The sequence below is a fragment of the Pelobates fuscus genome, chromosome 2 (assembly GCF_036172605.1).
Source record: "Pelobates fuscus isolate aPelFus1 chromosome 2, aPelFus1.pri, whole genome shotgun sequence".
In the NCBI taxonomy this organism is placed as follows: Eukaryota; Metazoa; Chordata; class Amphibia; order Anura; family Pelobatidae; genus Pelobates; species Pelobates fuscus.
In genome coordinates, this window is record NC_086318.1 from 417124901 (window position 1) to 418278333 (window position 1153433).

The 1153433-nt window shown below is 39.9% G+C and overlaps 4 protein-coding genes across 10 annotated transcripts in view; 2 read left to right on the forward strand and 2 right to left on the reverse strand.

Moving 5' to 3' along the window:
• Positions 1-25171: 25171 nt before the first annotated feature.
• Positions 25172-48094, reverse strand: HAO1 (hydroxyacid oxidase 1). The gene is made up of 8 exons (XM_063441500.1): positions 47893-48094; positions 42095-42246; positions 41201-41456; positions 40608-40783; positions 40107-40198; positions 38980-39138; positions 38475-38544; positions 25172-26154 (listed from the first exon to the last, which is right to left on the reverse strand). Exons 1-8 carry the CDS (start codon positions 48027-48029, stop codon positions 26087-26089), a joined length of 1110 nt encoding a protein of 369 aa, XP_063297570.1. The 5' UTR covers positions 48030-48094; the 3' UTR covers positions 25172-26086.
• Positions 48095-76191: 28097 nt separating this feature from the next.
• On the reverse strand, positions 76192-130902 carry TMX4 (thioredoxin related transmembrane protein 4). The gene is made up of 8 exons (XM_063444004.1): positions 130597-130902; positions 110925-111040; positions 102673-102718; positions 101835-101963; positions 99936-99981; positions 84599-84700; positions 78103-78166; positions 76192-76847 (listed from the first exon to the last, which is right to left on the reverse strand). Exons 1-8 carry the CDS (start codon positions 130848-130850, stop codon positions 76570-76572), a joined length of 1035 nt encoding a protein of 344 aa, XP_063300074.1. The 5' UTR covers positions 130851-130902; the 3' UTR covers positions 76192-76569.
• Positions 130903-230505: 99603 nt separating this feature from the next.
• Positions 230506-969678, forward strand: PLCB1 (phospholipase C beta 1). 2 transcript variants are annotated; one of them, XM_063444005.1, is made up of 33 exons: positions 230506-230868; positions 269788-269865; positions 458907-458975; positions 652759-652899; positions 675677-675756; positions 697590-697643; positions 702223-702298; positions 706865-706965; positions 708539-708705; positions 737155-737301; positions 747072-747229; positions 749174-749256; positions 759411-759495; positions 761242-761419; positions 778990-779063; positions 785460-785556; positions 812219-812303; positions 816085-816209; positions 816807-816961; positions 819104-819268; positions 835625-835724; positions 837494-837598; positions 838122-838231; positions 857542-857674; positions 860440-860493; positions 862405-862624; positions 870662-870697; positions 871313-871493; positions 882531-882607; positions 882700-882789; positions 884535-884592; positions 892323-892409; positions 969154-969678. In XM_063444005.1, exons 1-33 carry the CDS (start codon positions 230770-230772, stop codon positions 969388-969390), a joined length of 3705 nt encoding a protein of 1234 aa, XP_063300075.1. In that variant the 5' UTR covers positions 230506-230769; the 3' UTR covers positions 969391-969678. The 2 variants fall into 2 exon arrangements, with proteins under 2 accessions (XP_063300075.1, XP_063300076.1); XM_063444006.1 differs by lacking the exon at positions 870662-870697.
• A 93090-nt stretch (positions 969679-1062768) lies between these two features.
• PLCB4 (phospholipase C beta 4) overlaps positions 1062769-1153433 on the forward strand; it is a 319240-nt gene continuing 228575 nt past the window's right edge. For 4 of the 6 annotated variants that reach the window (XM_063444007.1, XM_063444012.1, XM_063444013.1 and 1 more), the window contains exon 1: positions 1119980-1120183. The gene's annotated coding sequence lies outside the window, so the exon portion shown is untranslated. Of the gene's footprint in view, positions 1062852-1119979; positions 1120184-1120461; positions 1120518-1153433 lie in introns of those variants that run through there. The other 2 variants (XM_063444010.1, XM_063444009.1) reach the window with 2 other exon arrangements.

Consider the following 1153433-nt stretch of genomic DNA (forward strand, 5'->3'; position numbering starts at 1 on the left):
TCAGCTCAGTACTGCAAGGCAACAGCGTTTCCATAACAAACTGGTAAGAAACTATCTCTGAAGAAAGAGAAACCAACCAAAATGGTAAAGGAAGATAAAATAAAAAAATAAAAAAACAAAACCACGATGAAAAGTAAACACGACAACACACGACAATATCCCAATACAGTAGGACACAATTTACAATAAAAACAAAGCAGGGTTGCTGATACATACATACAGAGGCTGGCAAATTCCTTGTGACCCCACTAGCCATGCCGCAATTGGGGGCTTACCTGCCAAACATACATGAAAGACTAGCAACTTACCATGAGATGTCTTCTTTATCCTACCATCTTCTTTTCTTAAGCCCCCTCCCCCCCAAAAAAAAAGACTAAATAAAAATCCATAAAGTCACAAATGAAAAAGAAAAACCACATTGCAAAAAATGAAAAATACAATGCAATAAAATAAGTTATGTGAATGATACAGGGCCCAGCTCAGATTGAGATTGCAAGGCGTGAAAACTGCATAGTGTTGGAAAAGCCTTACAAGCTGGTAGGGGCTAGTGGTGAAATTAGATACCTCAGTTTATCAATAGAGCCCACCACCACTGCCCATAGGAAGGAGCTGGGGGAATAGTATTTTTTTTTATATAATTCTTTATTTTTGCAGTGCATAGGTTAGTTAACAGGCTTACAGTGACATTTTTAAATGAAATAAGACCATGAGGTTAAAAGCAAGCTGGTTGGAAAATGTCAGAGATACAGCACGTTTTAAAAATATAACAGGAAAAATAATAATGAAAAATATATACCGTGCATAGGGGTGACAATGAAAGAGGTTACGTTAAAGCAATTACATTTCAAAGGTGCTAATATTGATTGCCATAATGACAAGCATAGTCAAAGTAAATAACTAGATTATGAGAATCAAGCTAAAATCAAGAGATAATAACAAATATGATTATCACCAGGTGTGAGCCGCAGAATTGTGTGTCAAAGAAGAGATAACTATAGACAGAACTGCTCTAAAATAATACAGCAGAGTGAGGCTAAACCGATGCATGGAAGGTGTTAACGAGTAGACAGGTTAATAAGTCTATGCTTGATGGATAGTGATCTGTCCTTTTATCATTCTTTAAATGGAAGCCTCCACCCAATGCTCATGTTTGGTACGTTACACAATAGCTGCCCAGTTGCTAGTATTTTATTACAGCAAGCAGCCTCTGTTAATGATAATTTGCGAACATGGATTCTGCTGAGTACATTCATATCTGATTTTATTTAAAATCAGTGCTTTATGAGTATTCCAAATCATATGCCTTGAATAGGGTTCAGTTAAAAAAAATCACTTAATTTAATCTAGAATCTGACTGCATCTAAGTGATTTTTGCAGATTTGCTCGGATTCAACAAATTCTGACTGTACAAAATCTGGTGTTTATTGAATACCACTCTTTCATTTCTTCTACAATTGTGCCCAGTGTGCTATGCCTTAAAACCATCACCAAATGATCAAAATAGTATGATAAACGGAAAATATAGTACAAGAACATAATATTAATATGATTAAAGTCAGAATCATTGGATTGGATAGAGATCATCATGACTGATGGTCCCACAGTAGGAGGAATGGCTGCTCTGAGTATATTGTCCTATCTCTAAATCTAAAAAATAAAAAGGAACTCATCTAACTTTAAAAATAGTATACGTATTTTCAAGTAAGAGTGTTGTTTTGAAGAGTATGAATTTAGAATTATTTTTAAAAGACTGGGGGAGGGTGCATGGCAGTCTGTCTCCCCCTACACCCTCAATCCATGTGATGTTTAAACAAAGAACCAGCCTTACACGTATCCACTCCACTTCCATGCGACCAGGGTGAGGGGGTTTTGGCATATGTAGTGCACCCCTATGAACCTTTGGCTTGTGTGTGTCCACAACTGACCCAAATTGTTTAATACAAAACAGGTAAATTAATAAAAGCAAAAAGAGCCTTAGAAAAATATACTAAAACTGTACCTCGTACACTGTCGTGTGCCGATCAGGTTAAGGTTCCACCCGTCTGGAGTCGCTCATTCTGCTAAAAAAAAAAAATTTCGAATTGAAAAGTTTTTATTGATTTTCCAATCAAGAAAGGGAGAAGGGAGGGAGAAAGGGGGGTTAGACCATGCATAAAATATCATAGAAGCATAGCAACAGTGGGTACATAATCCAGTCTTCCACTGGATTCCATGGTACATTCCATGCAAAGACAGCTCCTATGCAGTTGGCCCGTATGGCTGTGGGTAGGAAGGTTATCATTCTGATCATTTTTAAAGAGTTTTTTTCAGATTTTGCATTTCAGTGGAACATTTATATTGGTGATTCCCATGCTTTGCTGTTGTTATATTTTGTTTTTTGTTTTTAATAATGTTTGATCATTTCTTCTGCTCTCCAAAACTGTATGCTTAGTTTCTCTTCTCTGTCTTTGCATGTGTTATCATAATCTTGGAAATCGGTGATCGTTGTAATTAATATTCAGTCTATTACATTATACGATTAAAATAGCAGAAGGTGCATTGAGTCTGGGGAAACAGTCTGTGTCTCTTTCAGTAATCTCTGAGAATGCTCCGTCACAGATCATACTGATGGTATATTCAGGGATATTATAATGACACAGCTCGCAACTCCCCAACAGCCGCCATTTATCATAATAATCATACATTGCACACTCCATGTGAGTAGGAACATCCACACTGAGAACAGTCAGTTTCATGTGCGAAAATTAGGACATTCTTTTGTACTAGTCTCCCAGGTAAAAAGGGCCCTCCCCTGTACAGTGTATATTTATTGGTTAGTGATTTAATTAGACGGTGATCATTTTTCCCACAATCATTTAATGAATACATTACTCTTTCTAATATCAAATGTAACAACCATTACATTGTCATATATGATGGAACAAGTGACACAGGTTGTTTGAATGTATTTGCCATTTATTTTCTGCCATTGCATCAGTATCATTTTGTTTGTTGATTGATAACAGAATTGTGATTTTGTCTCATTACATGGCTACAGTACCATTCTAATAAATCCCTCTCTGCCAAACATAAACTATATAAAAAAAAAAAAAAAAAATCCTTAATAAAAATTAATGTAAGTTTCATCAATCTATATGCTATAGTGCCATCTACTGGTTGTAAAACAATATTAACCCAAAAACATGAGCACTTTCACTCGAGTGCCACAAAGTCCACCATCAGCGATTTGTGTTTCCGCTGAGGTGCGGAGGTAAATCCTAAGGGTGAAGGTGACCGGTTGCTTTGTGCTATAAAATAATGTTTTTTATTTTTGTATTTATGCAATCAATAGACAAGAGCTTTCGATCCTCACTACCCTTTTGAAAATAGTGTGGTAACTATGCACATGCCTCAGACATGCTTTGAAAGTTCTTAGCTATTTCTCCAAGCACTTGATTAATGTTTGTGATGAAGACACTTGTAGGTGATAATGATATATAAATATTATGTATATATTTTGCAGTACACTGATTGGTTTATTTTAACACCATCTGGTTCCCAGAAAAAAACAACTAGGAAAAAGGAGCAGCAGTAAAAAATCTATATTTATTTTATATATATTTATTAAATATACACTGAACAAAATTATAAACGCAACACTTTTGTTTTTGCCCCTATTTTTCATGAGCTGAACTCAAAGATTCACAAATCTAAATCTGTGTAAGTGAGCACTTCTCCTTTGCCGAGATAATCCATCCACCTCACAGGATGCTGATTAGACAGCATGATTATTGCACAGGTGTGCCTTAGGCTGGCTACAATAAAAGGCCACTCTAACATGTGTAGTTTTACTGCATTGGGGGAATCCGGGGGGAGGAGGGGGTCAGAAAATCAGTCAGTATCTGGTGTGACCACCATTTGCCTCACGCAGTGTAACACATCTCCTTCACATAGAGTTGATCAGGTTGTTGATTGTGGCCTGTGGAATGTTGGTCCACTCCTCTTCAATGGCTGTGCGAAGTTGGTGGATATTGGCAGGATAAAACTTACCAGGAAAGGTTAAAGGATCTTAACATGTATAGCTTGGAGGAAAGACGAGACATGGGGGATATAATAGCAACATTTAAATACATAAAGGGAATCAACACAGTAAAGAAGGAGACTATATTTAAAAGAAGAAAAACTATCACAACAAGAGGTCATAGTCTTAAATTAAAGGTTTAAAGGTTTAAAAATAATATCATAAAGTATTACTTTACAGAGAGGGTAGTGGATGCATGGAATAACCTTCCAGCTGAAGTGGTAGAGGTTAACACAGTAAGTTTAAGCATGCATGGGATATCCTAATACACAGAAGAAGGGTCAGCGCTAATATAACAGTGGGTAGGCAGCAACCACAACAAAGGGGATCCCTCTCACCCTTTGCACAAACAACAGAAATGTACAATGATAAATAGAGGCTGCGCCACAGGGGATAATGGGATATAGTCAATGTCAGAAAGTTCAAAGGTGTAGAAGGGGAGCTTCAAGTTCACATCAAGTGATGTCTTTATAATATGTTCAGTGGCAGGTGTGGATTCCTGAGGCTTGGGGCACTATTGTCGCCTCCCTATTTTTATTATCATTTGAGCTCCAGACCAGTTAACCGAAGACTGAGGATATCTACATTATATCCTGAAGTGGAGATTGTACCACTACAAGCGCTAGACACTAGAGCTGGCCATAGCTCTGCCAAATGTGAGTGCATTATCATTATTTCACGATAATCACTTTATATAAGACATATTGCATTACTTGGCATTTTCCCGTCTCCCTCTCTCCACTTTATAGAACTGATCACCGGAGAGACCAACCACTAGTACCATCCCCAAGCCTCAGGAATCCACATTGCCACTGAACATATTATAAAGACATCACTTGATGTGAACTTGAAGCTCCCCTTCTACACCTTTGAACTTTCTGACATTGACTATATCCCATTATCCCCTGTGGCGCAGCCTTTATTTATCATTGTAAAAGGCTATCCTAGACTAGAAGATAAGGCCATATTTGATCAGGTCCACATTGTTTTTTTTATTTTTAGATATTTATTATTATTATTATTATTATTTATAAAGCACCAACAAATTCGACAGCGCTGTACAATGGGTGGACTAACAGACACGTATTTGTAACCAGACAAGTTGGACACATAGGAACAGATGGATTGAAGGCCCTACTATATGAGCTTACATGCTAGAGGGAGTGGAGTAAAGTGACACAAAAGGTAATGGTAGAGTAGAAAAGTAGGTTGTTAGGATAGTATTCACTGAGGGCTTAGTGTTTTGTTTTGATGACAGTTGTAGGAAAGGAATCAGGGTGCGGGGAGGGAAAGCTGTTGACAGTTTAATTCATATGCTTTCCTAAAGAAGTACGTTTTAAAAGATTTTTTGAAGGACTTGAGACTGGGAGAAAGTCTAACAGAGAGGGGAAGGGCGTTTCATAGGAATGGTGCAGCCCTAGAGAAGTCTTTAAGGTGAGCATCAGAGGTAGGAGTATGACCAGGGGCGGACTGACCGGTCGGGCACTTCGGACATGGTCCGAGGGCCCGGCCGGGAGGGGGGCCCGCCATCCCCTTTAAATGCTGCAGCCGCCCGAGCGCTCTCTTAAGAGCCTCAGGCGGCTGCAGCTTCTCACCTCCCCTGTAGCGTGACCGAGCTGCACTCCAGTCCGCGGTGCCCGGCCGGAGTGATAGGAAGGTGCACAAACACTGTGCACCTTCCTGTCAGTCCGGTCGGGTACAGGAAACAGAAACTCCTGTTCCGCGCGGAACAGGAGTTTCTGTTTCCTGTACCCGGACGGACTGACAGGAAGGTGCACAGTGTTTGTGCACCTTCCTATCACTCCGGCCGGGCACCGCGGACCGGAGTGCAGCTCGGTCACGCTACAGGTGGGGGGGGGGGGCAAAAAGAGGAGGGGAGGGGTGGGCAAAAAGAGGAGGGGAGGGGTGGGCAAAAAGATAAAGGGAGGGGAGGGGGGCAAAAAGATAAAGGGAGGGAGGGGGCAAAAAGAGAAAGGGAGGGGAGGGGGGCCAAAAAGAGAAAGGGAGGGGGGGCCAAAAAGAGAAAGGGTGGGGGGGCAAAAAGAGAAAGGGTGGGGTGGGGGGGCAAAAAGAGAAAGGGTGGGGAGGGGGGGCAAAAAGAGAAAGGGTGGGGAGGGGGCAAAAAGAGAAAGGGAGGGGAGGGGGGCAAAAAGAGAAAGGGAGGGAAGGGGGGGCAAAAAGAGAAAGGGTGGGGAGGGGGGCAAAAAGAGAAAGGGAGGGGAGGGGGGCAAAAAGAGAAAGAGAGGGGAGGGGGGCAAAAAGAGAAGGGGGGGGGAAAGAGAAAGGGAGGAGAGGGGCAAAAAGAGAAAGGGAAGGGAGGGGAGGGGCAAAAAGAGGAGGGGAGGGGGTAAAAAGAAAGGGGGGGTAAAAAGAGAGAGGGGGTAAGGGGAGGGGGGTAAGAAGAGGGAGGGGGGTAAGAAGAGGGAGGGGGGTAAGAAGAGAGAGGGTGGTAAGAAGAGAGAGGGAGGGGGGTAAGGAGAGGGAGGGGGTAAGGAGAGGGAGGGGGGTAAGGAGAGAGAGGGGGGTAAGAAGAGAGGAGGGGGTAAGAAGAGAGGAGGGGAGAGTAAGAAGAGAGGGGGTAAGAAGAGGGGGAGGGAAGAGTAAGAAGAGGGGGGAGGGGGTAAGAAGAGGGGAGGGGGGTAAGAAGAGGGGAGGGCGGTAAGAAGAGGGGGGAGGGGGGTAAGAAGAGGGGAGGGGGGTAAGAAGAGGGGAGGGGGAGGGGTGTAAGAAGAGGGGGGGCGGGAGTAAGAAGGGGGTAAGAAGAGGGGGAGGGGGGAGTAAGAAGAGGGGGGAGTAAGAAGAGGGGGGAGTAAGAAGAGAGGGAGGGGGGATAAGAAGAGGGGTAGGGGGGAGTAAGAGGAGGGCAATTGCCCCCTCCCCTGTCCGCAGGCACCGTGCGGGCAGCCGGCAGGGGAGGGAGGAAGAGAGGACCCGGGAGCTCAGCCTGCAGCTCCTCTGGGTCCTTCTTGCGCGAGCACAGATCGTTGCCGCGGTTACCACGGCAACGTTACGGCTCTGGCGAAAGTAAACTCTAGCCCTGGAGCTACGGGCTAGAGTTCACTCTCAACACTGACCACCAGGGATTCCTGGTGGTTGCAGTGGTGAGAGTGAACTCTAGCCCCATAAACACACTACCCCCACACACCATACACATTCACACACTGCCCCCCATACACACACACTGCCCCCACACACACCATACACATTGCCTCACACACACACACATACACTGCCCACCCATACACACACAGCCCCCCATACTAACATTGCCACACACATACACAGCCCCCTCATACACACATTGCCCCACACACCCTACACATTCACACACTACACCCCCTCACACACTGAACCTTTCACACACTGCACCCCTTACACATTGCACCACTGCTCCTATACCCTACAACAGCCTCATATCCCAGCAGACCCCAGGTAAGTTGTCAAACTGTTCTTAAACGGTTTGACTACTTACTCCGGGAGGGGGGCCCGGCCCTCCTTGCACCATAACGACTACACAGAGCAGTAGTGGTGTTTGTGCATGGATTATTTCTTTAAATAAATAATCTCCAAGTGCCCCAGCAGCCAGCAAGCCAGCCAGCCCACAGGCCGGCCAGCCAGCCCACAGGCTGGCCGCTGGCCAGTAGCCAGCCATACAGCCCACAGGCCACCAGTTAGGCTTACAGCCAGCAAGCCCACAGCCTGCCAACCGCAGCCAGCAAGCCACAGCCTGCCAGCCAGCAAGCCACAGCCAGCAAGCCAACAGCCTGCTAGCCGCAGCCAGCAAGCCCACAGCCTGCCGGCAGTAGCCAGCAAGCCCACAGCCTGCCAGCAAGCCCACAGCCTGCCAGCCGCAGCCAGTAAGCCCACAGCCTTCCAGCAAGCCCACAGACTGCCAGCCAACAACAGTAATTAAGGTAAGAGGAGCCAACTTGGCCTAGGTATCAGCGAGCTATGTTGTGTTGCTATATTGTGAATAGGAACCAGAGTGTTGGAGAGACCCCCCTCCAGGCCCCATTAGACTCCATTGTAGTCTCTAATGGGACCTGGAGGAAATTCTTTCTAACACACTCTCTAAAGGACACTGAGATAGCCTCTGCTAGAATACCCCCCCCCCCCCCCTCCATGGCCCATTAGCCCTCAATTGTAGTCTCTACTGGGGCCTGGAGGCGACTGTTTCCAGCAGGGACACTGAGATGGCCTCTGTTAGAAAGACCCCCTTCCAAGCCTATTAGACTCCATTGTAGTCTCTAATAGGGCCTGGAGGGGATTCTTTCTAACACACTCTCTAAAGGACAATGAGATAGCCTCTGCTAGAAAGACCCCCCTCCATGGCCCATTAGCCCTCAATTGTAGTCTCTACTGGGGCCTTGAAGGGATTATTGCACTTTTGTTCCTTGTGTCTAAAGATTGTGTAGGGTGTGGCTGGAGGCGGTGCATGGAGGCGGTGCATGGAGGCGGGACATGGGTGGCGCTTGCTGCGGAGTATGGGTGGGGCCTGTAAGGGGGCCCTTGATTTATTTTGCCCGGGGGCCCTGAGGGTTCTCAGTCCGCCTCTGAGTATGAGCAGAGGATAGACGTAGGTCTTAGGCAGAGTGTAGGGACCTAGATGGGACACAGTTGTATATTAGTGAGGATAGGTAGTCCGGAGCAGCATTGTGTAGAAATGTATAAGCAAGTACCAGGATCTTAAATTGAGCCCTATCTCTTATGGGAAACCAGTGTAGGGACTGACAGCAGAGGGAGGCGTAAGAGTTGTGGGCGGACAGGAAGATGAGTCTTGCAGCTGCATTCATTATAGACTGAAACAGGGCAAGTTGGGAACACGTAAGACCACTGACAAGCAGATTACAGTAGTCAAGGCAAGAGAGGACAGCGGCATTGACAAGCATCGGGCGTTAAATAGGGGCAGATGTGCGCTGTGCTTTTAAGATAGAAGCGGCAGGGTTTGGTGATTGACTGGACATGAGAGGTGAAGGAGAGGTTGGAGTCAAAGAGAGGCAGCGAGCAGATGGTAGCGCCATTGGCTTGAAGGGAAACAGACAAGGGAGTAGCAACACTTGAGGGATGGAAGACCAGAAGTTCTGTTTTGGACAGCTTAAGTTTAAGAAAATGAGCAGCCATCCAGTTGGAAATAGCAGAGAGGCAGTCAGAGACGCTAGTCAAGATAGGCGGAGAGAGATCGGGGGATGACTGGTAGATTTGTGTGTCATCCACATAGAAGTGATATTGGAAGTCAAAGTAGTTGATGAGTTTACCAAGGGAGGCAGTATAGATTGAGAACAATAGGGGTCCAAGGACGGACCCTTGGGGACCACCAACAGAGAGGGATTGGGGAGAAGAAGCAGAGCCAGAGAAAGAAACACTGAAAGAGCACTGGGAGAGATAGGAAGAGCACATTTTAAACATGAATAAACATTTTAAAATGTTTATTAATGACATTAACTACAACAGGTCTAAAACAGATTTAGAGGGGCCTGATCCACATTTGTAATTTGAGAAGGTGTGTCATTTGTTAGCTTAGCAATCAGGGTGGTGGCACATCCTGTGAAATAATTATTAAAGGCATTTGCTGCATCTAGGGGGTGTTGCAGGGTTTGGTTATCCATGTTTGACAGTGGAGGGTTGAGAATGGATTGGGGGGTTTGCATGTTACTTATGATTTTCTAAAAGTTTCTTGGACTTGGTATGTTATTGTATGTTATTGTTTCATTAAATATTGGGCCTTTGTGATGTTTGTTTGTTTTTTGCATGCATTTCTCCATTGTCTATATGCACATTGATCATTTATGGAGCCAGTACGCTTGAACTTTAACTATAATGAATCTCTAAACTGGTACATTTGAATGAGGTCAGATGTAACCCAAGGCAGATGTGCTCCTTATACACGCACTTCACGCAGTGGGGCATGCAAATTCCAAACGTCCAAAGCACGGACTGAAATAATTTAATTGCACAGTCTAGATCTGGGATTAGACTTAATCTGGGCTATGGTAGGCTCTTGAGAAGATTCAAGATTCAATTTCTTGAAGGACCTGGTGATTATAACCTTGGGAGGGTAATTTAGTGGCCTTCATTTTGCACACGCAGTACACTAGGCTGTTGTCACTGAAACTGTTAGGGAGAACGCTTGCCTCCTGGATTCTATCAAGACAACTGGAGAGAATCCAAGTCAGCAAATTATGGTTAGGGAGTTTCATATTAATGCATGATTTTAGGAAATTAAATGAATTGGATTAGCTGCAAAGTCTTCAACAGTGAACATGATGTATTATTTTTAGGATTCATCCAATCTTTTTTTGAGCTACAGTTTCACTAAGGAGTTGGATTATGTCTGAAAGGGGATGCACTGGAGAGATAGGTGGACAGTAGATTCCAGCAACAATGACTGGTTTTCTGAACGGGGATTGTAAAGGGGTGAGCTTTATGGACTTGCCAACATAAATAACAATGCCTTCTCCTCTCTTTGCTCTTTCATTTCTAAAGCATGAATACCCATGTATTACAATGGCACGGTCAGGTATTTTTGATGTTAATCATGATTCTCAGAGCATGATTTTTAGTTTGTAATGGGAACACGAAGCTTGTAGTGCATCCAGTTTAGTGAACAAGCTGTGGATGTTACAGTGCACAAATGAGAGGCCTTTTGTAGTGGGGCAACTAAGAATTGAATTAGCTGTAGTACCAGGGTTAGACGTCACATAGTTTTTAAGGGGAAGCAGTATAAGAAATAGGAATTTGGACGTTGTTTTTCTTTGGTAGTATAGTGATTGGGAGGTGGTGGTAGGAGGGCTGGGCTTTAACACTCTCCACCAGCACAAGCAGCACAGAACCAACCGAACAGGCCATGGTATACAATAGCCAACTGGACTGATCCCCCTCATAAACCACCCCGGTATGGGCTTTTACCGACTTTTTAGAACCTTAGCGGACTCATTTGACAGTATTTACTGTGCTACAATGAGATTTTGGCCGGCCGGACAGTTCCCTGAGACAGGAGGGATAGGAGGGATATTGGGTTAAACATGTAGGATAGTTTGAAGTTATTTCTCTCCTACTTTTTTTTTTCCACTATATGTACTCCTCTCTGTCCTTTCGATTTCTGGTAAACTTTTTTTTTAGCACATATACTGCTTTTTGTTGGTTCAATGATTATCTGCATGGCTTAATATATATTGTAATTTGTGTCCTTTTTTACCAATAACTCTTTTATGAGTTATATTGTTACATTTATTTGGACACAAAGTACTACAATTATTTGCTTGCAGTAATCTAAACCCCATCTTTTCATGAGTCTTTTGCTTTTTAATTACTGTTTTTTCAATAAAGTTTATTCATTGTTTTTTTATATAATTTTTAGACGCCCATACCGGGGTGGTTTATGAGGGGGATGTAACGAGTATATACCCCTACATGCAGGATCCAGCCTAACAGAAGACAGTACAGAGGAGAGATACGTCTACCGGACCTTAGAGTGGCCGGACTCGACGTAATAGGATAAGACAGAGTCAGGAACGATCCGAGGTCAAGGGCACAAAGAGACAGCGTAAACGAAAACTAGCCGGGGACTGGTACACAGGAATCAGCAAGCCGGCAAACAGTGCAGAATAGGATAAAGCGAAAACGAAGTCAGAATACAAAGCCAAGGTCAAATACGGAGAAACACAACTGAACACAACAAGCACTAAAGGGAACTGTAGCAGAAACCACGATAGGGCAAGGAACTAAGGGAAAAGGGTAAGTATAAGTAGCCTTCAAACTAATGTGATTGGCTCCTGTCACTTCCACTCCCCCAACAGGTAAGTGTATGGGGTGATTGGCATGACAGGAGCCAATGGGAGCCTTTTTGCAATTTAGGCTCCCACTGTCTCTTTAAGAGCGCGCCCGAGATTCGCGGCGCGCTCTTAGCTGCAGGCGGGACACGTGACCGCTTCTCGCGGTCACTGCCCGCCTTCCTGTCTGAACAGTCGGACGAGCCGCGCGCGGCTCGTGCAGCCGCAGGACCGCGCGCGGCTTGAAGAGAGGACCGCGTCCGGCCCCCGGATAAGGTAAGTACCGCTACAGGGGATCAGTCCAGTTGGCTATGGAGTGATCCTGCCTCATTCTCTCTCTTCATTTGTAATGTATGTAGGGTTATGCCCTTTTTTGCCACCCCTATAACCCTTTTCTTTGTGCTCCCTACTAGGTTAGCCTTTTAGGAAGCATTTGTTTCATGGTATACAATAATTAGTTGTCCAGTTTGAGGTGTATGCTTATGGCAGTAGAGATGAGAAAATGATTGGAGTGAGAAAATGGTTACTGAGGATATGAGTATGGTCATATTTTGATTCATGTTAGTGGTATGTACAGGAGGTGTGGAGATAAAAACTAGCTGAAAATGTATTGGACATTTGGAGTTGGAATAGTTCTTACAGGACACTTATTGCTAGGCAAAGAACACAAACATAAATACAGCATGCAAAACAGTGTGATGATGATGATGATGATGATTGAAGCACTATCTGCTGTTTTCCTCCTTGTGTCCTCCTTGGTGAACTCTCTTGGTAAACTCCTATGATTCCTTCATCAGGACACTTCTTTCTGAAATTGGCACTGGATGGAAAGTGGCAAACAGATGGAATGTGGCCTGTGCTCCCCTCGGTCATACGATCCCAAGTACTTTAACTAAATATGGATCCCCCTCTGCCTGAAGAGAGTAATTTGGCTTAATTGCCTATAAAATATAATATATATATATATATATATATAATATAAAAGGTATATGTAAATTATAAAGCGAAGTATAAAATGTTCTATATATTTAAAAAAAAAATAATAAAGTCAGCTACTGTACATACTTTCATCTAAAAAAATAACAGCATATCCATAGAGTAAATAGAGTAGCTTACATTTCCTCACCTCTGTGTTTACACTGAACATTACACTGATAAAGATTCATTTGTACAACCCCTTTTATCTATAAAGCTTCACTCAGTTTGTCTTTATGTTCAAAGCGATGTGTATGAATCTAAATCTGTGTGGTTCTAATGAACATAATTGTGACACAGTGACACATTTCTCTTTGCTCCGGTTCTCTGGGTTCACTACATATAATGATTTCATTCAGTAGCTTCTACCCAAGCATGGAAAAAGCTGGCAAAAAAAATCCCACAGAGCATGCACGACCCTTTCCTCACTCCCCCCCCCCCCTCCCCCCCACATCAACCCCCTTCCACTGTTTTCCTTTTTGGTGTTTGCCAGGTATAACATAAATATTCATCAGCTGATATTTGCTGTTACTGTGAATCCACGAATGGGGCCAAAAGGCTTTCCTACCACTCTATTAGAAAAATGGTAGCTTTCGACTCTTAACTCACAGCAAAACACCAATTTTCAAAATCCCCAAAGTATACTCGAAGGCTTTCAAATTGAGTCGGGTTTTCATTTGCAAAGCAGAAATCCTGTCTCTGTTATATTTGCCCTGGGATTACAGAAAAAAAACACATTACTTTGCTACAATTTAAGCTTTCTGAGATGTTGACGTAATAGACAGAAGTGTTGGCAGCTGCGATTTTTGGGTATTTTCATTTAATGGGCATGGTTTTTAAAGGATGTATTTATAATTTAAATACCAAACTCATGAGCCTTTTCTAGTTCAGTACAAAAAAGAGAATCTAATCTTTTATGCTGCTTGACCACCTGTGTCCAGTCTTTCACTGCAAATTACCGTATATACTCGAGTATAAGTCGACCCGAATATAAGCCGAGGCCCCTAATTTTACCCCAAAAAACTGGGAAAACTTATTGACTCGAGTATAAGACTAGGGTGGGAAATGCAGCAGCTACTGGTACATTTCTAAATAAAATTAGATCCTAAAAAAATTATATTAACTGAATATTTATTTACAGTGTGTGTATATAATTAATGCAGTGTGTATATGAATGCAGTGTGTGTATGCAGTGTGTGTGTATGCAGTGTGTGTATGAGTGCATTGTGTATATAATGAATGGAGTGCAGTGTGTGTGTGTGTATGAGTGCAGTGTGTGTATAATGAATGCAGTGCAGTGTGTATGTATGAGTGCAGTGTGTGTGTATGAGTGCAGTGTGTGTGTATGAGTGCAGTGTGTGTGTGTGTATGAATGCAGTGTGTATGAATGCAGTGTGTATATAATGAATGCAGTGCAGTGTGTGTATGCAGTGTGTGTATGAGTGCAGTGTGTATGCAGTGTGTGTATAATGAATGCAGTGCAGTGTGTGTATATGAGTGCAGTGTGTATGAGTGCAGTGTGTATGAGTGCAGTGTGTATATGAGTGCAGTGTGTATGTATGAGTGCAGTGTGTATGCAGTGTGTGTATAATGAGTGCAGTGTGTATATGAGTGCAGTGTGTATGTATGAGTGCAGTGTGTATGTATGAGTGCAGTGTGTATGTATGAGTGCAGTGTGTATGCAGTGTGTGTGTATAATGAATGCAGTGCAGTGTGTGTATATGAGTGCAGTGTGTGTATATGAGTGCAGTGTGTGTATGAGTGCAGTGTGTATGCAGTGTGTGTATAATGAATGCAATGCAGTGCAGTGTGTGTATATGAGTGCAGTGTGTATATGAGTGCAGTGTGTATGCAGTGTGTGTATAATGAATGCAGTGCAGTGTGTGTATATGAGTGCAGTGTGTATATGAGTGCAGTGTATGTATGAGTGCAGTGTGTGTGTATGAATGCAGTGTGTATGAATGCAGTGTGTATATAATGAATGCAGTGCAGTGTGTGTATGCAGTGTGTGTATGAGTGCAGTGTGTATGCAGTGTGTGTATAATGAATGCAGTGCAGTGTGTGTATATGAGTGCAGTGTGTATGAGTGCAGTGTGTATATGAGTGCAGTGTGTGTGTATGAGTGCAGTGTGTATGCAGTGTGTGTATAATGAATGCAGTGCAGTGTGTGTATATGAGTGCAGTGTGTATGTATGAGTGCAGTGTGTATGTATGAGTGCAGTGTGTGTGAGTGCAGTGTGTATGAATGCAGTGTGTTTATAATGAATGCAGTGCAGTGTATGTATGAATGCAGTGTGTGTATGTGCAATGTGTGTGTGTGAGTGCAGAGCATTGGTGGGGTATTTAATTATTATTTTAATATTTTTTTTAATGTTATTTTTTTTTAGGTAACTATTTTTTTTTATTTTATTATTATTTGTATTATTATTTTTATGTTATTATTTTAATAATTTTTTCCTTATTATTATTTGTTTTATTATTAATATTTTAATTTTTTCGTCCCCCCTCCCTGCTTGTTAGCTGGCCAGGGAGGGGGGCTCTCACTCCCTGGTGGTCCAGTGGATGGGCTGTAGGAGGGGGCTGTCAGGAAGCTGTAACTTACCTTCACAGCAGCTCCTGTCAGCTCCCTTCTCTCTTCTCCGGTGCGTGCAGCTCCCAGGTCAGCTCCCTCTGCAACTCTCGCGGCCGCGCGGAGCGTTGCCACGGTAACCCGTGGCAACGCTCTGACCCCGCGGCTCTCGCGAGAGTTGCAGAGGAAGCTGACCTGGAAGCTGCACGCACCGGAGAAGAGAGAAGGGAGCTGACAGGAGCTGCTGTGAAGGTAAGTTACAGCTTCCTGACAGCCCCCGGTCCTTGTCTGTATTATGGCAATGAAAATTGCCATAATACAGACAACTGACTCGAGTATAAGACGAGTGGGGGTTTTTCAGCACAAAAAATGTGCTGAAAAACTCGTCTTATACTCGAGTATATACGGTAAATCTCTTTAGCAATATATGTTTGTTTGCAGTATTAAAACAATATTATTTTTTTCGATGATAAAACTGTCTTTCTCAAAACTATAAATAATTCTTTCACATACCATAAATGTTGTAGATTTGTGAAAAAATATTGATATGGAATTTATTTTGGAATTATTAGACTGGTGATCAGATGGTATGACACAACATGCTCGGAATTGGAATAGTGTAGGTTCATCTGTCAAAAGTCAAAGTTGAGTTTTGTTAGATAAGGAATAGTTACATAGTTGCACACTAATATAAGGTTAAAAACGATATTGAGGTGTCTCAAGTTTACCCTTTCCCACATCTCGTCTTTAACGGACTTAAAGCCAATTTGAGTGATGTCCAGTTCTGCTGCAGAAATTAACAAAATGGCAATCTGATTTCTCTTTCTCAACAAGTTACCCTGCAACCATTAAATACCCTGCTTTGCTAAAAAAAAAAATTCCCAGACCTTTTTTTAAAAGATATCTTCTGAATCTGATAAAAAAAAACCTCTATAGACAGTAATTTCTATATCATTATTGTTTTTTTACTTTCAATAGCCCTTTCCTCTCCTGAAGATTAACTCTCATCTCCTCAAGTCTGACTAGATGACCGCTTGACCTCTATACAGTCTTGATAATGAACAGGTCAGAACTATTTAAAATATCTCTGTATACATGTTGATAATGTTTTGTCTCCTTTAACCCCTTAAGGACCAAACTTCTGGAATAAAAGGGAATTATGACGTGTCAGACATGTCATGTGTCCTTAAGGGGTTAAGATACTGTTTTCAAAACTAAAAAAAGTACAGCAAGTATAATTTTGTAGTCCGCCTAAGCATTTTTTCCACTTCCTTACTATGCTTGTTGCATGTCTATTCCTCATTGCAAAATGCATAACATTGTATTTGTTTATGTGGAATGCCATCTGCCAATTGTCTGTCCATCCACCGAATATATCCTGCAACATTTTGCTCAGAGAACTCTACTTAGTTTTATGCCACCTATAAAGACTGGCATCTGACTTCAAATGTCAAACGCAAAATTATTAATAAACAGTTTACAGAGAAGGTGGTATTTTTATCTAAACCCATTGCTTTCAATTCGTACAGTAACCTTCTGTGTGAAAGTCTATCAAATATATTACCAAAATTAAAAGCGACTTAGTTCACTATGATACCACGATCTATACATCTACTGACTTGTACTCCTTCATAATTATTTTTCCATAACATGTCCATTATAAATCCATGATGATTCCTACTAATGATGTTGTTTTAAAGGAATTCGTGAATACTAATCTTTAATGACTCTTGGTATAATTTCCTAACCGCAGATGTTAAGATCACAAGTCTGTAATTTCCAGGCTGAGATGTTGATCCTCTTTTTAAATATGGTCTCCACAGCTGCTTTATGCCAATCCTTTTGATACAAATGCTGCAAGCAAAAATTATCCTAAATTATTAAAAAATATTCTGCAACTTTTTGAAAGGGTAGTAAGCCTCACTGCCTTATCTATATATCAAAATATGGTATCTGGTATATTCATGGTACCAACAGAACATCTTGATGATTTGATCCCACATTGTTAAACGTTTTGGGATTGTTCGACCAAGAAACATTTAAACTTACCGATTTAGACATTTTAACCTTTTCACCTCCCTCGCTCTCTTGAACTCACCTCTCCCTTATTCTCCCCCTCTTGGCCCTGTATTTCAACTCTCTTTTTCCCTCTTCCTTTTCTCCCTTCTAAATTATCTCTCTTACATTTCAGTAGGTTACTCTCCATGCAAAAACAAAAAAATAACAAAACTGCCCAAAAAATAACCAAACCAAATGTACAGTTTATTTTTTATTTTATGTACTCTGATTACGATAGTTCCTGAAGTAGCTTTCTCCATCTTGTTGACTTTATTATCTGTAATCTTTTTGGACTATCTCACTTTTATAAATGTAACTCTGATGCCTTTGTGAACATTTGTCAATATATATATATATATATATATATATATATATATATATATATATATATATATACATATATATATATATATATGTATATATGTATATATATATATATGTATATAATACAAAATCCAGCGCACTCGCTTATTCACTAAACAATTATTTCAAATCTTAGAGATTGTAATAATTTTATTTAAAAACACCTCACCTAGGCAAAAAATAATAGGGGTTTAGTTACATTATATGATCATATATTGCATAAGCCTGCCACAACGTCAATGTACCCCATTCTTGTGGCAGGCTTATGCAATATATGATCATTTAAGATTTAAAATCATTGTTTAGTGAATAAGTGAGTGCGCTGGATTTTTTATTTTGCATATTTTGGCCCCAGCAGCCCCCTGTAATGTATGCATGTTCAGGTGAGTGCAGCCCTCTTGGTTTCTTTTATATATATATATATATGCATATATATATATATATATATATATATATATATATATATATGTGTGTGTGTGTGGGGGTGAATACCATCTGGCCCTGGGGCTTTATATACTTTAGCTTTAATCAATTACTGTAGCACTTTTTCCTGTGTTAGACAATCAGTTGATTGCTACAAAACGTTTCTAACTGTGATTGGTTCCTCATTAGAATATACTGAAGAACATCTGCTTTTTCCTCATCCTTAGTAACTAAAACACACTTTTCGGATTTCTATAACTCGACATTTTAGATTTTTGGGGTTGGTCTGGTTCTTTTCTGCTTTTTATTTTCTAGTTCAACCCATTGATTTGCCCTTTTGCAAGTTCTTTTGGCATCTGTTTTGTTTTAAATACAATGACATGTGACTTAAATGTCTTAAATGTCAATTCCTTATTTTTTGTTACTTGATTGACCTTTCCATTGGCTTTAATTTGTTTCTGCTGAATTTGTTTCCTAATGGTTTATGCTGAGAAATTGATGTTTGCAATATTTGTTCAAGGATATTAAAGGATATTCCATTTATCCTTTGAGATTTTTTCAGAGGAAGTTCATGTCAATTAAAGAGTTGCTCTCATTCTGGTAAAACTGATCTTTTTTTAATATTCAAGGTTATTCTTTAAGTCTGATTTACCCTGGTCTGGACTCTAAAAATCTAGAAAACATATATCTGGATTGTTTCCAATATTATCTGGGATAATATTAACATTATTAACATTTCTATGCCACAGACACCTGGAATGAAGGCTAACCTCCTGCCTAAAGACTATGGGCCTTGCCCCAGAGACCCCATCCTTGCCTTAACTACACTGGTTTTCCCTATCCGGTCACATTTACTGACTGTACCGAGCTTCCAACACTACACCTTCTCTGGAAAGAGCTGTATCCACTGGACTACCCCCAGCCAGCCATGCCACCTCATCTGCACCCTTCCTAGTGGCCCCAGGATTATCGTTGACCAGCAGGGAGGCTCCAGAGGCACGGCTCACCTGACCGGGAGCAGCCTCCAAACACCCAGAAACTCTGGAGCGGATCGGGGCTCTGCTTTCGGTCCCAGAACCATCTAGATGGGTGCTTTATGGAGTGGAGATAGAGAAGGTGATGAGGATTCAAAGATACCCTTGATTTGGAAAAGTTGGAAGAATTCAAGGAAAGTGCCGCTGTTTTGAGTGATTTGGACTTACCCCACCCCCCCCCACCCCCTAGCGCCATAGCACTCTGCACCAGATTGAAGAATTGTGTCGGCCCGCCAAAACTTTGACTTCCATCCAAGGCAGGCCAGCCACCTCTGATACAGGCGCTATTGAACAGGTTGGGTGCTCTGGGACAAGCTATCTGGGGATACCACATGTGTTGGGGTGCATTATTGCTTTCTATGTGTTTTTAAGGTTTTTCTTGTGTTCAGGTAGATAATTATCTTACTGTTTGTGTGTCTGGGAGGTAATTAGTTTAGCGAGAGACAACTCAATAATCTCCCAGACCAAGAGGCACCAGGACAAGGTTAACTGTGTTTTTAATTGAGACCCCATGCTGGGGGTCTGAGTATATAAACCTGTGATTCTCTCAGTAAACTCAGTTCTTTTTTACCCTTCTCTATGTCTCGACTAGTGTTTGGGTGAGACAGCTATATAGCTATACACTCTGCAGAAGAGCATGATCACTTTAGAACTATGGCAGGACTGGGGCTGAAGCGCTACAGCTAGGAAGCGAGCTTTGGGGAGGTACACAACCGTGGTACCAGGCGGTCCACCATAGTTCTATTTAGCCCCTATGTGCCACAAATGTTTTGTTTTTTCCTTCTTAGCTGTTTATTCACTGACTGATTGCTCTGCCAGTGGAAATATTGTCCAGATTCCTATTATGTTCTCTTGCAATTCGGTCCCGACAGGCGGTCGTGATGTAAATCTGGCTCTATAGGGACTACGGGTAACTCGCACATGTTTCCCACATATCAATACTATAGCTCCCATCCAGTGCTTGTGGTCCTTTTAAGTGATTGCAAGCTCATTCGAACAGGGTTTTCATTAGCCGATTGTCGCTGTTACAATTTGTAATAGTTTATCTCTTTGCTAGACAGCCCCCTCCCTCTTTATAATACTGTAAACCACTGTGGAATATGTTTTGGCAACATATATATACAATAATAATTATTATAATACTTGGGCAACAATAACTATTTGGTAGGTATGCCATGGCGGCCGCATGGCAGGTGGGGATATATAGCAGGTATAATACCTCGCTATAGTTAGCTGTCCCTTTAATAGGCTACGTTTTCTTAAACGTTTTACTGTGGCTGACTAGGAAAGTGCTGACAAGTGGCCACATGTTTAACCATCACACCACCAGGTTTTTTTTTTAACTATTTGGCTGAAGGTTGCAGACCCTGCCCCCAATCAAATAGTCCAGATTTTTGTGATTCACAAAAATATGATTCAGTCCTAAATTTGTTTAAAACAGATACTTTGTAAATGTTCGGATTCAATGCTTGATGTAAGATTTGGATGTCAAGAACAAATACACAATGTGATCTGCAATTAGCTACATACCCTGAATACACCATTGTCCCACATGTCGGCAATTCTTACAACATTTTAAAAGCCGAAGGTCTATATTTGGGTCATGCATATGACAGGTTTCAAGCTATATTGAATCGTGCTATCCCAGTACTTACTGCAGGAAAAAACATTTGCTGGAAATGGGTTATGCTCAGAAATCAGCTTAGGAGCCGTACTAGCTGGCTTCCAACTTAACTCATTTAATGATTTATGTTGGCAAAAACGTTTAGCCAGAGACGCCCGAAATCTTGTTTTACATCTAGATTTATTTAAGAACTGAGCAACATGAGAGGTTTAACTGAACAACAGTTTTAGAGCTTCCTGTTGCTTCTCTGCGCAATCACGTCATTCTGTTAGTCGGACTACCATTCCCATGAATCTCTGCCAACCTCGATTTGTTTTTACAATGTGCTATGCAATTGACTAGACAGAAAAGAAAATGTTTTCATATATATACTTTTTCTATTCAAATGCTTACATAAATGTTGTTGTCTTTTTTATATGTAATATTGTGTATCACACCTTCAAACTAGTACAATATGTGTAATAAACACTTTAGACAAAATACATTTTAAGTCACCCAAGCACGAAAAAAACGAATTCTCCGTAAGGAAAATATTGACTAATGTTTTTAAAGGACCCCACCTAGCAGAATGTAAAGCTTTGACATAAGCCGTAACATAATCACTTTAAACTCTATCCCAACCCCGCTTCTCTACTTAACAGGGAGCCAGCTTCTGTGGTTCCTGCAATGAAGAGGGTATTTATAATAGCTTTCAATAAATTGAGAGCCAGAGTTCTACTTCAAACGCTGCCGTATAACAGATATCCTTACATTAAGGCTCAGTGTACATTTGTGACTTCATACTTTAGCATTCTGCGTGCACTGTTTGATTTGCGTCCTTGACAGATGCCAACGAAAGCAGAGCCATTCCAGGCTTCTTACACAGAAGTGTTTCCTTATTTAATCTGCTCCATTCTCCACACTGCCAGAGGCTTTGCTATGTTAAGGCTTTGAGATGGGTCGCTGGCATTTTTTCCTCCACTTCCAAGGGAATTACCATTCTAAGACCAAGAAAGGTTCATTCTGTGCATGTGGTTCAAAGTGTATAAAAAGCTTCTCTGTGGAGAGCTGGCATAAATACTAGGTTTACTAACATATTGATGGGAGATTTTCATTCCCCTGCTTTTACTATATGCGTCCTTTTACTCATGAGTCGATTATAGAAGCAAGATGTTTAATAGGCTTCCTGAAATAATTTCTTGAGCTCAACAGGCACCGGGTGGCTGGAAGATTTGCTTTCCTGCTTTGACCTAGACCTACACCTTTTGACTGAAGAATACACCTGAGTAGGCAACCGTCGGCAGATGTTGTGGACTGCATCTCCCATAAGGCTCTAACAGCCATAATGCTGGCAAAGCATCGGGGGAGATGTAGTCCACATCATCTGAAGTGTTAAAGATTGCCTACCCATGAACTAGACTGCAAGCATAGGCAACCTTCGGCACTCCAGATGTTTTGGACTACACCTACCATGATGCTTTGCCAGCATTATGGGTGTAAGAGCATTATGGGGGATGTAGTCCACAACATCTGGAGTGCCGAAGGTTGCCTATGCCTGAACTAGAGTCTGTTTAGCTTATTTTGTAGCGAGTGTATCTGTATATAAATCAACATGGAAAAGCCACTTACAGGCCATGTCTCCATACTGCCATTCTATCAGGTGGATAAAAACTATTGTGTACAAGTGCTGCACGTATATAGTGCACATTTTTTCGTGTGTTGCTGCCTGGATTAAATGACTGTATAAAAAGTTTCAGGTTTAATTCGCACGCTAGAAAATATAAAATGGCACTTTCAATAATGTTTTATTTTCACAAATCAGTTCAGAGCTGAATTCTTGATTGTGTAATTACCAAATTATTCGAATGACTAGGTGATCATCTTATTGCGACACAATATTTAATCCTTCGGTAGCGTTTACTGATTAAAGAAAATAAACCTTTGCAGAGAACTTGTCAATCAGAATCTGGGATCTGCAGAGCAGTTTCCATGTTTTCACTGTGTGTGAAACAGATCGCACTACTTTGAACTCTCTGACGATGCAGAGTGCCCTCTATGCCCTACAATAAACACAGGTTAACTAGAAATATATATATTTTTTTAAATAAGAAAAAACATGTTTTAAAATGATTGACACAAGCAGTGTTATTGAGTAAAGTGTAAATTGTCAGGAATTCGAAATTCATTTGAAATTCCCAACAACTGATACTTTATTGTACGTATAACTCAGCCAGTACAAAATGAAGTATGATTGAGAAATGCACATCTCAAATATGAAATAAGCATAGGACTTGTGGTGACAAACTACATCTGCTGTATATTACTTATATGGAACTGAATAAATATTTGTTTGCACTTCACCTTGCGTTTGCTACATCATTGTGCATTTTTTCCTCTTATGTGCTACCGTCTTTCCCAGAAAATGAGACAGAGTCTTATATTCATTTTTCCCCTGAACAACGCACTAGGGCTTATTTTCGGGGGATGTCTTATTTCGGGGGAAAATGGTAGCAAGCATGTGCTAGAAAGCAAGTCTACGTTCGGGGGAATTCCCCCGAACATAAACCAGTTCACGAGCGCATGGAATCCTGCAATTCAATTTTCAAGGAAACTTGACGAACTTAGATTAGCGAACTAGCGCAAAGAATCGCAAGAATCTATTTTCACTGAAAATTTCCCAAACACAGATTAGCGAACTTGCGACTAGCAACTAGGGCTTATTTTCGGGGTATGGCTTACAAGCATCCCCCGAAACAATGATTGAATACAAGGCTGAGAACATTAGTGGATATCCATATGATCATTCTGAAGGCTTAATTTTGGTACATCAAGTGTGAGTGGCCAGTTGGAAATATGTTAACAAGCATTTGTCTACACGTTGTACCCTCTCTATCTTCTTCAGCAGGATTACCCCTACGTTTTTCATAGTCAAAGAATTACTGGCAGAAAAAAAAAGATTTGTTGTTTTTATCATTTAGTAAATGCTATCAATTCGTGTTTAACACCAGATTGTAACTGAGGCAACAGTTTTCAAATGTTAAAAAATGCCACAATGTCCAGGTTACACATGTGTTTATTTTCTAATAAATAAACGTGTGAACATGTAATTTTGCAATCTATTCAAAGCAAATATTTAATGTTCTTAATTCTCTTTTAAGTAAGAACTCAGAACGTTATGGTTAAGTTGTATTAGTTTCACAGATAAACTCCAGAATTGGGTGAATTTAAACAACTTAACACCTGAAGGCCTTGATTAATGTTTGTGAACCCAGTGAAAAGTATCTTTATAGAGAGCATAAATGATTTCTTCAGAATTTCCAGACCGCTACACAAGGCAAGAAATACTATACACAGTGCATAACTTGTATGGCATAATGAATTACTGACTCATTTGCAGCAGAACGTATGGAAATATTTTATACACAAACATACTTTACCAATTTAGGTATAGTGCATAGGAAGACATGTTAATATTAACATCCTACAGATAAAAGTAAATAGTTATTCCATCTGCGAAAACACAAGCCCGGGAAATGGTTATAATTCTACTCTGATGGTTTAAAGAAACACTCTGGGCAAGAAGACAGTGGAAGTATCGAAGTAAATTTTATAGTTTATGGTCTCTCTTTTTTCTCCACTTTTAAAGGGATACTCCGCTGTCCAAATACAAAATAAATAAAAATCTCTGTTTAGTAGATATACCCCACATGAAAACAAGCATGCATTTAATTATGCATTTTTTTCATTGGGGTATATAGAAAAAAACTTGCAAAAGCTGCAGTTCTCTTGTCTGCTGTTTTTGCAAGCCCTCCCCTTCTAATCCCGCCCAGACTTTCTGTGGCTGTCCAATCACAGACTTCCCAATGCAGCTCAACGAGAAGCAAGAGAGGTGATCTGAGCAATTGCTGCCCCTGAGTTTAGCGCCACTGAGCTAAGAAACCAGGTAACAGGACTAGATGTCTGCTTGAAAGCCAGGGGGTGTAACTAGGTTAATTTAAAAAATTGTAAATTTGTTTTGTAAGCTGCACTTTTTGCAAAATAAAAGGAGGGCATATTCTTAACACATAAAGCGTTTTTTTAAGCAAGCTTAAGCAAGCTTAAGTGCTTTAGGAGTCTGGAGTGTCCCTTTAAATCTCTTTAGTTTAGCAAAAAAAAAATTAATAATAATAAAAAAGTTTTGTGATCATCTGCAGCATAGCCTCACCTCCCCATTCAACTAAACATCGTCCCAATTGAAAGTTGCCCTGTGTCGCTCAGCCAGTAAGAGTTCAGTGTGAGCTGAGGTGGTCACTTAAAACCATTCTTTGCCCATTCACTTACCTCCTATTATCTACTTAAAGATGTGCAAAGGGGGCAGATAATAAGCAGACAGTGTTTGACAGTGGGGCAGAGTCATGCCAGCAGTTTAGCTAAACATTGGCTACTAAAAGTGCACCTAATAAGGAAGTTGCTTTATGAACAGAAGGGATGGCTAAGAGGGCTGGATCATGTGACAGAAAGCTCTAAAACATTCAATTTGCTAAACTAACGAGATTTGAAAAGGAAAGAAAACAGCATGTATATAAGACTAAAACATATAAAATGCACTTAGGTTGGTTTCTTGCCTAAGGCCTTTTAAAGAAACATTCTAGGCATCATAACCATTACGGTGCACTGTAGTGGTTATGGTGCTGGGAGCCCATGGATGTCCTCTGTTGGTAACATGTGAAAGCATTGTGGACACTTAGTCTGTTTTTCTAGCATTGAAAGTGTAAAACAGTTAATTAATGGTTTGAGCATGCACGCAGGAGTGGTTTTGGTGCCTAGCATGTCCCTTTAAGATCACATCATTCCATGCGCTGCTGTGCTTGGTCTTGTGTATCAAAGAAATATCACATGAAGTAAAACGAAGATTGTCTTGATTGCGCTTACAATGTAAACAGTGAGAACCTTTAAGTCAAATACAGTACATGAAACAATGTCATTCTTAATGCGTTACTTACTAAAATTAGAATTCAAGGTTAATTCAAAGTGAATTTCAAATTTAAAGCCAGAGTAGTTGAATGGGAAGCATAGCTGATTTTTCCAATTTTGCTGCTTTGAATGTAAATTCGCAATTCACTCTGAATTCATTTTGAATTGAAATGTTAGTGAATAACTCTGTAAGTACAGATATGATAGAACCGTGTCGATGCAATGCACAAGTGACAATTTTTAACAATGAATAACTATTTGCATGTTAAATCGAATTTACTATATTTTAGAAGAAAATCGATTTTCCCGCACTAGGCATCTCTTTATTTCTTGAATGTTGCAACAACCTGTGTGGGAAAATAAACAGTGAGATAGTAAGGTTATCCGCTAAAGTTAAAATTCAAAGTGTATTTCAAATGTAACGTCAATATATCCAAACTCAGAAAATGCTCAAAGTCAGCTATCCTTCAAGTATGGCTCCTCTTTGGAATTATTATTGAAAACCTGAATGATTAAATAAACATATAACTATTATTCTTAAAAAAAAAAAAAGAAAATACACAAAAAAGAAAAGTCTTTGCCTATATCATACCTTCTAACATTGGGAGGAATGGATTTGGGACAAGTTGGTGGGCCTTCGGGAGGCAATGGGAAAAGACACTATGGAAGGGTGTAATCGTGAAGTTCGGGGTTTGAGAAGGGCATGTGAGAGGTGGAGCAAAGACAAAACATTAAAGGATGAGAGGAGAAGCAAGAGATTAAGTTGGGCAAAATTATATGCAAACACATCAAAGTTTAGCATACATACTATGCGTGCCTGTCTTTGTGCCTGGCTATGACTGTGAATGCATGTCTGTGATTGTGTGTGTCTGTGTTTCTCTGTCTGTCCCTGTGTATGCCTGTCTGTACCTGTGTATGATGTATCTGGCTGTGTATGTTTGTCTCTGTCTTGCTGTACCTGTGTATGCCTGTCTGTATCTGCATATGCTGGTCACTGCCTGTGTGTACCTGTGTGTGTCTGTGCATATCTATTCATATGTAAGCCTGTCTATGTGTCTGTGCCTATCTGTGTGTGTTTCAGTATTTGCCTTTATTTTCCTCTCTGTGCCTGTGTATGTCTTTGCATCAGTGTGACTGTGTATCTGTGTGTATCTGTATGTTACCATTAATATGTCAAGAAGATTTGCTTGCAGCTATTGGGAGGAGCTGCTAAATTTAGTTTTGGCCTTAAGCCCTGGTTATTTTTTTGCCCCTGGCTGAGATTTACAACCAATGAATAATTTTCTAATTTGGAATGAGATGGTATTATAATGAGGAACTATGAGCATCTGCTTTACCACACCAGTTCAGACCGTAAGGGTCTGTCAAACCATTATTAAAAGTTCACAATCAGGCTGTGCCCGGGGAATACTGGCACCATGATCACTAGAGGTTATGGTACTTAAACTTTACCTTTAACTACATCCCACATATTATTCAATATTGCTTAAACATATTAATATGTGTATTTAATTTTAAAAATATATATATTTAATCTACGCTGTTGAAGAAATGTTATTACAAGTAGACACTAGGCTCAATTTGTACTATTTTAAATGCATCACATTGACAGTGCATTGCAAAAATAATAAAAAAGATAATCACAGTTAAACATTGCTCCAAAACTCGAGACTGCGCAGGATTACCATTGAGCTCTAACCTTTCACCAAATACAGATGTGACTGATGTTTCTAAACTTTTGAAGCAATGATTTATGGGCAGCACAAGAGTTTCTGGAGATTGTAGTTCAATGGTGAAAGTTTGTTTTAATGGTGAAAGTTCTGCTGTAGAAAGTCAACAACTGAACTACAATTCCCAGAAACCTCAGCCATGTAATCATGCACGACTTGACACTTATAACAAAAAAGGTAACAGTGCAGGATGGAAGTGGAAGAGTTGAGTGTGGGTTAATAGAGTAAAAATGAATTAGTACAAAAAGTTCTAGTGTCAAAATAAAACCTATGTAACATTCATAAAAGTACAATATGTTCCCTTTAATAATTCGATTAACGCGATATGTTTGTTTTTAGGCATTATAAAATAACTTCATGACTTAAAAAAAATATATATAAAAAAAGAAATGAATTGCATGAATTAATTAATGCCACCTCTACAATCCAAACATGCCAAGCTGCTAATGTACCAAAGATGTATCGACTCTCAATAAGACAGTCAGTAACTTACTGCAGGATGCTTTATAATGTTTTAATAATATCAGCTAGGGAAGACAAGTCCATTAAAATTAAACTAAACAGGAAAAGTAATGGATAGAAGTACAACTAGACAAGATAAGCTGGGGATGTAACAAGGTAATGTTCATAAAAGCTGGTGATGTAACAATATTACTAGATAATACAGGCTGGTGATGTAATAATATAACTAGATAATACAGGCTGGTGATGTAACAATATAACTAGATAATACAGGTGGGTGATGTAACAATATAACTAGATAATATAGGCTGGTGATGTAACAATATAACTAGATAAAGCAAGCTGGTTATGTAATAATATAACTAGATAATACAGGCTGGTGATGTAACAATATAACTAGATAATACAGGCTGGTGATGTAACAATATAACTAGATAATACAAGCTGGTGATGTAACAATATAACTAGATAATATAGGCTGGTGATGTAACAATATAACTAGATAATACAGGCTGGTGATGTAACAATATAACTAGATAATACAGGCTGGTGATGTAACAATAAAACTAGATAATACAAGCTGGTGATGTAACAATATAACTAGATAATACAAGCTGGTGATGTAACAATATAACTAGATAATACAAGCTGGTGATGTAACAATATAACTAGATAATACAGGCTGGTGATGTAACAATATAACTAGATAATACAAGCTGGTGATGTAACAATATAACTAGATAATATAGGCTGGTGATGTAACAATATAACTAGATAATACAGGTGGGTGATGTAACAATATAACTAGATAATACAGGCTGGTGATGTAACAATATAACTAGATAATACAGGCTGGTGATGTAACAATATAACTAGATAATACAGGCTGGTGATGTAACAATATAACTAGATAATACAGGCTGGTGATATAACAATATAACTAGATAATACAGGTGGGTGATGTAACAATATAACTAGATAATACAGGCTGGTGATGTAACAATATAACTAGATAATACAGGCTGGTGATGTAACAATATAACTAGATAATACAGGCTGGTGATGTAACAATATAACTAGATAATATAGGCTGGTGATGTAACAATATAACTAGATAATACAGGCTGGTGATGTAACAATATAACTAGATAATACAGGCTGGTGATGCAACAATATAACTAGATAATACAGGTGGGTGATGTAACAATATAACTAGATAATACAGGCTGGTGATGTAACAATATAACTAGATAATACAGGTGGGTGATGTAACAATATAACTAGATAATACAGGCTGGTGATGCAACAATATGACTAGATAATACAGGCTGCTGATGTAACAATATAACTAGATAATACAGGTGGGTGATGTAACAATATAACTAGATAATACAGGCTGGTGATGTAACAATATAACTAGATAATGCAGGTGGGCAATGTAACAATATAACTAGATAATACAGGTGGGTGATGTAACAATATAACTAGATAATACAGGGGGTGATGTAACAATATAACTAGATAATACAGGCTGGTGATATAACAATATAACTAGATAATACAGGTGGGTGATGTAACAATATAACTAGATAATACAGGTGGGTGATGTAACAATATAACTAGATAATACAGGCTGGTGATGCAACAATATGACTAGATAATACAGGCTGCTGATGTAACAATATAACTAGATAATACAGGTGGGTGATGTAACAATATAACTAGATAATACAGGCTGGTGATGTAACAATATAACTAGATAATGCAGGTGGGCAATGTAACAATATAACTAGATAATACAGGTGGGTGATGTAACAATATAACTAGATAATACAGGCTGGTGATGTAACAATAAAACTAGATAATACAGGTGGGTGATGTAACAATATAACTAGATAATATAGGCTGGTGATGTAACAATATAACTAGATAAAGCAAGCTGGTGATGTAATAATATAACTAGATAATACAGGCTGGTGATGTAACAATATAACTAGATAATACAGGCTGGTGATGTAACAATATAACTAGATAATACAAGCTGGTGATGTAACAATATAACTAGATAATATAGGCTGGTGATGTAACAATATAACTAGATAATACAGGCTGGTGATGTAACAATATAACTAGATAATATAGGCTGGTGATGTAACAATATAACTAGATAATACAGGCTGGTGATGTAACAATATAACTAGATAATACAGGCTGGTGATGTAACAATATAACTAGATAATACAGGCTGGTGATGTAACAATATAACTAGATAATACAGGCTGGTGATGTAACAATATAACTAGATAATGCAGGTGGGCAATGTAACAATATAACTAGATAATATAGGCTGGTGATGTAACAATATAACTAGATAATACAGGCTGGTGATGTAACAATATAACTGGATAATACAGGCTGGTGATGTAACAATATAACTAGATAATACAGGCTGGTGATGTAACAATATAACTAGATAATACAGGCTGGTGATGTAACAATATAACTAGATAATACAGGGGGTGATGTAACAATATAACTAGATAATACAGGGGGTGATGTAACAATATTACTAGATAAAGCAGGCTGGTGATGTAACAATATAACTAGATAATACAAGCTGGTGATGTAACAATATAACTAGATAATACAGGCTGGTGATGTCACAATATAACTAGATAATACAGGCTGGTGATGTAACAATATAACTAGATAAAGCAAGCTGGTGATGTAACAATACAACTAGATAATACAGGCTTGTGATGTAACAATATAACTAGATAATACAGGCTGGTGATGTAATAATATTACTAGATAAAGCAAGCTGGTGATGTAACAATATAACTAGATAATACAAGCTGGTGATGTAACAATATAACTAGATAATACAGGCTGGTGATGTAACAATATAACTAGATAATACAGGCTGGTGATGTAACAATATAACTAGATAATACAGGCTGGTGATGTAACAGTACTAGATAATACAGGCTGGTGATGTAACAATATAACTAGATAATACAGGTGGGTGATGTAACAATATAACTAGATAATACAGGCTGGTGATGTAACAATATAACTAGATAATACAAGCTGGTGATGTAATAATATTACTAGATAAAGCAAGCTGGTGATGTAATAATATTACTAGATAAAACAAGCTGGTGATGTAATAATATTACTAGATAAAGCAAGCTGGTGATGTAACAATAATACTAGATAAAGCAAGCTGGTGATGTAATAATATTACTGGATAAAGCAAGCTGGTGATGTAATAATAATACTAGATAAAGCAAGCTGGTGATGTAATAATATTACTGGATAAAGCAAGCTGGTGATGTAATATTATTACTAGATAAAACAAGCTGGTGATGTAATAATAATACTAGATAAAACAGGCTGGTGATGTAATAATGTTACTAGATAAAGCAAGCTGGTGATGTAATAATATTACTAGATAAAACAAGCTGGTGATGTAATAATATTACTAGATAAAGCAAGCTGGTGATGTAAAAATATTACTAGATAAAACAAGCTGGTGATGTAATAATATTACTAGATAAAGCAAGCTGCTGATGTAACAATATAACTAGATAATACAGGTGGGTGATGTAACAATATAACTAGATAATACAGGCTGGTGATGTAACAATATAACTAGATAATGCAGGTGGGCAATGTAACAATATAACTAGATAATACAGGTGGGTGATGTAACAATATAACTAGATAATACAGGGGGTGATGTAACAATATTACTAGATAAAGCAGGCTGGTGATGTAACAATATAACTAGATAATACAGGCTGGTGATGTCACAATATAACTAGATAATACAGGCTGGTGATGTAACAATATAACTAGATAAAGCAAGCTGGTGATGTAACAATACAACTAGATAATACAGGCTTGTGATGTAACAATATAACTAGATAATACAGGCTGGTGATGTAATAATATTACTAGATAAAGCAAGCTGGTGATGTAACAATATAACTAGATAATACAAGCTGGTGATGTAACAATATAACTAGATAATACAGGCTGGTGATGTAACAATATAACTAGATAATACAGGCTGGTGATGTAACAGTACTGGATAATACAGGCTGGTGATGTAACAATATAACTAGAAAATACAGGCTGGTGATGTAACAATAAAACTAGATAATACAGGCTGGTGATGTAACAGTACTAGATAATACAGGCTGGTGATGTAACAATATAACTAGATAATACAGGTGGGTGATGTAACAATATAACTAGATAATACAGGCTGGTGATGTAACAATATAACTAGATAATACAAGCTGGTGATGTAATAATATTACTAGATAAAGCAAGCTGGTGATGTAATAATATTACTAGATAAAACAAGCTGGTGATGTAATAATATTACTAGATAAAGCAAGCTGGTGATGTAACAATAATACTAGATAAAGCAAGCTGGTGATGTAATAATATTACTGGATAAAGCAAGCTGGTGATGTAATAATAATACTAGATAAAGCAAGCTGGTGATGTAATAATATTACTGGATAAAGCAAGCTGGTGATGTAATATTATTACTAGATAAAACAAGCTGGTGATGTAATAATAATACTAGATAAAACAGGCTGGTGATGTAATAATGTTACTAGATAAAGCAAGCTGGTGATGTAATAATATTACTAGATAAAACAAGCTGGTGATGTAATAATATTACTAGATAAAGCAAGCTGGTGATGTAAAAATATTACTAGATAAAACAAGCTGGTGATGTAATAATATTACTAGATAAAGCAAGCTGGTGATATAATAATATTACTAGATAAAGCAAGCTGGTGATGTAATAATAATACTAGATTAAAAAAAGCTGGTGTTGTAATAATATTACAAGATAAAGCAAGCTGGTGTTGTAATAATATTACTAGATAAAGCAAGCTGGTGATAGAGCAAGCTGGTGTTGTAATAATATTACTAGATAAAGCAAGCTGGTGATGTAATAATATTACTAGATAAAACAAGCTGGTGTTGTAATAATATTACTAGCTAAAGCAAGCTGGTAATGTAATAATATTACTGGATAAAACAAGCTGGTGATGTAATAATATTACTAGATAAAACAAGCTGGTGATGTAAAAAATATTACTAGATAAAACAAGCTGGCAATGTAATAATATTATTAGATAAAACAAGCTGGTGATGTAATAATATTACTAGATAAAGCAAGCTGGTGATGTAATAATATTACTAGATAAAGCAAGCTGGTGATGTAATAATAATACTAGATTAAAAAAAACTGGTGTTGTAATAATATTACAAGATAAAGCAAGCTGGTGATGTAATAATATTACTAGATAACGCAAGCTGGCGTTGTAATAATATTACTAGATAAAGCAAGCTGGTGATGTAATAATATTACCAGATAGAGCAAGCTGGTGTTGTAATAATATTACTAGATAAAGCAAGCTGGTGATGTAATAATATTACTAGATAAAACTAGCTGGTGTTGTAATAATATTACTAGCTAAAGCAAGCTGGTAATGTAATAATATTACTGGATAAAACAAGCTGGTGATGTAATAATATTACTAGATAAAACAAGCTGGTGATGTAAAAATATTACTAGATAAAACAAGCTGGTAATGTAATAATATTATTAGATAAAACAAGCTGGTGATGTAATAATATTACTAGATAAAGCAAGCTGGTGATGTAATAATATTACTAGATAAAGCAAGCTGGTGATGTAATAATAATACTAGATTTAAAAAAGCTGGTGTTGTAATAATATTACAAGATAAAGCAAGCTGGTGATGTAATAATATTACTAGATAAAGCAAGCTGGTGTTGTAATAATATTACTAGATAAAGCAAGCTGGTGATGTAATAATATTACCAGATAGAGCAAGCTGGCGTTGTAATAATATTACTAGATAAAGCAAGCTGGTGATGTAATAATATTACTAGATAAAACAAGCTGGTGATGTAATAATATTACTAGATAAAACAAGCTGGTGTTGTAATAATATTACTAGCTAAAGCAAGCTTGTAATGTAATAATATTACTGGATAAAACAAGCTGGTGATGTAATAATATTACTAGATAAAACAAGCTGGTGATGTAAAAATATTACTAGATAAAACAAGCTGGTAATGTAATAATATTACTAGATAAAACAAGCTGGTGATGTAATAATATTACTAGATAAAGCAAGCTGGTGATGTAATAATATTACTAGATAAAACAAGCTGGTGATGTGATACAATTACTAGATAAAGCAAGCTGGTGATGTAAATATGTACTCAGGTAACACAGACTGGTGATGTTACTGTCAAGATTTTAGATAAAGCAAGCTAGTGATGTTAATACATATTAGTATTAGACAGGCTGGTGATGTGACAACACAATTAGACTAAAAACTGGTGACATACTACTTAACAATGTAACTAGACAAGTTGATGATGTTACATCATAGAGAGAAGGGGTGGTAACAAAACATGATGATGATACATGCCAGGGATGTAACAATCCTAGACAATGACTACTGATCATGTAACAATGTAGCTAGACAGGAAAAGTTGGTGACGTATAACTTTATAAATAGACAAGACAAAATTGTGATGTCACAGCGTTACTAGACACAACAAGTTAATGGTATATCAGCATAACAAGACTTGGCAAGTTAATGGTAAAAAACACAACTCGATACAACTAGTAATGTTATGATAACATAACTAGACACAACCAATAATGGTATGATAACATAACTAGACACAACCAGTGATGGAATGATAACATAACTAGACACAACTAGTAATGGAATGATAACATAACTACATACAACCAGTAATGGTATGATAATATAACTAGACACAACCAGTGATGGAATGATAACATAACTAGACACAACCAGTAATGGTATGATAACATAACTATACACAACCAGTAATGGAATGATAACATAACTAGATACAAGCAGTAATGGTATGATAACATAACTAGACACAACCAGTAATGTAATGATAACATAACTAGATACAACCAGTAATGTTATGATAACATAACTAGATACAACCAGTAATGGTATGATAACATAACTAGACACAACCAGTAATGGTATGATAATATAACTAGACACAACCAGTAATGGTATGATAACATAACTAGATACAACCAGTAATGGTATGATAACATAATTAGATACAACCAGTAATGGAATGGTAACATAACTAGATACAACCAGTAATGGAATGATAACATAACTAGATACAAACAGTAATGGTATGGTAATATAACTAGACACAACCAGTAATGGTATGATAACATAACTAGACACACCCAGTAATGGAATGATAACATAACTAGATACAACCAGTAATGGTATGGTAATATAACTAGACACAACCAGTAATGGAATGATAACATAACTAGATACAACCAGTAATGGTATGATTACATAACTAGACACAACCAGTAATGGTATGATAACATAACTAGACACAACCGTTAATGGTATGATAACATAACTAGATACAACCAGTTAAGGTATGATAACATAACTAGAGGCAACCAGTAATGGTATGATAACATAACTAGACACAACCAGTAATGGTATGATAACATAACTAGATACAACCAGTAATGGTATGATAACATAATTAGATACAACCAGTAATGGAATGGTAACATAACTAGATACAACCAGTAATGGAATGATAACATAACTAGATACAACCAGTAATGGTATGGTAATATAACTAGACACAACCAGTAATGGTATGATAACATAACTAGACACAACCAGTAATGGAATGATAACATAACTAGATACAACCAGTAATGGTATGGTAATATAACTAGACACAACCAGTAATGGAATGATAACATAACTAGATACAACCAGTAATGGTATGATTACATAACTAGACACAACCAGTAATGGTATGATAACATAACTAGACACAACCAGTAATGGTATGATAACATAACTAGATACAACCAGTTAAGGTATGATAACATAACTAGAGGCAACCAGTAATGGTATGATAACATAACTAGACACAACCAGTAATGGTATGATAACATAACTAGATACAACCAGTAATGGTATGATAACATAATTAGATACAACCAGTAATGGAATGGTAACATAACTAGATACAACCAGTAATGGAATGATAACATAACTAGATACAACCAGTAATGGTATGGTAATATAACTAGACACAACCAGTAATGGTATGATAACATAACTAGACACAACCAGTAATGGAATGATAACATAACTAGATACAAGCAGTAATGGTATGATAACATAACTAGACACAACCAGTAATGGAATGATAACATAACTAGATACAACCAGTAATGGTATGGTAATATAACTAGACACAACCAGTAATGGAATGATAACATAACTAGATACAACCAGTAATGGTATGATAACATAACTAGACACAACCAGTAATGGTATGATAACATAACTAGACACAACCAGTAATGGTATGATAACATAACTAGACACAACCAGTAATGGTATGATAACATAACTATACACAACCAGTAATGGAATGATAACATAACTAGATACAACCAGTAATGGTATGATAATATAACTAGACACAACCAGTAATGGTATGATAATATAACTAGATACAACCAGTAATGGTATGATAATATAACTAGATACAAACAGTAATGGTATGATAACATAACTAGATACAACCAGTAAGGGTATGATAATATAACTAGACACAACCAGTAATGGTATGATAACATAACTAGACACAACCAGTAATGGTATGATAACATAACTATACACAACCAGTAATGGAATGATAACATAACTAGATACAAGCAGTAATGGTATGATAACATAACTAGATACAACCAGTAATGGTATGATAACATAACTAGACACAACCAGTAATGGAATGATAACATAACTAGATACAACCAGTAATGGTATGATAACATAACTAGATACAACCAGTAATGGTATGATAACATAACTAGACACAACCAGTAATGGTATGATAATATAACTAGATACAACCAGTAATGGTATGATAATATAACTAGATACAAACAGTAATGGTATGATAACATAACTAGATACAACCAGTAAGGGTATGATAATATAACTAGACACAACCAGTAATGGTATGATAACATAACTAGACACAACCAGTAATGGTATGATAATATAACTAGACACAACCAGTAATGGAATGATAACATAACTAGATACAACCAGTAATGGTATGATAACATAACTAGATACAACCAGTAATGGAATGATAACATAACTAGATACAACCAGTAATGGTATGATAACATAACTAGACAAGTTGTTGATGTGGGTACGTGGCAGATTTTATATTCAACAGTAAACCACATTGGTTCTGATTTTGGCTTTGTGCATCATCTTGTTTTATTGAGGGTAAAAGGAAGCTTTTCAGAGATGATGTGAAGTACAGCAATTACAAGGCTTCAGAAACGGTATAAAAAGAATGACACACATCTTACTTTCATTTTTTTTTTGTATTTTTGTCTAACAAAAATAAACACCCATAAACATGGATTAATAAATTACAAGTATATTCAATACTTTATTAGCAGCTTTGTCTTTGAAGAGATTAACTTAAGAAAACCATAAGAACTTCAAAGAACGTGATTCCTATCTGCTTTGTTTCACACATCAATCACCAGTTCGCCACGTTGGTTCTAAGAACTCCTTAAAGGGTGTCAAAGAAATGTGATACTTCTGCCACAAATCCATTTTTAATTAACTGAATAAATGACATAGTCTTTTAAGGTATAACATGCCACCCCTGGCTCAAATTGCAAAACATTTCAAAAGATTACATAATTAGTATGTATATAGTTATTGGAGAAAGTATAAGTTTTGAAATGAATTTTGTGTATTTATTTTTTTAAAGCATTTTTAACGGAAATAGAACACAATATTGTTTAATTCCAAGTAAAGCATTTTATAATGAAATTGTGTTTCTCATTTTTTTGTTTTGTTTAGTTCATATAATATACTACATCTTAATGTTTATTTCCAAACTGAAAAATCTGTAATTGTGAAATTCAGTATACGTAGTGTAATATGTTTGGTAAATGTTTGGAATTATGCTAAAACTTTAAAGTCATTTTACATATGATAAAGCCTGTTCTATTTGCCTTCTCTAAGAGGCAAAAATAGCTTTTCTACCTTTTAATATTTGAATGCGAATTAGTAAGATTTAACTAAAGATGACAACAAGGCGTATGTATAAGGACTTAATAAGAATGTGCACATGTACAATTGCACAAAAGGGCTCTGGAATACAGTGCATGCATGACTTATGGCAAAGCATTTGGTGTAAAAAAGGCACATTTATTTCACACACACAAAAAAAAATATTTTCTGTCTTTTTTACTGCAAGGTGAATTTTCCTGCATGCTGCAGACTGTACATGAGAAGAGATCACTATTGATTTCTCACCTGTTAGTGACATGGACAATTTCAGTTCCTCCATTAATATATTTAGAACCTGTTTTACTCCTTCTTCTCCCTAGAGGTAAACGGTAATACGTTCAGAATTCCATTAGAACATTTTAGATTATATATTAATGACAAGTTTCTATCTTCGTATTTTACAGCTATCTCTCAGCTGCAAATAAATTATGGACCGACTATATTGACAGAAGGAAAAAAAACACCAACACGTTTATAATGAGGGTTTATTTAAGGGTTGTCTAACATTGACATTGCATAGGCAACCTTCGGCACTCCAGATGTTTTGGACTACACCTCCCATGATGCTTTACCAGTATTATGGGAGTAAGAGCATTATGGGAGAGGTAGTCCAAAACATCTGGAGTGCCAAAGGTTGCCTATCCCTGACCTATTGAGTTGAACCAAGAGAGAGAGAGATGTGTCTATGAAACTTCATATGATCTGGACCATAACCTCATTACAACTAGAACACAGAGAGAGAGACACTTACTTGATATGCCAAGCCCCAAATAGCAGGTCTTCCAACAAATACTGCTCGGGCCCCGAGGGCCAAGGCTTTCAGGACATCCGTTCCTTTCCTTATACCGCCATCTAGGTAGACTTCTACTTTCCCATCTACTGCTTCTACGATTTCTGGCAGTATGTCAATCTATGCAAAAAAAATCCCAGTGTCTGAGTAACTAAAAACTTTGTGTGTTATAGAATGCAAAAACAAAAAATCATGCAATGAACATAGAAAATATGTGTATCATGAATTAGAAAGAATCCTCTGGGTTGCTGAGTCTCTCCTAAAATCAGTAAGATGAGCTAATGTGTTCTCCATAATGACGTCATCCAAATAAAACTTGTAAACTTCTCATAGGGGAAACAATGAGGTCTTTTCTGAGAAAGTGACTTATACATTGTGTTTGTAGCAAATTAGAAATCAATGGAAAACGTAGTCGTTTGGGGAGCAGTTTTCATAAAGCCTGACCTATCATTCGCCTCATTTATATTCGCACCTGGCATTAGTTTTACACTTGGGCTATTTATGTATCGTCTAATATTTGTGCTGATAAATAAAGTTCTTTGGTCTCGATACATTATTGTTGGATAAGCTTTCCAAATGGTTTAATATTTTGTATAAAACATATTAAAATATCAAAACTGTATCATATATATATATATATATATATATATATATATATATATATATATATATATATATATATATATATATATATATATCAAAATATTACAAAACAAATATTTTTCATAATGTTAAATAATTAGAAAAGTTTGTCCAAAAATAGTAAATCCTTTAGAAAGGTTATCAAACTACCTTTTGTTCTGGTGAGCTAATGAAATAGCGGACCCCTTCTGCTAGCACTAGTATCAGACTCGGAGCAAACTTTCTCTATCACAGAAATTCAACTAGACTGTGCAGGATGAGAGATCTTGATCACAGATCCGTACTAACTTTCATGGATAGTCATATATTAAGACCTTGAATATTTCCACACAAGTAAACAAATATTCGATGATAAGTAGTCTGCCATCTGTAGCTAAAGATAGTCCTAAACATATATGCATTTTATGCACACTTTTTTTTAAAGATAATTTTGTAGTAATACTTACTGTAGCTGGAACGCCATCCAATTGACGGGCTCCATGATTAGACACTAAAATACCACTAACGCCACATTTAACTGCTTTCTTGGCATCATCAGCTGAAAGCCGTAAAACATTATATTACTATTTGAACGGAATTATAAAAATTTAAAAAAATAAATACAACTTTGGTTTAGCCTTTTAACTGTAACAATGTAATAAATGTGTACATGCTATAGGTTACCAGTAAGTGCCTCCACATCTTCATTAGCAGAAATACCATCAAATAAACTATAAAGACAATAAATTGCTAAAACACTAAAAAAAATTCCAGCTCGGTGCCTAGAAAGATCTCTAGTACTAGAATTTAGTTTAGAATGTCTTATACTGCAAAAGCAGAAACACTTTCAGACATTCTTTCAGTATAACTTATACACAGTACTTAATTATCTACAAAATGCTTTATAAAAGGGGGAAGGATACAGCAGATCAACATTAACGAGTGGAGTGGCCACATTCTTTACGAACCTCGTAGAATTCCTTTGAGAACAATTGGTAGAGAGGTTATTCCTTTAAGCCATTCAATGTCATCCCATTTAATTGAAGCATCAATAGCTTGTGCTACATACACCGCTAGACCACTATCTTCTCCATAACCCTCCTTTGATGAAAAGGCCAGCTCTTCAGTATCAAAGTTTTTCATCCTAGAATTATCACATTATCACTACAGAGGACCAATTATGTTGAAGAAAAGAGTCATTGCCTGAATTAAGTAGTTTTCAACAATTTTATATTTACCCTCTTATGGTTCGCACATGTAAAGGGACACTCCACACTGTAAATTAATTAATTCTCATTGCCAAATGTAAAGTTTATAGTAGTATTCATGACTCACGCATGGCACACACAGAAGTTAATTGATATTTAGACTCTTGGGCCGCTTTCAAAAATATGACCAAAAAAAAGTTAAATGTAATTTTTAATTCAATAAAATTCATTATTGTTTAACTAGTAACACTAATTGATATTCACAATCATTATACTCCAAAATATTTATTATTTATATTATCACATTTTAATTATTTAGAGCCAAACATTCGGCAAATACATTTGTACATTACCGTAGATGAGGGGGTAGTTGAAATTTGTTCCGTACATCAGCAAGACGTCTGCCCAGGTAAGGTGTATCAACGGTTAAAAATATTCCTTTATAGCCTGATCTCTCAGCTCGTTGTACGAGTGACCGTGTAAGATTGCGGTCTTTGTAAATGTAAAGTTGCATCCAACGTAGACTTTCAGGTGCAGCTTCTGCAACCTCCTCGATTGATGATGTGGCCCAAGAACTCAACATCATACCAACATCAAGAGATTTGCAGGCTTGGAGATCAATAAAGAATTATGAATAAATAACATTCTTTTTTTGGAACTTTTTCTGTAAAAAAACCTCAAGCTAGGTTTCAACAGTTTTAATATACTACTTAGCCAGCTACAATCTAAAACATATATAACAAAAACTGATTATGATTGTATACATAATCGTCACTTGTGCCTCCTCCCACCCTTAATCCCCATGTGTACCCGCTAATCTCCCTATTTTCCATATTGCCACTTACTTCCCTGATTGCACAGAGCTCATTGGTCACTGTGGGACTAGTAAAAATGGCCCCAACTGACCTATAGGAGCCCCAGGTATCCATTAATACAAGGCTGCTCACAACACAGTCTTTTAATAGGCAATTAAATGCCTATTTAAAGAGATGTTTGCAGCGCTAGAAGCCAGCTCAGCAAACAGCTCATCTAAAAGTCTGGGACAACTAAATTCAGCCGAGCAGACAGAGGGGAGCAGGGCATTCCATGCTATAATAAAGGCACTAAGGCCCACTTTATGTTAACGTTGTTAAGGGGTTTATGTCATGGCTGATCAGTGTAGCTTCCCTTTAAACATTTGAATAGCTGATACAAAAATATTAAATCAAAGCCATTGTAAGGTACTTTTTATAGAAGCCTTTACTTACCCCTCACAGTTGCTGTTTCCCCGTCAGGATGAGCCATACGTTGCATTGCAGTTGCCCCAACACATATTGGCATGCTGACTCTTTGCCCTAAGATTGTTGTTGATAGATCAGTTATGGAAACATCTCTTAGAACACGAGGATAAAACCTCCACCTGGAAATAAGAAAATGTACATATTGTACATATATATTGTACAGAACACTGGTGAGACCTCACTTGGAGTACTGTACACAGTACTGGAGACCCTATCTTCAGAAGGATATTGATACTTTAGAGAGAGTTCAGAGAAGGGCTACTAAACTGGTTCATGGATTGCAGGATAAAACTTACCAGGAAAGGTTAAAGGATCTTAACATGTATAGCTTGGAGGAAAGACGAGACAGGGGGGATATGATAGAAACATTTAAATACATAAAGGGAATCAACACAGTAAAGGAGGAGACTATATTTAAAAGAAGAAAAACTACCACAACAAGAGGACATAGTCTTAAATTAGAGGGACAAAGGTTTAAAAATAATATCAGGAAGTATTACTTTACTGAGAGGGTAGTGGATGCATGGAATAGCCTTCCAGCTGAAGTGGTAGAGGTTAACACAGTAAAGGAGTTTAAGCATGCGTGGGATAGGCATAAGGCTATCCTAACTATAAGATAATGCCAGGGACTAATGAAAGTATTTAGAAAACTGGGCAGACTAGAAGGGCCGAATGGTTCTTATCTGCCGTCACATTCTATGTTTCTATGTTTCTATGTTTCTATATAATGATATATAAATCAGCTATATGATTATACATAAATCAGCAACATTATATGATTCTAGCAAACAACTCAGAGAGGGCAGAGTGGGCTTTGGCAGAATTAAGTATGTGATCTTTTATTTTAGGTATATATAATTAGGGGTTTAATTAATGTTTTCTATGAATGTGTGTTTGCTGGTTTTTATATATATACAGTTGTGCTCAAAAGTTTGCATACCCTGGCAGAATTTGTGAAATTTGGGCATTGATTTTGAAAAAATGACGAATCATGCAAAAAAGAAATATTTTATTGAAGGATAGTAATCATACGAAGCCATTATTATCACATAGTTGTTTGTTTAAATCTAACAAAATGACTGACACATTGCTAAATTCTGAAGATAAAACAATACCTCTATCATTCTCATTTTAAATGATATAAAAACAACTTAAGAGAAGTTTGTGAACCTTGCCAAATAAAAAACAGGTCATCAATATAACGAAAATCAATATTTCCGTTATATTGATGACCTGTTTTTATTCGGCAAGGTTCAGAAACTTCTCTTTAGTTGTTTTTAGATCATTTAAATGATCTTTAAATCATTTAAATTTAAATGAGAATGATAGAGGTATTGTTTTATTTTCAGAATTTAGCAATGTGTCAGTCAATTTTTTAGATTTAAATATCTTTATTCAAGATGTTGTGCATTCAAACTAAAACCTTCTTTAAAGAAGTTTGTACCAATACGATAATTGACCAAACCAGCTGTCATCATAAACCTTGGTTGGATGGCATTCCAAAAAGTCTATTTCTTCGCCTCCATCGAAATTGCTCTTCAACAGCTGATTTCAATGCACAATCTACCTCATTGAAAAATATATTTCTAGATAAAAATTACAAATTAGACAAATTAGATACAGCCCTAGAGGTGGTTAAAGATAAGGAGAGAAAGGAGCTTTTAAAATATAAAGATAAAAAAGCAGTCCCCCCCACCCCAATTACCTATTATTTTAGATTTTAACAATAAAAATAAAACCTTAACATTTTTTATAAATAAACACTGGCACATTCTCAAACAAGATGACCATTTGAAAGACCACATTCCAGATACACCTAATGTAATATTTAGAGGGGCCCCTAATTTTAAAACAATCCTTACTAAAAATTATACTAAAAACAATGTACAACAAAGAGACAACTTTTTGTCTAGGCCGAAAGGCTTCTTTAAGTGTAATAAATGTATTGTGTGTAGAACCACAAATGTAACTACCAACTCCAAAACTACCCACTTCTCCTCTACAATTACAAAAACCTCTTACCCAATTAAAGATGTCATTGGTTGTAATACCAAAAATGTTATATACTCATTGGAATGCCCATGTGGACTTCAATACATTGGCATGACTAAAAGATGCCTAAAAATTAGATTGGCAGAACAATGTTGAAATATTAGAAGAGGCTATGACAATCATTCAGTCTCAAAACACTTTCTAATACATAATAAAGATCCGAGACTTTTAAAAGTCACTGGGATAGAACAAGTTACCCTTCCATGGAGAGGTGGAGATATGACAAAAATCTTAGGTAAAAGGAAAATGTATTGAAAATGTGTTCTACTTAAAACCCTCTCTCCAGAAGGACTGAATGCTGAATTTGCTAATAATTAATTTGAATGCTAATAATTAATATTACTAACCAAACACCCCCCCCCCTTTTTTTATATATATATTTTCCTGTTTTTGGTTTTTTATCAAGCTACAAAATAAGGTCCCATTATTAAATGGGGAATATTTTATTCGACTCTAAAAGTTCCATAACATGGTTTAATAACCCAAGAGAGAATCTCATATCTGGCTCCAAAAGGTAGGATATTAGAAAATCTTTTTTCCTTTGAATGTTTTATGTATCCCACTTGGGTCTTAGCCTTATCATTATTTTTATATTTATATTTATTTATTTAAATTTTCTTTTCTTTTTTTTATATTTGTATTTTTGTTCTATTTTTTACATCTATTTTTAATCTTAATTTTACTTTTTTCTTATCTCTATATTTATATATTTTCTTATTTTATTTTTATTTCCATTTATTTTCATATCTATCTTTATTTTTATTAACAATATCCATATATTAACCTTTTTATTCCCATTTATTTACATAATTTTTCTACATATTTTTTCCTCACTGTACGTTTACTCCTTGCTGGAGGAGGAGGCTTTTTTGAATAAGACACATGTTACTTTTAGGGGAGTCCCACCCGCGGCATTTATTTCTATATCATATTGCCGCTTGTAATACAAGCCACACTTATTGATTTTCGGCACTATGCCACTGACGAAATTGACAAGGGCGGCGTATAAACTTGGACGATTACGCCGCCCTATTTACTGACGTCAGAGGGAGGCGTACCTATTTACACCGACCTCCTAGCTCTAACTACATTACCCATTGGCCATTGTTGCATACCACGTGATCGCGGCAGATTGCGATCATGTGACCAAGAACTTCTCCTCTAGTTCTATATTGCCAATCTCCTAGCTTTGACTACACTTCCCAATGGCCACTGCGACATACCACGTGATCGCGGGAGATCGCGATCATGTGATTAACAACTTCTCCTCTATTTCTATATTATTTTCATGAATAAACACTCGTTTTTAAGACTAAAATATAGGACTATGATGTACTTTGTCCCATTAACACTATGCTCTTATTATATTTACGTTTTGAAATGTTTTTATAATTCATACTCTGTACCGATGACATAATTGTGGCGCCAAAATTTGAATACGCATGTATTCATTTAGTTTATATAAGCATCTATGTACCAGGTTGTTCTTTTCTATTGCCAGTTGATAAAGCCCTGTGTGGTGAAACGCGTTTTGGCTGTTTTTATACTTTTATTTTACAACTATTAATAAAGTAATATTGGCTTTTTTAACCATATATTTGCCATATACCTTTTATTTTATTTTATATATTTCTTTATTTATACCTGGTCATTCATTATCTTGGAATGTACACCTGCCCAAGAATCCTAGGTGGGGATAGTACCACCCACGTGATTATATTGAGCAGTACATCCTGCTCATACAAATGTGAGTATTTTCATTTCTTCACTTTTGACTTATCTTACATATATACAGTGAGCACTATATTTGGCTCTTATTTTTCCACATACCGAGGAGCTCGTCAAACTACCAACACCTACATCCTACCAGTGGGGGATAGACGCCACTAAATGCCTGCTATACTTGAACTAGTTTATGCTCTTAAATAGGTGAGTGAATTACCTCCCTGCTAAAATATTTAAATCCTATCTGTCAGCATACAGTCTGCACTATTGGAGTATCTTTGTTTCCTTACCTATATATCTACAACCGAGTCAAGACTTCCCCAACACTAGATGATCAAGTTTCCTATTGGACATACTGCATACCAAAGTCTCTACAAGCCTATTGGAATCCAAAAGAAGTCTATTAAATACTAGGACTATTATTTGTATATTCTTTTATTCTCTCAGTGTATGTGAGTATATTACTTTTTATTCATTATTTCCCTTGTAGCGCAACCTATTCCCTTCTGTTTTGTTAGGTTTAAATAACTCTGTAAACCTTACTATTTGCTAAATTGTGTCCCATGACCCCAGAACATGCATGCACGGTGAAAACGTGACACCGCACGCATGTTCCCGTCATTAGTGACGTCATTGTTGGCGGCACTGGTCTGGCTAATATCAATTCTCTGCATATTTAAATGCACAGGATTGCATTTATTGGCTGAGAGTAGTCAGCTGGCGGTATTGGAAAATGAAGGTCCTGCAGGTCAAACATTTTACCTTGAATTTCTGTGTATATCTCCTAAACACAGTGCTTCATATCTCCAAAACAGGTTGGAGCTTCATATAAAATAGTGATTTTATAAATCTTCCTTTTTATATACTGCATGTTACTAATACTTTTATTTCAGAGAATGCATGGAAATAAACATTTTCAAGAATTGGAGGTTGCAATCTTTTCACTTGTTACACATAAAGTGGTCCTGTCTGAATCTTTACGAAAAACGAATGCTGACTGCATTGGAACTTCATTGAAATTCCAATGCAATCCATAGATACCATAAGACAAAGTAGGGACTACTGTCTTATGGACAAGACTGAGGTTGACAAAAGTTTGCAAAAGGCATTTACAAAAGTTACACTAAAGAACAGTACTGACATGACTCCTAGGAGAAGAAGCACCAGAAGAGGGTCCACAGAAGAAGATGTATTTGGCCATCATGGAAAGCTTCAATATAAGTAAAACCTACTTTTGACTGTATTACTTGGCCACTGGACCCTAACCAAACAAGTTATTATTTGGGGCCTTTGTAAAATATACAAACACCATCGAAAGTGACAGAAACTCTTCAATAACTTGTAAAGTTTGAATTTGTCAGATACAATATATCATCATCAGTTTAGCATTGGGCTGAATGTGAGCAAAAAGCTTATGAAATGTTACTACTCATACACGCCATCAATTAAATGTTTTATGATATATTTTGCAAATGTATTAAAATTAATCTCCAGCATTGTCACAGAACGTTAACCTCTAAAACAATTGTTAATACCTATTAACAAATGCAATTTAATGGTAAATTGTGAAATGATTTCCCGGTTACATTGCGACATATGCAGGTACATCTTTGCATCTCTGATATCTGGATCTAATTTCAGCAACTTAGCTGTCGAACCAAACAATGGATCTTCTTGTGTAGACAAGTTTACAAAATGAATACTCTTAAAGCCACATTAAAAATTCCACTGTTGATTTGGAGAATATGTGATAACTTTCCCACGTTGTGAGTAAAGACAAGTTTCACCAATACAGTGAAAAGAAGCAATGTACCTTCCACAATACCAGGAAGCAACGATACCTCAATTCCCGTAAAATAAAACATTTTAATATTATAAATAATATAAATCCATATTTTTTTTTATCTCCAGACAAAGGCCTTGTAGCTCTTCCAGAACATCAAATAAAGTATTTTAGAAACAAATAGTATAGCGGTGATTAAGCCTACCTTGAAAACGCAGCAACATTGTCTGCCAGGGTCTGCTGATCTCCCGCACCCGATCGATAATAATCATATACTGATTTTTGGAGAAATTGTTTTGCATACTGTTCAAAATCATCCACTGTTATTAGCTTCATCGACATTTCGGTAGATAAACTGAGCTTTTCTAATAGTTATAGTGGGCTTCAAATGATTCTTTTAAAGTACACAGTTTGTCATCTCTGTAAATGAATAAATATAAAGTTATCTGTTATCTAGTGTTTAAGTGGACTTTCTCCTTGTGTCAACTTTGAGTGCCGTTTGTCATCAATCTGCGTGTTAACCATTAGTAAATTATAATGTGATCCTTTAACATCCCCTCACCCCTCCAATGGACAGCAGGGTTTTTTTTTTTGCAGATTTGGAATTCATTCCAAATTGTGTATATTATTCTAGATTTGGAAATCTAGTTATTATTTTTTGACAATTAACTGTTAAATTGATAAATCCCTGTTAAACAGTGTAACATCAATTAATGATTCCTAAAATAATTCTGCCTATGCTAATAATCAATCCAAAAATCCAGCCGTGTTTCCTTCAGTAATATTTAAAGAAATCGAGCTAATATTGGAAACAAGAAAATAATCCTCCCAAGTTAAAATAAAGTAAGTGTTTAAATAAGCATTGCTTTAACTAGCAAATACATAATAAACACAAGTACAGCTAATATGTGTACACAGTATTTAGATCACTATAGTCAATTGTGTAGAATAGCATTGATACTTAAGATTGTAAGCTCACGAGCAGGGCCCTCTACCTGTTGTATCGGTCTGTTCTTATTGTGTTTGTCTTTTCCCCAATTGTACAGCGCTGCGGAATTTGTTGGCGCTTTATAAATGCCAATAATAATAATAATAATAATAAAAATTATAAAATTTAAAAAAAAGCAGAATCACTGGGCAATTGCTGCTCTCTTCCCTGTGGATGCATTATGTCACAACATGATTTAAAATTAGTGCTTTGTGAATGTCCAAATAGTATACTAAGTACTGGTTTTAAACCAGACAGCAAAGGGATCCGTCCGGAATGAGATAAAAAATAACCAGATTCCGACTGGCTTGTCAATTCTCATATTTACTAGATGCCTGTTTATATCACTAATAAGTGCTGATTAATTCCATTTTTCGTGATTAGACAGATAGCACGGGTAACTTCTTAAAGGAACACTATAGCATATACAAACATGTAATGTATCTCCTAATGCTATAGATTTTATTTTACTGTAATAATGTCTTTCAGACCTTGTCGCACCAGTCTCAGTGAGGAAGCTCTGCCTCCTTGGCTGAGATCATCTTGGCATGGGTGGCAATTTAAAGAGTTTTACTCGGCTATTTCATTGGAAGCGCCTCTAGTGGCTGCCAGATTAACAGCGTTATTTAAACCCGACAATGTTTACAGTTGCAGGGTTCAAACTGTGAGATGAAGTGGTCTGGGTGCCTCTATTGTCCCTTTAATGTAGGAAATCTAATTGAAGCTAAAAGCTCGCATACTATTGGAGGGCTATTCACCAAAGTGAAAAAGTAAATTCTAAGTGAATTTCAAATTTAACCCAGAGTAGCCAAACTGAAAGCATGGTTGACTTAGAGGATTTTTTTTTTCCAGTTTGGTTATGGAATACTTTTATTTCTCCAAAATCCATAGTTTACTTAATAACCCTTTAAGTTTTGAAAACAACCGCTTAGGTTACACATAAATATCTAAAAATGTTCTCAATGGCAAAACAATTTTTGAAATAGTATTATTTTACAAACCGACTCTAATCTATCATACATAGATTTAATATATTTTATTGTAAACACAGGATTTCCATCTGGAGAAATTCTAGCTGACAAAGAAGTCACTGTTTCATTTTAAATAATGATTTACGTGTATAGGGGACTAACGCACTGCCATCAGCATAAATGGTTAACGTTTTACAAGACTAAGGTGTTTCCATTTTCCAAATGATGAGATTTGTCTGGTATAGATGCATATATAGTTTTCATTCACTGGTTATTAGTAAATTAGAACGTTAATGAAGAATTAAGTACATTCCAAGCATTTATCATTAATAATACAATTTGGAATAATGATAATACTCTGGAACTCAGGATGTGTCTGGTGACACAGGAATGATATATTATAACGCTTGCATGTCCATTAAATACCTATAACGTATTTAGCTCATACACTCACACTGCTCTGTCAATTTAACACAGAGACACACATAGCAGAATACTGTGTCAATAAACTCCTTCAAAGAGAAAGTTCATTGCTTCTGAAGCTAATTAAACAATTGATCTGATAAAACACACAAAGTGTGTGTGTGTGTGTGTGTCTGTGTGACAGACAGAGATAGATGACAGACAGAGATAATTTCTTGTAGTGAATTGTGTCTTTTTTGGTAGGGGGGGGGGTGGAGATTGTTGGTTCAGTTTATTAAATCTATCAGGTTTTTCATCCGTTGCTCTTCATGTTTGATCTAGTCGTCACTTTTGATTAAATGCTATTTTATCGGGGAAGCTACAGGTTTCTCAAATTTTCTGCCAATTAAAAGTATTTTGTTTCCCTGCTTTTTTTCTCTCTTTAGTCTACCGGTAAACATATTGTAAGTGGGCGAGGGGCTTATTTAGTGCCCTACACAGGGGTGCAAAACATCAGTCTGGAAAGAGGGGGGGCTATAATGTCAATGTGAGGTTTAGAACCATTTTCACAGATAGGAAAACCAAATTATGTTTGGAGACCCTATCCCTAAAGACAGCATATTGCTCACACAGAAGTACACACAGCACCAAAACGAGGGGTTTCATGCCAAAACAGGCAGTATGTGATTGTCATGGGAATTGATAAACACTAAAATTACATAAAAGCACTAAATGGTGTGCACCCGCTTTTGAAAGAGAAATGCCCTTTTTCAAGTAAGGGGTCTCATGCCCAGGTAGGTATTAGGGAATGGCAGCTTTGTTATGTTTGAACAGGATAATGTTTGGTTACATTTTTTTTATTAGTATTATTATTATAATAAAAGAGAGAGAGAGAGAGAGAGAGAGAGAGAGAGAGAGAGAGAGAGAGAGAAAATGCCCTGCACTCCTACTCACTCAGTAGAATTCAGACCCGGTGCTCGATTGCACTATTAGACATAGAACCGAAATAATCAGCACTCTCAGGATTTGTAAAAAAAAGTATTTTTCTTTACTCCTTAAGTCGACGTTTCAGCTCCACTTGGGAGCTTTCATCAGGACAGCAAACATTGTCCTGGGAGTGCTGATTATTTCTGTTATATATATATACAATTTTTTATAGTTGAATATTTTATTCCTATTCATTTTCTGCATAACTTTGAACAAAGTAACAAAAATAAATTCAAAACCATTTGGGAAGCTGAACTGATGTCAAATGTAAAAGAATATTGTATGTATTTAATATTGCATATTCTATATTTTAAATATTTATAAAATAATGGCTATTATATCATGTTGCTCACTATGTACAATTACAAAAGTGTTTTTTTTTTTTGTACAGTGACTTTTTTAGCAATCTGATTTGCTAGTAGTATATGTACCCCAAGATGGTCAGAGCCTTGAATGCAACCAACGACAGACATTGATATGAATCCTCGCCTGTTCTCTGTGGATGGCTCGCTTTTGGTATATTTATCATTCCTAGATTATCCCTATTTTTATGCTCACATCAAAGATTATTACTGCGATGCCCTTAGACTGAAAGGTTTGGTGACAGTTACAATTAAGAAAACAGCAAACAACACAATTTTTGGTTTGTGTTTTCCTAGCAGAGATTAATACGTTATAGATTGCAGTGAATGTGTGCTATAAATATGTTGCGTTGATAGGGTATTTTGGCACGTATATGCTTTGAGTCAGGATGCCTGTGTGATGTTATTTTGGCACATTTCACTTACATTTGGCTACCTGAATAAGTTTTCCATCGACTATAATGTGTTTTTAGTTTTTTTTTTTTTAAATTAATGAAGCTGTTTGTGACGTTGGAGAGGAAAGTATCATTTTCATAAATATGAAACGTGATTAAGTGGAGAGTTGTCCTATCAGACTCTCCCCAGCATCCGATCCTAGGAGAAGTCATTTAAAAATCATTAATTTAGGAGAGCTTACCAACTTCTTGGCTAATCTGCCTCTTTACAAACTTCCTCCTGTCCTCCCACACTTAAATTCTTCTTCCTTCACATCCTCTCCTTCCACTTTACATTTCACCCCACACAACACTTTTCCAAAACAGGACACACCACCAACTTCTCTCCACCCTCGTACGAAAATATATATTAGAACGCATTGTCAGTGTTGACACATATTTTTGTGACCAGCATTTCCTTTTACGGTACATCCAGATAATATATTTGCAACCGTGTCCACTTTGCATATTTACAAGAAAATCTAATTTGCCTTTAAAAAGGGATACACAGAATATATTTATTGCAAACTAAACATTAGATAAAAAATGTGTTTCCACCTGCTAAAGAATAGCTGTGTCCCGATAGAATGTGTTATCATCAGTTAATTACATCACTTGTAAATCTTTGAGTCCTAATCCATTTTAAATGATACAACAGTGAAACAAGATCGCCATCTTGTGGTGGCGTTTCATACAACATTAAAATATTTGTATGGTTTAAAATCCTAGTTGTGAACACATCTGTGTGCTTTATGAAGAACAATCCCTATGTTAAATAAGATTTGTTTTTCCTCAGTCTACATAACCATGAAATTGTTTTAAACCATCTGACTTAGATACATATAATTTGGAGTCAGTTACAATATATAATCATACGTTGCTTGCACAAGCCTGTCTCTATTTACCAAGTGCTCAATTATAGGCAGGTCCTACACTACCCTACACAAACCTGACTTGAGGGTTTAAATAGGGTTTGTAGGGCTCATGGGAAATTGTATATGTCAGGAGAAGTAAACAATGTAAAAGTCTAAAATACATCTCTTGGTCGGGATCAATGTTTCTGAGAGTTTGGGTGAGTATAAAATGTTGTGCTCCTGAAAGTTTATGTTAAATTTGGGTGAATGCCTGTTTATGGGTAAATGAAGTTGATTCCCTCTGTTTACCTATCCATGTTTACCTATCATGGAAGTGTGAAATGTGGGTGAATGGTGCAAAGATAGAGTTAGTTGAAGTGGATTTTAGGCCACTTCAGACTGATTTACATGGTTGGATATTTGAATGTAGGAGAAGCTCGGAAATATTAATTCTGGAAACACGGCACTAAGTGGTGTAGGGTGACACCATTAGAAGAGATAGCACCAACAGGGCCGGTGCTACTTTAAGGCAACACAGGCGGCTGCCTTAGGGAACCATGGGCTGCTGACCAATAAGGAGAGTGCTATGTTCCTTCACGGACAGTAAAAGAGATCAAAGATCTCCTACACTGGCCGATTACACCAACTTCACATGGGCCAAAGGCCTTCTGATCTGCACCTTCAGTAGGTACAGACCTTCATTATAAAAACATTGCACTGGTAATGATTTGACACTTACAGAGAGTCATTACTCAACAAGAACATACAAGGTATGCACCCGTCGAAGTTGCAGACCAGAAAAACTGGCTAACCACTGGACCACCAGGGATCTCGTATGTTCTGATAAGGAAGGAGGTCCATAGAGGGATGACATTGTGAGTCACTGCACTGGGTGACACCAACTCAGATGACGTAACTGGCCGGGAAGAATTTTGGTGTGCTGTGTTGGTAAAGGCAGAGTCCAAAACAGATCAGATGCAATCGCTTGGTGTAAACTTGGAAATATATATTACATTCTCTAGGAAAGAAAAGCTATACAGGGTTATTTACTAAGGTGAGAAATGTCAGGAATTCATAATTAATTCAAAGTGATTTTCAGATTTTTTACAAAAATAGTTGAACTAGACCTTATGTTTTCAGCTGACAAATAGCTGCAAAGAAGCCGCAAAACAAAATAGAAAAAATAGAGGCTGCACAAATAGCGCTGTGTGCACAAAACAAAGTGCTACTATCATTTATTAGCAGGACACATAACAAACGTTTCGAGGTAATCCCTTTGTCAAGGCATCATACAGCACACTCACCCATTTAAATACACAATAGACAGTGGGCAAAAGTCCATAGCCACCCCCCTCTCCATCCAAATTGAAGAGTAGGAGTTCTCCTGGAGTCCTGCTACCATCTTGCCACGTTTCCCAGCATGCCGCGGTCATCACATCAAGCGTGATGACCTTGACACCTTCATACAGTACCAAAACAGACCTTGACACCTTCATACAGTACCAAATCCGGAACTGATGTGACCTGAATGAATGAGAAATAACTGCAATAAAGAAACCTAAGTGACTTTACCAAACAGAATGTTCCAGATCTCTAGAAAGAAAGGACTACTGACAGCATTTTATCTGACAACCTGAGCAAGTTGTCTTTTAGGATTTATTTACAGGTTGACTTTTCTAGCCTAAATGTTGTAATTTGTTTTCCAAAATACTCCAGTTTCCTGTTGTTAGTGAATAAAGCCATTTGTGTTAGCATACGGCAACATTTCATAGGAACTTATTAAAAAACATATACACACTCCATAATTCAGTGTTTAAATGCACTGAAAGATGGACTTAACTAAGGTTATTTACAAAAGAGTAATGCTTTCAGTTCAGCTACCCTGGCCTTAAATTTGACATTCACTTTGCAGTCTCACTTTAGTGATTAACCCTGAATGAACCCTGAAGGTGAATTTAAAATTTAAAGCCAAGATCGATGAATTCAAAAAAGTCTTCAAGTCAGCTATGCTTCCTGTCCAGCTATTTTAGTCTAAAATTTGAAAATCACTCAACTAAAGAGGTTTAAATGTGTTAACCTTTCTTCATAGCTGATACGTTCCATTCCTTTTATACATTTTGTAGCCCGCCTCTGCACTTTTTCTATTGCCATAATATCCTTCTTTAGAACAGGTGCCCAAAATTGCACAGCATATTCAATATGTGGTCTTACCATTGATTTATAAAGAGGCAAAATGATATTCTCATCCAGAGAATGAATGCCCTTTTAATGCATGACAATACCTTACTGGCCTTAGCCACTGCTGATTGACATTGCACATTATTGCATAGTTTGTTGTCTATAACAATTCCCAAGTACTTTTCGTGTGTTGTTCTCTCTAATTCGCTTCCATTAAGGGTATACGTTGCTTGTGAATTCTTTACGCCGAAGTTCATAACTTTGCATTTTTCAACATTAAATTTCATCTGCCATCTAAAAATGCCCAGTCCCCCAGTCTATCTAAATCCCTCTGCAGCAAAGTCATATCTTGCTCACATTGTATTACTTTACAGAGTTTTGTGTCATGCGTTGATCTCGTAAGGCAGTGTTGATTATGAGTTTATATTAAGGGTCAATTACACCTCGCTCCGAACACCGAGCGGTCCCCCAAGGATGAGCGAATGGCAGGTGGCACTTGGTGGCTTGTGCATCATCTACGAAGAGTGCCAACTGTGGTGATGCACTTTGTGTATACTTAGATTTATTTTTCAGGTTGTTTCTGTTTTCATTCCCCTTGAGTTTTCACATTGCCTCTTACAATGCTCTCCAGACCATGGAAGTGATAGGGTGGGCAGGCACACTACTGATGTGGATTCATGACTAATTCCCTCACCATACTGTCCTTGAATGTCAAGGGCCTTAATAGCCCCCACAAAAGAAGGCTAGCCTCCGAAGAAATACATGCATCCAAGAGGGCTATAGTATGCTTACAGGAGACCCACCCCTCTAAATTTTTGTTAAGCAATATACCCAAGCCTTTCATGCTATATCCCGTACCTAGCCAAATTGCTACACACCCATGATTTCTATGCTGTTTGGCGCCACTTATATCCCAGCACAAGGGATTACACATTTTACTCGCCGGTTCAAAGGACCTACACGAGAATTGACCTCTATCTCTTTGATAAGCGCACGTTGCTGCACGCAACTAGCATGCAAATTTGACCCATAACATGGTCAGATCATGCGCTACTATTGGTAACTATGACAATCCCGTACCCAGCCAGGGGCCGCGGCACTTGGTGATGAAATTAAGTGACTAGACGACACGGATAGCCTAGTCATAATTAAATATCATCTTACCACCTACTTTGAAGTCCACAAGCACTGCACAACCCCGACTGTCACTCAATGGACAGCGCATAAGGCTGGAGATTGTAAGATTAGTTGTTGTGTTCTGCCAAAGATGGATACAATATCAGTAGTTAGGTACATCACTATAGGAACAATGAAGTTAAAAAAGTGAGATTAATAATTATTTTGTATTTGTTGCATTTAAGCCTCGTGTCTAATATAACATTACAGATTTTCCTAACCTACTACCAGAAAGTCAAGATTTTATTAAGGATAAGTTGCACATATTAAGCATCTTATTTGCTACTCAAAGAGCTATATTTTAAACATAAAATAGTGTTGAACAGCCTCTTGCATGTGAGGACCATTGGACTTTATTGCATTTGGTCACATACACGATTAATGTCATGTTCTTCAATGACCTATTAATTATTATTGGCAGTGGGACATATTTTGAAAATCCATAATCCTGAACTATTAGGGCTATGACTGATTTGGGAAACATACTTCTAGAACAGGGGTATGCAACCTTTTGATGACATCTCCCCTGATGATTTGCCAGCATTGTGGATGTAAAACCTTTTTTGGGACATCTGCAGTGCCCTAATCTAGAAGAAGGATGTAAACCATTAATTATCAATTTATTGATATTGCCCCACATTAGAAAGGTTGTCCATCAAGATCCACTCAATTTAGTTCATCTAGTAAAATGAAAATGTGCAACAATCTTCGATCAACATAATCTACAAACCTTCGAGGGTAGAGAAAACACACACAATACATCATCAAAATAGTATTGCTACATAGAAAATGTGTCCCATAACATGGTCAGATCAACATTTGTCCCATGTTTCAAGACAGAATTTGCCAAATGAAAATGGCCATATACCAGCAGCCTACAGACAAATGATTCGGACACACTCATGTATTATTTCAGCTACAACATTCCCTATGATCCAATAACATTAACAGAATAAAAGAGTGTCAAAACAATGCTTAGTCTGCTTTCTACGAATCCAGTTCAGAACTAATGCATAACACTCCGTAGTGTGCGTCCTGTATGCAGAGTGTGACTGTTTTATACATGCTTCACACGTTTACAAAGTGTTTTTCTTTGTTTTCTGCAAAAAAATTCATGCTGCGAACATAATCTAAAAAGCCCTGTAAGAAAATGTTACTTAATGAAGGTAGTGTCTGCTTTGTAAGAGCTTATTGTCTGTGCCCCTGCTAAATGTCAGCGTGCATCGAGGCTGGTCAACAGAGGGCACATTTAGTTCCTAAAACTTTTTTTCTCTCTCTCTAACTATTAACTTCCTATTCCAACAGCTGTGGTTAAATGCATCTGTTTTCCCATGCCAGTTTCTGGTTTTCTGTAATGTATGCCAGATGAGTCCTATATTAAACAGTGATAATAACCCCTGAAACCGCTCACTTATGCTGCTTGCTTTAATTTTATAAGAAAAATAGTTTGATTTGAATATATTTTCTGTCTGCAATGCGCAAGCATGATCTAAAGAACTTTAATCCCTCACTTCACATTTCCTTGCCGAATTTTAAACAAACCCAGCAGAGGTCATATACAAGAGTTTTATTGTGCTAGCATCCACCGTATTTGAAAGAAACACAGAGGATTTTAACCGTTTAGACATGCGTAGGCAAACTCTGCAATCGTTTCTAACTCCCACCAAGTTAAGGCGGTATTTTGAGTGTTTCTGGTTTGTTTTATTTCAAAATAATATATAGGGCAAAAAAGAACATGTAGAGATATACACTAAAGTGAGAATTCAAAGTGAATTTCAGATTTAAAGGGTTACTGCAACACTTTTTTTTAAAGCTTTTTTAAAAAATAATAATAATAATAATGCCATAATGAGCATTACTCTTTAGGTTCCCCTACCCATTTGCATAAACATTATAATAAGGCTTTAAAATAAGCTATAACTTACCAAAAATCCACCTCCAGGCAGAGGTTCTTGCGCGACTTTCCACTCTGACCTTATGGCAGTAGCTGTGAGGTCCAATCGAAGGTTTCTCATGGAGAAGCTTTTGATTGGACAGTTTAACCAACTCAAAACACGCGCATGCGAGTGTAGGAAGCGATCACTAGGTGGTTGTACCTAGGTGGGTGTTGGACTTCCAACGACTCAGTTTCTTTTGGCACAGGTTGCAAATGGCATCGCTGTTGTCAGAGGCAGACACACAAAAAAAATGCCACACTGCTGAGCTCTGCAATGACGGCATTCTGGTGGTGGCAACAGCATGCGTTGATTGGCGTGCTGTCTGGCTGACCCCGGGTGCCGATGCATGCTGTCTGACTGTGCCACTAGCTCCTTGCGACGACCTCCCCCTGCTTCCAACTCGTCTCCTCCTCTCTGTCTCCCCATCTGAACTTCCCCCTGTTCTTCTTCTCTTCTAGCGGGCACCCACGTGACATCCAGGGATGCATCGTCATAATCAACCGCTTCACTTGTATCTGACAATTCAGCAAAGGAAGCAGCAGTGGGTACAACATCATCATCATCACACCGTACGTGTTTAATGCTGCCTGACTGAGACATATCCCTGTTATCTACATCCTCTGGCAATAATGGTTGCGCATCACTCATTTCTCCTAACTGATGTGTAAATAACTCCTCTGACATACCAAGTGAAGCGGCTGTGGTGCTAGTGTTGGTGGTGGCGGCAGGCGGGCGAGTGGTAACTTGAGAGGTGCCCGAAGCTAAGCTGGAGGAGGATGGTGCGTCGAGGTTCCGAGCGGAAGCTGTAGAAGATTGGGTCCTGTGTTAGCCAGTCAACTATGTCCTCAGAACTTTTCAAGTTCAGGGTATGTGGCCTCTGAACACTGGGCATTATTCTAGGGCCAAAGGGAATCACAGCACCACGACCACAACGGCCCCTGCAGGGTGGCCTGCTTCTTCCTGTCATTTTTTTTTCGATTAGTGGTACTATGCGTGCAAGCTACTGTGACAACAGATATGAGTGGCACTGGTGTGACACTGTGCCCTGGCAGGCCCTGAAACGCACACTCGTGAAGGAAACTGATTGCTATTATATTACAGTCCAAAAAGTTTAGTTTTTTTGTTAAATGCAAGCTATTGGGACACCAGTGAGTGAGTGGTGGCACTGGGCAGGCCCTGAAACGCACACTAGTGAAGGAAACTGACTGCTATTATATTACAGTCAAAAAAGTTTAGTTTTTTTTAAATGCAAGCTATTGGGACACCAGTGAGTGAGTGGTGGCACTGGGCAAGTGGGCACAGTATACGCTGTGAGCCTGACACACACGCTAACTGCTATTCAATCTATTACAGTCAAAATTGTATTCTTTTTTTAAATGTACACTACTGTTACACCAGATATGAGTTGCACTGGTGTGACACTGCTCTGGCAGGCCCTGAAACGCACACTCGTGAAGGAAACTGACTGCTATTATATTACAGTCCAAAAAGTTTTGTTGTTTTTAAATGCAAGCTATTGTGACACCAGATATGAGTGAGTGGTGGCACTGGGCAGGCCGTGAAACGCACACTAGTGAAGGAAACTGACTGCTATTATATTACAGTTCAAAAAGTTTTGTTGTTTTTAAATGCAAGCTATTGGGACACCAGATATGAGTGGTGGCACTGGACAAGTGGGCGCAGTATACGCTGTGAGCCTGACACACACGCTAGCAGACAACTAACTGCTATTCAATGTATTACAGTCAAAATGGTATATTTTTTTTTTTAAATGTACACTACTGTTACACCAGATATGAGTTGCACTGTTGTGACACTGTGCCCTGGCAGGCCCTGAAACGCACACTCGTGAAGGAAACTGACTGCTATTATATTACAGTCAAAAAAGTTTGGGTTTTTTTTTAAATGCAAGCTATTGTGACACCAGATATGAGTGGTGGCACTGGGCAAGTGGGCACAGTATACGCTGTGAGCCTGACACACACGCTGGCAGACAACTAACTGCTATTCAATCTATTACAGTCAAAATTGTATTTTTTTTTTAAATGTACACTACTGTTACACCAGATATGTACACTACTGTTACAGCAGTCCACTGTACTTATCACTACAATGATACTAGAATTGCATCTGTGGCATCACAACCCTGCTACTTCCACTGTACTTATCACTAGAATGATACTAGAATTCCATCTGTGACATCACAACCCTGCTACTTCCACTGTACTTATCACTAGAATGAAACTAGAATTCCATCTGTGACATCACAACCCTGTTACTTCCACTGTAAGTATCACTACAATGATACTAGAATTCCATCTGTGACATCACAACCCTGTTACTTCCACTGTAAGTATCACTACAATGATACTAGAATTGCATCTGTGACATCACAACCCTGCTACTTCCACTGTACTTATCACTACAATGATACTAGAATTGTACACCTTCATTATCGTGACACTTTCAATACTATTACTACCTTCGCTATTGTTGGTATTATGGGTTGTAAAGGAGAAACAATCCAAAACAAAACTGCAAAGTGAATACTCAAGAGTAAGCACTAGTTAAACCATAAAACATGTTGAGTTTGTGATGGCATGCTTCCTGCAGGATTTAAGTGGCTCTGTCATTCCCATATCCAAAATGAGTATTTACTTTACTTTGACTTTGTTGGGATTTCATAGATCTTAATACTATACTCTTTTGCATGCTGATATCGCCTACTGAAGCACCAGGAGATGAGCGGATGAAAAATCACGGTGGTGCCCATGAAGTACATGTTACGGTAAGTAAAATCAACCTTCCCTTGCCCCTTTGGCCACCGTAGCTTCAGCAACAATATTACTGTCTGTGAATTAACCCCCACAGCACGGAGGAGAAACAAAACCCGCTGGTTCTCCCTGCAGCCTGGCACTTAACCTGTGCAGGGCTGTAAGGAGACTCTTACAAGCACGGGTTATGTGACTTAACCGGTGCTTGACAAAAATACCACTGTGCATGCGCCCCCCCAAAAAGGCGGGAGCCAGCAGCGCTACCAGCTCTCTCCTTGTAATAAATAATATTAATTCCTAGCCCCCCTGCATTAAAACCATGTTGTTGTTTTTTGTTTGTTTGATGTAGTACATTGCAGTTGAGATTCGGGGTTGTTTTATTGAGGTCAACAGTTTAAGTAGCTCAATTTACACATTAATCACACGGAGGCATTAAATGTACAGCCACATTTTGTTACAATTATTTTGTCCCCCTTGTCAGCCTAACTTCTCCTTTGCTGTGGGCAGCTTTGTTTCTATGGAGTTGTTTGAATATGTGAATTACATCAAGCATCCTCCTGAGCAAAGAGCGTTGCATATTTAATTGTTCTTTTTGTTTAAAAAAAAAAAAAAAGATTTGTATACACAGTTTGTAAATATAAGTTATTGCATTTAGTTAGATGCAAAAAAAAAAAAACACACCTCACATCGTGATGCAGACGGTAAATTACTGTGTGCATCATCTGCAAATGTCTAGTTGGACTTTGGGAAATCTGCCTAGGGCACAGAAATTCTAAGAAATCATGTTTCCTCAACTATCCCAGAGGTCCCAGCTTGACATGCAAATGAGCACAGACAGGTGTTCTGAATATACCATTAGCAATAGACACTGTTTTAAATGCAGGTTTTTTTTTTGGTTTTTTTTAAGCCAAAGCATTGGTTATGTTCCCAAAAAAAACCTGAAATCATCCATGGACTATAAAGTTTCAATTATCCTGCTGGAAGAGGCCACTGCCATTGAGACATGTGCATTCGTTTCGGACGAATACGATTTTGTCCAAAATTTCTGACTTTTTCGTATTTGTTCACTAAAACGGAAACGAAAGTCCTACATGCGAAATATAAAGGAAACGAAAGGGCAAATGCCGAATGCCTTACCTATTCGTTTCAGTTCTTTCGTTTAATCGACTTTGGGGAATTAACCCCCACAGCACGGAGGAGAAACAAAAAACGCTGGTTCTCCCTGCAGCCTGAGACGTAACCCGTGCAGGGCAGCAAGGAGACTCTTACAAGCATGGGATAAGTGACTTAACATGTGCTTGATGAAAATACGACTGCGCAAGCACCAAAAAAAAAAAAGCAAGGAGGGAGCTGGCAGCACTACCAGCTCCCTCATTGTAATAAATAATTAATTAATTCCTACCCCCCTGCATTAAAACCTATGGGGGTCACTATGACCCCCATAGTAATAATAGGGAGGTTAAATCCTCCAGCATGCTGGCATGTCACCTAAACAGCTAGTCGCTAGTGCCATTTCCCCATGGTGGGGAACCCAAATAACAAAAATGGGAGAGACATAGTGCCCCCCGGCACCCCGGGTGGGGGCTACTAATATAAACAGGGGGCCTAATGTCCCCCCCAGGTTCCCACCTATGAGCGGCAGGTGGGGACCATAATTAAATAAAGTGGGGGGACCTAATGTCTCCCCCAGGTCCCCAGCCACAACCGGCCATCCACCTGACCTAAAAGAAAACGTGATTCCTCAGACCAGGTAACCTACCATTGCTCAAAATAGTACATAGTAGGAGGTTTTTAAATGGGGTGCTGCTGGGGGCCAATGTATACAATACACAAGATCCAACGCACTCACTTATCCACTAAACAGTAATTTCAATGTTGACAGATTTTATTAGTTTTTATATACATTAATCAATAATATGTAAGTTTATGTTTTGCCACCCCAGATAATTGAATAACATATAAACACATCATTTTATATATATAATTGGATATATAATGATTATGTGTTTATATATTATTAATAGTTATTTATATTACTCATTCATCTGGGGTGGCAAGACATAGCCTTACATATTACATGTGACAATACATGGCACAGAAAAAACTAGTTACGGCGCACTCAGACTTGTAAAATTTATAACTAAGAAGGCTACTATAAAACGCCTATCTAAGAATAAATATGGGGATTTAGTTCCACCACATGGCCATATGATGTTAAGCCCACCACTGCTTCAAAGTACCCCAATGTCAGTGGGTCCTACTCTAATTACAAAATGTGGGAGACAAATTAAATAGTACTGGTGCTAAACACAAGCTACAGTGTATTGAATTAATTTCTTTTTATAAGAGTAAAGTGAGTATACAATAAAGAGTGATAAAAGCAATTAAAACAGTGTAACAACTAAACAATTAAAGTGTTGGTGCTTGAATGAGTATACTCACATTTGCAGATAATATCTGTGCTGTATGAAGAAAATAATAAAAGTGACATGACTATAAAACTCCTCCTATTTATACACACACCTGTGGCCACCTCTAAAGAGGTCTCAGAAGCCTCTTGGCACAATGACTTATAGGGCTGGCATAGATTATTTTTTTTTCCAGGGCTGCTTTGTATCCCCAGTCTGGCCCTGCCCCCAGCCTGTCACCTTTGCCCCTTCCCAACCCCCCCTGACTCTTTGTGTACCCCCCCAAACCCATCTGTCTCTTCTACCCTTCCCCAGCCCCTCGGTGTCTCCCAAAGCCACTGCCTATCTTTTTTGCCCCTTCCCCAACCCCTCGGTGTCTATTTGTGTGATATCCAAGCCTTTGTCTGTCTCTTTTCCCTTTTCCCCATACCCCTCTGTCAATTTGTGTCCCTCCAAGCTTTTGTCTTACTCTTTTGTCCCTTTGCAAACCCTTCCATGTCTGTGCCACCCCCCCGCTGTTTCTCTTTTGCCCCCCCTTGTGGTTTCTCTCCCCCTCTGTGCCAGCTGAGCTCCCTCCTGTTAGAGGAGCTCCTGTAAGCGCTACCCGGTCTGACAGGAAGCAGTTTGGAGCGCTCAGTAAGCACTTCCTGTCAGACCAAATAGGGTATTCAAAAGCGTCTCTACAATGGTCCGCGGCTCAGCCACACTACAATTACTGACCGGCTGGAGGAGATCCGCTGTGCTACCTTATGGTAGTGCCTGTCCTGTCCTCATGGCCGCCCAAAATCCTTTGGAGGGCCATATGTTGTGCATGTCTTGTCTACAGCCAACCTGTCCCATACGCAACAATGTTCTGCCACCTTTTGATCATGGCCAGCGCTAACCTTTTCAGCAATTTTTGCGTCAAAAACACACTATTCAGGAATATAATTTTTAATGTATGGGGTAATAGCTTTGTTGATTCAAGAAGAAATCTGGGGTTCTGGGGTCAAGAAGGAATTTGATGGACGCCATGTCCCTTTTTTTTTTTTTTAGCTATGTAACTAATTTGAGTAGCACTTGATCTTGATCTATAGTGGTTATGGTGCATACAGTTGCACATTGCCTCTATAAGTTATGAAATACGCAGCTAGCTGTGCTTTTCCCTAAAATATGCCTATGTACTGACCGCTTGCCATTAATATTTATAACAATGTTTCTTGCTCATTATTGAAACTACCAGCACATTTACAGCTCACTAATGATCTATCTATACGGATCTGTACAGAAAATGTATTTATCATAGCTGCTGTATATTGCAAACATATATGAACTGGGCCGGTGTATCCTATAGGCGACTTAGGCAGTCACCTAGGGTGCACCGGCCCGGGTGGCGCCAGATTTGAGTGGCCGACTGGAGGGAAGCGCACAGCGCGCCCTCCTGCCAGTCACTCAATTTAGCTTTTTTCAATGTAACTTTTTACTTTGGTTTTTACTGTATGTATTGGGGCTGATGTGTACTATGGTCGTTGCTGCCGCCCAAGAGTAATGGGAGTTTAAGCGCAGGACTTATTTTTTTTGTATTTGTATTCACTTTTGTATCAGACAGCTATGTTACAATGCTGCCGCCCATCCCATGTGTTCCCTATTAAGGGTTGATAAGTGTATAGGGGTGTATCAGTGGCGTACATACCGGGGTCGCAGGGGTCGCGGCTGCGACCGGGCCCGGCCCACCAGGGGGCCCGGCCGCCCTGCGACCCAGGTATGTACTCACTGGGCCAGCCTCTTCTCCTGGGGGGCCCAGGAGCCGGCCACCTCCGGGCCCCCCGAGGCTGGCCCTGCTTACACCCGGCGGGCAGTCAGGCTGGCGGGCGCGCGAGGGAGCACTCTACCCTGAGTGCTTCCTCTTCAGCTCCCTCGCGCACCGCACTGAAACCGGAGCCGGAAGATGACGACGTGTATGTTAGTGAGTGTGTGTTAGTGTGTGTTAGTGTGAGTGTGTGTTAGTGTGTGTGTGTGTGAGTGTGTGTTAGTGTGAGTGTGTGTTAGTGTGAGTGTGTGTTAGTGTGAGTGTGTGTTAGTGTGAGTGTATGTTAGTGTGAGTGTATGTTAGTGTGAGTGTATGTTAGTGTGAGTGTATGTTAGTGAGTGTATGTTAGTGAGTGTATGTTTGTGTGAGTGTATGTTAGTTAGTGTGTGTGTGTGTATGTTAGTGAGTGTATATTAGTGAGTGTGTGAGTGTGTGAGTGTATGTTCGTTAGTGTGTGTGTGTGTTAGTGTGAGTGTATGTTAGTGTGAGTGTATGTTAGTGTGAGTGTGTGTGTGAGTGTGTTAGTGTATGTTAGTGTGTGAGTGTATGTTAGTGTGTGTGTGTGAGAGTGTATGTTAGTGAGTGTGTGTTAGTGTGTGTGTGAGTGTATGTTAGTGAGTGTGTGTTAGTGTGTGAGTGTATGTTAGTGAGTGTGTGTGTGTGAGTGTGTTAGAGTGTGTTTGTCTTAGTGTTAGAGTGTGTGTGTGTTAGTATTAGAGTGTGTGTGTGTTAGTATTAGAGTGTGTGTGTGTTAGTATTAGAGTGTGTGTTGGAGTGTGCGTGTTAGTGTTAGAGTGTGTGTCTGTTAGTGAGTGTGTATGTATGTTTGTCACTGAGTGTGTGTCTGTCAGTTAATGTGTGCGTGTGTGTCTTAAGCACTTACCTTTCTCCAGCGCCGGACTCCCTTGGCGCTGGGGATCTGTCCGCCCCGATCCGCCTCTCAGCTCCGAATGCGCATGCGTGGCAAGAGCCACGCGCGCATTCAAACCGCCCATAGGACAGCATTACTCAATGCTTTCCTATGGACGTTCAGCGTCTTCTCACTGTGATTTTCACAGTGAGAAACGCAGAAAATCCTCTAGCGGCTGTCAATGAGACAGCCTCTAGAGGCTGGATTAACCCTCAGTGAAACATAGCAGTTTCTCTGAAACTGCTATGTTTTCAGCTGCAGGGTTAAAACTAGAGAGACCTGGCACCCAGACCACTTCATTGAGCTGATGTGATCTGGGTGTCTGTAGTGGTCCTTTAAGTGTATGTGTTTATGCATGCACTGGCGTACATAACGTGGTCGCAGGGGTCGCAGCCCTGCGACCAGGTGCCCGCCGCCATGTGTTGCGGCCCCAGCCCGCGCAGAGTAAGCGCGCGCGCGCGGGGGGGGGCCCACGGATCAGTTTTCGCACCGGGGCCCCATGGGTTGTGTGTACGCCACTGGGGTGTATATTAAAAAAAAAACCCTCTCTCGCATTAAAGATATCTTTTCCAGAAGCTCAAGGAAGCAAGGTGAAAGGTTAGTGTAGGATCCACCTGAGAGGTTTGCCTTGACTTGGCAGGTGGGCTAATCTCTCATGGCCATTGGAGCAACTAAATAACCTCCACTTGTTTAAATTTGCAAAGGGATTTGGGAAGAGCGCAGGTAACATTATTCTTTGTTTTTTACGGTAGGGGGCTAATGTGTACTATGGTCGTTGCTGCCGCCCAAGAGTAATACGAATTGAGCACAGGACTTGTTTTTTTGTACTCAATGAAGCGTGGTCCGCGCCGCTCGGCCACGCTACAAAGAAGGTATAACAGGGAGGGAGGACCACTAAGGGAGGAGAGGGGGGACTGGAGAGGACTACTAAGTGGTTGGGGGAGAGGAAGGACCACTAAGGGATTGGGGAAGAGGGAGGAACACTAAGGGTTTGGGGGAGGAGGACCACTAAGAGGGGGGAGAGGAAGAACCACTGAGTGGGTGGGGGGGAGTGAGAGGACCACTGAGAGCGGGGAGACACCTAAGGGACAAGGAGGGGAGAGGAACACTGAGGGACAGGGAAGAGACCACAAAGGGACAGGGTAGAGCTCTAAGGATGGAGGGGACAGCTCTAACGGAGGGGAGGAGAGAGCACTAAGGGACAGGAGGGGGAAGCTCTGAGGGACGGGTGGGAAAATAACTAATGGACTGGAGGGGAGGGAATATCACTAAGGGACAGGGGTCAAGGGAGAGCACTAAAGGACAGGGGGGAGGAGAGAGCACTAAGGGACAGGAGAAGAGAACACTGAGGGACACGAGGGGAGGGGAGATAACTAATTGACAGGAGGGGAGAGCACTATAAAAAATAAAGAGCTGCTCCCTTCTCAGCCCCTATCCTACCCCACAAACCCTTTCTTTCACAATACCCACATACACAATGCATCCTTACACATACACAGAAACATACAATGCATTCATATTCACACACAGACACACAATACTTTTCTTACACACACACACACACAGAGAAACAAAATGCATCTCTCACACACACTCAATACACCCCTCACAGACACACACTGAATTAAATTACATACAAAGAAACACACATTGCATCCCTTACACACACACCCAGAAACACACAATGCATTCCTTACACACAAACACACACTGCATCCCCAATACACACACTATATCCCTTACACAAATTGGTATTCCTATACACTACATTCCATAAGAACACACACACATTACATCCTATACAATAACGCATAACACATTCCCATTACAAATACAATCCACTCACTGTGAGCGAACTCATGGGTGGGACATGTAGGTGGAATTATGGGCGAGCCTTGTAGGCGTACTAACGGTCAGGCCCTGGGGGCCCAGACCTTGAGCTGTGTAAGGGGCCCCAAAAAATGGAGCTGCTTCCTGTTTGTTAATTTTTGTGAGCACTGTTACAAACAGTATCCAGAGAGCCTCTTCTACACCAGACCAGTGGAGCCAGACTGCAGCCTGAGCCCATCATCATTCTCTTGTCCTCTATCTGGTGGCAATTAGGCAATCCAATATATTATTAGTGGCGCTAATCTCTAATTTACCTCACATTAAAGGACCACTATAGGCACCAGAACCACTACAGCTTAATGTAGTGGTTCTGGTGTCTATAGCCTGTGCCTGCAGGCTTTCTAATGTAAACACACTGCCTTTTCAGATAAAAGACCCTTTGTGCAGAATTGGTGTTGGCCCATATGGCAGATCATATGGATGGGGCATTGTGATGTCACATGGTAAGCAGAACATATGGGGGTGGCAAATTTTTGTTTGCCTAGGGCGGTAAAAATCCTTGCACCGGCTCTTTATATAAAAGAGTACAGTTCTCCCACTCAAAGCAATGGGAGGGTCAGGGATAGAGATCAATTTACTGAACTATACAGCAGTCACAAATCTCAAAACAGTGTTGAAATATTGCACTCTTTGGGGAGAAAGAATCATGAGACACAAACATATTTCAGTAAGTCAGCTTTATTTCAGTATATGCATAGGTTTTATTATATGCCACATCATAGCACAAAGTTTTCAAACACAAAGTCCCATCAGTAAGCTATGTGAAGAGGAAGACATACACCAGTAAAAATCATGTTGGAATAATAGTTGTTGCTGACTCAGCCTTCCATAATGTATCAGGGGAAACACAGTCCGCAACTTCTGGACTAACACTATCACTGCGTAGATTAGCGATTACTGACATATAAAACATGGAAGAGAAAACTTGCACTGGGAAGGCAGCAAATCTGTTACAGTCTAATTCCAAACTTACAAGCGTATTTATGTAATTGAAAAGAATTGAATGACTTTGATGATATCAATTGGACATACAACATATTATTTAAAAATATGGTCTTCCCCACTTTTGTTAATGTCAATTCTTCCCAAAAAAATAATAATAATTAATTTTCATCTAAAAACGCTTTTCTATTTCCAGTGAAACTCATCAAGGGTGTCCTCAATCCCCTTATTTATTGAATTTACTCTTGGCAAACATATGGCCCCTCAGTTTTGTATAAGCTTTTCAAATGATCACAATTTGTTAGAAAAACTTTTCAAAATATTTAACTACAAAAAAATCCCCAATGGTGACTTATGCACATAAATTATTTGAAAAAAAATCCTAACAGAAAAGGTTATTAAAAAAAATAAATATATTACAATTGGGGCCATAGTCTTCAAACTTTACATATCCAGATACTAAACAAGTAATTTCTGGAGGTAGAACCCCATAAATCAGTCAATTTTTTTCTTTCCACTGTTTGTCAATCTGATATATTTAAATCACCCCAGTTACTCAAAAATGACTCCCACAGAGAGAGTCAAGAAAACTATAATTCTACCTTTTGGAGGCAGAATGGAGCCAGGTAAAGCACTACAATATGATCATAAATACACTACCCATGTGGTATTACCTAATAAAATGTTTTGGGTTTTCTTCCACTGATATCTAACATGCGAACGTTAATCTAAAAATTACCCCACATCGTCCCTCATTTGCAGAAGATGCCTGAGGGGTGAAGGAGGTATACTTGGGATCTGTTGGTTTTCCATTAAATTTGCACATTCTATTTAGTAACAGGGTCCTCCTTCTAATGATCTTTTCTACAAAATTGTTATTTTCCCAGAGGGTTTCACATAATTACAGCTTTAACTCTTACCAGTGCAAATCTGTTAACAATATGCTCTATTTGCAGTTTTGAATTATATCACGATGGTCTTTTCTAAACGGTAAGATGGAATCTGCTCCTATCTGGGAAACAATGCGCACAGTCCCAGATATCAGGTGTCATGGAACAGGCAAAGTATACTTCAAAATAACAGATAACCACAGCATGTTCTAAATGTATAGTTTATCTCGGTATAAACATGAAGGAGTTTTATGGATGAATGGCATTACTCCATAATGTCTCGACCAAGCCTTATTCATCTATTGAGAAGTTTCACCAATTAAAAAAAGACTTATATTTACTTACTTTATACATAACATCACCCTTAATTTCATATATACTGATAACTATAAACCATGGTATCTTCACAGATTAAAACTATTAGGCTTCTGATATGCATGGCATTAAATAGTGCAAAAACAGGCAGATTAATATAAAACAAAAAATGTAGAAAAGCAAAAATGCAGCATTGTTTGAAAAAAAAAAAAGCAAATATTATTTCTTCAATTCCCAAGTATGACCTTCACTTATACTTTTTACATTATTTTATATAGACATGAAACTAACAAGACTGATGCACATTTCTCATCGATAAATCGACTTCTACTTTTTTGTCGAGAGTTCCCTAAGATGATATGGTTTCCCAATGTACGGTTTTGGCATTTGATTCCAGAAAATATAAAATCATAGTGAGGAGAAAGGATTTAATCTCATTAAAAAAATCTTATTGAATAGCTAGTGTGGTATTAGCCCTGCTGGTCACACCAAATTTTTTTTTTAATTTTTTTTGTGGATAGATAAAAAAAATCAAGAATAGTTTTGGGGCATTTCCATTTTTCTCCCTCCTTGACACATTATTTGAAGATGGATCTCTTTTGTTATTTTGATCATACTTCTAACTCAAATAAGCAATGAACTATATTATTTGATGTTTACATTTGAATGTGATTGGGTTGATCATCCATAATTATATCCAAAGCACCTTTCAGTATTCTGGGCTACGTCTCATACATCTTTGATTCAACCACCAAAGAACCATATGAGAAGACAAGCATCTCCAAGAAAGCAACTGTAAACTAATATATAACAGAAGAATTCATCTCCAACACCAATACTTATTCTTCAAGACTGATTACTACACCATCTAAAAGTGAACCTCAATGATTTTTGTCAATCCTACCTTGGCAAGGTTCTTGTTGAAGAGTTGGCAAGTTTTATGTGATTAAACAGTCAAAATGATACAAATTAAAAAGATGTGCGTGTTTCATGTCAAACACAATCTTTTTATAAATTGTAAACATGTTACGTCATCTTTTTTTCCCTCTGTGTGGTTACACAGACATCAAGTGTTGGACTGTAACTTAATGCCTAAAGACAATTTGTATCTATTTGCACATTGTTTATGTGATTTGACATTTAACTAGCTATGGACTGTAAAATTAAATATAAAATCCTGTAATCCCATTGTCTTTGCAGACACAAACATCACATAAAACAAGAGGTACCCTAAGTATCATAGCCAATACATCTTATTGTAATGCTTATGGAGCTAATCATTTTTAGGTGCATCCCCTTTTGTCAAACTGCATTTGAGTGCGGAGTGCGTTAATAAAAAAGGTGCTCTTCCATCCCCTATCTAGACATTTCACTTATTCATTACAAATCCATACAGGTTTGCACAGAAATAATAGACTGCAAGGGCTGGGCTACCTTCTGGTCAGATAAGTAGACGTGAAATGTGCACATTATCGCTGTGGTTGGCAAAGGTGCAGGGAGACGAGAACACTTTTTTTCATACTACTATAAAACAATTTGACAAAAGGAGGGACTGCTCCCAAAACACATTAAGCTCTGGTCGGAGTGAAGCTTAGGAAGTCACTTTAATAGTGCAAATATTTTAGGTTCTAATGTGGCTAAATAAAAATACCGCTACCTTTACTTATTATCCACATATTATCAAGCAACATACCAATCCAACCACACAATTTAGAAATGGAAATATAAAAGGTTAAGCTCTCTGATTTTCAGATATTACGTATATTAATGTTATGAAATCAGTACCAACTTACAATAAATCAAAACAAGCTGATGAACCAGGATAAAATAAGGGATGATGTAAATTAAACATTCCTTTATATCCTAACATAACCACGGACCCAGGGTTTCACTGTATACCACAATCAGGCCAAAATAAGAACAAGAGTTGGCAATCATCGATGACATCAAAATGTCACAAACATATATTATATATTTAAATTTGAAATGGATTCACTTGTCTAAAAAGGTGTGCTCTTCTTTCACAGTTTTGCTAAAAAATTGAAAAAAAACAAAACATGTGGATAACGGATCTTGACTCCATCCCAGTGTCAGGAGTAAAAATTGAATATTGGCTGCATATTTTGCTTGATTTATGCAGATTGTGTAACAAACTGGTGAAGATAAAATGCACAGAATGTAGATACTGGACAACAATTACTAAAAAGATCCCCATTTTCATTCATAACAAAATATGAATGGAGTCAGGAGTGTAGCCTCAAAAAGTGAAATGTTTTAAATGAAATTATTGCAAAGTAAAAGTGAATTTGCAAACCATGAAAAATTGTAAAAGGAGAATGGATAGATCATGTCCTGGTCACCTTTTTTATGCAAACCGTGCACAGAGGAGAATGGAGTCTTCTTTTACTACAAGGACAGGCGACAGGTGGAGTTACCTGTGTACTAGAATTAAACAAGTGAAATAAAGGTGAATCCCAGCATGACAATCATGCACAGAAGATTGATCAGAGTATTCACACGCATACACTGGACCTTGTGTGATCACCCAAACAGAAGACGGAATCTTACTGTAAAAGTCTGGATCCACAGACGAGCACACAATTCTAATTTATCAGGTGTCTATTGCTTCAAGTAGGGCTGACAGCATTTCTTGTACTGCAATGTATTTGTTTTAATTTTCTCAGCAGTGTTGAGTGAAATTTATTTTTCAAGATAACAGAAAAATAAAGGCAACATCTAAAGCAAAGAGAAGATGGCTGTAGCAATAGAGAAAATTCAACAAGAACGGGCTAACAAGTAAAGAAAAAAAAACAAAAAACAAAACCTTATTTCCTACTATATTAAAGGAAACTATAGTGCCAGGAAAACAGACTTGTTTTCCTGGCACTATTGCTTCCCCCTCCCCATGGTGCAGAAAGGGTTAAAAAACCCTTTAGTCTATAACCTGGATCCAGCGCTGAAGTCCCTCAGCGCTGGCTCGGGTTTGCCTCTCTTCACCCCAGCCAACGGAGGAGACCTAATGCACATGCATGACAATGGTCAGGCTCGCATTAGAGTTTCCCCATGGCAAAGCATTATTCAGTGCTTTCCTATAAGGTTTTGTGTAACGCTGGATGCATTGCGTGAGGGCGTCCAGTGTCAGTAAGGCGACCAAAAGTCACCTAACAGCCTGGAAGTTCCTCTAGTGGCCGTCTGCTGGACAGCCACTAGATGTAGAGTTAACCCTAGCAGGTAATTCTAACCCTAGCAGGTAATTATTAATCACCTGCTCAGGGTTAAAGGACATGGGAACTGGGAGACTGCACCCAGACCACTTCAATGAGCTGAAGTGATCTGGGTGCCTATTGTGTCCCTTTAAAAAATAAATTTACGTTCCATTTCCCATTAAAAAGTATAATTAAGTATCACTCACCCAATCAATCCTGCTACACACTCAAATCTTGCACACCTGCAAACAGCACTCATTTAGTCTAACCACTCACATTCTTCCTTTTCCACATACTCATGCAGTCCAGTCACACATTAAATCCACGGAAATGTACAGATTAGAAAATCTATGTAACTAAAGATCACTTTCTCATGGCATGCTGGAATTGACCGATAATACAGATATTGAATATAATTTATAGAGCGTTGTACTAGGAAGATGGCACAAACAAAGTTCATGTCCATACATGTAGGTTTACATTCAATGCCGAAAGTACAGATTAAAAACAGAATTCTCAAAAACAAGAAAAAGAAACGTGTTGTGCTTTATTAGTTCACTTAACATTGAGTGGGTCCTAACTTGTAAACAACAAACTGCAGCACCTTTTAGGTTGGGATGGGTAGAGACCTCGGTAATCAACTGGATAATTTGTCAGTTTGCTACAGACGGTTCCCCTAACACACACATACAAATCCCACACCCAAGCAATATTTAAAGAACCACTATAGTGCCAGGAAAACAAACTTGGTTTCCTGGCACTATAGGGTCTTTAGTTCCCCTCCCACCCTCAGGGTCCCACTCCCGCTGGGCTGAAGGGGGCGGTAGGGGTTAAACATTCACCTTTCTCCAGCACCGGGCTCCCTCGGCGCTGGGGAAATCTCCTCCCTCTTCCGACGTCAGCCCTGAATGCGCATGCACGGCAAGCGCCGCGCGCGCATTCAATCAATCCATGGGAAAGCATTTCTCAATGCTTTCCTCCTATGGACGTAAGCGTCTTCTCACTGTGATTTTCACAATGAGAAGCACCTCTAGCGGCTGTCAATGAGTCAGCCAAAAGAGGCTGGATTAACCATAATGTAAACATAGCAGTTTCTCTGAAACTGCTATGTTTACAGCTGCAGGGTTAACCCTAGATGAACCTCGCACCCAGACCACTTCATTGGGCTGAAGTGGTCTGGGTGCCTATAGTGGTCCTTTAACGCTTAAAACTCCCCAGACACCTCTCTCTACAACAGTCAATTCCTCGCTCAACTCACCCAACTGTCCCTTCATCAACTCTAAACTCCTTTTTCACCTTATAATCTAACATCTACCATTTATCATAGCAATTCGAATGCTGTATATACATAAAAATGGCTTGCACATCTGCCAATATTTAGTTCCATTGTGATACTTTAAGTTTTAAATCTCCATAGATTGTAACCTTTGCTTGGGCAGAGATTTGTATGTGCCATCTTCCTAGTGCAAACCGCTATAAAATATATTCAATATCCATAAACAAAAAGACATTAAAAAGAAAAAAAAAGATCAAAGTTGCACCCCCAAATTCTGTACAACACATTTTCTATTTGCCAGTATACTTATTAAGCCATTTTTGGTGCAAATGATTATTTATGAATAGTAGAAGTAAGTTTTTTTTTTCTTTCCTTGTCAAAACTCTAAAATCTGTAAACACTGAACACAAAGCAAAGTACATCGATAACAATAACCCTGTATAAATCTTGCATTCACTACTGCCACCACAATAATGAAACAACATACGTGGAAGAAACTACAAAATACAACACACACACAATGACACTGAGGACAAGTTCACAGAAAGTAGACTCAGTACATCCGAGAGTAACAAACAGTTAAACCTTAAATATCAAAGTTTGAAGGGGGAGAGGGGAAGGTTCTTTTATTTTTTTCTAAATAGATATAAACATTTACTTGAGGCTATTTCAGAATGCTAAATCGTAACCACATACTTTAAAACAAAGACAAGCCAGTTAAATAGTATAAAGAAAAATGGTATTCTCCCTGGGAAAAAAAAAAACCTGATTTTTTTTTTGGGTCAGTAAATGCACGTAACTTTTTACAGCAAGGCAGCCTGCACTTATACCTAGACAAACGTTGGCAAGGACGCAATTTATTTCAAGACTCATACAAGTGGTTAGACGGTCATGGCTGAATGTGCATCTAAACCACTTAGTAAGTTTAAAGAATAGGCGGATTTATTGCGGACCGGCACTCGAAACCTCTTGTGTAGATCGGATGAAACGGATACTGGTAATGGGAAAGTATAAATGCTTCATTACCAATACAGCTGGTGAGGTGGTGGGTGGCTATGGTACTGCAGATATCCAGTTTTTTGTCAAACTGCTAAATGCTATGAAAAAAAAAAGTCTGTGTTTAAAGCCTCTTGGTAACATAACTACTACTTTAAGGAGCTATAATAGTTATGTCGCTTAGAGGGATACTTTAAGGCCAAATCTTTGTGACCTTATGGAATGGTATTACCCTGCAAGGGGTTGAATAAAGCACATATATACAACTATGTCACCTAAGTATACATTAAAGTAATGACAAATTGTTAATTTAAGTTTTTCTTTTTCATACAAGGAAAATTTAAAATGTGTTCGCAACCAAACTTTGCAGAACTTAAATATTTGTATTTTTTTTTTTTTTTTAAATAAAGGCATTTTACACTCCATGATCATCGCACAGATGGCCAGTGTGGAGGTTTCTAAGAAGTTGTTAGGGGGCTTACTCAAAATTGCTGCAATGAGATTTGTTTTCAGCATTGTGGTTAATGTAGGATATCCGTGATCTCTCACTGTGTGTGCCAGATCAGACTCCAAGCTTCAAAACAAAGCAAGAGGATCCAGGGTGATAAGGGGAAAAACAAAAAACAAACTTGCATTTTTAAAAATGACTATATTAACAAGAAGCAAAGTGCACCGTACTTATTACATAAGTAAATCTTAAAACAAGAGCTTTGTGGCACATTAAGCATGAAAATGGATGCGACCGATCTCATTTTTTAGGAGTACATTGGACATTCCAATGTATAGGTCTATTTAAATTAAAAGCAAAATATATATATATTCTGGTTTCCAGTAAATCCTTAAATGTGATTAGTTTGTTAATGGCAACTTAAAAAATATTTTTTACTCAAATAAGCAAAATAACTCACAAGCCTTACTATGTTCACTTCTCAAATGTTTAAAAAGAAAAAAATAATAATACAGTTTTTGTACTTTCAGAAACAGTCACACATAAAACAGCCAAAACTTGGTTCTGATTGTCTGGAGTAAGAATACTGCAATCCATTCACGCACTTTTTAAAACTTCATCTTTTGAACATCTTGTCATGCAGAACATGAATATGACACACCATCAAATCAATGTTGGCCACAAAATGTGGGGACATATATCTTTGGTCCATAAAGATATATCACATGTTCACACACATATATATGCGGTTACTGTTCATTATCTGCAACGGTTTCGGTTTTGCGCTGTCTCAAGGCACTTTCAGGTTCTGATGTGCTTATATTCTCCACTGGAGGGATAGTGTCTTCTTCAGTATCAGATTCCTCCACTGCAGAGTCTTCATCAGAGTCTTTGGCATCATCACTTCCTTCCTCAGCATCTTCATCGTCACTTTCACTCTCTCCTTCATTGTCAGAGAACTCTTTATTTTCTTCTAAAGGTTCTTTGGAGCCTTCAATTGGAACTTCCAAATTCTCTTCATTCTCTTCTACAAAAGAAGAAAAAAATGTAAGAATAACCTTTAGAATTTTTGTGTGCAACGCCTCTAAGTAACGAATGGGGATAACATCTACTTGCAGTCATCAAGTCATTCATTATGATTAGAATTATTCTTACAAAGTTTGAAGTCATTCACTAAAATGGGAATGGCATATTTCAGATCAAAGTATCCATGCTATTTATATGATAACAATAATACAGGTTTTTAGGATGGATGATCAAGAAATTATGGACATTTCTGCATTATATGAGTGGTAGACGATGGGCAATGCTTTGGATGTGTGGAGAGCCTGAGCTTTGACCCAAAAAAGAAGGGTTGATAACACCAATAGATTCCTTGCACCATAACTGTAGTTGTTATGGTGCTTTGAGTGTCCACTCAACTGCTCTATGTTTATTGGATAACACAGTATTGAATAGGTTAATATATTAGTTGACATGAGGAAGACTTTACACAAAAGACAATGTCCCATAAAGACGTCCATATGAACAGGAATATTTGCTTTCATGTGAACTGCACTGGATGCTGTAGACATCACCTGGTAAGCATATGGGTTGTTCAACCCTAGACCCAAATCACCTCTTCGGTGATATTCACATGAAAACTATGGCTGTATGAAGCTGCTCTTTGATGTTTATATTAACATATGGTAGGCTAGATAAAAGAAACACCTCATTCTGCTGCAAATAGGACGCTTTATAAAGAGCGTGCAGTCTCACTTAGATCGTTATTCATTATCTACAAACAAAAATGATAGGGATCAATGTTTTCCACACGTTGTCTGCGGATGATGAACAGAAATCACATGCCTGTTCATGCTGCAGTTGCTCTGCAAAAGTGATATCAACATCTATATAAATATACACATACATATACATTTTAGCAGTTCCTTTCTCTACGTTTCTCCAGCTGTGCCTAACTTGCTCATTACTTACTGTATAGGCCACTGTACAGCACTGCAGAATCTGTTGGCACTGTATAAAACACCTTCTCAATAGCCATAGTATTTGCTAAATTGCATGCAGACAATAACAGATTTTTCCTGAACATTTACAGTGTTAAATAGGAAAATATTATGTATTTTGTGAATAAATTCAGGCGTGTTTGATAGGGGAACATACTGACTTTTTTCCTAAAATGCAAACTTAACACTTACTGATTTATAAAATGGGATAAAACAGTCTTTTAAATAATTTTACTAAAAAAAATCCTTCTTTAATTTCTTTAAAAAAAAATAACTTACCAGCTCTCACCACTTCGTACTTTGCTTTAGATGAACAACAGCAGTCTGCTAGAAGAACCAGTATCTGTGTGGAAAACACATTGTATATTGTATGACAGTGATAATAAGAGAATAATCCAAAACACAGTAAGTCAATAACAGAAGTCTTAGAGGGACATGCATCACTTAAAAAAAAATATCTCATTCAAAAGCTTAAGCTTGAATGAGACAGTTGCCTCACTCTGTAGGTTGAAAAAATGCATGTAAATAAGATATATTTTTTAGATTTACCTGCTTCTTCTTTCTTATGCTTTCCACACCCACTCCAGGGAGAACACTGATCTAACCAATCCGCGTCCTATCCCTAGGAATGCTGAAATGTGCATTGGACATGCCTGACAGATTTACACATGAACAGTTGGAAGATCTCTTCACCTTGCAACATCATGATAGGAGGAGAAGAAAGGGAGTATGATCAATGTGATCATGCAGAGCAGGCTCCAGAGTCTGGTTTCTCTCTCCTCGTGAATGTGGAATTTAAAAAAAAAAAAAAAAACAACTATTTGTCCACGGAATTAAAGTGGTAGCCCAATCTACTTGTTAGTCATGACAATCTACTTGTCCTGAAAGAAAATAATTTTAAATTAAGAAGATTGGAGCTCCTACCAATAGCGGTGGACGTTGACAGGGTAATATGCAGAAATTTCACAAAATAAATCCATAATAACAAATATGGAAATTATCTCACAATGTGGCTATTTTGGCCTCAGTTTTTCCGTTTGGATTTATTTACCCTCCAACCTCCTATAGTCTCCTCCTTTTGTATAGTGTGTGCTTGCTGTATGCCGTCTACGTGCAGTGTGTGCTTGATGTGTGTCATGTATGTTTGGAGAGTGCTGGCAGTGTGTGATGTGCTTGCGGAGAGTACCGACTGTGCTTGGTGGATGTGTGGTGTGTGCTGGCTGTATGTGAAGTGTGCGCGCTGGCTGTACGTGGTTGCAATTTTGTGTGTACACATTTAAGCAGCTTAGTTGTCTTCTAGTAAAGCAGATGAAGATCAGTATCATCTACTCAGTTGTCCGAAGACAGTGAGAAATGAAGACATCTGTGAAGATCGATTTCCCTCTGATTTGATCAATAGCAAGTTTCTGAAGAGCTTGGTTAGCCATCTATGCCACTGATGCTTGACCTTTTGGTCCGTGTATAAGATCCACTAGAGCACCTGCATCCTCATCTACATACATCATTATTATTATGTTATTATTTATATAGCGCCAGCAAATTCCGTAGAGCTGTACAATCATCTTTGTTTACTGGGTTCTGAATCTGTTCGAATAGCCAGCTGGGACCTATTTCCTAACTCACAGCTATAGATCCTCCTTATAAATGTAGTCTGTAGTTTCACACTGGGCTTTCACATTAGGTTCTGTTTGGAAACTAAGTATTTCTGAGAATCCCTGGCAGATCGATCGGACAATCGATCTGACTGTCAGTCATTGACCCTAGATTTGGTAATTGGACTAGGTTTGCTGAATATTAGTTGAAATAAATATTGAATTCCTCCTATGCTGCAAGTTGTATTACAGCTACCAAGGGCTGATCTTGCAACATTTCCACTCTAAAATTAGTCTTTGTCAAGCCTAGTCACAAGGTGCTATACACCCACAATATACAGTGATATCACATGTGTTACAATTGAAAAAGTGTTACAAAAGTGAAACAAAAAACATGGCATTAAATTCCAATATTTTGTAAAATACCTTTCCTTAAAGGTACACTATAGTCACCTAAATTACTTTAGCTAAATAAAGCAGTTTTAGTGTATAGATCATTCCCCTGCAATTTCACTGCTCAATTCACTGTCATTTAGGAGTTAAATCACTGTTTCTGTTTATGCAGCCCTAGCCACACCTCCCCTGGCTATGATTGACAGAGCCTGCATGAAAAAAAAAAAAACTGGTTTCACTTTCAAACAGATGTAATTTACCTTAAATAATTGTATCTCAATCTCAAAATTGAACTTTAATCACATACAGGATTCTCTTGCAGGGTCTAGCAAGCTATTAATATAGCAGGGGATAAGAAAATCTTAATTAAACAGAACTTGCAATAAAGAAAGCCTAAATAGGGCTCTCTTTACAGGAAGTGTTTATGGAAGGCTGTGCAAGTCACATGCAGGGAGGTGTGACTAGGGTTCATAAACAAAGGGATTTAACCCCTTAAGGACGCAGGACGGTTCAGGACCGTCATCAGCATTTTTCCATTGCCGACCGACGATGGTCCTGAACCGTCCTAAATTTAAGATGTACTTACCCGATCGCCGTCGTTCCCCCGGCGGCGATCGGCGGTGCTCCCGTTGTGGGGAGACTGCCTGCAGCCCAGACAGTCTCCCCATGGCGGATTAGGACCCCTGTGGCCATGTGATCGCCCAACAGGGCGACCACATGGTCACAATAGGTGTCCTAGTGTCTGCCTGCAGGGGGACTGTCTGTGCTGACAAGCAGTCTCCCTGCTGCTGTAAAATCATAAAAAAAAATTAAAGTTAAAGTGAATAAAAAAAATTATTATTATATATGTGTATATATATATATGATATATAGACATATATTATACTTACATAATATATGTCTATATATCATATATATATAATGTCATGCTAAGTGTATTTTTATATTAATATGTACATATATTAATATAAAAATACACTTATAATTAAATTACACACGTATATATATAATATATATAATAACTATATATATTGTATATATATATTATTATAAAATACAAATAAGTAATTTAAATTAAATTAAACATGTAAAAATAATAATAAAAATTGTAAAAAAAAATTATATATCTATACGAAATTTTATTCTAACTGTATTTTGATATTAATATATATATATTTATATCAAAATACACTTAGAATGAAATTGTATATATATCTATGTATATATAAATAAATAAAAAGAATACGAACTATTCATATGTCCATATACAAAATTACATAAATAATTATATAAATATACACGTAGACTTCAAATATATAAATATGCATATATATTTAAATTCTACGTGCGTATTTTTACATAATTAAGTTATTTTATTGATTGCAATTTAATGGACCTGCCTGCCAACCCAGGCCGAAAGTCCAGAGAATTGAATTTGCTATCACTGTATTTTACCCTGTAACGTTCTACGACACCCTAAAACCTGTACATGGGGGGTACTGTTTTACTCGGGAGACTTTGCTGAACACAAATATTAGTGATTCAAAACAGTAAAACATATCACAGCGATGATATTGTCAGTGAAAGTGACTTTTTTGCATTTTTCACACACAAACAGCACTTTTACTGATGATATAATTGTTGTGATACATTTTCCAGTTTTGAAACACTAATATTTGTGTTCAGCAAAGTCTCCTGAGTATAACAGTACCCCCCATGTACAAGTTTTATAGCGTTTTTGAAAGTTACAGGGTCAAATATATGGGTCAAATATTTTTACATTGAAAATGGCCAGGTTGGTTACGTTGCCTTTGAGAGCGTATGGTAGCCCAGGAATGAGAATTACCCCCATGATGGCATACCATTTGCAAAAGAAGACAACCCAACGTATTGCAAATGGGGTATGTCCAGTCTTTTTTAGTAGCCACTTAGTCACAAACACTGGCCAAAATTAGCGTTCAATTTAGTTTTTTACTTTTTTCACACACAAACAAATATGAACGCTAACTTTGGCCAGTGTTTGCGACTAAGTGGCTACTAAAAAAGTCTTGACATACCCCATATTGAATACCCTGGGTTGTCTACTTTAAAAAAAATATGTACATGTGGGGTGTTATTCAGCGATTTATGACAGATAATAGTGTTACAATGTCACTATTGATACATTTTAAAAATGTATGTTTTGAAACCGCAATATCCTACTTGTACTTATAGCCCTATAACATGCAAAAAAATAGCAAAAAGCATGTAAACACTGGGTATTTTTAAACTCAGGACAACATTTTGAATCTATTTAGCATTTTTTTAAATTCGCTTTTGTAGATGAGTAAAAGATTTTTCACATAAAAGTCAAAAAACATGTATTTTTTTAAATTTTTCATCATATTTTTTCATTTTTTAAAAATTTAATTACATGAGATTATATAAATAATGGTATGTAAAGAAAGCCCCTTTTGTCCTGAAAAAAACAATATATAATTTGTATGGGAACAGTAAATGAGAGAGCGGAAAATTACAGCTAAACACAAACACCACAAAAGTGTAAAAAGATGCCTGGTCGCAAATGTACAACATCGCAAAAACAGTCCGGTCCTTAAGGGGTTAAAGGGACTCTCCAGGCAGAGGACTTTACTCACCTGGTTCCAGCGCCGGGAGCCTCGTGAAACCGCGCCCCCTATTTCGTCAAAATGACTAAATAGGCGGGCGCGAGCAGGGAGCAATCAGACGCTTCCATTTGGAAGCGTCATTGCTCCCTTGTGAGCATGCGCGGGTTCGCCGTACATGCGCACATACTTCAGAGGGCGGCATTCATGCCGCCCTCTGAAGTCCTGAGCGCACTACCGCGCATGTGCGCGGCCGTGAGCTGAGCTGACTGACAGCTCAGCTCGCGGTCTTTGCCCACCCCCCTCCTCTGCTGACAGGCTGGAGAGAGAAGGCGCACACAGTGCCTTCTCTCTCCTGCACACGTCAGACGTATTTTGATACGTCTGACGTGTACAGGGCCTTTTTAGGGCCCTGCATGATAGGAAGTCCCTCTGGTGGCCGTCTGAGTGACGGCCACTGGAGGTATTCCTATCAATCAATGCAAACACTGTATTTTCGCTGAAAATACAGTGTTTACATTAGATTGCCTGCAGGGAGCTATAGCTCATACCTGAACAACCACATTAACACCTTAATGACACATGACGTGTGAAATGTCATTATTCCCTTTTATTCCAGAAGTTTGGTCCTTAAGGGGTTAAGCTGTAGTTGTTCAGGTGACTATAGTGTCCCTTTATCTCCTAAATGGCAGAGGATTAAGCAGTGAGGCTGCATGGGCATGTTCTATACACCAAAACTGCTTCATTAAGCTAAAGTTGTTCAGGTGACTATAGTGTCCCTTTAAAGTAATAGCCTTTAAAATAGAAATCATGTCTGCGAAGAAGATATAAGATATATAAGAAGATATTCTTGGGTTAGTCCATTATTTTAATCTACTCGATCTACCTATCCATGCACCTTCTGTATGGAATGCATCTGAGATGACTTCACAAAAGGTGGACTGGGCTGCACAAAGGAGACTCTCTTGGGATTCAAATAATAGGGAGTTTTAACTCGGTCAATGCCACAGTGAGGCGAGTCAATTACATAAATCGTTTAAGGAACACTCCAATACACCTATTTTCTTAAGTATTATTTTTTAACTGGAATGTTCCTTCAAGGGACAGTATACATTCATTCTATACAATATATCTCTTTAGTATATTGTATATTTAATCCCTTTAACTACAAGTAAATGACAGCAAACGAATGAATGTTTGTGGTTATCTACTTTGATTTCTATACACTAAATAAAGCATCGTATCAGTACACCTTCCACAGACAATATAGGTTTCACATATGCTGTTAGACTGGATTTTATAAAATTTATAATATTGCAAATGTAACTAAAATAATAATTGTTCCAAATATCCAGAAGTAAAATGCAACAATACAAGTTGGCGCCATACAAATTGGTGCATAAAAACCCCACTGTAAAATCAATCACCTAATTTGGAAAATAAATCAGTTCATCTAAGATAGAGAAAGAAAGAAAAAGTGATCATTAAAAAGGTTTTGAAAAGAGATACTATTCTTCGGAAACGAGAGGATAAAAGAATTAGGATACAGCTACAAGATTCCATCCTGAATCAACTTTAATTCTTCCATGCTGACTTACCTGAGCCAGTGACTCACAGGCTCAGTACAATGTGAGTGAGATGTATGAGAAAATACTTGCATTTGCACTTTGTATTTCATTTAAACTGCACTACCCTATATTAGTTATTATCTCTTACAGCTACATCTGAGAGGAATATATATACCGTATATGAGATTTCTACATCATTATACTTGTTTAACTCACTCAATCACTGTACACATTTTGTGTCTTTTCACTGTGTGCGCTACCCACTATTATATATTATTTGTCTATAATAATTGTTCCAGTTCCAGTTTTGTTCACATGAACAAAGTGTTTTGGTTTTTCTTGCTCAGCATTCCAATGTCACCTGCGGAAGCATAACTATTTCAAAACTCAAATTGAGAATTGTGAATGTTAGAATGGATACCAGAGGGATTAATAAAAAGCTGAAACCGGTATGGATGGACATGGTTATATTATAGAGACATAAGGGTGACTTGGAACATCTTTAAAGCATTAAAAAAAAAAATGTAAAAAAAATTCTACTGGGATATGAATGCAAACAAGAACAATGAGTTTATAATAAAAAAAGCCATTATACTAATAATATTTGATAATGTCTTACCAAACCAAGGATAAGCCCAATCAGCAAAGTGGCCACAATAAAGATGACGTAAGACCCCCAAACAGGAATTTCAAGAGGACCGGTAAAGTAGTTGTGAGTTTGCTAGAAGTAGGAAAAGAATGTATTCAATTCAGTAAATAAAATGATTGAAAAAACAAAAACTACAATAAAACACATATCACGAAACAATAGCACCAATGTAATATTAGCAGATACACTTTTCAAATGGTATAATAATTTTGGATAAACTTTGTAAAAAAAAAACCAAAAACGACTTTTCCCAACATAATAAAATATGAAAACATTATCGTAAATAAAAAAATATCACCAAATCAGAAAATATAAAAATATTTAAAAATAAAAAATCCAAAAATATTAAATTGTTTGAAAAGCTTATCCAACAAAATGAAAGCGAGGTCAATATGATTTTACAAATGAATTTATCATTCTCCTGTGTTTTTCATTATTTAACAATGTACGAATGGGCTTGCTTTTGAGTGACTCCATATCACCATATAAGCACTCTTTGACTTTAGCCTTCCTAACCAATTAACGTTAATGTCTTTCTTGTGGGTATTGTTGAGATAAGCTCTCATTAGCATCATGGTTTAATGTCCGTTGCAGGAAGAGCTTGGTTGGAACCAGCTGTTCTTTTGAAAATATAGATATATAAAATAAAAACAAAACAAAACAAAACAAAAACACGTGTGGCTCTATTCGGTTGCAGGAATGCTAAAGTATATTCCCGAGAACCTGGATAATGTTGCAGATTGTAAGGTTACATTAGCATTTTTTCATCATTACAAATTCCCTAAAATTAGAAATCGGGAAAAGTAAATACATTTAAGAAAAATTGTATAAAGAACTTTCAACTCTGCGGTTATACAGTTTGAGAAAGGTTTAAACCTTCCAGCTAAGAAAGCACCTTTTGACATCCTTGCACCATAACAACTGCATTTGAATGATGTTGTTATGGTGCCTAGAGTGTTCTTTTAATATAGAATATTCAGCTTTAGCAGGTTTATTCTGTAATCCATAGATTAAAGGAACACTATAGTCACTTGAACAACTTTAGCTTAATGAAGCAGTTTCGGTGTATAGAACATGCCCCTGCAGCCTCACTGCTCAATCCTCTGCCATTTAGGAGTTAAATCCCTTTGTTTATGAACCCTAGTCACAGCTCCATGAATGTGACTTGCACAGCCTTCCATAAAGACTTCCTGTAAAGAGAGCCCTATTAAGGCTTTCTTTATTGCAAGTTCTGTTTAATTAAGATTTTCTTATCCCCTGCTATGTTAATAGCTTGCTAGACCCTGCAAGAGCCTCCTGTATGTGATTAAAGTTCAATTTAGAGATTGAGATACAATTATTTAAGGTAAATTACATCTGTTTGAAAGTGAAACCAGTTTTTTTTTCATGCAGGTTCTGTCAATCATAGCCAGGGGAGGTGTGGCTAGGGCTGCATAAACAGAAACAAAGTGATTTAACTCCTAAATTACAGTGAATTGAGCAGTGAAATTGCAGGGGGATGATCTATACACTAAAACTGCTTTATTTAGCGAAAGTAATTTAGGTGACTATAGTGTTCCTTTAATATTAGCAGGTGAGATGTCATTGAGCTGAACATGCCATGTCCTTATTTGCAAAGTCCATATTAAATATTTAGCTCAACTAAGCTGAAGGGAACTCAGAAGTTGCTCTATTCATGAGTAGTTATGGTAGGGTGTGGAACTGCACTCTATCCCTTTAAGCAGTATGTAGCTGGGTGCAACTCAGACAGTCTCAGTACCAGAGGCCAAATGCTGAATAACAAATAGAAGAAAGGTCCAGGCACTCCAAGGTACCAGCAAGGCAATTTTATTGAACCCACTCCATCCATCTATTCATGAATGAGAGTCTAAACTGAGCACAGATCCGGACAAGATCCGGAACGGCAAAGCGACTACAGAGTTCAGTTCCTCAGACTAGGTATGCTAGACTATTGAGTAAATTCCCCAAAAGATAACAAGTTTATAACCGGCAAGGGACATATATACTAGAGGAATGGATTCTTAGATATGATTACAGCTACAGAATAAGACCCCATCATTAATAAGTAACGTCATTTGTAATCGTGGCTTCATTATTTTAATCAATTGAACATATACCAGATAAAATTAATTAATAAAAAAAAAAAAAGCACCAGATAATGCGATTAGAACATCACTGAGGTGTACACTGAAGGAGAACAGAAAAAAATAAATCTATCTGCGTAGGTAATGGCCGCGCATTTTCACAATGTGTTTTTTGATCTTAAACTTGTCTTACATAGAAATAATATTTTATATATAAATATTTAAAATCAAGGCAGCAGATCTGTTCAGAAGTCTAATCTGCACCTCTTTTTTATTATTATTATTATTATTATTATTATTATTATTATTATTATTATTATTATCATCTGTTTTCTTTGGTATGGAAAATAGACAATAACAGCATCATGTCCAGGTAAGTAAAGTGAATTTGACGAAAGTAGAAATGTCACCAAGTGTGTGAATCACATACATCCTCGTATTTCTGCAATTGTGCTAATATAAACATGTTAAAGTGAAAAAAAAGTAAAATCTTAACATATTACATAATAAAATGCTTCATTAATTTCCTTTTCTTACTTTGCAAACACCAAAATAATCAATTTTGCCTTCCAGGAATCCCACCTGGCCATGTAATGAAATGCCCTATCATAAAATGTATAACGGTAACATAAAAGTCAATATTGCAATACAAGTCATCCTATCCGTCTAAAAGAAAAGACATTTTGTCCTCCAGCTAACCCGTATAATGACTACAGGGAGGTCAGCTCTGTTCACAATCATTAGTGTGACGAGCGGACATGTAGCTGTTTTACAGTTCCAAGAAGGCAAAATGTTATATATTGCAAAGTCAACAATCTGACAAGGTCACTACCGAACAAAAAACATACATGTTACGTGGCATTTACAATGTTAAATACATAATAAGCATTATGTTCAAGCATTGTAACGGAACGAGAATGTGCAGATGAACATTCCATCACCTGCCACATTCGGTACCGATCAGAGGTGTGGCACAATGCCAGCGTTTTACTTAGTTTAAAGGACAACTGTCAGATTTTCACCTTTCAAAAGTTTATACACTTAAAGGGAAACTCCAGTGCCAGAAAAACGATCCGTTTTTCTGGCACTGGAGGGTCCCTCTCTCTCCCACCCCCCAATCCCCGGTTACTGAAGGGGTGAAAACCCCTTCAGTGACTTACCTGGGACAGCGGCGATGTCCCTCGCCGCTGTCTCCGCCTCCGCGACGCTCCTCCTTGTGATTACGTCGGCCGGTGGGCGAGACTAATCTCGCCCACCGGCCGAGGAGACCTAATGCGCATGCGCGGAAATGCCGCGCATGCGCATTACGTCTCCCCATAGGAAAGCATTGAAAAATCATTTCAATGCTTTCCTATGGGGTTTTGAGCGACGCTGGAGGTCCTCACACACCACAGGAAACCTGTGCTAGAAACTAGGAAGTGACCTCTAGTGGCTGTCTAATAAACAGCCACTAGAGGTGGAGTTAACCCTGCAATGTAATTATTGCAGTTTATGAAAAACTGCAATAATTACAGTTGCAGGGTTAAGGGTAGTGGGAGTTGGCACCCAGACCACTCCAATGAGCAGAAGTGGTCTGGGTGCCTGGAGTGTCCCTTTAAATTTAATGATGTATTTTTTAATTTAAGTTGAGAATATTTCACTTTTTTTATCTGGCTGAGGAGCCATGTTGGGTCAGACACTTATCTGGCCAACTGCTGCTCTACCTATCTTGCCTGCAGACAAGTTAGGTTGAGCGGCAAATCGTCCGATGGCAGTAGAGTCAAACCCAACATGGCTGTTCAAGTCACATTTTCTAATAAAAAAAAAAAAATGAATATAGCGGTACATCATTTAATAATATATAATTACGTTTCATTAAATGCAATTCATTTTTATTTTATTTTTTACAAACATGAAGTTAAAATTTGAAAACAGTTGTCCCATAAAGCAGCACTATCGTGCTATTTCCCTAATCACTTCCTCTTCTCTCCCTCTCTCAGGATCTTTTCTTCGTTTCTTCCTGTCTAATCTAGTTTTCTTTGAAAAATAAGACAAAGTAGGGACTACTTTGTCTTATGTATTTTTCCTACGCTTGACCCCCTCTGACCCACTTCCTGTGGGTCAGAGAAATAGTCCCACAATACTCACCCTTTCCTCCGTGATCTCGTGATGCCTCCTTTACTATTCCCGAACATCCTGTCATTTAGACAGGACACCTGCAAAACTACCTTTTTTCACCCTAACAGAATGAGTACAGTTTGTTCATTCATGTTAGGGCAACATTCGGTACTTTTAGTTTGGCTCGAAATTCAAATGAAATGCGGCTGCATTTCCACGGTATCAGGGAGCTATCTACCAATGGGCTGAAAGACCAAGATTGGTCTTTCAGCCAACTTTACTAATACAAAGTAAAAATTACTTAGTATTAGTAATTAATCTGCTCCTACTCGCTATATCGCGAGTAGGGGCATGTCTAGTAAACAATCATCTATTAACTAGCAGGTAACCAATCAGGTAAGGCTCACTATTTACCTATCAGAGCACACTTATTGGTTTGCTTAAACTAACCTAATCAGAGCGCTCTGAGTGAAATTGCAGGGCGTAGGAAGGCTTTATAAGTCTTTCCCCGCCCTGCAGAGCTTAGTCTGCATGGTGCCCTCTCAGGGTGAAGATGGATTATTTTTTATTAAGCGTCTGGATTTTTTTTTGGGGGGGGCGGGTTTTTTTTGTGCTCAGGTCTTTTTTTTTTTTTCTAAGTTCTTCGGGCTTAATGGATTTTAATTTGACCTTTTTTGGAGCTAAAAAAGAAGGTTTTAGAAAAAATACGACATCAACTAGTAAGTTTATTTTATTTATAGGTATTTGGTTTTATTGTTCCCCCTCACTATTTTTAGGGTGAGGGGGGTAGGTAGGGCTTTATTTTTGAGTGTGGGGTGACTAGGGGCTTAGGGACCCCATGTCACCTGGGGGGGGGTATTTTGTCATTTAGCCCCCACCCGTCGCCAATAGGTAGGGGTCGGGGAGGGAAACAATAGGTTCCCACATGGTCTTTTAGGGCACCCACCCGCCGCTCATGGGTGGGGGCCAGGGGGTCCCTATGTCCCCAGTTTAGCCACTGGCTGCTCACTGTTTAGTAGACATGCTGAGTAGGGGCATTCAGGAGATTTCAATCTCCCTTATGCTAATATGCAGGTCATATTGACCCCCATAGAGGGAAGGAGACCACAGGAGGCTTAAGAAGTGGCGGGGATCAATATGAATTTACAAATGAATTACTCCTTCTCCTGTGTTGGTTTTTCCTTATTTAACAATATTGACACCCCCGCTTCTATTTTTACATATTACAAGGAGGGAGCTGCGAGCCGGTAGCTCCCTTCTTGTAATAAACTGAACAAACGAACATCAACATTCGGTGTTTGTTAGTTTGTCTGAAATGTCTATTCATTCATTTGTCTTTCTGACGAATGAATAGACGAAATTCATGTCCGAATTTCAGACAATAGCGTATGCCCAAGTGTTTAACTGGGCATGCGTGGAAATTTCACAGCGCTATCTAGTGTGGGCATATGACGTGTCCCACAGGGCCTTCATCTGCCCACACAAAGATGGCAGTGCCCAGGACTAGGTCCGGGCACAAAATAAAGATTACAAAAAAAAGGTAATATGGGGGGTTTAGGGGCAATTAGAGGTAGGGGAGTCGGGAGGAGGGTTAAAATCAAACAGATGCAGCCATGACAATGCCGGTTTAACCTATCTCTCCCCAAGTGTCCCACAGAAGTAAAACACTAGAACGCATACCTCAAGAATAGCAGGACTGACCCAAAGGAACAACAATCTGTCACCACACCGGCTACCTGACAGGTAAAATAACCGAGCCATATCTACTGCAGCCCAACGGAGAGCCATTACCTAAAAGGATTATTTACAGAATACACCATGAATGGCAACATTGAAATCCAAAAATATAATTCAAAATCGCAAATTGGATATTCACTAGAGGAAACTGGGCAGTAAATTTGCCATAAAATAGAATTGCAATTCACAGCTTAAAAAATAAATAAAATAAAGTTAAAAAAGGGACTAGGGTACAGATATTTATCAATCTGCCGACTCTCCTTGACATTGGACATTCTGAGAGTTTTTTGTTGTCAGCCTTTCGCAAGTGACATAACAGGAACTAGAAAAACCTGCATCAAATAGGCAGTAACAAATCGTTTCTTTAACTACTAGAGATATACTTCTCTCCGCTAACAGAATATAGCCCTTTGTTAGAATATGGGAGAGATGACTCCCATTTGTAATACATTATAAAGAATAAAATCACTTGAAACAAACAATTAGCACACACACCTCTGAACTTCCTTTATTTATTGCAAATCCTCACAGCTTCCTAAGTGAGACATCTCATTGCTAGGAAGTGTCCAAAACGGCGTAACTAATCCTAGCATTCTCATTATTTATAAAGCGCCCTGCCTCTCTGACATATGTCCGTATCGCAAACGGCGTATAGCTGCAGAGAGGTTTGTTAATGACGGCAACCCTCAATAACAGCGATCTATGAAAGGGCAAACATTCTCATAAAGTAAAAGCAAATCTGAGAAAGCTCGGTGACAATGCCACAGCATTTCTAAAGAAAACCTGCATACATCCTGTAACAGGGAAAAATAGTCTCTGCAGAATAAATAAATAAAATTCACCAACAAAAATGATGTGAGCAGCAATGGGCTTTATTAAAATGCTCTCAATAGAACCACCTATTAAATAAAATACAATATTATTGACTACTGAGCCAACCTTTACAAAGCCACGAGGGACAAGAATGTATACAAGAGCCATTCATTGTGTGGGCCGGGAGAATCAAAGGTTTCCATTTAATAGCATTTCTTATAAGTCAACAGCATTCAACTGTGACGAGAAAGAGCACATAATCTAGTCGATAACAAAATGCTCAAGGTGCTTTATTCAACTGATCCATGGGTGCGTGTTTAACCCCTTCAGGACCTCCGTTATGCAAATCAGTTACTGTGACAGCTCTGACATGCCAATGGGTTATGAAACATGACTTACTCTAAATCTCAGTGTGGCCATTAAATAAAAGAAAGACCGTGATGGAGAAAGTCTGGGAGGGAGGAGGGATAAGTACGAACAAGGAATGGAGAGAAACGAGGAAAAAGGCAACAGGAATTAAGATTGGAGTCCCGTGATACGATTATCACGTTATTTTATTCTGTGGCAACCAAAGAAATCTCAAAATACCATATGGTGGCTGCCTTACGAAATTACTAGACAAAGGTTACTCAATAAATTGTGAATTGTTGGCAATACAAATTTCAGGTTTTAGACCAAAATAGCTGAATTGCCAGCTTTGGGTTCAGCTTGTGCAATGCTGCCTAAAATGAATACACCTAAAAAATTCTGATAAATAAAATTGTATTCATTAACCCGGTCAGTTCATCGAAAAACTGAAAAATGCATATTCCTTACGTCTAAGGTGGCAGTTCCTGGTTCTGAGTGTACATATAATTGCATTTTAGCTTTTTGTTTTCCAGTCAAGTAAATCAGACCAGAAGCTACGCAAGAAGACACTTTATCTCTCATAGTTAAGAATAGAGTTTCATCTTGCCGTGTGCGTGATTTTTACATGTGCGTGTGCATATTCATGCTTTGCATTGTTTGTTTGCCATATATAGATTATAAGGAACACTGTGAGAATAAAGCGCTTTCCTATCGCAGCCCACGGTTCAATGACTACACTTCTATCACGGCACTTTACGCCTGTCAGACTGGCAGAGAAGATGTGCTTTGTACTGGTGATGGCTAACCTTTGGCATTACAGCTGTTACAGTTGGCTCTGCCAGCCAAGGTCATCATGCGGAGGACATGTAAACAATCAGCATAGCTAAAAGTGACGCACATGATAGTAGGTCTCAATGTGTCTTGAAAACAACGTATGCGCAAATAATTTGCAACGCATACCAACTGCTCGCTTTCAACTAACTGTACAAATGTAAAAATTGCAACATGGGTCAAAAGACATAAATAGGGTTAGCACTTAGCAATAAAGAGGGGAAATAGGAAAGGGGTTTCAACCAGTCACCAAATTCTTTGTATTTATTCCTACTGCTAAGCTGTACAGAAGAACTCATTTTAAAGAAGAATTCTCCTTTCTCTGAAACTGGTAGTTCTTTTTCCTTATCCCAGTAAACATGATTGAAGCACTTACTGTGAATAGTGCACCAGGGGTAAGTAAAGCCTACATACCTCCACTGCACTTCTGTAATCAGGGTGACATCATATTGAAGGAGTGCTCATGTGAACGCTAGCATCTTTAGAGAAATACCATGAGCACATGTGCATGCTCACGCTTTCCATGGCTCTATCAATGTGCACAGGCCTGTATGGTACTGAAGGAGTTAAATTGCTATGCTATGGTTGTGCCAGGACAGCCAACAATGCAAAGCTAATTATAAAAAAGGAAAACTATTGTATCTCAGTCTACTACATGCAACAATTCTCTTTAAAATGTACAAGTCAGTCACTAGCAACATGAAACTCAAATGAACAGTCTTTTATTCAAACCTCCCAACTGTCCCGAATTTAGCAGGGCAGTCAAGATTTTGGTGTCCTGTCACTTTATCCCGTTTTTAGTCCACCTCATGGGGCACCAGACACCATGTTCCCAGAAACCCAGCAAGGGCACATCACAAGATCACCTTACATAGCGCATTTTACTGCTTCAGAAACAGTCTGAGAATGGGCTGTCTACCGCAGGGCCAGTCAGTGTGTCTGCCTATCAGCATGCTTTGCATGTAACCAGGCTAACACGGACCATTGGTATGACCCACCTGTTTCCAGGAGCAGACATCAATGATACCCACAACACCACTGGTTGGCCATTTCCACCCCAGTCATACGTCGCAATGGGAGGCTTGAATTTACTGAAAGACTGAATGCTGATAGAGAATGTTGTAAAAAAATAAGAGCAGCATCTATTTAATCACAACCCACAATGTGTGGTCGAGCTAAATCCAAGTATTTATAGTTTGAATGCCCAGCCACGGTTTAACATGTCCATTTAGGAAAAACACCTTAATTGGTGCAAAGAACTAGATACAGTACGTATTTAAAAGAACAATTAGCAAAAAAGGGTATATATATATATATATATATATATATATATATATATATATATATATATATATATATATATATATATATATATATATATATATATAAAACACACACTGACTATTGTTTAATCGAGAACGTTTTCTATTAGAGTTCTAGACTAGAAATATGCAGATATGCAAAAGACTATCGTGAGTCCACAAACCATGATGTGAGTGGTCCCATATCATAATCTTTACATTCACCAATTATTGAATTTGATGATATAAGCAAATAGCAGATAAAGAAACACAATTGGAAAACTGTTGCATTACCCATACATCTGGGGACTTGATTTAAAGGTGCTTTAAAAAGGAGTACTGCTTATCTGATATCAAATTAGGAAGTACTTAGCAAAAACCATTGGGAAGGAGATGCTTAGAGCATTAAAATAATCAAATTTACTATTCTGTGTCTGTAGTTGATGCAATTTTCTATTGTTTTTAGCCGTCAAATCTTAATCTTTTCAGTTGAACAGACCACTGTACCTCCCACTCCACTCAATTACAATAACCCATTTCTTATCTTTCGACAAAAACGAGAAGCTTGATGCATATTACCTCTACAAAAGGAAAGAAAATAGCTTTTTCGAATCCTTACGTAATTGCAATGAATGTGGTTGAGAAGACTTTTAATAATGTCCCTAAAGACACAGCCTTGCAACTGATCGGCTAAAAATGTGCGCATAGAGATAGTCTCGGAGGTCGGAGCTCCAGTTTTGGATAGCAAAGAAAAGTATTTCATGCATATCTATAAACCCTCACAGGGAATTCATTGTTTGCTAAAAAAATAAAAAAAATAAAAAAATAAAAAATACATTGTTTAAATAAAACAAAAAAAACAAAAAACATCTCTCACACAAATAATGTACTGAACAAAACTAAAATAACAATATAACTGCGGTATTGTAATGGAAACATTGAAGGTCACTGACAAAGATAAACTATTGATTAATGGACACCCTTGGGACAATAAACTTTGATGACAATTGTATCTCTTTTTTGTTAGCTTTCTCTGGTTTCTGACACACAGATAGACTGAGCCACTGAGCCAAGTATATAGAGGTGCTTTAGGGCTTAGTTCATTCAATTAGAAAATCAATGTGTTTGATTTCAAAAAATCGATCCCATCAAAAGCTCCCTTCAGATTGATTGCTGTTGTATTAGAGATAAAACCCCCTGCTGGTCCGAACCAATTTTAATTTCTTTTTTTTTTTAATTCTTTATTTTTGGTATGCAGGTAGTTACAACAGTGCCTGTGTCGCCACAACAGCGTTGACAGGCTCGTTTCTTAGTCATATGATAGCAGTATTGTGGCAGGTTGGGTATGCATAAATTTTTTAAATGAAAGAGGTTGAGCAGTAGTTTTACATTAAGTCATGGCAGAGTAGTCATCACGTTTAAATTTTTAGACTTAACAGGTTTGGTACATGTTATGCATTTTTAATTGAGTAGGTATAAAACGATTATTAAGTTACAGGCTTATGTGAATTTGTCAGTTGCAAACTTCTCCACACTACTGAAAATTGACCACCAGGGGGCAGCGAGTCACTGAGCTGGCCAGATTTAGCTTTAGATGATATCTATGCAGGTAAGCAATAATACCACTGGTTGTATTGTAATAAAGGATAATAATAATAACAAGAGGGGTATGTTAGATTAGATAATATACAGTGCTCTGCAATAATGTTAGGTACACACATATGTAAAAACATTTACAGCCACTTAGTTACTGGTTCGGCTGGCATCCTGGCCACCATCAAGTCCCCCTTTGTTTTGTTTTTCCGTTTGGTTGTTGGAATGCTTCGGCACTTGCTAGCCGGGTGTGTGTTCATTTTTGTGCTTCTAACTAGGGTTCTGTAGCTTGAGGTCAGAGACAAATAGATGGGATTACCCTTGTGATCACACTGTTGATTGGCAATTAGTGGTTGCCCGCCAAGGGGACCCCTCTATATATATATATTAAAGCTTTTTTTAAAAAGGGGATATAAGGACTGCTGTAGTAGTTATAGTCCCGATGTGTGACATGGTAGTATGGTGTTTGTCCCTGTATGGGCGATCCAGGCGAGTGCCGGTCTTAGGCGGGAGAAGAGTCCCTGTTGCCGTGCCGGTCATCGTGCACAGTATGGTGGCTGTAGTTGGGCAATCCTCGTTTGCCAGCCCGCATGCGGTATGGTAGGTAAGGCTAGGGTGTTGTGGTGGTGTCCCACTCTGTAGTTAGGCTGGTGGGGTATGAGGACGTACTCGCCTGTTCCCGCTCGGCTCACTTCGGCAGTCCGCCCGTGAGAAGTCAGGAGGGAGGGTGCACCAGTCAATCCTCGAGCATGGCTGGCTGGGCATGCAGTCTCCGCCATTTTAGAGGTAGACTCTGCGCTCTGGGTTCGACCTGCAGATGTTCCAAGTGCCGGTGTTAGGGCACTCAGCTGGGCCACGAGGTGGGGACCAGGATTACCCCCGCCGGTCCAGAGGGGGGGGGAAACAGGGCCAGACTCGCCTAGCCTCCTGCTTCTGCCTTGCCGCTGGTGGGCAGGATAGCTGGGCAGCGGCCGTCCACCCCACTCACCGCCCGAGCGGTCTCCATCATAGTTGACGGGGATCCCCCCACCGAGGGACTAAAACTCTTCAGCAAGCCTCTCCTCGGTACCAGGGTGGCTTCTTGCGTCGGGTCACAGCTACCAGTCGTTTGGCAGGTATGGAGTCGGTTTTTAAAAGGTAAAAACTGTGGAGTATTGTAGGAGCTACTCCATTTTGCGACCATCCGGCATGGCGGTCCGGCCCCGCCCCCCCCAATTTTAATTTCTAACGTGCTACCATAATCCATGGCGATTCCTTGGAAGCAAAATAAAAATGTAGTGTAGTATCTTGCAATATGTAAACAAGGCTAACAGTCAGAGGATATTGATAAAGAGCAAATGTAGGGCGAAGTTCTAAAAGAGGTTCCAATGGTATGGATCACAAGATATCACCACTTATCCCACAACAGCTCTTTCAAATAACCCCTATATTCACATCGTCCTTCACAAATGATCATCATCAGGTAAGCTTTCCTAAAATACTTTGCAATCCTGAAAATTATTGTGAAGAACTAATGGCTGCAGGTTCGGATAGTACTACAAACATTACACCACATGCGACTGGGTGACACTAAAGAGTAAATACAATTAAACGTAGACAAAGCCAAAGCACCAGACATGTTACACAATCACAGGTACTTAGGGAGCTTGATATAGTAATAAACATACCATTACTTTTTATTTTCTAGGATCGGTGTAAGAAAGATGCGTAGCTAAATTTAATGTTGGCAGAAAATCACACCTGGAAATTGAGGGAAGCGCATTTTGAACATGGTGATTATTGGAGTCAACGTGGTTTTACTTAGGGCATGCTACCCTACCATTCTACAATGAAGTGAGTAAAATTATGGATTAGGGTGTTTCATTAGTTGTAAACTAAAGTTTGCCAATTTATTTAACGCTGTTCCACACAAAATAACGCAATACAAAAAGAAAGAGAACTAATCAGATGGAATGCTTGTACCATGAAGGGTTTTTAAAATCAGAAAGAACGCAATTTCAACCTGAAAGGATTCCCTACATCCGAAGCTCACTCCCTTAGCTTGTAACGTCATAATGAACAAATTTCCGCATTATCTGCATAAGTTGTTGTATAGAGGTAGCCCATACTGCACTTGAGGAGCATGGGCAGGCAACTGGCAGATGAGACAAACGCAATCTTATCCACTTTGGAACAATTTTTTTGCAGTTTATTTGCAATGGGTTTACGTTGGAATAAAATAAATAAATAAATTAATTTCTGAATCTATGTAGACAATAGACTATGTATGCAATGTCAATCAGCAGCTGCAAAGTTCAGTGAGCTGTTTTTGTGGCCAGAAGTGTACTTCGGTTACTTGGAACCTGGGGCGGAAATGCATATGCCCCCCCCCCCCCCCTACACACCAGACTGTATCTCCCCCCTTCCCTTCTCCCCCTTGATTTTTCTCTACAATGCCCCAACACCCCTTTGTTAGGGAAATCACTCATAAAATTTACATTCATATACACACACATGCAAACTCCCACACACTCACATCCATATGCACACACACACACTCACACATCCATTGTATTTTAATTTAGAAAATGTTTGCTGATGTCTAGAGGTTTGCTGTTCGGATCAACCTGCAGCTCTGCACTGATGTCAAGGTTGGGGTGATGTTACATCCGATGATGCTCTGGGCATACAGTCACTCTCAGGCATTCATTCTATAGGATCATACATACATGTGTCAGTATGCACAGCACTGTGCGGGTTGAACTTCTATAGTATGCTCTGACTATGCTAGGACAGTCAGACACACAATGCAAAATTAAACACAAAAAAAGTCAAAGTAAAAAAAAAAAAAAAGGTGTTGCAATCCACAGCTACCATTCATTAAGCTATTGGATTGTGCAAATATTCCCATCTTGACAGTTCTGCTTTAAATGACATCTGCTGAGATACAGAGAAATGAGGATTTGACCTATCGAAGAAGGTCTTCTTTAAAGTAAGAACAATAAGCATATGGAAATTGCCTAGAGACGTCGTGCTGCTAAATGTAAAAGATACGGATTGAATTTTTATTTAATTTTTTTCACCCCCCCCCCCCCTCCCCCCCCCAAAAATGGCAAAACATAAGCAACAATCTTGTGGTTATTTTATATAATCACCTGTAATAGAAAACAGAAATTAAAAAAATAAATAATAAGATATTGTAAATAAAAAGATATTTAAGTTAAAAAATAAATAAATGCTGAAAATAAAGAATTAATGAACAGCAGATGGCGCAGTTGGCATCAGTCTGATTTGAGCCAATTTAAAAAAAAAAAAAATCAAAGAAAAATAAATGTCATAAAATAATAAATCAAATTAAAAAAGAGTTTAGTTCTTGTTCTTTGTTCTTTAATAATTAAATGTTTGATCTACACTGGGTAAAATGCTTTCTGATGTCCTACACTCAGCGCTTTCCATTTCTTTATTCATTTTTTTTTTTTTTATATTTCTACTTTTGAAAAAAGAACATATTTGTCTAAAGCAGTATTCCTAGAATGATAAAGCCGATTAAAATAGATTCTATAAACAAACACGAGACGGAGAGCTACAAAACGACATTACAAATTACAAATGTCTTGAGATTTAGAACAGTAAACTATGGAGATATATAGAAAGTGTGGTAGGAGTCCGTATGTGCAGTGCAGGTGTTTCTGCTTGAAACGAAATATTTTGTAATTGTGTGCAAGGGACTAATTGCAACCACAAAACACGTGACAATGGCATCCCAGAACTTTGTTTCAGGCTGCCTAACGTCAATTCTGTGCGTAATTTACATCTTTTGCACTGCACGCTGACAGACGTGAAAATATTTTCCTTGCAGGGGAACATTTTTTTTTAATCCCCTCCATCCTCTGTACTCCCTCCTTCCCTTCTCCAGCATGTAGCTCGCGCACGCGCTCTGAGCTGGTGAAATGATCCCTTTACAGGTTTCTTTCTGAAAAACATCCCCAGTGATGTCAGGAGGGGTCGCGGAAGATGGAGTAAAAACCACTATGGCATATTCAGCCAGAAAGGCCCTCCCTCTCAAAAGGGTTATAGTAACCCTGTAAGACTAGATGTGAAAACTACCCCCATCACAAACATAAAAAAAAAAACATTTTTAAATTAAGGACCATTTAGAGGCAAGGATACTTTCCAGATTCGATACAATAAAATAAAAGCGTTTTAGAGCAGTTAATTTTAATTTAGTGTTACAATCAACTGAGTAAAAGCAATGGACAACGTACTGGGGAAGTAATATAAAGTATGTATTAACAATGTTTCCTAATAGCATTTTTTTTATCATGACATGGTAATTTATAGTTATTACAGTAAAGAATAAGCAGTTAAACTTATTCCACAAAGAACCTTACAATTAAAGACACATATTAATAGATATATTGAACACATGGCTGACCGACAGCAATGCATATTTAAATATAGCTTCTGATCAATGCAAAAAAATCAATATTCCCCTCCAGAATAGATTAACATAGCGTCACTTACCCGGATCCATCCGGAGAGCTGAAAAAGACCAGCCATCCCAGACATCCTAGAATAGTAGAGGCTGGTATTAAAAATATGTACACAACATATGCAATCAATAAACATAAATATCAAATGAATAAACTGCTAGAGCTGCATGGAAAGAATTTAAAGGGAGACTTGATGGACCAACACAACTTTAATGTATATTTTGGACTTTTGCTCATTAACATGCTAGGCAAAATAATTTAGCATGTTAAAATCTTTGTCGTTTTTCAAGAAGGAAAAAGAAAAAAAACATTGCAGAATGAGGTACCATAGGTCTGCCTCCATCATGACAACTTAAACTGGGGAAGCTCCCCAACCACTTTTTTTGTTTGTTTGTTTGTTTTTGATGATGTTTGCAAAACAGATTTTGAAATCTCTCACTGCCATCTTGCATTGTAACAATTTTCGTGGAAGAGTAAATTGACTCTTCCCAATGTAAAAGATCTCCATTGTACTGGGGAAGGGAGTGTTGAGACAGATCATTTATTGTTGGCAGCTTCCTAAAACCTGATCAACACTACGAGCCTGTTACAACCACAAGGGGTACAATAAAATAGTTGGAACCACAATTTGGAGTCAGTGCTAAGGAGTTAAAACCAGTGCTCAGACTTAGAACAGGCTTAGTTTACTCAGTCAATCATTGTCCTATTTTCTTTTGTTTTTAAATATCATAGCTGCATATATCCAATTTATTCTGCCCAGAAGGTATTTTATGTGATGCAGTTTACAAGTTGTGAGAGGTTTCATTCATGAAAAATACATGAATTAAACTACTTCACAAGCAAACACAAGCCACGTGTAGATGACAAATACCATGGAGAAAGCTTTGGGAGAGTGTATTTAACCCCTTACAGCTTTAAATATTATTTAAGATAGCCATGTTAACTGATAGAGCATTGGCCACTTCACGACCAGAATCAAGTATAACATGTTTAATGTTCATGTGTTTTGCAAAATGAAATTTAGCCCATATTGCCTCACTCACTGACTTCTATTTATATGGTTATGAGTCATAACGTTCCTTCAGTCAGGGAAGAGGGGGCAGTGAATGGACTCTACCATTTACCTGTTATCATTACTTTGGCATTCCAGAGATTTAAAAAGATTGCTTTATTTCACTAAGTTGCCCTGCTAGTAATGCCTTCAGGATCCTTACAAATACTTTCAAGCAAGGCATTTCACATCATTGCAAGATCAAGGACACTGTTTACTATCTAAAGCTGTCCATATTCCAAATATCTTCATAAAGGCTGAACGAATAAGTGAAAAATAAAATTGGTGTAAACGGACATAATTTTAATTGTTACGTTTGTTTGCAAAGCAACCTATGCTTTTTAGGATATGTTTATATGCTAGCTATGCATCCCTTGCTTCAAATACATGTTATACTAATATTTTGAAATCAAAACGTTCTCAGTGGTGAAGGGGTTAATGTGTACCTGTCTCGGTAAACGGAACTCCCCCCCCCCCCCCCCCCCAATTCTTTATTTATGAAGCTAGTAATGCAAACAAACATGTATCATCGTGTAAGAGCATTATATTTTATACATACTTTGTGCTAGCAAAATGGCTAGAAAAAAAGATTCCAATTAAAAGCTCTCTAAAAATGTGGCCCCTCTCTCATCTAATCGAGTGACAGTGGAATACACGAGGGCCCCCCCACAGGTGGTCGTCCTATTCTGTTACAATTATATCCCCCCAGCATGCGTTACTGGGTTGCAAAAGGAATATAAAGACAATCTAATGCCAATGCACTGGCATTGAAGCCAGCATGTTGGTGTGATTAGGTAGGTTTGCCCTGCCTAGGTAAATGTCTCCACGCAAGGCCAATCTCAACAAATTCCATTCCCATGTCAACAAAGAAAAACTTACAAAATGGAGGATGGGGACTTCCAACAACCAATGGGTTCCACCAGCTTCCATTTCTCCTCTTTGATGAAGGACTGAAGTTCCTCAAAGATACGAGAGCCGTGATACCTCCGAAACACTCCATCCTTGGCACTGGGAGTTACAGAGATGAGAAGTTACATAAATCTTAATCAATCATAATCATATTCATAAATCATATTTTTTCTAGAGTAATCTGTATTTAGCTCCTGGTGTTTCATCTGCCTGGAGCCCACATCAGTGTTCCATTGGCATGCATGAGTCTGCAACACGAAGGTCTACAAAAAAAGTTGTTATGAAGACGCAGGATTTGCAACAGAATGCCACTTCCCATAGCTATCACTAGTGATGGCTGCTTGGAATTAAAGGAACACTATAGAATTAAGAATAATAAAGACATATTACTAAAGCTATAGTATTCTAGCAACTCGACTGCAACCTCCCAAATGAAATAACTTGCATTTTACTTAGTCTCTGCAATCTTTGCAGGACCAAACCCAGAAGTGGCCTTAGGCAGCATCATAAACACTGCTTTTTCTAAGACAAGGCAGCGTTTACACTGACAAGTCTGCAGTGACAGGCTCTAGACACCAAAACCACTATACAAAGCTGACTATAGTATTAATGGAACTTGGAAGCTTTTTTTGTTACGTTTGCTTTACGATATATTCGTTGCGTTGGAATTTCAATGAATTTCTAAATAATTCAGTATACATATTTTAACGAATATTTGAACTTTATGAAATACTCAAAATGTGACAGAACACATTAAACAAATAAATAGATAGAGATGTATTAAAAAAAATAAAAAATCATAACTTACTGAAAAATAGTTGGAAGCGTTGTGACGAAAAAACGCCCACTCAGCCCTGTAAAAAAAAAAAATAAACATAGGTTTGCAGGGGTAAAAAGATAAAAAGCACACACAATTACATAAATAATAACAACAAAATTACACACTATGCCAACTAAATACCTATAACAAGTAAGGCTAGGATTAGCCTAAAATTACTGGGTGGAAAGCATACAACCACACCAGTATATCTACAATAGGTGTTTTCAAGCCATGCACTCAATAATAAAAAAATAATAAACTGAAATAATTAAAAGTAAAACGTGTAGCAAATAAAAATAAATGTTTTGCAGAATTCTACAACTTAATTATCCTGAGTCCCTCCCAATTATCTCCTGCACTCTAAAACATTTTCTTCTTGCCCATTATAGCAGCTGGTACTCAATGTCACATCTCCATTTCTGCCCTTCCCAGGACACACATGTCATAGCCTGTCCAGAATTAGTGGAAGTTACATTCCTAGGAGCCAGCAGCAGTCATTAATTCGGTAAATAATTTCCCCCCTTCTTAAAAATGGATATATTGGTTGAAAGGTTGAGTAGATGTTTCCCCAGGTCCCCTTCTGATACATCAAAAAATGATACAGGCTTAATTAAGGACAATTGCTGTTGTCCATCTATATCCCGTTGCATCCTCAAGATTAAAGGTACCCCAACCCTTCTACTAACCCCATTTTTTGCCCTAAATATAATGTAATATAAGAGATATGAAATACTGAAGTATGTGTTATGGGAATGATCATACTCAATCATATTTGTGCTTCCAATACAAATCTAAATCTTTCTCTTTCTAAAACACAGACAAAGAGAAATTCACAAAGTTAGACAGCCCTGCAGCCTTTTGTGTTTTCCCAACAAATATATTTAATTTTTTGTTATGCTTTGTGAAAAAATATAATCTACGAACTGAACAGAAAATAAACAAGAGAACACTAAAACACTTTTAGTGGTTTAAGCCTTATACTTTTGAGGATTAAAATAAAACATATGCTCAGGAGAACACCTTGCCAAGGTGACTTTACCGAGACAAAATAACTGCTTTGTTGATACAAACAATTTCACTTTCCCTAGATCAGCATGCTCTGTGTGTTTAATTTAGTGGGTATAAGAATGCATGCCAACATTCTCTAAAAAAAAAAATAACTTTATTTTATACAGCCTTGTTCGCTTCCGTCAGCACCCTCCCACAGTATGTAGCCAAGCGAAGAGAAACACAATGTCTCTGTGTTTCATCCTCCAATGCAATGAGGTCCTTTGGGCTGTGCCAGAAACTAGCTAGGTTGTGATGTCAATTGCTAAATCACGGGAACTGTAGTGGTTATGGTGCCATGAGTGTGCTGGCACCCTCCCAGACTAAACTGTCAAACCATTTTAGAACGGTTTGACAACCCATCTCGGTCCTTCACACTGGACCCCTTTCTCAAGAGATGCTGTATTTTTTCACTGATCTAATCAGGTTCGATTGAGGACCACTGATTGGATAGAACAGCTCAGTTGATTCTTTCAGCAAATGAACCCTGCTATGCAGGGCCCTGCTTTTCTGTATAGAGCTACCTTGTTTCCCCAGTAAGGTGAATCCGGATGCAGGGCTGCGGCTCAGGAAACCGGAGGCACCCAGGCAAGTTGTCATACCATTCTAAGACAGCTTGGCTACATACTGTGGGAGGGTGCCAGGACATTCCGAATACCATGTCCACTGCACCTTCATATTATTATTATCGCCATCTATATAGCGCCAACAGATTCCGTAGCGCTTTACAATATTATGAGAGTGGGGGATGTAACTATAAATAGGAAAATTACAAAAAAAACTTACAGGAACAATAGGTTGAAGAGGACCCTGCTCAAACAAGCTTATAGGTGGTAGGGTATAAGACACGTTAGGACAGGAAATATCAATAAAATAGGGTGGGAGTGAATCAGAGCTGGAGGAGAGAGTAAAGAACTGCCCTATAGGAGAGAGCAAGAGACAGGTATGTGAGGTAGAGCTTACTCTGGGAGGCAATAAGCTTTCCTAAAGAGATGGGTTTTAAGGCCCTTCTTAAATGATTGAAGACTAGGGGAGAGTCTAATGGCAGTGGGCAGGCTTGTCCATAGGAAAGGAGCCGTCTGCGAGAGGTCCTGCAAGCGCGAGTTGGCCGTACGGGTGCGAGCAGCGGTCAGTAGGTGGTCACGGACAGAGCAGAGGGAATGAGGAGGGGCATACCTATGGATCAGTGAAGAGAAATAAGAGGGGCTAAAATTGTTCAGTGCTTTAAATGTATGGGTTAGCACTTTGAATTGACTCCTATAGGATACAGGAAGCCAATGTAAGGACTGACAGAGGGGTGAGGTGTGAGAGGGCCGACTAGAGAGGAAAATTAGTCTAGCTGCAGCATTCATTACAGACTGTAGCAGGGCAATACGGCTTTTGGGGAGACCAAATCAGGAGAGGGTTACAGTAATCCATGCAGCAAATTACTAGAGCATGGACAAGCTCCTCGGTAGCATCTTGTGTAAGAAAGGGGCGGATGTGGGCTATGTTTTTGAGTTGGAACCTACGGGATTTGGCAACAAACTGGATGTGAGGCTCAAAGGTGAGACCAGAGTCAAGTATGACGCCAAGACAGCGTGCTTGCAAGGATGGACTTATGTGGATATCACGGACTTGAAGGGAGAGCGAAAGAGGAGGATCAGTATTAGGAGGAGGAAAGACAAGGAGTTCAGTTTTAGAGAGATTGAGTTTCAGAAACTCGAGGACATCCTGTCAGAGATGGAAGAAAGGCAAGCAGTGACACGTTGCAGGGCGGCAGGGGAGAGGTCCGGAGAGGAGAGGTATATCTGTGTGTCAACAGCGTACAGGTGGTAGCAGAATCCAAAAGAGGCAATAAGTTTGCCAAGGGAGGCAGTATAAAGAGAAAATAGAAAGGGACCAAGGACAGAGCCTTGGGGAACTCCAACCGAGACAGGACGAGGGGAGGAGGTATCCTTGGAAAAGGAGACACTGAATGAGCGTTGGGAGAGACAGGAGGAAAACCAAGAGAGGACAGAGTCACAGAGACCGAGCGATTGAAGAGTTTGAAGGAGGAGAGCATGAGCAACGGTGTCAAAGGCAGCAGAGAGGTCAATGAGAATTAATATGGAGTAGTGACCTTTGGATTTAGCTGCGATTAGGTCATTAGTAACTTTGATAAGAGCAGTCTCAGTAGAGTGAAGAGGATGGAAGCCAGACTGAAGAGGGTCAAGGAGAGAGTTGGAATTGAGGAAGCGAGACACACGGGTAAAGACAAGTCTTTCCAAAAGCTTTGATGAGAAAGGGAGCAGAGATATTGGATGATAGTTAGAGGGGAGCATGGGTCAAGAGATTTTTTTTCAGGATAGGTACTACAGTGGCATGTTTAAGGTCAGCAAGAACAGTGCCAGAAGAGAGAGAGCAGTTAAAGATGTGTGTAACAAATGGAAAACTACATACAAAGACGTTTTTTTAAAAAAAGTTTGTGTAAACACTGCTATAGACAAAAGTAGTTGCCACTACCAACCCTGGTTAGATAGCGCTCCGAAAAGCCAAATACTTAGACTCAGGAGAAATTGTTCAGAAATAAGAGATTTTAATACACAAGCCGATTTCTTAAAAGAAAAATTTGTTGAGAAGAACTACTCTAAAATAGAACTTGAAAATACCATTAGGGATATCCAAAAAAAAAGATAGAAATTAACTTCTAAAATATAAACCTAAAACCACAGATATAGCGATGCCTTTACCGATCATCTTCAATTTTAATAATAAAAGCAATAATGTAAAAAAGATTATAAGAAAGCACTGGCATCTTCTTAAACAAGACGAAACATTAAACAAAATTGTACCCGAGCGCCCAAATATTATATTTAGGGGAGCCCAAAATTTCAAGTCAATACTAACCAGAATTTTACCAGAGAAACTAAAAAGACCCCCTCTGTATCCTTTTTTCCACAAATTAAAGGTTTTTGTAAGTGCAAAATGTGCATAGTTTGTAGAACCACTGACCCTGATGTCCCTCACAAAGTAACTGAATTTGTATCAAAAAGGACAAACAAGGTCTACAAAATAAATGACTTTATTAATTGTTCCACGAAAAAAAGTTATATCTCTGCTTGAATGCCCCTGTGGCCTCCAATATGTTGGAATGACCACAAGGTGCTTGAAAACGCGTCTAAGCGAACACTGCAGAAACATTAAAAATGGATACCAGAATCACTCAGTATCCAAACACTTTATTATACACAATAAAGACCCTAAAATGTTAAAATGTATTGGAATACAAAAATGTGTGGCTCCGTGGAGGGGCAGAAATATTAAAAATATTATAGGTAAAAAACAAATGGAGTGGGTTTACAAACTTAAAACCCTTGTACCACATGGTCTTAATGTAGATTTTGATTTGTTTAATTTCTTATAACTCTGTTATTTGTTATCTTCCATGGTTATGTTCTTTTACCCATTCTTTTCTCATTTATTTATATTCAAGTTTTATTCTATGTTTTTCCTGTTGTTTTTACTTATTTGTTATTGATTTTTATGCCACCATGCCTGATCACACTGTTTTCTAGATCAGGCATGATGTTCATAATTATATTTTCCAGCCGGCCGCAGCTTTGTGTGAGCCGACTTGATTTTATTATTTCTATGACGACGGCTATATAGCCGCCTCATACATTCCACGCCCCTTTAGTGACGACGGCCGCAGCTTTGTGCTAGCCGTCGTCACTACCGTTCACGTCCCTCCCCTTGACGCCAGCCACATGTTTTATGCGTGCTGACGTCAACAAACCGCGCCCCTCTTTCAGGCGTCAGCTGTATCTCCCAAACGTGCTGACGCCTTCCACACGTTGTTACTGAGACGGCGGCGGCTGCGCAGTGCTCGCCGGCGTCCGACTACATCCCCCAGCAATCCCTGTCTCTATGCCGGTCACGTGACCGCGCTCCATTTTCTTATTTTCTTATTTTTTTATGCACATATCTTGTTCGTTTTAAATATGCATTTATATATTTAAGCTGCTATTATGTACCTTTATTCTTATATATTGTATTTTTTCAGTTTTTATTATGTTTTTATTATATCAATCCCAACCCTTTTTGTGATTGGTTACCTACATTTTGGCGCCAATTTCAAAGGATTGTGTTTGCTATTTATTGATTCTTTTGCCAGGTATCAGGTTCTTTCCCCATATTGATAACGCCGTATTGGCGAAACGCGTTTATGGTTATTATATTGTGAATTTTTAAATATTAAAGTATATTTGGTTACTTTTAATTGTACTATTTATCTTTTAATACACATTAATCTACTTTTTACCTGGCATCCTTTTACCACACCGGACTCCAAGTAATCCTAGGTGGTGATCATACCACCAACGCTATCACCAAGGAGCAGTAGATCTGCTCCTATCTTGTGAGTACCCATTTTACCTTATTATTTTATTCAAAAGTGTTTTACACAGTGAACACTAGTGGCTGTTTCTTTCTACCCGAGTGTTTATCATATCACGGACGGAGGAAACAGATCACAGACGAAGGAAATCCACCTCATATCCTATAAGCGGGGATTAAACCGCTGCACGCCTTTCACACCAGAGCGGGTTTTAGCTCTTGTAAATGTGAGTTTGCATTCAAGATTTTTATATTTTCACCACCTCTGCTATCAAACATACTACACTATTTGGTTTCCTATATATCTTTTGTCTCTTGCATATGAGCTGATCCATAAGGAAGAACATAACAAGGACAGATTGTTCTGGATCGAATACTGCCATACAACACGACACCAATAGACGTCTCTAGATAAGACTTTCTCTTTTTATCCACTTATTTCATCTGGACTATTCACCTAGTTTTATCAGGCACAGCCCTTACTTTTATTTGCGCTCTTTGTGTTAGGGTAGGCACAAGACAAGGGGAGAGAGATCTGATGAGGTGAGATGGGACAGGATCGAGCGGGCAAGTGGTGGGGCGAGAGGAATGGAGAAGCGCAGCCACCTCTTGACAGGATAGCACTCTCAGCTAATTATGTCCGTTGCTCATTTTTCCAATAGACATTGAAAATTTGGAAGTGTAAAGTCCATATTATCTATGCAGCTGAGAACAGAGGTGGAATCCAGGTGCTGGAAAGTCACACATTTCGACAAACCACTCCTAAAGGATTTGCCAAAAATCAGGAGACAGAGCCCATAGAGTATTAGCAACATAACCCCCACAATGAGAGACAGCGGTTTGGTTTCCCACACTGTCCTTATAATTGAAGGCAAATACTTTTGTAAGTGTTACAGTGAGAACAAGTATGTTGTCTTCAAAACTGCTTGGAATACATTTCCAGGACTAAATGTATCAAAACCCTGTTACTTTGCAATCAAAGAACAATGTTATACTCTAGAGGCCTCCCCCACTCTTGCAAATCATGGTGTGGTAAAATAAATGGAAAGTCAGCATCAAAGATTATTAACCTTTTTTGAAATTTCTCACACACTGTTTACGATGTTCCCCACATCTTATCTTCTGTCTGAATTTCCTTTTCAAATCACACTACAGTTTTTCTCAACACATCAGTTACAATTCACTTTTAAAAGTCTTCCCGGGAGCACTCAATTCCCAGTCCACATGTTTTTCATAACTTATTCAAAGATTTTTCAGAAACAAAAAAAGGGGAAAATATTCTAAAGCATTGCTGTAGCATAAATACACAATGTATAGAAACTTTAAAAAAGCAAAAATATAGGATTGTTATAGACGTCTGCTGCTCTTAAAGGTTCTCAGAACTCATAGCGTGGGCAACAAGTAGAATCAGTCCAAATTCCCCAAGGTATAATCCAAGCTGGATTATATGTTGTATCACACTTATGCTCCTTGGTTTAATATTACCCAAAGTTAAAAGGTAAAGATAGGTAAAACATAAAACAAAAAAACACCAAAAAAAGTGATTGATATTCACAATATAAATAATATATACAAGAAACTGCAAACTATACAGGTCTGCCTGTTAGAGGACTACACCCAGCTTTAAATGTTCTGATTCAAATGGAATAGCTTGTCTGTTGTAATAGATGTCTTTAAGTGCTTTTAATGGAAAGGTAACAGCTAGTGGAACTTCCATGCATTCTAGGGAAAGACTATAGGGAAGGCGGTTTTTCCCGACCAGGCCACTGGTGGAACTAATTGCTGCCTACATCTAAGGCTACTACTAAAGCAGATTGCATTGTTGATGGTTATTCTACTATAAAAAAAAACGGGAACGGGCGTGTATGTCTTGGTTATTACAGAATTGCTATGTAAATCTTCATCAAGGAAAATAAGCAGAGTAAGTGAAACAAAACCACAAATACTTATAGAAAACCTACAGACTATGAACACAAGGAAAGAATAGTCAAGGAGGGGACTAAAGAAAAAGAAAAGGAAATTAAAAAAGAAAAAAGAGGAAGGGCGAAATTAAGGTATTGGGTTGGGATGGAGTAACTGTGCGAGGAAAGGACTAGAAATGTCACAAAAAACGGATTTAAAAACTAACCACGTACATGTTCTTCTGACAGAGTCAATACTATGAGCAGAATATGAGTTTGGGAATAAAAGCATATGGCATAAGTGATAGAGACAAAAAAATGTAATCACTGAATGGCAAAGTTGAGTCCTCATTTACTGCAGCCTTCATTAAACTAATCATGTTTACCATTTATTGATGAGATAATGGAGTTACTAAGAACGCTGTGTTTAAAGGGACACTAGGCACCACAATCACTTCATCTAAAATAAGTGATTTGGGGGCAGAGATGCTGCCCCTGTAGCCTTACTGTTGTAAAAATGGCAGTTTCTAAGAAATGTCTCTCTTAACATTTTGGTATTCCCACATCTACTGATGTCTGTCAGGGAGTCTGCTACTTGCAGTTCCGGACAGACATAAATTCAATTATTGAGTCTCTTTGCACGCTGATTCCAGGTGTCAAATAGATTCCATGATGGAATCATAGTGAAGCACTGGATTGATGGAGAGTGGCAATTGCTGTGCATCCACTGTGTCATACTGACAAGCTTGAAGAATACCTTGGATGTGGAATATATTTTAAACCACATCCAATGCATAATTCAACCTTGTCAGGGAGTTTCGTTCATGTTTCTTTATGAATATAGGTACATGGGAGAGCAAGAAAGATTCCTTTAAAAAAAAAAAATTATTATATATATATATATTATATACAAATATACCCATCACTGTAGTATACCTGGTTCTTGTGTGACATCAACTTTCCCAACATTAATATCAAGCGTGCTGCTTTTTTCTCCCAAATTCTCCCAGTCTGCATGGATTTGTTGGCACGCAGGACACCATGGAGCATAGCTGGACAAAACAGAAGTGGATTTTGGGTTAAAGTACTTATAAACATTCAATACATCGATGAAAGAACACAATACAAAGCAAACTGACAAAATGCAAAAACATTAAACCACAACAAAATGTTTTGACAGACAAGCTGAGGTCTCTTATCACTAAACTGCCAGTGAATTAATTCATTACCGACAGAGTTATTTATTTACCAAAGTGAGATTTGTTGGGAATTCACAGTGAATTCCAAATTAGTTAAACTTGAAAAATTCTCCAAGTCATCTATAACTCCAGTTCAGCTACATTGGCCTTAAATTTTAAATTCCCTTTGAATTCCTAACAATTCTTAATTTAGTGAAAACCGTTTAAACAAACATCAGACATTAATCACACCTCTCCTTTTCAGGATAACTCTTCAGTATCAAATTCACTCAGATTCAATTGTAAACCCTCCAAACACTAACCAGTCAAAACCCAGAATATTTTTTGTCTTTTTGGAAGTTATTACCACCCGTTCAGCAGCGGAAAGCAAGGAAAAATGCAAAAGTCTTTACTTTACCCTCAAATATACTTATTCTTGTAGAGTCATAGCAGGAGCACTTATCTGAGGTGTCCACATGTCACAAGTTTAATGGCTCGGCCTGGTGACACTAAACCGTGACTATTGAATGGTTATTTGAGTACACATTTACTCACTGCTGCAGGACTAAGTGTCTGTCTCAGGAGTTGCCCCGTCAACATAGTTTAGTTGTCTACTGTCAATTACATAAACCAGAATCACTTGCTGCAGGTTGCACTGAATAAAGACTGTACCCATTACAAAATTATCATTTCTCTGGGATCTACTAAAGGAACCTTGATTCAGTATCTCTTTAATGCATTAAATAGTGTATTGTGTGAATACATTTATAAAAAAAAAAAAAAAAAAATGAAAAAAATTGAAACTAATGAAAAGATACTCAGATGTAAAATAACAGCATCTGCAGTAATATCGCTTATCTTTCTATAGCACTCACGCAGATGTGAACTTCTGTAACGAGAAAATTAAATGATGTGTTAAAGCAAAAATAAAGAATGAGAGCTCTGAGGACGGACAACGGCTTACAGAGACTAAATAGCTTGCCCCTCGGTAAATCCCTGCTCAGGTCTCAACATAGTTTTTGCTCACTTGTGCCATTACAGAGAACATATCTGAATCATATCCGACTGGTCCCACCTGTAAGGGCAGTCCAGATCCGAAATCCAGATCCAGCAAGATCTTGCATACTTGTTTTTTACTCTCCTTAAGTTTAAAGGGTAATCCAGACGTGGCCCCCCTGTTCACGGTGCCTAGAGAGATATTGGCTATACCTCACTAACAAGATTGAAACAATCGTATGGGGTTGCTGAATCTCTCGCGCAGAAAGAGCCAGTCTGCATTTTGGATCTGTCCGGCCCTTTTGGGTGGGATCAGTCTGATATGAAAATGGCACAAGATGAACTAAAACCAGCTTGATAACTGAGTGGGGTTCCACCGAGGGGCCGGATAATTGAGCTGTTATCCGTTCTCAGTTCTCTATCGTAACTTGTTTTTTGCTCTCCTTAAATGACATGTGGCACAACTAGGAATATTTTGGCCGAAATAAGGGAATAATAATTTGGAAAGCGGAAAAGCTCCAACAAATAACAAAACAGCCTAAAAAGTAAACACCGCACTTTTTATACATAATCGCCAATATTATAATCGCATCAAGACTTTGAAAGAACACAAACAAACAAATAAGGTAAAAACAAATACACAATAATATTTCTGAAGGCTTTGGTATATTTTTAAGATGCCCTCTGGATTATGAATGAGCATCTCCGAGATAAAAACTATTTGTGCTACTTAGAAGAAAATGCACTTCAATTTCTCCTGCTCAACTGAAACTTAATCATAATCACAAGTTGCTTCAAGCAAGTCATTTATTACGAGAACAAAGCATTAAAGGTTATTGTTCTCTAAAGTTGACTCTCGCATTTGTATGTGTTTAACTCTTTCACTGAACACATGTGAACTTGTTTATATGATCACATGTTTGGCTATTTATACTGCACGCTCTAATGGATTTTAGCTTGACAAAGGCTCTTAGGATGTTGAAGCATTGCACTTTATGTCACAATAAATCTGCCTGGAATTACAGACAATCTGTGCCCCGTCTGTATGTAACTCATTCACTTTAACTTTTTTTTTTTTTGCTAAAGAGGCAGTAAGTAAAAAGATGTGCCATGTTTTTTTTTTTTTCTTCTATAAACACAATATGTCAGAGGCAATGATGTTGTAGCAAATTAATTTCTCTAGAACGCCAACTCTTATATCCACTCCAGCCATCGATGCAAGATGGCAAAAACTGGCAGATGTACCGTATATACTCGAGTATAAGCCGATCCGAATATAAGCAGAGGCCCCTAATTTTATCCCAAAAAACTGGGAAAACTTATTGACTCGAGTATAAGACTAGGGTGGGAAATGCAGCAGCTACTGGTAAATTTCTAAATAAAATTAGATCCTAAAAAAAATATATTAATTGAATATTTATTTACAGTGTGTGTATAATGAATGCAGTGTGTGCGTATGTGTGTGTGTATGAGTGCAGCGTGTGTGTATGAGTGCAGTGTGTGTATGAGTGCAGTGTGTGTGTGCATGAATGCAGTGTGTGTGTGCATGAATGCAGTGTGTGAATGGCCGGTGCAAGGATATTTGCCGCCGTAGGCAAAACATTTTTTGCCGCCCCCTCCCCCCCCCCCATATGTCCTGACTTCCCCTCCTCCTCCCTCAGTGGTCCTTACCTCCCCACCCCCGTGTTCCTTCACTCCCCCCCCCCCAGTGGTCCTGACTCACCCCTCCCCTAGTGGTCCTTACCCTCCCCTCCCCTAGTGGTCCTTACTTCCCCCTCCCCTCCCATAGTGGTCCTTATCCCACCCCCTCCCTCTCATAGTGGTCCTTATCCCCCTTCTCCCTCCCATAGTGTTCCTTATCCCCCCCCATCACTCTAGCGAGACTTACACTGGGAGCTGACCGAGGTGCTGAACGGACGGCGCGGAGGAGGAGAGAGCTGACAGGAGCTGCAGGAAAGGTAAGTACAGCTCTGCCAGCCCCCCTCTCCCCCCAGTCTGTATTATGGCAATGCAAATTGCCATAATACAGACTCTGACTCGAGTATAAGCCGAGTTGGGGTTTTTCAGCCCAAAAAATGGGCTGAAAAACTCGGCTTATACTCGAGTATATACGGTAGTTTTTGGATACTTGCTTAGATTCACACTACTTCTGTAATATACCGGTTAATTCGTTAAATTAAAGGAACACTATAGTCACCTAAATTACTTTAGCTAAATAAAGCAGTTTTAGTGTATAGATCATTCCCCTGCAATTTCACTGATCAATTCACTGTCATTTATGAGTTAAATAACTTTGTTTCTGTTTATGCAGCCCTAGCCACACCTCCCCTGGCTATGATTGACAGAGCCTGCATGAAAAAAAACCTGGTTTTACTTTCAAACAGATATAATTTACCTTAAATAATTGTATCTCAATCTCTAAATTGAACTTTAATCACATACAGGAGGCTCTTGCAGGGTCTAGCGAGCTATTAACATAGCAGGGGAAAAGAAAATCTTAATTAAACAGAACTTGCAATAAAGAAAGCCTAATGCAATGTAAAGCACTGCCAAATCTGTTTACATTTATCCTAGAACACACCTAAATGGGGAGCCAGAAAGAGAAGCAGCACAAGACAACGAACACGGCTAATGTTCGTTAGAGAGAAGTACTGGATTGGCAGAGCACAGCATTTTCTGAGCATGCGCCATAGGTTTGCAATGATTTTTTTATGAGATGGATTGAACCAGAGATCGCTACACATGATAGACTCATAGTGGGAGGAGTGGCTGCAGAGCAGCGTGTGTCCATGTGCCGTATTAGAGGTACACTTAATTTTTTTTTTCAAATAATCTAAACAAGGTAAAGGGACACATACAGGGAAGTAATGGATATTTATTTTTAAAGTTAGATAGTTTCTTGAAACTGAAAAAGCTTCAGTCTAGTAATTTATTTGCTTAAAAGGACACTATAGTCACCCAGACCACTTCAGCTCAATGAAGTGGTCTGGGTGCCAGGTCCCTCAGGTTTTAACCCTTCAGATGGAAACATAGCAGTTTCAGAGAAACTGCTATGTTTACATTTGGGGTCAATCCAGCCTCTAGTGGCTGTCTTCCAACGCTATAGGCGCATTTCGCCTCCACCACACAGAGCGTCCATAGGAAAGCATTGCGAAATGCTTTCCCATGGACACTTTGAATGCGCGTGCGACACTTGCCGTACATGCGCATTCGGCTCCGCTGATGCCGGAGGGGGAGGAGAGGTCACCAGCGCCGAGGGAGCCCGGCGCTGGATTAAGGCAAGTGTCTGAAGGGGTTTTAACCCCTTCAGCGCCACGGGAGGGGGACCCTGAGGGTGGGGGCACCCTCAGGGCACTATAGTGTCAGGAAAACCGCTTTTTCCTGACACTATAGTGATTCTTTAATGCTTATGCATTCTTTGGTAATAGTTTGAAAGTGCAGTCTAGCTTTAGGAGAATACCCTCAGTGATCTAATTCTAATGAAATCCCAACGGAACCCATCACAACTGGCTCAGCGAATCACAGTAAAAGCATATGAACCCTATATACTGCTGGACAGTACTATAAAACCCTGCCACACAAAATGCAGAATCCATAATTAGCACACCAAATCTGTTCATCTGTAACCCAACTGCAATGTGTGCACTGAGTTTTGAGTTAAAATAAATGGTTTACATCAGCAGTACTTGACATGCAGGGACAAGAACGCCAAGATCCTCTTATCTATCTACATGAATGCTTTTCTGACTGTGTATTTTAAATAAATGCTTAGTCACGAACTGTCATTTTGTACCAATTTCTACTAAAACCAGTTTTACGAAATAAATAAAAAAATAAATCAGACTAGCATTTCACTTTTAAGGCAATTAGGCACAGCAGGGGTGATGCTGTGACGTCTAGGGCAAAAGGCAATTGCTTTTCCAACTCATTTAGCTGCATAAATGAACTCAGTGCTTATTCATTGCAAGCAACTAGCTTATTGTGTACAAATGTTGACAGCTGATTGCTGGACATAGTCGGAGAATTTGGAGAACGACCAAAACAGATTGCGGAGGGTCCATCCTGCAAGTGGTGCTTAATAAACAAGGAAACAGACAAATAATTAGCAAAACCCAAAATATTACTGCTGGCACTTTTATTTTCCTTTTTCAATATTTTACATAAAAAAAATTTGGATGGTTGGAGAGAGACCCTAAGGGCATTCAACCACCCAACCATGTATGTGCAGCTCAGTGTCGGATAAGAAAAACAAGCTGTACAAGCTCAGCACAGAGAAAGTTTGCAAATAAATTTAGCTTCCTCTGATATACTAGGAATAAAAATGCACAATATGTGTAAATTGATGCTTACTAATTCCAATAATACAGCAGCTACAATACTCCAGGGATATGGAATTTTATTTATTTATTTTTAAATTTACTTTTCCAGGGGGCGGGGGAGTTTTAACCCAATCTACTTGCCCTCACACAAAATAAACAAAATAATATGTTACAACAATTGGGGCCTTTACTTAGAGCCCTGGACATTGACAGGGATTTTTGCTAAACTCATTTTCACAAATTAAATTTGTGCATTCTGCATTCATTATATACACACACTACACAAACACACACTCTGCATTCATTATATACACACACTACAAGCACTGCGTTCACTATACACACACTGCACATACACTACATTCACTATACACACACTACACATACACTACACAAACACACACTCTGCATTCATATACACACACTACACAAATTACACAAACACACACATTATGCATTATATGCACACACACTACAAAAACACACGCACACGCACTACACAAACACACTCTGCATTCATTATATACACACACTGCATTCATTATTTACACACACTACATTCACTATAAACACACTACACAAACACACACTCTGCATTCATTATATACACGTACTACAAGCACTGCCTTCACTATACACACACTGCACATACACTACATTCACTTTACGCACACTACACAAAAAACACACATTGCATTCATATACACACACTACACAAATTACACACACACACACTACAAAAACACACGCACTACACAAACACACTCTGCATTCATTATATACACACACTGCATTCATTATTTACACACTACACACACACATTGCATTCACTATACACACACACTACTAGCACTGCATTCACTATACACACTGCATTCACTTTACGCACACTACACACACACAGCATTCACTATACACACACTGCATTCACTTTACGCATACTACATATACACTAAATTCACTATATAGACACACACTACACAAACACACACACACTCTGCATTCATTATATACACACACTACACAAATACACACTGCATCCACTACACACACACACACACACTACACAAACACACACAACTCCCCTGTCTAAACACATTGAATCCAGTACATATGGCATGTATATTTTGTGCATTTACCTTTAGAAATTGTTTGTTTTTCCAAATGGTAAATGTACAAAATATCGGTAAATTATCGGCTATCGGCCTGAAAGTACACAGATTGTCGGTATCAGTATCGGCTCTAAAAAATCAATATAATTCGATCCCTACCTGTATGTATTGTGCATGTGTGTGGACTGTCTTTTTAAAATAATTTGATTCAGACTTTTATTCTCTACAAACCAAAACCTCACTAACTACATACACACTCATTCTGACACAATCACCACACGGACCCACACAGTGATACACATACCCACACACTCAATACTCACATACAGAACAACTAACACACACTGACCCACATACTGTAGGCCCCATTACATATTTCATATTACCAGCAACATTCTGCTATTTCAATCAAATGTTTTTAAAGATTGGCACAGTATGGTGTTTTGCTGTGCATGCGCATTAACCTCCAAATGCCTTCCTACTGTAAAGCACAGGACTGGATGAGATCACCTACACTGAGGAGCTCAGCCAAAGAGGTGGAGTTTCTCCACAGAGACTGGTGCAGTGAGGGCTGAATGGGAAGTAAAATTCACCCTTCCAACCCTCACACCATAACGGGGTAGGGTGGGGGACAGTATTATATATAGATTAAAACTATGTTAGGCATACATGTTTGTATTCCTAACGCTATAGTATTCTCTTGACTAACATAATACTTATTAATGTATAGAAGCCATGGCTTTGGTGTATTGAATACTTTGGTTTTCATTATTTCGTTTTTTAAATTTCAGTTTCACCGTTATAACTTTCCTCTTTATTAGTCGCACTATTTGCTTCATTTACACTGATCAGTTACAACATTAAAGGAACACTAAATGGTCAGGAACACAAACATGTATTCCTGGCCCATGTGTTAAAACCACCATCAAGCCCCCCCGGCCCCTCCTTGCCTCACTAAAAAAAAAATCTTACTTGTATTAAAGTCTGCAGCTGCTGTCTCTGCCCCTGACCTGCCTGCGGACATCACCAGAAGTGATTCTGTGAGCCAATCACAATGCTTCCTCATAGGATTGGCTGAGACTGTCAAGGAGGCAGATCATGGGGCAGAACCAGCACAAGTCAAACACAGCTCTGGCCAGTCAGCATCTTCTCATAGAGATGCATTGAATCAATGCATCTCTATGACGAAAGTTCAGTGTCTGCATGCAAAGGGTGGGGACACTGAATGGCAGTACTGCCCAGTGTGCAGCACAGCCCCATGAAGCACCGCTAGAAGACATCTAAAGAGTGGCCAGTGGAGTTATCACTAGGTTGTAATGTAAACACTACATTTTCCCTGAAAAGACAGTGTTTACAGCAAAAAGCATGAAGGGAATGATTTTACTCACCAGAATAAATGCAATAAGCTGTAGTTGTTCTGGTTACTATAGTGTCCCTTTAACCACTTAAGGACCAAACTTCTGGAATGAAAGGGAATCATAACATGTCACACGTGTCATGTGTCCTTAAGGGGTTAAAGCCACTGACAGGTGAAATGAATAACATTGATTATACCATTATAATGGCACCTGTCAAGGCATGGGATATATTAGGCAACAAGTGAACAGACAGTTTTTGAATTTCATGTGTTGGAAGCAGGAAAAAAATGGACAAGTGAAAAGATTTGAGTGACTTGACAAGGGCCAAATACTGTAAGCTAGACGACTGGGTCAGAACATCTCCAAAACATGTGGTGTTCCCAGTATGCAGTGGTTAGTACCTATCAAAAGTGGTGCAAGGAAGGATAACAGGTGAACTGGTGTCAGAGTCATGGGTGCCTAAGGCTCATCGATGCACATAGCAAGTGAAGTCTCGCATCTAGTTCGATCATACAAAAGAGTTACTGTAGTGTAAATTGCAGAAAAAACGAATGCTGGCCGTGATAGATAGGTGTCAGAACACACAGTGCCTCGCAGTTTGTCGCGTATGGGACTGTGTAGTCGCAGACCAGTCAGAGTGCCCATATTTACTCCAGTCCACCGTCGAGAGCGCCTTCAATGGGCATGTGAGCGTCAGAACTGGACCATGGACCAATGAAAGAAGGTTGCCTGGTCTGATGAATCATGTTTTCTTTTAGCTCAGGTGCATGGCTGGGTGCGTGTGCGTCGTTTACCGGAGGAAGAGAGGGCAGAAGCATGCACTATGGGTAGAAGGCAGGCCGGCGGAGGCACTGTTATTATGGTCTAATAATGTTCTGCTGGAAAATTGTCGGTCCTGGCATTCACGTGCATGTTACTTTCATAAGCATCACCAATCTAGAGATTGTTGCAGATCATGTACATCCCTTCATGGCAATGGTGTTCCCTGAAGCAGTGGCCTCTTTCAACAGGATAATGCACCCTGCCACACAGCAAACATTTTTCAGGAATGCTTTGAGAAACATGACAAAGTGTTGCCTTGGCCTCTAAATTCCCCAGATTTCAATCCAAGTGAGCATCTGTGCAATGTGCTGGAACAACACATCTGATCCATGGAGACATCAACATGCAACTTGCTGGAGGTCTTGTGGAGTCCATCATCATCGGCACACACACATATATATATATATATATATATATATATATATATATATATATATATATATATATATATATATATATATATATATATATATATATATATATATATATATATATATATGTCGCTTTAACCCCTATATCACAACTCAACTTTGAATTCTATGTGTCGTCTTGCTCAGAAATGCTTCAGACTTGAGAAAGGGAGGTTATCCCGAAAGCTTGTCACTAAAAAATTCTGTTAGTCCAATAAAAAAGGTATTACAAGATACGAATTGTATCTATTTTTTACATCTATATATATATATATATACACACACACACACACGCGTAAAGGCACAGTGAAGATTACAGTTTTGACCTTTTTTGGCACAAGACTAGACTTTTACTGTATTACTAAGGTTTAAAAAACAGAAAATAAGGAAGTAGAGCTAAAAATAAAATACCAAGAAACTGACAAAGATGGAAGATATATAATCCTTGAGGGTGAAATAAATGGAAAAGTTATGACATTAGTAAACACCAATGCTCCTAAATCAATGCTAATAAACACCCTTTGAAATTATTTCTGATAATATTAAATAAACTGGAAAAAGTCAAACCGGGACAACTGCTGTGGATGGGGGACTTTAACTGCACACTGGAGAGATAGAAATGTAATAGAACAAGGCACGGAACTTTCAGGAATTCATAAGTAAGAACTCCATATATTATATATGGCGAGTATTTCACGTAGAAGAGAAAGATTATACATGCTTTTCAAAAACATACTGTGCCTACTCAAGAATTGATTTAATATTAGGTGAGGCAGGAGAGTTAAACCACACTCAAAAGGCTAGGATTCAAGACATGGTCAGATCACAATGCTGTGATTTTAGATCTCAAAGAGAATTTGATTGGTTTTAATAGAGATTGGAGATTGAAAAAATACCTGTTAGAGAACCAAGAAAACAGAGATTGTATAAACAAGATGTCAGAGCTATACTTCCTGGAGAATGAGATAGAAAATACTTCTTTATTTACAGTATGGTGTGCTTACAAGAGTGTAGCACGAGGCCTCTTTATGAAACTAGGAGCTCAACTAAAGAAAAAATCTGGAAAAAAAAACTATTCAAGCTATATATATATATATAGTTATTTAACTTGGTAAAAGAATACACACAGAGTCCCTCTATAGATATCTCCGTTAAGAAAAACGATATATTGAAAAAAAACTAAATCTATCTCCAATTGATAGAAAAAGCTAATACAATTTGGAGATAATGAATACGATAAGATATTATAAAGGTAATAAGGCTGATAAAATGCTTTTGAACAGGATTAAAAATAAAAGAAACAAAACAAGGATTAAAAAATGTATTTATAACAGAGAGACGCGTTTGTCTCCAGACAAAATAGGAAAAGCATTCATTCAGCATATCTATCAAATTCTATATTCACAACCTAAAGGGCTACTCAAATAGAATTTTCAGAATACTTTAAGAACAAGATATTTCCAAAGCTATCTAAGGAGGCATTGGAAGAGATTAATAAACCATTCTCTATGAATGAAATTATTCATAGAATAGATAGCCGGAAATTTTACAAATCCCCTGGATTAGATGGCTATAATTACTTTTTTATTTTTTACATTTAAAAACATGTTAGCACTAGACATGTGCAATTCGTTTCGGTCCGAATGTGAATTCGGATGAATTTCGGGTAATTCGGACATTCGGGTACTTCCGAATGTACGAATAGCTGAATTGCCGAAGTTCCGAAATTGCAGAATTGCCGAAGTTGTCAAAGTGCCGAAGTGTCAAAGTGTCGAAGTGCCGAAGTTCCGAAGCACAGTATTGCCTAAGTACTAATATACTTACCCAGTGGAAGAATGAAGAATGTTACATTGTTTACAAGTTTAAATAAAAAGTAACAAACATAGCCAGGATTCAACTATAAGCATTTGCAACACTTACAACAATCAAGTAACAACAATCATTCATATAAAATGTAAGTTACTTAGCCAGTCAATGGAATGACAGGAATGAATAAGTAGATAACTCCCTAATTCCCACGGTATTAGGGAGCCATCTACTAAAAGGCTGAAAGACCTAAATTGTTTTGCTATACCGCGAGTAGGGGCATGTCTGGTAAACAGTGAGCAGCCTGTGGCTGCTTACTGTAAAAAACAACCCCCCCCCAAACAAAAACCACGTCCCCCCCTCCCGAGCCGCGCGAGTGGGGGCTTCTAACCTGAAGGGGGGACCTATTGCCCCCCCCCCAGCCCCCATTAAGTAATTTTTACTTAGTATTAATTTGCCTGAAAGACCAATTAGGGTCTTTCAGCCATTTAATAGATAGCTTCCTAATACCGTGGGAATTAGGGAGTTATCTACTAAGCGGCTGCAAGAGAAGTCCCGAAATGGCGAAGTTGCCAAAGTCCCGAATTACGGAATGCTGAACCGAAAATTTTCCCCATGCACATGCCTAGTTAGCACCCCACTTGATGAAAACATTCAATGAAATTGTAGATAAAGGTGAATTACCAGAAGAGATGTTAAAAGGGAACATAACCCCTATTTTAAAATCAGGAAAAGACCGTACTGACATAGTAAACTACAGACCTATTTCACTATTGAATATAGAGTCTAAGCTATATGCAGGTATAATTGCCGATAGGATCAAAAATAATATAAAAGATCTGGTTCATACTGATCAGGTAGGTTTTATTAATGGGAGAGCCTCTTCAAACCATATAAAGGAGTCTAATGAGCTTATACGAAGATGCAGAGAAAAGACAGATATCCCAGCTGACACTGTTATTAGATGCCGAAAAGGCGTTTGACAGAGTTAGCTGGGATCTCCTACGAGAGACCTTGCAGGCTTTTGGGATTAATGGCAGATATTTCCAGGCTATAATGGCATTATATTCCATGCCATCAGGAATAGTGGTAGGGTCAGGTGTTAAATCTGACTGGTTCCAAATTACAAACGGAACAAGGCAGGAGTGTCCTCTATCTCCTCTCCTGTATATTCTGTCATTGTTTGATTGTATCTTGCCTCCATGTTAGCTACATTATCTGCTTAACTGAAGACCTAGACCTGTCTTTATGGGAATTAAAAGGAGTAAAATATATAAGTGATCTCCTGGGAAAACAAGGAAATAAAACCCTTGAACACTATACAGAGAGAAGTTAGCCTAACACATTTAAATATTTAAGAGTGAAGGGTATAATATCAAAATATGTAATTAGAGAGGTTACTTCTAAAAAGCTCCAACTTTTAAACAAACTAATCCAACAGTAGGACTTTAAAAATGTAGTAACTAAGTGCTTAGAATTGAGAAGACTGAAGCCCTACCAATCCACATCCCAACCAACACGCTAGCAACACTCAAATCAGAATACCCGTTCAGATATGAACCGCAATGCATACATTACCTAGGAACAAGCTTACCGGCGGAACTGCACTTAACATATCAACTTAACTACCTCCCACTGCTAAATAAAGCGATCCAAGACCTAGACACTTGGCAACACCTCTCCATCTCCTGGTTGGGCTGCCTCTTTCAGGCCCTACCCATACCCATATCCAAAACAGACTTCAAATCACTACAGACTCGTATTGACAAATTGATATGGGCAGGGAAAAAAGCAAGGATAAAGAGAGCAACGCTTTACGTCCCGCATAAGATGGGGGTACTAGGCCTCCCCAACTTTTGGGACTACCACCAGGCGGCCCAGCTAGCACAAATCCAGAACCTACACGCCTCCGCAGGACACAAGCTCTGGGTGGACCTGGAGAGCGATCTACTCGGATGGGACTTCCCCTCCCTACTCATATGGTTACCCAAACAAGACAGACCACAGACCCCCCCCTCCCCACAACCTCAGCACTAACACACTCCATTCAACTATGGGACCGGATCACCTGTAAACACGACATAATCAACTCCCCATCCCCACTGACACCAATACTGCGCAATACTCAATTCAAACCGGGAACAACCCCCAAAAACTTTGCAAGGTTTGAAGACAATGACCTGGTCAGATTTTACCACTTCTTCAAAGGGCCACAACTTTCCCCTTTCCAGAACTCCCGAACACCACGCCACTCACCACTTTCGACCATTTTTGATTCCTGCAAATTTAGGAGCTTCTTGTCCCTGACGTCCAATCACCAAGCAGCCACCACACCAACCACGACCTTTGAAAGGATGTGCATGCACACCCCAATACAAAAGAGACAGATATCCATCATCTATAGCATTCTCCACAACTCCACCTCCCATGAGGCCCTTTCATACACCGCGGCTTGGGAAAGAGATACAGGACACCCGGAGGACACCCTCAGACTGGAAGGACATATGAGAAGCCACAGCTTCACTCACTATCTGCGTCACACACAAGGAACAGGCCTACAAGACCATGTTCCGATGTTACATTACCCCCCTGAGACTGAAACAGGAAAGGATGTGGGGAACAGGGCACATACCTCCACCTCTGGTGGGAATGCCCTCAAATCGCCCAACTATGGAGGGAAATAACCCAAACAATAAACGGGACTCCACACAGCGACCTCCTGCTAGACCCCTGGATCTGGCTCCTCTCAAAACCACATGAATCCCTAACTAGGGCCCAAAATAAACTCACAGCCCGGGTGGCTCTAGCTACACGAAGAACCATAGCCAGACACTGGGGAAGCAACCACACCCGAAGTACACCGAAAAATAGAAGAGGCCGTAGAAATGGACAGGCTATCTGCCCTGATCCACGACACGACTAACTCTTTCCACAAGATATGGGACAAGATATGGGACAAGAGCGCAATAATGCTATAACCTCTATAGATCATAACCCTCCCTACCCAAAAAGACCCCCCCGCATCCCAACCTGCCCCCCAACCACTTTTTTTTTCTTCTCTCTCTTTTCTCCCTCTCTTCTTCCCCCCTCGACCCCACTCTCACCCCCCTCCTTACCCAGCACCTTCCCCCGCACCTTCCCCCACAAGACAATGAATAGACGAGACACGCGCCACCGACAAGAAAATGGCATAAACCCCCCCCCCCCCGGAAACACACAACAGACAACGTAAGGACAGAACCCCGACACCCCCTTCCTGCCCAGACAAGCTACAAGCAGCCCCAAAACAGAGTGGCCCAATTTCAATGGACACCGGCAAGGAAGGAGCTCACACCACGCCCCCACACTTAGTCCCCACTGTTAGGACCAGAACCCTACATGAAACATCCACCGCGATTAGTTCCACACCCCCGATCCTCAGTACAACCCTAAAAACACACACAACTGACCCACTGTACCAAAGCCAAATCACCCCCCCAAGACAAAGGACACCAGCGATGGAAAGACAAAGTGAATTGAAACCGTACGCCAACGCAAAACACACAATAACCCCACCTAACACCCTGATCTCCATACCCAACAAGAACATTTAAGACGTAACACAACACCGTTAAGATGGCTATTGTATGTACTGAAGATGACCAGACTCAAACTTTCTGGCATCAAAACCAGACAGGGTACCCCACCCCCCTCCCACTCCTATTCTGTACCCCTCCCCAACCCTTAGACCTAGACCAGCAACAAATGATACGGACAGAGTAATATTATGTAAGCAAACGATAGCTACTGTAATTAGAGAAGAAATGTTATTAAAATGTTCTATATGTTACAAACAGCATAACTAAGGTCTACGAACTCTGTAACACTTACCCCACTCCCAAGTTTTCTTCTGTACCCTAACCCCGGCATAAACGAAAAATTTAAAAAATAAAGAATTTCAAAAAAAAGAATTGAGAAGACTATTTAAAAAAGAATCGACTCCTCTGACACTTAAAAAATGGGAGCAAGAACTACGATTGGTATAACGCTACCAGACCGGAATAGATTACCCCCCACCCCCAAAAAAAAGAGAAAATAAGCAAATCTTAAATATTAATCCCAGCAAAAGCCTTGACAAAAAAAATAAAAAATCATAAAGACAGAAACAATTCAAATAAGACTTTAAGCCCTTCATCTTCTTTTCATAAATCTGTAACCATATTTGTTAAGCTTTGGCATTCTTACGAATAGACGGTGAATCAGAGTTCACACTGCCTGGTATTTAGTGTTATTGTTTGCACTGATATTTATTTTTTTATGTGAGGCACTCACCAATATTTTCACAGTGGGAAATCTCCCCCATATACTCAAAAACTAAACATTGCACGAAAAACTGCAAAGTCTGCTATCAAACATTCCCTGTACCTACTCATCAGTCTTCGCAACAGCTAGCAGGAACATTTTATATATTTGTAAGTTTCCAAAAGATTACATTTATTTTTCTCAACCACAATGACTTGATAATTTGTATTGAAACTGTGTTTTAGCTCATGGGACATGGCCTTGCGTCTCCCATATCATTTTTTATGTACAATCCATGGTTTTCAATTGAATTAAAGCTTGAAGTCAAGCCCCTAAAAAAAAACAAAATCATATTTTATCCCAAAATCAGGACACAGCTATTACCAAGCTTGACCAGACTAGAATAAAGTCTTTAATAGTAAATGAATGTCATTTCTAATGTATGAATTATGCACTGAAAGATGAATGTTGCCAGATTAATGTCCTAACCACAAACCACTGAGTCTGCGTGGCACATGCCACGTCCGATGACTAGAAGAAGCACAGCTTTGAGCAGCTGCGTCGTACAAGACAAAATATAGATTTGGGAATGAGAACGAGGCAGTAACAAACACATGAACGGTAGCAAATACATGTGGATGAAATTGGGCAATTAAACGGAGGGAGGACAGTAGAAAATGGTAAGTCCCTGAACCTATAGCTCCAACTTTGATAGTCTATGTCACCTGATAAGTGGAAACAAGCAACCAGTGGAATGGAAGAAGAGGGGGCAATTGACATAGGGAAGGGAAAGGTGCACACCTGCATGAACATGAAGTTCCCTACCAAACACATACACTCTTGCACACACTCATGTCTTTCACATAGAGAGTGTCCCTTAACACACGCCAGAAGAGTAGGTGTGGACTTTTGAGCCCTGATACACGTGACTATAACTACATCAACGTTAAAGGACCACTCTAGTGCCAGGAAAACATACTCGTTTTCCTGGCACTAGAGTGCCCTGAGGGTGCCCCCACCCTCAGGGACCCCCTCCCGCCCGGCTCTGGAAAGGAGAAAGTGTTTAAAACTTACCTTTTTCCAGCGGTGGGCGGAGAGCTCTCCTCCTCTGATCCTCCTCTTCTCCTCCCCGTCGGCTGAATGCGCACGCGCGGCACGAGCTGCGCGCGCATTCAGCCGGTCACATAGGAAAGCATTCATAATGCTTTCCTATGGACGCTTGCGTGCTCTCACTGTGAAAATCACAGTGAGAATCACGCAAGCGCCTCTAGCGGCTGTCAATGAGACAGCCACTAGAGGAAATAGGGGAAGGCTTAACCCATTCACAAACATAGCAGTTTCTCTGAAACTGCTATGTTTATGAAAAAATTGGTTAATCCTAGAAGGACCTGGCACCCAGACCACTTCATTAAGCTGAAGTGGTCTGGGTGCCTAGAGTGGTCCTTTAAACTCTGTAAAACTTTTAAAGTATAATAGGGCGGCAGCACAAATTAATCCCACCAGAAAATGTGAGTACTTTCATTTCAATGCAATGTTTGTATGACTTGAATAAAATGTTGGTCACATTATTCTAAGGCAATATGCCAGGAGAGCAGACAACCCTCTGAATCATAATTCATCCACCCAAAATGTAAACAGCAATGGAGGTTGTTTGCAGTTTGGTAAAGAAGCAGCATTTTCAATGATAACATTTCATAAAATTTTTATTTTTTTTTAAATCTGAATATATCATACACTACACTCCCCAGACAAAACCTGCCATCTGTTAGAGAAAACAGAAATAGGCATCGTATGACATGATGCTGCAATTATAGAGCTTTAATAGGATGTTGACAATGACACATTTCCCACATCCTGTTACTGACTGCACATTGATCACGTGTGTGGTATATTATTACGCACCTTTGCGGGCAAAAAAAATATTTTTAATCCTTTTGCAAGTACGTTAGATCTGAAATGGTTTTAGGCCTTGCAAGTTCCCTATCCGGCCACATTTCTTATTGCTGTACACGTCTCCTGCTCATCATTGTGAAGTGGGTTCCTTGGCACTCTGTGTGGGCCGCAGAGATCGTTGAAGGTTCTAAATAGTGTGGTTGGTTGTGTTTGTGCATAGTAATTTGAAATGGAGGCCAAGGAAGGGTTCTGATGAAACCGAAGCTATACCTGCTCAACACACCAGTTAGGTGATAGCACCGTCTGAAGACTGGCTTTAGCTGCTATTGGCTCCTAAGAATAAGATTGCCAGATAATAGAGAAGAATGGAGACTTTCACTTTTACTCAGGTTAAAGTATCTTAGTGGGTAAGCGTTTGTAATTTGCATACATAACACGTTTACTCATACCTGAATTGTTTAACAAATGCTCCCAAACGCTCCCTAAGGTACACAATAATGTAATGCAGTATGCAACTAACACATTTGGCACTATTGCCCACCCAATCTAATGATTCAGAGAGCCCCATGGTGTACAACTGATCTAAATGAGATTAAGAGAGAACTGCATACGTGGGGATGTGGTTAGAAGTGTTCAGATTTCGATTTTAAAACACCATTACACAAAAATGTGTACCATAAGCACTCGGTAATGCCAAGTGTTCTTTGCAGACAGAATGAAATATAAGTGACATTTTACCCTATCCTGCCTTCATGCCATGGTAAATTGCGTCCTGACTCGTTGCGTTTTTCTGCTCATTCACTGTGGCAAATTCTAGCTAGTATGCACCCAACAACCTGTGGGTTGGACTGTTTACTCACAATGGGTTTTAGGGAATTTGCTGACCCTTTAGTTTAAGTTCTGGCCCACCAAGAGAGAGTTGGTATGACCCACAAAAGATCTCCATCACGCCACGAGCATGTGTATCTGATCTCATGATGATTAGATTTTGAGTTGCCCTCGATATCAGCGCTGTGAGCCGGACAGGGTACAATGTTGTCTGCGCACACATGCTCATGCAATTTCAGAATGCTGACTAATTTACTATACATGGCATGGCCTGTCGGTCATGCTTCCCTGCAAGGCATGTCATGTAAATTAAAAATACAAACTACTGACAAACTGAGAATAAAACGCAACTCAAAAGCTAAATTTAGTTAATAACTGGGTCGTTGGGTAATCTCAGTAGCGACAGTTCCCTTGAAATACTTTTGAAGGTATTTTAGTGATGTTGGGGGAGGAACACCAAAAGTGACTTTTGCCTGGGGTGGCATTTGGTCATGGACCAGTCTTGTACGTGTGACATGTCAAAAATAATAAATAGAAAATGCTAAAAGGTTATATAAAATATATACACACACACAAATGTATTGCATACGATCACACAATAATTGTATACTGTATTCATTTCCGGTAGATTATCAGTAATTATAGTATCATTCTCACATAGTAGATTGATGCCATTATGATTTATTGTGCCAACTTAGCCCATTGTAGGAAAGGCTGAGTGCACACTCACAAGGACACCATTCACTCCCCCAGTCCCTCCTGATCCTTGCAGTGTTGGCAGCCAGGCTGAGTGAGTGCACTATTTACTCACAATGTCCCTCCTGATCCTTGCAGTGATGGCTGAGTGCACACTCACGATGTCACCATTCACTCCCCTTCCTTTCTGAGCCTTGCAGTGACAGCAGCTAGACTGAGTGTACACTTACAATATCACCATTCACTCCACATGTCCCTTCTGATCCTTGCAGTGACAGCAGCCAGACTGGCTGAGTGCACACTCACTGCCCCCTGGTCCTTGCAGTGAAAGCAGCCAGACTGGCTGAGTGCACACTCACTGCCCCCTGATCCTTGCTATCCAGGCTGGCTGAGTGCACACTCACTGTCCCCTGATCCTTGCTATCCAGGCTGGCTGAGTGCACACTCACTGTCCCCTGATCCTTGCTATCCAGGCTGTCTGAGTGCACACTCACCACCCCCCTGATCCTTGCTATCCAGGCTGGCTGAGTGCACACTCCCCCCCCCCATCCTTGCTATCCTGGCTGGCTGAGTGCACACTCACTGTCCCCCCTGATCCTTGCTATCCTGGCTGGCTGAGTGCACACTCACTGTCCCCTGAACCTTGCTATCCAGGCTGGCTGAGTGCACACTCACTGTCCCCTGATCCTTGCTATCCTGGCTGGCTGAGTGCACACTCACTGTCCCCCCTGATCCTTGCTATCCTGGCTGGCTGAGTGTACACTCACTGTCCCCCCTGATCCTTGCTATCCAAGCTGGCTGAGTGCACACTCACTGTCCCCTGATCATTGCTATCCGGGCTTTGAGTGCACACTCACTCCCCTGATCCTTTCATTGGTGGCTATCCAGGCTGGCTGAGTGTATACTTACAATGTCACCATCCACTCCCCCTCCAGGAGCGCAGACCAGTTTCCTGCAGTGACAGCTCTCACTGTGCCGGCAGCCGGGGCCCCTTCCACCGCCTCGCAGCCGCCGGGCACCCAGAGCAGCCCAGCCAGGGCCAGCACGGCCAGCCCGGGGTGGGCAGACAGGGGGCCAGGCCGCAGCCCGGGGTGGGCAGACAGGGGGCCAGGCCGCGGCCCGGGGCGGGCAGCTCGCACCGCGATCCTCCAAGACCCCACCATGGCAGCAGAGCAGACAGCCTCAGCCTCGCCACACCAGGAAGTGGAGCAGCTCTCCTCAACTAACCCCTGCACTGCCGGCCGGTCGAGGGGCAGGAAGGGAGGGGACACTGAGCAGGGTGACACCACAACAATAATAACAACAGGAGGGCACCCTCCAAAATAGTAATACCCCCAGGAGGGCACACAGCACAATATTAATACCCCCAGGAGGGCACACAGCACAATATTAATACCCCCAGGAGGCACACTCCACAATAACACCCACAGGAGGGCACACAGCACAATATTAATACCCCCAGGAGGGCACACAGCACAATATTAATACCCCCAGGAGGGCACACAGCACAATATTAATACCCCCAGGAGGGCACACAGCACAATAATAATACCCCCAGGAGGGCACACAGCACAATAATAATACCCCCAGGAGGGCACACTCCAAAATAATAATAATACCCCCAGGAGGGCACCCTCCACAATAATACCCCCAGGAGGGCACACAGCACAATATTAATACCCCCAGGAGGGCACACAGCACAATATTAATACCCCCAGGAGGGCACACAGCACAATATTAATACCCCCAGGAGGGCACACAGCACAATAATAATACCCCCAGGAGGGCACACAGCACAATATTAATACCCCCAAGAGGGCACACAGCACAATAATAATACCCCCAGGAGGGCACACTCCAAAATAATAATAATAATACCCCCAGGAGGGCACCCTCCACAATAATACCCCCAGGAGGGCACACAGCACAATATTAATACCCCCATGAGGCACACTCCCAAATAATAATAATACCCCCAGGAGGGCACCCTCCACAATAATACCCCCAGGAGGCACACTCCAAAATAATAATCATAATAACTCCAGGAGGGCAAACTCAACAATAATAATACCTCCAGGAGGGCACCCTCCAAAATAAAAATAATAGTAATAATACTCCCAGCAGGGCACGCTCCAAAATAATAATGATACCTCCAGGAGGGCACACTGCACAATAATAATAATACCTCCAGGAGGGCACACTGCACAATAATAATAATACCTCAAGGAGGGCACACTGCACAATAATAATTATAATAGTACCCCAGTAGGGCAGAGAGAGGGCTGATGTCATATATCTATATGAGGGGAGGCTTATTATCCCTGGGTCTTTAGTTATTATGGACTGCCATTCCCACAACAACCGGTCAGCAAAACCCACAACACTTGGGGTGCAAGACTCTAGTTCTGGCTGGCATGCAATGTCCAGTAACCCCAGCTCTGAAACAATATGAAGTCATAGAAAGGGGGATTACTAAGTAATATCCCTTTACATGGGGATGGGGGTTTACATTGTTTTTAGTTTATGTTGGTGGCAAACCACTTAGAGTGTCTTTCCAAGTGTTTTTCAAAATAAATCCACTTGGATTTGGAAATGTAAACAAACAGCTCCTGCTGTCATAGCTATAAACGAGAAGGATGCAACAGACTCCTATATGGCTGCCTTGGGGCATTGAGGGAGTAGATGGAGAGAAATAAGGCATAAACAGCAATTTGTTGATCAGATATGCACAATATGGAGCAGAGGTAAACATAACACAGACCCCCAGTTGTAGATCTACAACCCACTGGATACATCCTGGGTTTTGTAGTTTGAGCTCATGCTGAAGAGCTAAATGTATTTTGGAGAGGACTCCAGAGACTAGTTATGGACCAATAACTCAGATTTCAACATGCCGCCTTTAAATATTACTAACTTGATCTAGTTTTCCAGGGGTTCATCTAAATGGGTAGCAATATGATATATCAACACTGATTACTGATGGCAGAGTGAAATATGTTATACATTTTACTAAAAAAATAAACAAGTAGCATATGGCCAGGTCTGTGCAAAACCAAAGAGGGACGCCCCTCATTGCTTATTTATCATCATTTAATTTTAAACAGGAAATTTTTTTTATTCATAGAAGATAAAACACAGATAGAACTCAGGGAAATTTGGTATCACCGTATCCATTAAAATTTGAATGACTAATTTAACATCGTTCCAAAACTGTACAAGACGAGAGCATCCCCCCAAAAAATGTAATAATGTTCCCTTCTCCCTTTGACACCTCCAGCACCTGTCAGAGGCAGCTTCATACATTCGAGACACTTTTGCGGGAACTAAGTACCAACGCATTAATATTTTGCTATAAGCTTCCCAATATGTAAGGCTGTGAGATATTTGTTTAGTAATTTTTATAGTTTGATACCAATGGGATAGATCAAAGGTTTTTGATAGGTCTCGTTCCCATAATATCATATAAGGCAACTTTTCTTCTCCATTTACATATAAAAGGCTTTTATAGCATATTGAAAGAGGTTTACTCTCCATATTAGGGTTCAAACAGAATTTACCCAACCAAGTCACTAAGGCCATATCTAATTTTAACAGCTTATTTTCTAACAAAAAATTCTTGATCCTTAAATACGAAATACAATAATTACGACCTATATGACACCTGGCGATGTCTGTATCCATCGGGTAAAGATTATACGTTTTATTCTTCTGCACATATGACATACTCAAGGTTAGATATGTGCATAGTAGATAAACCTACTTTGAATAATATATTAGAAGTGCACATCGGCCTTAGAACTTGGTCAGACCATTCACCGGTTATAGTTACATTTCAAGCTAAATACCCGGGACGGGGAATGGGGTCGCGGAGAATGAACGAGGCAGTGTTGGACGATGAAAACATTTTTTTAGAAGCTAAGGAGGCTCTCATTAAATATTTTCAGGAAAATGACAAGGATGATATAGCAGCCTCCTCGTTATGGTTGGCACAAAAGGCTGTAATGAGGGGCTTTTTTTATAAAATCAGGGGCTAGTAGTAAAAAGAAAATGGATGCTGAACGTTTAAGATTACTTCAGGTACTATCCAAATTGTAAGAGGAAAATAAAATTAAACCAAATAGATTATATGGTAGTCAAATAGCTAAAGTAAGAAAGGAACTCGATGTATTGGCATTAGCCGAAACAGAAAAATATATGAGAGCATTAAAATTGAAATTTTATATTCATGGCAATAAAGCAGGAAAAATGTTAGCTAATATGCTAAAAACAAAGTATCTTCAAACAAAAATCCCCTATATGATCTCGACGAATAATTGTAAATTATTTAACCCAAAAGATATTGTAGCTGAACTAGCAGGTTATTATAGGAAACTGTATAATTTAACGGAAGACTCAAATATATTACAGCCTTCTGGCTCTGAAATAGAGACATTTTTGGAGGAAATAGATCTTCCTAAAATTTCAGTGAGTCAACAACAGATGTTGGTGGAGCCATTTATAGAAGATGAAATAAGCAAAGCTATATTGGCTCTTCCCAAACATAAAGCACCAGGGCCAGATGGTTTTTCTAACTATTATTATATCAAAATGGAACCGATCTTGACACCATTTCTTACAAAGCTTTTTAATAGCTTTAAAACACCAAATGCGATACCGCCGGAAATGTTAGAGGCATTTATAGTAACCCTTCCTAAGCCTGGTAAACCACCAACAGAATGCGCTAACCTCAGGCCCATTTCACTCTTAAATGTAGATATAAAAATATATGCTAAAGTATTGGCATCTCGAATAAAACCGATCCTATTGGGGCTTATTTCAGAGGAGCAAGCTGGTTTTGTTTCAGGTAGACAAGTAGAGGACAATACAAGACATTATATTAATCTTATAGAATGGGCAAGTATTAATAATTATCAGGGGATTTTGCTTGCTTTGGACGCTGAAAAAGCGTTTGATCGTTTGAATTGGGGTTATATGGAGCATGTCCTCCAGAAATACAATTTTCCACAATCCTTTGTGAACAATATTATGGCATTATACTCAAAACCATCAGCGAAGGTTATGAATACTGGCTTTATATCCTCTAAATTTGAGATCTCAAATGGAACACGCCAGGGGTGCCCACTTTCCCCATTAATTTTTATAATAACCTTAGAGCCCTTGATTAGACACATAAAACAACATGCTGGTATATGTGGGTTAAATACCCCGATTGGGGAACAAAAATTAGCTCTTTTTGCTGATGATGCACTTTTATTTGTATCAAAACCTAAAGAATCATTACCGTATTTAGTTAAACTGTTGGAAAGATTTAGTATGATCTCCTATTATAAAAATAATGTTAAAAAAACCCAGGCGTTACCGTTGGGTGTAACTAAAGCGGAGATAAATCAATTAGCAGGTACTTACTCGTTCGATTGGCGCAAAGATTTTCTAACATACCTGGGGATAAAACTTACTAAAACGAGCTCTCTTTTAATTAAGCATAATCATATTCCTGTATTACATAAATTAAAAGATCAGTTAGAAAATTGGGGGACTTTGGGGACATCTTGGTTAGGGCGTGTACATACAATTAAAATGATGGCCTTACCCCATATATTGTATCTTTTTCGAACTATTCCTATGGCTGTGCCAAAAAATGTATTAAAAAAAATTCAACTTATGTTTAACTCATACATATGGAAAAAAAAAACGCCAAGGGTGGCAGCTAGGCTTACAGAGCTTCCATATCTACAAGGCGGATTGGGTATTCCTAACATTATTAAATATTATCAGGCATCTATGTTGTCCTATGCTTTGGCAGTACTTTTCCGTTTAAATTCACCAGTATGGTTAAAACTGGAACAAGCTTGCGCTAAACCCTATTTAATAGAAAAGCTTTTATGGGAGACCTTAATGAATGGGTCAATAGGCAAAAACATGCTTTCTACGACAAAATTAATGCTCTATCATTGGTCAAAATGGACTCCTAAATTGCTAAAAGGTGTAAAGCTATTAGTCTTAGCACCATTATATGTATTAAAGTACTTTATACAAGATTTAAATTTGAATACTTGGGAAACTAATGGCATTAGTAAAGTGCATATGTTATATAATGAGGCAGGGCTCAAATCATATCCTAGTTTGCAGGCAGAGTTTGCCCTTCCGAATAAAGAGGTATTTTCGTATTTAAGGATCACATTTACACTTTCAGATAGACTTAAACACTCTTACAGACAAAGTAAAAGAAATCGATTCACCCAAGGAGTGTGCCTCGTGGTGTTAGTGAGTGTGTGTGTCTGCTAGTGTGTGTCTGTTAGTGTGTGTCTGTTAGTCAGTGTGTTTGTCTGTTACTGAGTGTGAGTGTGTCTGTTAGTGTGTGTGTGTTTCTGTTAGCGAGTGTGTGTTTCTGTTAGCTAGTGTATGCGTATCTGTCAGTGAATGTGTGTGTGTGTATTTATAATGCGGGGCGGGGGGGAAAGGTCGGGTGGGGGTGGCGCGGGGGGGGGTGGGCGCCTGACTTTTGTCCTGCCTAGGGCAGCACAAAACCAGGATACACCACTGCTCGTGGACCCTGACACACCCAAGCCCAATGCATGGCCAAACTGCCCTTCTTATTAAGTCTAAATGTACTCTTTACAGTTTGATGCATCTCAGTATTTGGCTATACATAAACAAAACAGAACTGATTTCATTTGTAGTTATCAGGTTATCACTTGAATACGATGCAATTTATTTTCAGTTTCCCGCTTTGATTTACTTACCTTTCTCGTTTTGGTGGTCTGTTTAAATTAATTTAATTTATTTTTCCTTTTGTGTTCGTGCAACTACTTGCCAAGGGGATGGGGAATACCCCCATTTAGGATTTTGGGGTTGATATTTGTATGGGGAGATAGGGAAAGGTTGAGGCTGCCTTGAAGTAGCAGTTTAATTTCTGTTTCACTGCTGTGAGCTTTGACAGTTAGTCCAGGGCAATTCGAGGACTGTGGTGCGGCACTTATGTGAACAAAGGGTTACGGCTCTGCAACATTAGCCGGTCCCTGATACCAGAGCAATATACCTGCACAAGTTACATGCAGGAATACCAGGGAATACCAAGTGTATTTCCCTATATACATACGCTCCATACTCTTTCAGTTTATGTGCACCACTGGGCCCCTTATATAGTGACTCCCTGAGCTACCCCTACCGCTACCAGGCACCTCTCTATATTTTGGTATATTGATACCCTCCCCCTTGTCCTCTCTCTCCCCTTCCTGCATTGTTTCCCCCCCCCCCCCCCCCCTCTCATTACCTACCCAGGTATTTGTATCCTGGATATACCTGTTGCTATACGAACCAAATACGGTAATTATACTTAATTTACCCACCTTTTAGGCTTCACTATCTATTGGGAAACTAGTTGCTAACTTTTTAATATACTCTAATAAAGGCTTAAACAGAAACCCCCCCCCCTCCCCCTTTTCCCTCTCCCTCTTTCTATATGTGACACTTACAATTTGGAGGTATACTATTGAGAACAAGATTGGACTACACCCACTAAGTGGGATTGTTTTCTTTATTTTAGTTCTCATTTTTTCTTCTTGCTTTTGATTGTACCTGGGGTTAAGCCCCTGATATACCTCCGGTAACCTACTCGGAGCGTGTGAGGCTAGCTAGTCTACTCTCACTCCCTCCTTCTCCTGTTCCACTTGAATACATATTTAATATTTCACGTTGGTATAATAAAGTAGCCTATTGTAGTAGTTGTGATGCCAGAAGTCCATTAGCGCAGTCCTCCAATATGAGGTTAAACCGTCTTTGAATGGTTTGCCACTTACCTTCCAGTCTTCACAATACAACAAGACAAACACTTTGATTTAGCTTTGTCTACTTTGTGTAACGTTTAACAACCATTATTGTTGGCACTTGTGCACAACATTATGTTTGTGAATGTGTCCTATGGTCAGAAACATGGTGATTCACGGAACAGAAGCCTTAAAGGGCCACTACAAGAACCATAACAACCTATAGAGTACCCTGATTCCAGTGTCCATGCTCAGTGTAGCTTTTAACAAAAGCAAAGAATATGAGAGCTCTGAGAACGAACAACAGCTTAGAAAATCTTAGTAGCTTGCCCTTTGGTAAATTCACGCTCAGGTCTCAAAATAGTATTTGCTTAATTGTGTCATTACAGAGAAAACATATCAGACTAATCCCATCTGTAAAGGCAGTCCAGAACCAAAATGACAGCAAGTCCACTCTGCACAGGAGATACAGCAACCCGCGACGATCAATTCGGCCTTCATTGGGCCTCGTCAGTAAGCTGTAGCTGTCTACCTGATAACCCTCTAGGTATATTGAGCACGGAGTCCACGTCTGGATTATCCTTTTAACTTGGGGAGAGCCATGTTAGTGCATTGTAACAAAACCAAAGAATATGAGAACTCAGAGGACAGCTTCTAATAATTTGCAAATATCAGTGCAGCTATGAGACTGCCCCACCACTCCCCCGGTCAGTGACATCAAAGGAGGACTTTCATTTCTTCCTGTGGGGTCATGACCTACCCATATTGTGTGTGCGGTGTGCATGCGCTGTTCATGCAGCTAAGAGCTCATCTCTCTCTCCTTTCTCCAGGTCTGGAGAGAGACAGAGTCACGTCAATGCAGGTACATGATAGGCCGCTGTGTAGTTTGCTGCGCACATCCCAGTTTACATAACATGTTTTTGTAAAATGTGAATGGAACTGATAGTAGTTTCTGTAGACAAACTGATAGCTTACTCAGCACTTGCACTCATCCTACTGCAACTTGTGGCTAAACGTCATATCATATAAACCTAGTGTTGTATTAAGATGTCACAGGATGGTGTTCTGCCTTTCACAGAAATGTATTTATAATTCAAAATTTGGAAAACTTAAAACTGCTTGGGTATTTTATCTGCTTGTTGCAGTTTAGTTGCCTGCTGTCTTCAATTCACTTTTTAGTGAATAAAACTCCAGAGAATGTATTCACTAAAAACATAATGAACTAAAAACAAATTTAAAAAAATCTCTCTCTACAATAATCAAACCATTATTTTTTTTTAACTCTCACTAAGCTTGCAATATATAACTAGCATATATCAATGTTTATTCTGTATACGATCTGTCCGTATAGTTACAATAAGCATTGATATACTTAATTGATGTCTCCATGAGCAACTGTATTAATGTCGTCATCAAATTATGACATCAGTGGATTGTGATAACACAATACAAGCAGCATCCAGTAATTCAGACAAAATATATATCTTTCGAAGCACTTGATCGAGGCTTTGTCACACAGTAGCAACGGTACAGCATAAAATATACATCACTCTTAATTATACAGTTATTGCAGTTATATAGGTAGAGCAGCAAATATCCAAGAAGGAATTAAGACAGCACTGTAAAGTATATAATGCATTAATTCAGAAAAAGAATTTGGCATGTGGGATATTATCCTGCGATATATTATTCTGCGATATATCCCACCTGCTTCATCCTGAAATGGAGTGAGGGTTATTCACCAAAATTGTCAGCTGAAAACCGATTTACAATATTCAGATCAATAACTGTGTTGGAGAAATTTTTTTAACTGAGCTTTAGTTACAACTGTTTTGTCTAAAATGTACAATTGAGACCAGTTTTCAAGTAACTAGACTTAAGTGTTTAATGAACAAACTCCAAACAAACTTAAAAAAAAAATGCTAGACCCATTTTCTGAATGATTCATTTCTGGTATATATTACGGTGATACAAGGAATTGAAAATATAAAAAATATGAAATGGTCTGTGCATTCCTTTTAAAATTTGTGCTCTTTTTCATATATAGACGCTGAGCATAGATGTAGCACACAGTGCAGCACTAAACTAGGAAGCAACTCTAGTGGCCATCTGAGTGACTGCCGCTAGAGGTGTTAATAGGCAGCAGTGTAAACACTGCCTTTTTCTAAAATGTCAGCATTTACATTGAAAAGCCTGCAAGGACATGTTATAGACACCTACATTAAAGGGACACTCAGCTAATAGAAGTGGTCTGGGTGCTCTTAGTGCTGCAATGTTAAATGTTGCCGTTCCAGAGAAACGGCAATGTTTACTTTGCAGCACTAAGTCTGCCTCTTCTGGTGACAATAATGTACCTTTTAATATCAATATAAAAAAGTCACTCTTATCAATGTTGTTGCATTAAAAAGGCTACTGTGGGTTTAGCATATTTTATAATGACAAGTATCATTCCAGCACCAAGTACACTGCTTTGTGTGAATGACTATCATGGTACCATCCATCTAATCATGATCTTATCCTTGCAATCACTTTGTAACTGTGCTGTGTAATGCCACTGGTTTTTTTTTTATGAATTCAATAACAGTACTTTATTGCTATAGTGATGTTGATATTTAAGTGCCGTTGTTAACATTGTGATGATTTAATGTATACAGATTGCAGGACTCTACAATAAACCATGCATGGAAATGTAAAAATATCTCAGAGGGAGGGGGATATAAACTAAACAGCCACCCCTCTCTAGACCAAAAAACACCAAAAAAACCCTTCTCCTCACAGAGATATGGGTCCCAGGTACAATGTAAAATACAAAAAATATATATTAATCAGTTATAAAACATTTTCTTGCAGCAATGGAATATAATTCCTTAATTTCTAAACTAATTTTAAATAAAAAGTTCATACCAAGTTCATTTCCAGGGGTATTTTGTTGCTCTTCCTAATCATGCATTCTTCACACTTGAATATACCAAAAAAAAAAAAAAAACTCAACAGAAGTTTTGGAATAAAAGCACAAAAAATCACCTTAAAGGGACACTATAATCACCAAAACAACTTAAGCTTAATGAAGCAGTTTTGGTATATAGATCATTTCTCTGCAGTGTCACAGCTCAATTCTCTGCCATTTAGGAGTTAAATCACTTTATTTATGCTCCCTAGTCATACCTCCCTGCATGTGACTTGCACACTTCCATAAAAACTTCCTGTAAAGAGTCAGCTAATGTTTATACTTCCTTCATTGCAAATTTTATTTAATTTAAAATATATTATCCCCTGCACTGTTGATAGCTTGCTAGACCCTACAGAAGCATTCTGTATATGATTAAAGTTCACTTTAGAGAGCAGGCAATAAGAACTTTTAAAGTAAGTTACATCTAATTGAAAGTGAAACCATTTTTTTTTACATGCATGGTGTGTGAGTCACAGCCAGGGGAGGTGTGACTAGGGCTGCATGGACAGAAACAAAAGGCATTTAACTCCTAAATTGCAGAGATTTGAGCAGTGGGATTGCAGGATCATGATCTATACATTAAAACTGCTTCCTTAAGCTAAAGTTGTTTTAGTGACTATAGTGTCCCTTTAATGTTTAGTTGTTTTATGTATGTTTTATAAGGAAACCAGACTGCATTTTGACTCTCGGTGGGATCTCTGTCAAGCCTGGAGATCTATTTATACAAAATATTTATTAAAGTGCTTTAAAGGGACACTATAGTCACCTGAACAACTACAGCTTAATGTAGTTGTTCAGGTGAGATCTATAGCTCCCTGCAGGTAATCTACCGTATATACTCGAGTATAAGCCGAGTTTTTCAGCACATTTTTTGTGCTGAAAAACCCCAACTCGGCTTATACTCGAGTCAGAGTCTGTATTATGGCAATTTGCATTGCCATAATACAGACTGGGGGGAGAGGGGGGCTGTCAGAGCTGTTATTATTATTATTTTTAAAATATATTTAAAATATTATTTTTAAAATATTATTTTTTATTTTATTATTATTATATTTTTTTTCGTCCCCCCTCCCTACTTGATACATGGCAGGGAGGGGGGCTCTCCTTCCCTGGTGGTCCAGGGAACTACCAATGACACTGGACCACCAGGGAAGGAGAGCCCCCCTCCCTGCCATGTATCAAGCAGGGAGGGGGGACGAAAAAAAATATAATAATAATCAAATAAAAAATTATATTTTAAAAATAATATTTTAAATATATTTTAAAAATAATAATAATAAATTATAATAAATAATAATAAAATAAATAAAAATAATAAAAAAAAATAATCTAACAAAAAAAAATATTACCATTATAATAATTAAAAAAAATAATAAAAATGCCCACCCCCCACCAAGGCTCTGCAACACACTGCACACACACACACACACACTGCACACACTGCACTCACACACACACACTGCATTCATACACACACTGCACTCATAAACACTGCACTCACACACACACTGCACTCACACACACACACACACACTGCACGCACTCACACACTGACTGCACTCATACACACACACTGCACTCACACACACACACTGCACGCATACACTGCACTCATACACACTGCACTCATACACACACACTGCACTCATACACACACACTGCACTCATACACACACACTGCACTCATACACACTGCACTCATACACACTGCACTCACACACACACACTGCACTCATACACACTGCACTCATACACACTGCACTCACACACACACACTGCATTCATTATATACACACACTGTAAATAAATATTCAATTAATATAATTTTTTTAGGATCTAATTTTATTTAGAAATTTACCAGTAGCTGCTGCATATCCCACCCTAGTCTTATACTCGAGTCAATAAGTTTTCCCATTTTTTGGGGGTAAAATTAGGGGCCTCGGCTTATATTCGGGTCGGCTTATACTCGAGTATATACGGTAATGTAAGCACTGTATTTTCAGAGAAAATACAGTGTTTATATTGATTGATAGGAATACCTCCAGTGGCCGTCACTCAGACGGCCACCAGAGGGACTTCCTATCATGTATGGCCCTAAAAAGGCCCTGTACACATCAGACGTATTAAAATACGTCTGACGTGTGCAGGAGAGAGAAGGCACTGTGTGCGCGCCTTCTCTCTCCAGCCTGTCAGCAGAGGAGAGGGGGCGGGCAAAGACCGCGAGCTGAGCTGTCAGTCAGCTCAGCTCGCGGCCGTGCACACCGTGCTCATGCGCGGTAGTGCGCTGAAGATTTCATAGAGCGGCATGAATGGAACGGAAGCGTCTGATTGCTCCCTACTCGCGCCCGCCTATTTCGTAACTTTGATGAAATAGGGGGCGAGGCTTCACAAGGCTCCCGGTGCTGGAACCAGGTGAGTAAAAAGGGCTGCCTGGAGTGTTCCTTTAATTACACATGTGATTAAACTGGTACTGTCACTTTGTACGTTTTAATTTTATCCTATGTTGTCCCTTTAATCTCTCTAGTTTTACATTGAACTAATCAAATTCCTGTCAATTTATGAAGGAACTTGTTTGTTTGTCCATAAATTCACTGGCATTTGATTTGTTCAACAAAGCTGAAAAGGATTTGTGCATAAGTCTAGTAAAGCCTACTTTTCCTTATAGGGAGCATGAACTTTGGAAATGGGTAGAGCTTAAAGGAACACTATCTGGTCAGGAACACAAACATGTATTCCTGACTTTATAGTATGAAAAACAACATCTAGCCCTCTTGGCCCCCTTTTACCTCCCTAAATATAGTATAATCTTAACCTTTACTCCAATCTGCTTCTGCTTTTTCTGCTCCTGATCTGCCTGCTTGGCTGACATCATCAGAAGTGATTCTCTCAGACAATCACAGTGCTTTCCCATAGGAAAGTATTGGATTGGCTAGGGCTGTCAAGGTAGCAGATCAGGGACAGAGCCAGTACAAGCCCAACACAGCCCTGGCCAATTAGCATAGTCTCATAGAGATGAATTGAATAAATGCATCTCTATGAGGAACGTTCAGTGTCTCCATGCAGAGGATGTATACACAGAATGGCAGTCACACTGTGCAGCACTGCCCCAGGAACCACCTCTTGTAGCCATCTGAGGAGTGGTCAGTGGAGTTATCACTAGGGTGTAATGTAAACACTGCATTGTCTCTGAAAAAAAATTGTGTTTAAATAAAGGGAATAATTAAACTCACCAGTACAACTGCAATAAGCTGTAGTTGTTCTGGTGACTATAAACAAAAAAGGAAAGTGTAGGTACACTAAAAACAGAGATTGATCTGTTAGTTAATAAAGACCAGGAAAAGGCAGAAATTTTAAATAACTATTTTTCTTCAGTAATGAGGATCCTATGGCAAGAGATATGCAAATGATTGCTGCAATAAATTTGCAGAGAACTTGTGGTTAGATGACTCGAGACAAGGTGCTACAGCAGTTAAAGAAAATTAATGTAAATAAAGCTCCAGGGCCTGACGGTATTCACCCACGAGTGCATAAGGAGCTAAGAAGGGAAATAAATGAACCTCTTTATTTAATCTTTCAAGATTCTTTTGTTTTAGGTACTGTACCGGAGGAAGGCAGAGGGTTCAAAATACTTGCCTGGAAATTATAGACCTGTGAACTTAACTTCTGTGACTGGGAATCTATTTGAAGGGCTATTAAGGAATAATATTCAGGAATTCATTGGGAAGAACTTTATTAGCAAAACTCATGGTTTTATAGGTCATGTCTGTGACGAACCGCCTGGCACCCCAACCGGGTGCCTCCGTCAGTCGGTGCTCCCCGAGGGCTCCAAGCACTCCACCAGATCAGCACTGTAGACCCCACATCCAGCGTTACAGCTTGGCTGGGAACACGCCGTCCTCTACCCACCCTGGACCCAAGACCAGGATCCAGCTTCCAGTGGGTGAACCTCTCCTACTCAAGAGAGCATAGCAGGAACAGCTCTTAAAAGAGCTAGTGATTATAATCCCAGGGGAGTATAGTGATATAGCAATCCTCAGGGTAGATACAGCTGTTTCCCCCACACATGAGATGAGAATCTATGTTGAGGGTAAGCATGAACTCAATTTTAATGGAGACACACTAGCCTTTTATGCAAGTTTCCCAACAAGGGTGACACCCACGTGGACCTTGTTGGGCACAGGGACACAAAGTTAACAAACTAATAAAGACAGAGTTTTACAGTGAGACACTCCCATACAGTATACACAATCCCTCCCCTCCCCTGGGAGGTAATTAAGGCAGATAATGCATTGAATTAATTATCTCCAGGCAGAAAAAACATATTTTTTATAAAGTCCCATATGTGCCCCAAAACACAACATATCCCCATAAATGTTACATCCCCTGATAGCCCTGATCTGGGTGAACAACATATCCATAACAACAGATCAGAGGTTCAGACATTTTATGGAAGTCATAGTTTTGCCCAGGTGCAGGCATGGTCCCATGCCCAAAACAGTTCCATAGAATCGTGGCTAAGTCTATTCGCGGTTAGTCTTCAAACTAAAAGAAATTGGTCTAGAAGAATATTCTTGTTCTTGGGTAGAACATTGGCTTAAGGATAGAGTAGAACTAGTTGTCATTAATGGTAAGTTTTCAAGTTAGACAAAAGTGGTAGGTGGTGTCCCTCAGGGTTCTGTTTTGGGACTGCTTCTATTTAACATGTTTGCAGATGACACAAAACTTTGTAAAGTAATAAAATGTGAGCAGGATATTGCTTTGCTGCAGAGGGATTTAGATAGAGTGGAGACTGGGCACTAAAATGGCAGATGAAATTGAATGAAGAGAAATGCAAAGTTATGCACTTCGGCGTCAAGAATGCACAAGCAACTTACATCCTACCTAAATGGTAGTGAATTAGGGATAACGACACACGAGAAGGATTTGGGAATTGTTATAAACAACAAATTAGGCAGCAATATGCAATGTCAATAAGCAGTTGCTAAGGCCAGTAAGGTTTTGTCATGTATAAATAGGGGCATAAATTCTTGTGACGAAGATAACATTTTGCCTCTTTATAAATTGCTGGTAAGATCACACCTTGAATATGCTGTGCAATTTTGGGCACCTGTTCTAAAGAATGATATCATGGCACTAGAAAAAGTGCAAAAACGAGCTACAAAATTGATAAAAGGAATGGAGCATTTTAGTTACGAAGAAAGGTTAAAAATGTTAAATCTCTTTAATTTGGAAAAACGGCGCCTCAGAGGGGATATGATAACATTATACAAATATATTCAGGGCCAGTACAAACCATTATCTGGAAATCTATTCATAAACAGGGCTATACATAGGACACAAGGTCACACATTTAAGCAGGAAGAAAAGGAGATTTAATCTAAGGCAAAGAAAAGGTTTTTTACAGTAAGAACAATAAGGATATGGAATTCTCTGCCTGAAGAGATGGTTTTGTCAGAGTCCATACAGATAGTTAAACTGCAATTGGATAAATACTTGCAAAAACATGACATACAGGAATATAATTTCTAATTAGTGGGGTAATAGCTGCTTGATCCAAGGAGATATCCTACTGCCATTTTGGGGTCAAGAAGGAATTTTTCCTAGTTTGTTGCAAAGTTGGAAGCGCTTCAGACTGGGTTTTTTGCCTTCTTTTGGATCAACAGCAATAACATATGTGAGGAAGGCTGGACTTGATGGAGTCTCTTTTTAGCTATGTAACTATAGTGTCCCTTTAAAAGATAACTATAATTAATAGTTTATTATAGATATATAATCTACAATATGTGTATTTATAAACCGTAATCTGTTTGGTTTTTTTTTTTAACAATGTATATTGAAAATTTGAAGAAAATTAATTTTCTACCTGTAATCCACCCCTTTTTAAAGCTTCATTTTGCAGTTCTACGGTTTGGATTCAAGAGCTATCTGTCCATTTTCTAATTGGGTTCTGTCCGTCTGCAGCTAATGCACAGGGCAGTGACATCATCCACCATCATCACCCTGTGTTTTCACCAGAGCAGGGCGGACTGCTGGAAGCAATATAACTCTCTGCACTCATCCTTGTAGTTTTCCATGTATACTTGCCATGAAGTAAGAAATCTGTCGACAATTCATGGCAATTTCACATTTGAATTGCAACTTCTGTGTTCACAACTGAGTTCTGCTCAATATTTTGCCAATTACCTGTTTGGCTCTTGCTCTCTGATTTGGGCAGTGCTATTGTAGTTACTTATAGTGCAGTTAGACTGTAGGCATTGTCCCCTGATTCTGGGTCAAGCCTTTTTGAGATTGGACAACGTTGATATTGCTAAAATAGAACTGGACCTTTAGTAGGGAGCCATACCATGCACTAATTAATTATTATTGTCAATTATTACACCGCTACACAAAATGTGTGCATAGGGCATATCACTGCTTCAAGTCTACAAGTAAAGATCCACATATTGGATGTTCCTGAATTATATTTGATACAGCTCGCAATATATTATAATATACAATCTGCATTAAAATTGAAATGGACATGCAGATAATTAAATGCATGATGGGGAACCCTGCTTGGCCATCCGTTTGTGGGACCAGGTATATTCCAGAAGTGAATTATGAAGATGGATCACATGAGAAAATGTAGCATAAAGCCCATGTTTATTTTGCTAGTGCCCAATATGTAACTGTAACATTACCACGTTATTTTTTTTTTTCATCTTTCGTTTCATATATTTTTTTGTTTGTTTGTTTTACCATTAGATATGTTTCCATGTTTGCGTTTAGTTTATTTATTTTAAAGCTTGAACTATCTACAACTGTTTGGTGGTGTTAGTTGTCATGTGATTATGTTTATGTGGGATATACATATTGTGTCTCAACAAAAAGCAACCCCATATCAAATATTTATATTGTGATGGATTGTGAGTTAACACAAGGATTACATAGACAATGCGGCATGGTTTATAAGAATATTGTGGGTGTATTGGATTTAAGGGAGACAACTGAACAAAAGAGATGGATTTCATGTGTGTATATTTTATTTTCTGTTGGAACTCCCATTCAAATATTTTCACTGATTATAATGATTAAACTAAGATATGGGATCCCAAACCTTTCAGTGAAATCAATAAAATGGAATCTGTTAGATATACAGTACTTACAATACTACAGTAGAAGAAGATGAGGCTGAACAGGAGGCTGAACAGTTATAAAGCATATGACTGTTATCATGCCAAAGAACAAAAAGCAATGCTTGGTCTGTAGGCTTACCTAATTAATCATATGGTGTTTTACTCTGGTCTTTGAGGTGCATGAATCCCAGAACATAGTTGGATGGTTTCCAGTCCTAATAAAGTAATAGAGGTCGTGCCTGGACCTCTATTACTTTATTAATTTTTGGAAATCTGGTGTTTGATTCCGATTCAGCAAGCACCCTGGCTCAGATTTATGGGAATGAGTGCAGTTCCACACACACTACTAAAGGTTTCCAGTCTTAGTCTAGATCAAGGATAGGCAACCTTCGGCTCTCCAGATGTTCTAGACATCTCCCCTGATGCTTTGCTAGCATTATGGCTGTAAAAACATTGTGGGAGATCTAGTCCACAATATCTGGAGTACCTAAGGTTGCCTAGGCCTGGTCTAGATGACTGAATTACCCTCTCCAGTTTGATGGTAGGAAGGGCAGAGATGGTCTGGTCCTCTTTGAATTGATCTAATATACAGTCATGTGTCAACCAACTGGAAGCTCTCAGAAGAGGGGGATGCTTCAGAATGTCCGAAGTGGCGAATTTTGGAAGTCCAATCCGAAGTGCTGAATTTCCAAAGTGCTGAAGTGCTTCGGACTTCTGAAAAGTGGCAAAACAGGTAGGGGTAGGATTGGGGTAGGGTTAGGGATACCGAAGTGCCGAACCGCCGAACTGAAGTGCCGAACCAAATTTTTTGCCCATGCACATCCCTAGGTTTTAGGAAATTTCTGTTCTAAACATGTTGATAACTAAGTATGTAAACATAAAGTAAAATAATGACTGCATGTACATTGCTATTATGTAATTTTCAGACACATCTTTTTATGGCGTTGGGCAACCTCTGGTCCTCCTATATATAATAGGGCGTTTTACTATGCACAGAGACCCATTATGGTTTTAATACATTATCCATTCACCAGCCCACTGCTTAGTATGTCAAACCTTGGGATGTGGAAGGACGATAATTAACTGTGGTTCCCATCCTGATAATAGGCTGATTTCTCAACCTAAAAGCAAATTTACAATGCTAAAAGGGAATTCAGTATGTGCAAATTATACATAAACTAACATCATTATTACATGTATAATCCATAGGGAAAAAACAAACAACAGTGTGGATTTTCAGTATTAGAAAGATTAAAAACATTAAAAATAGCAGACATAGCTTAGTACAGCATATAAACTATGCATGTGTGTATAGCATGTATAGAGAAATAATATATAACTTATAGTTGTTTTATCATTCTTGTATTCTTTTTATTTTAACACAATTTTTTACTGTTTTATATTATGAAATTTTTTTTGTTGAAGATAATTATTGCATATGTTATGTTTCTTACATTTTATTTTTCTAGCATGGATTTAGACTTACAGGAGATGTGTTAATTTCCTAGTTTTATATACTGGGTTTATGGTCTAGATACATTAAGCTTTATACATCTAGACATTTGTCCAATAATTTTAATTCTTTCTTGACAGAGAATATGCTGTTTCAGAGAGGACGTTGTAATGATATCAGTTTAGGTCTTCCAAATTGTCTCTGCTGCCATTTAATGAGATTCTAGGAGACTGACATTGCCGCTGTTTTATGTGATTTTATGATAACGTATGACGTATGTCCAGCGTCTGTGAGCGTTTATGGGAATGGGTTAGATTCTATGAAAATCATTCCATCCTGCAATATCAACATGTTAAAGAATTGTCATATTTCCTTGTCACAGAACGGGCACAAACATTTTATGGACACAGTTGTGCTGGTGGATGTCATTATATTATTGCACTTTAATGTATGACCTTTGGGGAATGGTTGGAATTTTAGCAGGTTACCGGTCTTCACTGAATTATCAGTAAAATTCGCCCTGGATTTCTACTCTCCCCATACAGAAATGAGTTTTGCATTCTTCACTTAAAAACGCACTGATATTGGCTATTGGGGGAAGATTTCTTTAGTGTTTTAAATGCTACTGACCGAATGAACCCCAATAGCAGGCCAATATTGAATGTTTGTTCTTCAGGATAACCCTATGCCCATTCTTATTGCATTTGTTTATCCCATTTAATGTACGTTTAGTTGAGATGTTTCCATTTGTTTTGATAGAATCCACCAGTGGAACAGCCCACTGGATCCCCATATACTGCACATTCACCCAGACGTTAAAGATTCTATCTAAGAACTCCAAGATTAAAACACTTGCCCTCTTTATAAATATTAGTGCTACATCTAACTCTAACACTAGCCCTTAATATAACACTAGCCCTAGCAATAACTCTAACCCTAACACTAGCCCTTAATGTAACAATAGCTCTAACCCTAACACTAGCCCTTAATGTAACAATAACTCTAACCCTAACACTAGCCCTTAATCTAACAATAACTCTAACTCTAACACTAGCCCTAGCAATAGCTCTAACTCTAACACTAGCCCTTAATATAACACTAGCCCTAGCAATAGCTCTAACCCTAACACTAGCCCTTAATGTAACAATAACTCTAACCCTAACACTAGCCCTTAATCTAACAATAACTCTAACCCTAACACTAGCCCTAGCAATAGCTCTAACCCTAACACTAGCCCTTAATGTAACAATAGCTCTAACCCTAACACTAGCCCTTAATGTAACAATAACTCTAACCCTAACACTAGCCCTTAATGTAACAATAACTCTAGTTCTAACAATAACTCTAACATTAGCCCTTAATCTAACAATAACTCTAACACTATCCCTTAATGTAACAATAACTGTAGCTCTAACAATAACCCTAACTCTAACACTAGCCCTTAATGTAACAATAACTCTAACACTATCCCTTAATGTAACAATAACTGTAGCTCTAACAATAACCCTAACTCTAACACTAGCCCTTAATGTAACAATAACTCTAGTTCTAACTCTAATCCTAACACTAGCCCTTAATATAACACTAGCCCTAGCAATAGATCTAACCCTAACACTAGCCCTTAATGTAACAATAACTCAAACACAAGCAGTTAATGTAACAATAACTCTAACCCTAACACTAGTCCTTAATGTAACAATAACAATAACGAGACAAGGCTACGTTTTGAGGGATCAAGAAGAACTCTGTTTACTTGGCATCAAAGGGCCTTCTTTTATGCAGGTTTAACACATACAGGATCGCCCACAGGGGTTTACAGAACAAACAATAAACACGTAGTATACAGTACAAGCACTCCTATACATCTCCTCCCCTCTGCTTGGGAGATAATTGAGTTTCTTACTGTATCTACTCAATTATCTCCAAGCTGAAAAATCATACTTTTTATACATTTTTATAACTCCCTGTTTTTACATCACATACGAATAAAACTATATATATTTCTGTGATCAGCATAACTTGGAGAGCAACATATGTAAAAATCACATGAATCCGTACAGGGGTTAAAACGTTAGGTTGAGGTCCCTTTATTATCACTTGCAAGCATGGCTTTTCCTGCCCAAACCAGTTCCCACTGGCCTGGCAGTGTCCCTGGGACAACACCCTGCTGGAGAACCATGGAGCTGGGGGAGGGGAAGATCCTCACCTTCCCAGGTATTCAATGGGGAAGAAAAAGTGTCCAAAAAGTTTTCATGTGTCTATACACTGTTTTTAAAAGGGCCAGCACTGTACAATAAAAGTCCATAAGCCCAAATCAGTTCTTAAAGGGCAATACATCCCAGGGCCATAGTCGCAGGGCAGGAGGCTAGCAATCAGTCCTCTCCAATGCCCAGTGGCAAATGGCAGTTTGTCACACTAACAATAACTCTAGTTCTCTTATCTAACCCTAACACTAGCCCTTAATGCAACAATAACTCTAGTTCTAACAATAACTCTAACTCTATCCCTTAATGTAACAATAACTGTAGCTCTAACAATAACCCTAACTCTAACACTAGCCCTTAATGTAACAATAACTCTAACACTAGCCCTTAATGTAACAATAACTCTAGTTCTAATTCTAACCCTAACACTAGCCCTTAATGTAACAATAACTCTAGTTCTAACAATAACTCTAACACTATCCCTTAATGTAACAATAACTCTAGTTCTAACAATAACTCTCACTCTAGCCCTTAATGTAACAATAACTCTATCCCTAACACTAGCCCTTAATGTAACAATAACTCTAACCCTAACACTAGCCCTTAATGTAACAATAACTAACACTAGCCCTTAATGTAACAATAACTCTAACACTACCAGTTAATGTAACAATAACTCTATCCCTAACACTAGCCCTTAATGTAACAATAACCCTAACACTAGCCCTTAATGTAACAATAACTCTAACACTAGCCCTTAATGTAACAATAACTGTAGTTCTAACAATAACTTTAACATTAGCCCTTAATTTAACAAGAACTGCAGCTCTAACAGTAACACTAACCCCAACACTAGCCCTTAATGCAACAATAACTCTAGTTCTAACAATAACTCTAACACTAGCCCTTAACCCCTTCAGGACGGAGTCAATAGTGCACGTTCTGATCAAAACAAAACGTAAACAATAACTAGAATTTGCGCTATATGTCTGTTCACCCGTAGTTCCCCTCTTTCAAATTATATGCACCCACACTTATTATATATAATTTTGTTCAGGAGAAATAGGGCTTTAATTTATCATTAACTATTCATATATGGAACATAATTTATTATGAATAAAATTTAAAAAAATTGTGAGAAAATAAGATTTTTTTAAAAATTTGCATTTCCGTCTGACATTTTAACTGTGATTGTCATAATACTGTTAGGTTTTACTGCAAAAAAATGCACATATTTGTAATCAGCGATGTGTCACGAGTACAACCCCCCCATTAACAGGTTTTATGTTGTTTTGGAAAGTTACAGGGTCAAATATAGAACATTCCATTTTCAAATTTAAATTTTCCAGATTAGTAATGTTACCTTTGAGACGGTGTGGTAGCCAGGAATGAGAATTACCCCCATAATGGCATAGCATTTGAAAAAGTAGACAAGCCAAGGTATTGAAAGTGGGGTATGTTTAGTCTTTTTTAGTAGCCACTTAGTCACAAACACTGGCCAAAGTTAACGTTCATATTTGTTTTTGTGTGAAAAAAGCAAAAAACGAATATTTGGCCAGTGTTTGTGACTAAGTGGCTACTAAGAAAGACTGGACATACCCCACTTGCAATACCTCGGGTTGTCTACTTTTGCAAATGGTATGCCATCATGGGGGTAATTCTCATTCCTGGGCTACCATACGCTCTCAAAGGCAACATAACCAATCTGGCAAATTTCAATGTGAAAAAAATGAAATGCAAGCCTTATATGTGACTCTCTAACTTTCCAAAACACCATAAAACCTGTACATGGGGGGTACTGTTATTCTCGGGAGACTTCACTAAACACAAATATTAGTGTTTTAAAACAGTAAAACATATTACAACAATAATATAGACCATAAAAGTGCCGTTCGCTTGTAAAAAATGCAAAAAACGTCACTTTTACTTAAAATATCATTGTTGTAATACAATTTACCAGTTTGAAACACTAATATTTGAGTTCAGCGAAGTCTCCCAAGTAAAACAGTACCCCTTATGTACAGGTTTTATGGTGTCTTGGAGAGTTACAGGGTCAAATATAGTGCTTGCGAATTAAATTCTCTGCACTTTCTCCCTGTGTTGTCAGGCATGTCAATCAAATTTTAATTAATCAAATCACATAATTACGTTAAAAGATTGTTTAAATATACACGTAGAATTTTAATATATATGCATTTATAGGTATTTAAATTCTACGTGTATACTAATGTAATCTTTTATGTAATTATATGTATTTATCTATATATATATATTTGCGGTTATTTGTATTTTAGATATAGATAGATAGATATATATATAGAATGTCATTCTAAGTGTATTTTGTTACCGATATATATATATTAATAACAAAATACAGTTATAATGAAATTACATATGCATATATAATTTATATTAAATTTTGTTTCAATAATTTATTTATTTATTTTATTATTTTATTTATTTATTATTTTAATTATACGTATTTATATATAATATATATATGTACATCTATTATATATATATATATAATATATATACATATTATATATGTAACGTCATTCTAAGTGTATTTTAATATTAATATATATACTTATATTAATATTAAAATACACTTTGTATGACGTTACATATATATAATATGTATATATATTATATATATATATTATATATACATATTATATATATATAAAAATATTTGAAATTTATTTTTACACATGTTAATTTAGTTTTTTTTATACTTTCCCATCAGCAGGGGGACTGTCTGATATTTTAGACAGTCCCCCTGCTGGCAGATCCATAGCCAGCTATAGGGGGCCATGTGATCGCTCTTTGAGAGCGATCACATGGCCCCCGGGGGCCTCATTTGCCGGAGGGGGGCTGCCTGGGCTGTCAGGCAGCCCCCCAGAAGAGGATCGCGGCGGAGGTGAGTACACCTCTCCAACAGGGGCTTAAAGCCGTTACGACGTACCATGCCGCCGCAACGGCTTTAAAGCCCATTTAATGCGGGACGGCATGGTACGTCATAACGGCGTTAAGGGGTTAATGTAACAATAACTGTAGCTCTAACAATAACTCTAACATTAGCCCTTAATGTAACAATAATTCTAACCCTAACACTAGCCCTGAATATAACACTAACCCTTGTTCGAACAATAACCTTAACACGAGCCCTTAATCTAACAATAACTCAAACACTAGCACTTAACCCCTTAAGACCGGAGGGCGTACAATTACGTCCTTTTTTAAGCGGCTCTTAAAGCCGCCGGGCGTAATTGTACGCCCTCCGTTTTTTTTTTACTTACCCGGTCGCCGGCGATCCCACGCCGGCGATCGCGGTTGGGGGGACTCCCAGGGAGCCCCCCGCGGCACGTCCGCCCTCCAGCAGCCTCCCGGCCATGTGAGAGTGAAGTCCTTGCGAGGACCTCACAATCACATGGCCAGGATAGCTGCCTGCTGCATTGCCAGCAGGGGGACTGCCTGTAATGACAGGTAGTCCCCCTGCTGGCTGAAATCAATTACAAAAATGTTAAAATAAGTGTAAAAAAAAATATTATATACTTAGATCATATATATATATTATATATATATATGATCTAAGTATATATATATATACACATATATATACACACATACACTGTCTAGGTGTATTTTAATATTAATATATATATATAATTATATATATATATATATATATATATATATATATATTAATATCAAATTACACATAGACTGATACTGATTAAATATATATAATTATTGTTATATATATATATATATATATTTATATATAATATAAAAAAAATATGTAAATACGTAAAAAAATAAAATTAAAAAAATAATTTAAAAATAAATTATTAAAAACTATATAGATGTGTTTTATTTCGTTCTAACTGTATTGTGCTATTAATATATATATATATATATAAAAAATAGAAAAAAAATCCCATGCACTCACGCTTTAATGTTCCTGATATGCCGGGTGCCAAAGCCTGGACTCCAAAGATACATAGAACGCCAAATGATAGCTGCTCACCGGTCTTGTTTAAAATTCAAAAGTTTTATTTAATCATATTAAAAATCTGTGACCGGGTCACAGATTTTTAATATGATTAAATAAAACTTTTGAATTTTAAACAAGACCGGTGAGCAGCTATCATTTGGCGTTCTATATATATATATATATATATATATATATATATATATATATATATATATTTATATCAAAATACATGTAGAACGAAATAATATATATATCTATATACATAAATATATACGTATATATCAGTATATATATACCTATTAAAAAAATTATATATATACGTATATATACACATATGTATATATATATATATATATATATATACATATATTAATTCTACACATATATTTATGTTATATTTTTACATAATTAGGTATCCTAATTAATTACAATTAGCGGGACCTGCCTGACAACCCATGCCGGAAGTATAGGGAATTTAATTAGCTAGCACTATATTTAACCCTATAACTTTCCAAGACACCATAAAACCTGTACATGGGGGGTACTGTTTTACTCGGGAGACTTCGCTGAACACAAATATTAGTGTTTCAAAACAGTAAAATGTATTACAACGATGATATCGCCAGTAAAAGTGACGTTTTTTGCATTTTTCACGCACAAACAGCACTTACACGGACAATATTATTGCTGCAATACTTTTTACTGTTTTGAAACACAAATATTTATGTTCAGCGAAGTCTCCCGAGTACAACAGTACCCCTCATGTACAGGTTTTATAGTGTTTTCAAAAGTTACAGCGTCAAATATAAGGCTTGTGTTTTATTTTTTTCACATTAAAATTAGCCAGATTGCTTATGTTGCCTTTGTGACCCTATGGTAGCCCAAGAATGAAAATTACCCCTATGATGGCATACCATTTGCAATAGTAGACAACCCAAGGTATTGCAAATGGGGTATGTCCAGTCTTTTTTAGTAGCCACTTAGTCACAAACACTGGCCAAAATTTGCGTTTTTTGCCTTTTTCACACACTAACAAATACTAACGCTAACTTTGGCCAGTGTTTGTGACCAAATGGCTACTAACAAAAGACTGGACATACCCCATTTGCAATACCTTGGGTTGTCTACTATTGCAAATGGTATGCCATTATGGGTGTAAATGTATTTCCTGGGCTACTATACAGTCTCAAAGGCAACGTAACCAATCTGGCGAATTTCATTTTTAATTGTAACACGCTATATTTGACCCTGTAACTTCTCAAAACACCATAACATCTGTACATAGGGGGGTACTGTTTTACACGTGAGACTTTGCTGAATACAGATATGTGTATTTTATTGCAGTAAAAGCAAACAGTATTATGACATTGACAGTTAAAATGTCATGCAGAACTAAAAAAAATAACAAAATGTCTTATTTTCTCCCATTTTTTTCAAATTAAATTATGTTTCATAGCTAAATATTTGATATTAAATGAAAGCCCCGTTTCCCCTGAATAAAATGATATATAATAAGGGGGGGTGCATTTAATATGAAAGAGGTGAATTACGGTTGGACAGACATATAGCGCAAATGCCAGGTTTTGTTTACGTTTTGTTCTGTTCACAACTTGTACATTTGGCTCAGTCCTTAAGGGGTTAATGTAACAATAACTCTAACCCTAACACTAGCCCTTAATCTAACAATAACTCAAACACTAGCACTTAATGTAACAATAATTTTAACCCTAACACTAGCCCTTACTCTAACACTAACTCTAACACTTACGCTAACACTAATCCCAGTTCTAAAATAACATACACCTACCCCTAACTCTAACACTAGACCTTGCTATATCCGTAACATTAACCCTAGTCCTAACAATGACTTTAACCTAACTCTAGCCCTAACTCTAATACTAACCCTCGCTCTATCTATAACTCTAACACTAGCCATTAATCTAATATTAACCCTAGCAATAATTCTATCCCTAACACTTGCCCTTACTCTTACGCTAATTCTAGCTCTAATAATAACTCTAGACCTAACCGAAGCCCTTAATTTAACACTAACCCTAACCTCAAACTACAACTTTAACCCTATCTTTCACTCAAATACTAACCCTAGCTGTAACAATAACCTTAGCTCTAACAATAACTCTAACACTAATCCTAGTCAACATTCTAACACTAATCCTAGTCATAACTCTAACACTAATCCTAGCCATCATTCTAACACTAATCCTAGTCATAACTCTAACACTAGCCCTAGTCATAACTCTAACACTAATCCTAGCTATCATTCTAACCCTAATCCTAGTCATAACTCTAACACTAATCCTAGTTATAACTCTAACACTAATCCTAGCCATCATTCTAACACTTATCCTAGCGATAACTCTAACACTAATCCTAGTCACCATTCTAACACTAATCCTAGTCATAACTTTAACACTAATCCTAGCCATCATTCTAACACTAATCCTAGTCACCATTCTAACACTAATCTTTGTCATAACTCTAACACTAATCCTAGTCATATCTCTAACAGTAATCTCAGTCACAACTCTAACACTAATCCTAGTCATATCTCTAACACTAATCCCAGTCACCATTCTAACACTAATCCTAGTTATAACTCTAACACTAATCCTAGTCACCATTCTAACACTAATCCTAGTCATATCTCTAACACTAATCCCAGTCACCATTCTAACACTAATCCTAGTCATATCTCTAACACTAATCCCAGTCACCATTCTAACACTAATCCTAGTTATAACTCTAACACTAATCCTAGTCATAACTCTAACACTAATCCTAGTCACCATTCTAACACTAATCCTAGTCATATCTCTAACACTAATCCCAGTCACCATTCTAACACTAATCCTAGTCATATCTCTAACACTAATCCCAGTCACCATTCTAACACTAATCCTAGTCATATCTCTAACACTAATCCCAGTCACCATTCTAACACTAATCCTAGTTATAACTCTAACACTAATTCTAGTCATAACTCTAACACTAATCCCAGTCACCATTCTAACACTAATCCTAGTTATAACTCTAACACTAATCCTAGTCATAACTCTAACACTAATCCTAACATGAGCACACACCCTAGCCATAAAAGTAACACTCACCCTAGCCTCCCTTTGTCCTACCTTTGCCATTGTAGACGTGGAGTAGAACCTTATCCTAGGGGTGCAGTGAGGAGCTGGGGTCTCTGGGTGCACTTGTTGCACAGTTTAACAGCTCCCTCCCTTGTGTGCCCTTTACTCATTATGTCATATCCCAGCCAGCTAGTCGAAATATATGTGCACTGAGTGCTCAGAACAATCCCTTTGCTTACTCCCCTTTAGTGCTATGGCATTGTATGGGTTTCTGAGAGCGGAGTGATCTCATAGACATTTAGACTTTGATATCCTCCTAACCGGACAATATCTGTTTTCACATGGCCTCCAGAGCAAACCAAATGTTTCCCACCAGCAAATATCCTTTTTCCCCAGTGGCCGAATCCAGTCCTTTAGTTCTATGAGATAGATTAGATAGATTTGATGTAGGAATAAATGGATGGATGTGATATTCCAATATAAACTAAGTGAAACCATATGCGATTTGTGAAATTGCCAACAATAATGACTCTCCATCCTTAATTAGTATCTTATTCTAAATTGCTGAATTCTTTATTAGAGGTTTTGCATTAGGTACTAATGAAAAACGAGATAATGCGCTCCTGGGTGTGGCGTTAGATAGTTACTGCTGGTGATATGCATTAGGAGCTATTATTTAACTAAAGTAAATAATGGCAGGCTCATTAAGCAAGAGTTGATGGTAGCTTGACTCTTAAGAGATCGATCAGAAAGTGTTTGCGGATAAATGAGAATAATTCGAGTTATGTATGAAGGATGCAAATTGTCTGATTAGGTGGTAATGCATAGGTGTGATAGAATGCTTACAGATACATTTGCAGATACATTAGCTCATTGTTCGCTGTAAAACATTTATGAATACAGAGTCCTAATAATGTTGACACACCCCACTGATACACAGTAGTAACTGTAATCGTGTGAACATTCCGTGATCTTTTTACGATCCTAATAAATATTTCTGACTTCCTTTTCAAATTGCAGCTTCCCTATTATCCAATATAGTGTTATTTAACCCATACACAAATGTGCTTTCTTCTTCTTCAAAGACAATGGCATCTGTGACATTCTGCTTTGAATGCCCTGAATAGTACTGAAATGTCAGAAGAATCTGTATGGAATCACAAAATGCATTTAAAGGGATGCATCAACCACCTTAAACACAACATTTTTTGTTCCAAATGAGGTCAGATGTATGATTGGGGAAAACTAAGAAACAGCCTAAAAACACAATACAAGACGACTATACCCTCTGCTTTCATGGGAATGTTTAAGGCCTTGAACTCAACTTAGTTATTATTATTATTATTATTATTATTATTAATTGTATCATTATTATTTTTACAATAAAATAACAATTACCAGTACAAAAAAGACCCTATGTCTATGTACATAGACCCTATGTACATAGACCAGTACATAGACCCTATGTCTATGAGATAAACATTTGCATTTACGCGTTCTGGAGTGGCCTTAATATCATGTAGCCACTCTGGGGAGATCTCAAACATGCAGTTCATGCAAGACGACCAAAGACTTTACATGACCTGGAGACATTTTGCCAAGACAAAAGAGCTGCTATACCACCTGCAAGAATATAAAAGACTGCACACTGTCATTGATTCTAGAGGGGGCAATACACAGTATTAAGAACTAAGGGTATGCAGACTTTTAAACAGGGATCATTGATTTTATTTTCTTTGTTGCTATGTTTTGTTTTATGATTGTTTTATGAATATGCATACCATAAGAAATAAAAGAAATGTGTTTTGTCGGCTCACTCATGTTTTCTTTAAAAATGGTACATATATTACCAATTCTCCAAGGGTATGCAAACTTTTGAGCACAACTATATATATATATATATATATATATATATATATATATATATATATATATTCCAGCCTTGTGTTTAAGCGCTTTTCTGGGAAGCTCCCGCCCTACCTGAGCAGAATGCTCTGGCCGGCTGTTCCCACCTCCTATAACCTCCGATCCAGTACCAGCATTTTATTTAGTCTACCTCAATACAAAAAGAAAGCAGCCCGATCCTCCTTTTCCTACAGAGCGCCTCAATTATAGAACGACCTCCCGCACACTTTAAATCTTCCCCAGGCCTAAACTAATTTAAGAGATCCCTCTATACATACCTCATGCACCTGTCATGGTTGATGATATATTTCCTACCTATTCTATGTTAAATTTTGTATATATTGTGTAATAATATTGTTTTTGTATTTTATTGTACCCTAATGTAACAATGCAATGATTTGTGGACCCAGGACATACTTGAAAACAAGAGAAATCTCAATGTATCTTTCCTGGTAAAATATTTTATAAAGAAATAAATAATAATATAATAATATGTTTTGCAGACTTGACTTTTTTTTTCTTTTTTTTTACTTCAACATAGCAGTATGCCAGAATTTTTTTTCTCATGTTAGATAGAGACTAAATGATGCTAATAATAAATGCAAAATTGGTAACTTGATTAAAAATGCAGTCCCACCAAGTTTATTTTGAGTATACTATTCCTTGCTCATCCCAAGTTATATGAGTACAATAAAGAGAATGAATAATATTAAAGCCTCATTTGGGCACAGTCATACAAATGTTTCTTGGGGGTATCGTCAGACCATGGAATGGATTTTTGCTAAAAATAGATACGTTTTAGCTTTTGGCTACCTCACTGATGGGACATAGCTGAGAGGGGGCACGGGTGTTTAGCTGTAAGTGACAATGTTTCGGCACTATCACTGGAAGTGATTGATGCTGTTGTGACATACATTAAAAAATTGAAATAATATTTTTTGACATCTGACAAAATGTGACAATGGCAAATTATAGTCTCTTTCGTCTTTAAAAATGACAATGACAACAATCATTTATTTGGCGCTCGTGACAGAAGAGTCTGTTTCAATAAACTCCATTTATTTTATTTTTTTGCAGTGCAAATTAGGTATACAGACTTGCATTTACATTGTAAAAGATTGACTGTAGTATGAGGTACAAAGCTTTAACATACAATATCAAGAAATGCTGCACTGTCAACAAGAGTCGACAAGCACATAGAATTCAGTAATGTGCAAAAGACATACGCTGGAACTAATGTTGACAGACATGCAAAACTGCTATGATTGTTTAATAACCATAAGAAGGACATGTCAATTCTGTGAAAATTGTACCGTAAACTTTCTCCCCATGTTTTCATTTCTGTACCCCCACCCCAAACAACAAAATCTTTCAAAATAAAGAATAAAAAAAAAAAAAGAAATGCTGCACTGTTTGTTTATTTTGTTTATAAATGACATGGTAAATCAGTGTGTGTCTAATGATAGACTAAACAATCTAAGAAAAACAAAGTTGTGTCTTGTGACAACACAAATAACATGCGATATAATGCCCACCAGGGAATGTAATCTTAGAGATCTAGTTAAGCTGGGTGACTGGCAGGTATTAAAAATATAAAACAAATATAGGCTTGCTTCATTATGGATGCTTGTCAGTGTAGACTAGAGACAACACAAATTAATCAAGATTTAAGCGGCAATGAACTCCATAGGGTAACATGCCCAGCACGTACTTGAAAACCAGAGTAATCTGAATGTGCCTTTCCTGGTTAAATACTTTGTTATTATTAATTATTATTATTTTAAATATAGATGTAGGTAGGTAGTTACTTAGATAAAAAGATTCTTAGTCTTTATCTCTCTCGTGCCCTATTTGCACCTTATGTTCCCCTCTGTGTCCGCAGCTCTCTATCTGGGTTTATTTTTCTTATCCAGCTATTCTTCCCCCTTTGTAAGTACCTTTAATATTCTCACAGTTACTGTGTGTTTCTGTTGAAAATTATACAACCTTGCTGTTGGGCCTGGAATATATTTATACCAGTACAAATGGCTGTAGGACTATTTAATATACTAATACATGGTGCGCATGACTGCAGTGCTCAGCTTAACATTCTGTCACACAACTTCAGTGTTGTCACCTGTCGGTGTCGTCTGTATAGAATATTAGAGAGATGGTTACTCAGTGCTCGCATTGTTTATTGACGTAAAAGCCAGGATGCTGTACTTCACTCGATTTCTTCCGTCATAGTGGTAGTTTTATAAAGCAACCACAATTTACAAAGATTTGTTGAAGGCATCAATGTAGCAAACCTGGGGAATGGCTTTCATAAGTCAACCTTCCTTCTCCTTGGTGATTCTCATCAGTATATTTTTGTGCATTTTGCACTTTGAAAAAGACGGAAGTCGAAACGCGTTGTGCCTTATTTCTACTGTTTTATTATACTATTATTGTATCATTATTTTTGTACAAGTAAAAGCTTTTTACCTTATCCATTTGACCGTGGTATCCGTGATGTGGGGAGTAACGATCTAAAATACTAGACATCAGTGGAGACAGCGAGAAGCCTTCATAGTTAGCGCCTGCTTTCTAAGGCTCTACATATTGTGAGTGACCCATTACCTCTGATTTATATTGTATTAAGCCTTTACAGTATTATGCTATGTATATCTTTTTATCTTTCTTAGGTTGATCCAGAGACTCACCTATTATAAGTATACTACTGTTTTATTCTTTGCACCCCCCCTCCTTTCTGTTCTTTCCAATTCGATGTACTTCCTTCTCCTTAATACCTCTCCGAAGTGTTTCCTGTTGTATTCAGAATATTTGGCTTGTTTAAAACACGCACCCCTTTTTCTGGACTCCTGGCTTGTGTCCTGACCATACTTTGTCTTCCTTCAGCACTGTCCACTTGCTTGTTTACTAGCTACTCTGACAGTGCCATGCACTTTTTGTTGCCACTATTTTACAGGAACACTTAGTATCATAGCCATTATAGTACACATATGATTGCATGTTAAGTAGTCAAACCACTTTGAAAGGTTTAAGTCTAACCTAGGTTCCCCAGATGTCCGCAGTCCTTCTGATTTTTCTCGATATCTCTATGCTCAATGTCACTTTTATCGGTTCTCAAGCCGTACTCACTTTTTGCAATATATTTGCTGTTTTTTAATGACACACAAGAGGGCTTGATGATCATGTATCATATACTCAAGAGTACTTTTACAATGAGATAACTTAATCCATTATCTTGCTTTTTCACATATCCGTATAAGCCCCTGGGGTTATATTTTATAAAAGAGGTTTATGTAGACGTCAATTTACTTAATGTATTTACTTAATGTTTCATGAATAATTAACAATTCCTTTTTACTAACACACCCTTCCTTAGTTAGATAACAGACCATAAAATTCTGAGTTTGTATGTACAATTATCCACACAAAGTTGGGTTTGACAGATTCTACCATTTGAGTAATCCCTGTGTACTTCTCTATAGCCCTGAACTCCATAATGTACTTTGCTATGGAAGGAGCCAGGGTATAAATACAAAATAAAAGCTTTGGGTACAGGCAGTGGAAAAACACATCCAGAGTTTAGATGTGGACATTCTGGAGACTAGAATCATAGAGCTCATCAATAGGATAGGGATACCATCTGAAATTAAATTGCTAGTTATACAAAATGAGTTATAAAAAGAGATATATATATATATATATATATATATATATATATATATATATATCCAAGGACACATTGATTTTACTTTGCAACATGCAGGATCTAGGGTTATCCTATGAATTTGGTCTTTACACTATGTCATTGGAACCCTCATATCACCCATTCACTAGAGATATTTTGTTGCCATCAGTATGAATGAGGTACAAATGTATTTGAGCTCAATGGCTTATAAGGACAACACTACCCTGCTAGGGTAGTGTAGGAGTTGGGATTTACTGAAAGGGTTATGGTAGTATAACTGTTAAGTGTTAGCAGTAGTGTAGGTGCTGTGAGTTAGTGTGACTATTAGTGTAGGGTATGTAGTGTAGGGCTAAGGGTTAGTGTAAGTGTTATCGTAGTGTAAGTGGAGCTGTTTATAGAGACTGGAAAATGCATGTAGTGTAGCGATCAGGTAGAGAGGTGTTTACTAGAACGGGGACATACATAAATGCAACTTTTTTTTTTTTTCAATTCTTTATTTTTGTATTGACAGTTACATAATAATATGTATGCTTTGTTTGGCTTACGCAGAAGCCCATTGTTTCCGTCATGGTAACCGTCAATTTTTTAAATTTTTTTTTTGTAATTAGTTAAAACATAAATTTAACAAATAATATAAACTTAGTTAACATATGTCACATAGTTGTGTATTACAGGGTTATTTGACTCAGCGTTATTATCCTAACCATTGGTTTTACCAGTTGTGAGTTAAGTCCCCTGAATCATGTGTCAAACTGTTCCCATGGTTCCCAAACTTTTCGGTAGGTGGATGAGGTGTTTCGCACTTGGGCTGTCAACCTGTCCATCAGACAGTTATCTCTAATTTTCGTCCGTACAAGCGTTATGGGTGGGGTGTCCGTTTTATTCCAATGTTGCGCTAACGCCCTGCGGGCTGCCAGATTTAGTGAGTTTAGTAATTTTTGATTGTGTTTGTCTAACCCCTCGGTCGGTCTGGACAGGAGGCAAGCCCATGGGTTTGCGGTCAGTGGTTTCTGTAATATGCGTGAGTTTTGGTCCGTCACCTCCTTCCAGTATATTTTAACCTTGGGGCATTCCCACCACATGTGGATGTAAGTGCCTTTTTCCCCACATAGTCTCCAGCATGTGTCTGATGGGCTCAGGCCCATATGGCATTGTTTTGTCGGGGTGGTGTACCACCTGAATAAGATTTTGTACATTTGTTCCTGTAAGGTGGTGCATATGGAAATTTTGGAGCTTGCGTCCCATATGTCTCGCCACTCCTCCCCCTCTAGCTTCTCTCCCAGATCCATTTCCCACCTGTCCGTGTAGGTTAACGTACCCCATTCTCCTGATTCCTCCCCTATATGGTTATACAGTGTTGTTATCATTTTCGTGGGCATGTGTTCCCTAAGGCACATGCGCTCGAAAAAGGTTTTGCGTTTATGTATTGCTGTTCTGACCTCTGTTGTTTGTGCGAAGTCTCTGATTTGAAGGTATCTGAAGAAATCATGGTTTGTCAGGGGTGCTAGAGTTTTTAGTTGGTCAAAGGTGATTACCTGGTTATCTTGGTACAGATGGGTATATCTTTGTGTCCCTGTGGCTTTAATTCCAAGGAAAGCTTCTGTACACAGTCCTGGTGGGAACGTTCTGTTGCGTAATATCGGTGTCATGGGGGAGGGGTTGTTCATGAGTTGGTATTTTATTGCTGTTTTGTCCCATATGTCTATAGAGTTTAGAATTGCTGGGCAGGTGGTTCTGAGAATTACCCTGTGTTTTTTAGGGGTCCATATGAGTTGTTGTGGTGGGTCCTTGCCCATGAGGGTGGTTTCTATGTCTACCCATTGATGTCGGCCCTCAGGGCTGTGAAAATGTGCTATTTGCGCTATCTGTGCTGCTAGATAGTAGTGGTATAAGTGTGGTAGTCCTAGGCCCCCCCTCCACTTTGGATTGTATAGCACCGCTCTGGCTATCCGGGGTCGTTTTCCCTGCCATATAAACTCGTCTATTGCCTTTTGGATGTCGGCTATATCCTTTTGTGTGACTTTAACGGGTAATGCTTGGAATAGGAAAAGGAGTCTGGGCAGGACATTCATCTTTATGGAGTGCAATCTTCCTATCCAAGTAATTGGTTTGTCCGACCAGTTCTCCAAGTCTTTTTTCAGTTTGTGCATTAGTGTTGTGTAGTTTTGCCTGTATAGCATGGAATGGTTTTTTGTTAACTGTATCCCTAGGTACGTGAATTGTTCTTTAGCCAGTTTGATTTTGTACGTGTTGGTTAGATGAGTGTTGTCCTCTTCTGTGTTATGGAACGAGAGAGCCACCGATTTGGTGAGGTTTACCCTGTATCCCGACACCTCACCATACTCCAGTAGGAGTGTATGCAGGTGTGTAAGTGACTGCTTCGGATCGGACAGCGTAAGCAGAACATCATCTGCGTACGCCGCCACTTTGTACTGTTTTGTGCCTACTTGTATCCCTTTGATGTTAGGGTCTTTTCTGATGGCTTGCAGCATGGGTTCTAACACCATCGCGAAGAGGAGCGGGGACAAGGGGCAGCCCTGTCTCGTTCCATTACTTACACTGAAAGGTGTTTTTTGGGCACCGGTAATAAGTGTTTGGGCTTGTATGTCCGTGTAGAGTGCTTTGGTGGCTGTTATGTATTTTTCAGGGAATCCCTGCTTTTCCATGAGTCGGAACATAAAGGGCCATTGTACCCTGTCAAAGGCCTTCTCTGCGTCCAGTGACAGGGCCAATGATGGGGATTTGCTCTGTCTCATGTGCCATAGTAAGTCTACCCCTCTGCGGGTATTTTCGTATAACTGTCTGCCTGGGATAAAACCCACTTGGTCTGAGTGTATTAATTTAGGCAGCAATGAAGCAAGTCTTGTCGCCAGAATTTTTGCGAATATCTTTAAATCCGTGTTGATAAGGGAGATTGGTCTATGGTTGGCGGTCTGAGTGGCGTCTTTGTTGGGTTTTGGCAGCAGCACTATGTTTGCTGTGGCCATGTCTCGGTCGGGGGTTCCTCCTGTCATAAAATGATTATATAGTTTGGTCAGCTGTGGGATCAGTTCTGTTTTAAATGCTTTGTAATATTGGATATCGTAGCCATCAGGGCCTGGGGCTTTATTGCCTTTGAGTATCGAGATCGCTGCTGCGATTTCCTCTGGCGCAATCGGTTCATTTAAGAGGTCGGCTTCTCCCTCTGATACTGTGGGCAGATCCGAGTGGTTAAGGAAGGTCTCTATGTTTGTCAAGTGTTGGTGGAGTTCGTTGCCACTGCGGGGGGAGTGGTTATATAAGTGACTGAAGTAGCTAGTGAACTCTTTGTTGATGTCTTCAGGTGTGTTAGCTATATTGTTTGTATGTGTCTTTATGGTCGTGATTGGTCGAAATCCGGGCCTGGGTTTCAGGGTCCTAGCCAGTAATGTGTCCATTTTACCCGCTTTTTCGTAGAAAAAGCGTTTGGACCACGTAAGGGCCTTGGTGATCTCGCCTATGGACATTTCCTTCAGGGCATGTCTAAGATCTTGGAGTGTGTGAAAGTTATCTGCGGTGGGGTCCTGTTTGTGTCTAGTGTCTGATTTCCGTAATTTAGTCTGTAGTTCTAAGAGCTGCTTCGTTTTAGTTTTCTTTTTATGGGTTGCAATTTTAATGAAATGTCCTCGCAGTACTGCTTTGTGCGCTGCCCATAATGGTGTTGGGCCTATATCCTCCCCCTCATTAGTGGTGAAGTAGTCTGTTATAGCTTTTTTGGTGTCGTTGATTATGGTGTCGTCTTGCAAGAGTGACGTGTTTAATTTCCATGTCCAGCTACTGTGGTGCTGTATTTTAGTCAGGGTCGCTGTTACTGCTCCGTGGTCTGACCATGTGATGTTATGTATTTCTGTTTGGCTCAATTTGGACATTCCAGCCCCGTTTAAGTATATGTTGTCTATCCTTGAGTATGTGTTGTGTGGTGCTGAGTAGTATGTGTAATCTTTTGTGTGTGGGTGTTGTATGCGCCAGGCGTCTAATAGCCCTGTGTGTGTAAGAAAAGTGTTGAGTAGTTTGTCTTGTCTCCCCCCCCCCTGCGCGCGAGTCATTCCTGGTTTGCTACTCCTGTCTATTGCCGGGCAGGGGACCGCGTTAAAGTCTCCCCCCATCACTAAGATGCCACCTGTGAGGTGCGTTAAGAGCGTTTTTAAAGAATCCCAGTATCCTGTTTCAGCAGTGTTGGGGGCGTAGATATTTACTATATGCATCTTCGTGGAGTGTATGGTGCCGGTAAGAGCTAAATATCTGCCTTCTGGATCTATGTGTGCTCTAGTCAGGTTAAATGGGCATCGTTTGTGTATCAGGATGGCCACTCCTGCTTTTTTCCTCAGGGCCCTCGCTTCGTGGACTGTGTTGTAGATATGATTTTTCAAGTGTACGCGTGCTGACCTGGGTAAGTGGGTTTCTTGTATTAGAGCGATATCCGCTTGTTTAGCCTTAATGTCTCTGTGTAGGATTCTGCGTTTGTTGGGTGTGTTTAAGCCCTTGGCGTTAATTGTCAGTATGTTCAGAGTCATGGAATCAGTCGTCTGATATGCGGACCGTGTGGGTGTAGCCCCCAGTGCTCTAGTGATGGGTGGGGTGGGAGTTGTAAGAGGTCAGTCTCTTCCGTTTGTTTCCTAACTTTCTGTGACTTTGTGACATCATTCAAAACAGTTAAAACGTTAACATCAAAATCAATTACATAACAATAAACAGATTTGCATATATACATTTGCGCATTTTCTCTGGTCTTACAAGTCGCCAGAGCATATGTTGAGCGTGCACCTAGCACACGGGTTATAAATGCAACTTTTTAACTTTTTATTGCTTTTGTTCTGTGTATTATACTAGGAGTTTGAGCGCAGGGCTTAGTTTTGTATGTTTGTATTTGCTTTTGTATTGCACAGCCAAGTTAAAGTGCTGTCACACACCCCATGTGCACCTTTATAAGAGTTAATAAGTGTGTAAGAGTTTATGAAAATACCCCACTCTGTCTCATTAGAGATTTGTTACCTTATAGTTGAAGCAACAAGGTGAATCGTTAGTGGAGGACTCACCTAAGAAGTTTGTCGTGACAGGGCAGGTGAGATTACACTTTAATGTCCATTGGAGTGACACTGAAAATCTCCAGTTATTACACTGTGCAAAGGGATTTGGGATTTGGGCTATTGTATACTGTAACCATTGCTGACACCCAGGAGTAGTGGGAGTTTGAGCACAGGGCTTAATTTTGTGCATTTCTACATGCATGTGCCATTTCTGCCAGATATTGGTGGGAGTTAAAGTCCTAGCGGCAGCTCTTTCAGCTGCCATTTGGGAGTATAATATCCAGTAATCTCTGAGAAACTGGAGCATGCCTATGAGAAGTTTTTTGTTTAGAGCACGAATAACTTATAATTAATATTTTTTCTACTTTTTTAAAAAACTTTTTTCTAAGTGTGAAAAATGTATACCAAGGAAACTGAATGTGAATCAGTTTCATGAACAGTAACACATCATTATTCAGTCTAAGAAAAACATTGTAAAACTAAAGCAATAGGACATTTTTTATTTTAGATACAGTGAGATTAATTTCAAAGCTTCTAATAGTTCTTCAGAATAAAATCACATGTTGTTCTGCTATTCGGTTCTATACCTGAGTCTCAGACACAGTTTCCATAGCAGCCAAGTTTCATGGCTGCACCCTACAGTGCTGCTCTGATCGGGGGCAGAATTTCAGCGTCTGCTGGATGAATTCTCATTTTTTGGCCACATCTCACATAGATACACATCCCATTAGGAAAGGGAATATTTTATTCAAGGTAGACCAATTTATTAAACAGACACACAAGGCTGGACCTAACCACCTGCTGCTGTTTTATTGCAACGCATCATGAAGATAATACCTTACAAAGAAAAGGCATTCAAAAAAAGATATAAAAACTATATAGCTTAAAACATTAAAAGCACAATGTCACCATCTGAAGACTTTGCAGAATTTGCAATGACCCCAGACAGCGACTTTGGCACTGGAGGTCCGGTGGCCAGTGGGGCAGGTAAAGGTGAGTTCTACTTACGTGAACCTGTCTCTCGCAGGCACGGCCATCTTCTTTGTCGGGTCCTCTTGCCAGGAGCCAACATCAATGCTGTACTTTTGCACTCGCATGAGAGTACAGTATTGAGGTCTATGGAGGATCCCGCAGGGCGGTGGAATATATACAGCTAATATAAAGACAGGGCTCCATTAAAGAGTAACAAAAGACAATCAGTTCTGAAGATCTCTCCTGTGCTGAACATTGACAGAGAATTTTTTTTTCTCTGTAGGATATAGTATATGAAAAAGTATTTATAGTTTTCAGATCTTGGTAAAGTACATATGAATACATACAAAGTGCTCCTATGTGAGTTGATGTGTCATAGCTTGTCTGCTCGTGTAAGATGTTTTTAATTTTATAGCATGACAGGAGGCTTCATATTTGCTTAAGTCTCTCTTTACTTGAACTCCACAGCAGCACATTAACATAGAGAGATAAACACCAAAGACAAAAACATAAGGTATCTATATAAGGTTCCTCCTAAGCCACCATTTCCTCTTTCTTTGCTGCTCCGCAGAACAGTACAGGTCAGAGTACCACTGCCTCGGATTGTCTGTTTTGGTGTTGGTGCTGTATTGTCTCTTGCCCTCCTTATTTGCCTGGTGCCCTTTCTTTTCCCTTTGTTTTGGGGCTTGTTTTGTTTTTTACCTCTGCGGTCGCCGAGAAGGACCATGGGGCTGGCCCCAGTTAGCGCTGGGAGGACAAAGACGTGCCAGGGACAGAGGCTCCCTCGGCGGTGCCGGGAGACAACACCTTTCTGGATGCTACGGGAGAACCCCTGTTTGACCCTCGGTCTATCCGACATCCTCAGAATGGTCGTTGCCCGACCACTTGGCACAGTTCGTGCACTACTGGGTCCGCAGACCCCTTGAAGGGGAGGCCTGCAAGAAACTGAGGGCAGAATGCCCCAGGCCCGTCCTGCTGGACAAGGTGGCAGCGACCCCGGAGTATGACCCTTTGGTGGCCATGTATTTGACCCGTACAGGTCGGGACCCCAAGAAAGGGGTGGAGCGTAGCCTCCGGTCAGCGCAAGATAAGCAGCTGGACGTGCTGGGATCCCTATGCAGGATGTTGGCCTTAGCAGACGAGGCCTACACAGAAGGTACGAACATGGATCTGGCCACCATGCGGGACTGGGCACTATGCTCCATTTGCCTGCTAGGCAATGCCAATTCGGCCCTCTGCACTGAACGCAGGAAGACAGCTCTGTTCCGTATGGACAACAAACTATCGGAACTGGGCTCCAAAGAATTGGGCCCCATGGCTAAGGGCCTGCTGTTCGGGGAACCCTTCATTAAGGAGCTACAGAAGCACGTCAACCTGTTTACCTCCCTGGATAAAGCGCAATCTTCCATTAAGAAGGTTTTTCGGCCACAAACATCCCGGGTTTTTGGACGAGCTGGACGACAGCGTGGTCGTGTCTCCAGCCACAGCTGGTCCTCGGGCCGCAACAGATCCCGTGGTCCGTCCTTCTTTCCGTCATACCATTCCAGAACCCCCTACGCTCAGAGGATGGATAGAGGTCGCGGATACCGCGCCAGAGGACGGGCGAGATTTCCTGCAGGTGAGTGCACCTCCTACCACTTTGTTCACCCTACTTTGCATGCGGGCAGACTGTTTCACTGCAGAGACAGGTGGCGGGAGGTGTCTTCAGATGTATGGGTCCTTCAGATGGTACGGGGTTATGTCATAGATTTCCATTCCTCTCCAACACAGGTTGGACCCCCAAGGGTCCCCATCATCGCAAGGGAACAACAGTCCTTGATAGATACGGAAGTTCGGGCACTGTTCGCCAAAGGCGCGGTTTAAAGAGCCCCGGATTTGGGGGGTTTCTTCAGCTCGATTTTCCTAGTGAAGAAAAAGTCAGGGGAGTTCCGCCCAGTGATCAATTTACGAAAATTGAACGCCTTCGTGGTCTACAACCACAAGCTGGAGAGCATTCATCTTCTGCAGGACCTTCTCTGGCCGGGAGACTGGTTCATGAGACTGGACCTGAAGGATGCCTACCTCTCCGTCCCGGTGGACGAGGACTGTCGCAGATTCCTTCGCTTCCGATGGAAGGGCATTCCATGCCAATTTACATGCCTCCCCTTCGGCCTCAGCTCGGCTCCTTGGTGCTTCACCAAGCTCCTAAAGCCGGTGGTCGCCCGATTCAGGTCGGAGGGTGTCCGCTGCATAATATATCTGGATGACTTGCTGATCTTTTGCGAGGACCCCTTCAGGCTCAGATATCAAACTCGCTCTGCGATCTCCTTGTTGGAACACCTGGGGTTCGTGGTCAATCTGAAGAAATCGGCGTTGGAGCCTTCCCAGACGGTGGAATTCCTGGGTTTCGAGGTCGATGCGAAAGAACGCATTCTTCGTCTGCCCTTGGCAAAGATAGCGACCATTTGGAAGGAGATACGATGGATCTTACGACAAGACCGGATTCCCCTTCGGATGTTGGCTCGCGTGGTGAGTCTCCTCGCAGCCTCGATACAGGCGATTTACCCGGGCCCACTACATTACAGGGCCATGCAACGGCAAAAGGCTCATTTTCTGCGCAGGAGACCCTCTTACGATCAGATGATCTCCCCTGTCTCCGGACGTGAAGACCGAACTGCGCTGGTGGCTCCTACATATGTCCGCCTGGAATGGCAAGGCGATATTCGGACCAACCCCGGATTTTGTGCTGGAATCAGATGCGAGCCTGTGGGGCTGGGGTGCCACGTGCGCGACCGGGTCCACGGGGGGCCCGTGGTCGGACAAGGAATCGGAATTTCACATCAATTGCCTGGAATTGATTGCGGGTTCTTTTGCGATTCAGAGCCTGGCAAACCACCTGTCAGACTGCTGCGTCCTCCTTCGGATGGACAATGTCTCAGCGGTGCAGTACATCAACCGCTTGGGGGGCGCTCTGCAGGGCCGGCGCGTCCATAAGGCGGCACAGGCGGCCGCCTTAGGGTGCACCGGCTCCGGGGGCGCAAGATTTCCGTGACCGGCAGGAGGGAAGCTCTCCCTCCTGCCAGGCCACCATCTCGACCCCCGGCGCAGCTGTTCTGTAATCAGACGGCGAGGGAGCTCTAATGCTCCCTCGCGCGCTGCCTGTCTGCTGATACCGCGGGAGCCGGAATATGACGTCATCATCCGGCTCCCGCGGTATCAGCAGACAGCGCGCGAGGGAGCAGAGTGGTGAGATTAGAGCTCCCTCGCCATCTGATCACAGCGCACGCCGCACGCCGCCCAGCAGCCACACTGGACCCCAGGGAATGACTCCTCATCCACACCAGCTCTCCAGGTAGGGAGGCTGGGTGGAAAACGTTCAGACGTGTTTCGGATGTCCGGGCCTTCGATGTCTACGCTTTCTCGTTTTCTCCAGAGGGGGTCTCCTTCAAGGTGGTTAGACATACCAAGTCGGATTCGACGGTTGTATCATACCCTTACTTTAAGGATTCGCCTAAGCTTTGTGTAGCAAAGGCACTGGCTCGTTATGTTGCGGTTACCGGTCCTTTGCACTCTTCTCATTCTGGACAGTTGTTGATTTTGTATGTCAGACCCCACAAGCCGGTCTCGTCCCCTACCCTGGCTCGATGGATAAGATGGCTTTTGGCACTGGCGGGCGTGAATGCGACCTTCGGAGCGCATTCGGTTAGGGGCGCCGCAGCTTCCGGAGCGTTTATGGCGGGCGCTTCCCTTCAGGACATTTTGCGTTCGGCGGACTGGTCCCGTGAAGAGACTTTTCGACAATTCTACTTTAGACCATCGGACCATGCTTCTTTTGCTTTGCTGTCGGAGCGTTAAAACAGCAAATATGAAGCCTCCTGTCATGCTATAAAATTTAGAGATTATACTAGCTTTAGTGTAACTATAATCTTAATTTTATTAATGACAGGAGGCAAATATTTCCCACCCAGTTTGGTTTCTTCCCCTCCTTGTTTGGATGGATTGCATTGATTGTTTTTCTGTTGAATTGTCTGGTTACCTGGGCTAGGTCTGGTAGTCTGGGGTGATGTTTGGGGGGATGTTGGGGAAAGTGTCTGTTTTATTGTATTGACTGTAATTAGTATGGATTTCATGTCTTTTATTCTATCAGTACTGGATTGTGGGATTTATGCTTTATCAGTACATTTCATTCACTAATCAGTGTTTTTCGACTCTATTTTGTTTCAGTTTAATGGTTCGGCTTCAGTTCATAGAATCGGCTGTGTGGCAGGATGAAGATCAAGATCATCGATTATCCGAAGTTTTTTCCAGATGACATTCATTGTTACGTTATATTTTTCCTTTATTTAGTTATTGTCATTGTTGTGTACGTTACATTGTCGCAGCGTGAAAGAGGAAATGGTGGCTTAGGAGGAACCTTATATAGATACCTTATGTTTTTGTCTTCGGTGTTTATCTCTCTATGTTAATGTGCTGCTGTGGAGTTCAAGTAAAGAGAGACTTAAGCAAATATTCGCCTCCTGTCATTAATAAAATTAAGATTATAGTTACACTAAAGCTAGTATAATCTACAATTTATTGGGAAATGAAGGAATCATTTTAATTATATTATATAGGACAGATTACTCTTACCAGTTCTATGAAAACGTATTTGCCCCTTTCCTGTTTCCCTCTATGTATGAAATTTGTTACGCTGAAATATTTCATATCTTCAAACAAAGGAATTCACGACAAAGCAAATATAAATACAAAACTCACTACAGCTTTATTAATACAAATTTATAGGCTTAGCCTATAGGCATAGCAGCGCTGAGGGAGTGTAGGCACTTTTTAAACCCGCCAAGACTTTTTGTTAATGTCCTTTTGGCAGTCTATTGAGTTTAGTTCCACTGAGATAAACAAACCAGGAAGTAACAGGACTGGTTATCTGACTGACAGCCAGGGAGTGTAACAGGGTTAATTTATAAAATTTAAAATTTTTATTGAAATTTGTACTTTTTGTGAAATTAAAAATAGGACACTTCACACGTAAAGCATTTCGGCAAGCTGAAGTGCTTAATGGGTCTGGAGTGTCCTGTTAAGGAAAAAAATACGAAAAGTCAACATGCCCCGTGTGAAAAAATAATTACATCCTTAAACTTCCTGTAACTGAAAATTAGTCTTCCACATTACAAACTTTTTGGCAGAATTGCTGTATTTCAGAACAATTTGAGCACAAACTACTTGTTTAAAAGTACACTCCAAGCACCATAATCACTGAATCAAGCTTTGTTTCTATTAACTTGCTAATTGCTGTAAGGTGTTTGTAATAGGGATTTGCAAATTAACAACGAATGTCAATATGTTTTGCTTTATATCCCCAACGTATTATTTCAAAGCACTGCAGAATATACTGCCACTATATAAATGCTTATAATAATAAAAAAAATATTCTTTGCTCTATACTGAAAAAAAATATATATTTTTAATTTCTGCCTTGTCTTGATTCTTCTTGAGTAGAGTTGAGCAAACCTGGACTGTAAAATTCAGGTTTGTACCGGACATTACGTTTTTTGGACCCCGGACCCGAACACGGACATATCAGTGTATGTTCGGGTAGGAATTCGGTGTTCGGCGATTTAATGGCGCGTCTTGAAAAGGCTGCAGGGCAGCCAATCAACAAGCGTTTTACTCGAGTGCCCTTAGAAACAATCACAGCCATGCCTACTAATGGCATGCCTGTGATTGGCCAGTGCAGCATGTGACCCAGCCTCTATATATAAGCTGGAGTCACGTAGCGCTGCATGTCACATGTCTTGATTCTTCTTGAGTAATGCACCCATGTCATATCAATGGACCAGCACTTTCACTCAACCTTTTTGGCATTAATGTACTTAAAACATTTTTTTGTTGCTCTTACTCTCTTTAGCTATGAGCTTTTCATTTTCTAGTGTAGCCCACCTAATCGCTATTTTGTAACACATATAAGGCTTCCACATCCTCATCTGCATCATCACATATCATTACCTTAAACGACCACTCCAAGCACATATAGGACTTCAAGTGCTTTATGTATCTGTCATTTTTTTTGAACAGTTTATAAAACTGCAGATTTCACTAGAATATAAGTGGTAATAGGTGACTTCTGTAATGAAACTTTGATACAATTATTTTCTGATATATTAGCATACAAAATGACCGAATTTAGTATCCCTTTGTTTAAAATAAATAAATAACTAAAAAGGATAAAAAACGAGTCAACCACTGGGTAGATGTCGAATTTTATGTAGTCAGTTGTAATTAATCATTTTTAAAGTTTGAAAATGAAAAATGATAGTTGATGACATTTCTAAAGAAACTACAATAGTTTTGTATCTTTATTCCCAATATAAAAGACATTTGATAACTCAAAAAGCTTTCTCTAAAGAGTCCCCATGCTCAATAGATTTCTCTTCATCTCATACAAGATTAGCTGTACAAGAACATAATTATATAATGATTCCATCTAATGTATTTTCCTTCTGCCTATAAGAAATTTATAGGTTTCGTTAAAAGCCGTTAATAAATTTAAGCTCATTGTATCAATTCTGAGACATAAAAAAAATGGCATTAGTATTCAGCTTGTAGCATGTTAAATAATTAGTACGAATCTAGGTAGAGTTGTGTCTTACATATTACAGTGGGTGTAAATGAATGCTGCTCTGAAGAATTTTGTACATGATGTTTCTTTGACTATTGTTTATAAACCAAATCAACACATCCACAAGAATATAGCTTCAATTGTCTCCAGGGTACATTTATTCCAACTAAATTTCACAGCATAAAGATTGTGCATACAGCTATGTTTTGTTAAATGTAAAATGTCAGAGATTTCACACTGTTCCTGTTCTTGACATTTGGATTTTTCTTTTTTTCAGTTCTGAAGTGATCATTAATATTTGAAAAAACGATATAAAGGTTCTATGAGAGAATTCTATTTAATCTTTGTTCTTGTCAGCTTTTGTTGTCATTGTGTTTGAAGTCAACTAACACGGATATTACAGGTAAATGTGTTTATTGGATTGAACTGTGCTGTTCACAGGTTTGATGCATCTCAATCATTGATCAAAATTATTTAACCATGTTTTTTTCTAAACTTTGGGTCAAGACCTGAAATATACACTTCAGGCACCCAGACCACTTCAGATCATTGAAGTGGTCTGGTAGCAATATCCCTGTCCCAATTAGTCCTGCAATGAAAATCATTGCATTTCCAGAGCAACTACAATAATTACATTTCAGGGTTAAAACTGCCTCTAGTGGCTGACGTGTAACGATGCCAGGGAATGCCAGTATATTTTATATTGAGACTCTTATACTTTTATTGTGTAAAGAAACATACTATTGAAGAATTGGTCATCAAACGTATACCATTACACAAATTGTGTACCCAAGAAAACATGTTAAGAATGTCTGCTTTTTGCTGTTGTTATATAAATGTGATTAAGGATACAATGAATTACTCCCACTGTCCTCTGGTTCAAACAACCTCAATCTCCTGTGTGTTCCCTCTTACCCATGACTTGGATGGTGAGACGTTATGACTTATTCCTCCCATTGAAGTAACTTTTAACATAGAATGTCAACGTTCTCACTTTGTAATCAGTCACACGGAGGTCATTTTTGTAACTCAGAATGTTCTTTTTCCTCCTACCTGTCCATACACCATATACTAAGCTTTATTCCTTCCTAGTAGTTTCATACCCTGATATTGTCTTGGTGCTTTTTTTTATTCTTCTTATCTCTATTCTTCTTTATTTATGTCTACACCACAAAGTCACTGACCATCTATCTGATCTACAGTCATATGTTCACATGAGCCTCATGACAGGTAAATATTACATTAAATGTTAGCTACAGTTTGCATGCAAGATAACATTTTGCCCATTTGCTTGTTATATAACTCACTCTTGGATACAGCTTCACTTTGGCACAGATTACAAAATGTGAACGTGCTTGTCATGGAGTATCCGTCTGCATACCCTTACTTACAAGGCTGCCGTCATAACACCCCTAACCCACCCAGACACACACAAACATTCCAGAGTAACTGACAGATATACACACAAACCCAGGTACAAACTGCCAGACAAACATACACACACAATGATACTTAATACAAGACACACACACAGCAAATACCAATACACACTGCCAGACAAACACACACTGACAAAAATACACATCCATGTGCAGACTAGCATACTTATACACTGACAGCCAGGTAACACACACTGAAAGACTTTGGCTTCCTTTTGGCGGTGGAAGAAAATGATCTGGCATAAATTCCTCTGAGTGTGACTATCCTGAAGATAAATGGGGCAGTTTATACCATCTTGTAAAGAGTCCCATTTAGTCACTTATCTTCAACGTGATTCAGTCACCAACGGAACCACATTGCGTGACAAAGTCAGGACTATAGGCTAATATTAGTAGACAAACAGAATGAATGATGACAGAAGCAAATTGTAGCTGCTGCCCATGAAAACACCCATATATTCTGGGCCTCAAAGCAACACATTGTTACAAACTTTGGCATTGCATTAAGTTAAAAGTACACTATAGTCACCAAATCAACTTTAGCTTAGTAAAGCAGTTATATTGTATAGATCATTCCCCTGAAGCTTCACTGCTTCTGTTTATACAGCCCTAGCCACACCTCTCCTGGGTGTGACTGACACAGCCTGAATGAAGAAAATGGTTTTATTTTCAATCAGATGTAATTTACTTTAAAAGTTTTTATCTTCTACTCTGTACACTGAACTTCAATTACATAGAAGACAGTCCTGTAGGATCTAGAGAGCTATTAACAGAGCAGGAGTTTAGACATTTAAATTAAACAGAATTTGCAAAAAGGAAGTGTAAACATTAGATGACTCTTTACAGGAAGTGTTTAGGAAGGCTGTGTAAGTCACATGCAGGGATGTGTGCCTAAGGCTGCATATACAAAGTGATTTAACTCCAAACTGGCAGAAAATTGAGCAGTGAGACTGCAGGGACATGATCTATAGACTAAAACTAATTCATAAGCTAAAGTTGATTTGGTGACTATAGTGTCCACTTAATGCAATGCCGAAGCTTGTAACAATGTGTTGCTTTCAGGCCCAGAATATGTAGAAGTTTTTATGGGCAGCAGCTACGATTTGCTTCTGTCATCATTAATTCAATTTGTCTACTAATATTAATTTGTTGGGAGAGGAGCTGGTGAGACTAAATTGCACTCTCTGTTTCATGAGCTTAAAATTGCTGCTCCTGTCCTGCAGAGTAACTCCCATTAGTCTTGGACAGACTATAACCTATTTATCTAGCCAGTGCCCTGAATTACTGGTCTCTCCAACGCGTGGCATCAGTCAAACAGGGCATTGCAGAAAATAATCATCAACCCATGAAGATCATGCAACTTGTACTATCCATCCCAATTCACATATATTGTATTAATATGCTATGGATATTTAGCATTCTCTCATATTTCCCCACAGAGAGAATCTGACAATAGTGTTTAGAGATTTGCATATTGATGACAATTATTGTTTCTTGCATAGCAGTATTGACCAGTGTACTGTCCCATTCATATGATGTCAAGGCACAAATACAGTATCACATAAATTTACTGTGATGTCACAAAGACTGCCTTGACCACACTGCCTAGCTCGTAACATTCTATGGACCCGCAGAGAAGGTCACTCTATTCCACACACACTGTGTATCTCTGACTGGCTGGTGATGTGGAATGTCGATCAATTGACTCTAGCTCTTGGACAGATGGAGTTTAACAGGTCAGAGTTTTAGCACTCTTTGACTGAGTACATACATAAAACCATAAATGAAATTGTGAAATGAAGCATCCCCATTTATCTACAAAGATGTGTTACTATTAAATGTATCAGTGTCTAGGAAAACTTTGAATTTGTCAAAAAGATATTATATTTTATTCATATTTTATGGTTCACCCTACCAATCAGCCAAGCACAGCAAACGTTTAACGTTGGTCTTAATTCAGCCGCCCAGTCTCTCCTAACTAGACACCCATATAATTCATCCATCATTCCTTGCTAAGATAGCATATCTCTCACTGCTTCAACACTAATTGAGACCGGCTGAGAACTGCGTGTTCCAGGTGTGCCCCCAAATCCCACCTTTTCCTTAAAGGGACACTGTGGGCACCCAGACCAATTCAGCTGATTGAAGTGGGCTGGGTGCAATGTCCCATGTCCTATAACCCTACAGTGGTAATTATTGCAGGTTCTGAGAAACTGAAAAATAATTTTCAGTTTCTCAGTTTAAGCCAGGAGTAAAAGATGAATCCCAATGCATCCCATAATATTAATTAGGCATCTGTCCACAATAAACCGGTTACTGTATCAGTACGGCCTACCATTGTCCATTGAATATCTCTTTGATATGCGATTACATATCTCGGTATAACAGACTATGCAGTAGTGATTAAAAGCAACTGAAAAGCTTGCCACATGCCAGCTCTGATGACCCTTGGCATTGACCTGACTCTCCGCCTACTCCAACGTCATATGACAAGAGGGCTAATACACATGCGCGGTGAATGCTGCGCGCACATTAGGTCCACCCCATGGGAGAACATTGCTTTCCTGTAGGGATTTTGCTGGCGCTGGTTGTCCTCATGCAGAGCGTGAGGATATCCAGTGTCAGTTAGGCGACCAGGAAGTGCCTCTAGTGGCTGCCTGATTGACATTGCAGATTTACATTGCAGGACTAAGTAGGACTGGGACACTGCACCCAGACCACTACAATGAGCTGAAGTGGTGTAGGTGACTATAATGTTCCTTTAATTCACCCTGCTATACCTTTTTTAGCTGCTTTAGAACATCAAACAGGCCTGTTTATTGTAGAAATTCTTTGTGAGGTTTTGGACCTGAACATGTTATAATAATTTATTGGTTTGTGTAGCCATTGATGATTATATAGCGCATGTACTCATTATTACTCACTAATAACCTAAGTAAAGCGCTGTGGATGAGATCCTACATAACAAACGTGGCTTTTTGTTTTATACATGAATAAATCACATACATTATTACAATGCTACAAAGGAGTTTCTGCTGGGGGCATATAGGTTACAGATCCATGTGGTTTTATTAATTTCTATAAAGTATCAAAAAAAAGGGACTACGGAAAATCAATCAGGAAGTCGAGAATATTCAGTAGATAAATAACGCAAGCATTGTTTTGTTTTAAATGGCGGTTCACTTTAAACATGTATGTATTGTTGCAAAATGTGTGTTTATATTAATAATAAAAAAAATTACAATAGTGTAGCTCATTTTAGGACTAAATAGCCTAGAAGGGCATATTGCTGGGATATAGAAGGATTTTTTTAATAATTTTTTTTTTTTATTTGCCATTCACATATTAGTGAATAAATCTCCCATAAAGCCCCTCCCATCCATCCTTAAAATATTACAATTATTATTTTGAACTTGACAGCAAAGTCATGGCTTAACCCGAGCCTTTAAATAACGTGTCCTTCTTTGTCACTCTGTAATAATTACAATGTTAGAAGGTTCTATTTTAGCAGAGGATGTATGGACACTTCCACTTTAATGCATGTATGCTACTTATGAAAAATTAATGTTACAATAGTGCATTATTTTAAACACAGCCTGGCCGAATTAATATTTCATATACATATTGCAATACAGAGGAAATCTCACATCAGGCATGCTAACAGTCCACTGCGACAAAGGAGTAGTCACGCCAGGTTAGATTGTTAAATTACTTATAAGGAGGAAGTGGAGGGGTGAATCAGACACATAGCTAGAGGCGTATTTACCAAACACTAGGGTGACCAAATCACTGATTTAACCAGGAGAGCTTACCGTATTTATTCGAGTATAACGCGCATTTTTTTTAACCGATTTTTAATTTAAAATTAGGGGTGCGCGTTATACTCGAATAAATATACCTCCCAGGACCGCCGGGCTCATTACAAGCCCGGCGGTCCTGGGGGGCGGGCAGCAAGCGTTTACTCACCTCCGTGCAGCTCCTCCAGCTTCCCAGTGTAAATCTCGCAAGACCCGCGGCCAGCTCTGACGCTCTGACGTCGTCAGAGCTGGCCGCGGGTCTCGCGAGATTTACACTGGGAAGCTGGAGGAGCTGCACGGAGGTGAGTAAACGCTTGCTGCCCGCCCCCCCAGGACCGCCGGGCTTGTAATGAGCCCGGCGGTCGGTATTATCGAGCACCCACTCGAATATTTATTCGAGTATAACAAGCACCCTAATTTTAGATTAAAAATCGGTATAAAATTTTATACCGATTTTTAATCGAAAATTAGGGGTGCGCGTTATACACGTGTGCGCGTTATACTCGAATAAATACGGTATATGAAATTCATAATAATGTACATATTCCACTCATTGCAACCCTGCACTGTATATTTTTTTTAGAAGCATGTCTGTCAAAATCAGAGAGGTCACATTTCAAAAAGTTACTGACAAAAAAACCCACAAAATTCCAGGCAAACCCATTCCCTGACTCTGCTATTCAGATTTAAATATTGCAAATGTATTCTCAAAAAGCGGCAAATCCATCCATAGTCCTTTGGAACAAAATAATTTTGTCACACATCAGTGAGTAAACCTGTAAGGGATACTCTACTGCCCAAATCGCCCGAAAAATTTAAATCACTGTTTTTTTTATATATACCCCCCAATGAATACATGTATACATTTCTCTTGCATGCATTTATTGGGGTTATATCTTAAAAGAGCTTACAGAAGCTGCCGTTGATATGATCTTAAGCCTTAGCAAGCCTCCCATTTTTCCCTGGAAGAGACTTTCAGTTTTCTTATTTATACTTCTTATTGAGCAGCCTCTGAATTGGTGCACACATGCTATGTAATACAAATAACAACGTATTTAATCAGGAAAGGTACATTGAGATTACTCCAGTTTCCAAGTACGTCCTGGGGATGTTACTTTTGCCCAATATCCAGTCTGGAGGAGCTGGATGTGCCGATGAGGTCTGCGTGGGAGGAGGCAGGTGCGCTCAAGTAGAGCGTGACTGCAACTTCTGTTAGTTCAGAGGAGTTAACGGAAGGTGGCTGCAAACCTCCATGGGTGTTTGACTGGCAACTCTTAAAAGAATAAGGAAAATACAAATATAAGAAAACAGAGCATATCAGAGATAAAAACATTCAACAAGATGACGTCCACTAATGTCATGTGAATGTTAAACTCAGGCAGTGGCGTACTAAGGGGGGGCAGAGGGGGTGGTCCACCCCGGGTACCACCAGGGTGGGGGGGTGTCATGACCCTGGTCTGGTTGCTGGAGGGGGCTGTGTGAGCTATGGCCGCACAGTACCCCCCCATGTTAGTTAGGGTGCCGGGCAGCCAGAACAGCTCTCACACGCTAAGAGCAGCTGAACTGGCAGCACGGAGGTAAAGTGGGGGCAGAACTAACACAAATTGGGGGCGGAGCCAAACCGGCATCTTACCGGTTACTGCTGCACATGGAGGTGCAGTAAGATGGAATTTGTGTGTGTGTGTGTGTGTGTCTGCCTGTAACTGTGTGTGTGAGTGTAAGTGTGTGTGACTCTCTGCCTGTGACTGTGTGTGTGAGTGACTGTATATATGACTGTGTGCCTGTAACTGTGTGCGTGACTGTCTGGCTATGACTGTGTGTGACTACCTGTAACTGACTGTGTGTGTGTGTGTGTAACTGCACAGAATAAGAACGTTGCCAACTCTCCCTCCTTATGGCTGCACTAGACCTCACCTGGAGCCTTGGAGATTCTGCTCAGGGCACCTCGTTAGTTTCAGAAGGCAGGTAAGTCACAACGGGCTTGGAGTGAGAGTGTCAAAAGACAATACATTTCCAGGATGCAGCAGGTAGGTAAGGAGCACTCTCAACCAGTGTCTGGTCACCCTGAAGCCCATGCTTCACCTCCCCAGTAAATATATATTTTAAAATATACTAATTCTCCACTATTTTTCATAATCAGCACATTAATTCTATTCTGTCTGTTGTGGAGACTAAAATAGTCTTTGTCTTAACTAATAAACTAGCCTATTTCTCTTTCCAATAATCTGAAATTGTCTGTCCTTTTGACCTTTATAACATGTTCAACTAAGAATGGTTTGAATTTATTCTACCTTCTAATAAATTTTTTTTTTTACTATTTTCACATTTTTTTCTAATTTTCAGTTAAGCTCTTTGAACGATGATCAACTATTATGATTTAACAACTTGTATATTGGTTTTAATTTATATAGTTAAATATTTTTAATATATAATGATGTGGAAGATTTGATAAAAACCTGTGAGAGGCCATGGTTTGTGACATATAGGACAAGGTTCCTTCCAACCAGAATAGGAAGCAGCACCCATAATGCTACAACACCCAAGTCTGATGGATCTGACATGGAGTGGGTCCTAGTTCCCATAGAACTGCAGACTTCATAGGGGTGGCAACATTCTTTGTCTACTTTGCTTTACATGAAAAGAAAGAACCCTGCCTCCATGAGGTCTTGGCTGTGCCAGAGAACCAGGAAACAGTGGCATAGAAAGAGGACCGAGACCCCCAGAAGGGCCAGAAGGAACATAAGCTTTCCAGAGTGCACACCTGTTGACAATGTGTTCCTTTATTTTGGAAGAAGACACTGTGGATATAGTCCAGTGTGTATAACAGAATAATAATATTTTCCTCATAATATATCTGACACCAGTGCCATCCAGTAAGAGGAAGTGGATGTGCTTGACCTAAAATGTATAAGACACATGTCTCTATGTGGACTCTGAATGGTGTGAGGGAACACAGACAATAAAACTAAGCCACATGCATTTGGATCAGGGGCATAGTACAAACAAGGTCAGTAATTACAGCTTTAACAACTGGAATGCAGGGGAAGTGTCCATGGCCATTAGCAGCTCCAAACCCCTAAAGAGGGAGCAACAAAATCACCTGACCTAGAGGCACTAGAACCCTGAAGTGAAGTTAATCAGTCAGTACACCCTGCAAAAAAAGTAGAGTGGGCAGTAATTCTCACAGAGTAATAACAGGGGCAAAGGTGACTTTAGCCAAACAGTTTAATCTGAGACTCTGTAGCTAGAGACCCCATCTCATTTTCTGCTGTAGAGTAGGTGGAAACTAGTAAAAAAAAACTCTTCTTAGCCAGTTGGCTGTAAAGCCTTGGAGTAGGAGTCTGGCCAAGTTAGACCAGGAGTACAAGTACTGAGTATCCTAACCTTTACCACCTCAGGCAACAGCTATCTCAGTTTGATGGAACTTGGCTTATGGCTTCTGTTAAAGGATGTTTCAAAGCCCTAAAATAAATGTTGACCTCTCTGCGTCTCTCCTATGCACCCCTTAGAGTGGCACCACTGAAAAGCAAACAAAAACCAGACAATAGCAGGCATCATGGAAACACCCAGGAAAGTAACGGACTTTGCAAGTTGCAGGGTACAGGCAAGCCCACGAGAGGAACACTGCCAACCCTCTGCACTTTTTGGTCAGCCCCTGAGCCATGAAGGACTTAATGGGGGACCCTCAGTAGGGATCAAATTCTCAAAAGCAGACTTGTAAAATAAATACAAATCTTTCGTTAGTCAGAGTGATAATTAATTCACTTTCCTCTATAACTTGGGATTTAAGAGAAGAAGCTATAAAGGGCTGAGCATGTTGACCTGTTGTATTATGTGTGTTTATACTGCTTCTGTTTGTCAGGGACTTTTTTCCCATATTCTTACCTGCACTCACAATCTAAGGTAGGAAATTCATTTCATATTACACCTAACCATAGCCTCTTTAATTGAAAGTTGCTTACAGTGTGGGAAAAGGAAGGGAGGATGTGATTCTCAGTCTCCCTGCAGAGATGCAGAAGGACAGAATGGAACCCTGGCAGAGATGTTTTCTTTTTATAGGCTGAAATACAATTATGTAACAAAGGGGTTGATAAGTAGAGTGTTGTGGATATAATCCATTCAAATGGACCTATTAACTCAAAGAACAAACATTCTCACATTCCATACCATGTTCAGAGGAATAAGGACTAACATGCAGTACAGGATAAGAAGATTACCGTATTTATCGGCGTATAACACGCACTTTTTCTCCCTGAAAATAGGGGGAAAATTATGGGTGCGTGTTATACGCCGATATACCATATTTACTGACCTGTCTTGAAGCGTGGGCTGGTGTTCAGCGCGCACCGCGGTACTAGAACTTCAATTTCAGGTTCCGGTTTCCGGCGGGACTGAAAGGAAGTGTGCACACTTCCTTTCAGTCCCGCCGGAAACCGGAACCTGAAATTGAAGTTCCAGTACCGCGGTGCGCGCTGTGAAGCCGGCCCACGCTTCAATACAGGTAAGTAATTATGGGACAAGGGGAGGGAAAGTACACTATGGGAGGGGGGGGGGGACACTATGGGAGGGGGGGGAGAATACTATGGGAGGGGGGGAGAATACTATGGGAGGGGGGGAGAATACTATGGAAAGGGGGGAACACTATGGGATGAGGGGGGAATACTATGGGATGAGGGGGGGACACTATGGGAGGGGGGAGAATACTATGGAATGGGAACACTATGGGAGGGGTGGAGAATACTATAGGAGGGGGGGAGAATACTATGGAAAGGGGGGGAATACTATGGGAGGGGGGAGAATACTATGGAAAGGGGGGGAACACTATGGGATGAGGGGGGAATACTATGGGATGAGGGGGGGACACTATGGGAGGGGGGGAGAATACTATGGAATGGGAACACTATGGGAGGGGTGGAGAATACTATAGGAGGGGGGGAGAATACTATGGAAAGGGGGGGAATACTATGGGAGGGGGGGGAGAATACTATGGAAAGGGGGGGAACACTATGGGATGAGGGGGGAATACTATGGGATGAGGGGGTGGAGAATACTATGGAAAGGGGGGACACTTTGGGATGGGCGGGGAATACTATGGGGGGAGAATACTATGGAAGGGGGGAACACTATGCGATGAGGGGGGAACACTATGGGATGGGGGGGATACTATGGAAAGGGGGGGAACACTATGGGATGAGGGGGGAATACTATGGGAGGGGTTGGAGAATACTATGGGAGGGGGTGGAGAATACTATGGAAAGGGGGGGAACACTATGGGATGAGGGGGGAATACTATGGGATGAGGGGGTGGAGAATACTATGGAAAGGGGGGACACTTTGGGATGAGGGGGGGAATACTATGGGGGGGAGAATACTATGGAAGGGGGGGAACACTATGCGATGAGGGGGGAACACTATGGGATGAGGGGGGGAGAATACTATGGAAAGGGGGGGAACACTATGGGATGAGGGGGGAATACTATGGGAGGGGTTGGAGAATACTATGGGAGGGGGTGGAGAATACTATGGAAAGGGGGGGGAACACTATGGAATGAGGGGGGGAATACTATGGGAGGGGGGGAAATTTCCTGGAATTTCCTTCTTAAAATGAGGTGCGTGTTATACGCCGGTGCGTGTAATACGCCGATAAATACGGTAATTACAGGCACTTATGGTTGTTTATTCCATGATATTAACCCTTATTAGCATTTAATGATACATAGCTAGAATTTATAAACAGAAATAGATTGTGGATAATTGAAAAGGGATTTGCAGATGTTAGTGAACTACAGCATAACTGGAAATTAGAAGAATATTTAAATTGATTTTTTTTTTTACCTACAGTAGGTAATTGCTTGCCAATTATCGATAATTCTTGGTTTGTTGAATAAAACCAAGCTATGAGTTTTTGATGGCTCGTAATAAGTACTACCCTTTCCTCCCCATTTTTTGCTCAATGCAGTTTTTATGCTAAAACAAAATATTTGGGGAATTTGAGATTCCGGAAATTAAATCTGAATGTCAAAATTTTGTCAAACATAGCGTAGATTTGACAAAAACTGAGTTGGAGATTTTTTTCAACTCTGCTAGTTTGACATACTATCTTGCCATTATGAGTTAATTCACAAAAATTAGCAGTTTGACGGCTCATCCTGCAATAATTGCAAATGGGGAGACTGCGATTGGAAAAATTTTCTGAGGTTTGCACTTGTGAAGAAGCTGAACAGGAGGATGTATTAATTGCAACAGAACAGATTCTGGGAATGATGATTGTGCTTAATGAAATGAATGAAAGCGCCATCATCACTCTTGTTAGTAGCGAACAGATGTTGCTTACAATATATTATACATCTGGCCATAACATATTCTTCTAGGTAAAATACAGCACACCAAAAGTATGTTACTGTGGACATCTAGACAACATAATTCCTTATGAATCTGATACACTATTACACACCTCATATGAGTATATTAACTAAACACTGCTTGCTATGGATTGACAATAAAATAAAAATTTAAGACAAAACAGGTAAACAAAATGAAAATTAAAACATTTTGTTTATCTAATCGTGCTAGAATTGCCTAAGCTTTACTATATGTTTTTAAGTCTGATTGAAGTAAACCTGTCATGATAGATATAGGTTTAAAGTTTCTAATCTTATGGCTTGACTTATGGTATACAATTAAGCATTTCTTCCCTTAAAGGAGCACTATAGGGTCAGGAACACAAACATGTATTCCTGACCCTATGGTGTTAAAATCACCATCTAGCCCCCCTGGGCCCCTCATGCCTCCCTAAAAATATTAAAATCTTACTTGTATTCAAGTCTGGAACTGCAGGCTTTGTCCCTCTCTCCTGCAGACCTGCCTGCTGACATCATCAGAAGTGGTAGCCTGATCCAATCACAGTGCTTCCCCATAGGATTGGCTGAGACTGACAAAGAGGCAGATCAGGGGTAGAGCCAGCATGATTCAAACACAGCCCTGGCCAATCAGCATCTCCTCATAGAGATTAATTGAATTAATGAATCTCTATGAGGAAAGTTCAGTGTCTGCATGCAGAGAGAGGAGATACTGTATGTTTGGATGCATTTTAGGCAGCCATGACCCAGGAAGGATCTCTAACAGCCATCTGAAGAGTGGCCAGTGAAGTTATCACTAGGCTGTAATGTAAACACTGTATTTTCTCTGAAAAGACAGTGTTTACAGCAAAAAAGCATGAAGGTAATGATTCTACTCACCAGAACAAATCCAATAAGCTGTAGTTGTTCTGGTGACTATAGTGTCCCTTTAATATTATTAAAAGTTCATATTTTAATTTATTTCCATTTTTCCTGTCTCCTGCTGCGAGCATCAATCATGTTTTAGTGGGTGTTTTGGGAAACACAGACTAACTTCTCATAACAAGTTAAAAGGCCCCAACACTTTGTGTAAATAAAACGTATCTGTTCTCTCGAATAAATAATATGTGGATGAGTCCCAAGAGTTTATTAGGGTTGCCCACACAACCAAGGAGTTTAAGATGTATTAAGTGAAATGAAAAAAACAAATGTGGAGAAGAGATGTAGATATGGTCTAAGGCTAATTATGAAACAGACAGCTGGTGTTTTTAAGTAATGGGATACAATTTATTTATTTTTTAGTATAGTTGTTTATGTCTTTTCTCCACATTTTTTTTTTATCTGTTCTCTCTCTCTATTCCAAGACTGCCTGTCCAAAGCTGCTGCAATAAATCATTCTGGCTGTTTCTCTCCTCTCTCATTGCTGCTGCTGGTGTTCCTCTCACACAGCGCCTGTCCCTTCTCCCTAAATTCCCTTGAAGGCAATGCTTTTCCTTAGGCTAAATTTAAGCAAGAGAGACAGACAGAGGAGGGTTTCCCTGATAACAGACATGTAGAGCACAGCCTGCTTATCTCTGTGCTGACTGGCACAGGTCTGGCACAGACTCAACTAAGTGGAGAGGGAAAGGGCAGTTCCTTAACTTCTGATTTTAGAGATATCTAAACATTTGCTAAAAAATTAGCTAGCACAATGTATATATGAAATTTGATTCTCTTTCATTTAAGATTAAGTTACATTTGTAATGACAGGTGCCCTTTAAAGGAACACTCCAATAACTATAACCAACACAGCTGATTGTCGTGGGTATAGTGTCAGGAATGTCCTTGATCAAACCATTGAAGTACGCCTCGAAATCCAACCTAGATCACATCAGGTGCCAGCACTGCATCTGGTCTTCTCCTGCAGTAAGATCCAGATGTCTCTATAGAATTAGGCTAATTCAGGACCACACTTAGTTGTAGAAATTCAGCTGCTGATGATGATCTCAGCCAATGAGTGTGTTTCTGCATGACCCTACTTTGCTTTATAGAGTGAACATACCCAGGTAAGTTGTCAATCCATCCTTAAATGGTTCAACTACTTGCCACGTGCCAGTGTCAGGGCTCTCTTGGACCCATAACCACTACAGTAAGCTGTAGCAGATATAATAGTTTAAGTGTTTTTTTAAATGAATAACAATAATTAATATATATATATATCAAAATACACTTAGAATGAAATTATATATATATATAAAATAAAAATACATATATTCATATAATTACATATATATATTTAAATTCTACATTTATATTTTTGTAATCTTTTTACATAATTTTGTGATATTATTAATTATCATTTTAAGGGACGTGCCTTACAACCCAGGCAAAAAGCTCTATATTCAACCCTGTTACTTTGCAAAACACCATAAAACCTGTACATGGGGGTACTGCTATACTCGGGAGACTTTGCTGAACACAAATATTAGTGTTTCAAAACAGTAAAACTTGCAGTCTTTGTGTGAAAAATGCAAAAAAACAAAATTGAACGCTAACTTTGGTCAGTGTTTGTGACTAAGTGGCTAGTAAAAAAGACATACCTTATTTGAATATCCTGGGTTGTCTACTTTTTCAAATGGTATGCCATGATGGGGGTAATTTTCATTCTTGGGCTGCTATACGGTTTCAAAGGCAACATCACTAATCTGTCAAAATTCAATGTGCAAAAACAGAAATAGGCAAGTCTTATTTTAAATTATATTATATTATATATTAAACACCATGGAACCTGTACATGAGGGGTACCGTTATCCTCGTTAGACATAATGGAACACAGATATGAGTGTTGTAGAGCATTAAAACATATAATGCCGATGATATAATCGGTAAAAAGGCAGTTTATTTGTAATACAATACAAAATACGAAAAATAAACGCTAACTTTGGTCAGCGTTTGTGTCTAAGTCGCTATTAAAAAAAAACTGGATATATTACATTTTGAATACCCTGGGATGTCTACTTTTCCAAATGGTATGCCATGATAGCGATACATTTCATTACAGGGCTTTCATATGGTCTGAAAGGCAACATAGGCCGAGCAAAGCAATCTGGCAAATTCTAATGTGTAAAAACTGAAAATGAGGAAAAAACTATATTTAACCACGTGAAGTTTCAAAACACCATAGAACTTGTACACGAGGGTACTGCCGTGCTCGTGAGACATCACTGCACACAAATATGTGTACAGTTAAAATCTCACGCAGAACTTGAGAAATAACAAAATGTCTTAATTCCTCACACTTTCTTAGATTTTATTCCTATTAAATTATTTTTCATTTATCAATATTTCATGTGAAATGAAAGCCCTGTTTCTCCTGAACAAAATTATATATAATAAGTGTGAGTGCACTTAATATGAAAGAGGTGAATTGGTTTAACAGACTTTTAGCGCAAATTCTAGATTCTGTTTTAATTAGAACTTGTACAATTGCCTCCATCCTTCAAGGGTTAAGGAGTAGTTGTTCATGTCTTTGTTTTTCTAAGGACGTTTTATGTAATTTCCCTTTGACTTAATGTCAAAAAGTAAAAAATTGTTGTTTCCTTAATATCATAATTATCAACCTCGAGGAAGTATTAATAAAACAGAAGAAATATGGCAAAAATACAGTTGTTACAATTACGGTAGCTAAATAATAATTTGTCACCAAGAAATGTTTTGTAATTTATTTTGTAATTTTGTTTTAATCTAAAATAATACTGCCTTGTTCTTAAAAATTATAATAAAATATAACATATTAAAACATTCCATGCAGAGAAATTAAATTTTGTTCCAGACACAGAATAATGAAGTCTGTATGAATTATTTTGTGTAAAGCAATGGAGTCATTGCACAGTGCATCTTAAATAAAGATATCTACCCCCGCCTCCCTTCGCCCAATTCATTATGTCTTATGATAATTTTATTATATTTTATTAAAGGTCTTTACCTGAACTTTCTCTCTTTTCCATTTCTTTTTTTTTTTGTTTTTGTTTAATTATATTATTTATAAATGGTACAGTAAAGTATACTTATGGTAAATACAATATTTACATATAATTGTATCTCTAACATTTCCTTTTAGAGCCCCATATATTCAAAAAACATGCATATTGATATCTCACAAATGTTATTCACATTATACTGTACCATTTAAAAAAAAAAAACATAAACAAAATATATAAGCCAAATAATAACAAACAAATAATAACAATAAATAATAATAAACCAATAAGAATCAGAGTTAAGATCTCCTAAATCAAGTTTAGGCTAGATGGGAATTTCATGACACATTTTGATAATTACAGTTAATGCCTCATTATTTACATAATTATACAAGAATACTCAGTTAATCTCTGTTAATGCTAGGGTCTTTATATACTTGTTTCTCATCTTCCTTTGTCTTAGATCTATAACTAACCAGGGCCTCCATATTATAGTAAATAGAGCTCCTATTAGAAGCGTATGCTGATAACTCTTCCATATGTTTTATAGTCTCAACACTATTTATCCATTCAGTTATAGTCAGGATATTAGTTGTTTTCCAATACAGTGGTATCAGTATTTTAGCTATTAAAGGATATGGTAAGCATGTCTTCCTTAGTTTATTAATTGATATAGGAGTGTGAAATAATAATATTTCCTCTGGGTTCAAGGAGATAGGTTACTCGGAAACTGTGCGACTTAATGATACTACTCTTTTCCAGAATGTTTGTATTTGTGGACAATACCACCAAATGTGGAGAAGTGTACCGACAGCTACTCCGCACCTCCAACACAATGCAGAGGTTTCAGAATTCCAGGCATGCAATTTTGCCGGGGTTTGATACCAACGAGTAATACGTTTATATCCTGTCTCTTGATATTTAGAGCATGATATTAAGGAGTGAATTAATTTAAATATTTTCCCCAATTGTTGATCATCTAAGTTTGGCCTCCCATTTTTCTATGAATTTTAATTTACCATAATATCTAGTTTTGCTTCATTCTTTATACATATAAGAAAGCTCATTTTTCATTGGTTTATATTTATATGGCACAAAATCTGTTAGGGTCAATACTTACCCTCTTTACCCACTAAAGAACGTAAATAATGTATCAATCTATAACGAATTATCAAGAAAGGTAGGGGTTCAAATAATTGCTAATGTCAGGTAATTTATAACTTTGAAGAATATCACCAAGTACTACCTGTTCTCTATATAGACATCTAGTAGCCAGACATTATCTTTATGTAATTTGGGATTATATGTCAATGAATGTAATGGTGAATCTGTTGTAGAGAGTTTACTACTTATCCTTATCTTGTGCCATATCAATAAGGTGGGATATATTGTTGGATGCCATTGTGGGCATAAACTAGAGATACTGGCAATCTGCCAAGGTAATGTTCCCAAAGGGACTGTCACAAAACTATCCTTAATTTCCTTCCAAGGTTTATTTAACTTAAATAATGACCAATCTCTAATTCTAATCAAGACATTAGCTATATGATATTGTTGAATGTCTGGCATTCCCAATCCTCCCTTCTTTTTAGATCTACATAAAATCGATTTAATAAGGCGTGGATGTTTATTTATCCACACATATTTTGAACACATAGAGTCAAATTCTCGAAAAAAAACTCGAGGGGATATGTATAGGTAAGGTTGCTATCAAATATAAAAGTCTAGGTAAAATATTCATTTTTAATACCTTAATGCCTCCCAACCACGAAATAGAAGATTTATCCCATTTTTGCAGGTCTGTTGGTATCTTCATCAATAAGGGCCGAAAGTTCATCCTATATAAATCTGTGATATCTGAGGTCATTTTAATTCCTAAATATGTGAGGGAGGTTTTATGCATCCTAAAAGAAAATTCCCGATTCAATTTACGAGATATTTTCTTAGACAGATTCGTCGGTAGATATTCAGATTTATCAAAATTGATAGAGAAATTGGAAAATATGCTGTTGCATTTTTATTTCCTAAACAAGTTCTTTAAGAGATCTACAGGGGACGGGAGGTGAAAAAACGAAATCATCTGCATAAGCTGTAAATTTAAAATCATTTCCCTTTATATGACAGCCAGTAATTTCAAGGTTTGCCCGTACAGTGTTCTATAGTGGTTCCAGTATTAGGGCAAAAAGCAATGGCGACAAGGGACACCCTTGTCAAGTGCTATTTTTGATCTGCACTGGTTCCAATAAAAGACCGTTAAACCTAATGCATGCAGTCGGGCCGAATACAGTGCCTTCACCCAATGTCCATATCTCCAAAACCCATTTGTTGTAAAACTGCTCCCATATATATCCAGTCCACAACGTCTTCTTGGCATCTGTTGATAAAAAGACCAAAGATGTCTTTGAGACATAAGATTTATGCATCAAGTTTACAACACTAACACTCAAAACCCACTTGATCTGGGTGAACTGGTTTCATCATTAAGGGGCTTAACCTCTGTGCCATTATCTTTGTAAACAGTTTGAGATCATTATTTAGAAGCAAAATGGGACGCTAACTTCCACAAGCCTCTGGGTCTTTCCCTGTTTTTTGCTATTAAGGAAATATATGCCTCTAATGGTTGTTGCAGCATCTCAATACCCTCTGCTAATTTGTGAAAAGCGACTAAACAATGAGATGAGAGTTGTGTTTGAAAATGTTTATAATATCTAGCAGTTAACCCCTCTGGGCCAGGACTCTTATTTAAGGGCATGGCTTTAATAGCTGACGTTAATTCAACTAATTCTATAGGCCACTCTAGATCTACTTTTTAAATTTCCGTTAATGTATGAGTCACAGTTTATTCTAGATATTCTACCAACATACCCCCAGGGTCACATGTGGATCTATTATTCGAGGGACTATTATATAGTGTGGTGTAAAATGTATAGAATTCCATTGCCATATCCTCAGATTTATACACTGTTTGTCCTGTTGAGGCTTTAATCTTAGAAATACTAGCCTGTTGTCGACGTTGCTTTAAAGCTTTCACTAAGAATTTACCACATTTATTGCCGTGTCTATAGAAAGCCTGTTTTGTTAAGGAAATAGAACGCTTCACTTGGGAGTCTAAAAGATTATTAAGTTTCCTTCTAACTTCAGCTAGTTCTGTAAGTGTCTCTATCCTTAAAGGGACACTATAGTCACCTCACCCTGGCCACTTAAGCTCAATTAAGTGGTCTGGGTGCCAGGTCCCTCAGGTTTTAACCCTTCACATGTAAACATAACAGATTCAGAGAAACTGCTATGTTTACATTTGAGGTTAATCCAGCTTCTAGTGGCTGTCTTTTTCCGGACAGCCACTAGAGGGGCATCTGCGACGCTGGAGGCGAATTCCGCCTCCATCACGCAGAGTGTCCATAGGAAAGCATGGAGAAATGCTTTCCTATGGACACTTTGAATGGGACTTGCCACGCATGCGCATTTGGCTCCAGTGACGTCGGACGGGGAGAAGAGGTCACCAGTGCCGAGGAAGCCCGGCGCTGGATTAAGGTAAGTAACTGAATGGGTTTTAACCCCTTCAGTGGCACGGGAGGGGGACCCTGAGGGTGGGGGCACCCTCAGGGCACTATAGTGTCAGGAAAACCGCTTTGTTTTCCTGACACTATAGTGATCCTTTAAGTCATTTTTATGCAGTTGCCCAAGTACACTTAATTGATCGCTAGAGATTATTTCTGCCTGTCTGCATTTCTTAAATATAGAGCCTAACTTTATAAATTCTCCCCTAACCACACATGTATGTGCGTCCCGTGCTACTATGGGTGATACATCTTCTGTGATATTTTCTTTAAAGTAATTATTAATGGTTGCCTGTATCTTAAATTGTACCTCTGAGCATTCTAAAAGTTACTAATTCAACTTCCAAAGATTTTGATGAGGCTTATAATCTAAAGGTCCTAATGTAAGCATTACCATAGCATTATCTGACCATGTAGTGGGTAAAATAGTAGTATATTCTAATGGGACATTAATAAAAGATCTATCCTCGAGTAAGATTGTCTGGCATATGAATAGAAAGTATAATCTCTCGTAGTTGGGTGTTGTGTAACAGTCTGTCAGTTGATGGTTGTGTAATAAGGTTCTTATTTTTTCAGTTTTTTTCAGTTATTTTTTCAGTTTCATATTATAACAGAAACGTTCATCTGTATTATCCAGCCGCGGGTCTAATGTAAGATTAAAATCTCCCCCCCCACATTATAATTCCTTCTAGAAATTCCTCACGTTTGTTTAAAAATTGAACTTGTTATCTTGTTTATGATTAGAGAGATACAAGTTGATGAAAGTATATACCTGGTTATTAATGTGTCCTTTGCCCAATGTATATCTACCTTGATTATCTGTTAAGTTTGCGACTTGTATAAAGCCCAATGATCCTGAAAATAAAATTGCTGTGCCTCTGGCTTTAGCATCGTTAAAGTTACTATAAAAGGCTGATAGATATCTAGAATCTTTCAGTTTAGGTGCCCTATTCCCCCTGAAATGCGTTTCTTGCACAAATACCAGCTAAGTAGAATTCTCTAAGGGCACGTTTTCTTCTCTCTGGAATATTAAGTTCTTTTCCATTTTTTTAGGCTGTGTTTACATTTGAGTAAAGTCTGTGGCATTCTTTTCTATTAAATAAAATAAAAAAACTCAAAAGTTCAACATTTTCAATTCGTTTTCTCATTTCTATCCAATATCTTTGCTCGAAAAAAAAAAGACGGCCCTATGTCAGAAGCTTGACATGACACAGAATGAGTGTCATAGGATTTTACTCATCATGTTTCCCAAAAATACACAGAAATTGTAACATATACATTGTCATCTTTTGTGACTATGTTTGGATTATGTTCTTGGCTTTTTTTTTGTGTCATAAATAATTCCAATGTTTAAGTATTTGTTCAGTTATTCATTTAACCCTTCAAATCCCAAATGATGCATGCAATTAAATTACAAATGGGTTAAGAAGATTAACACATAACGCTGAATTTATGTCAATTATGTTCTGGAATTTTGTGACCAATATTTCTGTTCGTCATGAAATACCCTTTTGTATAATTAAAGGACTTGTGTGATAGCCAAGATAGATACTTAAACTTTATGACAACTGACGAGTTTCAGAAATAAAATGCTTACGTTACCAAAAAGAAACAGCAGTACGAAAGAAGAAAAAAAAAACTTTTAAAAAGCAATGTGGGATAACTCAGGGAGAAATTGTGCTGTACTAAGATATATGGATACTATTCTAAAGGATTAATTCCAGATAGAAATGGAATGACTCATAAACATCTGTTATTTTTAAGGCTTGAAAACCATGCACTATATTTCAAACATGAATAAACGGGTGTGCAGATAAGGGAGCGCTAAAATATTACCATGTATTACTTACTCACTTTGGTTTACCTACAAATTTCCATTCTCTGTGCCAGAAGAGGCCAGTACCCATCTCTTCGGCTATTGTTGGGATATAAATCCCAGGCTCTTCTTCAGTTGAGCTCCTCTGACCAGCTATTACTATAAACCATTGCTCTGGTTTTAATCCATACATTAGATACTAGATTGGTATACATCCACATCACACAGAGATTGGATTTTAACCTGTTAACGAAATATTGCTGACTATGCTGTCATAACAATCTGGTCTTCACAGATCCTATTCCAAAGTGCAATGTCCTAACAATTCACTTATAGGTAGGCTGCCTAGAGCTGCTGGTGGTTAAGCAAACCTGTCACTTTCAGGGACCCTCCAAGGTGATATCTCCAGATGTGTCTGTTGGTTGTGGGGTGCAGTCAGGCCTGTATTGGCCATTGGACAAACTGCGCAAATGCCCAGAGGCCAGAGATGGTCATGGGTCACAGAGATGGCCATTGAGGTCACAGAATCTCCTAAGCCATTCCCCCCAGGGCTGAGTGCAAAGTTAATGGCTAGCAGTGAGATCAAATATGTCCCTCACTGTCCAGCCCTCTGTACTGCCCTCCCCCCCTACATAACTGGCTACAAACAGGTTGAGGCTGTTAACCTAACATGACTGCTCAGCCAGATAAAAAAAGTGAAATTTAAAAAATGTCAGTGCAGCCCTTATCCCACACAGAGCAGCCCTTATCAACCACAGACATAGTATAGCCCCAAATGCGCCCCCTACACACACAAACACACACACACACAGTACATATCCTCCTCCCACATTACAATGTCTATACACCACAGGCATAGAACAGCCCCAGCCCTCACAATACTATCCTTATCCTTTTTCACAAATTGGTAGAGGTGGAATTACTGTTATTTTTGTGGTTTTAACAGCCTTATCCTCCTAGAGTCCCTAATCTCACAAACAAACACACACCAGGTCCCTATCCCATCTACATACTGTATAAACCCTATCCACAATGATACTACAGGCACATTCCCAACACCACCCACTCACACTACTGCCCTATCCAGACACATACTGGACTGCGAACAGCCCCATGTACACAGCACCACAGATACCCTTCCCGACACACATTAACACCAAAAGCACATGCAGTCTCTACCACACAGATACAAACACACACTCTACCCTGTTTAACTCTGTCTCTGTAGTGTTCTCTGGTTTGTGTCACACTTATGGGGAAACCGGAGACAACTCTTAAGAAACGTATCATTAGAATAGTTTGTTCAGCATTAAACAGAATGCATTTTTGTCCATGTGAGAGCTCTTCAGCAAGGCTATGCAAACACACTGGCCTGGAAGGGCATCAACCTGACATGCCCATTTTGGGGTGAGTGCTTTCCAACGTGCCCCTATTTGGCTCTTCTGCCTTAAAATGAGTGGGACAAATTTCTGTCCCAGTCCGGTCCTGGGTGCACTCAAAGGCATGTTTTACTTACCTGAAGCTGTCCCTCGTTGCCACCATCTTAATCCAGAACTCCCTCTTCAGCTCTTAGTGTTTCATTTGACAGGACTCGTGTCAGTGCTGTATTCTCACACATGCACAAGAGTTCAACAGTGAGATCTATCGAGAATCCCACGAGACTGTGGGATATTCCATAAATCAATGCCTCAATACCACAATTGTCACTTGTGACAGCTGCTGGAATTGGACGAATGTTGAAGACACAGCTCTGCCATTTGTCATCCTAATGCATGCTACGAAACAAAGTTGACCCTCCTTAGTTTCATGAAATCGTGGAATTGTGTTGGACTGTCAATGAAATTCCAACACAGTCAGCACTAGTATTACATAATGATTATATCTAGTTGCTAGATGCACCCCCTGCACACATGATTGGAATTCTATTCTGGGATACCTACTGTCAATTCTGTGCGTATTTTAGGTCTGTCGAATATATCTTTATGAAATATTAAGAAGTGGCAGAGCCAGTTTAAATAAGATGTTGTAGGGTCTCTAAGGCCTAGAAGGTGATTATTTGCGCAAAAACACATATTTAAGACAGATGATTGACAGCTTGGTCATATCACACTTGCCTTGTCTGGCATCCAAGTATCTCAGTTTAGATGAATGCTAATTGTGTTTGATAGAGCCAAGCCAGTCCTACTGTCCTACAGTCCTAAAAGGTATAAACTGATAAAGCCTACTGGCTTTAAGTCTTATTTAGGCTGTTCTGAATTTAAAATTAATAATTAATGTCTATAGTTTTCTGGACATGTAGCTCGTGAACTCTTAGCTTCAACTTCAACTCAAGGTTGATACACTGCATACCAATAACTTGGGTAATAATAGCAGTTAGACTGCAGGATGACAAAGCAAACTGTACTTTTCCTGGTTACATATTTTGATATTTTTTCTTCTTTAACTACCCATACAGATCAAATGTCATTGATTTACATAGACTACAGAGTTTCTCAAAATATCAATACCAAATTATAGGAAACACCCTGATGAGTAAAAACATTTTACACTCAAACGATTCAACAAGTGAATTTAAAATTTAAATTTAAGGTGAAAATAGACAAATTGGAAAAAATCTCTAAAATAGCAATGCTTTCAGTTTGTCTACTTTGGCCTTAAGTTGACATTCACTTGGAATTCTAAGTTTACTGAATACCCATGTTAGAAACACATTCAAGCAAGCTCTCTTGCAAGTCACAAAAAAATAATGTTAATGATATTAAAAGATGCATCATCCAAATCAAAGGAGCAATGTTTACCATCACTGCCATAGAGTATGATGCATGGACTTTATTGACTCTCACAATTTAAATAGAGTTCTTACCTGCCCTTAGACTAGTGCAAGACAGCATATCAGTGGTTCTTTTTAAGCTTAACACATTGTATACATTTATGTGGAACTTTCAACCCCAATGCTACAAACTCAAAAAAAAAAAAGGATAGTTAGTTTTAGGAAGATTGGAACCATACCTTCTAATCTACAATCACAATAAGGCAACACTTTCAAAGTTAAATATTGCATGGATATGTCTCTCAGTATGACTGCAATATATTTAAAAAAAAAACACCTTATGCTTTCATAACTGAAGCATACCGAAGCATACTTCACAGAGGGCAGCGAACAAACTGCATTAAAAGTTCTTCAGTTTGTTATGATAGCACTCAAGCGTTTAGGAGCATCAAACACTTCGACAGTCTTCCCAGTCTGTTCTGTGCTAAAGTCACTGAACCACGAACGATGTTCCTTTTCTTCTCTCTGCATGCCAAAGGCCATTCAATTAAAATGTATTTTTAAAAAGCACTTTTGAAGATTGTGGATATATTTTATGATGGTATATTATACTTACGGTGTATTGGAAAATATAAGAAAGTATAATATGACATGTAATAAATATTCACATAAAGAAAATTGAGGCATTATCTCTCCCAAACTCAAATATATACATTTTCCTCTATAGTCTGTTAAAGTTCAGCTGATTAAAATTATATGATTAGACTAGGCTTAGTATATATTAAAACAAATATGATATAAAAAAATAGGATACATATAATATAAAACACAGATATCATCCCCTTGCATACTAATTTATCTTTTTCAATGCATTGAAAATGACTTACAGGATCCGGTTTGTCATTGCCAGATAGCACTGTAAGATTGAACCTATATTGATTTGGTTCTCAAATGATTCAATCAAATCAAGAATGACTTAGTTCATCGATCATTTAGTCAAAAGACAAATTTGTGTTTTGGCGAGCCAACTCTTGATGTTCCCAGAGGTAGTCACTCTAAGACTTGAATGATAAACTAAACAGAAATATATCTAATGAACTGGGAGAAAATACAATATCAGAGACAAATAAAGAAGGTAAAATATAGAGATTTATTCACAAAGCGTTGCATTTGCAGAAATGTATATATCAATATGCAGATCATATACATGTCATATATATTACAAATACAGCATGCCTTATGGGAACACATTTACCGTTTTTAAATATCAAAGCACTGAACTAGGAAAGGTACAGTTAACCTTTTGCTACTTAGTTTCCAATACCAAGTACATCCTGGGGTCCTCATTTTAGGCTGCGTTAACTTGAAAATTGGAAGTGTAACCTTTGAATTTGCAACATTACAGTTGGAGCCTTAAACACGGCATGGTCCCATATGATATATAATAGATTGTGCATTCAGTTTCAGATAAATTGTGTTTGTCTTGAATTTTGGATGATTGGAAGGTCGTCCAAATTCTATAACTCTGAATCACCATATGGCCGAATCATGAAACAATCAAAATGGACAATGGATGAGTCGATTTGTTTGTTTTGTGATTAAATGTATATATATAATATATAAATATTGATTTATTATTTTTTTTATCCATCTGCGGGTTGTTGTTTTTTCTCACTTGATATGCGCACTGAATCACAGGAACAGGGCCGGTGCAAGGATTTTTGCCGCCCTGGGCAAAAGAAAAATGTGCCGCCCCTCCCCCCTCCATGTGACATCACAATGCCCCACCCATATGATCTGCCATATGAACTAACGCCAGTGCTGTACACAGTGTGTGTTTACATTAAAACGCCTGCAGAGACAGTCTATAGACACCAGAACCACTTCATTAAGCTGCAGTGGTTCTGGGGACTATAGTGTCCCTTTAATGTGAGGTAAATTAGAGATTAGTTTCACTAATAATATACTAGATTGCCTACTTACAACCAGATGAGGATGGTGATGGGCTCTGGCTGCAGTTTGGCTCCACTGTTCTGGTGTAGAACAGGATCTCTGGAGGCTGTTTGTAACTGTGGTCACAAAATTCAATGTTCTGGGAGAACGGGAAGCAGCTTCATTTTTTGGGCCCCTTACACAGCTCAAGGTCTGGGTCCCAGGGCCTGACGGTGAGTATACCCATAAGGCCCACCCATAAGTCCACCTATATGTTTCACCCATGAGTTCGCTCACAGGTAGTGGAGTTTGTAGGGGATGTGTTATGTGTTATTGTAGAGGATCTAATGTGTGTGCTTATGGAATGTAGTGTATAGGGATACCAGTTTGTGTAGGTGATGCAGTTTGTTTGTGTGTAGTGGAAGCAGTGTGTGTTTGTGTATAAGAGATGTATTGTGTGTTTCTGGTTGTGTGTAAGGGATGCATTGTGTGAATCTGTGTTTGTATGCATAAGGGATGCAAGGTGTGTGTCTGTAAGTGTGTGCATTGAGTGTGTGTAAGAAATGCATTGTGTTTCTGTGTGTATGTAAGAGAAGCAGTGTGTGTGTTTGCATGTGTGTGTAAGGGATGCATTGTGTGTTTCTGTGTATGTATGCAAAGAATGCATTGTCTTTGTGTGTAAGGGTTGCATTGTGTGTGAGTGAAATGGATGCATTGTGTGTTTCTCTGTGTGTAAGGGAAGCATGTTGTTTTTCTGTGTGTGTAGGGATGCATAGTGTGTGTGTGTGTGTGTGCACGTAATGTGAAAGAGCTCCCTGTCCTGCCCCCTGTCCTATAGAGCTCTCCCTTCTGTCCTTAGAGCTCTCCCCTGCCCCTTAGTGGTCTCTCCTCTCCCCTTACCCTCCCCTAGCGGTCTCTTCTCACACCCACCCACCCTCCCTGTGTCCTCCTCACCTACCCCCTCCCTGTGTTCTCCTCATCTACCCTTCTCCTCCCTCTCCCCCTGTTTTCTTCTTAATGCCCCCTCTTCTTCTTACTCCCCCTCCCTTCTTCTTCTTACTCCCCCTCTTCTTCTAACTTCCCCTCCCCTCTTCTTACCCCCCTCCCTTCCCTCTTCTTCTTACTCCCCCCTCTTCTTCTTACCCCCCCTCCCTTCCCTCTTCTTCTTACTTCCCACTCCCCTCTTCTTCTTACCCCCCTTCCCTCTTCTTCTTACTCCCCTCTTCTTCTTACTCCCCTCTTCTTCTTACTCCCCCTTCCCTCCCCTCCCCTCTTGTTCTTACTCCCCCTCCCCTCTTCTTACTCCCCCTCCCTTCCCTCTTCTTCTTACTCCCCCCCTTCTTCTTACTCCCCCTCCCTTCCCTCTTCTTGTTACTTCCCACTCCCCTCTTCTTCTTACTCCCCTCTTCTTCTTACTCCCCCACCCCTCCCCTCTTCTTATTACTCCCCCTTCCTCCCCTCTTCTTCCTTTCCCCTCCCCTCCCTCTTCTTCTTACTCCCCCTTCCCTCTTCTTCTTACTCCCCCTTCCCTCTTCTTCGTCTTACTCCCCCCTTCCCTCTTCTTCTTACTCCCCTCCCTCCCCTCTTCGTCTTACTCCCCCCTTCCCTCTTCTTCTTACTCCCCCTCCCTCCCCTCTTCTTCTTACTCCCCCTCCCTCCCCTCTTCTTCTAACTCCCCCCTCCCCTCTTCTTCTTACCCCCCTCCCCCCCTCTTCTTCTTACTCCCCCCTCTTCTTCTTACTCCTTGTAGCGGATTGTATTGATGCTGTCCATAGAAATTCATATAGAAAATGTATTCGTATAATTGTTTCCCTGTATATCGGTAAAGTGTATGTAGTATTCGTATGATGGTTCTGTAGTTTCATACGAATGAAGCTTCCGAACCATCAGACCACCCCAGTGAGAAGTGAGCGCCTCGTTAAGCATTCACACGTGCGGCGGCCATCTTACGCATGAAAATCTCAGCGGTGTCGTCGAGTGTCTGAAACTCAAATCAGACACTCAAACAACCGAACATCGCTGAGACCTCCAGAGCTCCATAACTCACGAACGGAGAGACTAGGCAGCCCCTCGTTCGGTAAAATCAATGTACCGAACAAGGGAATTAATACGAATGGAAGATTAGCTGTGGATGGCAGGTATTTCTATGTGTTTTAACTCCTGAACAGAGACCGACTGCAAGGCCAAAAATCATGGAGCCTTTCTCGGATACCACCGAGTGTGCGTCGATCAAATTACACCCTCCACCTAACTCCCTAACCCCTGGTCTGATCTGGGTGAATTTTGGATATGTTAGTCACCCAGATCAGGGCTGCCAGGGGATATCCAAATTATTATTCTCACTGCTTGTTTTAGGGTACATCTAGAATTCAGGGAAAAGTACAGTATTAGTGATGTCCCGAACGGTTCGCTGGCGAATAGTTCCTGGCGAACATAGCTTGTTCGCGTTCACAACGGATGGCGAACATATGCGATGTTCGGTCCGCCCCCTATTCGTCATCATTGAGTAAACTTTGACCCTGTACCTCACAGTCAGCAGACACATTCCAGCCAATCAGCAGCAGACCCTCCCTCCCAGACCATCCCACCTCCTAGACAGCATACAATTTAGATTAATTCTGAAGCTGCATTCTTTTTTTTTTTTTATAAATTTTTTTTTTTTACAGAAGTGTGTTATATTTAAGCATGCTAGGCTGAACATGCGTATATCATGGCTAGTTGCACTGAGGGTATGAGTATGTAGCAGTACATTGTTGTGAAAGATGGCTGTCATGTTTAGGGTGTAGCTTGCACGTTATCAACTGTGTATTTATATCAGCAGCTCCACCACTAGTTATAAATCAAAGGTGAGTCGCCCCATGAGATGAGACTAGTGAATAACATAATACATGAACGGTTAAGGTAAAGGCATGTAAGGAACTACGACAATAAACTCTTTAGGAGGTGAAATAATGACATGTTTAAACGCTTGCTACTTTACGATTAGTTAATGTGCAGAGAGCAGTTCATGTGATCATAGGCATGGTGTGGAGGATCGGCTATAGTGGGACACGCTTGGCAGGCTGCTGTTTACTGCTCATCCGATCCCTTCTGGGCGCCAGGTGCAGACCCTGGGAGTCCCTGATACCTGGAACAACAAAGACAAGTCTCTGGCTGAGTGCCGGATTCGTGGCTTGAGGTGATGGAAGCTTGTTTTGTCGGGTGGTCGGATCTGTCCCGGTGGTGCTTCACGTCCGGTGCGGGATTGTGGTGGCTTAAGGTGGAGGCGAGTGCTTGACGTGGGGCAGGCTCTGCATTTCTGTTTGTGCCTCCGGTCCCGTCTTCGACGCCTTTTGCGTTGGTGGATTTTAATGGGGACTGCTTCGCTTAGCTGTGGTGGAGTTTGTGGTGGCTGTGGTGGAGCTTGTTGGGGCTTCCTGCTTGTTATTTGCTTCCAAAATTGATTAAAGAGTCTTTCCAGCTTAGACTCAATATCCTGCCATGCTTTGCTGGTACCAGGTGGACACGCGGCTGCCGTCATATTGGGAGAGTCGCAGATGAGTATGTCAGCCTGGGTGGCTGTGCTCTGTGCGTCCATTAGCTCCAGACAGCCTCTCAGGGGTGGACCGGGATAACCCCCACCGGCCCGGGGGGGAGGGGGGTAACGGAGCTCCTGCCGGGAAGTAGCTGCTCCTGGGCATCCCAGGATCGGGAGATGGGCCGCCTCTCCCGCCCCGTGAGAACCAGGCCACACTTGCTACGTGGAGGTAAGTAAGACTCTGTCGAGTTGCTGACCGCTATTAAGCATGTCGGGTCGGTCAGGTAGGAGCAACATTGCTGGGTCATCCCCTTCTGGGGTGAAATTCGCTTGTTGATAGCTGCTTAAAATGAGATATTGAGGGAGCTCGCACGAAGAGCGTCTTTCCTCCATGACAACTAGGCCCCGCCCCCCAGAAGCTGCATTCTTAGTGAGAGGAGGGACAGTGTAGCTGCTGCTAATTTAAAAGGTAAATCGATAGCTAGGCTAGTGTATTCAGTGTCCACTACAGTCCTGAAGGACTCATCTGATCTCTGCTGTAAGGACAGCACCCCAAAAAGCCATTTTTAGGGCTAGAACATCAGCCTGCTTTTTTTTTTCTGTGTAATCTAATTGCAGTTGCCTGCCTGCCAGCGTGTGTGTCAGGTTCACAGCGTATACTGTGCCTACTTGCCCAGTGCCACCACTCATATATGGTGTCACAATAGCTTGCATTTAAAAAAAAAAAAAAAACTTTTTTGACTGTAATATAATAGCAGTCAGTTTCCTTCACACGTGTGCGTTTCAGAGCCTGCCAGGGCACAGTGTCACACCAGTGCAACTCATATCTGGTGTAACAGTAGTGTACATAAAAAAAAAAAAAAACTAGAAATTTGACTGTGAAATAATAGCAGTCAGTTTCCTTCACACGTGTGCGTTTCAGGGCCTGCCAGGGCAGTGTCACACCAGTGCAACTCATATCTGGTGTAACAGTAGTGTACATCTAAAAAAAAAAAAAATACAGGGGGCTTGTTGTCACCTTTCGGGGACCCTTGGTGTTGTACGTGGCTGGGTGGAGGAAGAGACCTTAAATGACATTAGTGAGCACAAGGAACGGGACATGGCTAGCTTGGTATCCAACATTGTGCAAATGGGGAGTTTGAGGTTGTGCAAATGGACTGTTTGCGGTTGTTTGCGGTGCGTTAAACGGGGAGTTTGGTCTGTCACTGTGAAGCGGGCGTAACCCTTACACTACCTGATCTATACAACATCATACCTGAAGTTTTAAAGCACGTTATTCCAAACAATTTAGGAATGTTAGGTGATTTATGCCCTTTATGGATTAAAACCAGACTCTGCATCAACTATGTAATTTTCCATGGGAGTTTTGCCATGGATCCCCCTCCGGCATGCCACTGTCCAGGTGTTAGTCCCCTTGAAACAACTTTTCCATCACTATTGTGGCCAGAAAGAGTCCCTGTGGGTTTTAAAATTCACCTGCCCATTGAAGTCTATGGCGGTTCGCCCGGTTCGCCCGTTCGTGAACATTTGCGGAAGTTCGCGTTCACCGTTCGCGAACTGAAAATTTTATGTTCGCGACATCACTATACAGTATGTTTAATAGGATTATGTGTCAGACTGAGGGGAGGAGATGTGTGGGAGGTAACTGTTACATTATTGGCTACTGGACTAATTATTGTAAATCCCTCCCTTGCATGGGAGAATGCTTTAAACGGAGGTTGTGTGGATTAAAAGTGAGTTCTGCTCCTGATGCTGTGTGTCGTCCAGCCATTGGGATTTGTATGGGAATATTCGTGGATTACCTTACTTGCTGGGATTATTACTCTATGGTAGTTTATTGCTTGTTCCTGAGCCTTACTGGGATCTTTAGTGGAGTTAACCTGTGAAAGACCAGCTCTCCGCTACACTCCTCTCCTCCCCTCTTCTTCTTACTCCCCCCTACCCTCTTCTTCTTACCCCCCTCTTCTTACTCCCCACCTCCACTCCCCTTCTTACTCCCCCGCTCCCCTCTTTTTCTTACTCCCCCTCACCTCCCCTTCCCTGTAGCGTGGCCGAGCTCCACTCCGGTCCGCGGTACAGGAGTTTGTTTCCTGTTCCCGGCCAGACTGATAGGAAGTGCACACTGAGTGTGCACTTCCTATCAGTCAGGCTGGGTACAGGAAACGGATGTTCGGCCACGCAACAGGGAAGGGGAGGTGAGGAGAGAAGCAGTGCGGCAGCCGCCTGCAGCATTTAAAGGGCCAGCGATGGGGGCTGCCTAGTTCGCCTTATAGGAAGCGCCGGCCCTGCACAGGAACATGCGCCAATCAGTGTTTTACAAAATACATACATCATATTTACATTTTGCAGTACACTGATTGGCCCACTTTCGTGTCATTTTGGTACGTCTATATTATTTTTCCTGAAATGACCACATGTACAAAATTTGTCCAAACTGAACAAATTTCGGACCACTCGAACAAACATTTTTTTCAGACAAGCCAATTCAGTAAAACATCATTTTATGTTTTTTGCTGTGCACAAGCCTGATATATATCGTTTAACGTGATTACAGTCAATGTTTCTTCAGATGAATTTCAAATAAAAACCTTGCAGTTATAACGTTTGTGGCATGGATATTTAAACAGTAAGCATTGCAGAGAACCTTTATGAATTGTTGTAATTAAACTTGATGCCAATGCATTAATTGCATGCCCTGTTCATGCTGTAAACCACATTTATTATTGGTAGACGCTCACTTAATGAGAATAGGTTACTGTAATCCCAGCTAGCATGGTGGCAGTATGTCTGGAGGCTCTGATTTCAGAATTGAGATCTCGCTTGGATGTGCTGTAAAACATTTCCATGTAAGTGATACTATCTTATAAATAAATTACCACTCTTTTTATTGATCAGTGGGCTTTTTCTCTCTATAAAAATGTGACAAATAATAGCAAGAACCTAAACCACTCAGATTTGCTTATAACTTTTATAGGAATTCATATAGTCACACGTGTGTGCATGTTTTTATGCATTATATGTATCATCATGACCTCTACAACACTGATGTCTTTTGGCAACTTCCTTTATGTAGGGAGTGTAGAAGGGTTATTTACTAAAGTGCGAACTGTCAGGAACTGAAAGTTAATTCAAATGGAATTTCAAATGGAATTTTCACATTGTAGAACAAGAATAAGTACGGTACCTGGTTTGGGGATTTTTTCCCCCCAAATGGCAATTTTTGAAAAAAAATAAATTGACATTTTAAAATTCATAAAATGTACACTTTAGTGAATATGAATATGTATTCCAAAGTGCAAGAATAAAACAAGGTAATTTATAAAAATTCCTCCTTATAGCTGATAAGACATGTATCTGCAGTAAGGACTATATATACTCTGATCAGCCACAACATTAAACCCAATATCATGTAGGTCACCCTTGTGCTTCCAAAAGGAGCTCTGATGTGTCAAGACATGGACTCCACAAAACATCTGAATGTGTCCTGTGGTATCTGGCACCAAGACATTAGCAGCAGATCCTTTAAATCCTGCAGGATGTGAGGTGGGCTCCATGGATTGGATTTCTTGTTCCAGCTCATCCCACAGATGCTCAATTGGATTTAGATATGTGGGATTTGAAGGCCAAGGCAACACCTTGAACTCTTTGTCATCTTCCTTAAACCATTCCTGAACAATGTGTGGCTGGGTGCATTAGGTAACACCATTGCCATAAAGCGGTGTACGCGGTCTAGAACTATGTGTAGGTAGGTGGAACATATCAAAGTACCATGCACATGAATGCCAGAACCCAAGGTTTCCCAGCAGAACATTGTCCAGAGTGTAACACTGCCTCCACTATCCTGTCTTCTTTCCATAGTGAATCCTACCGCCATCTCTTCCCCTGGTAAAAGACTCACACACACCCGGCCATCCACCTGATCTAAAATAAAATATATTTTATCAGACCAGGCAACGTTCTTATACTGGAACTTTGAAGATACTTTTGTTATGGTACTTTTTCAGTAAACCAAAATGTTTAAGTGTCTATCTGTTCCTGTCCAAATTAAAGAGAATTGAATTGCGTATATACGCTGAAGTAATTCAGTCTGACACACGGAGTTCAGGTTAAAATAACTTCGAGGAAATTTATTGGCAAGTGCAGGATCAAAGGGCGCGCAGGCCCTTTTAAGAGACATTTTCGTCATCATTGGTTATCAAGATATCAGTGAATAAACATCATTAATTGGATTAATTGTTAAGTGTCTGGGTTAGTGTCCACCTATCAATATAATTAATTGGATCAAAAGCTAAGTGGTTAGTTCCGTGTCCACCCACCAAGAGGTGGTACTTTTTCGGACACGGGTGGGGGACAAGGGGTCTTGAGCGTCATTTTACTCGGTCGGTGATGTCAAATCTCGTGGTTAGGTGCAAGGTCTCTTATGAATAGAACATTTCATTACTACTGTGTTCTCATGGCCTTTAAATTATACTATGTTGCGAGTTAGGGGAAATTCAACAGTTCCTGGGTTAGTCATATCCTTATGGAGAATACAGTCCTTGTCTATTGTATTAGATGTGCTGAGAAATACTGTCATGTAATGTAGTTTTCATATGAAGAAGTCAGGTTATGAGGACAAAATGGAGGATTTGTCACAGTATCAGGTTAATACAGAGTTAGAGCAGCAATTCAATATAAATACAATAAGATTTTTTTAATAATTCTACATCAGTCCCCCCTATGAAATGTTAGATTCTAAGAGATAAAAACTTTATTTGTTAATACCAGAAGACGTGTTAGCCCAAAGGCACAGAAACCCCGTGGCCGCTAGCTAGGTGTTAATGCAAAGTGCAAGTCTGTCCCTATTTTCTGACCCTACTAGGCTAGCTCATCTGTCAGTATGGCTCTCGAACACTTCACACCCATGGGTATCCCACGGCAGCTAACCCACCGCTTCTCCACACGGGGCCTTTACCATTCACTGACAGATGCTGTCCCTAAGGTGGTCCCTTCCTAGAACTCTCGCACTTTATCATCAAAAGGGATGGATTGCAGCGGCAAACAGGGTGAGTTGAGATCCTGGAAATCTTGGTCATCAACATCAAGTAGTGTGAAAGTGGGTGCCGCTTGGTCAATAGTCTTCGTGAGAGCTTTCCTCAGGCAGGGGAAGACACAACAAAAGAGAAGAGCAAAGATAAAAAAAAGAAATTAGTATTGCCATACCAATATGCATTAAAGCCTTTTTCCAACCCGTCATCCAACCAAACCATCTGTCCCAGGGATCTTTTATCCCGGAATTCCTTTTTAATTCTTCTGAGAGGTCATTTAATTTTGCTATGGCTAATGTAACTTTACCATTAGGACCTGTGTTTTCTGGGATGTAGGTACAACATGTCATGGTGTCGGGCAAAATTTTACATACCCCTCCTTTTTCGGCTAGGATCATATCCAGGGCTATTCTATTTTGGAAGGCCATTTGGGATGTTGCCTGCAATTGTTCGGCTAATCCCTGGAGGGCATCTCTGGTGTAATTAACGAAACGCTGTTGATTGTAATAAATGTAGTTTATCCAATTTAAGTTCTTGTTTGCAGTAACTATGGTAAAAATTGATTCAAATCCTGCAGCGACTTCATCTCTTGCTTTAAATTCATTGGGTACCCCCCTAGGCACCCCAATGGCATCAATGTAAATGTGAGGGTCAAAACTTCCTTTTACTGGGGCTTCACGCTTGGCCTTAGTGTGGCTGGACTCATGGGTGTTGGTGTGTGTGTCAGAAATAATGTGTATAGGCATAATGGCCTTGGCCAATGTACACTCCCCCCACCACTCTGTGTCCATTCTGGATCTTAACTGTAAATCCCCACACAACCAGTAAATATCTCCCAGTGACCTAGTGTGCTGCTGCAGCAAACGTACAGGAACAGTTCTATATGTAGTACAATAACCTGCGGGAAAGTTACCCACAAATTTACCAATCCCATCATGTTTGACATAGCAAGTGTAATTACCTTTATATACGGTAACACCATGAGGAGGTCTTACATTTTTGGCTATAAGAGGATACTCCGCTGTCCATGCTTGACATTGAGACCTGTTGAAATTATATTGGTAGGCAAAAAGACTTAAAATGCAATTTTCTTCATCTACTGGCAGGGTTAAAGGTACAGTGCCCAGATGAGGCCGGGCACCACCACACACATAGCATGCGGTTCGGTTATGTTTGTTGGCATTATATTTCATCCATTCTAACCATAGGTTAACATCATTAAAACCTGTTTCAGCGGCCATAGTATCTTCAAAGGTGGGGTTAGCAATGGCCATCATGTCCTTAAAGGACTGGATGTGTGGTTTTAACGGGTTTGTGACCATATGAGTAGCTCCTCGCCACTCAGGGGAATTACACATATCTTTAAGGTAGAAATGCCCTAACTTAGTATAGGAACCCTTTTTCCAGTACATTCCCAATACATACTGGTCTGCATCTGTTGGGCTTGGATGCTCAACATTAAGAATTAATTTCATTGGTGTGCCTCCTCCAGGCTTTCTCAGAGTCATTCTTTGAAGGAGGGACCTACCATGATCATCTACTTTAGATAAGGCACTTTTTGGCTTGTAGCCCCAGGAAGGTCCGGCATTCCATCCCGCCGCCCCCCAATGGCCACAATTATGCCCCCATTGTTTGTCAACTACACAAACATATGGATCTTTTACATGAGGGATATCTCTATAGATATTCTGGATTTGTGTTGTAGTGAATGGGCATTCTACGATGTCACAATAATCAAAGGTATAGGTAGCCACACGGGTACATGATGAATTATACCAGAAGGTGTACCCACTAGCATCTTTAGTGATGGCTACTTGCTGGGCCTTAATTAAACTAATTAAGGAGACAATGTACCAGAGGTACATGGTTGTGCGGTATCTGCTTCCTCTGGGGCAGGAGACTTCTTGCAGTGGGAAGCGTGGATCCAATGTGGCCTGCCGGCCAATTTGACGGAAGTTGCGGTGATCAGGAGAACTTGGAATGGCCCGTCAAATCTTGGTTCCAGGGTGCTTTTCCGCACGAACTTCTTAACCAGAACCCAATCTCCGGGAAGCAGGTTATGGGTACCTGTGTTCAGATCAGGATCTGGAATTGAAGAGAAAACTTGGGCATGTATTTTGTTCAAGGCACTTGCAAGTTCAGTTACATAGTCTACTAAAACATCTGATTGAAGCTGTAACTGCTGTGGATAATAACAACCTAGCCTGGGTGCTGTCCCAAATAGAATTTCATATGGGGATAACGAGTGTTTCCCTCTAGGTGTGTGCCTAACGCTGAACAAAGCTATTGACAGACTTTCTGGCCAGGGCATTTTTGTTTCTTGTGACATTTTTAACATTCTGGCTTTTAGAGTGCCATTCATGCGCTCTACTTTACCACTACTTTGTGGGTGGTAAGGGGTGTGGAAGGCTAGGGTCACTCCCAGAGCAGTCCAAATTTCTTTAGTCACTGTTGCTGTAAAGGCTGGGCCTTGATCACTTTCAATGACTTCTGGAAGTCCAAATCTACATACAATGTCTGTAAGTAGGCGTCTTGCGGTTGTTTTTGCAGTGATATTGGCTACAGGGTAGGCTTCTGGCCAGCCTGAGAACATATCCACCATTACTAGTGCATATTCATGAGACCCACTCTTGGGCATTTGGATATGATCAATTTGAATTCTCTGGAATGGGTACATGGGTTTTGCTAGGTGCTTTGCAGGCACCTTGATTGGTCTTCCTGGATTACATTTTGCACAAATGACACAGGCCCTGCAGAAGCTGTTGATCAGGGTTGTGATTCCAGGTGCTTCATAATATTTTTGAATGAGGGCGGCCATTAGGTCTTTTGACAGATGTGCAGGCCCATGGGCCCATTGGACAACTGCTGGGTATAAGTTTCTTGGAAGGCAAAATTTAGAATTGTTGTAGTAAATTCCGTCCTTTAGGACAGCTCCTTTCTTCTTCCATTTCTGGATTTCTTCAGGGGTAATTATAGCTTGTTGTTCTCGTAGAATTCTTAGGTCAGTAGGAAGAGTTTGTAAGGTAAAGATAGGAACTTCTTCTTCTTGACCGGACACTTCTTCATCCACTTCCTGCAAATCTCTGGCTGCTTGCTTAGCAGCCTGATCGGCCAAATGGTTGCCCTTTGCTTCATCTGAATCCAATTTCCCATGTGCCTTTACTTTCAAAACGGCCACTTCTTCAGGGAGTAGGAGGGCATCCATTAGTTCCTTGATTGCAGAGCTGTGTTTGACTGGTGTACCGGCAGTGGTAAGAAATCCTCTTGTCTTCCAAATGAGACCGAAGTCATGTGCCACACCCAGAGCATATCTTGAATCTGTATAGATGTTGGCACGCTTTCCCTTGGAAATCTTGCATGCTGAAGTCAGGGCTTGCAATTCAGCTTCTTGCGCAGACATTGCTGGCGGTAGAGGTGATGACTTGAGAACTTCCCCTGTTGTGGTTACGGCATATCCTGTATGGTATTTTCCTTCTTCATCAGCATACCTTGAACCGTCCACAAACAGAGTAAAATCCGGATCCGGTAATGGATTCTCATGCACAGTTGGTAAGTGTACTGTTTCCATTTTCATCTGTTCGAAACAGTCATGAGGAGTTTCTGGGTCATAGTCATTTGTTATAACTAGGTCTTTAAATTCTTTTTCCAGGAAATGTCGTGGCCATGCTTCAAGAAGGTCAGTTGCTGAGTATTTGGCAATGCCATTTTCCTGTAGTTGTGATTCATCCATGGTGGCCCATAATTTTGCCATGGGCCCAAGGTCATTCCATGATCTTGTCTTTAACTTGGTAACAGGAATATGTGGAATAGCAGTATCCCAATGATGGTATAGGTAATTGAGTTCTGGGGGCAGTTGGATCAGGACCATGCTGTTGCCTTCCGAGTCACAATAGAAATCTTGGGCAGTGAGCTTTACTTCAAACCAGTGGTAGAGCTCATCTTCATAGCAAGGTTCAGGAGTAATGTCTGGCTTGTACCACATGGTACAGAAGGCGTAATCTGGACCTTCACAGAGAGGTGTCTTGTCCTCGTGAAAAGTTAAATGTGGATGCATCTTCTTGATACATCCACAGAGAAGGTAAATGTAGGTTTCATCTGTGACAAACCCATAGTAGATACCCCCCTCAGGGAGTGGAAGAAGAGTGGATGGGTTAAGAACTTGACACCTTTGTATAGAAATGTTGTCAGGCAGAAGAAGATGACATTGCAGACGTAGGTGTCTAGCGGGAGACACGTGCTTGAGCTGGACTTGGTTGATAATGGCAGAGATGTCATGAGGGGCCAAAACAACCAAGGGGTGGCCAAGGACCAGGTCTGAAGTTCTTTCAATAAGTTCTCTTGCAGCAAAAACAGCCCTAAGGCAGGAAGGGGTCCCTCTAGCCACAATGTCCAGTTGGCATGAAAAGTATCCAATAGGCCTCTGGCGGCCTTTTAAGTCATTAGTTTGGGTAAGAACTCCTGTAGCATGACCTAGTCTTTCAGAGACAAATAATTTGAAAGGCTTGGTATAGTCTGGTAGGCCCAAGGCAGGAGCAGAGACAATGGCACGTTTAAGAGATTTGAAATTGTCCAGAGCTTCGTTGGTCAGGCCGAATGGATCTGACTTGAGTGCATCGTAGAGAGGTTGCATAAGCAGAGAGGCCTCTGGGATCCATGCTCTGCAGTAGGAAATGAGGCCTAAGAAGGCATGAAGAGATTTCGAAGTCCTTGGGGGTTGAATGTCCAGAATTGTTCTGACTCGGTCCCGAGTGAGATGTCTGGTACCTTGAGATAGGCAATGTCCAAGGAAAATCACAGAGGGTTGACAGAATTGCAGCTTGAGAAGCGAAGCTTTACATCCTTGTTCTGCCAAATAGCAAAGCAGACTAATTGAACATTTTTCAGTAGTGGGTATATCATCTCCACAGAGCAACAAATCATCCACATACTGGAGTAAAACAACTTCTGGGTGTTCAGCTTGCCATGGGTCAAGAATAGTACACATGGCTTTGGCAAATTGACTTGGAGAATTTTGTGCCCCTTGGGGCATGACAGTCCATGTATATTGTTGCATTTCATGGGTGAAAGCGAACAGGTATTGACAGGATGGATCTAGTGGAACACTGAAAAAGGCATTAGCTAGATCAATGACTGTGAAATACTTTGCAGAAGGTGGGACGCCAGAGAGCAGGGTATGGGGGTTTGGTACAAGAGGGGTGTCCAGGACAGTGGCTTCATTGACCGCACGGAGATCCTGAACCATCCTGTACTTTACTGGCTCACCTTTTAGAGTCTTCTTCTTCACAGGAAATAATGGAGTATTACATTCTGATTTACACTCCACTAAAGCACCCTTTTCCAGGAGCGCTTTGATGTGAATAGAAATGGCTGCAGCCTGTGCTGGTTTTAGAGGATATTGTGGTTTCACTTTCAGCGGTGGACAGGGGTCATCATGAGCCCTCTGAGAGGTCTGTGGCTATGCAGCCCTATACACATCAAACTACAATGCATTTTGTGTTCTGACACCTTTCTATCATGGCCAGCATTAAGTTTTTCAGTGATTTGAGCTACAGTGGCTCTTCTGTGTGAACGGACCAAATGGGCTAGACTGTGCATCAACTAGCCTCAGTCGCCTATGATCCTGATCCCGGGTTTATCGGTTGTCTATCCTTGCACCACTTTTGGTAGGTACCTACCACTGCCACAAGACTTACTATTTTGGCGATTCTTTTACCCAGTTGGCAAAGTCATTTAAATCTTTTCGTTTTGCAATTTTTCCCGCTTCTAACACATAAAATTCAAAAACTGACTGTACACTTGCTGCTTAATATATAAATATTATATTATCTGTGAGAGTGGGAATGTGCCTCAGTGTATGTGTGTGTGTGTGAGTATGTATCAGTGAAAGACTGCATTTTCCATCCTGCAGTGAAACACCTACCACTCTCAGGCCTCACTCGACTCAGTGAAAGACTGCATTTTCCATCCTGCAGTGAAACACCTACCACTCTCAGGCCTCACTCGACTCAGTGAAAGACTGCATTTTCCATCCTGCAGTGAAACACCTACCACTCTCAGGCCTCACTCAACTCAGTGAAAGACTGCATTTTCCATCCTGCAGTGAAACACCTACCACTCTCAGGCCTCACTCAACTCAGTGAAAGACTGCATTTTCCATCCTGCAGTGAAACACCTACCACTCTCAGGCCTCACTCAACTCAATGAAAGACTGCATTTTTTTCTCCCCACTGTCTCTGTGTGTGTCTACGTATGCTTGTATGTGTGTCTGTATGTATGTGTTTCTGTATGTATGTGTGTCTCTATGTATGTGTGTGACTCTGTATGTATGTGTATCTGTGTCTGCTTGTGTATCTGCATGTGTGTCTGTATCTGTATTTCTGCATATCTGTATGTCTGTGTGTGCTCTATGTATCTGTATGTGTGTCACTGTTTCTATCTGTATGACTGTCATTCTGTGTATCTGAATGTTTGTCCTTAAATTTATGTGTGTCTATATGTGTATCTGTCTGTATGTGTGTCTGTGTATCTGCATGTTTGTTTGAATCTGTAGAAGTGTCATTCTGTGTATCTCAATGTGTGTCATTCTGTGTCTCTGTGTATCTGCATGTGTGTCTGTGTGTATATATGTGTCTGTGTATATGTGTGTTAGTTTGTGTGTCTGTGTATCAGCATGTGTGTCCGTGTATGTATCTGTATGTTATACGGTGTTTGTCTGCATGTATGTAAGTGTGTGTTTGTCTGTTTATCTGCATGTTCGTTAGTGTATACATCTATGTGTCTGTGTAACTGTCACCCACCACACACATTGTCACCCCCCTTCCCCCTGCCACACTCACAATTACTCCCCCAATCCTGTCACTCACCCATGCCATACTCACCTCCCATCGCTCTGCCATATTCATCCTTTTACACTTACCTTCTCTAGCACTGTCACACTCATCCCCCATCCTGTCACACTCATTCTCCATCACTCTGTCACACTCACCCTATCACATTAAACCCTCCAATTCTGTCAAACTCATCCCCCCCAACCATGCCCCATTCACCCTGTGGGGCTTGAATGAGACACATGGAGGAGCTTGGGTGTGAATGTGACAAATGGAGGGACTGGGAGAAGGGGCTGAGAAATATGAGGGGCCCATGGGCAATTTTCACACCGGGACCCTGTGGTTTCTATTTACGCCTCTTGCTTCAAGGATAGAAAGACAATCATATCAAAGTGTTTATTTAGGAAAGATACATTTAGCTTGTCACTAGTTTCCATGAACTTCCGGGTGCTACAATTACCCAAGTTAATGGTGGTAATTTTTTTGACCTTGGTAGGATAAAATGCTAAGTTGTCCTTTCTAGGAACCAAACCTGTGACTCTGAGATGCTTCAATGGAATTCTATTCTTGATTTATCACCCAAGCATTCCATCATGAATAAGTAGAAAATACATTCCATAGAGCCTCATTTTGTCAAAAATTACCACATTTCATGATATACGGAATACTTCCATTCACCTATCTCAGCTGCAATGACAACCTCTAAGAAGCTAAGTAAGGACACTGGGAAATAATTACTCACATTACCTGCGATTTTTCCTGTGTGTAATGAGGAATAGCTTAACCTCATTGATTGTTCTCTCTTCAACTGAAAAGGGATCCTCTTGCTGTGCTTGAGATGCAAAAGTCACAAAAGAATTGGAAGATATGCAATTCATTTCAGAGGGTTGTAACTACGCAGAAACTTTAAAGGGGCACTATTGTCACCAGAGCAACTACAGCTTGATGTAGTTGTTATAGTGTTTATAGCCTGTCTCTGCTAGCTTTTTAACCCCTTAACCCCTTAAGGACACATGACATGTGTGACATGTCATGATTCCCTTTTATTCCAGATGTTTGGTCCTTAAGGGGTTAAGGACTGGACTGTTTTTGCTATGTTGTACATTTGCAACCAGGCCTCTTTTTACACTTTTGTGGTGTTTGTGTTTAGCTGTAATTTTCCGCTCTCTCATTTACTGTTCCTATACAAATTATATATTGTTTTTTTCAGGACAAAATAGGCTTTCTTTACATACCATTATTTATATCATCTCATGTAATTTAATTTAAAAAAATAAAAAAATATGATGAAACAAATGAAAAAAATACATGTTTTTTGAATTTACTTGAAAAATATTTTACTCATCTACAAAAGCCAATAAAAAAAACTGCTAAATAGATTCGAAATTTTGTCCTGAGTTTTAAAATATCCAGTGTTTACATGCGTTTTTGCTTTTTGTTGCAGTTATAGGGCTATAGGTACAAGTAGGATATTGTGGTTTCAAAACATACATTTTTTCAAATTTATCAATAGTGACATTGTAACACTATTATCTGTCAAAATTCTCTGAATACCACCCCACATGTACATATTTTTTTTTAAAGTAGACAACCCAGGGTATTCAATATGGGGTATGTCCAGTCTTTTTTAGTAGCCACCTAGTCGCAAACACTGGCCAAAGTTAGCGTTCATATTTGTTTGTGTGTGAAAAAGTAAAAAACTAAATTGAACGCTAATTTTGGCCAGTGTTTGTGACTAAGTGGCTACTAAAAAAGACTGGACATACCCCATTTGCAATACCTTGGGTTGTCTTCTTTTGCAAATGGTATGCCATCATGGGGGTAATTCTCATTCCTGGGCTACCATACGCTCTCAAAGGCAACGTAACCAACCAGGCCATTTTCAATGTAAAAATATTTGACCCATATATTTGACCCTGTAACTTTCAAAAACGCTATACAATCTGTACATGGGGGTACTGTTAAACTCGGGAGACTTTGCTGAACACAAATATTAGTGTTTCAAAACAGGAAAACGTATCACAACAATTATATCATCAGTAAAAGTGCTGTTTGTGTGTGAAAAATTTGAAAAAGTCACTTTCACTGACAATATCATCGCTGTGATAGGTTTTACTGTTTGTAATCACTAATATTTGTGTTCAGCAAAGTCTCCTGAGTAAAACGGTATCCCCCATGTACAGGTTTTAGGGTGTCATAGAAAGTTACAGGGTAAAATACAGTGCTAGCAAATTAAATTCTCTGCAATTTCGGCCTGGGTTGGCAGGCAGGTCCTTCAAATTGCAATTAATACAATTATTTAATTATGTAAAAATATTACATAAATACGCACGTAGAATTTAAATATATATGCACATTTATATATTTGAAGTCTATGTGTATATTTATATAATTATTTATGTAATTTTGTATATAAACAAATGTATATTTCATATTATTTATATATATATATATATATATATATATATATATATGTACAATTTTATTCTAAGTGTATTTTGATATAAATGTATATATTTTAATATCAAAATACAGTTAGAATAAAATTTCATATAGATATATAATGTTTTTAAATTTTTTATTATTATTAATAAAAAAATTATTTTATTTAATTTACTTATTATTTGTTTTTTATAATAATATATATACAATATATATAGTTATTATATATATTATATATATACGTGTGTAATTTAATTATAAGTGTATTTTTATATTAATATATGTACATATTAATATATAAATACACATAGTATGATATTATATATATGATATATAGACATATATTATATAGATATAATATATTGTTATATGTCATATATATACACACATATATCATTTTTTTTTTATTATTAACATTAACTTATTTTTTTCTTTGATTTTACACTAGCAGGGGTCCTAATTCACCATGGGGAGACTGTCTGGGCTGCAGGCAGTCTCCCCACAACGGGAGCACCACCGATCGCCGCCGGGGGAACGACGGCGATCGGGTAAGTACATCTTAAAGTTAGGATGGTTCAGGACCATCATCGGACGACAACGCAAAAATGCCGATGACGGTCCTGAACCGTCCTCAGTCCTTAAGGGGTTAATGTAAAAAGGTAGTGTTTACATTACGGTCTAGTAACATTTCTAGTCGCAGTCACTCAGACGGCAACTAGAGGTGCTTCCTGGGTCAGTGTCCCCACATTCTGCATGCGCAATAGACTCCTTATGCTTTCCTATGAGAAATATTGGATTGGCTGAGAGAGTCAGATTTTATGATCTCAGCCATAGAGGCGGAATGGGGGCGGAGCAAGTCACAGTGAGCCCATCGTGGCACTGGGAAAATGGTGAGTTGTAACGCCTTTTTAAAGTAAAGAGAGGAGGCCAGACACTGCTGTGCGATCACAGAAATTATGTATTTTCTGAATTTTTAAGCACACCTACTCATCCCTAGCTTCCTAGTGCTTCATCTTGACATCATATATGACTTGGACCTCTCACATTAGTCTAAGCCAAATGTGTCGCTTTTTGACAATGTATACACACGTGTGACATCATGGTCAGGGTTTCTTTGCCCTGTCATTGTTCTTGTTACCTGAGAGTGTGTTTATACTCTTTATTGGATTTTTTCCTGTTTTCTGACCTCTGCTTGTTTGACTATTCTTGCTCTGTTATCCTGATCCTGGACTGGCTATCAATTCCGTGTATTTCTGTTTTCCTGACATCGGTCTGTCTCCAATTTATTATCTGTCTGCTTGCATACATTTCATATATCTGACCAACATTCAAGTAGGGGAGAGTTTGGGAAATAGTGATCAAAATGGTAGTTTTTAAAATAAACTCAAAAAAGCAAAAGTAGGTGGGCTATACTAAAATGTATAATTTTAAAAAAGCCAATTTCAATAACATTAGGGTAGCTCTACAATATATTGACTGGCATAAACTCCTTAGTGAAAAAAACACTGATGATAAATGGAAACTATTCAAACAAATATTAGAAAGGTACATTTCTCAGTATGTACCATTGGGTAATAGATATAAAAGAAACAAATTGAAACCAATGTGACTTAGTAGAGAAGTAAAACAAGAGATTACAAATAAGAAAAGGGCATTTAAAGCATTTAAATCGGACAAATCAGAGGCATCCTAAATATATATACCAACTCCAAACATTTTTTCAAGTACATCAATTCTAAAAGAACAAAAAATGAAAGTGTAAGTACACTGAAAACAGAGATGGGTCTGTTAGCCAATGAAGACCAGGAAAAGGCAGAAAGTTTAATAAGTATATTTCTTCAGTATATATTAATGAGGATCCTATGGCAAGAGATATGCAAATGATGGCTGCCAAAAACTTGAAGATAACTTGTGATTGCAGGTTTTGGTGGGTTGTGGTACAGACATTTTGTCTTCCTCACCCTCCAGGTAGAAGTAATCTGATACATCCGAGACGTTCTCGGGGTAGGCGGCCATCTTGGGCCTAGCCATGCTGTTAGCCCGGCGCAGGAGGTCGCCGATATTCTGGCTCGAATGTGGTTTGTCAGGCTTTAATTTTTTCGTTTTTCGGCCCATCCCTGTTCCCTATTATCAGGGGACTCCACTGGGGTAGGTATTGGGGGTTTTTGCATCCCAGATGGGGTGTAATATTCTTTGATTGCCGGGGGCTCTCATGAAGTGTGTCTGCACGGTTCAGTTGCTTGGCTCCGCCCCTCATTTGAAGGGCTATTAAGGGATAATATTCAGGAATTCATTGGGAAGAACTTTGTTATTAGCAATAATCAGCATGGTTTTATGAAACATAGGTCATGTCAAACTAACTTATTGCATTCTACGAAGAAGTAAGTAGAAATATAGATCAGGGTATTGCAGTGGATGTGATCTACTTGGATTTTGCCAAGGCATTTGATATGGTTCCTCACAATAGGTTAGTTTTCAAACTAAAAGAAATTGGTCTAGATGAATATTCTTGTTCTTGGGAATAACATTGGCTTAAGGATAGAGTACAACGAGTTGTCATTAATGGTAAATTTTCAGGCTGGACAAAAGTGGTAAGTGGTGTCCCTCAGGGTTCTGTTTTGGGACCGCTTCTATTTAACATATTTATAAATGATCTTTAAATAGTAACTGAAAGCCATGTTTCAGTGTTTGCAGATGACACAAAACTTTGTAAAGTTATAAAATGTGAGCAGGATATTGCCTTGCTGCAGAGTGATTTGGATAGATTGGGGGACTGGGCACTAAAATGGCAGATTAAATTTAACGTAGAGAAATGCACTTCAGGGTCAAGAATGCACAAGCAATTTACACCCTAAATGGTAGTGATTTAGGGATAACCACACACGAGAAGGATTTTGGAATTGTTATAGACAACAAATTAGTCAGCAATATGCAATGTCAATCTGCAGTTGCTAAGGCCAGTAAGGTTTTGTCATGTATACATAGGATAGTAAATGTTGTGAATGCATTGTCTGGCTGCACAGACAATTTCTGATGACAGTGCTGTATGTAAATATCTTGCATCTCTATTTATATCATATTCTCCCTAAAAGAAGAGTCCCTAAAGACTGACCACAGGCACCAAATAGAGTGATATAATTGTATAATGAGTCTCAGGGGACCAGCCCACACAATGCAGGTGTCTAAGAGTGTCTAAAACAAAATGTATTTCTAAAGGTGGAAACTATGAATGACAGGGTCAGACAATACACACCTCTGAGTAAAATTTCCTATAGCCCAAATATGAATACCCGATGATGCAACATTTGAGTAAAAAAAATTTAAAAACGGTCAATTGCAATGGAGACACGTTGGTGGTGAGCATATTGCATTCTGAAACTCTAATTGTACGAGGTGACAACGGACAGAATTTTTATCAGACTATAAGTGGGACTGAGAAATCGGTAAGAAAAAGGCTGTACAATGTGTGTGGTCACTGTGATTAATCTAAAGTAGGATATAAACAAATAGTAATTGTAAGTTGTTCACATGTACTCTGGAAAGATTATTGCTTGCCAACAAGTACCTATATAGATAAAAAGCAGTAAGTACTCTCAGGGGTGAACAACCTTTTCTCACCACTAGAGGGTCTAATGTACCTTTTCTTCTAACCAGGTTCTCATTTCTAATTCTTCCTCAAGATCTGGAGCAGCAGTAGGCAACCTTCTGCGCTCCAGTTGTTTTGGACTACATCTCCCATTATGCTTTGCCAGCATTAAAGCTGTAATAGCATTATGGGAGATGTAGTCTGTTAAAAAAGTACACATATTTCAGTTGTATTTATTTATTCAAAGGGACACTGTTGCCATTTTGTCTCTTTGAATAGGTTATAGTGCTGCTGTCCCATGACCATTTCTGAGCTGTTTAACATTATATAAGGTTCTCTGGTCCCCAGTCCAACCTCCACTGGAGGTGTGGCTAAGGCAGAGATTACACACTTCCGTCAAGCCATGCCTATTCATAACAGCAATGGGCACTGTGATAGGTTGAAAGCAGTCAGCTGACACTCCCAGCAAATCACAACTGTCCATTACTGTTCATTAGTCCAAGTTGACAGACTGCTAGGGACTCTTATTTAGCATTAAAACATTAACACATTTTGAACACAGAATGGAAGAAGGTTGCCAGGGGACTTCCGACACTGTAGCCACTTCAATGAGATGAAGCAGTTACAGTGCCTATAGGTTATCTTTAATAATTAAATTCCTACATAGCATCCTCACCCATAGCTGTTTAAATAGATGTGTTCCTAATAAAATATTACTTACTTTGTATTTATATATTGATTTAGATTTTTTTTTTATTGTTACCAAATGACTGCTTCTATATTGTGTTATTTTGTATCTTTGTCCAGTCATCCACATGTCCAGCACTCAAAGCCACCCTGTCACCCTGCAACGTCTTTTCCCTTCCATGTTGGTGATACAATACTTGCCCATTTTGCATTGAGAGACTCTAGGCATTGGGGTGAAGGACTATCCAGCTACATGCCATCGCTGTGGTCCTTACAGTGCACCCTGAAATACTATTGTCCACCGTTTGCGCTGCCAATTTGACTCAGGCTCCCTGTTTTACAAACTGAGAAGGTTGGCCATGGAATTTTTTAGGGAATCCCTTACCTGCCTCAATTCAGATGTTGGTGTAGATTGAACAAATAAAAAATGTTGTCTACAAATTTAAATTGCTATTCGCCTTCACATTGACACCCATGGTTTGCAGAGATGGGAAGACCGTGGTTTAAGGCTCGATGCTTCTTTGTTAATAAGCGATCAGAATCTGTTTTTTTTTTTTTTTTAATTATCATTTACTCATTCTAAGACCCTTACACTTTAATCGCTTATTTTAGCCAACTTATTTATTAAATTCAGGAGTAACACACAAACGGCTTGTGCTATTAGGCTAGGCATCAGGGCTATTTCAGAGAGGAGGAAGGGGGAAGGGTTATTTGGTGCCTTTTTGGATGAAAGGGGGTCATACATCCTATATATAATAAATATGTCTTTGTGAGGTGTAAAAAAATAATAATGCCCACACCTATTTATCCTTAAACTGGGCACCTCCAACTAAGTTCCCTGTTATAAACTCCCATTGTTATCACCTATCTCCTGTGCACCTGGCAGTCACCAGTTTCCTTCTCTTTTGCAATATATGCTTTGGCTGTGCCTGCACTAAACTGTATCCTGATGACATTTTCCAAACCTTTAATATTAATGTAATAGGAAACAGCACGCCGCACGAAGACAATGGTTAACACAAGTTACAGACGAGTGGCAATGTTTTGTTTAATGGTGTAATTTATAGGGAAGAGATGGTTTCTTCTTTAATTCTGAAGGCCTCCATCCCAGAGCTCATTCAGATAAATTCAGAGGGGACTGTGTAAAAGTTAAAGGATAGTAAATTTTGTGAATGCATTGTCTGGCTGCACAGACAATTTCTGATGACAGTGCTGTATGTAAATATCTCGCATCTCTATTTATATCATATTTTCTACTCTCAGACCCAACTCATTGGGTATACATTGATATAAGTAACAATGAAGCTAAAATTAGCAAAGCTTTCTCAGTGACATTCCTTCGAAGTGTGACTTATTTTTTACTCGTCCATTCAAACATTTATTTTCTATATCGAAGATCCGATGCAGATATATAGACTATGTATCCATAGTGAATTATTGTAGTATAAAGATACACTAACCGTTCTAAGCCATAGCGAGCCGAGTACAGAACAAAGTAATTGAACTGAAGCACAATTCACACACGAGGGTAGGGTATAGTTTAGTTTTCTTTTTAACAAGCGCAGCTTGACAATGTCATTATGATCCACACTGTGCCCTGTCTTCCCTCTGTAATAGATTGAACAATAGGTAAACATTGTATTCCATTTCCCTAATATAGTCTCTAGGTTTTATGGACATTAGAAATTGTGCTGAACACACAAAGCCTTTATTGTGGGCATGTCAGTGTAAGGAAGAGAGTGTTGGATATCATCAAAATACTATCAGGGTTATTTACTACAGTGAGAATTCAAAGTGAATTTCAAATTTAAGGCCAGAGTAGCCGAGCTGAAAATATAGTTGACTTAGACAATTTTTCTAGTTCGACTATTTTGACCTTAAATTTTAAATTCACTCTGAATTCTCACTTTCGTAAATAACCCTGCATATGGCAGTGATGGTCCTTGTCATTTCCACAGCTAGATAAACAATTTGCCTTTTTTGGCCTATATTTTTCAAATGTGTGTTTCACATCATTGTAATTCATTGTATTTGAAAAAACACAGAAATGTTGCTATTTTGTGCCTAACATAAAAAGTCAATTTTTAATCTCTAATTTTATAAACACATTGTGCTAGACTAGCTGGGCTTGATTTTGTTAGGAAATATAAACAACAAAAATCCTGTAAACCTGATATTTAGCTGCAAAATGGCATTTCCACTGTCCATCTCCAGTTAGTCACTATGCCTTGTACAGAGATTCTTTAGAAAACATTACTCATCTTGTTTTTTTCTGACATGTACACAAGCATTAAAGGATCACTATAGGGTCAGGAACACAAACATGTATTCCAGACCCTATAGTGTTAAAACCACCATCTAGCCCCCCTGGGCCCCTCGTGCCTCCATAAATATAGCAAAATCTTACTGTATTCAAGCCTGAAGCAGTAACTCTGCATGCTGTTTGTCTCAGAAAAAAACAAGCAGTCTGCTGACATCATTAGAAGCGGTGGCCTGATCCAATCACAGTGCTTCCCCATAGGATTGGCTGAGACTGACAGAACGGCAGATCATGGGAAAAGCCAGCACAATTCAAACACAGCCCTGGCCAATCAGCATCTCCTCATAGAGATGAATTGAATCAATGAATCTCTATGAGGAAAGTTCAATGTCTGCATGCAGAGGGAGGAGAAACTGAATGTTTGGATGCATTTTAGGCAGCCATGACCCAGGAAGGATCTCTAACAGCTATCTGAGGAGTGGCCAGTGAAGTTATCACTAGGCTGTAATGTAAACACTGCATTTTCTCTGAAAAGACAGTGTTTACAGCAAAAAGCCTGAAGGTAATGATTCTACTAACCGAGAACAAATCCAATAAGCTGTAGTTATTCTGGTGACTATAGTGTCCCTTTAAAGGCTCACTTTTCAAGTGCTGTACAATATCAACAGTAATGTAGTTCTGGAGGGCATTGGGCACAGAGAAGATCTCCTGGCTGTAATAGTACTTTGACACACAGATACCCAGACAACTATTTTTAGTGTACGCAGCATTTTGTACCATATATGCATTGATCTGCCAGTGTGAGAATTGACATTCCCAAAAATAGATGCAAATGTGTTACAAATTACTGTAAGCAAGGTAGCTGAACATTTTCAGAGCTTTCACTCCACCATTGCTACTGGATACACTAAAAGTTACATTCCTGTTTCACAGCAAATTACTTTCTGTTGGATTGTAAAACAATGAATATTGTAATATCACCCTCCAATATTTGTAGAACAGACAATTTCATATTTTTTTTTTAAATTGTGCCTGATTTACATTTTTTGCTTAACAACAATTTGCATGAAAATGCTTTTGACTCATTCCTAAAGTAACTACACACCACATGTTTTGCGCAAATTGTACTTTTCCTGTGTTTTGTGAATCAATCCCATTGCCACCCTGGTTGTACAATAAAAGCAGGTGCCAACAACCTGTTATAGAAGTATTCTAGTCGCCAGTACTAATGCCATATATTTAGGGTAATATAATTTGCTTTGGATACTTTCTGCCTCAGAAAATATATTTTATTTACAAATGTATCTATTAGTTTACAATATGTAATGCATTATTTGCATAATACACTAAAAAAATTAGACCATCTCCAGTCTGAACTGTCACTTAGACAAAAATTTAAAGGGACATGCATCACTTTGAGACAACGGACAGCTTTGAATGAGACAGTTGCTTTTCACTCTTCGGGCTGAAAAAGCAGGCAAATATGATTTGTTTCATATTTCCCTGCTTCTTATTTCTTACGCTTTTCATACTTACTCTTGGGGGAACACTGATCTAACCAATCAGTGTCCTATCCCTAGGAATGCTGGAAGAAAGCATTGGGCATGCTCAACAGATTTACACATGTGCAATTGGAAGATCTCTTCACCTTGCAACATCCTGACAAGGGGAGAAGAGAGAGAGTCTGATCATTGTGAGTTATGCAGAACAGGCCTCTTCTCTGACTGCTGCTCAATAATGCACTATTTCTGTCATTAGTGGACTGGCCTGAAAGTAAGATGGGTGGGAAAGAGGCTGAAGAAACTCCCATAGTTGAGCGTCATGCCCAGCAATGCAATCTCACCAAGTTTATAGTAAGTAAGTTAACATACGCTTCAGCGTTTTTATTGCATTATTTTGGTTTGTATATTTGTTTAAAAGTGTTTGCTTGCAGGTGTAAGAAAAAAAAATTGTCAGTTGATGCGTGTCCCTTTATTGTGTCGCCCACATCTCTCTAATCAGACAATGCATTCATAAAAGTGTAAAGAGCCTTCTCTTGTTGTATGGGATTGTCTGTGTCAAACTAAGAACTGCAGACGCTCTATAAGTAATAGAACGTGGGATGTGATAAATTCGATGGGCTATTCTCAAATGATTTGCACAGTTATTTACTTTTGCTTAGATGGAAAATAACAGCTTAATGGCCAAGGATTCAAATCTCTGGTCATGTAAGACACGTAAGATCTTAAATTGTTTACTCTTTGCCTCCACGTACAAACAGGGGGGCGTTTATTAAAGTTTAGTACCTTTACTGGATTTCTGAGACCCCTTAGGTTTTTTTCACACCTCCACACAGTACCTGTTAACTATTTCCTCTCACAGGCAGGACTACAGCATGTGCGACACCTGCTACTGCATGCCTCTTTTCTCTTGTTACAGAGTTAGTGACTCCCTTTGCTCGATTTTTCTGTTCTTACTATGGTGTTTTTCCTTGTCTTTGTTTTGTAGTTTGCTGAGAAGCCTCCAGAGGGAGCTTCTGTTGGAAACCTTTACCAGTCCACAGGATTCTAGCTTCAGTGTATTTTCTCCATGGACTGGGAGAGGCCACAATTGCTAATAATTAGCTTTTAATAGAAAGTACTATTCTTTCCCAAATATACCTGTTTAAAGAGACACAGAATCCTAGCATTCACTTTGGCTTTACTGCATTATATAGATAATGCGTTGTCAATTCTAAAAAGAAGTTAAACATAACAAAACATAACAATATGGAAATTCCCAAAATATGTATCATCTGTAGTAATTTCTTACCACCCCAGGATCTAAGTCAGCCAAATAGATTGTACATATCGGAATCACTGGCTGTGTCAGGTACACAATGTTCTTCAGAACTTTTTATACCTATCCCATAAACTCATGAACAATGGAAGTTTATGGAAATCTCAGTTTAGCTAACATTACATTGAACACAGTACAATCCGTATTTAGTTTAATTCAGAAAAAAATGTGACTTATGCTGTATGTGCAATAAAACAAAATCTGGAATTTAGAAATTAACCCCTTAATGACACAACTTCTGGAATAAAAGGGAATCATGACGGAATATATCCGTCGTCTGTCCTTAAGGGGTTAAGATAACTGCAGGCAGCATTCATTGTTTAATAATAGTGAACACAATTTGATGTATTTGAAATTGTAGTTGCTGTTTTGTTAGCAGGCTGTTAGAACACATTTATAAACATGATAAAACATGTATCGCAGTGCTGAATGTTATGGTAAATGGGATTTACACGTTTTTTTCTTCATTTTTTACAATTTGTTTAAAAGCGCTAATGCTCCAGCTGTGTACTGCCAGCAGTATGCTCACTCTGTGCAGAGCATGTCCTAGAACAGGGATAGACGACCTTATGCACTCCAGATGTTGTGGACTACATCCCACATAATGCTCTTACACCTACAATGCTGGTAAAGCATCATGGGAGGTGTAGTCCAAAACATCTGAAGTGCCGAAGGTTGCCTATGCCTGACCTAGAAATGTGCATTAGAGCAAAGTTCAACAAAAAATACCCCCCCCCCCCCTTCTACAGCAATTCTGCACTTTATTGCCATATAAAACTATTAAGCCAAAAAATGAAATTGTGCTTATAAAAGCTCCAAAATGCTCTTTGATGTGAGGATATTTATTGACATCTACTGTTCTATATTTTCTTACACACACACACACATTTTATATATATATAATTATTATTATTATTTTATTTTATTTTTTTACTTCCAAACTCAGTAGACTTTCAGAAAAATGTAACAAGCAATAAAGATGATTACAGTTGAGAAATCAGATGCAATCCCCATTTGTATTCACTTTAGGTGTGCACATTTTAATGTCATTTCTCAGGGATTGTTGTACTGAATGCATCCACTGATTGCCACTGTCTGGGTTAGCTGGTAAGGTCACAGATGGGATAGGGTGCAGTGCCGCCGAGCGGCCTGCTGGTGGCGCTGTTCCTTAAGTCATGTTAGGCTAATTATAAAGTTGGCTTGCTGTGATTGCAGGAAAGGACACAAGGCGTTTGCATATGCATGTTGCTTCTCTCTGTCATCTGTGCATGGCAAAGGGGGGCGAACTGCTGAATGGTTCTAGCTGAAGGAGGAGGAGGAGGCAGCTGCTGGAGGAGTAGGCAGAGCTGCGAACAGCTCAGGCTGTCTTACTGTCAGCCTTGCTTCCCATTCTCCCCATCAAGCTGTGGGTCTCCTCCATAGGACAACCATCCCTATCAGCATCTGAGCCCCAGCTGCACCCCCCTGGATTTAGCTGTTCCCTGGTGTCTGCTTCCCTTGCTCTCTCCTGTTGGAGGTATCAATGTGTGGACATGGCTGGAGCACAGCCTGGGGTCCATGCTCTGCAGCTCAAACGTGTCTGCGTCTCTGAGAACACGAAGAAAGGCTCCAAGTGCATGAAATGGGATGATGTGAGTAGCAGTCCTTTCACTTACTAGCCGTGCATGCCCCCCCTCCCCCTCCTCCTGCCCGAGCCATGCTGCGTGGGAGACTGTGTGTGTGTGACAGCTCAGGGGGGCATTAACCCATTGTCACCCCTCACCCACTACCCTACAGCCGGGCAAGCCAGGGGGCTAGTGACATCACCAGTTGGGCTTCAATGGATGCCATACAGGTCTCTTTATGGGATCCAGAGAATCAATGAAACAGCTGGTGTGTGACATAAAGTGCTCAAAGTGAATTGAACCTGCTACCTGGCTGGGGTCAGAGTAACAGGCATTATTATATTGTATGTCTTTTACACAATTAGAGCAGAATATCTGAGACTGTTAGTGATATCCATTTATTGCAGTCTGTGTTTGGCTGATAAAAGACAAGACAATGCAAGTTTAACCCTATAAGTGTTTCTAGTTCTGGCCTCTATAGGGTTAAACTGTAGTGTTAGCTTTTTTTTTTTTTTCAATCTAGATTCTTTTTGTTTTTCCAACATGATGAGTCAAAGCAGGATATAAATACTACCCCAGCCAGTGTAAGATTTCTTCATTCCACACTGAATAAGGAATCATCATGTCACAAGGAACTAATGACATCTGGAAGTGTGTCTGTGTGATTCTGCTTTAGAGAACACGAGGTGTGAAATATCCCGATTTAAATACCTGCTTCTCATTTTGGGGGGATTCAGTGACAGCTGTCATTAGATCTGTCCAAAAAGATCTGAACTGCAACTCCTATCATGGCTGGCTCAGCATCCTGACAGTTGTAGTTCTACAACAGCTGTGGGTCTCTCCTTTGCTCAGCCCCGGCGAAGCTTGTAGGTTTATGAGGAAGTGTACTTATTGTGTGGATACAATGTATCACTCTGCACACACTGTATAACAGGTGGTTATGGAATAGCTGTCAGATCTGCTGTTTAAATGCCCAGTTTGACAGGTTAAAGCAACTCTGTGTAATTCAATAAAGCCATCAGCACTTTCACCCATTAATGGATTGTATTATGGAATCAGCAATCTATACAATGACGTCAGAGGAATAAATTAAATCCCCATATCTCTCTTTGATATATAACAGGTATAGACAGAGAGAGGCTATCACAGGATTACTTTACCCAGTGCATGTGGCTTTACTGTAACAAATTGCTTTCATTGTAGTGTAATGGTTATATAAACACTGAACTTTTAACAGTTAAATGTTTCCATTCCTTATCTACCAGTGTGATAGTGTGTACAAAACTGAAACAAAGCACATTATGAAATAGAAAAAAAAACTGCAGTACTGCTTGCTAATTCTTTAATTTACTTTTTTTTTCACTCCTCTGCTTAGAACTACAGGGCAATAAATGGTAATGTTTAAATTGTATTTTTTCAATAAAAGCAGAATGATCTGACACAATCATATCAATAACAATACAGTAGAAAGCTAGACTCAGTATTTAAAGATACAGCATGTCTATTTGGGGTGTTGTGTGTTTAAAAAAGGAAGTATTAACGTGAACGTGTTAATGTCAGCGCTGTGGGGAATATTCACTAAACAGCAAATTGTAGTGAATTGAACGTCAAATGGCCAAGATGTGACAATAGAAGACGTATTAGAGATTTATTTATTTATTTAGCTAATTGTTTTTAACGGATTGGTTGCTGTTGTCTAAATTTAGCAAATCAATTTACTGCAGTTTGCTGTTTAGTGAATACATCCCAGTGTGTGTGTGTGTGTGTGTGTGTGTGCGCGCGCGCGCGTGTGTGTGCGTGTATGTGTGTGTATTGTTGGATATTACTGGGATATAGATGGAAGGATACATTATGTTGACAGGTTATCATGGGATCTATGTACATTCAAAACAGGAGATTGTGAGTCAATTATTCTGTGAGTGTCCCTTTGACTGTCATAACAATCTATCACCAAGTATTTCACTTTTATATTACATGAATATAAAAAAATGTAAAAAAATGTATAACTTTTTTTTTTTTGTAACTACTGGAGTTCTGAAGGCATGTTTAGCAAACCAGATAAGGAAAATAATAAAAGACCATAACTACTACAGCCGGATACCTTGCTGCTTCCCATCTTCTCGATCTGTAGAATCGGATGTCAATTTTGTGGAATTTCATTGAATGAGTTTATATCGTGCACAATACTGACTTCTGATTTTAAGATCCTGAGAAGACCCCGAAGCAGAGCACTGTCAATGCATGCCATAATATTTTGACAGGTTATGGTGGGGTGTAGTGGTTATGGTGCTTGGAGAGAGTTTCTTTATGCTATTTTAATTCAACCATTTCCAAATAAAACTGATATGTCCAGAGAAGAGCTGAGAACACTGAAACAGTGCAGTCCCATCTCCCCAGCTCCTCCGTCAGTATACACTGGCAAGGACGGAATTTAAGGCAACCAGCAGGAAAAGCAGTTTAACAGTCTACTCGATATCACCTATCTCAGCAAACAAATATAGGGATTCAGTTACACCATTTGGTTATATTGTGTTAAGCACTATGTCACAGTACCACAATATCGGTGGGTCCTACACTAATTCTAACGTGCAAGATTGACATGCTATCTTCCAATGCTTCCAACTTGGTCTGCTTCCAGAGACTCTGTTTAAATTATGCTTTGATGTGGTCACCTCCAGGGTGGGACCTATGGATAAGTAAGGTGCTCAGCCCAATAGAAATCTGGTCTGGATTGCCAATCTACATATAAAAAATTTGAATTGGGGTACCTACCAATATTGGGGTACTGTGGCATAGTAGTGGATTTAACACAAAATGGCCTTATGGTGTAACAGCACCCCTATATGTATTTGCTGAGATAGGGGATTTTAAGGAGCCTTGTAAATTGTAAAACTGTATTTTTGTGTGTGTGCGCTGTTTCATAATCTATATGTTGGTACTTACGGCAGCACCACTATTGAGAAATGCATGTTTGAGCGCTCCCCCAATTTCCCCCTTTCTTGTATACATTTATTCATTATATGTGTATAAAAATTATTGTGTTTTGTCAGACAGAGTTTGAAAATGAAAGTTTGTCTGTATTGTCTTCCCTGTTTCTGTTCAAGGAGTGAAGGGGGAAAATCATAGAGACTAACTGTTGGTTTTCAAACACGGACAGACCCATGATGCATGGATATGGCTGAAGGATTTATTATAAAAACTGTTGTATGATCTCTAAATTTATAGATACCATTTTTTTTAATTGGAGTTATTGTGCATTAAGTTTCGAGCAAGATCCGCTCCATGTATCAAGTCTGAAGAATGACTATGTTTATTAGGTGGGGGAAGTAACCTCCTAAAGTTTGATTTCTTTAAAAAAGAAATCACAAACAATTTGTTGAAAAATATTTTTCTATATAATGCAAGTTTTTTTATTTTTTTTATTTTGCGTCTATGCTATTCAACAACAAATCTTTTAGTAGTGCTATTCATTATTTATTTTGAAACTCAGCTTTCATTCTGTGTCAGCTGTTTAATTCCCCAGTCAGTTTCTGACAATTCAATGTTTAGTAAATAACTCTGCGTACGCTTGTTTGATAACATGAAACGGATTTATTGTCTAGAATTTTGTAAAAGTGTGCATTTTTTTTAGAACAAATTAAACGCAGAAAGACACAAATATTAAAATCTCATTGATAGTGACATGATAAATTAGTGGTTTTTAGAAGTTCATACATGACGGTAATAAGCCAAGAGAACACAGCTGACCATCTCAACCTAATGTGAAAAAAAAAAACATTAGCCTATGCAGCAAGAAGACTGAGGATCCTCATTCTTCATTAAACTGTTCAAAATTGTTTTCAATGAACAATGGGACAGTGCCCAGGTACTTCATGCACCATAACCACTTTAATCAGTAGGCGTGGTTATGGTTCCTAGAGTGTCCCTTTAACTTAGCTTTTTGTATTTTACTTTACACTTTATCACCGGTCTGGTGATAGCCCTATTTATACTGTTAAATATTAGTATACATGGCTGATATTAAAACTCAGTCAAAAATGGCTTGATAGTCGACTAATAAATCAAGCTAAATATTGTAGAAATTGCACTACAGGTCTACGTACATTTGAACATGGCCTTTAGCACCTTCTGTTCCTGTTCATCCAACTTGTCTTGTTGCCACTACTTGTTTGTTAGTCCTGTAATTAATAATAATATTAATAATACGTTCTAATACCACATGCATCTGATGAGTATAATGCTGGGTATCAGGGCCACTGTCGTCATGGGCCCCATGGTCCTGGGGGGCCCGGGCAACCAGGCCCCCCTATTCCCAATGTGCACATACATATATATGGGAGTATCACTATATATTTATGTTGTGGCAGAGCTACCTGAGGGGGTCCATCGGTTGGCCCGTGTACTTAGGGCCACCTGATGGGCATATCTCTAAAGGGGCCCGATTAGCACTGGGGATTTCTAACAGGTAGACCTGACCCCATTAAGGATCCTTGCAGGCTTCCTCCCAGCTAACACCCGCATGGGAGGGAGCACTGAGGAGTGAGAGGAGGAGAGAGAGCCAGACCCACATCAGCCCCAACCAGCAGAGTCCACCCTCCTGCATCCAAAAGCTAAGAAATAGGCGGGTGGTTTAAAAAAGTGTGTCAGTGTGTATGTATTTATGTGTACCTGAGTGTTTGTGTGTATCTGTCAGTGTGCACCTGAGTGTATGTGTGTATCTGTGTCTGTGTATCCATCAGTGAGTGTATATGTGTGTCAGTGTGCACCTGAGTGTATGTGTGTATCTGTATATCTATCAGTGTGTGTATCTGTGTGTCAGTGTGCACCTGAGTGTATTTGTGTATGTGTGTGTGTGTGTGTGTGTGTATCTATCAGTGTGTATCTGTGTGCTTGTTTGTATCTGTGTGCCAGTGTGCACCTGAGTGTATGTGTGTATCTGTGTCTGTGTATCTATCAGTGTGTGTATCTGTGTGCCAGTGTGCACGTGAGTGTATTTGTGTATCTGTGTGTGTGTCTGTATCTATCAGTGTGTATCTGTGTGTTTGTTTGTATCTGGGTGTCAGTGTGCACCTGAGTGTATGTTTTTGTTATTGCTTTTTTACACAGGCCTGTAGTCTTTTGTTTTATTATATTTCATTATTTTATAGCAGTGCTGCAGCTTTTATGTTCATGGTTTTCTAGTGACTGTGTATTTAATTTTTATGTACACTTTTTGTCCACAATCCTTTTCACTACTTAGTTGATATGCCCCATTTTTTTTAGTTTTAGTTGGGCTCTATTTAACTGTTTTGATCAGATTGTTGCTGTTTGTTTTGGTAACTTTGTTGCAGTCTTTTCTATTTGGTGCTGACTGCTTTTTGATCTTTACATACAGACTGCAACAATTATCAGTGTCCACGTTGTGTACCTTTTTATCTTGCACGGCCTGTCTGATATTTTATTATGTGCATGGCTCATTTTCTGTCCATTGCATTCATTTTTTAAAGTGTTTTTTTTTTAAATTAATTATTTTATTTATTGCTGGAGCGCTCACACCATCTTTGTTTTAAGAGATTCTCAACTAAAGTTAATTTTATTTGGTGCGAGGTTGCCCGTAGACTTGATTATTTTATTGTTTCTTTACTTTTAAAACCATACATTTTATTTATATTTTGGTGTTGTGTTTCTGTGTCTGTGTGTGTATGTGTGTGTGTGTGTGTATCTGCATGTATCTTTGTCAGTGTGCAGCTGAGTGTATGGGTTTTTGTGTGTATCTGTCAATTTGTGTATCTGCGTGTCTGTTTGTATCTGGGTGTCAGTGTGCATGTGAGTGTATGTGTGTGTAACTGTGTGCCTGTGTATTTGCATGTATGTCAGTGTGTGTCTGTATATCTCCTATGTGTGTATGTGTATCAGTGTCAGTGTGTGCACCTGAGTGTATGTGTGTATCAATGTGTGTGTGTGTGTTTGTATGTATATTTGCATGTATGTCGGTGTTTGTATCTCATATGTATGTACATGTATGTGTATCAGTGTGTCTGTGTATCAATGTGTGTGTTTGTATCTGTGTCAGTTTGCACCTGTGTGTGTGTGTAAGTATGTGTATGTGTGTTTATGTGTATGTGTAACTGTGTGTCTATGTATTTGCATGTATGTCAGTGTGTGTATCTGTATGTGCGTGTATACACTACACACAAATGCAGTTCTGCATTCAAACACCAACATTCATATACACACATACTCCATACAAAAATGTGCTTACATTCAAACACACATACGCAGCAAAGTACTAAAAAAAAGCCCTGCAAGAATGGGCAAATTGTAGATCCCCAGTTAGCAAAGCATTCTTGGACTTGTACAGATGCGGATCTACATTTTGGCCACTTTACACACACTGCATCCCCTAAACACACACTGTGCATTGCCTACACACACAGACTCTGCATCACTCTACATACTGCATTCTCGCGGGCGGATTCAGGGGCGGTTTCTGTGGGTGGGCTCTGTGGCCTAGACCTTGAGCTTTGTCAGGCGCCCCAAACATTTTGATAGCAATCCTGATGGTTATTAAGACTCTGTACTCACTATAGGTTACATACATGAATAAGTAAATAAAAAACAAACAGATATTTCATGTATTTTAACCCCTTCAGGACCGGCCTGTTTTTGCGATGTTTGTACGTTAAGGACCAGAGCAGTTTTAACACTTTTGTGGTGTTTGTGTTTAGCTGTAATTTTCCGCTCTCTCATTTACGGTTCCCATACAAGTTATATACTGTTTTTTTCACGACAAGAAGGGCTTTCTTTACATACCAGTATATATATTATGTCATATATTGTATTTAAAAAAAATAATAAAATATGGTGAAAAATAAAAAAAAAACATGTTTTTGGACTTTTACTTGAAAAATCTTTTACTTATCTACAAAAGCTAATGAAAAAAACTGCTAAATAGATTCAAAATTTTGTCCCGAGTTTAAAAACACCCAGTGTTTACATGCTTTATTGCTTTTTTTTTGCAAGTTATAGGCCTATAAATACAAGTAGGAAATTGCTGTTTCAATATATATATATTTTAAATGTATCAATAGTGACATTGTTACACCGTTATCTGTCATAAATCCCCGAAACACACCTAACATGTACATATTTTTTAAAGTAGACAACCCAGGGTATTCAAAATGGGGTATGTCCAGTTTTTTTTAGTAGCCACCTAGTCACAAACACTGGCCAAAGTTAGCATTTATATTTGTTTGTGTGTTAAAAATGCAAAAAACGCTAACTTTGGCCGGTGTTTGTGACTAAGTGGCTACTAAAAAAAGCTGAACATACCCCATTTGCAATACCTTGGGTTGTCTTCTTTCGCAAATGGTATGCCATCATGGGGCTAATTCTCATTCCTTGGCTACCATACGCTCTCAAAGGCAACCTAACCAATCTGACAAATTTCAATAAAAAAAAAAAAGTAAAATCAAGCCTTATATTTGACCCTGTAACTTTCACAAACACTATAAAACCTCTACATGTGGGGTACTGTTATACTCAGGAGACTTCGCTGAACACAAATATTAGTGTATCAGAACAGTAAAATATATCACAGCAATAATATCCTCAGTGAAAGAGCTGTTTGTGTGTGAAAAATGCAAAAAACTTCACTTTCACTGACAATATCATCGCTGTGATATGTTTTACTGTTTTGAAACACTAATATTTGTGTTCAGCGAAGTCTCCCGAGTAAAACAGTACCCCCATGTACAGGATTTAGGGTGTCATAGAAAGTTACAGGGTTAAACACAGTGCTAGCAAATTAAATGATCTGGACTTTTGGCCTGGGTTGGCAGGCAGGTCCCTCAAATTGCAATCATTAAAATTACTTAATTAGGTAAAAATATTACATAAATATGCACATAGAATTTTAATATATATACATATTTATATATTTGACGTCTACGTGTATATTTATGAAATTATTTATGTAATTATGTATGTGGACATATGTATATTTCGTATTATTTTTATTTATTTATTTATACATAGATATATATATATCATTACATTCTAAGTGTATTTTGATATAAATATATATATATCAATATCAAAATACTGTTAGAATAAAACTGAATATATATATATAATTTTTTTTTAATTATTAAAAATTATTTTTATTTTTTGTTATTTATTTTTATTAACATATTATTTGTATTTTATAATAATATATATATACCATATATATAGTTATTATATATATTGTATATATTCGTGTGTAATTTAAATATAAGTGTATTTTTATAATTATATACGTATATATAAATATAAAAATACACTTAGTGTGACATTATATATATGATATATATACATATATTATATATAGGTATATATAGATATAATACATGTATATATAGCATATATATACACATATAATTTTTTTTTTTTTACACAGATTTTTTTTTTACACTTTATTTTGGATTTTTCACTTGCAGGGAGACTGCCTGTCAGCACAGACAGTCCCCCTGCAGGCAGACACATGGACACCTATTGCGGTCATGTGATCGAGTGATCACATGGCCGTGGGGTCCTGATCTGCCGAAGGGGGACTGCCTGGGCAGACAGGCAACCCCCCTGGACCGGGTGGAGCACTGATCGCCGCCGTGGGACCGACGGCGATCAGGTAAGTAGCCCAAAACCGTTATGACGGTTCAGGACCGTCAGCGGTCCAAACGCACGTTTTACCGCTGACGGTCCTGAACCGTCAGCGGTCGTTAAGGGGTTAATCCTTTAAAAAAAAAAATTTTTAAATACAATATTTTATATTTTTTATTAAAGAAACACTCCACTGCATTTTTTTTCTAAAATTGAGAGTATATCTAAAAAAAACTGCATGTAAAAGCTGCAGTTATCTTGTCTGCAGCTTTTGCAAGCCCTCCTTTTCTAAACCCACCCAGACTTTCTGTGGCTGTCCAATCACACACTTCCCAATGCAGCTCAATGAGAAGTCTTTGCAAGGCAGGAGCTCTGGGCAATCGCTGCAGTTTAAGTTTAGCTCCACTAAGCTAACCAAACAAGGAAGTAACAGGACCTGTTGTCTGAAAGCCAAGTGGGTGTAACAAGCTTAAATAATATGAAGTGCCAGGAAGACAAACTCGCTTTCCTGGCACTATATAGTCCTTAGGTCTCCCCCCACCGTCAGGGCTCCCCTCCAGCTGGGCTGAAGAGGTTAAAACCCCTTTAGCGAATTAACTTAATCCAGCATTGGGCTCCCTCGGCACTGGTGACCTCTCCTCCCCCTCCTAAGTCAGCTCCCGAATGGAGCCGAATGTGCATGCGCGGCCAGAGCGACGTGCACATTCAAACTGCCCATAGGAAAGCATTACTCAATGGTTTCCTATGGACGTTCTGCATGCTTAATGCGATAAATGAGCAGCAATAGTGAATGTAGAGCACATTTGCCCACCTGCACTTCCTGCCATTTGGCACCACCACCTTTTCAGATGCTCTCCATGCAGATGTGAGCTGGTAGCCATTTTCCTATGATGCACTGCACTCAGTCACTGGCCTTGAGCAGAGACTTGAAGTAAATTTGAACTCTGCATTTAATGCCACGTTGTGCAAATCGGCCTAGCCTTCAATAATTTAAATGAAAAAAAATAACAGTAATATATATAAAATAACAGTAATATATATAAAATAACAGTAATATATATATATATATATAAATACTCAAAGAACAACTAGGATTTAGTTTACTGTTGGAATTTGAAATCTCTCTCAAGTGACAGTTCTTTAACGGAATTAGTAAATTTGTGCAACAATCATCACAAAATGGAACCAAGCTCACCCCGACCCTCCACCCCCCCCCCCCAAATAATGTAGCAAGTAACAAATACTATAGCAACTGATCGACAGCGCTAACGTTAGTGTAAATAATCACAAATGTTTCTCTGTTAGTTTTCTGCACGTGCATCAGTCGCCATAGAAACACAAATTAGTTATATAAATGACATGCTAAAGAGCAGGATTGTGCTCAATGGGCTTATTTAAAGCAACGCACAGTCATATCTATTGAGCATGACAGCGATGCCGAAGGATCAATCTAACACACCTTGAGGGGCATTTCATTAGTGACACCATTGCAGCATTTCCATTCTATATCCATCAAGACTTTAATCATCTACCTCCAAAAAACTGCAGACATCTAATTCTACTGCATAAAGGAGAAACGTGAGTCTGGTGATTGCAGGCGAGCTACTTCTCAGGCATTTGGAGAAAAGATTGAATTTACAAAACGTAAAGTGGAAAAAAGGCGTTAAGAGTCATGATGCTGAATAATGCATTGGAAACATTTTTTGGTCCCAATAGCAGAATCTCTGCCTGGATTCTTATCTATATACTGACCTGGATAGGCCAATGACCTTAGCCTCAGTCTCGCCTCGTGGCAATACGTAGCTATGGTATAGAGTTCAGAACAGAGAAAGTCCAGTGGTTGACAAGGTCAGAGGACACTGAAGGACAGGCAACTTGCATGTCAGGATCACATGCAAAACTGTAGAAGAAAACCAAATATGCCAAGTATTTATGTGTAAATGTGGTGTATGGAAAACCAAAACTCATATACTGGCACATTGATACAATGTTTTAGTAAAATTTGTACCAAAAAAAAAAGGGTAAACCGAGTTAAAGGTTCACTCCAAGCATCATAACACGACAACATCATAGAGGTTATGATACCAGGAGTACCTTGGCCCACTTCCCCGGTAATAGGCAAACTGTTTAGTATTAGTTTGCACTTTTACCAAGGTCCCCTTCCCCGGCTCCGAGGCTCCCTGCTGCTGTGGTGATGTGCTTTGGCACAGGTGCAGAAGCCAGAAGCCGATGCAGTCATTTATTGGATGAGAGCGGCTGAATGGCACACTGTGCAAGACACATTTGCAAAGAATTGACATTAGCCAAGCCAGAACTGTAATTCTGGGCTGGCTGGTGATATCCCACAATGCTGCCGGAGGTGAAGTTACACTTTTGGCAGCCAAAGGGTTAAACTTGGTATGTGCAGCTTTTCACAGCAAAAATGCACCATGACCACTTCAAACCACTGAAGTAAGGTGTTAATAAAATACTCTTTACTCCGTAATTAGTGCCTTGACATTAGTTTGTTTCCTTATCCAATCAATCTATAAAATGAGTGTATAGATATAGCATTTATGGCAATGGTGTTCCCTTATGTCGGTGTCCTCCATCAGCAGGATAATGCACCCTGCCGCACTGCAAAACGTGTTCAGCAATGGTTTAAGGAACATGACAAAGAGTTCAAGGTGTTACCTTGACTGCCAAATTCCCCAGATATCAATCTGATTGAGCATCTGTGGGATGTGCTAGAACAACAAATCCGATCCATGGAGCCCCAACTTTGTAACTTGCAGGACTTATAGGATCTGATGCTAATGTCTTGGTGCCAGATACCAGAGGACATGTTCAGAGGTCTTGTGGTGTCCATGCCTTGACAGATCAGAGCTATTTTGGCAGCCTGAGGCGGGCCTACACGTTATTCAGCAGGCGGTTTTAATGTTGTGGCTGACCAGTCTATATTATCTGTAAATTGACATTGCATTGTACACATATTGCAAAATACTCACTTGACCTATATCAGGCGTAACAACTTTTGAGAACAACCCATTGTTCATGCAGTTCCATTCAAATAAACTGAGAAAGCAGTGCTGATCTTTCAAAACATCCCCTAGCCAAGTACATCTTAAGTAGCAGGGGGTAGGTACATTTTGGTATAGTAGGAGATTGAGAATCAGTCTCCTTATTGTTACTTTTTTTTTTGCACTTCCATTGCCAGTTCACTGTTTAGTAAATAAACCCCTGGATATTTTAAAAAGGAAAATAATTCCATTGCTCCCCGCCTCCAGTATCTGTCAGATCTGTCTTGGTTTGGTGGCTTAGATGATAAAAATATATGTCAGACTCACAGGACTCCTTTCTACCCAGCTACGTCTGTCATCTTAGCAAGGGAGTCTATTAACATGGCAAACATCCAGCCCATAATGTCAAGACAGACTTGGCAGATCAGTCGCTGAGAAATATGCAGTTAAGAAAAGTATTTATTTTCTTTAACCTATTTTCATGTATACTTTTATTTTCATCCCAAAACGATTTGGCAATATGTCAAGGATGGCACTGCAGAAAGTGATATTCTTGATCCTGGCCATGAAAGGGTTAATGGTAATGTACAGGGTTATATGCCAACAGTGCCCCCCAGATCATATTAAATAACACAAAGCAAGAGTCAAATGTGCAGAGGTCAAAGGTTTTTAACATTTAGCCGAGCGAAGGATATGTAAAATGTGAAGACCAGATACAGCCATACTTTGCAAAGATTAGAGGAAACATGTAGCCAACACAATGTATAACGAGCAAGACAGCAATAACATGCACTAAAAACAAATATATTTTAAAATGTATACAATGATCTCCTTTGGCTTCTAACGTTTAACTAAATCAATTTGAAGGATCAGTCTAGGCCAGGGATAGGCAACCTCCGGCACTCCAGATGTTGTGGACTACATCCCCCATAATGCTGGCAAAGCATCATGGGAGGTGTAGTCCAAAACATCTGGAGTTCCAAAGGTTGCCTATGCCTGGTCTAGGCACTATAACAACTACAGAGGATTGTAGTTGTTGCAATGCTAGGAATTAGAGATGTCGCGAACATAAAATTTTCTGTTCGCGAACGGCGAACGCGAACTTCTGCAAATGTTCGCGAACAGGTGAACCGGGTGAACCGGCGTAGACTTTAATAGGCAGGCGAATTTTAAAAACCCACAGGGACACTTTCTGGCCACAATAGTGATGGAAAAGTTGTTTCAAGGGGACTAACACCTGGACTGTGGCATGCCGGAGGGGGATCCATGGCAAAACTCCCATGGAAAATTACATAGTTGATGCAGTCTGGTTTTAATCCATAAAGGGCATAAATCACCTAACATTCCTAAATTGTTTGGAATAACATGCTTTAAAACATCAGGTATGATGTTGTATCGATCAGGTAGTGTAAGGGTTACGCCCGCTTCACAGTGACAGACCGAACTCCCCGTTTAATGCACCGCAAACAACCGCAAACAGTCCATTTGCACAACCGCAAACTCCCCATTTGTTGGAAACCAAGCTAGCCATGTCCCGTTCCTTGTCCTCACTGATGTCATTGAAGTTCTCTTCCTCCACCCAGCCACGTACAACACCAAGGGTCCCCGAAAGGTGACAACAAGCCCCCTGGGATGCCTGCTGTGTTTGGTCTTCCACCTCCTCAAAGCCACCTTCCTCCTCTGACTCCTCTTCTTCAGACTCCTCTCTCTGCGTTGCCTCTCTCTGCGTTATTATAAGGTGTGTTAAGTAGTACTATTCCTATCAGTTTAATCCCTGTTACGTCCCCTATCAAGGGAAGGGTATATGGCATTGATTTTAGGAACCAGGAGATGGAAAAAGATGCTTGGTTGGTCCTCCTACTTCAAATTTGGGGCAGTGCGCGTGTAATCTAATGTGCCACCAGATAGGAGTGGTGTGTTAAGTAGTCTCCCTCATCAGGCCTTTTTTAGTCAAATGTATCGCCCACTGTCAGTCCCTTTGGGATCCATCCCTCATTCATCTTAATAAAGGTGAGGTAATCTAGACTTTTTTGACCTAGGCGACTTCTCTTCTCAGTGACAATACCTCCTGCTGCATTGAAGGTCCTTTCTGACAGGACACTTGAAGCGGGGCAGGCCAGAAGTTCTATCGCAAATTGGGATAGCTCAGGCCACAGGTCAAGCCTGCACACCCAGTAGTCAAGGGGTTCATCGCCCCTCAGAGTGTCGATATCTGCAGTTAAGGCGAGGTAGTCTGCTACCTGTCGGTCGAGTCGTTCTCTGAGGGTGGACCCCAAAGTGCTGTGGCGATGCGTAGGACTTAAAAAGCTCTGCATGTCCTGCATCAACAACACGTCTGTAAAGCGTCCTGTCCTTGCCGGCGTGGTCGTGGGTGGAGGAGGATTACTTTCACCTTTTCCCCTGTTAGATTCCCGTTGTGCTGTGACATCAGCTCATACGCTGTGTAAAGCATACTTTTTAATTTATTTTGGAACTGCTGCATCCTTTTCGACTTGCGGTAATTCGGTAACATTTCAGGCACTTTCTGCTTATACCGCCGGTCTAGTAGCATGGACACCCAGTACAGGTCGTTCTCCTTCAGCATTTTAATACGAGGGTCCCTCAACAGGCACGACAGCATGAAAGACCCCATTTGCACAAGGTTGGATGCCGAGCTACTCATGTCCCGTTCCTCGTCCTCAGTGATCTCACTGAAGGTATGTTCTTCCCCCCAGCCACGTACAACACCACGGGTACCAGATAGGTGACAACGAGCACCCTGGGATGCCTATTGTGGTTGGTCTTCCTCAAAGCCACATTCCTCCTCTGACTCCTCTTCCTCACAATCCTCTTCCAGCGTTGCAGCAGGTCCAGCAAGCGATGCTGATAAGCGATGCTGATAAGGCTGTGGTGATGGTGACCACAACTCTTCCTCTTCCTCTTCATGCTCATCTACGGCCTGATCCAGCACTCTTCGCAGGGCACGCTCCAGGAAGAAAACAAATGGTATGATGTCACTGATGGTGCCTTCGGTGCGACTGACTAGGTTTGTCACCTCCTCAAAAGGACACATGAGCCTACAGGCATTGCGCATGAGCGTCCAGTAACGTGGCAAAAAATTCCCAGCTCCGCAGAGGCTGTCCTAGCACTCCGGTCATACAAATAGTCATTAACGGCTTTTTCTTGTTGGAGCAGGCGGTCAAACATTAGGAGTGTTGATTTCCAAGGTGTCGGCTGTCGCAAATCAAGCACCTCACTGGCATGTTGTTTCGCTGCTGGATATCTGAAAAGTGCGCCATGGCCGTGTAGGAATGCCTGAAATGGCCACACACCTTCCTGGCCTGCTTAGGGATGTCCTGTAAGCCTGGGTACTTATGCACAAAGCGTTGTACAATCAGATTACACACATGTGCCATGCACGGCACATGTGTCAACTTGCCCAAATTCAATGCCGCCAACAAATTTCTTCCGTTGTCACAAGCCACTTTGCCGATCTCCAGTTGGTGCGGAGTCAGCCACTGATCCACCTGTGCATTCAGGGCGGACAGGAGTGCTGGTGTGACCAGTGTGTGGCCGGTGTGACTCTCTGCTTTCAGGCAAGTCAACTCCAAGACGGCGTGACACTGCCATATCCGGGATGTGGAATAGTACCTGGGGAGCTGGGGGAGTGCAGTTGATGTGGAGCAAGATGCAGCAGCAGAAGAGGACTCAGCCGAGGAGGTTATGGAAGAGATTTGAGTAGGAGGAGTAGAGGAGGTGGCAGCAGGCCTGCCTGCAATTCGTGGTGGTGTCACCAACTCCTCTGCAGACCCACGCATTCCATGCTTGGCAGCCGTCAGCAGGTTTACCCAATGCGCAGTGTAGGTGATATACCTGCCCTGACCATGCTTTGCAGACCAGGTATCAGTGGTCAGATGGACCCTTGCCCCAACATTGTGTGCCAGACATGCCATTACTTCCTTTTGCACAATCGAGTACAGGTTGGGGATTGCCTTTTGTGCAAAGAAATTTCAGCCGAGTACCTTCCACTGCGGTGTCCCAATAGCTACAAATTTTTGGAACACCTCAGACTCTACCAGCTTGTATGGTAAAAGCTGGCAGGCTAAGAGTTCAGACAAGCCAGCTGTCAGACGCCGGGAAAGGGGGTGACTTTGTGACATTGGCTTCTTACGCTCAAACATGTCCTTGACAGACACCTGACTGTGGGCAGATGAGCAGGAACTGCTCAAGGCGAGAGACAGAGTGGCGGATGGTTGAGAGGGGGCAAGCAGGACAGCAGTGGTTGACATGGCTGAAGATGCTGGACCAGGAGGAGGATGGCGGCTTTGAGTTTGTGTACTGCTTGTACTCATGTGTTGATCCCATAGGCGTTTGTGATGTGCGATCATGTGCCTTCACAAAGCAGTTGTACCTAGGTGGGTGTTGGACTTCCCACGACTCAGTTTCTTTTGGCACAGGTTGCAAATGGCATCGCTGTTGTCAAAGGCAGACACACAAAAAAATGCCACACTGCTGTGCTCTGCAATGACGGCATTCTGGTGGTGGCAACAGCATGTGTTGATTGGCGTGCTGTCTGGCTGACCCCGGGTGCCGATGCATGCTGTCTGACTGTGCCACTAGCTCCTTGCAACGACCTCCCCCGGCTTCCAACTCGTCTCCTCCTCCTCTCTGTCTCCCCATCTGAACTTTCCCCCTGTTCTTCTTCTCTTCTAGCGGGCACCCACGTGACATCCACGGACGCATCGTCATCATCAACCGCTTCACTTGTATCTGACAACTCAGCAAAGGAAGCAGCCGCGGGTACAACATCATCATCATCACACCGTACGTCCATGTGTGTAATGCTGCCTGACTGAGATATCCCTGTTATCTACATCCTCTGGCAATAATGGTTGCGCATCACTCATTTCTTCCAACTGATGTGTAAATAACTCCTCTGACAGATCAAGTGAAGCGGCTGTGGTGCTAGTGTTGGTGGTGGCGGCAGGCGGGCGAGTTGAGAGGTGCCCGAAGCTAAGCTGGAGGAGGATGGTGCGTCAAGGTTCCGAGCGGAAGCTGTAGAAGATTGGGTGTCCTGTGTTAGCCAGTCAACTATGTCCTCAGAACATTTCGAGTTCAGGGTACGTGGCCTCTGAACACTGAGCATTATTCTAGGGCCAAAGGGAATCACAGCACCATGACCACAACGGCCCCTGCGGGGTGGCCTGCCTCTTCCTGTCATTTTTTTTTCCGATTAGTGGTACTATGCATGCAAGCTACTGTGACAACAGATATGAGTGGCACTGTGCACTGGCAGAAGTTGGCAGAGTAGACGCTGTAGGCCTGACACTCACGCTTGCAGACAACTAACTGCTATTCAATCTATTACAGTCCAATTTTTTTTATTTTTTTTTAAATGTACACTACTGTTACACCAGATATGATTTGCACTGGTGTGACACTGTGCCCTGGCAGGCCCTGAAACGCACACGTGTGAAGGAAACTGACTGCTATTATTTCACAGTCAAATTTCTAGGTTTTTTTAATGTACACTACTGTTACACCAGATATGAGTTGCACTGGTGTGACACTGTGCCCTGGCAGGCCCTGAAACGCACACGCGTGAAGGAAAATGACTGCTATTATTTCACAGTCAAAAAAGTGTTGTTTTTTAAAATGCAAGCTATTGTGACACCAGATGTGAGTGGTGGCACTGGCAAGTGGGCACAGTATATGCTGTGAGCCTGACACACATGCTGGCAGGCAGGCAACTGCAATTAGATTACACAGGAAAAAAAAAAAGCAGACTGATGTTCTAGCCCTAAAAGGGCTTTTTGGGGTGCTGTCCTTACAGCAGAGATCAGATGAGTCCTTCAGGACTGTAGTGGACACTGAATACACTAGCCTAGCTATCGATTTCCCTATTAAATCAGCAGCAGCACACTGTCCCTCCTCTCACTAAGAATGCAGCTTCACAATGAATCTAAAATGGATGCTGTCCAGGAGGTGGGACGGTCTGGGAGGGAGGGTCTGCTGCTGATTGGCTGGAATGTGTCGGCTGACTGTGAGGTACAGGGTCAAAGTTTACTCGATGATGAGTAGGGGGCAGACCGAACATCGTATATGTTCGCCATCCGTGGCGAACGCAAACAAGCTATGTTCACCAGGAACTATTCGCCAGCGAAGCGTTCGGGACATCTCTACTAGGAATCTATTGTCATTCCAATGGTAACAGACAGTCAAGCTGTTTTTAAATGGTTTAACATCTCCAAACACCTTCAGTCCAGCCCTGTCTTTAGAAGTTTCTACTTTTACATTAGGAACATGAATTTCTCCTGTGTTTGGATGAATTTTATTGGCTAAAAGTGTCAGCTGACAATCCTTAGCCAATCAATTCCATGCAAATAGGAAGAAAAATGTATATATCTAATACACATTAGATATATCAAAGAAAACGAGGCTGCCCGGGGGACCTTGGCAAGGAAATACTGATCAAAGATTATTTGACTAAGTGACACTTATCCCTAGGAGCAGACTCCTGTCACCAAAAACATCATAGTGCTTATAATGCCTAGACTAAAAGACACAAACTAAGCAATATTCAGATTATCATATAGTGTAATAATGTGCCTTTAAAATCACTACATTCATGAACATATAGTGTAAGAATGTGACCTTATAATCACTACATTCATGAACATATAGTGTAAGAATGTAACTTTATTATCACTACATAATGAACATATAGTGTAACAATGTAACTTTATAAGCAATACTTTGTTTACTATATAGTATAAGAATGTCATTTTACTATAGGTCACTATTTCCAATCCTCAGATTTCCCACAATTTTTACCCTTTGCTTCTTACTTCCTTCTGTAGCTTCACACCTGGGAATTTATAGAAACGTAGGTATTGACAGCAGATTAAAGCCAATTGACCCTTCTTGTCTACCCATTTCCTATCAAGAGCATAGACTTCCTATCATAGACTTTATTCCTGTTTTCTGCTCAGGCCGGCAGTGTGTGTCTGTCCCAAGCTTTGTTGAACTCTTCTACTATATTAACCTACCACCAGATGTCATTTCCAAGGATTTAGAGTCTTATGGGGAGATTTATCAAAGCGTCGTGAAAGTTATCTTTTTGTGGGAGATTAGCATTTTTGTTGATTGGCATTTTATCACTATATTGACGAATCACAAAACAAACTGAAATGGACAATTGATGAGCCCCCCCTTTTATTTTGTTTTGTGAGTCAGAGTTGTGTCTGTGCTACAAGTAAAAAAGATGATTTATGGGAAAAAGATGGTTGATAATTAGCTGACAGACTCTTTCTTTTATTCTATTCACAGATCACACATGGCTTCTCCATTTGATTTGATTTTGTTAAGTAAATCATGACACGGTGTAAAATGTCACGTGTTGTTCATTTAAGGTTGTATTTACCTTATTTTAATCTCTGCTAAGGAAGAGATGTTTGTTATTATGTCCTGATATGTAAAACCATAGCATTCAAAGAGGGGGAACTTTCTCTTTACCACGACTGTATATTTTGTGTATATTTTCGTGCTTTCTACACCCAGACAAGTGAAGTGGGACAAAAATAGTAAATTCTATTCTGTGGCAAAAAGGAGTAAATATTAATGAAAGAAATGTTCTATACAAAAAATAATGCAAACAAAAATATGATGGAAAAGTTGCAAAAGTAATAAATGGCGGAAAAGACCATCAGAACCGAGAATTCATACTGGAAATAAAAGTAGGCGCAGATTATTCAACAATGCGACTTGCGTTTTAGTTTTTGGAAGAATCGCAATTCAGACAAAAATCATCGAATTTGTCTCTTCATCCAAATCCCGAATGGCTCAATGGAAGAATAAACTGATTAATGAATCACTTGAAATTAAATTTTTCATTCCATTCATTCATTAGTTCTTTCATGTAAAAATGGTACCTGTACGTGGGATTACCAATCCATATTTAAGGGCACCACTACCAAATTAGGGAACTGTTGTATTTAGTCGATTGCTCCTTAATTTGGTATTCTTCAATATGGCAATCCCACATAAGGGTACCAAATTAGGGGACAGTCTACTAAACAGCTGCATTACCAAAATAAAGATACAGGTTTTCTTAATTTTGATCTTTCAGCTGCTGTTATACCCAATTAATGCCAGGAGGGGCAGAGCAATTGCCTTTCCTCTTCTGCAACCCCTTGTGTGGAAGGGTGTACCGACTAGGGGCCTGAGAAATTGCCTCATTAGGCAATTTTTAGCCTACATGATCAAGATTAACTTTTGCTCATAGGAATTTTTTTGTGTGCAAATTTCCTGTTTGTATGTTCAGCAATTATTTCCTTGTTAAACATTTGGTGCATCTAATCATATTATGTAATTGGTATAATGTTTTCATAAATATTAAAAATATGCTACAATATATTAAAGGAATTAAAATGATAATATACTTTTACTTTTGCTATTTTGAACAAATTAACAATTTGAAAAAAATAAATCTACCTATATATTCAGTTGTAGTATTCTTTTTTTTTTTTTTTCAATTCTCTTTTTATTATTAAATTTAGATTTTTTTTTTTTACAGAAGAAAAGTATATAAAAACATTTTATACACAATATATACAAATATTCAAACATGTAGACAAAACAACAAGAACATTCACCCCCCCCCCCCCCCTCTCGAGAGCTCAACATATTTCCAATTTCTTTTACTTTTTTTCAAATGGTAATCATATTGCCTTTACATTTGTAGTAATTTTTTTTCCCAAGTTGCCCATAGTCTCAAATTATCATCCAGGGCCCTGCAGTGGTCCTTCTCCATTTTGATTTGATAAATCAACTGAATTATTATCAATTTGATATTGAAGACAGTATTTCCCTTCCAGTTTCTTGCTATTATTATTTTACATGCTATTAAACATTGAATAATTAAAAATTGATTTATTTTATTTAATTTTTGCCATTGATAGTGTAATAGCATTGTTTCTGGTTTTAGAGATATTTCAACACCGCAAAGTGTATGGATGATAAGTTGAGCCCACTGCCATACCACAATCACTAGTTTACAAGACCACCACATATGAATGTAGTCACCTTTTTCCTCTCTACACCTCCAACAGTTTGCGTCTTTAGATGTGTCAAATTTAGCTATTTTAGTTGGCGTCATATACCATTGATGAGTTAACTTAAAGTGTGTTTCTGTCAGTATAAAGGAGTGTACATTTTTATTAATTTTCTGTATAATAGATAACCATTCATTTACTTCTATATTTATTTTTAGTTCCATATTCAGTTTTTTAATAGCATTAGGAAGGACTAAGTCCTCCATTGAATCCAACATTCTCACACATCTAGAGAACAGCTGCTTTATTTTGTTCTGATGTAGAATTGGTTTTAGAATATCATACAGCTTACCATCTTTTACTATCTCTACTTTCTCCAAAAAATGTTTAACTCTAAGATAGGTGTATACTTCTTTGGCGGAAAACTTAAACTCTTCTATCAGTATTTTATAGGGTTTGATTTTACCATCCTTAATCAATTCTTTTATTGTATTTATTCCCTTTTCCTTCCATGCTTTTAAGGAGATATTCTCTATATTTGCTTCTATTATATCTATTCTTTGGAAATCAAATATTTTGTTGGTTATGTCCATTTTCTTCCTTATTTTTTGCCAAACTGGAATAATCTGGCCTAGAATATATGATCTAAAAAAATTGCATTTTTTATTTTTCCAGACTAAATTTTGGGAGTCACTTAAATGGCTGGATTCTAGTTCTGACCACCACCATATTTCCTCTTTATTTTGAGCTATCTGAGTAGTCATAGCATGCATTATGATCCCTGCTTCATAATATTTTCTTATGTTTGGATATCCCAGACCTCCCTTCTTTAGTCCTTTTGATAGTACTCCATTTTTAATTCTGGGTTTTTTCCCTTGCCATACAAAATTGGAAAAGGAGGTATTAATCATTGTCAGCCATTCATTCGGGATGCTCAAGGGGAGCATTCTAAAGATATAAATCCATTTTGGCAAGACATATGATTTCAGAATATTTATTCTTCCACCCCAAGATACCTCTATTTTTCTCCATTCTTTCAGATTTTTATTTGTTTCTTTTAGAAGGTCCATAAAGTTTATTTGCATAATATTTTTGGGATTTTTGCATATTTTAATTCCTAAGTATGGAAACGTTTTAGCTCTGGCAAAATTATAAGTTTCTTGATAAAAATCTATTTCTTGGCTTGGCATATTGTTATATATAGCTATTGATTTTGTTTTATTTAATTTGTAGTTTGATACTGAACTGTACATTTTGATTTCAGTCATTACATTTACTATTGATGTTGCAGGGTTGTTTAAAAAAAGAATAGTATCGTCTGCGTAAAGAGAAATTTTCAATTCTTTCTGTCTTGCTGTAAATCCCTTAATGTTTTCATTATTTCTGATTCTATTGGCTAGAACCTCTATAGTTATTATAAACAATAAGGGAGACAATGGGCAACCTTGCCTGGTTCCATTGTTTAGTTTGAACCAATCTGCACATATGCCGGGGCCTATTGTTCTAGCCATTGGATCTTTATATAGCGCCAGAATTGCGTTAAACAGCCATCCCTGAATGCCTATTTCTTCTAAAGAAAACTTCATAAAGTCCCAGCTGACCCTGTCAAAGGCTTTCTCAGCATCTAAAGACAGGATCAGCATGGGACTTTTTTTACACTTTGATATGTCTAATGCATCTATCAGACGTCTAATGTTGTTATTTGACATTCTATCAGGGACAAACCCTGTTTGGTCAGGATGGATTATTTGGTTAATTACTTCTTTTAATCTTTTAGCTAAAATAGAAGAAAATATCTTAACGTCCACATTAATCAATGATATTGGTCGATAACTCTGAACTTTTGTTGGATCCTTGCCTGGTTTCAAAATAGGTAAAATATTTGCTTTAAGCATTTCTTCTGGGAAACTGCCCTTTTTAGCTGCAGTATTGAAAATATTTTTTAAATGGCCTGTTAATTGAGCTTTCATTACTTTATAGAATTTGTTTCCAAATCCATCTGGGCCTGGCGTTTTATAGGATTCTAGTCTATCTATTGTTATGTTAATTTCTTCTTCCGTAATTTCTTTATTTAAATTTTTTACTTGTATTTCTGTTATTTTATTCAGTTTTGCTGATTTAATATATTTTTTTATTTTTTCTGAAGAGGTGAATGTTGATTGACTATATAGATTTGCATAGTACTGATTAAATGCTTTCCCTATCTGATCTGGTAGGAGGGAGATAGTGTCGTTTGTTATTATTTTATCAACCTTATTAGATATATTTTTTTTTAGCATATTCGACATAATTTTATCGGCTCTATTAGCTTTATGGTAATATTTAATTTTAAGTTTATGCATATTTATTCTTATTTTTTCGTAAGTTTTTTCCTGAATCTCAGATTTGATCTTATTTATTTTTAGCTGATTCTCCTTACTTGGCTTTACATTATTTATTTTATTTAAATTATATAGATCAATATATAGATTTTGTACACTTACTCCTTTTTCTTTTTGCTTTAGTTTGTTAAGCATTATGCAATGTCCCCTTATTACTGCTTTAAATGTACACCATAGAGTGTCATTCTCCACTTGTCCATTGTTGTTTTCTTCAAGATAGCAAATGGTCATTTTGTCTATATGATCTTTATATTCCTTATCATCTAGTATTGATTCGTCTAACCTCCAAGTTATATTCTTACTGCCTTTAAGTCTATTACTATTTAATTCTAGACATACACTATTGTGGTCTGACCATATTACTGTTTTGTTTTCTATTTTATATGTTCTTTCTATCAGTTTTAAATCAGTTGTAGTATTCTAATTTTAAAATGGATCCATATTTATAGTATTCATATTCCTTCTTTGGCATACACCCAGCAAATAATAGAATGCTTCACTGTTTCTAAATTTACATTTAAATGGTTAGCTTGGTCTGTAACATTAATAATAATATTTAAAAAAAAAACTTTATTTCAGAATATCTGACAAAACAATGCATTTCTCGGCTATTTTGCCACCACTAATTTCCAAAAATTAATGGTGGAATTTTTTTTATCCTTTTTTTCCCACAAATGCCAGTTGTTAGCAATTGTTTAAATTGGTCGTATTTTAGAAATACTGTTAAAAAAAAATCATCTACTGATGTAACTACCTTATGGTAAACTGTAAGCTCTAACCTATATCATCTAAACTACAACTTGAAAACAAAGTCTTAATATCAAAAACAGCTGTATTTTATGAGAAAACACAATACAGGTAGGGAGATAGAAATTACTATAGCAAAGAAGATAAAAACAACAACATCGCTATAACCTAATGAACACATTCCACTAAACATGTGGATGTCTAGATTACTCAATAAAAACAAATTTTTTGTGTAGTATTATGTTTTTGTTTTTTTTTACCTTGTACAGAAAATGTATATCCCAATATGATTTATGATTTATTTTCAATTTATTTATTGGATATGTTAAAATAACTACGAAAACCATTCAAATCAATCAAAAAGATCGAGATTAGAAACTTGCGTGCAGATATATAGTTATATATAGTAGATATATAGTTATAAATAATGGTAACTTGGTTAAGATCTTATGGTTTCCACAAAATACAAATCTGTGCAGGACTGATAACGTATTTTACAACTGTCAATGCTGATAATACTATAACAGTGTGGGACTGCACTGATCAACACTCACACAAATGGGGTGAAGATGACACATTGTCTGTTCAAAAGATAGAATCGTTTAGCCTTTACATATGGTAAGGAGTTGAGAATATTGAGTTTTCTAGTTTCCTTGAACAATACAGATAAATAAAATAAACAATTTTAAGCGGCAAGGAATGTTGTACATCATAAAGGATCAATTTACCAGAAGACAAAGGAGCAAGAAGCAGTGACATATCACCAGGCTTGAACATAGGGCACATAAAGAACTATTGTTCATAAAGCATAGAGCTTATTTTCCAGCTCTGAGAACACACTGACATCACAAGCGATATCAGACGTAGAGAAAACTCCAATAATTAATGCACGGTTCTGCTTCTTTATATACGTAATAGAAAAGGGTACTTGGCTGATCCAAAATTAAACAAACAAACAAACAAACTAAAAGATATAAAGAGTATTGATGTACCATCCAGGGATTTATCTGCTAAACCTAAAATTTTGGCGAACTGTCTTAAAATCGCAAGTGAATAGATATTAGAAAAAATGTTGAATGGGAGAATTATCCAATGTGGTCATTATGGCCACAATGTCCAATTCAGTGAATTAATCACACATTTACGTTGGGGACAAATATTTGGATATTTTTACAATACAACTTTAAAAAGTAAATGGGAACATGCTGAATAATTCTTTATTACCAATATTTAATTTTACCTAGATTTATAGGGAAATAGAACTGACCTCCCTGTCTGAAAGTATAAGATTTGTAAATTTTATATGATTTTTGGCAATTTCGTGTCTTGACGTGAAATGTTATATTTAGACAATAGCAAGTGCATCTTTGACAATAGGGTTCTACATTCTCATCATGATAAAAAGTAAGGAATTCTGTGTTATTATTTTCCGACTGCCTGCTGGCAATGATTAATGATCAGACATTTGACAGAGACTGACCTTGTGTCTGTACAACTTCAGTTTACTCCGAGGGAATGTTACTGGTCAATAAGATGCTTTATCAAAACTCACAGTGCGCACTTCCTCACTCCGAAAGCAATGTATGTCTCTGCGAGTCTGAGTATTGTACATGACAGGACTGCATTAAAAATCGTTACTTATTTGGTTTGAAGAAAACGTTGCACGAATAAATGGTGTTTCACGAACCACATATCTAATTTCTTCTACCTGTAACGAAGTCAGAGATTTTTTTTATAAATTCACACACGCAATATTTAGGTTTATGCGGTGGAAACACAGTGCTTATAAAAATCGGCATTCTTATCTATTTAGATTATTGTCTGACACCCCTGATCTAGATAGTTTGTCAGCTGTTATTGCTATCTGCTATTATCTAACCAACATGTAGTTCTCAGGTTCTGGAACTGTTTCTATTTAAAGGGATACTAGAGGCACTAAAACAACTTTAGCTTAATGTAGTAGTTTTATTGTATAGATCAGGGGTACGCAACCTTTGGCACTCCAGATGTTGTGGACTGCATCCCCCATAATGCTCTTACACCCATAATGCTGGCAAAGCATCATGGGAGGTGTAGTCCAAAACATCTGCAATGTCGAAGGTTGCCTATGCCTGGTATAGATCATGCCCCTGCTGTTTCACTGCTCAAATATTTTTTTTTAGCTATTTAGGAGTTAAATAACTTATTTTTATGCAGCCCTAGCCAATTCTCCCTTTATTATGTCTCATACAGACTGCATTAAAGCAATTATTTCATTTTCAATCATATATTAACTTACTTTAGAAGTTTTTATCTCCTGCTCTGAAAATTTAACTTTAAAGAGATACTATAGTGCTACGAGTACAAATTAGTATTTCTAGCACTGTACTTTTGTCAGGAATATATAGGGATCCAACACGCAGTGTGCAGTAGAATAATAACGTGTACCGGACCTTAGAGTGGCTGGGCTTACATCACAAGGACAGAGAGTAAACCGGGCCAAGCCGAGGTCAGAGGAGCCAGAAGTCAGGAACAGCGAGAATACGAAAGCCGAGTCAAAGAATTATAGAAGGTAGAATAGTCAAACGTAGCCAAAGTCAGAACCAAGAAATATAAACCGTAATAACGCGCTATTGGGACTATAAAGAACCACAACAGGGCAATGACATATGCCTTGGCATCCTTTTTATAGTGTGCTCTTTAAATTTGTAGCCATGGATCCAGAACATTCAAATTCAAATGTTTTGGCGGGCCGTGGCGTCCCCAACATCATGACGTCGGCGTGCATGTGCTGCGTTATAAAAATGGGCTGGGCTATTGCGGCCGGCATAAGAATCTCTGGAGAGAGAAGAGGGACATCAGAAGAGGTCCCTCTCCATGTGCAGGTCGTCTCCAGGATGTGGCACAATCTGTGCCAGCACACGAGGTACCCTGACACCTCTTCCCCTCCCCCCCTCCCTTGTGCCTCCTATCAGTGTAATGGTTATTAAACCTTTACTGTACTGACCTGATTCCATCCCCAACCTACCACTGTGCTGGGTTGGTGCTCCATCCCCTCCAATGTCACGTGACGATGCACATGAGCACCAAGCATTGCGAATGCTTTAGGCCCTCTCCATAGAAAAAAATTGCTGCAATGCTTTCCTATACGGATTTAACCGATGCTTGATGTCTTCATGCAGAACGTGAGGACGTCCAGCGTCAGTTAGGTGACCTGAAGTCACCTGGCAAGCAGGAAGTGCCTCTAGTGGCTGTCTGATTGATTGCAGTTTCTCAGAAGTCACTGCAACCAGCCTACTTCAATGAGCTGAAGTGGTCTGGGTGCCTATAGTGTCCCTTTAATCAGATATTGGAGGCTTCTGCGGGGTCTAGAAGGCTATTCAAAGCACTCTACATACACTCTAAATAAAACAAAATTTGCAATGAAGGAGGTTTACTTTACAGTTAGTGTGTAGGAAGGCTATGCAATTCTCGTGCAGGGAAGTGTGACTAGGGCTATATAAACAAAGGGATTTAACTCCTAAATGGCAGAGGATTAAGCAGTGAGGCTGCAGGGGCATGTTCTATACACCAACACTGCTTCATTAAGCTAAAGTTGTTCTGGTGCCTATAGTATCCCTTTAATGCTTTGCCAGATTATTGACTGTGGGATCCAAAGATTCACTGGAGGTGCAGTGCAACATAACTCATAAGCTATGACTGGTCAATACTGATCTAGACAGGCAGATCACAAAATATATGTTGCACCTAGTTTATATAACATCAAATGCATAGATATAACATAGTATCTATTTCATTATGAAAAATGCAGTTTTGTAACAGTAATACAATTACATACATTAATATAATGTAAATCAAATAATTGGAAAACAAAATATTGCCAGTAAAGTCCCTGTTTCAGCACCAGTTTCTCCCTGCAGAATACGTTCTCCCAGATTTTACAGCAAGCTTAGTCAGTTAATATTTATGGGTGTATTCTAGCATCCAGGAAGGGGGAGAAGAGAATGATTCTGATCACACTGAGTGCACTACAGGGATTCCTTGCAGGCTGCAATAGCACTGTGCAATATCCTCTATTATACAAATGCTTGATGGTAATGAGGCATCATGCATACATTTGGATATTATTTCTTCATTCTGAAGGTGTTTTATGATATTGCTATCCCAGAAATGCCATTGTATGACTTTCAAATACCTATAAACTTAATATTTAGCAATTTGGATATATGTGTACTGTTGGTGACAAGCTTGATAATTTTGCTCCTGTTTTTTTATTATTCGAGACCCTGTATGCAAGATAAAGTATACCATATCATCTCTAAAACATTTAACTGCCCAGAATTTTTGTAAACAATAAACTATTAAACGCAAAATTCAAATTGTGTGTGATTGCAACCTGATCCCATATTTAAAACACGGCATATTATTTCATTTTTTTCTTTTAATGAAAATAACTTGGTAGTGATGTGGTAAAGGAATAATAAATGGTAATTATAAAGCCGGTATACATTTTAAGGGCCCCGATCGCCCAAAATACTAAAGTTAGTGTGTTTATCCTTAATTCTTTGCGAATACTACGTCTTTGAGTTCCAGACACAGCTGCAAACCAGGAAATAACAAAGTAAAGGGAAGAATAGATTTGCCAACTGAGCTTATCCTCCAGTGAGTATCCGTGGAGAAAAGTTACGAGGCTCGTCACTCAGTACAGTTTATTTCTGTAAAGCTGAAACAATTTTTTTTTTACATACAATATGCTGGCATGAATATTCAGGTACATGTGTTATGCCTCCAGACATTTTATCATTTTCTTATCTTCAGGGAGATACATTGAGGGATATTCTTTATTTGAAAATATGTTTGTCTTATGTTGTTACTTCTTAACCATTAAAACAAATCGAGTTCTGAAACCGGCTTCTATGTAATAGGAGGACTGACATTTTATTTTTTTTCGAACTCATTGTCATGTCATTGTAATGCTACTACCCCAGACTCTCTAATTTAGTTATTTTGTACCCCGTGGAATTTTAGGGTAAAGGTTAAGGGATGGGACTATAATCCAATTACAAGGATCCTACGATTAGAACTAGCATAGACACAGAATTCTACCACTTCATCAGTGACAGGTCATGATGTTAAAGTGTTTTTATGTTTTATCATAAATTCTGTGTGATATTTCCACAAGAATGCAGCTATCGGATCTGGAACCCAAAGGACGAAAGTGTAGAACATTTAGGAGCCTACTGGTTTACTGCATGTACTCTGTATGGTTAAAAAGATGGAGGGTGGAAACGAAGGAGAGACATCATTACATACTTTGGAATTTATTCGGGGAAAAAAACAGCTGTAGTTCAGCTTTAAAAGTGGAGCAATCGGCATTAGTTTCCATGGTAACTACTTTACATTTAGATCTTTGCAGTAGAACTTTTTTTTATTTATTTATTTTATACGTAAAACCCATTGCTTTCTATTTTTAATTTAATTTGTTTATTTTAATTCCTTGGTTTTATTTTGGGAACTGTGTTGCTCTCCTTAACCCCTTAAGGACACATGACATGTCTGACACGTCATTATTCCCTTTTATTCCAGAAGTTTGGTCCTTAAGGGGTTAAGCAGCATTGCGATTATCTAACTAACGGAGATATATTTCTGCTAGTTTATACCATTAACACTAGTAGATTAACTAATGTAATACTACAGGCATTCTTTCTACAAAGTAAAAATATATCCTGGGCAGGCAGAGTTCAAACTCTTATAGGGACACTATAGTCACCAGAACAACTACATTAAGGTATAATCATTCCCTTCAGGCATTTTCATGCAAACCCTGCCTTTTCAGTGCAAAGGCAGTGTTTACATTGCCCCTAAGGACACTTCTAAGTGGCCACTCCTTAGATGGCCACTGGAGGTGCTTCCTGGGTCAGTGCTGCCAAAAAAGCTGCCCTGCCGTTCAGCATCCCCACGCTCTGCATGGGGACGTTGAATTTTCCTCATAGAGATGCATTGATTTAATGCATCTCTATGAGGAGGTGCTGATTGGCCAAAACGACGTTTGGCCCGGCACCCTTGCCGATTTTAGCCAATTGGCTAAAAATTGGCAATGTTGATGATATCATCAAGGGGGCGGAGCCAGCGCCAGCGGACCCGTGGAGAGCTGAAAATAAGGTGAGTTTTAACCCATTCTGAGGGAGTTAATGGGAAGGGGAAGCCCCCTAAATGGTGGGTTTTCACAATAGGGTCAGTATTACATGTTTGTGTTCCTGACCCTATAGTAATTCTTTAAACTACTTAAAGGTACCAGATTTGGGCTATTGATTACTGATTCATATTTCCTAGTTTAATATTTAGGAATTAGGTAGAACGCTTTTTTCTTTATCTCAAATATTTTCCTTTTTAGACTTTCACAACTTGCTTCTACAATTTCTCTTGTTTTTTGTGAATAAGCCAATTAAATGTATCTGGTATCCTTTCATAGTATAGACCCCTCCAGATGGTGGACTCTTTAGGCCCTTTTTCAGTATTGCGAACAAGTACCGTACTTGATCATTTTCTAGTTAACACTTTTATTCACTAGATATAATGTCTTCTAATTGTCTGCCTCTCTTAGGTTTAGTTCCACTGAGCTAAACAACCAGGAAGTAACAGGGCCGGTTCTCTGATTGACAGGCTGGGAGGTGCCAATTTCTTTTGAAATCTGCACTTTTTATAAAATTAAAAAGAGGAGGACACATCATGCAATTCAGCGAACAAAGTTGTGTGATGTTTAGACTGTTCCTTTAACATTCTAAGCCACTTGCTGTCATTTTTTTTACAAAGTTTCTTTAGCCATTTGTCTTACTCTACCCTACAATTTGAAAGCATATTCTGGGCGGTGGGTGGATAAAGAGACTTTGTAAAGCCTCAGTAGCCAATGTTCAATGAGAAGTATGTCAATGGGGTTTATTCACTGAACACGAAATTACTGTGAATTAAAAAAAGTAATACAAATCTGTATTCCTAACTCTATAGTGCCCTCTTGTCACTCAGCCTCCCCATTTGTCCTCCGGCATGTATAGGGTTAAAAACCCTTTATTTACTTACCTGATTCCAGCGCCGATGTCGCACAGCACTGGGTCTGCGACATCATCTGATGGGGGGGGGGACCTAAAGCGCATGTGTGGGGAGCGACGTGAGCATTGCTTTAATGCTTTCCTATGGGGATTTCACTGACACTGAATGTCCTCATGCAGAGTGTGAGGACAGCCAGCGTCAGGTGACCCATCGACCCAAACTCCTAAAAACTTGAGACTGATCTCAGTGCTGCAATATAAACATTACAGTTTCTAAAAAAAACTGCATTGTTTTACATTACAGGACTAAGGGGGGCAGGCTCATTGCACCCAGACCACTTCAATGAGCTGAAGTGGTCTGGGTGCTTATAGTGTCCTTTTAAGTTCACTTCCATACCCTACCTTACATCACTGGTATCTAAATATAAACCCCCACTCTCAACAGCTAGGACCTCTTTGTATGTTATATATGTTTATATAGTGCAAAGGTTGAGGATGTGGAGAAAAAGCAGGGGTGATTTATTAGCCTCATTTCAGACAACAAACACCCTAACCTCTTGCAGATGAGTTGAGGAGAGATAGGAATGTTCAGTTAGTACCCTTGAGTGGCCTTCTCATTTTATATCCGGCTCAGTGGTGATATGGGGTGCTGGGCAGCACACATAGCTTGTCATGAATTGATTTAATCTGTAGCCATGAATCTTGTAATAGTGAGATGGACTTTGCTGCTCTCTGCTGGAGCTTTGAAAGGGTGACTAGCCCATCTCCCTATGTCCACAGGACATGTGTTAGGGTTTTGCTAGTTTTCTGCTTTTTCCATGGTATTTTTTACCACAAGCTGGAAGATCAGTCATTGAGAGAAATGGAAAAAATATTTAGTCAGATATTGCATTTCTACGAAGCTTGTTTTTTTAATGCACTCAGTGTGTACATTAACCCCTACAAGACCACTAACATATAAGGCCTACCGGGAAAACAAGCTATTTGTGTAACCCTGGCCATCGAAGAGGTAAGACCGCACTGGTGGGAAAGGTTGAATAATAGGATTAACAATATTTGTCGTGAAATGAATTTCTTTCCATTCTAAAGAAACATTGCATATAATCTAGGTCCAAATCCATGGTTGGAGCCAAAACCTCTAAGACTACATTCAAATCTGCAGACACCATTCTCAGTTTTATTTACATTATTTAATAATATGTATTACAAAGATGTATTACATTTTTGTTCATAACTGTGTATACAGTGTATAATGTATTATTCTGAACTATTTATATAGTATGAGTAGTTTATTGAATAACACTGACAGCAGTGTGCGGTGTGTGCAAATGTCTCACAGCTCCACATCAACAAAACCTATAGTAATATTTAATGTGTATGAGTGTGTTATATAACTTTGCAGCTGTAAAAGTCACATTAATATGTGGTGGGCAAAGTCCATAAGATTATATTACAGGGCAATGTACTAATACAGCCGACAGTAATGTGTAGTGTGCATTAGCATATCACAGAGCTCCACAGCAAGAAAACTCACAGCAATATCTGAAGGGTATGAGTGTATTACAGTCCTCCACAGCAATGAAACTCATAGTAACATGTAATCTGTATCAGTGTATCAACGGATTCCACAGCAACAATACTCATAGTACTATCTAGAGGGTATGAGTGTATTACAGTCCTCCACAGCAATGAAACTCATAGTAACATGTAATCTGTATCAGTGTATCAACGGATTCCACAGCAACAATACTCATAGTACTATCTAGAGGGTATGCGTGTATTACAGTCCTCCACAGCAATGGAACTCATAGTAACATGTAATCTGTATGGGTGTATTAACGGATTCCACAGCAACAAAACTCACAGTAACATGTAGTGTGTATAAGTGTTTTACAGTCCACAGCAACAATACAGTATTATCTAGTGCGTATATCACAGAGCTCAATCCACCACAATGAGATGTTTAGTGATTAACCCTGGATTAACCCTACATTATATGATTTGTTAGGAATTCAAAATTAATTTAACAGTTAAGGCCACACTCAAACTGAAAAATGTCAGAAATGCTTTTAATTTTGTTATTTTGGTCTAAAAGTTTAAATTCAGTGTGAATTAACAGTAAGTACTAACACTTTAACAATTTAATGAATAACCACATATCCAGCCAAAAGGTAAAAAGTTGGCGAGCTAGTGAGATGAATTGCCAGGAGTCAGTCGGGAGTGACATGCCAAGCAAGCGAGCAAGTTGGCCACCATAGCAGACCAGCAATGGTCGCTGTTTCAGCACTCACTACAGTGTCCAAGTGAGAGCACGTCTAATGACTGGAGACAGTTATCTGGTGCCTTCAAAAGCAGGATACCACGTAACAAAACCCAGACCCTAAAATAGGGACTGTCCCGTCGAAATAGGATGGTTTGGAGGCCTATGACCATTTGTATTTACAATATTTGTGCATCCCGTCTGCAATCTACTGACAGATGTTAACTCTTCATTTCCTTCAAAGAAACCTCCAAACCTTTTCTGGAGATCGTTTATAAAGCATCATGGTGTGATAACAGTATGTCAGGGATTTTTTCAAAGTCTCAGAAAACCGATAAATAACCCATCAGAGTAGGATGTGAGAGCTTTAAATCAGGACTGTCCACCAGAATTGGGCCACTTGGGAGGTATGATCTGCTGCTGACAATAGATATGGAATGCATTGCTTAGTGTTCATACTGGATATTTTTATACTTTGACTTCGAAATGTTCTCTGCAGCTAGTAATATACCACTGTTGTCTGAGAATGGGCCATAATTTATGCCTTTTACTGCCTTGTGTTCCTACTGCATGTTATTTAGTCTTTTGTTTTCATTTGAGAAATATCACAATGCAAAAAAAGTGCAGTCCCAATAAATATTCAGATTTCTGCGTAAGTTTTTTTTTTATAACCAGATTTAATTTGAGTTCTATTAAGCTTTTCCTTATCTAAAGAGTAAAGACATTTTGAGAATGACCTTATTTACAGTTTTCATGGAAACCGCAGAGCTTCAAAGCTTCTGTAAAATCTGCATCTGTTTAAAAGGGATTTTTTTTTTTTTTTTTTTTTTTTTGTTGCTTGGTTTTTTGGTGTGTTTTTTTTTTTTGCTGTTTTTTTTTTTTTTTTGCTGTAGTTATTTTGCACGGGATAATCTAGCTGCATAGATACTGCAGAGGTTCCTGCAACACACTGCATCAGTTAAAGTTAACATTATTCCTTTACCCCAGTATTAGGGCCCCAGTTGCAGGTCTAGTTTCTTAAAGGAGCATTAATTTTATACTATTGCAAATACAACCTGCTATCAGAAAAAGACACCTGCGAAAAGCCAAAGTCACACATAGAAACATACAAGTAAAAAAAATAATTAGATGAATTGTACAGAAGCCAAAACTCAGAAAAAGTACTTAAACACCTCTTTTGGGGCATGTTATGCTAAATATAAGTCTATACTATAGATTAAACCCCAAACTGTTATCAGAAACATACTTGTTAAGTTGTAAACCATTAATAAGCGATCTCATGAAAGGATCCCAAACCCAACTGGCTTTAAAATGATGACACCTCCCTTCTCGCCCATAATATCCACATGCATTCATATACCGATCAGGGATCCCAGATACCACAGCGATAACCTACAAATACCATATTTACTCTGTCCGGGGTGTAAATGGATTCCCTCATACCCTTATCTTCTTACCACTGAATCCTATAAGCATCCATTAGATGGTACCATTATTATTATTAGCATTGTATTTTTGGCTGAGGATCCCACTGTCATATTTAATGGATTTAATGGCCAATGATAGTAAAGGCAAACTGATTTATATGAAACCCGACCTTTTACAGGGTAATTTGAAAAAAAAAACAAAAAAAACAAGTGGTTAAATCCCACTTTTGTAACTTAAAATGAGAAGCAAAAAAAAAAAAAACCTCCTTGATAATCTTCAAAAAAACAGATGTGATGTGATTGGCTGTGTTATCCCATTTATATCAAATAAGCCAATGTATAAATTCAGAGACATTACCAAACAGGTATATGAATTACTAATAAAAAAATCTCAAACGGGATTGCTTTGATCTAATTTATCTTTTTTTTTTTTTACTCATATTAGATAATTCAAGTTAGCTAAAATAACTTAGTATTCAGAGTCTCTAAAAATAAAGTGAATGTAATGTGTGAAATGGTAACGCTCTCAAAAATTGTGTATAAATCCCTCAATAAACACCATAAACACAAATATATGTGGAAAAAAGAGTAAAAAAATTAAATGAATGTTTCTAGACTGACTACGCTTTATATGATAATCTTTTCATTCTGCGGGGTGACACAGGAAAAGTGCACCATGGTAATATGTAAAACTCATACTGGAGGGAAATAAACTAATTATGCATGTGCTTTGTGATTAATTAATTTGCTTCCAGCACTATATGATTAAAAATCATTACGGGGAAGTACTTTTAATGTACCGCTAGATAGGAATAGGAAATGATCAATGTTGGATATTATGTGACCGATTTTGGACTGTTGTTTACGAAATAAAATGTCAAAGTGCTTGTGGTCTTTTTTGTTTTAGCTACGTAAGTGTATCCTGAAAAAGCAAAGGGAGTTAGGTCCAGCTGTTGAAGCCATTGAGTCTTACTGATTAATTAGGAAGCAGAACTAATAGATACTGGAGGTATAGTGCGTGCTGTGAACTCCCAGCAGGCAATAACACGTATTTGTAGTTATCGGCATCTTAATACAGTCCAATTGTACATCTGGAACAGGGCCGGATTAACATAGGGGCTAATGGAGCTGCAGCTCCAGGCCCAGGCCCATGGAATAGGCCCATTGAAAAAAAAAAATTAAAAACAAAATTTTTTTTTTACATTTCTTTTTTTTTTTTACACACACACTACTCTTAGGTTTGCCACCTGACTGGTATTTTACTGGCACAGCCAGTATTTGAGACTGTCTGGTCATGCCGGTATTGCAGTAATACTGGCAATACAAATGCAGGTATTTTTCTGAGAATAAGTGGAGATTACTCTGCAATACCAGCACCGGCCAGTAGGGGTCACTGTGTGTGGAGAGAGGCTGGGATAGGAAGTTACAGCATATCCCCATAGACATATAATACCTAGATGCCGTATTGACCTCGGGGGGGCCATGAAATGCGGGCGCCATTTTGGGCCGGTCACCCGGTGTGGTATTATATGTCTATATATTAGGACTTCGGTCCCTAATTTTTTTTTATTTACTTCGACTTAGTGACAAATCTCACTTTAGTAAATAGTGATGTGATTGTTTGATTTCTCCTATTCTCTTTATGCTATCTCCATGCGGACTTCAAAGTGCAAAAGACAGAGCTGACAATAATAAAGAGTTGTAAATATCTACATTTTATTTTGCACAGTTCCAAAATCCATATTAGTTAAAAATAGTTGAAAAGTAAATACATTACAAATCAGGCAAAGATCCAGTCCCAGTTTAAAACATGTATATTAAGATGATAGATTGTGGGGTTAGTTCAATAAACTTATAATTTTAGCAAACCTAAATCCAAATGCAACACATAGTTTCAATCTGGAAATTCAAATAATTTCAATGTATTGAGTAAACTTAGTCGATAACGTAAATAACCACAGAGGTCTTAAAGCAGCAAATGTCAGTTAATTTTATTTAATATCCCAGGATTAAACATCATGCTACTGGATCTATACACCCTCCGGGTGGATTTTAAGACTAACCATGTTTACTTTGAGGACCTTGCTCTGCAGATCATAGACATATATTTTCTATATATGTCTATGCTGCAGATCACACTGTGACCGATCCAAGATGGTGACCCCGCGGCTCATCAGCGCCAATAGGAAGTAGCGGTCAATGCAGCGTCTAGGTATTATATGTCTATGCATATCCCTGCCTCTCTCTACTACTCACTGATCCGTGGGGAGCAGCAACACAGCACAGAGTCCAGACAGCAGCTCTACAGCTCAGATAAGTGAGGGATGGGGGAGAAAGGCAACAGGGACACATGGGGACACTGAGACACTAGGAGACACATGGGGACACAGACACTGGGAGACCTGGGAACACTGAGACACTTGGGGACACTGAGACACATGGGGATGCTGAGACACATGGGGACGCTGTTTCTCCCAGTGTCCCCCATCCAGTGTCGCTAGTGTCTCAGTGTCCCCATGTCTCTGTGTGTCTAGTGTCACCATGTCTATGTCCACAACTGTCCCCATGTCTCCCAGTGTCCCCAAGTGTCTGTCTCCCAGCCAGTGTCCCCTAGTCTCCCAGTGTCCCATAGTCTCCCAGTGTCTGTGTTCCCATGTCTCTGTGTCCCTAGTGTCTTAGTGTCCCCAAATGTTACAATGTCCCCATGTCTCCCAGTGTCTGTGTCCCTAGTGTCTGTGTCCCCATTTCTCCCAGTTTCCCTAAATGTCTGTGTCCCCATGTCTCTCAGTGTCCCCGGGTCTCTCAGTGTCCCCAGGTCTCAGTGTCCCCATGTCTCTCAGTGTCCTAGTGACATGGGGACACACTGAGACACCGGGAGACATGGGGACACTAAGACACTGGGAGACTAGGGGACTGGGCGACATGGGGACACTGACACTGTGATACATAGGGACACTGAGACACTGGGTGACTTGGGAGACTGAGACACTGGGAGCAATCCATCTATACAGCAGAATCAAACTGTGAGTAGTTTGTTGGTGATTTTACAGAATTTTCTCCAATGTCACTCCTTGTGATTATACAAAGGATTAAGGCTGGTATTTTGTTCCAAGACAGGTGGCAACCTTAACTACTCTTCACATACTCTTGCTTAAAGTTGCACTATAGGGTCAGGAACACAATCATGTATTTCTGACCCTATTATGTTAAAACCACCACCCTGCCCCCTTCTTGCCTCCCTAAGTATAGTAAAATATAACTTGTATTCAAGTCTGCAGCTGCTGGCTCTGCCTCTAAACTGACTGTCTGATGACATCATCAGAAGTGGTGGTCTGAGCAAATTACAATACTTCCCCATAGGATTGTCTGAGACTGTCAACTAGGCAGATCAGGGGCAGAGCCAGCACAAGTCATAGCCCTGGCCAATCAGCATCTCCACATAAAGATAAATTGAATCAATGCATCTCTATGAGGAAAGTTCAGTGTCTGCATGCCGAGGGTGGAGACACTGAATGGCAGTGCTGCACACTAGGCAGTACTGCCCCAGGAAGCACCTCTAGCAGCCATCTAAGGAGTGGCCAGTGGAGTTATTTTCTCTGAAAAGACAGTGTTAGTATATAGTGTCCCTTTAAGTTTGGAAGCTTAAGAGGGATGTATGGGAACAAAACTTTTGTGGACTGACTGACAATAAAATTAGTTTAGGTAATGCAGACGTTGGTCTCTCTAACACTGTGGCATGTCCCCATTCATCTACACTCACTACATACACCTTTTATCTGTCTCAGACTATATACCAGGAACTTCTGCCTGCTAGTAAGAAGGTAAGGAGACAAGTGGACCAGCGAGTGCTAGGGCACAGTCCTTAGAAAGCATTGAGTGAGCGCATCATTAGACGCATTTATGTCAAGCTCAGGGTGCTGCCTGCATAGTATGCCCTTAGTTGGACAGCCTGCATGATTGGCGGGCAGCCTGACATGCATTCATGCCAGGCTGTCCTTCAAATTCTTTGGACAGACATGCCCCCTTTTTGGGCATGTTCTCCCCTTTTGGCAGGTCTGGTCACGTGATTCGCACCAGTGGCCACCCTTTTACCCCGCCCATTGACTGCCTGCTTCACTGGACACTGCTGTTAAGGGTTATGGGTTTAATTAAAAGATGAAAGATATAAATTAGAGAGAGATTAGCATAGAGTATGTGTTTTCTTATAGCTGCATCCTATGAGTTACCCTCCAGCACCATCTCCATCAGATACATGACGCTTGGGAGGTATGATTGTTTTAATATTTTTGGTCGATAAGATTCCGTAATTAGGCCCATCATAATTGTCAGCACCAGGCCCAGTGTGCTCTTAATCCGGCCCTGATCTGGAATATGCATATATGTTGTCAAAGTATCTACTATATCTGATTTCAAATCACAATATAGAATGTAATAGCTATTATCTGTTTAATTTTAGGATTCCACACTTGTCTATCCAATCGTCCTTAAAATGGATCCTAGTGGATTTTTCCTTTACTGGACAGACCAGAACAAGGTAAGACACTCTTCTCCTCATTTTGATAAAATATGCATATTGTATTTTATTTTTTAAATATAGAGCCATCAGATTCCGTAGCGCTGTACAATGGGTATTTTCATGTTGTTCTGACACAGAGATTGTCCACTCTTCCTTACATACGAAGGTACGGAGAGATGACTTTGATTGCGAAGGGACAACAAATAACTGAGGGTTCCGCAGCACTTTGCAATTATAAAATGGGGATATATGACAACAAGTAATTTAGTACGGAATATAAGAGAGACAAGGGAAAGAAGGCTCTGGTTAAACAAGCTAACAATCTATAATAAAAAGGTGTGAGGGGTGTAGCACACTCAATTGCAAGAAAACTGCACTTTTTGTTCCATTTTTAGCCTACAATTTGGCTTAAGATAGATATAATGTAAATAGACTATATTTAAGTCTTCTTGGCCTGTGTGGGGGATTGAGGCATATAACAGCATATATCTCTAGCAGGAAGACAAGCCTGAGTTTGTTAAATGCAGAACTTACCAAAAGTGCAACCCATGGTAACAGTTAGTTAGTGGGGCTTTTCTATACAACTCCACTGGGCATGCGCCTAACATGTCCAATAGCCATTCTGCGCCAACTTGGCACCCAAAGTACATCTTCTCTTTGGTTTTGATAATATAACGAGGAATTGTCACTTATTCATTATTCAAACAGAATATCTGTATGGGTAATCTGGCCAGGTTAAATGACTGAGTAATCTTGTGTTTGGGAGCATGTGTCAACTGGGTGTCAGTGAAAGTGTTAAAGGATTAAATCCCAGCCACATTTAGATTTAGATGGTTACAAATTGGTTGAGGAGCATAAGAGCTGTAATCCAAAAAGAGTTGGAGAGCTTATAGATACTTGCATAACAGAATTATGGCAGTATGTGCATGCTTAACGTTCTGATTTATCGTGACACGTTATAATTGGGGGAGGGGGGTTTACTACATTATTTTATATATTTTATGGTTAGGGGCATCCCCTTGTTTGTGATAGCCAGTAATCCCTATAGCTGACAGTTAAATAAAAACTCCACAGCAGCCTTTGGTGGGAGCCAAGTTATGCATTTAAAATAAAAAATTATTAATTGATTAGTCATTTATCATAGCTGTGGTCAATAAAGGTCTGCTTCACTGTAACTTAAAACATATTGTTACTTTATGATTGTGGCTTGAATTCACTTTTTATGTTGGTTATTCCATTTTTTTCCTTATCCCTTAAAAAAATTGCATATTATTTACTAAACTAATATATCTTAGTCTGGACCCCAAATAAGGCCCCCTGTGGCACCAGTCAACATCCAGAATAAAATGGTTACTGTCATTTATGGTGGGTTTACGAGATTGTCCAATGTGCCTATATAGACTATTTCATAAGTAACCACTTTTTGGCGAATAATCTATAATCTATAATAATTTATGTTGATCATGCACTAGTTCAGGGGTAGTCAACCTTCGGCACTCCAGATGTTGTGGACTATATCCCCCATAATGCTCTTACACCCACAATGCTGACAAAGCATCATGGGAGGTGTAGTCCAAAACATCTGAAATGCCGTAGGTTGCCTATGCCTGCACTAGTATTTAAGGGTGAAGTGTTTTGTAAAAGGAAAGTATAGATGCCCAGCGCACCCCAGGGAAGGATTTAAACCACTCACAGCTGGGTTGACTCCTTACAATGGCGGCATCAGGCATCACTACAGCTCTCTGTAGTGGTTATGGTGCTTCTAATGTTCTTTAAAAGAACATACATTTAATCAGTACACACAATATTTATACAAATAGTTATTTTCTTTATAACTTCAGGTGAGTTTCTTTTTTTTAACCAATGATCTTTTTTTTTTAATTTACTTTTTTTTTTTATTATTATTATCTGGACACCAAACTGAACGATACCCTGTCATTAGCACAATTTGTAAATGAAAGGTTCACTTTAATGTAAAACATTTGGATTTGATGACTGAGTGGTTCGTGGCTTGGCAGATGATGCTTTCTTTTCAGAAATCCCAGCGCTTGTTAGTACAGAAAAAATTGTGTAATATGGGCTTTTTTCCCTAGTTCATATTTGACTTCCAATTCATTTTCCTCACTTCCTGAATACACACTTCATCTCATATTAATTCTGTGCACTCTTCCATCTGCCTTTTCATTCATTTCATTTATTCATTAGCAATTGCTAGCCAGTCCTTATTCCAATCTGGCGGCTTTGATTGTGTACAGTATGTTCATGATGTGAGCGGCTCGGGATTACTGCGTGCAGGGATGTGTGCTGTATGTAAAGGTGACCAGATTCTCATTTAATAAGGATGGATTCTTAATAACCATTTTAATGTCCAGTGCCATAGAAAAATCTGTCTTTAAAGGTTTATAGCAGGTGTAATTAGAACAGGCAATTCTACATATGCAGGGTGTTGGTTGTAGGATTAAGGTCTGGAAGAGAAGAATATAGTTGGTCCTTACTGGGTTAGAGAGTGGAGAGGAGAGTGGAGAGTGTTGGACCACGAGTAGGGAGCCAGGACCTAGAGACATCATATACTGGGACAGTGTAACCCAAGTAGGGAGTCAGGATCTAGAGATTTAATATACTTGAACAGTGTAACCGAAGTAGGGAGTCAGGACCTAGAGATTTAATATAGTGGGACAGTGTAACTCAAGTAGGTAGTCAGGACCTAGAGATTTAATATACTGGGACAGTGTAACCCAAGTAGGGAGTCAGGACCTAGAGACATCATATACTGGGACAGTGTAACCTAAGTAGGGAGTCAGGATCTAGAGATTTAATATAATGGGACAGTGTAACCCAAGTAGGGAGTCAGGACCTAGATATTTAATATAGTGGGACAGTGTAACTCAAGTAGGAAGTCCAGACCTTGAGATTTTTTTATACTGGGACAGTGTAACCCAAGTAGGGAGTCAGGACCTAGAGACATCATATACTGGGACAGTGTAACCCAAGTAGGGAGTCAGGACCTAGAGATTTAATATAGTGGGACAGTGTAACTCAAGTAGGGAGTCAGGACCTAGAGATTTAATATACTGGGACAGTGTAACCCAAGTAGGGAGTCAGGACCTAGAGACATCATATACTGGGACAGTGTAACCTAAGTAGGGAGTCAGGACCTAGAGATTTAATATAATGGGACAGTGTAACCCAAGTAGGGAGTCAGGACCTAGATATTTAATATAGTGGGACAGTGTAACTCAAGTAGGGAGTCAGGACCTGGAGATTTAATATACTGGGACAGTGTAACCCAAGTAGGGAGTCAGGACCTAGAGATTTAATATACTGGGACAGTGTAATCCAAGTAGGGAATCAGGACCTAGATATTTCATATACTTATACAGTGTAATCCAAGTAGGCAGTCAGGACCTAGAGACTCCATACACTCAGACAGTGTAACCCAAGTAGGGAGTCAGGACCTAGAGACTTCATATACTCGGACAGTGTAACCCAAGTAGGGAGTCAGGACCTAGAGACTTCATATACTCGGACAGTGTAACCCAAGTAGGAAGTCAGGACCTAGAGACTTTATATACTTATACAGTTTAACCCAAGTAGGAAGTCAGGACCTAGAGACTTCATATTCTCGGACAGTGTAACCCAAGTAGGAAGTCAGGACCTAGTGAATTCATATACTAGGCAGTGTAACCCAAGTAGGGAGTCAGGACCTAGAGACATCATATACTGGGACAGTGTAACCCAAGTAGGGAGTCAGGACCTAGATATTTAATATAGTGGGGCAGTGTAACTCAAGTAGGGAGTCAGGACCTAGAGATTTAATATACTGGGACAGTGTAACCCAAGTAGGGAGTCAGGATCTAGAGATTTAATATACTGGGACAGTGTAACCCAAGTAGGGAGTCAGGACCTAGAGATTTAATATACTTATACAGTGTAATCCCAGTAGGCAGTCAGGACCTAGAGACTCCATACACTCAGACAGTGTAACCCAAGTAAGGAGTCAGGACCTAGAGATTTCATATACTCGGACAGTGTAACCCAAGTAGGGAGTCAGGACCTAGAGATTTCATATACTCAGACAGTGTAATCCAAGTAGGAAGTCAGGACCTAGAGAATTCATATACTCTGACAATGTAAACCAATCAAGGAGTCCGGACCTAGATAATTCATATACTTGGACAATGTAAACCAATCAGGGAGTCAGGACCTAGAGACTTCATATACTCGGACAGTGTAACCCAAGTATTGATATCTAATTGAATCTATCTGTGGAATGTAAACTGATTTACCAGTGCTACCACTCTCACTCACCTCAGTCAATCACGCACAGGTGGCCCTGCAGACTTCATCCAGAAGTTAAAGTTATTGTAGAGGTTTCAACCCAACTATATATTTTTTTAATGCAGTATTGAGGAAGGGGATAGATCACTTATGCAGAGAAGCCGCATTTGGATTAACACATGAGCCACTGTCCAGGCAGTGTACTTGCATTTAAAGGGACACTATAGTCACCTGAACAACTTTAGCTTAATGAAGCAGTTTTGGTGTATAGAACATTCCCCTGCAGCCTCACTGCCCAATCATCTGCCATTTAGGAGTTAAATCCCTTTGTTTATGAACCCTAGTCACACCTCCCTGCATGTGACTGGCACAGCCTTCCATAAACACTTCCTGTAAAGAGAACCCTATTTAGGCTTTCTTTATCGCAAGTTCTGTTTTAAAAGTGAAACCAGTTTTTTTTTCATGCAGGCTCTGTCAATCATAGCCAGGGGTGGTGTGGCTAGGGCTGCATAAACAGAAACAAAGTGATTTAACTCCTACACAGGCCCGGACTGGCCATCGGGCACACCGGGCAAATGCCTGGTGGGCCGCGGTGGCCACGGGCCGAGGCCGGCAGGGGAAGGTCCCAGGATCTCCCCTGCCGGTCTATGCAGGGCCGGCACTATCCGAGCGCCGGCCCCGCTGTATTCCATGATGGGCCGGTAGGGAGATCAAAGATCTCCCACACCGGCCCACCTGCAGTCCAACGCGGCCGCCGGCGGGGAGAGAGGGAGGGAGCCAGCCTACCAGCAGAGGAACCCGGCGGAGCTCTATCTTGCAGCTCCACCGGGTTCCTCTCGCGAGATCCGGATCGTTGCCATGGCAACAACCGGATCTCGCGAGAGTGAACTCTAGCCCGCAGGCTAGAGTTCACTCACCACTGGACCACCAGGGATGAAAGAGTGCCGGTCCCCCCCTCCCAGATACCACCATGCTGGTCCCCCCCTCCCAGGCTAAAAAGTAAGAAGGGAGGGGGGGACATAATGCCTGTTATTTTATTTGTTTATTTACCCCCCCCCCCACACACACACAATCCATTCTAACATTTATACACAGCAGCACTCTCACACACATCACACTCAGCACTCTCACACACATCACACTCAGCACTCTCACACACAGCACACTCAGCACTCTCACACACATCACACTCAGCACTCTCACACACATCACACTCAGCACTCTCACACACATCACACTCAGCACTCAGCACTTTCACACACATCATACACAGCACTCTCACACACATCATACACAGCACTCTCACACACATCACACACAGCACTCTCACACCCATCACACTCAGCACTGTCACACGCAGCACACACAGCACTCTCACACACATCATACACAGCACTCTCACACACATCACACACCGCACCCTCACACACCGCACACATCACACACAGCACCCCTCACACACCGCATCCATCACACACACACTCTCACACCCATCACACACACACTCTCACACCCATCACACACACACTCTCACACCCATCACACACAGCACTCTCACACCCATCAAACTCAGCACTCTCACACACAGCACTCTCACACACAGCACTCTCACACACATCACACTCAGCACTCTCACACACATCACACTCAGCACTCTCACACACATCACACTCAGCACTCAGCACTTTCACACACATCATACACAGCACACACAGCACTCTCACACACATCATACACATCACTCTCACACACATCACACACAGCACTCTCACACCCATCACACTCAGCACTGTCACACGCAGCACTCTCACACACATCATACACAACACTCTCACACACATCACACACCGCACCCTCACACACCGCACACATCACACACAGCACCCCTCACACACCGCATCCATCACACACACACTCTCACACCCATCACACACACACTCTCACACCCATCACACACACACTCTCACACCCATCACACACACCACTCTCACACCCATCACACTCAGCACTCTCACACACAGCACTCTCACACACAGCACTCTCACACACATCATACACAGCACTCCCACACTCAGCACTCTCACACACATCATACACAGTACTCACACACATCATACAAAGCACTCTCACACACCGCACTGTCACACACAGCACCCCTCACACACAGCATCCATCACACACACTCTCACACCCTTCACACTCAGCACTGTCACGCACATCACACACAGCACTCTCACACACATCATACACAGCACTCCCACACTCAGCACTCTCACACACATCATACACAGCACTCTCACACACATCATACACAGCACCCTCACACACATCACACACAGAACTCTCACACACATCACTCTCACACACATCACACACCGCACCCTCACACACAGCATCCATCACACACACATACTGCACCCCTACATACACACTACTTCCAAATATATCTATCTATATCTATATCTATATATATATATATATATATATATATATACATACACATATACATACATACATACGCACACAGATTCCTTGTAAGCAAACACATACTACACCCCTAAACACATACTTTCTACAAACACTACATCACCTATACACACACACGCACACACTTGCTATATCCCCTATACACACACATTCTCTACAGCCCCTAGCCACATATGCATCACATTACACCACAAACACAACATGACTAAAACCAACCTTATTACACAATACCACACCACAATCAGCTCACTCTACACACACGCAATACCACAAGCAGGCTCCAAACACATACACAGTACTCTTTAATGGCATTTTTGTCTCCTGGTATCCATTTATAGAGACACCAGAGACAAATTGCAAGGAAACACAGTGCAAGCATGTTATTAAATTTGCTTGCGCTGTGCAGAACAAATACAGGGCTTTTTTCTCATGCTAGAGCTCTTCAGCAGAGCTTTGTGCATGGTCTGCCCTGGAAGAGCATTGAACCAACATGCTCACTTTGAGAGGGGGCGTGTTTGTCATTGGTGATGACAAAACAAACTTCCTCTGCCCCGTCCCCTTCTTAGTGGGCCGCTGTGATAAAAAATGCCCGGGCCGAATTTTTCTCCCAGTCCGGCCCTGCTCCTACATGACAGTGAATTGAGCAGTGAAATTGCAGGGGAATGATCTATACACTAAAACTGCTTTATTTAGCGAAAGTAATTTAGGTGACTATAGTGTTCCTTTAATATTTTAGTTTTGAAAGAAATGAAATGGCTAGTTTGTACACTTTTTCCTGCACTGAACTGAAAGCAGACAATGTAAATAATAACGTTTCCTGGAATGTTTCACAAAAACCCAAGAGTATTAAGAGGCAGCTATGACACCAAATTCCAAAGAATCCTGGATAATGATCTGCACGGCTCCATCTATCTTTCACCGTCAGCGGGTATCTCTCCATCCTGAAATAGGGAGAAGAAATCCTTTCTTAAACCCAGCTTTCTCATAATCACTATTGAGGCTTGTTATCCAATTGCTTACATTTGGAAACTCAAAAACTCATTGCCTGAAACCAAAGCTGGTACTAGTTCAGTTTAAAATACCAGGTGATGCTTTATTAAAGGGATACTCAACACTCCTAAAGAACATCAGCTTTCTGAAGTGGTTTATATGTGGAGACAGTGTTCCCTTTTTTCAATTTTTCAATAGAAATTGACACTTTACAATTTTTTTACCTTGTTATACTCTGGCTGTCAGACAACCAGCCCAGTTACTTCCTGGTTAGGTTAGCTCAATGGACCTAAACTTAAGAGGCAGTAATTACCCAGAGCACCTGTCTTGCAAGGAGTTCTCATTGAGCTGCGTTGGGAAGTCTGTGATTGGACAGTCAAATAAAGTCTGGGCGGGGTTAGAAGGGGAGGACTGGTAAAGGCTGCAGACAAGAGATCTGCAGCTTTTGCAAGCTGGTTATTAGATATACCCCCCCAAAAATGCAAATACATGAATGTATTAATTTGGGGTATATCTAGTAAACAGTGATTATTTTTGTATTTGGGCAGTGGAATGTCTCTTTAAGATTTTATTGGTGGCCTTCCACCAAAAGGTTTTCACATGTCTGCGAGTGAACTCATTATGTTTCTTCAAATACACTCTATGTAAACATTAACTAAATAGTGGAAGGTGAGGCTATAACGGTATGCTGCTTAGCCATTTATTTGATTATTAACAGGTTTGTAATGGGGTATCTAACTCCCGTGAGTCCAAGTAACAGGATGCATGTTTATCAGGATTGTTTTAATTGATGGAACACACAGTTAATGGATATAAGACAATAGTAATAAATATACAATGTCTTATGGATTGTAAGCTCATTTGATCAATGTTCTTATTTATTAACCTATTCTTCCTTCCAAATCTGTAATAGTTTGTCTCATTTGATGTTAAAGTCCCCTTAATAACATTGTAAAGGGACACAGAATAACTTACATAGTTACATATCTGAAAAGAGACTTGCGTCCATCAAGTTCAGCTTTCCTCACATATGTTTTTTGCTGTTGATCCAAAAGAAGGCAAAAAAAAAAAAACAGTCTGAAGTACTTCCAATTTTGCAACAAACTAGGAAAAGAATTCCTTTCCCCAGACCCCAGAATGGCAGCCAGATTAATCCTTGGATCAAGAAGCTATTACCCTACATTGAAAAATTATATCCTTGAATATTCTGTTTTTGCAAGTATACATCTAGTTGTCATCTGTACAGGCTCTGATAAAACCACTTTGGCAAATAATTTCACATCCTTATAGTTCAGTAAAAAAAAACACTTTTCTTTGCCTTAGACAAAATCTTCTTTCTTCCAGTCTAAACGCATGACCTTGTTTCCTATGTAAAGGCCGGTTTGTTAATAGATTTCCATACAATTGTTTGAACTGACCCTCGATATATTTATATAATATTATCATATCCCCCATGAGGCAATGTTTTTCTAAACTAAAGAGGTTTACATTTGTTAACCTTTCTTCATAGCTGAAATGTTCCATTCCTTTTATAAATTTTGTAGCCCACCTCTGCACTTTTTCTAAAAGCCATGATATCCTTCTTCAGAACAGGTGCCCAAAATTGCACAGCATATTTAAGATGTGGTCTTACGAGTGATTTATAAAGAGGCAAAATTATATTCTCATCCTGAGAGTGAATGCCTTTTTTCATGCATGACAATACCTTACTGGCCTTAGCCACTGCTGATTGACATTGCACATTGTTGCATAGTTTGTTGTCTATAACAATTCCCAAGTCCTTTTCGTGTGTTGTTCTCTCTAATTCGCTTCCATTAAGGGTATAAGTTGCTTGTGCATTCTTTACGCCGAAGTGCATAGCTTTGCATTTTTCAACATTAAATTTCATCTGCCATTTGAGTGCCCAGTTCCCCAGTCTATCTAAATCCATCTGCAGCAAATTAATTTCTTGCTCACAATGTACTATTTTACAGAGTTTTGTGTCATCTGCAAACACTGAAACATGACTTTCAATGCTTTTTTCAAGATCATTTATAAACATGTTAAATAGAAGAGGTCCCAGAACAGAACCCTGAGGGACACCACTTGCCACCTCTGTCCCGTTTGAAAATGTACCATTAATGACAACTCTTTGTACTCTATCCTTAAGCTAATATTCTACCCAAGAACAAGAATTGTCATCTAGACCAATTTTTTGAGTTTGAACCCTAATCTATTGTGTGGAACTGTATCAAATGCCTTGGCAAAATCCAAATAGATCACATCCACCGCAACACCCTGATCTATACTTCTACTTACTTCTTTGTGGAATGCAATCAAGTTAGTTTGACATGACCTGTGCTTCATAAAACCATGCTGATTTTTACTGATAACCACGTTCTTCTCAAGGAATTCTCAAATATTATCCCTTAATAACCTTTCAAATACTTTTTTCAGCCTTTTTTCAGTTAAGCTCACAGGTCTATAATTTCCAGGCTATGATTTTGAACCCTTTTTGAATATAGGAACCACATCTGCCTTCCTCCTATCCTACGGAACACTTCCTGAAAGAAAAGAATCTTGAAAGATTAAAAACAGGTTCACTCATTTCTACATTTAGTTCCTTACATACTCGTGGATGAATACTGTCAGGCCCTGGAGCTTTGTTTATATTAACTTTATTTAGTTGCTGCAACACCTTGTCTTAGCGTTAGCATTTCTCCTTTCTGTCTTATCTCCATTTTGTAGATTGCTATGACCCTCCCCACCTACTACTAGTTTAAATTCTCCTCCAACTTTCTAGACATCCTATCCCCCAGCATTGCAGACCCTCTCCCATTTAGGTGCAACCCATCACTACTATAAAGGTTGTACCCAAGCGCAAAGTCAGCCCAGTGCTCTAAAAACCCCAAACCCTCTTTCCTGCACCAAGACTGCCACCGTGCATTGACCTCTGTAATTTCCCACAGGCTGGCGCTATATAAATGCCAATAATTATGTTAACAATGTAATCCATCCAGCAGTATATATATTACCTTAACTAGGAATTAACTTTTTTAGAAAAAAAAAAATGAGCACGGCAAAAAGTACAGGGATAAAAAAAAAGTGCCGATAACATAGTTAAGGACTAATTCATCGGTAGAATCGTATGGTGTAAACAGAACAAAAAGCAAGTTAATACGCTGCTCTCAGGCTTACGTTTCTGATACTTTTCTCATCGGGGTCTTTTATAACCCGTCCTAAATGCTTCATGCCCTATAAAAACACTATTTTGGATGAAGCAAAAGAGTGAGTTGAAATTTGGCAATTCGGAAAATGATTTGGAATCATTTTAAATTCACAAATAAGAATTAATAGAAAGTCTGACATATGGGAAATTAAACATACTTTTTGAAATAAATGTTAGTTAATAGTTAGTTAGTTAATGTTAATATGGAGGTAGGCAACCTTCCGCACTCCAGATGTTGTGGACTACTTCTCCCTTGATGCTTTGCCACCTTTATGGGAGATGTAGTCAAAGCATCTAGAGCAGGGGTTCTCAACCCAGTCCTCAGGACCCTCAGGACCCCCTACCTGTCCAGGATTTGGGGATTACCTAGGTGTGTCTAAGGTGTTTAGAAAAAGGGGAAAAAAAACACCTTAGACCCTAAGGTGTTTTTTTTCTTTTTCTAAACACCTTAGACACACCCAGGTAATCACTAAACCCTGGACTGGTAGGGGGTCCTTGAGTACAAGGTTGAGAACCCCTGATCTAGAGTGATGAAAGTTGCCTACCCCGACTAATCAAAGTAATTTCAAGGAAATGATCACTAAACATAAAAAAGAGGATATCTGGTGTCCATTCCACTTGATATAATTTAGCTAGATTTGTTTAATTAAGAACTGCAATTCATCCAAATGTGGGCAGATCAGGTCAATGGTCGGAATCCCGAACTCTGAGAAGTAAAAATAAATACATCTAGAAACAGGCCAGACGTGTTTGCTTGGAGCTCCTGCAAAAAAAAAGCGTGAAATAGCTAATTCAACGGGAATAAAACCCTGCAAAAAGCTCTACACCAAGAACAGACCACAAGTAACCAAGAGGAGACATTAAGTAGCCCAAAAATCTCCGCAGGAACCAGCATTGTCTACAGTCTGACCGAGTTACCTACCGGGGTAGCAGGCCTCCGGCCTAGGAGAGGCGGCCGATCTCCAGCCGGGTGCCGAACACCCTGAATAGACCTCCTTGGCGCCCTGTCACCCCCCCCCTTTGGACCGGTGGGGGATATCCCGGTCCCCACTGGGATCACTACCGAAGCACCAGTGGTCCCTCGACATTGTCTTGATACCGGTGCTCAGTTACCCGATACGCAACTTACACGGACGCACCAAGCCACTGTAAAGCAGCCTAAGATGGCCGCCCAGCAAAGGCCCAAGAAGCGGGGCACACACGCCCAACCACCCACGGACCCCCTGGGGATCTTCGATAGGCTCTGTGCGGGCCTATGGACTATGCTGCACAAACGCGGGATAGCCTTCCACCTTGCGGTGAAAACAGTGGCCACGTGGATTCGCCCAGCAAGCAGACGCCGCCATTACAGGCATCCACCACGGGCGTCCAGAAAGGCCACTGGGCCACACACAAACCAGCGATCCCACGAGCGGGTAAGGAAGTCCTGTAGCCCAGGCACCAGTGCTTGCCCCCACACCCCTGAGAGCGGGACCGCTAAACCAGCCACCCATGTAAAAGACTCACTTGGAATGGCAGCTGGCGCTCGATACGGAGCATCTCAACCCCTACACGTTCCAGCTACAATCCAGGGAACCGCGCAGCAGAGCACCGGGGCACCTCTCCAAGCGGCACACACCAGCTCCAGAACTCCCACTCGGGGCGACAAGGCAGACCAAAGCGGTGACGACCACACACGAGTCCCCGCGGGGGCCCAGCGGCACAAGCAACTGAAGATTTTAACCTCTGCAGCGCCAGCAATGGAGGACAAGTGGCACCTGCACCCCTGCAGCCTCCCTACGCAGGGCATCGGCTGAGCAACCCACAGGACTGCTAACACCATGCAAGGGACAATTGCGTGCCTTACAGCATGGGAACCCATTATACCACTGCTTCAAGACAAACGCGAATCTAAGTGAGCATTTTTTTTTTTTTTTTTTTTCAGTGGGCCAACACTTTTCGCCATGGATGGAGATAACCCGAGCTCACACTGCATAACTCACCATTCTAGGTGGCTGGCATGTTGATGGACCTCCTCTGACATTTACATCCGACGGTGTCAACTCCTCCACCCTACCCAGCAGAGGTATAGGCTGCACTAACTGACAGTCCCACCACCATCACTCTCAGCCATTGGCTGTAGTGACCTAACTTGAACGACCCACATGGACTCTCCTTGCTGGACTCCCACTTGTAACCATGCTTACCATGTTGCCTACTCGTATAACTTTATGTTATTATTATATATTATTTTATTTTAAATTATTTTTACATTTTGTATGGAAAACTACGCTACAACCCTTTAGCTTACTCTTACCACAGTGAGACTCAGAGAATACACTCATCATACACAGCCTAGCAAACATTGGCACCTTATACATATGTATACGCCTGTCGTGTGCCCAGTGAAGTGTAAATGTAAGCTCTTAGTTAACTCACACAGTTATGTTTAGCCTTGAGCACAGCCACCACTGTATGCACGCTTAGCGTAGTTACCTCCTTACAAATAGTTTTTCCTACTGATGAGTATTCAGATAGTTACCTAGCTTGCAATATTCTTGAATGTTTAACCTGACGATTAATCATCTAAAGCGTGTCTACGATGTTATATAGCCTACTGACTCTCTATTTTCATAGTGTACCTAGATAGGCACTGTTTATGGTTATATTATGTTTATGCAACACAACAAGCCAACAGAAAACTGTTTTAACAAAAAAAAAATGAGGCATCGCTACTCAGGAAATGTGGTTTCTTCAAATTAATGATGTACGAACCCTCCACTGTCAACCGTTATTGCATTTCCCTCTCTTTATTTTGTACCCCACTATATATGCCTCAATAAAAGAAAGATTGACAAAAAATAAATACATCTATATTTATGTTATTTATTATATATTTAATACATATACAATATATAAATATAGATTTCTCCCCTCTCTCACTTCTCACTTGTTTTTTGAAAAAAATCAACATTTAGTTACTGTTCCCTAGCCATCAATCATCTTTTGACGATCAAGCATCTCTTTTTTTGGATTCACGAGTTCGGGAATTGGACTGATCACCCAATAGTACTGACTTCATTTGAATAGCAGTTGTTAGGACCGAAACGAATATTCAAGTCTAGAGAACATATTTTTGGCTCACAGACCCGGAAATGAAGCTATTAGAAACATAGAAACATAGAAACATAGAATGTGACGGCAGATAAGAACCATTCGGCCCATCTAGTCTGCCCAGTTTTCTAAATACTTTCATTAGTCCCTGGCCTTATCTTATAGTTAGGATAGCCTTATGCCTATCCCACGCATGCTTAAACTCCTTTACTGTGTTAACCTCTACCACTTCAGCTGGAAGGCTATTCCATGCATCCACTACCCTCTCAGTAAAGTAATACTTCCTGATATTATTTTTAAACCTTTGTCCCTCTAATTTAAGACTATGTCCTCTTGTTGTGGTAGTTTTTCTTCTTTTAAATATAGTCTCCCCCTTTACTGTGTTGATTCCCTTTATGTATTTAAATGTTTCTATCATATCCCCCCTGTCTCGTCTTTCCTCCATGCTATACATGTTAAGATCCTTTAACCTTTCCTGGTAAGTTTTATCCTGCAATCCATGAACCAGTTTAGTAGCCCTTCTTTGAACTCTCTCTAAGGTATCAATATCCTTCTGAAGATAGGGTCTCCAGTACTGTGTACAGTACTCCAAGTGAGGTCTCACCAGTGTTCTGTACAATGGCATGAGCACTTCCCTCTTTCTACTGCTAATACCTCTCCCTATACAACCAAGCATTCTGCTAGCATTTCCTGCTGCTCTATTACATTGTCTGCCTACCTTTAAGTCATCAGAAATAATCACCCCTAAATCCCTTTCCTCAGATGTTGAGGTTAGGACTCTATCAAATATTCTGTACTCTGCCCTTGGGTTTTTACGTCCAAGATGCATTATCTTGCACTTATCCACATTAAATGTCAGTTGCCACAACTCTGACCATTTTTCTAGTTTACCTAAATCATTTTCCATTTGGCTTATCCCTCCTGGAACATCAACCCTGTTACATATCTTAGTATCATCCGCAAAAAGACACACCTTACCATCAAGACCTTCTGCAATATCACTAATAAAAATATTAAAGAGAATGGGTCCAAGTACAGATCCCTGAGGTACCCCACTGGTGACAAGCCCAAGCTTCGAATATACTCCATTGACTACAACCCTCTGTTGCCTGTCACTCAGCCACTGCCTTACCCATTCAACAATATTGGAATCCAAACTCAAAGATTGTAGTTTGTTGATAAGCCTTCTATGTGCAACAGTGTCAAAAGCCTTACTGAAATCGAGGTAAGCAATGTCTACTGCACCACCCTGATCTATAATTTTAGTTACCCAATCAAAAAAATCAATAAGATTAGTTTGGCATGATCTCCCTGAAGTAAACCCATGTTGTCTCTGATCTTGAAATCCATGTGTTTTTAGATGTTCAACAATCCTATCCTTTAACATGGTTTCCATCACTTTCCCCACTACTGAAGTTAGGCTTACTGGCCTATAGTTGCCCGACTCCTCCCTATTACCTTTCTTGTGAATGGGCACAACATTCGCTAACTTCCAATCTTCTGGGACTACTCCTGTTATCAATGATTGGTTAAATAAATCTGTTAATGGTTTTGCTAGTACACCACTAAGCTCTTTTAATAGCTTTGGGTGTATTCCATCAGGTCCCATTGACTTATTTGTCTTTACTTTTGACAGTTGAAATAGAACCTCTTCCTCTGTAAACTCACGTGTAATAAATGACTCATTTATCCTTTTTCTTAACTGAGGTCCCTTTCCTTCATTTTCATCTGTAAATACCGAACAAAAATATTCATTGAGGCAGTCAGCTAGACCTTTATCCTCATCTACATACCTTCCTTCTTTTGTTTTTAATCTAACTAATCCTTGTTTTACTTTTCTTTTCTCATTTATGTATCTAAAAAAGGTTTTATCCCCCTTTTTTACTGACTGTGCTATTTTCTCTTCTGTGTGTGATTTGGAAGCTCTTATAACTTGCTTAGCCTCTTTCTGCCTAATCTTATAGGTCATTCTGTCTTCCTCACTCTGGGTTTTTTTATAATTACTAAATGCTAACTTTTTGTTTTTTACTATTTTGGCTACATCTGTGGAGTACCACAGTGGTTTCTTGAATTTTTTGCTTTTACTGACAAGCCTAATGCAATTTTCTGTTGCCTTCAGTAGTGCAACTTTTAAATAATCCCATTTCTTTTGGACTCCATTTAAATTGCTCCAGTCTGATAATGACTCCTTTACACATATTCTAATTTTGGAAAAGTCTGTTTTTCTAAAGTCTAAAACTTTTGTTTTTGTGTGGTGTGACTCAGTCACTGTTCTTATATTAAACCACACTGACTGATGATCACTGGATCCTAAACTTTCACCTACAGTAATATCTGATACCAAATCTCCATTTGTTAACACTAAATCTAGTATGGCCTCTTTACGAGTTGGCTCCTCAACGACTTGTTTTAGAGACAATCCCAGTAGGGAGTTTAGAATATGTGTGCTCCTGGCACAAGTAGCTATTTTTGTTTTCCAATTTACATCAGGAAGATTAAAGTCACCCATGATGATAACTTCCCCCTTCATTGTCATTTTGGCTATTTCTTCAACTAGTAGATTATCTAACTCTTCAATTTGTCCTGGGGGCCTATAAATCACACCTACACGAGTTACTGTGTGATTACCAAATTCTAACGTAACCCAAACTGACTCTATGTTCGCCTCACTAACCTTTATTAGGCTAGATTTTATGCTATTCTTTACATACAGGGCCACCCCTCCCCCTTTCTTGCCTTCCCTGTCTTTTCTATATAAAGAGTACCCTGGTATTGCTATGTCCCAGTCATTTTTCTCATTATACCATGTCTCAGTAACAGCGACTAAATCTACACTATCAGTTGCCATTATTGCCACAAGTTCATGGATCTTATTCCCTAAACTGCGAGCATTTGTAGACATGACTCTAAGCTTATCATTTTTTAACACACTTGCTACAGGCACCTTCTGTCCTTGTTTTGGGGGACAATTGGATTGATGTTTTATCACCCTTTTGCCCCCCCCCTCCTAGTTTAAATACATCCTAGCAAAACCTCTGAACTGCTCACTGAGAACATTTGTTCCCTTTTGAGAAAGATGCAAACCATCTTTTTTGTACAGTTTATTTCCATTCCAAACAGAGCTACCATGAGCAATAAAGCCAAATCCTTGCTCCCGACACCATTCACCAAGCCACAAGTTAAAGTCCCTAATACGCATCCGCCTGTCATTCTGAGTGTTATGCACAGGCAGAACTTCAGAGAATGACAATGTGGAAGCAACCTGCCGTATATCATTGGCAAAAACACTAAAAACTTCCTTAACCTCTGAAACCTCATTGCAAGCCAAGTCATTTGTCCCTAAATGGACAAGTACATCCAATTCCCCTTCCTGCTTTGCTTGCTTAACAATATTACAGATACGTCTCCTGTCTCTGTGAGCAGTAGCTCCGGGAAGACACCTCACAAGACCACCATTGTCCATCTCCACACCTCTTATGATGGAATCCCCCACCAACAACTGCTTTCTATTAGGCCTCACCATAGTCTTCAAGCCTCTCTGCACAACACCACTAGCCTCAGTGCCTCTCTGCACAACACCACTAGCCTCAATGCCTCTCTGCACAACACCACTAGCCTCAGTGCCTCTCTTCACAACACCACTAGCCTCAGTGCCTCTCTTCACAACACCACTAGCCTCAGTGCCTCTCTTCACAACACCACTAGCCTCAGTGCCTCTCTGCACAACACCACTAGCCTCAGTGCCTCTCTGCACAACACCACTAGCCTCAGTGCCTCTCTGCACAACACCACTAGCCTCAGTGCCTCTCTGCACAACACCACTAGCCTCAGTGCCTCTCTGCACAACACCACTAGCCTCAGTGCCTCTCTGCACAACACCACTAGCCTCAGTGCCTCTCTGCACAACACCACTAGCCTCAGTGCCTCTCTGCACAACACCACTAGCCTCAGTGCCTCTCTGCACAACACCACTAGCCTCAGTGCCTCTCTGCACAACACCACTAGCCTCAGTGCCTCTCTGCACAACACCACTAGCCTCAGTGCCTCTCTGCACAACACCACTAGCCTCAGTGCCTCTCTGCACAACACCACTAGCCTCAGTGCCTCTCTGCACAACACCACTAGCCTCAGTGCCTCTCTGCACAACACCACTAGCCTCAGTGCCTCTCTCCACGACACCACTACACTCTGAAAGTGCAGAAAATGAATTATGTAGAGCAACAGACTGTGCAATATGCCTTTTATCCACAACTCCAAGTCTACCAGATCCTACAGTAATCCATCTGCCATTCCTAGTATGTCTCTGCGGCAGTGGCTTTGCAGCAGTTCCAGCCTGAGTTTGTTTACCAGATAATTTACAAATCTCAGACTTCAAAAATACAATCTCCTGCCGCAAGATAGAGAACTGTCTACAGATTAGACAACAACCAAACCTCCAAAAAGTGGAACGTGACCCAGAGTCTCACCCAACGCCGTTCCCAGACATATTTATTCGATACCATAGAGTATGATTCCATCTATGAAATGGATTTTATATTTTATATTTTAATTGTGCTGGATGAGGGGCGTGATAACCTTCAGAATAAATATGTGTCTTCCCAAGCATTTACCTAAAAATACAACACTTATATTGGTAGGATTCTGGGATTTTTCCTTCCAAACCCGAATCACGTCTAAAGGTAAACACCCTATTGCAATGTAAAACGCAGAGCTGATTTATATGGGATTTGTATTGACATTGCACTAAGCAGTTTAATGTTGCAAACCATGCTGTCAGAGGCAGAAGCATGGCTAATTATTTCCAAGAACCAAGGTGTATCGCACAATTAATCCTTCTCACCTCACATCGCATAGCACAACAAAGGCAGCCACTTGAACGAGGTACAATAGAACAAACAAACTCCCCTTTCTTCAGACACATTAGCAATATCTTGAAATAATTGTTGACATTGACTTATCCGCACCCTTAGCAATATACCGAACCTACAATCTTGGGAAGGAAAAAACGTAAATGGACATTATGTAATACCTCTCACTTTATGTTCTCTTACCAATTTTCTTCCTACTTTTGTTACCATAGAAACTGTTCAGCATGTACAACATAAGCTACAGAAATAACTATTACAACAACTACCTATACCGTGCTGTCAAGTGTGTAAGCCTTTCTAAAATCAAGCTGAAAGGCATCATAATTGCTGTGCGCGCTATTGCATTTTTTGTTAAATGTTGATGTATTTCGCAGTCTCATCATTGTTGAATTTGAAAATGTTAATCATTCTCAGTCATTGTCTCATGAATGGGGTCTGTCTAAAAATTCCGGCCTTAAAGTGCGTACGCAGTGTGCAACATTCTGATGTCTCGGAGACATTTCCTATGACATCACATCTGTATGGATGGTACTTAAATGGAAGGTTACAAAGTCTGTTGTTATGCCACTGTACAGATCATGTCCTGGTAACAGGACGGAGTACCTTCTCTGTTATTGTTTACAGAAGATCCTGTGAATACGTCTACACCCTCCCACCCTTTGCCATATTTTGCAAACTGTGAGGTGGACATTCTACTTTCCCTTTCTCCTTTTGGTTTACAAAGGATCCGTTTACACAACTGTCTCGCCCACCAGTTCCTTTACCATCCATTATCTCAAAGGCCAGTCACATGGCAATGCTGACGGACTGTCTAGGAGAATTGAGGGGTAGACCTGTCTTCCTGCAGCCTGTGACCTTGCAGCAGGACTTTCTTTGGGGGGGGCGAAATGTGACAAAATGACACTTTCATGTGTCACATGGCACAAGATGCAGAGTCTCCCTCAATGCTGAGATATCTGCCTGGCCGATCTAGGTATGCTTTTGTTGTCAAGGTGGGCTTGCAGATGGGGGAAGGTGTAGTGTGAAGTAAAAATAAAGGTTTTTGCGGTTTGTACTAAGAAAGAAGCTGGTTGTCTCTTTCCTTGCTGTGACTATCCAAGATCTGCTTTAATGTGAATGCTGGTGGATAATGAGCAGGGCCAGTGCAAGGATTTTTGTCGCCCTAGGCAAAAAAAATTAAAATATTTACTGCTCCATCCACTCATACAGACTGACATACGCTGACCCAAGCAGACTGACACACAATGACCCATACAGACACACATTCTCTGAAACACATACATTAACCCTCTTACCTTAATTTTACAAATCAGTGCTGTTAATGTGTACCAGGCATCTTCAGTGTGCCTAGTTGCCCGGCAGCTGATCATTCTCCCAGTCAACCCCACTGCTATGCTCCAACCCATTTCAGGGCAAGGGGGAGAGCAAACTAATAATGCAACCTTGCGCTGCCGTCGCAATGCATGTCTGGGAGGGGGCCAGGCATTGCAAGCTGAGGTCAATCATGGATCCCGTCGGCCAGACCAGTTTTCTACTGTTCTATTCAGCAGCCATGTAAGTGCTCCCTAGCGCCTCGTAACATGGCTGCTATAAATAATTAATACAGATCAATTGGGGGCGGCCACACAAGCACTAAAGCCACTACCGGTGCCCCCCCTTAAGCGGCGCCCTAGGTGGCCGCCTAATTAGCCTATAGGAAGCGCTGGCCCTGATAAAGAGACTCCAAGCCCAGATCATAGCACTTAGTATAGCGATCAGCTGTGCAAGTTATGGAAGTACCCACGGACGATATTAGTCCGTATCGTCACAAACGGACTAACCACCATATATTTAAACTGTGATAAGGAGAACGTTTGTTATATATGACGTCTGTATGCCCATAGCCTATATCCACAGGTGGCTGTATCTTGCCCAGTGCTTGGGTTCATCAAGCGGAATATCGAGTCAGACATTACATATGTGATGGCAGAACTAGCTTCTCAGACATCTGCTGCTTACTATTGTCATGTGTTGTAATGTCCACACAGGGCTATAAGAAAAAACACATCATTTTATACAAAAAAAAAACACAACTATTATATTTAAGGCTTCAAGATGCATGTTTATAAGACACAAAGACAAGTATCATCCAGGCATTCTGGTAAATATGGTCTTTGTGATAGGGAAAAAGAGAAGGGAGAGAAGTCAGTGGAGTAAATGGGATAGGCTTTCAAGTCAGGCCTCAAAAGTGACATAAAGCACTTTCTTTTTGAAGGGGAGAGGTAAACATGAGATGAACCAGCATCCAATCTACCATAAGTCTTATAAGGTAATGTATTTATAAGTGTAGAAATGTATCTACTGGAAACAGAAAGTACGTAAGCACATAAAGAGCATCAGTCTACAAGGCTCTACCTGAAATTAAAATGAACTGAATGTCTCATCTCCAAGACCAGTCAGATCACCACTAAATGCATTGATTAATATCCATCTCCCTGGGCCAAAATCTCTGAGGATCCATCAGTGTGTAAAACCTACCCTACTCATGTGTCATAATGAGTATAGCAACCACTGGGTCCAGATCTGCTATCCGTGATCATTTTACGAAAAGGAAACTCTCGTAGAATGCATTTATATGCATCTATAATGCATTAAAAATATAGGTGCGTTACAAACCTTACCCAAAGTTCCCGAGTCTAAGAATAAAGTTACAGAGGGGCTTTATAGATTCTCTAATATGTCCTACTTGGTAGGCATCTCTCAGCAGAACATTTTATGGAAGAGGTTTAGCTATAGGCAGGACCGGTGCAAGGATTTTTGACTACTCAGACGAAGATACCTATAACTGCAAAAATCAAGCAAGCAGTATATTTAAAGAGTTATTTAATAAAGTTTGGATTGTCGGGCCTTCTAAGTCATTTCAAAGGGAATTTAAGGCCAACACACTAGAAAAATTCTCCAACCCAGCTGTTCAAGTTCTGCTACTTTGGGCTTACATTAGAAAATCACTTTGGATTCACATTGAATGGCTGACAATTCTGACTGCAGTGAGTAAATCTGTGAGTATCATAAAATGATCCACTCTAGGTCATCGTGGCCCCCAACTTTGTAGAGAGACCATCATTGGTGAGATATAACCTTCATCAGGGCTTTACCTGGAGTTACCTACATATACATTTAGTAAGAGCTCCTGGAGAAAACCTATCTCAGTGTTCCTGATTAGAAATAGGATGGTTCTGTAAAGATACAGAAGCCAATTCTAAATATAACATATGTAACCCCGTCACACGGCTTAGACAGAACATTTTGGTTAAATCGTTCTAATGTGCCGCAGTAGTTATAAATTTGTAGATAGACCTTTTATTTGTATTATTTGTATACTCAGAACAGTAATATATGAAGTTACCGTATATACTCGAGTATAAGCCGACCCGAATATAAGCCGAGGCCCCTAATTTTACCCAAAAAAACTGGGAAAACTTATTGACTCGAGTATAAGACTAGGGTGGGAAATGCAGCAGCTACTGGTAAATTTCTAAATAAAATTAGATCCTAAAAAAAATATATTAATTGAATATTTATTTACAGTGTGTGTATAATGAATGCAGTGTGTGTGTATGAATGCAGTGTGAGTGTATGAATGCAGTGTGTGTATGAGTGCAGCGTGTGTGTATGAGTGCAGTGTGTGTATGAATGCAGTGTGTGTATGAATGCAGTGTGTGTGTACGAGTGCAGTGTGTGTGTACGAGTGCAGTGTGTGTGCATGAATGCAGTGTGTGTGTATGAATGCAGTGTGAGTGTATGAATGCAGTGTGTGTGTATGAATGCAGTGTGTGTATGAATGCAGTGTGTGTGTACGAGTGCAGTGTGTGTGTACGAGTGCAGTGTGTGTATGAATGCAGTGTGTGTATGAATGCAGTGTGTGTGTGTATGAATGCAGTGTGTGTGTATGAATGTAGTGTGTGTGTATGAATGCAGTGTGTGTGTATGAATGCAGTTTGTGTATGAATGCAGTGTGTGTGTGTACGAGTGCAGTGTGTGTGTGTATGAATGCAGTGTGTGTGTATGAGTGCAGTGTGTGTGTACGAGTGCAGTGTGTGTGTATGAGTGCAGTGTGTGTGTATGAGTGCAGTGTGTGTGTGTGTATGAATGCAGTGTGTGTGTATGAATGCAGTGTGTGTGTGTATGAGTGCAGTGTGTGTGTATGAGTGCAGTGTGTGTGTATATGAGTGCAGTGTGTGTATATGAATGCAGTGTGTGTGTGTATGAGTGCAGTGTGTGTGTATGAGTGCAGTGTGTGTGTATGAGTGCAGTGTGTGTGTATGAGTGCAGTGTGTGTGTATGAATGCAGTGTGTGTATGAATGCAGTGTGTGTATGAATGCAGTGTGTGTGTATGAGTGCAGTGTGTGTGTATGAGTGCAGTGTGTGTATGAGTGCAGTGTGTGTGTTGCAGAGCCTTGGTGGGGGGTGGGCAATTTTTTTTATTTTTTTTATTATTATTTTTTTTTTAATTATTATTTATTATTATTTTTTATTTAATTTAATTATTATTATTTAATTTAATTATTATTATTAATATATATTTTTTTCGTCCCCCCTCCCTGCTCGATACATGGCAGGGAGGGGGGCTCTCCTTCCAAGGTGGTACAGCATTGGTAGTTCAGTGGGGGCTGTGGGGGCTGGCAGAGCTGTAACTTACCTCTCCTGCAGCTCATGTCAGCTCCCTGCTCCTCCGCGCCGTCAGTACAGCTCTTCTGTCAGCTCACACTCTAAGTCTCGCGAGTGCCGCGGCTCTCGCGAGACTTACACTGGGAGCTGACCGAGGTGCTGAACGGACGGCGCGGAGGAGGAGAGAGCTGACAGGAGCTGCAGGAGAGGTAAGTAACGCTCTCTGCAGCCCCCACAGCCCCTGTCTGTATTATGGCAATGCAAATTGCCATAATACAGACTATTGACTCGAGTATAAGCCGAGTTGGTGTTTTTCAGCACAAAAAATGTGCTGAAAAACTCTGCTTATACTCGAGTATATACGGTATATGTTAAGTGATGTTTTTCTTTCCACATTTGGGGGGGGATTTAATGCCTGCCAGTTATATATATGACAAGCATTTTTTATTTATTTTTTTAAAGTGGATTTAATTGAGTCATATCTGTGAGCCAGCTGTAGTTTTGTTGCTGCATAAGGTGTATACCATTGTATAGGGAACTGGCGATGCTAACAATGTATTATTTCAATGTCTGCTGCAAAGCAACACAATTTATTGCATTTACATTTGCAATGGCTAATATTTAAATACACATATGGTGTAAATCGCTAATATCGAAATACACATATGGTGTGAATTAGTTGCAGCACTGCACATACCTGTAAGTGCCCAAATGCTATTAAACCTTTAACTGTGTTTTAAAATGCTATAAAAACATTTTGTTACATGCTCTAGAGTCTAGAGAGAGATTCTCATTTAAAGTAAAAAAAAAGAAAGAAAGGCTTTACTGTGTGCACACCATTAGCATCTGTCATTAATAAAAGGATATATGGGAAATGTAATCCAACACACAGCCATTGGACATTTACGGTCTAAAGCTGCAGGATAATACATTGCATTTAAGGGGAGTGCAAAATGCAAGTTGAATAATAATAAATTATTTAAAAATGACACCTGAGATATGAAGCACTGAAGTCGAAATATGAAGCACTATGTCTAAGTATTTATTAAAGGACCCTGCAGTACCACAATTGGAAGGGTTAATACATCTCTCATATAAAATGCTGAGCTGGTAAACCCTTCTTTCGACGTCTTAAATAAATCTGTAAAAAGACTAAGCACCGTTTTATAGACACAGAAATATGTACATGTCTTGTGAATGCGCACACACAAATGAACTCATGTTATAGTAAATTTAGCTGTAAATACCGCTTCAAGATGTTACCATGGAGTCTGTTACTTAAGATTATGTTACAGGTTTTAAAAAGTCTGCGGTTATTATTAGAAAAGGCTGCGAAGAATGTGTGAAGCAAGCAGCCAATCAGATCCTGTGATTTCCACAGTTGATCTGATTAGATTCATAGTATTCTACTGATATAAAAGGGACCTATAGTAGCCTATAGTTTTGGCCGGATGATTTTATTTATTTATGCAATATATATTTTCACTATTTGTTTCAGAGTGAACAAGTAATATATCTGTCAGAAAAAAAACAATAAATCCCACCAGAAAATACATAAAATATACCAAAAACATAAAAAATAGTAAAAAACAAAAAAAGACCAATTGCAAGGGCTAAAGTAATACCCTAGTGTTCTGTATTTATTTATTTATATGTCATATACATATTTAAAAGAGTGCAATATTCTCCCATTATGTATTTTTTTATTTTTTGAGAGTTGACCCTAATACTTTGCACCGGGATATCACCTGAGCTATCAATAACACACACACTAACTCACACACAATTCATATGTGATTATATCGCCACCCACTTTAGAAGATTGTTTTAGAAGGTGGCCCTAGAGTTTGTTATCCAATGAATTCAGTTTTTTTCAATACCTTGCAATGGGAAAGTTTGAGATAATTAGCTAAAAGAATGAGACTTGGTGCCTTCGGGACACATTTGTCTAAATAATAGCAAAATTATTGAATTAAAGCATAAAAAAAACAAAGCAAAACTAGCATATCATCCTTGGACCCAGGCAGCACAATGTCTTGGGCTGGCCCTGGATGGGGTATCTACATTTTTACCACCCTTGTGCTAGAGAGAAGACCGCCAAAAATGATTGCACCAGGGCCCTTTCTACATTAATCACAGCATTGCCCCTGCGGGCCCTCGGCAGCATGTATAGGGAAGGCGGGGCCCAGCTTCCGTGATCTATAGCATCCAGAAGCTCTCTCCAACTCTTGTGAGCCCCCTGTATTTTTACATGTTGGGTAAAATAGGGGCTGCATAAAAAAGTGTTTTTTGACTACATTGATTTCAATAAATTTAAAGTGTTATTTTCCCCTACCTACCTGCTTCTTACCTGGCCAGGGAGGGGGGATATTGCCTCCCTTGGTGGTATGGTGGCATTGTGCAGACCCCCGGCAACCTGTATACTGCAGAAGGGGTTCAGAACAATATGTATCACTTTAAAGCTGCTCCTCACTCCAATTGTCGAAAGCATGCTAACCCATTGCAACTCTCTGAGGACAGAGGGGCTCGCATTTTTTAGAGAGAGAGGAGCTGTAAAGTGAAGACAGTGTGCTTGGTCCCTCTGCGGTATGCAGGTAGCCGGGGGCGATAATCACTATATATGCGCACTCAGGGCCGGTGCAAGAATTTTTAGGTACACAGGCGGAGATGCATTTTGCCGCCCCATCACTCCCTTGATGTATACAGAGGCGCCACTTACAAACACAAAGATTATTGCTTTGGACTGGGTATTCCTCATTTACCTTGATCCTGGGCATTAACATTCACAGTATTGTGTGTTGTGTATGAGTTAATCCCAGAGATCCACAGCAAAAAAAAACTAAAATGTATTTTTTGAGTGTATCACAAATCGGAGCTCCACACCTATAAAAATGAATGTGCATTTTGTATAACACTATCACAGAGCTCCACTATAATAAACCTCATAATAATGTAATGTAATGTGTGATGGCTGTGTTTGGTTTGTGTGTAATATGTTTTATGTGTTGGCTGTGTGTAGTGGGTGTTTAATTCATATAATAAAAATATGTTTTACCTCTACTCCTGTTTACTTTTTTTTGTATTGAGGGAACTAAATTCCCTGGTGGCCTGGTGGTAAAACGCATGTCCTGTACTTATGACTGGTGCACTGCAGACCCCTCCTTCTAGTCTGGTGCTTGTTATGAGTCAAAGTTCAGGCTAGGAATCCCAGTGTGAGTGCATTGACTCTATAACTGGGCACCAAAACCATGAGACAGTAATTATAATAGTCTGCACCAGACACAGGTGCATACCATGCACTCCACCTACGGCTCACAAGGAATTAAATTTTTATTTATTAAATTGTTGATCTTGTAATATATTGAAAAAAAAAATTTAAACAAAGGGAACAAAATGCTAGAGAGACGGGGCATTACAATGACACAAGGGAGAGTAACAAAGTTACTGGGACAGAGTAACTCAAAGTTGGGGGACAGAGAGTAACAGGGAATTATGGGGCAAAGTGATAGCAGGGTTGGGGATTAGGGGGACAGAGTGACAGGGCTAAGCGGACAAGGGATTAGGGAGACAGAGTGACACAAGACTAGGGGGCAGGGTATTAGGGGGACAGATTAGCACAGGGCTATGCGGACAGGGGATCAGGGGGACAGAGTGACACAGGGCTAGGGGGACAAAGTGATACATGTCTAGGGAAGCAGTGTATTAGGAGGATAGAGTGACACAGGGTTTATTGGGCAGGAGATTAGGAGAAAGAGTGACACAGGGCTAGGGGGCAGGGAGACAGTGACCCATGGCTAGGGCAGGGAATTATGGCTACAATGACACAGGGCTAGGGTGACAGAGTGACACAGGGCTACGGGGGCAGGGGATTATGGGGGTAGGGATTGGGGGACAGTGAAATAGTAATATGGGGCAGGGATTAGGGGGACAGAGTGACACAGGGCTAGGGGGCAGGGGGACAGAGTGACACAGGGTTAGGGGATTAGTGGGCCAGTGACACAGGTCTAGGGGGCTGGGGGATATAGTGACAAAGGGCTAGAGTGCAGGGGTTTAGTGGGGCAGTTACACAGACCTAGAGGGCAAGGGGACATAGTGACATAGGGCTAGGAGGCAGGGGTTTGGTGGGGAGGTCACAGGCCTAGGGTGCAGGGGGATATAGTGACACAGGGCTAGGGGGACAGTGTGACACAGTGACACAGGCCTAGGGGGCAGGGAGGACACAGGGCTAGGGGTGACACAGGGCTAAAGGGCAGGGGTACAGAGTGACACAGAGCTAGGGGGCATGGGATTAGTGGGGCAGTGACACATGCCTAGGGGGCAGGGGGACAGTGACACAGGGCCAGGGAGAAGGGGGGCATAGTGATACAGGGCTAGGGGGACAGTGACACAGGGCTAGGTGGCAGGGGATTAGTGGGACAGTGACACAGGCCTAGGGGCAGGGGATTAGTCGGCAGTGACACAGGCCTAGGGGCAGGGGGACATAGTGACACAGGGCTAGGGGGACAGAGTGATACAGGGCTAGGGGGACAGAGTGATACAGGCCTAGGGGCAGGGGATTAGTGGGCAGTGACACAGGCCTAGGGGGCAGGGGGACATAGTGACACAGGGCTAGGGGGACAGAGTGATACAGGGCTAGGGGGACAGAGACACAGGCCTAGGGGGCAGGGGATTAGTGGGGCAGTGCCTAGGGGGCAGGGGGGCATAGTTACACAGGACTGGGGGGGCAGAGTGACACATGGCAGGGGATTAGTGGGGCTGTGACACAGTGCTAAGGGGATTAGGGGTACAGTGACACAGGGCTAGTGGTCAGGGAATTATTGGGACAGACTGAAACAGGGCTTAGGCAAACAATGACAGGGAATTAAAGACTCTAACCTCACTCTGTCTCACATTTCCCCCTAATCCCCTGTCAGAGCTATAGGGGATCAAAGTGACACACAGCTAGAGGAATGGGGTAATGAGGGGGTTAATTTAAAAAATTTACATGCTGCTCTCCTTACCTGCTCACTGGTGATGCTGCCAGGCCCATCAACAGCTCTGTGTGTGTCCTGTCCAGGTGCAGCAGTGACTCACTGCAGGGAAGCTGCACACTGGGCCTGAGTTCCGTTCAGCTGAGACCGCCGGGGAGTTGGAATGCAGGGAGGAGGAAGCCCCGCCCATCATACTACTCTGACATATCAGAGCAGCACTGGGAACCGGGCAGCAAATCAGGAGCAGGAAATATTTTTAAAATGTGAGTCACAGGCAAAGGGCCCAGGATTCGGATTTTGCGCCCCCCCTCTTGTTGCGCCCTAAGGCGGCCGCCTGTGCCGCCTTATGGATGCGCCGGCCCTGTGCGCACTGCATCCACTGCGCCATCACACTACATTCACTCTACGCACACACTGCATCTTTGAGGGCAGATTTCATCTAAATTATAGGTAAGGATAACAGCGGTTTTATAATTTTCAAAAAACACAGGGCCAGTAGTCTAAGCTAACAAAAAATAAATATATATATAGTGTTCTTTAAAAAGCAAGAAAGATTTCCAGGCATAAGGTTAAAATCAAAACTAGTCTTTGACCCGGGTCAAGTGACAAAGTCCCAAAGGTGATAAGATATAAAAAAAAATACATGGCTGTTAACAGGGCAATGTGAGTGAGATGCTCCTGGAGCCGATCAATACAGTCTTCATACTGCTTTACTGCTGATAACAATCAGTACTATACTGTTTGCATGTCATCTAAAGAAGGGTACTTCTATGTTACGTAAATAGAGGTAATTGCACAGAAGCAGTGGAAGACAATGGAGGATCTCAGTAATACACTGAGATATATACACGTTATCCAAAAACAGATAATTAGCATTTACCCCCATAGCTGGCAGGCATTTCTAATGTTCTATAAGAATGTGTGTAATATATATAATATAGACTAACAGTAGGAATTCCATTCCCGGCCTGCATCACTCTAAGCCCCTTACCAACGTCCAGGTTGGACACAAATTATATTTGCAATGTTAAAGTGTATTAAGTATAATCAACATGGTTGGTTAGGGCACATTTACGGGTGTCAAGGAAAGCCCTATTATTCTCAAACAGCTCCAAAACAGCTTGACAAAAAAACTTGGACAATTTGAAGGGTCTCTTTGCACCATCACAACTACACTAAGCGTTTGTAGTTATGGGTCAGAGGATGTTCTTTTAGCCTACTTTAACAGGCTGCGTTTATCTTTATTGACACAAATAGTGTGATGTCACAGCTGAATGGCTCCTTCAAGATGTCTTCTGATTATCTATTAGTTGCTCTATAACATACAGTATATACCACATTCTCCCAGTTCATTTAGAGACAGTATGAACATTGATACTTTGAATGATATTGCATTATGTTTTTTGTTTGCGTGCGTAAGTTGGAAAAGTTGTTAGTCGCTGGCCACCCTAAACAAATGAAAACTTAATAAGTAACATATTATAGTACATTACATCATATTGAAAGGTCGTGTGTGAGGTCCCCGTTTGTGTATGTCAGTCCATGGACTGGTAGATTTGGTGTGTAAGACGTTTGTTTGACATTCGTATTGTGTTTGGCGTCCCCACTCTAGTGAATTATTGTAAATAGTTACAGATGTAGCTGATGTCACCAATCACCATAACTGCATAATAACAGCGCAAGTTTGGTCTAAATATATCAATCAGTAAGAAAATTGCAGTAAAGGAACAGAATGTAATTATAAAATCCCTTCCTGTGTTTTTGTGCCTTGTTTTTAGTCTCAGATGGTATTGAGGAGACTCAGTAATAATATAAATGCTATATTTGGGAGATACACCTTGACATATTATATATGGCATGCCATGTAAGTTAAATGAATCCCAGCAGTGCCATACGCAATGGTACACTGGTGAAAGAATGTCCGAGTGCACATGTGATTGTATATCATTCTATTCGGATGCCTGAACACATGTGTTGAAGAACCTTAGAGGCAAATATTAGACTTGTGCATGGTTTAAAAATTTGGTTTGCCCGAATTGGTTTGTCTGAATTTTGTTGATTGAGCATTTCAGTTTGTCCAAATTACTTCCAATAAATGTGCTTCACTTTTTTTTCTATCCAGATGAATCAAATTACATGTTCTCAAGCCTGATTTTCTTGCTTTTCCAACAGGTTAAGCAGACAAAGCAGCACCATAACTACTACAGCTCGCTGTAGTACTTTTGGTTCCTGGAAGCATTAACCCTTCTGCCTCTTCATTGTAAGGTAGAAGTGAAACCACCAATGATTTTGAATATTTTGACCCCTTTCCTGCTATCCACCATGCCTCGCTCTTTGCCTTTGTTACTGTTAGCTCTCCTGAGCTAATCCCTGCAATACAGGCCGAGCTCATTAACTGAGAGTTTCAGCTGATGATCATCACTCTTATCCAATGAGCTAGACAACGTTGCACTCACACTAGCTTTAAGAGCTTTCAGTTCTTAATAGTGAAGGTGGGGAGCTGTACTTTGTGGACCCCAGGTGAGAGCAAGAAGTCAAACCATTGTAAAATGGTGTGAATGCTGTTGAGGGGCCACCAGGGAGGGTACTATGGGAACCAAAATCAATTGTACAGCATGCTGCAATGAATATGGTGCGTGAAGAGTTTCTCTAATGTACCTGAGTTCTACTGGGCAATGATCTCCTCCTCTTCTGAAGTTTGGAGGCTACAGCAATGAGCTAAACCTTGCAGTATAGGTCATAGAAAGCTCATTGGCTGAGACAGAGCACTCATTACTTGATAGTGACATTCTCAGCCAGTGATCTGGCCCTGGCCTGCACTATAAGCCTAGCTCAGAAGAGCTAACTCTCCTTGCATGACTGCCCAGGACCCAGCAGAGAGCAGACTCCAAATATGTTGGCAAACTATTTTTATTGCACTGTCTTGGACTGTTATTTCACAACCCATTGATTTAAGAAATGTGAGATAGTTTTGCCGCCTGTCAAATATTTGTGCATTTTGTGGTGTTTCATACAAGATCCAGCTCACACTCATTTACTAAACAGCAACTGCAAAGCTCACAAAATCCAATATAGGTAAAAATAATGGGGGTTTAGTTACAGGATATGATCATATATCGCCTAAGTCTTTCACAATGCCACGTACCCTATTTTTGGCAGGCCCTATCCTAGCAACCTAATGCCTGCTCTTTTGAGATTAATCCACTTACTTGGGTAATCCTTCCACCTGGGGCTCTCTGCAGTGCAAGGGCCCAAAGAGGAAGAATTTCCCATGTAAGTGGGTTAATATTAAATGAGGAATTTATATGAGGACATCCTACTTCATTAAAAGGACTCATGAAGTGACCTTCCAATATATGGATCAACAGCTAACTGTGTTGGAATTCAAGATGTTTTATGAATATCTAGGAAGTACAGATGTCCCATGATTCCTGCAGGTGTCAATATTAATTTGTAGTGTCTCGATCATTTTACTGTTGGTGAAACTGATACAGTTTTGTTTCATTCAGTTTTACCTTTGTTACTAGTTAACCTCTGCCCAAAGCTTCTCTGTTGCCATGGTAATATTCTCATTCATAAGGGAATGTTAGTTATATCTACTTCTGCTGATGTGAATAAGATACTCCTTGAATCTAACTTTGGTACCTACAAACATCATGGTTACCTGAAACAAAATGTGTTCTATTTAAGGTTTGGCAATGTTCCATACATTTTAAAATTGGTATTTATCAAAGTGAGCATGCATGTTTTTTTAAAAAATGGCTACTGATATATTTTTTTTGTGGCCATGAACGTGCTCTATGGTACAAAGAATGAAGGAAATATTTTTAAAAAATAATTTTAATATAAACTTATCTGATTTTCCAAATCAGGACAGACCTGCCAGAACCAGTATTTTTTTAGGCAAATAAAAACTTTTCACATGACCAAATCACATGGGTCTGCTAACTGAGATCTGATTGCTTCCAGGTTAAATTTAAAGAAAATAAGTTATCAACAAAATGGAGGGTCTCCCTAGGAACACTGCCAGAAAATGGGACTTGATGTATACAGTCCTATATTCATACACTCAGTGTGCAGTGTGGTTGGAGTGGTTGGAACTTCCTGTTACATCACTGATCTAGTGGATTGTGTGATTAAGAGTCACTATGTGTGGGATTATTTATTAAAGTGAACCCAACCCAAGAGTCTAAATGTCCTTGGTACTGCATCAGGAAAAATATGTGAAAAGTCTTTACTTGGATATGGAGGTAGATGCAACTGAATAACTCTGGATATAGAAGCAAAGACTTAAGTCCACAAAGGTTGGATTTTTGGACAACTGCATAAAACAAGACTATAGGAACCTGGGAGCACAATGCCGACCAACTGGCTTGAGTGTGGGCCAATCGAGCAGTCTCCAAATAACATCTTAAGATGATTTTGTAAAGCAATTCCAGATGTTACATGCTGTGGGTGAGGAGTCTGAGGGTCTCATGGGAGCAAGTCCAGTCCTCATCCATGAATGAAAGTTGTAATTCTCTTTCCCATTAGATCCTATGAGAGACCTTACCATGTTGAGAATCCCCTAGAGTTTGGTACCAAAGTATGATTCCCTGTCTGGCAACAATATATGTGTGAGTCAAAAGAACCAGCGAGGATAAATTAGAAAAAAATAGGTTGTCTGTGTTGGTAAATAGAAAGAGCCTAATTTGAGGATATTTAAAAAAAAAAAAAAATAGATGGAAGATTATATCCTTGCATAACTAAAGGGAGTGGAGAGTGTATGCTTTGTAAAGGACTCAAATGCCCCTGGACTCCAAGGAGTGTAGAGAGAGGTTTGCAATGCAATTCTTCAGGTAGGCAATAGTTGTGTTGGAGGTAAGCTAGAATAAATATAAATGGTACGTGCCATAGCACCCCAAATCTCAAAGTAGTATTGGGTAGAGGGCAGCAACAAATCCTGAGTTGGAAATAGGCCTGGTTGAGTTTAAAAGAAAAACGTCTGGTCCGCCAGGGACATTTAATGAATCCTCATGTGACTAGACCAACGGGGACAAACATGACTTCACATTGTGCCAATATTGAGGCCTTATGGTAAGTGTGTATGTAGGGCATCCCTAGGCCACCCGAGCTTCAGGTCATGTACATAGAGCCCCTGGAGACCCGTTTGGGTTTGTCTACATATCCGCTAAGGCCCCTTTGTATTGACACCAAAAGGGCTTTGCCCCTTTTAACTTCATGCCAAACAAGACTCCAAATAAGCTGAAAGGTGTAGGAAATAGGAGAGTTTGATATGTGTCCTACATCTCTATAGCAAATAAATAGTTAAAATAATACTGCATTTCTGTTGCAAGTCACTTCACTATCTGATATGCATTATAAATGAAGTAACAGAATTATGCCATCAATTTCTATCTGTATAATTACAGGATGTAGAGGTGAAATAGGAGCACGCATAATAGCTTAAAAGAGATCTGGGCCACCGAAGGTGCTTGGTCCTCATGTAATTGTAAATGAGTTATTTTAAAGCAGCAAATTCTATTCCTCTGTGTACATGATAAGAATACACTTTTCATGTCATTTTATTTTATTTCAAGATTACTTGTAAATATAATTATATATTTCTAGGCCAGTACTATTATGGCCTACATAGATAGACAGATGGATAGATGGATAGATGGATAGATAGATAGATAGATGTTTTTATACATTATCATGATCAACCTATAAAATGTGCAGATTTAACCTAATGTAGAGCAACTATGTTATTTTCTAGATTAAGGATTAACCCCTTAAGGACACATGCCATGTGTGACATGTCACGATTCCCTTTTATTCCAGAAGTTTGGTCCTTAAGGGGTTAAAACAATCCATTTTTCTGTCAACACCTTCACCCAGTTATCCATTCATCCATCTAACCATCCAGTCAACCATCCATCCATCCAACCATCCATCCATCCATCCATCCATCCATCAATCTAACCATGCTTTCAACAATCCACCCATCCATCCATCTAACCATCCATCCATCCATCCATCGAAACATGCTTTAAACCATCCAACCATCTATCCATCCATCCATCCATCCATCATCCATTCATCCAACCAACCACCCACCATCCATCTATCTATCCACCATCCATAAACCATCCATATATCCATCCATCCATCCATCCATCCATCCTTCCAACCATCCTTCCATCCATCCATCCATTCATTCATCCAACCATCCATCTGTCCATATATCCATCCATCCATCCAGCCATCCAGCCATCTATCCATCCATCCAGAGTCATTACTTAATGTTAATAAATTATTTTTATTTTGAGTAAGACAGTAAATTACACAGTAAGCAGTTTGACACTTCAGTCGTCAAACTAGAACTTTCTTCAGGACACAGGAAGTTTGACAAGTGTTTATATATATATATAAAACGTACTAAGGAAACTGCGCTGTCATTCGTTATAGGGTAATTCCATTTTTATTGTTGTATACAGAAAAAAATATGAACATGTAATTAAATCCTACCTGTAACATATTCGTGATGATGGGTAATCTATAGCTTGTCACACAGAGCACTATTTATGCGTTGGCCGGTAAAAGCCATCAGACACAGCCCTGCTGATTAAGAGATGACAGGCTTAGCTAAATGCATTAAAGCAGATATTCTCACTTGTCAAGTAAAAACCAAGAGCTGTTTCACTAAGTGACAAATACATCTCTTATTCTTTGCCTGATCTGCTCGACGCTAGGTCCTGTATTTCTCATTCATCCATCATTCTGAGGATGTACAGAAAATGTGGAAAATCTTGGTGTATCAGTTTAATTTCTGTTTAATTTATTGTTTTTCATTGATAGACAACTTCCATTTCTTATCTTTTCAATGATACGGGTCCTTCAGTTTATCAACATTTTAAAATTACATTAGTCGAACAATAAATATTTGAGATGAATAAAAAGGTGTTAAATAAGACATTAGTTTAGCCAGCTCAAAAAACATGGGTGTGCTTTTAGCTGACAAGGGAATGGGGGAGAAGGAGTCTGGAGGGAGATGGAGAGGAAAGGAACTTAAAAAAAAATGGAGGGTATATGAAGGTGGGAGGGCTTCAGTGAGGGAGGAAGAGAGGGAGGGAAGGGAGACACAGGATTCCCATTGCAGGCAGAATCAGCAAATGTTTGTTGCCAGCGTGAACTATGCTCTAATGATAGATATAAAATATGCACAGAATTGACATTAGGCTTACTGCAACAGAGTTCCGGGCTGCCAAAGTCACAGGTGCCAGTGATGTATCTAGAACATGGCTAAATGTGCAAATAAAACTGCCTGACGCAGAGATGCTGTACATCTACATTACTTCCTCCATGACCACTTCAAAAATAAGTGGTCATGCATGTTGGAGTAACTATTTAATAGTGCAATTCAGTTATTTTTAAGCAGTGGGTTTCCTTCTGGGTCTCAATGAGAACATCATTTCAACCCTTCCCTTTAAACTGTTTTTATTTCAAATCTTCCCAATTAAACTAAAACAAATAATTAATGGTGGGTGATCTATGGGTATTTGGTGTCTCATTCGCTAAACTGTAGGATGGGGAGTTCACAATAAAAAAAAAAAAAAATAGATTAAGGCTCTCTTGATATCCAAGCCTGTAACACACTTACATGGCAGGAGGGACTCATATTGGCCCATCTAAACATTTTCTCTCTTCTATTTCTAATGTGTAGTGTCAGAGGACAGTCAATCACACTAGTATTATTGGTGCACAGTTTAAAACTGCCCACAAAGTGCACTATCGGGAAGACATCTATTCATCCTATCCTACCAAAATCCTTTCTATATAATCCTAATGCCCTCAATTATGCCCGCACACATTTTATAATCATAAGTATTCTCTCCCTGCACATATCTGTAAATAAAACATTTTGAAACACTATTTTATGGGAACTGTTCAAGTAAATTATTAGAACATAGGACCACAGCTATCTTTTTTTTTTTTTTTTTCTTGACACAGACAGACAACATTGCATGGTTTTCATCCAAGATAAGGAAACTTGACCACATATTTCATCCATCTAAAATATAATTTAATTAACCCATGGGGATACACATGACTTCGACATTTCCTTTTTCACCTTTTATCTGAGCTGACCCTCACTCTTCAAGAAATGTTTGACCTTTGCCACTAATCTTGACCCGTATTGAAGATCTAAACATGCAATGCTTTAAATGCCTCTACTTTAATATTAATCCATTTCAAGATATCCCTTATGTTCACTTCCATTTATTGCAGAAGACAATTTCCGAGGCAAATTCAAATTAGCCAGTGAAATAAACCCAGCCAGAATAACTCATATTAGTAGGTCATTGGCCTGCTGACATTTATAACCCTTTCTGAACTCAATGACACATCATCATATTATAGAGCAGAAGAAACGACTACAAGGATTTTTCCAAAGAGTAAAATAATTCTCAAGGGTTAAATTACTACTCTCAAAATATTGAACTACTCCACCGGGGGAAAAAACATTGAGCTTATGTGTCAGACCTTTCTATATTATCCTTTTCAACAATGTGCTTTAGGAAGACAACTGGGGACTAATAATAATGATGCTATGGGACAGCGTGAATCTATGCTTCAATAAAATATCTCAAAAGGATAGAAAAATCGGGTTCATCCGACTTGTTCATCCAATCTTATTTTCTATTAACGCTTGCATTTTCAGTGCCATTTTTTTATTTGATTGTTTTATTATGACAACATGTAGAATTATAATTTACCATTAATTAGTCTTAGGGTTAAAATAGATGGCTAGGTTGATATAGCTGCCAAACCACAGCTTACCTCGAGCCCTGGAATAATTTGGGCCAAACCCAAGTGGTCATTTTTCAGTTTCTTTCCCGGCAGTGATTGAGATAGGAATTTCCCTGTATTTTACATTTTGCTCAGCATAATGTCTTACATGTTGTTTGGAATCCTTTCCAGCTAGATTATAATTGAATTTCTGCTCTGCACATCGGATGCTTTTAAACCTGTAACAGATAATTCTGAGCAGTGAATTAGTACTATATTATAATAATAACTTATTGCCACACTGCAAAAGGGACATAAGCAGTAATTAGAAATTGTCATATTTTACTACAGAAGATGTTCTAAATGTTAATTACCTCGTCCAAGCTAGGTATCACTGTTCTTGCTGAGATAATTTGAAAGGACCTATGCACTTTTCAAAACTGCTCAATGCATTTATTGGAATGACCTAGGTTGGTTCTATTAACTGAACAGCTAGCATGCATGTCTCCACCACCCATACAACCTAGATCAAGCACAGTTTTGTAAAATCTTGTCCAATAAGATTCTAGAGCAGATGGAACAGACTCTCTCTGCAACAACAATCTCTACGGCTCAGTGTAGTAGTTATGCTGACAAGCAGAATCTTATTTTTTTGCGAAATTAGTTGAGAACAGTTTGACAAAAGCTAAGACTTACCCTGGTACCCAGGGTCCATCCCCTGATAATGAAGAATTGTCACTCCTGGATAATCAGTATCAATTGCAGCCAACCTGGAAGGCAATGATGTGCTAAAAGTGATGGGCTTATCCACCAACGTTCTCAGCTGATCACACCCATCTAGGTTGGACAAAATCGATATAGGTCCATTAGCACAGCTGGTTTTATAGAAGATGGTAGTTCCATCTATAACATAATATTGCACTGTTTTTAGGATAATATTGTCATGTAATAATAATTTTTATTGAAGAGATGAAAAGTCTGTAAGTGTAACTTATGTCAAGGTACGATGTCAATTTAGCACTCTTACCTCATTTTACCCATTTATGTCAGGGTTCTCTGATGATTATATTTTCCAGAATTAACTTGGATGTGCCTGCCAACCATGACTTCGATTTTCTCCCTGAACATTGTGTAAAAATTGGTATCTGCTTAGCAGATTGTGGATTTAATGCGTATGCATGAGGCTGTATAACAGAAAAAAAAATGCTTTATGTGTCCCCTGCAGCTAAATCATTATGGTGTATCATGTTCAGAATTGTGGGGGTCCTGAGTTCATGTCTCTTTCCTTCAAGATGCATTAATTGCTGAAGTGAAGGTCTTTTGTGCAATCGATAGTAATTATGTCATTATCCAAAATGTCTATAGCCCCATCTGAGACAGCCGATGTCTACGTCAGTCAGATTTTGTATGAGGATGAACAGAGGTTTAATCAGTGGTGAGATTCATGCATTGGATTGATTACTGCCCTGGCATTTGAAGGGTTAGATGACATTCTTTGCATACAAATTTTATATGTTTGTTGTGTACTTACTAAATACACTCACATTCGATTAACTGTTCAAGTGCCAACAATGTTTACATATAGCTTAATTTTCCTTCAATATTTTGTTTATCGGAAATATAGACAGGGATAAACAAGAACAACAAAGTTCACATACGGTAGTATATTTACAATTTTTGTCATATATAATAAGATAAGAACGGTCTAATATAAAATCTGCAAAACAGTGCAAAATAAGCAAACGTGGTAGGCATTCAAACATATCGACTACAATAGTAGTAGGAGATCATGATTGTGACGGACCATCTGACACCCTGACCGAGCACCTCCGTCAATCGCGGTTTCCTTGTACTTGCGAGCACCATAAGCACCACACTGGAACACCATAACCACCGTAAACCCCACAAACCGCCACAGGATCCAGCTTCCAGTGGGTAGACATCTCCTAGTCCAGAGAGCGATATACTCTCTAGGATCACAACAATTGCTCTTGTAAGAGGCTGCTCTTACAAGAGCAATCGTTGTGATCCAAGAGAGTATAGTGATTATAGCAATCCCCAGAGTGACTAAAGCTCTCCAATCCCACAACCATGAGCCTAGATTTCATGAAGGGTAAAACAAATCCATTTAATGGCAGCCACAACCAGGGGAGGGCTGGCAGCCTTAGGCCTGGGGGGCAAAACCAGTCAAGTGGCCCATTGCACCACCAAATCAGTTCACTATCCATGCCCACCTTTTCCTGGTTTTATAATGGATATTGATGTTATGCTAATCAGTAGCTCTTTGCCATACCCGCTCCTTCACGGCTCTGACTTTCAATGTTGTCAGAGCGCAGGCTGAGAATCTCTGAGCCTGTGCTCCGACTCACTAACTGAGCGCCAGAACCACGAGGGAGAGGATATGATCTGACTGCACCTACTGCTGGTGCACACCAGTGGACCACCAGCGAATCGTTTAAATTAAATATGCTGGTATACCCAACTTGTGAGCTGTGTTGGCCGCCGGGCGCCTATGTTGTCAGGGCACCCTGCGTGACCGCACAGCTTGCACACCCCAACGGCTGGCCCTGCTGACACACACTGACGTTACTACTTAGACATCCCTCAATATTAATACAGACATCAGAGTAAACACCAATAAACTGTGAAAACAGAGCTGAACCCCCCAAATTTATAACGGTTTGCTTAGAGGATTTATTGTAAGATTAAATCATGCCTCCTCCTCTCTCTCTCCCATGTGCTGCTCTGTAGGCTGGGAGGAAGTGAAGAGTAATCACATTCTCCCAGCACAGCGCCACCTGTAGCTGCATGGAGAACAGCTGTTTAATGTAATGCTTGCAGGACGGCCAGCTGCCGCAGAATCTCTGTTCCCGTCTCTGCAAAGGGCTCCAGGCACTGCTTGTTGTGAGTGTGAGCCAATGTAAATTAGGGGCAGAGGGCACTTGCACTGCAGTAAAGACGGGTCTGGGCAGGAGGAGAGTGCAGTGCAATCAGTGCACTCCCCTCCTGTGGGTCACCAGTAGACTGGTGCACCTGCCCAGGATCAGAGCCGGTGCAAGGATTTTTGCCGCCCTAGACAAATAAAAATGTGCCGCCCCCCATGTGACATCACAATGCCCCACCCATATGATCTGCCATATGAATTAACGCCAGTGCTGCACACAGTGTGTGTTTACATTAAAAAGCCTGCAGGGACAAGCTATAGACACCATAACCACTTCTTTAAGCTGTAGTGTCCCTTTAATGTGAGGTAAATTATAGATTAGTGTCACTAATAATATACTAGATTGCCTACTTACAACCAGATGAGGATGATGATGGGCTGCAGTTTGGCTCCACTGGTCTGGTGTAGAACAGGATCTCTGGAGGCTGTTTGCAACTGTGGCCACACAATTCAATGTTCTAGGAGAATTTGAAGCAGATCCATTTTTTTGGGGCCCCTTACACAGCTCAAGGTCTGGGCCCCAGGGCCTGACGGTGAGTATGCCCATAAGGCCCACTCATAAGTCCACTTATATGTTCCACCCACTCATGAGTTCGCTCACAGGGAGTGGAGTGTGTAGGGGATGTGTTATGTGTTATTGTAGAGGATCTAATATGTGTGCTTATGGTATGTAGTGTATAGGGATACCAGTTTGTGTAGGTGATGCAGTGTGTTTGTGTGTAGTGGAAGCAGTGTGTATTTGTGTATAAGGGATGTATTGTGTGTTTCTGGTTGTGTGTAAGGGATGCATTGTGTGAATCTGTGTTTGTATGCATAAGGGATGCAAGGTGTGTGTCTGTATGTGTGTGCATTGAGTGTAAGAGATGCATTGTGTTTCTGTGTGTATGTAAGAAAAGCAGTGTGTGTTTGCATGTGTGTGTAAGGGTTTGCATTGTCTGTTTCTGTGTATGTGTGCAAAGGATGCATTGTCTTTGTGTGTAAGGGCTGCATTGTGTGTGTGTGTAATGGATGCATTGTGTGTTTCTCTGTGTGTAAGGGAAGCATGTTGTGTTTCTGTGTATGTATAGGGATGCATTGTGTGTTTCTGTGTATGTATAGGTAATGCATTGTGTGTGTGTGTGCGCGTAGTGTGAAAGAGCTCCCTGTCTTGCCCCCTGTCCTATAGAGCTGTCCCTTCTGTCCCTTAGAGCTCTCCCCTGTCCTTTAGTGGTCTCTCCTCTCCCCCACCCACCCCTAGTGTCTCTTCTCACACCCACCCACCCTCCCTGTGCTCTTCTCACCCCCCCTCCACCCTCCCTGTGTTCTTCTCACCCCCTGTGTTCTTCTTACCCCCCTCCTCCCTGTGTTCTTCTTACTCCCCCTTCTTCTTCTTACTCCCCCCTTGTTCTTCTTACTCCCCCACCTGTTCTTCTTACCCCCTTCTTCTTCTTACTCCCCCTTCTTCTTACCCCTATCTTCTTATTACTCCCCCTTCTTCTTATTGCTTCCCCTTCTTCTTACTCCCCCTTCTTCTTATTACTCCCCTCTTCTTCTTATTGCTCCCCCTTCTTCTTACCCCCTTCTTCTTCTTAACCCTCCTACTTCTTCTTACTCCCCCTTCTTCTTCTTACCCCCACTTCTTCTTCTTACCCCCCTTCTTCTTCTTACTCCCCCTCTTCTTCTTACTCCCCCCTCATCTCCCCTCCTTCTTACTCCCCCCTCCTCTTCTTACCCCCCTCTTTTTCTTACCCCTTCTTTTCTTACCCCCCTCTTTTTCTTACTCACCCCTTCTTCTTCTTACCCCCTCTTTTTCTTATCTCCCCTCCTTCTTACTCCCCTCCTTCTTACTCCCCCCTCTTCTTACTCCCCCTCCCCTCTTCTTACTCCCCCTCCCCTCTTCTTACTCCCCCCTCTTCTTACTCCCCCTCCCCTTCTTACTCCCCCTCCCCTTCTTACTCCTCCTCCCCCTTCTTACTCCCCCCTCCCCTTACTCCCCCTCCCCTCTTCTTACTCTCCCCCTCCCCTCTTACTCCCCTCTCTTCTTATTCCCCCCTCCCCTCTTCTTACTCCCCCCTCCCCTCTTCTTACTCCCTCCCCTCTTACTCCCCCCTTCCCCTCTTACTCTCCCCCTCTTCTTATTCCCCCCTCCCCTCATCTTACTCCCTCTTCCCTCCCTTACTCCCCTTCCCCTCCCCTTACTCCTCCCACTCCCCTCTTCTTACTCCCCCTCCCCTCCCCTTACTCCCCCCTCCCCTCTTCTTACTCCCCCCTCCCCTCTTCTTATTCCCCCCCTCTTCTTACTCCCCCCTCCTTCTTCTTACCCCCTCCCCTGTAGCGTGGCACTGAGTGTGCACTTCCAGTCAGTCCGGTTGGTTACAGGAAACAGAAACTCCTGTTCCGCGCAGAACAGGAGTTTCTGTTTCCTGTAACTGGCCGGACTGACAGGAAGTGCACACTGAGCGTGCACCTTCATATCACTCCGGCAGGGCACCGCGGACCGGAGAGGAGCTCGGCCACGCTACAGGGGAGAGGAGAAGCAACTGCAGCTGCCTGAGGCTCTCTATAGAGCACTCAGGCGGCTGCAGCATTAGGACCGGCCCGCTGCGGCCGGTCTTAAAAGAATTTAGGGCGGCCTGGGGATCAATTGCCTCCCTGCCCCCCGGCCCAGCCCGCCCCTGGCCACAACTGCCCTCATATGCAGGTCCCCGTGCAAGGGGCACTCCTCCTGGACATGAGAGTAGACTACAGTAAAAACATACACATGATTACATTGGCTCTCAGGTCCAGGACACTCCTATACAAAGCAAGGTAATTCCTCCCCTGTGCCTGGGAGATAATTGAGTCAGCACTATATTAAACTCAATTATCTCCATGCACAGAAAACATACATTTTTACAAAACCCCAAAAATACCTTAAAACACACAAAATTCCCACAAAAGTTACATCCCCTGGTAGCCCTGACCTGGGTGACCAACATATCCAAAAATCACCCAGATCGGTTCAGGGGTTCAGGAATTTCCTGGAAGTCATAATTTGACCAACCACACTCATGGTCTCATGCCCAAAACTGTTCCAGAGAATCAGGGCTTGTGGTCGGTCTAGTTCGGTAGTTTAAAAACAAATAAACTACCGACCATAGTCAACAGTCTTACCCTGGAGCTTGTTCCCTTTGTTCGGGGGGGAATGTTTCCACCGAACAGTGTCTTCCTAAGTGTTATAAAAGACCAATAAAACCAAACACAGGCGATCATGGAAGTCCAGCGGTGTTCAGGAGTTTCAGTGTCCGAAAATAGTTCCATGAACTCGATGACCAAACACCGCTGCCTGTTTTCATGTGAACAAGATGGCCGCCACCTTGTGGTCGTCCATAGGAAATGCGGCCACCCAGACGAACACTTAGAACACTGCGGTGGAAATTGCTATAAAGTAACAATTAGACTTAACAAGCTCCAGGGTGGTCTTCGGTTCGTGCAGCTGTTCGGTTCCCGAACCAAATATAAAATCTCACAAACCAAGTCTGTTCACATAGTTTTTTTAAAGGGCCCATAGTCTTTTGGTTAGAGGCTAGGCCAGCAGGCCCCTCCAAGAACACATGACGAGGCTCAGTTTGTCACAATGATGTACATCAAGTCGAGTGAGATTGTCACTTTGATTCCCTAAAAATTGTTCTTATTAGAATGGAATCATAGCACATCCACTTCAGGTAAGGATTAGTCAATAATTGGAGGGGTACCTCTAAGGGTATGCAGAGAATAACCAATATATGCAAAAACTTCCTTGACTAATACTTTAAAAGTAAGTTCTAATTTTTGTATATATGGACCATATATTAGGTACCTGGTGGTCCTTTTAATTGGACTTTAGCCATCTTGATCATAACAGATATTTTAACATTAAATATACATATTCTTATATTTAAGATGCTCCAGTGACAATTGGTACCCATATGGGGAGGGGTTGGGTTATCCTCAAAGGGTGCACTCAAAAATTTCCAATTCTGTTTAGATGTAGTGATTCCTTGGTGTAGGTTTTTGTTTCGCTCCAAAAGACACATCATTGTGGACAGCTCCAAAGTAGTACAATGAATTGGCTTTCCCTTCTCAACATTTCAAGCAAGCCAGGGAATCATGCAAGTTATGGTGATATTGTTTGTCTGGGGTTAAGTAGGATGTCCACCTGTACAATGGTACAGACAACAATCTAAGCAATTTATTGGTAACAGAAAGGATAGCAGTTGGGGATGGCAACTACCATTTCCTTACAGTCGATGTGGGTTTAGAGTGACCTGTCAGTTGAGTAACTAAAATAATACTGTCATGTCAATTTTATTTTTGCCTAATTTACACTCCGCATTGGTACTGATTCTCAACTGGCAGAATAGTAAATATATCCACTGAGATCTGCATGAGTCTCCCTGCCTCACCGAAAGGAACTGTAAATGACTGCGGGGGCCTGCATGGCTCACTCTGTACTCTGCTATTGTAGTTGTAATAGTAGTTGGAGGGACGAGGAGTATGGATGTCTCAGGGCCTCTATCACGATAGTAGTCTTCAACGTTCTTTGAAATGCACATGCCTTATTTTAATCATACTATTAGATTTATTATATATGTGCATTTTACCCTCCTAGAGCATAATGTTTATAATCCGATTCTATATTGGGTATGTATCACTAGGTTATCCTTATGTTGCTGTTTCTGTAATTTTTATTTTAGTTCTTTAAAAAAAAAAAAAAATCAAAATGTCCCAAAAACATCACAATACAAAAAAAATATATTTCTCATAATATTTCATAATTTTATACATTTATCCAAAAATATGATATCAATTGGACTGGAAAAGAAGTGTGACTTTTGGTTCGAAATGGGTTTGTAAACTTACTGAACAACTTTCTGATTATTTTTGGATAAACTTTTCAAATGATTTAATATTTTTTGGGATTTTTTTTTAGATCCTTTTTTTATAATCAATACACAATAGGGGTGCACTTAAAATGTTAATATTCTCAACAGTTTATTAAATCATAAAATATATCATATATATATAAATAAAGAAATCTATAGAAACATATCAAAATGTTAAAATATTGTTTAAAATATTAAACAATTTTAAAAATGTATCCAGAAATATTCAAGGCCTGGATCCTTAACAGTTAAAAAGATGGTCTGCAGATTTCATAGGAAGCAAGTATGATTTTAGTAGGTCGATACAAAATGTAATTTTCAATAATAATCAAATTAAATTCAAATAAAAACTTCATCAGCATCTAATTCCATTTTAATAATCTACCCAAATGTGGTTGCAGATTTAATTTACAGCCCATAGCTTTAAGTCAAGCAGAGTGCTTATCTCATCAGATAAATATTGTTTAAGAGGCTCTTTTCAAAGGCATAGAAACTAGCATGATTCATTCATTCAGGAGTGTCTGTCACCAATACATCCATCCAATCCATTGTAGATCACAGCACAATATATACTCTAGGGAGCTAGTGATAAGAGCATAATGCTAGCACAAGCAGATGTATGTAGCAAAAAAACAGGATCTGTCACTGTATGTGTCAAATAAAAGTCAATTCTAATTCAGTTCTTTCAATATATATCATCTCCTTGTCTTTTCTTATTTTTTTTTATTTTTATGCCCAAAAGAAAAAGTTAAACCCCAATTAATTTTTATTGACCTACAGTATTTGCCATTCTTGCAATATAAAACATGCTGTTGAAAAATGTCTCCTTAGCACTTTTTACACCTCTTGTATAGCTATGTGCTCTATTGAATTTCATTCCTCAAACTCCTGGCTTTCAGATGTTCGTAAGTATTCTACAAACAAATGTTCCGTACCATTATTAAGCGTGTGTTTATTATTGTAAAGAATGTTTTAAATTGTAAAATGCTTGTTTTGGCCCTGTTGAAGTTTTAGTATACTTTTTAAAGAATTCAGAATAATTTGTTTTACAAGATACTTCTGGTTTTAATTTTGTTTTGTTACTTTACTTTTTTTTTCTTGTTCTTTTCGTTTTTGTTATCTATAGCTTGTAACAAAAGTGCTCAGTGCGGGTCCGAATTTTTATTTTACATTAAATTAAATGAAGTTAAGAGGCTGGAAAAGGTTTTAATTGTTTCGCACAGAGGTTCCCAAACTTTGTGTCACGGCACCCCAGGGCACACAGGGGTGCCGCAGAATATTTCTATGATTTATGATTATAACACCGGGGAAACATTGCTGCTCATCAGTGACCTGATCTAGTGCTACGGCCTCTTAAGACCGCAACCGGGGCCCCTGTAATGTCGGTCGGCTGGGAGGAAGTGACAGCCTGTCATTTCCTCCCAGCATCCTGCAGGGAAACAGCGCGGGAGGAGGCAGCCACAGCGTGAGGGGAAGAAGAGTTCCAAGCTCTCACTCCCACAGCAGCAGGACTCCAAGCCACCCTCCTGGCACATAAGGTGAGCTAACAGGAGGGTGGCTGGAGATATAAAAAAAAATCACTTGTGTGTGAGTGTGTGTATGTTTGTGAGTGTGTGTATGAGTTTGACTGTATGAGTAGTGTACGTATCAGTATGAGTGTGAGTGTTTGTGTATGAGTGTTTGTATGTGTATGAGTGTTTGTATGTGTGTGAGTATGAGTATGTGTGGAAGTGAGTGTATGTGTATGGGTTTGAGTGTGTGTGTGTGTATGAGTGCTTTTTTTATTCTTTATTTTTGCAGTGCAGATTCAAAGACAAGTTGTCAATATGACATACAGCACATAATGACATAGTTATGAGTAGTCATGAGGTGCTGCACTTTCTTTTCTTTTTTTTAAACATGAAAACAAAACACAAAATGAATAAAAAGAGTTACAGGCTAAACACTAAACGGAGTAGGTATGTTGATTAATGAGTATACCATGAGTGAATACACAGGTTGTACGTGTGGACATGCTAAGAGAAAACAAGTTGGGTAAGTAATAGGTAGCCATGTCTTAAGCAGACATATCTATATGTGAACAATCCCACTATTTAAAGCAGTGAACATTTATGGTAATACTGTAAGCCCAGCATATGCATTAAGAGCACAGTTAGCACAGTCTCATACATCGCTTCACCCTATACCCTCAATGGGCCTGGCACTGTCCATCCCCATGGAGGGGTCCTTCGGGACCTTCAGCTCACGTGGAGGCCATCTATGCAAACATGCGATTGCTTAGCATGGCGGTCAAGCCTGCACCATATTCAACTCCAAAGGGGATCCAATTGTGGTCAGTGTTGGCACCTGCCTCTGTGTCAGTTTGCCTGTCGCTAGACCTCACCGCTTGCCTAGTCACCATAGTGGGGGCTTCATCCCAGTCAGTGCTGATGGCTCTAGATGGTGGTGTGTGGCATGATGGTGGTAGTGCAAGCAGATCCTCTTACCCGGGCCTCTCCTCATTTCTGCCCACTGTGTAAGCCCAGGGCTCTTCGGCTTTAGAGTGAGCTTGTTAGCTGCTCTCCTTGAGTGGAGCCGTCGCGGTCTCTGACGCTGTAGAAGAACTGTCGGGGGGCCCGAGACCACCTGTTGGGCCCGATGGCAGAGGTTTGGCTGCGCGGGTGAACATGCTTGAAGGGTTTTTGGGGCACACACGGGAAGCCTATGTTGTAGCTTTTCCAGGAAGTGTCGGAAAAGCCTAGACAGAGCGTCGACGGCAACCTCATCTGAGATGTACGCCCGTGGAAGTGCCATGGCCACCGCCATCTTGAGGTTGGATGCTAAGCACACTGCTGCTTGGGGTAGAGTGTGTCTGGGCGAGCATAATTGTCGGCTGTTGTGGAGTTGGGGACCAGTATAACCCCCGCCGGTCCAGGGGGGGACGCAGAACCATGTAGGTCCGCTGTGGAGTGCGGCCGCCACTCCCAGACAAGACCGTGCTAGTCCTCGATGTTGCAGTATTGGAGGTCCACTGTAGGCAAGTCGCAGAATCGCACCCGCCTGTGCCCGGGTGTCCCAGACACAGTCAGGTAGCTTTGGGAGTTGACGGCACAGCAGGAATGATACTTTAGCATTAATTAGGGCTATTTGGTTGAGGAGCCCGTATAACATGCGATTGCTTAGCATGGCGGTCAAGCCCCGCCCCAGCCTAAAAATTTTGACTTGGGATGCCTTGGAAAAATACTGAAATATAAAGGGCGCCTTGAACCTAAAAAGTTTGGGAACCCCTGGTTTAGCAAATAATATTGTTCCTGACAGACATTCACAATGAAGGGATCCTCGATTTTCATTAAAATGTGTTTTTTTCTGTGTTCTGTTTTGCAGATAAAAACAATGCTATACTATACTGTACAATACTATATTTATTTTTAAATTTGAAATGCAAACACTGGAGTCTTCCATGATTGCACAGCTTTTGCTGCCTTTTAATGCGTACTTTAAGCACAAAAAAACACTAAGGTATAGTAACGTGGTTATGATGCCAGGAGTCCCCTTTGTTCCTTCCAACAATAAGCTGTCAAACCAGTTATAAATAGTTTGATGCTGCCTCTTTTGTTGTCCCTCCGATCTTCACTGAGTTCTTCTGTGTTATTAGACTTGGACATTTGATTTTGCCTGAAATTTGGCTATCCGTCCATTCATCAGAAAAATGAATGAACCAACACAAATTAAAACAAATTAAACAAAGACTCGTTGGACGGAATTTCATACTGCAATCTGTTCATTTAATATTACAAAAAGGGAACTACCAGATTGCATTTAATCTTTCCATAAATTCATCTCATGGTACTTAGCTGAATGGATACCTGGGAAAGTGAAAAATGGTCAAGAATTGGGACAGTTGGTAGCCATGGTTTGATTTAGCCAGATCATATAGCACACCAGATAAGGTTCAGTTATTCACAGACGACTAAGTAAATACATATCCCCCATTGCTACTGATTTTCATGATAGTCTCTTTCACTGCTCCTTACCATTAATATCTTTAATTTTATATTGTTTTTAATTGCAAGGGAAATATTTAATAAACCCTGCCTTTGATTCAAAAGTACCAATCCATCTGGAGTTGTATTTTTTAGAGGGTCATAAGAAAGCCAAAGTTAATTTTAGTGTTGTACTTTATTCCTAATATTATTCCAAAGAGCTGGACTAGTCCTGTGATTTATGGCTACTACAAGATCCTGTTACAGAAGAAACACTGGCAGCGACCTGAGAAACCTCTATGAAATACTTTTTATTGTATAATATATAAATAATGGGTTATCATACTTTGCCAGGGTAATGCCTAGCCCCCGACATTTCTTGGAGTAATGTGTAAAATAGGTGCCCAGCCATCCTGTGAGACCAATAGTAACAGTATCCAATCCTTCTAGCATAAGTTCACCTCTAGCACAATTCAATCTCTCTTCCATATAGCAACATAAATTTTCCCTGTAACATTTTTCTCCGGCTTCCTCATCACTTCATTTGATGATAGGCAACCATGCTAGTTGTTTTTTTTGTTTTTTATTACTTTATCCTAACTGTTTTTCTGATGGCAGATAAGTGGACACTTAGGACAAAATACCCAAATCGAGAAATGTCTCCAAGTCAGTTCTGTTTTTAGTTTGACTATACTGGTCTTAATTTGGAAATTCACTGTAGATTTCTGGCAATTATCACTTTAGTAAATATCTCTGTAGATCTAAATGTCATTCCAGTGTCGGGAGAATCATCTCTGTGACTGGGTGTCATTATAAGATTCTGGATATAATTGTGGTGTTAGAGTCCACTCAAAGTATATATGTCATATAGAGCTTGGGAAGGTCATTCAAGGTCAGGATGTTATTTAGAAGTAGGTAGAGTCTATTAAGGGATGGGAGTGTCAAAACAGAGTCTGGGTCTAAATTTATGGTGGAGGACGTTCACTCTAGGTGATTCTAAGGAGTAGTAGAGTCCACTAAAGTCCGTACAAGATTGTCAGGTGGAGGAGTCCAATCTTTGTCTAGGTGTCACTTAGGTGCTGGTGAAATCCAGTCTAATTTTGCTTGTCATTAAGGAGTATGGATTCCACTGTTAATGCCATTCCAGTGTCGGGAGAGTCATCTCTGGGTCTGGATGTCATTATAAGATTCTGGATATAATTGTGTTGTTAGAGAAGTACATTGGGTAACATTACTTGATTATAAACTCCACTCTGCCTGGGTGTTATTATGGGGTGGAACGGCCTTCTCTATGTCTGGCTTTCATTCAGGCTAAATTTAAAAGGTATGGGAGTCCACTCTTTTTTGGGGGGTGGGGGAATTAATGGCATGTAGAAGTCCACTCGAAGTATATATGTCATTAAAAGTTTGAGAATGTTATTTTGTCTATTAAGAGATGGGAATGTCAGTTCAGAGCCTGGGTTTCATTTTATGGTGCAAGATGTTCACTCTGGGTGATACTAAGGAGTTGTAAAGTCCACTAGAGTGTGCATGAGATTGTGAGGTGAAGGGGTCCAGTCTTTGTCAAGGTGTCATTTAGGTGCTGATGGAGTCCAGTCTAATTTTGGTTGTCATTAAAAAGTATGAATTCCACTCTTAATGTAAAAATGAGAGTAAGTAAGTCCCCTGTAGATCTAAATGTCATTATGTGGTGGTAGACTAGAATAAGGGTATGGGTGTTGTCATTCATATACTGACAAGTCCCTGTAATAGAACAGCTGTGCTGAAGTAGGTGTCTTCTGTTGTCGTTTGTTGGAGATTATTGGGACAGAAAACAACTGATCACTCAATATTTTGTAGCAATTCTCATTGTTGATAAAGGCTCCTACATGAGCCAAAATGTTGATGCTGATTACCCTGTGGTAATAAACATGTCGAGCTTATTTTATTCTCTATGCTGGATCATTTCTTTTTCATAGGCTGGAAATTTGAAGCATCGGGTATATTTTGTATCCAAGTGCTATTCTGTCTTTGTCTTGTAAAACATAGGATCAGTCTACAATTCCATAAGTTGGTGTCTACATGTCATGTGTCATGGAAGAAGCAACATTTGTGCCAAAGGGTTTGGGTTGGCAGTTTTTTATTGTAATGACTGTAACTGACAGTAAAAATAGTATATTGATGCCTACACTAGAAAAAAAAAATATTTAGAAGGCATACGATAATATTATACAAATGAAACAGATCATTTTCAGGGTGTAGGAAGATGTTATCCACAAAGTTTTTGGGGAAAAAGTGCCTTCACGGTATTCAGCACAAACTGAGTGCTCCACAGTAAGAACAATAAAGATACAGAATTACCTGCGTACATTTGCAATTCTAACATATTAAACAGACACCTATAAATAGTCTAGATGCATTTTTTGCAGATCAGCATTTGTGAAACTGTAAATAGTTGTTGAACCTGAGACAAGTATAACTGCAATTTGGGAGTCATCACATTTCTCTTAACTGTTTGAGGCAGATTTGGAGAGAATCTTGGAGGGTCAATTCAAATATCAACATGTTATGTACAATGTGTAAGTTATATGTTTTATCTTTATTTGTGCTTTTCTCCAAATTATATATTTTTTGTTATTATGACCATAAGTCCATTCTCTCTGTCCCTCACTCCCAACCTGCTATGTTTCCCCTTCCATTCAGAGATGTATATGTATATGGTGTGTTTTTGGTTGTTGTAGTTCATACATTAGCATTCTACAGAAGAAAACTGACAATTAAGCTGCAAATTCCAGAAACTCTCTTTGTGACCACAACCTCTTTAGAATTGTAAACAAAAAGATGTAAAAACTTTGAACAAAATACTAAAGGAGGTGATGACATGTACTGTTTATTGAAGGGATGCTGATCTGTGCCCTGTGAATTTTAATATGTTATTATCTTAATTAAAGGCTAATAGAGCAAATAAATATTTCAGCAGATTCTAATATTTGTTACAATATATGAAAATGACTTTACTTGTGACAGTTTTACCTTAAGTCGAATACACAAACACATTATCAGACTGCTGGTCATTTGCATTTCAGGTGCAGTGAATGCGGATAGTATATCAAATATACAGGGAATGAGTAGCACAATTAAATAATAAATGCATCCAATTCAAGAAATGATCAGAACTGGTACAAATATCCATCTGTGAGTGGAGATCAACTACATTCAGTATTACCACATCGTCTCTATTCCCATACAGATCTCCTAGTAGTTCATTGATCAGGAATACAAGATAAATGTATGAAAAACGTTGCATCCTGATGTATTCACATGTTAAGCGTGACCTACTATAACCTGACACTTTTTTTCCATTCTCACGACTTTCTTAAAGGTTCTCATCTTGGCAACAATCAAGGGAGTTAAGTGATATGGGGTTTCCATGGAAACCACAGTCTCCCAGGATATACAGTATGGCAACAATTGTCTCCAGCGAAATCTTGTAAGATATTAAATATCCATCATGTAGTACTCATCTGTCCTTTAACCCTCCTGTTAGAAAAGATAAACAATTCTGTTTGATCTTTACGTGTTCATAATATATGATAACGTTGGACAAAAGTTATCACAGTTACAATCACAGTGGTATTATGGCAATCTGACATACACACGTATACCTTAACCTGGGTGTTTATTAAAATAAGTATAGTTACGTACTGTAATGGTAATTAATTTTAATGGTAATCACTATATATTTGTGTGCATCATTGAACAGATACCAAAAAACATAAATAAAAGATACAGAGGCGGCTCTAGACTTTTTGAGGCCTTAGGCGAAAATCAAATATGAGGCCCCCCGCCACACGCGCTAAAAATAAAAAATAAGCAGCTGATATTAAAATTAACTGTATAAATTGCATATTTTAAGGCAAACATTAATAAACCTCATAATCTCACTATTAACAAACTTATTTTTGTTAATAAATTATTCTACAAAATACCTATATACAAACATTGGGTATAGATAAAAGGTTTGTGGCTGACTACTTAGTTATTCTTGTTGATGTCTCCTAAAACTGAAATAAAGTTGTCAACAGTGTATTAAAAGAACACTACAGTATCAGGAGCACAAATGTGCATTCCTGACCCTATTGTGTTTAACTATTTAGCCCCCACCCCCCCAATTAAGTAAAAACGTACCTAATTTCTATAGCTGCACAAGTCCGTCAGCGCCGGATCCGCCCAATTGGCTAACATAATCTAAACTGATGATCTCAGTCAATCACAATGCTTTCCCATAGGAAAGCATCGGATTGGCTGAGATCTTCAATTTTGATGTCAGCCAAGGAGTTAATATATTATTAAAGGGACACTCCAGGCACCCAGACCACTGCTCATTGGAGTGGTCTGGGTGCCAACTCCCACTACTCTTAACCCTGCAGGTGTAATTATTGCAGTTTTTTATAAACTGCAATAATTACCTTGCAGGGTTAACTCCACCTCTAGTGGCTGTCTCCAAGACAGCCACTAGAGGTCACTTCCTCCTTCATAGCACAGATTATCTGTGCTAGAGCGTCGCTGGACGTCCTCATGCTGTGTGAGGACCTCCAGCGTCAACTCATTTCCTCATAGGAAAGCATTGAAAATATTTTTCAATGCTTTCCTATGGGGAGCGCTAATGCGCATGCGTGGCATTGCCGCGCATGCGCATTAGGTCTCCTCGGCCGGTGGGCGGGATCAGTCTCGCCCACCATCCGACGAAGACAGTAGGAGGAGCGGCGCGGAGGAGGAGACAGCGACGAGGGACATCGTCGCTGCCTCAGGTAAGTGACTGAAGGAGTTTTCACCCCTTCAGTAACCGGGTATTGGGGGGTGGGAGGGAGAGGGTACCTCCAGTGCCAGGAAAACTGATTGTTTTCCTGGCACTGGAGTTTTCCTTTAATGATAATAATTTATATAATTATGATAATATATTATAATGAATTATTATATTAATAATATTTAAAATTGTTAAGTAATATTGTCATGATATACCACCATTATTCTGTGTAAAGATGGGGGGGGGAGGGGTACAGCTCTCCTGCTTTTTTTCTCTCTTCTGCTCTGCTCTCCTTCCTTTTTCTTTATTTTCCTTTGCTCTCTTTCCCTTCCCCTTTAATTTATTTTCAATGTGCTCTCTTTGCCTTTAATTTATTTTCTTTTGCTCTCCTTCCCTTTCCCTTTAATTTAATTTTCTTTTGCTCTCCTTCCCTTTCCCTTGAATTTAATTTTCTTTTGCTCTCCTTTCCTTTCCCTTTAATTTAATTTTCTTTTGCTCTCCTTTCCTTTCCCTTTAATTTAATTTTCTTTTGTTCTCCTTTCCTTTCCCTTTAATTTAATTTTCTTTTGCTCTCCTTCCCTTTCCCTTGAATTTAATTTTCTTTTGCTCTCCTTTCCTTTCCCTTGAATTTAATTTTCTTTTGCTCTCCTTTCCTTTCCCTTTAATTTAATTTTCTTTTGCTCTCCTTTCCTTTCCCTTTAATTTAATTTTCTTTTGCTCTCCTTTCCTTTCCCTTTAATTTAATTTTCTTTTGCTCGCCTTCCTTTCCCTTTAATTTAATTTTCTTTTGCTCTCCTTTCCTTTCCCTTTAATTTAATTTTCTTTTGCTCTCCTTTCCTTTCCCTTTAATTTAATTTTCTTTTGCTCTCCTTTCCTTTCCCTTTAATTTAATTTTCTTTTGCTCGCCTTCCTTTCCCTTTAATTTAATTTTCTTTTGCTCTCCTTTCCTTTCCCTTTAATTTAATTTTCTTTTGCTCTCCTTCCCTTTCCCTTGAATTTAATTTTCTTTTGCTCTCCTTTCCTTTCCCTTGAATTTAATTTTCTTTTGCTCTCCTTTCCTTTCCCTTTAATTTAATTTTCTTTTGCTCTCCTTTCCTTTCCCTTTAATTTAATTTTCTTTTGCTCTCCTTTCCTTTCCCTTTAATTTAATTTTCTTTTGCTCGCCTTCCTTTCCCTTTAATTTAATTTTCTTTTGCTCTCCTTTCCTTTCCCTTTAATTTAATTTTCTTTTGCTCTCCTTTCCTTTCCCTTTAATTTAATTTTCTTTTGCTCTCCTTTCCTTTCCCTTTAATTTAATTTTCTTTTGCTCTCCTTTCCTTTCCCTTTAATTTAATTTTCTTTTGCTCTCCTACCCTTTCCCTTTAATTTATTTTAATTTGCTTTCCTTCCCTTCCCCTTTAATTTATTTTCTTTGGTCTCCTTTCCTTTCCCTTTAATTTAATTTTCCTTTGCACTCCTTCCCTTCCCCTTTAATTTATTTTACTTTGCTCTCCTTACCTTTTTCTCTCTTCTCCTCTGCTCTCCTGAGTCCGTCCGTTTTCTCCGTTTTCTCTCTTCTCCTCTGCTCTGTTTTCTTCAGCAGCAGCTACTCTTCTCTCTTCTTCTTGGTACGGCAGGCGGGGGAATGCAGGGAGGGGTTACGTTATGACGTTGTCGCGTCGTGACGTCATCGGCATCGCGGATTGGCCGATTACCAGGAAGTGTGCAGGAGGAGGGGAGGGGACTCACTCCTGCACGGATGAAACCAATGTGAGAGGGTTTCATCTTTTAATAGCGCCGGCGCCGCGGCAATCTTAATGCGGCCGCCGGCCGGCTTTAAAGTGTTTATTAATTTTTTTTTTTTTTACTGGGAAAGAGAGCCCTGCAGCGGCTCTCTAATTATACGGTTTAGGCGGCCGCGAGGCTCCTTCTAGCGCGAGGCCTTAGGCGGCCGCCTAAACCGCCTAATTAGAGAGCCGCCTCTGAAAAGATACATTGCAAAACGAGTGGAAAAGTTTAAAATGTATATTAATTATTTGTGTATGGGGTAATTAGAGGACGTACAATTAAAAGTATGTAGTTCGATAAGGACCAAAGTCGGTTGAGGTGTGCCGAAACTGACGAGAGGTCAGGCCAGCAAAAGAGGGCCCACCTGGTATATTGATGTAAATAATAAAGGGTGAGGTGGGAGGGGAACTTCAAGACGGCGACGATAGGTAAGCTGGGGTTACTGGGGATTTAAATAGGAAAATAACCTCTCCCACAAATTCAGGCATATGCCTTCCACATATCTGAAATAGAAATATTTCACTGCATTTCAACATTTAATACAAACTATTGCATACATTGTTATTTTTTGTAGAAATAATGAGAGTGCGGGGAGGGTCCTGGTTTGGCTTTTTACAACCCATTGTAAAAATTTTATGATTGCAAATAATATTGTTGATCGTGACCCAAAAAACCAACTCATTTATAGCATGATACACACCTGCAATATAAAAAAGATGCATTGAAAATACAACTAGCGTTCAAATACAGCTTCATAGAACTGGACTTTCCATTTATATATTATGCTATATAATTGGTTACAAAATATGTCCTCATAGAATGTTTGTGAGTTCCTGATAGCTGTAACAGACACTGCATCTGTCAATCCCAAGGCAACTGCCCACAATAAATTGGTTATTGTAACAGCCCTGCCTTTCACGCTGCAATGGAGACTCGTGTGACACTGGGAAAGGTATATTATGGGAACATTCCACCTATATAAATCATTTCAGCTTGCGATATGTTAGGATTAGCCCATTTTCTTTACACTTTATAAAATTGTTTATTTATTTGATAAATCCGTACTTTTATAAATAGATTAAGAAACACCTCCCTGTCTGTCCATCAGACAGCCGGGGAGAAACACTTATTGTCCCTTGGTGCCCCCATTTTTCCCCCTGCTTTTAAGCATCTTCCCCAGGATCCTGCTGGCTTGTAACTCAAATGGAAAAGTTTCTCAATAAGAAGCCTTTGATTGGTCACTAAGCTAATTTTTAAGGTTATGGAATGGTTATAGTTCTGCCTTCCATGAAGTCATCAGTGATGGTGAATTTTGTCCAAACTATGATTTTTCGTAGACAATCACTGGGGTCGCATGATGTGTGGTATCCTGTGTGTGATGATGCCCAACATGAAGTCCTTTTGACGGTCGTAAAGACTAAGCGCCTCTATTAATTGTAAGTGTGAAAGCCAGTAGAGGTGTATTTTTGGACAAATGTAAGCATTGCTGTTTCTCAGAAACTGCTGTGTTTTTTTTTATTGTCTGAAAAAAGGGGACAGCATGTATGCACCAAAAACACTTTAACCCCTTAAGGACCAAACTTCTGGAATAAAAGGGAATCATGACATGTCACACATGTCATGTGTCCTTAAGGGGTTAAATAAGATTGTCCCTTTAAAATAAGCATACAAACAAAGGCAGGAGACGTTCCAGAGTCTCAGATACACTTTATCTTTAATACACTTCAAGTTTGTTTGCAAAAAAAAAAGCAGCGCACAATAATCTATAGAAATGTGGAGAGCGAGAGCATAATGTAACTTGAATGGAAAGCAAGTATCTTGAAGAGGCCGCTAGAATGGGAAGGTGAGAGGTCTGCCAGGTGTTTGAGAGCTTCGCTTGTTCGGCATCTTCATGCAAGGCAGTGGATCAGTGTTCCGTGCGGACTCTTATCGTGTTGATTTAATGTGTTCCGATCAGTGGAAGGGTTTAACAGTGAGCGGATACTGGGATTTCTGGAGCACACACTGAATAACAGGTTTAACAGTCTGTTATCTGGATGGAAAGCTAGATAGATACACATTAACTGTTGGGAAACGAGGAAATGAATGCAGAAATCCCCGTCCCGATACGAATAATAACCAGTGTGTTTCTGGCCTAGAAGGATCTATCAATGCATGCTTCACAGGAAAATAGCGCATCTCTGTACGTGGGTTTGCAGGAAGTGAAGTAACTGTCAGGATCCCGCGGGCGGCTGTAAGGGGAGGCTGCAATCCGCTTGCAGCACTCACCCTCAGTTCTTCGCCGCCCGCGGTCTCCCCTTCCCCTACCTGTTGGCGAGCGGCGTCCTCACAGCCCCAGACGGAGCTCGCATCCTCCTTTTCGTCTCCCAGCGGCAGCATGTATAACGCATACATACCACGTGACCCGGCGTTAAAGTCACAGCACTACAATCACAGGGGGAGGTATAGATATCTCCCACGTGTGATTGTTAATTCTGATTGGAAATTATCCAATCAGAATTAAACACAGGGTTTATATACTTACCTTTCCTGTCTCTCAGTGCCCTGTTGTGGTCTTTGCTTGCTAGTATTGCGACTGAAACTTGTGCTTCTGGTTACGTACTCTCTGGCTTGTTTATCTGACTTTGTCACTTTCTCCTACCCTTTGACCTCGGCTTGTTTCTCGTTATTCTGTCTTCTGGTTCCCCTTACTCGGCTTGTCTCCTGACTATTCTTTGTGTGCTTAGCCCGGCCACTCTAAGGTCCGGTACAGCGCCATTTCTGTGTGTGTGTTAGCATGTTTGGTTCCCCGAATCGTGACAGTAACATCACAAAACTACCGTGGCTGTTTACTAAAGAGTGAATTGTTGGGAATTCTAAGTGAATTTTAAGTTTTAAGCCAAATTGGAAAAACTGAGAAATGTTTTCAATTTGACTATTTTGGCCTGAAATGTAAACCTCAATTTGAATATATCCAATTTTGAAAAGCTGTGAGTTGGGTTTAGTCACTGAATTGGAAATTTTGGAGAACTGAGGCCAAAATAGCGAAATTGGCTAAATATTTCCAAGTTGGCTTTTTTCCAGCTCTCTTATTATCCTGGCCTAGAATTTGCAGTTCCCGGATTCGTTCCTCACATTTCTTCCTATAGGTCAGAGATAATATTCCTCAGCCTATTGAATAGCACCATACCATTTTTACAATAGACTTCAATAGGGGGATTGTTATTCTGTAAATAGAGTAAGTGGCAGAAACGGGGCATTAGTAAATCCGTATACCTGTGCCAGGGGCGTATTACCCGCGAGGCAAACAAGGCATTTGCAAGGCAAAAAACGCCGCCCCCAAATGCCCAAGGCAAATGTCTTGTTAGCCTTGCGGCTAACTGACATGCCGTCTGGGCGGGCGGTCGGGCGGTCTGCTGGGCGGCGCTGGCGGGCAGGCGGCTGGCGGGCAGGCGGCTGGCGAGGGAGCACTTCCTCTGAGCTGTCTGCTCAGCTCCCTCTACGTCATATTCCGGCTCCCAGCCTCACTCTGCGGCGCACGAGGGAGCTGAGCAGACAGCTCAGAGGAAGTGCTCCCTCGCCAGCGCCGCCCAGCAGCCACTGGACCACCAGGGAGAAATTGGAACCCCCCAGCATTCCCAAAGGTTAGGAGGCTGGGGGGGGTTAAATTTTTTTAAAAAAAGGGTTAAATATGTGTGTGTGTGAATGTCTGTGTGTGTGTGTGTGAATGTCTGTGTGTGTGTGTGAATGTCTGTGTGTGTGTCTGTTAGTGTGTCTGTGTATGTCTGTTAGTGTGTGTGAATGTCTGTGTATGTCAGTGTGTGTGTCTGTTAGTGTGTGTGTATGTCTGTTAGTGTGTGTGTGTATGTCTGTTAGTGTGTGTGTGTATGTCTGTTAGTGTGTGTGAATGTCTGTGTATGTCAGTGTGTGTGTCTGTTAGTGTGTGTGTGTGTGTGTATGTCTGTTAGTGTGTGTGAATGTCTGTTAGTGTGTCTGTTAGTGTGTGTGTGTATGTCTGTTAGTGTGTGTGTGTGTGTGTGTTAGTGTGTGTGTGTATGTCTGTATGTCTGTTAGTGTGTGTGTGTGTATGTATGTCTGTTAGTGTGTGTCTGTTAGTGTGTGTGTGTGTGTCTGTTAGTGTGAGTGTGTGTGTATCTGCTAGTGAGTGTGTGTCTGTTAGTGTGTGTCTGTAAGTGTGTGTGTGTTTCTGTTAGCGAGTGTGTGTTTCTGTTAGCTAGTGTATGTGTATCTGTAAGTGAATGTGTGTGTGTATTTAGAAGGCGGGGGAAGGGTGGGGGTGGTGCGGGAGGGGGGCGCCTGAGTTTTGTCCTGCCTAGGGCAGCACAAAACCAGGATACACCACTGCCCTATGCTAATATTGCGTTTTAGTGAAATTATAGTTTAAATGTATTGGTCAGCGGTTCGTTGTCCTCTAATGTGTCGGTCATGACAATGATTATATGTTATTCAACGAGATAATCCATTTGACAGACTTGTGCTTCTCTTTTGTTTTCTAATCCATTTAGATCAGCATGCCTTAACGGGACACTTTAAAAACCACAACCACTGCAGCCATTGGTAGTGTTTATAATGCTAGGAGGCTTTGGACTCCATCTCCTGGTTCTATGATAAAGCGTTTCTGAGTGGTGTGAAACAAACGAAGAGTCCACGAAGTAGCTCCTTGGCCCCTCGCTTATTACATTGCTGAAGTGGAAAGAAAATTACACTTATGTTTTACAATTGTTAATTCCATCCAAACTTGGTTAGAATTGATTGGCTAAGAACATTAGCTGACTCACTCCAAAGTTACTTGTACTGGATTTTATAGATAGACCTATTGCACCGCCCCAGTAGCAAGTAGTTTCACAAAGTTACTCGGCAAGTTAAAGGGACACTCCAGGCACCATAACATTTTCATTTTATGGTGCCCAGAGTGGTCCTTTAATATAAGCCTGCCTAAGGCCTTTTCACAGCAGCTGAATTACATATCCTGTAAGCCCCATGTACTTTTTTGGGATATGCTCGTGGGCTAACTTCAGGGAGTCTAGGGAGCATATAACGTGTTGGTTGGTGCAGAAATCAGCCAATACAGATAACCATTACCTATTAGCAAGTGGCAGGGGGAACAATAAAACAATGCTATATAAGATACCCTGAGAATAATGCATTTCATTAAGTATCTGCTGCTTTCTTTAAATTGCTGCCCAAGAATAAACTATATCTTTGCTATCAATATATCAGCTAACTGAATTTTACCCTCATAATCAATAAGATGCCTTTTATAAAACGCTAACTTTGAATTATTTGAACTAAATACTTTGTATATATGGATAGATATATTTGTGAAATACTGCAAAATGAAGCCATTATAACGATATGAAAACCATTGGACTATCAGTGAAGAGTACAGATATTCATTAATTTAATCAGCGCTACGGAATCTGTTGGCGCTATATAAATGGCAATAATAATAATAATAATCAGGTTCATTATCACAATAGTTATTACCTAGTCTGCAAGCTCAAATGAAATAATTGATTAAATTCTAATAATAATGAATTATCCTTCCAAAGCAGTTCTTCCCGGGATATTCCACCTGTCTTCTGACTTTTCCTTGGAGTCCAGAGGGTTAATATATGACCTGGTAAACTTGTCACTTGGAAATTAAAATGTTTAATCAAATTTAGATGTGACATGTTTGTGACCCACTACACACAAAAGACTGAAAGAACCATTGACGGCCACTTATAAATATAAAACCATCTGTTTCTTTTCTAAATAGGAAAAATGAGGACACCAGCACTCACTGAAAGCGATATGTTCTGGCTTGGATTCAGAGGAATTAAAACTTAATTTGACATTTGTAATTAAATTGGCATGCTAAGTGATTTAAAGGTTAATATGTAACACTGTGTTCCTGACATTCTCCACTTGGGTTCATCCAGAAAATCCCCAGAGTTCACAATGGACTTAACTAGCTAAACGCCCCTTAACTAACTACCGCTCTGGAAAGTCTCCAGAGTTCACAATGAACTTAACTAGCTAAATGCCTCTTAACTAACTACCACTCTGGAAAGTCTCCAATGTTCACAAGAGACTTAACTAGCTAAACACCCCTTAACTAACTACCACCTGCTGTAGTGGTTATGGTTTCAGGAGTGTCCTGGCCCCTCCCAGAGAAAGCAGTCAAACTGTTTGAGAAATCGCCCGTGTCCAGTCTGATGCCTGCCGCCACCTCCCTCCCTGCCGGAGGCTGCAGCAAGGATCTTCTAGTTAGCTCCACCTAAGATCAGTCGTTCAGAACCACGTTCGTTGGCTAAGAGCATCTAGTGAGCAGTCTCAGCCAATCAGTGCACACCTGCACAGCTGGCCTTAGCTTTGTTACAGGAGCTGTGAAGGTGGGAGCAGAGTAGGGGGCAGGGTGCACAGCAGAACTTAGCTGTGTTGTCAAACCATTCCTAAACCGTTTGGATATTAAGTTTGGGAGGGTGCAAGGACACTTCTGGCACCATAACCACTACCGTGAGTTGTAGAGATTATAGTGTTTGGAGTGTTCCATTAAAATCAATAAAGTTACTATGCAAACAATCAACTTTGAATGTGCAATTCCCTTGTCAATACTTCTCAATTCCCAGTTTAGTGAATAAATCCCCTAGTGGTATGTTTATGGAAAATGACACATGTTCAGCCTGATGGTGGTCCCACGAGCATTGCTTTCCTTGTGTTTAATACATTGAAGGGTAAATGTTCATCTCTCAGAGCTTTGTCTAAAGAAGTCATGTCTGGATATTTGGGCACCTGAAATCTCCAGAAGGAACATTCCTAATAATACAAGCATAAATGGGACATAACTCGTCACAACAAAACCTGAAATTAAGATAATGGTAACCTGAAAATATTGTCCGTCTGTGATTTGTAGGATACAAGATAGCTATTTTGTTCTAATATACTCAACATTTTATCTTTGAATTAAGGCCAAATACTCTAGCAGTAGGGATTGTGATAGTAAGCTCTGTAGGTTCTGATTAAATATCTGACCCCTAATGGCTGTGTTTGGCTCTGGACATAAATTGGAGCAGGTAGAGTAAAGCCACATTGTCCAGCTTTTATTAGACCGTCCTTACTAGAAGACATTGGATCTTTGGTTTCCATGGCGTTGTTTTACTTGACTTGTTAGTGCATCTTTCGAAAGGGGACAGTGATGTGAACGATAGATTTACAACTAAATCCTTAAATTAACATTTTTTAAAAAGCTCCCATACACTTTTCCAAACCCAAAATGTAACTTTTAATTAGCAAATATATTAATTTTAGGAGAAGGCTTGTGAAGTGGAATAGATAATACAATAAGTGTTCACTTTGCTCTAATACGTGATATTTCTCAAGGCAAAATAAGGACATTTTGGGCCTCTGAGGTGTACGTTTTCCTTGTCTACGGCTTATTAAAAAACAGTGATTGTTATAGTAAGTGACTGCTATATAGAGTCTGACTTTGTATAGCAGCATCAAAAGAGGAAAGTGAAGGTGTTCTGACTCTAATAAATAGATTTATATTTTATATTTGGGTACACAGCATAAATGCTGTGAGTTTGAGATTTGTCTGTTACTTCTCTGTAATAATAACCTTCAGATTGTCGAACGACACCTCTTTCTGTTGTTGAGCTAAATTACTTATAATGTAGAATGTTAAGAATCATGGGAATTGTAGTCCAGCAAATTTATGGAGGAACTGCGATTGGACAACCTCGACAATATAAGCCTCCGTGAGATGCTCCACACAGCGTGGTAATGATAATTCTGGATAAATGCACGTTTATCTCAAATTATTGGTCATGGGTAAATGCACGTTTAACAAAAAATATTGTACAGTAACAGGTTGTGTTTTCTCTCATTGATTAAATTTTTTTCATGCCTGTTAATATATTTGAATGGTCTGATGGGAATGTAACCGCCTGTTCCTCTGTATCTTTAACATGCGCAATGGAAATCAATATGAAGCTATGCATTGCCTTCCTTGTCCCATTTTTCTCCTGACTGCCCCGGGTATCATTGTGCGCGATCCTTCTCCTGTCTGGTAGGTAATTGTAGCAATAGATCTTGAGAAGGGGGAGTCCGCTTCGCTTGTCACTGTCAACCTTTAGTAGTTTGCGCAATGTACGGTTTGATTGAACCCTTTAATGGCCTGAGCTTCACTCCTATTTTACACTCAGTTTGCACAAGTCATCTGTCATGAAAGAGTTAAAAGATCAGATTCGGGATAAAAACGATAAATGGTAACATAATATTATATATATTGTGCAGGTTTGTGTTTTTCCCTGCTTTTCATGTATGAATGTAATAGGGGGTTCGTTTAAGGATGGGGTCCAGTAATCTGAAATGAAAAGAACACATCCATTTTTGTCTGTTTGTTCATTTAGCTCTCTGTTATTTGTACAAAAACAGACCATGTGAACGTGTGTTCCGTGTATACGAGAAGATAAACATACACTTATGTTCGGTATTTACACTCTATTTAAGGAATTTATTTAGGATTTTTTTTTTTTATCGAGGTTTTGATTACATGACTTGCTAGTCTTTATTAAGGCATTATGGATTATCATATTATACCAATAATCTTCAAATTATAATATTTAACCTATAGATCAGGGTGCCCAAGAGGTATTTCTACATTTGTTGCAGAGCTACAATCTCCCCAATGCTCTGCAAGGTTTAACACTTCCAGAGTATCACAGGGCTTCTACAACAGCTGGAGACCTACCTTTCTGGCACCTACGTAAGAGTGTACTTGAAATCACTGCACGTGTATAGATTAAAGGTACTGGGGTTTAAGAACTAAATGATGAGAGTGAAAAAAAAAACTTCAACCAACTTTAATACAATACAACAATACAATAGAACTTGATTTGTCATGACGTGATCTCTCCCAAATAATAGTGAGTCTGAAAGTAATTCAATTAACTCAGACTTGCTGGAATCCCTGGTTTCACACTACAATCAACAGCACATCACGCTGAGGGATTTAATTTCTTACATTTTATCATAACAATTCTTCTATCTTAATATTGTCCAAAGGCGTTATCACTCTGTATAATTAACCACCTAACTCTTTTCAACTGGTATCAGTTAAAATATTTGAACAAAAATTGATACAAATAATAAGTATGAACTACTCGGTGTATATACACTGGCGTCAGGTAGCGTAATGACATTAAAATAGTTTTCTTTGTAATATTATTTCTGTTAGATATTGCTGACTTGCTCCCCCACATTTTTTCACTCAAAAATCGATAAAGATAAGCATAAAAGAAGCATAAGTTCCTCACTCTCGCTTCCACGCTCTGATCCAACGTCACAGCCTCCTTCACGTGGTCCAATCAAATCATAAAGAGGCAGAAGCGCTGCACATTTGGATTCATACCATCAGGGTCACTTCTAAAAGTGGTGTTAGTTATAGTTATTGGAGTAACCCATTAACTGTAACCCGTGTATGATGTAAACTCTACAGTACTAACATATGCAAAGGGATCTAATGGATTTGTAGTAACAGTCTCTGTATTAGAGTAGTAGAGACCCTGTATTAGCTTCTTGCCAGTCTGGCACTATTACACGGCAATCCCTCACTTTTAAATACTACCAAGGGGGTATCCATTCCCCAGGGCACTTATAGCACCCGAAGTATGGTGCCGTGAAGTACACAGTAATAGTAGTTATGGTGCTTGGAGTGGTCATTTAATTGTTAATTCTTCTAGTTAAGCTAACTATAGTTTGTTTAGATGACAATTATATGAGTTAATATTTGCCTTCCTAAAATGACTTTAACTGACATTGCTACTTTAAGAATATATGTGAGCATTGAGGGTTGTAAATATACATGTCAAATAGTAATCATCTATCTTCTAGATACGGGGTAGTCAACCTTCTAGATAATAAATCAAAAAAGTAAATAACTACTCTCTCTCTCTTTATATGTATATATTCTTTTACGATACATTATTGTGTGTACTTGTAATTGATCATTCCATACACAAGGTAATTGTGCAATGTTTCTATTATCTTGTCATTTTTCATTTTGTATTGTATCATTTTTTAACTTGACATTTTTTATTTGTTCATGATACGATATTAAATGTGCACTAACCGAACCCTTGGAAATGTCTGCGTTGGTTTCGTATTCCTCTTGATAGGCTGCTTTTTAATTCAAAACATTGCACCAGGGGACATCTCACTGACAAATGTGTTATTTCTTGTCATTAACACTCGACCTTGTTAAAAAGGAATCTTATAACTGCACAAACGCTCAGTTTGTCCTCCCAAAGAAAACAAGGCAAAGAAGCAGCTATATTTATCTAATAACGCTACTTTTAATATATTCAAACAACAAAATGTAAAACCTCTATCAGAATTTGATTGACTATGATAACAAAAAAGGTCTTGGAGGGAGATGGATCGAATATAGTTTGTGTATAGTGAATCTAATGCAATAATAAAAAAATCAAATATATTTATATCACCAATAATTTAATATTGCAGAACAGTGCCTTCCTAAAATCATGATGTTTTCAGCATTTTCTCAGGAAATATCGGATATTACAAAGCCATTTGTCTTTGAAGGTTTATTGTGTACATAGCCGTTACCATGGTAACCAGTTTCTTTAATTGTGAAATTGTGAAATTGCTGAAATTGTAAGGTTCTACTGATTGGTAGTTATCACTGAGCTCCCATCGGTTACCCTGCAGCCAGTTTGAATATCTTACATAAAAGAGCTGAAGTAGAAGCCAAACTCTGAAAATTCAGATACAAATGTAAATAGTTTTCTATATACTAAAACGATTTTAAAATATGTTGGTTTTTAATTTCGATAGCCCGTTATACATGCCTCCCAACATTACAATTGTAAAAAGAGGGACACTTTAATTTTAAGGGTGTGAGTGGGGGTGTGATCAGAGGCAGGGCTGTACTGAGACATTTTAGATGACTTACTAATAACAATATATGAAACTAAAATTTAACTTTAAACAAGAACAATGTGTCTTATTTACACAGACTGATTTATAAACACATTTATTATAGTTTAAAGACACATTACCGTGAGCATTATTGCTGTGGAGCTCTGTTATTCACCAACAATATTGAGCTCCTAAAAAAGAGGGCCATTAGGACAGAAAAGAGGGACAGAGGGATTTGAGCCCCAAATATGGACAGACTTTTTTAAATAGGGACATTGGGAAGTATGCATATCTCCCAAGTGTCCCTATTTAGTATCATCAGTCCCGATGTTAAAATACGAAAGCAGACTGACATACTTGTTAATAGTCACCAATTATTTATTACTGTGGTTCATTGGCTACTTAAACCAATAAATATGTGAGATCAACAAAACATGTACAGAGTCCTTCACTAAACTGCAGATTGTCAGGAAATAACACATTTTAGGCCAATATTGCTGAATAGGAAAAAATCAATCCAATATGTTTCCAGATCAGCTAATTGAGCCTTAAATGTATTACTATTATTATTATTTACTAAAGTAGGAATTTCATAATATAAAAAAAAAACATTTACAAAGTTGTAATATTTCTAATATTTAAGTAATTAAGCAACTTTGCTTAAATGTATTTAGACCATATTTCCATATTTGTGTGCATTTCTTGACTCTACAACCAAATCCTTTTAGATAATTTTATATCAACTGTTCTTATTGTAAACTGTATGTGAAATCTCAGTTCTTCCATTCTCAAAGGATTACTTTCAGATGTATTCACTCAACTGTGAATTGTTGCTAACTCACTATAGAAATAATAAATGTGGATCAAAGATGACAAATTGGAAAAATTGGCCAAGTCAGCTACGTTTTCAGCTCAGCTATTTTACTTGGTCCTATTAGCAGACATAATGTTTCCTCTGCATATTAAATAGCAGTCTTCACTTTAGACTTCAATGGGGATATTGCTATTCAACAACTGCAGTTAGACGTCAATAAACGTCCAGTAGTAGAATACAGCCTTATATTTGCCTGGTGAATTCACAATAATTCAATACATTGAATAACTCAGCATCAGTGAAGTTTCATTTGTACAGTTCTGCTAATGAACATCAGGTTGCATTATCTGTGTAATATTGGAAGTATTCACAACAGGAGAAAATACACAACAAAAACATTATGATTTGAATGTATTCCTGTAGTTCACTGTTTAAAGGGACACTATAGTCACCAAAACAACTTTAGCTTAATGAAGCAGTTTTGGTGTATAGAACATGCCCCTGCAGCCTCACTGCTCAATCCTCTGCCATTTAGGAGTTAAATCCCTTTGTTTATGAACCCTAGTCACACCTCCCTGCATGTGACTTGCACAGCCTTCCATAAACACTTCCTGTAAAGAGAACCCTATTTAGGCTTTCTTTATTGCAAGTTCTGTTTAATTAAGATTTTCTTATCCCCTGCTATCTTAATAGCTTGCTAGACCCTGCAAGAGCCTCCTGTATGTGATTAAAGTTAAATTTAGAGATTGAGATACAACTATTTAAGGTAAATTACATCTTTTTGAAAGTGAAACCAGTTTTATTTTTCATGCAGGCTCTGTCAATCATAGCCAGGGGAGGTGTGGCTAGGGCTGCATAAACAGAAACAAAGTGATTTAACTCCTAAATGACAGTGAATTGAGCAGTGAAATTGCAGGGGAATGATCTATACACTAAAACTGCTTTATTTAGCGAAAGTAATTTAGGTGACTATATTGTTCCTTTAATATTTTAGTTTTGAAAGAAATGAAATGGCTAGTTTGTACACTTTTTCCTGCACTGAACTGAAAGCAGACAATGTAAATAATAACGTTTCCTGGAATGTTTCACAAAAACCCAAGAGTATTAAGAGGCAGCTATGACACCAAATTCCAAAGAATCCTGGATAATGATCTGCACGGCTCCATCTATCTTTCACCGTCAGCGGGTATCTCTCCATCCTGAAATAGGGAGAAGAAATCCTTTCTTAAACCCAGCTTTCTCATAATCACTATTGAGGCTTGTTATCCAATTGCTAACATTTGGAAACTCAAAAACTCATTGCCTGAAACCAAGGCTGGTAACAGTTCAGTTTAAAATACCAGGTGATGCTTTATTAAAGGGAGTAGAATACAGCCTTATATTTGCCTGGTGAATTCACAATAATTCACAATACATTGAATAACTCAGCATCAGTGAAGTTTCATTTGTACAGTTCTGCTAATGAACATCAGGTTGCATTATCTGTGTAATATTGGAAGTATTCACAACAGGAGAAAATACACAACATAAACATTATGATTTGAATGTATTCCTGTAGTTCACTGTTTAAAGGGACACTATAGTCACCAAAACAACTTTAGCTTAATGAAGCAGTGTTGGTATATAAATTATGCCCCTAAAGTCTCACTGCTCTACCATTTAGGAGGTTAATCACTTTGTTTATAGGGTCCTTGTCACACCTCCCTGCATGTGACTTACAAAGCCTTCCTAAACACTTCCTGTAACACGCGATCTAATGTTTAAACTTCCTTTATTGCTGCTAATTCCGTTTCATTTAGAATTACTTATTTCCTGCTAATAATGCAGGAGCCTTTGTTTGTAATTAAAGTTCAATTTACAGAGCAGGAGATAAAAACATTTAAAGTAAGATGCATCTGATTGAAAGTAATGCAGGCGGTGTCAGTCACAGCCAGGAGTAGTGTGGCAAGGGCTAAAACAAAAATGATATAACTCCTAAATTGCAGAGAATTGAGCAGTGAGACTGCAGGGACATGATCTATACACAAAAACTGAATTCAGCTGAAGTTGTTTTGGTGGCTACAGTCCCTTTAATTAAAAAGTGTAGTAGATTTTTTTTTTTTCTGGAAACATTTTTGCCATTAAAAAAAACACACAAGTAATACAATGTCGCCAATGTTTCTTGCTCATTTCGACTTTAAAAGATGGACGTGTATTTCGCTGGGCCCGGATATTTTTTTTATATGAAATAAAGGATTACTCCATCTAGTTTCTCTTTGTTGCTTTAGGCAAGACAGTCATTTAATCTTGTGAAACACCAGGATGCAGACCAACATCTTGGTTTTATCTACATAGTGGAGCACATTAGCAATGCCGTTTATGAATATATAGTATTGATGCAGTCTATGTTCCAGAACTGTATAAATTACAGAATCTTCTGCTTCCTGTAGAACCTGGGATTACTTGGCTCAGTGGAATTCTCTGTCAACATTTTCAGTATGAAACCTGTCAGTATGGTCCCCGCGCCTTAGGCAGTTACATCACAAAGCTGATTGTGAGTCATGAGGCATGTTGTTTGCAGGTAATGCAGCTGCTGATTTCGTTCTATAGAGCTTATGTTTGTATAGATAGCATTTCTACTGCTGCAAGAAATTTCACTAGAAAAATCATTGCACAAGCCCTCCGTTCCCCAGAAAGAGTTTCTTGTAAATGCTTTAGGGATACTTTGAGTTTTGGGAAGATGAAGAAGATCATTCAAGAGATGGGTTTTTGAACAAGCTTTGCGAATGATTGACACAAATTCTCCAAATAATTTTCATGTTCTTATAATGTTGTGGATGAGCGTAATGTATTGTAAACTTGCGACATGTCGAGTCAAGCACACTCATGTTTTTTCCTTTATTTTTAATTCTTTGTATCTATTTATTTATTTATTATTATTCTTGAGGTCAAATCCCTAAATCATGTATTACACGTTCTTGTGAAACAAAAAAAAGAAGCCTTAATTTTTTCTCCCATCATTTCTGTGGTGTATTAATTTGCCCAATTTAGTTCTTTATTCAATTTATCTTGTGATTCAATATTATTAGATATATACTGCATTAATCTTTCATTTTTTTTTTAAATATTGAATAGAATAGATGATTCATATTCCGAAGCTTTGGAAAAGTGAGATACTCTGCAGAGCTGTAAGGGTTATGGCAACAATCTGCAGCTAAACAGTCATGTTTATCGTCCTTGCTATACATCTGTGTGTTACTGCTAGAATGTGTGTGCATGATCTGTACAGCGACATAAGCCGGCAACCTGATGTGACCACAAAGTGGACTTTCACTGTATGCGTGTGATGATGGTTGAACAATTATGTGCTGCTTTTTTGAGTACGCCAAAATCTAGTGTGCCTACAGTAAACCCATTAACAGCGCACTTTTTTATTGAAGGGACACTCTGATACTATAATCACTACGGCATGCATGACTGTAAACTGTGAAACCATTGAAGAAAAGCTTGACACTTGGTTCTCTCTATTGGACGCACATGTTGGACTGTAAAAAACAAAACATTTCTGTGTGCTGTAGTGGTTATGGTGCTTAGCATATCCCTTTAAGGATTAATCTTTGAGAAGCAATCTGTTAAAAAATGCTCAGGACAGCGCATAGACCATTAAACATTGCCTACATGTCCTTTTTTCTTCCTGGTAGTTGTTTAAACGTGTTTATCTGATTGGCCAGTGATTCATTTGTACTGTTCCTCTGTATATACATCATCTGAGCCCATTTGTCTTTTTATAAGAAAATTACTCTTTCTTTGTATAATATACACAGTCTTGTGAAAACACAATAAATTATGAGTTTTAAAACAGGCACCTACATCTACCTTCCATGTACAAGTATCCCCTTAAATCAGATAAAATGCTTGTTTGATATCGGAGCCGTGGCGGTCAGCAATCTCAATAACATTGGATTTAGATATTGGATTGCCAGTGGATTTAGTGTGGATATAATAAATTACTAAGCATCACACATTTTAACTCATAATAACTGCAGTCTCTCTTTTTGAAAAAAAAGCACTTGTAAGTTGAGCATTGGCCAGTGGTCATGACTGCTGACCCACTATAACCCTTAAATCCCTGTTGCCCAATAAGCACACAAGACATGAGTAAGTTGGGTAAGGGCAATGGCCATAGCTTTATTTAATAATAACATAACCATGCCAGCAAAATTACTCTGTCAGCTGTTGGGGTGTTTCTCCAACAGACAACTCTAATTCATTATCCAAGAGTCCAGAGCAGCCTGCCTCCCGCCATCAGTTCTTGGCAGGCTGTGACTCCCCAAGCTGTCTTGGCATTTCCATCCCTTGTATCTGCGCTGGCCAGGAAGAACCGCAGGCTATGACAAAACAAGAACACAAGAGACACACCACCACCACCATCAATTGGCTAATGGGCGGGAGTGTGGGAAAGTCAGGATCCCTAAACCTGTCTTCGCTGTAAGTAAGTCCCCTCCTACCTTGTCCCTTTTTATCCAGTGCCCTCATATGGAAACGTAGTATCTTTCTAGGGCCGACCCCCATTCCTGGGCAGCAGTCATGGCCTCCCTTTCTTACATTCCAGAGAGAAACCTGATACAAGCCTTCCTACACTTCGGCAGACTGGGAAGTGATGTCATCTTGTTTTGGAGCTGCAAAACTGCAATTAGACAAAACAAGGACACTGATTGCAACAGACATAGACAACATTAGAAACATAGGCAAACAAATTAGGCAGAATTGTATTGGTTGGTTCATAAAAAAAATAATAATGATTGCTACTATAAGAAGATCTTTTGCCAAAAAAAGAAAGAATCCAAACCTCCAAACCATTTGTGATTATTTTTGCTCACCCATACACAAACACACACACACACACACATATATTATCACATTATGAATTGTTTTAGTATTGCAAACTCATCTTTAAAATATTTGACTGTTTTTAAGAAATTTGACAGCAAACACCGGAGTAATAAATAACAAAAGGTACGCATTATGTCTGACAGCTAATTTATTTGCACACAGGATGCAATTATCATAAGTACCAGTAATCTTTACACTTCAGCGAACAATCCACATACTAGAATGACAATATTGTGGTTTCATTATTCCAGAATGACTGTACGGGCTAGAATATTAGCAAGATAAGCTACTGTAATATAATCTCCAAAATGCAACAGTCCACTGACCTTGTCAAGGTTTAAGAACTTTCCCAGTGGGGAGGAGATGGTAGGGAGGGGGGCAGTATAGAACTGAGACAATTACTTTAAATGCCAGTAGGGTGTAAATGGAGAAACACAAAAATAAATTAATTTGCCTTTTGTTGTGCACAAAACTATCATGAATTTCCCTCCTGGGCAAACTCCTTCTCAGCTGGAGGAAATTCAGTAAGCATTGCAATTTCAATATATATTACACACGCAGAAACATATGTAGAAATATTCATAATATGTACGAATGGATGAAGAGTATTGTTTGTTCAGGAAAATCGGTTCATTTGCGGCTCTTTTTTCCATTTCCAATGGAAAGTTGGGTAAGCCCATTTTTTAGCTCTGTGATGAGATATTGAGGAATTCCAGTAACATTTATTGAGGGGGGCAATCAAGACACTATAATGACTAGAACACAGTACTGGCTTGGTCTCACCTCCTGGGTAAGAGTCAGACCACCTTGAAATAGTTACACACTTAGCTGGGTCCCCTGGCCACCTCTAGTCCAGCCTCCTTTTCTCAGATCTTGAATGCTGAAGTTCCTAATTCCACATTAGTGATACCAATTCCACCCCTGTCTGGAAGGAATTGTTTGGCTGAGAGAGTTAGCTGACGCTTTTAGCCAATGGATGTCCAAACAGAAACAAAACTGATATTTTGAGATATCTATTGTGGAAGAAGAGCTTCTACTTTAGATATATTGGAAATGGGACTGGAGGTGCACATGGGACCCAGGTGAGTTTCAACCATTTCAAAACAGTTTTGCTAATTATCTTGGAATGACATTTCTCTTGTGTTTTTCATTTGTCTATTATTACTAATATTTTATTATTTATATAGCGCCATCAGACTCCGTATCGCTGTACAATGGGTGGACTAACAGACGTGTAATTGTAACCAGACAACTGGACGTACAGGAACAGAGGGGATTGAGGGCCCTGCTCCATGAGCTTACATTCTAGAGGGAGTGGGGTATAGTGACACAAAGGGTTAAAGTAGGGGTACGAAGTAGGTTGTTAGAAAAGTATTCACTGAGGGCTTAGTAGGTCATTTTTGACAGTTGCAGGAGAGGAGTCATGGAGTGTGGGGGATAAAAACCTGCTAACAGTTTAAGTGATACGCTTTCTTGAAGAAGTGAGTTTTCAATGATTTTTTGAATGAGTGGAGACTGGGTGAAATTCTTACAGAGAAGGGAAGGGAGTACCACAGAAGAGGTGGGAGTACGGACAGAGGATATATGTAGGTCTTTGTTTATTTGAAAAATATTGTCAGTGACACTTTACCTCTAGATGTTGTAGTATTGCACTATCAAGAAGCCTTGTTAGAACTGTTTTATTCATAGCCGGATAGTGATTATTACAACAAATGGTTACTGAGACTCCTCTTTGGCAATATGCAGAAGATAATATATGTAATATCCTGCTTTTGCAGAAGCCAAACAAGTTGACTTAAATTTCCTCATCAGCAAGCATTGGCACAACTGAGCAGTTGTACACAAATAAACCTTTCTGCAGGGGAAAATACAGCTATCAGCACCGGGGCTATAGTCGGAAGGCAGGAGGCTAGCCAGTAGTCCCCTCCAGGCACAAGTGGCGAAGGGCACTTCGTCACACCATTACATGGCAGCACTAGTGGGATATGGGGCACTTCCACCAAGTAGACAATCAGACTTGGATGGACAGAATGAAGCTGACAATCTGCTCCTGTCTGCTCTCACAGCTCCCATCGCACACCATCACCCAAACGTTATACAAACTGGAAGCTACAGAAGCGATAAAGTTGTTCATTTATTTCTGTATGTATGTGGCAGTGTGTTTATATATATGTGTATGTGGCAGTGTGTGTATATCTGTGAGTATGTAGCAGTGTGTGTATATCTGTGTGTATGTGGCAGTTTGTATATATCTGTGAGTATGGCAGTGTATGTGTAGCTGTGTGTATGTGGCAGTGTGTGTATATCTGTGAGTATAGCAGTGTATGTGTAGCTGTGTGTATGTGGCAGTGTGTGTATATCTGTGAGTATAGCAGTGTATGTGTAGCTGTGTGTATGTGGCAGTGTGTGTATATCTGTGAGTATAGCAGTGTATGTGTAGCTGTGTGTATGTGGCAGTTTGTATATATCTGTGAGTATAGCAGTGTATGTGTAGCTGTGTGTATGTGGCAGTGTGTGTATATCTGTCTGTATGGCAGTGTATGTGTAACTGTGTGTAGCAGTATGTATTTGCATAGCTGTGGCAGTGTTTGCTTGGGAATGTGTGTGTATGTGTCTGTAAGTATGTATCGGGTGTATCGGTGTTTGTTAGGTGGTCCATAAAAAATTATTAAAAATTAGTAAATGATTAAAAATTAATCATTAAGGGGTCCCACAAATTTTTATTGCAGCTTTGGCAATATATATATATCTTTTTTAAAAACTTTTAAACATAAGGAAGTATAAAAAACAGCTGTTCGCTTGACACATTTTCTCCTTGATATACACGGGACAGGCTGAGTATAAACATTTCGCTGATTCACTAGATAAGCCAAATGTTTACATTTTCTAATTTTAGCTTCTATATCCTCAGGTCATGGACACTTAACATTACCTTGAGTATTTTTAGATCCTTAGGAGTGTTCTGTCTGTTGCTTCAAGTCTTTTGGCTGTTTTTTTTTTTTTTTTTTTAAACACTTTGAATGCAATGGAAATGTGACCTTTCTGTAATAATCAGGAGACAGACAGGCACACATTATGATATGTAGCAGATAACAGAATTAATTCAAACTGCAATGCTATTTCCAGGGCCGGTGCAAGGATTTTTGCCGCCCTAGGCAAAAGTAAAGTTTGCCACCCCCCCCATATGACATCACAATGCCCCATGTTAACTAAAGCAAGTGCTGCAGTGCCGCCGTGTTTACATTAAAAGGCCTGCAGGGACAGGCTATAGACACCAGAACCACTACATTAAGCTGCAGTGGTTCTGGGGACTAAAGTGTCCCTTTAATGTGAGGTAAATTAGAGATTAGTGCCACGAATAATATACTAGATTGCCTACTTACAATCAGATGAGGATGGTGATGGGCTCTAGCTGCAGTCTGGCTCCACTCGTCTGGTGTAGAACAGGCTCTCTGGAGGCTGTTTGTGTTCTGGGAGAACGGAAAGCAGCTCCATTTTTTTAAAGGCCCTTTACACAGCTCATGGTCTGGGCCCCAGGGTCCACCTTCATGTTCCACCAAATAGTTTGTTCACAGGAGTAGGGGATGTCCTGATATGTGTGTAAGGAATGCATTGTGTGAATCTGTGTTTGTATGTGTAAGGGCTGCAATGTGTGTTTCTGTGTATGTACAGGATGCAGTGTGTGCGTCTGTAAGGGGTGCATTGAGTGTGTGTAAGGGGTGCATTGAGTGTGTGTAAGGAATGCATTGTGTGTTTCTGTGTGTGTAAGGGATGCATTGTATGTAAGGGTTGAATTGCTTGTGTGTGTGTGTGTCTGTGTGTGTAATGCATTGTGTGTTTTTCTGTGTGCAAGGGGTGCATTGTGTGTGTGTGATGGATGTCAATCTCTCCCTCCTCCCTTGTCACTCTCTTCTCCCCCTCTCCCCCCCTCGTCACTCTCTTCTCTCCCCCCCCTCGTCACTCTCTTCTCCCCCCCCCTCGTCACTCTCTTCTCTCCCCCCCTCGTCACTCTCTTCTCTCCCCCCCTCGTCACTCCCCCCCTCCCTGTCCATTTATTCCCCCTGTCCATTTATTCCCCCCCCTCCCTGTCCATTTATTCTCCCTGTCCATTTATTCCCCCCCTGTCCATTTATTTCTCCCCCCTCTCTGTCCATTTATTTCTCCCCCCCCTCCATTTATTTCTCCTCCCCCCCTCTCTCCATTTATTTCTCCTCCCCCTCCCTCTCCATTTATTCCCCCCCTCTCCATTTATTTCTCCTGCCCTCCCCTCCCTTCCTCTCCATTTATTTATCCCCCCTCCCATCCTCTCCATTTATTTCTCCCCCCTCCCTCCCTCTCCATTTATTTCTCCCCCCTCTCCATTTATTTCTCCCCCCCCTCCCTTTATTCCCCCCACCCTCCCCTACCTATGTTGTAGCGTGGCCGAGCTCTGTACTGTCCGCGGGTACAGGGAGCTTTTGTTTCCTGTACCCGGCCGGACTAAAAGGAAGTGAACACGCAGTGTTCACTTCCTGTTAGTCCGTCCGGGTACAGGAGACAAATGCTCCCTGTACCGGCGGACAGTACAGAGCTCGGCCACGCTACAGTGAAGGAGTGACAGGAGGGAGCGCTGAGCGCTTCCCTCCTGTCAGCTCCTCTCTTCATGCTGCGCCCGGGCGGTGCGCCCTCATGGACGCACCAGCCCGGGAGAAGCTGCAGCCGCCTGAGGCGCTCTACAGAGCGCTCGGGCGGCTGCAGTATTAGGGGGGCCGGCGCTCCTGGCGGCGCCCCTTCCCAAGGTAGCGCCGGCCCTGGCTATTTAATGGTAGCGCCGGCCCTGGCTATTTCTCTTCTTTTTAGGGGAAGGGGGATGAATCCCTTCATTCGCACATTATACCCCATAAGAAAGCAGCCACGGCTGGTATACTGACATAAAAAGCCAGTCATTATTATTTGCCTTTAATGAATAAAGGCAAGCTCTTTATCATAAAAAAACACCACTGTTGAAGTAATTTCCACCCTAGGTGGTAAGCAGAATATCCCTTCAACCTTAATGTGGACTGGGAACAGAAGGATGAACATGTTGAAAGTCCTAAGGAACTATAAGGAGAGTCATTCAAACATCATTTCTGGTTCTCCTACTCAGTTGTGTATTTAGGATTTGTGCTGCCCTAGGCAGAACAGTGCTCAGACACCCCCCCCCCCTAATTTAAATTTTTCCCACCCCTTACTGTCAAGTCACTTTGTCACTTTGACTGACAGACGCACACTCACTGACAGACACACACTCTCATATACACTGACAAACAATAACATACACACACACTCACTGATTTGACACACTGATAGACAGACACACACTATTACTCGGACACACACTGACAGATTCACTCTCACTGACAGACTCACACTCACTGACAGACGCACGCACTGACAGACGCACGCACTCACTGACCGACACATACACACACACTTACAGACACACACATTAACTTAGACACACACACATACACACTTACAGACAAACACACACACTCACTTAGACACACACACACACACACCCATTTCCACCAACACTCACAAATTATTATTTTTTAAATTTTTATTTAAATCCACCCAGTCTCCCTGGGAGAGCTGAGCAAGAAGAACTGTGCTTAGTATGCTCCCTCGCTGTCCACTGCCCCCCCACCCACCTCGGGGGGGGGGGGCTCAAAAGTGGCCAGCCGGCCAGCTCTTCAGCCCCCAGGACATGAGGCAAACAAGGGATCTGCCTGGGCGTTTGGGGGTGGCTTTTTTTGCTGCTCCCTGCAAGGTGCCGCCCAGGCCTTGTTCGCCTTGTGTACGATCCGTTCCTGCTCCTACTCTGCTCTCTGTAATGATTGACAGGTACATTGGGCAGAGCTTATCACGATGACTGACAGGGCACCAAGATGAGGGCGCTCAGTTCTAGGATAACACAATATATAGCAGTGTAGCGTTTTTTTAAACATGTAAACAGAATATTAAAATTGACAGTTCCTATTTATTGACAAAAACTATTTCTCACCCATTTGGGTGGTATTTGTTTGTGTATTCTTCATTCACGGATCCCCTACCCTCTAGACAGAGATCTCAGATATAAAAAATCTGATATATATATATATATATATATATATATTTCACAATAAAACAAGATTTATTTGCAAAGTCATGTCAGTGCTCCTTCCTTGATACTTATTTTTTGGCATAAGTGATTTGCACCCAGGGAAGGGCAAGAACGAGTGAGAGAGTGAGTGCTGGATCCATGTGTATATGTATATATATATATATATATATATATATATATATATATATATATATATATATATATAAACACATTTAGCCCTGACTAAGGAGATCAGAAAACATTCCCATTCCATGTTGTCAGTCACTCCAGTTCAATGGTTAATCTGGAACACGCTAATATGGCATAAATATTGTTTACCGTGAATAGCGTTAAATGTCTGCGCTTGTTTTTTGTTTAGCATACACAGCACTCACTCTTCTGTGAATGGAAACTGACATAAGCTTGATTAGTATCTTCACAAAAATGTGTATTACTGTCGCTGATGATAGGAAAATGTTTAGGTCTGTTTGCTAAATATCCCTGTTGTGCGCTACTGGTGTAGTTGTTTCATTTTGCAGTACTTCAGATCATTTAATAGGGTATTACCTAATTTACTAAATTATTGATCCAAGTATAAAGCTGGCCTTCCAAAATGCTTTGAAGTCGGCATTGATTTCTCGAATCAATGCCGAATGTATTTTTAATTTGAGTACATGTTCAGGTTTGGGTCTCGATTCGTTTGTTCTGTCTATTTTTGTAGAACGTTCGGGTACTGGCAATAACAATTGATGTAACTTAAGGAACAAACGACTGAATCTGCCAAGTTTATTTGCTAAAAAGTAAATTGTGTAGAATTTAAAGTGAATTTCTAATTTCAGGCAGTAGTAGAATACAATTTCTTAGGCTGCTACTGCGTGAAGTTAGAAATTCACTTTGAATATCGCTGAATATAGCGAACTCAAAGGATTTGTCATCAATTTTTGGTTACATTTTTTTTTACTTTGAATTCCCTGCAATTCAAACTTTTGTGGATACGTTTCTGTCTCTTACTTGAGGCATTAGTAAATCTGCATATTTGCAAATTTAAATTACAAATCTTCCAGAATATTAAATATCTAACACTTGCCAAATAAACACAATTGTGAATAAACACACGTTTTTGTATATGTAACTGCAACATTTGAAATTGTTAACTAAGCTCGAAATTTTCAGCAAAAAGCTCAGCTTTCATAATTCAAGACAATTCAGTTTGTTCAATATGATAAAATGTAGTCAATTTGAAGAAAGAAAAGCTTAAAATAACAAAAATATATCCAAAAAGATATTTCTAACCTATCACCTAATTGAAATTAATAAATGGAAAGGATCACTTGTTGGATGAGCATTGAGTAGGCATTATGTGCTTTAAAGAATTATTTTAATTATGAGTGTCCTTAGGGCTACCTAATTATAAAGAGGCAGCTATGATTTGTGTGGGGGTGGGGGGTGAAAGGCGGGGGGAGGTGGTATCTCCTGGGTATTGGTCAACTGGTAAAAAAAAAGTCTAACTATCTGAAGCAGTAAATACGGAGGACGACAATCCCTATTGGGATTAAATCGGCTCTGTCATTTTATTTGTATTTTTTTGTTTTCGTTTCCCTTTTTTTATGTCCTTGTTATCTTAATGATTATATCCCCGACCCTCCCCGATTTCCATTTGCATTTATTTATATATGAGGACCTCTTCCATCAGACCTTCTCTCCTGTAAAGCAGAGACTAAAGCAGCCTGGTCCAATTTTTCCCCTAACATTAGACGAGTCTGAATGCAGGGGGTTGAAAAATGTTTTATTGCACAGCACACGACTATTTATACAAAACAATTGTGTACCCTCTCTGCAGGGGTTCCTCCATACAAAACAATATCCCTCCCCAGTGCATCTATGTCTGGGGACTTAATTTCATTATCCCCAGCTAACACAATAGGTTCCCTGTTGTGCCCTTACAGTCCTAGAGGCACAGCAGATAAAATGTCCACCAGAACCCCCTTTCCTTGGAACATACCCCCACATATATTTATCCCTGGTAAGCTAGTCATCAAGCACCATTTCTGTCCAAATAGCGCCCTAATGGAAGAATCCGCGCCAAGTTGCAGCGTGTTAAAGTTTTACTGGGTCACAGCTATTCTCTGAGGAGTTCCAGATGTGGGGTGGCTTAGTTCCAGTCTCACAAAAGGGGTTCCGAGACCTCTGGGGAAGAGAGCGATCTCAAGTCCCAGGTATCCTTTGTGTGTCTTTGTCCTCTTCTCCAAATAGCACTCTTGTTGGAGGTCGGAGGACTGAGCTATATCGCTTAAAGATTTACCAGACGTCTGCGCAGTCCCAATCCAAAAAACTGTTCCAGAGTGTTTTAGGGTATTTCCCGGTCATTCGCTCAATGTTTTTTTAAAACAAGTCTAATAGGACAGAATAGACAAATCGGAAAGTCTATCCATCTATCTGTCGATATGTCTATCTGTCTCTCTCTCAGTCTGTCAATCTTAATATATGTGAAGCTCCGCTCCTGCAGCTAGAAGCATCCTTAAATACCTGGGCCCAGCTTCTTTGGTTAATGCCAGCTAATATTTTTATGGCATTTTGTATATTTAGAAATTATGCATTCGGCTGAATTACTTGAAAAACCAGTTCATCATTGCACAACTATAAACAAGGAAAGAGAAATGAATTCATTTTCTTGAAATTAGGAGGGAGGAACAGCTGAAATGATTGTGTACAGCTTTATCTTTTTAGCGATCGCAGCGTTCAGAAAAAGCAGTCTCTTTTGATTGAAGAACTTTAATTTAAAGTGCAGTAATGTGCATTTACGACTTTGATATCTTTTATGAAGCTTGAATTTATATAACTATATTATACGCTAGGCTAGAGAGGGGACATTCCAGAATTGTTTGGGGGAATGCAAATATCTCTCTCATTGTTCTGACACTATTCTGGCATGCTTGAAGTTTAATTCAGCTTGTATGCATAAATATATATATATACACACAGACACACACACAGACACACAGAGACACACACACACACAGACACACACATAGACATATAACAGTGAGATATGCTGCATGACATAAGACATTGTGTTGCTTGTTTAAAAATAAGAACATTCTAAATTCCTTATAAACTAATAACCGGATAATCAAACGAGCATGGATTTCTTATCTGCATTATTACTTGTAAAATATATATTAATAGATCCCTTTTTAAAAAATGTATTCCATGCTATTCCATATTAAAAAAAACAGATTTCAAAAAATGATTTATTTATTATTACATTTCTAGCAAGGAATCTTGTATGATCAATAAATCCTTTCATTGTGTCTGGAACATAGCCTCCTGGCTCCCGAATTCTATCTTCTTAGTTCATATTACATAACTAGTATGTTACACCGCTACTGATGGTCCTTTGTTTATTGTATAATATTTATTTAATTATAAGAATAGATATTTGTGTTTTCTCTTTGTGCCAGTGTTTAACCATGCATACCTGGCCAAAGTCATCGTGGCGAGGGTTGATATGACCTCATTCCGTGGCGTCAGCCATTTATACGTGCATAACTGAGGCTCATTTATCTTCAGTGTTCCAAGTAAGAAGCACAATAGAATAACATAGGAGGGATTTGTCAAAGTGTCAATGCTCATAGAACTTTAGAAGATTTGGCAACAAAAAATGTGAATCTTTTTAATTTCTGGTAATTAAAACATTTTACTATTTTCTAAAGGAAAGTTATGAATTTGTTAATGACACAAAGTTGAGTATTATACAATTCTCTTTTATCACTTCGGCAGCAAAACGTATTGAATATATGAAGAATAAAAAATGATTCTTCATATAAACATTAACATGTATGTGTTTATGTCAGATTGTGTGTGTAGCTGTGTCACAGTTTGTGTGTGTCTGAGTGTATGTGTATCTGTGTCACAGCATGTGTCTGAGTGTGAGTGTATCTGTGTCACAGTGTGTATGTGTCTGAGTTAGTGTGTTTGTTTCTGTGTCACAGTGTGTGTGTCTAAGTGTGTGTCTGTTTGTCCTTGTGTACATGTCAGTGTGCGTGTCTGTGTGTCAGGGTGTGTATCTTTGTGTCGGTGTTTCTATACGCAAGTGTGTTTGTATGTGTATCTGTGTGTTAATGTGTGTGTATATCTGAGTATGCATGTAGGTCAGTGTGTGTGTGTCAGGGTGTGCATCTGTGTGTCATGGTGCATGTGTGTCAGTGTGCATGTGTGTGTCAGTTTGTATGTATCTGTGTGTCAGGGTGTGCATCTGTGTGTATACATGTCAGTGTATATGCATCTGTGTGTCAGAGTGTGTGTGCGTGTCAGTGTGCATGTATCTGTGTGTCTGGATGTGTGTATATGTCAGTGTGTATCTGTGTGTCAGGATCTGTGCATGGGTCAGTGTATATGAATTTGTGTATATGTGTAAATGTGTTTATATGTTTTTACCTGTGTGTTAATGTGTATGTATGCATGCATGTGGCAGTGTATGTGCATACATCCAAGCAATCAAACACTAACACACTCATGCAATCTATCACAAACCTTTCATACAAACAAACCCCTGCGGTTACACTCCAAAATCATATACAAACACACTCCTTCATTCAAACGCCAATAATACATACAAATGTACACCCTCATTTAAAAGCCTCATTTAAAATTATATTCAAGCACCCCATTCAATCAAACACTACACACAAAAGCACACCTATATTTTAAAGCCAACATTACATACAAACACATCTCTTCACTTAAATGCAAGTACACCACTCCATTCCAATGGATATAGTACAAATACCCCCTACATCCACACACATACTCTATACAAAAACATGCTTACATTCAAACGTACAAACACTGCTCACAAATACAACCCTACAAGGATAGAAAATGGTAGACCCCTAGTTGGCACAACATCATTGGAGTTGTACGACAGATGGGGAACTACCTTTTGGCCAGTCTTGCACTCATCTGCAAAGTAAGAGAACTATGGGATGTTCAGAATGCCCTTTCTTAGATAGCTAGTTAGAGATGGATACATGGAGTTTTATTGTTTATTTATTCCCTTCTCTTTGCTGCTGGGAGAAATAAAGGGAGGGAGGGTTGGGAGAGGGGGAGGTCAAATAGGAGCCTCTGTGTCTTGCGATAAAATTCCCACTTGAGTGATATTGCTGGAAAGGAATCCATGACCACAGTTGAGCGCCCCTCTTCTAAGCAGTGCATCTCAGGATGCTGTCAGTGACCCTCACAGGTAGACAGACCGACTGTGGCATGTAGAGAACATTAAGGCTGAACATGATGGACACATGTCTCTTTTCAGCTATGTAACTATGTAATACTCAACGAACACAGCAGCTAGCACTAAATGGAGGGAAATTAGACACAGCCCAAAATATTTTTTATATAAACGGTTGTGTCCTAAAAGGTATACAAAGTTCTCTATATTAATACTTGTTTTAACTGTTATTCTAAAATGATTTTCCTGGCTCGAGTGAAGGCCTCTCAGCTCAACAGTTATCCTGGCTGTATGCTTCTGTTTTCATAGTTATTCTGAAATTGGCAAATTCTCTCTCATCTTCTATTTCTTATCATACTACGCCAGAATTCTATAATTCTTGGATTCAAAAACCTGTTAGTGTGATTCTGGTCTTTAATCCAAGAGCAATTTAAATGTTATCTCTACTGCAGCTTTAAATGGGAGATAAAATGGCAGAAACGTAAACAAGTGCACGATACCGAATTCAAAAAAAGAAAGTTGTTTGATAAATGTTCTTTTTCTTTCAGCCTAAACGTTATTGTCTTTTGCCGTGTTCTTTCTTGTGATTAGAATGAATAATTGATATTGTAAAAAAATATCTAACATTGTAAATAGCTAAATAGTACTAAAAACATCTATTATTTTAAAAGATAATGGAATTTGGAATAGTGTGCAACTAATTCTTGTGTTTTGTTTTGTTTATATAGTCGCAATGACGAAAACAATAGCCATTACTGCTGTCCCAAATGAATAGGAATTTGAGCACAGAAATATTTTAGTATTTTTATATTTAAGTTAATATTAAAGATTTAATAAAAAAATATATTAGGATTGCAATCAATTCGAACTTTTGTTACACTAGAGGATATTGTTTTTTTTTTGTTGTTTTTTTTTTTAGAGATTAAAGAAATTAGCTGGGAAACCTGCTTCTGTTACAGTAACTATTTGCTAAAGAGAAATGACCATGAATTCCCATTTTTTTTCCAAAGTTTATTTTTATTCCGAAAATTGGTTACATGGCTGGTTAAAGAATAAATACACATATATATAATGTATATCCAAAATACAGACATATAGTCCTGGGAATAAGAAAGTCCACCATCTTTGAATTCTTTGGTTTTACATATCAAGACATAATAACAATAATCTGTGCCTCAGCAGGTCTTAAATTAGGGAAATACAACCTGAGATGAACAACAACACATGACGTATTACACTGTGTCATGATTTACACTGTGTAGGACCACTTTCAAAAGTAACAAATTGAAGTAATCGTTTTCTGTGTGACTTTATCAGTCTCATGGAGGAATTTTGGTTTGCTGGAATTTATTTATGCACAGCTCTCGTAAGGTCCTGCCATAGAATTTAAATTGGGTTTAGGTTTGGACTTTGACTGGGTCATTGTAACACCTTTCTTGTTCAGCCATTTTGTTGAAGTTTTGCTGGTGTGCTTGGGGTCATTGTCCCGTTGTATGACCCAATTTCAGCCAAGCTTTAGCTCCAGTGCAAACTGGAGCACTCAATCAAGATATTGCATTTTAGTAGGTAAACCCCACTTCCACTTTAATAAATTGTCACGTGTTTACTCCAATAGGGAGACAAACAAAGTATTTTAACCTTTTAAAATCTAGAAAAAAAATACCACTGATGATAAGTGCAGAAATCACTTTTTTGTTTCAAAAGAAAAGAAAACAAACAAACATACAAACGAAACAAAAAACGCATGACTTAATGTTTGCCATAAAAAAGTGTAGCATGATACAATTTAAATGTTTGCATGACATCACACTCTCGTATACTAAGTCCGTGCAATAAACATATATATATATATATAGGGCAATTAACATTAACAGACGCATGTTTAGGAACAATATTTTTAATGAGCCATTATGGTTTTGACGATGAACAGATCATGTCAAACTAATAATAACGCAGTGAGGTTCATTCATTAAATATCAAATTGCTGCAAATTAAAAACAAAATTAGGACAAAATAGCCGAAGTGAAAAAAAAACCTCTAGAAGCCCAATTATTGCTATTAATCTTTTTTATTTGCAAAAAATAATAACCAGCTACACTTTATAAGCCTGCCCTTCTCCTCCTTTTCTGCAACGTGCAGTATTTTCCAATTTATTAAACATTACTGAATTCTCGTCTACATGATGTCAAGGCTTTTCTTGGGTGTTGTCATTCAGCTGTAAGTTTGTTTACAACAGAATGCTGAAAATTGAAGTACGACTCATAGAAAACCATGCATTGCCCATAAAGCACAGCATTTAGGGTAAATTCTAGGGATAGATACAGTACTTCGAATACTCTCTGTATTTTTGCATTCTTGATTTCAAGATACAGTGGAAAGCGAAAATAAAATGGAGTAACTTAGAAATAAAGTATTGGCAAAAAAGGTGAAATGAATTACACTAGAGACCAAGGGGCCCAAGTAAATACTTGCACGAGTGTCCTCTCTTAGTTAGGATCGCCACTGGCCATGAACACAGGCTTCACATTTATTTATGTATCCACGTAAGCACAAATGTTTTTACTTATATATGGTGTATTTCCTTATAGTTTGTCACAGAGCTAATCTGACAGATTAGGTCATTTTCTTGTGGTACTTCAGGAGTTAATTTCAGAAATTCAACTTCACCCACAAACTACACATGAGTGCGATACCACCCCACAGCTTAATCTGGTTTATTATTACCCATATACCAAAACCAAATAAAAGTGTCCAGCAAGAGGACAGTTACTCCAGGGAAAGAAAAATCACAGAAAAACTGTATTTTTTATACATCAAAGTTAGCTATTTTCAACAGACTAGGATCAATATACATTTTTTTTTAAATGACAATAAAAGCCATGTTTGCAGTTCATCTTTAAAATCACATTTAGAGTTAAAAGAGCATTTGCATACGGAACTGATGAAATTTACATTTCTAAAAGGAAAAAAAACACAACTGTGATATTTAAAAATCGCGAGAGAGATGAAATAATTAGTGATGTCGCGAACATGAAATTTTCCGTTCGCGAACGGCGAACGCGAACTTCCGCAAATGTTCGCGAACGGGCGAACCCGGCGAACCGCCATAGACTTCAATAGGCAGACAAATTTTAAAACCCACAGGGACTCTTTCTGGCCACAATAGTGATGGAAAAGTTGTTTCAAGGGGACTAACACCCGGACTGTGGCATGCCGGAGGGGGATCCATGGCAAAACTCCCATGGAAAATTACATAGTTGATGCCGAGTCTGGTTTTAATCCATAAAGGGCATAAATCACCTAACATTCCTAAATTGTTTGGAATAACGTGCTTTAAAACATCAGGTATGATGTTGTATCGATCAGGTAGTGTAAGGGTTACACCCGCTTCACAGTGACAGACCAAACTCCCCGTTTAACGCACTGCAAACAACCGCAAACAGTCCATTTGCACAACCGCAAACTCCCCATTTGCACAAGGTTGGGTACACTACTGTTACACCAGATATGAGTTGCACTGGTGTGACACTGTGCCCTGGCAGGCCCTGAAACGCACACGCGTGAAGGAAACTGACTGCTATTATATTACAGTCAAAAAAGTGTTTTTTTTTTTTTTAAATGCAAGCTATTGTGACACCAGATATGAGTGGTGGCACTGGGATCACCTTAAAAATATTGGATCTCGCTAAAAATCATGATCACTGTAACGGACCGTTTCAGCAGACAAGGGGTTAAAATCCGTTTAGGCGATATTCCCCTTTCAGATATAAAGGCAGCTTCAGTAAAACACCAAACTCCCAAATTGAATACAAGTGAATGCACCAAACTCCTGAACTGCATACAAGGGAATAAGGTAGCACTCCAAACTCCCGAACCGGAACCTCACGAATAGCTGCTAGCAGACGAACAGGAAAAGCTCCCAAGTGGCTTACACTCCTGGCAATCAGTCTACAGCATACAGTGAATCCCCCCAAAGACGAGACAAGGCTCCGTGTTGAGGGTCAAGCAGTGGTCTGGTTTATTATGGGCTACCTGCCCAGTATTTATGCAGGTCTCCCACTTGGTGGACACTCCCCTAGGGGACCAAATGGGAGACTGTAACAAAAGACAGACAGGTATCAATTTAGGACATACAGTCACAATACTTTCCCACAATGCATTCTGACTTCCTCTCCTCTGCCCTGGAGATAATTGAGAAGTAATTCAATTATCTCCCAGGACAAAGGCAAATCGCCATTATGCACATGGTGAGCACAAAAACATAAAAACACTTTAAAATACACAAAGTCATATTTTATACATAAAACACAGACATGTCACACATCCCCAGATAGCTGGGCTCTGAGCACACAAAACTACCGAATAGTTTTGTGCGCTCCCCCCCACCCGACACCCCCAAGGTAAGGGGCACATCACTCAGCAGGGAAAGGGGCCATGAGACACAAAGCCACAAGACCGAAGAATAGATACGAGAAGCCAGACACACACTCATGACAGAGCACCCCTATCTCACTATGAACGCCTGACAGACCCTACACATGTATTACTGTGCGGAACTACCCCATATATCCTGTTACTTTACAGCCCACATACCAGCACTACAAGCCAGGTCCCTCGGATCACTACTCACCCATACGACCATACAACTCACGTAAGCTACACCCCAACTGACCTTGATAGACTACTCTTGGATAACACCACACATAAAATGGTGCGGACAAACTACCTAAAACCACAAGAACCGTAGTTACAAAAACAGTAATTTTACTTACCGTAAATTCCTTTTTTCTTAGTATAGTGGCAGTACTTACAAGTGGGATGTTCCTTAGGATTCTGGACAAGAAGCTCCCCCTTCTTTAGAATTTAAATGCTGTGCTCCGCCTGCTGCCTCCATATAAGCTGTAACTCAGAGACACTCACCAGTAATACAAAAGAACCAAAACGGAGACCGAATGATGCATAGAATTTAATCTATTTGAAAGCGGAGGGAAAGCCAGTACTGCCACTATACTAAGAAAAAAGGAATTTACGGTAAGTAAAATTACTGTTTTTCCCTTCGTATAGTGGCAGTACTTACAAGTGGGATATAGCAAGACCCCTGCAAACAACAAAGGGTGGGAACTCAGCAGGCCACAGCTTGTAGCACCTTACGCCCAAAGCAGCTTCAGATGATGAGAATACGTCCAGCCTACAATGCTTGATAAAAGTATGTAAGGAAGACCAAGCAGCAGCTTTGCAGATGTCTGCAGGTGAGGCGGCTGCTCTTTCAGCCCAGGAGGTCGTCATAGCTCTAGAGGCACGAGCTTTTAAAGGGAAACTAAGGGGAATCCCTTTGGATTGATAAGCCAACCTGATTGTATACGTTAGCCATCAGGCCAAAGAGGGCCCTGAGACAGCACAACCCCTGTTAGCGCCATGAAAGAATACACATAGATCTAAGGATCTAATCCCTGAGTCATCTGAAGACAGATTTTCAGGGATCTTCTAACATCTAGGAGATGTCACATTCTTTCCAGATCCGACGTAGGAAAATGATAAAACCCCGGTAGGACAATAGGTTGGTAATCGCAGCACCAGAAAAAACCTTAGGCAAAAAAGAAGGCTTGGTGTGCAGGACCACCCAATCGCGATGAAAAAGGTGAATTCCGGAGAGAAAGAGAGAGCTCGGATCACACCTACTCAACTAGCAGAGGCGATAGGCACCCGGAAAACCATCTTGAAAGTAAGAAACTTGATAGGAACCTCCAGTAAATGTTCAAATGGTGGTTCACAAAGGGCTCGAAGCACCAGACAGATCCCAAGTAGGGAAAGGTACTACTTAGGAGGCCTCTTAAGCCTTATGGACTTAAGAAATCTTAGAAAAAGCAGGTTTGAGGCAAAGCCCCGAACCAGGAAGTGATTTAGAGCTGAAATCTGGCCTCTGAGCGTAAAACTCCCAGGCCGGCTTCAAACCCATCTTGCAAAAAAGAAAGACTTTCCGGGATAGAGGCTTTGGCCGGATCCAACCTCGAAGTGAACACCAGGTTCTGAACTTCATCCAAACTCTGAAATAGATTTACGAAGTGGACCAGCGGACAGAAGACAGCAACACATCACATAAAGGTCAGAGAGACCATGGCCTTGAAGGATCACCCTTGCAGCAACCATGCAGTCAGGTGAAAAATATCCAGAGTTTCCACGGGGAGAGTCACATTCTCCAATATTTGAGAAGAGACTGGAGATGCCAACGTGAGATTGTCAAGTTTTCCACTTCCGAAAACCAACTCCTGTTCGGCCAGAAGGGCAGGACTGCCAATTACTTGCCTTCTTCATCTTACTTATGAACAATCCGTGGTATAAGAGCGACAGGAGGGAAAACATAAGCCATGTCGAAGGTCCAAGGTATCGATAGACCGTCTAGGACAACTGGGTACTCTCCTGAATGGAGAGAAGCAAAACATTGAACTTTCCTGTATCTCCTTGTGGCAAACAGGTCTATCTCCGGCCTGCCGAAGCGTGAACCCAGCGCCAAAAAATTTAGCTTGACAGTGCCCAGTCTGCCTGGGACCAAAGTCTACGGCTGAGGCCGTCTGAACTAATTTTAGAGACCCTCTGACCTGGGTAGCTGATATAGCGAGAAGATTCGCTTGAGCCCAAGACATATGAGGTAGCAGAGCTTTTGAAGAGCTTTTACCTTCGTGCCACCCTGGCGAAAAAAACCACTGTAGTGGCGTCGTCCGACTGAATCCTCATTGCCTGATTTGTGATGGCTGAACGGAAGGAAACCAGTGCCTTCCAAATCGCATTAATCCCTGAAACTTCAGGAAGCGCCTGACTCCACTCTGTTCCAAGACCCTGACGGAACTGAGAAGCTAGATGGGCGCCCCAACCCATCTGGGAGGCATATGTGGATATCATAAACCATTGTTTCTGAGCAAACGATAGGCCCTTTGGGATTTTGCTTCTGTTTTTCCACCAGTTCAGGAGTCCTTTCACCCTTTTGGATAGGTGGAAGGGAGAGTCTAGATCTCCCTGTTTTCGTGTCCATTGGGAAAGGATGTCCCATTGCAATGGTATTGCTTCTGCCTTTGCCCAAGCCACTGCTGGGATTGCAGAAGCGAGGAGGCCTAGAACCTCATAGCATCTCTGATTGAACTTAGGTTTTTATGCAGCTTTGATACGGCTTTTAAAATCCTCAATTGTTTCACTAATGGTAGAAAAAGAGAGAGGGACTGTGAATTTCCTCTAAGACCCAAGAACTCTAGACTTCGTGACGCCGTCAGCTTGGATTTTTCCAGGTTCAGGATCCAACCGTGATCTCTTAAAACCTTCATTGTAATCGTGAGATGAAGATTTAGCAGTTGTCTTTATTGGGCCTTCAGGAACCAAACGTCCAGGTATGGAACAATCGAGATACCTTTCAGACGTAAAACCACTGCTATGGATGCCAGGATTTCCGTAAAAGCTCGAAGAGCTGAGGACAGGCCAAAGGGAAGAGTTTAAATGTAAATGGAGAATCCTTCGCTTTCTTGAAACAAGAATGCTTGGGCACTTCCGGATTTGAACCCGGGACCTCTCGCACCTGAAGCGAGAATCATACCACTAGACCAACAAGCCAGTGTTGCTAGAACCGCAAACCTGAGAAACTTCCGGGAAGATTCTGAAACCGGTACATGGAGATAAGCATATTTAAACCAACTCTGCCATGTAATCTCCCTTTGTAAAATGTGTGTCAAAAGACAAAAAACGTTCCATACGGAACTTCTGTCATGGTAAGCAGGTGTTTACCAGTTTCCATCTGGTTTTTGAACCAGAAAAAAAGGCGTGAGTAAACTCCCTGAAATACCCAACGTTTGGGTACCTCTCTACCACATTTCTTAAAGAAAAAGAGAATTTGTTTACTCTTGATGGATAGCTTGACAGTAGGAAGGATGGACGTGGTTTCGATGAAACTTTATTCTGTAACCTTCTGAAATGGTTCTTGTAATCCACCTATGAAGCACTCTTTCCTAGTCTTGGGTGAAGAACCGAAGGCGTCCTCCCATTCTTATGGCGTCAAAACTTCCTCTTTTGTCATGCCTGTTGGATTCCTGTCAAGACCACTGGCTGTTTATTTGAGGTACATAGTTGGTCTCCCATACAAGTACTAACCAGGCCCGAGTCTGGATGGCTTCTGAGATCTGACGAGATCAGGGATTTTCAGGCTGGTATGGCCATAGGCCATCATGCTTTTGAAACCTGCAAAACCGCCCTGGTAACGAAAGGACCTCTGACCCTTGTACTGAAAACTTTAATATCCCTGGGTTCTTGAATCCAGAGGCAGGGCTTTCTTCGTATCAGACATCTGTCTAACAATGTCTTCCAAAGGAGTGCCAAAAAAAAATAAAAAAATTTTTGTTCCTTTCAAAGGGTAATTCACATAAGGATGCCTTAGACGCAGAGTCAGCTGTCCATGTTCGTAGCCAAAGAGCTCTTCTGGCTACTGACGACAAACCCATAATCCTCGCTGATAAACAAAGAAAACTCATCTTTCAGTAGGAACAAGAGATGGGAAGGATCTGTATCAGATTTCCCATAATGGAATCTTCCAGGGCTAGTAGCCAAACGCTCTGAGCTCTGAGGACCGCTGAACCTGCAAATTCAGCTCTGCACTGATATCCTGCGGCCTGGAATATTCTACTACACGAAGTTTCGGCCCGTTCGTCCATTGGGTCTTTAAGCCCTGAGACTTCGCCAATGGGTATAGTGGTTTTCTTTGATAGCTGGTCAATCTGAACATCCACTTAGGAAGATCTTCCCATTTTTCTCCAGACTGTAGCTTGACTTGAACGTACGTCTTTCAAGATTCTTTCATTCTCTATGATGGAGATCCAAGATTTAAGGAGACATTGGGAAACCTTTAACCTTACCCTTGGTAGGTTCAGTTTCTTGTACCGCCGTCGTCACTTCTTTAATACATTTCTTCAGCTCTTCTGGTGGAAACCCCTCCTCCACACTTGAAGCCAGGCTGGAAATATCCGAAGGCGAAGAGACGTCAGACACAGAAGGAGATCTATTCCTCCTACGCTGTGTGGGCAGTTTCTCCCGAATAGCTTCAAATGTCTGGGACAAATTTTCCTGAAACCAGCCCAGGAAGGATGCCATATCAGTCTGCTCGGCTTTTAGCCGATCCGTTGCGCACTGATTGCATGTATTTTTGCGACATCCGTCAGGTAGAGGTAACGCACATTCCAGACAACATAAGTGCTTAGATTTACTTGTGGTGTTTGGAACAGAAGTTGACATCTTGTCTATATCTGTCTTATCTGGAGACATAGGACTTATTCTAGAAGCATGCATAAAAACAAAAGGTGAAAAAAAAAAAGGAGAGTTCAACAGTTAAACCTCACCTTAAATCACCTAAGATCCGTGTAGGAGGGCAGGTGACACGGAGAACCAGAACTGTACACCCACCCTTGGGGTCAGGAAGGTCCTGCACAGCCATGTATCCAAATTTTAAATTTGGCGCCAAACACCGTTTCGCGCATGCTCAGTAGCGTGATTCTGTGTTTGGTGGAACGCAAAGCCTCCCGGGCGTGCGTTCCACCGCTGTGCGCATGCGTAATGAGCAATGAAGGAGAACCGCCTGGGAACTCCGTCAGAAAAAACCACAAAAGACAGTACCCGGTCACGTTCCGTAACGCGAACCCGGAAGTACTGTTGCCGCTCAGTTCCCGCCCGGGAAACTATCGGGCACTCACCTCCCGGTCAGCAACCTGTGCTGAACGCACCAAATCTCCACCTGCACTGTGGGGGAACCTGTCCGTCCCGTTGCCGGGACAAGAAGAACTGGTGAGTGTCTCTGAGTTACAGCTTATATGGAGGCAGCAGGCGGAGCACAGCATTTAAATTCTAAAGAAGGGGGAGCTTCTTGTCCAGAATCCTAAGGAACATCCCACTTGTAAGTACTGCCACTATACGAAGGGAAAATATTGTATGATACCGATATTTGATGCAGACAACTGTTTTTGTCAATTATACATGCACTGCAAAAATAAAGAATAAAAAAAAAAAAACTACCGAATAGCGCTCAGATCCTATTCACACAGTTCAATTGCCATGGAGCCAAAGTCTTTAATTACACGAAGAGGCTCCATGGCATAGCTATCTGGGTTAACACATTCACATAACAAAAGTACCGGATGAACATGTATTCGTTAGATCTGCACGAATAAGAACCAGGCGTCGGACGGCTCAGCGGTGTTCGTGCAAATAAGTGTCCGTTTTTAGATCCATGGTGTTTTAGATCCATGGAACACCGCTGGCCGCTCGGGACTTTTAAAATGGCCGCCGCCACGTGTTCGGTAAACAAACAAAGACCACCCTGTATTCGTCAATTAAGCTGCGGTTAACTGCAGCTTCAGGGAGGTAAATTGGCGGCACACTCCAGCTCCCAGGTGGTCACTCCTTCGGCAGTTTGTTCGGTAGATAAAATCTACCGAACACTCTGGCAGAAAGGCACGAATAAGCCTTTCTGCAGGGAAAATAAAGTCTTTTAAAGTCTGGTCCATAGTCCAAAGGCAGCAGGTGGGCAACCAGGCTTCTCCAATGCAATGTGGCGAGATTGCTCTCGTCACAATCACTATATACTTTCTCTTCAAACCTCTAAAACAAACCAAACTACTCATCCATCCGCTATACCACTTTATCCCACCTAGAACTAGTGCCCAGTTAAAATACTTGACTCTTACTTACCCACACTCAGTCATGCCACACACATTTCACCACTACTCTCACTGAATCCCTCTGACTACGGCTAAATTCATCTTCTACATCAGAACACTACTCCTAAGATTGGGTTGTATCCATGTCTCGGGTCTTTCATTTAGAATAGGGGCAGCTTCGGTCTCCTTCAACACTGACACTCCAGTGCATATTATTAAAAGATTGGGCAGATGGAAATCCTCAGTCTACAACCGATATATTCCTCATCCCGAGAAAGAAATGAGGAAATCTTTTAAAAGTTTGGCTTTGTAAATTTGATGCAATAAGTGTGTTTTTCTTTAATACCTTTTCACCCTCTTTGCATGAACCCGATTTACATATATTACTAATATGTTTCTGAACATATATATTATATTATTCACTCACTCACTCACTCTCTGGGCCGGCCTAAGACATCATGCTGCCTAGGTCCAACCAGGGCCGGTGCTTGGATTTTTAGGTACATAGGCGACGATGCATTTTACCGCCCCCCCCCCCCAAAAAAGGCATCTTCACCTATGTGCCCCTCTCCCCTCCCCGACCATTAGTGGTCCTTTCCCTGTCCCTTAGTGTTCTTCTTCCCTCCCCCCTCTTTTCCCTGTCTCTTGGTGTTTCGCTCCCATTCCCTCCCTGTCCCTTGGTACACCCCACACTCCTTTAGTGGTCAAACTCCCCTTCCTGGTGTGCCTCCTACCTCTATTGTTGCATCGCCGAGCGGAGCAGATCCCCTAAAGGAGCTTCAGTTTTCTGTACCCGGCCGGACTGACAGGGAGTGCTCTCTCTGTGAACACCTCCTGTCAGTCTGGCCAGGTACAGGAAACAGGAGTTCCTGTACCGCGCTCCACTCCGCTACACTCTGTACACACTGACAGTCTCACACTCAATGACAAACACACAGACATCACTGACAGACACAGACTCATTGATCTGACACACACTCATTCATTGACACTGACAGACCCACACTGATTGACACTCATTGACAGACACACTGATAGTCACACACATACTCAATGACAAACATACTCTCACTGATTTGACAGACACACACTCATCATACACTGACAGACACACTCATACACTCACATGCACACACACTCATACAATCACTCACAGACACACACACAGACGCACTCACACACACACACTCAGTCACTCACAGACAGACGCTGTCACTCACAGACAGACGCTGTCACTCACAGACACACACGCTGTCACTCACAGACAGACTCTTTCACTCACAGACAGACTCTGTCACTCACAGACACACACGCTGTCACTCACAGACACACACGCTGTCACTCACAGACACACGCTGTCACTCACAGACACACGCTGTCACTCACAGACACACACTCTGTCACTCACAGACACACACACTGTCACTCACAGGCACACACACTGTCACTCACAGACAGACACTCACACACAGACACACACTGTCACTCACAGACACACACGCTGTCACTCACAGACACACGCTGTCACTCACAGACACACACGCTGTCACTCACAGACAGACACTCACACACAGACACACGCTGTCACTCACAGACACACATGCTGTCACTCACAGACACACATGCTGTCACTCACAGACACACGCTGTCACTCACAGACACACACGCTGTCACTCACAGACAGACACTCACACACAGACACACGCTGTCACTCACAGACACACATGCTGTCACTCACAGACACACACGCTGTCACTCACAGACACACGCTGTCACTCACAGACACACACGCTGTCACTCACAGACAGACACTCACACACAGACACACGCTGTCACTCACAGACACACATGCTGTCACTCACAGACACACACGCTGTCACTCACAGACAAACGCTGTCACTCACAGACACAGACACTCACACACAGACACATGACATACATTCACTAATTATTTTAATAAATAAAAATTTTCCACCCAGCCTCCCTACCTGGAGAGCTGGTGTGGATGATGGATCATTCCCTGTGGTCCAGTGGGGCTGCTGGGCGGCGTGCGGCAGTGCTGTGATCAGGCGCGGCGAGGGAGCTCTAATCTCACCGCTCTGCTCCCTCGCGGGCTGTCTGCTGATACTGCGGGAGCCGGAATATGACGTCATATTCTGGCTCCTGCGGCATCAGCAGACAGCGCGTGAGGGAGCAGAGCGGTGAGATTAGAGCTCCCTCGCCGCACCTTATCACATCACAGCACTGCCGCACCGGGTCCAGATGGTGGCCGGCAGGAGGGAGAGCTTCCCTCCTGCCGGCCACTGAAATATTGCGCCCCCAGAGCCTGTGCACCCTAAGGCTTCAGGGAGGTAAATTGGCGGCACACTCCAGCTCCCAGGTGGTCACCTTATGGACGCGCCGGCCCTGGGTCCAACGATAAATGACTATGGGGGATAATGTATAATAAACACAGGTTACTGGCTATGGGGGGGATAATGTATACTAAACACAGGTTACTGGCTATGGGAGGGATAATGTATAATAAACACAGGTTACTGGCTATGGAGGATAATGTATAATAAACACAGGTTACTGGCTATGGGGGGATACTGTATAATAAACACAGGTTACTGGCTATGGGGGGATAATGTATAATAAACACAGGTTACTGGCTATGGGAGGGATAATGTATAATAAACACAGGATACTGGCTATTGGTGGATAATGTATACTAAACACAGGTTACTGGCTATGGGAGGGATAATGTATAATAAACACAGGCTACTGGCTATGGGGGGGATAATGTATAATAAATACACATTACTGGCTATGGGAGGATAATGTATAATAAACACAGGTTACTGGCTATGGGGAGGTTAATCTATAATAAACACAGGTTACTGGCTATGGGGGGATAATGTATAATAAACACAGGTTACTGGCTATGGGAGGATAATGTATAATAAACACAGGTTACTGGCTATGGGGGATAATGTATAATAAACACAGGTTAGTGGCTATGGGGGGGATAATGTATAATAAACACAGGTTACTGGCTATGGGGGGGATAATGTATAATAAACACAGGTTACTGGCTATGGAGGATAATGTATAATAAACACAAACAAACAAACAAAAAAATAATAAAAAAATAAAAAATAAAAAATGAATGCAGCTTCAGAATTAATCTAAATTGTATGCTGTCTAGAAGGTGGGAGGGTCTGGGAGGGAGGGTCTGCTGCTGATTGGCTGGAATGTGTCTGCTGACAGTTGACCTGTCACCTCCGTACAACTTTGCTCATTTTAATACCAGCTGCTACTTACTATACTGTAAATGGTTACTGATCAGATTAGTTTCTTCATAACCCAATGCTGGATAGAGGTTTATAGGATAAAAGCAGGTGCCTTAGACCAGAGTGATAATCTTAATATTGGAGCTTCAATTGCTCTTGGAGTCTGTCAGATGTCTCTTTGGATTTTCAGCCTCAGCAGCAACTTTAAGATATTGTTTTAATTATTTATCATTGCATATTTTAATGCATTTTCTGTTATGTATTTAAAGATGGCCAGCCTGTAGTGCAGACTCTCCCAAACTCTGGCCCTCCAGATGTTGCTGAACTACAACTCCCATGATTCTATGAATTAAATAGATAGGCTGAGAATCATGAGAGTTGTAATTCAGCAACATCTGGAGGGCCGAAGTTTGGGGAAGCCTGCTGTAGTGTCTCAATAATTATCCTGATTATTTCGCTGCCCAGTATGCTTGATGATGGCTGAGCATTGTCTATACACACCTAACATTCTGCAAAAACAAATGCATACAAAAATCAAGTTGTTTCAATTCATTTTTAGAGTACTCATGAATTAAATAGAGATATAAAAATGCTCACTTTGCTCGAGTGCTTTCTGGGCAAATGAGCTGGGTGTTAGAAGTGGGTGCTGAGGTAATTGAGAAAGCACTGTATCTTATAGATTTTATACAAATTCAACAGCTGAGATTTGTGTAAATTAATTTTATTATCGGTTACTTTTCTGAGCGCGGAGGGAATAAAAACACTACTTTTTTCAATTGTCTTTTGATATGCATTAAATGTACTGCATTATACTTGACCATTTTTACTAAATCAGTGGGGTTTTCATAATTTTTCATTTCAGTACGACTTTAATAATGCATAGCGTTTCAAAATAAATAGTAATAATAGCGTTTTGTATATCTAAGAAAGTAAATGCTGATTTTTTTTTTTGCCGTTGCAGTGAGAAATATAACAGAAGCAAACAAACAAACAAACAAGCAAAAAAAAAGCAATACACACAGCGACAGCAAGCTGCTTCGTAAACAATATAAACCACAAATATTCTCAGATGTGGCATTCGAGAATCTGAACTCAGAAACGTTGAATAAATAAATCAAGTGTGCACACCGAGCTTGTACGTACTATTGCTCAAAGAGTCAGTACAGGCATTGCAATCACAACTAGCATTATTTAAAAAAATGGAAGCAATTAATTAAAAAAGAAAACTATTATAAACAAAAAACATTTTGATACAGGTACTCACGAAAGTGTGAATTGGAGGAATTCAAAAAAGTGAATTAAATATGTTTAATTTAGACCAAAATATCAAATTCTAAAAAAATATTTAATGGTTCTGTTCACTGAATACCAAATTGGCAAAGGCATAATCGGCAACGATTTGGCTTGATGCTTTAGCACTTGGTTACTTAAATTCTTCTAAGATTCACTGTATTGCCTATAAACTGAATGCCATTGCTTAAAGAGTTGAGTCAAATGGATCCCTTTTTTGGATAATTTTTAAGTGGAACTCAAGATTTAAGTGGAATTCATTTGAAAATAGCTCATCTGAAATGTAAATGAATTACAAAAAAAAAAGATTGCTAATATAAGTGGTATAAGGGGATGATTTAAGGTTGAGGTGTTATTATGTTGTTAAGGAAAGTTGGGGGTGACCTTATGGTGTCTTAGAGTCTGAGGGACTTAAATTATGAGTGCAATTCCCCTGTTTAATATTGATATTAATATGTTATGCAGGGAATTCTGTTGCAATTCAAATACAGTTTGTCTGTTTTCAAATAGCTGAACCAACCAAGTTATATAGATATTTGACTGATTTCAGCAATAAATCACAGTGTATCAGAATGGAAGCACAAATGTATTTGAAATAACTGGATTTGCCTTTTATGCATGGCCAGAGTTGTTACATTTGTGTAAAACAGGCAAATTGGGACAACTGAACGTCACTCAGCTGCCATTCGGTAGAAGTGCCATGTATCGTAAATAGACAAGGCAGCAAGTATTTCATTTGGTCTATTCTGAACGAGAATTTTTACATTTTCTTTGAAATTACATTTCATTCCTGACAGTTCACAGGTTAGTGGATATGATGTATGAAAGTAATGCGTGACCAGTCATATTACTAAATCAGGATTCCATTCTACTCTCAAATAGCTCAGATTGTAATTTGTGTATCTAAAGGGTTTCTCTAAGCACCATCATCACTTAATTGATTTGCTATCAAACGCTGCACATACAGACATTAACCCCTTTACTGCCAGAGGTGTAACTCATCATTGGGAGTCATTAGCCAGCCCAGAATAAGAGTTAATATAAATTCTGGGCACAATTGGTGTCTGGCACCAGCATGGACAGGATGCTGGCACCAGACAGTCAGTGGCAGCATACCACCCCCCTCTGTGCCACCCCTGTCTGCCCTTCAGTTTTCAGTCCCTGACCTCCCTCCTCCCTTTGGCGAAGTAGAGCAACATCAGCCTGATCGAATTAGGATGAGGGGAAAACTTGATCTCAGCAACGAGGGGGTGGGGGGCAGGAGTGGACCACCACAGAGAGGCTGTGCTCTAACCAAAACAAGAGGTTTATGAAAACAGTGTTTTATTGGTTGGATTAATACTTTAATCAGAGATCACAGAGTAAATATCACTTCTCGTCCAGGGAATCTCAGGCTATAACACACCAGACAGAATGGAATCTGAATATTAGTCGATAGGTCCCAGAAAGATATTGTAGCTTTTTACATTCTTTCAATATCTGCTTCTATCCATGAAAATCATTTTAGCTCAATGCTTGTTACCCTTCCGTCTTCATGCCCACTGTGTGCGATGAGATGACTCATCTGAACATTGCAAGGGTGAATGCGAAAATAGCGTACGTGCTCATGTATGGAGGATGAGATGTAGAAGACCGGTTATGAATATGGAATGTATGCTCTAAAATTAGTCTTCTTCTTTTACTGGGAACAAACATAGTTATGTGTTTTAACTAGTGACACTACAATCTAGCTCTGTGCATGAAACCAGAAACGTGCAAACCAAACAATCAAACTCTCACTCAGGGCTATTCAATAAAGCAAGGAATTGATCTGTCAATTTAGGCCAAAATAGTTGAGCTACTCCCGCCTCCCCCCAAAAAGTGCTTACAGATAAGTGAAAAAGTGATATATACGACTATCTGTACTATTGTGGGAAATAGTGTTGTCGCGAACCCGAAATTTTCGGTTCGCGAACGGCGAACGTGAACTTCCGCAATTGTTCGCGAACGGGCGAACCGTGCGAACCGCCATAGACTTCAATGGACAGGCGAATTTTAAAACACACAGGGACTCTTTCTGGCCACAATAGTGATGGAAAAGTTGTTTCAAGGGGACTAACACCTGGACTGTGGCATGCCGGAGGGGGATCCATGGCAAAACTCCCATGGAAAATTACATATTTGATGCAGAGTCTGGTTTTCATCCATAAAGGGCATAAATCACCTAACATTCCTAACTTGTTTGGAATAACGTGCTTTAAAACATCAGGTATGATGTTGTATCGATCAGGTAGTGTAAGGGTTACGCCCGCTTCACAGTGACAGACCAAACTCCACGTTTAACGCACCGCAAACAGTCCTCTATATACAGAGTAAACATGGCTCCCTCTATATACAGAGTAACATGGCTCCCTCTATATACAGTGTAACATGGCTCCCCTCTATATACAGAGTAACATGGCTCCCCTCTATATACAGTGTAAACATGGCTCCTCTCTATATACAGAGTAACATGGCTCCCCTCTATATACAGAGTAACATGGCTCCCCTCTATATACAGTGTAAACATGGCTCCTCTCTATATACAGAGTAACATGGCTCCCCTCTATATACAGAGTAACATGGCTCCCCTCTATATACAGTGTAAACATGGTTCCCTCTATATACAGTGTAAACATGGCTCCTCTCTATATACAAAGTAACATGGCTTCCCTCTATATACCGTGTAAACATGGCTCCCTCTATATACAGAATAACATGGCTTCCCTCTATATACCGTGTAAACATGGCTCCCCTCTGTATATAGAGGGAGCCATGTTACTCTGTATATAGAGGGAGCCATGTTTCCACTGTATATAGTGTAACATGGCTCCCCTCTATATACAGAGTAACATGGCTCCCCTCTATATACAGAGTAACATGGCCCCCCTCTATATACAGTGTAAACATGGCTCCTCTCTATATACAGAGTAACATGGCTCCCCTCTATACAGGGGCGTACCTGGAGCATTTGGCACCCGGGGCGGATCCTTTATTTGGCACCCCCCTCCCCAACTTTGAAATGTAAAAAACAGCTGCAATTTTTTTTAAATGTATGTTTATGCAGTGTGTGTATAGTGTGTAAAGTGTGTGTATATTGTGTGTATAGTGAGTGTGTATAGTGTGTACAGTGTGTGTATATTGTGTGTATAGTGAGTGTGTATAGTGTGTGTGTATAGTGTGTATAGTGTGTGCAGTGTGTGTATAGAGTGTGTATAGTGTGTGTATGCAGTGTGTGTAGTGTGTGTGTGTATAGTGTGTGCATAGTGTATGCAGTGTGTGCAGTGTGTGCATAGTGTGTACAGTGTGTGTGTATATTGTGTGTATAGTGTGTGTAGTGTGTGTATAATGTGTGCAGTGTGTGCAGTGTGTATGTAGTGTGTGTGTATAGTGTGTGCATAGTGTATGCAGTGTGTGCATAGTGTGTACAGTGTGTGTGTGTGTAGTGTGTGTATAGTGTGTATAGTGTGTGCAGTGTGTGTATAGTGTGTATGCAGTGTGTGTATAGTGTGTATGCAGTGTGTGTATAGTGTATGCAGTGTGTGTATAGTGTGTGCAGTGTGTGTATAGTTAGTGCAGTGTGTGTATAGTGTATTCAGTGTGTGCAGTGTGTATGCAGTGTGTGCAGAGTGTGTATAGTGTATGCAGTGTGTGTATAGTGTGTGTATAGAGTGTGCAGTGTGTGTATAGTGTGTGCAGTGTGTATAGTATGTGCAGTGTGTATGCAGTGTGTGTAGTGTGTGTATGCAGTGTGTGTAGTGTGTGTGTGTGCATAGTGTGTACAGTGTGTGTATAGTGTGTACAGTGTGTGTATATTGTGTGTATTGTGTGTGTATATTGTGTGCAGTGTGTGTATAGTGTGTATGCAGTGTGTGTCCCCAAGCCCCTAGTCACACAACCAAATAAAAAAGCCCCTACCTACCCCCCTCACCCTAAAAAATAGTGAAGGGGGAATAAAATTACTACCCTGTAAAGTAAAATTCAACTTACTATTCAACGTCTTCTTCTTCTAAAATCTTCATTTTTTTAGCCCCAAAAAAGGCCAAATAAAAAGCCATCATACCCGTCGAACTTAAAAATAAAATAAAAAACCCGAGCACAAAAAAAAATTAATCCATCTTCACCCATGGAGGGCTCCGTGTCAGTGTTTATCAGGGATCCTTAGGATAGGTGTCAATCCATATCTGCCAAGTGACCCTATGTAGGGGGAACAGTCCCTATTCTGCTCTGTGTCAGTGTCTGGAGGGAGTATCTGCAGTAACACAGAGTGTCTGGGGGGAGTATCTGCAGTAACACAGGGTGTCTGGAGGGAGTATCTGCAGTAACACAGAGTGTCTGGGGGTAGTATCTACTTGTAACATTTATATGCACTAAAAAAAATAAAATAATAAATTGAAAAAAAAATTAAAAATGGTTGCAGCTTCCGAATTAATCTAAAATGGATGCTGTCCAGTAGGTGGGAGGGTCTGCTAGGGAGGGTGTGCTGCTGATTGGCTGTAATGTGTCTGCTGACTGTGAGGTACAGGGTCAAAGTTTACTCAATGATGACGAATAGGGGGCGGACCGAACACCGCATGTGTTCGCCCGCGGTGGCGGACGCGAACATGCTATGTTCGACGGGAACTATTCGCCGGCGAACAGTTCGGTACATCACTAGTGGGAAATAATCAATTAAAAAGCAGATCACAGAGCCCTGGTGCCAGACAAGTATTTAGATTAATAAATAAAGATAGTTGATGGCATTTACCTGCTCCAATATATCTGCTTTTATAAAAGAACACTGTAGCATTATAAATAGAAAAATAAATAAGTAAATAAATATATATATAATGCTGGAGTAATAAAAACATCACACAGATTATTAGATAACTGCCCCCCCCCCCTTCCCACAGTGCCCTACAAAATGTAACTTACCTCTAATCCTCTCTGCTGCTATGCTCCGCCTCCTGCAGATCATCACTAATTGGATTTACACAGACAGTCGCCACGCAAGAGAAGCCACACAGCCAATCCTTCTCTGTGAGAAGTCCTCACATCCACTTTGTGCTCCGTATGATTGACAGCTGGGAGCCTAAAAAAAACCAAAGATTTATACAAGTGCTGATTTCAAGAGAAATCTGCAGTTATGTAAAGTGAGAAAAAGGGACAGTCCGTTAACCCCTAAACACTTCAACTAAAGAACTTTAGGGGTTTGGCATGCACCTTTAACTTAAAAATCATTATGTTTCTTGGTACTAAGCAAGTTTCGTACTAAGTACGTTACTATGGAAACATGTTTTTCTTTACATTCAGTACTAGCATTTTGTCTGAATTTGGGCCAGTCGGGTGGCCAGTCGAATTCCCAAACTCTGAGCCAAGACGTATCAGAAACCAAATGGTATGCGCGATGGCCGAGCATGTTCGTTTTGAATTGTGATTCTGAATTCCTCAATGGTGCCCAAACGAAGATGGTTGATGGGCAAGAGATGATCGATGACTAGGGGACAGTGACTAAATCTTTATTTTATTCACAGATCACGACAATGTGCTACTCGGTGTACTATAAAACATATACATAACATGTATATTAGGTAAGCATTGTGCAGTACACTGATTGACCCATTTCCTGGCCCTTTTGGTTTGTCTGATTCATTTTCCCTTTATTAATTAGATAAAATCAACCAAGGCCAATCTCCATATGGCTGAAATTTGTCCGTGCAAAATTATTTTGGCAGAAGTCGTTTGGCAGTAATGAATGTCTTCTTACTACTTCCCCCCTCTGTGTTCTTCTTACTACTTCCCCCCTCTGTGTTCTTCTTACTTCTTCCCCCCTCTGTTTTCTTCTTACTACTTCCCCCCTCTGTGTTCTTCTTACTACTTCCCCCCTCTGTGTTCTTCTTACTACTTCCCCCCTCTGTGTTCGTCTTACTACTTCCCCCCTCTGTGTTCTTCTTACTACTTCCCCCCTCTGTGTTCTTCTTACTACTTCCCCCCTCTGTGTTCTTCTTACTACTTCCCCCCTCTGTGTTCTTCTTACTTCTTCCCCCCTCTGTGTTCTTCTTACTTCTTCCCCCCTCTGTGTTCTTCTTACTACTTCCCCCCTCTGTGTTCTTCTTACTACTTCCCCCCTCTGTGTTCTTCTTACTACTTCCCCCTCTGTGTTCTTCTTACTACTTCCCCCTCTGTGTTCTTCTTACTACTTCCCCCCTCTGTGTTCTTCTTACTACTTCCCCCCTCTGTGTTCTTCTTACTACTTCCCCCCTCTGTGTTCTTCTTACTACTTCCCCCCTCTGTGTTCTTCTTACTACTTCCCCCCTCTGTGTTCTTCTTACTACTTCCCCCCTATGTTCTTCTTACCCCCCTCCCTATGTCCTTCTTACTCCCCTCCCACCCTCCCTGTGTCCTTCTTATTCCCCATCCCCCTGTGTCCTTCTTATTCCCCTCCCCCTGTGTCCTTCTTATTCCCCTCCCCCTGTGTCCTTCTTATTCCCCTCCCCCTTTGTCCTTCTTATTCCCCTCCCCCGTGTCCTTCTTACTCCCCTCCCCCTGTGTCCTTCTTACTCCCCTCCCCCTGTGTCCTTCTTACTCCCCTCCCCCTGTGTCCTTCTTACTCCCCTCCCCCTGTGTCCTTCTTACTCCCCTCCCCCTGTGTCCTTCTTACTCCCCTCCCCCTGTGTCCTTCTTACTCCCCTCCCCCTGTGTCCTTCTTACTCCCCTCCCCGTGTCCTTCTTACTCCCCTCCCCCTGTGTCCTTCTTACTCCCCTCCCCCTGTGTCCTTCTTACTCCCCTTCCCCTGTGTCCTTCTTACTCCCCTTCCCCTGTGTCCTTCTTACTCCCCTTCCCCTGTGTCCTTCTTACTCCCCTTCCCCTGTGTCCATCTTACTCCCCCACCTATGTTCTTTTTATCCCCCCCCCCCCTTCCCTCCCCTTCCCTGTAGCGTGGCCGAGCTCAGGGTGCACTTCCTGTCAGTCCGGCCGGGAACAGGAAACTAAATCTTCTGTACCGCGTGGTAGCCAGCCGGACTGACAGGAGGAAGAGGAGCTCGGCCACGCTACAGGGAAGGGGAGATGACGAGAGAGGCAGTGCTGCAGCCGCCTGAGGCTCTCTATAGAGCGCTCAGGTGGCTGCAGCCTTATAGAAATGGCCGGCCCTGCTTGGGGGCCCAGGCCAGCTCGGGGCCACAAGCAATTGCTTGGTTAGCTTGCCTGGTAGTGACGGGCCTGAGGATCGGCACGCTACGGGACATCACAATCCTATATCGGCACAGTGCTGCTAAAAGGTTGCCTACCCCTGACCTAGATAACCCTCCTTCAGACACCCCACTTGTTTTGTATTCCATTTGTTTCCACAGACATTCTTGTGACTACTGTCTGGTTTAAGACTAGATACAATCTAACATTTTTATTTCTTGTTTATATTGTTGATTGTCATTATATCTATAAATTCAGATTTTTACAACATAAAGAAACGTATTTAGCCTTATGGTAACTTGCTATACTGACTCATACCGCACTTTGTGGTTTGCCATTATAGCAGTATTACAATGGTTTTTCAGTTTTTTCAGTATAAGGCTGTAGGTGCTGTTTTTGCCAAATATTGAATGCATTTTCTTTATGTTTTATTTAAATATTTCTAAATTTAAATTCATCAGCTGTTAGCTGCTAGCCATTAGCCCAAAATATTCATAATGTAACTATAGCATATTCATAGCATGAGCAATTCCTATCCCCTTTTCTGCAATTTTGGGTCCAACGCAAGTGTACATTTTTAATTTTCATTGTTCATTTTCAGGTCATGAAAAAATAAAATATCACTGCATACTTTTGAGGTCATAAATTATTTCCAATAATGAAAAAAAAAATTAGAAAGTATTTTATTTAAACTTCTCACTACCTGCCAAGATTTAATGCTGCCCTGTGGGACTCTGTAATACCTTTAGAAATTCACAATTGCCGTCTGTCTCATTCTGCTTGGTATAATAGCTCCCATTCAAAGTCAAGTCCATGACCAGCCTTTAAACACAGGCATCAATGCTTCGAATAAAAAGAAAATAGTCCCAAATGCTGACAAATGTTATTTTAGGAGCAAAGACTATTAAATATTAGAAACACTTAGCTTCTAAAAATGTACTTTGTTGGCAACATTTTTATATTTATTGTTCGAGAAACAGAATTACCAAGTAACATAATAGCAGATGCCTGCAATGTCTTTTATGTCTGTTATTTTGTTGATTTGTATAGTTTGGTTGCTAGTTTATTTTTTATGTTTTTTTCTGGATACCTAAATATACTTCCAGTCCAAAGAGATGTGACTGTGGGGTACCCCCTGCCTACTGTGTTTAGACTTTTTTGTCCCTAAGGAACTGCCAACTATTTTCCTTCACCTCATTCCTCTACTAAAATGGAGAACTATGTCAGAAAATACTAAACAGGAGCCTAAATCCCAAATTCAAATGACAAAGTCTTCCATTAAGTAATGTATAACACCGTTAACATCTGAAGTCCCATCCTCTCCAACTTCCATGGGTATGTTTGCCTCACCACTTTCACCTCTGCTATGCTCCCTGTCACCTTGAAAATCATGGTCTCCTTCTGGCCAGTGGTGGACAGAAAGCTAGACAATGTTAAAGATTTCATCAACTATGCTGTTAGTCAAATCTCTTTAAACTCTGGTCAAAATCTCAACCCTTCAACATAGACAAAGCAATGCAGAAGACACACTTGCACAGTTACAAAAGAAAATTGATGTTCAGTCAAAATTAAAACACTTATGGATAAACATGGAAACCTTGAAAACAGGTTGTTGTAATAACCTTCATTAAATTTGCTTACAGTAATACAAACATTTCAGTTGTGATTGACATCTGAACTGAATCTGGCCTTCAACATTGATCCTCTTCTTCATACATGAGAGGGCACACAGGCTGTAGACCCAGCCATATACAAAGAGTTTGCAACGATCTGCAAGATTCTGCTAAAGAATTACATCTGTTTCACCCAGCTGTTCTGTGCAGAACTGAAGGTTCTCCATGACAACAACAAATGTGTCTTGGTGTACGGCTCCCTTTGCTCTCCAACACATGAGATCACCTGAATACAAGATGTATTATATTTTATATCTATTCTATAAAATACTTTAATGATGTATTTGCTTTCTACCTTATATTTTGGACTTTTAAAATGTTTTCTCTGTGTTGTATGTTTATGCAACTTTGTAAAATGTTTATAACCAATGCAGAACTCAGAAGATGTTAATGGGGTGCTCGCTTTTAATTGGTAGGGAATAGTCGTCATAAACAGCTTTTTTATATTCAAAGGATTTTTCAAATGTCATATTTCTTTTGCTATTTCTCAAAGCTGTGCTTTTTCCCACCAATCTATTCCAACTGAAGGAGTTTGACTCTAAGCAATGTAGGCACGGCCATTTAAGCTAGAGATGGGGAAAGCATCAGAAAAGTAAACGGAAGGAACCAGCCATGAGTGGACAGAAGCCATGTTCATCGGTGGTCAATGAATAAGAGCTGAAGGTTCTGGAGTGCTGGAGGGAGAGTTTAGAATAGCAATAATAGTAATGGCATGCTCTACTGGTCCTTTTGCATATTCTGAATGTAGACTTTTCATTGTGGGACTCCATCTTTGTATATTCTATATTACGGTTGGAGGAAAATAAGCTGCTTGTTTTAATGTAAAATTCTTACATGGAGGTGTGCCGCCACATGGTTGCATAGAGCAGTGCCGGACGCACCACACTCGTCACATCTCAACCCATTTGTAATGCTTCTAGTAGTTTCTTGCTGCCCCATCATTGAACCGCATGCAAACTAAATTGTCACGTGACTCCCTTAGCAACACAGAGCCGGGTGTCACGTGACAACACGGCGCTCAGAGTTACTGCAGCAAGCCGGATATCGATAGCCCCAACCTCCCCTGCCATAAGAGGTAAAACAAATCTGTTTGTTTGTTTGAGTGTGTCTGTGTTTGTTTGGGAGTGTGTCTGTGAGTGAGTGTGTCTTTGTAAGTTCAAATACCTTGCATTACATCACCACATTAGGTATTATTATTATTTTATAACAAGCATATATTGATTATATAAATCAAATTTAGTCATCTTATATTAGGTAAGTAAAAAAAAAAAGCTACATATCTGTGAATGAACTTTATCACTTCTATTTTATAATACATTTTTGCTTGTGTCGTACAGCGAAATTCTGGTATGACTTGGGTGAGAATAGGTTGAGGAGCCCTGTTTTATATCACTATCTTAAGCGATCGAGAAAGAAAATATAATAGTCAAACTCAGCAATCAAAATGTCATGGAAACAGCAGTTGCTGACACAGCTCATTAAATCTGTTATTTTTTTTGAGACCTTCATCTGTTTTTATGGGAATTGTGGTAATCTGTAGAGCTGAAATATGACGAAGCATGGAGTGTGCCAAAAGGCCCACTATGTACCAGCAGGACCTGAAGATGTTGGAAATTTCTCAGATCACATTGCACTCCAACATTGCAACTAATATGTTCACAGACATCCAAGTCGGCATTTAAGGATTTGTATTTTTATTTCTTCTTTTATTTTTCATTAATTTTAATTTACGGTTTTCAGCTTAGGGTTAGCATTATGTCATCTTGCATGGGTAAATAATAATGGAAGAGTATATTTGAGAAACCTATGATTTCCAGTGTTGGTTTCAGAATATTACGTTTCAATGGAAAGAGCTGGCCTTGTGATATAACCATGAATACTCTAGTAACTAACAGAGTATAAGGAGGAACCAACAGCTATTCACGTTTGTCATGATGATGTTTGAGTATATAAAAAAAGACCAAAGTACACAATGGTGTGGAATAGGTGGCGCTTATATAATCGTGTCTATTTATATCAGAATAGCCGCTAAAACACTCTGTGGGCACTCCTATGAACCCACCACACATACAAGATCACCAAAAACAACAATGAAAACCTAAGTTTTCTATGAGTGTAGCGCTAGGTACAGTTGGAAATATAAAAGTGAAAAAGTGCTTTAAATGCACTTACCCTCTTTTTCTCACTTGTATATATGAAAAGAAAAAGAGAGAAAATATACAAATAATTGTGCAGTATATTACAATGGGTTAAATAAGATAGTGAATATGCCGGATATAGAGTTGAATCCACTCACATTTTTTAGAGCCTTTTACAGATCTAAGGCTCTAAACTTCCTAGTGTCTGTGTCTTTTTTGGGTAGACCACACGACCCTTCTCTCCCGATATACGTGTGTGTATTTTCCTCCGTGTTGGGTAGAAAGAAAAGGGCACAGGTAATCCAATCTGAGCGTAGTATTTCAGATACTTTAAATGTCAAGATGTGAAAAAGAATATATAATATTGCTCACCTTCTTTAGAGCCTTTGATAACCGGCTCTAAGTATATTAGCCTAGTGTCAATTTGTGGGGTGACACTTCCCCTTTCTGGAATCACTCCAACAGGATACAGCAAAGTAGGTTTTAAGTATAAAATATATATTTATTATAAACAAAGAATTTCTAAAATTTGTATACAGTATACTAGAAAATAAAAAAATAAAATATCATGTGGATAGTACAAATATAAATATAAATTATTGTCAAAACGCGTTTCACCGTTACACGGCTTCCTCAGTCAGCTCCTGATCTTCTGCTGGGTGATTCCGCTTTATGTACCTTTAAATTGGCCGCCAAAAGTCTCGTAATTCTCAGTCCGGTGTGTTTTCAGTGACGTGGGTCGATGCCGTCGCGTCACTTCCTGTCTTTCTGACTACATTTCCCATGATGCTGCGTGCGTCCCGACGTCACTTCCGGTTTTCGTCAGTGGTGTTGTGGGAGATCGAGTTCGTAGTAACATCGTTGGAAAGTTCATTTATAGTCCATAAACACATAGTTAGCATATTGTTTGTTGGGACAGGGATAAAAGGAGACATATATAATTTAATTATTAAGAGATTTTACAATATAAAAAATATATATAAAACTTAGTAATAAAATTTGAAATAGTGATAATAACAAAGTGAAAACACAGATTTGACTGTATTTAATGTGTAGGTTTCTTCGTCTAAAATCATGTTATTCTCTCTACGGGTTTTACTGTGGGGTATATCTATAAAGATAAAAAACTGTTGGGTTGTCCTACATTTTGAGCAGCCTATGTTGGAGAATTTTTTATATTAAAAGGATGGAAGAAAAGATGAAGAAATGATAAAAAATGATGATAAAAAATGATAGAAATGGTGATAAAAAGTTAAAGGAAATGGCATAATTCGAAATCCGCATTTAAACCCAAAGGGGCTAAAGTATTTAAATTAAAAATCCACTTTGTCTCTGTTTTTCCTAGCTTTTTTATTTCATCTTCCCCTCTCCAGTTTAGAGTGACCTTCTGAATGGCTAAAAAGTTTAAAAATTGAGGATCATTGTTATGTACTTCTTTAAAATGATTTGACACACTGTGTTTTTCATACCCTTTCTTTATATTTCGTATATGTTCGTTTATTCTTACGTATAAAGGACGCTTGGTTCTGCCCACATATAGAAGATTACAAGAACATTGTAGTAGGTATATAACTCTCTTGGAAAAACATGTAGTCATTTCCCGTATCTTATATTTATTTTCTTTTTTTGAATCTAAAAATTCTGTAACATATCTTTTCGTGCTCTTTGTATTTTTACAAGCTGAGCATAGTCCACAGCCAAAAAAACCTTTTTTTTTTAAAGAAAGGGGTGGATTTCTTGTCCTTTATATGGTTGTGTACCAATTTCTGTTTTAGGTTGGGTGCTCCCCTATATATAAATTTGGGGTTCTCCGGTAAAATAGAGTGCAGCATTGGATCATTTCATGGCATTGGCCAATGTCTGCTGATTATTCTTCTTACTCTATGGCTTTCCTGATTAAAATTGCTAATAAAAGGTAAAATGCTGTGTTGTTTTGTGGTTTTTTGTTTGTATGTCAATAAAGAGGATCTATCCATAGCTCCTATTTGTTTAATAGTGTTTGAAAGGGATTCTTCTTCATAGCCTTTCTCTATGAATTGATTTTTAATTTTAATGGCTTGGGTTTCGAATGTATTTGTGTCTGTACAGTTTCTGCGGACCCTCATTAGCTGAGCTTTCGGGATATTTCTTAACCAGGGTGAAAAATGGCAGCTGTTTAAAAAAATATAATTGTTCACATCCACTGGTTTAAAAAAAGTTTTTGTCTTAATTTGGGCTCCTTCTATAAAAATCGTTAAATCAAGGAAGTTCACGCTTGTTTTGCTATACTCAGTGGTTAATCTCACTCCCCAATCATCAGTGTTTAAAAAGTTTAAAAATGACTTTAAAAGATCCTCTGACCCACTCCAGATAAAAAATATGTCGTCTATGTACCGCTTATAAGATACCAGGTTCGCTCTCCAGTCCTCGTTATGATTTATGAACTTCTCCTCCCAGAATGCCATGAAGAGATTCGCATAACTCGGAGCGAACCTGGTCCCCATAGCGGTACCGACTTTCTGTAAAAAGAATTCGTTATCAAACCAGAAATAGTTGTTGTTTAAAATAAGTTCTATCCCTTCTGTTATAAAATCAATTTGTTCTTCAGGGTAGAAATTTTCTTCTTTGAGAAAAAATTGTGCGGCCTCTATTCCTTTAGTGTGTGATATAATCGTATAGAGTGAACTCACATCCGCAGTGACTAAAATATAATCTGGTTTCCATTGTGTCTCCTGTAAAACTTGGATGATATTTAGTGTATCTTTTTTTGTATATCCTACTCCTTGTAGGTGTGGAGGCAGCTAGAATGTCATTATTTGAAAGGAGAAAAAATTACTGCACAAATATAGACACTATGTTTGATACCCCCACCTCAACTCACAACTCACAACCTCAAGTTAATACCTATGACTTAAGAGAATGTCAATACAAATTAACAAAATGCATGAATTAAGAGGTTAAAATAATTTGGGAAGTAGCGACCCTAGAGAAGTATATCAAAGAAAAAATTACCCCTAGAGGTCTAAGATACAACAAATATCCCACATTTGATAAAGGGGAGGAGGAATTTATAGAAGAGTGGCAGGAAATGTTAGAAACTTTCTCCTTCACCAGTATGAAGATGATAATTAAAAGGAGAAAACTCACCCTACAAAAATTAGATAAAGATATTAACGAAATCCAAACCCAACTTCTAAACCACACCTCCCCCGAAGAATATGAAACCATAACAAAAATAATCCAAAAACAAATAGACAGAACAGAGACAGAAACTATTAACATTAAAAGAAAAAAATACAAAAGGGATAGATACGACTATGATAACAATCAAGTCACCACGTATGCAACAAAGAAGCACATAGACACACACACCAATCACTACAACAATCAGAAGAGAAGGAACTATTCCCCACAACCAGTTAGAAACCACACTCACACAAACAGAAGGGAGAATAACTATGATTTGAACACAACACATTCACAGTGGGAACGCAACCATTCACGGGATAGGAGACACCACTCTAGAGTCAGATCACCACATAGACCCCCTATGCCACAACCGAGGTTCAATAAATTTGCACCAGCCCCCACAAAGGAAAGACATGAACCAAATAGAAAAGTGAGGGAGAGATCACCCATCCTCACGAGAAATCGAAAGGAGACACAAAAAAGTCATGACTTCACTACAAATAGATTTGACATTTTAACAAACAGACACAACGAGGATGATGATTTTTTTCAGGAGGGACGCCAAAAAGGGAAATACAAAGCAGCACAATCCCCACACAATACAAACTCTCCTCAAAACACCCCCCCCAAAAGACAAAGAAATTTAAGAGGAGGGGTGCCCGAGGAGGAAAGACACACAATAAGATAAGGAAAATATTAGCACAACCTAAATCAATTATTTTTAATTTAACTGGCAACCCCCTACCACTGGCTCAACAAAAGATTCTGAACAAGGGATTAAAATTTGTTCCCACACAACCCCTAAACAAATTTGACATTTTTATTGATTTAAATAAATATAAGAGACAACTATGTCTAAAGAAATGTTTTATGAGGATAGATAAAACAGTGCAACAGATACCTACCTCAAAATATATACATACTGACCTTAAAGAAAAGTCCACTTTCTTTCCAAACAACTTTATATCAAAAGAAATGATTTCGTTCGAAAATGCAGTCATGCAAGAAATTAATAAGATAAAACCGAAAGATAAAAAACATATGAATTTAAATAAAGAAGAATGGGCAGCTTTAAAAATACTCCAGAAAGACAAGATGAAAGTGATCAAACCAGCTGACAAGGGAGGAGGCATTGTAGTCATGAAGACAGAGGATTATTTATTAGAAGGACGTAGACTAGTTGGAGATGTAGACACATATGAGAAACTGGCAGGAGACCCAACAGCCAACATTAAGAAAAAAATTGAGAATCTACTACAGAAGGGAAAGGAAATAGAGATACTTAATGACAGAGAGTATAAATACCTCAATGTCACGAAACCAAAAATCCCTGTTTTTTATCATTTACCAAAAATCCACAAAGATGCTATTAACCCTCCAGGTAGACCGATAGTCTCAGGTATAGATTCTGTATCGAGTAGACTATCGGAATACCTGGACAAGTGTCTACAACCAACTGTACAAAAAACTAAAAACTACCTCAAAGATACACTAAATATCATCCAAGTTTTACAGGAGACACAATGGAAACCAGATTATATTTTAGTCACTGTGGATGTGAGTTCACTCTATACGATTATATCACACACTAAAGGAATAGAGGCCGCACAATTTTTTCTCAAAGAAGAAAATTTCTACCCTGAAGAACAAATTGATTTTATAACAGAAGGGATAGAACTTATTTTAAACAACAACTATTTCTGGTTTGATAACGAATTCTTTTTACAGAAAGTCGGTACCACTATGGGGACCAGGTTCGCTCCGAGTTATGCGAATCTCTTCATGGCATTCTGGGAGGAGAAGTTCATAAATCATAACGAGGACTGGAGAGCGAACCTGGTCTCTTATAAGCGGTACATAGACGACATATTTTTTATCTGGAATGGGTCAGAGGATCTTTTAAAGTCATTTTTAAACTTTTTAAACACTAATGATTGGGGAGTGAGATTAACCACTGAGTATAGCAAAACAAGCGTGAACTTCCTTGATTTAACGATTTTTATAGAAGGAGCCCAAATTAAGACAAAAACTTTTTTTAAACCAGTGGATGTGAACAATTATATTTTTTTAAACAGCTGCCATTTTTCACCCTGGTTAAGAAATATCCCGAAAGCTCAGCTAATGAGGGTCCGCAGAAACTGTACAGACACAAATACATTCGAAACCCAAGCCATTAAAATTAAAAATCAATTCGTAGAGAAAGGCTATGAAGAAGAATCCCTTTCAAACACTATTAAACAAATAGGAGCTATGGATAGATCCTCTTTATTGACATACAAACAAAAAACCACAAAACAACACAGCATTTTACCTTTTATTAGCAATTTTAATCAGGAAAGCCATAGAGTAAGAAGAATAATCAGCAGACATTGGCCAATGCTAAGAAATGATCCAATGCTGCACTCTATTTTACCGGAGAACCCCAAATTTATATATAGGGGAGCACCCAACCTAAAACAGAAATTGGTACACAACCATATAAAGGACAAGAAATCCACCCCTTTCTTTAAAAAAAAAAGGTTTTTTTGGCTGTGGACTATGCTCAGCTTGTAAAAATACAAAGAGCACGAAAAGATATGTTACAGAATTTTTAGATTCAAAAAAAGAAAATAAATATAAGATACGGGAAATGACTACATGTTTTTCCAAGAGAGTTATATACCTACTACAATGTTCTTGTAATCTTCTATATGTGGGCAGAACCAAGCGTCCTTTATACGTAAGAATAAACGAACATATACGAAATATAAAGAAAGGGTATGAAAAACACAGTGTGTCAAATCATTTTAAAGAAGTACATAACAATGATCCTCAATTTTTAAACTTTTTAGCCATTCAGAAGGTCACTCTAAACTGGAGAGGGGAAGATGAAATAAAAAAGCTAGGAAAAACAGAGACAAAGTGGATTTTTAATTTAAATACTTTAGCCCCTTTGGGTTTAAATGCGGATTTCGAATTATGCCATTTCCTTTAACTTTTTATCACCATTTCTATCATTTTTTATCATCATTTTTTATCATTTCTTCATCTTTTCTTCCATCCTTTTAATATAAAAAATTCTCCAACATAGGCTGCTCAAAATGTAGGACAACCCAACAGTTTTTTATCTTTATAGATATACCCCACAGTAAAACCCGTAGAGAGAATAACATGATTTTAGACGAAGAAACCTACACATTAAATACAGTCAAATCTGTGTTTTCACTTTGTTATTATCACTATTTCAAATTTTATTACTAAGTTTTATATATATTTTTTATATTGTAAAATCTCTTAATAATTAAATTATATATGTCTCCTTTTATCCCTGTCCCAACAAACAATATGCTAACTATGTGTTTATGGACTATAAATGAACTTTCCAACGATGTTACTACGAACTCGATCTCCCACAACACCACTGACGAAAACCGGAAGTGACGTCGGGACGCACGCAGCATCATGGGAAATGTAGTCAGAAAGACAGGAAGTGACGCGACGGCATCGACCCACGTCACTGAAAACACACCGGACTGAGAATTACGAGACTTTTGGCGGCCAATTTAAAGGTACATAAAGCGGAATCACCCAGCAGAAGATCAGGAGCTGACTGAGGAAGCCGTGTAACGGTGAAACGCGTTTTGGCAATAATTTATATTTATATTTGTACTATCCACATGATATTTTATTTTTTTATTTTCTAGTATACTGTATACAAATTTTAGAAATTCTTTGTTTATAATAAATATATATTTTATACTTAAAACCTACTTTGCTGTATCCTGTTGGAGTGATTCCAGAAAGGGGAAGTGTCACCCCACAAATTGACACTAGGCTAATATACTTAGAGCCGGTTATCAAAGGCTCTAAAGAAGGTGAGCAATATTATATATTCTTTTTCACATCTTGACATTTAAAGTATCTGAAATACTACGCTCAGATTGGATTACCTGTGCCCTTTTCTTTCTACCCAACACGGAGGAAAATACACACACGTATATCGGGAGAGAAGGGTCGTGTGGTCTACCCAAAAAAGACACAGACACTAGGAAGTTTAGAGCCTTAGATCTGTAAAAGGCTCTAAAAAATGTGAGTGGATTCAACTCTATATCCGGCATATTCACTATCTTATTTAACCCATTGTAATATACTGCACAATTATTTGTATATTTTCTCTCTTTTTCTTTTCATATATACAAGTGAGAAAAAGAGGGTAAGTGCATTTAAAGCACTTTTTCACTTTTATATTTCCAACTGTACCTAGCGCTACACTCATAGAAAACTTAGGTTTTCATTGTTGTTTTTGGTGATCATGTTTGAGTATATGATGGCATACCTGGAGGGCACTTCCCTACTGCTCATCCTACCTCTCTAGTGCCCATTCCTGACTCATTATAAAAACAAAATGAGTTATCTTTCTGTTGACTTATAAAATGGATTTAATGAGATACAGCATTAAAAGCATCAAAAGTTATCTTGTTGTCTGTCAGATAATACTTAGGCCAACACTCTCTTTCTTTGGGTGTATAATGATTTACTAGAATTGGTTTTGCCTCCGTCGATTTACTAGAGTTGCTTTTGTTGGTTCTATGGTCAAAGGAGGCCATGAACTGTCTTCTTCACAGAGATGCCATTGGGACTGAGTTATATATCTACACTTGGGTTTGGGTCTAAGTTGGAACTAGGTAGATTAGACCGAGAAGGTACATAAAGCCTAACTGTGCTACAGTGACTCAGGCTATCAGCTGTCTGAAAACACAGGACTTAGAATTAGGAAAGGCCAGGGCCGGGTTTCCCATTTGGCAAAGTAGACACCAGTTTCAGTGAAATCCCAACACAGTCACTATGAGTATTTCATTTTTTTCTTTATGAATAACTCATTTTGCTGGGTGGGTGTGTTTGTCAGTGCCACTTTAACACTAAACACCCAATGTAATCTAACTGACTGTTTCTTCTCCTGCAACTGTGTCCTCCAAAAAGCCAACCCTTCACTGTAAACTATTCTAGTAACTTATTTTTTTCCCATACATGAAATACTTCCTACCCTTACTTCTTGTGCCACTTTACCCCACTCCCTCTAGAATTTAAACTAGTTTAAACAGGGCTCTCAACACCCTCTGTTCCTCTGCGTCCAACTTGTCTTGTTGCAAATACATGTCTGTTAGTCCACCTATTGTACAACGCCACGGAATTTGTTGGTGCTTTATGAATATTGTGCCTACAGAGACCTGACATGTAAATTTGCCCCTGGGTATGGCTGAGAATGGTGAGGACAATGAAAAGAGAACTGCTGCCGGTCAGGCATCTTGTTACAAGTTAGCTATAAACAGCTTCAAATAGTGTTACTATACTTAAAACGTATGCAGTTGTATGTGTAATTCAGCTGTGCTTCGACTCTGCATACCATATGTAAATGTGTTTGATCTGCAGTTGTTGACATTTGTTATAAATATGTAAAACTATAGTTATACATTAAATGAGGTTATTCATTAAATGCCATTCATCATACCAGTGGGATCGCTATGCCCTGGGCTATTAACTCAATACATGTTTATTCATCCCTCTAAATGATTCTGTTAAAGGACATTAAAGGACATTTGAAGAATGCAAACACATGTCACTAGGTGCGAGTGTACACGTAAAAATACACAGTGCAGTCTCGTACAAAAACAAATATTTGACAGGGCTCAGGGCAGTAGCACACGTATATAAATATGGGATCTTGTTGGAGCAAGCAGAAGCCTTGCAGGCCAAGTTAATAATGTACAAAACTTTATGACCATAACAACCTAAATTTCAAGCCTTAATCCAATCATGGCTAATTCTTGCATTCTAAATATTTCTTAAATACTATTTTAAAACATGCTGGGCATCATGGGAATTGTAGTCTGAAAACATTTGGGTAACTAAGGTTAATCACCCCAGACTTAGCCGTTTCAGTGGCATATCAGGACTTTCCCTATAACTACGGATTTGCCTAACTTCAGTTCGGAAATCATTTTAACAAATACACAAAGTGGTTCATTCACGAAACAAAGAACTGCAGTAAAGTGAATGCTAAATTGCTAAACGTTAGTAAAATAGCCAAATTGTTACTGTACTTTAGTCTGAGAATTTAGGACTTTAGGATTATGTAATGAAGGACTAGAATTAATATTATTGCAATCACAATATTTTAAAAAGTTAATATTTTTCATAATATTGCATATTAATTCATTTGGACGGTTTATCCCACAATATTAAATTGATGGGATGTATCTTTAAAAGACTACAAAAACATTTAACATGATTTTTCCAAATCAACAGCATTATTTATCTGTTTATTTTAAAATAGGGCTATAATTAGAATGTATTTATAAAGTGGCAACTAATTCCAGAGCTCTATGCATTGTCGGAGTAATATTTAACTAAAAGTATAAAACGTTGCTATTGGCTGCTGCAGATTGATGTGAGGTCCATGCTTTTAACAGAATACAATCTAAATTGAGTCACAGACTGAATGAAACACTGGGATTTATTCACTAAACTGTGTTATCAAGTAGATGCTCTCATTACTCCGCTAACTAGATAACAAAGATAAACTAAACTTCTATGGGAAACCATTATAGAAATATAGAAACATAGAATGTGACGGCAGGTAAGAACCATTCGGCCCATCTAGTCTGCCCAATTTTCTAAATACTCTCATTAGTCACTGGCCTTATCTTATAGTTAGGATAGTCTCATGCCTATCCCACACATGCTAAAAAGCACTCTGTGGAAATGGCACTGACCAAAGTATACAATGATCTACTTGCTGCAAAATCTCGTGGTCACTACTCTATCCTAATTCTCCTTGACCTTTCTGCGGCTTTTGACACTGTTGATAATCAACAGCTTCTTCTCATCCTCCGCAATATCAGTCTACAAGATATTGCTCTCTCCTGGTGCTCCACCTACCTCTCCCAGGTCTCTTTCAGTGTTTCTTTCTCTGGCTCTGCTTCTTCTCCCCAACTCCTCTCTGTTGGTGTCCCCCAAGGTTCAGTCCTTGGTCCCCTACTGTTCTCTATCTACTATCTACTGCCTCCCTTGGTAAACTCATTAGCTCCTTTGGCTTCCAATATCATTTCTCTGCAGATGACACGCAAATCTATCTGTCCTCTCCTGATCTATCCCCGTCCCTCTTGACTCGTGTCTCCGACTGCCACTCTGCTATTTCTAACTGGATGGCTGCCCACTTCCTTAAACTTAACTTGACCAAAACTGATATTCTGGCCTTTCCACCCTCAAGTGTTGCTACTCCTGTGTCTGTCTCCCTCCAAGTCAACGGTGCTGCCATCTGCTCCACCACGCAGGCTCGCTGCCTAGGTGTTCTCTTTGACTCCGACCTCTCCTTCACGCCTCATGTTCAGTCTTTCTCCAAATCCTGCCGCTTCCTTCTCAAAAACATTGCGTGCATCCGACCCTATTTTTACGCCAGATGAGACTAAGATGCTGGTCCATTCCACTGTCCTTTCTCGCCTTGACTACTGTAATCCTCTTCTCAGTGGTCTTACATGCTCCCAACTTGCGCTGTTACAGTCCATAATGAATGCGGCGGCGAGGATCATCTTCCTATATGCCCACACCTCCCACGCCTCACCCTTCTGTCAGTCCCTACATTGGCTTCCTGTAAGATATAGGGCTCACTTTAATATTCTGGTTCTTGCTTTCTAATTTCTACATAATGCTGCTCCAACCTATCTATCCTCTCTAATGCACAAGTATGTCCCATCTAAAAAATCATTAAAAACCCACTTCTTCATAAAAGCGTATCAATTAAACTGTTAATAGCTCCTGACTGATCCTCTCTTGGAACTGTCATTAGTCTAATACTATCTTTACCTGTTGTGTGACTTTACCCCACTCCCTCGAGCATGTAAGCTCATTGAGCAGAGCCCTCAACCCCTCTGTTCCTGTGTGTCCAACTTGTCTGGTTATAACTACATGTTTGTTCGTCTACCCACTGTAAAGCGCTGCAGAATTTGTTGGAGCTATATAAATAATAACATAATAATAATAACTGTTAACCTCTACCATTTCAGCTGGAAGGCTATTCCATGCATCCACTACCCTCTCAGTAAAGTAATACTTCCTGATATTATTTTTAAACCTTTGTCCCTCTAATTTAAGACTATGTCCTCTTGTTGTGGTAGTTTTTCTTCTTTTAAATATAGTCTCCTCCTTTACTGTGTTGATTCCCTTTATGTATTTAAATGTTTCTGTCATATCCCCCCTGTCTCGTCTTTCTTCCAAGCCATACATGTTAAGATCCTTTAACCTTTCCTGGTAAGTTTTATCCGGCAAATTATAATAGAATCTAGCCATTAAGGCTTGCACTTTTTGGGTTTTGAGAGTGCAGCACTGACAGACGGCAGCTGGCCCAATAAACACTAACAGGATTAGTTACCGAAACAAATACTAGCAAATTCTAAAATTTTTAACCATAAACTAGGTACTAGGTGGCTATTTTAGTTTATATTTTGCAATTCAGATCTAATAGACTAGAACTTGGCATTTCGTGCAAACTCTGTATCTCACCAGCTATAGATGTATGACTTTTTTACTGAAAAAAAAATTGGTGTAAAATGTGCACCCGATTGACTGAGATGTGATGTTTTGTTTGCAGGGAAATTATATTTGCTTGGCGGAAACTCCTAAATTTACGGAAAATTCTCATGGGAAACAAATAGGGAAAACCATACATTTTTTAGATTTTCTTTATGTCTACATGAAATTTAGCTTCTGGACGTTTTAGTTTCCTATGAATTGAAAATGAATATTTCTACCCACTTCTGCAGACTTAGTTTAAATCTTCTTTCTTCCCGTGAAGTTTTGATTTCTTCTTTCATTGCCTGTCTAACTCAATCTAATCTCCCACAGGAGGCTGCTTAGCACTTGAGGACAATTAACAGAAGACGAGATTAGAACTTCTGATTAGATAGGTGCAACTCTCTACAGATGTGTAAGGAATTGTGATTCACACCCAGTGGAAGTTTGGCTAAGCCTACATTAATAAAGTGGTTTAATGCCTAAATGGCAGATCAAGCAGTGAAACTGCAAGGGTCATAAATAATCTATGCACCAAAACCACTTCATTAAGCTAAAGTAGTTTGGGTTGTTGGACCGACCCTTTAAGAAATAAATTTCTGTACTGTGCAGAAAAAAATAGGAGGATTTTGTTTGATTATTTATGAAATGGAGTGGACAGACCAACTAGCTTCTGTCTCCTTTCAAAATCCGTTTCAGTATGAACCACAGGAAGCCATAAGTTGTCATGGTTTTGTGACTTTTTAATTAAGCTTTATCCAAGTTTTTAAGCAGTCAGTCAGTGCCGTTGATATCAGTCATTTATCAAGGCATGGAGTGAGGCTGTTGGTGGGGGATATATAGCATTCGTATCAGCTGTGTGGGATTATCCGTTGCTCGAGCTAGGAGTGTGTAGACGTGATAACAGTATCATTGGAAGGCTGTGTGCGTGTGTATATTGGGAGGAGGAAATGGAAAGGTATGGGGATTACACAGATTACGGAGGGCTACGGGTGGGTGATTTTAAGGGGAAAATGTTAAATAGTTTTATTTATAAAAGCTTTAACACTTGAATGCATCATTGCATTAAAGATTGCATTAGCAGAGCTCCAAACTGCCCCGCAGGTCCAATTTAGTTCCCTGGTGTCCTGCATCCAGGGACACCAGGAAACGGATCCCGCGCAGCACAGCATGAGTACCATGCAGAGAGAGGGTTGGTGGGAGTACCCCATAACCCAAGAAGGGAATTGTCTGTTATGTGATGCCTCAAGTGGGTGAATTTTATTTTTTAACTTTTTTGTCCCTAAGTCACTAATGACAAGTCACTAAACATATGCTAATAGTATGACTGATATTCAATAGACGTGCACTTTGTCATATAGTATATGTAATATATATTTAAATTGTACATTCTAGTGCATTAATCCTTATTAGAAATATGGATTCACGGTGTCCTGTGAATTGGGATGCCGGTGGGAGAGAGGGAAATGGGGTGGTACAGTGAATGCATGCTAATCTGCCTGTTAATCATGTTCCAGTGCTCTCTGCAGGGTCCTAATGCCCTGAGCATGGCACAAGGACGGCTAAGGATGCACTTGGCCTGTGATTGTTGAGGACAGTTCCCTGGTGTCCCAAAAAGTGGTACACCAGGGAACAAAGTCAGGGCCGAAAATCGTGATTGTCCCACTGAAATATCCAGGTGGTGGGGATCATGCTGTCTGTTGATGATCTTTATTAGGAGAGATGTCCAGCTGGTGGGGATCATGCATTATGTTCTCTGTTAGTAGAGATGTCCAGATGTTGTGGATCATGCTGCCTGTTAATGGTCTTTGTTAGGAGAGATGTCCAAGTGGTGGGGATGATGCTGTCTGTTGATGGTCTTTGTTAGCAGAGATGTCCAGGTGGTGGGGATCATGCTGTTGATGGTCTTTGTTACTGGAAAGATTTTACGATAGTCTTTCACATAATCATGTTCATCTTTCTTGGAGGAATTCAGGGTGGGGATAAAGTTGGTGTTTAATGTTGACTGTAACTAGGCATATTCAGATGGTAAAACTTGATAATGACGGGTACAGATGAGGTTCAAGTGAACAGATTTGCAATTGATCCTTGCTGTTACAAGACAGATTTAGAAGGATAAAGATTGTCCTTGATGCTCGCATTTACTGAAACATATTAAAATAGTATCGAGACATCGCTGCTTTAGAAATACAGAAATAAAATTGCCTGAAATGAACTATAATAAACTATAAACTATAATGAAAACTATACAGTAAGTAAAAATGTTAATGTATTTTTATTTCTTGGTAATCTCAAAATCTAAAAGATGTTTAACGCAACCAATCAAAGAAAATATGTTGGAGGCCCTTCTACAATTTGACCCTGTCGCGTTTAATTCCAAAAGCATTCAATAATTTCACAAGAGGTCCAGCAAGATTTCCCCAGGTTTATGCACTTTTCATATAAAGCTGTTAATAGTTGACAAACAAGTATACATTAAAATGCAAAACATACCCTCCAATGGGTTCTGTAATCTCCGCACCATACTGCAAGCTTTATTATATAGTAGGATTAAGCAGATGTGTGAAATAAGAATGGTTGAGAGGCTTGCTAGACGTTTATACTGGTTAGTAATGTTTCCAAGGTTCACACCATCCTGTAACATCTGCACGATTCTGCTAATATATACTACTTAACGTCAAAGAGGTCGAGGGACGACCAGTCTTTTGGAGATGACCATTCTCCATAATTAGCCCAAAGTGGCTCCAGGGTCCTCAAATCTTTAACTACCACCTCTAAAAACATGTCCCTAGCTACCACCGTCACTCTAACATTTAATAGTGAAGTGGGCCTAAATATTCTAAAAACAAAACTCCCTAAAACAAAATTATACTTTATTTTTTTTTTTTTTTTTACTAGTTTTTATTGAATATCTTTTTTTTTTCAATCTTCTTTGGCCCAAAAACAGGCATAAAGAAAAATAAAAAAAATACTGACACAACTAGCCAAAATAAAAGTTACCCGGAATAAAACAACAAAAGACAAAAAAATAGTCTAAAAAAAATAAAGAAATCTGTCTTCTTCACTTGTCCAGCTGACAAAGAAAAAAAGAAGCTCACAAGATGTCCATGTAGGTCCAATTCTCCTTCACTAATGTCACTCCCTCTCACTGCAGGGTGATGGTGTTCCTGGAGGATGGTCTGAGGGGAATACTTGGGTGGCATAGAGAAGGGGGACCATGCCGCCATTGCTGTGATTGCATGCTGGTGACAGATGCCCGATATTCCAAGAATTCGCTTGGCAGCCTGGAAATCTAATCTTTAACGCGGTATGCAGCGTTCCATAGTGAAATGCTGCACATACAAACTCCAAGCACCGTGTCCACTTCAAAACACTAAAGTTCTTATGGTGCTTGGAGCAACCCTTTAAGCTAGCACTTTATTGCATTGTTACAGTGGAAATTATTACATAAGTTTCTGTTACGTGACATTGGTTCTGATTACATGGATGTGCTACTTTATGAATGGCTTTTATTTGATTTGTGTGTTTGATTGTGTTAATAAACTGTAGTAATTTTTATGTATTTGCCCCCATTCTATATATGATTTATATGTTTTACTAACTAAAACTTATAATCTGTATTTACGCGTTTAAACACATATTTTATTGTGACTTTAATGAGTGAGAGAGAGAGACAAGACACGTGATACAGTGTAAAGTTTGATTGCCTGCCATATTGATAACATTCTTATTAAATAAATAGTTACTATGTGTGAGGATACACTGCATTATTGTTCCAAATGCACAAACAAACAATTCTTATATTGGGTAATACTAACAACCCCTGGATGTTGGGCAAACGTAACATCCCCAGGACGTACTTGGAAACCAGAATAATCTGAATGTACCTTTCCTGGTTAAATACTTTGTTATTATTATTATTATATTTGTCTTTTTTCCTCTATAAATGTTTTGGAACAAAAAAAATAGACCGTAAAATGATCTATGTAATATGGAAATTCTAACCAACGTTGATGTGAAATTCTTGATGTCTGAAAATGACAATTTAACGTTGAATATATGTAAAGATATTGCTATCAATGATTGCACTGTAGCTTTATTTCACCAACCAACTACTTCCGTCAACGATTTGATAAAATTGTGAAAAATGCATAAAATTCCTTAACTATTATTAGAACAATAGGCTGCAGAGAAGGACGCATTCAAAGTTCTTAGAACGTTGACTAATTGTCACCTGTTATCTGCTGATTGGGCTAAAATTGGAAATGCCACATCCGTTGCCATGGCGTTCACCCGTATGTACAACCAGCTCTGTTCTTTAAGGCATGTGTTGATATATTTATATGTTCATTGTTATTGCTTCTGGAGGATATATTGGTGACAGACATAATGGCAATGAAGCATACATTATTTCTGGTCTTTGTTTCTTTTTGTAGAAAGATCATTTGCATACTGTTGTCCATTAAAAAAAAGGAAGATTTGTATTAGATCTCTCTCTATCTATCTATCTATCTATCTATCTATCTATCCATCCAATAGGATAGCAGCAGTCAGTCTTCAAAGTGAATGATTTTTTATTCCATCAGATTAACATCATGTCAATGATTCAGTTCTGACTAGGAACCATCTATCTGTCTGTCTGCCTGTCTATCTACCTATCCTTTGAGAAAGCATTTGATTGGCTGAGATCATTAAGCTTGATGAACTTAGCCATGGAGGCAGAGCTAGACGTAGGAGAAAAGATGAGGAAAATCATATTCGAAGCAGGACTGGTCACCTAAACAGCCACACCTGCACTATACTGTCAGGAATACATGCTTGTATCTCTGACCCTATAGTATTTCTTTAATATTGCTGAATCATTTGTTTTCAATTTCCAGTTATTTAATAGAAGCTAGTAAGTGGACTATTGTGCTAACCTTATACAATATTCGGCTAATTGCCATTCCATGCATAATCATCATAATAAAATGTTTCAAGCCCACAGTAACTGGAACAAATTACAGGTGACAGCGCACTGTTGTGGTCATGGTGCCAGGAGATTCTAGGTGTAGTCCGACAGTAACTTGTCAAACCATTTATAAATGAATTGTCAGGCTCCCTCTTTCCTTACTGGTTGAGATAGTTCATACTTCCTTGTTAGCAAACTAACCCATTCCAGGTTCAGATAATAATCAGCAATCCGCTAACTCCCTCAACCAATGAAAAAGTCTACACTGCACAAAAATATGTGCCTGCAAACGTTTCCCAGCATGTGTCATCAGGAACTGGGAATGGTTTGGATGCACCTGGTTTCATGATGTTGGTACTCACTTTGTGGATTAAACACTGTTATTATTATTATTATTTTTGTGTTTTTAGTATACATTGGTTATAAAACTAGTATTTTGCAATAACTCTGTTAAATCTGGTAGTTGAAAAGATATTGACTGAATTATCATATTTTCACTTATTGCTCATCATGTTTTCCACTGACATATATCAGTCTTCTTGTTGATGGTCATCACATGAAGAGTGTTAGCCAAAAACCCCAAACCCTATCATTAAAATGGATCCACGATCTCACTCTATGTGTAATTACTCGAAGTAAAACAGCAAGAAGGCTCGTTTTATTTTTGCTTTTTATTGAAGCATAGAGTTAATCTTCTTTTCATTTATTTTTTTGCCAGATGGTCTTCTGAAGCCCGGCTGCTGAAATATACTGCCAACAAAGGAACTAAAGAATATTAATGTAACAATTAGACTTCTATTGCTCTGTTTTTGACTGTTGGTGACAGTATTTTTCCTGATTTGAAGCAGCTATTCATGGTCAAACTTTACATGTCAGTCCACGAGCATCGCACTGCCTGCCTTTCAGTACAGATGTGCCTTGTAATGTTTGTTTTTTATTTATTTTTACCAAAACTCTCTCCCTCACAAATGATTGTCAGTGAGACAAGATGGAGGCAACCCGTTCCAAGTTATCGTACCTTGTAAAAAATGCATACATATAGGAGATACGTAATGATAATTTTAAAAAAACACGATACCGAGTAATTATGTGACCTGGTAGTGTAATTTTCTAAAGGAACACTATAGTGTTAGGAATACAAAGCTGTATAGTGTCCCTATGGTGTCCCTTTGCCCCCACATGCCAAATCCCCTCCCCCCAACAGCAGTTAAATGATTAAAAACTCTTTAAAACACTTACCCAATTCCAGTAGTCCATCGGCACTGGCTCAATATCCACATCTTCCAACGTCATTACGAGGTAACGAGTGGTGTGCATACATTAGGCCTTCCCCTTCGTGCAGTATTGTATCAATGCTTTCCAATGGGGAATTTTGAAGATGCTGGACTTCCTCATGCAAAGCATTAGGGCTTCCAGAGTCATTTCACAGAGTTAAACTCAATGAAACAGCAGAAAACGTCTCTAGTGACAATCTGGTAGACTGCAGTGTTCCAGATTGTAGGGTTACGGGAACGGGGACACTGCACCCAGACCGCTTCAATAAGATGAAGTGGTCTGGGTGCCTATAGTCTCCTTTTAAACTACTTGTGTCTCAAGTAAACTGCACATTATATCATCCTGAGAGAAACCACTCTATGAGCAACCATGCAAAACACGTCACTAGTGTGGTTTTTGGGGCATGCAAAAGCCATTTTTGTGTAATTCCCATGCTTAGAGGACCTGGATAAACATGCACACTATACTTCTGAGCTGTTGTTTTTTGTTAGAGGGTGCTATCATACCAATCATTATTTTACTCTGTTTAAGTTAATTTTAATGGATATTCCAATTTGTGGGTTTATACAAACATTTTTCCAAAGCTGAATACTGCGTAAAGAAGGAATAGGCTCGCGTTTATTCTGTGCAAACAGAAGCTTGTAGATTGTAATTGTGTCATGTCTGCTCTGAAGTGCTGGGGCCTAAGTTATTAACTTTCGAGACGAAGGTTTTATTCTGGCAGCCAATTCTTGAGGAATAAACATTCAAATGTACTTAGGATGTTCATCTCCTTCCTCTGTCGACTACGCTGCTCATATGTGACTAATGTTCCTTGAAGGATTCGATATCTGTTTTACTTTCGAGTGGATTTCTCGTATTACAGAAACGCTCAGATCATTACAAAGCCAGCATGATTTAATTATACCATATTTCTCATACTTTTTGTCTTGCCACCTGTTATTGAAACATGTATCAAATGTCACTGAAATAAAATATCAGCAATGGCTGAGTTGTTCTGTGATTTTCTATATGTTTTTTAATTTAGGAAATGTAATTTGTGTTTTTCTATGGGGGTTTATAAAAAGGGGTGATTACAATGCTATCTATCTATCTATTATATCTATCTAGTAAACCTATCTAATATATCTATATCTACTGGAGTGGTTTACAGTGAGGATGGTGAGTAATACTCGCTGGTAATGGACAGAGTCAAAAGGACAGGGAATAGTGCTTGAAAGTGATTGTTATCGAATAGGTTTTTGGTAGAGAGTATGGTGCTTGATGCAGGTTGTTATTAAAAGGTTAAGGTTCTGGGAAAAGTACATGATCCTGTATTTTACTGGGGAGATTCACATGATGGCGATGGTTCTTGCTTGATGCTCACTGTTACAAGAGAGATTAACATGACGGAGATAGTGTTTGCTGCTTCCTGATATTTTGGTTTAGGTAGTGGAGATGGTTCTCAATGGTTATTGTTATTGACAGGGTCTAGAAGGGTCTATTTGTTTTATGCTGTCTGTCGATGTTCTCTTTTTGGGAAGATATCCAGGTGGTGGGGATCATGCTGTATGTTGATGTTCTATATTAGGAGAGATATCCAGGTGGTGGGGATCATGCTGCATGCTGATGTTCTCTGTTAGGAGAGATATCCAGGTGGTGGGGATCATGCTGTCTGTTGATGATCTTTATTAGGAGAGATGTCCAGCTGGTGGGGATCATGCATGATGTTCTCTGTTAGTAGAGATGTCCAGATGTTGTGGATCATGCTGCCTGTTAATGGTCTTTGTTAGGAGAGATGTCCAAGTGGTGGGGATGATGCTGTCTGTTGATGGTCTTTGTTAGCAGAGATGTCCAGGTGGTGGGGATCATGCTGTTGATGGTCTTTGTTACTGGAAAGATTTTACGATAGTCTTTCACATAATCATGTTCATCTTTCTTGGAGGAATTCAGGGTGGGGATAAAGTTGGTGTTTAATGTTGACTGTAACTAGGCATATTCAGATGGTAAAACTTGATAATGACGGGTACAGATGAGGTTCAAGTGAACAGATTTGCAATTGATCCTTGCTGTTACGAGACAGATTTAGAAGGATAAAGATTGTCCTTGATGCTCGCATTTACTGAAAGATATTAAAATATTATCGAGACATCGCTGCTTTGGAAATACAGAAATAAAATTGCCTAAAATGAACTATAATAAACTATAAACTATAATGAAAACTATACAGTAAGGTAAAAATGTTAATGCATTTTTATTTCTTGGTAATCTCAACATCTAAAACATGTTTAACGCAACCAATCAAAGAAAATATGTTGGAGGCCCTTCTACAATTTGACCCTGTCGAGTTTAATTCCAAAAGCATTCAATAATTTCACAAGAGGTCCAGCAAGATTTCCCCAGGTTTATGCACTTTTCATATAAAGCTGTTAATAGTTGACAAACAAGTATACATTAAAATGCAAAACATACCCTCCAACGGATTCTGTAATCCCCGCACCATACTGCAAGCTTTATTATATAGTAGGATTAAGCAGATGTGTCAGGAAGTTAACTCGCGAATTCCCCAATCTGATTTTCTGTTCATGTAGAATAAAATCAGAAACTGCACATAACATGTTTGTTACTGTCACTTTGGATTCTACTCTCCATTTACAGAGCCGCATGTACACATATTGTGCTGGCACCGTTCCTCGACCAGCATCTGATCTTGTGTTTTTTTTTTTATTCATCTAATTAAACAAAGGAAGATCAATAGATGGAAAAACAATTAATGAATTTTCACTTGTGCCTTCTGATCAATGCCTGTTTTTAGTACTGCCCGTTCAGCTAAACAAAGACTAATGACTTTTGCCCTTTGAGTGTAGTAGAGTAACCTGTCATCCTTTATTTAGGAATGGTTTCCTAACTGAGACTTCCGTCACCAAGTAGAACGACCAGTACTAACTTACAAGAAAAAGGAACAAAAAATGCATTACTGTATTTAAATATTTTGTTGTTCTTTAAAGGGACACGTATTGTAGTGGTTATGGTGCTAGAATGCTGTGGGTAAAGTTCCTCTGTTTTTAAGCAGTTTGACAAAATCCTGGAGAATCCATGAACCGTAAGCCCACTTCCTTTGCTGGAGGCATCGTTATTCGCACAATATATTCGTATACAGTGAACAATTATTGCATGCTCACCCCATTATGAAACCGGGATCCTCCATCTAAACTCCCTATCATTTATTGCGATGTGTGTTGTCCTTTGCACTTGCCAAAAAGCTTAGGGAAAGCATACAGAGAAAATGAGAAATGAAACATGATTGTACCTTGTCTAAACTATATTATCATTTCCTTTCTGAAATGTTCTTAAGACTACTCCTAATGAGAAATCTTGATTTAGATGTCATATACTCCGCTTTGCACTCTAGTTTCTGCTCTTTTTTATTATGTAGCCCCACCTAATCCAAAGAATGTCCGTAAAAATAGGGCAGGGTCTCTGACTTAAAGGGAACTGATAGTCCCAAAAATAACAGTCGTTCTTTCGGGACTGTAGGTTCCCTTCTGTCCACCACACTTTGTCCACTCTCTCTTGGTTTTAAAAAAAATAAGTTTAAATAGATTTTCAGAACCTCTTACTTCACCTTCAAAGATATCAACACCTACTGCAGTCTTTGTGATCTGCACCAATCCAATGCTTCCCAAAAGCTATAGGTTGGAACTAGGCGAGTGGGGCCAACCACTGTATTTGCATTATTTGATTCAAGGGCCGAGTTTCACTTGGTCCTGGAGGAGGAAGAGTCTCTAGTGGCTAGTCAGTCCCATGCTAACCCTAATTAAAAAGAATTTGAATAGATACAGTAACATTGCTAATAGAATAGCATAAATCTCATTGTAGCGAAATGTTACTCTAATAATAGATTCCAGCCCTACTTCTGAAGCCTGATGCACAAACTTCCTGCAGGTGTACATTCTGTTAAATGAATGTATTTATGACTGTAAGTTGTTTTACAACCACATACCATCAATCACGCTATAGACTGAGGAGGATGTGGCAGTCCAGATGTTAGTGAATGGGCACTCTCGTTAGATCCCCCTGGAATGATATAACTCATATATAAAGGATGAACAAAGGACCTAGGTATCAATTGGAGTTTTTCCATCAGCTGTTCAGATCTAGGGCTCCAGAGACACCAGACTCTCCGGAAAAAAAAAAAAGTAGATTCTGCAGCATTACATCATTAGTTAGTAGGATACATACATTCCCTGCTTTTAGCTAAAACTATCTCAAATATTTATTTTCTACAGGTTTGTATTAAGGAACGAGAGATAGTATGGTAGATTGGCATCAGTTTGGCATGTGCATACTCACAGATAATACCTTAGTAATCTTGTAAATCCTTTGTTTTACTTTCGCTTCGTTTTCTAAATATACTTTTAGCCCACACGTGGGATACGGTTTACTGATGCTGTTTGTTATAGATGGAGCGTGACTCCGTGTCTCTCTTTTGGTATCAAGCTAAGGAGCATAAAAGATTTCCGAGACTCTTTAAAATGTTGTCTTTTATTACAGCATACAACATTGTAAGTTTTAGCACTACATCGTATCCAAATCTGTATCCTCACACAGAATTTGGAAATAGCCACCTGTTCACTAAACCATGAATTGTTATCAATTCATTAGGGAATTACAAATGTTAGGCCGTAATTGCCCAACGGAAAATGTAAAAAAAATAAAATTAATTAGTCCGAAATAGCTCAAGAGGAAAAATTCCCGAATAATTTTTTTGCGGGTCGATTCACAGCACTTTAGTGAACAATGTTTTGTGGCGGCGTGTGGCAAAGCAACTCTTGGCAGAAATTGTGTCATATGTATATCTACGTATGTACTTGCTCTATAATGTCAAACAAATTGATTGAAGTTCTAATATGTGAGGCATTCACACAGTCAGGACTAATTATTGACTATATTCTGTGGCATTTCTGTTTAGCGTGATATCTGTAAAATGTTGAAATATATGTTGTGTATAATTGTGTGTTACAGAAACTGTAAACAACATAAACAACAGAGCCATTGAGGGGTCAAGTTAAATGTCTGTCCCTGGGCCAATGTTTTAAAATTCTTTGCTTGATAGTCAGCATATTAAGGGACACTGTATGGCTGCAAAAATGCATTAAAATATGCACACAATGAAAAAAAACAAAAAACAATAATAAAATTAGCTTTAAAACTCTAAAGCTGCTTCTTTTGCCTAAGTAAGTTCAGTGGAAGCTCGGAACTCGAACTTAATCCTTTCAAGAAGGCTGTTCGAGATCCGATTTGTTCGAGAACCGAACTAGTTTAAATTTGATTAATCTGTTCCAGACCCCCAAAATTGCAGCATTGTAAAAACTCATTTTACAGTTTAATAATGCCTTACATGCATACGTTATTACATATTGCATATGTAACTATTTATGCGGGATACAATTCTTATTTTAACCTGCCTTTGTCAGATTTCTCCATCAAGCAACATGAATCATTGCTGTTACTAGTCTACATTTGTTATGGTCAGCAATCTGTGCCTTTGCATCTATTTAATCATGTAGTCGACCATTCAGCATTCAGACATGCAGAAATCAACGTTCTTCTTGCCAGAGATCTTTGGGATGCTATGAAGTTTGAGGTGCCATTGATCCCCAAGAGAGGTCATTCTGCTGGGTGATTTTCGCATGAATATTCCAAAGTCAGTGAGCACTACCAACTGCATACCTTCTACATTCTGTACAAACGAGGTTACCAATGAGGTTACCAACGAGGTTAATGGCGTTTAATTTGTTCGAGTACCGAAACATTTTTTTCACTTATTTTTTATTTGACTACAGAATTGTTCGGTTAAGGGAGCATTCGTGTTTTGAGGTTCCACTGCAAATGCTGCAGACAGACCCCTCACAGACCTTCACAGGAAGAGGCTTAATGAATCACAGCCATATTTTGTGCATATAAATTGAATGTATATTGGACAGAAAAGGAGCATACAAATCTTAATATTTTAGAGAGCCAGGAACACTATTATTGCAGCAGAGATTTTTACAGATTGGAATAGTTATAATCCACTGTGTGTACTGGTGCTTTAAAATCTAAAAGCAATGAAGTGTGGTTTAAAACAGATGGACAAAGACATTTTCTGTTTGCTTTTTGCAAAAAATGTATGTGTTAGTGACCTTTCACTGTTGGCACACATGTTAATTTCTAAAATTACAGTCCACAATGGGGGGTCTGAACGACGACAACGTAATGGAAAAGGAACCACTAAAACATCATGCAAACGAAAAATTATGCAGTGTGAAGTCATTTAATATCTTTTTTTAGCATGCCTAAAATGTTTCTTTATATAGAATACAGTTCTCCAGTTGTGCTAATACTTTGTGTTTATTTATGAGCATGGTTAAGAATGTCGAGAAATGTTCGCGCATACAGTTCAGTTAGTCAGCCTTTTCTCGGAGCTATGCAGAATTCACAAAAAAAAGATCATCACACAATTAAAATATGAATGTACAAGTCTTTCAAGGGCACTTACAATGTCTCAAGTAAAAATATGGTCACATTATATGGCTAAACAGTGTTAGGCCCACTACTATGTGAGGCACATTTGGGACCAGTTTTGTAGAGGCTCCAATAAAATGGTATATCAAGGTAATTCAGAGATAGAGTTTTACTTCACATTTTTTTAGTTCAATTTACAGTAATTTGTTTAGTTATCAAATTAGCTCCAGAATTTCAGAGCTTAAAGGACAGCTGCAATTGCATTTTTATTTCTCATGGTTTGAAAGTTTATTATATTTAATGAAACTTTCCGTTTTTTTTTTTTAATGATATATATTGATTTTTTTAATGAGAAAAAAAACTTTTTTTTTTATCTGTCTGAGCAGCCATTTTGGGTCAGACTCTGTTATCTGACCAACTGCTGCTCAACCTAACTTGTCTGCGGCTGTGATTGCTTACACAACTCTGTTTAATGGTCTTAATAACCAGGAATTTTGATCAATAAATAAATATTAACACCACATGGAGAAAAGGGTGTGAAAAAATATAAGGTATTCCACATAAATTAACAACTCCTTATCAATGTATTAAGGAATAAATAAAAGTGATTTCCCCACGTGTAATGGTTTAAGAGCCTGTAAAGTCTGACAGAGTGTATAGTATTTAAGTTTTATGAATGTCTTGCTGTATCTGGAACGCAGCCATACTAAGCAGGGGCCCACTGTAGCTCTACAGACGTGAATTATTCCTTTAATTCACACTAATAATAATAAAACTGAGATTCATATGTAATCATGCAAGTTTGTTACTTTAGTATAAAAATGTATATACATTAAAGAGATCCTTGTAACTGTACTGCTGAAGGACCCAGTTTGTTCATAATCTGTCCCCGGGGGAAGCAGAAGGTTATAAGGAGAAAAACACTTAAAAATGCTGTTTTCTTAGAGGAAAGGAAAAGCATAAATGATGAAATGCTGGTTTTCGGTGTAACGTACATTGCAAAATTCCTGCTGTCGTCAATGCATTGAATTGTCCTCATAAAAAAATTAATATATTAGTATTACTTGAATATCACCACAGATCAGAATTTCCCCCCTCCCTGGCCAAATGTAAGCCTCAAGGACAGGGGGGATACACTTTATACCAAGGTTTCCCAGTCCGGCCCTGCATGACAGTGATTGCAAACAAAACCTTACCAGCAAAAACATTGTGTAAGACACTCTCACCAAAAACAACAAGTCAGAAGAGGATAATTACATAGCATTTAAATTTTCGTGTAATATTTAAAAATGAGTATTGGTTTGCATGGCCTATATTTTTTTAATAATGTCATTTGTTTCACCGTTTTATAATTTGCTCAATACGTTACTTTTAAAATAAACACAGAAATAAAAATGTCTGTTTTTGCAATCTGAGTAATGAAACTTTGAATAACCTTGAATAAACTAGATTCAACGGTCAGAATCTTTTTTGGTGTTAAGAATCATCCTGATCATAGTAATCAAAAACAGTCAACGTGTGTAAGTAGATAACTGCATGAAAGACAACATATTAAAATTGTCGGTTTCAGATAAAACCTTAATCTCTACTTACTGCACTCTTTGAACATTCCATTAATTTTAAGAACATCTGATACAGTCAAATGTCCTTTATTCTCATGGGTTTCACACACACAAAACAAAAATACAGTTGTAAAGCTGATATAATGGCATAGATAGCGGTCAGATGTTGGCCATGGAAGGTGGAGGTTGGAGTCCCAGAGTTGGAGAGATGTCTGTTCTCTCAGCACTGTATTTGCAGTAATGGTTGACATTCGATATTTTAAACTGATATGCCTGTATTAAAACAAAGTAATCAAATCAATTGCAAAGAGATTTCAGTTTCTTTCTATATAACTTTTTTCACTTTCTATTCATTGTTTTGATACTCTGTTTTGAAAGTTACCTCAGCTGCAACTCACCTCTCTTATTGTCAGGTGCATACGCAACGTTTCTATTTTAACTACTCAGTGTTATACTTAGTGTGGCATTTCAAGGCCAGTTTCCTAAATGCACTCTCCCCTCCTCCCCACCAGCTTGCAATACATATATGGAACTTCAGAACTCGAATGTTCCCTTACCTGGACAATTCTGTAGTCAAATAAAAAATCTTTTGGGTACTCGAACAAATTAAACGCCATTAACCTCACGGTAACCTCGTTGGTAACCTCTTATATATATATATATATATATATATATATATACACGGTAATGCGTCAGTTTGGGGTAGTTGGATGAAGGTGTGTGTGTGTGTATATAAGAGGCTGCTTGTGGTGTTGCATTTGTGGGGGAAAGCTATTTGTGAAGTTGCATGTTTGTGGAGTTGCTGCTGGTGGGGTGTGTGTGTGTGGGTGTGGTTGCTTGTTGAGTTGCATTTGTGAGGGCAGGCTACTTGTGGTGTTGTTTGCTTCTGGAGATGCTGCTGGTGGGGTTGTGTATGTTGGGGGTTGCTGCTTGTGTGGTGGTCGGTGTGGAAGGCTTGTAGGGTTGCATGTGAAGGAGTGAGGTTGTTGTTGGTGTGTGTGTGTTGGTAGGTTTGTTTGAGGTGTGTAGGCAACCTTCAGATGTTGTGGACTACTTCTACCATAATGCTCTTACAGGCATAATGGGCAACGCATCATGAGAGATGCCTACTCCTGCCTTAGGGTATAAATAAAATAATTGAATACAAATACAAAAGTCCTGTGCTCAAACTCCCACTACTCTTGGACGGCAGCAACGACCATAGTACATATCAGGCCCATTACATACAGTAGAAACCAAAGAAAACAATTTAAGTATACATAGGGATTGAAGAGTGCAGCTAACATTTTTTCATTGGTTTTTATAAATTAAATAAGTACGGTAGCTGTTTTTTTTTTTTTTTTTTTTAGAAACTTGCTAGTATCCAATATGACCCTTTGTGTGACCTTGGCCAGCACCAATGCCATTTATTTATATTGGTCTAGATTTTCGTTATAATAATAATTCAGATTGCACATCTAATTTTTAACTATTACTAATAAAAGTTATGTTTAATAGCTCGCTAATTTTATTTTTTGGGAATTGTTTCTCATCTTTAAGGATCTACCTCGCTTGCTGTGTACTCATATGTTGGCTTGTATTAATAAGTAGTAATAATAATAGACTGCATGTCCCATGATGCCCAGAAAGCCATATATGAAATATAGTCCACTAAGATGTTCCTGTAATGGTTATAATGCAGAATTTAAAGAAGTCCCCATGATACTTGTGACTTGGGCAACGTTACTCTGTTATTTTTTTAACAGTTTTCACATGATAAATAGGTTGGGCCTCCAGTTCCCTAAAATTGAATGGCCCAACTTCCATAGTAGTGACATAGTTTACACATCATGCTGCTCTCTTCATGGCTGCCTATTTGCAATCAGCAAAATATATTTACTTGTAACGTACCCAAAGGCTCAATGAACACATTTCTGTGTCAAATAATCCTGAACTTGGAAAGTGAATCTACATGATGTAAGTGAAATTATTTAAATTCTAACCTTTACTCATGGCAGCTGGCTTCCAAAAGGATTTAAAATAAAAAAAGTTGTTCAGAATTTATTATAGGATTTTAACATTTCCACGCCCAAAAATATTGTGTATAAAAGCTTTAGGGTTTAAGATGTGACAGGGTGGGTTACTGTAGCTATGAGCAAGAATGTCACTGAGTGAGTGAATGAGACTGGGTGAGTGTATATGACGGGGTGAGTGAATGTGGCTGGGTGAGTGAATGTGACTGGGTGAGTGAATGAGACTGGGTGAGTGTATATGACGGGGTGAGTGAATGTGGCTGGGTGAGTGAATGTGACTGGGTGAGTGAATGTGGCTGGGTGAGTGAATGTGACTGGGTGAGTGAATGAGACTGGGTGGGTGTATATGACGGGGTGAGTGAATGTGACTGGGCAGGGCTCGAGTCCTGCACTAACGCGTGGGAACAGCGTTCCTGCACTTTTTTTAGAGCAGGAACGCCGTTCCCGTTTGTGGTCCTGCAGGCACTCAGGGGGCGGCAAAAAATGCCGCCCCAAATGCCCCTGTGTTCCCCCTGTCATGGGGGGCCCAAGAGGTGGAGAAAAGCGTTAGGGTTTAAGATGTGACAGGGTGGGTTACTGTAGCTATGAGCAAGAGTGTCACTGAGTGAGTGAATGAGACTGGGTGAGTGTATATGACGGGGTGAGTGAATGTGACTGGGTGAGTGAATGTGACTGGGTGAGTGAATGAGACTGGGTGAGTGTATCTGACGGGGTGAGTGAATGTGACTGGGTGAGTGAATGTGACTGGGTGAGTGAATGTGACTGGGTGAGTGTATATGACGGGGTGAGTGAATGTGGCTGGGTGAGTGAATGTGACTGGGTGAGTGTATCTGACGGGGTGAGTGAATGTGACTGGGTGAGTGAATGTGACTGGGTGAGTGTATATGACGGGGTGAGTGAATGTGACTGGGTGAGTGTATATGACGGGGTGAGTGTATATGACGGGGTGAGTGAATGTGACTGGGTGAGTGAATGTGACTGGGTATGTAAATATAAGTAATTCAGTAGGTGGGTTAATGTGAGTCTTGGTTGTCTGTATGTGACTGTATTGGGGTTTGTAGCTGGGAGAATATGACTGGAATCGGATGAGGGCATGTAACATGTTGGAAGTATGTGGTAGGTTGCATGGTAGGGGGAATGTAACTAATTGGGGCTGTGAGAGAACTTGGAAGGTGTTAGGGTCAATTGTATTGCTTTGGCTTCATGTATCAAATGATATATAATGCTTAGAGACTTTTTAGCTGTATCAATAAAATGTTTTAAAATGCTTAGTAGGGGCTTCTTCTTTGCTTGAAAAACAAGTATTCCACCCCACCCTAAGTTATGCTGAGCAAGATTCCTTATCTATTTCTAACATACAGAATTGGACGTGATGTGTTAGAATTGCTTGGTTTGCAAAGAATACTATGCCAATCTGCGATGGGCTGAATAAAGTGTAACACCCTAGACTAATAATCTATATATCCCCTTTGCTGTTAATGAGAAAATAAAAGGCTTGTGTGAAAAAAAATTGCGTTGTCCTTGTGTTTGTTATTTCTAGCAGGCCTCTCCCCAGATCTGAGAAAGAGATAAGCCGGAAAGCAGACATTTGGTGACAAGTCCATGGCAGAGAGACCTGAGAAATATCCAGTCTTACAGAAGGAAACACTATAAACAAGCTAATTGGCTAGGTATTATGAATATGATCCACAGGGTGGTGTAAATCCACCTTCAAAGATGAGGCACATGGGAACACTGTCGCCTTTGCAAACGACTTAGCTCACATTTTGACACTATGTTTACACTGCAGGGTTAACATAGTGGCTTTCTTCCTGACAGTAAAAACTTGTGACACGGAAGCTCATAGGAAAGCACTGAATTCAATGGTTTCCTACAAGAAACACTTGGATGGTCGCATAGCGATCTCTGTGCATGCTAATCAGTTTCTATTGTTCTATGAGTAGCATTGGTTGGACATCTGCAAGAGAGACAGGTGACGTTGCGGGCAGCAGAGTGCCTGGCAGCAGTGAGGGAGCCATTAGCACTAGAATAAAGGTAAGTAAAAACCTTATTTTATGTTTTTACGCTAAGCGGGATGGGGGCAGGGGACACCTAGACAACCCGGCAAATAGGGCACTGTAGTGTTTCCACAAGTTTGTATTCCCAACGCTATAGTGTTCCTTTAATAGTGTTCTTAAGGGGTTTCTTCAACCATTTTTGTAGTAACTTTTATTTTATTTTATAATGTCCTACTGGCCACTAATAGCTTGTCCACAACCTTTTTTAGTTAAAGAAAAACCTTTAAAACAAGAATAAACTCATTGAATCCAGTACCAGGCGTTGTTCTTTCACAGCTGTGATGTGTCGAGGCTTGGTTTACCTCTGAACATGTCCTGTTGCATCTGGCACCAAGACATTAGCAGCAGATCCTTCAAGTCCTGCAAACTGCAAGGTGGAGACTTTATGGATCTGATTTCTTGTTCCAGCACGTCCCACAGATGCTCAATCAGTTTGAAATCTAGGGAATTTGGAAGACTGTGCAACACCGTCAACTCTTTGTCATGTTCTTCAAACCATTCCTGAACATTTTTTGCAGTGTGCCAGGGTACAATATTCTGCTAAAAGAGGCCACTGCCATTAGGGAATACCATTGCCATGAAGTGGTGTACGTGGTCTGCGACAGTCTCTAGTTAGGTGGCAAATGTCACATTAACATCCAAAAAAATTCCAGGACCCAAGGTTTCCCAGGACCTGTCTTCTTCCCATAGTGAATCCTGCAGCCATCTCTTCCCCAAGCAAACTATGCATACGCACCTGGGCACTCACCAGATCTAAAAACAAATGTGATTCATCAGACCAGGCAACCGTTTTCTATTGCTCCATGGTCAAATCCTGATGCTCACATCCCCACTAAAGGTGCTTTTGGTGGTGGGCAGGGATTATAATGGGTACTCTAACTGGTCTGCGGCTACGCAGCCCCATAAGTAGCAAACTGAGATACACTGTGTGTTCTGGTACTTTTCTATCATGGCCAGCCTTGATTTTTTCAGCAATTTGAGCTACAGTAGCTCTGTTGTGTGATCGGACCAGATGGGCTAGCCTTTGCTTCCTACATGCATCAATGAGCCTTGGGCAGCCATGATCCTGATGCTGGTTTACTGGTTGTCCTTACTTGCACTACTTTTGGTAGGTACTAACCAATGCATACTAGACACACCCCTGCTGTTTTGGAGATGATCTGACCCAACTGTCTAGTCATCACAATTTGGCTTTTGTCAAAATCACTCCGACCTTTTTTGCTTGCCCATTTTTCCTGCTTACAACGCATGATATTCAAGAACTGACTGTTCCCCTGCTGCCTAGTATTTCCCACCCCTTTACAGGTGCTATTGTGACGATATAATCAATGTTACTCACTTTACCCCTCGGCAGTTTTAGTGTTGTGGCTGATCAGTGTATAGGCTCCCAGCGCTGCCTATAAGTGTAGAAGCCGATTACATCAGTCACCAGACAACAGACATGAATTGTTCAAGATTTAACATTAGGCAGCCTGGAGAAGAGAGTTTTGGGTTTTCTAAGTTGTGTGCCGGGGCTGTAACGAGACCCTGGCACCAAAGTGCAGATATATTTGTAAGTGCAGCATTTTGAGCATAAATACTGCACATTATTATTAATAATATTTATAAAGTACAAACAAAACATACAGATTCCTAAAAGAAGAAGTGGTCATGGAGGTTGGACTAACTCTTTAAATAGTGTTAATTGTTCTTCCAATGACATCCTAAAGTAAAGGTTGAACAGTTAAGGTAGTTATTCATTATTATCCTTTAGCTCTGAGAATGTACTAGTTCTGTAGGAAGCTGTGGGTGGGGGCTGCATGTGAGCGGAAGGGGATAGTAGAGCTGGTTTGATCATGAGGAATAAAATAGCTTTAGTGTAATAAGTAACCTTGAACATTGTCTTTGTGTCTGTTTGTAGCCAGGCTGATTGTAAATAGAAGCTAAAAATACATCACAAACAGGAAATCGTGAGAATTGATTTAAAAAAAAAAAAAATCATCAACTGAACTTGTCTCATCCAGGTTTTATTTAAATCCTTGTTGCGTTGAAAGATTAGAAAAGAACAAAAGGTGCATTCACAGCAAATTGTATTCTCTGTCTGTGACAGACGCGATTTGAGTGGTTTTACTGGCATACATAGGAAGAGGAAAAGTCACATACACAAGAAAGCTTATTCGCTAAGCTGACAAACGACAGGAAACTAGGCCAAAAACAAACATACAAACAAACAGTCAGAACATATTCTAATTACAATCTTTCCAGTCCAACTATGTATATGGCTGAACAATATATTGCAATTGCCTGACACAGCCCACAGAGGAATAAGCGGTATGTAAAGGAAGCACTGGGCAGTAGTAGTGATGGTCAGTACTAGGCAGTTTTAGAGCTAAAGTAATGTCTAGCTGTATTACTGTGAATGAGCTGTATCGTGCAGTATTATTGACAATGTTTACTGTTCATTTTAGAGATAGCGTAGTACTTGGCAGTATTTGAGATATAGTAGTACTTGGCAGTGTTAGCGATAGTTTAGTATCTCTAAGTATTAGCAATAATGTAGTATCTGGCAGTATTAGTGAGATAAGCAGTAGATAGAGCCTTACCAGACAGTAGTATTGATAGTGTGTACTGGGCAGTTTTGGAGATAGAGCAGTACTTGGCAGTATTTGAGATATAGTAGTACTTGGCAGTGTTAGCGATAGTTTAGTATCTCTAAGTATTAGCAATAATGTAGTATTGATACCGGAGAAACTGACGGAAGCCAAGCACAGAGAGATGGACACAGGTTTCTTCAGGAAGGAAGAGATTCTTTATTGGATCACCGATCGGGACTCAGAGGGACTAGCGTCACCAAAATACAGCAAAGTCTGAGTACTGAATACATAGAGTACATTCCTTATATAGCACTGTAGCTCCTCCCACAATTAACTACACCCACACATACCCTTAACCTATTTAATAAATAGAGTCTAAACTCATCCATCCGGTCTAACCACGTGGCTCATCTGATACAAAGGAGAGGGACGCGTAATTCCAGTTCTTACATTCCTGCACCTGGTCAGTACAGTGATAACAGTATCTTAGCTACGTGTTATTAACTAACTGATACTACAAACACATATACATACATATGCCTTGTGGCAATCTTAGCCTGCTAAACTTGTATTTTACTGGAATTACATCACATTCCCCCCTTTGATGCCTCTGATATTTCACAATTACTTGAGGCATCACTTAACCTTGGTTTGCATATACCTCAGGTTACCATGAACCAGACCAGACTTATCTTATGATGTGAATCTTTTAACACTCATCTTCCTGCATTGGTTCTCCTTGATCTAGAGCCTTATACTTATATATCGCCATTATCTGTGCAGCAGCCTTCCTCTCTGCTATACTTCCTATCAGGCTTTGCACAGACCTAACTACTAAGGGTATAAGACACGGTAGGAGTAGACACAACAGTAAAATCAGTAGGACTCCACCTACCACTGCCTTAAGCCCTCCAAACCACTCATACCAGCTACCAAACCAACTACTTGGATTGTACCCTTTCCATACCTGAGTAGGCACATGCGCTAGTTTAACCATATGGCTAGTAAGCTCAGCTATTGCTTGCCCTTCGTCATCTATTTGAAGACAGCAATTGCTCAGGTTAAACTTCCCACATACACCTCCCTCTACTGCCAAAAGGTAATCCAAGGCTAATCTATTTTGGTACACTGCTGTCCTCATCCTGGTATTATGCTTCGCTAGAAGATTGAGCGCTTGTGAGGTCTCATTAGTAATAATCTCAACCACCGCCTGTAATCTTATAATACGGTTGAGCATATAAATAGGGGTTCTATAACCAAAGGTACCATCCTCAGCCCACGTGGCTGGCCCATAATAATCTATGATACGCTGGGGAGGCCATTCATTATCTTCCCAGGTGCCTATCTCTAAGGGTCCCCTTTTCTTCCTATGATTCACATCATACACTTTAACACCTAAAGTCTCACCTGTTTCAATCGGTAACAAGAAGAAGGATGGTTTGAGCATACCCAACACACATGCCCCTTCCCAGTCCTGTGGCAACTCCGAATAGGCTTTCTTACCACAGATCCAGTACAAATTTGCTGGGGCTCTCCAGGTAGATGTGATGGATAGATCAAACCACACATCCTTTAAACTGGCATATCTAGCAAACGGGTTAGATGGTTCTGAGACATTTGAAGCCGACCACCAAGTTGTATTTTTAGTATCATCATCATAAGCTTTTTGCCCTAGACAAGTTAATTCTCCTACAGAAGTATTATACATTATTCCTTTCCTTGCTATGCAAACATAACCTATGATGGAGGTCTTTAATCTCCACTCAGATTTACCTCTAACACTCATATGATAATCGGCTTGTGTAGATATTAGTTGGTCAACTGCCTCAGAACCGGACATTACCTCCTTTGCTTCCCAAGGCCATTGGTCTCCCATGTTAGTACCTCCACACACATAGCAGTTGGTAACATTAAGACTACCGGCAATACTCTCAGCTAGGTCAATGAACAGGTTTTTAGCGTTATGGGGGATCTTATTATCTATACTCATCTCTTCATAAAAGGAATGGTATACTTGATGAGTCTGGGAGGATACCGTATCAGTCTCTATTCCTATAAACAATAATGTCCCAGGATCTAAACCCGTCCCGTATATCTGAAACCCAAATAAATTTCCATACTTATCTAGGAACTTGTCGGGGTTATTAATAAGTATATGGACTGGGTTGCATTCCATAGACTTACAATAAGGGCTAGTCGGCAACTTAGTCACTATCATGTCTTTATCTACTGTCTGTCCCCAAGTCGCCCACCCCACACAAGACCAATATGGACAAAAGTTATAGTCTTTATTTGGGCATCTAGGACTCACATATTTATTTTTACTACTGGGACAAATATATTTATCATTAGACCCATACGTCCTCTCCCATCTAAGATCCCCACATACATTCCACGGTTTTCTACCACTTGATATCGCCTTACATGCATCAAATAGCAGAACACCCGAAGAATGTATGGATTCTAACACCGTCTTATTAATTAGGGTCCCCTGAGGATCTCCATTCCTGAGAGTCAACCAGATTGTACGAGGTTGATACTCCGGACTGAAGCACTTAGGTTCTCCTACTCCTAAATGGCACACACTATAATCTATATTTAAGTATCTACATCTCGATACATCTCCTTTACACTCGTATTGTGAATGCCAAATTAGGGTTTGGGAAATATGGTTACCTGTTCTCGTAGTCTTAATGCATACCTCACAGCTAGGAGTGTCGGTACCTCTACCTTCCTGAATATAAAAACACATATAAATAAACACAATCAAAAGCACATCTTTCGCCGTCATCCTCAGTCTTCGTCCGTGCGATGGAACCTCAGCTTCCAGGATGTGAGGGCTGCAGGGAATGGAGTTCTGCTCGTCTTCACAGGTGTCCCTTCGAGACTTTCCTGGCTTATACACTATGTGTTGGTAAGCGGACAGGCTTTATTATGGCCTTCTCACTCACACCTGTAACAATAAAATTTGTAATCCACAATAATTCCTCGTTACTCCGACTGAGTAGTGCGTTTTAACCGGATCTTGCAGGGATTCTCTGGATCTGCTGTAATTTGCCAAGAATCGACTGCTGCTGGTTTAACCCTGGAGTGATGTATCCACGGAGTCACTTCTGCTACTTTTATTGCTGTAGGGGTAGACAAAAGAACAACATAAGGACCTCTCCACTTGGGCCCTAACGGTACATTATTCCACTCTTTAATCCACACTTGATCTCCTGGATGATAACTATGAACAGGGGGATAAATATTCACAGGTAATCTATCTTGTACCCATTTCTGTACCTCCTCCATAGTCTTACCCAACTCTACAACCTGCTGCCGGGTAATTCCTTCTCCCAACTGACTCAAGTCCCCCCTTAAGTTACCAAGTACGGGAGGTGGTCGCCCATACATGATTTCAAAAGGAGAGAGGCCCATCCTTCTGGTAGGGGTACTGCGGATTCGCAATAAAGCTATGGGTAAGAGAACGTTCCACTTAAGTTGGGTTTCCTGACACATTTTAGCCAACTGGTTCTTTATAGTTCTATTCATTCTCTCTACCTTACCAGAACTCTGGGGTCTATATGCAGTATGAAGCCTCCACTTTATACCAAGCATATGAGTCAGTTGTTGTAGGCACTGATGAACAAAAGCTGGACCATTGTCCGATCCTATAGAACAGGGTAGTCCATATCGGGGTATTATTTCTCGTAGCAGGAATCTTACAACTTCTCCTGCTTTCTCTGTACGAGTAGGACATGCTTCTACCCAGCCTGAATAGGTGCACACAATTACCAACAGGTAACGATGTCCACCCGATTTAGGCATTACTGTAAAGTCTATTTGTAGATCGGACATGGGGAGTCCCCCCATAAACTGGACTCCTGGTGGCTTTACTGGTCCTTGTCTTGCATTATTCTTAGCACACGTTACACATCTGCGTACAATGGCCTGAGTCAAGTTGGACAATCTTGGTATGTAGAAATGTTTTCTAAGAGATTCTTCAGTACTGTCTCTCCCAGAATGTGTCCCGTTGTGATAATTTTGGACAATTTCTACCGCTAGCGATGCTGGTATAACTATTCTTCCATCTTCTAGCTGATACCACTTGTTCTCCAGATACTTTCCCGGTTCAGTCTTTAACCACTCCTCTTCTTGAGCTGTATAAACTGGAGTCCATTGGGACAGTGGAGTTGGTATAAGAGCAGCTATATGCCCCACATACTCCTGTCTTCCTGATTCAGCAGCACGCTTAGCTGCACTATCTGCCATCCGATTTCCCTTGGTTACATCACCATCTCCTCTCAGATGCGCTCGACAATGTATGATACCGACTTCTTTCGGCTCCCACACTGCTTCCAATAGTTGTAGGATTTCAGCTGCGTACTTGATTTCTTTGCCTTCTGAATTCAGTAGTCCTCTTTCTTTATACAAAGCTCCGTGGGCATGAGTGGTTAAAAACGCATACTTAGAGTCCGTATAGATATTTACTCTTAAACCTTCAGCCAATTGTAACGCTCGTGTTAGTGCTATTAATTCTGCCTTTTGTGCTGATGTTCCTTTCGCCAGTGGCCGAGCTTCTATCACCTTGTCTATTGTTGTCACTGCATATCCTGCATAGCGGATCCCTTCTTTCACATAACTACTGCCGTCGGTGTAATATTGAACATCGGGGTTCTGGATGGGAAAATCACGAAGATCTGGTCTACTTGAAAATACTTCATCCATTACTTCCAAACAATCATGTTGACTTTCAGTAGGTTGCGGCAAAAGGGTAGCTGGATTTAAGGTGTTTACAGTCTCTAAATGCACTCTTGGGTTTTCACACAACATTGCTTGATACTTGGTCATACGGCTGTTACTAAACCAATGATTTCCTTTGTAATCCAACAACGTCTGTACTGCATGTGGGACTCGTACATAAAGTTCTTGACCCAGAGTGAGTTTATCGGCTTCAGCTACTAGCAGGGCGGCTGCAGCTACGGCTCTTAGACAAGGTGGAAGTCCGCTGGCCACTGCATCCAGTTGCTTAGACATGTAGGCAACAGGTCTTTGCCATGATCCCAAGTACTGTGTCAATACTCCCACAGCCATTCTTCTTTGCTCGTGTACATATAAGTAGAATGGTCGTGTGTGATCAGGTAGACCTAATGCTGGGGCACTCATCAAAGCCTTCTTCACATCTTCAAATGCCGTTTGCTGTTCTTGGGTCCATAAGAAGGGGTCGTGCTCTGTACCTTTGATGGCTGCGTACAGAGGTTTTGCCAGTATCGCATAGCTGGGAATCCATATCCTACAGAAGCCTGCTGCCCCCAAGAATTCTCGCACTTGTCTTCTATTCTTGGGTATTGGTATTTGGCAGACAGCTTCTTTTCTCTCTGGCCCCATAATTCTTTGACCTTCAGAGATATGGAATCCTAGATACTTGACAGTTGGCAAACACAACTGAGCCTTCTTCCTGGACACCTTGTATCCTGCCTTCCAGAGAATATGTAGTAGATCGTGCGTTGCTTGCTGACATTTTTCTTTTGTAACTGCTGCTATCAACAAGTCATCTACATATTGTAACAATACACATTCTCCTGGGATAGACTCGAAATCCAGTAGATCTTGACTTAGAGCTGAACCAAATAGGGTAGGTGAATTTTTAAACCCTTGGGGCAGTCTTGTCCAAGTCATTTGGCGTTTTGAGCCCGTTACAGCGTTCTCCCATTGGAAAGCGAAAATACATTGGCTTTCTGCGGCAATTCGGAGGCAAAAGAAGGCATCTTTGAGATCTAAGACTGTGAAGTAAGTAGCCCCGCCCGGAATTAAAGCAAGCAGGTTATATGGATTGGGTACAACTGGATGTATGCTAACAACCGCATCATTGACTGCTCTTAAGTCCTGTACAGGTCGATACTCATCTGTACCGGGCTTTTGAACAGGCAGCAATGGGGTGTTCCAGGGGGAAGTACAGAATTTTAGGATACCATACCGTATGAACTTATCCAGATAGGATTGGATGTTCTTCTTAGCCTTCTGCGGAATGTGATATTGTCTTAGGCTCACTGGATAAACCCCATGTTTCAGTTCAATTTTTATTGGTGGAATATTGCGGGCCAGTCCTGGTGGGTTGTTCTCTGCCCAAACTCCTGGTATGTTAAACAATGTCTCATCACTCCTAGGGTTTTGGCTAGTCAACACTGTATAAAGTCGCCACTCTTCTTCCTTTGGTACAGATAAAGTCATAATACCTGAAGGTCCATTAAACTTTAAGGATGTTGTTCCATTTGGTAGGAACGTAATCTGCGCTTGTAATTTTGATAGCATATCACGTCCCAGCAATTGGACTGGACATTCAGGCATATAAAGGAATTGGTGTTTTACTACGTGGCCTCCCAATGTACAGAGTCGACTTTTAAGAACCGGTTTTTCAGCACTTCTTCCAGTTGCTCCTATCACAGTAATAGTCCTTCCAGATGGAGGAGCAACTAGATTAGTCACCACTGAATGTTCAGCACCAGTGTCGATCATGAACGCACTCCTTTTCCCCCCTATTGATACATCGACCATAGGCTCCGCTCGACCAAGGGGGATGGAGCCCGGTCGGTATCAATAGTCCTCCATGACAGTGTCAGCCAATCCTACAAAGTCCCTACCTTCTCTATCGCGGGACCTTTGCGCTGCTGGAATATACCTGTCTTCCCTAACACTTCCTCTGTTCCCATTACTATAACCATTACTCCCTCCGGGGCCTCCTCTACCTCTCGCTCTACCTCTAAAGTTTCCGTAGCCTGCCCTGGGTTGGTCTCTCTCGTACTGCTCTCTTTGCGGACATTCGTTCCTCCAATGCCCTTCTTCCTTGCAATACGCGCATTGATCCCTACTCAAAGGCTCCCTACTCCATCTATTATTGCCTCTATCTGGGCCCCGTTTATCTACGCCTGCGATCGCTACCGCTAGCATATCAGCCTTTTTACGCATCTTGCGCTCTTCCTCTTTCTTACTTTCTGTATCCCTGTTCATATAGACCTTATTTGCTACCTCCATTAGTTGGGTGATGGACATACCTGCAAACCCTTCTAACTTTTGTAGCTTGCGCTTAATATCTCCGTATGCTTGGCTGACAAAGGCGGAGTTAACCATTCGGGAATTGTCTGCGTCTTCCGGATTAAAGGGGGTATACAAGCGGTATGCCTCCAATAATCGGTCATAAAAGACACTGGGCGCTTCATCGCTTTTCTGGATCACCTCAACTGTCTTCGACATGTTAATGGCTTTCTTTCCTCCGGCTTTCATGCCAGCAATTATAGCGTCTCTATAGGCTCTGAGTTGAACCATATCAGCACCATTTACGTTCCAATCGGGATCGGTGTTGGGATAGTGTGTCGCGGCCCATGCTGCTGGATTGGCTTGGTTCAAAGCACGGGCTCTATCCTCTAATGCTTTAATGGCTGCTTGATTTATTCTTGTCCTTTCCTCATTGTTAAATAAAGTCATTAGTAACTGCTGGCAATCAGCCCATGTCGGATTATGCGTCTGTACTATTGAGGTGAACAGATCAGTCATAGCTTGTGGTTTCTCAGTATACGAGGAATTATGGGTCTTCCAGTTTAAAAGATCGGTTGTGGTAAATGGGACATATACGAAGACTGGGTCAGCGTGTGCCATTTGACCTGCGGCATCGATATAAGCTGACCCGGGATTCAGACGAAGAGGCATCTGATAGTGCTTTAATTGTTGGGCACCAGTCAACTGTCGGGTTTGGATGGGGCTACGTAGAGAGGCGTCAGTCATGGGTTCCGGTCGGGGAGAGATAGGGTATGGGGATGTGGGAGGTCGGTTTTGGGAAAAGGTCGTAAATAAAACACTTCGAGCCGAGCTAGATGAAGCTTGACCGGAAGTCTGAAGTGGCGCCAAATCAGGATATTCGTTTCTAATGGGGGTGGATTCTGGTTCCGGAAGGGGAGATTTAGTACGAGGGGGGGTGGATCCTGTACTGGAGGAGGAAGCGGAAGTGGATGAGGGTAATGAGGGGAGGGGTGCAGGACTTCCTGCGTTTGCGTCACTTCTTCTTAACGGAAAGTAAGGGGGCGGCAAAGGGATCTCGGACTCAGGGGGCGTGTCCAAAATGGGCCTAACACCAGTCCTAGTGGACGAGCAAGTCCTAGCTACCATGAGGCGACACTGCTCCTCGTGGCATGTCTGGAGCCATTTTGGCGAGTCATTTACGGCCTGTCTCCAACAGTCAATATAAGGAAACTGGCCGTAAAGTTCAGGCCTACCCGATACAGCCACGTGTAAGCGCTGTACCAGAGTTGGATCCAAACTGCCACGTGGCGGCCATGCCGCAACCAAAGTAGGCCACTCCCTAGTACACAAAGTGACCAAACGTACAGGAGACATCTTTACCCCAAAATCACAAACTTTGAATCCCTTTTTAAAATTCTTAACCATACATCCTAAGGGATCCGGAATCGTTGACTGCGACGCACCCATACTTAACAATGGAACGTCGTCGACAACGAATACTATACACGCGTACTATTCAACAGTCACACCCGTTTCCTCTGGCAACAGCACCACGTGGTACGGTTACCAAGTGAAACGTACACAATAACAATAAACACTCAGGGAATTCCCGTACACACACAGCTGTTACACCAGTCACTATATAATCAATATTATGCCCTTTGGCGTAACTATACAGTCACCCACGCTATAATTCTCTATATACGAATTACCCGTCTATAACACACCCCAGTAACATCGTCTTTTACAAATAGCGGTTACAGTACGGTTAGCATAGGTCAAAGCACAAGTTAAGGTCACAATACAATTATTAGTGGTTATGGTGTTAAACATGCAATGGACGACAATGATTAGTACTTATTATATAATGTCAGTAAATATACAGGGTTATGGTACCGTGCACTATAATACAGCAACACACTATTAACACTCTCGCTAGACGGCTGAGCTCGCGCTATCTAACAAGATATACACTTTACTAAAACAATCGTTAACACATTTACAATTCCCAACTAAACTATTGGCCAGTACCTTGAATGGACTACCTAAAACTATATACACCCGTTTTGGTTAGCCACACTGCCCAATCACCACATATATAGCGAGCTAGAGAACCGAATTTACACAGGCGCCTCTTAGTCGCACTATCAAAAGTCTAGTGGGTTCCAAATTTACACGCCTTCCCACTTAGCCCAGATAGGATGAGAACTAGCGAACCGAATTTACACAGGCGCCGCTTAGTCTCCCGGTCCCTCCGACCTAGCGAACGTAATATACACCCTAGAACGCTAGTCTAGACAAGACACCGGTGTCCGGCTAGGGCTATCTTACACCAGGACCCCGCCTGACTAACCAAATCAAACGGTCTGACTAAAGAGCGTTCGATCGAGCGGTGCGCCTTCGCTCCTTCCCTCCGACAGAGGGGGCAGATACACAGATTCAAAACCCCTTTGGGCCTACCGCACAATCGGTATACCCCTAGTGGGTCCTGCCGTCTAAAACAGCAGTTGTCTTACCTCCTCGTTCCTGAACCTGAGTTCACACTCATCGACGGGGACACCCCAGCACTTCTCACGTAGAGGCCGATGATCTCCTGGACAACAGACCAGTGGCGCCGAGACGAAGGGAGGTCCACGCAGAAGTTCAGGGGTGCAGCCGTAGAGAACGTGGGCAAAGATAGACCGTCTCACGCCTCTGCCTCTCAGCTACCGTTGAACGATGAGCTTCCCGGCCAATGCACCAAATGATACCGGAGAAACTGACGGAAGCCAAGCACAGAGAGATGGACACAGGTTTCTTCAGGAAGGAAGAGATTCTTTATTGGATCACCGATCGGGACTCAGAGGGACTAGCGTCACCAAAATACAGCAAAGTCTGAGTACTGAATACATAGAGTACATTCCTTATATAGCACTGTAGCTCCTCCCACAATTAACTACACCCACACATACCCTTAACCTATTTAATAAATAGAGTCTAAACTCATCCATCCGGTCTAACCACGTGGCTCATCTGATACAAAGGAGAGGGACGCGTAATTCCAGTTCTTACATTCCTGCACCTGGTCAGTACAGTGATAACAGTATCTTAGCTACGTGTTATTAACTAACTGATACTACAAACACATATACATACATATGCCTTGTGGCAATCTTAGCCTGCTAAACTTGTATTTTACTGGAATTACATCACAGTATCTGGCAGTATTAGTGAGATAAGCAGTAGATAGAGCCATGCCAGACAGTAGTATTGATAGTGTGTACTGGGCAGTTTGAGAGATAGAGCAGTACTTGGCAGTATTTAATGAGAAGAAGGTCAGGAGTGATATTCCAACGAGTACTCGGATACCATCTTTTCACTGAATGTAGTTTTCTCAGCCTGTGCAGGTCAAACATATAGCAAAACCGAAAGTTCTTTTTATTCACAGAACTGAACTTTGAGAAAGTCGCATTGACAATGGCCAGGTGAATATAAAGTCGCCCGTTCTATGGTAATATGATTTGTGTTTTAAGATGTGAGCATCTGTTTATGGACTGGATTAAGTATTAGCTGAGCTGTTCCCATGTACAATTGATTCAGTGGGGTCAAACTGGCTTTGTCAGAGACACTCTTAGATGTAAATCAAACAGCAATATTTAGTAGACATGTGCAATTCTCCCCATTCGGACGAATTTCGGGCAATTCGGACATTCGGACACTTCTGAATGTCCGAATTGCTGAATTGCCGAATTGCCGAAGTTCTGAAGTTGCTGAAATTCCCGAAGTTCCAAAGTGTCGAAGTGCCGAAGTTCCGAAGTGCTGAACCAAACCGAAGTGCCAAAGTCCCGAAGTTCCGAAATTCCGAATTGCCGAAGTCCCGAATTTCAGAATGCCGAACCGAACCGAATATTTTCCCCATGCACATCCCTAATCTTTAGGTCAGCTATATTCACAGTTTGGCTATTTTAGGCTAAATTCTACAGTTTGGTTTTTAATTTACTACCATTCAGTATTTAGTGAATAAACGTATCAGCCGGTGATGACTAAGATGCCTCGGATGTTTCTGCATTTTACATGATATTCAGCCAGCAGTTATGGTACGACAAGGTGAGCTATTAAAACACCAATCTAACTCATGCACCAGTAAAAATACCTAATATTTTTAAGAAATTAACTTGAGTTCTGTTCTTGCCCATTAATGTGGTTACTTTTACAGTCCTTTATACTTGTTGGTAGCAGTAGTATTAGGTGGTAGCATTGGCAGTATTAAAAGCATCATTAGCATTACATATAGATTGAGAATAAGTGATAAAACATAGAAGTATTATTTTGTTTGGAACTCTATCTTTTCCCACACTCAGTCCTGCAATAATTATCTAAGAACACGAGATCGCGAAGGGAGGTGTGCCAACAAAGGTTTAGATCTTCTATTTCATTCAACTAAACAACCCAAGTGTTCCAAGAAAGTTCTAAAAAAAAAAAACTACTTTCCATGGATATGTTTGCAGAAAAGGTGTTTTGTGATAACTACAATATTCATATTATATATTTATACACAGCAAGGGTTGATGGGATATGTAATATGGCATTCTACTTGTTTACAATGATTTTGGAGGAATAGCCTCAAATCCTGACTTCCACAATTCACTTCAGTGGTAAAGGCATGGAAATTCCCCCATGACCACTTAGGATGATTATATATTTGAATATTTCCAAATATTTACAGCCACTCAGTCAATTTCCTGGATAGTTTACCTTCTATTTTGTCAAACAAAATATTTTTCGACACAGTTATTGAAATTACTGAAACATTACAGAAGACAACCCTGACCTTGAACTCTGTGATGCTGAATCATGTGCCTTGAGAATTCCAGAACAATTTTGTTGGAGTAGCTCTTGAGTATAGCAATGACCCTACATCAGCTATTTTGGGATCCAGAACCTTTGGTAATTTTTTGCAACCAAGATGCCCTCCACTTGGGTGAACGATCTTCCTCTTGTGGCAGAAGTGAATGAAATTCTCATACTTGAATCTTATTAGACAGTCCTGGCAAACACAATACTAAAAAACTACAGCCAATCTTTTTAGGTTGGTTATTTTGAGTTATGCTATAATACTCATGTCAGATCCTAACAATACATTGTTTAGACAATAATGTGTTTTACACTTGATTATAATCACTAGACAGTAATGAACTTGAACGTAATGACCTAAGTAGTGGAGAATTACAATATGGTGCTATTGTTTGCTTTAATTTAACGTAAATTTTCCATGCAAGAGTTAATGAAAGAGTCACTAAAAATAATAAATGAGTGAAATGTGGTGAAAGAAATCACCAACAAAAGATTAGGAATGTGCACATGTCAGAAAATGTAAGTGTGAAGAATTCTGTACGGGAAAAGGACTGGCCTTGTTTATTTTCCTTTCTTAGAGAGAGGATATCCTGCTTTTATCTTGAGCTAGACACCCTGCGATGGCAGCTGCTGTTTACGGCTTTGGACATTTTCTTAAGGGCAATACTTTGGCTACAGTGATCTTGGACAAATTAGGAATGAACAATTTGCTTTGACGCATTAATATGATTTTTTTTTTTAGTACATTTTAAATTTGTATTCATTGTAATATTCTAATATTCTGATATCCTAAAATCCATCATTTTTCCCTCATCACTGTCCTCTGGCAAATTCCTTTTGCTCTAGACAATGTCTCTAGACCCGGGTAGATAAATGCAAAAGCATAAATTCTAAAAACATAATCCTCAGAAATATACATTTATATTTAGTGATGAGAAGAAACTCTGTCTGTAACCTGCATTTTTAAATGTGTATGACATTTTTTTGTTTGTGTGTGTGTGTGTGTGTGTGTGTGATACACAGCAGAAACAAACACGTTTCTATATTAAATGATGAATATAAAAATAAAGTTAACTATATGATATAGTCTACCTGTTTAAATTCAGATCATGCTTTCAATGATAACTTCTTGCATAGTGAGATTTAACACCATGCATTGCGGTGTCAACTAACCATATTTCATGAAATGATGCTCACCGTGCATAACAGGACCTCAATCTCACTGCAGGTCTCACTGGGACATAGATCTCTCGGGCTGTCTGAAGTTGATGAAAGTTTCACTCCCGGGAGGCGGACGCAGTTTGAGGCTTCTTTTATTGTTCTCACAGTCTCGCTTACTCTTAAGCTGGGCAGGCAGCAGGGGAATTGTAGAAACCTAGCGGAATTTATTCACTAAATTTCGAATTATTGCATACTGTATCAGTATGGCAAAATGTGGGCTAAAATCAACTATTCTAGCCTGTTTTTTCCAATATCCTACAGACAGGCAGTTAGATAAAAAGACAGACAGACAGACAGACAGACAGACAGACAGATAGACAGACAGATAGAAGTGTAGGCAGATAGATAGATTTAAAAAAAATCTGAATTTTTTTATTGGACAACAGTATGCAAATAGATAATAAATATAAATTGTGTGTTACAAAAAGGAAACATAGTAACAAGAATCGTATTATAAGAATATAATGCCATCTTGAGGTTCTGAAAACACCCATAAGCCTATTCAATATTTCATATATCATGGTTTATAAATGTCAGAATATCCTACAGTATGGCAAGATTTTCCATAATGCACACTTCACCATGATGTATTGCGTCGTCATCTTCAAACAAGGGACATTCGGAAGTGCATATATTTTAATATTGTATTTATTTTAATGAAAACATTTGGGGTCTAAAACATCCCGTAGTGTCCCATTAGAACATCTGCTCTAACTGGCAGATACAAAATCCAATACTTGTACAAATTAGTAATAATTTTAAACCATCTTTCCTCTCATTTATTAAATGTATCAAACTTCATACTGCGGAATTTGGGAAAGTGACAGTTTCTTTTCAATGCACTTTCATAAATATTTAATTAGCATCCTTTTTTGCATAGCCCCGTACCAAATGTCTACCAGTTGGTATAATAAGTTGAGAGGCATTGCACGATCAGTTTCCGTCTTTAATTCTTACAGCGCTCTGGAGTAAACAAGAGCTCGCGCACAACGGGAGATAGAAATGCTTGACAATGTTTATTGACCATATAAAATGAAATAGACATGTTTATTAATAAAACACAAATTTTATGAGGGCACATATGTTTATACCAAATACTCTAAGGGAAGAAAAAACCCACATGGATTTATTTTAATGAAAAACTATATTCTAAAGTACAAATGTTACCTTACATTGTATTTACTGTTCATTTATACGTATAGCAATTCAGAATGTTTTATATAATTTTTTTTTTTTTTGTGAATTTTATTTTATTTGGTTTCCATCAAGCAAAATAAAATACACACAAAAGGACTCGCAGATCCTCATATACGATATTATTTCTGGCCATGCAGGACCTTATGTTTAATTTTACAGAAATTAAGATTGGACACGTAGGTCCATCAGTAGTTTTCAAAAACATAATATGATACAACAATATTCCTTATGAACTGTGTGCTAGAGTCCCATCTACAGCGTTAGGGTCATCAAACAATGTCATAAAACTCTCTCTTCAAGCATCCTCCCACTAAATCTGTTCCATATTGTGGGACCGCCCTCCAATAGCAATAAGAGGCTTAATCAAGAGTTACCATATACAATAGATTAACAGCCTTCATTTGGAGGACTACAAAACAATAAGTGATAGGAAGGCCTCCGACCTTCATGAAGACCCCGTCCAAAGCCAATGCGGTCCCCTACATATCCCCCCGTCCCATCACTGAAGCTCTTGTCGGGTGTCTTTATGTCAGTAGCCATCAAATGTTTTCCTTATAAGCTACAGTCAATTAATGTGTCCATATATCTACATATATTTGAGTTCTGACTTGAGCCAAGAGCATCAGTTCTTCAAGTTATCTTAGTTTCTCCATTTTGTTGTACCAATGGGTGGGGGGTATCCTGTTTACAATATAGAGGAATAACTTTTTTGCCATACTTAGGATCTTTATGGTAATTGATTTCTTATATCGAGCTATTGTCGTTGTAGTGTGATGTAAAGTGGTGCACGAAATCAGGGATCTTACACAATTGATTTGATTTGAAAGGCTCCCCTATTGCCATATACCATATGCCCATATATGTTGGTTGTGGGAGATTCAGATTGTTTTATATCATTATGTTATTGATAAGGCAAAACTATAAGGGTTATCCACAAAAAATGATGGGAATTTCATGTGAATTTCACAGTTAAGGCTAAAGTAACTGAACCCGTAGCATTTGACTTAGAGCATTTTCCATGTTGGCTAATTTGGCTTTAAATGTCAAATTAACTGATAATACTCACTTTAGTGAATAACCATATAAAAATGGTCCTCCAAATTCACATTTCAGTTATTGTTTTATTCATCACTATGTGACGGTTAGAAGTCCAGTTGACAACTCCACCACTGTTCCCAAAAGTGTAAATGCAAGTTGTTACATTCTGCTTGAAAATAAGACAAATATTTATTTAGAAGTAAATCAATTTTACATGAATTGCTTCTAAATATGTTCAAAACTGAACTATCAAAGTAAACAAAAAGTATTACTAACAATAATCTTGCATCATCAAACATTGACCTCAGATCTTTATTTCCTGCCCGCTAATCATAGAAGAGTCTTGTAAGAACTGGATGTGTGTGTGTGAATGAGCAAGCATTGTTAGAACAGGAATCACTGCACGGTATATGTGCTGTTTGTTTTTTCTTTTTAGGGTGGGAGTGATAATGGTATGTTTGAGTGATGTAAGGAAGGGACCTGTAGAGAAAAATAAATGATTAAATGTTAATTTGGCTTGAAATAAGTGAGAAGCAGTGAAGGCTTGTCCATAGTGGCAATTGGGGCAGTGCCCCACCAGTTTTCATGTGGGGAAAATATTAATTTTCAGTAGTTTAGAAAAAATAATAATTATTTTTCTGCAGGGAAGTATGATAAGCCAAAAAATTACAGAACAAAAAAAATGTCTGATTAATTCTATAATAGATTTCAGTTCTACAGATCACCTCCCTCCTCATTGGTATTTTTGGGGAGAAGTTTACTTGAGAGCATCTAGGCATGCCAAAAAATGGGACAGGTTTGAAGTCTGCTTTACCCCTGTGTACACTGTGTGCTGAGAGCTAGCTAGAGGGTAGCTAACGTGTTTCATAACAGGAGCAGTATTCAACAGAAAGCTAAAGTTACCATAGCAGGAGAACTACTGAGATCATGAGTGGGAGACCTAAGAGAGGGCTAGGAAGATAGAGAGCTAAAGCATTTTACAGAGACATGTACTGTGTGGGGATATCTGTAATCCATAAAATTCTGGGGGAGGAGTTTTGTATCCCACCATCTTAAAACTTCACCAGCCACCATTTGGTGAGAAGGAAGTAGATTTGGTGAGATGAGATGGGATCATGGGGACAGATGGAAAGATGATTGGAACCATGAAGCATATAATCTGCCTCTTCAGTAATTGGAGGGAGGGGGTGACCATTTGGTTATTTCCTGTCTCACTATTCTAATCTTTCCTTTAAAAGAGATTGCAAAATCATAACGAGCTAGGTTTTTGTGAAAATATGTAAAGGGTAAAAGAGTGGGACGTATTACATTTCTAAAAATCTGATCATTATTATTAGTTTGCTGTATGTAGTGCCAACATATTCCTTATAACGTTTTACTATTATAGACTGAGAATATCTGACAACAAGTGATTGACCAACAAAATATTGACTGAGAAAACAGGAGAAGATGGTCCTGCTCAAACAAGCTTACAAACTATGAGACGTAATGTCCTCCACCTCTGCTCAGATTCTAGGACTGACCCATTTATTTCATGATACTGAAACAATATGAGTGAGAGTGATACCCTGAAAGTTAAAATTAAAAGATAATAATAATAATAATAAAGATAATATAATTATAGAAGAAGAATGATATTCCAATGATTATTATTTGCATCTGTTGCTTGTATTTAATTTCCTTTACACAAAAACTGTCATACTTATTTACTATAACTGAAAATAAAATATTACATATAATGTAGCCTGATTGTACATTATTTTGCAGTGTATATTCTTCTCTTGAGTGGATATCCTGGCACTTACACCTCTGTAGAGATAGACTTTTTTGACCCTCTTTAGTCAAAATCACTATGTATTTGCCTTACGTGGAAAGTCCATGCACAGTTTGTTGCCATTGTACATAATGTCTTGTAATGGACATGCCTTGGTAAACTCATTAGCTCCTTTGGCTTCCAATATAATTTCTATGCAGATGACACGCAAATCTACCTGTCCTCTCCTGATCTCTCCCTGTCCCTTATGACTAGTGTCTCTGACTGCCTCTCTGCTATTTCTAACTGGATGGCTGCCCACTTCCTTAAACTAAACTTGACCAAAACTGAAATTCTGGTCTTTCCTCCCTCAAGTGTTGTTACTCCTGTGTCTGTCTCCCTCCAAGTCAACGGTGCTACCATCAGCTCCACCACGCAGGCTCGCTGCCTAGGTGTTCTCTTTGACTCCAACCTCTCCTTTAAGCCTCATGTTCAGTCTATCGCCAAATCCTGTCATTTCCATCTCAAAAACATTGCGCACATCCGCCCCTACTTAACGCCAGATGCGACTAAGTTGCTGGTCCATTCCACTGTCCTTTCTTGCCTTGACTACTGTAATCCGCTTCTCAGTGGTCTTACGTGCTACCAACTTGCGCCGTTACAGTCCATAATGAATACGGCGGTGAGGCTCATCTTCCTGTCCACCCGCACCTCCCATGCCTCACCCTTCTGTCAGTCCCTACATTGGCTTCCTTTAAAATATAGAGCCCTTACGATCTGCTGAAGACTTACGTCTATCTTCTGTCCGTACTCCCACCTCTAATGCTCGCCTTCAAGATTTCTCGAGGGCTGCACAGTTCCTGTGGAACTCGCTTCCCTCCTCCGTTAGATGCTCACCCAGTCTTCACTCCTTCAAAAAATTGTTAAAAACCCACTTCTTCATAAAAGCGTATCAATTAAACTGTTAATAGCTCCCAACTGATTCCTCTTCTGCAACTGTCACTAGTCTAATACTATCCTTACCGTTTTGTGGCATTTTACCCCCTCCCTCTAGCATGTAAGCTCATTGAGCAGGGCCCTCAACCCCTCTGTTCCTGTGTGTCCAACTTGTCTAGTTACAACTACATGTCTGTTCGTCCACCCATTGTAAAGCGCTGCGGAATTTGATGGCGCCATATAAATAACATAATTATAATAATAATAATAATAATAATGCTGATAGAGACAAAAGGGAAAGGGGAATCAAACAAGCTAACAAGCAAACAACCTAACAGGCTATAGGAAGTTCTCTACCTCTGCTATTATTGACTTGCTTTCCAGGACCATTTGTTTTCCTGACCCTTTTATTTTGTGATACTTAAATAATAAGTGTAAAAGAAGATAGTTTTAAAAATAATCTGAAAAGGAAATTCTTAGAGAGGTGCCTAGTGATGATCATCTATTTTAGAAAAGGTGTATACGCTACTCAAAGACCGAACAATATGCTAGACATGTATACTTTGTATTTATATCAGTCAACTTTAGACTGTTGTGATTGGAATTGATTTTTTTTCTGTACACTTTTGCCAAAAATAAAACAGAAGCAGCATAATGCAGATTTTTTTCAATATTAATTCCATTTTGAAGTTCTCGTTTCACTTCAACTGTAGTAGAGCAGGATCATCTCTGAGGGGCTTTAAGAATACATTAATTTCTAGAATGGGGAATCATTGGGACTGTTTAAGTAGTCTCTGGCTTTTAATCTATCTTCCATTCTGCAGTAGCATTGGGTCTAAAGTTTTGTAGAATAAAATATATATTATGTTTAATTAATACTTTACTGCATTTGCCATAAATATTAAAAGATTATTTTCTAAGCCTCTAGAAGTAAGTACAAGACACACAAATTCCAGTTGAAGAGATTTAAAAGGAAAATGGCCTGAATATTTTATATCAGTGTCTGCTTTGAGGAGCAGAAAGTAGGTGAACTAGTGCGTTGTGTCTGCTTTCGCAGTCTAGGTGTCACGATACTGGGGAACCCAACACGCTAACACACACACAGACACACAAACAGAAAGTGTGCAGTACCGGTCCTTAGAGTGGCCGGGCTAAGCACACACAGAATAGTCAGGAGACAAGCCGAGTAAGGGGAACCAGAAAACAGAATAACGAGAAACAAGCCGAGGTCAAAGGGTAGGAGAAAGTCACAAAGTCAGTATAACAAGCCAGAGAGTACGTAACCAGAAAGCACACGTTCAGAATCAATACTATAAAGCAAAGACCACAACAGGGCACAGATAGACAGGAAAGGTAAGTATTTAAATCCTAGCCTGAATCCTGATTGGCTAACCACCAATCAGTATTAACAAACACACGTGGGGGATATCTATACCCCCCACTGTGTTTGTTGCACTGTAGCTTTAACGCCGGGTCACGTGAGTGACCCCGGCGCTTAGATAATAGTGCCGGCTCCCAGCTGTCAGGATCGGGACAGGGATCCAACACGCAGAGTACAGACAGTAGAAAGGTACGTATACCGGACCTTAGAATGGCCGGACTAACGTACGGAGAAAGATAGAATGGTCAAGGCAAGCCGAGGTCGAGGGAACGAGAAGACAGGTAAGCGAGGAACAAGCCGAGTCAAAGGGTAACAGAGAAAAGCAGAGTAATATAAACAAGCCGGGTCGGAACCAAAAGGAATAACTGGAATACAAGAGCGCTGGGTGACTAGACAGGCTAGAACCACGACAGGGCAATGAGCAAATGGAAGAAGCACTGTTAAATACCCTGGCTCAGGAGAGTAGACACGCCTCCGACGAGTCCTGATTAGTTTCCAGACAATTGAGTGACAGGTCGGTCCGGGTTGGCGTCATGACGTCGACTGCTGGGCGTCGTGTTACAAAAGGAAGTGGATCCCTCCACGCGGCCGGCGTGTAAATGACCGGAAGGACCGCGAGGGACGGAGGAAACAGCCCTTTTGGACGGATAAACTTCTAAGTCTCTACCTCTCTCAGAGGTAGAGACTTCAGGTACCCTGACAGTACCCCCCCTCTCAGATACGCCCACCGGGCGGAAGGAACCGGGACGAGATGGGAAGCGGGAGTGAAACGCCCTGCGGAGGCGAGGAGCATGAACATCCTCTTGAGGTACCCAACTCCTCTCCTCAGGACCATATCCTTTCCAGTCGACCAGATATTGTACTCTCCCCCGGGAGATTCGAGAATCGATGATAGAGTTGACCTCATACTCCTCCTGACCCTCCACCTGAACAGAGCGAGGAGAGGATACCGTGGAGGAAAATCTGTTGCAGACTAGCGGTTTCAGCAATGAAACATGAAAGGAGTTAGGGATGCGTAAGGCAGATGGAAGAGCTAGACGATACGCAACTGGGTTAATTCGAGTCAGAACCCTGTAAGGTCCAATATAACGAGGAGCGAACTTCATGGAAGGCACTTTTAAATGAATGTTTCTAGTACTCAACCATACTCTATCGCCTGGAACAAAACCGGAGCCGACCTTCTACGTTTATCAGCGTGTTTCTTAACCAGCATAGAATTGTGCAGAAGAATTTGTCGAGTCTGATCCCACAACTTCCTCAAATTGGCAACATGAACATCAACCGACGGTACCCCTTGGGAAGGAGAAACCGAGGGAAGAATGGATGGATGAAAGCCATAATTCATGAAGAAGGGGCTTGAATGAGTAGAATCACAAACGAGATTGTTGTGCGCGAACTCCGCCCAAGGAATCAAACCGACCCAATCGTCCTGGTGTTCGGAAACAAAACAACGTAAATATTGTTCAATCTTTTGGTTGGTGCGTTCAGCAGCTCCGTTAGACTGAGGATGATAGGCGGAAGAGAAATTCAATTTGATACCCAGTTGAGAGCAGAAGGATCTCCAAAAACGAGAAACAAATTGGGAACCTCTGTCAGATACAATTTGGGAGGGTATCCCATGTAAACGAAAAATCTCCCTTGCGAATATCTCTGCCAACTCGGGAGAAGACGGAAGTTTAGGCAGAGGAACGAAGTGAGCCATCTTGGTGAATCTGTCAACCACGGTGAGGATAACAGTCTGTTTTTTAGATATAGGTAAATCGACAATAAAGTCCATAGCCAAACAGGACCACGGCTTTTCTGGAACCTCTAAGGGATGCAGAAATCCACATGGAAGCATATGGGGTTGCTTGGTCTTGGTACAAACCTCACACGCACCGATGAAATCTTTGATATCCCTACGTAAAGCAGGCCACCAGAAGTCTTTAGAGATCAAAGCGCACGTCTTGCGAATGCCAGGATGTCCAGCCACCTTGCTGTTGTGGAAACATTGTAGCAGTTTCAGTTGAAGGGCAGGAGGAACGAAATGTCGACCCCCGGGAGTCTGTTTAGGGGCTAGATGTTGCAGCTTTAAGATCTCGGCAAGTAACGGAGAGTGAATCCTGAGATTCGTGTTAGCGATAATATTACATTTCGGCACTATAGAGGAAAGAACAGGTTCAGATATAGTAGAAGGTTCATATTGGCGAGACAAAGCATCAGCTTTAGAGTTCTTAGAACCAGGTCTATAAGTAAGCACATAATTGAAGTGGGTCAGGAATAAGGACCAACGAGCTTGTCTGGCGGACAGTCGCTTAGCCTCCCCAATATAGGACAAGTTCTTGTGATCCGTTAAAATGGTAACAGGATGTAAGGTCCCCTCCAATAAATGTCTCCACTCCTTTAAAGCCATAATGACCGCTAATAATTCCCTGTCACCGATGTCATATCTGCTCTCAGGGCCAGACAGTTTCTTGGAAAAAAAACCACAAGGGTGTAGTGGTTTGTCCACCCCTAACCTTTGTGACAGTATAGCACCTACGCCTGTCTCAGAGGCATCGACCTCGAGTAGGAACGGCAGAGTCGTATCAGGGTGGACTAAAATTGGAGCAGAGGCAAAAAGTTCCTTGAGAGTCTTGAAAGCAACGAGAGCTTCAGTAGACCAAGTCTTAGTGTCCGCCCCCTGTCTGGTCATATTGGTAATAGGCGCAATAATAGAAGAGTATCCCTTAATGAAGCGCCTATAATAATTGGAGAAACCAATAAACCTCTGAATAGCCTTGAGTCCCTTAGGCAAAGGCCAATCTAAAATAGACTGGAGTTTGTCGGGATCCATCTTAAAGCCTTCCCCAGAAATCACGTAACCAAGAAAGTCTATCCGAGACTGGTCAAAACTACATTTCTCCAATTTGCAGTATAACCCATGTTGAAGAAGTTTGTGTAATACCTTTCTGACTTGTCTGTGGTGGGTCTCAATCTCCCTAGAGTGTATAAGTATGTCGTCCAGGTACACAATAACACAATCATGTTGAAATTCCCTGAGAACGTCATTAATCAAATCCTGAAATACTGCCGGTGCGTTACAAAGACCAAAAGGCATGACCGTGTATTCATAATGTCCATAACGGGTATTGAACGCTGTCATCCACTCGTGTCCTTGCTGGATTCTCACCAAGTTATATGCCCCTCTGAGATCTAACTTGGTGAAAATTTTAGAGCCCTTTAGGCGATCAAACAGCTCGGTAATCAAGGGGATCGGATAGGCATTTCTGATGGTTATTTTAATCAACCCTCGGTAATCAATGCAAGGTCTTAGGGAACCATCCTTCTTTTTAACAAAAAAAAAAACAGCCCCGGCAGGAGAAGAAGATCTCCTAATGAATCCTTTGTCTAGATTCTCCCGAATATATTCCTCTAGAACTGAATTCTCTTTGGTGGATAGAGGATATACATTGCCCCTCGGAGGCATGGTACCAGGTAGTAGATTAATTTTACAATCAAAAGTCCTGTGTGGAGGTAGAGTATCAGCATTCCTTTTGTCGAATACTGCTTTTAAATCCAGGTACCGAGGCGGTATCTGTAAATCTGTAGACTGGGTAGAACTACCTGGTGTGTTGATTACACCCAATGGGGAAACCCTCCGTAAACACCTCTCCTGGCAACCCTGGCCCCATGAGAGTATCTCCCCTAACTCCCAATCAATAATAGGGTTATGTCTCTTTAGCCATGGGTAACCCAGGACTATGGGAACAGAAGGGGACGAAATAAGCATAAGCGATAAGTTTTCCTCGTGTAAGATACCAACAGTTAAGTTAACGGGTATGGTTTCACGAAAGATAACAGGCTCAAGTAAAGGTCTACCATCTATGGCCTCAACGGCCAAGGGTGTATCCCTTAACTGGGATGGGATAGTGTGTTTAGTAGCAAAGGCCTGGTCGATAAAATTCTCAGCAGCTCCGGAATCTATCAAAGCCATGGTCTTTAGTACTCCCTTCTCCCAAGTTAAAGAAACTGGTAGCAGAAGCCTGTGATCTTTATAGTTATGAGTAGAGGACAAAATAGAAACACCCAAGGCCTGTCCTCTAGAGAAACTTAGGTGCGGGCGTTTCCCGAGCGATTAGGACAATTCAGGCGTAAGTGACCTCTGACTCCACAATACATACACAATCCCTCCCTTCTCCTGTACTGTCTCTCCTCTTCTGAGAGGCGAGTATTGCCTATCTGCATAGGTTCAGGAAACAGTGAGGTAGTGGAATCAGGACTTTGAAATGCGGGAGCTAATTTAAAGGAAGGTCTAAAGTTCCTCTCTCGAGTGTTCTGTCTCTCTCTTAAACGCTCATCAATACGAGAAATGAACGAAATTAAATCCTCCAAATTTTCAGGAAGCTCTCTAGTAGCAACCTCGTCAAGGATTACATCTGATAGCCCGTTCAAAAATACATCAATATAAGCCTGCTCATTCCACTTAACTTCTGCCGCCAAAGACCTGAACTCTAGTGCATAATCCACAAGTGTTCGGTTATCTTGTCTCAGGCGCAAAAGTAATCTAGCTGCATTGACCTTTCTACCAGGAGGGTCAACAGTTCTTCTAAAGGCAGCTACAAAGGCATTATAATTATATACTAACGGGTTATCATTCTCCCATAATGGGTTGGCCCATCTCAGAGCTCTCTCAATGAGTAAGGTGATAATAAATCCAACCTTCGCCCTATCTGTAGGATAGGAGCGAGGTTGTAATTCAAAGTGGATACTGATCTGGTTTAAAAAACCACGACACTTCTCAGGTGAACCACCATAACGTACTGGTGGGGTAATACGGGAAGAGGCACCTACAGTGGCTACCTCTAGGCCTGAACTCACAGGGGAAATAGAAGTAGTACGCGTCTCCTCTGGTGGGTTATTAGCACGAGATAATAACGCCTGTAGTGCTAGGGCCATCTGATCCATTCTGTGTTCCATGGCTTCAGACCTAGGATCGGAAGGACCAAGCTGACTGTTTGTACCTGCAGGATCCATTGGCCCTGTCGTAATGTCAGGATCGGGACAGGGATCCAACACGCAGAGTACAGACAGTAGAAAGGTACGTATACCGGACCTTAGAATGGCCGGACTAACGTACGGAGAAAGATAGAATGGTCAAAGGCAAGCCGAGGTCGAGGGAACGAGAAGACAGGTAAGCGAGGAACAAGCCGAGTCAAAGGGTAACAGAGAAAAGCAGAGTAATATAAACAAGCCGGGTCGGAACCAAAAGGAATAACTGGAATACAAGAGCGCTGGGTGACTAGACAGGCTAGAACCACGACAGGGCAATGAGCAAATGGAAGAAGCACTGTTAAATACCCTGGCTCAGGAGAGTAGACACGCCTCCGACGAGTCCTGATTAGTTTCCAGACAATTGAGTGACAGGTCGGTCCGGGTTGGCGTCATGACGTCGACTGCTGGGCGTCGTGTTACAAAAGGAAGTGGATCCCTCGCGGCCGGCGTGTAAATGACCGGAAGGACCGCGAGGGACGGAGGAAACAGCCCTTTTGGACGGATAAACTTCTAAGTCTCTACCTCTCTCAGAGGTAGAGACTTCAGGTACCCTGACACCAGCGTGCAGCGTTAGACATGCTGCCGCTGGGAGGAGGACGCGAGCGGCGTGTCAGGAGGAGAGGACGCCGTTCGCTTATCGGTAAGGGGAGAGGGGACCGTGAGTGGCGACGGACCGAGGGTGAGTGCTGCGAGAGGATTGCAGCCTCCCCTCACCGCTGCCCGCGGAGCCCTGACACTAGGCTTCAAAAGTAGTGGATTATTTTCTTTGATTTGTTAAAAGAAAAACCAACAAAAAAAAACACAGATATTGCATTGTAACCCAATATTGACTCATACAAGAACTCAACTCACAGAACAGGACTGATTTCTCAATCTTTAACCTCTAGCCAGCATTATTCATAAAAATGAAAGAATGCTGAATAAAATTATTTACTACGACAAATTAAGTTCTAGCTATGTCAGTCCATCTTTACAGCTCTGCAAAGTCCACACCAGTATCGCTAGCAGTAGTGCAGGTTCTCCTGACTAATCTGGAACTAATAAGGAACAATTGTCAATATACATGGACCCACGTCGATCCCTGGTTGGCTCCTAGCAAGCAATCTTTGGATTTAAATAGTAAGAAGGTTTAGTTGTATCTCAGGTGGGGAGAAGACTTCCATAGACGCAACCCAGATCTTAAAGGAACAATATAACATGTATTCCTGTCACTATAGCTCTGAGAACCTAGTTTAGGTGGCCAGCCCCATGCAAGCTATGCTAAAGGTGAGTTTACTTACCTTATTTCCAGCGCCGAGCGAATCTACCGGGTGCTGACTCCGCACCCGATCTGCCTCCTTGGCCGACTTAACCAGAATTGATGATCTCAGCCAATCTCAATGCTATTCCCATATGGAAGAATTGTATTGGCTAAGATTGTCAATTCTGATGACCTTTGCCAGGGAGGCAGGGCAGGGCGGACCTTAACGCCGCCCTGGCCAGTAAGCATCTCTTCATAGAAATGCATTGAATCAATACATCTCTATGGGGAAAGTTCAGCATCTCCATGCAGAGCGTGACCCAGGAATGGCAAAATCTCCAATGGCCAAATGAGTCACATTTTTAAGATAACATATTTCTTAGACTTAATTTGGGCTGGAGAGAGAGGGGAGGACTTCCAAGTTTTCACTAGGTACATATAAAGTGCTGTACACACTTGAACTAAACGTTTGTGTAAGCATCTTCTCAACTCCATCCCTGATTATTCCTGTTTAATAATGCCACCAACTGATTGGGTTCTAAAAGTACCTAGGGACACCTCTGGAAGATATCCTCCGAAAGCAGCTTAATTAATGAACAGTCCCACCAGGTGTGTAAATAAGTGCCTTCCTCCCCACGTCCCCTATAACAGACGGAGATAATTTGTGGCAGAAAGTGAGCCAGATACTCGATTTGGATTTTAACGAATATTAATATGTCCAATTTTACTTGCTTTTTCATTGCCCATCTGAAACCCAATTACATATCAAAGCAAATAAACAAAAACCCTGGAACTCAAACTGTTCTTATTGAGCAAAATATCGAATCCTTAATTGCTTCTTTATTCAAAGTAAACATTATCTCTTTTATATTATTTGATTCCGAAATAAATCGCCTTTGCTGCTCAAGCAGTAATGCTTTATGGAAATTACAGTATTCCTAATTATGTTTGTAAATTTCCATTTACCTTTACGAGGGAGACCAACAGAAGAGTATAGTCAGTATTACTTTTTTTTTTATGTGGTCAAAATATTGTAAATTTGTATATATAATGAATTATTTCTGACAATCATGTATTTTATTTATAAACTAAAGAGATGGAAGAGATTTCAAGATATTCTGTTTAATCTGCCGACAGTACTGGCTACCTGGCAATGTCGTTTTAGATCATTGTGACCCGTTAAAGCCGTCTATTTATCTATTTGAATAAAAGATGCATTCACACTTTGGTGAAATTAGGACATTATAGTAATACCTAATAATTGCCCATCATTTTGCTACTAAATTCTAACAATATAATGTTGTTTGAACTATAAAATGGTCGTCGATGAACCTTTGATGTCCATTGTAAAAGAGAACGTAAAACTGTCATCACAGTTCTGTGTTTGCTTAAAAGGACCCTCCAGACCCCTAAAGCAATTTAGCTTGCTGAAAAGCTTTATGTGTGAAGAGGGTATGCTCTACCTTTCATTTTACACAAAGTGCAGATTTCAGAAGAAATTATCATTATTATTTTTTGTGAATCAAGTTTTTATTGAGGTACAAACATGATACATTTAGCATGCATTACCAATAAACACCATGAGCTATGTACAGTGAGATCATCAAGCATTACACATGTATAAGTGGGAGAGTAAGGTACCCCATTTTTAAAATATAGAGAAATATGACATATGTAGCAAATCAACTGAAGAACATAAGGGAAATATCAACTCTCAGACATGCCTAGAAACATAACATTCTGTAGAGTAAGAGGACTTGGGCTAATAAGGGCAAATAAAAGAAAACAAAACAAAGCCAACAAGACATTAATAGTAGGAAGACACTTTAAGTCCAGCCCCTAGCAAGACAAAACTCACCTAATTCCAGACATGGGAAAATCAAGCCCATGCAAAAACCAGGGCCCTGTAGACCTTGCAGAGAAGGAAGGTATGCCATAATACACTCTTCACTGAGCTTGACTTGAGTGCAGAGCCTTGATATTGTGTTTACAAAACTGGTTGTACTTCATATACGGAAAAAGAGTCCTCTGCAAGAGGACTTGAGGACCTCTACAAGCCGTGGCCCTGGAAAGTGGCAAATATTTGTTGAAACTATAAAAAGAAACCTGCGATATGACTTGAGTAGCTTGGGTACCTTGTAGCTGCGATGCTTGCTGGTGCAATTTATCCTAGAATCTCAAGCAAATATTGTCAATAGCTCACAGAAGAACTTGTTGGTTTGCCATGTTGGCAATTCTTCTGGCATTGAAGCCACGGCCCCATTTTAAATATCAATCCACTGTAGGCCACAGAAAGCAGTGCTGTAGGCAATTTATGTAGAAGCTGACCCAGGGAGGATCAGGAAATCCCCCACTAAAGGGAGTGCTCAGGGCAAGATCTGCACACTTATATAGATTGGGTGCCTCCCACCACGGTGCATCAGGCTGCAAAATCGAGGAGCCATGGGCATGGTCTAGATCTCAAAAAGAGAGTCCAGAGACACGTTTATAAATTAGCCTTGTTACACCCCTTTGGCTTTTAAGCAGATGATATTAACATGTTACCTCTTGGTTTGTTTAGCTCAGTGGAGCTAAACTCAAGAAGCAGCAATTGCTCAGAGCAACTGCCTTGCAAAGACTTCTCATTGGAAGTCTGTGATTGGACAGCCACAGAAAACTCTTGGCTGGAGAAGAAGAGGAGCCGTTTTTAGACTTACCAATTAAAAAATGCATAATTAAATACATGCATGTATGCATTTGAAATATATCTACTATTTTTTTTATTTTTTTATATTTATTTTGTGTTGAGGCAGAGGAGTGTTCCTTCAATACTTTCTAGTAAAAGACTGAAGTTTAATTTACTAGAGTCAGCTGTCAGTACTTTCACTTTCAAGAGTAGCACAGAAGGTTCTCACAAAGAATTATGGTAGAGTAAATATGTAAACACATAATATCGTACAGGTCTTGTTTTATGTTCTGTACTCACATAACCCTAATGTTTTTTATGAAAATCTCTTATATTTCATACATTGTAATTGGAAAGTGTTTAAAGCTATAAAGGGACATTTAATATAGTCCTCGTTTTAAAATATTTTTAGATAAGATATGATCATATGATCACAACCTGTTGGAAAAAAAGTTCTACAGAAGTCTCCATCAAAGTATATGGCAATTTTTGTTTATAAATTATTCAAAATGTTTTTCTAGCATATTGTGATCATCCAAAAATCTTCTAAAAAAATATTAAATCAAGCCCATTATGTCTAAACTAACAAAGAGATACATACCATTGAATGTATATTATAGGCTCTCCTGTGATATTCTGATGCCCTGCAATATTCTGGTGGTTAAGAAAAACAATACGCATATATTAATGTCATCGGCACCACTACAGTAGGCATCATGCTGTCATCTCCCCGCTTCCAGTCATGAAGTACAATTTTGTTACTGTGCATGTATCTGTCTATATATAATAATACCCATTATACAACTGCATGAGTCCAACAACGTATTATATGGTTTATAAGGCTCTTATTAAACTTCTTAACTTTTTTCACATTATTTAACTCATCTTTAATTTCTGTCTTACATGCTTAAACATAGATATGCAATGCCGTACAAAGATTTAAAATTGTTTTTGAGAACAAAAAGGCAAGAAACCCCTACAAAACTAAGGCTAAAATGCCTTAACTTTGTTAACTGGTCATAAAAGGAACATGTGGCGGTATATCCTCCTGAAGATGGGTTAATACAGCCTGAGGTCTCCCCTTACAGTTGTGATCAGCACCAGAGTGATTATAGCTGCTGAGTAGTGATTATAGTTACTGCCAAAGGGTAACCACGGTATCACCCAAACAGTAGTCGAGACTGAGTGAAGGGTGAAGTAGATCTGTTTATTCCCAGTCAAATGGCTCACTTTTATACAGAATCTGGTACAGTAGACACTCCCTAAAACACTCCCACAAACATACCCACAATGTAACCACAAAATGCATTGTCATCGTGACTCAGCAATAAATGTACAAATATGAAAAAAACATAAAAATGCATATTTCCCACATTTGAACCCCAATAGTCTATACATCCCCGGATAGCCTAGATCTGAGCGCCCAACATATTTAAAAAGCGCTCAGATCCCATGAACACAGTCGAAACACCACCGGGTAAAGTTCTGACCGACCTCAGACGAGGCTCCTGTCCAAAACAGGTCCAGTGATTCAGTGGTAGCAACTGGTCAGCTTCGGGAGTTCCATGTTAACGAAATACCAAATGCACACTCTGGATGACTGGTAGCGTTTGTTTGTATGGTTCATATGAACAAACGTACCAAACGGCGCTCTCCTGACATGTGTGGGGAGGGAAGCAGTCGCTCGTCAAAGTTCAGCAGTGTTCGGGAGTTTCAGCGTCCCATGACCCAACACCACTGCCAGCATTCTAGCGAACAAGATGGCCGCCAACAGTTCCCACGCGTTCGTGCATACGAACAGCGGCCACCCAGCTGTGCTACAGTTGCTGTTCTTTGTGATTGGACCAGACAGGATACGCTTTATTGCCAACGTGCATCAATGAGCCTTTTGTGCCCATGATCCTAATGCCAGTTCACCAGTTATTCTTCCTTGCACCACTTTTGATAGATACTACACTTGTTCTGTGGGCATTTGTGTCCCTCTTTGAACAGACTTTTTTTTTAGTTGCTCTGACCAAGTTGTCTAGGCATCACTATTTGGCCCTTGTCAAAGTCACTCAAATCTTTTTCACTTGCCCATTTTTCCTGCGTTCAACACATGAAATTCAGAAACTGGCTGTTCACTTGCTTCCTAATATACCCCACCCCTTGACAGGTGCCATTGCAACAATATAATCAATGTTATTCACTTCACCTGCCAGTGGGTTTAATGGTGAGGTCAATCAGTTTACAAGGTAATTACTACTAGATAGTGATGTCGCGAACATGAAATTTTTCGTTCGCGAATGGCGAACGCGAACTTCCGCAAATGTTCGTGAACGGGCGAACCCGGCGAACCGCCATAGACTTCAATAGGCAGGTGAATTTTAAAACCCACAGGGACTCTTTCTGGCCACAATAGTGATGGAAAAGTTGTTTTATTTTTTAATGTACACTACTGTTACACCAGATATGAGTTGCACTGGTGTGACACTGTGCCCTGGCAGGCCATGAAATACACGTGTGAAGGAAACTGACTGCTATTAAATTGTGATATTGTGACACCAGATATGAGTGGTGGCACTGGGACCACCTTAAAAATATTGGATATCGCTAAAAATCATGATCACTATATACTTTCTCTACAAACCTCTAAAATGAACCAAACTACTCATCCATCCGCTATACCACTTCATCCCACCTAGAACTAGTGCCCAGTTAAAATACTTGACTCTTACTTACCCACACTCAGTCATGCCACACACATTTCACCATTACTCTCACTGAATCCCTCTGACTACTGCTAAATTCATCTTCTACATCAGAACACTACTCCTAAGATTGGGTTGTATCCATGTCTCGGGTCTTTCATTTAGAATAGGGGCAGCTTCGGTCTCCTTCAACACTGACACTCCAGTGCATATTATTAAAAGATTGGGCAGATGGAAATCCTCAGTCTACAACCGATATATTCCTCATCCCGAGAAAGAAATGAGGAAAGCTTTTAAAAGTAGCACATGTATTCTAGCCTTTGGGTGTATTATTTTGCAATTGATTGATATAAGTATATGCCTCTTTACAGTTGTCTACTTGTCTACACTTAATCTATGGGGGCGACCATATTTGAGTCTTTAAGTCTTAAGGTTTCAGAAGTACAGCTCATCTGACCCAGAACTGTGCAGGTAATCACGATCTAGTGCATGTTCATAAATCCTGAGATCATCTACAAAGACATCAAACTGTGCGTGGTTTTAGCAGATGCGTGGTTTCAGCAGATTCATGGTGCTTCTGATTAAAGAGGGACAACAATGCCCACGGATTAAGTGTAGTCCAGAGGCTCCACTCAAAAGAGGAATGTACTTTTATGTCTTTACTGCAAAAAATAATCTACAATTAGGCTATATTATATGCAATATTTAAATTTCAGTAAAAATAAAAAAATGACGACAGTTTTCCTGTAAAGCAAAATAAAATACAAGCAACATGAAGAAAAAATAATGATCCTTGGAGCATCGTTACTCTTCCTCTATAATTATATTATTATTATTTACTTTTATTTTTTACTCCGAGGGTAGCACTCTCACCAATCAGGAAGGATAGGGTAATGTTACATGATGCCTCTGGGTTTTTACATTGTCATAATTACTGTGTCAAGTGGCTAATGATGCAACTGTCAACATTGCACAATTCCCGTTCAACAGACTGGATCGGTACTTGATGCTGGCTGGCTGTTGTTTGAGAAACTATATTAACAATTAAAACAAATGACAATAAAAAACCCTTTAATTGCATTTAACATAAGCCTTTAAGCTTGATTTGAATGGTATACATTGCAGAATTAAACTGTAAACAAACAATGATGCTAGTTAGGATAGGAGATGTTGCAGATTTTAGGATTAATTACATTGTCAACGGAAATGCTGTGAGCAGAGAGATTTAAACTGACATCTTCTTGTTAATGAAGACTTTGCTTGTCAATTTAAATAATGTCAGTCCACACAAAGCATGTTTCATTTCACCATCAGATAAAACTGACGTAAGCCACGGTCAGCCATAGGACTAGTGCTGGCAAGGTATGATGGGAGTTGCACCTCTCAGTAGCTGGAGAGTCAGAGGCTAACTCTATGTCCTACTGTATTTGTGTGCATGTGTTTTGTTTTTATCCCTTTTGGCATAACAGTTCTTTCATCCAAGCCTAGCTAAGTTGTTTAGGGTTGTTAAAGGAACATTTCAAACACCTAAACACCTAATTTCACTTACCGAAAAACTTTATCTGTGAACAGCATGTGAAATGGTTAGTTTTATAAATTAACCTTGGTACACCTCCTTGGCTGTCAATCAGACAAGCAGCCCTGTTACTTCCTGGTTTGTTTAGCTCCGTGGAGTTAAACTCAACAGGCGATTAATTGCTTAGTGACCCTCCCTTGCTGCATTAGGAAATCTTTGCTGGGTCAATAGGGGAGGAATTGCAGAAGCTTCAGACAAAAGATCTAAAGCTTTTGCAAGCTGTTTTTAGCTATACTCCCAATTAAAAAAAAAACCCACATAATTAAACATAGGCATGTTTCTATTGGGGGTGTATCTCCTTTTGTTTTTTTAATAAATTTTTTAGTATTTGAGCACAGGAGTGTCCCTTTAACCCCTTAAGGACCAAACTTCTGGAATAAAAGGGAATCATGACATGTCACACATGTCATGTGTCCTTAAGGGGTTAAGGACTGGAAGATTCAATAGGCATGTGTGCGGGTCTATGACCTCTGTTTAGCTTGTGGTGGAAGTTCAGGCTTTTAACAGTGAATCAATTCATGAAAAAAGGCAAACTGAGCACAGGGCATTCTTAGCGTTGTATATAAATCACATCTAGTGTGAATAGAATATCTTCAATCTCACACATCAGATAATCAAGGATGTAGTCAATTTTATCACTAGAGTTTGGATCAATATCAGCTCTTTTTATGAACCCTGTGTTATTAAATTAAGTCCATCTTCTCTCTCTAGAGGATTTGTATCGCTACACAAATGTTCTCTTTTATAGCGAGTCATACAGCTCTCTCTAATAATACTTCCATGCCTTCTGCCTGGATTCTTCATTACTTTAGGCCTATCACACCTGTTTTTTTTCTCTACTACCAGATCCAAGGATCTCCCACTCAATGAGTGTAATCTGTGGGCTTGAATACTTTATTGTAATTTAATGTATGTAATGTTTTATGGATGGACCTTTGGTTTACAGAGATTTCAGAAAACCAACATGATATTGTTAATGACCAAGTGAAGCCTGGAAGTGAGAATAGACTTTAAGAGAGTTAGTGGTAGCACAGAGGCTTTACTTAACAAAGAAACAGGAAAGTTCATCCAGGAATTTAAGGACCCGAGAGTTGGAGTCAGGAAGGAAGAAGAAGAGCAGAGTCCAACAGTAGAGGTCACATAGGCAGAAAAGATTTGTAGATCCGAGAAACAAGCCTAGCGTCAAAAATCCTGGAAGCAGGAGGAGATGCAAGAAACATGCTGCATGATTAAGGCTCTAAGGAGCCGAAACGTCACACTGTTCTACAGAGGTTACTTAAGCTCGAATGAAACATAATTTCCAATTGCATCCTGGAGTGCTGCCCATTTCTTGCTTACTTGGAAGCAGAAGGAAAGTCAGTAGATAGTACTTGAGTGATAAAAGGATGCAAGGAAGATAGGAAATTCAAGTTTAATTTCTGGTAACTGGATTGCAAAACAACCAGGGACTGAGCTAGAGGTGTTCTAGGGTCCTATAGGCAGAGACTGCCCCAAGGGCACAACTCAAGGAACTCTCCTATTGCCTAGGTGATGATGGTTAAGCATTTCCAGTGTCAATTAAAAAGCATTGGATTCATTTCTATGTGTAAAAGTACATCATTGTCGTGTGTCAAGATTGATACGGGAACAGTGACGCCTATGTTTCGAGTCAGTATGCCCAACGCTTGTCTTTTGATGAATACTTAACAGAACTTATGTTATCAGCCTCCAAACAATGTATGGGAAGGTTGACTACCATGTCTCAATTCCTAATAAAATTCTACATCTGATCCTGAACAGCTTCAGATGGAAAATAGTCAGCCCAACTCATTAAGTGGATAAATATGATTTATGTTCTGCCTGTGTCAACATGGAATCATTTTAATTTCTTATGTAGTTCCTTTATCTAGGGCACTTTGCTTGGTCAAATGCATGTCTATCACCTTAAAGAGCCTTATTCAAACACATACTGGAGTCAATGAAATGTTTACATTTCAAAATGATACGGTAGCTCATTTAGAAATTATTATATTAGTTTGACCTGCTATGGCTGGGTTGTCTTTTATGTATTTTGTATTACACTTTATGAACATTTTAGTCAACAATATCTCTAGTTCTAGCACGAGAAATAATTTGTTGTTATACTTAATAGACTTGTATTTTTAGATTTCAGTATATATTTGATCAGATTATAAACTACACTGTGTCCTTCTGTCTGTCACAATTAGTGGCTAATAACATACGTGATCTGATGCATTTGGAGATAATGAGCTATTTCATGCTGAGAATGGTCAGGAGATTGAAAAATAAGATCAATGATTAAAGGCAATGAAAAATGATAATTGCTTTCAATAAGACGTAGCTCTCGTGAATGAGAAAAAGAAACATGAGACATTGGATGCCAGCCTGGAATACCACAATAAGGACAAATGTATAAAGAATTTGTTCTATTTATTTCATTATATAAAATGTGCAGATTTCAATAGAAATTGGCACTTTTATAAATTACCCTTGTTACACCCCCTGTCCGTTCGTCATACAACCGGTCCTGTTACTTCCTGGTTTGGTTAGCTCAATGGAGCTAAAGTCAAGAGGCAGCAATTGCCCAGAGCACCTGCCGTGCAAAAGTCTGAGCTTGGGAAGAAGGGACAAGAGATCGCCAGAAATGAAAACAAGGAATCGAGATGAAAACAAGGAATCGAGATGAAAACAAGGAATCGAGATGAAAACAATGCATCTAAAAATGAATGCAATTTTTTTTATTAGGCCTTTATCTATTACAAAGTGCTATTTTTTTTTTATTTGGGACGTGGAATGTCCCTTTAATATCACTCCAAGGGAACAAAACTCCCTGAATAAACTGTTACACCAACATGCACCTATTATACTAAGATGCACTATTCCACCAGCATGTACGTATTCTACCAGCTTACTCCAATCCCACCAGCATGCCATAAGCCCCATGGTGTGCACAGTTACTGTATGTTCACATGAATTAATAAACAAAAAATGTTACTGGACTTAAATGAATGATGGAAACTAGTTGTAAACTCTGAGATTGATCCGAAAATCTATTTTTGCAAAAACTATGACCTTTTTTTTATATCTTTGGATATGCTTCTCAAATGATCACAATTTTTAAAGAAAAGAAAAAAAAACATTTTCAGATCTTCAAAAATTCTTTAAGGGTGACATCTATAGAAAACATCATTTGCAACGTTTTACTATCAGATTGTAATAATTTGAAAAGCTTATAAAAAAAATAAAAATAAGGCCTATATTATATACTCAGAAACATTGCTGCTAGATACAACTTAAATAATGCACATACCCAGACATCATTATATAAAGCAAACACACACGAGCAAGTGTTTTTTATTGTTGTTGTCAGAGTTAGAATGGCAAAGGCTTTCATTTTTATTTTAGAAGTTACAGTGGGTGCTGTTCTAAAAAACAAATTAGGTGACTTACTAATAACAATATATGCAAAATTATAATTTTAGAACAAGAACAATCTATTTAATTTACAGAGACTGATTTATAAACATGTTTATTGTAGTTTAAAGGCACATTACTGAGAATATTATTGCTGTGGAGCTCTGTACACTCATACCAACAACATTGGCAGAGGGATTTGGGCCCAAAATAGGGACTGCCACTGCTGAATAGGGACAGTTGGGAGGTATGTATAATTCATGGTGACCTTTCGCGGTTACAGACCATTGTACAAATTGCTTATCTCATGAAATATTCTTATACTAAGCTTTCTAATATTTACAAAGCTTCGTATGATAGACTAGAATATGTGGAAAATCTAACAGCAATTTTTTGAAAAGACATTAACCCCTTAAGGACACATGACATGTGTGACATGTCATGATTCCCTTTTATTCCAGAAGTGTGGTCCCTAAGAGGTTAAAGGACCACTATGGTCACCCAGACCATTTCAGCTCAATGAAGTGGTCTGGGTGCCAGGTCCCCCAGGTTTTAGCCCTTCAGATGTAAACATAGCAGTTTCAGAGATACTGCTATGTTTACATTGCAGGGTTAATCCAGCCTCTAGCGGCTGTCTTCCTGACAGCCGCTAGAGGCACTTCCCCAACGCTGAATGCGAAAATCGCATTGAGCACGCAGAATGTCTATAGGAAAGCATTGAGAAATGCTTTGCTTTCCTATGGGCGTTTTTAATGCGCACGCGGCTCTGGCCGCCCATGCGCATTCCGCTCCACTCGGTAGCTGACGTCGGAGAGGGAGGAGAAGTCACCAGCGCCGAGGGAGCCCGGCGCTGGATAAAAGTAAGTGGCTGAAAAGGTCTTTACCCCTTCAGCCCAGCAGGAGGGGGGCCCTGAGGGTGGGGGGGGGGGGACCTAAGGATTATATAGTGTCAGGAAAACGAGTTTGTTTTCCTGACACTATAGTCGTCTTTAATGAAAGGAATTGAAAAAGAGTTGTTAGATGCTAATACTTGAACAACTCAACTTTCCATCTGTGGTCATGCTGCTAATATTGCTCTAGTGAGGTTATACCAGCTAAGAATGGTGGGCAACTGCACAAATGAATCAACAAATATGATGATATTTTTTTTACAGGAATAAATCCACTCCAAGAAGTGTTTTCAATAATTATTTCCATTTGTGGTAACCTAAATGTATCAAATATGCCCCGTGATAGAATTTGCCTCCTTGACAAGCTGTTAATTCATTTTTTGGTGTGCTAAGTGGCACAGTATATATCTGGCTAAGTACTAATTTGAAAGTAAAATGTGCTATAATAGATGCTAATTGCTGGTAGTTGACCTCAATTTGTACATGTAACGCTATATTATAGAACTCTGTAGGGAAATTAAATTGCACTGTAATGTTTTGAAATTGTGTATAAACCAGAGCAAGTCATTTTTGAATAGTTTTGTTTTAACATATACTATGGCATACTTCACATGTAAGAGAGTGGATCGACACCAGGTATGTATTTACCACAAGGCAAACAAGTCATTTGCCTAGGGCGGCACTTTCAGGGGTGGGGGGGGGGCGCCAAAACATGCCACCCCAAGCTCCTAGACAAATGCCTTGTTTGCCTCATGTTCTGGGGCTGTCCACCTTACTGTGAATGAGTGAGTGAGTGAAGCTGTCAGTGTGTCTGTGAGTGAGTGAAAGTGTGTGTCTTTCAGTGAGAATGGGTGTTCCTGTGAGTGTGTGTCAGTATGTATATGTCATTTTATGTGTATCTGAGAGTGTGTGCCTGTCATTGTGTGTCTGTCAGTGAAAGTGTGTATTGGTTAAACAGTGTGTGCCAATGACTGTATGTGTGTGCCAATGACTGTGTATCTGTCAGTGAGTGTATATCAGTGCATGTATCAATGAAGGCATGTGTCTGTCAGTCAAAAAAGATGCCTTGACACGAAGTGGGGGGGGGGGCAAATTTAGATGTTGGGGCTGCCCGAATTTAGTCGTGCCTAGGGCAGCACAAATCCAAAATACACCACTGATCGACACACAGTTCTGTATTAATCACGCAACATCACACAGGCGTCTGTTAATAATTTTGTTTTGTGGAAGTAAATAGTGATAATACTATTTCTTTTATACTTTTTAAGTGCTTTGCACTTCACTTTCCAGATCAGGCCCTGTTATCATGAGATCAGTAATTGAACACAGTGTGGTAAACTGGTCTATGTGGATTCTTCTCCTCGGTCAATCAGTAAGGATTTTATTCTTGTACTTCGTCAGGCAGTAAGGATAACTGAAAAGACTCCTTCTCAGAGAGAGTGTGTGATAAAAATAGCAGCTCTACACACGTGTGTGGAATACCCTCTTTCCCACACAACACAATAATTATTCACCTTCTAATGGTACAAGATATACTTGTACTTATAGTGGAGCGCTAAAGTGCAAGAATAAGGGGGATAACTTACCCCATGTTTATATTGGCATGCACAGAAAATAGTTCAGTACATGAAAAAACAAAAAGAGAGAATACAAAGTATAGTGCAGATGGTAATAATATTGCAGGCCACTCACATGTGATGGAGCCTATGTATACTGGCTCCATATGTAAGGCTATGAAGGAGTGGTGTGATGCTGCCCAAAGAACATAACAGCCTTATATACTGAGCCAATATACATAGGCTCCATCACATGTGAGTGGCCTGATTTTCTAAAGTTGAAATATTGCAATATTATTACCATCTGCATTATACTTTGTATTCTCTCTTTTTGTTTTTTATGTACTGGACTATTTTCTGTGCATGCCAATATAAACGTGTGGTAAGTTATTACTCATATTTTTGCACTTTAGCACTCCACTATAGGTACAAGTATACCGTATACTATTAGAAGGAGTAAGGATACCTGGTTTACTTTTATCCTTGTACGTCATTCGGCAGTAAGGATAACTGATATATTTTTATTCTTGTACTCCATTAGTCAGTGATGTTAACTGGTTTATTTTTAGTTTTGAATTTAGATGGTTAGGATACATTTTATTCTGGAACACAGTCAGATAACTGGCTTAATTTTATTTTTGATCAAATGATAACAATGAAGACAAGAATAAAAAAACATAAAATATAAATAATTATTTCTGTTTAATGAACAAAATAATGAACAGATAATGTTAGCTAAACAACAAATACAATTAAATATCCAAACGTCACGAGTATCCACAAGGTGCAAGATAAAAATCTATTTCTATTTTATTATTTCACCTATGTTTGTGCCTCTGTGTTATAATTTAATTATGTCTATGGTTAAACAGTACACATTATTTGTTTCGTTGCTGCATTACATACCCAGTTGTTTGAATTTGTGAGTTTTCCTCCTGTTTTCTAACATGTTTTTTATTTTTATTCTTGAACTCAGTCAATCAGAATAACTGGTTTATTTTTATACTTGAACTCAGTCAGTTAGGATAACTAGTTTATTTTTGTTCTCCAACTCAGTCAGTTAGGATAACTAGTTTATTTTTGTCCTTGAACTCAGTCAGTTAGGGTGACTGGTTATTTCATTCTTAAACTCAGTCAGTTAGGATAACTAGTTTATCTTTGTCCTTGAACTCAGTCAGTTAGGGTGACTGCGTATTTCATTCTTGAACTCAGTCAGTAAGGATAACTAGTTTATTTTTGTTTTTGAACTCAGTCAGTAAGGATAACTAGTTTATTTTTGTTTTTGAACTCAAGTCAGTAAGGATAACTAGTTTATTTTTTGTTTTTGAACTCAGTCAGATAGGATGACTGGTTATTTCATTCTTAAACTCAGTCAGTTAGGATAACTAGTTTATTTTTGTTTTTAAACTCATCCAGTAAGGGGAACAATTTTAATTTTAGTCTTGCGCTCAGTCAGTTATGATAACTGGATTAGTTAGTAGTTTTTACTAGTGAACTCTGTCAGTCAGGTTAGTCTGTTTCTGTTTAAAAAGGGAATCATGACATGTCACACATGTCATGTGTCCTTAAGGTGTTAATCTCACACTCACTCATTCCGTGTTTTGGACGTTTATGTTTTATTCTGAACCAGGTCAGTCAGAATAATAGTTTTATATTTATTCTGTAACTCGGCCAGTCCAGGCAACTAGTTTATTAGGTTGGGGTTTTTCTTGAATTTTTTCAGTTAGTGAGGATAACCGGTTTATTTTTTTTATTTAACTTGATCACCAGAATCTCTGTTTAATTTTCATTCTCAAACTTTAGAATCATTCAAAATTTCTATTTAATTTTTATTGTCAAATATGGTCACTCAGGGTAACTGGTTTATTTTTACTTCACACAGACAGAATTATTGGTTGATTTTTAGTCTTGAAATAAATCAGTCAGGACACCTGGTCTATTTCTGATAACACCTGATATCATTTGTAGTTTGGACTCTGGAGGAAAGCTCTTAATGTGCACATTCAACTGTATTTGTATGTTTTATTACTACATTTGCTAATGGCCTAAGGCAGAAGGCTTGATCTAGATTGATAATGGTGGAAGTGAGGTTTTAGACAAAGTAATTTATTGCCAGGTGCAATGCTATACTCCAGCTAGCTTTATATAATTTCATCTATGGCAACCCAATGACACATATTAATTATAGCAATGAGGTTTTAGACAGGAGCTAACCAAGGATAACATAACACCTGGTAGGCTACAGCTGGATTCAGGTCTCTCTGGAATAACATTGATAAACCATACAATTAAAATTGTATCAACTGCTTGACCTTGTGATGTGACTGGAGAAAGTGGCTTGGCGTGGCGTGTTGTTAGGTAATATTACTAGTTAAACACTTGGCAAAAGGTTTCTTAGTTCATTAAAAGATCTAACCATATTTATAGGTGTGTTCTGTAGTTATGAACCACTGAACGATTTTGGAACGTTTGACAGCTGGTATCATCCTTTTGGCTTAGATGGTCACACAGATCTGGACATCTTAGTCCATGGTAAACTTAACCACTGTGACCATTAGAACAAAACTTCAGAGGTACACCATTCAATTGGAACAGCATAGTCACTAGGAAGATAATCCATATTTGTACAACCATATTGAATATTATCTTCACATCATGAAAGTTCTGTAGGATAAGTTCTGGAACCTTAGCTTGGCTAGATTGAACATTTCTGGGCTAGAACTTTAAACTGTGATGTTCAACTTTTTTTTGCCCAATAGCTTCTGAACATTGTTTTGGTACTCCTTATGTTTTCCACACTGCAACACATGTTTTCAGTTTACAATAAATTGATATATGATGAAAAAGATTTGAATTAAGATATAAACTTAGTTGTGTGCACACTTTTGGCTAGAGCTTTATATTAAACCTGACATGTTTGTGTGTATGCACATATAAATCTTATACAGGCACTTAGAAAAATATACAGAATGAATAATAGGACTAAAAGAAAATATTCTGCAGAACTGTACAATGGGTAAACAAAACACATATAGTAATGGCAAACAGGTTTTGGCATTTAGAAATAAGAGGTTATGATGGTCCTGTTCAAACAGGCTTATAATAAAAGAAGTTAGAATTGTGTGTTCGGATTCAGACAAACTGCAATTCTGACAAAAGTTGGCCAATTTCATCCTAATCCTAAATTCACTGAAATTCCAAAGGAAAGAATGTACTAATCAATAAATCACATTAATGAATTAAATTCTTCTATGCACGATTCGTGCATATGGGGTTCTCTTAATTTAGATTTTTCAGCTGCTTAGTATATTTATTAAACTGCCTAATTTGGTACCCTTAAATGTAGTAATTAAACATGAGGATATAAGTTTTATTTAGCAAATAATCTACTAAACAACCTAAAGAGCATGATTAAAAAATGCTTTTTTAAATCTAATCTTTCAGCTGTTTGCTAGATAGTTCCCTCATTTGGTATCCTTAAACAAAGCAACGCCTGTGTTAGGGAGCTATCTACTTAACAGCTGGCAGATCAACATAAAAAGGTAATCCTGCATAAGGCATCCAGTTCTATTTAGAGAGTGATCTACTAAATAGTTCAGTTGAGAAATCAGAATTAAGAACGGGGCTTTTCATAATTTTTATTACTGTAAGAAGGTGAATTGCCAAGTGAACTAAGAACACATTGCATGTATATAAATTATGATGAAAAGCAATTGCAGAGCTGTGGCTCTTAACCCCTAGGCAGGGCCGTCTTTAATATCACTAGGACCCTGGGCAAAACATTTTCTTGGGCCCCACGGGCAAGGCATTTTCTTGGGCCCCATGGGCACCCCCACTCCCTGGCATGCAATTGCACTTTTCACATACATACGTACACAGACATACACATGGACAGACATACTGACACACACACATATATACTGAGAGGCATGCTGACATCACAGACACAAACACACAACCTGACAGACATCCTAACACACAAACACAAAGACATACACTGACAGACATACTGAGATACAACCTACTGACACACATACACTGTCAGACATACTGAGACACACAGACAGACACACATACATACTGACAGACAGAAACACAGACATACTGACAGATTCACACTTTTAAATCTACTCCCTGTTTCCTACAAACGCCCACCGGGTGGCCCTTACTGCATGGGCAACCCAGTGGGCCTCCTTAATGTGCGTCCCCAAGATCCTGTGGATACTTAAAAGATCACTATAGTGTCAGGAAAACAAAGCGGTTTTCCTGACACTATAGTGCCCTGAGGGTGCCCCCACCCTCAGGATCTCCCTCCCGTGGCGATGAAGGGGTTAAACCCCCTTCAGCCACTTACCTTAATCCAGCGCTGGGCTCCCTCGGCACTGGTGACCTCTCCTTCCGTCCAACGTCAGCTTTCCGGTCCAACGTCACTGGAGCTGAATGCGCACGCATTCAAAGCGTCCATAGGAAAGCATTTCTCAATGCTTTCCTATGGACGCTCTGTGCGATGGAGGCAAAATTTGCCTCCAGCGTCGCAGATGCGCCTCTAGTGGTTGCCTCTAGTGGAGGCAGGCTTAACCCCAAATGTAAACATAGCAGATTCTCTGAAACTACTATGTTTGCTTCTGAAGGGTTAAAACCTGAGGGACCTGGCACCCAGAACACTTCATTGAGCTGAAGTGCTCTGGGTGACTATAGTGTCCCTTTAATATCAAGGAAGCTGCAATCCAAACTGGTTTTGGGATGCTTATGGTTGTGTGAGAGTCCCTTACAGCATGTGGCCCTTTAAGTGCAACATATAGCTCTGCATTTAATACTGGAAATGCTTAGAGAGACATTTTGTAAACCTGAGTTAACACCTTGAGTGCCAGAGGCATGCCCAACGTATTGCAAAACATGCATAGGGCTAATGTTTAGTTGCCACCAGATTTCCCCTTTGAATTGCAGACTCCCATGCCAAGCCTAGGGGTGGGCAATGTGTTGTTTTGCGGTTTAATCTGCACTTTTTATTATCTGAACTGAAATCACTGCTGCTGTTTTGCAAAATTTTTTTAACCTGTTCAGTGCTGGAAGCCACTGCAACTAAGTCTACCCATTACATACCCTAAAAGTTCCTGCCAGGCAATGTTTCACCAGGCGTTCTCTTAACCACTAAGTGACAAAGAAACATGTTAACTATTTGTGCACTGCTTGTTATTGTGCAGGGAGCACACTGACACTTGAAGGGTTAAAGCCACTATCAGTAAATACTTTGCTTGTATGGAGAAAAGGATATCTACTTTCAAAATCAAAAAATTAAATAAAAATGTATGTAGAACCTTAAAGGAAGAACAAACACATTGTGATCTATATCCTAAGCAGTGAATTAAAAACAGAGAATGATTTCAGACTGAACATTTGCAAATTAGCTTTTCAGTGAAATTCACTGTTTAGTGAAAATACCCCAAAGTGATTTGTGATGCTTATAGGTTGCAAACACTGCAATAAAATGGCAATATTATTAAAAATAAATAAAGGACTTGCTCTAAGCAATATATATATATATATATATGAATGATCATGAGATGCTTGCCAGAACTAGTAGAGAATTTTGCTTCAGTAATAAAATAGCATTTATATTTGTTTTAACTCTTAACTTGAGTGTCAGAGAGTGTGAAATGCTTTTCTCAGACACCTGGTACATACAGGGTTAATAGTGACTTGTTTATAAACTGAATATAGGAGGATTATATTAGGAATATTGGTCTTACTGCATGGTACAATAAATACATTTACATGGTCCAAATGTTCTTCCCCCAGCACTACACAATCCTTCTCTTTTCACCCTTTACATAAAATCTTTTTAAATGAAATCCTGATTAAATATGGTGTACATCACTGGGTTCAAAGAGCTGTTACAGTATCCAAACCAGAAGAAAAATTATCAGGGGTGAACAGCTCGTACATATAGCAGAGAGGGTGTATATAAAAAAGAAAGGGAACCAGCAGATGACAAACACCTGAATGACTACAGACAAGAAAAATGTGAACCTCTTCTCACACTTTTAAGTTTACTCCCCGTTTCCTACCTTGAAGGATTGCTTCCCTGGTGGCCAGAGTGGTGGCTGAGGCTGTTGGGGGTTGCAGACTGGCAGTCTGGACCAGCCCTCCTCCTCTCTGCTTCCCTGGTGTGGTCACTCCCGCGCGGCTCTCTCTGGGAGGAAGTGACTCACGCAGTCACTTCCTCTCATGCTGCCGAAAGGAAAAGGGGCCCGGTCGTGCTGTTAAAGGGCCACAGAGTGCGACCGGGCCCCTGCTTACAAACGCCCACCGGGTGGCCCTTACTGCATGGGCCACCCGGTGGGCCCCTGTGTGCGTTCCCAAGATCAGCATGCACTGGGGGCCCATGGGTGGAGGGCTGGAGGGAGAAAGTTGTTAAGGGCAGTGGGGCCCACGTGGCAGCTGCCTTGGGCCCCCACAGGTAAAAGGGCCCGGGGCAGCTGCCCCGTTTGCCCCGCGTTAAAGACGGCCCTGCCCCTAGGTCAGGACAGTATATTCATCAAGCTACAGGCAACTACCCAATCTGAATTGATTATTGTGGAATCACTGGATTTAGGATCAGGTGTGCAATAAATACCAACAATGAATAGGAGACATAGCGATTAATTTTTAAACACGATTTTCAGTGAATTATTAAAGTTTCAAGGACTATGAAATGTCTAGAACATTAAATAAAAATGGGTCACTACAGTGGAAGTCCTGAAAGACTGTAAAAATGGAAACAGAGGATTAATACAGTTTTTTTTGTGGAGCAGAGAGAAAAATGTATGCTGTAGAGACTGATTAGCCGCGACGGGCACTCAAGGGCGCCGCAAAATATTTTCCCGATGCTATGATCATATGATCATAGCACAGGGAACTGTGCTTCCCTCTCCCCTGCCGGGCTCTGCAGGACCAGAGGGGAGATCAGAGATCTCCCTCTCCGGCCCACTGGCAGTGTAATGCTGCAGCCAGCAGGGGATGGAGGGAGGGAGAGAGGAGCCGGGGTAGCTCTAAGCTGCAGCTCCGCCTGGTTCTCCTCTCGCGAGCTTGGAGTGTTGCAGCGGTTACCACGGCAATGCTCCAAATCTTGCGAGAGTGAGCTCTAGCCTGAGCTGCTGGAGTTCACTCTCACCACTTGGACCACCAGAGATTCTCCACCAGACCACCAGGGATTGCAGGAAATGTCCCCCCTCCTAGACAAAGGTAAGCAGGCAGGGAGGATATGAGAAAAAATATAATTTTATTTATTAAAAAAGATTTATATTTATTAATATACCCTTCAACCCAACAGACCCACAATAATTCTTCCCTTACACCCCTCCCCCCCCCCCCCCCCCCCCCCCCCACACACACACCACTGTCCCTATCCCCTACTACAGCCTCTATCCTGGCAGACCCCTTTCTGCATCCTTTGCAGAATGCTGTACCATAAACCTGCCTCATTATCCACACCCCCTTATGCCTGAAAAACTTCATTATTAAAGGTATACACACAGTCTCAGCCTCAACAGCACTAATTGATCTAATTAAAATTCACAACCTAGCTGCAGACAGAGAAAGCATAAACAGGTAGTAATATCCTTACTTTATGTCTGCCTTGGTTTCTTGTCCCAATGAAGCTTGCTTTGTAGTTCAGATCAGGCAGTGCTGTCAGTGGCTGAGCTGTGTACATACATTTGATAAGGAAGTATTTTTCTGGAGTGAGGGGGCGTGGCTAAAGAGGAAGTCTTATTCTGCAACATTCTGCAAAACATTTATTTTTTTAATGCAAAAACTAAAAAATACAGCATATTCATTATTGAGGCCAAAAACTATCACATTAATTATGTTGCATTGGTACCAAGAGTGTCCTTTTAAAGAGTTAGAGTGACAAACACATTTCAATAGTTCTGAGGCTAACAAAATGTGTATGTACTTTGCAGCAAATATCAGAGGTATTGGTAAGTGAGCTATTATGGATAAGGCTACTTGATGTTTTTATAAGATGTGTAACTTATGCCAAGAGTTTAATTGTGATATTTAATATTCGAGGTAAATGTCAGTATTTTATTTATATTTTTTGCAGCAATAAAACATCGTTTTTGATGTGAAGGTACACTAAAGCTTTTAAAAAAACATAATGAATAGCCTAGTACATTAATGTATTATTATTATTTTTTTTAGGAGACCGAGCTTTTGGATATCAGTCTTGTAAAGGATGCCAGGTGGGGAAAACATGCTCGAACGCCAAAGGTAGGAAGTGACATTCACGCTGCTAAATCGACAATGTGATGAAAAGGTGTAACTGTACCAAGCAGAATTCAGAAAACACTGAGGAGATGCATCGTGTTCTGATGAGAACTGTAATGTAATTAGTGCCTGCACATATGACTCTAGTGATACTTATTATTATTATCCAACGTTCTGGAGTGATTTCGATCTTTCTGATACGTATATCAATCCAACTTTGAATAGGATTGTGTTCACTTGACTCAGAAAATGAAGACAGTTAAGATCATATTTAAGATGGGCTTCACAAAGATGGCGGCAGCATTATATGTCTGATTTGGTGAAATAAACCGTCATTGTCAATAAAAATATTGTGTACGTGGGGTCGATAGGTTTCTCTTGCGCTTGCACTTGGCTTATATGAAAAGTTTTGTTTGCTAAATCAGGAATTGTGGGAAATAGGGAAAATGCATGTATAAGAAATTTGCTAGCTTATTTATACCGACCTGCTAAGATAATGTTATACATCTATGCAAATACAGAGGCACTATAGTATGGTATCATACAGGGGTAGGCAACGTTTGGCACTCCAGATGTTGTAGACAACATCTCCCCTGATGCTTTGCCAGCATTGTGTCTATAAGTGCATTCTGGGAGATTTAGCCTACAACATCTAAAGTGCCCAATGTTATCTACCCCTTATTTTGTACATATAGTACAAGTCTGGCATGCATCCGTACACTAGTTATATATACACTTTGTATAAGTAGGTGTCACAGTGCTACGTTATACAGGACCAATAAAAACACCATAAGTAAAGGATTTTGGAGTTGGTTATTCTGGACAGGTGTGTTTTTTTTTTTTTTTGTAGTCATGGGGAAGGCAAGAAAGTTGGCAGCTTCATAATGGCTGTCAATCCCTCATGGGAGCTGCACCACTACAGTAATCTGATAAAAACTGCCCAAAAAAAAAATTATCTTTAGAAGTCACCATTAACATCTATGGGATATTTTTGTAGATAAATAATTTTCAAAGTGTTTTTAAAATTATTGAGTCGTTTTTAAATCAAGGCCACAGTAAGCTATTTGGAAGTGTTTCAGAACAAACAAATAGATGGGCATTATTCGGAATGTTGTGATGTCACCAGATATTAGTGATGTCACAATGTAGCTACTGTTAACATTCTAATGCCTTTCTAAGCCATGGTCCATACGGAAGCTTGTTGTGGTGATATGCAGACATAATATAACTATCAATTACTTACAGAGATTCTGGTGAGTCCCAAATCTGTCAGACACAATATTTTATGATTTAATTTGCTTTTCCCCTCATCCTGCTCAATGTACTTTAATTATTCAAGATGCATTGGGGCAAAAATGTCCAAAATGAAACATCTAAAAATAAAATAATGTAAATATTCAAATTCTAGGTCCAATAATCAGACTCCGACTATTAATATCTTTTGAATCGTATGAAATTCATTACACATTTTGTGGACTCCAGTTGTGCCTTTTGGTGTATCTTTGATATCTGTCTTTTGGTTTAACGAATGAAAATGTCAACAGCTGTTTGTTTCTGTGTTTGTTTTTTTGCATGTTGTTTTTTTTTTTTTTGTAGAAAGTCATGAATACAGAATATTGTAGTGGCTATGGTACTTAGATTTCCAGTTTAAGAAGAGTTCTGTAATTATTTAAATGGCATACAAATGTATTGGTTACTTAGAGGTGCACAGCTATATCACATGCATGTATGTTTGCAATCAATGAAATGATCTTTCTCAGATGCAAAGTCAGCAGTCATTATAGATAATTGATAGGACTTATGGCACATATGATTTGAAGTGCAATTGTGAAGCCTTTTTTTTTTTTAAACTGGTCTTTATTGCATTGAGAGTGCTTATTGGATGAAGAGGATGAGATGTTTTGGTTGACATTAATTTACTGGCCAACTAATCCATGATCTTTCTATCCTACTCTGTCAAGATTATATGTCTACTTATATCATACATTGAGTTTCTCTACAGTTTAATCACATTGTTTTAAAACTAGGAGAGACACTGGCTTATCCAACTGGAATCAGTGGTAGGAAGCAATTAACACCACTGGCGTATGGCGTTTTTATTGGTCATTTTCAAGACTTAAAATAAAACACCCTGCATATAGTTCAGAACATTAAAGGGACACTGTAGGCATTGTAACTGCCTCATCTCATTGAAGTGCCCTGTTTGTACCTCTCGTTGATGTGCCTTGTTTGTAACTTTCATTGAAGTGCCATGTTTGTATCTTTCATTGAAGTGCCCTGTTTGTAACTCTCATTGAAGTGCCCTGTTTGTAACTCTCATTGAAGTGCCATGTTTGTATCTCTCATTGAAGTGCCATGTTTGTATCTCTCATTGAAGTGCCCTGTTTGTAACTCTCATTGAAGTGCCATTTTTGTATCTCTCATTGAAGTGCCCTGTTTTTACCTCTCGTTGAAGTACTGTGTTTGTATCACTTGTTGAAGTACCCTGTTTGTATCTCTCATCAAAGTACCGTGTTTGTACGTCTCATCAAAGTACCATGTTTGTACTTCTAATTGAAATGCTGTGTTTGTACTTCTCATTGAAGTACCCTGTTTATACCTCTCATTGAAGTACCCTGTTTATACCTCTCATTGAAGTATCCTGTTTGTACCTCTCATTAGTGCCCTGTTTGTACTTCTCATTAAAGTACTGTGTTTGTACCTCTCATTGAAGTACCCTATTTGTACCTCTTGCTGAAGTATCCTGTTTGTAGCTCTTGCTGAAGTATCCTGTTTGTACCTCTCATTAGTGCCCTGTTTGTACTTCTCATTAAAGTACTGTGTTTGTACCTCTCATTGGAGTACCCTATTTGTACCTCTTGCTGAAGTATCCTGTTTGTACCTCTCATTAGTGCCCTGTTTGTACTTCTCATTAAAGTACTGTGTTTGTACCTCTCATTGAAGTACCCTATTTGTACCTCTTCCTGAAGTATCCTGTTTGTACCTCTCATTAGTGCCCTGTTTGTACTTCTCATTAAAGTACTGTGTTTGTACCTCTCATTGAAGTACCCTATTTGTACCTCTTGCTGAAGTATCCTGTTTGTACCTCTCATTAGTGCCCTGTTTGTACTTCTCATTGAAGTACTGTGTTTGTATCGCTTGTTGAAGTACCCTGTTTGTATCTCTCATCAAAGTACCGTGTTTGTACGTCTCATCAAAGTACCATGTTTGTACTTCTAATTGAAATGCTGTGTTTGTACTTCTCATTGAAGCACCCTGTTTATACCTCTCATTGAAGTACCCTGTTTATACCTCTCATTGAAGTATCCTGTTTGTACCTCTCATTAGTGCCCTGTTTGTACTTCTCATTAAAGTACTGTGTTTATACCTCTCATTGAAGTACCATGTTTATACCTCTCATTGAAGTATCCTGTTTGTACCTCTCATTAGTGCCCTGTTTGTACTTCTCATTAAAGTACTGTGTTTGTACCTCTCATTGAAGTACCCTATTTGTACCTCTTGCTGAAGTATCCTGTTTGTACCTCTCATTAGTGCCCTGTTTGTACTTCTCATTAAAGTACTGTGTTTGTACCTCTCATTGAAGTACCCTATTTGTACCTCTTGCTGAAGTATCCTGTTTGTACCTCTCATTAGTGCCCTGTTTGTACTTCTCATTAAAGTACTGTGTTTGTACTTCTCATTGAAGTACCCTATTTGTACCTCTTGCTGAAGTATCCTGTTTGTACCTCTTGTTGAAGTACTGTGTTTGTACTTCTCATGGAAGTACCCTATTTGTACCTCTTGCTGAAGTATCCTGTTTGTACCTCTTGTTGAAGTACTGTGTTTGTACTTCTCATGGAAGTACCCTATTTGTACCTCTTGCTGAAGTATCCTGTTTGTACCTCTCATTGAAGCACCCTGTTTGTACCTCTCATTGAAGTACCCTGCTTGTACTTCTCATTGAAGTACCGTGTTTGTACTTCTCATTAAGGTACCCTGTTAGTACCTCTTGTTGAAGTGCCCTGTTTCTGTCCTTCCTTTCAGAATTAATGAGTTTTCACTGCCATCAGAAAACTATTTTTTAGTATGATAACTCTTTCATCAAGTTTTGTAAGAAAATAGATTTTTGAATGTAATGAATTGAAATAGAAAACCCCATCCTACCTTAAAGGAACACTGCAGGTACTTATCTTATTAAACTTGTTATAGTGCCTTCAGCCCTACCTACTCCCTCAAAACAAATGTTATTAGAAGGCTTGGAAGTGCGACTTCAATCTTCGCCTCCAAACCCTCTGGGTATGAGAGCTGCAACTCTTACTTCCCAGCATCCATACCGTAACATGCACAGTGCTATCACGGTCTGCCATAGAGAATAATTGTATTCAATAATTCTCTCTGGCAGAATCTTAAGCGCATCACGGCGAGCGTACCGCATGCACCTCAGTTCTCTAATGCTCCTTTATGAGCAGTGTTGAATTGGACCATCAAGACTAGCATCAGGAAGATATAATGTAGGTGGAGAAGATCAAGTGATGCAGTTTTAGAGAGCTGTCAGGGATGAAGAGTGAAGGAAGAATGTTAACTTAATTAATCGGCCTTCTTGAATAGGTAAGTTTTTAGTGTTTTTTGGAAGGAATGAGTAGAGGAAATTGTAATGGAGCAGAGAAGGATGTTCCGTAGATACTTTGGGGGTCTAAAGTGGTCTTAAAGGTAAGAACTGGAGGTGCGAGCAGACAGGAGTAATCAAACTGTAAAATAAATTAATTGGAGAGATTTTCCAGTTTAGCAAAATTCTCAATATAGTAAATAAATGCCAAAAGTCAAACTTTAATTTATTGGTGGTTCTATGTGTGACAAGCTATAGTCTTGTTATACCTGTTACTCAGTGTACTAAAGAATTCTGCCAATAATGTACACTGTTTCTTAGAACAGTCGGCAGGGGGAATTATGGGAAATACAGTCTGTTGCCCAAGGGAGATTTATACTTCTGCACCGCTGATAGATTAAATGCCAACAGAAGTAACTATTTTTCTGCTTTTAGAGTTGATGTTGTTTTCATGGGAAAACTTAAACAAATATCTTGGGTTTTTTCCTGCTTGTTCCTAAGCAGAAATATTACAAAATGTCATACTGTTTGATCATTGTTTTATATGTCTCACGTTTTATTGATTTGTACCAAATGCGGTTAAAAGCTTTTCCGTGAACTATTTCATTTAAATAGTTTTATTGATATTGACACAATGCGAGTCAGCAGTTGCAACTGTGTTTTTCTTCTTAATGACGGTACCTTGAAAATGTCTGTGGTGGTAATAAATTAAACAGTGCGCTAATGAGTTGGCAAGTAATGTATCTTTTTCCAAATTGTTTATGGAAATGGCAATCCATTTTATTGTAAATATTTTCATTTATTTATATTTTCAATATTTTATACTTTGTTGCGCGCATGACCGAACAATAGGTTTACAATTAAGTCGAAAGAATTCTAAAACACTTTTGGGAACATAAATGTTGCTCCATATGTTATAAGCCTCTGAATTAACTTGAATACCATTCTCTAGAGAGACAGGGGGGCATTGTTGCCAACACATAAATTGCATTTTGTATTGTATTGTCTTGTATTTAATGTTCTGTCAGAATTAAATGTTTCTCTTGTTTACCTACTGTACAGCAATGTTGAATTTGTCAATATGTTAGGGCTGTAAAATAATTGTAATTAAGTAAACGGTTTACCAGTGATGCAAAACTCGGTGCTTATAGACTCCAGGCACCATAACAACTTCAATATGTTACATGGGTTTGGTGCTTACATTATTTCTTTAAAGCCAATATTACAAAAATATGTTATTAAGTGTTCTTGCATAGCAAGACCACTTAATGTTATCTCACATATATTATTCTTCTTATATAGCCAAATTTACCACCCTAACTCCTCCCACAGTTTTTACACTACATAGACAGTAATATACCGAAACGTGTGGATTGTTCCCGATTGGTGTGCTATTACTTTGTGGAACGTTTTGCCAAATGGTTCACGGAATATCGTCGTTCTTGTGGCGAAATTGGTCCCATAGGAATGAATGGCAAAATGTTCAAAACTAGAGTGGGAGCTGGCAAAAGCTGAAAAATCAGGACATGATTTCTAAACTGCCACCAAGCCCTCATTTTCAAGCCCACCTACACAAATCTTATATCAAAACGTTCAGCTATCCCTGCTGTCACTACAAAATGTCCATGGCTAAGCCATAGTCCGAATAGTTTTCACAATATGACCATTTGTTTGCAACTCACGCCGTCCATTGACATTCATTAAAACTCCACTCTGCAAAGCTCACATTTGAAGGGCAATTTCTAAACTGCGACTGTGCCTTCATTTCTAATACTTCAGAGACATGTACATCACAATTTAGGTCTGGGTCTCGTGATTCTCACAATATAAAGCTCTTCACTGTAGGATGTATAGTTTTTAAAATACGACCGTTTGAAGGTGGCAACCGCCAAAATACTCTGACCTGTGCCAGGCTTCAGCAGCACGTGATGTCATAGACAGGGCCTTTTGTACACCTGCTAATGTTTTTATAAATGTATGTTTTCATGTAACTGTGAAGCACTTTGGGCAACAACGTTGCAATTAAATGTGCTATGTAAATAAATAATAACAGTTAATCCGCCCACTCCAGTTGTAGACTACTGGTGGAGGCAAGAACACTTTACACAACTTCCCCATAAATTTTAGCTTTTCTAGTTATTATTACATTACAACAATAATACAACAGATGTTTGTTAATAATAATAAAAATAAAAACCATTCTGTGATGCCACAAAGAGGCAGCGTGATTTTTTTTTAAAAAATGTAAAAACATATTCCTCCAATCACTTAAAAAAATGGATACCTAGTTAGCTAAAGCTTCTTAACAGAAGTGCTTTTTAATGTCCTGGAGGATGTTTCTCACTTGGAGAGGACTTTGGAACATTCATTTTTTTGCATCTAATATTTATAACATTGCAAAATATTCCAAACGCATTTCAGAATCAATTTAAGAGAAATGCAAGGAAAGAACATTTTAGGTTGCAGTCAATAGTTACAAGACAGGTTTGCTTTTTTATATCTAATTGCTGTTTAAACCTAAACTTTATGTTCATTGTATATATAGTTTTTTTTTTATTAATTATACTTTTTTGTTTTTTTTAATTAAAATCAGGCTGTCCAAATTCATTCCAAATATTTCCTTATGAGTATGGACATATATTTTCTGTATTCAGAAAAGTCCCTGCAGATCTATAGCTGTGTAGAATTAAAGTTAAGAAAATGCATGTCATGTGAAATACTTACAGAGTTAGTAATCACAGAACAAATTTATTTACTGAATGTGAGAACCCAACAATTAACAAAAACAATAAATAATTTGATCTGAAACAAGGGTTGCATAGCTAGCGTATAAACAAATCAACAACTTTGTGTATACATTGCTTTGCTGACAAACGGAAACATTTCAATTATGCAAATTTGCACACTTTTTAAAATTTGTTTTACTTATTTTTTAATTCTTTATAAATTTATCTGGAAAGTAAAAAGCTTAAGTTTAGACAGTAAACAGTGTTCTTTATCTTGCGATATTCCACACAGTGTCTGAAAAGTTAGTATAAAAGCAATTATGCTACTTGTTCTCATATACAGTAGGTGTGACAAAAAGAGAGAATTAAAAAACGGTAAAAAAAAAAATAGGTATTTGTGAGGACCCTAAAGGCATTACCAGCAGTGCAGCTTACTAAAAACTGAAATTGAAACAGAATGTAATAAATAAAAGCAAGAGGATATTCAGCACTTTTTCAGTACTGGTACAGTCCAAATGACAGCCAGGTTACCAAATCTGGGGTCTCTCTTGTCCCGTAGAGAAGTAGGTAAAAACAAAGAGGAAGGTGCAGCGCCTGTAATGTCCTTGGAGTTTGCATATATAACCATGAAGAGGAGGAGAAATCGGAAACTGATAGTGAAGTACGACAAAAATACAGTAAGGTGAGGGTAAATAAAATTATATGCACACACTTTCTAGGAGCATATGTGTAGCTCCAACTTAGACGCTTGGGCTGAAAAATCCGTGCCTGAGGATATGGTGGAGACAGACAGACTCTATAGGAGGTTCTTGTGGATGCAACTTCTGTGTTCTGGAGCTTAGAGAGTGGCTCCACAGGTATGGGTGAAGTGGTATGATCCCACTCTGGGATATAGGTGCTGGTGGTCTCTCTCCAATTATATAAGTAAAAGAGAAAATAAAACCACAATAGTATAGACTGTAAAAAGTGAAATAGATAAAAACTACTCACATTTGATAAAGCAAATAGGGATTGCTCTATCCAACAGGCTTAGGTGGTATTATCCCCACCAAGGATATGGAGTAGAGAAATCCAGCAGCAAACAGGCCCAATAAAAAAGTAATTTTATTGATAAAAAAAATCTGCATTATAATAATGTCTGCATTTAAGCATAATCTTAATCAATCACTATACTACATATGTAAAGCTGACAGTGAAATGCTAGATGCCATTCACTCCTCCCCTTCCGTAACTATAGGAATAAAATGCTCAATTGAAACTTTATTTACTGTTTGAAAACAGGGAGTGATCATACATTTGCAGCATTTTTACGGACATTATATAAGTGATTAGTTGCTACTGGCTGAGAAATTCAACCACCTGCAGGCTGGTAACCATTATACTAGAGTATAAATGAGGGTGAGCAATTATTTATTACATAGATTTCATATTTCAAAACACATGAAAATAAAAGCGTTTATGCTCTATTTGGATATGGAAGAGGTTAAAAGGGTGCTGTCGGGGATGAAATAAATCGTTTATCAATTAATTCATTTTTTTATGGATAAAACAAAATCCAGTTTGAATTTGCTTTAAATCTCATCAGTAAATACACTTAAACAATTTAAATATAGCCAAACTGAAAATCTACTTGAGTTGGAGAATTTGTCCAGTGTGGGATTATTTGTTAAACAGGTAAACTAGACAAAAGCCGAGGTATTTTTCTCAATTATTTTGAGAAATTTTTTAATTGTCTTTTTAGCACATCAAAACTTATTTGGTGTTTTTCACTAAACTGAGAATTTTTTTTTCTTTGCGAAAAACAGCCAGTTTGGGAACAAAAGCCTGTTCAATTATTACATCTCATCTGATATTACATATATTACAGAATAAAATCTGGAATGGGAACAGAAAACACACAAATCGCTTTTTGTACCAAAACTTGCTGTTTGGATTTCAGTCTCTAATATGGACTTGTAGCACCTGAACTAACACTCATTTTAGTTTTTTTTATATTATACATCTGGAGTATGTACATTCTTTATATTTTTATTAAACAAGGTTAATCTATAATATACTATTGAAAGAGCCTCTTATTCTAAATAAACTCACTAATACAGGTGTAAACACAGGCATTAAGCTGGGCAGCTGTTTGTAAATTGAAACTTCCCAGATGCTTAGCGGTGATAAAGGACGTCTGAGAAACATGAAACTGCAATTAAAAACCAGGTACCTGATCTAATTTCTGATATAGATCACTCAATCCTATCTCACACCAACTAATATTTCCAATGGACGAAGAGAGACACTTTCAGTTTAGGGGTGTAGAGGGAATATCCCAGTGGGCCACTCTTGTCCTGAATTATTGCTATTCTACTGTGCTTGGCTCCTCAGCCGCCCCCTAGCATGGCACTGTATCGCTTTCCCTTGATGCCAAGCAGTCACTTGAAATATGCTGCCCGGTGCCGAGTTTCAGATCCCTGCTGCTGTGCATTATTTGGGAGGGAGTACTGCCGAGGAGGGAGCTCCAATCCGTATGTGCATTGCCTGCACAGATCCCTCGTGTGCGCAGTAAAGGTGCTGATACCTGAAATGTGATGTCACTTCGGCCCATGCAGTACTCACATGCGCGCAAGTGAGCTGTGCAGGCAACGCACATGTGAATCAGAGCAGATCAGCCCACAATGGACCCTAGGGTCTCTGGGGGAGGATCCACTCTAGTTCTCATAAAGGTAAGGAGACTGGGATCGATCTAAAAAAAAAAAAAAAAAATACTAAAAATTATTTTTGAGCGTCTATTTGTGAGATAATGTTTGTCAGTATGTAGGGTTGTGTTTTTTTTTATGTTTTTGTCAATGTTTTTGAGTGTGTTTGACTGTGTGTGTATGTGCCCCTTCACTAACGCCTCAATCTCTCACAATACAGCTCTTATCCCCCACACACAGATGTCCTATTCCCCCACAATACTGCCCCTATCCTATCACACTACAGCCCCAATCTCCCTAAATACTGCCCCTATCCCACCACATTGCCCCTATCCCCACACTAAAGAATCAATCCCTCGATATACTGTCCTTATCCCCACACCATAGCCACAATGCCCACAATACTGCCTCCATACCCCCACACAAAAATCACAACCTCCTACAATACATCCCCCACACTAAAGCCCCTGTCCCCCACAATAGTGCTACTATATACCCACACTAAAGCTCTTATCCCGCACAATACTGCCTTTATCCCCACACTAACATAACCTGTTACAGCTCCTAACTCCCCTACAATACAGACCATATATCCCCTCCCATAACTGTTGTACTGTATTTTCTTAGAAAGGTATATCTATCTATCTATCTATCTATCTATTTATCCAGTATCTATCTATCCAGTATCTATCATTCTATCTATCTATCTATCTATCTATCTATCTATCTATCTATCTATCAATATCTATCTATATCTATCAATACTGCCTTTATCCCCACACTCACATACCCTATGTTACAGCTCCTATCTCCCCCACAATACAGACCATATATCCCCTCCCATAACTGTTGTACTGTATTTTCTTAGAAAGGTATATAATATCTATCTATCTATTTATCCAGTATCTATCTATCCATCCATCTATCTATCCATATCTATCTATATCTATATCTATCTCTCTCTATCTCTACATAATCCGAGTAGTCTTGCACTCCCAATAATCCAATAGTATATTACCCGGTGCCATAGCCACACTGAAGATACCAAATGATATAAAGCCAACACTCCAAAAATCGAACAGAATAAATCCACATTTTAGTTCTCCAAAAGAACCTTTCATTACAACATGGTTCTGAACCAAGTCCTGATGAAGCTTCTCGTGGGAAACTGAAACGTTGATTTTCTGTTTGTTTTTTGGATACAATAAAGAAAAATATATTGAATGCAGTCCTAGCAGTGCTGGCTTTTTATAATTTGTTATATAAATATTGTAACGGATCGCCTGGCACCCCGACTGAGTACCTCCGTTAATGGATGCTCCTAGTGCTTCCTGAGGGCTCCAAGCACTCTGGCAGACACCATAATCACCGAATCCAAGAAACCTTTAAATTCTCCCAAGCATATGAATGCTGTAGACCATTGAATAGGAACCATACGAATAGGCTTGTACCCCTAGCAGTCAACTGGAACAGCATACAATAAATCCTTCCCCCAATAATGAGACGACACATCACTTTGAGGTTAAAACAGGAACTCTGGACTGGCTCATCCAGCCTGGCTTTTATTACACTAATCCACATACAGGCCACACCCAGGGGGAGGCATAAAATAACCAATCACATACATGGTTCAGCCCACACATCCCCTCCCCTCAGATAACATTAAACTCAATTATCCGGTACACTTTTTCAGCCAAGTTCTGGATGTACCCCAAAACCCGGGGGTACACCTTCAAATCCAGCATCGCTGGATAGCCCTTATTCAGGGGGACAACATATCCAAAATTCAAGTAATTCGGATGAATGGTTCGGTAGATATGGGGTTCCAAAGATTTGACCGACCGCATGGGTAAAGTATCCGAAAACAGTTCCATGCATTTTGGCCCTGCGGTCGGTCACAAACAAGGGAATGAAAACAGGCGAATTGCCTGTGTTATAGAGACTGGAGAGGGTTTGAATGAATTCCCTTGTTTGTGGGGTTCTTTCTACCGAACGGCGGGTCATTCGGTAGTTTCTATACGAATTTCTGGAAGTATGGAGGTCTCAGCGGTGTTTGCCTAGTCAAGTGTCCGATTTTAGTTCCAGACACTCGACGGCAAAACACCGCTGTTCGGTAGTTTAAGATGGCCGCCGCCACGTGTTTGTTTCCCGAATGGCGGCCACCTAGAGGACAAAGAATACATTACACTGATTGCCAATTACCCGTTTGCACCATTGTTGCAAACTGTAATTGGAGGCACACTCATTCCTGGGTGGTCTGGTTGTTCGGTAGTTTCACTCACTATAATAAATGGAGTGATTCTACCGAACAATCAGATGAATGCTGCATACATATCCCAGGTTAAACTTAATACACATATAATATTACAGGCAGTACACTAGAATATGTATCACAGTCTTAAAGGGACAGTAGTCCCAAAAGTCCCAATATGTCCATAGATGCTGTTAAAAGGGCCAGTAGCAGCAATATACAGTACAATGTGCCCCAAATAACCCAGGGGCCATAGTCAGTAGGTAGGAGGCTAGCAAACAGGCTTCTCCAGGGCCCAGTGGCGAGGTTGGTTTCGCCACATTTCTCCCCTTTTCCAAACAGACTAACAGGGTACCTGACCTCTTGCCGGTCAGTGCCCTTGTTAGTCCAGCAGCCCACCCACAAAACAGAAACAGCAGTACAGTCCACCCACAATGAATGGTTACTACACCTGAGTAATGGAAAAACTTGTCCAGGTCCAGGTGCCTCACCCCGGCTGTGTGGGGGACTGGTAGGCTGTTTTGGTGGGTTGCTGAGTGGGCAGAGTGGGCAGACTGGTGCCAGCACTACTACGGGAGTAGTCTGGTTGGAGCCTTGCTGGAGACCGACTGCCTCCCCTTTAGCTGCGCAGCTCTGCTGCTGGAGACCGACTGTCTCCCCTTGAGTTACACAGCTCTGCTTGTGGAGACCGACTGTCTCCCCTTTAGTTACACAGCTCTGCTGCTGGAGACAGACTGTCTCCCCTTTGGCTAAACAGCCCTGTTGTGGGGGGGCAGGACCGACCGTCCCTACCCCCTGTGCTGGATGTGCAGAGACCACGGTCCCATCTGCACAGGTGTGGGGCTTACAGTCTCCCCCTGGTACATTAAGCTGCCGCTGGGGAGAGGTGGTAACCAGCTCCTCTCCCATTAGAACACTCTGCCCATTGATGATCCGCCGCTGGGGAGAGGTGGTAACAATCTCCTCTCCCATGCCTACTTTCAGTCTTTGTGGAGGGAGACCGACTGTCTCTCCTCCCAATTCAGTGTCCTGCTGCTGGGGAATAGAGACTGGGCTCTCTATTCCCAAAAAATCACGCTGCTGCTGGGGGGTAGGACCAACTACCTCTGCCCCCTGTAACTCGGCCTTCCGCTGGGGAGGGAGGACGCTGCTCTCCTCTCCCTGCACTTCACACTGCCTTCTCGGCATATCACTCTGCTGCTGGGGGGTAGGACCAACTGCCTCGGCCCCCTGTAACTCAGCCTGCCGCTGGGGAATGGGGACTGGGCTCCCAATTCCCTGCAATTCACACTGCCGCTGGGGAATGGAGACTGGGCTCCCAATTCCCAACAAATCACACTGCCGCTGAGGAGTGGAGACTGGGCTCCCAATTCCCAATAAATCACGCTGCTGCTGGGGGGTTGGACCCACTACCTCTGCCCCCTGTAACTCGGGCGCAGAGACCACGGTCCCATCTGCACTGGTGTGGGGCTTACTGTCTCCCCTTGGTGTGCTAAGCTGCCGCTGGGGAGAGGGGGTAACAAACTCCTCTCCCTTACACACTTTCAGCAGCTGGGGAGCAGGGCTGACCCTCTGTACTCCCTGTAGGCAGGGCGCAGAGACCCCGGTCCCATCTGCGCTGGTGAGGGGCTTACTGTCTCCCCTTGGTGAGCTGCGCTGCCGCTGGGGAGAGGGAATAACAAACTCCTCTCCCTTACACACCTTCAGCCACTGGGGAGAGGGGATAACAGGCTCCTCTCCCTGCACCGTAGACTGCCGCTGGGGAGCAAGAACGGCACCTTCAGCTCCCTGTAACGCACACTGCCGCTGGGGATCTGGGCCGACTGCCCAGCATCCCTGTAGGGCCGGTAGAGAGACCGCAGTCCCATCTCCACCTGCCATCTGTGGGTCTTCCCAGGACCAATCCGTGAGGCCCCTCAACATTTGTGAGTAAGGGCCACCTGCTTCCCCACCTGGCAACTCTGGCTGCTGCTGGGGATCTGGGCCGGCTGCCCAGCATCCCGGTGGAGAGACCTTGGTCCCATCTCTACCTGCCTGTTGTGGTTCCTCACAGGACCAGTCTATGAGGACCCCCACTTCGGGTTCCTCCCGCCGCCTCAGGGAAAGACGGCTAACCTCCTCGGATGCAGCCTCTACTCGGCTGCTGTAACGCTCCTGCTGCTGAGCATACTTCCTCTCTTTTGCCAACCGGAATTCTCGGTCCAGCCTTGTGTTTCGCTCGGCCATGACCTGGTTCCAGATCACCCGGCGTGTCTCCATGGGTATATCATCCCCATACTCAGCCACTCGCTGCCTCACCTCGGCCAGCCAATCATCTCCAGAGCCAGAACCTTCCATACTTGTCTGCTCCCAGGGGCGCTGCACGACTGCTAGCGTTGCCCTCAATTGTAAATCCAAACGCACTGTGTCTCCGAGCTGCTTTACCTCGCACTAGGACGCCATCCCACCGCTTGCCACCAATGTAACGGATCGCCTGGCACCCCGACTGAGTACCTCCGTTAATGGATGCTCCTAGTGCTTCCTGAGGGCTCCAAGCACTCTGGCAGACACCATAATCACCGAATCCAAGAAACCTTTAAATTCTCCCAAGCATATGAATGCTGTAGACCATTGAATAGGAACCATACGAATAGGCTTGTACCCCTAGCAGTCAACTGGAACAGCATACAATAAATCCTTCCCCCAATAATGAGACGACACATCACTTTGAGGTTAAAACAGGAACTCTGGACTGGCTCATCCAGCCTGGCTTTTATTACACTAATCCACATACAGGCCACACCCAGGGGGAGGCATAAAATAACCAATCACATACATGGTTCAGCCCACACATCCCCTCCCCTCAGATAACATTAAACTCAATTATCCGGTACACTTTTTCAGCCAAGTTCTGGATGTACCCCAAAACCCGGGGGTACACCTTCAAATCCAGCATCGCTGGATAGCCCTTATTCAGGGGGACAACATATCCAAAATTCAAGTAATTCGGATGAATGGTTCGGTAGATATGGGGTTCCAAAGATTTGACCGACCGCATGGGTAAAGTATCCGAAAACAGTTCCATGCATTTTGGCCCTGCGGTCGGTCACAAACAAGGGAATGAAAACAGGCGAATTGCCTGTGTTATAGAGACTGGAGAGGGTTTGAATGAATTCCCTTGTTTGTGGGGTTCTTTCTACCGAACGGCGGGTCATTCGGTAGTTTCTATACGAATTTCTGGAAGTATGGAGGTCTCAGCGGTGTTTGCCTAGTCAAGTGTCCGATTTTAGTTCCAGACACTCGACGGCAAAACACCGCTGTTCGGTAGTTTAAGATGGCCGCCGCCACGTGTTTGTTTCCCGAATGGCGGCCACCTAGAGGACAAAGAATACATTACACTGATTGCCAATTACCCGTTTGCACCATTGTTGCAAACTGTAATTGGAGGCACACTCATTCCTGGGTGGTCTGGTTGTTCGGTAGTTTCACTCACTATAATAAATGGAGTGATTCTACCGAACAATCAGATGAATGCTGCATACATATCCCAGGTTAAACTTAATACACATATAATATTACAGGCAGTACACTAGAATATGTATCACAGTCTTAAAGGGACAGTAGTCCCAAAAGTCCCAATATGTCCATAGATGCTGTTAAAAGGGCCAGTAGCAGCAATATACAGTACAATGTGCCCCAAATAACCCAGGGGCCATAGTCAGTAGGTAGGAGGCTAGCAAACAGGCTTCTCCAGGGCCCAGTGGCGAGGTTGGTTTCGCCACAAATATATATATATATATATATATATATATATAAGCAAGGGCTGCACTCACCTGAACATGCATACATGGGGTGCTGCTGGGGGCCAATTTATACAATACACAAGATCCAGCGCACTCACCTATCCACTAAACAGCAACTTCAGTGTTGACAGATTTTATTAGTTTTTTAAAAACACCCTAATCTAGGCAAAAAATAATAGTGATTTATTTACATTATATGATCATACATTGTATAAGCCTCCCACAACGTCAATGTGTGTATATATATATATATATATTTACAGACACATTTATTTTCTTTTGAGTGGGGAACTTGACCATTGGTTTTATGCTTCGGTAACACCCACCTCCCATTCACCCATGTCCCATCTACCCACAGTCTGCTTTCACTTTCCCTTGGGGACTTAACATGACAAACCTCTAACATGACACCAACATACTGGTTTTATTGTATGCATGCTGGCATCTGCACCTAATTAGAGATGTCCCGAATAGTTCGCTGGCGAATAGTTCCTGGCGAACATAGCTTATTCACGTTCGCTCCGCCCCCTATTCGTCATCATTGAGTAAACTTTGACCCTGTACCTCACAGTCAGCAGACACATTCCAGCCAATCAGCAGCAGACCCTCCCTCCCATACCCTCCCACCTCCTGGACAGCATCCATTTTAGATTCATTCGGAAGCTGCATTCTGTTTTTTTTTTTTGTATTTTTTTTTTTTTTAAACAGAAGTGTGTTATATTTGAGCATGCTAGGCTGAGCGTGCGTATATCATGGCTAGCTGCACTGAGGGTATGAGTATATAGCAGTACATTGTTGTGAAAGATGGCTGTCATGTTTAGGGTGTAGCTTGCACGTTATCAACTGTGTATTTATATCAGCAGCTCCACCACTAGTTATAAATCAAGTGTGAGTCGCCCTATGAGATGAGACTAGTGAATAACATAATACATGAACGGTTAAAGTAAAGGCATGTAAGGAACTACGACAATAAACTCTTTAGGAGGTGAAATAATTACATGTTTAAACACTTGCTACTTTACGATTAGTTAATGTGCAGAGAGCAGTTTGTGTGATCAAAGGCATGGTGTGGAGGATCGGCTGTAGTGGGACATGCTTGGCAGGCTGCTGTTTACTGCTTGTGCTCATCCGATCCCTTCTGGGTGCCAGGTGCAGACCCTTGGAGTCCCTGATACCTGGAACAACAATGGCAAGTCTCTGGCTGAGTGCAGGGTTCGTGGCTTGAGGTGGTGGAAGCTTGTTTTGTCGGGTGGTCGGATCTGTCCCGGTGGTGCTTCATGTCCGGTGGTGGCTTAAGGTGGAGGCGAGTGCTTGACGTGGGGCAGGCTCTGCATTTCTGTTTGTGCCTCCGGTCCCGTCTTCAACGCCTTTTGCATGGTGGATTTTAATGGGGACTGCTTCGCTTAGCTGTGGTGGAGCTTGTTGGGGCTGTGGTGGAGCTTGTTGGGGCTTCCTGCTTGTTATTTGCTTCCGAAACTGATTAAAGAGTCTGTCCAGCTTAGACTCAATATCCTGCCATGCTTTGCTGGTACCAGGAGGACACGCAGCTGCCGCCATATTGGGAGAGTCGCAGATGAGTATGTCAGCCTGGGCGGCTGTGCTCTCTCTGCACGTCCATTAGCTCCAGACAGCCTCTCAGGGGTGGACCGGGATAACCCCCACCGGTCCGAGGGGAGGGGGGGGGGTAACGGAGCTCCTGCCGGGAAGTAGCTGCTCCTGGGCATGCTAGGATCGCGAGATCGGCCGCCTCTCCTGCCTGGTGAGCACCAGGCCACACTTGCCACGCGGAGGTAAGTAAGACTCTGTCGAGTTGCTGACCACTATTAAGCATGTCGGGTCGGTCAGGTAGGAGCAACATTGCTGGGTCATCCCCTTCTGGGGTGAAATTTGCTTGTTGATAGCTGCTTAAAGTGAGATATTGAGGGAGCTCACACAAAGTGCGTCTTTCCTCCATGACAGCTAGGCCCCGCCCCCCGGAAGCTGCATTCTTAGTGAGAGGAGGGACAGTGTAGCTGCTGCTGATTTAATAGGGAAATCGATAGCTAGGCTAGTGTATACAGTGTCCACTACAGTCCTGAAGGACTCATCTGATCTCCGCTGTAAGGACAGCACCCCAAAAAGACCTTTTTAGGGCTAGAACATCAGTCTGCTTTTTTTTTTTCCTGTGTAATCTAATTGTAGTTGCCTGCCTGCCAGCGTGTGTGTCAGGCTCACAGCGTATACTGTGCCCACTTGCCCAGTGCCACCACTCATATCTGGTGTCACAATAGCTTGCATTTAAAAAAAAAAATAAAACTGTAATATAATAGCAGTCAGTTTCCTTCACACGTGTGCGTTTCAGGGCCTGCCAGGGCACAGTGTCACACCAGTGCAACTCATATCTGGTGTAACAGTAGTGTACATTTAAAAAAAATTAAATAAAATTTTGACTGTAATAGATTGAATAGCAGTTAGTTGTCTGCAAGCGTGTGTGTCAGGCCTACAGCATCTACTCTGCCAACTTCTGCCAGTGCACAGTGCCACTCATATCTGTTGTCACAGTAGCTTGCATGCATAGTACCACTAATCGAAAAAAAAATGACAGGCAGAGGCAGGCCACCCCGCAGGGGCCGTCGTGGTCATGGTGCTGTGATTCCCTTTGGCCCTATTATTATTATTATTATTATTGCAATTTATATAGCGCCAACAGATTCTGTAGCGCTTTACAATATTATGAGAGGGGATTTAACTATAAATAGGACAATTACAAATAAACTTACAGGAACAATAGGTTGAAGAGGACCCTGCTCGATCGAGCTTACATTCTATAGGAGGTGGGGAATAATGCCCAGTGTTCAGAGGCCACGTACCCTGAACTCGAAAAGTTCTGAGGACATAGTTGACTGGCTAACACAGGACACCCAATCTTCTACAGCTTCCGCTCGGAACCTTGACGCACCATTCTCCTCCAGCTTAGCGTCGGGCACCTCTCAAGTTACCACTCGCCCGCCTGCCGCCACCACCAACACTAGCACCACAGCCGCTTCACTTGATCTGTCAGAGTTATTTACACATCAGTTGGAAGAAATTAGTGATGCGCAACCATTATTGCCAGAGGATGTAGATAACAGGGATATGTCTCAGTCAGGCAGCATTACACACATGGACGTACGGTGTGATGATGATGATGTTGTACCCGCTGCTGCTTCCTTTGCTGAGTTGTCAGATACAAGTGAAGCAGTTGATGATGACGATGCGTCCGTGGATGTCACGTGGGTGCCCGCTAGAAGAGAAGAAGAACAGGGGGAAAGTTCAGATGGGGAGACAGAGAGGAGGAGGAGACGAGTTGGAAGCAGGGGGAGGTCGTCGCAAGGAGCTAGTGGCACAGTCAGACAGCATGCCTCGGCACCCGGGGTCAGTCAGACAGCACGCCAATCAACGCATGCTGTTGCCACCACCAGAATGCCGTCATTGCAGAGCTCAGCAGTGTAGCATTTTTTTGGTGTGTCTGCCTCTGACAACAGTTTGCGGTGTTTGCGGTGCGTTAAACGGGGAGTTTGGTCTGTCACTGTGAAGCGGGCATAACCCTTACACTACCTGATCGATACAACATCATACCTGATGTTTTAAAGCACGTTATTCCAAACAATTTAGGAATGTTAGGTGATTTATGCCCTTTATGGATTAAAACCAGACTCTGCATCAACTATGTAATTTTCCATGGGAGTTTTGCCATGGATCCCCCTCCGGCATGCCACAGTCCAGGTGTTAGTCCCCTTGAAACAACTTTTCCATCACTATTGTGGCCAGAAAGAGTCCCTGTGGGTTTTAAAATTCGCCTGCCAATTGAAGTCTATGGCGGTCCGCCCGGTTCGCGAACATTTGCGGAAATTCGCGTTCGCCGTTCGCGAATGGAAAATGTTATGTTCGTGACATCTCTACACCTAATACTTCCTAACCAGTGCTAGCAGCAATACCTACGGAAGATCCATAACAATGCGCTGTGTTTGGTGTGCTAGGAGAGCGGAACATCTGCTGTTCCTGGAACTCAGTTCTTCAGCACAGGAGTCTATGCCTAATAACATTGATTCACAATATGTTTTGAGCACAAAATTGGGACTGTCCTTACTAAATAGGGACACTTGGGAGGTATGCTGTTCTTTTGCGATCTGTCTTCTTCTTTAATATTCCATGACCTCAATAACTCCTACCATCTTCAATGGTCCTTCAAAGTGTCCATTCTCTAAGCACCACACAGATTTTTTTTTGTGTATCTGCTCATGTATTTATCGGATTTTCTTAAAGGAAATGTTGTGCCCTGAGGGTTAAATTCCTGTTTTCTCCAGATGTTTTGTTTCAGCAGTATATTTATGACCCATTTTATTTTCTATCTTTTAATCTGTGTTTAAATCTTCTTTGTATTTCTCTACCTTCATTGCCGAGGAAGCAGATTTTACGTTTTAAGCCTTCAATTTCGGAGGAGAAGCACATTCCTCTCTGTACATGGGACTTTCTTCAGCTTTTTTTTTTTTTCATGTCAATATCCAAACCATGATAACACTAATTTTCATGTCGCAAACTAAAAACTAATTTGTCATCACAAGCTCTCAAGAACAAAGACTGTTCCACTTACAAAAGCCAATTTTGTCAGATTTCTAGGGCCTTTTTGGCAAAATAATGATAGTGAGAAAATGCTACATTGTTTCCTATTGGGATTTTTTTTTAGATCCATGAAGCACAAGTCAAATGAGTAATTATATCCACATGGGATTTGTGAGATGTTTAGTCAACCTAGCCTGATAAATATAAAAATATACATAGTCTCGCTGATTTAGATTAACTCACTCCAATTAAAGAATTCAGAACATTCTATTAGTATAAGTGCAGCGCTACGGAATTTTCTGGCGCTATATAAATAAAATAATAATAATAGTAATAAGGTCCATACTGCTCTCCTACCCAGTAACTAATTCCTCCCCCTCTTCACCTGGATCCTAAAAACAAAATAAGCAATAAATGTGGTATTACCTACAACCCCTGATCTCTAATTATCATCATGAGGGTGTGACGTTTCAACGACATCAAATAAAAACATAAATAAATATGTTTACAGCACTAACGTGAGATTGCGAGGACTTCAAAGTGAATTGTAAAGTTAAAAACACACTTTAAGCTTCATAACTATTGTAGGATGCTTTAGTGGTTATGGTACCAGAGATGCACTGGGCCCGTTTACTGTAAGTAGTCAAACTATATGCTAGGCAACACTAGGCACCTGTTACTTGCTCCCTGGAGCTTTCTTTCCCTGTAGAGACAGTCTATTGGCTGAAAGAGTCAACTGATCACTCTCAGCCAGTACGTTTAGCCATGGAGTAGGCACCCCAGGTAAGTTGTCAAACCATTAGCAAACCATTTCACTGCTTACATTGAGGGGTGCCAGTGAACTTCGAGCAACAAATCCATTACAGTTCTGTCATACAGACTCTAGGTACATTGTCAATCCATTCCCAACATTTTTACTAATTACCTGGAATAACACCAGGAAACTGCTGGCAATGTACACCCTGTTCCAAATTATATTTTTCTCATTTACCTAAATAATTGATATAAATAACAGTCAGCATAATTCTCATGTTATCAACTAGAGTACAATTCAAATTTTATTGAACAATTGCTGACGTCGCAGCCTTGTTGTCCGTCCACCAATCATCCACTACTCCATCCATCTGGACCATCCAGGGTTACACGGCACTCATCAGTGAACAGGACTGTTTGAAAATTAGTCTTCATGTATTTTTCTGCCCAATGCAGCCGTTTCTGCGTGTGAGCATTGGTTAGTGGTGGCCGAATAGAAGGTTTATGCACAGTTGCAAGACTCTGAAGGACTCTACACCTTGATGTCCGTGGGACTCCAGAGGCACCAGCAGCTTCAAATATCTGCTTGCTGCTATGTAATGGTATTTTAGCAGCTGCTCTCTTGATCCGATGCATGGATCTGGCAAATATCTTCCTCAATGTGCCTTTATCTGCACGAACCCGTCTGTGCTCTGAATCAGCCACAAATCTCTTAATAGTGCGATGATCACGCTTAAGTTTTCGTGAAATATCTAATGTTTTCATACCTCGTCCAAGGCATTGAACTATTTCACTCTTTTTGGCAGCAGAGAGATCCTTTTTCTTCCCCATATTGCATGAAAATGGTGCTCTGCTTAATAATGTGGAACACCCTCCTTTAGTAGTTTTTCCTTAAATTGGGCTCACCTGGCAATCTAATTATCACAGGTGTCTGCGATTGTATTCAGTGATCAAAAGAGCCCTGAGACACAATGCCATCCATGAGTTAAACTGAAAAACCAAAAATTTAATCTTTGTGACACTTAAATAGAATTTGCATAATAATTTGGAACAGGGTGTAAGCACTACTGTCCTGTTCTAGTGTTCCTTTAAGACCAGAATTGTTCAAATGTTAAAACTCCTTAAGTCAGCTTCTAGCTTCTTATTTTAGCCTTAAATCTGAAATTCACTTTGAAGGCAATGACTCATATTTAACAGAATAAAATGAAAAATGACTGCCATATAAGAAAGAAGGGCTGCCCAGATGGCAGGAAAATGTTTAAATACCCCTGCCAATCATGGACGGTCAGTCAGTCAGTCACAATGCTCCACTAGTATCGAATGACTTTCTAAGCATCAAGGAAAGTATGGTTCACAAACATATGCAGTGAAATCTTTATTTTTTTTTACCTTGCAGTGCTTTGATCAACCAGTCATTTTAAGAGGTAGTTAATTGTCCATTTACACTTACACACGCATTGACGTCATTTATATGAGAAATATTGTTATATTCAGCATTTACAATTACATTGAAAGCTTGGAAGCTGAATGCATCACTTTTTTTAAAGCCATTGGCGCGATAAGAGATTTCACGGTCGCTACATAAGAAACCAGCAGGAGGAGATAATGTCTGCATGGATTTTGAGTTTAATGCAAAGTTTCTGAAGAAAAATGTATTCATCCTTATCAAACGTTACGAAAGAATTAAGAGCAAAGTTGCTTGGATAAAAATAAACTAGCAGTTCTCAGACCTTGGGTTGAGAGAGTACAGGATTCCTAAGTTCTTTAGACTTGTCACAGATCCACTATAAACTAAGTAGCTACATAAATAGTAAGGGCATCTCCATGGTTTGAAAATGCTGATCATCTCTTAACCCCTTGAGAGACAAGAAAGGATCACAAACTCCCAGAAATCAATTCTGGTCTTTAAATACCAAATCAGATCTCCACTTAGCCATTCAAGATAACTTCATTTTCAGAGAATTATTTTTTCTTTTTTTCATACAGGAGAATTGATTTTTATTTTATTTTTTTTTATAATGGAAAAAGCATTTGATTGAAGGTAACGGGGAGTTTGATGTTGATTTTGAGCTCCGCTTTCAGACAAAGAAGTAAGACATTAAATTGCTAGATAACATTAATGACCCTTTAGTGTATCAACAAACATTCAGGTGACAGCTGGTCCCATTGGTCCTTTATCAAGACTTCAGAATAAGTCCAATGGCTGGTGAGTGGTCTATTGGGACAGTGGCTCTTGGGTTATAATGGCTCAGTATTGATGCAGTGTATAGTCTAGCTTCAATTTTGTATGCATGATGCAGATCAAGAGTGTCAGAGAAACTGGATGGAAGCGATCTGTAATTTTGCTGCAGGTATAATATCGATCTCATTGTACAGCTCTGTGGAAAATATCGACTCTTTAAAAATATGAATAATTTTAGTAGCATCTGAATTCCTTAAAGATTCTGGCAAGCTCAACGTTTCAAGATGTACCCAGTTGTAGAAACGTAAAAATTCAAATCAGCAATTGTTGGAAAATCAGCCATGTTTTCTAAGACTTACCAAAACTGACTCAAATAATATCGCTGATAAATTTCTTAGAAATGGTTAACAGAAATCACACGGCTTATTCACAGAATTGGGGAGAATTGCAAATGGAATTGTAAAATTGCAACTAAAATATCACAAATGCAAAACTCCTTTCTACTTAGCTATAGATTATTTTTGCCATTAAAATTTCCGGTTCCCTCCGCAATTCTCCACAGTTCTCAGATCCATTAGTAAACGTCTAACAATTTTTACCATAGTATGAGTTTTAATGCAGTGTTAACTGAAGGTTTGCAATAATCTCCACTTTCTCACCAGTGTGCAATATGAAAATGTCTTAAAAATAGTATATATTAGTTAGTTCGCTTTTACTAATGCTTGAGATTTGCAGGAGAAGAGCGTATGAGGACACTGGGAATATTGTACCAATGTCTTCCCGGTCAATGGCAAAACTGTAACTGTGATATACTACAATGTCAAAAAAAAATAAAAAAAAAAATATGAGAAATGCTTGTTTATAACGCTTTATTGATTTATTTGTTTTATCAGGTCTGACATTCATAGTGGTGATTGTGAGCCAGTTGGTGCTAGGTACAGTCAGTTCTTTGTGAATGATGACTTTCACTGGATGATAATTTGCCATTTTCAGCTCAGCATGCTAAAAGCTACAATGTACATAGCCCCTGGCAGTTCATGCTCCTGTTATATGTGTGCAATTTCGCACTCTGGCTTTTTACAGAAAGGAGAGAGAGAAATATAAATTGTTAATCTCAAAAGAAGAGAATCTGGGGCATGTGTGATATATATATATATCCTTTTTTTTACTTTGAGTCCCAGTGGGCCTATGTGACGGACTATTCATATACATTTACACTATATAGACATTTCTTAGTCTTCGCTATAAGACTTATACATGCAATAGAAAAATCTATTCTACATATTTATGGCTTTGGTTGTATCCAGTTTGAAGGAGATGGTCTCCTGAGAGCCTGCTTGTGCAGTGGTATTAAATGTAACAATAAAAGATGGTCAGCAATAGCTGCGGCAATATATTTTCTCAGTAATTCACCCTTCCAAAGAGAAAGTCTTATCTCGAGCCGGGAGCTTCCTTGTTTATTCCCTTTGCTGCTCAGTTATATACTCAGAGTTGGGAACATATTATAGGAGGTAGTCCCCAATGTGAATGGTAAAATAAGTCAGATCTCCTCGACTTACTTTGATCTCATTCCTGGAAAGTCCACTCCATAACTGGTGCCTTGAAATCCATAGTTATCTTAGGGCCATGTCTGGTGAAATCCTTGGGACTGATCCCCTTAGTCTAGTGGCAGATAGCCAATATTAAATATTTGTGATGCAAATGAAAGGAGGAGGTCTCTTCACTTCCTTGGACTGAGGATAACTGGTCTCCTACTCGATTCCATTAGTGGTAGGCTAAATAGACTTAAGAATAACATTAGAAAGAAAAAAAGAGGATTGAATGTTGTAGAAAAAAGGAAGAAGGGGGGTAACCCCTAATACAGTTATTTATGATTTAGAAACAGTTTTTTTTGTTCAAATCCTGACTTGCTTATCACTGATTTGTGCGATCCATTGCTATTTCATTAGGATTATAAGTGTGACTTTGTAAGAATAAGAATTTGAATGCGATTGGGGCAGCTAGTTTTACTATTTACTTATTTCAGTACTGACCGTCTTGTTAGCTTAGGTGCCCTTGAAGGCACAGCCAGGGTTTGTGTTAGTTATTTCTAGTTATAGGAACAGTTATACAAATTGTAGTTATAGCATTAAACTACAAAATAATTAATATTAAATATTAATGATTTATCACATTATTTATCCCTGGGATGTAGTATTATCACTCTTCTGTAAAAGGTGTTCACCTGGTAGAATTTGGCCACTTTGTATTCAGCCTTGTGTTTCTGTTTTTGATATACATGAGTACTTTACATTTATAGTAGATTATTTGATTACTTCTAGCTGTCCTTTAATATATTTTCATTCTTATCATGTTTTTAATATATTTTGTTGATTCATATTTTAAATTAGGAAAAAAGTTCTGTTTTAACTATTGGCTAACATCCTCACAATAACAATGACTGGTTTCTATCTCCCGAGTGTCCCTATTTAGGAGGGCCAGTCACTATTTTGGGGCAAAATCACTCTGCCCCTCTTTTCTATCCTAATGTCCCTCTTATCTAGGAGCTCCATAGTATTGGTGTGTAATGTGTCTTTAAACCAATAAATATGTTTAGAAATCAGTCTGTGTAAATAAGATACATTGTTCTTGTTCTAAATTACATTTTAGTTGCATAAATTATTAGTAAGTCACTTAAAGGAAAACACCAGTGCCAGGAAAACAATCTGTTTTCCTGGCACTAGAGGTTCCCTCTCCCTCCCACCCCCCAATCCCCAGTTTCTGAAGGGGTGAAAACCCCTTCAGTCACTTACCTGAGGCAGCGACGATGTCCCTCGTCGCTGCCTCCTCCTCCGCGCTGCTCCTCCTACTGACTCCGTCGGCCGGTGGGTGAGACTGATCCCACCCACCGGCCAAGGAGACCCAATGCGCATGCGCGGCATGCGCATTAGGTCTCACCATAGGAAAGCATTGAAAAAGATTTTCAATGCTTTCCTATGAGGAAATGAGCGACGCTGGAGGTCCTCACACAGCGTGAGGATGTCAAGCGATGTTATAGCACAGATAATCTGTGTTATGAGTCAGGAAGTGACCTCTAGTGGCTGTCTAGTAGACAGCCACTGGAGGTGGAGTTAACCCTGCAAGGTAATTATTGCAGTTTCTAAAAAACTGCAATAATTACACTTGCAGGGTTAAGAGTAGTGGGAGTTGGCACCCTGACCACTCCAACTGGCAGAAGTGGTCTGGGTGCCTGGAGTGTCCCTTTAAAATTTCTCAGAATAACCCCGCCCTAGCCACGCCCCCATTCACACCCCTAAAATTGAAGCTTCCCTCTTTATCCACTTGAAATGTTGGGAGGTATAAAATGCCCCTCAATTTTGTCTGCTATTGCCAGGAACAGCTGCTTGGTCAAAGAGGTTTTTTGCTGATTAGCTGATTAGCTTAGAGTTTAGCCATATCGGATCACTCACATAAAAGGAAGTGTCAGCCCACTGCTCAATTAAACCCTAGAATTTTGAAATGGTGCAGTCAGCCTTCCTACATTTATAACAGAAGAAACATAGTAACAGTAATAACAACCCAATTTGAGTTTAAACTTTTTTTCTATTTATATATTTTATGCAGACGTTTATTAGTAAAAAAAAAAAAAAAAAAAAACATTTAGTTTTTCATATTCTAACATGTACTTTCTGTTTAATGTCTGAATTCAATTCACGGAAAAAAATAAATTAATAACACAAAGGTCAGAATTTATATGAAATGTGTAAATAACACAAAATACTATTTTGTAGAGGAAACCGGTTACTGTTTTCATGAAAAAGAAACAAAGTAAACAGCCATAAATGCAGTTATAGCTGGAGAGAAGAGTTAGAGAGATGCTGTAACTATAAACTGCTTCTGGCTAAACGATTAGACAGACAGGGAACATGGATTATGTTAAACACAGCCAGAGAGCACTGCGGGGCTAGAGACATGATTCGAGAAACACAATCTGCCCACTGTAACACGGAACTCAATGTATGACTATCTCCTGCATGTACGTGTGTGTGTGTGTTCTGCCCAGTGTATGCATCGCACTTCATTTCCTTAATTCATTTAATTCACACATTTCACACTTAACTGAGCTAATCTTTATGGCTTAAAGGTTCACTCCGGGCTGGCAATGGCCTAATTTTTAACGTTTCATACCTTTGAAATAACCTTATTTATAGATCACCAATATAGTCTGCTATACAAGGACTTGAATTTCTGCAGTGAGTTCTACCCCAACTTAGAAGTGGCTTAAATCATTCAGCAAATCTTGGCCACTACCATTGTTTCAGTTAGTAATAAATAGTAGTGGGCTTTGTAGGGCGTTTTGGGATATATCACTCGGGTGTATTGAGGCTCCTCACTGCAGTCTGATTATCCTCTAGTGAAGTCATCAAGATGATGACTCTTGTCCAATTAGATGCTTCTCGTTACGTGAACACCAATCACCGCATTCTGCCAATCCAATGCTTCTTAGCATTAGCATACTTTGCATACTGTATCCGGACGTCAAATAGCTTCAATAATTGAACCTATTTTTGTAGCTATCTGATTTATACAAAGTTCAGGAAGTAAGTGGTCAGCTTTTATCCCACATGTAGGGGTCAACAATCGTTTCCCATGGGGTCCCATCACTCTCAGGCAGCTAATGCGGACTCAGTGTTTCTTCATGCGGGTGAATGTTGGCTTAGCTGACGTGAAAAAAGGCTTTAAATTGGTGATTTATACCTCAGAATGGGAATGTTGTAAGTTGGCTAGTAAAGAAAAAGGCCTATTTAATAAGCAGTAGGAATCTTTACTAAAATGAGAAATTTAAGGTAAAAATATCTGAATTGGGAAAATATCTCCAAATCTAAGATTTACTTTCAGTATGTCTACACTGGGTCTAAATTTTGAAATTCACTTTGAATTTACTTTGAATTCTCACTTTAGTAGTTACAATTTAAAAAAAAAAAAAAAAAAACATATTTATTAGACCTAAATTCAATCAGAAATAGTTCTTTTTTTTTTATACTTTTTTATAAATAGTTTTTTTCTTTTCTTTTTTTACTTCCTGGCCTTTTAAGCAAGTCAATGACGTAATCTCTAAATAATCCATTAAGTGGGGGGAATTTGCTGTACTGCTATTAGTGGTAATTCAGTGGTGACTACATTCATTCCCATTTGGCGTTGTAATGCATTATATGCAGAATAGGTCTTGGACTGCTAATTACACCATTTATTTCTGAATTGAAATAACCGTCCTATAGGTGATATGGTTATATGCTCCTCTCACATCCATTACAGAGAGTGAAAGCTCTTATTAAGAACTGTGTTTTTGGCACTGTAGTTGAAAAAAAAAAAAAACACAAGTTGTTAAATATGCATTAGTTTAGATCATTTTAATAACCACAAGTGATAAATTATTAGTATCAAGTTTGTAACAGAAATTAATTGGAAGGCAAGCGTCATTGTGTCTTGCAATGTTTATTTAATGGAGAGGCAGGCGGGCCAACTTGCGACTTGCATACTACGCATACGCTCAGGGCAATCACCTTGGGAATTATTTACTCAACTCTGAATTGTAGCAAATTGCAATTTGAATTGCAAAAATAAGACTGCAACAGCCAAACTGGGATTTTTTCTAAGTCAGAAAATTGCTCCACAGCTATTTATCCACCAGAACCACTACAGCCCTCTTTTTCCCCGGTGATTGGGGCAAAATGTTTTGCTATGGCGTTAGGTCTCTTCTGAAGCAAGGTTTACTACACCTCATTCATTGGATGTTAGTGTCAGCTTACTGCTCTGAGCCAATGAATTAGATTCTGGAGAGCAAAAAAAATGGGTCGCAAGAGAATACTCAGAACGGGCAGCAGCCCTTTGGTGGGTCCCCAGTTCTCAAGCTGGTTTTAGCTCATCTTGTGCCATTACAGAGGGAACATCTCTGAATCATATCAGACTGGTCCCACCCGTGCGGGCAGTCCAGATCCGAAATGCCAGCAAGTTCTCTCTGCACGAGAGATACAGCAACCCCAGACAATCGTTTCAGCCTTGTTAGGCATCATCAGTGAGGCATACTGAGAACGGGCAGCAGCTGAAATAGCCTGCCCTTCGGTTGGTCCCTGCTCAGTTCTCAAGCTGGTTTTTAGATTCTGTGCACAGAATTGACATTAGCCAGCCAGGAAATGACTGAAGTGGTTATGGTGCCTGGAGTAACCCTGTAATAATGCCATTCAGATTTAAGTCACCTACAATTTTGAGTTTAGTACGTAACCCCCCTGTGATTTCAAACATAGCAACAGCTTGAGACGTAAGGGGCGTTCCCCTCGATGCAGAGTATTAATAAGTGCAATAGCGCAGTTGTTATGGTTATGTCTTAGTTCTTGCAGAAAAATAACTACACATTGACATATATATTTAGTGAAAAAGAACACAGTAAGGAACATATGCAAATTAAAACATTATCTCTGTAACAGCACAAGTGAGCTAAAAGTAGACAGGGAGATAATTAGCAAACTTTTCCATGGCCTATCTCAACATACAGACTGAAAATGTACATTCACAATTATTGTAAAACTGGTCAAAACACATGTGGGAGGAATCATCTATCAAAGAAAATAAGTAAAGAAACATGCTAGTAAGCATTGCACATTTTAAGTAAGTACTGCACATAGTTAACAATGTTTTAGAGAAGAAAGGACTGCATTCCTTTGTGTCACCATATACATATTGGAATAATAACAGATCTATTTTGGAAACATGCATCTAAATAATTTGATGCTTGGAATATCGGGAAGAAAACATGTACGTATAGATATATTTCTGGTACTAATTATCCTTTATGACTGCACGAAAAGCTCACAAACATTATTCTTCTATAATGTGCACCGCTACGGGCAATTTTAAAGTATGATTAAAGTTGAGTTCTAAATGTACCGTGCAATGTGGGTTTCATTACGAGTGTGGAAGGAGATATTTTTTGCTATGATAAGTAACAGCGTAGCAGACGTGGTTTGGGCTTGCTTTGGAAAAATTCTTTAAGAGTACAAAAAATACATAAATAAATAAAAATGGACATTTTTTAGACTTCATTGGCCACGTTTAAGTTGGTCCTATTTAAGCTGTAGCCAGAGGGCAAGCATGCCTCCGTACACCAGTGGGTTGCTAAAAGGGTGATGCCAAGTTTTGGAATAGATTAGACGGTCATCCTGTTAGTGCTCTCAAGTGGTGACGAGGACAGAAATACCATAGGGTAAGAGATGTTCTGGACTCTGACTCTCATAACTCTTAGTCATTCTGCAATAAAAGTGAGGTCATGGCGTTGATTTCAGAAATGCAGCTCTGTGTAATCATTCACAGGCATTCCATCTGTTGTAGAATATACACCTTAGAAAGCTCTCTATTAACCCCATTCACTACCAACACAGTCTCTGTAACGGGTTGGTACGGGAGGTCGAGCCCAATTATTCACTCTAATTTTCTATGATAGAAAGCTGAAATGTAATGATAGGATTCCAAATTTGTGCTTACATCACTATGTCCAATTCAGCATGAGCTCTGTAAGTATTTATCTATTGTGTAAGATAGGAAACATATCCATAAAACCACAAGGGTTAGGCCAGGGGAGTCCAAAAAGGTAGACCCAGATGCTTTAAAACTACAGTTTCCATGATCCTTTGTAATTCTAAAACCATTCTAATGATATGCAAAGCATCATGGGATTTGTAGTTCTACAACATCTGGGGAAGCTACCTTTTGGGCACCCCTGGTTTGATACTAAATATTCATTGTGTTTGTTTTATAGTAGATCACAATAACATTTCTGCACTGGGCTGATCTGTATATTCTTTGATGGGTTCCATAACATAACATAAATATTCCATGTATTGCATTAAAAAATGTCTGCAAATCCAGCACTTTGCTCTACGTCTGAAAGGAATTGTCTTTTTGACAAACTACAGGAAACGCATCATTTTCCTGTATGTAGAAAAGACGTGGATTCCATTTAGAGAAATGACAGGATTGTTCAGTTCTAGCGTCCATCATTCAAGCTTCACGGAATTCTGCGCAGTATGATAAAATACTTTCATGGTTGGAACGTAGTAAAACAGGGTAAATGCTGCATAGTAAAACAAACAAAATAAACTAATAAGACAAACACTATAAAATGAATAACTCTTCACTACTTAAGTGCATGTCACAAGAATAAACACAATTAGAAGCCAAAACACTTATGTGAAAATTTGCGCATGGAGTATGTGGAGATAACTGTTTGTGTTGGGTTTGTTAAGGGAGAGTGAGAAAAATAAAGGAAAAGGACTATAACAGCAATATCCAATTCACACTATACACCAAAAATGTATGTTTAATTGTGGTTATTATGGTATGCTTCTTGTGACACTATGACATAATAAAGAAGATCTTTGAGGACGTGTAACACTGTCGACAAACATATTCTTGGGCAAACGTACTGCAGCGTTCCACCTTGGTTCTCATTCTTCTTTATATCCATTATATTCTTTATTGTTTTAGTTACCTATTGTGCGATCCTTGCTGAAGACATTGAATGGAATGTCTTGTTGTCCAAGTGTGTTGCAATATTATGTACAATATTTAAATAAAAAAGATGATGTTTGTTTATTTGCAAACAATTTACAATGGACAAAATATGAGGTTGGATTTGTAAATGGTTAAGTTTAACATGGACAAATGTGAAGTTATGCATTAGAAAAATAAGTGGTTAACTGGGGAAATCATATATGGAAACAAATCGGGAAATACTTGCTGATTGTAGACTTGTGTGAAGGAGCAGTTGCATAGCCCGGCAAGCTAGTATTGTATATAGAATAGGAATACATTTATTAAAAATTTTTGAGAAGTTTTATTATGATAAAATCATGTGCAACACTGGACAGAGTAAATAGTGGAATAAAAGCCTTAACGATAACATCAGTGAAGTGAGATATGAGATTTACATCACTAGCCCTATATAGGCAGCTCTATTCCTCCCTTGGCCATTTAACAAAGGTATGGTCCCTCTCCTAAAGAAACAGACAAAGGTTTGACATTCTCATACCTACCAAGTGTCCTTTTTAAGGAGGGGCAGTCCCTATTGTGGGCCCAAATTCCTCTTTCCCTATTTAAATCCTAATGCCCCTCTTTTCTAGGTGTATCTGAGTGTATAACAGAGCTTCACAACTATAATACTCATAGTAATGTGTCTTTAAACTTCAATAAATGTGTTTAGGAAAGAAGTCCGTCTACATAAGATTAATTGTTCTTTTTCTAAATTGCATTTTAGTTCAATAAATTGTTATTGGTAAGTCACCTAAAATTTATCTGAACCGCCCTGCACACACTCCTACAATTTGCCTCCTCAGAGAAGCATGTGTGACAACTACAACCATTTAAGCAATGGCAGCTTGAAATGTATGCTACATTGAGATTAGCTTCACAGCAAAAGTAATTTTTAAATATATGTTGCTAAAATATACTACTTTTTTCATGCCATTTATGCAATAACAAAGATTGGCAAAGTGTCTGCACGAGGAGATACGTGCATGGCCTGTCTCCTTCTGAACACAGCTGTGATGTATTTATACAATAAGCAGTAATGATATTTGAAATTAGTTTATTTCTCTTCAATCCTAATGTAGATATACATTATTTAGGATGTGCATTAAATCCTTACGCATTTTAACATGAAAAATCAACAAGATTAAGTAGTGTTTTGTTCTCCCCAGCCAAGTAGCTGCAAGCTTTATTTATATTCTGCCTGTACCTTCTTTTTGTATATATTTCTTCAATTGATTTTTCTCAAATAATAAATGACATTTTACAGATTGTTAAGGCTAAACCACCTGCCAGCTTGTACTGAGATTATTTAAATACAAGTTGTACAGAACAAACAGTACATCATCAGAATATATTGTCCGCAAAATATTGCATTCTAAGTACTCGACATAAAATATGAGACATCGTGTCTGAGCAGTGTATATATATATATGTAAAAAAATGGAAATCACGGAACAATCAACAAGCTTTTATAAATGTTATGTACTGTTGAACCCCTCTAAAGAACAAGTCGTTTGCAGCAAGAATCATTAGCTCTAGTCCATACAAACATCAATGTAAGATTTATTTTAGATTTGCAGAAAATTTATGGAATCTGTCGTGCTGAGCGTAATAATTCTTTATCACATTCTAGTGAATTTTTTTGCTTTAATGTTTTTTTCCAAAATGTGTTCCAGATACAGATACATAACTTTATCTTGTGACCCTTCTTTCTGAAAAATTAGTAAATAGTATTGTTCATTTCTTAACAGCATTAAAGCCTTCTTTGGTTCTCTTGCCACATTATGCACGTCATTTGACGGTCAGCTCAAACTGAACGTGGCGATTTTTATCCAAATGCTTTAAGAAACACCCAGGGCATTAACACAACCCAAGCACATTGTAAGTACACAATAATGCTTTATTGCTTTCTGCAGTATAACCCCCACCTCGTTAGCCTCATGTTCTATTTTCACAAAACATCTTCTGGATTAGGTGGTCAACCAATGACTGGTCCGTGTAGAAGTGGCTGCTGACTATAAACCCCATTCAAAGCCACTTACTGCATACCTCCCAAGTATCCCTATTTAGGAGGGACAGTCCCTAATTTGAGCCCAAATCCCTCTGCCCCTCTTCTCTATCGCAATGTCCCTCTTTTCTAGGAGCTTCATATTGTTGTTGTTGTGTCTGAGTGCATAACCAAGCTTCACAGCATTAAACCACAGCCTGGGTTTTTTAAATTACAATAAATGTGTTTAGAAATCAATCTGTGTAAATAAGACACATTGTTCTTTTTCTCGAATACATTTTAACTGCAAAAAATGTGTTTTTTAATTATGGATAATGTTGGATAACCAGGTCTTAGACAGTCACTTGAGAGATGCTCATTCATGTCGAAGTTCTTTAGTCTTTGGTGGGTCTATAAATCTAGCGGGTAATTTCTCTGCTGTGAATCATTCTGAAAGTTATGAGTAATTATCTTGCCCAGATTTACTGTCATCTTCCATTGGTTTCCATTTATTTCCTACAAATTTCTAATTAAAAGTGGCAATTTTCCAAATGAATTGCATAATCTGATTTACATTACATGCAATAGTTTTTACAAAGCAAAGCGAGATGTGAAACCTTGGGGGACTTGCAGTGCAATATCTGCTAATTTGGGACTAAACCTTTAAATGTCAGAGAAATCAACAGATTAAAGGGAACCGTTGAAAATTATTACCTTCTGAAATATATTTGACAGATAAAATAACCTATTTTTAAACAGGGCGACCAGACAGATATTTCTAAATGAAAAGCAGATTTATTACTCTTTAAGCTGTGGCATATTTAAACTTTATTTCTCTGTAAAGTGTACCTCTTATTTGCATAAGTGTTCTTGTAACATGTCAAAGAAATCTTTAAAGAAGAACTGTCACTTCAAGAGATTTGACAGTCCCTCATTTTATCACCCCTGTAAATGTTATCTCAGCCTTTACTGTGATGTATAAAATTTGTAAATTAAATAAAAATGTACTTATTCATAATTTTACAAAAATAGCACAATATATAACATCTATGTAACGGATCACCTATATTCCGGGTCCAGGACACTCCCACATAAAACAGGATAATTCCTCCTCTGTACCTGGGAAATAATTAAGTACTGTATTAAACTCAATTATCTCCAGGTACAGAAACCATCTATTTTTAAAAAAAAAATAAAAATACTTTAAAACACACAAAACCCATAATTCGCACAAACAAACCCCCATAGTCTATACATCCCTGAATAGCCTAGATCTGAGCATCCAACATTTCCGCTCAGATCCCACGAATTCAGCTGAATCGCCACTGGAGGGAAGATCTGACTGACCGCTCTTGAGGTACCTGCTCAAAATAGTTCCACAGTTTCAGAGGTAGTGGTCGGTTAAGTACAAGAGTTATAAAAACTAATGAAAAGGCGAACAGTTCCCCTGGCTCATTGGTAGCGTTTGTTCATGAGATCCATTCGCTCTCCTGGCTTTACCTGTGTTCATGCCGTCGAGGGTCCGCCTAAGAGATACAGTACTTAACTCAAATATTTCCCAGGTACAGAGGAGGAATTATCCTGTCTTATGTGGGAGTGTCCTGAACCCTGCTTTCGTGAGACAAGATGGCCACCGTTTTCTCCACTATGTGGCCTTCAATTATACAAATGACAGCCACACAAAGAGAGCCCTTAATTCCTGTGGTTTCTTTGAACTTAATGAGCCAGGGGGGTGGTCAGTGTTCGATATTTTATAATCCTGAATGGTAGGAGAATAAGGGAATCAAAGATTAAGCAGATTTCCAAACTGAGGAGGATGATTGCTGTGGGGAAGGCAAAATAGGGTTTTTGTTACAATCAAATTTTTAGCTAACTGATTATGCTAAGATTGGGGACCATAACAATGTTTAGTACCAAGATTGTAGCCCATGGAGCAGCGCAACTAAGGAGAACGGGCCTTGACATTGCTACGACACAGGCATAGAATGTTGGTAGTGTTTGTGATTGGCTGGAGAAATTGGGGGCGGGGTATATAGGGGCCAATTTAGATTAGGGTCCGTCTTAACTTAATCCTCACTTATCTGTTTTTGTCCCACCCTCCCTATCTTTGCTTTTGCTTCTCTTGGGGCTCCAAGGAATGGTCAGAAAAGTTCTGGTGTAGGTTGTTTGTTCATATGTACAATAGTTTTAGTTCACTAAGAACAGTCAGGTTTTAAATTGTACTGGTAGGTTCGAGCTCGTTGGTAGCTCCGAACTTGGTGTGTAGGGTGTATCTCGGTATACCCCTACATTGTGAAACCTGGAAAATCATACGCAATGTTTATGTTATTTGTTATAATGTGGTATCAATTATTGTTGATGTGGGTCATTGTCTGGGGTAGAATTGTTAAAGGAGTTGGGGTTGATATGTCATGTTTAAGTATGTTGACAATGACCTTAAAATGTTATGTGTTTATCTTTTACATTATTAAAGCTGTGATATTTTTTCACAAAAATAAGGTGTCTGAGTCTTTTTATGGGGTGCTGGGTTCTGAAAAGCATATGGCAAGAAGGCGACTATGCATATTTCATGCATAAAGATGGTTTCGTTTTTGTTTGAACTTCTTTGAACAAAGCAGGAAACATGGAGGAGTCTGCATGGTTCAAATAGCAGCCAGGAGTTAGAAAAGGTTCTAGGTAATTAGCAGGACATACTTGCATGCTGCAATAGCAGTCTAATTTGCTCTCAAAAATACAGTTACCTAGAATTGAAATACATACAAATGTAAGCGCTAACACGAACATATGGACAGTAATTCAATACTACTTTCTGGAGCCTTCGAGGCACATATTCAATGTTAGGCCATCTCCACCTTGTTCTCTAAATCAGCAAGTTAAGCATTCTGTTGACATTTGTGTCTTTTGACAGCTTATTGCCAGAGAAAGGGTTTCTGGAGTAAAAGTGCTTTCAAAGAAAATCCCTGTTGACAGCAATAGGAAGTATTGGACGTATTATCAGCTTTCAAGCTTATTGGATGTGTCCTGGATGTGCTTGATACATTTTTTGTGCATTTGTTGCTTTGACAAAGCTGAATAAAGAACGTGAGAAGAAAATTATGTGATATCTTATTACCAAAATGGTTATTCTCAATGCTTGAAGTAAAGCACAGTGTTCCTAGGCTACACAATATTAGATACAGCAACATTCCCTTTAAGATTAGCTTATGTAAAAGAGCAATTTTAAATTCTTTATTTTATCGTGCTTATAGGAAACATAGTAGCAAGTCATGCCACAACAGCATTAACCTGCGAAGGAGTCAACATTTCATAACAGAATTGGGCATTGGTAAACTTTGCACATTTTTATGGTTTAGGTTGCACAATAATAACATAAACAGTAAACATCTCTTGTGCCCTACGTGGGAGCGTTATCCAGGTATGGTTCTAAGTAAGTGCTGGGCACGTAGGGGGCCCCCCTTGCCGGGTAGCTGTGTGTGTGCTCTATAGCGGGTCCGCTTATAGGCCGGCAGATAAAACTGGGGTGAGGGGTATTTGCGGAGAGGTTACTCCAGAGTGACTATGCGCGGTCTATTAAAACCTAGCTGAGGCTGTAGCTATGGTGTCCTACGTCCATGCTCGTCTGTGTGGTCGGCCTGTTGTGTGTGGCTACTTCCGACAGCCGTTTCGTGAATTCAGCCAGGGGAGGTGCGGAGTACATATTGGTCACAAGGCATGGATTACAATTAAAGACAAAAAAATAAATTGTATATATATATATATATATATATATATATGTATATATATATATATATATATATATATATATATATATATATATATATATGTAAACTAAGGCAAGCAATGAAGAAATGTAACGGAAAATTAAAATTAATAGACCTTATATCAGCGGTCTCAAACTCTGCTAAACATGTTCATTGTAAGAGAGACAGTCCTATATTTCACGTTGGTGCCGCTTGGAGTATGCCCACAGATATGAGATGCGACTCCAGTTCCTGGAAGCTCTGCGCTTTGTGGGGTATCCCGTTATGGGTGAAGAATACCGCTCGCGATGTTCCCCATCGGTAGGGCGTCTCTTTGGCATGGAGGTGTTGTAGGAGCGGCTGCAGTACTTTCCGCCAGGTAAGGGTGCTCTTGGTGATATCTGGGAAGATTGTAAGAGTTGCGCCTTCGAACAGCATAGGTGTCTTGCCTCTTAGTGCAGCTTGAAGAGCAGCTTTGTCCGCTAGGAACTGGGAGCGCAGGATAAGGTCTGCAGGTGCTGCTGTTGGAGCTCGAGCCGGCCTTGGTAGTCGAAACATCCTATCGAGTAATGGAAAGGGATTTCACTTGCTTCGGTGGGAGCAGGCTCACCAGGAGCCGCCTGATATAGTGAGGTAATTCAGAGAGGCCAACCGAGTCTGGTATCCCACGGATTTTTAAGTTATACCTCCTCCACTGATCCTCTAGTGCGTCTAGCCGGTCTGTGGTGGCGTTCTGTTCTTTAGTCAGGTCTGCCATTTGTTGTTCCACTTTGGCAATTCTAGAGTCCTGGGTACTCGAGCATGTCTCTAGTCGAGTGATTTGGACTGGGCTCCTTCTATGGCCTCTCTATAGTAGGCCATGTCTGCCGCCAGGTCCTTACGTAGCTCTGCTAGCATTCTCTTGAGTTGGTCCGGTTCCCCGATTGTTTTAGGCGCCGTGTTATGATCCGGCATCGGTCTAAAGGACGCTCCCTCCAAGAGGTCTGTGGCGAGCTCCTCCGAGGAACAAGAGGAGAGGTCGTCCGCCAGCGCCATCTTGGTCCCTGCGGCCTGTTGTGTGTTCCGCAGCATATCTCCGATATCTCTGCCATGGGTGCCTTTTTCTGCTTTTGCCTTCTTATTTTTTTGGCCCATCGTGTGCGGTGAGGTACAGGTAGATGTGTGCGTACTTTTGGGTCGGGTTCCACCATGAAAAGGGTTCTTTAGAGTAAGTTTGAGTCGGAGCTCACAGAAGTGCGACCGCTCCGTTGCGCTGCTACCTCCGCCTAAAAGAGCAATTTTAAATAAGTTTAGGTGTAGAATGTAAAATGCTAGTGTTATTAAACATTATAATTTTTCAAATTTTAATAGCTTGTTAAGAAGAAAAAAAAATCTAATTTTATGTCATAACAGTGAATGAAAGGTATCTGAATCGAACAATTTGTTTGCATTTTTCTGATAATTTCTCAGCTATATTTTGGCAAGGTTTAGCAATTGCTGAGTCATTCTCTAAAGAGAATTGCAAATTTTTGGCCTATTTTAAAACATACTGAACTAAAACTATTTTTATAGTTTCACTATTTTAGTTTAAGATTTGAAATTCCCAACTATTCATGCTTAATTGAATAACCCTATAAGGATTTTAAAGCATATAGAGGCTTGCAATTATTATAGCTGACTATATTTTAATGTGGCTCTGTGACTAGGCCCATCCCTCCCCCAAACAAAGAGCATTTCATAAAGATTTGAAATGCCTTTAAATTCACTGAAATTCCAAATCAGCCAAAAGATATCATAAATATTGACAAAGCTTGGCTAAAAGTCAGAGCTACCGCGATCAACCTCTGTGACGGCCGACGGGAAAAAGGCTCTTTAGAAGATCATGCTGTCTTGTGGGATCTTCAAGAGACATCATTGTTGTACTCTCGCGCATGAGCGAGAGTACAGCACTGACGTTAGCTCCTGACAGATGAAGAACTAGAAGCTGAAGAGATCCTTTCAGAAGAAGCAGGGCCAGGTAAATAAAAACTACGTCTGAGGGACAAGTTCAGGTAAGTAAAAAGTTACCTTCCCCTGCACCCCGCACTCACCAGAAGCATAGCAGTCACCATCTAGCATCTTTGAAAAATATACAAAGAGCTCGGAACGTAAGAGATCCACTTTAAAGGGACAGTGTAGTCAAAAGAACAGCTACAGTTAATGTAGTTGTTCTGGTGAGTATAGCATGTCCCTTCAGGCTTGTTCATGTCAACACTGCCTTTTCAGAGAAAATATGCTGTTTACAGTGCTGCCTAGAAATGCCTCCAGTGTCAGTCACTCAGACGACCACTAGAGGTGCTTCCTGGGTCAGTGCTGTACAATGTGTCATCATCTTCAGTTGAACGTTACTCATAGAGATGGATTCATTCAATGAATCTCTATGACGAGATGCTGATTGGCCAGCGCAGTGTTTTGCTGCACATGCGCATTAGCCTCACAATGCTTTCCTATGGGAAAGCATTGTGATTGGCTGAGATTGTCATTTCTGCTGATCTCAGCCAAAGAGGCAGATTGGCGCAGAGCCAGCACCGGCGGTACAGCGTGACCCTGGAATAAAGTTACGTTTTTACCCTATTTAAGGGGGGGCAGCCACCTAAACAGTGTTTTTAACACTATAGTGTCAGGAATACACATTTGTATTCCTGACACTATAAAGTTCCTTTAAGTTTCAGGTACATCCTTACTGCCAACATAAAGCAACCATGAAAATACACCTAGTTTCTGAACAGATCATTTAGTGTCATGTTCTCCTGATTCTCTCTCCCTCCACCCATCTTTCTGTTAAATTCAGGGATTTTTAAAGCATTAACATGTGTAATAGGCAAAGCACATAAAAAGTACATACATATTACAACTTGCCTGAATGTGTGATGTTATATAATGACCATTTATCTGAATGCATTGCTAATTATTTAAAGGTAACATTTCCTATTGTGAAATTGTGATTTGATAACAAAAATGGTGTTTGTAGCTGGAAATCAGTGTTAACATTAAACAATATGTTAATGCAGGAAACCTATTTACACATGAACATATTGTGCTCAACATGTATAAGAGATTATAAATATACTAATGTGTAACAGCTGTCTTGGGCTCCATATAACCCCAGTGGTTTAAACTGGCTGCCCCAGTGTTATATCTAATCCCTTAGACCACATACTATAGTGAACAAATTGCATACGTTACTAATTGAAAAATCTGGCGCTACTTAAAAACAACAACAAGTGTGCTAACAAGGGAAAAACATATTATTTCTATTAAAAAGTATTGATGTAAAAGTAATGATAGTATAGCAAGTCCAACGTAATGTGGAAATAACTGTATAAAAATACAAATCGAAGAAATAGAAAACAGAAATTGGCAGAAAAAATAAATAAAAAATAATAGCCCAACTGAAATAATCTCTCGGTTTATTATTTTAATTCTGGTTTTCAATGTGGCACAAATTTCTCAGTCTGGCTGCTTTTGCTTAAAGGAACACTATAGTCACCTAAATTACTTTAGCTAAATAAAGCAGTTTTAGTTTATAGATCATTCCCCTGCAATTTCACTGCTCAATTCACTGTCATTTAGGAGTTAAATCACTTTGTTTCTGTTTATGCAGCCCTAGCCACACCTCCCCTGGCTATGATTGACAGAGCCTGCATGAAAAAAAAACAACTGGTTTCACTTTCAAACAGATGTAATTTACCTTAAATAATTGTATCTCAATCTCTAAATTGAACTTTAATCACATACAGGAGGCTCTTGCAGGATCTAGCAAGCTATTGACATAGCAGGGGATAAGAAAATCTTAATTAAACAGAACTTGCAATAAAGAAAGCCTAAATAGGGCTCTCTTTACAGGAAGTGTTTATGGAAGGCTGTGCAAGTCACATGCAGGGAGGTGTGACTAAGGTTCATAAACAAAGGGATTTAACTCCTAAATGGCAGAGGATTGAGCAGTGAGGCTGCAGGGGCATGTTCTATACACCAAAACTGCTTAATTAAGCTAAAGTTTTTCAGGTGACTATAGTGTTCCTTTAAGAATGATTTAACATTGGTTGTTTTATAAATGCTATAATGTATACAGATGAGCGGAAGCTTAACTTCTTTCCTTGTAAGAATCAGTGCATGAAATCGGCACGGAACCTTCAAACATACTGGTAGTTTTCAATGATTTTCACTTCAGGGAAAAACCTGTGCATTGACTTTAGCTTTGCAACTCACTAATTGCAACACGCTTCCTGATCGCCCTGTTCAGCAAATCTGTTACGCAGCATTGGGAGTAATGGAACAAAGTGCATAGTTATGCACACTCATGCTGTACTTGGGCTTGAGATGAAGTGGTCTGGGTGCCTTTACTGTCCTTTTAACCCCTTAAGGACACATGGCATGTCTGACATGTCATGATTCCCTTTTATTCCAGAAGTTTGGTCCTTAAGGGGTTAAACTCTCCACAAATCACTTTGTTTACAAAACCCTCTATGTTAACTTGTGTTGCTCATTTTTCTGCACCCGAACCTGTCTTACTAAAACCTTCTTTGCGTCTTACCCATTTCACCTTACATTACAACAGTTAAAGCAAACAAAATGGTTACAACATAGTAAGCTGGAGTGAAATTTAATGCATATGTCAACTTTTTTTTTTACCAATGCTTTTTTTAATGACCACGGAAACAACTCCCACATTTAGCAGGAAAGTTAAAGTATCAAGGTATGGTATGGAAGATGATCAAAATAAAAAAGAATAATTGAACAAGCAATAAACCGGGGCTAGCGGTCTACACTTACAACCACTGCATTGCAAGGGTTAGGCGTCAATACGTTTATATATTAATTAAATCCAATTTATATAATTAATTTTCCACTTTCCAATTGTCGCTTTATTAGACCATCTATGTTTTTGTTGTTCAATAAGTTCTATGAATTGACTCAACATTGACAATTCGAGCCCATATCTGTTCAAGCCCAGATCCCACAGGATATTTTGCCCAACTGCTAACTGATACAAATCATAGAGATAATCAGAGTGATAATCAGATGCAAATACAAAAAGATAAGTCCTGCGCTCACTCCCATCACTACTGGGCCGGCAGCAATGACTACAGTACACATCAGCCCCAATATATAGTAAAAACCAAAGAAAAGAAAAAGTTACCTGTGCTCTCTCCTTAATCCCTATGTATATTTATACAAATGGAGGTCATTTAGTTGGTAATCAGATAATCAGATGCACCTTAGTGAGTATCTTAAAATGTCAGCACACAGAGAGGGAACCTGATATATATATATATATATATATATATATATATATATATATATATATATTTACAAATACACTGACATTTACAAATAAAAACAAATATTTTTAGCCAACAATCACTCGTCAGATATTAGTGTCATTAGTTACAGTTTTCCTTTACTTAGAAGAATATAGCAAAGAGGAATCAGAACAGGGATCCCACTCTCTATGTGGACTAAGTAATAAAATAGGTTATAAATAGCTTATTACAACAATCATTCCATGGAAATTAAAAATAAATTTAAAAAAAAGAGGACAATATGGGCTAGACATATATATAATAATACATAAGCGCTTCATTCTTTTTACAGTACAATTTTGTTTGTGATATTAGAAGGTATCGCATGAATGCATAGCAGCTGGTTTTTTAATTTTTATATATATTGACAAATTAGATAAGTGGTAAATAAGCGCTGGTCCTTATCTAATTTCTTGTTTTATATATAAAAATCGGCAATCCAGCAAACTGGTTAAATGCCCAGTGCGTCTTGATGGCCATGGTTTGAGGTCCATTGGGGAGGTCAAAGGATGCTTAAGCCAGTCCAAAGAGGGCACTCATTTTCTCTACAAACAAATATTTCCTCCACAGGCCTGTCCACTCAAATGCAAGGGGCTTATAGTCAGACCATGTGTATTATACTCACAAGCATTGCCACGGATTGTAAAGCTCTGATACTTTCAGCAGCACTGGCCAGAGGGAGCTACCTGAGTGGTCTGCACCTGCCAGGCTCACCATCAGTGATCAACATTTCCCCCTATCTGGCTCAATATACGCAAAACAAAGGTAAGAATAAACTTTCCTCTTATTCAATAAATCATAATGTAGGCCTTTTTATTACCTCACCCATTTAGGCACATAGAATAGCGCCTTTCTCCTCCCTTCATGTACACTAACCTACTACTCTGCTCACACACTACAGCTACTTCCTCTCCATACACATGTAGCCCCTATCCCCCACACACTACAACCCCATATCCATCCACCCATACACTATGACCCCATATCCAACCACACACTACACCACCATATCTATCCACCACACACTATAACCCCATATCCACCCACACACTACAACCCCATATCCACCCACACACTACACCACCATATCTATCCACCCACACACTATAACCCCATATCCACCCACACACTACAACCCCATATCTATCCACCCACACACTATAACCCCATATCCACCCACACACTATAACCCCATATGCACCCACACACTACAACCCCATATCTATCCACCCACACACTATAACCCCATATTCAACCACACACTACACTACCAAATCTATCCACCCACACACCATAACCCCATATCAATCCACCCATACACTATAACCCCATATCCAACCACACACTACACCACCATATCTATCCACCCACACACTATAATCCCATATCCACCCACACACTACAACCCCATATCTATCCACCCACACACTATGACCCCATATCCACCCACACACTACACCACCATATCCACCAACACACTAACCTCACTCACACAGCCCTTACACCCAGGGGCGGACTGAGAACCCTCAGGGCCCCCGGGCAAAATAAATCAAGGGCTCCCTTACAGGCCCCACCCATACTCCGCAGCAAGCGCCACCCATGTCCCGCCTCCATGCACCGCCTCCAGCCACACCCTACACAATCTTTAGACACAAGGAACAAAAGTGCAATAATTCCTTCAAGGCCCCAGTAGAGACTACAATTGGGGGCTAATGGGCCATGGAGGGGGGTCTTTCTAGCAGAGGCTATCTCAGTGTCCTTTAGAGAGTGTGTTAGAAAGAATCCCCTCCAGGCCCTATTAGAGACTACAATGGAGTCTAATAGGCTTGGAAGGGGGTCTTTCTAACAGAGGCCATCTCAGTGTCCCTGCTGGAAACAGTCGCCTCCAGGCCCCAGTAGAGACTACAATTGAGGGCTAATGGGCCATGGAGGGGGAGAGTATTCTAGCAGAGGCTATCTCAGTGTCCTTTAGAGAGTGTGTTAGAAAGAATTTCCGCCAGGTCCCATTAGAGACTACAATAGAGTCTAATGGGGCCTGGAGGGGGGTCTCTCCAACACTCTGGTTCCTATTCACAATATAGCAACACAACATAGCTCGCTGATACCTAGGCCAAGTTGGCTCCTCTTACCTTAATTACTGTTGTTGGCCGGCAGTCTGTGGGCTTGCTGGAAGGCTGTGGGCTTACTGGCTGCGGCTGGCAGGCTGTGGGCTTGCTGGCAGGCTGTGGGCTTGCTGGCTACTGCCGGCAGGCTGTGGGCTTGCTGGCTGCGGCTAGCAGGCTGTTGGCTTGCTGGCTGTGGCTTGCTGGCTGCGGTTGGCAGGCTGTGGGCTTGCTGGCTGTAAGCCTAACTGGTGGCCTGTGGGCTGGCTGGCTGGCTACTGGCCAGCCTGTGGGCTGGCTGGCTGGCCGGCCTGTGGGCTGGCTGGCCGGCCTGTGGGCTGGCTGGCCGGCCTGTGGGCTGGCTGGCTTGCTGGCTACTGGGGCACTTGGAGATTATTGAAAGAAATAATCCATGTACAATAACCACTACTGCTCTGTGTAGTCGTTATGGTGCCAGGAGGGCCGGGCCCCCCTCCCAGAGTAAGTAGTCAAACCGTTTAAGAACAGTTTGACAACTTACCTGGGGTCTGCTGGGATATGAGGCTGTTGTAGGGTATAGGAGCAGTGGTGCAATGTGTAAGGGGTGCAGTGTGTGTGAAAGGTTCAGTGTGTGTGAGGGGGTGTAGTGTGTGAATGTGTATAGTGTGTGGGGGGGGCTGTGTATGTGTGTGGCAATGTTAGTATGGGGGCTGTGTGTGTATGGGTGGGCAGTGTATGTGTGTGTGTGTGAGGCAATGTGTGTAAATGTGTATGGTGTGTGTGGGGGCAGTGTGTGTGTATGGGGGCAGTGTGTGAATGTGTATGGTGTGTGGGGGTAGTGTGTTTATGGGGCTAGAGTTCACTCTCACCACTGCAACCACAGTGTTGAGAGTGAACTCTAGCCCGTAGCTCCAGGGCTAGAGTTTACTTTCGCCGGAGCCGTAACGTTGCCGTGGTAAGCGCGGCAACGATCTGTGCTCGCGCAAGAAGGACCCAGAGGAGATGCAGGCTGAGCTCCCGGGTCCTCTCTTCCTCCCTCCCCTGCCGGCTGCCCGCACGGTGCCTGCGGACAGGGGAGGGGGCAATTGCCCTCCTCTTACTCCCCCCTACCCCTCTTCTTACCCCCCTCCCCCTCTTCTTACTCCCACCTCTTCTTACTCATCCCTCTTCTTACTCCCCCCTCTTTTTACCCCCTCCCCCTCTTCTTACTCCCCCTCCCCCTCTTCTTACCCCCGCCCCCTCTCTTCTTACCCCCCTCTTCTTACCCCCGCCCCATCTCTTCTTACCCCCCTCCCCCTCTTCTTACCCCCCTCCCTCCTCTTCTTACTCCCCCCTCCCCCTCTTCTTACCCCCTTCTTACTCCCCCCTCTTCTTAACCCCTTCTTACTCCCCCTCTCTTCTTACTCCCCCTCCTCTCTTCTTACCCCCCTCTCTCTCTTCTTACCCCCCTCTTTCTCTTCTTACTCCCCCTCCCTCTCTTTTTACCCCCCTCCCTCTCTCTTCTTACCCCCCTCCCTCTCTATTCTTCCCCCCTCTCTCTTTTTACCCCCCTTTCTCTTTTTGCCCCCCTCCCCTCCCTTTCTCTTTTTGCCCCCCCTCCCCTCCCTTTCTCTTTTTGCCCCCCTCCCCTCCCTTTCTCTTTTTGCCCCCCTCCTTTTCTCTTTTTGCCCCCCTCCCCTCCCCTCCCTTTCTCTTTTTGCCCCCCCCTCCCCTCCCTTTCTCTTTTTGCCCCCCCCTCTCTTCCCTCCCCTCCCCTCCTTTTCTCTTTTTGCCCCCCTCCCTTTCTCCTTTTGCCCCCCTCCCTTTCTCCTTTTGCCCCATCCCTTTCTCCTTTTGCCCCCCTCCCTTTCTCTTTTTGCCCCCCTCCCTCTCTCTTTTTGCCCCCTCCCCTCCCTTTCTCTTTTTGCCCCCCCTTTCTCTTTTTGCCCCCCACCTCCCCTCCCCTTCTCTTTTTGCCCCCCCTTACTCTTTTTGCCCCCTCCCCTCCCTTTCTCTTTTTGCCCCCCCTCCCCTCCCTTTCTCTTTTTGCCCTCCCTCCCCTCCCTTTCTCTTTCTGCCCCCCCTCCCCTCCCTTTCTCTTTTTGCCCCCCCTCCCCTCTCTTCCCTCCCCTCCCCTCCTTTTCTCTTTTTGCCCCCCCTCCCTTTCTCTTTTTGCCCCCCTCCCTTTCTCCTTTTGCCCCCCTCCCTTTCTCTTTTTGCCCCCCCTCCCCTCTCTTTCTCTTTTTGCCCCCCCTTCTCTTTTTGCCCCCTTTCTCTTTTTGCCCCCCTCTCTTTCTCTTTTTGCCCCCCTCCCCTCCCTTTCTCTTTTTGCCCCCCCTCCCCTCCCTTTCTCTTTTTGCCCCCCTCCCCTCCCTTTCTCTTTTTGCCCCCCTCCCTTTCTCATTTTGCCCCCCTCCCCTCCCTTTCTCATTTTGCCCCCCTCCCTTCCCTTTATCATTTTGCCCTCCCCTTCCCTCCCTTTCTCATTTTGCCCCCCTCCCCTCCCTTTCTCATTTTGCCCCCCCCTCCCCTCCCTTTCTCATTTTGCCCCACCCCCCACCCCACCCTCCACCTGTAGCGTGGCCGAGCTGCTGTGCGGTACGCGGTGCCCGGCCGGAGTGATAGGAAGGTGCACACTGAGTGTGCACCTTCCTGTCAGTCCGGCCGGGTACAGGAAACAGAAACTCCTGTTCCGCGCGGAACAGGAGTTTCTGTTTCCTGTACCCGGCCGGACTGACAGGAAGGTGCACACTCAGTGTGCACCTTCCTATCACTCCGGCCGGCACCACGGCCACGCTACAGGGGAGGGGAAGGGAGGTGAAAAGCTGCAGCCGCCTGAGGCTCTTAAGAGAGCGCTCAGGCGGCTGCAGCATTTAAAGGGGCGGCCGGGCCCCCTGATGGTGGGCCCCCCTCCCGGCCGGGCCCTCGGACCATGTCCGAAGTGCCCGACCGGTCAGTCCGCCCCTGCTTACACCTGCACACTACAGCTTCTATACCACATGAACACTGCAATCCCTATCTCCTACACACACTACAATCCCATATCCACCCACAATCTACAACCTATATACCCCCAAACACAGCCCTTACACCCCCACACTACAGCTTCTATACACCATAAACACTGCAATCCCTATCTCCCACACACAAGCATTACAATCCCATATCCACCCACACACTACAACCCCATATCCACCCACACACTACAACCCCATATCTACCCACAACATATAACCTATATACCCCCACACACAGCCCTTACACCACAGCGTCTATACCCCCATGAACACTACAATCCCTATCCCCCCACACACACTACAACCCCTATCTACAAACACATTACAGCTCCTATCCACATACTTCAGCCCATATTCACAGGTGCACACTAGAGCAAAAACAGTTCTCTCCACACACTACACCACAAACAGCCTTATACGAGCAGCCCCCATACAACCCCACAAGCATACTGCCTCAACACGTGCAATCTCACACAAACTTGCATTCAAAAACACGTACAATGTGTAGCTTCCACACATTCATACACACTACACCTTCCCCCAGCTCTGTTCCTCTCACCAACAAACACAAGTGTGTCCTTAAATTCACCTGAGAGTGAACTTCAGAAGAGATGCTTGCATAGACTGCTCTCCCTTTGCCCTCTTTAGGAGCATGGCCACTTTCCTAATAGGCTGCTCTGTTTTTAAATGTCTGGACAGACTTTCTGTCCCATTTGTAGTGTGTGTGGAACTGCACTCACTCCCACCAATCTGAGCCAGGGTGCTTGCTGTACCGGAACCAAACACCAGATTCCCAATTAATAGAATAAAATGAAAGAGGTCCAGGCACTCATTGGTTCAAGACAGGCACTTTATTGGAACCACAACAGCAACATTTCGACCCAAAGGTCTTTGTCAAGCTTTTGGGGTCGAAACATTGCTGTTGTGGTTCCAATAAAGTGCCTGTCTTGAACCAAGGAGTGCCTGGACTTCTTTCATTTAAGACTCTCTGTCCCAGTCCAGGCCTGCTTGAAAATGAGAGAAATCACAATGTATCCTTCCTGGTAAAACCTGATTAATATTACTTTCAGTAAGATTGTAATATACATTTATAGTGCAGATAACGTCTTCAGGGACAGCAATGTAAATTCTATCACATTTTCATTTACAAGTGTAGAAAATGCAGAAGTGCATGCAATTGAAAATCGAAAATTCAGCTACCCTAATTAATAACTTGTTTAAAAGTAAGAAATGTCTCTTACAAGATTGTTTTAAAGATGTTCTTTTATTTTAGGGCTATTTCACGTGGGGCTCAGCTGTTTCAATAAGTAAAGTGGAGTCTCAAGTCCTCTGGCATGCTGCAGAATTAATGTAACCCATTCCAAAATGGGAGAGGAGAAGTTGTCATTCTTTGGGGAAATCATCTTGCCCACGGCTGAGCTATCAAAAAATTTAAAAAAAATGATATGAATTCTGGCCAGTGCTTTCATGCACTGATTACATTAAAAAAAAAAAATTGATTAATAAAATGGGTGAAGAACATGAAATAAATTAACAAGTGTAAACATGGTGTTTAGAAAAAATGCAACATTTCAAGAAATCTGCACATGTCCTTTTTACTTTGTCTGCCCCTTCAGGTGGGTTTCTCTCCTCTAGGGTGGATATGGTGTCATGGCCCGATCAGAAGCTAATCTCACCATTGGACCGTACCAGGAAACCCTCAGCTAGGGGCATACAATTAATCAGGTAGAAGACTTTATATTCAGAATTTCAACCAGTCCTGAATCCAACTGGACTGTCTTCTTTCAGGCTTCTGTCCCAGCATCCCACAGAAAAGTTTATCTTAAACATGCTCGCGGGCTATAGTAGGCATTTCAAATAGTGTCTAACCTGGTTTGCTGCCTTCCTGCACAGATTACTATTCTTCTGCAAATGCGTGCTGTTTGTATCTATGCATCTAGTTTTAGTTTGTAAATATATAAACGGTGTGTGTATATATATATATATATATATATATGTACAAACAAACACAAAAAGAAAACATGCACAGGATTTGTAGTTCTTTCTTTAAATGTCTTTACTCCACATAAGACTTTGGGTCAATGTTTCAGTCCTATTATTTGGACTTTTATCGAGACTTAGATAAGGTCAAGGGTAGGCAATCTTCTGCTCTCCAGATGTTGTGGACTACATGTTCACTGGTGCTTTGACACAGTGGTGTATCCTGGTTTTGTGCTGCCCTAGGCAGGACAAAACTCAGGCGCCCCCCTCCCGCCCACGCCACCCCCACCCAACCCTCCCCCACGCCCGCGCCACCCCCACCCAACCCTCCCTCCCCCCGCCCGCGCCACCCCCACCCAACCCTTCCCCCGTCCCGCCTCACACACACATTCACTGACAAATACGCACACACTCACTAACAGACACACACACTCACTAGCAGATACACACACACACACTAACACACACACACACTGACATACGCACACACTAAAACACACACTTACAGACACACACACACTAACAGACACACACATACAGACACACACATACAGACATACACACACACACTAACAGACATACACACACACTGACATACACACACACACACACACACCGACATACACACACACACACACTAACAGACACACACAGACACACACACTAACAGACATACACACACACACACTGACATATACACACACACACACAAACACACACACACTAACAGACACACACAGACCCACACAATAACAGACATACCCACACAATAACAGACATACACACACACACTAACAGACATACACTTACAGACATACACACACTAACAGACACACACACACACAGACACACTAACAGACATACAAACACACTCACTCACTCACATATTTAATACATTCTTTTTTTTACATTTAACCCCCCCAGCCTCCTTACCTTTGGGAATGCTGGGGGGGTATCTGTCTCCCTGGTGGTCCAGTGGCTGCTGGGCAGTGCGGGTAGGTGGGCGGCCGGCGAGGGAGCACTTCCTCTGAGCGGTCTGCTCAGCTCCCTCGCGCGCCGCAGAGTGAGGCTGGGAGGCGGAGCCGGAATATGACGTCATATTCCGGCTCCCAGCCTCACTCTGCGGCGCGCGAGGGAGCTGAGCAGACCGCTCAGAGGAAGTGCTCCCTCGCCGGCCGCCCACCTACCCGCACTGCCCAGCAACCCGCCGGCCGCCCAGCATGCCTTGTTAGCCGCAAGGCTAACAAGGCATTTGCCCTGGGCATTTGGGGGCGGCTTTTTTTGCCGCCCCCTGAAAAATGCCGCCCAAGGCAAATGCCTTGTTTGCCTCGCGGCTAATACGCCCCTGCTTTGACAGCAATATGGTTGCATGAGCAATTTCAGGAAATGTAGTCCACAACATCTGGAATGCCAAAGGTTGCCTAGCCCAGGTCTTGAAAAAAAAATCGCAGGAGTGAAATTTTGACCAATTGATATCCTCTTCTTACGTGGGATAAAGACATGTGTTTAGTTGATACAGTAAACCATTTAACAATTGTGTAAAGTGAGTGCTGCTCCTTTTTTAACTCTATGATATACTTACTAAATTCAGCATCTGAAAGCTACAATGAGATAAAACAGGATAGGACAACAATGGGGTTGTATCAGCAAATCTTATAAAAAAAAAAAAAAAAAAAACATTTTCCAACTTTGTTCTTTGTTAATCTGTCTGTTTCCTGATTTGTCATTGTTTTTAGTAATATTATAACATTTGCAAACCATAGAGCTCCCGAAGCTGACTCTGGACCTAGTGTTTCTCGTTTGCATTATATGTGGATATGATGCATATTTCTCTATGCGTTTATGTTATGGTTAAGTCACTAGGTTACGGGAGCTGCTGTCATGTCGATCTAAAAAATGTTTTAAAACACGTAGAGAAGCACGACAGATTTCTAGAATGCTTTTCATTGGATGTCAATGTCCGTTCTCAGCTGCCTACTTTTCTTTGTTTTAGGTCAAAGACAGGAGTGCTGAGATCAGAGTTTTTACCCTTACAGCGAAGTTTCTGTCTAAAATTATTATACTGAATTACTTCAACTCATTTCACTGTGATTATTCATGTTGCTCATCATCTACACATGTCAAATATTGTATGGTATCTATATTTAGTTCATATGCAAACATTGCATTTGTGTTTTTATACAAACATTTCAGAACCTGTGTGAAATATCGCGAGATAAAGGAGTTTTGCTTTAGGTATACTGTCTAAAGCGTTTCATTTCCCCAAATTTTTTATATTGGCTGAATAATTAAGTAAAAAGTAAAAACATTCTAAATTGACATGTTTTTCATTTGTAAGTTTGTTTACAAAGCAATCTGTACACAAAATTGCTGTGTTATGATATGTTCACATGCTAACTATGTATCCCTTGCTTCAAATAAATGTTATGCAAATATTTTTTTTAAATTAAAAAGTGCTCGGTAATGAAGGGATCAGTTCACAACAATTCCCATTTTAGAGAATAAACATCTGAAAGCATGTGTACACATTTATTCAATGTTGGATCTTTGAGTTCGGAAAGCAGATCAGTCAATAATTTATATAACGTAAAGGACCACAATAGTCACCCAGACCACTTCAGCTTAATGAAGTAGCCTGGGTGTCAGGTCCCCCAGGTTTTAACCCTTCAGATGTAAACATAGCAGTTTCAGAGAAACTGCTATGTTTACATTGAGGGTTAATCCAGCCTCTGGTGGCTGTCTTCCTGACAGCCGCTAGAGGCACTTCCCCGACGCTCAATGCGAAAATCGTATTGAGCATGCAGAACGTCCGTAGGAAAGCATTGAGAAATGCTTTCGTATGGGCGTTTTTAATGCATGTACGGCTCTTGCTGCACATGCACATTGAACTCCACTCGGGAGCTGACATTGGAGGGGGAGGAGAGGTCAACAGCGCCGAGGGAGCCCGGCGCTGGATAAAGGTAAGTGGCTGAAGGGGTTTTAACCTCTTCAGCCTAGCGAGACGGAGGCCCTGAAGGTGGGGGGACCCTAAGGATTATATAGTGTTTGTTTTCCTGATACTATAGTGATCCTTTAATTCCCACATTGAAAAAGACCCATCACTTTTAGAAAACATTTCCTCATTTAACCAAATTTACAAAAAGTATTACTTTGTTGTTTGTTCTTATCTAATAGGTCATAGAAAGGCAGAAACATTGTTTTACAGAAACAAGCCATCAGGTTCCACTATTGTCTTAAGTAAAAATCTGTTTGTAAAATATGTTTTCATTAAGTTAATTATTTCAGTAGAACAATGTGTGTTGTCTGGGATAATGCCAGCAATTTGTGTCTTTTGAATTTTGTGATATAAAAGAATGCAGAATGTGCCTTTTAAATGTATTCGTTATGACACGGCTGGATATAAAAGAGATTCTACAGGGTATAGCAAAGATGATTTAATATTGAACAAAATGTAAAGGCATATTAATGAGCAAACCCAAGTTCAGTTTCACTAAAAATTATATTTTTGATAAAATTAAAATCTATCGACAAATTTTATATATTTTGTTTAGATATGGTGACAACATTCTTTTTATTTACATTCTGCCGGCAGTTTGGGAATTTGGTATTTTAATTAACATTCTGCTGGCATTTTGGGAATCTTATTGTACTTCAGTTAACCTTTTGTTTTGAGTTTTTGGAGTGAAGTTTAGGTGGCAGCGGAATATTGTGGAGGTCAACAGCACATCTCACTTTCTTGTATTCCTACATATTTTCTTACTAGTAAATATTATTGTAGAATTAAGGATACCAAATTATTTCTAATAATTTGCAATACATAATGAAAAAAGTAAAATAAAAATGTAAGTTTTTTTTAGATATTTTTGAGCAACACTCTATGGCGAATAGTTAAATATCTATCTATCTATCTATCTATCTATCTGTCTATCTATCTATCTATCTATCTATCTATCTGTCTATCTATCTATTGTCTATCAATCGTCTTTCTTTCTCTCAATCGTCTATCTATCTATCTGTCTGTCTGTCTGTCTATCTATCTGTCTATCTCCATCAGTGAAGGGGTTAACAGTAGCTAAAAGTTGACATGTTGGCTAAACAAACCATTGATAACTTTCAGACATTTTTGGTGTATTTTGTAATGTTGGTTGGTAATGTTTAAATCCATATTGCTTTTAAATGACGTGAAAATTCAGTAACTTAAAGCATTTGCTTATTTACTTGGTTAATATGATTTAAGATGCAATCTAAAGCTTTGTAATTTTACTCCCAAAAGCAAAATGAAAGAGAGGGAGAGATTGCAAAGATTACTTACCGTAATGCGCACTCCGTTTATTATAAACTGCTCAGTGATGCAGCTTTATCTTACAAAGGAGATTTTTATTAGAAAAAGAAATCCCATGTGGTTATGATGAGAAATGGTTATTTCTGATTTATGAGTAAATGCAAGTTAAGTGAAAAATGAAAAAGCTCTTTCCTTTGTGTACAAAAGGAAGAAGATCAAACAGATTTAAGGGTTTTAAAGAGGGGAGACAAGACTGTCACTATCCTCCAGCAAAGCTACCAATGTATTTGTGGTATTAAAGAAACACTCCAATGTTAGACACAGATACATTTATTACTAATGCTGCAATGTTTCATAGTCTGTTTAGATTTCAGGAGATCCTCAAAAAGCATATTTCACATTTTAGGTCACAATAGTTAAAATAGTAAAACTCTAACGGTATTATCACAATTTCAAAAAAGGAGACACAATGTCAAAAGTCAATATTCTTTTTATATAATCATTTCAATCATTTCAAGATTTTCTTTGGCATCAATTCATTAAATTCCGAATTGTACCAAAATGGCAACATTTAAAGTGCCTGTCACCTCAAACTTAACTTTCTCCTTTTTTTCTTTTCTCTTCCTCTTTTTTAATCTGTTCTTCATGTCTTCATATGTGCTCTATTTCTCGTTAAAACATTAGACAATGTAAGGACTACTTTGTTATATGTATTTTTGCTAAACTTGACAATTGTGACAATAGGGTAGAACTTAAGGCAAGCTGCCCTTCATTTGTCTCTTCATTAACTTTCCCACAATACTCACATGTTTTATGTCCTTCCTCCACTCACTTCATTTAGAGTGGAACGCTGCAAGCGAAACCTTTCCTTTATTAGATTCATGCTGCGACCATCAAATGCTCTGTTTTTTTCATCAATAACCTAGCACACAAATTGTGACACCATTTCAAGATGGCCACCACCACACAGAAAAGCTGACTGATTGTCTTTGTAATTTCAGATAAGCGTAGTATAGCTTGTTTAGTTCAAAATATTACTTATCTATTTTTAACCATGTTTTTTTCTAATTTATTTATATAAAGAAAATGTCAGGTTTCAGATTCACTTTAATATACCCCGGTCATCTGCAGATTGTGTGGGGGAAGTTGTACTTCCATTCTAAATATTGTGCTGGTGAAATTGCCTATATATTTATCTATTCATTTGCTACTTACAACACAATGTATAGGTTAAATGTCATGATCTATAAGAGGATTCGCTTTAGTTATGACGGAAAAACTCTTGTATTCCATTGTATATAATAACCTGCAGAAATCCTTTCAAATAGTTAACAGGTATAAACAGGGCTATGGCAGTTTCCCTGGCCGTGATCACAAACTGTATATTCTATTGGCATCAGTCACGTAATTGATGTCGTTAAATATGATGGGCACAAAATTAGCTCTTATTATTATTTGAAAGGCAATGCAAGGTGTGATTTGCACAAAAAACATATTATTTCCTAGTGTAACATTTACATGCTATTCCATAAATGCATCTATAGCTTCAGGACAGACGTTAGTGGCATTAAAGCATAAATGGTGATACAGTTAACATGACATGCTGTATTACATATGAACTCCATCCAATTATGAGACAGCAGGTGATAATCCCAGAAATGAATTGCAATCGTTAGCAAAATGTTGGCTAATGGACTGGTTGGGGACCTTTAACAGAGATTAAATGGCTACATTGTTGCGATGGTACATTTGTTATCAGATAAAATAAGAATAAAATGAAGGCGTCTCCTGTAACAAACATTCATTATATTACGTTTTATATGTTAAACAGGCACTTTGGACTAGGTTTGCATTGCATCTTTATTTGTGTTTTGTATATATACTGATTCTTTCACTATCTAAGACTAGTAGTAATATAATTGATGAAGCTATGAAAACCTTCATCTGTCGCCCATACTGATTCTCTAATTTCTCTAAGCAAATGTTATTTAATTAAAATCCCTCTAAGCCAATAAAATATTCCAGATTTAATAAAAAGTTGATCTGCCACTAATGACGGTTTGCCACATATTCTCAAAATGAATTAGTTTTCATGGCAAGACCTTTGCTATTCTGTTACTGGAGTGTCAGCTCTTCAAGGCAGATGCTTAATTTCTTTCTGTATTGCTGAATTGTCTTAAAGATTGGATTTACTTACTACATTGGAAACTGTGGGGAATTAGAAAGGATTTTTAGGTCAAAATAGCCAAATTTGGAAGAATAGGTGAATTGGAGATTTTTTGTCCAGCTTGGGTATTTACAATCCTGGTACAGTGGAATTACGTTTGTACTTAATAAATATAAGGAAATAGTATTTTTTATACGTTATTGCTAGACTTGTACATGGCAAAAAAAAATAAAAAATAAAAATAATAATCTCAACTGAACCACTCTGTCCGAAAAAAAAATCATATTTTTTGGGATGACCCGAATTTCGACCATATGATGGTTCCTTTCGTCCAAATGTTGTTAACTAAAAGACAAACCAAAAGGGCAGAGAAATAGGCCAATCGGTGCACTGCAAAATATATACATAATATAAAAAATATGTATCTATTTTATAGTACACTGATAGGCGCATTTCCCCACTAATTGGTTCACAGATCAAGTAAGAAAAATTAACCAATAGAGCAGGTGCCGGAGCAGTAAAAAAAAAAAAAAAAAAAAAATTAAAAACATCCTGCATTTATAGATTTATGTATTAAATATATAATATATAAATTTATAAATATAGATTATTTTTTTTACAGTGTTTGCGTTTGTTCTATATACTGCAGTCGGCATACATGGCTGTGAACACTTAAAGTTATACTTTTCAGAGGCAGTGTTCTGCTCTGGGTAATGTTCTACTGGGAAACCTTGGGTCCTGGCATTTGTGCGGATGTTACTTTGACACCTACCACCTACCTAGAGATTGTTGCAGACCATGTATACTTCTTCATGACAATGTGCTCCCTGACGGCAGTGGCTTCTTTCAGCAAGATAATGCACCCTGCCACACCGCAAAATATTTTCAGGAAAGGTTTGAGGAACATGACAAAAAGTTCAAGGTGTTGCCTTGGCCTTCAAATTCCACAGATTTTAATCTGACTGAACATCTATGAGATGTACTGGGACAACCAATCCGATCCATGGAGACCCCACCTCTCAACTTGCAGGACTTAAGTGATCTGCTGCTTAAGTCCTGGTACCAGATACCACATGAAAATTTCCAAGGCCTTATGGAGTCCATGCCTTGATGCATCAGAGCTGTTTTGACAGCATTCTTGGGGGAGAGGGGGGATGGACTACACAATATTGAGTAGGTGGTTTTAATATTGTGGCTGATCACTGTTAAAGTATTATTGGGTCTGGAGTCAGAGTAAAAACAAATTGGGGTACCAAATATACAAAGGAAGGAGTGGAGGGGCTTTGCTACTGCAACCGACCAACAACTGCAGTGCCATACAACACAATAGTAATTTACCTTCAAGAGAATTATGGGAGACAGTTAAAATATGAGTCTCCACATAAGAAACAATAACAAATTACAAATATGTGTGTTATTTACTTCGTGCTTAAATTATAGGACATATGTTTGTGAATGTAATTTGATTACCTAAACTAGAAACTCGAAAATATAAACACAACCATGAAATGAGATGGAGAATGTGCAAAAGAAGTTAAAAGGTTGTTCCAAGAACCATGATCAATTCAGGGAAGTGAAGTGGTTATATTGCCTGGAGTCTGTATGCACAGCATTTTTCTATGGAGCTTCACCCTTTGTTGCTAGAGGTGGTATCATATTGGGGCGTCATTAGCTGTCATTGGTGCGTCAGCTAGCACTCTCAGATGATGAGTGGTCGGTTAGATCAGCAATCTGCAGAAGCCGGATGCACATTGCCAACCATAGAGGGACCTATGTGAGAGGGCAAACCTTTGCAAAATAGCTTACCCCATTACTGGGAAATGGACCAGCGTACTTCTATCATCATAACCATTACAGCTGTAGTCTGGAGTAAGCCTTTAAAATTAAATAATGATAATATTTGCACCTTTATAATAAATGTTAATAAAGTCGATAACAACATTGGCACAAACGTAGTACTTTCCTCTCCGTGTTATGTTATATCATATATATCATTATATCAATTAACCCTTCGGTGACCTAAATTTTTAAGCTATTGGTAAGGCAAACACCCCCTCCACCCCCTTATTTTGGAGTCTTTGCCACGAACACAATTAACGTCTTGAATTGTTTACAGCAGCTACCCTGTCTTTTTCATAAATAACTTTTTATATCTATACTTATTACCCACAAAACCACCCACAACCTGTCCCTCATTCCTCAGTAAGGAAACAAACTGCTGTGTGGTCTACTCGCACCTAAGTATGACCGTTTACTATGTCCCTTTATAAAAGCAGTATTATAAAATTATCTTCCTAAAATACACAATGAATACAGGTCATTTGTGTGTGTATTAAAGAAAAGTGAAGTTTAAATGAGCCCATTAGAGGTAGTAGATACAATTGTATCTTAATATCATCCCAGTCAAATTAGTCTATTTTTACCCAAACATCTCTTGCTGGCTCGGTGACATGAGCTGTCCGTAAGCGAGTGACCTCCCATGATACATTGAGCAAAAGGAAAAAAAAGTTGTGTGTGAACTATAACTCTACTCAAATTACGCTAAATGTTTTCTGTGTATTTCTATGTGTTTTCTGCATATATATTATCTGTCTTAATATATATTGAATGGTGACATAGCTCACTGTGCTAATACAACATCAATAGAATCTTTTCAACCCTTGGTGGTCAGGGTTGACTCAGCTCTTCATCCTTCCAAGGTAGAAAAATGAGTACCATCAAATTAGGTAATAATAACATCCCCTGGATGTACTTGGAAACCAGAGTAATCTGAATGTACCTTTCCTGGTTAAATACATTATTATTATTATATCAGAGACTGATAAATTGTATATTTCTTCATGACGTATATTTCCATTGACAGGTGCATTTTAACCTGTCGCATCGTCTGTATGAACCACTATTGACTATCTGACTCCGACATAGCTTATATGCCCTCTGTCACAATTCAGGCTCTACTGCAGTAAAAATAGTTCGTCCGAAATACTGAGACACTGAGACACGCTGGAGTCTTCCGGATTACATTTTACAACATTCCTGGTTGCATGTGAAATTATATTTGTTCAAGTAGCTGCATCTTTGCCAATATCTTTAAAAAAAATAAATATAAAAAGAATAATTCCACAAGCACGTTGTAGCTGGCCGTCCGTATGTCTTGTACCATTTTAAGTTGAAGTAGAAATCTTTTAAAACAAGAAAAATGTTTGTGCAAAGTGTCCCTCTTTAGGAGGGATAGTCTTTATTTTGGCACGAGTATAAAACAGAACTTCACATCAATACTACTAAATATATCACTGCTAGATGTGTACTCACCGTATGGTTTCATTTACTCCAAGCATAATAGTCACTAAAACCTACTATAGTGGATATAAGGCCATGCGTACCAAGGCCTGGTTTTCTGTAATGGGCAAACTATTTAGTAATGGGGTTGTCTCCTTACCTGGGTCCACTGGGCTTCTGGTCTTCTCTGTACGCTGGTGATGAACTTTTGGCTTCAGCAGAAGTGTCGAAGCCAGAAGCTGATGCAATCGCCATTAATTGGCTGAGAAAATCAGCTTTAAAAAAAGGAGAGTGACAGTGTTGCGCTTAAAAAACAATGGGATTCTTCACGAGTGTATCACAAACCCATTTCTTAAAGGTGCTTGTGCAAAAATGTTATAATACATAAAGTGCTAATACATAAGTCAAAAGCCGTGTCACACACAAGAAGATATAGGTCAAAATAAGGTGCTAATGAATCCATGCACATAAAATATTATAATTTGTATAGTACAAGTGACACCTATTTAAAGTGCCAATATAGATAAAATCCAATTGATACTCAAGTAGTATGAATCTCCAGGGGAGTAAAAATCTCAAAAACAAGAACAGATAACATACAATAGGACATATTGTGCAGTATAACACACCAGAAGTTTTATAATGCTCACTCACATGGACTAGAGTCCAAATCTAACCACTCTCAGCCAATGAATGGCAAACTGTACAAAAACAATTTGCACAGAATTAACATTAACCAAACCGGAACTCTAGCTCCAAGCTGGCTGATGACCCCCCGATGAGGTTAAATTCGTTATGTGCTGTGTTTCATTTCAAAAAGCTGCAGACTACCAGCACCATCACCACTTCAAACCACTACTGCTTTTAGTAACCATTTAACCCCATTGAGAATATATCTATTCTTTTCAGTATGTTGTATTGTTCTTTCAATGAAACTACTAATAAAAATTAATTGGAAAACATATTTCAGGTACCCGAGATATGCATATCACTGATAATAAAATCTGTAGTAAGCTTTATTAATGCTGATTTATGAATGTAAAACTATCCCTCTCACTTGGCAGTTGTGCTAAACTAATCAGCAAATGGAACATTTTAGATTAATAGAATTTGGATGGATTTTAGTGACTAAGTGATCTGTTTCATTATTTCTGTGTTGTCTACATTTTTTTTGTTCATCTCAAAATGAGAGAATTGCAGTATATCTCTGTCCTTTTTTTATCCGGTTCTCCAAACTTCCAGATTAGCTAATGGTGTCCTACTGAATATGGTTCTCTCTCCCTAGGATGTTAAGGAGTTAATATTGTTTCCTAGTATCTGTACCTTGGTAAGGATGCTTTTGTCACAGACGGAAAGCGAGGGATCATAAATCAGAAATATAATATCCCCAAAGCTAAAAAAGCTGAAGAACTTAGGAAAACATTGACAGCCCTTTCAGAAAATGCTACAAGTCATATAACTTCGGAGAAACTCTGCCAAAAAAAAAGTGTGTTCTCAGAATTAGAAATTGTTTGTTTAATGTGAAGCTGCAATTTTAGGACCAAGGTCTATATTTTTGGTGAACCAACCAAGCAATATTTAAATCTTAATTTCATATATAATTGTGGATGACAACCAGGGTTCTTCACTAAACTGAGAATTCTTAGTGAATTATAAGTTGAGGCCGGAGTATCCAAAATTAAAGCCTACGTGACTTAGAGCATTTTTCCAGGTTTGTCTGTTTAGACCTTAAAATTTAATTTCCCTTTGAATACCCTGAAAGTCTTGCGGAGAGGTGGAGGTTATTTAATCAGGAAGGTCTTCAAAGAACTAAAAAGTAAAAAAAAAAAAGGGTTTGCAGGAATGGTTTATTCCTTAATGGTCTTACGTTCCATCATATTGACCTCTGGTTCACACAGCGCTCAGCGTGTACGTGGAATAAGTATTGTTGGTTGGAGGTTAATTGTTAGTAGAAGACTAAGCTCCTGCTTTGGATGAGCAACGACATAAAGAAAATGGCAAACAATTACACAGCAAAGTGTCATTAGCCAGCTGACATCTCTCTGGGAACACATTATCACAGCTGACGTGGACTATAAAACGTGGCAATGAGTTAAGAGCCACCATCTCAATGTTGCAGAGAACTCAGAAAACAAAAGGCAGAGCTACTCCTAGATTAGTGCGACACCATGTTAGTTTGCAATGTCATATTGTTCCATTTCATGACAGGTTTCCTGCTCTCAATGCTTTGAGAATCATTTGAGAAAGCTTCTATTCACAATAGATGACATACCCTAAACAATGCTCCTTTTAATAGTTCTATTGTTTGCCTGGTACAGAGTTTGGCTCTACACCCAGATCCGTGCTATAAAGAATGGAATTATATACCAGAGATTTGGGGTAATACAGAGTTGAGGTACTTTTTGTGACTATTATGGGGATAATACTCTATTTTTGTGCTTGGTATTGTAATTACCTTGGCATCTTGTCAAAGATACATGGCTTAATTTGAAGGGACACTGCAGGCTGGGGAAACCTATAATTTTAATGCACCACAAAGCTCCCATTTGGAGCTTACCATTCAATGCACTTTTTGCACATTATCAACAAAAAATAATTTGGGGGGTTAATGCACAAAACTAGGATCTGCAAAATATTGAATACAGTTAATTTGATAAATTATCTCCTACCTTTGACTACATTTTTTGAATCTTTTCTAAGCTCTCTGCAAGTACTGGTTTAATGAATAGACCCAAATTTGTCACAGAGCATAAACAATATCCAAAATGGGCGCAACAGAGAGAGGGTCTAAGTCAGGCACATGTGGTTATATATGGCATAAAATGCTACCAGCAATAAAATTTGGTATATTTCTACACACTAAGTCTTGCCAATTAAATTCATCAATAATATGTAAATAATATATGTACAATATTCTACATCTCAGGCGCATGTTATATTTCAGTAATGTTTACAATGAACTGTGAAAAATGCATGTTGGGTGTTATTTATGTTTATAAATATATATATTTATTCTGTTCCTCTTCACTATAATTTTCTCCATCTCCATAGGGTTAACATAAGAAATATGAAACCATAAATAACATTATATCATGCTATAGATTGGTCCCCATAGTTTGTACAGGTGCAGTAAGTTTAAATTAGTTTGTGGTTTTTTTCAGAAAACTTGTTAATGTATGTGTCCCTAAGGCCTGAAGTATGTCAAAGATGGAAATTGATTTATTCAGCGAAGTCCCCTTTGAATCTGCAGTAGAAAGTTTGCGATCTCTACTTTGGGTTTCCATCTGGTGAATAATTGCATTTAGGTGGTGTGGAGTAAGGACAGGGAGAGACTTCGGGGGCACACAAGTAATTTAGAGCTAATTAATTCATCTCAGAGCCTGTTCTTATATTGTGTAACCCATGCTCAGCCAAATAGGTCTGGATAGCAGGGTTAATGTGATCCTGTTGCATTTGAAATTAAAATAGTTTTTACTGAAATGTAATAACCTCTAAGACAGGTAAACTGGACCTTGGCAGTTTAACATTGCTAAACTAGATAACCTATAGTCCAATAATACACCAAGTGTCCAAGGATAAGCAATCCTGTACTGCAAGAACAGAAATATGCATATCGCTGCTTTAATAAATGATATTAATTTCCACTAATTCCAAAGAAATAAACTAGAGACACAAAGAAACCTTGCAAAGAATAGCAGTAACATTGACCCTTAACCTTAGCCAACAAAGGTCCTGGTCACTTTCATTAATAGAAGATCTTCAAGACACCTGAACAATTTATTTAAAGGACATTTACACAACTTGGTCTCCCTCTGACCGTTGACCAAGTAACTAAAGATGTAAATTCTATTGTCCACCCACCGTGGGATTCTCATTTTTTTAAGGTTTAACATATGTCGGTCGGGAACTGGCCACGTTGGTATAAAATGACCTTATCTCCATGGCGAAACTCCCTCTTTTACATTTGCTCAGTCTCCATAGAGGACATGATAATTGCCAAAACTTTCTGTGCATTGACCCAAAGCTATTCAAGCGTCAGCTAATTACTAAATACTAAAGGGCTTACATACCATGCATGTTTAGCCCATTTCTTCCTGCAATCAGATTTGATTAATTTCAGGGGATTTAAGATCTCAGTATATTAAGGTGAAAAACTTTTTTTTTTTTTACTTTGCTGTTGTTATCTGTATTTAACAATGATCTGTTAGTTCTATTGTAGGCTATATTAGTATTATTATTATTATTATTTATAAAACACCAACAAGTTCCGTAGCGCTGTACAATGGGTGGACTAACAGATAGGGATGTGCATGGGCCAAAAATTAGGTTTGGTTTCGCACTCGCGAAATTCGAGAATCCGGCAATTCGGACTTCAGGACTTTGGCAATTCCCTAACCCTACTCCTAACCCTTACCCTACCCCTACCCCTAATATCCGAATTGCCAAAATTTGTCCGAATTTAAATTCGGACTGAAACAAATTGCACATGTCTACTAGCAGACAAGTATTTGTAACCAGACAAGTTGGTAACACAGGAACAGAGGGGTTGAGGGCCCTGCTCAATCAGCTGCTAGAGTGAGTGGGGTAATGTGACACAGAAGCTAAGGATAGGGTACAAAAGTAGGTTGCCAGAATAGTGTTCATTGAGGGCTTATAGTTTTATTTTGATAACAGTTTCAGAAGAGGAATCAAGGTGTGGGGATTCTATATCTGGATTGTAGTGAGTGTCCTTATACATCCCTTTTACTAGTTATTTCTAATTGCAGATATAGTGTAGTTTGATCTTGGTTACCTCATTTTTAATGCTTCGTGTGCAGTCAGTGCTGATTTTACCCTGTAGAAGACCCCAGTAGGACAAAGCACCATAATAATATATTTGGTGCGGTCTATATATCACTCTGTGGCTACTAGCGGTAGTTCTGCACTTCACATAGAATGTGTGTTGCATAGAGAACATTATATGTGCTGTGTACAGATCCCCTGTAAATAGGGTCAATCAGCTTGCTGCCATTATATGGGATTAGGGCTAAAACTCTGGCCTTTTTATTTCCCGGCTGCTGGACACTATTGCAATTTTACCTCTTGTGCTCAATGAACACACTCATTGCACTCATTGCACTTATTTTGGGACTTTCCACCAGTGAGATTATTTTTATACTTAGTAAATGGATTTGCTAATTAACGTTCCATCTTTAGTTTGCAATCTCCATCTTTAGTTTGCAATAGTTCCAACGTTCCATCTTTAGTTTGCAATAGTTCCATCTCAACTTTCTTTAAATGTTTGTCTAGCAGTGCTTGTAGAGTGATACAATAAGGTATGATGGCTAGGCATTGGAAAAATATCCATTTTATCAACCAAGTACCTACCTCCAATTTAACCCCTTAAGGACACATGACATGTGTGACATGTCATGATTCCGTTTTATTCCAGAAGTTTGGTCCTTAAGGGGTTAAAACCACTTAGGTAGTTTGATGTTATTGTAGCCCTTTAATTGCTAGAGCGGGTGTATAATGAGCAACATGTGATGTAAAAAGTGTACGTATTGCTGATTGCTAGTTCTGTGAGGGGACATGTAAGAACATGTGTTGATTTCCTTGACGTGAAAGAAGGGGATGCCTTGTTTGTCCTTGTGTTGTATTTCAGTGCTACAGAGGACAGATTCGGAAACCGGGTATTCATTTCATTATAAATGTAATGTTTCCTGGTAAAATATACTAAATCAATTAGATACCATTGATGACTCTGTAAGGATGAAGTCAGACTTGCCATGTAAATTGGTACAAGTGAACTGCCATGAGTATATTGCTTTGCCAGGTTGGAAAATTATTTATTTATGCTTTTTTGGGGGATGGCTTTAAATCAGCCTTTAAGGTAGTCATTAATAAAACATGAAACTGTTAAAAAAAACAAAAAACAAATGATGCCTGAAATATGGGCAATATAATTTCTGCAACCTGTAAAAAAAATATATTTTTATCTTAAAGGTGTCTAGTTTCAACTGCTCAGGACGTGGTGAGCTGGACCTCAACAGTTTGGAGCCAGTATAAACTTCATCATGCTCTACTTAACAGATCTTGAAAAGCTGATCCATACATCCAAAAATCTATGAGGCCGAAAGAGGGACAATTTCTTAGAGATCCACAACTTCCCCTTGAAAACACAATCTCGTTAGATGAGGTTAGGCAAACGATTAAACTACTCTTACAAAAGCCCAGGCCAAGATGGCTTCATGGCCATATATTACATGGCTTTGACGTCGGTTTTAGCACAATCCTTTGTGAACTCATTCGATCCGCTACTCACCTCTCCTTCCTTGCCACCTTCAGCATTGGAGGCCACCATTGCACTACTTCCCAAACCAGGAAAAGAAAATGTTTTATCTTTTATTCTTTACTACTCTTCACATGCTCTTGCTTAAGTATGGAAATTTAAGAGGGATGTAGGGGAACAAAACTTGTGTGGACTGGATGATAGTGATGTCCCGAACAGTTCGCCATGAACATGCCGCCCCCTATTCGTCATGGAGGTGGGAGGGTCTGGGAGGGAGGGTCTGCTGCTGATTGGCTGGAATGTGTCTGCTGACTGTAAGGTACAGGGTCAAAGTTTACTCAATGATGACGAATAGGGGGCGGATCGAACATCGCGCGTGTTCGAGACCGCGAACACGCTATGTTCGCCAGCGAACGGTTCCCGGCGAACTGTTTGGAACATCACTACTGGCTGACATTGAAATTAGTTAAGGTAAAGCTGACTTTGCGTGTGAATATACTTGAGAGATGAAAGCAAGAGATTAGCATAGAGTATTTCTTTTCTGATAGCTATATCCTGTGAGTTTCCCACTAGTACCACCTCCACCAGATACATGATGGTTGGGAGGTATGACTTTTAGTGTTTTCTGTTGATAAGATTTTGTAATTAGGCCCATCATAATTGTCAGCACCAGGCCCAACGTGCTTTTAATCTGGCCCTGCCCACAGCCTGCTTACAAATTAACGGACATGTCATGATTCTGAGAAGCCAAGAAGCAGCGGTGTGGAACTGCACTCAATCCCCATGGTGACATGAATCTGGGTGCAATCAGGCCAGTCCCAGTATGAAGAACCAAATACTTGATGAGGCAAAAAATAGAAAGAGGTCCAGGCACTCCAGAATACAAAGAAGGCAAATTTATTGAACCCACCGCCATAACAGGTCAGATATGAGACTTTGGCCAGATTAAGCAATAGGTTCTTTACTGCTGGATTTAGACATAATAGAATAAACAAGATATTCTGTAACTGAAATTATAGGAAAAAGAGAGAGAAAACAGAAATAACGGGGTTTAGGCAATATGCCCTAAATAGATTATAAGCAGGAATGTAAGTAAATAATACGAAAACCTATAGATAAAAGTATAGGTTAAAATAGAAGGACAAATAAAACAGAACAGAACAATAAAGTTGCAGGATTACAGGAAAAGGAGAACTTTAGTCACTAAGCCCCCTATTGGATGCTGTATTGCTCAAGCAGGAAAATAACACCATGGAATATTACTTTGAGGCAAAGTCCAGAGTGGTGTTTTGCAGGCAGGAGCAGAGAGGTTGTATGGATTAAACAGGAATGCAGAGTTGTTCAGGCTGGTATGGAGCAGGCTTGTAAGTAAAGCAGAAATGCAGAGTTGTTCAGGCAAGTCTGGAGCAGGTTGGTAAGGAGCAGGTTTGAAGCCAATAACGTAAGTCCACAGGTTAGTTCACAGGAGCCAGGATCTAAAGTGTTTCAGGCACATCAACAACTTCAATGTAAATGCCATGTGGTGAGTTGGGTGTAGCCTTTTGCAGCTGAAGTAATCAAACTTAGGAAAGTGAGTTTCCAGAACTAGTGACAACGGACGAGTGGTAAATATAATCAGTGCAGGACCTTGGTTTTAATGTAACAGAATAAATGGAACAAAAGTCTTGTTTGTCAGGATAGGATCCTGACAGGACAACTCTCCTAACCTATTAAAATCTCGAATGGCATGAGACAGTGGTGCCCACTGTCCCCTCTCATGTTCATTTTGGTTCTGGAACCCTTCCAACAGGGGGTCAGGAACAACCCACAGATCTGAGGCTTTCAAATCAACGAAGACAAATATAAAATCTCTGCATTTGCAGACTATCTACTTTTTATAGTGTTAGTAAAAGGGTCCAGGCACTCCAATGTCTTCAGGTACATTTTTCGAATGTGTGGAGAATGAAGTATTTCGCCTTGACTACTGTAATACCCTTCTCAATGTTTCCAACTTGCCCCATTACAGTCTATAAAGAATGCGGCGGCGAGGCTCATCTTTTTGTCTGACCGCAGCTCCCATGCCTCACCCCTCTGTCAGTCCCTACATTGGCTTCCTGTAAGATATAGGGCTCAATTTAAAATTTTGGTTCTTGCTTTCAAATCTCTACATAATGCTACTCCCACCTATCTATCCTCTCTAATACACAAGTATCTTCCATCTAGGCCCCTACCCTCTGCTGAAGACCCACATCTATCCTCTGTTTGTACTCCCACCACTGATGCTCGCCTTCAAGACTTATCTAGTGCTGCGCTGTTTCTGTGGCACTCCCTTCTCTTTTCCGTTAGCCTTTCACCCAGTCTCCACTCCTTCGAAAAATCTTTAAAAACTCACTTTTTCACAAACAGTGAAATATTATTAAAAAAAACACACTAAGTCTTCATTGATCACTATTCTACCAATCTACTTCCCTAATACTTTCCTTACTGTTTGTGTCACTTTCCCCCACTCCCTCTAGCATGTAAGCTCATTGAGCAGGGCCCTCAACCCCTCTGTTCCTGTAAGTCAGACTTGTCTGATCACAATTACATGTTTCTTGGTGCTATATAATAATAGAAATAATAATAATAATGTGTTTTTTAGTCCATTTACTCATGAAATTCAAGAACTGACAGTTCCCTTGCTTCATACTATATCCCACCCCTTGGCAGGTGCCATTGTAGCAATATAATCAATGTTATTCACTTCACTTATCAGCGGTTTTAATGTTGTGGCTGGTCAGTGTTGATGCCCCATTTCTATGAAGTGAAAAGAGACCCAACTATTTTATTATAAAACAGGATATTAAAAGGGACAATTTAATCACCATATCCACTGCAGCTCAGTACAACTTCTGCTGATCACCCTCAGCCAATGAGCTAAGCCTTGCACTGCATGTCTTTAATTTAATTAATGGAGGTTCCTACTTAGGAGCTTTCAACTCTCCAGTGTTGGTTGTGTAGGTTAATAAATAAAAGCTGGTTTGACTACGAACAATGGAGGGGAACCAGGGCACTTCTGTCACTATAACCACTACAGGGAGCTGTAACGGTACTGGCTATGGTGCTTGAATTGTTTATTTAAATGTAAACCTCTAAATGATTCACATACATGGGAATCTTTGCTTTTACTAAGTGTCCACACGCTGAGGTGGCCTGCGATGATGTGATCATGTGGTCTATGAGGTTTGTGCATGATGCACCCCATCAAACCACACTGTTTAATCATGTGACATCCTTGGCAGGTTTTAGAGACATTCAAAGTAAAAGACTGCTAAAATTCAATAATATTCAGTGCAGAAATATTTCAACAACAGGAATAAAGAACGGATCTTATAGAGAGTGCTATTACAATAGAGTGTGTGAAGTTCAGTAGACAACATTTAATAGCATTTCCCCCTATTTCCAGCTCTGATCTTTGTACAATCTTTAATTTTTTATTGCTTTACAAATGTAATTTCTCTGTCCGTCTTATATTTTAGAATTCAGTCTGAACAGCTGGCTGCGATACTATGCTGGTTAAGCACACAAATACAAGTCTGCGTCTATTCCTGGAGGGGAGACAGTTATTTGAAAATGTATAAATAGAGATATTGCAACAAGTATGGTTATTATATTTTATTTATGATGACACAATAAATGCATTAAAGTGTGTTTTAAAATCCTGTCGAGGGCCGTTTGCAATGGATTCTGGCTATAATCATGGATTACTAATGTACAGAGCTGCCTGCCAATCATTCTTCACAGTGTCGGTTGTTTTAATTGTTTCATATCAATAGAATATTTGAGAAATGTTATTTTAATATGATGGTCAAATCGGCCACTCACTATAATATAATATCTGTAAAAAAAATAGCCCAATTTAGCAAAGGGTTTATGAGTTATATACTATAATTAAAATTAAATTAGCATTACCTTAAAAAGTTTAGAATATGAGCACAATTAAACATTTTTAAATTCTAATAGAATTTTCATTAACAAAGTGGTAAAATATATGGTAATTTCAAAAAAATTGCCTTGCTACTTCAATAATTAAAAACGAAAACATGATTCATCTGCTACAGCGAAAAGAAAACATGACAACACTCTGATACTGCAGCAATCAAAAGTAAACCACGCTGTAAATATAATGGGATCACTCGAAAGAAATCGAAAAGCATAAAGAAAGTCTGATAGGGGCAACCTGATACAGCAATAACTAAATCATATTCTCTGATGGGATCACTGTGGTATGTCGATTACAACACAAATTATACCTTGCTGTATTGCCGATTAAATAAATCCATTTCTTTAAAAAAAACAAAAAATTAAATTAAACGTTCTGCAACTCCAGCGCAACCGCCTTCTTATACAAACAACCAAACCTTTGTTGGAATCTTTAACAAAATAATTAAATGTAATAAGGGTTATTCACTAAAGTGAGAATTCAAAGTAAAGGATATTGTTCTATCATAGATCATTCTATAATACTACCAACAAGGGGCTTGTCTCTAATCTTGTTGCTATATTTTACATGCAAGCCCCTAATCACTAACATTTCACCACTACTGACAGGGAATTCCTAGCTGCTTTTACCTTCAAGACAGTCATTAAGCTATGGTTAATGGCTCCTCTTGAACAAAGTTCTCTGTCAGAAGTTATCAGTAACTGATATAATAAATGTAAAGTTGCTGAACATGTAAGCTCACTCTCTGCTTTCAAACAGTACAGGAAGTATCACTGGGTGACAGCATTCTTACAGTCAGGGAGTTGGGAGGAGTGCATGGACTCTACCATTTCACTGTCAGGATTACATTGGTAATCTTGAGATTGCTATAATAGTTTTAAGAACCTTTATTTTAGAAACATATGATTTAACTGTATGCTGGCATTATGCACAAAGGCAGATATTTATTTTACATTGTGTTGTCATTTTCAGTAAGTTCTACTTCTAGTAATGCCTTCAGTGTCCTTACAAAAACCTATAACCAATGCATTAACCTTTTTGATGTATATATTTTTGTCACACCAGCTGTCTGTGAGAAGTTTAGTATTTTTGCTTTTTTACAAAAATGTCAGAACCTGTGTTAAATATTGCAAGATGAAGGAAACTGCATACTGTCTACAGCTTTTAATTTCCCAAGTATTTATATAAAGAGTAAATAAGTCAAAAATAAAAATTGTGTAAATTTACGTTTGCTTTTTTATGTTTGTCTGCAAAGCAATCTATACACAAAATTGCTCTGTTATGATATATTAATATGCTAGCTGTGTGTCCATTGTATTTTTTTTCAATCAAAAAGGGCTCGGTAGTGAGGGGGTTAACCATATTGAAATGCAATAAACGTAAAGACCGGACACGACATAAAGCATCAAATTATTCTTTATACAATTAAAATGCATGTACGGTTATCTCAAGCGAAGACCAATTATAGTATAAAATATACATGCTCAGCATGAGCCTTATTAGTTTGTTGGAATCACTTATCACAAAATAGTTAAGCATAGTCTGATGGAATCAGTAATAACAAAACATTCAGTAAGTCTGATGGAATAAAAAAAAAAAAACATAGTGTAAGTCTAGAATTTATAAGACATAATGCTTGATGGAATAAATAGTACAAAATCTATAAACCTATTGTAAATCTGACGGAATAACCGAAAACACAATAATAATACATATTTTAAGTCTTATGAAATAATTAATAACATAATAAGAAAACAAAATAGCTAATACCAAATCAATAAACATGGTGTAAATCTGACGGAATAACTGATAACATAATAATAACACATAGTGCAAGTCTGATAAAATAACTAATAGAATAAAACACATAGTGTAAATCTGATGGAATAATGAATAACATAATAACAAAACCTAGTGTAAGTTGATGGGATAACTAACAATGCAATAATAAAATGCAGAGTAAGTCTGATGGGATTTATAATAACATGATAATATAATGTAGTGTAAGTCTGATGGGATAACTAATAACATGATAGTAGAACGTAGTGTAAGTCTGATGGGATAACTGATAACATGATAATAGAACATGGCGTATGTCTGATGGGATAACTAATATCACGATAATAAAACATAGTGTAAGTCTGATGAGATACCTGAGAATATTGACCAAAACTGAAATTATGCTCTTTTCTCCCTTAAGTGTTGCTACTCCTTTGTCTGTCTCCCTCCAAGTCAACAGTGCTACCATCAGCTCCACCATGCAGGCTCGCTGCCTAGGTGTTCTCTTTGACTCCAACCTCTCCTTCACGCCTCATGTTCAGTCTGCCGCCAAATCTGTCCGCTTCCATCTCAAAAACATTGCACAAATCCGACGCTACTTAACACCAGATGCGACTAAGGTGCTGGTCTTTTCCACTGTCCTTTCTCGCCTTGACTACTGTAATCCGCTTCTCAGTGGTCTTACGTGCTCCCAACTTGCGCTGTTACAGTCTATAATGAATGCGGCGAGGCTCATCTTCCTGTCCGCCCCCACCGCCCACACCTCACCCTTCTGTCAGTCCCTACATTGGCTTCCTGTAAGATATAGGGCTCAATTTAAAATTATGGTTCTTGCTTTTAAATCTCTACATAATGCTGCTCCCATCTATCTATCCTCCCTAATACACAAGTATGTCCCGTCTAGACCCTTACGCTCTGCTGAAGACTTACGTCTATCTTCTGACCGTACTCCCACCTCTGATGCTCACCTTCAAGACTTCTCGAGGGCTGCACCATTCCTGTGGAACTCACTTCCCTCCTCCGTTAGATGCTCACTCAGTCTCCACTCCTTCAAAAATCATTAAAAACCCACTTCTTCATAAAAGCGTATCAATTAAACTGTTAATAGCTCCCAACTAATTCCTCTCTTGCAACTGTCATTAGTCTAATACTATCCTTACTTTTTGTGTCACGTTATCCCACTCCCTCTAGCATGTAAGCTCATTGAGCAGGACCCTCAACCCCTCTGTTCCTGTGAGTCCAACTTGTCTGGTTACAACTACATGTTTGTTCGTCCACCCACTGTAAAGCATAGAAACATAGAAACATAGAATGTGACGGCAGATAAGAACCATTCAGCCCATCTAGTGTGGCCACTTAGTAAAAGCAAAGATTCCCATGTATGTGAATATTTCAAAATACTTTTAATTAGTCCCTGGCCTTATCTTAAGTCTAGGATAGCCTTACATATTTTATTTTCTTATTATGTTAGGCTAGTGTCTGATGATACTTTTCAGTATATCAGATATCTAGCCTTCTCCCTGTTACACTGATCATATTTCCCTATGATCGTGTAGTTAAGCTGGTCATCCATACGACGGCTGCAGCCTTGTGCCAGCCGCCGGTTTTATTATGTGTCTTGGGTCTCCATGACGACGGCCGCAGCTACGCGCGAGCCGTCGTCACATCACAATGTGTACCAATTCGTCAGACGCCGGCCGCAATCACATGCGAGCCGACGTCTAATTCCTACTTCCCAATTAGGACGTCGGCAGCTGCGCAGTGCTTGCCGACGTCCATGAACTCCAAGCCCCAGAATCCCCTGCGGCCGCTTGCCGGTCACATGACTGTATCAACAAATGCATTTTTATCCTATTCAAACTTCGTTTTTTTAAAATTGATATTTTATAAGGCTCATAGAGCCTATTGTAATGTATATTGCATAACATTGGTCTATTTTAATATATCATATTATCACTGCTTATTTCTCTAATTCTGATTGGCTATTCCTAATTTTTGGCGCCAATTTTAATTATCTGTATTGCTATTTAAACTTTACCTTGCCAGGTACCAGGTTCTTTTTCCATATTGATAAAGCCGTATTGGCGAAACGCGTATGTGGACTTTTACTGTGTATTTTATTATATTAAAGATTATTTGGTCACTTTTTTTACTAGTACCATCTATCTATTTAATACACTGAGCACTGTTTTTATACCTGTTTACTACCTGGCATCATTTTGGACCACAAGTAATCCCTAGGTGGGGATCATACCACCAACGCTATCATCAAGGAGCAGTTGGTCTGCTCCATCCTTGTGAGTATTATTTTTACTTTCTATTTTACCGTGGATTTTACCCAGTGAGCACTATTTGTTGTCTCCTTTCCTTTTTATATATTTGACCACTGACGGAGGAACCTTCCATATATCCCATAAGCGGGGATTATACCGCTGCACGCCCTTCATACTAGAGCAAGTTATAGCTCCTCCACATGTGAGTTTTATACCAGCTTTTAGACTGTTGTATCTTTTTATCAGACGTATTGCACTATTTTTTCTCTTCATTTTTCCCTATATCTGAGTAAATCCCTAAGAAGGAGGAGAAAGAGGAGAAAGAGGACAGCCGCTCCGGACCAACGTCCATAGACCCTACATCCCCTATTGGACTTGTTCCAGATAAGACTTTCTCTCTTTTTTTTTATTTGGACTATTCTATATATTGACGTTTTGTGGCGCAGCCCTTCCCCCTATTTTTTGTATCTGTTATTTGTTTAAGGGTTTTCTGAGAGATCCCCTTATAGGGTTGCTGCCTTTTGGGTATTTAGCGCTTACTCTTATTTTCTGTTTTTTACTCTGTTTTAATTCTCTCTTGAGTCAGCTGCTTTTTACCCTACAATATGTCTATTTTCGAGTTTAGAAACAATTATATCATTGATGTAGAAAATGTTTTTGATACAGAAGTTATTAGTCCCATTCAAATAAGCTACCCCAGTACTAGCCAAGAAGAACTATTTATTAAATTAGAAAAAGCACTTAGCACTGAAATCAAGCTAAAATGGGAGATAGCCACTCTAAAGAAATATATTGATGAACAGATTACTCCCCGTGGCCTCAGATTACTCAAATTGTCCACCTCCGATCAGGACGATTTAGAATTTATGGAAGAGTGGAACAACAAACTTGAGCTGTGCACCCTGGGGCTTATGGAGACTCTAATAATAAAAAAAAGTAAAACATTATCTACTTTAGATATAGAAATTAACGGCCTAAGAGACAGACTTTTACCCTTCACCGAGACAAAAGCCTATAAACAAAATTCAGTATTAATTCAAAGCAAAATCGAAAAAGTAGAAATTGAAACAAAACACATAAAAATCAAAAAATATATTAGAGATAAGACAGACTACTCAAACAAACAAGTCAGAACTTACCAATTAAACAAAAAATATACCTCACAAAACCCAAACCAGAGACACAACTTTGTAAGAAATAACACTTTTCGTGAATCTAGAAATTACGAAAATTCTGAGGCACACCATTCAGAACACCAATCTTATCAACACCGGAATCCTATTATTAAAAAATACCCTTTTGCACATTCACCACAAAATATTCGCACACACAAGGCACCCAGTAACCACTACCGTGGTCCCCCACAAAGATCCCACCACTCCAACACCAACCAATATCGTCCATTCATTCAAAAAAATCTAAATAATTCTTATCGGACCCACCACAAAATCCCACCATCACCTACATATCACAATTCACCAGGACCCTCACACAAATATCTATCTCCAAAACCACAGAGATCCAGATATATCAATGATCACAAAGAGTACTCTAACTACTACAAATCACCCACGATCCCCAGTCACCAAAACAGATACCAATTACTATCATTGGATTCAGAATTTGAAAATGAAGATCATTTTTTAGAAATCAGAACTCACCCCACCTCACTAACCCAGACACCATACCCCTTACGGTCACAAAAACGGACCTTAAATTTAGAGGAAGAAGAAGTGGTAGGCGCGAACAAAAAAGAAAGACTAGAAAGACCATAACCACTCATGACAATACTAATACGAATACTGGCATTTTTAACCTTTCACAAAAAATTTTAACTAGTGCACAGATATCAGTTTTAACAAAAGGTCTTAAATTTGCCCCAACCAATTCTTTTAAACCTTTTGAAGCCTTTCTTGACGTTAATAAATTTGTCCGGAAAGCGACCCTTAAAAGATTTTTTATAGAAAAAAACGAAGAGAATTCCATTTTAAATCCGACCCCATCCCCCTCCACACCACCACAGCCCAATTCAATAATCAATACACAACTTAGAGAAAAAATCTACCTTTTATCCTGCCCATTTTAAATCTGCTCCCCTCACCATGTTTGAGAAATTAGTGGTAAAGGACTTAGAAAAAATTAAGAACAATAAATATGATCCCCAAAATCTCACTCATTCTGAAAAACTGGCAATAAGGGAACTTCAGGAAGATAAAGATATTGTGATCAAGCCAGCTGACAAAGGAGGTGGGATTGTCATATTATCCAGTCAAATGTATATTGAAGAGGCACACAGACAATTGAATGATACTAATGTGTACGAAAAACTTGTGTCAGACCCAACTGCTCAAACACAAATCATTTTAACTCAATTTTTAAACAAAGGCTTAAATTTAGGGATTTTAAATAAACACGAATTTAATTTTTTAAACAAAAAATTCCCGGTAATACCTGTTATATACTTTCTCCCCAAAATTCACAAAAACGAAACCTCACCCCCAGGGAGACCTATTGTGTCGGGCATAGGCTCCCTCTTATGTAATCTGTCTCAATATATAGATACCCTTTTACAACCATCCGTTAAACTTATGAGATCTTATCTTCAAGACTCTATGGCTCTTTTAAAGTTCTTAAATAATTTTATATGGAAACCCAGTTTTATATTAGTTACTTGTGATGTGCAGTCATTGTATACTATTATACCTCATGAGATAGGTTGTGAAGCTATCAAAGATATACTAACAAAAGAAGGTAAAATTGCCGGCACACAAATCGATTTTATATTAGAAGGTATTAACATCATTTTAAAAAATAATTATTTCTGGTTTTTAAACTCCTTTTATTTACAAAAAAGAGGGACTGCAATGGGTACTAGGTTCGCTCCCAGCTACGCCAACTTATTTATGGCCAACTGGGAGTCTGAAGCTATTTTTAGTGACCATGCCTGGAGAGCGAACCTGGTCTCATTTTTTAGATATATTGATGACCTTTTTTTTTATCTGGGATGGCTCTGAGGATGATCTTAACTCTTTTATGGACAATCTTAACATTAATAACAGAGGTATTATTTTAACCTATGAGTATAGTAGGGAACATATTAATTTTTTAGATTTGAATATTTTTATAAAAAATGGTAAAGTAAATACGAAAACATTTTTCAAAAAAGTCTGTGTCAATACTGCCATAGACAAAACAAGTTGCCATTACCAACCCTGGCTCGATAGCGCCCCCAAGAGCCAAATACTAAGACTCCGGAGGAACTGCTCTGAAATAAGTGATTTTAATATACAAGCAAATCTTTTAAAAGACAAATTCATCGAGAAAAATTATTCTAATACAGAGCTTATAGATACCATTGAAAATATCCAGAATAAAGACAGAAATGAACTTTTACAATATAAGTTAAAAAATACAGATAACCCTATGCCCCTGCCCATCATTTTTAATTATAACAATAAAAGTAATAATCTAAAAAAAATTATTAAGAAACACTGGCATATTTTAAAACAGGATGAAATTCTTCAAAAGATTTTACCAGAACGTCCGAATATAGTTTTTAGGGGAGCTCCGAATTTTAAATCAATACTAACTAAGAATTTTACCAAAGAAACATCACATGCACCTTCTTTTTTTCCACAGATTAAGGGTTTTTGCAAATGCAAAATGTGTATAGTGTGTAGAAGCACGGACCCTACAGTTCCTAACAAAGTCACTCAATTCACTTCTAAAATGACAAATCATGTTTACAAAATTAATGATTTTATCAATTGTGCAACTAAAAATGTTATCTATCTGCTTGAGTGCCCTTGTGGCCTCCAATATGTTGGAATGACCACAAGGTGCCTGAAAACGCGATTAAGCGAACATTGCAGAAACATTAAAAATGGATACTTAAATCATTCAGTATCCAAACACTTCATTAAACATAATAGAGACCCTAGATTACTAAAGTGTATTGGAATAAAAAAATGTGTCATCCCATGGAGAGGGGGGAATATTAAAAACATTCTAGGAAAGACCGAAATGGAGTGGGTGTACACACTCCAAACTCTCACACCTCATGGGTTAAATGTTGATTTCGATTTATACAATTTCCTGTAATCTTATGCCTTTTATCCAGCCTTTCATTATTCTTGTTTATAAAGTTCTGCAGGTTTTATCATATTGTAATAATATTTTATATTGTACATTTAATTGGTTATTTCTGTGGTGCATCTATCCATCATAATTCGTCATGAGGTCACTTTTAAACATATTTTATTTTCTTATTATGTTAGGCTAGTGTCTGATGATACTTTTCAGTATATCAGATATCTAGCCTTCTCCCTGTTACACTGATCATATTTCCCTATGATCGTGTAGTTAAGCTGGTCATCCATACGACGGCTGCAGCCTTGTGCCAGCCGCCGGTTTTATTATGTGTCTTGGGTCTCCATGACGACGGCCGCAGCTACGCGCGAGCCGTCGTCACATCACAATGTGTACCAATTCGTCAGACGCCGGCCGCAATCACATGCGAGCCGACGTCTAATTCCTACTTCCCAATTAGGACGTCGGCAGCTGCGCAGTGCTTGCCGACGTCCATGAACTCCAAGCCCCAGAATCCCCTGCGGCCGCTTGCCGGTCACATGTCTGTATCAACAAATGCATTTTTATCCTATTCAAACTTCGTTTTTTTTAAATTGATATTTTATAAGGCTCATAGAGCCTATTGTAATGTATATTGCATAACATTGGTCTATTTTAATATATCATATTATCACTGCTTATTTCTCTAATTCTGATTGGCTATTCCTAATTTTTGGCGCCAATTTTAATTATCTGTATTGCTATTTAAACTTTACCTTGCCAGGTACCAGGTTCTTTTTCCATATTGATAAAGCCGTATTGGCGAAACGCGTATGTGGACTTTTACTGTGTATTTTATTATATTAAAGATTATTTGGTCACTTTTTTTACTAGTACCATCTATCTATTTAATACACTGAGCACTGTTTTTATACCTGTTTACTACCTGGCATCATTTTGGACCACAAGTAATCCCTAGGTGGGGATCATACCACCAACGCTATCATCAAGGAGCAGTTGGTCTGCTCCATCCTTGTGAGTATTATTTTTACTTTCTATTTTACCGTGGATTTTACCCAGTGAGCACTATTTGTTGTCTCCTTTCCTTTTTATATATTTGACCACTGACGGAGGAACCTTCCATATATCCCATAAGCGGGGATTATACCGCTGCACGCCCTTCATACTAGAGCAAGTTATAGCTCCTCCACATGTGAGTTTTATACCAGCTTTTAGACTGTTGTATCTTTTTATCAGACGTATTGCACTATTTTTTCTCTTCATTTTTCCCTATATCTGAGTAAATCCCTAAGAAGGAGGAGAAAGAGGAGAAAGAGGACAGCCGCTCCGGACCAACGTCCATAGACCCTACATCCCCTATTGGACTTGTTCCAGATAAGACTTTCTCTCTCTTTTTTTATTTGGACTATTCTATATATTGACGTTTTGTGGCGCAGCCCTTCCCCCTATTTTTTGTAGGATAGCCTTATGCCTATCCCACACATGCTTAAACTCCTTTACTGTGTTAACCTCTACCAGTTCAGCTGGAAGGCTATTCCATGCATCCACTACCCTCTCAGTAAAGTAATATACTTCCTGGAATTATTTTTAAACCTTTGCCCCTCTAATTTAAGACAATGTCCTCTTGTTGTGGTAGTTCTCCTTCTTTTAAATATAGTCTCCTCCTTTACTGTGTTGATTCCTTTTATGTATTTAAATGTTTCTATCATATCCCCCCTGTCTCGTCTTTCCTCCAAACTATACATGTTAAGTTCCTTTAACCTTTCCAGGTAAGTTTTATCCTGCAATCCATGAACCAGTTTAGTAGCCCTTCTCTGAACGCTCTCTAAAGTATCAATATCCTTTTGATGAAAGCGCTGCGGAATTTGTTGGGCCTATATAAAAATTAACATAACATGATAATATAACATAGTGTAATTCTGATAGAATAACTAATAACATGATAATAGAACATAGTGTAAATCTGATAGAATAACTAATAACATGATAATAGAACATAGTGTAAATCTGATAGAATAACTAATAACATGATAAAAGAATGTGGTGTATGTCTGATGGGATAACTAGTAACATGATAAAAGAATGTAGTGTAAGTCTGATGGGATAACTAATAACATGATAAAAGAACGTAGTGCAAGTCTGATAGGATAACTGATAACATGATAATAGAACGTAGTGTAAGTCTGATAGGATAACTGATAACATGATAATAGAACGTAGTGTAAGTCTGATAGGATAACTGATAACATGATAATAGAACGTAGTGTAAGTCTGACGGGATAACTGATAACACACTAATAAACAATGTACATTGGGTGGAATGCAGCTGCTACGCTGTTTCTAGAAAGTAATCAACTGGAGAATTAATAATCAGCTCAATAATCATTACATTTGTGGATAAAGCATCTCATTTTGGCAAATGATAGATAGCAGTGTACCTGACCTCAGATTGCCTCCTTTGCTTCCACAACAGAATTCTAGCAGTAGTCATCTGTGTTACTCATCAATTTAATTCATGCATTATTGGCTACAAAGATTGTGGCACTGTAGATTGTCCTATTTTATTTTATTTATTATTTTTCTCATACAGCTACTGCTCTAAAGCGTTCTTAAAGGGACACTCCAGGCACCCATACCACTTCTGCCCATTGGAGTGGTCTGGCTGCCAACTCCCACTACCCTTAACCCTGAAAGTGTAATTATTGCAGTTTTCATAAACTGCAATATTTGCCTTGAAGGGTTAAGTCCTCCTCTAGTGACTGTCTACTAGACAGTCACTAGAGGACAATTCCGTGTTCTTAGAACACGAAAAGTGTGTTATAACGACGCTGGACATCCTCACGCTATGTGAGGACCTCCAGCTTCGCCAAAATCCCCATAGGAAAGCATTGAAAGCATGCGCATTCACATTAGGTCTCCCCTTGCCGCCGGCCGCACAAGCTCAATAGGTCTCCCCCGCCGGCTGACGTCGGTGGGGGAGGAGCGTAGGCGGAGCCTGACCCAGCGCAGAGGGACATCAGCTCTGGATACAGGTAAGTCACTGAAGGGGTTTTAACCCCTCCAGCAACATGGGATGAGGGATGGGAGGGAGAGGGGACCTGCAGTGCCAGTAAAAAAGGTTTGTTTTCCTGGCACTGGAGAGTCCCTTTAATGTACAGGGTTATTTAGTAAAGTGAGAATGCAAAGTAAAAATGTCAAAGATAAGGTCAAAATAGCCAAGCTATTTTTTCCACTTGGCTCAGGCACAATATCAGTTACATTTTAAATTCACTTTGAATTCACTTTTAATTCTTGCTTTAGTAAATAACCCAGTTTCAATTCACCTGTTAAAATGCATTCAAGTTTATTTATTTTTTTTAAGTGGAAAAATAAAGCAAATATGTGTACTTAAAGGAACACTCCGATCACCATCACAGCTTCAGCTAAGTGATGTTGTTATGGTGCCAGGAGGCCCTTGGGTGCACTCTTGCCTTAAAGGGTTAAACCAGTCTCGAACTGTTTAACCCAAGAGGTTGCCTCCAGGGCCAATCTCCTGGTCCCCCAGATGGAATCTGAGCCAATTTGTCATCATGTCATTCTTTCAATACATCTAAAAGCTAAAATGCTGAGTGTTAAATCATGACTTTACTGTATGTCATGGATAGTGATGTCCCGAACGGTTTGCTGGCGAATAGTTCCCAGCGAACATAGCTTGTTCGCGTTTGCCACGGATGGCGAACATATGCGATGTTCGGTCCGCTCCCTATTCGTCATCATTGAGTAAACTTTGACCCTGTACCTCACAGTCAGCAGACACATTCCAGCCAATCAGCAGCAGACCCTCCCACCTCCTACACAGCAGACAATTTAGATTAATTCTGAAGCTGCATTCTTTTTTTTTTTTAGACAGAAGTGTGTTATATTTGAGCATGCTAGGCTGAACGTGCGTATATCATGGCTAGTTGCACTGAGGGTATGAGTATATAGCAGTACAGTGTTGTGAAAGATGGCTGTCATGTTTAGGGTGTAGCTTGCACGTTATCAACTGTGTATTTATATCAGCAGCTCCACCACTAGTTATAAATCAAGTGTGAGTCGCCCCATGAGATGAGACTAGTGAATAACATAATACATGAACGGTTAAGGTAAAGGCATGTAAGGAACCTCGACAATAAACTCTTTAGGAGGTGAAATAATGACATGTTTAAACGCTTGCTACTTTACGATTAGTTAATGTGCAGAGAGCAGTTCATGTGATCAAAGGCATGGTGTGGAGGATCGGCTATAGTGGGACATGCTTGGCAGGCTGCTGTTTACTGCTTCTGCTCATCCGATCCCTTCTGGGCGCCAGGTGCAGACCCTGGGAGTCCCTGATACCTGGAACAACAAAGGCAAGTCTCTGGCTGAGTGCCGGGTTCGCGGCTTGAGGTGGTGAAAGCTTGTTTTGTCGGGTGGTCGGATCTGTCCCGGTAGTGCTTCACGTCCGATGCGGGATTGTGGTGGCTTAAGGTGGAGGCGAGTGCTTGACGTGGGGCAGGCTCTGCATTTCTGTTTGTGCCTCCGGTCCCGTCTTCGACGCCTTTTGCGTTGGTGGATTTTAATGGGGACTGCTTTGCTTAGCTGTGGTGGAGCTTGTTGGGGCTGTGGTGGAGCTTGTTGGGGCTTCCTGCTTGTTATTTGCTTCCAAAATTGATTGAAGAGTCTGTCCAGCTTAGACTCAATATCCTACCATGCTTTGCTGGTACCAGGAGGACACTCAGCTGCCGCCATATTGGGAGAGTCGCAGATGGGTTTGTCAGCCTGTGCGGCTGTGCTCTGTGCCTCCATTAGCTCCAGACGGCCTCTCAGGGGTGTACCGGGATAACCCCCCCCCCACCGGTCCGAGGGGGGGGGGGGAAACGGAGCTCCTGCCGGGAAGTAGCTGCTCCTGGGCATCCCAGGATCGGGAGATCGGCCACCTCTCCCACCCGGTGAGCACCAGGCCACACTTGCCACGCGGAGGTAAGTAAGACTCTGTCGAGTTGCTGACCGCTATTAAGCATGTCAGGTCGGTCAGGTAGGAGCAACATGGCTGGGTCATCCCCTTCTGGGGTGAAATTTGCTTGTTGATAGCTGCTTAAAGTGAGATATTGAGGGAGCTCACACAAAGTGCGTCTTTCCTCCATGACAGCTAGGCCCCGCCCCCTGGAAGCTGCATTCTTAGTGAGAGGAGGGACAGTGTAGCTGCTGCTGATTTAATAGGGAAATCGATAGCTATTCTAGTGTATTCAGTGTCCACTACAGTCCTGAAGGACTCATCTGATCTCTGCTGTAAGGACAGCACCCCAAAAAGCCCTTTTTGGGGCTAGAACATCAGTCTGCTTTTTTTTTTTTTCTTTGTAATCTAATTGCAGTTGCCTGCCTGCCAGCATGTGTGTCAGGCTCACAGCGTATACTGTGCCCACTTGCCCAGTGCCACCACTCATATCTGGTGTCACAATAGCTTGCATTTAAAAAAAAAATAACTTTTTTGACTGTAATATAATAGCAGTCAGTTTCCTTCACACGTGTGCGTTTCAGGGCCTGCCAGGGCACAGTGTCACACCAGTGCAACTCATATCTGGTGTAACAGTAGAGTAGTGTACATTAAATTAGCTAAAGAGAGAAATATATTCTCTAAACAGTGAACTGAAGTAAATTAAGAACAAAGTTGCAAAAATCAGTCTCAAATAGCTGGGCTGGAAACCTTGTTGAATACAGCTTTAATCACAGCTTGGCTGTTGTAGAATACATTTAGCAAGTCACTGTTTACTGAATGAACCCAAATGTAAAAACCAGAAGAAAATGTAATTTTCTGCAAGTCTTCCTCATATTGAAAACATGTAAACATGTCCACCTTTTCGCCTCCCGCAGTTATTCCCATAAAGTGGGAACAGGAATTCCAAGAATCAAGAAGTAATTTCCTGCAAAAGAGAATTCATTTTTTTTTTACATCCAGAGCAGAAATTTGATCTTTAATGTTTGGTGGGATATTTTCACAGAAGTGGCTAAAATTCAAAGAACAGATCCCAAAAAAAAAAAAATTCCAGTGAAATTGACAATCTTTTCTTTTTAAAATTGAAAGTACAGATTTCATGATTTTGAGTGAGGATTCTTCCAGGTGCTGATTTAATACAGTGAATTAAATAGAAACTATAGGATAGGAATACAAAATTGTATTCCTAGCACTATAGTACCCTATAGTGCCCCCCTCTCTCTCGTGCTCCTCTCGCGCAGCACAAATGGTTAAAAACCCTTAATTCACTTACCCGAATCTAGCTCCACTTTCCCCACACTCCTCCTCACCCGACATCGGGGACTTAATGCTTTAGCGCCGTGATCATATTAGGACAACCCCGTAGGGAAGCATGAATCAATGCTTTCCTATGGGGCTTTAGCTGATATTGGATGTCCTTATGGAAAGCGTGAGGACGTCTAGTGCCTAACGACTCGAAAGCACCTTTGGTATCTGTCTGGTAGACAGCCACTAGAGGTGGAGTTAACCCTGCAAGGTAATTATTGCAGTTTCTTAATAACTGTAATAATGCAGGATTAAACTGACATGGATAGTGTCCCTTTAATACCAATAATACTGAGCTTATTAGCGTTTACTTATTCTGATTGAGCTTCAGTGTCCTATTAGTAATCCATCATCATCTTTGGATTTTGCTTTTTGAGGAGCAAACAGAATGTTCATATGGAACACAATCAGCACTTATCACTTATTCTCACGGATTCTCTCTCTTAAAGGGGAACAAACACTTCCAAGGATTGTTAATATGTTTACTTGGGTGGGGCGTGGCTAACTGAGCAACTGAACAGACATGTGTTTGTAGAGCTCAGCACATACACAGCAAAAGAGATGGAATTATCCCACTTACAAGCTCAGCATAGACCTCTACTTTACCTCACCCCCCAGATGACATTATGGGACGCAAGCATAGAAAATCTCGCCTACCAGAGAGCCCTAAAATGCCTCACATCAGGCTATCTTTTGAGAGGCCCATGCCGAAAAATATCTCCCAAGAAGACACCCGAGACAAGATTTTAGGAAGAGGCCTCAGAAGAGTCCCAGGAGGATGAATAGTCACTCAACTCATCCCGTCAGGGCACGGTATACCAGAAGACTGACTCAGACGAAGACTCAAGTCCCTCCACGAAAGGAAGACATCCAACGGTTACTCCTATGAGTAAAATGAGGAAATATGGAGGGCCGACCTATTGGAGACCCCCCAAAAAATGGGAACCATCCATACCAAGATGAAAGGTGTTGAGGAGAGGGAGAGAGCAGGGGACATCAAGATAAAGGACATGGAAACACAAGTGGAGGGACTTACCCAGCAAGTGCAGAGACTGAACTGAGCCATGATGGCATTGGAGTTCAGACACAGGCGCAGAAACACTGCACTGCTACAATACACCCAGAGGCTGATAGTATCAATTGACCTTAAGGGGGGTGCAGACCCATCTATGTTCCTCTCAGTGTTCCACATATGAAAGGTGGCTACTGCCCCGTCCGACTCACACACACACTCAGACACTGCAGCAAGCTATTCACAACATCCAGAATATATAATGTTCCCATGATACTACCAAGTTGCTCATTGCTCACCATACGACCATGGGATGCCTGAACTCAATATTGACCCTAATGTTTACTACCTTATACAATAAATACAGTTGTTATTTACTATTTTCAGTTAAATTCTACACATCTAATGTTACAGGTATATATATATATAAATATGCGGAATCCAAATAAAACACAAGTTAAAAAAAAAAAAAGTTTACTTAACCCTCTATATAATAGAAAATATTTGCGAGGTGTGAAATGTAATATTAAATAATGGAATCCATACATCTTAATCCTGTATCTGGGGCCTCCATATTAACTCTATATCAATCATTATTATAAGCTTGGTCCTTCGTACCAGTCAGTCAGCACAGAGAAAGCAGGCAGAGAAAAGGAGAAATTAGACAATGTTTCGATTTCTCCACTTTATTTGCAATGTGTGCGTTGGCTTTGCCTTGTCTAAACTGGATTATGATGTTATTTGCTAAAACTTTAATACAGATTTTAAAGAAAATAGAGCATTTCGTGAAAAAAAAGTTAACACACGTTATTAATGTTTTTCATTATTTTACTCATTGGTGTAAATTACAGAGACGTGACCGTACCCCATTAATAAATGATCAGCTAATCACACTATGATACCATTGCACTGTGTGTGTTTACGAATGTCCTGTTGCCCTGTCTGCATAGCAACTAAATGGTTAAAGCTGTTTGGTTCTTTCCCAAATTCTTTCCTTCCGAGGCTTGCGGAGCCCTAATGAGATTTTCTTTTTAGTGATTGAAGCAGCAACTTCATCTGGTATCTATGACAATGTTCATTGAGCAATTCCTGGGAAGAAATGATTTGTTATTCTTACACTGCATATCCCCATCTTTCTCATTTAAATGGTAGCATCCGTAAGCCTAATGACTCATGCTTCCTCCACCAACTTTTTGAAAGCATGTAACAGGGCCTGTTTTATGTCGTACAGTGCAGTCATGTTGCCAGCCAGCCATTCATTACGACACAAAGGGTTACTGTGTTGCAAACAATTAAACTGTACTCCACTAGTCTCCAGTAGGCTGTTTTTTTCTGCAAGCTAAGACATTTTTGGAACTAAATACTGTACAGAATCTTTATTGTCGTTTCATTGCAGAGATCGGTTGCATTGTGTATTAACCATGCTTGATTTCCCTGATCATTTTCTGTGCCCTCTCTTTTTCTTTTTTCTTTTCTGAATATTTAGTTTTCTTTTGGTTAATTGTATGGGTAATTTAAAAAACAAAGCGATGTAATTGGGATTGTCGACCAGAACTGAGATGCTTTATTTTTTTAAGGCTGGAAGACGGTATTGGTGCCAGCCAAATTCTGGCGTTCTCGTTCCAAATGAGACAAACTGAGCAGTCTAATGCTGGAATAAAAATCAGCAGATATTCAGATCGCACATGAGTTTGAATGTCTGGGAAGCTCACAGCACAACAGTAGCTCATGCTTTATTATTATGAAATTAAAAAAAAATTGTGTTTAGCTTGGTCACTTTATTATGATTGGTATAGGTGCTACACAAGCACAAACATATCAAAGGGACACTATAGTCACCAGAACAATTACAGATAAATGTAGCTGATCTGGTGAGTATAGTAAGCCCATGCAGCTTATTTCATGTAAACACTGCCACACACTGTTTACATTGTTGCCTAGGGACCCCTCCAGTGGCAGTCATTTAGACAGCATTCATGTTGTGCATGGAGGCGCTGAACGTTGCGCACAGAGATGCATTGTTTCATTCAATCTCTATGAGGAGATGGTGATTGGCCAGTGCAGTGTTAGAATTTACACCCCATTATGTCTACTTTACTGAAATCATCATCAGAATTGACAATCTCAGCTAATCCAATGCTTTTATATGGGCATTGTCGGACCAATCAGGTGCTGGAATAAAGGTACGTTTTTATCTTATTTAAGGGTGGCAAGGGGGGTTCGGGGTCTAAGATGTCTTGTCTAAGATGTCGTTTTAACACTATAGGATCAGGAATACACATTTGTGTTCCTGACCCTGTAGTGTTCTTTTAAAGTAGAACTTTCACTTCAAGGACATATGCACAATGAAATAGCTAATATATATTCTGCTTTTATTTAAGAAAAACTAAAACACTATTTTTTTTGAAAAACATTTTTTTTTTTTAACCAAACCCCTCGATACCATGTTTGCAGACCTGTGAATGTGTGTTTGTTTGAAGACATTGAAGGAATTAGTGCATTATGGGTGAACCAGTGCTTTTTAGATAAATGTGTTTTAAACTTGCCTCCACTGTGCTCCTCACCACAGTTAGCATTACAATAGCTTTTATAGCGATGAAACCTAGATAAGATGAATCCGCCTGACTGAGATTAATTGCAATCACATGTATCAATTAATAAAAATAAGTGAACAAACATGTAGCTCAGTAATAGAAATGCAATAACTGGAAATCAGACTCAGGCTAGGGTGCCATACAAGGGCATATAGAGTAGGGATGTGCATGGGCAAAAAATTTGGTTTGGTTCGGCACTTTGGAGATTCAGGACTTCGGCAATTTGGCACTTCTGAAATTCAGCACTTCGGTTCGATTCGGCACTTCTGAAATTCAGCACATCGGCACTTTGAGAACTCAGCAATTTAGGACTTCGGCGTTAGGGGTAGGGTTAGGGCTAGGGTTATCATTCCTTTAATTTTCCCTGTGGCAGAACCAACCCCGCCACTTGTGCCTGGAGAGGACTGTTTGCCAGCCTCTTGCCCTGCGACTATGGCCCTGGGATTTGGTGCACAAAGACATTGTGCAGTAGTTTTAAACTATAGAACAGGGGACACATTATACATGAATTATTTTTCATATAGCCTGTATATGTTCTGCGCAATCTGCATTAAACTGTATCTTCCAAACTACTGAACGGATCTGGGTGAATTTTGCATATTTTGAGGTCCCTGTGATATGTTTCATAAAACTGTATTTCTCTGCCTGTGATAATTATATTACCCATTGTGTTCAGTAATCATATCACAGGCAGAGGGGAGGATTTTGTGTGGGAGTGTCTGTGTGTATTGTAAGGATTGATTGGTTGTTTTTCAAAACCCTGTGGGCAGTACTATGTTGGTGGATTGTAAATAAAAGAGGCTGTATGTGCCAGTACAGTCTGTTCTGCTTGACCTCAAAACGAAGTGTCGTCTCGTTATTGGGGGAATTGGATTGTATGCTGATTGCCAGGAGTGTAAGCTGATTGTATGCTTTTCCTGTTCAGCTGTTTACAGCATTCAAATGCTTGAGAGCATTTGTATGCTTCTCCGGTTCGGTGGTTGTGGTGTCTGCTGCAGTGCTTGGAGTCCTCAGGAAGCGCTAGGAGCATCCTTCAACGGAGGTACCCAGTCAGGGTGCTAGGTGATCCGTTACATTCCCTCCCTCTCCTGTTTTGCCCTTTTCAGAAATCCGAAACACTTCGGCACTTCCGAAATTCGGCAATTCGGTTCGGCACTTCCAAAATTCAGCACTTTGGCAATTCAGGATTTCGGCAATTCGGCACTTTGGCAATTCGGACATTCGAAAGCACCCGAATGTCCGAAATGCCGAAATTAGTCCAAATTTAAATTCGGACCGAAACGAATTGCACATGTCTAATCTAGAGCATAAAATATTTTTTTATCTCCCACTATCATCACATACATCACATTACTGATAACAATGGTAATTTAAAAAAAGAAAGCAATTTTAAATGTATTTATTAAATCATACCCCGAGCTAGAAGACGGATGAGAATTAAGAATCATTGGCATAGATTCTATAACTTTTTTTAAGGACATGTTATTTGAGTGGGCAGAATATTTGCAAGAGCTTTATGCCATCTTATATGGTGTTTTATATTTTACATTGCTTTAATATTGTAGTTCTTCCTTATGCAAGCTTTGTAGCAGACTCCTCATTACATAGCGATGTCATAGAATGTTAGTTTGATCTCAGTCACGGCAAGGCAAGGAATACAGTGTTCTGTACTGTTTATTTCTGGTCTCAAGGGGTCATGTGTCTCAGTCCTCCCTATTTTCCCATTTGGGCCATATATGAATGTTAAATAGAACTCTGTGAAATAATGAATCTTAAAAAGCTTATTGGAACTAACAAAAAATAAGCAGAAATGAACTGAATAGACATTTAGTTTGACTTAAAACATAAATAGTTTCCCATCGATGGAATATGCTCATATAATATCATACTGTTAGCCACAATAAAAAAAAAAACCTTTAGACAGACAGATGGATGGACATTGGACAGATGGATGGATAGACATTGACACAGCATAGGTGGGACCTATTCAATTGATGGCTTGATCACTATATAAAATATACAGAGTATGCTATGATTTTGTTGTTGTTTTTTTTTGTTTGTTTGTTTTTTAATGTATCAGGACTTCAGTGTCTAATTTACATCCTGTCCCATTTGTAGCAGTATTCTAGTATGTGACGTGTGCACTGCAGGGGTTAATTCTAACATACACAAACATATAAACTTTTCATCAATATACACAATCAACACAGAATGAAATATTAATAAAACACACAGACTCAGATATGTGCTGAAAAAGGCTGTGATCTTTTATTTAGTTTACAAAATATAACAAACCGTAACTTAATCACTTTAAAATGTTATAACTTGTAACCAAATATCTCCAGTCTTAAAACACCCAGAGATTTAACACATGAATTACCTATCGCCCTATTAGCCAGAACTTAAACAAATAAAAAAACAAACCCAGCTAGTCCACCCCCCTTTAAATTAGGCAGGTGACCTTAACCCCAATAAAAAACCACAACATAAAATAAAAATAAAATTATAGGGAGGGAGGGCGGGGAACAATTTTCTTGAGCTATTTTGGTGCCAGCTGTTCTCTAAGGGCGCCTTATATATTGCGGTTTTCCCGCTTTACAGTGCCCTCGCGGACAAGTGCTTCAATCAGAGCGCTGTCTGCATGGACCTCTGCACTACATGTCCACGAGGGCATCGCACAGAACGCTGACGATGCCCTCACGACCCGCCAGCAGTGCGCACAGCAATAACCCTCCCACTGCCAACCCCACAGCGCACATGTGTACACGGTCAATTGACCGTGTACTGTCTGTTCAGCAGCTGTCCATTATCAATCTCTGTCCAGCTTGTAAGGTGGCAGACATTATTAGACTTGAATAGGCTGCCCCAGAAAATAGCACAAACCCATGATATAACAGTAACCAATCAAAACAACCTCGGGAAATTCTAACAGTGACATCCAATATTTATGTATTCTTATACTTTTTCCAAACGTCTTTGTAACCAGCTAACTGGGAAAAATTTCCATGTAAGCTATGCTTCCAGATTGGAAATTGTGGTCTAAAATGTTATATTCACTTTGAACTCCTATGCCTCACCCTTCTGTCTTCCCTACATTGGCTTCCTGTAAGATATAGGGCTCAATTTAAAATTCTGGTTCTTGCTTTCAAATCTCTACATAATGCTGATCCCACCCATCTATCCTCACTAATACACAAGTATGTCCCATCAAGGCCCTTACGCTCTGCTGCAGACTTATGTCTATCTTCTGTCTGTACTCCCACCTCTGATGCTCGCCTTCAAGACTTCGAGGGCTGCACTGTTCCTGTGGAACTCGTCTGGTTACAACTCCATGTCTGTTCGTCCACCCACTGTAAAGCGCTGCAGAATTTGTCGGCGCTATATAAATAATAACATAATAATAATAATAACTATATTAGCTAAGGACAAGAGGTTAGCTAATTCCTTTTATATCATGGCATACCTGTTGTGGTCTTTAAGAAGTTAAAGAGAAATTGACCATACTTAAAAATAAATATGACAGGACAAAGCTATTTGATAAGGTACACGCAGAACGTGTTTTATGTTGTTTTTTTGCTTTCTTGTTTTTCATAGCTAAAAACAAGTACGACAGCACAAAGCTTTTTGATAAGGTACACGCACAACTTGTTCTTTTTTAATGTTTTTTGGTTTTCTGCTTTCCTATTCTCCATAGCGCCCAGCGGTTCTTTCTAAGACACACTATTATTTTAAGCACCGCAATTGCAGTGCCTTTAGAGTACAAAGGAGAGGAACTTGCATTTTGATGTTAAATGTGTTCTTTAAATGAAAGGATTTTATTGCGTTGCTGTTTATTGATTTGGTAAAACTTTGTTATTCTATTTATCTCCACAGTAAATGTATGTTATTCCATTATTTACCACCAACCATTTCAATATTTCCTTTTGCCAAGCAAACAGGTTGAACATAGACTATTTGTGATATGCAAATACATTTGATTTTTTTTGCACATTAAAATCTTGCTGTTTTTAGCCCCTGTATTGTCTTAGTTAAGGAGAGTTTTTTTTGTTTTGTTTTTCTATTCTTTTGCCTTGTAGCGTGATTTGCATGAGAAACTGAAAATCTCTAGTTCTCATGAATATTACATATTTTAAATGAATTTAAAATATATTCAGTATATATGCTTTCATAGGGCTGCTTGGCAAAGGGAGACACAATTTTATTTTTGACAGATATTGTTAAAGTATTTTTTCATTAGTCTCCAAAAACGACGGTTCAAACAGTGTACGGGAAATAGCAAAATAAGACGTTTGTATTTTTATGCCACAATTAGTTTGTTTACCAATCATACAGACTGACGAAGTTACAGACAGCTGCACGTCCGTCATAAATATTTCACAGTAAGATGTATTCTCTAAATACAAAATTTGTGAGAATTGACAAGGAAATTGCTGGGTTACTAAAGTAGCTGAATAAGAAAAAAAATCTATCTAACAACTAATTTTACAGCTCAGCTATTTTCTCTTGCAATATGCTGTGCCAAGGGGCATTGCTAAGTGATGTTAAGTCCAAGGATACATTTTCAGAATTATCCCACGTATACTAATTTAAGCCCCTCCCATATATGCTGATGGCTGAATGTTTGTTCAACTCAGCAGAATTTCGAAACCAGGATTCTGATTCGGGAACCAGATCAGAAGAACTTAAAAGGTGTGAAAATGGGCCAATCTGTGTGCTGCAAAATAAATACATAATATAAATCTTTTGTATCTCTCTTGCAGCAAACTGGTAGGAGCATTTTGCTGCCATTTGATTGACAGATCAAGTGAGAAAAAGTAACCAATATATTTATATATTTGTCTTTTACATAGTCAATACATTGTTAAACACAGATCTGCACACACTAGTCAAGCCATAAGACTTGTTTTACCCCAGAAATCTTACATTTGCACTACTGCAAGGGATTCTGGGTGGGCATATGCAAATTTGTACAACAAAGAACCATCTTTATGTCTCATTATTTGCACATTAAACACAATTTCCTTGGAGTTTATTTCTGCTGTATACAATGGGTTTGAAACACAAGTCAGGAAGCGATGCAAAGCCAGATAACCATTCATCGACAACAGTTTTGTTGTTAATAGAACTCATCAGCATGAGGTTGGTTACTGGCTTGCTATTGAGGCTTGGGGTTACTTGCGGAGCACAAACCAAGAAAGTTATGGTGGAAAAAAAAGTGATTAAAAACCTCGTCCACCTGATGTCAGTGGATAGTCAATACATTGTTAAACACAGACCTGCACACAGCAAAAGAGTTGGTTTTCCCACAGAAATCTCACATTTTCTGTGTTGTTACGACTGTAAGGCATCATGGGTCTTATGACTTCAGGTGGAAGGGCTTTTCAATCACTTTTTTACCACCATAACATTCTTGGCTTTTATCTTTTATATGTTTATTTTATATAATATAGATTTTTTACTGCGTCTTCGATTTTCCCCTCTCCATTTCTTACTTGATCTGTGAATAAAAAAATAGAAGATTTAGTGATTGTCCCCTGGCCATCGATCATCTATTTTCCCATCAATCATCTCTTTGTACGGCACCATAACCTCAAACCTACCATGCTCTGTATTTTTGTATATTGTGTGGTCCTTACTTTGAGCACATCTCAGCTCAGACATCGGGAATGTGACTGATCACACAGTCGGCTTAAATTTAGCCAAATTGCAGTTCGGCCCAAAATGTATTTCCAAATCTGGAGTCTGAAGTCTCTAAATTTCTGCTGGTTGAGTGATGCTATGAGATCTTCCAAACCCTATTTTAGATGCTCTTTGCCGAAATATTATATAGGGAATGCATGGCATTTTAAGGCAAGATGTTTACAGTTGTTTAAGTGGAAAGCAAATATATACGTTCCACTGTGCTGAAAATATAATCATTTTAATTGAACACGTGGTGAAACCCAGTAAATAATATTCTTCTCAGTATCTGAAATAAATATATTTTTATAAAATTTGCACAGGTTTTTGACATTTGAGTTAACTGATTTTATTATTTAAGAACAACATAAGCCAGTAGGTTTAATTACTCAATATGATATTGTGCGACATTATATGTCTTCATAAAATATGCATGAATTTAATTATCGTCTTTCAAAATGAATTATAAAAAAGAAAATTTACCTTCTACGTATTTGCTCGTTGAGAGATTAGTAGAAAGTGGACTAGATGTCATATGTACTGCATTTGGATTTTTTTCATTGTGAACCAATATGCCAGCCATGAGTAATTGATGCTCAGTCAGACTTGTTGACCATTAATATGAACTATGGTTTAAATACCCTGTAATGCCAGTATTAGCCATCATATAATTTTTTGTTTTTTTTTATGTAATGAGAGCATCCGCTGACTCACGGCAATTGACCCATCATTCTTGGGGACAACATTCTAGCCAAATTATGATTTTCTCATGTTCATATATCCATTATATATGCTAGCTATTGAAATGTTACATTCCACACCTCCTCCTACCCTCCTCCTACCCTTTCTCTAGACTGGAAAAATGTAGAAATCTAAACGGCAAGAACAGTTAGCCTGTATTGTAATATTGTGAGTTCCAGGATAATGCTATTGGCTTCTAATTGTCTTTAATTCTGTTTTAATCACACATCGATTGTATTATTCTTCCATCTCATTTTTATTTTTTTTTGCCTGTAACTTGTCGTGCAGGAATTACAAAGTGTTATAGACTTGTTATAGATTTGTCTATTTTGTATCTAGAAACAGCAGATCAACAAAGTATTATATCGATAGAAGGATGCTTAGTGCGTCTTATCGAGCTATTCTGTGGGCATGAAACATATGAATCTAGTAAATATGACCATAACTCTTTAACAAAAGATTATACTATTCCAGATGTTTAATCAATGGTTTATTGTACAACATCGACAAGATAAATATTTCCATTCAGTAATAATTATAGTCTAGATATTTATTAATGTAAAGAAGCATATATTGAATGTCTAAGCCTATTATGTTGCCTAATTGTGAAATATTTTTGCAAGGTGCACAATACACAACGGTTAATGAAAAGTTAATGTTTTTAGACAACACATTTTAAATCAATGTCTAATCAATCAGCACAGACACAATTACTTGAAATGAGTTTATTGACATGCACTGTTTTCTGTTTTTGTTTTCACAAATAAAATAACAGGTTTATTATTTAGAAAAAAATGAAATTAGAAATCGTGTTTACGGTAACATAATTTATGGGAATCAGATTGTACAACTTTGCATCATCTCTTTATAGAAAATTTTCCATGAAATATGCTGTGTAAGTAACAAAATGATTTCTATGAGGTTAAATCCAAGACCTCTTCATACTCTTATCCATTATGATTTAACATATACAGTGAGGAAAAAAAGTATTTGATCCCCTGCTGATTTTGAACTTTTTCCCACTGACAAAGAAATGATCAGTCTATCATTTTAAAGGTATTTGTATTTTAACAGTGAGGGACAGAATAACAAAAAAGAAAAATTAGAAAAACGCATGTCAAAAAAGTTATAAATTAATTTGCATGTCAATGAGTGAAATAAGTATTTGATGATGCCCTATCAATCAGCAAGATTTCTGGCTTCCAGGTGTCTTTTATATAGGTAACGAGCTGAGATTAGGAGCACCTCCTTCCTTCAGCAAGAGCATTGAAAATGGGTTGTAGATGGGTATTCCAGCATGACAATGACCCAAAACACACAGTCAAGGCAACAAAGGAGTGACTCAAATTGAAGCACATTAAGGTCCTGCAGTGGCCTAGCCATAGAAAATCTGTGGAGGGAGCTGAAGGTACGAGTTTCCAAACATCAGCCTTGAAACCTTAATGACTTGGGAGGATCTGCAAATAGGAGTGGTGACAAAGTCCCTCCTGAGATGTGTGCAAACCTGGTGGCCAACTACAAGAAATGTCTGCCAACAAGGGTTTTGCCACCAAGTACTATGTCGAAGGGATCAAATACTTATTTAACTTATTGACATGCAAATCAATATATTACTTTTTTGACATGTGTTTTTCTGGATTTATTTTTGTTATTCTGTCTCTCACTGTTAAAATATAGCTACCATTAAAATAATAGACTGATTGTTTCTTTGTCAGTGGGCAAACTTTCAAAATCAGCAGGGGATCAAATACTTTTTCTCCTCACTGTATGACATGACGTGGGTGACCACAATCCTCTCTTCTAGATTATTCATCTGCTTAGAATGTGTGGCATACTTATGATTCCATCCCTATGTTTTCCTATGGTCTTTCTTTCTCTCATATGAAAACATGTCTTTAGTTGTTGATCCTCTGAGAATTGGAGCTTCTGTAATCTAGGTCCCCTTACAGGGAAGTGCTGACATATATTTGCCTTGAGGACAAGTACAAATAAATATCCTTTTCATTGCGCGCAAAACACACAGATCTCGTGTAAAAGGAAATATTCTAGTGGGCTAGTCCAAAACTGGAGATCATTGGGATCACATGCCACACAATATCACAATCTCACTCAAAAAGAGCTTGCACAAACCCTGACCAATTCCTCCCTTTTGCCTCATTTCTATAGTAATCTGTCAAGGGAGATACCAACACACAACCAGTTGCTTTAATCGGAAGAAGTATGGTACTGGTAGACTACAACCCATTACCTCTGTGTGCTATTTCTCTGTCTGCCCTGTCCCCTTCACATTGCTGTATTTATATTTTCTAGAGGGCAACTGACTAATTCTGTTGATTGCAAATGCAGCTATCGTGCTCGTGACACTGGGATCAGTCTTTTCTCAATGCTACTGTCATCTGAAATAGTGAAAATTGTCTAGAAAGGCTTACTGCATTGTCTTCTTCAATGGCTCATTAACAAACAAAGTTTAAATTATTACTAAAAACAGACAAGGCACTTATCTTTCTTTCTAAATCCTTAGACCAATTTAATTTTACTGTGGCAGTACACACTGTCTTGGGCTAACATAGGATTAATACATTTCCTTTGCTAATCATTTTAATAAAGTTAAAAAATAGGTCACTTTATCCTTTTATTGCACTTCTCTGGCTATTTAGTTCTCTATCATATTGCATATTCTAATCCCTTTTAGCATGGATTATTTCAATACGTAGCTTATCTAATTTCCACACCTGCCCTCATCAATCTGTCTTGGCCACAAGAATACTTAGACTTTTCTGCAGAATAGAACATTTTAGGAAAATGATAGTTGCCCCCTCACTGCAAAAATGGTGATCATGGCTTCGGTCGGAAATGCATTACCTTTACACACGTACAAGTCGCTTTCCTTCTCCTACAGCTGCTTGCCTCCAGTTCTGTGTCCATAGCCGACAACTCATTGTCGTAGTAACCTCCAGTGTTACATCTAAACTACTAGTTTCTTCTTAGGCTCTCAACAAGCTTCAACCCTCCACAAATCCACACTGAAACATTATTTACATGAGCCACAATATAAAAATATACTTTTTTTTCCCCACTAACATTTTCCTATGTTTTTTGCTCTTTTAGACCTACATTTTTAATTCAGTTTGTTTCATCTACCCCATTTAGACCCTAGACAAGCTCTACGAGACAGAAACACGTATCTTAATCTGTGCATAAATATATTATAAAGTCCATCTAACACCTGTATACTGTGAGTTAACCATTAAAATGCTGCATAGTTAAAGTGGACATACTTATACACATATCTATCCTTACATGTCGCAAAGTCTCTCTGTTGCTTCTTCAAGTCCTTTAATATAAGCCCTCTCTTTCCACCTAGCTCCTCCATGCCCCTCTCTTGTTCTAGAGACAGACTTTTTATTCGAGCCATGTTTTCAGACTAATAATGTACTTTCACGAAGAGTTTTCCCCACAATACATCACAGTATGTTTTTTAAACATACATCCTGTAAAGATCATAAAATGGCATTCTAACTTTCCTTCTGTGAGTCATAAAATGAAACAAATGTTGGCACTGAGCATACATTGCATATTTCTTTTGTCTTGCCTAACAAAATGCTATAAAATGCAGTTTAACTTTATTCTCTCTAAACACAGTAATGTTCCCCCTATTGTGACATTCGCAATGTGAGATATTTCTTTCCCTAAGAAAGTATAGTTATTTGGTGTTATGCCTTCTCAGAGAGGCTATACATCTTTGACACAATGTCTTACACAGTTCATACACCATCCATTCTCTCTACCTAAATCTTTTTTTATTTAATGATATTGAATATGCAGCTCATATTTAATTTTTTGCCCCTGCATAGTTAGATTATGAATTACGTCTTCATCAGTCAATGTAGTGCATACCAGAGAAATGCAGAGGTGATATTATTATTATTATTATTATTATTATTATTATTATTATTGCCATTTATATAGCGCCAACAGGTTCCATAGCGCTTTACAATATTATGAGAGGGGGGATTTAACTATAAATAGGACAATTACAAGAAAACTTACAGGAACGATAGGTTGAAGAGGACCCTGCTCAAATGATCTTACAGTCTATAGGAGGGGGGGTCTTAAACACAAAAGGACAGGAAATAGCAATCAAATCAGGTGGGAGTGAAGCAGAGCTGGAAGAGAGAGTAGAGTGCTGCCCTTTAGGAGAGAGCAAGAGACAGGTATGTGAGGTAGAGGTTACTCTGGGAGGCCATAAGTTTTCCTAAAGAGATGGGTTTCAAGGAACTTCTTAAACAATTGAAGACTTGGGGAGAGTCTGATGGCGGTAGGCAGGCTATTCCATAGAAAGGGAGCCATCCGTGAGAAGTCATGCAAGCGTGAGTTGGCCGTACGGGTGAGAGCAGCGGACAGGAGAAGGTCATGGGCAGAGCGGAGAGACGGAGAAGGATCATACCTATGGATTTGTGAAGAGATATGGGGCTAGAATTGTTTAGTGTTTCATAGGTATGGGTTAGCACTTTGAATTGACTCCTACAGGATACAGGAAGCCAATGTAAGGACTGACAGAGGGCTGAGGTGTGAGAGGACCGACTAGAGCGGAAAATCAGTCTGGCGGCAGCATTCCTTACAGACTGTAGCGGTGCAATGTGGCTTTTGGGAAGACCAATTAGGAGAGGGTTACAATAATCCATGAGGGAAATTACTATAGTATGGACAAGCTCCTTGGTACCATCTTGCATAAGAAAGGGGTGGATGCAGGCTATGTTTTTAAGATGGAATCTACAGGATTTTGCAACATACTGGATGTGAGGCTCAAAGGTGAGGCCAGAATCAAGTATGATGCCAAGACAGCACGTTTGCAAGGATGGACTTATGTGGATACCCCTAACTTGAAGGGAGACCGAAAGAGGAGGATTAGTATTAGGAGGAGGAAAGACAAGGAGCTCAGTTTTAAAGAGATTGAGTTTCAGAAAGCTGGAGGACATCCAGTCAGAGATGGAAGAAAGGCAAGCAGTGACATGTTGCAGGATGGCAGGGGAGAGGTCTGGGGAGGAGAGATATATCTGGATGCCATCAGCATACAGGTGGTAATGGAATCCAAATGAGGTAATAAGTTTGCCAAGAGATGCAGTATAAAGAGAAAATAGAAGGGGACCAAGGACAGAGCTTTGGGGGACTCCAACTGAGACAGGAGGAGGAGGTATCATTAGAAAAGGAGACACTGAATGAGCGTTGGGAGAGATAAGAGGAAAACCAAGAGAGGACAGAAACCAAGTGACTGAAGAGTTTGAAGAAGGAGAGCATGATCAACGGTGTCAAAGGCAGCAGAGGACAAGAATAATTAGTATGGAGTAGTGGCCTTTGGATTTAGCGGAGATTAGGTAGTTAGTAACTTTGATAAGAGCAGTCTCAGTAGAGTGGAGAGGGCGGAAGCCAGATTGAAGAGGGTCATGGGAAGTTTAACCCTAACAGTGAATTGGACCAGATTGCTTTCTTTAATACTTTGAGCTCTTCATAAATAAGAGTCAAAGATAAATTAGCCAAAGATCTCAAAAACATACTACTCTTAAATTTATGTATCAGTGCATATCAAGTGTTTTGAAGCGTTCCTATAATGAAGTAAAGCCAGTGACGTGCAAAATATTCTCAAAAGGAACCCTAACCTCTATATGCAACAGGTCATTGGGTATGGACACTACAGAAATATAGAATAGGAATATCTGACAATGCACTTTTTTGCATATTTTACATAAAACTCCAGAGTTGTGGATATCCAGGTTAGACATAGATAGACCTCGATTTACTATTGGTGGGTAAGCTTTCTAAATCATTTCATATTTTTGGATAAACTTTTAAAATAACTTTTTTTTTAAATTTAAAAACATAAAAAATATATAATATATACTAAAGTATATTAATATATCAAAATACTACAAAATGTTAATATTTTTTTCATAAAAATAAAAATTTGACAAGTTTTCTAAAAATATTAAATCAGTGTGAACGATTATCCAACAGTATTAAATTGAGGCCAGAGACAGAGACGGGTGGATGAATAGATGGGTAGGTCTTTTGTTAGGTGAATGGACACTTAAATTAATTCAGGCTTTTGGGCTGTTATTGGATAAAAAAGAACATTGTAAAGCTTGGATTTTTATCTTACATATTGTTCCGTTGACCGTTCTACATCTTCACACCTCTATTTCGAACGAAGCAAATGACAAACATACTATAAGCATATTCTAACTTATTATTCTTTGCCAGATAAATTAATTGTTTTGCAGCTTAGGTTTCATATTCGCATAAATAAAGTCACTACCTTTTTAATATTCTTAAATTGCAACACTTAATGGTTGATTGCATATCTGTCACTTCTTTCTCAACTTTCTGTTTACCCATATTTAGGGAAATCTATGCAATGCTTGACAGATAACTTGAAATTCAACTCACAAAAGAGAAACTGCTCGCTTATTGTGGATAATGCGTCCATTATCATAAATGATATTTGTCTTCTCACTGTGTCTCCCTCTTATGGATTCTTGTGTTTTGTTTCTGCTCTGTCAAAGTCTCCTACAATTATTGAAATGTACTAATTATACAATGGAATGTCAGACCCAATTTGGAGATTCACTACCTCTATTCCATATTTATATTTGCCTGGCTCTGGCGTCGCACCCCATTCTGTCAAAACATCCTAACCACTTCAATGACTTCAACAGATTATTTTTGTCTTTGACAAAATGCCTTTTGTAACACCCAAAGAAACACAGAATTTATTAAACAAGTTAATGCAATCAAAAACATTTTTAAAAAAAAAATACAGTGTCAGAAAATTAGTAGAGTCGCATTATGTCTGTTCTTGATCTTCTTCTCTGCATAGCCTCTCCCTGGGGCAACACGTATAGTATATCCTTTCAGCTATCCCTTCTATGTGAATGACATTCATATACCCTCATTGTCCATGAAGATACAGCAGAACGATCTAGAATTCATTACAGCTTTCATTGTTGACTAAACCTAACAGGGTAAAATTTACATACTAACCACTTCTTTCCACTTACCAAATCCTTCCTGACACCTCAGCTTAAAGGAATACAATAACAGCTATACAAACAGGCATTCCTAATGCTATAGTCAGGGCCGGCGCGTCCATAAGGCGGCACAGGCGGCCGCCTTAGGGCTCTGGGGGGTGCAAAATTCAAGTGACCGGCAGGAGGGAAGTGCTCCCTCCTGCCTGGTCACCTCCTGGATCCCCGGAGCGGCGCGACGTGCAGCTGAAGTGGATTAGGAGGCGGCGAGGGAGCTCTGATCTCTCTGACCGGCTCCCTCGCGTGCCTTTTGCTGATGCCGCGGGAGCCGGAATATGACATCATATTCCGGCTCCGGCGGAATCAGAAAACAGCCTGTGAGGGAGCCGGTCAGAGAGATCAGAGCTCCCTTGCCGCCTCCTAATCCACTTCAGCCGCACGCCTCCCAGCAGCCTCACTGGACCACCAATGAGAGACCCACGCCAGCTCTCCAGGTAGGGAGGCTGGGTGGGAAATGTATATGTAATTTAGATTATTAATTACTGTGTGTGTGTGTGTGTGTGTGTGTGAGAGAGTGAGTGTGTATGTCAGTGTGTATGTGTGTCTGTGAGTTTGTGTGTGTCTGTCAGTGTGTGTGTGTGTCAGTGTGTGTGTGCATGTGAGTATGTGTGTCTGTCAGTGTGTGTGTCTGTGAGTTTGTGTGTGAGTGAGTGTGTCTGTCAGTGTATGTGTGTGTGTGTGTCAGTGTGTGTGTGTGTGTGTATGTGAGTATGTGTGTCTGTCAGTGTGTGTAAGTGTATCTATGAGTTTGTGTGTGAGTGAGTGTGTCTGTCAGTGTGTGTGTGTGTATGTCAGTGTGTGTGCGCGCATGTGAGTATGTGTGTCTGTCAGTGTGTGTGTGTTCGAGTATGTGTGTCTGTGAGTTTGTGTGTGTGTGTGTGTGTGTGTGCATGTGAGTGTGTGTGTGCATGTGAGTATGTGTGTCTGTGAGTTTGTGTGTGTGTGTGTCTGTCAGTGTGTGTGTGTCTGTCAGTGTGCGTGTGAGTGTCTGTCAATGAATGAGTGTGTCAGATAAGTGAGTCTGGCTGTCAGAGACGTCTGTGTGTTTGTCATTGAGTGTGTGTGACTGTCAGTGTTTATACACCCCTGACTGTAGCGTGGCCAAGCGGAGTGTACCGTGGTACAGGAACTTCTGTTTCCTGTACCTGGTAGGATTGACAGGAAAAGCTCACTGTACCGGGATTCGCTCCGCTCAGCCACGCTACAAGAAAGGTAGGAGGCACACCAGGAAGGGGAGGGGACCACTATGGGGGTGGGTGAGGAGGGGAGAAATACCCTGAGGTACAGGAAAAGGAGGGTGGGGGGAAAGGAACACTAAGCGACAGGGAACAGAGGGGGGAGGGGAGAGGAACACTAAGGGACAGGGAAAGGAGGAGAGAGGGGAGAGGAACAGTAAGGGTCAGAGAAGGGAGGGAACCATTAAGGGACGAGGAGAGGGGCTGGATGTGAAAGAAACACACAGCGGGGCTTGAGAAGGAAAGAGACACACACAAAGGAGCTGGGAAGAGTAAAAGACACAAAAGGGCTGGGAGAAAAGGAGTCACACAAAGGGTCTGGGAGGAGTAAGACACACAAAATGTGGGAGGATGTAAGAGTCATACAAAGAGGAGACATAGGAGACACACAAAGGCAAAAATAGGAGATAAAATACACTAAATGGAGTCAGATATTTAAAGACGGGATAAGAAACACAAAAGGGAGGTTAAGAGGCACACAGGTGCAGGTGTTTTTTTTGGGGGGGCGGAAAAATGCATCTTCGCCTATGTACCCAAAATTCTTTGCACCGTCCCTGGCTATAGTGTTCTCCCTAACAGTTAGATTCAACACCTTCCGATAATTCAATAAAATTAAAAAAGGTTTCTACTCACTTTTTTTGCAGCTGACCACGCATGGCGCGTTGTCAGCCGGGAGGCATCACTTGTCCAATCCAATGCTTCTCATAAGGAAGCAATGAACCCAATGCTTTCCTATGATCAGAATTTTAATACGTTCAACACCATATGTTAAATAACGGAGTCAAGATCGGTTATATGTGCAAAAGCGTCTCTAATAGCCATCAGAAAGATAGCCACTAGAGGTGTGTTTAACGTTCCATCCATAACATTGCTGTATTTACTAAACGGCAATGCTTTATATTAAAGGGATAAAACTCCAGGGACACTGCACCAAGACCACTTCATTCAGATGAGTCGAAATTGGTGCTTATAGTGTCTCTATAATGTAACCATAGATGACTTAGATGTTTTTTTCTCTATTTTCTGAGCACCCAACGTATGCTTAGCAAGAGTACACCTGATTTTTCTTGTGTTCCTTCATTCCTCCAATGTTATACACTAACAAAAACCTGTCACTTCTGTTTATGATGTTTCACAATACTCCTCTTACTTTTTATGTTTTTCTCTTACTTTGTGCCCCCATCCTACATTTCCCCAGTCCATATTTTCCAATATTCTTTCCATAACTGGACCTTGTTAAAGTCTCAAACAAGTGGAGATGATTTGAGACGATATCCCGAAGATACCCACTCACTTTAGTATTCTTTGAAATTGCAATTCTACCTTCTGAATTGATCCAAATAAACGCTGATTTGGAGCTCATCCAAACCATTGAAAAAGATTATGATTTCTTCTTGATATGAAAATAAATGGACCGGAAGATACTTGAGACTGAAGTTCCCAATAATAATTTCCAAATGAGTCCTCCATTTTAAAAACAAGTTGGCCCACAGGCTGCTTGAGCAGATGACTGTCAAATGTTTAATATCAATAAATAAAGTAGCATGGACACAAACTATTACCGCATGCACAAACTATTACCGCATGCAGTGTGAGGAAATAGTTTGAAGAGATTGGGCTTCTTTCACATTGGACTACAATATGCATATACATTTTTCCTAGTTTCTCTGAAACTTGTTTTAGACCTCATGTGTGTAAACAGAACAAAGTGCAAGCCATCAAGCTTTTGTGTCCTTTCTTAGTGTTTGTCTCCTAAACTCTAGTCTGCTTTTGCTACCTTCTTCAGGCTTCCTAACCATCCCAATTCTGGTGGGACAGTCCAGATTTTTAGGTCCTGTCCCGCTCTCTTGACTTTTTTTGGGACAACAAGGAACTGTCTCCAACAAACATAGTGAGTGCATCATTAGATGCGCTTGGGTTATATTTAGGGCACTAGAATCCTGCCCTGGTTTGCCCTCAGTGGGCTGGCCTGTCAATATTATCGATGGATCCACCTACTTTCTGAGCAGGTCCTTGCCTGTAAGTGGAGTCAGTGAAGCAAATTTTTAATATGAGTAGACAGTAGTGTGGTGCAAGCCATAGCTTGTGTGTAAGAGGCTGTGTAGGCTTATCCATTGACTATGTCAATAGATGTGTAACAGTCGCCTGGTGGATGAATGAACAGTGTAGGTAAAGAAGGAGTTAACTGGCTAGGCATGCTTTATACAGTCGTCTGAGTGTGAGAAATATAAATCTGCGCTTCCATTATGGAATGACCTTTAAGACAGGACTATAGTAAGATAGGTATAAGATGTAATATGTAAGATTACTGTGAGTAGTTAATGCCCTTGGGTGCTGTATGGTGAAACATTGCGTAACAGTTAGCAAAACAAATGGAGCAGACATAGTCATAAACTCCCTTGGGAGCTGTTTTCAGAGGAGTAGAGTGTGGTTCAGGTCGAGAGTAAAACAGGAGTGTATGTTCACATCTAGCTAATCAAGCCCAATAGGACCCCCTGCAGCAGCCACCCCACTATTCCCATTTACGCTATGCCTCGTTTTATCAGAGCATAGTCCCTGTCTGTACTGGAGTGTGCCAGGTTTTGAGTCCCAGGTAAGAGGCAGTGTGTTTCGGCGGCCAGGAACAAGGCTCTCCATGGCTGGTTAGGTTTAATGCAGGGCTGTGGTTTGCTCTTTGGCGGTTCCTGCCTCCATGCTGCTGGTCGTTTCTTTGGCTCCACTGTTTGTGCGCCGTCCATGTTGGAGCCTTCACCGTGGGTGCATGCTGCTGCGCTTTCTTGAGTTTGTGGGACGCACTGTGTATGTTATGCCACCAGGATAGAGCGTCTCCCTCTGGTACCATTGATGTGCCATGTGGTGAAGCAGCAGGCTGTGTCGGCAGGTCAGCAGGGACATTGGAGGTTTGATGTCTGCTCGTAATTCTCAGCCAGAACACCTTGCATATCATATAAAATTTGGCATCAAAAAGAGCAAGCCATGTCTGTTCTCCTGTGGTGCCTGCATGTGGGGAAATGCCAGTGCGGCAGCCAGGGGGGAGTGTGTCGCTGTGGTCCCAGTACCTGGTTATGAGCCCGGAGAGCGGCCGTTTCTCCGTGGCTCAGTCTCATGTAGGCTGCAAGCCTAGTTGTGTCAGGTCGGCTGTGCAGGAGCTCGCAAGAGGCCCCATTCGATGCAACAGCCTCTCCTGGTTTCAGGTACCGTGGTCTTTTTAAATGTTTATCCAAAAATATAAACTCATTTGAAAAGCTTGTCTTGACCATAATATTTTGCATTAAGCAACAAATATTTTAATTAAAGTAAAGCTTTTTAAAAAGCCCATTAAATGATTCTATATATCACTTTCAGAATATAATAGAAGTTGGATAACAAATATTGTCTTAGTTTCATGTTGAGAGAAAAAAATATAGACACATAAAAATTTTATTCTTGGCAACTGGCAATAAACATCATTCTGAGTCCTCTAATTGGAATTTATTGGTTTAGTTCATAATGATTTTAATTTAATAACATATTCTGTCACTTTAGTCACAAGACGTGTCAGTTTTGTTTGCTCACAGTGGAGACAGGTGTTCTGCACGTCCTTATGTTGTCACCTGGTTCTTTTGGAAGTAAAATTATAGAAAATAAAATAAAATAATGGTTTTACTTGCCCACTAATGGCTCTAATAGGGCAGTTGCAACTGTTGTCAAACCAATTCTCCTAGATTTTAAATGGGAGAAGGAGTCTGGAATTCAAGCAAGGTACATTTATTAAAACTGAGCTTTAATCACCATTTAATTTATAATTGTATTATTATTGATACTGGCATTTTAAAGTGTCAACATATTCCGTAGAGCGGTACAATTGGGGAGAAAGACAGTACAATACACACAGACCAAAACAACAGGTAAAGAGGTAGGTTCTCCTGGGCTGAGATCTAGCTGTTAAAGCATTTTTTTATACTAGTAATTAGCAAGATAGCCCATTTACAAACAGCGATTACTAGGTGTATGTCCTGTTTATAAGTATACCTCATCTTGCCTTTCATAAAATGCCAAAACACATTGCAGTTTTTCACCACCCATCATTGAAGTGGCTATAAAGGCACAATTTTGTAATATGGATGTGATTTCTCCAGTAGATTATAGATTCCCTCATGACCTGTTGAAAGGCATTTAAAGGGACACTTCTAGGCACTTTAAACAATATCATCGAATTGAAGTTGTTATAGTGCCTGCAGTCCTGCCCCTTCCATCGTACCCACCCAAAAACTTTATTTCGCTAATTAGAAGGTTTGGAAGCGTGCCTTCAATCTGCAGCTCCAAGCCCTCTAGTTATGACAGCCGGGAATCTTACATGCAGGCTCTCATACTGTAACATATACCATGACGTCACGCACACATGTCCCATCACGGTCTGCCATAGAGAACCATTGAATACAATGATTCTCTATAGAGGAACTGTAGGGGCAAGCGTCACGCATGTGCCTACGTTCCAAGATGATGCAACCCGAGGAGGAGGTCGCTGCAGCGCAGAGGGAGACTCCATGCTGGAGAAAAGGTGAGTTACTCGATTCATTTTAATTGTTTTTCTTTTATTAAGTTTTAAACGGAGGGAGGACTGACAAGAAAAGGGGCGTCAGGGCTGAAGCATTAGGAATACAAATATACAGATATGTATTCCTAATGTTTCAGTGATCTTTTAACTAATTCAATAAGCCACATACTACATCTACATATTATAAGACACATTTTAGAAAATCAAACCTTCCCTAAATTCAGCAGCCCTGAAATACTTTATGTAACCAGAAGTCTCTTGGAATGCTATGCAAAACACTGACAATATTGGCTTTATAGGATGTGAAGCCTGCATTTCTCTAAACTTTAATTACAGTGTCCTGCTCTTTTTAACAAAGCTTTTTATGGCAGTTAAGATGTTGGGGGCTCATCAGCATGGCACTGCCTGTAGTACAATGTTGAAAACATCTCCAGCTGAATGGAGAACGAATACGTTACAGTGCCACAAGAATTTCCATTTTTAAAGTGGGACTATCTTTCCACCACCCACCCTGTCACAGGCCCTCAAGCCACTCACCATGTCACAGCCCCTCCAGTCCCCTTACCTCTCAAATGCCCCCCTACCCTATTGCAGCCCCCAACCATGTTGCAGCCCCCCTAACCTGTCACAGCCTCCCTACCCTGTCACAGTCCCCCCACCCTCTCACAGCTCCCTACCCTCTCACAGCCCCCACTCTATTTCCCCCAAACCTGTCACAGCCCTGCCGACCTATCACAGCCCCCCTACCCTGTCATCCAACAGTCACCCCCCCACACACACACACACACACACTGTCACAGCCCACACATACACACCCTGTCATCCCTGTGCACACACTGTCACCCCCACCAACACACATTGTCACCCCATAAACATACACTATCACCATTCCCAAACAATTTCAGTCCTCACACACTGTCACCCCCTTCACCGAGCCACACGCACATTAAATCCTCCTAATCCTGTCACTCCAACCCCATCCATACCAAACTCCCCTGCCTTTGCTTTACCACACTTACCCTATCACATTAACCCCCCATCCTGTCTGACTCAACCTTCTCTTGCACTGTCGCACTCAGTCCCCAACCCTGTCACACTCACACCCTTCACCCTGCAAAACTCACCCTACCACATAAACCCCATCCAATTCTGTCATCACACTGTGCCACACTCACCCCAAAGCCTGTAGCACTCTCCCCCCAACCCTGCCACACTCACCCTTCCACATTAATCTAATCCTGCCACATTAACCCCCTTAATCTTGTCACAGTCACCTCCCCTCATTCTGTTACACTGCCTCCTCCAAACATGGTACATTCACCCCAACCCTGTGATACACCGCCCCCCCCCCAACTATGCCACACGCAGCCTGTCACATTAACCTGCTCCAATTCTGTCACACTTACGTCCCCATGCCCTGTTACACTCCTTGCTCCAACCATGTCACAATCGCCCCATATCATTCTCACCCTTCTTCATTCTGTCACACTCACCCCCCAACCCTGTCTCATTTACCCCCCTCACCCTGTTACACTCACCCTGCCACAGTTACCCCTTTACTCACCTTGTAACAGTCACAAGCTGGAGACATTAATCATTCACACATGCACAAAGATCACAGGCAGCCCCCATAAACACAACACACCGCAAGCAGCTACCCCACACACATTTGGTCCCAGACACATGTTCATAAAGACATACATTCACACACAAGGATACTCTCTGTCAGACACACACTTTCATGCACATACACAGGTAGACAATTGCAGACACACTCAGAAATACACACACCAGCACTAATGTATACATGACTGCCAGGCTATGTAACCATACCCCGCTAAATGATTAGCATAGTTGCTAATTAAATTTGTTTATTGCAAATTATTATTATTATTATTATTATTATTATTATTATGTTATTTATATAGCGCCAACAAATTCCGCAGAGCTTTACAGTGGGTGGATGAACAGACATGTAGTTGTAACCAGACAAGTTAGACACACAGGAACAGAGGAGTTAAGGGCTCTGCTCAATGAGCTTACATGCTAGAGGGAGTGGGGTAAAGTGACACAAAAGGTAATTTAGTTTGCAATTTATGCCATAACTACAGTCAGAAAGCTCACAACGCAGAGGCACATAGAGCCGCGACACTGCAAGCCTCTGAACAATAAATACAGAGACTAGCTCTCTGTATCCAGCTCTGCATGCTTGTCCTTCGATACAACTACAGCATCTTATACACACAATGCAACACCCATTTTTTTCCACTTTGGGTGGTAGTGGGGGCCACGTGTTTGAGTTTCGCCTAAGGCCTCACCAAGTCTAGAGCCGCCACTGCTTAAAACATTATGCTTGAGAACCAAGTATGTGTTTACATAGTTGTCTGTTGATGAAGAAAGTCATAATTAATTCATTAACAACATCAATATTCAGACTCACATATAAAAATCCAAGACATACCCACAAGCATAATGACTAATACATGAGAGATAATCTAATTATCTGTTCTGAAATTAGTTTTACAGCCATAAATTTTGCTTCAAATGGAAATGAGATGCTGCGATGTATAATAAATAGATGCAGTAATTGTTTGCAGAATTGAAAAAATGTGTATTTGCCAAACAACCTTCTGCATGTCATATGTAATGGACAAGTCAGTGTTTTGCAAAACAGAAATGTATTTTCTAAACAGGTAAATGTTCAATATTAAATTCAAAATTTAAAATTTTAACCTCATAAAAGCAGAGTTTCATAAATTCTTTAATTTACATGTATTTCCATTTTAAATAATTTTGCTAATTTGATTTTGAATTAACTACAACATAGGTTTTTCAATTGATTTTCAATTACACTACAACTTTTCAAATGATTTATCTACAAAGTAGCTCATAGACTTTTCTAACGACTTCTGTAAATAAATAATCTGGAAAGTTTTTATAACTGTATTGAACTATTTGGAAATCTTATGACATCAAAGCCATAATCCCCAATGAAAGAATAAAGCCCAGGTGCTAGCAGTTTATATATTGTCTTAAGAGGTCACACTTGGCCTGTACGCTGGGGTTCATCTTTCTCTTTAGGATTTAGAGTTCTACTGTATTCATTTATTTTACCACTTTAAAAATGTTACAGTTTTTCACAATTTGTATTTAAAATAATTACTTGTTTCATGAAATACAATGTATTTAATATAGTATTTGTGCTTTTATTATGATAAGATTCATGTTAAGTAAAGGGATACTCAGGGCTGGCGCTTCCTATAGGCCAATTAGGAGGCCACCTAGAGCGCTGCTTAAGAGGGAGCTCCGGCAGTGGCTTTATGATAGTTTGTGCCACGGCCGCCCCTCTGTCAAGTTGGATTATCTTCAGCATGCCGCTGGCCATGTTATTGGGCGCTAGGGAGCACGTACATTGCTGCTGACTAGCGCCCGGTAGAACAATGGTCCGACGGCATCTACCACAGCCCTCAGAGCCAGGCCCCCTTCCCAGACATCCATTGTGGCAGCAGCACAAGGACGCTTCAATTGCTCGCTCCCACCACTTGCCTTGTACGTGGGGAGAAGTGGGCAGGAGCATAACACAAAATGTGGCAGAAAGGAAGTGGTGAGCTGCCAGGCACAGGCAAGATTAAGAACAGCAATGAAGGTAAGATGTGTGTCAGAGAATGTGTGTTAGTCTGCTTCAGTCAATATGTTTGTGTATGTCAGTCTGTATGGGTCAGTGTGTGTGTCTGTATGGGTCAGTGCATGTGTCTGCATGGGTTATTGTGTATCTGTATAGGTCAGTGTGTGCCTGTCTGGGCCAGTGTGTGTCTGTATGGGTCAGTGTGTGTCTGTATGGGTTATTGTGTTTATATATGGATGATTGTGTGTCTGTATGGGTCAGTGCGTGTGTGTGTGTGTGTCTGTATGGATCATTGTGTGTCTGTATGGGTCAATATTTGTCTGCATGAGCCAGTGTGTGTCTGCATGGGCCAATGTGTGTGTCTGCATGGGTCAGGGTGTGTGTCTGCATGGGTTAGGGTGTGTGTCTGTGTGTATCAGTGTGTGACTGTATGGGGTTGTGTGTGTCTGTATGCATCAGTGTGTGTCTATATGGGTTATTCTGTGTCTGTATGGGTCAGTGTGTGTGTGTGTGTTTCTGTATGGATCAGTGTGTATGTGTGTTTGCATGCATGGTTCAGTGTGTGTGCCTGCATGGGTCAGTGTGTATATGTGTTCACATGCATGGTTAAGTGTGTGTGTCTGCATGGGTCAGTATGTCTGTATGTGTGTGTCTGCATGGGTCAGTGTGTCTGTATGTGTGTGTCTGCATGGGTCAGTGTGTCTGTATGTGTGTGTCTGCATGGGTCAGTGTGTCTGTATGTGTTGGGCATTGCTAATTAGGTTCCCCATTATAGCCTTAAAGGGACACTATAGTCACCAGAACAACTACAGCTTATTGCATTTGTTCTGGAGAGTATAATCATTCCCTTCAGGCTTCTAGCAGTAAACACTATTTTTTTCAGAGAACAGGCAGTGTTTACATTACAGCCTAGGGACACCTCCACTGGCCACTCCTCAGATGGCTGCTACTGCTAGAGGTGCTTCCTGGGGCAGTGCCAGCGCACACCATTCAGTGCCTCCACACTCTGCATGGAGAAATTTAACTTTCCTCACAGAAATTCATTGAGTCAATCTGGAGATGCTGACTGGCCAGGCCATGCTGCATGCAAGGGAGAAGCTCATTATGTTTGTTTCCAGCACGCTATGCAACAGATGTTTTTGTACATTAGGCCCCCCTAGAATAAAATGTTTGCTGGGGGTGCAACTAGCCCTTGGCACACATGTTCAAATATCTCTGTATGTCCAGGATTTCTAACAGCACACTGAACATACAGATGGCTACCACCATCACCACTTCTAAAGGCACAAGTGGTCTTTGTGGTTGGAGTAACTCTTTAATCTGACAGATAACAAGTAAGATGGTCTTGTGCTTATTTCATTGTGGTGGGTGGGTTTATTTAATTAATACTTATATTACTAATATTTTTTTTTTTTTAGTTCGATATACTATTAATGGTTGGTGAATTGTTGGAAAAGCATTATGGGGGTTTAAATTCTGCATCAGCTTGTAGCTACCTGGTGGCCACCCTTTGTTTAATAATTACTGGGTCTGCACTGCATTGAGGAATACGAGTGACAAGTCGATGATTCATAAGATGTGCGTCTCTGCAGCGAGCCGTTTCATTCATTCTCATTCTTCTTATTTTTCTGAGCAGTAATTATAATGATGGTTGGTTTCCAAAACAGGAATTCTCCCAGCCTAAAATCCTTAAATAACCTCAAGAAAATATTGTTAAAAATAAATTGAAATAGTTTTCCAATTCATTTACTGGCAAGTTCCCTCTTCGTAAATAGAGTTTTAATATATCGTATATCGCTGTGCTAATATATACCCAGCAAAGCACACAGCTTAAACTAGTTTGGTTTAATGATATTTCCCTTTCATTAGGTACGGAACATTTTAGGTAAAGCAAGCGATTGCTATTAGCATTAAACAAAGCCCACAGCGGACCCAAGACTGCTTTTATATATATATATATATATATATATATATATATATACAAACAGTAATAAATACTATTACTCTGCCTTGGTAGCATTGTAAATGGGAACATAAAGGTAATGGTTTCACTAAGAGCTGAGCTATTGTCTATTTTCCAGTCACAGGACTATGTTGCGTTTTAGGTTCTAGAATTGTTTTATAAAGCCAATTGTAATGCTTGCATTTGAGCTAGTATGTTAAAATGGCAATCATTCAATTCTAGCTATACATCAAGGCACATTAATCGGCAACACATGGACTTCGAGAGAAACAAATTAATAACAGTCTTGGGATATGTCTAACATTTCACATGGAAAAATTCCAGTGTCATCAAACAAGAAATCGGAATACAAATCTGTTTTTTGCATAAAATAGAATGTAATTCTGCAGTGTGCACGTATAAACAAACCGGCACACTCGCAGTCTTTAGCGCATTCTGATAAACACAGACCTACTCTTATTCACTAACACAGTGTCTGGAAATCCCTGGCTTAATCTGTGCAGTCAGTGTACCAACACCACTCCTTGCAACTAACATACCAGCAGCTGCCCATGTTAGCTATGTCATCAAACAATTTGATCACATGACGCACAAGTTGCAAGCAAACCTCAGTCACATGATGTTGGGAGAAGGGTAGGAAAGTGCAGTGAACATGCAATTTATTGAGAGCATGTTTACAAACATGTTGTGCTGGATTTCTGATACATTACAAGGCATTTCAGCCCATACATGAGCATTTTGGCAGTGTTTATGGCAGATACATTACCCATGATACTATTTAAGTCAGTGGCATGCTCACTCACACACACACACTCACACACACACACACACACACACACACTCTGCAAATCTGCTTCAATAGCGTATTACTGTAAACAAATGTCATAGATATATTGTTTGTGAGGCTAAACACTTTTCATGGCAAAAAATATTATTTTTAATAACCGATGTACATTGTTTTTATATGTATTGGAAATATCTTTATTGAATAACAAAACAAACAAACAAAAAAAGAGAATAAAAAGATGATTCTCATTCAGTCGTGTCCACTTAAAACAGTAAGAGACTGTGATATACCAAGTATTACTGTGTTTAGCCATGGCATTCTATTAACTGTCGAATTAAGGAAGTAATTAGGATGATTATTAGGTGAATCACATGGGGACAGGACAGGTACAGAATAAAGGTATGTACCTAAGGTGAAGTTGGTCCTAAAGTTGCCACTTAGTCAGAGATGGACAGGTGAACTAATTATTTAAGCAGGAGCAAAGAGCTTTGGTAAAATTAATGTTAATACTATTACATTGTAACATGTTGTTTTGGATAGAAATTGACCAATGTATATTTTATAACGAGTAACGAGGTTGGTTTTAGTCATATTTATTTGCGTACTGATAAATTTAATGCGTGCATTATCCTTTTAAGTTCAGCAAACTGTGCAGGGCAAATTTTTCTTCAGTATTTTAAACCACACAAACCCACAAACTTTTGAGAAACCCTTACTGCTACTATGGCAACAGAGCCTTTCAACCAATCTCGCCCTTTCATTGTGTCACAGACGTGACTGCAGACTAACACCACTGAGGCTGGTAAAATGGGATTGGTGCGGTGTTTGAAGTGATTGGAGTTTTTTTTTTTCTTCCAATTTTTAGGTTTCTTTAACATTTTGAATGCCAGAGGGCTGTGCATTGTATACCACTCTGAATCCCTCTGACTCCAAAAAAGGTTAATTAATACAAAAGGTTGGCGAAGATTTGTTTATCTTTCACCCCTATCATCCTCGTCGTCCAAAAACATAGCACCTAGCGTCATTGACTCTCTTCAAACCATGAACCTATTCACATAATGGGAGCAGTGACAGAAGGAAATATACTGTATATATTTGATGTTACATGGTCATTTCAAGCAACGGGACCCCTACAGCACATTTGGTGGTTATGGTACTAGGACACTATGAGTGAAGCCTCCCCATTTATTTGTCAAACCATTTCAAATAACATTGACAAAAAACTAATACCTGCCACCCATAATTACATTTGCCTGTGGGTATATAAAATATCTGTAATATTTCCCAATGCAATCATGAACTTTGAGCACTGGGTTGTAAGAAGAGTCTGGAGTCTATAGGAAATCTCTGTAGCTGTTTAATGATGTTGTCCATCTCTAATAATTTAATCGCCAATAAATGAATAAACAGATCTCTAAAATATTTCAGGAGCTGCTTATTCTAGATGCAGGGTGCAGATCCCATAGTAACCATCTACCAATAGACTTTTAATATTACATTGGGAGCTGCCGAGTTATGTCTCAGCTGACTTCACAGGATATAAAGGGATCTGACTAGCCTTCATTATGAAGGGGTTAAAAGAGGTATTTAAAATTACTTGTGTGTCCATCATAAAATTACAAAAACAAAGCCCTGTATTTACTCAAATCCGTCTTGCATCCCTGTCGCAGCGATGCAAATAAGAATCTCGCCCCCAGCAAATTTGGCCTATACGAATTTTGCCTCAACAAATGTTTCGTCATATTCCCGTATCTTCAAGCCCTTATCTCCGAGCGGTCGTTGTCTGAGTAGGTTGGAAAGTGAGGAGCAACTATAGAAGCAAGCGACAGTAGTACGCATGCGCGGTTTGTCTTCATTGCACTGTGCTTTCCTTTTTGTTAGTACTGAAATCGTACTCCAATCTAAAGCGCCATTTGTACTCTAATCTAAAGCGCCATTTGTACTCCAATCTAAAGCGCCATTTGTACTCGAATCTAATGCACCATTTGTACTCTAATCTAATGCGCCATTTGTACTCTAATCTAAAGCGCCATTTGTACTCGAATCTAATGCGCCATTTGTACTCTAATCTAATGCGCCATTTGTACTCGAATCTAATGCACCATTTGTACTCTAATCTAATGCGCCATTTGTACTCTAATCTAAAGCGCCATTTGTACTCTAATCTAATGCGCCATTTGTACTCGAATCTAATGCGCCATTTGTACTCTAATCTAATGCGCCATTTGTACTCGAATCTAATGCACCATTTGTACTCTAATCTAATGCGCCATTTGTACTCTAATCTAATGCACCATTTGTACTCGAATCTAATGCACCATTTGTACTCTAATCTAATGCGCCATTTGTACTCTAATCTAATGCGCCATTTGTACTCTAATCTAATGCGCCATTTGTACTCTAATCTAATGCGCCATTTGTACTCTAATCTAATGCGCCATTTGTACTCCAATCTAATGCGCCATTTGTACTCTAATCTAATGCGCCATTTGTACTCTAATCTAATGCGCCATTTGTACTCTAATCTAATGCGCCATTTGTACTCTAATCTAATGCGCCATTTGTACTATAATCTAATGCGCCATTTGTACTCTAATCTAATGCGCCATTTGTACTCTAATCTAATGCGCCATTTGTACTCTAATCTAATGCACCATTTGTACTCTAATCTAATGCGCCATTTGTACTCTAATCTAATGCGCCATTTGTACTCTAATCTAATGCGCCATTTGTACTCTAATCTAATGCGCCATTTGTACTCTAATCTAATGCGCCATTTGTACTCTAATCTAATGCGCCATTTGTACTCTAATCTAATGCGCCATTTGTACTCTAATCTAATGCGCCATTTGTACTCTAATCTAAAGCGCCATTTGTACTCTAATCTAATGCACCATTTGTACTCTAATCTAATGCGCCATTTGTACTCTAATCTAATGCGCCATTTGTACTCTAATCTAATGCACCGTCGCATCTAATGTGCATTCAAATTTTTTGGAGACTTTATTTTGCCAATAAAAGTGCACATTAGATTTGAATAAATACAGTATTTTAATCAGTAAGAATATATTAGTAAAACAGTTAAAACAGAGTGTTTCAAAGAAAGAAAATATTGGTGTGTTTTTTTTTTTACTGTAGGTTAAATACATCATTGCTTTGTGTCTGAGATAAACATACATCTCAATATACAGCCCCCAATATTAGCTGCCCTGTTTAAATTACCAGACTTGTTAACAACTTTGGAGCAGCGATGTACGTGCCATCAATGAGGCTCATTGTTACCTTCCTGGAGCTCGGAGAACAAGGGGAATCAGCATTTTTTTGCATTTGTACATTAAGTAAATTAAATGGCTTAAGGCAGATGTAATTATGAATTCAGAGTATATATCACTGAAGACACGGATGACCCAAGACTAAACTACAACTCCCATGAGTATCTATCTACCATGGCCAACCTTGACCTCGGACATTCTCATAAAACAAGTACAGAAATCATTAGTAAAATGTATCTACCTGGGTTATTCATTTAAATGAGAATTCAAGGTGAATTCAAAGTAAATTTTAAATTTAAGGTCAATATAGCCGACCTGGAAACATTCCCTGAGTGAGCTTTGTTTAGATTCAGCTGCTCTGGCCTTAAATGTGAAGTTCACGTTACATACACATTTCTTTAGCTTATGAAACTACATGTACCTCTCTATCATTACCCTGCAAGGACACCATGCAGCCCGTCTGCATATTTCCTGCATATCATCTCTCCTTCTTCCAATTAAGTACAAAAGCCATTAAATATAAAATTACCTAGCTTTGGGCACTGGGTTCTGAGCTCTGGGCACTGGGCACTGGGCTCTGAGCACTGGGTACTGGGCTCTAGGCACTGGGCCCTGGGTTTTGGACACTGGGCTCTGGGCACTGGGCTCTGGGCACTGGGCTCTGGGTACTGGGTTCTGGGCTCTGGACACTGGGCTCTGGGCTCTGGGCACTGGGATCGTCACATTGCTTCTTTGCAAATTGCAATAGCATCCTACAATGCATTATTTGTGCAAATGTTTGGTAAGTAACTGTACCAAATGGATGTGGATGTTATGCTGTATGCAGATCTTGCTTTTCCCGTGATGGCTATTATTATTATTAAACATGTTCAATTGTGACGTGTTTAATAACAAGGGATAATGGTTTAATAAAACAGCTGAATACAAAATGTTTTGTAATGCAACTTTAAAAATTATATTCCAGCCTATGGCAAGACACTATGCAAACGCACAACCTCCAGGTAAGCCAAAAAAAAAAGACAGTCATAATCAATTACAAATGTGTTTTTTATGTGATAAGTCAGGGACAAAAAGACTGAGGGTATGTGGTGCAGAGGTGATATTAATACCATTTCTTTTCATTAGAATCATTTTTAAATTGTAAAGGAGAGTTATGTGGCTACATATGGTGCTATCAGGGATATGGCAAACATGCCTCACTAAAATCATCACCAAGATGTCGATCATACTCATGTGAAATGTCACCGTACACCTGTTTCTTATTCTATGATCTACCAAAATAAAAAAATTTAACAAAAATATCACCAAGGAAAACTCTAAAACGGAACTCCAGCCATATTCTAAAAATGTCAAATGTAGCTTCATAAAAGCTGCGATATTTACTCGAATAAATATGATGTTAACCTGTGAAGAGCTTAGCTTCTGCTCTGTAACAGAAGGTAGGGGAGAGGATGTCCTATTCACATATCGGCATCCATGAATAAAATATACAGGACTTATACTGGAAAGTTACTGGTGCATTATAACACAAGACGCCCTACATAAAAAAAACATTAAATGAGCACAGAGGGAGTTACTGTACAATAAATCATGCAGAATGTTATTGTGTAGCATTTAAATAATGAAATAAAGTGCACATTTACAGAGAAATATTGAATTATAAAAAGCAAAAAAATATGTACTTCACATACGGTATGTTCCATCAAAAATGAAGCTCATTGATAAAAGATGTGAATAGTCATTTTAGTAATTTAATTTCTTAAATACAGACTTGCAAATGGCCAAAGGTACGAAGACGAAGAGTCTGAATGAATCAATCCAAGGTAAATCAGAGAGGTGGAACTGGCACATGTTTGGAACCCGAATTAATAAAAGGGGTTCTTTATAAAGTGATGTCAGTTTATTTTAAATATACTTTAACATTTGCAGTAACATTCAAATGACATTCTCTGCTGATTGCCCCGAAACGTATATATAACCTTGTCATTTCCTATCTTTTGTACTTTAAGGTTTCACGAATTACTTCTCCCTCAAATTCAGAATTCCATGTTAGATTTTCTTCATCCGTAGTAAATTAAGCACGGATATCTGGCTAATATTATTTTATTATTCTGACTTTAAAAAATAAATAAATGGAAATCTGAGACGAGCAGATTAGTTTAAGGTAGCCACACTTTAAAATTGAAGTTTTCCCCGAAATATGCAGTTTCTAGTGCCTCGCTGAATTAACAATTTTCTGAGAAGATTTTCACACGTGGCACATTTCCAAATGTTGATACTTCATGCAAAGAAATCGTTATTTTAAGTGCTTGGAGAGAAAGAATATTGTCTTAATCAGCAGTGTATATGAAAACTCTCGTCTGATTAGCGAGGAAACTTGCTCTGTGCTCACTGCGTGGCAAACCAAGTGAAACTCTGAGCAACAATTTCAATGTTTCTCTGGCCATCAATATTTCTTACTTAATTAGTTGCCACCAGTTATTACCATGTTGAAGTTAGCAGTAGTAAGAACGGTAGTGGAATGCAATAAATACATTTATTTATAATTTCAATGGTTACATTTTATGCTTGTATAAATACAGGGGGTGTCATCAGAAGAAACAAATTAAAAAAAATAATAAAATAAAAAAAAAATAGCCTAAAATAGCTATCCATTATTTGCGAAATTGTAAAATTGATATTAGTTAATGATTTGGTCTAGCATATTATTTTAACAAATCAATGGTAATACTCCAGCATTGAGAACACAATATATCCCAGCATGTGCTTATCCTTTAACCCCTGATAGGCTGATCTTTCCCAGCCTTTGAATTCTTTGTAACATGTTAAACCTGATGTAGCTCACTGTGAGTAGACCTTGCAACCAAGTAGCTAAACTGCTAAGCCAGCTCCCTGCTTCCAGAGGCTAACAGCCTGTAGGGGAGCCAATCAAGTGAAGACATTATACTTTGGAATATGTTGGCGGAAAATGCAAGGAATGGATTAAGCTGCCATGCTGAGAGTGTAAAGTTCAATACTTTGTTTAGCTGTAACATAAGAAGATCACTGAACTGCTGTCTTTGTATTGAAGAGGTCATGTAACTGCCTGGGACTACTTAAGTAATGTTCAGCATATCGTAGAAAGAAACTCTTTATATCCAGTATATTAAAGGGGTCCTGTCACCTCCCAAGATTATTAGTATTATGTTTATTTATCTACTACATAAAATAATGTGCGAGATGGGAAAAGCTAAATTAAAGGGAAACCATAATTACCAGAACAACTGCACCTTAATGTAGTTCTGGTGTCTATAGTCAGTCCCTGCAGGCGTTTTGATGTAAACACTGCCTTTTCATAGAAATGGCAGTGATAACATAGCTATCTAGAGACACCTCCAGTGGCAGTCATGCAGATGGCCAATAGAGATACTTCCTTGGTCAATGCTGCACAACATGCAGCACTGATGATCAGTGTCTCCACGCTCTGCATGGAGACGCTGAACTTTCCCCATAGAGATGCATTAATTAAATGCATCTCTATGAGGAAAAGCTGATTGGCTAGCATTGTATTTGGCTCTGCTCCCCACCCTGCCTCCTTAGCAGACATCATCAGAATAGACAATCTCAGACAATTCAATACTTTCCAATGGGAAAGCATTGGATTGGCTGAGATTGTCAATTGTGATGATGCCTGTCAAGGAGGCGCTCCGGGGATGGGGCCAGCGATTGGAGACTCGCTCATTGCTGGATTAAGTTATATTTTTACTCTATTTAAGGGGGACGAGGAGGGCCGGCAGGCTATCAAATGTTAAAAACTCATTGTGTTCCCAACCCTATGGTGTTCCTTTAACCCCTTAAGGACACATGACATGTGTGACATGTCATGATTCCCTTTTATTCCAGAAGTTTGGTCCTTAAGGGGTTAAATAGAAAATTCTAGCCTTCTCTATCCTGTATCTGGGTGCCGCCATCCTAGTTCCCTGTCAGTCATTCGTCTAAGCACTGTAGTTTCTACTTCTTCTCCTTATTTGTAATGTGTGATATAACTCATTCTTGGCTGAACTGGATTGTCTTGTAATTTGCAAATTCTTTAATATATGGAAACATTTAAAAAGCATTAACACAAGTTATAGGTGATGTTCAGTGTTTTATCCCATGGTTTGAGTTACAGAAACATGATAGGTCCCCTTTATTCCTCAATTTTAAAGGTAAGGTATGGCATTTTCATACATGAGTTAGTGACTGGCCCCATCATAATGTCCAAAATGTGAAGATATCAGACAGTAAGGCAATTCATGATATCAAAATTGGATTTTGCTACCTTTTTAATCTGCTCACTACTAAGTGCTCTTTATTAAAATAAAAAAGTAAACAATATTTTATTTACACCTGAGATGCCTTGCTAGTAAATAAAAGTGGAAGGAGAGGGTCAGTAGGGAAGTGGTGAGAAAGGTATTAGGGTTTAGTCTAATGTATAACTAAAAGAAAATCTATGATGTCTAATTATCATGTAAACAGGATGTTGGTAGACATTAAGAACATCGTAAAACCCACACACACATATGGTTAGAAAAAATTGTAATGTGAATATTTGTTTTGGTGGTCAGTCTTCTTTACATAAGTGATACTATTTTCTGCCTCTTTAATTTAGTGAAGCACTCAACATTAAAAAAACAATATTCAGTTTTAACGTTTGGAGGCTTCTTTCACCCACTAAATATCAGGCACCCCTTCCAACACTAGAAACGTTTAAAGCACTAAAGTGCTTTAGATGTCGAAGTGTCCCTTTAACCCCTTAAGGACCAAACTTCTGGAATAAAAGGGAATCATGACATGTCACACATGTCATGTGTCCTTAAGGGGTTAAAGGTCAAGAATTCCTTGCCTGAAATGATGGCAATTATTGTGGAAGAGAATACAGTATGTATTCTTGACATTTTAGTGTTTTTTTATGACTATGTGCTCATGCATACTTCCTGCTTTAAAGCTGCTTGTTGGAAATTCAAAGTCCCATCTATATATATTATATAATATACGGGCAAGAACATCTCCCTGTGCAGGCAGTGATTATGGTAATTGACTGATGCAATATTATTATTTTGGCACCCTTAACAGGTACATTTTGGAATGGATAGCCAGTGTTTGTCCAAACATCACTCTTATTTGTTAAGGTACATTCCATTACAGGGTCACTCCGGACCCCTAAACAACTTTAGCTTGCTGAAAAGCTTTATGTGTGAAGAGTGTGTCCTCTTTTTTCATTTTGCAAAAAGTGCAGATTTCAATAGAAATGGACACTTTTATAAATTTTACTGGTTACACCCCCTTGGCTTTCAAGCAGACAAAAGGTGATGTTACTTCCTGGATTTGTTAGTTAAATGCAGCTGACTTCAAGAGGCAGCAACTGCCCAGAGTACCTGACTTACAAAGAATTCTCACAGAGCTGTAATGGCAAGTCTGTGATTGGACAGCCACAGAAATTCTGGTCGGGGTTAGAAGGGGAGAGTTTGCAAAGGCAGCAGACAATAAAACTGCATGTTTTGCAAGCTGGTTTTAGATATATCCCCAATGGAAATAAATACCTAATTAAGTGCATGTAAGTTTTAATTTGGGGTATACTAAACAGTAATTTTTATTTATTTTGTATTTATTTATTTTGTATTTTTGTATTTCTGCTGAAGCTCAAGCTCTTGGGAAAATTGTATAATTCGAGAGTTAAATTCTTGTTTTTCTGAATATTTCGTAGGGAAATGTTTTGTTTTGCCATTGACCAAGAACACAAGTGGATGTCAAGTCCTGGCTTTTAAAAATGAGTGGACGCCTATGCTTAGTTTTTCACTTCTGTCAGTAACACTCATTTACTTCAGCCAACAGATGCCAGCCCGCCTTTTGGTGAGGGCGTAAGTAATCAAGCTGCATTACATCACAGACGGCAGAAACCCATTTAACTTGGTGAGAAATGAGGCACTGTTAAGTACAGTTAACAATTCATCAGCTCAAGTTAAATAGAGCTCATACATTTTTAACTATGCTACCACTTTTAGAAGTATTGAACGAGGGCCTCGGAGAGACATTTTAATGGGTCCCTGGAGACTCTGTTTTTTTAACGTGGAACAACAAGATTTACTGTATAGTTCTCAGACGTTCCATGACACCTCCCTGTATAACTCTGGCATTTATTACAACTTTAACAATACAGTGGAAAAGTACAGACTTTTGGAGTTATATTATGTGAATATACACAATTTTAACCCTTTAGCAGAACAGGAGCTCGATTTGGAATGGTCTCACTAAACCCAGGACAGTTGGGAGGCATGTGTACCTGTGTGCATGTAAAAGCAAGCTCCCATTTGTCTGTGAGTATGTGTACTTCTGTAGGTGTGTAGAAATGATTTGTGATAACATAGAGAAGTATAACCCTAGCATATACATATTTAAAGAGTTAATCACTAAAGTCAGATTCAAAGTGAGTTTCAAATTTAATGTTAAATAGCTGAACTGGAAATATTCAGTCAGCTTTGTTTCCATTCAGCTACACTGGCATTAAATTTGACATTCACTTTAAATTTACTTAAATTTCACTTTAAATTTACTGAATTCACACATTAGTAACTAACCCTGACACAAGATTTTAAAAAAACCTATATAGACCACACATGTTCTTACATAATGTACAACTTTGTATACAAACATGTATCCTTACATACCTCTATTTACATAGATACTGATATAGCAATATACGTTTACATAAGTACACACACGTATTTACATACAGGCACATCGCCATTCAAACACATACTTATAACAATAATTAGTTATAACAAGACCTCACTCTACACATATCTACAAGGCATCTACAACCAGTTTTAACGACATATAAAAAAAAGAAACAAAATATATGTTTTATAAAGATACATAACTATAAACAAATATTATATTTACATAAGGACAAATGTTATTGTGACGGACCGCCTGTCACCCTGACTGAGTACCTCCATCAAGCCTGCTTCCTAGCTCTCATCCGGGACACACGAGTCCTTCAGCCCATAGCCGCCGCAGCTTGGCTGGGGTCTCAACGTTGCTTCCTGCCCTGGAACTGGGTCCTGGGTACAGCTTCAAGTGATTAATCTCTCCAGCAGAGAGTATAGTAGATACACCCAAACACTAGCCCAGAGTGAAGGGTGAAAAGGAACTACTTTTTTATGCCCAAGTTGCCTGCTTATATGCACAACCCCCAGCAAGGGGTCTCCACACAATACAAGCCCCTCCAAAAGATCTCTGTGCCTGGGAGGTAACAGAGTTAAAGACCGGTAAGCTAATTATCTCACAGGAACAGAAAGGCAAACACAAAAACATGACAATACCCCAAAACTTTATAAAAATATATAGTAACCCCACAAAACATTTGTAACCAAATAGCCCTGATCTGAGTGCCCAAGTTCTCCAAATAGCATTCAGATCCATGCAGTGAAGGGGAAATGTCATCATGTTAAATTTCTGACCGGCTGCACATGTGGTCCTTTGCCCAAAATAGCTCCAGGGCGTTTGGTGCTTTTGTTGGTCAACTTCCGTGAGCCCCTGCGACCGCAATATGGGGTGCTTTGCCTGGCTCTCAGGTAGCATTTGTTCCCCTTAGTCTCGGGCACCTTCCCTCACGACTAAGTACCGCTGGGGTGACCAGGCAACTACAAAGTCCTTGTGCCAAAATTAGTTCCATAATGGTCGCGACTAAGTATAGATGAAGACCATTCATGGGTTTCTTCATGCAAACAGCCGCCAGGGGACAAGAGTTTGGTTCCATTCGAATGAAGGGAAAGTGCCAAACCAGGGTACCAAGGGAAGCTGCTATTGGCAGTTGTGTAGGGTAACTCCCGAATGGGGTTTCCGACCTGGACCATAGTCAGTGGGCAGGAGGCCAGCTTTAACACTCCTCCAGGAGTTCATGGCAAATTATATTTACATAATTCGTTGCCGTCTATAATGAATGCGGCAGCATGGCTCAACTTCCTGTCCAGCCGCACCTCACACGCCTCCCCCATGGTCAGTCCCTACACTGGCTTCCTGTAAGATTTACACACCTCATTGCCCCGGTATACATGTACTTAACTGCAAGACTACAAACACAGACAATTCATGACAAAGCATACGTTCCCATGCATTTGTGCTGGCGAGTCAGTTTAATGTCTGGCTCGTATCACTACTTAAAATTCTGAGCCCTGTTTTTAACTATAAATACGACATTAAATATGCTTTTCTTTTCTAAAACAGCTGCAGTCATAATTAACACTGTAGGATTGCAGTCACATCACTCCTTGAAAGTCTATTGGTCTTTTGTTAAATAGGGTCACTGACAATAGATTATACTGACTCATTAATGTAAGTGTATGGGGCCCAGGGGTTTGCTCCATATGTGCTTAGAGGTGATAAATGGTCCCCTAATTATAGTTTCATAGGTATTTTTTTATTTTTTTATTCTGACTATGGGATTCTTCTAATATTCTATCTTTCTAATATTATGATAAGCATATTACATTAGAGTTTGGTGTCTGCATCTAGCAAGGGAATAGCCACCAAAGATGATTTCATTTCATTTTGTATCATTTTCAGTTTTAACCTTGTCTATTAATTCCGTAATGATAATATAACTGTGTTAAATCTGTCTCTTTGAATTATTCTTGTAATGCTATAATATAAATGTAAATGTAGTCAGCACGATTATCGGTTTGATTACAAAAGAAAATGAACATTAAGCTTCTACCCTTTCAATAAAGTTCAAAATTTAAAACATTATGAAAGGACGCATGGCATGAATCGGAGGCAGAAAATTGTTTTGAAAATGAGCAAAAATGGATTTTAAACATTTCTGCCCTAAGCAAACTTTTTAACAGTTATTGTGGATTTCTTTGACTTTAATTGTCTCCACACAAAATATAAGTATAAATCAAATAGTTGAGGACAGCATTTATTATAGATGTTAATAACAGAGCATCAGGAGAAAGAATGGCTGCTGAACAGGATGTCAGTTGATGAAATAAATATCTTATTATACTTACGTTTAAAAAGTTTTAATTTCAACTAAAATATACGAAAAATAGAGTAGGCATAGTAAATCACAACTTTTTAAATTATGGATGTTGTTGTTTTTTTTTTTGTTTTTTTTTTGTTTTTTTAGAAAATTTCATTGTTTTATCTTGTTGAGCAGCCCTGTTTAATCATGGCTGTTTGACCAGATAAAAAAGAGATTAAAAAACAAAAACAATATACATCATTTTCATTAGATGTAATAAACGTACAAAAAAAAATCAAGAAGGGCAAATGTGATGACAGTTGTCCTTTAAACCCTCATCTTATATAAACAGAGAAAACTAGATAATTTTAAAAACAACAAAAAAAACAGAGGTTAAAAAAGGATTAAAATCGAGATAGTACTTATTAAAGATGGACACTCACGAGATATAATAGCATCCCTTTTGGATAGATTCAACTAACTTAACAATGGCCCTGCTTGCCCGCAACTATAGTTACTATGCCCTTAAAGTAAATAAACTCACACTGTAGACATTGTAGACAGAGTCCATCTGTAGAGTCATAGTGCAGTATGCTGTAGGTTTTAAAAAATGAAGCTTGATGTGACACCATTCAGCCACCTGCTACTTTTCAAACAAAGCAGAGCTGGTCCCATGGAACTGACATCTAGACTGGTTTGTTCATATTAAAGAAATAGCAATTTAAAACATTCCACTTGTTTAAATGGACCTATCATGATTGCTCCTGGTACTTGATTACAAAGTATAATTAGAGGTGGAGAACATTATGTGTACATGTTCAAAGGCAATTCATTCTATTCATTGAACAACCAGCTTGAAAAACTATAGCTCAGTAAAAAAATATTCAAAATAAATCAATTCAGCCAGTTTGGATATTTTCCTCAAACTCTGTGATTCTGGCCTTAATATGAACCTTTAGAATGGAGTACATCAGGGTAAAAAGAGAGACAAATGGATTTGGGCCTACTTGGGAGGTATAACGTGTATTTAATAAGTGTTATTTACAGTGGGACTGTAAAGAATTAAAAAAAAATGTGTGTGTGTGTGTGTGTGTGTGTAAAAAATGTGTGTAGCACACAAAAAAAGGTGTGGATCACATGAAAAGCTGGTTTTATAATCATCGTCATCATACCGCGTAATATTTAGACCGCTCGTCTGGCTGGCGCTGGGGATTGTATCGGACCGGCAAAGCTCTGATACAATAAAATCTTCTCTGTACTTGAGCACAGACCGCCACTGGCGTGTCTTGACCCACAGCTGGAGAAACTGCTGGCCGGTGAGGGAGATCTTTACTCTTCCTACCAGCATGCCACCCCTCGCTTGACTGGCACCCCAGAGGCCATGGCCTTGGTGAGGTATCTGCAATTGTGTGCCGGGAGCTAGTTGTACCCCCAGCACACGTCACCTTGGCTGGCTTGAACTCTGTTCCTGGACTGCCTAATAGCAATTCCTTACAATTACCTCCCCTCACTCTGTATCGCCTTTTGCCTCTCTCCATACGCTAGATCAATATTCTCTTTCTTTAATTAAATAAATCTTCTTCCTCTCTCCCTTCTCAATCCCTGCCCCTTCCACATGCACTCTGAGCTCACAAAATGGTCCAAAGTCTTTATTTAGGTTTTAAGGGGGTGGACCTAGATAGCAATGGCCAATATGATATTGCAAGTTAAAGCAAAAAGTGTATTATAAAGTGTTTGAGTAACCCTCTGTGAACAACTTTGTAATCATTACTATTGTGTTTTTCATACATGTACAGCTATTTCAACAGCCTGTTTTGAGTATTTCCAATTGTAGTTTTTAATTTCTGTTTTTCAAGGTAAATTTGGAGCCCTGTCCAGATTTTTGGCCATAGTACCGCACCCTAACAGACGTATATGGCTCATAATGAAAATAGATATACATTGTAGGAATGCATTATGCAATAGATTAAAGGAACACTGTGCAGCACCGGACTAGAAAGCACCACTAGTGTCTATCTGAGTGATTGCCAACTAGAGGTATACATGGGCAGTAATGTTAACACTGGCTTTTCTCTTAAAAGGCAGTGTTTACATTACAAAGCCTGTAGGGATGTGCTATAGACACCAGAACAGCTATATTAAGCGGTAGTGTGTCTGGTGACTATAGTGTCCCTTTAAGTAGAAATTTAATAAACTGCAGCTAGCATATTAATCTATGTTTTAATTAAATTAAGCTTGTATCGTCATTATTGGAGATGCAGAACTAGGCACAATATTGTCTTATGATATCGCTGAATCTCCATCTTTTTTCCATTCAGATATGAGTTTCTAAATGTTGATTTGTGTATGCTCTCTATATAGGATAATATGAAGTTCTTGTTCTGTGTTGTACTTTTTATTAAATGTATTAGTAGCCTACACAGGTTTAGCTTTTCAAAAAGTAATATATTTGTATGACCTCCTGACCCGACGAGATTACAATTCAAAGACTCAAAGGGGAAGATTTATCAAAGTGTTCTTTTATTTTTGATCTCTAATCTATTCATATTTATTAAATTGTTCTTAAAAAAAAATAACAAAATGGTATGTATTTTAAAAATGACAGAAAGCAGAAAAAAAAACATGATATAACCCCCTCCACTCCAGAATAAATTGTGATGAAACATGCCAAATTTAGGAACAAAAAGTCTGCAACAATTTGATAAATCTCCCCCAAAGTATTAATCGGTTTGGAAAATTGTGTATTTTGCTTGATATTTATGCTTGTAGATAGAAATGCAACAATAAATATGTGTTTAGCACAGGAAAAGAAAAAAAAGATATATACAACAATAAAAAATATATTCAGCTATATATATATATATATATATATATATATATATAACTATACACGCCATAAAAATATGACATTTTGTTATTCATAGCAATTATAATTATGGAAATTAATGTTGAATGCATTGAACGGCAGCATTGGTATTGCATGTATGTGCTTTCCTTTAAATCGGCTACTACGTGGGCAGCCGAGCGATACACTTCATTAACTGGGTCAGAGCGCTATAGATAATATAACAGAACCACTTTGCACAAACATTATTGTGATTATATATTCATGAAACACATTAACGATATCATATGCTCACTATTAAAAAAATATTAGGGTATTAACATACACTCTGTATTACGGAAATATCAACAATACTAAATATCAAAATGCAAACAAAATATCTGAAATGTGGGGGTCGCAAATAGAAATTGGTTATGAGCTGAATAGTTTATTCAACCAAAATACTATAATAAAAATATTTCCCATCTAAAATGGAATTCAGAACATACATGTATATACACAGAAAAGCAAGCAGCAGATAAATACTATATAATAGACATATTTCTCAGCTCATAGCAAATTGACTGACAGTATTCTCCAAACCAGAGACAATGTCCAACTTTAAATATGTACACAGTAGGAAGCCTCAGTCAGAGCCTGGGCTTGCTTTCAACCTTCTTGCAAATTTTTACTGGCCAGCCGCTACTGGCTAAAATGGCTGTGGCCCCTGTCAGTATGTAGCAGCCTGATACCAAAAGCAAAATTTTAGCGGTTGATTAGGTGCCACAGGGAGATACCAACAGCTTCTAGTGAAAGCCAGTTGATAAATAGTGGCTAAATTCTTCTATGGCTTTCAAACTTCTACTTAGTGCTTGCTTACTGACTGCTTTCTTATGCTATTTTGAGTGTTTCCATTATGAAAGTGGTCTATACAACCGAACCAAACCGCACCATTCCTGGGCCCCCTTTAGATTTAGGTCCATAGGAAATGGTACGGTACGGTTAGGGTGGAGCTACTGGCGTCACACTATACAATCCATTGATTGACGGACAGGAAAACGTCAGGGCTCACGACAAATGACACGCTAGGCATTTGGTTTAACCCCGCATGCCCCCTGGTGGTCCGACTTGCAGTCGAAACGCTCACCTGAATAGGCTTGACCATTCTAACCCTTCCGAATCGTACTGACCCGAAACATACTGCTCAGTGGAAACGAGGCATTAGTTACTACTCTTTCTGTGTTTACACAAACCCATAAACCTTAACACTAACCTGTGAATGGCAACTAAATCCCTAAACATTCTATTGACAAAAAAAGTTTGTTCCAACCCAGTCACTAAGTTTTACCAGTCAGTCACTACTTGCCTGTTGCTTCTGGCCAATTAGGGTGAAGTGTGCTCACATGCATGTTTTGGTGTTTTACGAGCTAGCTGCTAGCTAGTAAGGTTGTAATCCTGTTGGTAATTTTAAGTTGCTACAAGCTACTGGCTCTTAATAGGCTCAGCTTATGGCAGCTATTTTCTGATAGAAAGTTGTGCACCTGATATTTGATCACGTATTAAGTGTTTTTTTGGCATTTTGTAAAAAAAAAAATATATATTTTTCTAACAAATTTAAGCATCAATTTAAATTTTTTTAGATAAGCTTTTTAATTATTTAATATTATATTATAGTATTTTGATATTTTTTTTTATACATTGAAATTATTTTTATATGATATATTTTTGGATATTTTATTTTTTTTTTAGAAAAATTCATGTGAAAAAGCTACCCAGAAATATAGAATCGTTTGAAAACCTTATCCACAAATATTAAAACGGGGACTAAATAAAAGGCACAAGATTTCTAAGACATAAATGCATAAAATGGGAGAGAATTGTAATTCTTTTTACGTAAATCTCTTGTAAGAAACAAAATGGTGAAAAGAAGCCAATTGCGCACAATATCAATAATGAATGGTAATATGCCTTATCGCAGAAGTAATGAACTGTAGCGGTAATGTATTTTGCGGTTGAATACATCAGGAAAGATTGATAGCTTGTTGTTATTAAAGCACATCTGTATTCATTAATCTTGTTGGTTCCATTTTTGGAACGAACCATGCTGTGTATTGCCGGGATTCTTGATCGCACATAATTATCATAATTACTGTTTACTCACTGTCATCCATATTGAAAATAGTTGACATAAATATGGAGTCACTGCTTCATTGCTTAAATGTAAACACTCTAGAAATATACAACTGCAAGATGGAAAGACCTTGGCAGTCATCGAGAAGATGAACCCATGACCGAGCTTTTATATGGATTGAGTTACAGTTTGATTGTAATTTAACAGGTCTTCATCGCGTTTCTGATTTTCGATTGATGCTAGGAGATAGTTTACAATGTCACGGTAACCTTGAATCAGTTTAGAAGTATCTGGAAATCTCTGCAACAAAGTTAAATCACGAATTGCAATGGGATAAACTACCTATATCATTTTTGTGGTATTCATTTAGGTATCAAAAATTCTACATATTTGGCTATAGTGTTACCTTCAAGATGATTACTCGTCTTTTCCCATTTAACTGTTACTTATTTTTCTGACGTGTTTAAATTTTACATGTGGCACAGACTATATTTATGTCAAATATTTTAAAATTTGGGTATCGTACCAGGACAGTTCAGGATGAGCCGTTGTTTATCATATTTGAAAAAGTCAAATCCAGAAATTAAGTGCCATCGTTTAAATGTCTTTCAGCACAAGGAACAGTCTGCATTAAGTTACACATCATTTGATACAGCATTTTTGGACGTAAACCGTGACATGTATTTCTGGAATTCAGGATTTTAAATGATTATCATAATTACTGTCTACACACTACCATCATATTGACATTTTTCTAAATAAATATGGAGCTACTGTCACATCAATGAAAGCTAAACTCTTGAGATATATAAAATTGGAAAATGGAAAGAGGCTGATAATCTTCGAGAAGGTGACACCATCATGTCTGAAGGTCAGATGAGTAAATGATGAGGGTTAAGAAGCAACTGTATACTATCAGTTTAATGTCATCTGACACAATAAACTATGTGAGGTCGGTTATAGATGATATGATACAGAGGTCAACTTAATAAAGCTGTCCGGCCTATGGTCCATTACAGCTCGCCTAAACCTTATAAGAGTAACAGCTTTTGAATGTCACAATCATTATTAAATGCTCTGTTTGTGGGATACTTTCTTATACACATTTTTATTTTTTGAAGTCGGAAGGCAACATTGAAACAGGTTTCTACTTAGCCATTACTAATTTTTCAATTATCTTATAAGTGTGTTGAACGGTTTTCTGTTTGTGTTATACGTTTTTATAGTTCAGCTTCGATGTGAGGAATTTGTTTGTGGAATGTTTTGAGGTATCTACACAATCTACACAATGGTTTTAGAAGTCCTAATTCCTTGTGCTCATTTCATTTCTGGGATGTATTAACAAATAACTTCGTACAATGTTTTAGGCTCTAAAACATGTATTTATTTTGCATCCTAAATGATACTAAAGTGTTGTGCTAGAGTCTTTCAGTTAATACTTTTAAAATAATCGGTTGGTGGGAAACCTGTCCATGGACGATCTTGAATTTTTACGATAGGGTATATATTCCTTTAAAAGCAATCTGACGGTTTTACATTCTTCAATATGTTTACGAGGAATATACGCATAGAAGACAATATTATAGTATTTACAGTATATTTATAATATACTACAGTATAGTATTTAAATACCTTACACTTATATATCTAAATTGAATCCCTTAAAGACACAACTTCTGTAATAAAAGGGAATCATGACGGAATATTTCCGTCATGTGTCCTTAACCCCTTAAGGACCAAACTTCTGGAATAAAAGGGGATCATGACATGTCACACATGTCATGTGTCCTTAAGGCGTTAAGGGGATATCCTTATTTATACGCTTACATTTAAAGCCATATATTCAGGATTTGTCTTTTTTTTTAGAAAGAAAAACAACAAAAAACTTTTTAAAACAAGAAATAATACATTTGTGGACCTTGAATATATTGATTGCATTTCAGTGTAACGCTTTTAGAATTTTTTATGGTTTATTTTTCCAGCCACAATTGCTTTTCGAGTCCTATAAAGTGGAAATCTTGCAGTAATTGTTATCATCCTTCTGTGTCTGTAAATAATCATACTGGTATTTTCTATTTGGTCATGCTTGCTTTTGAAGAATTCGAAATATATTGACAGAAAATATGCAGAACTGACACTGATTAGTGAACGGATTAGTCACAGGTATCTGACCACATTAAAGACCTCTTTAAACTCCCTCACCAGTTTGAAGTTTTCCTTTGGATATTTACGCTTTTAATTAAAGTGGTGGAAGTTATGAACAGATAGTGAAATTAATGAGATATATTTCTTCTCTGCATTTGTTTGCATTTCTTGGGGAGAGGGGAAAAAAAGATTGTTGTAAAAGCCGGGTAACGAGTTTTACAAAGGAGCTGATGTCTATTCAAGATGTGAAAGATTTTCTTGTTTGTTCAACCAATTTAATTGTTGATTATTATTAATTCTTTCTTTACTGGCTGATACTAAATACATTATTTATGTAGCATGCAAGTAATGTTTTATTTCTTTATTTTTTAATTGACTTTGTATAAATCATTAGTATATAAAAATAAATAAAAAGGAAAATCATAGTGAGATACAAATAAAAAATAACAGATCACTATTTAGGCTTTTTCAAACCCCTTTTCCAAGTGCACCAATTTTTCAATGATCTATTTATATATATTGTGCAATTTTCATCTTTACTTTTCTATCTCTTTTTAGATCATAATTCTGACCCTTGCTATTTACAAAAAGGTACATCACAGTTTTAATTATTGACCTTTTCTTATTTATTTTTTCATAACTTTGTCAAAGTTGAATGGCAGAGAGGTGAGTGGTAAGACTGCGGGGGCACGATCTATACGCCAGAAGCACCTTATTAAGCTACAGTTGTTTTGGTGTCTAATAGGGGCGAATCCAGAGCTTGATCTCAGGAGGGGCACAGCCAACTTTTATTGTGGTTGACATCCCAGTGGAGATCTGTGGAGTATATATAGGTACTCAATATTATCGTAGAGCACTGTAATGTACTCATTTGCACTTCATATTACTGCAGCATTCTATAATACACTAATAGGCACTGTATATTACTGCAGCATTCTATAATACACTAATAGGCACTGTATATTACTGCAGCATTCTATAATACACCAATAGGCACTGTATATTACCGCAACATTCTATAATACTCTAATGGGCACTGTATATTACTGCAGCATACTATAATACACTGATAGGCACAGTATACTACTGCAGCATTATATAATACACTAATAGGCACTGTAAATTACTGCAGCATTCTATAATACACTAATAGGCACTGTATATTACTGCATCATTCTATAATACACTAATAGGCACTGTATATTACTGCATCCTTCTATAATACACTAATAGGCACTGTATATTACTGCATCATTCTATAATACACTAATAGGCACTGTATATTACTGCAGCATTCTATAATACACTAATAGGCACTGTATATTACTGCATCATTCTATAATACACTGATAGGCACTGTATATTGCTGCAGCATTCCATAGTACACTAGTAGGCACTGCATATTGCTGCAGTATTCTATAATACACGGATAGGCACACTGCATATTGCTGCAGCATTCTATAATACACTAATAGGCACTGTATATTACTGCAGCATTCTATAATACACTAGTAGGCATTGCATATTACTGCAGTATTCTATAATACACTGATAGGCACTGCATATTGTTGCAGCATTCTATAATACACCGATAGGCACTGCATATTACTACAGCATTCTATAATACACTAATAGGCACAGCATATTACTGCAGCATTCTATAATACACTGATAGGCACTGTATATTACTGCAATATTCTATAATACACTGATAGGCACTGCATATTACTGCAGCATTCTATAATACACCAATAGGCACTGTATATTACTGCATCATTCTATAATACACTAATAGGCACTGTATATTACTGCATCATTCTATAATACACTGATAGGCACTGCATACTGCTGCAGCATTCTATAATACACTGATAGGCACTGTATATTGCTGCAGCATTCTATAATACACTAGTAGGCACTGCATATTGCTGCAGTATTCTATAATACACTGATAAGCGCACTACATATTGCTGCAGCATTCTATAATACACTAATAGGCACTGTATATTACTGCAGCATTCTATAATACTCTAATAGGCACTGTATATTACTGCAGCATGCTATAATACACTAGTAGGCACTGCATATTGCTGCAGTATTCTATAATACACTAATATGCACTGTATATTACTGCAGCCTTCTATAATACACTAATAGGCACTGTATATTAATGCAGCATTCTATAATACACCAATAGGCACTGTATATTACTGCAACATTCTATAATACACTGATAGGCACTGCATATTACTGCAGTATTCTATAATACACTAATCGGCACTGTATATTACTACAGCATTCTATAATACACCAGCAGGCACTGTATATTACTGCATCATTGTATAATACACCAATAGGCACTGTATAGTACTGCATCATTCTACAATACACTAATAGGCACTGCATATTGCTGCAGCATTCTACAATACACTGACAGGCACTACATATAGCTGCAGCATTCTATATTACACTAATAGGCACTGTATATTACTGCAGCATTCTATAATACACCAATATGAACTGTATATTACTGCAGCATTCTATAATACACCGATAGGCATTGTATAATACTGCATCATTCTATAATACACCAATAGGCACTGTATATTACTGCAGCATTCTATAATACACCAATATGCACTGTATATTACTGCATCATTCTATAATACACTAGTAGGCACTGCATATTGCTGCAGCATTCTATAATACACTGATAAGCGCACTACATATTGCTGCATCATTCTATAATACACTAATAGGCACTGTATATTACTACAGCATTCTATAATACACTAATAAGCACTGTATATTACTGCAGCATTCTATAATACTCTAATAGGCACTGTATATTACTGCAGCATGCTATAATACACTAGTAGGCACTGCATATTGCTGCAGTATTCTATAATTCACTAATAGGCACTGTATATTACTGCAGCATTCTATAATACACCAATATGCACTGTATATTACTGCAGCATTCTATAATACACTAATAGGCACTGTATATTACTGCAGCATTCTATAATACACTAATAGGCACTGTATATTACTGCAGCATTCTATAATACATCAATAGGCACTGTATATTACTGCAACATTCTATAATACACTGATAGGCCCTGCATGTTACTGCAGTATTCTATAATACACTAATCGGCACTGTATATTACTACAGCATTCTATAATACACCAGCAGGCACTGTATATTACTGCAGCATTCTATAATACACTAGTAGGCATTACATATTACTGCAGTATTCTATAATACACTAATAGGCACTGCATATTGCTGCAGCATTCTATAATACACTAATAGGCACTGCATATCACTACAGCATTCTATACTACACTAGTAGGCATTACATATTACTGCAGTATTCTATAATACACTAATAGGCACTGCATATTGCTGCAGCATTCTATAATACACTAATAGGCACTGCATATTACTGCAGCATTCTATAACACACTAATAGGCACTGTATATTACTACAGCATTATTTAATACACTAATAGGCACTGTATATTACTACAGCATTATTTAATACACTAATAGGCACTGTATATTACTACAGCATTATTTAATACACTAATAGGCACTGCATATTACTGCAGCATTCTATAATACACTAATAGGCACTGTAAAAAAAAGGTATAGTTCAAATGGTGGGTGGAATAGCACTCACAAGTATGGAGCCAAAGGATAAGGCTCAGACTTTTAGCTTTGTGGGATATAGAGGTTCCCACTTCCTTCTTTATGTGTAATTGATTATCTTCTCAAATGTTGGTATAAGTATAACGTGCTTTATTCTCAATAAAGTGCACAAAAAACAATAAAAATATAAAATTAAAATCAAAACTATACAGTTCAAAGGTAAGTCCTTATTGTGTTATCTGTAAGTACTTTTCAAAATGCGTTTCGCCTCTCCAGGAGGCTTCCTCAGTAGCTCAACTACAGTTCCTTAAATCTGATGTGCAGCCTCTAGGGATAGTACAGGTACTTGTTTGAGCATATGATGGCACAGTTTATCCCATGCCATATCTGAGAGAAGAAGAGGGGCTTATATAACTCTAGTGATTTATTGTATTTTATTTCGCAAATTGATGCGATTATATAAATACTTTGTGCAGGGAAACAGGGGCTAGGACAGCTTTGTGCCAATACTCTTGCAAGAAACACTAGTAGTTGTTACAATTAATTACTACGTATAAGGTCCCTAAGAATTATGAACCTTTCTGCATATGCAGGGCAATTAGATAAACAAAAATGGAAGCCTATTTCTCTGAAATGTTGTTGCATACAGTCAATATCAACAAGGCATATTGTCATCTAGAGATGAATTTTATATTACAGGCCATATACCTGAACTAGGAGCTCAGCTGACATGGATAATGTATCTTGCTTGGCAAGATTTGACTTAAGTTTAAAATGTATTTTGAGCTCATGAAAATTCACCCTTCAGTAAATAACATTGTATATGTTTATACTGGGTCAAAATGAAGTCATTTGGGCCTTGCACTAATTGAAAAACTTTACTTTTTGAAACTGAAACGGGTGTAGATACAAATGAATTGCACATGTTTGTTCAAAGTTCTGAGTTCTGTAGTTTTGCTACTTTGGTCTAGGCTTAGTGTTAAACATTTTATAGTGGAGATTTTTTGTTTCAAAAGAATCCCATCTGTAGATTTATAACATGCATTTCTAAGATTATTAAAAAAATTTTGAATATAAAACAGCATTTTCTCATTGTGGCGCTGGACGGACCATCAATTAGTTTAAGCTACACATGGTTAATGAACATATTGTTCTGAAAAAATGATATGTTTTTTCATCTTGCATTTATTAGTTATTTTCTTATTTATATATTTACTCTATTTAAAGACATTCTTCCTGTTTACATGTATAAATGTACGAGCTGAAGATTTAACCATCTGGATTATATTGATTAGTCCTCTAATTGGATTTAATTTGAGTGTGTTTGTCCTTAATCCCCCCAGTTTCTGTGTATATATCTTATAAGAGCTAATAGAAAAGAAAAAAAGTATGCATGCATAATTATACTAAATAATAAAGTAATACATATTTAAAGAACATAACAAGAAATAAGATATTTGGATAATGCTTTAAAGTAACACTATAGTCACCTAAATTACTTTAGCTAAATCAAGCAGTTTTAGTGTATAGATCATTCTCCTGCAATTTCACTGCTCAATTCACTGTCATTTAGGAGTTAAATCACTTTGTTTCTGTTTATGCAGCCCTAACAACACCTCCCCTGGCTATGATTGACAGAGCCTGCATGAAAAAAAACTGGTTTCACTTTCAAACAGATGTAATTTACCTTAAATAATTGTATCTCAATCTCTAAATTAAACTTTAATCACACACAGGAGGCTCTTGCAGGGTCTAGCAAGCTATTAACATAGCAGGGGATAAGAAAATCTTAATTAAACAGAACTTGCAATAAAGAAAGCCTAAATAGGGCTCTCTTTACAGGAAGTGTTTATGGAAGGCTGTGCAAGTCACATGCAGGGAGGTGTGACTAGGGTTCATAAACAAAGGGATTTAACTCCTAAATGGCAGAGGATTGAGCAGTGAGGCTGCAGGGGCATGTTCTATACACCAAAACTGCTTCATTAAGCTAAAGTTGTTCAGGTGACTATAATGTCCCTTAAGTCCTCAAAAGGATTGATCAGGACACATTGTTTCATAAATATTGGAATGGCAACTTCACAAGTAAGATGCTTGAGGGCTCTGTGCTTTACCAGAGCCCCAGGTTATAGGGCCCATATACTTCGAAAGTCATTGATTGCCTCTACCTTCAGGATTATGGCTTGTGAATGTTTCGAGAACCTCTCTCATTATTTTCAGTGGTATGTGTACTTATTAAGGTAGATAGAGAGAGAAAGAATATGCTACAACTGTCATTATTTCATTTTTATTTTTAAATTCTATCCTTGAAGGAACTTTGCTACTTTTCTCTTGGGTTAAAGGGACACTCCAGACACGAACACCCCTTTAATATATTCGATAGGTTTTGGCTTCATTAATATGCTGTATTTTTTGCGTGCTCAAATATTTGTAGTTTTTGCATAAAATAAATAAATGTTTTGCCGAATGCTGCACCATAAGCCTGCCTCTTTAGCCACACCCTCTCACCTCTCAAAAATACTTCCTTATCAAAAAGTTATGCACACAGCTCAGCCAGTGACAGCACTAAGTGATCTGAACAATAAAGCAACCTGCATTAGAAGAAGAGGACGCCCTGGTCGTTAGTAATGATATCACTGCCTGCTTGCATTTATCTCACTGTCTGCAGCCTGGTTGTGAATTAAATGCCGCTCACTCAGTACTGTGGGGGCTGAGACTGTGTGCATACATTTGATAAGGAAGTCTTTCTGGCATGAGGGGGCCTAGCTAAGGAGGCTGGCTTATGGAACAGTATTCTGCAAAACATTTATTTATTTTGTGCAAAAACTATATTGATTAGAGCATGCAAAAAAATACAAAATGTTAATGAGGCCAATATCTAGCAAATGCATTCAAGTTGTATTGATGCCTAGAGTGTCCCTTTATGTAGATTTTTATTTAGCTATATAAAGCTAAATGTATCCCTTTCTTTTTGTAATAACTCTTGGCTTGTTCTGATAGAGCTATGTCATTTTGTGTTTCTTTTGCTTGAAAAGAACACTCACAATTTTAAAATAAATAAATGTAGCAGATTTACCTTTGTAGTGTAGGTTCAGGGCCCCCATTGTTTCAGTAATAAAATAAGTTATCTATTTTTCCAGTGAAACTGTATTCCTGTCGCAGCTGAGCTCTACGCTGTCTGCAGGATATCATCAATACTGGTGTTCTCTGGGCGAATTCAATGCTTCTTTGCCAATCAAATGTTTCCTATAGAGAAGTATTGAATCAAGTACTTCTCTACAAGAAGCACTCACTACTGCGTTGAACCCAGGATCCAAGTGAGTGAACAGGAAACCCTCCTGGCTGTCTGTTTAGGGTACAACTAATGACTTTTGTTCAGATTGAAGTGCTTTAGGGGACTAGATTGTCTCGTTAACATTTCTGTTTAATGTTTATTGCATCGTCTTATAATTAATGTTGTGCAATACGTAGCACTTAAAGACTTAAAGTGTATTTATTTAATAATGCTGATTTTAATGCTGGTAATAAATACGCCAGAAGTGAAGATTTTCAGCAGCAATCCCTTTATTATTAAAGCATTTTTAATATGTTAATTAAAAACAATGGCAGCTAAAAGCACATCAGTTTCCCTTCAATTCTTCACACGGAACACTAATCCCTCATTAAAACTTAAAAAAAAAATAAAAAATAAAACTTGGAATTTACTAGTGAACAACTCCCATGGTAAATATAATAATACGCATAGTGTGCCTTGGAATCGGATGAATTTACGCCAGACCTTCACCTAGGGCAGATATTGGCCTGGCATACATTAATATTTGTTGATACGTTTTACCAGCCAACCGCTACTTGCTAAAATACCCGGCATTACTTTTAGCTAGTAGTGGCTTTCTAATGTCTGACGATTTCACAAGTAGCGACAAGGAATTACTGGGAGTCGCCACTAAAAATGCCAGTTGTTACCAGCTCCCATTATCTTCTACGGGAAGAACCGATTCTAACAGTTGCTACTTTTACAGGCTGTGGCTAAGCCTCAAAATGTACTAATTGATGATGTGTGTGTAATCTCGCTACTGGTTAAAGTAGTGACGACGGATTCACAGTTTCCCGTTGATGAGCAGAGGGTTGGTCTGCCAAATATTTAATATCATTGCAAATGTGATGGCTTTTTTGGCCGGGAAAATTATTACACTGGATCTGTGAATTTGCTTAACTTTTCAATGAGGCAAGTCAGAAAATTAAATCTCTTAGATCTTTAATAAAACAAATACAAACATAAATCTTTATCTTGTTTATTATGGTTTTCATGTGCGCTAATAAGTCAAACTGTTAGTTTTACTGGGGTGGAGTAATGGATTTAGAAACGGACTTCCATAATAGATTTTTTTCTTTAATGTTTGCTTTGAATTCCACGCTGTGCAAGCCCAGACATAACTTTGATTCAAAGAGATTTTGTTTTTTTTAAGGAATAACTATTAGTTTATTTTAGTTAACCATTAGAATGTTAATTTCTCTCCAAAATGACAGTTATTTTTTTAATGGTTGATAACCACTTGATCTCTCATGAATTACTGTGAATTACTCCTTTGCAGCATTAAGTGTTTATTTTGAACCTTTAGGAGGAATCATTGATTGTTTTTTTTTAGACAAATATATTGACTCTGAAGTGTCTTTCTTCACATGTGTGTAATTGTGCAATAAAATATAATTCCACTGTGGATACATCTGGTCTTTTGTCTGATGACTACTTTCACTAGGGCTCGGAATCTAGCAAATCTATGTTCCGGGAAACTATCTTTCCAAAGAGGGGTCGTAGACCGCCATTTACTAGTTTCTGTCATGTTCTTCATGTGATGTGCTTCACGTTACACAAATTGCTGTGTTAAATAAAATGAAAATACTAATGTTTACTCTAGAGACAATGAATAAACACAAATCAACTATATAAATGAATAGAACATGGACTTGTTTGAGCAAATCTTCACTTTAACCTTCTTACACTGATGATTGTCAGGAATTCAAACTGAATTCAAAGTGAATTTTTAATTTAATGGCAAAGTAGTCAAACTGAAAGCATAGCTGACTTAGAGACTTTTTCTTTTTGGACTATTTTGGCATAACAATTGAAATTCACTTTGAAATCATGACAATTTTCACTTTAGTAAATAACCCTGTAAGAAAAACATAAGAATAAAAGTGTACCGAATTGTGGAATACTCCTCTATGCTAGGTATAAATAGGGTTATTCGCTACAGTGAGAATTCAAGGTGAATTGAAAGTGAATTTTAACTGTAAGATTAAAGTAGCCAAACTGGAAAACTTCTCTAAGTCAACTTTGCTTTCCATTCAGCTACTCTGGCCTTACATTTGAAATCCACACCCCTCAGATTCAATACTCATGTTAAGATTCCTGTCTAAGGAATTCCCTATCTCCAGTGGCCCCAGACAGGGGTGTCCACTATCACTCTTTTTGTATTACCTGACCCTAGAGCATCTAGCATTAGTTAAAAGAAACAATCCACATATTAATCCCTTAAATTTTTCTATGCAACCTTCAGCAGACATTGGAGGAATTTGAAAACATATCTTACCACAAAATTAACAATTCCAAATCCTCCAATCAACAATTCCAAATTCTCCCCATAGTAATTCCTAACAAACCGATTCATCGATTCAAACAAACATTCACATACAACAGGGAGTACTCTTATATTGAAAATCTAGGCATACATCTTCCTTAAAAAAAAATCTAACACAAGATTATGCCCCTCAATCTGGCAGCCAAATAGAACACCATTAATAAACATTTGTACAAATGGAGGAGGTTGGAGTTGTCCTGGCCAGGCAGGATTGAAACTGTAAAGATTAACGTAATTCCAAAATTATTGTACGTTGTTTGAACAGTGTCGGTCCCCGTCCCTGACAATCTACACACAACTATAAAGGTGGGGATAGAAACTTTTGCCTGTGGGAATATATGTGTCATAGACGTAACCACACACCTTCCGCATTTAATACAATTTGGGAACTGTTAATCACATGGGACAACGCACATTAATATAGACTGAGCTAGTCCACTCATTTCATTGCACACCAGCAATTCTTTCTTAGTCTTCTGTTATTGTCAATTATAGTTAATATACAGCAACCTCCGTTATGACAATATTTATGGCATACTGCAACAATGCAGAATTCCAGTGAATATGCTCTACTGAGCTGCAGCGATTTCTTATGTATTCTATCAAAACTGTATACAACTGTCTGTACTCTTGTAAAATTACTCAAGGTTGTGAACAGATTGTCTGTCGTTACTTTATGGAAAGGGTATTATTATGCCAATTGTCTGCACATTGTGTGTCTCATACTATACAAACAAACAAAAAAATTCACTTTAAATTCTCACTTTGTGAATAACCCTGAAAGTTGTCTGTTCACCTTAGATTGGGTGGTAATAGAAATTAAACTTGATGTATTTTATGCTCGATAAAATTATCTTGTGGCATCCTAGGAGATGGGTATATTATACTAAGGCTCCCATATCAAGGTAATTCACTCAAGTGAGTATTCAAGTTGACTTCAAAGTGCATTTCAAATTTTACACCAAAGTAGCAGAACTGGTAACTGGCTGACTGAAAGATTTTTTTATTTTTTATTTTTTTTTTACATTTGGCTATTTTGGCCTCAGATTTGAAAACCACTTTGAATTCACTTTGTGAATGTTTATGTGAATAGTATGCCATCGTTAAAACATATTCTCAAATAGCCGTCAAGCTAGACGAAAATTGCAAGGCCATCTTTTAGAAAGGATTTCACACACAAAACAAAAACAAAAACAAAGCAAAAACAAAACAATGTCAAGGAGAATGCTAATCAACAGTGTTAAAACCTATGCCTACATTTATTATTTTAGGAACTGTAAGCAATGTTTTCAATGATAAAACAATGCAACACAGATGCAGTTACTTGCATGACCAATAATGCGTTAATTACATTCTCCCCTAATGGCCCTGTCTCTATAGCTCTGTAAGTAGATATTCTTGTTTTTTTAGGTAGAATCACAATGGGACTTTTATAAAATAATTTGTTGCTCATTTCTTGACCTACAGATAGATCTTTGTGACTCTCACTGTTAAGTAATGTACTCAGAAAACCCGTTTAAAAATAAATATATATTATTTTGATTATTTTGATCTAATATTTCAAATTCACTTTGATTGTCTAACAATATATTTATACATGTATATTATATATTGTTATACATTCAAAGTGAATTTAATTTATTAAGTCAATATAATCAAAATGAAAACTTATCAAAACATTTTAAAATTCTGCTATTTTGCCCTAAAATTTGAAAATCATTTTGAGTTCATGTTGAATTTCCAAAAATTCCTTCATTAGTGAATAACTGTGATAGTATTATATTTACACATACTTATGTATATGTAACAGTACAGTAAATTACTGTAAGGTTTTCTCTGGGGCACTTGACACCAATATACCCATCAAATATTTTGAAGGTGAATATGACGGAGCTATTTTTGATCCCCACATAAAGCACCAAGACAAGAAATAATTAAAGTGAGAAAAAGTGGAGAGGGAACAGCGCTACAGTACTGATCACAAGGGGGGATAAAGCTGCACACCTGAGAGGAAGGGTAACCCTCAAACCCTTCAGAGGATAGAGAGGACAAAAGACAACAAATACAGGGTGCGCTAAATAAAATAAAATAAAAGAAGGTGAAAAAAGTCTCTATAGGTACAGTGTAGACCTTGAGTAACTGTTCTTCTATTTTTGCTTTGGAATCTCAGTAGTCGAATATGGAATACAAAAGCAGAGAAGGGGGAGACCAATAGTACAAAACCGTAATGCTGAAAGGATCACGAACAACACAGACGTGGAGAAGTGCCAACTTACAAATTTTAGAGCTAAGCCCAGCTCTAGGTAAAACAGCATACGGTGGTATTTAATACTCCCCACATGTAGGATATTACTGGGCGATTGGAGGTGTCTCCACACGATTCTTTACAACTTCTGAGACAGACGTCAGCATATAAAATATATAAAAGAGGGAAAAACCCAATGGTGCAATAACTTAGGTAATACTGCAACAACAGACAACACTGAGGTCCTAAGAGTGCCAACTTACAATTTAAAGAGCTATGACCAGCTCTGAGTAAAACAGCATATGGGAAGCTCCCACCCTACCTGAGTAGAATGGTTTTTCCCTCTTTTATATATTTTATATGCTGACGTCTGTCTCAGAAGTTGTAAAGAATCGTGTGGCGATACCTCCAATCGCCCAGTAATATCCTACATGTGGGGAGTATTAAATACCACTGTATGCTGTTTTACCTAGACCTGGGCTTAGCTCTAAAAATTGTAAGTTGGCACTTCTCCACGTCTGTGTTGTTCGTGATCCTTTCAGCATTACGGTTTTGCACTATTGGTCTCCCCCTTCTCTGCTTTTGTATTCCATATTCGACTACTGAGATTCCAAAGCAAGAATAGAAGAACAGTTACTCAAGGTCTACACTGTACCTATAGAGACTTTTTTCACCTTCTTTTATTTTATTTTATTTAGCGCACCCTGTATTTGTTGTCTTAAGAAATAATTAAAGATGGAATGGGTTTTTAAAAAGATTGTCTTTCCAACAAAGGTATACCCATATTCATAATAAATAACAATTAAACACCTCTCTATCATGTGGTATGGTCTTAGGATTGACGGCACTTGTTGCTAACATAAAGCATACAGAATGTTAAAATAAAAAAATTCTAGCTGAGCGTAAAAATCTCCATTTTGTCCAGCAGCCAAGCTTATTCGTAAAGTGCATTACTTAGAAACAATATAACGCACAGAAATCCTTTGGCTGAATTTATCTGGAATTAACAGAGCATCCATGTTCAATGGTGGTAGGAAAGTCTTTTTCATTAATTGCTTATTTATTCAAATGATTACTGCAAAGCTGTTAGCACCATCCTTCTTTAGGCTCTAAATGTTTGCGTGGAAAGACATCATGTATGGTATCAAAGATAATGCAACCTCGAGATTGAATTCCCAGAAATACAATTACAATAAGATGCACAGAAGAACCACAATACACTGTAATTAGCTGTCTGATGGCAGGTTTGTAGGAATTAATATATGTGTTTATATTTTCTTTTCTTTTATCAATTATTTTTTAATTCTCCCGCAATACATAGCAGGAATTAATCAATATCAAACTGAGGAAACTTTAATGTTTCTTTCGTGAAAGGTGTCTATAATGGAGTGAACCTCAAATTAAGACCGAATTTGTAACAATAGGTAACAATAGGTGACTTCAAATTTTTTTATTAATCTGTCAATCAATGTTCTTCCGACCAAACTTACCCCACATTCTTTGTGTGCTTTGTGTTGCAAACAAGTTCCTGTGTGCAACACAATGAAAGTGTGGTTTCACAGCCACAGATTGACCCATTTTAGAAACTTCCCAGCATTTCAAAAAATGAGAAAGAGACACTTTAATTTTAGTGTGTGTAGCTGAAGGTATGATTAAGGGAAGGCACCCTTCATCTTTCCAGCCTTGTGTTTAAGAGCTTTTCTGGGAAACTCCCGCCCTACCTGAGTAGAATGCTCTCCAAGTCTGTTCCGACCTCCTATACCTCCGATCCAGTACCAACACTTTATTTAGTCTACCTCAATACAAAAAGAAAGCGTCTCGATCCTCCTTTTCCTACAGAGCACCGCAATTATGGAACGACCTCCCGCACACGTTCAAATCTCCCCCAAGCCTAAAATAATTTAAGAGATCCCTCTCTACATATCTCAAAACAGAATGCACGTGTCATGGTTGATTATATATTTCCTACCTGTTCTATGTTAAATTTTGTATATATTGTGTAATAATATTGTTTTTGTATTTTATTGTACCCTATTGTATCAATGCAATGTTTTGTGGACCCAGGACATACTTGAAAACGAGAGAAATCTCAATGTATCTTTCCTGGTAAAATATTTTATAAATAATAATACAACTGAAAATTTAAATTTTAATTAAAAAAGGAAGCAGTTTATTTGTACAGACTTCTTTCTGAACCCGTTTATTAATCCATTACCTATATTATTTTATCATTAGTATTTAGTATCTCTGTCTAAGAACGTGTTGAATTAATGCCACTATGTCATGTTACTATTGTAGGAATAATCCTGATTCTATAGGAGGAATCTACCCGCGTAAATTTTTTCCTAATTATCATATTTATAATGCATTGACCGACAGTTTATAACTGCAGTTCTCCTGTTTAATTTGAAATGGAATGTTTTTTTTAGTATACCAATGGAACAAAGAATAGCATTCATTCTGGTGATCTAATGTTCTTTTCAATCAAACTGCTTTATTAGAAAATGAACTATTTTTGAGCTGTTACATACTTGGAATCGATAAGGCAGATATCAAGGCTATCAAAACACATAATTACTTAGTGAATATCAAAAAGGACCTTCATATCAAATTAAGAAATGTGTTCACTTATCCAACTATAAAATAAAGAATATCTGCAATATTTCAATGTTTTTCGCCCTGATAAAATAATAAGCAAAATACAAAGAAAATTACGTAGTTACTTCAGCATAAAAAATAATTTAGGAAACATGGAAATTGCCTGCTTTCTACCCGTGTGATGGTTGTTATATTTGATCTTAATTATTGTTCTGAACTAAAAATCAGTCTGTCTACTATGGTGGTTGTTAAAGGGACACTATAGTCACTAGAACAACTATAGCTTATTGTAGTTGTTCTGGTGAGTATAGTATGTACTTGCAGGCTTTTTACTGTAAACACTGCCTTTTCAGAGAAAAAGCAGTATTTACATTACTGCTTAGGAACATTCCTAATGGCCACTCCTCAGATGCAGGTACATGCATCCATACACACACTGCCCAATACATATTATTATGTAGTATATGTAGTATATATATAGAGCCAACTTATATCGCATACAACTATATACACACTGCCAATATGTATATACATGTACACACTGCCTAATACATACATCATACACACACACTGCCCAATGCATCCATACAAACACACTGTTCAATACATACAATCAACCATACACACACTGCTCAATACATAGAACCATACACACACACACACACTGTCCAATACATACATCCATATATGCATGCTGTCTAATACATATTATTATTATTATTATTATTATTTTATTATTATTCATTATTATTATTATTATTATTATTATTATTGGTATTTATATAGAGACAACTTATTTTCCATACAACTATATCTGCACTGACATTATATACATACAACCATACACACACTGCCCAATACATACATCCACACACACACACTGCCAATATATACATACATGTACACACTGCCCAATACATACATCATACACACACACTGCCCAATACATCTATACAAACACACTGCCCAATGCATCCAATCAACCATACACACACTGCCCAATACATACATCCATACACACACACACACACACACACTGTCCAATACATACATCCATACACAGACACTGCCCAATACATACATCCATACATGCATGCTGCTTAATACATATAATAAACCGTACACACATACTGTCTAATGCATACATTTTACTTTGAACACATCGTTTATCGCTGTGATAAATTATGTATACAATTCATTTGGTGGGATTTCATTTTTCATATTGTGGCATTTAATTTATAATAATAGCGGGATTTATGTTACAAGTGAACTTGTCTGACGGTTTCACTGTAAATAAAAAAAAAGCAATTCAATATATTATATAATTATATTAATATGTATTATAAATATAATTTAACATATATGGATCTATTTACATAGTCACACACGCACTGGCACACGCGCTCTCACTGACATACACACGCACACAATGTCTCTTACACGCTTTCACTAACACACACTTTCACTGTCATATACACACACAATGTCACCCACACAAATTTACATTATCAGACTTTCTTTACAAACAAACACTCACAAACAAACCAACTTCACTCACACCAATTTACAAACATACACAAAATAAGGTGCTATGACTGATGGAGATGGGGACCAGTCTCCAACCTGCAGGTAGTTGCCCTTGTTTCTGATGGGGAGCAGGATAGCCATGCACTGTGCGCACAGGCTGCGTTCTGCTCCCATTGGAGGGTGTCCTTCGTTAACAAGCAGGGTGTAGCCAGGATACCATGTCACAGCCCAGTTTTCCCTGCCTGTGATAAGCACTAAGTTCTGCTTGGGCGCTGAGGATACAGCAAAACCAGGTTCCTGAGCAGATAATCAGCGTTGACATTGAGGAAGCTCAGCGCAAGAAATGCCTGCGCTGGGTTTGGCTGAAGAGCCACTCGTCAATGCTCTGACCCCAGAAACTTCCCGGTGGGCACACCTTACAGGCCGGTGCCCCAGGCTAATGCCTTATTCATCTAATGGTAGCACCAGCCGTGGTGTGTTTAGAGATGTATTCTACAAGTTTTCTTCTTGGCTCTTTCTAGGAGAACAGGTTAAGTTCTATGTTATAATATCGTGTCCAATTCAGATGACACTTCGCAGTAATAAGAGTCACAATACCTAGTCTAGCAGTTACTACAACTGGAATCCTAGATGGTTGTGAACTGTATCGTAACACAGATAAACTGATCTATCCCCCTTTTTCCCTGGTTCTAACTTCCATATTAATACTGTGCCGCGTCCAATCAAGTTTTTCTCATATAGAAGCATAGTGAGTACATTTCGAAGCAATAAAAACGTATATACAAATAAAAAGATTTGAGTAAAAAACAAATAAACATATAACAATATCATGTATACTTTGCAAAATATGTGCTCTGTATGTTTTAAACAATTCCTTTATATTTTGTGTAGATTTAATTACTTCTTTCTAGGTTTATCTAATCTTATGCAGGACGCTGCTTTGAACTAGCAGACAACTAAAAAAGCTAAAAAAAAAATAACTTCTATAGTAAACACACTTTGCTAAAATAGGTTTGAAAATGAAGCCTTTTTCCTAAGGTGTGCAGGGGAGAAGGGGGAGAGTCATAACTAGGGCTACAAAACCAAAATCATTAAGCTAAAGTGGTTTTGGTGCTTAGACTGACCCTTTTTGTTATACAGATTTTATGTAGACACAAATCCTGGCAGAGGAAACCCCAGAGCAAGTGCAACATAGTTAGGTGTGTTATATTACCCTTGAGGTTAACTATGCCTTAATGCTGTTTAGAAAGTTCCAGAATAAAAGAGAGTAGAATACAAGAGAGTAGAATATGGTAATATGTATCTATCGTCTTAACATATTTAACGTCCTAGGAATTTATCTTCAATTAAGAAATACAAATGTTTGCCAATATTGAGCAGGCACATCCTGCCAAGTTCTACTGGTAAATTACTGTTTGTTTCAGGTGGCCCACTCAGGGGCTGTTCTGGTATGTCGTAAATAGGAAATATTCAAAGGGAGATTTATAAAATGTTTGTTTGCTAATGGAAATGTGGTGCAAAGTTCTGAAAGTCTAATTATCACTATGAAACCTAATTGTAAACTCACAATAATTACATTAGTTTCTATAGTGTTTGCTTAATTTTGAGAACTTTGCTAGAGATATTTTTTCCATTGGTTCGTTATTTATTATAACCTTACTGTTGTAGCACAGTAACTCGGGCATAGAATATTTTTTTATTCAATGTTATGCTTTATGTTAGTTATGTAGCTTGTCTTATTTTTCGATTTTACAAGATATTGAAGAGACGCACCCGTAGACTAAAATGATATCGATTAGAGCATAAATGTAGGTATCAGGAGAAAAGAAAACTTAAAAGTATAGCTGCCTGGCTACTTTCCAAATTATGGCTTCCACTAGGTGGATCTCACAGTTGTCTATGAACATTGAGTCTTTCAGATTTAGATTTGCTACTTGATATTTTTAAGCTTACTAGCGTCTTCCCGTTTTGACATTAAAAAAGTAATAAAGCTATTAAAACTCACCTTTAATCCAGCACTGAAGATTCTCCTCACTACACCTCCAATACTCCTTCTTTGAAATCATCAGTATTGACATGTGTCAAATCAGAAGCTTCTGGTAGAGAAGCATTGGGACATATACACATGAATGGCAGGTAGTTGCTGTGATTGAAAACAATGCTTTGCAATGAGAAGTACCAACGTCAGTTTTGAACAGCAGTTTAAAGTAAGCATGACAGGAAACCTCATTGGCTGTCTGCTTGGCTAAAGTGTTATATAAAAGTACCAATTTTTATTAACAGCAAGCTGCTTTAGGGGACCGGATTGTTTCTCTAATCAGGATAAGAATTAAAAATAAAAAAGCTTTCACTCACTTACTTTGCATTATACGATCTGCTCACATTTATGAACCTTAATTGGACACAAACTAAATTCTTCTGTATTATCTTAATATGAAAACAAATGATTGTATATTTTACAAGGCAACAATAGCATTTTTAAAGTAGAGTTTATGAGGCATTCATCAAGTTGAATTAAAAGTCTTTTTTTCTTGTCCTGTCATGCAGAGAGGAACCATTTGGTGCTAAAATCTGGATGAGAACATTTGTCTAATTTCTGTAACTTCCAATATAATGGCTGTTTCTCTAAGTAACAGGAAAGGCATGATTTTAGTAGATATATGCTGCATTAGTGGCCTTTAGGTCAGGCATAAGCACATTCTGTTCAATATTCTAACAGCCGTACTATTAAACATTGGATGGTGATAATGCACCTGGTCTCAGCTAATACATGTGAGAGCGCATTTTAATTATGAAAAATGAACTGTATTTTCGGGTAAAAAATAAGCCTACCAATTCCAAGTTAGCAATAAAATGAGTTAAAAAAAAAGCTAACTTAAGGAAACATTAGGCTTTTATACATTGAATTTTGGAGCCTCAGGGATGGTTATAGTTACTGAGCTACATAGTTACATAGTAGACTAAAGTCCATCATGTTCAACCATGAAAGCCACTATTTTATGTTCTTGATCCAAAAGAAGGCAAATATAATAAAGCCAAAATGGAATACGACTTCTTGGCTCTGTAAAGGCAATCAGATTTCTCCTTTGATTAATATCCTGTTCACATACATATCGATCATATCCTTAGAAATCCTTTTATCATGATTCAACACACAGCACTCTCGGGTAGACTCTCGGGTAGATATGTTACTTTCTGCATGGGTGTCCCTTTAATATGTAACCTGCTGTCAAACATAGAATGCAGTTTCACATCTTATTTCCCATTCTTACATTATTGAAGGTTCACTTCATTATCAATTCCAATCTGTTGTTTGAGAAAGTAAGTTTAATGTTATATGTCATAACTAGTCAATTCTAATGAATAACAAAATCCCGGTATAATTAATTTCATTGCTTCTTATTTATATACTAGCAAAAGATTAGGATAGTTTATACAACAGCTTTACAGAATAGATGGTAGAGATGTATGTATGGAATTTTATATATATATTTGATAATTAACATTAGATTATAATTTCTCTTTATTGCTTTATCTGTGATATACTCAAATTGAAACATCTATCTATCCGTCTGTCTGTCTGACTGCCTGCCTGCTTATCTATCTATCTATCTATCTATCTATCTATCTATCTATCTATCTATCTATCTATCTATCTATCTATCTGTCTGTCTGTCTGTCTGTCTGTCTGTCTGTCTGTCTGTCTGTCTGTCTGTCTGTCTGTCTGTCTGTCTGCCTGTCTGTCTGTCTGTCTGTCTGTCTGTCTATCTATCTATCTATGTATCTATCTATCTATCTATCTATCTATCGGTCTATCTGTCTATCTGTCTATCTATCTGTCTGTCTGTCTGTCTGTCTGTCTGCTTATCTATCTATCTATCTATCTATCTATCTATCTATCTATCTATCTCTATCTATCTATCTATATATATGTCTGTCTGTCTGTCTGCTTATCTATCTATCTATCTGTCTGTCTGCCTATCTATCTATCTATCTATCTATCTGTCTATCTGTCTATCTGTCTATCTGTCTGTCTGTCTGTCTGCTTATCTATCTATCTATTTATCTATTTATCTATCTATATATCTGTCTGTCTGTCTGTCTATCTATCTATCACTCTCGCTGTCTCTCTGTCAATCTCTCTCTCTCTCACTCTCGCTGTCTCTCTCTGTCAATCTCTCTCTCTCTCACTCTCTATCTTTCTCTCACTCTCTCACTATATTTCGTTGTCTGTCTGTCTGTCTATCTATCATATCTATCTATCTTCCTGGTTGCACTCTCATTTGATAGTTGTGATAGCATTTTTATGATCTTTCTGCTGTAGGTAAGGCTTTTCTGGGTTTCAAGTGATAAATTTGACCTGTCATGCAAAGCACCAAGCGTGTAATCACAATGTCAGAATGAGCAGTTGACAAGAGGATCCGTTGATCTTTTATTGGCAGCTCAAAATGTATGATTTGGGAAATTAGCAAATTTTCAATAAAAATGCAGTGAACTAAAAAATAACTAAGTAACAATACTTTTGCAACATAAGTACTGGACATAAGTACGAAATATAAATAGGGAACATGTATTCAAGCTGCTGTTTTTACAACAAGGGTTTGTATATTCCTCAACAATGTCATTTATTTATTTTTTATGCTGACTGACGGTGTCTTGTTACATATGCAGAATGTAATGGTAGGCTCAGTAATTGAGGACAAAAAAAAATGAAATTAACCTTGTATATTCATATCAGAAAAAAATAGACCTATATTTTAAATGGACTCTATAGTCACCAGAACAACTACAGCATATTTTATTTGTTCTGGTGAGTAGAATCATTCCCATCAGCCTTTTTGCTGTAAGCACTATCTTTTCAGAGAAAATGCAGTGTTTGTATTACAGCCTAGTGTTAAATCCACTGGCCACTCCTGAGATGGCTGCTAGAGGTGCTTCCTGGGGCAGTGCTGCACAGTGTGACTGACATTCAGTGTCTCCACCTTCTGCATGCAGACACTGAGCCTTCCTTAGTGCTGTGTCCTGCATTGCTGTATTTGACTTATGCTGGCTCTGCCCCTGAACTGCCTCCTTAACAGTCTCAGCCAGTCCCATCAGGAAGCATTGTGATTGGCTCAGACCACCACTTCTGATGATGTCAGCAGACAGCAGGCAGGTCAGAGGCAGGCAGGGTCAGAGCCAGCAGCTGCAGACTTGTTTCCAAGTACGATTTTACTATATTTAGGGAGGCAAGGGGTGGCCAGTGGGGGCTAGATAGTGGTTTTAACACTATAGGATCAGGGATATATGTTTGTGTTCCTGAACCTGTAGTGTTCCTTTAAAATTGCAACCATGATTTTTCCAGCCATGGCAAAATTGAATAAAACATTGAAAACCACCCATAACTTGTGCTAACCCTTTTATTATGTGATGCTCATTTCACTTCTATATTAAAGTGGATTTACAGGATTAATGTTATGTTTATTTCTCTTGTATATTTAACAAATATGTGTTTGCAAGATCTAAGAAAGTTCAAATACTGAGTGGCTGACTTTCAGGATGGACCTAAATTCCATGGTGTGGGTTTCTAGATAGATTTATTGAATATAAAGAATAAGTAAACATAATATTAAAAGTCATGGAAAGTAACACTGGTGAGACCTCACTTGGAGTATTGCACGCAGTACTTGAGACCGTATCTCCAGAAGGATATTGATACTTTAGAGAGCGTTCAGAGAAGGGCTACTAAACTGGTTCATGGATTGCAGGATAAAACTAACCAGGAAAGGTTAAAGGATCTTAACATGTATAGCTTGGAGGAAAGACGAGACAGGGGGGGATATGATAGAAACATTTAAATACATAAAGGGAAACAACACAGTAAAGGAGGAGACTATATTTAAAAGAAGAAAAACTACCACAACAAGAGGACATAGTCTTAAATTAGAGGGACAAAGGTTTAAAAATAATATCAGGAAGTATTACTTTACTGAGAGGGTAGTGGATGCATGGAATAGCCTTCCAGCTGAAGTGGTAGAGGTTAACACAGTAAATGAGTTTAAGCATGCGTGGGATAGGCATGAGGCTATCCTAACTATAAGATAAGGCCAGAGACTAATGAAAGTATTTAGAAAATTGGGCAGACTAGATGGGCCGAATGGTTCTTATCTGCCGTCACATTCTATGTTTCTATGTAACAGTCTCCCTTAACAAAAAATAAAATAAAAATCATATTATTTTAAATATGGTAAAATCAAAATTGCGTACAATAAATTCATGTGGAGCTATTCCATGGTGCAATGATTTAACCCCTTCCCGCCGTTACGACGTGCTATGCCGTCACGGATTAAGTGGGCTTTAAAGCCGTTGTGACGGCATAGCACGCCGTAACGGCTTTAAGCCCTGGAGCGCCCGGGTTACTTACCTTCCCGGCGCTCCGCTTCGGGAGGACTGCCTCACAGCCCAGGCAGCCCTCCCACGGCAAATCAGGCCCCCGGGGGCCATGTGATCGCTCTCAAAGAGCGATCACATGGCCCCCTATAGCTGGCTGTGGATCTGCCAGCAGGGGGACTGTCTAAAATATTAGACAGTCCCCCTGCTGGTGGGAAGTATAAAAAAAATATATTAAACATGTTTAAAAATAAATCAAATGTATTTATATATATATATATATAATATATGTATATATATTATATATATAATATATATGTATATTATATATATTTAACGTCATACATAGTGTATTTTAATACTAATATAAGTACATATATTAGTATTAAAATACACTTAGAATGACGTTACATATATATAATATACATATATTATATATATAATAGATATATACACATATATTATATATATAAATACGTATAATTACAATAATAAATAAATAAAATAATAAAATTAATAAATAAAATATTCAAACAAAATTTAATATAAATTATATATACATATGTAATTTCATTCTAACTGTATTTTGTTATTAATATATATATATATTGGTAACAAAATACACTTAGAATGACATTCTATATATATCTATCTATATATAAAATGCAAATAACCGCAAATATATATATATAGATAAATACATATAATTACCGTATATACTCGAGTATAAGCCGACCCGAATATAAGCCGAGGCCCCTAATTTTACCCCCAAAAATTGGGAAAACGTATTGACTCGAGTATAAGACTAGGGTGGGAAATGAAGCAGCTACTGGTAAATTTCTAAATAAAATTAGATCCTAAAAAAATTATATTAACTGAATATTTATTTACAGCGTGTGTATATAATGAATGCAGTGTGTATATGAATGCAGTGTGTGTGTATGCAGTGTGTATGAGTGCAGTGTGTATATAATGAATGGAGTGCAGTGTGTGTATATGAGTGCAGTGTGTGTATAATGAATGCAGTGCAGTGTGTGTATGAGTGCAGTGTGTGTATGAATGCAGTGTGTATGTATGAGTACAGTGTGTGTGTATATATGATTGCAGTGTGTGTATATGAGTGCAGTGTGTGTGTGTGTATGAATGCAGTGTGTGTATGAATGCAGTGTGTATATAATGAATGCAGTGCAGTGTGTGTATGAGTGCAGTGTGTATGCAGTGTGTGTATGAGTGCAGTGTGTGTATGAGTGTAGTGTGTGTATATGAGTGCAGTGTGTATATGAGTGTGTATAATGAATGCAGTGCAGTGTGTGTATATGAGTGCAGTGTGTGTATATGAGTGCAGTGTGTGTATATGAGTGCAGTGTGTATATGAGTGCAGTGTGTATATAATGAATGATGAATGCAGTGTGTATGTGTGAGTGCAGTGTGTGTGTATGAGTGCAGTGTGTATGCAGTGTGTGTATAATGAATGCAGTGCAGTGTGTGTGTGTATGAGTGCAGTGTGTATGAATGCAGTGTGTATATAATGAATGCAGTGCAGTGTGTGTATGAATGCAGTGTGTGTATGTGTGAGTGCAGTGTGTGTGTGTGTGTGTGTGTGCAGATCATTGGTGGGGGTTGGGCATTTTATTAATTATTATTTAATTATTATCTTAATATTTTTTTTTTGTTTGTTTTTTAGGTAATTATTTTTTTATTTTATTATTAATTGTATTATTTTTTTTTGTTATTATTATTTTAATATTTTTTTTCTTATTATTTGTTTTATTAATATTTTTATTTTTTCGTCCCCCCTCCCTGCCTGTTAGCTGGCCAGGGAGGGGGGCTCTCACTCCCTGGTGGTCCAGTGGATGGGCTGTAGGAGGGGGGCTGGCAGGAAGCTGTAACTTACCTTCACCGCAGCTCCTGTCAGCTCCCTTCTCTCTCCTCCTTCCGTGCAGCTCCCAGGTCAGTTTCCTCTGCATCTCTCGCGGCCGCGCGGAGCGTTGCCACGGTAACCCGTGGCAACGCTCTGACCCCGCGGCTCTCGCGAGAGTTGCAGAGGAAGCCGACCTGGGAGCTGCACGGACGGAGGAGAGAGAAGGGAGCTGACAGGAGCTGCTGTGAAGGTAAGTTACAGATCTGCCAGCCCCCCTCTACCCCCAGTCTGTATTATGGCAATGAAAATTGCCATAATACAGACACTCACTCGAGTATAAGACGAGTGGGAGTTTTTCAGCACAAAAAATGTGCTGAAAAACTCGTCTTATACTCGAGTATATACGGTACATAAAATATTACATTAGTATACACGTAGAATTTAAATACCTATAAATGCATATGTATTAAAATTCTACGTGTATATTTAAGTAATCTTTTAACATAATTAGGTGATTTGTTTAATTAAAATTTGATTGACATGCCTGACAACACAGGGAGAAAGTGCAGAGAATTTAATTTGCAAGCACTATATTTGACCCTGTAACTCTCCAAAACAACATAAAACCTGTACATGGGGGGTACTGTTTTACTCGGGAGACTTCGCTGAACTCAAATATTAGTGTTTCAAATTGGTAAATTGTATTACAACGATGATATTTTAAGTAAAAGTGAAGTTTTTTGCATTTTTTACAAATGAACGGCACTTTTATGGACTATATTATTGTTGTAATATGTTTTACTGTTTTAAAAAACTAATATTTGTGTTTAGTGAAGTCTCCCGAGAATAACAGTACCCCCCATGTACAGGTTTCATGGTGTTTTGGAAAGTTAGAGAGTCACATATAAGGCTTGCATTTCATTTTTTTTACATTGAAATTTGCCAGATTGGTTATGTTGCCTTTGAGAGCGTATGGTAGCCCAGGAATGAGAATTACCCCCATGATGGCATACCATTTGCAAAAGTAGACAACCCAAGGTATTGCAAGTGGGGTATGTCCAGTCTTTCTTAGTAGCCACTTAGTCACAAACACTGGCCAAATATTTGTTTTTTGCTTTTTTAACACAAAAACAAATATGAACGCTAACTTTGGCCAGTGTTTGTGACTAAGTGGCTACTAAAAAAGACTAAACATACCCAACTTTCAATACCTTTGGTTGTCTACTTTTTTAAATGGTATGCCATTATGGGGGTAATTCTCATTGCTGGGCTACCACACCGTCTCAAAGGTAACATTGCCAATCTGGCAAATTTCTATTTGAAAATGGAACGTTCTATATTTGACCCTGTAACTTTCCAAAACGCCCTAAAACATGTTAATGGGGGGTACTGTTGTACTCGTGAGACATCGCTGATTACAAATATGTGCATTTTTGTGCAGTAAAACCTAACAGTATTATGGCATTCACAGCTAAAATGTCAGACGGAAATACAAATTTTTAAAAAAATCTTATTTTCTCACATTTTTTTTTAATTTTATTTATAATGAATTATGTTCCATATATGAATAGTTAATGGTAAATTAAAGCCCTGTTTCTCCTGAACAAAATGATATATAATAAGTGTGGGTGCATATAATTTGAAAGAGGGGAACTACGGTTGAACAGACATGTAGCGCAAATTCTAGTTTTTGTTTACGTTTTGTTTTGATCAGAACGTGCACTATTGACTCCGTCCTGAAGGGGTTAAAGCAGCACTGTCACTATCAGATTTTGTTTTTAGATTAATCTTTTTTTGCCTGTTTCTACTTGTTTTTGTTTTATGTGTATCTAAAAGAAAAACCCCAAAATCAGCTGTGTGAGTTAATGTCTAGCGATTGCACTCAGCAGATCATTTTTGTTACCCCTTTTTACCCCTGCTTATTTGCAGCTTGAGAGTATCCCTCTACTAAAAGGAAATAGAGGTTGGAAGAATTCTAAGTGGGATCTGCATGGTCTGATTTGAGTGTCCCATTAGCTACTGTGTTTGTGAGTGTAATCATTTGACATTAACTCACACAACTGATTATTTTATTACGCTATGAGTTTTCCTCTAATTGCTCTTTATATGTGAACTGTGTCTCCATTCGCTGGTTGTCATAGTGTTGGATTGCATATAATGGATATTGGTGATAAATCCTGGGAGAAGTCCCTTGTTGCCAAGTGTTTTTGAAAGGCACTGGACACAATTGTGTAAACATTTTTTTTTTATCTGTTAAGCACTTTTATTATCACTTTTAGCATTTTGTTTTGTCTAAAATGCATAAAGAAAAGTAGGGACTACTTTTCTCTATGTATGGCATTCTAGCTGACAAAACCTGACAATAGACAGAGCTTAAAGCAAGGTTCTGTTTCAGATGTCAATCAACTTTACCCACAATCCATCAGTAAAATTAATCTCACAGAAGGGCAAACAGCAGACATTATGGGCATAAGAAAACAAAATGGCCGCAGCCATATATTGAGATTCAGCACAAGGAAGAAAATATAATAAATATAAATAAAGGCAATTGGCATGGGAGGGAGTATAATCATGAATATAGAGGAGCCAAAAGAAAAGGCAATCCAAAAGGAAATGAAAATGACCAATTCACTTTAAGCTAATTTACCCACAATCCAGCAGTCAAAAGAATCCCATAGAAGGGCAAACTGCTGTCATCATGGACAGAGGAGTACAAAATGGTGGTGCTCAGTTACTGAGACCCAGTACAAGGAAAAAAATCTTAATCAATATAGGCAAGGGAGAGAGTTTAATCATGCAAATGCAAGGAGCATAAGAAAAGGATATTTGAAATGTTTAAATGTTGGAACTCATGTGGTTACATGTAATCATTATCCCGTTTAGTTAAATGATAACAGCGGAATATTGGAACTCTTTAGATGCATTACATCAATTAAATATTGAAGCCCATTTAGTTACATGACATCAGTTAAAATTGAAACCCAATTAATTATAATCTCTTTATGTTTCATCTGTATCTGCAAATAAAATTGCTATATTTTGGCCACTAACTTCACGGTCTAGATTTCATATTTAATAAAAACACATCAAAAAGTTAAATATGAACTTTTCTAATTTAATATTAAAAAATAATTAGAAAGAAATTAAAAATCAAGTTACCAAGAAAAATGAATGAAACCTTACACACAGTATGGTGATTGAGGATAGTTATATATTTCCAAATCAAATAAAAAGATGAATTAGACACTGTCTGAACAACACAATCCATTTTATTTTATTTTTCTTTGTTTCTTTTTCATTTACCAGCTAACATTTTTATAGGATTACTGGTTGATCATGCAACAATTCACCCACCCCCTCTTTTTTTTATTAATCCCATTTTTTATATTATATCATGAAGCTCACATAAATTTTAAATGTTTCCTGTTTGACAGAGATGGCCTTTCATCTGACAGCATATTCATTACCCGAGTGATTGAAAGTTCTAGATTAAGTGTAACTGGGCAAGTTGGCGTACATTTTTATGATAAACACATCTACTGCACACATTTCAACATATTAGACATGCTATATTCTAAGCTTTAATAAAAAACAAAAAAAAAATTACTTTGTAAATAAAACTGTACAGCAGGCTGTAAGAAAGATAATCGGATTAGTTTATTGTATTTTCTCTGACAATTTTGTACTGTACATATACACTACCTCATCCCAGTTTCATAAATGAAAACAGAAATTTAACTTTCTATTTTTTTTTGTTTGTTTTACGCATCATTGGTTAAATTTGGTTGTGTTTTTTTTTTTGATTCAAGTCAATTACATGTGTTCGAGCGGATACACAATAAATGTAAACATTCAAAATGAATAGGCATGTGCATGGGGAAAATGTTCGGTTTGGTTCTGCATTCCGAAATTCGGGACTTCAGCAATTCGGGACTTCGGCAATTCAGGACTTCGGCAGTTCAGCTATTCGGACATTGGGAAGTACCCGAATGTCTGAATTGCCCGAAATTCGTCCGAATTCACAATCGGACCAAAACGAATTGCACATGTCTAAAAATGAATCAAAAGTAGCTTCCAATACAATTAATTAGGACAATGATAAATGTACATAATGTATGTGCCATGTAGCATAAAGCAAGCCTTCTGGGTGGTTTTGTGTTATATAAAAACAAAGATAACATAACAATGGTGTCAAGCTAGAAGGCGTTGATGACCAGTGAAAAAGGCTCAGAATCATCAGACCATAGACCCCACCGACACATTAAGCATTCCGGAGGGCACATGAAAAAATCATGATATCTCCGGTACTGAGGCTGCACCCAAAGGTCAGCTGGCACCAAAAGAAGAAAACTCAGAAACAGATTACAGGATTTTATTTTAGGTTATTACATTGTAGTTTTGATTTTACTTTAAAATAATTTGAAGTTTGTTCCTTTATTTACAGGTATGTATTAGACTACATAGGCTATATATTAAAAGGCTAAAATCCTGCAATAATTGATTCAACACTGGAAAATGATTTGCAAAAAGTAGATTAGAATATAGGCTTTCTAAATTGTGTGTGATGGCTCTTCAAAAAGAAAGACATAACATGCCATGTACAAATTTCACTACAAATATCTTTTGGATATTTAGAATATGCATGGTGTTTTACAGATAGCAGGGTTTACTGAAAGTAATATTTTCTCTGCTTTTGTTTTTCTTCCATATTTTGCTTATTTATCCCAGGGTAATATTGTGTGATATCAACTTTGGATAATGTTCCATTTTTGTTTCTCAAAGTAACATCCCATGATGTCACAAGGTAAAATTCCATGATGTCATAGGGTAAAATTCCATGATGTCACAGGGTAAAATTCCATGATGTCACAAGGTAAAATTCCATGATGTCACAGGGTAAAATTCCATGATGTCACAGGGCTACAACTACTGTTGTCCTTGGGGAACATTATTTTTTTTCCCCCACAGGGTAATATTCAGTGCAATGCTTAATTTATCCCAGTGTAACACAGACTGTTTTCCAGTTGTAATTTTATTTTCCCCTGGGTATACTGCGCATTCTACATAATGCAATGTCATATGGACATTAGCATTAAGAAAGGGCTGCTGCTCGAAAAGTTTGCTGCATTAACTTTGTCCTCAAATAAATTGTGGTAGCACCTGGGTGTGCACACCTATACTGGATGCGCAGGACTCGTGTTTGTTTTTTGGACTCGGGTTTTTTGGTCATATGGACATGCCTCTTGTGTATTCAATTGTGCAAATATGGCTATTTTTATGGTTAGCAGGGTCAGACTGGCCCACCGGGATACCGGGAAATTTCCTAGTGGGCCGCTGCACCTGGGGCCGAGCTGACAGCCCTAACCATCAGAATCATGTAATTTAAATATTTTCCCCTTGGACTGTACCAGGCTGTGTCAGTCTGAGGAGAGTAAAGGGGGAGGAGCTGAGGGCTAGTGCGGCCACAATTAGGCTGCTGTCGGTTGAAAGGGAGACCTGTCAGTCTCCCTTTAAAATTGACATTAATTTTGGATGCATGCGTCGCCCCACATGTAAGCCCCACCTCTTGACAATAGCCCCACCTCCCGCACGCAAGCCCCGTCCCACGCACGTTGGTGACCCTGCTGGAAGGAAGAGGCTACAAAATGGTAACTTACCTACCAGTGTCAGGTAAGCTTCAGTCATGACAGCGATTGTGTGTGTGTGTGTCTGCTAGTGAGTGAGCATGTGTGTGTGTGTGTGTGTGTGTGTGTATGTGTGTGTGCCTGCTAGTGAATGAGCATATGTGTGTGTGTGTGCCTGCTAGTGAGTGAGCTTTTGTGTGTGTTGCTGCTAGTGAGTGAGCTTGTATATGTGTCAGTGAGCTTGTCTGTAGTAAGCATGTGTGTGCCAGTGAACTTTTCTGTAGTGAGCATTTGTGTGTTAGTGAGCTTGTGTGTGTCAGTGAGCTTGTGTGTGTCTGCTAGTGAGTGAACTTGTGTGTGTGTGTGCCTGCTAGTGAGTGAGTGCCTGCTAGTGAGTGAGCTTGTGTATGTGTGTACCTGCTAGTGAGTGAACTTGTGCATGTGTGTGCCTGATAGTGAGTGAGTTAATGTGTGTGTGCCTGCTAGTGAGTGAGCTTGTGTGTATGTGTGCGCCTGCTAGTGAGTGAGCTTGTGTGTGTGCGCCTGCTAGTGAGTGAGTGTGTGTGTGTGCCTGTTAGTGGGTAAACTGTGTGTGTGTGTGTGTGTGTGTTTGCCTGCTAGTGAGTGAGCTTGTGTGTGTGTGCCTGCTTGAGTGAGCTTGTGTGTGTGTGCCTGCTAGTGAGTAAGCTTGTGTGTGTGCGCCTGCTAGTGAGTGAGTGTGTGTGTGTGCGCCTGTTAGTGGGTAAACTTGTGTGTGTGTGTGGCTACTAGTGAGTGAACTTGTATGTGTGTGTCAGTGAGCTTGTCTGTAGTAATCATGTGTGTGTCAGTGAACTTGTCTGTAGCAAGCATTTGTGTGTTAGTGAGCGTGTCTGTAGTGAGCTTGTGTGTGTCAGTGAGCTTGTCTGTAGGAAGCATATGTGTATCACTGAGCTTTTCTGTAGTGAGCATGTGTGTGTGTGAGCTTGTCTGTAGTGAGCATGTGTGTGTCAGTTTGAATGTACCATGTACGTATGTATGTATACCAATAAGCTTGTCTGTGTGTGTCAGTGAGATTGTCTGACAGTGAGCCTATTTGTGTGCATCTGTGAGCTTGTGTTTTTATGTTAATGAGCTTATGTATGTCAGTGAGATTGTTTGAACACATTTAATGGTCTGCACAAAATTGCGTCAGGTATAAATGAATAAAGCATGTCACCTATAGAAACCACTCATTATAATACATATATCTAGAAATAAATGCAAACATGTCAACAGATAGTATTTACAGGGAGCCTGTCATGGTGCCTGCTATTTAAACAACATAGACACAGAATAATTACCCATGACAAATAAGCTACCCTTATTTTTAGCTGACACGTTTTCTCTTTTCAATTACCATTTTGTTTTTTCTTGCACATATACAGAACTTTTGGTTAATATCATATTTTGCTGTTTTTCAAAGTGAATAGAAGATTTTAATTAGCTATAAAACACTTAAGGCAGTTGAAAAACTTGCCATACAAAAACAAAATAATGGGGGCTTAGGAATACATTGACGTAAATCTGTAAATTATCATTTGATGAAATAAATGATGTAGATATTTTGAAGTCAATTTGTGCCTCCCAGCTTCATCTCACACTTTCATTGAAGCTATGCAGCTAAAACATTTAATATTTTCAAATGACATTACACCAGAGCTTGGATTCTTCAGATGAAAGAGAAATTTATGATTAAAATTTGTGATAAGCAAAGCTTTTAGATGTTTTATGTATTAAAAAAATGAAACATTTGCATACTTAGATAAATAAAAGTTAAAAGAAACACTCCAGGGTGAATTTATCTCTTATTTTCTATGTTTAACAGAGAACATTCATTTATTTAAAAAATGCATTTAATTTGTTTTTAATAATTCAATTTATTTGAAGTAAATCCCCAGACCTTGACCCTGGCACATCAATGTCATCTTAAACCAGGAAATATTTCAAACCTCTGGGCCAATCTTGGCCCTTTTATATGTTTCTATGGCATTAATTATTTTTTTATATAAAAAAAGAGGCATGCTCATACAAGAGAATAGAAACTAAGACAAATCTTTGGGCACTCACGGAATTAAAGCCGCAGGCAGATTTAGCTGATTAAAAAAAAGATGCAACAATGTTTCGATCAACTAGGTCTTTTTCAAGCTTGACAAAGACCTCTTAGTAGGTTGAAACATTGCTGCATCTTTTTTTCGATCCAGTAAATCTGCCTGTGGCTTTAATTACGTGAGTGCCTGAAGATTCTTCTTGGTTTCTATTATTCGTGTCTTGGATTTTCTGGTCCTACTTTAGTGCCTCTGATGATAAGTGGAGTTGAGTGCAGTTCTTTTTTTCTGTTTCATACAAGAGAATAGAGAAACCACACAAGCTTCCATTCACTTGTGCAAGGGCTCACATAGAAGCTGTGAAACAAGAAGGTGGAGCAACACATTTTGGATGTTTTGTGTAAGGAGCTAAGACACAGGAGTTTAAAACAAATAAAATAAAAAAAATCTAGTATACTGAAAAAGAATAACAGACTATTTTGTGCCCAAATACAAAAAAGTAAAAATTACTGTTTGGTAGATATACACTCAATAAAAACATGCATGCATTTAATTATGTATTTTTTTAATTGGGGTATATATAAAACCAGCTTGAAAAAGCTGAAGACCTCTTCTTTGAAGCCTTTGCCTGCCCCTTCTAAACACACCCAGTCTTCTTCCGGCTGTCCAATCACAGACTTCCTAATACAGCATAACAGAGGCCTAGGAATAAGAAAATCCAGTTGCTATATTAAGAGGCGTAACAGAGGCCTAGGAATAAGTGAACCCAGTGGCTGTATTAAAAGACACAGAAGCCTAGTTATAAGAGAATCCAGCGGCTGTATTAAAAGGCATAGAGGCCTAGTATTAAGTGAAACCAGCGGCTGTATTAAAAGCCATAGACGCCTAGTATTAAGTGAATCCAGTGGCTATATTAAAAGCCATAGAGGCCTAGTAATAAGTGAACCCAGCTGCTATATTAAAAGACATAGAAGCCTAGTAATAAGAGAAGCCAGCGGCTATATTGAAAGGCATAACAGAAGACTACACAGAAGCCTAGGAATAAGGATTTCAACATGTATTTGCTTGAAATTAAAATTAGCAGGAATCTCTTACTGTTCAGATAAATTTGATGAAAGGTAGAAGGGGTTATATCCATATATATGCTCTGAATGTGCATGCACAGCCTGTTACCCCTTGGTCACTGCAGGAAATAGGATGATGGTATAATATTTCTACCCCTAGAGTCACAGCAGGTAAATCCATTGGAAAGTACAAGGCAGCAGGATTATACTTTAACCCTTTCAGTGATGGAATGCTAGTCAGTCTCACATTAACTCTTTCAGCGATGGAATGTTAGTCAATGTCATAGTAATCCTTGCAATCCATATGCTCTGTATGTGCATGTCCAGTCTGGTACCCAGCGCCGGTGCCACCTATAGGCGAAGTAGGTGCCGGCCTAGGGCGCACGTTTGGAAGGGGCACTCTGTACACACCTCTGTACAAGTGCCGCGGCAATTTTGATGGAACAGCGGCAGTGTCGGCACGCGGCATAACGGCATAACGGAGACCTGTGGGTGCCAGGACCACCTACTTTATGCAGTGCAGCGCCCCGGGAGTGCAGTCCCGGAATCGGATCCCCCTCCTTGGCCCAAGGTAAGCCTTTGCGAGTGGAAAAAAAACATTTTTAACAGTCCCCTAAGCCCCCTTTTAACCCTCTAAAGTCCTAACCCCCCCCAACTTCCTACTATTTCCCCATACCACCCACTACTACCCCAAACCTCCTACTAGTACCCATAACCACCACTTACTGCCTCTAATCCCCTACTAATCCCCTAACCATCCCCTACTGCCCATAACCACCCACTACTGCACCTAATCCCCTACCCCTAACCACCCCTATTGTCCCTAAATACACACAACTGCCCCTAATCCCCTACTACTGCCCCTAACCACCCACTACTACCACTAAACCCCTACTATTGCCCCTAGCCACAGATTACTGCCCCTACTATTACCCTTAACCACCCACTACTGGCAAATCATTTTTTTGCCTAGGGCGGGTAAAATCCTTGCACTGGCCCTGCTGCTACCCCATCGGGTCATGCAGGAAATAGGATGATGGCATAATCTTGCTACCCCTCGGGTCACTACAGGAATTATGGTGATGGCATGATCTTGCTACCCCTTGGGTCACAGCAAGTTAGAACCCCCGGTTACTAAAGGGGTTTCTTCAGGGGGTCACCTTTGCGGAGGGCCGTGTACTGGAGACTTCCCAAGAGAAAGAGGCTGAACTCCTAAGGGGCCAGAGTAACCAATCCTCAGGTAAGCCATAAAATAAAAAAGATTTTAGTCCTGAAATAACAAAGTCTGTCCTAGGGATAGGACACGAACAAAAAGGCTGAGGGTGGGAGGGATAGGAGGGGTTACTTATACCTTCTGTTTTAATTAGCTTCCTGTCTAATTAGGGATAGGGAGAAGCTACCCATTGTTATGCTGCCATGTATATGGCCAGGAAATATATATACATATATATATATATATATTTTTTTATTTATTAACATTTTTATTTTACTTTTTCACCAGCAGGGGGATCTGCCTGGGCAGATGCCTGGACGCCTATTAAGTCCATGTGACCGCTCTTTTAGAGCGGTCACATTGCCCCTGGGGTCCTAATTTGCCAAGGGGGGACTGTCTGGCCTGGCAGGCAGTCCCCCCAGATGGAGAGGAACACTGGTAAGTAAGTAGGAATACCGCGGACGTACTAGGTACGTCCGAGGTCCTTAAGGACCATTTTTGTTGGATGTACCTAGTAGGGAAGGGGTTAAAATCTTGAACAAAATTGCAGGAACAAAAAGATGGGAGCTGGTGTGAAGTTTGAAATCAGGGATCCAGGGTTGGTTTTTTTAAAGGTTTACTCCAAGCACCATCACCACTTTAGTGTTTTGCAGTGAACATGGTGCATGTAGTCTGTAGATGCAGCATTTCAGTTTGAAACTCTGACATACTTAAATAAGTTATCGGAGGTGTAACTACATCTAGGGAAATGTCATCAGGACTTTATAAGCCAGCCCAGAAAAAAGATCTCCATGCTGGCTTATGTCAATTCTGTGCATAATTCCTGCACAGTGTTTCATTGCTTGACAGCGCACAGCAAGCCATTGCAAAATAGGTTACCCCATCACTGGGGAATGGTGTCAAGGTACAGCAGGCTGTAGTGGTATGAAGCTTGGTGTAAACCTTTAAGAAGCAGCAGCCCATTGAAATGTTAGCCTTTGTAAAACTGGCACCTGGGCCTAGTCATCTAAAAGTTAAATATGTTATTGTCTTTATCAGTTTTTATAGATAAAGAGGAAATCCACAATATACGTCAAATTCCTTAATTAGACATACCATCTTTTTCTTGTCTTTATTCAGTTCTGTCAATCAATTCTAATCGAATCTATTAAACTATTCAAAGTTGTTGGAGTTTCTTTCAAGATTTCGGATCAAAGGACTTCTACAAAATTCTTTGTAGCTATTATTAGTATTCTGGAAAGCAAGAACTGAAACCTAACTCGCAGACCATTTTAACCCTGCACACAGATTTAACCCCTTAGATGAAATGTAACATTTTTCATTGCTGCAAATCTGGGACAATACACTCATGTAAATGTTATATTAGTATAGTAATGTTATATAGTATAGTATCTTACCTTAAACAGTATTAGTAATGTTAAATAGTATAATATCTTACCTTAAACATACATCATAACATATTATTTTTCTAATTTTTATCTTGTGTATAAATGCCAACTACATGTAAAAAATTGAAGATTCCATAGAATGTTCTATGGTATTACTGGGCTCTTTAGAGTGTTTTTTTTTATTAGGTATTGTTCATAGCTATTACACAGGTGTAGAAACAACAAAACAATTCTATAATGTTTTTCTTTTCTGTAAATATATTTTCGTGTCGTTGTCTATTAGTTTGTTTTAAACACTAGCTTCACTAGCACAGTCTTATTATATGCATTGATTAGACATATTTACAAATCCTTATCTCCTAAAACTATTATTAACTTTTTTTTTTTTTTACTATTTTATTTAGAACGTTTATTTAGAACTATTTTTTTAGAATGTTGATATTTCTATTCCTTGGTTTCTTCAAATAAGTCCGGGATATGTTGTCCGGCTCTTTCTTCTACAAATATGTTTCAACCCATGGCTTATACAACCTTTGACTTGTCCGACAAGTCAAGAAGGAAATTCTGCTTCGTCTGAGCTGTTGATCATAAATGACGTGTCATGTTTGGTTTCCTGATCTCAGTGTTGACCTTGAGAGGTATAGAAGATATTACCATCAGTTGTGTTGAGAATCAATAATGTTTCATGTTTGATCTGCTGATCTTCATTTTGATCATAACTGGTATAGCTCTTAGCACTAGTGGTATCTGATTTCTCCTCTGAAGATTTCTGTGTAGAACATATGTGACATAAACTTTACCCTCGTATTATCTATGTTATCTCCTTCGATGGATGCTCTATAGATTCTCGTCTCTAGCTCCTGAAGTTGAAAATGAATGAGGTGTTAACTCCAACTATCCTCACTGATTTATTTATAATTTAATAATTAGGACATAATAATCCTATCTCTTACATAAAACATTGTCAGGGGTATTCAACTAAACATTGGCTTTACCTGAACTAGAATCAAATATATATAAAACATTTTAGATTGATTTTTAAAAAATTTAATCAGCTATATTTTCCTGTATTTTACAATTTGTAGTAATTAATCCTGGTTGTTAGATGGGATGCATGGATTTCATTGAGCCATCAATGCTGCCAACATTCCATACACTTTATTCCTTCTGTTAATACCAGCATGTGTATCTCTCTCTCCCTCTCTCTCTTTCTCTCTCTCTCTCTCTCTCTCTCTCTCTCTCTCTCTCTCTCTCTCTCTCTCTCTCTCTCTCTCTCTCTCTCTCTCTCTCTATACACCCTCCGGTGTGGGCATATCTTTGTACTTCCACAGGATCCAGGGTCTATCCACCTCTGTTGATAGTTGATCCAGATTACTAACTTCCTTCTGTGCTGTCTTTATCTTGGCTTCCAGTCGTAGTCTCCATGATGGGCATGGCTTCTCTTTGATCCTGATCTTGTACTCAAGCAGCTGGACCACTAATGCTGTGGCATATATGATCCTGTTTGTTTCTGTGATGGGGCAGGATGGGATTGTGGACAATGCTTTGTTAACTAGTAGTATGCTATCTGGTGGTTGCTATTCAGAATTTAGGGTTGAAGGTTAACTTCTATATAGGGCCAACTTGGACTTTCTGAAATTTGTAAAGAGAATTATCAAATTGAGTAGTTAGGGAGAAAAAAAATGTGTATGACAATTATATTTAGTATTATCTTTAGCCTTGTGGATCACTTACTAGTAAAAAATTATTTTCTGGCTGAACATATTGAATGTGATGAGTTATGCTGACATTCACTATTAGTAACTTATGATCTACCATCACCAAAAAAAATAAAAAAAAAGAAGTCCGTGTTTGTTCTTGTAATTTTAAAGATCTCTGGGTAATTAAAGATTTCCAAGACCACATCTCATAAATTATGTTTTATATGTCAGATGAATATCGTTATATTGGACATGACTACGCTACAGAATCCCAAGCTAAGATGACGAGTGCCAGTGAGTAATGTATAATATCTTATGTATAGATTACCAATAACATTATCTTAGATGACCTTTCCAGAGCTCTGTGATTAGAGTGAACAATGTGTGTTTGCTAAATATTTAATTCTACTCCTTTCAATGCATTGAGAATTTTCAATCACACCATCCTTACCACTTTCTTCAATCACAGAATATTTCATATCTTTACATTTCATAGTGCATTTAACTTTATAATATTAAATCCAATCCTTGGGAAATATTCTTGGGCAGAATACTAATATTTAATTTACTTAATTAATTTATGTTTCAAGTTATAATAAAATAATTTGCTTATGTTATTAATGTATATATTTGTGATTAAAATTAAAATCAGATAATTCAAGACTTCCAAACGCTACAAAATGATTTGACACCATTTCAAATTATCCCAATCATTCTCAGAGATTTGTATAGTATTGCCTAAGCTAATTTGTGGCTTGAAACAAGATATTGAGAAGAACCTTGAAGCCAAAGATTAAAGGCTCTAGAAATTCCTAAGGCTTTGTATTATTTGGTCAAGAAAGTAGTTGAAAAGATCTTGAGGGGAACAAGATCAATGTATAATGTCTTTTGCTGCATATCAAATGCAGAAAATACAAGCTGGTACTACTATGAGACAAACTTAAGGCTTCCACCCAAAAAAGGACACATAAGTCATTCAAAACGTAAAACATGCCTTGTTTTCTCTTTTTTCTATCAATTTCCTTTCCTTATGCCCCTTGTACCTTAGTGATTAAATTCCACTCGCCAATTGCCTTTATTTATATTTATTATCTATTCATCCTTGAGACGGACCTTAATACCTGGACACCTCCATTTTTTCCTCCTCTGTCTATGGTGGCTGCAGTTTGTTTTCCTTTGGGATTCTTTTGAATGATGGATTGTGGATAAATCAGCGTTCTACGATAGCATTTATCAACTTCAAAATAAAACATTCTTAATTGTTCCCTTAACTGTTCCAGTTCCCATAATGCACTCTCCTTAAGCACCATTTAGTTAGGTTAACCGTCTAATGTAAGTGAGAATGGCAAAATGATAATCCAAAATAAATGCATCCAAGTCCTTGTGCTCGTCATTCAGCCTACATCAAGACTATAATGCCTTTACAATTATAATTCAAAGTAGCATACATTTATCATTCATTCCATGGGTTACATTACTGGTTCTTCACAGTCCTTCTAGTTCAGATCAGTTTTCCCTGACTACAAATATTTGGTGACTAAATACGTTCAGTCAGAATATATCTAAAATAGAAAGCATTGATATTGCGTGTAGTTTCCCTTCTTAACTCCAAAGACTTACAGACTCTTCCTCATGATAGTGTTCTCAGGATAACTCTTCAGGAGAAATAAAGGCAACAATTATTACTGACTACTCATCTGTCTTTGTCACTTACACCTCTCAGACCTGTTCCTTTCTTGGCATAGAAGGTCTGGAGTGGGTGCCGTGGACTTTTGTTAGTGGAAAATTCAATGTGGACTCTGCCAAGAAATTGTCTAGGAACACAATGATTTGTGATGGTGCCAAACCATTTTTGGCAAACTCGTCAATCTTTCCATTTTATTATCATGTGTTAATTTCAGACAGAAGTTGTCATAGATTAATCAAATAATACACCTGCATTGTACCCAATAATTGTTGCAAAATCACGCATGGCATAAAAAATTTCTACAAAAAGTAATAATTCTGCACTCCAAAATTTCTCTATTCAGAACATTCTCATATAAAGTATTATCATGAAAACAGGGTTTGTTTTAAATATTATGAGCTAGAAAGTCATTTTATTACTGGACCTTATGCTATGGTGGTCGTTAATTAAAACTGTACAAAATTTACACACGAACAAAGTTCTATAAATAAGATATACATAATGTGTCAATGAGAATTTTAGAACACGTCACAAAACGCTACTTCTATTATAAGATTTTTCATTGTATCCTGAAATACATCACACAAGCAGGTTCCATCTGGATATGAGAGCGCATTGTCCTCCAGGCTGTTCATTTCACAAATGTAGGTCCCTGTTGAAAAAACAACTGAACTACTAACAAAATCTCAACTCTCTGTAAGCTCTAACTATTTAAAATCCATTCACATTCTCAAGATATTAAGCTACAGATGTTCAATCTTGTTATAACTGTAATTATTGTTAAAGGGACACTGTAGTCACCAGAATAACTATAGCTTAGTGTAGATGTTCTGATGCTTATAGCCTGTCCCTGCAGGCTTTTTAATGTTAGCACTGCATTTTCAGAGAAACATTACATTACTGCCTAGTTACATTTCTAGTGGCAGTCACTCAGATGGCCACTAGAGGTGCTTCCTATCTCAATGCTGTACAGTGTGTAGCACTGATATTAAGCGTCTCTGCGCTCTGCAAGGAGATGCTGAACATTCCTCATAGAGATTCACTGATTCAATGTATCTCTATGAGGAGATGCTGATTGGTGCAGCTGAGCATTTTGCCGCGCATGCCTAGGAGAATGCATTGGATTGGCTGATATTGTGAAATATGATGATCTCAGCCAAGGAAGCTGAGCGGGGCTGAGCCAGTCGCGTCAAGACCAGCTCGGTGCTAGAAATAAGGTACATTTAAACACTTTTTTAAAAAAATGCAGACGGGGGGGGGGGGGGGGGGGGGGGCTCAGACACCTGAATGGTATTTTTAAAAGTAGAGTATCAGGAATACATGTTTTTATTCCTGACACTATAGTGTTTCCTTAAAGTACAGTTGGCTGTTTTGTCAGCCATGTAATAGCTGGAGAGGGGCATCCTTTTTGCCATCTTCGCTTTTTGACATTATAAAAAATCCTGTGTCATTACTCTCTCATAAATCGGTAATAGTTTGAAGAAACACTAAAAAAACTGTCCTTCTTCATGTTTTCTTCATGTTTGTTTGTTTTTTCTAACAAGACGTATGTGAAAAATTACAAATTATCATATAAACATTACTTCAAACTTACATTACTATAATGAATCACTAACATTCAATTGAAGGTAATTCCAAATTCTAGGCCAAAATGGTGAATTTTAAAACAAAGCTGAATGGGAGTTTTTTTTTTCTAATTCAGCTATTTTGTTCTAAAATTCACTAAAGATTTGACAATTCCCACTTTAGTAATTATTCAAGTGACATGTGCAGTCCAATTGTGTGGCATTGGTGAGTGATATCCTTAGAACATATCGTTCTATGTTAGCTGCTGCTATCCATCCCACAGAAACAGTCAGTTTGGAATGCCGTGCTGTCATATGGGGCATCAGGGTTCTATAAAAAGAGTGAAAGGATGGAAATTGTATATGTCGAACAATAACAAATATAACTCATTCAAAAATACAAGTAATAAATAAAAAAATTATTTTACCGATCAGCTTTTTGGTGGTAGTTTCTCTTTAATTAATATACATGTCAGAGGATGTGTTTACATATAAATATTACTATCCAGCTTTTTATTTGGGAAAAGTACCAACGTTTTATTATTAAATTCAGGTCACGTTCATGTAGCATCTAAGACTTTCAGCCAATGGCTCGATATATCCAATTAATGAAACTATGAGAAGTTTCATTCAAAGACTGGACACATAACAATGCAGTCTCCAAGATAACCTTTTGTATCATAATGTTACTATTTGGAAAGAGAACTTTAACATTCTTCATTTTCTTTTGCCGAAGCATTACTTACCGGAGAACACAAAGTCTTTAACAGTACCTTTATGTTTCAAGTTAAAACATTTACCAAAATAGAACAAAAGCAATATCTTTGACCGAAGGCAAGTAAAAGGATAGACTGAATTGCACATTAAACGCACAGTTTGTTTCCATTCATCTTTATTCCAAGTGACATTTTAGTTATGAGAAGAAGAAAAATATAAATAAAGAAATAAAGAATATATTTAAAATTTGCCATTTAACTTCGTACTTACTCTTTTTAAACTTTCCAAGTCAGTGTAGCCAAAGTTTATCCTCATATACCTCTAGAAAATAATTGAAGAATAGATGCACTCTTTATGTAATATAGATCATAAAAATAAACCCCTCTCTTAAAAGGTCTTGGAACTGACCTTATTTATACACTCAAATTGAGTAAAAAATACATTTATTGATAAAATGCAGACAAATATATCACAGAAAAGAAACAATAACTTTTGCAGATGAAAATATGTCTATGAAAAATAGCTAAAAAACAGCCACATAAAAAATGATAATATTAAAGTCCAGACCTTATTTGAATGCTCGGCGTCCCGAGTTAGCAAAGATGTATACTGCTGAAAAAAATATCAAATAACAGTCCTCTTTATAATCCAGATGCTGGCTGATATCAGACCTCTCCAAACGCGTTTCTCCGCTTCGGCGGCTTTTTCAATGGATGAGGTCTGTGTCTCTGCGTTCTCTTTATATAGCAGTTTTGCCGACAATCATTTGCACACGGCAAATCCAAAACTACGATGTATAATGCAAAGTTGACTTCTATGTAACTAGTTAGTTACTAAGTGTTAATGCTTAATTGCTCAAAAAATAGTTACTTATTATAGGCAGCATATAACCATTGCTATTCTCTATTTACTTCTGTTACCATAGTAACCCCGCCTGATCGGGTTTAAATGCAACTGCCGTTTCTCATATTTACAGGCATGAAAAAGAAAGTAAAATAACGTAAGATTTTCTAAATTAAACAGGAAGTCAATGATTGTAAATATAACTCCTCCATAATCTCGTGGTTAAAGTGTATCCAAATTTCATAACTGGAGATTTCGGCACGTTAGATTACTTTACTTTATTTACTCATGTTACCAAGGTAACACTTGTCTCAGTAAGTGAAAATAACCTTTCCGTTATCACCTTAGGGTTTTTTTAATGTTTTGTATCAGAAATGTGGGTATCATTAGTCCCACATAATCTATTCTCTAAATATACCGAGACATGATGGCTTGAAACTTATACTATTAATTTTAAACGGTATAATGAATCAGAATGCTTTGTTAACTTCCGTTGCTATATAAACAATCCCTAAGTGAGTAAAAGTATAACTCCCATTATCAACTTATAAAAAATAAAAATATAAAAGAGAAATAAAACTAAAAAGGTGCCCTATAAAAGTAGAGATCTCTATTTATAACCCCTTTTATATGTATAAAAATAAGAATGATTCTATATAGCAAACTAATGTTAAAAAATTATACTCAAAACAGACACAAAAAATCTTATATTTGCACTTCTGCTGCCACTTCTAGATATAAATGCATATGGGATTAAAGATGTTACATGCCATTAACTTTAATAAAAAATGGAAATTTAAAGGGGGATTCATCCCAAAAAATGACACAGCTCAAATTCGGCATTCAAACCCTTAGGCTGCAGCGTATCAAGTTGATATATCCATTTCATCTCAGTGATGCCCAGTTGTTTAGTATGGTCTCCTCCTCTCCAGTTTTTATTTACTCTACATATCCCCTTAAAGTTCAAAAGGCTCATATCCGAATTGTGTATTTGTTTAAAATGGGCCGATACTGAATGTTGCATATATCCCTTCTTTATATTCAACATATGTTCCCTAATTCTGATGTACAGTTGCCTCTTTGTCCTTCCTACGTACTGGAGCCCACATGGGCACTCCAGTACATATATCACGTTAGTGCTTTGGCAGGTAATATGTTCTTTTATTTTAAAAGATTCCATCTTGCTAGTGACTTCAAATACTCCTTTTGTGTGTTTGTGCTTGCTTTCTTTACACGCTATACAGTCCAAACAATAGAAGAATCCATTTTTCTTTGTTGTGGTTATGGTGTTCTTTCTTTTTACATGTTTATTAGTTATTTTCCTTCGTAAGTTCGGTGCACCCCTAAAGATGATCCTTGGTCTTTCCGGTAACATACTAGCCAGAATTTTATCTTTTTTCAATAGATGCCAGTGTCTTGTGAGTATCTTTTTTAGTTGTAAGTTTTCTTTGTTGTAATTCAGAATTATTGCTGGAAATACTTCTCCTGATTCTGTTGCGTTTGATTTATCCTTAATTTTCAATAGGTTAGTTCGGTCTAGATGATCCACTCTACTTAATGCCTCATCTATTTCAATCTCTTGGTACTTTTTTGACATAAACTTTTTCTTTACTACTTCCGCTTGTTCCCTGTAGACTTCAGAGTCTGTACAGTTCCGTCTCAAGCGTCTAAATTCATTGTAAGGTACATTCTTAAGCCATAACGGTAGATGACAACTCTCTTTAAGAATGAAGCTGTTCACGTCAACTTCTTTGAAGTGCGTTTTCGTTTTGAGTGTACCAGAATCAACATAGATGATAAGATCAAGGAATACTACCTGTGTCTTACTGTAGGTGGTGTTGAGTTTAACTCCCCATGTGTTCTTATTAATGTATTCTAAGAACTTTTGTAGGTCTTCCATTTCTCCTTCCCATATGAAAAAAACATCATCGATGTATCTTTTATACTTGTGTACATTATTATTCCAGGGATGTTCATTCCAGATGTAATTGTCTTCCCAGTTTCCCATGAATAAGTTAGCGAAACTGGGGGCAAATTTCGTCCCCATGGCTGTGCCCTTCTTTTGGAGGTAAAACTGATCTTCAAACAGAAAATAATTGTTCTTCAAAATAAAAGCGATGCCCTCTATTATAAATGAGATTTGAATATCCTCCAGTTCTCCATATTTTCTTAGTGAATTACTCACGGAATCGCAGCCTTGTTTGTGATCAATGATCGTATATAATGAAGTTACATCCGTAGATACAAGGATGTAGTTGTCTTGCCAGGAGATGGAATCTAGTTCCCTAATCATCTGTGTAGTGTCCTTAAGGTGTGACTTTACCTTGGACACATATGGTTGCAAGAATGAGTCTATGTACTGAGACAAATTGGATGTAATCGAGTTGATCCCTGATATTATTGGCCGGCCAGGTGGTGCTTGGAGATCTTTATGGATCTTAGGTAAGAAATAAAAAGTGGGGGTTCTTGGGAAGGGAATGGAGAGGAATCTATATTCGGACTCTTTCAGAATTCCGATATCTCTGGCATTGTCCAGCATAATTTTGAGTCTGTCCTTTATTACATTCAATGGATCACTAGATAATTTCCCGTAAGTATCGGGTTCTTCTAGTAACCTAGTGGCTTCTTTTGTGTAGTATTCACTTGACATGATGACTATCCCCCCACACTAGCGCTCCACTACAAATCCTTTTTTTACATGTCTATCACTTTAACCTAACCAGTGTTGAGCAGCAGATTGTACTTCTTGAGGATAAGAGGACTACATTTCTTATAGTTTTTTTTTTTTTTTTTTTTTTTTAATTTAGGACATTGATTACATTTCTGTGTTATTATGGATATTAACACACTTAGACAGAAGGTAGATACTAATGCTACCCGCTGTTTTGGAGTTGATATACTTAAGGAATATTCCACAAAACATAATAGGAGTTTCCTATTTTTGAAACTGGAAAGATTATTAAAACAGGAATTGAAATTAAAATGGGAAGTGGCCACACTTCAACAATACATTATTGACAATATAACCCCCCGAGGTCTAAGGTTATTTAAAGATCCAGCGTTTCCTATTGAGTACTTAGAACTCAAAGAGAGATGGTACGAAACAATGGAAGATTGCTCATTTGTTTTTATGGACATTATCATTGAATGTAGAAAAAAGAAGCTGGTAGAATTAGACCAGGAAATTAAAGAAATACAAGCTGTCTTAGAATCCATGGAAGGAGGGGACAACTCAAGGGAGAGGGTGACAAGAATAGCTGAAAGTGTGGACAGACTGGAGGAAGATATAAAGAAGACTAAGAAGAAAAAATTCCTACGTGATATGGATGATTATAAGAATGATAGAGTCAGAAATTTCCAGAAGAAATATGACTTACAATTTGAGAAAAAGAACTATCAGGAAAGGAGTATATACCAACAATTCAAAACAACAGAATATAAGAATCCAATTCATCATGCCTACGAGAGAGGAAATTATAAGGACAACAGAAGATCCAACCAGGATACAAGAAGACAATATGACAGAGAAAATCCCAACTATATACCAATTAATGGTAAAAGACGTGGGAATGAGGGGTGGAGAAGGCCCAAAAGTATGATAGAAGAGGACCGCCAAATGAGGGGAAGAGATCTACAAAGAGGCAAGAACGTGACAGAAGAGGACCACCAAGTGAGGGGAAGAGAGCCACAAAGAGTTAAAAAGACATCGGAGATGAAGGATACACAGAATATAGAATGTGAAGACCTTAGAGGTCCAGCAGGTCATGATAGGAGAAACTACAGAATGTCACATAACGTCAATCCTGTTAAGAGAAAGACACCATATGGTAATAATAGAGACAAAGAAAATGAGAAGATGATTGAAAGTAGAAGACGTACAGATAATATGGAAAACTCTGTAAGAGGGAATATTGGTAGAGAAACTGACAAAACTTCCGAAAGAAGACAATTGGAAATGGCGGAGATTCCCGCAAGAGTAAATAACGTTACAGTACAAGCAGAGGTACATAATAGCACAAGAGAGGCGGTTTTTTTAGGAAGGAACACCAGAGAGATAACCACATGGTTCCATCCGTTGACACCAAGAAGAACAAAAAGAAAAGAACCACATCTAGAAGAAATAGAGGAGGAAGAAGAGCAATGGACAAACAAGAAAAAGAACAGGAAGGACATCCAGTAGGGATATTTAACCTTGCAGGAATACCACTATTACCCCACCATATCACAGCACTGAATAAAGGATTAAAATTTGCACCTACAGCGCATGTGAACAAATTTGAAGCAACCATTGACGTAAAAAGGTTTGTAAGAAAACTAAGCATTAAAAAGCATTTTAAACAGCTGCCGGATTTTCCAGCGAAAGAAGAGTCTGTGAGTAAGTTTCAACACAGCCAATTAAAACCCAACTCTACATTTTATCCTGTGAATCAGGTTTCTGCCGCAATGGAAATGTATGAAGAATTAGTGACTGATGACATAAGGAAAATGAAAAAGAAGCACTACCCAAAGAACAACTTGACAAAGAAAGAGAGAGAAGCGATAAAGGATTTAACTAATAATGAAAAAATCTGCATTAAACCAGCAGACAAAGGTGGGGGGATAGTCATCATGTCAAGTGAATACTACACAAAAGAAGCCACTAGGTTACTAGAAGAACCCGATACTTACGGAAAATTATCTAGTGATCCATTGAATGGAATAAAGGACAGACTCAAAATTATGCTGGACAATGCCAGAGATATCGGAATTCTGAAAGAGTCCGAATATAGATTCCTCTCCATTCCCTTCCCAAGAACCCCCACTTTTTATTTCTTACCTAAGATCCATAAAGATCTCCAAGCACCACCTGGCCGGCCAATAATATCAGGGATCAACTCGATTACATCCAATTTGTCTCAGTACATAGACTCATTCTTGCAACCATATGTGTCCAAGGTAAAGTCACACCTTAAGGACACTACACAGATGATTAGGGAACTAGATTCCATCTCCTGGCAAGACAACTACATCCTTGTATCTACGGATGTAACTTCATTATATACGATCATTGATCACAAACAAGGCTGCGATTCCGTGAGTAATTCACTAAGAAAATATGGAGAACTGGAGGATAATCAAATCTCATTTATAATAGAGGGCATCACTTTTATTTTGAAGAACAATTATTTTCTGTTTGAAGATCAGTTTTACCTCCAAAAGAAGGGCACAGCCATGGGGACGAAATTTGCCCCCAGTTTCGCTAACTTATTCATGGGAAACTGGGAAGACAATTACATCTGGAATGAACATCCCTGGAATAATAATGTACACAAGTATAAAAGATACATCGATGATGTTTTTTTCATATGGGAAGGAGAAATGGAAGACCTACAAAAGTTCTTAGAATACATTAATAAGAACACATGGGGAGTTAAACTCAACACCACCTACAGTAAGACACAGGTAGTATTCCTTGATCTTATCATCTATGTTGATTCTGGTACACTCAAAACGAAAACGCACTTCAAAGAAGTTGACGTGAACAGCTTCATTCTTAAAGAGAGTTGTCATCTACCGTTATGGCTTAAGAATGTACCTTACAATGAATTTAGACGCTTGAGACGGAACTGTACAGACTCTGAAGTCTACAGGGAACAAGCGGAAGTAGTAAAGAAAAAGTTTATGTCAAAAAAGTACCAAAAGATTGAAATAGATGAGGCATTAAGTAGAGTGGATCATCTAGACCGAACTAACCTATTGAAAATTAAGGATAAATCAAACGCAACAGAATCAGGAGAAGTATTTCCAGCAATAATTCTGAATTACAACAAAGAAAACTTACAACTAAAAAAGATACTCACAAGACACTGGCATCTATTGAAAAAAGATAAAATTCTGGCTAGTATGTTACCGGAAAGACCAAGGATCATCTTTAGGGGTGCACCGAACTTACGAAGGAAAATAACTAATAAACATGTAAAAAGAAAGAACACCATAACCACAACAAAGAAAAATGGATTCTTCTATTGTTTGGACTGTATAGCGTGTAAAGAAAGCAAGCACAAACACACAAAAGGAGTATTTGAAGTCACTAGCAAGATGGAATCTTTTAAAATAAAAGAACATATTACCTGCCAAAGCACTAACGTGATATATGTACTGGAGTGCCCATGTGGGCTCCAGTACGTAGGAAGGACAAAGAGGCAACTGTACATCAGAATTAGGGAACATATGTTGAATATAAAGAAGGGATATATGCAACATTCAGTATCGGCCCATTTTAAACAAATACACAATTCGGATATGAGCCTTTTGAACTTTAAGGGGATATGTAGAGTAAATAAAAACTGGAGAGGAGGAGACCATACTAAACAACTGGGCATCACTGAGATGAAATGGATATATCAACTTGATACGCTGCAGCCTAAGGGTTTGAATGCCGAATTTGAGCTGTGTCATTTTTTGGGATGAATCCCCCTTTAAATTTCCATTTTTTATTAAAGTTAATGGCATGTAACATCTTTAATCCCATATGCATTTATATCTAGAAGTGGCAGCAGAAGTGCAAATATAAGATTTTTTGTGTCTGTTTTGAGTATAATTTTTTAACATTAGTTTGCTATATAGAATCATTCTTATTTTTATACATATAAAAGGGGTTATAAATAGAGATCTCTACTTTTATAGGGCACCTTTTTAGTTTTATTTCTCTTTTATATTTTTATTTTTTATAAGTTGATAATGGGAGTTATACTTTTACTCACTTAGGGATTGTTTATATAGCAACGGAAGTTAACAAAGCATTCTGATTCATTATACCGTTTAAAATTAATAGTATAAGTTTCAAGCCATCATGTCTCGGTATATTTAGAGAATAGATTATGTGGGACTAATGATACCCACTTTTCTGATACAAAACATTAAAAAAACCCTAAGGTGATAACGGAAAGGTTCTTTTCACTTACTGAGACAAGTGTTACCTTGGTAACATGAGTAAATAAAGTAAAGTAATCTAACGTGCCGAAATCTCCAGTTATGAAATTTGGATACACTTTAACCACGAGATTATGGAGGAGTTATATTTACAATCATTGACTTCCTGTTTAATTTAGAAAATCTTACGTTATTTTACTTTCTTTTTCATGCCTGTAAATATGAGAAACGGCAGTTGCATTTAAACCCGATCAGGCGGGGTTACTATGGTAACAGAAGTAAATAGAGAATAGCAATGGTTATATGCTGCCTATAATAAGTAACTATTTTTTGAGCAATTAAGCATTAACACTTAGTAACTAACTAGTTACATAGAAGTCAACTTTGCATTATACATCGTAGTTTTGGATTTGCCGTGTGCAAATGATTGTCGGCAAAACTGCTATATAAAGAGAACGCAGAGACACAGACCTCATCCATTGAAAAAGCCGCCGAAGCGGAGAAACGCGTTTGGAGAGGTCTGATATCAGCCAGCATCTGGATTATAAAGAGGACTGTTATTTGATATTTTTTTCAGCAGTATACATCTTTGCTAACTCGGGACGCCGAGCATTCAAATAAGGTCTGGACTTTAATATTATCATTTTTTATGTGGCTGTTTTTTAGCTATTTTTCATAGACATATTTTCATCTGCAAAAGTTATTGTTTCTTTTCTGTGATATATTTGTCTGCATTTTATCAATAAATGTATTTTTTACTCAATTTGAGTGTATAAATAAGGTCAGTTCCAAGACCTTTTAAGAGAGGGGTTTATTTTTATGCATCTGCCGTTTATTATATAGGTTGTTAGGTTTCCTATCTATTTACCCCAATCTCTTTTATCTATATTTAATCAGCGCTCCACTACAAATCCTTTTTTTAATATAGATCATGACTGCTCCATAGACCTCAGTGATGTACTCTTGCTATGTGCAAAAGTACAGCACTGACGCAGCTCCTGACAGGCGAAGCCAGAAGCGAAACAGGATGTGCAAAGCAAAGATGGCAGTCACCATGATGGACAACTTCAGAGCTAAGTACTAACGTACTACCTTCCCCTAAACCCTGTGTCTACCAGACCATCATGGGACATGTCACTTTTGAGGGTCTTTACATAGTAGAGTACAACACCCCTGAACGTAAGAAATGCACTTTAAGATGTCCATGAATAATTACGGATGAGCAGTGTGACGACATGCTGCATGCTGTGGGAACTAGGAATCCAATGTTATGTTATGTTGGCTTTTTTTTTTTTACAACCTATTTTGCTTATTGTCTAGTTAACTTATTTCAAGCTGTGCACACAAGAAAAATGAGAACAGTGACTGTAGTGTATACAGTTATACAATTACAATGATTTATATAGCACCAACGTATCCAGCAGTGCTATATAATAGATAAACCATGAAAAATAATGAATTCTAATGAAACACATTTGACACATGATAACAGTAGGTGATGAGCGCTCTATCCAAAAAATATTGAAACCTAATACACTGTCTTTCTCTCTGTACCTTGATTCAACAACCTATTGATTGGTGCTGAGTACGGAACATCAGCATTCATGATCCCTTGCCTTGTTTGGTGATCATAAGCATTACTTGGACAGGGGGTGGTGGGGTTGGTGGCTAAACTGGAACTCTACAGCTGATAGAGAGGGATGGTGATATTTGTGTATTTCTTTTTTATTATTTATAATTTTACTTTAGGCGGCCACCTATTATAAAAAAATATAAATGGTATAATGCTCGGACAGGACACTTAGGAACAAGAGGAGGTGCTCCTCAGATGACTGGCGAGTGGGGAGGAGGTGCTGGGGATCAGAACTTTTCTGCACACTGCTTACTAGGTAGCATAGTGGGATCATGTTGAATTTCTGTACATCATGTGCTTTAATTCCACAATGTGTGGTTGAGATAATAGAGACATTAGAAGAATGCCATTCATGGGTGGAGAGTAGAGGACATATCATAGAAAGACAAGGATATGTCACAACATAATCCCTCCTCTCTGTTAGTGTAGAAGTCATCAGATTTCCCCTTGGGCCCATGCCAGGTGTTTCTAGATCCTAGCATTGTCCCTGTTGGTGATTATGATCATTTGAGTTGAACAAGCACCATCACCACTGCAACTTATTATAGAGGTGATGCTGCAAAAGAGCTGTGCCTTTAAAAGTACCTTTTAAATCCTTTTTATTTTAGAGATGGATGGAATGTTGCTACTTTGAGTTTTTCTTTAAAGGGACACTATAGTCACCAGAACAACTACAGCTTATTTAATTTCTTTTGGTGAGTAGAATCATTACCTTCAGGATTTTGGCTGTAAACACTGTCTTTTCAGAGAAAATGCAGTGTTTACATTACAGCCTAGTGACAATTTCACTGGCCACTCCTCAGATAGCTGTTAGAGATCCTTCCTGGGTCATGGCTGCCTAAAATGCATCCAAACATTCAGTATCTCCTCCCTCTGCATGCAGACATTGAACTTTCCTCATAGAGATTCATTGATTCAATTCATCTCTATGAGGAGATGCTGATTGGCCAGGGCTGTGTTTGAATCATGCTGGCTCTGCCCCTGATCTGCCTCTTTGTCAGTCTCAGCCAATCTTATGGGGAAGCACTTTGATTGGATCAGGCTACCACTTCTGATGATGTCATCAGACTGTTTTTCTGAGTCTAACAGCATGCAGAGTTACAGCTTCAGGCTTGAATACAGTAAGATGTTGCTATATTTATGGAGGCACGAGGGGCCCAGGGGGGCTAGATGGTGGTCTTAACACTATAGGGTGTGGAATACATGTTTGTGTTCCTGACCCTATAGTGATCCTTTAAATATTGGTGTAGCAAAGGTAGTCATAAAACTAATTCTGCCCATAGCACATAACAGCTTTGGATTAATAACACATTAATATTTCTTCTCCCATTCTTGCCCGAGACACTTGCAATATGCATCTGATGCCTTTTTTTTCTGTTAGTCTACGAAATCTCCTTTTTAGCTATACATTTTTCTTCATTAATGAAAAACACAGTAAATCCTTTTATCTGGCCATCACTGGAGCTGATTTGGTCTTTTTACTTCAATCTTGGAAAGGGATTACTAACAAATAAACCAAAGATAGGCTTTCCTCTTTTATCAAAGCGAAGAAAATAAATAAATATTGATTTCTTAGAAATATCAGTCTGACAGGCTCTTGATTGTAAGCCCCGTAGTCTTATGTTGTCTGATGGCGTGTGACAGGTCAAATATTTCAAGCAGCATTTCATATTAGTATGGTAGAAAATTGAATTTGTGGTAGACAAATACCTAACGCCTCTAAGCCACTCTTCTAAACTGATGATATAGAGTGCAATCTCCCGAAAATGAAATGATATGGCATGTGAAGCAAATGGGACCTTCATAGTACAGATCTAAGGTCTCACAGTCCTAGGTCTAATTGGGGCTTTTATCTAAATATCCAGCCGAAACATTAATAGTAGAATTGGGAGCAATTATATCTGCAAATGACATACAGAGATAGGCAACATTTGGTTCTAAAGATGTCATGGACTACGTGTAAGAGCATTATGGGAGATGTAGTTCACAATAATTGGAGTGACAAAGGCTGCCTTCCCATGTAATAGACACTGATGAATGTATGATGTATGCATTGATATAAAGTATTAAAGTTAAAACTCATTTAAAAAAAAAAATAGTCTAAAACAACTAATTTAAGAATCGGATATAGTTCCTTAAATTCCTTTAATGCAAATTATGCATTTTATTTTCCACTGCACTTAGTAAACCCCACCGCAATGGTTAATGTTGGCATTACAGATTTTTTTCGAACTATTTTTCACAATATTTTTTACAGTAATGCACCTTGTGTTTGTTTGTATTGCCAACTTGGCTCAGAGTACAAACTCATTTATCCCTGGCTAATCCCTGGCTTGACTTCCACAAGTGACTTAATCCTGGTTGGACACCTATCAGTACTTTACACACTTGATTCCAAGGGTATTTCTCTCGTGGCTGTTAGTTTAGTGTGTAGTCTATGGGGGAGATTTATCAGGGAGCTACAGATGCTGTTCTGAGGCAGAGTACTATGAAAATCTATAGACTGACTCTCAGCATTTAGCTCCTTGCACCCAAATTAGCACCTGCTTTACCTTAACAACTCTCCCCTACAACTTGTCACACAGGCTCAGAAGAACAGGTGTTATAGCTTGATAGTAATATCAAAGATTTGCTGTTAAGGCAATATTTGATATTAAAATCATTTTGTGAAACAGTTTTTTTTTTTCAGTCGAATCATTTGCACTATTCAAAAGAAATGTTGCAACATAAAGATATTTTGCTCTGTAACAAATACATTTTGCAACAGCATGTCATTTTGTGCATTAGAAGTTTCTATAGAGACAGATTATTGATTGTTCTTAAATATATGACTTTTGTGGTTTTATTCTGTACTGTAGATGAGTAAATGAATCTACAATCATTTGTTACATTCAGCTCTTCATTAGATTAAATACATTGTACATTGTTCCCAGAATGTTTCTGTGTGAACGTACAACATGTTTCATGTTTATGTCACAATATTGTTTTTTTTATTTTTTTTAGTATCTGAATATTTCTGTTGGCATTGAAATTTACATATTGACTTATAATTCAGATGTTTTTTTTCTTTTTTAAAAAAAACTTTATTATGAATAACAATGAGTAAATGTACAGTTCATAATGAATTGCACAAACATTTTTTCTGTTTGTTGGGATGTTGTTTCTTAAACTACTTTAAACTCTTAGTCCTTTTCATTTGGATGTATCAGGGTATACGAAGTTGTCACAACACAATGAGCTTTCAAAACCTTTTAGTATGTACTTTGTAAAAGTCAAGTTGACACACAAGACAAATCAAAGGCTTAAGGAGTGAGAGGGTAACAAGTATTAACAAGAGGATATGTGCTGAGTTTGCTAAATGGAAGAAGGATTTTAGTAATAGGAGATAGGATAAGAAAAAGGAAAAATAAGAGTTCCGAAAAGGAAAGGAGGTATAAATGAATACATTTACTATAGGGGTTGTTTAAAAGGTTAGTGGCAGTGTAAAAAGAGATGAAGTAAGGAGAGAAATCATATCATGGGTCAGGGAACAAAGGTATGTTAAAGGATCACTATAGGGTCAGGAACACAAACATGTATTCCTGATCCTATAGTGTTAACACCACCATTTAGGTGGCTTGTCCCCCCCCGCCCCCCCTTAGCCCCCTCAGAACCTTATTTTAGCTCTCCACCAGTCCGCCGGCGCAGGCTCCGCCCCCTTGGTGACATCATAAAAATTGCAGATCTTTTTGTCAATCCCCGTGGGGAAAGCATTGGATTGGCTGAAATCGGCAAGGAGGCGGTGCCAAACTCAGCGTTTCCATGCAGAGTGTGGGGTCGCTGAATGGCAGGGTTGCTTACTGTGCAGCCCTGAGCAAGGAAGCCCCTCCAGCGGCCATCTAAGGAGTGACCACTTGGAGGTGTCCCTAGAGGCAATGTAAACACTGCCTTTTCTCTGAAAAGGCAGTGTTTACATGAAATGCCTGAAGGGAGCTATTATACTCACCAGAACAACTACATTAAGCTGTAATCGTTCTGGTGACTATAATGTCCATTTAACTAGTGTCATCTAAAAAATAAACATCTATAATGTTTAAATCAAACTAGTGATTGTACAGTACAAAACACATATATATACATCTATTTACTCTCTTATAGCAAAACATATATTAAATGTTTTCATTGTAACTTGCAGCTATAAAATGTATCATGTATATACTCGTACAACGTCAGCTTAATTTATACCCATTTCATTTTAGATGAAGAAAAAAGTTAATTGCTTAACACTGGTTAATTTGAGAAATCCCAAATCTCTAGCTTATCAGCCGTCCTCCATCATTTAACTGTGTTATTCTGTTTTCCTCCGTGAAATCCGCACAGGTACACCTGTTTCCATCAGAGGTTATATACACAAAGCAAAAAGGTGAATGTCTGGCTTTTGGGAAAACTTCAAGCAGTGAAAATCTTAGCTTGAATGTTAACAGGTTTTTGTCTAAGAGAGGAAAATGCTCACAAACATTCCTGCAATAGGAACATGGCAATATAGTGTTAAGAGTCAGGTTATTGGAGGGTGCTTGGAACTTTATTGAGCTAGGGGATTGGGGGACCCTTGCCTATATTTTAATTAGAAAGTCCTTCGCTAGTATAGGTGGGATGCCTGTGATTGAGCTTTGATTGATCTTTGAGGTTTTTTTTGTATTTTGTTTTACTTTGTGCTTAAGAGATTTTTAAAGGGGAACTGTCACGTCTCTGAAATTTACACTGTTGAATTATACATTGAAAAAAAGTGGGGTTTTTTTGTTTTTGTTTTTTTTATGAAATGCTCAGTTTTTTTTCTCTAACTTTGTATTTGTTAGATTTAACAAATGAGAACATAATCCAGTTTAGACCAGGCAAAGTCAGGGCACACATAGCTTTCCCTGTGCTGACTTCTGACTGCCAGGTGCAAAGGATACAGTTTGTAACAATAGCTGACAGGGAGTTAAAGGTACACTATAGTCACCCAGACCATTTCAGCTCAATGAAGTGGTCTGGGTGCCAGGTCTCTCAAGTTTTAACCCTTCACATGTAAACATAGCAGTTTTAGAGAAACAGCTATGTTTACATAGCAGGGTTAATCCAACCTCTGGTGACTGTCTTCCTGACAGCCGCTAGAGGCGCTTCTGCGATGCTGGATGTGAAATACAGCGCTGGATTAGGGTAAGTGGCTGGAGGGGTTTTAACCCCTTCAGCCTAGCGGGAGGGGGACCCTGAGAGTGAGGGTCCCCCAAGGATGACATAGTGCCTGGAAAACGAGTTTGTTTTCCTGACAGTATAGTGATCCTTTAAGATGGACATGTCCATTTACAGCAGGGGTTCTCAACCTTGTCCTCAAGGACCCCCTACAAGTCCAGGGTTTGGGGATTACTTGGGTGTGTCTAAGGTGTTTAGAAAAAGAAATAAAAAAACACCTTAGAGTCCACCTTTTTCTAAACACCTTAGACACACCCAGGTAATCCCCAAATCCTGGACTGGTAGGGGATCCTGAGGACTGGGTTGAGAACACCTGATTTACAGCATAGAGGTGTGAATTTCTACATTTAATTTAAATTGTCCAACATCATAAATACACATTTGTTAAATACATGGATAAATAAACATATTATTACAAGTCATGAGAAATGGGAGTTCCCCTTTAAGGGTATATTTAGGCACTTACAAGAACATTTTTCATTGCCCCTAGTGTCTGTATGTGGTACTACAGGCTTAACAAATGCTAAAATAAGTCTTTATTTAGAAGGCAATGTCTAGACTGGAAGTGAGTGGTTACAGGTTTTGAGTGAAAACTCAAATTTTTCAAACGGTACAAAAATACAGATGGGGCAGATATATAACTAAAAAGGTGATTTCTATCACAAACGATGATGAATTAAATATACATTTACTATGCAAGGGATTGTAGTGAATAGATCGTCAAGTTTCCATACAGTTTATGCATGTTCATCTAATGGACAATGTTTTGTCATATCACCCCATTTAAAGGCTACTCTACTATTATTATTATTTTCCTAAGAAATTAAATAGAGTCCCCTGGTGTTCTATCATGGAATATCCCAGCTTGTGTAGCAACCTCATTGACATGCTGCATTGCAATCACATATTTGCACCGAGCTAAGCTTGCTGACTGAATCAGTTAATTCTCAGACGTATGACATCAGAGGAAGTGATGTGCTAAGTGATCTAAGATGCTGTAAGACATGCTACACAAACATCACTGACTCTGAACAATGAACCATCTCTTCCAACACAAGGAAACACAGTGAGCTAAATAAGCACTTTAATGGTTTTATGACGTATTCGTTAAAGAAATCCTAAAATTCCCAAAGAGAGTATTTGCATAGATTACCTGCTACATCCATAGTCATCAGACATGAAATCACTGTTACGTTGGAGACGTTTTAAACTCTGGACCCCTTTTGGCTTTTCAAAAGTACATTTTTCCTCTCTTACTCTGTAACATTACTAAGTAGCGGAATTGTAGAAAAACACATTTGAATGTTTTCATATGGAGAAAATCATAAGCATGTGTTTCCAATCATAGACTATTTGCCATGCAATGTTACATCAAATATTTTATTCTTGTTATGTAAATCAAGGAAATCTGGTAGGCAGCAGGATGTGTGGTTTTATTTCCTCTAAAATAAGATATTTTTTATTTATTTTGAATATGTTTTATCAATATAAAACTTATATTCTATTAGTGTCATTTTTAAAAAAAAAAAATTTTTTAGAATGGCACTCATTGTTTTGACGTACATGTTGCCCCCCTTCTCCTTCACTTTATTGTAGCCATCAATCTTTATGGCATTGTGTAATGTTTATACACAGTGATTATGGCCTGGGATAGTTACACTTACTTTGCAGAATTTAGACACTATTCAAGTAACTTTTAAACGTCTATAATCTGTTTTGTAAAACGTCTGCTGTAATGTGACACAAGAAGAATTCTATGATAGGATGAGAGGCTTTCTTGTACAGGTCTCTGGAGTTTATTTAAAGGATTTTTTAAATATCTTAAGCGTCATACTGCTAGAAGTTCTTTGTCTGAGCGAAGTAGTGCAGAGCAGGATTTAGCTCATTGGCTGAGAGCAATCTCTGACGCTCTCAGCCAATGAGCTAACACTCCATTGCAGGACTTAGGTCAGTAGTATTGGACGCTCCTAAGTAGGAGTTTTCTGCTCTCTGTGGCGTAAGCAGTGGAGGCAGGAAATGGACTTGTCAGACCCCAAATGGGTTGGCGACTTACAAAAGGGGATGCCAAGACATTCCTGGTACCAGTACAAATACAGAATGCTGTAGTGGTTATGGTGTGTGGAATGTCCCTTTAATACATTTGAAATTGTTGCCAACTGACATGGGAATTGCACATTTTAGATAAAAACAGCCAAATTAAAAATAAATAATTCTCCAACTCGCATTTTTTACAAATTGGCTATTTTGCACAAAACTGAATTTCTGTTGCCAATTATCTGCAATTTCTGGTTTAGTGACTAAAAAATACCATCAGCAATTATAGTAATCCACACACTCAGTTTGTGTAGCTTGAAGACCTCCTTGAGCCTGATGTGTATTGGATGAGTATTTGCCAAGAATTTAAATGAAGTGTCCTTTCCTACAGAAATGTTTTAACAGTGAAATCTTACTGTCGGAGTACATCACTCGCTTCTGAAGAATTGTGTTATGCTTCTTATTTATTGATATAATTCCCGAAGCATTTTATGTTTCACTTTCAAGTTTCAAACAGCATTGTAGTATTTTAACTATTTCTCTGTCATAGAATGAATTGCCCAAATATTTGGCCACCAAAGGGAATACATTTATGCTAAATAACATGCGATAGTAAGTGCAGATTTGATTTGTCAAAATTTTGCAACAGTGACACCTAGTGATGAGATTTTGTTTCTAGTCTCGCAAACCTTTGGTTGTTTTTTTTCCCATTTATATTATAATGTATTGTTAAATTTTATCTTGAAATTGAGATATGGCCAGTCACAAATTTATCACAGGTAACTCAATCAGTAGTGTATATCTGGCCTCATTATGTCTGTAATTATATATAATGTAACGATAAAGTGTTCATATCAAATAGCTCACATCTGGAGAAGACTACTGTACAGAACGAGGCTAAAACCATATGCTCTCTAGCTCAACCTATTAAATAAACTGTAGATCTAATTTTCTAGCAGACTTGGAATATTAGTATCTGACTGGGTGGCTAGTATTTATTATGCTCTAAATTATTCCTTTATTTTTTTAACTCGATAAAGGCTTTAGATTGAAAGGCGTGGAGTGGTTGAAATGTCAATGTTCTGAGCTTGTTCGAGCCCTTGGGTAAACACACAATAAAAATTCCACACTTCTTTTACCTTCCTGATCATCGTAAAGATATTAATTTCTATCACAGCATTTTTCACAAGTGATATTTCATAATATTCCCTGCAGAGTTCTTACCAGTTATAGCACTAAGTGTGATAACAGGTTTTAACCCAATCATGGTTGGTGTTTCGTTTCTCTGCTAGCTAATGTGTACAAACCTTGTACCATACCATTTTTATAGGGACACTCCAGACTCCTAAAGCATTTCAACTTGTTGAAGTATTTTATGTGTGAACAGTGTGTCCTCTTTTTTTTTTTTTCTTCAAAAAAGTGCAAATCCAATAGAAATTAGCACTTTTATAAATTAACCTTGCTACACTTCTCTGGGTGTGAATCAGACAATAGGTCCTGTCACTTCCTGGTTCATTAACACAGTGGAGATAAACTCAAGGCAGCAATTGTTTGGGGCACCTGCCTTTTTTAAATACTTCTTATTGAGCTGCATTGGGAAGTCTGTGATTGGACAGACACAGACACTCTGGGCATGCATGTTTTAATTGAGGTGTATCAGCTAAACAGATATTTGTATTTATATATTTTTTGAGGGCAGTGGATTGTCCCTTTAATGATAACGGATTTTACTATCGGTGAAAGGCCGTAAAGGTAATTTACTATTTGAACGCCCAGACAGCTAAATAGGCATCGATCGTGCTTCATGAAATTAAATTCTGAAGACTCTCAAGAACTAGAAAAAAAAAAAAAAAGAAAAACATTGTCCCTTAGAATGACATCCAGCAACAAAATCTCCTTTCCAATCCTGTTTGTTAAAGATTCCTGCGATATCTTAGTTATTAGTTATTTATTTCCTGACCTTGATTATTCTTCTAAATAGATCATATTTATTTGTAACTATCAATGTATAACACACAAGTGTTATAACCCAAGATTAAAGGGACACTATTAGCAATAAAACAACTTTAGCTTGATGAAGTGGTTATGGTGTATAGGTCATGCACTGCAGTCTCACTCCTCAATTCTCTGCCATTTAGACGTTAAATTACATTGTGTATGCAGCCGTAGCCACACCTCCACCTCAGTGGCACTCACACTGCCTCCCCACACGCGTACTGGAAAGGGGCTTAAATTATTTTAGGTTCCCATATGCAACAGTGTGTTTAATCCAGAGTTTTATATCTCCTGCTCTGTTAATAGCCCACTAAAGTCTGCAACAGCCTCCTGGGTGTAGTTGAAGTTCAATTAACAGAATGTGAGATAATAACTTCTAAATTAAACAGACTGTTATGTAAGAGCTGATTGAAAATGAAACCTCGATTTCATTCGGGCTGTGTGAGTCACAGCCAGGGAAAGTGTGGCATAAATAGAAACAAAAAGTTATTTAAACTCTTAAATTGCTAAATTATATTGTTGTAATTAAGGAATAGTCTATTGTTCTAGCCCCAGGCCCTTAACACATAATGAAAATTCCACACAAGGTATTTTACCTTTCTGGTCACCATAAATATATTATTTATCACAGCATTTTTACAAGTGATATTCCATCATATTTCCTGCAGAATTCTTACCAGTTATCACACTAAATGGGATCACAGGTTTTAACCCACTAATGACAGTTAGAATATTTCACTCTCTGTTTTGAAATTTGTACAAACTTTGTCTTGTGGCTTATATTGTGTAGAAAACAGATTGGGGGTGAATTGCTGGAAAACAATTGTTTGGTTGTTTAAATATTAAATTTTTAAAAAAGATTCCCATGTGGGAAAAAGAGAAAAATCTAAATAATTAAGTGCCATTTTAATTAAAGGAAATTAAGAATGCCTTCTGGCTTTTTTTTTTTTTTTGGTTGATGTAAAAATATCTACTACCGCTATTTACTAATAGCTATCTTTTATTCTTTATTTTTAGGATCCCAAATTACGTGAGCAGCTGGAGGTGGGAAACTTCGGAGGCCGGCTGGAGTATCGCATGTTTACTGTTGTTTATGGACCAGATATGGTTAACATCTCTTATTTGAACTTAGTAGCATTTCAAGAAGAAATTGCAAAGGTAATTAATAGTCCTATTATCAGAATTCATTTAAGAATCATGAGTTTGAATGGAAAGATTTTCAGTATCCCTCAGCCTGTTTGGTTCACATTATTGGGGCGTTCTGGCAGGTTGAAGAGGTGTGTTAATTTTACATTTTGCTGTTTTTAAAATTATGTTCGAGAGAGCCTTATACTAGCATGGAATGTCTGGTACATATAGCATTGGCAATCCTCTGAAAGCCTTTACTTGACATTTGTACCAAGCTTATCCCATAAGCACTACTTCTTGGCCAAGCAAGGGTTTCTGGGAGTTGTAGTTCAAACCTCAGCTTCCTATTAATTAAAGATCGCAGCTTACAGCTTTTTGATGTCACATACAGCAATATTTTGGGGAGCAAAAGGGTTCACTGATTTTTTTTAGAGGGAGGGCAGAAATAATAAAACAAAACTTATTGATAGTTAAAAAAAAAATAAAGAATAATATTAACAAATGTATATAAAAAAATACAATATATTCTCTGGTTACCGAAAGAGTATGTGGAAAAAGCCTGTATCCATGGTGCTAGTAACCGTGGGCAAGTAAAAATGGATATATGTCATCTAGCAATCATTGTAAATCATTATTCTAACAGAATAACAATATTGCTCCATGAGAAATGTCATTGATTAAAACAGGCTTGCCCAAACTCCGGCCCTCCAGATGTTGCTGAACTACAACTCCCATGATTCTCCGCCTATCTATTTCATTCATAGAATCATGGGAGTTGTAGTTCAGCAACATCTGGAGGGCCGGAGTTTGGGGAAGCCTGGTTTAAAAGCTAGAAAAACCAAGAAATTTAAAAAAACGAAAAGTCATGGTTTAGTGTTTTATCCTAAACATATTTTATGAACATGGGACTTGAAGTCTCAATCTTACATTTTATTTACCAAATTATTTTTTTAATTATGACATTATGATTTCAACACGTAACAGAGGTTTACAATCAGATACTGGAAGTATGCTCTTGTGAAATATAACAGGCTGCCATTTTGTCTTTTTATTGCATGCTCGAGGCTGGATTGTTCATGTCAATAAAGTTTCTTACAGTCACGTCTAACATCACAGTGTAATTGGTTTATTTCCTGTTACCTAATTAAACCTATCCAATTTAGTTGCTTTTTTCATTCTCCCTTTAAATTTATGACATGTCATTAGCTGGGGTCTTCCTGGGAGACCCTGGAGATTCTAGCTTGTTTTTTTCTTGGTAATGATGACAACTGGGACCACCCAGTTATTTATTGCTGTCCATATGGCCCATGACTGGAACTCACTCTTGGATTACACAGTTTCATTATGTATTTCATGGGTATATTCATGAGGCTGTCTGCGCCACGTGTGCACAAAAAAGAGAATTGATGAGAATTGATGACTCCCAGGGATGTAATTATGATAACCGTATTAAAAGCATAAACATTTGATTAGTCTCCCATTCTATGAACATTCTTCATCAAATACTAATGGTAACAATTAATTGGTTATATGATCCCGGTGTCCTTCTGTGCAAGGAAATAGGCCTGCAATCAGAAAATAAATAGATACATAAGTTAATAATAAATAATCTAAAAATCTAAAAATGATATCCATCAGGACTTGATAGGATTAGTAAAGTAATAATTATTGTTTAGATGCTATAAATATTGAAATATATGGAAGTGTTAACTGCATGAATTATTATATAATAATAATCATAATAATCATAATATATACCAGATTAACATCCATTTTCATTACAAAATAGTGGAGAGCAATGCATATGACATCATAAATTGGTTCAATTAATAATTCACCTGTTTGTAGGGCCATTCATTGTACAATTATAAACAGATTAGTTTCTGGAGAGTGGTTTATTAATCCTGAGTGACTCTGTCTGACATTTTCTCCTTGGTTGAAGTAAATATTCTCCATGGTGACACAGAGATGTAAAGCTGCTGATGGGGAGGATTATCAAAGTGAAATAGTTGCTATTTGGGGAAAATGTTCTAAAATCTAGGTACAGTGCACTAGTTTCCATGGCAACTTCCCTAATGTAGCACTTTGTCTCAGAATAGCACCCATTTTCACCTTTATAGCTACCACCTATGTCTTGTAAATAAAGAAAACTTTGAATAAGATTGAAAAATAATCTTACTAGATTTCCTATGATGGTCACATCTAGACCGACATACACATTACATTTCCTCTTCCCAAGCAATAGGATGCTGGGAGCTGAACCAGCTCAACTCAAACTAATTGTTTGCCTGGTTGTTTGGTTGGTTAATTAGTTGTTAATAGGATTTAAAGAATCAAGATGGCCCCCTCCACAATGAAATATGGCAGTTTAAAATAAATTTGTAATAGGGAGGATAGAGGCAAATCATTTTCACTTGTTTAAACTATTGTTTCAAACTGACTTTTGTGTCAAATAGTCATATAGAACATGCAAGATGGTATCCACTGAGTCTGGAAGAAAGGTATTTTGCTACAGCTGAGAATTTTTTTTTTTTTACAGTATGATCAATAAAATGGGAAATTCTGTACCCAAAGAGGTTGTCTCCAAATTCTGGAGGTATTTTTGAAAAAGGTCTGGGTGTTTGTTTGTTTTTCTTTTAAAAACAGATTATCCAGGGATATAATTAACATGTATGTGGGTCGTGATCCAAGGAGAAATTTTAAGCTTGTTTAAAGTAGAACTGTCACCATCTTGGGACTTTGCATAATTTGATATCACCACGGGTGTCCAGTGGCTGGGGAGGCAGGCAAAGATAGGTATAACTTACCTGAACCTGTCCCTCGAGGGCACCGCCATCATCTTCCAGTTGGTCCTCTTGGCTGAAACGCCAGGAGCTGACGCCACTGCTGTACTCTCGCACATGCGCAAGAGTACATTATTGAGGTCTATGAAGGATCCCGTAAGACCGTGGAATCCTCAATAGATAGAGTCAATTCCCTGCAGTCAATTACCTGTAGCTATACCCAGTGTAAAGATATGTCAAGCGGAGGAAAAATACTGAGACAAAGTAGTCCATTGTATGTCACATTATTGTAATTATTCCTGGGGTCCAGTGGGGATCTTCTGTCTGGGGATCTCCTTCCTGCTCCTCACTGCACAGCCTGTGCGACTAGAGTTCACTCTGGCGAGAGTGGAGGTGTTGCCATGGCAACGCTCCGGATCCTCAAAGAGTAACCCAGAGGAGCTGCAAGATAGAGCTCCAACGGGTCCTCTCTCCCTCCCCAGCTGCATGTCTGTCCAAGTGGGCCGTTGAGGGAGATCTTTGATCTCCCCACCGGCCCATCATGGACTACTGAAGGACCGGCGCTTGGATAGCGCGGGCCCTGCATGGACTGGCCAGGAAGGTCCAGGCCGATGTGCCCGGTAGCCAGTCCAGGCTTGGTAAAGACAATTCATTCAAGACATTTTGAGGGAAAAGGGAGCAGGGATATGGGACGATAGTTGGAAAGGGAAGAGGGGTCAAGAGATGGCTTTTTTAGGATAGGGCAGTAGTATGTTTAAGGTGAGCAGGGGCAGTGCCAGAAGAAAGAAAACAGTTGAAGATATGCATTATGGATGGTACAAGACAAGGGGAGAGAGATCTGATAAAGTAAGATGGGACTTGACTTAGCTGACAAGTGATGGGGCAAGAGGAAAGGAAAAGTGCAGACATCTCCTTTTCAGTAGCCAGGGGGAAGGCCTTAAGGGTAGGAAATGCACAGTCTATGTGCAGTCGAGAGAGAGAAGAGCAAAGGGGGGATAAGTATTTCCTTAACTGTTTAATTTTGTCATTAAAGTAGCATGCAAATCTATTGGCTAAAAAGGTTAGTTGATTGTTTAGCAAGGATAAAGGCTGCCCTGGATGAAAGCAAGATTAATTCATAATTGGGAAAGTATGACAAGGTGCGTTACTTCCTCCAGCAGCATTTATCTGAACGTGAGCATCTCTACAGGCAGCGGGTTGAATTAGTGTTCCATGGTTGGGGGCATGCTCTCTTAAGGGTTATGTTTGGATTTGGATTGAAGAGTCCAGAACAGAGGTGCGGGTGGTGTTATGTGAGGAGATAGCCAACTGGGAGTTGGTGAAGGTCAAGAGAATTTAGGTTCCTCCTGAGTTGAGGATGGTTAGGCTGAGAATGTTGTGTGAGGAGGCTCTCAAGAACAAATGATAAGAGGTGGTTACAATGCTTTCAGATTGTGCATGTATCTGAAAAAATAAGATCAAGTGTATTGCCAGCTATATGTGTGGGAGAATTAGCCCACTGGGATAGCCAGTTCTTTTTTCCATCCTGTTACAGAGATAAGAGGCTGTGCATGCATGAAAAAAAATAAGATCGAGGGTATTGCCAGTTAAATGTGTGGGAGAATTAGCCTACTGGGATAGCCAGTTTTCTTTTGCTAACTTTTTGCTGTCAACATTTTTTCTGCATGTTGTTAGAGACCACAATGTGAGCTTCGTGGAGTTTTATCACCCATAAATGTCTGTGTTCCCTGGAAGCTACTTTGTCTCTCTCAAATGTGTTGATTATATTCTTGATGGTGTTCTTTGCAGTTCCTGATTTTCATTTTCATTTAGAAACCGTATCCTGTGTTTCATGGTTATGTTTGATATTTGTACAGGAATCGAGAGATGCTAACACAGCCCTGTATACTCTAAGATAACCTTCCCATTCGGTCATATTATGCGGTCATACTATGTTTGTTGTTGTGCTACTGGTGACTAGCCACCTAGTAAAAGCTGATTTCAAACAGATATAGTGTAGTCATTTTAGGAACACCACTGTCCTTTAAGTGTAGAGTAGTACTAGGCACCAGAGGTAGGCAACCTTTGGCACCCTTTATATTTTTGGACAACATCTCTTTAATGTTGTTAAAGCCATAATTCTGACAAATCATCAGGGTAGAACATCTGGAGTGAACATCTGGAGTCCTTATATTTGCATTTCTATAGCCATGGTAAATATTCTGCACTGGGTTTAAACAGTGCATCTTCCAGGGATATCGATAGATCATGGCTTGTTTATGGAGAGGGCATAGGCTTACTAGCCTGTTGAGATGTTATCATAGCACAATATTACTAGGCCTGCCTCCAGTTTAATTGAAAATATATGGTTTTAGAGCATCAATTCACTTTTATGATTGATGATTGAATCAGGTTGGAATGGTGGTGGTGGTGGCTGTGATAATAGACACTATAGCAATATTTCTCATATAAATTATAACTTAAATATATGCAAAATGCATACCTACCCAAAGACTTCATTCACACATTTTTTTATTCACAATCCATCAATTATACCAACCACCCCACAGCTACAATTTTAAAGAAGGTTTCTGTTAGCGTTCCCATTTATTTGACATTAGTATTTTTGTAGAAGTAGCTTTTTTCCTGGTATTTAAAAATTCATATGGTATTATTATTATTATTATTATGTTATTTATATAGCGCCATCAAATTCTGCAGCGCTTTACGACGAACAGACATGTAGTTGCTATCAGAATAGTTGGACACACAGGAATAGAGGGTTTGAGGGTCCTGCTCAATGAGCTTACATGGCCCTTAACCTCTTCACTACCAAAATTGAACGTAGACAAAGAAAAAGAAACCCGCGCCAAGAGAGTATATACAAAACTTGATACGTACACAAATGTTAATACGCATTTGACCTAAAAAAAAGAGCAGAAGAAACAATACTGGTGCAATACAGCATATACAATAAGTGAGTGACATGTGATCTTATGTGATTACACTCACATTTAATTGAGCTATCTCAGAGCTCAGCTGTTTCAGCGCATGGACGGAACAATCCCGTCTAAGGATATATGGTTGTATAGGCGTCCAGATGGCTAAAATGAAGTGCAATGTGCTGTACATATATAGGAGTAAATACAGAACAAATGCTCCAATGGTGAAATAAATATAAAGTAGAAAAAAAGTATAGCGTATTCACATTTACCAGAGCAGAACTTGCTCTGGAATATATAGCGTTGGTGGTATAATACCCACCTAGGGATATGATGGTACCAGGAAGTATAGAATAGAAAAATAAAAGTGTAAATATAAATATAAAATACACTATTTATTAACCAAACAAAAAGCAATAAGAACAATAAAAATATTATTATTATTATTATTGCCATTTATATAGCGCCAACAGATTCCGTAGCGCTTTACAATATTTTGAGAGGGGGGATGTAACAATAAATAAGACAATTACAAGAAAACTTACAGGAACAATAGGTTGAAGAGAACCCTGCTCAAATGAGCTTACAGTCTATAGGAGATGGGGTATTAGAAACATTAGGATAGGAAATATCAGGTAGGAGTGAAGCAGAGCTGGAGAAGAGAGCAAAGCACTATCCCATAGGAGAGAGCAAGAGACAGGAATGTAAGGGAGAGATTACTCTGGGAGGCCATACGCTTTCCTGAAGAGATGGGTTTTAAGGCCCTTCTTAAATGATTGAAGACTAGGGGAGAGTCTGATGGCAGTAGGCAAGTTATTCCAAAGGAGAGGAGCCGCCCGTGAGAGGTCCTGCAAGCGCGAGTTGGCCGTACGGGTGCGAGCAGCGGTCAGGAGGTGGTCGCGGGCAGAGCGGAGGGTACGAGGAGGGGCATACCTCTGGATCAGTGAAGAGATATAAGAGGGGCTGGAATTGTTCAGTGCTTTAAATGTATGGGTTAGCACTTTGAATTGACTCCGATAGGATACAGGGAGCCAATGTAAGGACTGGCAGAGGGGCGAGGTGTGAGAGGACCGACTGGATAGGAAAATCAGTCTAGCTGCAGCATTCATTACAGACTGTAGCGGGGCAGTACGGCTTTTGGGGAGACCAATCAGGAGAGAGTTACAGTAATCCATGCGGGAAATTACTAGAGCATGGACAAACTCCTTGGTAGCATCTTGCGTAAGAAAGGGGCGGATGCGGGCTATGTTTTTGAGTTGGAACCTACAGGACTTGGCAACAAACTGGATGTGAGACTCAAAGGTGAGACCAGAGTCAAGTATGAGGCCAAGACAGCGCGCTTGTAGGGATGGACTTATGTGGATATCACTGACTTGAAGGGAGAGTGAGAGAGGAGGATCAGTATTAGGAGGAGGAAAGACAAGGAGTTCAGTTTTAGAGAGGTTAAGTTTGAGAAAGCGTGACGACATCCAGTCAGAGATGGAAGAGAGGCAAGCAGTGACACGTTGCAGGACGGCCGGGGAGAGGTCCGGTGAGGAGAGGTATATCTGAGTGTCATCAGCGTACAGGTGGTAGTTGAATCCAAAAGAGGCAATAAGTTTTCCAAGAGAGGCAGTATAAAGAGAAAATAGAAGGGGACCAAGGACAGAGCCTTGGGGAACTCCAACCGAGACAGGGCGAGGGGAGGAGGTATCCTTGGAAAAGGAGACACTAAATGAGCGTTGGGAGAGATAGGAGGAAAACCAAGAGAGGACAGAGTCACAGAGACCGAGTGATTGAAGAGTTTGAAGGAGGAGAGCATGATCAACTGTGTCAAAGGCAGCAGAGAGGTCAAGGAGAATTAATATGGAGTAGTGGCCTTTGGATTTAGCAGAGATTAGGTCATTAGTCACTTTGATAAGAGCGGTCTCAGTAGAGTGGAGAGGGCGGAAGCCAGACTGAAGAGGGTCAAGGAGAGAGTTGGAATTAAGGAAGTGAGACACACGGGTAAAGACAAGTCTTTCCAAAAGCTTTGATGAGTAAGGGAGCAGGGATATGGGACGATAGTTAGAGGGGGAGGACGGGTCAAGAGATGGTTTTTTCAGGATAGGTATTACAGTGGCATGTTTAAGGTCAGCAGGAACAGTGCCAGAAGAGAGAGAGCAGTTAAAGATGTGTGTTAGGATAGGCACAAGACAAGGGGAGAGAGATCTGATAAGGTGAGATGGGACAGGATCAAGTGGGCAAGTGGTGGGGCGAGAGGAACGGAGAAGTGCAGCCACCTCTTGTTCAGTAGCTGGGGAGAAAGTCTGAAGGGTAGGGAAAGCATGATTTATGTGTGGTTGAGAAAGAGAACGGCAAGGAGGGGAGAATTGTTTCCTTAGCTGTTCAATCTTGTCAGTAAAGTAATATGCAAAGCTATCAGCTGTAAGGTTAGTTTTGGGGGTGGCCACAGCAGGGCGGAGAAGGGAATTAAAAGTGTCAAAGAGACGTCTGGGATTGCGGGAGCATGAACTAATGAGAGAGGAAAAGTAGGACTGTTTGGCGAGGGCAAGGGCTGCGCTGTATGAAAGCAACATGAATCTATAATGAAGATAGTCTGCCTGGGTGCGGGACTTCCTCCAGGAGCGTTCAGCACAGCGGGAGCAACTCTGCAGATAGCGTGTTGATTTATTATGCCAAGGTTGGGGTCGTGTTCTCCTCGAGGTGCATGTTTGGAGTGGGGCTGCAGTGTTCAAGGCAGATGTGAGGGTAGTGTTATATGTGGAGATGGCCAGTGAGGGACAGGAGAGGGAAGGGATGGATAGCAGTTGTGAATCAATGTCAGCCGACAGCTGCTGGAGGTCAATAGAGTTAAGGTTCCTCCTGAGCTGAGGGGGGTTAGGCTGAGGTTGTTGGGTGAGGGGGTAATTGAGAGCAAACGATAAGAGGTGGTGATCAGAGAGAGGAAATGGAGTATTGCAGATATTAGATAATGTACATGAATAGGAGAAAATAAGGTCGAGGGTATTGCCAGCTACATGAGTGGGAGAATTAGCCCACTGCAATAGTCCAAGGGAGGAAGTCATTGAAAGTAGTTTAGAGGCTGCTGGGGTTAAAGGTGGGTTAATGGGAATATTGAAGTCCAAGAATTAGGGATGGAATGTTGGAAGAGAGGAAGTAGGGTAGCCAGGCAGCAAAGTGGTCAAGGAACAGGAGAGGGGAACCAGGGGGACGATATATGACGGCAATGTTAGCAGAGAAGGGTTTGAAAAGGCGAATTGAATGAATTTCGAATGATGGGAAAGAGAGGGAAGGGGGGGTGGGCAGGGTTTTAAAGGAGCAGTGGGGTGAGAGAAGAAAACCTACACCGCCACCTTTAATCTCCGCTTGTCTTGGATTGTGGGTAAAGTGAAGATATGCTCAAGGAGTCACACTTTACACGTTTCGCTTCTTCAAAAGTGTGGTATCATCCTCATAAAGTTCTGTTTTTATAGACAGTCTATAAGTGCAAATAACTTCCTGGTGTGGTAATTGGCATTTCCTGTAACCATGGTGGAACGCACGCGTCGTAAAGGAAGTGAAGCGGCGTATATCCATCATGTAGATTGATATATTGAAAAAGAACTACCAAAATTGAGTAAAAACTCTTTTTTTTTAATATTCATGTAGTTTGCAGAATAAAATATAGTCTATAAAGCATCACTCATCCTCATTGCTTTCCTTGTTATCATTACCAGCCCGTAGAGGAATGAATCCCACTGCCAGAAGCCACTAGTCCCTGATAAAATACGTATAAAGTTTGGTGAAATTGTCTTCTCACCCCTACTTCCAAACAGTATAGGACGTTTCACTTGGTCATATAATTCTTATAGTCAGGAAGGGGGGAGGAGTGAGTGGGCCATTTTACTGACATCAGATTGGTATAGAAGTTTCAAATACCTTTATTGTATAAATATATGATTTAACTGTATTGACTGTATGTGGCCATTATGCTTAAATGCAAACATTACTTTTAAATTCAGCTGTCATTTTCAGTAAGCTGCACTGCTAGTAATCCCTTCACAGTCCATACAAATACCTATAATAAAGGTATTTGACCAAATTTGTTTTCTCCATTTTTGGCACAGCTATGCTGAGGGAGAATAAAATGCATTTTTGCTTTTATTGTAACATTTCAGATGCTGTGTGAAATATCACAAAACCAAGGACACTGTATACTGTCTAAAGCTATTAATTTCCCCAAAACACCCATTGTACAGCACTGTGGAATTTGCTGGCCCTTTATAAATAATAATAATAATAATAATAATAATAATAATAAAGGCTGGATAAGTGAAATATTGTGTAAATGTACATAATGTTATGTTTTACGTTGTCTGCAAAACAATCTATACACAAAATATCAGTGTTCTGATCTATTTATATGATAGCTATGCACCCCTTGCTTTAAATACATGTTCTGTTAATACTTTTTTCAAGGAAAAACTGACTGCTTGGTCGTGCAGGGGTTAAATTCAGCAACATTTATCACATCCTGCTTTAAAACAATACATTACATCACAAGTTGGCACTCAAAAGGTTAAGCTTTATGTCATCAAAAAAGGTAAAATGATTACAATAAAAAATTACAGTTTTAATAAAATATATCTCAAATCAAACAGAAATGCCTCTTTAATAAGAGCAACCAAGGCCTGTAAAAGGTCTAAAAATGTCAAATATACATTTCAAATCCATTTTTAATCAATGTTTGTTTTGCCAAAGTAAAAATTGACTCCCTTAACAAATTCTACCAGCATGGATTAATAGAAAACACTTGCTATATTGTATTCTTTCAAATTCTCAGCTCCTGACTTGCAAAACGGGCCATAAACCCTACAGAACAGCTTTGACCTGCACAGCTTGGGGTGGTCCTTATGTTTTTTTAGACTCACATGGACCATAGACACAACAGCTTGAGTACTTTTCCAGGCGTGCTAGTAAAGTTGATGAAATTTGCAGTTTCTGTCTAAAAAGTAATTATTTTTATGGTGTTAATTTTGTAAATATGTGTACTACTTCGGTATTTACTATAAGCAGTAAGGATGCACATCCTGAGATATTCAAATTATAAATAAAATAAATGTCCACGTTTAACCCCTTAAGGACCAAACTTCTGGAATAAAAGGGAATCACATGTCATGTGTCCTCATCACATGTCATGTGTCCTCAAGGGGTTAAGTAATATTTAAACTGTTATTAAACTTTGAATTGCATCCAGGTCGTCCAAGTTTGTCAGTTCCCGAGAAAAGTTTATAGATTATTGTTTGATTTCTTTTTATATAAGGCCGTTAAAGCCGTTAATTAATAAATAGTTCATTATTGGTAAACTGCTAAGTTTGCTAAATTACAGATTCAAGAAGGTTTGCAAAGTAGTGCCTCTCCTTTGAAGAATTCACATTTATTCAGAGTTCTGGCAATTAATTGGTCATGGTAGTTTTTTTGGAAATAAATATAATTATTTAATAACAGGAACCGGTACTGCTGCTGGGCAGCACTTTCTTTAAGGTTTAAATATTCCAGCAGCATGTCAGCATACTGTGCCAATGATTAAGTACTATGCGGTGCGAAACGCGTTAGGCAGCTGCTCTGTGGATTTGGATTTTTTTATTGGTTGCAAAGTGCTGTGTCATAATTGAGTATATATATATCCTTTTTTACTTTTTTTCTAAATAAAAGCTATGTTTTAACAGATTATTGTGTTACGGACAGTTTTTTTTTTTCAAAGAGTATACTGGCATTAGCAGTGTTAGCAGGCAAATTTACCCCTGTTTTCCAATTGAATCACTGGGATTAACTGCCCCTGTCTTAGATACCTGGCTCCACTGCCTTATAATGGGAGGGTGCCCTTTGAAATATGTATTTTTGTACTTCCTTTTTTGATATAAATCTTTTGGCTTTTTGATGCAATCTTTTTGGATCTTAGTATCTGATTTGAGGCAATTCTTGGTACATCTCTGCCATGCAAAGGGTTACAAGTCATCTAAAGGAGCCCCCTCCTTAACGGCTCTGTACAGACTTGATAAACATCCCTGGAATAAACAGGCAATTGTTAACAAAGATTTATTCACAAGGCCAGGTTTCCAGCTGATTATTAAATTCATTACTCCTTGTGGAGGCAGAGCCGATTTCAGTTTATTTGTTATGGTAAATGTTTGTTTTTTAGGTACTAAATTGGCCGTGTATAAATGGAGGAAACTCGTTTGTTAAGATGTATTCCTCAATGTATAAACTGGACACTGGATGCAAACTAAAAATAAACATGTCTACCTGTGTTTGGTACTCAGTCCACTTATTAGTTTTCAGTCTGGACTTGATACCAGAGCCTTATTGAGAAAGACATAAATTTTAATTACAGATCTGGCTGAAGGAGAACGGAGACGTAATTTGTGAGTTTCTCGTTATTAAACCGGCTGTGCTTTCTTGGAACAGCATCCTTAGTCTTCAAGATTGAAAGTCTAATAAACATTGTCAGAAATGCTCCAATTGAAGCTGTGAGCTGTGATCTGGTGTAATAAATCCACGGCTTTCCTTTCATTTTCGATTAGGTCAGTTAACATTGTGATGTGCATGGCAACTGGAATAAAGTATCCTTCAACAAAATCTCACATTCAGTTAGTGCCTAGTTTCTGTCTGCGGATCCTCTAGGCAGAATGAGCCAGTCTCCTCATTTTCACAACAGGAGTAAATAAAACAGCCTCCTGTTTGGATGTGTTTTGTATTCTGGTGTGCACGGCCCTTTTTATTAACTATTAAAGGGAAGGCGTAGAATCCAGACCATTTTATTTTAAGCCAGTGTACCAGGGAACATGCTCATCTTTTCTGATTAAATACAAAACTGTCTTACTTATGGAAGAGTTTCTCATAGAAGTCCACAGTGAGTGTGCAATGGATACATGGAGATACGCCTTGTTACTACAATATCAAATAAATCTGCCCATCATTGCAAAGCGGATAACAATATATTTTTGTTTTTAGTACACTCCTCATACCACAAATGTAACTTTATTCACCAATATACAGACCTCGCAACATATGTACAGCTACTACTGCAGCCACCCGGCCTTGTCGCACTACCTTTCTACAGTGTGGGTCAAAATTCAGAGTAGGATCTGACAGGTAAATAACTTAGAAGTTCAAGTTTTTTTGTTTTTTTTGTTGCAGGTCCATATCATAAACTGAGTTTTTGGAGATTGGTCATAGGTAATTTCACAATGGAACAACGAATTAGCCAGAGAAAGCAATGAATTTATTCATTAAATCATCATGTCTGACAAAGCTCATTTTCATTTAAATGGCTTTGTCAAAATGCAAGACTGTCGTTTCCGGGGTACAGAAAGTCCTGTCTCGGGGTGACCTCGAAGGAAGTTAAAAGCAGAAATTTGAGTGCTAAAACCTCAGATATGAACTAAAGTTATAAACATGCAATTGAAAGAGCCTGACTTTGCGAGGCAGTAAATGGAGCTCATTTAAAGATGTCATCGTCTGTACCTAGTCAAACAAATCTCCATATGTTAAGCATTCATTGTATGTAATATCATTAATATTGGTTCATTAATGAAAAAGTTATTGACTCCTTAAACCCTACTCTGAATATTGGCCCACATTGTATATATATATATACAGCTCTTACTTGTACAAAACTCCCATCACACACAGCCCCCATGGCTCCCACAAGTCCCATTCTATACAACATCATGGCATATTCGATCATCCATCATTCACATGCAATCCTATGACACACATACAGCCATCATAACACATGATGAAGCATATGACATATGACATTTGTGCAGCATATAGCTCATTTAATGCCAACTTTTGCCAGTAAAGCAACTTTAACTTTAAAGGGACACTATAGTCACCTGAACAACTTTAGCTTAATGAAGCAGTTTTGGTGTATAGAACATGCCCCTGCAGCCTCACTGCTCAATCCTCTGCCATTTAGGAGTTAAATCCCTTTGTTTATGAACCCTAGTCACACCTCCCTGCATGTGACTTGCACAGCCTTCCATAAACACTTCCTGTAAAGAGAGCCCTATTTAGGCTTTCTTTATTGCAAGTTCTGTTTAATTAACAGATTTTACTATTAACATGACGTAAAGTCATGATTTTATTAATGACACGGAGGCGAGTATTATGCATTCTCTTTCTTTATTATACTCCCAGCAGCAAGAAAAGGGAAGTATGAGAGAATCATAGAAAAAAGAAAACCATAACAATAGCCTGGTAACAGTAGGGCCAATCAGCATACAGTATAGTCCATATAGGTGTAGTGTTCCTTGACTCCTCCTCTTTCTGCGTAGATCCTGAAGACCAATAGTGCAAATTCAAGTATTCCAACCATAAATACGAATCCACGAACAAAAAACCATAACTGGAACTTCAATCTAGAACCGTTTCAACCGTGAACTCTCCAGTTGTATTCAAGCTAAAAGAGAGGAGAAATATGGTAATATCGAAATCTCGTGACTGTTTTCCGCAATCAACAACTCGTAAACCATTTAATCAAACGATGTAAATATATCAATTTGTCAGCCATCTAGCTAGATCAAGAATGTATCACATAAGTCATATTCGTAGACTACTCACCTGTGTCATGAATGATCTTGTACCTACCGTATTAAGGTATCCGAAATGCTTCATGTTCTGGGTTGTAATATACTCACCACCCTGGGTAGGGCGGGTGGGAATAATACTCGCCTCCGTGTCATTAATAAAATCATGACTTTACGTCATGTTAATAGTAAAATCTGTTAATTTTATTAAAGACACGGAGGCTCCTATTATGCTATTTCAAAGCTGAGCAACCACTGTATTCGAAATGTGTTGCACTGGGCGTAAATAGAAGTTACGAAATGTAGACTCATTCGACCAGTCGGCTGCCCGTAGTATATCTTCCAATTTACAACCCAACATGGACGCTTTAGAGGCCATAGCTCCGCGAACGGAATGTGCGGAAAAAATCGAGGTGTCTATGCCTGCCATAGACAGCAACCACTTGATCCAACGAGCTAAAGTAGCAGTAGATACTGGTAGGTGAGGTCGTTTGAATGAGATGAACAGTGGATGGATCTGTCCTGGACGGAGTGAGGCCGTGCGATGCTCATATTCCTTTAGACATAACACCGGGCACAAATTTGGGTTGTCTGGCAATGATGGGTAGAAAACTTCCTTAGTCGAGGATTTCGTTCTACGTGAAATATTGAAGGATACTCCGTTTGGGGTAAAGACACGTGCATGCCAGTCTAGCGCCCTGACATCAGCGACTCGTTTACAAGAAAGTAAACAAAACAGCATCAACAGTTTGCCCGACAATTGTTTCAGTGAAAGTTCCTGGTTCATTGGCCACGATTCGATCAATCGCAACATCACATTGACATCCCAAAAGGAAGAATATCGAGTTTGAGGAGGTCGAGTAAGACGGATGCCTTTGAGTAAACGACAGATAAGGGCATGCTTACCTATTGGGGTGCCATCCAACCCCATATGTCTCGCCGATATAGCTGACCTGTACAGATTTATAGTACGAAAAGCTTTCCCTGTCTCAAAGAGTAGAGTCAGAAATTGTAGGACTGCTTCTGTAGAAGCTGATATGGGATCCATTGACTGTCCCATGCACCAATCAGACCATTTTCTCCAAGCCGATTCGTAGGCACGTCTGGTACCTGGTGCCCATGACTCTGCCAAGAGACTGAGTGTCGTCTGCGAAACCTCCTCGAGATTCCATGATCTCCTGAAATGAGCCATGCCATCAGTTGTAGTAGGCCTTGGTTGACCAGTTCGTGACTCATTCCCTCTGGGTTGGTTAAGAGGTATGGAATGTCCGGCAACAATTGTGGGAAATCTATCGACATTTCCAATAATTGAGGAAACCAAGGTTGTGACCTCCATAACGGGGTTATCAGTGCTAGCGTCCCCTTGGAATATCGAAGGACCGCCAGGGTCCGAGAGATGAGGTTGAACGGGGGGAACGCGTAGTTCCTGTCCTTGGTCCAGTCCTGCAGGAATGCATCTGTTGCCAGAGCATCTGGATCCGGTCTCCAACTGAAGAACCGAGGAAGCTGGGTGTTCAGTCGAGACGCGAAGAGGTCTATACTGAAAGGTCCCCAGCGCTGCGAGAGGCGCTGGAAAATCATTGGATGGAGATGCCAGTCTCCTGCGTCCCGAAGGTATCGGGAATTCCAGTCCGCCATTGTATTGTCCTGCCCCGGAATGTATTCCGCTATTACCGAAATGCTGTGCTTCAGGCAATAGTGCCAAAAATCTCGAGCCATCAAAGCGAGAACCTTCGATTTTGTACCCCCTAGATGGTTGATATAACGTACTGCTGAGACGTTGTCCATCTTGATTAAGATTGAGCATGAAATGCCTGTGGGGGTCATACTGCGAATGGCAAATGACGCTGCTAGTAGTTCCAGGCAGTTGATGTGTAACAGAGACTCTTCGTTCGACCATCTGCCACCGGTGGAAACTGACCCGCAATGCGCGCCCCAACCGTGTAAGCTGGCGTCTGACTCTATGACCAGGTCCGGCGTCGATCCAAATATTGCCCGTCCGTTCCATGCCTCCATGTGTGCTAGCCACCAGTCTAGTTCCTCCCTGGAGTCTTCGTCCAGTGTGACGCAGGTTTCGTATGAGTGACCAGAGCGTAGATATGAGGCTTTGAGTCGTTGTAGGGCACGATAGTGTAGCGGTCCTGGAAAGATCGCCTGTATGGACGATGCCAAGAGTCCTATGATCCTCGCAAGTTGTCGGAGGGAGATAGTTGTACGGTGCATAAGCCGTCTGATCTCCTTCTTGATCGAAATCATTTTGTCTTTGGGTAGACATAATCTCTGTTGAACAGAGTCGACTTGGAAACCCAGAAATTCCATCTGCCTGGAGGGTTGTAGAATTGATTTTTCCCAATTCACCAAGAATCCTAAGTTTTGGATAAGGTGGATCGTCCAGGATAGGTGAATGCGAAGTTGGGACTGAGATTGGGACAGAAGCAGGATGTCGTCCAGATAAATTATTAATCTGACCCCTCGTGTGCGCAAGAAAGCAATCACTGGTTTTAGCACTTTTGTGAAGCACCATGGAGCGGAGGATAGGCCGAACGGCAGACATACAAACCTCCACTTCGTTCCCCGCCATTGAAACTGTAGTAAGTTTCGGTGCGCTTCTGCGATCGGGATTGACAGATAAGCGTCCCGTAAGTCTATTTTGACCATCCAATCCGATGGTATGAGGAGGTCCCGAAGGCAATGAATACCCTCCATTTTGAAATGGTGGTACTGGACATACGCATTTAGGGGCCGGAGATTTATTACCGGACGTACCCCGCCACCTTTCTTGGGGACCAGAAACAAGTTGCTCACGAAACCTTCTGTGTCCCATGGGATTTGTTGAATAGCGTTCTTGGACGCTAAATCTGCGATCTCTGTAGAGATCATCATCTGGTGTTGGCCGGCCATATTTAGTTCTCGAGGGGACTGCGTCTGAACCGGGTAGGAGGTTAACTCCAGCATGTACCCTTGTATCGTATTTAAAACCCAAACATCTGCGGTTAAAATCTTCCAAGCATGCTGAAACAATGCCAGTCTGCCCCCCACTTTTACTTGGGAAAAACGGAGATATTCGGTACTCACCATAAGGTCGTCTGCTTGAAACAGACCCCCGTGGTCCACGGGAACTCCAGGGCCGACCCCGAGATGGGAAGAAAGGGGTATAGTGCCTCTCTGGTACTGGTCTCTGATTATTAAAGGAGCCTCTGCCGGCTCTGGTTGAGCCTCGAAATCCACGGCCGGGTAGACGGCTCCTTCCTCTGCCGGCCCCTCCAAAAACCCGTGGTGCAAATACTCTCTTAAGAGATGTCTGAGCCTTATCAATTGCCGTGAACGTCTTAACGTACAGCCCCAGATCCTTAATAAAGGATTCGCCAAATAATAAGCCTTTAGCCGCTGGGCCCGGCTCGTTGGTCGCCATGCTGGTCAGTTTGGGCTCAATTTTTAGGAGAATCGCCTTTCGGCGTTCGGTAGCCATAGCCGCATTGGCGTTACCCACCATGCAGACTAATCTCTGCAACCAGCCTATCGCTACTTCAAAATCAAATTCGCTTTCGCCCGATTGGGCGGACTCCACTAGCTCGTATAGTTTAGTTATGGGTCCCAAAGTATCAAGGAGTTTGTCTTGACAATTTCTGAGGGAAAAATCCAATCCCTTCCTTGGTTTCCAACCAGATTTGTTCAAGAATTGGACCAGCTGAGGGTCCACGTCAGGTGTCTTTTCCACCGAGTCTGGGAGGATGGGACGTGGGCATTCTGCCCGTAACTTATTACGCCCCTCCTTGGATAAGGGCTTTCGCACCCGAAGTGCGAGATACTTGGCAATGTGAGTAGGCGGCTCCCATGCTGCCGAGCGAGGGTGACGGAGGTCATCTGGGTCAAATAACAGGTTGCCCAGTGGGTCCCGCAAAAGGTCGCCCTCGCCAGAGTCAGGAGGCGCAGTGCCCTGAGCCATACTCTTTTGGGTAGCAACGCCTGTTTGGATGTCAGACCCGGAATCTGAAAGTTCCGCGCTGTAGTGATCCATATAGGAGTCTTCATACTCCTCCTCCACACTCCGGTCCGAATCGGACGAATCCCCATGGGCACGTGCCCGTTTCCAAGTTCTGGCCGATTTTGCCCGGCCAGGGGCTCTAGTGCGCGGTGGTATCGCGCCATCTTTGACAGCCTGAGGCGTGTCATTCAATGCAGGCTGAGCCTGCAGTTCAGGAGGGGAGGTCACATGTCTGCTCTTTGCCAACGCCTTACGACCCGGTTGTGCCACGTTAGTGGGTATTGGGTTGCGTGTGGTTTGCATTCCACTAGTCTGTGTCTGTATCAGTGCCTCTGTTATAGACTGAGTGATAGAGGACGACATTACCCCCATCGCAGAGGTTAAAGCTCTGTTGATGGATTGTGCCATGGTAGCGTCCAGGAGGGATTGAAACTCCTCGGATGCCATGAGGCTGGCGTCATTTAAACCTCCCTTGTTAGAGGGGGAAACGCCTGATGTGGGGCACATAGACCCTGAGGGTCTGTCACTCTGATCCTGCATAGCAGAGAAATCTTTACAGGGAATATATATACCCTAGTTCAAGTAGTGGAAAATATTGGGCCCAGTAAAATCCTCTATACACTAGGTACTTAGCCAATAAATATAGCCTGTAAAGGAACTAGCTTGAGGAAAGAAACAGCACAAAAGAAGGGTGTCAGGATAGATTAATCCTCCACACCACACTTACAGTTAGTTAGAGGTATGACAGCCAATAACCTGTAGTATATCCCAGTCTGGGTCTTAGGAGAGTGCTTGCCGAGTAGGAGAAGCCGGTAGGAGCTACAATTCAGCAGATTCCCGCCGAAATCGCGTTAAAATGGCCGCCGCGAGTGAAAGTTACATTCCCGGCGACATAAAAACCAAAAAGATGGCCGCCGCGCTACAAACTGCGCATGCGCGACCGGGCTGAAAGGGGAAAATTAATTTCAGGGACCGCGCATGCGCGGCCGCCCGCAACACCGCGGAAAGACCGCGGACATAAACCGGAGGCGCAAGCCGAGCACCAGAAGGTAAATAAAAGCCCCAGACACCTAACAGGGAAAACGATAGGTGAGGGCAGGGAGGAATCACTCCCTGAAGCAGGCAAGCAGCACTCTCCTGACACCAGAGTAGCAACGATAATGATAACACAATATAACACAATATAAGTATTACACACAATTTAGTGAAAAAACCAATTAATGTGTAAAATTAAATACAAGTAAATGTATAAAATTTCAGGAGTAGCAAGATGAGGTACTTAACTTGTCTGAGGGAGCAGCAAGAAAGAGGAGGAGTCAAGGAACACTACACCTATATGGACTATACTGTATGCTGATTGGCCCTACTGTTACCAGGCTATTGTTATGGTTTTCTTTTTTCTATGATTCTCTCATACTTCCCTTTTCTTGCTGCTGGGAGTATAATAAAGAAAGAGAATGCATAATAGGAGCCTCCGTGTCTTTAATAAAATTAAGATTTTCTTATCCCCTGCTACGTTAATAGCTTGCTAGACCCTGCAAGAGCCTCCTGTATGTGATTAAAGTTCACTTTAGAGATTGAGATACAATTATTTAAGGTAAATTACATCTGTTTGAAAGCGAAACCAGTTTTTTTTTCATGCAGGCTCTGTCAATCATAGCCAGAGGAGGTGTGGCTAGGGCTGCATAAACAGAAACAAAGTGATTTAACTCCTAAATGACAGTGAATTGAGCAGTGAAATTGCAGGGGAATGATCTATACACTAAAACTGCTTTATTTAGCTAAAGTAATTTAGGTGACTATAGTGTTCCTTTAACTTGAAAGGTGTCTATACTTTCTATGTGCCTTAGTTTAGTGTAATGATTGTGTGTTTGTGCTTTAATCACTATTTGTATAATGTGTTAAGAATGGATGTCCCTTCCAGTCTGAAGTGCTCCTTTCATTTTGGCACCTAGACATGTCTCTATGGCTGATTGGAAACTATTTCCTGAAAACTGTCACTTTCAGTCCTGAAGAAAATCACATGAGGAGCAGATTGTTTCCTCTAAAATACTCTGGGGCTATCTTCATTCAGTTCCAGGATCTGATCAGAGCTGGGTGGGCAGACAGGTTGGGAATCATATGGTTATCGGATCGGTAGCAGATATTCAACAGTAGTGAACCCATGCCCTGTCAGTCTATTCTCCTGTGTCCGGTCACTGTTCATTCAATTACACACTTCTGAGAATTATTATCCCAATGTGTTATGTAAAATGGAATGTGATTGTGTGTGTGTAATTATTATTATCTTTTCGAACTTAAACGGGGCTACAATATTGCTACTATTAAAAAAACAAACAAACAAAAAAAAAAAACTCCACAACAAATACTGACAGTAATTACTATAAAATATTGTCTTTAAGCCTTGGCCTTCAAATGAACCCAATGAATCCGATCACGCTGGCAGTTGAATTCTATAAGTTCAATATTCAATTAGCCCTCATCTGGGCTTTTTTATTTTTGTGCACAGACATATAACATTTGCTTGTGAGGTACCCCAAAGGCAATCCTCTAGCTTTCTACATTTATATATTACATAGGGGTATACGAGAGACATGCACATTTTTGCTATTTTTTACATGAAAATTAACAGGCGCGTTTGCTAGTAAGTCATTACAGGCTGGCCATTATAGTTAAATTAGGCTGAGTGTGCCACTGGAGCCTGTTGTGTGTGAAAGAGTATAAGTCACGCTACCATAAAAAGGAACATATTATAAGAAACAAAGCAAGAGAGTGCATTTATTGAAAACATAAGCTAGGCAGGCTTATGTAGGTAATATCAATGATGATTGTAATTGTCCAGTTTTATATTTACTAGTCATCGGCTGTGGTAGCTTGTGGTCGGCATCCATTAATCCGGCTGTCTTCTGCTATGAGGTTCTTCACCCGATTCCCTGTCTGGGCCCTGCTTGGGGTTGGTTGCAGGATTTGTCTGGGGCGGCCCTGCTGCGTTCTGAGCGTGTGGTATGTCTCCATCTCCAGCCCTCATCCGAGTCTGTGATATTTGTAGTATGGCAGTGGTCCCCCCATTTGGTGTTCTTCCAGTTCCCAGCCGGGATGTAGTCTGGGGGTATGGTGGCTAGAATCCCCTAAATTGTATTAAGCCTGTTGTGGGCTGCTTGTCTCTGGCAGGGGTTGTAAAGCTGGTGGTGGCTGGAGTGCTCTGTCTCAGGGTAGTTTGGTAAGGAGATCCCCCCTCACACCCCTTCCTTTTCGAGCAGAGGCCCTGGGCTGAGTTGTGTTCGGTGGTCTGTAGGTCTCCGTCGAGGTTTCTTTGCTTGGGAGGGGTAGTGACCACCTTGGGGGAAGGGAGGTTGTAAGCGGGCAGACCTGGGGTATGTCGTCTTTTAGTTGGGTGACTCACCGCTGGTGGTCTGTTGCCGACCCCTGGAGGCTTGCATCGGATTTCCCGCCTTCTCCTCCCAGCCTTCCAGGCTTTAGTTTGGCCCCCTCCTGGAGCCGCAGGTTGTAGCTTGGTGACCTGTGGGGTTGTTGCTGCTTGTGTCTCTGCTGGAGCGGAGAGCTTTGCCCAGAAAGCAGCTATCAGTCGGTCCAGCCGCTCCGAGAGTGGTGGCAGTGAGGATCTTTGTTCTGGCTGGCACGTGGCGTCCGCCATGATGAGGCACATCAGACCGGCAGTGTCCGTGAGTTGATTGTGTTGCCGTGCACCTGAGGCTTGAGCTGGGATATCCCTCTCCGGCAGGGAAGGGGGGTTAGAATGTGTCGGGGAGACCTCCAAGTAGTTTGGCAACAGCCAGCAGAGGGATCGGCTGCCTCCCCCGTGCCGTCTGAGTAGGCCACGTGTAGGCCTCAGGTCGATCCCCGGTACGTCGTCGCTGTGGTTTGCCACGGCCTTGCGGCTGCGCTTCCTCTGTGGTAAGCCCTCTGTTTGGGGGCTGAAAGGTAGGCAGTTTTAGGTCTTAATGTCGCTGTTTAGGCTTATTTCAGGCTTTTTTTGTGAGGAGCTCCACCAGTATGCGTCCGTTCGGCTAGGCTGTTAGGCTCCGCCCCCCCCTTTTTCATTTTTTAGGTATCATGAGCGTATGAACTCCCTTTGAGAGTAGAACTCCCTTTGATTACCAATGCCGTTCCCCTTTAAACATGTACTCCATTCCCGTTAACAATAGTTTCTGTTCTTCCACCAAAGATTTTTCTCTTTGGTATTCTGCTTCTAAGGACAACAGACATAGTATCCTAAAAGCATGTAGCGAGGGCATTGTTAATTTGTATCCACAGCATCTGCAGTGCCCAAGGTTGCCCACCTCTGCCATTGCAGGACATCCTGTCCTTTAACTCCCGCTGTCCTATTTTCCCTACACAGTAATGATCCACTGTCCTTACTAGAATCCAGTTACTTCCTGTTTCTCAGGTAAGGAAATGTTATTTTGCGATTATGTTTATGTCTGTGTTTTGTTCCTACCGTGCAACATAGAAATATTTGGTTGGCTACAGGAAAAATATCAAAGTAAACATCTTATGGTTCCTGTACTTTAGCTAAAGCATGTTTATTTTATATCTACTTAGGAGTGGACAGATGAGATTTTCAATCTGGCAACCAATCTTCTGGCACAGAACATGTCGAGAGATGCATTTCTGGAAAAAGCGTAAGTAGCTTCCTTATATATTGCAAAGGGTGTTACTACAATTTTGTGAGTTAATTTCCTTGTTCTTTTGTAAGACATTTTAACCTCTATTGTTTATATCTAAATGGGTTGTCACATTTTATTTTTTATGTTTATTCCTCTTTGTGATTATGATAAGAATCAAAGTATCTGTAATAATATTAGAAACACAGGAGATTTTTCAGTCAAGTCTGATATCACAAAGGTCCATTGTATCTAAATAAAAAGTATATGGTTTCAAACAGACATTGTTTCACCTCTGAATTTAGCCATTAGGAGACACATTTGGAGCTTTCCGTTTACCTTCATCTCAGGACAAGATTTAACCCCTTAAGGACACATGACGGAAATAATCCGTCGTGATTCCCTTTTATTTCTGAAGTTGTGTCCTAAAGGGGTTAAAAGGACTCTCCGGATCCCTAGAGCACTTTAGCTTGCTGAAATGCTTTATGTGTGAAGAGTGTGCCCTCTTTTTTTTCATTTTACGAAAAGTGCAGAAGTGCAGAAAAGGGCATTTTTATAAATTAACCTTCTTACACCTCACTGGCTGTCAATCAGAGAACAGGTCCTGTTATTTCCTGGTTTGGTTAGCTCAGTGAAGCTAAACTCAAGAGGAAACACATGCTCAGAGCACCTGCCTTGAAAATACTTCTCATTGAGCTGCATTGGGAAGTCTGTGATTGGACAGCCACAGAAAGTCTGGGCGGGGTTAAAAGGGGAGGGCCAGTCCATCCCATCCTGATGGAATCATGGCTCCAGGAGGCACTTTGGCAGGGGCTGCATTTTGCACACTTTATGTTAATGTTCAATACATGAGTAAAACAAATCATGATGAATTCTTATGTTTTCATATGTTAAATGTTAGATCACCATATTTTACAAATCACTGGGGTTTAAGCACCAATTTTTTGTGAATTGAAAAGCAAACAGCAATTTTGAGGCTAAAATAGTTAAACCCAACCATCTGGAGTTAGACGTTTTCCAAATCAGCAATTTTGCCCATATTTCCCAGTTCAGTACTATTTTTTATTTTTTGGAATAAACCCGACAGAGTGAGATTTGTCAAACTAGCTTGTGTCCTTTCTGTGCTCGAAAGGATCCTGCTCTGGATTTTACTTTGCCAAGTAACTAAACAGAAGCACTTTTAGCTTCTTGTGTACATAAAGGCCTCCAGGTTCTTAAATAAAGATGGGAAAGGCTGAAAGGTCTCTTGGAACCTTTTGCCAAAGGAAGTAGAGAAAAGTACTGGAAAATAATACACAAATAAATCTCTGCTAAACATATTTGTCATGTAAGAAATTGGACTTTTTTTTTTTTCTTTATTACCGACTAGTTTTTTTCAGTTCTAAATTCCCACTGTTCTATGTACTCCAAGCACCCCTATAGCTATTTTTGAAGGCATACCACTAGAGTGGCTTAGCACTGGCAGACTATCATTGATGTACACATTTGTATGGGTAATAAGGAAGTAAAATCTCTCATTATCTAGGTGGAAGCTGAGGGGGTGGGCTTTTGAGACTACTATTTTTTTTCACACTGTTTAAAAACAGTTTGCCCCCAAAAATGGAGGGACTGCATCCATAGGGGTCATTCACAAGGTTGTTGGTAAAATGTAGTCATGAAGCAGTGAAATTGCTGACTGCTGGTACGTGATTGCAGACTTTTCTTTCTAGATATATTGGTCAACACGTGTTTAACATCTGCAAACTACTCACGTCTGCCTATACGGATACCATTCACTGCATAACATTTACCATTTTGAGTGTTTTCTATTTAATTCCCATAGCAACTCCACCATAACACTATTAAAGACTCCCACAGCACATACGCGCATGTGCACATAATCTGTTTGTCTGTGCATTCTGAACTTAGTGTATGCATTGCATGTAATATTTTTTAAAAATCTAAAATGTATTTAAGTAAACATCCAAGCGCCGTATGCACTACAGAGTGCTGTAGTGTTTATAGTGCCAAGTGTGCCCCGGAGGGTGCTGTAGTGGTTATGGTGTTTGGAATTTTCCTTTGAAAGCTTGCTGTAATAAATGTCTCTTTTTATCTTTACACCTAGATCAGGCAGTTATACTTCTTAGTAACAGGCAGTTATTTTTATTGTATACAATGTAAAGCAGGAGGTGAGTGATGCTTAGTGAGAAGTCTAATTCTCTACGGGAGACATTTTAAAAAAATGCCACTAAATGTAATATATTGTAGCATACAAACTCATATTATTGACAGCCATTTTAGTAATTAGTGATTTATTTTTAAAGATTTACGAACAACTATGAAAACAAGCCATTAGTCCCATAGTACCATAGCCACTACAATAAATTCGTTTTAACAGTTATGATGCATGGAGTGTACCTTTATGGGCTGACAAGACCCTTGCAAAATATAGTCAAACAAAGTTCTTAGAAAAAAGGTCTCCAATTTGGCAAAAGTTTTCTGTTATTAGATTCCCACTTAAAGGACCACTCTAGTGCCAGGAAAACATACTCGTTTTCCTGGCACTAGAGTACCCTGAGGGTGCCCCCACCCTCAGGGACCCCCTCCCGCCGGGCTCTGGAGAGAGGAAGGGGTTAAACTTACCTCTTTTTCCAGCGCCGGGCGGGGAGCTTTCCTCCTCCTCTCCATCTTGATCGCGACGTCATCGGCTGAATGCGCATGCGCGGCAGGAGCCGCGCTCGCATTCAGCCGGTCGCATAGGAAAGCATTTACAATGCTTTCCTATGGACGCTTGCGTGCTCTCACTGTGATTTTCACAGTGAGAAGCACGCAAGCGCCTCTAGCGGCTGTCAATGAGACAGCCACTAGAGGATTTGGAGGCTGGATTAACCCTCATTATAAACATAGCAGTTTCTCTGAAACTGCTATGTTTATAAAAAAAAGGGTTAATCCTAGAGGTACCTGGCACCCAGACCACTTCATTAAGCTGAAGTCGTCTGGGTGCCTAGAGTGGTCCTTTAACATTCGACCCTCACTGTTCCTGCAGTGGTATATAGCCATAAAGAGTAAACACAGTCCAAAGGTTGTAGCCAAACAGAAATGGGTTATATTAAATATTAGACATGCACAATTCATTTCATTTCGAATCGAACTTCATCCAAATTCGATAATTTGGAAGCGTCTGAACCGAAAAACCGAAACAAACCGAAACAAAACAAACTAATTATTTTAGATCCATTGTTTTTAAAAGTATAGCAAATTGGAGATTTATCCTCTAAGCTACTGAAATAGCAAAATAATGAAAAGGGCTTTTTCTTAATTTAGTTTATTTTCACCTGTTTAGTAGATAGCTCTCTAATGTGTTACTCTTATGTCATATTTCCATATTAAAGGCTACCAAATTAGGGAAGTATCTACTAAACACAACAGCTTCCTAATTTGGTTTCCTTTTGTGGGATTGCCATATTTGAGGATACAATTTGGGTTACTGTTTTTTTAAAGTATATTTAAAGTACCAAATTAGGGAGCAATTTAGTAGATACATCCCTAATTCGGTAGCCGTTAATGTGGGATTACCATATATAAGCACACTAAATTAAGGTGCGATCTACTGATCTACTGACTCCCTAAGTGGTGACCTATAGAATGTAAGCTCGTTTGAGCAGGGTCCTCTTCAACCTATTGTTCCTGTAAGTTTATTTGTAATTGTCCTATTTATAGTTAAATCCCCCTCTCATAATATTGTAAAGCGCTACGGAATCTGTTGGCGCTATATAAATGGCAATAATAAATAAATAAATAATGGTATTTCCATATTTAACCTCTTAAGGACCAAGCTTCTGGAATAAAAGGTAATCATGACATGTCACACATGTCGTGTCCTTAAGGGGTTAAAGGGACACTCCAGGCACCCAGACCACTTCTGCCCATTGGAGTGGTCTGGGTGCCAACTCCCACCACCCTTAACCCTGTAAGTGTAATTATTGCAGTCTTTATGAACTGCAATAATTACCTTACAGGGTTAAGTTCTCCTTTAGTGGCTGCCTATCAGACAGGCACTAGAGGGACTTCCGTGTCCTTAGAACACAAAAAGTGATTCAAACGACGCTGGACGTCCTCACGCTATGCATGAGGACCTCCAGCGTCACCCGAATCCCCATAGGAAAGCATTGAATTAGGTCTCCCCCACCAGCTGACATCCGCGGGGAGGAGCATGGGTGGTGCCTGACCCAGCACCGAGGGACATTTTCGCTAGACTCAGGTAAGTCACTGAAGGGGTTTTCACTCCTTCAGCAACATGGGATGGGGGGTGGGAGGGAGAGGGGCACTGCAGGATCCTGCAGTGCCAGGAAAACGGATATGTGTTCCTGGCACTGGAGAGCCCCAAAAGGATACCATATTAGGACGCTGTTTACAAAAGCTCTAATGAAAATACTTGTCTTTACACTATCATGTTCCCTGTCTAGTGATGTCCCGAACGGTTCATTGGCGAATAGTTCCTGGCGAACATAGCGTGTTCGCGTTCGCCACGTATGGCGAACATATGCGATGTTCGGTCCGCCCCCTATTTTATATTTTTTTGTTTGTGGCCAAATTTACAAATACTAAGTAAAAATTACTTAGTATTAGTAAATTGTGCCCCTACTCGCAATACCGCGAGTAGGGGCATGTCTATTAAACAGCCTGTGGCTGCTCACTGTTAAAAAAAAAAAAAAGGGTCCCCCCTCCCTGAGCCGGTGGGGGCCCTAAAGTAAAAAATGGGGGATGACCTATTGTCCTTCTCCCCTGACCCCACCCCTGAGCGGTGGGTGGGGGCCCTAAAAAAAACAATAGGGGGGGACCTACTGTCCCCCTCCGGCCCCCACCCCTGAGCGGTGGGTGGGGGCCCTAAAAATAACAATAAGGGGGACCTACTTTTTTAATGGTAATGAGGGGGGGACCTACAGTAGGTCCCCCCCCTCATTACCATTATGGCCCCCACCCGCCGCCCAGGGGTGGGGGCCGGAGAGGGGGAGGACAGTAGGTTCCCCCCTCATTATCATTATGGCCCCCACCCGCTGCCCAGGGGTGGGGGTCGGAGGGGGGGGAGGACAGTAGGTCCCCCCCTCATTACCATTATGGCCCCCACCCGTCGCCTGCCTATTGAAGTCTATGGCGGTTCTCCCGGTTCGCGAACATTTGCGGAAGTTCGCGGTTCGCGAACAGAAAATTTCATGTTCGCGACATCACTATCCCTGTCATTTAACATTTCTTTAAGGTTATGTACTAAACTCCAAATTTGATCATAAAAATGCCAAATTAGTTAAAATGACCAAAGTGATTAACCCTTTACAACAAAGGATTAAACAAATACCAATAGATCATGACAGTCCTGGCACCGTGTCTGTCATTAAGTGGAAAAAAATCTAATTTGGTAATTTATCAAATTTATCATCTTATTTGCATATATTTTTTTTTAATTCTTTATTTATAACAAGGCTAAACACCAATGACATAAACTACCGTGGCATATGTATAACAACATGGACAGAATCATGAGCAAATACATGTATAGCGAACCGTGCAGATGAGGAGATAAATCGCCATGGTCCCTTTGCTGATAGTGAAAGCGTGCTGTCCATGAAATGTCCATAATAATACATGGTGTCCAACCGATTTTTGAAATAATAAAATCGAAGCCAAACAAAAAAGAACGGCCATAGCACTTGAAATACATTGTGTCCGTAACTAGGGCTACATATTCACATAGCTTACTTGTGTAATAAGAACCTAGTCATAGTCCAATGGTGGGGGCACCCAGTAATGTGAGAGTATACGTTCAATCGAGGCCTCCAGGCGTTAGCGCCCCTCACCAATCAGGGCGCGGGCATGGTCAATGTAAAAACGGACAAGAGTATGGAGCCATTCAGAGTAGTAGTGGCCAAGAAAGAAAAAGGGTAGATAAGAAAGATAGACATGGGATAGGGGATCAGAGGAAAGAGAAAGTACAGGAAAAAGGGTAAAGAAAAAAGGAGTCATGGGGGGGGAAAGGGATGAGGGAGGGGAGGAATTTCACTTGTGTCGCCCCTCAGTGCCCCATAAAACAACATACTGACAGAAGGCTTCTCGAGATAGTATCTAGTGAAGATTAGCACAGTCCCCAACTGGCTAGCCTCATCCTTGATGCCTCTCATTAAAAACCCCAGCAGACCTTTGCAAGGGGACAAGTCAAGGAGGGACTTATCTTCAGAGAGTACCAGTTAGGGAGCGCGCGAACCATATCTTATCAAATGTTGAGGTCGTGCCTCTGACCTTTGCTGTAAGTTTGTCCATAAGGAAAGTGTCTTTAATTTTTTGTATCACTATGCAAAGCGGGGGCGTGGAAGGTTGAAGCCATACCTGTGCCAGGGCCCTCCGTGCCGCGAGATTCACTTTGTGTACCAGCTTCTGTTCGGTTCTGGTCCAGTCCTCTAGAGGTCTGGCCAGAAGGAACACCCACGGGTCCAGCCCAATCTCCCTACCAAAGATATCCTTCAGTAAGTCTGACACTAGTCTCCAGTATTTTTGGGTCTCAGGACATTCCCACCACATATGCAAGTAAGTCCCTTTGTGTCCGCACCCTCTCCAGCACAAGTCAGTAGTCGTTCTATGCATCCTAAAAAGTTTCACCGGGGTGGTGTACCACCATAACATGGTCTTATAAGCTTGCTCCTGCATAGATACACATATGGAAGAGGTCGCGGCCGCCTCCCATATCTCCTGCCATTCGACCCCTTCCAGCTCCTCACCTAGATCGGCTTCCCATTGGGCTGTGTAGGTAAGCTCTCCCCATTCGGAGGTGGAATTAGAGATGTGTGCATATAAAGCCGTTATGAGGCCCCTTGGGAATTGTTCGTTAAGGCACATGGTTTCGAAAAAGGTGAGTGGCTGTGTCGCGCTAGTTCTAATCCCCGGGGCTTGTGCGTAATCTCTGAGCAGGAGATATCGAAAGAAATCCGAAGGGCGTAGAGCAGCTCTAGTTTTTAATTCTTCAAATTGAAGGATTAAACTGCCTTCATACAAATGGCATAAGCGTTGGACACCCGTGCTTTCTATGCCCTTGAAATCCTTTACGTCTAATCCCGGGGTGAACGTTTTGTTCCTCAAATAAGGAGTTAGCGGAGACAATTTGGAGGATAACCCATATTTGATTGACGCCACGTCCCATATTTTGATCGAGTTTGCTATGGCTGGACACTCGACCCGTGTAGCCGGTCTGTGGTCCCGGGGGACCCACATGGCGAACTGGGGCATATCAGGTCCCATAAGAGACGACTCTAAGTCCACCCATCTCCTTTCGTCTGGAGGAGAGTGCCAATGCGCTATTTGTGTTAGCTGGGCTGCCAAATAATAGAAGTAAAAATTGGGTAAACCCAGGCCCCCCCTCGATTTCGCTCTGTACAAGATATTGCGGGAGACCCTTTGTCTCTTATTCTGCCATATGAATTTCCCTACCGCCTGCTGGAGTGTTCCCAGATCCGACTCAGTCGAACCGGGAGGGCTTGAAATAGGAATAAAATTCTGGGAAGCACATTCATTTTGACCGAGTGGATCCTACCGATCCACGAGATCGGTTTATCCTGCCATTTCTCCATATCCGTAATCAGAGTGCGAATCAAGGGGGAATAGTTTTGTTGGAAGAGCTGGGTGGGGTCCGCCGTCAGTTGGACCCCCAAATACTTTATTTGGTGTCTCGCAATGCGAATATTGTGAGCGGACCCCACGCAGATGATGTCAGAGTCTCGCATACAAACAGGGAGCGCGCTCGATTTAGGAAGGTTCACCTAAAGTCGCCATAAGATTCCAGTACCGTTGCCAGCGCCTCCATGGACCTTGACGGGTCCGTCAGAGTCAATAATATATCATCCGCGAATGCTGACACAACATATCTCCGGTCCCCCACTGCTATCCCTTGAATCTCCTGGGTACAGCGTACCTTCTGTAACAGAAGTTCAAGTGACAAGGCGAAAAGCAGAGGTGACAAAGGGCAGCCCTGTCTGGTCCCGTTGCCCAAGGTAAAGGGTAAAGCCCGTGATCCCGCTATTCGAACCCGCGCCCGTACATCCGTATACATTGCCCTGATAGCGGTGGTGTAAGCAAGAGGTAGGCCAAAGTGCCGGAGAACTTCGAACAGATAGGGCCACTTAACCCTATCAAAAGCCTTTTCCGCGTCAAGTAACAGGACCATTGTTGGTATCCCCCTAGTCGCCTGCCTCCAGATCAGGTCAATGTTGCGCCGGGTATTCTCGTAGAGTTGTCTACCGGGTATAAAACCCACCTGGTCAGGGTGTATCAGACTCGTTAAGAAGGGGTTCAGGCGAGTCGCCAAAATTTTAGCAAAAATCTTGGAGTCGTGGTTTATTAGCGATATCGGACGGAAATTTTCAGGGACCGTATCGTCCCTGCCCGGTTTTGGCAAGAGACCCACGTCGGCCAGCGACATGTCCCTGTCAGGTGTACCCCCCTCCATAAGATCGTTAAATAACGCTTCCATATGTGGAGCGAGTTCTTCGCAAAAGATCTTGTAGTACCCTCCCTCAAAACCATCCGGACCCGGGGCCTTATTACCTTTCAATGTCGAGATCGCTGCGTCTATTTCGTCGGCCGTGATATGCGCTCCCAAGATGGCTGCGTCCCCTCCGCTTAACTTCGGCAGAGACAGTGGAGCCAGAAAATCCATTGTTTTGTCTATCTCACACTGTAGGTGATCGCTGTCACCCCCTCCCCCCCCCCGGAATGATTGTGTAATTTAGTGTAGTAATCAGTAAAAACTTTCGCTATTTCGGTGGGGTCCGTGCAATAGTTGCCCTTGGCATTCTTAATTCTCGTGATGTGAGAATGACCTTGTCTCGGGCGAAGAGATCTAGCCAACAGCGTATCCATTTTATTGGACTTTTCGTAGTATGTCCGTTTGGACCACACCACGGCCCTAGCTGTGTCATCCAGGAGCGCCTCGCGTACCGACGCGCGTTGTGTTTGTACGTTCACGTGGTGGGGGACGGAGCAGCCTTGTGTTGCTCTTCCGCTTTCCCTTGGGCCTCCAGGAGGGACGACAGTAATTGTGTTTTGCGTTTCTTTTTTAAGGTGGCTTCACGGATAAATATGCCACGTATAACCGCCTTGTGAGCGGCCCATACTGTGGCCGGGCTGAGATCGGGCGCCGTGTTTCGAAGGAAATAGTCGGATAATTCCTGTCGGACTGACTCCACCACGACCGGATCTTGTAGCAGGGAGGTATTCAGTTTCCAGGACCACGGGGGCGCTGTACACAAGTTGTCTAAAGTCAACGTGACTTCCGCGTGATCCGACCAAGTTATAGATCCGATCGTGGATGTCGAGATCCTCGACGCTGATTGTGAGTTTACCAGAAACATGTCGATTCTGGAATAAGTTCCATGGGGTGCAGAGTAATAAGTATAGTCTCGGTCATCTGGATGGCTTATTTGCATATTTAAATCAATTTGTGTGAAAAATAAACTGGATTGCTATGAGAATTATTCCAATTAAACAGCTAAATTGTATAGCAATTGTCTTCATTGGCAGATTCAACTATCGCATATTGAAACCTCCCAGGACACTAAACTGAATGAATAGATAAATAAATGGGCCACTGGATGTATACATGCATATAAGCAAATAGGGTCTGTAACGAATGCTGGTATTACTGATACCCGTTCGTTCGCTTCCTCCCGAACTGCTAGATACTTGATAATTATAGCTTGCAGTTCGGGTGCCGATTCATACGTTCTCCAGAGTAAAATACAACATACAAGTAAATCCAACGGGTAATCAGACACATACCCAAACATCAGCCTAGACTAGATGAAGGGTACAACAGGAATGTTTTATTCAGGCCAGGTGGCCGGCTTTGATGCATGTCAAGGGTACATTATACACGCCCACAGAAACTCCCACAACCTGCCCACTAAATTACTGAATCACAATGACTTGATATAAAATACAAAATATGAAAAGCACATAAGAATACACATAAATACTATAATGTAAATTACGTAATGTTATATCACCGGATAGCCTGGATCTGAGCACCCAAGTTGTCCAAATAGCGCCCATATCCCACGAATACAGCCAAATCCCTACAGGTGTAAAGTTTTGACCGCTCACGAGACGCTTGCCCCAAATAGTTCCATAGTTTTAAGGGTAGCGGTCGGTCAATTTCGGGTGTTCCAAACCCGAACAAAACCACAAATGGTTCCCCTGGCTCATTGGAAGTGTTTGTTCACCGGGTTTGTGCGAACAAACCAACCGAACAGCAATCTCCTGGCTTGCCTGTGAAAAGAAGCAGGCGATCGCAAAGTTGACCGGTGTTCGCCGAATCGAGTGTCCGACTTGGAGCTCCAGACACTCGACGACCAAGTCCTGGTTGTACGAACAGCGACCACACAGGAAGAGCGCTAATTTCTGCGGTTTTCTTGAACTTAATGAGCCAGGGGGGTGGTCGGTGTTCGGTAGATTTATCTACCAGACCAAAAAATAGCGAAAGGGAACCAAAGTAGGTAGTTTTATTCACAGGGTTATCCCCTAAAGTGTGAATTTAAAATCAAATTTTTATGGCCATGAAAACTGAACTAAACAGGAAGATGACTTGACATTTTCCAATTTGGCTATTTCGGCCCAAAAATTTTAAATTAACTAGGAATTCACTTTCAATTTCTGACAATTTAGAGGTTATTAAATAATTCTGATAGTGATAGTCCCTGCAACCTTTCCACAGTCTACCTCTCCAACAAGGATCATTTCCTTCCTGGTTCCCTACTCAGGAGGAAGTGAGTGGTGACTAGGTAAATATACAAGTGAGAGAACATTAAATGTGACTATAACCACCCCAGTGTGTGTCAAATGATGGAGGCAAATATGAAAATGTCCCTGGGACTCTCTATTAAGCTAAGACTTGCTGATCATCATATGAAATATGAACCATGGCCATGTATAGTGCAAGGTAAACCATAACTGCTTTATATTAACATGCCTTCTTATATTGCTCTATATGTATTATCCAGGACCTCTAGATACCAAATTGGTCAATTCTAAAGTAGAGCTCCAATGCATTCTTAGCTGGAGAGGAGAGTAGATTGTGGTACACTGCACGTAGACTGACCTTAGAGATCAAAGAATGCCAATCAGAGCTTTAGGGGACCATTCTATAGACTGTAAGCTTGATTGAGCAGGGTCCTCTTCAACCTATTGTTCCCCTCTCGTTTTTTGTAATTGTCCTATTTATAGTTAAATCCCCCCCTCTCATAATATTGTAAAGCGCTACGGAATCTGTTGGCGCTATGTAAATGGCAATAATAATAATAAATAATAACATTCACACTATAGAGTAGACCAGAGGTTTTCCTGTTTGCAGAGTTTGGGAAGGAAAGGTACAGAGTTGGGATGGGAGATTAGCTGGAGAGACAGGAATACCTGAAAATGGGGGGAAAAAAGGGCTCACAAAGGCCTTGATGACTCCTATACTGTTTGGAATGTGCTCCAAGTGCAAAGTAGCTTGAGAGAAATTACCAAAATAAAATATGGATTCAAATTTAAGCACATGCACACTTTTACTACCTTGATGATGGGAAGTTGGCCGTGGGTGCAGTGACTCTTACACACTGATACACCGGACACACAGATACTTGCTAGTCTTTGGAATTAGTGAATCCAACTGGGATGAAACTGCAGTACTCATAACCATAAGCACTGTAACTGGATTCCAAACCCAAACTAGCTACAAATTAACAACTGTTAATCGGTGCTCATCCAATATACTGTCAGGTTGCTAAGGTGTATCCAGAATAACTCCTAAAACATCACCAATTGAGGAAGAACAACACAATTCAAATGGAAATAGGGGGGATATATGTATGAGCTGGCTAAATGGAAGGCTAGCAGGCTACCATGGTATTCCGATTCCTCTCACGGTAAATAAAATATAAAGAGTTAAGCCTCTATTGATCAAGATAAAGGCAAACAAAATCTCTGCAATGCCAGTTTTAATTTTGTCTCCCGTGTCCATGGACGAGGTAAATCATCCTGACTGATGTATATTTACTTTTCTAGTCTCAATTCTTGCCAATGATTTGCCACGTAGTCCTTTATATGCCCTGCTCTAGTTATTTTTAAAATCTGTAGAAAGAATGATCTGGCTGAGTCTTAGTAGGAACTATTAGTCACATATCACACCTGCGCGTTTTGTGCTATGTCCTTTTATCAGGGCTGTTTATTCCTCTCCACACCAAACCTGCAGGTGTCTACAGCTATTATTATCGCTGGGACCGAAAGGTCCTTCTAATTCTAGAAAAACCCTGCATCTACAGCACATTCCTAAAATGGTTAATTCCATACATAAACAGTGACAAATCCTACAGACAAAGCTCAGACCCTATTGCACAGATGGTAGAAAAGAGAAATCTTAGCTATAACACGAAATTGGCAGCTACATACTCAACTGACAGTGATCGTATTTTAACACGACCTTTACTGTGTTAAAGAGAAAGGAAACACATTTCTTTCCATTGCATTTTGTATCCCACTGACTCAGAAGGATTACAATGGAATCCAACAACAACTGATTAGAAAGTCCTGCCAGAAGTCAATTTACCCGAGCAGTGACTAAGCTAGGAGCGGACTGCATAGAATGTAGAAAGAATCGCTATAGCACGGTTATTGACCAAACTGTTGGGTATTATGAAAATTTACAAAGGAAAATGCTACTGCTGGGCCAAAGTAGTTGAACTGAAAAACATGTTCATATCAGCTATAGTTCTAGCTTGTTACGTTGTCCAAAAATGTACCTTTGCCATTTATCTGCAGTTCTGGGCTTAGTAAATAACTCTGTGAATGAGAAATATTGAACGTCTGCGACTGCTGAGTTATACAACAGGACTTTTTGCACAGGAAACGCCAGTGTTTGCAAAATGTCACTATTATTATTATTATTATTATTATTATTATTTATAAAGCGCCAACAAGTTCTGTAGCGCTGTACAATGGGTGGACTAACAGACACGTGTTTGTAACCAGACGAGTTGGAATAAATAATAACAAAAACAACCCTCTCAGTCCTGAAACTGGCTAATCTTGGAAACCGGCCTTCATCAATCCGTTTTAAGACTCCGTTTCTCCAAATTCAATGTTTCGAAAATGGTGTGCTATAAAATAAAAAAATGTATTAAACAAAGCTATACAGCAATATGGCAAATGTAAAATGCAATTATCTTTTTTTCTTGTTTGACATTCCGTAAGACAGTTGAACAGCACTGCGGAATATGTTGGCGCTATATAAATTGTGATGATAGTGATAATAAAATTGTACACCTAGCACTGTTTATTTAGGCAGGGTTCTCTGGGGGAGACAGAAAGAAGGGAACTGTGCATTGACCACTGGATATGCCAACCCAGCACAGATATTTTAAATTCTTAAAGAGGAACTACAACTTCCCAGGATTTTTATTATCATGTTTCCTAACCCCTATATTTACCAAATATGTATTTGTGAATTGCGAAAGATTAAATTAAATGTAGCACTTGTATTCTGGTACTGGGCACCTCCATTTAAGCTCCCTGTCAATCATTGTCATAAACGTTACCTATTTCTGACAGTGAGCATAGTGGGGGGCGGGGGGATAAACTCAAACAAACTTTGTGCTCTTCCTTAACACAATTTACATGTGATTTTCAATGTTTTATTCAACTGTGTGATTTCCAGAGAAGTGAAGCTTTGAACGCTAATCCCCTGTATCAATTTTAAAGATTGCCAGCTCCATAGATGACATTAAGAATCTCCAAACATGAACTGCAGAAGCTAAGCATTTGGTTCCAAAGCATTCAGAACACAAATAAATGCACAGTATTGTAGAAATGTATTATGTTATGTCAACATTCTAAAGCTCTTTTGTTGGGCCTTTCTCCAAGCAACAATAAGTACAGTATTCAGAAACATTATCTGTTTTTAATATTAATTATCCATCTACTTAAAGGGAACACTATAGGCACCATAACAATTTCATAAAAATGGAGATCCCTGGACTTGGCTCATCTTCAAGGGTTAAATCATTGTAGAATGGTGTTTACCCCAAGGCTGTGTTGCAGCACTGAATCACCACGACTCTCTGTCCTTCCATTTGATGAAACTCAGAAAACCGGAAGGCTCTTGCAGAATTGTGCAGCGGCGCCGCTGATTGGCTGAGAGCGGTCACCTGATGCTCTCATCAGTTTTGTGACACCCCATTCATAAAACCACCTTGAAAATTAATTAAGCAGGTATCGCAGCCTGAAGTTGTTGTCCACGATTATTGCAGAAAAATCACTTTATCTCAGCTGCAGGTGAGGCTAGGTTTGAGGTGCTGGGAAAGCAATGGTTATTGTCAAATTGTTTGAAAACTCTATGACAAAAAAACAAAGGGAAGGTGCCCAAAACTCTCTGTTTAATGTACTGATAATCCGTGATGGTTTTTATACAAACCACAGAAACATAAAGGGTTAGATGCAAGTAATACAAAACATTTTGACAGATTCTTCCTTTCCTTTCAGTGTGCCAGACACCCCCAAAATAGTGCTATACCATGTCCTTTGTCTCCAAAACAAAAGCTTGACAAATAGGTCATCCGTGTCTGTAAATAGGTCACCTGGGGGCGATTTATAAAGGTGCCATTAATAAATAAATGAGGCAGAGTTCTAAAAGTGGGAAATTCATAATAGATACAAATGGAATGTACCTGCTCCCTGTATGGGTTTCCATGGTGATATCTTCACTTATAGAACTTTGAACTACTTTTCTATTAGGGACACTTCAATAAATCTCTCCCATTGTACCAAACAAATGGTCAGACATTGTTTAGTGAAATAGTTCAGCATTCTTCATAATGATCAACAGTTCCCATTGATACCTCTTAAAGGGACACTGTAGGCAACCAGACCACTTCAGCTAATTTAAGTTATCTGGGTGCTGTGACCTTTTTGCACTTTTGCACATGTTTACATTGCAGCTCTAAGTCTGCCCTCTGTGGCTGTCTAACAGACAGCCACTAGAGGGCTTCCGGAATCCAAATGGACTTTTGGTCCGTTATCTGATGCTGGACGTCCTCACGGACCTCTAGCATCAGATTTTCCCCATAGGAAAGAATTGAATAATGCTTTCCTATGGGGAGGTCCAATGCGCGTGCGGCCATTGCCGCACATGCACATTAGGTTTCTCCCGCTGGCTGACATCGGCTGGGGATGAGCATGGGCAGAGGTAAGTGGCTGAAGGGGTTTTAACCCATTCAGCCCCACGGAGGGAACAGGGGGGGGGGGTATTAACCCTATAGTGCCAGGAAAACGGCTTTGTTTTCCTGGCATTATAGGACCCCTTTAAAATCGTAAACTACATCAATTTGAGAAAAGTATAGTTGGAAAAGCTGAATGATGACTAATGACTAAATCCTGTCTATACTCCAAGGTAGGCGAGAAAGCAGACTAGAAATGACATTATTTTCTTCCTGGTAAAATACTCAGATCTAGTTATTGTATTATAGCATATAATATCTGATTAAGTTGTGTTAACATATGTTTCACTGGCATTAAAACGCTGTATAATTATTACAATTTACATTGTGCAGATGCACTATTTACAAATCTCATCTTATTGAAATGACAATACTAATATTAGCTGAACTGGGGGGTTGGAACGCCAGCATAGCAGATGCTTCAACAAGATTTGCTTCTGACACCAAGAGCAACACATCAAGCATAAACGGAACGCATTGAGATAAAACGTATTAGGCCATTATTATGTAACCCTTTCTTGTTTTACATGTGCTATCTCAACAATCTCTGCCTTACTTATACATGCCAGTGACAGTCAATCCTGGCCTTCAGATATTGGACAATCCTGATTTCCTCCAGTTAGTGAAACATCTAATGCCCATAAAGACCTTTATACTAACATTCGATATACCATAGATCTTTTATAGTGATACATATGCTCTAGAATGATCAGTGATGGCGAACCTATGGCACGCGTGCCACAGGTGGCGCGCCGGGCCCGCTCTGCTGGCACGCGGCCATAGGTCGCCGGGAGAGAGGGGGCCGCTGGCTGTCTGCAGAGTAGGCACCTGCCTGCCCGAAACGGCAGGTGCCTACTCTGCTTCCAGGCCGGGAGGCAGGGGGAGGGATCTAGCAAGCAGCTCCCCTGTCCTCCCGCGCGATACTGTGTGGAGCGTTGCCGCGCGTTACCATGGCAACGCTCCACACAGCATCGCGCAGGAGGACAGAAGAGTTGCTAGCTAGCTGCCACAAACAAACTTACCACCGGACCACCAGGGATCGCTGTGCCCCCCCCCCCCCCAAACCACCAAAGGTAAGAGGGAGGGGGGGGGATACAGCATTGATATATATTTTCTTTTGTTTTGTTTTTTAGTATTTTTACCCCTACCACCCACAGCACCCCTACCACCCCTTACCCCCACAGCACCCCTTACCCCCACAGCACCCCTTACCCCCACAGCACCCCTTACCGCCCCTTACCCCCACAGCACCCCTTACCGCCCCTTACCCCCACAGCACCCCTTACCGCCCCTTACCCCCACAGCACCCCTTACCGACCCTTACCCCCACAGCACCCCTTACCGCCCCTTACCCCCACAGCACCCCTTACCGCTCCTTACCCCCACAGCACCCCTTACCCCCCTTACCCCCACAGCACCCCTTACCCCCACAGCACCCCTTACCCCCTTACCCCCACAGTACCCCTTACCCCCACAGCACCCCTTACCACCCCTTACCCCCACAGCACCCCTTACCCCCACAGCACCCCTTACCCCCACAGTACCCCTTACCACCCCAGCACCCCTTACCCCCACAGCACCCTTTACCACCCCTTACCCCCACAGCACCCCTTACAACCCCGCACCCCTTACCCCCACAGCACCCCTTACAACCCCTTACCCCCACAGCACCCCTTACAACCCCTTACCCCCACAGCACCCCTTACCCCCCACAGCACCCCTTACCCCCACAGCACCCCTTACCACCCCTAGCACCCCTACCACCACAGTACCACCCATAGGACCCCTACCACCACAGTACCACCCATAGGACCCATACCACCACAGTACCACCCACAGCACCCCTACCACCCACAGCACTCCTACCCCCAACACAGCACCCCTACCACCCCTTACTCCCACAGGACCCCTACCACCACAGTACCACCCACAGCACAGCACCCCTACCACCCACAGCACCCCTACCCGCCCACACACACACAGCACACCCCACACACAATGAGCACACCCCCCACACACTGCACCCCACACACACACACACAGCCCTCCCCACCATTACACACACACACACACTGCACCCCTCAATGCAGTATGTGTGTGTATTCAGCAGTCTGTCTGTATGTGTACTCAGCGGACTGTGTGTGTGTGTGTGTGTGTATTTAGCGGACTGTGTGTTTATGTATTTAGCTGATGGGGAGTGTGTATTTAGCGGACGGTGTGTGTATGTATTTAGCGGACGATGTGTGTATGTGTTTAGCGGACGGTGTGTGTATGTATTTAGCGGACTGTGAGAATGTGTTCTGCAGTCTGTGTGTATGTATTGCATTTGTTGGAGATACTAATAAATATACGCTGAATTTTATCTATTTATATCATTATTTAAAATCTGTATCATTGAACTCTCTGTTGTGTTCTTCTTTTAAAACAAAAGTTGTTAATTAGTTCGGACAACTGTACAAGTTGTTTTTTCTAAACTTAAACCTCAGTATTCAGGTTTAATTGCAGTGTTGGCACTTTGAGGAAAAAAAAGTTGGCATATATTGCGGTTTGGGCACTCGGGCTCAAAAAGGTTCGCCATCACTGCTCTAGATCCAATATCAATCTTTGTTTTATTCAAGGAAACCCAAATTGTTTCGAGTGCACGTGGAAAAGCATGAATTCAGACACCAGACGTGTGTTGGTTATCACAATAAGCCTCTGACCTTTATTTGTCAGTTGTGTTTTTATACATTAAAAAGTGCGCAAATACTCATAGAACAGTAGTAGGAAGGGAGTGGAAAGGTAAATGGAGTACAGATAAGACATAGGGATGAACGTAATGTACATATAACAAATAAGTCTTTCACACATATAATGCATTGAATAATATAGGAATTTAGGGCAGCACAACTAGTAGGTGATAGTAATTATTACAATGTAGATAATAACTTACTATTACATTCCTTCAGACTATTGGTTTACCTTGATATAATCTAGTACTTGCTTTTTATTAATTGCCCTGCTTAGCGAGTAAGAGCAGATCCACACATCATTAGATTCTCTAAGTGAGGGGGTTACTCCACTTTGAACCGAACCTTAAAAAACTGTTTGAGAGCATAAACCTTCATTGATCACCAGGTTAATGAGGAAAAGTACACTGCTAGGGCAAGGCGTAAGTATAAACACACTTACCTCTGCACAGCATTCTGGGATACAAACGATTTACATTGTATGCCACGCTGTGCCTTGACACCTTCACAACTTGACTTTCAAATAGCTATTGATTTGTACAGAAAGTTCACATGACAGACCCTTTTTAAGTAAAATGATCCAGAACAATAATCAATCTACTTTAGAAAATGACATATACACAAGATCAATGGACTATAATTTTGCCTGAGCAAGATGCATGACTTTACAAATGTATTATGTAGCATAAATTTAGCACAGGGTGACAAACCTTTTGACAAGAATACACCAAGAAATATAAGTGGAGCTCTAATATATCTGAGTAATAGTATAGGAAATAGTCTAGATGATAAATATAAAAAAACAGATCTTTGGATCCTTTAGGGAGATACAGAACCCTCTTCCGTGTCTTGGAACCTAGATAGTCGTCAATAGGGAAAGGCAGGAAACTTGAGGGTATTAACGAATATGTAAATTTATTAGTAATGATAAAGTAAAATAAATCTGTTAAAATGATCAATATACTTAAAAACAAGTGTATATGCAGTCCAAAATGCATCTCGCCTTCCTTAGTTGGTGAATAGTGTATGGTTGGTAGTTACGTCTTTTATATTGTTGTGTTTCCCAGAAGCTTGTTCTGTGGAACGCAAGTTCCATCTATTGGAACGCACGTTCCGTCTGTCCTCTGATGGTAAAGTCCGGTGGAACGCAACCCGTGTTTCAATAGGTGATGTCACTTCCTCTTTTTTTATGGAACGCACGTCTGCATTCCACTGACGTGCTTTTGAAAGAAAGTGTCCCTCAGAAAATGTTTATATTGGGAATTGACAAAAGAATTTAACATTTTAGACAAAAATAGCCATATTAAAAAAAAAAAAATCCTCCAACCAAATTATTGTTTTTACAGTCTGTTTTGGTCTGAAATTTCCTGAATTTACATAAAAAATTATAGTTTATTCAATAACTTTGCAAGAAAATATGTAATATTTGAGGGTCAATCTTTTAGCAATCTGTCCATGATGCTATTTACGCTGAAAGAGTAACACATACAATATCGAGGCCTTTCAAACAGATGACTCATGACTGCCTTGTTATCTTAACATCTGGACCAGAATCTCAAGACTGAAAAGGAACACTCTTTACAGCAGTCGAGAAATGAGAGCCAATACAACATGTAAAGGCTGCTGTCCAGCTGTTGATAGATACATATCATCTGCTGTGGGCTGTTTTTTTTCCCCCCCTTTTTCCAATCTTCCATGTAATGTTCAATTTCAGTAAGTTCACATTGCCTCAAGTGAAATGCTACATCTTTGATTTGTCTGGGGGTTTTAGCAAACATCTCAAAAGAACACAGATTACAATACCAGATTATAACACAATAGTGCTTCTTGTCTCGCCATTTTCTTCTCTACTTAAAAGCCGATATATATTCTTCCTCGGAATATCTGTTTGTGTATCTCAAGCCGTTTTTTCCCATTCGTCTACAGTAATTTCCCAAGACACTTATACAAGATCGTTATCATTGCATGGATCACCCTCTGCAAAGATGTACTTTTGAAATAACTTTTCAATTTTCTACACTGTAACTTTACACATTCTCCTCTTGTTTAATATACTTTATTTTAAATGTATATTTCATGTCTCGCCTCTCGCCTTAAATTCCTAAACATATTTAAAAATGTATCTGCTGATGAAATGTTTTAGGATTATTGTATAGTTCCTACATTGCATTTTACTTTTTTTTGTTTTGTTTTGGTTGAATAGATTAGCAAATTGAAATTATCAATCTGCAGATCTGCGCAATATAAGCACATTTTCTGTAGCCCCAAAACAAGATATTGCTAAAATAATTACAGTAAAATACACCTTTGTCTTTATAGTTGCTTTAACAATGTACAGATATGATGGTGATGGTGAAAGTTAATGATGTGTGACAAAAATCAGTATAGTGAATTGAATTACAGTATTGTGATACTTGGTAAATAAAATGTGCACAGTTAATATCACTTGCACAAAATATCCCATTAATATAGTGTATTACTGTGATTTTAACATGAAAAAATAATGGTTGTTTCTCTGTGAATGAAATATTACTAGCTCTTTGCTCTATAATTTACTACTAGTGCTACAAATAGTAATGGTTTGTTAATTTATTTTCTTTCAATTTATTAGTACATGCCGTTTATATATGTGTTATGTTATAATGTGACAATCCAAGTCTAGTGAATAAATAAGATTGCTATCGATCAATGCAAAAATGAAAATCAAAGATCATATTAAGGTTTCATGCCAGTTAAGCTGTTGATTTTGCATTAATAATGAGGGAGGTTTAAATAATAGAAGGAACGTTTAAAGATGCATTAGTTGAAGGTTTACTCCAATCACCATAACCACTTCAGTGGTTTAAAGTGGTCATAATGGTATGAGTCTCTATGTGCAATGTTTTAGCTTGTAACACTGCACATATTGAGATATTAGCAATATATTATTATATTATTTGCATGGTGATAGCTAGTTGCATCCCCCACACACGTGACCCACATGCATCCCATAATTCTGTTCCAGGCTGGCAAAGTCAATTTTGTGCATCACAGCACGCTTCCAACAGACGTAAAAAATGTTTCTCTTGCCGGGAGAGTGCCTGCAAGGTGATGCTAGATCACACCCTCACGCCCACTCTGCATTCCCTCCCACCTCCCCTACTCTCCTAATGGGAGCGAGCGTATTAGGCCCTCCCCAAAGAAAGCACTGAATCAATGCTTTCCTCTGAGGAAATAGCTTATGCGGGATGTCCTCATGCAGAGCAGACCAAAAGTTAACAGACCAAATGTCTGTTAACATTTCGTGAGGGCCTCTAGTGGCTGTCTTAGTGCTGCAATGTGCATATTGCAGTTTCTCTGGAACTGCAATGCTTAACATTGCAGCACTAAGGGCAATAGGGACACTGTACCCAAACCACTTCAATGAGCTGAAGTGTCCTGGGTGCCTATAGTTTCCCTTTAAATGTCCCTTCAAGTGGGAGCTGCTGTGTGGCCTGAGTAATCTACAGACAGTGCTTTTTTCTGTCTAAATGTTTGGATCACTGGCTGCAGTCTGATATGCACTGCTTAAAGGATGGGATCTGACCTGCACTTATTATATATTTTAGTGACATCATCAATAGAAACCTGAGTGGTGGATGAAAACCCCAATATAATTAAATATATAGAGCTATGGTCTTTATAGCATATAAGACTAGCAGATGTCATTTTGTGTTATTTTAGACTGTCCTAGAATCATCATGATCATGTATCAAATGCTCATTTTATAAATGCAGATTATATGACTCCTAGAATATCCCTTTGCAGATGTTTAACCCATTCTGATCTGTTTATATTTTACAATTACATTAAATGACTTTATCCCCCTTTGCAGGTACACCAAGCTTAAACTCCAAGCAAACCAGGAAGGTCGGATTCCGGTAAAGAAGTAAGTTGCACTTTTTTTGTTAAATTAAATGTAGCTGAAAAAAATAGCAATGCAATATTAGGCAAATGCTAATACCTAACGGGACGCTACGGGTACCAAAACAACTTGAATCCAATTAATAGATTTTGGCCTCATTGATATGCTGTATTTTTTAAATGCTCACATCTTTATAGTTTTAGAAGAAATATATATTTTTGGTATAAGCCTTAAAAAAACATTAGTGTCACCCACACCTTAATAGCAGGAAAAAATGTAAGTAAAAAGCTTTATTTTTTGTTGATTTTTACTTGCAAATCAGGGGAGGAGGGGGCGCTAAAACTAGTCCGGTACTAGCATACTATAACGTTAGAGAGTTAGGGATACAGGTTTGTGTTTCTACCGCAATAGTTTTCCTTTAGCCACACTCCATCATGCCAGAAAGACTTCCTTATCAGTGTATGCACACAGCTCAGTCCCAAAGAGCACTAAGTGAGCTGCTATTAGCCACGACCTAGCTACAGACAATCAGAGAAATTAGAAACGGTTAGTGATATCATTACTATATGTCTCCCTGGGTGTCTTCTCCTTCTAGTACAGATACTTCCCACCTCTGATGCTCGCCTTCAAGACTTCTCGAGGGCTGCACCGTTCCTGTGGAACTCACTTCCCTCCTCCGTTAGATGCTCACCCAGTCTCCACTCCTTTAAAAAATCATTAAAAACCCACTTCTTCATAAAAGCGTATCAATTAAACTGTTAATAGCTCCTGACTGATTCCTCTCTTGCAACTGTCACTGGTCTAATACTATCCTTACCTTTTGGTGTCATTTTACCCCACTCCCTCTAGCATGTTAGCTCATTGAGCAGGACCCTCAACCCCTCTGTTTCTGTGTGTCAAACTTGTCTGGTTACAACTACATGTTTGTTCGTCCACCCATTGTAAAGTGCTGCAGAATTTGTTGGCGCTTTATATAAAAAATAACATAATAATAATAATATAATATTAATTCAGTGTTTTCAGTGGCTGAGCTGTGTACATACATTTGTTAATGAAGTATTTCTCTGGAGTGAGTGGGCATGGCTAACGAGGCAGACTTATGGTGCAGTATTCTGCAAAACATGAGCCTAAGCCCCACTTTAAAATGTGAAAAACCTCTGAGGAGGCATTTACAGAATATGCTGAGCTCTTTGAATACAATTGGAGGACTCTGATTGGCTGACATTATCAACTACTTTCTAGTCTGGAAGTCATTGCAGGAAGCTTAGGAGTGTAGGGCTTTGCAACAAACACAGGGACTTCATAGGAAAGTGTCATAGCTTAGTTTATCATTTTTTTAGTGCATTGTTTATGCCTATGATTATGCAAGAAGTACAAAATTTAATAAAATCTCTCTGCACCGGTCTTCTGTATAGTGTTCCCTATTTATTTTGGCGTTCCAGTATCAGCTTACAAATGTAGCTTGCAAATAAATTAGCATTATCTGGACCCATCAGTTCCTTCGCCTGTTTGTTATATAGATCACATTTTAGTGGTAAATTATAGAGGATTTTGTAATATATACATTTTTATATGGCAATGCCAATTCAAAGCTAATTCAAAGCCTTCTTGTGAAAGCTTGCTGTCATTATAATATATTGGCGATCTTCTCAATCGGTGTATAATTTAATAGAGATCTAAAGAGTCATTATAATAAATTGTAAATTCAAATCTCAAAAATAGGTATAGTAACATCTTGTTAGCATTTTTAAAAGAAATCACTATTTTCCAACTTGAAGGCATGAATTATTTACATTTATAATTATGAAAAGAGTCTATCTTCAGGGAACGCACTCGAAAGGAAAAAAAAAACAACTTAAAAGGGGAGGAAATGAAAGATAAAAGGGAAGCAGAAATTGTCTTAAAGAAATCAGATCACGCAACAGCTTACCATTTTTAGTAGGTCACACGAATTAAATAATAATTTGAAGTCTATACTTTAAAGCTGTTGAAGTAAAAAAAAAAAAAACTAAAGCGTCTTCATGCTAAGTTATCTATTTCAAAATAAAGATGGATAGACTGAAACATGTAGTCTAGGCAGGGGTAGGCAATCTTTGGCTCTTCAGATGTTGTCATCTACATCTCCCCTGATGCATTATGACTGTAAGAGCATCATAGGAGGATCTGGATCATTGACGGTTCTTATTCCTGGTCTAAGGGTTCTCACAGTTACTATATTGTGTGTAATATAGCCTATCCTAATGGTTCTTAGTCTCCGAGTTGGGACCCAAAAGTGGTTCTTAAGCTATTTCAATGGGTTTCCAATGTTTGATAAAGGCATATCATATTTATCAAGTCTGAGACCACTGCACACAATAAATTGGTTACTAGACTTGAAGATTTTGGTCCGAATTGAAGTTCATCTCAATTTGGGCCAATTGGGTGTTCAGGCATATGCCTGAATTCTGAACTGAACTTTGCCCTGATTCTAAATCAATGAAAAGCACAAAAATCAAGCTGTTTAGGTTGATTCAAAATTCAGACTTCAGGATAGTGGCCACTTCCAATTAAAGTGACACTTTAGTCACCAAACCAACTTTAGCTTAATGAGGCAGATTTGGTGTACAGATCATTGCCCTGCAGTCTCACTGCTCAATTCTCTACGATTTATGAGTTAAATCACTTTGTTTATACATCCCTAGTCACACCTCCTTGCATGTGACTTACACAGCCTACCTAAACACTTTTAAAGTGAGATTGAATGTTTGCATTTCTTTTATTGCACAGTCTTTTTAATTTAAACTGTCTTATCTCCTGCGCTGTTTAGAGCTTGCTAGACCTAGGCTTCTGTGTGTGATTAAAGTTCAATTTACCGATCATGATGTAAAAACTTATAAAGTAAGTTAACATCTGATTGAAAATGAAACCATTTATCTTTTATGCAGGCAGTGATTTAACTCTTAAATGCCAGAAATTGAAGTAGTGAGACTTCAAATGCATGATCTATACACTAAACCTGCTTCATTAAGAAAAAGTTGTCTTGATGACTATAGTGTCCCTTTAACACCAACTTTGAATTACTAAAGAGTTTTTTTGTTTTTTTGTTAAGAGTATATGTGTGTTTCATGAGTGCCTGTTTGCATACAATTTGGATATTTTATAACGCGCAGCTGTTTTGATCGTAATGTTTCTAATTGTCTACTCACAATACGGTAGCTCAGTGCTTTGTGAATAAATCTAATAAAGCACAGCATCAAAATAAGCTTGTAGAACTGGCTTCCATAAGAGATCAGTGAGATGTCCTGAAGATGATGGGAGTGGGAGGTCATTTCCATGAGTTACCTAGATATGCGACGATTTGATCTTCAGAGGCTTTAACATGTTGGATCTCTGCACAGCTTTATCCACTGATATCCCTAATGGCTTCATAGCTTTTAAGATTGATACATAAAGGGATGGTTTGGGGAGAATGTATACGCCGTACTCACTGAGATTTAAAAAACATCTTCTCACCCTTATATCTGCTGTCATATTTGCTTGTTTAATCCATAAACTGCTATTTTCTGTTAGGTAAAACATAACATACTTAGCTTCAAATAAGTGCATATGCAATTTATTTTTGACATAAAGATATCAATGTTGAAATGTTCCATGGTACAGGGGTCTATGTCACTGAATATATCTGAGTTGTCTGCACTGTTAATATCCCAGGGTTCATCATTATTAAAATATTGGCCTTTTGGGTCCAATTAAAGTAAAAATGGGTCCAACATTCAAAGCTCTGCCAAGGGTCTGTCAAAAATACAACCTGGCTGTAGCCCACTGAGCACATCAATCTTCAATGCCACCTAGATATTTAATTAAGCTCTGTAGTAATTTATTTCCATTTTTTTTTTCTGCATTGACACATGTGCGGTTGAGAAAAAGCAGCAACAACCAAGAGTATTTCATGTAGCGGATCTCTTTCTACGTGTACAACTCGATTGCAGTTCCCGCATGCAATCCTCTGCATTAAAATGGATCTAGATTAAGCATATATACCTTCTCTAGTCCCTCTCGGTTTGCAGGACAGAAAGGAGACCATCTGGCACACCCTAAAAGTCTCTCTTGGTGACATTTTTATTTTTATGGACACATCTCCCTCGTTTCTGTTTCCCCAGTGCTCAGCTTGAGTTCCAGTTGTGACATAGTATTTGATGCTGACACTACTTACAAAACGCAAGTGCCCATTACTGGCTCATTTACCACTTTAGCATAAATCATTGAAGCTATCCACCATAGCCTTGTCAATACAAATGCAGTTTGTTTGTGCATTGTGTGTTTGTGTCTCTGTAGGGTTGATCTATGTCAAAACTGAATGTATGTGCGGATGTGCTGGTAATGTTGGTCATTGTGTATCTGTTTTTGTGCTCTATGTATATGTAATGAGCTTGATGCCTTGGTCTAACCTGATTATACCATGTTCCTGTAATAGACGTGTAGTATGAGTTTGTGTTGTCTGCAAGATACTTTACTTACAGCACTTGCTGTGAATATATCACAAATCCACTGTTCTAGATATGGTTCATGCAGCTCTTCTTTATTCACTTTATGCACTATCTGTATCTTCTTCTTTTTTCCCCAGTATATATCGTCTCTTCTCTGCTGATAGGAAACGAGTGGAAACTGCATTAGAAGCCTGTGGTCTTCCATCCGGGAGAGTAAGTATCAAAATCATGTTTCTCTTATTATTTTATCCTCTCTTCAAATTCTTAAGAGATATCAGGACACTAACAAACTTTAATGAAGAACACAGCTGTACTGCTGATTTTAAGGCAGTTTCTTTTTTTTATCGTTACATTTTACATAATGTAAAACTCTTTATTTACTTGTATTCACAAGTTCTTACAGGAATGCATAAAAAGCAGAAGAACTTATGGGCTAGTTTACTAAATTTTGAAGGTAAAAATCGCAGCCAATGTTATCTGGAAGGTAGACCAAGAACTGAAGTAGAACTGCAACTTTCTAGATGGGTTTGCTAAGGTTGTTCTAGTACTGCTGGGGGTTTATCCTTTGGGTACTCGTGATTCTAAGTTGATCACCTGAGTAAGAACACAAAGATCTCACAGTTCACGGATGATGATTGATTCTGTTTGATATGTATAAATTTAACAAATGTTGATATGGAGCCCTGGTATCTGGTCATTCTCCTGGTTAAGGGTAAATTAAGATATAAGTTCTAGATAGAATCAAAAGATTATAGAAGATGGAAACTCAAAATAGAAACTCAACACACCTATATTTAATGAATGTTTCCCTGTTGTGCCACACAAACCATCCGACAGGTAATTGGAGAAAAGTCCAGGCACACAAAGGTCAAATAAAGCATATTTTTGCCTTGACTTGAAATTTTTGGGTAAGCGTTTCAAATTATTTAAGATTTTTGGATAAACTTGTAAAATTATTATTTTCTAAATATTAAAATATATATATATAAAAAATATATAAATATATCAAAACATGGAAAATATAAAAATATTTTTCAAAATAAAATTATTTAAAAATGTTATTCCAAACTATTAAATTATTAGAAAAGCTTATTCAAAAATATCAAATTAAGGCCTTTGTTGGATAACGAAGCATGATGTGGAGTCGAAACTTTGTCTGCTCTGTTATGTCTGCCTTAGATGACCTGTGTGCCCGAACTCATCTTCAGTTTATAAAATATGTCAGAGGAAGAGGATGGGGTCACATTCTTTACTGAGGGCTTAGGGTTTGGTGCCAGGAAACCACCATGGGACTGTATGACATGATCCCAAAATGGAGCCTGCAGCATGATTACGGTGTCATTAATATTACCATTAGAACTATGAGATTCTTAGGAATAGGGTCAGGGAGCTCTGCATTCTGAAGCAGGTTCTGCATATGACCTGTCTTACTATGTCTCACTGTGACTGTCTATATCACATTATGCCACCACTCCCTTGCCTTCTAAAGTCCCTCTTTGAGTATCTCAATGTTTTTCTAGACTTCACTAAATAAAATAAAAAAAAGAACCTTAAAAAGGATTAGAAAAGGCTAGGTCTGTTAAGTATGATTGCAGGTCCCTCTGCAAGAAAAAGTGACAGTTCATTTCAGTGGGAAAAAGAATATGCTCTGTGAATATATTTATTGCTTTGTTGTGTAAAGACCTCAAGGTTTTCATCGAGCCAACTAACACCGACTGTAAAATCCTGAGTGGTTTATAAGCCTTCACTACTCTGACCCATCATATATTAATATATTTCACTAAAATCGTAGGTAAAATGAGACTGGAAATCTCAACATTGGCGTCTTCCCCCATTTAACACAGCTGACCAATTGCCACCCTCTTGAAATAGCTCACATTGTAGAAGTAGGAGTTGACTTCACCTGATTTTATTGTCAGGCATCGCCTATAATGAGAATTGCATTACTGGCATTGCTCCCTTCAATCTCTCACCATTCGCAATTTCATTCCTACCATCGTTACGAATCTCCAACTCTGACACACCTTGCGCAAGGACGATGGAGGGTGAACTGAGAAATGAAACAGTGTTAAACATGATGGGACATAATCCCGAGCCCCAGCTGTACAAGCTGTGTTTCATTACTATCCAGAAGTTACAAATGTTTCCAATTTTCTTTCTTGCATTCTAACTCTGTCGTTGAGCATCTCCTTTACCGCGTGCTGGATTCTCCTTAAAATGTCCACAGTTTTTGTACAAATCTCTTACTCCTAGAGCAGTGGTAGGCAACCTATGTCACTCCAGATGTTGTGGACTTCATCTCGAATAATGCTCATACAGCCATCATGGTGGCAAAGCATCATGGGAGATGTAGTCCAAACATCTGAAGTGCCGAATGTTGCCTATCTCTGCTCTAGAGATTGCAATGAACCTTCTATTTCAAACTTCATAACTCTAACGGTCATAAGTAAGCAGTATTTCAGTAGAAGAGCTGTAAAACATTTTATAGTTTGTTATTTAAAGTACTGGCCGACCAATTGCTGCCCACTGGGTTAAAGCCATGAATATCTATTTCTATATTTCATCTGTTGCCAAGATACAGTACTTTGCATTTTTATTAGAGAAATAAACACCTGATAGCCGAGCAAAGAACTCAGTGAACGCTAATTCGCACCACAGAGAGGTATTTATTTTGAAGTCATTTTGAAGGTAACAGTTCAGACCACTTCAAGATGTTTTTCAGCACTGAGAGATTTCTGTAAAATTCCGTTAGCTTTTATTATTTATGCTTATGAAATATTTCATTCCTCGAGGAAGGCAGATTGTTGCCATGGGGATACTTTGCGCCAACATTAATATATGTTTTTATCATATTCCAAAAGTGAGCGCTGTGAGCACTATTTGTACTTTGATTCTATAATAACTGTAAAAAAATCACAGATCTGAAATATAACCATAATAAGTTTATTGTTCTATACTTAGTAGGTTTTTTTTAACAGAATCAGGAGCAGATGTTTTATATAGGTAGCTTTGTTTGTTGACAGTGACACCTATACAGAACATTGGTTGTCCAGGTGCAACAGGCTCATTTAAATGTGCATTATTAACTTTTTTATCATTATTTTGCTTTAAATATAATTCACTCTTCTTTCAAATGTTTTTGATCCAGTACACAGTCGAGCAGTTCAATTACTTTCCAAATTAAAGGACACATTACTCTTAAAGGAACACATTTCGAGCAACCATAAAAACCTCATCAAAATCTTGAACAGTTTAATCCCAAAGTCTATGTTCCAGCGCCAAATCTCTCTGTCCCTTTGTTTTATCAAAATTGGAAAACCTGGAGGCTCTTGCAGAATCGGGCAGTGGCGCTGTGTATAGTTTAGCATTCTTTTTGATTATATTGGCAGATTATCTGAAGCTGAGCATCCCAGAGAGTAAAATAGGCAAATATATATATATAGCAGACTAATTGTAGGAGTTATTAAACTGATCAATAGTCTTTTGAGAACCAGTCCTGTCATTACAATTGTATTCTCCCTTAAAGTATAGGACACATTTTCAAATGCCTTGCATCACAGACATGCCCCAGTGCTGATCCTACCACCCTACCTTCATGATTTTATACTTGCCGATATTGTAAAGTATTAGATATATGAGAAGCAAGTAGATGTTAATAAGGTCAAGTTGTTCTGTTACCCCATTTTGCTATAAAGGGGGCTCTTGTCTATGGTGAAGTGATACAGTATTTATTCAGCATAGAACAGCTGTAGCCACACGTTAATAGTAATCTGAGTTGGTCATCTGCTTACTGCAATTTTTTTCTTTATTTATTTATTTATACGATATTTTACCAGGATCGATACATTGACATTTCTCTTATTTTCAAGTATGTCCTGGGTCTTTGTCCACAAAACATTGCATGGCTACAATAGGATACAATATTAAAAAAATACAATATACAAACTATATATATACACACACATATAAATTTAATACATAACAGGTAATAAATATATTCAACCATGACAGGTGCATTCTGTGCTGAGGTTTATTGCCATAGATCTCTTAAAAGATTTTAGATTGAATCAAGATTTCACGGTGTCCCTGAGGTTATTCCATGATTGCGGTGCTCTGTAGGAAAAGGAGGATCGAGCCACTTTATTTTTATATTGCAGTATGCTATATATTGTGCTTGTACTGGATCGGAGGTTATAGGAGGTGGGGACAGCCAGGGAGAGCATGCTAGTCAGGTAGGGTGGGAGCTTCCCAGAAATGCTCTTATGCACAAGGCTGGAAAGATGAAGAGTGCGTTGGGATTCCAGCGACAGCCAGTTTAGCTCTTTTAACATGTCACAGTGGTGGGTAAAGTAATTACATTCTAGTACAAAGCGGCAGAACCCATTATATATAACGTATTAAGTTTATTAAAGTGGGTTTGCTGTTCGGGTGCATGCACTACATCCCCTTAATCAATGACCGGCATTTGTTGCAGTATCCGTTTCCTTACTGTAGGGTCTAGGTAGGGTTTGTTTCTGTACAGGGCACCTAGTTTTGGGTAACGTTTTGAAGAGATTTTTTTTATGTGAAGGCCAAAGGATAGATTGGGGTCTAGCAACATAGATAGAGAGAACCTAGATATTTAAAAGAGCAGACTTAATTAACTGTTTAGTAAAAAAAAAAAACTTAAATTCCAGTGAATTTAATTAATAAATTGGATGTTAATGCTAATTGTGTCGGTATGTGACTCGCCAATGGCTAAGCTTTTCTAATATTTGTCTATTTCTCTTGTTTCTGCAGAGTGATTTGATTCCTCAAGATGACTTCACCCCAGAGGTGTACAGGGACTTCTTAAACAATATTTGCCCACGGCCAGAGATCGACAATATTTTTTCAGAATTGTAAGCGTTATAAGATTTTTATATATAGAATTGCCTTTAAATTTAAATGAAAATTAAATAATTTAAATTAAAATGAAATTACATGAAATTATCAATTAATGTATGAAAAAAAAATTGTATCAGGCCACTATAAAATTGCTAGTATGTATGGAAAAATAAGAAACAAAATCATAAAGGAGAAGTCCTTACCCTGGCAATAGTGGCTCTTCAATACGTGCATTCAAATTACTTTCTATCACCCTATCCTGTGAATAAAATATTTTTACTCACTAAATCCATTGATTACTCCCTGCTCAGACAGAGTCCTCTGAGCCCTTAATATCATTAATTAACCATGTCGATAACAGCTTCAGCCTTTATGCTGCATAAGCAGAAATTATGGTGTAATAGGCTTTAACGAGAATCAAAGATATTATTCATTAAAAAGCAAAGGATGGTGAATTGAGAACTGAATTGCAAAAGTCCGGAGAAAAAGAATTATTCTGTGACTAGAGCTAACGTGGAGAATTTATTTAAACCAGTGGCTTTTGCCTAAATACTGCAAATCAGGTTTAATTTCACAACAATGTGGTTTTTATTAAACAAAATCCATATACCGGTAGTTTGAAATTCAGTGTTTTTTCATTCAGCCAGAAACTTACCAGGTAATTACAAATTTTAGTCCGAATTGGAAAAAGCCACAACTCCGCTATTTTGTTAGACCATTTGAAATTCTCTGTTCAAGTCCTGGTTTTGGACTAACCCTGACTCTTACATGGGACAGGAGGTGGGCAGACCTGGAGCAGAAAGTACTGCCACTTGCATCAAAGGGCTAGGGCATCTGAAGATGCCAGGCTGACTGACAGCCCTATTGGCTCTGGGCCACCCAGGCGCTGACCGCTGGACCAGGCACAGTTGGGAGATATGCTGACAATTCACCAATCAGGTTACATTTTTATCAATATTGGATTGATGTATCTTACATAATGTAGCCCAGTAATAGAGCAGGTGAAAACTAATTTGGTTTACACACTTCTAAAAAAAAAAAAAACCCTGAATGAGTTCTTATGAATCATGCACAGCACACATTAAAAATGCACACCAACAGGGACTGAATCGCTAGACCACCCAGTGAGGGGAACAGAAAGAATCCAGTTATGGTATCACCGCTGCCTTGAAACTAGTCTCTCTTTTAATGTAGATCACTCCTGCGATGACTAACTGTGGGTACAGCTAATGTTTCCTGCAATGCTAATATGCTACCTAAGTTTTAGCCTACATATTTTAACAATGAAATGACTGTGTATGAAATAATTATTTGTTACAAATGGGGGTTATTCACACAATGTCAAATTGTAGTGGATTGAGAAAATTTCAGGAATACATAACAGATTTTAAAAACATTCTCTTAATTAGGTGCAATCACAGCACGGCTCTTTTAGCCAAAATGTTGCTACCGGTATTCAGGTTTCAGTTCACTAATAATTAATAATTTCCACTAATTGATGTTTGACACGATTAATCAATGGATATAACATATTCTATGTGTCTAATTTTTTTTATTTTTTTTATTGCGGTTTTATTTATTTTACAGTGGTTCAAAAACAAATCCATACCTCACCGTTGATCAGATGACCGAATTTATTAATTCAAAGCAACGCGATCCACGATTAAATGAAATTCTCTACCCACCTTTAAAACAGGAACAGGTTCAACAGCTAATAGAGAAATATGAACGTAACAGCACTTTTGCAGCAAAGGGTAAGCATGTTTAATTGCACTAATAAACTAATATTTCATGATACAAATGTTTCAGAATAGCATTGCATTTTCATTGCATTTTACTATAATACTAGTTATGAAGTCATGGCTGGTTAAATACATACCAACTAAAAATAAATAAATGGAAAAAAAAAGGATTCAAATAGAAGATTATTGAATGAAGTATTTTCACTAAAACCACCGCATTTCACTATACTGTAATGTATGTCTGATACTAGGAAGAGCGTTAAGGGACACTCCAGACCACTAATATGTGAAGAGAGTGTACTCATTTTTTTAGTTGGAAAAAAGTGCAGATCTTAAAAGAAATTGTCACTTTTATAAATTAAAGGGACACTCCAGGCACCCAGACCACTTCTGCCCATTGGAGTGGTTTGGGTGCCAACTCCCACTACCCTTAACCCTGCAAGTGTAATTATTGCAGTTTTTTATAAACTGCAATAATTACCATGCAGGGTTAAGTCCTCCCCTAGTGGATGTCTACTAGACAGCCACTAGAGGGAACTTCCTGGTCCCTAGCACAGATTATCTGTGCTAGAGCGTCGCTGGACGTCCTCACGCTGTGTGAGGACCTCCAGCGTTGCTCTATTCCCCATAGGGAAGCATTGAAATTCATTTTCAATGCTTTCCTATGGGGTGCGCCAATGCGCATGCGCGGCATTGCCGCGCACGCGCATTGGGACTCCTCGGCCGGTGGGCGGGATCAGTCTCGCCCACCAGCCGACGGAGGAAGAAGGTGGAGCGGCGGGGGAGGAGCAGGCAGCGACGTGGGACATGTCGCTGCCTGAGGTAAGTGACTGAAAGGGGTTTTCACCCCTTCAGTAACCGGGGATTGGGGGGTGGGTGGGAGAGGGACCCTCCAGTGCCTGGAAAACGGATTGTTTTCCTGGCACTGGAGTTTCCCTTTAACCCAGTTACACCCTACTGGTTGTCAATCAGACAACTGGTTCTATTACTTCCTGGTTTGATTAGCTCACTGGAGCTAAACTCAAGAGGCAGCAATTGCCCAGAGCACCTGCCTTGAAAATACTTCTCATTGAGCTGCATTGAGAAGTCTGTGATTGGAGAGCCACAGAAAGTTTGAGCGGGGTTAGAAGGGGAGGGCTTGCAAAAGCTGCAGACAAGAGAACTGCAGCTTTTGCAAAAACTATACCCCCCAATTTCAAAGAAAAATACTTGAATGCATGTTTTCACTGGGGTATACCTGTTAAACAGTTATTTTTATTTTCGTTTGTATTTGGGAAGTGGAGTGTCCCATTAAACAGTTATCTTGCTGTATATATTATATTTCACCCGTAGAAGCAATTTTTTCTACTAAATAACAGGTCACTGAGCTAGTTTTATGCAATATGATCCCCTTACAAAAAAAATGTCAAGAGACTGCACTAAGCAATAACATTAAATAGTGCTTACCGTCACTAGGAGCATGCTATACCTTTGTGGTCTATCATATTCCATGTCATTCTCCGAGTTCCAGGCCTTGAAAGCCTCACCTTTAGGTGTTAGTTAGTTAACCCAGGGGAGATAAGCAGATGAAAAGCATCATTAGACAAGGTTTGACATCTCACATAGATCTGAGATGTTTGTCAGTATTTTCAATTTTATTTCTTATTCAGACTATTTCCCCTCGGACTGTGCTGTCAGGATACAATGAACTGCTCTGACAGAGGAATGTGAGCATTAAGCATGTACCTGGGGAGTTGTGTGAAAGCTGGCCCGAGTGTTAAATGCAGATATACAGAAAAAAAGTACAGGGGAATTTCTTTCAGATAATTCTGTCTGTCTGACACATAGAACATGAAAAGTCCACGAACGTTCTACGGAGAATTTGAAAGTTCTGAAATATGTAAAACATGATGCTCTGATAAAATTTAAGGTGAATGTGTGTTCCTAGTGTAAGAATGTATTTCATTCAATATGATTCAATGACCAAATAATTTTACTTGGCCCTAGACGTAACCCCGTAGCAGTTTTTTGCACGATGGTTTAGTGGGAGGGGGGGAGGGGGGGGCATGAAATAGTCTGCTCTCCCGCTAGATCTCCAGAGAATAACACCCCAGTCACCTGCATCTGTCAACAAAGGTAGGACATGATGGAAGTGGATGTCAGCATTACTGATGGTATGGGGGGGACAAAATGTGCACCCCTCCCCTTCCAGGTTTAAACTACATGTGATCTGCACTTATTACAGTGTTTGTAAAAGGCATTGCATCACCTGCCAGTTAAATAGCTATTTATCAATGCTTCCTTACACTGGGATGTATGAATGTGGTGTCGGAGGGTGAGAAGGGTGTGGAAGGTTTGTGACAACCATACAGTAGTAGAAGGAATCACATGAACAAAAGCAGTATGAAGCTGGATAGCTGGGTTCGCTGTTAAATTACAGGCAGTCGAAATATATTAAAATATATTTATTACACTATCACAGCATATGCCCTTTGCCGCCTCAAAAATGGCACAACAACGGCAGAAAGATCTACAATGTTCTTTACCCGCTAAACAATGGGAACAAATCTTCCAATTACCCAGACAGCTGATTAAATCCTCAACCCATATAGAACAACACTATAAAACTGTATATAGATGGTACATGGTACCAAGTAGGTTACATGCACTGCACTGTACTCCACCACGTGCTGGTGATGGGGCTGCCCTACTGCAGTGTTTCCGTATGGGCTGAATGCCCTGGGTGTACATTGTTCATCATATCACGTCTAATTTTTCTGAAAGACAAGAGAGGAGTCTCATATTGGGACTGTTCCGCCAAATCTGAGAATATTTAGACATATGGCTTATGGCTGGCACCCTACTTACTCTGAGCCTTTCTCAATTAATCGTGCCCTGAAGGTTTTTGCATACAGAATTCCACAGACTCAAAACATTTGTATTTTGTACGCCTTTCAATAAATGTGAACTTTAGTGAACTTTGTATTTCAGTAGATCTGAATTTTCATATTTTTGGCTATTGGTTGCCTGTAAGAGCAGCATTGCTAGAGACCTAAATAGCAGCATGAATAACATGTTTTGTTTTTATAATTTTATGGGTGCTACAGTAGCCTAGCTTCCATCCCTTTTTGACCCTTCTCTTGGATGTAAATCTCATCATATCGAGCTACCTGAATGCCTGCTTGTACTGTAACTCTATATAGATTGCATAAGCCCCAAATCCATTGTTTGTTAAAATGGCACCAGGTTTAAATTAAATTTATAATTTTTCATTCTCCACTTACAAGAGGGGGCACAAAGTAGACCTCCACGGAAGGTTCTGTACATCGCTTTCTATTGAAAATTAAAAGAAACATTAAAAAAAGAAAAAAGAAAATGATGACTGTGGCTAATAATGATTTATTTTGCGACTGCCTCTTCAGTTTAACATGTTTGTTCACCATTTTCACATTTTAGATTTTATTTTTCCGTTTAGTGCTATTAGCTGATGAACCCAGCTTGTCAATAATCATGCTAATTATATCACTGGTTAAATACTTATTAAATAACTGAAGCAGTAACAACATGTTTCTTTAAACAGAGCGAGCGTTTAGCCAGGGTCAGCTGGCGCTTTAAGAGCTGTATCTTAATATATCTGAGTTTTAACGTTTCTCAACAGGCATCAAAGCCAAACTGGCCTGAAAGTAGAATAAATACGTCAAAATTGTTTTCGGTTAAAGCTAATAATAGAACTGTCGTCTGATAATTAATCTTCACGCTGAACATGCACATGATCCAAATACATTTTAAGTTGTAATACAAGAAAATACTGTTTGATTTCTGGATGTTGTGTTTGTTCATCTGGGCTTTGTGCCAAAATCTCTGCGAGAACCTCTTCCACTCCTGCAACATTTTAATCTACCGAGTACTAAAATAATATACCCACGCCACACATACATCTTGATTTATTTTAATTTATCATTGAGAACATCACATTTATTATATAATTACATTTTAAAAATCTCAGCGCAGAAGCTTTACTACAGAAAATTAAATGGTTTATTGGATCGGATAGAGAATAAAATTAAACAGCTCAATTCTGTAATAACTTACCAAAGCAAAAAGCTTTTGCCAATTTTGGTGGAAAGTGCTTGATGCGGTTATATATTCTAATGGTTTCTATGGTGATTTTTCCTTATTTATGAGTTTGTCCCAGTTGCAATCACATTTTATATGATTCTCTGGAGAAAATGTTTAAATGTAACTTGTCTTTCTCTAGGTGCTATAGACATCATTGTCTGTAATTCTCGGTCAGCCATGATGGGCCAAAAGGATCTAACCAGTGGTGTACATACCACGGTTCCAGAGGTCACAGCTGCGACTGGGCCCCTCGCTCCAGGGGGCCTGCCTGCAGCCGCGACCACTACAACCATAGGCTGCCTGGATACCTTCTTGGCTGGTGCCCAGCCACGCTAGCCAGGGTCCGCAGTTCCCGGGTGTCTGTCAGGAGGGGAGAGTTATGCTGCTCCCCTCCAGCCTTTGTGTAGCATGGCCGAGCGGTCTGACAGGAAGTGCTCACGGTGAGAAGCAGGTACAGGAGGTGGGAGAGAGGGAGGGTATGGGACACATGGAGGGGAGGGGGAAGAGAGGGAGGATATGGGACACATGGAGGGGGAGATAGGGAGGGTATGGGACACCTGGAGGGGAGAGGTAGAGAAGAAGAGTGGGACACATGGATGGGAGAGAGGGAGGATATGGGACACATGGAGGGGATGGGGGAGAGGAAGGGTATGGGATACATGGAGGGGGAGAGAGGGAGGGCTTGGGACACGTTGACTTGGAGGGCCTGGGAGAGGGAGGGTATGGGACACATGGAGAAGAGGGGGGAAAGAGGGAGGGTATGGGACACCTGGAGGGAAAGGGGGAGAGAGGGTGGAATGGGGCAATTTTCGCACTGGAGCCCATGGGGATTCTACGCCTCTGGATCTAACCCACAGTTCCCACCTTAGTTTTCTACATGTACATTTTGGCAGCTAACAATATCTGTTACTTGCAATGGAGGCCTTAATACCATAACAAAAAAGAAATAAAAATTAAGTTAAAAAGGTGAAACTTTCAGGGATACATACGAAGGTTACAATTTAAACTGAATGTATAGTGAATTTTAAATTGAATGGCAGAGCAGCCAAACTTAAAGCCTGGCTGTTTTAGCTGGTTATTTTTTTTTTTTTAGCTGGAATTTTTCCTTATTGTCTGTTTTGACCTTAAAGGGTTAATCCAAGTACCATAACCACTTCACTGATTAGAAGTGATCATGGTTCCTGAAACAATGCACAAATACGGAATTTACCCTTCTGCTGCTGGAGGGATAACTCCACCTCTGGCCGTATAATTGGGGCGTCATTAGCCAGCTCGAATAAAGAATTACAGGTGGCATGTGAATTTTGTGCAAATTTGGTGTTGGGTGCTTGCACGCACAACATGCTGACACCAGACAACAAATGGTGCCACCTCCCCCCCACCTTATTTTGCTCGCCCACCTTATTTTGGTTGTGTGATGTCAGCAGAGGAAGGTTGGGCTGCAGATAAAACTTGGTCTCAGCTCTGGATCGCCTTCTTTTTTTTGTTATGGGGTGGCGGAACAGTACAGCAAGGGATACTCTAATCAAAACCAGTGTTTTATGAAAACACTGGTTTGTGGTTGGAGTAACACTTTAAGTTTAAAACTCACTTTAAATTCTCACTTGAATAATGAATAGCCCTCTTAATGTCGGTGGTGGGCAAATTACTCGACTTTGAAATATACAATACATTTCTTGTAGATCAACTCACATACTTACTACTGTCTAGCCATTTCTGATAATAAATATATTTTTCTAATTCTGGACCTTATAGAAAACCTAATTTTATGAAACCTGATGATATCTACTGCACAGTGATCTGTGTTCAAGCAGGATATTTCTTACTATACTAATAAAACTATGCAGTAGTTGGGAGTTCAAGTATCCCCAAATCGGTGAAAAAATTAACAATTCCTCTCCTTTTCCACATTGAAACAACAGAACAACACCTTCACTAGAACATGGACTCGCTAACAAATGGGTCCCCGAGGACTGTGGGTTAGTTAGATATATCCTGCTATGGTTCATGCCTAATCTACCTCGGCCAATATCTAAGAGTGTCTTGTAAGATTTTAAGTCAACCTTTCAGAATTCTTGCTCTACTTCCTAAATCATTTACATTATGGAATTACTATTCATTTGAAATCTTTGGAAGCAAAACATGATGCTCTGTTCTACGGTGAACATTATGTTGTGGCTAAACAGATGTGCGGCATTCGCTCTGTTCTATGGTGAATGCCGCACATCTGTTTAGCCACAACATAATGTTCTAATGAAGTACATTGTTCTACATCTTCGATAAATCCAAATACGGCACTGCACACCAGGGAGGTTAGAGAATGGTAGAAAACAACAAAATATTCAGTGGATGTGACGAGTAGGCAAGAGTGATTATAATAGAGTGTAATAAAGGACAGAAGATAGATAGAATGTTAATAAAAGGAGGGTGTCAATGTTTGATTTTGAGAAAACCCTAAATTTAGGCATTGATACATGCTTAATAATTATTTTTTTTTTTTAAATCAAGAGTATAACATAAACAAACAAATTACCAAATTGCATTAATTGTTATATAATTGTCATCTGGGTGACCTTGTAAATTGGTGAAGAAATCTGGAGGTAGATAGATTATCATCCAGAGGCGCGCGCGCATTCAAACCCGCCCATAGGAAAGCATTACTCAGTGTAAATCGCGGAAGCGTCTCTAGTGGCTGTCAGAGAGACAGCCACTAGAGGCTGGATTATCCCTGCAGTGTAAACATAGCAGTTTCTCTTGCTAATTGGGATACACTCACTACAGGTCTCAAGTCAATACAGATCAGAATACATGGTGTGAAGGCAAATGAGGATCCCAATTGTCTTCATGTCTGTTGTTTTTGATGACACAATATTATCTCACTTGATATAATAACCCTGCTTCTTCCTAGATGTCTATTTGCCGCCACGGCTCAATGAATCTCTACAGAGATGTTTATGACAATGTACAATATATGTACTCAAAATGAATCCACAATAAGTGATGATTTTGAGCCAAGAATTGTGAGCCAATTATCAGCTTACTTTATATTCATTAAGCAGATTTACAAAGACCAGCATGTATACAGCTGATATTTACCAGGAGATTGTAAATTAAAGGTGGCATATTGGATATCTAATTAATCACATTATTGATTCAATAAAAAAAAAGTGCATAAAATAACACATGTTGTGGGCAGATGGTAAAATCATAAACTGTACATATTTATAACAGAAGTCCATAGAAATGCAAATTACACATTAGTGTAATAGATTAAACGACGAGGGAGGAGAATTGAGGGGCTAAGGGGTATAAGTTGGATGAAAGAAAAAAACGAAATGAGAATATAGTGAAGGGTAGGTAAAGAGGGTCTGTGTCTTTGAGATAAGATTATTTTTAAATCCAATTGATAAAATTAGCTATTACTCATGTTGAAAGGCCATATTCATTTTCTGATATGGCTTCATTTTTCCTTTAATTTTTAATTAAAATAATGTAAGTCGAAAATTACAGCCATTTTTGGAAAAAGTGTATACAGGGTATTGCATACAATTTTTGTATACTTGGATACACTCTCTAACTCCAATAAAGAACAATGAGATGTATATATGTATATGTTTATCGGACCTTTATATATTTTCTATGGAATCATGTATATACATGGTTTTTAATTTTCCTAATCAAATGATTTTTTTCCCAATACATTAATTTCAATTTGTCCCAGACTGCAGAACTGGCACAACCATTAGAACATTGTCTCTGTGGGGACAGGCTACAGTTTTGCGAGACGGTGGGGAGATATAAGGTCTGCCTGGCCCTGCACTATTCGCTCTGTAATGGAACACTGTCGATGCTCCCTCACGGTTACAGACCAGAAGGGAGCAAAGTCAGTGGCCTGCACCAACAGAAGGTGCAGAACAGCAGTTCAGCTCACTGTGCCATCAGGGAGCCTGTTCCACCAGGAAACCAGGTTAGAGCCTCCATATGTGTCACAAAACGTAAGGAGGAGGGAGACCGAAAAAGAGAAAAATTACAAAAATGAACTTACAATGCTGTTTTCTTATCTGTAAACATTATTTGGTAAATTCATTTTTTTTTATTTTTCTGTCCAACTATAATTGTCATTTTTGTTTCCATTAAATAATGTGCTATCTATGCATAATGAAACAAACAAAAAAAAATACATTTAAACATTACTTTACAGGACACCCCAAAATACTTGTGTTCTGGTGGTTTTTTAAACTGATTAAAAAGATATGGAACCAATATAAAAGTAAATTGTCTAGTGATGTATGTGGAATGAAGAAGGAGAGACTATAGAGAGAGAAGAATATAGAGAATATCGGAGAGAAGATTCTTTTGAGAAGAAGTATGGGTGAAGCTATATATTGGAAGCTCAGTGGTGAAGATTCTGAAGATGGGGACTAGTTGATTGTTGAGAAAAAGGAAATTAAGTGTAGCAATTAAAATAAATGTGTTGATAAAATCTTATGATTTAGTGTGGGAGATTCTGCGTGTTGTGGGAAGAAAAATAATTTGCCAACTTTTTGCATTAGTTTAAAAGCCATGATATAAAGTGGATAATTCTGAATGGGGCCTCTGCTCTATTTCTATTGTGACATTTTAATGCATTCTAAAGATTATATGTTACTTTGTAGCATTATATTATCACTTAAATTACCACTTTTTCTTTTTTTTGATCAAATGCTTTGCTTGGAATTTTCAGATATATCCAAGGGTTGCCAAATTATCTGTATGGATTGTGAATGAGGCTCTGAATCAGATCACAGTTTAATTATGTAGGCATTAAGGCACTTTCATGGGGTTAACTCTGTGTAAAAAACTGATATAGAATATGTATTTATGAGTATGTATTGCTATTAGCATGAGCTGTACAGTATCCGTACAATGTCTATTTGCATCTCCCATTCTGTATGTAAGTGCCTGACTCTTTTTCTAGAATATTTAAAAACTTTCTTAAATGTCCAGTGTGGATGCCAACTATTACTTTTGGCATTTTGCAGCTGGGACCTGATCTTAAAAGAACACTTCAGGCAATATATTAACTTTTTTTTTTTTTTTTGTCCAATCACAGACTTCCCAATGCAGCTCAATAAAAAGTCTGTGCAGGGCATGTCCTCTTGGCATTTGCTGCCTCTTGAGTTGATCTCTGAGCTAAACAACCAAGAAGTAACAAGGCCGGTTGTCTGATTAATTTATAAAGGTGAAATCGGCACTTTTTGTAAAATGAAAATAAGAGGATCCACTCTTCACAGATAAGGCACTTCAGCAAGCTGACGTGTTTGATACGTGTGGAGTGTCCCTTTAAGTTCTTCATGAGCTGCAAAAGCTAAATAAGGTGGCTAGTTCTTACTTAACCCCTTAACGACCGCTGACGGTTCAGGACCGTCAGCGGTAAAACGTGCGTTTGGACCGCTGACGGTCCTGAACCGTCATAACGGTTTTGGGCTACTTACCTGATCGCCGTCGGTCCCACGGCGGCGATCAGTGCTCCACCCGGTCCAGGGGGGTTGCCTGTCTGCCCAGGCAGTCCCCCTTCGGCAGATCAGGACCCCACGGCCATGTGATCACTCGATCACATGACCGCAATAGGTGTCCATGTGTCTGCCTGCAGGGGGACTGTCTGTGCTGACAGGCAGTCTCCCTGCAAGTGAAAAATCCAAAATAAAGTGTAAAAAAAAATCTGTGTAAAAAAAATAAAATAATATGTGTATATATATGCTATATATACATGTATTATATCTATATATACCTATATATAATATATGTATATATATCATATATATAATGTCACACTAAGTGTATTTTTATATTTATATATACGTATATAATTATAAAAATACACTTATATTTAAATTACACACGAATATATACAATATATATAATAACTATATATATGGTATATATATATTATTATAAAATACAAATAATATGTTAATAAAAATAAATAACAAAAAATAAAAATAATTTTTAATAATTAAAAAAAAATTATATATACCGGTATATATTCAGTTTTATTCTAACAGTATTTTGATATTGATATATATATATTTATATCAAAATATACTTAGAATGTAATGATATATATATCTATGTATAAATAAATAAATAAAAATAATACGAAATATACATATGTCCACATACATAATTACATAAATAATTTCATAAATATACACGTAGACGTCAAATATATAAATATGTATATATATTAAAATTCTACGTGCATATTTATGTAATATTTTTACCTAATTAAGTAATTTTAATGATTGCAATTTGAGGGACCTGCCTGCCAACCCAGGCCAAAAGTCCAGATAATTTAATTTGCTAGCACTGTGTTTAACCCTGTAACTTTCTATGACACCCTAAATCCTGTACATGGGGGTACTGTTTTACTCGGGAGACTTCGCTGAACACAAATATTAGTGTTTCAAAACAGTAAAACATATCACAGCGATGATATTGTCAGTGAAAGTGAAGTTTTTTGCATTTTTCACACACAAACAGCTCTTTCACTGAGGATATTATTGCTGTGATATATTTTACTGTTCTGATACACTAATATTTGTGTTCAGCGAAGTCTCCTGAGTATAACAGTACCCCACATGTAGAGGTTTTATAGTGTTTGTGAAAGTTACAGGGTCAAATATAAGGCTTGATTTTACTTTTTTTTTTTTTTTATTGAAATTTGTCAGATTGGTTAGGTTGCCTTTGAGAGCGTATGGTAGCCAAGGAATGAGAATTAGCCCCATGATGGCATACCATTTGCGAAAGAAGACAACCCAAGGTATTGCAAATGGGGTATGTTCAGCTTTTTTTAGTAGCCACTTAGTCACAAACACCGGCCAAAGTTAGCGTTTTTTGCATTTTTAACACACAAACAAATATAAATGCTAACTTTGGCCAGTGTTTGTGACTAGGTGGCTACTAAAAAAAACTGGACATACCCCATTTTGAATACCCTGGGTTGTCTACTTTAAAAAATATGTACATGTTAGGTGTGTTTCGGGGATTTATGACAGATAACGGTGTAACAATGTCACTATTGATACATTTAAAATATATATATATTGAAACAGCAATTTCCTACTTGTATTTATAGGCCTATAACTTGCAAAAAAAAGCAATAAAGCATGTAAACACTGGGTGTTTTTAAACTCGGGACAAAATTTTGAATCTATTTAGCAGTTTTTTTCATTAGCTTTTGTAGATAAGTAAAAGATTTTTCAAGTAAAAGTCCAAAAACATGTTTTTTTTTTTATTTTTCACCATATTTTATTATTTTTTTTAAATACAATATATGACATAATATATATACTGGTATGTAAAGAAAGCCCTTCTTGTCGTGAAAAAAACAGTATATAACTTGTATGGGAACCGTAAATGAGAGAGCGGAAAATTACAGCTAAACACAAACACCACAAAAGTGTTAAAACTGCTCTGGTCCTTAACGTACAAACATCGCAAAAACAGGCCGGTCCTGAAGGGGTTAAGGTTTCAAAGTAACAGATTATGATGACTAAAAAATGATATATTTTCTTAAGGTGCTAAAGCCCAATCACAATGTTAGCTTTCTTCCTTTGCATAAGCCCTTCTTACGGCAAATTACTATGTAAAACATGACTGTTGGCTGACCTGAGGCTCATCTCAACCATGAATTCTATAGCACAGCACGTCAAGCTAATCAACATTCTATTATTGCAGCAGGAAGTGTAGCCCACATTTGAAATGGTGCCTACAATAACACAAGGATACATGAAGCGTTAATAATATGCAAATACTCTAAAAAATGATAGAAATAAGGATTCGAGAATATTAAAACTTCACAGATTCTTTTTTAGAGTATGGATAAAGTTTGTTGGAGTTCATCTCTAATTTCTAAAGATAAAAACATCCTTAACAGATTTTTTTTAGATCCGAATAAAATGTAGGTATAACCAGTTCTTCAAATACACCACATTAATAAGAGCAGAGAAATATTTCAGCGTTTAATTGAAAAATTGGCATGAAAAGAAAAAAAGACTTGATGTTGATGGTTTCATTCCAAGCTCACACATTTTCCAAAGACACAGAGAACTAAATATCAAATCTGTTTCAGATGGTAAATTGCTGTTAATGGGGCATATTAAACCCACATCTGTTAGGGTGAGTGTGTCCAAGTTTCTGTTTAATTTGATTGGTTAACTATATTGTGTAAGGTTCTCCAAAACCATTTCAAGGGGTTGTTTCCAAAGGTTCCGAAATGAAAATTAAAGTCTAAGGCGGTTAGGACCACTGAATTTCTTCGTTGGTCAATAACTAACATTTTTGATTTACTCAACTGAAATGTGTCTATCAGAATGACATTTGACATTTTTATCATACTGCAATATTTTATACATTAGGAATAATTTATGTATTTATTCTTATTTTTTAAAAGGTCATAATATTTTATTTCTAGAAAAATCCGTAATGGGGGAGTGATTTTTTTTATATCATTTTTTTTTCCAGACAGGTGCTTTTATACGGCTACACACATGCAGTAAAACAATATATACAGGACAGGTCCTGGGGACCTATATTTGCTGCTACAGGACTACATTTGGGATCTATGCAGTATGAGCTACTATTTTTGTTATTCTAGAACAGGGATAGGCAACCTTCGGCACTCCAGATGTTTTGGACTACATCCCCCATAATGCTCTTACACCTGTAATGCTGGCAAAGCATCATGGGAGGTGTAGTCCAAAACATCTGGAGTGCCGAAGGTTGCCTATGCCTGTTCTAGAAACTTGAAAGTTTCCAAATCCCAGCATATTTGGCATGAATGCATTAGACAGAACCAGATAAACCCATTTTGATCAGATAAGTAATGCATGGGTTTTTAGAATTTGGTGTTTCCATGCACTGAGTACACGCAGCAGATTAATTAGTTTTAATATAGTGAATTTTGTAAAGTTGGGTTTTTTTGTTGTTTTTTTTTTACATTCCACAAAGTACTTGGAGGAGGTGCTGAGTTATCAAGTCATTTCTTTTATCAGACTAATTATATGTATCTGTGCCTGTAACTCTACCTTTGACTAATTACGTTTCATAAAGTCCTCTAAATAAAAGCACTTCCTACCTATAAACTGTTAAACAAATAAGCATTCCTGAAGCATACCTCTGCCTGAAGAAGTGGTTTTATCAGAGTCTGTAGAGATGTTCAAACAGCTACTAGATGCAAACTATTCTTTCAACTGTTGGGTAATCGATTCTTGATCCAAGGATATATCAGACTACTATTCTGGGGTCAAGACGGAATTATTTTCATTGTTTGTTGCAAAATTGGAAGTGCTTCAATTTTTTTGCCTTCTTTTGAATTAACAGCAAAAAAAACAAATATTAGGAAGGCTGAACTTGATGGACACGTCTCTTTTCAGCTTATGTAACTATGTTACTATGTAACTACCTCGAGAGAGATAAATGTGGGAAGAGAGAAGGGCTCAATAGGGGACTGTGCAGTGAAGCAACAAGGGGTAGGCACTATAAACGAGCAGGCCAGCCCAAAACAAGGTATATCAGGCTGTTGTGCCTCATGCCTTTGTGGTGGAGTTACTGGGGACATTTCTCTGGTGTAGGATAGAAAATCCAAATCGAGACTGTCCCACCAATTCTCTGTTACTAAATAAATATTCCGCTCATGTTTGTCTAGCTAACTCTTCACATTGTGAAAGATGAAATTGGGGCAGGAGCAGAAAGAGAAAGAGTGTGCCAATGGTTAGACAAATACCCAAAAATGGGGTGTCACATCCAGTCAACAAGAACTTCATATTTTCTGGGCATTATGGAAAAACCCTAAAATGGGACTTCCTGCTTACAGGTCTGTTGGGAGGTATGCTCCCAGCTTTCTGTGGCTGAAACCTTGGGCATGCTTGTTTCTGTTCCATGTTTACTACTTGTTGCTCTCTAAAGCCTTAAATGACACAGAGTAACTGCAGAGTAGCTGACAGTATTCACAATGTAAATGAAATATTATATCAGAGGCTCCTGGTGGAGTGCGTTACATAAGGTAAAGAAGTCCCTACTGAATCTTTTATGTGAGTACATAACAATCAACAATAAAATGTTAATACACATAACAAATATTATTTTTTTTAAGACAGAATTATTGTAATGCATCACATATTTGTTCAATCTTGTTCTACAGTAATAAAAAAGTTAATTGTTTTGACTACATAATTAAAGGAATCCCAACGGCTCGGCAGAATTACATCCCTTGAAGACCAAATTTGACAACTATTACTACAACCCCCAGAATCCTCAGCAAGTGGATTTAGCGTTCCTAAATTATTTCTGTCTCACAGGGCAACAGTTCTTTATTTGTGTTAACAGTTCTAATGTCCGGGTAACATGACACTTGAAAATCTTATGCCAGGCTAATTCCCAAGTAATTACACTTAGTCATTTGCAATAATAAGCCTTTAATTTCATATTCAATAGATGAAATACTTGCCCGTATTCTGTGTGCCCTTGCAAGCACGGTTTTCATTCCACACGGTAGAATTAGAGCGTTAATGACTGTGGACAGTAGCAATTCTCACTAGAGGACAGATAACCAATGATAGGAAAATCTAATGCCAATTCAAATTAGCGACTGTTTAGGAAAATAAATTGCCTGCATTATGTACCATTTTTCATAAATGTGCTATTTTCCAGCTATCGTCCATCACCATTGTTTGAAAGTTAATTTTAGTGATTGGATGTGTTGGCTTGTTATACGGAGCAATGGGGTCCTCAACCACAGAAAAGACAGCAATGAGATCTCTAGGAAATTGCAATATCTGGTGATTAATAGCTCTTACAGTGTTATTTGACACACTGAGAGAGTATTAGTTATTTTATTTCAAATCTCAGGCAAGGTGATGGAAAACCTACGGTAAATAATATATAGTATTAACTTTTTCAATTCTAACTTAATTGTGTCCTTAACGATTGTTTGCCACCAAGGAATAAGCTATTTTATTTCTCATTAGAAACTCTGTATTTTGGCTTATTATTATTGACATTTTTATATAGTACACATTCTTTATATAGTACACATTTCAACACATTCTGTAGCGCTTTACATTATTATAGATGGGGGGGGGGGCTTTAACAATAAAGGAGACAATTACAAAAACTTACAGGAACAATAGGCTTAGGCTGAAATAAACAGGATATTAATAGTTAACAGGTTTGTTGAATACCAGTGACCATCAATGGCTTTAATGAGTTAACTCTTTTGGTGTTAAGATTCTGCATTTTACATTTAGTCTACAAGAGAGCTAATGTCTCTGTATTCATTGCATGAACTAAGTGTATTACACAGCGAAATGTGATGCATTACAAAACGTGAAAAAATTAGGACAAGATACCTGTGTAGCATAATATCTCAGCAGAGCTATCAGGGCTTAGATATATATATATATATAATTCGGGCTTCTGAGCACAGTTAATAAGCAACCCTCTTCTTTTTAATGGGGTCAAACACTGTTCTTATTTTTTTGCCTCCATGATATATTATTTGCATGTCTGTGGCACATCTTAGTCCTTATTCAGATCTTCAGCTCTCTGTAAATTTATTTTCACGAGCTATCAGCACTACTGTAAAACATGTGTGTCTATGAGTCTGAAAATCGTTTGACGCATGTTGGATATTTGGATTGCACAATGGGCATGATGATACATGTGCTTATCACCTGACATTTGATGGGACACCATACATTTTTAACAAATTTAACAAATTACCAGAGTTGGTTTGTACAGTTATATCATCATACAATTATTATTAGTATTATTATTGGCACTTATATAGCGATAACAGATTCCGAAATACAAAATTAATCAATCTATTAAACCCTTAAGAAATGTTATCGTTTGCAGTCATCGTAATCTCGTCCCCAAAGATTGTATCTCCTCACAGAATGTCCAGGTTATTAATCACTAGCTGTGCTATACAGCGCATCACTTTTCATTTGAGTAATATATTCCATTTTAGAAAATGATTCATAGAGAGCATAGACCATGACTCTTTTAGGTATTTAAAGGGAATCTCCAGTGCCAGGAAAACAATCCGTTTTCCTGGCACTGCCAGTCTCCTATCCCTCCCACCACCCATCCCCGGTAGCTGAAGGGGTGAAAACCCCTTCAGGTCACTTACCTGAGACCCAGCCGATGTACCTCGGGGGTGGGTTCTGCTCGCCGCCGCTCCTCCCAGTCATTATGTCTGCCGGTGGGCGAGACTGATCACGCCCACCGGCTGAGGAAACCTAATGCGCATGCGCGGCAATGCCGCACATGCGCATTAGAGCTCTCAATAGGAAAGCATTGAAAATGCTTTTCAATGTTTTCTTATGGGGAATTAAGCGACGCTGGAGGTCCTCACAAAGCGTGCTATGGACAAGGAAGTGCCCTCTAGTGGCTGTCTAGAGGTGGAGTTAACCCTGTTGTAAAAAACTGCAATAATTACACTTGCAGGGTTAGGGTAGTGGGAGTTGTCACCTTTAAGGGGTGACAACCCTTTAAGGGGTTAATAATATGCCAAACGTTTGCTCCCATCGAATATGAGTCTCTACACCAAAACAAGAGTAGACGAAGTTTGTAAATGAAATTAATGACCATTTATAAATGAGTTATGTGTGTTTTAAAACGTCAGATTCCCATGTCTCATGATGATTATTCCATGCTACACTGAACAGGTCAGGCTATTAGCTCTTACTTTAAGCAGACTTGACATGTATCTGTTTTCTGCACACTAGCACCGTTAGTAGAAATAAGTGACAAGTCTGCACACGTTTTAAAACATATACTTTTTTTAAGCAGTAACTCAAAGTCGCCTTCAGAACCATTATACTCAATGTCATTGTCATCAGTGCACAGCTCCTGACAGCCTCGCTTTACAGGAGGTGAGATTTTGAGTTTTTTTTATGTTGCCACTGAATGAATGACAAAAAAAAGTCCTGTTTGGAAGATTATGCGAAATGGTGCCTTTCAACCTTCTTTGAATACAAGTAAATGAAAAGAGAAATTTATTGAAGATTGACAGGCTCCAAATCCATTTAAAAGAAAAAGTATAAAGCTACTCTAAAACGTCTCATTAAGAGCATAACCCTCAGACTTAGTATGGAACCAAAAACCAATACTAAAAGAACGTCATTAAATGTGTCCTCAGAATTAAGTTTTGTATCCAGTTGTTTTAATATAACAAATGTTTTAAAAGAGTGCAATGGGCAGACCTCAATGTCGGTAGCCGAATATCTGAAAGGCCTCCCATTAACAGACTATACGTGTAGGATAGGGAGATAGAGGTAAGAGGTAAACCAAAGTTATGCAAGAGCTCTAGTTTTTGTAGTAGGCTAGGTACCCACTTGTGAGCTCAGATAGGGACGTATAAATGTGAAGTCTTAGAACATGGGTTGGCAACCTTCGGCACTCCAGATGTTGTGGACTACATCTCTCTTAAATCTATGCCAGCATTATGGATGGAAGAGTATTATGGGAGATGTAGTCCACCACATCTGGAGTTCCAAAGGTTGCCGACCCCTGGCTTAGAACATGTAAGTCGGAGAATATATTGAGACTGCAATGGAGCGATAATTCCACACTGGATCCATTTCACAGGTTACGCTTCTGTAACGCCAAATGTTTGCTGAGTATGGCTTACTGTTACCTCGACTGTAATACGAAGTCTACCAATCCCTTTGGTGAAGTAAGCTCAACAAATTCAAAAACAGCTGTGACCATAAAGGCTAGGATCCCTAATATTCAGCCTTCCTCCTGGTATCCCTGAACTGTCGATAAGGTACTACAATAAGGGCAGGCTAGATACTGCTTGCAATATGGATCCCAATATCTCGATATGGGTCACTGGATATAGAATTGCACTTTTATCCCAAAATAACTGAGAGGAAACAAGTGGTGAGTTGGGAGAATTTAAAATATACCCAAGAGGTGCCAGGGGGGCTCTTTGTTTATGATTGGGTTCAACAAAATATTAACTCCTCACAAACAGATGATAACAGAATAATATGTGTGGCATGAAGGCCCAAACTGTTGTTCCTGAGTACAATAACACTGTATCTCAAACAAGATGATGAGTGACAAAAAACAAAAAACAAACAGCTAAACAGATACGCAAATTTGTGAATGTGAAAAACAAACAATGTTTATTTTGGGTAATGAAAAGTTTATCAAACAGCATCATTTCAATGGCTCAGCAAACACACACTTGCATGAGATACAATTAAGCTTTTGCCTTTCTTCTTATGCAAATGAGTGTTTTGTAGATGATCACAATCAACTTATCCAGAAAATCCTTGATGTGCACCCCCCATCCATTTTAATTTAATGAGAACAGAATCCTGTGAGCATGTAAATGTTAACAGCATGGGAAAGCAGTTACACAATCCACGTGAGCGAAGCCAGCACAACTATTCTCACAGCCAGCAGCAGTCTTCTGTGTCACTTGTCAACTTGATGTATGCTGTCAAGCATTTTGGCTACAATGGGCTGCTCCGGAACTCTGTGAACCTAAAGGAACGGTCAAGCTGGTTGTTTTGTTAATGGGTCTGTTTTTCTGGGAAAAATGCCACAAAATGCCTTCTGTTCTTTATTGACATCAGCAAGTCCTGCTTATTTTTATGATCCAAGAACAAACAAACTTGGGTTCTTTATTGAATCCAACCCTATTTGTGACCTTATTGGGAGCTTGAGCTGTGATTTCATGTTCGCTGTGCCAACCTTCTTCCCTGACTGAGATATTCAATGAGTCCATGACCTCAGGAACAGAGAAAGCAAGGAGATAAATTCTCTGACACAATGGCCATTGGAATCACAGAACTAAACTCAAAATGTTGTTTGATGATGCAAAATATGATCTCTCTGAGAACCAAAAGAAAGCTAATGGGATCTAATGTTCTTTTAAAATAAACAATACTGCTATCTTGGAGAACACACATGTAGGGTTATTTACTAAAGCCCAAAAGGTCCACCATCCCACCAGTGGCTAGGGGATTCTAACTACCCTTCCAAACCCTAATCATAGTGAGGGAGGTTGATAAATCTAATACCTGCAATATAAAAAATAAATCATATTCCCTTTCCTAAATTGTCTTTCCTTCAGCCCCACAAAAAGTCCAAAAAAAACCATAAAAAATGTATGAACTATTACAAATAAAAAAAACAGAATCGCAAAAACTCGACCAAAAAAAAAAGAATGTGCTGCAATAAAATGTCTACGTTTATTAAATGCTAATTTCACCAATTTCTACTTTTATTAACAGGAAGCAGCCACGGGCTGCTCGCTGTCTAGTAGACATTCCACTATTCCATTCCATTATTGTTCGCTGGGAAAAAGCAAGTGAGTGATAATGTGCAAACATGCCTCATATTGAATGCATTTGGTCCAGAAAAGAACTTGTATGTGTACAGAACAACAACAGAAAAAAATAAATAAAACAATACAAACATGTATTTTTTGCACATATGGAAAACCGATACGGCATTTTGAAAGTGTGTGGTTTCTGTTGCAGAGCAGGGTTATCTATAAGGTGACTCTTGGCAGTCACCTATGATCTAGGGATTAAACAAGAGTCCAAGAACCATGGATTTGCTTGACCTTATTCACAATCCCTGTGTGAAGAATGAAGGGGGCACAATTCACACACCTGCCACGGGCTCTGTGGGATTATACTCCATCTCTTATTTTTTTGTATGCCGATTTCTCTACATTGGAACAAAATCTATCACAAATTTTTAGTAAACAAGAAAACAAGCATCACTATGACAGATTGCAGTTTTTTTTATTCAGTCAGCATATGTTATATGAGCTGTTATCTCATTGTGTCCTTTTTTTTCTTTCTTGCTACTTGAAGTAGACTATACAAAGGTAGAAAGTATTTAGTTAAAAATCTTGTTAAAGGGTGCTTTAGGCAGCAACGTAACTTGTATGTATATTTTATCTGGTGGCCTTAATAATTAAAATGAATTATTTTTTTCCATGCTCTGGTTTACATAGCATACCTTAACCTTGAATACTTTGTGCCATCTCCCCCACTGTAAAATGCTCACTTGTTACTGTTCCTGCATACATACATTACCTCTCTGTCCCTACCTTTAACCTGCAGTGTTCAGTCACGCAAATGTGCATGTCATCAGGACCGTTTTGAGTGTTGTAGGTCAGTTAAACTACACAAATGTCACAAAATCCCAGCTCTAAACAGAATTGAGACAGTGCATGGAGATCTTTGAAATCTGCAAGAAAGATAGCACACTTTCACACTACCAATCACTAAAAAAAAAAAAAAAAAAAAAAAACTAGTGTAGTTCTACTCTATAACCGTTGGTGTACTGGGTCAATCATGTCCAACGGCATAGACCAGAATGAGAGGATCCTGATTGGTCAAGCTTATTCTTGGAGTGGGCAGAAAACACTCCATATCCACTCTCTGATCACCACCTCTTATCATTTGCTCTCACATACCCCCTCACCCAAAAACCTCAGCCTAACCCCCCTCAACTCAGGAGGGACCTTAATTCTCTTGATCTCCAACAGTTGTCAGCTGACATTGATTCACAACTGCTGTCCATCCCTTCCCTCTCCTGTCCTTCACAGGCCATCTCCATATATAACTCTACTCTTACATCTGCCTTGAACACTGCAGCGCCACTCCAAACAAGCACCTCAAGGAGGACCCGCCCCCAACCATGGCATACTAAATCAACGCGCTACCTGCAAAGATGCTCCCGTTGTGCTGAACGCTCCTGGAGGAAGTCTCGTACACAATCAGACTTTCTCCATTATAGATTCATATTGTGTTCATACAGTGCAGCCCTTGCCCTTGCCAAACAGTCCTATTTTTCCACTCTCATTAGTTCATGTTCCCGCAACCCCAGGCGTCTCTTTCACACCTTTAATTCTCTTCTTCACCCTGCTGTGGCCACCCCCAAAACTAACCTTACTGCTGATAACTTCGCATGTTACTTCACTGACAAGATTGAACAGCTAAGGAAAGAATTCTCCCCTCCTTGCCTTTCTGTTTCTCAATCACACATAGATCATGCCTTTCCTACCCTTCAGACATTCTCCCCAGCTACTGACCAAGAGGTGGCTGCTCTTCTTTGCTCCTCTCGCCCCACCACTTGCCCGCTCGATCCTGTCCCATCTCACCTTATTAGATCTCTCTCCACTTGTCTCGTGCCTTCTTTAACACACATCTTCAACTGCTCGCTCTCCTCTGGCATCGTCCCTGCTGACCTTAAACATGCCACTGTAGTACCTATACTAAAAAAACCATCCCTCGACCCATCCACCCCCTCTAACTACCGTCCCATATCCCTGCTCCCTTTTTCCTCAAAGCTTCTGGAAAGACTTGTCTTTACCCGTGTGTCTCATTTCCTCAATTCCAACTCTCTCCTTGACCCTCTTCAATCTGGCTTCCGCCCTCTCCACTCTACAGAGACTGCCCTTATCAAAGTTACTAACGACCTAATCGCAGCTAAATCCAAAGGCCACTACTCCATACTAATTCTTCTTGACCTCTCAGCGGCCTTTGACACCGTTGATCATGCTCTCCTTCTTCAAACTCTTCAATCGCTTGGTCTCTGTGACTCTGTCCTCTCATGGTTTTCCTCTTATCTCTCCCAACGCTCATTCAGTGTCTCCTTTTCTAATGATACCTCCTCCCCTTGCCCTGTCTCAGTTGGAGTTCCCCAAGGCTCCGTCCTTGGTCCCCTTCTTTTTTCTCTTTATACTGCCTCTCTTGGCAAACTTATTACCTCTTTTGGATTTCACTACCACCTGTACGCTGATGACACCCAACTATATCTCTCCTCCCCGGACCTCTCCCCTGCCGTCCTGCAACGTGTCACTGCTTGCCTTTCTTCCATCTCTGACTGGATGTCCTCCCGCTTTCTGAAACTCAATCTCTCAAAAACTGAGCTCCTTGTCTTTCCTCCTCCTAATACTGATCCTCCTCTTTCGCTCTCCCTCCAAGTTTGTGGTACCAACATCAGTCCATCCTTGCAAGCACGCTGTCTTGGCGTCATACTTGACTCTGGTCTCACCTTTGAGCCTCACATCCAGCATGTTGCCAAATCCTGTAGATTCCATCTTAAAAACATAGCCCGCATCCGCCCCTTTCTTGCACCAGATACTACCAAGGAGCTTGTCCATGCTCTAGTAATTTCCCGCATGGATTATTGTAACCCTCTCCTGATTGGTCTCCCCAATAGCCGTACTGCACCCTTACAGTCCGTAATGAATGCTGCTGCTAGATTGATTTTCCTCTCTAGTCGTTTCTCTCACACCTCACCCCTCTGCCAGTCCTTACATTGGCTTCCTGTATGCTATAGGAGTCAATTCAAGGTACTAACTCACACCTATAAAGCACTGAACAACTCTAGCCCCTCTTATATCTCCTCACAGATCCATAGGTATGTCCCTTCTCGGTCTCTCCGTTCTGCCCGTGACCACCTCCTGTCCGTTGTCCGCACTCGTACGGCCAACTCGCGCTTGCAGGACTTCTCACGGGCGGCTCCCTTCCTATGGAATAGCCTGCCTACCGCCATCAGACTCTCCCCTAGTCTTGCATCTTTTAAGAAGTGCCTTAAAACCCATCTCTTTTGGAAAGCTTATGGCCTCCAAGACTAACCCTTACCTCACATACCTGTCTCTTGCCCTCTCCTAAAGGGCAGCCCACCTTATTTGATTGCAAATTCCTGTCCTAATGTGTTTTACACCCCACCTCCTATAGAATGTAAGCTCGTTTGAGCAGGGTCCTCTTCAACCTATTGTTCCTGTAAGTTTATTTGTAATTGTGCTATTTATAGTTAAATCCCCTCTCATAATATTGTAAAGCGCTACGGAATCTGTTGGCGCTATATAAATGGCAATAATAATAAAATAATAATAATAAACCATGGACTTATAATATAATAACTGGATTAGACTCTATCATTTTTGCACAATTGCTTACATTTTTAAAGTATCATTCTTTTTTAAAAAAAATAAAATGTAAATTATGTTTTTAATTTATATCATGCAATATAGGGGGGGAGGGCACTTCCCAGAGTCCTAGAGTAACTTTTTAATTGCCTTCTTTGTTGTTCTGAATGATGCTTAGTATAAAGCAACTTCATTTAGGGAAGTTTCCAAGACGAAACCTACAAAAAGTTTGCTTTTGGCAGAAACCGATGGGCAGACAAAATGTTCCCACCAATCAGATTCGTAAATCCCGATCCTGACTAATAGTAAATTACAGTAAGTGCTGATCTATTCTGCAGGCTAAGAAATACATTGTTATTGTTGCTGTTTGCTTATGGGTGTTAACCTTGTGTAGCATGATAAGTGTTGGAACTATTGTCCATGCGTTTAATTCCCTTATGTTTACTCTTCCTAGAATATTGTTAATGTCATTGTGTTGGTGATATTAAGTGAGTTGATGTAGTTGTCAGTTTGTACTTTCCTTTCTGCCCCCCCCCCTCCTCTACGTTGTATATTGTATACATTATATATATTGTATGTACTCTATGAGAGATTATCCTGGATAAAAAAGCAGACGAGTCCTCAACCAGCCCCTTATCAGTTCTGTATAAAGCCCAGTACTCCCCATAAGAAGCACAATGCCTTGTTCCTCTATATCTAGTGCCCAGGCTGAAAACTGTGGGAATTAAGTGCAAAGCTATAAGCACTGGCCCCTGAGCTGGGTTGTCTAAGCTGTAGTCAGGAAGCTGCCCATCCACTGATGCTATAAACTCCAGAATAGTTTGGATAATGTCTTCTAGAATCCTGACAGTGTCTGTTACGTTCAGTCTGTTGATCGCTTTTCTGTATTCCATTGTACTCTAAACCTCCAATGTCTTTACAATTATTTTTTTGGTGAGAGTTTAAGAGGCAAGTGGTGTAGCGCTTGTGTATACATTTCCATTTGGATGTTAATATTATCCCTTCCTTTTTGGCTCTGGGGCCAGATTAACGTAAGGGTTTTTGGAGCTGAAGCTCCATGCTCACACATTGCAATAAACCCAAGAAGTCTGACAGTTTTTTATATCTTTTTATTTTCTGTGATCTTCTGCTGCTCTGAAGTGCCTAGCACCATATTCATATCAATGTTCCAGGGAGGCACAGACCAGGATCGGTGACATGGGTAAATTAGCTTTGTCACTGTATATAAATAATAATAATAATAACAACGAAGTATTTAACCAGGAAAGGTACATTCAGATTACTCTGGTTTTCAAGTACGTCCTGGGGATATTACCTTAGCCGAACATCCAGGGGTTGTTACTATTACCCAATTTAATGGTACTTATTTTATCTACCCCAGAAGGATGAAAGGCTGAGTCGAAACTCTTGGGATTCAAAGCTGCAACCAAGGGCTGAACAGATTCTACTGATGATGCATTAACTGAGCTATCTCACCGGCATAATGAATAATAAATCTGACAAATGAGGGCATAGTGCAGCCCCTCTGTGCCCCAGATAGGCTGGATTCTATGTATGTCATGACCCATAGGCATTGACCCCCCTGTACCCATTGCTCTCCCAATTTTTCTTTTTATAAATGGACGTAAGGATGGTCTAATATATGGCTGACAACACTGGTTGCAAACGGAGGTCAGACTCATGAGTTTTCAAGCACAAAACACTGAAAATTTACATTTTTTAATTCGGCCCATGGAAGTTTTCACCTCTGGGCCCATGAAGCTCCCAATATAGAACTGAATGGGTCAGCGTTTACAAGATACATTTTTTTTTTATCATTTAGAATTTAAGTTAAAAAAAATAGCTTATAGAATGGTCAATATATGATATTGTATTGCAATTTATTCATATACCTCAATTGAAACATTTCCATTTGAAACACACCTGCAGTACAATCTAAAAAGGATCTTTGCCCGCTTAGAAAATGTATTCTGTTTTCTCCTACCTGCAAATGTGGGAGTAAAATGTCATTATACCAAAAAGTCATGTATTGATAACATACAGTGGAAAAAAAACCTTTGATGAACATTCTCGATGCACAAAAACATCTCTGTGGAACTGTAATACCCACTGAGCTTAGAGTTCTAAAAAATATTTTTCAAGTTATTTAAAGAGCTTGTGAATAAAACTAAAAAGTATAATATATGTTTGCGGTGGTCCAGATAGTTGGTGGGAAATATCATGTTGCTTTGAGACAAATACCCCTCTATATTATAAAGTAGACTTTTTTCCTTTTTTGGGAAATGTACTCAGATTTAATTTAAAAAAATACTTTTTTATTGCTATTAGAGACATGTATACAGTTGTTCTGTTATTTAATACAAAGTACAGACATTCTTTGTTAGTTAAAACAGTGAGCTGTCGCAAGAAATATAATTGGATAAATATATATTATCAATGTGTTTTTTAAATTTTTTTATTTGAAGGCATGCAAGTTTGCTAAGAAATGCAGATAGGCAGTAAACGTTTTTCCCATCAAATTTGATTTGATAAAGCTCGTAAATCAAAATTTGCAAAATACTGCGTTAAATGCCGAAATTACTGTAAATGTTAAACTCTATTCTGTACTTATTATATAGAACCTCAAGGTTGGATTTAATAATTTTTTTAGACTTTTTATTTTTTTAGAGAGAGAACAAATAACAAAATTATAAGATTATAAAATAGAACTAAATAAAACAAATTTGCACGTAGCACCTGTCATGTGTCAGTGCTTGGAATGTTTTTTCAATTTCTGTTCTTAATGGTGTACCAATGCATACTCAGTGCTGACCTTGAAACCCTGACAAGGTTATTCTCCAAACTGAAAACCGTGTGAAATTATCACAGACAAAATCTGTGGCCAAAATAGTCAATAGGCAAAATTCTTCAACTCAGCTCTCTTCCCAGCAGATCTATTTTGTAATCACATTTTGAAATGTTCTTGTCGATTCTCCACCATCATCAGTTTAGTGAATAACTCAACCAGTGTCTGGGTTAAACTAGGAAGAGCGGTGTTTGATCTTATTCAACACAAGTAAAATTAAAGTGTAAACTTGTTATTAAACATATCTGAACCATTTTAAAGATCAATACATATGAAGTGTGTTTTGTAGCAAATACTACGCCCATACTACGCCTTCACCTATAGTCTTGGTAGTGTTAACATGTGACTTGTAAGCTGATGAGGTTAACATTCTATGAGTGGGTGACAATGTGTTACGGCGATATCTCGTCCATCCAGTCTTTGGTGTGAAGCAGAGGAGCAAGTGGTCTGTGAGAAGCAGCGCAGACTATTTTCCTGTTTCTTAACACATTATCCACTGTAACGAGTGCAGGATATCATGTGACCTCAGAAACTCCGATGCCCAGTCACATCTGCATTCAAACAACCCCTATTGCTACACAACTCCCCCAGGCACTCTGTGGTTTTGGTGTGTCTGACTTTTGTTGTACTACAGTGAAATAACAGTCCTACTCGGTAAATCCAGAATACACGAAACATCACATTCTGTAATCTTTCTAATTAGTTGTTTTTGCAGGTGAACACTAGGGGGTTATAAACTAATTCTGAAATTGTCTAAAACTGACATTTGAATTGTCAATTTTATACTAACACATCCAAGATGAAAATGGTTGATCTGGAAGATGCTTCCCCGGTTGTTTTTTTTGGCCTAAGATGTTCAATTTCTGTGATTATCAGCATTACCCAGTTTAGTGATAAATCTAATCTGTAATATGAAAGTGTAAAGTGCTGGTGCGCAAAAGATATTTATAAAACCTTAAGTGTTAATTGATATCTTAAAGTGCTTACATAAGTGGAGTGGGTGTCATCCAATATAACAACCACCTATACCAATCACACCCATACATATACTTATACTCTGTACAATATGCACTGGGCAATATGTACTGTAGGTATCTGTAAAAAGGAGATAAAAAATGAGAAGCACTCCTTGTGCAATAAAGTCATTTAAAATGCATAAACCCCCTAGTAGCATAAAACTCACAAATTAGGAGTGGTGTAAGCCCCACTCAAAGCTATGGCGCTCAGGGAGGATCAGTCCCTAGAGTACGTGGGATCCAATATATGCTCTGGTGAGCCGGGTAACAGGTAAAAAAAAATACTTTATTGTAGAATTAAAAAAGCTAAACAGCAAAAAATAAATGTCCACTGTCTGCTCACCAACCCGTGGGGAGTAAAGTGCAACCCCAAAGGAAAAATAAAATACAGACAAAATGACATTCCTGTTTTTTGGGGGGGTATATTTGTTAAAATAGTAAAATTGTAAAAATTACATTTTCAATGGAATGTTCTTTTAACTGTAGCTGTATTAATAGTCTCTCCCTTTCTCTAAACTGCAAGTTATCACTAACACTCTCATCGCCATGCATTGCTTCTTTGTAATGTGTCTATGCAACGTCAAGATACCAATTATGTGTCCATTATGCCTTTCCATTGTACTGACTCTATAATTTCTCGGTACTTTATGGATAAGAATGAGATAGACATCAGTGAATACAATTTTGTTATCTGTCACTACAATATGGCTTTATTGAGAAGATGTATCAGATCATCTGAAGACAACTGCTCCATTCAAAATGATGGACACGACGGAATTGCCTCATGTTTGATAAACTGAATAGCGGTTTAGATGGGAATACATTATCATTCGACATAATAGAAATTTGTCTGAGCTAGAAAAACCCATTGGTCTGGGAATTACCAATTCACGATATGTAGTAATGGCGGTCCTTTAATTTTATTCTTGCGATGTACTTAAAGTAAGACCAGTACTAGCTTGTGATTTGTTAAGAAATATGTTTTCATGACTTCTAAGTTCCGAGAAATATTAATAGTAATGTAATCTTTCTTAACAAAACTTTCTATTATACACAGATCACTCCTCTACTATGACTCGAGTAGTGGCTGAAAAAAACCAACAAATAAAAATGTCTTTATGTTCTAACAATTAGTTTTCTTATGTTTTATTAATTGTAAAAAAAAATAAAAAAAGGTATAAATAGAAAAATAAATAAACAGTAGGTATAAAATACAAGTTTATTAATATGAATATTATATTTTATTTTTGGGATATTTTTTGCATTGTATATACTGATTTAAATATTAAAGAATGCATTATAAGAATAACAGACATCATTTTTAATTTTTTAATTGCTATTAAGAGGTATCTGAGTGGAAGATTGGTCCAGATATAAGACATGGGTGCAGCAGAAATTGTATTTTAAAGGATCCAACTAGCCATGGACCAGCCATTTCCCTCTTGATCTTTGTGCCTTTAAGGTCCATCTGGCTTTTGGTGGGTTAGTAAAATACAGTAAAGCAATCCAAGTAAATGATCTTTCTTCATTTTATCTTTCCTCAGGACACATATCTGTGGAAGGGTTTATGAGATATCTAAGTGGTGAGGAAAATGGAGTCATACCGCACGAGAAACTGGATTTAAATGAAGACATGTCCCAGCCACTCTCTCATTACTTTATCAACTCTTCGCACAATACCTACCTCACAGGTAAATCACCATTCACCGATTATCATACCTGAAAAATACAATGTGGCACAACACAATGGAACGTCACAGGGTAACAGACAATAATTACAGTGACCATATTTAACATCTCTTCAAATGAAACTCAATGTGTAGGATTTCACACTTTAATATATTATGACACCAAACCAATTAGTATTCTGATAATCAGAGACAAAGTCTTACCATAAGGGGTTAAACCAGTACGTAGTTTTTTCACACAGTTTTGTAAATGTGGTTTTAGTGATAGACTGAGAGCATCCCCTGGCACTCTAAATCTCATTGGCGCCCAGTCCGTGGCTTTCTCATCTAAGCCTCTGACATCGTTGGAAACTAGACAGTAGAGCAGTTTGGCACCATCTTTACAACGTTAACGTTAAACTGTCCTTAAATAATTTAACCATTTAAGGTAATTCGGTGCCAAGGATCTACTGGCACCATAATAACTTAATTAAGATGACATTGTTATGGTACCCAAAGTGTTGCTTTATATATAAGTGCCAGTAGTTAAATTATTGCCTCTTTTACAGTGAGATAAATGGTTTATACTACAGCCCATTACTAATAATTTAAATACATTTGGGTTTGAAACTTGTTTTTCTTCACCCAACGCAAACATATTTACCTGGACATGTATCCCTTTTTTACAGTGATAGCCCATGCCATTGACCTGCAGTGTGTAGAATTCATATGCTGCAGTTCCCTCAATGATTAATACATTGACTTCCCTCTTGTAGCATTTTAAGTCTACATACTGCAAGGGTATCACTTTTAACATGCTGGCCATCAATATGTAAGTAATACGTGCCAGGGGAAACATGGTGGATCTGATACCCTTAACTATTCGAAATTAAGAAGTGTTAATATAGCAATTGATTGATGTCTGCCCTAAATGCTCGGGAAAAAGATTTACAGTAACAAACACAAATGGCTCTCAGGGTGTGTGACACGATGTCATTGTATTTAGAAATCCCATTTTGTTATCTAATAATATAAAATAAGCTTTAGTTATTGACGTAAGATGGTTCAGCCAAGCTTTATGGAAAATGTAATCACGGTGGCACTGGGCTAACCATCACTGATGTAGTGCCTTGCTGTAGGTGGCAAGTTGGTAACTATGTTACAATCCAGGCATGGAAAACACTGGGCATATGTCTAATTACAAGGGCCCTTTCCTGAGCTTTAAATGGAAAGTCTTGGCAGCACATCAAGTACTGATCACTTATTTAGAAGCACCATTGTGGTTTTGTTTTTCTATTATTTTAATTTATTTTTTTAGAAAATGATTACAGCCTGTGCTAAGAAAAAAACAAACAAACAAAAAAAATCTTAACATTAAAACGGTAGCTTATATTTGAGCAGAATAACAATCAATCCCAATTTCCTATATACTCTAAGCAATGCCAGTGTCATAGGTAGGGCTGCCAGTTCCAGTTTCATGATTTGTTGGCATAAATGATTTGTAAATGTTGGTGGGCAGCTCATAAAAAGCAATTAACTAATCAAGGCAACCCTTTGGAATTGCTCTTTGATTGACTGAGTTGCCTCATGCAGCATATAAATTATATGGGATTTATCCAACTGCAAAATTCACACTGAAATAGCCGTGCTGTGACTATAGCTGGGTCAACACTACATGCTACATTTTTACATTTCAGTTTTCAATTCACTGAAATATATTCACAAATACAGACCTCTTAGAAACATTAGTAAGAAATTGCATGTTTATATTTATTTGTCAGATTTTCTAAAGCAGGGGTTTCCAACCCAGTCCTCAAGTACCCCCAACCAGTACAGAATTTAGGGATTACCCTGTTGTATCTGTTGTATCTAAAGTGTTTTTTTGTTTTTGTTTTCTAAAAACACTTTAGACACAACTGTGTAACCCTTAAATCCTGGACTGTTATGGAGTATTTGAGGACTGGGTTGGGAACCACTGGCCTAAAGAAACACTATAGGCACTTTAACAACTTTATCTTATAATGTTGTTATAGTCAGTGGTGTATCCTGGTTTTGTTCTGCCCTAGGCACTATGACGTCATATTCCGGCTCCCGGCATCACTCTGTGGTGCGCGAGGGAGCTGAGCAGAGAGCTCACTAATCAGTGCTCCCTCGCCAGCGCCGCCCGCCCGACCGGATTTTTAGTTAGCCGTTAGGCTAACAAGAAATTTGCCCTGGGCATTTGGGGGCGGCTTTTTTTGCCGCCCCCTGGAAAGTGCCGCCCAAGGCAAATGCCTTGTTTGCCTCCCGGCTAATACGTCCCTAGTTATAGTACCTGCATTGTAGTTCTCCACTGGCCCTTAGAATGAGATTTGCAACCTCCATAGATATATTTTACTATTATACATAGAGAGCACACTATTGTAGGAAATATACTCTGTTAGCAGTGCCAAATTTTTAAAATATTCTATTTAATACTTTCTCCTATAGTGATGGTAGTACTGAAGTTTTTTTTTAAGTGTTTCAAGCTCCTGTAAAGCAAGTCAGGGGAAGGGGTGGGATTTTATACTCCTTCTGTCCAATGCATAGGGACTGAACATAGCTCAAGCAGAGAAATTGTGTTTCCTGCTGTGAATATCCACAAAGGGCAAAGGAGAATGTAGGGACTTAAAGGGACACACCACTGCCCAAATTGAAAATAAATAAATACATTAAAAAAAATGCAAACCACTGTTTAGTAAATATAACCCCAATGAAATTATACATGCAATTAATTGTATATTTCTTATTTGTGGTATATATAAATACAGCTGGGAAAAGCTGTAGATCTCTTTTTTGCAGCCTTTGCAAGCCCTCCCCTTCTAACCCTGTCCAGACTTTCTGTGGCTGTCCAATCACAGACTTCCCAATGCAGCTCAATAAGAAGTCTTTGCAAGGCAAGTGCTCTGAGCAATTGCTCCCCTGAGCTAAACAACCAGGAAGTAACTGGATTGGCTATCTGACTGACAGCCAAAAGGATGTAGCCAGGTTAATTTATAAAAGTGCAAATTTAGACTGAAATCTACAGTTTTTGTAAAATGAAAAAAAAGAGAACACACTCTTCACACATAAAGCATTTTAGCATGCTAAAGTTCTTTAGGTGTTTGGAGTGTGCCTTTAACACTTGCTAAACAACGCTAAGCATAATGTGTCCAATGTATAAATGGAATAGGGAAAGATGTTTTGCTAAATGGCAAGATGACCTTAAACATGCCACTGTAATACCTATCCTGAAAAATACATCTCTTGACCCGTCCTCCCCCTCTAACTATCGTCCCATATCCCTGCTCCCTTACTCATCAAAGCTTTTGGAAAGACTTGTCTTTACCCGTGTGTCTCACTTCCTTAATTCCAACTCTCTCCTTGACCCTCTTCAGTCTGGCTTCCGCCCTCTCCACTCTACTGAGACCGCTCTTATCAAAGTGACTAATGACCTAATCTCCGCTAAATCCAAAGGTCACTACTCCATATTAATTCTCCTTGACCTCTCTGCTGCCTTTGACACAGTTGATCATGCTCTCCTCCTTCAAACTCTTCAATCACTCGGTCTCTGTGACTCTGTCCTCTCTTGGTTTTCCTCCTATCTCTCCCAACGCTTATTTAGTGTCTCCTTTTCCAAGGATACCTCCTCCCCTCGCCCTGTCTCGGTTGGAGTTCCCCAAGGCTCTGTCCTTGGTCCCCTTCTATTTTCTCTTTATACTGCCTCTCTTGGAAAACTTATTGCCTCTTTTGGATTCAACTACCACCTGTACGCTGATGACACTCAGATATACCTCTCCTCACCGGACCTCTCCCCGGCCGTCCTGCAACGTGTCACTGCTTGCCTCTCTTCCATCTCTGACTGGATGTCGTCACGCTTTCTCAAACTTAACCTCTCTAAAACTGAACTCCTTGTCTTTCCTCCTCCTAATACTGATGCTCCTCTCTCACTCTCCCTTCAAGTCAGTGATATCCACATAAGTCCATCCCTACAAGCGCGCTGTCTTGGCGTCATACTTGACTCTGGTCTCACCTTTGAGTCTCACATCCAGTTTGTTGCCAAGTCCTGTAGGTTCCAACTCAAAAACATAGCCCGCATCCGCCCCTTTCTTACGCAAGATGCTACCAAGGAGCTTGTCCATGCTCTAGTAATTTCCCGCATGGATTACTGTAACCCTCTCCTGATTGGTCTCCCCAAAAGCCGTACTGCCCCGCTACAGTCTGTAATGAATGCTGCAGCTAGACTGATTTTCCTATCCAGTCGGTCCTCTCACACCTCGCCCCTCTGCCTGTCCTTACATTGGCTCCCTGTATCCTATAGGAGTCAATTCAAAGTGCTAACCCATACATTTAAAGCACTGAACAATTCCAGCCCCTCTTATATCTCTTCACTGATCCAGAGGTATGCCCCTCCTCGTACCCTCCGCTCTGCCCGCGACCACCTCCTGACCGCTGCTCGCACCCGTACGGCCAACTCACGCTTGCAGGACCTCTCACGGGCGGCTCCTCTCCTATGGAATAACTTGCCTACTGCCATCAGACTCTCCCCTAGTCTTCAATCATTTAAGAAGGGCCTTAAAACCCATCTCTTCAGGAAAGCGTATGGCCTCCCAGAGTAATCTCTCCCTTACATACCTGTCTCTTGCTCTCCTATGGGATAGTGCTTTGCTCTCTCCTCCAGCTCTGCTTCACTCCTACTTGATATTTCCTATCCTAATGTTTCTAATACCCCACCTCCTATAGACTGTAAGCTCATTTGAGCAGGGTCCTCTTCAACCTATTATTCCTGTAAGTTTTCTTGTAATTGTCTTATTTATTGTTACATCCCCCCCTCTCAAAATATTGTAAAGCGCTACGGAATCTGTTGGCGCTATATAAATGGCAATAATAATAATAATAATGTGAGCTGACAGCCTGGCTAACATTGTTATGCTTGGAATAGGTCTTTTTCAGTGTTTCATTTTGCCCTACATTGTGCAAATCATGTAGTGAATAAAGTCCCACATTTCGCAGTACACCTGCTGTTTCAAATCTCTAAACTCCAAGCACAGTCCATTGATATTTAGCTTAGTGTAACAGAAGCAATATTTTATTAATATGTGCAGAGAAAATATAGCACAGACATATTTTTGCATTTTCTTCGCTGAATGCTGAGGACATCACCCAGTCATCTGGAGAGATTCCTGGTACATTTCCCACCTTACGTTATTAACATGCCTTAACTCAAACAATGAGTGGCAGGCAATAAGACGTTATGTTATACAGTGCCTTGCAAAAGTATTCACCCCCCTTGGCAATTTTCGTGTTTTGTTGCCTCACAACCTGGAATTAACATGGATTGTTTGAGGATTTGCATCATTTAATTTACAGAACATGCCCACAACTTGCCCACAACAAGATTTTTTTATTTTATTGTGAAGCAAACAACAAATAGGACAAACAACCGAAAAAGTCAATGTGCATAACTATTCACCTCCCTAAAGTCAATACTTTGTAGAGCCACCTTTTGCGGCAATCACAGCTCCAGGTCGCTTTGGATAAGTCTCTATGAGCTTGCCACATCTTACCAGTGGGATTTTTGCCCATTCCTCCCTGCAGAACTGCTCCAGCTCCTTTACATTGGATGGTTTGCGCTTGGGAACAGCAATCTTTAAGTCTGACCACAGATTTTCTATTGGATTGAGGTCTGGTCTTTGACTAGGCCATTCCAACACATTTACATGTTTCCCCTTAAACCACTCAAGTGTTGCTTTAGCAGTGTGTTTGGGGTCATTGTCCTGCTGGAAGGTGAACCTCCCTCCTAGCCTCAAATCACGCACAGAGTGGTACTGATTTTGCTCAAGAAAATCCCTGTATTTAGTACCATTCATCTTTCCCTCAACTCTGACCAGTTTCCCAGTCCCGAAAACATCCCCACAGCATGATGCTGCCACCACCATGTTTCACTGTGTGGATGGTGTTCTTTGGGTGATGTGATGTGTTGGGTTTGTGCCAGACATAGCATTTTCTTTGATGGCCGAAATGAATACATACGCACATGCCAATTTTCTGTTTTCTATTTCTAAAAAAATCGTTTTATGTATATATTTTTCTAATTTCACTTCACCAAATTAGACTATTGTGTTCTGATCCATCACATAAAATTCAGATTAACAAAACATTGAACTTAAGGCCATAATGTAACAAAATAGGTAAAAAAAAGTCAAGGGGGGTGAATACTTTTGCAAGGCACTGTAATTGCAATTATTTATATAGCGTAACATATACCGCAACTGGAAATAAGAGCAAATAACAGATAAACAAATAAACGTGACAGAACCAAGAGATGAACACAGCCCTATTAAAACAAGTTTACTGTCTAAGAGAAGTTGTATTTATCTCCTAGGAGAAAATTACAATATGAGATGAATAGATCACAAGGGAAAGTTATACATCACATTAAACTTAGACGACTTAGACGCTTTCTCATCTTGATTAGCGCAAATAAAGGAAGCTTTGCATACAACTCGACAAACATTATAGTAGAACGTGTGTTTACTTTATGATGCTGTCATTGAACTATTTTTGGGTTGCAGTCAAAAGCGTTTCTTTGTTTTTGTAATGTCTTGTTTTGTTTAATCTTTCCTTCATACCACAAGCCCAAATGTTTGCATTGATTATTTTATCTGCAGAAAGAGAGCTAAAATGCAATAAGAAAAAATGGTTACACCCTTGGTGGCAAACACAGACTTTAGCATGTCAAACTTTAACTTTTTAATTTGTTAATTTTTAATCTCCGTCATGGTTGTGATAAAAACACAGATGTGTGCTTTCTTATGTACTCAATGGAAAGTCTGCACTCTTACAAGAATATAGTAACAAAACCAAAACAAAACAAAATAAGTCATGACATTTTCTTTTTGTCACTTGGATTAGTTTCATACCCCTAGTCCTTATCCTAAATTCTAGGGATATTGACATGTTATTCACTAAGCAAGCTGCCTTTTTTTAAGACTTTCTTCCCACCTGATACCAACAGGACCACACCAAATGTAAAAGATCTTTGATACATTTTTTTTTTACATTCATGTAATTTGTTTTCTGCTTGTATTATAACAACTCTCTTAAATATAAACAGTCAAAAAAAACATTACTTATGAATGAATATTGTTATTGGTATAATAACAGATACTATGGACTACTATGATCAATAAGTCTTCTAAAGAAAAGTATAGACATGTGCAATTTGTTTAGGGACGAATATGAATTCGGACGAATTTCGGGAAATTCGGACATTCGGGTACTTCCGAATGTCCGAATAGCCGAAGTGCCGAATTACCGAGGTCCCGAAGTTCCGAAATTACCGAATTTACAAAGTGTCGAAGTGCTGAAGTGCCGAAGTTGCCGAAGTTCTGAAGTGCCGAATTGCCAAAGTTCCGAAGTACAGTATTGCCTAAGTACTAATATACTTACCCAGTGGAAGAAGAAGAATGTTACACTGTATAAAATTTTAAATAAAAGGTATACAAACATAGCCAGGATTCAGCTGTAAGCATTTGTAACACTTACAACAATCAAGTAACACACATTCATAAAAAATGTAAGTTACTTAGCCAGTCAATGCAATGACAGGAATGAGGAATAAGTAGATAACTCCCTAATTCCCATGGTATTAGGAAGCTATCTACTAAAAGGCTGAAAGACCTGAATTGGTCTTTCAGCCAAATTTACTAATACTAAGTAAAAGTAAAGATTACTTAGTATTAGTAAATTATGCCCCTGTTCGCTATACCGCGAGTAGGGGCATGTCTATTAAACAGTGAGCCTATGGCTGCTCACTGTAAAAAACAAAGAAACACACACAACCCCCCCCTCCTAACCTGAAGGGGGGACCTGTTGCCCCCCCCCCCCCTGACCTCCACCCCTTAACGGTGGGTGGAGGCCCTAAAGTAAAATAGGGGGGGGACCTATTGTCCTCCCCCGGCCCCCACCCATGAGCGGCGGGTGGGGGCCCTAAAGTAAAGTAATGGGGGGACCTAATGTCCTCCCCCCTGGCCCCCACCCCTGAGCAGTGGGTGGGGGCCCTAAATACTAATTGGAGGGGGACCTAATGTCCTCCCTCCTGGACCCCCCCTCATTCTAATTTAGGGGTAGGGGCCAGGTGGGAGGACATTAGGTCCCTCCCCCAATTCGTTTTTAGGACCCCCTCCCACCGCTCAGGGGTGGGGGCCAGGGGGGAGGACATTAGGACCCCCTTAATTAGTTTTTAGGGGCCCCACCCACCGCTCAGGGGTGGGGGCCAGGGGGAGGACATTCGGTACCCCATTATAATTTAGGGCCCGCACCCACCGCTCAGGGGTGGGGGCCGGGGGGAGGAAAATAGGTCCCCTCCCAATATTTTACTTTAGGGCCCCCACCCGCCACAAAACTGCCTAATTACATAGCCTACAAATAGAAACCCAAGAAATACATTAAGCATCATAAATGATGTCACTTCCAGAATCACACGGCACTGTGATGGACAGGTGTGGCGAACACAGCCACTGTATATTGTCCTTCGTGTATGTATTATGTTATTGCATATGTATGTCTTTAAGAACCAAGTGGGTGTAATGTGGTTCACACAAGTAATCATATTCGTATGCTGGTATTCGTATGCTGCCGGAAAGAAAAGCCGCCAGCCCCTTGCAAATCGTTTCACGAACGGTGAATTTCATCACTGTTCGTGAAACAACCAAACTACCGAAGGGAGACCACACACAGGAGGCCGTGTGGCCCTCATTAAGGATTGCAACAATGTTGCAATCGGTATTTAAGAGGATTCAAGGTGACTGTCGTTCGACTACCGACCACGCGGCGGTCGGCCATTTTGGATCCTTTGTTCGGCCAGCGGTATTTGGTCATCGAGCGCCTGGAACTAAAATCGGCTACTCAATGGCACGAATACCGCTGGACTTCCAAGCCGTTCGGGAGCCCCGGTTCTTCGGTAATGTGATCCCCTAAGCTCAATCGGTAGTTTGAAGCGAACATAAATGTAATGTGTATTTCATGCGGCGTTCGGTAATTTAAGCTGGGATCTGAGCCGTACTTTCACGAAATGTGCACTCTGACTCCAGCTATCTACCAAACGTCCATATGTCTAAATGTAACGAATATTGCCAAAGTTATGGTTTTTAATATAAATTGTTGGTTCTGCTGCACGGAGGGATAATCCACTTAACTGTATATTTTAGTGGGAGTGTCCCTCTCGTCCAGCAGTGCCTGATGGGAGAAATGTGGAGAATGTTATGTCAGTATGGAAACCCCTTGCATGGGGACTTGCACAAATACTGGAACTGTGAATAAAGACCTCAGTTGACTCCCAGCCTATGTGTCGTCTAGTTCTTGGGAGGGGAGGATTACATAACGCTACCTGGATTATTGTATGCTGTACCTGCCTACTTGGATTATTGCCTGTTTTCCTGTCTACCAGCGGAGACCTTGTGGATTATACTACCTCTCCGCTACAACAGGTATCGCTACAACGACAGGGCTTTGTGAATAACTTTGGTGACCTCCAAAAAAAGGGGCATGCAAGGAGAATTCTCATTACAAATATGATCCTACAGTCACTGAATGGGTTTCTTCCTACTATAAAATATTGTTGCAGTTTCTTATATCTTTACAGCTTCTTGTCTTAACCACACCAGATGTTGCTTTTAAATCTTCGTGCATTGTTTTATATTTAATTGGATTCATACGCAATTGTTAAAGGAATGTTTGCCATAGTTTCAAGCCTCATGTAATAAGACACATTTTGTTTCTTGCCTGTGTTTCAGCTGGACAGCTGGCCGGTAACTCGTCAGTAGAGATGTATCGTCAGGTTTTGTTGGCAGGCTGTCGTTGTGTTGAACTGGATTGTTGGAAGGGAAGAACCGCAGAGGAAGAGCCTGTCATTACACATGGATTTACTATGACCACTGAAATATCTTTTAAGGTACATTTCATTTAGAAGTCAATTGCTCCTGATTGCTAATGAATTATTATTATTATTATTATTATTATTTTTGTTCCTACAGTTTGGTTTCTTAACAGGTTTTGGGCTTGCAATTGTCTTGTTCAATATCAATCTGCACATAATGTGGATTCAATGATAGGCATCCAATTTTCCAAGGAAACACTATATTCAGTAGTTAGGGGAAGCAAGTCGGAATGACATAACAATCTACGATACAGCTGCCTCACATATTCTATCCACGTTCCTGTTCATACACAGCCTTTTGCTGCTATTTCTGTAAAAAGAAAAATAAGCAAAATGATTCAGGTTCTAAAGCCCATAATCCACATGAGCCATAAATCCTAATATTAGAATACACACTGCAGCTTGTAAGATATGAATTTGAAAATAAAGTTTCAACACCCAGAGCCATCAGCTCATAAATCTAAAAAAGTTAGGCACGGTACTGATACATTGTCATTATTTGTACACAGGGCATGCTTAACGGACATCTAGCCGAATTCGAAAATTGCTCCCCCTAATTAATATTTAGAGTATTTTTAAAGAAAGTCTGTGCATTGTGACCCATATTTTTACTACAGAGGTAGCTAGCTTTATAGTCAGTTTACGCTGATCATTCTGCTAATTGCTGTGCTACCTGCAAAGCGATACCAAGTCATGAACATTGTACCCCAAGAGGGCTCATTGGCATGCGTTTAGCACCGAAGACTATGTTACCAAAGAGAAGCCCAAGATGCTTTGTCCAGGGGAATGTCTTCTTGGTACCACATTTCAAACTCACAAATTATAGCATAATGGTCTGGTTTTAGTCCACCAATAACCAGGGAAACTTGCAAAACTTGTAAACAGACGTTATGGCCTGAAGACTGAATGAACTAGAGACATCCTGTAGCTGTATACCCGCAGTGAAGAATACTGCTCTGATAGAACATACATATAGAACATAGATAGAAGATAGCATTGTAGAGGGTTAGCTCTCAATGGAAAATGCATGCTTCACAGTAGACATTTCCACTGGGTGCTCCACTTATTATACATCCATAGATAATAACCATCTGTGTTCACCTTCAGATCCAGCATATTACTCAGTAATACATAATTTCACTTGCTTTACCCCTTCACTACCAAGCAATTTGCCCAAAAGAAACTTCCACCTCAAACCATGACTTTTTGGTATACTAGAAGTAATGTGTGGGTGTTTTTGTTATAGTATGCATAAGCCGCACATTAATTAATGGAAACAAAGCAAATCATTTTTCAGACAGTAAAAAAATTAAGTTATTGTTAATAAATAACATTTTTTTAATATGTAACATATGCAACATATTGCCCCCTGTACATTGTATGTTGTCACATTACCATAGCATTACCTATATTTCCCCCACATTGTAGCCACATTGCCTCTTGCCTTACAAACACTGATAAACACACATACTAACACTAACACACAAAGACACACACTGAAATGCACAGCCACACTGACACATGCACTCACATACCTATTTTTACCTCTCTCCCCCTTCCATATACCTTGCCTTTCTGTGCGTGATTTTATATTGAGTCGGTGGAACGTGTGTATTACATGATAGAACACGTATATTGAATGTATATGCAGGATGTTGATTCACTGTTTCAAATTGTACAAAGTTAGAACAGTTCTTTTTCTTTGCTCCCTGTATTTTGAGATGTTGAATACGGGTAACAGCTATTATTTTCCATTTTTTAGCTTGTTTTTAATTCCTCTCAAAGAACAACCCTTAACATACTTTCCATTGATTTATGCCAAATTAAATACTCTTATTTTATACTATTTTATATTGTGCACATTCTCACGCTGTGCAGAAGTAATGTTTTAGCTAAATGTCCTGAATTGTCGACTGTGTAATTAGACAATTACAATGTGAAATATTTTCATAATTTCAGGAAGTTATTGAAGCTATCGCCGAATGCGCCTTTAAGACGTCACCATATCCAATTCTTCTGTCTTTTGAAAACCATGTTGATTCGTAAGTAACTGATTATTATTTTTTTTACAGTTTACTCATGTCTATCAAAGGGTTAAAGTGGAACTGTCACTTCTCTGGAATTTACAAAAAACCTTGATAATTTGTGTTAACCTTTTTTTTTTCCCATGAGATCAAATCCCACATAATCCAGTTCAGACAAGGTAAAGTCGATTTCATTGGTAATGAAGAGAAAGGAGAATCATTGCTTAATTTATCCTCTTTTCTGTAGACTTTCTGTGCATTTCTACATTTTATTTATTTTTTTTGTAAAATATTTAAACACTATATTTAAAATCCTGCAAAGTTTTGCTTTAATAAGTTTTTATTTCTGGTAGCAATATATACATCAGTTTTCAATATACAATGTGCATTATTGTGCTGTTAATCCTGATGAAGAGGCAAGGAATAGACCTATTAATGTAACATGTTAGAACAGTGACGTCCTATGCCTGCTGATACTAAGTATTAACATAGTCACACATGGTACCGAAATCTCCAAGTTTTTTCCAGTGCTCAGGGGGTTTCTCACCAGGGGAATGGTTTCCACTCCAATTCATCTCGTTCTTAAACCAATCCATAGCTAACTGAACAATGAAATATAGGGTTATAATAGGAGAGTTATTTGCAGGTTTATTCCAACATTTCTATTTTAGATACAAGTTTGCGACTTGGTTGTTGACGTCTCACAACTCAACTTTTAGTGAATAAACTTCTTTGTGTGAATGCCATCTGCTACTTTAATTGTATTCTAAAATGGACATGTCCTGTCTTGAGCCATCCTTCCGTTAATCTCTTTTTTTTTCCAATCAATATTTATTGATGTTTTTGTAATGACAAGGAAAACAGATACAATAGGTACAATAGCCATGGATTTCAAAGGTAAGGAAGGTAAGGAAGCAGAAACATAAAGGCACCACGTCCGAGTTAAATCAGAGTCTGGAGCTGATGGTCAATAAAGAGATAAGAGGAGAAGAAATTTCTCAATCCGAACTCGACTTGAATCTATTGAATGCCAAGTTTCTAGGGACGAGGGTGGCTGGGACCTAACATATTGAGGGGAGTAAAGGTGGCAGAGAGGAGGGTTAAGGGAGAAGGAGGCAGTGAAGGGAAGAGAAAATTTTTTTTATTTTTTTATTCTGAATATATTGGAAGATGGTCAGAACGCGGATGCCTGGTGGACTCAAGAAAATGTCAAATTGTTTAGAAATAGTATGTCTACTCGGCAGTGCTGCCAGAGATCTCCTGTAGACTCTTATAATGGTGTTAATAGGGGCTATGGTGCCTAGAGTGCCTCTTTAAAAACAATTAAAAAAAGGGACAAAAACCTATAAAATGGATGCGCAATATTACTTGGTGATTAACAAATCTTTTGTTAAAATGCCACCATCAATCCTCTGCTTTATATATATATACTTTCCAATACTTCCAAGGTGTACAAATATATTGTTAACAGGAGTTTCAAATACCCTGCTTCCAGTGCTATATCAAACATTGAATTAATATAGTTTAATCACTAGAGTGTAAATTCACTAAGTACCGAGTTGTGCTGTATACAACAGACATGAGGCATTTATACAAAATTAGCAGAACATGAATCAAAGTGTTCTATTTAGAAATGAAAGTAGTTTGGGCTATATTTTGCAGATCACAGAGCCTTCAGTTAATGTAACTCCCATTGCGCACTAAACATTAATCTAAATTCCAAGGCTTATCACACATAGAGTTCTGTCTCAGTGGGAGATACAATAAAAAAAAAAGGTCTTGTTGCTTTAGACAGACAAACACATTTCAATAAAGTGACCTTGAAGGTGAACATCTCCATTCACAAATCACTTGCATTTTACATTTTTTACACAATATGACGATCTACCCATTTCCGACTGAAGCAAATAAAACTGCAAAATGCATTTCTACTATTTTTTTATAACCCCTTTTAGGAATGGAAATTAATTGGATGTATTTTATTACATTTAACCAGTTGTAATTTTTTCTGAATAAAAAAAAAGAAATTATAACAATGTACAACAAATAAATTATTACTTTAAATGTCACAGTTACAACTCATATAAAAACATATAACTAGAGTTAACCACATGCACTAATGTATAATTGTCTAATACATTCTCCTACACATTTTCAAATACATCTCTTTGATCACCATTAAAGTGGTTCTGTCACCTTCTGGGATCATTGCATATTTTGGTGTCTGATGGTCTGTGAGAACAAGGGAAGGTTACCTGAAGCTTCCTCTCGCAGCAGCCATCATGTCTACCCAGAGAATCCTCCTTAGCGCATGATGCTTCATCTGCCAGTAGCCATGTTCGCACTGTATTCTTGCGCATGCACAACCATGCAATACTGATGTCTATGGAGCCTCCAAAGACAATATATTTTTCCTTAATGCATTCACTCGTGATGGCTGGGGAAACTGACAAACCCTGACGTCAGTAGCTCCACCATTGGTCAAGTTTTCTTCAGTGAATGGCAAAATACCAAAGCCAAAGTAGACCCTACTGTCTCGTATGATATCTTTTGACTGCATTGGGATTTCTGGGAAATTCCAAAACAGTTAATGTGAATACTTATCTTTGTGGTTTTATCTTCATGAAATACTCATTTATTCTTTTTTTTTTTTTTTTTTTTTGAGTGTGTGAGGGTTTACAGAGGAACTTTAATAGTAAAGATTGCAGGGATCACCAGTTGTGAGACAAACTAAAAAATATTTCAATGCAAAACGAAAAAAACGTTTTGGAAAAAAATCAGAAATCTGTATATTCACCCGAAAATGTTTACCCTACTCTCTGTTGGACATGGGAAGGGATTTTGTGCTCACGAGAATTGCTGTTCTGCTTGAGGCTTTTCTCTTGTGTTCTATCCTTGTCAAGATTCTCACGGGACCGAAAAGTCAACATGTCTTTTTATATATGAAATACTGTGTATACATAGCTTTTCAAGCTTCTATTTTTTTGTACTTGTCATGTTCTGCTATACAAATACACAATGGCACTGCCTGATCAGCAACATTCTATGCAATGTACAAATATGCACATTCTGTGTTTCCATGACAACCATAAACAAACTGCGTGTGAAGGTGGCAGAGTTTTGTAAAATGGCAATATAGTCTGAGGGGGTACAAAAAACGATGTAGTTATACCAGTGCAGTCTACAGAAATGGGTAGAACACTTTGTATTGGAAAAGGAAAGTCAAAATTGCTAAACTGGTTGCATTGCCAGAAAAAAGGCAACATAAAAAAAAATGATGGTTAAGGCGCAAAAAGAACAACACATAGAAAAACTGACAAATTTACTAAATTGTAAAGTTAAAGTGTCAGCTAAGCGGTGCTAAATCTCTCATCTGGTCTGGAATGCAATAATGTAAGTGTTGGAACTTTTCTTAGTAATAATCACTATACCTGGATGGAACCGCTCTCCTTATGCCATGGACTTTTTGGTTCTGTCCAACCACAGTTTTCCACCTGAGGCCCTGGGGTACTTGATCAAACAGACAGAAGTTTCAAAGCCATACCAATTTAGCAGAACAAAGCAAGGGTTTATATAAGCCTGCAGATAGATATTTCGAGACTTTCAGAGGTGTGCATAATTAGGCAATTAGGGGTGTGCATAATTAAGCAAACAGGTTGAAACATTTGCAGAAAAAATGTACTATCGTTATGAAGGGGATTGCTGTCAACATCATAATGAGGTGGTGTGTTCTTTTTGGTGGTACAACATTGGAACGTACCTGGCAGATGGCACATTTTTCTTTTCTTATCTACAGAACTTACTTAAGGCTAAACTGGTCAGAACTGGCTTGAGCTCAGTGAAAGACCACTAAATACATTTTAACCCTTTCAGTAAAACACACATACATACATACACACAGACATACACACAGACACACACATACATACCTTTCACACGCTTACTAGGGTTTTCTACCTTCTTTGTACATTACTTGGCTGTTACCTGCCCCACAAAATAACATGAAGGTCATGTAATATTCCATGTATCACAATATATTATTATTATTATTATTATTATTATTTAGCACCAATATATTCTGCAGTTATTATGCTCTATAGTTATAGAATAGAGATATTTAAATAAAATACTGTTAGAATATTCCTAGAATACTGTTTTACGCCCCCAAAGCAATCACTTGTTTATTTCTGCCATACATCCATCTGTTTTACTCCCCAATGGATCTCCCCTTCTGCTTATTCACGTAACATCTACTTAGCCACAGGGCTGCCAAGGAAAAGTAGGTTACTTCTCTTGATTTCGTTACTCTTGGGAATCTTCTCTCATGTCATTTCAATCATCCTTTCGGCAGAGCAAAGCATGGAAAAGGCAACTGCAGAGACATGGGGCTTAGTAAGGTTCTCACCGTCGTAACACAGTTCTGCCTGCCCATCTGTACTCTCCTAGGAAGTCATTTTAACAGTTACTCATAGCTAGAACTCCCGTTGAGAATTTTGCTGAAACAATTTTCCCCAGCTGCCCAGCACTGCGCCCTGTGTGGTCAGCATAGAACTCTCAACAGCCAAACACATGTCTCCTTATCCCTCAAGCCAAACTGTGTCAGCTTCTATGTCATTCTCACACTCTACTGGGCATGGGGTTGTGGAGCCTGCGGGAGGATGAGCTTTTAAATGCCAGCTATGTGTCTGACATGAAGAAATTAAACGCAGCAACTGGATCTCATGTCTCATAATAATAAGGAATAAAATGTGACCTACTCTGGGGTTTTCTTTAGACATGATCATAGTTGGAAACATTATTGCTTAAAAAAGTCATAAAATAGCTGTTCTTTTTGTCTTTCTTAAATGGACACTCCATGCCGAAACTGACTTTTGTTAGTTAAAGCTTTAAATGTATAATATATATCAATATGCAAGAAAATACATTTACAAAATAAAATAAAAAGGTAGCAAAAAATAAAGTGCCAGCTGTCTCTGCTAATACACAAGTAAGCAGCAGAGAGCACCTCCCAAACCAGAACTAGTTCTATGGGGGTCGGGTCTACTCTCATAGAACTAGCAGGGTCTATGGACATGTTGGTATAGTCCTTAAAATGCACATGTTGCTGTTGTTAACATTTTCTCTTACACTGAGTTTACACTTTCATGAATGCTGCTGCTAGATTGATTTTCCTCTCTAGTCGTTTCTCTCACACCTCACCCCTCTGCCAGTCCTTACATTGGCTTCCTGTATGCTATAGGAGTCAATTCAAGGTACTAACTCACACCTATAAAGATAAAATACATACAATGTAGGAGATGATTCACACTTCTAGAATGGTTCTGTAATATAAAAAGCAATATAGTGTAATATGCTAATACAATTGTATCAATCGAAATGAGCGTCAGGTACTCACAAGCCTAGAGCCAAATTTCTGCATATGGCTCTCATGGATAGCGCTGTGGGACTTTTCAGGATGTCCCTCTCCTATTCCCAGATCACTTATATGATGCTCCGGTTGGGTAATAATCCAGGTTCCACAACTTGACTTGAATTTTTCAGGAGAAAACTTTATTGCTCCCCAATGTGGAGAAAAACATGGATAAAATTAAAATTTCGATAAAATAAATAAAAAATAGAGAAACTGTATATAGTCCTGCCAATTGGCAAAATGTCCAAATGTCCGAAACGCGTTTCGCCCCGTACCAGGGGCTTTTTCAATCGGTGTATGGGCTTCCTTCTCTGTTTGGCGTCTTCTTAATCCCCTTGTGTCTTTTCACTTCCGGGTTCCGGCTATCGCACGTATGGAACGCAACGTGCGTTCCACCGCTGACGGCATGCGTTCCACTTTCAGATGGCGCCGTCGCTATCAACTGACGTCACTGGAACGCATGTCGAGCGTATCGTGCGTTCCATTTCGGAATTAATGGGAATTTAGATAGTTTTAGAGACATAACATAATGGGAATTTAGATAGTTTTAGAGACATAACATAAAAGTGCTCAATTAATAGTAATTTAAATAGCATTAGTAGCATGGCATTAAAGTGCTGGTGTTATTAGCATAGCATAAAAGTGCTGGTGCTATTAATGGGAACCTAAATAGCATTAATAGCATAACAATAAAGTGCTTAATTGAAATGTTGTTGTTGTGCAAAAAGTGATAATAGCCTTTGACTTAGATAATATTAATCACCTTGAAAAAAACATCATATGTTGACATATTAAAGTGCTAGTGTTGTGCCAATGGTGATAACCATTCTTAATCTAAATACTGGTATCTTTAAGGTGCTTATAGTTGTAGGGTATTGTTAACTTTCATTATAATATTAAATGTATATCATGCAAGTATATCAAATACTTTTAAAAGCCTGCTCTATATAGTAGAAGGTTGCAGCATTTTCCTAATATTATTCTATTTTATTCTAGCAAAAAGATGTTTCTTACAAATAGACATTTAGAAGAAATGACAGACCTCAAAGTCTGAATTTAGTCCGTGGGGTATTAGAGTGTTAAAGTTATAGATGAATTTCATTTCTTCTATTCCGATTTTTTTGTTAAAGTCACCTCCCCTCCAATCTTTTTCTACAAGTTTAAGTGGGCAAAAAAATAGGTTCTCAGATTCCTGGTTATGGTGGGTTTTAAAGTGCTTTGATAAACTGTGTGTCTCTAGACCTTTCTTTATGTTGCGCACGTGTTCCGAAATTCTTATGTGCAGGCATCTTATGGTTCTGCCTATGTATAATAGGCCACAGGGGCATTTTATTACATAAATGACTCCTTTTGAGAAGCATGTAAGTTGTTCCTTAATGGTAAATTCCTTATTTATGAAATCTTTAATATCAGTCAGGTGTCTCTTTTTGCTTTTGGTGGTCCTGCACGCCAGGCAGGTCCCACAACCATAGAAACCTTTATTATAGTTTAGAAAATGTTTTATTTTAGCTGCACTGAACAACTCTAGCCCCTCTTATATCTCCTCACAGATCCATAGGTATGTCCCTTCTCGGTCTCTCCGCTCTGCCCGTGACCACCTCCTGTCCGTACGGCCAACTCGCGCTTGCAGGACTTCTCGCGGGCGGCTCCCTTCCTATGGAATAGCCTGCCTACTGCCTTAAGACTCTCCCCTAGTCTTGCATCTTTTAAGAAGTGCCTTAAAACCCATCTCTTTAGGAAAGCTTATGGCCTCCAAGACTAACCCCTACCTCACATACCTGTCTCTCGCCCTCTCCTAAAGGGCAGCTCACCTTATTTGATTGCAAATTCCTGTCCTAATGTGTTTTACACACCACCTCCTATAGAATGTAAGCTCGATTGAGCAGGGTCCTCTTCAACCTATTGTTCCTGTAAGTTTATTTGTAATTGTCCTATTTATAGTTAAATCCCCTCTCATAATATTGTAAAGCGCTACGGAATCTGTTGGCGCTATATAAATGGCAATAATAATAATAATAATTATGATAAATAATAGACTTTATTTATTGTATTTCTGGCTGGATTATTCACTAGAATGTACGTTTTTCGGAATCAAAGGGATTTATAAAATTATAGATTAAAATATAAAAATTAAAAAAAAATAATAATAATTGACTTGGAGAGATTTGCCAATACCGCTATTTTAAGCTAAAATGTGAAATTCACTTTTGATTCCTGTTGTTTCTGATTTTAGTTGTTTTTTTCAGTGAGTTAGACCATTTTCATTTTTAGACATCCAGCCTGATCACCCACTATGAAGATTCATAGATTGTTAGAACATTATGATGTGTTCCTTATTGAATAACAAAGATAGATCAACTATCAAGAAGGGCAATAACCCCAGTATATTAGGAACTCGATGTACAGAAGACAAATCTAGACAGATTTGGCTAGCAGTCCAAGCAGGACCATCTGTATAAATATAATTTATTAAAAACAACATGAAGTTACTATTTTAGAATGATAGTCTGTACTCACTGGTTGATGTTTTCTTGAAAAATACAAATTCCCATGCAGTAAGTAGGCCGCACCACATGTACTGATGTTGATTTCTTACAAGATGTGTTAGTCTCTTACAGCAGTTTTATTGTGAGATAACTCATCTCCCTGCTACCTCATTGTGACATAACACATCTCACTACTACCTCAGTGTGACCTCACACACCTCACTGCCACTTCATTGTGACATAACACATCTCACTACTACCTCAGTGTGACCTCACACATCTCACTGCCACTTCATTGTGACCTCACACATCCCACTGCTACCTCATTGTGACCTCACACATCCCACTGCTACCTCATTGTGACCTCACACATCCCACTGCTACCTCATTGTGAACTCACACATCTCACTGCTACCTCATTGTGAACTCACACATCTCACTGCTACCTCATTGTGACCTCACACATCCCACTGCTACCTCATTGTGACCTCACACATCCCACTGCTACCACATTGTGAACTCACACATCCCACTGCTACCTCATTGTGACCTCACACATCCCACTGCTACCTCATTGTGACCTCACATATCCCACTGCTACCTCATTGTGACCTCACACATCCCACTGCTACCTCATTGTGACCTCACACATCCCACTGCTACCTCATTGTGAACTCACACATCTCACTGCTACCTCATTGTGAACTCACACATCTCACTGCTACCTCATTGTGAACTCACACATCTCACTGCTACCTCATTGTAAACTCACACATCTCACTGCCACCTCATTGTGAACTCACACATCCCACTGCTACCTCATTGTGACCTCACACATCCCACTGCTACCTCATTGTGACCTCACACATCCCACTGCTACCTCATTGTGAACTCACACATCTCACTGCTACCTCATTGTAAACTCACACATCTCACTGCTACCTCATTGTAAACTCACACATCTCACTGCCACCTCATTGTAAACTCACACATCTCACTGCCACCTCATTGTGAACTCACACATCCCACTGCTACCTCATTGTGAACTCACACATCTCACTGCCACTTCATTGTGACCTCACACATCCCACTGCTACCTCATTGTGACCTCACATAGTGTAGCTGGGAAAGCAAAGTTAAAGGAACACTATAGGGTCAGGAACACAACCATGTGTTCCTGACCCTATAGTGCAAAACCTACCATTTAGGTGGCTTTGCCCCCGTTAGCCTCCTTAAAAGGAATTAAAACTCGCTTTATTTCAAGCGCCGAGCGGGTCCGCCAGTGCTGGTTCCGCCCCCTTTGTGACATCATTAGAATTGCTGATTTTTAGCCAATCCAATGCTTTCCCATTGGATAGAATGAGCAAGGGGATGGGGCCAAACGCAGTTTTGGCCAATCAGCACCTCCTCATAGAGATGCATTTAATCAATGCATCTCATTGAGGAAAATTCAGCGTCCCCATGCAGAAGGTGGAGACGCTAAATGGCAGTGATGCCTACTGTGCAGCACAGTGCCAGGAAGCACCTCCAGTGGCCATCTGAGGAGTGGCCACTTGGAGGTGTCCCTAGGGACAATGTAAACACCGCCTTCTCTGAAAAGGCAGTGTTTGCATAAAAATGCCTGAAGGCAGCTATTATACTCACCAGAACGACTACCTTGGGCTGTAGTTGTTCTGGTGAATATAGTGTCCCTTTAAAGAGACAGAAACAAATCTTGATTAATTCAGATATGATCTTATCTCCATTTTCTGATCTATAAGGCAGCCAGTGTTCCAAACAGTTGGCCAGACCAACCTCAACACTATCTTTTCATATAATGATCATTTCATCAAGTTTTGAAAGGAAATATATTCTGTAAAAACGAGGGGAAAAAGCATCCCTACCTCTAGTATACGCCAGGATTCTTCAGCCACATACATACACCTTGGGCTTTGTCTTTATTACCTGAGGATTTCAACGTGTCTTTACAATAATGTTTAAGTGCCCATTGGGAATTAATATTTTTTTTTAAAGATTGAACTTGTATATTATTCTTGCTTGTTCACACTCCATGATATATTTTATATGCAACATAATAAATAAAAAAACAATATAGACCGATATTTCTGGTGCAAAAAGCAAATATTAAGCATCAGTTGAGCCAATATATTACCATAGTATGTATCAAATTAGAGGAGTGTGTCAGGTCTAAATTATCGTAGTGAAGTAGTGTGCTATATCTTTTTCAAATGATTACATATATTTTGTATTTAGATTTTTTTACCTTTGATTTGCAGACCAAAGCAACAAGCAAAGATGGCAGAATACTGCAAGCAAATATTCGGAGATGGGCTCTTAACTGACATTTTGGAAAAGTATCCTGTAAGACAAATCAGTTGGTAACATAGAGTTTTCTATATGAATAGTTTATCTATGTATGGATACTATATAGATATATCATATTCAGGGGGCTTAATATTTGAAGTCCTGTGCCACTAGCCAGACCTTAAAAGTCATTTGCCATTGTAAGCCATAGATCTCTCACAAGGAGTCCTTTTTACTTGTCGAAGCTAAATTTAAGAGCACTAATATATATATTATATATTATCTACATTTTCAAATGTAGAGGTCAAAAAGTTATTACAGCTGTATATATATATATATTTATTTACTTGGAATATTGTACTGATGGCTAGAGTTCCATTTCAGGCTGAACCGCAATTTTGCTGAATCTGGTCCGATTGGGTGTTTGGCCGATTTCCCGAACTCAATGCTGAACATGTTTGGTTTGGTTTGTGATTCTGGATTCTGTGACTCCTTTGGCTCAAAAAAAGAGATGATTAGTGTCTAGGGGACAGTCAGTAAATGCTGATTTTATTCACAGATCAAGTGACCAATAGAGGGAAAAACAGGAGGAGTAGTAAGAGAAAAATAATATTATTTATATATTATATATTTAATAAATAATGCTCTTTCTGGTTTTCCATCTATCGGTTACTTTTTCTTACTTGATCTGTGAACCAAATGCTCCTATCAATGTGTTGCAAGATGTATACATAATATTATATATATATATATATATATATTATGTTATATACATTATGTATATATTTTGCAGTATATTGATTGGCCCATTTTTTTGTTCCTTTTTATTGGGCTTCCGTATCGAAATCTAGGTTGAAAATTCTGTTGAGCCAAAGCATCTGGATAAATTTTAGGTATCCCGTCTACTTTCAGAAAAATAATTCCACAGAGTCGCATTCTCACTGTGTACAAGTCTACTTATTGCACCCGTTGTACAATATAAAGTTTGAAAACGTTTTGGCAGCACAAAGGGGGCTACTCAATATTAGGCAGGGGGTTTTAATGTTGTGGCTGATCACTGTATACAAAACTATGACAATAAAAAAGGTATTATTTGTGGTGAATTGACCGCAAAATTGCCAAATTTAGGGAAAAAACCTAATCCTGGTTGTTATATCACTCGTGAGTGAGAATCAATAATCATATGAATTAACCCATTTAGTGATGGTTGTCCGCATTCACTGCTCTGTGCTTCTTTATTTAGCTAGGATTCCCAGTTACATTTTATTTATACAGATTGCATATGTTTTGAGCAAGCTGTACACCAAGGTAGAATTCACAGGAGAGATCCAATTATGAATCATTCAGTTCCATCGAGATTCATTCATTGATTCCAATGGGTTTTCTACTCACTAGCAAGGAGGTCCCTAAGGGCCATAACCATTCCATGGATGGTCAGAGATCCACCACAGCTTCTTTTGCCTTAATTACTCAATTTCTCCCCTCCTCTTGGTCATTTTTTACCACTTTTCTCTCTTCCCTTGTCTCTTACCCATAACTTTACTAAATTATCTCTATTCCTTGTTCCCCGTTTCCTCCCACACTCGTTCTCTCACAACATAAGGATTAATATATAGAGAAAGTTCTGTCGTACCACTCTCAGTCTGTTACTAAATCTGCTGTTCAATTAATTCATTTAATAAAGTCTGAATCTGAAGTATATTACTCTGAATTCTTTATTGCCAGTGTAGTTTGCCATATTTGTATTCCCATTATTTCCTATTCTCTGTTATATTATATTTATCCTTTTATTTTGTACCATAGCTTGATGCCGGAGTACCTCTTCCAAGCCCAATGGATTTAAAGTATAAAATCCTGGTGAAGAATAAAAAGAAATCAAACAAGTCATCCAACAGGAGTGCAAAGAAGAAGCTTTCGGAACAAGCGTCCACCGCTTGCAGTGACACGTCGAGCGTGTTCGAACCTTCATCTCCTGGAGCAGGTGAGACAATAACCTGAAGTATTATAAGGGGCAATAAAAATAAGGGAGAAGTTGGGATGAGAGGGATAGAGGTTAAACTTTTATTGCGATAACATAATATAGAACTGTTACTTCTTACTTTATTAACAAGATGGAATGAACTACATAAACATTATAACAGCACAAATACATATATATAATCATATATATCTAACAACAGGGGTGCCCAAAAGATAGATCCTCAGATGTTGTAGAACAACAACTCCCAAGATGCTTTGCATGCCTTTAGAATGCTTTAGAATGACAAAGCATGATGGAAGCTGTAGTTTAAAAACATCTGGGGATCTACCTTTTTGGCACCCCCTCTTACAAGATCCATCTCACTTACTCATTCACTAAACAGCAATTTGGAAGCTTTGATAGTTTTAACTTAAATCGTTTTTTTTAAAAGAAACACCTGACTTAGGTAAGAATAATGGGGCTTAAGTTACAGTATATGATCAAACATGTCATAAGCCTGCCACAACGTCAATGTACCCCATTTGTGGCAGGCAATATCCTAACAACCAAATTCCTGCTCTTGGGAGATTAATCCTCTTACTTAGTTATATAGGGCCCTGGAATGAGGTGCATGTGACAGGGAGGAGTGCAGAAATAATAGGCATTTTTTAACATTATTATACATTGCATTAGCCTGCCACAGTGTACCCCACATACGTACGTATGTATCAAGGAAAATGGAAAACACAAGGATTTTCCATATTTATATTTTTCTTATTTATAGCAGCCTGCTTTATCATTGACAATTAGCTGACAATCACGTTGGCTTTTAGGAAACTATTTTTTATGCTTTTTTTGGCATAATATGCAATTGATTCCTATGGCAGCGCAAAATACAATACACATAAAAATCTATGGAGGATTTAATAATCTCGGCAGCATTTATAGTTTGAGCTATACTTTTGCTAGCAAGTTAGTTGCCCAGTATAAAGATTCTATAAAGTGCACGCGCTATTTGCAATCTGTGAGCTTGTTATTTTAACTCTTTAGATCTGTTCAATTCTTCCAGGCTTTTTAAATCAAGAGGCAGGCACTTTATAGATCGCCAATTGTTGTTAATCCACATGTATCAACGTCGCCAGCCAAGGAGCTGTTGTTGAAATGCTATTTGCAGTTATTGTTGAAATGCTATTAGATGCCAATGTGTATTCTAAGTAGTTATTGAATCCTGCAGAGAATCCGGGTTTAATACTTTGTAACAAAACGATTGACACCGTAATAGCTTTCAGTCACTTGTAGATGACTCTATGTTGCTTTCCAAGAATGCTTTTAAAACGTAAGAAGGGCTAAACAGTATGAAAAAAATTATATTCTGGACAAGGGTCCATAAAATGTCACATATTTCACAAATCCGCGAGGCAAATGCCACGCTGATATGGACACATTTTTAATATTGGATATACAAATATTCACTTTGTGATTTATGAAAAATATAAGTATTCTCGAATGCATTTAAATAATGTTGACTTTTTTACAGGCATTTCTAAAACCGATACAAAATCCAAACACAAAGATAAAGCCCCGCGCTTACAGTATCAATACAGTATCAATACAAAGTAAAAACAAAGAGAACGTTACCTGCGCTCTGGCCTAAATCCCCATGTGCATTTAAACAAAATGGAGGCGCTTTAGTTTTATTCCAATGGCCATTTGAATATAAGCTCACCTGCCACATCAAGGCAAGTCTCAATAGGTGAGTCCTACTCTAGCCATTAGATATGCTGATATCAGCCAAGAATCTCCAGTAAGACAGGAAGGGGTATTTTATAAACCCTTTAACATTTAACCCTTTATAGGGCTTCTACACATACAATAAACTTTGCTGGTATCAGACAAAGTGTAAACATCTATAATGAGACAGGAAGGGGTGTTTTATAATCCCTTTCACATTTAACCCTTTATAGGGCTTCTACACATACAATAAACCTTGCTGGTATCAGACAAAGTGTAAACATCTCTAATGAGACAGGAAGGGGTGTTTTATAATCCCTTTCACATTTAACCCTTTATAGGGCTTCTACACATACAATAAACTTTGCTGGTATCAGACAAAGTGTAAACATCTCTAATGAGACAGGAAGGGGTGTTTTATAAACCCTTTCACATTTAACCCTTTATATGGCTTCTACACATACAATAAACTTTGCTGGTATCAGACAAAGTGTAAACATCTCTAATGAGACAGGAAGGGGTGTTTTATAAACCCTTTCACATTTAACCCTTTATAGGGCTTCTACACATACAATAAACTTTGCTGGTATCAGACAAAGTGTAAACATCTCTAATGAGACAGGAAGGGGTGTTTTATAAACCCTTTCACATTTAACTCTTTATAGTGCTTCTACACATACAATAAACTTTGCTGGTATCAGACAAAGTGTAAACATCTATAATGAGACAGGAAGGGGTGTTTTATAAACCCTTTCACATTTAACCTTTTATAGGGCTTCTACACATACAATAAACTTTGCTGGTATCAGACAACGTGTAAACATCTCTAATGAGACATGAAGGGGTGTTTTATAATCCCTTTCACATTTAACCCTTTATAGGGCTTCTACACATACAATAAACCTTGCTGGTATCAGACAAAGTGTAAACATCTCTAATGAGACAGGAAGGGGTGTTTTATAATCCCTTTCACATTTAAACCTTTATAGGGCTTCTACACATACAATAAACTTTGCTGGTATCAGACAAAGTGTAAACATCTCTAATGAGACAGGAAGGGGTGTTTTATAAACCCTTTCACATTTAACTCTTTATAGTGCTTCTACACATACAATAAACTTTGCTGGTATCAGACAAAGTGTAAACATCTCTAATGAGACAGGAAGGGGTGTTTTATAAACCCTTTCACATTTAACCCTTTATAGGGCTTCTACACATACAATAAACTTTGCTGGTATCAGACAAAGTGTAAACATCTCTAATGAGACAGGAAGGGGTGTTTTATAAACCCTTTCACATTTAACTCTTTATAGTGCTTCTACACATACAATAAACTTTGCTGGTATCAGACAAAGTGTAAACATCTATAATGAGACAGGAAGGGGTGTTTTATAAACCCTTTCACATTTAACCCTTTATAGGGCTTCTACACATACAATAAACTTTGCTGGTATCAGACAAAGTGTAAACATCTCTAATGAGACAGGAAGGGGTGTTTTATAAACCCTTTCACATTTAACCCTTTATAGGGCTTCTACACATACAATAAACCTTGCTGGTATCAGACAAAGTGTAAACATCTCTAATGAGACAGGAAGGGGTGTTTTATAATCCCTTTCACATTTAACCCTTTATAGGGCTTCTACACATACAATAAACCTTGCTGGTATCAGACAAAGTGTAAACATCTCTAATGAGACAGGAAGGGGTGTTTTATAAACCCTTTCACATTTAACCCTTTATAGGGCTTCTACACATACAATAAACTTTGCTGGTATCAGACAAAGTGTAAACATCTATAATGAGACAGGAAGGGGTGTTTTATAAACCCTTTCACATTTAACCCTTTATAGGGCTTCTACACATACAATAAACTTTGCTGGTATCAGACAAAGTGTAAACATCTATAAGGAGACAGGAAGGGGTGTTTTATAAACCCTTTCACATTTAACCCTTTATAGGGCTTCTACACATACAATAAACCTTGCTGGTATCAGACAAAGTGTAAACATCTCTAATGAGACAGGAAGGGGTGTTTTATAATCCCTTTCACATTTAACCCTTTATAGGGCTTCTACACATACAATAAACTTTGCTGGTATCAGACAAAGCGTAAACATCTCTAATGAGACAGGAAGGGGTGTTTTATAAACCCTTTCACATTTAACCCTTTATAGGGCTTCTACACATACAATAAACTTTGCTGGTATCAGACAAAGTGTAAACATCTCTAATGAGACAGGAAGGGGTGTTTTATAAACCCTTTCACATTTAACCCTTTATAGGGCTTCTACACATACAATAAACTTTGCTGGTATCAGACAAAGTGTAAACATCTCTAATGAGACAGGAAGGGGTGTTTTATAAACCCTTTCACATTTAACTCTTTATAGTGCTTCTACACATACAATAAACTTTGCTGGTATCAGACAAAGTGTAAACATCTATAATGAGACAGGAAGGGGTGTTTTATAAACCCTTTAACATTTAACCCTTTATAGGGCTTCTACACATACAATAAACTTTGCTGGTATCAGACAAAGTGTAAACATCTCTAATGAGACAGGAAGGGGTGTTTTATAAACCCTTTCACATTTAACCCTTTATAGGGCTTCTACACATACAATAAACCTTGCTGGTATCAGACAAAGTGTAAACATCTCTAATGAGACAGGAAGGGGTGTTTTATAATCCCTTTCACATTTAACCCTTTATAGGGCTTCTACACATACAATAAACCTTGCTGGTATCAGACAAAGTGTAAACATCTCTAATGAGACAGGAAGGGGTGTTTTATAAACCCTTTCACATTTAACCCTTTATAGGGCTTCTACACATACAATAAACTTTGCTGGTATCAGACAAAGTGTAAACATCTATAATGAGACAGGAAGGGGTGTTTTATAAACCCTTTCACATTTAACCCTTTATAGGGCTTCTACACATACAATAAACTTTGCTGGTATCAGACAAAGTGTAAACATCTATAAGGAGACAGGAAGGGGTGTTTTATAAACCCTTTCACATTTAACCCTTTATAGGGCTTCTACACATACAATAAACCTTGCTGGTATCAGACAAAGTGTAAACATCTCTAATGAGACAGGAAGGGGTGTTTTATAATCCCTTTCACATTTAACCCTTTATAGGGCTTCTACACATACAATACACCTTGCTGGTATCAGACAAAGTGTAAACATCTCTAATGAGACAGGAAGGGGTGTTTTATAAACCCTTTCACATTTAACCCTTTATAGGGCTTCTACACATACAATAAACTTTGCTGGTATCAGACAAAGTGTAAACATCTATAATGAGACAGGAAGGGGTGTTTTATAAACCCTTTCACATTTAACCCTTTATAGGGCTTCTACACATTCAATAAACTTTGCTGGTATCAGACAAAGTGTAAACATCTATAATGAGACAGGAAGGGGTGTTTTATAAACCCTTTCACATTTAACCCTTTATAGGGCTTCTACACATACAATAAACCTTGCTGGTATCAGACAAAGTGTAAACATCTCTAATGAGACAGGAAGGGGTGTTTTATAAACCCTTTCACATTTAACCCTTTATAGGGCTTCTACACATACAATACACTTTGCTGGTATCAGACAAAGTGTAAACATCTATAATGAGACAGGAAGGGGTGTTTTATAAACCCTTTCACATTTAACCCTTTATAGGGCTTCTACACATACAATAAACTTTGCTGGTATCAGACAAAGTGTAAACATCTATAATGAGACAGGAAGGGGTGTTTTATAAACCCTTTCACATTTAACCCTTTATAGGGCTTCTACACATACAATAAACTTTGCTGGTATCAGACAAAGTGTAAACATCTATAATGAGACAGGAAGGGGTGTTTTATAAACCCTTTCACATTTAACCCTTTATAGGGCTTCTACACATACAATAAACGTTGCTGGTGTCAGACAAAGTGTAAAACGTCTCTAATGAGACAGGAAGGGGTGTTTTATAAACCCTTTCACATTTAACCCTTTATAGGGCTTCTACACATACAATAAACTTTGCTGGTGTCAGACAAAGTGTAAAACGTCTCTAATGAGACAGAAAGGGGTATTTTATAAACCCTTTCACATTTAACCCTTTATAGGGCTTCTACACATACAATAAACTTTGCTGGTGTCAGACAAAGTGTAAACTTTCTTACATGTTGAGTTTCATGGGAGAGAAGATTAATAGAATTTCTTTGCAATTTTTAGCAGCAGGTTAATCTTAGTTAAAGCCCACTGAAACTATTAAAAGTCCTTTAGCGGCTTATAGTCGGCATACATTTTATATTTCATACTAATTATACATGGTTACTTTGCAAATGTTCTCTATTTTTGTAAAGTGTCTGTATTATGTGTAGAGAACATTTTAAAATGCAAGAGTTTCATCAATCATATATTCACCACCGCCCTATTAATTCATTCCAAGCTTGATTGACAAGTTTGTGTTTGTAAAATGGATTAATAGTGACATGTCCTCTGGTGCTGAGAAAGGCGAGTGGGCAAAGTTTACATAATTTTGGATATGTTCGGAAATTCTACCCAAGTCTAGCCACATTTCATTCAATTTTGTGTAAATCCTATATGATTCCATGCCTTTATCCTCTCTTTTGCAGTTATGAACAATCCAAAAAAACAAAAAAAACTTTTCCTTCTGTTGTGTTAAGATGTCTGTATTAGGTTTCATATTGATAACTCCTAATATTTACGGGGCCCATTCCACCTAGTAGTTACAAAACATTGACTGTTTTTAGTACGTTCTTCGTCTATGTTCCATCCAGGTATGCACCACTACAAAAGCCCATTCTTCTAATCTTTTTTATATTTTAAAAGTAAGGACGAGGGCCTCTTATGTCTGCATAGTATGTATTAACCCCTTAAGGACACATGACGGAACTATTCCATCATGATTCCCTTTTATTCCAGAAGTTGTGTCCTTAAGGGGTTAAGCATGTGGTCATATGGCCACTCTTGATGACAGGTATTGTAATGGTAATAATGGTAATAATTACAATATTTATTGAAATAATTACATTTAATATAAAAACCTCGAATCATAATTGCTCCAGTTTCTAACTTGCAATTGATCAATTACTTAATGGTTTTGAATCTTCATTTTTATACCAGACCATAAAAATGTGCAGCGGTAAAAGGTGACAAGTCACCTCAAACAATGGTAAAACGAACAACAAATGAAATTCAACTGGAATATATTAAAAATGTTAACAGAAATAAACAAGGAGACATATAAAAATAATTCTCTGTAGTTCCTAAAAAGATGCTGTGCACTTTTCAGAAATATACAATAAACTGGGAATTGTGGAGAATGGGCACGGAAAATATATTTTTTTGTCCAAATAAGACTAGTTGTAAAATATTTGTGTGTTGAAAAAAATCTAAAGACCATATGTGTGAATGGAAATGTTTGCAACTTTCAGAGTTGTAACTCTGCGTTGCCCTCCACTGGTTTGTAAAGCAGTAGCCCACTGATTTTTGTTTACATTACTGATTATATGCCTTTAGATATATATGCAGACATTCTCAAAAAATAAAAATATAAACTGAAATTTCCTTGACATACTAGTTAATCATGATGTAAAAATGATCTCCCCATATTTGTCATCATGATATGGTGCAACCAGTGATGTCGGGGGTATTATGATGGTTATTAAGAAAGTCACAAATGTCCTGCAACTGACTGCAGTTCAAGAATGTGTAAATGTGTGAAGTGAAACAAGAGTGTCTAATGGTGGGCAATGTCCTCTGGTGACGAAGTGACGGAGCATCCGGCCTTGTTGGGTGGTGTTTCTGGAAAAGGGGCTGGAGTAGTGTAGCTAAAATCAAAAGCATTACAACCTAGTCTGTCAATATAGTGGCTAGACAGCCAACAATACTGATGCAACAGGTCCCATGATAGTTAGCATTGAAATTTGGTGTTACAAGTTTTAGAATCAACTCACTATCAAAGACAAACAGAACTCACCTTCCTGTTTAATGGAAGAGAGTAGCCAAGAGGACAGCATCCAGCCGATAATAGTTACTGGGAAGTAAAAGGCCGTTTACATTTGTTGATTATGGTAAGAACTTTGTTTCCTTATTGATAATCATCTAGCCACATACATGTTAACCCGTGTGCTAGATCTTTGTCATGTTTTGCGAATGGAAATGGTGCTGAAAGGGTTAAAGATGTCCAATCTAGATTATACAAGCAACGGAACCAAGCCAGGATAGTGAGCTTAAGACTTGTTCAGGTAGGAAAAAATTGGTTTGGCTGAATCAATGTGTAGATAAATAAATATTTTTTAGAGGTAATTTGAAATTTATTCATGTGATGGTTCGGCTCAGACAATTTTCATCCATGCCAATGAGTCAGGAAAGAAAAAGGGTGCAAAAATTGGTGCACTGCAAGATACATACATAATGTAAATATAGGTGCATTGTCCCACCATTTGTTTCACAGATAAAGTGAGAATTCATAACTAATAAAAGGGGGGAAAGGATTGCCGAAAATAGTGGGACAAATCCCATTTCATTTGAAGCCATATGTACAAGTCTAGCTTGCTTGTTCTAATTATCGATAACTGTAAATCTTGTGTATATTATATTGAGACCACTGAGTAGCTACATGCACAGCACATTGAGATCACAGAGCAACCTCATGTTCATTATATTGAGACCACTAAGTATCTTTGTTTACATCACATTGAGACCATTAGCAGCCTCGTGTACATAATATTAAAACCACTGAGCAGCTTCGTGTACCAGTATGTTGAGACCACTGACGAGTCTTGTGTGATACATTGAGACCATGAGCAGCCTCCTGTACAATATATTGAGATCAAGACCCAAGCCCCCTCTGGTGACTTGTCTGCTTTCATGGTAGCCCTTGGGGGAAGAAATGGAAGTACCTCAAAGTTTTATTCTTGCTCTGCCATCTTCCAATCATTAACACCCAGCTGGTGGAAGCCCCAACGTTCTGCTCTTGTAAATTTGGGTTCATTCAATAGGTTGTCTTCTACCAAATACCTAAGGTTTCCTACCAAAGCTCTATGTGCACTGGACTATATTTTAAAATCACAAAAAGTAAAAAAAAATAATGCTAGCATGTTTTCATTTAGGTTATATATACCGTACTAAAAAGTGATTTATTTATTTTGTTTTTTTGTTAGGGCAGTGGAGTGTTCCTTTAAATCTTAAATAAAATGTAATTATAGCATTGCTTTTTGAAAGAAATTGAGAAAAATGGTTTAGCATGATCAGGGATTGTGTAAAAAGGCTGAGATGGATAAAGTACAGCTGAGACCCTGTGATAACCTAAAGCAAAATTCTGTTCAATCTTGCATACTTTGTTTAGTTACTTTACAATTAAACGTATTGGTTCTGACATTACAGCTTACACAACGAAAATAAATGAAGCTTTCTAAAGAGATTGGTCTTTTAAAGGCCAAAATATATGACTACAATGAGTCACCTCTACAAAGCACTCAGCAGGGATGATAATAAATATATGCTAATATTTTTAATTGGGAAAAGGTGTTGGAAATTTAGTTTTGCATCACGAGATGTTGGGAATGAAGGAGTTAATGGTGCATTTTTCTAATCAAACATGTTATTGTCTTAAAGGACCACTATAGGCACCCAGGCCACTTCAGGTCAATGAAGTGGTCTGGGTGCCAGGTCCATCTAGGGTTAACCCTGCAGCTGTAACCATAGCAGTTTCAGAAAAACTGCTATGTTTACCTTAGGGTTAATCCAGCCTCTAGTGGCTGTCTCATTTACAGCCGCTAGAGGCGCTTCTCACAGTGAGAAGACACTGACGTCCATAAGAAAGCATTGAGTAATGCTTTCCTATGGAATGATTGAATGCGTGTCGGCTCTTGCCGGGCATGCGCATTAAGTGCTGACGTCGGCAGGGGAGGAGATTTCCCCAGCGCCGAGGGAGCCCGGCCCTGGAGTAAGGTAAGTGATTAACCCCTTACTCCCCCTTCAGCCCAGCGGGAGTGGGACCCTGAGGGTGGGGGGGACCTAAAGACCCTATAGTGCCAGGAAAACGAGTTTGTTTTCCTGGCACTATAGTGGTCCTTTATACATGTAAAGTAGAGCATTATGACCATCAACATTACAATACCGGGCACCCTAACAAATATTTATGTTTTGGTAATAAGAAGACAAAATTGGCAACCAATAAACAAAGTAATATTTGCACTGTAATTATCACGGTCAGTTTCAAACAAAGTGTATGTAGAGCAATGTAACAGTGTAATTGGGATAAAGTGAAGGTACTCATAAAGAATAGCAGCCAGTACACTGAAAGATTATACGAAAAGATCTTTGTGGCTTAAATCTTGGCATTGTAGCCCACGAGTAAAAGAATTTGAAAATCTTCCATTCTTATTCTGCATTATCTTAGTGGTGTATTTTAACCCCGCTGTATAATGGCAACATATTACTAAGAGATAGTATTATTGTTAAAAAGGAAGAGGAGGCAGCCGTTTGATTTAGCAAATTAGAAATAAGATTGGAAAAGGCAGCAATCGGCCTCCAAATGGCTAATTTTGGCTCATTTCTATGCATTGTGGTTTTTATTGAATTCATCGTTAATGGAATTTCGACATTTAGGGTCTTATTTTTAGCAGATACTTTAATTTATATTTGGAATGCCTTTAATGAACGCCAGAACAGCAAGCGTGAAAGGAAAAACCACTATATATGAGTTGGTATTGAAGGAGTTAATATGGTTAAATGGAAGAATTGGCTATTCAAGACGTTATTGGGAGGTCACAGTCACCTTCCCTGATTGAGTGACTTCATGCTCTTAAAACCTGTAGGAGCTCTTAGGACGTTTTGGACCACCGTCCAATCAAATTGACATTCTATGACAGAACCTAGAGATAGCAATAAACAGCAACACGCCAAGTACATCACCAGCTTCCGTTTAGTTTTAGTCATTGTCTTTTGACTAAAAAGCCATTTTAGTTTTAGTCGTATTTTAGTCATCTGAATTGTCTGAGTTTTAGTCTAGTTTCAGTCGAATAAATCTCTAGTAGATTTTAGTCTACAGTAATAAAATCTAATGGATTTAGTTAAAGCCTCTGTCTGTCTCTTTTGCCCCTTCCCCAGCCCCTCTGTGTCTCTTTCTGTCCTCCCAACCCCTATAGATGTCTCTCTCCCAAGCCCTGGTCTGTCTCTTTTGCCCCTTCAACAGTCCCTCTGCGCAGTTAATTTAAATTTTGTTTTAGTCATAATTCAGACATTTTAGTTTTAGTCATATTTTAGTCATCTGAATTGTTTTAGTTCTAGTCTAGTTTTAGACGACTAAATCTAAGAAATTTTAGTTGACTAAATCTAAAAAATTTTAGTCGACAAAATGAACACTGAACTACATCTATGCTTTTTAAAACGCCCACCGTTATGAACAAGGCTTTATTCATCTTCTTTTTAATTGAATTAAACACTTCTGTAATATGGAAGATTATCCTTATGCTAACTTTGTACATTTTACTTGACAATTACAACAACTTAAATCTCCATAAACACTAATGTAAATATCGCGGTACAGTCGATAAATTGGCGATGCAACTTAAAGGTTCCGATTGTTATACACAAGGAACAAGTTATTTTGCCCATATGCAGACAGTAATATCTGTGATATTTTCTGATGCAATATTCCCCTCCTTTAAAAAAAAAATAATGACCTTATAAAATACAACTCACAAATTAGAGGTCCCTTTCATAAATATAAATGATATAAACAAGCAGTTTCATTTTTTTAGACAAGTGCATCTTATAAGACTGAGACGCTAGCATTCGGATACACCACGTATGTTCTGACCGTGTTACTGTTAGAAGTACATATTATACTACAGCCTGGACATCAAGCATCACTACAGACCAGGAAACATCTGCCCTACGTATTGGAACATATCAAGTCCTCTCAGTGGAAAATGTTTGCATTACAAAGTCAAAGAAAACTGTTTTAACATTTCCACTTACTATCTGAGCTTTATGAATATATTCCAAATATCTGCATGGTATAATGACTGCTAAATTGATTAATGTGTAAGAAAACAAACATCTGTCAATCAATATTTCCATGTTAAATAATAGACTATGATAGTTCTAAAGTTAGCTGTTGTCGCCCTCCAGTGGTAGAAACGTATAATGACATGATGGCAAGACATGAATCGATGAGTGCATATTGTTTTACAATCAGCATAAATTTAGAATGTTTCTGTTTATAATCAATGCAATATTTTTACTAAGTTGCATGTATAACAGCTTACATTTTCAAAGACGATGGTCACGTTTAGTGCGGAATGTCTGCTATGGTTACGTAAAGACAAAACACCAAAAAGCAGGAAAACTCAGATTTTTTTTAAAGTGATATCACTTTTTTAAAGTGCTTGTTTATTGTTGATAGATTTGAAATTTAAAGTGGACCTTTCAAATTTCCACTTGTAAATAGTTTTTTGTTTGTTTGGTTTTGTAAATAGTTTGTTAATAGTTTGTCATTTTGAAATAAAAATGTTTATTTTTCAAGTTTCTATTTTTAAATAAGTTAAGTAACAGTGTAAACAGCACTCCGGCTGGCTCCGTCAAGGTCCTTACTTCAAGTTGTACTTTAGCATTTGTTTGAAAAACAAACATAAAATACATTCCAGACTGAGAGAAAGCTGAATGACGCAATGAAATAAAACGAGATCACAATTCTAACCTTCTATCCCAACGTATACATTATACAAATAGATGCTTTTCAGCTTTTTATTCCATTGTGTAAATAACAGAGAAGGGGCAGTTCCCCTTTAAAGAAAACAAAAAAAATATGCAAGTCGTGTAAGTCATGGAATCTTCAGTCAGGAATTTCTTATTTTTTAGTTCATCCTCCATTCTCTATAGTTCATGGGAACTACAACTCCCATGATGCTTTGCATGCTTTAGAATGACAAAGCATCATGGGAGTTATAGTTTTAAAACGTCTGGGGATCTACTTTTTGGGCAACCATGCTCTATTGAGTACATTGTACATAGACTCCCTGTGGCTGTCCAATCACAGACTTCGCAATGCAGCTCAATGAGAAGTCTTTTCAAGGCAGGTGCTCTAAGCAAATGCTGCCTCTTGAGTTTTGCTCCACTGAGCTAACCAAACCAGGAAATAACATTTCTGGATGAATGATTGACAGCCAGGGGTGTAACAGGGTTAATTAAAATCTATTGAAATCTGCACTTTTTGCAAAATGAAAGAAAGAGGAGCAGCTTCACAGATAAAGCTTTTCAGGAAGCTAAAGTGTTTAGTGGTCTGGAGTGCCCCTTTAATGATTATGCTGATTAGGCACTGAGACAATTTAGGGGTGGCGAAAGATAGCCCCCAGCTATTACAACTCCCATGAGACATTGCCAGCCATAAAGAAATCTAAATGTAAAATAAGCCAAAGCTCTAAGACACCTGGGGTTTACCTTTGGCCATGCATGGCACAATAACATCAGGTTCAGGTGAAACTGGACTCCGTGTTTAGTACATCTTATGAGAAATGTACAAGAGTAAAATGCAATCTGTGGAAGCCTAAATCTTTTTATTATTTGTGCTTTGCTCTGTTAAATCTCAGGTCTCCTTAATAGCCTATTGCTGATATACATCACTCAAGGCGTGATAGCCAAGGTGGAGATTTAAAGGGCCCTTTTTTTTCCAATGCTGTTAAACTGCAGAAGCTGCCTATAACTTGAGTCACTTTTGAATGTAATGTACGGTAATTGTGAAAATAGAGATTTTGCAGAGGTGAATTATGGGAGTTTAACTCTTACATGTCTGCCAATATGCTGAATTGCCTATAAGCTCATACATTGACTAACTTTGTGCACTGCGTTCCCATAATGCCGTGCAGTACATCTGGCACACGTTGTAGGTACCACCATGAATGCAATGACCATGTGTTGCTGTTGACATGCACCATGCCAAATGTAAGCCAAGGCATTCTGGGAATGTTCTACGTACAGCTCAGACAGATGCATGCACTTTCTGTGTGCGGATGGTCCATTAGATCCTGGTGTCAAGACGGTGCCTGGATGGTTCGTTAGTCTTAATGGAACTGGCTGATTAGACAAAAATTTACATAATTCCATCACTGTTTAATAACGAATACACAAGTGATGGGCAGTGTACAATTAATTAATTATAAAATGTGAAGTGTTTTAATAAACAGAAATATCTGGTGTTATTTATAAAGCAGTAGGATCTCACTGATTATGAAAATTAAACTGATATTATTGTCAGGATACAGTGTATTGAGTGTTTATATGGGTTCTCACCTAGAAAATCTCCCACTACATTAATGGTTGAGGATGTTAGGAGTTGCAGTCTGCCAGTAGCCATGGGATTACCATAGCCCTGCACTAGCCCAATACATCCTCTATATATTCCGGATACTAATCTTCTTTATAGATCAATCCCTCAGTATTAATGATACACCTTTCTTACGGCGTTCAGAAAAGAGAAAACAATTCTTGTACAGTATACATTCAACTTTTGAGACAGCCTGGACTGAGGCATATCGGACGACAGGCATCCGCTAATCATAGGCATGCTGTCTATAGTCTGCAATGTCTATTCATTGGCTGTCCTCCTGTATATAATTACTGGGATTTTTAAAAAATAGTTTTTATGTATACCTTCTCATTATTAAAAATGCTTCTTCTTTTCATTTTCTAACTCGCTTTATGTATGTCCAGCTTGTCTTGTTGCAGCTACTAGTTTGTGAGTTCACCTCTTGTGCAACGCTGCGGAATATGTTGGCGCTTTATAAATAATAATAATACTAATAATACTATGTATCCTTTTTTTTTACTTTGCATTTCATACTACATTGTATTGATGGACCATGCCCTTTGGCTGAGCAGAGTTCACATGCATTTCTAGTGCCAAAGGTATCTGTTACTGCAATCATTTTTAATCGTTCAGTATTATTTTTTTCACCACAATTATAAATTGCTTTTTGTGCCTCTTTTTTTTTTTACTCACTGGGCTGCTTACAAACTTCTCATGGCTTCGGAATAAAATCATACCAGTTGTCTTAGTGTTTACATATTTTCAGAGTTATATGTCAGCAGGGGTCAAGTCCTGGGTAAAAAAATGCAGGAACTCACCCAAGATCCACTCCCCGCCCCCTTCCCCCCCACCCCAAAATAATGATATGCTTGTATGCAGGGGCTGAGTAAGGGCACGGGGCTGAGGAGGGGGACAAGAGCTGAGGAAGAGGGACAGGAGCTTGGGGGGGGGGAGGCATGGGCTGAGGAAGGGGACATGGGCTGAGGTAAGGGATAGGGGCTGAGGAAAGGGATAGGGGCTGAGGAAAGGGACAGGAACTGAGGAAAGGGACAGGAACTGAGGAAAGGGACAGGAACTGAGGAAAGGGACAGGAACTGAGGAAAGGGACAGGAACTGAGGAAAGGGACAGGAACTGAGGGGCTGAGGAAGGGGACAGGGGCAGACGAAGGGGGCAGGGGCTGACGAAGGGGACAGGGGCTGACGAAGTGGGACAGGGGCTGACGAAGTGGGACAGGGGCTGACGAAGGGGGACAGGGGCTGAGGAAGGGGGACAGGGGCTGAGGAAGGGGGACAGGGGCTGAGGAAGGGGGGCAGGGGCTGAGGAAGGGAGACGGGCTGAGGAAGGGGGACAGGGGCTGAGGAAGGGGGACAGGGACTGCGGAAAGGGACAGGGACTGCGGAAAGGGACAGGGACTGCGGAAAGGGACAGGGGCTGAGGAAGAGGGGCAGGGGCTGAGGAAGAGGGGCAGGGGCTGAGGAAGAGGGGCATGGACTGAGGAAGGGGGACAGGGGCTGATGCTCGTATGCAGGGGCTGAGTAAGAGCACTGGGCTGAGTAAGGTGGACAGGGGCTGAGGAGGGGGACAGGGACTGAGGAGGAACACAGGGACTGAGGAGGGAGACAGGGACTGAGGAGGGAGACAGGGACTGAGGAGGGAGACAGGGACTGAGGAGGGAGACAGGGACTGAGGAGGGAGACAGGGACTGAGGAGGGAGACAGGGACTGAGGAGGGAGACAGGGACTGAGGAGGGAGACAGGGACTGAGGAGGATTACAGGGACTGAGGAGGGAGACAGGGACTGAGGAGGGGGACAGGGACTGAGGAGGGGGACAGGGACTGAGGAGGGGGACAGGGACTGAGGAAAGGGACAGGGACTGAGGAAAGGGACAGGGACTGAGGAAAGGGACAGGGACTGAGGAAGGGGGACAGGGCCTGAGGAAGGGGGACAGGGCCTGAGGAAGGGGGACAGGGACTGAGGAAAGGGACAGGGACTGAGGAAAGGGACAGGGACTGAGGAGGGGGCAGGAACTGAGGAAAGGGAACAGGGCCTTAAATAGGGGGACAGGGACTCAGGAAAGGGACAGGCCTGAGGATGGGGGCAGGGACTGAGGAGGGGGACAGGGACTGAGTAAGGGGATAGGGCTTGAGGAGGGGGGCAGGGACTGGGGAAAGGGACTAAGGAGGGAGACAGGGACTGAGGAGGGAGACAGGGGCTGGGAAAAGAGACTAAGGAGGGGGGCAGGAACTGAGGAGGGGGACAGGGCCTTAAATAGGGGGACAGGGACTGAGGAGGGGGACAGGGACTGAGTAAGGGGATAGGGCTTGAGGAGGGGGGCAGGGACTGGGGAAAGGGACTAAGGAGGGAGACAGGGACTGAGGAGGGGGGACAGGGCCTTAAATAGGGGGACCTGCAGGACTAGTAATGGGAACGGCGTTCCTGCTGTGGAAAAAGTGCAGGAACGCCGTTCCCACGCGTTCCTGCAGGACTCGAGCCCTGTATGTCAGGCTAAAAACTAAACTTACTCAAAAGCAGATAAATATATGTTCCTATGATTCATTTATTAAATGCTTATTGCTCAAGGCCAAGCCCGTAGCACAATGCACAATACACATGTCTCATTATTCTGGCATAAATACTATTACACTTTGTTTCTCTCATTTTGCCAAAAATCTGTAGCATTTATTTAGTCATTTTTATTCTACTTATGAAGATAAATGGTCGATATGGAACAGAAAATGTTATACCAAAGTGTGTCCTAAAGTCTGCATTGGTTTTCAGCCTAGGAAGATACTAATAAATATTATAGATCTGCAGTTAAAATACGATAAAAGGATGGTGGTTAGCATGCAGATCAGAACATATTAGCTTTGATAATTAGAAGAGTATTAATTTACTTCAGTATGCGACATCTAATTTCTGTTATAATGAGGCTTCATCGGAGGAAATCGGGTGGTGTAGTCTTGAAAGGTGGTCCTTGATACAAAGAGGACGCGAGGCTAGAGAAATTCAGCCAATTACAATGCAGAGCTGGGCAAACTGTAAGACACAGGGTCATAGATATATGTTCTGCTAAGGTCTCAGTTCTCTTTAGACATGTGCATGAGGAACGCTATACGATTGCTCTACATATCGATTAATATTCATTTTTAGTAAACAGTTCCGTGTTGCTGTGACACATTTTATTATCTATCACATAGTCATCAATGGTTTGAGGGAATAGGGGGACATTATGGCAGATCTTCTAGTTTGATGGGAATCTAGGGGTCCAGTTCCTTTGATTTCATTTTGTTGTGTTTCTCCTGCAGCTGGTGGGAAAATTTGTTTCTTCGTTTAATTTGCTAATTGTTGTGGATTTCATTCAAGCCAGTCTACCTAACTTCCTTCAAGCTAATCGAATGTGACCTGATGCAGTTCAGATAATTTAGTGATTTGTAGATTTTTATATAATTGGCCACCTTCACATTCCATCTCACGCAGTGAACCACTAAGAATCCATGAATTTTTTTTTTCTTTTTTCCAGGTGAAGCAGAAATCGAAAGTGAAGAAGAGGATGACGATGATGATGATGACTGTAAGAAATCTTCAATGGATGAAGTAAGGCGTGTTTGTACAATAAATGGATTTTCCACTGCAAGGGGCACCAAATGATTTTCTACAGAATGCTGTAAAAAAGAGTATATATATATATATATATATATATATATATATATATATATATATATATATATATATATATATATATATATATAACAATTGAAAATTATTTTGTAGTTTAGTTTTAAGGCTACATGTGACATAGGGTTGTACAATGTTTTGTGCATCCACAGAAGAAAACACATAGTCAGGGTAAGCCAACATCATGAACAAATGAATTACCTGTAAAACCCATAATTTACTTAAATAGCCACTCTTCCTACCATTAATCCTATCAGGGTTGGTCACCTCCTTCTGAAAAAGCAGGGTCTTTCTTGCCAAAACAGCCAAATTGTGAATAAACATTCAGGTTATTTTCTAATTTTGTCTGTACTGGACAAAATGTAATATATACTTTTGAATTTCTTAAAATTCACACTATAGTGTCCCATTTCTTTCATCACCAGCAAGCCTTTGTGAACCTTTCTTCATCCACTCAACTCAGCTTAGAATTACATGAGCACAATTGTTAATATGCTTTAAACATCTATTCCACGTCCTGACAAACACTCCATAGGGTTCCCTTTCTGGGTGTCATGAGATTTTAAGGTGAAATTATCTCTAGTGTTTAAATTGTATCTCCTGTACTATAGATAGGGCAGTATTGTGTCAATTAAAATTGAATTTTAGGTTGCGTGACAAATTTCTCTGTCCGTTCAAGATATCTGAAAGTAGGTCTATGACCATCCAAAGACTGAAGTGCATTAAATATGTTAAAGTCAATGCATTTTGTTTTCTCCACGCAAAATAAAAATGTGTCACCTTCTAGGAATTACGCCAAAAGACATGGTAGTTTATGGGATAACTTCCAGCACAGAAAGGACCCTGTGTTATTGGCAGCAGTAGATGATAAAACAGCTTTCATTAGTCACGATGATTAATTGTTGACTATTTTGCTATCTCACTCTTTATCAAAAAGCTACCACAATGCACAAGGGAATAAAATACATACACCAGAAAACCCACCAAAAAAAATAGAAATCGGCCGGTCAGATTGTCTCAGGCTGAACCTTGTGAGATTTGGTCTTGGTGGTGAAAGTAGGTGGTCAATGTGAAGTGATTAGTTTGTTCCTCCCCTCTCCAGGTATAGATGTAGATGTGTGATCTGCACAATGTAGATGGTTAAAGTAGTGCAACTGTCTGATAGGCAGGATTCAGCTCAAAACTATGTATCAGGCTGGTTTTGGTGGCAAGAAAACAAAACAAGGATTAGGAATCATAGGGGGTCAGTGCATCATTACATGTAGCACGTAGGGTAGGAATTCATTTATTTTGAACATGGTACAGAAAGATCTTATCTGGCTGGATGATCCTATGATGTGAGTGGAGGGGTATCTGGAATTATTTAGAATTAGAATTGGGAGCTGGAATTCTGGAATTCTGACTGGTATTTAATTTACACATGGATATGAGATCCTGGTTCTTTTTTTTTTTTTTATTCTTTATTTTTGTGGTGCAAAGATTAACACATTTTCTTGTAATGCCCCAACAGCAGTAACAAGATTTGCAAGATACACATATTAACAGATTCGAGGCATATGCGATCACTGCACGCATTTTTGTTAGGTAGTAATTTTACAGGCTAGTCGATTATGTCTGTGTTAGAGAGAAAACAAATTAGGTATTCAACATGAGCTGGAGATAGCGTTGGTAGCATGCTTCTTCTGATTATGTACATTTTAACATATATAATCAAGCTTAACGTTACAGGTACATGAGTAATCTATTTAAGACTTATATCCTGGCTTAACTGTACATTTCCAAAAGGAAAGCTGTTTGTAAATTACGCTGATATTACAGAGCACAGAGTATTCAGGCTAGTTTTGGTACCGGCTACTTTTTATAGCGGCATTCGTGGCTTTTCTTTAGTGTGAGCTGGTCTAGTACACTTGTAACAGGCTAGTCAGTTAGCTTGTAAGTGGGGTGTGTATGTAAGGTTAACGTGTTCTAAAGTGCACTATCTATGTAAGCCTGGTTGAGTATCGTTGCTTTTTCGGTTAATCCCTAGGTTGCCCCTGTGTAGAGTACTATGCACCTTGCCTCTTGTCAGCAGCTAAGAAGAAGTCTAAGGCTCTTTTGGCCCTCGATATGAAACGAAAAGAGAAAACGTCAAAAATAACTTAAGGTTGTAACATAAATGTGCATCTTGGTGTAGAAGGACATAATAGAGCATCTCAATACCTATTGCGGGATGGAGACCCATGTCCTTGAGGCATGTAGGTGATGTGCTGATGGTGGAATGAATTCACATTGTTATATCTAATCAGTCTGCCCTAAGTTAGGTCAGATGATATGTAACCATCATAGTGACCAGTATGCGGAAGGTAAGGGCAATGGGGTCGACCGTGAAAACCTAATTATGGCTTATGGGTGGTCATAGTTGGGTACATGCGGTTATCAAGTAACTAAAACAATTAGAACTATAAGTGGGTACAATTTGCTAAGTGAGGCATAATTAATACCATGCAATATAAAGAACAAAAACATAACAATAATTGGGTCTATGATTAGGGTAGCACACCATGGGTGCAGTACTGCTCAGTCCAGGTGTCTCTGTTCCTTGTGTGCCAACCCTGGATAAAGCTCTGGGGTGGTGATTGTGTTGAAGTTGGCTTTCAGTGGTCGTGAGTGCTGGATTGAGCTTTTAGAATTCAACCTCCATATGCGTGCTGGTTGTTGGGACCGGCAGTCCATGCGGTCACCCGTCTCCGTTCAAGTGGTGATGGTAGCGTAAGAGTCCGGAGTTAGGCCTTGTGGGACAAACGGGACAGTCCTGGTTGGGTCCCATCGATGTTGCGGGGAGGATTGGCTCTGCTGGCCTGGTGGTTTGAGGGAGTCCATGGTTAGGCCTAGGGAGTACAGGAGTGGCGCAGCGTCACTTAAGTCTCGTATGTGATGTAATTCAGGTCCCTGTTGGACCGCGAGGGTGTGAGACGGCCGCCAGCGGTAGCTGAGGCCTTTTTGGCGGAGGATGGTGGTGAGTGGCTGGAGGGACCGTCTCCAGGATAGGGTGTTACTGGAGAGGTCTGCGTAGAAATGCAGATCCTTGCCCTCATGTTGTGGAGGCGTCTTACCCCGCAGGGCGTCCAATATCGCCATCTTGTCGGAGCTGTTCTGGAATTCAATTATGGTGTCCCTGGTTGATCCAGTGGGCGCCTTTGGTGACTTGGGGACCCGGAAAATGCGCTCTGGGCGGATGTGCTCAGCCTGTGCCGGTGGCAGTATCCTTGCGAGCAGGCGTTTGATGGTTTGTGGTAGGTCCGCATCTGCGGCGCCCTCTGGGAGCCCCCTGAGTTTCAGGTTATTATGCTGCCTGGCATCCTCATTCTCGCCCATGCGGTGATCGTGAGAGCGTAGCCGCAGCTGCAGCTCCTGCACGGTACGTTTGAGTTCCCTTATGTCCTCAGTGTGCGTTTCGGTTCGGTTCTCTATGGTGGTTAGGCGGTTTGTCACCCCCTTTAGATCTCCCCTCAGTGCAGTGATCTCCTTGTGGAAGTCCTTGTGGTGGTCAGTTAGCATTTGCTGAAGGATCGCCACTGTCACTGGCATGGAGTCTTGTGGGGCGTTAGTCGGTGGTGAGGGACGTCCTGTAGTGTGGGTCGGTAGGTATTCCTCACCTGAGAGGTCATCAGAAAAGTCAGAACAGCCTCCGTGGAGTGCCGCCATGTTGGCTTCATTTGTGCCTCGGGCTGGCAGTGTTCTGTAATGGTTATGATCTTTGCAGTGTTCCAAGGCCAATATTTCCCCAGTTCAGCTATATTTACAGTTCTGCTTTTAAAACTTCTAGTTCTCCTACTCAATCTTTGCAACTCTCAGTTTAGTAAATTAAATCATAAATACATGGTAAATATTGTATTGCATGGGAACATGCACAGAACTATTTCTATGTATTAATTAATATAATTTTTATATAAATAATTCATCCAGAGTCACAATTAGAACAGAAAAAATACACAAGAGTTGGCAAAATAAATTAACTGTGGAATTTAGTAACTATAATAGAGAACATTTGAAATTTGAATTGTAATGAGAGGCAATATTGGAAAAAGTATTTTTAAATATTTTACAAATGTTATAAAATAAAAATTGCTAATATTTAATTCCAAGCTGGCACATGAAATTTTGGATTGGAACTGGTATGTCTGGGAACATTCTAGTTCCCAGGTGTCAAAGTCCATTGGTTTCTTGAGAGTATAATTCTCATAAATTATCTTATAGCATGAGGTCACATGATTACTCACATAGCTTGATAATGTATTGCTTTCTAGACCAGCGTTTCCCAAACCAGTCCTCAAGACCCACCAAAAGTCCTGGTTTTGTTACTATCTCTATTGGAATAAAACAGGGAAATACATAAATCCTGGACTGTTTGTGGGCCATGAGGACTGGTTCTAGACTGTAACTTCTATAACTCTTATAACACTTTGCCAGCATACTTCTAGTGAAGAGTCCATTTTTTTCTTTAATTAATAGTGATGCAACCTCCAGGATTTGTTAGAAGAGGTTCTACGTGAGATATGTTATGATGGGGTGATAGAAGGTATTTTCACAAAATCAATTTTGGATTGGCTAGATCTAAAACTAGAATGGTAATGGGAACTAGAATGGCCCCATTTTGGACACTTATTCTGTTTTCTTGATTTTAATTTTTGATTTCCTGGTGTGTCCAGATGTGGATGAACCTCAGCCATCACTGCGCATCATTAGATGCTTTCACGCTGTGCTGAGGACACTAGGACCAAGAATGGTCAATCCTGAGTGGAGACTGTCAATCAGCCTGGTATCATTCACACAAAGCTGGTTCACCTGGTGTTAAGTCTGCCCACCCCTTGCACAATTTCGTAGCTCACTGTGTTGGGAAGTATTGTGTAAGGAGCAGCATTCCAATTAGCATTTTAGTTAAAAACTACAAAATAACTGCTTTGCATTAAAGAGTTTTGGCCGACCATCCAACTGTCACAATTTAGGGTTCTTGTTCCATCATCCTGATTTAATTCGCTGATATAACGCATTCGGGACACCAAGGAACTGTCCCCTGGTGTCACGACTAGTAATGTGGTCCAGCACGCAGAAACTATGTAAACATATACATACGTAAGAAAAGGAAAATAACAGGATAGAGCGTAAACCGGACCTTAGAATGGCCGGACTAATACGCTAGAGACAGAGAATGGTCAAAGGGAAAGCCGAGGTCAAGGAAGCCAGAAAATACTCAATACCGATAAGACAAGCCAAGTCAGGGAAACCAGAGATCAGAATAACCAGGGAAACGCCAAGGATCAGGATACCAGGAAATCAGAAACACGAGAATAGCACTTTCAGGGAACCAGGAAACTGAAACCACGACATGGCAAAGTACTGGGGTGAATTAGGGGTTTAAATACCCCTCTCTAAGCTATGATTGGTCAGAGGGCGACCTCTGACCCCAGAACGTGCGTGTGCGTTGACGTCGTGACGTCACGCACACGTTAGTATAATTCTCGGGGGCGGGGCTATCCATAGACGCGACCACGTGGTCGGCGCCATATTGGATTCGGGCGTGATGCCCGGAAGAACTACGTGCGCGGTTCCCGGCTTGCCGACGAGCAGGTAAGCTCGTGTAGTCGGTGCGGTCGTGCCGGTCGGGCACGGCCGTGAGGCTCAGCGGGCCGGTGACCGCAACACCTGGTAGCACAGTGCATAATTAGACTCACAAGCTTTGCATGGCTGGCACTAGAATCATGCAGTGATTTCTGTATGGTCCTGTATATAGGGGGCTTGACGCCAGGCTGACAGACACACCCCTTCAGTGGTGGGCCTATGTAAATTCCACAACATTGCAACCTTACGGTGAGCTTTTATAAGCAAGTGAAATATCTGTCATTGAAATGGTTCACATAGCCAGAAATTGGCTATTAAGGGTTACTTTCTAAGGTGTAAATTGTCAAGAATTCAAAGGGAATTCTACATCAAAACAGCCAAGTTGAAACATAGCTTATTTGGTAAATTTTCGAAATTTGCATATTGTGGCCTCAAATGTAACTGTCATTTTGAATTCCCACGGAAATCCCAAGAATTCACGCTTTAGCAAATAAAATAAATTATATGTGTGCATTGAAAAAAGTCCCACGTATCAGCTTGTCTCAAATGTTTCTATAGACTTTTTGATATATTGTATTGTATCGACATTGATTTGTATTTTTATCTATTAACTGTACTAACTATACAGAGATTTGTATATGCCATTGCTATCTGAAAGAACACATGGAAATAAATGAAACACTTGTAATTATTGATCCCTATGCTATCTCATTGCAGGGCACTGCTGGGAATGAGGCCAGTGCCACAGAAGAAATGTCCAATTTGGTTAACTACATTCAACCAGTGAAGTTTGAGTCATTCGAGGCATCGAAAAGTGAGTGATGGGTGCAAACAATGTCAGAATACTGGAGAACTAAATAGATGGCCTGCGGGTTGTGGTGGGAATATCTGGAAGGGGCTAATGTGCTAGTCAGTTGTAAGAGTAGCACCTCATAAACAGAGTGATTTATGGGCCACAGTGGCAGTGCTAAAAATGATAAGAATTTGCTGGTCAGTGACCAAAGCTACCATTAAATCATAAATTCCAGTCCATATTTCCATAAATATAGATTTTTGTTGTGTAAGGTTTTTATTATGTCTTGTTTTTCGTTTTGTTTTTGTATAAAACAGAAACAAAGAAGTAAAGGGCTTCGCAGGTCCACAAATTCAGTTAGCAAAATCCAATACTTGTTGCACATTGCTTAGTATACAGGTTCAAAAGGAAAACGGTAATAGGCATTATTATTATTATTATTATGGGTCCCCTCACTGTATAGAAACCATATTTGAGAGAGGTTGGAAGCAAGTGTCAGCTAGCATATGTTAAAGCATCCCTGTAATTCAACCACTCTTATGGGCATATTTTGAATTCCTAGTGTGTATCATAGAAGTGTCCAGTCCATATTTCATATTGAACACAATCATGTCTTGCACAACCCTAAATATCTTGCTTTGATTTATTTTTTTAGACTTTTTGGGAACATCTCCATGCTTTGATTTTGAATCTCACCTTGTCCCTCTGTCAATCCTTACATTGGTTTCCTGTACCCTATAGAAGTCAATTCGAAATAATAAACCTGACCTGTACAGCTTTAAACAACTCTACCATCCACTATATGGCTTCACTAATTAGTGGGTCCCCGCTCTGCTAGTGATCTTCTTCTGTCCACTGCTTCTAGCCCACACTTGTAGAACTTCTCGTGGGTGGCTCCTTTTCTTTGGAACAGCCTGCCTATCCCCATCATACTCTCCCCAAGACTTCAATCTTTTAAGAAATCCCTCAAAACCCATCTCTACAGAAAAGCTTATGGCCTCCCAAAGTAACTTCTATCTTACAAACCTGTCTCTTGCTCTCTTCTAAACGGCCACACTCCACTCTCACCTTCCAGTTCTGCTGCTTCCCCACCTTGTCAATTGGTTACTATCCCCCACTCTGCAATTTCTATTGTGTTTTTATACCCCACCTCCTCTAGACTGCTGTTTGAGAAGGATTCTCATCAACCAATTTTATAATTGTCTCATTTATTGTTACATTTCCCCCTTTGTATATGCAAAGCACTGCGGAAGAAGTTGGCGCTTTATAAATGCCAATAATAATAATAATAATAATGATTTTATTCTTAGCCAGTTGAGAATTATTCCTGTAAACATGTCAAATTTGGCCACTATATTTTCAGATGTTATGGGTTGGAACTCTTGGACATAAAGCAAGAATTTCTTAGAAGATTTTTTAGACATTATGTATTCAAGTTTGTAATCCTTGATGAACTCATGTAAATCAAAGAAACTTACTTCAATTTTGCTTAACTTATACGTGAACCAAACAAATAACAAGTGACATCATAGTATTGAGGGCCTCTCACGTACCCTTCAATATAAAAATAAATCAGATCATCGATGAAACATGCATAGAAAATAGTTTGCTGATTACAGACAGTATCTAATGATTCCTGGATACACATGTATTTTGCATAATGCAGGGATCGCATCACAGAATACTATCTAGTGAATATTTAAATTTGAACATTTATAAATTTAAGGTGCAATTAGCCAAACTGGGAAAAGTCTCTAAGTCACCAATGCTTTCAGTTCAGCTAAATTTGAAATTTACTTTGAATTCTAATTTTAATAAAAACTCTGTATATATTCTCAAGTAGGAAAAAGTTTGATCCAAATGTTGTCAAGTATTGGTTACATCATTTTTCATTGCTTTGGGGGGTTTTGTTGTTGTTTTTTTTTTTTTTTTTTGTTTTTTTTTTTGAGAATTATATATCATTAAGGAAATACCATCCAATATCTTTTTAACCAGAGATCCCAAGCCCTTCGCCGATTACTTTAGAAACAACTACATCCCTGGCCAGTCAACAGATGTTAAAATAAAAACATAAATATAAACATGCATACCGATGTGCTGTCATGTGAGTGCTGTCACTTGCTGCTCACTGTGAGACTGTGATTTCAAAAAAGAGAGCAAAACAATCTCACACTTGTAGTACACCAGGGGATTAACGTACATGTCACCATGCCTGTCACAACCTTGTAGACCCCGGGTATGTCATCCAACTTGCTTGCATTATAAAAATGTGCTTTCTACCTTGTCATATATGTTAACACCATTTCATTGTTTCGCTCAAATTGTCATACCATTGTTACCGTGTGATTCTGTTAACTTGCTAAACCAAGCACGCATAAATAAAGAATTAAAAAAAAAAAAAAAAAAGAGAGCAAAATATGAAGAGGGTTATTCACTAAACTCAGAATTGAAAGGATTTCAAAGTGAATTTTAAATTTAAGGCCAAGTGGGAACTTGAAGCATGCTGATAGAGATTATGTCCAGTGCAAATATTGTTTTTTAATTAAATGTGAATTTCTGACAATTCGGACTTCAGTAAAAAAACACTGCAAGTGACATGTGAGCGAGAGTGATAAGAATGTAGCCATATCCTCAATGGAGACACAATAGGCTTCAGGCTGTTAATATGATCATTCTAACTTGTCATTACAGATAGCTATTCTCCCAAGTGTCCCTATTTAGGAGGAACCATCCCTATTATCAGCCCAAATCCCTCTGTCCCTCTCTTCTATTCTAATGTCCTTCTTTTCTAGGAGCTCCGTATTGTTAGTGTGTCTGAGTGTATAACAGAGCTCCACAGCAACAATACTCCCAGTAATGTGTCTGAGTGTATAACAGAGCTCCACAGCAACAATACTCCCAGTAATGTGTCTGAGTGTATAACAGAGCTCCACAGTAATAATACTCTCAGTAATGTGTCTGAGTCTATAACAGAGCTCCACCGCAATAATACTCCCAGTAATGTGTCTGAGTGTATACCAGAGCTCCACAGCAACAATACTCCCAGTAATGTGTCTGAGTGTATAACAGAGCTCCACAGTAATAATACTCTCAGTAATGTGTCTGAGTCTATAACAGAGCTCCACAGCAATAATACTCCCAGTAATGTGTCTGAGTGTATAACAGAGCTCCACAGCAATAATACTCCCAGTAATGTGTCTGAGTGTATAACAGAGCTCCACAGCAATAATACTCCCAGTAATGTGTCTGAGTGTATAACAGAGCCCCACAGAAATAATACTCCCAGTAATGTGTCTGAGTGTATAACGGAGCTCCACAGTAATAATACTCCCAGTAATGTGTCTGAGTGTATAACAGAGCGCCACAGCAATAATACTACCAGTAATGTGTCTGAGTGTATACCAGAGCTCCACAGCGATAATACTCCCAGTAATGTGTCTGAGTGTATAGCAGAGCTCCACAGCAATAATACTCCCAGTAATGTGTCTGAGTGTATAACAGAGCCCCACAGCAATAATACTCCCAGTAATGTGTCTGAGTGTATAACAGAGCTCCACAGCAATAATACTCCCAGTAATGTGTCTGAGTGTATAACAGAGCCCCACAGAAATAATACTCCCAGTAATGTGTCTGAGTGTATAACAGAGCTCCACAGTAATAATACTCCCAGTAATGTGTCTGAGTGTATAACAGAGCTCCACAGCAATAATACTCCCAGTAATGTGTCAGAGTGTATACCAGAGCTCCACAGCGATAATACTCCCAGTAATGTGTCTGCGTGTATAACAGAGCTCCACAGCAATAATACTCCCAGTAATGTGTCTGAGTGTATAACAAAGCTCCACAGTAATAATACTCCCAGTAATGTGTCTGAGTGTATAACAGAGCTCCACAGTAATAATACTCCCAGTAATGTGTCTGAGTGTATAACAGAGCTCTACGGCGATAATACTCCCAGTAATGTGCCTGAGTGTATAACAGAGCTCCACAGCAATAATACTCCCAGTAATGTGTCTGAGTGTATAACAGAGCTCTACGGCGATAATACTCCCAGTAATGTGCCTGAGTGTATAACAGAGCTCCACAGCAATAATACTCCCAGTAATGTGTCTGAGTGTATAACAGAGCTCCACAGCAATAATACTCCAAGTATGTGTCTGAGAGTATAACAGAGCTCCACAGTAATAATACTCCCAGTAATGCGTCTGAGTGTATAACAGAGCTCCACAGCAATAATACTCCCAGTAATGTGTCTGAGTGTATAACAGAGCTCCACAGTAATAATAATCCCAGTAATGTGTCTGAGTGTATAACAGAGCTCCACAGTAATAATATTCCCAGTAATGTGACTGAGTGTGTAACAGAGCTCCACAGCAATCATACTCCCAGTAATGTGTCTGGGTGTATAACAGAGCTCCACAGTAATAATACCCACAGTGATAATGGGTCTGAGTGTATAACAGAGCTCCACGGCGATAATACTCCCAGTAATGTGCCTGCGTGTAAAACAGAGCTCCACAGTAATAATACTCCCAGTAATGTGTCTGAGTGTATAACAGAGCCCCACAGCAATAATACTCCCAGTAATGTGTCAGAGTGTATAACAGAGCTCCACAGTAATAATATTCCCAGTAATGTGACTGAGTGTGTAACAGAGCTCCACAGTAATAATACTCCCAGTAATGTGAATGAGTGTGTAACAGAGCTCCACAGCAATCATACTCCCAGTAATGTGTCTGGGTGTATAACAGAGCTCCACAGTAATAATACCCCCAGTGATAATGGGTCTGAGTGTATAACAGAGCTCCACGGCGATAATACTCCCAGTAATGTGCCTGCGTGTAAAACAGAGCTCCACAGTAATAATACTCCCAGTAATGTGTCTGAGTGTATAACAGAGCTCCACAGCAATAATACTCCCAGTAATGTGTCTGAGTGTATAACAGGGATCCACAGTAATAATACTCCCAGTAATGTGTCTGAGTGTATAACAGAGCTCCACAGCAATAATACTCCCAGTAATGTGTCTGAGTGTATAACAGAGCTCCACAGCAATAATACTCCCAGTAATGTGTCAGAGTGTATACCAGAGCTCCACAGTAATAATACTCCCAGTAATGTGTCTGAGTGTATAACAGAGCTCTACAGTAATAATACTCCCAGTAATGTGTCTGAGTGTATAACAGAGCTCGACAGCAATAATACTCCCAGTAATGTGTCTGAGTGTATAGCAGAGCCCCACAGTAATAATACTCCCAGTAATGTGTCTGAGTGTATAACAGAGCTCCACAGTAATAATACTCCCAGTAATGTGTCTGAGTGTATAACAGAGCTCCACAGCAATAATACTCCCAGTAATGTGCCTGAGTGTATAACAGAGCTCCACAGCAATAATACTCCCAGTAATGTGTCTGAGTGTATAACAGAGCTCCACAGCAATAATACTCCCAGTAATGTGTCTGAGTGTATAACAGAGCTCCACAGCAATAATACTCCCAGTAATGTGTCTGAGTGTATAACAGAGCTCGACAGCAATAATACTCCCAGTAATGTGTCTGAGTGTATAGCAGAGCCCCACAGCAATAATACTCCCAGTAATGTGCCTGAGTGTATAACAGAGCTCCACAGTAATAATACTCCCAGTAATGTGTCTGAGTGTATAACAGAGCTCCACAGCAATAATACTCCCAGTGATGTGTCTGAGTCTATAACAGAGTTCCACAGTAATAATACCCCAGTAATGTGTCTGAGTGTATAACAGAGCTCCCTAGCAATAATACTCCCAGTAATGTGTCTGAGTGTATAACAGAGCTCCACAGCAATAATACTCCCAGTAATGTGTCTGAGTGTATAACAGATATCCACAGCAATAAAACTCCCAGTGATGTGTCTGATTGTATAACAGAGCTCCACAGCAATAATACTTCCAGTAATGTATCTGACTGTATAACAGAGCTCCACAGCAATACTACTCCCAGTAATGTGTCTGAGTGTATAACAGGGCTCCACAGCAATTATACTCCCAGTAATGTGTCTGAGTGTGTAACAGAGCTCCACAGCAATAATACTTCCAGTAATGTGTCTGAGTGTATAACAGAGCTCCACAGCAATAATACTCCCAGTAATGTGTCTGAGTGTATAACAGAGCTCGACAGCAATAATACTCCCAGTAATGTGCCTGAGTGTATAACAGAGCTCCACCGCAATAATACTCCCAGTAATGTGTCTGAGTGTATAACAGAGCTCCACAGTAATAATACTCTCAGTAATGTGTCTGAGTGTATAACAGAGCTCCACAGCAATAATACTCCCAGTAATGTGTCTGAGTGTATAACAGAGCTCGACAGCAATAATACTCCCAGTAATGTGTCTGAGTGTATAGCAGAGCCCCACAGCAATAATACTCCCAGTAATGTGTCTGAGTGTATAACAGAGCTCCACAGTAATAATACTCCCAGTAATGTGTCTGAGTGTATAACAGAGCTCCACAGCAATAATACTCCCAGTAATGTGGCTGAGTGTATAACAGAGTTCCACAGTAATAATACTCCCAGTGATGTGTCTGAGTGTATAACAGAGTTCCACAGTAATAATACCCCAGTAATGTGTCTGAGTGTATAACAGAGCTCCCTAGCAATAATACTCCCAGTAATGTGTCTGAGTGTATAACAGAGCTCCACAGCAATAATACTTCCAGTAATGTGTCTGAGTGTATAACAGAGCTCCACAGCAATAATACTCCCAGTAATGTGTCTGAGTGTATAACAGATATCCACAGCAATAAAACTCCCAGTGATGTGTCTGAGTGTATAACAGAGCTCCACAGCAATAATACTTCCAGTAATGTATCTGACTGTATAACAGAGCTCCACAGCAATACTACTCCCAGTAATGTGTCTGAGTGTATAACAGAGCTCCACAGCAATTATACTCCCAGTAATGTGTCTGAGTGTGTAACAGAGCTCCACAGCAATAATACTCCCAGTAATGTGTCTGAGTGTATAACAGAGCTCCACAGCAATAATACTCCCAGTAATGTGTCTGCGTGTATAACAGAGCTCCACCGCAATACTACTCCCAGTAATGTGTCTGAGTGTATAACAGGGCTCCACAGCAATAATACTCCCAGTAATGTGTCTGAGTGTATAACAGAGCTCCACAGCAATAATACTCCCAGTAATGTGTCTGAGTGTATAACAGAGCTCCACAGCAATAATGCTCCCAGTAATGTGTCTGAGTGTATAACATAACTCCACAGCAATAATACTCCCAGTAATGCGTCTGAGTGTATAACAGAGCTCACAGCAATAATACTCCCAGTAATGTGTCTGTGTATCACAGAGCTCCACAGCAATAATACTCCCAGTAATGTGTCTGAGTGTGTAACAGAGCTCCACAGCAATAATACTCCCAGTAATGTGTCTGAGTGTATAACATAACTCCACAGCAATAATACTCCCAGTAATGTGTCTGAGTGTATAACAGAGCTCCACAGTAATAATACTCCCAGTAATGCATCTGAGTGTATAACAGAGCTCCACAGCAATAATACTCCCAGTAATGTGTCTGAGTGTATAACAGAGCTCCACAGCAATACTACTCCCAGTAATGTGTCTGAGTGTATAACAGGGCTCCACAGCAATAATACTCCCAGTAATGTGTCTGAGTGTATAACAGAGCTCCACAGCAATAATACTCCCAGTAATGTGTCTGAGTGTATAACAGAGCTCCACAGCAATAATACTCCCAGTAATGTGTCTGAGTGTATAACATAACTCCACAGCAATAATACTCCCAGTAATGTGTCTGAGTGTATAACAGAGCTCCACAGCAATAATACTCCCAGTAATGTGTCTGTGTATCACAGAGCTCCACAGCAATAATACTCCCAGTAATGTGTCTGAGTGTATAACAGAGCTCCACAGCAATAATACTCCTAGTAATGTGTCTGAGTGTATAACAGAGCTCTACAGCAATAATACTCCCAGTAAAGTGTCTGAGTGTATAACAGAGCTCCACAGTAATAATACTCCCAGTAATGTGTCTTTAAACTACAATAAATATGTCTAGAAATCAGTCTGTGGAAATACGATACATTGTTCTCGTTCTAAATTACATTTAGTTGCATAAATTGTTATTAGCAGGCAACCAAAAATGTCTTAGAACAGCCCCGCCCCTGGCCACACCCATTCACACCCCTGAAATTGAAGTGCCCCTCTTTGTTCATTTTAAACATTGGACGATATAAGATAATCTTCTTTAAAGCTTGCTTTTAACCTTAAAGTGACACTGTCATGCCATATTTACCTTTCTTAAATAAGAATCCTCTTCTTCCCTTCATTGTAAATCGTGTCTTGTTTTTTCATTTTTGATTGTCTTCATTCAAAATACAGAAGACAAAGTGGGACTTTTCCTGCGTTTGACAATGCTTGAGAAAGGGAGGAGTTTAAACAGGCTCCACCTCTTTTATCGAGCTCAATATTCCCATAATTCTCACCTGTCTGCCGTTCCTGTTTTGTTGTTCCCCAAACATTGTGCATGAAGCGGTCATGCTGGGAAAAAAAGTGTTATAAGTAGCTTATATGTAGTTTACATGAATCTCATCTTCATTCAAAAAATAATATATTTTCCAGTGTCATGATGGTGGATAAAAGAAAATATATTTTTTAAATTGAAACTACAGGCACTATAACCACTTTTACACTCTTTCTTCAAGCCATCCCTAAATGGGCACCATGATTGGCTGAAAGTAGTCAGCTGACATTCTCCTGCTTCCTCATTAGTCTGTGTATCACTGTGGGGATGGGCTACTGGGGACTCCTTTTTAGTGTTATACCCATAAAAACACTGGAGAGAAAGATGCAGACACTATAACCACTTCAATAACATTAAACAGTTACAGTGCTAACAGTGTACCTTTAATCTTGTAAAATATTTTCCCTTTTCACATAACATCACCTTCCCTGCTAACTATCCTATCTCTATTGTATCCCTTTATTTATTTAATACATATGATTTATTCTGATGCTATATTTTGGGGATTGTAAGGACTCAGCTCAGAGGAATCTTCCCACGCTGACGTTGCCAGTGAGTTTCCCTTGAGCTTGTGGAATTTAACCCTGTGTAGTTTATCCATGAGGTTAGCAGCATGAAGCTGTAATAGAGGTTAACCCCTAAAAATGACAAATGATGTATGGTGTCATATGCGGCAGATGGCATATAATGTCCTGTTTATTTAGTATCAGGAACTCTGTACACCTATTCTGACCTCAATTAGTTGGACATTCATTACACAATTGTTATGATGGAATTATTCTATAGGTGTTCCTTAAATGGTCACTCTAAACATTGCAGCCTGACATTGCTAAATCTACATTAAATTCCTAGGTTTATATATCCTTCAATGGCAGACTGATCAAAGAAGTGACCATCCATTTAGGATGGTTTACTGAGGTTCTATGGCATTCTTCCTAAAATGCTGACTTTGTCCCATAAATCCCAAAACAACAGTGTTTCATAAGTGGAGCAAGGGATCCTGGAAGTTGAAGTCCCACTATCATGTATTTACACAATACAGCTGTTAGTTGAACTACAATTCCTGATTACATAAACAATTGACTTACTGGAGAAATACTGTTGTTCTTCCTGATTACATAAATAATTGACTTACTGGAGAAATACTGGAAGTTGGGAGAGACCGGTTCTGGTTCTGGCTACAGGGTCTAAGGAACTCTCAACATACAAAGGTATGCAAATAGGGACAGTATAGGCTGGCCCAATGCAAAGAACCACTTGGAAAGGGAGCAGATCTGCTCGAAAGACGGGCATGTCATCTGCGTGTGAATGCATGCCAGGCTGACTGCCAATCATGCTGGCTGTCCAATTTAGGGCTGGGCATGTGCACAGTGTTACAGCGCTCTGCTCTTAGTCCAAGTGCTCGTAGCACAGTGCAAGTCTGTCTAATGATGCACTCATGTTAAGCAGGGCTGCCACCAGAAATTTGGGGGCCCCTGACAAAGCACAGCTCTGATGCATAGAGTATGCACTCCACAAGACGTCTAAACATGCATGTGGTCTGGCACCATCCACATGAATGTCAGGACCCAAGGTTTCCCAGCAGAACACTGCCCAGACCATAACACTGCCTCCGCCAGCCTGCCTTCTTCCCGTAGTGCATCCTTCTGCCATCTCTTCCCCAGGTAAATGACTCACACGCACCCAGCTATCCACCTGATCTAAAAGAAAATGTGATTCATCAGACCATTTCTCCATTGTCCAATTCTGAAGCTCATGTCCACATTGAAGGCGCAGTCGGCGGTGGACAGGGGTCATCATGGGCACTTTGACCGATCTGTAGCTACACAGCCCCAATCACAGCAAACTGAAATGTGCTGTGTGTTCTGACACCTTTACACCATGGCCAGCATGAAGTTTTTCAGCAATTTGAGCTCTTCTGAGTGATCGAAGCAGACAGGATAGCCTTCACTCACCACGTGCATCAATGAGCCTTGGGCACCCATGACCCTGACCTTCACCAATTGTCCTTCCTTTTGGCAGCTACTAACCACTGCATACCGGGAACATCCAACAACACGTGCCATTTTAGAGGTGATCTTGCGACCACTATTTTGCCCTTGTCAAAGTCACTCCAACCTTTTTGCTTTCCCATTTTTCCTGCTTCCAACACATGAAATTCAAAAACTGACTGTTCACTTGCTGCCTAATATATCCCACTGCATGACAGGGGGCATTGTAACAATATAATCAATGTTTTTCACTTCATCTGTCAGTGGTTTTAATGTTGTGGCTAATCAGTGTACAGTTATACGTCTGATAGTGAAAGTACACTCTCCCACTCTCATTCCTTCTCCTTGTTATTACTGCATATATGGTATATTGAAGCAACACCATAACTCTTTGGAGTTTATTCAATATATTCTGAACTGTAGAATATTGAAATTCGAAGAGCAAAATTTATGCTCAAACAATAGTTGAGCTATAACTGTAGCTGAGTTAGAGAATTTTTGAGAATTTTCTTTCTGTTTATTTTAGCCTCAAGTTTGCCATTCAATATTTAAATTCCCTAGAGTTTAGTGAATATACCTGTAAGCTAATTTGTGTGTGATTAGCGGTTACAAAGAATACAATACAATGCAATTATACATATAAATGTGTAGTGAAAGATAATTAGCACAGAGCAAACTCGTTTATTTGTTGCCATCACAGTGAAACGTATGTGCTTTCATTATTTAGCATATGATCAGATTACAAAGAAGAGACCAACTCATTAATCAGAGTTTAACTGAGCAGCCAATCAACCGAACTGAACTGGCATTGATTTCTGCCTTCTAAAAAGTGTTAATTCTAAAATGTAGCGATTAAATCTTTAATGGCAATCCATTATTCAGGGTGATTCATTATGTCAGTAAAGTTAATTGTGTAAATCTTCCATTCTATCCTTAGAGGCAATTAAGCCATTAGGAAAAGTAATCTCAAATATGCCAATGAATTCTATGTTCTTATAATGTGCATGCTCAGCATTACTCACTAAAATGTGAAATGTTGGAAGTTCAAGTTCACATTTTTAGAAAAATATACTGAGCTGAAACATTTGTCACATCAATTATGTTTTAATTTTGCATATTTTGTCTAAAAGTTGAAATTAGGGAATAACCTATTAGCTAGTGGATCTAAACTGTATATGTATCAAGTGGTATATAAGTCAGAAAGGAGTTCAAATCTGGATAGCAATAGGCAGGGCCGGACTGGGGATACAAAGCAGCCCTGGAAAAAAAATCTATGCCAGCCCCATAAGTCATTGCGCCATATATTGTTGCATGTAATATGTAAGGCTATGTCTTGCCACCCTAGATGATTGATTATATATATATATATATATATATATATATATATATATATATATATATATTGCTTTTTCCAATATAAAATATTGGTCCTTTCAGAGTAAAATTTTTAATTATACAGTAAGCATACTCACATGCAGACACAGACAATCTCACTGACACAAGCTGATTGATACACAGCCTCAAAGACAAACAATCTCACTGATATACATAAGGTCACTGACATAGAAACACAAGCTCACTCAGTAGCAGGCATGCACACACACACACACAAGCAAGCCCACTCACTAGCAGGCGCGCACACACACACAGCTTAATGTATTGGCTCTGGTGTCTATAGCCTGTCCCTGCAAGCTTTTTTAATGTAAACACCGACTCTTTAGAGGTGTTTACATTGCTTCCTAGTGACAGTCAGTGTGGATTGGCTGAGATCATCAAGCTTGATGATCTCAGCCATAAAGGCGGGGCCAGTCGAGGGGAGACCAGCACGATGTGGGGGGAAAAAAAGGTGAGTTAAAACACACATATACACACACATACCATGACAGACACACACCATGACACAGACAGACCGTGACACTGACACACACACCATGACAGAGACACACCTTAAAAAAGACACACACACATACCATAACACAGACAGACCGTGACACACAGACACACACATTACATGACACAGACAGACACACACACCATGACACACAGACACACACACACCACAACACAGAGAGACCGTGACAGACACACACACACTGTGATACAGACAGACACACACACAATGACACAGACACACATTGCATGACACAGACAGACACACCATGACACACATTATTGCTACCTATGGGGTCCAGTGGGCGACCGGCCAAGGGATTGTGCAGGCGGGCGCCAGGCGGCATGCTGATTGCAGGGATTGTGTGAGCGGGAGAAATTTGGACACATTGAATGGGAGAGCGGGAGAAATTTGGACTCATGGAAAGGGAGAGATGGAGAAATTTGGACATATGGAAAGAGAGAGCGGGATAAATTTGACACGTGGAGGGGTAGAGGGAGGAATTGGACACATGGGAAGAATTGAACACATGGAGGGGGTAGAGGGCAGAATTGGACACATGGAGGGGGTAGAGGGCAGAATAGAACACATGGAGGGGGTAGAGGGCAGAATAGAACACATGGAGGGGGTAGAGGGCAGAATTGGACTCATGGAGGGGGTAGAGGGAGGAATTGGACACATGGAGGGGTTAGAGGGAGGAATTGGACACATGGAGGGGGTAAAGGGAGGAATTGGACACATGGAGGGGGTAGAGGGAGGAATTGGACACATGGAGGGGGTAGAGGGAGGAATTGGACACATGGAGGGGGTAGAGGGAGGAATTGGACACATGGAGGGGGTAGAGGGAGGAATTGGACACATGGAGGGGGTAGAGGGAGGAATTGGACACATGGAGGGGGTAAAGGGAGGAATTGGACACATGGAGGGGGTAAAGGGAGGAATTGGACACATGGAGGGGGTAAAGGGAGGAATTGGACACATGGAGGGGGTAGAGGGAGGAATTGGACACATGGAGGGGGTAGAGGGAGGAATTGGACACATGGAGGGGGTAGAGGGAGGAATTGGACACATGGAGGGGGTAGAGGGAGGAATTTGACACATGGAGGGGGTAGAGGGAGGAATTGGACACATGGAGGGGGTAGAGGGAGGAATTGGACACATGGAGGGGGTAGAGGGAGGAATTGGATACATGGAGGGGGTAGAGGGAGGAATTGGACACATGGAGGGGGTAGAGGGAGGAATTGGACACATGGAGGGGGTAGAGGGAGGAATTGGACACATGGAGGGGGTAGAGGTAGGAATTGGACACATGGAGGGGGTAAAGGGAGGAATTGGACACATGGAGGGGGTAGAGGGAGGCATCCAGATAAAAACATTTTTATATAAAGACTCTTCCCTTTTTCACCATTATGACTCAATCAGCCGATTGCATTTATCCACCCTCTATCCCTGCGGTTGGTTACAGATACTTCAATTTTTTCCAATATTTTAGACATGGCGCAGTTGTGCCGCGCTGAGCAGGAGGAGAGCCACACTAATCCAGTAAATGTTAGAGTGCATAATGAGGTGTTTGTGTGTGTCCCATGGCACTGCCCCCTGTACAGCATTTATTAGGTGGTTAACTGGCACATGACTCACACATTATTGTTACCTATGGGGTCCAGTGGGCGACCGGCCAAGAGATTGTGCAGGCGGGCGCCGGGCGGCATGCTGATTGCAGGGCAGGCGGCTGGTGGCACGAATAGGGAGCTGTTCTGTCTCTGCTCCCTGGCGCGCCGCTTAATGAGACTGGGGCCAGAATATGACGTCATATTCCGGCCCCGGTCTCATTAAGCGGCGCGCTGGGGTGGGGGAGCAGAGACAGAACAGCCAACACCCCCTCGGCCGCCAGAAGAGCTTCCTCTGCGGCCGCAGGTCAGCCAGCTGCCTGCCCGGCCCCAGGTGCCGACGGCCCACCGGGAAATTTCCCGGTATCCCGGTGGGCCAGTCCGGCCCTGGCAATAGGCTAAGAACAAAGAGAGCAGCTAACCCCCAGAGCTTGCAATTTATGACTAGTGTCTCTGACTGCCTCTCTGCTATTTCTAACTGGATGGTGGCCCACTTCCTTAAAGGGAAACTCCAGTGCCAGAAAAACGATCTGTTTTTCTGGCACTGGAGGGTCCCTCTCCCTCCCACCCACCAATCCCCGGTTACTGAAGGGGTGAAAACCCCTTCAGTGACTTACCTGGGACAGCGACGATGTCCCTCGCCGCTGTCTCCGCCTCCGCGACGCTCCTCCCAGTGATTGCGTCGGCCGGTGGGCGAGACTGATCTCGCCCACCGGCCGAGGAGACGTAATGCGCATGCGCGGAAATGCCGCGCATGCGCATTACGTCTCCCCATAGGAAAGCATTGAAAAATCATTTCAATGCTTTCCTATGGGGTTTTGAGCGATGCTGGAGGTCCTCACACAGCGTGAGGACGTCCAGCGACGCTCTAGCACAGGTTTCCTGTGCTAGAACCCAGGAAGTGACCTCTAGTGGCTGTCTAGTAGACAGCCACTAGAGGTGGAGTTAACCCTGCAATGTAATTATTGCAGTTTATAAAAAAACTGCAATAATTACAGCTGCAGGGTTAAGGGTAGTGGGAGTTGGCACCCAGACCACTCCAATGAGCAGAAGTGGTCTGGGTGCCTAGAGTGTCCCTTTAAACTTAACTTGACCAAAACTGAAATTCTGGTCTTTCTTCCCTCAAGTGTTGCTACTCTTGTGTCTGTCTCCCTCTAAGTCAGTGGTGCTACCATCAGCTCCACCACGCAGGCTCGCTGCCTAGGTGTTCTCTTTGACTCCGACCTCTCCTTCACGCCTCATGTTCAGTCGATCGCCAAATCCTGCCGCTTCCATCTCAAAAACATTGAGCGCACCTGACACTACTTAATGCCAGATGCGACTAAGGTGCTGGTCCATTCCACTGTCCTTTCTCGCCTTGACTACTGTAATCCACTTCTCAGTGGTCTTGCTCCCAACTTGCGCCTTTATTTTTGGTTCTTGCTTTCAAATCTCTATATAATGCTGATCCCACCCATCTATCCTCACTAATACACAAGTATGTCCCGTCTAGGCCCTTACGCTCTGCTGAAGACTTTTGTCTATCTTCTGTCCGTACTCCCACCTTTGATGCTCGCCTCCAAGACTTCTCGAGGGCTGCACCGTTATTGTGGAACTTGCTTCCCTCCTCCATTAGATGCTCACCCAGTCTCCGCTCCTTCAAAAAATCATTAACAACCCACTTTATAAAAGCGTATCAAATCAACTGTTAATTGCTCCCGACTGATTCCTCTCTTGCAGCTGTCATTAGTCTAATACTTTTCTTACCTTTTGTTTCACTTTACCCCACTCCCTCTAGCATGTAAGCTCATTGAACAGGGCCCTCGACCCCTCTGTTCCTGTGTGTCCAACTTGTCTGGTTACAACTACATGTTTGTTCATCCACCAACTGTAAAGCGCTGCAGAATTTGTTGGTGCTATATAAATAATAAAATAATAATAATGATTGTCATCCATATTCTGATATATAATTGAAATGTGAAATATATCATAGTAGCAAGGGGCTTTGACAGCTGCAAAATTTGTTTGTTTTGTTTGTTTTTGAACTGTCCATAAACAGTTTGAGAAAATCTGGAGGTTCTGTATTCATAGACTCCTAATGCCATAACAATTACAATAAACTGTGGTTGTTGGGGCACCCCTTTATTTCATCATGATAGAACCACATTAAGTAATAATTTGGATGTTGCATCCCTTTGCTGAGGTCAATACCTATAAATGCTACATTGAAACCCCAGATGCTCTGTGACAGGAATGAGTAAGACAATACAGAGACACCATATTCTGGAATAAATAAGGTCAATGGCTAAATAACTAAACATGGTGTTGAGATGAGCTGATGCAAGCAAACATCCAGGTGGCAAGACCAAATAATCGAGTTGAAAAATTTTAGTCTGCAATTTTACAAAACTCGATATAACTCCCTATTTTGGTGAAGTATTTAAACTTGTGCATGAGGAGAAAATTCAGTTCTGACAAATACTTTTTCCAAAGATAGAAATCTTTTGGGACCCCTGAATTTTGGCCAGATTTCAGTTTGGGAATCAAATCAGGAGAACAAACCAAACTGTGGCCAATCAGTGTGCTGCAGAATATACAGTGATCAGCCACAAAATTAAAACCACTATCAGGTGAAGTGAATAACATTTTTATTATTATTATTATTATTATTATTATTATTATTGGCATTTATATAGCGCCAACAAATTCCATAACACTTTATAGGAGGAGAAAATTTAGCAATAAATCACAAAAACTTACAGGAACAATAGGTTGAAGAGGACCCTGCTCAAACGAGCTTACATTCTATAGGAGGTGGGGTAGAAAACACGATAGGACAGGAGATAGCAATCATCAAGGTAGGAGTGAAGCAGAGTTGGAGGAGAGAGTAAAGTGCTGCCCTTTAGGAGAGAGCAAGAGACAGGTATGTGAGGTAGAGGTTAATCTGGGAGGCTATAAGCTTTCCTAAAGAGATGGGTTTTAAAGCTCTTCTTAAAGGATTGAAGACTAGGGGAGAGTGTGATGGTGGTAGGCAGGCTATTCCAAAGGAAGGGAGAAGTCCTGCAAGCGTGAGTTGGCCATACGGGTGCGAGCAGCGGACAGGAGAAGGTCATGGACCGAGTGAAGAGACCGAGAAGGGGCATACTCATGGATCAGTGAAAAGATATAGAAGGGGCTAGAATCATTCAGTGCTTTATAGGCTTGGATTATATTGTTACAATGGAATCTGTCAATGGGTGTGATATATTAGGCAGCAAGTGAAGAGTCAGTTTTTGAATTTAATGTATTGGAAGCAGGAAAAATGGGCACGCAAAAAGATCTGAGTGACTTTGACAAGGGTCAAATAGCAATGGCTAGACGAGTGAGTCAAAGCATCTCCAAAATGGCAAGTCTTATGCGGTGTTCCTGGTATGTAGTGGTTAGCACCTACCAAAAGTGGTGCAAGGAAGGACAATCAGTGAGCTGGAATTAGGGTCATGTGTATCAAAGGCTCTTTGATGCATGTGGGGAGTAAAGGCTCTGATATGATCAAACAAAAGAAACTGTAGCTCAAATTGCTGAAAAACTTAATGCTGGTCATGATAGAAAGGTGACAAGACACACAGTTCATCTTATTTTTTTGCGTATGGGACTGCCGATGATGACCAAAAGTGCCTTGAGGGCATGAGCTTCAAAAGAGGTCCATGGAGCAATGGAAGAAGATTGCCTGATCTGATAAATCACATTTTCTTTAAAATCAGGTGGATAGCCGCATACCTGGGGAAGAGATGGCAGCAACATGCACTATGGGAAGAAGGCAGGCCAGCGGAGGCAGTCATGTGCTCTGGGCAATGTTCTGCTGGGAAACCTTGGCATTCATTTGGATGTTACTTTGACACGTACCACCTACCTAGAGATTGTTGCAGACCACGTTCACCCCTGTATGGCATTTGTGTTCCCTGATGGCAGTGGCCTCTTTCAACAGGACAATGCACCCTGCCACACTGTAAAAATTGTTGAGGAAGAGTTTAAGGTGTTGTCTTGGTTTCCAAATTCCCCAGATCTCAATCCACTTGAGCATCTGATCAAATACAATCCATGGAGGCCCCACCTTGCAACTTTCAGGACTTACAGGAACTGCTGCTAATGTCTTGGTGCCAGATACTGCAGGATGCATTGAGAGGTCTTGTGAAGTCCATGCCTCAATACATCATAGCTGTAGTGAGGGGGACCTACATAATATTAGACAGGTGGTTTTAATGCTGCACACATCATATAATATTGTGTGCATATTTTACAATACAATGTTAGGAAATTTGTTCCACCATTTGATTCACAAATCAAAAAGTGAGAAACAGTAACTAATATACTGAAAAAACGTAAATAAAATCTATATTTCTTTATTGCATATTTATTAAGTATATAATATATAATTCCCAGATTTTACTAGTAACATGACGTAAAGTCATGATTTTATTAAAGACACGGAGGCGAGTGTTATGCATAACTCTTTCTTTATTTCCTTAGCAGCAAAGATAGAGGAATATAAATATTATCAAAAAATGAAAGAAAAAACTGTACAGGCATAACAGGCAGCCAATCACATAACAGAGGAAGTAGCTATATAAGTCCTGTGTCTCCCACAATCCCCCTCTTTCTTGCGAAACCGAAGACCAGGTAAGATGAAACGATGTCCCACTTGATCCAAACAGGAAACGGGAAACAAAGTGATAACTTCAAGCTAAAAAAGATAGAAAAATATGGTAATTTCCAAACTCAAAACTGTAGACTTACCAAACAAAACCGTGAGGAGTCATACATAAAACTGGATTCTGAAATAGAAAATATATAAAAATTAGAAACCAGCATAAAACCTTCAAAATCATCCAAAACATGATAAAAATACATGATATAAATACGTGATCCAAATACAGACCTAATTGAAAACATACCTGCAAAGTATCGAAGCATCTCTTATCCCAAATCCACACCGGGAGGGTGGGAGGGAATAATACTCGCCTCCGTGTCTTTAATAAAATCATGACTTTACGTCATGTTACTAGTAAAATCTGGGAATTTTATTAAAGACACGGAGGCTCATATTATGCAAGTTCAAAGCTGTGCTATCACCTGAGATGCGATGTGTTCAATTGGTCTGAAATAGAAATCCCTGAAGGTCGATTCTCGGGACCAGTCCGCTGCGCGCATTATGTCCTCCAGACGGCAACCAACTGAGGATGCCTTCGAGGCCATAGCACCTCGTACAGAATGAGGTGTAAAGATAGACGTGTCTATACCCGCCAGGGATAAAAGCCAACGAATCCAACGCGCTAGCGTCGGTGTCGAAACCGGCCGATGAGGAGCCTTAAAGGAAATGAATAGGGGGTGTCGGTCCGACGAACGCAACGTTCGCGTAGCATCCAGATAGGCCTTCAAACAATCCACCGGACATAGTGCCGGACATACCGAGAATCTAGGATATACGAAGGATTTGGATGCCGACTTAGTCCTCCTAGATATGTTGAAAGTAACGCCTTCGGGAGTAAACACAAAGGCACCCCAGTCAAGAGCCCTGACATCGGAGACTCTCTTACAAGAGATCAGGCAAAGCAGCATAACCATCTTGGAGGATAGCTGCTTAAGGGTCAAGTCATGGTTAGGATACCACGCCGACAGGAACCGCAACATTATGTTGACGTCCCAAAAGGCCGAAAAACGCGACCTAGGCGGACGGCCGAGGCGAATACCCTTGAGAAGGCGGCATACAAAAGGATGTTTGCCGACGGGTAAACCTTCCAAACCGCCGTGACCGGCAGATATGGCCGAGCAAAAAACATTGATAGTTCTGTACGCCTTACCCGAGTCGAACAGGGCTGTGAGAAACTCCAGGATCAAATGGAGAAGGGCAGATACGGGATCCATTGCCCGTTCCATGCACCAACCAGACCAAGACCTCCATGCAGCTCGGTAAGCTGATCGCGTGCCCGGAGCCCAGGCGTTATCGAGGAGCAAGAGAGTTGCCTGTGGAACGTCAGGGACAACCCAGCGTCCCCTGAAAGGAACCACGCTACCAGGGGCAACTGGTGCCGCAAAACCAACTCGTGCGAGTTCCAATCCGGATCCAGAAGGAGGTTCCGAAAGTTCGGTAATAGACGTGGAAAGTCTATGGACAATTCCATCAGTCGAGGGAACCACGGACGGGATCTCCACAGAGGGGTGATCAGAGCCAGACAGCAGTCGTGTCGAACCAGTTTCGAGATTGTGCGAGCAATCATGTTGAATGGAGGAAAGGCATATAGGCGGCCCGGCGGCCATTCCTGAAGAAAGGCATCCGTCGCCACAGCCGCCGGGTCCGGTCTCCAACTGTAGAACTTCGGCAATTGAGTGTTCAGGCGAGAGGCGAATAGGTCCATCTCGAATCCAACTTGAGGAGAACGCAACAGTTCGCCCTTCCAGGGGTAAGGCTGCGAATCGCAAAGGCTCGTGCCAGAAGTTCCAGGCAGTTGATGTGTAACGACTTCTCTGCGTCGGACCATCTGCCTCCTGTGGAAACGTCGCCACAACGAGCACCCCAGCCGTGTAAGCTGGCATCTGATTCTATGATCACGTCCAGAATGGAACCGAAAATCGCCCTTCCTTTCCAGGCTTCCATGTGAGCTAGCCACCATACCAGCTCGTCTCTGGATTCCTCGTCCAAACATATCCGAGATTTGTAGGAGTGACCCGAACGTAGGTGTGACCCCTTGAGCCGCTGGAGGGCCCGGTAATGTAAAGGGCCTGGGAATATCGCCTGAATGGAGGAGACCAGTAGACCGATGATCCTTGCCAACTGCCGAACCGATAGGTCCGAAGCACGAAGAGCTCGACGAAGCTCATTTTGGATGGCCTTCATCTTGGATTCCGGCAAGTACAGGAACTGCCGTACGGAATCCACCTGGAACCCCAAAAACTCCATCGACTGGGCGGGGGTCAGGACTGACTTGTCCCAGTTGATCAGAAAGCCCAGGTTCTGTAAAAGGTTGACTGTCCAGTCCAAATGCAATCTTAGGCATTCCAATGATTGGGACCTGATCAAGATGTCGTCCAGGTAAATAATCAAGCGAACCCCTCGGGTACGGATGTATGACACCACCGGTTTCATCACCTTGGTGAAACACCAAGGAGCCGAGGAGAGACCGAACGGCAGGCAAGTGAAACGCCAACGCCGTCCGTGCCAAGTGAAGTGCAAATAGTAGTCCCTGGACTCTACCGCTATTGGAACCGTGAAGTACGCGTCCTTCAGGTCCAATTTGGCCATCCAATCCGACTGTCTCAGCAGGTCTCTGAGACAATGAATGCCTTCCATCTGAAAATGCTGGTAGCGTAGGAAGGCGTTGAGAGGGCGAAGATTTATCACTGGGCGGACTCCGCCCCCTTTCTTGGGCACTAGGAAGAGATTGCTCGTAAAGCCTAGGGTGGCAAACGGCAATTCTTCGATGGCGCCTTTCGAGAACATCTCTCCGACTTTTGCGGAGATCATCGCGTCTTGCTCCTGTGGGAGAGACAATTCCCTGGGGGCAGAAATTTGAACAGGCAGGGAGACAAATTCCAGTTGGTAACCCTTTACGCCTTGCAGAACCCAAGCATCTGAGGTTATACTTGCCCACCTTAGGTAGAATAAGGCCAGCCTCCCCGCCACCCGAACCTGATCGAGAGGGGAAGAAAGGGTACTCACCATAAGGGCGTCTGCCCGAACACCCACCACGGGGGTATCTGGAGCCCCACGATCTCCCTCTTGCCGGAAAGAAGGGAGGCGTTTTCGGATCTTGGAACCCTCGAGAGGGGAAAAAGGAACCTCTGGTGGCACGGAACGAGCCTCGGAAACCACGGCCGGGTGGACGGTTCCTGCTATACCCGGCCCCACCGAAAACCTTGGGCGCAAATACGCGCTTCATATTTGCCTGCGCCTTGTTGATAGCCGTAAAGGTTTTGACATAGGATCCCATGTCCTTCACAAAGGATGTGCCGAACAACATCCCCTCATCGGCTGAGTCAGGTTCAGCTACGGTCATAGCGGCCAGTTTAGGGTCTATTTTTAAGAGAATTGCCTTGCGTCGCTCGGAGGACATGGCCGTGTTAGCATTCCCTAAAAGGCAGATAGCCCGCTGGACCCACCCGATGGCCACATCTACATCCAGAACTGAGTCACCATTACGAGCGGCGTCAAGAAGCTCGTACAGCTTTGACAGGGGGCCCAGCGTATCTAGAATTTTGTCTTGGCACCTTTCAGGGAGTGATCAAGACACTTTTTAGGCTTCCACCCAGACTTATTTAAAAATTGGGCAATTTGAGGATCAACGTCTGGGGTCTTACAGGCAGCGCCAGGGAGGGAAGGCCGTGGGCATTCGGCGCGCAATTTATTGCGGCCTTCCTTGGACAGAGGTGTGCGTATCCGTTTAGCCACATATTGGGCGATATGGTCCGGAGGGACCCATTCAGCAGACCTCGGGTGACGTAGGTCGTCTGGGTCGAACAGGGAGTTACCCTGTGGGTCTAAAAGCCCTTTATTATCATCCCCAGTGGGGCCTGGCACTTTTCCTCGTGGGATGGCAGAGGATCCAGAAGGGGTTACACCCGTAGGGGGTTGATCCTCGCCTGACTCGCCCTCAACATAGGAGTCATACTCCATAATATCGGAATCATCTTCCACACTCCGGTCGATATCCGACCCATTATCCAGGGCTCTAGCCCGTTTCCACAACCTAGCCTTTTTAGCCCGGCCAGGGGCTCTTGTACGCGTGGGATGCGCGCTATCTGCGACCGCCAGAGGCGTGTCAGTCATGGCAGGCAAGGCCTGCATCGAGGAGTGGGAGCCGATATGTCGAGATTTTGCCTTCGCCTTACGGGCACCCGGCACAGTTTGGGCAGGGGAAGGGGACCCCACACCCAGGGGGGTAGGGGTAGCCATGGAAGGCAAAAACACAGGGTGAAGTGGCTGGGTGAAGGAGGATGAAACAGCCCCCATAGCGGAGGCAATAGCCTTTTGAAGGGAGGACGCCATAGTGGCCTCTAATAAGGCCTGGAACTCCTGAGAGGCCATAGTACCCTCAGGGTTATCTATAGGGAAATCCCCAGAGGGATCAGTAGGCCCATCCTTATTATCCTGCATAATGGCGGTAGGCACTAGGGGAAAACTGCACTAAGGCAAACCTAAAGAAAAATACCAGAAATGGGTTGTATTAACCCAGCAGAACAGCAAACGGATTATAACCCGATCGTTGGTGTAGCAGGGGAACCCGGAGCAGAACAGGGACCGACCGCACGGCAGGACAGGGCGATACGAGTGACCGCCCAAAATGGCCGCCGCACGTGTCAGAGTGCGCTCGCGGACCGGCTCCCGGCAGGGGAAGGGGCGCGTGCACCTACCCGCGCGGGCAGCCCGTGAGAGGGGAACGAGCACACTCAGCCGCAGTCGCAGAAAGAGGACCGTTGCGGCAGAGTAACTACGCTGAAAAGCGAGCAGAGAGAACAGGGACGGGAGGGAGGGGAAAAACACAGCCCGCGATGGCGGGCAAAGTCCCAGGGGGGAACACCCAAATACACCAACGATGCAGTTAATAACAAACACCAATTACAGATAGTATAATAATAATAACAGCTATAAGCAATAACTGTAAAGACACATGTAAATATCACAACACAAAATGCAATAAGTAGGAGAGCTCAAGTAAGATACTTAGCTGTCTGAGGAAGCAGCAAAGAAAGAGGGGGATTGTGGGAGACACAGGACTTATATAGCTACTTCCTCTATTATGTGATTGGCTACCTGTTATGCCTGAACAGTTTTTTCTTTCATTTTTTGATAATATTTATATTCCTCTATCTTTGCTGCTGAGGAAATAAAGAAAGAGTTATGCATAATATGAGCCTCCGTGTCTTTAATAAAATGATATATGGATATTTTTCTACCCTTACCTGTTTCCCTTTATTTTTAACTTCTCACGTGATCTGTGATAACAATCAATACTTAGCAGCCCCTAGCCATCAATCTTCTTTTTTTCTGATCAGTCATATATTTGGGTGCCATGGGATTAATTCAGAATACCCCCCATCCCCCCAAAAACATGTCATTTGTCATTGTGCAGTTTGCAGTAACATTTCGCCTCGGAATTCAGACAAACACCAGATCAGCCTAAATTCGGCCAAATTACAGTTCAGTCCAAAACAAATCTCTGCAAATGTAGAAGTCACCCCATAAGAAACAATTGTTACTCCTATAATCACAGTTGGATCTCTAATGACATTAGGCCAGTGTGGAATTCCCTGCTCATTTAAGTTTGGCAGCTTCATACAGTTACTAAATTAGTACGGCATCTTATTTTGGAATTACATGTACAAAGAAAATGTAAGAAATAATAAAAAAAAAACACCTCAAATCCTAGTTCATCAAAAATGTTGCATGCCAATACAATCCCTGTCTAGTAGTTCAGTCCGACCCCAGTGCACCATTCAAGTACTCAGTGTTCTGGAGTTCAAAAAGGCGAGATAAGTCAAAGGTCATAATACCAAGTAAACCAGAACAGGAACAGCTGGAAATATAAAATCTGCATACTTTATTCACCCCTTAGGGCTTTTAAAATCACGTAACAAAATAGTGCAACCATATTAGAAATGAGGTGCCTCCAAAGGTTCAAACATAAAACTTGACCGCCACCATCTACACGTTTTGTTTTACAATTGTGTCATTTTGATAAAGTTGTAAACCGAAACGCGTAGGTAGTGTGTTGAGATTTTAATATCCCTAAGAGGGTGAATAAAATATGTGGATTGTATATTGCTGGCTGTTCCTGTTCCTCTTTGTATTACCTTTCTAAAAAACATGTTATGATGGCATAGTTCATCGTTGGTCCTTGATGGGTTAAAACTCACAATCATTTAACTTGGCATAAACTAAGCATTTTTATATTAATATGTTGAAGTGTGACAATGTGTTCATTAGCATTAAACAGTGGGCACTGACACCAGCAAAGCACTTTACGATACTACATTCTAAGTACTTTACAAGTTCCATTCGAGCTGCATCTGTTTTCTGTCTGGGCTACAATGACTTTCAAAATACAGTTAAGTAGAACCAAATGCCGGTTACTAGCTGTCACAGTGACATAAACAGCAGGCTGGAGAGAACCTTATGTAGGTACAAAGCACTCAGCTGGATATAAAATTCACTCCCTACACATTCCTCCAAGATGTCTTTCTTGGGTCGAAATGGCAATCGCTAGTCAGGCTGACATATTTGATATATTTCATATTTCATACTCACTCGTCTCTCTTTTATTGGGATAGATGCCAACAGATAATCCAGCAATTAATGTGTTTTGTGAAGGTTATAATAGGTAGGTGAAAGTGTGATGGGGGAGGGGCGATGGGGACTTTTTGAACTGCTTGAACTATAATCTACCTTTCTATTTTTTTATATATTAACTTTTTTTTATTTTTACTTTGTTCATACATGTATATATATATATATATATTTTGCTCTGTTTTACTAAACCTGGTAATTGTTCAGGAACGGTTTAACCCCCTAAGATGAGTCAGCGCCAGGGACCATAGCAACTTTTTTTCAATGAAGTTGTTATGGTACCCAAACTGGTCCTTTATTACAATAGTTTATCTGATTGAATCTGATCCAATTCACTGAGGAAGAGGCCTTAAGTTACCTTCACTAGAATAAGTGAACAAGGGCAAATCTGGTGATTTTGTGAGGGGTAGATGGGTTAATATACCAATTGACATATGTTAATTAACACATCGCTCGTCAAATTTACTGTACACTCTGCAAAATCTAAAAAAATTATATTGAAAAGCTGTTGAAATGAAAAACCTAAAAACATCATCAAAATCTTGGTTTGTAAAAGTTGGGTATCTACCACTTGGCCAACCAGTTATAGTTTAACCGATGACAACTTTTTCCATTATGTACGACGAAGCTGTCCACTAATGATCAAGTTCACTTACTGGTGACAGGAGATTAGTAGTTGCAGTGGCAATGATAGGAGATAAGAGTACTGGCAACCTCTGGAGAGACACGTCAGGAGACCTAAAATTGCTCCTTGCAATGGGTACGGGAAAGGGAAACTTGAAAAAAGCTCACGTTGGATACATGGAAATCATTAGAGAGCTGTTTGTTGTTGTTGTTTTTTTTACTAATGCAGTTGATACTATTTCGAAGAAGTTCAGCAAACAATTAAGGAAACATTAAGATGGAGATATTTTTCTATGTATGTGTGATTTTCCTAACGCAAGCTTCAGAAAAATGTAGGTGCTTGAAAGAAACTAGTAAAAATACAGAGAATATAAATGCATTAAGCATTGTCCTTTGCAATAATCTGCTCATGTTTGGTACTTGTACTTAGCGGAACACTGCAAACACCATAACCAATACAGTGCACTGTAGTGGTTATGGTGTCAGTAGTTTTGCGCAGCCTTGAGATCTCTGACAGCCTTACTGGAGACACGAAGAGGTGCCCACCTAACCCCAGGTATGAAGTCATTCTGCTCTACTTTAAAATGGTTTGACTTCTTACAATGGTGGCGGGTTCCACCTGGGTTTGAGTTATTGAAGGCTTTTATTCTCAGTTTTACTCTGATTCGTTGGTGCACAGTTTTCCAGTGATAACGCCTCCTAATTTGTATTACTATCTTTTCTTCTTTCTTTTTTGCAGAACGAAACAAGAGTTTTGAAATGTCTTCCTTTGTGGAAACAAAAGGTCTTGAGCAGCTAACAAAGTCTCCTGTGGAATTCGTAGAGAATCCTTTTGAATGATTGTTGTGTAACTTCTAAGCTGAAAAAAAAAATGATAATATGTTGTAAAATTAACCTTGCATTTAGATTGAGGAAACGATTTATGATAAAATAATACATTCACGCAGCACACACCATGTCAGATGCTCACAACCTGTCACTTTCAACAACTCCCCCTGCCACATACCACCAGCCTTTTACATATTATCATTCCAACTTGTCACATCGTGCCCCAGCCACATATCATTACCCACACAATCCCACATAGCCAGCCACACAGCCAACAGCATTCACTTACCAATCCAGTCACCTACCCCCCATCTAACAACACACCCTGCCACATATTAAGTCATGTTCCCCCCAGCCACAGGCACCCAACCTGTTTCATTTACCCATGCAGCCACCTACTCAGTCACATATTTCTACACACCGGGTTTTGTAGCAAATCACCTAAACCCATCAAACAATCCACATTCACGTGCCAATCAGTCATGTTCACCTTCCAAGCCACACGCCCATGCACATACCCACATCCTTACACGCATCCTCTCACCCACCATTACATACACACATTATACACAACCTCACATACATACATTATACACAGAGCACAGAGAATTATATATCTCCTATGGAATAGCGTGCCTACTGCCATCAGACTCTCTCCTGGTCTTTAATCATTTAAGAATGGCCTTAAAACCCATCTCTTCAGGAAAGCTTATGGCCTCCCAGAGTAATCTATACCTTACATACCTGTTTCTTGCTCTCCTCCAGCTCTGCTTCACTCCTACTTGATATTTCCTGTCCTAATGTTTTTAATACCCCACCTCCTATAGTCTGTAAGCTCGTTTGAGCAGGGTCCTCTTCAACCTATTGTTCCTGTAAGTTTTCTTGTAATTGTCCTATTTATTGTTACATCCCCCTTCTCAAAATATTGTAAAGCGCTACGGAATCTGTTGGCGCTATATAAATGGCAATAATAATAATAATAATATGACATCATATGCATACTTTTTAACCCCTTCAGGACCGCTGACGGTTCAGGACCGTCAGCGGTAAAACGTGCGTTTGGACCGCTGACGGTCCTGAACCGTCATAACGGTCTGGGGCTACTTACCTGATCGCCGTCGGTCCCACGGCGGCGATCAGTGCTCCACCCGGTCCAGGGGGACTGCCTGTCTGCCCGGGCAGTCCCCCCTCGGCAGATCAGGACCCCACGGCCATGTGATCACTCGATCACATGACCGCAATAGGGGTCTTTGTATCTGCCTGCAGGGGGACTGTCTGTGCTGACAGGCAGTCTCCCTGCAAGTAAAAAATCCAAAAAATAAAGTAAAAAAAAAACCAGTGTAAAATCAGTGTAAAAATAAATAAATAATATGTGTATATATATATGATATATATACATGTATTATATCTATATATAATATATGTATATGTATCATATATATATATAATGTCATATTAAGTGTATTTTTATATTTATATATACGTATATTAATATAAAAATACACTTATATTTAAATTACACACGAATATATACAATATATATATAATTGCTATATATATGGTATATATATATTATTATAAAATACAAATAATATGTTAATAAAAATAAATAACAAAAAATAAAAATAATTTTTAATAATTATAAAAAAATATTTATATATGCAATTTTATTCTAACAGTATTTTGATATATATATATATATATATATATTTATATCAAAATATACTTAGAATGTAATGATATATATATCTATGTATAAATAAATAAATAAAAACAATACGAAATATACATATGTCCATATACATAATTACATAAATAATTTCATAAATATACACGTAGACGTCAAATATATAAATATGTATATATATTAAAATTCTACATGTGTATTTATGTAATATTTTTACCTAATTAAGTAATTTTAATGATTGCAATTTGAGGGACCTGCCTGCCAACCCAGGCCGAAAGTCCAGATAATTTAATTTGCTAGCACTGTGTTTAACCCTGTAACTTTCTATGACACCCTAAAACCTGTACATGGGGGTACTGTTTTACTCGGGAGACTTCGCTGAACACAAATATTAGTGTTTCAAAACAGTAAAACATATCACAGCGATGATATTGTCAGTGAAAGTGATTTTTTTTGCATTTTTCACACACAAACAGCACTTTCACTGAGGATATTATTGCTGTGATACATTTTACTGTTCTGATACACTAATATTTGTGTTCAGCGAAGTCTCCTGAGTATAACAGTACCCCACATGTAGAGGTTTTATAGTGTTTGTGAAAGTTACAGGGTCAAATATAAGGCTTGATTTTACTTTTTTTTTTTATTGAAATTTGTCGGATTGGTTAGGTTGCCTTTGAGAGCGTATGGTAGCCAAGGAATGAGAATTAGCCCCATGATGGCATACCATTTGCAAAAGAAGACAACCCAAGGTATTGCAAATGGGGTATGTTCAGCCTTTTTTAGTAGCCACTTAGTCACAAACACCGGCCAAAGTTAGCGTTTCTTGCATTTTTAACACACAAACAAATATAAATGCTAACTTTGGCCAGTGTTTGTGACTAAGTGGCTACTAAAAAAAACTGGACATACCCAATTTTGAATACCCTGGGTTGTCTACTTTAAAAAAAATATGTACATGTTAGGTGTGTTTCGGGGATTTATGACAGATAACGGTGTTACAAGGTCACTATTGATACATTTAAAATATATATATATTGAAACAGCAATTTCCTACTTGTATTTATAGGCCTATAACTTGCAAAAAAAAGCAATAAAGCATGTAAACACTGGGTGTTTTTAAACTCGGGACAAAATTTTGAATCTATTTAGCTGTTTTTTCATTAGCTTTTGTAGATAAGTAAAAGATTTTTCAAGTAAAAGTCCAAAAACATGTTTTTTTTTTAAATTTTTCACCATATTTTATTATTTTTTTTAAATACAATATTGGACATAATACAAATAATGGTATGTAAAGAAAGCCCCTTTTGTCCTGAAAAAAACAATATATAACTTGTATGGGAACCGTAAATGAGAGAGCGGAAAATTACAGCTAAACACAAACACCACAAAAGTGTTAAAACTGCTCTGGTCCTTAACGTACAAACATCGCAAAAACAGGCCGGTCCTGAAGGGGTTAAGAAACTTGCACCTGTAGGCTGAATTACCATATTTGAAAATGTTGTACACAAACATTTGAAGTGTTATGGGTACTCCTAATTTCTACATTTTTTTTTAACTGAATTTCCCATGATGCTCAGCACGTCTTACTTTGGAGAGAAGTGGAGTGCATAATAGGAGAATATATAAAAAGGAATTAAACAGGGGGAGGGAAAATTCTGCTACAATCCCAATGAGTAGTGAAATAAACCCTGCATCAAGTTTTCACTGACCTGTAGCTCGCTTTTTGTACAGAAGGTCCTGGAGGCTTCATGTCGCAGCCTACACCAAGATGGGATAGAGCAAGGTCTGTGCTCATTTTCAGTAACAAACAAAGTATTTGACTCCATGTACTGGTATAAAATTGTTAATGATAAATGTTGCTTTTTCTGTTGAAGACCTGACTAAGAAGTAATGGGTTTCTGTAATCGAATTTTATACAAATGTACAGCAAAAATAATTAGTGTGATTTGAATTGTGAAGGAAAATTACAAAATGCCTTTATTTAATTAATACATTATAATAATGAGATGTCATCATTTGACCTATACTTGTACCTATTTTCTGTGACTCATTTAGCAATGGAAAAAAACTTAACTAACCCCTTCCAGATATAACAAAATGCAGCTCAGTCGAATTTACCCTAAAGGAACTAGAGTAGATTCATCAAACTACATGCCTCAGGTCTTCTGGAATGCCGGTTGCCAATTGGTGGCTCTTAACTTCCAAACAGTAGGTAAGTACCATTTCAATCACATGTTATTAATGTACGGTATTTGTTCTGGGGACAAATTATACAGTAAATAGATATAAGCAGGTAAATGATTGGTTTCGTAGGAACAATAACACCCAGTAGTATTAAGTCTCTTCACAGGCAGAAGCACATATTTCGGCTGTCTTTCTTATTTGATGCTATTAAAATTTGGGGATTTTTTTGCTATACAGGAAATTGAGGTGAAATGATCAGATAATTAAATACCAGAGGTAGTGTTGCACTCAGAGAACCCAATAGAGTCCGTTAGAAGTATTCAAAGTCAAATTCCAAAGGCTTCACAGAGTAGTGCAACTAGCAAGGGCTTCTGTTCAAGATCAGGAGAACAAAATGATATACAACGTTTCAAGGTCAAGCCTTTTATATGATTAAGACTTGACAATGAAATGTTGTAAATAATTTTGTTCTCTAAACCTGAATAAAAGGCATCCAGCATGTAACCCAAAATAGCCAACGTAGTGGTTTCCTTTCAATTCAGCTATTTTGAGTAAACATGTGCAAAGTCTGAGCAAATTTCAAATCCGTGATAACATTGTTTACAGATTATTTCTTTACTTACAGATTTCTCTATGCAACTGAATATGGGGATGTACGAATACAATGGCAAATGTGGCTACAGACTCAAGCCAGAGTTTATGAGGCGACCTGACAAGCACTTTGATCCATTTACTGAAACCACTGTAGATGGAATAGTTGCAAACACTCTTTCTGTAAAGGTATAAGTAGCCAGCCAGACAAAGCCTGATTTTTTTTTTTTTATAAATGGGAATAATGGAAATAATTATTTTTTGATCATAAAATAATGTTAAGCTATAAGTGCAGTTTATTGAGTAGATCGAGTTGAGTCTTGAGATTGTGACACGGGAGGTCTGCCAATTTATTGCCAACAATAACAAGCAAATGGTATGTTCTACAACCAAATCAGCTCACTGTCCCACCTCATTCCTGTCCCTTTAATAATTTCTGAGTTCACCTGCACCAGCTCAAGCACAAAAGGGCTGCACCCATACAATTCTTGCCCTGAATATTTAATTCCCATCACTTCCCTGCTGAAGGACTGTGCCAACAGACAGATATGTAATCAGAAGATTGGTGGCGTGAGGCTGCAGCCCTGAACCAGATCCCCTTCCTAGCCCCCCTCCACATTATGACTCGAGTAGACATCTACTGGAAGAAATTATGACCCTCTTACAAGGATATTCTTTTAGGGAATGTGTGACAAATAGGACACAAACACAAGTGTATAATAAAATGTATTGCTAATATTGGTTTAGGATACTGTTACAGATTTAAAAAGGGATATACACATTACACACTATAACCAATACAGTCCAAAACCAAAAGATACATAATAAAAGGGCAATATTTAAATATTTAAATGAAGATCTTCCCCTTGCGCCTTCATCTTGGTAGTAGGGACAGTCACCTGTGCTTGCTGCGCTGTCCTCTCCAAAAGAGACAAAGAGAGAGCGAAGAGAGGAGAGATGCCGAGGCTGTTGTTCTTTTAAAGACTGATTTTTGCTGTCATTAACTACAAGTCCCAGAATCCCTTTCCTCTCCCAAAAAGTGATTTATCCAGCCCCATTTTTCCAGAGAGTTCTGTCTTTGCACACGTCTTTCCCTTTGATCTCTTCCCTCAAGCTTTACTGTAACGTTTTGAAAGAAGTGACCAGTTAGGGTTGGTTTCTGGGTAGATTGGACAGGATGGCTTGGGAAAACACACACTTCAATGGTTACACCTAGATGTTCATTAATCTAATCTTCTGATAACATGCATGGAAAACTGGTTGGCAGGAGAACTGCTGGAGGGATGGAAGCTTTTGTTTTAGCTGGGTGCTGTAAAATGCAACTGAAAGCTTTGATCCTTATCACACTGTTATCAAGTAGATGACCACAAGTTGTGAAACCAGTCACATACACAGAAAGTTATATACAATATTGCAGTTTTGCATATACATTTCTTACACTACAAGCCTTGCCACAGTGGCTTGTATACATATTGGGGGTGAGGCTGTAGGACAGCTATTCTCCAATATGTATACATGCTCCTGTGGTTTCTGGAGGCCTTCTGTGAAGGTCTCCTGGGGAAGCTGTTTTTCATGTAATCACCATCAAGCAACTAGCAATTTTTTTAAGCTAAGTGTGTGGTTTCCCTATTACTAATGGTGGAGCTGTCTTATGCATACAGTAGAATCAACAGGGGGAATAATACCTGTGTGTATAATGAGCACAAAACCCTGCAAAAAAAAAAAAATAGGTACAAAAATATACAAGAATTTTATATTAAGCATTAAGCAAATGCAAGCATTAACAAAGAAAATTTCAGTCTTTGTCATTTATAGTGAAAATCACCCATTTAAATCACTAGATACATATAGTGTGTATGTTGTCTGAAGGTGAAAGAGTTGTTACTGGATGGATGGATGGATGGAATGTTACAACCTATGGAGCATAGTTTTATAATATTGTATCAAGCTTGTTCTATTAGAGCAGTGGTTTTGAACCTCTATATGCGATCCTCTCTTATACGAAGAAGAATAACTTTCATCTGGCCCAAAACAAGTGCCAAAATGCGTTTTGTTGTTTGTTTGTTTTTACTGTAATAGCATTATTCATCGCCTTTTGGAGACCCATATGATACTGGGAAGATTTTAATTAAGGTGTTTTGTAAAATGGAGCTCAATTTTAATTATATTACACTTAATGGGCCAATGACTTGTTTATCCAATTGAAGAATGGGCTGCCAAGCTAGTGTCACGTATAGAGCTTGAGTTCCTGATAAAAAAAAAATAAAGGTTTAAGGACCACTGTTTTAGCAACTTCTGCATTTATTAATATATTTTTTGTTTTCCTTCCAGATCATTTCAGGACAATTCCTTTCAGATAAAAAAGTTGGCACTTACGTTGAAGTGGACATGTTTGGGTTACCTGTTGACACGAAGCGGAAAGCTTTTAAAACTAAAACTTCCCAAGGAAATGCTGTTAATCCCGTTTGGGAAGAAGAACCTATTGTTTTTAAAAAGGTTATAAGATTTTCATTTCGTACCAGCCTATCCTTAAATATACTTATCCCTATATACTATGGCTTCTTTTTTCCTTAACCAGCTCTCACAGTTTTTTTGACAATGATATGGCTTACTTTTATTATTATATAATTGTAGTTATTTTGATTGAGGTTGGTTAATTAGTATTACAGGTTTCTACCGCTGCTTATTTAGAATGCTGCCCAGGATTAGCTTAGACCAGGTTTTCCCAAACTCCGGCCCTCCAGATGTTGCTGAACTACAACTCAACCACAACTCAACTACAACCATGATTCTCAGCTGATCTATTTCATTCCTAGAATCATGGGAGTTGTAGTTCAGCAACATCTGGAGGGCCGGAGTTTGGGGAAGCCTGGCTTAGATTAAAAGGGGTGTTGAGGTTTACCTGCATGTAATTCTGAATCCAAACACGCTTTTATTGCATGTTAAGGCAAGAGATCATACTAAGGCATTGATTACAGTGACAGGAATGCTGAACAGGTCTGTGTCTAGCAACACTTAACCATAACTGTGGTGGATATAATGTGACTTTGCACTTATTAATGCGATAACAATATAAATAGACACATGTGAGTGTGCACAAAAACAAGAAAATAAACAATTCGGTTATGCATTATTAAAATGGGTACTATTTATATTTATTAAAGGGGACATTCATTTTGGTTAGATTTATGAAACGTTGCAAAGGGCCTTATAGCTTCTAAGTATAATACGCACAGGCCGCTTACATTATGGATCGTAAAGGTAGGCTGGCCGCGCATGTCCCAATGCTCTGGACGTTTAGAAGTGTCGGAGTGACATTACACAATGCAGATCGAGTAGTTGAAGGGACTCCTCTGTTTCTTATTTATTCCAGATTTTATTTAGATTTAGTGGAGCCCTGGATCTAAATAAACAAGAGAACACTATATAACACTGATACCGGAGAAACTGACGGAAGCGAAGCACAGAGAGATGGACACAGGTTTCTTCAGGAAGGAAGAGATTCTTTATTGGATCACCGATCGGGACTCAGAGGGACTAGCGTCACCAAAATACCACAAGTTCTGAGTCCCGGACAATAGTGCAGGCTCCTTATATAGGCACATAACTCCTCCCATATTAAGCTCCACCCTCACATTCTCTTGACCAATCAATACAAATAAGAATTAACTTCCTGCTTGACCGCATGGCTTGTCCAGCACAATGGAGGAGGGGGAATACTACATCCTGTATTCTTGCACATGCTCCGTACACTACTGATCGTATCTTGCCTCGTGCAACCAACTGATCGATACGTCAGCATATGCACGTACACATGCCACGTGGTAATCTCGGCCTACTAAATTTATTTTTACCGAGATTCCACCACATTCCCCCCTTTGATGCCTCTTGATATTTTACAATTACTTGAGGCATCACTTAACCTTAGTTTGCATACACCGCAAGTTACCTTGAACCAGACCAGACTTATCTTATGATGTGAATCTTCAACACTCATCTTCCTGCATTGGTTCTCCCTGATCTAGAGCCTTATACTTATAAATCGCCATTATCTGTGCAGCAGCCTTCCTCTCTGCTATATTTTCTATCAGGCTTTGCACAGACCTAACTACTAAGGGTATAAGACACGGCAGGAGTAGACACAACATTAAAATCAGTAGGACTCCACCTACCACTGCCTTAAGCCCTCCAAACCACTCATACCAGCTACCAAACCAACTACTTGGATTATACCCTTTCCATACCTGAGTAGGCACATGCGCTAGTTTAACCATATGGCTAGTAAGCTCCGCTATTGCTTGCCCTTCGTCATCTATTTGAAGACAGCAATTGCTCAGGTTAAACTTCCCACATACACCTCCCTCTACTGCCAAAAGGTAATCCAAGGCTAATCTATTTTGGTAGACTGCCGTCCTCATCCTGGTGTTATGCTTCGCTAGAAGATTGAGCGCTTGCGATGTTTCGTTAGTAATAATCTCAACCACCGCCTGTAATCTTATAATACGGTTGAGCATATAAATAGGGGTTCTATAACCAAAGGTACCATCCTCTGCCCACGAGGCTGGCCCATAATAATCTATGATACGCTGGGGAGGCCATTCATCATCTTCCCAGGCGCCTATCTCTATGGGTCCCCTTTTCTTCCTATGATTCACATCATACACTTTAACACCTAAAGTCTCACCTGTTTCAATCGGTAACAAGAAGAAGGATGGTTTGAGCATACCCAACACACATGCCCCTTCCCAGTCCTGTGGCAACTCCGAATAGGCTTTCTTACCACAGATCCAGTACAAATTTGCTGGGGCTCTCCAGGTAGATGTGATGGATAAATCAAACCACACATCCTTTAAATTGGCGTATCTAGCAAACGGGTTAGATGGTTCTGAGACATTTGAAGCCGACCACCAAGTTGTATTCTTTGTTTCATCATCATAAGCTTTTTGCCCTAGACAAGTTAATTCTCCTACAGAAGTATTATACATTATTCCTTTCCTTGCTATGCAAACATAACCTATGATGGAGGTCTTTAATCTCCACTCAGATTTACCTCTAACACACATATGATAATCGGCTTGTGTAGATATTAATTGGTCAACTGCCTCAGAACCGGACATTACCTCCTTTGCTTCCCAAGGCCATTGGTCTCCCATGTTAGTACCTCCACACACATAGCAGTTGGTAACATTAAGACTACCGGCAATACTTTCGGCTAAATCAATAAACAGGTTTTTAGCATTATGGGGGATCTTATTATCTATACTCATCTCTTCATAAAAGGAATGGTATACTTGATGAGTTTGGGAGGATACCGTATCAGTCTCTATCCCTATAAACAATACTGTCCCAGGATCTAAACCCGTCCCGTATATCTGAAACCCAAATAAATTGCCATATTTGTCTAAGAACTTATCGGGGTTATTTATAAGTATATGGATGGGATTACATTCCATAGACTTACAATATGGGCTGGTAGGCAACTTAGTCACTATCATGTCTTTGTCTACTGTCTGTCCCCAAGTCGCCCACCCCACACAAGACCAATATGGGCAAAAGTTATAGTCTTTATTCGGGCATCTAGGACTAACATATTTATTTTTACTACTGGGACAAATATATTTATCATTAGACCCATACGTCCTCTCCCATCTAAGATCCCCACATACATTCCACGGCTTTCTACCACTCGATATCGCTTTACACGCATCAAATAGCAGAACACCCGAAGAATGTACGGATTCTAACACCGTCTTATTAATTAGGGTCCCCTGAGGATCTCCATTCCTGAGAGTCAACCAAATTGTACGGGGTTGATACTCCGGACTGAAGCACTTAGGTTCTCCTACTCCTAAATGGCACACACTATAGTCTATATTTAGGTATCTACATCTCGATACATCTCCTTTACACTCGTATTGTGAATGCCAAATTAGGGTTTGGGAAATATGGTTACCTGTTCTTGTAGTCTTAATGCATACCTCACAGCTAGGAGTGTCGGTACCTCTACCTTCCTGAATATAAAAACACACATAAATAAACACTATCATCAACACATCTTTCGCCGTCATCCTCAGTCTTCGTCCGTGCGAAGGCACCTCAGCTTCCAGGATGTAAGGGCTGCAGGGAATGGAGTTCTGCTCGTCTTCACAGGAGTCCCTTCGAGACTTTCCCTGGCTTATAAACTATATGTCGGTGAGCGGACAGGCTTTATTATGGCCGTCTAAAAACACTCACTTCACCAAATCCCTGTAACAATAAAATTTGTAATCCACAATAGTTCCTCGTTACTCCGACTGAGTAGTGCGTTTTAACCGGATCTTGCAGGGATTCTCTGGATCTGCTGTAACTTGCCAAGAATCGACTGCTGCTGGTTTAACCCTGGAGTGATGTATCCACGGAGTCACTTCGGCTACTTTTATCGCTGTAGGGGTAGACAAAAGAACAACATAAGGACCTCTCCACTTGGGCCCTAACGGTACATTATTCCACTCTTTAATCCACACTTGATCTCCTGGATGATAACTATGAACAGGGGGATAAATATTCACAGGTAATCTATCTTGTACCCATTTCTGTACCTTCTCCATAGTCTTACCCAACTCTACAACCTGCTGCCGGGTAATTCCTTCTCCCAACTGACTCAAGTCCCCCCTTAAGTTACCAAGTACGGGAGGTGGTCGCCCATACATGATTTCAAAAGGAGAGAGGCCCATCCTTCTGGTAGGGGTACTGCGGATTCGCAATAGAGCTATGGGTAAGAGAACGTTCCACTTAAGTTGGGTTTCCTGACACATTTTAGCCAACTGATTCTTAATAGTTCTATTCATTCTCTCTACCTTACCAGAACTCTGGGGTCTATATGCTGTATGAAGCCTCCACTTTATACCAAGCATATGAGTCAGTTGTTGTAGGCACTGATGAACAAAAGCTGGACCATTGTCCGATCCTATAGAACAGGGTAGTCCATATCGGGGTATTATTTCTCGTAGCAGGAATCTCACAACTTCTCCTGCTTTCTCTGTACGAGTAGGACATGCTTCTACCCAGCCTGAATAGGTGCACACAATTACCAGCAGGTAACGATGTCCACCCGATTTAGGCATCACTGTAAAGTCAATTTGTAAATCGGACATGGGGAGTCCCCCCATAAACTGGACTCCTGGTGGCTTTACTGGTCCTTGTCTTGCATTATTTTTAGCACACGTTACACATCTTCGTACAATGGCCTGAGTCAAGTTGGACAATCTTGGTATGTAGAAATGTTTTCTGAGAGATTCTTCAGTACTGTCTCTCCCAGAATGTGTCCCGTTGTGATAATTTTGGACAATTTCTACCGCTAGTGATGCTGGTATGACTATTCTTCCATCTTCTAGCTGATACCACTTGTTCTCCAAATACTTTCCTGGTTCAGTCTTTAACCACTCCTCTTCTTGAGCTGTATAAACTGGAGTCCATTGGGACAGTGGAGTTGGTATAAGAGCAGCTATATGCCCCACATACTCCTGTCTTCCTGATTCAGCAGCACGCTTAGCTGCACTATCTGCCATCCGATTTCCCTTGGTTACATCACCATCTCCTCTCAGATGCGCTCGACAATGTATGATACCGACTTCTTTCGGCTCCCACACTGCTTCCAATAGTTGTAGGATTTCAGCTGCGTATTTGATTTATTTTCCTTCTGAATTCAGTAGTCCTCTTTCTTTATACAAAGCTCCGTGGGCATGAGTGGTTAAAAACGCATATTTGGAGTCCGTGTAGATGTTCACTCTTAAACCTTCAGCCAATTGTAACGCTCGTGTCAGTGCTATCAATTCTGCCTTTTGTGCTGATGTTCCTTTCGCCAGTGGCCGAGCTTCTATCACCTTGTCTATGGTTGTTACTGCATATCCTGCATAGCGGATCCCTTCTTTCACATAACTACTGCCGTCGGTATAATATTGAACATCGGGGTTCTGGATGGGAAAATCACGAAGATCTGGTCTACTTGAGAATACTTCATCCATTACTTCCAAACAATCATGTTGACTTTCAGTAGGTTGTGGCAAAAGGGTAGCTGGATTCAAGGTGTTTACAGTCTCTAAATGCACTCTGGGGTTTTCACACAACATTGCTTGATACTTGGTCATACGGCTGTTACTAGAAACATAGAAACATAGAAACATAGAATGTGACGGCAGATAAGAACCATTCGGCCCATCTAGTCTGCCCAGTTTTCTAAATACTTTCATTAGTCCCTGGCCTTATCTTATAGTTAGGATAGCCTTATGCCTATCCCACGCATGCTTAAACTCCTTTACTGTGTTAACCTCTACCACTTCAGCTGGAAGGCTATTCCATGCATCCACTACCCTCTCAGTAAAGTAATACTTCCTGATATTATTTTTAAACCTTTGTCCCTCTAATTTAAGACTATGTCCTCTTGTTGTGGTAGTTTTTCTTCTTTTAAATATAGTCTCCTCCTTTACTGTGTTGATTCCCTTTATGTATTTAAATGTTTCTATCATATCCCCCCTGTCTCGTCTTTCCTCCATGCTATACATGTTAAGATCCTTTAACCTTTCCTGGTAAGTTTTATCCTGCAATCCATGAACCAGTTTAGTAGCCCTTCTTTGAACTCTCTCTAAGGTATCAATATCCTTCTGAAGATAGGGTCTCCAGTACTGTGTACAGTACTCCAAGTGAGGTCTCACCAGTGTTCTGTACAATGGCATGAGCACTTCCCTCTTTCTACTGCTAATACCTCTCCCTATACAACCAAGCATTCTGCTAGCATTTCCTGCTGCTCTATTACATTGTCTGCCTACCTTTAAGTCATCAGAAATAATCACCCCTAAATCCCTTTCCTCAGATGTTGAGGTTAGGACTCTATCAAATATTCTGTACTCTGCCCTTGGGTTTTTACGTCCAAGATGCATTATCTTGCACTTATCCACATTAAATGTCAGTTGCCACAACTCTGACCATTTTTCTAGTTTACCTAAATCATTTTCCATTTGGCTTATCCCTCCTGGAACATCAACCCTGTTACATATCTTAGTATCATCCGCAAAAAGACACACCTTACCATCAAGACCTTCTGCAATATCACTAATAAAAATATTAAAGAGAATGGGTCCAAGTACAGATCCCTGAGGTACCCCACTGGTGACAAGCCCAAGCTTCGAATATACTCCATTGACTACAACCCTCTGTTGCCTGTCACTCAGCCACTGCCTTACCCATTCAACAATATTGGAATCCAAACTCAAAGATTGTAGTTTGTTGATAAGCCTTCTATGTGCAACAGTGTCAAAAGCCTTACTGAAATCGAGGTAAGCAATGTCTACTGCACCACCCTGATCTATAATTTTAGTTACCCAATCAAAAAAATCAATAAGATTAGTTTGGCATGATCTCCCTGAAGTAAACCCATGTTGTCTCTGATCTTGAAATCCATGTGTTTTTAGATGTTCAACAATCCTATCCTTTAACATGGTTTCCATCACTTTCCCCACTACTGAAGTTAGGCTTACTGGCCTATAGTTGCCCGACTCCTCCCTATTACCTTTCTTGTGAATGGGCACAACATTCGCTAACTTCCAATCTTCTGGGACTACTCCTGTTATCAATGATTGGTTAAATAAATCTGTTAATGGTTTTGCTAGTACACCACTAAGCTCTTTTAATAGCTTTGGGTGTATTCCATCAGGTCCCATTGACTTATTTGTCTTTACTTTTGACAGATGAAATAGAACCTCTTCCTCTGTAAACTCACGTGTAATAAATGACTCATTTATCCTTTTTCTTAACTGAGGTCCCTTTCCTTCATTTTCATCTGTAAATACCGAACAAAAATATTAATTGAGGCAGTCAGCTAGACCTTTATCCTCATCTACATACCTTCCTTCTTTTGTTTTTAATCTAACTAATCCTTGTTTTACTTTTCTTTTCTCATTTATGTATCTAAAAAAGGTTTTGTCCCCCTTTTTTACTGACTGTGCTATTTTCTCTTCTGTGTGTGATTTGGAAGCTCTTATAACTTGCTTAGCCTCTTTCTGCCTAATCTTATAGGTCATTCTGTCTTCCTCACTCTGGGTTTTTTTATAATTACTAAAGGCTAACTTTTTGTTTTTTACTATTTTGGCTACATCTGTGGAGTACCACAGTGGTTTCTTGAATTTTTTGCTTTTACTGACAAGCCTAATGCAATTTTCTGTTGCCTTCAGTAGTGCAACTTTTAAATAATCCCATTTCTTTTGGACTCCATTTAAATTGCTCCAGTCTGATAATGACTCCTTTACACATATTCTAATTTTGGAAAAGTCTGTTTTTCTAAAGTCTAAAACTTTTGTTTTTGTGTGGTGTGACTCAGTCACTGTTCTTATATTAAACCACACTGACTGATGATCACTGGATCCTAAACTTTCACCTACAGTAATATCTGATACCAAATCTCCATTTGTTAACACTAAATCTAGTATGGCCTCTTTACGAGTTGGCTCCTCAACGACTTGTTTTAGAGACAATCCCAGTAGGGAGTTTAGAATATGTGTGCTCCTGGCACAAGTAGCTATTTTTGTTTTCCAATTTACATCAGGAAGATTAAAGTCACCCATGATGATAACTTCCCCCTTCATTGTCATTTTAGCTATTTCTTCAACTAGTAGATTATCTAACTCTTCAATTTGTCCTGGGGGCCTATAAATCACACCTACACGAGTTACTGTGTGATTACCAAATTCTAACGTAACCCAAACTGACTCTATGTTCGCCTCACTAACCTTTATTAGGCTAGATTTTATGCTATTCTTTACATACAGGGCCACCCCTCCCCCTTTCTTGCCTTCCCTGTCTTTTCTATATAAAGAGTACCCTTTGTAATCCAACAACGTCTGTACTGCATGTGGGACTCGTACATAAAGTTCTTGACCCAGAGTGAGTTTATCGGCTTCAGCTACTAGCAGGGCGGCTGCAGCTACGGCTCTTAGACAAGGTGGAAGTCCGCTGGCCACTGCATCCAATTGCTTAGACATGTAGGCAACAGGTCTTTGCCATGATCCCAAGTACTGTGTCAATACTCCCACAGCCATTCTTCTTTGCTCGTGTACATATAAGTAGAATGGTCGTGTGTGATCAGGTAGACCTAATGCTGGGGCACTCATCAAAGCCTTCTTCACATCTTCAAATGCCGTTTGCTGTTCTTGGGTCCATAAGAAGGGGTCGTGCTCTGTACCTTTGATAGCTGCGTACAGAGGTTTTGCCAGTATCGCATAGCTGGGAATCCATATCCTACAGAAGCCTGCTGCCCCCAAGAATTCTCGCACTTGTCTTCTATTCTTGGGTATCGGTATTTGGCACACAGCTTCTTTTCTCTCTGGCCCCATAATTCTTTGACCTTCAGAGATATGGAATCCCAGATATTTGACAGTTGGCAAACACAACTGAGCCTTTTTTCTAGACACCTTGTATCCTGCCTTCCAGAGAATGTGTAGTAGATCGTGCGTTGCTCGCTGACAGATTTATTTTGTAACTGCTGCTATCAACAAGTCATCTACATATTGTAACAATACACACTCTCCTGGGATGGACTCGAAATCCAGTAGATCTTGACTTAGGGCTGAACCAAATAGGGTAGGTGAATTTTTAAACCCTTGGGGCAGTCTTGTCCAAGTCATTTGGCGTTTTGAGCCCGTTACAGCGTTCTCCCATTGGAAAGCGAAAATACATTGACTTTCTGCGGCAATTCGGAGGCAAAAGAAGGCATCTTTGAGGTCTAAGACTGTAAAGTAAGTAGCCCCGCCCGGAATTAAAGCAAGCAGGTTATATGGATTGGGTACAACTGGATGTATACTAACAACCGCATCATTGACTGCTCTCAAGTCCTGCACAGGTCGATACTCATCTGTACCGGGCTTTTGAACAGGCAGCAATGGGGTGTTCCAGGGGGAAGTACAGAATTTTAGGATACCATACCGTATGAACTTATCCAGATAGGATTGGATGTTCTTCTTAGCCTTCTGCGGGATGTGGTATTGTCTTAGGCTCACTGGATAAACCCCAAGTTTTAGTTCAATTTTTATAGGTGGAATATTGCGGGCCAGTCCTGGTGGGTTGTTCTCTGCCCAAACTCCTGGTATGTTGAATAATGTCTCATCACTCCTAGGGTTTTGGCTAGTCAACGCTGTATAAAGTCGCCACTCTTCTTCCTTTGGTACGGATAATGTCATGATACCTGAAGGTCCATTAAACTTTAAGGATGTTGTTCCATTTGGTAGGAACGTAATCTGCGCTTGTAATTTTGTTAGCATATCACGTCCCAGCAATTGGACTGGACATTCAGGCATATAAAGGAATTGATGTTTTACTACGTGGCCTCCCAATGTACAGAGTCGACTTTTAAGAACCGGTTTTTCAGCACTTCTTCCAGTTGCTCCTATTACAGTAATAGTCCTTCCAGATGGAGGAGCAACTAGATTAGTCACCACTGAATGTTCAGCACCAGTGTCGATCATGAACGCACTCCTTTTTCCCCCTATTGATACATCGACCATAGGCTCCGCTCGACCAAGGGGGATGGAGCCCGGTCGGTATCAATAGTCCTCCATGACCGTGTCAGCCAATCCTACAAAGTCCCTGCCTTCTCTATCGCGGGACCTTTGCGCTGCTGGGATATATCTATCTTCCCTAACACTTCCTCTGTTCCCATTGCTCCCTCTATTACCATTACTCCCTCCGGGGCCTCCTCTACCTCTCGCTCTGCCTCTAAAGTTTCCATAACCTATCCTAGGTCTGTCTTTCTCACACTGTTCTCTTCGAGGACACTCATTTCTCCAATGCCCTTCTTCCCTACAGTATGCGCACTGATTTCTACTTAGAGGTTCCTCATTCCATCTACTATCGCCTCTATCTGGGCCCCGTCTATCTACGCCTGCGATCGCTACCGCTAGCATGTCTGCCTTTCTACGCATCTTGCGCTCTTCCTCTTTCTTACTTTCTGTTTCCCTATTCATGTATACCTTATTCGCTACCTCCATTAGTTGGGTGATGGACATACCTGCAAACCCTTCTAACTTTTGTAGCTTGTGCTTAATATCTCCATAAGCTTGGCTGACAAAGGCGGAGTTCACCATTCGGGAATTGTCTGCGTCTTCCGGATTAAAGGGGGTATACAAGCGGTATGCCTCCAATAATCGGTCATAAAAGACACTGGGCGCTTCATCACTTTTCTGAATCACCTCAACTGTCTTCGACATGTTAATGGCTTTCTTTCCTCCGGCTTTCATGCCAGCAATTATAGCGTCTCTATAGGCTCTGAGTTGAACCATATCAGCACCATTTACATTCCAATCGGGATCGGTGTTGGGATAATGTGTTGCGGCCCATGCTGATGGATTGGCTTGGTTTAAAGTACGGGCTTTATCCTCTAGTGCTTTAATGGCCGCTTGATTAATTATTGTCCTTTCCTCATTGTTGAATAAAGTCATTAATAACTGCTGGCAATCAGCCCATGTCGGGTTATGTGTCTGTACTATTGAGGTGAACAGATCAGTCATAGCTTGTGGTTTCTCAGTATACGAGGAATTGTGGGTCTTCCAATTTAAGAGATCGGTTGTCGTGAACGGGACATATACAAAGACCGGGTCAGCATGTGCCATTTGGCCTGCGGCATCGATATAGGCTGACCCAGGATTCAGACGAAGAGGCATCTGATAGTGTTTTAATTGTTGGACACCGGTCAACTGTCGGGTCTGTATGGGGCTACGTGGAGGGGCGTCAGTCATAGGTTCCAGTCGGGGAGAAATAGGGTATGGGGATGTGGGAGCTTGGTTTTGGGAAAAGGTTGTAAATAAAACACTTCGAGCCGAGCTAGATGAAGCTTGACCGGAAGTCTGAAGTGGCGCCAAATCAGGATATTCGTTTTTAATGGGGGTTGGTTCTGATTCCGGAAGGGGAGATTTAGTACGAGGGGGGGTGGATCCTGTACTGGAGGAGGAAGCGGAAGTGGATGAGGGTAATGAGGGGAGGGTTGCAGGACTTCCTGCATTTGCGTCACTTCCTCTTAACGGAAAGTAAGGGGGCGGCAAAGGGATCTCGGACTCAGGGGGCGTGTCCAAAATGGGCCTAACACCAGTCCTAGTGGACAAACAAGTCCTAGCTACCATGAGGCGACATTGCTCCTCGTGGCATGTCTGGAGCCATTTTGGCGAGTCATTTACGGCCTGTCTCCAACAATCAATATAAGGAAACTGGCCGTAAAGTTCAGGCCTACCCGATACAGCCACGTGTAAGCGCTGTACCAGAGTTGGATCCAAACTGCCACGTGGCGGCCATGCCGCAACCAAAGTAGGCCACTCCCTAGTACACAAAGTGACCAAACGTACAGGAGACATTTTAACCCCAAAATCACAAGTTTTGAATCCCTTTTTAAAATTCTTCACCATACAACCTAAGGGATCCGGAATCGTTGACTGCGACGCACCCATACTTAACAATGGAACGTCGTCGACAACGAATACTATACACGCGTACTATTCAACAGTCACACCCGTTTCCTCTGGCAACAGCACCACGTGGTACAGTTACCAAGTGAAACGTATACAATAACACAATAAACACTCAGGGAATTCCCGTACACACACAGCTGTTACACCAGTCACTAGATAATCAATATTATGCCCTTTGGCGTAACTATACAGTCACCCACGCTATAATTCTCTATATACGAATTACCCGTCTATAACACACCCCAGTAACATCGTCTTTTACAAATAGCAATTACAGTACGGTTAGCATAGGTCAAAGCACAAGTTAAGGTCACAATACAATTATTAGTGGTTATGGTGTTAAACATGCAATGGACGACAATGATTAGTACTTATATACAGTGTCAGTAAATATACAGGGTTATGGTACCGTGCACTATAATACAGCAACACACTATTAACACTCTCGCTAGACGGCTGAGCTCGCGCTATCTAACAAGATATACACTTTACTAAACAATCTTTAACACATTTACAATTCCCAACTAAACTATTGGCCAGTACCTTGATGGACTAACTAAAAACAATCTACATACGTTTTGGTTAGCCACACTGCCCAAGCACCACATATAGCGAGCTAGAGGACCGAATTTACACAGACGCCTCTTAGTCGATAACTATCAAAAGTCTAGTGGGTTCCAAATTTACACGCCTTCCCACTTAGCCCAGATAGGATGAGAGCTAGCGAACCGAATTTACACAGACGCCGCTTAGTCTCCCGGTCCCTCCGACCTAGCGAACAAAATATACACCCTAGAACGCTAGTCTAGACAAGACACCGGTGTCCGGCTAGGGCTATTTACACCAGAGCCCCGCCTGACTAACAAAATCAAACGGTCTGACTAAAGAGCGTTCGATTGAGCGGTGCGCCTTCGCTCCTTCCCTCCGACAGAGGGGGCAGATACACAGATTTAAACCCCTTTGGGCCTACCGCACAATCGGTATACCCCTAGTGGGTTCTGCCGTCTAAAACAGCAGTTGTCTTACCTCCTCGTTCCTGAACCTGAGTTCACACTCATCGACGGGGACACCCCAGCACTTCTCACGTAGAGGCCGATGATCTCCTGGACAACAGACCAGTGGCGCCGAGACGAAGGGAGGTCCACGCAGAAGTTCAGGGGTGCAGCCGTAGAGAACGTGGGCAAAGATAGACCGTCTCACGCCTCTGCCTCTCAGCTACCGTTGAACGATGAGCTTCCCGGCCAATGCACCAAATGATACCGGAGAAACTGACGGAAGCGAAGCACAGAGAGATGGACACAGGTTTCTTCAGGAAGGAAGAGATTCTTTATTGGATCACCGATCGGGACTCAGAGGGACTAGCGTCACCAAAATACCACAAGTTCTGAGTCCCGGACAATAGTGCAGGCTCCTTATATAGGCACATAACTCCTCCCATATTAAGCTCCACCCTCACATTCTCTTGACCAATCAATACAAATAAGAATTAACTTCCTGCTTGACCGCATGGCTTGTCCAGCACAATGGAGGAGGGGGAATACTACATCCTGTATTCTTGCACATGCTCCGTACACTACTGATCGTATCTTGCCTCGTGCAACCAACTGATCGATACGTCAGCATATGCACGTACACATGCCACGTGGTAATCTCGGCCTACTAAATTTATTTTTACCGAGATTCCACCACAACACAAGTCTGTATTCCTAATGCTATAATGTTCATTTAAAAAAGTATATGCTAACCTCAATACTTCCATGTTAGAAACAAAGCAAGTATAATAAATCAAATGCAGTGACCCACATATTAAAATGAAACTGTACACATATCATATTGTAATAGGACATAGCTTGCAAAAAGGTATAAATATTAACTAACCCAAACTTGAATTAAATATATTCTTTGTGTTTAACACTTCAATCCTACGCTTAAAGGGACACTGTAAAAACCTTACCCTACACAGCTCAGTGTAGGGCATGGTTCGTCAACCTGGTCCCTACCGCCCACTAGTGGGCGTTTCAGGATTCCAGGTGGGCGGTAGGGATTTCCAGGTTGATCGGGCGGGCGGGTGTGAGCCGGCGGTACCCGTGCGACTGGGTACCGCCGTGACCATTTGCGGCTCCGGCCCGCCCGGTAAACCGCCGGGGCCGCCTTCCAAAGTGTCCATCGGGTGGCCCATGCTGTCAGGGCCACCCGATGGATGCGGATTGTAAGGGGGCCCGGTCAGCGCTGGGCGCTTTAACAGCGCGACCGGGCCCCCTGTGATGACATCAGAGCTGGGAGGAAGTGATTCCCCGGTCACTCCTCCCAGCTAAAACTGAGAGCCGCGCGGGAGGAACACCAGGGAGTCAGAGTGGGAACTCTGACTCCCATCCACCTGAGCCACCACTGGACCCCAGGGAAAGTCACCCTCCTGCACCTTAAAGGTAGGAAACAGGAGGGTGACTTAAATATAATGTGTGTGTTTGTTTGTGTGTGTGTGTCTTTGTAGGTATGTCTTGTGTGTGTGTGTGTGTGTGTGTGTGTCTGTCTGTATGTATGTATGTGTGTCTTGTCTTTGTATGTATGTGTCATTGTATGTGTGTCTGTCTGTATGTATGTATGTGTGTCTTGTCTTTGTATGTATGTGTCATTGTATGTGTGTGTGTCTATGTATGTCTTATGTGTGTGTCTGCATGTGTGTGTGCATGTCTGTTTGTATGTATGTGTCTTGTGTGTGTGTGCCTGTCTGTGTCTTTGTGTGTGTATGTATGTGTGTCTGTCTGTGTCTTTGTGTGTGTATGTATGTGTGTCTGTCTGTGTCTTTGTGTGTGTGTGTATGTATGTGTGTCTGTCTGTGTCTGTATGTATATCTTGTGTGTGTGTGTCTGTCTGTATATATATGTGTGTGTGTCTTGTCTTTGTATGTATGTGTCATTGTATGTGTGTGTGTCTATGTATGTCTTATGTGTGTGTCTGCATGTGTGTGTGCATGTCTGTTTGTATGTATGTGTCTTGTGTGTGTGTGCCTGTCTGTGTCTTTGTGTGTGTATGTATGTGTGTCTGTCTGTGTCTGTATGTATGTCTTGTGTGTGTCTTGTCTTTGTATGTATGTGTCATTGTATGTGTGTGTGTCTATGTATGTCTTATGTGTGTGTCTGCATGTGTGTGTGCATGTTTGTATGTATGTGTCTTGTGTGTGTGTGCCTGTCTGTGTCTTTGTGTGTGTATGTATGTGTGTCTGTCTGTGTCTGTATGTATGTCTTGTGTGTGTGTGTCGTATGTGTGTCTTGTCTTTGTATGTATGTGTCATTGTATGTGTGTGTGTCTATGTATGTCTTGTATGTGTGCCTGTCTGTTTGTATGTATATGTCTTGTGTGTGTGTCTGTATGTGTCTTGTGTGTGTGTGTCTTTGTGTGTGTGTCTTGTATGTGTGCCTGTCTGTTATAGTGGACTATAGTAAGTGGGCTACCTAGCTCAGCCTTCCTACTGGGCATTGCTATAAGGACGGTTAAAAAATAGAAAAAAGGGGAAAAAAAGGTGGGGAGGGGAATTGAGGAGGGAGAGGAGATGAGCTGACGCACAAATGAGAAATCATATTATGCGCAAACAGAGAAGTTGTCTGAATATCACTGAAAGAGACCTTCGTTTGTTCCTTACGAAAATCGAACCAGATATCAAATATTTAGTCTCGCAGCATCAACCTCAAGGATCTCATTAATCACTAGTAAAGGTAATTTCAATTTACTTTATTGTTTTCTCATTAAACGTTATAAAGTTAAAAACCTTATAAACCTGCATTAAGTAGAAATAAAAAGATAAATGTACGTACATTTATTTTTTTTAAAAAACACCCTCCTTTCTTAAAAATATTCCGCATTTGCGCGAAAACTGGTGGGCGGTAAGAAAAAATTTTCAACCAAAAAGATGCATTAGTGGGCGGTAGGTAGAAAAAGGTTGACTACCACTGGTGTAGGGCTTATGTTGCAAAGGAGTCTTTGACTGTGAGCCCTCGTGTTATTGTCTAACAGTTTGACAAAAAGGTCTCTGCTCCAGAAATTCTCCACTTTCACTGAGATAAGCAATTTCACTTCTCCATAATCCACAAAAATACAGTTTATCCAAGTTTTAATGGGAATACCATACCAAGGCCACTATAATTCTTCATTGTCTATTAATACCATCCTAATTAAGACGGGATATCCCTGTTTTATGACAAGTTTCTCAAAACCAGTAAGTCCGTCAAAAAAAAAAAAAGACTCCTTGCACCAGAACAATTACCACTACACAGAGCAATGCGCCTCAGTGGTTATCCTGCTAAAAGTGTCCTTTTAAAGTCTGTATTCTGCTTTTAAGTATAATATGTCTCAATCTGTGCTGTGACTGCAGGTTGTGCTGCCCTCTCTGGCCTGTCTCAGAATAGCAGCATACGAAGAAGGAGGCAAATTCATTGGTCATCGGATATTACCTGTGGCAGCCATCCGGCCAGGTAGGACTGTGCAGATAGAGGGATTATATTCTTTCTACACATTATTCTTTTTCAAAATACATTTATTTTTTTTGTTTCATGCTTGACAAGCTAGAGTATTTTGAAAACAAAATTGCAAAAAAAAATTGTAGAACCGCATCCATAAGATTAATGGGCAGAGTGAAGTTGAAGACGAAACCTGCTAAAAATCAAAAAGTCAATTGTTTACTTTTTTGTTAATTTTACCGAATTCATCCTTTTATTATAGACATTATGTTATATAATATATTTAATCTCTTAGCCTGCAGAAATGAAATATAAATATGTAATAATGATGAATTAATGTAACAGTCTACATCTGTATTTTTCAACATTAGGTCGTATTATAAATATATCAAATCGGGGTGTCTTTCTGAGCTGTACCCCTTAGTCATAACAAGGGACATATTCCTCTTCAAGGAAAGACAACTGTGTTTTTCTCAGATTGCTTAATTTAAATATCTGTATTTTCTGTCCTAGTTTGACCACTGCAGCCATCCAATTCTTTGTTTCTCTGCTAAATGTTATTTAAGTAAAGCATTCTGTAGGACAGAGATACTTTTCTAAACTGCGTGTCCTTTAAGCTGTCACAGTATCATAGCAAATGCAGTGGACATGAGCCATCACAGCTCTAGAACCTTATATCCTTTTAAAGGGCCACTATAGTGCCAGGAAAACATACTCGTTTTCCTGGCACTATAGTGCCCTGAGGGTGCCCCCACCCTCAGGGTCCCACTCCCGTGGCGCTGAAAGGGGAAGAAGAGGTTAATCCCTTACCTTTTATCCAGTGCTGGGCTCCCTCAGCGTTGGGACTATCTTCCCTCTTCTTCCGTCATCGGCTGAATGCGCGCGCATTCAGCCAGTCTCATAGGAAAGCATTATCAATGCTTTCCTATGGTTGCTGGTGTCTTCTCACTGTGAAAATCACAGTGAGAAGCGCAGAAGCGCCTCTAGCGGCTGTCAATGAGACAGCCACTAGATGCTGGATTAACCCTATTGCAAACATAGCAGTTTCTCTGAAACTGCTATGTTTACTGCAAAAAGGGTTAAACCTAGCTGGACCTGGCACCCAGACAACTTCATTAAGCTGAAGTGGTCTGGGTGCCTATAGTGGTGCCTATAGTGGTCACTTTTCTATTAAATATGACTTTTTGGATCTTTCTCCTACGCATTTTATCTACTTTGCCTTTTTCTCATATCAGTAACTACCCTACATAGATAAGTCTTCAGCAATGCTTCCTCTACGGCAGATGTGTATCTATGGCTATCTAATGGACAACCAAGATTCCATCTATTGCATTACATAATTTTGTGGTTTTTCATCTGATATATGATATATGAATGTTTAACCAACTTAACTTTGGAATACAGTTCTGCCCTCACAATCTTTTATTTAATAAGATACATGTTCCTTCTTATTGGATGTGGCTTCATACAGATCCAAGGTGGAACAAAGACACATTAGTGATATCAAAACCTTGTGTGAGATAAGCTAAAATACTAAGCAGGAAATGGTGCACAGAGTCTGTTCTGAAAGCCATACACTAGGTAGAATTGACAATACAATTGAAGACCAAAATAAAGCTGAACTAAATAATTTTTGCCAGTTTTGCTATTTTAGGCAAAATTCTGCAATTTCTTGTCATTTCTCTGCTGTTTCATGTTTAGTCAACAAACCTCAACATCCCCCCTGTAAACCTTATCTTTTCTTTGATTTAATAATATGTTCTTGTCCCTGTGTTATTTCATAGGCTATCACTATATTTGTCTAAGAAATGAAAAGAACGTTCCTCTGACATTGCCGGCATTGTTTGTCTACATAGATGTGAAAGACTATGTCCCCGACACATTTGCAGGTACTTCACAACAGCCATTTTTGGGAGAAGGGGGGGAATTGACGAGTAACTACTTGTTTAGCTTAACAATATCTTACTATTATACCAAAATATAGCTAACCTTTTATAATATAGGATTGTGAACATTAACATCTCATATATTTATTGGATATTAGTGATTTCCACCCCCAACAAATATTATCTTCACAGTTCTTAATGTAGACCTGTAGATAGAAAATGATGTCAGGAATGCATGACTGTTTTGTGATAGATACATTTAACTATCACATTCACACTCTATTTCAGGTACAAGGCATTTCAACACAGTCCCTGGAAAAATTGTCTAAATTTTCTCATTTAAGCAGATCAATGAGTTGAGCATTATGATTTTACTTTATAATGTTTTAGGCTTTTTTTTTTGTTTTTATATAAAAATCCTTACAGAGACCTATGTTGGTATGAGAGAGCATTACTTTAATACTTTCCTGATATCAAACTAATATTATTTTTACTGTTATTCATCGATTTTTTTATTCTTATATAGATGTGATTGAAGCTTTATCCAATCCAATCAGATATGTGAATTTGATGGAACAGAGATCGAGGCAGTTGGCTGCGCTAACCTTGGAAGATGAAGAAGAACTAAAAAGAGAGGTAGCCATTTTTCAATATTAACAAGAATAATGTTACACATTTTATACACATGCATTCATGAATATATATAAAGACAGAGGATACATCATAGTTACTTGTGTGTTATGAGAAAACAATGCCATCCAAGTGTTATGGATAAATTCAAAGGTCACTTGACCAAAGGTGAATTCGCCAGAATCTCAAATGTCTCAGGTAAGTATTTTTAAATATTAGATGATTTGTTATTTATGTTTTTAATGCTTCTTTCCACAGCCAATAGAATGCCATAGATTGACTGTTCTCTGCGATGTCCGCTACTTTGGAATACATTTCTCTCTCCTCTGTCTGTATTTTATCTTTTTGCCAGTGGTGAGGAAGGAGGAAAGAGCAGTTGTAGCCATCCCCAGGGGGGAGTTGAACAATAATTGCCAGTAATGGCCCATACTTACATAAAGGTACCCCCTGCCTGAACTGCTCTAATTAATATATCAAGTCCTAACATTAATCAACAGCTACCTGGCATCTTTTGGTACTCCACAGAACTAGGAGGAACTGAAGATACTGATAACCCATTTGTAAGAAATTAGATAATGGGTTTGAGAAGCTGTCTTAATTATTCCTTTCTGTGCTACTTGGTCAGTCTTATGTTTGTATTTTAGTTTGTCCTGGTGGTGGTTTTGTTACTTCTTTAACTTTGCATTTTATCTATGTGTCATTTGGACTTAACTTAAAACACAGCAGCCATAAGTGAGATTAATAATTTATTTCTGAAACTGGACATTTGCTAAGGTGAAGACCAGTGAAGGTTGTCCTATACAGACAGGTGGGGTGGTATGCCTCCCTCCCCCACCCCCACCCTATTTTTGTTGCAATAAAATCAATTGGCATGGTAAGAATAATGATTAAGTGTGTATTATAAAAGACATGCTGGGGGTTATCCATAAAAAGTGTAGTGTTCTGAAAAGTGATTTACAGCAGTAAAAGTGGGGCAATCACCATGGAAACTAGTGGAACCTGCAAGCACATCCTATGGGTGACCTGACCCCTTTCACATCATTGCATCACTTTTCAAAACAGTCACCCCCTGCTCTGCAGTTTCTCCCCCCTCCACAGTACTGGTGGCTGAAGATGCTGCTGAAAAGATGAACAACTAATCATGTCTACATTTTGAAGCATTATTTAAAAAAACAAACAAAAAACATTTATTCAAAGGCTCAGTCTGCTCTAAAAAGGTTTCAGATATCAAAAAGGCCATCAAATACTGGACATCCTAAAACACAGACCCACATATAGCATTGTCTTCTAGAGTTATTGTTATTGCTTACCAGCATCAGAGAGTAGAGTCTGACCTATTTAAAGTGATGCTATTTACTAAATATATGTAAATATAGTTTATGGTTTTTAACAGGTCAAGACCTCTAATGGGTGTGGGGTTATGTACATGGAGATAAGTGGGTAGAGCCTGAGTCTGAGGTCAAAGTCAAATTTCAAGGGTAAAGCCTAGCACCCTTTCGACTTCACCAGCTCCCACTGGTGAAGACCTCACTACTACATCCACTAATCTCAAACGTTTAATTTATATTACTTATTCTTTGTTCATCTAATTCTCAAATTTCACAATAGACACTTCACTTTTAGGGAGGAAAGTACACACACTCTATGTCAAAGAAGAGTGTAGAGGCTTTGGGACACGCATTGTTGTCCCCAACACCAATAAAAATTATTATTCGTAGTCTCAGTTACTGTGAATAAACTGAGAAAGTGCCAGACAATAAAGTAGGTTGCATAGCTGTCTAGGTTGAAAAAAAGACTAAAGTTCATCAAGTTTAACCCTAATGCCCATTTGTTTATGCTTTTGACCCAAAAGAAGGCAAAAAAAAATTAGCCTTTACTAATTATGCCACAAATGGGGGGAGATCTTTCTTGACATCTTAATGGCAATCAGATTTCTCCGTGGATCAACAACCATACATATCTATTATATTCTTGAATATTATGTTTATGCAAAAAATAATCCTAACTTGTTTTAAATTATCTATTGAATCTGATAACACAACCTATGTAGGCAGAGAATTCCACATCTTTATTGTTCTTACTGTGAAGTATCCTTTCCTCTGCAGTAAGTGAAAACACCTTTCTTCCAGTCTCAATAGGTGACCTCTGTTGTAAAGTTCTGCTAATGAACAGGTTAGAATATAGTGGTTTATACTGACCCTGTATATATTTGTATAATGCTAGCATATCCCCTCTGATGTGACATCTTTTCTAAAGAAAACAAATCCAGTTATTCTAGCCTTTCCTCATAACTAATGTTTTCCATCCCCCTTACTAGTTTTGTAGCTGATCTCTGCACGTTTTGTAGTTCTGCAATATCCTTTTTTAAAACTGGTGCCTAAAATTACACCACATAGTCAAGGTGGTGTTTTACCATAGATTTGTAAAGAGTCAAAATTTTATTTGGATCGTGTGAATCAAAACCTCTTTTTATGCACAAAAACAGCTTACTAACTTTTGCAATGGCAGACCAGCTTTGCCTACTCAGTGATCTGTATTATTGTTCCCAAGTCCTTTTCATTTAATGCTATCCCTAACTCAACCCCATTTAAGTTCCTTAATGCAAAAATGCATGATTGTGCATTTATCTGTATTGAATCTCATCTGCCAATTGCCTGCCCAGCCCCCTAATTTATATAAATTGCTCTGTAGAGAGGTTATATCATGTTCCGACTTTCAGACTGTATTTTCTTACCTAGTTTTGGATCAGCTGCAAACACAGGCAAATTACATTCAATGCCCCCTTCTAGATCATTTATAAACAGAAGTTAAATATTTACGTATATATAAGAAGTTATAGAAAGAATGGGTGAATCGGTGAAGAAGCATTAATTGTTTTACCATTTATGTTTTTATACAAAAAAAATTCTCTTTAAGTGTGAAATATTTTCTTAACATATCTCCACATTTTTCTTACACAAGTTTTCTGTACAACTCTAAAATATCCAGTATTCTTGTATCTTAATGGTTACTGCATGCTTTTAACTTGCCAAACTAAATCTAAAAGAAATTTTGTCTAAATTATAAATCACATATTGCAGTCTGACCTACATTTCTTAAATTGCTAATCTGTATGGCCCAAGTGATGTTATCCCAGGGAATGAATATGGTACTGCATGAAAGTACTGCTCTGATCGCATACTGTGAATGAGGTCATTAAGATGGATCGCACATACCCTTCTGTCTCCAAAGAGCAAACTATCTAGGACATCATCTGATACTATTTCAGTAGAAAAAAACATTATTCATCTTTGACCTTTCTGCATTGAGGAAAAAAAAATACTTGTTGAGGATGACAAGAGACAGCTTCGTATATATTGTTTTCAATTACATTCTTATGCGTGAAACAAAAAATAGTTTTGCTTTTAAAATATATACGCATACTCTGTAACCTAAATAAGAAAAATACTGCCAAATGATCTAAGCTACAATATATATACTATAGAGGCTCTTAAAATCAGAATGCACGCACTACATTAGTGTTGGACTGTTGTAGTTATGTTACCTAGAGTTGCTTTGCTCAGTCTTCTGGTCTTATGTAAAATAATTTAGAAGTGGTTTGACAAAAAACAGGGCTCTGCACAGAAACTTGAGATTTTCTCCTCCACAACCTTAGTGGTAATGTTGAATTACCACTTAAATAGGTCCTTTTAGTCCACTGTGGACAGCTGAGATTGGCTGAGAGTGCTGATGATAGATTTTAAACCATTCAGAATAAACAGTTCATTAGAGAAGAACAATAGAGTTGTCTTAGTGATGATAGCCTGCGACATCCACATCTACTTGTGATATCCACTATTATTTAGGTGAATGTTAAAAACAATTAATTCTATATCTTTAAAACATAAACATAAATGCGCTCTATATACAACAAAACTTAACTTCAGCTGGAAGGCTATTCCATGCATCCATTACCCTCTCAGTAAAGTAATACTTCCTGATATTTTTAAACCTTTGCCCCTCTAACTTAAGACTATGTCCTCTTGTTGTGGTAGTTTTTCTTTTTTTAAATATAGCCTCCTCCTTTATGTATTTAAATGTGTCTATTATATCGCCCCCTCCCCCCACCCCTGTCTCACCTTTCCTCCAAGCTATACACTAACATCGTTTTACCTTTCCTTGTAAGTTTTATCCTGCAATCCATGAACCAGTTTAGTAGCCCTTCTCAGAAGTCTCTCTAAAGTATCAATATCCTTCTGGAGATACGGTCTCCAGTACTGCGTACAATACTCCAAGTGAGGTCTCACCAGTGTTCTGTACAATGGCATGAGCACTTCCCTCCTTCTACTGCTAATACCTCTTCCTATACAACCAAGCATTCTGCTAGCATTTCCTGCTGCTCCATTACATTGCCTGCCTACCTTTAAGTCATCTGAAATAATTATCCCTTAATCCGTTTCCACAGATGTAGAGGTTAGGACTCTATCAAATATTCTGTACTCTGCCCTTGGGTTTTTACGTCCAAGATGCATTATCTTGCACTTATCCACATTAAATGGCAGCTGCCACAACTCTGACCATTTTTCTAGTTTACCTAAGTCATTTGCCATTTGACTTATCCCTCCTGGAACATCAACCCTGTTACGTATCATCAGCAAAAAGACATACCTTACCATCAAGACCTTCTGCAATATCACTAATAAAAATATTAAAGAGAATGGGTCCAAGTACAGATCCCTGATGTACCCCAATTGTGACAAGCACATGCTTCTAATATACTCCATTGGCTACAACCCTCTGTTGCCTGTCACTCAGCCACTGCCTTACCCATTCAACAATATTGGAATCCAAACTCAAAGATTGCAGTTTATTGATAAGCCTTCTATGTGCAACAGTGTCAAAAGCCTTACTGAAATCTAGGTAAACAATGTCTGCTGCACCACCCTGATATATTATTTTAGTTAAAAGCAATAAGATTAGTTTGGCATGATCTCCCTGAAGTAAACCCATGTTGTCTCTGATCTTGAAATCCATGTGATTTTAGATTCCCTACTACCTTAGGTTATGAAGTGGTTAAGGAGACTGTAAGAAAGGAGCCAGAGGATTATACTACAGAGGAGACTGATGATTTGGTGGGAGGAAGATTAGTCCTTGCTGAGCTTAAGCATTTGACTCAGGATGGACAAGGTTTGGGGCAGATGCAAATTACATTTTAGGTTGCTTGAGATTGGGGGTCAATTACAAGAAAGAAGAGGTTTGATGAGCTTGTGTAAATATATTTTGGGGGTGCTCAAATTAAAGGAATACTATAGTCACCAAAACAACTTTAGCTTAATGAGCAGTTACAAGAGAGACATGGTTTAAGCTACAGCAAATGTGTTTTTGGGTCGCTACAATCCTTTTTGAACTTGGTGATCAGTTACAGGAAAGACAAGGTTTGGTTGGTAATGTGAATGTTTTTTATAGGTGCCAAAATACTTGCTGTGCCTGGGACTCAGTTGCATGAGAGTTGTGGTTTAGGAACTAGACGTGAAAGCCTTTTTGAAGTGCCTAACATTTTTTTTACTGCACTTAGTGATCCAGGTGAAGGTGGTACAGGGCTCAATTTTCTTGTAAAAATCAACCTGATGCAGCTCTGCAGACCAAATCATTTTTTTAAAATGTATTTTAACCATTAAACCTTTTAGCAATATACACAATAAAAGAACAGTTACAGATTAGCAGATGTATTCTAAGATAAGCACGTTTTCAAGTTATATACAATTTGTGCACTAGATGGCGCTAGAGTTTGATGAAGGAGCTCTGTCAGTGTTTGGACTACACAATGTATGTCTTCTATGTTTTGATATTTTAATGGCACCTCTAGATCACATTAAATGCACATATTTTAAAGGACTGTTTGGAAGGATGACATGATGAGGATTACATTATGAATGGCACTTTGGGACGGGTGGAAACAAAAATGCAGGTTTCTACAAGATTGCATTTAGGGAATAAAAAAAATAAACCGGAGGGACGTACGTGTGTCCATTTTGTATTTTTTTATGTAACCTCCTTGTTTCTGTTTGGTCATCAGTAGAAATGAGAAAAACATGGTATGTCTGTATTGTTACACAATAAAGAAAAAAATAACTATATATTCAATAAACATGGCACAAAGTCAAGTATTGATTTCAGGTATAATTGGTTTGCCATTAGATGTCATCAGTCTAACAAAATGTTTTTAATTATGTACACATACATATTTTGTGTTGTTTTGAATTTTAATTGAGGCGATAAATTAAATGAAAAATAGACATAAACAATTAAATATACAATTATATGAAGTGCATGTTTCCACATTCTGCAGTTTTTTTTTAAATCAAAATTCATGTCTCAATGAGCCGGGAGATGGTTGGATGGATTTGTCCAAAGAATTCAGTCTCAGAGCAAACTGCAAGAGTTTTTCAGACTGTAACAAATTGTACTTTACACACGTTTGATGTGACAGCACTTACTGTAAGTGGGCATTATGTCCACAAATATGCATTACTTTTACATTAGACCTGGAGATTTCTTTCCATCTGAACTGAAGTTCAGCCAAATTTGGGCTAGTCTGGTGATTGGTTTGGTTGAATTCTCGAACTACGTGTCCAAAAGTACCTGGATAATAAACCAACAGAAATGAGCAATGCTGGACATGTTCGGTTCATGATTCTGAGTTCTGACTGTTAAACCAAAAACATATATATATATATATATATATATTTACTGAGAATATTGTACCGGAGATCCGTTTCAGGCTGAACTGCAATTTGTCCGAATATGGGCGATTGGGTGCTCAGTGGATTTCTCAATGTTGAACATGTTTGGTTCGACTTGTGATCCTGGATTCTGTGATTTCCGTGGCACAAAAAAAGAGATGACTGATGGAAAAAAAAGATGAGTAATGGTTAGGGGACAGTCACTAAATGATGATTTTATTCACAGACCAAGTAAGACGTGAGCAATAGAGGGAACCTAGGAGAAATGTTATGACACAGGTTGAGCCAATGAGATTCTTTAAGCCAGGTGAAAAGCTGTGTTATGCGTTCTACAAGTATGGGACGAAAGTGCTAGGTGGGATAGTGCATGCTATGCGGCATGAGTATGTCTAATCCATGATTTTGTCTCTGGAACGAAAGAGTGGCCGTGACTGTATGGGCGGCTGTAGGAAGCGGATGATGAACATGCCTGGAATATAAATGAGACAATTGTCGGCAGGGATGTATACCCCCGCCTGGTACATGAAAGTAAAAGAAATGTGATAAGTGGCCAACCAAGTGAGTTCCCCAGAAATATCATGACCTTATGGATGATGAGTGGTGTTTGTTGATGATATGACATGTGCTTAGTTGTCTGAGTAACAACGGATTGATGACCATGACCATGATTTACCCCATGCCACAGCAGCTGCTACAATGGGGTAGATCCCCCAAAGGGGCTGAGGTGGTGGAAAGCTGTATGCCATGGCCAACAGCTCCAAAGCAATCGTTCCCGGTAGATCGCTGCCAAACCCGTGGTAGACGCCGCGTCTGACCATCTGGTTGGAGAAGTGTCATACAATCCTGGAAGGAACATGCTTTTACCATGCCAAGTGGTTAAGAAATCCCCCCCCCCCATGTGCAGGTCTGCTGTTGCTGGGGTGTCTAGGGACATCCTCTGATCGTCATGTTGGAAGTGTGGAAAAAAGGGGAAAGTACTCTGGATGTGAAAGCGTGGTCTTGTGGTATGATTGGCATGGCAAAATTAAGGAACCTGGTAGGGATTGTAGTTCCTTGCAGTTGTAAGTACTAAGCAGGAGGTAGTGATTGATGTAGTTGAGAATGTTCCCTATTTGTCTTGCGTGTATGGATGCCGACTCAAGTCGTATGCCCAGTAATGTGATGATAGTGTCTGGGCCTTCTGTTTCTTATGGGGTACTGGTGACGCCCAAGTGGTCAACCAGACTAAGCTGCCGTGAGGCTTCTAGTGAAAAATATGTTATCTTTGATCAACAAAAAGTCTTCTAGATAGTGTATGACTGTAAGGCCTCTGGATAAGTTATCCTAACCAGCACAGAGTATCTGCGAATATCGATAGTAGGCTAATCTGTAGCCCGAAAGTTGAGCGGGGAAAGGATTGCCCATTTTATGCCATGTAAGTGCCAGTGTGTAGGGTAGATGGTAGCCGTTAACTGCATTGATGATATTGGTCTTACTTAACCAAGCTTCAACCCATGCTTGAGTGATAGCTGTAAAGGTAGATCAATGGTGTTGTATAGTAAGGAAACACCTCGGAGGGTATGAGGGAGGGAGCGGAGATGTGAGGTGCCAATAAGTGTATGGTTAGTCTTTGTTTAAGGGAAGATTTCCTTGTGACAATACCAATGTGTTTATGTTTGGTGCCATGCTGTAAATGGTGGAGATTGGAAAACCCAAGTAAAGACCCCTCTGCAAATCGTGGCTATGAGTGTGTTTGCAGCTAATGTTTCTGTTGTGCTGACTGTAAGTGAGGGCATGCTATATTCCTTGAAGGTGTATTTATGATACCTGTATGGGTGCCCTTTGAAGCTCCAGAGCTTTAGTAAATCTACTACAAGTCTGGAAGGGTGATGAGTCAGTAGTGTTGAAAATGCATTGGTGTGTACAGATGGTGAGTACCTTATTTGTAAGTTGTATTGGGACACATGGTTTGTCATGTGCCCTGAACCATTTGAACATATATGCAACAGTCTATATGCAATGCAACTACTCATATCAATTGTCTTTGGTAGTTCAGAGGTGCTGGTACCTGCTGCATGAGAGTGCTTGTCCATTTGTTTGGGACAAAATCTCTTCTGTATGGGTACCTGCACAAATAAACATCTCTACATATTCCAAATGCCAACCCAACCAAGGGATGGTCAGTTCCCGATTTACCTGGAATCCCTGGATCTGACCATCACAGATACATCATCATACATACCGTATTTTTCGCTCCATAAGACGCACCTCACCATAAGACGCACCTAGTTTTTAGAGGAAGAAACCCAGAAAAAAAATATTCTGAACAAACTGTCCCATAGTGTTTCTTACTATGGGACAGTTTGTACAGAATATTTGTTTTCTCCCCTGTCCCATAGTGTCCCCCCCTCCCATAGTCTTCACCCACCCCCTCCCCATAGACGTCACCCACCCCCTCCCCATAGTCTTCATCCACCCCCTCCCCATAGTCTTCATCCACCCCCTCCCCATAGTCTTCATCCACCCTCTCCCCATAGTCTTCACCCACCCCCTCCCCATAGACGTCACCCACCCCCTCCCCATAGTCTTCATCCACCCCCTCCCCATAGTCTTCATCCACCCCCTCCCCATAGTCTTCATCCACCCTCTCCCCATAGTCTTCATCCACCCCCTCCCCATAGACTTCATCCACCCCCTCCCCATAGACTTCATCCACCCCCTCCCCATAGACTTCATCCACCCCCTCCCCATAGACTTCATCCCCCCTCCCCATAGACTTCATCCCCCCCCTCCCCATAGACTTCATCCCCCCCTCCCCATAGACTTCATCCCCCCCCTCCCCATAGACTTCATCCCCCCCCTCCCCATAGACTTCATCCCCCCCCTCCCCATAGACGTCATCCCCCCCCATAGACTTCATCCCCCCCTCCCCATAGACTTCATCCCCCCCTCCCCATAGACTTCATCCCCATAGACTTCATCCACCCCCTCCCCATAGACTTCATCCCCCCCTCCCCATATACTTCATCGCCCCCTCCCCATATACTTCATCCCCTCCCCCCCATAGACTTCATCCCCCCCTTCCCCTCCCCCCATAGACTTCATCCCCCCCATAGACTTCATCCCCCCCATCCCATAGACTTCATCCCCCCCTCCCCATAGACTTCATCCCCCCCTCCCCATAGACTTCATCCCCCCCCTCCCCATAGACTTCATCCCCCCCTCCCCATAGACTTCATCCCCCCCTCCCCATAGACTTCATCCCCCCCTCCCCATAGACTTCATCCCCCCCTCCCCATAGACTTCATCCCCCCCCTCCCCATAGACTTCATCCCCCCCCTCCCCATAGACTTCATCCCCCCCCCTTCCCATATACTTCATCCCCCCCTCCCCATAGACTTCATCCCCCCCCTCCCCATAGACTTCATCCCCCCCCCTCCCCATAGACTTCATCCCCCCCTCCCCATAGACTTCATCCCCCCCCCCTCCCCATAGACTTCATCCCCCCCCCTCCCCATAGACTTCATCCCCCTCCCCATATTCTTCTCTCCCATACTGTCCTCCCCTTGTCCCATAATTACTTACCTGTCTTGCAGCGTTGGCCGGCAGCACAGGGCGCACCGCGGTAGTGGAACTTGAATTTCATGTTCCGGTTTCCGGCGGGACTGAAAGGAAGTGCGCACTCAGCTTGTGCACACTTCCTTTCAGTCCCGCCGGAAACCGGAACATGAAATTCAAGTTCCACTACCGCGGTGCGCCCTGTGCTGCCGGCCAACGCTGCAAGACAGGTAAGTGAAGCTTCATATTCGCTCCATAAGACGCACAGACATTTCCCCTCACCTTTGAGGGGAAAAAAAGTGCGTCTTATGGAGCGAAAAATACGGTATATATGCCTTGTTTCCCCAATGTGCTGGGATCATACGTGCAGGGTTAACGTCTTGTGTGTCATAAGAATTGATTTTACCAGGTAACCGAGTATTGGTTGGTGCTGGTTGTACAGTAGCGTGAGGCCCAGCCTTGTGAGGGCTGTTGTGACCGCCTCGAGATTGACCGTCTGTCATACATTTTTTGGCTCATGAGTTTATGAGTGAGGCTAGCATGGCCTGGGTGTAGCTGGGCCTTCCCCTGCCTCCGTATTGTCAGTTGATGTATGGAGGAGTTTGAATAACTCTGCTTTCCTTGCTGTGGCAGGGAATGGGATTTGTCATCTCCTTAGGTCGGTGGTAATGTGTGGGATCGTCCAGGATCTGATTGCTGCTGGACTAGCAACATCTCCTCTGCTTGAAGGTGTATCAATTCTAGCCGGGGTGCTAGGAACAGGTGATTCTTCACCATCTTTTAGAGAAATACTTAAATAACAATAAAGATTGCAATTATTATTTGTACCCAGGGGTCTTGTACTGGCTTGCTAGCTAAGCCGTAAGGCGAAACGATTAGGCTTGGTGTTTTTTGGTGACTGGTGAGGCCCTGCTAGTTGCCAAGTGGCTTGAGAGGCTCTATCTATGCTTGGTGCGAGGGCATTTTGTGTGGCCACCGAACGTTGTGGCAGGATGTTGGCCTCTCGGTGACAGTAACCAGAAAATAGGAAGGGGAGTGACAGGTGAGGCCCTCTCTATGATACAATGTGAGGCGGCTAGCTCACGAGTGGCCCGAGGGATGTATGCCTCTGAGTGTGAGGCGGGGTGTTGGCCTTGCGGGACCATTAACCGAAGCATAATGCAGAGAAAAAAGGGGGTAATACCTATTGGGCCCTAGAACCCTAATTGCCAGAACGCTATTACTATTCCAGGGAAGGTAAGAGATGGATAACTACGTGAGCAGGTGTATGTACCTGGTAGTATGGTATTGAACCTGACAATCTGTATAGGTTTTTTAGTAGTAATTGTAACCTGAATGGATAAAACCGTATGGCATAAGGAAATATGGCATAGACCAAGCTTATCTTAAAGCGGCACTGTCATGCCGAATCCCGTTTTTTTTTTAACCCCCCTCCCGCCTCCACTACATCCAATTGACCCCCTAGTCACCCCCAAATGCCCCTAAGCCCCCCAGATTACCTATTTTTAAATCTGTATCTTCTGCCCCGATCTTTATTCAGGGCGCCGCCATCTTTGTGTGGGTAGGTGAAGTCCCTGTGGGACACGTCATCTACCCACACTAGACAGACTGTGAGATTCCCGCACATGCCCAGTGAAACACCTGGACATGCGAACGGGAATTTCATCTATTCATTCATTCATCAGACAGACGAATGAATGAATAGAAAAAATCAGACGAACAAACTAACACTGAGTATCAGTGTTCGTTTGTTCGATCAGTTTATTACAAGGAGGGAGCTACCGACGTGCAGCTCCCTCCTTGTAATATGTAAAGACAGAAGCGGTGGGGAGCTGTGCTCCCCACCACTTCATAAGCCCCCCAGGTCCCCCCTCACTCTATGGGGGTCAATATTACCCCCATAATAGCACAAGGGAGATTAAAATCTCCCCAATGCCCCTACTCGCTATACCGCGAGTAGGGGCATGTCCACTAAACAGTGAGCAGCCTGTGGCTGCTCACTGTAAAAACATAAATGGTAATAAGGGGGGGGGGGACCTACTGTCCTCCCCCCTGGCCCCCACCCCTGCGCGGTGGGTGGGGGCCCTAATAAAACAATAAGGGGGGGGACCTACTGTCCTCCCCCCGGCCCCCACTCCTGCGTGGTGGGTGGGGGCCCTAATAAAACAATAAGGGGGGGGGACCTACTGTCCTCCCCCCCCGGCCCCCACCCCTGCGCGGTGGGTGGGGGCCCTAATAAAATAATAAGGGGGGGGACCTACTGTCCTCCCCCCGGCCCCCACCCCTGCGCGGTGGGTGGGGGCCCTAATAAAATAATAAGGGGGGGGACCTACTGTCCTCCCCCCCCTGGCCCCCACCCCTGCGCGGTGGGTGGGGGCCCTAATAAAATAATAAAAGGGGGGGGGACCTACTGTCCTCCCCCCTGGCCCCCACCCCTGAGCGCTGGGTGGGGGCCCTAAATAAAGATATGGGGGGGGACCTACTGTCCTCCCCCCTGGCCCCCACCCCTGCGCGGTGGGTGGGGGCCCTAATAAAACAATAAGGGGGGGGACCTACTGTCCTCCCCCCTGGCCCCCACCCCTGAGCGGTGGGTGGGGGCCCTAAATGAACCCCCCCCCCATCAAGGTGACTAGGGGTCCCAAGCCCCTAGTCACCCCCCCCCCCCCCCACCCCAAAACATTCTAACCCCTACCTACCCCCCTCACCCTAAAAATAGTGAGGGGGGAATAAAATAACTAACCTGTAAAAAAAATAATTAAACTTACCATTTGACGTCTTCTTTTTTCTAAATTCTTCTTTCTTCAGCCCCCCAAAAGGCCAAATAAAACGAGCGCAAAAAAAAAATTAATCCATGTTCACCCATGGAGGGCACGCCGCGTACTGAGCTCCGCAGGGCGGGTCAAGGCTTATATAGCCTTGCCCCGCCCTGCAATTAGGCTTAGAACACACTGATTGTTGGTTTAAGCCAATCAGAGTGCTCTGTGTCATTTTACAAGCGTGGGAAAATTCCAAAGAACTTTCCCACGCTTGTAAAATGACACAGAGCACTGTGATAGGATGGTTTTCAAGCCATCCAATCACAGTGCTCTGTGTAATTTTACAAGCTTGGGAAAGTTCTTTGGAATTTTCCCACGCTTGTAAAATGACACAGAGCACTGTGATTGGATGGCTTGAAATCCATCCTATCACAGTGCTCTGTGTCATTTTACAAGCGTGGGAAAGTTCTTTGGAATTTTCCCACGCTTGTAAAATGACACAGAGCACTGTGATTGGATGGCTTGAAAACCATCCAATCACAGTGATCTGTCATTTTACACAGCGTGGGAAAGTTCTTTTGAATTTTCCCACGCTGTGTAAAATGACACAGAGCACTCTGATTGGCTTAAACCAACCAATCAGTGTGTTCTAAGCCTAATTGCAGGGCGGGGCAAGGCTATATAAGCCTTGATCCGCCCTGCGGAGCTCAGTACGCGGCGTGCCCTCCATGGGTGAACATGGATTAATATTTTTTTGCGCTCGTTTTTTTTTTGTTTTTTTTTAAAGTGCGACGGGTATGATGGATTTTTATTTGGCTTTTTTGGGGGCTGAAGAAAGAAGAATTTAGAAAAAAGAAGACGTCAAATGGTAAGTTTAATTTTTTTTTTTTACAGGTTAGTTATTTTATTCCCCCCTCACTATTTTTAGGGTGAGGGGGGTAGGTAGGGGATAGAATGTTTTGGGTGGGGGGGGGTGACTAGGGGCTTGGGACCCCTAGTCACCTTAATGGGGGGGGTTCATTTAGGGCCCCCACCCATCGCTCAGGGGTGGGGGCCAGGGGGGGGAGGACAGTTGGTCCCCCCCTTATTATTTTATTAGGGCCCCCACCCACAGCGCAGGGGTGGGGGCCAGGGGGGGAGGACAGTAGGTCCCCCCCCTTATTATTTTACTAGGGCCCCCACCCACCGCGCAGGGGTGGGGGCCAGGGGGGGAGGACAGTAGGTCCCCCCCCCCCTTATTATTTTATTAGGGCCCCCACCCACAGCGCAGGGGTGGGGGCCAGGGGGGGAGGACAGTAGGTCCCCCCCCCTTATTATTTTACTAGGGCCCCCACCCACCGTGCAGGGGTGGGGGCCAGGGGGGGAGGACAGTAGGTCCCCCCCCCTTATTATTTTATTAGGGCCCCCACCCACAGCGCAGGGGTGGGGGCCAGGGGGGGAGGACAGTAGGTCCCCCCCCTTATTATTTTACTAGGGCCCCCACCCACCGCGCAGGGGTGGGGGCAAGGGGGGGAGGACAGTAGGTCCCCCCCTTGTTATTTTATTAGGGCCCCCACCCACCGCGCAGGGGTGGGGGCCAGGGGGAGAGGACAGTAGGTCCCCCCCCCTTATTATTTTATTAGGGCCCCCACCCACAGCGCAGGGGTGGGGGCCAGGGGGGGAGGACAGTAGGTCCCCCCCTTATTATTTTATTAGGGCCCCCACCCACAGCGCAGGGGTGGGGGCCAGGGGGGGAGGACAGTAGGTCCCCCCCCTTCTTATTTTATTAGGGCCCCCACCCACCGCGCAGGGGTGGGGGCCAGGGGGGAGGACAGTAGGTCCCCCCCCCTTCTTATTTTATTAGGGCCCCCACCCACAGCGCAGGGGTGGGGGCCAGGGGGGGAGGACAGTAGGTCCCCCCCCTTATTATTTTATTAGGGCCCCCACCCACCGCGCAGGGGTGGGGGCCAGGGGGGAGGACAGTAGGTCCCCCCCCCTTATTATTTTATTAGGGCCCCCACCCACAGCGCAGGGGTGGGAGCCAGGGGGGGAGGACAGTAGGTCCCCCCCCCTTATTATTTTATTAGGGCCCCCACCCACAGCGCAGGGGTGGGGGCCAGGGGGGAGGACAGTAGGTCCCCCCCCTTATTATTTTATTAGGGCCCCCACCCACCGCGCAGGGGTGGGGGCCAGGGGGGAGGACAGTAGGTCCCCCCCATCTTTAACCCCCGCGCAGGGGGGGGGGGGTTATTGGGTTTTTTTTGTTTTTTTTACAGTGAGCAGCCACAGGCTGCTCACTGCTTACTAGACATGCCCCTACTCGCGGTATAGGGGCATATTATTTACTAATACTAAGTAATCTTTACTTAGTATTAGTACATTTGGCTTCAAGACCAATTCAGGTCTTTCAGCCTTTTAGTAGATAGCTCCCTGATACCGTGGGAATTAGGGAGTTATCTACTAAGCGGCTGCAAGATGCAGCCACAGCAATGAATAGGATCGGAGTTTCATTCATTAGAATGAAATTCCGATACGATCAAAGTACCGAATTGCATCCTAACACCAATGGAGAAACTCTTCTCATTCTGTTAGGGTGCAATTCGGCAGTTTTGCCGGCGTTCTGTCTAAGTGACAGGACTTTCGGCAATACTGACAGGAAGCATTGTGGGAACTGGGAGGAAAGCTAGGGATCATGGGAAAATTGCTCTGACCAGCGGAAATGAAGCACACTTTGCTCCTCCGCTGGTCAGAGCTGGTCAAGCGGAGGAATCCTCCATAAGGCAAAGAGTCCCTTCTTTGTCTTATAATTTTAAAGAAAACTAAAGAAGAATGGAAGAAAAGAATAACAGATCCTGAGAGAGGCGGAGAAGAGGAAGAGATTGAGGAAAGGTAAGTTCGGCATGACAGTGCCGCTTTAATACGTACAGTATATGTGAAAAGTAAAGTGCCGTGATGTGTAAATATTAAACATCGTAGCCATAGTGGTTAAATATGTATCAATCGTAACCCATTAAGTGTCGTATGTACAAGTGAAAATGTGGTCTGTCCCCACCTTGTAAGTTGTATGTCCCCTTGCTAGGGGAAAGTCTGTTGTGTGAGCAGCGTGCTGTGAAAAATGTATGTGAACTATATTACCAGTTACGTATATACAGATGCGTCTGCTATTGTGTAATAATATATATATTTATACCAGATGTTTGATATAGTACTTGCTATGTGAATTGTTGGATGTCTTATTGAATGGTAGGGGTCAGTGAACATGGTGTTGCAAAATGCAAGTGCACTGGAGATCTGTCGAGTGCCCTAAAGCTGGCAGTGTAGTTGGATACTGATTGGTATGTGAAATGTTGTTTGTCTGTTGATCTATAGGTGTCAGTGTTTTGGTGTTTGTAAAACCCCATGAAAATTGTCAATGTACGTGACAGACCTGTAGGTGGCAGTGTTGATAGAACCACTGTTGGTCTTGATGTGAAATGTAAATTATTGTTAATTAAACCTGAAGTTGAGCCCGTGCTGGAGTTTAATTTATGGTTTATGGTTATGTTTAAAACAATCTTATGTGTAATTTATATTGGCTGGTAAATTGTATATGACATGTGAAGACAGTTTTGTTGTTGACCAGTAGGGGTCAGAAATGCTGATTGTATGGTAAAAAATACCCTTTAACTCCTTAAGGACCAAACTTCTCTAATAAAAGGGAATCATGACATGTCACACATGTCATGTGTCCTTAAGGGGTTAATCCAAACCAGTTTGACAATATACAATATGTGAACATAATAGCTTAATAACATTCATTGTAACAAACCAAAGTTCTGTTCGTGGGTTGTAAACACACGAAATATGTGTGTAGTACAATAGTAAATGCATGAACTAGTTCCCGTTTGGTAGAAAATTGCACGAACCGTGAGCCTGGTATGTCAGGGAAACAAAACGAAACGAGCAGTGAGATTTGAAATGCACGCACAGAATTGCCTAGTACGTTTAGGAAATTGAAACAGAATGTGTTCCCGTTTGAGAGTATGCTAATGCTCGAATTGAGCCAGTGACAGATATAAACAAGTAAGTTTAAACGAATGATATGCATGAACATGCAATGGTTTTAGAACAGACTTAGACAAAATGCAGCCGTAAAGTGAGGACCTGACCCGTGCATGGTGCCGTGGGACTGATGTCTGGCGTAACGGGTAGGTCAACTTACGGTTTGTGAGTCACATGGACACCATCCACGGCGATGGATTGAAGAAAGAAGGTGGTAGGCCGGAAAAGCCTGTGGCTGGATTCTTGACACAGCTCAGCTTAGAAAACCTTATGGAGTAATCAGGTAAAATGGCGTCTGGATGACCCAGAAGTGGAAATCATTCTGATGCTGACCTCAAGCGATATGAGTCAGGTAAGGGGTGTCCCTTATATAGGGGAGTGAATTTATTTAAGCCCCTCCCACAAATACAGGCCAAACGGTCTTAATACTTATGAATATATAATATATAACAAAAAAATCTATATTTATATATCATATTTTTAACAAATAAATAATGTAATAAAAATATAAATATAGATTTTCACTACTCCTCCTGTTTAGTTTTTTTACTTGATCTGTAAACCAAATGACAGGAAAATGCTCCTATCAGCACACTGATTGGCCCATTTTCTCCCCCCTTTTTGGTTCATCTGATACGGTCTCCAAATCGTAATTTCGGTTCCGAAATTCTTCCGCGTTAAACATAACTAAATTGTCCTGAAAAATGTTCTATTTTCGGAAAACGTAGCATAGCTGAGCCATGTTTTCTCGTTGTGCAGAAGTCTAATTGAGAGAATATTAGGTATTATTTCTCTGCTTTATATTGATGTGTGATGGACACAAAGTGTATGCAATTATTGTGTTATTCATCACTATCCTGTTCTCATTTCATTCATGGCTATGGTGCGGTATTAATTGCCTTTCATTATTAGTGATTTAATGTAAAACCTGACAGCACACAACCCTTGGGGCTAATTGATTCCCATAATTTTTCTAATTTCTCTACAAACAAAGCTTATCCTTTGCTTATAGAACAGGTGCTAACAGAAGAGTAATGTACATCTAAAATCTATTTCATCATTTCTTTCTGTGTGTTGCCTGGGATCTCAGGTATGTGGTCACTTGACCTGATTCAAGTAATGCAAAGTATGTGTCAGCTCTATGTTCACCTTTCTTTGTCATTTCAGATCACAAACCCCAGTCTATTAAGGAATTCCTAAAACCACATTTCCTAAAAAAAAAAGAAAGAAAGAAAGAAACAAAATAAATATTTAGAAAAAACCTACACAATATTCTTGTAGTCTGCTTCAATTTACCATATTTTATGTTTCTACTTTACATTGATTTAGTTACACATAGTGTATGCCTATTCACTGCTTTTAACCTACCTTGTAATTATATCCCTCTTCCTTAACATTGTAAGTTTTCTTTAACAGGGCTCTTTTCACGTTTTGTATCAACACCTCTTAGCTTGATTGTCAGATTTTATAAATGTACAATTTGTGCAAAACAAATATATAATCTTTAGCAGTAGTTGCATTATTAATGTTAAAAGTCCAGAAATCTATGGCAGAAGATATCAGGGAACGGTACAGAAACTGCCTTAATTATTACATGCACACAGGTGTTCAGGGGTACGAACCTCCTGGGTAAATAGAGGAAGGGGTTAATGATCCTACCTCATTGCTTGATTTTCTATGGCTTTATTTCACTGTAAATCACTAAGCATAATCTAATCTGTCTTGGGTATTCTGTTGTCCTCTGTCAGATCATGCCCCTGCCGAGAGATTTAATGTTTAAACCTCCTTTATTACACAGTATGTTTAATGTAGAATTTCGTATCTCCTGCTCTGTTAATAATAGCTTGAGTCTCTACTTGAGACTTTGTGTGTGAGTAAAGTTGAATTCACAGAGCAGGAGAAAAATAATTTCACGCACACTGTGTGATTTAACTTCTAAATGGCAGTGAATTGAGCAGTGAGATTGCATGGGCATAATCTATACAGTAAAACTGTTTCATTAAGTTAAAGGTTTTTGTTGTGCATAATACGAGTTTATAGCAATTAATGCAAATGTATTTAATGAAATATGAAACTAACAAAAGGGAAGGAAACGAGAAGAAAATAAAGAATTACGATTTTTTTGTGAACATTAAACATCACTTATGAAATTGTGCTCTTCTTGTCTTAAGAATTAATTACAGTTGTATCTCTGATAACACAATAGTATGGTTGTTTAATAATGTTAAATTTAAACGCTAACCTTCTGATACAAAGCATGTAATAATGTTGTCTATCGTAGATCGAAGCTGGTGAGGCACCATCAGAAGCTAACAGTGAACCCAGGCCGGTGCCAGCAGAAAATGGCTTGAACCATGCTACAACTCTGACCCCTAAGACTTCATCTCAAACTGCTCCCACTCAACCTGTTCCAGGTAAAAAAATAATCATCATATGTTTACTGTTTAGCTCTCCGAAAAAAGTCTTTCCAAACAATCTCTGGATATTTGTGCATTCTACATGTGAGCTCTTAAAGTATATTTCTCATTTCAGCTTTGAGAGACTCAGAGGGATAGTGTTTTTTCCATTTTTAATTCAACCTCAAAGGATGCTCCCATCATTTTATTTTGTTACTAATTAATTGCTAAAATGAGATGTTACAGTTTCGAAGAGTTAACTTTTTTATACTTCTATCTTTATCAAGAATCTAACTACGGTAGATTCTTATTCGTGCTGTACATCCCTTCTAGTGATCAAAAGACATGCGTTCATCTACTGTACCTTGGATTTGTTTTGTTTTAAATCTATGGCTTTAAACTAAGGGCGCGACTCACACAAATGTTGTGATAAAGAATATAGTTCAACAATCCATAGTGGCTTTCTTTCACTAAACTTGGACTTGGGGGAGAACTGACAGGGACATTGAGAATAATGTAATTGTAGCTGAAATAAAAAGATTTGCGAACACAGCTATTTCAGCTCACGTTTTTCCATCCCCCTGTCAATTCTCTGCGATTTCAGATTTGGTGAGTAAACTCGAATTAGTTTTTGGGAAAAATTTAAATCTAACAGTTTTGAATTTTGATTCAGAATGGCAATATAGTAAATTATATTATATATATATATATATATATATATATATACATTCATAACAACATATCTCATGTTTTTTTGTTCATAGAATTAAAGTTATACTCTAAGGACCAAACAACTTTCGCGTAAAGGGACACTGTAGGCACCCAGACCACTTCAGCTAATTGAAGTGGTCTGGGTGCTGTGACCCTTTTGCACTTAGTGTTGCAATGTAAAACATTGCAGTTCCAGAGAACGGCAATGTTTACATTGCAGTTCTAAGTCTGCCCACAGTGGTTGTCTACCAGGGGATTAATATATGGTGTGATGATGGCCGGAGGGAGCACTGTGAGGCTCCCTTCACCATTCTTGGAAATTCCATGTCCATGCTCCACTCCCGCATGCAAGTTCCGCCTCCTGCTCATAAGACATGCCCCCGATACAACCCTCACCGCCACACGAGCAGGAAGAGGTTAAAAAATGGCTTCAGTGCCAGGTAAGCTTCAGCTAATTTGCCAGTGACTTTGTGTGTATGTGCTTGCTAGTGAGTGAGCTTGTATGTTTGTGTCTCAGTGAGCATGTGTGTGTGTGTAAGTGAGCTTGTCTGTAGTGAGTATGTGTGTGTAAGTGAGGTTGTATGTAATGAGCATGTGTGTGTAAGTGAGCTTGCCTGTAGTGAATATGTGTGTGTGTGTGTAAGTGTGCGTGTCTGTAGTGAGTATGTGTGTGTGTGTGTGTAAGTGAGCTTGTATGTAGTGAGCATGTGTGTGTAGGTGAGCTTGTATTTAGTGAGTGTGTGTGTGTGTGTATATATATGTGTGTGTGTATATATATACATACACACACACTACATGGCACAGTGATGAATGCATTTGTGTGTATGATTTGTCAGTGATTGTATGTGTGTGTGGTGGGGGGGTCTGTGTGTATGTCTGTGATTGTGTTTGTATAACTCAGTGATTATGTGTGTGGGTCTGTGATTGTGTGTGTACATCTCTGATTGTGTGTGTGTGTGTGTGTGTGTGTGTCTGTGATTATGTGTTTGTAGGTATGTGATTGTGTGTATGCATCTGTGATTGTGTGTATATCTGTGATTATGTATGTGAATGTATGTGGTTGTGTGTATAGGTATGTGATTGTATGTGTGTGTGGGTCTGATTGTGTGTGCATGTATGTGATTGTGCGTATAGGTCTGTGATTGAAAGTGTGTGTGAGTCTGTGATTGTGTGTGGGGGGTCTGTGATTGTGTATGTATCTGTGTGTGTATGTAAATCTGTGACCATGTGTGTATGTATGTGACTATGTTTATAGGTCTGTGATTGTGTGTGTGTGTGTGTGTGTGTGTGTGTGTATTTGTAATTGTGTGTATAGGTACATGATTGTATTTGTGTGTGTATGTATGTGATTCTGTGTATAGGTTTGTGATTGTATGTGTATGTCTGTGTGTGTATGTCTGTGATTATGTGTGCATATGTGACTGTGTATAGGTCAGTGATTGTATGTGTGTTTGTGGAGCTGTGATTGTGTGTGTATGTTTGTTTTTGTGCGCATAGGTCTGTGAGTGTATGTGTGTGTCTGTGATTATATATGTATAGGTTTGTGATTGTGTGTGTATATCTGTGGTTATGTGTGCATATATATGTGTATATATTTAGTAGATAGCTCCCTAATTTGGTATCCTTAAATATGGCAATTCCACATAATGATAACAAATAATGGAGTAATCAATTAAACATAGATTTTATGTGTGGCCCAAGACAATTCCCCTGTGCTCAATGCAGCCCAGAGAAGCCAAAAGGTTGGACACCCATGCCCTAAAGCAATGTCTCAGAAAATGCTAGAGTGTGCATGAGCCAATGGCATCTTCTCCTGGCTACTTACCTCTTTTCTACTAATGACCCCAATAAATGCTTCAATAGAATTTACTGGTGACATGCCCACCAGAAGGCATGTCAGACTCTGAAGATTTAATTGAACACAAACCTATTTTTCTCAGCTAAAACTGTATAATGAATGTATAGTGTATTATAGACTCATAGCACAGTTTATGAGCTCACTATATCTTCTTGACTTTACTTACACAAGAAACCTTCTCTTTTCCTAAGACAATATGTATTTTTAATTTTAGGTTCTGTCAAAGTTCCTGCCAAGACAGAAGACCTTATAATGAGTGTCTTAACAGGTAGATTCTTTTTGAAATTTTGTGAGATTGATGCTGCCAATGCCAACATTCCGTTGTATAATGTAGACTTTGTTTATGAATAAAATATAAGCCCTGTTCTTGTGCTCCCACCTCTAGTAAATCTTTACATTTACTTCCTAGTTATGTCCTGAACGGTTCGCTGGCGAATAGTTCCTGGTGAACATCGCTTGTTCGCGTTCGCCACGGCGGGCGAACATATGCGATGTTCGGTCCGCCCCCTATTCGTCATCATTGAGTAAACTTTGACCCTGTACCTCACAGTCTGCAAACACATTCCAGCCAATCAGCAGCAGACCCTCCCACCTCCTGGACAGCATCCATTTTAGATTCATTCGGAAGCTGCATTCATTTTTTTTATTCTAAAAATGACAAAGAGCACTCTGATTGGCTTAAACCCACCAATAAGAGTGTTCTTAGCCTAATTGCAGGGCGGGGCAAGGCTTTATAAGCCTTCCCCCACCCTGCGTAGCTCAGTCTGCGCAGAGCCCTCCATGGGTGAAGCTGGATTTTTTTGCGCTCGGGTTTTTTCTTTTTCGTCTGGTTTTTTTTTGCGCTCGGGTTTTTTATTTTATTTTAAGTTCGTCGGGTATGATGGCTTTTTATTTGGCCTTTTTTGGGGCTGAAAAATGAAGATTTTAGAAAAAAGAAGACGTCAAATGGTAAGTTTAATTTTTTTTTACAGGTTAGTTATTTTATTCCCCCCTCACTATTTTTAGGGTGAGGGGGGTAGGTAGGGGATAGCTTGATTTGGGTGGGGGGGGGGGGGGGTGACTAGGGGCTTGGGACCCCTAGTCACCTTGATTGGGGGGGATTTTCATTTGGGGCCATAAGGGTCCCCCCTTATTGTTTTTTTAGGGCCCCACCCGCCGCTCAGGGGTGGGGGCCGGGGTGAAGGACGGTAGGTCCCCCCCACCATTATTATCTAGGGCCCCCACCCACTGCTCAGGGGTGGGGGCTGGGGGGAGGACAGTAGGTCCCCCCCTCTCTTTATTTAGGGCCCCCACCCACCGCTCAGGGGTGGGGGCTGGGGGGGAAAGTAGGTCCCCCCCTTATTGTTTTTTTAGGGACACCACCCACCGCTCAGGGGTGGGGGCCAGGGGGTGGATGGTAGGTCCCCCCCACCATTATTATCTAGGGCCCCCACCCACTGCTCAGGGGTGGGGGCCGGGGGCCGGGGGGAGGACAGTATGTCCCCCCTCTCTTTGTTTAGGGCCCCCACCCACCGTTTAGGGGTGGGGGCTGGGGGGGACAGTAGGCCCCCCCTTATTGTTTAGAAATGTTTTAATGTTTATTCATTTAATTAGATTAATATGATATCAGTTTTATGTCAGTTTCAAATCAGAATTGTTAAGCTGAAAGACTTTCAAATTTTTTAGAGCACGGTTTCATCAGGAGTTCCCTTTCACCCCCACCCCCCATTTTAAGTAGTCAAAGATTTTACAAAGTTTGACCTCTTACCTGGACTATGCTAGGCTCTGCTTCCCTTCTCCACTACAGCCATATGAGCTAAGCTGGGCAGTGTAATTAGTTGATGCTCTCAGTCAATGAGCTAGCCCTGCACTACTTTGCATAGCTCAATAGAGCCAGAAGCTCCTTCTGGCTCTCCTGGTGGCTGAGAGGAGGTAGGAAACTGAATCTGGTGGACCCCCATAAGAAGTCAAACAGCTTTTAAAATGATTTATCTGGTTACAGAGGGTAAACGCCATGACGCACTGTAGTGGTTACTGTGCTCGGAATACTCATTTACTGCTTCACAAACATAAAATGCTCAGATATAGACAATGAGTACTGCTCGAATATGGGACCAGTCAATGAACCAAAAGTGAATAGCTATTGTTTGACTATCAATACATTTAACTGCAAAATATTTTGTTTAAACATTCATTGCAGAAGTGGAAGCTCAGACCATTGATGAACTGAAACAACAAAAGTCTTTTGTTAAACTTCAAAAGAAGCACTATAAAGAAATGAAGGACCTCGTAAAGAGACATCACAAGAAAACCACCGATCTCATAAAAGAGCACACAACGAAGTACAATGAGATTCAGAATGATTACTTGAGGAGGAGGGCAATACTGGAAAAGACTGCCAAACGAGACAGCAAGAAAAAGTAAGTACACATCGGTCTGTCTATCTGAATTATTGTCTCCAATAATGACAAAAAGGAATTTTAAAGGAACACTCCAGTGTCCAGTGTCAATTCCCACTAGATCGTTGGTAAGAGGGTCTGCTCACCAGGAGCTCCACTTCACCCCTGGGAGATCCTCACAAGTAAAGGTTTCCATGCCAGTCCAATGCTTCTCATAGTGCAGGTGTGGCAATCACATAGAGAAACATTGAATCCAGGTAGACCAAATCAAATTCAAATCAATGAACGTTCCTTAAGAAAAAGCTGAGAATGACCACATCCATATGTTTATACTAAAACAGACAGATTATATTCAGTGTGTTAGTTGTCCTCTAGCTATTCTCAGTCAACAATTGGAGAAGATTCTGAAGCACGGAGATTGAGATCTGAGGACACCTTTATTTAGTATTTTGTAAACAGATCACTAAAGAATGTAAAAGTTAGAATAAAATGTACGTGAATATAGTGTAATATACCGTATCGTCAATTTGGATTGATGAGTAATTGTTTATTTACGTACACACAATACTTTGGAGCCTTGAAAAGACTCTGTGGCTGGCGGTACAGTCTTCCTCAGAGGCTCATCCAGGTTTTCCAGAGTCAAACTCACTATTACTACTTAACCCTGCTATTTACTAAGGTGAGAAGTCGATGGTTATAATAGATGAAGTGAAAAAAATCCTCTAAGTCATCTGTTCTGTCAGATCTGATATCTTGGCCTAAAACTTGAAATTTACTCTGAATTCACTTTGAATATTCGCTTTAGGAAATAATCCTGAAGTAAAGGGAAAATAGATGATGGACAATAATGAAAAATGAAAGAATTTTTAATTGATAAATAAAAATAGTTTTAGTAAAATTTTGATGAGAACCCTACTCAAGTACAGTACTTTCAGTTGTTAACTTGTAGTTTATCATAAAATATGTGCTGTTTATTTTCTCTATATGTTTATTTTACTGGGCGATTATTATTATTGCATATCCCACAGTAATGTGTAATAGGTCAATTATAAATACTATTAAAGGAACACTATAGCGTTAGGAATATAAACATTAACTCTAGTGTTCCCCTACATATCTAGGTGTCCACCCCCTTGCAGGGGTTTAAAAGGTAAGTTTTATCTTTTGCTCTCCATACTGCCGCTCCTTATCTTTGTCTGAGATCATCAATGTTGATGATCTCAGCCAATCCAATGCTTCTCCATATAGAAACATTGTGAGGCTTGTGTACATGACCGGCAGAATGCTACGCTGTACCAATCAAATGCATTCAATGAAAGTCATTAGAGCTATAACCAATTTAGCTGTGAATGCCTGTATTCCTGACTGTCATTAGAAGCATGTTAACCCTGAAATGTAAGCACCACACTTTCTGCAAAAGGGCTATGTTTTTTGCGGCAGGTTTGAAATAACAGGGGCATGGTACGCAGACCACTCCATGGGAAGGGTAACAAAAAGCAAGTCAGGGTATAAGGAACAAAGAATACAGATAGCTCCGCTCAAATAACTGCTCAATTAAAAAGAATTGAGTTATATAAAAAAAAAAAAAAAAAAAGGAAAAAGTTCAATAACACAAGAATGGAGACAAACAAAAACAGCATAGCAATGCATTTAGCGATATACGCTCCTTGCATGAATGCATAAAAAGTAGTAATGTGAAAAGTTAAAACAGACCTGGAGCAGACAGACTCTACAAGGTAAAATGGGATGGACTGCAAAAGAAGTCAAAGATCTAGTTTTCCTTAAAATGGGGATTTTCAGAGATTCTTACAGGACTGGTGACAATAGGAAAAAATCGCATTGGGGACGAGATGGTATTTCACAGGTTTTTGGGAAGTTCTGAAGATGGATAATGGATTAAAGGACCACTATAGTGCCTGGAAAACAAACTCGTTTTCCTGGCACTATAGTGTTAATAGGTCCCCCCCCCCACCCTCATGGCCCACCTCCCGCCAGGCTCTGGGGGGGGAGGGGTTAAACACTTACCTTTCTCCAGCACCGGGCTCCCTCAGCGCTGGGAATCTCCTCCCTCTTTCGACGAATGCGCATGCGCGGCAAGAGCTGTGCATGCGCATTCAATCAGTCCATAGGAAAGCATTTATCAATTAAATAATAATGAGACAGCCACTAGAGGCTGGATTAACCCTAATGTAAACATAGCAGTTTCTCTGAAACTGCTATGTTTACAGCTGCAGGGTTAACCCTTTATGGACCTGGCACCCAGACCACTTCATTGAGCTGAAGTGGTCTGGGTGCCTATAGTGGTCCTTTAATAAAAATAAATTAATAGAGAAATTAAAAACTATAGCACGTTACTCATTTCACAATCCACTTTCACCATGTGTTAAATATATTGCCTTTTACATATACATTCCATCTTGTTTTATTTTGCCTGCTCAGATATATTTTCTGCAGTTCAGTCTGTGAATATGTAACAAAACCTGAAATGGGAAGATGCATGCACCAAACATTTCAGCTGAGATACAGTTCTTACATCATAGTTAAAGAATAATTCAAGGTCTGCTACAGCTTTTTTTGGAAGCTGCATACAAATGACTAGCTTATCAACAAATATCACAAATGCTCCTTGTAGCAGAAAATAACATGAAGCACAATGTGGCAATCAGTGTTTTGCTAGAATTTACGGCAAGAGAATTACTGGAGGCTCTGTGTTGGTGATATTGTCGAATGTTTAGATACGGGGGGAAAACATATGCGCTGACTCTGAAAATTATAAAATTGGATATTTCATGTGAACTGTAATGGAAACATAACCATTTTCTCGCTACAGTTGTAGAATTTATTAGCAATAATAGACATATTAAAGTTTATTGCGAGGTGCGGGGGCAGATTTGCTGAAACTGCAGATTTCATTCCAGCCCTAAATAAAGCGCTTTAATGTGAGTAATTCAGCTCTTTTGGTAATTGATATATTCTACCAGCATTACAAAGCATGGGAAAATGTTTTCAAAGACATTTTAATATTTCTTCCGTGCATATAATTTCCTGTTTTTTCTGCAACTAGTTTAGCTGGTTACCTATTCTCGTATATCCAGTGTAGAACCTAAAGATTGTTTGCAAGAAGTGTATAATGCACACACTAAAAAAAATACTTCCTGCAGGGTGATCCAGAAAGGGAAGGCCAGTCCCTGGAGACATCAAATGCAAGAAAGCATAGGTATCCCGGCACACCTGAGGTTTCTTCTAAAAGGCAGTCTTTTATCGTGAACAAAAAAAGTGGAGACAAGGTTTTGGCTCCTCTCTGATTCTTCATCGAGACTTTATAAAGGCTCAGAGAGGTGCCGAAACATTGTCTTCACAGTTTTGTCCTAATAAAATACTGCCTTTTAGAACCTAAAGATTAGCTGGTTTAGTTCTTCAAATCAAAGATACCAAAGGTTAGGTACAGTGAGGGAAAAAAGTATTTGATCCCCTGTTGATTTTGAACGCTTGCCAACTGACAAAGAAATGATCAGTCTATAATATAATGGTAGGTGTATTTTAACAGTGAGAGACAGAATAACAAAACAAACAAAAAAATCCAGAAAAACGCATGTCAAAAAAGTTATAAATTGATTTGCATGTCAGTGAGTGAAAAAAGGGAATGCTCCTAATCTCAGCTTGTTACCTGTATAAAATAAGCAATCAATCAGATTCCAAACTCTCCACCATGGTCAAGACCAAAGACCTACACAAGGCTGGAATGGGCTACAAAACCATTCGCAAGCAGCTTGGTGAGAAGGTGACAACAGTTGGTCCGATTATTTGCAAATGGAAGAAACACAAAATAACTGTCAGTCTTCATCGGTCTTGTGGAGTTTCAGTGATCATGAGAACAGCGAGGAATCAGCCCAGAACTACACGGGAGGATCTTGTTGAGGATCTCAAGGCAGCTGGGACCATAGTCACCAAGAAAACTAGTGGTAACACACTACACCGTAAAGGACTGAAATCCTGCAGCGCCTGCAAGGTCCCCCTGCTCAAGAAAGCTCATGTACAGGCCCATCTGAAGTCTGCCAATAAACATCTGAATGATTCAGAGGAGAACTGGGTGAAAGTGTTGTGGTCAGATGAGACCAAATTTGAGCTCTTTGGTATCAACTCAAGTCGCCGTGTTTGGAGGAGGAGGAATGCTGCCTATGACCCCAAGAACACCATCCCCACCATCCAGAGCCGTCTTTAATATTGATTGGACCCTGGGCAATCATTTTTAGGGTCCCCTGGACCCTGCAACCCCGCCCCCCCCACATAGCGCAAGAGTGGTGAGGATAAATATCCATCTGTTGTACGTTCATCTCCCATGATGCTATGCCAGCTGGGGATCTACCATTTGGCCATCTTTGCAGGGTTGTATTTGTGAGCAGTATTTGTGCGTTTGAATGTAAGCCTGTTTTTGTATAGAGTAGGTGTGTGCATGTAGAGATGCATTTGTACGTACTGTTACTATTGGAATGCAGTCAGGGCCGGCGCTACCATAAGGCGGCCCAGGCGCAAAATCAGGCTGACCGGAAGGAGGGAAGCGCACTGCGCTCCCCTCCAACCGACGACCTAATGTAGCGTGGCCGAGCGCCCGTTTCTGCGGGCACGCAAGGGAGCACTCTCCCATGTGTGCTTCCTCTTCAGCTCCCTCGCGCACCGCACTGATACCGGAGCCGGAAGATGACGTCAGCGTCCGGCGCCGGCATCCCTACGCGGTGCACGAGGGAGCTGAAGAGGAAGCACACATGGGAGAGTGCTCCCTCGCGCGCGCGTGCCCGCCCGCCTACCCGCCCGCCCAGGAGCCCAGCAGCACCACTGGACTCCAGGGAATCCCTTCAGCACTCCAAAAGGTAAGGAGGCTGGGGGATTAAATTTAAAAAAAAAAAAACATGTGTTAGTGTGAGTGTTAGTGTGAGTGTTAGTGTGTGTGTGTCTGCTAGTGAGTGTCAGTGTGTGTGTCTGCTAGTGTCAGTGAGTGTGTCTGCTAGTGAGTGTCAGTGAGTGTGTCTGCTAGTGAGTGTCAGTGAGTGTGTCTGCTAGTGAGTGTCAGTGTGTGTGTCTGCTAGTGTGTCAGTGAGTGTGTCTGCTAGTGAGTGTCAGTGAGTGTGTTACTGTGTGTCTCTTACGGAGTGTGTTTGTGTGTGTATTAGTGAGCCTGTTTGATGTCTGTTAGTGAGTGTGTGTTTGTCAGTGAGAGTGTATGTTTTGTCAGTGAGTGTGTATGTATGTCTGTCGCTGAGTGTGTCTGTCAGTAAATGTGTGTGTCTGTTAGCTGGTGTGTATGCATCTGTTCGTGAGAGTGTGTGTGTCTTCAGCACTTACCTTTCTCTAGCGCCGGACTCCCTTGGCGCTGGGGATCCCTCCGCCTCTCAGCTCCGAATGCTCTTGCCGCGCACGCATTCAAACCGCCCATAGGAAAGCATTACTCAATGCTTTCCTATGGACGTTCAGTGTTTTAGAATAGCGGAAGCTCCTCTAGCGGCTGTCAGTGAGACATCCACTAGAGGCTGGATTAACCCTCGGTGAAACATAGCATGTTTTCAGCTGCAGGGTTAAAACTAGATGGACCTGACACCCAGACCACTTCATTGAGCTGATGTGATCTGGGTGTCTGTAGTGGTCCTTTAAGTGTGTGTGCATCTGCATGCACTGGCGTACATACCGCGGTCACAGGGGTCACAGCCCTGCAACCCCTGCGACCAGGTGCCCGCCGCCATGTGTTGGAGGGGGCGAGGATATGAATGACATCATATCCCTGCTCCCTGTGTACCACACAGCGCAGCTGGCGCCCTGTGATGGGGCTGGGCTGCAGGACAGGACTCCAAGGAGCCAGACAGCATGCATCCAGGGGACAAGATTGAACTGATGTAAGTATGTAATTGTGTATGTCTCTGTATGTATGTATGTCTCTGTATGTATGTATGTATGTAGGTCTCTGTATGCCTGTATGTCTTTGTATGTATGTTTCTGTATGCCTGTATGTCTCTGTATGCCTGTATGTCTCTGTACAAAATGTATGTGTCTGTATGTACAAATGTATGTGTCCGTATGCCTGGATGTCTCTGTATGTTTCTGTATGTCTATGTATGTATGTGTCTGTATGACGGTATGCCTCTGTATGTATGTCTTTATATGCCTGCATGTATGTCTCTGTCTGTGTCTGTATGTCTCTGTATGATTATTTCTGTGTTTGTATGAACCTTATTTTAAACGAGGGGCACCAAAATGCATCTTCGCCTGTGTAACTAAAAATCCTAGCACCGGTCCTGAATGCAGTGGTCTACTTGTATGTAGTGTTGGCAGGGCCGGCCTTAGGGGTGTGCGATCTGTGCAGCCGCACAGGGCGCAATGACAGCAGGAGGCGCCATGGGGCTGACACAGCTTGCAAGTTACACTGCACAAAAGGCTCCTCTCACCTCAGAAATGCAGGACTAATTGAGTGCTCCCTGCAGTGTCTTGACGTCTGAGACAGTGAGTGCACAGAGGGAGACAAACCTGGTGTATTGAGTTCTGGCTGCCCACTCCCGTGCAGGATGTTTCCACTGCAGGAGCAGTGCGTGTCTTGGGAGGCGGAGTTATGTTCTGTCTCCCTATTCCCACACAGAGAATGGCTGCCAGTAAAGAGCTCTGCGAGGCACTGCACAGGAAGGTCAATAGCAATCCCTCCTGTCCAGCACAAACTGCACAAAATAGTTAGTAAATAATATGGGGCACACTCTGGGTAAGAGGAAAGCACACTGTGAGTGAAATATAGATTGTGAGACAGTTAGCCAGCAGAACCTTGATGATGAAATGAGGGAGAGACATGGGGAATAATGGAGACAAAATAGGTTAGAAATGGAGGAGGGATATAATCCTGATGAAATGGAGGGAATAATCCAGACATTTAAAAAGTGTGTGAGCTCCATGCCCAGGAAATCCTAAATGCAGAGTCTGAGAGAATTAGAGCTCAGCACAGGGACCCAGAGCACAGCCATCTACATACAATAGCCACATTAGGAAGCACACACAGCTCCTGGATCTGCACACAATCAGCCTGATCCTCAGTCCACTTCTGGATCTTACCTTCAGCTTAGTCCTGGTGATGCTGGCTAAGGTTGATGGCAGTGAGTGTGAGCTGCAGCTCATTCCAGCTTCTGCTCTCCATGCTGCGGCCTCTTCCTCCTTCCTCCGGTGCGGTGCTCTCTTGTGAAGCTGGGAGGAAGTGATCAACTGTCACTTCCTCCCAGCATCCACTAGAGGGGCCCAGTCATGCTACTAAATGGCTACAACACCAGACCTGGTCCCTGTTCGACCTGCCCCCTCTAAAGTGATGGTAGTGTGCCCATGGGGCAGCTGCTTTGGGTCCCCCAGGAGTAACTGGGCCCAGACAGCTGCCCCGTTTGCCCCGCTGTAAAGACGGCCGTGCCACCGTCAAACATGGAGGTGTCACTCTGTCACTCACTGTTAAAATACACCTACCATTAAAATTATAGACTGATCATTGCTTTGTCAGTGCTTTGTCAGTGGGCAAACATTTAAAATCAGCAGGGGATCAAATACTTTTTTTCCTCACTGTACTCCTGATATCACAAACTAATTACCCTAAAAAAATATATTTAAAATAAAAAAAGCAAATAAAAACATCTTATTTTCGGAAGCCTTACATTGCCTCTCCATCTCCACGGACTTTGCATTATTGTGAGAGATGGGCAAAAATTTGCAGGGATTTCCTGGGTCTTCCATTAATCACGGACCCCTGGCACATATTCTCACTTCTTTCCATTCTTGTGTGGTAGGGCTTGGCATTTAATATATAAGTGTGGGGATGATGATCTTCATTTCATCTTGCTTCATGACAAGCATGTTCGTAAAACCAGGCAAGTCTGTCATGATATGGCTATTCAGGGGGACCTGCACTTTCTTCATGCCTTTTAAATGATGTACCATATCAAATTCACTGTGCAGTTTGGAATCTCTTTGAATGTGTTTTTGTGTTTCCCAAGTAGCTTTGAAGTCCTATGAGAATTGTGTAATTATTTATCATATGCTACTTTTCAGGCAAAACATTCTCAAGTGTTGTTCAGGCTTGATTGCGTAAGCTTCTGTTGATAACGAAGTCGCATGTCTCGGAGGTAGTTTGGCTGGAATGGAACCTAACACCATGTGTATATTAATCTAAATGAGTGCATACAGTCCAAGCACAGTGCATCTTCACAAGTATATTTTGAGGTGTCAGGAGCAGTGCATTAATAAGGAGTGTACTTCTGCTTTTATTGCTCTGTTCCCAGTTCTGTCCCCATAGAGCAACATTTAAGTAATCATGCTGATGTAAATGGGTGACCCACTATCTCAGTAGAAGAGCCACTGTACTGTCAAGATCTTTGAATGAGCAAACCATGGCCATACGACCACCGGCTTCCCAACTTCTATGGTCTACAAGAAGGTCTACACCAAACAGTTTTATAGCTATATGAGCATCTATGAGGATTGCACTTTTTAGGCTTGCTGTGGTGTTGACTTGTTGACCTTCCTTTGTGGGTTTTTTTAATACACTAAAATAAGGTGAGGTACTCAGACTGCAATGTGAGTTTACGTGGGTTTAAATACAAACTTGGTGATTTTTGTTTTATGCTGTTAGGTTCACTATGACAATTCATATCTATGTAGCTGCACAGTTAATACATTCTTTTTGTCCACCTTTTTACGTAGATGTGAAGGTGGCAGTCCTGATCATAATTCTTCAACCGTTGAACAAGATTTAGCTGCGCTGGATGCAGAAATGGCTCAAAAATTAATCGAATTAAAGGAACAGCAGCAGCAACAACTCCTTAATCTCCGCCAAGAACAGTATTATAGTGAAAAATATCAGAAAAGAGAACATATTAAACAGGTTAGTAACATTTTCTTGTATAATGGAAATATAAATCTGTCATTTGCCATTTTAGCCCAATAGGTGTCAGAGTGTAAATATAAATTAGTGTTTTTTAATAAAAAGGTAACGGCGGCTCAAACAACACTCGTGAAGGTTACCTTACATCCCTCACCACAGGTTGAGTTTAATAATTAATATTACAAGTGAGAATGCTTAAAATATCTTGCCCGCTTGCAATATTTCTTGCAGGCGGTCCAGAGTAGGAACATATGTAAAAACACAACAAAAGAACAATACATAGTGCAGATGGCAGTAGTAAATATTCCACAGATAACAAACAAATAGATGCACTCACATGAGGTAGAGCCCATAATTATATGCTCAATTTATGTGCAGTTAAGCCTTTTTTTAACGGTAGCATGCCAGCATTCTTTAATTCTGGTCTTCCAATCTCCAATAGAAAACAGGAACAAATTATAGTGCAGTATATGTGTGTATAAACCAGATAGCCAGAGAAAGATGTCACAGTGTCACCGTACTATTTAAACTTCTAAATTAAATTAAAGTAATGCTTTCCTGTTCTCACATTTAATGGGGAACCTGCAAGGGGAAAGGAGAGGAATTTTGTCTGGACGCACACTTATAAAATCCTGAGATTGCAAAGTGTATCTGTTTATTTCTCATTATTCCTAACATGCCTGTTGTGGAAAGCAAGAAAGGCAATCTGTTCAATGTGTATGTGTTTAATGAATATAATACATTCCTTTATTTTATAGGAAAACCCATTAGAATTTTTTTTTATTACATTTTTTCAAAAAGCAGGAAGAGTGCATATAGTGTAGTCTCATGAAAAGTATCACTTTTAAGACTGTGGGGATTATATTATTATTATTATTATTTTAAATGATTGTTATTTTAGTTGCAGTTAAGGCAGTCAAACATTGATGCAGTCAAGCACCTTACGTGAGCCTGCCCAGAGGCTGAATAAGGCATTATAAAGCAAAGTCACACATCAGAAATTAGGAAGCATACAGGAACAGAACTGCTTCCGTGAATGGCATATCACTTAGGAGAACTACTAATAACCATATGTTAATCAAATATCTTACATGTGTGGGGCAACAGATAGTTGCTACACTGGCAATAAGGGACTTTTTGTCAGTTGTTTAGAGAAGACTGAAACCATGTAAGTAGCCGATGTTGTGCCTATGGCTGCGGGAGTCAAGTCTCAAATTGGCTATCCAAGAAGCGAACACAATCGCTGTTAAGGCGGCCTATAAGTGGATGATAGCCTATCGTGTTTCAACTGTATAATGCATATAAAGTAAGTGAACGTAAAGCTATCTTGTGCAGTGAGGGCCAATCTAAAATGTACAGGCAACCTGCAGGAAGCCGTATGCTTAAGTGGAAAGCGGTATAATAATAAGTACGCATATAAGTGCAGAACCTTTTCAAATAATAGCATTAATAACATGTAATGACCTGTGGTAGATCGTATAGGAAAACTGCTGCATTCAAAAACAATAAAATTGCTTGTGGCATCAATACAGACATGAATCGTGACGGCAATAAATAACTGTGTGCCTGTGTGTCAAACAGATAAGGCAAGCATTGATAGCTATGGTCTGGTAGACCCAGTGGGCCTTAGAAAATCAAAAGTGTGAGTCACTTCAATGAGGATGGTGTGAGTACAGTGCTGGGCTTGACAATCGCGAAATGAAGCCCATGGATCAGCGCAGTCAGGGGAATGGGCCTTGACAGAGCCAAGGAGTAGGCAGGTGGAGCTATAGATTCGGGGGTGGGGTTTAGGGTGGAGCATGCAAAAGGGTGTGGAAAAGTGCGAGTATATTAAGCGGCCATTTTAGCAAACGGCCATTTTAATTCAGAATCCGCACTTACCTGTTAATTGTTTTTGGCAGGTTGTGGGGTTTCTTTTCTTCTGTCTTTCAGATGGCTTCGCTTGAAGAGATCTTGGACGGTGTGAGAGCAGCAGTGAGAGACAGGGGGATGGCTTGGCTACAGCAGCAACTGGCGGCTCCTGGGACCAGCGGTAACCCCCCAGCGGCTGTGGAAAGGCGATCGGTGCGGAGGGCGAGACCGCCCCAGCGGCTGAGCCCGGGCGTGATGCCCGCAGCGCGTCGGAGACGGAGTCCTTCCAGAGAGGCGAGCGGATCATCAGTTAAGGAGGCTGGCCAGTCGGAGCCAACGCAAACGCCGCCGGCCCCGTCTGTGCGACGCGGTGCCGGTAAGGCAAGGGCGGAGAGTAGGCCTGGCACGGTGTCGCGGCCTACCACGAGGAGCGCTGCTCGCAGGACGGCGGGCGGCAAGGCGGCGAAAGTAGCGACGGCCTCCGAGGAGACCGGGACCGCAGAGGATATCGGAGGTGTGGATAGAGCCCAGACACATCCCGGTGAGTCTGCCGCTGGTTTAAATACCGGGCGGCAAGGAAAGGCGCTGGGGATTGGGAGGGACGGGCTGACACCACCTCAGAGGACAGCAAGGGATCCCAGCGGAAGGAGACCTGATCAGGCGGGCGAGACAAGGCCCAGGCAAGGCAGCGGGGGGACAGCAGGACAGGTCACCCAGCTAGGGCCGCAGGACCGACTCAGGGCGACAACGGAAGGGGCTTCTGTTTGTCAGGGCCAGCGCAGCGCTTCCCCAGTGGACGGAGGGGCGGACAGTGAGGGAATGTCCCAGGGGTACGACACACACTCTGACACCGGGGCTAGGAGTGTACGGGAGGGCCATAAATGTTGCTCCCGGGGACGGCATGATTACAGAGACAACCCTAGGCCTATGGAATACAAGAGACGGCGCAGGACTAGCGCCAGGCAAGTCCGGGCAGGGTGTGTCAGGGAAAGGAGCCCGTCTACTGACGGGTGCAGTAGGCAAGGATCAGTCTACAGGGCCAGGAGGAGAGGGGAACGGCGCTGCGAGTCTGGGTCCTCCGACGGGAGCGCTCAAGGACGGCCGGACAGTTCGTACGGCCCAGAGGGCCTGGCTACTAGGCGAGAGAGGCGCAAGGGTGACGATAGGGAACGTATGGAGGAAGGGCGGGTAGAGGGGCACTCGAACAGACTACCCAGGTGTTCTTCTCCCTACAGGTCGCGGAGCGGTACACCTGCGGTCCCGCGGAGGGATCTGGCGGAAAGGAGTCGGCGTCAAAGGGACACCCCGGAGCCGCACGCGGCGGAGGGAAGGAAAACGACCCCGCGGCCTTCCGCGGCCGGAGGATCTGGCGGTGAGTTGCCTGTCATATCACATTCTGATTCCATGTTAACTTGCCTAAAATCATTATTAGACTCATGGGGCGGTGGGGAGGGGGCTTCACCGCAATTTTCGAAGGTATGGGTTCCGGAAGTAGGTTCCGGGACGCCGGGGCAGGCGAAGGGGGCGGTGAGTGGTGTCTCCGGACGGAGCACGCCCGAAACAGGCGACAAGACAGGCTTAAGTTCGGTGGGAGGAGGGGAGGTTTCTGACGCGGCGCGGCAGAATGTACATGTCTCTTTCGCGGGCCCCTTGGGATGTCACCTGAAGTCTGAGGTGAAGGACAGGATTTGGAAGGGTGAGTTCGTAGAGGTTTTTTCTCTCCTTCCTCTGGAGGAGTTCCTCGATCTAAAGGATGAGGATAAAAAGGATGCGAAGAAGGAGGAGGAAGAGAAGAAGCGTAGGTATCGGAAGATACCAAAGACGTTTGCGAACTGGTTGCGGGCTTTTTGCATACTGGCCAGCGTCATCGGGGAAAAGTTTCCCGATCGCTGTTCACAACTTTTTTGCTATTTGGACGGGATAGGGGACGCTTACCGGACGTATGGTGGGATTGCTTGGTGGAAATACGATGAGCAGTTCCGCCAACATTTAGCAGCGAACCCGAACATGAGATGGGATCAGATGGATCTCCCCCTGTGGATGCGGCTCATGATGGCGCAGAAGGCTGCGCCCTTTCACGGGGCGGCCGGTGCAGCACCTGGAGGAGCGGCGCCGGCCGGACAAAAGAAGGGTTTCTGCTGGCTTTTCAACGAGGGCCAATGTAAATGGGGCTCGTCGTGCAGATTCAAACACGAGTGTTCCGGTTGCGGCGGTACACATGGAGTCAACAGGTGCTTCAAGAGAGGCAAATCGACTAGCGGGGGAGGTCCCAGTGGCGCCACGGCTCCTGCCGCTGCCACTGGGGGCAACTCCGGTGAGGGTAGGCGAGATGCTGCCATGGCTAAAGCGCTACGCTAATCGGGCTGACGCGGAATTTTTGAGGGAAGGATTCACGGAGGGGTTTAAGATACCGTTTAAAGGGACAGGGTCAGGGACTTTATGTTTGAATTTACGTTCCGTTCGGGATCACCCAGGGGTGGTGCGGGACAAATTGATGGCGGAGGTACGGCTTGGCAGGATGGCGGGACCCTATGCGGTCCCACCTTTGCCGAATTTGAGGGTGTCTCCGTTGGGGGTGGTCCCCAAGAAGGAGCCAGGCAAATTTCGGTTGATACACCATTTGTCTTACCCAAAAGGGGCGTCCGTTAACGACGACATTGACGCGGCCCTGTGCTCTGTGTCATACGCGTCATTCGATCATGCGGTGGAGTTGGTACGGAGAGCGGGGCCGGGAGCGTTGATGGCGAAGGTGGACGTGGAGGCGGCTTTCAGGTTGCTTCCTATTCACCCGACATGTCACCACTTACTGGGTTGTTTCTTTGATGAGGGTTTTTTCGTGGATCTGTGTTTGCCCATGGGCTGCTCTATTTCTTGCTCGTACTTTGAAAAGTTCAGCTCTTTCTTTGAATGGGTGGTGCGTCTGGAGTCGGCGGGGGGTGCAGTAGTGCACTATCTGGACGACTTTTTGTGTGTAGGTCCGGCAGGGTCCGATCGTTGTGGGCAAATACTAGGGGTGTTGCAATGGGTGGCACGGGTCTTTGGGATCCCGTTGGCGGCGGAGAAGACGGTAGGCCCGACGGTATGCTTGAGCTTCCTAGGGCTGGAAATAGATTCGGTGAAGGGTGAATGTAGGTTGCCTTTGGATAAACTGACAGCGCTCCGCCAGCGGGTGGGGGTAGTCAGGGGTTCGAAGAAGGTGACCTTGAGGCAGTTACAGTCCCTGCTGGGGAGCTTGAACTTTGCTTGTAAAGTGATCCCTATGGGGAGGGTTTTTTGCAGGCAGATGGCTCGAGCAACCTGCGGGGCGCGATTGCCAGGTCATTATATCAGAGTCTCCGCGGCAATGAAGGCGGATCTGGATGTTTGGTTGTGTTTCTTACAGGAGTTCAATGGTCGGGTATATTTTAGGGAAGAGGCGACGTCTTCAGAAGCGATAGGCTTATATACGGACGCTTCCGGGAGCGTAGGTTTCGGGGCCTACTTGGCTGGGAGATGGTGCGCGGAAGAGTGGCCAGAGGCGTGGAAAGAAAACGCCTTGATCAGGAACCTTGCCTTCCTTGAACTCTTTCCCGTGGTAGTGGCGGTATCTTTATGGGGCGAAGAGCTCGCGAACAGGAAGGTGATCTTTCATTCTGATAACATGGCGGTGGTGCAGGCAATTAATAATATCTCGGCTTCTTCGCTGCCTGTGGTACGGTTGTTGAGGCGTTTGGTGCTGCTGTGCATGTCTTGGAATATTGTGTTTAGGGCGAAACACGTCCCGGGATTGTTGAATGTTATCGCTGACGCCTTATCTCGTTCGCAGTGGGAACGTTTTCGGGCAGCGGCGCCGGGTGCTCAGGAGACAGGTCAGTCATGCCCGGCGGAGATGTGGCGGCTCGGGACGTCTTGCTTGGGGGCTTTATAAGAAGTTCCCTGGCGCCCGGAACGTGGACTGCCTACACCAAGGTATGGTATGAATGGGAGGAGATGATGGGGCAGTCTGGAGGGGCGAATTCGCCGGCAGGTAGGTTGGACACGCTTTTGTGGTTGTTGTGTCGGTTATTCGCGGGAGGGGCTTCTCCCGCGAAGGTGGACCGTTACATGTCAGCACTGGCATTTTGGTTTAAATTCACGGGTAAGGAGGATATTACAAAAACTTTTTTTGGTGAAGCAGGTGTTGAAAGGCTTTCGTAAAGGACGTAGGTCTGTAGACTCGAGACGGCCTGTGTCGTTTAACATTCTACAAGGCCTGGTTGACAGGCTGCATGACGTTTGCACATCTGCGTTTGAAGCGCTCTTGTTTACCGTAGCTTTTGTTTGGGCGTTTTTTGGGGCTTTCCGCATCGGCGAACTGGTCAGTTCTAATAAGTCCGGGGTGACGGGGATCAGGTTCGAGGATGTGTGGCTGGGACAGGACAAGGTCGAGATACGCCTGAGGCACTCCAAGACGGACGTCTTTGGGCGAGGTAAGACGATAAGTTTGTTTGCGTTGCCAGGGTCGGCAGTCTGCCCAGTAGCGTGTGGGCACAAATACTTGGGCGTGCGCCCTCAAAGCTCTGGGTGCTTCCTCGTTCACGAGGATGGTCTTGCGCTGTCGCGCTTCCAATTTGTCAGGGTATTCCGCATGGGGCTGCAACAACTGGGTTTGCATCCCATGCAATTTGGGACTCATTCATTTCGCATAGGGGCTGCAACGGAAGCAGCACGGCTCGGACTCGGGGATGACCGGATTAAACAGATAGGTCGGTGGGAGTCCGCGCGCTTTAGGACTTATGTGCGAACAGATAAGTTGGTTTGAAAAGGGTGTCTGGTTGGGTTTGAGTTGTGGTGTCGATGCTCTGCTAGTTTATAACTTGTGTTTCTTTACAGGTCGGGTTGTATGGTTGGTGGGTCACTCCTACGTTTATTGGGCGCAGAAGAGGGCCGCAGTTCGGAGGAATGGAGCACAACTGGGCTTTCTTCAGGACACTGTACAGTTACAATGGTTTGGTTTTCGTGGTTTCAGCTGGCAGAGCATTAGTGGAGTGATTTTTGGTAAATTGTTGGAAGGCAATTCTCCGGACGTAATACTGATACATGGTGGGGGTAACGATTTGGGGCTTATCCCTCAGAGGGAGCTAATTAGGAGAATGAAACGGGATTTGGATCGCATCCGGGAGCGGGTGCCGGGGGTGGTTATAGTGTGGTCTGAGATGGTGCCTAGATTTAATTGGAGACACGCCAGGGACACAGCGGCGGTGTCGAGATGCCGGGGGAAGGTTAATAAGGCCATGTCAGTTTTCGTTAGGAGGTCAGGCGGGGTCCCGGTAAGGCATTGGGAGCTAGAGGGTATGTTACCAGGGTATTATCGTAAGGACGGGGTGCACCTTTCGGAGGTAGGTTGTGACTTGCTAAACCTCGGTTTTCAGGAAGGGATCTCCCGGGCCCTATTTCTGTGTGGTGGGGGGCGCTCGAGACATTAAGGGATCAAGTCTCGGGCTGTGGCGGGATAGGGCTAGGGTAATTGGGATGGAAGTGGATTAGCAAGTGGCTAGGCTAAGCTTAAGTTGAATTAGGCCAGAGTTGGAAGTGGTCTGTTGGTTCGAGCTCATCGGTGGCTCCGAACCTGGTGGTGTAGGGGTGTCTCGGTACACCCCTACAGTTAATAAAGTTACAATTATGGGGCCTCTTTGGTAGGCCGTGTGTTATATATTTATGTGTTATTTATATTGTTATATATTGTTTATGGTATGGGGTCATTGTCTGGGTTAATGCTGTACGGATGGGGGTGGGGGTAAATTAATTTATTTGGCAATGACCCCAATTTGTTATCTTGTTTATGGAAAAATTTAAATAAAGCTGTGGACTTTTATTTTCCAACAGAAAATTGGTGTCTGTGTTTATTGGTGGGTTATGGGGAAGAAAATGCCACAAGCCGAATAACGACTGTGCGCATGTCATGAAGCCCATGGATCAGCGCAGTCAGGGGAATGGGCCTTGACAGAGCCAAGGAGTAGGCAGGTGGAGCTATAGATTCGGGGGTGGGGTTTAGGGTGGAGCATGCAAAAGGGTGTGGAAAAGTGCGAGTATATTAAGCGGCCATTTTAGCAAACGGCCATTTTAATTCAGAATCCGCACTTACCTGTTAATTGTCCCTCCCACCCTCCCTAGGTTTTTAGCAGGTCCCGTTTTGTCACAGCGGCGGGATAGGGCTAGGGTAATTGGGATGGAAGTGGATTAGCAAGTGGCTAGGCTAAGCTTAAGTTGAATTAGGCCAGAGTTGGAAGTGGTCTGTTGGTTCGAGCTCATCGGTGGCTCCGAACCTGGTGGTGTAGGGGTGTCTCGGTACACCCCTACAGTTAATAAAGTTACAATTATGGGGCCTCTTTGGTAGGCCGTGTGTTATATATTTATGTGTTATTTATATTGTTATATATTGTTTATGGTATGGGGTCATTGTCTGGGTTAATGCTGTACGGATGGGGGTGGGGGTAAATTAATTTATTTGGCAATGACCCCAATTTGTTATCTTGTTTATGGAAAAATTTAAATAAAGCTGTGGACTTTTATTTTCCAACAGAAAATTGGTGTCTGTGTTTATTGGTGGGTTATGGGGAAGAAAATGCCACAAGCCGAATAACGACTGTGCGCATGTCAAGGAGAAAAATAATAATAATAATTATAAAAAATAAATAAATACAAATAAATATAAATTACGCCTTTCCTCCGCCAAATAATTAACTGTGTCTTAACAGCCCTCGGGTAGTATAATCGTGGCAAAGGGCTGTCCGCATCGCCCCTGTCTGAGGCCCTCCTGGGCGCCGAGCCCCCTTCCGTCTCTCCGAGACCAGTCCTAACCCACCAGCAGAGTGTTCCGGAGTGCTGTGGGCACTCGAACGGCAAACAGTCCATCGAACCCCCCCATGAGGCCGTAGACTATTCACCCCCTGCACCTCTCCAGCACCTCCTGTTTCTCAGTGAGGCAATAGCCGGGGATTATATTCTTTTTTGTTTTGCGTTCCAGTGTTAAAGTATGCCGTGTTTTGATTGACATAATTGGAAGAGGTGGGAGTTATAATGCGGTTATTTTTATCTTGTTTTTATGCTCCCTTTACTTGTTAACTCTGATAGGAGTGGAGGTTGAAAGGTAAATGCTACAATAAAAACAAATACACTTTACACCCTGTACTTCAATTGGCTCTAGTTTCTAGTTTTATCATCAAGAGGTAAATGTTCCTGTTCCCTGTGGGGGTAACACATATTGGAGAAACGGTTCTCTTTTTCTGTATATAATCATATTTCCTTTTTTTACCTTTTCGCACTACTTTCTGGTACCAAAGCCCCTTTTAACCAAGATCATCCTACTAGGACAGGGGTGTCCAAAAGGTCGATCCCCAGAAATACAACTCCCTTGATGCTCTGCATGCCTTTAGAATGCCTTTACAATGACAAAGCATCATGGGAGCTGTAGTTTTGAAACATCTGGTGATCTACCTTTTGGGCACCCCTGTACTAGGATAATGTGTTCAAACCAACATCCTAATTTTAGGGCTAGTTAAAAAAAATATCTATCTGAATTTTATCAAATTTGTCAAAACATTAAATAAGTAAAAAAGAAAAAAGAAACAATATAAAAACTATGAAAGAACGAGAATACAAAATAAAATAAAATGAACATAACATGGATAACTTCCTGCTTGATGTGTTTCTGCTCACAGATTCCTAAATGTAAAACAAACCTCATCAAGTGTCTTTATATTTAGCCTTAATAGCAACTTCATTGTAAAGAGACAAACTATTCTTTCTTTTTTTTTCACCTTAAAAAGTACCACACACATCAAGCAATTAATTTACTTATTTTAAAGTCAATTTACGTTCCTGAATTGTTTAATTATCTTCTGTGTTTCTGCAATGTACTTGGAGTAAGGAACAATTAAAATATCCCCTTGGGCTCCGTTTAAATTAATATTTATTCAGAATCTAAAACAACCTTTTAGATAAATGTGCCAACTGTTCTTGTAACTGGTTTTGATTGATGAATTCTCCTATTCTTTTAAATAAGGAAAAACAATAGACAATCACAATTTAAGTCCATTAAGGCCATTAAGGCTCCAATTATTCAGTTGAGCTCCATTTTGGTTGCATAGCTGTGGCATTGGCCTATCTAAAAAGCACAACCTACAGGTTATATTTTTACCAAGATAGTATGGTATTTGGATTAATTGATGGATGGGTGAATGGATGGATGGACAGATACATTTCTATAGATCCCACCTCTCATGCAGTCATCCACCTCTCTCATCGTTTCCAAAACTTCTGAAGACAAATATCTTTACCGAAACATTCTCAATAACTCATTCCTCTGGTTGGCTCCCCTCAGTTCACCTGATACACTCCCTTACACATTTCCCACTCTCCCAACCTGTGCAACTTTCATCCTGGTCCTTACCTTCCCTAGCCATTAACAAATTAGTTTTGCTCAGAAAAATATATACCATAGCTCAATGGGACTTTAATGTTCTATGTAACCTTGCTGTCATTGTATGTTCAATAATTTACTGTAATTGTTATTTAGTCTAACATGATTTATCCTCTAACTATTACCTCTAAGTATACTGCAACTCAATTACTTTATCAAACATTTATTTTCGCCCATTGTATAATTTGTTAATCTACGTAAAGCATCCTGAAATAGTGAAATACATAAAAAAAAAGACTCAAGCACTTACATCTCCAAAAACAAACTCCACAGATTACTAAACATACCCATCGAAAATATCTGAAATATAGTCACTAAATTGTAGCAAATTAAAAACCAAATTGAAAACTTTTTCAAAAATAGTTGACAGTTTTTTTCAAGTCACCACCATTCACTGTCTGGGGCAGTGGTAAGCAACCTTTTGCACCCCAGATGTTTTATACTACATTTCCCATAATGCTCTTGCATCCCTAATGCTGGCAAAGAATCCTGTCGTCCACAGCATCTGGAGTGCCGAATGTTGCTTACCCCTGGTCTAGGGATTAATCTCTATCAGTGTAGTATGGTTAAAAGAAAAACAACAACAAAAATATATAATTTTGTTGATTTGATATGGTGCAAATATAAAATAAAAAATGTTGAATACAATCTCATACATTAATTATTGTGCTCACATAAAACCCAGGGATTGTTGAACTTGCTATTATTGTGCCATTTTATTTACGTTGTACATCTTTATATTGCAGCTAATTCAGAAACTGACTGATGTGGCCGAGGAATGTCAAAACAACCAGTTGAAAAAACTGAAAGAAACTTGTGATAAGTAAATAGATTTTTTTATTTTTTTTTAATCTTATAAAGCACTACTCTTGTACACGGAACACACATTCACCTTCTTTATTTCCTTATATTCAGAGAGAAGAAAGAGCTGAAGAAGAAAATGGACAAGAAAAGGCAAGAAAAAGTTACAGAAACAAAATCAAAGGATAAAAATCAAATGGAAGAGTGAGTAGTTTTATATCTAGAAAGATTTCATGCTAAACTATTTTAAAAGGGATGTAAAAAGTTCAGCGAGTAGAATTAACGCCACTGGCAACCAAAAACAAGAAGCATTAGGCCAAACTGCCACCAAAACTCCAAAAAAAATTAATTAAAAAAGATAAAAAATACATTTAGTAATGACCTTAGCTACAGCACCCTTTAAAGTTACACTCCAAATCCCTAAAGCACTTTAGCTTGCTGAACTGTTTTATGTGTGAAGAGTCTGTCCTCTACAAAAAGTGTAGATTTCAATAGAAATTGGCACTTTTAGAAATTAACTCTGTTACAACCCAGTGGCTGCCAATCAGAAAACCACTCATGTTACCTGGTTTGGTTAGCTCAGTGGAGCTAAACTTAAGAGGCAGACAATTACCCAGAGAACATGCATTGCAAAGACTTCTTATTGAGCTGCATTGGGAAACCTGTGATTGGACAGTCACAGAAAGTCTGGGAGGGGTTTGAAGGGGAGGGTTTGCAAAGGCTGCAGGCAAGAGATTTGCAGCTTTTGCAAGCTGTTTTAATATATACCTCAATGAATAAAGTGTAATTAAATGCATGCATGTTTTCATGGGAGTATATCTATTATAGTTTTGTTTTGTATTTGGGCAGTGGAGTGTCTCTTTAAAACTTATGAAAACAGAGCCAAAAAGCTCTCTACCCAGTTCTAAATCAGTCGTTAAATGGGCTCACTACATCATTTCTTAGACCTTCATTTTTTTAGACCTTAAACATTCACTGCGCATGTTAAGTCTCCCTACCAATTGTGACATGTTGTTTTAGTTTACTCCAATTCAGGTAAGTAATAAATATTTTAGAAATGTACTTACTGCATTTTACTGGAGCCTATTAGGGTAACAATTATGGAAATTGAATATCTGGTATAGTGCCAAAACAAGCCTTCTTCAAGCAGTAAGTGTGGCAGTTTATAAGAAAGTGAATTGGTGTAATAGAAATCTGGGATTGTCCCATTTATTTAGTGAGCTACATAAAGTACTCAGTTAGTAATAAAACAATGTACAGCACCGAAATATAATCTCTGGTACTCCCAGTCCTCTGCTAACCCAATCAGTTTCCTCTGCAGAATACGTTTAAATGAAAGTCCACAAATCAAAATCTTTTATTTTTTTTCTTTCCTGTAAGAATTCCATTCAATACAGTGATTGCCTACAGTTTCTTTGAATAAAGCAAATTCTGCAGCGGAAGCTGTCAAAATGTGTCCTAAAGCAATATATACATTTTTAATATTGGATTGTTCCTCGCTTGGTATTTAAAAAATGGCAATAAAGGAACCTGCTATCCCATCTGGACTCCCATGATGCTTTGCATCTCATTGAATTGGACTGGGTGCAATACCCCTGTTATGTTAGCCCTGCAGCTGCAATGTTTACATTGCAGGGTTAAGCCTATCTCTAGTGGCTGCATACCAGAGAGATGATAGAGGCCCCTCCTGGCCTTTCACAGAGTTTGACTCCACGAAACGATGCTGGACGTTTTCACGCTTTGCATGAGGACATTGAGTGTCTTCTAAATTCCCATAGGAAAGCATGCGCATTAGGCTCACCCCATGTTTTGATGTCGTCATCGGGGGAGGGGGAGAGGGATACTATACTATAGTATACCAAATCATATTAGTTACAAACTAGATCATTTTTGCCTTGTTTTGTAATGTTCCTTCAACAAAAGGTAATGGTTGTATTTGTTTATCACAGGGAGAAGACAGAAATGATCCGATCATATATTCAAGAAGTGGTTCAATATATTAAGAGGGTATGTGTATATATGCATGTGTATATATGTGGTTACATTTTATGTATGTATGTAGTTAAGTTTTATGTGTTTAACATTTATACAGTATTATAGTCATGCATTTGGATTCATTTATAGTAAAGACAGTTAATCAAAATAATTACTTACCCCAGTAGGAACACCAAAACTGGTGCACTCCCCATAAATTACTTTCTATACATCTTGGAGAAATAGGTATACATTTTACACCACTGTAAAGTGATAAGCAGGGTCGGTGCAAGGATTTCTAGCTACACATTGCATTTTTCCGCCCCCACCTCCCCTTAAAAAAATGCATCTTCACCTGTGTGTCTTGTTGTAACCCCCCCCCCCCCCCACACCTTTTGAATTTCTTACCCCTTTTGTGCTCTAGTGTATTTAATTCCCCCTTTAGTGTCTTACAACTCCCTTTGTATGTATCTTACTTCCCCCCAGCCCCTTTGTGGGTCTGTTACCTCCAGACCCTTTCTTTGTCTCTTTCTTACCCCAGCCCTTTTCTTTGTCTTCTTCTCCGTCACAGTCACTCTGTGTGGCTCTTTTTCCCCACAGTCCATTTTGTGTTATCCTCCCCTCCATATCCCTTTGTGCGTCTTTCCTCCCAAGCCACAGGCACACAGGCATCGTTTTTCAGGCACACATTCAAAGTCATACAGGTACACTGTCATACAAACACAGAAATAATCATACAGCGACATACAGACACAGAGACATGCAGTCGGAGACATACAGACAAATAGGCAGACACATACAGACACACAGACATACAGCATACAGAGACATGCAGGCATATAAACAGGCAGAGACATAAACACATACAGACATACATGCATACAGAGACATGCAGGCATACAGAGACATATAAACATACAGAGAAATACATGCATACAGAGGCATCCTGTCATACAGACACATACATACATACATACATACAGGCATACAAAGACTTACAGGCATATAGAAACACATACATACAGAGACATACAGACATACAGAGACATACACACATGCATACAGAGACATACAGGCATACAGAGACATGCATGAATACAGAGGCATACCGTTATACAGACACATACATACAGGCATACAGAGACATACAGGCATACAGAAACATACATACAAAGACATACAGACATACAGAGTGTCACGAACCTGGGCTATTGGCCCAGCCGAGACAGTGGGGAAAGTGTGGAAGTGAAATAGTTAATGACACTAGACCCCTGGTTACCTGTTGCTAGTCCCAGAAACAACTAAATTAACCCCTGCAATACCTTCTCCACTTACACCCTAGTACACACTTTACTGCCACCACCAAGACTTTATATCCAGGCGTCTTAGGTTACCCCACACACAGTCGAATAATAGTATCACAACCTTACTTTACTGATTAGACATATATAATTAACCCTATTGGTAACGTGTTTACCTGAGCTTTCCTCAGGAGAGTGAGCTCATAGAGAACAGAGACACAAGCTGATTAAGTAAACATTTAATCTGACAAAAAGGATTCACAGTGCTGGGTACAAAAATACAGAAATAAATGACATACAGAAACACAGATAAGAAATTGCAAAACACAAGAGATCCTTATATATATATATATATATATATTTACCACTTATATATAATTCTTGTGGGAGATTCCGATGTTAAAGTTATTGTAATACTTCCGATGGATTTGGAGTGGAACTCAACTGCAGAAATAATTAGGAGACACCTTAAAGGATTATCAGAACAATTTATTAGGATTTAAATAGAACAATTCTTCATTAAGGAATTTTACTTGTAGGTAGATTGCTGAGAACAGTTACTGTAACTTTAATGATTACAATATGAATATAGTTTGATAAGTTAATGTAGCTTTAAGGAATGCAATATGAATACAGCTTTATAAGCAGAGTTCCTGTAGCTTTAAGGAATGCAATATAAAGATAGTTTGATAAGTTAATGTAGCTTTAAGGAATGCAATATGAAGACAGCTTGATAAGCAGAGTATATGTAGCTTTAAGGAATGCAGTATGAAGATAGTTTGATAAGCAGAGTTTCTGTAGCTTTAAGGAATGTTATATGAAGATAGCTTGATAAGAAAGTTCCTTTAGCTTTAAGGAATACAATATGAAGATAGTTTGATAAGCAGAGTTCCTGTAGCTTTAAGGAATGCAATATGAAGATAGCTTGATAAGCAGAGTTCCTGTAGCTTTAAGGAATGCAATATGAAGATAGCTTGATAAGCAGAGTTCCTGTAGCTGTAAGGAATGTTATATGAAGATAGCTTCATAAGAAAGTTCCTTTAGCTTTTAGGAACACGAGCATGAATTTAGTTACTTCTATTTATAAGGAAAGTTCATAGGATGAATCCAAGTAAATAAGTCATATTAGGAAGGCACTTAGAGAAAGCTGGAGTGCGAAACAGAATGGTAATCATCCAACAGTATAACTTGCGTTTAAGATGATGAGCTTTGAGAAGCAAAGTGAATCCTAAGGCAGTCCGAGTCAATTGGAAGAAGGGGGGAGATCAGCGGTTACAACAGTCCAGGTTTGGTACACGTAGTCACAGGGGAGGGCTGGCAGCCTTTGGCCTGGGGGGCAAATCCAGTCAAGTGGCCCATTGCACCAAGAGGAGAGTAAAAACACCTTTCCCATGTGATTGAAAGGGGGGCGGGGGGAGCAGTCACCTAAACAGACACTCAATGACAAGCACAAACACACTTGCTGATTTGGCGCACACTAAAAAACACAAACTCACTGACAGGCACACGCACACACTCACTGACAGGCACACAGAAACACACAGAAAGACACACTGTTACAGGCATACTGACACACACACACACACAGGCATACTGGCTGACATACACACACACAAACTGGCACACACAGAGACATACTTGCACGCACACACAGACATACTGGCGCGCACACACACACAGACATACTGACACACACATACACCCAAACTTTACACTTTTAAAACCAGTAGACAGTGGCTGAGTAAAGGGACAGGGCTGTAGTGGGGGGACAGGGGCTGTAGTGGAGGGTATAAACTGTAATTGGGGGGTTTAGGAAATGTAGGGGGGGATAGGGGCTTAAGTAGGTTGATGGCTACAATTTGGGAAAGGGGTTGTGGTGTGGGTGATATGGGTTGCAATTGGGGGAAGAGGAGCTGTAGTGGGGATGTTATGGGGCTGTAGTGGGAGGCATGGGGCTGAGAAAGGGGGCAGGAGCTGAGAGTGGTAAAAAAGGAGCAGGGAAAGGGTGGGACAGAGCCTTACTAAGGGACCAGAGCCTGACTAAGGGACAGGGGATGGCTGAGGAGGGGGGCAGGGATTGAGGAGGGGGGGAGGGGCTGAGGAGGGGGACAGGGGCTGAGGAGGGGGACAGGAGCTGAGGAGGGGGGGCAGGGCTGAGAAGGGGACAGGAGCTGAGGAGGGGACAGGGGCTGAGGAGGGGGACAGGGGCTGAGGAGGGGGGGCAGGGCTGAGGAGGGGACAGGGGCGAGGAGGGGGGCAGGGCTGAGGAGGGGGGGCAGGGCTGAGGAGGGGGGGAGAGAGGGGGCAGGGCTGAGGAGGGGGGAAGAGAGGGGGCAGGGCTGAGGAGGGGACAGGCGCTGAGGAGGGGGGCAGGGCTGAGGAGGGGGGAAGAGAGGGGGGCAGGGCTGAGGAGGGGGGAAGAGAGGGGGCAGGGCTGAGGAGGGGACAGGGGCTGAGGAGGGGGGGCAGGGCTGAGGAGGGGGAAGAGAGGGGGCAGGGCTGAGAAGGGGGCAGGGTCTGAGGAGGGGGGCAGGGCTGAGGAGGGGGGAAGAGAGGGGGCAGGGCTGAGGAGGGGACAGGCGCTGAGGAGGGGGGAGGTAAGGCTGAGGAGGGGGGAGGTAGGGCTGAGGAAGGGTGAGGTAGGGCTGAGGAGGGGGAAAGGGGGTGGCAGGGCTGAGGAGGGGAATAAAAAAAAACTAAAGTGTATTTTCCCCCTCCCTGAGTCTTACCTTAGGCCAGGGAGGGGTGGGCAGCAGCCAGCATACAGCAACAGTCAGTGAAGTCTGGAGCCTGCAGTGAGTGGAGTCGGCCAGGCCTCTCCTGATGATGTCAGGAGGAGGGGGCGTGGCTTCCTCTGCTCTTCTCCCAGACTCCCCAGCGGTCCTGTGAGAAGAGCAGTGAAAGTCACACCCCCTCCTCCTGACATCATCAGGAGAGGCCGGCCGACTCCACTGACTGCAGGCTACAGGAAGAGTGAGGTAAGTTGAAAGATCTGAGTCCTCAGCCACAGGCTTTCCTTTTTTTGCTGGATGTGGGCAGCCCTGGCCCCTGGGTTTAGGGCGGCCTGGGGGGCAATTGCCTCCCTGCCCCCCTTCCCAGCCCGCCCCTGCGTAGTCAGTAGAAGGTGAGAGCTTGATTGTAGCCAGTCTGATTTAGCAGTAAGCTTTCAAAATAATCAAGCACCTTGAATCAGGCATGGTCCCTGTAAGTAGTGTGAGGAAGCATGTGTCAGAGAAGGGGGCGTGTCATTGGTCTGTGAACCCGGAAGTGTCAGATATCTGAGAAGCCGATAGTTAAGTTCTGACAATTATCCAAGTAGTTGTTAAAAAGAAAATCTCTCCGGATAGTCCAACATCCTCAATATATACCTTAAAACTAGGAAAAAGCAAAAATAAAAGCTGCGTCAAATTAAACCAATAAATGATTGATGAATAAAATATAAAATAGTCCAAATAGTCCTTGGTGATAGCGTAGGTGGAATAATCCCCACCGAGGATTGCTTGGAGTCCAGGATAGTAAAAAATGCCAGGTAAAAAGCAAAGTATAAAGTGTATATAAAGATGATTGGCACGCGTTTCGCGTTTATGGAAATTTAAATTGTGTATTTTACTTAGTAAAGATTTTTGTGGTCACTTTTTATTGTGCCAATCATCTTTATATACACTTTATACTTTGCTTTTTACCTGCCATTTTTTACTATCCTGGACTCCAAGCAATCCTCGTGGGGATTATTCCACGTACGCTATCACCAAGCAGCAGTTTGTCTGCTCCATCCTTGTGAGTACCATTTTATATATTTTATTTCTATACCATTTTATACAGTGAGCACTATTGGTTGCCTCTTTTATTCTCTTTGAGTGGTCAATTTATCCTTGAAGAAAGAAGGCTGCATTATATCCCATAAGCGGGGATCATACTGCTGTACGCTTTCCATACTAGAGCTAGCTATAGCTCTAACAAATGTGAGTGCATTATTATCTTCTTTTATCATCTGTTGTACCCTAGTGAACATATTGCACTATTTGGTCCTCTATTTGTTTTATCTTTTTCCTATTATTGGATCCCTCTGGGGAAAGACAGCTAGGACATTGTTCCTGATCAAGCATTTTACAGACTATTTGATCTAAGGAAGATCTATTCAGCTAAGACTTTTGTATGTGGACTATTTTACATTTTATTCATCGATCATTTATTGGTTTAATTTGGCACAGCTTTTATTTTTACTTTTTCCTTGTTGTATTTAAAGGGTCTTGATGGATTCCCTTTGAAGGTTGCTGCCTCATCTTGTTATTAAGCGCTTACTCTTTCTTTTTTTTTGTATACCTTAAAAGTAGTTGTTTCTCAGTGGGTAGGCCCCTGGGTGGATTAGAGGGGCTTGGCCTGGCAGTTTATTGCCCCCTCCATATTGTCTTAAATTATGTTGTCCTTTGAAGAACCGAAAGTCAGAGCATACGCATCAATACCTTTTACGATGTCCTATGTCCAGCTCTGGTGATGGTTATCTTAGTAGTTTTATGGCTTAGGCCATGTGTAAGATCAAAGCCTACAAAGGTTATCCAAACATGTACAAAAAAACAACTAATTACATATATCAAAGGCCAACTCATGCTTTGGCATGATGGTAAGCATGTAACGGTCAGGAATCCCAACAATAACAATTATCACCTGGACCTGCCTGGTCATGTTAAAAGGAGTGACTTAACTTTGGTTTACATGGGGTTTCAGCTGTTAGAGTGTGCACAGACGTCTCCCCCCGACGTGTCCTGCATCCTCTACCTCCCCTGCATTACTGACGTCGGTTACTTTATCACCACCCTGTCCACATGAACTCTGGGTCAACCATAACGATTTTAGCCCATTGTGTCTTTACGAAAGATAATGTGTGGAGCAATGCCAGAAGTGTTAACCAAACCAAAAATAGTGAAGAAAAGTAACCAAGAATGTGTAAAGCATAACTTTATCAAAATAGTACACAGACAGTGAGCTAAGCAAACAAGATTCTAGAAAACGTCGGTGAAGATTCTAGAAAAGCTTCAACATTTTTCTAATGAATATGGGGAATATCACTAAGACAGCTTTGTCAAACTAAAAATAATTAATGGAAGAATAGATCTCCTCAATAGAATGTGTCACAAAATGAAATGTTGTTGCAGCTACAGCAAGCACAGTTGAAACAATCAGCCAGTTATACTGTAATTGCTTACTAAATATCTATATAGGCTATTAAAAGAGTTGAAATACTTAAATTATAATATTCGGAGGAGACAGCTATCACAATACACAGTTCAGGGAACCAGTGGAACATATCCCCAAAACAAAAAAAGCATAGAGTTCAAGATAGTAAAATATGGATAGATGTAAAGGAGAAAAGAATTGAGTCCCCTGCAGAGATTTCCGAAATGATAAACTTGATGTGAAACACCCTATCTTGCCTTCGAGGGCACCTATTCCCTAAATACCGAAAAATTCTCAGTACCACTTTTAGAAACGTCCTCTTATAATGAAGTACAAGGGAGCATGCCGAGAGAGGTCGCCTCTTGCAGCGATTGGAGAGGATCTGTACCAGTTATGTGTGGAAGAAAAAGATTTCCCAGATCTAACCAGATGTTTGAAAAATGAGAAAGAAAAGGACCCCGTTCCTCCTAGTTATCCTTGCCCACGATTGTTTGCTTTTTTTTCTTTGCACAATCGATTCTAGTCCCCTGTTTTATAATCCACCAAACAGCAAGATCAAAGTGCATATATACGTACTGATTGTGAAGTCTCAAATTAATGATCGTTTTAACTATTTTCACACCATCTGTAGGCAGTGTTAGTGTTTACCCATCGTTTAACAGATTCTGTCATCACAGCTTTTGTCTGCTGAATACTTGCTTGGTGGGAATATTACAGTATACTTATTAATATAAAAGGAGAATAAAAAACATTTTTAATGTATAAATAACACGCTGATCATTGAGACATAGAGAGGACAGGGTATAACAAAGAGAGGGGGTGACATCTTATGACATATATTTACCTATGTATTAGAGTAGGGGTTATCGAGTAATCTTGTCTAATGTCACATTTTGTGTACATTTAGAAAGATCTTCCACGTTATTCAGTGAATTAGTGTCTAAAAGCCAAACTCTACAAAAAAAAAAAAAAAAACACAACACAATCCTATGTGATTAGAATGCAATTCACTAATGAAAGTAAAATAGAACAGAAGTTATTACATTGTGGGGTTGTATATAGACAAGCGGGGAATAACAGAGGTGGAAGTTTCTATACCATGGCTACATAGAATGTTCTAGAAACTCTTCTTAAAATAAACGTTTAAAGGTACATTTGTTAGTCAATCGGTCAGCTCAAAAGTGTAAGTAAAATATTATATGACATTTACAGGACAGCTGAATTTTATTTCTTATTTCATTTGATATGAAACTTAATAACATGCTTTTCTTTGTTATATTTTTCAAGCTGGAAGATGCACAGAGTAAGAGGCAGGAAAAACTCGTAGAAAAACACAAAGAAATTCGCCAACAAATACTGGATGAAAAGCCCAAGGTAAAGCTTCCTGTTTCTAAATATAGATGGTGGATTAAATCGAACAGAACGCTTGCAGCAAAGAGAGCGAGAATCTAAGAATGTTGTGTTTCCAAGCCGGTATAATTACTTAGTTATGCTAATTCACATCATTGTACCAGCTATTTAAATATAACAGGTCCTGGAATGCATTTGTTTATTTGATTTTGTTCACAATGTGATCTATAGATATCACAATTTGATATAGCATTATATTGTAGATTTAACACAATATCTGCCAATTAACCAAGGCCAAGTTCCCCTTTCATTTTGAAAGGGTCAGGAACTTCTGTAGAAGTGCTTAGGAGATAGTACTGCTAGTGGGTGGGTTGGACCACATGTGGGAGTGGACAGAGCTAAATAATGTTCACCCATCACATGCAAAGTAAACAGGATTAGCATAGGGGCCAATTCTTATGAACTGTTTAACCCCAACGTTACAAGTAGGGTTCCTGTCCACTCTGCAGCTCTCCCTCTAGCAAAAGTCTGAGTTTTCAATAGGCAAGCTTAGGACTGGCTGATTGATGCTCTCAGCCTAACACTGTCTCCCTATTTTAAAAAGACTGTGATATTTTTCTGAATGTGGAGGTAGTGATAGGCTAGGAGAGTCAGCTGATGACCTCAGCCTATCAGTGGTGCCCAGTTTAAGGCTTCCTCATTGAAGTCTCAGGGGAGGGGCAGAATGGACGGTCACCATTTATGCAACTTTGGGGTTAAACTGTCTTTAAACAGTCTTTTTACCTTATGGTAAAATGGCACACAGGAACTCCGGGCACCATAACAACATCATTGAGTGATGTCAGCCAATGAGCTAAACCCTGCACCAGGCTAGCTCAGTGCAGGGATGTTTCGTACTGCAATGCAAACCCACAGTTAAGTTGTCAAACTGTGGTTATGGTGTTTGGAGTTTCCTTTATTAAAAAACAAAATTGCCTTTTCAGTGCCTTCATCCCTGATAATGTAATCATGCTAAATGTTTGTAGAAACTAAGAATTTGTATATATTATATTTGTAACATGCAGTAATTAGTGCAACATTGTATTGAATGTGAGTACAAATATTCCTTTTAACTGCTGAAGATGAAAAGGAGATTTATTTATCAGCTATTGGGCTGTTAATTTTAGAAATAAAAATATATTTAAAATAATATAGATACATTTATATTTAAATATATTTAAAAGAGTGCACACACACTATAACCCCTACAGCTAGCTACAGTGGGTATGGTGCCCGGAGTATCATGACATCCTCTCAGTGCAAGAGATACATGCAGATTCTGTTCTGATGTGATATATCTATCCAAAGATGTTTCCCAGAGCATCATAGATTTTAGAACAACTGTAGATTTTTGCCTGATATCTGTTCCAAGTTTATATGTCTAGAACAGGTGGAGAGCTACCTGATATCTATCCCTGGTTTATAGTGTTCTGTCTATACGAACTACTGCTGTACAACAATTTAAATATGTAAGAGCAGACATTTCAGCTCCAGCAGGGTGCGCTGTTTGCCAATATCTGTACGATGTTTTACATTATAGTGTGTTCCTATAAGCATGTGTATTACTTGTCCAGTGATCAATGACTGGTACAGAGGGTGTAGAGGCTTTTAATAATTTTACTATAATAAATTTATTGACAGTGATTTATTTTCAAAACAATGGTTATACTTAGTGATGTACCGAACTGTTCGCTGGCGAATAGTTCCCGGCGAACATAGCGTGTTCGCGTTCGCCACGGCGGGCGAACACATGCGCGGCTCGATCCGCCCCCTATTCGTCATCATTGAGTAAACTTTGACCCTGTGCCTCACGGTCAGCAGACACATTCCAGCAAATTAGCAGCAAACCCTCCCTTCCAGACCCTCCCACCTCCTGTACAACATCCATTTTAGAATCATTCTGAAGCTGCATTCTTAGATAGAGGAGGGAAAGTGTAGCTGCTGCTCATTTGATAGGGAAATTGATAGCTAGGCTGGGGTATTCAGTATCCACTACAGTCCTGAAGGACTCATCTGATCTCTGCTGTAAGGACAGCACCCCAAAAAGCCCTTTTTATAGCTAAAACATCAGTCTGCTTTTTTTTTTCTGTGTAATGTAATTGCAGTTGCCTGCCTGCCAGCTTCTGTGTCAGGCTCACAGTGGATACTGTGCCCACTTGCCCAGTGCCACCACTCATATCTGGTGTCACAATAGCTTAAGCTTGCATTTAAAAACAAAAAAAAATGTTTTCACTGTAATAGATTGAATAGCAGTTAGTTGTCTGCAAGCGCCTGGGTGTCAGGCCTTCAGCGTGTACTCTGCCAACCTCTGCCAGTGCACTTTGCCACTCATATCTGGTGTCACTATAGCGTGCCTTTAAAAAGAAAAAACATTTTTCACTGTAAGCTAATAGCAGTCAGTGTCCTTAAAGCGAGTGTCAGGCCTTCAGTGTGTGCTCTGCCAACTCTGCAAGTGCACTTTGCCACTCATATCTGGTGTCACTATAGCGTGCCTTTAAAAAGAAAAAAAGTTTTTCACAGTAAGCTAATGGCAGTCCGTGTCCTTAAAGCGGGTGTCAGGCCTTCAGCGTGTGCTCTGCCAACCTCTGCAAGTGCACTTTGCCACTCATATCTGGTGTCACTATAGCGTGCCTTTAAAAAGAAAAAACTTTTTTAATGTAAGCTAATAGCAGTCAGTGTCCTTAAAGCGGGTGTCAGGCCTTCAGCGTGTACTCTGCCAACTCTGCAAGTGCACTTTGCCACTCATATCTGGTGTCACAATAGCGTTGATTTAAAAACAACATTTTTTTTTCACTGTTATAGATTGAATAGCAGTTAGTTGTCTTCAAGCGGTTGTGTCAGGCCTACAGCGTGTACTCTGCCAACCTCTGCGTGGTCGTGGTGCTGTGATTCCCTTTTGCCCTAGAATAATGCCCAGTTTTCAGAGGCCACGTACCCTGATCTTGAAAAGTTCTGAGGACATAGTTGACTGGCTAACACAGGACACCCAATCTTCTACAGCTTCCGCTCGGAACCTTGATGCACCATCCTCCTCCAGCTTAGCTTCGGGCACCTCTCAAGATACCACTCACCCGCCTGCCGCCACCACCAACACTAGCACCACAGCCGCTTCAATTGGTATGTCAGAGGAGTTATTTACACATCCGTTTGAAGAAATGAGTGATGCGCAACCATTATTGCCAGAGGATGTAGATAACAGGGATATATCTCAGGCAGGCAGCATTACACACATGGATGCACGGTGTGATGATGATGATGTTGTACCCGCTGCTGCTTCCTTTGCTGAGTTGTCAGATACAAGTGAAGCAGTTGATGATGACGATGCGTCCATGGATGTCACGTGGGTGCCCGCTCGGCAAGAAGAAGAACAGGGCGAAAGTTCAGATGGGGAGACAAAGAGGAGGAGGAGAAGGAGACGAGTTGGAAGCAGGGGGAGGTCGTCGCAAGGAGCTAGTGGCACTGTCAGACAGCATGCATTGGCACCTGGGGTCAGCCCGACAGCACGCCAATCAACGCATGCTGTGTCCACCATCCGAATGCTGTCATTGCAGAGCTCAGCAGTGTGGTATTTTTTTTGTGTGTCTACCTCTGACAACAGCGATGCCATTTGCAACCTGTGCCAAAAGAAACTGAGTCGTGGGAAGTCCAACACCCACCTAGGTACAACTGCTTTGCGTAGGCACATGATCGCACATCACAAATGCCTATGGGATCAACACATGAGTACAAGCAGCACACAAACTCAAAGCCGCCATCCTCCTCCTGGTCCAGCATCTTCAGCCACGTCAACCACTGCTGTCCTCCTTGCCCCCTCTCAACCATCCGCCACTCCGTCTCTCGCCTTGAGCAGTTCCCGCTCATCTGCCCACAGTCAGGTGTCTGTCAAGGACATGTTTGAGCGTAAGAAGCCAATGTCAGAAAGTCACCCCCTTGCCCAGCATCTGACAGCTGGCTTGTCTGAACTATTAGCCCGCCAGCTTTTACCATACAAGCTGGTGTAGTCTGAGGCGTTTAAAAAATGTGTAGCTATTGGGACACCGCAGTGGAAGGTACCCGGACGAAATTTCTTTTCACAAAAGGCAATCCCCAACCTGTACTCGATTGTGCAAAAGGAAGTAATGGCATGTCTGGCACACAGTGTTGGGGCAAGGGTCCATCTGACCACTGATAACTGGTCTGCAAAGCATGGTCAGGGCAGGTATATCACCTACACTGCGCATTGGGTAAACCTGCTGACTGCTGCCAAGCATGGAATGCGCGGCTCTGCAGAGGAGTTGGTGACACTGCCACGACTTGCAGGCAGGCCTGCTGCTACCTCCTCTACTCCTCCTACTCCATCCTCTTCCATAACCTCCTCGGCTGAGTCCTCTTCTGCTGCTGCGTCTTGCTCCACATCAACGGCACCCCCCAGCTCCCCAGGTACTATCCCACATCCCGGATACGGCAGTGTCACGCCGTCTTGGGTTTGACTTGCTTGAAAGCAGAGAGTCACACCGGACAAGCACTCCTGTCCGCCCTGAACGCACAGGTGGAGAAGTGGCTGACTCCGCAGCAACTGGATATCGGCAAAGTGGTTTGTGACAACAGAACAAATTTGTTGGCGGCATTGAAGTTGGGCAAGTTGACACATGCGCCGTGCATGGCACATATGTGTAATCTGATCGTACAACGATTTGTGCATAAGTACACAGGCTTACAGGACGTCCTGAAGCAGGCCAGGAAGGTGTGTGGCCATTTCAGGCGTTCCTACATGGCCATGGCGCACTTTGCAGATATCCAGCAGCGAAACAACATGCCAGTGAGGCGCTTGATTTGCGACAGCCCGACACGTTGGAATTCAACACTGCTAATGTTCGACCGCCTGCTCCAACAAGAAAAAGCCGTTAATGAATATTTGTATGACCGGGGTGCTAGGACAGCCTCTGGGGAGCTGGTAATTTTTTTGCCACGTTACTGGATGCTCATGCGCAATGCCTGTAGGCTCATGCGTCCTTTTGAGGAGGTGACAAACCTAGTCAGTCGAACCGAAGGCACCATCAGCGACATCATACCATTTGTTTTCTTCCTGGAGCGTGCCCTGCGAAGAGTGCTGGATCAGGCCGTAGATCAGCGTGAAGAGGAAGAGGAAGAGTTGTGGTCACCATCACCACCAGAAACAGCCTTATCAGCATCGCTTGCTGGACCTGCGGCAACGCTGGAAGAGAATTGTGAGGAAGAGGAGTCAGAGGAGGAATGTGGCTTTGAGGAGGAGGAGGAGGAAGACCAACCACAACAGGCATCCCAGGGTGCTCGTTGTCACCTATCTGGTACCCGTGGTGTTGTACGTGGCTGGGGGGAAGAACATACCTTCATTGAGATCACTGAGGAGGAGGAACGGGAAATGAGTAGCTCGGCATTCAACCTTGTGCAAATGGGGTCTTTCATGCTGTCGCGCCTGTTGAGGGACCCTCGTATAAAAAGGCTAAAGGAGAACGACCTGTACTGGGTATCCACGCTACTAGACCCTCGGTATAAGCAGAAAGTGGCGGAAATGTTACCAAATTACAACAAGTCGGAAAGGATGCAGCATTTGCAAAATAAATGAAAAAGTATGCTTTACACAGCGTATAAGGGTGATGTCACAGCACAACGGGAATCTAACAGGGGAAGAGGTGAAAGTCATTCTCCTCCACCCACGACCACGCCGGCAAGGACAGGACGCTTTAAAGACGTGTTGTTGATGGAGGACATGCGGAGCTTTTTAAGTCCTACGCATCGCCACAGCCCTTCGAGATCCACCCTCAGAGAACGACTCGACCGACAGGTAGCAGACTACCTCGCCTTAACTGCAGATATCGACACTCTGAGGAGCGATGAACCCCTTGACTACTGGGTGTGCAGGCTTGACCTGTGGCCTGAGCTATCCCAATTTGCGATAGAACTTCTGGCCTGCCTCGCTTCAAGTGTCCTGTCAGAAAGGACCTTCAGTGCAGCAGGAGGTATTGTCACTGAGAAGAGAAGTCGCCTAGGTCAAAAAAGTCTAGATCACCTCACCTTTATTAAGATGAATGAGGGAAGGATCCCGAAGGGACTGACAGTGGGCGATACATTCGACTAAAAAAGGCCTGATGAGATGAGCTGCCTTGGGCTAAAAATGGTCCACACGCTGCTGTATTTTAGCTCTGAATGCTGGTTGACTTGCGTGACTTATCCGCCACCAACTAGGGTTCAAACCGCAATGTTTTAGGGCACTTTCTGCCTGGGAAACAAACATCAATTCTTATGGCCGCTGCTACAGCAACAATACCTAATTTTTCAGGCATGTGTACATGCCTAATTTTTCAGCCCTCTGGTGCTGCACTGTGGTTTCAAAAACCAAACCAAAAAAAAGGCACATAACAGGGATTAAACTGATTACTACTTAACACACCACTCCTATCTGGTGGCACATTAGATTGCACGCGCAGTGCCCCAAATTTGAAGTAGGTGGACGGACCAAGCATCTTTTTCCTTCTCCTGGTTCCTAAAATCAATGCCATATACACGTCCCCTGATAGGGCGCCAGCTCGTTATTCTCTTGGGCGCCAGATCGTTATTCTCTTGTTCGCTTCACTAGGGACACTTTACTGCAATATGGGCACTTAGACCCACTCTTTGTCTTGCACACTGTTATTCCTAGCCAGCATCTGTGATGGGAAATCAGGCAGTCATCTAAATGTTTAGATTGAGCTTTAGCTTAGAACACCCTTGAAGGTGTTTAAGGAGATTAGGGCTAGTTTAGAGGATTCTTCTTTGACCTCTCTGAATCTTTATAGCCCTTCTACCTATCCAGCATTTCTGGAAACTAGCTAAGAGAAAGGGTGGCTGTGTGTCTGTGATACATTTAACTTTATAACACCTTATTGACACTTTATCACTCCGGTCTCCATACTCTCTGCCTATACCCATCTATTTAGAGGGAATTTGCTTGCACCTGCCAATATTATATAATAGGTAATAGTATTACCATTATTACACAATTAGGTCTCTGAGGACAGGTGTCAATCCATATCTGCCAAGTGACCCTATGTAGGGGGAACAGTCCCTATTCTGCTCTGTGTTAGTGTGTATCAGGGATCCTTAGGATAGGTGTCAATCCATACCTGCCAAGTGACCCTATGTAGGGTGAACAGTCCCTATTCTGCTCTGTGTCAGTGTGTATCAGGGATCCTTAGGATAGGTGTCAATCCATACCTGCCAAGTAACCCTATGTAGGGGGAACAGTCCCTATTCTGCTCTGTGTCAGTGTGTATCATGATCTCTGAGGACTGGTGTCAATCCATATCTGCCAAGTGACCCTATGTAGGGGGAACAGTCTCTATTCTGCTCTGTGTCAGTGTGTATCAGGGATCCTTAGGATAGGTGTCAATCCATACCTGCCAAGTGACCATATGTAGGGTGAACAGTCCCTCTTCTGCTCTGTGTCAGTGTGTATCAGGGGCTCTGACTACAGGTGTCAATCCATATCTGCCAAGTGACCCTATGTAGGGGGAACAGTCTCTATTCTGCTCTGTGTCAGTGTGTATCATGATCTCTAAAGACAGGTGTCAATCCATATCTGCCAAGTTACCCTATGTAGGGGGAACAGTCCCTATTCTGCTCTGTGTCAGTGTGTATCAGGGGCTCTGAGGATAGGTGTCAATCCATATCTGCCAAGTGACCCTATGTAGGGGGAACAGTCTCTATTCTGCTCTGTGTCAGTGTGTATCATGGTCTATGAGGAAAGGTGTCAATCCATATCTGCCAAGTGACCCTATGTAGGGGGAACAGTCTCTATTCTGCTCTGTGTCAGTGTGTATCGTGGTCTCTGAGGACAGGTGTCAATCCCTATCTGCCAAGTGACCCTATGTAGGGGGAACAGTCCCTATTCTGCTCTGTGTCAGTGTGTATCAGGGATCCTTAGGATATGTGTCAATCCATACCTGCCAAGTGACCATATGTAGGGTGAACAGTCCCTCTTCTGCTCTGTGTCAGTGTGTATCAGGGGCTCTGACTACAGGTGTCAATCCATATCTGCCAAGTGACCCTATGTAGGGGGAACAGTCTCTATTCTGCTCTGTGTCAGTGTGTATCATGATCTCTAAAGACAGGTGTCAATCCATATCTGCCAAGTGACCCTATGTAGGAGGAACAGTCCCTATTCTGCTCTGTGTCAGTGTGTATCAGGGGATCTGAGGACAGGTGTCAATCCATATCTGCCAAGTGACCCTATGTAGGGGGAACAGTCTCTATTCTGCTCTGTGTCAGTGTGTATCATGGTCTCTGAGGACAGGTGTCAATCCATATCTGCCAAGTGACCCTATGTAGGGGGAACAGTCTCTATTCTGCTCTGTGTCAGTGTGTATCATGGTCTCTGAGGACAAGTGTCAATCCATATCTGCCAAGTGACCCTATGTAGGGGGAACAGTCTCTATTCTGCTCTGTGTCAGTGTGTATCATGATCTCTGAGGACAGGTGTCAATCCATATCTGGCAAGTGACCCTATGTAGGGGGAACAGTCCCTATTCTGCTCTGTGTCAGTGTGCATCAGGGATCCTTAGGATAGGTGTCAATCCATACCTGCCAAGTGACCCTATGTAGGGTGAACAGTCCCTATTCTGCTCTGTGTCAGTGTGTATCAGGGTCTCTGAGGACAGGTGTCAATCCATATGTCAAGGTGTCAATATGTCATATGTCAGATGTCAATCCATATCCATTGTGATTTAGGAATGTTAGGTGATTTCTGCCCTTTATGGATTAAAACCAGACTCTGCATCAACTGTGTAATTTTCCATGGGAGTTTTGCCATGGATCCCCCTCCGGCATGCCACAGTCCAGGTGTTAGTCCCCTTGAAACAACTTTTCCATCACTTTTGTGGCCAGAAAGATGTCAGGGTACCTGTGGTCTCTACCTCCGAAAGAGGTAGAGACTTAGCTGTTCCTCCATCCAGACGGTCTGATGGCTCCCTTCCCCGCAGTCTATCCGGTCATGCTAGGCCGGCCGCGAGGGAGTGACTGCCTTTTACAGCATCTAGGCAGGAAGTAGTCATCAGGACACTCCCCCGGAACAACCTGTCAGTCAATGGCTGCAGGACCAATCAGGACGCCTTGGAGGCGTGGTTACTGCTCTGAACAGGGTATTTAACAGAGCTTCTTTCATTAGCTCATTGCCCTGTCGTGGTTCTAGCTTGTTCTAGTCACTCAGTGCTTGTGTATTCTATTATCCCTTTTGGTTTTGACCCGGCTTGTTTACCTTACTCTGCTTATCTCTGTTACCCTTGATTCGGCTTGTCTCTCGCTTACCTGTCTTCTGTTACCCTCGACCTCGGATGGTCTTTGACCATTCTATACTGTACTACTTACGTTAGTCCGGCCATTCTAAGGTCCGGTATACGTATCTGGCTACTGTTTGTACTCTGCGTGTTGGATCCCTGTCCCGATCCTGACAAAAGAGTCCCTGTGGGTTTTAAAATTCGCCTGCCCATTGAAGTCTATGGCGGTTCGCCCGGTTTGCCAGTTCGCGAACGTTTGTGGCAGTTCGCGTTCGCCGTTCACGAACCGAAAATTTTGTGTTCGCGACATCACTAAGTATACTGGATAAAATGAGATATGTGAAAATTATGTTACTTTTTCTTCCCAATGCAAACACTTAAAATATTGCAGCTTTTCTAGCTATTTTTTCGGACCTCTCAATGACATTAAAAATACATGTTCCTTGTTTTCTAATAATAACTCTGCCTAGTAATAACCATATACATTGTAAATAGATTGTGGTGTGTATCTATTTCTAGATAATATTTTTTTTATAATGACATTTTATATTCTCTGTTTGTGAATGCACGCTTTAGCCATTATTATTTGTTTCACTGGTGTCTTAGGGAAATTGAGACACCAGAGGCATAAATCAGGACTGACAATTCCAAATAATGGACTATTAGTGGGTATGAGGACTCCAAGACGTTCACCTATTGCCTGTATAACATACCTGGGCTATTAACAAAAGCAGATTCTTTATGTAGAACCTCTAGAATATTCCAGAAGTTCTCAAATCATTCTGATATTGAAAAAAACCTGGACCATTCTAGCCTCAAGGACTACGTTAGGAACCACTGCTTCATATTAACACTTGCTAATATTTTGTCCTAGGATCAGCTTATTCAGAAAGTCCCTGGCCTGTGTTTTTACATATAGGGAGTTGGGAGACTGGAGATTGTATGTGTTGCAGCCCATTCTGTGAAATCCAGGCCGAGCTATATTTCAGCACAGATTTACAGTCATGTCATGTGACCATTTCGCTATAAATGTAGGTCATTCCTTTGTAAGAATGTTATTTTGCTGAAATCATATATTATATCTTGGTTTGTAGAAAACATGCCTAATAAATCCAATTTCCTGTGCTATTGTAGCAAAATCGCTGCTGCCTCACTCGTGCCAATCTAGACTCCCAGCTCTCCTAATAAATGCAAGGAAATGCCTGTCATGTAAATATATCTGCACACATTCAAAGCCGTGTTTATAAGCTCCCAGGATTAGCAAAAGCACGATAATTTCAGAGAGAACAATTACAGTTCCTTAATGGAATTCATTTCGATTTGTATTTTTAAGCAGCAGGTACAGTGATTTATCCCACAGTATAGAAGGATCGGTCCTGTCGCAGGTGTGTCTTAACCCTTTCAATACACGAGCAATACAATTGTTGCCATTCTGAAACTGGCAGAGCTATTCACTAAAGTGAGAAGTGAATTTTAATTTTAAGGCCAGGGACGCCAAACTGAAATATAGACATAGCTGGCTTAGAAAATGTTTACATTTCTGTTATTTTGACATTGAATTTGCAATTCTCTTTGCATTCTCACCTTAGTAAATAACACTGTAAATGTATGATTCCCAAGTCAAGTAAACGTGATAGCACGCACCGTAGAATTCCGTTTTATCGGCAATTATTCTGAAATGTATTTCCTTTTATAAAAGCGCTGTTTTTGTTTTACAAATAGCACATCAAATATTTATTAAGTAAATGCAATAAGTACGCTTCTATATTCATGTATTTGTTCCCCAGAAGCAGAGAGAAAACATTCACAGTTTGTTTGTTTGTCGTTGTCAGTTGCTGGTGTTTGTGATATATAAACAGAATGCATAACATTTTAAATTAGGCTTCCTGTCCAAACCCCAATGTTGAACTTGGTGGACTTCAGACTTTTTTAAACCTAGACTACAATATAACTATGTAACTACCAATATTTTTTATCAGAATCAGAAGTGGAGTTCACAAAAGTCGCAAGTGTCTAGAATAGAAGTGAAAATGTTACTTGCGCTTTCTCCTTAATCCCTATGTATATTTAGACAAATAGAGGTCATTTAGTTGCTCCAATGGCCATTGGAGGGAATGCCCGCCTGCCAACGTCAAGGCAGACCCCCCTAAGCGGGTCCTAACACTGACCCTTCACCTTGCTTCCTTGAGCTTCTGGCAAAGATATCTCCCTCCAATGGCCATTGGAGAAACTAAATGACCTCTATTTGTCTAAATATACATAGGGATTAAGGAGAAAGCGCAAGTAACATTTTCTTTTCTGTGGTTTTTACTATATATTGGGGCTGATGTGTATTGTAGTCGTTGCTGCTGGCCCAGCAGTATTGGGACTAAGCGCAGGACTTCTCTTTTTGTATTTCTAGAATAGAAGTGTCTTCTTTTTCTTAAAGAGAAATGTGTCCATAGCACAAATACTGTATTTTACTAAATTTATCATTATCATGCTACAATTGTCATTGTCATTTATTTCAGCCCTATCAGAGAAGTATGCAACATGTACATTGCACACTGAGAGCTAGATTTACTAACTAGTGTTACATTCATTGTCAGGTTGGAATCATAGATTTTAACGCTAACACGTATTACTTAAGTCTCAGCAATAAAATAAATCAGGGCAATTTGCTTAAGTGAAAATTGTCAGGTTTTCAAACTGAATTAAAAATTTAAGGCCATGATAACTGAACTAGTAAATGTCTCCAAATCAACTACACTTTCAGTTCAATTACTTTGGCCTTAATTTTTAATTTTTAATAATTCCCCACAATTCTCATTTTAGAGAATAATATTGTAGGATTCACCTAAAGACTGCATTGGAATTATTACAGTTCGGAAGTCACTGAAGGCTATTCACAAAGTGTGAATCCATGTTGAATTCAAAGTTAATTTTAAATTTAAGGTCATTGAAGCCAAACTGTAAGGTAAGCTGACTTAGAGAATTTTCCCACTTCGGCTATTTTTTCAGCTATGTTAATTTGTAAAATAAACACTAAGTATTGTTCTTGTCGATTAATGATATCTGAAATGAAAATTTAGCTTTGGGTAGTCAGAGATCATATCTTATGCTATTAATGATTAGTCAATGGTTCATGATTGGTCAATTCTGCCTCCCTTTACAGAAATGTTTCCTTCCATAAAGACAATCACACCTTGACTCCCCTTGACCAAAGTAGCAATTTGGCTGTTCTGACATCATATATCTGTGATACAATGTCAATAGTTAATTTTCCAAATTAGCACCTTAAAGAGAGGTGAGCCCAAAGATGGTCAGTTCAGTGAGCCCCATTGGTTTGATTTAATTGTAAAGTAAGGGGATGTTCCTGTTTAAACACTTTTACACTCAGATTCTGACATTTACGAATGGTTGTTTAACTAAAATGCCGAGTTTACCATATGGACTTCAACTGGTTTTAACAGCCTCCTAAAATCTTTCTCTACCTTTAGGGGTTAACCTGCACTAATTGGTTACGGCATTACTGATACAGCCTCTCCCCGCCCCCTCTGACATGTCGGCACTTGATTGGCCGTGTTACAATTGGAGGGGCAGAGTTACTACATTTAAAAACAGCCAGTAAACTCAATTCATTTCTACTCTTCACAAAGGCGCAAATATAGCGCCGAAACGCGTGTCGAGGAGGACGCCATTATAGGAGATTTTTATATTATAAGGGTTTCCTAGGGGCTCTGCCATTATGCACTTTGCCCGGATAGTAAGTTTAGCTTCTTTATTTTAGAGCTGCCTTGAAGCAGCTAGAGAGATTTGGGGTGTGTTAGCATCTGTGTGGGACTGATTCTGATTTTTATATGATTGGGATTTACCTTTACCTTTACCTCTAAGTACTTGTATCACCCTGAGTATGAGAGTACGGTTTATGGATTAGGACCTTTAAAGAGGTATCTCAATATGGAGTTTATGGGGTATGCTTTAACCCTGGTTTATGTGCCTTTGGACGCAGTATTCACCTAGGTTAGCTACCCTGACTAATCCCAGACACCTCTGAAATATATATATATATATATATATATATAAATATTTACAAATTCTGGCACTCTTCCCACAAATAAACACTTAGAAAAATTCAGACCAAGGTGCTTCACAGTGCTGACTATATAAAAAAACGAAAAAATGAGAGCACTCACTGGTTTTGCAAAAGCTGTGTATTCAAGTTCTAGGCAAACGAATCAACGTTTCGACCGTCAAGCGGTCTTTATCAAGATGCCAAATCATTACAAACATAGACAATATATAGCATGTGTACAGATAAACTTACCCTATCACCGTGTAAAACCCATTACCCCGACCTGCCCCTTTGACCGGCGCCAAAAATCGCGTCCTGACGTGCGTGATGATGTCATGTCATGTGATCGTGATACTAACAATTGCTTAGTTGCGGACACACCATGTGACCTACAATCATGTGATCGCAACCAGAGATAGTTGCTAAGAAACGCCTAAATAACATGGCCTATAGTGCACAGTAAATCGGAGAGAAAGAAAAATACAATAAAAATACAATAAAAATAAAGATAAAAACATGCATGGAGGATATACATATTGTTCAAGTGGCTGGATTGAATGCTCTAATGTATATGGGAATATCACATGTGGGCATCAAAATGGCAATATTGAAGGAACCAGAAGAGAGCTAAAAAATGTACTAGACTGTGAAAAACATGAATGTAGTAAATAAGTGAATAAATAAATGAAATAGACATACAAATAAAGATAAAAATAAAAATAAAAATAAAAATAAAAATAAAAATAAATATAAATATACATAAAAATAAAAATAAAAATAAAAATAAAAATAAAATAAAATAAAATAAAAATAAATAAAAATAAATGAATAAATAAAGATAAAAAAATATCAAAATACAAATAAAAGTAAAAATAACTATAACTATAACTATAACAATACAAATAAAAATAAATATAACTATAAAAATAAAAATAAAAATAAAATAAAAACGAATATAAAAAATAAAGTGATGTGAATGAAAAAACCTGATGATAATACTGGTGAAATGGTATCTCAAAATGTGTGCACGGCTAACTGTATGTGAATGGGGACTGAGTGAATAATATATCGATCAGAGTAATCTGATATGTGATGTTATTGGAACCAAAATTGCCCCTGTGCTGTGAATATGTAAAACTAAGAGTATGTGAATCCATCTGTAAGATGAGACCCTGTCACAAGCATGGTGACCAGAAAAGTGAACCACGAAGTGCAAAGCTGATGAAATTTAAACAAAGTGCGAAGAGCACCTCCTAAAAGAAACTTAACATGCCATAGGTGCCAACACCATACTGCTGTCCTAACCTATAAATTGACAATCCAATTTACAATGTTACATATAGAGCCTATCTAACAAAAGGAAAATTATATATGCTTGGGAATTGAATAAGATACTACTGATGCAATCAAACATCCTTTTGTTGGACTTCCAAGAGAATTAAGGAACAAAAAATTTTTTGCATATAACCCAAAAATATTCCAACCAAGAACGGGTCTGTAAATTTGCTGGGGACCCTGAAAAATTGTAGATATGTCTTAACGAGTGTTTAAAAAACAACTGAAGCTGTTGTATTCATTCAGTCCCTTGGGTTGAACCGTGTCAAGGTAATGAATCCAAAATGTCTCTCTTTGAAGAAGAATTTTTGATCTGTCGCCACCTCTACCCAAAGGAGGAATGTGATCAATGATGGTGAATTTGAGAGTTGGTAAATGATGTTGCAATTCAAGGAAGTGTTTCGCCACCGGTTTATCTGTTTTACCGTCTCGGAATGCCGTCATAATCCCCGATCTATGGCCTCTAATACGATCTCGAACTGTCATGTCTGTCTTGCCCACATAATATTTGCCACAAGGGCAGGAAATTAGATACACCACATGATCACTTAAGCAGGTCAAACGGTGTTTAATTTGTATCCGTCTGCCTGTATGTGGATGTGCAAATGACGATCCTGTGAGCATGTGGCCGCAGGTAACACAACCTAAACATTTGAAGCAACCTTTCTTTGTGTTCTCCTTATGAGAACTATAGCGACTTGGTGTGTCAGTTCGAACTAAAATGTCTTTTAAGTTTTTGTTGCGTGCAAATGCAATGCGTGGTTGTTGTGTGAAGATGGGATTCAATGTTCTGTCCGAGGACAGAATGTCCCATCTTTTTTTAATTCTTTGTGAGAATCGTTGGCCTTCATAATGATATAGTAACGGAATCGTAATCCTTGAAACAGTGTTCTGTTGTTTAATTTCTCTTCCTTCAAAGATTTTTTTAGCCTTTACAAGGCAATTTTGTAGGACTTTTCTTTTATATCCCCGTTCCAAGAAGGAATTGGTCATATCCTGAAGTTGAGTGTTACAAGTAGTTTCTTCTGAGTTGTTTCTTAACACTCTAATAAATTGCGAGATAGGCAAGGAGTTTTTTAAGGCGTTGGGATGGGAACTATTTGCATGCAATAAAGTATTGCGATCCGATGGTTTTCTGTATAACCGATGTGCTATACCTTGATCCTTTCGATACACTTCCACGTCCAGAAATTGAATCTTTTCATTGTCACATGTGAGAGTAAGTTTAATTGGTGAATCGAGAGTATTAAGTTCCTCCACCATGATTTCCAGCTCATTTATCGTGCCTTTCCATAATATGAAAATATCGTCCACGAATCTGTGGTATTGTATCAATTTCTCCTGATACTTAGAGATTATATGTGTATTTTCATATGCGTACATGAAGCTGTTGGCATATGTTGGCGCTATTGCTGATCCCATTGCTGTGCCGGTTTCCTGGATATAAAAATTCTTTTCAAAACGAAAATAATTATTAGACAGCGTAAGAGATAAACCTTCAAGAAGGAATTCAATCGGAGGTCCTTCATAAACTTCAGATCTTGTCAGGAGAGTGCGCATTGCTTCAATGCCCATTGTGTGTGGAATCACAGTGTACAAATTCTTAACATCTGCCGTTGCAAAAATGTACTGGGACTCTGTAAGTTTACAATTTTTAATCTTGTTAAGAAAATCTTGAGTGTCCTTTAAGCATGTTGATAATTGTGCCACTGTGGGTTTGCAAAAGAAATCTACAAACTTCGCTACTGGCTCCAATATTCCTCCCCGGGCGGATACTATGGGTCTACCCGGTGGCTTTTGTGGGTCTTTGTGTACCTTCGGTAAGGTGTATAAAATCGGGATTTTCGGATGTTTGTTCAATAAAAATTCTGCCGTGTGTTGGTCGATCCAATTTGCTGTAACACCTAGCTGAATCCAATTCTGTATTTTGATGCTAATTTTGTCTGTAGGGTCAAAGGTTAATTTTTTATAGGTTTTACTATCAGACAACTGTGTCAGAATTTCTGTTCTATAATCAGTATAATCTTGTAGGACGATGGCTCCCCCTTTATCTGCGGATCGAATCACTAGTGTATCATCCTCCTTCAGATCTTTTAGTGCGATCCTTTCAGTGCGAGTCAAATTGTCTGGCCTGTCTCCTTGTTGAGACATCATTTTGTTCATATCAGTTTTAAGGACAGTTGAAAAAGTTTTAATAGACTGATGAGTGTTCTTGGGTTCCCATGTGCTTTTTAATTTAAATAGAGAACCTGTTCTTGGTGTTAGCGCATTTTGTAAGGCTTGTATATTTAATGTTCTGTTGATCTTAAATAATTCAATATCCATCTTGAACTGCTCTGGTTTGGAGGTGGGAACAAAAGAAAGTCCCTTGGATAATATGTTGATATGAGCAGAGTTTAGGATTTTGGATGATAAATTGAATATAGGATTCATTTCCTCTTGATCGGTGGTTTTGACCTTGTGTTTATATATCCTGTTCTTTTGTCCTCTTCTAATGGGTCTCCATCTTTTGAACCTCTTCCTGGACGTGTAGATTTGCCTGGAGGATCGTTGGTGTGTTGGGCCATCTCTAAAAAAGGCGAGGGGTGTGATTGATGTGTTCCTCGTATTGAGCCTCTTTGGCTTGAGTCAGACCTGGTTTCTGTTTCAGAAGTAGATTCTGCTGAGCTGGTTTCAATGGAGACAAACTGTGGTTTGCGAACTCGCTGTCTATTCCTTTGGAATGGCGGTCTGCGTCTTTCCCCCGTAATCCAGTGATACACCTGATGGTGTGTATAATCAAAATTAACTTTTTCTAGCTTCTGTTTCTTGAATCTTATGAGTTCATTCCTATATCTCATGATTTCATCCTGTAGTTTTACCAAATATTGAGTAGAAGAAGCTGCGTTTAACGTAGTTACGTGAGACATCTCAAATTTGTTGATTGAATCCTTCGTGAATACTAGCTCGTTTTTAACCTCATCCACCACTATAATCATCCAATCAAGTGAACACTTGTTGGCGATCCCTATCCATTTTTTACAAAATTCTGGATTTTGTCTCCCAATGGTAGGTGAGTTCCTTACCCTAAAGCCTCTTGGAATTCTTTTCGCACGATAATAGTCTGAAATGAATATTCCATGTAGATCTAAGTCCACTTCCCGTCTTTTTAGTTTTATTAAATCATTGTATAAGTCTTTGATGGAGTCTGTATGAGCCAGATCAGCTGTGGTATTAGGCCATAAGATGTTTTCTGCCTCTTGTGCTGAGATTTGTATTACCTCAGCTGTGTCAGATAGGGCTCCAGCCCTCAAAAGAAAATCCTCCATGTTAATGCTTGATACAAAAATGGTTGCACTTGATAGGTGCAAGTTTATCAAAACAATGCCAAAAAGTCAAAATAAAAGAAGTGTATCGAAAGGATCAAGGTATAGCACATCGGTTATACAGAAAACCATCGGATCGCAATACTTTATTGCATGCAAATAGTTCCCATCCCAACGCCTTAAAAAACTCCTTGCCTATCTCGCAATTTATTAGAGTGTTAAGAAACAACTCAGAAGAAACTACTTGTAACACTCAACTTCAGGATATGACCAATTCCTTCTTGGAACGGGGATATAAAAGAAAAGTCCTACAAAATTGCCTTGTAAAGGCTAAAAAAATCTTTGAAGGAAGAGAAATTAAACAACAGAACACTGTTTCAAGGATTACGATTCCGTTACTATATCATTATGAAGGCCAACGATTCTCACAAAGAATTAAAAAAAGATGGGACATTCTGTCCTCGGACAGAACATTGAATCCCATCTTCACACAACAACCACGCATTGCATTTGCACGCAACAAAAACTTAAAAGACATTTTAGTTCGAACTGACACACCAAGTCGCTATAGTTCTCATAAGGAGAACACAAAGAAAGGTTGCTTCAAATGTTTAGGTTGTGTTACCTGCGGCCACATGCTCACAGGATCGTCATTTGCACATCCACATACAGGCAGACGGATACAAATTAAACACCGTTTGACCTGCTTAAGTGATCATGTGGTGTATCTAATTTCCTGCCCTTGTGGCAAATATTATGTGGGCAAGACAGACATGACAGTTCGAGATCGTATTAGAGGCCATAGATCGGGGATTATGACGGCATTCCGAGACGGTAAAACAGATAAACCGGTGGCGAAACACTTCCTTGAATTGCAACATCATTTACCAACTCTCAAATTCACCATCATTGATCACATTCCTCCTTTGGGTAGAGGTGGCGACAGATCAAAAATTCTTCTTCAAAGAGAGACATTTTGGATTCATTACCTTGACACGGTTCAACCCAAGGGACTGAATGAATACAACAGCTTCAGTTGTTTTTTAAACACTCGTTAAGACATATCTACAATTTTTCAGGGTCCCCAGCAAATTTACAGACCCGTTCTTGGTTGGAATATTTTTGGGTTATATGCAAAAAATTTTTTGTTCCTTAATTCTCTTGGAAGTCCAACAAAAGGATGTTTGATTGCATCAGTAGTATCTTATTCAATTCCCAAGCATATATAATTTTCCTTTTGTTAGATAGGCTCTATATGTAACATTGTAAATTGGATTGTCAATTTATAGGTTAGGACAGCAGTATGGTGTTGGCACCTATGGCATGTTAAGTTTCTTTTAGGAGGTGCTCTTCGCACTTTGTTTAAATTTCATCAGCTTTGCACTTCGTGGTTCACTTTTCTGGTCACCATGCTTGTGACAGGGTCTCATCTTACAGATGGATTCACATACTCTTAGTTTTACATATTCACAGCACAGGGGCAATTTTGGTTCCAATAACATCACATATCAGATTACTCTGATCGATATATTATTCACTCAGTCCCCATTCACATACAGTTAGCCGTGCACACATTTTGAGATACCATTTCACCAGTATTATCATCAGGTTTTTTCATTCACATCACTTTATTTTTTATATTCGTTTTTATTTTATTTTTATTTTTATTTTTATAGTTATATTTATTTTTATTTGTATTGTTATAGTTATAGTTATAGTTATTTTTACTTTTATTTGTATTTTGATATTTTTTTATCTTTATTTATTCATTTATTTTTATTTATTTTTATTTTATTTTATTTTATTTTTATTTTTATTTTTATTTTTATGTATATTTATATTTATTTTTATTTTTATTTTTATTTTTATTTTTATCTTTATTTGTATGTCTATTTCATTTATTTATTCACTTATTTACTACATTCATGTTTTTCACAGTCTAGTACATTTTTTAGCTCTCTTCTGGTTCCTTCAATATTGCCATTTTGATGCCCACATGTGATATTCCCATATACATTAGAGCATTCAATCCAGCCACTTGAACAATATGTATATCCTCCATGCATGTTTTTATCTTTATTTTTATTGTATTTTTATTGTATTTTTCTTTCTCTCCGATTTACTGTGCACTATAGGCCATGTTATTTAGGCGTTTCTTAGCAACTATCTCTGGTTGCGATCACATGATTGTAGGTCACATGGTGTGTCCGCAACTAAGCAATTGTTAGTATCACGATCACATGACATGACATCATCACGCACGTCAGGACGCGATTTTTGGCGCCGGTCAAAGGGGCAGGTCGGGGTAATGGGTTTTACACGGTGATAGGGTAAGTTTATCTGTACACATGCTATATATTGTCTATGTTTGTAATGATTTGGCATCTTGATAAAGACCGCTTGACGGTCGAAACGTTGATTCGTTTGCCTAGAACTTGAATACACAGCTTTTGCAAAACCAGTGAGTGCTCTCATTTTTTCGTTTTTTTATATATATATATATATATATATATATATATTTTGATCAAGCCTTTTTGGATGACTGTTTTTGGATTACTTTTTTCTTTTTAACTATAATCAGGGTTGTAGTTTGCAGTGGGGAAGGGGGTAGGTAATTATTGTTATGAACTCCTACTGTCCTGTTTTCCCCTTTTAAATCCCATATTCACCCTTTTATAGTATAGTTTGGTCTAATTATTAAGGTGGGGGTGGCGAATGAACACTAAATACTCATACCCTCCTGTTCCTTATACTCAGACTCTACTAATATACCAGTTTAAATCCATTACCTTCCATTATCTCTATCATTGCATCTACCCATACCACTTATTCACCTTTTTAAATATATCTTTAATATTTCTAAAATCTCTAATTTTCAATACATATCTAATTTTTAATCTAAATGCTAAGCTTTATTCTTCCGATCCCGATAGACTGCCGCTATTTAATTGGCTACATTTTAGCCTTCCACTTGGAATAACATTTTATTACTAAACAGCTGTCTTTCTTGATACTATCTTTCTACTTGGGTTGATCAAGAATTGGTATATTTTCTCACGCTTGCTGTGATAGATATAAATAAGCCAGATAGGCAGACCCCTAAGGTTTCTCCTTTTTAATATTACACTTTTACAAGTCACTTTTGTGTTTTTCACTTTGTCTTGTTTTTTTCACTATTATGTACGTAGATATACCCTTAAAATTCTAATAAAGTATATAGATATAGTTTATATCTGAATTTGTTGGTACTTACCAATTATATTGGGTTAAACATGTTATATGTGGGTAACTTAACCTTTTTTTTTGGGGGGGGGGGACTTGGGACCCCCTTTTTCAAAGAAAGATTTGTTATTCTTTTTTCAATTTTGTCTTTTCTTGGTTAAGCCCATATTACCCATTTAGTCCATTCTTGACTCTTGGGTCAGGTTTTTCCTGCCCCTCCAGTCATGTAATATTTTCTTCTATCCATTATCACCTTCACTATGGTCACGGCACTACCGAGCTCCCGGAAGGCTTTTCACTATAGCGATAATCTTGTACACCCAGGTTCTATGTCATCCTGATTTTTAGGTTTACAGAAGCAGTCTGCACAGAAATATATTCTGAAAGCAACCGGAATTCATGAACCCATTTACCTGTCTGGAATAACTGTTAGTTTGAAGGAGAAACTAGATGAACAATATTAAATTTTTTATATCATATGCCAGTGAAGAGCAATATTGACATAAATATTCCTAAATATATAACTCTTCTCTGTGCATGATGCTGCTTTGCCAGTTACACATTGCCCTACGCATTTATTTTCCTAGATAAATAAATCCAATCAATACGTCTGTCATTTAATTGTCCAATTAGATCTGATTGTTTTCACTCTGACAAGACTGAGGACACCAACTAAAAGCTTTAATTTAATTTGTAAAAAGAGACAAATTTCTGTAATTACCATTTTATTTTGTTATACATTTTCATGATTCCACGAATTATGCTTCAATTAAATAGTCTAGTGATTTGTTGATATGTTAACATTGTGCTTATATGCCAAGCGGACATCTCAAACCGTTTCTCTTTTCATTTTGTGCATCAATTGTGCGTGGCCATTATCTGGCAAAACATTAGAAAGAAAACAAACATTTAAATTGACTATATCTCTGGGCACCCCGGGCTATAGGTAAAGAAAATCTTCCCTTTTTGGGTTTCATTTTTTTTTTTTCATATTTACTTAAATAAGGGGTCCATCGCATAACATTATTCAATAAAAAATATTGAACATTGCTTATAACTTGAGTTATTTTTTTCATACAATTTTTTTCTTTTAAATGTATATTTGCACCTAGATTAATTAGAGCCTGACATTATTTTATTTTTTTTTAGCAACAGGTAAAAGTTGCATAAAATGACAATTTCTAGTGTCTGCATCTAATCGGCTACACCAGAGTGCAGAACTCATGAGCAATTTAAAAAACTTCTATAGGAAAACATGTAGAAAAGCAGCGGGGCATGATATTGATGAGACACACTGAGCAAGTGACGCACGGAAATTGGATACTTTTACACCACTTATCCTGTGCCTACCCTAAGTCTAGCCCTGTACCTGTCACTAGTATTTAATGGCCAGCCACTACTTGCTGAAATAGCTGTCATTACTTGTAGCAAGAGTGGATACATTAGCTACAAAGCCAGTAGCTAACATAACAACTCCAATGATTAGCGATTGGTTCCAATCCTGTTGCTATTTTTACCGGCTGCCGCTTAGTATCCAATTTGATTTGCTGAAAATGTTTGAGCAATCTCACTCTTGGTAGTAAAAGTTGCCATTGGAACTGGTTTGGTGTACCTAATATTGTCACTATTTTTAAGGCTCTACACCAGGAAAATTATTATTACTCTGGAGCTATACTACTAAAATTCGCTATTTTTTTTTAAAAGAAATACAACTGTAAATATTTTTCTATTTTATGCTGTTTTTTACATGCAATACATTAAGCCGTAAAGCTTTAGAAAATGCCCTTATAATGCCAGTTCAATCCTGGCACAAACATGGCATACATTGCATTGGAGGAGGGGAGACAATTGTTCCATGTCTCTCCTCCTCTCTCCTTGCTTTCTCTATTCTGACTGTTTGGTGCAAAGTGCAGGACTTATAACAATGATTGACAGGTAGCAATGATGGAACTGCCCAGCTCCAGGATACGGGTAGATAGATGATTACATTTCTGCAGTTTATTTTATTCTTAAAACTTCACCAACCCATATTTGTTAAATATAAGAGATAAGTAAACATAACATTAAAAATCCTTGGATTTGATAGTCCTCCTTTAATTTTTTTTTACAAATAATTATGAGAATTCTCTTCTGTTATCTTGTCTATGACCATTTTTTTTTTTTTTTTTTTATAGAGAGAAACGTAAATGTTGCTACAAATTATATAAAAAAAAAAAAAGCTGGAAACAAGCCTTCCAGATATATGTAACATATTTAGTAATATATAATATATTTCTGTAATGAATAGGGTCTATGTAATAATTGGCCAAATGAATCACAAGTGCCACCAATAGTTTCCTTAAATCTTTGTACAACATGTATCTAACTGGTATTTAAGTGGTGGATGGGATTAAGCTGAACATTCTGTTTTATGTGGAGTTTATTCACTAAACAAAGAATTATAGTGAATTAAAAGCTGAATTGCTAAACTTTTGCAAAACGTTTCATTACTCCTCATGGCACTCCACATGGCATTCATTTGAGCCACAGTTCAGGGACAGTTGTATAGTTTATTAGTAGTTTCGTCAGTCCATTTGTTTCCAAAGGTCTCCCATATCTCTTCCCATCTTGGGCTAAATCTCCATCTATCTTTCCCATGCCCTAATCATCAAACAACGGTGTTCTAGATACATTTTGAGGTGTCCAAAAACTACCTCTAATCTTAAATTGCTGAAATAGATACTCGATCAAGCAATATAAATTAATAAATCACTTAATTTGAAAAAAATGACCCAGCTGTAATGGTTATATGTCCATCTTCCAAAATGCATGCAAAATGTCTTATTGGCAATAGTTCCATAGGTTTACAGAAATACTCTGTGAGTAATACGTGCCCTGTGTTCTCTAAATACAACACTTAGATTTGTTTCAGCATAACTAAAAACATATTCTACATCATGTATTAAATATACTCTGACTTACTGGTGTGATACTAAATGACCTGCTTAGATGTGCTGTTTACTCCATTCTATTCTTTGTAGCTATCTTGATATAGATACAATCTTCTATTTGTGGTATAGATAAATTCTGCTGTTTAAAGCTATCTTGATATACATTATACACAACTTGTTGTTTGGAGTTATCTTGATATAGATATAATCTGCTATTTGGAGATACCTTGTTATGGATACCTTCGGCTGTTTAGAGCTATTTTTATATACATTATAAACAATGTGTTTTTTGTAGTTATCTTGAAATAGATATAATCTGCTATTCAGAGATATCTTGGCTGTTTACAGCTATCTTGATATAGATATAATCTGCTATTTGGAGTTATCTTGTTATGTATACATTTGGCTGTTTAGAGCTATCTTAAAGGGACACTATAGTCACCTGAACAACTTTAGCTTAATGAAGCAGTTTTGGTGTATAGAACATGCCCCTGCAGCCTCACTGCTCAATCCTCTGCCATTTAGGAGTTAAATCCCTTTGTTTATGAACCCTAGTCACACCTCCCTGCATGTGACTTGCACAGCCTTCCATAAATACTTCCTGTAAAGAGAGCCCTATTTAGGCTTTCTTTATTGCAAGTTCTGTTTAATTAAGATTTTCTTATCCCCTGCTATGTTAATAGCTTACTAGACCCTGCAAGAGCCTCCTGTATGTGATTAAAGTTCAATTTAGAGATTGAGATACAATTATTTAAGGTAAATTACATCTGTTTGAAAGTGAAACCAGTTTTTTTCATGCAGGCTCTGTCAATCATAGCCAGGGGAGGTGTGGCTAGGGCTGTATAAACAGAAACAAAGTGATTTAACTCCTAAATTACAGTGAATTGAGCAGTGAAATTGCAGGAGAATGATCTATACACTAAAACTGCTTTATTTAGCTAAAGTAATTTAGGTGACTATAGTGTTCCTTTAATATAGAAATGCAATCTACTGTTTGGAGCTATGTTGGTGCTGATAACAGTAAAGTACTAATGGGGATAAAGTGCATTACTTAGCAGCGTACAGCTTTATACTATAGTCATAACTTTTTGCCATTTGTAACCTATATTGACTAACGTTGTTGGCACATACACAGTGCTCCTTGCTGTATATATCTGACCCGTACTCTCCTTTTAGACATGGAGAAATCAGACATCATGAGCGTGGAAGGAAATGTGATTACTTATTAAGTGTTGTAGTTTGGCAAAAAATGGACTCCCCTAGAGACCACCACTTCATAAGCCAGGTTTATAATAAGGATTTTGCATGTCTACATTTTCAATATCAATTATGTTTAATCTGGATTGCAGTAAAAGGTCAAAAGTGTGAGGGTAACCCACTCCCAGCCCACTCATCTGCTAATCAGATTATGAAATGTAAAGTAAAATAACCATTGTGGGAAAAAAATCTTCAACTTTACCTAAATATACAATAAATAAACATATTTACAGTTAAAATCAAAACTATTGTCCAATTAATAATAAACATTATTTTCACTCTAATTACATTATGGTCTTTATTCAGACCAATGTCCCCCTCTTGTGCACCTTGTTTTTATTTTAAAACGTACCTAGAATCCAGCACCAAGATCCCCAGTCTGGACTGATTACACCTGTATCATTATTATATTTTCTTTCATACAATGAAAAGCTTCCCATAGGGAAGTAATATTGGACCTATGGCGCGTGCGCGGCAATTAAATGCTTCTCATAGGAAGCATAGAATGTAATCCTTCCTATGAGGAGTGAATGCCACACTGGGCATGTACGTGGAGTGCGCCTTCATGAGCGGCAAAGATGTTGAATGTCAGATAGTTGAGTCTGACTCGGGCACCATGCAGACAACATCATCTAGTGGCTGTCTAAAGGCAGCCATTAGCGGTGGGATTAAACTTGGGGGAAAAAATAGTAATTTCTCCAAAACTGCAGAATTTTAAATAAGATGACGGGCAAGGCAAACAATCCACTTCAACGAGATAGAATGGTCTGGATGCCTATAGTATCATTAATTTCCCAAATTCTCATCTCTCATTGATACATTGACTATGTTACTATTATGCATCTCATTTCGAATGTGGAATTAAAAGGATGATCATAGAGGGTTATTCACTAAACTCCACATCTTAGAATATTGAATCTGAATTGCAAAATGAAAGCCAAAATAGCCAAGCTGTGATTACAGCCGAGTTGGAGAATTCTTTCAGAACAGCAAGTGTGCCTACATTTTGCAACTGGGATTTAATCTGCTAAAATTCTGACTTTTCACTCCACGATTTAGCTTTTATTTAATGCATGCTGCCTAGACTTTCTACTGAAAAAATGCCTCACTTTTTCCGTGCTATATGGGTCAGTACATTTTTAGTTATTGTTTGTTGTCAAAGTGACGTTTGCTGTGAGCTTACGCACGTAAAGTAAATTGCCACCATAGCATGTGGTTAAAATAAAATAAACAGAGGAAGTACAAAAGCATAAAAAGTCTGTGTTGGATAAATCCAGACAACCTATGTATTGTTATTTTAAAAAAAAATAGTATATACCTGCTGCTCATTCCATCTTATCATTTTAATAACTAAGTAAAAAAAAATATAAAATTATATATTTATATAGAAAGAGAGAGAGAGAGAGAGAGAAGTCTGTACTGTAGAGTGGGTGACGTTGTTTTTGTCATTGTTCCCGTAATGTATGGTTGACCATTCTGTATCCTACTTTCTTATTTATTTATGTTACAGAAAACTATCCAGAAGAAACATAATAAATCATTTCTTGATTTTGGCAGGGCTAATTAGCTTTTTCTCAAACAACTAGTTTCCCAAGCATTCTAGAAATCCCTTTTGTTTCTACTTTGTGGGCAGATTTCATTAGGTTATAGGTTGACTTGACTTATTAAAGTTTTAAACTCATTTTCTGTTTCTTAAGTGAAAAAATGCCTGCATGTGAATCCATCCCCCAGTCAAACAGCATAGTCGTAGACAGGACTGGTCTTAGACCTTCAGTTCACCTGCATGTGTGTCTTCCCACCCCCTCCACCCACTATCCGTTGTTATTGATTATCAGTATATAATGTAGATAGATGGAAAAGCCACTTTTGGCCTACCACAGGCAGTCTCTAACACACATACTTCAGATGGTTTGCATGTGACTCTTAGTGTCAAAAGTGTCTTGGTGTTTGCATTGTCCGCATGTTTGCCGATCCTGTGTGTATGCAATATCATTATGTGTGCATGTTGGTGTTTTTTTTTGTGTGCAATGTCTTCTCTATCTGTGCAATATTGATATTACTAGCATTTATATATCGACAACCAAGCACATTACAATTATAGAAAGGGGACATTTGACAACAAGTAATTGGCATGATTGGTAGGGGACCTAACACAGACAGGACACAACAGACAGAATTCAATACCGGTCCTTAGAACGGCTGGGCTATGCAAAAGAATAGTCAAGGCAAGCCAAGGTCAAAGGGAAATAGACCAACGGAATACAAAGATAAAAACCGAGGTCAGGGAGCAGAGAAAACAGAGTAAACGTAATATAAGCCAAAGTTCAGTAACCAATTAATCAGAAAGTGTATTACGCACTATTGGGTTAAACAAAGACCACAACAGGGCACTGAGGCAAGGGGGAGGTTAACCTATATACACACAGGGTGTGTCTGATTGGCTGACCAACAATTAGTGTTAACCACAACACATGGGAGACGTTTCTTCCCTCCCTTGTGGTCTCTGAGGTCATCAATTCTGAAAGGTCCCAAACGGGATGCCTAAATTGATTGCAACTACCAAGGATTGGTAGTCAACTACCAGCCTTGTCTTTGGTGGGTTTTGGCAGTCTGTAGGGGTACGCCATGCATTGCAGGTTCTGTGATAAAGTGAGGAGAACTAACATGCTCTGGTAAGTTATCAATCAAAAGTTCCTAAAAGGAATCCTTATATATCCACAGGATGTGGACAGGAAAAAGACTAATGTGCTAAATGGTTGGGGTGACCTTTGTACTTTGGAGGTAATTCCTGTTGAATGGGAGTTTCGAGAGGAGCTACTCATTTGTAGTGCTGTCATGATATGGTTGGGGAATACATGTTCTGGAGGGTCTGTAACCATTTATCACTGTTGTTAATGTCAGACCTTTTTCTGTTTCTTTGTTTATTTGTTCGTTTTGTTTTTGTTGTATTGTGTATTTTTGTCTGCATTGGGCTCTTCAACTAATTTTAGAAAAAAATATAATCTGGATGACTGCCCAGTATGTATCAACAATGGTATGAAATGTATCCACAAATAATAAGATTATAGAATAGAGAGAAACAGACAGAAAAAAAATACATTTTCTTAGCAAAAAACAGCATCTTATTTTGCTCAATGTTACTTTTGTACTATTGGTACCATTATACTATTTTGTAATTTTATATATATTTATATATATATTATATGAAAGGATAGATGGTAGAATGGACTCTTATGCTCATGAATAGATAGACAGACAGATCGACCTATCACTTATCCTATGAATGTATATGCTCATAATTAGAGAGACGCACATACAAGTCGGAAGGCTCATAATGAAATTGACAGATAGACAGACATACAGGTGCTCATGAATAGATAGACAGATCCACATACTAAGGTGAATAGATGGACAGATAGATGAATGTGCAGGTGAATGGAAGGATGAATTAATTCAGACAGACTAAATGATAGGCAGACAGATAGCTATCTCTGTGTGCTCAAACTATACAGTCACAGAGCCAACGCGTTTGTGTATACAGCGCGCATGTGAATACCTGATACAAACTCTGGGTGAGAGTGTCATTTAATCGACACATTACCTACTTATTTTACCTAAGGTGGACCTTGCTGTTCATGCATCTATGCATGAGTGATTAATATGTCCACTTTAATTACCTCACAGACTTCGAAGCCTATACACTGATTTTGCCATAAAATCTACTTTAGAAAAACATTTTTTTTCCAAATATAGCTGTCCCAATTCAAAATAGAATGTAGCGGCTATATTCTTTGTATGCTATCGGGTCTATTATAAACCACCAAAGCTACATACTATACTGAAAATGTAATTAAAGGTAAATATATATTATTTATAACGGGCAAACAAGGGAGAACATTAACCTTAATATATTCACATCTTAATAAATATTTCTGCACATGGAACGCTTCTTTTTATACATCAAAATCACTCGATTTATGACTTCCTTCGTTGGAGACCTTTTACAACCATTTGAGGGTTTATCCAGGAAATGGTGATTAGTGGTGAACTAACCTACAAAATTTAGTTTACATTAGCCAAGTGGGAACAAAACTCTTCAGACTAGCTGAGCTGGAACATTTTTCCAACTTATTAGTTTTTTTGGGTCAAAACCTGTAAGTTGGCTCCCAGATTGAGCTTCCCCTGTGTAAGGATAATACCGAGCACATTGCATCTTAATTAAATAAACTGTTAAGGACTGGATATGTTAACTATCTATTGAGTTAAACAGCACATATATCAATATCAGTTTTTATTAAACATGTAGTGGAAGAATTGTTAAAGGGACACCTCAGGCTAACGCTGAGGTTTAGTGCAATTAAGAGATAATATATTGAGCAAATACAAGTAAACAAGGAATACAATGCATCTGAAAAACATAAAAGGATAACCGAACTTATAAATTTAAAGCTGTGCTGAGCTTGGGATAATTCATTTGGCTTATGAACAGGATTCCTTTTCTAGAATTGTCAAGTCTCTAGTTCAGCCCCTTGAGGGTTATAGAACATTGTTTTTCGTGATGGGGTTAAACTAAACTCGTTATTAATACACTGGTCACCTTACACAATATAGAATATTGAAAAACCATATTTTTTCCCCAAGAATATACACTGTATGCTTTTGTTTTGCATACCAGTTGTTTGAGAAATGCAGGTCCTATATTGCTAAGTCAGCCTTGCATTTGGCTGAGGATAATGGGAAATGTAGATCAGCCATGTCCATTGTTTAATCACATTCTAATCTTTTTCTGGAGCAAAACATATACAATATCTTATTTTTTCTGCACAGCCCTGTAGGAAATTTTCTTTTTCCATCTCACGTAGTCCTATATTGTTTTTTTAAATTGCACTGTAGCACACTTGAGTTATTTGCTTCTATGTTTTATTCCGTATCTATTTTTATCATACCTGCAATTTCTTAGAATAGTAGTATTGATGTACACTTAATGCTCTACAATTCAGGCTTAAAATAGCTGTTGTCGTGTTGCATGCCAGATACACAATCATAAATGTTATCTGAACTAAATGGGGTTCTGGGCATAAGTGTTTAGAATGTTAGTCGCCTGCATGTATCATTGTAAGCATTGCTACTTATACTGAACCAGTGCTCCCTCGGTGGCCTGGCCTAAATGATGGAAAGGCTGCCTGATGTACAAAAGGATTTGCATTAATGCAGAGCTGACCGGCCAGTATTTTGAGTGGACACCCTTGGCAGAGCTTATAATGGAATTGGGTCACTGGTCCGCCCCATTTACCCCCCTTCCACCAACATCCCACTTTTTTTTGAGAGGTAGGGTATATAAGTTGTCATTCATCTTTAAAAAGAGAATGCAAACTATGACAAAGGGAGATCACTGGATTATTACTCACCTCCTAATGGTAAAGGATTAGAGGGATGTCTTTGAATTTTTCATTTTGTTGGGCTGGTCTTGGAAGTATTGCTGTTGACAGTTCCTGAAATTAGCTCACTGGAACCATCCTCCAGTCTAATATCAAACCATCTAGGGACAGTTTAACATAAGCCAGATCTATACATGGTGCCTTAAGACTACCCCCATCTTGGGTCAAGTTGATAATTTGGGATTAATACTTCATCATTATCAATGCCAGTCTTGTCCAACCTATTTTAGTTGCACATTTTTTTTTTTAATAAAGTTAAGCGTTGCAAAGGATTGATAGCACGTTTAGCATAATAACAAGCTTCCATGTATTCATATTTAATATGCATTTAATACAGGATAATTACGTGTTAGCTGCTGTTGAGTGTGAGCGAGGCTAGTGTTGATCAGAGAGGATAGACAAAAATTGCTAACAATAAGCCTACTTATTAACTTTTATATATGATTATTTATGCTAGTAGTTTTAAACTGTGAGTATACTTGGAGAGTATTTAAACTAGGCAGTGAACAACACAAGTTATGCGTATATATAAACGGTAGCTATACGAGCAGACTAGTGCTTTTAGTATATAAGTGGCATACAGGCTAGGTCTTGAAAGTAGAAAGGTATGGAACCAAAGGTCCCTAGTAGAAGAGTTATTCAGAAGAAATCCCTATCTTTAATAATCCTAAGGGTATAGACAGTAAAATAGACAGGAAAAAATTAGAGAAGCCAGGGTAGAGGGGGAGTATGACTGAATACACACAGACCCTAATAATTCCTTAACAGAGAAATTTGTTAAAGCCTAAAAATGTAATAACATACAAAGACTGTAAGGAAATTAAACTACGTAGAGAAACAAGTGGGTAAGTAGGGGAGAAGGGGGGAAAAAAAACCTCTAAACCAGAGGAATAAGAAACTCCCACCAAAACCTAATCCCATAAGGGTCCACTCACTAAGAGAGGATCCTATAGCTAAGTACCTCGGCACTGTGACAATCACAAATGCCTACCTATTACCCTGCTCCCTTCCTGACTAAGTAGCAAAGAGACAAATTAAATTAAATTAAATTAAATCCATAACGTGCTACCTAAATGTGCAATTGAAAAGAAAAGAAATAAATAAAACTCGACGCACGTTTCAGCGTGCTACCACGCCGTCGTCAGGAGTAATGCACTGCAGTGTAACTTTGTTCCTTTTTATATACACATTGTAACGATCATGGTTGCCAGGTGTGTAGCCCACGTGTGTGCACTACGTCACTTTACCCGTCCGCTGATTGGTCAGGAATTATCAGTGTATCCTGATTGGTGTCCTTTCCGGACCATGTGACCAGGGGGCTTGTCGGTAGGTAAAGTGGGGCCCACGTGGGGAGTCCATCAAGTAGAGTAGGAGTGGTATAAACATGTCACTTGGTGACGATACCATCAGTCTTGATAGCCCTCCCACTAAGTGGGACAGCGCCTGCATAGAGGAGACCTGCGTCAAGGAAAAGGGGAGTGTCATAGCTCCGTTTCCTCGGTATCGAAAAAGACAGTCCCTTGCGATCTCCTACATTCTCTAGGACATCGTAAATGCTCAGTTCAAAACATACTCCATATTAATCTGATAATATTTTTGCTTTTGAAGGAATTACCTTCCAAAGAGTGCTGTTAACTTATGTCCTTATGGATATGTAATGTACTGGCTTTATAATCAATGTTGCATATGTGGAAACCATGATGTTTAAAAGAGAGAAAAAAAGGAAAAAAATCCTAAAGTGAGGCAATGGTAGACCTGCTAGAAACACAGGCAGACTTAAGTCATTTATCCATACTCAAGAGGTAGCAACCTTTATTATTAACGTTGGAGATTTAAACCAAGAGTCTGTCTGTCTATCCTGCCTCACCAGAATCTTAATACTTAAAGGGACAAGAAGAAAGAGATAATCCGTGCAGTGAATTTCAATAACTATATACAATTGTGCCTACTAATTATATACAAGGATTTAGTGGGGATAACTATACATGACATCTAAAAAGAGAGAGTAATCATAAAAATGCGGTAAATGAGAAGCCCTCATTGAGACCAGCCGGCGAGAGAGCCTTCAGTCTGTAAATCCAGTAGGACTCTCGTTGTCTCAATTTCATATCCCAATCGCCCTTCCTTTGGGTCTGTGGGATATGCTCAATTCCCATAAATCTCAGTTTTTTTGAGGAATTTGAGTGATATATTTTTAAGTGGCGTGATATTGGAGTTTCCAAGGGTCGCCTAACAGAATTCACATGTTCCCTAATCCTTAGTTTAAGGGGTCTAAATGTTTTCCCCACGTATTTTAGACCGCACGAACAGATGAGTAAGTAAATCACCCCCTCTGTTCTGCACTAAGGTGTCTCGAAAGTTACTTCCCCTCCTTGTAACTTTCGAGACACCTTGGTACAGAGTCATTTGGCACCAAGGAAAAGGAGCCTTAACTACTACTTGCCGAAGAGCTCATACAAATGTGGGCACTGTACTGCATGTGAATTCATGGAAAGAAATTCCAAGGAATTCACGGATAGCCACAATACCGATACTTTCCCAGTCCGATCGTTTTTTAACTGCAGAACAGAGGGGGTGATTTACTGGATGTTTCGTAGTTCCAGGGTTGCTGGGCAGAAGGCTCCTTACGGTGAGTGAAGGGTGGGGGCTTTTTTGTTCTGAGCGTCAGCTCCCTGGGTCTTTGTGCGGGTAGGCAACTTCGGGTTGGTCGCTGGTGACGGGTGCTTTGGTGCCGCCGCTTACTTGGCGTTTCCCCTCCTCCTTCTCCATCTGCATCAGCTATTCCGCACATGGTCTCCGCCATCTTAGGTTTGGGCCCTGCGCCTGTGTGATGGCCGGGCGTCGTTGCCGGATCTCCGCTGCCACGCTGTGAGTGCAGCTATGGGGCGAGGACAGGGATCAACCCCCCCCCCCCGGTCCAGAGGGGGGGGGGGGACAGGGCCAGGTCCACAGTGAGTTGAAGTGCCTTTCAGGCTCCATTAGGCAGGATAGTGGGGTGGCGGCCGTCCACCTCACTCACCGCCGGCTAAGTTCCCGTTGTGAATCGCGGAGATCTCGTCTCCAAGGAACTGAAACTACAGGAGCCAGCCTCTCCTCGGATCCTGTAGCCTTTGTGGGTCACAGTGGTAGTTGTAATCGCTATAAAGCTTAAATTACTGGCTTAAACGTTTGTATTTTGCAGGAGCCGAGCTCTCCTGCGACCGTCCATCTTGGCGGCCCGGCCCCGCCCCCCCGTCCAACCTATTTTAGGTCAATCAGCCAAACTGAAAACATAGCTAGAGATTTTCTCAAATAGATAGACAGACATACATACAGACAGACAGCCTAATAAAGCACCATGAGATTTGTATATATTCACAATAGCTGTATGTAGATGTAAAATGTAGATGAATAAAACAAATCCTACATGGTTGAAGCTTTGCCTCAATATCCCTACTCATTATGGCAAGTTTTGTCATATTATTATTATTATTATTGTTTTTGCAATGTTGTATTTAAATGTTAAAATTATTCTCATTTTGTTGTTTTTCTAAACATTAGAATCATTTTGCACTGCAGTATTTATAATCCTTTTTACTCGGCATTCAGTAGCAGTTTATGTGAAAAAGTTAAGAGAAAAATGAAAGCGCTTTGTGACCTATTTTTTTGGGCTTTTAACCTTTTTTTTTTTTTTAGGCATTTGACGATGGTAAAAATATATTTATATATTTTAAACGAATAGCTAGCTATATTACGGCTGCTTTCAATCGAAGTGGGGTATCCCTGTAAACATATTTAAATTAAAAAATTTAGTATTCATAGATGCTTTTTGCAGCTATTAAATTGTTGTTACACAGTACATTTACATTTGAAATATATTTCTGCTTCTGCAATTTTCTTTTCTTCACTACCCTAAACATTCCTTAACCCCTATTGTTAAAAAACAAGTACATTTAACCCCTTAACCCCTTCAGGACCGCTGACGGTTCAGGACCGTCAGCGGTAAAACGTGCGTTTGGACCGCTGACGGTCCTGAACCGTCATAACGGTTTTGGGCTACTTACCTGATCGCCGTCGGTCCCACGGCGGCGATCAGCTCTCCTCCCGGTCCAGGGGGACTGCCTGTCTGCCCGGGCAGTCCCCCCTCGGCAGATCAGGACCCCACGGCCATGTGATCACTCGATCACATGACCGCAATAGGGGTCTTTGTATCTGCCTGCAGGGGGACTGTCTGTGCTGACAGGCAGTCTCCCTGCAAGTGTAAAATCATAAAATAAAGTAAAAAAAAAAAAACAATCAGTGTAAAAAAATTTATAATATGTGTATATATATATGATATATATACATGTATTATATCTATATATATAATATATGTATATGTATCATATATATAATGTCACACTAAGTGTATTTTTATATTTATATATACGTATATTAATATAAAAATACACTTATATTTAAATTACACACGAATATATACAATATATATAATAACTATATATATGGTATATATATATTATTATAAAATACAAATAATATGTTAATAAAAATAAATAACAAAAAATAAAAATAATTTTTAATAATTAAAAAAAAATTATATATATATATTCAATTTTATTCTAACAGTATTTTGATATTGATATATATATATTTATATCAAAATACACTTAGAATGTAATGATATATATATCTATGTATAAATAAATAAATAAAAATAATACGAAATATACATATGTCCACATACAAAATTACATTAATAATTTCATAAATATACACGTAGACGTCAAATATATAAATATGTATATATATTAAAATTCTACGTGCATATTTATGTAATATTTTTACCTAATTAAGTAATTTTAATGATTGCAATTTGAGGGACCTGCCTGCCAACCCAGGCCAAAAGTCCAGATAATTTAATTTTCTAGCACTGTGCTTAACCCTGTAACTTTCTATGACACCCTAAATCCTGTACATGGGGGTACTGTTTTACTCGGGAGACTTCGCTGAACACAAATATTAGTGTTTCAAAACAGTAAAACATATCACAGCGATGATATTGTCAGTGAAAGTGAAGTTTTTTGCATTTTTCACACACAAACAGCTCTTTCACTGAGGATATTATTGCTGTGATATATTTTACTGTTCTGATACACTAATATTTGTGTTCAGCGAAGTCTCCTGAGTATAACAGTACCCCACATGTAGAGGTTTTATAGTGTTTGTGAAAGTTACAGGGTCAAATATAAGGCTTGATTTTACTTTTTTTTTTTTTATTGAAATTTGTCAGATTGGTTAGGTTGCCTTTGACAGCGTATGGTAGCCAAGGAATGAGAATTAGCCCCATGATGGCATACCATTTACAAAAGAAGACAACCCAAGGTATTGCAAATGGGGTATGTTCAGCCTTTTTTAGTAGCCACTTAGTCACAAACACCGGCCAAAGTTAGCGGTTTTTGCATTTTTAACACACAAACAAATATAAATGCTAACTTTGGCCAGTGTTTGTGACTAGGTGGCTACTAAAAAAGACTGGACATACCCCATTTTAAATACCCTGGGTTGTCTACTTTAAAAAATATGTACATGTTAGGTGTGTTTCGGGGATTTATGACAGATAACGGTGTAACAATGTCACTATTGATACATTTAAAATATATATATATTGAAACAGCAATTTCCTACTTGTATTTATAGGCCTATAACTTGCAAAAAAAAGCAATAAAGCATGTAAACACTGGGTGTTTTTAAACTCGGGACAAAATTTTGAATCTATTTAGCAGTTTTTTTCATTAGCTTTTGTAGATAAGTAAAAGATTTTTCAAGTAAAAGTCCAAAAACATGTTTTTTTTTTTTTTTTTCACCATATTTCATTATTTTTTTTAAATACAATATATGACATAATATAAATACTGGTATGTAAAGAAAGCCCTTCTTGTCTTGAAAAAAACAATATATAACTTGTATGGGAACCGTAAATGAGAGAGCGGAAAATTACAGCTAAACACAAACACCACAAAAGTGTTAAAACTGCTCTGGTCCTTAACGTACAAACATCGCAAAAACAGGCCGGTCCTGAAGGGGTTAAGGACACATGACATGTGTGACATGTCATGATTCCCTTTTATTCCAGAAGTTTGGTCCTTAAGGGGTTAAATAGGCAGTAATACCAGTAATATCTGCTTATATTCAGCTGTATTCTATACAAACTTGAAGATATAAACTTCATTGTATCATAAGACCTAGTCCTAGACTATAATGCATCAATGTTCTAGAGAGAAATATGTATTGGGACATAAGCACTAAACAGTATTCCTGGGAGCTGCTGATAGGTATATGGGTGTCCTTGCTCCTACTGGGTGTCCTGCGTGCTGGAGGGCTGCCCTGGGTGGTGTAGGTAGGTGCCCTGGGTGGTGTAGGTGGGTAGAGGTCTGCCCTGAGTGCTGCTGCTATAGGTAGAGGCTGCTAGGGATGGAGCAAGGTAGGTAACTCTCTGCAGGTCAGCAGAACACTCATCCTGTAACAGTTGGGTGAGAGAAACTTCCAAACTTACTTTTTAGCCACATCTTGACTCCATGATAGCTGGAAGGGTCACATGGCCCCGGTGAACAGCTTTTGATGTTCAGGTACCGAAGATCGTTCGCGTACCAAGACATTTTTTACTAAAAATGTTAGTTTGAATATCGAATTGTTCGTGAAGAGGAACGTCCGAGTTCTGAGGTTCCACTGTAGTTACTTGTGCACTATGCCAGATACCTATGTACATTTAAATAACTGGAGGTTTTTTGTTGTTGTTTTTTTTATATTTATTGTGTTTTTGTTTTTTCTCAAAAATAAAAAATAAATGGGGGGTAGGGGGTACAGAAATAAGACAGTAGGTAGGGGGTACAGTGGTAATTGTACATTTATGCATCATAAAGTTAAAGACATTTGTGCTTTCTAGAAACAACTTTCTGTTATACAGTCGGCATCAAGCATCCCTAGTTTACCATAACTGGATGTGGCATTGCTCATGAGATGATTTTCGCATCCTCAAAGACATCTGCCGACATGTGCAGATTACAGGTTTTCTATCTCAATTATCCTCACTCTAACATTTTCACAGCCTCCCATTAGGCCCTTAAGGTGACTAGTTGCAACTCAGCTATCTCCAGCATGTAGTCCTGTGGACTTCCCCGATCTCCATGTGTCCCACAATTTCCAGGCACCAATGGCTGGTTTTGAAGGGGGAGAGTTAGCGTGGAATAAGATTTCGTACATGTGTTGTTTATCCATCTCTGAAAATAAATTGGAGAACGAAGGGGCATTTTGTGACTTCCAAGCTCTGGATATCAAGCGTTGAGCTGTCAATGATATATGTAGTGTTAATTTTCGTACATAACTTGGTAGGTTCTTTGGGAGGTTTAATAAAAGAAATGTGAGGTTGGAGCAGGAGACGTATGTTTGTAATAACTGGAGGTTTTTATTATGACTCAAGATATTACACCTGAATCTGAAAGCAGCAAGGCGAATTGCTAATGTAGGCAGATGGGCTTACACTCAAGTGGCCACTGAAGTTATACTAAAAACCACCTCCAGTTATTAAAATGTGCATAGGAATTTGGGATAGTGCGCAAGTATTTTTCTTTTTGTTTTTTGTTAGGTTTTTATCAAACTGTTCCTTACAATTTACGCAATTGCCACTTGACAAATACAAAATATTACAAATCTGTTAGACTTACAATGCTATTTCTCCTCTTAGTATAATACCTGTAAGTGCACGCAAACACAGTTTAGTCCTTTAATAGCAATAATAATTAAAATTTATTATTATTTTATTTTTTTTGTTCCACAAACAACTTTTTTCAAAGGAAAAAAGCTGCTCGATATCACATTTTAATGCAGAAACGTGTTGATTTGATTCTTATCAGATAATGTTCTTCAGTCCTCAGGTAACAATTACTAGACAGTATTGAGGCTAACATTTCACACTGCTCATCATACTTGTAATTGACCTTGCTTACTTAGAAATATAGTACATGACTGTGAAAGGAAAAAAAAACATATATAAATATAAAATTCATAAAGAAAATCATTCATATGTAACCCATTCACTCTTTAATTTTAGGATACTTCTAAATATGTTCTGAGTTATTCACTATGGTGGGAATTGTAAAGAACTGTGTTTTACAAATATTAGCCCAAAATAATGGGGGCAATTGTAACTAGAGGCTTTCAAACACACATCATATTATGGGTGAGGAAAAGGAAACATTTTGTTTACGATGGAGGTGGACATGGTGAAAGACAAATGGGCTTAAATTGGTAAGTGGGTAGTCCCTGGCCACCACTGGGGTAGAGGTTTAGACTAGGCATTTATGGTTTAATATTATGTTTTGTGTAAAGGGAGGTGGGTATGTTTAGGACCAGTAAACATGGAACCATCTGGCCCCAACAGTACTAGAACTGGGAGTTTGGGAATCGCTAGTATATTTAGGACCAGAAAACATGCAACCATCTGGCCCCAACAGTACTAGAACTGGGAGTTTGGGAATCCCTGGTCCTATATTGGTTCTATGTTAAGGGATCAGAGTATCATATGACTAGCACATGGCCCAGTATAAGGATCTAACTTGCTGTCAAATTATGGGGTTATGGGGCTTGGAGACTTATACCTAATATTATATGTTACTTTCCATCCCACGAGTCACGGATGGAGGAGAAAGTGTTTTTTTTGTGGATCCTCATTCCATTCTATTATATCACATCACACATGGTGTGGAGGAAGAAACTGGGGTATTTGTTATGCCCCTGCTTAATTGGACTTCTGTGGGGAAACCCATTCACCTATTTTTTCGAGGATTGACCATTCCCCAGGTCCTCTCCAGTTCTGGAGGAACTCCGGAGATATGATTTTCAAGGGTGTTCACTGTGAGTCCATTCTGCAATGGTGATACTACATGGGCCACTAAGGTCACAAGAGCGACCGGGCCCAGGAGGTAGCAGACTTGCCTCCTTTGGACCTGTTATCCACTAAGGCAGAGTAGGTACCAGCTTAACTGGATGCCAGGTGCCTGCTCTGCTGAAATACATTGTGACTGTGGGGGAGACTGGAGGCGGAGGGCAAGGAAGTGCTGATTTTCTCGCTCTTGCTCACTGCTCACTTGCATACTCTGCAGTGATGCTGGGAGCCACAGTATGACATCACTCCTGCCCCGGCACTCAAGGGAGGAGTGAGGAAGTTTAAAGCAGGCACTGGACCCCAGCGAGAGGACCCACACCAGATATGCCTAAAAAAAATCCCCCACAATGAATAAAATTTATTTGTGAGTGTGTGTGTGTGTGTGTGAGAGAATGTGTATATGGGTGATTGTGTCAGTGTGTGTGTCTGTCAGTGTGTATCTGTCAGTGAGTATCTGTGTATGTCAGTGCATGTGTATTTGAGAGTGTGTCTATCAGTGAGTGTGTGTCTGTGTGTGTGTGTGTGTGTGTCTGTGTGTGTGTGTGTGTCTGTCTGTGTGTGTGTGTGTGTGTCAGTGAGAAACTTAGTTTATGTCAGTGAAAGTGTGTGTTGGTTAAACAGTGTGTGTCAATGACTGTGTGTCTGTCAGTGAGTGTATGTGTATCAGCGAGAACGTGTCTGTCAGTGAAAGTGAGTGTTGGTACAATGAATGTGTGTCATGTCTGTGAGTGTATCAGAGAGAGCGTAAGTGGTCCCTTCTCTGATTCTTACACCGGGACCCTGTGATTCCTGGTTACACCACTGCCACTCTGGTTATTTTATAATTTATTTTAATGCAGTTTAATGTTTTTTTTATTTTTATTGTGCTGGATGTGTGTCTGAATTAAGTAATTTGCCCTCTCTCATGGACCTTGAAGGGAGAAAATAATAACTCCTGCCAGCAATTTTTAACATGTGTTAACAAACTATGGCAGATGTTTTGAATGGGGAAGAAAAGATAATTTCAGCAATGGTACTTTTTTTTTCTGATGACCTGTAGAGTTAATTTCAGGAACAAATATGCAAAAGTCGACAAATTTGACTATTTTTATGTGATGTTTGCAAATCACTCTTCCAACATTGTCCCAATGGGACAACAGGATAATGCATGCCTATCTATCTGCAGAATCTTCAGAAACAATCAGATGTTTTCCTAAATCACACAAGATCAATGAGATTCATGAGCTTGAATATTTCCCACTATCTATGAGACTGTCATGGGATTTTTTTAAATTCAAGTTTGCAGAGAGGCCCCATTCATATAGACATATGCTAATTGTAAGAAAGGCTGCAGCTATTGTGTGTCAAGTCATGGTATATGTTAAGGTATTCCCCAGGTAACAAAGCGTTAAAGGACCACTGTTATCTAGGGTTAACCCTGCCAGAGAAACTGCTATGTTTTCATTAGGGTTAATCCAGCCTCTAGTGGCTGTCTCATTGACAGCCACTAGAGGCGCTTCCGCGCTTCTCACTGTGATTTTCACAGTGAGAAGACGCTGCCGTCCATAGGAAAGCATTGGGAAAGCTTTCCTATAGACTGACTGAATGCGTGCGCTGCTCTTGCCGTGCATGCGCATTCGGCGGAAGAGGGAGGAGAGTCCCCAGTGCCGAGGTAGGCCGGCGCTGGAGAAAGGTAAGCATTTACCCCTTCCTCCCCCTAGAGCCTGGCAGGAGGGGGTCCATGAGGGGGGGAGGTCTATTAACACTATAGTGCCAGGAAAACGAGTTTGTTTTCCTGGCACTATAGTGGTCCTTTAATGCATGTCCACATTGCAATGTTAATTGATATTTTAATGTTAAGCCAAATGATAGACAATTTTAGAATCAACCGCTCTTCTTCCACAACACATGCTACACTAATTTGGATTGGCTCCCAGGTAATCATACTCGGTCTCAAATGGCTGAAAATTTTTAATTTCGAGTGCTGGTATTCCTAAAATGCCTCTGTTCCTGTGCAGATGTTAGAATAAAAAGCACCGTGCTTTTAACTTGTTGCACATTCTCATAGTGTAAACGATTTAAGAAAAATCTCCTATGTTATTAATTAACATTATTAATCACGAGAAGCTCAAATTAGGTTTGTCGACTAAGTTACAAATGACTAAAAGGCATAAATTCAGAATGGTTATTCCACGAATTGAAGCCAGTCAAAAATGTTCTGAATTGCCCTCAAATTTTAGTCAAATGACCCAAAACGTATCTGGAAAGAAGCTGGGTAGCTCAGAAATTGGAATTGATACCATCTATTATTTCTTAATTAGACCCCGATTAACCCCTTCACCACCAAGCACTATTTGATACAAATAATCTTAGCATAACATTTTTTTTTAAAGCGAGGGATACATACATTTCATAACACAGCAATGTTGTGTGTAGATTCCTTTCCAGATGAACGTCAAACTAAAATTATGTAGAAATATACTATTTTTAATTGGTTCCTTATTCATTAATCCTTTGCAAAAATGTTTGAGAAATAGAAAGATTTAGACAGTATACAGTGTCCTTTATCTTGCCGTGTTTCTCCCGGGGTCTGAAATCTTAATACATCACATAAAGTAGATGTGACAATAATAGATGAATAAAAAATGGTCAGATAAATAAAAAGAATGTTCAAATACCTTGTTTATAATAAGGAGGACCCTGAAGATAGTACTACCGGTAGCAGTGCAGCTTAATTGAAAGAGCAACATAATATAGAAATAATGTCTACATCTATGCATAGTGGCCCTAAACAGTAAGTACAGTTTAATCACATAATTCTAAATTAGAGGTATTTAAAACTGCTATAACATTTTCTTAAATTCTTTATTTTTGTTGTACATTGATAAAACAAGACAGCATTCTGCACTGTTGTGCGGCACAAGACTTGATAAACCGATCATGAGAAAACAGAACAGTGAAAGTTCAACTGCACATTTTGTATATATATATATATATATATATATATATATATATATATATATATATATATATATTAAAATTAATCATATATATATAAACATTAAAATATCAATATATATCAATCAGGCTAGAAATAAATCAGTGGATTATTAAAACATCACAAGGGTAGAATGCAAGGCAAAAACCCTTGGTGCCTGAACTGAGATGTAGTCCACAACATGAGTTTACTGTCATTACTCACTAATGTGATTTGTCAAGAATTTTACATTTTTCGTTTAACCCTATGCATGGATTTAATAGCTGCAAGGCAGCATATTTTAACTTTGATTATTTATGTCTAAAGTTTAAAATGTACTTTTAATTTCAACAGTTCACAATTTAGTTAATACTTTAGAAAGGAGCCTCATTAACTGCCTTGCAGCACACGAGTTTACCTATATTTTATGATGATTGATTCTTTGTCTCTTATATACCAATTTTCACTTGTGTAAGTCGGTCAGGGTTTCTTTATATAGCATTTTATTTAAAGATAATTCCACAATATAATATACTCTTGCAATACAATGCATAGATATTTTTAGGATTGCAAAAAAAAAAAAAGTTCATATGATAAACACATTTGTATTGTCTACCATCACATTTGACAAACTTTTAAAGGGGCACTCCAAAGCCTCAATACAAAAATAACTAAATAAATAAAAAATCACTGTTAATTTATGCATTTTTTTTTATTGAGGGTATGTCTAAATACAGCCTGCATAGCCTGCAGATCTCTTGTCTTTAACCTTTGCAAGCCCTCCTCTTCTAAACCCGCCCAGACTTTCTGTGGCTGTCCAATCACAGACTTCCTAATGCAGGTTAATTGCTGCCTCTTGAATTTAGCACCACTGAGCTAATCAAATCAGGAAGGTGCAGGACCTGTTTGACAGCCGGGGGGCGTAGGGGAGGGCGGATAACAAGATTAATTTATAAAAGTGCCAATTTTTATTGAAATCTGCACTTTTTGTAGAATGAAAGAAAAGAGAACTCACTCTTCACAACTAATGTTCTTCAACAATCTGGAGTGTCCTTTTAATGATTGAGGAGTGAGTAGAAGTAGAAAATGTACAAAATATCATATATCATAGATCAAATCTGAATTTACCAAAGGTTGCATATTTTCACTTTGCACTGGACAACAGATTGTTGGGTTTTTAAGTAGGTCACATATCGTATGGGCTGAAAGTGCTTTGTACATTGCCATCTGGCCGTGTAAGTTAACATCCGATTAACTCGAATAGATGCTGGGAAGATGAGCATTATGGTGATGTGAATACATAGCGCAGAGATTGAGACATGTCTGCATGAATGGAGACATACGTATGTCTCTCTGGCATACAGTAACATTTACAACTCTCATGCAGATGGTCTATTTTGGTCTTAAAATCATTTAACATTCAGCCAATGTTGTACAAGAGAATGCGAAATAATTATTTAAATTACTTGCATGTGTGATAGCAAGGATATTATTTCAATTAAACATCTTTTAAAGGCATAGACATTTCACAGTGGGGATTATTCACTAAAAAGTGACCTGCATCTGTTGAAAATGTTAGTAAAATTCTAAATTTGATTTTTTCTTTTTTTACATAAACTTGTCAATTTAAATTTTATGTTGTGACATTTTACTGTTTAGGAAGTAAATGTGCCTCATAATTTCTTTTAACGGTTTTATACATTTGTATTTTTTAAAAAATACGTATAGGTTATTAGCAGTCATGAATCCATTGAGTCTAACAATAGATTCATGACTGCTAGTAACCTGTACTTTATCCAATATGCCCATCTTACCATCCCAAATAAATATAAAGATATGAAAATATAGCAATTTAAAACCACTTCATCGTCACAAACTGTAAATAAACCGTTGTCGGGCAGACATGACCAACTCAAGATCTCCAAGAGATGAAGTCTTGTGGTACAGATGAGCTAATTCTAATACCATCGGTATGTTATAAAGGGGGATAAAAAAAAGAATGAGACTGGAGGGTAGGAAATTAGGCTAACCATTGTAGACCTTGTATAACTATATTGTAAGAAAGTGAAATTGCCACCAGTTTCCTAATTTATCACACTGTATAAAAACGAGCATGACTCTTGATAAAACCTCCCATTGGCTGCTGACATTTACTCCTATATAAAGATATTGGGAAAGAATGTAATGCCTACTATTATTAGAATTTATGTAGTGCCAACACATTCCACAGGGCTCTACCATTAAACAAACTGGATATTTAGAGGTGAAGAAGGCCCTGTTTATTTTGGTCAGGCAGTGATCGAAACAACTTTCTAAGCAGCCTATGTCTCAACTGTGAAATTGGCAGGACTGCCATTTGGAAATGTTAACTTGGTATACAGTGCAAAGTATCTGGATCTTTGGTCTGTACACCCTATTCACTCTATCTGGATGAGATTGGTTAACTCACAAGCTTTGCTGACAACCTTTAAACATGGCGGGAATTTGTCATTTCTCAGTCTGCTATTTTATAGGATCCACAGAATAAGTCCAAGGCTTGCCCTAATATTATGCCATTCTACAGGACCTGGGACAACTAAATATTATTATTATATTCTCATTTATACACATGATGAGTCCCCATACTTACTGATAAAGAAATTCATGTGAGCTTTATTAAACACCAGGTTAAAGTCAAGCATCTTCCGTGTTATCTCAATCACCGGATATAAATATTATTGTACTTTTGTCATAGATCAGGAGTAAACGTTACCTAATATGGTTTCACCTGCTTTATCTTTCATTATTCTGCTTTAGTGAGACTTTGTTTGCTGCATGCTACTAAACCAAACATCAGAATTTGAGACTTGGCACCTACCCTTCATTTAGTTACATTATTAGTTATTCCACATGCACAAATTGTCAGTTAGATCAATCATCAATGTAGACCTGGAGTTCTCAACCTGTGCTCTATTTTTACTTTACGATTCTGAACTGAAATTGTGGCTGAATAAAGTCTTGCTGATGATACTTGGATGGTAAAAGGTTAAAAGTTACTGGAATACCAAAACCTGGGGCAAGTTTCTAAACTTGTCAGTAAATAGTTGCCCTAAGCTGTTGCTATTAACAGCAGATGGTAGCTTATATTAATCACTATTTTCCAACTGGTTTCCAACATTGTCGCTATGTTGCTGTTTTCCGTGGGTGACGTCCAATAATGTCAGCTCGTGAAGATACCAATCACTCGAAGATTAGCCACTCGCTAGTAAAGCTCAGAAACATACCTTGTTTAAATTTTTCCCATATCAACTGAACTTGCTGATAAAAAAAAACAAAAATCTCTTCTCCTGAGTGCAGGTACTTCACCCTGTGATTAGAATAGCAGAAGATAGTAACAGAGTATACAATGTAATAAACTGTAATTTTTTGCTACACCAGATACATATCTTCGAAACTTTTAAGGTTAATTTATGTGTGATTGTTTAATCCCTTAAGGACCAAACTTCTGGAATAAAAGGGAATCATGACATGTCACACATGTCATGTATCCTTAATGGGTTAAATGACCTATGCACTTTATGGAATAAATGTATGAATTGTGTCTGATCTATTTTTTATTGTATTGCCAGTTGATATGGTTTCATATGATCTGATCTGTGCCTTAGGGATTCAGTGTAATACCATATGTATTTTATCCTAAAGGACGGATAGGGATTTAGTCATTAAATTTTGCGCACCAGGCAAGAGGCTGGTGTTATGCTTTAAGAGTTAAGAGAAGCCGTTAAACAGTAACGACAGAGTTTGAAATCAGTCAGAAACTGGTCACTGATAGCTGTAAGCAGCTCCCATAGAGAATAATGGGGGCTGTTGGCCATTGCTTAGCGGCTGGCTTTAAGTCACGGCAGCTGATAATCTCCTGGTGGCTACTGGTGAGATTTTGCAATCGGCAAACAGCTGCTACTCACTGAGAGAAGCGGCAGGCATTTCAGTGTGCTAGAACAAGTAGCGACAACATTGTCTAGTCTATTCGCTAAACTGTGAGTGGGGAAAATCTGACAAAGAAATTGCACATTTTAATTAAATGAGCTAGAAATATCTAGGGTTATCTACTAAAATGAAAATTCAAAGTGAATTTCAAATTTAAGGCCATAGTGTCTGAACTGGGGATTTCTGAATTCACTTAGAATTCTCACTTTAGATAGAGTTGGGAAAAGGATACAATCTGGGTTATCGTGACGAAAAATTGCATTTAACTTATAAAATCATTACAATAGCCAGGTCTAGGTACATATATCGAGTACATGTTTCTGGCACTCAAACAGTTAAAAGTGAAGAATACAGTATATTTTTTTGTTATTATCTGTTCTTCCTCAGCTAGGACATTTAATCCATTTGTAATTGGTATGATACGGAGCAGGAAAATCTATTTTGAAATGGCCGTATCACATGACTGCTTCTCTCATAGCTAGCCTTGTCTATTTTAGGTTTTAACCAAATAACACATCAATATAAATATGGTTAGAAAGGATTTTCTATCAGAGTCATGTTCCATTAATGTCTCCAAGTATTCCTATTTTATCAGCCTCTCCACAGCTCGACGATTATATTACATGGTTTTTTAACTGTGATATTTCAGAAATGCTAGCTTGAGATTTCATCAAAATGCAACTAAAGACAGGAAGGATAAAATAATATGATTATATTTATTTGGTTCCAATTGACAATATGCTTAAATGATGTATACATCTCTACGGACAGTTCAGAACAAATGTAGGCTTACAATATCTAGTATATTTCTAGTTAAAGGGACAATCCAGACCCCTAAAGCTTGCTGAAAAGCTTCATGTGTGAAGAGGGTGCCCTTTTTTATTGTACAAAAAGCGCCGATTTTAATAGAAATGGACCCTTTAATAACTTATACTGGTTACACCCCCCTGGCCAGGGCCGGATTAAGAGCCCAGTGGGCCTGGTGCTGATAATTATGATGGGCCTAATTACAAAATCTTATTGACCAAAAACACTAAAACAGTCCTACCTCGTAAGCGTCATGTATCTGATGGAGATGATGCTGTAGGGAAACTCATAGGATGCAACTATGAGAAAACACATACCCTTTGCTAATCTCATGCTTTCATCTTTCAAGTAAACCCATACCCCCTAACAGCAGTGTCCAGTAAAGCAGGAAGTCTATGGATGCGGTAAAAGGGTGGGCTACTGACACAAATCACATAACCAGAACGTCCGAAAGGGCGAACATACACAAAAAGGGGGAATGTCTGTGTCCCTATGTCTCCCAGTCCCTTAGTGTTTGTGTCCTCATGTCTCCCAGTGTCCCCATGTCACTAGGGGACATTGAGAGACATTGGGACACTGGGAGACATGGGGACACAGATACTAGGGAACACTGGGAGACCTGGGAAATCTGAGACTCTTGGGGACACTGGGTGACAGACACGAGGAGACACAGGGAGACATGGGGCACTGAGATACTGTGATATATAGGGGACACTGGAGACTTGATAAAAACCTGGGTACAGGTCAAAATGTTGTGGTGTCCAATAAACCTGCTTAAAGCTATCACAGTGAGTGCCTGAGATTTTTTTCTTTTATACTAGGGGACACTGAGACACTACGGGCACAGAGACACTACGGGCACAGAGACACTACGGGCACAGAGACACTACGGGCACAGAGAGACATGGGGCACTGAGACACTGATACATAGGGGACACTGATACATAGGGGACATTGGAGACTTGATAAAGACCTGGGTACAGGTCGAAACGTTGCGGTGTCCAATAAACCTGCCTAAATCTATCACATTGAGTGCCTGAGATTTTTTCTTTTATACTAGGGGACACTGAGACACTAGGAGACATGGGGACACAGAGACATTGGGAGACTAGGGGACTTTGGGAGTCTAGGGAACACTGAGACACTAGGGACACTGGCACACTACAGACACTGAGAGACACCAGGGACACATGGCGATACTGAGATACTAGGGACACTGGCTGGGAGACATGGGAACACTGCCATGTCTCCTATGTCTCAGTCGCCCAGTGTCCCCATGTCTCCCTGTGTCTCCATGCCTCTCAGTGTCCCCATGTCGCCCAGTGTCCCCTAGTGTTTGTATCCCCATGTCTCCCAGTGTCCCTTAGAGTCTGTGTCCTCATGTCTCCATGTGTCCTGATGTCACTAGGACACTAGGGGACACTTAGAGACATGGGGACACTGGGAGACATGGGGACACTGAGACACTGGGGACAGTGGCTGGGAGACATGGGGACACAGACTAGGGGCCACTGGGAGACATGGGGCCACTGTGTCCCTAGTGTCTCAGGGTCATGGGCATCCAAATGGGGGGGTAAAGGGGGTACTTGGCCCCCCCGGATTTTTCAGCTTGTGCTGCTATTTTTCGTTTTAGTGTGAGAATACAGTGCAATACCAGCGCTGGCCAGTAGGTGGCGCTGTGAATGGAGAAAGGCAGGAAGCTACAGCTTATCCCTGCCTCTCTCTCATGACTGAAACCGCAGGGGAGCAGCACAGAGGCAGCCTACAGAGCAGGTAAGTGAGGCATGGGGGGTGGGGGAGACCGCATAGAGGAAGGTAAAGTAGAAGGAGCAGAAAGGTTCTGCAAGGGGCAGGAGGGGCCAGCAAGGAATAGAAAGTGGCAGCAAGAAGCAGGAAGGGGTCGAAAGGTTTTCAAGGAGCAGGAGGGTAAAGTAGAAGGAGCAGCAAGGAGCAGGAGGGGTCAGCAAGGAGCAGAAAGGGTCTGCAAGAGGCAGGAGGGGTCAGCAAGGAATAGGAAGGGGCAGCAGGAAGGGGTAGGGACGGTCTGCAAGGAGTAGGAAGGGTCTGCAAGGAGCAAGAGGGGTCAGCAAGGAGTAGGAAGAGGCAGCAAGGAGTAGGAAGAGGCAGCAAGGAGTAGGAAGAGGCAGCAAGGAGCAGGAAGGGGCAGCAAGGAGCAGGAAGGGGCAGCAAGGAGCAGGAAGGGGCAGCAAGGAGCAGGAAGGGACAGCAAGGAGCAGGAAGGGGCAGCAAGGAGCAGGAAGGGGCAGCAAGGAGCAGGAAGGGGCAGCAAGGAGTAGGAAGAGGCAGCAAGGAGTAGGAAGAGGGAGCAGGGAGGGTCTGCAAGGAGCAGGAAGGGGCAGCAAGGAGCAGGAAGGGGCAGGAAGAATCAGAAGGAACAGAAAGGATCAGCAAGGGGCTGCAAGAAGCTGGAAGGGGCAGAAAGAAGCAGGAAGGGCAGTAAGAAGCAGGAAGGGTATGCAAGAAGCAGGAAGGGCCATCAAGAAGCAGGAAGGGCCATCAATAAGCAGAAAGGGATCAGAAAGAGAGCAGAAGGGCGCAAAATAAGCAGAAAGTAGCAGAAAGGTAAAGGAGCAGAAGGAGCCTCAGAAGGCAAAGAAGACTGTGTCAAATGAAGGAGAAGAAAATGAGATTGGAGCACTTCATTCTGGACACCACATCATTAGGCGTTGGTACCTGGGCCTGGCAGGGAAACTTTGGACCTTCTCATCTCCCCAGGTAAAAACAAACAATATCAGTGTTAATGTGTTCACTTTTATTTACTGAGTGTCAGGAAACACAGAGGGCCGCTGGGTAGGGGTGCCGCTGATTGGCTAGATGGGTCAGCTAGCACTCTAAGCCAATCAGTAGCTCCCCATTCATAAAAACGTAAAACATTTTTATGAATCGGGAACTAGCGATTGGCTTAGAGGGTCAGCTGACCACTCTAGCCAATCTGCAGCACCCATGCCTGACGTCAATCTGCACTTCCTGACACTCTGTTTCAGAAGTTGAATACCACTGAGCGACCTGGAGATCTGGAGCTGAAGGAATCCTTTGGGGGTAAACCATTTGAGAGCGGTTTAACCCCTTCAAAGAAAGAGCACCCAGGGGCCTCCTTGCATCACATCATTTTCATTTAGATAAAGTTGTTATGGTGACCAGAATGTTCCTGTAATTTGATGAAAGGAACACTATAGTGTAAGGAATACAAACATATATTCCTGACACCATAGTTGTGAAAACGCTATTCACCCTGGCTTCATGTGAAAATGACTATGCTCCTTCCCTTTCATGACACTGTCAAAAAGGGGCCAAGCATGGATGTCATTACAATTATGTCCCCCCTCCCCCCCGGAAAAATTCCTGCGGACGTCCATGCTCAGGGTCCCCATGTTACCCAGTGTCCCAATGTCTCAGACTCTCAGCGTCCCCATGTCTCGGAGCTGCTGTCTGGACTCTCTGTGCAGAACTGGTCCCCGCGGATCAGTGAGTAGAGAGAGGCAGGGAGGGAGATGCCGTAACTTCTTATCACTGCCTCTCTCCACACAAACAGCGACCCCTACTGGCCGGCGCTGGTATTGCAGAATAAACTATGTTTATACTGAGACAGACATTTGTATTGCCGGTATTACTGCAATACCGGCACCGGCTAGGCAGCCTCAAATACCTGAGAAATACTTCTGAGAAATACCTGGCAACCCTAAGAAATACATGAGAAACACCTGGCAACCCTAAGAGTAGTGTGTAAAAAAAAAAAAAAAAAATGTAAAAAAAAAAATTTTTTTTTTTTTTTTTTTTTAAACCAATGGGCCTATTCCATGGGCCTGGGCCTGGAGCTGCAGCTCCATCAGCCCCTATGTTAATCCGGCCCTGCCCCTGGCTTTTCAAGCAGACAACCGGTCCTGTTACTTCCTGGTTTGGTTAGCTTAGTTGCACTGAACTCAAGAGACAGCAATTATCCTGAGCACTTGCGTTGCAAAGACTTCTCATTGAGCTGCATTAGGAAAGTTTGGGCGGGGTTAGAAGGGGAGGATTTGCAAAGGCTGCAAACGAGAGATCTGTAGTTTTTGCAAGCTGTTTTTAGATGTAACTACAATGAAAACATTTTTTTTCATTTTGGGTATATCTACTAGAAAGTGATTTTAAGCACTTAAGCCATCCTAGTGCCATCACAAAGACTGACATCAATGTATTTAAAATGTTATGGCTTTCTTGATACAGAGGGAACAAGGAAGGAGAACCGATAAGGGAATTTCAGCCAAAGCAGGAACAAATATAGCAAATTAGGAGTTTTTGTTCCCGATTTAGCTATTTTGGTGTAAAACCTGTAAGGCCTGCATCAAGCTTGTAATTTGAAAAAAAATAATTGTCAAAATAAACAAACTGAAAAAGAAGAATATATCAACCACGTTTTTGTTTATTTTTTTTATTTTTTTACAGTAATAACAATAATCATGTGGAATTCTCTGTCTGAAGAAGTGGTTTTATCAGAGTCTATACAAATATTTAAACAGCTACTAGATGATTACTTGTAAAAATATAATATTCAGAGATATCATTGTTAATATTTGGCGTAATCACTTCTTGATCCAAGGAGAGATCTGACTGACATTCTTGGGATTGAAAAGGATTTTTTTCCTAGTTTGTTGCAAAATCAGAAAGTGCTTCAGACTCTGTATTTTAACCTGGATCATAAGCAAAACATAAAGGATGAGCTTGATGGAAGCCTGTCTCTTTTCAGCTGTGCAACTAGTTTCTATATAACTGCATGCCTGATTAATTGTCACATTAATTGTGACATTAACCAAAAATGTATAAATCGGATGTACTGGAAAAGTTCATAAATGCAATGGATAACTCACTGTAACAGTTGTTTCATCAAAATTACAACAAATACTCACATGATAAATGAATACCACAATACAATACACTATAACTGCTATACAATGACATTGATGTCATTGATTCCATTGGTATCAACACATGGGAAGTAATCCAAATATCACAATGCAATAGATGACCTAGAACATGCAACACATCACTCCAAAATGTCACTAGCGAAGCACACAGACACAAACTTGGAATGTTTTTGATGTCAATAAAACGCTACAAGAGTCCATTGATAGACAAGTACATAAAATACGGTAACAAAGTTCCAGGACTGCAATTATGAGAATACATGATCAACAGAATATCTAAGAGCCTAATGAAACACCTGGGTTTGCTATGGCCTTCTCCAGAACTGATTGAAGATTTGTTTCACCCATCCAATAAAACAGAAAAAGATTTTATAAAGAATTGATTTAAAATATTAATGGTGTGCAGGTCATAATGACATATGAAGAAGGGGTGAGCTGTATTAAAATTAAAGAAAGCCCAAAGTTATATCCCATGGGCTGAATTTAATGCATTTATTGGGGTGGGCTTGAGATAGTTGAGAGTTTCCACCGAAACTCATATGCAACTGAAAATAATCACCTTGTTACCTGCTATGGCAATTCCTGGAATAAATGCTTGGCTTCCAGAGAAACATATGAATAATTTAAAATGTTGTACATAAAAATAATCTGGATCTCAATGGACTTTCTATATGTGTGAATTAAATGTAGACGTGTGAAAATACATAGTAAACACGCCACATCCTCAGTGTCTAAAAAAAGAAAACAATATAGAGTAGAACAAAACAATATAAAGTATGGAAATGTTGCAGGAATCAATAAAGGATACATGATAGCAGACAAGAAAGGATTTTATGTTCTGTATGTCTGTTGAATTGCAGATGTCTGTATATAATAGTGGCACACTAAGTGATGTAATTAACATTACATTATCAGCAAGCCAATGCATCATTAGCAATGAGCGTATATGTTTTTTTTTCCCTATAAAGACATTACTGGCAGCATCGTAGGAGCAATTGTACTTACACTCATGGAGACAATGTGGAGCCCACGTGTGTCCTGTGAATACGGGTCTGTCTTTCTTGTTTGTTTGTCATTTGCCATTTGTAATTAGTGTTTGTGTAATAAGAAATCAGAGAAAGAGAGAAGAATGAAGGTGTTTGTTGCCCCATGCATAGCAAAATATTTAGATTGTTCTAGTTTAAATTTAACTCGCAAATGGGAAAGGAGTCTCTGTTGGTAAAATTAAATTAATTTGGAAATGTAAATTCTCTACAAAACATATTTTATATTGTAGACAAATATTTCTTGAAATCCTAGGTGGAGGACATTGAATGTGTTGATTTGTTTAATCTAACACGTGACTTGTAAAAAAACCTATACCTGAAAATGGAATAGATTGGCCCCAAAAAGCCTCAAACATTCTGCACAATGTGTCTTCTTTAAGAACCAAAAAGTAAGTTAGTACATCGCCAGTACCCTCTGTGGACCAATTGTAGAGTCTGTGAACTTCGGTTGGAGGTCCCATATAAAAATGCTGGAGATAAATGCTTGTCAGCGGTAATTAAAGTTACTATTTGCCCATACTTCAATGGCATGGATATATAGTATAAATTTCTCTTTATTGAAATAAGTTTTTCCTTTTTTTTTTTTTTTAAAACATTCATAAATACACAAATTTACTTTAGTTATCATTAATGTATATAGGTAAAGAAATTACAATACTTAACACGTAACAAGACATAGCAATCATTAACAATTATTGGCTGGAATCCATAGATTTGAAAGAAGAACCCATATCATCTAACATATCAAAAAGAATTAATATTCATTGAAAACGTTCTTTAATCTTTCTTATCCAATTATCAAAATGATGTATGTATCTTCTATCGTTATTTAAATATGCAACTCCTCTCTCCATTTCAAGCTGGAATAACAATTGAGCTATAAACTGTTTCCCATCTGGTGTGGTTATTTGTTTCCAAGTTCTTGCTATTAGTATCTTCGCCACAATAAAGGAATGGATGGTCAGTATTAATTGGTCTTTCGGGAGTCTATCCCAGTTGAGATGGAGTAGGCTACCTGTGGGCATTTTTTAAAGGGAAACTCCAGTGCCAGGAAAACAATCCGTTTTCCTGGCACTGGAGGGTCCCTCTCCCTCCCACCCACCAATCCCCGGTTACTGAAGGGGTGAAAACCCCTTTAGTCACTTACCTGAGGCAGCGACGATGTCCCTCGTCGCTGCCTCCTCCTCCGCGCCGCTCCTCCCTGTGATTCCGTTGGCCGGAGGGCGAGACTGATCCCGCTCACCGGCCGAGGAGACCTAATGCGCATGCGTGGCAATGCCGCGCATGCGCATTAGCACTCCCCATAGGAAAGCATTGAAAAAGATTTTCAATGCTTTCCTATGGGGATTTGAGCAACGCTGGAGGTCCTCACACAGCGTGAGGATGTCCAGCGAAGCTCTAGCAAGGAAAATCCTTGCTATAATCCAGGAAGTGACCTCTAGTGGCTGTCTAGTAGACAGCCACTAGAGGTGGAGTTAACCCTGCAAGGTAATTATTGCGCTTTATAAAAAAACTGCAATAATTACACTTACAGGGTTAGGAGTAGTGGGAGTTGGCACCCAGACCACTCCAATGAGCAGAAGTGGTCTGGGTGCCTGGAGTGTCCCTTTAACTTTAACATTGAAGAACTCTAAAAAAGATATATTGATTCCCATGGAATGGAAATTTTAAGGCAGCCCCACCAAATATGTAACATATCTCCCTCATGTGTTAGGCATCTCCAACATAGGGAGGAATTAGACATGGATATTTTGGCCAGCATTGTTGGTACTAGGTACCACCTATGGAGAACTTTAAAAAACGTTTCAATTAAATGTAAACAATGTATATGTTTTCTAAGTAATTTCATAGGTGAGCACCAAGTCTTATCAGATAATTTAATATTAAGATCTTTTTCCCATTGTTTTTTAGCTGTGGGGTAATATCTGAGTAAATTTGTCTGATCAAATCAGTAGCAATGGAACATATTGATTTTGTTTCCTTTTTATCAAAAATTCTATAAACCAAATTATTTATGTTGCTTTCCTTTCTTAATAAGGACTCATTTAGAAATCCTCTTACTCTCATGTCAGAGAGATTAAGTTTAGATTTAAGGTTATTAAATGGCAGCAATTTGCTACTTTGAAGGAGATCTTTAATATAGATCTCTTTACAAACTCTCCATTTGGAGAGGTTTGTATCTGGGATAACTCTTTCTATAGCCCGAATATTTGCTCCCTCAATTATTTTTTTGATATCTTAAGTAATTTTTTGATTCGTTGCAATTCTTCGATAAGATGGGATACAATCAGAGAGTTGAATGGCATTAAATGACTATTATAATTAGTTTTATCCCAAATCAGGAGGGCTAGATCGTTCTCTTTTGTTCTAATTGATTCTATCTGATACCAGGGTTGTTTTCTGGAGTCTGAAATATAGAATTTATGTATATGGGAAATAATATTAGCACTGTATATATCTTTAATAAGTGGAAAGGCCATTCCTCCTTGATTAATTGTTTTTGTTAAAATCTGGGATTTTATTGTTGGTGTTTTTCCATTCCAAATAAAATTAGAAAGTGAATATTGAAGCATATCTAACCAAGGTTTTGGAACTTTCAATGGAATCATGTTAAAAATATAGGCCCATTTGGGGATAACATATGCTTTTATTGTGTTGACTCTTCCCCACCAGGAAATTTCGAAGGGGCGCCATTCTTTTAAAGTTTTAGTGGTGTATTTTAGCATTTAAAAAAAAATTGGTCTCTACTATATTTTGAGGATTTGCCGTAATAGTAATTCCTAAATATTGGAACTCTTTTTAGTCCACTTGAGGTTATATTTCTCTTGAAGAGAACCTAGCATATGAGAATTTATATTAATTGTTAAAACAATAGTTTTATGAAAATTTATCTTATAATTTGAAACATCTCTGTAGTTTTTAATCTCTTGCATTAAATGAAAAAGTGAAATATCAGGATCTGTTATTGAGATTAATACGTCATCTGCGTAAAGACATATCTTTGCTTCTACTTCTTCTATTATCATACCTCTTATTCCTAAATTTCCTCTGATATTTATGGAGAATGGTTCGATTGAGAGAACGTACAGCAGGGGCGATAGTGGACACCCCTGCCTCGTTCCGTTGTTGATGTCGAACCATTCTGAGCATATATCATATCCTATTATTCTTGCTGATGGGCCTTTATAAAGAGCCCCGATTGCAAGTGCAATCCAACCTTCCAAGCCGAATGCAGTCAAAACTCTATTCATATATCCCCATCTGACCCTGTCGAAAGCCTTTTCTGCATCGATCGACAGGGTCAGAAGGGGCGTCTCTGTTAGTTGTGCTGGCGTGGATATATAGACCATATGGAGGTCCCCAAAGCCATCTTCATCTTCCCATTGGTAAAAAGTTATATTACTGCAGTGCAATATTGTTACACATTAAACTGCAAAATGCATGCTAAAATAGCATGACTATAGTTCCCTGACTATGACTATTGACTATTGACTATAGTTCCCTGACTATGACTATTGACTATTGACTATAGTTCCCTGTCATGACTATTGTTCCCTGAATAGTGCAGTTTGGTTATAGCTTTACTACAATACAGCATCTAGTCACTAGGAAGTCAACACACATCCTGGGGAAAAAATGAAATTAGTCCCTATTTAATTCAGTGTTTAATTATCACAATTGATTGTACAAACAGTGCTAGCACGCTCCTAGAGCAACATCCCAGGACACCAACTTTTATTTTTGAACATATATCACTGGGATTCGACTACCTCGAATTGCTCTAGATCATGGATGTCAAAGTTGCGGCCCACAATACATATCTCTGCAGGCCAGCAAAGATATTCATTGCTAAGGGGACCTGGAGGGGGGCTGGGGTTTAGTAGAGGGGGGCTGGGGTTTAGTAGAGGGGGGCTAGAGTTTAGTAGAGGGGGCTGGAGTTTAGTACAGGTGGGGGCTGGGGTTTAGTAGAGGGGGAACTTAGTAGAGGGGGGCTGGAGTTTAGTAAAAAAAAACCACATTTTATTGTTGTTCTTGTTTGTTTGCTTCTTTTATACTGTACCATTGAAGTTGGTTTTTTTTTCGCTGCCCACATAAAGGTAAGCCTTGTTTATTTGGCCCATGTTAGCCTTTGAGTTTGACATTCTTGCTCTAGATTAGCCTTTGTGCTATTTAAATCAGTTACTTCTTTTTCCCAGAAATTGTATGTTTTGTTCAACAAATTTAAACATGATCGTTAAATCTTTTATGTCCTCAAATGGATGTTTCCTCATCACAGAAAGGCTTCGCTATACGGTGATAGGCCAGTTGCTGTTGATGAATCCAAGATATTCATCACTTTTATTCCTGTCATTCTGTTTAACACACATTTTATTTTTAACACACAAGCGGAACTGACAAAGAAAGTTAAGTGTAAGTTTATTCAGTAGCTACAATTTATCTGCCAAACCATTCCAAAGAGAATATTTAATAATGATCCTAATGAGCTACTTCATAAGTGAAACTTAGTTTGCCTAATTTACATTTCAAGGGCACTCAGTAGGATTTACGCAAATTGAACGCGAGGATATTAAAATGCTGAATAATATTACCTGATCTTGTAGATGCCAAAATATTCTTACTAGACAACTTAGTGGTTAAGTAAGAACCTGTTAAATAGACACTTTAGGCACAATAACCACTTCATCCTATTCCCAGGCACCCACCAACAGTTCCACGCTAGACTGTTTTCTGACAGCCCCCCTCTGCTATTTGGGCTGATGATTCTGCATTAGATTGAGCAGCGATAGGTTCGCAGCTTATCACAGATGCTCGTCTCTGGTTGTGAGTTGGTATGGCTAAAGTGGTGTGTTACTCTTCCTGCTGCCTTTGCCATACCTCCAGTTGGGGCTGCGCCACAGGTACCTGAGGACCCATATTCAATGTTAAAACATTCATAATTGATTAGTTGTGAACAGTGAGCTGGTGCCAGTGGACTACAGGCATCATAGCCACTTTAATAATGTGAGATGGTTTTAGTGTTTCTAATGCCCGTTTATTAGATTTTTTTTTATTTCATAATACTGCACTATGCATGCGCGATCTTTAACTGAGCCATTTACGTAAACAAATTCAAAATGCCCAGAGAGGATTTGGAGGAATAAATTGCCTGAACATTAGGGTGTGCTTGGGCAAACCCCTTGCACACACTGATAATTATGTAAAGTCCTATTTTATCACATTACACCTCAGACTTCAACTCTCCATCTTCAAATCCCACTCTCTAGTTCAGAACTGCTTGTGGTGATTACTGATGCCCAACTTAAATGGCCAGTCTAATCAAAAACAGTCTTGTATTAAAAACTGTCACCAGCAAGCTACGTATTCCCAGTATTAACAAAAGCGAATGACACCTCCACATCCACCTCCAGGAGCAAAGTGCACTATCCCTACACATGTAGACTCCAAACACCATGACCCCTTGAGTAACCCTTTAACTTAACATGTATTTTCTTTGCTATATCTTCACCACTGTTCTCAATCAGGTATCATGTTATTTATTTATTTTTTATTTATTTTTATATACACCCATGCAATTTTAAATCTAACTGTGTAGAATCAATGGGAGATATTTATCAAGGCAAACTGCTGAGAGATGTTCTATTGGATTCCTTGGTCATTATTCATTATTTAGCACAGTGCTCCATAGTCACTCTGGTTTTTGACTTGATAAATCTCCCTTAGATTGTCCTATTTAGATCAGTTTTTATTTATTTAAAGGTTCACCGTGCCAATTCTTTGCAGAATAGCACAGCTCAGCCTTTTCACAGCTCTGAACTCGCATCTCACATTATCCAGATAAAAGTCTCTGGAATAAATGAGGTCTTGATATCGGTTGTGTAGGTCGAAAGTTCAAGCAGATGAGAACGGCACCTCTTGAACGCAGTATTTTCGTTAATGTTGTGCTCTCTACGTCGACAGTAACGATCACCTTTCTATGGAAGATTAGATTCCAGTTATCCAGTTTATATGAGTTTCGTGTTTTCTCTAGAATTGAGAAATCCCCTAGTTATTGAAATAATTCACTGACATTGTTCTGCCTCTTCTTTATATGATGAATGACTTTGAAAGTGATACTTACCGGGTAGAATGGTTTCATGTTCTATAGCAGTCAGGAAAGCCCATTCAGGTTGAGTTTTCAGACCTATTTTATTATTTTCAATAGCGTTTGGATTAAACAAAAGAGGTATAACATTACACAGATAGAACTTCCTCATTTTTTAACTCTAGTTTAGTTTTGGAGATAAATAGTACTGTTTTCTAGTCATTTGGCAAACCATTCGTCAAACTACATCAGAATTATTTATAAATTGTAGATAGGGTTAATTATATTTATTGCCTGTTTTGTGCCTGTTTATGGCTTTACCCAGATATTTCTACATACTATCACACCGATATTGTTTTAACATCCTGATTGCATGCTTGGGAATTGCTTCATCCCCAAAAATGCTGTTCGGGTAATTGTGAATGCCCGTAAGCAGGGTATTTCACATTTTATTTTATTTATTCTTAATAGTTACGATTATTTATACAGCGCCGACATATTACACAGCGCTGTACAATAGGTAAAGAAAGACAAACTGTTCAATAAAATTTCACAATACGAAGAACTAAATTATGATTGGTAATGATGTTTTCTGCTTACACCCAGTTTTTCCGGCTACTTGGGAATAAATACCTCCTCACTATAATGTAAGGTAGAGATTGTTAACATTGCTGAGAGTAAATTGTAGGTTTCCAATATATCAATACATGGCCAGTGGACGTTCCACAAAACATACCGTTTATATATATATACATTTGCTGTAACACTATAACTATGTGAAACAATATTACAGATGTACAGTTGCCTAACTTGTCTCTTGTACATTTTGTCCCAGCATGCAACTGGTGATCTCTTCCTGATTGAGTTTCTAAGTATTTTTATACATGTTGCAGCTGTCAGAACAGGGGATGGATTAGCTATATGGCCTAGTTTCCACCAGCAGTAATAAAATGAGTTATTATAGAGTGTGGGGGGGGGGGGGGGGAGATCTCTGACTAGAGAGTGTCATAAAGGTGTAATGAAAATACAATATCGGGAATCTAGATTAATATAAATAAATGAAGCCATGGGGCTGATGTACATATTTTATGACGAATCATAAAAGGGCAAATGTTAATTAAAATGGTGTAAAATAGTATGCTTGACTCTAGGGGATTATTTACTTAAATGTGAATTTAAAGCTGTATTGCAGAATTTAAACTAAAATAGCTATACCTCAGCCATAATCCAAGTGTGGCTATTTTATTCTGGATTATATAAACCTGTTTTCAGTTCACATATTTCACTATTTAGTGAATAAACCTGTGTATTGCTTTAAAGAATAGGTATACTGTTATTTATTTACTGTGTACTGTTATTTATTTATTTATTTTAAAAATTATTATTATTATTATTATTTTTGTATCCATGAAATCCCCTGGACACAGTCCCATTAATGCATTATTTTGTCTTTATGGATATATATATATATATATATATATATATATATATATATATATATATATGTTTGCCAATATATCGTCCTGCAAAGGCTTGCTTATATGAGTGTGAAAAATACATTCGGTATTTGTGAATCTGTCGATTCCGTAATAGCTCTCGACTCTAGCGACTCCACCCTCCCCATTATAATTTGTAAGCGGATGTTTCTCACTAAGGTGCCTACCCTGATGAGTTTTTTACTCAACGAAGGCCTCATACTTGCCATCGGTATTAATGCCATGTTAACTCTTGCCTCTATTTTGTTTGGTAACCAGAGTACTGCATTATTTTAACGTCATACATTTTGCTGTGCGTTACTTCATATATTACCTATATACGTTTACATTTGGATTACTGTCACCAACAGTTCGACTCACTATTGAATGTCTTACTCCACAACAAAATTAAATAATTATTTTTAAAAAATGAATCAAGAATAAAAATCATATTCATATTTGAAGATTCTGTGTTTGCAACAAACTACCATGTTTGTTAGCTTCTGTGCTTCACTATCACCAAACCAGGATGTGACACAGCAAATCATGATGCTCAAACCATGCTCAATGAATCCAATTAATGTTCAGAGTTCATTTTCTATAACATTTACAATGTTGCACTAATTTTATGCTCACTTTAGATATTGAAAAGGTTTTTTTTAATAACAAAAAAAATATTATATTCTATAATGTCATATCATTTTCTCACGGAAATAAAACTATCTGAAAAATGAAAACTTAAAAACATGTGTTTATATTTTGCAAATGAAGTATAACTAATGAAAAAAAAAACATCATATATTGATATTCATATACACTTGAAATTTAGCAATTCTTAAGAAAATGGTTCTATCTGTAGCTATATGTAGTCATGTGTTTATGTTGTATGAAAAATGTCGCAATTATTAAATAATCTGACTTTCAATATGTATTAACCTCTCTATATTTCCCGGACTTTCTTTTTCTGAATGCTGCAAGAAAATATCGTTTGCAGTGTGGCCATCATAATGACGGAATTCTTCATTGGTAAATATATATTTTAAATTCTATAGTAATTACATTTCTAGTGTTTTATTTGTTTGTGTTTAAACTAATTAATGTTTGATTGCTTATGCTTTGCACATGTTTATTTCAATGTATGAATACCAGTGCTGTTAGCCAAGTTCCCTGTAAGTATTTATATGAATTAGGAACATAAGTTGAATGATCTTCCACTGAAACAGTTACATATGGACTCAATATATCCACAATACAATTAAATCAGGATATGTAAGACCATTGAGAACTTGAATAAACTCAGTAATGCCCCGTTTCCACTGAGCGGTTCGGGTCGGTACGGTCTGGTACGCTATTTTGAGTTTTTCCATTATGAAAGTGGCCCATACAACCAAACCAAACCAAACCGCACCATTCCTGGGCCCCCTTCAGATGTAGGTCCATAGGAAATAGTAAGGTACGGTTAGGGCGGAACTACTTGCGTCACACTATGCAATCCATTGATTGACGGGCAGGAAAACGTCAATGCTCACGACAAATGGCACGCTAGGCATTTGGTCTAAACCCCACATGCTCCCTGGAGGTCCGACTTGCAGTGGAGATGCTTACCTGAATAGGATGGACCATTCTAACCCTTCCGAACCGTACCGACCCGAACCATACCGCTCAGTGGAAACGAGGCATAAGCTTACCCTCACTAGGGCCATTACAAAAAAAAAGCTGTACCATTTGCATATCAGACTAATAAAATGACAAGCTGGAAGAAAATCTTGAAAGCTCTGCCTTTTTCAGCTTGGCAATCTTGGTCGAAAATGTTCAGATAGTTTTGTCAATTTTCCCTAATTCCCAGTTTAGTGTACAGACTTATTGTAGCTGTCGGTGAACGCTGTTGCATTGTCGTCTTATACGATTTATTTGTTGTGATGATTTGCACAAAAGATTAAAACTGGAAAAATGAATAATTATATCAGATGTTCGTTCAATGTAATACTCCTCTAAAATGTCTTTCTGTTGGACAATTTACTGTTTAATGATGTGTGCGATGATTTACTTTTCTGTGCAAAATTGATTTTTGTTGTAGCGTGTGCTTTTTCCACATTTTTTTTTTTTATATGTATTTTAATTTTTACATTTTTTTTTTATTAATAAAGCCTTGGCAATGCTGTTTTTTTTTTAAATCTAATAACTAGTAAAACCCAGAATATATTTTTATTCACATATTTCAAAATGCAATTATAGTTAATGGAAAAATGAATGACTTCCTCCATAACCACAGACGAGAAGATGCTTAGTAATATTTACATAAGGATTGCTTGAAATGAACATTGGCAGGAGATTGGCATATCATTTCTATATTATTGGAATGTGTAAAGTGCCCATTGTTGTATTTTAGTACACATTGTATTAATTGTCTGGTTGTTGTTAATATTCTGAAAATCTAATTTAACTATGAATTAATATGTTGACGCTTGTGTAATAAAGTTTCAAGTTTATATAATAATCACGGCATTGACTTCATAGACAATGTCTGTGCATTAAAGCTATAGACTGATTGGTTACTACTGTGAAAATGTTAAAAATCTAACCGTTCTGAATGGAATGGATCATAATGTGTTGTAGCACCCCAGCATCTTCAGTAATCCTGTTTACAATCCTTACAGAATGCAGTGACGTTTTAGCCAGGACACCACGGGTCTCTGCTTGGGGATGCCTTGTAAATCCACAAAATGTGTGCCAAGCATTACAGTTATTATATTAATATAATAGGGGATCCAGATGTTAACTTACATTTACTCCAGACAATATTCTATCACCATGGAAACTAGCGGAACCAAAGACCCATTCCGTTGGTGACTCCTTCTCTAATACATTTTTAGAAGTTTTTAGAACAGAACAAATGGAAAATCTCCCCTAAGTGATTGGCCCATTCTTACTACTTTGACCTTCTCCTGGAATAGAACTGTGATAACTATCCCCTATTGTGCTGAAAGGGACACTCCACTGCCCAAATACAAAACACATTTTAAAAATCACTGTGTAGTAGTTATACCTCAAATGAAAATTTACATGCATTTAGTTTTACATTTTTCTCATTGGAGTTATATCTAAAAACAGCTTGCAAAAACTGCAGATCTCCATTGCCTTAGAAAGCCCTCCCCTTCTAACCCTGCCCAGACGTTCTGTGGCCCAATCACAGACTTCCCAATGTAGCTCAATAATAAGTCTTTGTAAGGCAGGTGATCTGGGTAGTTGCTGCCTCTTAAGTTCAGTGCAAATACGCTATCACCAAACCAGGAAGTAACAGGACCTGTTGTTTGCTTAAAAAGCCGGGGGGGTGGAACCAGGTTAATTTATAAGTGCACATTTCTTTTGAAATCTACACGTTTAGCAAAATAAAAAAATAGGACACACTCTTCACACATAAAGGTTTCCAGCAAGCTAAAGTAGTTTAGGAATCTGGAGTGCCCCTTTAAGTCCGCTACTGCTTTCAGAATACCCCAATACCGGTGAATATTACACTCATTTTAACTGTGAGGTACTAGATGTCACATAATTAAGGCACTTGTTATCCAAAACATCTAAAAGCCCCAGGCTGTCACCTGTGTTCAAGAAAAACCAGAACAGCATCATTCCACTGCTGGTGAGAGAGCTCAGTAGATATGACTCCAGCAGCAGTATTTCAAAGCCTCACACCCGATTCTGGCAGACCCAGTACAGCCATTCATCTTGTTGATGTCAACAGTTGCATAAAGTTGGGTAATAATAGCATCTAGACCTCAGGACATGCTTGGAAAATAGCTAAACTGTTTCCTTTCCTGGCAAAATACTTTGATATTGTAATTATAGTGTGAGAAGGCTTTTCCAGAGGGGCTATAATTATTTAACATGCATGCAATCAATTCAACAATGCTAAATGTGTTGTTTTCTGATTTCTGAGAAAATCGCATTGAATAGAGAACATCAAGGACCTTCTAGAGTCCAGTCTCATGGAGTTCTTCATGGAAAATGGGCAGCAGTTTGATGTGAAAGCTTGTATCCCCTTAGGGAGATCATTTTGTGTTGTATGAATCCGCTCAGTGATATTTATTATTAGAGTGTATGTGGCCTGTACAGCGTCATGGGAAGATCTACTCATTCAGACAATCCTTAGAAGGATAACATTTTAAATAAATGTTTGTAATTTTGATTAAGTGTAACTAGTGTAAAGTATAAATCCGAAATTAGTACAAATTGGCATAATATGTACCTGTGTGTGTTAGTGTATTATAACTAAACATGGTGTTGTGAGTTGTGGGGAGTTTGTCCTGAATTCTGCAATTTTTGTTGGAAAATCAAAGGTTTCTGCAGGTTCTGAAATTGTACATGCAAGTTCCCATAATCAAGGCCGTCATTACTCTGGGCTCATTATAAAACAATTTTTCAAGGCAGCCTTGTCACACATGCTTACACAAGATGCAATGTCACAGGTACATTCCCAGAATAATGCACACACAAATACATTCTTTCAAACACTAACACAGAAACACATTCACAGATACACATGCCCAGCTTTACATATGTATTCCCAAACACGGTCACACATTCACATACACACACTCAAATACACACTGCCAGACAGAAAGATTCGCACACTGATACATACTGTCACAAACACATAGATCCACACACTGATATATACTGGAAAGAAATACACAGATTCACACACACTGATATATACTGGAAAGAAATACACAGATTCACACACACTGATATATACTGGCAGAAACACACTTACACACACACAGACATGCACACTGTCACACACAGACACAAACACACAGACAAATATTTACTGATACACATGCACATTGACAAACACATTATTTGTAATCTCTTCCTCCACAGCCCAAGCATTGCGGTGCAAGGGAGAAATACAGCTCTTTTTGTCATTTGCTTAGCCTGATGCAGGCTGCTCAACACAAACCCTTAAGCCTGACCAGCTTCTGAAACCCACTTAAACAACCCAACTTGGCCCTAGAGAGAGTTACAGCTAGTTGACTTTATCTGTTTCTTTACATAAATAATCCTTTCTTTTTGGTAAGCTTGTTGGAGCAGAGTCCTCCACACCCCACATTTCTCTTTTTTTAATTAGTTTATCACACATTATCTCATTGATTTTTTTTTTTCTATATCAACAAAACAACGCTGTAGGATATTTAGGGTTCTATATATAATAATATTACTGATTTATCTATGATCTCATACCATTTCTGGTGTTTGTTTTGCAATGCCTTATGGGTAACAAATGCATATTTTCACTATGTATTGAGAGCCATTAGAGTTGCATTGTGTTTCACACAATGTGCTATTTTTTACTGCAGCAGTTTCCCCACTCCACTGGCATTATGTCACACAGTAATTATTTAAACTGTAAGGTGAATATTTACACTGTGGGAGGCTATTTTTCTGTTCCAACTGGTTCTTCAAGTTAACAATGTATCTCCGAGTGTTGTTTCATACATCACTACATATTTCTTAGCTTATATTTCATGTAACATTACCTGAGGATTTTAACTCATTTACTGGATAGCATGGCTTTCAAACCAGTATGTAACCTACCATAGCTGGTGTTATAACACAACACGCCTTTTCATTCATTAAAGAACATTTTTAAACAACATTAACAGAGTGACACTTCTTTCTCAGTTTATAAAAGTGTCCTTTTCATGAGAAATCTTTATTCTTGTCAAATGTCTGGGCTGTACCTTCTCCTCTGCCAATCACACTGCCTGCAGGGTGATCTTTGTCCAATTTAAGGACAAAGTGGATGTAGGGCTTCTCATAGGGAACATTTGGTTTCAAGGTTTCGGTGTTTCTCTATGAGAGGCAATGTAGGTGCAGTGCGCTAATTACAGGACATGCGCCGTGCGTACCAATATTTCTTTATGAGATGCAATGAGTTGTAGTAGTAGATCATTACTAGTCAGGATCTCTGACAGACAGAGCTGCGGTGACGGACCTACTTGCTGCTGGATCAGAGTTAAGTTGATTTTTTTTTTTTAGGGCAGCGGGAGGGGGAGGACACAAAAATAGCAAAAGAATAGTGAAGCAATGAAAATCTTAATGCAGGCAGATCGAAGGCAGCAAACTTTAAAACCGAGGACCCCTCCAATCCCCGACAAGAAGTAAACAAATCAAACTGCACAAAAAACAGGTTGCGCCATTATAAAAAAGACGAATAAAACAAAAAGCAAAAAGTGTGTTTGCTTTTTTATCCCGTAATTTGTTTTATCAGTCTTTTTTTTTATATTGGCACGACCTGTTCTCACTGTAGGTCTTAATTGTTGCCAAGAGTCTCCGATTGCCGTATACCAGCTCTCTGACAATACGTTTAGAAGCACTTTTACAAATACCGGAACTTTCAGCAACACCAAGAGATTGCCCCCTCCTCGTCGAATGCGATATTCAAACTTCCACACTATCAATTCATTTAGCATGTTTGCAAGACAATAATACTGTGGGATGAGAGCTCTGGGAATGGGATAGTGCTGCCAGCCTATCTCTGCCTTTTTAACCCCTTAAGGACACATGACGGAAATATTCCGTCATGATTCCCTTTTATTCCAGAAGGTGTGTCCTTAAGGGGGTAAGTTTGATACGACCGAGAAGGGGATGTTCTTAAGATGTCAGAGAAGACTCACACTCAAAAATATTGACAAAGAACCAGGAGACGGAGCACAGAGACCCTTGGTAACATAAACACTTCACTGAATTATATGTCTTAGGTTGCCCAGAGTGTCGCTTTAAGAGTCAAAATGTATACCAATGATTCAAAACTCCACGTTTCATTTTTTCCAATTTCTGTTTGAAAAGCTTTAACTTATTTTGTTTAAACAAACATATTTTTAACAGGTATGTTATTTTTCTTTCGGCCTTTGAAAAACAAATATGAAAGCTTTGTTATTTCACTGTAAACAGAAAGTGTAACACTGTCGTCGCCAAATAGGCAAGAGTATACATCTAGCAATGAAAGGCTTAACTTACATTATTTGATCGTGTGATCTTTCATTTGGGAGCGACAGGGTGTGCATGACTGCCTTCTATGCAACGTGTTTGCACTGCATGGGGAAACTATGCTAAAAGCATTTCACTTAAAACCACTGACTGACTGTGTACTTGAACTGTAAGAAAAAGGAACTAGATTATAAAAAAAAAAAAAAAAAATCTAAATTGTTCAGTTTATGATGTATATACTAGTAACTAGTACTAGATATAATGCATGCATCCAGGATTCTATAATGGAGAATGTACCTTCCTGTGTATTTTATAATATCATGCATCATGATCCTCTATAACAGGGGATGCCAAACCTCATGTCTGTAAGAGCCTCATGTTAAAATTTTGAAATATTCAAGGGCCACAATTAAGTCTCATTCCCCCCCAGTCCCTCCAATCATGTGTTTCATTCCCTCCCCCTTTGTGTCTCATTCTCCCAGTCCTCCCATGTGTCTCATTCCCCTAGTCCCTTATGTGTCATTCCCCCAGTTCCCTCATGTGTCTCATTCCCCCCAGCCCCCAATGTTTGTCAGTGCCCCAGCCCCCGATGTGTCTCATCCCCCCCATTCTCCCATGTACCTCATTCCACCAGTCCCGTCATGTGTCTCATTCCCCCCAGCCCCTCCATTTATGTGTTTCATTCGATCTCCCCATGTGTCTCATTCACCCAGTCCTCAATGTGGGTAATTCCCCCAGCCCCCATGTGTCACATTCCCCCAGCTCCCCCATGTGTCTCATTCCCCTATCCCCTTATGTTTCATTCCCCCAGTTCCCTCATGTGTCTCATTCCCCCAGCCCCCAATGTTTGTCAGTCCCCCAGCCCCCGATGTGTCTCATTCCCCCCAGCCTCCACATGTGTCTCATTCTCCCATAGAACTATAGACTCCAAGTAAACTATTATTAGTGAACACTATAAAACTATAGACTCCAAGTAAACTATTCAGTACTGGACACTATAGTATAGTCTATAGACTCCAAGTAAACTATTCAGTCCTGGGCACCATAGTACTATAGACTCCAAGTAAACTATTCAGTCCTGGGCACCATAGTACTATAGACTCCAAGTAAACTATTCAGGACTGGACACTACAGTATAGTTTATAGACTCCAAGTAAATTATTCAGTACTGGCCACTATAGTAGTGTAGACTCCAAGTAAACTATTCAGTAATGGACACTATATTAGTGTAGACTCCAAGTAAACTATTCAGTACTAGACACTATAGTTACTATAATTGTAAATGCTCTGTGCTGATGAAACCAGTAGAATTTATAGCGAGTTATAAATGTAATATGTAATGCATATATATATATATATATATATATATATATATCCAGGTCACATTATTCTATAAATCTCTAAGGTAATGAGTGCCAACTGACCTCGAGTTTAATAGAATAATGGGACCTGAATAGATGTACGTGCTATATGTCTAATTTTATAGAACGTTCATTGGATTTAACCATGAAGAACCATGTGTACATTAGTGTTTTATTACTTAATACAGATTAATACTGGCAGCCCAACACACTGACCCTTTATACCTCATTGGTTCTTCTACAAAAAGGATAAACAGAGGTAACTGCAATCCATCAGTGTTAAAAACTAGTTAAGTGCTTACCTGTGGTCATGTAACAGTGTTGTTCTTCCGTGTTGGCAGTAAAATCATATAAAATGAACAACCTAATGGTGTAAATTTATGAGAAAGTGCTAGTGATAAACACAAGTGAATCCCCATTTATTTGAATAATAAGTGTAAATCTTTATTAAACAAACAGTGTCACAGGTAGCAAGGTCGCTTAGCATCCCTTGGTCGTCGCTTCTGCAGTCCTCCACTGGTTTGGGATTCAGCTGCAGTATACAATGATTATAGCAACAGAAGACAGTGTTAATAGCCCTTTTTGTTACTTGTATAATTGACTGGAGGCAGTGCTCAGCTCTCAGACCAGTTGTATTGAGTAAAACACATGAACTGTTTATTACAGGGAAAACATGTATTTATACCCTGCACACAACAGAGGGTCTTTAGCCAATGCAATGCAAACCATGCCCTGGGGTCTTGGTGTCTAGGACATAATTAGGTTAGGACATTATAATTTAATTACCTGCTGGACACCAAGCCATTAATAGTGACAGCAATTTGAAAAAGGCTCTACCTGTGGAGGATGCCACAGTCTCTGGGATCCTCCACAGACCTCGGTGACATAAGCCAAAGAGTTGAAGAGGACCGTCAGGAAAATAATGGTGGTGGCCCTGAGGGAGGGTTCACGTAAGTATAACTCACCTTGCCTTGAACCCAGTGGTCACCGGACACACAGTGGAGCAGTCACTATAGGGAGGTATTTGCAAATGATGCAAAGCCCCCAGACTGTGACAAAGCTGCTTTACGCTTGTGAAAGTTCTGTATGTAGGAAACATAGAGTGGAAGGAGAGAATCGAGTGAAACATGGGTGAAAAGTGGAGGGATTTGAGGATTTTAATCAGCAAGAGTCACCCAGGAAGACACTGTCACTCATACAAGACACATCAATAAACTACAATCTTTAAGTTTGGATTCAAATATTGTTGAATGGGTAAGGCAGTGGCTGAATGACAGGCAACAGAGCATTATAGTCGATGGAGTATAATCGAAGCATGGTCTTGTTACCAGTGGGGTACCACAGGGATCTGTACTTGGTACTCTTTAATATTTTTTATTAGTGATATTGTAGATGTTCTTGATGGTTAGGTATGTCTTTTTGCTGATGATACAAATATAGGTTCCAGGGTTGATAAAGGAGGGATAAGCCAAATGGCAAATGATTTAGGTAAACTAGAAAAATGGTCAGAGCTGTGGCAACTGGCATTTAATGTAGATAAGTGCAAGATAATGCATCTTGGACGTAAAAACCCAAGGCCAGAGTATAGAATATTTGATACAGTCCTAACCTCAACATCTGAGTAAAGGGAAAAATGCTAGCAGAATGCATGGTTGCATAGAGAGAGGAATTAGCAGTAGAAAGAGGGAAGTGCTCATGCAATTATACAAAACACCACTGAAACCTCACATGGAGTATTGTACGCAGTACTGGAGACCGTATCTCCAGAAGGATATTGATACTTTAGAGAGAGTTCAGAAAAGGGCTTCTAAATTGGTTCATGGATTGCAGGATAAAACTTACCAGGAAAGGCTAAAGGATCTTAACATGTATAGCTTGGAGGAAAGACGAGGCAGGGGGGATATGATAGAAACATTTAAATACATAAAGGGAATCAACACAGTAAAGGAGGAGACTATATTTAAAAGAAGAAAAACTACCACAACAAGAGGACATAGTCTTAAATTAGAGGGCCGAAGGTTTAAAAATAATATCAGGAAGTATTACATTACTGAGAGGGTAGTGGATGCATGGAATAGCCTTCCAGCCATAGTGGTAAATGTTAACACAGTAAGGGAGTTTAAGCATGCGTGGGATAGGCATAAGGCTATCCTAACTATAAGATAAGGCCAGGGACTAATGAAAGTATTTAGAAAACTGGGCAGACTAGATGGGCCGAATGGTTCTTATCTGCCGTCACATTCTATGTGTCTATGTTTCTAAGATGGTAAACTTTCCAAAACAACTGGGTTTTCACTAGAGAGAGGGGTAAATCTAATAGGATGAGACAGGGCATTCTATAGGAATGGCACAACCCTTGTGAAGTCCTGTAGATGAAAGCAATGAGGTAACAGAGGGCGGGAGAAGGTCAATCACAGAATGAAGGGAATGAGAAGGGGTGTATTTGTTTATTAAAGAGGAAATTAGGTAATGAGTTGATGTTAGCAGTTTGAATGTGGAAGGGTGCAGGAAGTCAATGTAAAGACTGGAAAAGAGGTGAGGTGTGAGAATAGCAGAAAGTCAAGAAGATAAGCCTGGTAGAAGCATTCGTTGCTGATTGTAGTGGGGGCGGTGTGAGTATTTGGAACAGTGATGAGTAGTGATTGAAAATATTTAAGGCAGGAAATGATAAGTGTATGAAAAAAGGCCTTAATTGCATCTATGGTAGGGGCAAATATGAGTAATATTGTAAGTGAAAGGTTCACAATTCGGAGAAAAACTAAGTGTGGGGGGAAAAGGTGATGCCTAAATCAAGAAACTCCCATGAGCAAACTGTGCCTTGGACCTACATGGAGATAGATGGAGGTGGAAAGATGATGAGTTCAGTTTGACATTATAATCCAATTTCATCGAGGCACAGCTGATACACACATTGTATTGATTCTGTATGTCCAACTCTCTTTATGCTCCCTCTCTCTGCTGATTGACAGGTGAAAAGACTAAGCACAAGAAGTGATTGGCAGGGAGTTAAGATAAAGAATTCCAATGAAATTAACAGTAGTGTCTAGGATTAGCTGAGATGTCACCTGCTTCTTAGTTTAGACAAGAGGCAGGTATTTCTTTAAGGTTTAGAAATTCCGGTGCCCAATGTTTGTTTGCACCATATATCTCCAAGGTTTTACAAAAGGTTTACAGACCAGATCTTTAATATGCACACAAGACAGAACTTACCTTATATTGGAAGACAGAGCCCGACATTCAGATTGGCCAGTCCTCATAAGTCAACATATAAAAGTATCAGACACTTAAAGCCTGTATTGGCCATCCATTTTGAAAATTATAATTTTTTAATTAGAAAGGGTACATATAGCTTGTCTCTAGTATGTCTATTTAGGTCTGGATATTATTACTAAATTATTATTATTATTATTATTATTTATAAAGTCCCAACAAATTCCGCAGTGCTGTGGGTGGGCTAACAGATACGTATTTGTAACATGACAAGTTGGACACACAGTAACAGCGGGGTTGAGGGACCTGCTCAATGAGCTTACATGCTAGAGGGAGTGGGGTATAGTGACACAAAAGGTAAGGGTAGGGTAGAAAAGTAGGTTGTTAGCATAGTCATCTTACCAACCTTGCATTAATGAAAGGCTGGCTTGAATTTACAGATAATTGAACTTGTGACTATAAGAGAGCTATGCCAGAGGCCTATCCACTAAGCTAATCTATATATTCAATTTGGCATAATCAAAGTTAGGAAACAAATTATGAAACATGATTTAACAGAAACCACCTCCGAACAAGTCCAAGTTTCACAATAGCGCCTTATATTTTAAATTTTTACTCAATACCCTATTCACTTTCTCCCAGAGAATATTTATTCTTCACCATGTGCTAGGAAAAGACGTTGAATGTATTAATCCTAAAACAAGTAGTTACATTGTGTTTGTTATAATGTCCGTTGCTACTAGTAGCTGACAAGCTATATTTGTCGACATTTGAGAAATAGCTTTGTTTTAACTGCATCCATTTATGGGACACTTAATTAAGCTAAATATAGCATGGAACTTTCTCATACCTCTAAAAGGAAATTATAAGTTAGTAGGTGTAAGAGTGGAGAATATGCAAAATATATATTTTCACACAAATCATCTAAATCTACAGAAATGTTTTTGTAGTTGTGGGAAAGTAGGTATAGTATATAGTGGCAAGTGAAAAATAAAAAAAATATATATTTTAATTTCATTTGCATCGACTGACATGCTGGAGCATTTACAAAAAAAAAAAATAGTTCCTAGATGATGAGTGACTGTCACAAATTCTAATTATTGCAAGCTGCAATTTGGGAATAAACAAAGATACTGACAGCTCTGAGCCCGGAGTTATCAATATTAACTATGTACCAGGATTTCCCGACATGTAAACACTCTCAGGGTGTCGGAAAATACTGACAGAGAGCAGTCATGAATAAGGAAGTGCACAGTGCAGTAAACATCACTGTATTATGCCATGAAACTCGTTTAAATTAATTAAATGATCCACTGCCCAGGTGCCCAAAAATGGTACATAGGCCAAGGGTTACATTTCAAATCTGAAATGAACAGGTTCTAAATCCAGCTCTTTAAATCTACTCGTCTTTAGCTACACCCACAAATTATAATAGGCAGAATGTGAAATATATTAATCTGACACATACATATAAAATGTTTTTTTTTTTATTTAAAATTTCCAGTGGTTAGTGAGAAGTCAGATACTTATGTATAGTAAAATGAAAGCTATAAGTGTCCTTTAAAAATATTGCAAAATACATATTTGAGCACTAAGGGACAGAAATGACGACAAAAATATAACAATTGCTATCGTCTTCGTGGCACAAAACAACCCATGTCATGTAGGCCTATTTATTATTGTAGATTTTTGTACCTAAATATTTTTGTACCTAAATATAATAACATAAATATTATGTGTTATGTCTGTGAATCCAACTTGAATGTAGGTAAGGCTACTACATTTTAGCTGTTACATACCCCCAAACATTGGCATCTCCTGAAGCAAGATGCTGGTGGGCAGGGTAAAATAGGTGAAACAGTGATGCGTATCTTGTCACTAGTGTCACCCAAAGGGTGTTTGCCCAGAAAAGGTAGTGGAACCCCAAAGGATTTGTAGGTCAGCCTGGCATCAATGCATGCCAGTCTACCTGTCAATTATCCAGGACAGCCCACTGAGGGTGAATAATGAAGAGAGCGCAGTTTCAGTGCCCAGAGCATACCGCAAGCGTGCCTAATGATTTTGTTGTTTTTTCCTTTCATAATCGTTCTATGCAATAAATGTAAGCATCTATTAATGTAACTCACACAGAACAAAGCATTGTGCATGTTTAACATTAGTGTTCCAAATTTTTCATTCATGCAAACATTGTATATTCTTTTACCAAATGTGGTCTACATATCAGTTACACAACAATGCTTCATGTGACTGTTTGGATACTTTGCATGCTATTCTTGTGGGAAATTAGGTATAGTATATAGTAGCAAGTAAAATAAATCTAGAAAACGATTTTTTAACTCCTTCGCATCAACGGGGCAATTACCAAAAAAAGTCCGTAGAGGATGAGTGACTGTCCCAGCATGTCATTGTTACTTTGTATGAGCATCTGAATACTTTAGGATGGATGTAGCATGCCAATTGATTTAAAATATAAATTAGTTGGGTATTCTATCTCTATTTCACCACAACTCTTTTGTTAATATTTAGCTTCAGGTCAGCAGAGAGATTTAGAAAAAGTAGTACAAATTGAGGCATTGCTCTGTTTATATCCTAACCTGAGCAGTGACCCAAATAAAATAAAACTATATATCAACTAGCAGGACATTGTTAAAGAGATACTCCGAGCACCATAACCACTTCAGTAATTTTCAGTGGTCCTAGTGTCTGGATTCTGTGAAATATTGCAAATAGAGAGTTTAATCCCTCTCTTGCCGGAGGTGTAACTTTGCCTCTGGCAGCATCATTTGGGGCATCAGCCAACAAGAGTTCCAGGTGACTAATGTTAATTATGTGCATGTTTGACATTTATTATCAGCACACACAGCATGCTGGTGACAGCCAACCGATGGTGGTATACCCTTAATTCAGCTCCCCTTGCGCTTGTGATAGCAGAGCCGGGAAAATAGAAGTTGCACAATATTAATCAAACTGCATAATAAAGACTTACTACTCCAAGCAGCATTTTAATGGTGATAACTGAAATAGCTGCCCCCTAATAAATGTAACTCCCACTAGCACTGGTACATATATATCCTAGTGCTGTCCTAACAGTAAACACCTTCCATTAATCCCTAATCCACACTAACCCCTACTCTACCCTAACATGTAAATTACCCATAACTCTTAAAGGGAAACTCCAGTGCCAGAAAAACGATCCATTTTTCTGGCACTGGAGGGTCCCTCTCCCTCCCACCCCCCAATCCCCGGTTACTGAAGGGGTGTCCCTCGCCGCTGTCTCTTCCTCCGCGACGCTCCTCCTTGTGATTGCGTCGGCCGGTGGGCGAGACTGATCTCGCCCACCGGCCGAGGAGACCTAATGCGCATGCGCGGAAATGCCGCGCATGCGCATTACGTCTCCCCATAGGAAAGCATTGAAAAATAATTTCAATGCTTTCCTATGGGGTTTTGAGCGACGCTGGAGGTCCTCACACAGCATGAGGACATCCAGTGACGCTCTAGCACAGGTTTCCTGTGCTAGAAACTAGGAAGTGAACTCTAGTGGCTGTCTAGTAGACAGCCACTAGAGGTGGAGTTAACCCTGCAATGTAATTATTGCAGTTTATGAAAACTGCAATAATTACACTTGCAGGGTTAAGGGTAGTGGGAGTTGGCACCCAGACCACTCCAATGAGCAGAAGTGATCTGGGTGCCTGGAGTGTCCCTTTAAGCCCTACACTACCATAACCATAACTTCATCCTGGGGGTTCTGGATACATTTATAAACCACTTAAACTTTAGTCTCATCATTTATTATAATAAATTTAGAACCTTATGATGATATTATTTTCATAAAATATACCATTCACTGTTATGTGTGCAGTCTCTCTCTCTAAGTAAAATAAATGTAACTATTCATTTATTCCTTAAAATATACATTGCTTGCTTATGATTTAATGATTCCTAGAATAGATCAGTCTTCTAGCTCTTTCCATGGGTCATCTGTCTAGGTTTTTAATAAACCATTATTCATTCCTAATCATTTATTTGACCGAGTGTGAGAGGAAAGGAGGTTAGCTGAGGGCAGATATTTTACTAATTATAGAGCATGTTCCATAGTTTCTATAATATTCCCAAAAACAGAAAATGAACCTCAAAGGCCGACAAAGTATGTATTGTCTCATGACCGATGTGTTGTCGTTCAGTTTCAGGTGGAGCTAGATCAGGAATACCAAGACAAGTTCAAACGGCTCCCTATGGAAATTCAGGAGTTTGTCCAAGAGACAATGAAAGGAAAACTTGGGGAAGAAGGAGAGCTTAGTTCTGCCACGACCATCTTAACACCCGACAGTGCCAAGTCTCCGAATTCAGGGAATCACAAAAGACAGGACCATGATCAAGAAACAGAAGACGAAACTCCAGAGAAAGCGTTTGATACGTCACTCTAACGGGCGACGGTTTATCACTTTATTTGATTTTTGTGCTGTCAGGGCATGCTGTTTACACGTCGTCTGTTAACTATTGTCTACAAGGGGAAATGCTCTGGCTAGATTTTAATGCCAGAAGCTTGGCACTCTGTTTGAGTGTGTATTTCCAAGTGAAGCAATTTCATATTACTTACAGCTATGTAAAAACTCTCTTCTATTCAGTTTTTATTTCATTTTTGGTGCAGTTATTGTGCAATAATTAACATGCACACTGCATAATGCTTGTTTTGTGTTATTCGATAACAAGGGGTACTTCCAGGCCTTTGCTTACCTTTATAATGAGTCAGACCATTGCTTTACATAATAGGGGTCCCAAGCACCATCAGCATTTAAGCTAATTTAACAGCAAAACTGTCACAGGCACAATATTTTTTTTTTCCTAACTGCACCTAAACTGCTTCGTCATAATTGTATGTTTGCACTGAATTGTTTAAACATTTTGCTTTGCAAGCACTGGATGCTTGCTGGTTTGATAGTTTATGTATTTGTAATAATTGCTGCTGCAAATTTCTTTAAAAAAAAAAGTTGGGTTAATGAAAACTTTGGATTAATAAAATGCTCGATCATCATCATAGAAAATATTCGTTAGACATGTAGCCACAGAAGAGCGTATTACATGTGTTTGATTGTGGCAAACATATGTTTTACGCATGGACCGGCCAATAGCAAATGGGTGGGGGGGAGGAGGGGGGAGATATGGCTTCCATTGTGTAAGAGTCAAACAGTGGATTTTAACTCATCGATCTGCAGATCAGTTTAAAATCTTTTTTTTTTAGAAGAAATTAAAAAAATTCTTGTTTTTTTTCCCACCCCCTATGGCATTAGTGTTGTATTGTATGTTGAAATAGGTTTTGGTTTTGAATTAAAACATTGTATAAATATAATATACGTATACATATTGCAGGATTAAAATATGTTACTCTTAGGTATTATAATGAACTTAAAAGTTGTTATAAATAAAATTGCTGAAAGTAATTATTTGAAACATAAGGAAACATACCGAGCAACTTCTATTCGATGAGAACATAATTCTCATTTTTATTCAGTGAGTATTATTGACTATTACCAGTTATAACATATATCTGTATGTTTCCATACTCATTGCAAGTTAATGCAAATTTACTACAGAAAAGAAATGTATAGTTGGACGATTTCACCCCATTTGGGTGACTGAACCTTAAAATCATAAGAGGTGGTTTTAATGGCATACTTGGAGTATATTTCTGGTTTTAAACTTCATATTTTATATTAATATATAGACTATTGTTGAAACCATGCTGTTTTGTCTCTTTTTGTTTTTGTTTTGTCAATATTGCAGGTTCTTTATTTACATTATTTATATGTTTTAAACTAAATTTGTTTAATGTAATGAGAATTTCCCAGGGGATACAGAGGTAATATAAGCCATACTGTACATTGAAGGGATTATTAGATCACATGGCATTTGTGGATATTACAAAACAAAATTGACTAATTCGATTTAGGAGCCATGTATCAAATTGTAAAATGTTTTTTTTTTAAAAAATGGAAAATAGATGCACAAGCAAAAAGAGCCCCAGAAATGTTACAAATTAGATAAAATGTTTAGTAATAAAGACTGATTTCAAGTCTTTTTGTTGTTTCCATTACATTTGAAACAGTTAAAGCTGAACTCAACATATTGGTCAGTTGTTGCAGCAATTCTGTTGAAGCACAAAGCATTTAGTTAAATAACAGTGTGGCTAGGTCTCCGTCATGCAGACGAAGCATTGCAATATTAAAATACAATATTTTGGACCAAGGTGATACAACCTGGCTGTAGGCATTTAAGTCAATCACTTTTGTAAATGTCTTTTATTCTACATCTTTTTTTATGTTAGATTGGGGTCCATTAGCCGATGTTGAAGCATTGATAATATTGTAACAATAATTTATTTGACTCTATTTTTCACTGGGCCTCTTTCTAATACATGTTTGTGATTCTGTCAACCTTTATATATGGGTGTGTTTAAAATTTCTGGGTATTTTCATCTACGAAAAATTGGAGTGTTGGATTTCTCAATTTCCTGCGCAAGTGATAGACCTTGGAGACTTTTTTTCAATAAAAATTCAGGTCAAAACCAATGACTCATCATAGTGAAAATGTAGTATAGTAAAGCAACTAAACAGTGTATTTATGCTCGTATCACGCAGAGTTAAAGTAGTCTATTCACTAAACTGAGACTAATGGAGAAAACCAATAAAGTTATTGAAAATGTAAATTCTCCAAATTCATTTTTCCCAGTATGTCTTAAAGGGACACTGGAGGCACCCAGACCACTTCAGCTCATTGAAGTGGTCTGGGTGCCAACTCTCATCACCCTTAACCATGCAAGTGTAATTATTGCAGTTTTTATAAACTGCAATAATTACCTTGCAGGGTTAAGTCCTCCTCTAGTGGCTTCTTAGGTGACTTTTGGTTGTCTAAACGACGCTGGACGTCCTCACGCTATGTATGAGGATCTCCAGTGCCCCCGGAATCTCCATAGAAAAGCATTGAATAATGCTTGACTATGGGGAAGTCTAATGTGCGCGAGCGGCCATTGCCGCGCATGCCCATTAGGAATCTCAGGCCAGCGGACGTCAGCGAGGGAAAAGCGTGAGCGTAGCCTGGCCAAGCGCAGAGGGACATTGCCGCTGGTTTCAGGTAAGTCGCTGAAGGGGTTTTTACCCCTTCAGCAACATGGGATGGGGGTGGAATGGAGAGGGGCACTGCTGCAGTGCCAGGAAAATGGATATGTTTTCCTGGCACTGGAGAGTCCCTTTAACCCCTTAAGGACCAAACTTCTGGAATAAAAGGGAATCATGACATGTCACACATGTCATGTGTCCTTAAGGGGTTAAGTAAATTATGGCCAAACATACAAATTAGTTAATACAACATACAGGAATTTTAAAAGGCATTCGCACTAGCACGTAATACTTAATTCTTTACTTTTTTTGAGTGTTTTAATGCAGATCAATTTGAATTGTACTTTGTTTTTTGGGGGGTGGGTTGTTTTTGTTTTTTTTATAAAATTGGGTGCATGAATGCTGTGTACATACCTGAATATGTAGATATATATTATATCTCTGGTTATATCTGTAGTCTCTGAAGCACCAAGGCATTGAAAAAGAATTGCGTGCCAGGCATTTGGTTCATATAGACACATATAAACATGGTTTACGTCATTTTTTATATGATCCTCAAAACAATATTTTGTTGTAAACATCCAATGCAAGGTAGGGCTGGAAACGTTGAGCCTGTGGGCTTGCTGTTCATCAGCAGAAGACACATGCTGTGAGACCCTGGCGAGCCATTGTCAAGTTGCTCCACGTCAGCCCTCCATTAACAAATTATCTAAAACAGGGATAGGCAACCTTCTGCACTCCGGATGTTGTGGACTACATCCCCCATAATGCTCTTACACCAATAATGCTGGCAAAGCATCATGGGAGATGTAGTCCAAAACATCTGGAGTGCCGAAGGTTGCCTATGCCTTATCTAGAACTTGTCTACAATATAATTTGAGTGTCATGTTGCTTTAAATAGTGAAAAAAAACTACTTTTCCTGATATTTGACACAATAACTTTGATGTATTCTTGTACATAAGCTATTCAATCAATGACTATACAATAAGCTGTATTTTATGATATTAAGCTGGTTTCATTTATTGTCGCATCAACTGCTTATAAAATCAGCAATAATAAAAACATCTGTCGTGTAATAGTGAAATAGACAAAAAAAAAAACGAAACTGTGTTTATTCACACAACTGAGAATTGTGGAGGAATGTCAAAGGAATTGCAAAATTTGGGCTAAGAAAGACAAAATGCAAAACTTTGCCAGTTCAGGATTATTATTATTTTTTTTTTTTCAAATCAGCTCTTCTATACTAATATTTGCAATTCCATTGTTGGTTTTTCATGATTCCTACTTTAGTTAATTACACCCAAATTGCCACTAATAAAGTATTCAGTTTTACAGCATCTGGAAGTTTTGTTTCGTTAGCTAAATACGCACTTAATGTTATTTTATTTCAAATCAATTGGTTTGGGAGCATACTCACTGAACGAAGAACCTTTCATGATGAATATAAGCTACGGTAAACAAATTAGAACAAGCTGTTTAATAGGTAAATTCTCAAGCCACCCACACTTACTGTATTTGGAATGTCTATAATGTTTTCAGTTACAAAGATTATATCTAAGTCTTGGATCACTATAACAGTTGCAGAAAAAATAGATGACGTAGAAAGCAAAATAATTATCATAATTATATGTTTGAGCTATTTATGGAGGTCATAACCAAATTCTGTGTTTCGCTTTTATTTATTTATTTTTTTAGTGTGATTTTTGGAGGTGTTTCTGGATAGCATGCGGGAAAGTAGGTAATGAATCAGATTGTTATTTTTATTGGATTGTTTGTCCACTAACATGGAGCCTTTACTATACGTGCTTGATGTTATACAGGTGCTGAAAAATATAAAATAAGTAAAACATTAGCAATGATTAAGTTGCAGAAGAGAAAAAGAAAATCTTGCAAATATAATATACCAAGTACTGAACTCCGTTAGAACACTCGTGTCAGCAGGCACGTGGCACATTCTGCATACGAAGTGATTGTCACATTCTCTAATGAATAAGAAGCATCATTGGACGAGCCATTTTTGTCACCATTTCCATTGCGCAATAGACAGAAAGGTTGGTGGAATTCTGGAACTCTGGGGAAATATAAGTCATTATTTTAGTTTGTGCACATTTGTGTATTTTATTTCATATAATATATAATTCTCTAAAAAAAAAAAAAAAAAAAAAAGTCAGGTGAGCCCAGAATTCTCTAATAATTTGCATGAACTGCTTTATTTATTTTACATAAAAATGCTAGTACTCTCCCGTACTAAAGAACAACATATTTTTGCAGTATTCTCTACTGTCCGTAGTTATATTGAGAGAAGAATTTTCCTTATATTATTTTTATTTGTATTATATTAAGGCACTTATATTTGTGGCATTAGTATATTTCAATATCACAACGAAAAGTCAACATTTATGCGAAAATGTATTTGTTCACTTTCTACATGGTGCACAAGGCCTGAAATACTACATTTTATAACTCTATTTAAATAAACAATGTCTTTATTTGAAGTTATATCTGTTAATGTTTCCAATTCTGAAGAACTGTGTGTTATTTAATGGCGGTTTCAAATATCAACTTACAATTTATTTCTAAAAACGAAGTATGAAGTTAGAAGAGAACTGTATATCGACGACACTCATTTAAAAAAAAAGAAAAGTTGTTTTATTCCTTTATTGTATATACATTTTTATACTTTATCTATGACATTGTCACTTTTTTGCAGTTGTAATGTAGAGTGTTATACAACATCTTGCATTGTTTTAACTATAAACCGTGATACAGATATGAGTGCAAATCTTAATATTACTTGAACTAGATTTTAAACAATTACAAGAAAAAAAGGGGTCTTTCTCATGTTTTAGTCTTGTGCCTTTTCTGTGTTTGCCTTGTTATGTGTTGAATGTGTGAAACTTTGTATGGTGAATATTTCTATTGTATACATCGACGCATATACAATGAGTATTCTAGATTGTATACATTGGATATATGTAACTACTGAGAGTAGTTTGATTTTCACAGGCTAGAATTTTAAATAACTATCTCAACAAATGCCGGCCATTTTGAATTTAAAGTATTTCCTGTTTAGTTTCTTGAACCTTACATACTAAAGGGACGTTGTGAAAAACTCTGAAAAAAAATGAATGTTATAGTTGAACATGGTATTAATATTGTCAGTGATTATTGGACTGTGATTTGTATGTCAATGGCATAGGAAAAAAAAAAGCTATATATATAAAATTAGGTTGTTTATTTCAAATTTGTTTATGGTTCACAATTTCTTATTTGGGGTAACAATTCTATGCAATTTCGTGGCATGACGTTTCTTCCAGCTGTAAAATTTTGTGCTTTCATCACGGATCCAAAGGACAAATAAAAAAAAAATATTAACACGTGTGTGCATTTTAATTTTTTTTTTGTTTTAAAGTCAGGATTATGAACTTTTTCCTACTTTGTAGAAAGATCAGTCTGAAATAAATTATAAGGAAATGGAATTTAAATCATTAATTTCAGAATAGGGGACTGTATTTTATATAAAATATATAGATGCCAACGGAGCTTCTAAAAAGAGCTATCCGATGGAGTAAACTATAATATGAATACGTGATTATGTGAGGAAGGCTGAAATTGATGGACACAAGTCTCTTTTCAGCTTTGTAACTATGTGATTAACAATGGAAAAATAGAGAACCTCCCTGAAAATCTTGTTTAATTACATTCATTCAAAACAATATCAAAATTAATATGTTGGTAAATGGGATAGGGTACTAGCTGATAAGGTTAAAGGAACACTCTGCACACCATAAATACCTCATTGGAATGAAGTTATGGTGGGATGAGGTCCTTAGACGCCTGCTTACCTGAATGGGTTAAATCGTTAATGAATGGTGGTTTAACCCCGAAGTTTTGGATCAGGTGCCCGTTAGCTCTTCTTAAGCAAATCTGCTGAAATCTGTTTGAAACATGAAGAATCAAACTGCGAGCATCAGTTGATGCTCCCAACCAGTCCGTCGCTCAACATTCACAAAAGAGTGAGAAATTAATGTATTTTTCTAACTCCGTTTTGTAAATGGGGAGCTACAAAGCCCACCAGTAGCTCCCACTCTGCTGCAGATGTGCATGGTAAGAACTAACGGTTGCTGGATTCATGACTTTGAGGTTAAGCAATTTTTTAACCCTTTGAGGTAAGTCAGTGTCAGGGGACTTTCACGCACCATAAAAACTTAATTCCGACGAAGTTGATATGGTTTCTGGAGGTTCTTTTTAAGAACAAGATAGGAAGCGTAAATACTCCTTTTATTTCTACTTTCTATAGCATATAGCAAGAGAAGACCAATTGGTGTGGGAATGGAAATAATTGTTAGAAAAGCATTATGGCAAACGTGATTGGATGACACGGGATAAAGTTGGAAAGAAACTAAAGCAACTTAATGTAAGCAAAGCCCCGGGCTAAAGTATGTTCATCCATAGGTACTTAAGGAGCTTAGTGCAGAAATAGCCAAACTACTGCTTTTAATCATCCAGGATTCGTTTCAGGAATTGAACCAAGAGATTGCAGAAAGCAGATGTGGTGACCATATTTAAAAAGGGATTACAATCTCAATCCAGAAAATATAGACCTGTGAACTTGGGTGGGAAATTGTGTGAAAGGGTATTAAGGGAGAAGATTCCATAAATCAGTTTGAACAGCATTGGTATTAGTATGAAGCAACATGATTTCATGAAAGACATCAAGTCAGGTGAAACTAATTTCATTTTATGAAGGAGGGTGTAGAAGGTACAGTTCTGCAATGGATGTTCTACTTGGATACCGCTAAGGCTTATAGTACAGGTTCACACAAAAGGCTACTTGACAGATAGAATGTAATTGGTTTTGTTGAACAAGATTGTTATTAGATTGAACATTTACTCACAATAGAGAATAGGTAAACTGAATATTAAAAGGGACACTAAAATCACCAAAACAACTCGAGCTTAATGAAGCAGTTTTGTATAGATCATGCTACTGCAGTCTGCATAAAGAAGTGATTTAACCCATAAATGGCAGAGACTGGAGTAGTGAGACTGCAGGGGCATGATCTATACTCCATAACTGCATTAAGCTAAAGTTGTTTTTGTGAGCATAGTGTCCCTTTAAGGATGTTATTGATATGATATGATCCAAGGAGAAATCTGAGAACTGGAGGTGTGAAAGAATCAGAAAGAGCACTCAGACAGACCTGGTGGTTTATAATACTGGATGAATGAGTCAGGGGGAAATCAATTATTATCGAAACGGTTGGCACCTTGGCGATCCGATGGAGTTGGAACCTATATGTATATTTTATCCTTATAACAACACGCAGGATTCCGCAACACGTGAAAATAATTCCAGAATCGTTAACATCTTCATTTTGGCTTTGTATACGAACCAATCAATTGATTTCCATAATTCCTTCAAACTGTTAATGTTGTTAGGGCCATAGGGAGAATGTGCCCTGTCAAAGAAATACACCCCTTAAGTGCTGGGGCAGGCTTGATATACACTATTTCTTTGGTTAACCCTTTCACTACCAGAATGGTGTTACATACAATCCTCGTCCTAGGTCCCAAAGCAAAAATGTTTGTTATGTATACGCAAAGAAATTTAAACAAATGTCCCTTAAACATGAGTTAAGAGAGTAAAATGCTGTATTTACTTATTTTGCCCAGTAGACACTTTTGATCCGATAGCTAAACATACAAACTATATCTTTCTATCTTTCTGAATAGCTGAGCATGCCGACCTCCTCATACTAAGTAACAAGCACATTATTGCTAATAGAATAAATATTGTTATATATTTAATGCATGCCTTGGCTTTCAAAATATTTGCCGGCACTTTTGTTTCTCCCGATGTCCATTTTTATAGACTACTAACATAAAAGTCAAAATGGGCCAAACGGACTAAGAATCCCTTACACGCCGTGTCACCTTGTCCATATTTAAAGCCAGTATCCTTCAAATGACGTTTGCTGCTTGTGAGTTGGGACTGTTGATCTAACCTAAATAAACATGACAAACCACAAGAGCCCTTCCTTAAAACAACATATTTATAGAGGGACAATTCTCAAGCAAATCTTTGAGATGTCACGTGAGATGTTCTTTTGTCTTCCAAAGTATTTATTTTCATGCTACACAGTTAAATAGTGCTCTTTGCGTTGTTTTGGATCAGGTATATTATTTACCTCCTTCTAAAAATAGTCCACATGTAGAATGTTGACCCATTTGTTCTCAAGAGAAGTAGATTAAAGGTGATATTACAATCATAGTTTTCTGCGTCATGCATTCAATTAGCCTTACACATTATAAGTATTCTAATTATTACTGGCATTTAGAAAGCACCAACACATTTTACAGCACTTGACAATTGGGGAAAAAGAAACTACAGTAAACACACAGACCGATACACAAGGTAAAGAGGGCTGTGCCCGTGATATCTGAGATCTACCATTAGATTATATATCTACATAGGTGCTACAATAGGAAAAGTGGGAGTAACCCATAGTTGAGAAAAGAGATCAAAAATAAAAATAAAGATTTATATATCATGTTAAAATAAGTAGTTACTGATTGCTTAACAAAGTGTAGTAATTCACCAGATATCATGTGAGCTCGTTGAGCAGGGCCCTCAACCCCTCTGTTCCTGTGCGTCCATTTGTCTGGTTACAATTATGTGTCTGTTAGTCCACCCATTGTACAGCGCTATTGAATTTGCTGGCACTATATAAATAATAAAATAAAATAATAATAATAATAATAAAATAATAATAATAATAATAATAATGTGTGTGGAAACAAGTTGAGAGTTATATCTAAGGAAATCACTCCTTTTTGAATAACACCCGGAGCACCTGCTTATATAAGTTCTAAGGATACTAAATCACAGCTTAATAGTTTGGTAGAGGAGATAATCACCATTAGTGGAAGTTAGAACACACGTTCTCTATTCCTGTACAGAATAAATGTGAAGAGCTTAATATTACAGACTTCAATATAGAAAATAGGAGCCCTGGAGTAATGAGTAAGAAAATGACACGGAATAGTGGTGTAATGTTAATAACGTTTGTATCGCTAAAGGATCCCTAGAAATAATGTAATCTCCTAAACCCCAATGTGATAGGCATTGCACTACAAGTCCCTGTATTTCAGTATCCAGAAAAAATATACTTCTAGACTTGGTTATACATAACTCTCAATCTTGATCATAGTCTAATTTTGACAACTAAAGACTCAATTTAAATATTTTGGACAAGATTATCAAATATTTATCTACAATTCTCTTTAATATTTTTATTAGTGATATTGCAGAAGGTCTTGATGGTAAGGTATGTCTTTTTGCTAATGATACTAATATATGTAACAGGGTTGATGTTCCAGGAGGGATAAGCCAAATGGCAAATGATTTATGTAAACTAGAAAAATGGTCAGAGTTGTGGCAACTGACATTTAATGTGGATAAGTGCAAGATAATGCATCTTGGACGTAAAAAACCCAAGGGCAGAGTACAGAATATTTGATAGAGTCCTAACCTCAACATCTGAGGAAAGGGATTTAGGGGTAATTATTTCTGATGACTTAAAGGTAGGCAGACAATGTAATAGAGCAGCAGGAAATGCCAGCAGAATGCTTGGTTGTATAGGGAGAGGTATTAGCAGTAGTGATGTCGTGAATATAAAATTTTCCGTTCGCGAACGGCGAACGCGAACTTCTGCAAATGTTCGCGAACGGGCGAACCCGACGAACCGCCATAGACTTCAATAGGCAGGAGAATTTTAAAACCCACAGGGACTCTTTCTGGCCAATAGTGATGGAAAAGTTGTTTCAAGGGGATTAACACCTGGACTGTGGCATGCCGGAGGGGGATCCATGGCAAAACTCCCATTGAAAATTACATAGTTGATGCAGAGTCTGATTTTAATCCATAAAGGGCATAAATCACCTAACATTCCTAAATTGTTTGGAATAACGTGCTTTAAAACATCAGGTATGATGTTGTATCGATCAGGTAGTGTAAGGGGTACGCCCGCTTCACAGTGACAGACCAAACTCCCCGTTTAACGCACCGCAAACAACCGCAAACAGTCCATTTGCACAAGGTTGGATACCAAGCTAGCCATGTCCCGTTCCTTGTCCTCACTGATGTCATTGAAGGCCTCTTCCTCCACCCAGCCACGTACAACACCAAGGGTCCCCGAAAGAGGACAACAAGCCCCCTGTATTTTTTTTTTTTTTTAAATGTACACTACTGTTACACCAGATATGAGTTGCACTGGTGTGACACTGTGCCCTGGCAGGCCCTGAAATGCACACGTGTGAAGGAAACTGACTGCTATTATTTCACAGTCAAAAAAGGTTTTTTTTTTAAATGCAAGCTATTGTGCCCCCAAAACGTTCGTGTGTGGGGGTGCTGGAATGACGTGGGCCAATGGGAGCTTGAATCAACTTTTGGCTCCCACTGCCCCTTTAAGAGCGAGCTTGTGACTCGAGCCGTGCTCCTAGTGCCAGGCGGGCCACGTGACCGATCACTGCGGTCAGTGCACGGGGCTAAGTCAGAAGAGGAGATCAAGCCGCATGCGGCTCGTGTGGAGGCAGGAGTGAACCAGCCACACGCGGCTCAAGCTTAGGAGCCAGGTCGGTCCCAGGATAAGGTAAATACAGCCACAACCACTTATCCCAATCACACACCTTTCCTAACGTCCTATCCCATTAAAAGCATATTACCGCGTATTTAATAAAACAGATAGACCCCCTACTTCATCCAGGTTACCGATCGATGGTTCGATATTCTGAGCCCTCTCTGATTTACTGTACACGACTATTCGATATTCCCACAAATTTTATATAGCATTTTATGTTTGTTTGAGACCACCTTAAAAATATTGGATATCGCTAAAAATCATGAACACTATATACTTTCTCTACAAACCTCTAAAACGAACCAAACTACTCATCCATCCGCTATACCACTTTATCCCACCTAGAACTAGTGCCCAGTTAAAATACTTGACTCTTACTTACCCACACTTAGTCATGCCACACACATTTCACCACTACTCTCACTGAATCCCTCTGACTACGGCTAAATTCATCTTTTACATCAGAACACTACTCCTAAGATTGGGTTGTATCCATGTCTCGGGTCTTTCATTTAGAATAGGGGCAGCTTCGGCAGGGGCGTACCTAGAGCATTTGGCACCCGGGGCGGGTCCTATTTTTGCCCCCCCCCCCCCTCAAATTTAAATATAAAAACAACCAATTTTTTTTTTATGTATTTAGCACTAAGCAGTGTTTGTGTGTTTGAATGTATGCATGTTTTTGTATGGAGTATATGTGAGTGAATGTAGCGGTGTGTTTGTATGTAGTGTTGGCGTTTGAATGCAAGCATGCATTTGTGTGTTGTGTGGTATTTGAATGCAGTGGTATGGTTATATATAATGGTGGGGTGTGTATGTAGTGTTGACGTTGAAATGCATGAGTGTATTTGTGTGTAGTGTTGGCGAGATTTTTAGATGTCTGCACATATACACATACACGGACATACACACATGCAGATACATATACACACAAACACAGTCACACACAGATACACATTGACACACATGCAGACATCGTGGCGACTCTAGGAACAATATATATGGGGGGGGGGCACATAAGATACCACAGTCAAAACAGGAGGGGGAGCAGTATAACTTCTCACTAGGGGATGGGGTAATATGCTGCCATTGGCTGTCTGATGCCAGCATGCTGTGTTCTGCATGCTGGCATCTGACTACACATTTGCATATTATTCACATTAGCCACCCAGATTTCTTGTTGTGGGCTGGCTGACACCTCTTAATTTCAATCTTTGCTTAGCAGATAACTCCTATTTGCTATCCTTTGTGGGATTGCCATATTTAAGGACACCAAATAAGGTGCTATCTGCTAAACAGCACCCTCATTTAGTATCTTTAAATATGGAAATCTCACATACGGGCACTAATTCAGGGAATGATCTACTAAACAGCTAAAGTATAAAAAAAATGCCCTTTTCTTATTTTCAGTTGTTTAGCAGATAAATCCCTTATTTGTTATCCTTATGTGGGATTGCAATATTTAAGGACAGGAAATAAGGGAGCTATCTACTAAACACATACGCAGAGATACACACAATCACACATAATCACAGATTTACACAAACACAATCACTGACCCACAATCACATACACACACAAATATTACATACATACACACATTTAATCATTAAGAGGTCCACCCTGCCTCCCTACCTTGCTCTAGAAGGGCTGGAGTGGATCCTCAGTCCCTGGTGGTCAGTGGTTGCTGCTGGGATCTCTGTGCTCTTTCTGCACAGTTCCATCACACGCCCTGTAATGATGCCGAGGCCGCGATGACATCATATCCTGGCTGCCGGCTCACTGCAGGGCGAAGACCGTCAGACACAGTCACTCACACACAGTTACAGGCAGACAGTCAAACACGCAGGCAATCACACAGGCAGACAGTCACACATACACACACAGATTCACAGACAGTCACACCCACAATCACAGGCAGACAGTCACACATACACACAACACAGTCACAGGCAGTCACTCACACACATACACACACAGTCACAGACAGTCACTCACACACACACGCACACACACACACAGTCACAGACAGTCACTCACACACACACGCACACAATCACAGGCAGACAGTCACACACACAGTGGCACACACACACACACACACAGTCACAGACAGTCACACACACAATCAGAGGCAGACCATCACACAGGCAGACAGTCACACATACACACAACATAATCACAGACAGTCACACACACACAATCAAAGACGGTCACAATTAGGGATTGATTTTTTAGAGCCGATACCGATACCGATAAGCTGTGAACTTTCATGCCGATAGCCGATAACTTGCCGATATTCTGTACATTTACCATTTTGAAAAAATAAACTCTTTCTAACGGTAAATGCACAAAATATACATGCCACATGTAGTGGATGAAGTGTATTTAGACAGGGGAGCTGTGTGTGTAGTGGATGCAGTGTGTATTTGTGTAGTGTGTATATATAGTGTATGCAGAGTGTATAGTGAATGCAGTGAGTGTTTGTGTAGTGTGTGTGTATATATGTATATATATATATATATATATATATATAGTGAATGCAGAGTGTGTATAGTGAATGCAGAGTGTGTGTTTGTGTAGTGTGTGTATAGTGAATGCAGAGTGTGTGTTTGTGTAGTGTGTGTATAGTGAATGCAGAGTGTATGTTTGTGTAGTGTGTGTATAGTGAATGCAGAGTGTGTGTTTGTGTAGTGTGTGTATAGTGAATGCAGAGTGTGTGTTTGTGTAGTGTGTGTATAGTGAATGCAGTGTGTGTGTTTGTGTAGTGTGTGTATAGTGAATGCAGTGTGTGTATATAATGCAGTGTGTGTATGTAATACAGTGTGTGTATGTAATGCAGTGTGTTTGTGTAGTGTGTGTATATAATGCAGTGTGTGTGTTTGTGTAGTGTGTATATAATGCAGTGTGTGTGTTTGTGTAGTGTATGTATGTAATGCAGTGTATGTTTTTTGTACTGTGTATGTATGTAATGTAGTGTGTGTGTGTTTGTGTAGTGTGTATGTAATGCAGTTTGTGTGTGTGTAGTTTGTGTATGTAATGCAGTGTGTGTGTGTGTGTAGTGTGTATGTATGTAATGCAGTTTGTGTGTGTTTGTGTAGTATGTATGTAATGCAGTGTGTGTGTTTGTGTAGTGTGTATGTATGTAATGCAGTGTGTGTGTGTTTGTGTAGTGTGTATGTATGTAATGCAGTGTGTGTGTTTGTGTAGTGTGTATGTATGTAATGCAGTGTGTGTGTATGTATGTAATGCAGTTTGTGTGTGTGTAGTGTGTATGTATGTAATGCAGTTTGTGTGTGTTTGTGTAGTGTGTATGTATGTAATGCAGTGTGTGTGTTTGTGTAGTGTGTATGTATGTAATGCAGTGTGTGTGTGTTTGTGTAGTGTGTATGTATGTAATGCATGTGTGTTTGTGTAGTGTGTATGTATGTAATGCAGTGTGTGTGTTTGTGTAGTGTGTATGTATGTAATGCAGTGTGTGTGTGTAGTGTGTATGTATGTAATGCAGTTTGTGTGTGTTTGTGTAGTATGTATGTAATGCAGTTTGTGTGTGTTTGTGTATGTATGTAATGCAGTGTGTGTGTTTGTGTAGTGTGTATGTATGTAATGCAGCGTGTGTGTGTTTGTGTAGTGTGTATGTATGTAATGCAGTGTGTGTGTTTGTGTAGTGTGTATGTATGTAATGCAGTGTGTGTGTATGTATGTAATGCAGTTTGTGTGTGTGTAGTGTGTATGTATGTAATGCAGTTTGTGTGTGTTTGTGTAGTGTGTATGTATGTAATGCAGTTTGTGTGTGTTTGTGTAGTGTGTATGTATGTAATGCAGTGTGTGTGTTTGTGTAGTGTGTATGTATGTAATGCGTGTGTGTTTGTGTAGTGTGTATGTATGTAATGCAGTGTGTGTGTGTTTGTGTAGTGTGTATGTATGTAATGCAGTGTGTGTGTGTTTGTGTAGTGTGTATGTATGTAATGCAGTGTGTGTGTGTTTGTGTAGTGTGTATGTATGTAATGCAGTGTGTGTGTGTTTGTGTAGTGTGTATGTATGTAATGCAGTGTGTGTGTGTTTGTGTAGTGTGTATGTATGTAATGCAGTGTGTGTGTGTTTGTGTAGTGTGTATGTATGTCATGCAGTGAGTGTGTGTGTGTGTGTGTTTGTGTAGTGATGTAATTTGTGTAAAATGGAGGGGGGATTTTTTATGTTTATTATAATTTTTTTTAATATTTAAATTGTATTGTTTTTGTTTCTTTTAGTCCCCCCCCCCCCCCACCTGCTTCTTACCAGGGAGGGGGGATATAGTATTCCCTGGTGGTCTGGTGGCTTGTTAAGTACTGTGGGGCGGCTGGCAGCAAGCGCTGACTTCCCAGCAGCTCCTCCAGCTCCCCAGTGTAAATCTCGCGTCCCTTAGTGTATAATAAACACATGTTACTGGCTATGGGGGGGTAATGTGGGGGATAATGTATAATAAACACAGGTTACTGGCTATGGGAGGATAATGTATAATAAACGCAGGTTACTGGTTGTGGGGGGGATAATGTATAATAAACACAGGTTACTGGCTATGGAGGGATAATGTATAATAAACACAGGTTACTGGCTATGGGAGGATAATGTATAATAAACACAGGTTACTGGTTGTGGGGGGATAATGTATAATAAACACAGGTTACTGGCTATGGGGGAGATAATGTATAATAAGCACAGGTTACTGCCCTTGGGGGGATAATGTATAATAAACACAGGTTACTGGCTATGGGAGGATAATGTATAATAAACACAGGTTACTGGCTATGGGAGGATAATGTATAATAAACACAGGTTACTGGCTATGGGAGGGATAATGTATAATAAACACAGGTTACTGGCTATGGGGGGGGTAATGTATAATAAACACAGGTTACTGGCTATGGGGGAGATAATGTATAATAAGCACAGGTTACTGCCCTTGGGGGGATAATGTATAATACACACAGGCTACTGGCTATGGGAGGATAATGTATAATAAACACAGGTTACTGGCTATGGCAGGATAATGTATAATAAACACAGGTTACTGGCTATGGGAGGGATAATGTATAATAAACACAGGTTACTGGCTATAGGGGGGATAATGTATAATAAACACAGTTTACTGGCTATGGGGGGTAATGTATAATAAACACAGGTTACTGGCTATGGGGGATAATGTATAATAAACACAGGTTACTGGCTATGGGGGGTAATGTATAATAAACACAGGTTACTGGCTATGGGGGATAATGTATAATAAACACAGGTTACTGGCTATGGGGGATAATGTATAATAAACACAAACACAAAAAAAAATTATAAAAAAAAAATGAATGCAGCTTCAGAATTAATCAAAATTGTATGCTGTCTAGGATGTGGGGGGGTCTGGGATTGAGGGTCTGCTGCTGATTGGCTGGAATGTGTCTGCTGACTGTGAGGTACAGGGTCAAAGTTTACTCAATGATGACGAATAGGGGGCGGACCGAACATCGCATATGTTCGCCATCCGTGGCGAACACGAACAAGCTATGTTCGCCAGGAACTATTCGCCAGCGAACCGTTCGGGACATCACTAATTAGCAGTAGAAAGAGGGAGGTGCTCATGCCATTGTACAGAACACTGGTGAGACCTTACTTAAAGTAAGCCAGGGGAGGTGTGGCTAGGGCTGCATAACAAAAACAAAAATGATTTAACTCCTAACTGGCAGAGAATTGAAACTCCATAACCCCTATATACTATAACTGCCTAATCAAGCTAAAGTTGTTTTGGTAACTAAAGTGTCCCTTTAAAGAACACATACACACTGCAATGTATATGGCTGTCCTTTGGCTGTCTGTAACCTTCAAACTGAGATGTAATCAAAAACCCCGCAGCAGTAGCAGTATCTTTTTATTTTGCATTGTTCTACATTTTATATCCACCTATCAGCTGTGACATTGTGAGATTACCATCTGAATCATGAATTTCAACATGATGCTTAAGACTAAGTTCTATGTTACACAGAACACATTAAGCTGTCTCCCTGGGATGATGTGAAATGTTTTTTTTTGCTGCTATGTCATTGAATTTTTATTTTTATTTTTAGACTATTTCAATAAATGTTATGTTTTATTTTTTTCAAGGGCTGCATCTGCTTTCTACATGAGTTTGGGTGTTAGCGGGCGTCTCCCTTGTGATTCTGCCATTTTTTTCAATAAGGTTTTCTGATTTCTGTGGCATTACCAGCAGTAAAATGTTCTATGAATATTGCATTTTAATCATTTGGAGACATTACCAGTCAGTGACCAATGTAGGACCATCATTTAACCCATTATTAGATGGCGAGGCAGCCATTCCGCAGTTTGTCCTCCACGTGTGGGAGTGTGACGCCATCTCGTCCTCAGACCCATGATTACCTCAAGAATAGTGATGTCCCGAACGGTTCGCAGGCGAATAGTTCCTGGCGAACATAGCTTGTTCGCGTTCGCCACGGATGGCGAACATATGCGGTGTTCGGTCCGCCCCCTATTAGTCAACATTGAGTAAACTTTGACCCTGTACCTCACAGTCAGCAGACACATTCCAGCCAATCAGCAGCAGACCATCCCTCCCAGACCCTCCCACCTCCTAGACAGCATACAATTTAGATTAATTCTGAAGCTGCATTATTTATTTATTTTTTTGACAGAAGTGTGTTATATTTGAGCATGCTAGGCTGAACGTGCGTATATCATGGCTAGTTGGGGTATGAGTATATAGCAGTACATTGTTGTGAAAGATGGCTGTCATGTTTAGGGTGTAGCTTGCATGTCAGAGGCGGCTCTCTAATTAGGCGGTTTAGGCGTCCGACCGAGGACCTGACACCAGGAGGGGGCCCTGCGGCTTGCCCGGTATGCCGCCGGGTGAGAGGCCCCTCCTGGCTGCCCGTCCAGCCACCGCAGACACCTGTCTGCAGCTCCGCAGTGAGCATGGCTGCAGACCATGTGTCTCGCAAAAACTGGGTTACCACGGCAACGCTCTGATGGTCTCGCGAGATTACATGGTCTGCAGCTCTGCCACCGGGAGCAGTGGCCACCGGACCACCAGGGAGCCCACTGGACCACGAGGGACTAAAGGTAGGCTCTCTCACCCCCAACCACGCCTCCCTACCACCCTCCCCACCACCCTCAGCCTCATCACCCTCCCTACCACCCTCAACCTCATCACCCTCCCTACCACCCTCAGCCTCACCACCCTCCCCACCACCCTCAGCCTCCCCACCCTCCCCACCACCCTCAGCCTCACCACCCTCAGCCTCACCACCCTCCCCACCACCCTCAGCCTCCCTACCACCCTCAGCCTCACCACCCTCCCCACCACCCTCAGCCTCACCACCCTCAGACTCCCTACCACCTTCAGCCTCACCACCCTCCTCACCACCCTCAGCCTCACCACCCTCCCCACCACCCCCACCACCCTCAGCACCCCACAAACCTCAGCCTCAGCACCCCCCCACCACCCTCAGCCTCAGCACCCCCCACCACCCTCAGCCTCACCACCCCCACCACCCTCAGCCTCCCCACCCTCCCCAATACCCTCAGCCTCACCACCCTCAGCCTCACCCCCTCACCACCCTCAGCCTCACCACCCTCAGCACCCCATCACCCTCAGCCTCAGCACCCCCCACCACCCTAAGCCTCAGCACCCTCAGCCTCACCACCACCCTCAGCCTCACCACCCCCCACCACCCTCAGCATCATCCTCCCTCACCACCCTCAGCATCACCACCCTCACCACCCTCAGCATAACCCCCTCACCATCCTCACCACCCTCAGCATCACCCCCCCACCCCAACCATCTGCAGCATCACCACCCTCACCAACCTCAGCATAACCCCCCTCAGCCTCACCCCCCACCCCCCTCCGCCTCACCCCTCACCACCCTCAGCCTCACCCCCCACCCCCCTCAGCCTCAGCCTCAACCCCTCACCACCCTCAGATTCACCCCCTCACCACCCTCACCAAAAACCACCCTCCTTCTCACATCACCCCCCTCCTTCTGACATCACATCACCCCCCTCACTCTCACATCACCCCCTCACTCTCACATCACCCCCTCACTCTCACATCAACCCCCCCTCACTCTCACATCAACCCCCCCTCCTTCTCACATCACCCCCGCTCACTCTCATCATCACCCCGCTCTCCCTCTCACCATCACCCTCCTTTCCCTCTCACCATCACCCCTCTCACACCATCACCCGCCATACACACAGCACACTACAGTCTCAGGCAAAAACGCAAACATGCTCACAGAGACATACATTCTCATACACAAGGATACTCTCTGTCAGACACACTCTCAGACACATACACAGGTAAACTGTGCATTAATGTGTATATGTGACACTTTTTTGTTAGTGGGGCCTCATGTTTGAGTTTCGCCTAAGGCCTCATAAAGTCTAGAGCCGCCTCTGCAAACACAGCCCTGGCAAATCAGCATCTCCTCATAGAAATGTATTGAATCATTGCATATCTATGAAGAAAGTTCAGTGTCTGCATGCAGAGGGTGGAGACACTGAGTGGCAGTCATGCTGTGCAGCACTACCAAAGGAAGCACCTCTAGTAGCCATCTGAGGAGCGGCCAGTGAAGTTATCACTAGGCTGTAATGTAAACACTGCATTTTCTCTGAAAAAAACGTGTTTTCTGCAAAAAGCCTGAAGGTAATGATTCTACTCACCAGAGCAAATCCAATAAGCTGTAGTTGTGCTGGTGACTATAGTGTCCAGTTAAAGTGAAAAAATAGCACAGGTCTGCATAGGGTTAAACACATTAAATTCTATGGCATTTAAAACCACAACTTTAAAAATATATATATATATATATATATATACTAAAATAACTGCATATTACATTTTTAATTATAAAGCCTAGAAAAAAAATTTATCTTCATACTAATGGATTTTTAAATTGCTTTTAACCTTTCAAATGCTGGAAGGATGAAATAATAAGTACTAGAAGTGCCAAGGCTTGGGCTTCTTATCCATGTATTTATTTACTCATTTATTTGTGGAAAATAAGATATCCCTGATTAAGTATTGAAAGCCTTCCACAAAAAGGTCAGGTTTACCAACATGTTAAAATAGTAAATGAAACTCCTTCGACAGTACTTTGGATGCAGGGAACAGACGGGTTTAAGAAGTTTATATGAACTTAAAAAGATTTTCTTTGGTACAAACTAAAATAAATCTGTGGCAAACTGCCAGAATGATGTAGAATTGTGTCATTCGGGGACATGAACAGCAAACAAACAGCAATAACATCTGGCAGAGAACTGACAAAGAACTACCACTTAAATCCTATCATCGTGGGCTTCTGTAGTGAAGTGGCTGTGTGTGACATGTAACCTCAGACTGTACTGCCTCATTCTATTTCCTTATGCTTCTATTAACCTTTAAAGGAACAAACATGTATACCTAAAATGATAGTGCTGGAGTACCTATTTAGGTAAGTTTAAAGGAGTTAAAAGCTTACTTACCTTTTTTCCATCGGTGTCTGCACGGCTGGCCCCACCAAATCCATGGCTGGGATCTCATCAACCTATGATCAGTCCAGTGCACCTCAAAGACAGACTGCCATTTTAAGAAGAAATCCATTCATTGATTTAATAAATATAATATGGATAACCAATAGTATAACACTATGGAATGCAGAACGCAACATTGTAACTAGGAATCAGGTTTATCAGGTGACCTGCTGATGTCATATCCCAAATCCCTCAGTTTGCTACAGTGTTAATCAATAAGGACTGTGGGTTGGGTGATCCCCAACCCACAGTGAATGATTAAAAGAGGGGTAGCTGGGCTATGTGACATTTTCATACCCCAGTGGTCATTTGCATGTTTAATATTGAAGGCTTCTTAAAACGTATACTCAAAGATTTTCTAAGAATAATTCTAGAAGTAAATAAACCCTGTAATAGCACCCTTCAGCGAGCACACTTTACTCCTTTGCCAGCTTCAGAGTATGGTAGGCATCTTCTGTTGTGTTGCCACCCTGAATGCTCCAAACCACTGATGAAAATAAACAAATCAAAACATTACTGCAACCTCAATTCATTATGTGCAAGAACCCTAATCTTTCACAGTGTTGGAAATTTCAATTAGGAGAAAGTTACGGGAACATGTGTGACATTATCTCATTCTACCTGATAAACAGGACAGCTAAGGGCAGAATTTCTGAACAAACCTTACACGAATAAACAATGCGGACATTTTGCTGTGAGCGAACTAAACAGGAAATAATTGTGCGTTCATTTTTCATTTGAAAAACAGAATTCTCTTGTAACGGTTCCCATCCAGATACACTCATTTAGAAAAGTCATTTGAATAGGCACACACTTAAAGCAGGATTTAGTGTTTTGTTTTGTATTTTTTTTGGTGTTCGGGACAATGTGAAGAAATGACAGCATATAGTTAACATTTCCTCGGCCATACATCATTTTAAAATGTTGGGATATTTTGCTTTGTTTGTTTTTGAATGCATTTCTAATTATCTCTCCTGAGCAGGCGTACTCCTTGTCTCAATGACCATTGAATACAATACCATTGGGTTATGAATACAAATATTTATTCCTAACGCTATTGTGGCCCAGTCACTGTTTAGGAGACCATCTCCCCTGCAAGTTAACTTCGGCTGGCCTCACCTCCTTGGCTGAGATTATCAGTATTTTTTTTATCTTTCTCTCTTTGCTTGATTATGTACCCCAGTGGGATACATCATGTAGGATATTGAAGAGTAGTGATAGTTTTGATATAGGATTGTTGACAGTGGCATACACATGACCCATGGGGCCCCGGTGAGAAAATTGATTCGTGCCCCCCCACCCCCTGCACACTTACTCTGTGTGGGCCGGGACCGCAACACGTGGCGGTGGGCACCTGGTCGCCGGGCTGTGTACGCTGGGCTATGTACACCAGTGCATGCAGATACATATACACTTAAAGGACCACTATAGACACCCAGATCACTTAAGCTCAATGAAGTGGTCTGGGTGCCAGGTCCCTCTAGTTTTAACCCTGCAGCTGAGGGTTAATCCAGCCTCTAGTGGCTGTCTCACTGACAGCCGCTAGAGGCACTTCCGTGATTCTCACTGTAAAAATCACAGTGAGAAGACACTGGACGGCCATAGGAAAGCATTGAGTAATGCTTTCCTATGGGTGGTTTGAATGCCGCACATGCAGAGCTGAGAGGCGGATCGGAGCGAAAGAATCCCCAGCGCTGGAGAAAGGTAAGTGCTGAAGGGGCTTTAAACACACGCACACACACTCTCACGAACAGACGCATACACACTAGCTAACAGACACACACATTTACTGACAGGGATATACTCAGTTACAGACATACATACACACTCACTGACAGACAGACACACATACACACTCACTTACAAAACATACACTCTCACTGACAAACACACACTCAGTAACAGACACCAAACAGACTCACTAACAGACACAAACAAACTAACAGTAACACACACACACACACTTACTGACACACAAATTAACACACTCACTGACACTCACTACCAGACACACACAGTAACACACACACTGACACACAAAAACTAACACACACACACACTCTAACAGTAACACACACACACAGTCTAACACTAGTGATGTCGCGAACATAACATTTTCGGTTCACGAATGGGGAACGCGAAGTCCGCAAACGTTCGCGAACTGGCGAACCGGGCAAACCGCCATACACTTCAATGGGCAGGCGAATTTTAAAACCCACAGGAACTCTTTCTAGCCACAATAGTGATGGAAAAGTTGTTTCAAGGGGACTAATACCTGGACTGTGGCACGCCAGAGGGGGATCCATGGCAAAACTCCCATGGAAAATTACACAGTTGATGCAGAGTCTGGTTTTAATCCATAAAAGGCATAAATCACCTAACATTCCTAAATCACAATGGATATGGATTGACACATGACATATGACATATTGACACCTTGACATATGGATTGACACCTGTCCTCAGAGACCCTGATACACACTGACACAGAGGAGCAAAATAGGGACTGTTCCCCCTACATAGGGTCACTTGGCAGATATGGATTGACACCTATCCTAATGATCCCTGATACACACTGGCACAGAGCAGAATAGGGACTGTTCCCCCTACATAGGGTCACTTGGCCGATATGGATTGACACCTGTCCTCAGAGACCCTGATACACACTGACACAGAGCAGACTAGGGACTGTTCCCCCTACATAGGGTCACTTGGCAGATATGGATTGACACCTATCCTAATGATCCCTGATACACACTGACACAGAGCAGAATAGGGACTGTTCCCCCTACATAGGGTCACTTGGCCGATATGGATTGACACCTGTCCTCAGAGACCCTGATACACACTGACACAGAGCAGAATAGGGACTGTTCCCCCTACATGGGGTCACTTGGCAGATATGGATTGACACCTGTCCTCAGAGACCCTGATACACACTGACACACAGCAGAATAGGGACTGTTCCCCCTACATAGGGTCACTTGGCAGATATGGATTGACACATGTCCTCAGGGACCCTGAAACACACTGACACAGAGCAGAATAAGGACTGTTCCTCCTACATAGGGTCACCATTTTTAGCCCAAGGCAGCTCATCTCATCAGGCCTTTTTTAGTCGAATGTATCACCCACTGTCAGTCCCTTCGGGATCCATCCCTCATTCATCTTAATAAAGGTGAGGTAATCTAGACTTTTTTGACCTAGGCGACTTCTCTTCTCAGTGACAATACCTCCTGCTGCACTGAAGGTCCTTTCTGACAGGACACTTGAAGCGGGGCAGGCCAGAAAACAAATGGTATGATGTCGCTGATGGTGCCTTCGGTGCGACTGACTAGGTTTGTCACCTCCTCAAAAGGACGCATGAGCCTACAGGCATTGCGCATGAGCGTCCAGTAACGTGGCAAAAAAATTACCAGCTCCCCAGAGGCTGTCCCAACACCCCGGTCATACAAATATTCATTAACGGCTTTTTCTTGTTGGAGCAGGCGGTCGAACATTAGGAGTGTTAGGAGGGCTGTCGCAAATCAAGCGCCTCACTGGCATGTTGTTTCGCTGCTGGATATCTGCAAAGTGCGCCATGGCCGTGTAGGAATGCCTGAAATGGCCACACACCTTCCTGGCCTGCTTCAGGACGTCCTGTAAACCTGTGTACTTATGCACAAAGTGCTGTACGATCAGATTACACACATGTGCCATGCACGGCACATGTGTCAACTTGCCCAACTTTAATGCCGCCAACAAATTTGTTCCTTTGTCACAAACCACTTTGCCGATATCCATTTGCTGCGGAGTCAGACACTTTTCCACCTGTGCATTCAGGGCGGACAGGAGTGCTTGTCCGGTGTGACTCTCTGCTTTCAAGCAAGTCAAACTCAAGACGGCGTGACACTGCCGTATCCGGGATGTGGAATAGTCCCTGGGGAGCTGGGGGGGTGCCGTTGATGTGGAGCAAGACGCAGCAGCAGAAGAGGACTCAGCCGAGGAGGTTATGGAAGAGGATGGAGTAGGAGGAGTAGAGGAGGTTGCAGCAGGCCTCCCTGCAAGTCGTGGCGGTGTCACCAACTCCTCTGCAGAGCCACGCATTTCATGCTTGGCAGCCGTCAGCAGGTTTACCCAATGCGCAGTGTAGGTGATATACCTGCCCTGACCATGCTTTGCAGACCAGGTATCAGTGGTCAGATGGACCCTTGCCCCAACACTGTGTGCCAGACATGCCATTACTTCCTTTTGCACAATCGAGTACAGGTTGGGGATTGTCTTTTGTGCAAAGAAATTTTGTCAGGGTACCTTCCACTGCCGTGTCCCAATAGCTACAAATTTTTTGAACGCCTCAGACTCCACCAGCTTGTATGGTAATAGCTGGTGGGCTAATAGTTCAGACAAGCCAGCTGTCAGACGCTGGGCAAGGAGGTGACTTTCTGACATTGGCTTCTTATGCTCAAACATGTCCTTGACAGACACCTGACTGTGGGCAGATGAGCGGGAACTGCTCAAGGCGAGAGACGGAGTGGCGGATGGTTGAGAGGGGGCAAGAAGGACAGCAGTGGTTGACGTGGCTGAAGATGCTGGACCAGGAGGAGGATGGTGAAAAAAGTTTTTTGGTTTGAAATGCACGCTATTGTGACACCAGATATGAGTGGCAATGTGCACTGGCAGAGGTTGGCAAAGTACACGCTGTTGGCCTGACACACAGACGCTTGCAGACAACTAACTGCCATTCAATCTATTACAGTGAAAAAAAGTTTTGGGGTTTTTAAATGCACGCTTTTGTGCCACCAGATATGAGTGGCACTGTGCAGTGGCAGAGTACACGCTGTTGGCCTGACACACAGACGCTTGCAGACAACTAACTGCTATTCAATCTATAACAGTGAAAAAAAATTTTTTGTTTTTAAATGCACGCTATTGTGACACCAGATATGAGTGGCACTGTGCACTGGCAGAGGTTGGCAGAGTATATGCTGTAGGCCTGACACACAGACGCTTGCAGACAACTAACTGATATTCAATCTATTACAGTGAAAACATTTTTTTTTGTTTTTAAATGTAAGCTATTGTGACACCAGATATGAGTGGTGGCACTGGGCAAGTGGGCACAGTATCCACCGTGAGCCTGACACAGAAGCTGGCAGGTAGGCAGGCAACTGCAATTAGATTACACAAAAAAAAGCAGACTGATGTTCTAGCCCTAAAAAGGGCTTTTTGGGGTGCTGTCCTTACAGCAGAGATCAGATGAGTCCTTCAGGACTGTAGTGGACACTGAATACACTAGCCTAGCTATACATTTCCCTATGAAATGAGCAGCAGCTACACTTTCCCTCCTCTATCTAAGAATGCAGCTTCAGAATTAATCTAAAATGGATGCTGTACAGGAGGTGGGAGGGTCTGGAAGGGAGGGTCGGCTGCTGATTGGCTGGAATGTGTCAGCTGACTGTGAGGCACAGGGTCAAAGTTTAGTCAATGATGACGAATAGGGGGTGGATCGAATCGCGCATGTGTTTGCCCGCCGTGGCGAACGCGAACACACTATGTTCGCCAGGAACTATTCACCGGCGAACAGTTCGGTACATCACTATCTAACACTAACACACACACACTCTAACACTATCACACACACTCTAACACTAACACACATACATGTTTCTTTAAAATGTAATTCTCCAGCCTCCTTACCTTTGGGAGAGCTGAGGGGTTTCCCTGGGGTGCAGTGGTGCTGCTGGGCGGCCGGTCACCGGGCTGACTGGCAGGTGCGCGAGGGAGCACTCTCCCCTGAGCGCTCTCTGCCCAGCTCCCTCGCCCGCTGCATACTGATGCCGGAGCCGGAATTACGTCATATTCCGGCTCTGGCATCACTGCGGTGCGCGAAGGAGCTGGGCAAAGAACGCTAAGGGGAGAGTGCTGCCTCACGCGCCCGCCAGCCAGCCAGCCCGCCCAGTGACACCAGGGCCAGCCTCGGGGGGCCCTGAGGTGGCCAACTCCTGGGCCCCCAGGAGAAGAGGTTGGCCACAGTGGCATACATACCTGGTCGCAGGGCCCGGTCGCAGCCGCGACCCCTGCAACCGCGGTATGTACGCCAGTGGTCGTTGATCTTGTGGAAAATAGATCCGGGTTATGCACTTTTTTAGATGTTCAAATGTAATATATATGGTATGAAACCTCTAGCCCGAGAAATTGGACTTTCTTACCCTCCTCTTTTCCCCACTTTTATTTCTTCTTTAATTATTGTTTTGCTGCATCTGACAAAGTATTACTTTTGTGTTGGCATAATTATGTGTCCGTATATTGTTATTTTTATTTGTAATATATAAGGAAAAAAAGAGAAAGGAAAATACCTTTAATAAAGTTTGTTAAAAAAAAAAATAGCATCGGGGGCGTGGCCACGGACCGCATAGAAACGGTCGCATAAGCTGTGAGCTCTGCCGAGCCGTGGGTCCTACAGCGTGTTTTCACAGCAATCGGGCCGCTCATCACAGCCACCCACGACGAATATTGCACCCAGAACACAATGGCTACGAAATCAGCCAAAAAACTGAAGCAGAGAATGATGGATTCACACTTACAAGCGCAGCAAAATAATCCCGCACGGATCCAAGATGGCGCCGGAAGAACAGGATGGGACTCAGATGCAGGTGATAGCCAAAGCAGCTTCCCCACCACTGTCACTGCCCCAGCCACAGATGCCTCAATTAGCACCATGCTTGACAATCTAAAAGCGGATCTGCGCTCTGACTTCCACAAACTGGCATCAGACATAAGAGCTGACATCCAAACACTGGGGGACAGGACAGCACACCTGGAAGAACGGACAGAGGGATTACAAGAGGCCCACAATGTCCTTGCAGAAGCCCATGCTGCACTAGAAAATAAGGTTACCTACTTAGAAGGAAAGATTGCTGATAATGAAGATTGGGATAGAAGAAACAAAATTAGAATCCGTGGAATATCTGAAAACGTTAAACCGCAAGACCTTGCGTAATTCATGCAGAAATTATTTAAATCCATACTCCCCACGCTAAAGGAGGAGGACCTTCGCCTAGACAGGACGCACAGGCTTCCTAAACCAAGGTACTTACCTGCGACCACGCCACGAGATGTCATTACCAGAGTCCACTACTTCACAGTGAAAGACCAGATAATGCAAACGTCTAGAATCAATACGGCGCTACCAGGCGACTATGCAGGCATCAAACTCTTCATCGACCTATCAGCGACCACCATGTTCAAAAGGCGGTCATTTGCTCCCATAACAGCGGCACTACGCAACGCTAATATTCTGTACAAATGGGGATTCCCTACCAAACTAATTATCTGAAGAAACGGAATTGACCGAGCCATCTTGTCGCTGGAGGAAGGCCTAAAGCTCCTGGAAGATTGGAATATCTCCACCCCAGCGATTGACACTCGCAGGCAAGACCTACCACCGCCACGAAAAATGGCGAGAGACTGGCAGCAGGTCCCATGGATCAGAGCAACACCACCAGACCGCAGAGACCCTGCTACTTAAACCCTCACAAGCCGTGCGCCCGGACACGTAACATAATTGGTGGGTTTGGTTTTATATAGCACAGAATGCATATGTTTACGGTTGAATGTTATATATATATATATATATATATATATATATATATATATATATATATATATCTAATGTTTTAATGTACTTGTAGTATACAGCGGCGGCCATAAGAAATAGGCCCATGACCGGCGTTGAGCCACCGCTCAATGTTGCGCTGTGACTCACATTTAAAAATTTCCCTATAACTTTTTTTTTTTTTTTACTTTTATTGCAACTGACAAATAAGATAACCATTAATTATTGTAGCCTACATCTCACTACCACCAACCCCCACGCAAGGCTTACAGAGTAGGCCACCATATATCCGTCTGCATACCCTTGCATAAGGCCATAAAGGCTAATGGATTTTTGTACATAGTTCTTCCCTTCCCCCACCCACACCAACCTGCCCAGACTGGGCTGACTTCCTGTAACACCGGCAACAACCACAATTACTCGGACTCCCCCAACCAAGACTAAATCCAAAGCGGTTGATATACACTGTATTGCAGCTATTTAAATATCATGCCCCTTAAGTTCCTCTCACTCAATGCAAAAGGCTTAAACTCACCCAATAAGCACAGGCTGGCACTCCAGGAGGCCAAGAAGCATGGAGCCCACGTGGCTTTCTTCCAAGAAACACACTTTAAATGGGGTGTACAACGCAGGTTCGACTCTTCTTGGTTCCCACTAGCCTATCATACGTGCTTTCACAAAAAAAAGAGAGGTGTCTCAATACTGATCAATAAGAATGTTGTCTTTGAATTAATCCGTAAGATAGGTGACAAGAAAGGGAGATACCTTTTATTACAATGTCGCATCAATAATCAACCGTTTACCCTAATGAATGTTTATGGCCCTAATGAAAACCAACCAGTGTTTATGGCTAATGTTTTTTCTCTTCTGTCAATGTATAGCTTTGGGGAGGTAATTTTTGGAGGCGACACAAATTTCCTTCTTGATATCCACATGGACTCATCCGCCGCAAAAACAGTAACCACAACAATGGCGAAACAGAGGCATACTCAAACGTCCGCCATTTGTCGCACACTACAAGCACATAACTTTGTAGACCCCTGGAGAATACACCACCCAGCTGAAATAGACTACACATGCTATACTGCTGCTCACAACAGCTATTCTAGAATTGACAGATTTCTACTTAAATCTATGTCCCTAGAGAAAGTGGTTGATACGGAAATCGGTATCATTTACTGGTCAGACCACACACCCATTATGATGACTATATCTGAACAATTCCCCATGGGTGGTAAAACCTCTTGGAGATTAAACGAATCTCTACTGAATGACCCTGCCATAGTGTCCCACATTACGACGGACCTCCAAAATTACTTCACTGACAATGTACACCCTGACACATCCCCAGACTATCTCTGGTTTGCACACAAAGCGGTAATAAGGGGCAGCTTTATAAAGCATGCCAGTCACGCCAAGAAAGCACGCCAGGCCACATACACAGAAATTATTACGGAAATAACTTCCTTAACCCACAGGAACAAACGATCACCATCACCTACAACACAGACTGCTCTATTACAAGCCCACACCAAACTACGAAATTTTTAATTGGCTAAAACCACATATCTACTACAAAAACATAAACACAAATACTTCGCCTCTGGAAACAGAGCGGGAGCTAAACTAGCTTCACAGCTCAAACAAAGATCAACCGCCTTGAGGATTGCCTTCCTAAACAAATCTAATGGTCAGAAAATCATTGATCCGAAGCAAATAGTAAATGAGTTCTCGGACTATTATCACAAACTGTATAATCTCAAAGAAGATGACGGGACGAAGCTTCCTACACTTACAGACATTGACAATGTTTTAGATCACATACACCTTCCAGCCCTATCACCTGATAAAACATATCAATTGACCCAGCCGATATCCATAGAGGAAATATCCAAGGCCATAGCTGACTTGCCATCACACAAGTCCCCAGGGCCAGATGGTCTCTCCAATAGATACTACAAGGTCTTCTCACGAATATTGCTCCCTCACCTATTAAATTTATATCAGCATAGTGTCCAAACTGGAACGCTCCCCTCAGAACTCTTGTTAGCTCACATTTCCACGCTGCCCAAGCCAGGCAAACCCCCCACCACTTGCAAAAACTTCAGACCTATTTCCCTCTTAAACGGGGATGCCAAATTATACGCAAAAAAAAAACAAAAAAAAACGGGGTTTGTCAAGGGACGTCAGGGTTCAGATAATACCCGTAAAGTCCTCAACATATTGGCCACAATGGAGAGGGGATCGGACGGAGGCCTCCTCATGGCACTGGATGCGGAGAAGGCCTTCGACCGACTCAATTGGGCATACATGGTAAGGGTGTTGCAAAAATTTGGTTTCCCTGATAACTTCATCAAAGGCATTATGGCATTGTACACAACACCTGCAGCTAAAGTAGCTCATGGGGGTTACATCTCAGACCCCTTCCAGATATCAAATGGAACGAGACAGGGGTGCCCCCTGTCGCTCCTGCTCTACATTTTATCCCTCGAACCCCTAGCACAAAAAATTAGAAATGATCCCAACATACAAGGCATTACCATTTTAGGACGCGAATACAAACTAGCACTGTTCGCGGATGATATCCTAATAACACTGGGAAACCCGCGATTTTCAGTGCCACACCTGATGGAGACCTTGCAGGAGTTTGGAGACATATCACACTATCGCCTAAGCCAAGACAAAACCCAAGCACTACCCATCAAACTTCCCCTTCACACCACATCCTCCCTGAAGGAGCAATATGTGTTCGATTGGAGGACATCCTCACTTACTTACCTTGGTGTAAAGATTGCACCTTCTTTAGCCGAAGTGCAGAAATTAAACTACCTCACCCTTCAACAACAGTGCAAGAAAGACACATACAAATGGTCGCAGACACACATTTCTTGGTTGGGCAAAGTAAATGATGATTTTACCGAAACTACTTTACATATTCAGAATGCTCCCCATCTGCATTCCACAAACACTTCTAAAAACGCTCCAGACTATCTGTAATGCTTTCATCTGTGGAAATAAAAAAACACGTATAGCCAGCTCGATACTATATAAACACACAAAGCAGGGCGGTGTAGGGTTACCCAACATTGGCCTCTACTATAAAGCCTCTGCCTTGGCCACAGGGATACTAATGCACACCGAGGAGGGAACCACACAATGGGTGGACATGGAAAAAGCCCAATTCAGGGACAACCAGGCACTGGCATATCTTTGGACACCAAGCAACTTAAGGATAGTGCAACCACACCTCCTACCCACCATGAAACTCACTGTCCAGTTTTGGACGACATACTTGGAGACCATAGGGAGAAAAACACATTCCATGATAGGGCCCCTCTGGTGGCCTTCAGATCCATCGCACCAGACATACGCCTAAGGAGTTGGGAGCAGGCAGGAATAACACACATACACCAATTACTCCAACCCCAAGGGGTACTGCCATTCCCAGAAATACAACAGAGACGTGATCTACCCAACAGCACTATCTTCACATACTTACAAATTAAGGGGATTATCAATTCGCATGTACACAGCAGATCCGCAAACCCCAACAACATGTCACCACCAACAATGGCAATACTAGACCGATGTTGGAAGCACCCCGTGAAAGCAAAAACCATCTCCATGTGCTACACAGCATGGGGGAACACGACACCCAACATGACACCACACTGCAAAATGCTATGGGAAACGGACTGTGCCATAACTCTCACAGATGAGGAATGGATACAGATACTAAATAACTTATCTAAATGGACAAAATGCTACTCGCACATAGAAGCACATAAAAAACTACTATACAGTTGGCATTTAACTCCCCACAAACTTCACAAAATTTACCCGAACACCCCCCCGCTATGCTGGAGATGTTCTGCAGCAGTCGGTACACTCCTGCATATTTGGTGGACATGCCCCCAAATCAAACCCCTATGGACAGAAGTGTGCAATACACTACACGCCCTTAAACTCCCTGAAACGTACCTGTTATTAAGATTCCCTCTAACGTAAAAACACTCACATAGACAACTAAGTGCCCTCACAATCCTAGAAGCCCGCAACCTATAAGCTTTACATTGGAAGTCCACAACGTGCCCTACCAAAACCCAGCTATGGGACAAAATACAAGAATTCTACATTTATGAAAGAATGGCTACACCTAATACCAAATCAGCACAGGTTTTTAACGCAACATGGTCGCTGTGGGTAGAATTATATAACCAACAGCTAGTTGGGCAGAAGCGTGCTTAATACTCAATAAATTGATCCTCCACGCCAATATATAGAACCAGGGCCAATGTCATGAAGACTCTATGAATGTAAACTTTACTAATGATGATGTATATTGCTTCAAATTACCTTGGTGTACCATCTCCCCCCTGTACCTTGACCCTGATGTTTCATCTGCATACCCTGTTGACGCAATGTTTTCAACTGCATATTATTTTTGAAATGTACCTAAACCTGTATATGTACTTTTCTACCAAAAACCCAATAAAACGTATATTGAAAAAAAAAAAAATAGTATCGATAATCTCAGCCAATCCAATGCTTTCCAATAAGAAAGAACGGAAAAAACTATCGCAGAGGTGCAGCAAAATGCTGCACCACTCAGATGGTATCTATGAGACCATCTTATTGAAATGCACAAGTTTTAGTTGGTTATTTTTTTGAAAATGCCTCTAGTGGCTGTCAGATTGACAAACAAAACACCCACTGGCGGTGGGTTAGGGCTCTAAATAATTAAGCAATGGGAAGTAGGATATGCCAATGTTCACTCCCCCAAATAGTAGAATGGCTTCCTCCACTTCTCTAGTTATCTAGACTGTGTCCCCTAGCCATCTCTGATTAATATAATAGCCCTACCTAACCCTCACACCCTAATAATAGTGAGGGGCAATAAAACTAATACCTGTAAAAATTAAATTAGAGTTACCATCAGAATGCATATTTTAACTTGTAACTCTTCGATTGTTCAGCATCAAATAAGAATGTATAATTCCTGATGCAACTAATGAAAATAAAAAAAAAATAAAAAGTAAAAAACCTTATACGCAAATAAAAAAGATGGAAAAAAAATCAAAACCACAACACAATAAAAATAATCCATGCTTGCGATTTGCCTTTCAGAATTATTTGGCTGGGTGCGCACTTACTGACATGCATAGTGTGTGAAACTTTCCACTATTTTTTCCACTATTTTTATTGCATCACGATTTTGATGTGGTTTTATCTTTGCTTTGTAAATCAGGTTTTTGATTTTTTTTTTTCCAATAGTTGCGTTGGGAATTAGAAATATATATTTGCCCGCTTTGGGGGATAAAGAAAAGAAGAATTAGAAGAAAAAAGACTTCTGATGGGAAGTATATATTTCTTTATTTTACAGGTAGTAGTTTTCATGGACCCTTCGCTATTATCCGGATGAGGGGAGTAGGTAGGGTTATTTAATTTTAATGGGGTCTGGCTAGTGGATTGAGGTTTCCTGGCCACCCTGCAGTGGTGGTCATGTCACTAATTTGGGGGAGGTGGGGTGGACAATGGTACATGCACTATTACCCATTGTAGAAATATTTACAAAACCCTACCACCACCCATGGGTGTGGTTTGGAAGAAGGTCGCTAGGTTACCCCTAGAATGTTATAAATTGCCGCCCCCGCCTGCTGCCAATAGGACAACAGGAATATGATATTATAATTTGGTTCATGATACAGAAAGACAAATGTGATTAAGAAGCAGAGAATGTTTTTTCTGCATTGGGTGAAAACAACAATGGGAGTATGCATTCTTCATTAGGATTTGAATTACATTGTAATCAAGTATACATGAGGGTCAATCGATAATTGTATGGTAGATATTAGAAAACATTTATTTATACTAAGAATTTGCATTTGTTTCAATCAATAAAATTACAGTTTAAGATATTCAACCAGGCATATGAAATTAATAGCAGCTCAACCCCATTACAGACAAACAGCTTCCATCATGGACATGCATCATTACAAACAGACTACATTCAGGGCCGTACTGGGGATACAAAGCAGCCCTGAAAGAAAATATATGATGATATATATATTGTGTGTGCTTATGTATTACTCAATCATCTGGGGTGGCAAGACACAACCTTGCATAATATTATTGGTATATTTATTTTTCTAATTCAAAATATCAGTCCTTTTAGAGTAAAACATTTTTTTTAATTATACAATAAGCATACCCACATGCAGACACAGACAAACTCACTGACACAAGCTCACAGACAGACAATCTAAATACGCTCATTGGCATAAAAATACAAGCTCACTGATGCACACAAATAGGGTCACTGACAGAAAATATCACTGACACATACAGATAAGCTTATTGGTACACAAACAAATCTAGTACAGACAAACTCTGACATGCACAAGCTAACTACAGACAAGCTAACTGTCACACACACATACTCACTGACACCCACATGCTCATTATAGACAAGCACACTGACACACATTCTCACTACAGACAAGCTAACACACACATGCTCACTACAGACAAACTCACTGTCACACACATGCTTACTAAAGACAAGCTCACTCACTAGCAGTCACACACACACACACACAAGCTCACTCTCTAGCAGCCTCACACACACAAAATCACTCACTAGCAGCGACACACACACAAACGCAAGCTCACTCCCTAGCAGGCACACACACAAACGCAAGCTCACTCACTAGCAGCCACACACATACAAGCTCCCTCACTAGCTGTGACAAACAGACAAGCTCCCTCACTAGCTGTGACAAACAGACAAGCTCCCTCACTAGCTGCGACACACACACAAGCTCACTCGTTAGCAGAGACACACACACAGGTTCCCTCACTACCAGCCACACACACACACATACACAAGCTCACTCACTAGCAGCCACACACACAAACAAACACAAGCTCACTCACTAGCAGCCACACACATACAAGCCCACTAACCAGCAGCCACACGCACACACACACAAGCTCACTCACTAGCAGTCACACACACACACAAGCTCACTCACTAGCAGCAACACACCTACACAACTTACTCACTAGCAGCCAACAAAGCACACACAAGTTCACTCACCAGCAGCCACACACACACCTTACTCACTTGCAGGCACACACACACACACACACACACACACAGTCATGGCTAAAGCTTATCTGCCACTGGTAGGTGAAGTTGACATTTTGTGAACTCTTTCTCCCAGAGAGGTCAGCAACGTGGGAGTGGGGGCGGAGCTCGTGTGCTGGAGGTGAAGCTTCTGTTCAAGAGGCTGGGTGTTTATGTTCGGGGGCGGGGCATGCAGGCGAAATTTAGGTAAATTGTGCAGGGAGACTGAAAGGCCTAATTGCAGCTGCACCCGCCCCTAGCTCCTCCCTCTTTACGCCGCTCAGACTGACACAGACTGGTTTAGTTTGAGAGGGAAATTATTTAAATTACATGATTCTGATTATTTGGTGCTGAAATCTCCCGGTATCCCGGCAGGCCAGTCCGGTGCTGACAACATTGCACATTCTTCCTGTGTTTCTAAAAATGTTCCAATGTTTTTTCCACTCCCCAGAACAAAGTAAATATAACTAGCCTGTCCCACAGACCCAATGAAACCATCAAAAACAATTTAAGCCGAAGATAAACACGGTGGATTCGATCAAAAAGCAAAATGTCACTTCACTTACAAAAATGCTCCATCATTCTTTGTCTGGTCTTCTTCCTACATCTGTGACTCCTGTCTTGTAGAGAAGGAAGAACTAGCCTGCCCCACAGACATTCATAAATGTGTAAAACTGCAACACAATGAGTGGATTGTGAGGTTATCACATGATGTCACTATCACTGGTTATCCATGGTACAACATGATTATTAAGTGTTCTTGCATAGCAAGACTACTTAATGTTATCTCAAATATATATTATTATTCTTATTATAGCCAAATTTACCACCCCAGCTCCTTCCACAGTTTTTACACTACATAGACAGTAATATACCGAAACGTGCGGATTGTTCCCGATTGGATTGCTATTACTTTGTGGAACGTTTCGCCGAATGGTTCACGGAATGTCGTCGTTCTTGTGGTGAAATTGGTCCCGTAGGAATGAATGGCAAAATATTCAAAACTAGAGTGGGAGCTGGCAAAAGCTGAAAAATCAGGACATGATTTCTAAACTTCCATCACTCCCTCATTTTCAAGCCCACCTACACAAATCTTATATCAAAACGTTCAGCTATCCCTGCTGCCACTAAAAACTAGCCATAGTCCTGATAGTTTTCACAACATGACCATTTGTTTGCAACTAACGCCATCCATTGACATTCATTGAAACTCCACTCTTGCCAGCTCAAATTTGAAGGGCAATTTCTAAACTGCGACTGTGCCTTCATTGTAAAAATCTCAGAGACATTCTATGCATTAAAATGTAGGTCTGGGTCTTGTGATTCTCACAATATAAAGCTCTTCACTGTAGGATGTATAGTTTTTAAAATACAACCGTTTGAAGATGGCAACCGCCAAAATACTCTGACCTGTGCCAGGCTGGAGCAGCAAGTGATGTCATAGACAGGGCCTTTTGTACACCTGCTAATGTTTTTATAAATGTATGTTTTAATGTAACTGTGAAGCACTTTGGGCAACAACGTTGCAATTAAATGTGCTAAATAAATAAATAAAAGTTTAAATGCATTTCTCACTCTATCAAGCTTGCCATGTGCACTTTTTAAATTTGATCAATCAATTGGTTAGTGTAATGTTTACTATCTTTACTCACTCCAAACACTGCACACAGTTACTCTGCCTACTCCATAAAATTACTCTGCCCAGTCCAACATTGCCACAGTTACTCAAGCCACTCCACCCAGTTACTCCATCCACTCCAGTTGTAGACTACTGGTGGAGGCAAGAATACTTCACACAATTTCCCCAGAAATTGTAGCTTTTCTAGTTATATATGTTATAAGTCCTGAGTCACCCATCATGCACTGCCCAACACCCGCTATGACATGGAACGACGAGTCAACCAGCACACACCAAGCCCTCCACCCTCCAGCGGCAATCGCACACACACCCCAGCTAAGAGAAACAACATCGATCTGCGGTCACTACCTCTGAGCAGCACCTATGCCTCTTCTGCTAACATCATAAGCATACCGACTAAGGGAGTCGGCTGACTCTCGGCAACACGTCTGACTCTGTACATAAGGACTGCTCCCGGAATACTCACTAAATGTAATGTACTGCTCTTTAAGCAACCACTATGTCACCCCTTGCAGGGCTCTTAAAATTATTGTCCGCATATGGTTACCTGCACTGTACTGCCTTACTACCTAGCCCTAGCTAAATCTAAACCCAAAAATCACTGGTCTATACTCACTACTAGCCTGCTGCCCTACTAACTACAATTCACATTAGGAAGTGTTTGATTTAAAATAGCTTATCTGCCTACAATGTTGAAACCTGCTATTCCTGTTACTTAGACATGCCATTAGTGCAGGTACTTAAAGCATGTATCAAGTAAACAGTGACCAGAATATGGTACCTGCATGTAATGTAACCTTACCTATGAGCCTATTTTTTATCAGGAAATGTGCATTGCCTAACAAATATTATACCTGTTATCCATCTATGGTCTAAGCTTGTTAATATAACATAAAATTAGGTGGATAATCCTAGGAGATTTATGTAATCTGCCATGATGACCCTAATCTGTACAACTCTTGCAAGTCTCCCTCTCTTTTTTCTGTACCACCATAATCACATGCCTCAATAAAATAAAGAATAAAAAAAAAAGAAAAAGAAAAATGGGATTCTCATCTTAAAGTGTTATTCCTAGCACTGTAAGGCTAAGGTAAATGGACTCTAACTGTGCAGAATGTAAGCATAAAATACAAATAACTAAAATGGGGGGGGGGGGGAGATCCTTGTTTTTTTTTTTTATTGCGCATGTGCAGTGATATTTTTGACCTAATGGATCAAAACAAATAATTTTTTAATGAATTTCATTTGCAAACGAATAGTTTACCGACGAAATTCAGGATTGACAAATGAAATTTTTATTTAGTACGAAATCATTCATAGGCAATTAACATTTCCCTGGTGCACATGTCTAGGAGAGAGTTCTTCCTTCCAATAGACCTAAAGTAGCAAAAATTACAGAAAATGGGGACATCCTGGATATCTGAGAACTCTATTTCACACGATGCTCAGCCAGACAGAACCAGACAGAACTATAGCATTGAGGCTGGCTAAGCATAATGAGTAAAGCAGTTTCTAATATATCTTGAGAACCATGGGCTAAGAGGATTAAGTCATCTAATCCATGATAGTCAGTTATACACAACACTACAGGTATTATATGTTATTATTATATATATTGCGCCAAACAAATTTTGCAGCGCTGTACAATAGGTGGACTGACAAACGCGTAATTGTAACCAGACTAATTGGATGCACATGAACAGAGGGGTTGAGGGCCCTGCTCAATGAGCTCACATGCTAAAGTGGAGTATAGCGGAGGTATGGTCAGGTTGGTAGAATAGTATTTACTGAAGATGGTGTATTTATTTATTTAATTTTAATGACAGGAGAAGAATCAGGGTGTGGGTGGCTATTAACAGTTTAATTGGTATGCAGTCCTGAAGAAGTGAGATTTCTTGAAGGAGTGGAGACTGGGTGAATGTCTAACAGAGAAAGGGAGGTATTTCTGCTGCCAAAACAGCTGTGATGATCGGATTTGTTCTGTCAGCACATCCCACAGATGCTCAATTGTCAGGGCCGGATTAACATAGGGGCTGATGGAGCTGCAGCTCCAGGCCCAGGCCCATGGAATAGGCCCATTTAAAAAAAAAAAAAAGTGTTTTTTTTTTTTTTTTACACACTACTCTTAGGTTTGCCACCTGACTGGTATTTTACCGGCTCAGCCGGTATTTGCGGCTGCCTGGCCGTGCCGGTATTCCAGTAATACCGGCAGATATTTTTATCAGTATAAACGGAGATTACTCTGCAATACCAGCACCAGCTAGTAGGGGTCACTGTGTGTGGAGAGAGGCAGGGATAGGCAGTTACTGCATATCCCTCCCTACCTCTCTCTACTCACTGATCCGCAGGGGAGAAGCTTCACACCACTGAGAGTCCAGACAGCAGCTCCGAGTCTGCAGAGACAGCCTATAGCTCAGGTAAGTGAAGGATGGGGGAAAGGCAGCAGGGAGACATGGAGGCATGGGGACACTGAGACACTAGGGGACACTAGGGGACACTGTGAGACCTGGGGAAACTGAGACACTTGGGGACATTTGGAAACATGGAGACACTGAGACAGTAGGGGACACTGTGAGACATGGGGACCCTGTGAGACATAGGGACATTGGGAGACACATTGGGACACGAAGACACTAGGGACACAATGTCTCCATGTCCCCATGTCTCCCAGTGTCCCTATATCTCCCAGTGTCTGTGTCCCCATGTCTCTCAGTGTCCCTAGTGTCTCAGTGTCCCCATTTCTCCCAGTGTCCCCAAGTGTCTGTGTCCCCATGTCTCCCAGTGTCTGCATGTCTCCCAGCCAGTGTCTCTAGTGTCTCTGTCCCTATGTCTCCCAGTGTCCCTATGTCTCCCAGCCAGTGTCTCAGTGTCCCCATGTGTCCCAGTGTCTGTGTCCCTATGTCTCTCAGTGTCCCTAGTGTCCCCATGTCTCCCAGTGTCCTCAAATGTCGCAGTGTCCCCAAATGTCTCAGTGTCCCCATGTTTCCCAGTGTCCCCATGTCCCTATGTCTATGTCCACAAGTGCCCCCATGTCTCTCAGTGTCCCTAAGTATCTCCATGCCTGTGTCTCCATGCCTCCCAGCCAGTGTCCCTAGTGTATCAGTGTCCCATAGTCTCCCAGTGTCTGTGCTCCCATGTCTCTCAGTGTCCCTAGTGTCTTAGTGTCCCCAAATGTCTCAGTGTACCCATGTTTCCCAGTGTCTGTGTCCCCATGTCTCTGTGTCCCTAATGTCTGTGTCCCCATTTCTCCCAATGTCCCCATTGACTTCCTGCTTCACTAGACACTGCTGTTAGGGGGTATGTATTTACTTAAAAGAAGAAAACATAAATTATAGAGAGATTAGCATAGAGTATGTGTTTTCGTATAGCTTTCGTAGAGATTCCCTCCAACACCATCTCCATAGATACATGACGCTTTAGAGGTATGACTGTTTTAGTGTTTTGGTCGATAAGATTCTGTATTTAGGCCCCATCATAATTGTCAGCACCAGGCCCACTGGGCTCTTAATCTGGCCCTGTCAATTGTATAGGGATCTAAGGAATTTGGAGGCCAAGGCAGCACCTTGAACTCTGTCATATTCCTCAAACCATTCCAGAATTATTTTTGCAGTGTGGCAGGGTGCATTAACCTGCTGAAAGAGGCCACCTTCTTTCATTGCTCCATGGCCCAATTCTGAGGCTCATGTTACCATTGAAGGTGCATTCGGCGGTGGACAGGGGTCATCATGGTCGCTCTGACTGGTTTGTGGCAAACTGCATTGCACTCTGGGTTCTGAAAGCTTTTCAGAAATTTGAGCTACAGTCATTCTTCTGTGTGATTGGACCAAAGAAGCTAGGCTTCGCTCCCCAAATGTATCAATGAGCCCAAGGCGCCACTTTTGATATGTACTAACCACTGCAAACCGGGAACACAGTGTTTATATATATATATGCATGTGTGTGTGAATGTATGTATGTATGTGTGTGTTTATGTGTGTGTGTTCTGTGTGTGTTTCTGTGCGAAATATAAAATGAATTAAATAGTTTTGCAATGTGTTAAGCACATGATAACATAAATAAAAAATATCCCTTAAAAGCACCTTACTGATAATACTATACCTGCGGTGGGAGATAGAAGCCATTATGTATTTTTATCATTGAAGCACAATTTTTATTAATGCCAATTCTTGTTCTTACTTTATCACATAGAAACAAGAATATTATACAAATAACCCCCTAAAAGCTAGGTAAATCGCGTTTAGACAAATATTGTCTGCAGCTCTTTAGAGGAACAACAACATGTGTAACTTTATAACTCATATCTATCTTCCAAATTAATTAAGTTACTTGTTTTACTTCTGTATAGTACAATGTAACAATTTGCTTTTTTTATTATTGTTTTTGTTTTCTATATATTGCTCCATTTGAGTTTTGTAATGTGATATATTGTATTATTTAATACTTTTATTGATGTTTATTGCTTCATAATTTGTACATTCTCCAGAGATTTGTGCTTTCAATTCCAAACTCAATTAACAACTCAGTCAATGAAGGTCAGGTCACCACACTTCCCGAATGACCAAATGTACGTCTAGCTCACAAATTACAGAAGTGTTTTTAGAGCAGCCGTGACATTGGCCCAGTCAGCAGGTAGACCTAGACATATTCTTTTATTGACCAGACAAGCAATTACAAAGTATTTGATTTATGATTCAGTGACCCTTCTTCCATGAGAAGATCTAGGGGTTTACATGACCCACGTAGTCAATTCCTGAGTATAATGGCAATGAATGAGTCAAGGGACCTGGGTAAACATATGCAAATGAGTTTAATGCAGATCCAGATTGATATGCATCTTTCTACGAGGAAGGAGGAAGAAAGATTCTTAACAGTTGAAGGGATTTGATTTAACATTTCAGATCAGATAAAACTGTCAAACAGACATAGCTTACTATTTTTTTTTTTTTTTTTATTTAGGAACTGGTCACCTTGGGCTATTGCTATAATTAGTAGTGAAATTCAAAAACCAGCAGTTATCTTAAATGTGCTGGCTGCCTCATTGCATCATGTTGACAAATAGACTCATTGACAAAGATGTTATTTTACACAAACACACACACACACACACACACACAGTCTGTGTTGTTTGTTTGTGTTTGGGAGGGAATGAAGGCTGTAGTGTGTGTGAGAGAGGACTGGTGATGTAGTTTGTATGTTTGATAAATTGGAGCTGTAGTGTATATATGCAAGGGATAGGGGCTGTTGTGGAAGGAATAGAGACTGTGCATGTGTTGGGAGTAGATGGGCTGTTGTGTGGGTTGAGATAGTAGCTGTAGTGTGGGGATAAAGGCTGGGAAGGGGGAGATTTCTTCAAAGTAAATGGCTCATACAGACTCACAGATACACATTCAGCGAAACATAGAAAAACAGTAGCAAATGCACACATAGATTTAACATGCCACAGACATGCAAACAGATCCACATTCACAGATACACACATAGAGACTCACACTCACAGACATGCACTCACAGTCATATATCACTCATAGTTGTACACACACCTACACGGCCACACACACACAAATACACAAAAAAATAAAAAATTTAGACAGATACAATCACATTCACAGTTTCAACACCCCATCTGCTCTTACTCCCACCTTTGTGTCTCTGCACTCACCCCGTTCAGAACACTAGCCCCATTCAGAACCCATTCAGAACACTTGGAGTGCAGAATGTGATGTCACTTCCCCTCTCTGCCTCTCCACTTCATGCAAGAGGTCTATCCTGCCACTGCACCACGGGTGGTGCCTCTGTCATAGGGGTAATTATAGTTGGCAGCCCTGTGGCCACGCTGATTGTCATCATGCCAGTCATATCGATCAGCACCAGACTAAAAGAAAGGGAAAAAAGATGCATACAGAAATTACAGCTGATGGGGGAAAGTGCTGCCCATATCCCTGGCCTCGGTGGCCTTATGACACATTTGTGAATTTTTTTATCCTAGCAACCTAATGGCTGCTCTTATAAGATTAATCCACTGCAGTGCAAGGTTAAATAAGGCCATGGAAGGAGGCACCTGTGACAGGCTGGGTGCAAAACCGGGGAGTTAGTTTGAACTCCCAAATATTAGGGATGTGCATAGGCAAAAAATTTGTTTCGTTTCGGCACTTCGGAAATTCAGAACTTTGGCAATTTGGGACTTTGGCAATTCGGCACTTCGGTTTTGCCCTTCCAAAATTCGGGACTTCGGGAATTCAGCAATTTATGACTTTGGATCAGTTCGGCACTTCTGAAATTTGGGACTTCAGCAAATCGGGAATTCGGCACCTCGGTTCGGTTCAGCACTTCCGAAATTCAGGACTTTGGCAATTCGGGACTTCAGCAATTCAGCAATTTGGGACTTCCCTACCCCTGTTATGGTACTTTTTAGCAGTAAACCAAAATGTTTAAATGTCTATCTGTTCCTGTCCAAATTAAGAAAATTGAATTGCGTATATACGCTGAAGTAATTAAGTCTGACACACGGAGTTCAGGTTAAAATAACTTCGAGAAAATTTATTGGCAAGTGATTAAAAAGCGGGCGCGCAGGCCCTTTTAAGAGGCATTTTGCGTCATTATTGATTATTAGAAAATCAGCAAATAAACATCATTAATTGGATTAATTGTTAAGTGTCGGGATTAGTGTCCACCTATCAATATTATTAATTGGCTTAAAAAACTAAGTGGTTAGTCCCGTGCCCACCCACCAAGAGGTGGGATTGTTCTGGACACGGGTGGGGACAAGGGGGTCTTGAGCGTCATTTTACACGGTCGGGGATCTCAGGCCTCGTGGCCAGGTGCAAGGTCTCTTATGAATAGAACATTTCATTACTACTGTGTTCTCATGGCCTTCAAATTATACTATGTTGCAAGTTAGGGGAAAGTCAGCAGTTCCTGAGTTAATCATGTCTTTATAGAAAATACAGTCTTTGTACATTGTTAGATGTGCTGGGAAATTCTGTCATGTAATGTAGTTTTAAAATGTAGAAGTTAGGTTATGAGGACAAAATGGAGGAATGAAGAAGTCAGGTTAGGGGAACAAAATGGAGGGTTTGTCACGGTATGAGGTTAAAATGGAGTTAGTGCAATAATTCAATACAAGTACAATAAAGATTTTTAATAATTCTACATCAGTCCCCCCTATGAAATGTTAGATTCTAAGAGATAAAACTTTATTATGTTAGTACCAGGAAGACGTGTTAACCCAAAGGCACAGAAACCCCGTGGCCGCTAGCTTGGTGTTAATGCAAAGTGCAAGTCTGTCCCTAGATCTGACCCTAATAGGCTAACTCATTGTCAGCATGGCTCTCGAACACTTCACTCCCATGGGTGGCCCATGATGGCTTGCCCACCACTTCTCCACACGGGGTCTTTACCATTCGCTGACAGATGCTGTCCCTAAGCTGGTCCCTTCCTAGAATTCTCGCACTTTATCAACAAAAGGGATAGTTTGTAGCGGTATACAGGGTGAGTTGAGATCTTGGAAATCTTGGTCATCAACTTCGAGATGGGTAAAAGTGGGTGCTGCTTGGTCAACAGTCTTCATGAGGGATTTTCTCAGACATGGGAGGATACAACAAAAGAGAAGAGCAAAGATAAAAAGAAAAATTAGTATCGCCATACCAATATGCATTAAAGCCTTTTGCCATCCTGGCATCCAACCAAACCATCTTTCCCAGGGATCTTTTATCCCAGAATTCCTTTTTAACTCTTCAGACAGGTCATTTAATTTTTCTATGGCTAATGTAACTTTACCATTAGGGCCTGTGTTTTCTGGGATATAGGTACAACATGTCATGGTGTCAGGTAAAATTTTACATACCCCTCCTTTTTCGGCTAAGATCATATCTAAGGCCATTCTATTCTGGAAGGCCATTTGGGATGTGGCCTGCAACTGTTCGGCCAATCCCTGGAGGGCATCTCTAGTATAATTAACAAAACGCTGTTGATTATAATAAATGTAATTTATCCAATTTAAATTCTTGTTTGTGGTGACTATGGCAAAAAGTGATTCAAATCCGGCAGCAACTTCATCTCTTGCTTTAAATTCATTGGGCACCCCCCTCGGCACCCCAATGGCATCAATATAAACATGAGGGTCAAAACTTCCCTTCACTGGGGCTTCGCGCTTAACCTTAGTGTGTCTGGACTCATGAGTAATGAGGTGCGTGTCAGAGATGATGTGTATGGGCATAATGGCTTTAGCCAAGGTACACTCCCCCCACCACTCCTTGTCCATCCTGGATCTTAACTGTAAATCCCCACACAACCAGTAAATATCCCCCAATGACCTAGTGTGAAACTGCAACAAGTTCATGGAGACATTTCTGTAGGTAGCACAATACCCCTTGGAGAAGTTGCCTAAGAATCTGCCAATTCCATCATAATTAGCATAACAAGTGTAATGAACTTTATATACTGTAATACCTTCTGGGGGTTTGACATCCTGGGTTAGGAGAGGATACTCCTTTGTCCATGCTTTACATATGGACCTGTTAAAATCATAGTGATAGGCAAAAAGGCTCAAAACACATGCTTCTATATCTACTGGTAGGATTAAAGGCACGGTGCCCAGGTGAGGCCGGGCACCGCCACACACATAGCATGCAGTCTTATTATGCTTATTAGCATTATATTTCATCCATTCTAACCATAAATTTACATCATTAAAACCTGTTTCTGCGGCCATGGTATCTTCAAAGGTGGGATTAGCAATGGCCATCATATCTTGAAAGGTCTGGATGTGAGGTTTTAATGGATTGGGGACCATATGGGTGGCCCCTTGCCACTCAGAAGAGTTGCACATATCTTTAAGGTAGAAATGCCCTAACTTTTTATAGGAACCCTTTTTCCAATACATTCCCATTACATATTGGTCTGCATCTGTCGGACTTGGATGCTCAATATTAAGAATTAATTTCATTGGTGTACCTCCCCCAGGCTTTCTCAAAGTCATTCTCTGGAGAAGGGATCTACCTTGATCATCTACTTTAGATAAGGCACTTTTTGGCTTGTAACCCCAGGCAGGCCCGGCATTCCATCCCGCCGCCCCCCAATGGTCACAATTGTGCCCCCATTGTTTGTCCACTACACAAACATATGGGTCTTTTGAATGGGGAATATCTCTATAGATGTTCTGAATTTGTGATGTAGGGAACGGGCATTCTACAATATCACAATAATCAAAGGTATAGGTAGCCACATGGGTACATGATGAATTATACCAAAAGGTGTACCCACTAATATCCTTAGTAATGGCTACCTGCTGGGCCTTTATTAGGCTAATTAAGGAGAAGGAGAAGGTGTACCAGAGGTACATGCTTGTGCGGTATCTGCTTCCTCTGGGGCAGGAGACTTCTTGCAATGGGAAGCGTGGATCCAATTTGGCCTGCCGGCCACTTTGACGGAGGTTGCGGTGATCAGGAGAACTTGGAATGGACCGTCAAATCTTGGTTCCAGGGTATTTTTCCGCACAAATTTCTTGACCAGAACCCAATCTCCGGGAAGCAGGCTGTGGGTACCTGTATCCAAATCGGGATCTGGAATTGAAGAGAAAACTTGGGCATGGATTTTGTTTAAGGCACTTGCAAGTTCAGTTACATAGTCTATTAAAACATCTGATTGGAGCTGTAACTGTTGCGGATAATAACAACCTAGTCTGGGTGCTGTTCCAAATAGAATCTCATATGGGGATAATGAGTGCTTCCCTCTAGGTGTGTGCCTAACGCTGAATAAAGCTATTGACAGGCTTTCTGGCCAGGGCATCTTTGTTTCTTGTGACATTTTTAACATTCTGGCTTTTAGAGTGCCGTTCATGCGTTCTACTTTACCACTACTTTGCGGGTGGTAAGGGGTGTGAAAGGCTAGGGTCACCCCCAGAGCAGTCCAAATCTCTTTAGTCACTGTTGCTGTAAAAGCTGGGCCCTGATCACTTTCAATGACTTCTGGAAGTCCAAATCTACATACAATATCTGTAAGTAGACGTTTTGCTGTTGTTTTTGCAGTGATATTGGCCACTGGGTAGGCTTCTGGCCAGCCTGAAAACATATCCACTATTACTAGTGCATATTCATGAGGCCCATTCTTGGGCATTTGTATATGGTCAATCTGAATTCTCTGGAATGGGTACATGGGTTTCGCCAGGTGTTTTGGAGGCACCTTGATTGGTTTTCCAGGATTGCATTTTGCACAAATGACACAGGCCCTACAGAAGCTGTTGATCAATGTTGTGATTCCAGGGGCTTCATAATACTTCTGTATGAGGGCGGCCATTAAATCTTTTGACAAATGTGCAGGTCCATGTGCCCATTGGACAACTGCTGGATATAAATTCTTTGGAAGGCAAAATTTGAAGTTGTTGTAATATACCCCATCCTTTAGGACAGCTCCTTTCTTTTTCCATTTCTGGATTTCTTCAGGGGTAATTGCAGCTTGCTGTTCTCGCAGAATTCTTAAATCAGTAGGAAGAGTTTGTAGAGCAAAAATAGGAACTTCTTCTTCTTGTCCGGACACTTCTTCATCCACTTCCTGCAAATCTCTGGCTGCTTGCTTAGCAGCCTGATCAGCCAAATGGTTGCCTTTTGCTTCATCTGTATCCAACTTCCCATGTGCCTTTACTTTCAGAACGGCCACCTCTTCGGGGAGTAGGAGGGCATCCATTAGATCCTTGATTGCAGAGCTGTGTTTGACTGGTGTACCGGCAGTGGTAAGAAATCCTCTTGTCTTCCAGATGAGGCCGAAGTCATGTGCCACACCCAGAGCATATCTTGAATCTGTATAGATGTTGGCACGTTTTCCTTCGGCAATTTTGCATGCTGAAGTTAGGGCTTGTAATTCAGCTTCTTGCGCAGACACCGCTGGTGGCAAAGGTGATGATTTGATAATTTCATCTGTTGTGGTTACGGCATATCCTGTATGGTATCTTCCTTCTTCATCAGCATACCTTGATCCGTCCACAAACAGAGTAAAATCTGGATCTGGCAATGGATTCTCATGCACAGTTGGTAAGTGCACTGTCTCCATCTTCATTTGTTCAAAACAGTCATGGGGTGTTTCTGGATCATAATCATTCACTATGACCAGATCTTGAAATTCTTCTTACAGGAAATGGCGTGGCCATGCTTCCAGAAGGTCAGTTGTTGGGTATTTGACAATACCATTTTCCTGTAGCTGTGATTTATCCATGGTGGCCCATAGCTTTGCCATGGGCCCAAGATCATTCCATGACCTTGTCTTCAACTTGGTGACAGGAATATGTGGGATAGCAGTATCCCAATGGCGGTAGAGGTAGTTAAGTTCTTGAGGTAGTTGGATCAGAACCATGCTATTGCCTTCAGAGTCACAATAGAAATCTTGAGCGGTGAGCTCCACCTTTGTCCAGTGGTATAGCTCATCTTCATAGCAAGGTTCAGGAGTAATATTTGGTTTGTACCACGTGGTACAGAAGGCGTACTCCGGGCCTTCACACAAAGGTGTATCTTCTTCATGAAATGTTAGGTTTGGATGCATTCTCTTGATGCACCCACAGAAAAGGTAGATGTAGGTTTCATCCATGGTAAACCCATAGTAGATACCCCCCTCAGGGAGTGGAAGAAGAGTGGATGGATTAAGAATTTGACATCTTTGAATGGAAATGTTGTCAGGCAGAAGAAGATGACATTGGAGGCGTAGGTGCCTGGCAGGAGACACGTGCTTGAGCTGGACTTGGTTGATAATGGCAGAGATGTCATGAGGGGCCAAAACAATCAGAGGGTGGCCAAGGACCAGGTCTGAGGTTCTTTCAATGAGTTCTCTCGCAGCAAAAACAGCCCGAAGGCATGAAGGGGTCCCCCTGGCCACAATGTCCAGTTGACATGAGAAATATCCAATAGGCCTCTGGCGGCCTCTTAAATCATTAGTTTGGGTGAGCACTCCTGTAGCATGGCCTTGTCTTTCCGAAACAAATAATTTGAAAGGTTTGGAATAGTCTGGTAGGCCCAGTGTAGGAGCAGAAGCAATGGCACGTTTTAGGGTGCGGAAATTGTCCAGAGCTTCATTGGTCAGGCCAAATGGATCTGATTTGAGTGCATCATAGAGGGGTTGCATAAGCAGAGAGGCTTCTGGAATCCATGCTCTGCAATAGGAGATGAGGCCTAAGAAGGCATGAAGAGATTTAGCAGTCCTTGGAGGTGGAATATCCAGTACTGCTCTCACCCGGTCCCGAGTGAGATGTCTGGTACCTTGAGACAGGCAATGACCAAGGAAAATTACTGAAGGTTGACAGAACTGTAGCTTGAGGAGTGAAGCTTTGCATCCTTGTTCTGCCAAATAGCAAAGGAGACTAAGTGAACACTTTTCAGTAGTGGGAATATCATCTCCACAGAGCAGTAAATCATCCACATACTGGAGTAAAACAACTTCTGAGTGTTCTGCTTGCAATGGGTCAAGGATGGTACACATGGCTTTTGCAAATTGGCTTGGAGAATTTTGGGCCCCTTAGGGCATGACAGTCCAGGTATACTGTTGCATTTCATGGGTGAAAGCAAACAGGTATTGACAGGATGGGTCCAGTGGAACACTGAAAAAGGCATTGGCCAGGTCAATGACAGTGAAATACTTTGCAGATGGTGGGACTCCAGAGAGCAGAGTATGCGGGTTTGGTACAAGAGGGGTGTCCAGGACAGTTGCCTCATTAACTGCACGAAGATCCTGGACCATCCTGTACTTATCTGGCTCACCTTTTGGAGTTTTCTTCTTTACAGGAAATAATGGAGTATTACACTCTGATTTACATTTCACTAAAGCACCCTTCTCCAAGAGTGCCTTGATGTGGATGGAAATGGCTTCAGACTGAGCTGGTTTTAAAGGATATTGTGGTTTTCTTGGTAATTTAGCTCCTGGAATAAGCCTTACCACCACAGGTGGGACATTTAGGTGACCTATGTCCTCTGGGCCTGAGGACCATAAGTGAGCAGGCACTTGGGTCAGCAATATTTCTGGGAAATTGGACCTCTGTTCTGCTGCTTGCCCAGGTTCTGCTAACTGCAGCATCAGAGGTATGGAGCATAAAGCTGAGGTATCTGAATCAGATAGAGGTGTAGACATTTCTACTTGTCCATCTGGAGTGAAGGTGATAGATGCCTGCAGGCGTGAGAGAACATCAGCGCCTAAGAGGTTAATTGGGCAAGTGGAGGATACCACAAAACGAGCAAGCAGGCTAGAGCCAACTCGTAGTGGAGTTGTTAAAGGGCTGTGTCTTGGCTGGCCATCCACTCCAACACAAGAGACATCAATATTGGACAGAAAAGATGGGTCTGGCAGGTCTTGTTCTCGCAGAACACTACGGGCTGCACCTGTGTCAACTAGAAATGTGGTTGGTTGGCCTTCAATGGGTAAAGTCACTGTAGCAAGTGGCCCCCCTCTGTCCCCTGTAGTTACTGCCATGACAGGGGTTAATGACACAGGCTTGCCAATTTCCTAATCATCAGGTTCCTCAACCAGAGGAACCGTGGTCTCGGCCTTAGGGGCCGGTGCCGGCCTGGAAGGCTTTCTTGGCTCTCTTTTAGGTTCTGGGCAATCACTTTTAAAATGTCCTTTAGCTCTGCAATTGAAACAATAACCATCTTCTGGTTTGGTGCCTTTGGGAATAGGGGTGGTGCGGGACACCATGAGCGGAGCAGAACTGGGTCTTCTGGGGGTTTGGGCAGATTCTAACCCTCTAGCAACCAGGAGTAAAGTGTCCAGAGGAACAACCTTATATTCAGGGCGTGCAGCAATGATTCCTTTGCGTATGAAATATTTAACACCTTGGACAAAAGCACCGGACAGCATTTGTGAATGGATCTTATCAGTAAGATCAAAACCTAAATCGGTAAACATTTGATACAGTCTTGCATGAAACCTTTCCACTGATTCTCCTTTATCTTGTATGACATCAGTAAGGCCAGCAGCCTGATCAGCAAGTTTGTCCTTAGCCCATTCTCTTAATTGGTTGCAAAAAGTTACTCCGGAGGGGTAATCAATATCACTGGAGAGCAGATCTGTACTGAGGTGACGGGCCATGCTGGGCCAATATGCATCCCCTGCTTTAATGGCACAAATACTCAGTAAATCACGCCATGTGGCGGAATAAGTCTTTTGAATCTGAACTATCCCTCGGTAAAAAGGCATAGGCTGTTTCTCTGGGTCAGGGAGTGATTTCATTAAAGCACTAGCTTGGGTAGGATTAAAGGCAACATATTTAGGAGGGGCCCGTTCTCCCCGACCCTTATGTCCAAAGGGATCATCGATAGAACGATGAGCTGAGGCTCCCACAGCCTCTAATGAATCCTGGGATACCCTGTCATCCTCTTCCTCTATTTCTACGATCTGGGCCCTTCTACGTGAGGGGCCCGCTTGAGGTGTCAGAACTGGGGGATGGGAGGGAGTCCCAGAGGCAGGGGTGGCTTGTGGGTCGTAGTCGGGGGATAAATAGTCACCGGGAAGTACCGGCATCAAGGCTGAATGACTGGGGGCCGCCATATTGGGGGCGTGGAAGGAAGCTGCGTTGGGGTTAAGGGAAGAAGCGGCGGCCATGTTGGATGTGGGCACATCCGGGGCAGACTGTCCCGTACTGGGCATGACCGGAACCTGGGGAGTGGCTTGGGGAAGGGGTTGTGGATAACCTGGATAGGGCAGGGCCATGGGATACGGGAATGGGTATGGCCAGGCTGGGGAGGGCAGGAGAGTTGGGTGGGGATTTACATTTAAGGAGGTGGGGTATTGGACTGGGGTGGAAACGGTTACGGGAGGGGACGGAGAGGGATTGGTAGGGGTGGGTGCAGAAGGAGGAGCCGGAGCAAGGGTGGAGGAGGTAGTTAGCTGGGCGGATGAAGAGGGGAGGGGATTATTAACGGAGAGAGAATGCAGGGAGGAAATTGCAGATGAAATGTTAGGATTAGGTACAGGAGGTAGCGTAGGGATGGATGAGGATGATGGGAAGGTTAGAGACGGGGAAGGGGAAAAGAAAGATCCATCAGAATTCAGGACCGGGCAGACAGGGGAGGTAATGGGATGGGCGTCGGGAGGATTGGGAGTGGGGAACATAGTCAGCTGGCTATCACCTATTGCTGACTGAACCTTGGGGATAGACATCCCCTGGGCGCCATTTTGGGGCGCTGGCTGAGGAAACACCCCAGCAACACAATTATTATGGTACACAAACAATTTCACACCTTTGTGATTTATTTCTTCCTCAACCCAACCTTCTTGCTGAATAGCCTTCGCTACTCTGTACCATGCTTCAGCAGTCTTTAATAAATCGTTATCTGTAAGCTTGCCTTTTTTCTCTGTCAGTAATCTACGCCAGCTTTCTGGTTGTAATCTACCACATGAAGGCACAGCAATTTTACACACTTTAGCAATTCTTTCAACACCTTTAACCATTTCCTCTCCCTCTCTGTCTTCAACTAAATCACATGCGAGCCAGCCCCTACCGGGCTTACCCAATTCCTGCCCCATATTCCCCCTCCCCCCTATACCAGCGTCCTAGATATAGGGATAGACAAGGGAAAAGGAACAAGAGCGTCTACAATGCTCGACTGCCACTCGGGGAAAGGGGTGGGTCCCCCCTCAAGTGCGTCTTCCCAAAACGTAGACTAGTCACTGAATCCGCCTACCCGAGATGGTAGACACGGATTGGAGCGAGGTGAGAAGTGTGTGACCAATCACTTCTCTGTCAAGAGGAATAGGAGTGGATAGAATAATAATAATAAAGTGAAGTGTAGGAAAGGGAAAAAGGCAAGGAAAAATCTTTAAAGACAGACACAGGAGTTTAAATGACTCCTAATTAAACAAACAAAACAATAATACAATTGAAATACAGTGCATGCATCACAGTTCAAATAAAATCAACAGTAAACCTTTCCTTTACTCGTGTGCTTACTCCAAAGTCACCTCCCTCAACCCCGTAGTGTCTCCACACGGAGAATGACTTCCTTAAGTCTCACTACCAAAGGCCATGGAAAACAACTGACACCGGTCCGAGATCCGTTAGCCTCCCTCGTTACAGCAGCCCACAGAAAGTGGCCACTTCTATCCTCACTCTCGTAGTGCCCCTATGAAACCCACTCATAAGTCCCACTACCCCGTGGTGATGAAGACAGCAATGCCTGCCCGAATCCACACACCACAAATAAAAATTGGAATGGCTCCAGCCTAGCGCTCAAAGCTGGAGGGTACCACCTCTCTGCAAGCAGAGTTACGTGCACAATGAAGCTAGCTAGGCTACCAAGGTGACACAAAGAAGGATCCCCAGGAAACTATGAATCTACACAATCTCCACAGACCCAACTAGCCTCTTTTTCCATACAGCCACAGCCACGAGGCTCCTAAAAGAGGTAAACAGGCAAAGAAGACCCCCAGGCAAATCTCCACAGGTCAACCCCCCTTTTTCCCTACAACCACAGCCACGTGGTCCCTAAAAGGAGTAAAACAGGCAAACAGGACTCCAGGCAAATCCCCCGGGTCCACCCCCCTTTAACCCAAAAGGGGTAAGCAAGCAAACAGTCAAAACAGAGAACCCCAGGCAAGACCCCCGCAGGCTCACCCCCTTTTATCCCAAAAAGAGGAAAACAATTAAAACAGAGAACCCCAGGCAAGACCCCCGCAGGCTCACCCCCCTTTATCTCAAAAAGAGGAAAACAGGCAAAACAGAGAACCCCAGGCAAGACCCCCGCATGCTCACCCCCCTTTATCTCAAAATGGGGAAACAGGCAAACAATTCAAATATACCCAGGCAACAGATAGACTAAAATGCAGGTAAACAAGTGAGTAACGAGACACCGGGCAAGATTTTACCTGTCTTTGATGTCCTCCCGGGAAGCAGTCACAGACACGTGGACGGGTCAATCAAAGGGGCCGGAACATACCGGTGGCTCTGCAGAAGTCTCTACCGTGTACCTGGAGGTGATCAGTCTCCTTTCCTTCCCCCTGGATTCCTCCGTCCAACTGCGTCTTCCTTAGGACGGCTCACCGGCCGGACATAGCCCGATGCCCCACGTTGGGCGCCAAGTTGTTATGGTACTTTTTAGCAGTAAACCAAAATGTTTAAATGTCTATCTGTTCCTGTCCAAATTAAGAAAATTGAATTGCGTATATACGCTGAAGTAATTAAGTCTGACACACGGAGTTCAGGTTAAAATAACTTCGAGAAGGGGGGTGGGGCCGGCCGCCGAGCTGGACGGTCGCATGGCAGTCCAGCTCCAGCGAAATTAAGACATTTCAACCACAAAACTACGACTTTCTACAGAAATACCGGCCAGCAACGGCGGCCCTCGACGAGCAGAGCACACTGAACCCAGGGTGAGGCTTGCTCGACGAGTATTAGTCCCCTGGGGGAGAAATCTTCAACGCTGAGCTGAGGCCTACTCCGGCGGTGAGTGGGGCAGACGGCCGCCGCCCCGCTATCCTGTCAAGCAGTGTACAATCTGGGGCTTACACCCTCGAGGAACCGGCTCCGTTCCCCCCCCCACTGGACCGGCGGGGGTGATCCCGGTCCTCCCCCTGGGGCCCAAACCGCTACAGATGAGACCAAGGCCTAGCAACACTGCCAGATGCAGGACCTAAGATGGCGGAGACCACGCGCCTACACCAAGAGCGGATTGAAAGCTGCCCACCCCACTAATGCCGCAACCAAGTGGTTCAGCAGCACCAAAGAAGCGGACACCCACAAAGCCCAGCCGCACACACGCATCCTGGCACCCTAATGGGACACTTACCTCAGGTGACTCTCTGCAAAGGGGCACAGCACGCCAAGCCAGCACTTGCCTGAACAGCGGGGAACATCAGCCCCCACTCCACGACACGCCACCCTCTAGACACACCGGGGTCCAGGTACAGCGAGCCGGATGCCGCACATCACTCAGTGCACCATCGGTCAATCCGCCCCGCCGCAACATAGGCAGACCACCGGACAACAGTGTGAACAGGCGGAATCCATGAAACACAAGGGGACTTGATAAAGATGTCGTATCTAGTATTTCCCTGCTCCAGTATAAGTATGGCAATGTTGAAATAATACCTGTCCCACTGCTCTAGCCTTACCAATTGCATCCATGTGTGGCTGTGGGGGTCTCAGGGGGGATGCTATATCTCTCATGTTTAAACGTGTTCCCAGCTAAACTAATTATACCATCTACGTGTAACCTTATCTTGTACCTAAATCACCAAAAATGTGCAATGTCTAGCAACTACCCTATTTGTTATACATGCCAAGCAGCTCAAGGATTGCCGTTGGGGTACCTGGAGCCAGTTTGTAATTTTTCTTATCTGCACAGCAAAAATAAAGATTTATAAAAAAAAATAACTTAGAGAAAATTTATTGGCAAGTGATTAAAAAGCGGGCGCGCAGGCCCTTTTAAGAGGCATTTTGCGTCATTATTGATTATTAGAATATCAGCAAATAAACATCATTAATTGGATTAATTGTTAAGTGTCGGGATTAGTGTCCACCTATCAATATTATTAATTGGCTTAAAAAACTAAGTGGTTAGTCCCGTGACAACCCACCAAGAGGTGGGATTGTTCTGGACACGGGTGGGGACAAGGGGGTCTTGAGCGTCATTTTACACGGTCGGTGATCTCAGGCCTCGTGGCCAGGTGCAAGGTCTCTTATGAATAGAACATTTCATTACTACTGTGTTCTCATGGCCTTCAAATTATACTATGTTGCAAGTTAGGGGAAAGTCAGCAGTTCCTGAGTTAATCATGTCTTTATAGAAAATACAGTCTTTGCACATTGTTAGATGTGCTGGGAAATTCTGTCATGTAATGTAGTTTTAAAATGTAGAAGTTAGGTTATGAGGACAAAATGGAGGAATGAAGAAGTCAGGTTAGGGGAACAAAATGGAGGGTTTGTCACGGTATGAGGTTAAAATGGAGTTAGTGCAATAATTCAATACAAGTACAATAAAGATTTTTAATAATTCTACATCACCCCTAACCATACCCCTACCCCTAACCCTACACCCAACCCTAACCCTACCCTTAATCGGGGTACAGGGATGTCAGTTTATAAAAGCCGATCAGATTAATGGCATTATAATATTAATGGCATGTTAAAGCACTTTCTATTTTAAAATACATAGCAGCATTGAAATAAGTCTCCTTGACTTCATCAGGCTGTTAATCCTGTGTGTCTGTGGTGATAAAACCAGAAAATCCAGAATAATCCTATAAAAATTTAGAGGGAGCTGGCAACATTTGGGAAATACTTCCTCCATTAATCTGATCGGCTTTTAAATAAGCTGACATCTCTGTAGCAGCCCGATTGGGTACCTCCACCAGGATTGCTTCCTAGCTGGAACCAGGATACCTGAAGCGCTACTGCCCGTGTCGCGGCAGCTTGACTGGGGTCCTTCTGGAGCTTTTCCTCCTGACCAGGCTGCAGTTCTCCTTCCAGACAGAGGAATAGCATTACCTTCTGAGGGACCTGAATTTATCTCTACATCTACATCTGATCGATGGAATCATTTTTACAGTTTAGAGCTGACTTATAAGGGCCCTAAATATTTATCTAGATATCTTGTCATTTTACTAAGAAAAAACATCTACCATTATGTGCGCCTGTATCCAATTGTTTGTATGTAAGTGTTTTTAGCGACAGTTTTTAGCTGCACTGGGTTTTACGTTATACATTTTATCTGATTTTAAGCACCACCTTTTCTTCTTCTGTTTCCTGAATGACAAAATATTATTGCCGTTCAGCACAGGCATTCAAAACACAAGACTATTTGAGACAATGACGCACAGATCATATGGCATTCTAGAGAAATTTGAAAAAGTATGGTCCCTGGCTAAGAAAATAGAAACTCCAAATGTGCAGGGTCTTACTTTGATCCCACTCCCCCTCCCCCCCCCCCCCCACTCCCCCCACTCCCCCCACCCATACCACCTTTTCTTTTTTTTCTTTTCATTTGCCTTCCTGGTTTATGCCAGTGTAACATCATGGTTGGTGTCAAACTCATTTTCCCAAAGGGGTTAAATCTATGAATTCATATGAATTCCTAATAATGTCCTGTACCCTTATTGCATTTCTATAAATAAAGGCTTTAAAAAATTGAAGGAAAATCTAATGTCCCGCTACTTTGTAATATTAACATGATTCTGTAGGGACAGAGAAACAGACGACATCCTTTGAAATGTCAAGTTTCATGTTCAAATGTCCTTTATCAAATTCTAAAAACAGCAGATGTACATTAAAAGCATTGAAAACCCCATTATATTAATGAAACAACTCTTCCTATTGCAGAGAGTAAACCCTTTTAGAAACATCCTACTCGGTTGCATTGAAACTCTCCATTTATATTTATGAAGAACACAATAAGAATCGCTGACAAGTCCTCATAGCAAAATCAAACCTATTTAAATTTGTTCAGCTCGGATTTGTTTTACACAGCATCCTGCTCGGTAGTATTAAAACCCACCATTTATTCTTGCAAAGAACACAATAGAATCGTTGGCAAATCCTCAGAGCGAAATCAAACCTATTTACATTCACTGAGTAGAGTTTTCTTCTATTTATTTTTACTTTGTTGCAGATAAAATGCAGCATAATTGCACTAACAATGTGCTTCATCTATTAGTTTGGAGATGTTAGGTATCTCCTCTACGCCAGTACGATGATAATTATGGCTCCTGATAAATGCATGGTCTGTGCGCTGTTTAATCCTAGCTCAACACACCTGTTTTATTGGGTATCTAGAAGCTTCAGGTGCCCTCATCATTATAAAACATTAATAATTATTTATTGATACCTTATCAGTTGATCATTTCTCTGTCAATGAAAGGCCTAGATTTTAAATATGAAAAAAGATTCACAAGGCAGTGATTCAAAAAGATAAGTTGTTAAATAAATAAACATCTGACCAACAGTAGTTCTGCACTTGGCAGCTGTTCAATTTATTATATTGGAAGAATATAACTATTGACTAAGCAGAAATGTATTATGAGTGGACCTGTCTCAAGCAGAGGCGGCTCTAGACTTTATGAGGCCTTAGGCGAAACTCAAACATGAGGCCCCACTAACAAAAAATTGTCACATATACAAATTGATGCACAGTTTACCTGTGTATGTGCCTGAGAGTGTGTCTGACAGAGAGTATCCTTGTGTGTGAGAATGTATGTCTCTGTGAGCATGTTTGCGTTTTTGTCTGAGACCGTATGTGTATGGGGTAGCTGCTTGAAGTGTGTTGTGTGTATGGGGGGTGATGGTGAGAGGGAATGGTGGGTGATGGTGTGAGGGGGGTGATGGTGAGAGGGAAAGGGGGGTGATGGTGAGAGGGAGACGGGGTGATGTGAGAAGGAGGGGGGTGATGTGAGAAGGAGGGGGGTTGATGTGAGAATGAGGGGGGTTGATGTGAGAGTGATGGGAGTGATGTGAGAAGGAGGGGGGTGATGTGAGAATGAGGGGGGGTTGATGTGAGAATGAGGGGGGGTTGATGTGAGAATGAGGGGAGTGATGTGAGAAGGAGGGGGTGATGTGAGAAGGAGGGGGGTGATGTGAGAAGGAGGGGGGTTGATGGTGAGGGTGGTGGGGGTGATTCTGAGGATGGTGGGGGGTGGTGAGGCTGAGGGTGGTGAGGCTGAGGGTGGTGGAGGGTGGTGAGGAGGGTGGTGAGGCTAAAGGTATTGGGAGGGTGGGGAGGCTGAGGGTGCTGGGGGGTGCTGAGGCTGAGGGTGGTGGGGAGGTTGGTGAGGCTGAGGGTGGTAGGGAGGCTGAGGGTGGTGGGGAGGGTGATGAGGCTGAGGTGGTGGGGATTGTGGTGAGGCTGAGGGTGGTAGGGAGGCTGAGGGTGGTGGGGAGGGTGATGAGGCTGAGGATAGTGGGGAGGGTGGTGAGGCTGATAGGGAGGCTGAGGGTAGTGTAGAGGGTGATGAGGCTGAGGGTGGTAAGGCTGATAGGGAGGCTGAGGGTGGTGGGGAGGGTGGTGAGGCTGATAGGGAGGCTGAGGGTGGTTGGGAGGGTGGTGAGGCTGAGGGTGGTGGGGAGGGTGGTAAGGCTGAGGGTGGTAGGGAGGCTGAGTATGGTGGGGGGTGAGAGAGCCTACCTTTAGTCCCTGGTGGTCCAGTGGAGTCCCTGGCGGTCCAGTGGGCTCCCTGGTGGTCCAGTGGCCACTGCTCCCGGTCTGCAGCTCTGCAGAGCTGCAGACCATGTAATCTCGCGAGACCATCTGAGCGTTGCCGTGGTAACCCGCGGCAACGCTCAGATTGGCCGGTTTTCGAGAGACACATGGTCTGCAGCTCTGCTCACTGCGGAGCTGCAGATCGGTGTCTGCGGTAGCTGGCCGGGCAGCCAGGAGGGGCCTCGCACCCGGCGGGATACCGGGCAAGCCGCCGGCCCCCTCCTGGTGTCAGGTCCTCGGTCACTGACCGAGGACCTGACACAGTCTGCCCACAGGCGGTTTAGGCGGCCGCAAGGCCCCAGCCAGCACGAGGCCTTAGGCGGCCGCCTAAACCTCCTAATTAGAGAGCCGCCTCTGGTCTCAAGTGAAGACACCATCTTAGTCTCCTTCCCAGGTAGTAGGTATTAGCGGACCCTGCACAGTAAAGTAGGGACTAATGTTGCTCTTGCCCACCTAGCTGTTGTACGATATGCCATACAAATTAACTATTGATTAACTGTGATTAACAGTAATTATAACATGTACAATGACCATGAATTATTATGCAGTTCTGTGTATAGATTGCATTTCAAAGACTGTCTTGAAAATAAATAATTTAAATGAAGAAAATTATAGTTACCATTTGTTTTCCACTCTATATAATGGATATTATATGGTATTCTTTACCTAACAATATGTTAGACCAGTCTGCCATAGTAGTTGAATATCCTAAATACTATTTTGTCACAAACCAGGTTAGGTAATACCGTCTGAACATGTTGTTTGTAGAAAGGGAATTTAATAAGTTATGGGGCTTTGCTGGCAAGTGGTTTCTAAGATTCTGTGTATATCAATGTAGATAAATGTAAAGTTATGCATTTTGGGATGAGGAATAAACATGTAGCATGGACTCTAAACAAAGATAGTAAAGAGGCAACAAGGTATAATGACAGTAAGAATATGCAAAAACTATATTCTATCATGCATAGAAACAACTTAATTAGTAAGATGACAATATATTGTATCCTTTTTATAAATCAACTATAAGCCTCCCACCTTGACTATGTTTTGTGTGTAATTATCTTCACAGAGAGTTCACTTTAAGTTAGTAAAACTTCCTTTAATAATATAGATCTTTTTTGTCCAAACATAATATTTAGGGATAGAATAGCTATAATGCATGGCAATAACATATTGTCGATCTAAGTCGAAATCTTTATGCCACTGTGGTGTCAAAAAAGGTTTTTATTTTTCTACCTACTGTACGAGCAAAAGTCACTTAGAATTGAATTTCTATCCTTTTTGGGAGCAGCAGTAGAGGATGTATAGCCGTTGAACTTAAACTATGCAACAACTAAATAATGATGAAGGCATACTGCATAATCTAGAGTCACATTAGTAGAAAGATGAACATTAATTTGCTATTCATCACATTGCAAAGTATACTGTAATGTGTTCCTGGCAATCTGTCTCTATGACACCACACAGCTTTAATCAATATCCGGTGAAACACAATCATGCACACAGTCAGAGGGATATTCAATTAGGCTGTCTGTGTTGCCCATTCATCCTCTGAGCTCTAACCCTCGGTCTATCTATAGAATCAGGGATGGCCCTAACAGGTGATGATTAATCAGACCTCACTACCTATAATCCTTGACATTTTAATAGCCGTCGTTTTTTTACCCACTTGCAGTACAATTTTTTTTATCAAATATAAATACTTAAGCTGCACATTTTAATTGTTTATGAATAACTGGAGTGACTGGTTTATTGAAGAATAGAGCAGAATCATTCATTTGAATTAGTGTGTTAGTTGTAGCAATTGTTGCTAATTAAAATGCATGTAAGGAAGGATTCAACTGAGAAAGAACAGATAGATAGTATGTTTATTGCTACTAGGGGGAGTAAGTTGGATTTGTCTTCCAGTAATAAACTGGTATTTATTATTAAAACTTCCTAATATGAACTTTAAACAAGGAGCACCAGTCAGTAAACAAATCGTGGTCTTGGTTGTGTAGCATAATGATTATATAATTTTTATTTTTTAAATTCTTTATTTTTCTTTGTGCAGGGAGTAACAAAACGTTTGTCAATGCCACAACAGCATATTCAAAATATATAGACACAGTAGTTGTACATTTGTGGCATAAGAAGATCGGCACATTTTTTAAATGTTATGTTTTAAACACGCTATGTGCAGTAGATTATACATGCTTTAAGTAGTTAAATTGTGAGATCGTAGCAGAGATTTCAACACAAGATAACAGTATGATTAGTTATACGTTGAGAGGCCTCAATGCGAGGAACAGTGTTAATATACTATTGGCAGGGATGAGTGACCAAAATGAGTAAGACAGGCTAATAAAAACATAGTAGTAAAATAACAATATTAAACCAAATAATAAGGTGGTAGTCGCTTGTGTGCTGCTGGGTCTGTTACAGCCTGGGTTAGAGTTCCTGTCAGACTTAGCGTAATTAACAGCCAGCTCCTATAGTTGGAGAGTCAGCCGATACCTTGGCTGGGCACCCAGCTTCCACATGTGCACTGTCCACAGGTGTGAGCCATGCTGCGTTTCAGGGTAGAGGCATTCTCCATACCCCAGGCTAGTTCCAGGGCCTGCACCATGTTGCTGTGATCTTGGAGGTTCCCTGAGTCCCAGTTCCATCCATCCAGGGGTTTGTAGGTGCATCTGCCGTTTTGGGCAGGTGTCTGGGTGTCGGTCCTCTCTGCTTGTGTGTTCGATGCTTTGGGGGTAATCTCTGGGTGTCCCCGGGGAGGCGCAGGGTAGGATGTTTGGCTTTGGGAGGTCTCTTGGGCCTTATTTCGCCGCGTGTCTGCTCTCTCACCCTTGGTAGTGTTGCAGGGGGTGGCCGCTTCATCCGGTCCATTAAGGTTGCCCAAAAGCGGTTGAAGGCTGATTCCAGACGCTCTTCAATGTGGCTAAAGGGGTCCATGAGGTCGGCTTGAAGCGGCACTGGGTCCCGTATCACAGGCGCGGGTGCATCCGCCATTTGTGAGCCGCCGCTCGACTCTCATTTTGTCGTTGCAGCATTTCCCACCATGTCTGGGGGGCCTCAGCATGTAGCCCAGCGGGGGCCGGGATAACCCCTACCGGCCAAGAGGGGGGGAAAGCGGTTCCCAAGCTGTCTGCGGGGTGGATGGTGGATGGGGGACCTGCCGCATCCCCCGCCCTGTAGGAAGTTGCAGGCCTCAGGGAGCCCTCATCTTCAAGAGTGCGCTCTGCCTTCGAGGTTTCACCCCCATAGGTTGCCCACACACTCCCCTGTCAATGCATGCCCATGTCAGGAGGAATTGGGGGGTAGATTGTCCTTTTTTTTGCTTTGAAAAGTATTTAGGCTGAGGAGCTCCCTCGACCTGCGTCCTGCTCAGTCAGTGGCCCGGCCCCGCCCCCATGATTATATAATTTAAACAATTTTGGCTAGCATATTTGGTTGGTGGTAGCCCTCCCTAACATGTAGATGTTTTACGGGTTTATAGGGTTTGTTCGTGGACAGTGAGAAGTGAAGCCAGGTCAAAACTGTGAACTGAGGCCTAAATTTTCTATTTCACAGTTAAAAAGGCAGACAAACAAGTATCTACGAATGTGCCTTATGAATGTAAAATTTATAAAACAATTCAGTGTGCAGCAAAACAAAATTAAAAAAAAATACAAACTAAAAACAAAAGTAAGAATTTGCCTTTAAATCGCGATTAGTGAATACCAGAATTGTACATTTGCAGAAAATTCATTGATTTTCCACAAAGTTTAGTAAAACAAAACAAAAAAATTATATATATATATATAGTGACATAAGATATTTACTAAAACTATTGCCTGAAAGAATTCAGATATGGGTACCTAATCTAAATTATAATTTTTTTTATTTTTTTTTTTTAAACTCAAAGTTCCATAAAAATAAACTAAAAAATAAAAAATAAAATCAGATTATTTAATGAGGGGAAAACGCTTCTGTGGTAAGAATGATACAAGGTATAATGGAGACACGTTATATATATATATATATATATATATATATATAGATATGATTTTGGGGTGTGCATAGTTTGGCCACGCTACACAACTATTTGCCTTCTGATTGTGAATCATTTATGCATAACCTACAGTGTTACAGTAAAAGTATGGCAGGCAGCATGTACCAAATTCCACAATATAGCAAATATCTGGGAAAGTAATCATGTTCCCAAATTATTACAATGTGCAATATTAGTATTTGTACATTGACATACCTGTCTGCATATTTATACCTGTGTCAATGCTTTAAATTAATGCTTTAAACAAATTTCAATCAGATATTTGTAGTCTTACCCCTGGACACATTTTCTATCACAAGTTGTATTGCAAAGGATTAGTCACAAAACGGTAAATTCACTTCTGGCAAAAAAAATGTTATAGCTCAACAATTGCTAATCTGTACCACTGCATCAAACTATGTACGGTATATAAAATTCGATTTTAGAAATATAACACATTATTCAGTTGTTATTGTTCATTGGGGATAGGGCTGAGGATATTTTCTCACGTCCTATATTAACGGTCTAGGGTTACAGTTAGATAATTTGCCAGAATAGTACCGTAACGATAAAATGCCAATCAAGCGTCAGGTTTTGACTGCTATCTTAACATAGTGTGAAAATGGCAGACATTGAAAACTCTCAGATTCATGCTACTGCTAGAAGTTAATACAGTGCAAAGTATCTCTGCATATTAGCACTTGCTCATATAATTGCTAAATTATTATTTAACACTGTGATAGTAAGAGATTATCATAGATATAAACAGGTTAATTCATTTGGTATATTCCTGCAGACCTTTAGGCACTATTAATTTATCACTCTATATTTAATTATTTAATTTCTCTATTTTAGTATTCAAAAATCTAAATCATTTTTTTTAGAGATAATCACCACATCTGACATAGGAAACTAGGTCCATCTAATTAACATTCATTTTTCTAGACATCTTTTATATTTTTATAACCTTGGCAGGATGTGAGCCCAGACTTGTGAATTCCAGATCTCATTACCCCATATGATTAAATCACCTCGCTTATAACACTTTTTTTAAAATTCTGAACTTAGCTGTTCATGAGCAGTCTTCCAGTGACCTACTTAGTTCTGTAATTTTCAGTATATTAACCTTGCTTAGAATCTTAAAATGTAAATGTTCGGAATGTCTATTTTTTTTTCCTTAAATTAGCATTTCTGTAGATTTAAATTATCTGTGACTGGAGATGAGCAATTTTATTCTCCACAAATTACACAGCAAAGTTTAGATCCATTCTCAAACTTTTCCCATTTGTATAACTTGTCCTAATGCACCCTCTATATCCTTTCTGGTCATCAAGTGAGGTAAACTTAATAAATCTTAATACATCCCAGGGTTAAAGGAACAGTTCTATCAAGTCCGTGTCCTTCACAAGACGGTTCTTTCATGATTGTAGGCTATGATTGTAGGCTATGGTAATGCAATAAGACAGAATATGGACTCAAGAAGTAGGAAAAAAAATAGACATTTGGCATTGAGGGAATAAATTAGATTTCCCAATATCTGTTGAATACTTAACAGTTAGAAAAAATGGACTGAATATTTCACCTGTCTTTATCAACACAGAAATGCTTGCAAATATCAAATACAAATCTATGTCCAAAAATTGTTATTAAGGAATAAGCTCAGAGTTATAGGAAATACTGTACTATGCAAAATATACACCTTGCAATTGTCATAGCCTAGTCTAGTGGTTCCAAAACCAGTCCTCAATGCACACCCACAGTCCCAGTTTTCTTAGCATGCTCATGGCAAGAGAAATAGAGGAGTGGGTTGGGCACCACTGGTCTAGATAAGGTTTCAACATTTTAATTGGGTGTATGCCAAGTACAAATAAAGATGGGTGGTTCTGATCTGTTAAACTAGTGCAATTCTTCAGCTTGGAAGAGAGGCATATGATAAACAGTGGGTATCAGTCGACAATTGACCATTTTACGGAGGAGTTTGTGTTGTAAGAAAAAGTTGTGTCTAAATGGTATTTCTGAAAAAACATGGAAACTGTGCAAAAAAGGAAGGAATCGGTTTAACAGCTCGATACAGTTAAAATGATGGACGCAATTGAAAGTTTTGATAAAGTCCTCAAAAAGAAAATGCTATATCAATATATGTACAAAGAGTGTGAGTATATCTGAACTGACTTTGAATCAAGTGATTATACGTCAAAATTGTTACTCTCGGTAGACCTGAGGCCAAATACCATCTAATCCCTGCTTAGCTTACTCTCTTAATTTCCTAATACGTTTCCATCTTTTGTGCTGCAGAATATTGAGCGACTCTCCAAACCATGGCATTAGTTAAAATATTGTCAAAATCTGAAAAAGTAAATCAGTAGAGAGAAAGATAGCATTGCTAATTCCAAGTTTAAATTTACTTTTTTTTTTTTTTTTTTACAATTCAGACAAATTCACACTTACTCATGATAAAATAAATGTATACAGATATTATTTGGTTAAAAAAATGAATATTATTTTTATGGTATTTAAGTTCTTTGTCTTTCAAACCATTACATGTTTAATTTTATCTTTATTAAAATAATTTTTGAAAGTATATAAACTATATTGATCGGAAAGGATAGAAGCATTTTCCGCAAATCCAAAGAGACAAATTCTTTATTGTATTTCGAGTAACAACAGTTTTGTGTTTTATTTATGCCTTGAATAGAGTGTAGCCACAGTAATGGATGAGCGAACCAACAGGCGGCTATGTACAGCCATGTGCTCATACACATAATACCTTCCAAACAATGAGATCCAATCTAGTTGGAAATCGAGAAATTTTTATGCCATAAAAAAATCTTTTGCAACAAAAATCTGTGCTAAACAATTAATTCAGACTCTGGCCACATAAGGAAACTCTCCATATAAGGTCCAGAATAGCAACCACCATCTGTTCTTTTTAACCCATTAGACAGCCACACCTTAATATGTATTTGAATAGGAACATATAGAATATGCTATATTCTACACTATTTAATCATCCATTTTTGCAAATAACTGAATGAATTAATTTGCTGTTTTATGGTGATCTATGAATATTTATCTACATTTCAAGGGTTATAGTGTGTGAATGATTGTTTAAACCTTGTTGTTTAAAACTTGCAGTAATAGCTCATTCCGATGTTGACTTGGCAACGTCACTTCTTTCCTTCTTTTAAGAGGGCTCAGTAGGTTTCAACTTATCGTTACGTTCACAGGTGGCATTGTCTACTGATAGCTGTACAATAAAAGAAGAAGGGTTAAACCAAGCCATTTCTTGAAAAAAAATTTCTAGAGAGGCATTTGTGCCAATTCAAAAGACCTATTTGACTTGGAGATGTCATAATAGAAACAATGATTGTGATTTTCTTCAGTATATAGACACAAATGACTACTGGAAAGTAAACCTGTTCAAGAGATAATTTCCTACATATAAATTGAATCGGACAAGTTGACTTGAGAAAAAGGCACCTAAAGAGACTAGACTGTAATGGAACTTGTATCTTATTTCCATGTTTTTTATTTCAGTGCTCAAGATAAATGCTCCTGCAATAATGGCAGCATCATAGACGTAGAGAAAAAAACAGAAACTTGACATGATTTCTGACTGAATAGCACTTAATCATAATTTGTTGGTGGGATACTTACATGTGTCAGATCTCATTAGTACTTTTGTAATACAGATTGGCAAGACTGAAATGATCATCACTCTGTCCATTTGTCAGGCTGTACAATCACATCACAGTAGGTGACATGTGGCATTAACTATGACATGTGGACATTTTGAGTAAATAATGTATATTAATGTTTATAATATTCTTTACCATTAACTATATGTGTATGGTAGTGTTATTATTAACACTATATAGCTAAGTTGGAAAAAAAAATAATTAGCATAAAAAAATTACATAAGCATCTGTTATAGTGACAAATGCATTTCTGAAAGTCATCCCAATCACCCAACACATACACACATTCTCTAACACACTCACAAATGGATTTTATTTATAGTAGGTGGGTGGGGGTTAGTACCAATTCATCCTTCATACCTTTGGGAGAGCTGGTGTGGGTTATGTCCCTGGGCTCCAGTGGAGATACTGTCCCCGGGATCTAGTGTGGCTGCTTTAATCTTCCTGCTCTTCTTCACTTCTCCTTCGCACGCAGTTTTGTGATGCCGGGGTCGGAGTGACGTCATATCCTGCCTCACAGTATCGACGCAGAGTGTGTAAGGCAGCAGTGTGGAAGAGCAGGAACATCAGCACTGCCTCCTCCTTTCTCCCTCTCTGGACACAGTATATTTCGGCAGAGTGGGCACCTACCCTGCCTTAGTGGATTAACACTGCCTTGGGTGGGGCCCTCAGGAGGCCAGCTGACCCCCTCCTGGTCCCCCTCTGACAGGTGGAACGTAGAAGGCCGGTTGCACTCATTAACTCAGTGACCCCTGTAAGTCCACCACTGACATAGACCACACATTAGTGGATGAGACATGTTCCCATGGTGTCAGAATGCTATAATCTGTTTGTAGGCTTAGGGTCTACAACAAAAACCATGTTTAGTCTTATGTGTTTAGTGATATGCTAAAAAAATACTTCCTGGATCATCTTAATGGTATGTGTCCAATGTTAATAACGCACTGAGTTTGCACGTGCCAATGCTCAAGGTTCCACAGAAGACAACCACCTCAACTAGACAATTTTCACCTTCCTCACTGCTAATAGGTTAAAAAAGTAATTCCTGATTTCATTAAGATTAATTTTTACCATCAGAAAAAGGAAAGAAAATGAGTCAAGAACTTGCAGCAAAACATGTTAAGTTAAGTTAAGTTGCTGAAATAAGAAAGCAATTGAGGAAAGATGGCCTGGGTGTTCCAATTCTGTGAAGGCAGTTTATTGGAACAGAGTGAACACCACAATGTTTCGACCTGCACAGGGGTCTTTGTCAAGCTACCTAACAAAACAAAGTACACATAATGCATAGGCAATGATAAGTGTGCAATAATACAATCAAATTATTATTGAGTCAATTAATTGAATACCAAATAAGTATGAAAAGTACTTACTATATGTTGACATGATGCATGTGGAGACAGTCCATATATCAGTATGGTAGTGACAGGAGAAATTATAAAAATATAAATAAAGAAATTTATAATAAAAAAAAAAAATGAATGATTGCCAAAAATCACTGAGAAATATAAGTCAGAATGCAAAAAAAAACCCATAAGGCAAGAAAGACTCCAATACCATTCATTGCCTACCAATGCCAACCAGCGCCATTAATGGGAAAAGCTCAGCTGTGCCAACCGCCATACAAAAATATAATATAAATCAAAAATACAATAATAAAAAAAATGGAAATATAATTGAAGAATGGACCAAATACGCATTCACCAGATGAACAGAAATACACAAAATATAAAAGAGTTAAAAATAAAAAATTATTTGAAGTGTTGTCCATGACTGAAGTTGGATATAATATCAAACAAAGTTATTCTGCAGATAATTTGCATTTAATTGCATGGAAAGTATTGCGTGTAAGTACATTAAATATTTCATGATATAGATTTCAATGTCTCTTTTCTTCCCCATTACATTTTCCATAAATGGTTGTGCATGAAATTCTTGCATCCCATAGACATCTTTCAAATCAAACAACAAAGTTGCGAATGCATATTTAATTGTCAAAGTGAATTTATTTTCTCATTATGTTTCTTGTGGTACAATAAGAAATAATGAAAAATGTCTCCAGTAGCAGACAAAGGAATTATTGTTCTAGGCTGCTACGCATGTTAAGGGTACGCTGGTGTGTTTGTAACAAACATAATTTATAACTAGAGTCCAATTCAACAAATGTGCATTGAATCAAGACTTGTTCATGTGCAAAATAGATGGATGGACGGATACACAGACAGATAGATACATCATAAATGAAGAAAAAGGAAAATAGAGGTAGATCCACACTGTCACAAAGGCATGTGAAGGTGTGGAATCTATCCTAAATGGAGCCTACCTCAGAGCTACAAAATAGGGGGTAACCCAAAAATATAAATAAAGTAAAATATAAAGAGAGAAAACGGAGAGAGAGAGAGGGGGCTCTAAATGCTCCTCTCAATATAGAGGACAAAAACTCCTAAATCTCTAAGAACCCAAACTGAGCGGACTCATAATAGCTAATAACCCAAAAGAAAAAATGCCAAAATTCCCACTCGTCAGGTGAAGCGATAGGAGTCCTACTTAACTAAATGACCACAGGACTAAAACTGCCTGACATAAGCCACCTATATAAACTGGTAAACTACCTTAAACCAAACTTGCTAAATAACTAAGTGCTACCTAGTGAAAAGTAAATAGAAATAAAAAGCTCTCGACGCGCGTTTTAGTGTGACTACACGCCGTCGTCAGGAGCTATCTGTTCACCTGACGAGTGGGAATTTGGGCATTTTTTCTTTTGGGTTATTAGCTATTATTAGTCCGCTCAGTTTGGGTTCTTAGAGATTTAGGAGTTTTTGTCCTCTATATTGAGAGGAGCATTTAGAGCCCTCTCTCTCTCTCTCTCTCCGTTTTCTCTCTTTATATTACTCGCTGTTGTGTACTCTGGGGAAGGGTAATTCCTCCCCTACAGTTAGTAAGCTTTCTATGGTTTTAAGGTGTAGATAGGGTTCCTTTTGTCTATTCCCCTCCACCTTTACCATTGTAACACTGTAGCGGTACTTACCCTCTCCAGGGGCCGGGCGAGATCCTCCTTCTCCGCTGCACGCCGTCCTGCATCTGAAGGGGAGGCGTGCACGGACCGCGAGAAGCAGCCACGTGACGCTCCTGTTACTGGGAGCGTGCCGCGCGTAGCGGGCGTGCATTTAAAGGGACAGCGGGAGCAAAAAAATAAAAAGGTCTCCCATTGGCCCATGTCATTCCACATTCCCCATACTCTCACGTATTGGGGGCGTGGATATGACAAGGGCAAATCAAATCAATCTAATAGGTATTTATACTCACCTTTCCCTTAGCTCCCTGCCCTATCATGGTTTCTGGTTCAGTTCCCTTTAGTGCAGTTGGGGTTTTTGGTGCTAGACCTTAGTTTTGTTCCTGACTCCGTTTTCTCTTTATCCCTGCTTGTCTTGTTCGCCGGTTTGCTCTCCTGTGTACCTGTAACGAGATTATACCCCAACACGCAGGATCCAGCTGAACAGAAGACAACACAGAGGGAAGATACGTCTACCGGTCCTTAGAATGGCCGGACTCGACATATATAGGAGAAGTACAGAGTCAGGAACGATCCGAGGTCAAGGGCACAAAGAGACAGCGTAAACTAGGACTAGCCAGGGTCTGGTACACAGTAAACAGCAAGCCGGCAAACAGAACAGATAAGGATAAAGAGAAAACGAAGTCAGAATACAAAGCCAAGGTCAAATACGAAGGAACACAACTGAACACCACAAGCGCTAAAGGGAACTGTAGCATAAACCACGATAGGGCAAGGAACTAAGGGAAAGAGGTAAGTATAAATAGCTAAACATCTATTTTGATTGGTCCCTGTCATATCCACACCCCCAAAAGGTAATTGTATGGGGAGTGTGGGATGACAGGGACCAATGGGAGACCTTTTCTAATTTAGGCTCCCACTGTCCCTTTAAGAGCGCACCCGAGACTCGCGGCGCGCTCTTAGTGTCAGGCGGGACACATGACCGCTTCTTGCGGTCACTGCCCACCTTCCAGTTCCAGCCGTCGGATGAGCCGCGCGCGGCTCGTGCAGCAGCTGAGCCGCGCGCGGCTTGAATAGAGGACCCCGGCCGGGACCTGGAAGGGTAAGTACCGCTACAGTACCAGTCCTTAGCTTGTTCTAGTTTTCGCTGTCTCTCTGTCCCCTTGACCTCGGCTCGTTCTGGACTCTGTCTTTTCTTGTCCTCGTCAAGTCCGGCCATTCTAAGGCCCGGTAAGACGTATCGTATTTTCTTGCCTCTAGACTATCTGGACTATTCTTGCGTGTTGGGGTATATTACCGTGACAAACACCCATTCATGTATGTCTCCAACCTTTCTACTATTATCTGGTAACTACATATGTGTTTTTCTGTGTGTTCAGAGCTACCACCAGGATCTCCTTGTTTCAAGGGTCTCCTTTACTTTTTTTTTTTTTTTTTTTTTAGATAGATACATCGACCACAGTGATTATACTCATTATTACGTAGTAACAGACAGACAAACACACACATACACAGACAGACAAGCAGACAGATGGAACAGTTCAATGTTGGTAGCTGGAATTTTTCTAGATGGTATGAGCGATTATCAATTTTGTGGACTGGAATTGACATCACACATTTGAAAGTAAAGTCCACACCTGTCCAACAAAGCACTATATGAGGGGACACTATGGGAAGGTCCGTTCTAGGCTCCAAGCACACATATAGTGCTTATCTGTAAACGCCTGAGAACATCATGGATTGTTGATATCACACCAGGTAAATGCATTTTGTAGTTACGTTGCACTCCCATAAGTGAATAAAAACACACCTTTATAGAACTTACCTCCATAGTAAGTGTGCTTTCTCCTTACCTCTGCTGCACTCCTCAGAACAGTAAGTCCTTTAATTGTGTTTAATATGTGAATCAATGAGGGACTATCGTTTCCAGACAAGAGACAGTTTCACTTTAACAGATCCAGATTGTTTTCACTGTGTTTGTTCCATTAAAGGATGATTGCATGATTACATTATGCTAGCTGTTTTACATGATTTTACTTTACATATTTTGATATTCGTTTCTCATTATTTCAAGTGTCATTTGAGATCATACTATTAAATCAGAAGGAGGTATATGCTGTGTTTTCATGCAAGCAGCAAGGCGGGTTCCTTAATTTCCAACTGTTATCTACTTAAAGGTGATCATTCAGAAATCGGATTGCCAATTTTAATAAGATAAATTCAATAAAATCTCCCGTCTTTGATTAAATATATCATAGTTAGAGGCGAATGCACTAAATACCAGCCTGTATGGAATTAAAAACCTGGTTGTGAAATTTAGGACAAAATAGCTGAATTGGCAAAATGTTCTAGAAGTTTTGCAATTATTTTTTCTTAAATGTAAAGCAATTCAGTGTTTAGGGACTAAATGCCTAAATGGTCAAGCAGGCAATTAAATCCACCTGAATCTAACACAATCATTTTTCCAAGGAAAATTTTTTTTTCATTATTCAAAAGCATCATATTAAAAAAAATGTGATAGGTAGTTGCATGCAAAAGTAAATCTTTTTTGAAGAAAAGTAAAAAAAAATAATGAAAAACAAATAATAGAACACATGTAACACATATTGTAGTACAGTTTTGTCAGATATTTTTGCTGCATTCAGTATGCCGAGATGGGTTAGTGCCAACACCAAACCAAAAGCTGAGTTGGAAGACTCTGATATTGTGACACAGTCTGTTGTGTTCCCTACCACTTCCTACTCTACATACCCAATCAGTCATTGTGACAGGATGGGAGGGTGGACTGTCTTATGTCCCAGGACATGCCAGCAATGGAGTATAATGGTTAGGTCTGGAGCATTATCTCTACCAGCACATAAATAAAGGGTTACTCCAACCACCATGACCACTTTAGTGATTTAAAGAAGACTGGATGTGTAGTGTTTCTGCTTAAACTGTTGGATACCCAAAGATTTTTGCACTTGTGTGCCTGGGGCTTGTTACACCCCTGGCACACGTAACTTTGTCAGCCTGGAATTCTGAAGTGGACTGCCAAATGTCAATTCTGTGCATAATTTACATCTGTCATCAGCACACAACAGATGTAATAATCTTCTCCCTTGCAGAAATATTGTTTTTCCCTCCCTCCATCTGTGGAAGGGAGTGCACACATGTAGGGAGGGGGAAATGATCTTCCACCTCCCTCCATTGCTTGTATTTCATATATAGTGCTCTGAGCCGGCGAAATGGTCCAATCACACGTTTCCTCTGCAGACATCAGATGAAGGAGGGAGATTAGTGTCGGGAGCTTTGCTGGATTACAGGTATGATATAACTTATTTATTCTTTAAAGTTTCAAAGAGTGAGACCTATTAATAATGTCAAATAGGACATTCTAAGCTTAAAAAAGCAAACTAGGTTAAAGTCCCAAATGCAAGGGGGTGGAGCCTAACACAAGAGGTAGAGCCTACCATGAGGGGGCTGAGCCTCAGGCTTCACTCCCCATCAATGCGTCTCTACCTCCAGAGTGCCTGGGCGCATGGAATCAGCTAATAAATTCATTGAATTTACTTTATCTATAGGTAATGCCTTAGAATTCAGAGCAAGCAGGCACCTGACCTGACATGTAAATCCAGCTTTGCAGGAGGTTGAGATCTGCCTAAAGGTGCAGTCAGCATATCTAAGATAGACACTTTCATAATCTTGGAAGCTTTGGAAGCATTTTTTAAATTAATTTATGAAATTTTTTATTTATTATCTATATAATGCACTAAAACTCCCCAGAGCAATTTTCACCCACACCACCTCTATCTGCTTATTCTTTTCTTCTCTTCGTTTTTTTGTTTCTCTCTAATTTGCCCTTTTATCTCCTTCTCTCCATTTTCCACCTCGAATATCATTGTGATGTACAGAAGCTCCTATACGCTCTCAGTGATTACTGTCTGTTTTATTTTGGTTTTATGGTTTTTATTTGTGTTGGCAGATTGATTGGCAATGCTTTTACGTTACCCTTCTCTCTTTGTTGGACCCACGTGAAATCGTGTAAGGTCATTTTATGCCATAGTTTACCTTTAACATTGCACAGTACCTTATATAGTTGTGTATCTAGCACAATAATATGTATCCACATCATTCTTTCAGTCGCACAGTGGCCTAAGGAGGTGACTATATAGCTGTTAATTCCGGTGTAAGCAGATGTATGTCTGGTGAGATTGAAGATTCCTTTAATATTCCAATTTTTTTTCTCTCTCTCTTTTTCATTTAATATTATTTTAAGTGGGCTGTGTTCCATATCTTACAGTTTTGTGTGTACCTCTTATGGCACTAGAAAGCATTTCACTAACCATTCTGTCTAAACGTTGTTATTGCAGTAATTAGGCGAGTATTCCATTACACGACTAATGGAAACAGCTGCATCGCAGGCTAAGTGAAACTACTGATTTAGGACACTTTAGAGTTTGTGCTTCTACGATAATAAGGCTGAAACATGCATATAATGCAAAAAGTCGAAATATGGTACCCATTGCCAAACAAGTATAATATATAGAAAATATAATTGTAGAAATATTTTTTAAAGGATTTTCAGTGACATAAACGCCAGCAATAAGCTGCAATGTTATTACATGTAAATATATATATATATATAATTAAGAAATATTAGACATCACATCCATATGATAAAGAATAATATTCAAGCCGATAATAATAATTAATCAATCTGCAAAAAAATTAAATTGCATTGGCCACTAGTAAATTGGCTCACAAGTCTTTAACCCCTTAATGACACAACTTCTGCAATAAAAGGGAATCATGATGGAATATATCCGTCGTCTGTCCTGAAGGGGTTAAATAACACAGGTATTATTTATTAATTTAAACAATAAAAAATCAGAATAATTAAATTGTATTACCGGGCCCCATAGTGGCCAGACTTAACACTATATAGAATAGTACAAGACAGATCAAAGTCATGGAGGTAGAGAATACGTTAACAAGTAGACAAGCCAAAGGTCAAGGATAATCGAATGGAGAATGGTTAACATGCAAGCTGAGGTTAGATAACTAAGATACAACTATAGTAAACTTGATCTCAGATAACCACAAAGGGAAACCACGACAGGGCACTGCATATTGGCCAAAATGAGGTTATATAGCCTGTAACGAAGCTCCCTGTACACCGGCTGGGTACCTCCGCCAAAGGACCACTTCCTAGCTGGAACAAAGGAAAAAACCTCAGCACTTCTGCCCCCAGTTGCCATGACTTGGCTGGGGTCCTCGAACCTCTTCGTACTGGAGTTGAATAGGGGACTAACTCAGTGCCTTCCAAGGGACTGGAAGACACACAGTCCTGGGCGCTCTAGTCCTTACAAGGACTTTCCACAATACATTCTCCATGTTGAAACAAGCTGGAACAGTGATTAGCCCTTTCCCCTCCCAGTAACCAGACGACACATAGTTCTGGAAGTACAAGCTATAATGCTTTAATCTGGCCAGATGGTCTGCTTTTATACATTTAAGAGTCACAGCAAACCCGCTCAGGACACTCCCACAAACACACCCACAAAATGTTCCCAAAGTGCAGTGTCACCATGACTCAGCGATAAAACATAAAATATGAAAAACACATCAAAATACATATTTCCCACATAGGAACCCCCACAGTCTATATATCCCCGCATAGCCTCGATCAGAGCGCCCAACATATCCGAAAAGCTCTCAGATGCCATGAACGCAGCTGAAACACCACCGGGGTAAAGTTCTGACTATCCGCACACATGGTCCTATACCCAGAACAGTTCCAGGGTGTTTGGTGCTTTTGCCGGTCAACTTCGGGAGTTCCAAGTGATAGAAATACCAAACGCACACTCGGGCTTGTTGGTAGCGTTTGTTCATCGGGTTCATACCAACAAACCTACCGAGTAGTGCTCTCCTGACATGTGTGGGGAAGAAGCAGGCGTTCATCAAAGTTCAGCGGTGTTCAGGAGTTTCAGTGTCCGATTTGAGTTCCATGCGATCGACACCCAAACACGGCTGCCTGCATTCTTGTGAACAGCAGCACAACTAGAACCCACAATGATAGAAGTGTCAGGATTAACAGGGGTTAACAAGCACAGAGGTGGTCCGCAGTTCGTGAGTTGGTTCGGTTCCCGAACAGAACAAATAAATCCCACGAACCAAGTCTTTTTATGAGCCGGTTCCATTGCCCATAGTCCTGGGGCAGGAGGCTGGCTAGCAGGCTCCTCCAGGAGCTCATGGCAATGACCAGACCAAAGGGCGTTCGTCACATAGCCCTAGGAAGGCAGTTATTTGTTATTAGTGGTCATGTGATGCCAGAACATGCATGCACAATGTTTTCATGATAGTGCACACACACTCACAACATTAATTGAGTCAAGAAAGGCATAGCCATATAAGTGCTCTGATTCGAAGTGGTCGGCATCAGGAAGAATGCTGGAGGAGAGTGCGGCAGAGTGAGGAGATGGAAGCGTCACTACAGGCAAGAAAACGTGGCGCGCAGGAGCTGTGATACCATAATCATCTCACACCATAATCCTCTGACACCGTAATCATCTCATAACATCATGATCTCACACCACAATCCCATAACTATCTAACATCATAATCCCATAATCGTCGGACATTGAAATCCTGTAATCATCTAACCCCCAAATCCCAAAATTATCTGACACCTTAATCCTATAATCATCTGACACTGTAATCCCACAATCATCTGACATCATAATTATCTGACTCCATAATAACCTGACACTATGATCTCACACACATCATTTGATACTGTAATCACCTGACACCATAATCAACCATATAAAACCAAAACCACCTGGCACTATGATCATCTGATAACATTATCATCTGACACTGTGATTATCTGGTACTGTGATCATCTGCCGCTATGATCATTTGGCACCACAATCATCTGACACCATTATCATCTGACACTGATTATCTGGTACTGTGACCATCTGCCGCTACGATCATTTGGCACCGCAATCATCTGACACCATTATCATCTTTTCCGATGATGAAATATAAACAGATTAAAAAATAAGTAGATTAAACAACACTTATCTCAAATATCCCTATTTTTTCAGTCATGTCAAGCCCAGATGAAGCACCAAAGCTTGATCGCGCCATTTGTAAAGAAAAAGGTTAACACATCTACAGTTCCAAGCATTTATACTATGAAGTCATTTAGTGTACACGTTTCATAAGTGAGATATATGGCCATCCTAGTACAATGAAGCAAATATCTGCTGTGTACTACTTAGCTCAGTGATCTCACAGTTTAGTAAATCTATCAGGCCTCAGGCACTCTGAGCAGCATAGGAGATTACACTGTATCAATGAACACACAGGCTGTTAGTCTTGCAGTGATTAGGCACAGCAGGTGCATGGCTACTGAACTTGCCAGAGAGCCTTTACACAGACAAATCTGCTCCAACACACATAAAAAAACATGAAAACATAATTCTACAGGAGCTATTGAGATCAGAGAACACTGGCACTTGTCTGAAAATACCTAGAAATACCTTTTACAGACAGGAAGATGGAGGTGATTTAACCTGGACATATTGATCAGATGTTACAGAATAGAACTCGCCCAGAGAAGACATGAAATGAACAATTGACTTCTACAAGAATCTGTAGAGTGTTTATTAGGGTGTAGGTCAAAATATTGAATACTTGCTAAATGTTGATGGGAAGTGTATGAATTGTGCTGCTTAGACGGATTTTGCCAAGAGAAGCCATATAGCTTTCTGTATTATTATTATCTAAAATGTATTATAGATTTTATATTACTTTGAGCTTGAGTGGCCCTCATACTTCACGTGAATAGTTATTGGCTGAGGTCAGAAGGTTCAGTGGTGAAAGGTTGATCACATAACAACATGACACTATGTGACACCAAGACTGCACTTGGAATGTGGGGAATAGCCAAGTAAGCTTTTTTCTTGAAAATGTCACTCAAACATTTTCGCCTTTAGAGTTAAAATAAATCACATGTGTCAGAATGGTGAAATGTGTTGTTGTTAAACTACAATTTTGTTAAACTCTTTGTGTCCTCAATGAGTCCTCAGGGCCCCCTGTGATGAACTCTGGACAACTTTAACTCTGCCCCCCTCTTGCCATCAGAACTCTTGGGGCCCCTTACTTAATCACTGGCCTCCACCCCAACACACTTTCCAAGACACACGTGCAAACACACAAACACTGCCACTCAAATTTATACTTAAAATTATTCATACACATGGATACACATTCCTGGACACTCTCACAGATACACACTTAGACATATATGCACACAGATTCACAATGTAAGATACACACTGAACTGCTAAACAGACACATGCATACTGCCACACACACACACAAAACACTGTACAAGAATAAATAGCATAATTGCATCTCTGAGAGTGGTCAAGAACTGCCGGTATTTGTAAAAGTTGAAGCAACTTCAAGCCTACCTCTCAGGAAGCCTACCATTCCTAGCTGTCTATGTTACTTTTCTTTCCTCCAAAATTTTGCATTGCGACATGTTCTTTTTGCATCCTCAACTTTGGCTGAGCTCCCTCTCCAACTGGAGACAGCTCCTCTGATAGCTGCTCGTGTTTGATGGCATGTCATGTATGAATACAAGCTTACAGGGGTTTAATGAATGTACATGTTCGGTGTCAGCATGTAGTCTTAGGTAATTTGCTGCCAAACATCTTGATGTACCAAGATTTGCCACCAGAACCTCGAGGTGGTCAATTTAGAGAAAGCAGCCAATGCTAATCTTTAAAGGCAGTGAAAAGGACAGAGGTCTTCATTCATGTTCTCTCCCTATTGCCCACACAGCAGGGGTTGTGAGAGCAAAGTGACTTCTCTACAATCTCTCTCCCCTTAAGAGCAGTGATGTGCTCAATGCCATCTGCATTATGTATCTCTGCAGCCTGCCTCTGAGATTTCAAAGCTCGATGTAGGAAAGAATCAAAGAAAAAAGAAAAAAAAAACTTTTCTGTCATCAACTACTTTTTAGAAAATGCATTTGTATCACAATCTTGTTATTCATGAGGCAGACAAAAAAAATCTGAAAATCCTTCACCTATCACCCGCGGATACATTGTGTTGTTATACCACTTATTGTTAATTGCCTGTCATGTCTACGCTTCAGGGTTCAAACACAAGGTTCAGCAACATAATTTTTATAACATTTTTATTTATGCACATAATTTGATGAGCTCTTCAGTATGAACTATTTAAGCTTTAAACTGCAGAACCCCCTTTACATCTTTCGGAATATTCAGGTGTTACAGTATTAGGAGTTCACAGATTTCTCTCATTTTCATGTATGTCCAGGGCCCACAACAGTATATCCACACTTACAGATCCTTCCTAAAATATATCAGTGGCTTGCTTACTAGAAAATAAACATGCTCCGAGTAACCCTGAAGTTTGGGGGTGCTTAGTCAATGTAACTAGTAGAGTCAAGATCAATGACTGTCTATTGACTGTTTTACATTATATGTCACAGAACAGCTGTTATTCCATCTGAGTTATTTAGAGCTCATTTTGAAAATAGATGTAAGCAACACATCGACTGAATTAGTTTAGAAATGTATAGTAAATGTTTTAGTATTTTACAAAATGGCCTAAAGTGATCAATTTTTATAGAATTTAGAGTTACCCAACTGTTGACTGGTGTCTGGTCCCATGAAGTTAAAGGTCAGCTCCTTAATTCATGAAACATCAAAACACAAGTTCAGTTATTAGCTTACCTGTAGAGATAGAACAGTCTCTATTAAAAGATTGAAAATTATAAATCACAAATTTGGAGACAGTTATAGGGGGAAATAAGGGGACAAAATAAAGAGAAAAATACATAGCATACTTTTGGTCCAACATCTCAAAAAACCAAGCCTCAAAAAAGCTCCATAAGCCAGTGTCATTACGATACAGTGGCACAATACGCAGAATTGAGTTAAATTAAACACAGAAAAATCTATAAAAAATAGGTAAATCTGAGCAAGATCTTGGGGGATTTCTTGAGTGGAACAAAATGAGCCATTTTGGAAAAACTATCTACTACCATCAGGCTTGTGTTATATCTGTTAGACATGGGTAGATCGACAATAGACAAATGGGACTATAGAATATTGGGCACAGGAAGAGGTTGTGATAACCCGCAATGTAGTTAGTGAGGAACCTTAACAACAACACATGTGTTACATGCCATAACATATTCAATAACATCCTTTCAAAGAAAGGACCACCAAAACTGTCTGGTGATGGCAGAAATAGTTTCGCATATGCCAGGATGTCCTGCAGTAACATTGTCATGGAAAATTTTAAGTATCGTCTTTCTGTGAGAAACAGGAACAAACAAGGTTTCCTGGAGTTTGTCATTAGGTGTCTGACCTGAGCTGCTAGTATGATACCAAGAAATGGTGAAGACAAAGAAAGACTTGTAGAAGCAATGATACCCTCCGGAGGTACAAGAGGAGAGATCTCTTGTTCTTGCTCCTCCACTGTATCAAATTGCCTAGATAAGGCATCTGCATTAATGTTATGTGTACCTGGTCTGTACGTTATGATAAAGTTAAACCTTGACAAGAAAATAAACCATCTTCTTTGTCAGGGCGACAGTCTGTTAGCTTCTCCAAAGTAAGCTAGATTCTTGTGATAATCATCAGGAGATCTTTGGACCCTTCTAATAGATGTCTCCATTCTTTAGGGGCTAATATAATGGCCAGCAGTTCCCTATTGCCAATGTCATAGTTACGCTTTGCTGGTGGCAATTTCTTGGAGTAGAACCCACAAGGATGTAACAATGTCTCATGAGTCTCTCTCTGGTATAGGACAGCACCAACCCCAGTTTCAAAGGCATCAACCTCAAGAATGAACAGTTTGCTGGGATAAGGGTTATTAGAATAAGTGCAGAAGCAATCAATTTCTTTAGGCGCTCAAATGCCTCAACAGCGTCTTTAGGCCAAAGATGGCATTTAACACCTTGTCAGGTTTGTTATCGGGGCTATCACCAAAGAAAATCCCTTGATTAACCTATGGTAATAGTTTGTGATGATACAGACTAATATCGTCAGTTGGTACTTCCACTAACTTGCACAGATGACCACTATACTAAGTGTTATGAACTGGGCTTGGAGTCTCTTTATCCACCAGCATTCACATTAAAGCAGATCTTGGATAGTCACAGCAAGGAAAGAGACAACCAGCTTCTTTCTTGGTACAAACCGCAACAACTTTTATTTTCAAACAGCAAATGCCAGGCAACTATCTCAGCATGGGGGAGGCTATGCATCTTGTGCCATGTGACACATTAAAGTCTCTTTTTGTCACAGTTAGCAAAGCAGATGACTGAATGGCCTTCAACCCATCAGGCAAAGGCCATAGTAAGAAGGCTTCTTGTTTATGTGGATCCATTTTGAAACCATAAGCAGAAATAATGTACCCTGAGAACTTATCTAAGTTTGATCTAACAAACATTTTTTCTAGCTTGTAATGCAAACCATTTTTCAACAATGTCTTCAGGACTTCCTTAGATCAGGGGAGTATATCATCAAGGTATACCAACACAAAAGAATAAATGTATTCACTTAAAACGTTGTTTATGAGGTCTTGGAAAACAGCGGGGGCACTACATAACCAAAAGGGCATAACTAGGTATTCATAATGTCCACTTCTAGTATTGAACACTGTTTTCCACTTGTGACCCTCTTTAATCCTTACTAAATTGTAAGTGCTCCTAAGGTTAAGTTTTGTGAACACCCTTGCCCCTTTAAGTCAATCAAACAACTCTGATATCAGAGGTAACGGGTACACGTATCTTTTGGTGATCTTGTCAATACAAGGGCTTAGATCACCCACCTTCTTAGATATAATGAAAAACCCTACTCCTGCAGGAGAAGAGGAACTATTTATGTGATGTTTGGCTAATGACTCTTGTACATATTCCTCTATGATTTTACTTTCGAAAGAAGATGGTACCAGGTAACAAATCTATTGAAAAATCATACAGCCTATAAAGGGGTAGTGTATAAGCAGGAATCTTATTGAAAACCTCTTTAACCTCCAAGTATTGGAAAGGTACTGTCGTAGAAAGAGGAGCAGTAGTAGGCACATTGATGGTGCCCAATTTTTAGTCACAGGCAAAATACACTCATGTCTACATTCCTCTCCCCATGCCAATATCTCTCCCTTTGTCCAATCTTAATGAGTATTTTGTTTAGCCAACCATGGAAACCCAAGCATTATTGGACAAGAAGAAGAAGAGATAACCTGGAATGTTAACAGTTCCTTATATAAGACCCAAATCAATAAAGACATAGGATATGTCTCATGTCTTATAAGAGTTTTTTTAAGAGGTCTGCCGTCTATGGTGTCAATAGTGAAGGTGTGGACCTCTTGAGGGGTGTGGACGGACACAAAGTGTCAATTACATTTTCTGCGACTCCTCAATCGACTAGAGCCTCGCAATAAAATTATTTGTCTTGAGATTGAGTAGACACAGAAAGGAGTCAGTGTAGAGGCATAACAGGGGACAGGCCCGGACTGGCCATCGGGCATACCGGGCAAATGCCCGGTGGGCCGCGATGGCCGTGGGGCCGAGGCCGGCAGGGGAGATCACAGGATCTCCCCTGCCAGCCCCTGCAGGGCCAGCGCTATCCGAGCGCCGGCCCTGCTGTGTGTCTCCATGGGCCGATGGGGAGATCAAAGATCTCCCTTTACCGACCCAGAGACACTTCCAGGCGGCCGCTTGCTGGGGTGTGGGGGAGAGAGGCAGGAGAGAGGACCGGCGGAGCTCTATCCAGCAGCTCCGCCGGGTCCTCTCGCGAGGTCTGAGCGTTGCCGCGGTTACCGCGGCAACGCTCAGATCTCGCGAGAGTGAACTCTAGCCTGCAGGGGCTAGAGTTCACTCTCACCACTGGACCACCAGGGAAGGAGGGAAGGAAGCACGGCAGCACGGATCCCCCCATCCCCTCCCAGGATAAAGGTAAGAAGGGAGGAGGGGGGGGGGGATATAACTTTTTTTTTTTTAATTATTAATAAAAAAAATACATTTTAAATAAAAAAATCACACTAAAAGCCCCCTCACACACATCACCCCCAGACACACACAGCACCCCCAGACACAAACACAGCACCACATGTGTGTCTGGGGGTGCTGTGTGTGTGTGTCTGGGTGCTATGTGTGTGTCTGGGGGTGATGTGTGTGTGTCTGGGGGTGCTGTGTGTGTGTCTGGGGGTGCTGTGTGTGTCTGGGGGTGATGTGTGTGTGGCTGGGGGTGATGTGTGTGTGTGAGGGGGCTGTTAGTGGGATTTTTTTATTTAATAAAAAAAATACTTGCATTTAAATAAAAAAATAACACTAACAGCCCCCTCACACACACATCACCCCCAGCCACACACACATCACCCCCAGACACACACATCACCCAGACACACACACAGCACCCCCAGACACACACACAGCACCCCCAGACACACACACACAGCACTCAAACACACACACAGCACCCAAACACACACACAGCACCCAAACACACACACAGCACCCAAACACACACACCGCACCCAGACACACACCGCACCCAGACACACAGAGCGCACCCTCACTCACACACAGCACCCTCACTCACACACAGCACCCTCACTCACACACATCACCCTCAGACAGACATCACCCTCGCTCACACACACACATATATATATATATATATATATATATTATATAAAATAACCCTCAGTGAGTTAAAAGACAAAGAAAATTAGAAACCTAGAATGTGATGGCAGATAAAAACACCCTCACACACATCACCCCTCTTACATACACACACACTGCGCCCCTCACACATACAATACGTCCAAATATATATATATATATATATATATATATATACACACACACACACACACACTACAGCACCCCTCACACTGCACCAATACACTCATTACGCTCCAGATACACGCTAGATCCCTTACCCTATATGCACTCTTAATCCTCTATATACACACACACACACACACAAACAGAATCTCCTATACACACTCTTGGTCATTTACACACTAGATCTCCTACACACACACACACTGCACCACCTACACACACACTACATTCCTTGTCAGCAAACACATACAACATTCTCTAAACACACCCTCTCTACAACCCCTACACACACTACGTCTCCTACACACACACTACAACCCGTATGCACACACTCTCTACATCCCCTATAACACTATGCCCCCTATACACACACATATTACACCACAAACACAAATTAAATTGACCTATTTACACAATACCACACCACACTCTACACACATGCAATCCCACATGCACCATACACTTTCCTGGCCCTTTTGTCCTCTGGTATCTCACCTGTGGAGACACCAGAGACAATTTAAAAGCAAACACAGCGCAAGCATGTTATTAAATTTGCTTGCCCTGCGCAGAACAAATACAGGGCCTTTTTCTAATGCCAGAGCTCTTCAGCGGGGCTCTGTGTATTGAACCAACATGCTCACTTTGAGAGGGGGCGTGATTGTCATTAGTGATGACAAAACACACCCTCTCTGGCCCCGCCCCCTTCTTAGGGGGCCGCTCTGATTGAAAAATGCCCGGGCCTAATTTTTTTCCCAGTCCGGCCCTGACAGGGGACACATGCATAACACCTGAGGCTGGTCCCCTGACAGTTCATAGGTGCACAAGTCTCCTGGACGTACCGGACAAGTGTTTCTCTGGTGTCCCTTTTTGCCACAATACAAACATAGACCCTCATTCCTCCTAAATAGTTTCTCCTCTTCTGATAATCTCATAACACCTAACTCTATTGGTTCAGGTTATGCTACTTCAGGAGGCTTGAAGAAAACAGGATTAATGAGGTTCAAGAGGTGCTAAAGTAAAGTAAAGTAAAGTTATCTCTCTGTTTCTTTTTCAGTCTATTGTCAATGTATTCACTTAATGTATCTTGTAATTCTCTGGCTGCCGTCTTATCAAGTATAGCATCAGATAATCCCTCTGAGAATGTAGTGACTATAGAGCTGTTTGTCCATTCTACTTCAGAGGTGAGAGTACGGAACTCGATAGCGTAGTCGGTTACTGTATGGTCGCCTTGCTTAATATACATTAACACCTTAGCCGTGTTCTTTTTCTTCCCTAACCATTTGAAAGTGACTTTAAATTCTGCAAGGAATTCAGCATAGTTATAGGTAATAGACTTATTGCTCTCCCATAATGATTTGGCCCAAGTAAGAGCCTTTCCTGTCAACTGATTCATTATGTAACCTATCTTACTCCTTTAAGAAGGGAAAGATCCAGGAGAGGCTTCAAAGTGGGACTCAATTGGTACTGATTGATGAACCCACGTCATTCCTGTGGATCACCCCTGTAATGAGGAGGAGGTGACAATGTGACAGACTATGTGATATATACCATCAGACTAGCCATAATAGGTTGGTGAGGAACCAGCTGAGGATCTTCTGGCTGAAGGTGAGCAGTTTGGACTAACAATTTTTAAAAGGTTTTTAGATTGTAAGCTCATGGGCATGGCCCTCTACCTTGTGTATAGGTCTGTTTATAATGTATTGTCTTTTTTCGAATTGTACAGCGCTGTGGAATAGGTTGGTGCTTTATAAATGCCAGTAATAAATAAAATAAATAAACAAATAAAGGCTTGAGCGAATTAATCCATGTAGTGAAAAATCTCCTCGGCCTTTCTCTCACAGGTCAACATGTGTTGACTTAACTCTGCATTCTCCATGGTCTTTTCGTAATGTCAGGACGATACAGTGGCCCAATAAGCAGAGTTAAGTTAAACACTAAAATACTAATATAGATAAATGTATTATTGGGCCTTAGAATGGCCGAATTTAATGGACAAAGAATAGTCAGTAACAAGCCTAAAGGTCAGGGATACAAGAATACGGGATAGTCAGGAACATGCCAAGATCAAAAACCAGATAAACAAATACAAGAACGCGCTCTCAGATTACTGACAAGTGGAAACCACGACAGGGCTCTGAAAATGGGCACATTTGGGTTTAAATAACCTTAAAACATTTCTGGTTGGTTGTGAAAGGCTATTTGGCCCTAAAAGATGAGTGCGTGACGATGATGTGACGACGCACACATGTTTACGTCAATTATGAAGCAGCCAGAGAGCGGAGCTTTATAATGCCGCAGAACTCGGCGGCTGGCATCCTTACTGTTAATGTACTAGTCAGGTGCTGCAGCAGCAGTATGATGGGATGCATGCTGTTTAACTAGAGGTAAGTCCCTCTTCCTCCTTTCCACATGACCTCAATGATCTGATGTGTTCCCGCTGCGGCGGTTTCCGAACGGGCACTGTGACAGCCAGTACCCAATGGCAGCTTTCTGACTGACTGATTTTAAGAACCCCCTTAGATATTAATACTTTGCACAATGAATACACATACAAAAAGAAAGTACACCCACTTTGAATTCTACATAAAAGCAATTATCTGTTCGCTAATTAATTAGGGAAAATACAACCTCAGATGAAGAACAACACATGACATGTTACATTAATTACAAAAATAAAACCAAAATGGAGAAACCACCTTTAGCAGCAATAACCTGAAATATATTTTTCTGTGTAATTTTAATTTCTGTAGCTGATAGGGATAATGTTTCCATAACATGTAGTGATTGAGTACATCTATAGCATCTTCTGGCTTTCAAGATGTAATTTACTCGCTCTGCCCATGATTAACGATTACAAGTCTGTATGTTCATTGATACAGTGTAATCTTCTGCTCTTCACAGCGCTGGAAGCATGTTAGACAGCAAACAACGAGAATGAATTCAGAATTATGTAGTGTGCAGCACGTATCAAACAGTAGGCCTTCAATTATTAGGTTGGCCGTACCTCTCACTTACAGAGAGCTCTTATGAAAAATACATCCTTCCTTGGTTCGTAGTATGAATGTTGGAAACGTAATGCTTTTCTTCACAAACTAGCAGGTGGCAAGACGTTTGCTGATTTCTCTGGCTCTAAAAAAGCTAGAAGGAACTTTCATGTTTTCGATAAGAACACTCTTTAATCAAGCAGATAAAAGTAGCTATTGCTCATGTTTCAGTCTTCCAGAGGGTCATGGGAAAAAAATATCCTGTTCTGTTTTGTTTTTCAGAAGACAGTTGTTATGTTACAATGTACTTTATTATTCTACAAGCACATTTTATCTAAGAGCAAGAGCGCGTTCACACATTTTGAAGTCATGTGCAAAGGCAAGGCATCTCAGAAATGTGCTTCAAGCCAGTTTCGACTGTTCAATTGTGCATGGTCTATGGTCAGTTACGTGGAACTTGTGAAAAAAAGCATTTATTTCCCCAGAGAGCAAGGGTAATTACAAAATAATACACAAAGAGTCTATAGTATACGTAGTGTTTTGCTTACAATAAATATATATATGTTTCCTTCAAAAATTAAACAGAATATGGAATTCTACAAGGTATGTTTATGACAATGTACGTGGTGTAGGAAACTGGTTTTGTTTTTGTTAACCATTTCATCACAGGCATAGATTTTGAATCTTTTATACTTTGTAAAAATATTTGCCCAATAGATAGTAACACTGCCCAGTATTCCAACACCTAAAATGATATTCCCACTCCAGAGAATTTGGATTGATTTAGATTACCGTGGGGTGCATATTCCTTTTATCTTAGGATCAGTGTGACATATTATATTTTGGGATTGACCAATTACACAGTGCTTATACATTTTGTGGTAGTGATGTAATACAATGCAACTTTAACATACTATACAAGATGGGCTGTATTATCAGAATTTAGGGAATAGTCAGAACACCCTGAAATCCACACATCCAAACGATCTAATAATTCTGTCCTTTCAATATTTAACCCTTCTCCTTTTGGTTGGTTTCTCCATGTTCGAGATGTTAGATTTTTACTTTTCTACATCTCAGGCTATTTTATATCATTCAAGTCAATCTTCACAAAAAATGAGATTTTAGGTAACTAACAAGCAAAATACTTTCTAGGGACCAGTTAATTACTATTATATATTAGTAATTCGATATTCACAAAAAAATAAATAAATATATATATATATATATATATATATATATATAAGTGATACCTTTATTGGCCAATGAAAGAAAGGTAGTTTGCAAGTTTTCAGGACATATACTAAGGTCACTTCATCAGGCATGGTTGTTGGGTAACGCCTATATATATATATATATATATATATATATATAGAAATATTTACATTTGTAGTCGGGGCAATCTGGCCGTAATGAAAAGGGTAACATAACATATTATAACCAATAAACACATACAAATGCACACCAGTCAGTTGTGGTGTGCCGGAACAGAGAAAGCAGTAGGCCTGTAATAAAAGTGGGCCCACCTTAGAGGGTGATATGAATAGAGGGAGTGGTGGGAGGGGTGACTCGACAGACAATCCACGATAAGTTGGGAGTGGATTGTCAGCCCTTTTAAGGGGAAATCAAGCACCTCCCACAACTACAGGCAACGCCTTAAAATTTGTAGTCGGGGCAATCTGGCCGTAATAAAAAGGGTAACATAACATATTATAACCAATAAACACATACAAATGGACACCAGTCGGTTGTGGTGTGCCTTAACCGAGAAAGCAGTAGGCCTGTAATAAAAGTGGGCAAAAAGAAAAATACCATACAAAATGTATACACATAACAAAACATTGTTTATTTGGAGAAGTCACGAAAAGCTTGTGTTAACTCTTTAACTAGGTTTGGAATGTAAAGAGTATAGGCGGAGGGTTTTCAGCGTCCCATAGCCTTGATGACATGAGTTGGAATGTGGCTGGAGGAAGCTGCAGATGCTGCACCTATACGGAAGTAGTGTCCTGGAAAAAGGTTTGCATTTAGGCAGAGCCTAGTTAATAGTAAGCAAACTTAAAGCATGAATATAGATGTTGTAGGGATGGAGCCATGAAGTTCTAATAATGGTTGGTTGGCTTGGTTGTTACGGGAAGGTGATTAAATATTACCCAGGACACCATTGTTTTTTTAGTAGGGAACAGAGTAATTTTAGGTTAAGGTGGCAAAAAGAAGTAAACCCCAAAATAGATACCACAGCAAACATTACTATTCTGAGACAAAGTGGCTGGGTACTGGTAGGCTAGCTAGATGCCAAGCGGTGAAGAATTATGCTTTTCGGAACGTGACAGAGGAGTCCTTACTATTTGCCAAGCGGCATGAGAGGCGCTACCTATGCATTGGCCCGAGGGGAAAGAAGGCCACCGAAACGTTGTGGTGGGGTGTCGGCCTCTCGGTGATAAGTAAAGCATAAGATAGAAGGGAAGTGACATGGGGGGCCCTCTCTATGCAACCATACGAGGCGGCTAACTATGATTTGGCCCGAGGGACGTATACCTGAGAGAATGAGGATAGGTGTTGGCCTCGCGGGACCACTAGCTTTTTGGATTAAAACCAGAAACAGAAACCTAGTTGGACAACCTAAATCTCAGGAAGCCAGTACCACTCAAAACCTAGAAAATGTACAGGGTTATGACATCGTACCTGATAAAGTTTGAGTTAGGCTGATGCTAAGCGGTAAGATATGAACGAGAGGGTGGCAGTAGAGGATGTGCTGCGACCCATGGATAGGACGTGCATGAGTATCTGTGCGTAAGGGTATATTGTAGTGAGCCAGATCGTGGGCCCGAATTAAATAAAAGGAACCTATCAGATACTATTGGTGAGCAGGGAGATTATGACAGAGGCAGATGACGGGTTTTGTGTTCGTAAAGCCACCGTCAGTATGGTCCAGTATGCTTAATGTAAATAAACACCAAAACAGCAGGATCTAAAACACAGTGCAAAGAGGACTAAAAGGTAATAATTATAACACTCAAAGGTTCATCACAGCCAATGTTTACCGCACAGACTATTGAGTATATAAGTTTTAACATTCAGATACATTCACTATGTATTACCCCTAAGTGGAAAATTTTTTATGACTGTAGCATCATATGTAACCAGCAGGGGGGTAGTATCCTAAATTAGGTGAAAACTTTGTGCCTATTTTGTGCGTTTGGCCGTAATTTACCCAAAGGATAGAATGTATGAACAGCTAAAAGAGGCGAATGAGTGTATACACTGTATCGTCGAATACCGAAAAGATATATACAGTAAATTTCCCGAACGGCCGCGTTCAAAAATATTCATGAAGTGAAACATGCGAAGCATATGTTTACTAGAATTAGCCGAACAGTTTTGATTGGTTGCAATACATGACAGAAAACAGAACGCTCGGTATAAACGAACGGAGCCCCGCCGTGAAAGGTAGCAATTTTGTGGCTGATGCTTTACGGCTGGGCCTGACTTACGGTTGAACCGGGTATTTGGAGCTGAAAATGATCTGCGCGGACGCCGGGGTGGGTAGAAGAGCCAGGGAGACACCGGACCAGGAGACCACAAGGAAAACAGGTAAGAAACAATCCAAAGTGGCAGTCTGAACCGGAAGTGACTCGCCAGACAATCCACGATAAGTTGGGAGTGGATTGTCAGCCCTTTTAAGGGGAAATCAATCACCTCCCACAACTACAGGCAAAGCCTTAAAATATATGAAACCAGGGGGCTGCACTCACCTGAACATGCATAAAAAGGGTGTTGCTGGGGGCCAATTTATACAATACACAAGATCCAGTGCACTCAACTATCCACTAAACAGCAACTTCAATGTTGACAGATTGTATTTGTTTTTTAAAAACACCTAATCTAGGCAAAAATAATGGGGGTTTAGTTACATTATATGATCATACATTGCATATGCCTGCCACAATGTCAATGTACCCCATCTTTGGCAGGTCCTACTCTATATACATATATGACAGAGCTCCAGTACTCCGACTGAGTACCTCCGCCATGTCTGCTTCCTCTTAGTTATCAGGGACCCTGGAGCACTTCAGAACCAGTCGCAGAGGCTTGACTGGGATCACTGAGGGCCTTTTCCACCCTGGACCAAACACCAAGCAACACTTGGTGAAGGTTAAAACAGCAACTAACTTTACCAAACATAGCACACACATAGTACAAGCAGTGGTGTATCTTGGTTTTGTGCTGCCCTAGGCAGGACAAAACTCAGACACCCCCCCCCCACCGCGCGCGCGCCACCCCCACCCAACCCTTCCCCCCTGCCCCGCCTTCTAAATACACACACATTCACTGACAGATACGCATACACTAGCTAACAGACACACACAGTCGGACACACACACACACTAACAAACACACACAGTCGGACACACACTAACAAACACACACAGTCACACACACACACACACTAACAGACACACACAGTGAGACACACACACTAACAAACACACACAGTCGGACACACACACTAACAGACACACACACTAACAAACACACACAGTCGGACACACACTAACAAACACACACACACTAACAGACACACACAGTGAGACACACACACTAACAAACACACACAGTCGGACACACACACTAACAGACACACACACTAACAAACACACACAGTCGGACACACACTAACAAACACACACACACTAACAGACACACACAGTGAGACACACACACTAACAAACACACACAGTCGGACACACACACACTAACAGACACACACAGTCGGACACATACACACTAACAGACACACACAGTGAGACACACACACTAACAGACACACACAGTCAGACACACACACTAACAGACACACACACACACACTAACAGACACACACACACACTAACAGACAAACACTAACAGACACACACACACACACTAACAGACACACACACACACTATCAGACACACACAGTCAGAGACACACACACTCACATTAACACATTTTTTTTTTATTTACTCCCCCCCCCCGGCCTCCTTACCTTTGGGAATGCTGGGGGTGGGGGGGTTCTCCCATTCCCTGGTGGTCCAGTGGCTGCAGGGCGGCACTGGCGGGCAGGCTGGGCGGCCGGCGAGGGAGCTCTTCCCCTGAGCTCTCTGCTCAGCTCCCTCGCGCGCCGCCCGCAGAGTGAGGCTGGGAGGCGGAGCCGGAATATGACGTCATATTCCGGCTCCCAGTCTCACTCTGCGGGCGGCACGCGAGGGAGCTGAGCAGAGAGCTCAGGGGAAGAGTTCCCTCGCCGGCCGCCCAGCAACCAGCAACCAGCCCAGCATGTCTGTTAGCCGCAAGGCTAACAAGACATTTGCCTTGGGCATTTGGGGGCGGCGTTTTTTGCCGCCCCCTGGAAAATGCCGCCCAAGGCAAATGCCTTGTTTGCCTCGCGGCTAATACGCCCCTGAGTACAAGGAATGGTGGGGTCAGACAATAGCAAGAGCTGATGGGAGATTGAGGAGGGACAGGGCAGCTAGTTTACTGGTCTGAAAGTGTCCCTGGGACAACACCCTGTTGGGCAAATAATAGGACAGAAAAAAAGGGGGAGTGGGAGAGGCACAGACAAGCAATACATTCAACATACCCTGCACCAATTATGGGCACAGGGTGACCAAAACACAAAAGGAATCTGGGGGCCCACACATAGTGTCTGTCTTCCATCCCCAGAGACGGTGACTACTGCCACAACATACATACATAATTTACAGGAAAAAGTATACAAGTACACAAAGAACATTAACATGACAAAAAGGAAACTTCACACATCACGTGAAAATATTGCACTCCGATAAGTTTGCATTATTTTTCCTGTAAACTATATATATATATATACACCATTGTAATTATTTGTACACTAAACATGAATACGTTTTCACCGTCAAAACATTGTTTATCTCTGCTTGATCAGCTACAATCTTCTTGTGATAAACTTCTTGTGATAAACTAAATCCAATGTACAATGTTCCCCACTATCTGAAAACTGTGACTTTATCTCAGCAAAAATAATTTCCACTGACAATTTTATTTATGCTTTTCAAAACTACAGACTGGAATCTTCATATTTGGCACTCGTCGCAGATGTACACAAATACCACAGATCTTTCTGTATGAAAACAATCTGAGCGGGAGTGAAAAGATGTTAAAAAATAATATTCAACACAGATTGAGATTCAATATGTTTGTCTGTTCTAGATAATCCTAAATTTGTTAAACTGGCGTGTTTCTAATTGGAAGTAAGCAGAAAAATGCTAATGTGATTGCACGCTAAATATAATATCAGAATGCTTTTATACATTGTCTGTAATGGTGACATGACTTCATGTTAAGACGAGAAAAAGGTGGTACAACCCAGAATGATAGAAGTACACCTGGCTGCCATAAGATGCAGAGCAAACTGGGAAGGTACAACTCCACCTATGAAATTGAAGGTTGGTGGAACTATGGAATGTTTACCTTTAACCCCTTAAGGACACATGACATGTGTGACATGTCATGATTCCCTTTTATTCCAGAAGTTTGGTCCTTAAGGGGTAAAGGTCTGATTATATGGTTTTTTGAGTTTCGCCAAACCGACTCCCATGGGCCCTACCAAAATGTACACTTTCAAATCATAAAAGACTACTTAAACTCAGTTGTCTCAAATAAAAAACTTAGATTTTTGCTTCAACTTTATGGTGCGTGAGCTCTTTTATTTGATCTTATGAACCTCCTGTACAACTGGTGCAGTTGGAATTGCTGCATGACATCATGTGGGAAAAATGCTAATGGTGTAGTAAATTATTGTAGTTTATAAAAGTTTATAAAAAGTTGCAATTATTACCTTTCTACGGTGAAGTATGCTAGGACACTGCACTCAGACCACTTCAATGAGCGGAAGTGGTCTGGGTACCTATAATATCACTTTAAAGGACCACGTCACACCTACAAAGCTTGCTGTCATTTTTTTTTGTGTTTCCTATCTTAGTTGCATTTTATAAACCTTCTAAGAGACATAGGAACTTTTATGAAACCATTGAGTAACACCTCCCTGTTGGCCAATCAGACAGCACCTCTTGCTCTGGCGTCCCCCTGTCCCCGCGCACGCACTCCTGGGAAGCATCTGATTGGCCATTTCTCTGAAACAGACAGAGCGTCTGTGCAGCAGGAAAAAGAGGAGGGTTTTCAAAGGTTGCAGGCACAAGAATTACAAGTTTTGCACGCTCTTTTTAGATATACCCCCCAATGCCAACAAACATGAATAAATGTGTGCATGTTTTAATTGGGAGTACATTTACAAAATAATGATTTTTTTTTATGATTTTTCATGTAGGGTGTTCCTTGAAAATTTTAATTGGGAGCCATTGACTTACAGATGGCGTACAGGTTGTCGTGGTGCTTAGTATACTTAATTAAAGGGCATATGGTTATCCTGTTAAATAAATGCTTTATTACTGACCTCTACATGTGAGATTCTCTACATTATTGCAGAGTTAAAATAAGCAAAATCATTAAGAGTTAAAAACCACATCCTGCATCATGTGTCGAAAGCAGCTTTCTTAGATAAATAAACGCACAGCAAACATGTACATGTAAAATAAAAACAGAATCCATTTATTTCATATTGCAACATGCCTAGTATTCATTTGTTGGGCATGATCTGTGGGAGGGCATGAGCTATTTAATAAATTGTGTATCAATATCTCTAGCAGTTGGAACGTTAAAAGATATCCATAAGCACCTCCAGTGGCCATCTGAGGAGTGGCCATTTTGAGGTGTCCCTAGGGGCAATGTAAACACTGCCTTTTCTGTGAAAAGGCAGTGTTTGCATGAAAATGTCTGAAGGCAATGATTATACTCACCAGAACCATACATTAAGCTGTAGTTGTTCTGGTGACTATAGTGTCCCTTTAACTCACGGCTCACATTGATGTCTCTATATGTTATAAATCTTAATATATAATAAAGAATTTCTTAGACTACTCATGTCCTTGATCCAGCTCTGAAAGGGACCCCAGACCACTTTAGCAATGGGCTGGGGAAGAAAGAAAGGGCTTGCAAAGGCTGTAGACAAAAGGTCTGAATGCTTTGCAGGTGTTTTTTTTAGATATATCCCCAATAAAAGAAGTATATAATTAAATGCATGCATGTTTTCATTGGGTGTATATTTACTAAACAGTGATTTGTATTTGGGCAGTAGAGTGTCCTTTCAAGCTCTAGCTATGGCCAAACTTGCAAACAGACCTTAAATTGACACTTCATGATCATTGTACATTATTAATACATTATTAATACATTAAGAAAATAAATCAAAAATACAAAAAGAATAAAAAAACGAATTTTTCTGCAATTTGCAGCTTCTGCATGAACCAGCAATTGGCTGACGTTTGCCAGTGAATCCTAGCTATCACATTATTTTCAATGGAAACGATCTGCATATTCCATCAACACAAAATAAAACAGGCTGATGTTTTTGGAATGAAACACTAAATAATGAAGTTTCTCAATTTTGTAGAGATGTATAGTCTAGTGATCCAGAATCCATAGGATAAGTCCCTGGGAATTCCTTCCTTATCAGTTGTTTCAGAAGAAGTGAATATCTTAATTTGTTTAACCCCTTAAGGACACATGACATGTGTGACATGTCATGATTCCCTTTTATTCCAGAAGTTTGGTCCTTAAGGGGTTAAAGGACCATTATAGTGCCAGGAAAATATACTCATTTTCCTGGCTCTATAGGGTCCTTGGGTCCCCCTCACCCTCTGGGCCCCCCTCCTGCCAGGCTCTAGGGGGAGGAAGGGGTTAATCACTTACCTTTCTCCAATGCCGTGCTCCCTCGGTGCTGGGGACTCTCCTCCTCCTTTCCCGTCATCAAAAGTGATGACAAAAGTACTGATTTAAAGGATATTTTTAGTGTTAGAGATATGAAGATGCCCCATCCATGCAAAGGTTAAGAAACCCTTTTAGTCACTTACCTGATTCCAGCACCATAGACGCTCAGCGCTGGGTCGTGTTTCTCTTCCACCGACGTCAACCGGATGGGGGGGCCTAATGCAAATGCGTGCATAAGGCCTTCCCGAAAGAAAAGCATTGAACCATTGCTTTCTTATGGGGTTTTGCTTGACGTTGAATGTCCTCATGCACATCGTGAGGACATCCAGTGTCATTTTACAGAGTCGAACTCCGTGAAACTGCGGGTAGCGCCTCTTGTGGCTGTCTGGTAGACAGTAATTGGAGACATCCTTAATCCTGCAATGTAGAATGAAGGACACAGGGACACTGCACCCAGACCACATCAATACGTTGAAATGGTCTGGGTGCCTACAGTAGCCCTTTAACTAATTACAATGGAATAAGCAATAGCTTTGTCTCATATATTATTATTTTTTTAGGTTATTACGGAAGCCCAGAGAGGCTGTGTAATTTTAATGTTTTTTTCCGGCTTGTTTTCCCAAGCTAATACATGGCCTCTCGGAGCCTCTGTACGTTTAAAGTCAAATTATTATTACTACAGATAAACAACCCTCCTCTAAAATAACCTATTTAAACTAATGCAATACCTGTTTGAAAAATATTGTTGTATAGAAACAACACCAAAGGACAAATATTGTACAGAAAAAACCTATAGTATAATATATTACACATGAATAAATATTTAGATTGTGGGTGTGAGTGAAAGAGCACGAACACCAGGTAGGGTTCAAGAAGAACATTATTTTGCGGCTCACGGTCTAATTCGGATTTTATGAGCTTCAAAGTTAGGTAATGTTTTTTTAAACTCTTACAAAATTCTCACTCATTTTAGATATTGAGGGCAAAGCCCTGCTTATAAAAAGGTGTGGTAGTCTGCTATGAGAACAAGTGTTTTACATAGTAAATGCTGATACCTGAACTGGGTGGGGTTGCAGGCCTAAAGTTTGGAAATAATGGTAAAAGGAAATATAAAGCATTGACTTTATTATTGTGGTTGTAAGGCGGCAGCCCAGGACAAGTGCATCAACAGGAGATGAGAAACATGGTGGCAAAGGAGTAAGATTCTGAACACAAGGACAGCATTCATAACATGTCCAAGTTGGAATTGGCTCCATTAATGTAAATGAAAGTGGTAAAATGGGAAAGTGACTGTGGTTCATGGATAATAAAATATACAAACAAATACAGCTAAAAATAATGACACATAGTTTGTGAATGTGTGTGAAGGCAAGAACGTTGTATGTGAATGAACACATATAGTGTGCCTGCCAACGTATTGAAGTGGTTGTTTTCTAAATTGTCTGCGGATATAATTTCTGTCAAACCTGTTTTGAGGGCCATTCTGCTGGGGTTCATACTGATTTTTTATAAGAATCTGCTATCCAGACATTAAGGTCATATATATATATATACAATCTTCTCATTTTAATATATAAAATAGACAGGAAGGAATATATATAAAATCATATGATGAGCATAAATACATAAACTGAACATTAAGGCATTTATAAAACAAAGGTCTACATGCAAATATTGACATATGATTAAATGTAAGTGAATGTCTGCAGTAGTTTAACTTGTATTTGGATACAGTGTGTCATGGACTCAGGGTTGCAAGGTAGACTTTCCTCTTGTTTGGTGGGAATTTTACCAGGGGTATTCATTGTTTCAGGTTGTTTGAATTACATGGACAAAATGGAGCTGAGTATTTGATTGTTTTGGTGGGACTAAGGGTTTCAGCAAGAAAAACAAAGACTTATGGGAAGAGGACTTATGGGAACTGTATGTACTGCTAATCACCCTATTGTATGCAATAAAATACCTCTTAACAGCTGCGATATAGTCAGTTCTGTTTAACCCCTATATGTAGTCTTGTGTGGGGTGAAGGCTATGATAACTGATTAAATCACTGCTATAATCAGTGCTATTATCACTCGCTACATTTCACCTCTGAATACTGCTTAGAGTGCTTTGAGATGCGTATCTCAGTGCTCCTAATGGCACTGAATACCTTGGCTCAGCAAGGCTGAAAATGGTCAGAAAATAGCCTCAGATGCCAAAAAGTAATAGGGGTACTCAGAGTACCTGCAGGCCATTACACAGTGTAAGTCTTTTGGCATGTGTATTTAAGCTTGCATAGTGTGATGTATGTGTATAGTGTAAACATTTGTGGGCATTGTTCGGTGTGTGAATGTTGTATGTAGCAGGCACTTGTGTGTGTTGATGCCTGTATATGTTTTTGTGTTCTGTATGGGAATGCATGTGTATAGCATAAATGGACGCAGAGTTTATATTTCATTAAATAATGACACATAGTTTGTGAATGTGTTTAAAGGCAAAAATGTTGTATATGAATAAACACATGTAGTGTGCCAATGCATTCTATACATGTATGTAGGGTGTGCACACATAATTGTATTGTGATAATGCATTACCGTAATATGTCTATGCATGCAGTACATAAATGCATTAAAGTAGTGTGAGAATATTTTAATATTATGTGTTAATGCATACATGCAGTGTGTACAAGTAAGTGCATAAATAAGTAAACTGTTTGCACATGTAAGGAGTATACTGATTGACATATAGTATGTGACTATATATTAAAGGAACACACAGCCACGAAAGCCACTACAGCTTGCCATAGTGGTTATGGAGGCAGGATAACGCTGGTTTACCCCCCATTCACCCATTTAAGTAGTCAAACCATATTAGAGCAGTTTGACTTCTTAAGTAGATTTCGCTGGGTATCGCTCTCTGTCACCACTACTTACAAAGGAGAGTTGGAAGCTGTAGTTGTTATAGTGCTTAGAGTGACTCTTTAATGTTGTTTGTAGCAGTAGCAGTTTGTGAGTCTTGAGAAAGTACAGTTGTAATAAAAATTATTCAACCCCCAATAAATATCAGGTTTATTGTCAAAATTTACAGGCTTTCCGCTGTTTGAAACAAACAACTCAAACACAGCAAAAAAAAAAACATTCAACAGTTCTACACAGTGAATGCTTTAAGTGGTTTCCCCAAAATTAACTGAAAATGCAACTCATAATGACATCTCCAGTCTCAAAATTATTCAACCCCTTCAATAGAATCCCTCACAACAGCACACATATGCAAAACAGGTGTTGTCTCAATCACAAGGGCTCCATTAGTTGAAAAAGGTATGCATGACCACTTGAAATACCTGAACTGGCTAGGGGTTTGTTGAATGTCACATTTGACTGCATGTTAGAAGTAAGGCTAAGTCAAAATAATGGTCCACAAAGTTAAAACAAGAGATCATCGCCCTTCACAAGCAAGGAACAGGATACAAAAAAGATTGTGAAGGCACTGCATGTTCCCAGAGACACCACTGGAAGCACAGTTTACAAATTTAAAGTTGAAGGAACAGTGGTTTCACTACCTGGGTAGGGCAGAAAAAGGAAGCTATCAATGGCTGCAACCAGATTTCTAAAAAGGCAGGTTGTGTAAAATCCTAAAGTGACTGCAAAAACCTGCAGCAAGGCTTAGTGGCAACAGGCACTGAGGTTTCAATGAAAAGTCAGCTCAAATATCATATATCATAGACAAGCCACAGAAGTTTTGTAGAGTGATGAAACAAAACTGGAACAGTGGTAAGTCTGGAAGAAGAAGAATGAAGCATATGCAGAAAAGAACTCTCTACCTATAGTTAAGCATGTTGGTGGCTCGGTGATGCTCTGGGGCTGCTTTGCATCCTCTGTCACTGAAAACCTGCAGCATGTGGAAGGCAAGATGGATTTATTGAAGTATCAGGAAATCCTAGGAGAAAACATCATGCCGTCCATGAGAAAGCTGAAGCTTGGACGTCATTGGACCTTCCAACAAGACAACATACCTAAAATTCCACCAGGGCTTGGTTGCAGAAGAAGTCCTGGAAAATTCTACACTGGCCATCACAGTCACCTGACTTGAATCCCATAGAAAATGTCTGGTCAGGTTTGTAGAAGGAGGTTGCAGCACGCAAACCCAGGAATATTACTAAACTGGAGGCCATTGCTCATGAACAATGGGCTAAGATTCCTCAGGAACACGGCCAGAAGCTGGTGTCTGGCGATGCATCTCGTTTGCAGCAGGTCAATACAGCAAAAGGGTGCTCTACTAGGTACCCAAGATTCTTTTCATGAAGGAGCTGTATAGTTTTGGGACTGGAGAAGTCATTATAAGTTGCATTTTTAGTTGAATTTGGGAAAACCATTTGAAGCATTCATTGTGTTGAGCTATTTCAATTGCTTTTGTTTGATTTGTTCATTGTAAACAGCTGAAAGTCTGTAAATTCTTACAATAAACCTGATTTTCAAAGGGGGTTGAATAATTTTGATTACAACTGTATATGTAATGCACAAAATGTGTTGAATCCATTTTACCCCTCCCGCATTGTAGCCTGTTTGCCTCTGAACAATAAACTATTTTTATTTTTAAAAAGATTGTTTGCTGTTGTGGTTATCGTGTCAGCCGAGTGGTGGTGCAACCCCCAATGTAAGTGGTCAAACTACCTTCAAAGAGAAGTTCAAATTCTTACCGTGGTTTATTTATTTATTTTAAAAGATAGGTAGGCATCTGGTTGGATAATTAAACAGTCATACAGACTATCACACAGACTAGATCTTCCATTTTTATTAGTATTCCCTTTCAGAGAGAACTCATAGGGTCATGCTGCCTCGGGTCCGTCCCAAAAAATAAAGGACTTCTTCTTCACTCAATATACATAAAGCATATGTTGCCATTGCAATTACTCAGACTCTTCACAGGCAGCCTTACATGAAGTGTGTAATGTGACCTCCTGATGATATCTCATCAACAGTAGAAGTATCTATTATGGCATGAGTGGTTCTGCACCTGCATACCTGACATAATATTACGGAAACACTCGATTTCTAAATCCCTTTACAATGCGCTAGTAGAAAGCTCAATTTATACCTGTAGGTCTATAGATGTAGGTTTATATCTGCAGGGTTTTATATATGTGTCTGCATGTCTCGTTTATACGTTTAAAAAAGGTTTTAAAAATGCCTGCACGCCCAGTACATCAATTCACTTTATCTATATTGTATTAGTTGTTATATATGACTACATGATGCTTGTTTTTGGAGGTGGCCGTAAGCAAAACTAATTTTCAGGTGTTTCACCGCTTGATCGTGTCACGACACTCCTTAGATGATTTGCCCTCGTGCAGTACTCATACTCACCACTGTTTCTGTTTGGCACTGTTCCTGATTTCTTTTCATTAAGCACTTCACCTGGTCCTTGTTTAGCACCTATTTAGTTTGGGTTCTCCCCTCACTCCTTGCCAGATCATTGCCTTTTGTTTCCTGTTTCCCTGGGTTCCTGGCTCCTGCATACTGTGACTTGGTCCTGTGTCTCCTGATCTTCATCCTGTGTCCTCCTGATCCTGCGTTATTGTGTCCTCCTGGTCCTTCGTTGCTGTGTCCTCCGATCCTGTGTTCTGGTTCCGTGGTCCCGGCTTTACTACCAGTGATTCTGTCCCTGCAGACTTGTTCATTTATTCTCCTTTTGATCTTGATGTCACTATATTAGTCTTGTGACTCTGGATCTGTGCCCTACCTGATACTCGTGGTAGCTGCACAATCCTACCCTTATACCAAAGGACTGTTACAGTATTTGTTGCCTGCACAATTAGTGCTTATTTTGATTTACTGTGTGTGTGTGTGTGTGTGTATAGATATTTTTGTTTTGCATTCTCCTTTGGTTCCCTGTAAATATATATATATATATATATATATATATATATATATATATATATCTTGATTTATCCTATTCATTTGTGTCTTGGCATTTATTTCTCTGCTGTATTGGTTCCCACATTTAAAGTGACAGTGCTGTTCCAGGGCAGCACCCCTTCATGTCATTACAGATCACAGATAGACTAGCAACAATTACTGTGCTACTAAGCATACTGCTGCTAGCTAATCAATGATTTATCTGGGTTGTGTCCCAATTGTTGTCAAAATGCGTAGGCAAAAAGGAAGAGTCTGCACCCAGAGGCTCTTTGCACCATTATGTGCTTATGGTGTGCTTATGGTGCTTAGAATTTTTGCTTTTATTCTTGTGCGTAGGTAGAGGGTATTGTGTATGGGAATGAAACTAGAAACCCATCCACTGATTCACACCCCTTTACTTACCCAAAATAACCAAATCACAGACTTACTTGGTGAAAATAGGACACATCTTTATTAAATATTCTAGAGATAGATAGATATACTTTCTTTTAGGCATGCAGTGATAAGTACAAGCTTTTATAATGACAAGATGTATGGTGACAATATAGAGCACTTTTTTGTTTTGTTATAAAGGCATACCAATCAGGCTAGTGAACATGTCCAAATAGAGATGGTAATATAGGTGTGCGAACAGATAAAGTATTTCAGACATAGTAGATTAGGTAAATATAAAGCATGGTGTATGTAAACTTAGACTAGGTTTGGTAGGAGAGAGAGCTGGATAACATGCTAGCAATAACAAGTGAACTCTAGGCACTGCAGAGGCAGCATTTTGGACTAAGAGCCTGCTTGTAAGAGTCACAAACTCCGATCACTCGATTCCACTATGGAGTACAGTCCCATTGCAGTGTGGCTGTTGCCAAACACAGGAGCTCTGGCATGGGACGAAGGGACAAGAAGCTGAAGCATGGGGTAGGTCCTTGTGCTTGTCCTTGAGACCCATTTTGCACCTCAGGCTTTTGGTGGGGAGTTTGGTAAGGTCACTTGTACAGGCTTGATGTTAGGGTGCGTCTGTTCCCTGCGCTCTTAAGATTGCCTAGGTGTCTCCGCCTTTGTCAGGTCTGCCTGCGCCCTGGATCTTACCTCTTTCACTGGGAGTACAGTGGAAGCTGTTGAGGTGAGTATGCTTGCCGTCAGAACACCCATTTCCTCCTCCCCACAATCCAAACTGCACCTTGGCCCCGTCCAGGAGTTGCGGGCTGTTGCACGGTGACCGGTGGTTTTATTGCTGGTAGGACCTCTTCTGCAGTGCCTCTGCATTTAGAGAGCTTGGCCCAGAAGTTTGCGAGCAGGCGGTCTATCTGTTTTGATAGTGAGGGCAGCGGGGCTCCGGGTGCTGGGTGACACGTGGCTTCCGCCATGTTATGCATCGCTGGTCCGGCGGTGTAGATAGGCCAGTCTTGGTGCCTTAGTCCCAAGCTGCATGCTGTGGTTGCCGGGATATCCCTGACCGGCGGGGGGAAGGAGAGTGTGCCGGGGAGACCTCCATTTGAGTAGGCTGCAGTCGGTGGAGGGGTCAGCCGCCTCCCTTGTGCCGTCTAAGTAGGCCGCATGTAGGCCTCAGGTCGATCCCCTATACGTAATCAACTATGTCGATCTAGGACTCGTTTGTGTATCGCTGCAGTGGCAGGCCCCTGTTTCTGGGGCTGGAAAGCAGGCAATATTAGGGCTGTTTGCGGTAATTTTGGCTCAATTTAGGCTTTTTAGCACAGAGTTCGTCTGATGTGCGACCGCTCAGCTTGGCTGCCAAGCTCCGTCCCCCCTATAAATATATATCTTCAACATCAACTTTATAACATATTAACATAATATATAACTTACTCAGTAAATGGGTAACGTCACTGAGTACCACCTTGCCAACCAAACACAACAACTTGGGAAACTGCCCTCCCCCTTGTCCTAACCAGCACAAAGGCCTTTCTTGGGCCTTCCATTATCATAATGTTAACCACTAGCCGATCATTGGCTCAGTGGGCACATCTGTTATCCATACCTGTACCTGAAGTAAGGAGAGGGATCGGCCCCGACCATAAATATTTCCACAGACCACTGGTCAAAACCTCCAGTTGGCAAGGGCCATTTACCACCACGCTGTGACAAAGCAAACAAGAAACAACCAACAAAACATCACAAGGGGAGGGAGCGCGGGAAGCTGTTACCTACTGATAATTAAGATGGCTGCTTGGCCTGTGAAATGCCCTCCTATTTATACTGTAACACCCCTCTGCCCTAAACCTCCACCCACCATTCTTACTATTTCCTTCTATACACTCCCCTCACTCTCACATGTCCCTGTTCTGTCTAGGCCTTGCCTGACTCCACAGGGTCTATAGCAAAGTGCAAAGAAATGTTTCTAACATGTTTTCATGGTACAGAGTCAATGTAGATATAAAAAAACAGGTGCATGAGAATAGAAATAGGAGTTGAGATGGATCCTGTTTAATGCTATAACCAGCTAGTCATATGTATTGTAGTATTGTTGTTGTATTTGCCCAACCGTTTATCAAAAAGGGGTTAAAAGAGTTGATAATCTAGTGTGGGATAAAAACACAAAAAGTAAAGAACGACGTGTTCAGCAGAAACATGTTTTCATGTGTCTTCAATCACAACTGATTTCACTAGAGGCTAATACGCAAAGACAACTCACGTTCTTCTCAGCCTTACCACATCCTACCTCGGTCGATGGTATTGTGATACCTTTCATTTTTAAGAATGCAAATTTATCTTTAAATCGAACAGAAACAAATCAAACTTGGCAAATTCGTTTAGATTTCATATTTTTGTTTTTTATCGTTATTACTTTTTTTTTTTTTTGTACGATCAGCTACCCGTCTTGTGAAAACAGGTTTCGGGGAATGTCAACGTTGTCTGAATTCATTTTTATAGTTCGCTTTTTCTTTTTCTAATTTCACCTAAAAGCAATTAAGATGAGTGTTTAGCTGATTAGATCATCTGCATGATGCATCCGAGATAAGCTAAATTTTATGAGAACTAATCTTGCATGATGCATGAATTTACACAGCGCAAGATTTAGCTGCAGTGAAATGCAGAATCCATTAGCATTGCACAAAAAATGGCTATCTTTAATTCAATAAATGGTTCAATCAGCCGTACTTTTGTAATAAGACCAATTCAATGGATTCTTTACACGAAAGACGAGGTTCATTTTACTAGCAAGGCATTGAGTAAGTTCTCAACTATCTAGAAATACCCGATATCTGTGTATTTGCATGTGATTCTTATGTTGAAACTCTTACCTTTCTGTTGTTGCAGTCTGGCCATTAATTATCATTGCAAAGGTGTATGTCTCTTAGAATGACAATAGTAGCCACGGGCATTGTTAAATGGCAGGATTGCTCACAGTTAATGCTAATAAAAAGTTTTAGGTAGAATATTACCTTGAGTTAAGACTCACTGGGATTAGTGAGTAAGAAATGAGAACCCAGTGAGTGTGTATAGACCTAGTGGCAATAGGATAATAGGAATATTTTGTGACAGCAACTGGGTGCAACAATATTATTTGGCAGTGATCACTATAATTTGCACCTTAGATGATTGTAATCTATATTTTTGATGAAGAGCATCATAGGATAGGAAGTTAACAACGATCTGGAGCCAAGACTAGCTATGATTGCTAAAGTTTGATTCCACATGGGGCAGAGAATATGCCCCTTCTTAAAATACCTGAAGGTTCAAATAATCATAAATGTAAGAAATGAAAGGGAAATTAGGAACACAAAAAAAATCTAGGCACATCAATAAGACATTTTGTAAGTATTTTTTAATCTGCATATGGTAAGTCCTCTCTAAACATTTTCCCTAGACAAGAACATTAGAGGTGGACTTCCACAAGTTGAATGCCCGCATTACTTGGCTGGATGAAGGTGTTGCCAATAATGGATGAAGGTGTTGTCATAATGAAGGTGTTGCCAAGAATTTTGCAAATTTTACAGCCACTTCCTTTGTATGGCCGTAGAACTCACTTTGCCACACTTAAAGCTTTCTGTTCACGATTTGCTTGGAACACAGTCCATCTCCATTTAAGTTACTAAGTCCTGAGTTGACCTAAAGCTAGTGGTGGCGTGTATTTTACGGTCTTGTAACTATACTAACTATACTACCACTACACTATACAGACCATAATGATTGTACAGTTGGCGGATTGGTCTTCCAGCAGAACTGATAAATTGCGAACTCAGATCAAAAACGACACAATCAGGGTCTCTCTGGCCACCTTCCAATATACATCTCTTACTGATACATTAATAAATTATCTCACTATAGCTCTGACCTTAAATGGACTGAAAAAGCAACAAGAACACATGGAAAGATATTCTGACCTCCTAGCAAGAATTTGGAGTGTTGTATTTGCCCTTCACAGAGTTACTTTAATAGCCTATATACACTCATCATCAACTCATAGGACACAACCCATAGACCATTTCAAAAACCTCCAATTATCCCAAAGCCCATAATGTCACACCTTAACGTCTTCTTGGAACAGACTGATATATGCTGCTCATGGTTTATGCATTTCTGATCTTGGTTTTAGCTTTGTCTCTGCCATATTTATTTTCAGGTTGCGAAAGGTAGAATCGAACACTTTATCTGACCAAACAGCGAACCAGGATTTATCAAATAAGAGTGATGGCTCTATTGTGCTCAAAGTTCAGAAATCTGCTTACAAAATTCTCACTAGATGGTATCAAACTATTACTAAATTGCAAAAAAAAATCTGTAGCTCGGTACTGCAGTATTAATGGTTCATTTTGATATCACACTATGACAGCCATAGGAATCCTCAAACCAAAATAGACCAGCAACAAAACGGTTTTCTTTTATTCAACTAAATACCGTATTGGTCAATAAAGAGAAAAGTAGGGATCACAGGACAAACAGGGGTGACTTTCTATAGAAGGGTTGGGAAAGTGCCAGCAAATTGGGATTCATAGATTTTAAAGTCTAATTATAATTTTTCACTTCCATGGATTTATTTTCTCACTCATGCTATTCAATGCCTAGTGAAGACACAAGACACTTAAGACACTCGAGAAATGCTTTCCATAATAACTAACTTGCTATATCAGTTTACTAAACAGTTTTAAATTGTTAGCCTAAAGTGTATATATGCAAAAGGTAGTTATACAAGCTGTGTTTACTAAAGCAATATAGCCTAAGGGCTTACTACGAGTTATTTTAAATTTATTGAAACAAGAGCCAATATTGTAAACTTAGTACTTGACCAAACTTTAACACTATGTAACTTGGTAAAAATATTGCATGTATATATTACAGAGATCTGTTTTTTTGTTTGCCATGTTTAGCTAAGGCAAGGGAAGCCAACAAGTACTGTTCAAGCTGTAAATTGTTGTTAAGCTCATTTTAAAGAGGCCCTCCACTTCCCAAATACAAAGAAAATAAAAATTGCTGTTTAGTAGATACACTCCCAATAAAAATATGCTTCAATTTAATTATGCATTATGTATTTAAGGGTATGTCTAAAAAAGCTTGCAAATTTTGTAGCCTTTGCAAGTCCCCCCCTTCTAACCCTGCTTAGACTTCCAGATGCAGCTCAATGACAGGTCTTTGCAAGGCAGGTGCTCTGGGCAATTGCTGCCTCTGGAGTTCAGTTCCACTGAGCTAAACAACCAGGAAGTAACAGGACTGATTGTCTAATTGACAGTCAGGGGCTGTAACAGTTTAATGTTAAGAGTGAAAATTTCTATTGAAAACTGCACTTTTTTTTTTTTTACAAAAAGACACTCTTCAGACATAGCACTCTTCACAGCAAGCTAAAATGATTTTGGGGTCTGGAGTATCCTTTTGAGTGAGACACATGAGCGTAAGTTAGTTCCAGCCTGTTGGCATGTGCCAAATTAGAATACAAACACCATATTCATGAAATATTTTTATTCTTAATATTATTTCTGGGGGCGGACCCTGACCGCCATGCTGGGTGGTCGCATCCACCCAGAGCTCTGATACAATCGCCGAATTTAAGCCCCAACTGCCGAGACACTGTCAAGCCAACCGGGCACAACGCATACTCACCCCACGGTGGCCTCGGCAGGAGCAGGGATGGAGCATAGTGGCCTCGCCAGACGCACCCCGAGTGGCAGGTCCGACCCGCGGCCTAGCGGTTGATGCAGAGTGGTTGACGCGGCCGGTCTCCCAGCTCCGAAGTGCTGCAGGGTATCGCGGACCCCTTCCCCCCCCCTTTGGACCGGTGGGGGTCATCCCGGTCCACCACAGCACTACTGCAGGCCTGGAACAGTGCGCACACCGCCAGGTGGAGAAACACAGACGAGAGGACGACTCACCAAAGATGGCGGCTGCCTGCACTGTGATGCAAACCACGCTGATCCCACACACCTGGAGCGGCTATTTACAGCAATCAGGTGGCGAACACATCAGAGGACGGCAGAGGGAGCCGGTCTGGAGACCTCACAGCGGTATACGCCTCAACAACGACAAATGGGTACCCCACAACCCGCGAAGAACAGCATGACCTCCCTTGAGGCACACAGGCAACGGAAAGCGGCGACAGCCTAACAACATGGCACTAACTTGCCTCTCTATCGGCTCCCACTCTGGACTAGCTGATCAAGCCACTAAAGTTGGCGGGGGGTGAAAAGCCTGAACCACCCCTGGGACTACTCATATCCCGCAGCGCAACCCAGCAGGTTTAGCCCATAAAACAAGCAATGTGTTTTAAATTGTTATTTTATTTTATGTTATGTTATTGTATGATGCAGCTGCTAATACGCATGTGCCTCTCGGTGAGATGATTTGCCACTAAGCTCCAGAGTTAATGCTGGGCACTTCTTCCCACTGGGGGATGTGTAAAATCCCATTGTCACAGATGCTGAGGTCTCGCAAAAATCTTGCTTTCCAACTACATATGTGCTTAACTACCTAGAATGTCATACTCTATAATCTGCGACCCATCACCTCAGGTTTAGGCCTGTAGTCAGTAACCCTCTCAATTAAGCCACGTTAAATAAGCTTAAATATGCTCATTTATGATATTGTACTGTCAGGATATTACTAGAACTGATAAGCTATGCTAAAACCGAACTAGCAAGGCTACTAGTATCACCATTGTTATGCTTAACCCCTTAAGGACACATGACATGTGTGACATGTCATGATGCCCTTTTATTCTAGAAGTTTGGTCCTTAAGGGGTTAAACATGATGATCATCTTCTTAACAAAGTAAAAATGTGCAAGTAATCCTGTATACCCCATTGTTATAACTGTTGAAAATCGGTGTGAGGAATGCCGTTGGGGTACCTCGCGCATATTGTTATATTCCTTTGCACCAAAAATAAAGAATTTAAAAAAAATATATATATATTATTTCTAAAGCGCCAACAAATTCCGCAGCACTGTACATGGATCATAAGGAACCAACCTAAATCAAGACAAGGCTTTAAACTCGCAGTTATTGAGAAAGAAAACGAACATAAAATCTTTTTATCCACTAAAATACACCAGAGGTGCAGAGTACTTTGCCCCTATTGCATATGATTGCTATTATCTTCACAAAACTCTAGATATTTCTTGGTGCTTATGTTGCGCTATGCCCTACATTATACTGATAACAATCTACTTATATAAACATACTTTTTATTTATTTAATGCAACCTTGTCCACACCTTGAGATGTAGATTCTGCATTATGAAAGATTTATCAAGGACGTTACAGCATCTGAGGCAGTCGCAACTGTAATTTAATAACATTAATATGAAATGAACCCCCTTCAAATTCTGGAAGCTGTTGGTGTGGATACATATTTAATGCTATGTTATAATTTTCGGGAATGAAATACTTTGGTAGTAGAAGATAGTTGTGATTGATATTTATGATTCGGATAATATATGAATATACACCATTGCTGGGAAATATTAATTTATCATCATTTTTAGTAATATTGAAAATAAAGTAACAGGAGAACCGGATTAAAATAGTACCCAGTCCAAGAATACATATTTTACTTCAGCCGACATGCAATTCCGGCATCTATTATCCATGAAATTGAAATGCAATCAAGGTACGCAACATTTCATCATCAATTAATAGTATTGAGGAGAAAAATTTAAGATTGAAAATGGTCCATGTCGTTGAATTTTGGACGAGAAAGTTATAAGTCAGTATTATGAAAAAATTTGCATCGTGGAGCTATATATTGGAAGAATTTTTTTTCTAAATATTTTATTGAAAAAGAGTAACTGATATAAAGAATTCCATCTATTAGATCCATGTATGTCAGCAAATATTCACAGAAAATTCGAGAAGGAACTAAAGGCAACATTTATATAATCAAGTGTAGCAACACGTGTACATTACAATAAAGGAACACAGTAATAAAATTGTGTCGAGAAGTGCCCCCTCTCTTGTTATGATTTAAAGGGCACTAACTAAACACCAAATAAATAATGGTGCTTCCAAGAACTATCTTTGAAAATATAAATAAGGGACTTAAGAGATACTGTAAGTGCCAGGAATACAAAGCTGTATTCCTGGCAGTAGAGCTCCCTCTTCCCCCCCCCCCCCCCCCCCCCCCCCTCCCCTCCCTTGCAAACCCCACCGTGGTTACTAAAGGGTTAAAACTCAATGCTTTCCTATGGGGAAAAATCTGACGCTGGATGTCCTCACGTTCTAAAAGTGGAGGTTAAGTTCCTTCATTATTTTGAGTGATCGTTTTCTTCATTGTAAATTCTGCTAGTTTAAATTTATAGTGCTGAAAAATCCCACCAATTTTCTGCTGGAAAAAAGTGGCAAGAAATATTAAATGGAAATGTATTGGCGACAATTTCAGAAATTTCTCTCAATGTTACAGTTCTATAGCTTGAACTCTTATGTGCTTACTAACATATTCATACATCAGAATGATGCCATTGGGACCAAACGATAGTATGTAACGCTCTACAAATCAAACAGTATAAAGCGTGTAAAGATTCATATAACATATTTCTCCTGGGTTAAATAATGTGGATTTAGCCACATAACATGACCATTAGTGATGTCCCGAACAGTTCGCCGGGAACCATTCGCCAGCGAACATAGCGTGTTCGCAGTCGCGAACACGCGCGATGTTCGGTCCGCCCCCTATTTGTCATGGAGGTGGGAGGGTCTGGGAGGGAGGGTCTGCTGCTGATTGGCTGGAATGTGTCTGCTGACTGTGAGGTACAGGGTCAAAGTTTACTCAATGATGACGAATAGGGGGCGGACCGAACATCGAACTGTTCGGGACATCACTAATCACCATACAATTATCTTTGACTCTTTTCCTAAGCTCCCCAATTTTTGTCAGCTCATATAATATATGAGGGATGAGAAACCCTTACTTCTCTAGAAATTACACCATTACATAAAACATTGAAAATCACCTGTAACTTATATTAACCTTTTTCTTATACAATTCTCTGTTTTCTTTGAAATGTGCATATCGTTTTAAAAATTCAGCAGATGACATCATAAACCAGTTCAGTCCAGGAAAACCTAGTGTGCAAACTGCATTAGAGAAACAGAAATATGATATTATATGAAAATAATAAAATATTATATCTCTATGCTGACTAACAGGCTTTTTTTGTTTTGTGTTTTGCTTTTTTTTATGTTAAATATAGAAGACAAGTAAATATAATTTTGAGATCGTGGCCCCTTGCCCTCTCTGGGACCTTTGACGTGCCAGTAGGGCATGTTGGAGAATTGGCAAGCTTAAACATATCAAAATTAAATTATTCAATTTCCATTATGTTAACTTATATGTGGTTTTCTAAATCTCTATGAACTGAATGGTTTTGTGTAAATCAAATTTTTACTTTTTGAATGTATATATACATATTGAAATATACTAACTGACCAACAATAGTACTGATTTCTAAAAGTTACTCAAAGATTTAATATTTAAAAATGATTGGAAATATTTATTAATTAAAAGGGACAATGTAGGCACCCAGACCACTTCAGCTAATTGAAGTGGTCTGGGTGCTGTGTCCCTATTGTACTTAGTGCTGCAATGTAAAACCATGCAGTTCAAGAAAGCCAGACAGCCACTGGAGGCGCTTCCGGAATCTAAACGGACCTTTGGCCCGCTATCTGACACTGGACATCCTCACGCTCTGCATGAGGACCTCCAGCGTCAGATTTTCCCCACAGGAAAGCATTGAATAATGTTTTCCTATGGGGAAATGGTAATGTGAGCATGGCCATTGCTGTGCATGCCCATTAGGTCTCCCCCACCTGCGGACATCGGCGGGGGAGGAGCGTGGACGGAGCCTGACCTGATGTCCCTCAGCGCTGGATTCAGGTAAGTGGCTAAAGGGGTTTTTAACACCTTCAGCCCCACGGGAGTGGAGGCGCAAGGGATGGGGGCACTTTTTAAACCTATAGTGCCAGGAAAACGGCTTTGTTTTCCTGGCACTATAGGATCCCTTTAATCAATATTGTATAGGTAACAGGTGACATCGACACAATGTAGTTTAGTTGAGTAAATAATTATAATAGATAAGTTTAGAGAAAAAAAACACATATGTATTTTGGAACATCATAATCACTATTACTAAATTATAATCATAATCACTATTACTAAATTATAATCTGAAATTTATTGCATTGTGATTGTGTTACTGGCCCAGGAAAAGGTACAAGGGATATTGCAACTTGCAAGCAATCAACCTAGGTACAGAGTTTTGTTAGAATTGATCACGGTATTTGTCTTGTTGTATTCATGGTACAGCGCTGCGGAATATGTTGGCACAGTATGGATCAGTGTAATTGTAAAGTGAAAGCTATGTCTGTGAATCTCAGATCAGTCCTTAAGGCACACTAACGTTCCGGGATTTAGGCAATTTCAAATTCTATTCTTGTCAGGATATTGACAAAAAAAACCTGGGTTACTGGTGTCCCTACTGCTGGGAAATTGGCGAGATGTTCTTTTTTTTTTTAAATCTTTTTTTTTAATGTAGGCCACCCTTTCAGCCCGACGTGTTTCCATTTTTACTTCAATACTACTGTATATGATGTTATGACTTTGGTTGTTGGGAGTTGTAGTTCCTTTGCTAAAACATTGGACTAAAAAACCCACTCCCCACAACCCTTGATGCAACCATAAACCACTGCTTTTGGGATAAACTCACCAGGGCTATGAAAAATTTATTAAACAACAGATCACTTCCTAATTTGGTGGAAATCACATTAGATGATACAAATCCCCAAATACATGACCTTCAAATGTTTAATTTGCTTATTTTCGATTTGCATTATTTTTTTTCTGACTTACTTTAACACTCTAGACATGGAATGCGCAAAACAGGCGTGGGATAGAGTAAAGTGGTAAATTGAATTGTGTGAAAGTAAGAGGTGCCATTGCAAGAAGAACAAAACCTATTTCTTTACACCAGTCTACTTACATGTCAGTAACTGGCTTTGTTCCCATGTATTCCTTGTACACGTGAGAAAAGCCGTTATTTCACGTAGAGATGGGAGCATTTTGCTTCAGATGTTATCAAAAGCTTTTTTTGTGTGTGTTTCCCCTCAAGGTCTCTGTTGCTCGGTACAGACTAATGCATTTATTACACTTCATGAGCACAGTAAATAAACGCTTGAAGCGCTCACAAAAACGTACATGAGAATGCAATCTCTTATAGAATAATGTGTGATGCACTTTTCTGCTACATGTACATAGAGAATGTACCAGAATTCACCAGAAAAAAAGACAACCCAAGATAAGGCAACCAACAATGTGTCCATACTTTCTAATGTTCTAACTATTAATTAAGGTAAAATTAATAGTTTCAAAATAATAATTGTGACAAACTCCCCTTTCCAAATGAGTTTGCCATGAGTTCCTGGAAGAGCCTGCTTGCCAGCCTCCTGCCCACAGACGATGGACCCTGTAAAATGTGATGTAAAAGTCTGCATTTGTGTATTTGGACTATATGGTTCGGGAACCGAACAGCTGCACAAACCGGAGACCACCCTGGAGCTTGTTAAGCATAATTGATACTTTGTAGCAATATCCACCGCAGTGTTCTAAGTGTTCGTCTGGGTGGCCGCACTTCCTATGGACATCCACGAGGTGGCGTCCATCTTGTTCACATGAACACAGGCAGCAGTGTTTGGTCATCGAGTTCATGGAACTATTTTCGGACAATGAAACTCCCGAACACCGCTGGACTTCCATGATCGCCTGCATTCAGCTCGACAACACTTAGAAAGACACTGTTTGGTGGAAATGTTCCCACGAGCAAGGGAAACAAGCTCCAGGGTAAGAACATTAACTAGTTCTAGTAGTTTGTTCGGTTTATAAACTACCGAACTAGACCGACTGCAAGCCCTGATTCTCCAGAATGGTTTTGGGCATGGGATCATGCATGAGGTCGGTCAAATTATGACTGCCAGGAAATTACTGAGCCCCTGAACCGATCTGGGTGATTTTTATATATATTTTCATCACCCAGATCAGGGCTATCAGGGTATTTTATGTACATGGGGTTTTATCTATTTTTAAGGTACTTTTGGGGTGTTTGTGACATGTGTGTTTTTTGTGCTTGACTCAATTATCTCCCTGGCACAGGGCAGGGATTTTCTTGTTTTGTATGGAAGTGTCCTGGACCTGAGAGCCAATGTAATTGTGTGTATGTTTTTACTGTAGTTTACTCTCAGGTCCAGGGGGGAGTGCCCCTTGCATGAGGACCTGCACATAAGACCAGTTGTGGCTGCCATTAAACATATTCCAGCTTGTACTCCCAGAACTGGTTACTGGGAGCGGAAAGAGCTAATCACTGTTCCAGTGTGGAGGATTCAACGGGGAAAGTCCTTGTAAGGACTAGAGCTCCCAGGACTGAGTGTCGTCCAATGCCTGGGGGTGTCTAGAGCGAATTCCCCATTCGGCTCCAGGAGGTAGCGGTTTCCAGGACCCCAGTCAAGCCACGGCGACTGTGGACAGAAGTGCTGCGATTTGTCCCCTGTTCCAGCTAGGAAGCAGTTCTTGGTGGAGGTACCCAGCCAGGGGTACAGGGAGCTCAGCTGCAATAATAATATAAGCTTTTGTTGGTAATTCTCCCAATTTGTAGTTCTCTATCAAATACCCCCAAGTATGTTGTACAAATTTGCTCACATGTTAAAGTCCTTTAGCACCTAATCCGCCGAACGTTACATTCTGTCGGAATTCACCGCCATGTTGCAAACATGTAATTGAAAGACACAACGCAAAAGTTCTTTTTTTGGAATGTTAGTAATTCTGGCAGCCATTCACATAGATTGTAAATCATTCTCACAGCTAATATGAGTCATTCCTATAAAAGTAGGTCATTCGTAGTGGGCCAGATTCTACAGGAGATAAACTTAACTCTGGTAAATTAATGGCAGTTCTCCCATTGTCACCTATAGTAAAATTACATTTCAATTACCATAGATAAGGAATTTAGCCCACAAAACCCGAGTGATTCTCAGACAATACATCATTTCTATAGACTTGAATTCATTCTCACCATCATTCACAAAAAATGAAAGCCGTTCTTAAAGGTCAGCTGTAACCTCAAATCTCTTTTTATAATAGCAATGCTTTCATCACTTGAAAGGAAATAGATTTATTTTTTTTAATGAAAGATATGTAAAAAAAAAAAAAAAAAGATAAAAACTCATCCTTACCTTCACTAAGACCCTAAAGCCATATACATGCACCTTGGGTCAGACAGTATTTGAAAATCAACAATTATGCTGTGGTCATCCCCGCTTCACTTCCGGCACAGGAACAGGAAAGACTATAAAGACTAAATGCTGGTTTAAAACACTGTCTGAACAGAGGTGCGTGTATATGGCTGAAGGATCGTGTCAAATACTAGAGGTATATGGCAGTGATGGAAATACACTTACGATATATAATCTACATATTGAAAAGTTACCTTCATCTTTTACGTTGAGGACTATATTGCCCATTTCCTGGATAGAACAGGAGAGACAGGTCTACACTGAGAACTGTTGAGGAAATATTGAAATTACGCATAGTTATATTGGCTTAGGAGTGTAATAATGTTCCTGTAATACGACACAAATTATAATACTCCCAGGCAGAATCAATTGTTTAAAATGGTGGCAGTTTGGTTGCCTCATAAAACATAGAACATATTTCAGCAGCAAACCATACACGTGAGACAAAAGAAACAGGATAATAATGTATCATTACAAAGAATCTGAACATAAAATAAAAGTCACAAACACTAATGGTGTCTACCCTTCTTCCTATTTAAAACTGTGAAGGTCAAACTACCAAGTGGCAGCGTACGTCATAAGTAATGGCTTTGCATATGTCCTTAGTAAGGGCCTGCTCATTTACCTCAACTGTTTTAAGCAGACCCTTAGTGGTGACATATGTATTCCTAAACACAATTTCAAATTCAAGATCAAAATAGCTGAAAAAAATCAGCAATGCTTTCAGTTCAACTAATCTGGCCTTAAATTTGAAATTTGCGTTAAATTCTCAGTTTAGTAAATAACTATTTACAAGAGCTATGAGCTGATCTCCTGAGCAAATCTGGTTACATTTGTTCCTCAGACAACAAGAGAGTTAAGTAATCCATTAAAATGATATTAATATAATCCGAATTATGATCCCCGCTTATTCTTATAATAACCTGTTCTTTAAAATACTGACACTTTTGTGTATACTTCAGCAGAACAACTCTTGACCTTCAAATCCATACAGAAATGTGTGCAGCATGTAAAGAGTCCGTCAGATATTCAATAGTTGAGCTTTTCTAAGTGTTGGGTAAATAATTTCAATTCTGTATTCTGTGACTGTCCTTGTCCTTATTGCATTGAAATATAATTATATGACACAGCACATATTTCTCAGTAAGAGCTTCAGAAGTAGAAAGCAAAGGGATTGTTTGGTGATGCTTTTTCTACAAATGAATAGCTGTTGCTAAGCGTTGAGCAGATATTCCTATAATTCTCAAAATTTCTTGGAAATTCAGCTATGATAGTAAGTGTTGCACTCATTTGTATATAAAACACTGTTTAGATTCTTACCAACAGATATTCTGCCAACCTTCTGGAATGGATGGATGGATAGACAGACAGAAAGATAAAGGATAGATAGAAAGAAAGAAAGATAAAGGATAGATAGACAGATAGATAGATAGACAGACAGAAAGATAAAGGATAGATAGATAGATAGATAGATAGATAGAAAGAAAGAAAGATAAAGGATAGATAGATTGACAGACAGATAGATAGACAGAAAGAAAGATAAAGGATAGATAGATAGACAGACAGAAAGATAAAGGATAGATAGAAAGAAAGATAAAGGATAGATAGACAGATAGAAAGATAAAGACTAGATAGATAGATAGATAGATAGATAGACAAACAGACAGACATATAGATAGATAGATAGATAGATAGATAGATAGAAAGATAAAGGCTAGATAGACCGACAGATAGATAGATAGATAGATAGATAGAAAGATAAAGGGTAGATAGATAGATAGATAGATAGATACTGAAAGTAGGTGGATAAGATGCAGCAACAATCTATGATATGATATAATAGGGCTGCATAAAACTGATATTAAATATATAGGTTAAGTATTGTGGTTATCATAATATAAAACTATGTGTTCCTGGTGTGATATTAAAATACAGTTCCATCTTTTATATGCACAGGAACAAGTCTGGTCTGCACATGGTCAAATGATACATTTCAAAGTGAGACACGCGGTAAGCCACACAGTGAGATGAGAGTAACAAGTGCCTCTTTCTGCTAATGGTATTGTGCGAAAGGATGTTCAGGTGACATATTGTAGCAAAGTAGGCGGTGTGTAGGATGTCATAAAAGGGATAGGACAACCTAAAAAAAAAAAAAAAACGACAGGAGGCAAAAGGGACAGAGCGATACCAAGGTCCACAGTAGACCACCATTATCAGGTCAGTTGGTAGAGAATTGGTGGTTAGCTTCTCATCATGCTTAAACCTGTCCTGTTTAACAGTATTCGTTATTTCAGAACTGAGAGGGAGATGACAAGAATGAAACATCCCAGGGCACCATCACTACTGCCCTGTTAGAGAATCAGTACATACATCCGTGACTCTCATTTTACAAATATCAGTCTGCAGATTCACCTGGTATATACAACACAAATCTATTCAAAGATTCTTTTTATTGAAAAGATTTTTTTTAAAAATAGAAAATGTTAACATAATATAAACAATAAGACAAAAAAAGGGGGATAAAACATCCATCCAATAAACATTATCAGACAATACGAATACTTCAAACAGTATCAATTACACAATCAAAGCAGAAAATGTTCTACACATTAAATATTTGGTGCGTGCAGTTATTTTGCGAATCCGCTGTTTCTTTCCACTCTTCATGAGCCATTGACCTTTTTAATCACGTTTCAGCATTAAACCTCAGAAAAATGAAATCAGAGCATATCGTTTAAGGCATAAAATATACTTTTGAATCCATGCAAATATATCAATTATTAAAATCCAATCATTTTTTTTTTTTTGGGCCACAGACAAAAGAAAAAAAAAAATATGTAGCATGTAATATGTGACACTGCTTGTGGGTGCAATAAGATCTGTGTGTAAGGAGGTAAATGCCCAAGACATAGATGAATCCCTCGTGGTCATATTTGATATCTACGGCATTATACTGAAGCTTCTGCAGGCCCAGCACATGATGAATGAAAACCCATGGTGAATACATTTGAATTTTGATCGCGATTCTGATTAAATGCACTCTAGCAATGCATAAATATGACCCCAGAAACAGCGTCACAAAAGAAAAGCTTTATTAAAGATTCCCTAGGATGTACGGAAGACTTATTAACCCTTGGAGGAAAATGTTTTATTTGTTAGTCTGTTCGATGTTAATTAAAACGATTCCAACGCACAGATGGTGCTGGTGACATTTGCATCGGGAAACGCAAGTCCCCTCGCAGTCAGATGTATAATTGTTGCAAGTAACGTAAGTGACATTTCCACTTGCAGGCCAACCTCTGTTGTAGCATCTGCAATCCTGTGGAATATATTGCTACGCAATAATTTAACGTATAAAAACGATCTAAGCAGCCAAGGGGTGCTGCATAATCTTTATTGTTACTTTGCACCCACCAAAACAGACCTTTTGTTTTTTAGTCCACGTTTTTTGAGATTTTATGTATGCACACACAATGTCTAAAATATAAACAAAACAGGTTATATCTGACTATAGGCATGTTGAAGGTGTTAAAGCAACACTATCATTAAATTGAACGCAGATTGGTAAAATCTGGCCTAACCATACAGTAAATGAGTTGTACGTAATAACATAGATTTTAGAATTTTCCTGTTGTCGTGGTGTGCCTCGTCTAAATTGTATGAAATTACATATGAATGTCGAGGAAATATTTGCTTATTATTTTAAATTATTAATGCAGTAAAATGAACACAGTAAGCACCATAACTACTGACGCACACTGTAGTGATTATGGTGCCAGGAGTGCCTAGGCTCTCCCACAGTAAGTAGTCAAACTGTTTTAGAATGGAACACAGTCAAAGGAGAAGCAGGAGCTCCTGTTAGCTCTTCTTAGCTGATCACTCTCAACCTTAGCTCTGAACGAGAGCTGGCCTGGAGTCTTCAGTGGTGGCAGTGGATTCTACCAGGGTTAATTACTTTCATTAGCATTGAACACTGGGGCACTTCTGGCACTATAGCAAATACAGGGCATTGTAGTGCGTATGGTGTGTTGTAGTGTTGTGAAATTAAAATAGCCGGATTTATTAATGTTATATAAAATAATGTATTATTTGACCTTGAATTATCAATATGATTAAAAAAAAAAGTCTAAATAAAAAAGGTACTTCGCCTTTCGTGCAGCTGAAGCAGCTTCCATAACAGAAAGAGGCACCACCAAAAATGAGCTACCATCATACAGGCCTGTTGGGATCTGAGCTTAGTTCATTAACTCCACAGACGTTTATGGGACATGAAGTTCATTCATGAGCAGCCGTTCCATTCGGCAGATCCGATGAGCAGAACTGATGAATAAACTAAACGTTAGTATACTGCAACGTTTACAGTTTAGGGAATGGGGCTGAGCACAGCATTTATCGGAAGCACCAAAAGGGCGTTGAGAACAGCGTGATTTGGGCTCTGTCACAGAGCTGGTCAGATGGATGCACACTGTACAAATATCTGTATTACCAAAGAAAGAAGAATATGTTTCACTGTTAGCATTAGAAGATCCACATGGGGAAAGATTATACCTGGAATAATTTGTAAAAAATAAGCCTAAGCAATTGTGCAAGGTAAACTATATAATACAATATGGCAGAATCCACACATGTATGGTCCACAGCCAAATAAAACAAGCAATACTTCCATGAGAACAATAACTAGGATTTTTCTATGTTTTTAAAATTATAACATTTTGTCAATTTTTGAAAGTGCAAAAAAATAAAATAAATTAAGATAATGTACTATGACTGCTAATGTATTTATCTCAGAAAAAAACAATGGCTTCATGTAATCAATCCCATCCACTGCCAATATTACAGCCTGCTCGCCTGCCACCATAATCACAGCGTTTTCTAGTCTGATCCTACTTCTTCTGTCTGATATTTTTCATATATCCAAATTCAGCCAATTTGATTTCTATTTTGACCCATATCTTCTGTTTAGATTGTGCATACAAATACTGAAAAACATTTCAACAGGAGCCCGCTAAAAGGCTATTTGCTTATTATACTTTCATAAGCTCATAGAGACTTACTATGCTTTCAAAGTTTATTGCAGATCAACATGGCGAATGAGCAGCATTTGAGGTCTTAATAGCCCTTCCTCAGGCTAGGTATGCAATAAGCAAAGATGCCAGAATAAGCAATTCTATGTAAAATTAACCTGCACAGGAAAGTGGTTTAACTAGCTTTTGTAAGTTTTTGAAACACATTGCAGTCTACTTGTTTACCAACCTACAAGAAGTAATTATCATTTTTCAACCAAATGTCTACAGGTTCAAGAGTTTCAAAGACAGAAAAAAATATTCTTGGAAAAATGCTATAGCTGATAAAATTATTTCTGAATTAAGGTTATCAAAAGAATCCTCAAGTAGGGGGACTGAGCCAAGCAGCGCACCAGCAAGGATACCATATCTCTTTTGTATCGCTCACAAAAGTACAAGGTAAAAAAAAATTCATAATAATCGACAAGTGAAAAGAATCGAAACAATTCTCCAAGGGTCGGTGATGAAATAATGCATATATAAATGTTTCATTTTCATATGTAAAAAAATGTATATGTAATTTTTTTTAAAATGTTATATCATCACATCAGTCGTAGTTCATAGAGACTGCACACAACAAATGCTGAAGGAATTTAAGGGTCTCCTTTACTATAGATCACAAAATACTCTTGTGGAAAGACGGACAATTCCAGAAACGATTATTAATTCATCTTTGGATATAGTAGACAAGATTCTATAACTTTCAACATAGGTGAGTTTAACACACAAAAAACGAAATATCACTGCTCTGGTCATGTTGACCTTGCATTTTCTCCAGCTGCTGCAAAATCAAAAGCAATTCAGAAAACCTTACACCTAGCACTATATAGTCCATTAAGAGTGCATATGGACGTATATTCCCAAGCTAGACCATATTTAATTCTAGCTTAATGGTTGTCTAATAATACAAAACAAAATCCATAAGATTGTGAGCACACGAGGGAGGCTATGACGTTGGACAAGGCATGGAATCCAGCGAGGGGAGCTTAAACTGGCACAGGATTCCAGGTAAGTTACTAATTCTGTTACAGGTTTATTAGGGGTAGGCTAATGGTTACAGGTGTAACTTGTTTGTTTACACCACATTAAACATGAGTGATTCATGTTTAATGTGCACCCTCTGGATTTATTATATTATATATACACATCCTGTACTGCTAAACTTAACAAAGAGTGCTCACCTAGTAGAAGACCTCTCCACCTAACCAGCACTAGAATGCATCCAAACTCTAGAATCATAGAACTGGCCTATACCTGATCACATCCAAGAATATTATTAAGGACATATAAAATGCACTGCAATAAAGAAATAGTAACAATGAAGTAAGACCCATGTGGCTAAGATTTATAATGCTGGTGTACACATCTCAAAAACATAGACATACATAGCATACAACAGCATATGAATCTGAAAATGGGGCATAAAATGTTTCAGATTTCTCAACGGACCCATAACAGCCCAATCTAACATTTCTAAAGAGCGGTATTGCACACATACATGCAGCTAAAGGAGATTCAATATTTAATGAGTTCTTTTTAAAAGGGTAAATAAATCCTCAGTACTCTATATTAGAAAGCACGTGGCATGACCACATTGACACCTCAATAGACAAATTATTTTATTCTCTTCTGCCCTCAGCTGATTCTGGCATCTGCCAGGGTAATTTAATATTCTCAAGCAGTGGTCAATGCTGGTGCCAACAACAACAATATAATGAAATTTGAATAATAGCGTTTTAATAGGACTACAGAGACAAGTGTGCCTTGTGGAGTAGTGTATCTGGTTTTGTACCCTTGGTCGAGTTTCCAGGCACATTTGTTCACGTTATAATGAGCTAAGCAGCAATAATTCACAATGAAATTCAATGAAATACTTTAACGATTGCCCAAGGTGTAACCAGAAATTTAAGGACACTAGCGTGTAATTTATACATTGGTCTCGAAAACACACCAGTCACAGGCATTCTGATCTTTTACCTTTCTGTTGACATTGTTTTTGCAGTTATATTTTTATTGGTGATCGTAGGGTGAAGTTCAAAATAAATAATGAAAATAATGATAAAGTTTTGGTAATTTGAAACCTGCAGCTTCAGCTGATGATACAGTGAGATATCTCTTTACAGACATTTAATAATTAAGTGTTCTTGCATAGCAAGACCAATTAATGTTATCTCACATATATGTTATTATTATTATTATTATTATTATTATTATTATTATTATTAAGTGTTCTTGCATAGCAAGACCACTTAATGTTATCTCACATATATATTATTATTAGGTGTTCTTAGAAACATAGAAACATAGAAACATAGAATGTGACGGCAGATAAGAACCATTCGGCCCATCTAGTCTGCCCAGTTTTCTAAATACTTTAATTAGTCCCTGGCCTTATCTTATAGTTAGGATAGCCTTATGCCTATCCCACGCATGCTTAAACTCCTTTACTGTGTTAACCTCTACCACTTCAGCTGGAAGGCTATTCCATGCATCCACTACCCTCTCAGTAAAGTAATACTTCCTGATATTATTTTTAAACCTTTGTCCCTCTAATTTAAGACTAGAGTTGTTGTGGTAGTTTTTCTTCTTTTAAATATAGTCTCCTCCTTTACTGTGTTGATTCCCTTTATGTATTTAAATGTTTATATCATATCCCCCCTGTCTCGTCTTTCCTCCAAGCTATACATGTTAAGATCCTTTAACCTTTCCTGGTAAGTTTTATCCTGCAACCAGTTTAGTAGCCCTTCTTTGAACTCTCTCTAAGGTATCAATATCCTTCTGAAGATAGGGTCTCCAGTACTGTGTACAGTACTCCAAGTGAGGTCTCACCAGTGTTCTGTACAATGGCATGAGCACTTCCCTCTTTCTACTGCTAATACCTCTCCCTATACAACCAAGCATTCTGCTAGCATTTCCTGCTGCTCTATTACATTGTCTGCCTACCTTTAAGTCATCAGAAATAATCACCCCTAAATCCCTTTCCTCAGATGTTGAGGTTAGGACTCTATCAAATATTCTGTACTCTGCCCTTGGGTTTTTACGTCCAAGATGCATTATCTTGCACTTATCCACATTAAATGTCAGTTGCCACATAGCAAGACCACTTAATGTTATCTCACATATATGTTATTATTATTATTATTATAGCCAAATTTACCACCCTAACTCCTCCCACAGTTTTTACACTACACAAACAAAAATATACCAAAACGTGCGGATTGTTCCCGATTGGTGTGCTATTACTTTGTGGAACGTTTCGCCAAATGGTTCACGGAATATCGTCGTTCTCGAGGCAAAATTGGTCCCATAGGAATGAATGACAAAATGTTCAAAGCTAGAGTGGGAGCTGGCAAAAGCTGAAAAATCAGGACATGATATCTAAACTGCCACCACTCCCTCATTTTTAGGCCCACCTACACAAATCTTATTTCAAAACGTTCAGCTATCCCTACTGCCACTAAAAATGTCCACAGCTAAGCCGTAGTCCTGATAGTTTTCACAATATGACCATTTGTTTGCAACTCACGCCGTCCATTGACATTCATTGAAACTCCACTCTGCAAAGCTCAAATTTGAAGGGTAATTTCTAAACTGCGACTGTGCCTTCATTGTTAATATTTCAGAGACATACTATGTATGTAAAATGTAGGTCTGGGTCTTGTGATTCTCAAAATATAAAGCTCTTCGCTGTAGGATGTATAGTTTTTAAAATATGACAGTATGAAGATGGCAACCGCCAAAATACTCTGACCTGTGCCAGGCTGAAGCAGAAAGTGATGTCATAGACAGGGCCTTTTGCACCTGCTAATGTTTTTATAACTGTATGTTTAATGTAACTGTGAAGCACTTTGGGCAACAATGTTGCAATTAAATGTGCTATATAAATAAATAATAACAGTTACTCCGCCCACTCCAGTTGTAGACTACTGGTGGAGGCAAGAACACTTCACACAATTTCCCCAGAAATTGTAGCTTTTCTAGTGACTTTTGAAATTGTAATAAAAAAGCAAAAAAAGAAAATGAAATATATATATATATTTGCAGAATATGTGCAGAAATTTCAAATGACATTACAATTGAAAAAAGAAATGGAATTGTGAATGGAAAGGCAGTGGGCAAAACAGGTTATTCACTGAAGTGAGAATTCAAAGTGAATTTCACATTTAAGGCCACGAGGCCAAACTAGATGTATAGCTAGCTGACTTAGAGAATGTTTTAATTTTGGATTTAAAGTTTAAGCTCACCTGCCAGTATCCAGCATACCTCCCAAAAGTTCAAAATGGACAATGAGGTACTTCTTAATTTTAGGAGTGGGGTGTGTCACCAGGGGCAGGACTCATCTGAGAAATTTAAGGCTACTTACTAATAATTTTGTAAACTAAAATGTAATTTAGAACGAGAACAATGTATCTTGTTTATACAGACAAATGTATTGTAGTTGAAAGACACATTACTGTGAGTGTTAATGCTATGGAGCTCCGATATAAATTCAGGCATGACAAGTACTCCTAAAATGAGGGGCGTTGGGGTAGAAAAGGGGGACAGAGTGATTTGGGCCCAAAAGAGGGACTGTCTTAAATAGGGACCCTTGGGAGGTTTGTATCAAGGCAAACCTGTTAAGTGAGATCTCTTTCATTTCAAAGGACAGCTGTAATCAAATTTTCACTTTGCTAAGTTTATTACACTTTTTTTTTATTATTATTATTATTATTATTAGATTAAATAATGTATATTGATTTCTTTTACAGAATTTTATTTGTTTAATCTGGCTGAGCAGCCACGTTGTGTCAGACACTATTGTTATCTATCCAACTGCTGCTCTACCTGGTCTGTGGCTGCAGATTCACACAGTGCAATCACAGCAGTGGGCAAGTTAGGTTGAGTGTCAGTTGGTCAGATAACGGTAGCTTGTTTATCAGTTTTTTTTTCCATATCTTTTAATGAGTAAAACTGCAGTCACATGCGAAACTACGTATCGCCTACCTCTGCTGGCTAAAGAGTTATGGGATATGTTTGTTCAGCTCTATCTTTGGAACTAGTGAAAGGATTAAGATTGACTGATATGTTTTAGCCACTTTAGTAAGCGCTAACCAAAGGAAGTGTATATTTATATTGTATTTTCATAAATTCAATGCATCATCTATATAGAGCATTCAGAATTTACATATAAAATACATTTACAGACTAATTCACTAAACGGAGAATTATTAATAATTTAAAGTTATTTCAAATTTCAGACCAATGTAACAGACCTGGAAAAAGTCTCCAAGATAGCTATGCTTTCAGTTCAGCTACTTTGGGCTTAAATTTGAAGTCCACTTTTAATTCACTTTAAATTCCTGACAATCCTTACTTAAGTAAATAACCCTGTTAGCATATTTGCTTTTTTTTCTATGAGATAATAATAGGTAATGAAGAACGGGGGGACATCAATGTAGCGGACCACGGGTAACCCGACCGGTTACCTCCGCTAATCCCCTTCCTTCAGCCAATCAGGAACCTGTTAGAATACAAGGAGAACCATTTTCCCCCCAGTCACTGGACGACACTCAGTCCTGAAAGGTACAACACAATTTCATTGGCCACACACGGCTTTTATGCATACCCAATGCAAGGGGTGGATCACACACACATGCAAAGACACATCCCACAATCCTCCCCCTCCCCGAGCTCCCACCAAGAGAAGGGACTCCGTTCCCTTTGTCCCCAAAACCCGACACTAGACCCCGGGTTCCCCACCCCAACCGCCTGGGAGTCTAGGCGCAGGAAAAATGGACCATCCCTTTATCTCCTAGGCACAGAAAAGCTAGCCCGCGGGAAAAGAGCTGGTCTCTTTGTCCCTCGGGCTCATGAAGGCCTGCCAAAACCTGCCAGTACCCCAGAAGTGTCCACACCAATCTCAGGGATCCTCGCTTCGGTCCCTCGATTGGTTTGTCTCCATTCGCGAGGTCCTGGTGTGAAACCCCGACAAGGGAAGCGTCTCCTTTCGGGTTATGAATGCTCCCCCTGGATGGCATTCGTCTATACGAAATGGCGGCCACCCAGGGGAGCATTTATTAATTACTTCCCTTGCGGTTTCACACTTAGGTTGCAAGTGAAAACGTTCTGATTAGTTGGTGTGAACATTCTAATGGGGCACTGGGGAAGTCCTTGGTCTGGAAATGAACGAGTAGGGAAACAATCCACGAACGCTCCCCCTGGCTGGCGTTCATCTGTACAAATGGGGGCTGCCCAGGGGAGCGCTGATTAATTGTTTCCCTTGCGGTTTGACACGCATGTTGCGAGGTGTGAAGGTTATAAACTAACATTTGAAATGAGGAATCGGGGTGGACGCCGCTCGGGAGGCGAATGAATTCCCTATTTTTCTGGTTTTATTCTCATTTAATGTATTTGTGAATATCTGTGACACTGCAATTTGAATGGAAATACCCACGAACGCTCGACACTCTTACGCTTGACGCTGACCTACCATCTACAAGGAACCCAAGCTGAGCGACATATCCACAGGCGGGGATCATACCGCCCAGGCGCACACATCTGAACATAAGCTCCAGAAAATTGTAAGTGGCATTTTTCTTATTTTACCTCACCATCTATAGCATATACTACACTATATTCTGTTTTCTGTCCTCATATTTTCCATACTAACTCACCACCATATGAGTTTGAGGACACCCAGAAGGTGCTGCTTCCCTGAACCCTTTCCTGATTTAGCTTTAAATATTTACACAATGGAACTATTGGAACTACAATCAATTCTATAAAGAGTTTCACAATGTTTTTTTCTACGGGATATTGAAATCCTTTTATATAACTTGTAGCCTTTCACAATAATACAAAAATCTAGTTTCATTGAGGGATTTTTCTGTCACAGTTGTGAGGGCTCTGTTGAGTGAACAGTTAATGTTTTGTATTGAATCAACTGTAAAAGTCAGTTACATAAAGCAGGCAGAACTCTAGAAAAGTTAAAACCAACGTTACATAGTTACATAGCTGAAAAGAGACTTGCGTCCATCAAGTTCAGCCTTCCTCACATATGTTTTTGCTGTTGATCCAAAAGAAGGCAAAAAAGTCTAAAGCGCTTCCAATTTTGCAACAAACTAGGAAAAAATTCCTTCTTGACCCCAAAATAGCAGTCAGATGTCTCCTTGGACGAAGCAGCTATTACCCCACTAACAGAGGCGGCTCTAGACTTTATGAGGCCTTAGGCGAAATGCAAACATGAGGCCCCACTAACAAAAAAGTGTCACATATACACATTGATGCGCTGTCTACCTGTGTATGTGCCTGAGAGTGTGTCTGACAGAGAGTATCCTTGTGTGTCTGAATGTATGTCTCTGTGAGCATGTTTGCGTTTTTGTCTGAGACCCTATGTGTATGGGGTAGCTGCTTGAAGTGTGTTGTGTGTATAGGGGGGGGGGTGATGGTGAGCGGGAGAAGGGGTGCGATGGTGAGAGGGAGAGGGGGTGAGAGGGAGCGGGGGTGCGATGGTGAGAGGGAGCGGGGGTGCGATGGTGAGAGGGAGCGGGGGTGCGATGGTGAGAGGGAGCGGGGGTGCGATGGTGAGAGGGAGCGGGGGGTGATGGTAATGTGAGAGGGAGGGGGGTGATGGTAATGTGAGAGGGGGTAATGTGAGAGTGAGGGGGGTAAAGTGAGAGTGAGGGGGGTAAAGTGAGAGTGAGGGGGGTAAAGTGAGAGTGAGGGGGGTAAAGTGAGAGTGAGAGGGGGTAATGTGAGAGGGGGTAATGTGAGAGTGAGAGGTGGTAATGTGAGAGGGGGTGATGTGAGAAGGAGGGGGTGATGGTGAGTGGGGTGAGGCTGAGGGTGGTGACGGAGGGTTATGCTGAGGGTGGTGGGGGGTGATGCTGAGGGTGGTGATGCTGAGGGTGGTGGGGGGGTGATGCTGAGGGTGGCGGGGGGCTGATGCTGAGGGTGGCGGGGGGTGATGCTGAGGGTGGCGGGGGGGTGATGCTGAGGGTGGCGGGGGGTGATGCTGAGGGTGGCGGGGGGGTGATGCTGAGGGTGGCGGGGGGAGTGATGCTGAGGGTGGTGGGGGTGGTGAGGCTCAGGGTGGTGGGGGGTGATGGTGAGGGTAGGAGGGGTGAGGCTGAGGGTGGTGGGGGGTGATGGTGAGGGTGGGGTGGTGAGGCTGAGGGTGGTGGGGGGTGATGGTGAGGGTGGTGGGGGTGGTGATGCTGAGGGTGGTGAGGGGTGATGAGGCTGTGAGGGGTGATGAGGCTGTGGGGGGTGAGGGTGAGGGTGGTGGGGGTTGAGGCTGAGGGTGGGGGGTGATGGTGAGTGAGGCTGAGGGTGGTGGGGGTGATGGTGAGGCTGGTGGGGGGTGATGGTGAGTGAGGCTGAGGGTGGTGATGGTGAGGGGGGGTGAGGCTGAGGGTGGTGGGGGGTGATGGTGAGGGCGGGGGGGTGAGGCTGAGGGTGGTGGGGGGTGAGGCTGAGGGTGGTGGGGGGTGAGGCTGAGGGTGGTGGGTGAGGCTGAGGGTGGTGGGTGAGGCTGAGGGTGGTGGGTGAGGCTGAGGGTGGTGGGGGTGATGGTGAGGGGTGAGGGTGGTGGGGGTGAGGCTGAGGGTGGTGGGGGTGAGGCTGAGGGTGGTGGGGGGTGAGGCTGAGGGTGGGGGGTGAAGGTGAGTGAGGCTGAGGGTGGTGGGGGTAATGGTGACGCTGGTGGGGGGTGATGGTGAGTGAGGCTGAGGGTGGTGATGGTGAGGGGGGGTGAGGCTGAGGGTGGTGGGGGGTGATGGTGGTGGGGGGTGATGGTGAGGGTGGGGGGGTGAGGCTGAGGGTGGTGGGGGGTGAGGCTGAGGGTAGTGGGGGGTGAGGCTGAGGGTGGTGGGGGGTGAGGCTGAGGGTGGTGGGGGGTGAGGCTGAGGGTGGTGGGGGTGATGGTGAGGGTGGTGGGGGGTGAGGGTGAGGGGGGTGGGGGGTGAGGGTGAGGGGGGTGGGGGTGAGGCTGAGGGTGGTGAGGCTGAGGGTGGTGGGGGGTGAGGCTGAGGGTGGGGGGGTGAGGCTGAGGGTGGGGGGTGATGGTGAGTGAGGCTGAGGGTGGTGGGGGTGATGGTGAGGCTGGTGGGGGGTGATGGTGAGTGAGGCTGAGGGTGGTGATGGTGAGGGGGGGTGAGGCTGAGGGTGGTGGAGGCTGAGGGTGGTGGGGGGTGATGGTGAGGGTGGGGGGGTGAGGCTGAGGGTGGTGGGGGTGAGGCTGAGGGTGGTGGGGGTGATGGTGAGGGTGGTGGGGGGTGAGTTGAGGGTGGTAGGAGAGGCTGAGGGTGGTGGGGGGTGAGGCTGAGGGTGGGGGGTGATGGTGAGTGAGGCTGAGGGTGGTGGGGGTGATGGTGAGGCTGGTGGGGGGTAATGGTGAGTGAGGCTGAGGGTGGTGATGGTGAGGGGGGGTGAGGCTGAGGGTGGTGATGGTGAGGGTGGGGGGGTGAGGCTGAGGGTGGTGGGGGGTGAGGCTGAGGGTGGTGGGTGAGGCTGAGGGTGGTGGGGGTGATGTTAAGGGTGGGGGGGTGAGGCTGAGGGTGGTGGGGGGTGATGGTGAGTGAGGCTGGGGGTGAGGCTGAGGGTGGGGGGTGAGGCTGAGGGTGGGGGGGGGTGATGGTGAGGGTAGGGGGGGTGAGGCTGAGGGTGGTGGGGGGTGGTGGTGAGGCTGAGGGTGGTGGGGGGGGTGGTGATGGTGGTGGGGGGTGATGGGGAGGGAGAGCCTACCTTTCCCTGGTGGTCCAGTGGGCTCCCTGTGGTCCGGTGGCCATTACTTCTGGTCTGCAGCTCCGCAGAGCTGCAGACCGTGTAATCTCGCGAGATTTCAGAGTGTTGCCGTGGTAACCCGCGGCAACGCTCTGATTGGCCAATTCTCGCGAGTCACATGGTCTGCAGCTCTGCGCACTGCGGAGCTGCAGACCAGTGTCTGCGGTGGCCGGCCTGGCAGCCAGGAGGGGCCTCGCACCCGGCGGCATACCGGGCAAGCCGCCGGGCCCCCTCCTGGTGTCAGGTCCTCGGTCACTGACCGAGGACCTGACACACTCTGCTCACAGGCGGTTTAGGCGGCCGCGAGGCCCCAGCCAGCGCGAGGCCTTAGGCGGCCGCCTAAACCGCCTAATTAGAGAGCCGCCTCTGCCCACTAATTAGAAATTATATCCCTGTATGTTATGTTTTTGCAAGTATTTATGCAATGTTCCCCAAGTTACTTATAAACAATACTGAATGAATATTTTGTAAAACACATAACCTCTCAAAAACCTCTCAAGAAGACTGTAAACATTTTACTAAGAAATGGGAAATTGAGGATTTTATTACATAATACTCTAAGTGCAGTGCACTTTTCCACTTTACTTCTGTACCATTTTTCATATGTTTATAATTTCTAGTTTTGTGATTGTTTTTCAATTTTACTGCGCGTAAGTGTTTAAGCTTTTTTTTCCCATCATAATATTCTTCACACAGATAAAGCGTCTTGTCTATTCTCTAATATTATACATGTCACAACTGATTTAGGTAACTGAAATGCAAGACACTTGCACTTGAGAAAACATACAGAGGAAGAGAGAAATGAGACAATGTTTTGATTTCTCCTTCTCATTTGCAATGTGTGCCCTGTCTATGCCTGGAATGAATTAGGTTGTGAAGTAATTCGCTAAATCTTTAGCAAATGCAAAAGAAAATAGAGCGTCACAATTGTTAACGCACGTTTTAGATGCTATTCAATGTTTTATACAATACTGTAAGTTCCATGGAAGTGTCTTCACCTTTATTCACAAGCTAGCAACGTTACAGATATGCTAGCACCTTACATAATAATACACTGGATGTACAGCAGGTTTAACAACTTTACTAAATAATTTTTAGCTAAAAAACAAAAGTAGTGTAACAGGATTTTGGAACATGAAATCCATAGCTAGCGATAGGATGTACAGAGATATAAAACAATTACATTTGAAAACATTTACAAAGTTATAATTTATTATTTATGTTTTCATCCTTAATAGACAAACTGGGGTGAAGGTTGAAAGGTATTAGAGGCTATATGGCTGGATAAGTCACAGTCAATACGTAATACGTATGACCAAAATCAATATATAAAAATGGCCAAACACACTATTTATGCATATTGTTAATAAATCTGATTGCATTTATAGCAATGCCAGAAGAATGTAAAAATAAATGCAAGGCTCCCCTGTACCTTTCTACAGGTGTTGTGAATGTTCTAAAGGTGTTATAAATCGATGTTTCTTTAGAAGACCCGCCAGGGTCGAAACATCTATCAGCAGACAGAGTTGATTTGAATAAAGCACATTGAAAAAGACCGCTGAGTGCACCTCCTTGCTTTAAGTTTATATATGTACACACACACATACATAGACAGGGCTCGACAAATCACAGGCGCCAGGTTGCCATGGCGACTAGACGTTTCACCCTGGTCCCTGGCTTTTGTCAGCCCTTTGCTAAGGAAACATTAAAGTCGACCACCACAGGAAGCATGGATTCGGCACGCGAGGGAGCAGTAACCTTCCTGCAGCTCCTCTCTGCTCCCTTGCACGCTGTTTACTGACATGACGTCACTTCGGCCCCAGCATCACAACAGAGCGCGCGCAGGGGAACAGAAAGGAACTGCAGGAAGATTGAGAGGAGACACTGGATGCCAGGGAAAGATCCACTCAGCTCTCCCAAAGGTAGGGAGGCTGGGTGGATTTAAATTAAAATACAAATAGCAATTTTTCAGTGTCACGTCCTCCTCGCCTCCATATAGTGTGGCGGCATCCGATCGCTGCAGTCACGCTGTTAAAATAATAAAAAACATACCTAAGGCAAGTCAGCTTGAGATTTAGCACCCTCGTGGAGCGATCCCCGACCGGTAAGGCGTTCTAACGCTGGCCACTTCGTTCCCACAAAACTATATAGCCCCTCCTATTTAAGGTCAAAATAGAATTTGGTCAGTGCCCTGTTGTGGTTTCCACTAGTTGGTTAACAGAGAGTGCGTTCCTATTTTAGTTTGTTTTGGTATTTGACTTTGGCTTGTATTTTGAGTTCCCCGTATTTTTGGTATTTTCGCGTTTTGTCTCTTTCTGTGTCCCTGACCTCGGCTAGTATTTTGACCATTCTTTATTTACGTTAAGTCCGGCCAGTAATCAGTGAGTAATCAGTGAGAAAATGTGTGTGTGTGTGTATGTGTCTCAGTGTGTGTGTGTGTGTGTGCCTCAGTCAGTGTGTTTCTCAGTCAAAGAATGTGTGCTTGTCACTGTATGTCAGTCAGAATGTGTGTACGTCTGTCAGTGTGTTTCTCAGTCAGAGATTGGGGGCGGAGCATGCATACAGGGAGGCGATCTTCCATGCAGGGGCAGAGCTTGTGTGCTGAGTATGGTGTATCAGGGCCCAATCAGCATTGAAGATTGAAGATTAGAACTCTCTACACTCTCTTAGAAATTGAACTAATTACTTTGTTATATATAATCTAATGTAAAGTTATTTTGTTTATTTATTTTTGAAAGACTGATCAAAACATTCACAAAAAAAGTAAATCAAGCATCAATAGCTACATAGATTTGTCTAGTTGGTAATTAGATCCTCATTAACGTCAGCATATTTACTCATCAAGGTATGGGCAATGCTGATGAGGCTGTGAATAATTTACACTTATTTTTACATATGATGGATGTGTCCACGAATTGCATCATTATAATATCGTACATCATATGATATGATTCATATCACATTGTCTTCTACTACAAGTTACCCATATGACCCAAGAGTGTCTTTTATCGGTTCGGTGATTGTGGTGTCTGCCAGAGTGCTTGGAGTCCTCAGGAAACACTAGGAGCATCCATCAACGGAGGTACTCAGGGACCTTATCGACTGGTCCTGGGAAGAACCACTGATGGCAGGTGGAGATGGGACTGCGGTCTCTCTACCGGCCCTACAGGGATGCTGGGCAGTTGGCCCAGATCCCCAGTGGCAGAATATTCCACCGGGAGGGGAGAGTCTCGTTCCCCCTCCCCAGCAGCAGCCTAACCCACCAAGGGGAGATGTTAAAGGGAAACTCCAGTGCCAGGAAAACAATCCGTTTTCCTGCACTGGAGGGTCCCTCTCCCTCCCACCCCCCAATCCCCGGTTACTGAAGGGGTAAAAACCCCTTCAGTAACTTACCTCAGGCAGCGACATGTCCCACGTCGCTGCCTGCTCCTCCCCCGCCGCTCCTCCTTCTTCCTCCGTCGGCCAGTGGGCGAGACTGATCCCGCCCACCGGCCGAGGAGTCCCAATGTGCATTCACAGCAATGCCGCGCATGCGCATTGGCGCACACCATAGGAAAGCATTGAAAATTAATTTCAATGCTTCCCTATGGGGAATAGAGCGACGCTGGAGGTCCTCACACAGCGTGAGGACGTCCAGCGACGCTCTAGCACAGATAATCTGTGCTAGGGACCAGGAAGTTCCCTCTAGTGGCTGTCTAATAGACAGCCACTAGGGGAGGACTTAACCCTGCAAGGTAATTATTGCAGTTTATAAAAAACTGCAATAATTACACTTGCAGGGTTAAGGGTAGTGGGAGTTGGCATCCAGACCACTCCAATGAGCAGAAGTGGTCTGGGTGCCTGGAGTGTCCCTTTAAGCCCCACAACTGTGCAGGTGGGACCGTAGTCTCTGTACTTGCAGCACCAGGGGTAAGGACGGTCGGTCCTGTACCCAAGCCACAGAGCGGTGTAGCCAGAGGGGAGACAGTTGGTCCCCCTCTCCGCCAGCAGAGAGAGTATCAGGGAGAGGAGCCTGCTACCCCCTCTCCCCAGCGGCAGTTTACAGTTTAGAGAGAGGAGCTTGTTACACCCTCTCTCCAGCAGCAGCCTAACCCACCAAGGGGAGATGTTAAGCCCCACAACTGTGCAGGTGGGACCGTAGTCCCTGTACTTGCAGCACCAGGGGTAAGGACGGTCGGTCCTGTTCCCCAGCCACAGAGCGGTGTAGCCAGAGAGGAGACAGTCAGTCTCCCCCGCCCACAACCAGGCTCCAACCAGGCTACTTCCGTGGTAGCGCTGGCACCAGGGAGTACCGCTGGTTTCTGCCCACTCAGCAACCCACCAAGGCAGTCTACCAGCCCCCCGCACAGCCGTGGTGAGGCACCTGGACAAAGTTCTCCTCTACTCAGGTGTAGTAACCAGTTATTGTGGGTGGGCTGTACTGCTGTTTCTGTTTTGTGGGTGGGTTGCTGGACTAACCAGGGCACTGACCAGCAGGAGGTCAGATACCCTGTTAGTCTAGTTGCTAAAGGGGAGAAGTGTGGCGAAACCAATCTCGCCACTGTGAACTGGAGAAGCCTAGTTGCTCGCCTGCTCCCTCTGGACTATGGACCAGACTTTAAAAAGGTTTATTTTCCCTGCAGAAAGGCTTATTCGTGCCTTTCTGCCAGGGTGTTCGGTAGATTTTATCTACCGAACAAACCACCGTACGAGGGACCACCTAGAAGATGGAGTGTGCCGTCAATTGACCGCCCAGAAGCTGCGGTTAACCGCAGCTTAATTGACAAACGCTGGGTGGCCTTTGTTCGTCAAACGAACACGTGGCTGTGGCCATCTTAACTCCCGAACAGCAGTGTTGTGCCGTCGAGTGTCTGGAACTAAAATCGGACACTCGACTAAGCAAACACCGCTGAGACCTCCAGACGAGTCGCCGTTCGGTAGAAAGACTAATGTTCACATGGGGAATCTAACGAACCCAAGGAAACCCACGGATGGCAAGCCATTCGGGACTTTTGAATACGTTAACGGAGACCGACCGCAGGGCCAAACCTTACGGAACTATTTTCGGCTACTGTTGCCTGTGCGGTCGGTCATAACTTTCAACCTTTATAACTCCCGAACCCCTGGTCCGATCTGGGTGATCTTTGAGTATGTTACTCACCCAGATCAGGGCTATCAGGGGATCCCCTATTTAGGAGTGTACTCTAAGTATTTGGGGTACATCCAGAAAGTGGGGAAATAATGGACATGGCTAAGGGGGTTATGTGTCATGCTGAGGGGAGGAGATGTGTGGGAGGTAACGCATGTGTGATTGGTGTACTGTAAATCCCTCCCTTGCATGGGAGAATCCTTTATAAGCCACTTGTGTTAATAAACGTAGTTCCTGTTTTAACCCTCAAAGTGAAGTGTCGTCTCATTCTTGGGGGAGGATTTATTGTATGCTGTTCCAGTTTGACTGCTAGGAGTGTAAACCTATTCGTATGGTTTCCTATTCAACTGTCTACAGCATTCATATGCTTGAGAGGATTTATATGCTTCTTCGGTTCGGTTATTGTGGTGTCTGCCAGAGTGCTTGGAGTCCTCAGGAAACACTAGGAGCATCCATCAACGGAGGTACTCAGTCGGTGTGCCAGGCGATCCGTTACAATCAACACTAACTACTCTGAACTAAAACTAGAAAAAACATTGATTCATTGTAACTGACCCATTTGTACAGCTCCAAGAATGCTGATTGACAAACTTTGAAAATAGCTTGTCCCCTTCTTTCATAGAACCATCTTGAAAATCTGGTTTACCCATATGATGGAAAACAATGCTTGTCATTTGCACGACAAAAATATGCATCATCTAAAGAACTGGCAACCCTGGGTTATTGCAATGAACTTGCCTCCTAAGACTACTAGCTCATCTGACTAATGTACCTTCTCTACTACACTTTTATCCACTTCTATTTTATTTTGATATTTATTGTGCTTTCTCCTGAAAGTTTGGACAGGTTGAGCATTGACTACTTGTCTTTGCTATTGTCAGTACTCACTGCACTAAAATAAGTCAATTAAACCTTTTTAAACCTTCTATTTACAGATATACATGAGGACTACAGGAAAAACAAAAAAACTAAATCCAGATGATTACTCAAAAAAAATAGAAATACCCAATACTCTAAATAGGAGGAACTGAGGCTTTGGGATCTCAGTTCAATACAAACAATGAAAGGTTGCACAAAACACTGACATTTTGGAGTAATCAGTTTAATAAGCAAGACACTAATGTTCTACTGTGATGTCTACCTGGTTTAGTACATGTCTAGGATGATTTAAGATGGTTCCAGTAGACAAGTACACCCACAGATAGAAGCATTTGATTGGGGCATCGTGGTGAGAAGCATTAGATCAGATAAAATCATCATCAAGCCTGATGAGGTTATTGGAGGTGGACCAGACTGATCAGAAGAGGCTGTGTCAGATCTGGATTACGGGATAGATTACGGGTTAAATGGAGGGTTTTTGGAGCAAAAATTAGGGGGCCCTGAAATCCATATAGCCCAAGTAACACAAGAGGCTAGCATTTAAAAAGTGCATCCTCCCTATAGTTTTCCTTATGTAACTTATGAAAAATATATTAGAAAACAAGAACTGTCATGGAAACATTATGTGAACTCAATCACATCACATATTTTGCATAAACTTACCTATTTAGGACCCCTAGGGATAACAAAAATATTACATTACAACTTTGTAACTGACAGAGGGATGGACAGACAGACAGTAAGACTCTGTTTTGACTAATGAAGTCTGTTATACCGTCAAAAATAATGCCCTAAAAGATTCTGAACCACTTTGTGTTTTATGACTCTACGAGATGCATTCTACGAGCTATTAAAGCATTGAAGCAGAATACTGTAAATACATTATTAACATGGAAATATATTAGAAACAAAATGAGTTTGAAAAAAAACCAAAAACAATATTATGCTTTGCCGCCAGACATCAGCCTGTTTGCATCTTCTCCATGTCGATATGAGATTGGGATTGTATGCTATGCTATGCCCACACTGTGATGGAATTAAGAGCTTGCCAATCATCAAATAGAAAAATTTGGGTTATTAAACACTTCAACACAGGAACAGAATAGTCGATCTGGTACTGTATATGGCAGATAAGCCTTTCTTGTTTGGTTGTTTCAGATATATCATATAGCCAGTGTGCCCCTAGGGAGTCTGAGCTTAAACCCACCATATACACCACCAGCATACATACTACGGTCATAGTCACTTTGATAAAAATCCTTCCCCATGCTCATATGTATACCTGCCAGCATTTCAAATGGACAAAGAGGGACATTTTCATTTTAGGAGTGTTCTATACATTTTAGATGGCTTAATAATAACAATTTATGCAACTGAAATGCAGCTTAGAACAAGAATGATCTATTTTATTTACATAGACTGATTTCTAAACACATTTATTGTTGTTATACACTCGGATATAACAACAATATGTAGGTCCAAGAAAAGAGGGACATGAGGCTAGAAAAAGGGACTGTCCTCCTAAATAAGGGCACCTGGGAGGTATTGAGTTACTTATGTATTGAGTTGTACCCAATGCCTTCACTGTCTAGCTATTTCTGCTACTGAGCAGGTATACCAAACCAATTGGCCACTTCGTGTGTACATAGTGGACAGTTTCTCCATCAGGGTAAGTATGTTTTGTATATTGATCCTTACCCTACCATATTCCATTCTACTGCAACAGAGCATCTGTTTATCTAAAAAAAAATGACACACATTTAAATATATATATATATATATATTCTAAGCCTTAAAACCATAAAGCCATAACGAGTGTATTAATGGATTCTCTTTTTTAAATTAAAAAAACACTCAGTTGCCCATAAGCACTACAGCGTATTGTATTGTTTCTGGTGGCAGGGGTGCCCTCTCATTGCAGGTAGTCAAACTGTTTTAGAATGGTTTGACTTCTTACCTGGGGTCAACTGTGCATCTACCCTGCCTCCTCTAAACTACCAGGACAACTTGCTTGGTGGCTCTTGGTAGCTTACCTGCGCTAGGCCTGAAGTGCAGAGACAGCTACTTGCGCTCAGCCAATGGGCTAAGCCCTGCCAGGATGAGCTCAGACAGAAAGCTTCCAGTTGACTTGGAGTCTGTAGTGGAAGCAGTGAGTTTCCCCAGTGAAATCCAAGTAAAACGTCACACTGTTCTAAAACAGTTTGACTACTTTCCTTTGGAATGGTGCTAGGGCACACTTGACACCATAACAACTAGAGCACACTATATTAGTTATGGTGCTTGGAGAATACATTTAAAGTTGTCTTGTTCATCTATAGAGTGCTGGGTACCATACGTCATATCCAAGTAGGGCTCATGTATATTTTGGGGATCTGTTGCTGTGCGGTCCCCGACAATTTGATATCTAACCTTGCAAAAGATTCATTACCTACATCTCTTCTAAAAAAAAATAAAAAATAGAATTACATTTTCAAAAAAAACAATTGTTGCTCAAATGGTTTGATGGGTCATCTCTAAAGAAGGGAAACTCATCTATTCCTAGAAGACGTCTGTACTTTTGTCTGCTAGGCTTTATGCCAAACGTATAACAAGTCTGTAATTTGCAATCAGTAAACCTGATTGAAGTTCAGATACTCACTTACACAATAAAATATATTTTTGTTAAAAACATTGGGTATAACAAATCTGAAAGCTGCAGCTGAAAGCTGCAGTCATATTATAGGTTTATAAAAGCACTGTCATGTTTTAAGGCCTCCACCATAAAAATAGAAGTTATATAAAGAATTCTTCAAAAGTGCAATATGAAGATAATGAGACTAAGGGTGGCATGTACCATTAAATTAAATATTTGTTTGTGTTTAGCATAACTAGTAATTTACTAACTGGAAGTCAAGTTTTAAAGGACCACTAAAGACACCCACACCCCTTTATCTCAATGAAGTGCTGTGGCTGAGTTCCCCTTTATTTTTGCCCCTGCAATGTAAATGATTGCAGTGCTCCCCTAAAGGAAAGAATTGGATTGGCTGAGATTATCAATGGGGTGTGGTAACTTCTATTTCACTATAACCTTCATCAAAATGCAAGGCTAGATTTATATCTCAGGTGCCTGTATGCACAGAATTTTAAGGTGTCCCTGGTTGCCCCCTCCCACCCCAAAGAAAAAAAAGAAAATGTAAAAAAGGGAGTTTAATGAATTTAGAGTGACATTTTTTTGTGGCCAGCCTAAGGCACACCTGTGCAATAATCATGCTGTCTAATCAACATCTTGATATGCCACACCTGTGAGCTGGATGGATTATCTCGACAAAGGAGAAGTGCTCACTAACACAGATTTAGAGAGATTTGTGAACAATATTTGAGAGAAACAGGCCTTTTGTGTACGTAGAAAAAGTCTTAGATCTTTGAGTTCAGCTCATGAAATATGGGGGCAAAAACAAAAGTGTTGCATTTACAATTTTGTTCAGTGTGTAAACTGGACATTGCAGGCATAAAAAAAGCTAAAAAACATATATTCATATTTAATAACTGCGTATGTATATGTGTATGTGTGTATTTCTACGTGTAACGTGTAAATGCATGCTGGGTTACAAATATTGTTAGAAGTGGTTAGTGTAAAAGGAGGATTAAGGTTAGAGAGTGGAGAATGTCGGAGTTAGATTACATAGGGTGTTTAGTGTTGGGAGGATTAAAAGCTTGAGAGGAGTTATAGTTGTGTTTTAACATGTGGAGAATTATTGTGCTTAGGGGTTAGAGTTAGGTTAAATCTAGCAATAGAGTACATGGTGTGTTTATTGTTTAAGTTAAACTGAGGATTAAGGTAAAGGATTTTGCTGTAGGTTTAAACTTTGAATGATTACATTTGGGACTAAAGAAAGATTTTGTTTACATTTTGGGTTATAAGTGTTATATGAGTTATAAGTGCTGTAAATAGGCACCCCCCCCCCCCCCCCACCCCCACCCCACATCCCCTACCAGACCTACCTACAGCATTCGCTTACTTTGTGTAAAGTGATATCCGGTCCTGTCAGTGTTTCCTGCACAGCACGAAGAAAATTCACAGGGCTCTTAACATGCCAAACCCTGCTTCCCTTGACTGCATGGCTGCCATCTTGAATCATCTTATCTCACCTCAGCTACAAACAAGCACCCTCATGTCACACATAATAATCATAGCTTGGCTTTCTGTAGTCACCCAGTACACCCACCCACTCCCAAAAGGGCAATTTCTCTGTAAAAGTTCCAATGGACCATTTCGCGTCTGGAGGGTCACACAGTATTGAGTGAGCAAGGGCCGGCTGCCTCACTCCTGCTTTACTAGCAGATACACTGTCTACTTTTCTTGTATATCGGTCTATCCCCTTTTCAGCCTTCCAATTCCTAGTTTATGGCAGTAAAGGAGCAAATGTTTATTGTGAATTTCTGTCACACACCATTTAGTTTTACAATTATTTTTGCATAATATTAGTAAATACACTCCATAATGGGGAGACGATTTTGCCTCATGTAGAGCATTTTTCAATGCAACGGCAATGGAGGCATGTGGCACCTCACAATATTTCTATGGAACATCCTGAGGTCTTAAAAAACATTACATAGACACCGCCCCTACTCCTGCAAATTGAGTTTAATACGGACACAGGCTGCTGCAGGTGAAGCCAATGTCGAGGAGAGGAGCTCATTTTTGCTCTTTATTTACAATAATAGTGCACTTCTACTCAGGCACGGACTGACAGTGGCCTGGGTCCACGGTCAAAATTAGGACCTGGGCCCCCTGCAGACCGATATATATGCTGGTGTAGATGTACCATGTATTTGATTGTATGTGTATGTAAATTGACTGTATGTTTCTGTGTGTATCTTCACTGTGAGCCCTGATGTAAGTATGTCTGTGTGTAGTATCAGGATATGTGGATTCAGAGTATATTTAAATACATGTTTTTTTTTGTTTTTTTTTTTGTTAAATAGGGTAGTATTTATGTGTGTTTGTTTAGCATGGCAGTATGTATGTATAAGGGTGTGTGTGTGAATTGTGGCAATGTGTTTGCAGGACTCCAAATTTTGCGTCTTGCATTACAAACCAGGTGTTACAAACTACAAGCCACTATAGTGTCAGGAATACAAATGTGTATTTCTGGTACTCTAGGTTTAACCCCTTCAGGACCGGCCTGTTTTTGCGATGTTTGTACGTTAAGGACCAGAGCAGTTTTAACACTTTTGTGGTGTTTGTGTTTAGCTGTAATTTTCCGCTCTCTCATTTACGGTTCCCATACAAGTTATATATTGTTTTTTTCACGACAAGAAGGGCTTTCTTTACATACCAGTATTTATATTATATCATATATTGTATTTAAAAAAAAAAAAAAATATGGTGAAAAATAAAAAAAAAAACATGTTTTTGGACTTTTACTTGAAAAATCTTTTACTTATCTACAAAAGCTAATGAAAAAAACTGCTAAATAGATTCAAAATTTTGTCCCGAGTTTAAAAACACCCAGTGTTTACATGCTTTATTGCTTTTTTTTGCAAGTTATAGGCCTATAAATACAAGTAGGAAATTGCTGTTTCAATATATATATATTTTATATGTATCAATAGTGACATTGTTACACCGTTATCTGTCATAAATCCCCGAAACACACCTAACATGTACATATTTTTTAAAGTAGACAACCCAGGGTATTTAAAATGGGGTATGTCCAGTCTTTTTTAGTAGCCACCTAGTCACAAACACTGGCCAAAGTTAGCATTTATATTTGTTTGTGTGTTAAAAATGCAAAAACCGCTAACTTTGGCCGGTGTTTGTGACTAAGTGGCTACTAAAAAAGGCTGAACATACCCCATTTGCAATACCTTGGGTTGTCTTCTTTTGTAACTGGTATGCCATCATGGGGCTTATTCTCATTCCTTGGCTACCATGCGCTGTCAAAGGCAACCTAACCAATCTGACAAATTTCAATAAAAAAAAAAAAAGTAAAATCAAGCCTTATATTTGACCCTGTAACTTTCACAAACACTATAAAACCTCTACATGTGGGGTACTGTTATACTCAGGAGACTTCGCTGAACACAAATATTAGTGTATCAGAACAGTAAAATATATCACAGCAATAATATCCTCAGTGAAAGAGCTGTTTGTGTGTGAAAAATGCAAACAACTTCACTTTCACTGACAATATCATCGCTGTGATATGTTTTACTGTTTTGAAACACTAATATTTGTGTTCAGCGAAGTCTCCCGAGTAAAACAGTACCCCCATGTACAGGATTTAGGGTGTCATAGAAAGTTACAGGGTTAAGCACAGTGCTAGCAAATTAAATTATCTGGACTTTTGGCCTGGGTTGGCAGGCAGGTCCCTCAAATTGCAATCATTAAAATTACTTAATTAGGTAAAAATATTACATAAATATGCACGTAGAATTTTAATATATATACATATTTATATATTTGACGTCTACGTGTATATTTATGAAATTATTAATGTAATTTTGTATGTGGACATATGTATATTTCGTATTATTTTTATTTATTTATTTATACATAGATATATATATCATTACATTCTAAGTGTATTTTGATATAAATATATATATATCAATATCAAAATACTGTTAGAATAAAATTGAATATATATATATAATTTTTTTTTAATTATTAAAAATTATTTTTATTTTTTGTTATTTATTTTTATTAACATATTATTTGTATTTTATAATAATATATATATACCATATATATAGTTATTATATATATTGTATATATTCGTGTGTAATTTAAATATAAGTGTATTTTTATATTAATATACGTATATATAAATATAAAAATACACTTAGTGTGACATTATATATATGATACATATACATATATTATATATATAGATATAATACATGTATATATATCATATATATACACATATTATAATTTTTTTTACACTGATTTTTTTTTTTTTTACTTTATTTTATGATTTTACACTTGCAGGGAGACTGCCTGTCAGCACAGACAGTCCCCCTGCAGGCAGATACAAAGACCCCTATTGCGGTCATGTGATCGAGTGATCACATGGCCGTGGGGTCCTGATCTGCCGAGGGGGGACTGCCCGGGCAGACAGGCAGTCCCCCTGGACCGGGAGGAGAGCTGATCGCCGCCGTGGGACCGACGGCGATCAGGTAAGTAGCCCAAAACCGTTATGACGGTTCAGGACCGTCAGCGGTCCAAACGCACGTTTTACCGCTGACGGTCCTGAACCGTCAGCGGTCCTGAAGGGGTTAAAATAGCCAATTAGGTCCCCGGTCCCCTCATGGCTGACCCCGCCCCCACTCTGCTTCCTTGGCTGAGATCATTAGAATTGAGATCATTAAAATTATATAGGCAAGCACTGGAAGGCTATTGCACATGCATGGCAAAACACCATCCTGCGCCAATCAGCATCTCCTCATAGAGATGCATTGAATCAATGCTTCTCTATGAGGAGCGTTCACAATGGGCAGCACTGACCCGGGAAGCACCTCTAGAGCCCATCTGAGTGACTGCTACTAGATGTGTTCCTGCACAGTGTTCACATGAAAAAGCCTGCAGGGACAGGCAGTAGACACCAGAATAACTACATTAAACTGTAGTTTTTCTTGTGACTATAGTGTCCCCTTAACTGCTTGTGCTTTTATTTTTATTTTATTCAACTAGTGACCGATTTGCCCGAGTGCTCAGTCCGCCCCTGCTTGTACTTGTTGCATTGTATTTTGACAGAGTGTGATTAAACGGAACAATGATTACTATGGCTTCATGACAGCCACTAGAGGCACACCCTCGTCCAGAACTGATTGAAAAATGGCAGCATTTGATTGGAGGAGTGCGGAGCTTGGACACACCTGCATATTACCAATCCAATTGGAGAAAACCACAAAAGATGTCAGCAGGCATACTGACGTCTTCAAAGGTGGAGCAGACAGCTGTAGCGGAGAAGTCACATTGCTGGAAACGAGGTAAGTAATCTTTATTAAACTTACATTTTTATCAGCAAAGGGTAATGGGCAGTGCTGACATTGATAGAAGGGAACGTATAGCCTATATAATGAGTCAGTCAAAGTACAATAACTCTGCATGATTGCCAGGTTTGTGATGCAGACAGTACCCTGCAGCAATCCCAGTCTCTTAGAATAGCTTAGAACCAGGCCTGGACTGGCCATTGGGCAAACCAGGCAAATGCCATGGGCCATGGGCCGATGCTGGCAGGGGAGATCTTCCCGACCTGCCCCTGTAGGGCTGGTGCTGCTTGACCTCCGGCCAACAGCGGGAGCTCTGTGGGGTGGGGAGATCGAAGATCTCTCTCGCCAGCCTGTACACTGATTTCAAGGGGTGTAGACCAGATACTTCTTCCACTGGACCACCAGGGAAAAGAATTCCTCCCCTGCATCCTCTCCTGACAAGGATCAAGGTAAGGAAGAGTAAACTGTGCAGTTTTTTTTTTTAAATAATGAGTTAGAAATGAAAGTAGTTTTTTTGCCCCATGTCCCCTCTCACCCAGCAGCCCGTGCCCCCCCCCCCACACCTTGCAGCCCCTGTCCCTCCCTCTCACACCTTGCAGCCCCTGCCCCTCTCTCGCCTAGCAGTCCCATGTCCCCTCTCTCGCCCAGCAGTCCCGGATGGAGGCTATGAGAGGGGACATGGGACTGCTGGGTGAGAGGGGGGACCCCCTCTCACCCAGCAGTCCCATGTCCCCTCTCATAGCCTCCATCCCCTGTCTCACCCAGCAGCCCCTACCCCCCAACCCAGCAGCCCTGTCCCCACCTCTCACCCAGCAGCTCCTGTCCCCACCTCTCACCCAGCAGCTCCTGTTCCCACCTCTCACCCAGCAGCCTCTGTCTCCCCCATTTCACCCAGAAGCCCCATGTTCCCTGTCTCACCCAGCAGCCCCTGTCTCCCCCATTTCACCCAGCAGCCCCATGTCCCCCATTTCACCCAGAAGCCCCATGTCCCCCATCTCACCCAGCAGTCCTTGACTCCCCCATTTCACCCAGCAGCCCCTGTGTCCCCCATCTCACCCAGCAGCCCGTGTCCCCCATCTCACCCAGCAGTCCCTGTCTCACCCATTTCACCCAGCAGCCTCTCTGACCCCCATTTCACCCAGCAGCTCCATGTTCCCCATATCTCACCCAGCAGCCCCTGCCCCACTCTCACCTTGCATCCTCATGTCCCCTCTCATACACTGCAGCCCTGTTTCTGCAGCCCTGTTTCCTTCTCTCACCCTGCCGCCCCATGAGCCCTCTCACACCCTTCCCTTCTTCTCACCCAGCAGCCCCATGTCCCCCCTCTCACCCAGCAGTCCCATGTCCCCACTCTCACCCAGCGGCCCCATGTCCCCTCTCATACCTGGCATCCACTGTCTCACCCAGCAGTCCATGCCCCCCTCTCACCCAGCAGCCCCATTTCCCCTCTCATACCCTGCAGCCCCTGTCCCACCCTGCAGTCCCATATGACCTCTGCCTTTCTTCTCACCAGCAGCCCCATGTCCCCCTCACACCAGCAGCCCCTTATCCCATCTCATACCCTGTATCCCCTGTCTCCCCCTCTCACCCAGCAGCCACTGCCCTTCCACCCAGCAACCACTGTCCCCACTTCTCACCCAGATGCCTTTTTCCCCTAATCCAGCAGCCATTATCCACTTCTCACCCAGCATCCCCTATCACCCAGCAGCACCATTTCCTCTCTTACCCAGCAGCCCATGTTACCTTTTGCACCCTGCAACCCCTTTCACCCTCACACCCAGCAGCCCCATGTCCCCTTCCCACACCCTGCAGCCCCATGTCCCCTTCCCACACCCTGCAGCCCCATGTCCAATTCCCACACCCTGCAGCCCCATGTCCAATTCCCACACACTGCAGCCCCATGTCTCCTTCTCACACACTGCAGCCTCATGTCCCCTTCTCACACCCTGCAGCCTCATGTCCCCTTCTCACACACTGCAGCCTCATGTCCCCTTCTCACACCCTGCAGCCTCATGTCCCCTTCTCACACCCTGCAGCCTCATGTCCCCCTTCCACACTCTAGATCTCTTATTCCGCCCTTACACAGCATCCGCTATCGTCTCCCTCTCACACACATCGCCTCTCACCCTCACGCTACACGTGGACTGCCCTGAGGAGTATTAAACAAATATGCCTATTTTGGAGAGGCATGAATGTCATTGTTAATGACACAACATGCACCCTCTTGGGCCATGCTACTCCTAGGGCTGCTTTGCCTTTAAATGCCTGGGCTGGATTTTTTTCACAGTCCAACCCTGCTTAGAACTGCAGCAATTTGTAAACTTGTATAAATATCCAATAGAGTTTTAGTTCATAGCGTCGCACATCCACCTGTTTGTCCTAAACACATTTAATGAATTCATTATAGAGACGTGCGATGCCAAATAAATGAAAGGCACTTACAGTGCAGTAAAAATGCTCTGGAACTTATTCACTAAATAGTTTGTTGTACCTAGTGGATTAACAACTTGAAAAAATTGCAAAATTAAGGCTAAATGAGCTGTATTTGGGTAAAAAAAAATATATTTGCAGAATTACAGATTTTTTTCCAACTCTGTAATATGGTCTATTTTATGTCACGTCAGTTAGGCCACTTACCACGACTTGCTATTTAGTTAATCGCCCTTTTTCAATGTATATTTTTTTTTACTGTGACTGTTAGTCTTTATACATGAATTAAAATGGGATATTATGTCTTCCAATATTTATATGTTTAATAACAGTCTGTTGCTAAGAAAATAAAAAAAAAATAAATAAAAAAAATCATTCTAGCCTCTATATCACTTGTTCCTAATGTTTTGTTTTTTTCATTAATGGTTGTTGCCTGCTTATTTCTCCCTAATTAGAATGTAATATATTTTTATATTTAACTCGATACATAAAGGATATAATAGAATACATTAAGAGTGTGTATCCTAGTTGGGAGCCCTGCACTGCCAAACTTAGCTCAACGCAGAGAGCTGGTAACCCTCAGCAAACAGTTTGAATAGCTACACTGGGTAGTGCCAATGCAGTCCTAGTATCATAACCAATACAGTGTGATGTTGTGATTATGGTGCTTGGAGCATTCCTTTAAAGAGAAACTCCAGACCTCTAAAGCACTTTTTAGCTAGCTGAAGTGCTTTACGTGTTAGGAGTGTGTTGTCTTTTTTTTTTTTTTTACAAAAAGTTCAGATTTCAATAGAAATTAGCACTTTTATAAATGAACCTGGTTACAACCCCAGGATGTGGATCAGACAACCGGTGATATAACAGGAGATATTTCTTCCCCTCTCTTCCCCACTAAAAAAATTGAATATAATCCTTACAATGGATAGGTATGCAGGAAATTTGTGAATGAATGATGTCTAAGGAGTTAATATGGGAACAACTGCACCTTGACTTCTTTACCTGTCTCCTCATTATCCTTTTATATTAAACTTTGTTACATATTCAACACTAGCATACAATTAATGCCGCACTTTAACCGTTTGCAAAGACCCCCGATGAGAACATCGACGCTGGTAGTCCGGTGGCTGGGTGGGGCAGGGAAAGGTGAGATTTATTTACCTAAACCTGTCTCTCATGGGTGCCACCATTTTCTTCAGACCAGTCTTCTTAAAGAGTACAGCATTGAGGTCTATGGAGGACCCCTTAGACCCTACATAAATACAGCTAATGTTGCTGCAGATGTCACTGGTGATGGCTCAGAGACTGACACTTCTAGACGGCAGTAGCTCCGCCCAGTGTATAAAAGTGTCAGATGCAGGAAATACTGAGACAAATGAGTCCCTAATTTGAATAAAAAAAAAAATTTCACTGACAAAAATACCAAGGGTTCTTTTGATAATTTGATAATTATATCTTCCATTTAAAAGTCCAATTTAATTTGTACTTTATTGGACAGCCTGTTATCTTTTATTTAACAGTACTCAGTAGCCAAGATAACTAGAGCTAGCCCAATGAAAATTAACCTGTATTTAACAGGCCCAAATTACATACATGACCTTAGCCTGGAGACCAACTGTTCTGTTTTAAGATGAGCAAAAGAAACCCATTATTCAACTGTTATGTAATAAGAAAAAAAGTTAATTCAGCAAAAATCCTAAAATAGGTAGTATCAAAGTAGGCACTACTGATACAGTAGCCGTGGCATTGTGGGTTATTAAATGGAACATTCTAAATATTATGTGAAACAGCGCCGATACCTAATGTTTGGTCCCAGGAGTTAATATATTGCGACTTAGACATGGGTAAAACCAATAGCAGAGCTCATTCTCTATCCTATAGCCTCATCAGCTGTCCAGGATGCATGGATCCAATATAATGATTATTAAAATGAATATTTGTAATGTATTGCATTATTATTACTTTGTAATTGCTTCTAATCACTTATTACTTCATGTAATAATGTATTGGTAATTATTATTACTGCTGGTTTATTGATGCGATTGTAAGTTTGTTCTCATAGATTGGAAGTTTGTTTGAGCAAGGTCTTCAATGCCTGTAAACACCATTAATTGTAAAGCGCTGCAGAATATGCTGTCGCTATGCTAATAATAATAATTTTTATTATTACTTTGTAATTTATTGCTGATTATCATTACTATTACTTATTGATCTCTCTGACAGTAAATAATATCTCAGGCAAACACAAAGTTATAGTTGGTCTGATATCACAGTGAGCATACTTTACCCAGGTATGCCCTTCAATAGCCCTACTTAGCCAGATATTCAGTGAGCTAGCCCTGCTCAACGAGCTATCCCTACTCAGCCTGTCAGCGAGCTAGCCCTGCTCAGCCAGACACTCGGTGAGCTAGCTCCGCTCAGCCAGACTCTCAGATAGCTAGCCCAGATGATACAGACACTCAGTGAGCTAGCCAGACTCTCAGAGAGCCAGCCCAGATGATACAGACACTCAGTGAGCTATCCCTGCTCAGCAGACACTCAGTGAGCTAGCCAGACTCTCAGAGAGCCAGCCCAGAGGATACAGACACTCGGTGAGCTATCCCTGCTCAGCAGACACTCAGTTAGCTAGCTCCGCTCAGCCAGACTCAGATAGCTAGCACAGATGATACAGACACTCAGTGAACTAGCCAGACTCTCAGATAGCTAGCCCAGATGATACAGACACTCAGTGAGCTAGCCAGACTCTCAGAGAGCCAGCCCAGATGATACAGACACTCAGTGAGCTATCCCTGCTCAGCAGACACTCAGTGAGCTAGCCAGACTCTCAGAGAGCCAGCCCAGATGATACAGACACTCAGTGAGCTATCCCTGCTCAGCAGACACTCAGTGAGCTAGCCAGACTCTCAGAGAGCCAGCCCAGAGGATACAGACACTCGGTGAGCTATCCCTGCTCAGCAGACACTCAGTGAGCTAGCTCCGCTCAGCCAGACTCAGATAGCTAGCACAGATGATACAGACACTCAGTGAACTAGCCAGACTCTCAGATAGCTAGCCCAGATGATACAGACACTCAGTGAGCTAGCCAGACTCTCAGAGAGCCAGCCCAGATGATACAGACACTCAGTGAGCTATCCCTGCTCAGCAGACACTCAGTGAGCTAGCCAGACTCTCAGAGAGCCAGCCCAGAGGATACAGACACTCGGTGAGCTATCCCTGCTCAGCAGACACTCAGTTAGCTAGCTCCGCTCAGCCAGACTCAGATAGCTAGCACAGATGATACAGACACTCAGTGAACTAGCCAGACTCTCAGATAGCTAGCCCAGATGATACAGACACTCAGTGAGCTAGCCAGACTCTCAGAGAGCCAGCCCAGATGATACAGACACTCAGTGAGCTATCCCTGCTCAGCAGACACTCAGTGAGCTAGCCAGACTCTCAGAGAGCCAGCCCAGATGATACAGACACTCAGTGAGCTATCCCTGCTCAGCAGACACTCAGTGAGCTAGCCAGACTCTCAGAGAGCCAGCCCAGAGGATACAGACACTCGGTGAGCTATCCCTGCTCAGCAGACACTCAGTGAGCTAGCTCCGCTCAGCCAGACTCAGATAGCTAGCACAGATGATACAGACACTCAGTGAACTAGCCAGACTCTCAGATAGCTAGCCCAGATGATACAGACACTCAGTGAGCTAGCCAGACTCTCAGAGAGCCAGCCCAGATGATACAGACACTCAGTGAGCTAGCTCCGCTCAGCACACACTCAGTGAGCTAGCCGCTGTCCCTGTGACAGGCTGAGAGTTGCTGGGGGGAGGGAGGAGTAAGGGACACTCCGTGCACGCGCGCGCGCGCCCTCCCTAGTCCCCCAGCCTGTCCTTGCGCAGGGAGCGCGCGTGCCCGCGGAGCGGCTGTGAGCAGGAGGCGGCGAGCTGCCAGGGCTGGAGCTGTGACCGCAGGCACGCGCAGCGCGCACACGCCCCCCTCCAGGGACGGGTGTCTCGGGCTCACTGCCGGACCGGGCAAGTCCCAATGACAAGCAGAGTGTGATATAAAGGCAGCCGGGCTGGCAGCACGGGCACACTGACTGGATACGGCAGCAGGTTAGCCGGGGTGTGGGGGGGCATTGTCACAGTGTGTCTGATACATTGCCAGCGTTCTACTCTCCATGGATACATTGTATCATCCTCAGCCTGGCCATTCATCACTGTCCTTGGATAGCAGATGGGACCTGGGGGGTGGGTGGGGGGCACTGGGGGTAAAGGTGGGTGGTGGGGGGTTACTGCTGGAGGACCATCTCATCTCTCCTCATCCTAGCAGGACCCTCCTGCATGACAACCTGTGCTGCTCACAGCTGCTCTGCTCACATTACTGCCAGGAAGCGCTTTATCCCATTAATTCACTTATTGGAAGGCTAGATCTGGCTGGACAGGGCTGGTAAGGTTGCGCTGTAGGCCCTCCTGGCATGAAAATGGTTAATTAATCTGCACCATGGCACCTATTGCTTCTGTTTATGTTTCATAAATGCAATTTACTTATAGCTGTGAATCTCATTGCCTCCTATAATCCCCCAATCCCTTCTCTTCTCTGTGCACCCCCTGCTATATGTTTACTATAACTTAGTGTCCTGCTATATGTTTATTATAAACTAGTATCCTGCTATATATTTATTATAAACTAGTGTCCTGCTATATGTTTATTACAAAGTAGTGTCCTGCTATATGTTTATTATAACCTAGTGTCCTGCTATATGTTTATTATAAACTAGTGTCCTGCTATATGTTTATTATAACCTAGAGTCGTGCTATATGTTTATTATTGCATAGCATTTTGCAATTAGTTTATTAAAACATAGTGTCCTGCTATGTTTATTATAACCTAGTGTCCTGCTATGTGTTTATTATTACTTAGCATTCTGCAATATGATTATTATAACCTAGAGTCGTGCTATATGTTTATTATTGCATAGCATTCTGCAATATGTTTATTAAAACATAGTGTCCTGCTATGTTTATTATAACCTAGTGTCCTGCTATGTGTTTATTATTACTTAGCATTCTGCAATATGATTATTATAACCTAGAGTCTTGCTATATGTTTATTATTGCATAGCATCCTGCAATATGTTTATTATAACCTAGTGTCCTGCCATATGTTTATTATTGCATATCATTCTGCTATATGTTTATTAAAACCTAGTGTCGTGCTATGCTTATTATAACCTAGTGTCCTATGTGTTCATTATTACTTAGCATTCTGCAATATGTTTATTATAACCTAGAGTCCTTCTATATGTTTATTATTGCATAGCATCCTGCTATATGTTTATTATACCCTAGTGTCCTGCTATATGTTTATTATAACCTAGTGTCTTGCTATATGTTCATTATTACTTAGCATTATGCAATATGTTTATTATTGCATAGCATCCTGCAATATGTTTATTATAATCTAGTGTCTTGCAGTATAATTATAACATAGGATCCTTTGCTTTGTTTATTGGAACCTAGGATTTGTTGGTGCCAGCAACATATTGCTAAGGCAGAACATGGGTTAATGATGGGAGTTTTTCCTGCTGGATTTTACATTGTGTTATTGACCTGACATAACTTTGTTGATATGTAATGTCAGTTCCCAGACTTGGCTGGCATAAGGTGTTCCTTGCAATAAACAGAAGGCTTTGTATACAAAATAATAGTTCTAATTCTGGGTTCATTGCTTCTATCATTAGACTACTAGTTTGCCTGTTACTGTAACTGTAGGGTCTGCAGTACTTCTCTATAATAAATGGCTCAGAAATAAATGGGTTTCCACAACATGGTTCTCTTAAGTTTACATTATGCATTAACCCAGTGACACTGTGCTACATTAAGCTATACCAGTCACACTAACCATTGTACCCTAGATATTGGACACAAATTTTGGTAAATGTAATACTGTTTTACTATGTACATTATACTGATAGATATATTAATTAGTTTAGTTTAGGGTTAGTGTACATGTGACAAGGTAATGTGGAGTTTAATGTTTAGAGTTAGTGTAATGGTTAATGTTTCGTGTTTTTTAGTAGTGTAGGGATTAATGTGTATTGCTAGTGTAGTGTCTAAGGATGAAATGGGCATTAATGTGCAGTGTGTTAGACTAATGTAAGGTTAATGTGTAGTATGGTGTGTTACACTAATGTAGGGGTTAGTGTGTAGTGTTACACTAATGTAGGGGTTAATGTGTAATGTAGTGTGTTACACTAATGCATGTGATTAGTGTGTTACACTAATAGGGGTTAATGTGTAATGTAGTGTGTTACACTAATGTAGGGGTTAGTGTGTAACATAGTATGTTGCAGTAATGTAGGGGTTAATGTGTAATGTAGTGTGTTACACTAATGCAGTGGTCAATGTGTAGAGTAGTGTTACACTAATGTAGGGGTTAGTGTGTAACATAGTGTGTTACACTGGTAGGGGTTAATGTGTTATGTAGTGTGTTACACTAATGCAGGGATTAATGTGTAATGTAGTATGCTAAATTAATGCAAGGGTCAATGTGTAGAATAGTGTGTTTACACTAATGCGGGTCAATGTCTAGAGTAGTGTGTTACACGAATGTAGGGGTTTGTGTGTAGTGTAGTGTTACACTAATGTAGGGGTTAATGTGTAACGTAGTGTGTTACACTAGTAGGGGTTAATGTGTAATGTAGTGTGTTACACTAATGCAGGGATTAATGTGTAATGTAGTGTGTTACATTAATGCAGGGGTCAATGTGTAGAATAGTGTGTTACACTAATGTGGGGGTTAACGTGTAATGTAGTGTGTTTGATTAATGTAGGGGTTAATATGTAAAGTAGTGTGTTGCACTAATAGAGGTAGGGTTTAATGTGCAGTGTGTTAAACTAATGTAGGGATTAACGTGTAATGTAATGTGTTAGACTAATAGGGGTTAATGTCTAGAGTAGTGTGTTACACTAATGTAGGGATTAACGTGTAATGTAATGTGTTTGACTAATAAGGGTTGATGTGTAGTATATTAGGGTAATGTAGGGGTTAATGTGTAGTGTGTTATACTAACATAGGGGTTAATGTGTAGTGTAGTGTAATAGGGTAATGTAGGGGTCAATGTGTAGAGTAGTGTTAGACTAATGTAGGGGTTAATTTGTAAAGTAGTGTGTTGCACTAATAGAGGTAGGGTTTAATGTGCAGTGTGTTAAACTAATGTAGGGATTAACGTGTAATGTAATGTGTTAGACTAATAGGGGTTAATGTGTAGTGTAGTGTAATAGGGTAATGTAGGGGTCAATGTGTAGAGTAGTGTTAGACTAATGCAGGTGTTAATGTGTAGTGTTTAAATACCGCACTTGAACCTCTATTTTACACTTAGAGTAAGAATATCACTAGAACATATTATTTCTGTACTGCCTGAGAGTAGTGGGAGTCACAGTCCTGGGCAGCCGCTATTTTAGCTGCTGTCATTAAGTGAATGTAGTTGCCACTTGTTTGTGTCGCTCCCAACAATCTCGTTCTCATCAGCATGTGAATGCCCCATTCTGCCTGAGATTAGGGCCCCCAGACTGCATGGAGGTGGTCTGGTCATTATTACCTGTGCGTTACGGAGAATAATTGCACAGGTGATGTCACTGTCCATGTGTGTCTTTTAAATAATATACACATAATATAATATATTGAGTAAGCTGTGTGTTCTTTACATTTTTCTCATCGCTAATCATCAATGAAAATGTTAAGAATGTGAGAATCTGTCGATAGGACATGTAAATCACATTGCTTCCCTAGAGATAGGACATATTACATGTTATATGGAAATAACACCAATGCTTAATGCTTAGTGGTTGCTGTTGATGCTGGGCTATCCCTTAGTAATTACTAGTATTGCCTGGGAATGACTAGCAGATGACTCATTGCATTTAATATTTCACATAGCACCTGCTAAGTGTCTTTCTTGTGTTTTGATTGTCATTTTGTTATTTTACAGAACATTCACTTAAAGTCTATTGGGGGGAAAACGAAAGCCCCGGGCCAATTTCTACTAGTAAAAGTCAATATGAAAATGTTAAACTGAGTTTAAAAATTACAGTGAGATAGACGTATTCTAATCTATTACTGTTAGTAGCACAATATAAGTCTTATAGTAATGGTTACATAATGACATAATAATCATCATAAAAATACAATTAAATATTCAAAAACAAGCAATCAGTACATTTTTCTATTAAGAATAACTTATCAATACATATTTCGCCGTTAGTGTTGTTCCTCTAACAATGCTACCAGTACATTTATGTGAAATCATAAATTCATAACAGCAGGTTACACATTTTGTGGTTTATTCGCTAAACTGTTCTGAACGTAAAACCAATTTGTAAAATTTAAGTCAAAATAGACTAGCTGAGATTAGAATGTCATTTTTTTTTTCTTTCAAATCAGCTGTCATTAAAAAAAAAAATAAAAAAAAAATTACTGTAAACATGTGCGTTGGGTTCATGGTTTATTTAAGCACTAGGCGATTTTTTTAATGAGACCCACACTGTTGTGCCTAGCATGATAGTTTCCAATTTAATCTGCTAATTTCATTGATACATTGTACCAGCAAATGCATGGATTTGTTGACGTACTAAATTTAAATTACTCATCTGACATCCATTCAACCTAACTGCGAGAATGATCAGACAGGGTGCTAAGTGGGGTATAGTCACGCACAGAATTTCTGTACTACCTCTTGCTGCCAGGCTAAATCTGTACCGTGTATATATATTATTATTCTTATTTTAAAATTCTCAAAAAATGTTATGTTTGTTGGCTATATAGCTAGCAGATTGCATAGATAAAATAATTTGAAGGTTAACGCAAGGCTCTGATATTTTTACATAGCAGTGTACCTTTAAATCCTCGCCGGCAGATATTTATTTAAGTCACAGTAAAATCGATGTCCCTCTAGCTCTCTACAGTTATTTCACCAATCCTAGGTGTTTCCTGGTGATAATACCTTATTCTTTATTCACTACGTGTTGTGTTATGTTGGTAAATTTAGGCCAGAACAGTCCAGCTTTAATTTTTATTTTTTTTGTTGATAATCTGAACTGGAGATTATATTTTCAATTTAGCTGTTGCCATGTTAATTTCGAAAGCTGGTTTTTACTCACCACAACTCACAGTTAAGCAAATGACCCCCTTGGTGTTTACTGAATTTAAAACCTTATCAAGTAATTTCCGTACAATTTTTCTCTTGTTTTGAACATCAAACAGAAATAAAATGATTTGCTATGTACTGTGGACATACTCATTGACGCACTGCAGTAGTTATGGTACCAGGAGTGCCCTGGCATCCCCATGTAAGTAGTCAAAATGCTAGCTAATGGCTTGACCTCTGACCTAGTGTCTGCCAGGCATGGAGAGTGGGAAGATTCTCCTAGGAGCCTGTGTTAGCTTTCCTGAGCTAACCCCTGCCATGCAGGTCCAATTAATTGATTACGAGCAACAGCTGACCGCCTTCAGCTAATGAGCTAAGCCCTGTATTGTGAAGCTTAGCTCAGGGAGTAAGCTTTCAGCCGGAGATTGAGTTAGGGAGCGGTGCCTGGAGGACCCCAGCAAAAAAGCTAGCCCCATAGCCACTACAGATCATTGTAATGATGGTTCTTGGAGTGTTCCTTTTAAGCAGCATGCTTTAAATTGAAATTCTGACACAGGAACTGATGATAGGTTTCCAATAAACATAATTTTTACAGCAGTTTGTCACTTTGATATCCATTTATGCTTATTTGTTTATTATTAATGTTTCGATGCTTTGCAAGTCCTGTTTGCATTGCACAGATTAACAGCAACTTTTGAAATGTATATTGAGTGTGTACATATATAGTGTGTGTGTGTCTTTTTTTAAATATTAAATTCAGTAAAATTAGTTGATCTTTAGTTAAAGCGGAACATTTGGGGAATTTAATGAATTTGCAAAGTCCCCCGATGGTAACATCACCGCTTGTAGTCCGTTGGTCGGGAGGGGGGAGTAGCATGTAAAGATGAGATTAATTTACATGAACTGTCCCTCGTGGGCGGGGCCATCTTGATCCGGCGGCTCCTCTTCAGAGCCGACGTCACTGCTGTGCTCTCGAGCATGCCCTGGGATCCTCCATAGACACAGACAGCTCCCTGATGCCGTCACTGAAGACTCTTAGACTTCGCCCTGAGCCTAAGAAAGTCAGGCTGAGGAGAAATATAAAGACAATGTAGTCCATACTTTGTCTCTGTATATATCCTGACTTCACTCTTCGGTGAAATTCCAACACAGTCAAAATCCGTTTTTCAAAAAGATTCTGTATGAAATACCTATTTTTCCTGAGGGGATGACTGTGTCACTTTAAGCTTTAAATGAGAGTGAAATTCTTACAAAATTCATTAAATTAGCTAAATTGGAGAATTTCTCCAGACCAGTTATTTTAAGTTCAGTTTGGCAATTCGGTTTATAGTTTACCACAATTTGGAATTTAGTAAAAAAACAAACCCTGAAAGTTTATTTTCCAGAAGGTTTGTATAGTATTGTACGTAGACATTTTACAGTTCACTGCACGAAAATAGAGCGAACGTCCATAGTGACATCTTTGTAATGTATCAGCGAGCTCGTTCTCTAGAAAGAGCTTGTTTTCAAACTGCATCACAACAAACCCTCATAATAAAAGGTAGCTTTAACTTCAGAAGATTTCATTATCTCTAGGAAACTACTGTTATTACAAATGTCATTCCAGGGAAATACTGAAAAATATCTATTGCGTTGCTTCCCCTGCCCCCTCCCATTTTAAAATACCAAGGTTATATAATTCTGAATTTCTGGCTACACTGAATAAATGGAATTATTATCCACAATTTTTTTCCTGTAATAGTTGTGATTCAAAACAATTTGTTGTACGCCTTCGTGACAATATGATAGTTCATTTTGGTGTTAAAAATGTAAATTTACGTCAACCTGCTGTTGTTTCAATAGATACCATTCAGAGATTATTTACTGGGAGTGCTCAATGTTCTTTATTTATTAAATATATGTTGACATAAATTGGTTTACAGATACCTAAATATATATAGACACAGATGCGATTCTTCTCTAAACTTTCCCTGAAAGAAATATTTCCCAACCTTTAAAAAAATAAAAAATAAAAAAAAAGAATATATATATATATATATATATATATATATATATATATATATATATATATATTAAATCAAGTCTAGTGTAGCCAATTGGTATCCATGATTTTTAGGTATCTGTAAAATAGGTATAAAAAAAATAAATAAAAATAATTTGTATGCACTTCCAAAAAACTCATGGCCATAAACAATTGTAAAACCTTTTGTACGGCCAAAATGGTGGATTGAAATATGTAGGTACTTATTTGCGGACTTCCTCCTCGTGTAAAATGGCTGTCCTCGTGGTTGGGTATACAATCTTGTTTTCAGAATTCCACGAGTGACATCATAGTGCTCCTGGTAGACATTGTGATGTTCTGCTTTTGGAATTGTTGGGGAAACAGCTGCGTGTACACATCGCAGTGGGCTGAGTCACAGTGTTATCTCTACGTCTGTGACGCAGACTGGCTTAATTACTAAAATCATATACAATGTAAATGTAAATCATGTATATATATATATTTTTTTTTCTTGAATTCCCAACCTTAAGAAAGTATTAGATAAAAAAAAATATATATATATATATATTTATTTTATTTTTTTGCCAGTGGTTTGGCTTGTATGATTGATTGAAAACATATAACCACCACCTACCAATTGCCTCCATGTTATAACACAATTATCCGAGGTGGCCGAATGGTAGATCCCCAGCCTTGTTATTCACGTGGGCCTTGTAGTAAAAAAAAAAATGTTTAAATGGTGTTTGAGTTCCACTGTAACTGGTGATCTTCCTTTTGGCCTCCCTGGTCTTAAAGAGACACAGGCACTTTTTAATTTTTAATAAATATTGAATCAATAGAACCATATACTATATTAAGTTTCAATCATCTAAGACAAGGCAGGGACCGAAATCACCTAATCTTAATGAAGTGTTTTGGGGACTCAGATGTTGCTCCTGCCGTCTTGAAGATGTAAGCAGCTCCACTGGGAAATGGAACAGTTTATATTTTTGCAGTTTCCATGCCTACTAGTCTATCAGACAGACCGCAAGGGCTTTCATCTAAAATAGATTCAATCGTTGAATCTATTTTATGTCCGGTGTGACTATAAAAGTACATTGATACTGGACGCTGGATGTAAGTCACAGAGAAGCATCAGATTGGCGTATTTATTGCTGCACAAGCGCCTTAAGGAGATTTGTAATCGTGATTTTATACTATTTTTCTTTAAAAAAAAAAAAAAGGGAGAGCAACAATGGGACATGGTTAAGGAAGACAGAGGACTTAAAACATATCATTTTAAATAGTGTTCCTTTAAAAAACACTGATGTAAGCATATATATATATATCAGTTTGGGTGGTCTTTGCTAAAAGTGCAAAGACCGCAGAAGTGACAGTGTTACTTTAAACGATATTATCCGTCAGTGTCTAATTTCTCTGTATCCTGTATATTTATGGTTTTATCTGTTTAATATATAGCAGTACCTCCAGCCGCATACCATACAATATCTTCTTTATACTGTTCATAGGTTTGAATAGATATTGTACCTTTAATCATAATAATATAAATAGGAAGTGGGTCCATCAGAACTTCGGTCAGGAGTATAATCTAATTTTTACTGATTTATTAATGCAAAAAATAGGTTTCAGTTGTGTTTTTTAAACTTACATTGCTTTTTCCTGGTAACATAGTCTGTTTTGAGATGTTTAGTTCTGATCCTTTTTTCTAAAAAAAAAAAAAAAAAAAAAAAAAAAACCACAGCACTTGAGTTTGACTTGAATTACTTGAAAACATACTTGACATGTGGTTGCACTGCTCCCATTTGCTTTAATTACAAAGATCTTTTTGTCTTTACGTTTGAATTGAAGTGATAGAGAGGTTACTCAGAGTATTAACAGAGAATCTGATTCTGTCCGTTAAATTGTTACACATCAGTTGGTACTGTTTCCAAACATTAGATATATTTTAGTGTTTGAATGAACTTACCTTTTTTTGTCATTTTATGTTACTGTAATAGTACACGCACTTTAGTTTAAAGGAACACTCTTGACACCATAGCAGCTTCATCTTAATTTATTTATGTATTACTGGTATTTAGAAAGCGCCAACAGATTCTGCAGCGCTGTACAATTATTGGAGAACATACAATATACACAGACAAATACAAAAGGTAGAGAGGGCCCTGCTCGTAAGCTGATATCTAGCCATTTAAGCTCTTTCATTGAAAGTGCTTAGCTAGATAGCCAGTTGAAGTTGTTATGCTGCCTGAAAGTCCAGGATGTCATCTTACCTTAAGGGGTTTACCTGTTTATAAACATTTTAAACCTAATTTTTGGGAAACCATTTAACCGTCTAACTCCAAAGTTGTGTAGACCGTGCCATCAGTTTTGCCCCTACTCTTTTAGTCAAGTCGTTGGTTTGTATCGGATGCCATTGCTGAGAGGATCGGCTATTTGAGGAAGATACCATAACCAGGAATACCACGCACTCTAGCATTGTCAGTTAGTTGTTATGGTGCCCGAAGTGTTAATTCATCTCACTGGGCATACCAGGTACATCTGTAGTTTGCAAGTTGTATATCCATGACAATGCCCATCAAGAAAGAATGAATTCCCACTCCTTGAAATCAGGGTCAGATTAACATAGGGGCTCATAGAGCTGAAGCTCCAGGCCCATGCCCATAGAATAGGGCCATTGATTGAAAAAAAAAAAAAAAAAAACAGTTTTTTGTTTTTTTTTACTACTCTTCATATGCTTTTGCTCTGTGCAGAGGGAATTAAGTATGGAGACTCAGGAGGGGAACAAAACTTGTGTGAATTGTTGGACTATAAATTAGGTAAGATAAAGCTGACTTTGCACACTGTGCATATGCTCTTGCTGCTTTGGTCTCTCTAACAGTGTGACATGTCTACTTTGTTCTACACTCAATATACCCACCATTTTCTCTTTCCCAGACTGCATACCATGAGCCTCTGCCCAGGGCCTAGGCAGTGGTTAGGGTGCTAGTTCCCACTGGGCGCCCCCGGCAGCTGTATGTATGTGTGCATCAGTGAACTTGTCTGTAGTAAACTTGTCTGTGTTTCAGTGAGCTTAGGCGTGTAGTAAGCTTGTGTTTTTGTGTCCATGAGTTTGTTTCTGTGCATAAGTAAGATTGTCTGTAGTGAGTTTTAGAACCTGTGTGTTTCAATGAGTTTGTGCATGTGTCAGAAAGCTGGTGTGTATGTGTTTGTGCCAGCAAGCTTGTGCGTTAGTGAGCTTGTGTGTTTGTGTCGGTATGTTAGATGTTATGGGTGGGACATTGTGATGCCACACCAAGATGGAGCATACCGAGCCATGGTTTAGGTGATGTCACACCATGGGTGGTACATATTGGGCGCAAAATCTTTTGCCTACGGAAAGTAAATAGTCTTGCATCAGCTCTACTTCTACCCCTTATAAGAAGGAAAGGAAAGAAGTGAACAAGTGATTGCTGAGGGGCATCCGGGAATTGTTCCCAGAAAGCGTAAAACGAGCACATCATTTAGATGCATTGAAGCCATTTTTGTGAAGCTCTTGCAGTGCAGTCAAAGCACTGAAGTGCTGGAAGTGTGACATCATGAAATAAGTGTAATAGGTTTTCACTGGATACCTATTTAATTGAAAATTGCCTCCTCCGTTTTAATGTTTCAAAAAACTTTAGCTAGTAATTTTTATGATTCATTAAAAAATAACGTCTTCTCCCAGTGTGAGCTACCATCCTTCTCAACCCATTCGTTGTTTTAAAAAATAAAAATGCGACATGGCATGCCTTGGATCTAGAATTGGGTGTGCTTTCTACCGATACCCCTAACATGTGATACAGAAAGGGTACACAGAATATAGTCTGGATTAGTGGCACCCCATCAGTTGGATTCACCAAAAGGTAACTAAACAGGAAGGAGATTAATTGATGTGCTGTAGAGGAAGTAGAATATTGTTGTTGTTTTGTTCTTGTTTTTTGAAGTATGATATATTGGTATTAAAATGTTTTACTCTAAGCATCACAGCCACTACAGACAGCTGTAGTAGCTATGATGGCAGAAGTACCCTGTCCCATTCACCAGTAATGGAGTAAACTGGTTTGCAAAGAGGAAGGGTTAAATTTAATATGCAAAGTCCAGGCACCACGATGATGTCAAAACACTGAAGGGGAAATGGTACTTGGATTAACCCTTGGAAATAATAAGGAACCAGAGCCAATTTTGCTAAAGTTGACTTTATGCAGGAAAAAAAAAGAGTCTTCCTTTAAACCATGATGTTTATATAAGAAATGGTGTGAAGCAGGTGTTCTGAGGCGTCGGCAAACCCAAATAAAGATACAGCTGTCTTGACTGTACTCTGCAGACACGCATATCCATATAAGTAAATAATTAAAGGATTTGAAAAACATCTCAAGCTGCATAGTACAGTGAGGCTAGTGACCCCAATTAAAAAATATGGAGATTATTTTCCCCTTCCCCCTCCCCAACCCATCCAGCATGTGTTCCTCATGCTGCTGTTTGACAGTGAATTGTTAAATCTGCGCATATAAACAGGCTTATATAACATTTTATTTATTTATTTATTTATTTCTACTATAAGATTGCATTTTGTGTAGTTAAAGTAAATTAAACAGTTAAGTGAAATCCTTTTGTATGTAAATACATTACTGTATAATGCACTTGTGTGAATGTCTTTTTGACTGCTGTCTATCAGAGACTACTATTCAAGAATTGATCCTTACAAAGCGAGTATTTTTACATTTATAATAATAATATAAGTGTACATAGTTACATAGCTGAAAAGAGACTTGCGTCCATCAAGTTCAGCCTTCCTCACATATGTTTTTTGCTGTTGATCCAAAAGAAGGCAAAAAAAAACCAGTTTGAAGCACTTCCAATTTTGCAACAAGCTAGGAAAAAAATTCCTTCTTGACCCCAGAATGGCAGTCAGATGTCTCCTTAGGTCAAGCAGCTATTACCCTACATTGAAAGATTATATACTTGAATATTCTGTTTTTGCAAGTATGCATCTAGTAGCTGTTTGAACATCTGTATGGACTCTGATAAAACCACTTCTTCAGGCAGAGAATTCCACATCCTGATTGTTCTTACAGTAAAAAAAACCTTTCCTTTGCCTTAGACGAAATCTTCTTTCTTCTAGTCTAAACGCATGACCTCGTGTCCTATGTAAAGTTAATTGTTCTGTTTTAAGAAAATTGAGAGTACAAAAAAAATGTATTTAAAAATAAATCTCTCTCTCTCTCTCTCTCTCTCTCTAAATCCAAATGACAAAAATCCAGCTAAAATAGACGGACTCCGACCACAGCTGAACTAGGGAATTTCACATTAATTTTACTATTCAGATAAATTTCACTAAAATTGTGAAAAAAATTTGTATTACCGTATTTATCGGCGTATAACACGCACCGGCGTATAACACGCACCGGCGTATAACACGCACCTCATTTTTAGAAAGAAATTCCAGGAAATTTCCCCCCCTCCCATAGTATTCCCCCCCCCCCCTCATCCCATAGTATTCCCCCCTCATCCCATAGTATTCCCCCCTCATCCCATAGTGTTCCCCCCTCATCCCATAGTGTTCCCCCCTCATCCCATAGTATTCTCCCCCCTCCCATAGTATTCCCCCCCTCCCATAGTATTCTCCCCCCCTCCCATAGTATTCTCCCCCCTCTCCCCTCCCATAGTATTCTTCCCCCTCCCATAGTAATCTCCCCCCTCCCCTCCTATAGTAATCTCCCCCCTTCCCTCTTATAGTATTCTCCCCCCTCCCCTCCCATAGTATTCTCCCCCCTCCCCTCCCATAGTATTCTCCCCCCTCCCCTCCCATAGTATTCTCCCCCCCCTCCCCTCCCATAGTATTCTTCCCCCTCCCCTCCCATAGTAATCTCCCCCCTTCCCTCCCATAGTAATCTCCCCCCTTCCCTCCTATAGTATTCTCCCCCCCTCCCCTCCCATAGTATTCTCCCCCCTCCCCTCCCATAGTATTCTCCCCCCCTCCCCTCCCATAGCATTCTCCCCCCCTCCCCTCCCATAGTATTCTCCCCCCTCCCCTCCCATAGTATTCTCCCCCCTCCCCTCCCATAGTATTCTCCCCCCTCCCCTCCCATAGCATTCTCCCCCCCTCCCCTCCCATAGTATTCTCCCCCCCTCCCCTCCCATAGTATTCCCCTCCCTCCCCTCCCATAGTATTCCCCTCCCTCCCCTCCCATAGTATTTCCCCTCCCTCCCCTCCCATAGTATTTCCCCCCCCTCCCCTCCCATAGTATTTCCCCCCCCTCCCATAGTATTCCCCCCCTCCCATAGTATTTACCCCCTCCCCTCCCATAGTGTATTTTCCCCCCTCCCCTCCCATAGTGTACTTTCCTCCCCCTCCCCTCCCATAGTGTACTTTCCTCCCCCTCCCCTCCCCTCGTGTACTTTCCTCCCCTCCCATAATTACTTACCTGTCCTGAAGCGTGGGCCGGCTTCACAGTGCGCACCGCGGTACAGGAACTTTAATTTAAGGTTCCGGTTTCCGGCGGGACTGAAAGGAAGTGTGCACACTTCCTTTCAGTCCCACCGGAAACTGGAACCTGAAATTAAAGTTCCTGTACCGCGGTGCGCGCTGTGAAGCCGGCCCACGCTTCAGGACAGGTAAGTAATTATGGGATATCGGCGTATAACACGCACCCACGATTTTTCCCCTATTTTCAGGGGAAAAAAGTGCGTGTTATACGCCGATAAATACGGTAATTTTGATCCTTTACTGGTTGCTTCTGAACAAACTAAAATATCCAGTGTCTAAATATGCCTCAGAATGCCTTAATTGTGGGCTTTGATAATTCTCCAAATTCCTATACTTTTTTGTAATTGCCCCATTTAGGATGTAGAGAATGGAAGGACAGTTTGTTTTTTGGACCCAAAATATACCCTATTGCTCTTTACTGCCTCCTAAAATCTGCATTGTAGCAAATTAACATTTTAATTTATAAAATACATCTAGAAAAAGATCTCACAGTTTAGGTATGGTCACAGCCTGCCTCTTTAAGCCTAAATTTTGTAATTTGGATTTTAATTTGCTACAATTCATAATTTTGTGAATAGCAGTTTTGTATCTTTGAAAATTAGAAAAGGTGTTGAAAAGTTCATTTTTATTAATAAGATGTTCTTAATGACTTTCTCATTTTACAGTTTTATTCACCAAAGTGAGGATTGTCAGAAGTTTAAAATTAATTTAAAATTTAAAAGCGCAGCTATTTTGCCCTAAAATTTGGAATTATCTTGGAATTAAAATTCCTGACAATTCTCCCTTTAGTAAATAACCCTACGGATAGTTAATACAATGTTAAACACAAATCTGCACACCAGTCAAGCCATAAGACTTGCTTTTCCCACAGAAATCACCGATCTGCAGTGATGTTACTACCGCAAAGGATTCTGGGTGGGCATATGCAAATTAGTTCAAGAAAGAATCACATTTTTGCCTCATTCCATTTTAAACATGGATTCCTTTGAGTCTGTGTTTATTGTATACAACAGCTTTGAAACACAACCTAGGATAAGATTACAAAGCTAGTGAACCACTCATGGACAATAATGCAAATCATCAGCATGAGGTTGGTTACTGGTTTTCTTTAGAGGCTGGATGGTGCTTGGGAAGCAAAATCCAAATAGGTTATGGTGCGGAAAATATTTGATTGAAAACCCCTTTCACCTGAAGTCTGTGGATAGTTAATACAATGTTAAACAGAAATCTGCACACTAGTCAAGCCATAAGACTTGCTTTTCCCACAGAAATCACAAATCTGCAGTGATGTTACTACCGCAAAGGATTCTGGGTGGGCATATGCAAATTAGTTTAACAAAGAATCACTTTTTTGCCTCATTCCATTTTAAACATGGATTCCTTTGAGTCTGTGTCTGCTGTATACAACAGCTTTGAAACACAACTCGGGAAGAGGAGCGAAGCCAGTGAACCACTCATTGACAGCTGTTTCATTGTCCATGCAAATAATCAGCATGAGGTTGTTTACTGGTTTGCTGTTGAGGCTTTGGTAGTAAATAATCCTGGTAGGCAGCGATGAGTAGGTCAGCATGCCAGCAAAAATTTCCAAGAAAAGTCCTGCCATTCACTCCCCCCTAGCCACCCTTTAATAAGTGTTCCTGTTTGGATATTTGAGATGAGAAGAGGAAAATTAACACAAAGTAGTTAGACAGCTAAAATATCATGGTCATTTATTGAGTGCACTGCCGAAAGTTGACATGTGAGGGCAAGGTTCACGTGATTCATAGTGTTCAGATAAGGGAGCTTAGAACTGCTAAGTATTTTTTCAACTTTCAAGTTTTGGCCTAAATGTTGCAAATTAATTTTATCTCATTCGATATCTCGATGGCACATTAAGAAGCGTTCAGCTCCGGCCGAGAATGTTCCTTTAAGCTTTAAATCAAACAAATTTACCAGATATGGGTGTGGTTTCTGATCCTTATGTGTAGTGTTTAATTGTGTCGTTCAGAGGGTGGTTTCCCGTGTGTGCTCCTAGCAGCCAGCTTTAGTGATAACATTATTAATAAGTGATGTATAAACTGGGAAATTCATTGAAGTCACTCACAACCCTGATTATACATTACTTTAGAAGAAGTTCTACAGAGAAGAGTTCATAGTTTGTTTTATTGTTATAAAGTATTCACAAAATGAGCAAGATTGTGCCATTTAGAACCTATCCGCCCCGCTTCCCCACCTCGATTTTATACATAGCATTGTGTGCAAATTAATATAAAGACAATAAAATACAGTAAAAGGTTATTAGGATAACTGGTGGTAAGACAACTGCCAATCATTGTAGATATATGTCTCTTTAATATACTTTTGTGCATTAGTTATAAATCCAGGTGAATGAGCTAGGGCCTACCGTCAGCCTTAATGCCTACATACATCCCTCTATTTGACTTGTTTCTGATAAATACCTTCATATTAGGACAGATTACATTACACATTGCAGGAATGAAACCTCCTCCTCTTTAGTATATGCATATAGTAAGCTTGGGCTCGCCATCCACAAATGATCTCATAATGCAAACATCCTGTTCGCACAGGCACCTTCCTTAACAAACAATACATGTAGTAATCTGATTTTAAATAAAATTAAAACAAACGCAAGGAGAAATAATGTATCTTCAAATAAGTTAAACCGTATGACTGCACCTGTGAACAGCAATAAATCTTTCTGACATACTCATACAGACTGTGTTGGATTCTTACTGAAATTCCAACCCAGTCAAAAGATTTACTAAGACAAACAGGGGATTGTTTTATTTTAGGTATATTCCCTATGCCAGACAAAATTTGAAAACGTCAGGTTTTGTTATGTCCCCAGCCCTCACTAGTGATGGCTGTAGGGAAAAATGCATTATCTTGTGGGATCCTCCAGAGACCTCAGCATCGTACTCTTGCACATGCGAAAAAGTACAACACTGGCGTGAGCTCCTGCCAGATGAAGAGTTAGGAATAGGCGAGGACAGACCAAATGAAGATGGTGGAAGCCATAAGGCACAGGTTCAGGTAAGTCAAATCACCTTTCCCTGCACTTTGTGGCCACCACACTGCAAGCGGAGCAGTCACCACCAAGGGAATTTGCAAAATATGCAGAGACGCCATAAGGTGACAGAGCCGCTGACACAGCTCAGGTGTACGTCCTGCTGAAGCTATATGTATCGATTTAGACCAGGGCTGTCCAACCTGCAGCCCCCTAGATGTTGCTGAACTACAACTCCCATGATTCCCTGGCTATCTGTTTCATTGAAAGACTCATGGGAGTTGTAGTTCAGCAACACCTGGGGGGGGGGGCACAGGTTGGACAGGCCTGATTTAGACCATCGAGCCATTTGTTGCAGAGAAACTTGCTTGGGAATAACATAGGAAGAGTTTATTTTTCCACAGTATATGCGTGTGTATTAGTGTGCGTTCATCAGTCTTTGTGACGGTCTAAAAGATCTAAAAGTTTAAATCCCCTGGTCAGTTCCAAACAGTTTCAAATTTAAGGGGAAAATTGCTGAGCAGGAAAAATTATCTGTCAGCTACGCTTTGTGTTCTGCTACCCTGGGAATATATTTGAAATTCCCTTTAAATTCTCACTTTAGTGAATAACTTTATCAAATGGTGGATCTCAATCTATTGCCCCTTTAATGATTGCCTGGCCTTAGTGCTGACAGAGCAGCATGGGGGTTGTAGGTTAGTAACAGCTGGGGACAATCCTTTTTGGCCACCCCTGATGAGAGAATTGTGAGCCTAACTGTAGTGTATCCCCAGACTGCAGTATCTCATTCATGATATAATGTGAGCCAACACTCTGCAGGTTGCAGCTGATGATGTGGAAACCCGTATAGGAGCTAATCATGCAATCAGTCATATGCCACCATGAAGATTATAGCACATTTCTTTCGTGATTTACAGTGGTGTTCATTACATACTGCTTTTTTTTTTCTTTCTCTAAACAGGTCACTGAGTAGCATATTTTTAGTTCCCAGTCACGGTAAAATAAGAAACCTACAAAATCCCTGTTAACTGGGTGTGCCAGCAGCAAAGTACTAAACCTGGGAATTCAGAAGAATTGGCAAAGAAATTGCTCATTTTAGGCCAATATAGTCAAGCTATGCAAATGTTCAAACTCCAACGTGGGTAACTCACTTTTAAGTTCTCTGCAATTTCTGTTTTAGTGAAATATGTCTCAGTCTGTTCTACCGTACCTTCTAATCACAGAAAAATATTCTGTCTTGTGACTGTCAGGGTAATTTACTAAAGAGAGAATTCAAAGTGAGTTTTATAATTAAGTCCAGCATAGCCAGACTAACCGCACAGCTGACTTAATTTTTTTTTTCCATTTTGGCTAATTTGACCTTAAATTTAAAATGTACTTTGAATTCTCACATTAGTGAATAACCATCAATTCTTCTTTCAACAGAGCTTTTAATAACGGATGTTTGTATTTTCACGGGTATACAAACAACAACAAAAATTGCTATTTTCTGTTATCAAAATAGACTCTGTATTTCTATAATTCACTGAACAACTTTAAAGTATTCACTGCCTTTCAGCAGGAGCGATTTGATGAGTCAGTAGATGATGAGGTTTGACATGTCTGAATCATTCAGTGGTATAGCCTTGCTTTCATTTGCTTTATTTTTATCTGTTTTGTAAAAAAAATATATTTGAACCCTTAGACTGCTGAAAGAAGAGCATAGAACTCCTCACCCCCTGGTTATTGTAGGGCACTTTGGGGATCATCAACTAAACCGCAATATCAAGGTTGTCAGATGTCACCAGCCAGATGTTGATGGACTACAACAAATAATATTTAATTAAAAAGACAAGCACAGAATTAGGAAAGTTGTAAATCCAGTTATGTCTGGGGGACTGGAGTTTTACAACCCCGAGCAACTGCAGAGACTTGATGAAGGAATAACAAAATTTGGATCAACATAGCTGCATAAATAGCTACATTGGGAAGATTTAAAAATGTGAGTGCTTAACAATTTGTAGCTATTTACTATTTTTCTTCGAAAATAAGACCGGGTCTTATATTAAACTCCCTCTCCTCCCCCCCTCCCCTCCCCCCCCAAAAAACGCACTATGGTTTCTTTTTGGAGGATGTCTTATTTTGGGGAAAAACGGTAGCAAACATGCTAGAATGCAGGTCTACATTCGAGGGAATTCCCCCAACATAGACTAGCTCACTACCGCATGGAATCACGCAAGTCTATGTTTGGGGAATATTCCCCGAACATAGATTAGCGAATTAGCGACTAGAAACTAGGGCTTATTTTTGGTGTAGAGCTTACATTACGAGCATGCCCCAAAAATAAGCTACTGCTTATTTTCGGGGGATGTCTTATAAAAACGGTTCAGTGTTGTTTGCAAATGTCAGGAATTCAAAGTGAATCCAAAATTAATTACATTTTCTTGTTTTGATGTCAACATAGAGAAAGTAAAGTAAGCATTCATTTTGGCTCGAGTACAGAGACAGAAATGAGCAGAAAATAATACTTCCAATCACAGTGATGGCTGTACCACTGGTAACAAACGAGTAACATACAGCTAGAAACCCCATCAGCAGACAAGAAGCTCCGTCATGTGGTGTATACAAATAGTCAAAACGAACTACTTTGAAGGGGTTAAGGTTAAGTTGTTCATTGATAGTCTTTTGTTGAAATTGATTTTTCAAATAAATTTTGTGTTTCCCCTTATTTAACTCTTCCCAGAATCCGACAGGCCTTCATTGCAATAATACAGGCAGGCCTGCTGTAATAAACTGTAAAGTGGTATATAGTAAAGTTGGACAATCCCTATGGAAACCAGTGGACCAAGCAGACAGATTCCATTAATGATTCCATATTTTGTAACATTTTTCCACCACTTTTCAGAGCAGAACACTTTGATAACTCTCCCCCGAATGAGTAGCCAATCGGAGAAAGGTAGTGAAATGTATGCTGGGAAATTTGGCGTTCTAAGGAAAGATAAAATTCATATTTTAAGAAATGTTGTATGAAGGTAAAGATATTACAGCGAGGATCACTACTTTTGTTTTAGAAATCACAAATTTTCTCAAGTAATTGCTTTGGTAATTTTAACAGCTTTTGTTTTATATACTGAAGTTGATGAAAAAAAAATGGGAAAATGTTTTATCCCATTCATCCACAGCTGTTTTAAATGGAGTGTACATGATACATTTGTATACTGTAGCTACTAATTTAGCTGTGTATATAATAGTATAATATTAAGTATTCTAGCTGTATACTTTGTATTACAGGTCTTTACTATATTAATATTTTTTTCTTCAAAGTACTTGGCAGGCAAGAGGTTTAAATGTAGGTCAAATGGCTTTCTCACAGCTTGTCACATGAGGAGGGTGATGTACTGAGAGACTTCCTCTCCTGTCTGGCCAGCCAGACAAGGTACCCGCAGACAATCTTTTGTCTCTTGCTGTCATTGCTAAGATTTTAGCACAACTCAGTAGTAGTACTAGTATGGGTTGTGCTTTTATTTGATTAATTATTTTCATTTACTTAATGCTAGGCATGACATAGTTACATAGTTACATAGCTGAAAAGAGACTTGCGTCCATCAAGTTCAGTCTTCCACACATTTATTTTTTGCTGTTGATCCAAAAGAAGGCAAAGAAAAAAAACAGTTTGAAGCACTTCCAATTTTGCAACAAACTAGGAAAATAAATCCTTCTTGACCCCAGAGTGGCAGTCAGATTAATCCTTGGATCAAGAAGCTATTACCCTTCATAGAAAGATTATATCCTTGAATATTCTGTTTTTGCAAGTATGCATCTAGTTGCTGTTTGAACATCTGTATGGACTCTGATAAAACCACTTCTTCAGGCAGATAATTCCACATCCTTATTGTTTTTACAGTAATTGTACAGTTATTGTTCTTTGACTTTGACGAAATCTTCTTTCTTCCAGTCTAAACGCATTACCTTGTGTCCTATGTAAAGTCTGGTTTGTGAATAGATTTCCACACAATGGTTTGTATTGGCCCCCGGATATATTTGTATAATGTTATCATATCCCCTCTGAGGCGACATTTTTCTAAACTCAAGATATTTAAATTTTTTAACTTTTCTTCATAGCTGATATGTTCCATTCCTTTTATTAATTTTGTAGCTCGCCTCTGCACTTTTTCTAGTGCCATAATATCCTTCTTTAGAACAGGTACCCAAAATTGCACAGCATATTCAAGATGTGGTCTAACCAATGATTTATAAAGAGGCAAAATGATATTCTCATCCCGAGAATGAATGCCATTTTTCATGCATGACAATACCTTACTGACTAGCCACTGCTGATTGACATTGCACATTGTTGCATAGTTTGTTGTCTATAACAATTCCCAAGTCCTTTTTGTGTGTTGTTATCTCTAATTCGCTTCCTTTAAGGGTATACGTTGCTTGTGCATTTTTCAACATTACATTTCATCTGCCATTTGAGTGCCCAGTCCCCCAGTCTAACTCCTGCTGCAGCAAAGTAATATCTTGCTCACATTGTATTACTTTACAGAGTTTTGTGTCATCTGCAAACACTGAAACATGGCTTTCAATGCTTTTTAAAGATCATTTATAAATATGTTAAATAGAAGAGGTCCCAGAACAGAACCCTGAGGGACACCACTTGCCACCTCTTTCCAGCTTGAAAATGTACCATGCAGATTTTTGCTGATAACCATGTTCTTCTCAAGGAATTCTTGAATATTATCCCTAATAACCTTTCACATACTTTTCCAGCCACAAAAGTTAAGCTCACAGGTCTATAATTTCCAGGCAAGGATTTTGAACCCTTTTTGAATATAGGAACCACATCAGCCTTCCTCCAATCCTCCGGAATACTTCCTGAAAGATTAACAGAGGTTCACTTATTTCTACACTTAGTTCCTTAAGTACTCGTAGAAGAATACCGTCAGGCCCTGCAGCTTTGTTTAAATTAACTTTCTTTAGTTGCTGCAGCACCTTGTCTTGAGTTAACCAATTACAAATTTTCTACAAGTTCTTAGCAGCCATCATTTGCACATCTATTGCCATGGGTTCTTCCTTAATATATACGAAGGAGAAATAGTTATTTGAAATTTCTGCCTTTTCCTGGTCTTCATTAACTAACACCCATCCCAGTTTTTAATGTACCTACACTTTCATTTTTTGTATTTTTTTTTTAGAATTCATGTACTTAAAGAATGCTTTGGGTAATTAAAATCTCCAATAATTAAAGTGTTACCCAGATTTGCAGCTTTCTCAATTTGCTCAAACAGCTGTTGTTCCTCATCAATATTAACATTAGGTGGTTTATAGCATATCCCAACCAATCGTTGATTTCCCTTATTTTGCCCCAAGCAGATATTAACCCATAAAGCTTCCACATCTTCCTCATCACATTCCACTTGCTTAAGATTTGGCTTTAACTCATGGTTGACATACAACATACCCCACCACCTTTCCTTTTTTTTCTGTCCTTCCTAAATAATGTGTACCCATTTAAGTTAACTGCCCAGTTATGTGTCTTATCCCACCATGTTCCAGTTATGCCTATTATATCATAATGTTTGGTGTATGCTACTGCTTCTAGTTCCCCCATTTTGTTATTTAGGCTCCTTGCATTAGTAAGCATACATTTAATATTATAATGAGTCACTTGTACTTTTTGTAAATTATCAACATTACATACCTTCTCTGTTCTGAGCTTGCCCCTTCCCCGTTTCCATCCCCCTTATACTGAGCTAAAGCCAATCTCCATTTTGTAGATTGCTATGACCCTCCCCTCCTACTACTAGTTTAAAATCTCCTCCAACCTTCTAGCCATCCTATCCCCCAGCACTGTAGGTCCTCTCCTGTTTAGGTGCAATCCATCACTGCTATAAACCTGAAACCCTCCTTCCTGCACCAAGACTTTAGCCACGCATGGACCTCTCTAATCTCCCCCTGTCTTTCCACTGTAGCGCGTGTAAATTGCATTAGCTCAGGAGAGCTAAAGGATACTCCAAAGCAGGACCTTCTAGGTCTCTCTGTCTTACTCCAGCTAAGAAGGGGGAGACCGTGTCATACCTCCAAAGTGCCCCTATTTTGAAGTGAGAGTCCCTATTTTTGTTACTCATTTCTATCCTAACGCCCCTCTTTTCTACAGGCTCTGTATTGTTGGTGTGTCTGAGTGTATAACAAAGCTCATATAGCATTAATGCTACCAGTAATATGTCTTTAAACAACAGTAAATCAGTCTGTGTATATAATACATTCTTGTTCTGTTGTTGTTATTAGTTAGTCACTGAAAATGTTTCAGAATAGCCCCTCCCAATGCCACAGCCCCACTCACATGCCTAAAAATTAAACTGCACAGAACACTGTAGTGGTTATGGTGTTTGGAGTGTTTTTCTAATGCCAGTCTGTTGCTCGTATTTGTTTGAAATGAACATCAATTAAAACAATTTCACAGTGAGTCTTACTCTGTGGGGATTGTGTTAACTGATGGGCTTGTATTAGATACATATTATTTTATAATCTGAAATAACATTGAAGCGCCGGTTCTGTTTGCCCAGAGTTTATTTCTGTAGCAGTTACTGAACAGTAAATCCTATTTGTTTCCAGGGAGTTTATTTACTAAACAGTGACTTGTCAAGAGTTACAAAAAAATCTCATACTTTTAAGCCTAAATTTGCAAGTCACACATTTTGCTGATCAGTTTTATATCATTTATGTATTTAGTTTTCTAGTGGTATTTTATTTTTTTCTGATTCTAATTTAATTTATAGATGGAATGGAAAAATAGATCTAAGAAGGCTTGTCAGAAAGGAAATGTATCCCTCATACTTACCGTATTTACTCAAATCGAACGCACACCTTTATTGGTAAAATCATGTTTCCAAAATGTGAATGCGCATTCGATTTCAATGGCGCATTTTTTTTATTTCTCCTTGCCCATAACATTTCCCCAAGCCTTGCTTTGTCTCTGCTGATTATGTTAGTGTTTTCTAAAAAAAAAATAAAAAAAAATCCCAACCGTAAACTCGCAATAAGCATCTCCACAGCGGGCTGCCATAGGGAGCTTATTAGATCGACTGTCCAAGCATCATTGGAAATACAATGTTAAGGTTAGTTATCAGAACTTCCAGGTATCCAGGTAGTTTTGTGCTTTGTCTGTCATGCATACTTGAATATAATGAAGAGGGAGAGAGAGAGTGAGATGCTAAAACATGCAGGTATGCACAATGGTAAACCGATTAAATAAACACTTTAAATACAGCAATGTAAGGGTTATATTTCATCGCACTCCCAGAACGCTGTGGAAAAATATTCAAATTGTCTGAGATTGTATCACTTTAAAATTCTAGCCTATTGTTGTTTGTCATGACATTAGCTTGTTTATATTTTATAGCACATTATGAGATTACAACTAAATGTGAGCTAGATTCTTTTAGAACACACTGTATACACATTAGTACACACAAAGATTATAGTGAGAACGCAGAATTACATTTTATGCAGCTGCTGTACCGTACTGGAGCAACCATCGTGTACGTCCCAGTTGATTTCGAAATAAGGTACCCCCGTACTGCGTGTCAGCTGACTGTGCATTAAGGCAATAATATATATAAGGGGGGAGAAGGGACAGGCCTACCTCTAATATGGTTTGGTTTACACTTGCCTTACAATCCACTTTCTCCATCCACATTTTAAGAAGTCATAGAAGGGAGAAGCTATTTTTCTCTTGAAGCTTGATCACCACTTTTTTTTTTGTGAGGATGCTCCAGGGGATAAAGTTAGGGTTTACCTATGTATACTAGGAGATAGGAGACTCCATTGCAGGCACTTCCATAAAGGTGCTAAAAGATATCAGTATCAGGCACTAATAGAACCGTGTAGGTGCAGGAGATTATACTTATTTCAATTTTTTTGCACCCTTGAAGGTGCAGTAATTGAGGGATGTTGGCGATTGTATTTAATAGTCCAAACTATAGATAAGTGGACTTTTTGCAGGATAAGGAGCAGCATATATGTATAAAAATAGGCACTTTTAAGCCTCCAGGTAATTGCTACCTTTGAGTACTGTCATACTTACCTAAGCTGTGTCTAAAGTTACTTACCTTCTGCCTCCTTCTATCTCTCCAGATCTTCCAATATTATCTCGCTTTGTATACTTATCTTATTATTTTACCCTACTTTTCTACTACAATAACCCCACGTACTACAATTAAAGCCAATTGACAATTTAGGTGAGCTCTCCCTATTTTAAATACTGTTTTTGTTTTTTCCCCCCAATTAAACTCCCCTCTCCTTTTTCAACGATTGCTCCAGATTATTTGGACATTGTAATTATGAAATGATTCTGAAGGAATGTTTATTGTACTAATAGGGAATATAGAGACACAATATATCACCTGTTGGCTTCATTTTTAGGAGCATATAGATACAACTATCAGTTTTATGTTTATTTTTGGCAATGGATAATAAAGCCTGTTATTTATTTATTTATAAAATATTTTACCAGGAAAGATACATTGAGATTTCTCTCGTTTTCAAGTATGTCCTGGGTCCACAAATCATTGCATTGTTACAGTTAGTGTACAATAAAATACAAATACAATATTAATATACAATATATACAAAATTTAACATAGAACAGGTAGGAAATATATAATCAACCATGGCAGGTGCATTCTGTTTTGAGGTATGTAGAGAGGGATCTCTTAAAGGACTTTAAGCTTAGGGAAGATTTTAATTTGTGTGGGAGGTCGTTCCACAAATGCGGTGCTCTGTAGGAGAAGGAGGATCGGGCTGCTTTCTTTTTGTATTGTGGTAGACTAAGTAAAGTGTTGGTACTGGATCGGAGGTTATAGGAAGTGGGAACAGCCGGGGAAAGCATTGCGTTCAGGTAGGGTGGGAGTTTCCCAGAAAAGCTCTTAAACACAAGGCTGGAAAGATGAAGGGTGCGTCTGGATTCCAGCGACAGCCAGTTTAGTTCTTTTAGCATGTCACAATGGTGGGTCCTGTAATTACATTGTAGCACAAATCGGCAGAACGAGTTATACAATGTGTTGAGTTTATTAATGTGTGATTGCGATTCAGATGCATATACTACATCCCCATAATCAATGATTGGCATCAGCATTTGCTGTACAATCTTTTCCTTTACTGAAGGGCTTAGGCAGGATTTGTTTCTGTACAGGGCACCTAGTTTTGGATAAAGTTTAGATGCAAGCTTTTCTATGTGCAGGCCAAAAGATAGATTGGGGTCTAACATCATACCCAAGTATTTGAAAGAGTGGACTGCGGTCAGTGTGCCATTTGAAATTGTTTTGATGGATAGGTGGGAATTGTGTAATTTGTGTAATTTAGGTACTGTTCCAAAGATCATTGTGACAATTTTGTCAGTGTTCAGGAACAGTTTGTTTTTTGCGATCCACTATTCTACCTCTGTAAACTGGTCTTGGAGCACAGCCTCAAGCTGCGGTAGATCGGAATTGCTCGCATAGATTGCCGTGTCATCTGCGTACATGTGTACATTTGAGGATTTGCAGACATTAGGCAGATCATTTATAAATAATGAAAATAGTAGGGGGCCGAGAATGGAACCTTGGGGAACACCACACGTGACTGGGAGAGGGAGGGAGTCGCTGTCAGAAATGGACACATATTGTGAGCGATCCGATACATACGATCGAAACCAGTTTAGCGAATGATCACCAATACCTGAGTTTTTGAGTTTGTGCAGTAGAATGTCGTGGTCTACTGTGTCAAAGGCATTATCAAATCAAGGAAAATAGCTCCAGTTAGGTCTCCTTGTTCCATGTGAAGTTTGGATGTCATTGCAAACTTTTAAGAGGGCAGTTGTAGTGGAGTGAGTCTGGCGAAAGCCCGATTGATCAGGGGTCAGATAGTTTGATTGTTGGTAATACTCACATAGTTGCGTATGGACACATTTTTTGAAGATTTTTGACAATACCGGGAGCAATGATATAGGGCGATAGTTAGAAACCAAAGTAGTGTCACCACTTTTATGGATAGGCACTACTCTCGCAGTCTTTTTTAAGTTTGGGTAAGTATCCAGACACCAAGGATTCGTTAATTAGAGTTGCGACGGGTTTAGCAATTGACGGCGCACTGAGCTTCAACAGCATTGCTGGGATTTGGTCAGGTCTGGACTGGTTTTTCATTTTTAGATTATTAAGATGTTTTTCAATGACAATAACAGGTACAGGTCTATATTGGGCGTTTGCAAATTTAGTGAGACCTGATCCACATTTGTAGTTTCAGGATGTGTGCCATTTATTAGCTTGGCAATCAGGGCAGTAGAGCATCTGACAAAATAATTGTTAAAGGCATTGGCTACATCTAAGGGAAGTTGCAGGGTTATATCATTGAATAGAGGGTTAAATGGTGATCTTTTGCGATATTGCAGCAATCTTCTCACACATTGTTTACTGTTGAAGACATTTCATTTAATCAATTGGTACCACCCCCACTGACCAAACCCCGTCTGGGATATTCTCGGTAAAGGGGTGACTTAGTCTATTAATTTTTTTTTGTGTAGAAATATATATATTTTTTTTAATGGTAAATGTACAGAGTATCTGTAAGTTATCGGCTATCGGCATGAAAGTTTACAGAATATCGGTATCGGCTATCGGACTGAAAGTTTACAGATTATCGGTATCGGCTCTAAAAAAAAATCAATATCAGTCGATCCCTAGCAACAACCACATTAATATGTGACCAAAATGCTACGAGATTTAAACATTCCTTACCGCTGGGTGCAATCCCCAGGGCCCTTCACATCACTAGAGACGGGACACATTTCAGGCTCACCGATATGATGGAGTCAAGTGTTTTTTTGCAAAGCCTCGGCATTGCTCATGTTGAGAGGACACAATCCACTGCTGCCTCCAAACAGCACTAGGTCTTGGAGAGAGTTATCCCTTTATACTACCTTGCAGTTCACATACATCATATGGCAGGTCCATTATAACACCTGGGAGAACAGCTGGCCGGATTTTATTTTGCACCATTATTTTGTACAGTTCTTTTTTTTTTTTTTTAAAGCTATCTTTTATTTTCTATCATGTTTCATGACAATGTGTGTGTGTTCAGAACAGAAGGTTGCTAACACCAGATTTGTCTTACATAATCTACCTTACACCCCTGCACACATGCACCATTGTTTCCATGTTTGCATGTTGTCCAGAGGGCCTTACTATGTATTTAATTAATATGTAATAATAGGCTAATGCTATTTGCTACTTTTAAATGAATTCATCGATGTCTTAATTAGTCAATAGCAGTATACCATAAAAGTTGAGCTTTCAGTCCTATTAGCAGATATGTTTGATGCTCATTGAAATTCCAAAGAAATATATAAGTAGCGTCCATAGATATGCTACCCTTAAGGTAGGCCCCGAAATGACCAATTTGTTTTAGAAAGCTCAGCGGAGACAGGGACAGTTGCTAAATTATTTTTTGGAACACTGCTAGGGAGACTATGCTTTAAAATTTATGGAATTTTTACTGCCCACCATGTGAGAAATCTCAAAACGTGTGAGTTTGCTTTAATGATTGAAAGATAAATGTAAACGCATGTTGCCATAATTGTCCCTGGAATTTTTACAAGCTTGGCAGTTGCAGTACATCTTAAATCTAGTGCCACGGGTTCTCGATATTTTCGAGTTCATCAACTTAGAACTGTTTATCTTTATTTAGACTCGGCTATAAAACCACAACTACACACTTGCACAGAAGTAAAAGATAATCTTAAAGATTAAACTCTATCCAAAATACAACTGGGGATTTTTTCTCATTGCAGATGTTGTAGTCTTTTATTTTAATCCGTTGGTAATCCTCTAATAAATTGCTAGACGTATTAAAACATGCATCATTAAAGATTGTCATTTGTCTTTATTTTTCTAGCCACCTTCATTAAATATGATAATTCTAATAACATTGCTTGTAAATTAAATTCCACTGATAATATAGTATTTTATAACAGAACTTATATCAATACTTATAATTGTGAAATCTCTTTAAAAAGCAAAATGGCTTTCTCCATTGACCTTGCTTTATTAACTATAAAGCATACTTATTACTGGCTGGATGTGATCCCCATTTTATACATTATATAGAGAATGCAGACAAAATGCAAAAGAAATAAAAAATAAAAATAGGTGCAAAAGATAAACCTATAAAACATGGTGGTCTGACCTTGGCCCACAAACTGCCTCTCCCTAAATGTATCACAGTTGCTGGCAGTTACTATGTTACGTTACTGTTTATTACGCAAACCTCATAGTTCACTTTTCTATATGTGTGTTTGGTAACGGTGCTTTTAATCCAGGTTTTCATCTATTGTCCAGGCTTCTCTTTAGTTGTTCCATCACACTGTAGATTTATATATTGGCTACAATACGTTGCATATTTTAACTCCCTGAATTCTCTGTAACTTGCAGAACAGGGTTTTTTTTTTTTTCTCGACTCACGGGACATTGAGAGGTCAGCTTTTTAGGGCAGAGTGTGCTAGAGGAAAATATGTCATTACAGCAATGTAGATAAAGAGAATCTTGTTAATGCTGAAGTTAGGGGATAACCTTAAATGTATTACTTCTCTGGAAATGACACCATTAGATAAAACATTGAAAAAATGTATAACTTAACCAGTTTTCATGCAATGCTTTATTTCATTTTCAATGTGCATTACAGATTTAGCAAATTTCAATTCAGTTCAGTCCAGGCACAGCCAAGGCACACAATGCAAATGAGGAAGGAAGTAGAAACATTGTTTCATATCTCCACTTTTTTGTATGCTTTCCTAAGGGGATTTTACTGGCTTTGGATGCACTCATGTAGAGTGTCCTCTCGTAGCAAGCAGAAAGTGCCTCTAGTGGCTGATTGACAACCACTAGAGGCAGTCTTAGTCCAGCAATGTAATTATTGCAGTTTGTCAAAAACTGGTCATGGTGTCTATAGTGTCCCTTAAGGTTTGTCGTCACTGTGTACTCAGTAGGACAATAGGTGTGTAGGGCGGAAAAAATATTAAAATCAATAACTGCAAAACCCTTTCTGCCGCTATCATTATTGTACTAGAGATTTTTAAAATAATGGTCAAATGAAGACAAACACAAGTAACTATGGTATTTTATAGTACATATTTTACATAACAAAGTTTGTACAAACATTACTTAGGAACCCAAGTGCAAAATGGAAAATATTTGGATGACCTCAATACCTGTGTTATAATTTACCTTGTTGAAAACCGTATTAAAACACCGTATCCAAGAAAAATGTAATAAATGAGTACAAAATCTATATATATACCTGTAGCAGGGTTATTCGCGAAAGGGAGAATTTAACGTGAATTAGAATTGAAATTCTAATTTAAGTTAAAAATTCCCAAACTGGAAACATTCTCTAAGTCAACTGTGCGCTCAGCTCAACTACTTTGGCCTTAAATTTTTAATGTATTTGAAATTCTTAAATGAATACAAAATCTAGAATGATCTGCTGGAACTCCCGGCATATCAATATTAAGCCTTTATCAACCTTTATTATTATTGGGTTTTCTAAAAGGACTTTTGTCTAGTTTTTTTGCTTTCATTTCTCATATGCTTGTCTGTTTTGCATATATATTTTTTGTTATGGGCTATGTCTGTGTCTTATAGACTTTGTAACATTTATTGCATCCAATTTCTGTTTCTTTGGAATGTATATAACAATGTTCATTGACCATGGAGGAGATTCAGGTAATGCTGTGGTGAGCTCCATTTATTTAGCTTTCTGGAATAATTTATATTATATTCTGTGCTATTTATATTCTTTATGTTGTGTTTCAGTGGTTGACGTTGTGTTGTGCTCTAGTATTCTAACAGTTACGCAATACCTTATTAAAGACCAATCAGATGCATTTTTATTGAGTCTCTCAAAGGAAGCATCACACAGGGAAAGCCCTTTTAATGCAGTCCCGCTGAATAGGTTTTTTTTTTGGTTAAATGTGACACCTGGAACGCCTGTATTATAAACAGTTTGCAGATAGAAGGAAGTGAGCTCAGATTCTCATGGTTTTAAGAGGCTGACAATGAGATTAGAACCAGGTACCTAAACATTACTGAAATGATAATATTGTGAGACAAAATTTAGCTGTTCGAATTCTCTGGGTTTCATCTTTCCTCGTAACTTGCAGCTAGCGATATGTACAGTAGGATTAGGAATGTCATATGTTGTTCACTAGTCTATAGTGAGTGGTTTGCTACATTTTCACATTATGAGGGACACGTATTAAAGGGACACTATAGTCACCTGAACAACTTTAGCTTAATGAAGCAGTTTTGGTGTATAGAACATTCCCCTGCAGCCTCACTGCTTGATCCTCTGCCATTTAGGAGTTAAATCCCTTTGTTTATGAACCCTAGTCACACCTCCCTGCATGTGACTTGCACAGCCTTCCATAAACACTTCCTGTAAAGAGAGCCCTATTTAGGCTTTCTTTATTGCAAGTTCTGTTTAATTAAGATTTTCTTATCCCCTGCTATGTTAATAGCTTGCTAGACCCTGCAAGAGCCTCCTGTATGTGATTTCAAGTTCAATTTAGAGATTGAGATACAATTATTTAAGGTAAATTACATCTGTTTGAAAGTGAAACCAGTTTTTTTTTCATGCAGGCTCTGTCAATCATAGCCAGAGGAGGTGTGGCTAGGGCTGCATAAACAGAAACAAAGTGATTTAACTCCTAACTGACAGAGAATTGAGCAGTGAAATTGCAGGGGAATGATCTATACACTAAAACTGCTTTATTTAGCTAAAGTAATTTAGGTGACTATAGTGTTCCTTTAATACTTCCATGTTCCAATGCTTTCTCAGTTGTATCCAGCATGCAAATACTGCAGGAGTGAAAACAGGGAGTTTTCTATACATATAAAATATTGAATTAAAGAAAACACCTTTAAAGTTCCTATATTTAATATTTATCATAAGGGTTTGCAACTTGTGTAGAACGTTCCTTCATTATTTACATGAGTAAGCTGAGAATATCTCACTAGTGTTTGAGCTGCAGAGGCTTGTGGGATTTGTAGTTGCAATATTTCACTAAGCGCTCTGCAGGGTTCTCTCCGGCGGACGGCTTGTCTGACATCAATGTTGGCTTGCGAGATCCACGGTGTTTCCAGAATTCATATTACTTCTTCATACTAATATGTAGCAAACGGCGCATGTAGCATTCCTGTTCTTTAAAGCCTTGATTTCCCTACATAAAGCATTCTAATACTGCATACTGTCTGTTAGTATTGTTCATATTCCACCCTCCAGGAAATAGAAGAGATGGTCCGATTCCAACATGCGCTGCCAGACGAAGCAGAATGACCATCATTAAAGTAAGCGCATGGTTCTGACCGAAGATTGCTGGAACGGCAGCACTCAGGGAGAGAACATTGTAGAAATGGACAGTTTTCCTATATATCATAAACTCATTAACGTTATATAAAATATAAAATGGTAACAATTTTAATTCAAGTCAAACACTTTTCTGGCTGTAACACAACACAGGTGAAAGGATTTTTTTTATTGTATAGGCAGATGTCACAAATTACCCCTTAATGACAGAGGACAGTCTTTGATTATGCTTTGTGCCATTTAACAGCAGAGGCACAAATTACTTTTAAGAAGAAACAGAAAGCGGAAAGCAGAGATGTGCCTGTTCTGCATTGAAGTGCTCAGAATATATTTATGAGTTTAGTGGTCTCACTGATTCAGATGAGGTTCATGGAGATAAAAAAAAATTAAAATAAAAACAACCATCTTAAAGGGATACAGACTATTTTATAGCATAATAAATTCAGGTAACGAGACTGTTTTAAATGCATCCTTTTTTTTTTTTTCTGTTGTGTTTTCCAACCCAGTCCTCATGGACCACGAACAGTCCAGGTTTTGTCAGTATCTCCATTGGAATAAAACAGGGAAATACATAAATCCTGGATTGTTGGTGGTCCATGAGGACTGGGTTGGGGACCACTGATCTAGAAATCGTGATGGCTAGCCAATACTTGGGTGAATAATTATTTAGTATTTGATTTAATCTGCAGCCTCCAGTTTTCCAGTTTCGGTGGCCAATAAGGCCATGTGTTCCTTGAAAGCTGTAAGCTTGATGTGCTGTGGAGCAGAACCTGAATAGTCCTAATAAGCAGTATGTAGAATTCATGTGCAGCCTAAAGTTGGAATTTTCAAAAGATCCTGGGTCTGCACTCCGTCTTCTCCAACATCATCCAATGGGGGAGGGTCTATTACACACGCGTGGCGAGCATGGTGAGCGCATTAGACCTTCCCCATAGGAAAGCATTACTGCAATGCTTTCCTATGGGCGTTTTACTGATGCTGGATATCCTCATTCAGAGCGTGAGGGTGTCCAGTGTCAGGTGACCGAAAGTCACCTAGCCACAAGAAAGTGCCTCTAGTGGCTGTCCAGCAGGTAGTCTTAGTTTTGCAGGACTAAGGGGGACAGGGGCACTACACCCAGACCACTTAAATGAGCTGAAGTTGTCTAAGTCCCTATAGTTCCTTAATTCCAATAATTCCATAATTTCAGCATTACTTGTTTAATAAACCCCACGGAAACTAGTTGCTAAAGTAGTTTCCTTGTGTACCTTTGTATACTATCCTACACCTGGACACATGTTAACTTCATAAAATGTATAAATGCAAAAAGCTGACATTGAAATTTC

Coding starts and splice junctions, on each gene's coding strand:
- HAO1 (XM_063441500.1), bottom strand. CDS start 48,029: ATGTCGATGAAGCTAATAACAGTGGATGATTTTGAACAGTATGCAAAA. Junction 42,247..47,892: donor AATGTTGCTGCGTTTTCAAG/GTAGGCTTAATC, acceptor TCTTATTTCCAG/GTGGAGGTTTTATCCTCGTG. Junction 41,457..42,094: donor GGAAACAGCAACTGTGAGGG/GTAAGTAAAGGC, acceptor TTGATCTCCAAG/CCTGCAAATCTCTTGATGTT.
- TMX4 (XM_063444004.1), bottom strand. CDS start 130,850: ATGGTGGGGTCTTGGAGGATCGCGGTGCGAGCTGCCCGCCCCGGGCCG. Junction 78,167..84,598: donor TTGGGCTTATCCTTGGTTTG/GTAAGACATTAT, acceptor TTTTCCACACAG/ATACTGGTTCTTCTAGCAGA. Junction 76,848..78,102: donor GTACGAAGTGGTGAGAGCTG/GTAAGTTATTTT, acceptor CTTCTTTTGTAG/AAGAGAATGAAGAGAATTTG.
- PLCB1 (XM_063444005.1), top strand. CDS start 230,770: ATGGCTGGAGCACAGCCTGGGGTCCATGCTCTGCAGCTCAAACGTGTC. Junction 749,257..759,410: donor TTTGAAAACCATGTTGATTC/GTAAGTAACTGA, acceptor TTTGATTTGCAG/ACCAAAGCAACAAGCAAAGA. Junction 816,962..819,103: donor CAAACACTCTTTCTGTAAAG/GTATAAGTAGCC, acceptor TTTTCCTTCCAG/ATCATTTCAGGACAATTCCT.